The sequence below is a fragment of the Coturnix japonica genome, chromosome 3 (assembly GCF_054131305.1).
Source record: "Coturnix japonica strain WE chromosome 3, WE-NBRP24, whole genome shotgun sequence".
Taxonomy (NCBI): Eukaryota; Metazoa; Chordata; class Aves; order Galliformes; family Phasianidae; genus Coturnix; species Coturnix japonica.
Genome location: NC_140665.1, coordinates 80,171,509 through 81,293,649, shown reverse-complemented (window position 1 = coordinate 81,293,649; position 1,122,141 = coordinate 80,171,509). Strand labels below are relative to the sequence as shown.

At 35.8% G+C, this 1,122,141-nt stretch overlaps 5 protein-coding genes and 2 long non-coding RNA genes across 28 annotated transcripts; 5 read left to right on the top strand and 2 right to left on the bottom strand.

Annotated features, from left to right (window-relative positions):
• Positions 1-37,488: 37,488 nt before the first annotated feature.
• LOC146761519 (uncharacterized) lies at positions 37,489-42,975 on the top strand. Its single transcript, XR_014944886.1, has 3 exons — positions 37,489-37,715; positions 42,009-42,088; positions 42,864-42,975. It is a non-coding gene; the product is annotated as an uncharacterized LOC146761519 (long non-coding RNA).
• Positions 42,976-100,900: 57,925 nt separating this feature from the next.
• On the bottom strand, positions 100,901-148,566 carry LGSN (lengsin, lens protein with glutamine synthetase domain). Of its 8 annotated transcripts, none has more exons than XM_085543839.1 (4): positions 143,122-148,566; positions 133,805-134,786; positions 127,466-127,644; positions 100,901-101,870 (listed from the first exon to the last, which is right to left on the bottom strand). In XM_085543839.1, the coding sequence occupies exons 1-4, from the start codon at positions 143,149-143,151 to the stop codon at positions 101,832-101,834; spliced, it is 1,230 nt and encodes a 409-aa protein (XP_085399965.1). In that variant the 5' UTR covers positions 143,152-148,566; the 3' UTR covers positions 100,901-101,831. The 8 variants fall into 8 exon arrangements, with proteins under 8 accessions (XP_085399965.1, XP_032299629.1, XP_085399959.1 ...); XM_032443738.2 differs by lacking the exon at positions 100,901-101,870 and adding an exon at positions 115,007-125,968; XM_085543833.1 differs by lacking the exon at positions 100,901-101,870 and adding an exon at positions 115,007-125,968 and having other exon boundaries at positions 143,091-143,397.
• Positions 148,567-200,038: 51,472 nt separating this feature from the next.
• LOC107312081 (uncharacterized) lies at positions 200,039-200,864 on the top strand. The gene is made up of 2 exons (XR_001554384.3): positions 200,039-200,164; positions 200,545-200,864. It is a non-coding gene; the product is annotated as an uncharacterized LOC107312081 (long non-coding RNA).
• A 9,835-nt stretch (positions 200,865-210,699) lies between these two features.
• LOC146761518 (uncharacterized) lies at positions 210,700-219,115 on the top strand. The gene is made up of 2 exons (XM_085543830.1): positions 210,700-210,887; positions 218,564-219,115. The coding sequence occupies exons 1-2, from the start codon at positions 210,849-210,851 to the stop codon at positions 218,657-218,659; spliced, it is 135 nt and encodes a 44-aa protein (XP_085399956.1). The 5' UTR covers positions 210,700-210,848; the 3' UTR covers positions 218,660-219,115.
• On the top strand, positions 218,961-225,114 carry PTP4A1 (protein tyrosine phosphatase 4A1). Its single transcript, XM_015859162.2, has 5 exons — positions 218,961-219,114; positions 220,615-220,707; positions 221,018-221,148; positions 222,549-222,623; positions 223,665-225,114. Exons 1-5 carry the CDS (start codon positions 219,010-219,012, stop codon positions 223,780-223,782), a joined length of 522 nt encoding a protein of 173 aa, XP_015714648.1. The 5' UTR covers positions 218,961-219,009; the 3' UTR covers positions 223,783-225,114.
• Positions 225,115-234,126: 9,012 nt separating this feature from the next.
• PHF3 (PHD finger protein 3) lies at positions 234,127-280,102 on the top strand. Of its 13 annotated transcripts, none has more exons than XM_085543829.1 (18): positions 234,127-234,333; positions 242,320-242,588; positions 248,466-248,599; positions 250,096-250,170; positions 250,808-250,969; positions 251,671-253,438; positions 261,846-262,173; positions 263,311-263,488; positions 265,415-265,553; positions 265,677-265,833; positions 266,810-266,926; positions 268,069-268,197; positions 268,882-269,017; positions 269,329-269,527; positions 270,897-271,044; positions 272,466-272,555; positions 273,713-273,908; positions 274,925-280,102. In XM_085543829.1, the coding sequence occupies exons 5-18, from the start codon at positions 250,828-250,830 to the stop codon at positions 277,090-277,092; spliced, it is 5,895 nt and encodes a 1,964-aa protein (XP_085399955.1). In that variant the 5' UTR covers positions 234,127-234,333; positions 242,320-242,588; positions 248,466-248,599; positions 250,096-250,170; positions 250,808-250,827; the 3' UTR covers positions 277,093-280,102. The 13 variants fall into 13 exon arrangements, 12 of the variants coding, with proteins under 12 accessions (XP_085399955.1, XP_085399951.1, XP_015714640.1 ...); XM_085543825.1 differs by having other exon boundaries at positions 250,096-250,251; XM_015859154.3 differs by having other exon boundaries at positions 248,463-248,599; positions 250,096-250,251.
• On the bottom strand, positions 279,936-1,059,236 carry EYS (EGF-like photoreceptor maintenance factor). 3 transcript variants are annotated; one of them, XM_085543820.1, is made up of 49 exons: positions 1,059,102-1,059,236; positions 997,871-998,719; positions 995,750-995,863; positions 953,691-953,884; positions 952,860-952,987; positions 946,889-947,003; positions 929,179-929,338; positions 918,414-918,518; positions 917,990-918,129; positions 907,987-908,153; positions 902,106-902,359; positions 891,518-891,622; positions 816,198-816,311; positions 814,116-814,238; positions 801,079-801,183; positions 781,376-781,498; positions 779,694-779,807; positions 778,342-778,455; positions 777,087-777,200; positions 761,312-761,509; positions 758,921-759,042; positions 720,296-720,417; positions 696,685-696,944; positions 688,555-688,651; positions 687,470-687,577; positions 686,724-686,869; positions 668,408-668,579; positions 667,784-667,862; positions 662,714-662,913; positions 611,697-611,821; positions 608,265-608,389; positions 605,175-605,421; positions 539,898-540,088; positions 538,067-538,158; positions 525,198-525,348; positions 484,009-484,121; positions 457,538-457,764; positions 419,310-419,474; positions 410,487-410,640; positions 374,687-374,795; positions 370,716-370,936; positions 321,126-321,298; positions 309,990-310,172; positions 308,259-308,425; positions 307,926-308,070; positions 303,707-303,881; positions 300,781-300,953; positions 290,891-291,052; positions 279,936-282,291 (listed from the first exon to the last, which is right to left on the bottom strand). In XM_085543820.1, the coding sequence occupies exons 2-49, from the start codon at positions 998,613-998,615 to the stop codon at positions 281,093-281,095; spliced, it is 8,835 nt and encodes a 2,944-aa protein (XP_085399946.1). In that variant the 5' UTR covers positions 998,616-998,719; positions 1,059,102-1,059,236; the 3' UTR covers positions 279,936-281,092. The 3 variants fall into 3 exon arrangements, with proteins under 3 accessions (XP_085399946.1, XP_085399947.1, XP_085399948.1); XM_085543821.1 differs by lacking the exons at positions 814,116-814,238; positions 816,198-816,311; positions 891,518-891,622; ... (9 more) ...; positions 997,871-998,719; positions 1,059,102-1,059,236 and adding an exon at positions 801,539-804,993; XM_085543822.1 differs by lacking the exons at positions 279,936-282,291; positions 290,891-291,052; positions 300,781-300,953; ... (15 more) ...; positions 608,265-608,389; positions 611,697-611,821 and adding an exon at positions 619,840-620,060.
• Positions 1,059,237-1,122,141: the final 62,905 nt, after the last annotated feature.

The window sequence follows — 1,122,141 nt, the reverse complement described above, 5'->3', positions numbered from 1 at the left end:
CCAATCCCAGTCTGACTGCATTATTAAAATGTATTTGGTGTGCTTCTCTAACAAAAATCAATTTTAACACCTTTCTGCAAACAAATTCCTTCCTGTTAGAACCATTTTCATTTGTAATTATAGAATCATCAGTGTAACAAGATACAATTGGAGTTTGAAGAGTATAGTTTATTTTTTAATTACCATTAATGAATAATTGAAATTATATTAATAAAAATAAATTTGAATTTATTACTTTTTCCCTTCTTAAAAAAAATCCATTTATAAAATGCTCATCACAAGAATACCTGTACATGTACCACACTTTGAACTTGTCATAAAATAGCCCAAGCAGAAACAAAAAAAATATGACTGTATATTTCAGTTATCTCCTAGATTATGTATTTGGCCGGTTGGATGCCTACAGTGAAATTGAGTCTCTATTAAACTGAAGACAAAATTTCTAGTGATGTCAAGAGGTCAGTATTTCACCTATGGAAGTGCATAGCATAATCAACCAGGAATATCTTTGACAAGAAATCTTGTTTTCATGTCCTTCAGCTCCAACCTGAAATATAATGATTACCCTTAGCTCTTAACTTCCATATAGTCTGAGGGGTTTTCAGTACTTTCTCTGCAGCTTACTAATACTACAGCACAGCCTGAAACTAAGATTGTATTAAAGGTACATATTAGGTTCTTGCTGGCTCTGTGGACATGGAATCCCATTTGTTTTCTCAAACTTAAGGCCAAAGACTCAGCCTTTGAAGCTATTGGAAGTCATTCTTTGATGATGACCGGAAAATGCTTTAAGATATTTGTCAGACCCAGCTTTATCCATCCAAAAGTTGAACATTTAATCTGAGTTTTCATAAATTTTAACTTCAACTATTACATTTTTTTACACAATAATAAAAAACTGGAGTTGCCCGGTGTTGAGATTTCCTAAGATCTGCTTCATATATCCAAAGTTTTGTGGGCCGCTGTTAAGACTACTCTGCAGACACTGAGATGTGCCATTCAGCCAGAGTTACCAGTGAGCAGGATTGTGGTATCTGGAAATACAAGGAACATTCAGGATGTTGAACTAGATAGAAACTGTTTGTGAATTCCTTCACATTAACTGTTCTAACCACACCGTCAGGAACTGGCTAGAAGGTAGAGTTCGACAAGTTGTGTTTAGTGAGGCTACATCCAATTGGCAGATGATCTGTAGGAGTGTTCCACAGAGCTCAATTCAAGGGCCAATCCTATTCAGCATTTCTATCAATAGTCTGGGTACTGGAGGGGAATGCATCCTTAGCAAGCTTACCAAGGTGCTGTTAATTCTCAGGAGAGACAAGAGTCCTTGCAGAAAAAATCTAGCCCTGGAGCACTGGGTAATCATCAACAGAGTGTTCCATTCAACAATGGAATTTGTTGGGTTCTGAACCTGGGATGGAGAATTGTTGGACAGGCACATACTGTGAGATAGGTAGCTGAAGACCAGATCAGTAGAAAAGGGTCTGAGCATATTGAAGACAATCCACAATATAAAAAGAAGGTTAAGTGACTTGAAAGCATCCAGACGGGGGAAATAACGCTGTCAAAAAGCTGAGAAGCAACTTCATTACTGTCTGCAGCTCCCTGAGGAAGGGTAGCACAGTGGGTGGTGCCCAGCTCTGCTTCCTGCTAACCAATGACAGATCATGTAGGAATGGCACAAAGCTGTGCCAAAGGAGGTTCAAACTAGATATCAGGAAAAATTTCTTTACCATGACAATGGTCAAACACAAGAAAAAGATTCCTAGAGAGATGGTTGATTTCCTGTATCAGTGTTCAAAAGGCATTTGGATACAGCCATCAGTAATATTCTTTAGCATTTTCTTAGTGTGTCTAAGTCATTCTATGATTCTACTCTAAATCCTATTCATATTCTATTCTATAACTTACTCACAGTCTTGGTATTGATGGCTTTTCTAAATAAAAGTATAAACAAAAAGACTATCATTTGTACTTTTCCTAAGACAGTCTCCTTGGATGTAGTTAAAGTATGTCTTGTTATATGTAATATCTCAGTGAGATTTAGTTAAGGTGCATGTGTTGCTCTAACAGCATCACCTGATAGGAAAACATAAAGCAAGAAAATAACAATGAGTGACAATCTGTCTGCTTGCATTTATGTCCATATGTTAGGCTTACTCAAAAAAAAAAAAAAAAAAAAAAAATTAAAAAAAAAAATCAGTGTGCCAGTTAGAGATAGTTAGCAATCACAGTTGGGTAGAAAAATAAGCATCTTTAATTTATACTAGGTAAGGAAAGCAATTTATCAAGTTGATGGCAAGAAATAGATTTAGAAATCAGTTTGTCTTATCTTTTTACAGCATACAAGGAGACATTTCTTCCTTCAAGGTTATGATATGCCATATGTCTTTCTCCATAGGTTTGCCAAAAGTCACTTAATACCATATGTCCTAAAACATTTGTTTTTCAAGTAGTAGCTCACCTTTAGTGTGCAATATCCAATGAAAATATTCAGGAAATGATAATATTTGTGCTTTTCTACTGTGAGACATGCAGTTTTTTGCTGAAAGTTAACCCTCATCTCTAATTCTTCCCTTCTTCCTTACAGCTGTTAGATATTTGACTTTCCAAATAGTTTCTTCAAAATCCATAAATATCAATCTTTCTAGGAAAAAAAAAAAATATATATATACACATATGTCACTGAATAAGGTATATAATTCTTTGAGAAAGACCTTAACATAGTGCAGAAGTAGTGCAGCAGGTCAAGTATCATTTTATACTCTTCCCATTGAGTTAACATCTGTGTTTCTCAAGAATCTAAATTAGAGATTTCTGGGAGCATGAAGCACATTAGAGGAAAAATATTGTTAAATGCTGTTAAAAATCATAGAACTTTGTCTTGAAAGTTATGATATTTGAGTATATGTTCTTAATTTTTATATTGTGTTACGGCAGACAATACCATGTCTGAGGCACGTAACGCCAGGGGCTAGCGATCCCCTTGGTAAGACCATTGCAACACAGACACCAGTTTGGGGATGCAGCAAATGGCGTTTATTGCAGCGCAATTAGCAGCTTAAGTACTCTAATTACTTCGTCTATGCCCCTTGAGTATACGTGTGAACTGTGCACCTAATTTATATCGCAGAGAAGGGAACGGAGCAGGGAGGTCCTGCCACATTACAGACCAAATCCCCGCTAACGCCTACAACAATATTGGTAATTTTAAGGTCTATTGCATTTCATAATTATACATTTAGATAATTCTTTGCAAAAATATTTCTTGAAATAACATCTAAAATAAAAAACTCTGTTTAAAAGGCATGTAACAAAGTACAGCTATTGATAAATACAGCTATTACAGTTGCCTGTGATCTAATACTAAGAACACAAGAAAGACTTCACTAGCTCCTACGTTTAACTCCTTATCTAGTTTAGGAAGACCTGTTTTAGACTGAATTTGAAAAAAAAAATAAAAAAAATTGAGATGTTACTTATCTCTTTTGTAGGATGCTGTGTGGAATAATTAGTTAATGTTTGTTCCTGTCTTTGAAGATGGAGAGCTTTGCTTAGTACTAAGTACTACTTTCATGAAGAAAGATATGTTAAATGCTTACTAAATGGCAGTGCTGTGGCAACACAGATGTTCATTTTTTTGGGTTACAAAACCACTCCTTCCCTCCCATTTGAGATCTTACAGCATCCACAGTGCTGTCTCTGTAGGGGATGAAAGCAGCAGGCACATGTGGCCATTGCTGTTCTAGAGATAAGATTAACTTAGATAACCTTAAACTTCATAAAAATACAGAAAGCCAAATACTGATGACATGCTCTCATCAAAAAATGATCAGAGTATCTGGAGAGAATGCAACTGTGATTAAAACTGTGATGCCATTTTAACTCATTCTCATGTACTTTTGTTCTATGGTTACAGTGCAATCAGCTGTTTGGGCATGGCTGAAAATGCAACACCAGGATTTGTGCTCTCCTTTTTGTCTTGTTCTGCATACAGAGCAGCTACAGAGGGGGGGGAAAAAAAAAAAAAGAAAAAAAAAAAGTCTGGTTTCAGGCTGTACTTTTCCTTTTTTAGATGGAATAGAACACAAAATATTTACTGAATAACACCCCAGAGAAAATGCTATGATAAGTGTTAGAGTCTCTGCTAAATATTAGCTTGTACTGAATGCATGGTCAACATATATTGTTTCAGCCCCTGCCCCAGAAGTGCAGTTTTCAGTGTCACACTGGGATTTTGTTTATTGATTATGGCTGTTATTCAGTTCTTAATGAAAATGTGAATTTAGGTGCCTTTACGTGTGGACGTTATTAAAATCAGTGGCATCTTGGTCAATACAGAAACTGCAAAGGGAATTGGTTAACCAGCTCCTGGGTGATTGATCTTTGGAATTCCCTGACTACACCAACTAGATTTTCACTGATTATAACAAGAGTTAAAACTTGTATTGCACTTGTAGATATCTGGAAGTAAATGTGTAAATCTCAAACTCTTTTCCAAAGACTACGAATCAGTAAACTTAGGTGGTCAGTTACATGGGAGATCCCACTAATCTTTAGATACTGCTTAAGCATGGTAAGTTGCCAATACCAAGACCAGTCTTAAAAGTACACTAACTTAAAAATCTAACTAAACCTCCAGTTAAAAATACAAGACTGCAAAAAATGAACAATTTTGTTTTTAAAACACATATGAAGAGTAAAGAATAAAACAAATACTGAGGCCACAGTCAGAATTAGCAATTTACAGCATTTTAAGGGGGAAAATAAATACACATTCTGAATGAAAAAATATATATATATATAGTTCTATGTATGCATGTTTTATGTATGTATACATATACAATATATGTATACTTGTATACATACATTTAAAAAAAAAATCCATAAAAATTGTAAACAGACCAGACAATAAAATGTTTTTATTTTTTAAGGCTTAAGAAGAAAACTATACATGTACAGAAATTGAATGTGGACTCCTGCTGCTTTATGGCACTCATAAAGCTGCAGCGAAGGAATGAAGCTTGCCTGGAATTGTTTACCACTGACATTTAATTGGTAATCATAGACAAGTACAACTTTGCACAAACATTACAAGACTCTATACCTAACTCTGACAGGAGAAAAAAATATTTACTTCTACCTGCTGTTGAAGAAGCATATGGGCTGTTTAATGGTGCCATTTGGCAGTTTCATGCAGCCAGCTAATGTATTTAGGACCAAATCATGAAAATTCTCTTTAATATCAGGATAGGAAATTTTTGGTAATTAGCAAGTCCAAGACAGATTAAGAATTTTTGCAGAAAATGGTTTTATTATGAACCCTTTGTTTATTATTCTCACTTAAAGATTAGTTTATCTTTGGGTCCGTACAGTGGAACTATCAGGAAGAGATACGTGATATTGAATATGTATCCAGATTCCTTAGCTCACCAGTAACTCCAAGGAGATTATTTCTAGTACTACTTCTCAGGGTCTAACAGAGTTCAAATAAGATCAAAGGCTGAAAATTCACATGCTGGCAAACAATGTTTATCATCTGCAGTTAAGTGCTCCATATATTCAGTTTAGAAGGAAGACATTGTGAGGACAGAGCTGACAGAAATGAAAGGCTTCTGACATGGAGAGAATAAACAGAACATAAAAGTAAATAGAGATGTTTTAGTTATAGAGTAGCATCATGACATAGCATCAATAGATCAATTTTCATTCCATTTGACCTAACGGATATGATGGTGCTTGAGTTACCTCTTATGACACAAATGAAAAAAGATAGCTTCAGGATTACTTCATCCAAAGCCCCAGTTTGTAGAAATTTAAGAAGCAAATCCAAATTTCTCTGCAGTACTGAAATTCTCAGTGTTTTCATTTTTCTGGTCCAGGGAGGTCTTAATTTATCCTCAAGCTTCCACAGACTGAGAACTTGCAATCCTCCATTTCTCTGTTTCTCTCTCAGTTTTTTTGCGAGAATCAGCATTTTTTTATTTTAGTTTATCATCAAGAACTTTCTAGTGTCACTGTACTGACAGCAGGAATTGAACAGATGTCAAACTATAATCTGAGTTGCTCTGCTGACTACTTCCAAAATGATTTATCTGAATAAATGATTGCTTTCTGAACCCAGCATGGCTCATTAAGGTTGCAAGTCTTTGTCAACAACAAGGCCATAAATATCACATAAACATAGGCAGAGAACAAAGATAAAGCAACATCTCTTCCCCCTCCTGTTTGCTGTAGGTAATAATATGTATGAGAAATGGAATTGCACTGTCTTGTTGTTTTGCTAGATCTTTTAAAAGAGGCATTTTTGATTCTTTGGTGCTTTACACCATAGACCACATAGTCCAGTAGTGTTACTGGTAGCCTTTTGAGCTACCAAACTCTTAACGGACTTTTGAGCCAGAGGAGTGAAGTATGAAAACACCAGTGGAGTATGATTTTGGTATGCTACTCCATTTTGGAATACAATTGTGAAATTAATGGTCTGGTTGTTTTTTGACCATCACACTTTCTGAGATTTACAGTAGTTTACATAAATGAAGTTACTATTCTTCACAGGTGTCAGACTCACAGGAAACTGGGCATTTGTACAGTATGACTTTTTTCTTAAGAACTTTTTTGGAATCTGATTTCCTATAATCTGTTTTCCTAAATACTTACAATAGGGAAGATAAAGAATCTTTTCTTTTTTTTTTTCCATATTGGAGTAAAATCTCTGTGTAATTGTCCAACTCATTTGTTTAATGTTTTTGAGAGGGAGACATCTTAGACCCTGGTTAAACTCTCATATATATTACAGATGTAAACATGGACTTGTGTTCTGTGTCTCACAGGGTAGTGGTTAGTTGTACGTGTGAGACTGAAAACAAATTTCATTCCCAGTGAAGTCTCAGAAGTATTCTTTTCTTCCCCTTTGTCTGTTATCACCCATTCTGATTTTTGTCATGTTAGATAAACTGAACTTTTCAGCGTGGAATCTCACCTTCTTGCTACTGTATCAATCAAGCAATAAAATTCCCACTTAGCTATTCCAAAGTGAATAATATGATTTGGCTTTCCTCCTCCCGTAACAGCGCAAGTCATTCTCATTAGCCCATAACATGTGAAAATTCAGATTGGATGAATTCCTCTTATGCTTTCCGAAAAGTTGGCCAGGTTTGGTTACATCTTCATGATTTTCTTTGCTTCTGTACTTCATAAAGTGAAAAAAAAATTTAAAAATTTAGGATCTTCCTATATATGTATTATCTAATACATACTTTCCTATATATGTATTATCTAATACATACTTTTTTTTCAGTAAGCTGTCAGCATTGCATTATTGGTGAAAATAACTTATGCAGATCTGGGTGAGATTGTCAATATAGTACAAATGTAATAGAATCATAAAATGGCCTACACAGTAATAGTTTTCCATTTGTCTTAACTAACAGACTTCAGGTAGGGATATAGAAACTTTTATACATAAAGTCCTTATAGACTTAGAAAGAAATACCTTTCTTTTGAGGGTACTCTGAAAGTCTGTGGACAGTGTGTACTTGAGACAATATAAAATATCATTGTTGTGTGTTTTCAGCACATTTAATCTCTGTGTTACAAAAAAGACATGTATCTGTGGTCTTCCACTAATCTTGAAAACGAGAGGCTTCCCACTTAGGCTGCTAACTCTGTTCTTCCTCAGCACTCAACTGCTCTAATTTACAAGAAGAACTCCATGAAGTTACTGCAGTATAAATACAAAAGACAGCTATAATTAATGTCATGCCTAAACAAAGCTATTTGTTTCCTTTTAGCTGAGAATAAATTGTTCTGAAATGACAGTGATTTTTTTCCCACAGTGTAACTTCCCTGTTACCAGAGTTAACATAATGTTCAGCACTAATAAGAGATAGTTTTATTTCTTGTCTTTTTTTTGGACAATTCTACAAGTAAAGTCTCTTATTATGGATCATGAAGATTTTGCTAACAGATAGTATTTGAATTAAGTCAGATCTCACTCAGGCAAAATATATCAGCGGTAACAGAAAGCAACAAATATCAGTTTACTTTACTTGAAAAAAAATAAATGTGTTTCACCATTATATTTAAAGAGCAATGTCATTTATAGCAGCAAACACATTCTGTGATTCATTTTCTGTCAAGTAATTGAGTTTTGATTTGTCCTGTAGCTATAAAAACTGTACAGTATTTTTGTGGATGCTTGTCTGACACTTATAAAATGTATTGCTGTTTTTGTCTATTTTTTGGCCAGTGTATGACTGCACCATACATCTCTCACTCTGCAGCAAGTTATCCATCTTGTAATACACCAGGGATACATCTGTCCCTTGTCTGTCCATTCATTTTCAACTGGACAGGAAGCATGTTTGTTTATCCTAAAACTCAAAAGTAACAAAGGTTCTCCAAGATTCTCACAGCTTGCAGCCCTCTTACCCACTACAAATGATTGGATCTGATCCAGATCACCATCTTCACTGCGATGATTGATGCTTTGTTTTCTGGATCTCATCATATTCTCGTGACCTCTGCATCGAAAATTTATCTTAAGCCTGTTGTCTCTGCCAAGTTCTACAGCCAGGGAATGTTCTGGTTTCTGCTGACTAAGTTATTTACCAAGAGCAAGCTATAGGTCTGTTACTGTGCAAACACGGTGCCACCTACAGTTTATGGTCCAGAAAGCCATTCTTCCTCCTGCCATCCTAGAAATCTTGAGACAACCTGACAAAATTTATGTGATGTGAATTCCTTCTCACTCAGGCCATCTAATAATCTAGATAAACCAGCTAAGTTGGGCATGCTGTTGTGAAACACAGAGAGCTGGGTGGAATGAAAATCCACTAGAAATAGGCTGTGAGGAATGAGTCATCCTTAAAAAGCATCTGTATCTCTCCACTAGCTATAGAGGGAGTCTTAACTAATTGTTTAGTCTAGCTACAACTTTTAGATTGCTAAATTACATGAGATAACTTCCACCCTTATGTAAACATCACATTTTGCTCACTATTTTCTGTTGCTTTCATAGTAACTAATTGTATTACAAGTCTAACAATTAGTGGCAGCAGAATCTATTACTTTAGTAATGAGCAAATCTATCTGCAAATAATCTGGATCAAATACTAGGAAACTCCTTTTAAGAAAAATGGATAAAACTTCAAAACTTTTTTTTTTTTTTTAATTCCCATTTGATTGAAAACATTTTTCCTATCACATACACAGGATTGGTCCCATGAGTTATGAACAAATCAAATACCTACAATGACTAAAGTCATTAATAACTTTAAAAAAATGTGTAACTGAGCTAGTGTACTCTCTGCATTTCAGTTACCAGTGTCAACATTCTACCATGCAGAACGTATTCTGAAATGATCAACAACACTCTGGCTTGTGTGAGTACAGTCCTTATTGGAGAGAGAGTGGTAAAGCGTATTCAATGGAGATAGATGTCTAAGAAACATGGTCAAACAGCGCATGTACAGAGGTAAACCATCTGTTTTTTGTAAACAGGTTCAAAAGCCTAAGTCTACCACAAACGTTGTGATATTTCTACAGTTCTGTAGCAATGGAAAATATGGGGAACTAATGACTCCACGTAAATTCATGGAGTCTCTTCTTGGCACGTGTTTCTGTGCAGATGAAGGAGAACAAGAAACACTGCTTGTAGCAATTCAAGGTTTGATGGACTAGCAAGGAAGAGCTCTATGAGAAGGGTCCTGGTAGGCAGCAAGCTAACCGTGAGCCAGTAGTGTGCCTTGGAATTGCTATATTAAGGAGAATATGACCAGTAGCATGAAAGAGTCCCCCTCAGTGTTGAACAGGCTTTAACTAGACTACTACTGTCTAGCACATCTAGAGTACAGCAATCAGTATTGAGTCCTACCAGCATAGGTGGGATACTAATAAACATAGAGGTGACACCGAGAAGTCAGTGGCTGGAGCAGTTGATCAGTGAGGGGAGGCTGAAGGAAGTGGGCTACTCCAGTTTGGAGAAGACTGAGAGACCTGCCAGCAGCCTGCCAATACTATGAAGTTGTCAAAAAGACAGAACCAAACTGCTCTCAGCAGCACACAGTGAGACAATGAGACTCTGCAAGCATAAATATAAAATAGGCTGGCTGTAAGGAAAAAACTGTTGCCCGTGCATAAAACCCAGCAGTGGAGCTGTCTGTGTAGACAGGTTATGCAGTCCTGACTTGGATGTTTTCTAGGCCCAAATGGAAAAAGCCCTGTGTGAACTAGCCTGACCCAACAGCCGGCCCTGCTTTCAGCGGGAAAGAAAACCTCCCCTGTTCTTTTGCTGCATGAATAATCTATGACCTTATGAACTGGCTATATTGAGTCACCAATGAGAGCACATCTACTAAGGTATGCTATTTTCTTCCATATGGGAAAAGGTGAAACAAATATGACACTAATGGAAAAAAATAAAATAAAATAAATAAAATAAAATAAAATAAAATAAAATAAAATAAAATAAAATAAAATAAAAATCATACAATATATTTTTGGTTGTTACAAATAATCCATTTTAATAAAATAAAATAAAATAAAATAAAATAAAAATCATACAATATATTTTTTGGTTGTTACAAATAATCCATTTTAATAAAATAAAATAAAATAAAATAAAATAAAATAAAATAAAATAAAATAAAATAAAATAAAATAAAATAAAAATAAAAAGGAGTACTTGTTTGTTGAATGCCATCCAAAGGGCACTGGCAAAATTTAGAATATTCAGAACTCCCTATTTACTTTTTAGACAGGTGTTTAAAGCCTGAACAGAGGAAACATTTTGTACAGAGAAATGAAAAGAATGCAGGAAGAACTGTCTAAAGAAATATAACCACGCCACATATCTGTTGTGTTTTAGACCAGTAGTCAGCTAAATACCATGCTGCCACTTGCTCACACCCTCTTCCTCACCAGAAGGATGAGGGAGAAAACTGGAAACAGAACAGAACTTCTGGGCTGAGATAAAAGGTAAGACAGATGAGAAAAAAAAATACATAATTTATATTATGCATAAAAATATATATACATCCACAGCACTTACCACTGAATCAACAGCCTTCTAGCAAAGCAGCCTCTAACTACCTGCCAGCCGACCCTGTGGCCAACTCCCCTTGGCTTTACAACCTCCCACATGATGTTAGGTGATATAGAATAATGCTTCGCCTAATTCAGGCACCTGCTCTGGCTCTGCTCCTCTCCCCACCTCCTCCTTCAATATTACGCAACAATGGTGTCCTAGTTCCAGGTGGGCTTCTATTGCTCAGCAACAACCAAAGCACTGTGCTATTAAGATTGTCCCAGCTGAAAACACAGCAACATACTACATTTACCGTAAGGAGCTGCCATTATATGAATAATGGTTTTGAAATAACCAAACACATCATAGTGAATGCTTTGATAAAACTTAGCCAATTGCACAGGAACTGTAAATTGGAGAATCCTTGATGTTTGTTTCAGTCAAGTCTTAGTATTATATATGATTACTAGAGCAATGATACTCACCTTATATGTGTTTAGGTGCAATTTGAAAAGCCCCAGAAGACTTTACCGAGATTGAGAGAGAAGATTATGGTTCGAATTTATTAGAAAAGTGTTTGAAATTTTATTATGGTTACAGTAATTGCCATATTTTTATGGATTCATTTCTTAATTTGGCACCCACTCAGCCTTCATTACTCATGCTACAGTAGTAGTATGATAGATTACTGCGTTTTTTCCATTATTATTAAATTTAATTATTTTTGCTCATGTACCCAGATGTGAAAAACGTCAAGAGTTCTAATCTAATAATACAGACTGTTTGGAAAATATGTGCTGTCAATTAGAGGCACTTTATAATAGAAACGATAAAAAAAGTCATTAATGAAAAGTAGTTTGCCTCCCTACATACTGGTTTCAGTTAATCAAAGGTGCTCTGAAATTGAAATCATTAATTAAATTTGCCTGTTTTTGTACTGATCAATCACTTTCAGAGTTGCTGGAAATCTGGGAAATTAAGTTCAGTAAAAGAAAACAGAATCAATGAGTGCTTTCTTAATCCAAATACATTTTATTATTTCTTCCCAGTAAAATACTATACACACATTGATGACAACGTTCAAGTAATTGAAAGCAGAAACAACAGGCAAACATTGAGCTGGGAAATTACATTGCTCCATTCCATTTTTAATGGTACCTCATTTATATTTTAGAAGATCACATGACATTATTAAATACATCAGTGCAAGATACATCTCTTAGTTATTATTTCTCATTATTACTTTAAATGGTACAGTGAAACTTCAAAGAAATTTAAAATTAAGACTCTAAAAAAAAAAAACAAAAAAACTGTTGAGAAACAGGAAAGTCCTAGGACCAAATCCACAATGTGTTGACACTGCAAATGAATCTTCCTGGCAATCATGTATGCACCTACAGCTCTATAGGGTGAGTTGTACACAAAGAGAAAGTGATGTGAGTCAGTGTTGTATTTGCTCTACTTCTTTTCTTGTAGATTCCAGGCCAGAATTTCTAGAGGCTGAAAACAGAATTTTAACTCTTGCATGGATTTTACTTCATTTCAAACAAAAGTATTTTTATGGAAGGAGTTTCTCCTGAATATGTTTTTGTTTTCCCTGAAGAAATATGAGCTTACATTTAAACTTCATGATTTAATGCATTTAAAGGTTTATATATATATTTCCTTCCATATAATGTCAAGTCCTAGAGTGAAAACTCTTTTTCTATAAAGTGTTCAGCAAAAAACATTCATTTATATTCTGTAGTAACTAAAGGATACACCATTAAATTATGCTATCTAGTCTAGCTTTTGGTTTAAAAAATAGAAGAAACATGTGCAGAGCTATTACAAATATTGCCAATTGGAGTAAAACAAAGTTTAGTTATGTTCAATATTATTTATGACAAATTGAACATGGCAAAGATAAATAGTCAGAAAACTGATCTCACATCCCATAGCAGATAAAGAGTGTTTCCACTGCACAACTTCTGGTGATCACAAAGATCTTCATGTAAGGTCTACGCATACAAGATGACAAAATCCCTTGCATTTCCCTGACAATAATGGGAGCAAAAAGGACTCAGCAGTATGACAGGGAAAATGTGCACCTTTTATTTCTCAGAGAGCCAATCAAGTTCTGCAAGGTCACAGGCCTGCAATTCAAGATTTTTAAAAGCCTTTGTGAAAGGGGTTTGAATAAAATGCTTTTCAAAATTTGTGTTCAGTTGTCAGAGCTGAGACATAACAGTAATTGCAATCATATGCAGTATTTCTACCATTTCAGTAGCTGCATAACACAGAGGAACACTGACAGATACACCCTAGAAATCACCCTCATTTCGCCCTGTCTGTGCTGTCTGTGGGGAATGCCACTACTGTTCTATGTGATTAAACAAATCTAAGACTGTATGTAACCTTGACATCTTTGGGAGTGAATAGTTAATCTTAATAGATTTTAATATATTATTTCCAACGTTTTAACAGTCTTTTTTGAATTTAGTCTGGTACTGAATTCTTGCTATAAATTCTATTAAATGGCATAAAGAAGCTACAAGAAATATTTTATTGGCTCTTAAGTACTTTAAGAAATGTCTAATGCCTTTCTACGTTCCTGTATGTGTCTTTTGGCTACATCACTACTAAAATCTGTTAAAATTCTTCAAAATGAAGTTGAAATTGTATAAGCTTGATATCATGTGAATGACCATAGTCACACGCATGTATGATTAGAACAGCTTGACTGTGATCTTAATTGGAAAGAGCATATTACTGAAAGCCACAGTAATCTTATCTCTGATATTATGAACCGTGTCTTCTTTCATTTCTCAGAATCATTCTATCATTAGGGTGACATATCAGCTTTCATTATGTCAGAATGTCAGATTATACGACATAAATGATTGTGATATGTCAAACCAGGCAGCATGGGATAAGGCAGGACTTTCTATTACAGTATAAGACTTTCCTATTTTTTATTTCCTCCACAAATGTGTTTTACTTTATCAAAACCCAATATAAACAGATGCAATTATTGCTTGATAGCACATAACAGTTTCCACATTTTTTTTCCATATTTGGAGAGATTCAGCTTTGTTGGATGTTTCTCAGGCTGGGCACAAGGAAAACTAAAAACTGAATCTCACACCCTTAATTCCCTATTTTTCTGTCCCTATTCAAAGGATAACAAAGGATGCTTTTCTTATGATGTTTTCAGGATTCTGGCTTTTATGGATTATTCTCTTTTTGGTTTTTCTGGGGGTGTAATACATTCCTCCTCCTTTTTTTCTCTACATTTATTGCTTCTAGCTGCTAGTAGGTTGCTATAATCAAACTTAGGCAAGCTACTTAGCCAAAGACACACTGAACCCAATTCATGTGTCTGTCTGTTTCACATTGCTACACTGGTAGACAAAACCCATGGAGAAACACTGGGAAGTAACTAGGTCTCCCTAGTCTTTGCTAACTACCCAGTAGAATATGATTTGTGTGGACACAAGGGCAAAACCCACAACCTAACTGTATGACTTTAACATAGCCCAAAAGCCAACAGGTTGTCTTCAACCAGAGCCCTGCAAGTGACAAGCCCATGCCTGGCTTGCCTGTACTACTCATTTTCTTCACCCGTGCTAGGGACATAGCCAAGTTTTTTTATTATTATTTTTCATTCATTTGTTTTTGTGTTTATTTTAAGGTACTTTTTTGGGCAAAACAGTCAGTCTTTCCTTGGGACAGAGTTGCTTGATTTAGTGGCTATATTGAGCCTATATAATTTACATTATTCTTAATGGTACTGTTAATGGAACTTCAACTCAAAAGGGGTTATTTCCTGACTTTCTTAACTTCCCTTTTTCAGTAGAAAGCAGGAGTTAATATCAACTGTGTAGCTAAGTGCTATACTGGAATTCCTTCTAGAGTTATTCCAATTCCAATAGGACTTTTGATTGACAGTCCCAATCTACAAAAATAAATGATGGTGTTTTCCTTAAGAGATAAGTTTAGGAATCCTACTGAGGACTGATTTTTAACAAGGACTGTCGCAAATTTAAAATGCACTGTTAATTTAATATGACAATGACAAAACCTTTTATTCTTGTAAAACTGATAGTTTTCCTTGCAAGAGCCTCTTAAAGGACTGATATTAATTCACTTTGCCTGAAGCAAGCTCTTCACATTAAATCTCTCATTTGAATAAGTCCCAAAAAATAAAAACAACAAAAAAAGCTTAAATTATTTGCTGTGGCAAAATTCAAGGCTTTTAAAAACAGAAATCATACAGTTTGCTTAGTTCCATTAGAATTTATGCGAATATATATATATATATATATATATATATATATATATATAAACAGATAACATGATGTAGAAAATGTTAAAGGGATGGTTGTATCAATATTTTTATATAACCCTTTCCCTAAGGTAATGGAAGATTTTCTCATAACTTATTTTCTAAAGAATAATTTAAAAAAAAAAAAAATGTTATCAATAATAAGGGAGTAAGATTATTCCTCAACCTGAAAGGGCCATGTGAACATACTTGTTCCATCAGCTGGTACAGAAGATGAAGGCAGCATCCTCTCTCAAAGAATAAGTCTCAGTATATATGCATTCCCGTAGCACATTTTACATTCAAACTTTGCAAGGTATGTGTTTGCATTTGAATAAGAACTAATGCCCCGCACACATTTGAGACACTGGTGGCAGTTAATCTGGTCACTGAAAGCCTGCAGCTGAAGCCAACTTCACTTACATCTGGGTCTGCCTGCAAAAGATCAGCTGAAATATAGAGCTCTCTCCTTGTGCAAAAACTCCATGCTTGCCCAAGCTAGAGGTTCCTCCCCCTAATCTCCTTTCCTCAGGGATTTCTGCAGCTGAGACTGCAAGAGCAAAGCTGAATATCAGAGAGACAGAGAAGAAAGTGCTGGGTATAAAACTCAGACTGCCAAAGCCTGCTAAGGTCAGCTCAGCAGAGTTCCACAATTCTGGGGGAAAAGAGATGGGATGAGAAGTAAATAATTGAGCCTGAATTTTTGGGCTGAGCTCAGTGAAGAGGAGCTAGAACAATCTGACAGAGGCAGAATGCTCTTCAAAAGTTAAAAAAAAAAAAATAAGGCAGGAAAGTTTTAAAGGTGAACTTAATTCTCTTACCTCTCTGTCAGGACACTAACTTGTACAAGAGCTTTGGAAAGTTTAAGTTCACTGCAGAAGAAAAGGATACTTGTAAGTCAAAAGACAGATTGTGAAACAAAAATGTAAATCAAACAGAATCTTGTTTTCTATTAACATTAACATTTATATTAGCATATATGCTGTGTTTTACATCCTTTATTATTTCCAATCCCAAAAGGTACAATTTGTGAGAAACTGCATGACAGATACAGTCTGATATGAGATGCATGCAAAAAGCTCTAGACATGAATCTTCCTCCTGTGACCTTATCCATAGTCATATATATCCATAAGGATTTTAATTTTTTTTTTTTTTAAACCAAAATCTGATAAATCAAAATGATGACCTTGGAAAACGTTTCCTCTTTTAACACTTTCATATGACCGTAAGGGAAGGACTTCCCCATTATGCACTGAAAAACTCTTTTGTTGTATTTGAATCACCTGAAACAGAAGCTGTGGTTTGAATTCTATGTAGTGGTACATAATAAGTAAGAACATTTCTGAAGCTCAATAGAGACAAATACATTAACTTAGATGTAGCCACTACATCTTAGTAGCATCTTCATTCATTCATTGTGCATGCTACACAATTTATCCATGTTTATATATACATACGTGGACTTTTCTCATAGGGTAACAGAATGAGCATCTTAGAAAAATGGGGCATAACTGGGCCATTAGCAAGGGCATATGACTTTCTTACATAAGAGACCAACATTTCATGTGCCTTCAAAGATTACTTACTAGTCACATACAACTTTTCAATTCAAACACGAAAGCTCACCTTTTCATTTCACATTTTCTTTGATATATATCTCCTTTAGGGCAAATTAATGGGAGTATTTGGCTGCTGTTTTGAAATACAATACCAAGAACAGAAGGCTATAAAAAGTACGCTGAAGTAGTTCTGCATCATCTAAAATTCAAGATGACACCATCACCAAGATGATTCTCAATTAATAGCTCTGTGAATTCCAAACTGTATCAGTTTTACATACGGTAAAAGTTTGCAAGCTGCATTATAACTATTGATACATACAGGATGTTTCCCACTAGCAGAGAAGGGAGACAAGAGACTCATGATCTTTTCTTCTGTTCTGCAGAAAGGCATAAATCCTTCACAGGATTGATAACTTACAATGAAATTGTACATTACAAATTCAAAAGGCTTAGGAATATACCTATAGAATAATGTGGGGATTTACTCTTATGATTCACTGATTTAATCCGTACAGTTCCAGCAATGATGGTTTGGTAGGGTTTTTTTGTTTTTGTTTTTCATTTTTTGTTTTTGTTTTTCATTTTTTGGGGTGCTTTGTTGTGGTTTTTTGTTTGTTTCTTTGTTTTTTTGCTGTAATATAATCACATTTTATAAGAGAAGGTGGGAATAGCTGCAGTATGTTCAGCATTTAAATATAAGGGAGCTGTTATTATAGTTGACTAATATTTTATGGAAGTTCAATATGTTTCAAACATATGTGCTACTGTTTTAATGAATATTAGAATCAGCCATATATTCTTCATGGTTGAAAAATTAAGGGTTTGCAGCAAGAGTTCAGTGTAGGTAAAACTGAATTAACTCTCTTTCAAGGGGTAAGATCAAAATAGTTATTGCTGGAATACATTATCTCCAAAGCAGATAACACATGAATTTGCAATATGAGAACAGTTCATTCAAGAAGATGTGGGCGACGTGTTAGTAGAAATTAAAAAATTGATTGTGTGGATACTGTGAAGCTTTGAGTGTCACACAAGTTCCCAAGATGTATCTGATGGAGAAACTGGAGCATGCTGGTAGCGATAAAGAAGGGCTATATGACTTAGCATAATTTCCCTCAGCAGCAGCTATTAACATGCTCAATTTTGTTCATTCTTTGCTGGGTTCTTCCAGCCTGCTTCAACCTCCGAACAATGATCCAGATGTCTCTGTCTCCCACTGCACTTCGTAATGGCTGTATAATTAAGGATGCAGGCATTTTGACTTGAAATCTTGCTTTGAGAACCTAGAAGCCTGCTACCTCTTTGCAGGTTGTCACTGCCCACCCTTTCACATTCTGGGTTCTCTGCATCTGAGAGTTCTGTTGTTTTTATGGTAGTTGCTGGGAGGATAAAATGAGTTGGCAAAGTTTACAAAGATGTAGAAAGTGAAATCATTTACCAGTACTTTCACAGACAAAACTGACTTGACTTTGAGAAAAAATATTTTAATTTATTATCAATTAAAAATAGAGTTAGAAATGACAAAAACTTTAGCATCTTTCTCCTTCTCACCTTACAAAGATCAGCCTCATCCCTTCATTCTCACCTTCTCTTCCTTCTCCCTGGCCATGAGCGGCATAAGATAGATAGGGAATAGGGTTTGTGGTCGCTTCCTAACAGTTCATTTCTGCTGCTCCTTTCTCCCCACACTTTTCCTCTGCTCCTGCCAAGCCCTTTGCAGCTATCTGCAACTGAAAAGATCCATTTTCAGACCACTGAGAACTGCTTATAAATAAGGCTCAGATGCAAGGATGGGTCTTTCACTGGCTGCCAAAAAAAAAAAACAACACCCGAAAACAACAACAACAACAACAAAAAATGCCTGTAAAATGTGACCTTTTTCCAGCTGAGTTCCACACCTAGGTGGGACAAGGGAGAATACATATGTAGCCACAGGTTGTTATGATAGAGATGATAGCATTGTTCTTTACTTTGAATGCAAGACTTAGGAGTAAATTACATACTATTGTCAAAGTTTAGTGAGATTTTTGAAAGGTAAAAAAAAAAAAACCAAACCAAAACAACAACAACAACAACAAAAGCTATCTTGAGTTTAGGCTATTAGAAACATTTCCAGGCAAGAACCTATGGCACCCTGCAGCAAACTTGTTTCAAATATTTTGCATATTCAGAATTTTCCAAATTTATCACAGAATCACAGAATCGTAAGGATTGGAAGGGACCTCCAGAGATCATCAAGTCCAACCCCCCTGCCTAAGCAGGTTCCCTACACCAGGTCACAGGCAGGTGTCCAGGCGAGTCTTGAATATCTCCAGAGAAGGAGACTCCACCACCTCCCTGGGCAGCCTGTTCCAGTGCTCCGTCACCCTCACTGTAAAGATCTTGCGCACATTTATGTGGAACTTCCTATGCTCCAGTTTCTGGCCATTTCCCCTTGTCCTGTCTTAGATTCTATTTGCTACTTTCAAACCCTGCTATTAACATCCAGTGCATACAGTACTAATACAACGCTTCCCATATAGAGAAAGAGTTGCATTTAAATGTACTTATTCAATGTGTTGAAAAGAGAGGAATAGGATACGGATTACAATTTTAAATGGGAAAACCAAACAAAAACTTAGACATATAATTCACATTGAACATTTTTATTTTATTTTTTTCATATAAGCTGAGTTCTAAATGTTATTTTTATACTTTTGAATTGTTACAGGGAGATTGATAAATGAATACTTTGAAAGATGTATTTCAGGAAAATTGATTAAATTATGCTGTTCTATTTCTTTTCTATATTTTCATGCAGGTTCTTCAAAGTGTAGCTTTTATCATTGCAGGTAAAATGAAAACTAAGAAACATCAATTTTCCTATATTTTGGTGTAGTTTTTATTTTAGACTCCTTGTATTGTTTTATCTGTATTTTAGACTTCAGCTTTTTGTGTATTCATAGCAATGTTCTGCTAACATTCAGAATCACTCCAGAGAGAAAAACTGTATTTTTTCACTATAAAATGATTTGTAATTGCCAAAAACCAGGGAACTAGCTGTGATTCAAAACAGGCAGACAGCAGGGGTAAATGTCTCATTAATATAAGGTCTTGAATCCAGGAGAAATAGTTCAAGAAACTGATTCAGTTTCCAAGTAAAAAGATTTTGAAGAATGAAGATTTTTGTTTTCTAAATGCTTTGTGTTATACAATGACTGATTAAATTGATACATAGTCTTCTATATAATGCATTAGACTTGGAGGAGAGTCACTGTTTTCCTGTAACTGAAGTCTGAGAAAAGCCTTGGGCCTCTAAGCAGGAGAAATCTACTTAGGACATATGTAGACTGATTAACTTCCATTCACCTAATTTCAGCTTATTCCAGAAGATTCATAAAACATAATTTCATTAGAGACTTCTGGTTTTTATGTGAGAACCTGGCCAAATGCTCTATTGAACTATTTTTTTATGAGTTCTATTTCACAAGAAACTCAATATCTTCTTTTCACTAGCAAACAAAAATTGTCTGATATTATATTTACCAGTGCAATAGCTGTAGCTAATTTAGTTATAGTTAATGGAGTTCATTAATCCTGTACAAATCTTTCTTTTGCTCCCAAAGGTACTGTGCTGAATAGCATTCATTTAAAAATATTTCATCGATGAACTTCAGTAGAATTGTGCATTTGCACTTTAGCCTTGTTTATAATTTATGGAAACTGTAGTTTATTGCTCAGGCCTTCTGTCTTGCATACTTACTCTCAAGAATAAAAAAAAAAAAAAAAAAAAAAAAATTTAAAAAGAACAAACGAAGAAAAAAATACACAGATAGCAGTGAAATTATTGCTATGTTTTGTAAATAAAACCGTGCAATTGTTGGTGTCCATTTTTGGCAGTTTGGACTATTCACTTCAGTGGCTTTTGTTGTTCTTTTATAAATTCTTCCTAGATATGGAGATACATACTGAACTTTAAAGTAAACTTCCCAAATGAAATGTTTGCTGAGAAAATAGGCCTCTGTTGTCTTCAAACAATCAGAACAGGATTTAAATGTTTCATGTAACATACAAATTTTGGCATTTAAAGCCATCCTTGCACAAATAACTTGCATAAATACCTTCTTGTATTAGAGCCTCTCATGGAAGAAAGAGCAAAGATCACTGTATTTTTGGAAGGGATTCATCTGACATAAAATTTCCTTTTGGCCTATGCAATTCATACATCTTCATGGTCTCCACAGCAATGCCTTTTTCACTGAAGAATTATCTGTCATACTCCATAATTAGGTGCACTTTCGCAAATATATTGTATAGATTTCTGTAACAGCACTTCATTGGTTTTGTAATCCTTTTTCCTCAAGAGCAGTCACCCTTTTATAAAACGTTCAATACTTTGGGAAACAGAAAAGTTATAGGGCATTTAAAAGTTTCTTCTCTGGTCTTTTGAACTGTACACTGAGAAGTTTCTATAGCTTACTGCCTGTGGTTCATCTGTCCACAGATGTTTTCCTGACAGCTACAATAAAAAATACCTATCGGTGCCTAAAGTTGAATTAGCGATCTGATATCTTTTTGTAGTGTTTTTTGTTGTTGTTGCTGTTGTTCCAAAAGTTTATATTTATTTTTTTTTTCCCAATCTGCCACATCAGAAGATATTATCTTGGTCAGTGGTAAACAGAAGTTTATTTGGATGGGGTTTTGGGGAGCTTTTGTCATTCTTTAGAGACTGGAGAAGAGATTTATTTATACAAACAAAAAGCCATGAAGTAAGGCTAAATCCTAGTTTTGATGTAAGTATCTACAAACAGGATCTTTAAGCCCTATTTTCTTTTGCTGCCTAATTTGACAGGCTCTTAGCATGCACAAGCTCTATATTTTGCTATTGCTAAAGTTGTGCTTTCATCCATATTAAAAATTGCATGTATCTTCACAACATAGTACAAACAGATGTATATCCTACACTGATCACTCTGCCCAACCCAATCACTGGTTTTCACTGAACATGATCTACTAGGCCGTCTAGCACTGCCCTGGCCTTGGCTACCAGTGAATTACTGTAAAAGAACAGTCCCTGGGGCTGTCAACTTAAGTTTCAAAGCCCACCAGAGTTCAATACAGGTAAATTTCAACTTCAAGGGACTTAAATTCATATGAAAATAGACTTCTGCAGTATTTTAGCAAACTAGAACACAAATGCAATCAAGAAAATAAATCCTAGCAAAATATGCTTGATAAGTGTAACTGAGCTATTCATCATACAGAGGAAAGTTAAGTGAGTCTTGAATTTAAATGACTGAAATTGCTTTTCTTGGGGGTATTAATATATGTTGATCTGAGGGCCTCCTTGTTTTGTACAAATTCAGGAGCCACTAAAATATAGAGAACAAGAAGCCAAAACTTCATCTGGTAATTCTGGAAAATAAGGAAAAATTATTGAAATTGATAAAAATTTTAATTCCATCAATCCAGAGAACATTATACCAATTTTCCTTCTTGTGTACAATGTGATGCTCCCAAGAGAAGCCTTGCTTTTTGGCTGACTCCTCTTTTCTGACAGGCCTTATACCATAAACTTCTGATTTCCCACAAAAGTCATATGAGGTACTGTGAAGCTAACATATGTTCCATACTCAGTTATATCAGATACATACTTTTTTCCATTCTTAGCCACAAACTGAGGCAAACTTGCAAAATTCAATGAGACCACAACCAAATTAGTGTAGATCTCCTTATACTTTTGTCATACAACACTTTTCAGAAGATACAAGGATTGTGTGGGTGGGAAAATGTAATAGAAAATGGAGTTCAGATAATGAAAATTTGGGGAAAGAAATTCTTTTTAGGGTTACGGCCATGGAAACTCAAAGCTGAGCCTGAATTAGCAAATGGGTAAACTGACATGACAGTTGTCTGGTGTTGATCTGGTTCCCTTAAGGCCTAATAAAGAACATCATTATTTTTGTGAAATGTTTATACTTATGTTTACTGTTCTTTCTCAGCCCTAGTAATATATGTTGTCCTACCTGGGAATTCATATATACTCTTAAACCTCCACCAGCCCTTCCCAAAAATAAAACCAGAGTGATAACTGTTTCTTTACGTATATACAGGTATAATATAGTATAAGCTCATATACATGTATATGTATATACATATATTATGCACATATATATTTATATATACATTTAATTCAAAAGCTCAGTAGCTGAGCTTTTTTAATAGAATCTGTCAGATATGGTTTATGTTTCATTATACTTGGTCCAAGTCTATCTGCCAGAAGCTGTGGGATAAGCTGTTTACTGTAAACGAAGAAGTGAAAAGTTGTTTCACTTTGCTTGGTAAATTAAAGAATATCTGACACTGAAAATCAATACAGATATTGTGCTACAAACTCAATTAATTCATATCAGAAAAGAAATTAAATAAAGGTAGGCTAAATATTACGTTAATCTTTACAGCAGGAAATGCAATCTCTGTCATCTGCACTCAAACAGCTTAATGTCAAATTGCAGCACTAATAGACTCATTTGGTCTGGTTTAGTGAATTCTATTAAAATGCAACAACTCTAGATGCTATTTCATATCAAGGTGAATCCAGGTTGTCCTTAAGTGAGATTTAAGGATTAACTTCTTCTATGTACAAATGCATGATGTCTTCTCACAAGACTGGATGAGCAAAGTCTGATTCATCTGGTCAGGAGAATCATTCCTGAATGTTTAATTTCTGTTTGAAATAATTTAAGCATCTGACCTTTATAAATGTAAAAAAATAAAAATTAAAATTAAAAAAAAATAAATAAAAAATCTCTGTAATGTGAATTAACCATAGAATGATTCATTTTTTTTCCAAAACAATTTATCAGACTTTGAAAGAAATGGTTCGTTGATTCATCTTAATGGGAAGCAGATATTAAAACCTAATTAAAATGTGAACATTCTTAGCTATTTAGCTACTGATTAAAGAGAAGAAAAAGATATAGCACATTATGATAACGAGATTTTATCATGAGTGCATTTTGGCATCATATGCGTCTCGGCCTTGGGTTATGAGCAATTTGAGAGAACGCTATATTTTCAAGCTTCCTGATGCATATATTTTGCCATCAGAACTCTATGCTTTCTACTCCTACTTGGCTGGCTTTAAGTGCAAAGGAAGAAATAAAATCGTTGGAAGTAGCTCTCTTATGGAGAGCACATAAATTCACAAACAATCTGTTTAATAATTTTCACTCTCAATTACAATCCATGCAATATTTAAACTGTAAGTGGTCTGTATTTCATATCCCACAAATGTACTTACAGTGTAACTTGTTTGTTACTTTAAATGTTTTCAGGTAAATATTTTGGTATATGGAAAAAGCTTTAGAAAGACCTACCACTGTTTATAAATGTCCAAAGTGCAAGAGCCAAGACTATGGGGGCAGAATCTACTGGTGGTGTAAAGCTATACAACAAGGGTCAACAGACAAAAGTGAACACAGGAAGTTCCATAATAACATGATGAAGAATAGAGTAGAATCTCCTTTTCTAGATATATTCATGACCAGCCTGGACATCCACTTGTGTGAACTCCTGTGTGGAACCTGCTTTCGCAGATGATCTCCAGAGGTCCCTTCCAATATCTACAGTTCTGTGATTCTGTGACTTATCTATGCTATACTACTTTGATACTTTGACTGTACTTAACATGTACATATGCTTCAGCTATCGTATTTTCACTATTTCTCTTCTACTTCTGTATATTTCTGAATATTTGCAAGTCAGTCATCTACCCTCCTATCTACACTTATGTAAAATGAAGTATTTGTAGCTTATCCCTTACACATCCATCAGATATTCTTTTATCCTATCAGTTTAACCAAACTGAAACTGTATCCCATTTTTCCAAAAATAATATCATGTCAATCCATAAGACTTGTCTAAGAACCAGATTAATGTTCTGCATAAAACTGGAGTATTAGATTTGAGAGCATGTTTAGCACCTGTACTGAGAATCAAAATGAAACAAAAAATTAAAGGTTAATGAGGTAGGAAAAAAAATATATTTTCCTGTGTTTGTCATTTTAAAACTTTACCTACGCTTTAAAATTAAAATGTATTACAGTAACCACAAGTTGTGGTTACTTGTTCTAGCAGTGTGAACAGTAGGCTATTAAATTCCACTGTTAGCCCTACAGATCTTGGCTGCAGAGACATTCTTCTCTGACTCATGTTTAATTTCCAAACACAGTCTTAGTTTCATCTTCCAGCTTTTTCTTTGTTATCCCACTGGGGAAAGGAGCAGACATATGACCAATAAAAGATTTCATCCTGTTGAAATATAATTGCTGTAATAAAGTGAGATTTAGGGAGAGTTTACCTCGTAGTACTTCAGAAGCTGTTTGCAGGTACATTTCTACTTTCAATTTGGGTAAAACGATATTTTTTTTGTTTGAAAAAAAAAAAAAAGAAAGTATAGAATACCATAATATTATCTTAGTTTAATACAGCTTTGTAGAGCAAAATTATACAACAAAGAGTCCACAATTGCCACCACAAATTCTTAAACTTGTGTCCAGTGCATCTTGAATAGAAAACTTCTCTATTCAAGATTTTTCACTTATGATAACATTCTTCAAATTATATGCATATTTTTTTCTCAAAGTCTGAAGTTATTTGGAAATACAAATTTGAGGTATTCAGGATTGAAGCAGTTGCAGTTAGTTATAATGTATCTAATACTGCCTGCTGTAGGAAGCCTGCTTTGCAGAAGGGCTGGACTCAATGATCTCTAGAGGTCCCTTCCAGCCCCTACAATTCTGCAATTCTGCTGATTTATTTATTTTTTAATTATTTATTCTAATTCAGTCTTTCAACTTTAATTTTTCCTCAGTCTTCAATATACTATGAGGGTTTAAAAGGCTACAGACAATGAACAGTGCCTTGAATGTAAACTGTCCTCCCTTAAGCTGCAAATCATTTTCTTTCATAATTGTTCAATTTCTAATCAAAGCTTATTAATTTAGCGATTTATATACAGCAGAAATAGTGTGTTTGTGCAGCACTAGCCTTCCTTGATTGTCTGAAATGTTGTAATGGATGACAAGGCATTAATGTTTTGAATTGGTTCCCAAGGCAAAGTACTCCTGACCTCTCAGATTGCAGTGTAGCCAGTGTCTGGTATTTTGCTATTATGAACTGTAAATATGTTAATTTTGTCAGAGAGGAAGGTACTTAGACATAGTCCAGTGGGCAGCATAAGTCACTGTATCTGCTATGACAGAAATACACCTACATGCTGCAGCCAAGTTTCCCCTGATATATCTATTCATGAAAAAATCTTCCCGAGAAAGTAAATTATGTATTGTCAGACTTCATAGCATCTCATACCTCCATCATTATTTCCCATAACTCTCTGACAACAGATATACAGGAAAGCAGACACTGAAGGCATGCAAGGAATATAACTGCAAAATTTGCATTAGGGTAAACTGAAGCAACGATGAATCATCTACACCTATGTTATCACTGTCATTACATTTTTGCTCTTCAGTCTATTCTTGTTGATAGACTTACTTCTCTGGAAATCTTGCTGTATTTATTAACTCTCCATTGTGGTGAGAAAGTCTCATGGGATTTAAACATGCTACATGCACAGTTGAAATACACAATATTTTAGGGATTGGAGCAAGACACACGTGTTTGGTGGATGACTTTTATGTTCATCTTAACCAGACTGTCATATGGAATATTACTTAGGAGAATTAGTATAAACGAAGAAACAGCAATACCGATATTGTTGTGCACAATTATATTGTACAGAATATTTTTCAGATTTTAAGTAAGAAAAAAAAAAAATAATAATTCTTGCTTTCACATCTGCACCAGATACTGATATTTAACTAGCCACTGTAACATAGAAACATCAACAACACCACGTTTGAAGAGAAACTTAATGTTGGGCGTATTATCCTTTCATGTGTTCAAAATTCAGCCTTTCTACATATCAACTTCTCTCTGCATGAACTCATAGGAAAAAGCCTTTGAAGTTAAATAACTAATTTTCTAAATAGAAAAGCATTTTAATGCAAGCTGAATATCATTAATACAACTTCTGGCAATGCTTAATCATTAGAAAAGTATTTCAAACCAAAAAAATTTCAATATTTGATGTGATAGTCTGGAAATCTCAAGTCCTGTGGTATGAGCTAGTTTACCCAAAATTGATTGATGGAAAATATTGTTTATATTAATCTTAAATAGCTTATAAAGTATCAGCATCCAAGAAAAAAAGTTTTATAAACTTCAGCAGTGTAACTGGTGCTATGCATAGTGCCCACTATTGCAAGAAAACAGATGAGCTGCAATAACAATTCAATCAAAATGGTGTAAAGTCTAATGGTGTTCTTAAAATACAGCATGGTATCCTATGACAGCTCCATCTTTGTTGTGAATTTTGGATAGATTGCCCTTGAAACAAAATGTTAGCGTTCACATTTTTATACAGTAAACAAACTACAGTTAGGTGCAAGGCTACTGAATACCTGTCTTCACGGACTGTTAGTTCACTAGAGCTATCACTTACTGTCTCAGAAATTTAGGAGACAAAGTACTTACTTTCATGTCAGTTGAGACTCTCACAGACATTAAGGCTTCTTAATCCTTAGAAAGCTTTCTGTTTCTTTGAGATAAAGTAGTGATCCCAGAAGACTACATACTTTCTGTCTTTGTCCATCTGTATAAGAAAAGGATAGTCATTTTATACACTCCACTCACTGAAGAATTCCCCTACTAAAAGAAATCTTAGCATTATTACAAGGTCTGCATTTAACTATCTTACTTAATGAAGACCTTTACCTGGCAGAAAACATTCTTACTGACAATGAAATAAACAACAAACTTAACCCTTGTTAGATAACAGGTAGAAAAAAAAAACCAAAAACAATTGACTTTGACTTTTGATATCACCAGCAAGATCTTTCCTTTAGGATGGTGCACGTGCTTTGACTGATGAACACTTAAATGCTTTCTGTTCATTTCCTCCAGCAACAGAAGCTCATGTCATCTCAACAACATTGCTTAACACACTGTTTGTCACACTGCTCCCAGATGATTCCTAAGACACTCTCCAGGTATCTAGATTAGATTCAGAGCTTGATGGAAAGGTGTTAAATGTCATTGTGTCAAGCAATAAGGATGCCTGTTCCTGTATCTGCTGAGGACCTCCTGCTTGCTCATTCCCAGGAACCTAAGGAAATAACAATGAATTGAATTTCCTCTGCATGTCCACCCCTTGGAATGATTAATAACCTCAAAAGCATCACTTTTCCTAGTAAACCCCCAGCCATAATTTACAACTAATTTAAGTCGTGCTTCCATCTGTAAAGAAATTATCCCCCCAGAATACCTCAGTGGTGGGAACAGATGAAATTGTCAGCAAACTAAAGATGGGCAAGACAGTCTTCAGAAAAAAAACAACATAGATACCCTTTTGACAGGGTGGGCATAATTTGGCAAGCAAAATGAGAGTTTGAAAGGCGTATGTCAGGGAGCAGCAAGGGTGTGCCATTCTTACATGGGCAAGCAGAGCAGTGTTTTCAGTAAGGTCATAGTCACTGAGTGCCCGAGCAACAGGAGCAAAATGGGTCCAGTGATGGTTACCAGGGTGGTTCTGAGGAGAACCTAGGAAGTGCTTCTCAGAAAATTAATGGATTTGGGCTGGGAATGAAACATTAATCATTTTTGCAAATGTTTTTAAACAGAGACACAAATATTCATCTGAATGCTTATTGTATAATTCTGAGACAAAGCTATGTGTTCCCCTTTGACCTTCCACAAGCTTTCTGAGAATAGCAACTAAATTATTCTTCATCAGATTTACAGCTCACTGATTGTTGAGCCATGATGGGCTCCAGTTCAACTGAATTATAGAAAACAAGTCAAAAGTTGAGGTTTTTAGAGAAGATAAACTATTGATGGGCAGATTTCAAAGTGTTCAGAAGCTTAATACTGTTCTATGAAGAGAAAAACCCAGGAGTCTGAAAATATATCCAAAACATCTAAGCTTTCTCACTTTGAAAACAAAAGACCATAGATCTTATAGTCTTTCTTTGAATATTTTATCACTCTCTTTCAAAAACAGAAACCAAGTTTCTCAAGTAGAAATTCAGAAATACACCAGTTAACCACAGTGTCACAAAGCTCAAAAGTTTCACCAATATCTTGAAGTAAAACTTCATAAATTTAGGATTATATACTAGGTCAGGAGAGTTTTCTTGGAACAAATTAAGGATTTAAATGTGCCTTCTTCGAAGTAGATGGAGTTGAAAATCTTAATTTTTTAGACTTCTCAGAAATGATATGGCTTTTCTTTTAGTTAAACTGTAGGCTACTTTTTAATATCTTACAACTTTTGAATGTCCTGATGACAAATAACACTTGCATTTGATGCACAAATGACTGATTTAATTTTCCTGTGGGATATCTAGACAGGAAACTGAGTGCTGAAAATTACTGATTAAGAGCATTTTCATAGACAGAACAATCAAAATTCCCTACAAACTGCTAGTTAGGTAGACCATTAGTTGAAAACACAAAGAATTTCCAAAAAAAGCAATCAAGAAATAGTATATCAAAATGAAAATCCTTTATAGTAGTGTTGGAACGTATTTAAAGATGACTGAAAAGTGTACTTGGGGAAGTAATATGTGCATATAACTCTGTTTTCACTACACCTGGTATGACCACTTCTGAGTGCAACACTACCTAAAAGATATAGTTTGAAAACATTTTAAGTAACAATAATTATGTTAACTATGGCAAAATGGTTAAGGATTAGATTAATAGCTTTAAAAATGCAAATGTGCATTAAGATGGACTGACTTGCACATTCACTATTAGGCCTTATCATATGTTCTTTGTTGTACTGCTCTTAAGGCGACATACTATCTATTCTTAAGTGGAAGGAACAGAAAGTTTTAAAATCTCTCAGGGATATTGTTCCTATGAGGTATTTTAGATAGCCATAACATGGCATGACTAAACCAGAAAGGATGAAACTTGTAAAAGAGAAAATGGAAGTTATATTTCGGACGAATATTTTCATTCTGAGATGTACTGGCCCATGGACCCATCAATTAACACTTTTCTTACTTCAAGGAAACAGAGAGATTCTCATATGTTTTACTGTTTCCTGTGGTACATAAAATCGGACCAAAAAAAAACTTTTGGGAAAATACACTTGAGTTTTCATCTCTTTTTCCTTGTTATAAGCTCTTTCTGCACTCTTTTTCTGCTTCTCAGAATGGCTTATTGAAGGAAGAAAACAGTCTTACTGTTGTAAAAATGCCTCCTAAGAGAGGAGAAGGCAGAGAAATGCAGGTTGAAATACACTTGACAAATACATTTCTGTTTCTAATATTAGCCTGATGTTAGGATGTCAAAAATGTCACTGAACCTCTCTCATTTTCTTGAAAATGGAACTTCAGAATTTGGTAGATAATGCAGACTTGGTCTTCCAGCACAGCTTCTTATGTGAATATCTCTAAACATCTTCTGTATGTTCCTGAAAATCTGTATGGGAAAACCATCTAGTACAAAGATAACCCATTTCTGCTTATCTTATATTGAAGAACTGAAACAAAATTATTTAAATACTAACAAAAATTATTTTTGAACACAAAATAATAAGAAAAACTGAATAAATGATAATTTACATGTACAAGGGAAAAAAAATGTTGAAAACGGTTTGAATTAAGAGTAGTAAACTAGAAAATGTAAAAATTGAATATTTATGTTCTTGTTTAACCAGTAGTTGAGTTTTTCACATTTGATCTAAGACTATTTGAACTTCATTATTTCATGAGTTTCAATTATAATAATTATTTCATTTAGTTTTCAACCGATGTTGAATTTCAAATTTTTTCTTATTAAATATCACATATGATATAGTGCATTTTATTCCTGATAGCTGAATGAAATATTAAATATAAAGAAAATGTAGTATGCTAACAAAATCAGTAACAATTTAACCAATGATTTCAGCACTGCTAAAATTTTATCGAATAATATGTATGTTAATATGCAATAGGAAACTAAGAATTAATGTTACTTTTGTAATCACATCTTGACAAGTTCATATCATAACTTGTATGAAATATCCTTGAGGGATTTTGATAGCAAATTGCATGTATGAACAAAGCTTTTCATATTAAATTAAATCAATCCTATAACTTTGAAACACATCATGTAGTTATCTGCAGAGAAAAATCAATATCTACCAGAAAAAGGTCTCTCCAGAAGGGTCTAAAGAGAACAGAGCAGAGGTGTGCGTCTTAAATCATTCCAGAAGGGGACTAACATATATGCATGAGGAAAAGATATGGACAATATGAAGAGCAAGTCTGGGGGAAAAGTGGAAAAGGGATGACTAAAAGCTACACATTTTCCAAATGGAACTACAAAAGGAGTGGGCATTCAGATCAGCAGGTACTCAACTTTCCCCTACAGGCTGGAATGCCTACAGTTAGGAAGTGCAAGTAGTAATAACTGTTGTGCTCCATTTTTTGAACCATCTATACATTGTGGTGAAACGATAATTGCTTCTGAGTTTATTTCTGCTGAGTAGCAAGTATTTTTAGCTGTGACACCCATGATAGAGACATTAATTTTGATGAACGGCTTTCAGCCTTCAAGCAAATAACTGAAGTATTTTGACAGCCTGAACTAACACTGCTAAAGGGTCATTGCTTCTAGATCACAACTTTTATTGCTGTCTGATACCAATTAATACACCTCTTGCTGAAATCATACTGATTATTACATACAATCCAGATGTAGTGTAGTTGTGTTGCTTTCTGTCAGTATCAAATTCAGTCGTGCTATCTGTAATATGAAATTTTTGAGCATGTGTTCACTACAAAAGAGTTTTCAGTGTGCATTTATAAATATTCTCTTTAGTTAAGTATTCAATCAAATTTCCCTGTGTTTGATTAGCAGATATTGTTATGTATATTCATTTCATATAATAACATTTTTATAAGTGTAAACACAAAATGGAGTTTTGAAACATCCCTGCTTCCCTCTATGTTTTCCTTGTATTTTTACAATTACATTTATTTATTTATGATTTGCAAAATCACTGCTTCTCTGAAAATCAGAGGCAACAGTAGTATGGAAGACAGATGACAACTGCTACTGTGGTGATAGAATTGAAAAGAAATCATTCATTTTGTATATCACGCAAATCAATACAGAATGATTGTATTTTGAAAGCTGAATTAACATTTAAAAATAAAATAAAATAAAGCCATGAAAAAAAGAGTTATCCAAATGGAAAAGTACAAATTGCTTTTTTTTATGATTCAGTAGGAAGATTTCATTAACAAAATGTACATTTCATTAACAAAATGTACATTTTATTATGGATATTTCAAATGGTATGATGTACAAGATGCAAAACTGTTAAAACTCATTAGTAGGGTACAGATGTTTTATGTACTTTTAAACTGCAAACTAAACTGATCATGTGTCTTTGTCTATAAACCAGCTGGCTCTTCTTTATTAAGGCATCTGTCAGTTCTTCATAGAAAAATATAGTAAAAATGAATATAGAACAGCTTAAACTCAGAACCTCCAAAGACATTAGTTTAAAGGAATGTATAAAAGAATAAAAGAATATTTTAACTTGATAACTTTAAACAACAAAACTACAGGCAGCATTAAATTAAGTCTGTCATATGGCAACTAATTTCTTAAGCTTTCAGCTGAGTCACAAATCTCAGAGCATACTATTATACTAATAGAAAAAAATCTTCCACCTTTAATAACAGGAAGGATAATTATGTGAAAATATTAACCAGCTCAAACTCCACTAGGAATTCAAAATTTGCTTACCTTAATCTTCATACTAGCTGTGCAGGAAAAAGCCTTGATCCTCTCAACTTTCATTAAGAAGGGTTATGGGAAATTGATAAAACATTGGTTCCTACAGATTCACAGTGTTGCAGTTAAGAAAATGAATCTCTTTTGTTCTTCCAGTGATCTAAACTAATTGCAAATAGACAAGTGTAGTTCAATGATTTCACGCTTCTATGCCCCAACTTTCTGGTTCACAGAGCTGTAAGCAGGAGAAAGCTTTAGTTTTAATGTAAGAGCATAATTGCAATCTCATGAAAGCAGCCCTCTGCCCTTCCTTTACCTAGGAGAAATAATGGTTCTGTGCCTCATTTTATGTTTGAAAAGTAAGTGTAGGATGTGAAATGCGTGCTTTCCAAACTATAACATTTCTGATGAATTTTGTCAAGCGATGAATGCCTGCCTCAATAACTTAACACTTCAGTGAGAAATAATGTAGCAATTTTTAATGGTCCCATTTGGGCATTGTTTTTTTCCCCAGGTTGAAAATCCTTGAGGCATACTGCCCTTGAAACAGTATCCTGGCATTAAGCAAGAGCCCATCCATGCAGTCAGTGACTACACAACACTTTCATGTGATACAACTTCGAAAAATTAATGTCCTCTTTGTTCAGAAAATCAAAAATTTATTGTCTGCTTAGCAGTCCTCAGGATGAAGGAAGGCAAGGGCATGGATACATGAGAAATTTCTGATGATGATCCTTGGCTCTCTTTATTAGGCTTGATCCTGACTCCAGTTATGGACATATGGACATTGTGGCTGTTCCTCATCAGTGCTCATCTGACCCAAAGCATACTGTTCCCACTTTGCTCTTCTGAGTTAGGTGAAATGAGGACCTGTAATGAGAATATTGGCTTGCAGTCACAATTATTCCAGCAGAATTCCAAAGACATTTTCTTCCCTCAGTGCACAAACTTCAGTTCTTCCTCAGATGGTGCGTTAAAAAAAAAAAAAAAAAAAAAAAAAAGTGTGGATGTGTGAGTATGTCAATGTGTGACTCACTCCAGCCATTACAAAACTGCACTGACTAATCCAAAGTAATGCATTGTACTCTAGGGACTGACTCCAATACAAGAGTACTACACTTTGAGAATACCACTGAAAGAATAAGCAACTGCAAAATGTGTTCAGAGTCCTTTTTATTCACAATTTCTTCAATTGTATTAATTTAAAGATCTTCTAATAAATAAAAAGGGAAAAATTAAGGATTCTGAAGGTGAAATATTTCCTCCCCCCAAAAAAATTCTTTCTCATACTGTACACATAATATATATTGAGAAAATTATCAACAGTGACTGTTAATTTCTGCCTATGGATTTCTGGAAGAAAAAATGTAATATCTCTATACCCCTAGGATACAGTAAAAATAAAATACTATTTCAATTTTTTTTGTATTGAGCAAGAAATTTAATTTGCCTATATTGACCTTTACGATTAGTGAAAAGTCCTTAAGAGAGTATTTTGCTTGTTTATTTCACATCTTTGGTTTCACTGAATACCAGTATGTGTGTTATAAGCTAAAGAACAGAAAAAAATCAAGAAAATCAATACAACCACTTCTATCTTTTCTTTCTTTTTTTCTTTAGAAAAAATAAAAAATCTGCTGATTTCCCTTAAAAAACATAATGCAATTCTGTTTCCAATTTATGCTCTTAGACAACTGCACAAGAAACTAAAAGTCACTTTCATACAGTCAATTGAATATTTGTTTTCACTGTTACATGTTTATCTGTAGTAAAGAATAAAACTTCTGCAGGATGGATGCAAAAAAGGGGAATAAAAATAGGAGGCATAAAAAACTAACTGTTTTTACTTTTGCATATTGTTCACTACTTTTCATTCATATTGTCAGAAATATGATATTGTCATGCATTAATTGTTGAGTGAAATTTGAATGTGTGTGAAAATACAGCTTTACAGTAACACCTGTTAAGAAGACCAGAAAGGGGGAAAAGAAGAAAAACTATATAATTTCTTTTTCATTCAGCATTATCTTATGAGATTCATCATCTAGGGACTACGGGGTTTTCTTTTAGCAAGGAGAGAGTGTTGATTTAAACTGTTCGTGATTAAGTGGAATTCCTTTTATTTCAAGATCAAAATAAAATATTCAATATATTTATTTGCTGTGGATTTTACTTTAAAATTGTTTGTCACTGATTTCTAATGGGACTTGAAAATTCTATGAGACTTGATTTTGGCACTCTTACTTTATCTGTAAGAAATATAATTCAATACCACTGAGATGACAGCTCTATTGGAAAAGAGGCTACAGTTCAATTTCTTGAACTAAAACAATTTTCCAGGACCAACAAATACCTTTTCAAAATTCATTACATTTAATATATCAATTTCATTTAAGATTTCAATAAAACACCCTGTATTCTCTGCTTAATTGGATCAAATATTTGCTTTAGTCAATAGTTAACTTAAACCATGAAGTAAGGCAGGTCCTTGGCATTTCAGTCTATAGATCTGAAGGCAATGGAAGCAACTTAGTGTGAGCAAGGGCTAGATCAAATCCCAGACTCCCAAATCCCAGAAATAAGTAAAATAGTTTTGTTGTAAGATTTAAAACTGATCATCAAATATGAAAAATTTTCAGTGTGAATATCAACACAGGATACAGCAGCATTTTGAAGGCCTGTTTCCCGGCTGAGGTGTCTGTAATAAATTGTTTGAATTTAGAGCAACACAAAACTTTTGTAAACTGCATTAAAAAAAATAAAAATATTCTTTTAATTTTTTCTGTCAAGTGAAAGATTATGTAGCATTAAAATGCACTCAAGATGCTACTGTACATTTAGCAGCACTGCCCTGAGAACTTTTGACAAGAACTGTCATTGTGTGATAGACCTATGCACTGCAGATATTCTCCTTTTTCATATTTAATCCTGAATAGGATATTTGACCATATCCTTACTGTTCAAATCCTCCCTTCTGCTTGTGTCTTTTCCACTGGGACCAGGAAAAGACAAGAGAAGTGTAGTATCTATGTTGATATTATGTGACAGTGGTAGTCTCACTGATTTGTACTTGGTGACCTCACTCCTTTCTGACATGGAACATGCATCAGTTGAGCCCTTCTGTTCTAACACATGCTTTGTATTTGAGGTGATATGGCCAAATATTGTTATGTATGCTGCTTGCCTTTAGTGTGGGACAGAGCATAATACTGAGAAAAGGTTGAAAATTTGTAATGCTATGGTTGGAACCCCACTCTCTCCAGTATAGGAAATGTTACCACATTGCAAATGTGGTTGAAGGCCTCACATATATTGTGTCCTTACTATTCTTGGATCACTGGATCCAGTGTACTGTGATCTGCTCTTGGACATAGCAAAACTTAGTGTCCAAGGACATAGAGATTGGCAAGAATGAAACATCACACAGACCAGAGGACAAAACAGTGTTGATAAGATATAATGCTTTTACAAAGTTTATTGGAAACCTGAGGCTGAAGAGAGGAAAAGGTATTATTCTACTGTGAACCATGCCAGGAATAAAAGCAGGAAAACATTAATTGAACTAAGTTCCCAGCTCTCTTCTTGTTCAGTCCCATGGCATATAGGTTAAAAATTCTTTTTCATAAAGAGGCTAATCCTGTGTGAGTCTGATGAGTTTCTATTGAAGGGAGCAGAGAGAAGATCCAGAAGAGTCTTGTTGCAGTAGGCAATTGCAGGGACCCGGTTGTATGGGATAGTTCTCCCTATTGCCCCTATATGCATATGCTTCCTTGAATATGGAGCTATGCTTAGAACAAGGTCATTATGACCTTGAAGAAGTAGTAAACAAGTTCTGGGAAGTTGATCAAGAAATTGAACAATGGATCGTCATGGAGATTGCTGATGTGGCATGTTGCTTGACCCCCCCAATCAGTATATAGGAAATTGTATTTCAGACCAATCAGGGACTGACAAATGTACTAGGGGACTATAAGAATAGATGTGTTGCTACAATAAACGCCTTTTTCTGCTCACCACATTGGGGTATACCTGCCGTTATTGGCCCTAACCAAGCAGTTGGTCAGACACGCAAGGGTTAACACACAGGCTTGAAGAACCAGATGCAACAGAATCTAGAATACAAAGAATGAGCATAGTTTTCATATTAGCATGTTATTGTATTTTATTTATAAGAATATTGTATATCACTTTGCATGGCATTAAAATGCAGTTAAAAAAAAAAAAAAAAAAGGAAGCAAATAATCTAGATGTTTAATAGTAGCTGACCTGTTTTACAACAATATTCATCTACATGAATTGATTTGTCTAATGAAATGCACTTGGTAATGTTAACACAAAAATATTAATTTACTTTGTGTCTTTTTTCATCTCTCATCAGATTATCAGATTATTTCTCATTACTTTCTAATAGAGAGGGAATTAAATGTTTATTTCAGTAACAAGCCTGTATGCCTATGATAAAAATTTTAGAAATTCAGGGAAGGGCTGATTTTTTTTTTTAATATCTACCTTATTTCTTATGACAGATATATCATGCATTTTGCTCAGAAGGAAAAAAAAAAAAAAAAAGAGAGAGAAACTAGAAATTCACTCTTGTCTGGCATTCACTACTCTGGGTCTCATTTGACCAAATTAAACAACCATTGTGTTTTAGCACTTAAGCTCACAATAGTTTATTGGTGGTAGTATGGGACCACTTTTCAGTTTCTTCTTCTTCAGTTTCACTTCTCCTTTTCAGTTAACAAATCTGGTGTTGTTTTGATGTTGATTATTTTCCATTTATTTTTAATATACGTTTCCAACCATTACATCTTCTTTTTGTCCGACAGGTGGCAGCAGAGGGGCAGTTTGACAGAATGGCGTCTGAAATGGAAGTGTATGAAGCAAAGGAGTGTCACTGAATTCCTCCCTGAGGAAAAAAACTGTACCCACTAACATTCATAGTCATCTTTAACAATAGAATGGCAGTGTTTGTAAGTGTTTCCTTCCAGTTTCTGGAGCTTATTACATGATATTATTATTATTATGATCTTAATCTTCTTCCTTGCTCTCTATTATTTAAACTGCTAGACTGTATGTTTGTGATGTAGTTTCTCACTTTGTCACTGTTGATCTCTGAATGATTCATAGTAGCGTCCTAATTCTAGTGTCAGTCAAAGAACTAAGATGACCGAAGGTGATTTCAGTGTACACATCACATGCTTTCTCTTTGCAGATATGTTTGCACATTTTTTTCCTGGGCAAATTTGTGTTTGTGCTCTGAGCCTTTTTATCAAATGCATTTCATTGTTCTGTGATTAGGAGATTAATGCACAAAACAAACATCTCATTTTCAGACTGCTTTTGGAAATGCATTATGTAAAATAGGGATGCCCCTGACTGTCTTTGCTTTATAGTAGAAGGTACAAGTCCAGAAGACGTAACTAACCTCAGGGACATCTTTGATTCTATGACTCTCTGAAGATCAAATCTTTTGATACTGAAAAATAAGACATGTTTAAAAGAAAAAAAAAGAAATTAACATTATATTGAAGGAAATATAAGATGCAGAGTGGGACTAAAGGAACTTATTTGGACATAAAATAAAATTTTTGCACCTCTTATCAAATATTAAATGTAGAATTTGTTTGATATAATTCAACTAATGGATTTTTCTTGTCAGTTTTTGATAGCCCAAACAAAAAATAACAACATTCATATTCTGCAGATTCTGGAGAGCAGAGTAAATGAACTGATATACTTAAGTTTGTTTCTAATTTTGGGGAAGCAAAGGACAAACTATCAAAACTTTTCTAAAATCCTGAACTTTAGAATTTGTACCAACTAAAAGTATACATGCATGTTCTAATCGATACTAGAGAGAATACAGTCTCACAAATTGTGAGAATATACCCTTTCTTTAAAGCTTTATCTTTTCTTCATGTCAGAATAACAATTCATACCTCCAGTAAGTCCAGAGACTCTGTCTGGTTATAGATACTGATCAGAATGCTTATTGCTAAATGCACATCCCTGAAGTATGAACAAAGTCTCTCAGTGCTCCATTGGTGTTCTGAAATGCCTTTGCCTTACTATGGTTACTAGTTAGGAACCAGGTAAACAAGTGCATAAAGTGCACATTTCTATTCAGGAAGATAAGACACGGTTTTAGAAGGTTTCTGTCTGTGCATCACTCCCATTTTTTCCCTCCATCTCATTATATTGTACGTGTTTCAGCTTCTATTATATTTGCTGGCAATTGTTTCTAGTATAACAGATAAAAAATAAATATTTATGGTAACGAACCAACTTTTTTCTAGATTGATCCCTATGATTGCAATGACTGCCAAGTATTTTAAGAGTTTTCTCTTACTGACACAAAGAAATACAACAGAAGTACACCTCTCTCTACTGCTATGGAGGCATTTGGTTCCTCAGCTATATCCTAATAGTTACATACTGAGATAAAGTGCTGAATGGCTGAAAGGAGCTATATAAGCCATAGCAGTGGCATGGGGTAGTGCTCTGATGTGGTGAAGAAGATCTCAGTGCAAAACGTAGATGTGAGCATAGCCCAAGGTCAGTTGCTGCACATAACACGGTAGATTATAAGCAAGGCACAAGGCAGGACTGTGAGCCTGTTGTAGATTCAGCAGACTCCTTCGATCTTTCAGTGCAGCAAACAGTGAAATGCTGCTGAACTGAAAGGGTGCAAAGATACTTCCCAGGCAGTTTTGTGCTGCTCTTCGAAGAGACAGCACAGCCTATACACAGCAATAGCTAAATTCTGTCTCCACTTAAGTGACTGATGAATTTACACTGGATTTACAGCTCTTAAGACCTTACAGGCATGTCTGTAATGTCTTATAAATCTGCCCGTGGCAAGAGGACTGCAAGTCCCCAAATAGCATGTCTGTAGTGTGCTTGCGTTGCCTCCCAAAGTGATTATTCTGCAGGGATGAGAAATAACAGATTCCCTGCAATGGGAAAGAGCACGGCCTTGGCTGGCAAGATGAGCCAGCACTGAAGAAGAGGTGATTTGTATTTATTACAACTTTTGTTTATAGTCTTGTCAACCTAGAACAAGAAGGAAAGAAGGCAAAAAGAAAAAAAAAAAAGAGAAGTAACATCTTTTGCTAGCTTATCCTTAGTGGAGCACATCTATTAACTTTTCCTATGCTGAAATAAAAGTCAGCTTTCTGTTGCACTTTTAAGTTTTTAAGATATTGATTACAAAAGAAAGACCCCTAGTGAATTTGTTTTATTCTTCAAAAAGAAAGAGCAGCCTCCGTGTCTGCTGTTGACTGTTGCAGGATTCCAATTTTCAGGGAAAAACAACAACAGCAACAACAAGGGAAATCAAGCTGATATCATTATCAGGAATAATGACTGTAAACACAACAGTAAGTTTTATAATCCTAGAAGCTCTGAGTTCACATTAACTATGGCACAGTTAGAATTTTAAAGTATCTACAATTTTGAATAATTAAGTTACCTTTGAAAAAAAACCTTAAATCTTTTCAATTTTAAACAGAAATGTGTAAAAATATAAAACTTCTTACTTTCCCAAGGTAGAAAGTCCTTGCTACACTTTATAAGCTTTAGGAGAAAACTTGTGGCTTAAAACCACATCTTCCAGGCTCCAGATCAGAAGTTATATTAAAGTATGCCAAGGTCTTGCTCTTGGTTGTATTTCCTCTATGCAGTGTTCCAAGCAGTATCTCAAAAAGCATGAGGTGGAAAGACCATTAAAAAAATCATTTGTCCATGACAAGCAGGAAATGAAACAACCTCTCTCTTGACATAAGTCAAGTCATTTAGTGTAGCTCCTGACACAGCCACATCCAAAGTGGCTTTACAGTGAGTCAAGTGATAAGGGATAAAGGGAAATGCTGGCTGTCACAAGAGTTCAAGAGAAATGTTACTCTGTATGAGATTTTTTTTTTTAATTTTTAATTTGAAAAGCTATTTTACTGGTCTTATTTCCAAAGATTTTTATTCTATAAATCTTAGAATTATACCAGTGTTTCATAAAACATTGTGGTATGAGAAAGCTGAACAAATTATTTTTTTACATGTAAATTTTTTCACTGGAGGTGCAAAACTATAGCTAGCTGACAAAAGACTGCCACTGTCCTATGCTATAAAAGTCACAAAACCACTCCTTTGCTTACTGTGAGCTAGATGTTAGTCTTGATTTCATCATAGTGATACTGATAGAATTGCAGAGTTTTCGAAAGGTTACACTTAATTCATTGATCTCAACATTTATGTTACTATGCTGCATGATGATATGAAGTGCTCGGAAATTCAAAAATGCCAGCCTTATCTCACCTCTGGTCCTAGAAGTTTTCCCTCTGAGCCTAGAAAATTTTATCTACACTGAAATACAAGTTGGTGAGATTATTTCTGGCACTGTCTGCATCAACGTGTTGAAGTTAACAGAATATCAAGTGACAGAATCATGGGATCCTTAGAGTTGGAAGAGACCTTTAAAGGTCATCTAGTCCAACTTCCCTGCAATGATCGGGGACATTCACAGCTAGATCAGATTGCCCAGGGCCTGATCCAGACTCACCTTGACAGTGTCCAGGGATGTGGTATCCAGCATCTCTCTGGGCAACCTGTTCCAGTGCCTCACCATCCTCACTGTAAAAGTCTTTGTCATTATATCTAACCTAAATCTACCCTATATTGAGCATCTACAATGAGCACATTGTTGGCTCATCTGCAGCTTCCCATCCACCAGTAACCCTGGGTCTTTTTCAGCAGGGCTGTGCTCAGTCCTTTCATCCCCCAGTTTGTATTGGTATTGGCTGTTGCCTCAATCTGAATCCTAAAGCAGAATGTTTTACTGTATAACTAAGCAAAATTAGAAGTCTCTCAGCCAGGGTGAATATTTGGAATCAATGTGAGTTTTGTTGCTTGATTTCATGAACCCAGGATTTCAAATCAAACCCATCAGTTTCTCACTGAGTCCAACAACTGCTTAGTGAGAGAATTTAACCTAGTCCTTGTCAGTCAACAATATAACATTGTAGTAAGTCTAACACTGGATCAAGATAGTAAGACCAACTTAATTCTAGCTATTTCTCCTAGATCTGTTTGTGATCATTTATACAAAAATTAATTTAAAAAACCCAGGGCATTCTTCAGTAGAAATAAAAATACAAGGTAAAGATAAATGTGTATATTTATGTATAATTATACTAAAAAGCATCAGCAGATTTTCTACCTTTTCATAAGCAGAAACAAGAGATCCTACTCTCATATCCTTTTTCTTTCAGGTGGAATGGGAATGAAGAGTTCCAAGGAGGAGGAAGGGCAGGATGAAATCTCCCTTCAGGATAGCAAACAGTCTGATCAGGTCAGATCCCCAGACAGCTACAGCTTTAGAAATCACATTGTTGAAGGTCTTATCTGCTGGAAAGTTTTGAGGAAACACACGTTCATTTTTAAAACCCAAACTATTTCATTATCCTATTTATTTAAGGCTATATATACATACATAGGCTATACATATATATCTACATATATAAATAGAATCATAGAATCACTAAGGCTGGAAAAGACCTAAAAGATCATCCAGTCCAACTGTTCACCTGTTACCAATAGCTCCCACTAAACCATGTCCCTCAACACAACATCCAGTCTTTCCTTGTACACCCCAGGGTCGGTGACTCCACCACCTCCCTGGGCAGTCCATTCCGGTGCCTGACCACCCTTTCTGAGAAATAATATTTCCTAATGTCCAGCTTGAATCTCCCCTGCCGTAGTTTGAAACCATTCCCTCTGGTCCTGTATACATATATATATACAAACATATACTCCATAATTAATCACTTCATTTACATCACTCTTAAAGAAAACTTTATTATTGTCATCGTGATTTTAGAAATCTGTTATTAAAATCTTTGATATCAAAAGTGTATACCCTCTTAAATGGTTTATCAAAATATTCTTAGTGTTGATGACCATCATAGACTTTCTCAGCTACTCCACACACCTTTTTGTCCAGCAAGTTTATTTATTTCCTTAAAAAGGCATTTTTCTCTGCCAAAGACCAATAATGTCTAATTTTATATCTGTTAATCTAGTCAGACTATCAGAAGATTTGATCCTTTTTTCTTCTATCACTGCAGAAATTTGAAAGGAGACTTCATCTGAACATCAGCACACTGCAAATGAGAAATACAAAGGGATTTTGTTGAAAGGAAAGCATCCATGTTTTTATTCCCCTTTAATGTACTTCAAATTGAATAGGAAATTTCAGCAATGCACAGGGGATAAATGACAATTTCTCGAGGCAGGAGAAACAAAGTAAGTCATTGGAAACATTGAGTGAAATAGTTAGACAATCAGAGAGAATTTGAAGAGGAGCATGAAACTAAATTGAAAGGCATAAAAAGATCCCTCTGATTCTCCTTTTAAAACTCTGAAGGAGATTGGTTCTCCTAAGTTATTTCTGCTTTGGATATCCTTATGAATTTCAGCTATATTACCTTAGATATTTGTGCAGATCTGTGAACTTTTCAAACAGTGCATAATGTGAGTCATGTGATATAGACAAGTGGAAAATATATTTACAGTTTTAAAGAACTGATAAATGTCTCTCATTGGTTTAAAAAATGCTGAAATGTGGAAAAAATGTTACTAGAGTTTTTCAGCTATTGTAAATTAGAAGAAATACATTTAGGCAACCAGTTTGTGTTACCTGAGGATGAGCCTCATCAAATGAATTCAAGAGCTAGTGTAATTCTCTTAGTGTCAGATGGCCTTTCACCAGCAGAGCTGCTTATGTAAAAGATCTTGACATGACGATTTAACTATTTAACTATTCTGCAAAAAATAACCTACTACTTAATGTAATGTCTTCAAACAAAACACTAATAAAGTGCTATTTGCAAGCACCAGAGAAAGAACAAAATTGAAGGAAAATCTAGTAATTGGCTTTGAGAATTAAAAGAATGTGTTCCTTGTACTTGGAAGAGAAGCAGAAAATTGTGAATATTGATTTCAGAATAGAAGCTGTTTTTTTTTTTACTGTCTGGAGAATACCCATCAGAGAACAACAAATTCCACTCAGACTGATCATTTGATATCTATGCCATAAAATCAAAGAAAATCAACTTTTTTTTTTCTTTTTTTTTTCTTTTTTTTTTTTTTTAATATATATTTTTTTCTGTGTTTAATTTATAACAGCATGGTTATGTCCATGCAGGGCTTGGACCAGATAATAATCTGTCCCAGACCCAAAAATACTGGAAGTACATATCAGATATCTATCGGCTGCCTGTGCACACCCAGAAACTCATAGAGCCACAGAAAAATTTAGGTTACAAGAGACCTCTGGAGCAGAATCCTTTGTTCAAAACCAACTTCAGTTGTATTGGATTGTTCAGAGCCCTCTCCAGCTATGTCCTGAATTTATTCAAGAGTAAATTTTTTACAGCCTCCCTAGGGAACTTATTCCAGTGTTATCAGTGTTTGATCGAATTCACTGTGAAAAATATTTTTCTTACTACTTGTCAGAATTTCTGTTGCTGCATCTTGTGACTGTTCTTTTGTAGGTGTTTGCTATCCCATTCCAGGAAGCATTTGTCTTCTATAAGACTGTTATGTAGTAAAAGACAGAAATTAGTTTCACCCTCAGGTTCTTCTTTTTGCTGAACAAACCAAACTCTCACTTTCTTCTTTCATTAGGTGTAACAACACTATAATCATCATGGTGGGTAATTTCCAGGCTATCTGTGCCTTTATGTTCCAGGGATCTCAGAACTGGTCATGGGACTCCAGCTGTGTTATCACAGAGCTGAATATTATTTTCCATTAGCTAAATGACTGCTTTAACTAACACAGCTCAGAGTTAGTTCATAACCACAAGCACACTGCTGATTTATAGTCCTTTTCTTTAATGCTATTTTCCTGTATGGTGGCATGGTGTTATTCCATCACAGGTGCAGAACATTGTATTTGTCCCTGCTGAATTACGTGAAGTTCTCATCAACCCATTTCTACAATCTGTCAAGGTCAGCTGCCTGGAAAAGTCCTACCCTTAAGTTCATGTCTTCCTGAAGCTAATGTTACTGTCCTCATGGAAGGGTTTATATACAAAAAAATGACACACCTGGAGACTGCAGGGAAGATGTCTGCATTGTACCAGCATAAAAAAATGTTAAGCTTCCACATACTTAATTTGATTTTTTCATAGTGAGCTATTTTTTACGTCAATAGCTTTTGTTTTGTTGCTTTGTTTTGTGTTGTTTTTTTGTTTTGTTTTGGTTTGGGTTTTTTTTTGTGAGCATTTATAATGAAAACATGGTTGACTAAATTCTTACCTTTGTGTTATTAAAAGTTGTCTGCATTCAAGAATATTACCAAAATGTACAGAAGCAACAGTTCCAAGACAAAAAAATTCCACCTGTAAAATAGTGAGAAATTCAACTTCTACCCAATATACTCCCTCAAATGATTTCCTGATGTCACATGTACCCTAAAACATGATCTAATTAATTGATTTCCAGAGTTTCCTGTCTTAACTCTGCTGACCCTTGAAACTGGAACTCAACCAAACCAAAACTAGGCTTTCTAACATAGAAGTAGGTCTCAGTTTCCATGTAAATTCACAAATAAGCATGTGATCCACCCACTGTTAGACTGTGGCATGGAATCACTGAAGAATTTAGCCGCTATGCATTATGAAAATGCTTAGACTACTACCATATCCAATACTGAAGATCCATAGACAATGAAGTAAGGCAATCGTAATCTTTTTTAAGACGTATTTCAGGACAAGAGAGGAACATGTCAACAAAAAACTCAGCCAGAAATAAACATTAATGTAGTTTTTTTTAGCGTCCTCATAGTGTGGTCTCTCTTGCATTTTCTTCTGGGTTTGCACTCAGGTGCACATGAAATACAGACATGAATCATGTTAAGAAATGAATTTAGATAGGTATTTGGCAGATAGTTTTGCGTTGCCGTGATTTCATAGCAAAAATATATGTAGAAAATTTATCAACATTCTGTTTTCAACTTTTAAAAGGAATTTCATTGTCATCCTTTTTCCATTTTGCAAACACAGCTGGTAAGTGTAATGTTTCAATTTTAATCCAAGCAGACAACTTTCAGAACTGCATTTTGATTGAACTCTGTGGTGAATGAGGATTTCTTTTGAAGATCCAGCACCTTACTGAGAATATTGAACAGAAGTGAATAAGTAAAACATGAACATCGATGAAGATAAATTAATCCAAAGTTAAATAAAATAAGATGTTATAAGACAACACAGGACACTTCAATGTGTAATGCAGACTTTGTAATGAAAGAAAGAAAGGAATATAAATTAATTTGTAACCACAGGAAGTGAAGAATATTGCAGGAGGCAGAAGAAAAATTAGTTATCCGGTTTAAAAAATGTTGTGACCATGACCATAGTTGGGATAAAATGGTGCTGTGCTACAATTGTGCCTTGCTGATATACACTACAGGTGCACCTGGTACCGTTTTTTATAGACTCCACGCTATATTTCTTATAATGTTATATCTGAGTGATGAGGAACCAAATGACAAGTAATATTATCAGTTAGACCAACCAAAGTAGTAGATTAAAAATAGGCTTGCTTTCATGTCCATGACATCATCTTCAGATTTTCTTACAGGGTCATGGCCCACTACACTGGCATGTGAGAGTGAATTCCTGGCACTTGGTCTCAAAAAACTGTGTAATGCTGATTGTGTCTTTTTTAGTGTGAAATAAGAATATGCATTTTTAGCTGTTATTTGTTTTGTAGCATGTAAAATCAAGCAGTGTTTTTAATAATCTGTCAGAAAAATTGATTTGTCATTCCATTCATTCTTTTAAAGGTCATTACTGAGATGGCATGCTGCACAAACAATTGCAATGTGATTCACTTTTCCACCTGCTTCCCACAGACATGGTTCTCACTTCAGCCACTTGTACATAAAGTTTCTGAAAATTGCCTTTAGACAGTTGATCAAACTCGGGCAATCATTTTGACAGAAGACTGTTGGCAAAACAGCTCTTTGTGAGGGCATGCCAGGGACATGTAAAAAGTGGAGGCAGGTTTGACTTGCAGATCAGAATTGTTGTATAAGGATCAGCTCTGGAGTGAGCTCCTACTGGCTTGCTAACGGTGGCAACCCTTAACATGCATTTAAACCAAAGACAGGAAAACCCGTGGAACAATAATAGAGATGGAAGCAGATTTTCATGTCCCTAACTTTAGCACCAAAGTAAATATTCCAAGATGGGATTCTCTGCTTTTTCAATGCTTACCAGAGAACAGAATGAACCTCAAGAGGGAATTTAGAAATGCTAAGTATTAAACTCTATAGCTTTAATGCAAAATTTCCAGTGAAGACACCTACTTCAAATTTTAAAATGTAGAAACTTTAAGCACTAAAATGATGTCTTTAAAGTTAAATAGCTTGAATATTCCCCAAATCATCTTTTTTTTTTTTTTTTTTCCATTTATGTTGAGATCCAGAAAAGCCAATAAATCCTTAAATACTATCTGGGGAAAGGAGTAAAGTTCATAAAGCAAGACAACTTTTTTTCCTGCTTTTTCATGACTTCTATATTTTTTTGCCATAGTTCCTAAGTTTTATTTATCTGTACTCAGCTTTGGTGACAAAAATAGCAGTTTGATCATCCTTTTACCCTTCACAGTAAAAACTAAGTCTGTAGATTTTTATACAAGGGCAAAACCCTTGGGCAATCAGAAGTGAAACTGATGTTGTTAATGTCAGGTAAGTCCTAAAAATAGACTTTACAGAAGGCATTGCAGAGGCTTTTTACTTTCCAAATTTCACTGCAAATATGTCCTAACAACCCTCCTGAGAGCAAAAACTGTCTAATAGTGTTCTTTTTAGTCAATTCATCCAGTTACAGAAAATGAATATTATCTTGACATTCTGTGCATTGTTCTAGTTATTTTCAGTTGTTGCTATTGTAACCTGCTTCAAGACATCATGCTGAACACAGATTCAATTTCTAAAGCACCTGAAGGTAATGTCAGTACCAAGGAAGCATGCCAGAGTTGTCATCAACTAGTACAGAAAAAGATGATACAAACCTGAGCTGCAAGTCAAAAAATAAGTATCTTCTAAAATTACAGAAAGTAATGCAGCTGCAAGAACTTACCTGGGGCAAAACCTACTTCAGCAGTTATAGTGAACATACAGCACAGAAATGAGCATCCAGACTGTGTTCCAAAACGAGACTTTTTATATGTTACATGTATTCCCTCCTGGAAAATATTTAATTTTAATTTTATTTTCCATTTCATGAACAAGGCAGTTCTAGGGAAAACATTTGGGTCCTCTGATGTATTGTTTTGCTTTAAAAATGGTTCATTACTTAAAAAGGGGATTTCCCCCCCCCCCCCCCCCCCCCCCCTCTCCCCCAGCCCCCAGGGCTGAACTGCCATTAGTTCTCTCTGGAATATTTGCTATATGACATGAGAAAAAAAAAACTTTCTTGATGCAGCTGTAATTTTATTCTGAATTACTAAACCTCACAATGACTGAAGAATCTCCATTTAACTGAATGCAGTAGTACCTTTTTACTTTGTTAGTCTTGTCCATACATTTAGTATCAGTGATAAAAATGTCAAGGTATCACAATCTTAAAGTCTCATGCAGGATGGAAGGGACCTTAGACATCATCGAGTCCAACCCCCGGGATTCAAGCCCCTGTGTAGCAGAGTGGCACTTCTACAATTTGCGCCACAGGGGGGATTCGAACCCGTGCCTCCAGTGTTGCAACACAGCATTCCTACCACTGTGCTACCGGGGCACACAAGGTAGAAACTAAACATATAATTTTTTCATATAGGAAAGGTTTGTATGATGAGTGTTTGACAAGATAGTTGTAAAAGTATCTTTTACTCTAATTTCCAGCATTTCTTCTTTTAAGATATCTGAGAAGACTTCTTGAATAGTATACAGAATTTCTGACTGTGGAGAACTTACATTTTCACAAGCTAAAACATAACTTGGGCCAGAATTTTAATAAAGGTTATTTTATGGTGTTGATTGCCAGCTAATTATATTTTTCAAATCATTAAACATCTCAGGTCTCTAGAAAGAAGTAATTGTATCAGTCTTGGCCATTTTAATTGTTTTTTTCTTAATATAAGTCCAATAATCTAATAATTACTGCCTGATTCACGGGAAAGTACTCTCTCTTCTTCCAGGAAAAAAATTAAAGCTGGGCTCAAAGTTTCTATTAAGGAATGATTATTCATAAGTAAGAAAAAATAAAGGGAAAAGAACTGTGTATAAGCAAGCAGTAAAAGTAGTTGCTTCAGAGATAATCATTGCATGTTTTTCTCTAGAGTGCTTTTTTTACAGACATTATCATTTTCAGATTAGGCTTGTCTTACTTTGGGCATCATCCTCCAAATTACTTCAAAGTGTTTTATTCATCAGGTCAAAAGTGAGTTTTTTCATAGCTGACTGATCAGACTTTGCTACTTTGTTTATCTTTGAGCTTCTGACATCAGTTTGCAACATTGATATGAAGTGAGGAAGAGAAATGTAAGATGTATTGAGGTAGGGCAGCAATGTGATCAATGTAATCATTAGGAAAGTTCTATCTTTCCAGACAACGTGATGCAATGGACAGTCAAGTAGCTCACAGACTCCATAGTACATCCTGATCTACATCAGAAATTAAAAGAAATATGAATTTATTTTTTTTCTTACATGCTGTCCCCCGTGGTCTGACACTTTCTCATTTTGGAGTCACTTGTAGATCTCCTTGAAAGAGCTGTAACAAGTCTATACTGCTGTTGAAATACCTGGGAGACTGAAACACAATTTGCCTCCTGTTTTGGGTCTGTTTTTCTTTGATTGAAGATTCAATATCAAAAGTGGATAAACTTCAAAAGTGGCATTTTGCAGAATAAAAGTTGACCTAAGAAGAAACATATGTCTAAGTGTTAGCATAATTCATACTTTTATCGAAAATCATACGTATGAATCGCTGAAGTTTTTCTTAGTGTCAGTCTGGAGTATTTAAGCATAATATTCTCTTTTTCCTAAATGTATTTACAGCATCCATGATGTTTCAAGCCCAATCAGATTAAAAAGATTCAGTATTTCATAGTTTCATAGTTTCATAGTTTCATAGTTTCATAGTTTTGTGCGGGTTGGAAGGGACCTTAGAGATCATCGAGTCCAACCCCCCGGGATTCGAGCCTCTGTGTAGCAGAGCGGCACTTCTACCACTTGCACCACAGGGATTTATTCTAGTAGTGACAGGTATTACTTATATATAAAATACTTCTGGGGAAAAAAAATAAAAATAAAAAATAAAAAAAAATAAAAATAAAAAATAAAAAAAAATAAATAAAAATAAATTTTAAAAAATGCACATCTCTTAAATCAAAATCTTTTACTCAAAGTATGAACTCTGAGAAGAGAATGACACGGACTTCACACAGAACTCTCCTCCACAGGTTGCCCATGTGCTGTGGGGGGAAAGCCTTCTCCTCCATGGGCCTCTCCTGGGCTTCAGGGAGCTTCTGCTTCATACCTGGAGCACCTCCTGTCCTCATTATCCACTGATCTTGGTGCCTGCAGGGCTGCTTCTCTTGCGTTTCTTATTCCTCTCATCTGCTGTTGTGCAGCTGTTTTTTCCTCCCTTAAATCTGTTCTCCCAGAGCACACCGTGTTGCTCACAGCCCAGCTCTGGCAGCAGCAGGTCCCTGTGGGAGCAGCTAGAGCTGGTTCTGACATGACATGGGGCACTGCTAGATCTGCTCACAGAGGTCACTCCTGCAGCATACCCTCACTGACCTGAAAAGAAACATCTGGATCTGTTTAAAACAGATCTATTACAGGGAATGAGTAGAGCAGTACGGTGAAGAAAGTGTTAAACAGAGACAGCTTGGAGAAAATCATTGAATAGGGCAGACCTTGGAGAAAAGTACAGTAGAATGACTTAAAACAGGCTCCTGCCAGTTTCTAGTAACAAAATGAAGATCCTTGAAGCTCTTCACTCTCCTTCGACAGATTGTTGTGAAAATGTGTGAGTCTCCCACCTTCCCCCAGTCCACAGAGAGAGAAAAATCACCTATTCCATCTCTCAGTTCCAAGAGCAGATCTAGTGATAAGTCAAATATATTTCCCACAGAGACCATGCTTGTCAATAATAGGGCACAGAGTCTAAATCGAGTGGTTAATATACAGTTTTTTAAATTTGTAAAATGGCATACAGAAGTCTGTACATCCAATTTTAGTATCTCCTTTTCAAATCACACTCAATCAGGAAATACTATTGTTCTCTTCATTTTAATTCAATTCTATTGTGTGCAGAATTTGTACCTTCTCATTTAGAAATTGCCCTTCATTACTTCCTCCCCAGACATATTCTGTATTCATCATATGACTGAACCACAGGCAAAACCCCTGAGAAAGCTGAAATTTTTGCCTTTAGTAGTTAATTATCCACACTGCTAAATGTAAAGTGCAGGTTGTCACCTCGTGGCTTGCAGCCTGAAACTCTCTGAGAAACACAGGGGAAATCTGAGTCTCACAGGTAGAATCACAGCAAAACTCAGGCTGGGTAGCTAGCCTTTAAGATTTACAGGAGGTAAAAGAACAGCTTCATACACTGTTCTACAGATATAAATGATATCTTGAGTTTTTACACACCATTTCATCACCAAATCATTTCCAATAACTTATAATAATAAACATATAATGTATATGTACAGTATACCTCCCAGTGACTTCAGTAGCACAAGACAAGTCATTTAAACTTACATCTTTACCCAAGCACTGGAGCAGGAGTGTTCCTGCAGCAGATATGGCACCCAGGTACAAATTACTGAGATACAAGTGTGAAGCATACCAAAGCCCTGATGTGCAAAAGCCCTGAGGCAGGAAAGGGACAAATAAATGATATAGAATTGTTCTCTATATGAATTTGTCATAGCGGTGTACGGGAAATGATATAGTAGAATGTTGTTTTTATTTCTATCTGATTAACAAGTGATCTGTGCACCATCCCATTCAACTCTAGCTCTGGAAAAAAATTAGTATTATCTGGTATATACCTGTAGACCTGTATAAATATACACATTGCCAAGTCCAGATTTTCTAGAGCTGATTGTGTGATTGCATGTTTTGTAAGTTAGCTGGAATTTTACTTGAATATATAAAATCATGGTTTAAAACATCCCAAATGGCCCACCTGAGATTCAGCACTTGCTTGTGCTTGTGAGCTCTTTTTGCACCTACCGATGTATAAAATATCATATTTTGTTATGATATTTTATAATAATGCCAGGATAATAATGCCTCCCCAGTTAGAGAAGACATCTAACAAAATGGATTCATTGTTTTACATAACAACAAATTTCTGTAGTGACACTGCAGGAAAATAAATAAATAAAGAAAATAAAATTCAGAACACCAAACAAATCTTTTTAATTGCAACATTAAACAACATTAAATAATATACAGCAACTAATGTCTAAAGTCATCCACCAACACAGCAGAATAAAGCAAGAGTTTAAACTGTTATTAATTTTTAAAGTGCTGAACTTCCTCTGTATTCGATGAAGTAAGGATTGAGGAAAAATAAAGTACATCATATTCTTCTGAATTATATATGTATCAGAGCATATATTTGCAATGACAAATATGATTCCGTCATTTCCTATCTGCTAAAATTTTGAATTTGTGGCCTTTAGAAGTCTGCTTCATAGTTTTCCTCATCATGTATGTATGCATGTAGCAGAATTACTCCTTAGATTAGCATGAAGTAGTGTTGAATGAGGCTTTTGTTTTTCAGTTCTTTTAAAATGTAGTACTACAACATCAGAACTTTCTACTAAATATTTTCTTACAAGTTTTCAGTATAGAACTTCTTCCATCCAAAAAGAATACCCATATACTTCAAATATTGTTTTGGGGTTTTTTTGTTTTTTTGTTGTTTTTTTTTTCTTCAGAATTTATATATGCAACATCTTCTAATTTGTATATAGAAAAGATCTGCATTTTCTTCGTTGTGTCAGAAAAAGATCACAGTTTTATGTGGTCCATATGGTTTCAGATTACATTTTAAGTGCTGTAAGAAGAGGACTTTTGAAATTTTTTCTTTTTTTTTATCTTAGAAACTGTGAAGGTGTTCAAACAATAACTCAGAATTCCTTTTTGTGTCAACAGGATTCATCCACACTTCAACCAATCTGTTCTGCCTTCTGCTGATCCCTGCATTTTGCTCCAACACTCTAAATGAAAGCCTTTCCCACAGTGACCAAAACGACCACTTTGTATACCACATGAGTGATGCTTTTAATTTCTCTCTCTGCTACTTCAGACGCATATTAGAAAACAAATGGTTATAACTGTACACTTCTGGAAACATAAATAAGTATGCCACTTCCACTGAGCACATTCACAGTGAGTACTCCTTAGTAACACGTGTAGATCTTTCTGACCTTGGAAGCAGCTATTATACTGTGTAAGCTAATACTTGGGAAGTGATATTAAAACAAATCCAACTCAAGGGAAGCAAAAAGTCAATCTATTTAAAAGACACTCTTTCCCCCCTTTTTGCTTATGCTATCAAAAATATAGGTTCAATGAAGAAAGGTAGCATTTGTGGCTTTTGTTATCCTGCCTCCATGACTCCAGAATGGCATGCTATTTTGTTATTGGCCATATACTGTTGCAAATATAAAATGTTATCCTTTTTATTATCCTTATGAAGGTTTTAAAGTTTTGTAGTAACCTATAGAATGGAAAATAAAAGAATTCAGTACACATTTCCCAAACAGATTCCAGCATAAACATCTCTTTGGAAACAGCCCAAGAGGTCCAAAGTAGTCAGAGAATATACAGAAATCATGAACACTACTCTAAGCATCAACATACACTTTTTGGTTATTCTTGTAGGTCAGTTATGAAAGAAAGCATCTTTCTTACTTTGATGTAATTTCTTTAACTGTCTTGATGAGCCTAGTCTACAAAGAGAACCTATTTGACCAAACTCTATGTCAAGTCATATCCTCAGACATTTACATATTGCTGCATTGATGCGGACAAATTTTGTACCACAGTACTGAGAACTGCTCAGTTTGATATCAAACTTTCAGACTTGAGAGGTAAGTAAAAAAAAACAACTAAGGCATAGATTTCCGAAGCTATTTAGGATCTGAAATCCTAAGATATTTAGGTTTACTGAGACTAATTGAGTTTTTGTTTGCTGAGGTCTGTGAGAATCAACAAATTACATAAGTGTCAGTTACACCCTATGTTAAGGTGCGTCCAGGTACAAACATGGTTGATTGAAACTGACAGTGTGTGATACTGGGAAACTGTACTGAGTTTTTCATCCTTTTCTAGGCTTGTACTAGAGATGGAAAGACTAGTGTTACCACAGTAGAAACGGGGGAAACTTACTGAGATGTTTTTTATCACCAGAAGGCAGAAAACTGCAAACTATAGCAGCTCTGATTTTAAAATGCATATCATTTTACGCTAGGATATTTGCTATACCCAGGCTGAATACCACCTTTAAATGAATGTTTTAAGCACATGAAATGCCACTGTAATGTGTAAATGTGCAGTGAAAAATCTTCAAAGAATTTCACAGATCCTATTAGAAACAATGCTTACATATGAGTCATTACATTTATCTGTTTTATACTCTTTAGTCTATTCTGCTTTCTAATTGCACATTCTTTTATTGGTCTAACTAATTTGTACTAGACTAATCAGATCAAAACACTGTATAAGAATCTTTTTTTTGTTGTTGTTTGTTTTGCTTTGTTTTGTTGTTTTGTTTTTGATTGTTGTTTATTGTGGGCTGTTTTTTTTGTTTGTTTGTTTTTTGGCACCTTGTGATCTTTTCTTTCTTTGGTTTTTAACATATATGTTAATATATTAACATATATTTGGTTTAACATACCTAACCATAAACTGAGAACAACAGTAGAAGTGGTTCACCAGTACCTTCCAGGAAAAGATAAATTGTCTGTTTCTTCATCAGTGTAATCTTCATCAGTTTAAGCCATGTTCCCTTGAACACTTGCTTGAATACTTGATTAAATATCTTGTTACAATTTCTAATTATGATGGCAAACAGAATAAATTTTCTCACAGCTGAGGATTTTAAAAATGAAATATGCAATTATTAGTCAGAGTTTCAGGAGTAATATAGGAAAAAATGTGGAAATCTAATTACAAATGTTACTTATGAGATGCAAAACCACATTTATTTGCCATTTTATTGAAGGCATATCTAGACAAAATGATTCAATCAGTTTTAATAACATTATTCAGCGTGATTAAGAAAAAAGTAGATATTTTGATTTCTATGAGTAGTCTAACATGACATTCCAATTTTAATATTTATACTACAGCATATCATTAGCACATGCCTTCAGTGCTTAATGGAAACCTGAGTGACAGACCTGAAAAAGCTAATGTGAAATTATCAAATAATAAAATGATGGGGGGTGGGGGAAATTACAATCCTCCAAAAGGATGCATTGTTCAACATTTTATATTTGATAACCCATACTCTCTTCCCTAAAAGGCTGTCATTCAGATCTCAAGTTATAAACAGAGTGATGAGTGCTGGAACAGACTGCCCAGAGAGGTTGTGGATGCTCCGTTCCTAGAGGCATTCAAGATCAGATTGGATGGGGTCCTGGATAGGATCTGTACCATTTCTGGAGGCTGGTGCCACCCCCTGTGGCAGGGGTGTTAAAACTTAGTGATTCTTGGGGTCCCTTAAAACCCATGCCATTCTGATTCTATGATTCCATGAACATGAAAGAAACTGAAGATAAATGATATTTTCTGTAAGCCCCATGCAAAAGTCCTAGTTCCCCTCTCCTACTACTTGCTGCACCTTCATGACAGCCTTAGGTATGTGAACAAATGATCATTTTGTAGATTTTTCCTCTTTTTCCTCCATCAGTCCTCCGTCATTGGCCTTTGTTTTCTCCATTCTTTGAATCTCCATGTTAGGAAGCATTGTGTCCTAGAGATGTAACACAGAACTCATTCCAAATTTTTTACCAAATGATGTGAGAAGCTTTCAGTTGTCATGATTTTGTGTCTTTAGTATTTCAGAGAATTTGTTTGTTTTGGTTTTTTTATTTAGTTTCGGGTTTTTTTTGTGTGTGTTTGTTTTTGGTTTTGTTTTTTTTAGACTGTCCACAGAAAGAAAAGTAACTCACACAAAAATAGACTCTCACGCTTGTGTATTGGTTCAGGCTGTGACCTTAGAACTCTACTACAGGATGTAATCCAGAATCAGTGTTTACTTATAGCCCGCAATGCTTAAGATGTTCTCATTTGTTCAACAAACCCTTAAGATAAGATATATTTTTTACGACAAAATACAACTGTGAATATCTGCCAAAACTGTATTCAGTAGATACAAGGAAAGAGAATCTGTTTTTTGTATCTTGAGACCGCATGTGTGATTTTGATATATATATGAAATAATGGTTCATCTAATGTATCTACCATCAAATCTGTATAACTCTTTGCACTTACGCACATCTTCACTCATATCAGTGGATTTCTCCACAACTACAAGTGTATTTCTAATTCTGAAACCTACCTAAATAGAAAAGGGGATAGACATGCATATTATTGTCACAGTGGCAAAGCATATTCTTCACAGTCGCTTTTGCAGTCCGTGGAAATTGATGCCTTTCAATGATAAAAGGAAAAGCTCCAAAGAACAAAATAAGAAGAAATATATAACAGCTAGAAGTGTTGTTTATTCCAAATGATATAATGAGGGTAGAAAGCCTCTCCGATGCTATTCAGGGATTTCATTTTATGGCATACAACGTGTATTTAAAAATCTCTTCCTTTACTCTTTCTTTCTTAACATAGAATAAAAAATTGAAAAATACCTACTTTTCCCTGTATGTGTCCTCTAGCTCCATTACCTCATTTTGAGAAATTTTATGTATTAGTATTCAGAGATATTGGTATTATATACTTCAGTGTTCTGTGGATAAAAATAACTACTCAACTAAAATAAAATAAAATAAAATTGTGAGGATTCAGTACTCTTTCTCTTCCTTTATTAATAATTCCTTAGGATGCACTCTTGTAAGGGACGCTTTCTGAAATACAGTTAATTTGTACTCTAACTCTTTAAAACCGATAACTACAGCTGCTAAGAACAAAAACATCATGTAGCTCTGTATCAACCAGAATAGGGCTCTCCTCACAAAGAATAAAGCTTTACTGTGATTCTGATCTGGGCTTTCTTCTCTGCTGTTATTGCTGCTAGCAAAATTTTATTAATTATTCCCCAGTAGACTTTCTAGAAGGCAAGAGCAACAATATATGAAATATAAAATTTACTTTAGTCATTAGAAATATTGTTTTACAGAATGTATTTATCATCAGAAAAGAAAAGAATCAAAGAAATAATATTGTAGAAGGATCTTTCTGCTTACACAGAAATTTATTGATTCTTGTTTTTTCTTTTACTTCAATTATTTAATAAGATACAGATTATTGGATTCCATTACGGTCCATGATTATCTAGCCTGTCCTCCAACAAAATACAGAGTTCAGAATCCTTTGAATTAGTTCCTACTTGATCTCAACTATATTTCCTAACAATATGGTATAGATTTATAAATATTCCCTTGAAATGGTGTATCCAGTAACTAAATGCTTACTATAGGCAATTATGTTCCTTCTTTGCTAGTGCTCTGTTAATAGATTTATATTTCCTGGAAATTACATATTGATTTAGTTAGGGTCACCCCCATAAACTTAAAAAGTATAAGACAAAATGTTTGGTCTATGTATTTCAGGGAAAGCTCTGTTTTTCATACCTTTATTATTCTCAAGGTTCTTCTCTGGACCCTCTCCAGTTTCTCACCATTCTTTCTGAACTGTAGATACTGAGCTCTGCCTTTCAGCAGCAATCATTCTACTCCCAAACATGAAACAAACTCATTTAACACTTCCTGAGTATGTGTCTTCCTCTGTATCTGAAAGTATTTTGCTTCAAGTTGAAGGAAGTTGTCTCTTCTAATCTGCTGACAAAATAAATAAATAAATAAATAAAATAAAAATAAAAATAAAAATCGTAATTTGTGACTAGCAAAGGGCCCATTTCTTTAGGAGATGTAACAATGTAGATTTTGTGACATGCCTTCTGGAACAGTAAACCAGTTGTATTGTGTTGCTTTTTCATTTTGAATGCTGACACAGTGTTGCCTTTATTCTTCTTCTTTTGTGCAAATTTTGCAATGTTCCAGATCTTTTGAAAGCTGATATCAGTGTTCAGTAGAGTTGTTTATGTGGGTATAAAATATCTAGTAGTTGTATCCTATGGTTTTCATTCTTTCTTTCTTTTTTTTTTTTTTTTTATTTCTCCCATCAACCTAAAAAGCAGAAGTTATTGATAACTAGCAGTCAGGTTTGGAAAATACTCTTAAAATTGCATCAATTCACTTCTAAAAGGGTAAAGCTAAATTCAGCAGTTGGGTGGATTAATACAGATCATTTAAACAGGTGAAACTGATATTAGCTCTTAGACCACCAAGATAAAGGACCAAGAATGTATATTATGGTTTAAACTAAAATGAGATCCTTCATTGGAGTCTTCTGATTATTATCGTTTGCACCAAACTGCTAAGAAATAATACAAGTATTGAGTAAAAGTGTACACAGCCTTTTTAAATGTACATCTTACATTTTTCTAGTAGCAATTAATTGTCATCATTTAAAGTATCAGTTAAATAAGGTAGTTATTTGTGGTACTAAGAGGATTAAATTCCCATCTTTCCCATGTCAGTCATTTTAAAACCCTTTTTATTATCAAGATGGCTTACTTCCTCACACACATTTAATTTTAAACATCTTAAAACTATATTTGCTTTTAAGCCTAGCTAGTCCACTGCAAAAAGATTCAGAACTTTGCTTTGGTATAAATTCTTATTTTGGAGCCTGGAAGTTCTTACCTTCATTCAAAGCAATCACATGTTTCTAGGGAGCTCTAAAACTTTAAGGTTGGCATCATGATCCCAGTTTCTTTTATACTGTCATAGATTTCTCCATCCTTCTCAAATTTTGTGTGAAAAGCTCAAAGATTATTTTGGCCAGGAAGAGAGTGAAAGGGCTAAATGAAGCATTCTGAGTGCTTTCTTGTGGTTAGTTTTCCATCACAGTCTCAAACTATCTGCCTAAAAGCTTTGGATATAAATAAGTTAGGACATAATACTAGGTAGAAATGCTGACCGAGGCAAAGAGGGGAGATCAGACTTCTTTTTTTTTTTATTCCATGGGAATGTCTTGGTCAGCAGTGAAATTCCTCATGAGGAACACAATTTCTTCCTTCACACAGAGTTCTGGCTGCAAGACGTGCAGTAGCTTTGTTTTTCTTGGTAAGAAACAGAGGTTCTTTACAAAATGCGTGGCTGCTTTATCCACTGGACTGTTGTGTAGAACGGTGAATGTGATCTCTTGAACTGCTATAAAAATGATTTCCTGGGACTGAATTGTGTTACTTACAGAAATTACAGCCCGACTATATCTCTTTTTGAGTTACAATAAACTTAAGAGACCCATACTGATGTCAGTACAAGTGCCCTGTACATAGCTGTAAAAATATCCTAAAACTCATTGACATATTTTTTTTTCTAAAAACAATTTTGTGTCTTCAGACAGAGTCTGTAACAAAAGAAATTATCAGTGAAAGAGAATTTTTAATCAATTATTCTAACCTTTGTAGCTTGCAATATTATCTCTCCCTGTTCCCTGTTCTGGACATCACAAAAACATAACCTTTACTGATAAGATTACATTGACACAGCTGGTAGCTAAATCTAAGTCTTTAACACTTGTTTTGTTGTTGTTGTTATTATTTTTTCACTAATATGGGTATTAAAAAAAAACATCTTGCACTTTCCAAATATTTTTTTAGGACTGCTGAAAAGTTTTTGAGCCTTCTATGCTTCTCTATATCTGATCCTAATGTTACCTCAGCAAAATCTTAAGGGTTATTATAGCTATTCTGTTTCCTGCACAATTTCAACATGATCACTTAGATCTATCTGTCATAGAAGACTTTGTTTCTCCCAGGGAAAAAATAAAAATAAAAATCTAGCTGTACATAAAAGTGACATCCATCTATCAAGTTATTTTTTGTAACATATGATATATATGCTAAGTCAAAGCTGCATTGAAACTAATGGTTGGTAACTGTCGCCATCCACATTCTTCCCTAGAGGCCTTATGTAAGATTTCTGCTAGTTTGTTTTGTTTTGGATTAAATAAATGAGATTTTTGATGTTTCACTCAAAGGTCTCTATGTTGTACTTTATTTAAATTTATCAGTTATTAAGGAAGAATCTATAAAAGTATATTTCCTTTGGCAGAAAGTTGCATTATTCTTATAACACCACAGAGATTATTTGAGTAGTTAAGAACTCTATATTTTATGCAGTATGGGGTGCAGCTGCCCACGTGCTGGGGTATGTAAACAGCCCTGCAGACATCAAGATCAGTGAAGAAGAAGGCAGAATGGAGGTGATCCTGCCACTGGAGCAGTTTCTTCTGCAGCCAGTGGATGACACAATATGGGAGAGGTTTGTCCTGAAGGACTGCAGCTCTTGGAGAAAAATTACTTTGAATCAAGGGAGAAATGTGGGGGGAGAGGAGTGGCAAAGAGAGAAAGAACTGACCATGACCATCAGTCCCCCACGTCATGGTGAGGGAGGAGGTGGAGTCAGGAGTGCAGAAGTGAAATTAAGCCTAGAAAAGAGATATGGGTAGATGTAGCTTAACGGTGTTAACTATTAACTGTGTTTCTCAGTATAACTATTTTACATTAGTGGATCTGAAAGCAATTAATCCTACTTATTTCCATGGAAACTCCAACAGATACAAAGAGGACAATAATACTATCTGATAGTGAAAGTTCTCTACTACAAAACACTATTTTTCAACAGTAACCACAATTATCTATGCATTTTTGCCAGAGGTGAACAAGAGCCTGCATGCCATGCTCATAAAAAAAATCACCACCTGTGGAGGTGACTTGCTGTTACACAGCTGCAATGATGGTGTCATTGTTAGGAAAATGTTACCAATGCTTCTTTCATTAGTCCAAACAGATGGAAACCAGAAGGTGTCAAATTTAGACCACATGGTGGGTGCAGTAGGACAGGTCATGCAAGACTGGCGATGTGCTTCGCAGTCTTCAGTCCACCATGGAGCCTTGCATTATCATGTTTCAAGAGAAAGGTTGTCTTCTCTGGACTTACTGTGGAGGTTTGAGCCTTCACCTTAGTTAGCATCATGATGTAGCATTCAGAGTTTACACTCTGTCTGGGTTCCAGGAAATCCAGAAGGATCAATTCTCCACTATCCCAAATGGTCATATGCTTCACTTTACCCAATTGGGTCTGCATCTTGAAATCTTTCTTTGATGGGAAACTCAAATATCACTGCTCTGTGGATTGCTGTTTTAATACCAGCTCATATCAGCAATGCATCTTGTTATCTGTTATGATCCAGGAAACATTGCTACTTTCATCCTCATACTGTTCAATAGATCCTGAAAAACTTGTGTGTTCTATTCTTTCTGTTTGTTTGTGAGTACTTATGGAACCCACCTGGTACAAATCTTTTTCTATTCTAATATCTCCATCATTGTTTCCAACTCACATAAGCCCATATCCTGATCTGTACATAGTTCTCTGGTTGTAATCTGCCAATTTGTGCAAATGAGCAGATTGAGATGTTCATTTTGTCATGGAACAGCTGAAAGATATACCTCAGCTGAGAGGAGAAAAAGAAAAAACCAAACAACAAAAAAAAAACCAAAAAAAAACCAAACCAAAAACCAACTATTAATCATTCCCTATCAACTAAAAGAGTCATTGGTGGAAAAACTGAAACACAATCATGAATTTTTTTTTCATCAAATCAGAATCTTAAACAGGAAAGTATTGTTAATGAACAGTCATAATTATGTCTGTAAGATTATTTTAAAGTTTAAGATATTTTTGTACACATATGTGAAAAGAATTCTATTTCTCAATTTTCTAAGACAAATGCTTATAATGCTGCCATTCTTAAATATTTACATGTTATTCAAATCCTTAATATCCTACTACACCAGAAAAAATGTATTAAAAGATTTTTGTGGTAAATTTTCAATATCTGTAATGAAGCAGGCACTGCTTTGGCAGCTTAGTTTTTAAGGAACTTTGTACATTTCCAGGTATTTGGAAAATAAATACATATCTTACTGAGAGCTTATGAGATAGTCAAATATAATTTAACATGCCTTGGATTCCCAAAGATAGCTTCATGACTTTAGTGATACGTCTGTATACTGGGGTAGAATTAATCTGTATTTTTTTTTTGCAACCAGTCAGCTGAGTGTTACTCGGAGAAATCTAAAAATACTTGCAGGCAGAATACGTTTGTAGTTCAGGCAAAACACTTTAGAGGTTGTTCTCTAATCTCATCCTTATGGCAAAGGAAGCATTTCTGTAGTAATTAATTTTAACACTTTGGACAATCAGTTCTGAAGTGACTGTTACTTCGGGCTGTTTTTGTCTTAGCCTCACTAGCTATCTTATACCTAGATGACATTAGCTCTTTCACTGTTCTGTAATTTAGCTCCAAGTTTGTTTGTTTTTTCTCACATTCTGTCTGGGCTATTTCCTTTTGTAGTTTATGTCTTTTAAAACTGTTTAGAATAAAATTTCTATTTGTGAGCACAGATACAGTTTATCACATTTCCACCACATCAATGTTGTAGTAAGTATTTTACTTTAGTTATGGAAACATTAAATGAAAAAAGGTAGTTGTCAGTTGAAATCATTTCTCTAAATCAAAATCTAATTCACAGCTTGTTTTTACGGCAACAGCATCTTTTATAATGTCAGATTTTAAATGAATGCACTTTTGGAGTATTCAGAGTCTATTGGTTGCCAAGTATAAAAAGAACACTTTTGAAACACATAATGCTTAATTCTCTAGTAATTGGTACAACAACCTGTTCATTACAGCTTCTATAGGAGATATCTGAGATATTTAGAGGAACTCAGAGTGCATGCGCATCATAATGCAAGGCAATGGTTAGTACATTCTTTGTAGGACAGAGTGCCAGAATCAGTGTGTCAAGATGAATACGAACTCTAAAATATGCATAGGTATAAGGATTAAACATTATCTAGCTATAACCTTAAAGGTCTGTATAAACTCATGAAATAGAATAAGTTTCTTAGAGCCAAGCTAAGATCAGCTACACTACAGGTACAATTTTCAAATTTGTTATTATTTTCTAATAAAACATATTCACTCCCCCTATTTATAAAAAGAAAATTAAACTATACAGGAAATACATTTATACAAAAATGTTTTAAATATTTAAAGAACAGTAATTTAAAAAAAAAAACCAAAAAAAAACCAAACAACTATGGGATATTAAATTTTTTCAGCTTTAAACTTTTTCCAGGTTTTTCCAAGATTTCACATTACCATTTCCTCAATCTCAATTTGTGAGAAGTTAGACATCTCTGTCATAAGAAATGTCTTCACAAACAGGTACAGCACAAGAAAAACAGTAGACCCCAACCAAATAAATGGTCAGTTATTAAACTTCTTTGTTTTTTGTCAAATGAATGGTTGAAAACTATAACTTTTCTTCCTCTGATCTAAATAACATTATTATCTTGAATAATCTGTGACATATCCTAAATCTGTGGAATAATGCAGTAGATTTTTGTGTGTGTATATATATTTTTATATATATTATTATCCTTAAATTATATATTTTATTACATATATTTTGTTATATATATAAAAATTAGAGGAGGAACATGAACTACCTACTATAATTGTAAATTGAGAAGCAACAAGAATTTGTGATGCAGTACATGAACAATAGCTTCTTCCAAGCTATCATTCAATATTTGTCGTATATGATTCATTCTTGTAATAGAAATCTTAATTTTCCCAATGGGACCTGACAGTTTTCTTGAACTAGATTTAAAGGTGATGTATCTGGGGTGAGTATAGATTGATGTTCCTCTGGCAATATTATGTATGACATTTTCTGTTGATCTGAGAAGGGAAGATAGAAAGAAGATCACAACTTTATGAAAAGCCCATAGATTTTTTGCAGAAAATGAAAGAAATTTCAGCCTGACCTTTGATGGGAAGAGAGACACCACTTCAAAGCATCTAGCCGAGTAAACAAACTGACACTTCTGCAATAATATATACACTTTGCAGCTTGAACAGTTACTTGATGTTTAAATTGATCATATGACAACAAAATGTCAGGATGCTGTTCATAAGCATACAGATTATTCTGTAAAAAAAAATTAAAGAATTATTTAAGAATGCAAAGAAACTCAGGAACGGTGGTTGCTTATTGTGCTTGCATATCAGAAAGCTGTTCAGCTCTTGCTCATATGAACAACTGACTTGTATAAAGCAATAGGATGTGAGCAGTTCAAAGATAAAAGCAAGTAGAATCATGTCATTGTTAAAGTGATAATTACAAGAAAAGAATTTTTTTTCTTCTATTTGATAATTCTAATAATAATGTACTTTATTTTCCACTGAAAATAGCAAGTACAGAATAGGATTTAGATGAAGAAATAATAAGTTCAGTATCATTTTTGCAGGTACATTTCTGTGCTTAATATTTTTTGCTATCAATCTACCATTTCCATTACTGCACATCTAACTAAACCTATGTCAAAACATAGATTCCATTTGAATGAGTTGTTACAAATTCCTTTCCTTACAAATGGTAGAAATTATTGCAAATCTATAATATGTATGTTAATATAGAAATTAATGACTAGAAACAGTATTTAAGTTGGAAAAAACAGTTCTATGCATTTACATTCCTACAACTGAACCAGTCCCAGTGTACATTTTCCTATATATAGAATGTACCTCAAAAAAGCAGTGCATGGCTTCCACATTACTGTACATCAAGAAACAAAGAATAACCTGAGAACAAGACAAGATTATATAATGTTCAGTTTGCCTGTACACAGCCAGTAAGATCAAAAAGAAGCTTACATCAATGAATACATTAGCTTCTAAGTCTTTCCCTATATAGTTTTATATAGAAATTCACATTGGCATACAGCCATATTTCTCTTTTGAAGTATGACATTTAGCATGAAAGCAACATTTTAAATCAAACATTGACAATTAGGAGAAATTAATTTTAGGTGAGCAATAAAAATCATTAAAGCTCAGAAAATAAGTAAGGTTAACAGAAAAGGATTACTTGGGGAGGGTGGGGGGTGGGAGGAGGGAGATGAAATAAGACAGGACTGTCTACAAACACATAAAGTGATATTAAAAAGTGAACTAGGACAAATTATTTTCCTAGTCAAGACCAAAAGGAAAGAAATAAGAAAAGTAAAGGGGACATTCAGATTAATATAATTAATAATATTTAATTAATTTTTAATTTTATTAATTAATATTTAATTAATATATTTAATAATAAATAAATTAATAATAAAACTGCAGGTCATGTATTATGTCAATTGAAAAGCCTTGCAAGGAAAAGTTGTCGTTTCACCATCACCACAAATTTTGTGTTTTTTGGATGCTGTGTTGCTCAGTTTTGTTTAGAAATATCTAAGGTAATCTCATAATGTTTTCAGAAAGTGACAGACAGCATCTGCAGACCATGCCAGCTCTGTGATTATTGAAACATAAACTACATTGCTTCTGAAATTCTCTTATGTCAATATAAGAATGTATACAATTCCTGTATGTAAATCTTTTATATTAATATCATTCTGCATTGTTATATTTGATAACACTGACCTACAGCTTGAAGGCACTCATTAATTTTCCAATAAATAACAAAAAACAATAAATACAATACTTTAAATACAATAAATTAAAAATATATAATCCTTTCTCTATGATAGGTGCAGTCTGTATTAGCTTCAGAAATACTTATATGTAACTGTGATTTGTCTATTTTTTGTAAATTCCAGAAACATATTAAAATGCAGAACCTTAACTAGCTGTTCAAACAAAGTTGAATGGTTTAGTTTAGCAGTCATGCATTTCTAAAATGTGCTTAGAATATCTTATCTCGCCCATTGGAGATATATGTAATTCAGATATAGCCTTTAATTTCCTGTGAGAAAGCAGTAGTAAAATATACTTATAAGTATATATATAAGTATATATAAGTAAAATATACTTAATAAGAAGAAAAGGTGAACTTCTATTTTGGCCTATCATAAAACAGTAAATCCAAGTCATAAAATACTTTTCTGAGTCGGTCAAATCTTTCAGATGTAACTAGTATAATTCCAACATTAAGGTAGCAATAATAGTTTCTGACAACACAGCATTTGCAAATCGTTGTGACAATTATGCATGTATTCAAGACTTTGCCTTTATTTTATCACTTAGCTAAAAATCATTTGTAAAGAAATTTGCTAGAAAGATCTTTAAAAATTTATATTGCTGTTTTATCTTGTCATTTTGTTGAATTCATCAGTATTCTGATTTGCTATTCTTCCTCTAAAAACAATCTGAGCAGCACTTGAGAGTCAAAAACAACACTGAAAAAACCTGAGAAATATTAAACTATATCAAACTTCCCAAGTTCTAAAAAAAATTTGTATGAACCTTGTTGTATTAGGCGAAATACGGGGATGTTATCGGGCTGTGACGTGACAGGCCCTTCCCCATATTCTGGAAGAATCTTGCTACGTGTAATACAGTAGGCGTAGACGAAGTGGACAAAGGTTATATAAGGTCGTGTGTGCTTCAATAAATCGCCATTTTACCACGCTACCACCTTGGTGTCACTTGGTAATTGGTCTAACTACTGCTTCAGTTGGAGGCGAGAGATCGTAAAGCCATTAACGATCATAAAGCCTTCAAATGGTGACCGCCGACGTGATTCGTCACGATTAGGCGTGATTAGGGACTTTTGGAGCAAGGTAGTTGTCTGCTAAACGGCAGCAGGATCCCACTGCGGTAGCGAATCCTCTCGTCGCGGAGTAGTGGAAGCCCAGGGTCGAAGAGGAGTGGCCATCACTCTTCGACAGGTGGGAGAGCGAGCTCGGAATCTCGGAATCTCGGGGACCCCCAGGAACCTTCGGGGAAGCGCCAGGGAGCGGCCAGGAGAACTACGTTCGGCCGGGGCGACATGGAAGCCGTTATCAAGGTAATTCTTCACGCTTGCAAACTTCACTGTGGGAAACAGGCTCCTTCCAAAAAGGAGGTAACAGCAGTTCTTTCGCTGCTGGAAAAGGAAGGGCTTTTAACAAACCCGTCTGATTTATACAATCCTGGCAGATGGGATGGAATTACGGCCGCACTATCTCAAAGGTCGCTGGCCACTCGAAAAGTATCAGAATTCAAAGTATGGGGACTTATCTTGGAGGCGCTGAAAGCAGCATGGGAGGAGAAGCTAGCAAACCAACGTGCTAGAGACATTCTGGGCTTGGAGACGGGGGGAGGCCGGGGGGGGAGTCTTGACTCTCTTACAGATTCAGTGCAAGGCAAGATGGCGCCGGCTCCCCCGAACACACCTGTTCCTTCGCCTAAGACAGACATTCCAGAAGGCAGCCCTGAACAGGAGGACACCCCGCCTCCGCCCCCCTATCCTAACTCCTCGTATCCTTCATTGGACGCCTACAGGGATGAAGGGGGAGGGAAGCCCCTCGAGGAATGCGATGTTGCTACTGTACCTGATAAGAACAAGGACAAGGGAGAGAGAAAGGGGGGAGGCATGGTGGTGCCACCAGAGCTGAAAGGAGGAGGTGTGGTCCCACCAGAGCTGAAAGGGGGAGGTGTGGTGTCACCAAGGAAAAGTGTAAGGAGGGGTGGTACTTCTTCGTTGTCGGGTCCCGCCTGTTGCTGTGCGTATGCCGAGAAAGGGGGGGATTGTGCCAACCCATGTGATAGTGAAGGTGAATGTGGGTGTGATGATTTCATGTGGCCCGCCCAAGGGGCTGGCCAAGCCGCCCAAGGTGCCACCCAGGGGGGATGTGGTCCTGCGTGGGCCGCCCAAGGTGCCGCCCAAGGGGGATGTGGCCCCACGGCACCCGTACCGTGGAGCCCACCCACTTTCACTGATTGGGCCCAGACAAGGGAGGACCTCCAGACAGCCGACCCGGAAACAACAGCTTTTGCCCTCCCGATAATAGTGAAACAGGATGGTCCGGCTTGGACCCCTCTGGATTCCAAGGCGATTACTCGCCTTGCAGAGTTAGTTAAGAACAAGGGCTTGCGTTCTCCGGTAACTATGTCAGCAATTGAGGCTCTCATGGCCTCAAGTCTCCTGCCGTACGATGTGGTCAGTCTCATGAGGGTGATTCTTGAGCCCGTGCAGTACACGCTGTGGTATGATGAATGGAATAGATTGCTTCAGGCTGTTGTCGCTGAGGCAGCTCGTAATAACAATCATCCGGCTAATGCGCATACAGGTCAGGGCCGTGGAGCTAGGGTTGAAAGAACTACTCTCTTGCGCCTTCAGGGACTAGCAGATGGTATGGTGGGATCCCCGCAGGATCAAGCAAGAGGGCTGAGAGAGGGGGAGTTAGCTGCGCTTACAAAGGCAGCCTTTCAGGCTCTGCTGACAGTGGCTAAAGTTGCGGAGCCTGTGCTCCCGTGGTCCGACATCAAACAGGAGCCTTCTGAGTCATTTTCTGATTTTGCAAATCGCTTGATTCGTGCCATTGAAGGGTCTGACCTCCCGAAGGGAGTCCAGCCTTTGGTTGTGATAGACTGTCTCAAGCAAAAGTCGCTCCCGGACGTTCAGCAGATAATTAGGGCAGCTCCTGGAACTTTGAACACCCCAGGGGAGATTATCAAATATGTGCTAGATCATCAGAAAAATACTCCCTCCAATAATGATGGCTTGGCAACTGCCGTGCAGGGAATGGCTGCCAAAGTCAGCTCTGCGATTAAATCTGCAGTGATGATGGCAGCTCGCACCGGGGATGAGAAGGGAAAAGGTCCGTGTTTCAAGTGTGGGCAGCATGGTCATTTTAAAGCACAATGCCCCAAGAAAGCTGGGCAGAGCAAGCCGCAAGGAAAACGTTGTCAGTTGTGCAATGGGGTTGGACATGTTGCGCGTCACTGTCGAAAATTTGAGGTTTTGCCGCAGGGAAACTGGAACGGGAGGGTGCCAGCGGTCCAGGGCCCCTTCCCGCTTCATTAAAATGGGCCAAGCGTGTTGACCACACGGTGGCGCTGACCATGGATCTAGGTGATAGGCCATTGGTGAGGGTCATGATGACGTTGGACCCTGGAGTGCCTACACTAGGTCCTAGGACGGTGTACCTTACAGCTTTGTTGGACTCTGGTGCAGATGTTACTGTTATTGCAGAGCGCGATTGGCCATTCCAGTGGCCAAAGGTTGCAACATCAAAGGTCCTGATAGGGGTGGGGGGTGAAATGACCACCTCTGTGTCGGATGCGGAAGTGGGAATTTCAATCATCAATCGAGATGGCTCAATAGAAAAAACTGTTTTCATCACCCCCAATATAGCTCCGATCAGGGGATCTCTGCTAGGCAGAGATCTTCTTCTTCTCATTGGGTTACGGCTGACAAATTTATCCTAAGGGCCACTGTCCACCACTTGGCGCTGCAGCATGCGATTCCGCTGCGTTGGAAACAGGATACATCTCCTGTTTGGGTGGATCAGTGGCCCATTCCTGCTAAAAAATTGGCAGCGCTCATACAGCTTGTTTCCAGAGAACTTGCACTAGGCCATATAGAGTCATCGCTTAGCAATTGGAACACGCCCATCTTTGTCATTCAGAAGGCCTCTGGATCGTTTCGGCTGCTCCACGATCTCCGAGCAGTCAATTCACAGATCATCCCCTTTGGTCCTGTCCAGCAAGGGGGACCTTTGTTGTCAGCAGTCCCACAGGGATGGCCTCTGATGGTCATTGATCTAAAGGATTGTTTCTTCTCTATCCCATTGGCTAAACAGGATAGGGAAGCCTTTGCATTCACAGTTCCGGTTGTAAATAATCGAGAGCCAGCTCAGAGGTACCAGTGGAAGGTTCTTCCGCAAGGTATGGTCTGTTCACCTACGATCTGTCAACTTGTGGTGAGCAGAGTCATAGAACCAGTGAGAAAGGCACTGCCAGGATGCCAAATCGCCCATTACATGGATGATTTGCTGCTTGTTGCACCTGATGATGCTCAGTTGAAAACGTTGGAGGGGCAGATCATCCGCACCAGCAGGGAACCAGGTGTGCACTTTGCAGGAAGCTCGTGATCTTCATTCAGCACTTCACATAGGGGCCAAGGCACTGGCTCGAGCCTGTTCTATCCCGATTACAGTCGCTAGGGAGGTAGTGCAAACCTGCCCTCACTGTAATTCTGCGCCAGCTTTAGGAGCGGGGGTTAATCCTCGTGGTCTCGCTCCATTAGACGTCTGGCAAACAGACTTCACAATGGAACCACGGATGGCCCCACGACAGTGGCTGGCTGTGACTATTGACACGTCCTCTACCGTCATTGTAGCCACACAACATGGTCGTGTCAGTTCTACAGCAGCACAACACCATTGGGCCACGGCTATAGCAGTTTTGGGAATGCCGCGCCACATAAAAACAGACAATGGTTCTTGCTTTATTTCGCGTTCGTCCAAAGATTGGTTAGCTCGCTGGAATATCACACACACCACAGGCATTCCGGGAAATTCGCAGGGCCAAGCTATCGTCGAAAGGGCTAACCGCCTCCTCAAAGAAAAGATTCGTGTCCTTGGGGAGGGGGAAGGCTATTCGGGAAAGATCCCAGTATCACAACAAGGGGAAATCTTGGCCCGCGCACTGTATGCACTAAATCACTTTGAGCGAGGAGAAAATTCCAGGACCCCCACCCAGAAACATTGGCGGCCAAGAATCATTGAAGAAGGCCCGCCAGTAAAGATCAAGGTGGATAATGGGTCCTGGGAGTCGGGATGGTCCATACTAGTCTGGGGAAGGGGGTACGCAGCAGTAAAATGCAAAGGCACAGGAGACATACGTTGGGTGCCATCGAGAAAAATTAAGCCAGAGGTTGGTGGTGAAAAAGAAAATGTCAGGGAAATAACAAGAGCTGAGTATCCTCTCCCAGGACCTCTTGATCGGCCGCCCAAGGAATCCTGAACTGGTGGAGCGCAGAAGAAGATCTTTCATCTGGATACCGAAGAAATTCTTGAGACTCAAGAACCCAAAGGACCCAGAGAAACAACCCCTGCTGCCAACGAGAGACACCATTTTGATGCTGCTATGTCTTTTGTCTTTATGTTGGTCGCCGGTGGGGGGTGTTCACTTGATCCAACAACCTGGGAATCTGTGGGTTACTTGGGCGAAACAAACAGGCAGGACGGATTTCTGTCTTAGCCTGCAATCAACCACCTCGCCATTTCAAACATGTTTAATTGGGATTCCTATATGGGGGAACTCCTCTGAGTTTCAGGGATACGTAAGATCATATAATCCCATACAAGATCCATGCAGAGAATTCTGTGCACTAACAGCTATTAACATCACACGCAGAGATTTAGGGAATGACACTGTAATCCTTGTGAAACAAGGTCCGTGAAACAAGCTAACATGACTTCCACACTGCTGAGTGAGCTACTTGAAGACACTGACAGTATTAGACATGCTATGCTTCAAAACAGAGCAGCAATTGATTTCTTGCTTCTCGCACAGGGTCATGGTTGTAAAGACTTTGATGGGATGTGTTGTTTTAACTTGAGTGATCATAGTAAGTCGTTGCACAAGAAGCAGGAGGTGAAGAGGCTGAAGAAGAGGAGGAAGGTGCTAAGGAAGAATCAGAAGAAGGCAAAGAAGGTGAAGAGGAAGATGGAGAGATATTGTTGCGTATTGTAACGGGTTAAGCCTTTTAAGCATGGGGAGGGGGAAATGTTGTATTAGGCGAAATACGGGGATGTTATCGGGCTGTGACGTGACAGGCCCTTCCCCATATTCTGGAAGAATCTTGCTACGTGTAATACAGTAGGCGTAGACGAAGTGGACAAAGGTTATATAAGGTCGTGTGTGCTTCAATAAATCGCCATTTTACCACGCCACCACCTTGGTGTCACTTGGTAATTGGTCTAACTACTGCTTCAGTTGGAGGCGAGAGATCGTAAAGCCATTAACGATCATAAAGCCTTCAGAACCTCTTAAATGTTTACTGTTAACTATTCAACATTACTTTCAGGTTGGATATTAGGAAAAAAATGTTCTCAGAGTTATCAAGCACTGGGATGGGCTGCCTAGGGGGGTGATGGAGTTACTGTCCCAGAAAGTGCTCAAGAAACATTTAAATATTATACTGAGGGATATGATTTAGTGGGAAATATTGTTGGTAGGGGCATGGTTGGACTGGATGAGGAGGTCTTTTCCAACCTTGGTTATTCCAAAATTCTATGGTTAAGAAGTAACAAACATTAAACCTTTTAATCTTCATTTTCTAATCACAAAAGCTTCCTAGAATTTGGTGAAGATTAAATTCGCAGAAAAAAATCATTCAAATTCTTGATAATTTTTATGCTGTTGAGCCAAATTCTGGATTCCTTGGGGTGGTTGGCATCATAGATATATAGCAAGTATAATGAGAGAGATATCGGATATGTCCATTTGACTTATGATGTGAAATTCAGCCATGCTATGGGAAAGGTTCATACACAAAGTCAATATTTCACTTGCAAACTGATTTTAATGTGTATTTTTTAATTTTATATGGACCCATCTGAATTACAAACATTGTCCCATGACTGGTACTTACTGGACTGGCATGTATGTATTCAGTATTTTCCAAGCCTGTGTTTCAGATATAATCTCAGCTTGTAACATTTCCTCTTGTCACACTATTGTATATTGAACTTGAGGATTGTAGATTAACCAGTGTGATAAACACTGATGTCTTTGTGTTTTGGTGATATATGCATGACAATTTTGTGGCTCAGTAAAACTAGGGACAAGTGAACAGCAGCTTTAAAAGGGAAAGAACAAATGTAAATGTACATTAAAAAGAAACCCTTAGAAGCCCTAGGAAAAATTAGAAAAACACTAATGACACTTGAAAGAAATGTTTTAATGTATGAAATAAAAAGAATTAATAATGAATAGAAAACAGTTCTTATGAGAAGATATATACATTCTGAAATGGTGCTCACTTAGTTTTGATTAAATGGAAAACTGTTTCAAGTCAGGATTTGCTTTAATGTCGACTTCCAAAACCAAATGATAAAATGCTAAGTTAATAATTCTGAAACATCTGCAGGTGTCTGAAATAAAGAAGACAGTAATGAATACATGAAAGCAATGTGTTACTGTCTCTTGCATCACTGATAAAGTGAGAAATTGATTTATTTTTAGAATTATTTGTCATCAGGTATTCAAATTCTAGTCTTGAAAAAGGTATACTAAAAGGGTTTTGGAATATTTATCCAATTCACTCAATAGAGTTCTCTGTACAGATTCAGCTAACTCAACAGTCTCCTTCTGTGTACTTTTAGCTGTCAGTATAATAATAACGGTGTTTTCACTGAAACGTAACAGTATACCCCACACAATATTTTAAGCTTCTGCATTTAGAGTTATAATAAGCAGGTTTTCTTTAATAATAGAGCACAGTTGAGATCTCATCGCTTATAGTATTACATAAGATAAAAAAATCAATGCTAAATAGCATTTCACATCTGAAGTGCTAATATTCAGGTTTTATGAAACTCATTGAAACCTGACTCTGAGTTGTGGCAAGATATATTCCCAGATATCCCTAGCAAACTGTGTCTGTAATATTTTAAAATATTTTTGTGATAGCTTGTATATTAATGAAATATTGGAGGTTTTTCCTGGATACTCGAGCACCTGTTTAGAGGAAGATTGAAGACAAACTTACTCATGTCCAGCCATGCACATAGATTCCACTCCTTCCACCTGCCCACCTACCTATGTATCCTGTAAAGCTGTCAGTAGAAGATATAGGGATGTCAAAACCAAGGTATAAATCTGCTGAGACAGACAAATGAACACCCATTACTGCACTAATGCCAGATGATGAGCAAACTGCAGGTATTCAACTAAGTATGCATATGACATAATTGAACGTGCCTGTAGTGAATAACCAGATGAGGCATGTACTTCACTGGCAATGAATTATTCTGCAAATTTAATACATTTCCTTCTTTACTGGCTACTTGTAAAGAACTAAATTGTTGAATTTCATTGATAAACTTTCCATATAAAATTAATGTTTTGTAATTTAACTTAGTCCTGTTCATTTGCATGTTTTTGCATTTTTCCTAATGAGATTATCTATTTGTAAAGGAATAGCTACTCAATGTCATTTTATGAATGTTCATCCAACAAATGTGGAAAACTGACATTCCAGAACATGAATTTTAATCCAACCTGTATCAGCTGGCATAATATGCTGATCCATGTTCTCGCTGATAGGAAACCCAAAGAGAATGTGTTAAAGCAATTCAAACCTAAACTTTCAGATCCCTAAGAAATGAAATAGAGTTGTGGGATAGCAAGGTAACTATCATAGCTCTCTTATTTTTAGTTCATTTACTTTTATTCTGTAAACAGTAAATGCAACCTAGTTAAGAGATATGAATGACCCTGATAAATCTTTCCTCAGACTACACACTCTGTTAGTGTCTATTGCTAATTTTAATTGTATTGTACAGACTTCCCTACCTGCTGGACTTTGCATTGTATTTACTTACTACTTTTGTACATCAGCTCTTTGAAAACAGGATAAAACTGCAATTCTCTTGGAAATGCAGAAAATATAGTCAGAAGAAAAAAGAAGAAGGTCAGGCTCAACAGAATGCTGAAATTAAATTTAAAAAAAAAAAAAAAAATACAAAAATTTCCCAGAGATGTGCCGACATCTTATATGTAGAGACACCAGAACACCTTATGTGTTAGGAAGTATTATGGTGTTTGTGCCTGCTGCCAGGCTCAGCTTGCATACATTGTCATTCATCTTGTGCACCCTAGTAAAAGAATTCTGCTGGCAGTGTAGCTGTGTCTCAGTATGAGGCTTAGGAGGAAATGAAACGTCCTTTTTGACTTTCATACAGGAATTCAATCAGTCTTCATCCTAAGGGATATCTAGCTTGTTACCCATGTTCCCTTTTCTTGCTGCTAATAGAAAACAGAGTTATTCCCTTTACTAAAGCATGATTCACATGTGCAGACTGCAGACAATTTCCTTGGTATGGCAATATGCTTGATGGAAGGATAAAACCATCAAGAATTCTATACATTTCTCTTCCAACCTGCCAGTTCCCCTTTGTTTTGCAGAACAGACACTTCCCATACAAACTGAGTTTTATGTGTTCCACGGAAAAAATTAACCATTAGGTTGCCAATAAATCTAACTAATACCAGTTAGGTTTGATGCAGAGTGATACATGTTGCCTTTATATGTACTTCTCAGCAGTACTGCCAAATATCTTCCATTACTCCTGAATACCCCAAAATTAGTATGTATCTAACAGAAGATGCTCACAATATGGAAATTTTTTGTTTGTTTGTTTTTATCTCAGCAAATAAAAGTATCAGATGCCTCCAGCAAATCACTGGAGAACTTCTGCGCAATATGATGCATTTAGAGGAAGGTGGAGAACAGAGAGCACGTTTTTTGTACTCTTAAAAGGAAACAGAATGAACCTTTTGTTCACACACTTAAATGTGGAAAGCCATCTACATTTAAAACAAAATCTTTTACCCTAGGTCTCTAAAAGTTGTAAAGATCTGTCATCTGGAAATTTTTCCCTGGCTGGCAGAACTGAAATTCAGAGACAAGTAGAGGTCTTTCCTAAGGACAAAGAGGACAAATCCAGGCTAGCCTTGAAAGCACATATTCAAGTGTGTATGAATCACTCATTTCTGCAAAGGTAAAGAAAATAATTTCCAACACTGCATGTCTCACTGCAGAAAATGGGGGGAGGGTGGGGAAGAGAACAAACAAACAAACAAAAAAAGAACAAAAGGAGCACTGAATGTTCTGAATGTTCTACCTTGCTGTAATGACTTATTGTACAAAGTGCAAACTTTATTTCTATCTGTGAAGTGCAACCCATACCTAGGAAATGTTTCATGCACCATATTAACTTGGAAATTTAAAACCTCATTAGGGTTAACAACCTCAAATTGGAAACAGTAATTATACCAGTTTTGTGAACTTCCTTTGGTAGCAACAATAGAAAATTGCAATCAAAAGAAAAGAAGAAATGAAAAATCCAAGAGAGTCTCATCACTCCCTCTATGAGAGGGAGAATGGTAAAACTACAGCGAAGCAATTAATGTGACAGGGAAGCAGTCAGACTAAAAGTGTGACTTTTATTCTTATTTTAAATCCACATGCTGGTAGTTGTTACAAATGGTAGAGTACTGTGAACTTGCCAACAGGGTGTGCATAGCGCCTGTCGTTGTCAAAATTGTATATATGTGTCAGAGCATGAAAGTGTTCAAAAAATGCAGTTTGCTAAATTTTTCAGATCTATAAACTTGAAAGTCAATGAAAAGAAATCCGGTTTTAGAGGGGAACTGTAAATACTGCATAGTTTAAAGCAAACTGAGAGATGTTTGTCTCTAATATGTCTGCAGATTTTTCACACTAATCAGCATACAGCCTGGAATATTTAATTTTTGAGACCATTTTTCTTCCTCTGTCAAATTGCTGAAGGTCCAGAACCTAGTTGAAACTTCAATCTGCATCTGTGTCTCAACAGCTTTAACCAGCGGAACAAAAACTTCTGTGCAATTTTAGGTGCTTGAGCAGCACCTTAAAAAATATGTATTCCCATTACGAGAGTTAAACTGAAAAGAGCAGCCAGAGACTTTCTTATTGAGCCGTGCTCAGATCTCTTAGGCCAGCAGACCACCTGACTGCAGTAAAGTATGGAATATTAAGGTATTTTCTAGCTAAACAGAGTCCAAAGAATGATTGTGTAACCTGAAGACACAAAGCAAAGGTGAAAGCAAAAAGTAAAAAACTGAGCACTCACTGTGATCATAATGATACAGGCTTCAACTTCTTATGTGCATTTAGGTGAGTTCTTCAATTATTTGGAAATAACAATCACTTCTTTAATTTATATTATCTCATTGCTTGGAATCCTACTTGCAAAGATCAGCTATACTCAGAACCAAATAAATAGCAAAGTAATGCCATGTTATTGATGCATAAGAATGTTTTGCTTCAGGGGGCAGACATATACTGTATTCTCTCTCTCTTTCTTACAAACGCTTATATGTAAAAGAAAAATGCAAAAATTGAGTCACAACCTTCATTATTGTTGGTAGAATAAGACAACATTAAACAAAGGTTTGAGAAATACTGTAATAAATGAAGTCATTGCAAAAGCAGAATTTCTCAGGAAATCAGTTAAGGAGACAAAAATCCTTTTTATTTGGATATTCCAATGACAGACGCTTAAAAATAATTGACCTGTTGATCTGTCATTTAAAGGACAATATTGCCAAAACAGAACCAAATCCACTCCCTCTACGGCCTGCCCTCCTCGCACCCCTCCCCCCCACAAGAAAACAAAAACAAACAAAGAAAAACCATACAAAACAAACAACCCAATAGTTAGCACAAACAAGGTGGGAATTAAACTCAGAAGGATCAACCAACTGATAAGAACTGTTTGTTTTCAAGGTTGGAAAGGACCTACAAGATCATCTAGTCCAACTGTCCTCCCATTACCACTGCTACCACAGAATATAATTGCTAACACTTCTTCTAACTGAAGACCTCACAAAGCTTTGAACAATAAGCAGCCTAACCCATCCGAAACAGATTATATTTGGCTTCATTTATTACAGCACTAGAACAAAATACTCCATGTGATTGAACAGGTCTTGGTCTAAAAGTCAGTGTAACTGACATGTTGAACTAGATACACACACACACACAAAACAAAAAACAAAACAAACAAACAAACAAACAAACAAAAAACCTACATTTTTAAAAAGAAGCAATGAGCTGGCAAGGACAGCACACAGAAATGCAGAGATCCAATTGGGCAAAGAAATGGGTTAATGATTTAATGTGTGCAAAAGAGAATTTCCTCAGTGGGGATGCAGAGTAAATATATGATGCTGAACTACAAATTGCAATATGTGACTTTTGTCCAAGATAATTACACACAGAAGAGTTCAATACGAACTGTCAGAAGATCAGCAATGGATACCTAGACAAAAGAAACAGGTTACTAAGCAAAGTTGTTGAGTATTTCAGTGGGCCACTCCAGATAAGGTTCTGAGGGATATATTTCCTGTAGCTGGGCTATGTGCCTCTCAGTTCCACCAACAAAGTATAATTGATCTGAACAGAATTGACAAAGATGGTACAAATGAAAGATAATATGTGGTATAGAGGAAAAGAATCAAGCTATTCAACAAGCACACTGTTTCATTATGGACCATAATTGTAAATACTCTTGTTACAATCTCATCAGCATTTAGAAGAGCAAGAAGAGAGGTTAAGCAGAAGCACAAGCAAGTTTACTGGAGTTCATAACAATTGTAGTGTTATGGTTGCCCTGGTGCACAAATTCTTCTTTATTGTTATCCCGCCTCCACCAGGACAGTATCTACAGCTGTGTGGCTTCCTGCCTTTCAGATGCTTTCCAAAGAGGCTTTTAGCTTGAAAAATGAGAATCTGTTAAGGTGAGGTGAGAAATGTTATTACTTCTCATTCAGTGGACAAGGATTCTATTTATCCATGTAATAGAATTCTGGGAAAGAAATTCCAGAGTATGCTGGAGGTGGCATTGAAGGCAAGTATAGTGGGATAATCACCTATTTAGACCAGCAGGCTTTGCTGTGCTTAATGTACCCCAAAATGCAATGTGCCCTCTTGGCTGCCAGGGCACACTGCTGAACCATCAGCAACCCCAGATCCCTGTCAGCAGGGCTGCACTCCAACCACTCTTCTCCGAGCCTGTGCTTGTGTACGGTGTTACTCTAACCCAGATGCAGAAACCAGTATTTGCCTTTCTTGACCTTCCTACCATTACTGGCATTTCTGACATCCCAGTTCCCAATATATCTAGACCCCTTTGCAAGGCCTTTCATCTTTCCAGTCAGAAGCACCTCTCAGTTTAGTAGTGTCAGCAAAGCTGCTGAGGATAAATTCTAGTCTTGCATTCAAATCATTGATGAAAATGCTGAAGATTGAACCTACCCCCCTGAAACACTAGAGACTGTCCACTATCCAGATGAAAGCATGAGAGTATGCTAGTCATGAGAATCCCAGTTTGATACCAGGACAAATAATTTCCAGGCTTCTTACTATGAATATGGCAAGAGTTCTACCATCATGCCTTGCCTGGGTGACTTGTTGGTGATTAGAGAAGCAAGTATGTTAAAATTTTAATCTCATGAATGAATAAATAAAGTTTTGTTGAGAGACTCATCTTTAAAGAAAATGAAAAAGAAAAAACCTTCAATTATTTCTTCATTACACACTTTTGTACAACTTCTTTTGCTAGGATTTAATTCACAATAGCTAATACATCAAGTAAATTTTCTTTTAAGAATGTTTTCTTCTTGGCAGCTGCCTTGCAAATAGGGCTCCTCTGATGTCCAATCTTGTATGCACAATGTTCTCTTCAATCATAAATTATGTGAGATCTGTAATTTCAGCTTTGATGCATGACTGTAAAAGTGCTAAGATTTAAAAGCCTTGAGGTGATGTTGAGTTCATTATGGGAAGCTGGCAGTGCTTTTTCCAACAGATAAAAGAAATTTAATTACTGGCATCTACAGGAGACAGTTGAGTCTACTTTGAAAGCCATGATTTCTTTTATAACCTCGCTAGTTATATTTTCTGTTCCACATATTTTCCCTGAATAGATTTGGTACTTTAGTCAAGCTTTTCAGCAAGAAGTCATTTCAACAGGAATATGTTTTCTTTAGTTCTTTATCACAAGAATAAACATTAATCCAATGCTTGAAAGGTATCTGAAGCATGATGGAAGAATTTCAAAGTTCCTATTTATGTGAGATTTTTTCCAGCCAAATTCTTGTTGTTTGCTTTTTCCGGACTCTATTGTTAATATAAAAAAGAATTAACACCTATGTGAGCTGGAGCCTATTCTACATATAATATACAGAGAATTTTCCATCAGAATTAGTTTACAATTTTATGAATATGCTGTTAGACTTCAGCGTGACAGGTGATTGCTCCAAGATCAGAAGACTTCTTCAAATTATGTGTAAGAAGAAAATTGTATTTTCACTTATTTCTGTAAAGAAAATTTGTCTGAACCTATAAATACTTTAAACTTGTGGATCTTCTCTTTCTTTCAGGAATAAACCCAGTCATTGAATGTCCAGCCACAGAAAATTTTTACCTGCTAGTATTGAGAAACGAACTTTAAAATAATTTTCTTCTGAGCCAGAGGGTAGGAAAAAAATAGGTCTCAAGCATCTGTTTGGGAATATGTGTATATATTTGCTTTTTGTAGCATCTTTGGCTATTGAAAAGCTTTCTTTGGCTTCAGTTCAGCACAGACTCTGCAGGCTTTGAATAGGAAAGTATATAAGATATTTTAAACATTCTGCTTTTCAGAAAAGATCATTTTGTGAACATAATGTGAATACTGATTAGACTGAATTTATCTTTAATTCCTATATTACATTTCAGTCTTCATCTATAACAATATAAGTAGAATTTAAGCAAAATGAGTTGCTTTGCAGTGAGCATAGCATGCATACTGACAGCCTTCACAGACTGTTAGCTGTATCTGACAAGTGAATGTATGCAAACTGACAAGTGATTTCAGTGGGACTATTGCCTGTGTAAGAATGCAAAATGAGGCTCTTTATGTGATATTCTGAATATTCTCTAACTTAAAAAGTTAAAAAAGCTTGTAAAGGAGTTCTACAGTGGGGGTTAAGGTAGTACTTGGAGTAACTTAAATGGCTAACTTCAATTTTACTCCTTGTACATTTCAAAGAATAAAAAGACAAGACAAAGGTAATTTCTGAAGAGTATTTTATCATGCAACACATAGAAGTCATATTACAAGACAATATTCATGTTAATTCGGTGAAGCAGGTAGGATTTATATGAAAGGCTTCCGGGGAGTCTGAAGACTCACATATCAAATCAATAATACCTTAAAACATGCATTATTTGATGTTGTCATACAATAGACACAGAGAGCCAATAACAATAGAATCACTATGTGCATATAATGCACGAAAAAGAATTTAAGACTAATGTCAGAGATAAAGATAGAACAGAAATTGTAAATGTTACATACATACACATAGAAATCATAAGTGCAGCAAGACATTTTTGGAATCCAGATCCTATTTCTCCTGAATAAGTAAAACTTCTAATCACCCTAGTAAAAGTGATGAACCAAGCTATTACAATCTCTCCCTCAGCTTCCGTGTAGGGTTTCTTCTCACCCTGCAACAGTCAGAAAGTCTATTCTGAACTTTATGTTGATGGTTCATATTGCAGTCCTCTTTGGACACATGAACTGACATTCTTGTCTAACAGTTGCATGCTGATGCTGTTGTATTACAGTCAACAGTCCATGCTTGTTTGTCTTAATATTTGGGCTTAGAAGGTCTTCAAGGAGCTACGTACCTTATTAGGTCTTGACACAACCAGCTTAATCCCTTTTAAGTACAGGAGGACTACCAGGAAGGGAAAATTCCCTTGTTCAATCTTTTGGGAGAAAATTTCAGACAATATTAAGAAATTGATCAACAGAAATGAAGACTTCCTAAGAGGCACTTGATGTCAAAATAGGGACACTTATCTTTCAATAAATCTTGGATAACATGTGGAGATTTGAAGTTCTAGAAGTTAAACAAAGTATTTCAGAATTCTCATTAAACCAATGGAAGGGATTGAGAGTGTCTGGGATTTAAGCCCTTCTATTTATTATCTTTAAGTATTCCTGTAAGCTAAGGTAACAGTTCCAAAAAACTAATTTAAATCCAGTATTTCATTCCTGGTTGATAGAGTTAATTCAGAATCCTTTTTGTGCAACATTCAGGTTATTTTTCCCATCTTCATACTTTGTTTATTGATGTTAAATTGATGTTAAGCCTCTGCAACTTTTCTAAGACTCTGCTGACTTTTATTATGCTGGCTAGTTTCACACCATCAATAATGTTTTCCAGCCTATTTTCTAACAACACAAAAGGACAGGTTATTATGTATATCCTGAGGGGATTTCACCACTGTCCCTCCTCCAATGGAAACGCTGACTGTCTCTTTCAATCACATGTGCCAGCATTGGATTATGAGTTTGAAGGAGTTAAGATTAGAGTCTGGTAACAGGAATTTCTCAAAGAGGCTTACCATGCTAATTTGTTTAGAATGCAGAGAAACTGTGACCCAAGCTGCACATCTTGAATTTTATCATTGTATCACGGTGTCTTTGAGAAAATAAGTTACTTGGCCATGGGCTGCCATATTTGAATTGAAACTGAGAGTGACTGAGAGTTAGAAAGGTCAGAGGAACCTTTCAACTCATGCTCGTCTTACAGTGGTGGTATTGCTTCTTGTTCCTTTCCAGAACAGAATGGTCCTTTTTATTTATTTATTTATTTATTTATTTATTTATTTATTTATTGTTAGATTTAATTCTTGCATGCATTTTGGAAACCTTGAAATGCACATCTTTGTTATGGATATAATGAGAAGAGAGGGCTTCTGTGTCTTGTCATTTTTTGTTTTTGCAGTAAGAACTTAGAAACTAAATGCGTTGTGAATTAAAAATACCAGAGAAATATATGGGAAACAAGTACAAATATTATTCAGAGGTGACCACCTCTGAAAAAGATTAAAAAGTGATGCCTTAGAATAAAACCTTTGAAAACCTTCCTATCATTTGTAAAACTGGTCCAGCTTTCTCAAAATCCCTTGAGTTTAAGAATAATTTTTTGGTACTGAATCAGTTTGCATAAAGCTATTTGTAAAACAAGAAACCACATTATCAACCATGAAACTATATAATTGGTTTCTTTATGGAGCTACAATTTTTGCTAGATAAAATAAAAACTGTCACCAAATGCAGATGCCATTATGAATACGACAGGTCATTCATGGAAAAAAAGTTTGTGTAGAATAACATCTGATAATTTGCTAGAAATATTAGCATATAGATGGCTGTGGGGTGTGTGAAATATTATCAGAAGAATTCTAATCTAAATTGCTGCAATGTCCAAATAGAATTTAGTGTTTTGTTACTACTTTGCTTATAGCAGTTCAAACCTAAGGAATTTATAGACTTAGCATTCAGTGAACAGAATGGTGCATTCTTTCTCCTTGCTAAAATATTGAGAGCTGTTAAGAGCATAGATTACTGTTATTACACAAAGACAGGTGATCAAATACTTGAAAGTGACTAATAGTCCTGAAGATTTTGTGTCAGATATGTGTCTGTTTTATATGTTTTTGTTGTTGTTGTTTTTTGTTTGTTTGTTTTGGTTTGGTTTGTTTTTTGTTTTTGTTTGTTTGTTTGTTTGTTTGTTTTAATACCATTTCTCTTGTAAATGGAGGGGATCAAAATAGACTACATTGATTTACAGAATAAACTGAAGTGGAGCCAGAAATTTCCTGAACATGAAATCTAAGATAATCCTTACATCAAGAAAATCATCCAATGGGAGCAAATGCAGAATTCTGTTCTGGCCTCTCGGTGAATACTGTTACTGTGCACACTTCACATCTGCTTGCACAGGACATGCAGATCTCTCCTTTTAACTCAGTGCTAGGAATCATTTGTCAGATGAGAGATAGCACCTAATTTTTCACAGAAGTGTTTGACGTTCTCTCTAAGAACTTCTACAAGTGCATTTGTAGCAAAAATAATGCTCTAATAGCTCTACAGATCACTGGCTGCTAACTCAGCATCTTTGCCTCCACAACTCAACACAGAAAAGTAATTCCTTTTGCTCAAATGCTAGTGTTTGTTGTCAAATAGTAAACTGGAAAAATCCCATAGAAGCTATTGAAATTATCAACATTGTATCTACTAAATAGGCTTCTTCCTCTTCCTCTCTGGATTCCCCCAGCTCATTCAACTTGTCTTCAGAGAAGAGGTGCTTCTGCCCTTTGATTACATTCAGTTCCCTTCATTGGTCCACATTCTGTGAGCCTTATGTTCAGTACTACTACACTGTTCTTGTTTTCTAAGCAAACACACAATCTTCTAAATACACAGAGAATATAATTTTCTGCAGCTAAGAATATCCTACAAGGATCTGCAGACTGCATACCCCCCAAAAATTCTAATCTCTTTTTACTTATTTAAAAAGGTACCTCACTGTAATTTTGTATTTCAGTAATTGAAAATATGGATTATTTCCTCAATAAAAGAAGCAGTTCTACATATTTGTATGTAAATGATTTAGAAAATGTATATATAACTGGTGTTATATGTTATCTAGCGAGGGTTAGAATATGAAAATGTGTGACAAAATGTACAAGAAGCTCCTGATTATTATTTTTTTTAAATTAAAAATCTTTTGAATATTTAAAACTTTTTAATATTAGTTTCTTTATTTTAAGTAGGAAAAATAACTATTATGTGTGAAAGTGTAGTTTTAGTATTGTTTTTAAATAGATTATTTACTGACAGCATTAAGATGAAATATCATAATTAAACTTCTAGTCATGCATCTCAGAAACATCCTGTGTTAGAGTTCCTAGAAAACATTTACTTACATTTCAGTTAGTAGATCTTTCAGATCATTATGGTATAAAACTATTTAATTTTAATTTTTTATAAAATTTCCAAAAACTGCCTACACTGAAAACACTGAGCCAAGTCAGCTATCCTAAATGCAAAACATAGAATCGTAGAACGGCTACAGCTGGATGGGACATCAAAGATCATCAAGTTCCAACCCCCTGCCACAGGAAGAGTTGCCAATTACTAGATCAATTAATAGACCAGGTTATCCAGGTCTCCATCCAACTTGGCTCTGAAAACTTACAGGGTTGGGACATCCACAACCTCTCTAGGCACCTCATGACTTTTTCAGCAAACTTCCTCTGATATTTAATCTAAATCTCCCTTCCCTTAGTTTGCAACCATTCCCTCTCTCCAAATTCCAGTTTTCTAATGATGAATTTGCGTTTTGCATGGAATAGTGGAGAAAAAAAGGCTTGCACCAGTATATACAAGGAACTGGGAAGTTGAGGCCAAAAAGGGATCAGCTCCAGTGGCTGCTCGTTACTGATGAACTGAAACACCATTGCATGCCTGCCCTGGAAGCAAACTTACAAAATAGATTTCTTGATTCCTCTCTGACTAGGTAAACCAATTCTACTGCCTGATTTTGAAAATAAGCATTAAATGACTTCTCTTTCAAATTTTCTGATTTAAAGTAACACAAACAAATCTGACTTGATTACATGCCATATTTTGGTTCTTTGATCACTTGAAAGCATTGATTTATTGATGGAATTTTAATTGTGACTTTGGTTTTCACAGTCATGATCATTGCACTATACCACTTTTAATTAACTCTCTGAAACTAGTACATTGGACTGATAATGTTTTTGTTTCATTTTATTAAAAGGATGAGCAGGCAAACATTAAAAATAATACAATACTTTTATTTCCTTCATCAAATTGCCAAGTGGGTTATGCATTCAAGGGCAAAGTGATATTAAACTACTTGGAAACTACTTGGCTCACCTTCAAAATTAGTATTAAATCACTTGTATTTGACAGTCAATGGAAATGAGAGGAGAATATGCTTCTTTAATCTAAAGATTAGATCACATAGATGAAACATATTTGGTATCTAGCTATTTCACAGTCTTCTTTTGGATAATTTTAAGAAGACTCATTTGGGATTTTTTCTCTTTTACTGATCAAGTAGAAACTAAAATGAAGACATCTTTGGCTGGAAACTCAAATTTTGCTAAAACATTGAGCTTGCAACCATTGTTGTTGTTGTTTTTTATATACCAACATAACATTACAATGACAGCATTTTAAGTATTTGGGGTTCTCTCTTCATAGTACTTACTGATCTAAGTAAGGAAAATTAAGCTGGAATTTCAAGCCCATCCAAAACACCATTTATACCCATTAATATTATTTCCTTAATTCCACCTCATTATTGTAAGTCTGTATATTGCATCCCCACTACTTCATGGAGCATGGCTAAGATCCTTGGAAAAGGATCTAAATTCACATCCTTTATTACCAGCAACTACATAAGAATTATAACTAGGAAATGTCCGTCTCCACTCAAATTTTACAGCCTTGCTAATTTTGCAGTTTTCTGTTCTTTTTTTTAATATGCATGTACAACTAATTGTTTAAAATTCAACAGCATCAACAGATGAAATAAAAATTCTTAATTCAAAACATCCTATGTCCTGGTATGCTCATAGTGTGTCCATGAGCATTCTCATGGAAATGGGCATCCTGAGTCTGAGGTGACAAATTCTGAATCTAGGACTTCAGCTGATAAAAATAAGACCTTTATTGGAAAGGAAATAATATTTTATTACCTCTACCAGCATTCTTGCATCAGCATATTCATAGCACAGATATTACAGAAAGCAACACAAACAGTAAGACAGGCAGGACTGGAAGAAGAACACTTACCTTGTGGTCCTTGTGAAGCTTAACTCTGAAATAGGTGTCCAGTATTTGAACCATCAGGACCTGGCTGCTTTCACAGTGCTCAATAAACAGGTGCTGGGATCTAATGAACTGTAATGACTGAAACTCAAGGACTCAGAAAATGTCCTGGATAGATAATGAGCTCATGAAGATGGCTGCCTGCATAGCCCAGGGGAGAGTCCTGTGGCACAGTGGTGAGCCAACCAATTTGATCTTTATTGAAAGAACCCTGAAATTATGAATTTTCATTAAAAAATAAATAAATAAATGGATAAATAAATAATGCATCATTAAAGAAGCAATGTTTTGTAGTTTTGGTTTAAAACTTGAAGTTGAATTTCAGGCTGAAGATGAAAGGAAAATCTCACTTCTGAGGGCGCTTGACAGATTACCTCTTTTTTTTCTATTCATTTATATTGTTGCATTATGCAATGTTAAGGCACCAATTAACTCACAGAGAACATTCCAAGATTTCATGATTATTAATCTCTACATTTCAAAGGACTAACCAAATTACTGTTGTGTAATCCCAGAGCATTATTCATGAAGATGTGGCTGAAACAGCATTTCTTTCAGTCTTCGGTAAGATTAACCATATCATTAATGAACAAGAGGAAATGGGAAATAAATTCAACAGAGGATTTTGATATCAAATTTGAAAAGACTGCAGTCTATAAATCTTGGCAGGAGGACCAGGGGAAAAAAGAAAAAGAAAAAAAAAAAAAAAAAGGAAGTATGTCTTGATTGTATGTGTTAGGAATAGTCTGATCATTGAATTTGCTGCAAAAGCTTCACAGAAACCTTAGCTATACCTTTTCTAATACACAACATATCACAATATGTAGGTATGACTGGTTATTGGGACAATGCTAGAAATAAAAACTTTATATAATCAGAAGCCTCAGCTTTACGTCCTTAAATAAAATCTTTCTAATTTATTATTTTCCCTTGCATCTCCTAATATATTTAGGACAATTAAGACAGTCTTTGCTGGGAGATTGTTGAATTCATTATTTAACCTCAAAATCTGCTGTTTTCTCAATTCCCTATAGCAAAAGTGATGTTAACCATTTCTGTAGTATCCATGACATACCATAATGCTAGAATTAACCACTTCTGTTAGCACCCAACAGTAAACAGATAGCAGAAATTTTCACCCATGTAAAGCAAACTGGATCATGCTTCAGTTTATAAGTGTCTTCAATTACTATACTGTTATCAGTCAACAGCAGTTGGCTATTCTATGCTCCACTCAAAAGCTATTTCTATTGACCCATATTAATATGCCAACCACAATACATTTTCTTTCTGTTGGTTGTGTTTTCTGAAGGAATGCTGCAGAGCTATTGTAGCCCATCTGTGTTAAACACTGCATTTTTCAGTGTTGGCTTACTTGATAGATCTTGACAAGCAAGTACGAAATCAGAAACTGATAAAACAAAGTCTTGGGTTAATTACAAAATTATTACAATATATGGAACAAATGATTATAATATTCATGTCAAATAAGGCATAAACCTACCCAGATGCCTTGGAGAATGAAATCATAGAAAAATTGCAGACGGGTCAAACTATACTGGCAAGACTGCTTTGTTATGTTGTCTAGGAGTGAGCTGTTAAGACCATGTTCCTATGTAGAAGAACAAAATTGTGCCATCTTTTGTGTGTTTGAAGGTGGTAAAAGACAGTGAAGAAAATTATACTTTCCTTGGAAAGTAAATTGTGGAGCAAATATTTCATTTGGAGCATGCTTGACTTCCACTTTACCAGCTTAAGTACATTAATAATTCAAAGCTGCTTTGGCAAACCACCAAAGAAGTCTTATTCTAAGTTATTCTCAGACTTCTTCAGAGTTAACCTCATCAAAGATTTTAGGTAACAAATAGTACACCCTTCAAATCTGTCTTTCCAGCTTACAGATAAGGATGAGGTGCAGAACCATGTCAAAGGCCTTGCACAAATCCATGTAGAGGACATCAGTTGCCTTTCCTTTGTCCACCAGTTTCATCACTCCATTTCAGAAGGTCTCCAGATTGGTCAGGCACAATCAGTCTTTTGCAAAGCCATGATAGCTGCCTCAGATCACATCCTCATCTTACATGTGTCTTAACATTTCTTCCAAGAGGATCTTCTTATGAGGTGGTCTCAGACTTGCTCTGCTATTGCAGTGTAACAGATTTTGCTTCACCAGCCCCCTCCTAGAGGTTCAGAAACATGAGAGGCATAGAAAAACTGTCTGCCACTGAAAATCAAGGCAAAGAACTTGTTGAGTAATTTAACCTTCTTTATATCCATTGAAGACAGTTTTTCATCCTTGTCTATGCTTAGGTAAATTATATTACTAAGACACTCTGTATTAAGAAGAGAAATAGAAAGAAAAATAAAATTTTTGTATAGGATGTATTTTTTAAGATAATATACAAAATGTTGCAACATTATTTGTGCTCAATTCATTGACAAGCTTGTACATGGATTTCATAACACTGTGTGCCTGCCATCAGTTAATAGAGAAAGGTCCTTTGTTAGGCTAAACACTGGAGTGTTATCAAAATGATCTTTCTGGGCTCATTTAGAAATCTAAATACCTCTTGCAGTTGAAATATAGTGCATATATACAATTAAGTTTATAAATATTGCTAAACAAATGAAACTGCTAGCAATCTGGTAGCTGACCAATAAATTCTTTCTCAGTGAATTCACTGAGCTGAGAATAACAAAGAAGATGCTGTAATTGAACAGCATATGGTAAAGTTATATTCAGAGTTTCCAAATAGTGTTCTTTTTCTGACTCACATTTAAATGATGTGCTATGGAAATAGAAGCTATATAACTCAGCTTGTGGTAGAAGGCAATTATTCCAGGGAGCAAGAAGTTGAAAAAATATTCTTCAAATGTGTGACTATTTTTATTATTATTGCTATTGTTATATATTTATGTGCCCCCAAAATAATAGCACAGATGTTTAATATGACTGTAGTTAGTTTACTGATGTCTGTCATTTTGCATTTTTTTAAAAGAATACATTTCTTGTTTAAAATAATTCAGTGATTTCATGAATGTGTGGCCTGAATTTTTCATTAATATATTTATATGTAATAAGATATGTTGTACCAATACATCAATTTATTTATGCATCAGAAATAGTCAAATCTGAGTGAAAAAGAGACAAGCAAGGAAGTACAAGCACTTTGCACAAATATTTATGTGATTTTCATTCAGTAATGGTCCAAAATGCTTTTTAGTCCAAAGATAGGAGAATTCATGCCCACTTAAAATGCTTTAGATGCTTGAGCAGCATCTAGAGAAATGGGTAACTGTTGTTAGAAATAGAAATGCATATATATGATTTATAGCACCCCATCAAATGCCAGTCACCTACAAATGCATCTAGTAGTTCAGAAAACAGTCCCATGTTATGCTATCCCCAGCACTGGCCATAAACACAAGACTGGGGAAAAGCAAAAACAAAGCAAGCATTTATTCCAAGACCTATGATATGCTCTCAGCTTTTGCTTGTTCTATGAGCAAAGGAATTCCTGCGGCTGACACAGATTGTCATTTGTTTATCCTCATCTGGTCTCTCTTCTAACAAATTTTCCTGTTTCCCTTGAATGTCTGCAATTCATGTCTTTCTTCCGTTACTTATCTCCTTCTTTTATAGATCACACCCATGCACATATTCCCTTGTCCCCGTCCAGACTTCTACTCAAGATTATGTGGCACATCAGGATGAAATAAGCTCCTAAATTGGTGGTTCTCCAATTTACTTCCAGCAATACACCTTCCTGTTATACTATTTTCTCTCTTTTCTTGTAGTTATTTTTTTTGTTTCTGGATGAAGTCAACATATGAGAAGAAAATAAATTTAACAGGCTGCTTGAGAAAACTTGCCACCTAGGCACTGGTAATAGATGTCCTTCCAATTCTCAATTCCAATTTCTTGCAAATATATTTGGCAAATTATGGTCACACACAGAAGGCTGAGGATGTTAGAAAGAGGGTGACTGTGACCTCTGCTGTACTGGAGACAGTAATTAGTTGCTTTTCATCTTTTAGTCCTTAAATCAATTCTGGTGCCATAGAGGGATATAAAATCATGTTTGTAGAAAAACTCTAGAAGAGTATATGCTGGAAAAGCAATTATTCATTGTTTTTAACAGTTTATCCTAAATTATTCTAGTCAACATTCATATGTACATTTTTGTTTCTTGTGATTCTTCAGGCAGCTGACATAATCAGTTTTCTCATCTCATTGAAAGCAGTCAGAATGACCAGCCAATATTATTTCCCTTTGCTTTTCCTGTGCTACTTTCATAATAGAATTATTTTCTTTCTTGTCTATAGATTTTGACAAGTTTTCCTGGGAGAAGAGCAAGAACCAATTTGACTACATAAACATATTCTTAAATAGTGTTTATTATAATTATTTACACATCTGTTAATAACAGAATCCAGCATAAATGTTTCATCAAAATGTTGTAAAAATAGAAATATTGGGAAGGCAATTCTGATTTAAAAGGGCCAACAAATGTAGACTTTCAAAGGAACTATGCAGGTCAGTTGGCATTAATTCTGCTACTGTCTTTTACTGTGATCTTTTCTATATTATGATACTTTTTTAGAAGTATCATAATAAGTACATTTCCTTCATGATAATTCCAGACTTAAATAATGTTCTCCCATCCCAAGGTTTAATGTGAAGGATATAGCATGAAGTAATGCTACTTTATAGATTGGAATGTAAAATTAAGGTAAAAATGCCATTACTTTGCTTCAGGGGAAAATATAATTGCAAGGTATGAAACTAATTCAAATATTATTTGAGAAACTTGATGACTGTGTGTGGAGCTCTGCAGAACATGGCAAAAATACTTGTTACTCCTTAGTAAGATTTAAAGGTAAGGTAGGTTAGTCTTTGAGTGGTAGACAATTTTTATTTATATATACTTTTTTTTTTTTCCTTCTCCATCTGAGTACAGTAAGAGTAAATATATGTTATTGTTGTTGTTTTCTTAGGGAGAAAAAAATGACAGTAAGCAAAGCTTCATGTGAAGAAGAATCTTTGAGATATGCCAGACGTAAATTAACAAGAAATGAAGTAATTGATGTATTGAGATACTGATCTATCCATTTATAAGAATATATCATCCTTACTAGGTTGTCATCACTGTAATTTCTTTAAAAAAAAATAAAATTCTGTTACATATTTATGCTCTGTACATCTGAGTGGAAGAAAAAAATAATAAAGTAGTTTCTTCATATTAAACTAGTAAGGAACTGAATTATTGAGAGTTTAAAAAGAACTTCTTGATGTCATAGCGGTTATCTGAACGATACTTTCCAATCGTTCTTCTGTTTTTTGGGTTTGTTTTGGGCTATAATCTCTTTGAATTAGTGAGTGTTTAGTTTTTCTGAAATCATACATATCATCTAACAGAATGTGACCTTGCGCAAGTCTGCACTTAATGCAAGTCTGCTTGGTACTAAGATAATGAAATACTAAATAATGTAAACTGATATAAAATGAAAGAGAAAGAGTGGTAGAAGAAAATTAGAAATCTTCATTTAATTTTAAACATTTTTCCTTTAAATTACTCAGGAGAAAAGTCAATTTAGACAATTCCATGCTTCATTTGCTTTGAAACGTGATTTTGAATGTTTGGGTTTCTCCATTGTCTCACTTTCTGAGCTTTTTTTTCTTTTTTTTTTCTTTTTTTTTCTTTTTTTCTTTTTTTGCAAATTACAGAATGAAAACTAAAAGAATAAGACAACTACTTAACCTTCCCTACATTGCTTGAAAATTGTTTCACTTTATTCTAAGAGAAAGAAAAAATTTAAGTGAAAATTATTTTTCTCCGTGGTTTTACTTCCCAGGCTTTTCAGTGGGAAGCAAGAGAAAATTTAAAAATATTACAAGAAAAAATATCCTGTTATTTTTAGAAATTATTATTTTTATTATTATTTTTAGAAATAGATTTTTAGAATTCTTTCATCAGGTACGAGAAAGGAAACACTGTGAGAAGTAATCTTTTTCAATAACTTTTTTTTTTCAGTTAAATTCAGTGTTTCTCCTTGCATTTCTTGAAGAAAATTTCAGCATCTCCTGATAATACTGATGATAACAAAAATAGTTTCATTTTAATTGTCTGGCCTTGGGCTATGATTTCATTATATGTATTTTTCAGAGAATATATTATCTCTAAGTCTTTCAGCCTGCCTTTGTCTCCTCACACTTTTTTCTACCTCAGCCGTTTTGACCCATTCCTTTTATTGTGCTAGAAAATTCTGGTGTTATATCATTATGCTGGACATCAGATATTGGAGTGGCACCACAAGACAGCATAATCAAAAAGTGAGACCAAGGAATACCCAACATGGTATTAAACCAAGATGTAAGTCATTTTTAAATAAGTTATCCCAAAGTGAAATGATTTCCATCTAAGATTATATTCTTGCATTTAAGTATAGATAAGTATAGTATATGTTTAAATGACTAAGTAAAAAGATAGAATATCCAGTCTCTTGGATTGTACTAAAGAGATGATATAAAGATAAGAACAAAGAGGAAAATAAAACTAACTGACCAGTTGATCTGTATATCTTTCCTACTGGTGATTCATGTTTTTCCATGTTGAAATTAATCAATTTTAAAGATTAAGTGTTTGGGCTGCAGCATATGAAATGCAGACTGTTACCCTCATTAAGTAGTCTGTGACTGTATGGCAGATCTGACTGGTAGGTAATACATGCAAAGCTTATATACAGAGCTACAAATCCAGAGAACAGAACAACAGTGTTCCATCTGCACAGTATACTAGGTTTATAGAGTCACAGAATCACAGAATCAAATTAAAACTCATCTATTTCTTTTGCCATAGGCAAGAATGCCACCAACTAGGTTAGGCTGCACAGGGCCCCACCCAATCTGCCCTGAACACTTGCACGCATAGGGCATCCTCAGCTTCTCCGTGCCTTTAAACCATTCTCTGCCATTCTCTGTCTTTGTCCTGGGTGCAGAACCTTACAATTGGCTTTGTGGAACTTTATGAAGATGTCATGGACCCATATTTCAAGTCTGTCAAAGTCCTTCTGAATGGAATCCCTTCCCTCCTGTGTGTCAGCCAGATCATGCGTCTTGGTGCAGTTGAAACAAAGTACGGAAACTAATTAAAGCACATGAGATTAGTGCATCATAATATAAGCCTTGGTACAGATAACAATAAAACACATATCATACTTCCAAAACATGATGACAGTATGTGAGAAGAAATGTTCTTACACATGGGGAATATGTACAATGGCCAAAGTGCTTTCATCAGTGCAGTTGCCTTAACATTTCAACACAGGGGAAGGCGTCGGCAGGCATCAAAGCAATCATCCTTTATTCCTTCTCAAACTGATCTTTTATACTAGTAGAGGAAAAAATGTTAAGAGGTTCCTAGTGCTGCACTGCCATAGCTGTGTGGTGCCAGAGATGTTTCTCCTAAAAGTATTTCTGCAGCTGACTGCAAGGTCTGTCTGTCTCAGGCAATCATGATTTTCATGCTCTGTAAAAGATCTCTTTATAAAAATATGTTTCTTTCTCTTGCACAATCAGAACAATAGATGTTTTACATTTTCTGTGGTCAGTCAGTACAGTGAAAGTCTGGTGCATGTTCTTTTAGTCAAAGCTGAAAATATTGATATGAGCTCAGGAATTCCTGATGTTCTCACTGGTTGAAAAGAAAAAATCCTGCATTCTGATAAATATTCATAATCCTGAACAAGTCAGACCTGGCTCTGAGAAGAACAGGATGTAACTTCAGACATTTTAGTGATTATTTTGATTCCCTAGCAATATTTTCATGAAGACATTCCGTATTCCAATCTTTGTAAGGTATGAGTTTTATTCATGACAATAAATTTACTTAAATTGACAGAATACTGGCATGTTATATTAACCATGGTAAAAATAATATTCTAACATTTTCCTTCTATAGAGGCCAATAGTCAAGCTGAATATTCTTTTTCGAAGATGCATTTGTATACAAAACAATAATTACTTTCTCTGTATACAGATTATCCTGCCAACCTGATCTATGGCAAGGAGAACCACAAAAATAAAAACAAGAACTGAACACAGATTGCACACACCTCTGAATCCCAGAAAGCTTCAATAAACATAATATAAAGGTACAGGCAATCTGCAAAATTCATTTTTTCCTACAGGTTTGGTTCACTGGAAAGTGGATAGTTGTTTCCAGACTGTGGCAGATTTTGTTTTCTAAAATGTGTGTGATACTCACACAATTTTTATTAGAAAATTTAAAAAACATTTAAAGAATTTAACTGACTTAATTCCAAGAACTTACCTTTAATAATATTACTTAAATGTTGCTTAGTAAAGAAAAAAAGAAGAAATGCAGTTTCAATTGTTCATGGCCTATCAGTCTTTCAATCACTTTAGGAACAAATTCCCTTTTGAGTCTGATTCAGAGAAGTCTAAATGTAGAAAAATAACAGCTGCTCCCTTGGACTCAGCAGAAGAATCTTGAGCAAGCTCAAGAACTGAAAGACTGAAAGGAGATATATGAAACAGTCTGGAACCCCATCAGCAAAAATCTTCATAGGCTGGCTATGCTGCCCTGCTCTGCCTGAACTGGCACTTTGAGACACTGCTAAATTTTTCAGACACCAAACCATATCCATATAGATTTTCCTTTGTCTGTTTTCATTTAATAACACTACTGTCACTGCTGGTGAGGGTTCTGAACTATATAACACTATGGCAGTGTGAATCTCCTCAGCTTTCTCTCCTCTGATATGCTACTGTGAGAAAACATAGGTGTCTCTGTGAGTGTCACTTATTGCAGTGTTTCAGACATAAGTGGAATAAATAAGCACAACTCTAACTGTTGGTAGGGAGAGAAGATATGGTTATTTAGGCTAAACCACAAAAGAATCTTCTCTATTTTATTCACTGAGGATATCAGATTTTTAAGGAGATTCCCAAAAATGGCAAAATGGGCAATCTGGAAACTGAAGTAACATGGAAAATATGAGTATTGAACATAGGGATTTAAAAAGTCAATTCACTATTGTTTTGGCTTCAAGTGTAGAGGACTATGTTTATTGAATTACTCCTAAAAACCATTCTTTAATCTATTTCTATGTTCATATGTTGTTCTTTTCTTTCTTTCTACTATAGTTAACTACTTTCACTTCCTTACTGTCTCTCTTTTCATCAAACAACAAAACATATCACAAATAAACACTACTTCACTTCTGGGAATACTTCTGCTTCTTTCACTTGGGACAAAACAAACTCAAAGGAGCTTGTTTTGCTGTTCATACATCTGCATTTTCTTCTGACAAATTCTTAAAGTGAGTTTTTAAGCTTTGATTCCAGTTTATGTAAATTTACTTTTTAAATGTCCACTAGAAGTTCTATACTTTAAACCTTCAGTAATAATTAACTGTTTTCTAAATCTGAGTATTTGTGTCTGCAAGGATTGACCATGGTGATACACACAGAACTGACTAGGGATATGAAAGATAACAAGGGACTGTACAGGTACATAGGCAGGAGGAGAGTGTTCCCCCTCTGATGAAAGGTAATGGGGAGCTGGCTTCGTCAAATGCAAAAAAAGCTGAGGTACTCAATGAGTGCTTTGCATCAATCTTCATGGGTGGTCAGGCTTCCCATGTCTGCCAGGATCAGGAGCCTCCAGGTGAGGGTGTGGGGAGTGGTTTCTGGCCCACTGGAACAGTAGAACAAGTCCGAGACCTCCTAATGAAATTGAATGTGTTTAAGTGCATGGGACCAGATGACATTCATCCTGGGGTTCTGAAAGAGATGGCTAACATGGTTGCCAAGCCACGCTCCATCATATTTGAAAAGTCATGGCTGTCTTGTGAAGTCCCCAGAGACTGGAAAAAGGGAGATATTACTCCCATTTTTAAGAAAAGGAGAAAGGAAGACCCAGGGAACTACAAGCCAGTGAGCCTCACCTCTGTGCCTGGGAAGATCATGGAGCAGATCATCCTAGAAGCTATGTTAAAACACATATGAGACAAAGAGGTGATTCGAGTTAGCCAGCATGGCTTCACAAAGGGCAGATCATACCTGGACCAATCTGGTGGCCTATGATGGAGTGACAGCTTCGATGGATGGGGGAAGGGCAATGGGTGTCATCTACTTACAGGCTGGAGAAGTAGGGCCATGTAAACCTAATGAGGTTTAATAACTCCAAGTGTAGGGTGCTGCAGTTGGGTCAGGGCAACTGCAGGCATCTATACAAACTGGGGGAAGATCTTGAGAGCAGCCCTGCCAACAGGGACATGGGGTTCCTGATGGATGAGAAGCTGGATATGAGCTGGCAGTGTGTGCTTGCTTGCAGCTTGGAAAGCCAACTGTGTTTTGGGCTGAATTAAAAAAGGAGTGGCCAGAAGTGAGAGGAAGGTGATTGTTCACCTCTACTTGGCACGTGTGAGGCCCCATATGGAGGACTGTGTCCAGGCCTGAGGCCCCCAGGACAGGAAGGACATGGAGCTCTTGGAACAGGTCCAGAGGAGGGGGCTGGAGCACCTCTCCAATGGAGAAAGATTGAGCAAACTGGACTTGTTCAGCTTGAAGAAGAGAAGGCTCCAAGGAGACTTCACTGTGGCCTTCCAGTACTTGAAGGGAGCATATAAACAGGAGAGAGAACGGCTGTTTAGAGGGATGGTTAGTGATAGGACAAGGGGGAATGATCTTAAACTGAGACAGGGGAGGATTAGGTTAGATATTAGGTGGAAATTTTTCACTCAGAGGGTGGTGGCACAATGGAACAGGTTGCCTAAGGAGAGGCATCCCTGGAGACATTCAAGGCCAGGCTGAATGTGTCTCTGGGCAGCCTGGTCTGGTGGATGGCAGCCCTGCACATAGCAGGGGCTTGAAACTAGATGATCATTGTGGTCTTTTTCAACCCAGACGATTCTATTATTCTATGACTAACACTTCTAATATCTGCACTGGTCATTACACACCCTGTTAAGCCCCTATAACCATGATGCATGACCTTTTAATTATCTTTGTCCATCACTGTAAAGTCTTTTATCTTGCTAGAGACCTGCTACCTTCAGTAATATTTTCTTATATAGAACTGAACAGATTTCAATATATCATACAATTTAAAAAAGGGTTTAGGCAGGTAGTAAGGTGCAACTTTAAAAAAAAAAAAAAAAAAAAGTAAAGAAAAAGAAAAAGAAAAAGAAAAAGAAAAAGAAAAAGAAAAAGAAAAAGAAAAAGAAAAAGAAAAAGAAAAAGAAAAAGAAAAAGAAAAAGAAAAAGAAAAAGAAAAAGAAAAAGAAAAAGAAAAAGAAAAAGTAAAGAAAAAGGGAAAAAAAAGGATGAGAAAAGGAAGAGAAAAGGAAGAGAAAAGGAAGAGAAAAAGAAAAAGGAAGAGAAAAAGAAAAAGAAAAAGAAAAAGAAAAAGAAAAAGAAAAAGAAAAAGAAAAAGAAAAAGAAAAAGAAAAAGAAAAAGAAAAAGAAAAAGAAAAAGAAAAAGAAAAAGAAAAAGAAAAAGGAAGAGAAAAAGAAAAAGAAAAAGAAAAAGAAAAAGAAAAAGAAAAAGAAAAAGAAAAAGAAAAAGAAAAAGAAAAAGAAAAAGAAAAAGAAAAAGAAAAAGAAAGATGGAGGAAGGCAATCAAAGGCATCATTTATGATGATCTATCCTCCTACCACTCTTGCTAGGGGCAAAACTAGTCTCCAGCTTGGCAGCAATAGCCAACAGCAATATGAAAGGTCTAATGTTTCTCAGAAATTTTAAAGGACTTGTTCAGACCTCTCATTTTTCTTTAAGTCAGGAGTGAAGCCCCTCTGGTTTAAAAATGAGAGCATTCTCTTATGGCTGTGTGTCAGGAAAATGGAGGACACTATACTGACTGCAACTGGATAAACACAAAAAGCTGTCATGACTGAAGTTTCTATACTTCAGATGTGTTAAAATGCTGCATAGTACTTTGGAACTGATAGCAGTGCTGCCTGATAGCATTGTCTCCGTTAAGCTGAAGTTATTGTTAAACAGGGATTTTTCAATTTCATGGCACATTGAAATGTGTGTTAACGCCAGGATATGCTTCCTCTTTTGAAATCTGTGTGGCATCTCTCTCTACCTGCTGTGCTTAATTTCAAAATCCAATGTTATCATCAAGAAAATCTGTTTCCTCTTTTGTCCATGTGCTCTATTTCGCACCAATTTTCATCAAAAACCTTCCATAGTTCTTGGTATAAATTGATCCTGTCTAGCCCAGCCTGACTTTCAGACCTTGTAAAATGATGTTTATTAAAAGTTTCAAATCTTGTACCATTAAAGTTCTCAATAGTCAGGAACAAATTTGTTCCTACTGCAATTTCTTTGAAATTATTTGATTTACACCAAGCAGTGCATTTTTCCAGTAGGTAGTATATCCCTGCTAACTTTGTTACTAAGCAGACCACAATCTTCTTTTCTTCTTTGACTGGAAAGAAAGGAAAAGAGAAAGGGTAAGAATAACTCCAGATCTCATGTAATGGCTGCTACAGGGACAAAAATACCATATTTGAGTTAAGGTGGCAGTCTTGAGATCATAGTTGGATCATTGGATCTTTATGGTTGTCACAACTATATTTGGTCTGTGCTAAATTATTTTGCAGGATCCATCTGGTTCTTAATTTATAGCATTACTTAAACATTTTAATTCTATCACATGTTTACAGTACATGCTTTTACAGGAAATAAAGATGTGTTTTCCTAGTATATTCCTTCTTTAAGCTACTTTTTAAAAGTTGCCATTTGGTACTGAGTTTTTGCTAATAGAGAATACATTTGGATTCATAAATACTATGAGTAGGTCCATTTCTGGATTTCAGTTCCAAATCTGGATATTTTCAAACTTATTTAAACAAAAAGTTTGGCCTCTACTTGTCGATAAGAAAAAAAAGGTGTTTTTATGACAGCACAAATGTGATCAATTTATGAGTTTGAGCAGTGTAAGGAAGGGGCTAAAAAGATATAAGAATGTTCTTAAATGTACCAGTGTACCAGTACTGATAGAGTAGCTTCTCAACTTCTGCTACAAAGGACACAGACTGATTCAGGAATACTTTCTTTGGGTCCTCCAAATATCTCCTGTGAGCACTGGATACCTGGGAGCAAAGAGAAATAGCTTGAAGTAGCTTGAAAGGATCTCTAAGAAAACCTTACAAGCTCTGCCTAAAAAGAATCACAGAATCATCTAGGTTGCAAAAGACCTCCAAAGTCATCAAATCCAACCATCAACCAGAGTCCCATCACTAAACAATGCTCCTTAGTGCCACAGCCACATGTTTCTTAAATACCTTTAGGGATGGTGACCACCACTTCACTGAGCAGCTTGTTCCTTGTACAAAGACTGCATTGTGTCCACCTCTGTCACGACTCTGGGTGAAGGTATGTGATTAACTTTGAATTATTCTATATGCACATACACAAAAAAAAGCAAGGTTTGAAAACACATCATATGTAAAAACTGATTCTGATTCTGACATCCTTAAAATTAAACCCTGAAGTTACTTCAGATAGTTCTGGAGTAAGTTTTATGGGATACTGTCTGACAAACAGCAGTAACTTTGCTGGTATGCTGGTCTAGAAACATCAATATTGACATAATTCTGCAGTTCTGATTAGAGAACACTTCAGTGAGAGTTTTTGTGAAATAGGAAAACTGGAGTTATGCTCACTGTCTCAGCAAAATGAAAATGGCACCACAGATTACTAAGCGTGTCTCCACATATCAATTGATCCATGCAATATTTGTTCTTGTATTTGTTTTGAGAATGTCACAGTAACACAGATGGTGCAATTAGGTGGTTGGCTTTGATAAGTTGCACCTGCTTTTATGGTCTCAAAACATAATATTTCTGGCCATTTTATTTCTTACAACATCCTTTCTGAAATGCTGGAAAAGTACCTGTTCTTTGCACTCTACCACATCTCTGGCAGTAAAGTATGCCTTTGTAGGAATATACAGCCTCTTTTATATTTAATGGTGCTAGTGGGATGATACCTTGACTCTCACTGTTGAATGAAAAAAAAGATGCCACACATGATGTGTGAAACAATACTCGTTGCATTTTGTAGGCAAACAGTTTTTATCAGTGTATTCAAAGTCTGTTGTGACAAATATTCTGGCTAGTAATGACAGTCAATCCAATTAAGGACCCAGAATATGGGGACAGCATGGAAGCACTCCTGAATGGGGTGCACATAGGGGCGCATGGGGCCTATGTCCCCAAGAAGGGGACCACATGTGGTGTCTTCACCCACACATTCAGTGCCAGGAGGTGCAACCAACACTAACAGGATTCAAGGGTATAAGTAGGTATTAATTACAGAAGTGTATTTGGAAATCTGTATATAGTATTATATTTCAAGTGTCTGGAGTTGTGGTTTATGTTCTGTATTGCCAGTATTGATTCTGAATGTATAGTTCGGTGATCGCCAGTTAACTATATCATTAATAAATCAATACACCACTTTGAATCTGATTTTATTTAAACCACATGAGCTGAGCAGCTATCCATTGTGACACATATGATCAATTACTACAGAGACCTAAGTCCAACATAGGAGGATACATGACCACTCTTACATCTATAAATAAAGATTCTTAGCTTAAAGCTTTCAGCAGTAGCAAGGTTAAAAATAGTAGAAATATGGAGGATGGAAAGCTTCAGAAAACAGAACCACTTATTATAAGGCCATTACTAGAGAAAGCAATTTTGACAAAATTACACTGTATATTTTGCAAACAGCAAGACTCCATATGCTTAGTGATTACTATTTTTTTCAATTTATTGAAAAACTACATTTTCAACCTGCTATTTACTGTCAGTTTATAAAGGCACTAAAAGGTTTGCAACTATTTTGGCTTCCCTTAGAATAGAATAAGTTTCAGATACTAGTTTTCAATGTTAGTGCTTTATTATTGAATATGATTTCAAACACTCAGTGGCAAGTTTGGATATCCAATGCAACATGGACTGGTAGACACAATGCAGAATAGATATATTTAACTGAAGAGCTGCTATTACAGCAAGATACTCAGTCTACTCTTGAGACAGCCTTTTATACAGCAAGTCAGGAATGAAAACTTAATTTTAGAAAGCTAAACACCAAAGAAGAGGGGAAAAAAAACCACAGAAAACTTTTGCACTGAATCATTTCTGATAAAACAGAATAAGATTTAATATCAATGTGCAGAATTTGCCAGTGTTTCAAAAAACAAACAAACAAAACAGAAACAAGTGTTTTTTCAGTACAGTTGGAAAGGGACTCTGTCAGGGAGTGTAGTGATAGGAAGAGGGTAATGGCTAGACAAAACCTTGTGTGATGGGTGAACAAGTGACAGATGGATCAGATTCAGTGAGTTAAAATAAATGTTGATGTATCAGACTGGGATTCTTCATCACTCCATTTTAGGGTTAGTTCTCTTCATTGTTTTCATCTGCACAAAATAAATAAATAAATAAAATAAATAAATAAAAAAATTGAAAAAGAATGAAACTCATACATGCTACACACCACTATATACAGCAAAACACAGAAAATTTGTTAAGAACCAGAAAGTAGGTAAAGGTTTAAAAAAACTGATTGACTCACTCCTTGGAATCAGCAATGCAGCAAGAAAAAGAAATGAATACAAGGAAATAATTACCAAAAATACAACAGTAAAATTTTAGTGAAATAGAAATTAATTGTACAGTAAGTGCTATTTTAATATGCAACATGATTTTGTATGCTGATATGTATGCTGATTTGTATGCTAATACTCCGTGTTACTCTGTTAATTACATACTTGAAATTTCATCAAAGAACTACTCAGGAGAGAAACATATAAAATATACACATTGAATGAAATGCAGTCTAATCCAGAAGAGAAAGCTGACATTAATACTCTGAATGCTATGACTTACTGCCCTGTTTGCACCCAAGCCAGCCACTAAAGTGAGCTCTTTGATGTCTTTTGATTCATTATTCATTATGCTAGCTATTTTTGGCTCATGTAGAACACAGTACAGCCCATGTCTCACTTAGTAGCTTCTTGGAAAGAAAAATACATAGAAAATGAAAGGAAAAAATATTTAAATTTAATTTAAAAGAATAGGTTATATTTACTTTTCTGCACAGGACATAGCAGGACTTTACACAGAATTCTGCACTCATCAGCTGGCTTGTTTTTTCCTGTTCAAGACCAGAATACTGCATCTTTAGAAGACATCACTTTCAAAACATTTTCTCTTTGTATTAATCAATCTGGACAGTTAATTTACTGTCCATTTTACAACAGGGATGTCCAAACACTTGGAAAGAATAAATCTTAATGCAGATTACCCTTAGCTCACTGTCTACATCATCTATGTAGACTGCTCTGAAAGTAATGCCTCCAAATTATTTCAAGTGGGAACTACATCAGAAATAAACAGCACAATAACACTATTTGATAGAGCAAATTCTCAACTACGAAACAGCATTTTTCAAGACAGTTGCCACTATTAGCTATGCCTTTTTACCAGCAATGAACAAGAGCCTGTATACCATGATCATAAGCATCTATGCCTACAAAGGTGACCACTGTCGTCTCTGTTGAAGCATACCAACCACTGCCTTGCTGTGTTCACATCCACTGTTTGGACTCAATAAACTTTCAGCTTGTGTCAATGAATGCCAATAGGTGCCTCTTCTTCTGCATAGAGGAATTCAGTGCTACATTTTTTTTTTCATACTTCCAAGTCAGATGCCATTTTGCCATAGAATCATTGAATGGCCTGGGTTGAAAAGGACCACATTGATCATCAAGTTTCAACCACCCTGCCACAGGCAGAGTTGCCAGCCACCAGACCAGGCTGCCCAGAGACACATCCAGCCTGGCCTCGAATGCCTCCAGGGATGGGGCATTTACAACCTCCTTGGGCAACCTGTTCCAGTGTGCCACCACCCTTGTCCTATTACTATCAACCATCGTAAATAGCTGTTCCCCCTTCAGTTTATATGCTTCCTTCAGGTATTGGAAAGCTACAGTGAGGTCTCCCTGGAGCCTTCTTTTCTCCAAAATTGGCCCTCAGCTGCCATCTGTCACACAGTAATAAAATGTAATGGAATTTGTGGGTAGGTTCAACCTCTTCTGCCAAACCAACTATATCTGCCTCTGATGTCATGGGACTACATAATAAAATAGGATACATTACTTTCAGAGCAACCCTTGTACTGCACAGTCATTGTTCTCTCCCAGGCATGACAAAATGGCAAGCTCGGAAAATACACTTGCTTGAATTAACAAATTGCAATCAATCCTGACAATGAGTAAAGCAGGTCATCTGTATGTAGAGTGCATTTCAGTCACCTTAAGAAAAGGCCTTCAAAACTTGTAATATATCTTTTCCATTTGTGAAAGAAACATTGCACTCACCCTTCACGGTTGAAATATTGCATATTTTCAATGACTCATTGCACGATACTCAAGCATTCTGGAGTGGCAAAGGTAACTGGATTGTTCTTTCCCGAGTATTTAAGGAAAATAGAGCTGAATAATGCCAAGATGAATTGTGATTATATTGCTAGGGAATTCAATACCCACACTACAATGCTGTTATGAACACTGTGACTTTAATTAGGAAAGTGCTTGCAGTAACTTACTTATTGCATGGTTATTGAGATACTTTCATTAGTTTGTTGCTGTTTGTTTTTTGTTGTTGTTGCTTTGCTTTTAAAAGATTTAGTTTGACATTAGAGGTTGGTGGTTCAAGTCATGTTGTAGTCATTTAAAAGGAACATGGATAATGAAATCTGTGTTTATCAGTGTGTGAGGTACTAAAAATATGAAAGATATGCGCGAAGTTAAAGATGTCTTTTTATTTATTTTTTCTTTTTTTTTTTTCACTTTCATATAAATTATCACTTTAAATTCCTGCAACAACCCAGATTCTCAAGCGTCTTTCTCTCTTTAGAATTTGGACATTTGGAAAATAAGCTGTTTTTGCGCTCTTAGTGCCTTGTTAATGTCTTATCTGATATTGTGCTAGCAATGCACAGAAAAGTATAATTAAACAGGACATCTATAATTTAAAAAAGAAGCAGACTTTTATTTGGATTGCCATTATTGATCCAAATATCAGGTTGCCAGCCCAAGTGTATTTGGTGTTTGTAAGGTAAGTGATGATATCTTATACATGTACTGGATAAATCAGTAATGAACAAATGCTAAATAGAGTTTGCTGGAGTTAAAATAGTACTAGCAGAGTTTTTACCTTCAGCAGTTAAGTGTAAAGAAATTATTCTTACCACATGAACATAAAATATACAAGTAGATTAGATAGGCAGGATATATGTGTCCAAAAGGAGATGCCTATAATATGAATGAATTTAAGCCAAACTTTGTGGGATCTCTTTATAACAAATGGGTGTAAAAGAAGTACATCTATAGTACAATTTACCTTATCCTGAACCTGAAATTTATAACAAAATTTGAGACAGGTTGAGGAGCCAGGACTGTGAGGTTAAATGTAGACACCCACACTGTATATAACTAAGGCAAGATGAGTTGTCTGATACCCGCTTCACAGCAAGACTCACACAGTCTAGACTCGATTCTCTGAATTTGATCTCTAGTAGCATTAGTTCAACAGAGAAGAGAAATTACATTTAAAAGCTCCACCTCAGTTCATAGCATCACAGGGGTTACAAGGGAATTCTGGAGTTCTGTGAGTTACTGCTTCCCATTTTCTTTTGTTGTTGTTGTTGTTGCTGTTGTTGTTTTGTTTTTCCAAGGTAGTTCCTTCCAATGATACACAGAAATGTCTTTTGAATTACACGCCTTAATAAAAAGAGGTTTTGTACAGATTCCACAATCAGAAAATTGTAAGGGAAAAATAATTGGAGACACATCTGAGGGCATAGTTATACTTTCATGAAAGAAAATAAATGAAAAGCAGATTACCAGTTGTTCTATGTAATAGTGAGCTTGACACAATAACATCACTCCCATCATTCAAAACTAAAGATCAGAAGCTTTTATGTTTGGCTATATATGAAGAAATAAGGACAGGCAGAGACAGTTGGTGTGTAGGCTCACTGCAGCTTGCCAAGACTGGTAGCATCAGTGTCTGTATTAAGTATGTGATGAAGCTGCAGGGAAATGATACAAATAAATATGGAGCTCATTCACTCAGAGGAACATCTCTATCTCAACCACTGAGCAGGGGAATGAATGTTATGATCTTGGCAGTAGCAATTTGATCTGCAATTAGGACATTCATGAAATAATACTGGCAGCCAAAATGCAGATAAATACACATTTGCTTTTAGAAGAGCATGCTTTATCAGTAAATTGACACAGAAAATGATTACTCATCTTATATGAGAAAGATATGAATTATTAGGATAGAGACAAAGTGATGTTAAGTTCCTTAGGCGGAAACTCTGAATATATATATGCCTGCCTGGTCCATAAACCAGTAAATGAAATTCTAAGCTCTATGTTAAATTTTGTGGGCTATTTTCTCTTATAAGCTAAATGTTACTATGCATGTGCATTTGTAACCACATGTGCACTAGGTGCAGTTCTTTCAAGCAAAGGATTTTGCTGTGAGAACTGTAAAGAATTGTTGCATTGACAAACCCTCTGCAAGAATAGAGGGAAAAGGGGATTGAACGATAAAAACTAATTACGGTTTATTCCATTACTGTCTCAGGGCTCATATTTTATTTTCATGAATGAAGTCTCCAGTAAGGTGACTGGAATCCCTGGTTTGTAAGAACAGTGGTACCAGTAGGAATAGAATCATACCCAAGATTCAGCTTTTCAGTCAAATTCATTAGTTCAATTTTGCAAATATTTAAACATGGGAGAAGCTCTCCTGCGTACGTAAACTTCAATGGCTGTTTCTCACTATCTTCGTCTACAAGTCATCTCATCGCATGCAAGGGGTAGAGACTATATTTCAATATATTTTGAAAACATAGAATGTCTTTTCATAGAAAAACAGAGCAAAGCTTGCTCTCCTTTTATCAGTAAGTGATCACATTTCTACGTAGCAGCCACATATAACTTTTATGATCACCAAAATTCACATACAATTTGCAGCGCATACAAGAAGAAACATGAAATTTTTATTTCCTCTCTTCTATGCAGAGACTGTAGAGAGGTGGAAATCCATCCTACTTTATAATCTGCATTTGTCTTTCTCAATATTTTGTACTTTATGTGCTGTAACTTTTGATTTAAAGGCTGTCAAACTTGTTTGCCAATGTATGATGCCTAGGGCAGGCAGAGTAACCAGAACTAAACCATTCAGAAGTCAGGAAACAGAAAAGTCCCAAATGTAGGATGATAGGATTCCACAGAGCTAACAAATAATTTGGATTTCTTAACCACTCTGTATTATTACTCAGGGGGTAAGTTTCACATCTATTCTTTTTTTCCCCCCTCTTCTTACTCTCAACATTTTTTTTTAATTTATTTATTTATATATTTTTTTTGTGCTCTTGCCTTTGCACGCCCACTTTTTCCATCCCTCCTCACTCAGGCATCTGTGTGAAATTCCTCAGTAAAATGTGAGCAATAATCCAAATGGAGAGGAACAAGCTCCTGTTCCATTGATGGCCTCACTGCAAGCTTTGTAACAAGAGCCAAGGAGCAGGCCAGCTGGCTGGAGCGGACCTCACCTCCCATCTGCCTCCTGCAGTCCCAGCCCTCCCTCAGAGAGATGGATTGCTCAGTCCACAAGTATATCATTCCACGCTTTTATTTTGCAAGTGTAGCAACGTTAGGGGAAGCGGTGAGAAATATAGTAGATGATAATAATTTCAAAACAGAGCTGTTTAAAGTGTTCTATTTAATTCAATAAAATGTAATAGCAAATGGTATTTTTTTTTCAAAAACTTTCATAAGGCAATATAAAAAAATCAATAAAAATCCATTTCCCTAGCTCACTTGCATCATTAGAAAAGCTACTTTTTGCTGTCATATCCATGGAACTTTATTAGTTTTATCCCAGTTTGATTTTGTACTACCCTTTTTTAAAAATAATAATGACAATAACAAGAAAAAAAATACTTCCATAAGGCCCAAATTACACAATCAAAGATATGCTTGATACTAGATATGAAGTTGGAATATTCACATTAAGAAAAAAGTTGAAGTATAATAAATGCATAACAACAGGATTTGAGGCTATATCCTACAAATATAAAAATTTGATAGAAGGAAAGTACGTTTTTCCAGTGTCCCCAACAAGATATTCAACATATTGTGTAAAATAACATTCAAATATTTTGCTAAATGCAAAACCAACCCAGCTCTGAAGATATATTTGTTTAAATGTCTGTTTGCAACAGAGCAACACTGGGTCTCCTGTCAGATGAAAATAGGCCACAGCGAGAACTTCATAATGATGCATAAAGTCCCGTAGCTCTCTCTAGTGGATGGAAAGTGGTACACTGCTTTCCATGAAAGAGATGCTTAGAGTTTTTAATTGTATATTTGAAGTTAATACTAATTCCTTTCTCTTTCCACTTCATATGTAGTTCTGCCATGTATAAATATATTTCAAGTGATAGCACTATCGATGCATTATTTTAGAGGAATACTTTCATTTCTCTCCCTTTGTCCTGCAAAATGTAGCTTAAAGTAACTGTGAGGTATATTTGAAGAGAGAGGCAGTATATTTTAAAAATCAACTAATGTAATTGGAATAAAAACCATGACAAACTTAAGTCTCACCAGTCCTTCTTGAGAGCTAAACCAGAGCTGTTTATGTTTTAGAGCAAAGTAAATCTTGCAAAAAAAATTGTTTTACTTTTTTTCCCTTCTTGCATTAAAAGTACATGGTCATGGATCTTTTGTTTACAGAATATTGCTTGTCTCCTATACAAGACTATGTCATTGTAATACAAACTTAAGAAATAATAATTATTTTTTTTAATTATGCAGATTCCACCTTTCTATTTTCACTTTTAAAAAAATTTCTTAATACTTTGTAATGTGTTTTACGTAATTTCAATATACTTAACACAGACAGAGTAAAAGACATTAGGAGATAAATATACTTAGTCATGTCTCTTAACTGCTAGTAGGGTTTCCTTCTTGAAACTTGGCCTTGAAGCCAGTCCAGGCTTCCATCTATTGCTGCAAAACCTTGCATGAGTGGGAAGATCTGCAGGTGGGTTCTCACAGCTGTAGCTGTGTGTAGCTGTGTAGCTGTAGCTGTAGCACAGAGAAGCCAGGCATCACAGCATGATCTTCATTGTAGGCTCCAGGAAAAGGGAGAGAGGGGCAAAGGCTTTGAAAAAAGGAAAGGACTCTTCATTGCCCTGAGAGAAACACATTTTTCCCATTAAATCATAAGAAGCAGTTGAAACTAATCATCAGCTCCCCTCACAAAGGCAAGGGAAGTTCAGTAGATTGCATGAGAGGTACCTCTATACCCCACAAAGGAAATATACTTATTTCTTAACGAGCTCTTTGTCAGCCTAAAGGATGTGGAAGACAGAGTAATTCTGGAGCTGTTCTATCATCTCTCTGTAATTGTAATGCATGGCACAAGTTTATGCATATCTGAGGTCTTCCAAATAAACTAATGAGATGTTTGCCACATGAGCTATTTTGGAAGGCCTGCAGGAAATCTACACTTATACTGAAAGTAGCTGCCAGCTTGTTTACTGGAGTGATAAATAAGCCTTTCTCTTCTGAGGACTTCTAACTCTGCACAGTGTTTCAGTCTTTGTTTTGATCTGCAAATCCCTCTACAGTCAGAACTTTGTGCACTGCCACAGCATTGATCTGTGGAAATATTTTAACTAAGTTTCTTCAACTTTCTCACAGAAAGGCCTTCAATCTAGAAAAAGTTTGTTTGAGAATCCATCAAATCCTTGATATATTACAATTTCAGCTATGATTTGGTGCTATAAAATTCCTGCAAGTGTGACTGCAATGAGAACTGTTCAAATCGTAATAAACCAGGATGATCTCAGAAGAGAGAAGTGAAGGGAAATGAAAGATCAGAGGCTTAACTGTCATTAGAAAAAGATTTATTGTACAGCTGTATTGAAAAACATTACTAAGTTCAACACAGCTTTTGGAACTATAACGTGCTGGCTTCTCTTCAACAAACTAAAATGTACTAGCAAAAACCTTCTTCTTTTTATTTTTGTCCCCCCTTCCCCAGTATATCTGTGTTTATATTAAGATTTACAGCTAGGAATGTTATGGAAAACTACTGCAAACTATTGCAAAGGATATAATTTCTTTGATCGATGAATAGAGATTACAGAAAATAGACAAATTTTATCTTTAAAAAGGCATTTTTATTGGTAATACATATGTTTATCTAATAAATATACTACTTCCATACACCATACCCTCACAGTTATAACACCAATAATTGCAACTAATATCACTATATCACAAAAAGATTCTTATATGGATAGAAATCAGCATGATTTTAAAGATCATGTGTCTGTGTCTTTCAGTCTATAGACATTTTGGAAGGCTTTTCACTGGAGAGAGTAGTTCCTACAGAACAAAGTTTACCTTAATATGTTTAGTTATTTTTTCAGTTCTTTATTTAGACTGATGATCTTAAGAGCACCATGGAATTACAGGTTTGAATTAATCTACTTTGAAGAAGACAAACATATAATAGTGTTCACAACATATAATTTTACCCAGAATCAATTTGAGAATTTGCTTGAGATGACAAAGCAAGTAACTGGTGGAGATGAGAAGAGTCATTCTGGTTTACTGCTTGGCTGTACAGCACTCAAGTCTAATCATAAATTATTGGCTTTGTATAAAGCTGAGGAGAATTACAGAGGAAGTCTGATAAGAACACAGCACTGTCTTCAGAGGGGTATACAAGACCAAAACTGACTACAGTGTTTCCATTGTTGTATTTCAGAAGAGAATATCTCAGTTCTGTTTGGTGCCAGACCATTGTCCATAGGAATTTTATCAATATTAACAAAAGGTTATATTGCTAATAAATAATTCTTAAACTAATCTGTCCTGATAATATGGTTTTATGAATTCAGATCTTGTCTATTTTTCTTGTTTCATGAGCCAAAAATTATATAGAGTTTTACACACTTGAGGTTTGTCTCACTCCAATTTACAGGAGGGAGGCAAGGTTCTTTGATATGTGTATACCTGGCGTGAGATTAAGAAGCAATGGTTAAAATGTTGGTCCAACCAGTTTATTAAAGTCCTAGCCATTTTAGGGAGATGGGGAAGGGAAGGTAGGTGATAGGAAAAGTAGGAAATATAAGCAAGGAGTCTCTGTAGAGAGCAAATGAGAGTCACCACCGTGGGTCCAGTGAGGTACACAGTAAGGTCTGTTGATCTCAGGAACTCGTCTGATCACCACAGGGGATGGGAGACAGCCAGGGAGCTCCGCAGCAAGCCAGTCCCGGGGGTTCTTCCGAAGAGGTTTTCCCCTCAGGGAATTCTCCATCAAAGGTGTCTTTGGGAGTTTGTCTCCCAAGTCCCCAGTTTAGCGAGGGCCTTTTATCCCCCATTTCAGTGGGGTTTTTTTCTTCTTCTTTGAAGTTAGAGAATTACAGCTCAGCATTTTTGGGAATGTATCTCAAGCAAACACTGAAATTCCAAACAAGCAGGCAAATGCACTTTGTAGTATGGTTTAAAACCAGCTTTTGTGACATTCCTGGCCCACAGATAAGCCAGCAAGGAGTGCTGTGTCTCTGTTGCCAGACACAAGCATTATCTCCTTCTGCAGTGACTGAGCAGCACCCCTGAAGAAGACTGCTTGTCCTGCTTCTGCTTATCTTTGCAATCATAAGCAGAGGTACTGTGGCACAATAACACCCACCATTCACCCTCCTAGATAGTTAGCAGTTGCCAATCAGAGTATTATCATAAGAAAGGCCTCACGAAGCAAGCTTTGAGACAATAAAAGAAAAACAGTTAAATATATAACCTGTTATATAACAGGCAAAAATTTAATATTAAAAACTAGACTAAAAATAGGAATATAATCACAGCTTTGCAATTCAGTAATATCAGTCAAAATTGTAACACATGAGGATGGACTTGAAAACATTAGATCCCTATTTTGATGAAAATCTTAAAAATGTGTAAGATTTTTTTGTCCAATTGTGAGGTTTTACAGATAATTTGAAATCTCTAAGCATGTATCAGTAGTTTATGTTGCACAGACTGCCACTTAATTGAATTGTAACTAGCATAGTTGACTACACCCCAAGGACCCTTTGAAATGAAGAATGGATTCATCAGATTATTTCCTCTTAGTTAGGGATAGAAAGGAGAGCAAAATCCTTCCACAAAGCCTGAATCTTTTGTGGACAGTATGAAGTAGCTGTATGTAATGCATAGGAACTGATTAGACATTTATTTGATTTACTGAAACACAGTTCTTAACAGTTTGCACTGCATCAGCCTCCTTAACGGGGTTTTCAGGTTTTGATGGGTCTATATAGAAAAAATTTATTTTTCTTACTGTGAAAACTGCCATTATGAAACTCCCAGAGAAGTAAAATGCTTCTGGTCTTTGTCCGAAGTGTTTATGACATTTATTTCCCAGACATTTATATGACTATTCATTATATTGGTGAAGCGATACCATTTCACCCCACCTTCTTAAATTAAGTAAACAGCTACATAGATTGTAAGCTATATACTTCTGTCTCCAGCTGCTACCTCTACAGTGCCTTGCCTATTAGGATTCAGTCATTACTAGAGACCACAGGCTTCGTTCCCAAATTGTTTATGATTGCAGCTTCACTTCTTGCTCGCCTCCAGGCATGCAACCTCAAAGACAGCAAAAAAACAACTCAATTTCTTATAACACTCCCTTATATCTCTTGCTATACATCTGCTCCCAGTTGTAATTCCTAATTTGCAGACTACTGCTGTAGGCAGTCCTGCAATACAAATAATGAGCCATGCAGAGCAGTATAAAGTGCTCAGGCAAATAGGTGAAATAATTTACACACTTAGGAGTGCTGTAGCCTGTGAGACCATGTGTAGTCTGTAGACAGAGGGCATATATCTAAGGTACAGCAGAAGATTCAGGTCCTTTCTCTCCCACCACATCAGACCATAGCTGAGGAATATGCAATATGTTGTGGGGATCCAAGCAATCCTAAGTGTTCAGTAACAACATACATGCAGCACCAAGATCCTGCCAAAGGGAACTCACATTAGGCCCTGCTGACAGAGGAGGGGCTGCATATGGTAAGAAATGGATGCATAGAACTGGTGCTGAGTCCAGCCTTGTTCAATATCTTCAGCAGCGACCTTGATGAGGAGATATTGTCCACCCTCAGCAAGTTTGCTGTTGATATGAAGCCAGGAAAAATGGCTAATACACCAGGAAGCTGTGCTGCCATTCAGTGAAACCTGGACAGACAGGAGAGCTGGGCAGAGAGGAACCAGATGAGGTTTAACTAAAGCAAGTAGAGTCTTGCACCTGGGAAGGAATAATTGCATGCACCATGAAGAGGAGCTCTGCAGAGACGGACCTGTGTATCCTGGTGGACAACAGGTTGGCCGAGAGCCAGCAGTGTGCCCTGGTGGTCAAGAAGGCCAATGGCATCCTGGGGTGCTTTAAAAAGAATTTTGCCAGCAACCTCGTCACTCTGCCCAACATCAGTATACTAGTAGCATTTTGTAGGAGTAAAGCCCAAGTTTGTTAAGGGCTACTTCTGGAGACCCACAGAAATGCAGTGGCATAGCAGACAGGAGTCTGTCCCACAAAGCCATGAGTGGGCCTAATCCTGTCCTTCTTGTCAGCCATTCTTTGCAGACAAGTCATGTAGGAATATGTCTTTACATATCTTCAGTTTATTGCATAAGTGCAAACAGCTAATTAGATTGTCCTTGAAGATGTAATTAAGGGCTTAACTCTCTCTTTAAATTCTATTATCACAGAATTTTTTTAGTTGGAAGGGACCCTTATAGGTCATCTGGTCCAATCCAACTCCCCTGCAATGAACAGGGACACCACAGCTAGATCAGGTTGCCTAGAGCACTGTCCAGCCTGACCTTAAATGTCTCCAATAACAGGATATCCACCATAACTCTGGGCAACCTGTTCCAGTGCCTCACTACCCTTACTATAAAAACAACTTCATATGTTCAATATGAATTTCTCCTTTTAGTTTGAAACCCTTTCCCCTTGTCCTATAACAACAGTCTCTGCAAAGAGTTTGACCCCTTCTTACTTACAGCCTCCCCTTAGATACTAAAAGATCTCTATCTGGTCTTCCCAGAGCCTTTTATCATCAGGGTGTAAATTCAGAGCAGCACCACTTTAGAAGGTGGATTTAAACTCCCATAAACTGAAAGTTAGTAAAATTACAGTCAAGCCTCCAAACACCAAGGAGGCTTCCCACTATGAGTAAAGTTATGTAAAATGAAGGCATTGAGGAGAGGATTTTGGAATGAAAAGGTCTGAAAAAAGTAGTAGCTCTTACAGGGATCAGAGGATTCTCACAAAATCTGACAAGCAAACAGCCTGAAGTATAGCCTACTATATCCTGAAGAATGTTGAAAGCATCGGATAAACTGGAATATATCTTCTTAAAGATAATAGGTATTTTCACTGTTGTTATTTACACAGCAAAATGATGTGCTGATTTTGAAAAATCAGAAGTGGTTTTTCTTTCACTTCTATCTTTAAAAATGCTCATCTAAACAACAAACAACCCTAAAGGTTAAACAGGCTGGAAGATACCAAGGAATTGAATGCTGTGGTTATTTTGACTATCAAATAAATAAGATTTCGTACATTTCTCCAAAGATGAAATTTATTTTCTGTGAGAATATTACTTTTTTTTCCTCAAAAATCTCTAAATTAAAATTCTTAACTACAGCATCTCTTAACTTTTTTTTTTTAGAATTAAATACAAGCAAGTGGTACCTAAATTGTAACAGATGGGGAATATTCTCTTTTTAAAAATATAGAAATGAATAAATAAATAGTGCTTACATTGGACAAAGCTGTAAGATATCTCTGCCTTCCTGCCTGCTGCAGGAAGGAAGGTTTAAAAATCCTTTGCAGATTTTTACAAATGCATTCTGATATTACGCATTAGTTGGTAGAACAGCAATTAGAAGAAAAAAAAATGACAGAAGAATATGATGAAAAGAGGATTTTTTAAAAAAATCATAATTTTACATAACTTTTAACTTATTAACAATAATTGCAATAATTAACAGTTCTGATTTTGATTAGTATGAGAGAGAACATAAATATTAAAAAGTGATATTCTTGTGCAGGAAAATATGCATGCCTGAATTGGTGAGACATAAAAGGCCAAGAAAATAATTTTCTCTTCTTTCCAAGATCAAGATTGAGGGGAAAAAAAAACTGGAAATCACCAGGTAGGGAAGCAACCTTCACATTCTTTCCTTTCTTAGCAGGTGGCAATTACATTTTATGATTGTTTTCATTTGGGTACTGTGCTGCTTAATCATCCATTTCTTCATGTTTCAATCTCCACATCTCAGTACTGCTTTAGGAAAAAGTGTTTTTATGGTGCTGTTCCAAATGGGCTCACTTGAATAATTTGACCTTATTGGAAAACAAAAACAAAACCAAACAACACTGGAAAAAGACAAAAATAAGATTGTACTTTATTTTTGCAAGACAGGAGGAAAAGTTAAACCTCAGATTACAATCTTATATTACCCAAGAATCCTTACAATAGAAACTTCTACTTTCAAGACTTCCAGAGATACACCTACAGCAGCTTAAAAAACTAAGCAAGCTTAGCATGTGAGTGATATCAAATGTATCTTCTCCCTCAGTCTCTAAAAGCAGGCCACTATAAACATCAAAATAGCAAACTGTATTTTTATTCCATTAGATCTCAGATTTAAGGAACATATAGGAGATTTTAGGAATCATGTTGTTGCTACAGAGATTATATGCTGTACTCTGAAACGTACTGGACAGGCAACTTCACATGTCGGCAGTTTGCACAGAGCTGATGGGATAATTCTGTGAACATTTATTAAATTTATTAAAAACAAAGGGTGTATACAGTAGTAGAGGAAAATATATTTTGTTGTGCCTGATAGAAGTTGACACAGTTCATCCCCACATCCACTCAGTGATGAAATCCTGCAGAGACTCCTAGTAGGCACACATACATACAGAAAACACACATGCAGTGCATAAGTACTTGTGTGTAGAGGCAGATACGTGATGCACTTATGCAAATAATGATGAGTATGGCCAGATAGGCATTGAGACCCCTATTTCCATACCTCTAAACCTTTTTATACCTCCGCCTCTCTATCTTACACTTCTTCCTCCCTAAGTCACTTAATTCTACAGTTTTTCATACTTTTTTCTTCTACTACATTTTGCAATATACATCTTCAGCAACAGCCAATTTATAAGCTATACTGCTGTAGCCTGGAGCTGTCATAGAGGCAAGGGGAAGAAAGCAGTGTTACAGCCATGAGGCTACACGAGTGGGACACAACAGGATGTTTTGGGCTTTTCAGTTCCAGCAGGATTCAGCTGAAACAGCAGATGAGCAGATGAATAACTGGTATCTGCAAGGTGTCATTCTAATTCTTGCCTTTATTGGCTCTTTGCTGAGTTAGTATAGATCACTCACTGATTCTATAAGAAGCATTATCTCTTCTGGGCTTAGAGTCAGACTGTTTAAAATGACAGTTTAAGTTATCATTTGTGCTTAGTGAAACTCCAGATAAACCAGTGATTAGGTAAAGTAACTACTGATCCTTCTGTGATTTCTAGAACTGATATCCAGTACTTCAATGCAAGGGCACCATTTGATATTGCTAATGTGTTCTACTTAAAGTTCAAAATATTATCCTAGTGCAGAAAATGAATCAACAGTCTGAATTTCCCAAATCTTTGCAAGCCATCTACAAAGTAATTTCTGTTTGAAAACTTCTAGAGATGCATCCATCCATTTCTTTATTGGCAGGTCATGTGCCAGATGTTCAGGTAGATGAAGAATTAACCCTTTCTCAACTCCCCACACTCCCCCCCTCCCCCCCTACCCCCCCCAAAAAAAAAAAAAATACTAAATGAAACGTATAAAGTTATACTTAATGAACGTGTGTGATGAGCAAGGCAATCTTCAGAGCCCCAGGATGAGTTCATCCTCATTGTGAGGTGTGGTCAGCAGTGATGGGGCAATGTGCAGAATACCTAAACTAAAGAGACAGTCTCATTGTTCCTTGAAGTTCAAAGTTTGGTTAATACATCCCAGTGTGTTGTAAAACTACCATGTTTCTAAGCAGAACTGTGAGCATCTCAAAAGAAGCACAGCTTTGCCTCACCCTGCCAAGATGACGACATTCCACATACATCCTCGAAGTCAATGTGATTTGCCATTTTACTTAGACTCTTCAGTCAAAGACATACCACTACAGTAATAATAATAATCCAAATAAAGCAAGGTGCTTGCTGGACCTTACTGTCACTTAGTGATTTATGATACAGCACACAAGAGCTTAAAGGTGAACCCTATTGTGAATCTCAGTGATATAGTGTATAATACAGAGAAGCTTAGCATGTAATTCTATTGTAAATTTATATTGATTTACTGTACAATATATAGAAACTAATGGTGTAGCTTCATTGTGAGACTCTTTGCCGTTGCTTCCACTATTGTGCAGCTGATTATGTAACTTCATTGTGAAACAGTGATTTACCAGGGGGCACTGAAGTTTTCACTAAGCGACTCTGTTGTAAGCCCCTAGTGATGTGTTCACTTAGCACTGCTGGAGAATATACTAGACTTTTACTAAACTTGCTGCTGATGTATGGTGAAGAATTACCTGCAACCAATGAAATATTTATATATAAATATTTTTAAGAAGTCTACAGAGCACATAATTTAAAATATATTAGCCTCTAATCTCATGAATAAGGTGCCATACAGAAAAGACCATTTTCTTTAAGAGATCTAACAAAGGCATAGGCAGTATATTAAATTTGCCGATTGTCTCCCAGATTTGAAGAACCTTGGGCTTTTCCACTTTTTCATAAAAATTCTAGTATTGCTAACATACTCAATTATTCATAAAGTAGTGGAAATATTTGTGTTGGAAGGGACTTTTAAAGGCCTACTGGTCTGATACCTCTCCAATAAAGAGGGATAGCACAGCAAAATCAGGATGCTTAGAGCACTGTGTAGTCTGACCTTGAATGTCTCCAATGGCAGGATACCCACTAAAACTCTGGGCAACCTGTTCCAGTGCCTGACCGCCCTTATTATAGAGGAAACTTCTTATGTCCAATCTAAATCTCTCCTCTTTTAGTTCTATTTCCTCTTGCTCAATAGCAACAGACTCCACTAAAGTGTGTGTTCCATTCCTTCTTACTGCCTTCTCACCTCAGAGCCTTCTCTAAGAGAACAGCCCCAGCTCTCTCAGCCTGTCCTTGTGAGACAGGTGTTCTGTCTCTTGCATCATTTTTGCGGCCCACCTCTGGATGAATTCCAAGTGCTCGATATCTGTCTTTCTGTCTCAAAAATCTCTGGGATTTTTAGCTAATGTACTGCCTTTCACCTAGGGTAGACTTGGGCCAGGAAGAAGAGTATTCAAATGATTCTTTGTGGTAGATTGACTTTTGGCCATCAACCGACACCCAATTCTTTGCACATCCTGTCCCCCTCCATTAGGATGGAGGAGAGAAGTTGGAAGGGTAAACATGAGCGGAGACTCACCTATCACCTTTCACAGGCAGATCAGTGATCATCCAGTCACCAAGCAATGTCTAATTTGGGTAAAAAAGAAAACTGCTTCACAGTTTTGATTGCTGAGTACTAAGTTATAAGACATGGGGTATCACTTTGGCCAGTTCATGTCAGCAGTCCTAGCCAAGACCCACCCTCTTGGCTACACCCAGTGGGGAGTCAGAAGCAAAACAGGCCTAGATTCTATGCAAGCACTGTAGGCTGCAAACCTACAGGTTAATATTAAGAAAATGAACCCATCCCTACTAGATCCAGCATGTGGTTGAATGACATATATGAAAGTAGGTTTCAGTAAGGTTGTGGTTACTATCACCTCTAACGCTACTGCAAGATAAATTTTCAAATGTTGTATAAACATATGTATATATCTCAATGTATCTTTGGAGATGGTAATCTCTTGCCACCAAGTAGCCAGTGATTCTATGAGAACTAACTTCCACACTGAGATGCATGGCTGTATACCTAAAAATGTGAGTGAGGCACCAAAAACTGTGAATTCAACTTGATATCCTACAGAAAGACTACATCAGTGTACGTCAAAGAGACACATAATGATGTGTGCATTACCTGTGATCCTGTAAGTGCTAGCAGGTTCCACCTCAGGTATACCTTAGTTTTATACATCAAACAAAAAATAAAAGAAAAACTAAGGACATAACATCTACCAGGATGAAATATCATTGCCAGTACAGACTGAGATGGCAGAAAATGCTGTCCGTGGATGTTGTCATGATGAGAGCTTAATGTCAGCAAAGAAATCAAAAAGCACTTTTAAATTAAAGATTAAACTGAACAACAGTTGTTGCATACCTTCAATCAAAAGAAAATTGCTCTGCAGTTGTGAACTCATCTAAGTGGCTTCTCTGTCAGCCACGGTTTTATTCAACTTCAACCAATTATTCCTCATCCAGCAGCTGACATCCTGACTGCTGCGTTGTTGGGCTTTTCTCAGGTGGTGAATAAGAGCTTATATAAATTGAGCACCCTCACTTACTCAGACCTTTTCACTTCTTTTTCCCACTGTTGAAGTATAACGTAGATGTTTAGTGAAACTGCCCGTAGACAGTTTGTCTGCTCTTTGCTTCCTTTACTGACATATCCTGGGACCATATTTTTCTGTTTTCCAGACAGCAAAATTTCAGACCAGTTAAATTAACGTTTTGCAACGACAATGCAGATTCAGTTTTTCTTTAAAGCATTTGGACAATTTTAAGCTTATTTGAGCTTTTTACTAGGAAAGGAAACAAAAGGAAGTTGCAAAGCGAGTTGAGGAAAGGGCACTATTAAAGCCTGAATCTTGCAAATTTGCGTAAAGATTAAATATGTGATAAATATGAGGTGTGGAAGTTGACATGCAGAATGAATATTAACTAATACTGACTAAATATGTAGTCAGAATTATATGTAGAAGTGCCTACTAAATGTATAGCTAATTCTTGATAACCTTAATTCTGCATTTAGGTTCTGAAAACCTTTACACAGTTCTGCTCAGGAACAGAAAGGCAGTAGCAATTGGTGTATCTAGGATGCATTTATTATATATTTATGATTCTCCCACAGCAGACAAGAAAAAAAAAAAAAAGTTGGAAAGGAGACAAATTAGTATAGTAAAATGGCAATCCATATGAGCAAGTAGACTCTCCACAGCATTTTAATAATGTGATACTATGAAAGACTATTCAGTGGCGGCCTAAATTCAGTTACAAAGTGCTGCTGTTAGATAACAAATTCCTCGGTTGCAGCATTGTTAACATATATGAAGATTATATGCATATGTACATTCACACAAACATGGATGTATCTCTTTAGATTAACTAAAGATTTACATAATTTGATTAGGAATTGAGACAATATTTTGAAAAGTCTCAAAATGCAGCTTTACTGGAAAATTCAATGGTAAACTAAGCTTAACTAACCAAGTGGTGAAGAATCACAGAATCACAGAATCACTGGGTTTGAAAGGGACCTCCAGAGATCGATCCAAACCCAGGACCTCACACAGGTGCACTACCTTTCAGCTACTGTGCTGTGATTCTTTGAAATACTATATGTACATATACAAAATAAATAGATATATTTTTATGTAATGTTTTGCAGGGCCGTATGAGAGTTTGAGATTCCAGAGGAAAGTTGCGCAGTGCGCTGCTGCCCTCTGGCTGGAGCCTGAAAGAAGAAAGACTGAAGATTCACTTGTGTGGATGGTGTCAGCAGTTTGACTCACAGCAGATTCTTTAACTCTGAAAATAAACTTTTTTTTTGTATCTTACAATACCTGAAGCATAGTTAAATGAATGCCATTTTCAAATTCATAGTACTGTATGGAGGAATCTGTAGATTTTATATAATTTTGTGACACAATTATATAATAATTGTGACACTATGTCACAAAATAGATCAAGGTGTGTGAGATGTTTTCATAGTACATTGCACAGCACAAAATTTATTTGCGCTTCATAGCATGGTGTTTCAACACCTTTTTCACTTTGTTCCTATTGTTTAATTACATGGTATGTCTAACTGTAATAGTGAGTCAGTTTTTCTGACTGTGTATCTTCTAGTGAATCTTCTAGTGAATCTTCTTCCTTGTGTATGCATACTACTAATAGAATTCCTACCCTAAAAACAACGTGATTTAGCTATTATTTCTATCTTCAAAGAGGATATTCTGGATAACCAATAATGGAATTTTCTCTGAATTTCTCTGGTTCAAAGGCCATACTGGGTTAAATGTTGAACCAATCTCCACCTTTGATATCTACTGAGCTCAGAATAAATATGAGACATATACCTACACAGGTACTGTTTATTAACCTTCAGTTTCAAGTTGGACTGCGTGTAGAAGGATAGAGAAAACAAATCATTCTGTGTACTTGAGGAAGAGAAGATTTTGCATAACTCTCCTTGGCAGAATGTCAACTTCTTTTCAAAAACAGGTGGAGGAACACCAACGAGGAAATTTTAAAATCTGAGACTTTATTGGCAGAAGTCTACATAAGCCCAACTAACTACTGCTTTTCCCCATACCTAACCACCTAGTAAGGAGGCAGTGAGATATAGGAATGGAGCTACAGCTATCTCACGTTTTAGAGCCACATCAAGTAGATATGGTCAGCCAGACCTAAGGATACTACTTATTTTGAACCAATTCCTGACCTGAGGGATGTGTGACTCAGTAAGGCTAGGAAACAGGAAAGCCTATTAAGGAACATATGTGTGTCTGCTTGAATTCTTAGTTATAAGGTAGTTAACAACTAATACATGCACACAGTTTAAATTTTCAGATGAAACTACCTCAGGCTGGTGTTACAATCACATCCTGGTGAGTCAAATGTCTATGTGAAATGAATTGTTTTCATAGATGTATGTAAAAGATGCTGATAATGAGATAACTGAATAGAAGTATTATTATGTGGCTTTGGCCAAATATCTGCATCATTTCTGTAGGTAATGAATGAAAGTATGCAACTCAACTGTCTAATTATCTTTGATTTCTATTTTACTGATTATATTAGACCATATACATAGTTCTTCCAAGGCTAGAAGTAAGTGATATCACCTTCATCTCTAGATAAAGAGATGGACTTCTGTATCATTGTGCATATACATATACATATGTATACATATATATACATATAGTATATTTCTTTTCCTATTAACTTAGTTATGAGCTCAGAATTCGCCTGTCTCTTCGGCAATAACACAACAACAAGGAAACCAAAGTTTACACCCCTGAGGATGTATTATCTTGGTACATCATAAGTCACAAAAGTTTTGTGACTCTTATCGGAGCTCTCCCAGATTCTACAAGTATCCATTAGTTAAAAGCATGTTGGTGATTCTTCAGGTTTTCTTAATGTTAGTCCTAGTGATTCACTATCCTGAATGCTTTGAAGTTCTCCAGTGTCTATTCTATGTCTTTTTTTGATAACTAACTCTGTTAGTTCCATCTTGACCACAACAGACAGATTATATTCTTCTACTTATCAACATATTTTACGTACTTGAAAAACATTATAAACCTTTATATACATATCCTCTTTCTAAGATGAACCTTTCAGTCTTTCCTAGTAAGTAGGGTCTAGAATTATGATCGTTTTCTTTGCTCCTCTATGGATTTTCTCCAGTTAACCTGTATGTGAGAATAATTTCACTGATCTCAATTTGAAACTGAGAGCCGGTGAAATGGAACACAACCCAGAGTCCTTTCCAAAGAAACACATACTAATGCAGCTCAGATCTGTGTTTCAGTGTAGTATCTTTCATTTAACCATTACTGAAATATTTCTTTTTCCTGAACGTTTCTCCAATATTTTAACTTCTTTTTTTTTTTTTTCCCCATCTTTTCTATCTTATTATTTTCATTAACATCAGTGGAAAAGGAAAAAAAAGAAATTACAAATATAATAAGCTTGTTCTCTATTTCACTATCTAGGTCAGTAAGGAAAATTATGAATAGGATGGACTCCAAAATAAGTCACTGTCACTTCCTATTACATACATTCTTCATTTTTGAACACAAAATCCTCCTCAATTATCCATCTCCCCATTTCTCTGTAATGTGTACTTTGCTATTCCAAAGAAATTATACACTGAATTCTCTTCGTGTCTTCATAATTTCAGATTAGTTGTAACTTTTATAAAGAAACTATGACTTTAAAATATCACTGAATTTAAAATGTCAAATTTATAATCTTGCTCATAACGTAAGTTGAGATTTTTTCCACAGAAAATATATCCCACAATTTTAATGACAAATACCTCACAGCACCAATCTATAACCTCATTTAATTGAAAAGATTTAGTGAAATGACACGGTGATACAAATTGAAAACATGTTATAAGGTATGTGCAATATGGAATATCCTTCCATAAAAGCTAAATTACACTCAAGCTGGCAGTATAAAAATGTTTTCTATGTTTTCTGTTACAGAAGAAATCCTTCTACTCTTTTGAGAGAGCGTTCACTTGATGAGTATTGTAAAACTGTAAAAAGCATAGGTAGCCTAGCAAATGTTTAACTTATTTTTGACTTGCCAACTATCATAATGGCTTTATCATGCTGGTATTGTAAAAAGTCATCTTCTAATACTTTAAGTATTTTTAAAGTTTAGGAGTTTAGAGCAATCTTCCTTGTAATTCTTCATCATGGCATGAAACCATATGTAGAAAAAGTAGTGATTACGTTACACAGTGTCAAAAGCAGTACCACTTTGTCAGTGGATTTATAAGTACATAGTATGATAAAGGCTGAAAAGATTAAAAGATGCTTTATTAATACCAGAAACTTCTCATGCAAAGCCTTGCAGCACCTGACTGTAGTATCCTGGGAAATGAGCACTACCTTATGCAAAGCTAGAGGTTTTAAATGTCATCATAAATTTTTTTCAATTTAAAACAATGCACAAGTTTAAATTACCGAACTGTGGTGCTTGAGACATGGATCTTGGACCTGCAAAACTGTGAATGGCATTTGCAGACGACGTGTGATGAAATGTTAACAGCACATCAGTCAATGTTAATTTATTTCAATTGAGCAGCATGAAATGGTCATCTTTTCTCCTTGCCTTTCTGAAGCAAATTCATGAAAAATTGTTCAAGGATACAGACAACTTTAAAAATTCATAACTGCTTATTTTGAAAGAAATATTCATGATGTTTTCCCACAGAGTTGGAATTTGGAATTATCTTATTTTTGTGACATTGAAACATTATATTTTTAGGAAACTAGTTAATTTTCCATTTCAAATAGTGTTGTGACTGATTTATGTATCTATGTCACAAAATAACTGAACGAACAACTCTCAGTTTTACATGGCATTTCTCTCTCTGGGAAACACAAGATCAATTATGTTTTATTTAATCAATTTTATTTTATGGAAAAAATAATATGAAAAATATAGATCAGAAATTTGATTTTCAAAACTCTTGTGTGGGATTGTGCTTCGATATCAGGATCAACTTCTATATAAACTTTTAATTTGTTAAGATTATTACATCTACAGAAGTTTAATGCATGTCCATAGCCATTTCTGGTAAAGCTTTGTTTAGGCAATGTGCCTGCTGTTATGTAAAATTCTTATTTTAATACATAAGATACATACAATGATGGTCATTAATACATCTTGCCAAGAAGAACAAGGAATAGCTATTAAACTGTGCAACTGTTAGGTCTAAACAAGGTGAAATGTAAGAAAACATTATGAGCAAAGGAAGTACTTTTATGGGAGTTTTCTGCCAAGATCTTGTGAAGACTGAGAAACAACCAGAAATAAAAGATGGGACTTGGTAAATGAATATGTTCACAGAGCCCCTGAAGAGCTTTTTGTGCAGCAAAACAGAAGCTCTTTTCCATTTCACCTCCTCTTTTCTTCTTTCTCCCAGCAGGTCTGTTTACTTATAATGAAAAGCTAGTATTCTAAAGGCCCATAAAATATTTTTTTTCATGAATATCACTTTTCCACTTTGCAAACTGTACAGACTTCAAAATGAAATTGCTATTTACTATACAAAGAAGGAAATGCAATAGATAAATCATTAAAACATTTCAAAATATATTTACTAATTACAAGATATTAGTGTACGGTATATGCCTTTATACAGCATCAGTACAGAAGAGCGCTCCCTCTAAATAAAATACCCCAAGCATTTGTTCCTTTCGCTATCCATTTCTTCAGTTTCTAACTCATAATGTTTCATGGCAATGAAATAACTGATGAAAGTTTCACCTAATGCTTCCCTAATGCATGAATCTTTCTCAAGTGCCACAAGAGCATCTTCTAGCTTCAGAGGGATGGATGAAGGTTTCAGATCAGATATATGGTTTTCTTCCTGGGATGGATCATCATACTTAAGTCCTCTCTTTACTCCATCTAGACCTGCAGCAATAGTAGCAGCAAGTACCAAGTAGGGATTTGCTGTAGCAGAACTTAATTTATTCTCTATGCGAGCACCTTTTCCACCGTAACATTTGACATTAAAGGCACAGCTGTTATCATTATATGCCCATTTTGCACTTACAGTCTCTTTCGATTCTTTGCTGTATTTGGAATAAGGTTTGCGGCAGCTGGTGGTAGGAGCCATCAAGCAGCTAATAGCTGCCGAGTGTGCCAAGAGACCAGACAGCCAATTTTTTCCAATATCTGTGAGCTCCTCAGCTCCATAACCAACAGAAAACAAATTCTTCTGGCCATTCAGATCCCACAGACTATGTGAGAGAGCCCCTGAATTGTAGAATCCTGATTCTGAGAAAAAGCTAGCTATGTAGCTATACTTCTTAGCCACCTCTTTAATGCCTGTTCTAAACGTAAAGGCACTGTCAGCAGCATCTATGCCAAATGCCGGATGAAAAGTGATCTCCATTTGTCCAGGCCCACTAGAAGAAGAAAAGCTTTCAATGTTGGCTCCAGTACAATACATTCCTTCAATGAGCTCCTGAATGAATGTCTGGTCGTGGTTATTTAGTATTGTTGCTGCAGGAAAAGATATTGTCTTCGAATTTACAACCTCAGTAATGCCATAAATACAAAATTCATAAGTGAAGGCAGAGTGTAGAGAAAAGCCATTGTCCTGAAGCTCTCTCAGCTGCTTCTTGGCAACATGCCTAGGCGAGGTCATTAGAGGGTTGCCCAGTACAGTGAAGGAATCACATATCACTCTAGCAGTCTGCTCATTCCATGGTAGAATTCGAAATGTTGATAAATCAGGATTCAGGATTATGTCACAATTAAAATTGGTTGCATTTATATAATCTATTTCATTATCCTTAGGATTCAGGGTCAGTTCAAGATAGCTTCTGGGCATGGCAACACCATGAATTGCTTTTTCCTAAACACAGAGCAGAATGACAAACTACCAAATGAGAAACTAACTGAATGGCATTTCTATGTAAGCGGAACAGAGAAAACACTGATTTGTAGCAAGAACAGTAGGATTTTTCATAAAAGAACATCTAAAGCACAGCAGCCATTAAAGTGGAAGATACCAGCCAATTACTGTGTCATTGTGAAGAAGAACATTCTTGTACAAGATTGGTATAAAAAAATCTCGCATCAAATATACTGATGACTGTTTTTTAAATTCCCATAAAGAAATGTAGGAAATGTTCAACACTTAGAATTCCTTCTTTGTTTTGTTTTGTTTTGTTTTTGTTTGTTTGTTTGTTTTGTTTTTGTACAACTATGGGAATCAGTCATGTACAAACTTTGCAAGTCAAACATTTATTTATAAGTACTTTATGAGGCTTTAGCATTTTCTGAGCACTTGTTTTACACAGAGCCAAGTGTGTAAAAGGCCTCATGATGAAATTCAGGCAACCACTTCTCTTTAAATGCCATAAAACTTGCCTCACCATTTTTTCAAATGCAAAATTAAACCAAAAATTCTCACTTTGTTTTTGTAGGGTTTTGTTGTTGTTGTTTAGTTCTTTGAGTTGGGGAAGAAAAAGCCAATAAAGCAAAAAGAAAAACATACAGAAGCATTTTCAAGTGAGAAATTTTTCTAATGTTTCAGTGCTCCCCTCTTAGGTAGCAAACAGGATAAACTCCTAATTCTACTTTCTCTCTTTGAACAGTGAACTTCCACTTATGTAAATGAAATGTAGATAGGACAATTCCAAGCAAATGCCTTTACAACTTATAACAAAGCCACTGGATGATGAAAGCTGCAATTATGTGGCTGTCAAGAGAAACTTGGCTCACGTTTACATTTCACCTTTATCCACTCAAGGGAAAGGGAACAGAGGAGACAGAATAAACATAAAAAAGAGAAAGCTCAGACATGATAAAATATTTCCTAACCAGATGGAATATTGTTGAAATACTTAAAACTGTATATAACGGTTCCCTTAAAAATGAATGAATAAATCACCAGTATGGAAAAAATTGCTATTAAGTCATGATTTCTCACCTGATTGACTACTATAACATTTCTAAAAGCTGCAGGCATTTTAATTCACTTATTTTCTTTTTGTTAGTGGTTACTATTTTCTCACTGCAGTTTAGTGATATCCAGTAAATCTAAATCTTTATAACTGCATAGAATTTAAAAAGATAAAGAGTTTACCATAAGTGCAAGCTAGAGAAATTACTGGCCCTATTTAATTGGATTACCACTTCTGGGAAACAGACAGATAGATGATTATAGTGATAAAAGAATGTACACATTCTTTGGGAACTCTAACAAGTGAAAGGAGCAAGTAATTTGTTCTAAGTTTGAGGTTCTGCTTGCACTAGGAAAAAATAAATATATATATAAACATATATCATATAAGTTAAGGACAGAGCAATGAAAACACTAGGAGTACCTAGAAACCAAAATACTTACATGAAAAAAGCGAGATGGAACGTTCTTTGATCTTGACACACCATGGAGATCTATTGATTCAAATCTGACGAACTGTATGCTGTCCCTGGCCATCTGCTGCTTAATAAATTCTATGTGAGAGAACAGGTGAAGGAGGCTTGGAATTCCAAGGCTGTTTATATCAGGTTCTCTGCTGGATGCTATAAGTGAAGAGGAATGTTCATATTAAAAAAATAATGAATGCTGAAATACAGGCTGTTCTAAAAAGTACAACAGCAGCAAACTGTGATGCAGAACGTAAAAATAAAACTAAGAAAAAGATACGGACTACAAAATATTTTTGCAAATACACAGGCTTATTTTTTCTTTTTATTTTTTTAATTTTTGCCTGAGAATCCATACAAAATCCTGTATTTTTTTTTTTTCTTTTTGAATAGTCTATAACTTGAATGTTTTTTCAATAAGAAAACACACTGAAGCCAGGGATCTCTGAGGAATACCATGGTGAGTATGAACTTGTTGACATTAAAGCAGTAACAGTTGAATTATAAATTCTATAATGGACCAGAGAAATAAGAATAGTAACTTCCTTTCACAAACCCCTTGGTCACTCAGCCTGTTTTTCTTTTGCATATCTAATTATTTTTACCACTCAAGTTTAAATTGTATAAAATATTAATTTCTATTTACTACCATAAACGTACTAAATCAAAGGCAAAAAATATGATATCAAGTTTTTAAAATAAAATATTCCTTCATTTGTAGGAGGAAAGTCCTCCATTCTTCCATGGAAACTGAGAATATGCCCAGATGCTTTTTTTTTTTTTTAAATCATTCAGAACAACAGTATATCAAGAAGAGCCGCTGCTCATCAGCAGCCTTCAAGTGGAATTCATAAGTTTCATCACTGATGGAAGGAGCACTCCTAACCTCACTAATATCAAACCACCCTAAATTGGGTAAAATTCCTTTAGCAGAAGCCAGAAGACACAAATCTTTTTTGATCTTTCTATTGGTACAGGTAGGACTACTAGCTGCAAAGCTGCAGTGACTCCAGCAAACTAGCCCAGCACAAAGCTGTCTGATCTTTTCTTCAGAAGGCAGCAAACTTCCACAATCATAGACTTTGTTGAAGCTCTGAATGCTACTGTACCAATCTCAAGCTTTATATGACAAGGAAGTTCCTGGGATACATAAGTAATGAGACATTAGTTAATAACATTGCTCCCTGAGGAATAAATAACAAGTGGAAGCAAAAACAAAATTTTAAGCAGATATAAATTCTGAAGAAAAACAGTATAAATCAAATTAGTAAAACCAAGAAAAAAACTTGTCACAGACAACTTCTCTCTTTTCTTTTGATCTGCTTCAGCTGTGAGCTGCTTATCGAAACTTTTTTCTCTGTCCTCCAAAAGCACTGGGGCACTATGTCCTTAAAGAGATATACATTGAATACGGAAGTTCTGTTCAATTTTGTGCAACACTCACTCTGTTACAGATGCTGACAAGACACGACTAGTGAGCAGGGAATATATGTAAATTAACATTTCTTTATGTATGTCATCCAAGAAATGAGGACTTGAATCCCACTTCAGTCATCCCATTTTGCTTTACAACTTAAATATATTTATTGATAATCAGCAGATTTGATTTCCTTATGAATCTGAGCATCAAGCAGTCTATTAGCAGATAATAAACTGGCTACTGATCAGATTGATAGAGCTCAAAAAAATTCTGAGAATCTTCCTATGGATTACTAGTGGCATCTTCAGCTCCAGGTTAAGAAGCCTCAGGTTTTTGGCTGTAAAAGCAGTGCTAGAACCTTTATTCTACAAGTGTAACTTCCTGTGCAAAGATGGTACATATTTCCCCTTCCTATTCAGAGTTTAAATTACAATTCTGTCACAGGTAGGTCTTCATGTTTTCATATTACTCAAAGTAATATTTGGCTTTCAGCCTTGGGTATAAGTCTTGCAGATATTTCGTATAAAGAAGAAATGTTGCATGTATTACTTACATCTTCCAAACAAACATTTTTTCAGGAAAAAATCTCCACATGATTTATGAAAAACAACTTTAATTCTGACCCAAATAATCCTATAAATCAGCATTCCTGGAGATGTAAATAACTTTATAGTAACTTCAAAGTGAAAAATAAATGTCGTGTATGTTCATAGTAATGATAGATTAAATCGTTTTTGAATGCAATGCTACATATACACTTTATTTAAGCATCTAACAATACTAAGTAATTTTTTTTTTAATTATATGTGCATTGTCTGCTAGGTAAGGTTATTTCAATAAATGCTTAACTACATAATTAAATTATAGGAAATTTCATAAATTAATAGAAACATTCTAGAAGTGATATGTGTTAAACAACATTAAGAAAACTAAAACAATTCACTGAAAAAGTAAGAACTGCATTTTCAGATTTGACTTGTTATAATTAGAGACAGATCTTTCTAGATGATGAGGTTAAAATTAATATGTGTTTAAATTTAAATTGGGCTAGACTAAGTCCATGCAGTTAGTGATGGATAAAGTCTGGGAAAGAGTAGTTAGGAAACCAAGCACTCTGACTTTTCCCAATTTACACAAACTTTATGCAGAGCATCACATACTGCAGATAAGGTAGCAAATAAATAAATGTAGTAAAATGCAGACCTGTAGCAAATGTAGCAGACATAGATATACAATCTAACAGTCTTACATTCTCATGAGGGAGAACTTTGTTCACAAGCGTAATTGTTTCCCTGGGACTGTAGAAATAAAGACAACTTCAATTTCAATTCATAAAGTCTACTAATAGAAAAATACATCACTTAAACAAGATGCTCAAATTTGGGTTCAAAATTTCATTTTAAAATTGATTTTAAATCCAAACTGGACTTCTTTTATAAAGAAAATTGTAGTCCACATGTAGTTTCTAGAAATTTATATCAAATCAGTAATACACAGGAAAACATTTAATGTTTCTTCCTCTGTATTTTCTATATAAGTTACCACTGAGAAGCAATTGGTAACACTTTGTTTTCTAATTACTACAAACTAGCTACTAATAGGTACCAATTATTTACACATATTTAAAAATATATATGAATAATACGAAACTACAAACTCCAAAAATCCATAAACTATACAAATGATAATATAAAAATGAGTGAGAGAACCATATGAAATGGAATGCAAGAATATTTTGGGAAAACGAGCCTATGCACAGTGTACAAACTAGATTAAACTCTTCTTCAGTACACTGTAGAAGGAGAGGTAGCTGCAGAGAAATAGTAGAAAATCCATTCCAGTTATTTTAGGTCTAAACTAATTATTCCGGCAACATTGCAATGTTACTAGAAAGAAAATGGTTATCTCTACTAGTAAGGAAGAACTACTGTCTGAATATACCACTTTTGCTCACAGGTTTGCAGGATGACTGGCTTGCCACCAGATGAGTTGAATCTTACACAAAAGGGGACATAATAGAGCATAAAAATAGAATCTTATGTTGTATTGATCCAAGAAAAAGAAAAAAAAAAAAAAAGATAAAGAGTCATACAGGAAGAAGAGATTTTACTTGTTTGTATGAAAGAGAACAGATATAGGACTTCTAGCTTGCTTTAAAGAAAAATATTTGGGTTTTCAGTCTTTGAGGCAAATAAATAAATACAAAAAAAATGTAGCAAGGAGTATATAAGACAGCTCAAAAGGAAAAAAGAAAAGAAAAGAAAAGAAAAGAAAAGAAAAGAAAAGAAAAGAAAAGAAAAGAAAAGAAAAGAAAAGAAAAGAAAAGAAAAGAAAAGAAAAGAAAAGAAAAGAAAAGAAAAGAAAAGAAGAGAAAAAGGCAGAAAACAAACAAAAAAAATGCAGACAACTGAGGTTTAGAAAGCAGTTAAGCTTCATCCATGCTACGTCTGATTTAAAAATCTAGAAAATTAAATGTAAAAAAATATGTATTGAACTGCAGATGGGGCATAAAATGTATGTAATGGAATAACTTGGCTTTGTTTTTTCACTTTAAGAAAGCTGCAAGAACAGAATAGATTATACAAGGGCTGCTTGAAAATAATGCCTCCTGTTTTATTATGTTAGCCCATGCTGGCAGAGGAGGATGTTGGTGGTGTGGCAGTAGAGGTGGAGCTTTACCAGCAATATTCTACTACATTTTGTTGCTATGAAACAGGTGACAACAGAGGAGCATTCTGCCCCTAAATACCATCAAGATTAGATATCTGAAAATTTGCTATGTATGAGGAGTTGTATTTTAGATACAGTGTCAGTACATGCTTATATCCAAGACTTCTGCTCAGGCACTTCAGTAAATACAATGTTTAGGATAATATTTTATCAATGTCTTGTCAAAAGTAACTAATTAATTATTAGGGCAAAGACTCACTCAAGACAGCAGAATTTTATCCAAAGCTTTCATCACTTAAGGTACTATGTATATACAGTGAAGTTTAGTTTCAAAACACATTTATACTGGATTAGAAACTATTTCTACAGTTTGTCTGCTTGCTAGAGGAAATATTAAAATGTAGGCAATGCCATACAATTTGTTAGGTACAAGCCAAATGTAACCCAAAACTCAGAGATTCCAAAATTTTTATTGTTGAGTTTGTTTTACATGAGAAAAAAACTGTCTTACCCTATCTTCCTTCAAAGTTAGTTTTCATCTATAGATCTCTTACAGTTGTTATCACCAATGACAGAGAACAAAATTACTTCTGGCATTTCAAATCAGTGAGGCAAATAATCTAAACTAACCATGTGGACTTGCTCCCCATTGGGTAGAAAGAGAAGCCAAACTCCAAAGGCCAATCTCTCATCAACCTCTAATTACCTCTTTGAAGATAGAATTCTCGTCTTTGTCTACTGATAAGGTAATGAGCTTGTATCAGATACTTTAAATGGCTAAAATCTGGCTGAAATCTCCCTGTGGAGTCTGCAATTAATCTCTTCAATTCCTTACACTTTTTTATATTATGTCATAATGAAGAGCAGTTATTCCTGTGTTTTAAAATGTATTTCCTGTCTTTGAAGGCAGCAATTTTGATAGCCTTTTGGCAGAACAACAAAAAAGCAACTTTGTAAGGGAACAGCATTCAGAGCAGACTAAGAAATAATCCTCTGGCCTGTGTATTCTAAGAGAAAGAGAGAGGTTTGAGCACAAAGTATTTTTTCAGACCTGTTAATTTCTCATTCAATTTCCTGAATTAGTTCTGATGTACAACCATTCATGGCTATCTTGCCTGAATTTGTTCAAACTTGTTAATGCAATAAGTCAAAAATTGTTCTGTAGCTAACAAAATTAAGTATACATTCAGATTTTTTATGGATTATCTGTGCCATGCTTCTGAAAGCAAAACAAGAGAGCAAGATAACTTAATACTGTTCTATAGTAATATCATCTTGCATTCTGTTATATGGCTAATGATTGACAAAATAGCTTATTAATGAAGATAAAATATCCATATTTCTTGTATCACTGAAATAAATCAGAGAGCATCATAAATACCCTGAAAAGCTTATAATGTTACCTGAGCCTGATGCTCCCAGAAATTTATTAACTTGATATCTGTTCAATCTGGGTTTTCTTTATGTTATTTTTGTTTTGTTTTGTTTGTTGGTGGTGGTTTTTTTGTTTGTTTGTTTTTTGTTTTTGTTTTTTGTTTGTGGGCTTTAATGTCCTTTCTGAAATAGATACAAAGCAACTAATTGCTCAAATTTATTACATTATTAAATCTAATAGTATCTTTCAATTTATTGAACCACCTAGTCTAAAAGTTTAGTTTTTCAAAGAAACCACAGTCTGTTAGTAGTAGTTAATTTACTGTATAAACACTTCCAAAATGAACTTATTGAACAGCATGAAGATAAGAGGAAGTTCTCTGAGTCATTTTCTTTTTTTCCACCATAGTTCATATCAGATATTTTGCATTCCAGCCCTCTAACAGGGCTAATACCCTAAACACCACCTGCACACAGTGGCTATTTCCTCTGCTGTAAATGTTAAAAAGGAAATTTTAAGAAGGCCAAGTAACTTAAGAGTTCTACACTTCTTAGCAGACCTTTGAGAAATGTTGCCTGTGCTCAATTTAAATGAGGAAATATCTTAGTTTTAGTGAACAAGACATAGCCACTTGTGTATGGCAGGCTTTGGTAGGTAGCTTAGCTTTGTAAAAGCCTTCCTTAAAAAAAAAATGCAGCATAGATGTGAGATACAACTTCTGATCCATATCTGTCACACAGTTGTTCATTATTTTGTGCTCTAGATCTGACTAAATTATGCAACATCACAAAACTGCACAAACAATAGAAACATATTGAATAGTACAGCAGACGATGGTTAAATATCCTTACCAGCGTTGTCTGCAGAAGAGTCAAGCAGAACCTCAGGAGCAGAACTTTCAGCACTCATGGAAGTTTCTGGTTGTTTCAGGAATGGCTGATCTACCTCACCTCCCGCTGGTTGCGGCTGATCAGAGCTAAGGACCAGCAGAGGTTTGCTTTGCTGCCCTGCTCCCTCCTTGTGAAAACTGTAGTACTTTTGATTCTCTTTTCCAAAATGGAGACTAAGTGTCTCAAAAGGCCTGCCTAGTTTTTCAGCTCTTTTCTCCACAGGCTTCAAGTTGTGTTGACTGAAAGTGCCATTTGACCCGCCTCTGTAATTGGGCCCATGAGCAGGCAGAGGGCCTTCACTCAGAAGTTTTTTCAGCTCTTGCAGGCTTTGTTTAGAAATGCCAGGTGTGAAACATACTGCAGCATCACTCCCTTGTGTGGTTGCAGTGCTCTCCAGAGAATCCATGTTTGTCATATGGAACTTCCTGTTCTCTTCATCCATCCTGCCCCAGACCTCTTGTTTATGCTCTGTCTTCTCACTGTCCTTTTCTTCACATGCTGTCTCTGTGTACTCAGCTTCCTCTGTGTTGCTTGTGGATTGTACACCCATGGACAGCTTTGTTTTCCCTGATGTTTCTGTCCCTTCCTGCATTTTTTCTATTGCTATTTTCCCACTGCCAGCATTTTCTGGGATGTCATGTGTTTCCCCAGACATGTCTTTTTTCAAGTTGCTGCCAAAATGGGAACTGCCTTTGTCCTCTCTGTGGTTCTGTATCAGAGGAAAATTAGTCAGGTTTTGAAGAGAATGATGCAGTGGTGGTTCTGAGCTAACAATGGTTCCTTGAAGACGATGGGGATCTGAGATTTCTGAGGTGAGAGATGGCTCAATCTTCTCATTTTCTAATAGAGGAGCATGCTTTGTGTTACCTTTGATTCCCTTTTTCTTTCTGAAACTACACATATTGTTGCCATCAACTTCATCATTGTCAATTCCAGCTGTGTTCTGTAACCAGCAATAAAATATACAGCCAAATAATATGCATGAACAAAACAGAACAGAGAAAGGGAGTGCTACCACCAGCTGTATTAATCCTGTAGCACTTCCAGGATTTCTTGCTAATAGAGATCTCCGTGAATACTTAACTACATTCAGATTATGCTATTTGGATAAGATTATCTCAATTCTTTTTCTTAAATTTAAGAACAAAGCTGCTGAAAGTACCCTTATAATTTAATTTGGCAAATTTGGTAGATTTCAGTTAATAGATTAAAAAAAAATGCAGTGTGATGTCATTTGTCAAGAAAATTTGTTCTTATGTTAAAATAGCTTTGGGTTTTTTGGGGTTTTTTGGGGTTTTTTGGGTTTTTTTTTTTTTGTTTGTTTTTTTTTGTTTGTTTGTTTTTTGTTTTTTTTAATAGAGAAAATGTATTGCCCTAAAACATGGACCAGTACCAGTTCTTGTAAGCATGGGAAATGAAACCCCAAAATAAATATTTTTTAAATTAATTTCACAATCTAATTTGGATAAATAACCAAACTCTCAGGGTAGTAGTCGAATGAGCAAATCCATGTTTGGATGTGTAAGCAGGAAAGAAATAAGAGATTATATTTACTTTTACTTTTGCTATTTATGAGATTTAGTGCTGGGAGAAGATTTTAAAATAGATCTAAGAAAAAATATATATAGGGATAAAAAAAGAAGAAAAAAGAATACGTTTGTATTATCCCAATGAATATCAGTATATGTCTGAATTGTCTCTCCATTAATGAGATTAATCTGATGATGACAGGGAAAAGAACAAAGAATAGAAAATAAGAAATAGCAAAGATTTTAATATCATGAGTGATTATTTCACAAAATATAGGTAGGGATCAAATTCTCCATCTTCTGACATCATAATTGTGGTTTTGTAGTACTGTTTAACCAACAAAAAAATCACTCTGTATTTGGTCACTAATTGTCATGAATGCATTTTCAAGCATGTATTTAAAACTCAGCAACAATGCCAAGAGTTCTTGGCTTGCTTGGGTCTGGATAGAACTGAGAGCTGTAAAATCACTGAAAACAAAGAGGTATCCTCTGTATCAGACTATTCTTCGCCTTTTCCACAAAGGAATAATCTGCGCACTCTACAGTTTCTGAATTTCCAGAAGGAAAAATGGTCTGCACAAAAGCAGGATACCTGTCTGTGTAAGGCAATAGACCCTCCTGGTGGCAGACAAAATCACTTATATGAAAAGGCAGCAGCATCTGATATGTATGTGGAAGGAAACAGTTATGTGGCTTCCACTATAATCATCAATATCTCTCTTTTTCTGTGCTATTCTTTACCCATTATGCTATTTTCCATCATTATCCCAGTCAAAAAGCATAGAACTTGTTTCTTAAAACAGAGCTTGTAGAAACATTTCCTTCCTCTCTCCCCCTTGCTCTGAATCTTTGCAATGTGTTTTATTTACACATCTTTCAAAGCTCACCAGGGTATTCCTGCTGGTGCAGAAAGCAGATAACAGCCAGATCTCTAGTAAGGACATTATAAAACTTAAATGTAATAAAAAAACATTCCTGAATAACAAAGCAGACAAGAGCTCCTTATAACTGAGCATTTTAACAACTCTATCAGCTACACAAGACGAGGAGTGAAGCAGGGGGAAATACCAGCCGCCAAATGGATAAACACAAATAATTTTAAAATAAAAGAGGTATCTAATTCAATTTCAAGATATATAAAATGATTTTCTGAAAGGAAAGATGCTATGAAAAGTATCATGAAGAGACTGAGTTTCAAACTAATTAATAAAAAATATTTACAGAAGCATCACACAGAATCACAGAATCACAGAATGACCTGGGTTGGAAGGGACCTCAAGGATCATGTAGTTCCAACCCCCCTGCCTGGCAGGGCCACCAAACATACACCTTTACTAGATCAGGTTGCCCAGGGCCCCGTCCAACCTGGTCTTGAACACCTTCAAGGATGGGGCATCAACAGCCTCCTCGGGCAGCCTGTTCCAGGGCCTGACCACTCTCCTAGTAAAGAACTTCCCCCTAACATCCAACCTAAATCTTCCCTCTTTTAACTTAAAACCATTTCCCCATGTCCTGCTATTGTCAGCCCTTTCAAAGAGTTTACTCCCCTCCTGGGAGTAAGTTCCCTTCAGGTATTGAAAGGCTGCAATGAGGTCACCACACAACCTTCTCTTCTCTAGGTTGAACAACCCCAACTCCCTCAGCCTGTCCTAATAGGGGAGGTGCTCCAGCCCCCTGATCATTTTCATGGCCCTCCTCTGAACCCTTTCGAGAATCTCCATTGTACATTTTTGTGCTGAGGGCTCAGCACCTGGACACAGTACTCCAGATGGGGCCTCACAAGAGCCAAGTAGAGAGGGACAGTCACCTCCCTATCCCTGCTGACCACCCCTCTCCTGATGGAGCCCAGGATCCCATTTGCTTTCCGGGCTGCCAGAGTGCACTGCTGACTCATTTTCAGTCTTTTGTCCATCAAGACCCCCAGGTCGTTCTCAGCCGAGCTGCTCTCAAGGACCACTCCTCCCAGCCTGTACAGGTTGCCTGGGGTTCTTCCAGCCCAAATGCAAAACCTTGCACTTTGCTGTGCTGAACCTTATTAGGTTCACCTGATCCCAGCTTTCCAGCCTGTCAAGGTCCCTCTGAATGGCATCCCTTCTTTCTGCCATATCGACTGCACCACTCAGCTTGGTGTCGTCAGCAAACTTGCTGAGGGTGCACTCCATTCCCTCATCGATGTCATTAATAAAGATGTTAAAGAGCACCAGTCCCAAAACAGACCCTTGGGGGACACCGCTCGTTACCGGCCTCCACCTGGACATAGAGCCATTGACCACCACCCTCTGTCTGCGGCCTTTCAACCAATTGCTTATCCATCTAGTTGTACACCCATCAAACCCACTTCCCTCCAATCTGGAGATGAGGATGTGGTGGGGGACCATGTCAAAGGCCTTGCTCAGGTCCAGGTAAATGACATCGGTCACCTTCCCTTTGTCCACCAACGCTGTCACTCCATCATAGAAGACCACAAGATTAGTTAAGCATGACCTTCCCCTGGTGAAGCCATGCTGGCTGTCTTGGATCACATGCTCATTCTTTATGTAATCGAGCATGTTGTCCAGGAGGATCTGTTCCATAATCTTCCCAGGAACGGAGGTGAGACTCATCCTTTGTGGAGAGTCTGCCACCATTAATATTTTCAGATTTCTTCTTCATGAAGTCTTCAAAAGTCATTTGTTTTCTTTGGATAATTTGAAACCGATACCATAACCACATTTTCTGCATTTGTTGTTCCTCTAACAGATCTTTGAAAAACTATTCAACATAATGACAAGAGATTAATACACCCTTTTGCATATTACTTACACCTTGAGTCAAACAAAGAGTAGTTCATGTAACAAAGGCAGAACGTCAGAAATCTGCCCATACAGTTAAATGCTTTGATGACCACAAGGTAGCAGGTCCACATTATAATTCTTACCAAAACAAATTTTTTCTGAAATGAGAAGAGCAGTATTATACTAATTGTAAACACTTTAATGGAAGTGATTATTTTTAACAAAATTCTAATAACAAATGTACTTATAGTACTCTGCAAATAGTTTGTTTTCTCTACAGAAGTTGGTGCTGCTTTTTTATCATAGGATATTTGTCATAGGAAAGGGATATTGCACCTAGTGCTCTAAAAAACACTGATCATTTTTAATTTTAAAGAAAAAAGTATCTCACATTTATACAGAGAACACTGTCTACACTAACCTATACTTTACCTAAGATACTCGATACAGGACACTGTCTCTGATGACTTTCAAGGCCAGCCTGGACCAGGCTCTGGGTAACCTGTACTAGCTGTGGATGTTCATTGCAGGTGAATCAGATGAGATGGCCTCTAAAGGTCCTTCCCAGCTATGAGGATTATATGACTCTATGATTCTGGAAGCATGAGTCACAACATAGCCTTACTATCTGGCAGTTTATGTGGGTGTCAACAATCAGAAAAGTTCCTGAACAGTGTGGGAACCACATGGGAAATATGACCTAAGAATTTTCTCCATAATTTATTATTTATAGAAAGTTTATTTTACAGAAGACACAATAATTAAGTAAAGTTGCACCTTGAAAAAGCTACAGCACAAGTGAGCTGGAGAGTGATCATGACTTAACTTCACGGAATCATGCTGGGTAGAAAGGAAATAGAAATTTTCATGGCATTAACATGGTAAAAGTTCTAATTATTTTTAGTGTTACTACCAAATGCTCCTACTTTTTTTTTTTTTTTTTTTTTTTCTGTGCAGCAGCACTAACAGCACATCCTAAAGCTACATGATAGTATTTTTAGCCAACATTTGTTTCAGCATCATTCTGTTTTGTTTGCTTGTTTTCAAATACTTACTGGCATGTTCAGTCAAAAGCCTTGAAACTTTTGAAATTTGTTTCTCTTTCCTTAGTTAGTGAACACTCAAGTGGTGATTCAGTTGTTCTTACCAGAAATACAAGGTCCAAAATTTATGCAGCGTATAAAGGGTCCATTATGCTACAAATTAAAATTTATGTTTTCTAAAAGATTTATCTGTTATGAACCATCCTTGATAAGTATTGGTACTCTACAAGTCCTGACTTCTATCAGCCTTTTTTGCTCCAGTGTTGCAACTTGTGCTGACCCCCTTGATGTGGGAGATTTGCTGTTGGGAGAGTTTCCATTTTGGTAGAGGTGGACCAGTACAGGTCCTAGAACAGGCTGACAGACTTAGGGTGGAATAGACGTCAATTCCTGTTATGGAAAATTTCAGCTCATACAAATAACAGTTTTGCTTGTATTTAGTAGACACCTACTCTATGGCTTTGAGTGCATAAGAGTATGGATGTTTGTGACTATCAACTGGAAAATGTCCTTACATTACAGGCAGTACCTCAGGAATACACTCGTGGATTACAGTGGTGTATTAGGGAACAATGCCAAGTAACGAGAAGAAGACAATATCCTGCTGTTCAGCTCCTATATGATAATGGCAGGTGGGAGAAGTGGAGAGAGTACAGGATAGTACAAGCAAGCAGATATTTCAGCCCTTTGCGGATGAGACTGCTGGGTCTACTTAACCCAGTTACTTGCCACTTCTGGCATGTTTTCAGACTTCCACAGCTGATAGACATTTTATATGCAATGCAAAAATTATACATCTAAAACAATTGATCTTAATCAGTTTGCATTCCCTTCTAAGCTTTGTACAAGCTCTGAAGTGGAACATTAACTGCATTATGAAATACAGCACTGTCAAAAGGCAGTTCATCTGTAACCAGCCAATCCACAGGCCAAGAGCATTTGGAAATATAAAGTGTTGCCTTTGGGAGGAAGAATAAGTACAGAGACTTCTGGTGTGTGAAACAGGTGAAAGTCCAAGACAATTATTGTACATTTGCCTCAAAAGGATTTTATAAATGATTCAAAATATATCTGCAGTGCACTGTGGGACAAAGTCAGGTGTTGCAAAGGGAAACTTATATTTTTTCCTTTTTCTTCTTCCTGAACTTAGGCAAGGCTGCAAACACTGCTGGGGTTTATAAACTTCTCTGAGCAATGTACTGATGAAGAGAGACAGGAAGATGAAAAAAAGGAATTCACACTAAAGCATTTAAAGGAAAAACTGAGGAAAGGAATATGTTTTGAAAGATTTTTTGTGTAACTGTAGATAAACAGATGCAGAAGGAAAGTGAAAGAGGAAACAGTGCAACTCTAGCAGCAGCTCATATATATATATATATACATATACTCAACAACATAACCAATGTGCTTGCTGCTGGCTATCCAAGGAAGTGATGCATCCACTCAGTAAACTGCACTGCAGCATTAATTGCATCTTTGTTTTCACTTTTCTTTCAGTTTATTAACAAATTTTAGCCTTTATTTAAGAAGTATTAGAAGGTCAAATTGTGATTATCTTCCTCAGTTGTTTTTAAGAATAAAAGATTTATTTTACAAAGACCAGCAAGACATCAATATGTGGTATGATTAAGATTTAGAAAAATGTGGAAAAACAATATATATATATATATATATGCTAAAAGCAAAAGTGAAAAACAAAAAAACCATGAGGTCATATCAATGTGTCATTCATTTAAGCTGCTTCACTTGGATTCGAGTTTGTTATTCAAACACAAAAAACAGCTGATAAAGTGAAATGAACTGTTTCCAGACTAATTTCCAGTCTTAAAAAATCATAAGCTCTTGTTAAAATGATGTCAGCAATTGCATTATTCAAACTGTTTGAGCATTTTTCAAGATTACTTTCAAAAGCAAACCAACTTTTAAATTGCACTTGAATTGTAAATGCGGAGGAATTTTCTCTGAGCCACTTGGGCTGTTACCAAGTTACCCTTTACAGCTTCTCCTGTTTGGCATGGTCAAGTTTAACTTAAGTTTGCATGTTGTAGCAAATCTCAGAAACTGAAAGTCAAGTCTCAAAGAGAGGTGTTCTTAAGACCTTACACAATAGTGTGTGTATTGCAAGTATGCCCACGTCCAAGATTTTTCTCTGTCTCTTCTCCTGGCAGATAGAAATGGTTGCCCAGCTGCCTCCCAGCAATGAAGCAGTGAAGGAGCAGAGGCAGCTGGAACTAATTTTCTACTGCTGGGAATTAATGCAGCTTTGCTAGAGTAGCTGGAGCTATTCATATTTATACCAGTAGGGAATTTGGCCCATGGACATGGAGAGAGCTACAGAGAACAACCCAGGTGTTTTCAGAGAGTTATTGTACACTCACAGAGGGATTCTGGCTTTTTGCTTGTAGCAATAAAATAGTATGTGCTACTACATGCAGATGCTGGTGGTTTATAAGCTAGAGATGTGAAGATTGCAGCACATTGTCAAGATATTGCTGTAACTAATTTCTCTCTCAGTGACCCTGTTTGATGAAGTGGTTCTCAGAGAGTGATTTACTGCTACAGAAACCTCCCAGTGAAGGACCTGCAAGTGCATAAATATTAGGTGTGTGTGATTGTTTTGCAGTTAGAGAAGCTATGAAGCACAGTCTTGCCATAGCTCACAGGAAGATGACAATAACGTTAGGAGCAGAGGCAGAGTCTCATTCCTGCTTTGAAACTTGAAAATACACACAAGGTTATTAATGTCCTTCATGGGAAAATGAATTGAATGAGTTTGGCTTACTTATTTTTACATCTGACTTCTGCCTTTGTCTGCTACTCCTGTCCAAACACTTCATACTATATGTGCAATTAGTAGTAGTTTTACTTCTCAAGGTCACTGATTCTCTAACTGCTTCAAGGCAGCATAGTCCTTACAGTAAAGTAATTTAAAAGTACTTCCCTTTGACTATGCCACCTGCACCACATTAAAAAAATTCCCTAAAGTGAGATAGAATCTCGAAATGAAGAAGCTAATCCTGCCTTCAAAATCATTTTGGACCAGAAAAGAACATTGGTGTCATCTCCAACTTGCAGCATTTTAAATGAGATGTAGTAACAGGATCCATTTAACACAAGACTGACTCTTCATCTGGAAGATGTTTGCAAAGAAACAGACTTAATGATCTACAAGACTTTTATGTCTAATTTCTGTGACTCATTTCATATACAAAGATGGTCTAGGAAGCAGCCACTGACTCAGAGCAGGTGTATCTCTGGCATATAAAATATCCATTTCTTCATCCTGATAAAAATTTCTAGTAGCGTTAGAGGAAGCCTGTCTGTACCATTACATCTTTCTCAGTATTTTTAATTAAACATTTATACTTCATGTTTTTCAGAAAGAGATCTCTTGGACTCTACCCAGAATAACAGGTATTTTTTGTTTTTAACTTTATTGAAAGTATTTATTGTAATGTTTGGGAAGAATCAACTTTAAAATGCACTTATATGAAAACTGAGCAGCTCCAGCTTCACCACGCTCAGTAGAATGATTCAAAAGTGTCACTTTCTAATTTCAGTCAGACTCTGATCAACAAACAGCAGTGGTTCTGCTCAGATTAACAAAGCCAGACTGTTTTTCTACCGATATTAATGGGATCAGATTTTTGATTGCTATTTCTGCTACTTTTGATAATCTTTTTAAAGAAAGACATGAGAAGGTAAAATGAGCTAGACTTGCCTTCCCTAAGGCAAATGGTTGTTTCAATTTAAAAAAGTCTTTCTTTGATCAGTGTCTGCTGCAGAATTAGATGATACACAACACACACGCATGACGAAAATTGTGTATAAAGCACAACAAAGTATTTGCTTGATTAAAATCTTGAAGCAAATGCAAAAGTATTTTATATCAGCTTACCTGCTCAGAAATCATTCTGTCAGTCCCTTACCTGCTGAGTGACATCTCCCTTTTTGTTCATGTCCACTTCATTCTAGTTCAAGTCACCACTAGATATGGCTTGGTAAAAGAGTAGTGGAAAGACATCTCGTATTTATAGACACAGATGCAGAAAAGGTTAGTCAAAACAAAATTGCTGTAATGTTCTTTTCCCAGAAAGCCATGTGAATGACTGACCATTAAAAGCAGCCCTGATGTGTCATGGCCATGAGTGCTGTTTTCTGGAACACTGTTGAAGTACTGAACTGACAAATGCACATTATTAGCTGCCTGCCTGCATGGAAACAAAGACAACTGAGTATAAAACTGGTTTGCTCCACTTTTCTCCTCCCAAAAAGGTGTGTGTTTGCTTGTTTGGTTTGTCTTGTTGGTTTTGTTTTGTTTGGTTTGTTCTGTAGCAAACTGTTTTTGTTCTAGAAGAGAAGTTATTATTAGGCTCCTTTGAGGTAAAATCGATATGGCATTGTAACAACAGTATGTTATTAGGGCACATGGGTAGGAATTTGAAAGCCTCAGCTCACTGCAAGAGCTAGCTAGCACATGCAGTGCTAGACTGTCAATCAAGGTGTTTACATGTTGCTAATTAATACTGATGGATCTGGTTTTAGTAGATGTAGGAAGAAGGGGTTTTTTTTTGTTGTTGTTGTTTTATTTTTGCATTAAGTGTATAAAAATATATCAAGGATATCTTAGATAGCTAAGTTGTCTTTCTTATACCTCTTTAGTTGTCAGGTTTAACATGGATTTAAAGGACTGTGTTTAACTGGTGTTTCATTCATCTAAATTCCTTTAGCTGACAAAACATTAGAGGATGAGCGTGTCTGATTACAGCAGGCCCCAGGCAGCTGATAAAGGTGGTTTGCTAAACTTTCGTGTGTTTTAAAAATAAAATGTTCAATTCATTAAAATTATCCCCTACAAATAATGACTCTGAGTTAGGAACTATAGTTCACAAGAATCTCAGGCACCTTCAGTGAGCTTTATAAGTGCTCAAGTCCCAGAAGATGATTCTGAAAATCCTTCTTCATCTTGGAGGCACCAAAAGGCCAGACCTCTTAACTCTGCAACTCCATCTACTCAATTGCTATGGCTGTCCTCATCCTAAGATGACCCTCTTGTCAGAAATCAGAGCAGATAAACAATTCTGTAACTCTGCAAATTTATCAGTGTTCAAGAAATGAGCTTACATAGAAAACTGTTAACAGTGTCATGTACTAAAACTGCTTTTTCCAGTTTATATTGGCTATGAATTCATACCTAATATTGTTATTAGTAAATCCAGTTCATCAAGTGCATGTACTCAGTAGCTTAATATTCTCATAGAGATGTGTTATTTGAAGCATCAGTGGGAAGAGAACTCTAAGAGAATAAGCACGTTCTCTGTAGGAGAGGCAGAGATTTACACAAAATGTTCTTTTCCTTTTAGATTATAGCATTCATGTCATGAGTTTGCATAATTATTTAAATATGCTGGGCTTCAGCCACTAATTTTCAAATATTAATCTAAAAACTCAGACACCTTGGAATTACAACACAGAGACCAACAGAATATCAGTGGATATTTTTACTACAGATACTCTATAGACACTATGATGAGTATGCAGTAATGAGAAAGTGGAAACTGCTCATTATCCAATTAGCAGTTCTTTGGTAGCTAAAAAAGAGATACAGCCTCTCTTATGATGTCTATGGCAGAAGTTAACTGCCAGTTTAGGGAAACTGTCTGCTGGCTAGCTGCCAACATCTCTTTTTATCTTCACAGTGTTTTACAATTGTTTCTGATTACAACTACAGAAGTCGGGTTTTTTTTCTTTTCACATGTTTTCCAAAGAGAAGATGTAAATTGTCACTGCTTGCAGTCTCCCCCCCATTGAAACTGGTTTTCCAGTTGTTTTTAAGGATAAACCACTTCTCCAAAAGAGTGCTGTCAGATGCTGGAACAGTCTGCCCAGGGAGGTGGTGGATATACCATCCCTGGATGTGCTCAAGAAACATTTAGATGTTGTACTGTGGACATGGTTTAGTAGGAAATATTGGTGGTAGGTAAATGACTGGACTGAAAGTTCTTGGAGGTCTTTTCCAACTGTGGTGATTTTATGATTGCAGAAGGAAAAGTTCCCAAGTCCTCTAATTTTAGGTAGTAGAGTATTGGGCTTCTTTTCCCCACTGGTGTAGGTTACCTTCAGTAGTTAGTTTAATCAGTTTTCCTGGAATGCCTAAACTATACTAGATACAGATTCCACATCTTGAATAGGTCTTGAATGGTGCCTAAATGCATCCCAGGTAGGAGGATTATATCCTGTAATCTGCTTATAAGCACAGAAAAAATTATCAGATAAACTTTTTCACTTCTTTTTATCACATAAAATGTATGGGTTGCAGCTACTCTTGTTTCTAATAGTGACAAGCATGGTAAAATCTGCCTATCCCCCCTAAAAGAACTGGCTTGCACAGTGTCTTTTCCTTCACTGTTCCTTCACAGCTGTGATAAAAGATATAATTCAGCAACAAGATGTTGTAGGAAAATATAGTTAAATGTCAGTTAACATTGACACCTGTAAACTGGAAACAATTAGAGCTTGGTGCTGATCCTTTCTCAATTACTGCAGCTATCTTTCTACTAGGTTCTCTTTTAGGACTTCTTCCTATGATTTCTCTTCCAGCACTCTCACAAGAATGCTTTCACTTTGCTTCACTGCATACTTCCAGTATCCTTCCATTCATTGCCCACTGCTTTTTGATTGCTATTCCAATTAGACTACTATGAAAACTATTCACTCATATTTTTAAGTGGCAAAAATTAGGAGAGACATGGAGAGGACTGAGAAGCTAGCCTAAGCTATATTGGAAGTTAATGAGGATAACTTTTTTTAATCAGTGACATATAAGTAATCTTAACAATAGGTAATAAGCTATTATTTTATACTCGTAGAATCTAAAGTTGGCAGAAAGGCTGATCACGGGGATCAGATCTGTTCTTTGCCCTTCATATAACAAATGTGCAAGTGAAACACTGAGAGTTGTTGTTTATTTAATTCTTGACATCACATTCAATTAATTTTCTATATTGAAATTTTAAAATTACTTCTCAAATTATAAAGGACCACTGATTAGGATAACAATTCTGTCATTCCATGAGTCAAAGTGATAATTTTATGTGAATATCTAAGCTCTTGTTTGTTTTTATCATCCCTAATGCATCCCTATAATCCTGTATTCTTTCCTTTGCATCACTTCTTCCATCTTATTGAGTGACTAGAAATAATTCTTTTTCTTTTATCTATGGTTTTGTTTTTGTTTGCAGGTCTTTTTTTATTTAAAAAAAAACCAACAAAAAACCTGTCACATATTCCTTCCTCCCCATCCATTCCCACCACCTTTGCAATTTGTGCTCGGTCCCCTGGCAGTCACACGCCATTACAAGGCAGATGATGCAGTGGGTGCACTGAGCTGCACAGCTGGACATTTGTGTCCATGCTTTCCCCTGGATGGCATCACACAGGAAGCCCATCACACCAAGACACTGCCAAGGCATAGCACAGGCAGTGCTGTAGTCTGGGAAGGGAGAGCAAATAAGACAGGTATAAAACACACCTCCCAGAGAACACTGTCTGCATCTGGCCCTGCAGGCTATAATTAGCAATTAATCTGGATTAAATTAAATCTTGATGATAATACTTCAATGCCTAATCCCAGAAGGCATGTTATGAGAGCATCACTAATACTATTCCAGTTTTACAGCTGTCTTTGTAATGCTATCTAGCTGTAGCATACTCTCAAGATGAGCTAGAAGAAGCTTCATCAGAGGTACCCACATCATCTCCTATAGCAGCTGGGATTTTCTACATTAATTTTCAATCTAGATTCCTGGCAGATGTAACAGACCTTACTTGACTCACCAACACAAGCGTCACAGACAAATGTGCTGTAGCAACAGATTCTTGCATCCATGATAATTCATTTCAGAGCCTTGCAAACTGAGGAAGCCTTGATCCCACACTGAAAGAAGGCTAGATGTTTACCACTGGCTGTCAGCATAGGCTGTGGTAGCTGCAAAATGCTTTGATCTCACAGAGTTGTTTGAATTGGAATGGAACATTTAAAGGTCATGTGGACCAGCTCCCTGGCAATGAACAGAGAGAGCTAGATCAGGTTGCTCAGAGCCCTGTGCAACCTGACCTGGAGTATCTCCAAGGATGAGGCTTCTACCACCTCTCTCAGTAACCTGTGTCCACGCTTCACTACCCTTATCATAACAAATTGTGATTAAATTCATTATCCTTCAACCATCTCCAACCTTATCTCCCTTGCCTCATGTCTTCTGTGTCCTCTGGGCTATGAAAACAAGGCAGCACAGCAACTATCAGACCTCATTCGATTCAATTTTTCCATGGTTGCCCTTATGCACATGGCCTTGCCTGCTGCAGAAAGGGGAGCACAGTGACACCAGCAGCCTTGGTCCTCTGCTTGGAGGTATGAAGGGAGTTTATATTTGTCTTGACAAAGCTTCCAGATTCTTTGGGATTAAACCAAACAACAGACTGCAAGCTGCCTCTGACATGTATTAACACAGCAGTGAGAGGTGCTCCATGGCAATACAGTACTAAAAGAAAAAAACATCCTTCAAGTATTTGTTCTTTCAAGGGCAAAAAATGATCTGATGTCCTTGCATTGCGCAAATATTTCAGCCTACATGGTAGATGACCTGTCAAATACATTGCTGAGGAACTATCAGCTTTTCATAGTATAAAGTTGTATACAAGTGGTGCATATCATGGGAAAATTAGGAACTGTAGTGCATATTCTGAGATTATTAACAATATTTATGCTAGTTGGTCTCCTGTCCTTTCTTTTCTAGTTGCATGACCTAAAAGTGTATGTATCTCATTAAAAAGGAGGATTAATGGTGTCTACTAATTTTATTTAAATTTATAATTTAAAATTGGGAAATTAATTAAATAAATTTAGATTTATAAATTTAAATTGGGAAAATAAAAGAAATAAAATAAATACTTATTTGCCCACGTTATACACTTTCTTCTAAATAAATGTTTATAGCTCTTATGTTTAGAGTCTTTCTAAGGAGTTTTAAACCTAAGAGAAAGTAAGGTAATCACTGGAACAGTTTTTAGTATGTTACGAATCAACAGGAATTCTGTATTGGGTTATTATGCTTACTTTAAACTTGTTTAGTTCTATTGGCTGAAATTTGATACCAAATTTATTAACATAACTGGCTAAACATTTTTGTGTGTTTATGCTATTGCACCATAACTCCATTATTCTCTATTTTTATCTCCTCAGTAAATCAATCCACTATGAAAACAGATGCTCTTTAGCACTATTTGCATTCAAAGAACACTTGGTTTACTTGCATTCACATGTGCCTATTTCCTTTTTCCCAGTAGATTTTTTTTCTGCTGTTGAGACAGAAAAAAAAAAAAAAAAACCAAAAAAACTATGTTTCACTTGGTCAGTCAAGTACTCATCTAGGGTGCAGTAGATAAAGTTTCAATCCAACTTGTGCCTGAATAGATTTAAATATACATGTGTCTCCCAGCAGTCAGTCCAACAGCTGCTTTTGCAAGAATAAGAGACAAAGGTGCTTAATCTTCCTTGTCAGAATTGTTCCATTTTATGTAAACTGATTACAAAATCATTGCTTCAGATAAAGGACATGTACAAACAACTTTTCTAGACAGACAGAGGACCTAGTTTAATCTCTGACTCAGTAAAAACAGTGTATTTTACAGATATTTTTTAGTTTTTATACCCTGTAGATTTTGCTTGTATGGTGTAGGTTCCTTTCCCCTTGTATGATATCCTTTCAATCCTAGGGGATTACTGATGGACAGTTGGCTGAATATGAGCCAGCAGCGTGCCCAGGTGGCCAAGAAAGCCAATGGCATCCTGGCTTGTATCAAGAATGGTGTGGTGGGCAGGACTAGGGAAGTCATCCTGCCCCTGTACTTGGCACTGGTGAGGCCTCACCTTGAATACTGTGTTCAGTTTGGGGCACCTCAGTACAGAAAGGACATGGAGGTGCTGGATCAGGTCCAAAGAAGGGCAACAGGGGTTGTGAAGGGCTTGGAGAATATGCTCTATGAGGAGAGACTGAAGGAAATGGGGCTTTTCAGCCTCTGGAAGAGGAGGCTGAAGGGAGAACTTATTGCTCTCTACCAATACCTGAAAGGTGCTTACAGCAAAAGTGGGGTTGGTCTCTTCTCACTGGTGACAGGATGAGGGGAAATGGCCTCAAGTTGCAGCAGGGTAATTTTAGGTTGGCTATCAGGAAAAATTTCTTTATAGAAAGGTTTGTTAAGCACTGGAATAGGATGTCTAGGGAGGTGGTTGAGTCACCATCCCTGGATGTGTTTAATGTGTTTACTCAGGGACATGATTTAGCAGAGGGTTGTTAGTCAGGGTAGTTAGGTCATGGTTGGACTGGATGATCTTTAAGGTCTTTTCCAACCTGAGTGATTCTATGATTCTATGATTACACTGTAATCTATCACATCAGTGGGAATCCAGTAGTATTTATAGGATTTCAATGAAATGATTAAGAGAACAGTGATCATTGTACCCCAAACCAGATGGCAGAGAACTTTAAATGGTTATATGAGAAAGATGCATCTCTACTAGCCTCCATAAACTCAGGTGTGATAGAAGTAAGGGAAAGCAGAATATCATTTTACATTTCTTCTCAGTTTAGCGTATGTAGTGCAGATCTGATTATTTACTCTGCTATTACTTTATCCCCTTTGCTATTCAGAAGCCCAGATTTCCCTTCAAGAGAACCGAGGTCAAATGGAGAATGATATACACCCACTTCTTGTCCTGAGAAGAAAACATGTTTTGTGTTGTAAGTGGAATGAAGTTCTTCTCATGGATGTTATAATCAAGCAAGCCAGACATTTCTTTTCTACTATGGTCACCTGAACCTTGAATAGTAACAATATTTTAAGTAAAATATAAAGTCCAGTCCACTTGGCTGGATTTGCAATAAAAATGCAAAGATTACTTACAATGCACATTAATAGAATCAGTGTATCTATCTCAGAAAACTTTAAGTACTTGTATGTGTTGATATAGCTGCACTCCTTTTATCTGGTAGCTATGTAAAGATTTGATTTTTTATTCATATAAATCCTCTCCCTAGTGATCTGAATACCACACTTCTTATCCTCCTTTGAGTTTCTATAAAGATGTTCTCAAAAGACCTGAAGAATATCACAGCAATGTCAAACATTTACTATAATTCTACTCAGATAAAGAGGATTTTTACTGTATAAAGAAAGGTTTGTTCATGCTCTTAGATACAGGGATAAACAGTAACTTTTTTGTTTCCAAGGTTGAACTCAGGGAATTAACTGCACATTTTCAATAGATTTAATGAAGGTTGTATGACTAAAACATTATTCATCTTTCTTCAGTGATAACACATGAGGCTTGAAAAAAAAAGAAATTGGAGATCAATGAAAAGAAGATGAGATTTTGCAGTTAATTAAAATGTGCATTCACAGTCACGGTGTTTATCCTTTTTTATTCATAAATACGTTTGGGATTATTTTTTTTTTTAAGCTGGAAATCCCTTAATTTTAGAAATAAGTTAAAAAATATCACCCTAGGCAATAAAGACATTCAGTTTCACCAAAATTATTATGTTTAGATGAACTTGCTGGTTATAATGAAAATGGGAAAGAATTATATCACATATTTACACCAGCTAAAGGGCAGTGTGTCTTCTAAAACACTATCAAGCAGCTTAGCTTAAATCAGTTCCATGGTTTCCATACTAACTATCAAAATGTGGCCTAAAAAAAAATAGAAGATAAGAAGACAGAAAAATAGAAGTAGGTCTTCATAACATCTTTCCTCAAGGTATGTACCTTGTCATCCAAAATCTGGGAAGAAAGCTCTCTAACTCATCTAACGATGCTAGAAAGTGGCATTCCTTTAATCATCATGATATGAATTAGATGACTTGATCAACAAGTGCACTCTCTCAGAGTTCAGATTCTACATTTAAACAGTTAAGACCTATATATATACATATATAATATATTGGCATACATATTCATTCTTTTCCAAGAACACATTAATATACATATGCTAATATCCCTAGGCATGCATGGTTGCATTTAGGGTGGTCATACGCCCACTGACTTTATCCCCATTTTTCCACCATCAGCTTAATCACTAAGACTTTTAGCTGACCTTCAGCTGTTTTTCCCCAGTTCAGCACATTTCTTTTGCTTGTTAGGCCATAATGAGCAATTTCCAAAACAATATATGTGAAAATCTGAGGAAATCATCCCAGCACTTTATAAAATGCAAAGATAAATAATCTATTACATTTCCAGTGTTTCTTGTGAAGCAGATTTAAGAGAAAACAAGGCTGTTCACACACCAAGCAAAGTTGAAATGGAAAGTTTTACAATTAGCATTCATTGGTTCCTTTTGCTGAACTAGCATGTTGGTCCTTAAACTAATACACTGATCCCTGTTGCTAACCAAACCAGCACATATGACCTTGTCTTTACTCAACTTTAAAATTGCTTTTCCTCTTATGGAAAAAAAATAAGTCTTTAACACACGTATTGTGCTATGTTGAGCCAGAGCTGAAACTGAATATCTAAAGTTACACCATGTAACTTGTAACATGTTTCTGTATTTCATATGTTCTAAGAGGAAGTAACAGTTCAAGATGTACCTAAACAAAGTCCAGGATTGAAATGAATTCTGTAAGAATTAGACCTTTTTATTCATTCCACTGAAATTTCAGGTGGACATAATTAGGCAGAAAGGCTAAAAGGAGAGATACTAAACTTCTAACCCTTCAATCTCAACTGAAAAGCAGTGTCATCAAATACATGGGAAATGCTTGTTATGCTTTCTATTCACATTAGGTGGCATCGTTCTCATGTATTTTCGGTTTGCATCAAAAAGCTGTGAAGCAATCGTTCTGAAATCATAGTAAAGTGTGAAATACCTTCATGTGGTAAATACTCGATTTGTAATAAATAAAAAACCTTTTATATTACTAAAGCAAGCAAAATTACTTCCTTTCAGTATAGAATAAATCTCCATTACTGAAGAAATGCTGCAAGGCATAGTAAGCAGGAAAGTAGAACAACCAACTGATTTACTGGTAAACCTTGCTCTCTAATAGGCTTATATTAAACCTGCATTCTACTCCCCAGCTCTAAACGGGTTCTGTTCCCAGAAGAAAAAAAAGAAAGAAAAAAAAGAAAGAAAAAAAAAAGAAAAAAAAATCTATAACCCACTTATGATTCAATTTATTTAGCAGAGGTATAATCGTTTATCAGGACTCATATTCTTCAAGTATTAGTGGGGGAATTCCTCAAGAAAAGTTGGCTGAAGTTGAGAATTCCTTTTTGTAACATATTTCACCAAGTGGTTCATTCAATGTTAAAATGAAGGCAGAACTTCTAAAATACTTCTAGAAAAGGAATGATGGAGAGGGTAAGTGGAGACAGCAAATAACTTAAATTCTACTTGGTCTCTTCTCAAATCAGCTATCTATATCACCTAGGTAATGTACAGACCTAGGAATGGATGTTCATCATCTTTAGGTGGTACATCAAAAATGTGGGTAACAAAGTAACAGAAGCCTTCCTGCCTCAGAAGAAAAGATCAAATATACTTCAGACCATTTCTGCAAAATGTTTTCACTCTGATACACTCCAGTTCCTTGGCAACAGTTGTCTGTAGTCAAAATTTTATGCTGTTAGTCTGCCATCACAGTTGAAAATCTCATTAGAAAGAAATTCTTACAGGACTCATCATACTGGCGCTTCTTGTCTTGGGATTAATTCTTAGAAGAGCGCTACTTGAAAGGTATAGGTTTCATTTTGCCAAACTTGGAGAAGGAAATACAATCGAACAGATGGATGAGAGCTCTCTAAATGACTGGGGTTACTATTTAGGACATCTTGAGCCTCTGCAAACTTTTTTTATGAGGTAAGAAAAATTGGCATGTATTGATAATACAGTGTCTATGAAGAAGTAATTTATGACCAGTCTCCCTGTCCGCATTTTTGAGCCAGTTCACACCTGCCTTCCTTCTGCCTTCTCCAAGTTAATTCAATGTGGTATAATCATAAGCAGGCTCTTCCTTCCTATATCCAGTCTGGACATTCAAACTCTTGCTCACAAATTGCTCCCTTTAATCTGAAACTGCTTTCAATAATGGCTGCTCACCTGCTGTAGACACCTGCTTGCCTCTTCAGCAAGTACCTGACTGTCCTTCTAAGTGGGAGTCAGAGAGGATACAAAGAAAGATTCCCAATCTACTTAAACGAACAAGTAGTATCAAATCTCCACTTCTTCACTGCTATTTAGAAGTGCAATTTAGAATACTTCTTTTTTTTTTTTTTTTTTTTTTTTTTTTTTCACGTGGCAGGATGATCCAGTTGAGTGTAAGAACAGCACAAGCTGTACGAGTTCAAGGTAAAAGTCATTGCAAAAATAGCAAAACGGAACCTGACCTTGTCATAATGAGACAGTCACTGTGCTGCTGCCAGGCTACATCTGCCTAGAAACAGGATAAACACAAAGAGTGGAACAGGTGCTAAAGCGCCTCATTAGTGTGTTGAGTGTTTGCTGTGGCCATTCTCTTTCTGAAACGAGTGAGAGAGAGAAGAAATTTCTACTCAAGAGGGACACCTGCTCCCAAAGCTAAGACAGCTTTGATTTCATTAAAAGTCTCTGCTCCTGTTTGCAGAAAAATATCAGAGCCTAAAAAACTCCCCACCACACAGCAAATTCAAGTGGATATGCAGTAGAGCTGTGGAGAGTGGTCTCCTTATTGGCTCTAGAAAAGGGTAAACTAGGTGCTAATGACATAATATGTCAAGGCAGTCCTGGGCACCCTGCTCTGGGTGTATCTGCTTGAGCAGGACTTGGGCCAGAGAGATCCTGAGGTCCCTGCAACCTCAGTCGTTCTGTGGTTCTATGATTCTGAAACTGTTTTGTTGGGTTTTTTTTATGTTCCCTGGAAGTTATTGACTGAAGCAACCCCATGGGAAAAGCATTCATACATCTCATCAGTGAAGGGAAATCTAAGAAGTCCAAGATATCAGTTTTCTCACAACTCCCCCAAATCTGCATGAACTGCAGACCCATTTAACATTTAGAATTGTTGACCCATTTAACAAGATTCTGAAAACACTGGAGAGGTTTTTCACAGTCCTGGTGGAAGGTTTATTCTTGACAAGAGCATTATCCCTCTGCTAACCTAAAATCTCTTCTTCAAAGTAGGGTGATGCTGGAGCATTTCAAAGATGTCAAGGTATTAATAGGAGCAAAATGGCAGTTTGTTTCTAGGCTCTTTCATTGAAGGGGCTGAGTTATTTGGCTGAAATATTAAGGAATTCAGCCAGGGGCATGGGCAGAGTATGAAAAGTTTTGGCTTAAACATAGCTTTTCAAAAGAAGGTGGAAAAACTAAAAACAGTATTGTATAATGGGAATGGAAGCTGTTGTCAGTGGTGCCTTCAGTGGTGCATAATAAGTGCTGCTCGCACCATAGGTAACAGAGTTTTAACCTGCAGTTGACTGCAGCAATAAAATGTTCTTTTAGTACAAATATCAGAATACATTCAAAAGTCATTATTGACCCATCCTATGGAATATTCATTTATCCTCAGCCTACACAGTGCTTTAATTAGAGGTGCAGGAAACAACCAAGGAACAAACTTGGTCTGGGGGTGTCCCTGGTGTTATTCTCGTGGGCATCTTCTATGAGAGATAAGGAGACATATGGAGAGTGAGAGGTGTGTATCTGCCCTTCCTGTGTGCCAGCTGATGTTAATGTGATGTACATACCACTGTGACTCAGCAACAACAAACCTGCAATTTCCGGCAGCCTTCAGACATTTGACATCAGAATGACTCGGCATCCATACAGACAGCTGAAGAGTCCTTAGCACAATTGCACCAGGATATCTCTAAAAGAATTTAGTAGAAATACTGTTAGTTTTCAAGGTCTCCTTTTCCTTTTATTTAGCTATTGCAGTAATCTTCCTGGAACTGTTTCAAAAATAAGTTACAGTCACACAGAGCTTATTGCAGCTCCAGTACTCTTACAAAACATTTTTGCATCTTCTCTGAGAAATTCTTATCTCACTTTTTTTTATACCAATCCTTTGATATTAGGGCATGGATGCATCAAGAACATGGAGACCCTGGAGGAACTGCACCCACTTTTCTGTTGCTTTAAGGACCAGCTTCTCTCAGTTTTATTTCTTAGACACTTTTGATGGCCTACTGAAAAAAAAATAAGCACAAATACCCTAAGGTAAAATTTGTCACTGAATTCTGGTGAAAGAGAACTGAGCAACATCCTATCCATTTGAGGAACTTTTAATACCTAAGAGTGAGAATCAAATCATACTTCACCCAGAAAACAGCCCAGCTACAGCCCCTGACCAATCTCTTCTTCCAATACCAAACTATGAGCTCAGGGGCCTTCTGCTCTGAGTGAGGAATAGGAACATAAAACATAAGCTAAAATGATCCCTTCACCCATGCTATGGAAGCCACACCTGCCCATCCTCTATCAAGAAGTCTCATGTAGAGTACAAACTAGCTCCACAAACCAACCAGTGTGAGACTCATACTGTGTGAAAGTCAGCTCTGTCAAGTTTTGACATCAGTGATGTGACAAATAATTGAAGGCTCAAACCCAATAATGGTGATTCTTACAGTGCCATGTGACTGAAGTTGTTTCAGTCATCTTTTCAGACAGACTGCTAAGGAATCGACTTCAAAATTAATACACAAATAGAATATTAGGTTGGAAGTTCTTTACTGCCTTTTACTTTTTTAGGTGCTGCTGCTCCCAAGCAGGCTCTGTTTGTGCTGCTGGCAAAAGAGATTCCAAGTAGCTTTAGTCCAGGTGCCTGAGAGTCACTTTAGCCACTTTTGACCACTTTACTTTAACCTGCTCAGGTGAAAGAACATGAGTGAGTGCCTGAACATATTGACACAACACTACCCTAGCATGGTCACACAGCTGAATGCAGGTCAAGGAACTCTGGTTAGACATGGAAGTTAGAAAAAAAGCAGATAAATTACCTCCTGGCAACCTTAGTTATATTCTCAGAAGCAATTGCATTTCAATACAATTTTACTTATGTAATTACATCGTACTATTCCCCTCTTAATGCTTCTTACATTTAATTAAAAGCGTGAATTCCTGTGGTATCTAAATTAAGATTTCAGAGAAAACTGTATGTGCAGCAATGATTAGTTTTCGAATGCTTGACCCCACATCATATTTTATACTTTTGCATTGATTTTTTTTTTAATATTGAAGTTTAAATTTTATGATAACATCAAAGTGAGGTGAATTTTGAATGTTTGTTACCACAGCTTCCCAAGAGACTACTATAGGTGGTTTCTGCTTTTCATGTGTTACAATTTCAAACCCACACACACTGCCTTGTGGAAAGATTCATTGTTTGGTTTGTTCCTAAAAGAAAAATGCTTCTACTAAACACTGAAATGTCTATATATATATTTCATTGGAAATATTACATTCTGAATATCTTGAAAGACAATAGGATAAGAGCAATTGATCTGGAATTCCCCCAAAGCACCAAAGTAGATTTCCAAATTAAAGAACAATATTGTTTTAAACACAAAATTTTGGTGTTGAAAATAGGTGAGGTTGGGTTCAGACTTCTAGCATTCAGTTTTTCACCACAAAGCCAGTATTTTCTTTCAGGCAAGTGAACCCTCATACTTACTCTGCTTCCAAGTGGCAGCTGACACTGTTTGAAAATGTTACTAGGCAATGGCAGGGCTGCAGAGAACAAATTAAACAAAATTCTTACCTCAATGTACTTTAGCTGGCATTTGAATTTTAAAGGAAGAAACTGTTTTGGATTTTGTTTACTTGGCCTATTCCAGCTCCTTTGTTTGTAGAACTAATGAAGTTCTAGGGTTATTGACAGACCCCTCAAAGAACACAGTGTTTTTATACTGGCCAGTCAATGGCTCCAAGGACTAAAAACAAAACATTGTATTTTCTCCCAGATAATTTAAGAAGCTTTGATATTTGCTTTTTCTTTAATGCCTGCTTAAAAACATCTTTTTCCAACCATCATTGACCAGGCTTGAAAGCTTTTTGCATTGTTCCAAAGGAGATTACTCATTCTGGTTTAATCTATGGATAGCTAACATGATCTGAATGTCAGATTTGCTCTTTATTCAACCAGATGACTCATGGCCACTTCAGTTCTGGCCTGTCTGCATCATCAGCCTGTTTGTCCAGGTTTGCCTGGAGTTTGGGTCAGGCTGCCTTCAGGCAGATGAACTTCATTTTGGCTTTTCTTTTCAGTTCGATAACTAAGGCTAAAGTGTGAAAAAGAAGCCAAATATCCTAGGAATTAAATGAAGAATGAAACTTTCCTAGAGGTCATTAAACTGTGAACCTATGTAATCAGTCAAGGAGATTTCATGCTACTGTGGAACATGGGAAATATTTGAGATTTATGAAGTTTTAGTATGATACTTTTGGCATATGAACTTTTGTATTAAATTCTTTTATGAACCTTTAGAAAAACAGACTTTTTCTGTCCAACCCTGAGACTTTGTCATGGCTTGCACTGAAGTCCTGTGCCTGGAGCTCGTAGTAGCTCTGATATCAAAATTCAAAAGGCAAGACTAAAACCCCACTAATAGCAGGGGTTTTATCAGGATTGACTTGAGTTGCTTTGCCTATCTTAACTCCTTGTTAGGATTAAATGTATGGAAAAAGAAAACAGTCATGCAGAAGAGGCATCTGAAAATAATCTCTTCAAGAAATGACAACTACTAGCTCCTTTTGTTTATCTGAAACAAATCTTATGCTGTCTATTAAATATGGTTCTTTCACAGAACACCTTTTTCTACGTGGAATAATTCCTTCAGAAAAATATCCTCTTTGCAGCATTGCTACAAGGGATTATTATTATTATTAAGATAGTTTTCCTTTTCACTGTTATAAACTTTAACGTTTGTATGAAAATGAGATTTTTATTCTTTTGGACTTATTCATTATACCACCACCTGTTAGTGTTCATTTAGAGCTTTTCTAAGAGCACCAAAACAACTGTTAATACTAACAATATGTGATCTACTGCAGTGCTGCAGCACAGGTGAAGTCTTAACATTATTTTTCCAAAAGAATGCGCTCCTTTCTGCCCCTGAACATCAAAGAGGTATGGAGATGTATGTGATATTAAAGTACGCTGTCATTATAATATTATTTTCACCCACATGCTCATGATTATTTTACAAGGGAGATAAATGAGTACCAGGATAAAAACTTTCACACAGCTGTTTCCAATAGAAATAAGGAAAAAACAGCACAGCTTAAAAACTTACCGACCTTTTTTGCTTTCATACTACTTCTGCTTCCTGCAAACCTGCTTTGGGGTCTTAAGATGATGTAAGTAATTCTAGGATGCATAAATATGGATACTGCAGAAAATGTGAAGGAAACAAATTTTTATAGCATTTACTGGGATACTTTCTAAATCTTTATTTATTTATTTATTTATTGCATACATGTTAGTGGAGCCATTGAAAAATATCCACAAATACAGAATTCTTGTTATAAAACAATTGTTTTGTGAGGATAAAACATATTGCTAGATTTTTGTAAGCAAAATAACAACTTGAAAATACCTCTGGCCTTGACATTTCTGTACCTAACAAAGCTTCAGACACTTAGTGTTTATTTAGAAAGGCAAAAAATTGCAATCAAAGCTACCGCCACTTTAATCAGTTTCTCATAACAAAGATCTGGAACAAGGACTTACTTCTATAAAGGAATGCACAAGATATATTGTAAGTACTTTTAATGAAGCTTCTTTAGTATAAAAAAAAATCAATTACTATTAAATCATCTGGAAAAAAATATTCAAGTCATTATTGGTGCTGGAATACATAAGAAAAATAGACCATATAATACTTTACATTTCTTGGTAAATCCTCTTACATATGTCACATGTATTTCATCATTCTTGTTCTTTTATTTGTCTTCACAAAGGCAGGATTTCCATTTGAAGGATTTCCACATGACTTAGGGGGTTTTTGTTTGTCTGTTTCAAATAAATCCTCAAAATCTTACAATATTCCACATCCATGGTTTAGTTCCAGTGTTATCAGGAACAATCTTCTGGTAAGTTCTTCCTTTCCTGGAAATGTTTCTGTGTGGTTGGAAATATTCATCTTCTGGGCCCCTGTAGTTTACCTGCCTGACAGTTTTGCTTGTCAGAAGATAAAATGATTAATGTATTCAGCAGAAAATTTGCACATTTTTAATGAAAAATGTCAAGTCACCAAGTGGTACTTCCTGGCTATTTTTCAGCTGTGGTATGCTCACCAGATCCAGAATATCAAAATGCTGCATTGCTCCAAAGATAAGAAATAAAATAGAAAGCACTCAGTGCATCTTCTCTCATGCCTTCTTGCATGCTGAATAGTTTCAGAGACCCATCTGGATGTCCTAGATCCACCAACAGATAACTGACACCCCATTCTCCTGTATTCCAAGACCCGGCAGCAAGTAGAATATTTTAACCCGTGTATGATGTCTGAAGATACGGAATGGCACTTATCTTCTCGATATGTGACTCACTTCCATGGCTGAAGTACCACATATTTCAGTCTTTCTAATCATTGTTTAAGTTCCGAGTTGTTCTTCTCAAGGTGTTTTCGCAGTATCACAGAATGGTTTGTGTAGGAAGGAATCTTCTAGTTCCAGCTTGTTCCAACCTCCCTGCCATGGGCAGGTCTCCCACACATTAGATCAGGCTGCCCATCCAACCTGGCCTTGAACTCCTACATGGATGCAGAACTGACAGCTTCTCTGGGCAGCCTATGCCAGTGCCTCATCACCCTCTGAGTATAGAATTTCTTCCTAGTATCTAATCTTAATCTCCTCTCTTTTAGTTTAAAGTCATTCCCCCACGTCCAATCACTGTCAAATCATGTAAAAAGTCAGTCTCCCTCCTGTTTATAATCTCCCTTTAAATACTGGAAAGCCACAGTGAGGTCTTACCTGAGTCTTCTCCTCTCTAGACATAACAATACCAGCTCCCTCAGCCTGGCTTTGTAGGAGACACGCTCCAGACTTTTGGTCATCTTAGCGGCTCTCATCTGGATCTACTCTAACAGCTCCACATCTTTCTCATGATGGAAATCGCAGGCCTGGGTGGCAGTACTCCAGATGAGGCCTCAAAAGAGCAGAGTAGAGAGGGACAATCCCCTCCCTCTCCCTGCTGGCCATCCCTCTTCTGATGCAGCCCAGGATAATCTTCCAGGCTGTGAGTGCACACTGCTGGGTCATGTACAGCTTTTGTTCACCAAAACCCCAAATTCCTTCTTCATAAGGCTGTTCTCAGTGAGAGCTCTCTGGATGGCATCCCTTCCTTCTGTTGTATCAACTGCACTACTCAGCTTGTTGCTGTCCACAGATTTGAGGGTACACACACTTGATCCCAGTATGGCACTGATAAAAATGTTGATAACACTTTGCACCTGGCCTTATTAAACCTCTTTAGGTTCTAGCAGGCCCACATCTCAAGCTTGTACTTTGATATCATCCCTTCTTTCTTTCTATTACTTTCAGCTACTTTGCCATCTTTTGCTTACTCGCATTAGCAACTTCACTATGGCCTCATTGCCTTAATGTCACCCTTCCAGCATCTGTCTGCACAGCCTAACATTTTTGGGCTGTGGCAGGCAGAAAGATTTACTACCTTGTCCATGAGAGTGGAATCCCTGATGATCTAGAAAAGCCAGGTATAACTTCTTCACTCCTTGCTGCTGAATGTATGCTGAACTTGATCTTAAAAAGTCTTGGAAAGCCCTTGAAAACTGGAACTGCTGGCAAGGCAAGTAAGTGGCAGTCACTCCCCACCCCCTCCAAGAATTCATGTTCTGCAAGGGGGATTTTCCTCTCATTTAAGACTGAAAACATTCCTGAGAGGAACAGTTTGTCCTCAAGTTGGCATAATGTTGCACTAAACATTTGCCACTTACTGTTCTGCAAGCTGTTAAGCTTCCTGTGAAAGCCGTAAGATACCACAGAAGCACTCTTTTGTAAACAGAGACCTACATCATTTTATTAAAGTACTGTGGCAATACTTATGTAGGAACAAAACAAGGGGAAGTTGCATCAGTATGTGGGCTGCAAATGGGGCAAGGGGAACTGTTATCCTAAATTAACACAGAAAAACAAATGACATTCAACCAGGAAGGCTTTATTTTACAGGAAACAGCATTTAGAAGGAAAACAAAACTCTAATGTTAAGCAAAGAATACAGGATAAACAGTTAGAAATAAGGAGATATTTATAGTAGTCAAGACACAGAAGTATGGTGGAAAATAAAGAGGAGGAAAAAAAACAACCTACAAAAATCTTCAATAGGCTCAGGAACAGATATTTAAATAAATGATAAATGCAGTTCTTACAAGGATTTGGATGATCATGCAGAGTGAGCAAGGAGTCCCTTCTTTTCTCTCAGAACAAAGACAACTGCACCACACTGTGTGGACACCTTGCTCAACTAAGGTCATTGATATCTCCTTAATGAACCGTGGAGCTTATTTTCAGTCTTGAATTGTAATCCTATTTGCCAAACGCTTACCAACCCCCCTACTGCTAACAACTGTTTTACAACACAAGAATTAACAGATACACATAGTTGAACACAGCTCAGTGGATCTAGGTGGTCCTTTCCTGCCTGACATCCCCATGGAAATGAGAAAGCACCCTGAAGCCTCCTTGTTCACCATGACAGACTTTGGTCAAAGAACATCTTCACCCTGACTGCCAGTACAGAATTTGCAGGTTACTGATTCTCTGAAATGCAGGAGAATAAGTCCTGCCCTTGTATATATATCAGAAAAAGGGATCAGGCTGAACCTTCCCAGGAGGTGGCAAATATGCAGCATGCTGTGATAAAATAGGCAAAACACTGCACTGCTTTACAGAAAAGTAAACACACGCAGAGCTTCTCTGAACAACACTGAAATTGGCTAGACCAGAATGGCCTGTGTCTGAGCTACTGATCTCTCTTTCTCTCCAAAGCACAGCAGCTTCCAAAATGCCTGCAAGGAATTGCCTCTATTCTGCACCAAGTCCCAAGGAATAACCAATGCTTGTAGGAGTGGAGCAGGTCCAGTGTGAACCAGGGGCCAGGTTAATGATCTAGCAGTACAGATGACTGAGTTTCATTTCTCTAGGAGATTTAGCATCAGATACCACCTGTAGCACTAATCTGATGGAAGTCATGAGCAAGAATTAACTGAAGGAGAAAATGGAGCTTTCAAGTATTTACTGCAAAGGTACATTAATTGGACTGCACTTCTGTATGTATGAGAGGCAAAACATAGATTGATGCTCCAGAAAGCAACTGCAGTTCAGCAGTGCACTGCTTAGAAGGGCAGTTTCAGGACTACGAGCATGGGAACTACATTCTTTTGCCTGTTCCAACCTCAAACCAGTGGTGTGTTGAGTGCTGGGGTGAAGGGCAAGCAGGAAGTCAAGAGGAAACCTATTTACAAACAGATGAGACTGCACCACAAGTGCCTAACTTACATAAGCAATTTGTCATCCTGGAGCAAACAATCCAGCTAGACCACAAATAGCAGATGAGTGCTCAGGTGAAAAGCAGTTGCAAGTCATTGTTCTGAGAAAACACTCTGAAAGGCAGAGCCCAAGTCCGTGACATCAACAACAAGCTCTGCAAGTCAAGCCTGGGTGCTGGTGACTCACAGTGTGCATAAACCAGCAGCACTCAGGAAGCTCTTCATGACAAATTCCAATAAAATTTATTGCTGGTAATTTGCAATTAAAGCAGATTAAGTTGACTTAAATTGGAGAATCTGACTCACAGAGTTTTTATAATCCTATTTTTAAGCTGTATCTATTAAATAAATAGGTTGTCTGGTTTTAAAATGACATAAGTCAGTATTATTTGCCTTTGTGTGAAGTAATGTTGCTTTTCATCTAGAAAAGGGTCTCAGTCCATGTATTTTCAATAGTTGTTCTGTATCTGGGCTGAGAAACTAATCAATACTTTTAATTTCTGCCCCAAATGGCCTTTTATGCAAGCTCATGGAGAAGGTATGAATTAAAAAAAACAAAAATGTATGTTTGCATCTCAGTTGTGTTATAGCACTTCTGAGGATTTACATCCAGCAACACTCTGAGTCAGATCTTGCCTTAAAGCCGCAGCCGGATTTATGTTGCTATAGGAGAGACAAGAATTTAGTGCCATCCTTTGTGTTGGGCAGTCCTTTTAGTATTCCTATGGCAGCAGCAACACTAATTCTAATCTCCTGGGCTGCAGGATAAGCCCATACCACTTGTTGTGCATTGAAGGGAGCTGCTCTGGGGCCACAGTGCTGTGACAGCCAAATTTGGCTGCACAGAAGGTGGCAAGAGCAGGACCATTCTCAGCTGTATAAAGAAGTGTCGCTAGGCAACAAAAGTAACTATGGTTACCTGTATCTGAAATGAAGCACGGAATTCTGTGATTAGTCATTCATCTGGAAAACACTTTTTTCCCCCCCTTAATGAATGTATCAAAATATAACATTGCTTCTGCATAAATGTGGTACTGACAAGATAGATTTAAGTAGATCCTACCTTACTGGCTCTTGCTTACTGCACCTCAGGTTCCACAAGCTCTAGTTCATTTGCTTTCAAACACTTGGAGCTGCAGCATTAGTGACACAGTATGACTACAGGTTGGGTTCTTCTAAACTCTCCATTAAAGAAATACCCTAAAGAAGCTACAAGAGAAGCAGTAGAATTCCTTTGCTTGGTGAGACTGGCTATTCTTTCCCTGGAAATCTTAGACACAGAATCATAGTATCATTAAGGTTGGAAAATACTTCTGAGAACATTTAGTCCAATTGTTACCACCATGACCACTAGCCATGTACCTCAGTGCCACATCTACATGTTTCTTGAACACCTTCAGGGATGGTGACTTCACCACTTCCCTGGGAAGCCTGTTCCAATGCCTCGTCACTCCTTCTGAAAATAAATTTTCCTAATATACAACCTGAATATCCACTGGAGCAACTTAACTTCTTGTCCTAATCACTGTTACTTGGGAAGACAGGCCAACCTCCACATCGCTACAACCTTCTTTCAGAAAGATGGTGTTGATGTTCACCTGGTACATAAGATTGTTGACTAATATCCAAAAGTGCCAGTAATTGTGTGAGTAATGCTCTCATGCATTTCATCTCACACATGCTGGAGATTTCTGAGAAGAAAAGACGGCTCAGAAAACAACATCCCAGAAACCTGAATCCACCCTCAACATTAGGGACAAAGAGCATCTGGGGTCACCAACACCTTCCCTCCAGTGATTGCAGGAGTACAATGATATGGAATAACTCCATGTGACCTTAATAGAGCCAGAAATGCTCCCAAATCCAGTATCCCCTGACCTCTGAACTCCTAAGCTAAATTCCTCCCAGCTCCTAACCTGGTGATCCATTTAACTTTGCCTGCAGTTACATGTCTTGGTGCAAACATTGTCTCAGGGGATGCTTGTAGCAGTCTCTTTCCTGCCACTTCTCTCACCTAGTGCTTGAGTCAGTGAAACTGATCTGCAGTCAGTATAGGCATTTACAGGAGCAAAGATTTGTCCTTGCACAAGGAGTGTCTTCAAAGAGTTCTTCTCAGCCATTCCTTACAGGAGCCTGTAATTTGAGTTTACAGCAACAGCTCCACTTACATCATGAGAACTGATTATGAAAATATACCAAAGAGCTCAGCTGGTAACAAAAAAGTTGTATTTCTTTTTATCTGCAATTCGTCAGCTATTTTAAAAATGAATGCAAAACAATAAGCAAATTAAGATATATGCTATATTATAACCTACCTCGCTTTAATTAACTCATTTATTTTGTTTACCATTGGAATGAGGCAGCAACGTATTTTAATCTACTTAACTTCTTTATTAAAATCATGCTTTTCAGCTGTGATCACTAAGCCAAATAATACATGGTATGAACAGGAAGCTTATGAAAATCTGTAGAAACTATTTTGATCAGTCTTATCCAAAAAATGAACTGGGTTTCAAACAATGAGCCTTTCATCCTATGAAGCCTGTTAAGAAATAAAACTGCAAACATTCTTAAGCTTAAATGGTAGCTACTGAGGGTACCATTTCCATGCTAGAAGTGTTACATTTGATTTACCTTGCATCACAGAAGAAGAGAGAAGAAGAGAAAACGTTTGTCCAGCTCAGTAGTACATTTGCAATACCATCACAGTCAGTAACTATGCTTTCATCAGTCTTGAGGTTGAGATGCAGCGATATTGGAAAGAGCCTTGTAATTTCATAAATTTTCCATGATGAAGCCTGTGCACATCTAGACAGACTCCTAACAGGCACTCACACACAGTCACATAGTTATTAAAGTTTTGGTTATGACTATCATGGTAAAGCTTTTTTTCTCTTCCAAGAAATGAAGGGAGAAGGAACAAAATAGGCCCTAGCAATGAGTTTTTGTTGGAAATTATGTATGAAGGAAAAACAAAACAAAACAAAACAAACAAACAACAACAACAACAACAACAAAATGGACTAGATAGTTAGAATTAATATATCTTTTACTGAGGTAACAGTCATCTAGAAACACAGATAAAGGCTGGAACAAGAAGCACCATAATGGGTACATACTATAAAAACCTGTTTTATTTTGAAACTGGGCACAAATCTCATAACAAATTTATTTTCACATGACTGCCCAGACTTTCTGTTTTAAATTGGCTCAGAAGTACCTTGGCCTTTCTCACAGTGTTACTGCATTTCTCTCAGACCCAGCCAAAAGCAGAGGCACTGCAGGCTGTAAGAATGAAGGAATGAATTATTTACTAAGTAAAACAAATCTCTCCCTGAACACCGAAGCTAATAAAACTTGATTTCCTATAATTTTTTGTCCTGTACTTGATTGATTTTGGCCAGATTTGAGCACTTGAAACAGTGCTTTTCACAAACTGTACTGTCTAAATGAAGTTTTTCTTCCTGGCTTCCAGGTTTCTTTCTTCTGTCTGTTCTAAGAGAATATAAATTTCTACTACAGGCTTTAATTAATAGAATTCATCCCTTTTAACTGTTCATTTATTTGCATAAAACTTGGAGTTTAGTTATTTTTGAGACCTCTACCATTTTGCTGGATGTGGTAGAATTCAGACAGGACATTCCAGTAATTATAGTACATTCAGGAAATCATCACATATTCAGAAGTGAGCTGAGCACTTACAACTGCCTAAATCTCATTTCTGTCAGACAAAAAATAAATAAATAAAAATTTTAAAGAAAGAGAGAGAGAGAAAGAAAGGAAAAGAAGTAAAAACTGGTTTGATTGCCTTAAACTAAAGCTTGCTAAACAAGCCTAAGTCTGTACTATAAAAGATACCAATCTAGATTTAAGATCTAGATTTAAAATGTGTTTTTGGATCTTTGAACCTTGAGCTGTCCATAGGACTCTAAAAAATTATTCAGGTCTGGCTTTGACTTCTTTGTGCCATTATCACCTGGGAAATATTTGAAGGTAGTTTCTTGGTTCTAATCTACCTGTGGCTGTTAGTAATATTTTCGTATCTAAACGGCAAGAAGAACAGAACAGTTACCTTCAGAAGGACAGAAAGTTATGTTCTCCATTTCCTCTTTATAATTAATCAGTCAGCTGGAGTATTGGAACTGGTTATGAATGTTAAGAATGAGCAGTTCCTAGCTTGCTGATTCAAATACAGCCTATTTTTGCAACATCTTAAGAACTGTGACTAGCTTTAGAAGAATTTTCTGAGGTAATAAGTCCAGTTTCCACATAAAGGGCTGCAGAACCTTCCAAAGCAGCAGAAAAGTTTTGTGCTTTTTTTTACATGGCTCTTGTAGAACACTGCACCATTTATTTCTGGATGCACTGAAATGCAAAAAGCGCACATCTAAAGTATGCCTTTCATAACAACACAACCTAGTACAAGTGCTTTTACATTTCAACCTGCATTAAATGGACCATATCTCAGCGTTACTGAGCTTGTGGCTGAGATGAAAACAGATTTCTCCCCTAAGACAATACCTACGATTGTTTGTTAGCCTTGATTTTTCTTAATAATTTATTTTACCCCATAACGTTTTTCAATTTAATAGGACCATATCTGTAATAAGCTGCATATGTTTTCACAACATTTTTCCCAAGGGCTTAAAAGAAGTCCACCAATATTACACACAATTTGTGAAATAAAGTAGTTGTAGAAAGATTCAAGTGAACTGGAGTCAAAGTAACCAAAATCCATCCCACCTACTTACATTCTGGATTCAGGGTCTTGCAATTCCTGGACTAGAACTGATCTTACACACTGCTGAGATACCTCTGTCTGTACCCACTGTTATAGGTGCTGGGCTGAAACAAGACTCTCAGGCCCTTGTCTATACTCCAATTCCAGTGCTTTAAAGAGTGCACTAACACAAGAGGGCAAACAAAAGGCAATGTGTGTCTACAGCCTTTTTTAGGGTTGTCCTAATTCTAGTTCCTGATCTGAGTTCTGCCTGCATACAATGAAAGATATAAGATAAAAAAATATAAACAACATTGGCAACAGACATTTTCCCATTCCCTGTGAGATTTTCTCTTCCTGGTTCCATGAATTTTGTGGTCTTTTCTGCACAGTTTTCCAGCTTCATCCTCACTGTAGATGATCCACCAGGCCAGGGCTCCCCATGCTCTGAGACATGGAAGATACTTCAGCATTTCCCAGATCAAGCATGAAGGCCGAAGTTCTGTATTTTCTGGGCAAGTGCTCTATCTTCCAGTCTGCTGAGTAAAAGTAGGTATTCCTTCCAAGGGATCTCAGGACTGGGAATGTTCAAGGAGGTGTACTTGCCTGCTGTGAGTCCCTAGGAGCCTGAGTTTCAGCCCTTGAAAGGCTGATGACCAGTCTGTGCCCAGTGTAAATCTTGCTGAAGATGCTTATCTAAATCTTTGGAAACTGCTACCTTTCCTTCAGCAATCAAGTGAGCTTTGTCTCACTTAATACAATGGAAAAATCCCAGAGACTGGCCTACTACTGATGCAAAGTAACTACTTATCCGTGGTATTTAGAAACAGGATGATGTAATAACAAATTGATCAATTATTTTTCTCCATCAACTGGAAAATATTCTATAACTTGAAACAATCCTCAGAGTACAGGAAAAAAAAATCTCAAAGAAAAACTGCATTTTTACAAACACTCGGCACTGATTTATAGATTTATAACTTGTTTCTTTGCTTTAATTGGTGTAAGTGACTGTCTTTAGAAGTAATGCATTTGAAATTGTGTGGAACCTTGTAAGCGCGCCATCTGACACCTCAAATGCAATTTTTCCTTTCTATGTGAAATACAAAGCAAAAACATTTATTTATTCAGAGACTGACCCTTCTATTTGATACTTCTATCGATTCGCTCTGGTTAAGCTAAGTTTCAAAAATTCTTTCTCTCTTTGTTTTTCTCTTGGAGCTTTTAAAAACACTACAAGTAATACAAATACATCAACAGAAGTGCTATCTACACCAAGGCAACACATGCCATCCTTGACATCTGTAGCAGTTTACACTAAATTATTGTATATCTTCTATAAACATTTTTTTTTCAAATAGGAGTTCTTGTGGTCATATTCATGGGCTACTGCAGGACAAGAAACTAGAAGTTTTTCTTCCAGGTATTAGATGGTGAGGCAAAGTTGGTGTTATTATTTTTCAGGTCACCGGTATGCACACCCACATTCAGACGGAAACAGACTAAATGAACTCCAAAAATCCCATGCAAACAACAGGGTATATAGCAGAACAAAGCAGCCAGAATTATTGATGCAGAAACAGAGTAGCAAAAACCAAAACAGAAAGCTAAGGATACATCACTGTTCTGGAGGTCAAAGAAATCACTTTAGAGCAGATTTCCCCTTTATACAAGCCTGGATATTGATTGAGTTGTTCATAATCTTTTCTACCATTGCAACTACCACATCTTTGCTCATCGTTTACTCTGCAGTAGATTCTACTCATAGTTCATTTTAATTCCAAAAATGACTATTTTCTTTCATCTTGCTTTATTCCTCTGATATTTCAACATGAATGTATTATGTTACATAAAACAAATAATTAAAGAGTCAACAGAAGTTGTTCTTAAGCATATTGTGAGTGGATTTTTATTTTTATTTTTATTTTTATTTTTATTTTTATTTTTGTTTTTGTTTTTGTTTTTGTTTTTGTTTTTATTTTTATTTTTATTTTTATTTTTATTTTTATTTTTATTTTTATTTTTATTTTTATTTTTATTTTTATTTTTGTTAGATCCTTCTTTCTTTTTTTCTTGTTATTAACCAGCAGGAAGCTGCTCTCTGCAGAGGTGTTTTTTCTTTTTGCAATTCCAGCAAAATTTTTCCTTTCTACTTACCACTGCTATCTATAAACAGAGATGAAACACAGATATGTTCCATTTTGTGACATTATTACTTACCTAGTCTTGTAATAACTACTAACATTTATACTTTATAGATGTTTCGGTTAAGTTCTGTGTTGCAGGTCATGTATAAGTATGAAATAGAAAGCTAGTAGCTCAGTAGAAGTTAATTTCTGTCCACACTGACACTTTCAAGGAGCCACAATAAATACTATGAGTAGTAGAAGATAATGGGAAAGTCAAAAGAGGTTAGAGTGAAAATTAACAGAAGCCAGCAAAATACGTCTGCATCATTTCGTTTTAGTTCTCCAGCTGGAAATAAGAACTAATTATCAGAAATCCCCTTTGGCTTTTCATCTCACCTAGTTCAACTCAATGTAAAATTTAATCGACATAATTTTTGTTTTGTTTCTTTATCATAAAATATTTTCTACTAATACTACTGCTGGCACTGAATTCACAGCAGAAATGTTTTCCTTACTTGCCCTAGGATCTCACATATCATCACCCAAAGTCATTTCTGCTTACTGACTAAATCACTGCCTTTTAATAATGGGAAATATATACAGGTCTGTGATTTCTGAAGACAAGTAGCCAAGAAATGTGAGATGTACAGCAGATAATCTGCTTTTCTGAGATGAGCTGTTAACTGTGTAGTTTCTAGCTGACATATTCCCTTAAATTTACATGTCTGTAATTTTTGGTGGCAAAATATTTATTAGTTATAAATAGCTTTAACATGTGTGGAAATAATTAAATATAAATGTTGTGAAGTCTATCATAATTATCTGGTCAGCACAGAAACTTCTGGTAGATAACCTGCTTTTGCAAATAGCCTATGGAAAAATGTAGAAATATCACTAAAGCAATTCCCCCCAAAAATATAAGTGCTTTAAGAAATGTCTCTGATGTCAGCCTAGAGGAATCTCATAAAAAAAAGGGGGGGGAGGGGGGTGTCGGAGGTGCTGTCTCTATTTTGGGGACTTGGCGCCTTTCTCAGATCTACAGTTAAATTCTCCTAACCTCTTAAATTAAAGACTCAGACTCATCTGTAAGGGCTTTGCTTTTAAAGCTGCATTTTGAAAACATTGGCAGTGAGTCCTATGCTTATTTACACTAACAAAGGTTGAGGACACAAAGTTGTCCTTTAAATTTTATGCATGAACATCAGATTGATATCACACCTCCTTTCACAAGGTGGATATGCAACCTCAGCATTCTCTTCTGAGTAAATTTAAGTACATAAGTACAAATTACTTTTTAGCTTACCTTGAACAACAGACAAAAGATTAATTGGATAAAAATGACATTCTTTATTATTTTTTTCTGGAACTGTCCTGCTACATAAAAAGACCGCAAGAGAGCAAGATGACAAAGAAGGCAAAAATACTCTCTTGGGTATACAGGGGAGCAGAATTCTAAATACCGGTAACTATGACTATAACTAAGCTATTTTAAATATTACACCTATGATGCTCTAATATCAACAGCCTGCTCTGAAACTTTTCAAAATCCAGCTCCCCGTCCTTCCAGTGTGTGCCCTAATTACAATAGTATAGGGTAAGATTCTCTTTTGTGCTTTAATTTCATATCCCATTGAAATGGACTGTTTTTCTTCACGAAGGACATGGTAGGAATGACCTGGTACTCATACAATGGCTTAAACTTGACTAAGAGCAGGCTGCAAAAAAATAGATAGAAATTGTCTTTTTCTATGTTTGCACAGATTTTCAATGTCTGAAGAACACCAACACCGTAAAACCTTGAATATTAATAATACGAATAAATAAATGTTCTGAAATGAGAAATAATGACTATTTTTGTTGGCATCTCTACTTAGATTTCCTAAGATGACATTTAGATTAGAAAAGCTAGATTGTGTCCCCCAAAAATGCCAGTAACAGAAACAAAGGAAGAAATTATTCAGTTTTAGATTCAAGTTACTGCAGATAGAGAACTGCTAAGCTTGTTGAAAAGCTATCCTCTGTGTAAACTTCTGGAATTTGGTATGCATTGTTGTGGGAAAAAATACTTGCAGATCTCCAAAATTGTTCATTTTTGGCTTTTTTTCTTTTATTTCCTCCCCACTCCACCCAAAATGTTTTCATTTTTCTAATGAAAACAGTGTACATACCTGTCTCCTGCCTCTACAAAGGCTGTGCAAAACAGTCTGGCAGGCTATGCTAAATGCCAGTGCAAACATGGCTCTGTGGTGCATGGCTGGGGAGTTAAGCCTTTCTCATTTAAGAACTCAGGCATGGAATGTTCTTCCCTTGTGACAATCCATACTCATTTAAGAATACTCATTTAAGAATGGATTGTCACAAGGGTAGAACATTCCATGACTGAGCTCTTTTATATCAGCTGGTTGTATCAGAAATTACACTGAATGCCAAGAAGTGAAACTGAGTTACTATCCCTTGGTCTAGGTTTTGCAAAGAAATAACACTACTTTACAATCCCAGAGCAAATAATGATATGAGGAGTAGCTGCAAGACACAATAATTGCTTCTAATAGGAGGATGAGATGGCATTCTAAAAGTAAGATTTTACACAAGAGCTCAGCAATCTGCCTTTGTTATATCATGTAGTTTTGAAAAATTGCATCCTTTCCTAGTGCTTCTCTATCTTCTTACTCTTTTTCTCTTGTAATTTCTTTACTCTTGTTTCTGGAAGATTCATATGTACTTGGAGAGTTTAATAAGGATTCTTTAGTTTTAGGCTACACTGTTCTTCAAACAGACAGGAAGGACTAATGGTTGGTGAATCAAAAAGCTGTGAGTCCTGGAAGTTTAATTACTTTTACTGTGAATTCTGATTAAAGTAAAGCACAATATATAGTTCTCTCTTCTTAATATACTCTTTATGAGTAAGTCTGGGTTCCATCTAGGCAGCTGAAATAAAATCTAGTAACTTTAAGTTCTACAGTCTCTCATATATAATGATATGAAGAAGAAGATTCTGTGCATGTTGGCCAGGAATACTTAGGAATGGGCAGAATGGTGTTGAGTAGTACTCTTGGTTGATTAGTAAAGAGGAAATCCTAATGTTAATTTTCTGGTGACTGTGGCAGAACTTACCTGTGAAAAAAAATGCTAATGAATGTACCAAATGAACTTTTATTATTCTGTCACAAAATTCAGTGTTAAGTCAACAATTCTATTCTATTCCTATAATGAATAGGAATAGTTCTTGCATCAGAAGTGCATAGCAAATTCGTCCAAGTTTACCTGCATAGCTGATGTCTGAGAGGCAAAACACAACTGTAATGAGGCACCAGAGGTTCAGTACAGTTAATGAAAGATAAAATACCTAGACTTGTTTATGTTTCCTTTATGTTAGAATGGTAGTTTAAGAAATAGTGCAGATGTATTATATATTTCCATCCTGATGGATTTTTTTCTGCAGGTCATATAGAATTTCAGCCTTCTGAAACACTCATTTTTTATTTATATATATTTTGATGGACTACATTACATGACAGTTACTGATATTTTTATTTGTCATCCCTTATGAAGCCACCTCTATTGCTCATTCCCCATCTAAAACTTCTCAGAGTTTGTTATTTTTCACTCAAACATAAAGTTTTCTACAAGCTGATATTTGACAGACACTATGGCTTTATTCAGATATCTTTTCGCAGGCACAGAATTTTCTGTTTCCATTATAACTTGAAAGGTGGATCATAGTGAATTTTCTATATTGCTTGGAGATTAAATTCTGTCTAGTTTCCAATCAAGAATGACTACAAGACAGGAAAATCACAAAGATATATACTAGAAAGCCTGCCAGGAAATGTACCTGCCTCTTTGATTAAATTTAGATATTCTTTGACTTGTCAATTTTCACACAATGAAGCTGAGATAGACTTGGCTTCTATTTCCTGCAATTTAGAATGCATATATTTACATTCTGTGACATCTTTGCTTCTTTTTTATTCCACTATACCAAATGGATCATCATTATCAAAGTATAATATATATCTAGTCTATATGATAAAGGAGAAAAAAATAATAGCCTGAAGAGGGCTACAGAAGAAGGGAAGAAAGTACATTCCTTTTGCAGAAACACAGAATCTTGGAGATCCGTGACTATAAAATGTATAAAATACATTCCATGTTTCAAAAAAATACGTGAAGAGCTCTCAATTTTTTTTTCCCATTGAGGAATACCATTCCAGCCTTGCTTCCCACCCATTCTGTGCCCTTCTATAGGATATCTTTCTACAAAATTATTCAATCCTAAGTATCTATTTCTGTCTACACAATCAAAACATACTAGCAAAGATCCACAGTGAATACAAATTGACTTATATCTCTGACGACAGTAGCATTCCGTATCTGGATTAGTATTTACTGTGGATCTCTGTGCACTTTTCTCTATGGTGGATAAGACACTGATAGGTGTCAGTTCTAGACATTTTGACACCACAAGCATGTCTGAATCCTAACCCCCAATAGAAAACTGTAAATTAGTTCTGTCCTACCATCAAACTCTTGAACAATAGGGAACCTGTATTTGAAACTTTCTCCTCAATGAGCCAAATTTAGATATCCAAGAAACTATTGAAGATATTCTTTGACAAAGGCTCTTTTTAAAGAAATCATTATTAAGGAAGAAAGAATGAAAGTACACTTATGGATTAATAACTGATTAAAGAACAATCAATAAGGGTTAGGAATGAATAGTAGATTTTTCACAAGAAAGGAATTAACCAGCAGAGTCCCTCAGGTATCTGTGTTTAGGCATGTGATATTATAATATTTTATATAAAAATGTACATACAGCACGTATATATATATGTGTGTGTGACACTTCATATACAGAATAACCTCTCTGGTTAAGAGGTTAGTAGTGAAGAAAAATAACCAAATGCTACAAAATTGATTACAAGAACTGACAAAATAGTTGCACAATTGTTTTATAATAACAGAATATGTGAACGACAGAATTGTAAATAGAATGCATCTTATATGAATGTAAATTCATGTAGGTCATGAATGGAAACAAAACATAAATGGTTAAATACAACATCAGATTTCAAAAAAATATTAGAAATGCAATAGTGAAAGTAGAGATTGTGGAAAGTTCTCCATAAAATGTTCTTTTCACTAAAACAGAAAACTGAAAAACAGGATTATGACAAAAGAAAATAATCAAATAAAAATAAGGAACTCTGATTCAACCCAAAAAGATCACTAAAAGGCAAAACAAATTTCATTGGGGATTTTGGATATTTTCACTTGTTGAGAGATTAAATACACTAAAATTCCTCAGTATGGAAAAGAGGCAAATACGGGGTAATTCAGAGAAGCATGTGGAATGCATGAAAGACAAAGAAAGAAGAGAGAAAAATTATTCACTGTTTCCCACAACACAAATACAATGTGGAACAAAATGAAATTACCAGGCAACAGGTTTAAAACAAATAAAAGAAAGCATTTTTCTTCTGACACGTAATTAAATTTTAGTACTCGTTGACATAGGATGTTGTGGATGCCAAGAGTATAAATGGGCTCAAAAAGCAATTAGACAAAATTTATGTAAGAATTCATGGAGGACCTCTGTTCTGAAAGTCACCTAGTCTCAGATTACTGAATGTTATAAGGGTATAACTAAGGGAAAAGTAATTCTGTGTTTGTGTTGTTTCATCATCTTTCCCAAAGCATCCACCAGTACACATTATCTGAAATGGGTTGGGGAGGCAGATACCAAAGAACAGCACAGAAACACTGAATGGTTGACATGGAAGAGACCCCTGGAGGCCACCTGGTTCTACCCTCTGCTCAAGCAAATATATCCAAAGGAGATTGCCCAGGACCGTGTACATGTGTGTTTTGAAGATGTCCAAGGAAGAAGACTCCAGTACCTCTCTGGGCAACCTGAGCCAGTGCTCCATGATGGTACGTTAAACTGCTTCCCGATGTTCAGACAGAATCTCCTGCATTCAGGTTTGTGTTCATTGTCACTTGTCCTCTCTCTGGATACCTCTGAAAAGAGTCTGGCTCTGTTATCTTTGCACTATCTGTTTTTCACCAGTGCTATTAAACAGTGCTGCTTGGAAGACAGGCAGATTATCGGACATGTGGACTGTGAAGTATCATTCTCTACGCTACCAATCACTAGGTTCAGGTAGTAGAGATTATAAACCAGACATAGAGGAGCAATTGACTTTAGATGCCTGCCAAGGAAGGTGATAGATCAAGCTTGCATGGTTGCATGGTTGCAGCACTGAAAAATTCATAACCATAAGGTTCAATGAGAACAGAACAAGCAAGCTTTTCTTCTAGTAGTTTAGTATGTTTTGGGGTGCTTAAATAGTGGGAATAGGCAATCTACTGATAGCTGCAAAAGTGTAGATTGTCTGAGACATGACTATACTGGATTATGCCTGTTTGCTTTAATCAGATTACCTCAAAGGATCACTGTAAGTCAGGCACCAGGCAATTATACATTTGCTAACAATGCCAAATCTATACTTCTGAAATGAGCCTATCAGATCAGAGATCCAAACAAATAGACTACAGTGGGAGGATGGTAGAGTTTGCTTGCACACACATGTCAGAGGGGATGCATTTCACAGTGATCAGTGTCTGGAAGATGTGAGCAAGTAACTAATTGTAAATTACTGTACTTACAAGTGCAGCAAGGCAAATTCTAATCTAATTTTACTTAAATTCAAGGCACCTGCTACAAAATCAGACACAAAATAAATTAATTCTTTATAAACTGTCCCTGCCTATAACTCGGGGGGGTTGTGACTAGATGATCTTAAAGATCCCTACCAACACAAACCATTCCATAATTCTATGATCATTCTATGATTATAAATTAAAGCTTTCTTACTATAAAAACAAACAAAATAATTAAATAATGAATTGAATAATGTTTTAATTCAATCTTTCAAATTGAAGCTGATAATCTGTAGTGTTTATACCTTTGTAGATTAGATTACTCAAACACCACCTGACTGTACTTCACCCAAATTGAAGAGGACTATAATTGTCTTAGAACATTGTAAGAGTTTTTCTCACTCTTGTTTTTTTTCACTCCAGCTGTCTACCTCTTCCTTTTCTTGTGATAACTGTTAACTTATCCAAATATGACAAATATGACAAAAGCAACTTGTCTCCAAACCTTTTCATCAAATTTGCTTAATTCTTCAAAGTGCCAGAAACTGGAGATCAGTTCTGTTCTGCAGATTTCTGGGAGGCTGATACAGCTAAGAGATGGAAATGATTTGTTTGTATCCTATTGCTTGTTCTCTGTCTGAGGTTATAAGAACACTTTTTATCATGTTCCTGTCTGGAATCTTCCTGTTCCATCTGAAACTGACTGCTTTGTAAGTGTATTATTTTAAATACATACATATATATATATATATATTTGAAATAATGAAAGATCTTCCACACCTTCAGAGACACACAAATAAGATGTAATTTTATTTTGTTTGTTTGTTTGTTTTGTTTTTGGTCATGCCTCATTTCCTTCACCATGTGATATTTCTTTTTCCAAAGTTCTTGCAACCACATTTCTTTCACAGTCTGTAGGCAAAAGAGTAATTAATGTTCACTTTTACATGCTAGGTTATTGGAGCTGGGGCATTTGCATTCACAACCTATTGGCATTATCTCTTGTTTGAGGGTTGATGTCCATTACTGCCAAGGCAGATCTGCATTTTACATTATGATAAATTGGTAATAAATTAATTTTGATAAATTTAACCATGTGTTCTGTTTAGCTAGAGAATACAATAACATATAGTTTCATGTTGATGTCTTGGTATGCTGGTGCCTCCACCCAGAACTGTTTCTTTCAGAATGAGCTCTTTGCTGAGGCACAATTGGATCAGCCAAAACACAGGAGATTTTTGACAAATATCACTCATGGAATAGCAAAAGCTCTTAGACATAGGACTGCTTCAGTGAAAGTATATACTTCTGCTGATATCTTTAGCACATGTGTACTGTGATGTATTACAACTCTATTTAGAAGAGTCATGTGGTACACTCGTATTTGATGCCCTGAGTCCAGATCTATATCTCTGGGGTATTAATTTATTTATTTTACAAACTCAGAAGTCAAGTGGAATGAGACCAGCACAGGTGGTGATGAAGTTAGCAGGTTCCAGCCAGCCAGTCAGTGTAGCCTGTACTACTCATTGTAAAGAGTCCCACTGAGGTCAATGATTCAGTGGTTGGGCACGTATCAGAAGTCATGTGCTTGAGAAGAAATATCTTCATCTGCCAAAGTCCTTTTAGAGCATTGTTTGTGCTCTCACCTCTACCCAGGGGAGATATGAGTGGTGGCTGCAACTGACAATCAGCTTCCAGTACAGCTGCATGCAGGGGTAGTAACAAAACTCTGAAGCAAAACACAGATAGAAAGACACTCTATATGGCAGTTTTGAGCAAAGTAGAGGGAACCTTAAACACAAGACAACCCTCCAAATACTCACATAAAGCACAAGAGAAAAACAGGCATAGAGGCATAATGTCTGATCTTTCTAATGGAGTCAGTGACCATGACTTGACCTTACAAGTATGTGTTGAATCTGTTCTACCAGATAACCTGGTTCTGTACAGCATGGCTGCTTATCACTATACTTAGCTAGCTCTAAAATCAAATAAACCTGGTGTTCTGAAGCGTACAAGTTTTTAAAATTTATTTTAGTATTCCACCAGTGAAAAATGAGCACTTTGTTCATTTTCTTGTGTTAAAAAAGTATAAAAAGAAAAAGCACTTGTGCTTTGTATATCTTTTACTACACCACTTTAAGAATTTTTCCACTGGCCAATGAACTGTCTATATTTACACACAGATGACCGCACATATTTCTAGATGTTTTCCATTAATTGTTAATGCTATCCCCAAATCCCTTCTAGTCTAATGAGACTTAGCTGCTGGTAATAAATAAGCAAGTACTGCAGGTGAAAAAAGTAGCTGTTAGTAAGTTCAGTGTGTCAAAATATCTTGAATATACATATAAAGAGAATTTAATTTTCTTTATCCTCTTGGTTTTGAAAAGTTTATTCACAAAAGCACCACATGAAACAATAGAGAAGGAGCTAAAATAATGGTCTGTATTGATAACAAAGGAAAAAATTGACAGCAATACAACTGGTAAGCACTGAGGAATGTGGTTTTGCAAAGATCAGAGGTTCTGTCATCCGATCACAAAAGGATGACAGCAAAGATGCACTATATTGTATGCATTCCTTTTGTTCCTTTTATACTCACAGGAAAGCAGATCGGAATGATGAAGATACCTCAAATGAGGAGAAAAAAATGAGGACATAAAATTCATTGTAAGTGAAATAAAATTCTGAATCAGAGCAACATTAAAATAATTTTTGGTTTCAAAGAGCATTGACAACCAATCCAAAAATCCATTGGTCATAACCAAAAAAGATGAAGCCAAGAGGCTCAGGAAGGTCTCAACAACAAATATGCTTTGCATCCACATAACACACAGGTGTTCCATTCCATACCATGCAGCCTGTACTCCTCTGTGCTTGTGAGTGTATGGGTATGAGTAAGAGAAAACCTAGGGTGATAGGAATAAAATTTGTTTACAAAAAGCTTCTGTAAGCTCTCAGGTTGAATTTTTTACATAAATTTCCCACAGAGTTGAGGAGAAAGGGATATTCATGTTTAATTTGCTGTAAATGATCCCCAAAGAGACACTACTTAAAGTAAAAAATAATCACCTGAGCAAAGGAGATCTTCAAGAACTCTGTTCCTCCTGTGTGAAAGGCCATGGAAATAGGTACTTGCAGCAACCACATGAAGTTTTTGGATGTATAGATGCATTAAGTAGGAGATTAAGACATCCAAATTTAAGAGTTTCAGGCATCTAAACTGAGGAACTGTTTTATTTGCTAGTAGGGTCATATCTATAATAAATATCAGCTTTAACCTGAGCTGAACTTCTTGTTAGACCGCTCTAACTGTGCTGATTAGACTTTCATCAGCCAGGATGATAGCTGGGGCCTTAGGCATGCCCTTTCTGCATCTATGTATAAAATTCTAAAAATAAGCATCTTAATGTCTAACCAAAAATCACCTTAATGTGTTCAGACTTTATTGATCTATTTTTGGATATGTCTCTGAATCACATTTATGCAGCAGTATCTTTAGGAATGTCATGATCAACAACATTTTAACAGTGATCAATCTGTGTGGGGGTTTTTTGCTCTGTTCAAATAACATCTTTATATACTATAAATTTGGGTTAATTTTTCTAACTCTTGAAGTTTTATTTTATGTAGTAGAACTTAACATAGTTCTCTTGTAGTTTGAGGATATCTATGCTGAGTGTAACAGGACACCAGATTCTGGGTTAATGATTTCTGAAAGGTTAACAATGGACATGAAATTCAGTATATCTGGAATAATTATTCTGTTTTGCTCCCACAGGTTTTACACTACTTACAGATAGCACAGAATGGAAAAATTGTTCAGATTCTTCTCTTGTAACAGATCAGATTGCATTTTTGTTTTCAAGGTGAAGGTGAACTCTTGTTCTTGGAAATCCTGACAACAATGATATCTGAAATCTCTTGTTGAGTCACATAGCAACAGTGATATCTAAAGATAAAATAAATTTCCCCCATATTTGGCTGCTGATGGATTTATTGCTGAGTAAAATACTCTCAGTTTCAAAAGAATTAGATAAAATCTGCCCTTTTCTTTTTAACATTCTTCTTGCTTGTAAGCTCACTTTAATTGTACTGTTATTAGAGCACAAGTAAGAATGAAGATTTGGAGTTTTATTCAGTTCTTTGCTGACTGTTCAGGCCTACACTGTCTTTTAATTTTTGTTTAATTTCGATTGTATAGAATTCATTATATAGTCCATAGTATCATATACTTCACTATGAAAACAAATTCTAACAAGTATTATTGATTAAAAAGCATTTGGTTTTTAAATCTACTCTATCCATCTTAAGAATCAGTGCCATGCTAATTTTTTAATGAAGTCCTCATTTTTTTCCCCGCTCACTTACACACTCTCCAAAATTTCATTTGGACTCTGTTCATACTTACTTTGATTTGGTTTAAAATCCAAAGCTTATTGAGTAAACATCTGCTTTGTTCCATCCCACTGATTACAATGTGGAGCAGAGGAGAGAACATTTCACGGACAGTGCAAGAAGAAGACTTTCGTGGGAATACTTTCTCCCAGGCAGGTACCTCTTGTTCTCCATCCCCATAGTGCTGAAACATACAGTTTTACAAAGAACTTTATGGTCAGTAAGTAGAATAGACTTGGCATGAACAAGCTTCCACCCACATAACTTTGACAGAGCTGAACATGACTTCACTGTTAATTATAGCAGTATAGTTGTGGTGTTGGTACTATTTTATTTCTTTTGGTTTACATCCAAAAGAAAGGGAAATGAGCAGAGGAAATGAGCTCTGGCCTTCATCTAGCCCACGTACATCCTGTCAGTGATGTAGTACACAGACAAATTTTCAAGTGCCATCATTTATTTTTAATGATATTCAGAAGAGGTAGGACACAAAAACTGTCAATGAAAATTGTAAGATGGGTGACAGAAGTTTCACATTCTTTTCTCTCCTGTTTCTGGTAACAGATTGAGGATATCCTGTTGCCAGTTGATTCCACCAAAAATGCCAAAAGTCATTATATAAATTATATTCACAGTAGATTGTAGTCATTCTTCTTCTGTTTTGATACATCATTATCCATTATTGTCTAATAGTTGCTTACTATAATTTTTGAAATATGTTATTAGAAAATATGCTGAACTTGTTTCCTCCTTTATAGTATTTTGTTCAATATTTGAAACAGTTTAAAGAATTACTTTTCAAAGTGGTTGCAAAAGATAAAAGATGCTGAAACAGAAATCTAAGTCTGACTTTCCTGTATTCCAGTCTGTTGTTTTTCCTTTCTGAAGCAGCAAATAATTACTTTACAAAAATGAAACTATTTTTGCACTTTTTTCTTCCCCATCTTCTGTTGATTAAAGTGTCTTCACATAAAATAAGAAGTGTCTTCTAAATTCGGATAAATTAAAATGAAAATGTGAATATCTGCTTCTTGCTTTACACCTCAGATATAACAGATAGTTATATCTGTATGTATGAGAACACGTGTATCCACTAGAACATAGATTGCAAAAGTTTCCATTGCTCATCAGAAATGGCATGAGAGCATCCTCCACACCAGCTGCCCAAGATGATATCTAGGAAGATGTCTGCCTTAGCAACCCTGTCATGAGATAATCTCAGTGTAGGTCCCCAAACAATGTAGTGCTGTCCAGTTTATGGTGGCATAACAACCTCAGTGGCAGAAATTTGCAGTATATATGAAATTAGCACTGAGTAAATGAAGCACATCCACATTAAGCATCTTGCTATTTGACCTCTGACAAATAATGAAAAAAAATCTTCCAGAGATTGCAAGGCCTAATACCAACAGATGGCCATGTAACTTTGCAGTACATCACACTTTGCTCAGTACCTACAATGCTTAGTCTAAACAGATGGATAACACAAAATTATGGGGTGGAATAAGTATAGGTGACACATGAATGTACTGAGGAACAAAGGGAGAATTTTCAGGCATGCATTCTCAGAACCCTTGCACATACTGAAAGAGGTATCTTGTCTGAGGGAAGCTGCTCAAAAGTGTCAGCTCCACCACCATGAACTGCTCCTGGTTATCCATTTCAGGTTCATTTATAGTTTGGGGATTTAAGTGAGCATTCAAGATTGAAAATGTTCATTTATTTCTCACTACAATGTTTAAAACAAGCTGGAAGGTATTTCATGCAAGTCCAGCATGAAATAATCACAGATAGCAGCTGCTCACAGAGCCAGACTTCTAGGTTAAACAAACGTTTTTCAGTACTTCATTTGAGCATCAAGCACTTGTCACATATGGGCAATAACTGATCTCTTTGCACAAAAATTTATCACACAGCAGGTCTATGCTAAAACAATTCTACCTCACTTCTTTTTATTTTCTTTCTTTTCCCCTTCAGAAATTGTATAACCAACTGAGCCTCCCATTTCTCCAGTCTTTGTTCAGTACCTCCCACAGTGCTGTGAATCAAGCTTTAGAATCAGTGTAGTGAAACCCTCACATGATTGACAAGTCAATGCATCAACTGTATTCAGATTTCTAAATACAGTATTTCCTATCTTAGATGCAATGAGCTCAGGACAAATTGTTTCAACCTCTCATTTTTCCCTCTTGAAATCCAACTTAAATATTTTTCCTTCTTGACCCCTTTATTTTATAGTTTTAGAATTTTTTTTTTTTCTCTTCCTCCAGTTGTATCCCTTTCTCCCTTGTCATCATCCCAACCTGATGCTATCTTTGATTTTTCCTTCTAAAAGAGAAATATCAAATCAACTTTCACCTAGGAGTTCTCTAGATGAATACAGATAAGTATTATTAGTAATTGATGGCAAAGGCTGATATGATTCCATATATTTATTAATGTAGTTCACGAAGCAGTGTTATGCTTTGTGAAACATGCAGTTATCTAAACACACCATATATATATATGTGTGTGAGAGAACAGACATATATATGCATGTGTGTGGATGTACATTATGATCTCAATCGCAAGAAGTAAAATTACAGAATCACAGATTCACATATAAACTAAAAATTTGAGAGAAATACATAAAACCCCCAAATGACTGAACTATTACTTTCAAAAAAACAAAACAAAACAAAACAAAACAAAACAAAAAACAAACTGTTTAAAGTTGAACTTTTACATTTACTAAAATAAAATAAGGTTTCACTTTTGGTTTCTGTGTATGCATGAAACACAGGCTTTTCTGCAACACAGATCAGATGTCAGAACATCTTTTCTTTTAGGGAAAAAAAGAAAAAAGATAAAAATGTGGATAACAAAAAGGTATCAACATGTTACCAAACTTTGGACAATTATTGAGGGTAAAATCCCCACGTTTTCAATAGAATTTTTCCTGGACGGTTGTGGGTACCAGTGTCTTAACATGATAGACAGAGCATATTTCATTCATAAATAAAAGTTATGCAACTAAGTCTATGACATTTCTTAAAACACAGCAGACTTTAAGGGTGCTTATTTTATTATGCTAGAGCATCTATTATGAATCAGGCCTTAAAATGAATTTCCAAAATGTATTTGAGGATAGATGAATATGTGGACATATGGAAATAGTCATATTTTTTCATTTTTTATTAAAACCCTTGTCATTGTGTTTGGAATAGGTTCATGCCAGAAAGTTAAAAGTTACTACAAAAGTAGTACTTGTAATTATGAAGAAATTCAACCACTCTTACAGCGGTGCAACCAAATTATTGGCAATATACGTCCTATTTTTCCACTTCTAACATAACAGGAAACAAAAGCAATGGAAAATAGAGGTTTTTTTCACCCTCATTGTTCTTCACAGCTGGATTTAGATCTCTTCTATCCAAAATGTCTATTTACTTCAATGAAAACACAATTTCTGCATCTGTGCCCTTAAAACTTCACTGAAGCAGAAACCTTGATATTTGAGCCTGACAATGGAGTGAATAAATTAATATTTTATATACTATTCAGATTAATATTTTATATATCATTCAGGCAGAATGTATGAACATTATGACTTATGCTGTTGGAATGAGTTGCCTGAAAGGGAGAGGAAGAACTTGACCACTATATCGCTAAACATATACTTCACACTGAGAAGTACATAAATCTAATACTTCTGGAATGTCTGGTGGGAAGGAGTTATGTTTTACTTTCACTCTTCCCACTATTCTTCTTTCTTAAAAAGAACAATTTTATTAAACACCATATGAAGAGGAAAAGAAAAGATCCTGAAATTAGAGTTTCAAACCATTGGAGAGGTCACTCTTCTTTGTCTGGACTAACACAGAATTAATCACAGTGCCTAGGAGGTTTTCTGCTTTTGTATAATCCTGACTTGACACTGTCATGTCGGTTAGACTGTTAAAGATGAGAGAGTATTTTACACAAAGGGACTGAGCCTAATCAGGCTGACCACCCAAAATCAAGATTTCGTTCCATATCTGATAGAAAAAGATTAGAACCTTCTGGACAACATCACACTTTTAAAGTTGGTATCACAACCATTTATTCTAATTAGAGTTTGGATTTAAAACAACCCTTTTCTCTCTACTCCAGCTACTCATTTCTGTTTGGATGCTGCCCATGTTGTTTTGTTGGTCCATTCGTTTGTGAATGGACTGTGAAGATGATCCAAGGGGAAAAGAAGATAATTATTTTAACTCAGTTCACCAGCTTCAGTAAGGACATCTACCAATTTTTCAATTTTTTAAATATTTTTCAAGATGTTCTTGCATGATGAAACACTTGAGAGCAACTCGGGATATATGGACACTTCATATTAAGGTATACCAAAATTAAACATTAAAGAATACAAGGTCTGACATTTGAGATTTTGCTAATAGTCAGTGGGGTTGAACCACTCAGAGTAGTGTAATTCATGGCAAGCAGGGAAAATATACAGCAATTACATAATACCTAGAGTACATCACAAAATCATTACAATATTTGCTATTATTTGTCTACAGTAGATATAAAATATAAACTATTTGAAATGAATAATAAACGTCACTTAAATATTCATGTATCTTTCCTGATGAAAAACATGAGCAGTTCTGAAGCACTTTGTTCCTTCCATTTAGATGTGTGATTAAAATGATTATTAAAAATATTTTTATTGTCATTTTAGGATTCTTTACTTAAGATAATCATTGATTTAAAAGGTAAAGTAATTAAAATTACTGGCATCTGTTAAGATCCATTTGAAATCTGTGACAAAGTAGACATTTTTTTCACTTTAAGTATTTCTAGATTTCTATTCAGTTAGACCTTCCTTGACAGCAATAGATTATTTTCTTGAAAATATATCTTAGTAATACACATATGTGTAATGCAAGAAACACATTCTATGGTCATCCTGTGAAAGTTACTTTTGGCAAAATTAATGAAATGTAAAATCACTCACTTTTACCTATTTATTTCTACACACTTTACACATTTTATGTCCAGTGACATATATGATTTCACAGAATGTAGAGATTTGACGTATCAACAAATATCATTTCATAAAGTGACTGTTCTTTACTAAAAACAGCAACAACAAAAATCCTGTTTGGAATGAGTATATATGAGTTAAATGGGGAGCTGGAGCTTCTTGTTCCTGCAGAAAAAGAAGTCAGCTCCACACAAGTCTCTTTAGAGTTCAAAGAAACCTCAACAGAAACCAGTAATGAATATAATGACAGCAATACCTATAGTGCCAAGCATTTCATAATTAGCCTAATATTTTTTGTCAATTCCTTAAATAAATTCACAAAAATGTAATATATTTTCTGCATATTTTTCCTATTATCAAATCAATATTATTTTAAAACAAAGTAATGTTTGCATGGAACTTAAAGTGGACTAACAAGGTTATTAGCAGTGAAACAGACTGGGTTTCTCTTTCAGGAACTAGTACACAAGTCACAATTCAAAGACAGGATACACAGAAATCATATCAGCTGCTTCTACGATGAAAAGCCTCTGCAATGTATGATGCACATAGGGTTTGGCTTAGCTCCAGATATGTGCAAAGTCCAAGACACCATCTGATACTTTTAATTTCCAGTTAGGAAAAAAATAACGGCAACAAAAACAGGATAAGAGTCATCATGGTCTTGCTAAGATACTGGTGCTCTTGCTACAGAAGTAGTAAGGCAAAAGTCAGTCCAGACTACAATCCTTATTATAATTCATAGACATTCCACCTAAAAGTGTGCTGAAAAGGAAAAAGGAAAGGAAAGGAAAGGAAAGGAAAGGAAAGGAAAGGAAAGGAAAGGAAAGGAAAGGAAAGGAAAGGAAAGGAAAGGAAAGGAAAGGAAAGGAAAGGAAAGGAAAGGAAAGGAAAGGAAAGGAAAGGAAAGGAAAGGAAAGGAAAGGAAAGGAAAGGAAAGGAAAGGAAAGGAAAGGAAAGGAAAGGAAAGGAAAGGAAAGGAAAGGAAAGGAAAGGAAAGGAAAGGAAAGGAAAGGAAAGGAAAGGAAAGGAAAGGAAAGGAAAGGAAAGGAAAGGAAAGGAAAGGAAAGGAAAGGAAAGGAAAGGAAAGGAAAGGAAAGGAAAGGAAGGAAAGAAAAGAAAAGAAAAGAAAAGAAAAGAAAAGAAAAGAAAAGAAAAGAAAAGAAAAGAAAAGAAAAAAGATGAAAAAAAGGATGCCTTTGTTTGTTGTTTTTTTTTTTTTCCAGGTCCTAACTCTTTTCTTCTCTTTAATGACATACACTAAGTACTATATTCTCATCTGACTTACTTTTGAAAATACAGGAAAATCTGCCCTAATACTGTTAATTCCTGGTAACTGCAGTAAAATTAGTTTACTCGTCCCATTTGTCAGTTTAAAAGCTGTGTCTTTTCTGATGAAATAACTCCTGATTTAGACAATAAAATTGCAAGAGATATCTGATCCTTTGGAATGTGATTGTTCTTTTATGAACAACAGTGGATTTCATTTTACAACATATACAGAAATTATACACTTCTCTGTGTGCTTTAGCTGAGAGGTTGGTCAATTTTAGAAAATAAAAAGGTTTTGATGTAAATTAAATTGCTTATCTGGGATTTCTGATGCAGGTACCTGAAGGCATGTTGGGAAAAAAGAAATTAATCGGATATATTTCTGACACTAAGTATGCACAAATGAGAGGTTTTCTCATAGAAAAATAACCAGAATGTGTCTGAAGATGAAACTGGACCTAGAAATACTTGTTAAATGCTTAATGAGATAAAGAAGCCCTATTATTTCATTAACTCATTCTCAGCTGTTAAGTACTGACTACATTTATAATAAACACATTTCTTAACCAAATAAATTATTTCAAATCATTTCTTATTTGAAATTATTTTCATTATTTGATAGCTTTTTTTCACTGATATTTCTTTCACAAAATTAGAGTTATTTTGGACTTATATTGGTATAAAGTAGAGAAAAATTATGCCCTATAACAATTCTAAGGGCAGGTTGATTATAGAACTATAGACAGTAGTTTTCCTGTAGAAGAAGTTGGATCTGGATCTGGAACTCACCCAGCAATAATTTGTGTTGAATCTGACATTTTCCATGCTGGAAACCCATCTGAGCCTGGAAACATTCAGAAAATGTCAGCTGTAAGAATTCAGTTGTTTGGTGGAGAGAATAAGGAAAATCAGATTGTTTTCTACACAGTAAAATAATAATAATAATAAAGAAAGGGGAAGATATATTTTATTTACAATATTTTAGTCCCATCTCACTCTCCCATGCTCTTCCTCTCTGAGGTTTGTATGATGGCTTTAAACTTGAGCAAGATGTGGACATGTCAAGGACGGACCTTTCACTGTGAAATTCCTTATCAAATATTTACATAATAAAGCTTTAAAAACTCAAATGTACCCCTGGAGACCTATGGGAGAACAGTAAAAATCCCTAAAATTCCACACCCATTGAACACATTAAAGCTTTACAAGGCATGTAGTGATGAGTAGACTGTTCCTGCACCATCTCATAAAGCGAATGACTAAGCTGATACACAGACAGTTTAATTTTTTTATGGCTGTTCACAGCTGCTTTGCCTGAGAGAAGTTCTGGTACAAGAAGTAAAACTGCAAGCACATAGCACTGTGCACTCAGATTGTAACAGTTGTCAGTGGGACCTCTGCTCTAGACATATGTTTTGCTAAAACTACTGCTCTACTTGAAAAATGTGGCCTCAGCCTTCTTGGACACATGAAATTAATGTGTTCTTTTGACCTTAACCTCACTATATTTCTGCTTCCTTCAAGGTAAATAAAGATCAAATTGTCCATTATTTCACATGGGTGTTGGGAAAATAAATTAATGATTTTTCATTATTTCAGATACAAGCAATACATTCCACAGTAAAATCTGTGAGAAAGGTAATGATATGCTACCCAGAAAAGAATGTTAATAATGTGCTCAGTCATCTGTAATGAATTAGGCAATGTTGTAAATACATATTTCTGTATCATTATACATGGGGATTTGGATGCCAATTTAAGATTACAAAAGTACCTTTCATTCTGGTATTTACAAATTTTATGATGTTTGTTTCTCAACCTTACTTACATTTTAATGTTTGTGTCTATGTCTACAGTCTTTAAAACAGTGAATTTTGCTACCGCGGCGCTTTAAGTCTGTAGTTAATGGCAAATTCTACAGCTCCTGAATAGAAATTAACTCACTTATGACTCCGATGACTATTTCTCCTTATAATTGTTGTTAGTGACTGTTGACTGTAGAGTCATGAAATCACAAGGTTGTAAAGAACCTACAAGATCATCTAGTCCAACCGTCCTCCCATTACCACTGCTACCACAAGCTACTAAACCCTATCTCATAGCTCCTCATCCAGACATCTCTTGAACACTGCCAGGGATGGCAACTCCACCACCTGCCTGGGCAGACCATTCCAGTGCCTGACCACTCTCTGCAAGGAATAGCTTTTCCTTATGTCTAATCTAAACCTCTCTGATACAACTTGCAACCATTTCCTCAGGTCTTGTTTGTTGCCTGGGAAAAGTGGCCAAGCCCCTCCTCATCACAACCTCCCTTCAGGAAGTTGTAGAGTGCAATGAAGTCTCCCCTGAGCCTCCTCTTCCCCAGACTGAAAAATCCCAGCTCCCTGAGCAGCGCCTCATAAGACTTGTGCTACAGACCCCTCACCAGTTTTGTTGCCCTTCTCTGGACGTATTCCAGGGCCTCAACATCTTTCTTGCAGTGAGGGGCCCAAAACTGAATACTCGAGGTGAGGCCTTACCAGTGCTGAGTACAAGGGGATGATTACCTCTCTGTTCCTGCTGGCCACACTATTTCTAATACAGGCCAAGATGCTGTTGGCTCATGTTCAGCTGAGCATTAACGAACACCCCCAGGTCCCTTTCACATTCACGCAGCCACTCAACTCCAAGCCTATAGCACTGCATTTTGTGACCAAAGTGCAGGACTCAGCACTTGGCCTTGCTGAACCTCATCCAATTCACTTCAGCCCAGTGAACCAACTTGTCTAGATCCCTTTGAAGGACCTCCCTACCCTCAGGCAGATCAATACCACCTCTCCACGTGGAGTCATCTGCAAACTTACTGAGGGTACACCCAATCTCCCCATCTAGATCACCAATAAAGATATTAAACAAGATGAGCCCCAGTACTGACCCCTGGGGGACACCACTTGTAATGGGTCGCCAGCTGGACCAACTCCAACTAATCAGTACCCACTGGGTGTGGCCCTCTAGCCAGCTCCTTACCCAAAGGAGGGTATACCTGTCCAGGCCACAGGCAGCCAGTTTCCCCAGAATACTGTGAGAGACCTTGTCAAAGGTTTTGCTGAAGTCTAGGTAGACTACATCAACAGCCTTTCCCTTGTCTACCGGTCTGGTCACCCAGTCACAGAAGGAGATGAGGTTAGTCAAGCACAACCTGCCCTTCATGAACCCATGCTGGCTGGGCCTGATCCCCTAGATGCCACACACATGACGTGTGATCTCACTCAAGATTATTTGCTCCATAACTTTCCCTGGTACTGAGGTCAGACTGACAGGCTTGTAGTTCTCTGGATCCTCCTTGCTTCTTGTAGATGGGAGTCACATCGGCAAGCCTCCAATCCTCTGGAACCTCTCCAGATAACCAGAAACACTGGTAGATGGCTGAGAGCATCATGGTAATCATCCCCACCAGCACCCTCAGCACCCTCAGATATACCACTGGAGAAAGCATTCACCTACTGAGATTTGCCTAGAGGCTATAAAATCAGATAAATGAGCAACAGAATAGATAACAGTTTGCCATTTCTTGTCCTATTTCAGCTGTAAAGAGGCATGTCTACTGACCACTTGTTTTAGCATAACTCAGCCTTGAGGAAGGTTTTGAATTTTAGCCTGAGCTCCATGTCAGTACACTTCATTACAGTTTTAACCATTGCCAGCTAAAATCAGGCACATAAGTATGTCCTCTGTGCTAAATCTGGATATGTGAAATTATTTTGTTTTGCCTCTGGGTTGCCATTTGCAGGTGTGGCTCTAATTTAATTGAGAAATACATTTATTTGATAATAAAGTGTTACATTTACATAAATACTGTCCAAAGAAAGAGACAGCCTAAAATTTTAATTAGAATTTGAATGAAGTGAGATTTGTGATATCAAGTAACTTTGAGTTGATAAGGCGACATGACTATATACTCCCACTTATACCATGGTACAAGGCAATATGAAAAACCACACAGAGTAACAGATACTGTGGCAAATTTTGCACACTGTCAAAACGAAAACTTGAGCTGATCTTTTCTTTGCATGCTGTACAAGCAAGCTGATTTCTAGAAACTGCCTTTAAAAAAAGAGCATAGACAGAGTCTGGACATTATGGCAGCCAAGTAGGTCACCAAGAAAACAGCATCTCAATGATTGTAAAACAGAAATAAACACAAAGATGAAAACTAGTCTGAAAAAAAAACCTCAGAGATCCATCTGATGCAATCATTTAAATCCTAAGGGAAAAAAAAAAGAAAAGAAAAAAAGGGTTATACAAAAGTTTCTCTGAGAGGTCACTATAAATCCAGATCAACAAAGATTAAAATAGCAGCAGGGCAAATTCATAGCAAATCAATTTCACAAAATAAAAGGCTTTTATCTCACTGATAAGCCAGAAACAAACTAAAAGTACGCAGGAAAAGGTTATGCAAAGGAATATCTTCAATGTCTGATGTAATCAATCACAGTTAAACTGGGAATATTGTCCATATTTTGATAAGTTTTAAGATCACAGCATAAAACTTTAGAAGAATCCCGAGGCCAGGATAATTGGGTGTTGCAAAGATAACATGTACATTAGAGGCACTCCAAAACCTAATCAGAAACAGAATCCCATGTACAAAAAACATAATAAATCACAATCACTATTCTAAACTATGCAGTATAGGTGAAATACGGACTTAACCTGCTCTATTCACTGAATTTCCTATGAGATAAAAATCATGGGTTTGGTTTCAATTTGTTTTGCTGCTGCAAGTTAATCCCTCTTGGATGTTTTACAAATTATGAGTGTTTAGATGGCATTCAAATACACATGTAGGTTCTAATTAGATATAGAAAGCACTACAGACCATGTCACTCTTCCATATATTTCACATAAAAGAGCAGATTCAAAACACCACAGCCTAAACCTGACAAACAGTTAAACTTCAGTTATCTGTGCACTGCATTGTGGTTCCCATGCTAATGGCAGTGTATTTTCAGCTTTCCTATGAAATACATGGAGCAGTTTACATTATAGTTAGTAGAGAGTTAATGTTTAACAATTTGAGAAACATAACAAGCATGTTCTATTGTATCCTTCAAAATGTTTCATCAGAATTCCCAAAAGACAAAAATTACAGTGTTTTTTTTTTGTTTGTTTGTTTTTAGTACAGCAAAGGATAATAGTTCTTACAGATCAGCATCATTACTGTCAGCACTTGGATCACTCTTTTAAGGGTCTGATTTCCCATTTCTATCAGGCTGTACCTTTCCAAACCCTCCTCCAGAGATTTCAATTGTTTCACTTTGTCACAATTTTCTCCAAAACTTGTTTCTCCTATATATTGTTCTATTCAGTATCTGAATTAGATGAGGATTATGGTTCTCTCAAGTAACTATAATTGTAATTGTATCTCCAAACAAATGCCATCAGCTATACCAAAATAAATGTTAGGTAGGTAGGAGAGACAAAAGTCATTCTGAAAGTCCAGTTCTAAACCCAAGTTAGAGAACTTTCAAGTCATCTTGAGAATCAGGTTTGAGTAAATTTGCAACATGCTTTCTTAATTTCTCATTTACACAGTGAAGATATAAAACTATTATAAACTGGTGAGTTTTTTCTTCTTTGATCACTCAAAATGAATTCAGGAATCCAGCATATGTAGCCTACTCTTTTCATTACTGAAAACTTGTTAAGATTCTATTGGTCTTGAGTATGCATTTCCTTTCCTTTCAGCATACAAATTGTTCTTCTTTAGCCTTATCAAAATATGTGAAGACCTTATACAGTATGTAAAAAGGAGGAAGAATACTACACATTTACAAGCAATGGTGAAAACTAAGTTAACTTGAGCAACAAACTCTCAACATGTCACTTCAGGGTTCCCACAGACTGGTAGGCAGACATCCATTTGATTATGAGTCCAAAATTCAGATCCAAATGCATTCAAGACCATTCTAATTGCTAACAAAGGTTAGAATCAGTAGGAGCCCATTAGCTTTCTGTACCTTGGCATAAATTAGAGGAGCTGAATAGTAGCAGTAATTTGTGTCACTGGCATAAGCTTATGGTCAACATATACTACTGACAGACTGAATGCACTGGATAAATGTAGTAGATTTTGACACTGATAAGTATAGTGCACCTGTTTCCAATCTGGGCAATAGAGTTTACCTAACTCTCCTGTACATCAAGAAGGAAGTTTACCCTCCTTTTATTTAACTTCTCATCATTAATCTTGTTTTACATTCCATTATTTTTTTAGACTAGCCAGACAGCTGAATTTAATATCTTGCTTTGCCTTTCTTGCCATGGACCTCCAAATCAACACATAGTAACAAAAGGCTATGGGCAATTGTTAACTCGGAGTTGCCTGTATTTGCTTTAAATTTTAAGTTGCTTTATTACTTTCACTATTCCTAAATGTCCTTCTGCAGAAATTGAAAAGCTGTAATTTCCTTAACTGCATTTTCCTAGTCATATCCATAGAACTGTTAAAAACAGTAGCTCTAATGCTGACTCGTTTTCCATTGCGTCCTATGACATTTGTGTTCAGTGACTATGAATAGTAGGATTCAGAGGTGTTTTACCCACGAACTGAGCAGCAATGCATTACTTTTAATTCCAGCTCCAAAAGATTGTAAATCAAAACTGCAAACTCATTTTACAAATTTTTAAGAAGGAAATTGAACGTATGCTGATGTGACTTAATTGGTATGTTCAGATAAAAGGCAAGAATCTTAACAAATATGAGGAAGGGTTGCTCTGATAGGAAGGAAGGAAGGAAGGAAGGAAGGAAGGAAGGAAGGAAGGAAGGAAGGAAGGAAGGAAGGAAGGAAGGAAGGAAGGAAGGAAGGAAGGAAGGAAGGAAGGAAGGAAGGAAGGAAGGAAGGAAGGAAGGAAGGAAGGAAGGAAGGAAGGAAGGAAGGAAGGAAGGAAGGAAGGAAGGAAGGAAGGAAGGAAGGAAGGAAGGAAGGAAGGAAGGAAGGAAGGAAGGAAGGAAGGAAGGAAGGAAGGAAGGAAGGAAGGAAGGAAGGAAGGAAGGAAGGAAGGAAGGAAGGAAGGAAGGAAGGAAGGAAGGAAGGAAGGAAGGAAGGAAGGAAGGAAGGAAGGAAGGAATCCTTAGAAAAATTAAAACTGCATATCTTTTGATGTTTGATAACATCTATTTGGCAAAAACACATGGTACACAAACTTGTGTTCCAGTGATAGATTCTAAAAATTCTGTATGATCTCAAATTGACACTGAGACAATTTGCTTCTATCTAGTGTTTCTACAGTATTTTTTCCCCAGTTTATACAACATACGTGTAAAAAAAAAAACCTTCTAACTTACTTTGATTTCTTTCTTACAAGCCAGCATATGTCAGGTAATTATCCCAGGTATGTAACTTTGAGTCAAATGAGCTAGAGAAAATATTTTTTTCTGGAAAATTTTAGAATATCTTCCTTGCAAAGAGTGGAAAAGATTGTTGCAGGTTCTTCACTCCCTGGCACAGTGTCATCTTTTTTCTTTTTTTTTTTTTTTTTTCCTAGAATAAACAAAAGGCAAAATGAAAAAGAAAAAAAAAAAAGTGTATATTTGAGATGTTCATTTGCAGGCATATGCAAACTAGCTATAACCATAATGCATTTTCTGCTATTGCAAGTTCTTTGGAAGACATTTTTTCCTTATTGTATCTATCTGTCTCACCTACATCCCTATTCGCTCCTCATAATAACTCAGTATTATAACATTTGGCCTCCTCTGGTAAATTGCTTGTATTTTCTGGTGAACAGCCTGTCCTACTGACTAATTTCATACAGCTAAAATTAAAAACAGCACTGAGCTTTACTTTACTGAAAATATGTGTTTTTAACATAAATTGATAAAATTTTACATGTAAGATATAAATCACATAAAGCTGGGCCTATATCTGGGAGACTTCTGTCTCCAAAATACCATTAGTATTACAATAATAAAAGTAGGACTTTAGAGAGGCCATCCTAGTTTAGCTAGGGAATTGCTTTCCTGACATTATCATTATATGAACACAAAGCTCTTTCTATTTCCAGCTCCCACTCACAGTTTATAAATAGCTGTGGAGATCTGTACAAAAACAGGTTGCAAACAAAATGGAAGGAACCTGTAGTGAGAACAAACCTATCTTTTTGCTAGAGTTTAATTATTGTTTGTACTGCTGCAATGACCACAGTCAAAGTACTAAAGTGCCCTGCATGCTTTAGAAATAAAATCTGTCCTTTTTCTTTGGGATCTTGAGAAAATTACTCATAAAACAAGGTTAAAGAGGAGTCCTGTAGCGGTATGTATGTTGTCACAATAGCTGAGTTTAGAAATAGTGTTCCTTATAACGTTCGACACTACCACTCATTCTGTGTAGCATTGGAATGGCCACAAATCCTTGGTGGGATGATGGCAAAAGAGAGTAAAGGTCAAAGGAAGAACCTGGCAGTGCTGTAGTCTCTGTAGTTCAGAGGAAAAAGCATAGGGGTTGCTTTATCTCAGACCCCCTCAGAATGTAATGTTCTGACAGCAATTAGGAAGTACCAATTGCAGCAATAGCACACTGGGGGCCTTCAATCCACAGCAGCTGGCCCATATACCATGTGATCTGGCCTTCCTGAGGAAAGGCACTATCAAAATTAGACTTTGGCTGGCAAAGATCTCTGGGACAAAGAACAATTTGTATAGGAAGAAATGATCGTAAAGGTTCCGATAAAAAAAAAATAAAATAAGAATTGGACTTCTGCCAAGCAGCAGATTGAATAGCTTTAGGAGCATTTCAAGAGATCAGTTTCCTGTTGCAAGGGAATTACCCTACACATTTATTCTTTTTTTTCCTTCACTGCTTTTTTAGAGATGCTAATAAACATGCAAAAAGACAGTAATATTCAGTGAGTCTATAGTCAGAATGCTCATCTTTCAGAAAACTCTTCACTGTGTCTACCAGGTCTGCCCCTGAGACTGAAGAGCATCTATCTTTCCAAGGAGTTTGTTCTTGTGACCTTCTTGCCCCAGGTATTTTCAACTGGAAATCTTTAAGTCTGAAAGCAGATTGCACATTCTGTTCAAAGAAGATCTGAAAAGAGACTCAATAAAATGTTTAAGCTCTTGGCCCCAGGAGTAAATTTCATAACTGAGGATTTGACATCCATACAGAATGACACAGAATCGTAGGGGTTGGAAGTTACCTCCAGAGATCATCGAGTTCAACCCCCCTGCCAAAGCAGGTTCTCTACACCAGGTCACACAGGTAGGCATCTGTGCGGGTCTTGAATATCTCCAGAGAAGGAGACTCCACAACTCCACTGGGCAGCCTGTTCCAGTGCACTGTCACCCTCACTGTAAAGAAGTTCTTGTTCACATTCTTGTGGAACTTCCTATGCTCCAGTTCCTGGCCGTTTCTCTTTGTCCTGTCTCCACTCTGCTGAATATATATATACGATATATAAAGCACAGACAAATATGTAAGTGACTCAGAATAATAACAGGAAAAGTTGAAACCCTGCTGTCCAGACAATAAAAAATTATGAGGATACTGATATGTTTGAAATCTAATTTCTCCAGAAATGTTCCATGCAATGCCAGATTGCAGAATAGCAATCCTTTCCAATCACAACCCACAGTCATGAATTCTTCTTCAAGAATAGTCTAGATCCAAATATATTCTTTTCACAGTATCACAGTATCACAGTCTCGTGCGTATTGGAAGGGGCCTTAGAGATCATCAAGTACAACCTCCGGGATTCGAGCCTCCTGTGTAGCAGAGCAGCACTTCTACCACTTGCACCACAGGGGGGATTCGAACCCAGGCCTCCGGTGTTGCAATTCCTACCACTGCGCCACCGGGGCACACCTCATATATGCTGATGGAATGGTTTCTGCATAACTGTCTTTAGGTTAATATACTGCAGACAAAAAAGCTGTCTTTAGCATAAAATTTATTTTCAATTTCATACTCATGTTTCCTATTTTCTTATCGACGTACTATCAGTTGGAAGTAGATTGTAATCTAGAAATGAAAATAACCCTTTCCAAATGGAAGCAGAGAGGAGAATAAGAACATAAACTATCTAGCCAACTGTGGTTCTCAGGAGAATACCTCAGTAAACAACTGAGGAATGTTAAGATCTCAACAAGTCAATCAAAAATATCTGTAAGGGATTCCCTACCATATTATACCAATTTAATCTCATTCTAAAGCAAGCAGTAGACCCACTGGATAGAAGATAAGAAGAAAAGATTACAAACATCAACATGCAGAACTTATTTGACCCTTTCCTTCTTAATTCAAGCAATCAAAAATATATTGATTAAACTAAAGTGGAATCAATGCAAAATCTTGGAAACTATTTAAAGGAATGTCTGCATCCTGTTTGGGGCAGCTAAATTCAAGAAAGTATTTAGAGAATTATAGGAGGCAAATTATATCCTCTGGAGCAAAAGACTGAAGGATACAGTTTGGTTTAATTTTGGAAGAAATCTAAACCCAAATAATCCCAGAAATGATTTAGGCAGAAAATTCATTAGTTGCCTTAGAAAATGACCAAAGCCACTTCTGAAATTCTGGGAAGTATGAAATTCCTTTCATTGCCATCCTTCCTAATGAGAAAACTCAAAAATATTTGCTCTTTATGGGGTCAGGACATCCATGTCTACAGTGGTAATGAAATTATTGATATTTCCTCTTTTGTTTACTATTTACAGTGTCTGGCTTAGTTCCAGTAATAATCTCATCATTAGCAACGCAAAGTCAGCAGAAAATGTATAAAAGGACAGAAGGTTGAAACAGTTTTAGCCCTTATAAGTTAGAGGACTGTTTACCAGACCGAGGACTAAGGCTCCCATCCTATGCAGCGCTTCTCTCTTTAACCAAACAGATGACTAACTGTTAGCAACAGGAAGGAGAACGATAATAACGTCTTTCTTATGCTGTTTAGTGCGGCAGAATGAATTTGACAAAGAGCCATGAAAAGTATTAAACTTGTTTCTCATGATTATATTTCTAATTTCAGAAAACTCAGAAGACACCATGCGTATTGTCATGAATAGAAAAACTATTTTAAATAATCTAAATTGGAGGGAGATATCAGGTGTTAATTATCCATATAAACATTAGTAAATCCAGAAAATAGTGATTCCAAAGGTCTCTTTTTTCATGTTAGAAGGCATTAGCCCTTTGTTCTTAATCATAACTGAAATTTTCTACTTCAACATTGAGTATGGTCAAAACCAGTTTGGAGGGTCTTTTGTTTTGTTGTTGTTACAGTTGTTGTTGTTGCTGTTGTTTTATTGAATGTTTAGAGATTAAGACATGCACCTTTTAAATAAGCAGCAGAAGACAAGGATTCAACTTGGCTGGATATCCACCAAGGAAGTAATCAGAATCTAAATTCCTGTTTTTAAGTCACACTAAATTTATGCCCATATTTCAGATCAAGTATATTCACAGTACACCACAGAGCTTCATCAACCCTGCAGTCTAGAATTTGTCCTTTCTAAATTGACATTAATCTAATTTCCAACCTTTTAGTGTTCAGTCTTACATTATGCTGACATTTGAAATATGTTTGAAATATACATTAACTCTTTACTCTTTTAAATGTGGCAAAAAGAAATAAATTACTAGTAGCTCATGTATTACACTGAAATGCTAGAGACTTCTGTTTAACTCATTATCCTAAATCAAACAGACCTGATTTGAAATCGAGTTTTCTGTTTCTCTAATCTCTAGTCAACTCTGGACCATCCTGGACCAAAGATAATATTGTTCCACTATGGATAAAATGGATAGACATTCAAGAAGTTAGAGACCAAAAGCATAAGAAGGCAGACACTTAACTAATACGCATGGCACACATTCCAGCAAATGTTTTTACATATTGCTATGGTGGAATTAACTCTAGTCAGTCACTATATACTAGAGACGCAGCACAGTTTGAGGATTAAGCCAGTCTCCTGAGAGATTCAGATTCAAATCTCAGAAAAAGGAACAGAGGATTAAATTTAAAGTCTTGATTTCTTAATGAGTGGCTTGATCCTACAGTGGAAAATCTACACCACATAATTGTGCTTGGAAGCCATGTGAAGCCCTTCATTTATTTTGCTTTTCTTAAAAGTACACAATTTTAGGTCAAATGTATCTTTTTCTGTTACAGAGGTGAAATGATGATTGTTTTTGTACCTCATGGTTTCTGTACCTTAAATGCTTTCCCAAGAAGTCTAATAAAGAGCTAATATAGATGTCTGAAAGACTGTAGTACTCCAAACATTGGAGTATATTCATGACAGATTAGAAAAGCATCTGCCAGCAATGACATTCACTGATCCATAACCCCTTGGGACAGGAAAATGGATTGGGTAACTTCCTGAAGTTCTTTACTAGCCTTTATTTTTTTCCTCTAATTTTCTGTCCTTCAGGAAGGAACTGTCTGGTTTTAGCACTAGCAAAAGCAGAAAATCCTCCCACAAGCTCAAAGATCACTGGTCCCATTTGAATACAAGAAATTAGATTCAACTGCATAGGTCTGAGATACAGACATATGTTCTTAGGGCTTGCAAGTACACTACTTGTCCATTTAATCTGATACTCTGAACTATAGTATTGACATTCAACATCAGGATGATGAGGTAAGAGAATGTATTGATATCCTGCTGAATAAAGGTAGAAAATCACATCCTGTGGTATATTGAAAGTATTGTATCAACAGGTTGAATATGTTCATCGATAGTCACATTTGATTGTACTGCATTCCTACTTGTTTTCACAAGTGGATACATTACTAACAAAGCTCTGGAGCACTGTAGTGATTTCACACTGATGGGCAGCTAAGCTTCACCATGCTGCTTTCTCCTCCCATTCTTCAAGGGACTGGGGGAAGAAAATGAGGGCTCAAGGGCTGATGTAAAGACAGGGCAATTGCTCACCAATTACTGCAGCAGGCATGACAGACTCAGCACGGGGAGATAAATGTAATTTATCATCTATTACCAAGACAACCAGCGAGAAGCTAAAAGCAAACAACAAACACCTCCCCTCTACCCCCTCTCCTCTCCCACCTCTTGCCCTAAGCAGTGCAGAATGGGAAATAGGGGCTGTGGTCAGGTCATAATGCTTCGTATCTGCCACTCCTACAAGGTCACTCTGACCTTGACTTAGGGAGCTGTCTAGGCCATGAACAGCCATCTTCTCAAGAGAATGGGAAACAGTTTCAAATGCTTTTCTAAAATCCAGGTAAACAAAATCCACAATATGTTAACATTATATCTTGTACAATGCAACACTATCCTATGGCAAGGGCAGTAACTTTGAAGAAAGAAACATTTATACCAATTTGGCCACATAGTAAAACAAAAGATGACATACTGTAAAGAACCACAAAATAATGGCATTCCAAGAGTTGGAAGAGGCCTCTGTAGACATCTAGTCCAATACTCCTGCTAAAGTACATTCCCTACAGGTTTCATCACATGTTGCACAGGGAAGTGTACAGGTAGAACTCTTGAATATCTCCAGAGAAGGCTTCACAACCTCTCTGGACAGCCTGTTCCAGTGCTCTGTCACCCTGTAAGTAAGTTATTTCTCAAGTTTGTATGGAATTTCCTGTGTTTCAGTTTGTGCCTGTTATCTTTGTCCTGTCACTGGAAAAAAGGAGAAGCCACACAGAGGCAGAAATGGACAGCTCTGACCAAGGGACAGTAGTAGAGACTGCGTAGGAGAAATACTGAGCCTGAAGAAGAGGAAAGTCAACTAAGATTAAATATAAAATGGAATTCCTGACCACATGGAAGGGGAAAATGAAGTAATAACATTTCACCTCTGACTCTGAGGTTGGAAACAGCTGCCCTTGAAGAATATTTTGAAGAAGGTTGGTGTGGCCTGGTGCACAGTGTGAAGGATTCAGATCACTGGAATAAAAAAAAATTAATATATAGTCATGTGGCAAATGAGACCAAGAAAACAATGTTGTTAGTATTGATTGGTTCCTGTAATGTCTGCAGAGAAGGGAAAAAAAAAAAAAAGTGGAAGGAAAAAAAGATACATGAAGATCCTTGAAAACAAGGAAAATGTAGTGCAAGTAGACAAAACATCATGCAAAAACAGCTAAGATATTAGCATAGCCATAACAGTAAATAAGACATGAGACCTTAGGTTCTAGGTAGACAATTATTTGCGTGTGGTAGTGTAGGAATTAGAAAACTGTAGGTGGGAAGTTTCCCCCTGTTCTCTGCTCATGGCTATAATGGGTAAAGACAGAAAAGAGAGCAGTAGTTTGTTTCAAGCAGTATTATCCTTGTGGTACTTACTGCACAGGCCAAAGAGTTTTTGTGAGCTGACAGAAGGAGTTGTTTGCTTTCATCCACCTGCAGGTTGTATATATACTTCTATTTTTCTTAGCAAATCAGTGACTTTTAGTAATATTTCTCAGTGGTATCAGTTTCATGGTTATGTTCAAGAACTTTTAAACCAGCATCTGCCTTATTTCTTTAAAAATCTTTATTTGTTTCAATTGCAGTATGAATAAAAAATACTTGCATCCTCCAAGAGTTGAATGGGAGTTAAAGTTTTATTTCTCAGCTCTGCATTTTTTGTCTGGTATCTCCTTGCTAGCTGGACTGGCTCATACTGATTTTATTGTTAGTTTCTTAATTCTCCTCACCTTTTCAACAGGATTCCATAAAATCCAGTTAAGGGTGTGAATTCCCTTACACTGGAATCATCCAGAGCTGGGCATCTCAAAGTTACAGTTGCCCTGGAAAACATAACTCATACTGAGATCATTTAGATGCTTCTGGAAAGTAATCTTTTAAGATAAAGAACAACTTCTAAAGTTAGAATATTTACCTTGTCCTCAGTTCTTAAACAGAAATGAAGTCCCATTTATTTTTCCAAAATTAACGCTGTATGTGAGAATGTGCCCAAATAAAGCAGAGTAGAATCTGAATTAAGGCTTCAGACTATTTTTATGAAATAAGACTGGAAAAAAAGGGGAGTCTGATGTTGTCTCCTACACATGGCTAGAGAAAGTACATCAAAATAGGAAACAGCGTAGCTAAATAAACAAACAAATAAATAAAAATCACAAGATGAGTAATGGAATAGTCTTTATGGTTAGCTGTATATACAATGGCTCCTTCAACCAACTTGTGACTCCTGCATTACCTTTCACTGTACTTTAGTTAGTTTAGAACAAGTTTTACACCTTTAATCCTGTACAAATAATCTGTGGTTCTGAAAGCTTCTGTTCAAGTCTGGACTTACTGAGTCACTAGCAGTTTGAAAGGCTTCAGGAAATGTATGATTCACAGAGCTCAGTCATGAGCCCAGCAATACAGACAGTAGAGGTTTCCAGCCACTGAGCATCATAACACACCCAATTTCAGAGGTTTTTTGTGAGAGTTTGTAGCATTAATTCTTAGCAATAGTGTATGTGGAGTTCTGGTATGGCACTGCAGACTTTTGAAAATGTCTCTTTGTGACTTTTGTCCTACTGCTTGCAAATAGCTAAATAAAATTAAATCTTGAAAAATATCTTGATGCTTAGATATTACAAGTTTGGGAACATTCTGATGTCTTCTGCAATGGAGTTTAATAAAAAACTAAGCACTCTGGTGGCAAGTAAGATGTAACATTTAGAGTGTGATTTCACCAAAAAAGTGTACACTGTATAGTGAAAATTTAAGGGTCAGTTTCTATGCTGTATTGGTTATTGTTTTTGCATTTATCAGTTTTATATCTGTCTTGCCTGTATCCTAAGAATTTTTTTCTACTGCTAACTAGGAGGACTTTGCACGGAGCTTCTTTTAGGGGTACTGAAAACTTTCAAGACTGTCTGAGAGGGACTCTTCAGGAAGTATTGGCTTTACTGATCTCTCAAAGAGCAACTTCATTTTTTTCTATTCTTGTAAGTATACATGCATTTTTTTCTGAATTACTTGTCATAAACTATTTAGTAAGGCTTAGCATTAACTCTCTACCTTACTGCTCCTTCTCCCATTGTTTCTGAAGTCTAGCTTCAAGGACATGAGTTTCACTGCGAATGATTATCAACAGAGGGTACATCTACAAGCTAGAATATTCTCACTTCTATTCAGGCTATCTTAAGCCACATAAAGGACCTCTGATCTGCAATTCCATAAGCAACATATATCATAGCCCTACAATGACTATGAAGATATATCTGTTTGCTTAGTCTCTTTTGGAATGGTGTATCTCCAGGAACAAAGCCAAGGGATTAATTCTTCTTTATATTTCTTAGCGATCTTCCTTTGTACTACTGGAATTAAAAGATATACCTCACTTCTAAGTGTTTATGTTTTAGTGGATGCATTTATGTGATACTTGATGCCTTTTGCACAATACTGGATGGAGAGAAGAAAAATGAAAGCAACAAAAATACTATTGTAGTGTTTTCATAACCAACTGGATGGCCATGAAATCCGCTGCAACCATGGCTCTGTCTCAAAGTATATGTTAGTGTTTCAGGCAGGAATTGTACAATTCTACAGTGAGATTACTTAAATACAGATGGAATGTTTGATGTGGCTGCAGAATTTTGCGCATGGGGACATAGGAGCAAATATGTCCCACTGACATGGTTTTGTAATGTTGCTCCACTGCTCTTGGTGTGGAGATATTAATTTATTAAAAATAGTTGCCTGCGTGACATCAGAAACTTGTTGAAGTAATAGCTCATTTTGGAGAATAGGGTTAGGGCTGAGATGCATATGCCTACAGCCTGCTTTGCTGAAAACACATATGAACATGTCAGCTACAACAGATACACTCTCCAGTTTTGACCTTGAAGACAAGTTCAAAAATACAAGTTTGAAATTTCTTTTAAAGGCACGTCTCATTAGGGGTATAAAGGAGGTCTTTCAGCATAAATAAACTACTTGCATAGACAAACCATGATGTATTGTTCCTTATATTCTCAACAGGATAGGGGTCCCCACTACTAGTTTGGCATGTTATTTTGGCCAACAATGTTAACATAACTCCTGGCCAAAGCAATGTTCTATTCAAGTCCTGGGAAAAGACAATTTAATTACACACAGAGCATCTGTGAAGGCTTGTTCAGAGTTCATCTGGCAGACTGAAAGCAAAATAGCATAAGGCCTACAAAACCACTTGAACATCAGTGTTATAAAAACTTGATGCTTAATGATAGTCTGATACAATACCCTCTAGCTGCAAGACCAAAGAACATAAGAAGGACTTAGCATATTTCTGTTTTTGTGAATCAGTTTACTCATGCAAAAGGCAAAAGAAAAAAGGGATAATAAATCTCTGCATCTGATCATGTAATATGATAGTTCTCAAGTGCTTTCTTGTTACAGGGTAAGATAGAAAATCTGCTGTTTTTATCCTAGGAAGTACAGAAAACTGCTGAACTTATCCTTGTACTAAGTGATGGCTTCCAACATGATTTTGAAATGAACTTTGTTTTCTCCTATTATTAGTTAGTCTTAATGTGTTTGTGAATTTTGACGAATAGGATTCCATGTATTTTGTTTTTCAGGTGATTTGTATTTTCTTGTTAAGTTCAAAACTTCAGAGGTCTGAGTACAAGTATATCCTTCTAATACGCCGACGACTATAGTACTATACAAAGGAGAAATAATCATCAAATGAAGAAGAGACAGAAGGAATATGCATGCCAAACAAGAAAAAGTAATATTTATTTTCTATGATTTTCTAAATAATTTTAATTGCCATTTAATGGCATAGGCTTGTGTTTGAGCATAGAATTGAACTGCAACAGATCTTTTATCAGCTGTTGCTTCTGTCTATCAATTTTTAATTTAATCATCAGAATTAAAATTACAGGCAAGAATTCATAATAATATTGAAATTCCAGCAGTAAATGAAAAGGCAGACTTTGAGTATAGTGATGATACAGCTCATCAGTTGCTGGAAGCATATAATGAGTAGTATGAGTGGACCTGTAATGTTCTCCTGTCTCAGTCACTGCTGAACAGGCAATGAGTGACTGATAGCTGCAGTAAAGAATATGGAGTCTGGGAACTTTTCTGTGTATGTTTTCATGACATCTTTTAATCCACACAGACTTTAAGTACTAGAAGCTAATGGTAAGTTTAAAAAAAGCTCCACTGTTCTTCAGCTTGAACAGGCTGAGGAGAGATTACTGTTTAATGGTGGCTGCAGCACTAACATAACAAGGCAATAGAACCTGTGGTTAATATTTTAGACCAGAAGTATAAATGACTTTTCACATTCTTCCAGAATAATGTTTCAAAAAGGAAGTTATGAGGCTGTGTAATTGCTGTGTACTCTTGTAATTGCCATGAAAATGTCAAAGATACTATTATTAAAGTACTAGCATAGCAGCCTTCATGGGTGGCATTGGTGCAAGCCAGTAACAGAAAGATCAGACTTAGATTTCTAACTGTAGCTGTATAGGATATTTACTCCACAGTTTCCTATGCTGTCACAGGAAATACGGAGAGCACCAAAGGTTCTGTTTGTCATCCCTATGGCTAGGCTCTGATTCAGTCCTAATGTCCTCAGAATATATTCCCAGGCTGTCAGCTTGAACAGCTTGCAGTGATAAACACTGTTATGTACCCAAAATGTCAGACCATTGGATTGTTCCTAAGAGTGTAGAGAAAAATCTAACATAAATGAAATCAAGGAGCATAGGCTTAGACAGCTTAAATAGGAAGAAATAAGCGGGCACACTATAAAAATGGATAAGAACACAACACTTATTTTGAGCAGTATCTTTCAAAAGAAAATTGAGACTGCTTTTCCTTCAAATCACTCCTGTAACACTGCTTAAATCACTATCTACCTGGATTATCTGTTGCCTAAGTGCCAATTATAAATTTTAAACCTGTAAAGTGACAGCTTCACTACAGCACGCACATGGCTTTTAATGATCAGGCTGTGGTTTAGATTACTTCTTCAGTCACGAATTATCTTTCATTTGCTGAACTCCAATGTTTTAACACATATTGGTCATGAAGTCCGCAACAGAGACAATATCTTAGTGAATAAACAGAAGCAACGTGAGAAATATACTGAATTTTCTGGATAAACAACTGAAAAATGCCTGCACAATGTGTCCTTGTACTTAAGAGGTATCAGTTTACTTCAGTTCCTCTAATCTTTTCATGGCTGATATTGCTGAGTTCCAGAAAGAAACAGATATGACTTTCTCTGCCAAAACCAGAACCAGTTTTAGAAGTTGAAAGTGGAAAACTCTTACTGCCATTAAAGCACATAGACAAGTTACAGCCAAAGATTGTGATGCCCTATTGAAATCTTCAGCATACCACACCTCGTATATGAAAGGCTTATTAATAGGTGAAGAAGTCTCTTGCAAATCCCAATAATGAATTCACAATTTATTAAATACATAAGGAAAAATAAACTAAACAGTTATGGAGTCTAGAAAGTATAAAGTCTTTCATACTTGAACATGCTAGAGCTGTGGAAATGAAGATGACAGTTTAAAACGACAAAGGAAAGAAACTGAAATTCAGAAGAATTTCATGTACACAAAGAAAAAATCATCAGCCAAAAGTATAAAGCAGCAGTTAGAGGCTAAATGTTAATTAACTTCAGAAACATTAAAAGCAGAATTTTCATGTAAGACAATATTTAAGAAATCATTTATCCCTATTGTGATATAAATATAATGAGGGGTTGGAACTAGCTAAATAAATACTAAAAAATGGTTCACTACTAAAACCCTTTTCCTATTAGACTTTCTCAAGATGTGTAAGACTCTTATTTTGTAGTTTATGACCTCCTTTGTACCTCATTCTGCAAAATTTCACCAATTATTCCTGTATGGAACTCAGTAACCTCTATTTTTTTCAGAGCATGTGAATTTGTCTGACCTCTTATCATTCATTTCACCTTTCTTTTCAAATTAAGAAACTTTCAGGAGCCTGTATTTTCTCCCTGTGAGGTGAATGTGTTTTGTTTTTGTTGTTGTTGGTGGTGGTGTGGGTTTTTTTTTGTTTTGTTTTTTTTTTTGTTTTTTGGTTTTTTTTTAGTTAAACAGGAAGAGTTCTTCATGTCTCAGTAACTTTTTCCAGTCTTCAAATATCTTCTCAACCTGCAGTCTCATCAATACATCAATGTCTCTTCTAAAACAAGTCTCTGGATCAATCACAATTCAAGCACAAGGTTTACACAAACTATTGACTTGTGCCTCATGCTGTCCTGCAGCCTCTCCTGCTCCATTGCCCTTTTCACCAGAAAGCCAGAAGATCATGGAATCTGACAGAGACCAAAGCACAGAACCTAACCTGAGGAGGGAGGAGAAAAGGGTCTAAGAAAGGGATAAGTGTAAAAGAAAGTACAAGTCATAGGGCAAGTAGCCAAACGTCATACAAAGGCTTCAGGTTTGTTGTTGTTGTTGTTGTTTGTTTTTTGTTTTTTAATTAGAAGACAAGGTAATTTGAGAAATTGAGGGCCAACTGAACTTTATACATTACTTCAATAGTCAGTTTTAGTGCTATATGAAAATATCTCTAACTCTGCTTGTAATTTCCTGTTACGTATAAACAGATCACGTAAGGATCACTTTTACTGCTACCACACCACCTGACTCATGTTGACTTACGTGTCCATTCTGAGTCCCAGACTCTCCTCAAAGTGACAGCAGCATTCTTAAAAACTCAGAAAATTTGCTTATACTCCACGTTCTTGATGTATAAGCTTGCTTGCAGCTATACGTAAACACATTTTGAGTGGACCCAGTTACTAGACAACATAATTACTTCAACATCATTTCTACTTGCTATTTATCAGTCTTTGCATCAGTCTTTTTTTATTATTATTATTTTTTTCCAGTGATAATTGACTATAGTCCTTTGATAAAATTGTTTGAAAGCATGAATATTTAGTGTTCCAGACATGCTGTTACTTTCATGCCAATCATGTAATCTTATCAAAGCATTAAGCCAGCTTTCTTTGACAATAGCTATTTTCCCTAGAACTATATTAATTTTCACTAATTATATTCTTATGCTTTAATTCTTCTTCTTTTGTTTTAATCACTTTAGTCATGGAAAAGTTCTCTGTGACAGTCTAACCAGTTCATAGTCAACCTACTCTACCTTTCTAAACATTGGCATAACATGGGCATGAACACAGCCTTCTGATATTTCACCATAAAAACCTATAGCTACACCAGCAAGTTAAACATCTAACTAGAAAACTCTTCAACGCGTACGTCAGCTCCGTACAGACAGTTCAGTATCAGGCATGGCTTTAGTATTAATATGAAATGCCCCTAATTTCATTCAAAGTTAAATAAGAGTTAGTACACTGAGAAACCAATTTCAGCAAGACTACAACAAAGCTACATGCAATTAATACTGAAACAAATTCAGATTTTGATTTTTCTTTGTAGCATATAACTTTTATATATTCCACAGAAGCAGGTACTAGGAAAACAAAACAAAAAAACCAGACCAAACCAAAAAAATATTTCATACAATCATAGGTGGGTCTCATCTGGAAGGGATCTTAAAGATCATTTAGTTTCAATCCCCTTTCTGTGGGCAGTGACAACTTCCACTAGAAAAAAGTTGCTGAAAGCCTCATCCAACCTGCCCTTGAACACTTTCAGGAACAGGGAATCCACAGCTTCTCTGGGAGACCTCTCCCAATGCCTCACCATTCTTATAGGAAAGTATTTTCTTCCAAATGCATAATTTAAATCTACCTTATTTCAGTTTAAAACTCCTTGCCTTATCAGTACACTCCCTGGTAAATAGCCCCCGCTTTCCAGTAGGCCACTCTTAGATACTTAAAGGCCACAGTGAGGTATCCCCACAGCCATCTCTTCTTCAGGCTGAAGAAACCCAGATCTCATTGCCTGTTTTCATAGGAGAGGTGCTCCAGCCCTCCAGTCATCCCCATGGTCCCACTCTGGACCTACTCCAACAGCTCCATGTCTTTCTTGTGCTGGGGACCCCAGAGCTGAATGTAGTACTGCTGGTGGGTTCCCATAAGGGTGGAGGGGCAAGTTCATCTCCCTCACTTTCCTGGCCACTCAGGTCTTTTGATGCAGCCCAAGATACGATTTGCTTTCTGTGCTGTGCAGCAGTGTGTACTGCTGTCTCATGACCAATTTTTCATCCACCAATATCCCCAAGTCCTTCTCTGCCTGGCTCCTCTCCATTCATTCATCCCCAGTGCACACTGATACAGGATTGCCCTGACCCAGTTGCAGCACCCTGTACTTGGCACTGCTGAACAACAAGAAGGTTGACCAGAGTGTTCAATTTTTTCCTATTGTAGCCTTTTAACGTAAAAGATGTATCCATTTTCATAATGATAACTGCCTCTTTTCTGAATTCTCCCACACGTTTATCGTTACAAGTATTTCTATTTAAAATCCTTCAGGAGTCTTGTCACTTTCCTTGTTACTTCTTACCTCTTCAAACCACTTCATCAGTACATTGGTTTGGATCTGTAACTATTCTTGCCCATCTCTCCAGTAAATACTCACATACGAAATACTAGGCTACTCTATTGGCTCTCTTATGATATTCCAAGTACCTCTTGTTATCTTGCATCAAAAAGCACAGGGACTGTGTCTTACAGGGTGATTAGTATGACGTACATGACCACATCTGAGGGGTCTGGATAGGGACTATTCGGAATGCAAAGTGATATATTTAAATGACACAGACACTGTTTCCAGAAATAATAATAACAAAAGGTTTTAGACCAAAAGCTTTCTGAGCTAAATCTCAGGGAATAGAATTTCAAAAACAGTGCCAGTGATCTTCAGTGACCCTTATTTCCAGTGTAAATTACTGCCATAGTGTAGCAAAAGGCTGTTGCAGCAAGAAAGAAATGTGATCCTAAAATGCGACCAGTTAATCGCGCAATGAAACAGTAAACAAAAGCTTACATTGTCGGAGGAAAAAGCAGCAGGAATTAAAGGAGGCAGAGAGCTGCTCGACCTGTCTCACAGCTCTGCCCAAAGCAGATTCCTCAAGCTTCACTGACAAGAGTCTGAGTTTCCTCTTTTTCCCCGAGGACCTTCCTAGCTCTGTATAGCCACCCACAAACAGCATCCCAAGCAGCCATTAACCTCGGGATGGTCATTTTTAGTGTTCCGAGCACATTCTCAAGTTTTATGCTGAGAAGTGTAAGCGGCTACGAGTTCACCAGACACACCTCGACTCAGTCAGTAAACGCAAAACACAAGTGCAAATAAACACAGGCTCGGAGGTATTTATAGCGCAGAAAGGCTGGTTTTATTTCCACGGCTCCCAGGCAGAAATTAGCTTTGTGTCCGTGTCGTCTCAACATGGGTGGTGCGAAAGGTAACACGGCTCTGAGTAACACCGCTCTCACATGACAGTCATCACAAAAACTGCCTCTGTTTGAAGCCCAGTATAGCTCTATGAGCCCGACTCTTAGCATTTCCCAGCCAAGCAGCCAGTACCGCCCGGCCCCTGCAGGCGAATCTCAACCTCCCCACACCACCCGCATCCGCCCCGACGCCAGCGCCGCCCGCTTCGTTTCAGCAACCGGTTCGCGCCGGCCGCCTCCGCCTCTCGGCGCCCGCCCGCCCTCGCACGGCCCCGCGGGGCCACGCCCCCAGGCGATCCAGCTCCCGCCCACCCCTCGCGGAACGCGCCTCTGATTGGCCGAGCCCGCTGCTCGTCAAGGCCCTGCGCCAGCGAGAGGCGGGTCCCGCGGCTCTAGTGCAGGAGGCGGCGCCGAGGCTCCCCCCCCTTGTGTCGCCGCGTCCGCGCCGCTCCATCCGCAGAGCTGCCCGCTGCCGCCGTCGCAGCTGTATGCTCCAGCCTCGCTCCGCCGCTGAACCCCCTCCGGCAGCTCCGCGGCCTCCAGCGCCTCCACCTCCTCCTGGTTCCGCTCCTCCTGCCCCCGGCGGTGGCGCCCGCACCCCGGCTGTATGATCAGGCTACAGTCTTCAATGAGTAACCATATTCCTGTGAGTGTCGCCGCCCGCGCCCTGGCCCCGACCCCTCGTCCCGCTGCCCTTGTGCGCCGGCCGCGCGCCTCTCCCCCGCCCGGCTCCCTCCTCCATGTTGGCTCTTTGTTCTGCTCCCCGGGCGGGCAGCAGGGAGCGGCCCAACCTTCCCTCGTTGCGCCTCGTTCTCCCTTCCGCCCCGCTGCCGTGTCTGTCCGCCGCCGAGCGGCCTGCGCCGGCCGCGAAGCCGCTTCGTGAGCGTTCCCGGCGGTTCCGCCCGCGGCCCGGCCTGCCCAGAGCTCGTGGCGAAACGCAGCGCCCGGTGGTGTCGGCCCCGCGGGACCGGGAGTTCCCCTTTCGGGGGCAGGCCGGGTCGGGCGGCGGCCGCAGGGTACAAGATGGCTCCGCGTCGGGAGCCTGGCGGGAGCGTGATTCGAACCCGTGACCAACGCGGCGGAGGCGCCGGTCGGGCTGCCCGCGGCGTGGCCAGGCGGTCCGGGAGCACCGCAGCGAACGCTGCCTGCCCGCGGCCCTCGGGGCTTGTGAGGCCGGGACAAGCCTCGGCTTGTCCGCGGGTGCCTGGCGGTCAGGTGGCGCGGCGGGACGGCCGGGAGCCAAGCTTGGGCGGGGGGAGGGAGGGAGGGAGCGGGCGGGGAGGCGGGCGGTAGCCATGACGGCTCGTCCCGTCCTGCGCTGCCCCCGGAGCGGCGGCCACGTGCTTGGCGGCCATCTGCGGGCTCTTTGTCCCATCTGCGCCCAGGTACGTGAGGCCATTCCGCTGTGAGTCCAGGCGTGGCCGAAGATGTGTGGCTGGACTCACTGCTTCCTGCCTCTTAGGAGGAGATATTTATGTGCACGTCGAAGTGGATTTTTCTGTACGGTTGCCAATTTATAGTTAAAGACTCACAGATGTAATAAAATATTCTGACGGAACCTGTTTCTGAGACCTTTCTTTCCCAGTTGTAGTAATCTGTGGTGTCTCACCTCTGACCGCAGCACACACGCAGTGTGCATTACAGAACAAGCACAGTGACGCTCACTCACAGCAGGATGCCGTCCAAAAGGCAGAACGTGATCAGACCAGAGTTTTTATCAGCTACGGACAGCATGGTCAGGGACCATTTTATGCGGGTCTGGTGGCTGTCAGCTGCAGGCACAGTGAATTCTTAGAACTGATGAACACGCAGCCCTTACAGTGTTCTGTAATTCTGGTGTTTCTTACTGTTGCTGGAAACAGCTTCCAACATGTCTACCTGTGTCTGCGGAGCTGCTGAAGCAGTGACTCAGAAGTATGAACCCCGTCTGCTTGTAACTTCATTAAACTGTCAGATCAGAAAGCCGGGAGATGACACGTAAATGTCAGCTCTTATTATTCCACTGTTGGAACAGCAAAGGGCTTTGAAAATTTCTTGCAACATCTGAACTGTTTTAGGGGAGAAATGTGGAAGAGCACAGAGATGGGAGGAAATGTGAGAATGAGGAAAAGAACCGAGTGACAGCTGCAGCAGAGGCCAAGCCATATCGCTGTCTTAGGCTGAATGTCAGGCAGTAAATAAATAGAACTTATCCGGATCCAGTAATTCTTCTGTGAAAACGTTTTTGTGGTGACTAAGATATGCTGCATAATAATGCTGAATCTGCCCTAGTGTGTAGGCAGGCTGTAAGAGAGCATTTTTCATTGAAGGTAACTGGAATTCCCAAATAAGGATAATAGTGAGTTCTTAAGTAGATCATCACAATTTTTTAGGAATAAAAGAAGTCAGTCTGTAAGATCAACGAGGAGATAAAAGTAGATCCATAACTCTACAGTTTCTCCCACAGATTAAAAACTTACTGTTTGACACTGATAGTAAACGGTGAAATACAGCAACTCTTCAAATGCATATGTTTAAAGCATAATGGAGTAGGTTTTGAGTAGAGTGACAAGAGTTTGCAGTGTAATTGATGGAATTGTTAAGTCACTTTGAGACTGTTCTTGGCTTCAGAAACTCTGGAGATGCCTCAGACAAGGGAGTGGAATGTTTTTGGAATGTCTTATTTTTCCCAATGTCTGTTGCTTTTTCATGCATTCATTCGTGGTGCAAGTTAGGACGACTATGAAAACAGTTGTGTCCTCTGCTTCATCTGTGGAAGTTGCGTTGGCTTGTTATACAGGAAGTTTTGAGACAATCTTTTCTTCCCCTTAACTGCATGCTTTAACCACAAGAAACATCCTTCTTTTGCAGAGTGTGTTATAGCACATTTGTGATAAACCTCCAGCATCTTCTGTTTGTGATGTGGGAGTATATTTTCTTAGGTTAAGTGCTTCTTTCTCTGGTCTGAAGTGGATAGTTCTGTTGGTATGGGTATCATAACAGAGGTGTTGTGTTCCCTGTAGATAGGAGGTGAACCTTACCAACCATCTCTAATGGAGGTATGCCTCTATGTTAAGGAGTGGCTTTGCTGTTTGTACCCCTCACCCTCCCACTCCTTGGTGTCTACTTTGGTTATCACCTAAGCTTTGAGTGGTACATGAGGATCAGGGTACTTGCCCTCCTGTTTTTTAAACTTAGGCATTTTCAACTTGTAACAATGTGTCTTTTAGTTCCCTTTTCTAGCTGTGATTGTGTAGGTTCAATAGCGAAGTATCTGACTTGAGGAATATGATACTACATAGTTGATTCTAGAGATAAGTGTCCAGGGAGCAGGTGGATTGAGCAACTGAACAATCTTAGACCTTTTGAAAGTGAAGTACCATGCAACTGTGTACACAAGTACTTCTGTTTTCATGCTTCTAAAGATGCTACCAGCCTGTGAACGAGAATATCAGCAGCATGGGATAGTCTTGCATCTCTTTTCTATATACGTGTTGGTACCAGTCTGATAGAGTTTTTGTAAACAGTCTTTTTGAGACACAAGCGACTGTTTCAAGTGAAGAGTGGATGTGTGAATCTATTTGTCAACAGATATGTATATTTCAGCTTCCTGTCCCAAAGAAGGGCATGAAATAAAGCTTTTTCTTTTTTCCTTCAAGATGTCGTCTTCTTGCTTGAATAAGTTATTCTCCTGATTTCTTCCAGCATACGTGATAGATAAAGCAATCATTGTTAACATGACTGTCCCTTATTGAACAGGACAACTTCTCTTAGTAGGTGTATTGACCTTTATGTTTCCAAGTTTTTGCTGTGGCTGAGAGTCTAAAGGTAGCTTGGCTTTTTGTTACTTAATAGAAACTGCCCTCATTGTAATGCCTCCTGTTTATTTCTTTGGAAACTGCAGCAGCGACAAGGAGCACAATAACACTGTTTGGTAGAACATATTCTTGGCTGCAAAACACAATTTTTTCAGCAGTCATCGCCATTAGCTGTGCATTTTCAGCAGCAATGAACAAGAGCCTGCATGCAGTGCTTGTAAAAATCTGCACCAGCAGAGGTGACCCATTGTTTCACAGCTGCTAGGGTGGTGCCATTGCTAGAAGCAAGTTGCCCTCATAGTCCGGTGTTCATTAGCCCAAACATCAGGTGGTTGGAAGGCACCAAATCTGGACTGTATTGTAGGATGATCCAGCTGAGTCGTGCAATATGGAGTTTGACATTATTGGGCGCCTCCGGTGGTGCAGTGGTAGGAATGCCGCCATGTAGTTCATGGGACCTACCTGGTGTAAACTATGCACTCTTCCAATGTGTCCACCATTATTTCCAAGGCTTCGGAACCTGTATTTGGCTTGGTTCACAGTTCTCTGGTTGTAATCTACTGTTTAGTGGAAATGAGCTGATTGAGATATTCTTGATTTGATGATATGACAACAGTGCATGATCCTCTGGAATGTGGCTTGCCTTTCACATTTCTGTTCCCACTGCTGAAAAACACTATACACCACCTCAGTGTGCTCGCATCTACTGTTTGGTCTTTATCAGCATTCAACAAGTGTCAATATCAGTGAGTGCCATTTTTCCCCATTGAGTAATTCAGTTGCACGCCTTTGCTTCATACGCATTCCATGTCTGATGCCATTCTGTCAAATTGCCCCTTTACTGCCATCTGTCATACAGCAACAAAATCTGAACAGAGTATTGGTGTGAAGGTTCAACCTGTCCTCCTGTGTCACCAACATCTGCCTCTGACGTCAAGAACCAAGATAATGAAATAAGAGGTGTTACCTTTGGAGCAGCCTTCATATCTCCAGAATCTTTCAGTGTTCATTTTCCTCAAAGAATACCCACTTGGAGATGGAAAACAGCAATGGTGTACCCAGATTAATTGTATAAACTGCTGTTTAGTATTACTCCATGTTAAACTTTTGTGTGCAATAGCATGGGTTTTGTTTTCATTTGTATGACTTTATGCTTTCATACACTAACTTGATTTTTTTTATTATTTATTTATTGTAGCTTACCTACAAAGTAATTGTCTGAAAATTGTACTTCCGAGCCTTTTGCAAGTTGCTTCAGTCATTTGAATTCCACCTAAGTATGAGGTGGTCTTAATTACTACAGCAGTACTTCTTATAGCTCAATTTTTTGTCTTTGATATCTCATTGCTGATGGTGGCTTTAGCCTTGTACCTGAGCTTAATGATCTAATGCAAGAAACATGCCCATATACTTATCTTTAATTTTCGTTTGGCTAGGAGAGCAGACCTAAACTAGGCTGCAAAATCTCTTAGTGTAGTACAGCCTTTTACTACATAAAGGATTTGGTCTATGTATGGAGTTTTGTAGCTACCGATGAGGAGAGAGAGCATACTCATCAAAGGAAAATGTGAGCTTTGTCTCTTTGTAATGCAGCAGCAGCTGTTGCCAAGGTAAACAGTGAGAATGAAATGCATGCTTAGTTAGGTCCTTAGTTCTTTGAGTTGGTAAGGTGCTGGTGTGACTAATTGCTGCTTGCTAAGCCAGTATTAAAGAAATTAATTAATTTGTGGGGGTTAATTGCATGTAGAACTCTAACATTGTGTAATGTACTTCAACTTTGGATTGTGGCTGCACTTTCAGGATGTGATTAACAATCTGCTTGAAAATGTAGGTGTTACAACTTCTGCTCTACTGCCTGCCTTCGGCTTAACCCCTGTGATGTGTTTGCCTGGTGTTATATTGAGTATTCCTAATTGTATACTAAGGGCAGCCAACATACAGGATTGAGTAAAACCAATTACTTCTTAGCTACCCCAGTATAGGGTTGTGATGGCTTTTGTATTATTCAATGTTTAACTCTTCAAAATTCTTCATCTTGCATATTGCATCTTGAAAAAACCTTTTCTGTACCCTAGTGACCCAGTTCTAGTTCATCATTTCCTCAAGCTCACTTTTGTATTCTTTTTGTTTGTCAGCCTTCTGTCCCTCATCTTATGTAGGAGAAAATGGCCAGCTTGCCTTAGAAGTCTTAAAAAAAGAGATAATCGTAAGATCTGCCAGCGCATGAGAAAAGCAGCATAAGACCTTGTGCAGCTGTGTCTACTTAAAGCTGCCCTGTGCCTTTCTGCTGTTCAGCTTCTTAAACTAATTGAAAGTGATTTTAAATAAACCCTCTTCAGTTCTTTCTCTTGGTTGCTATTTTAGGTGTTGCCAGTATCTGAACCTAGGTCTCCTTTGTGCATTACTTTGCCTTCTCCTGGTATGGGATGGTTGGTATGTCAATGATGATTCCTGAAATTCTTCGCATTCTGCTGGTTACTGTTCTCTGCTGACAGATGGATCTTTCTTGCTTTTTTTTTTTTTTCCCATACTTATTTCTGTTTGAGATTTTGCTGCCTCTCAAGTTGCATCACAAATAATCCTGAAAAGTAAATGGCAGGCTTAACCCTTTAGACCTCACAAGTATGGCGGTGGTAGTACCTCTAGAGCAGCAGGGAAGTGTACAACTGCTCTATTAATTCTGTAATGGTTTGTATCTTCCCTGTTACTCTTACTAGAACTCACTCTTCTGCAAAGGAAGGAAAAGAGAAAGCTGCAACATTGTCACCATTCTTTAAAATAGAGATGACTAATAATTCTTGTACTACTGTGGTGTCCATGGGGAAAAAAACTGTGATTAGGTTATTCAATCTGCTGTGGCTTCTGCTCAATGCTAAGTGTTGTTATTAACATAGGGCCACTGTTGTCTTTGTGGCTTAGTGTGTGCAGCAGGGCCTTGATCTGTCTTCAAATCCTAGATGGCGATTAGCAGCTGTGACTTTACTGCATGTAGCTTTTCTACCTGACATTTTTGATAGCATATTAAGACATTAGGTGCTGTCAGGCTACACTGCACAACTTTCTTTAGGATTTCATATTCTGGATTAACATTTTTATGTTTGGGCAGCTCTTCAGTTCAGAGTGTTTGAACATATTGCTGCAGTATAGTTACTGTTTGATTGCTAGAAACTTGAGTTATCAAGGGGAAGAACTGATACTGCTATCTCCCAGGTTGGAAAAAAAAAAACCATAACACACTTCATCAGAAATAGTAAGTCTGACAGTAGTTTTGTAATATTGCATGCTCAGCTAACCCATTCCTAAAGTATCTTGGGTGATGTTTCAATGGGACTTAATGCAGGAATTCTTCTGATGTTTAGAGTTGACTGACCAACATAAGTCAGTTTTTCTGCTAAGAAGCTGTAGGATTAGTGATGCTTCTCTCTAGTACCTACATATATTTCCTGGTCATCTGTTCCAGCTTTTATGTATTTTCTGGGAAACAGAACTTACCTGCTGTTCTAATTCTTAGGGAGGAAGAACTTTCTGTGTGTATGAACAGCAGTACTAATACTGTTAGTTGGGCACAGATCTAGCTCCTGTGGCATAAGGTTCCAGAGTGCATAAAAAAAACCCAGTGTGTATTTTTGGGTCATATACACAAAAACATCTGCAAATGAATACATGACTCAAGGCAGTTTAACAGCTGTGATGAAGAACTTCCTGGTTTTGCATCTTTCAGTTATGTTAGATGCAAATTCAACCACAGAACAGTAGATGGGAATTACTGGGAAGGAATAATCTATTTTCGATAAACTTGCCTTTTCATTTTTTTAATTTTTTAGCTGGAGTCTAATCTTGATGTATTAATAAAGCAATGATACAGAAAGGCAGTTAAGACTAGATTAAAACTTTTGTGTCTTCAGCCTTAAGTATGTGAAATGTTCTAGAAATCTATGTGTCTTGGCACTCTCAAAACATGTTTAAAAGCTTTGGTAGGCCACAAAGACTTTTACATTTGATTTCCAGACCTCTCACACGTGAATATTTTTTCCTGGTTCCTTTATACATAAATTGATGATTTTTGCTTTCTATAGGCTGGTAGTTTTACATGAATATTTAAGTTCTCTGATGGTCAGCTTGAATAGTCAAGGAATCTCATCCTTTATGTAACCACTTAAAGTTGTGTAACTGTAGGTGTTGTAATGTGTCTTAATTTACAGTGAGGAACATACGTTGTGATTTGTAAACCTTAATACGTTGTATTTGTGCTAGCCCTTCCAAGTATTGAAGTATTTGAAAATATTTAATTCATTAGCATTAAGTCTTCCTTATCTGGCACCTTTGTGTTAAACAATGTAAATATGTTTTTCTTGGTAGAAAGGTGACAGGGTTTTCATGCAAATCTGATTCCTCAATTTAAAAAAATAAACCTTCTGAAAACACTGATCATCTCTGCTTTCGTTTTGTTCATTTTGTAATGTTGTCTACAAAATAACCTTATTTCACTTATGCTCATTGTGCTTTCTTTTCTGTCTTTTTACAGCAGTTCTGTGGTGTTCTTGGTCACACATTTATGGAGTTTCTGAAGGGCAGTGGAGACTACTGCCAGGCACAGCACGACCTGTATGCAGACAAGTGAACTGTAGAAATTCATTACTACTCCACCAAGAAGCCCCCTTAAGAGTGGTTGACCAGGATAAAGAAGTATTGAATTGAATTTGGCAGAGCATTTAACAAAAGAATTCAGACCTGGATGGGGTAAACCTCAGTGCACTGCCTTTCTTTTGCCTCAGTATTACTGGATTGAAGAATTGCTGCTTCTTGTTAGGAGGTTCATTTCATTTCCCATTGCTCCCGACTTCATACTTCCAAGCACTGAGAATTTCACGTGGAGTATAGTGAAGTAGACTTCGGTTTCTCTACATCACTTCTATATTAGATTTTTTTTTTATCCTTTCATAATCTTGTTGCATGTTTAACTAAATTAAAATGGCCCGAATGAACCGCCCAGCTCCTGTGGAAATCACCTACAAGAACATGAGATTTCTAATCACACACAATCCAACCAATGCAACCTTAAACAAATTTATAGAGGTAAGATCAGACTAGAATTCTTGGTGATGTATTCTTATACCTCAATGGTATGCTGTATTTAACTTAGTTTTTTTTAACAAATGAAAGGTATACGAAGAAATAACTGAGTGAGACAATGAACTCATTTTAGATAGTGATGCAGTGCTTCACAGATCCACTGATAAATGTACTTAGACTTTGGCCTTCACTGAGGATGTGGAGCACATAAATAATTGTGTTATCTGGTATATTGTATGTTCAGTACACTGTTTAGGTGTAAAGCAGGAAAGGTCTGGTACAACTGAGATGTGGTAGTAACAGGAGATCTTACATAGATTCATCTAAAGCTGTATAACATTTCCTTGCTCCTATTGTAGTAGTAATTGAAAATGATTCAGTGTACATTGTGCACCAAAAAGTTAAGGACAAATAATAGATTTGCAGTACGCTTTCGCTGCCTGTTTCCCTTCAATATTAGCAAATGCTGGATTTACTGTAGCTGAAGAGAATTCTATGGGAGTAGTTGTTTACTTGGATTAAATTTGTGGTGGTATACTTACAGTGCAGTGTGACTTGAGCTGCTGAAATTGTTTCCATTTCTGCTGCAACACTTGCCCAGCTAAATCCATGTGTCTTGAGTATACTGCTGTTACATATTGAAACCTTGTAACTTGAATGTTGGAAGCATAAAAGGTACAGTTGAGTGCATGCGTATGATAAAAACACCATTTTCCTGGGTTACTTCTGGGTGAGGTTTGAGCATGTAATGCAGTCCCTCCTTAGTAAGATTTGAGTTATTTCCATAGTGTCTCTATATTATATGCCCATTCAGTATGGGCTAATAATGTATGAGAAATATGGTGAATTAATCTTTGTTTGCATTTATACCTTCAAAGCTAGATAGCATGGATAAGCTACATATCGGTCACGTCCTTGGCAGTTGTAGTCTAAATGACAGGAGAATATGGGGAGAATGAAAAATTAGTATATATTTTTTCCATTTATGAGGCTTAATGGCAGAGTGGAAAGATAGCTTTTCTTTTATCTTCTAGGTATAAAAACTCATTAACTGGAATGATTTACTGTCCTATGCTCACCATTCTTATTAGTAAGACGTTTTAAAAGCTTCTAGTTTTAATAGAGTATGAGAAGAGGAAGATGTAAACTTCATTCAGGATGTTTTGAGTGAAGCATCTAGCTTTGCAACCTAGGAATCTGGCTATTATTTTTATAGGAATAATCTTTCAGAAATGGGTTATTTCATTAGTGTTTATCTGGATCTGACTTACAAAAAACCCCTGCCATCTTAACCTTCAGATACATTTGCAGAAGAGCATATAAAGGTATCTGCTATTTGCAAGGTATTTTTGTTATTTCATCTTTATGTTCTTTACAGGCTGGCAAGCATTTATGTTAATCTATTTACTGAAACTTTTGGAATAATCTAGTTTATATTAACGTATTGAGAAGGTAAACAAATGAAGCCAGTTTACCACTAAAGCAGTTCTTTTCACCCCCTAGGAACTTAAAAAATATGGCGTTACTACAGTGGTTAGAGTGTGTGAAGCTACTTATGATACTGCTCCGGTGGAAAAAGAAGGCATTCAGGTTTTGGTAAGTAATGAAGAAGCAGTGGTTTGGGGATTGTTTTTTTAGTTGTTCTTTTTTGAACACAACTTTTTATGTTATATAGTCACCACCTTGATTCAATTCTGTAAGCGTATTCCAGCAGCTCATGTAAGCAAAAGTTATACAGATCTCTTAGGGATAAAAATCTTGGGGTAAACTTTGACTGAATGAAAACTGGCTGAAAGGAATATATTTCTCGTAGTGTTATTTTTTTTAAAGAAAATTATAAATTCTAATGCACACAGTAGTAAAAGTTCTATCTCTTTATATATAAAATTTATATGTTGTCTTATAGGATTGGCCCTTTGATGACGGTGCACCACCATCCAACCAGATTGTTGATGATTGGCTAAACCTCCTCAAAGTTAAATTCCGTGAAGAACCTGGTTGTTGTATTGCTGTACACTGTGTTGCTGGTCTTGGACGGTGGGTGAAGTTTTAAAGATCTGTTGAATTGCCATTCATGGTCAGGCTTCTTAAGATTTATTACAGAAGTGTAGTTGGGGCAAATTTAAGAATAGTCACAGATCTAGAATTGGAAAGAGTTCACACTTAAAAGTAGATTAGATGACTGCAAATTGTTGCATGTAAAACATTAGATAACTGTGCTTTTTAGTCAAAAAGTTCCCACAGCTATCAGACTACTAAGTGAAGTAAACAAATACTGTACAAAGTGTATTGATAATTGTCACATCGGTGCTTTCTGTCATGCTGAAGTCTTCCTTATGGCTTTATTGACTCATCTGTAAATTTCTTGTTCTATCCTTACTTCGAACGTTTGCCAGTCACTTAATAATAAGGATTTTGTAGCCATTAATCGAACCCAAGCAATCTGTTTTAGTATGTGAAGGAACAGCTTTCACCCATCAAGCGAAACAAGTGGTAGATCTGCTTCTCTCTCCCCCAGATTTGTTGAGAAAAAGTACCTAATTTTTATCATGTAAGGCTTCTTAAATCCTTAAACATGCTTAAAAATATTCAGTGAGCTTGTTACCAGGCACACATATCTTCTGCTGCAGTGCAGCATGTTCTCCTCTGTGGTTGTTGTGGGTTTTTTTAATGAAAAAGAAAAAGCAGTGTAAATTGTTATTTGAGCTACTGTCCAGCCTTCATAACTAAAAATAGTGTTCTGTCAGATGAGAGGTGCTGTGGCAAGTAAGGAGGTCTCCCCCTCACAGTGGGATGGCCTGAAGATTGCATTTGTGATTTTCATTGGATCTAATAGTAATAGTAATAGTCTCGTGCGAGTTGGAAGGGACCTTAGAGATCATCGAGTCCAACTCCCGGGATTTGAGCCTCTGTGTAGCAGAGCGGCACTTCTACCACTTGCACCACAGGGGGGATTCAAATCCCGGGCCCTGGTGTTGCAAGGCGGCATTCCTACCACTTGTGCCACCGGGGCACAAGAAGAAACATCTGGTTTGACTTCTTTTGTTTTGGGTTTCCCATTGCTTTTAAGGAGGAATTGTTTGTGGGAGTAGAAACCCATGTTCAACTCTTGCCCAGAATTAATTGCCTTTGAAAGTACTTGCGGATTGTTCCTGCTGTTTTTCCATATACTTAAAGTCAGGTGAACAAAACGATGGTTGACTAGAGCTGATTCCTCCCTGTTCTTTAACAGTGGCAAATGGCTTGTAAGCATCTGATATGTTTATCCAGATAATTTAGGAAAGCCTTCTGTTCTTATTTGATATTTCATCCCTGGGGAAGCAAAAAGCAGAAGGATAAAGAAGTAGGGGAATTACACATTTGTTTTTTATTTTTTTCATTGTGTGTGTACTGACAAATCCTAAACTGAATACATTATTATTACTATTTTTCACTAGAGCTCCAGTCTTAGTTGCTCTTGCACTGATAGAATGTGGAATGAAGTATGAAGATGCAGTGCAGTTCATAAGACAGTAAGTATGAAGCTACTATCTGTTTCCGGGATTTAACTTGTCAGTGTATCTTTGGTCTCTACAAGGAATTCTGAATGCTGTTCTTGTTTATTACTCTTAATAAGACAAAATCTGAACGTCCTAACAAACTTTCTGAACACAGTCAGTGCTGTGAGATTTGTCCTGTGAAATGGGTATTTCTTCATGAGACAAATCACCTTAGCAACTAGGTTCTGTCTAGTAGCTAGCACTCATTTACATTTATGAATCATCTCTTCTTTTAGTAGATTGAAGTGTCCTAAACAATTCCCCTGCTTGTCTTTTCTGGTAGTCTACCAAAGAAAAATATTTTCTTTTATTTTTTGTAAATCTGTGCAAGTTAGATGAGAAGACAAGTAGTGCCAATGCCCTAACTTTGTAGGTATCAGCTATATCTTAAGAACACTACATTGCAAACAAAAAATAGTAAAACACTGTTTGTGTAATTGCCAGGCCTGTAAGGCTTCAGTTTGAGTTCAGCTTGTGGACCTTAACAGGATGGCATTTACAGAAGGAGAAATAAGAGACCTCATATAAGATATAGCTCTTTCATAGACTCTTGGTTTGAACAGATCCAAGAAAGCTCTACTTCTGTATAAATGTTTTATAAATATAATTTATTCTCTGTATTGTAGTATTAATTATTTTAAAAGATTAGACAGCTTTAACTTGTATAAGGAGGAGGCTGTCTGAAATCTCTCTGAAGCTTCCTTTTGAAGTTTTTGCTAAAGATCTTATGCAAGATCTGTATTTGTGTATATTAGGAACTAAAACGCCATCTAAAATACTATGTACTCCTTTGATCATGTGGTCCAAAGAGGTGTTTTTGAAAGGAAGCTACCACCCTCTTTCCTGGCACTTAGCTTTAAATTAGCCTTATTTTGGTTACAGTCCTGGTTTAATCTTGTGGGGTTTTTTTTGTTTTTTTTTTTTCAAGTGACCTAAAAATATTTTTCTCGAATGGATGATGTTATTTCACTGGGCAGAAGATTAATATTTTAAGATATTTCTTCTTCCATTTAGGAAACGTCGTGGAGCTTTTAATAGCAAACAACTTCTGTACTTGGAGAAATACCGCCCCAAGATGCGCCTCCGTTTTAAAGACTCGAATGGTCACCGAAATAACTGTTGCATTCAGTAAAACCCAGCAGCCTATGTTACTACTTTGGGATTAAAGGATGGAAACTAGAATTAAGCAGACTGCATGCCAAAGGCATGGATCTGATATTTTTAAGTAGTAAAGGAAGCTTCCATAGGAGTATTTAATAGGCTAAAAAGTTAGTAGTAATGCAACTGTGTGTTTAGATAAATGTCCATCTGTTTGGAGACCCGATAAATGTTTTTGCTGTACCCTATTTCTGAGCTGTCTCCTTGTTTATTGATTACCAGTTGAAATATCCTTTAATCATGCCATTGAGTCTTACCCACCTAGTTTCAACTACTAAAAATTGGGATACTAAAGTAAATCAGTCTGTAGAGAAATTAGGTGCCAAAATACTTAGCATATCAGCTATGTGTTTTTCCTTACAGATGGGTGTAGTTTTGATGACATAAGAACTGTCAGCTTATCTGGACCTTACTATTTTTTTCTAGTCATTTCAATATTGAAGAATATGGCCTCTAAGATAGTCTTGCCTGCTCACTGTATGTTTTGTCTCCCACAATCGCACTAGAATTATCAGGATTTGCACAGTGTTTTCTTTTTTTTTTTCTTCTTTTTTTTAACAATGACTTACAGCAACTTCTTCTTCCAGTGTCTGTACTTTTCTGTTATCTGACCTCTCCATTTTACAACTCATTACTCTCTGGTTACTCATGTAGAAAATCTTTTAAATTGTACAGAAGCACACAAGTCTTTAATGTCTCCAGACAAAAAGCCTTACAGTAAAATTAATGTTGGCACTTGATGTGCAACTTAACAGAGGGCCTAAAATGGTTGGGAGGGGCTATTTAATATTTCTAGTAAAATGTTGCCTTTGTCTTGTGCAGGAAGTATAGAATATGCCCTTTACTTTAGTAAATATTTTTTTAAAACTTAGAAATGCTTTGTTATCGTAGCTAAAAATTCTTAATCAGAAAATTTCTGAAAAATCTTGTAGTTTCTTTTACTGTACCTATTGAAAGTTGTTTACCAACTATTGCTTTGTTGAAAGTGTGATTTTTTTTCTTTTTTCTTTTGTTTGTTTTGTTTTTCCTCCTTGAGTTTCTGCTATGACTTGGGCAGACTTCTGTAATATTTTGTATGCCTTTCAAGCTGCGTAACTTAATATTTGGATACTTGATAATTTGTTTTATTATGTAATTGATAAAATGGTGATGTGTATTAATGTTAGTTCAACCATATATTTATACTGTCTTGGGAATGTGTGGTTATAGTTCTGTGGGAGAAATAATTTTGCCAGTGTTCACCAGCTTGTAAAATCTAGTGCGAGAGCTTAAACATCTAAATAAATACTGAAAAGCACTTACAAAATTTGCTGAAACACTCTTGATTTTCACTTCTTGTGTACTTTATCAGCAGTCTTATGATGCCTAAATTCTAAATCCAGGCTTTTTTTTTTTTTTTTTTTTCTTCAAATCTGGGCCGGAGTGTCCCCTTTGCTGTAATGTTTGCTGTTTGTTTTACTCATAAATAAATGTGGACAAAAATTAATAGAAGAAGGTACGGTATTTCTTAATGGAGCTTACTTTTGATTTGATAATTTTCGAAATTCCTTGTAATGAATCATAGAATCTCAAGGTTGGAGAGGACCTACAAAGATATCTAGTCCAACCGTCCTCCCATTACCATTGTTACCACAAGCTACTAAACCATATCTTGTAGCTCCTCATCCAGACACCTCTTGAACACTGCCAGGGATGGCGACTCCATCACCTCCCTGTGTAGCCATTCCAGTGCCTGACCACTCTGAGAGAAAATCTTTATGTTTTGTCTAATCTAAACCTCCTCTGGTACAACTTGTAGCCATTTCCTTGGGTCCTGTTTGTTGCCTGGGAAAAGAGGCCAAGCCCCTCATCATAACCTTCTTTCAGGAAGCTCTAGAGTAGTAATAAAGAGGAGTATAATGCTGCTGATATATTTGTTCTTCTGGCTTTATCGATTTATTTATATATTATCATACAATTATAGGATGGTTTGTGTTGGAAGAGAACCCAAGGGTCGTCAAGTTTCAACCTCCCTGGCATGGGTTGGAGGGTTGGGGGCCAGGTCCATTGTGCTTCATTATTTAGGTAGAAGCTTTAATGAGGCTTCTGAAAAATCATTTCTGGAAAGGTATGGTCTCATTATAAAGGGCACTTTAAAATGTCAGTGTGTCTTGAAAGGGCCTGAAACTCAAAATATTTTACCTTAGTTGTGATTCAGTGCAGTAATAAAACAACTTGTAAGAGGAAATCAAACTGTTTAAAGACTAGTTTGTGTTTTGAATATACTGCTTAAAAATTAGCAGTCTTGAAATGTCATATCTGCAATCTTCCGGCTTCCACTTACCTACTTCCCTTCATCTGTTCAATTGCTGTAATCAAGCCTTATAATTTAAGGGCACTTTTATACTGCCATCATAATTCAGACTTTAATGACATCAAATCTGAAGTGTTCAGGTAATTTAATTTAAAGCTGGGGGAAGTGAGGAAGAATGGAGAAGAGTGGGTACTCTGAAATGGGGTCAGAATCTTGAAGGGGATCAAAGTCTTTAGGGTGACAGGGCACCAGAGCACATCTTTTGATTCTATAGCAATGCTCGTTCTGTTCTTTGTTATTGTGACTTGTCGACTCCTGGCAAACAAACCAACCAACCAACAAAAAAATAAATAAAAACAGAACTGGGAAAAAAAGTAGCATCGAACTCATTGAATGAGTGAAAGAATGATTTAGTATTTTAGCATCATGGTAGCATCCACCACCTGAAGTGATTTCCCTAATTTATTGGGGAAATAATTAATTGGGGTAAATATAAATCTTCTGCATGCAATGCCATACTTCTGTTAAATAACTGGTCCTTAAATTGTTTTAGTATGATTAGTTGCACACAGGCTAGCTTGCACCTTGTGGAATTGAAAACTGGTAGAGTTCAGTTCTCTGTCTGGGTCAGTTGGCTCATTACTCCTATACATGAGAGTATATATATGGTCATTGAGAGGATTAAGGCCTTCTTGGAAGAGCAGTCTTTGATGTCTCAGTTGTCAGATGTCAATTGCAAACATCCTTCAAAATTTCTGAAACTCAGCAGTTAGCAGGCTGATATAAATGTGTTTGTTCAGTGTAGATTAATATCCAAACCAAGGTAAAAACGGTCTGTTCATATATTTCAGATTCTGAACATTTCCCTAAATCCCAGTAAAACATTTGATATTTTTTTGTCTGTAGTTCCTGTTTCTTATGTGTAGGAGGGCTGAATTTTGGTTTAGAGCTGTAACGTATTTGCAATAGTACTTTGGTCCTATGAACTTCTTAACAGTGTACTTGACCTCATGCACTTGCATGAACAGACGCTGATAAAGAGGAAAAGCTTTGCATAATATTTTTATCAGTTTAAAGCAAAATTAGATCAACATCTGAACTGTGTATTTAAATATGAATCTGTAGGGAATGAAAAAGAAAAATTTCTTTTGTCTAACAAGACCTTATAATGAAAAAAAATGATGGCTTTTATCTGAACTGTGAGTATAAGAGATGAAAATAAAGCGAGTTAAGGTTCTGTATAATTTATGAGTCTATAAATAAAAGGGAAGAAACTCAAATGGAATTACTATATCTCCTCTTAATGCTAAAGCCTCACATTAAAGAGGCTCTGCTGATGCATCTAATTTTAGATAATTTAGAATTACTCAGCTATTGTTCTTTCAAGTGCCTGTACGTTGTTGGCAGTTCTTACAGCACATTACTCTTCTTTTACTAGGCTTTCATCTTGTGGAGTGAATGGGTTGGGTAAGCATGGTTTGTAAATGGAAATATTCCTTAGCATGTTATGACAGAAGTTAAAAATCTCTGGTGTTTGGAGTTGATGAGTAGGGTCTTGCAGTTGTTGCAGCAAAAGAAAAGGAGGGATAGATTGTAATGTTTTGCCAGTACTTGAGAAAGGCAGTTAAACAAGATACTCTGTAACCAGGCATCAAAATTGAATATAAAGTAAGAAAGCTTTTCTCTGGAATCTGACTACCTGAAGTCTTAGAGTATTCAATTTCAAATGAAGTCTAGAAATAATTTGATACTATGTAATGTTACGTATTTCTGATGGGTCCTAAACCATTTCTGATGTAGCACCACTCAAAACCAGGTAATGCTTCTTAACCAACCAGGCCCTCAGTTCTCCATTAATTCCAGTCTTAGCATTAGGAGTGCAGTTATCAGACCCATCCAGAATGTTGTAGAAGAACCACACAGGAAAATGTGTAATGCACAGATTTTAAGTTAAAGCTGAGATCTTAGAAACATAAGAAAAACAGCAAACCATTGCCAATTCGTATGAACAATGCTCATTCTTGTAAATGCAGTGGTGGAGAGAAAAAAGATGCAGAATTAGGTGTTTGTATTTGAAAGGCAAAATAAGGTTTCATAGATGCCCATACCTGCACCATATTTAGGCTTTTGCATGTTTGACTGCAGCATAAATAAGACTTAAAATGCAGCTTAAATCAGGCTGCATTACATAAAGGTGAGAGCACATTCTGTGAAGGGAGCATGAGACAGCAAATTCAGTTTGTAGCATTGATATCTACAGGTAGATAACAAAAAGTCTCACCCAACTTGTCTATGTGTAATATACATTTAAAAATAATGTTAAAAGTCATTTCAATTTGTAATAAACACCAATGATTACAACCTAATTTCATTTTTTCCTGATATGAATTTATGCTGTGGCACAAAGAAAGCCCAGCATTATTTTCCTTTTGGTGATTGCTTTGTATGAATTCTGTTAATTCTGATCTTATTAAAATGAGTTCTGTTCTAGGTGCATTGATAATTAATTATCCCAATAACAACACAGGTTGTTTATCATGGGAAAACCTCTCTGTGAAGGAATAGTGGTTAAATGATGGTCTGACAAGGAGAGATAGGGATGGTGCCAGAAGATCAAGTTGTCTGCTTCCATTTCTCATTCAAATGAGAACTCTTTCAAAGTGCAGCTGAAGAAAACTAAGATACCGCAGTGTTCAGAAATGTGGGAATGCCAAACATAGAAACGTTTATACAGTAAAGTACTTCAGTGGTCAGCACTGCATGTAGCCTGCATCAATGTAACAAAATCTGAGTATGGGGAAAGTTACTTTGTGGTGGGTTGGAATCTTAGTCTCACCTTAAGAGTAATAGCTGTAGCTGGAGTACATTCTTATCCCTCGTAAACTTGCACATGAATATACTTAGCAAGTTTCACAGATACCTTTTTCTGAAGTTGAATTGCATTCAGGCTTTGTGAGATAAACAGCTGAAGATGATATAATCTTCCCAATACACAGGACCACAGTTACGATACTGATCTGAATGCAACCGTATCTCCTCAGCATTGTCACATAATGAATTTTTCATTGGCTGGTACTAATGGAGGCTGTTTGTTGCTTAGTCTCCCTTCTTCAATTTCTGAGTAAATCTGTATTCCAAGGTAGGAAATAGAAACCCTGAGCTTACCTTTAATGTCTCAGTTCAACTCTGCAACTCAGTTCACTCCAATAGAAACAGGTAATGGCACAGAAGCACAGCAGAAATGCAAACTGTGAAATTATTCCCTTATATTGTGAGTGTAACCATCCCTTTGAGCTTGACGTGCATGATGTTTTATATTAACTCCCAGGGATGGGCTGCCTTACTCTCCCATCTGCTCTTTAGGATGTAATGTCAGGCTTTTCACCACTCTCTTGATCCTAGTAGAGAGTTCCTTAAAAAGGACAAAACTTCGTGGGCTCTAGTTTGGGAGGTTGGAGAATATCAACCCATAAATTCTGAAAGAGCTGACTCATCGCATTTCAAGTTCAGTGGCAAGATATAGAATCATAGAATCATAGAATTAGCCAGGTTGGAAAAGTCCTTGAAGATCATCAAGTCCAACCGCAGCCTAACTCTAACATATAACTCATATATATCATAACTCATAGTATCCTAACTCTAACAACCCTCTGCTAAATCATATCCCTGAGCACCAAATCCAAATGGCTCATAAACACATCCAGGGACGGCGATTCAACCACCTCCCTTGGAAGCCTATTCCAGTACCTAACTACCCTTTCTGTAAAGAAGTGTTTCCTAATATCTACTTGCCTACCACAGGAAATTCAGAGGCAACCACCCAGGAGAACATCTTTCTGCTTCTGTAAGAGCAAGGGTTGGGGCTGAACCATGCAGTTGTACCTGTCTCCCTACACAGCTAATGTCTCCCAGAGGAGCATGAGGAGGAGAGGCCCCATCTCAGCAGGAAACCAGAGTTAGGAGTAGACTTATTGCAAAGCTGAATGTTGCACAGCCAGTATTCCCAGGAGCATCATAAAATGTTCATGGTAATGTTGCTGTATAGATTCCCACTCACTCAGACAGACGATACACTATTAACTAATTACATTTGGATAAAACCTAGAATATGAGCAAGAATTCTATTGATGGAAAAAGGCCTGGATCCTGTGCACAGTCATTGTCAAATTTGTCCAAGAAATATTAATTCAGACTAAATCACGTGTTCAATAAGATTTCTTCTACAGCACATGAGAGAACATCTAGCAATATCAAACTACAGTTTTGAATCTTTGAAGTTTTTTCATTTGATTTTTACTTTCAGAGTGATAAATTATATGTTCTTCATTCCTAAACTAGTTTATTTATACTGTATTTTTATTTAATCTCTCTTTTTTTAAATTAAGAATCATGTACTTAAGAAACAATTGGCTTTTTTTGTTTTTGTTTGTTTCCCAGCAAGTTATTTACTTTGCAGTCTCTTGGTTCCATGCTTTAGCACTCAGCAGAACAACCCTACAGCCCAACAACCCTAGCAAAAAGGCGTGCTGACAACCTCTATTTCTAGCACCATGCTCATGCTCCAACTACTTGATGTGGTATCATGTTTGCTGGCAGGAAACACTTAGATCAGCCCTGCTATAGAAAAAGGATAGAGTGTAGAGATGACTGCTGAACATTCATGTGAAGGAAATACAATGCCAAGTCTTAGTGGAAAAGTAGAGAGGAAATACCACACATCAGAAAACAGCCTCAAAGAAAACTTGTATGAATTTCTAATGAAGATATATCATGTAAACAGTACAACTTACCTGAATAAAGTACAGTAGGTATATATGTTTATATATATGTATATGAAGTTACTTACTGGAATAAAGATTTATGCTCTTTCTAATACTTCCTTATGAATAACTGTGGGATAAATCATAAAATGAATACTTATTGCTTTTTACCATTATTTAGTACAAAATGATTGTCTCCAAAGTACATAAACATAACGTTCAACAGGCACTGGAGTGAAATATTAGGTATTTAGAATATTAGTAGCTCTAGCAGCAGGTTCATAGGCAACTGCCCAAGCTAGTGTACAAAGTATGTCAGAAAAGCCAGTTTTATGTGAGCTATTGTAATTTGTTTTCCTCCAGCAATCTAAAACTTCATTCAAGGATGGTTTTTTTTTGTTTTTTTTTTTCCTGTTTTACACAAATCTCTGCATGTAATCATAACTCTATCTTGTCTTCCAGTATAAAATATCTTAGTCTTTATTGTGTGTATTTCATTTGATAAGTAGCTTGTATTATCTGTGTGTTTCGTACCTCTAATAAAAAATATCTTGTCATATAATCAATGGCTTGTCTTCAGAACCACACCTCTGTTCACTAAGTTGTTCTATTTTTTAAACCAGCAGCTTATTTTACTTCTATTTCCACAGAACCACGATTTCCTGTTGCTGACATGAAACTGCTGCTTTTTCTAATGATCAGCACCTGTTGATGAGTCTTAAAGTGGGGAAAGAGAATGATGTTGTATTAAACATGGAAAGATGTTGTCTTAAAAATGGAAAGAAGTGGGTGTAGTGCAACATTTGGGTTATGGTATATACTTTGGTATTTGCTCTCCACATCTACATGAAAGGAGGTTATGGCATAGTGGGGGCTGGCCTCTTCTCCTGTGTATTAGCAGGAAGAGGGTTACATAGTTTACAGAATTATTGCAGCACTTGGGTTTTAATATCACTTAAATTGAATTTAGAAAATTCAATAAACCTACTCAACCAAAAAAGAGATGTTTTTGTGAGAGTTTCCCTGAATAGTTATTGGATTACTGCTATAGCATATGACAGTGAAAAATACTATCCTGGGGCATGGGAGAAACTTGATAGTTTGCAACATATCCCGTAGCTTCATCCTTGCTATAATTTGGGTGTGCAGCAATCCAACTTCTTTCTATATTTTGACAACTGAAGAAACAGTATTTAATACTCAAAAGCAAACCATGTTCAGTAAGAAATTTGACTGTGTAACATATTTTCAAAAGTAGTATTTGGAGTTAAAACAACATGGAAAGCAGAAGAAGGGTATAAAGAAAACAATTCAGTAACCTTTTGGAATGAACTGTGAAGAGAATTGGAACTACTGGCAAAAAGACTGCCTTCTGCTGCTGATTTATCTTGTATTTTAGGGCAGTAGCGCAGTCTTTTCAGAAAATAAATAGGTTGCTTTCCAATGGAAACAACTTGCAAGATCTGGAATATTACCAAGTATCTAATGTAATGGGATGACATTATAAAAGCATTGCTGGGAAAGATAGCAGATGGTGTAGTTGTAGTTGTGTGTAGCTGATATGCCATTGTATACAAAGTTGTCTGTAATGCCTATTCAATTGTCCTTTGTGGTAGTGTTTGTTTGTTTGTTTATTTGTTTAATTAATGTATTTATGTTACATAAAACCACAAAGTAAGTACTGCAGATGGAAAGTTCACTATACTCGACAGGCAGTCATAGCTAAAGGAGCATATGAGCTCTATTACAGTGACAGGAGTCACGGGAGTTGGGCAAGTTTGCAAAGTGTAAGAAAAGAACGGAGTATAGCAATGAACAGTGGTCAGATTGCTAGTAATGTTTTGAAGGTGTTTGCATCTAAAGTAATATGATCAAAAGGAAAATCTGTGTGATGCAGGTGTGCTAAAGGGAGTTTCACTTCAGGCAGCAATTTCATATCTTAGAATACTCTTAATAATACATCCAAATATTAGCACCTTGTTGAAAACCTGTGGAGAAGTGAGTGCCATGAACTCAGTAGCTCAGCGCTATGCCATGGTAAGGTAGCAGTATTTTCTGGAGAGAGTATTTCTGAAACTGGAAAAGCACAGATGGATAATTTGAAAAATCAACATGTGGTGATTTACATAATCTAAGAAGGGCAGAGAGAGACATCTGGGTTAAATACCACACTTTGCAACTAAGGTGTTTGTCTCATTGCAGCTAATCTGTGTGGTGACTGAAAACGTGCATCATGTGACATTGCCTTCGGCAATGGTGGCTAGAGAAAAATGCAGTGTATTTTATTATTTATGGAGCCAGAGCAGGCTGTGGACAACATGAATGTCAGAGGTTCAAAGCAGAACTGAGAAGAAGGGCAAACCAATCTATGTTAACTTCCTCACTGATCTGTTATTCCTTCTGTTCTGATACCGTATCATTTTCACATCATTAGAAGACGAGGAATATGCAGACAATGTAAATACGTTGTTGTCATCTAAATCTAGGTAACCCATGTAAAATCTAATCTAATCTCTAGGTAACCCATGACAGTTGTCATTCAGAAGATAGCTCTGAATATGTTTTTAAAATATGATGTTCATTTTATTCTTTTTTTTGAGTGAGCTATTTTATTTAGGCATTGGAATGCACTGCCCAGGGAGGTGGTGGAGTCACCGACCATGGGAGTGTTCAAGAAACGCTTGGATGTGGTGCTGAGGAATATGATTTAGCCTGGAAGTATTGGTAATGGTTGGACTAGATGATCTTCTAGGTCTTTTCCAACCTTGATAATTCTGTGATTCTGTGATTTGGAACGTGGTACATGCAGTAAAACCCTAGTATCGTATATAGCATTTACTAGTCATCAGGCCGAAAGAAAAACGAAGTATGTTGCTTTTAAGATTTATTTAGGCAAGATACATGGCACCTAAATCTCCCCAGGCTCATCTGATCCGCATTACCATACAAACCCCTTCGGTGGCGGTGTGTGCGGAGGCTTCCCCTGGCAGGATGTACACGCATAAATCTAACAGAAAGCAGGACAGCGCGCCCCTATCAGGCCCTCCGCCAACCCAGGCCCGGCCCTTCTCTCCCACCGGCCGCCCCAGCACCGCAGCCCGTCTCCTGGGGGCTCTAAGTGCGGTGCCCTGAGGGGCGCCATTATCCCGCTGCAGAGCACACACACACCATTCCAACCCGCTCGGCCCGGACCCTGCCCGGCGCCTGCGCAGCGCGGCACCGCCTCCCCGTAAACAGCAGCATCACGTGAGCGGCCGGGCCCGGCGCGGAGCCGCTCGGCTGACGGCGCGGGGGCGCGCTTACGGGTAAGCGGGCACGCGGCCGGCACCGCCAGCCCAGCCCAGCCAGCAGCACCGGGCCGAGACGGGACCACCCGCGGCAGGGGGAGCCACGCTCCCGCAGGCCACCGCCTCTCCCTTCACCGCGGCAGCCGCGTCCTTCCTGCCGGGGTAGCGCCGAGCGGCGGAGCAGGGTAAGTGGCCTCCGCTGGGCCGCGGCAGGGCGAGGGGAGCAGCGCGCGGCCTCGCTCCGCTGTCCCGGGGCACGGCGGGCGGACGAGGCCTGGTGTGGCAAGACCGCGGCCTGGCCCGTCGGCGGGGCCCGTCGTCACGGCTGGGGCCGGGCGGGCCGAGGCCTGCTTCCGTCGTACGGACGGACCGCGGGCCGGGCGCGGAGGCGGCGCCGGCCGTGGCCTTTCTCTGCCCCGCGGAGGCGGCCTGCGGGCCTGGTGGGAGGTCCCGGCCCCACTCCGCCGGGGATGACCTTGTGGAGGCCGCAGGCCCTTGGCCGGCCGGGGCCGGGCTCCGCGGTACGATACGGCCCGGCCCTGGCTGCTCGCGCATGCGACGGTCTGCGTGTCTGCCCCGGGGCCTGGCCCGTGCCCCATGTCGCGCCGCTGGCGCTCCTGTCCGCCATGCGCTGCCCCACGTGGGCGAAGCCTTCACCCTTCACTGCTCTTGTCTGTCTTCACCTCTGCTGCCTTCTTGCCCCACGCAAACCCGAGAAACAAATGCCAGTTTAGAACCAGCTGTGCCTCTGCTATTGGTCTGACCTGCTGCGGGCTCCTCCTCCCATTCCTCATACTTAGCATCATCAACAATTTCCGTGTTTAACTCTTATGTAAAGTACTTGCTGTAGGAAGTGTGGCACAAAGTGTGGTCATCCAGGGTGCCCAGGGGAGGCTGTGGCCTGGTGGCATTTCCAGATCCTGCTTTTGAATGGTATGGCCTCCCACGGGCAATGTGTTCATGCTTCCTTTGCATTGCTGGAGTGTAGTTACCTAATATGCATTATATATTAGGAGAGCTGTCACTCATGTGTTGACACACATTCCTTCAATATAGTCTGTGTGGTGGAGACATAGCCATGCAGTGAACAACTGTATTCAGACCCTCTTGGACCCTTTTCTGTGTGACCTGTTGTGGGGACCCTGCTTTAGTGGGACTAGGTCCATTCCAACCCCTATGGTTCTGTGACTGGGTGAGGAGCGCTGCTTATCGTAGGGTGAATTATTAGAAATCATGTGCAGAATGGAGCATGAAAATGGTTAAGGGAATGCAGGAGCATGGAATGACAACAGTGTGTAAATTCTCTTGGCAGCATTGTCTTTCAGGTGGCTGTTAATCCATTAAGTGGTCTGTACATTTACATTTGGAACTAACATCAAGAAGCTGAGGAAATAACATGATAATAATGAATATGGCTTTTTTTTTTTTTTTTTTTTTTTTTTTAGCAGTACTAATTCATATTAATTGTTCTTAATAAATTAATCTATTAAAGTTTGGGAAACTTTCGGAAAGTGAAGGAGATCTCAGAATAATGTCTTTAGTATTTCATGAGATAGTTTTGCTTTTTGCTTGAATGGCTAGTTTGTAGCTTGCAGCAGAACTGTGGTCAGCTCTCTTCTTGCTTCCCTACAAAGATTTTTCCTCTAATCTCAGTTCTGCTTTAAAGATTGTACTTATAAATATAGAGTTCAAAACACATTTTTTATGTATCGTCTGTTATTCAACCATTTGAGTTTTGCAAGTATGTTACATTTGTTAACCCTTGTGAATTTTAAGGATTCTACAGTGTAGAATTCATTCTTAAGTTGTCTAAGAAAACTAAAGCTCAAAGAGATCTGCTGTACACATTCTGCTGTACTTCTGTAACCTCTCTGGAGTGCTTGAGTTTACTCTTTCATGGAGTAAATGCTACTCATGTGAAGGGCTGAGTGTATGTATGGAGTTACATTAGCTGTTAACTTTACTGAAAGTGTTCGATTCTTTAAATGTAATTTTCCCTGAACGATGTAAGTATTATTGAATCCAAGTTATAAAAATGTTAAGAAAAATTATTTCTAGGAAACAACCTTTTATTGTCTTGTCTGCCACGTCAGATACCTTTTATGACTAAGGGAATACTTTTAAAAGGTGGTATTTAGAAGTAGAACTGACAAAGTGTGGTGAAGAGGATATGAGTGTTCATTACATAACAGCAAAATGAGAAATATGGGCAGCTTGTGACATGCATCTGAATGGTATTAGTGTGACCTCATTGGGGGCTGCTATATTGCCATGGAAAATCTCACAAGGTTTTACCACTGGGCAGGTGGTCGAGGTAATCCCATATATGTGTACAAACTGGGAGAAGCACTCCTTGAGAGTAGCCATGCTGAGAAGGACTTCAGAGTGTTGTGGTTGTTGAAAAACTGAATGTGAGCCAGCAGTGTGTACTTGTAGCTCGGAAGGCCAATGGGATCTCAGGCTCCATCAGGAGAGGGCTGGCCGGGAGGGCAAAGACTGTCAGCCTCTACTGACAGATGAAGTATTGGGTCCATGTCTGGGTCCCCCAACACATGTGGAATTTTTGGGGGTGGGTCTGGAGAAGGGTCAGGAAGATCAAAAAGCTGTAGCACCTCTCCTATGAAGACAGATTAAAGGAACTGGGCTTGTTTGCCTTAGAAAAGAGGCCTCATTGCAATCATTCAATATTTAAAGGGAGTTCATAAGCAAGAGGGAAGTCAACTTCTTACACAAGTAAATAGTGATAGGATAAGGGGAATAGTCTTAAACTAAAAGAGGGGAGGTTTAGATCAGGTGCCGGGGAAAGCTTTTCACTGAGAGTGGTGAGGTGCTGGAACAAGTTGCCCAGAGAGGCTGTGGATGCCCTGTCCCTGGAGGTGTTTAAGGACAGGTTGGATGGGGCCTTGGGCAACTCAATCTAGTACTTGATCTAGTAGCTGACAACTTTGCCTGTGGTAGGAGAGTTTGAACTTGATGATTCTTGAGGTCACTACCAACCCAAACCATTCTTTGATTCTATGATAAAGCAATTATCGAGGAAACTAAGGTTGGAAAAACAAAACAAAAAAAAATGTGGAAGAATATAGCAGCAATTATGGAAAAGGAGACCTCTGGAGGTCCCTTCCAACCCCTACAATTCTGTGATTCTTTGAAAAGTAATCTGTCTTCGGCATTTTTTTTTTTAAAATTTATTTTCAGAGGAATATTTCTTCTTAGTGAGCTTATGAATTCTACTGGTGTATGGAAACATGTATAATGTGTTTGTGAGTGATATAAAGAACTATAATCTTTGTTAACTTTGTGAGATTCAACAGTATTCACAGGGGGAGAGTCCAGCAAAGGGAAGAGGTTAGCTTTATGACATGCATTTGAAGGATATCCCAACATTAGGTTGTTTTTGTGACAGAACACAACTTCTAGTGATGTACTTAGTTCCTCTGCTAGCAGCTGGAATGAAAAGTTATTTGAAGGGTGGTTATCCTGTTGACCAGAAATCTATTAATTTTATTTTGTGTGATATAATTTAATCTTGTACAATTAGGAAAATATTTTTTCTGCATTTTTGTCTTCTAACTTGAAATCATTGTTTGAAAATTATTTTACTTCCTGGTCACTGAAAGGGATCAGGAGACATATAGATACTTATGGGATGATGTTTTTGGTATACAACTTTATCACTGTACAGCTATACAGCAATCCTGTTGTTTCAAATACACCTTTTGACTGCATGTTGCTGTTAGACATATCTTTGATGGTGTCCTGCCTGATGAGAGGTTGGTAAATTAGAAAGAGATAAAATCTGATTATTCTCAAAGGCCAAAGCTCAGCAAGCCATACTCTGAAGTTTGTTTGATTTATCCATTTTCTTGTTTGTTTTGTTTTTGATAAAGAGCACTGACATTTTCTGTAGTAAGTCATGAACTCCGGTGTTCATAAATCAAAACTTTGTGTTCTGTGAAAAATGTTTTGTCATTTCTTTTATTCTTTGAAGACTGCCCTCCGTGATGGGATTTGAGACAGTATGAACCAGAGGAAAAGCAGATTGCTGTGGGAACTGTAAAGATTCAATTTAGTTGCTGGCTGTGCCACTGATGTATTGTCTAATATTGATTTCCTTCTTTATCCCATGATATGTTTAGGTTGTGAGCTGTTGGCTAGAACCTGTTTCACTATGGAGGCTTTTGGTGCTGTGTTATCCATCAACACTGTAAGACTAAGTACAGCTTCTAATGCTGAAAACATGGGTGTATGGTAGCTTAGCATTAATTTTCATCTGGGCAATGGTAAACTTTAACATTAAAGTTTTGTATTCATGGTAGTAGGAGAGCAAAACTTGCCTGTGCTCAGCAGGCAGTGCTGGTTGATGGGTGAGTTACAAGTATTAGGATATGAGGGGTGCTTGAGGTGGTTTGTCACCTATGTGGAGTAAACAGGCATCTGGTGCGCTGTATGCTCTTTTTAGGTACAGTGTTTCCAAAAGCACTCAGAAAAGGATTCCCTAAACCACGTACTCAGTTAGCTAATTCTATGTCAGTTCAGGTGCAGTTTCTTTCTAATTTGTTGGAAGGCTGCACTTATCATTCACTGCTATCTGTGAAGATGCAGCATCAGCTTTTTGCTTATGTTTCACTTTCTAGGAAGCAGTTTGTCCAACTAGCTCTGTTCCATTTATACACTTTTCTGACCAGCACTTATAATACTACTGCTTGAAGACATGAATGTCATGTGAGATTTCTGTGGAGTCTGTTAGCTGCTGTTTAGACCAGACTTGCCTTGGGTTATTTGGTGTGTATAAGCTGAAGGAAAGTGTTTACAGGACAGCAGGCCAAGTTGCCTGTTTTCAGCATTGCCGTGTTTCTAACATCAGTCAGTCAATAACTAGATTTAAAAAACCTTTTAAAAGCATCAGGCAAGTTCAGTCAATCAAAAAGAAAGTCCACTCAGAAATTAGATAAATGAAATGGAAAGAATTACAATGTTACTATGCTGTTCTCGCAGCTTTAGACTTATGAGTCTAGTAGATCAGTTAAGTAAATGGGATCTCCAGCGTCTAGAATGCAGAGTATCCTGACTAGGCAGAGAGCGCTTTTCTCCTTTCTTTTGTTAGTTTTTCAGATATATGTATTTTTTTCCAGTCCGTTCCAAATCTCAGGCAATTATCACTATATTTAATGCAGTATTCTCATATCTTAATTCTGAGGACTTCATAAGCCAGACTTCATTTTAAAGAGACAATTATTAAAGATGCAGGAACTTTGTATGCTTCAATGTAAAATACAATACGTGTAGAAGAGGGAAGAAATCTTGCTCTTCTTGTGTAGCAAGAAGTTTATACATCTTTTAGTGCTGGTCCCTGCAGGTTCTACACCTCATGTGATGATTGATCTAGTAATCATAGAAATATTCAAAACTTGGTATGGTGCGAATTATGCAAAGAATTGAACGTTAGCTTCTTGAACAAAGTAAAACAAAAATTTGATTCCATGTGCATTGCTGGGATGCTTCTCTAACTGTCTTAGCAATTGTAGAACATGAGTTTTTAAATCTTATTAGATTTGCTCATGATGGGACTTCTTCTGACTTCAGGGTTTCCACTTTGCTAGTAAACTTATGGTGATGATTTAATGCAACACTTGGGTAGAACTTTTACTTGACCATAGAGCCATACTCTAAAAACAGACTTTTTGTTAAAATTTCTTTTGAATTCTCTCTGTAATTAGTTAGGTGTCACTGAAGATTACTGTGGCCATTATATTGTTGATGTTTGGACAATTATTTTGCAGCACATTTAGCATTCTGAGTGGTTGCAAGGTGGTCTTGCAGTACTGTAGGTATTATCCCCCCTGCCTATTACCACATAATTGAAGAGAGAGATTTGTTTGTCAGCAGCCATTTTTGGTAGCAGGAGCTACAATTCTACCAGAGCTTTTGTTACATAGAGCTGCTATTAATGAAGTGGACAGCACTGCCTTGGTAACAGAAGTTTTTGGATGAGTATTATATAGATGTTCTACTCCTGTAGAAGGGAAAACAGGCAAGCATAATTGTGTGTGTATTCAAAGCCACTGTCTCTACTTCATATTTAATCTTGGGTAGAAAAGATTTCTTAGAGTAATTTGTGAGTGTTGTTGGTGCTTGTTGGTGGCTGTTTGCCATCGTTTTATCCTGTGTTTCTTACTCACATGCTTGTGTGATGTAAGTGTTAAAAAAAACCACCAACAACAAAACATCCACCTGTCATTATAAGAGGGTGTTTCAAAGTTCCTATTGTGGCAGTTACAATTATTTTCCTACTTGGAGCAGCTTCAGCTCTTAAGCTCGCTCTATGTATTATCAAATTGTTGTAGCTACATTGCATAATAGAATAGATTATACAGTACAGCACAGCACCTCCTCAATTGCAGTTAGCTTTGCTTGTTGCCAAACTTGGAAATCATTTTATGAACTCTGTATGAGCATATGGATTGGTGTAGACACTTGCTGACATGCTGTATGCATAGATGCACTGCTTAATAAAAGATGTATTTTATTGGTGTAGGGGATTTTCTAATTACAACATTCCTGTTGTAAAACTGCTACTTTATTATATAAATACGCCTGATTTGTCATGATTTTTTCTTTTGGCTGCCTAGCTGGCCTGTATGATATTGTGCATTAGACTGTTTGTGTCATGCTCAATGTATGAATACTGAAAAGGCACCATGCTCTGCAAAAGCATCATGCTATACTTGACAGTTGTTTTCTACCTTATGGGAGAATGAAGAAAGTCTGACATTTTTTAATAATAATAATAATTAAAAAAAGCAGGTATTTTTCATGCTCATGTGCAGTTTTTGTAAACTTGTGAAAATAAATACATTTTAAAAATAGTTTTTTTAATGTTAGCAAGACAACTTCAAGTACATCTATGTCTTGGATTACCCCCTTGATCACTGAAATGGAAATAAGTCAGTTAATATGTATGTAAAAGAAAGCATACTTAATGCTGTAGAAAGCATAAGTAGATTGTTGTATTCTGTGGCAAGTTCCTGGAATAGGAATCTAGAAACTAATTCAAGCACCATGAACTGTAAATCTCACTTCTCTCCTTTTACCTTAATTAATGCATTCATTAAAAAAATCGTATCCTGTCTGCTGTGTGGGAGGAGGCAGCTGATAAAGGAAAGTGTGGGAGAGAATGTCCCCTTTTCCTGTTTCCAGAAGCCTGGACAGCTTTGTGTGTGCTGAAATTGGTCTTCCAGGCTTTCCAGATATTGCCAGACACTCCTCCATCTTCCTTACATCCTAAAATTTCCGTATTTACAATAATGATCTCAAAGTACATGGTTATGCTAAATTTCCAAAGAAGGATTTTATTGACTTCTTTCTGTCAAGTAGTTGTCCATTTTTTAATCAGTTGAATCTCTGCTGAAACAGCAACATTTTTGCTACTTTGCCGAGAACCGATAAAGGAAATTGAGAATTGCTTCTTGTAAATTATAGGTGCAGCCTCTGATTGAAGTTACTTAGGTCTTACCTAAACTTCTTCAAAAATGAAGTTTGTTAAACAGTCCTGGCCTTTCCAAGGCCCTCAGACAGAATGCTCATCTACTTGATTTGGGCTAAATTTTCACTTAAAACCTCTGTAACATTATTGAATATAATGATAAGTGAAAAAATAGTAGGGTAAAGACTGCTGCTTAAAAATAGTTACTTGCTTTGAAGTACTTGCTAGTTCCTGTGTGAGTGGGAATGTAATCTATCTTTCTCAGTGTTTGGCCCAGGTCTGTGCTGCTTTCTCAGCAGAGGAACAAAGATGTGCACTCAGAGGCTACTAACCAGGTTCCACACCACTCCCTATACCTTAGTTCTTTAAGGTTTAGACAACTTCTAGACAGGTGTTTTGCTTACACTTTAAGCACTCTATGGAAGTGGCAGCATTCTGGTGTTGATAGAGAAGTGATTAGCAACTTAGCATGCAGTTTCTTTTTGAGATAGCTAGAAAGAGAAATGATTTTATGTATGCTGTGAGCCATAATAAGCAATAAGCAGTTTTATTTTTTTTATTTATTTTTTAATAATTCTAGAATACCTTAAGAGTTCTGAAAGCAGCAGAAAGAATTTATTAGTTTCTTAGGTGTTTTACAATTTGTAGCTTATTTTCTTATGATATTTTTCTTGTCTTTCTATAGGGCTGAAAGACACACAGGACTCTTCATGGATATAGTTGATACATTTAACCATTTAATTCCTACTGAACACTTAGATGATGCCCTATTTCTAGGATCCAACCTGGAGAATGAAGTCTGTGAGGACTTTAGTACAAGTCAGAATGTCTTAGAGGATTCGCTGAAGATCATGCTCAGCGATAAGGATCCTATGCTAGGATCTGCAAGTGCCCAGTTCTGTTTGCCTGTTTTGGATAGCAATGATCCCAATTTCCAGATGCCTTGTTCAACAGGTAAATCTTAAAATTTTTTAAGATTACAGTTTAAAATACAGTAATTCTTCAGTGCCAATCCTTTTTCCATAATATAGAAATAATAACTTGGGATTTCTGTCTCTTCTCTGCCCCTTTAGTTGTGCTGTTTACGTGCTTGGCATGTACAACATGGGGTTCTTTTAATCTGGTCTGGGTCAAAAGTAATGAAGGCTTTGACTTGAGTATGTGTAAATAATTCCCAACTAAAATTGTGATTTGTTTAGCATAACAACTGTACCCGATTAGTGGAGTTACTTGGTGTTTTCAAGAATTTGACAGTTTGGGAGGAGCAATAGGAGCACTTGAGGTGAACTAGATTGCGTCTCTGATGTCAGGTTACTGTGTCAGTACTGGAAGTTCTATTTCTGAGTTGGTACGGAGTAAGCATTATGCTTTGGTTGTCTCGAAGGAAAATGTAGGAACAATAATACTATACTCTGTTTCTGCTAGGAGACTAAATTCTCATCTTCATTAGCTTGAGTGCTGTTATGGCTATGTTACTTTCTCTAAATTAAAGCAATAACCCAGTGGTCTACAGAACCAAAAGAAGACTGTTGGCCTTTTGCTGCCTTAGTTCAATGTGATTTGAGGCCATCTTTAATATTTTTGTTTACTCTTGTAATAGTCCCTATCCTTACACTCTTTTGTCTTTCAACTACCAGAATATGTTGTATCAGTTTTAATGTGCAGCTGAACCAATTCTATTCTCATGTTTTTTCCTGATTTCATGTTGGCATCTCTCTGCCATCATTTTGTAAACTTGTCTGGCTTTTAAGTGTTTTCCATTCAGTCAGAAAACAGCTGGATGTTTTGGAAGTTATGGGGAGATATTTGGGGGGCTTGTGGTACACTAGTGAAATATTTCTCCTAAAAGTGATCAGCAGTGGAATAATTAATATTGATGTTTAAATAATAACATCTGACTTTTTAAAGGTAACTTTTAAGCTTGCAATCCATTTTAATAAGTGAGCTAACTCACTTAATTATGGCTACTATTTCAGTCTGTAGGGAATCAAAAGTGAAAACACCACTGGAAGTAGTGAAGTCCTTGTCTCTGGAGGTTATTTAAGAGACATGTGGACATGGCATTAAGGGACATTGTTTATTATTATGTTATGACTATTATTTGTTTATTTTATTGTTTATTGATAGACTTGGTAGGTCATGTTGATGGTTGGACATGGTAATCTTAAAGGTGCTTTCCAATCTAGATGATTCTATGATTTTGTATCTTTAAAGCTGAAGCTGAGTACATTTCTGTGAAAGTTGCTTTGAGAAAGACTGGTGTCAGGCCTGTGTAACAACTTAAGAAATTTGTAGCAACCTTTTTTTCTGCTAGTATCAGTTATGGGTCTTTGTTCTGCTCTTTTCCTTGCTGCTGGGTTGACGTCAGTTCTTGATCAGCATTATTTACAGGCCTAATACAAAGTGATTACTTTCCAACATTGCACCAGTCTTGCTCAGCTTTTGCATACCATTCACACTTAACCAATCTTGTGGCCTTCTATGATGGAGTGATGACATTGGTTGACGAAGGGAAGGTGGCCGATGTCATTTACTTTGACTTGAGTAAGGCCTTTGACATGGTCCCCCCCACATCCTCATCTCCAAATTAGAGGGATGTGGATTTGATGGGATAAGAAATTGCTTGAAAAGCCGCAGAGGGTGGTGATCAATGACTCTATGTCCAGGTGGAGGCCAGTAACAGGTGGTGTCCCCCAGGGATCTGTCTTGGGACCGGTGCTCTTTAACGTCTTTATCAATTACATTGATGATGGAATCGAGTGCACCTTCAGCAAGTTTGCTGATGACACCAAGCTGAGTGATGCAGTTGACATGGAGGAAAGAAGGGATGCCATTCATAGGGACCTTGACAGACTTGAAAGGTGGGCCTGGGTGAACCTAATGGGTTTCAATACAGCAAAGTGCAAGGTTTTGCACTTGGGCTGGAAGAACCCCAGGCACCTGTACAGGCTGGGAGGAGTGATCCTTGAGAGCAGCTCAGCAGGAAAGGATCTGGGGGTCCTGATGGATGAGAAACTTAACATGAGCCAGCAGTGCGCTCTGGCAGCCCGGAAAGCAAATGGGATCCTGGGCTCCATCAGGAGAGGGGTGGTCAGCAGGGGTAGGGAGGTGATTGTCCCTCACTACTCTGCTTTTGTGAGGCCCCATCTGGAGTACTGTGTCCAGGTGTGGAACCCTCAGTACAAGAAGTATAAGACATAGAGCTCTTGGAGAGAGTCCAGTGAGCCACAAGGATGGTCAGGGGGCTGGAGCACCTCCCTTGTGAAGACAGGCTGAGAGAGCTGGGCTTGTTCAGCCTGGAGAAAAGAAGCCTGCAGGGTGACCTCATTGCAGCCTTTCAGTACCTGAAGGAAACCTATAATCAGGAGGGGAGTAAACTCTTTGAAAGGGCTGATAATAGCAGGACAAGGGGAAATGGCTTTAAGATGAAAGAGATTTAGGTTGGATGTCAGGGGGAAGTTCTTTACTAGGAGAGTGGTGAGGACCTTGAACAGGCTACGTAGGGACATTGTGGATGCCCTGTCATGACCTGGAACATGACCTGGTGGTGTTCAAGGCCAGGTTGGATGGGGCCCTGAACAACCTGATCTAGTAAATGTGGAAGTTTGGTGGCCCTGCCAGGCCAGGGGGGTTGGAGCTTCATGATCCTTGAGGTCTTTCCCAACCTGGGTCATTCTGTGATTCTGTGAATGAGCTGTTACTGCTCAGCTCTTTTCAACGTGATAATCTTACAGTATGTAATAGATGCAAATAGCATTTTGGCTGTCCATCCCCTAAACAGTTTAAGTACTTGTCTATAAAATAGAGCTAGTTTGATTTTTTTTAAGTTTAATTTCCAGTTGCTGCTTGTTAGAGGCATTTCCACAGAAAATGCTCAAACTGTTTGTAGATTGGATTATATGTAGTTCTTATGGGAAGAGTATTTGCATTATATTAAGCAGTACTGGTGTCTGACAGATACCAGGGGGGATGTGAATAGATACGTGTTGACTGTGTACTGATAGGAGGACCTTTGTTAGTGGCTTGTCCTGAATCCAGTTTGCGCTGTATCTAATGTTCTTACTGTTGTTCATTTAGATGACATTATTGATCTTTATCTACTCTGAGCTTGATCTGTAGTTGCCGCAAAGTAATGGGATGGCGTTGTTTTCTTCAGCATTGATTGAACGGTTGGTATTTGGAGAAGAAAAGATCATTTCCAGGTCTTCTAATGACACTGAGTAGAGATGGAAGTAATTTTTCATTACTTTTTATAAGATGGAAAGGGCATGGGTCAAATTAGCTTTTGTTATGCTGAAGTCCTTATAGGATGTGTCTGAAAAGTGAGTGCTAAACAGTGAAGATGTAGTTGGGTTGCTGGTTTGTGAGATTAAATGAAGCAGATTTCTGCTTCTGTAGCACCCTTGAGAAATTTTTTATTTCAGGAATCAAGGTATGGACTATTGGCAAATCTTAGGCCTCACTGAAGTTCTTGGGAACTTAGTAGCAATGGAATTTGCTTAGTCTGACCAACTGAAATAGGTTTTGGCAGTAAGACCGCGTGTCACTAGTAGAAGTTGACAGGCTGCTGTCTTTGCAAGTTAAAAGACAGAAATTGATGAAGTGAGGCATTCAAGAGTGAAACTCAAAATATGCTATAGTGTACTTGTGGCTGTGTTTCTGGTTCTGAGCTTCTTGTATGGTAAGAATGTGTTAGCTCTCCCAAAAATGAAATAATCAGTATAGGTAGATAATATGGAATATTTCCCAACAATATTTCATGGTTGAGTAATATGTGTTCATGTGTGATGGCTTTTTTATTTTTGTATTTGTTCTTTCTTATCATTTTTCTTTAATCAGAAGTGGAAAATATGAAGCTTAGGGTATGACATCTCTCTTTAGAGAAACACACATTTTTTTCAGTCTTGATGATTGCGTAGTGATAGGTTTTGTTCTGTTATTTCTTGCTATAAGATGTATGAAAATTTATCCACTAATTTTATGAGCTTGTGAGATTAGCAAATCAGACTGTGAAACCCCTTATAGCAGAGATTGTATGGTTTCATTCATTGCAAATAATGCAGTTATTTGCCACTGAGCTACAAAGATGTTGACTTGCAGTCAGCAGCCACAGAATGCATTCATCTTGCATTGTTGAATTGAGTATGATTGTGCATGCATACGTATAGATGCATAATGAAACTAAATAAGCATTGTTCATACCAAATGGATGCTTTCAGGATGGTCCCTCACAGGAGTGGTTTGATGTATTATGCATTACACGTGTAGTAGAGTGAATGGGATTTGAATTGCCTAACATACAGAAATGTTTGATTTTATGATGAAATCCAAAAGCTTTTAACTGGTTTGTTTTATAAGTATGTTTACCACAGAAGTATTTATTTCTAATAAATTATTTGGAAGACCGGCCCCCATACAGTAGTATGTAGAGGCTGTGGGCAACTATTGCACTTTTTTCCTGTCCCTCTGGATTGCTACTTGGAAAAGGTTTGCTCCAGGTGCAGTCTGTTCTTTGTAGCTTTAGCCTGTGTATTAATGAGTTCTGTTGAAAGCAGCATTACCTCTGCTAAAATCATGAACGTGTACTAAATGTTTGGAGCCAAAATGATTGTTCTGACTACAAATACTTCTTAGTAATAGGCTGAATGTTTTAGGTTCTTCAGGCTGTTTCCCTAAAATGGAATACCTATTTTTTTTTCCTCCTTGTATATTAAGTAATTTTTGGTGTAACTCCTAGATTGCAACCCAAAATGAGCTACAGTTTCAGTATTTTTACCTTTTTAGCTTCCTTCCTCCAAGCTGCACAGTGTCTTGTGACCAAGATAGTAACAAACTAGTTAAAGTTAGTTGAAGTTAGTTAGTTACTACCAAGGTAGTAACAAACTAACTTTGCTTAGTTAGCTAAGCAAAAGAAAGACAGTTTATTGTCAAAATAAGAATTCCAGTTCTACGCTTCAAACTTAACCTTGTCAAAAATGTGTCAAATTTGAATGTTTCTGTCTAATTTTGACTGAGGATAATAATTTCAAATATCTTGCTGATATTTTAAGTATTTTCTTCTCCTTCCCTTGTCTTCCTCCATCAAATAAGTCGTGTTTTCCTCAATTGTATGTTAGTGAAGAATTTATCACAGTTTTGTTTTAACGCATGGAAAAATTACTTAAATTTGGAAATCTTTTTAATATTATTGTTTAACACACATAAAAAGTAAGATGACATGGAAGAATAGTTTGGAAATTTAAACACTTTGCAAGTAACAGAGAGACTCAAACAATTGTGTGCCCCGGTGGCGCAGTGGTAGGAATGCCGCGTTGCAGCACTGGAGGGCCCGGGTTCGAATCCCCCCTGTGGCGCAAGTGGTAGAAGTGCCGCTCTGCTACACAGAGGCTCAAATCCCAGGGGTTGGACTAGATGATCTCTAAGGTCCCTTCCAACCCGCACGAAACTATTACCTATTAAGGTGATAGTGGTGTTTCTTCCATTGTATATATATGTATATTGACTATGACCCTTCTTTTTTTTTCCTTCTTTGCAGCTTCTTGTTGTATGCTAGTGTACACTTTTTCTATTCTGTATGGTTTTATTTTTCCTTATTTTTCTTTCTTCCTACTTGATTTTCTATCACACCTCTTTCTTAGTTTCTATAGATACTTATTACTGAGATCATTTCTAGGTATTTATTATTAAGATAATCTCTTTCTGTCTCTATATGCTTTGATTGGTTTCCTCTTTCCAAATCTGTATCTCTACCTTCTCTTCCCTTTCATAATTCAATTTTCTCATCTCCCTGTATCTATTACTATTCTTTGTCACTTTTTCCTTTCCCAGCAGGGTTCTGTGTTGAGTACTCCTCATCTTGCTGCACGTGGCTGTAGTAACTGAGTTGTAGCTCAGGTGTTTGAAATAGACAAGATTCTGTGCTTCAAATTCACTACATAAAAATTAAAGCTACAGCACAGAGTCTTGTAAGTATGAAAATATTTCCATTCTAATATTTCAAATTGTCAGTAATAATATGAATTTATCCATTGTGTTAATGAAGAAGGGTGTTTAATTAGATTAAGTTGTATAAGAACATGTAAAATCTGATGCTTTAACAAGCTGTGAAATCTGTTCTAGAACTGTTAAAGAAATTATCTGAATAGTCCTTATTTGTCCTATTATTTGTCTCATTATCTTCAATAATTATTGTAGTTCTGTATTTAAGGGTCCGAAGGAGGTGTTGGTGGTCTCTTCCCTGTGCTCATGCCCTGTCCCTGGAGACTTCTGAAGCAAGGCTGGATCAGTCTCTGGGCAACCTGATCTAGCTGTGGGTGTCCCTGTTCATTGCAGGGAAGCTGAACTAGATGACCTTTAAAGGACCTTTCTAAGGCTAATGATTGTATAGTTTTGTAGGAATATTTTCTTAATAAGACAACAGACACTAAAGTGTGGTACTGCTGAAAGAATGTCATCTTTCAGAAAAAAAGAATGGCTGGCCTGAGTTAGGATTCATCTTGTTCAGTTTTCCTAATGCTGGCTGTTGTCCAACATGGATATTAAGGGGAAAATAAAGTCTGACAGGGCAGGCAGTGTCATATTTTCCCCAGTGTGTAGCTTGTAGTAAGTAAGTAATTAAGGAGCATTTGGATGAGTAGAGCAACATTAGCTTTATCAGTCCTGTGCAGCTTGTGTATGATATCTATGTGTATGTATTAAGATAGCTGTGTGGCTTGAAAAGAGCTGCTGGTAATTTTCAGAAATACGCCTTTCCTCTAATCAGAGGAAATACAATGCAGTAATTAAATAAGGTGGTTAAAATTAAATGACTGACAGTAATTTCTCACCTGAAGGTACTCCTAGCTTTCAGCTCCTGACAGCTTTCTAATTACAGAGGTTCAGAATGCAGTTCAGCAGGTGTCAAGCTCAGCCTTACTTTAAAAGGCTATTTAAAAACTTTCTCATTTCTGAACTTGGAAAAAAAAATAAAAAAATCTCTTTGTTAGTTGTTCCTGTCATGTAAATGTGGGTTGAATGACAGTCTCAACTGGCATGATTATTCATCACTACTTGGCTTTAGTAATGTTTTACAACCTCTATTTTTTTTTTAATTATTATTATTTTTTTTTTTTTGTAATTTTATGCTCATTATTGCAGCGGCTTCACAAGAGAGCTTTTAAAGCAGGTATTCACAGAGCTTCAGAAACAACCTGAAAATTTAACTGTTAGCTTCTTGCTTTTTTTAATTTATAGAATAAATACACTAAATCTAGGTAAGCAACAGATTAAAAAAAAGTGAAATAGATTATTTCTGTTGTTTAAGCTTTGCCTTTAAAATTATTTTGCCTAAGCGCCTGGATAGTGAGGAATAGGGTAACTTGCTTATTTGGAGTCTTGTGTTGTATTTGTAAGACTCTTCTATGTGTTTTTATAAAAATTGCTTGGGTGTTTGGCTTGATCTCACAAATTTCGCATCCTACAGGGACCAGGATTCATTAATCACACATAGGATCTTGGGATAGGAGAGGCTACCATTGCAGAACCAGACTTAGAGAAGGTGAGGAGAATGGCTGGTACAGTGGCCTGACTGCCTCTTAGGAAACCTATTTTCAAGAGCAACCTCTGGGATCCTTCTCAGGTTAGTGGAGGATAGGAATTGGACAGTGTTGTCTAACTCTGGCTGGGAGATTTGTGCATGCTGCACTCAACACCCTTGCAAAAATAAACAAATAAATAAATGGGTTGTAGATGGAGCTGTGTGATGTGGGTGGGACTTTCAGTTTTGAAATTGTATCTTATGAGAAAACTGTTTTTGAAGTCCATCATTCTTCTGGATCAGCTCTTTCCACTGCTCATCTTTCTTCACTTTTTCTTGAATGAGAAGGGGCAGTGAGAGACAGCTGATCCTGCTAAGACTGGGGAGTCCATCAGAAAGCTATGAGGACTATCCACAGAAATATTAAGCATTGGGTGGTAGCTTCTTCTACACTAAAACTGGGATTTTTTTCTTACCTATCTTCATTTCCCCCCCACCCCCTCCTTTTGTTTGTTATAAATGGCTAATTTACTTATTTTTTTCCTGTCTCTTTCCCTGCCTTACTCAGCTCTACAGCTGGCAGTGCATTTTGTTCAGTTTAAGTTTTAGGCTCTATCTTGTTTTTTTTGTTGTTTTTATTTATTTTTTTTTTCCCCAGTTATCGGTCTTGATGTTATTATGGATGAAGAAGGAGTTAAAGAGAGTGGTAATGATGCCATTGATGAAGATGAGTTAACTGTACCCAACCGGAGTTTGAGGAGCCGTTTGGAAGAAACGTCAGTCGCATCACCCAGGAAATCACCACGCTTAATGGCACAAGGTGGTCATTCAATAGGTTATATATGTTTTTGCATAAAAATGATGAGTAAATTTTAATATTTGATCATGTGTGTTTGACTACAGGCTTGTTTTTGTTTTGTTTTTTAGTAAGCTGGAGCTAGAGTTCAGTAGAGTATCAGTAAGGTGTCATTTGGAATGAATTCCTCTATAACAAATATTCTTCTTTGTGGCCTGTAGCTTTCAAGCTTATTTTGGAGTTTTGGTCCTTATACATAAATCAGACTATGTGTGTTTCTTTAACAAAACTCATATTTTCAAACAATATTTAGATTTTATATGTTGTGCTCTCTTAAAAACTTTCTAAACATTACAGCTATACTTCTAATCACAATATAACCTATTATATATGTATATCTATATATGCATGTTTTTACTTAGAGTAGAATAAAGTTGAGTGCTAGAAAAGTGGTGGGTTTTGATTCTTTTTTCATCGTGCTTATCAGAGGTTTTTTTTCTTTCATATGCTATTTGCAATTTTAACAGCTGTTAGAGTAATGAAACTTTTAGATTGAAACTGTTGTGTTTTTCTATTTATTAAAACTTAACTGTTTCACTAAACTTGAGTTCTCTTCGTGCCTGGTATTGTAAAGAAGGCTAAATCATTTCTACTCTAGGTTATTCTTCATTTGCAAATTGCAGTATATGGTAAAGCTAAGACCTTTTCTTTTTTTACCTTCATAGAGCCGGTCCGGAGTTTGCGACAGAGTACGCTGGCTAAGCGTTCAAATATTGCACCTGTAGCTAGTACCAAGAAATCATCTGTAAAAAGTGGATCTGCCTTCAAGACAGGACAGAAACAGCAAGAGAAAAATCCAGCTAAAGAGGCAGACGTTGCCACACCTCTGAAAGTGGAACAGCCTAAAGAAGTTAGGCGTAGTACAAGGCGATCAGGACAGACAGAAGGAACAGTAGCAGATTCCCAGAGTACAAAAAGTATTACTGGTCCTGGAGAGGTAAATGAAGTGAAGTCTGAACCCCTTGAGCAGGCAAAAGTTGAGGAAACATCCCAGGAGTTAAGCTCTAATTTTGGAGGAGCTTGTACACTTCCTAAAGAAACAAAAGAGATATCAGAGATTGCTACAAAGGCTGAGTCTGGGAATGTTGAATCAGTTTGTTCTGCAGATACTGAAATTACTGCACTTAATGATGAAGCAAATGATGTGAATGATTCAATGGGCTCGGAAGCTTCTTCAGAAGAAAAGACTGAAAATAAAACAGTGGAACTGGAGAAGATAACGGAAGAGCAAAGTGGACTAACTGGAAAAACTAACGATCCATCTAGTGTTGGTGTGAATCAGTGTGAAATTTATGAGACCTTTTCAAATTTGTCTGGTTCTGTAGAAGATGGGGTTGAATGTAGATTAGGTTCCTGTAGTGTTGAAGTCCCTGATGAAAATACATTGTTAGTAAAAGAATGTGTAACAGAGCCTGTGGATGATGGCAAGGGACTGGAGGAAACTGTAACTTCATCAGAGAAACTAATGGATAGTACAGAATTTGATAATAAAGACTTGAAAAGTGAAGAGTTTACTTCTGTTGACCCAGGAAATAGCATTTTAGAAAGCACTGTTCTTGACCATACAAGCCAAAATGTACAGCAGCAGATTGATAGTACTAAGGTAGAAGACTCTGACACATTAAAATTTCAGGTTGATGATGATAAACAATTTAACATTCCATCAAAATGTGAAAAGAACATGAAACCTCGGCATAGTAAATCTGTCGTAGAAAATAAGCAAAATGTGACTGTGAGTGCTGAACAGAAATCAAGTGCAACACAACAAGATGTAAAGCATTCAAGAACAAGTCTTCACAGTTCATCTTCAGCAAGTCTCAAGCGTAATGCAGATGAACATGAAAGTCATCAGCATCCAAATAACCCTGTTAAAATTAGGAAGAAACAAACTGATCTGGCTTTAAAAACAAAGAGCCGTCTTACAGCAGCCACTGTAAAAAAGCAGACTAATGCAGTGCTGAAGAAAGTACCCCGTGTCCAGGCTTCTGGTCTAGTGCATAAGTCATCAATTCAGAAAGCAATTGAGAAATCTTCTCAAAGTAGTTCTAAAGATACCCACCACCCTGGGCACCCAGTACCAGGACATATTTTAAATCTCGGTCAAAAGCAAGCTCAGAAACACCAGCTTGCTTCTGTGCTGAAAACAAATAGCTCTACAAAGGAAGAGCTAGAGGCAAAAGATGCCCTTGCGGTAGAACATCTGAAGGAGGATGATAAAGAAAAATACAAATCAAAAAGAACTGATAAGAATCTTCAACCTCGCCAGAGAAGAAGTAGCAAAAGTCTTTCACTTGATGAACCCCCCTTGTTCATTCCAGACAACATTTCAACTATTAAAAGGGAAGGCTTGGAGCATACCCCTGCTACTGAATGTAAACATGTTTGGGTGCCCAACAAGCAGTGTGGCTTTTGCAAAAAGCCACATGGCAACAGGTGTGTGTGTGGCTTTGTGCCTGCAGAGTTATTTATCGTTGGTCTCAGAAGACGTTTTTGTTGGTTTTTTTTTTCTCCTCTTAACAAATGTTTCTTACTGCTGGTACCAAAACAAATGTGTAGCCTAGTAACGGAAGCCTGTCTGTTGTACTGTGAATTGGTTTCATTTGCCCTCATACACTTTTGTCTTTTGGAATCTTAGAAACTAGTTTGGCTATACATTTTTACTTGCAAAGTTTTGTCTGCAATTCAGCTGGAATGTTGTGTATTCTGAACTAACTTTCTTTCCTCAGAATTCAGACAAAGATTTCCATGGTCCAGATTCATTTCTTTCTTTCCACATGCTCCTTAAGTTAAAGTTTCATGATCTATCATTGATTTGAATGGTTGTACATGTACAATTTTTAGCTGTTAGAACTGGGATTCTATTACATAAAGATGAAGAGAGGAATAGCAAGTTGGGTAGGGAGCAGAAAAGGCTGGGGAAAAAAATTATGAAACTTTCATACAGATATAGCCAAAATTGCTTTCATGTGCAACCTCATTTACCATTTGAAGTTGATGTCCCTCTGACACTAAGCGAACTGAAAAGGGCCATTATGTTCTAATAATGAGCTGTGAATCCAGGAATAAGAGTTCCTGTACTATCACTTTTTCTTTTAATGTTTTCATCATCTAGTACCAGTTTGTTTTTTGCTCATTTAATTTGTAGCTGTGCAACTAACTGTGTCCGTATTATGAAAAGAAGTAATACCAGGTTTGCTCTGCCTGGTTGGTGAGAATTGCTTGATAGGAGAGGTGATTAGTTTCATATGCTTTCTTTTGGAAAAAATGTAATTAGAACTTGTTACCACTTATACCTTCGTAATATTGTTTTATTCTATTCAGTTGTGTGTTCATGGTTTAGGAAAAAGGAGAAAGAAGAGTGTGACATGAGAGTATTGTAAAATAGCCATAGTTCGACAAATGGCAAAGACAAGGCTAAGATCTGGAACATTGGTCGCTTTAGAGATTTTTATTAGTGCTGTGGTACAGATTACTTGTAGAGAACGTTGAACTGAATTTGCAATCTTGAGTTTGTAAATAATGTTGCAAAGAGGTTTGCAATATGCCATACTAATGAAACACACACTTAGAATTCAGGCTATAAAATTGTAGTCTCTCGAACCCTTTTATCTTCCTTGCAATAAATGCCAACTCACCGCCTTATTAACGTAATACTAAGTTTGAAGAATTGATTCACGTTGGAGAGAATGTAGAGATTGTTTCATCAGCCTTGTTTGTGTAGAGGAAATCCCCAAGCAGGATGCTTATTTAGGTCTTTCACAGCCCCAGGGTAATCTTCCTGTGATCTTCCTATGCTGTGCTAGAACAGCGCAGGATGGATGGTACTGTTGAGTGCTTTGTTTCAGAAGCAACTCTTAAAAAAATTGTATCCAGTTTTCTATGATTGACCACATTCAAAGTTGAAGTACACTTACCCTGTACAGCTGACAGGAGGGATTTGGTTGGGAAAGAAGTCCATCCTTGTCACTTTCATGATAAAAAAAAAAAACCTTTCAAGTTAAAACGTGCCTTTACTTGTAAGAGCTGTGTCTGTTTCTTAGTGTTGCTAATTATTGTTCTTATTTTGAACAATAACAATTCATATTCTGCTTTCTACTTGTCTTGATGCTTATAAGCTGGAATCAACATAGCTGAATTGTATTTTGTATCACTCTTCCCCATGAACTGAGTGATCACCATTTTACTTAACAATCGGTTGTCACAATCTGTTTGCTTGATGGAAATCTGTTCATTCCCATTCAGAGATTTACTTTTGCAAGATAACTAAAAAAGTAATTGTTCTTTCAAGTGGAAACTAAACTCTGTGTTTCTTGGTCAGGTCAGATAATTAATGTCTTTTTGTATTCGGCAATTTTTATAACATATGGCACAGTTTTATCTGATTGGAGCAAAGTTTGAATTGTTTTTATTACTGACTGTAGTATTTCTTTCAACTTGTCTGACTTCACCATTGTGTCCCAGTACTGTCAGATGTCTTCTTGTCATCTAGCAACATACATCACACCCATAAATTTTGATTCATCCATATATGGACGAAAGGCATTTATCTATATGTGTGTGTGCATGTGTATTGCATGAAGGTTTTACAGACCAAAGTTGTTACCTGAAATTCTCAGTGAGTTGAAACTATGTTGGAAACAGTAAAATTTATCATAAATGTAAATGCTACTTTTCCTGAAGACAGAACAATGATATTTAAAAATAGAAGGAAAAAAAAACCCAAAAACATTTACAGTCCTGTCGTAGAGCTAGATGAGAGTGCTTTGCAGATTGAGAAATCTGTTAATGCAAGATTTCTTCTTGTGTCCATATTAATAAATTTCTCCATTTTTTCCATGTAAATGTTTGATACACTCAGGTTCATAAGCTGAATTAATTTCTTTCTTAGGCAAGTAGACAAAATTTAACTGAGGTTTTTAAGACCCTCTCCTTTGTCCACCAACTTAGATTCAATAGTTCATAGTACATAACTTGAGATTTTCTGTTACTAAACAAATTTTCTAGACAGCATTATAGAAAGCAAAAGGAAGTTTATAATTTTAATTGCTTTCTGATAATTTCCTTTTGATTTCTACAGTTTAGTATATTTATATTTTTTAATAACTTGCTTGGAATTTGATGATGCAGTTTGTGTGGTCAGAGTACTAGGACTTTTCAGAGCTCACAGATAAGCTTTGTAGTGTAGGACCCTTACTTAGGGTCATACTTTTTTTTCCTACATTTCAGTTGTAGGAAGTGGAGGATAAGGTATTGATAGTGTAGAAGGCAATTGTAGAAGTGTAGAATTTGATTAAAAAAGATAGTGTTCTAATCTCTTGGAAACAGAGAGTCACCAGAAAGTCTCTGTACATCTAATATACAGAATTACTTCAAGTGTAAAGTTTAAAAACAAACAAATCCACATGCTGTTGTCACTGTAGCAAAATTAAACTACAGTGTAAGCAAAACAACGTTGTAATATGTCATTAAAAAAATTCAAGGACTCCAGTGTGTTTCATAGAGCCATGCCATTTTATTGCTAGGCTTTTTTTTTTCCTTTAATACAGATTCTATTAATTTGCTACAATACTAGTAGAATTATTAATACCAGTACCAGGAGAGAGCCAGGAAACCATAGAGTGGTTTGGATTCGAAGGGATCTTTAAGATCATCTGGTTCCAACCCCCTGCTATACGCATGGACACCTCCCTCTAGACCAGGTTGCTCATAGCCCCATCCAACCTGGCCTTAAACACCTTCAGGATGAGAGGATCCACAGTCTATCTGGACAGCATGTTCCAGTGTCTCACCATCCTCACAGTAAAAGAATCTCTAATGTCCAGTCTAAATCTACTCTTTCAGTTTAAAATCATGTTAGTTGTCTAAAATAAATGGTTTTATAAAATACCTGTATATGTGCAGTTTATACAACTGATTCTGAAAGATGCAAAATGTAGATAGATTCATTTGCTAATGGAGCTTCCATTAATATTGCTTTTAATAGGTTTGTGGTTATTATTAGGAGATGTAGGAGATCTTTTTGTGGTTTGTGGAAGATCAAGGATTTTGTTTTTTCAGTTGCTTGGGTCTGTTTTTCTTCATTTACCTTCTGTTTGGGCAGAATAGAATTTTTTGTGTCATACTTTGCTTCTGTTTTAGAGAGGATTTTGTAACATGGAAAATGGAAAAGAATCTATCTTTATAGGAAATCACATGCTTGTATTATACTGGGAAATTAGTGTTTTCAGTATCTTTATCCTATGCCATGCACTTTATGTAAAGACATCTGATGATAGTGTTTCTTTTGAAGCCACTGTTGCTTGTTTCTAGAAGACTAAAAACCTGAAAAAAAATTGTTAATCATGTGTATTGAACTTAGATGGAAAACAAACAAAAACTTGTGCTCTGGTAACAAGGTTGTGCACTTCTTTTTTTTTTCTTTTCTTTTTTTTTTTTTTGGTAACCTTTTGTTTCTCTGAGTTTTGAATTGAGTCCATGCTACACTGATGTGAAAAACAGGCTGTGCTAAAGCTGCTGTGAATATCTTCCTCAGTCTCTATGGGAATAAAGTGGATTGGTAAAGGTTAAGCTCATCACTCTTTCCTTCTAATAATGTCTTTATTAGCTGAAGGCAAAACAATTGTTTCCATGGAATGTCTCAACTTCAGTGTTGGCTGACTTGTAGCACCAAGTTTTAAAATCTTATTTCACAGTGATTGGTTTCTCTAGCAACTTGTTTTTGTTATATGTATTGAGTTTATGTAAATTAATTTTAAAACCTGACCCTGTGTATTTTGAAAATGTGGTCCAAACTTGTGGTGTTTTTTTTTAATATCACAGATAAATTTAATTTGCCACAAAGAACACTAAGGAAAGTGTCCCAAACTTAAAAAAGTTTATGGAATGATTGCTTCAATTATTGTCTCTTTTTGTCTATGTTCCGTTCCATTCTGATTTTTGAAGGTGCATCTTTTTGCACAGTATGGAGACTGCCAAGAATTATTTGACAGGAATGAAACAATAAAATACTCCATGTGAAGGTCCCAGTGAACTGTAATACTTTCCACTGTCACCTGTCTGTTCTTAGAGTTTTCCATGAATAAAACAGTTTTATATTGAAGACATGTAAAAGCAGTTCTGATCTTATATTGGAGGTTAATACAATATTTTAAAACACTTTTTTTTTCTTTTTCAGCTTTACATCTTCCACTCCAGCCTTACAACATGGGTAAAACTCCTGCTCTGCAACTTGAAGCAATCTGCGTTCAGAAACTTTGGTGTTTTAAATAGTCCAAGATATCAGAACCTCTTCAGTCACAACTGACAGTTTTGCAAGAGGACATCTATGATCCTTCAAGCGAGGCTTCAGTGTCCCTTGAATTCCCCTTTTAATTTTTGAGCATTGCACTGTCACTTTTGTTACCCAAATACAATTACTTTTATCAATCATAATTGCATTTTGTGTACAGATGAGTGAAACAGATGAAGATGTATATATGGCCTTATGGTACAAAGGATTTCTTGCATTACTTGTATCATATGTTCTTCTATCAGCCTTGAAACTGAGACTTTTAGTTGACTAGTGTGAAAACAGTGACATTTTCAGGCGGGCAGTACCACTATTTTTATTACCATTTTGTATAACAGAGTTTAAGCCAGATGATTGTAAACACTTAAATTTTGTTCATAGCACAGGTTTCTTGGACATTTCCAGATTCTCTTTGTAGTCTTGCTTTTTGAATCTGAAGTTTTATTCTGCATGTTTAAATACAGTGCAGTTGAAACCTTATTGTGAAGGCTGGGATGAACCCAAATGGATACTCCATCTTCAGTAGTTTCATTAAGATGGCTAAAATGACATCTTTCCATCTTGGTGTATATTCTTTGTAAAGAATTACTTGTTTCTGAGCTGAATTCATTCACAGTTATTTATTTATTTATTTATTTATTTAAAATATTTGCAAAGAAATGAAGAAAACATCAACAAAGTATGCTTGTAAATATCTTTTAAATTGGGCTTTTAGGAATCAGCTTGTTCTTGGAAGCCTGTGCCTCTGCTCTTCTGCTTAATTGCCTTAAAATACTCCTATTCAGTATGATTATACTACTAAAAAAAATCTGAAATCATCTATTTCAGAGTATGGGATAGGCTTGTGTAATACACTGTCCAACAAGGTAAAGCCTGTGTGATAGGAAGGGGGAGGAAAAAAAAAGTCTCACTTCTGTTATTGCTGGGCCTCCAAATAAAGAGATAAGACTGAATGCTTATTTGGTGCTTTACTGATGTCCCAAACCATTCCTTTTGCCACTTGCTATTAGTGAGCAAAGGTGTGAATTACACACGCTGTCAGTTTAAAGCTGAAGTTCTGCAGCATTTTGTCTCTTTTATTCTCTGGAGTCATCTGTACTTTCCTGGGAATTTAAATCATTTTCTAAATATTAATCAAAATTTTAGTTCTGGTTGCTAAAGGTTGCAGTGTGCCCTGCTCATTTAACAGATTAGTTTCCAGTGCCTGAGTTTACAAACAAACAAACAAAAAAAACACAAACGTGTTTTAAATAAAAATTCCAGTAGTATTTGCAGCTTCAAGATTGTGCTTCCTCAGTTTCCTTCACTTTTTAACCAGAAGGTACTCATTCATCAGTACAACAAAATACTTGTCTGTTTTGATCTTACTTCAACACTGTAGAAAATGATTTTGGACTTTTATAACTGGTCTTTGGTATCCCCAGAGTTTTAGTAACTTTTGCAATGGCACAGGATGTGTCATGCCAAGTGTCTTGTAGATCCTTGGAATTGTGAAATAGGCACTCATGTATTTCATACCATCACATGTTTGGTTCTAGTTTTTCATAAAGATGCAGTCATCTTTGTGTCAAACTTCCATCACTTTTGTTTTGTTTTTCTGTTAATTTCTGTGGTAAAGAGGATCAGAAGCATGTAACAGTAGTGTTATATACCATTCTTATATCTTGCTTTGCTAGAACGTAGATGTGAAGACATGGAGGTACTGGCAAAACTTGAAGGAACATGTGCCTTCTTTAACTGAAACAACTGAATAGACAGACAGATCTTTTTGGTAGTTGTCAGTAACACCAGTGAATGTACTTGTAGCTGAAGGAATGAAAAAATGAGAGAGAAAATAGCTTTCTTCACAAACTGGATTATAAAAACATTTTTTTTTTTTTTTTTCAAATATATTGAACAGCAGTATAGGCTGCTAAAGCTGGAAGCGACCTGTTCCTTGAGTAGCTGGAGCTTTAAAGCTTATCAGAAAAAGCATCAAAAACTTACTGATTTACTTCAACTGAATTTAATCCTGATTTATTTTGGGTAAGTAAGGACAGAAGATAAAGCTATGACTCTTTTCTGTTCTTGCACTTCAAACTTATGCTGCTAGACTAGGAAGATTCTCCATCTCGTAGTTTTTTGAATACAGTACTGCCTCAAACCGCCTAGAGTGTTCATCTACAGTTCTGGTGAATGAGAATTCCTCTAAGCACATTTTGTAATATATGCTCAGTCTTTCAAAGTAGGTAAGTCAACAAGTAGTAGCTCATCTTTGCAGGGGCTTGTACACATTAGGTGGAGTATTCCTTAGAAGAGTCTACAGGCTTCAGTCATCCATGGAATTTACAAAGAAATTGTATGTAATTTTTCAGTACTTAATGAAGTTACACTTTTCATAATGCAATCATGTGCAGTCTTTCTGTATTTTCTTCTGCCGGATTTTAAGATACATGACACGTTAATGTAAGAAAAGATAAAAAAGAAGAAAAAAAAACAGGTGGATGACACACGAGATTTGGAGGCAGATCAGAACACTTAAATTAGGTGCATTTTAATAAATTATTTTAAAAGCCATTGCTTCTGAGTGAAACAAATATATATTGATGTTTGATCTGTTTAACTCTGAAATTCCACTTCACTCCAAAATAGTCTGAGAAATTATACCTATCAGCGTAATCAGGGACTAGTGATACCTACTGAAATTCCAAAGTAGCTTTAGCAAAGTTGTTGGAAACTAGGATTTTGTCTTAGACCAGGTGATCTTCACTACACTTTGAAATGTAATGTCTGCATAGAGTCACATTAGCTGAAGAACGATGAGTCTGTTTAAGTGACTCTGAAATGAAAAGCATTTCTTTAAGCAATTCTCATTTTGGTGTTATGATTTAAGAAGCTATTAGCTTAGAGTAAGATGGCGTCACAGAAATGACATGTACCTAATTTCAAACTAACTAATAACTGCAAACAGGCCAGATTTAGCTTGAAGCCAAATTCTTGGCCCCAAGTTCACTAGAAAGAGTGGGGGGAAAAACCAGCTTTCTGGAGATAGTTGTGTGCTATTTATATTTCTCAGAATACTCAAACATGTCTTATTGCAGTGGAAGGCTAAGTCATATCAGTTGATACATTTCTACTGTGAGTTTGGAGGAAAACATGATGTATGCTCCTACAAGAAAATGTTTCACTTTTCTCAAACATAAATTCAGTGGTTCTGAGGTTTTTGAGAGTTTTATTTTTCTTAACTTCTTTGCTCAACTTGTTGAATCTGAAAAGGTTCTTTTGGTAGGTTTTGGGATCAGGTTACAAGTACATAGTGAGGTTGTGATATTCTCTTGGACTATTGCAAAATGGCAAATAAAACCACTCAAACCTATAAATGCAGCCATTTCTCAGATCGTACCATGTTGTAAGGCTGGAGATGGATGTAAAGCTACAAAGAGAATCGTTTATCAGGTAAGAACAAGTTGCTGAGATGTACAAATCAAAGCAAGCGTGATGCATTCTGCTTGAATTGTTGCTTGCTTTTTAAATGTTTTTTTATGTGCTAATCTATTTTTGCTTTGTTTTCAGGTTTATGGTAGGCTGTGGTAGGTGTGATGACTGGTTTCATGGTGATTGTGTTGGACTGAGTCTTTCTCAAGCGCAGCAGATGGGCGAAGAAGATAAAGAATATGTGTGTGTGAAATGCTGTGCTGAAGAAGACAAAAAGGCAGAATGTTTAGATCAAAGTGTTCTGGATACTCAACTGAAAACTGACAGCCACAAGGAAGAAAAAACAATTGAACATGAAAAACCAGGGGTGTCAAAGCAAGGACCTACTTGTAATCTGAATGTAACAACTGAAAAAGGAAAACAGACAGAGGACACAGGGAAACATAAAGTCAAAATTTTCAAACGGGTGAGTCTTATTTAATGCTTAAATTCTTTTTTGTTACTGAGGGTAGAGGGTTTTCTCCTACCTCACTTTTTTGGAAATACATTATAAACATTCTTGAATCTCATATAAACCTCTGTTATTATTTTCAGAGTTACTTCATTTTCAGACAGGTTTGGCTGTTTTGAATTTTTGATACTCTCCTCTCTTAGATGGAAGGTTGAGCATAAGTGTGTTCAGCTATGTATATTTCTATCTGTTTAAGCAACATACACTATTCAGAAGCAGCTCTTAACCCTTCTCACCAGAGAAAGAATGCATGACAAATGTAATAGAAAAGAGGTTATTATGCTGTAGATTTTCCCATGTTACATAACTAGTGTAAACTAATGCTGTAGCCTCAGATCAAAGGATAGCCAGATGGTTTTGAACATCTTTTTTTGAAGAAGTTAGTGAACTTTTCCTTCACAACTCCAGTCACTGTTCTAAGGCATCTGCCAATTTGCTATATTATATAAAGCATGCATCTTCTAAGAATCTATGGGACTAGGTGAAAACAGCATTTTAGTTTTGACTGTTTTACTTTAGATTTGATTTAGAAGAAAATGCCTGATGTTTTAATTAGTGTTTGTCTACTTTCTTTTACTTATTAAGTTCAGTGAGGTGATTTTTTGTTAAACTTGTTTCAGTCTTTTGGCATGTTGTATCATGTTTAGCATAACTTAATCATAATTGATCATCTTTTGTTTTATAGCGTTGCTGTGATTCTGATATGTAAACTCTTTTGTTTAACTTTGATCAGGTTTTCTTTCAATTTGTTTTGTTTTACATGTATTCTGTAATCATATGTGGCTTCCTTTGGATGTATGACTAAAGCAGGTTGTGGGAAGTTCATTGGTATCCCTGACAGCTAAACTCAGTGTTTTTCAACATAGAGCTTAACTGTGATTTACCTTGGGCCAGTTTTTCAATAAAATTGTCAATCATTAATTGGTAGCAGTTTGAGATATTGTTCAGTAACTCCCAAGACAGCATTACATAGTGGTGAGTGTATATCTGGGGAGTTTACTATACTGTATACTTAAGAATTGAGAATAATGCATGGTAATTGTGCTGTGATTTGCATTCAGTAGAATCTTATTGTGTAAATGTTTGTTTCAGGAATCTGGTGATGGGAAGAACTTGTCAGAATCCAGAGACTCAGATACTAAAAAAGGCCAACATGTTCCTGCTCGTAAAGCATTGCAAACTGCTGTAATTCCTCGGCGGTCTTCTGAAGAAAAAGGTGAAAAAATGAGTAAAGAGTCACTTAATGTGGTTGAAAAGTCCTCAAAGTCAGGTAATGACTTGGAAAAGTTCTCCATGCTGTAATTAACATTTACAGTGAAGGACAATGGCTTTCTATGTAGTATCAATTTTTAAATGTTTTGTTCCTGCAAGTGATTTTCATTTGAAATTTGAAAGGTAAAAGATATTCCCTCAGAATAAACATACCTGCATCTTCCACCTCCTTTCCAGGAAACAGTACTCTTTTAAGTTCATGGTGCAATGCAGTTCCTGTGATCTGGCATTGAAAGCTTAGCAGCAATGCTAGTGAGATTTTGTATGAGAACTGACTTTAAATCTTAAACTCAAACTTTGAATTCATGTCTAAAAAAAACCTGCTTTTCTGGTCTTTTGTCAATTCTGACATTGAAGAAACTTTTTTTTTTTCTTTTCCTTTCTGGAAGAAAAGAATTGAAAATGTCAAAATTAAATGTAAATCTGAACATAAGTATTTGATACTGAATGGCTTCCTTTATACTTCAGATACTGAACTGTTCAAGTTCTGAGTCACAAAATAGCTGACAGCCTTTCCAACTACATATTGCATGGGTGAAATGAGTCTTCAGCATCTGTGAAATCATTGAATTGTTCTAAAATATATGAACTGAATTAGGAGGTGACAAAAGGATATCTCACTGATGTGTTCAGAATTAACCTGAAGATTGCTTTTAAACTGTATGGCTAGGGCAATCAGCATAAAAATGGATAAGCTGTGAGTTTGTCTTTATCTTAACTGCTTTTTAGGATGCTTATAGTGGCATTGTTTATTGCTAATCTTGCTTACCATTTCCCTATTATGGGACTGTATTTTCAGATGGTTGAAATTTGTCCGAAATATTGCTTGCATGTGGAAACTTTCCTCTGACACTCTCAGACTTCATTTTATTTTTAAAAAGGTTTAGCTCATCATCCAATTCTGAGGAGAAGATGAGCAAATAAATGCATTATTAGAGCTGCTTTACCTAATAAGCCTAGCATATCAGATCACAGTGTAAAAGTATGACAACAGTTTCCAATCTTTACTGCCTTTCTAGTGAGGAAGGAGAATTTATAATCTTGGTAGGGCTGATTGTCACATTAATTACACAACTGATGTTCCAAATGCATATTCTGCCCCATGGAAAATAAAATCTGTTTTTTTTTTTCTAATTATTTGAAAAGGTAGTTTGCTTCTGATATTGAAGTGTTTTAAATTGCACTCAGTAGTTGAAAGAAATAATGAAGAAATGTTATTAGGGATATATGCATATGCTGAGACACAAGTAGTCAGTTGAAACTTTGCAAATTAAAATTTGAAGTGATTGTTGAAATGATTGTAATTTGGGTATGAGTGCATATTGTCTATATATATGTATATTTAATGATACAAGATGTATAATTATTATTATTTATAATACAGATGTTATATTGGCCATGTTTGAGACTGTCTGTTACCTGAACGGGCAGCTGAGATTCTCATGATTGGAGTAGTTTTGATGGCTGTCAGATTCAGGAATGCTAAGTTTAATGATAAAGTCCATTTTAAATTAATGTTGAATATGCTTGTGGTAAGTGCTTCCCAGTATGCTTTTTTCCTCAATGTAGCAAAGGAAAAATTAGGCTTAGTAGAATATCCCAAGTTGGCAAGGAACAACAAAGGTCATCAGATTCAGCTCCTGGCTCCATGTAGGACTATACAAAATCCAAACCCAGTGTGTGTGATCATTGTCCAAATACTCCTTGAGCTCCAGCAATTTGAGTCTGTGCCTGCTGCCCACCTCTCTCTGGTGCAGAACCACACCCCAGTGTGAGGTTGGCCTTTGGGCTGCCAGGGCTCACTACTGTCTCAGATGCAACTTGCTGTTGACCAAAATCCTCAGATCCTGAAAGTAAACAGGCAAAGAAAATGTTTGTTGTAGTGGCCATGCAGCTTATGGTTTTTAACTCTGTGTTTTCGTAGGTGTTCATGAGAAACAAGAAATAAAGAAAAAGAAAAATGAGAAAGGACCAATCAGTGCAAATGTGCCAGCTTCCAAACCTTCTGCTGATCAGATAAGACATAGTGTTAAGCAGTCTCTTAAGGAAATTCTGATGAAAAGGTATGAATATGTAATTGAATGAATATATTAATTTTTGTTTGCAATTATTTTCTTTCAGAAAGGGGGAAATAATATTTGGAAATGATTGGTAATGTTTGTATTTGCTTTTATGTTCTTTCACAGGCTGACAGACTCCAGTTTAAAGATTCCTGAGGAGAGAGCAGCAAAAGTTGCCACAAAGATTGAAAGAGAGCTGTTTTCTTATTTTCGGGACACTGACTCAAAATATAAGAACAAATACAGAAGTTTAATGTTCAATCTAAAAGATCCTAAAAATAACGTATGTATTACTTGTCTGTAATGGTTTGCCAAAATCCTTTATTTACTGCGTGTTAAAGGAACAGCCTTCTATGAGAATACATTATTAAACCTCTCACAGTTAATCTTGTTCATTATTATCGCTCTGCGTTTCTTTATCTCTTTGATGTTTTGTCCTCTTGTGCATACCCAGTCTTCTCTGTTTCTACAGTTTTGTGGTTTTATTTTCCCCTACCATTAATACTTCAAATCTTTGCTTTCAGTGTACATAATAGTCAGTTTTCAAAGTGTAGTGAATGTAGCTTGCCTTGTCAAAGTAGCCTTTACTACTGATGTGTATTTTTTTCTCATAATTTTCTTTTTTATTTGTTTCTGTCATGTAGCTTGTCTCATTGTAGTTTAGGCTTCCTATTAGCCCATTATTTGATATGACCTGTTTAGCTTCTTTCTTTTTTGTTTTTATCAGTTATTCTGATAATTTGTACTCTGTTCTGATCAGGTTTCTTTGTTCAGTCTCTCACTCTATAGTAATGATAACAGACTGTAAATTGTATGAACAGGCAAAGTTCTTTAACTGGCTTGCTTTCTTTGCTCATGCTGCCAAGTAATGTGAGTCCTTCTCCCTCCCACCTTTATACCCCTTGGAATTCTCTTAAGTCAATCAAGAAGCATAGATATCCTCTTTATTATTAGCTTCTTTTTATTGTGTCATACAGAGAATTTACAACTTTACAGAAAATTCTGTTAATGCTGCAGTGGGTGTAAACTTAGTTTCTATTTTTGCAACAACATTTAACCATACTGCTGGACATTAAGGCTGTGTACGTAGATGCAGACTAAACAGGGAACTCTAGAGTCTAGTACTGTTTCTGATACAGGGAATATTTTAAAACAATACATTATGTGTATGGGGACTATACTGAATGTTGTTCTTTGACTTTGTTTGCTGTTATGAGCTGTTTTTGTCTCCACAGCAATAGCTTTCTTTTTTCTTCTAGATACTGTTCAAAAAAGTACTGAAAGGAGAGGTTACTCCAGACCATCTAATAAAAATGAGCCCAGAAGAACTGGCCTCCAAAGAACTGGCTGCTTGGAGACAAAGAGAAAACAGACACGTGAGATTTGTCAACTTAATGTTGTTTAGTTGGCTGCCTAAGTGTGTGTTAATTTCTGTTTTCAGGTTAAGTGCATTTAGAAAGAACAGAATGCATGTCACTTAAATCAACAGCAACTGGTCAGGAGGACCTCCATAATTTATTGAGTATTCAAAGCCAAAGGGAGATGTTAGTACAGAAGTGAAAGAACTCTCATAAATTCCTGAAAGGGAGAAACGATGCAGCTTTCTTTATGTTCTTTTTTTGTGTCTCAAAAGGAAAGGCTTTTGTGTCTGTTCTTATTTCCAGCAAGATTTTAAAGCTCTAGTTGGAGCTTTGTAGAACAATTCTAACTAGGGTGAGAGATCTCTTAGAACAGGCCAGACAATAACCAGTGTTGTTTATAACTCACGTGTAAATGGCACATCTCATCTCACCCACCAAGAAGTCTGGAGCTGAAAATGTTATCTGTCAATCTGAAAACCATTTAAAAAAATAAATAATAATGCAAAGTATAGGAAGTTTATTAGGTTATTTTAAGCATTACTTTCTTGGAAATAGAAAGTCATGATATATTTATAGCTGTGTTGGTAGTTGAAAAAGAGAAGCAGGAATAGTAAGAGCTGTGTTACTACTTTTATACAAGATACCTTTTTATTGAATAGTACCCAATAACTGACAAATGTTTTCCTTTTTTCAGTGCAGCAAAGCAGCAGTCCTGATGAGAATTAGCCTATGTGTTACTGGAAGAATACATATATATACATACATACATATTTTTGAGGAAGAGCATTAGGTTTATGTACTCAAGCTCTTGAAAAATTACATAAATCTAGGTGTTTTTATGTCCAGCATTATCCCCTACTTACTGCTATCATTATGGAAGAGTTAATAATTCTTTCTTTACGAAAATGTGCATTAGTTGTATTTAAATTTAGTGTTGAAGGTTACTTTACAGTTTCCTCATTCTTGTATTTTAAGTGAAGTTAGATGAGCTGCTTGTGTTTTGCTTTGAAGAAACTGCTTCACATTTTCAAAATAAGAATATACTCTTTTATTCCCAGAGAGTTCCTTGATTACAATCCTTATTTTCTGTTTTACATGTGCTGATTTCCAAGTTTTATTATGTGGAAGCAAATAAATATAATCACTTGTTTTTACAGACTATTGAAATGATTGAGAAAGAACAGAGGGAAGTTGAAAGAAGACCTATCACAAAAATTACTCACAAAGGCGAAATTGAAATTGAAAGTGAAACACCAATGAAAGAACAAGAAGTTATGGAAATTCAGGTAGGAAAGAGACGAGCATATTTGGTTCATAGATAACATGATCTGTGATTGTGTGTTAGTTCTGTTTGAAGTTTAATTCTTTTTTCATCCTGATTGACTCAGACTTACAGACTTGGTGGCTTTTTTTTTTTTTTTTTTGATGAATTGATGAATACAGCAGAAAATACTATAGAATACATATGTATAATAAATCTTATGTAGAATATATTTGGGAATACCTATTCGCTATTTTAATGAATTTATATAGTTTTTGTCATAGCCTTTTCAGTTACATAGACTTTAGAGCCTCGAGGCTATAGGCTTGAAGGGAAAATTTTATCATAGAATCATAGAATGGCCTGGGTTGAAAAGGACCGCAACGATCATCTAGTTTCAGCCCCCCTGCTATGTGCAGGGTCGCCAACCACCAGACCGGGCTATCCAGAGCCACATCCAGCCTGGTCTTGAATGTCTCCAGGGCAACCTGTTCCAGTGCATCACCACCCTCTGAGTGAAAAACTTCCTCCTAATATCTAACCTAAACTTCCCCTGTCTCAGGTTAAAGCCATTCCCCCTTATCCCTTCTTGTAAACAGCTGTTATGTCTGAAGGGAAGAAAATACTATAAATAAATAGAAGCAGTACAAATAGTAATATTAGGAATATTAACAGAAGAAAAAATCTGCTATCTTTTGACTTTCCTTAGGAACCTAACATGATGAAGTTGCATGAGAAGTCAGAGGAAGCTGAGAAAGATAAGGAAGGAAATGAATCTGCATCTCCAGACACCACAAGTCAACACAAAAATCATCTCTTTGATCTTAACTGCAAAATCTGCATAGGTGACAAGAACATAAATATTTTTATTCTCAGTCTGCAGACAAGGATGTGGTAGCAGAGTTTTACTTAGTTTATAAGAGGGACAATTTTAAAATGATAGACTGTTGGCATAATGCTGCCTTCTATTTGTAAAATGGAGACAGATAAATGAACCCTTTTAATGAATGCATGTGCTGTATTTATCCTATTGCACTACAATTGCAATAATGTATTTTTGGTTCATCTTCCATGTCTTTCGAGGAAGTTCTCTTAGTTGTTTTTTTTTTTAAACTAAAAATCGAAACATTCAAAACATCGTAATTCATGTCTACAGGTCGAATGGCACCACCTACTGATGATGATCCTTCTGCAAAAAAAGTGAAAGTGTCTGTTGGTGTTGCACGGAAGCAATCAGACAATGAAGCAGAAAGCATTGCAGATGCGCTTTCTTCAACATCCTCTATTTTAGCTTCAGAATTACTGGAAGATGATAAGCAAGACTCATCAAAATCCTCCCTCCCAACTCTTCCAAAGTAATATATACTTAAGAAAAGTATTTTTAAGTGAAACACGTTACTCCTCTTGTTTAGCTATTATGACTAATATTAGGGTTTTTTTTTATAGCATTTCATATAGTGGAGGCGGTACACCTCTTCTCTTAGGAATGGGGCTAATCCGTTGATGCTATGCATTTGTATAAATAATGCTACATGTGTAGTGATTACAAACCTCTAATTCTCATATTTCCTTTCAGGGAAAATAAATTGCTTTACATGCCTCAAAAGAAGTAGGTTTATATTAAAAAGGTCAGAATGTAGATTTCATATTGTGTTGTGCTATTAAGAAACATAACAGTGCTGCAACTGAAGGTGTGTATATGCTTGTATGGAGATATATATACATAATGTTAGGGAATTTGAGTTTGCTGTGAGCAAACCATGATGGATCAGGCTAGCTTCAAATGTCAGAAATTAATTTCCTAATTAGATGACTTTTCTGATGTTTGTCTCTTACACTACTTTCTTAGTTATTATCCTTATGTATTGCAACAGCTAGCCCTTTAAAGTTTTGCCACCAGTTAACTTGAGCATGTAGTACTATAGGTCTGATGCCTTGCAGTTAGCGCTGGTGTTCATATTCTTTTCAGGCTCAAGGGACTAGAGGTCTTCTCAGGGGTGAGAAAGAAGGTGGAGCTGAAGTGATGCAGTCCTTCTTACTGATTTTTCCATTGCTCATTCCTGGTGCTTAATGCTTTCTGTATTATCTCCAAAACGAAAGAGAGGAGGATGTAGAAATCTCATTTGTTATCAACATAGTGTATTAGAAGTTGCTTTGTATGGGTGATAATGTTGGAATTTGGAAGAGGTATTGACAGAGCTTGTGGAAGTGATGCCTGTGTGAGAGCAGCTAGCTGGCCAAGCAATGGGTCTATAGGTGGTGGACAGCATTGCAAGTAGAAGTAGGAATACGGAAAGCAGGGTGAAGACAGGCCAGCAGTTTGCATGCCGTCTTTTCCCTCTTTCCACATTGCAGGGCGAAGATAGATCTTAATGGGTCTTCAGCACTGTACATGTTTCTCTGTCCTCTTTGGTACCATTTTTTAGTTCTTGGAAAAAATAATTTCTGCAGGCTCCAAAAATACAATACTGAGCTAATATGCTGTTTATTCAATGGCTCTTCATGTGAGAAAAGCCATTGAATAAATGTCATCTTCTGCTACCCTGGAAGTTACGGAATTATATGCTTATCTGCCTGTCTGTTTTCTTGCACTCTCAGGTATTCTTAACTGAAAATTAAATTTCTTAATGATCAGTAGCTTCTTTTGTGAAGAAAGGTGATTATTTACATGTCATACTCTAAACAAAGTGTTTTTTGTCTTATTTATTTATTTATTTTTTAAAGATCGGAAACACCCGGTACTGTAGAATGTGAAAGTCTGTTTCTGGCGCGCCTGAATTTCATCTGGAAGGGTTTCATCAACATGCCTTCCGTGGCAAAGTTTGTTATCAAGGCTTATCCAGTTTCTGGCTCTTTTGAGTATTTAACAGAGGTACTTACATTTATTGCAAAGAATGGACAGTTCTTTTTTGAACTTTAGTGACTTGTTTACCATTTATGCTAATGATAGTGTAATGATGAAAGACAGTGAAGTGTGATCATTATACTGAACACTGTGCTTGCAGGAGGGAAGAATGTGGGCAGAGTTTATAAGTAAAATATTTTTCAGTTTGCCCTACGTGGTCCCATGGTTAAGCAGGATTCAAGTACTTCTATTTCTTTTAAGGCTTTTCTCTCATCTTTCTTGAGGATGAATAGTAGTTTCTATAGAGATAATTTTGCAAATATTGAACTGTTTATAGTTTGCTTTGGAACATCATCGGTGTTACAAACTAACATGAAAGTTAGGACAAAATTTATTACTGAAGTAATCACCTCAGTGGAATCCATTTTTTGAGTTACAGGTGAGAAAATGAAAACTTCCCTTTGAACTGAAGGTATTAAACAAGTCAGCATCAGTTTTTGTAAGAAAGTGTCTGTTGGAGATTTCTGTTGACATTATGAGAAGTCTTTTTTTCTACAGTAAAAATGTTTATAACAGGATTCATATTTTTTTCTAATCTGATGGCAATTACAGTCCTTGTAAGGCTAAATTAACCTTAAAAATGTTTATTTAGTATTCTGTTCAGGCACTGAGAGGCAGGAAAAGGATACGACTACTTGTAACAGTTGTCACTGCAGCATAAAATAAAGATCAAAGAGCATGTAAGGCTCAGTATTACTTCTCGCCAGAGACACAGGATGTGTCAGCCTTCTAATTAAATAGTGTTAGGTCTTCTATTAATGTGCTTATTTTTATTTTGCTGTAAATCTTCAGTCAGTTGCAGATCACATAGTACCTCTTGGTGTTAAAGGACTGTTTTAAAAATAGAGTGTAATTAGTATAATTCTTCTGCTTTATTTCAAAACAACTGATTTTCCTAAGTTGTTCTGAAGTTATTCTTGACATCTTTTTATATCACTAGCAAAGAGTGAGCTCAATTAGTGCATGAGAACAATTTTTCTTTTGTGTACGTAAGTGTGTAGGTTATATATTTTCTCATTATTCAAATTCTAAAACCTTATTATATTCCTCTATACATGTGTGACTCTCAGAACAGCTAAATCTTTAAAGAAACTTGAGTTTTTCTGGAGTGGAGTTTGATTTTGTTAATGCAATGAATTGTTATGGAGGAAAGTGTAGAAGAACAGCTTTGAGTGATAACTAGATTATTATTAATCATTGATTTTGAACTGAAAATCCGAATAGAAATACCCAACATCTAAATTTAGTTAATCTTCTAAATTATTTTTTCTACTGTTGTAACTTCTACTGACTTTTAAAATTAGTATTTAAGAACTATAATAATTAAGTATATTTTGAATATATGAAATAGATGCATTTGATTCAGATTTCTGTTTTCCTTTTTATAGGATTTACCTGATAGTATTCAGGTAGGTGGCAGGATATCTCCTCACACTGTCTGGGAGTATGTAGAAAAAATCAAAGCCTCAGGGACCAAGGTAAGAAATTTTACATACTGTGGGCTTGCTGTTTAGCATACATTCTGTTTACCCTAATTATCTTATTTTCCTGGAACACTTGCAAAATATGTGACAATTCAAGGATAACTACTACTTATGTTAAATATGATGGCTGGCAGCTTGTGGCATTTATTTTCTATCTAACCTTAACCTTCTGTTCACTGTTTGAGAGCACGTGTGTTTGTTGGAGAGATATGCATATTTGAAAACAGCTTGACATGTCTCAAGTACTGCTTTCTAGTTCCTGTAGAGTATGTAAATCCATCTTGGTGGCCCAAGGTGGACTTGTACTGCAGTGTGCAAATTATCTTTATGTTGAGGAGTCCCAAACACTGCTTTCTCACAAGTACTGAATAGAAGGGGATACTTTTTTCCATTGATCTGCTGGCTGCTGTTGTTCTGACACCAAGGATGCAGTTGGCCTTATTTAAAGCACAGGTGCATTACTGGTTTATATTCAGTGAGCCCACCAGGACCTGCACATCCTTGTATGACAAAGCGCTTTCTAGCCAGTTAACATTGTAGACTGCCCTGGTTTCTGGAAATATTCCATATGGAGGTGCAGGATTTCTTCATTTACTTTGGATGAGGTTCTGGTCAGCCCCTTGGAAGAGCAGCTTGCTCTTCTGCATATCAACCCATGTCCTAACTGGTGTCATCTCAGTTTTGCAGAGAGTCTCCTGTTCTTTCATAAATTGATTAAACCTTTTAACAGGATCAGCCCCAGCATCAACTGCTGAACTGGGCTTTGGATGTTATTCTGGGATCTGGATACTCATTTTCCTTTAGTATTAGATATTATCTCAGATACAGTAGACTCTACAATGTAAATTTTCCTAATAGTGTTATGGGTAGGAAGGGGAATAATCTAGGGAAGCATGCCAGCTTCCAAGTAAACTTCTTATTTACTAGGCTGATTAAAGGTTGACTTTTTGTCATGAGTTCTAAAGCATTTTTTTAAACTACTGAATTTTTTTTATTTATCTTTTCCATTTTCCTTACTTCTGACACGGTTTCTGCTCATTCTGTTTTCTCTGCATTTTTGGGAGGCACTTTCTTGTCTTTGAACCTATGCTTTTAAATAAAGAACAGTAACTAAAACATGTCTGATCTTTTATTTCTCTTTTTGTAAACAGGAAATCTGCGTAGTTCGCTTTACCCCTGTAACTGAAGAGGATCAGATATCCTATGCTTTGTTATTTGCCTATTTCAGCAGTAGAAAACGTTATGGTGTAGCTGCCAATAACATGAAGCAAGTCAAAGATTTGTATCTCATCCCGTTAGGTTCCTCAGATAAAGTCCCACATCATCTCGTGCCTTTTGATGGGCCTGGTAAGTACAGCATGGGATTTGGAGCTTTATTACCGTAGCACTTCATATATATGCTTACAACAGTAGTGGGATTTAAATTTTAAAAGGCAATTAATGATGTTATAGAAAATAAGTAATTCTGTTCAAACAAGTCGTGATTTTTCCATAGTGTTTTATTTGCTTCCTTGGGAAGACATTAATTTTCAATTCTAAGATTATTCTGATTTTTTAGACTATCATTGAAAGCATTACTTTGAGTCATTTTATTTCACGTTTTAGTACTTAATTACTTTAACCTAGGTTTCTTTGTGTTTACAATCTCAGAAAATTCACTGGTGCAAGTGACCTATAATAGTAATCTCACTGAGTTCCAAATTGATACTCCTAACTTTAAAACAGTATTTTTCATTACTTGAAATCTATTAACTTTTCCATAAGTGACTCCCAGCTGCTGTATAAGTCTTATTTATTGTGTCAATTTATTTTGGTTATTTTTTAAAAAAAAAAAAAAAAAAAAAAAAAAAAAAAGAATTATTTCATTTTATATGGGATGGAAACTAAGACAGGATTAGCTATAACTCCTAATTCTCTTTGCGAGAGCCTAGTTTAGACAGAACAAAATGCATAGTGAAGAGAGAGATAGTAGTATATCTTGAAACACAGTGCCTACCTGCAATGATGAAAGCACTTTAGAAAGTCACTCATGGATAAACCTTCGAAGAAATCTGTCTAACTCAGTTTGATTATGGGACTTGTTGGTGCCAGTGTTTTATTAACATTATTTTTCCTCTTGTGTTTCGCCATCACTGTAAAGAGCAACTCTTAGATTAACATGATGTTTAACTTTTAAAACTAAGTACCCTATATAACAGTCTTGTATTTCGTATTTGGATGTTCTAGGAGGTATGATGGAAAACTCAAATGTCTTAAGATGAAGAATTTCTATAGCACATTATAAGCGCATGTGGTTTATTTCTGTTAAAACTGATTAACCAAAGCACAAGTAGTTAATATATTGCTTTTACAATTCTGTGCAGGGATTGAAATTCATCGACCAAATTTATTACTGGGATTAATAATTCGCCAGAAAATGAAGAGACAGATTTCTGCTGTTACAAGTGTTACTAGTAGTTTTGTGGATGAAGTTTCTGAAAGTACCTTGAGTAGTGCGCCACCAGAAAAGAAAAGCAAGCCAAGCAAACCTGAAGTCTCTCATAATGAATTGGCACTAGAAGAAGAAGAGGAAAATGATTTTTTTAATTCTTTCACAACTGTGCTGCACAAGCAGAGAAATAAACCTCAGCAATCCAATATAGAAGATGTTCCCACAGCTATTGAACCGTTGGTGGAAAGTACCAAGCATGAACCACCAAAGCCTCTCCGATTTCTTCCTGGTGTTCTAGTTGGGTGGGAGAATCAGCCTTCTACTTTGGAGCTAGCAAATAAACCATTGCCAGTGGATGACATTCTTCAAAGCCTTTTGGGTACGACAGGGCAGGTATGTGAACAAAGTAAACCAGAAGCAAGTTCTGGTGAAGACATACCCTTATTAAATGAACAAGCAACCTTAAAAGAAGAAAACATGGAAGTTGATGAAGTAACTGCTGAAGTTAGTGAAACAAAGGCTAGCTCAGATGATACACAAGAGTTCACTAGTTCTACTCTTGTACCTGCAGATGCAGCACTTGTAGGGTCTTCAAGTTCTACAAGAAATTCTGGAACTTTAGGACTTAGTCTTAAGGGAAAACCTCCCGATGTCACCACTGAAGCATTTATAGCAAATTTATCTGCTCAGTCACAGAATAAAGAAACTGAAGAAAGTAAAGAAAATGATTCAAACCTGCAGACACCTGACAAGGATAATGTCACACAGGAAATTAGAAGGACCACAAATTCCAGCTTTTCTTCATCAAATGCAGGGAAAAGCAATGAGAACAACACTAATGTAAGCTCTGCTGAAGGTACTTCTGGTAATACCTCTAAATCACCACCATTTATTAATCTTAAAAGAGACCCCCGACAGGCAGCTGGACGAAACCAGCAGACCAGCGCTTCAGAAAACAAAGATGGGGATGTTAGTAAAAATGAAGACCAACAAGTTGTTTCAGGAAATGATCAAGTGGAACCAGAGAATAAACAATCTGCTGGTGAAATAGGCTTAAACCTGTATCCAAGTGATGCACAAACGGATGAGATGCAGTGTAGTTCTGCAGCAACAAAAGCAGATAACGTGTGTGCATCTCAAGCAGAAGATACCAAACAGTCACAAGAAGATGCAATGCAAAACATCGAGGCTCTGAACTCGTTTAGAAGAGGACCAGCAGCAACTTCATCTCATTTTGAAACAGAAAATTCTTGTTCTGAATTTATTTCCAAAGTTCCAAGCCCTGTAACAAGTGGCAGCTTCTCATCTGTTAGACTTCCACAACAGAATTTTCAGCATCCTAAATCTAATCCACCTGGATTTCAGTTTCAAGCTCCCACACCTCCTAACTTCCCTCCACAAAATAGTCCTATGTTTGGATTCCCTCCTCATTTACCACCTCAACATCTTCCTCCTCCAGGCTTTGGCTTTCCTCAAAATCCAATGGTGCCATGGCCACCTGTAGATCATTTATCTGGTCAGCCACCACCCTATGCTGGACCCGTTGCACAAGGGCTACCAGTGGCTCAAAAGCAGTCAAGATTTCTGGGGCCAGAAAATTTTTTTCAGAGTAAAGACTGTAGGAGACCAGAAAGGCGCCATAGTGATCCTTGGGGCAGACAAGAGCAGCATTTGGAGAGAGGGTTCAGTAGAGGAAAAAATGACCAACAAAGACAAAGATTTTACAGTGACTCTCACCACCAAAAGAAAGAAAGACATGAAAAAGAGTGGAACAATGAAAAATACTGGGAACAAGATTCTGAAAGAAATAGACGCAGAGACAGAAACCAGGAAAAGGAGAGAGAGAGGAAGAGTAGAGAGGAAGGACATAGAGACAAAGAAAGGTTGCGACTTCCTCACAGTGACAGGGGTGCTGATGGAAAAAGCCCCAGAGAGACTAGAAATCCAGAAAAAAAGACAGAGAAGCCCAAAGCTGAAGAGCAGGCTCAAGAAAAAGATAAGGAGAGGGAGAAAAGTAAAGAGAAGCATAGAGAACGAGAAAGTGAAAAGAGCAGAGACAGACATAGGGACCACAGTGACAGATCTAAAAGCAAAAGGTAAAAAGATGCAGGCAGTCTTTTTAAAGTCCTATTTAAGTAAACTGTTTGAGTTATGTCATAAAACTTTATATTAAAAAAAAAACAACAACCAACCAACAGCCTGCTAGGATTGTGCCATCTTTTTTATTCAGTCTTGGTGTTTTGCAGAAACAAGTCTGTGTTTTGGTACCACTCAGTGTACCAATACTCATCCTTTCCTTCATTATACCAACTATCGCTAGAAGTAGGAGTTTAATATTTTTTAAAATTTTACATTGCTGTATATTCAAAATTTTAAAGATTTCTTTTATTAATATGCAATAAAGGCTTAGAAATTTTCTTAGCTGATGAAGCTGGCTTTAGTCATGTCTGCAGTATAGTTGCTGCCTTTGGTAATTTGTGCTCTCTCCTGTTTTAAGATGCTCAGATAATTCTAAAGATTACTTTAATACAATAACCTTCTTTGTAAATTGCACTGTTTTTAAGGACTCCAGCAAAACCTCAGAATCCACACATGCTACAACAAAACATGACATGTTTGATGGTGTGAAGAGTTTTTTAAATTATTCAGTAGTACAATAAAGTAATTCAAGTGTATTTCATTGTTTTTTCAAGTATTTCCTAAGCATCTAAAGCAGTCTGTGACCAGAAATTGGAAGGCTGAGCTGCTCAAATGTTATTGCTTTAAACTGCACTTGTTTTAATGAGAAAGCATTTTTAACCTAAGTTCTTGGAAATATGTTTTGTAGTAGTTGATTCATTTTTCCCACCATTTTCCATGCTTCAAAAACTTGAATACCTGAGCTTGTACATTACTTTGTGTTTTGCTATCCTTTTTACTGTAAAATGTAAATATTTTAAGGGATATTTTGATTCTAAAATGATAAAACTTTCTCACATAATGTGTGTGTTTGATTTCATAGGTTTGAAACTGTAGGCTGAAAGAATCTAGCAGGCTAAGTTGTAGAATGCTGCATCTGTTTTACATTTCATGGCTACGCTGTTCTGAGTTGTGGGGGAGCAAAGAGAGGGAACGAAGGTAGGAGGATGTTTGTCGCATTGGGACTTTGCAGTGAATTGATTCCTAATAATGACAGCCATCTAGTGCAAAACAAAAAGCCAACAAAGAAAACCAGAAGCTAAGCTGAATCCTCCTGCCCTTACCCTTCCCCAAATACACCAATCATTTTGCTGAGTCTGTTAGAAACAAACATTCCAGTATGTAAACCAAAAATGAGGTTTATTGTTATATTTTTCAGTATTCTGTTTTGCTGTTGTTTTTTTTGTTTGTTTTGTTTGTTTTTGTTTTTTTGTTTTTTTTTTTACTTTGAGGACATTACCTTCTCTATGGACATAGCATTTTGCACTTTGCTGTAGAAAAACCTCTTCTTTCTGAGAAGATCTTTCAAATTTAACACCACACTAATAATTGCTAAGTTTAATGTATTTTAAAGTAAAATTTCCTTTCAATATCTCACAATTAAGTACCTTCACAGTCAAATTGACTAAAATAAAAACCTTGCACCAAATAAATGAAGGGGTGGCAGACTTTTATTCAGTAAATGTTTCTCAGCCTCATAGTTGAGAAGATTCTTAAGCAAGAAATCCTCTTGTAAACAAAGTGGTAGTTGTCAAATTGTGTAGTGGGATAAAAGGATGATACTAGTTTTTCCGAATTAATTAATTCCATGATTTTTATAGTAGTTTGGCATTAATATGCATGTTGGTTGCATAAACATTTACATCAGGGTTCTTAATATATAAAAAAGTATTGAAACCCATGTTTGGTTTTGGAATCACTTTTAAATCAATAGCTCTGCTTGTGAAGATTTCCTTTTGACCTGTCCAAAAGAGCTCTGAAAATAAACTTAACTTACTTATCACTGAAAATTGCCCCTATTAACTGAGATGGGAATGCTTTCTGTCACAGTTACCAGAAACATTTTGTTTGGAAGCAATACATAAACATTTTCCAGATTTGGCTTGTGCTTTACTACCTGCCCCTTGGAGAGCCGAAGGAGAACATCTTGACTGGGAGAGTTTTATTAAGATTTTAAATTAACAGGCAGAAACATCTGACAGAATTGGGTCCTAGAATCTGAGCTCTGTAATGGGAATAAATCCCACTGCTGCAGGAATAAGGGGTTGCTGCCTTCCCTGTGTCTTCCAGTCAGTCTGCTCTAATGTTGGTACTGTCAGGAGTGCTCTGGTTGTTGCTCGCTGTGTGCTGAATCGCTGCTCGGACCACAGAAAAGCAGCGTGTGCTGATGGGGAACTGGCAGTACATCAGGAACCCCAGAGTGAACGGAATAAATCTGAAGACGCTCCCTTCCCCAGCATCACATGGCCTTAAAAGGGCCTTCTCAGAGAAATGAAGAGAAGAATCTGGAGCCAGCTCCAATGCCATATAGGCTGAGAGTTGCCGTTAACTTGTTGGATAGAGAAAGCTCTGCTGTATCAGGCTGATTGCGCGGAGGTTCAGAGCAGCTTAAAAGGATAGGAAGAACCTCACTGAGATGTTTGTAAATCCCAATTAAAACATGTTGTGGTACCTCCATCACCTTGCCCCTCAGCTCATCTCTGAGCCATCTTTAACTGGTAGCAACACATTCCTTGCCATGTGTTTATGTGGAAAGTGACATGTTTCACCTGGTTTTGCTGTGCCTGTCATCTCTATTCCTGACCTGCTTTATGTAGGAGGGAGAAAAACAAATCAGAAATAGTTTCTTGCTCTTGATCAGTTCCAACTGCAGACTTCTGGGAAGATTTCCGTGTAAGAAAGCCATGGTTGATCATGTGCTTTTGAGCAATAGTAAAATTTAAAAAAGTAGAAAGAAAAGAAAAAGATAGCAAACCACAACACTATTGTTTCTACGTGTTTTATTTATACAGCAAGTCAGCAGTCAAAGAGAAATATAAATGCCATCACAAATCTTGTGTCTAAGCAGATTAAGATATAACTTTGTTTTTATTGGTGACTGAAGTGTAGAATATAACATCTCTTTCGGAAGGAATAAAGCTTTTGCATTTTATTTATTGAAGGACTCTATTTACTTTTTAGATTATAAATTCATGAAAAACGTAGTCATGAAAATTCAATTTGTGGTGGTTAAGAATTTGTGTAGTAAAATTTTAAAATCTCATTTAGAGGGATAAAGGCCAGAAGCTTATAGTTAAAGCATAGCAGTTGATTGACTTTATTAAAGCTGTTAGTAAGAGACGCTATTTGTAGGCAGACTGCCACTGCCCCGCATTCCAGCTGAGACATTATTCTGTAGTCAGATTTGGGAGACCCCTGGTGGAAAAAAACTAGGCTGTTTTTATGCCAATAGTGTACATGAGCTTGTTTTTATACTCAGTAATTAAAATACTTTTTTGTCTCTAAAAGAGAATGATTTTAAACATAATATTTTAGCATGAAATCAGTATTAAGTTCTGCTTTTGTATATAAATGTATATGTAAAGGATAGAAACTCAGAAGGTAGGGAGAGCAAATTCATCACCTGGAAAAGAGTCTTTGTGGACTTAGCAAGTAACTACAAATGTTATTTTTATAAACTTGCACTTTTAAACCCAGATATATGTTTTTTGTTTTTTTTTTTTCCAACTAAAAATATCAGATGTTAATCTTAAAACTGCAACATTAGAAAAGAGAAGCTGTGCTACTAATAGAACATAGTTTTGGAAAAACAGCTAAGTTGTCCTCACCCACAAACAATACTGGATTCACATCTGTCTGTCCACAAAACTATCTATCTTCCACATAACAAAAACAATAAAATTAAAAAAATTGGACCTCATTATTTTAAAATAAATACTTAAAATTATATATAAGCACCTAGGAGTGAAGTAAAAATTCTGGCCACATTTTAACTATGTTACTAATACCTATTGTTAACAGAAAAACGATTAGGAACAAATTTACTTATTTTGGTTTACGAATCCTACATTGTCAGCCTAATACAAGAGGCAGTACAAAAATGAAATGCATCAATTTTAAGGAATCTTAATTAGTTCTTCAGTTAATTTCTGTGATCTCCTTTATGAACATTATAACCTTGTCCTTTCATGAGCTGAATCTTTTTAGAATCTTGGAAGAGTGCAACATCTTTAATTTTACCAATGAATTCCTTCTGGAAGAGCCCTGCGGTGACTGTATGGACTTTTCTGCCAAATTCAAACCCACCAAAATAACAAATCCCTCCATAGTTTAAAGCAGTGTATTTTCTGCCTGGATCGATATCTTCAAAAATAATTAGCTCCTCATCAAGATATACCTTAATACAAGTTTGATTCTGAATTACAGTAACAAAATGCCATCTTTCATCAGTACAGGTGGAATCTTTGCTATGAATCATCGGAACAGAGATTCTTTCTCCAAGATTAATCACAACTTTTAACGTTCCCTTGGTAAGACCAATGGCAAGGAAATCATTGTCTTCATCTTCAGCTTTTCCCAGCCACACCATTAAGCCTTCAGTTTGATTGGTAGTAAAGTTTAATGAAATACGGCTGTACTGGAGGTCTCTCTTTCCATAAAGGGGATCTATATATTTGATGTAGGAGTTACCAACAAACTTTGCTATAAAAAAGCTGATTTTGCTGTCACAGTGCTTACCTGACCAGCCTAGTGCACATAGACAGGTGTATGAAAGCAAAGCAGGCTGGGGAATGCAGAGAGCTTGAGACCTACATCTGTTCTCCAAGCAGTGAACAGACTCTTCGCATGTCTTCCCTATCCACCCTTGTGGGCAGGAACAAGAAAACCCCAAGCTTCCAACCTGACATGTTCCATTATTTTTGCACACTGAATACCCACAGTCTGTTCCATCACAGTCACCAATATTAGCTCCACCTTTGGGATCTTTCACAGTCAATTTCAATTCTTTGTCATTTATAATAATTTCTCTTATGCAGCCACTGAAACCCATGGGTTCATTTTCCGTTGCCATTGAGTTCACAAGATTTAGAGAGGAAACCCCTCCAACATAAAAATCTGTGTGTGTGTCCAGCATGTTCATCCCAGCACTGGCTGTATGGGTAACGTTGATGCCATCCAGATCCAGGTAGCCTTCATTACCAACTCTTCCTACTCTGAGTACATGCCAGGTCTGCCCATCTGCACGGACCTTCTGAATAGCCTGTAGGACAATTGTTTTGTCTCCAAGATTGTAGCGCAGCTGTATAAATCCATTCACTAATGATATACATAGAAAGTCACCTGTAGAAAAAAGTAGGAAATAAATTTTATAGGCAGCATGCTGAAGAATAATCCTAGAATCATAGAATCACAAGGTTGGAAAAGACCTACAAGAACATCAAGACCAACCATCCTCCTGTTACCATTGCTACCACAAGCTACTAAACCAGATCTCTTAGCTCCTCATCCAGAAGCCTCAATCCTGATGCTTTTGTGCCTGCATTTCCCAATTCTATAACTTATTTCCAGTAGCCTCGTAGCATCATTCTTCTGGAGGCCTCCATATCAGGAAGTGTTAGACTGCAGTGTCTTTTCATATACTACAAGTGTTTTTGGCCTTGCAGGCAATATAAAAGGCTTTGAACTATTACAAGCATAAAGAAAAATAACTGAGAATTTTAGGAAGCAGGAGCTGAAAAGAAGGAATGGAGGGCAGGCGGAGTCTCCAACAGGGAAAGATGATAGAGAGGCCGAAGAGAGCAGCAGTTGAAAGAGTCACTTTTTTTAACTTATAAATGTTTGCTCTCACAATTTAGTTTTCGGGGATTTTTTTGTTTTTGTTTTTTGTTTTGTTTTGCCTTTTGATAAATAAGCTTATTAAAATAGAATATACTTGCTCTCCTTGTAGTTATCAGTAAAAGTTAATTTTTTATCTAATGTTTCCCAACGAAGAATTGCTTTTCAGATTTGGGAAGTACAATTTGCTTAAAGATTCGACATTCTTAAGGGTGGATCCATTCATAAAATTAATGAAGTTTACGTTCATTGCTGTTTGCTCATCTGTCTTGTAATCAAGAGCTGGAGAAGCTGGAACTTCTCCAAGACCTCCTGGCCTACAAGGAAATTTTGGATAGGTTTGCACCTGTGACAGTGGTCTGTCTGAGATGACATTAGAGGACAGTGGTTTACATAGTTTCAACAGGCTTAAGTTAGCCACACTACTTCTGGCACAAAGTTAATACTGCCTGTCTGAGGCTCTCAGGGCACTTTGCTACTCCTCAGGCTGCATTCTGTCTTTTTCAGATGATGATTTGTCACCTTAGCCTTTGGATAACAGCACTTTTAGTACAAACTTTATGATGTGCATGCTGGTCCCGAAGTTCAGCTCAGTATTTTTCCATGAAGTTTAGGTACTGCTCAGGGACGAATTGCTGAAAATATTTTTGGGCTGGAATATAAGGTTTTCCTGGAGATAAACTATGGGTCTGAGTTTGTTACTTTTCACTTCAAACATTTGGCATTTTCAGCAAGGGAACTGTTGATCTGCCCTATCTCAGAGGGATAAGTCACACAGCTGAAGTTTGTGTGCACTTGTGCCATTTTAAATGAATAGAAAGCATCCTGGCCACTGAATTTCCCCTTTTAGCCATCTTAGTATGGAAGAGCACAAATCAAAGTAGTTGCCACTGTTTTAGGTTAAGCATTATTCCAACCCATCCCATAGAACACTAGCTGGGGCTAAAGACCTGAGGAAGCTTCTTTTGTTAAGTAAGAAGGTGAAGACATCCCTAGTTTTTCCAAGACGACTTCAGGGCTGGTTCCTACTTTCTAGTAAACACAAGACAAGACACAATTTTGCTTCCAGCTTATCTATTCTAGTCTGACCATTTATCTCTATTAGTATTGTCACCAAAATAAATAAATAAATAAATAAATGCAGAATCTCCCAAGGTAGGCACTTACATTCATCATTTTGCTGTGCATTCAAGCCTTTTCACAACCTGTTGGAGGGTGTGCAAGGAACTGTAAGGTAATCTGTCTCAATAAGTTTACATCTGCCTCTTTGGAAATAGGCTCTTTTGAGCTCAACTTTAGCTTAAAATAACATGCAGGATGCTGGACAGAATTTTTGGTAATTATAGCTTGCAGTTCTGTTCTGATATACCTTGTCACATAATCTTCCCAGTTTAGGAAAACAAAATGAAAAAGTTAAACAAAAAAGGGAAGGGGTTTTTGTTGCAGGCCTTGCCTCAAGCAAGAAAGTGGGTTTAAAACACTTTTTTCTTGCAATGCCAAATTCAGAATTGTCACCAAACGAATGAAGGCCAAAGCTGCTCCATTTTAAAGTGGATATTTTCTCTTTTCCATAGAGGAAGTAAGCACACCCAAAACAGGTATCAGTTTTTCTTCATTACTTTGATTTTCAGCCTTTCATCATGAAGATGTTCAAGTCTTGCCTGCTCCATTGCCAATATCCAAGCACTCAGAAGCATGGTGAACTCTGTCCTGAGCATCCACTTGCTAAGACTAGGAGTTAATGAGAAGTCTCACATAAATTAGTCCAGCTACAGCTGCTAGATCTGGATTATCCACAGTAGTATCTACTTACATGACTTCTCATGACAGACTCTGAATGCATCACAAAAATGTTCAGCTTCTAATATAAGTAAGTAAATCTGTAAATAAGTAGGTTAAAGTCACGCAGGAAGGTTTTAAACTCTCCCAGATGGTGGCAGTGCTTTTTCTTGTCTAGTCTCTATCTAGACAAGCAAGGTCTATCTCTATATCATTATCTTAAGTGGGGAGTATGTCTAAGCAGTATCTAGTCACAACAGGAAACTTATCTACATAGTAAAGTGTCAAGGCTGTATATTAGGAATGCATGCTAACAGTGCCTCACCCTGAGACACCATATGCATGCAAATGGATTTCAGTGTGCAAAGTGTGATGATAGGATTAAATCTGCACAGCTGTGTTGACCAAAGATCTCTTCAGTAGCTGCATTCACTACCAAATAATGATGATGCATTTCCAAGAAGGACTGAATGCACCATCAGAGGTCACTGGGATGACTGACTACGGGCAGTGGATCACAGGTGGTATTTTCAGCTCTCCTCTTTTGGGGCATCCTCCCCACAGTGACTCAAAACCTACCATTCTGCTCCATAAGTAAGTGAATGAGGCAAAGCCTTTCTTATCAGTTAGGGAATATGAATTTATTTCTATACTTCACTGTAAAATAATGTGTGCTGACAGAGTTAAGTCTGAGCTTTTACATGAGGGGTTGTTACTCCATTAAGAGTAAAGACGATTTCCCAATGGTTTTTAAGGCTGAAGGAGTTTCCAGAGCATCCTTTCAATTCATTCCAGTGACATCTACCTTTTTCATGCAGCTGTCTTGGGTCTCAGCAATAGAGAGATGCAAATCTCTCTGCAGACTCCTTGTTTGTCAGAAACTCACTGATGAGTTTTTGTTGTACTGTAGATCTAGGCTTCTTTACAAAGACTCCTAAAACATCTGACACTTCATTTCTTCCTTTGTTACTGAGCATAAGCCCCCACAGCATCATTTTTGCTGGGAACAGAGGTTTCGGTGAGCTCAGTACTTCATCAGTATCTGGAGGGTACTGTTCTCAAAAGCACCAGTAAATGCTTGCAGAACACCTGTGGTCTTTATTTCTTCAGATCTCTGATACAGCATTTCTGTTTGCTGTCCTCAGTCTGTGACTTGTATTGCTTTTACCTCACCTTTGCTTCCTCTAATTGAAGGCAAGAATGTCACTATGTGTGGTTGTGATTTGAGGTAACAGTGTTTCTTACCCCACTTCTCCCGCCTCCTATTTCAGGAACCTTTACTGATCACTAGCTCTGTGAGTCCAAGAGCAATGGAGGGAAGGAAAAGCAGAAGAGGGAGGGTAGAAAGAAGTTTAATAGAAGTACAAAGAACAGAGAAGAGATGAGCATGATTCCCATCCTTCTGCAATCTCTGCTACTAGTTGCCCCTCAGCAAGGTTGAAGTTCTTATGGTTTTCAGCTTACTCTGCATCTTCTTACTCTTGTTGGCTTTAGGAGCTTGTTAAGTTGGACACCCTGTCTTTCGCCCCACCTATGCATTTACCCAGTTAGGCATCAGATGACAGGTTACAGCAGCTTCCTGCAGCTCTTGTAACTTGAACCTGGTGATGATCATAGCACAGTGCCTTTAACATCTAGACATTCCTTTATAGGAATTACTCCACATACACATAAACTTTTACAGAATATTAGAAAAAACATTATACTCCCTGTACAGAGCCACATTTCATGGATAATGCAAGTCTGAGAACAAGTATCAAGCCAAGACTGCTAATCTCTTGATTCAGTTAAAAATGTCTGTGACAATTAGTACATTCTACCTTCTGATTGGAGCACCATCCCAGAGTAGATGGGTACAAATAAGATCCACAACAACATTCAGATGCAGTGATGTTCATTCATCCACAAGGAGTGGGTTATTTTCTCTTTGTAAGTTAAACTTCTTAGCCTCACAATTAAAAAATGCTGTTCTTAATGAAGAGATTTTTCTGTTTCATTTGCACACCCCTATCACACTAGCATATTTCAGCAGCTAGCATGAGTCATCTTTGTTGAGCAATCTCAATTTGCTTGCTTTTTTTTGTTTTGCTTGTGTAACTCTACAATGTGATGGAAAGCACAGCAATTATAGCAGGTGAGCAAAGTCCTAGGAAACAGCAAGTGAGGATAAGCCCAAACATAGCAACCACAGACATAGAATAAAAGGAAGAAAATCTGCTTACCCTTAGAAGACCTCAGGTAGGTAGGGACATAAAACAAGGTGCACTTAGTTCCACTGCCAACACTTACATGAAGTCTGCAAAGGGGTGGAGCCAGAATCTATCCCTTCTGGTCACTCAGTAGCATTGTATGTATGCCCCTGAGCTCCTTTGGGTAGGCCCTGCCTTCCCACCAGTGCTCATACACTGGTTCAAGCTATGACTTTGCATTTCCACTACAGCTTGCTAGTAACAATGTATCCTGTTCTACCATATTAACAAGTTAATAATTCTGCTTCATAGACTGCTAATTTAGTCCATATAAACCATCTTAAAACTGGATAAAAAGCAGCAATTATGTTGGCTACAGAAATATGGGCACCAACAACCAATTTAGCCACTGTAAGATACTTTTCTAAACTATTCTCTGTATTCCAGCAATTCTAATTATTTTCAAAGGATTTTAGTCCAATAGCATGATTGAGTTTTGCACTGTAAAAATGTCTTAGAAAATGATGTAGACATCAAACACCTGCACTTGCTTTCTCTTAGTTGAGGTTCTTAAATTGAAATGCCTTAAATATCAGGAATTGAGTTTTTTCAGATTAGGTAGGTGGCATATTCCTCAGAAAAGGAGACAGAGCACTAGTGTTGCAAACGTTGAGTATTAAATTTAGTGTGAGTCACTCTATTCTGTTTATTAACCTGACTTCCTTCTTAGTCACCCATCATAACTGTTCTTTCTCATCTCGTCACAGAACAAACCTTCCCAGCTCCCTGGCTTCGATCCTTGAGTTGTGCAGGCAGCCTGCAGCATATTTCACTTTTATGAACAAATATAAAGCTTTAGTAGTGCTATGACTTACTGAAAAATGAATGCTTTTTACCTGGAGTGCCAAGGCCTTTGAGTATGCAGAGTGGTTTCCATGTAAATGGACTAAATTATACATTCTTCAAGTATCTGCTGGGCATCCAGATGAATTAAAAGCTATTAAATGGGGGTCTTGCACCTTCATTAGAAGAAATGGGACACATTGCACTTCCAAAATGTAAAGTGGGTTGGCCTTCACTGACACTTTACTGAACTTCAAATGCTGTATTATTTGTGGAGATATCACTCAGAAGCAGCACATTACAGCTATCTACATCTCCCACGTGTCTACCTTGCTGGCACACAACAAGTAATCAAAGCAGGGGAAAATGCTCTTTGTCTTCCTATCTGCAAGTTTCCAAACTAAAATATGCACATACAGTTCATTTATTGTGGACCTTTACTTTTTCCTTTTTTTCCTTTTCCTTGCCCTGCCTGCTCTGCTCTCCCCACTTCCCATCTTATAATTAACAACTAGGTATTTAAAATCTTGCTATACTTTGGAACAACTTTCTTAAGAACTGCACAAATTAAGTTAAAGGAACATATCATATACGCTGAGTAAAGACACTGTCCACCCTTTTCTAGAAACGTGTGTAATTTTCTTTGAAAAGAGCAAAAAAAGAAGGGAATATTTCAAGGAGAAACTGGTGGTTAGTTCTTTAACTATTAATGCATTTTTCTGATGAAAATATGCCCTTGCAGTTTCTTGCAATGTACTTATTCACACTGAGTAATAAGCCAGTGCACTTCTGTGTCACTGTGACATGCTACAACTCACTGTCATTCCTAAATTAGGTGCGTAGTCAGAGCTCCTTTCTTTTACAAAACAGACTTTGTTGAGTGAGAAAAGAGAGAAGAAAGAGGAAAAGAGGAAAAAAACAACAACAAAAAAAAACCCAAAACAAAACAGAAAAGAGAAAACAACAAGGAAAAGGAAAGGAAAAGGGAAAAAAAAAGAAAAAGAAAAAAATAAAAAAAAAGAGAAGAAAATAAAAGGAAAGAAAGAGAAGAAAAAGAAAAAAGGAAGAAAAATGTTCTAATTATTCCCTATTAAGAAACTGTGAAAAAGATCTTGCTGTTTGGACAATCGATTTATTAAATCTTACATAACTGCGCAGAAGAAAAGGATTTATATAAAGTGCTCTGTAAACTAATCCCCACCAGAAAGCTCCTTCACATCTGTTGGCTGCTAAGAATACTTCTGAGTCTTTCATCAGCCTAATTCTTTCTGGATTTGACAGGATTAGATTAAGGCAAATATCAAGGGCCACACGATTAGCTTTTCCTAAATCTTTTAAAACTTTGGGGCAGTGAAAAAGTGAGTGGGAAATGTGTAAAGAAAGTGTATTACACAACAGAAGACATTTTTGTTTTAAAATGATGCTTGTATGGTTCTAGAGAGTGATTTTAAGAAAATATGCCCTTCTGCACAAACTAAACATTCCTGAAGGGCAATAAAATGAGGGCATGCAGATGCTAAACCACTCTTGGCCCAAGTTAAACAGGCTGAGCTCTCTCTTTGATGCTGCCAAAGAGACATTTAATTTCTTTATACGCTAGCTGCTTCTATGACCTCTGACAATTCCAGGGTTCTTTTGAGAGAGATCCTTTTTTTCTCATCTATTTTTCATGGCCCATGTAATGATTTAGTTTACACAGGAAAGAACTATGCACTGAGATTCTCAGAATTTGGCCTGTAAGTGATAGAATTATAAAAGATTCATTGTAGAAGACAGAGTTCTTTGAAAATGAATGTATTTGTATTACAGATGTGCTGTCTATTTTTCTTTAAGGCTGCTTCTCCGTATATGGTTGTAATAGAAACAAGACAAGCCAGCACTCTATGATATATTATCAACCTTACCTAATAGCAGTCTGCTAAAACAGCTGCGCATAGAATAAGAAGGTGGTAAATTGGGTATATGTCTGTTTCATATATATGCACATCTGAGGATGTTTATTGAATTGCCTCAAGGCTCTGGGCCTTGAAAAAAGAAATAAAAAAAATATATGATCAATAGCTGCGTGCTTTTTTACCACACAAAGCCCTGTTGTGGCATAACAATCTGCTTTACACAATGGAGCATTTGCTCTCACATCACATTATGAATGATTTGTGATGCTTCTATTTAAAAAAGTCCAAGACATCACATAAATGCAGTATGAAGATGAGATACATTAATAAAGTATATGCAGAAAATTTACATCTTAAAGACCAGATTTTAAAATAGATTTTCACTGGTTGGCAAATTACATTTTTTTAGCATGAAGTTGTAGGAATGTTTGCTCAGTAAAATTTAAGAGATGTTTATAAACAGTGGAAATCATTTATTTAATTTTTTTTTTCACTCTGTATATCTGGAAAATGCAGAACTTCAATTTTTTCCTTTTTTTTTTTTCTTTTTTTTTTTTTTTTTTTTTTGTGTGTGTGTGTGTGTAATGCACCAGCAAACTTTTTTCTTATAGAAGAAATAGTTGAACTTCTGATGAACTTTCGTGCTCTTTCACAGTTCACTTTTGTATATTTTCAGATTGATCGCTTTAGTTTTGCTTGTTATAAAATACTGGGCCAAACTCTCCAATTATGAGTTCGCTACAACTATGGAAGCAGTACCAGTAAACACCTGTTGAAGATCTGGCTACAATTGCTTTTCATGGGAAAACAGTTTGTTGAATCACTTCATTCGATCCTTGCTGGCTTTGGACTCATCTAAAATATTCTTACATGTGTTTGTTCTCATGAACATGATTATTCACAATGAGTTACAGAGACTGAACAACCGCATCACTTCACAGATTTATAGAACCACTAAGGTTGGAAAAGACCTCGAAGATCATCCAGTCTGACCATCCACTTACCACCAATACTGCTCCACTAAACCACGTCCCTCAGTAGCACATCTAAGCATTCCTTGAACACCCCCAAGGACGGTGACTCCACCATCTCCCTGAGCAGCCCATTCCAGTGCCTGGCCACTCTTTCAGAGAAGAAACTTTTCCTAAAATCCAACCTGAACCTTCCCTGGCACAACTTCAAGACATTCTCTTTAGACCTATCGCTAACAGGAGAAGAGGCCGACTTCCACCTCACCACAGCCTCCTTTCAGGTAGTTGTAGAGAGCAATGAGGTCTCCCCCAACCCTCCTCCAGACTGAACAATCCCGGTTCCCTCAGCCATTCCTCATAAGACTTGAGCTGCTTTTTCAGGAAGGCAACTGGGTGTATAATACTAGCAAATTGTGAGTTTCCTTACCTGACTGAGAACTCAAGTGCTGTGCAGTGTAAAACAGAATACCATCTGGAGAAAGAGGCTGAAACTGCATTTTGATATGGGTCTTATGTCGAATATAAAAGGGTGCAAATGACATCCATGATGATTCGTTACTTCGGAAAGATGGATCACTAATGGAAATATCTGAAAAATATAAGAGAAAATGTCCTATGAAAGCAACTTGAGAATACAGTATCACTGGGGCATCAGCTGCCTGCAGATATTTTGTGTAGTTCACATATGCTGAACATATACTTCCAGTTCTTTCCTTTCTGAATACTATAAAGAAGATGCAAAATAAAGGTCACGTAACAGCAGATGAATGTCATTTTGTTTTCTGGGTGCCCTATTTTCATTGACAATCTAACCTGCAGTTTTCATGCAAACTAAATGTGATCTTATTAGTGTTCACTTACATAGAAACACAAGTGCTATTTTTACATTTTTTAAAAGTTTAAGCAGAAGTACCTTTGTGGGAGTCAAAATAAGGTCTTTACTATACAGACAAAAAGAACCGAGTCTGTTCAGCCTGGAGAAGAGGAGGCTCCTTTAAACTAACTTATTATTGTGTGGTTGTTAGCTTTCTGTATTTGTGGCTTTGTGGTGCACCACAATGGTAATGGTGACCGCAGTAGTCAAACTATTTAGATGTGCAGAGTACTTTTAGATCTTTATGTGATAAGCTCTTTTCACTATTTAGTTAACAGCAGTACTAAGTGTCTGAACACTACATGCTGCCCCACACTTCTCTCACAGTTTCTCCACTGAACCTGTGTTCTTTCTTGTCTGAAAGACCAACATCTTTTCTCATTTGGATGCTGCAGATTTCCTAGAACTTTTACAGAAACTTGTTTGTGTTATCTTTCCATACTTAAATTTTCTCCATAGCATCTGCTCCTGAATTCAATTCTCATCTAGCTGCACCTTGAACTGCCTATCACAGATGGGCCTTAATTGTTAGACTGGTATACTGGTAGCATGCTGCAAGACATGTAATTTGTCTGTTTGTCATACAGCCTCCCTCAGAACAGGATTCAAGGTGTTCCTGGTGGATTGTTTCCAGCAGACAGATGCAGCATTATGCAGGATCCAGATCTCTCACCTGTTGTTGCCAGTACTCGATGGTGCCTCAGAAAGTAACAACACAGCTGGCCTTTTTGTTATTTTCCTCCTTAGGTTATAGCTAATACTTCCAAGGTACGTGCATAGATTTAACATTATGCAATCTCAGTTAAGTGTAAAAGTAAGTTTCAACTTTCACAAAAGTGATTATAGTGGATTTATGAAATGGCCTAATGATTCAAATGAAACTTCTGAAGACCTGCGACTCAACCTACATGTACATTCTAACACGAACACATTGCATTAACAAACCACTCCCATTTTATGCATCAAATAGCAGTTATGATATCAAGGCTACACAATGTCCTTAATAGTACATTTTATCAGATGTGTGAATTTCCTGGCACCTATACTTAAAAGGTGACAGTACTAAAAATACTGTCCTAAGAGCAGCAACTATTGAGTAAGATAAATATTAACACTTGCTAATCAGATTAGGTGATGCAGTGTATACCATTAAAATTTAAAAGCACTATCAGGTACAAAAGACAAAACAAAATAAAACTGAGCATTAGTAATTTTCATGTATTTTCATCTGCTTGTATTATTATTTTTTTTTTAATTTGATAAGAGAATATATTCTACGGTAGAAGTTAAAGATTCAGTCCATACATCGATGGCTTCATGTTTAAAAATCACTCCAAACCAATAATTCATTTTCTTTGTAGACATTATTGCTTTCTGCAGCAGTCAGTCTTCTACAATTCTTTTTTTCTTGTAAAGCATATGGAATAACTGTGCCACAGCAGTCAATCTTATACTAAATAATGCTGCTGCTCATAATGTCAAACTAGGTGAAGTATACAATGAGGCATCTTCAGGTCTTCATGACAGATTTACTTGGTCAGTGTACTTAATTCTTTACAGCTTATGAAGTAAGCGTGGACAATGACTAGTGTCAAAGCAAAATGCAGCAGGTGAAATGCTATATTGTTTATCATTAGCAGGTATATGGAATGACAACTGACATGATAAAAAGCCTTGGAGCAGAGAGAGAACAAAGATGAAAAAAAGAGTGATTTTATAGTATCATTCAGAGTGAATTAAACGCGCATCTTTATTGCAAGCTATATTAAAAAATCTCAGCAACAAATGCCAAAATGCCTTAGAAAAGCAGTATCACTATCCTGATGGATACCAAGTAAAATACTGAATTTAATATACTTTATTACTAAAGCTTATTTTATGAACTTGAAAGATGTAGATATTTTATTTCCATTTTGGTAAAACTATCTTAACAAATGTCAGAGAACAACATATTTTGCAACAGGTCTAAAAACAGAAAGTGTCAGAATAACTTAGTTTGCATGTGAATTAGTTGGCGCTCAGTCAGAATAGAGGGCTCTCAATTTCGTGTAGCATCAGGATAGTCTGTCTTTATTGTGTTCAGCATACATCTTATATAGCATTCATTTACAAGCAAGACATTCCAGTTCCTCAAACAGTTCCTTTAATCAGTTAATTTGTCCCAGCTTCTCCCAAACAACAATGATAAAGGATGAAAGGTTCCTTAAGAATAACAGGATTAACAATGCATATCAATAGAACCTCCTGTCCATCCTTAGAATCAAACAGACACTGCTTGCTCTTATCTCACAGTCTCGTCTTCCAGGGTTTCACAGTGATAAGGCCTACCAAAGAATCTGATAAGCTCTTTGGTGACTTTCTCACAGTTAAATCCACCCCCACATGAATTATCCTGTAGATCCTGTAAATATTGATTAAATGCATGAAAAAGATCTGACTTGACAGGCACAGGAGAAGTCCACCCATGTCTCAGAACCAAAGGCAGGATCTCTACTGCAGCATACAGTGATGATCAGAATAAAATATATATAGAATAGAAGAGTTAGAAAAATGAATTCACGAAACTTGTAATTTTGCCAGACCTGCAGCCATTATTAAGCCTTGTCCCTGAAGAGGCGACTGAGACAATTATTCTCAACAACACTGGAACAAGAGGCTATAATTTTGTAAGTGAGGTCTCCAGTTGTATTTGTTGCAGTGGAGTTGGAATCTCTACAGTTCCCTAATTAGGTATCTAGATAGAAAGCAACATCTGGGAGCGTGTGGTTGAATCCCCAAAGAAACCCCTGGTTTTCTGAACTGCAGACCTCAGGCTTTCTGTATGATACATAGCAAGAGAGGAGTGCCTTAGAATAAGCTATGGGGGCCAGCAAGTTATACCGTACTGCATTTCAATGGTTATATAAAATTTTCCTAGAAGAGATACCTAATAGCTTAGTGGTATTATATTTTGAGAGATGTGGTTTCAAGCATTTGGTTGACAATTTGAAAGTGAATGCCTGATCACTAGATATGTGATAAAAGCAAGAGCTACAAATGTTTAATCAATGCCTAGCTTTGGTATCAAGCTTCCCCTGGACACTGTAAAGCTCTGAAGATGCTTTCAAGATGAAACTTGAAAGAAGAAACACCCAGTTTGAGAGTCCTTCACTGGAAAAATTTCTGTAATGGAGCCTTCAGTTGTCTAAGGACTAAAGATGAGGGTATCGAGCAGCACTGTGTCTCAGTGCAGCCTGATAAAGCAATAAAGAACAAATTATTTAAGGCTTTATGAATCTATTTCTGAACTGAAATCTTCACTTACTCATATCTTGAAATGAATTTAGCCTGATAACACATCAGTATCAACCAAACCTACATGCCATTCTGCTCAATCTGGAGCATCCTCCTCCAAGGCTCCATTTGGTTTCCTAAATGTAGACACCTATTGCTATTTCACAGCCACTTTTGCCTTACCTCCATGTGCCATTCCAGAAAAGCAAGATGTCCAATAGGTCCTGTACCAAATCTGTGAACCCTAATTGGATGCTTTTGGGTAAACATTCAAATGCCAGAGCATCTCAAGCAGCACTAAGCACTTAACTTACCTATTGAACTCACACAGAATCATAGAATGGACATGTAGATACTCAAATCTAGGTGACACATCTATAGGAAATATTCTACCCTTGTCACAGTTTCTATCTCTGAACACTTCCACAAAGTAAGGTGCTTAGCATATTTTCAGCTCATTCACTCATGTAGAGGAAATCTGAAAATAATTGCAGAGCCATCCTGCTATGTAGTTAGCTGGCTACGCTTTGTTGGTACTGCACTGGGTACCTTGCAGGAATCATAGCTGCATGACTGAATTTTCATTTACCACCATATTACTATTGGTTGACTTAGTAGCATTACTTTTTTACTGCAGATTCCTTCCTTCTCAAGAATAGTTTCCACTAGAGTTTGTGTATGATTAGTCCATGACATATTTAAATATGCAACTCACTGTATTCTATTTCACTAGCCAGAAACTGGAGCATAGGAAGTTCTGCACGAATGTGCGCAAGAACTTCTTTACGGTGAGGGTGATGGAGCACTGGAACAGGCTGCCCAGGGGAGTTGTGGAGTCTCCTTATCTGGAGATATTCAAGACTATTCAAGACTGGCCTGGACGCCGAGCTGTGCAACCTGGTGTAGGGAACCTGCTTTGGCAGGGGGGTTGGACTCAATGATCTCTGGAGGTCCCTTCCAACCTCTATGATTCTGTGATTCTGTGATAAAAACCTTGAGCTAAGTCATAGTGTGAATTAATATGTCTTATAATAATGCTGAATATACATTAAGGAATATTCTGGATTATGTAGAAAGATCTTTATAGTAAGAGTCATTGTAAAAGCCAATTTCTTCCATTTTTCATTCATTCGTTGTGGTTATGAACATGAAGTAGAGACTTAAAGAATTCCCTTTAGTTGCTTTATGGTTTGCCTCTCAGGTAATTGCAAAATAGTGCTGCATTTTTGTATCAGAATATTAGAATTTCTTATCAGAATGTAATGAAAATTTACTTCAGCTGATAAACACTGACAAGGGAAATTGTAATTTGTTCATCAAGGAAATTGTTTTACTACTTGATAAGTATTCCATTAAATTGTGGATAAGAACATTAAATATCTCTTTTGCATTTGTTTTCCTTTCAAGAGCTTTGCAGAAAAGCAGCTCTGGAATTCAGAAGACGAATTATAGTAGAATAAACCTATTTTACCTTTATTTCTTTGTTTAAATGGTAGTAGCATTCCGTTGTGATGCTTTGAAGCCAAGAGAAGTTACTTTAATTGATATTGTAGAAGTATATGATACAAACTAATCCCTTTAAATTTGAATGTGGCAGTTTCTGTAAGTCCACTTAAAATCAGTGTTGTCAATATACATGTGAATCGATCAGCACCTGTTTAACAGTACCCAAAGCTTCCATGAGAAGAAGAGAATTGCTGAGAAATTTAAATTCATAGGTGAAAACTGCTCATTTTAGCCACTGCAATTCTTCTCCAACATTGCCATCTACAGAATCTTTTAAATATTACATTGCTATTCCCTTAAAAGAGAATATCAGTTCTGTGAAATCTTTCAATTAAGTCCTCTGAAATTATAGATCTTTATTCCTCTATAAAACCAAGTAAATTATATAGGATATAAATTTCATAGGCTTAGTATCTAATGGAATTCTAGCTTACAAAGAAAGATATCTCAAAACTTAACATGTTGTCAGAGGAACTTTACTGATTCCAAATTAATTTTCATTCAGGTTTTCTCCTACCACACGTGATACTGTTTATGTCGAGATGAGAGATTTGTTTTATTAAAAACATGAAAAGAAAATAAAAATAAAGAAATATGAGCTCAAATTTCTTTCAATACAAGAAGACTACTTTGGGGAGATCTCATACACAGTTGCTTTATTAATCTTTTCTCTGACAAAACCTTCAGTACTGTCCACTATTCAAGATAGGATTAGTAAGAGGGTCACTGCTCATACATGAAGAATAATGTTGATGTGGTCTACCTGGACTCAGTAATGTCCCCCACAGCATCTTCATGGAGAAGTTGGCTGCTCATGGTTTGGATGAGCGTATGCTCCAGTGGGTGAAACACTGGCTGGATGGCCAGTCTCAAAGAGTTGTGGTCAATGGAGTTAAATCCAGTTGGTGGTCAGTCATGAATGGTGTCCCCCAGGGCTCATTACTGGGGCTGCTTCTATTTAACATCTTTATTAATGATCTTGATGAAGGGATTGAGTGCACCCTCAGTAAGTTTGTTGATCTGCCAGAGGGAAGAAGGGCACTACAGAGGGACCTGGATAGACTGGATCAATGGGGCAAGGCAAACTGTATGAGTTTCAACAGGGCCAAGTGTTGGGTCCTGCAGTTTGGTCACAACAACCCCAGGCAATCCTACAGGCTTGGGGAGGCATGATTGTAAAGCTGCCTCATGGAAAAGGACCTTGGTGTACGGATGGACAGTCAGCTGAATATGAGACAGCAGTGTGCACTGGTGGCCAAGAAGGCCAATGGCATCCTGGCTTGTATCAGGAATGGTGTGGTGAGCAGGACTAGGGAAGTCATGCTGCCCCTGTAGTCTGCAATGGTGAGGCCTCACATCAAGTACTGTGTTCAGTTTTGGTCACCTCAGTACAGAAAGAACACTGAGGTGCTAGAGCAGGTCCAAAGGAGGGCAACAAGGCTTGAGAAGGGCTTGGAGAACATGCCCTACCAGGAGAGACTGAAATAACCAGAGTTGTTTAGTCTGAGGAAAAGTGAGGCAGAGGGAAGACCTTATTGCTCTCTTCCAATACCTGAAAGGTGCTTACAGTGAGAACAGGGTTGGTCTATTCTCACTGGTGACAGGTGACAGGATGAGGGGAAATAGCCTCAAGTTGTGCCAGGGTGAGTTTTGGTTGGCTATCAGGAAAAACTTCTTTACTGAAAGGGTTGTTTAGCACTGGAATAGGTTGAGTCACCACTCCAGGATGTGTTTAAAAACCATTTGGATGTGGTGCTCAGGGACATGATTTAGCAGAGGGTTATTAGAGTTAGGGTAGTATGATTAGGTTGTGGTTGGACGTGATGATCTTTAAGGTCTTTTCCAACCTGAGTGATTCTATGATTCTATAAACAGCTGAGGTGCAAATTAGTAAAGACTGACTGAAACATAAATGTGGACAGCCATTATTGATAATGTGTATGTTAGGATGGAATACTTCTTGGCTTGTGGAGGCTCCTCTTCCATTGAGGACTTTATCTTATGATAAGGAAATCTGTCAAAACCTGCTCTCCTGAAGTCCTGAGTTGGAAGCTTCTTATGCACTTCCTCACTGTCCCAAAGATCTTGAACTCCACCGTGTCACTGTCAAGGTAGCAGAGGCCAAGGACCTTCAAATTACCCAAATGTCCCAACTTGTTAACGAGACCAAGGTTCTGCATATCACCTCCCCTTTTTGGCTCCTCTATAACTTGGAGAAAGAAGTTATCATCAGTGAATTCCAGGAACCCCCTGGATCACTTATGTCCTGGGTTGTTCCTCCAGCAGGTATAAGTGTGGTTGAAATTCCCCAAAGACCTGGGTTTATGAATGTGAAGCTGTTCACATCCATTTTTACAGTGCTTTATCTGCTCTCTCCCTGGTCAGGTAGCCTGGTGCTAACCTCCACTATAGTAACTTCTAGCCTACTATAATACTAACCCATAAACTCTCAGTCAACTGCACTTCCATCCCCAGGCAGAGCTTCGTGCTCTCCAGTTGGTTGTCAAGACAGAGGGCAACACCCTTCCTCATCTCCCCTGCCTGTCTTCCTTAAAGAACTTCCATTATCCTTCCATTACAATGCTGCAGTCATTGCAGCCATCCCATTGCTTGTTAGGCAGGTCATTCTTCTCTTTCTATCAGTTAAATATTTACTGAACATTACTAAATACTAAATATTATTTACCTCTAACTTCTGCGGTCAGAGTACTATCTCTGATTATGTTGTTCCAGCTGTACTGCCCTGTTTACTCATTTCACCTGACCTATTGCTGAGCAATCCACATAATTGCCCTATTTTCCATTTCCTATTATTTGTAAAACCTGTATTTGTTCTAACTTTTTGTTATTCTACTCTGATCTTTTTTGCTCTCATAAATCTTTTCTGTCCTTTTCTCATACTTCTTTTCTTCTTTTGTGCACATTCATTAGTCTCCATCATTTAATTTCCCTCTGTTCTCTTCTTGTCCCTTGGGCTGTTCATTCCTCTCTGTCTCCTTTTCTTTTGGCTCCAATAACCACCATAAATCCAAAGATAAGATATTCAATCTTGATAAACAGCTGTTTTTTAGCAATTTGCCATCCACTAAAAGTGCAAACTGTGCTTTGAAAATCTCATGATAATTAATTACTTTGCCAGAGTAAGGTTAAATGCAGGACAAAGAGTTTGGTGAGGACCAACAGATCCTATTTACAAAAAGAAAGCTTTTAAATAAAACAGAGAGGAACCCTCTAATTGCATACGTGCCAAACCCACTTGTTTTACATGTTTGTGGCACTCTTTTATGTTTTAATACATCTATAAAGAAGTTTTGTTGCTTAAATACATTAACTATATTATATATTTTATGTATGGTCCAAGACAATGCCTCTTCACTCCCTGTGGCCCAAGCAAGCCAAAAGATTGGACACCCATGCAATGTGTTTACCAGGTGAAGGAATTACTAAGAGAATTACAATCTTCTTTTAGGCTACTGTGGCCATAGATTAAAAGTTTTAGAAAAAGCTTTCCAGAAGCCATTTTCTCTTTGATTTGAGCCTACAGACAGCAAGTGATGTATTTAATGGGATTTTTAACTGTATCAATGGGTGAGGACTGAACATCAAGTCAAAAACAGTTCAACTCATCAATTTTGTGTTTGAAGCTTGCTCTATAGACACAACAAGAGAGGCTGGACCTTGGCAGGCAGATTGAAATAGGAGCTATTTAACAGTAATCAAAGTTCTTCAAAAGGTGTAAAGAGAGCACTGTGAAAGAGAATCACATTTCTGCAATACTAGCTTGAACCTAAAAGCTTGACCTGCAGAATAGAAGGTGCAGTCCATACTACATCTCTTTGCACACAGAAGCACTTCAGGCTCTTAGAGGATAAGTCCTTGAACATGTAGCACTTGTGTATCCACAGTGTTGGATACTCACTTGTACAATTTTCACAGAAGAAAACACCTTGATAAAGAATTCCTATAAGTAAGTGTAATAGGCAAAAGAAATGGAGATTGAGGACATGTTTCAGTGGTGATACATTGGAAGAAAACCTGGCAGAGCAGACAACTGAAGATTACCACAGGGATGTGACAGTAAACATTCTCAGAGCATCTCTATCAAATAGTTAGTGAAGTCAACAGCTGCCTCTCTGCTAATATCAGAGGAGGTTGGATAAGGTTCCATATGCTTGCAGTTTCTGGTGTACTTCTGATCTCTGAAGTATCTGTATCTATATCTCAATTTACTTCACTAAGGTGAGCTTGGGAATTGAACTAAGCAAAGAATCACAACTCTGGAATGCATCTGTCCCCTCCAACAATGTACCCAACAATACCTAGATGCCTTTGAGGTCAGTTGATTAATTTGAAAAACAAAAACAAAACAACAACAACAACAACAACAAAAAACAACAACAACAACAACAACAAAAAACCAAACAGGGAATAAAAAAATATATGCGAAGTCAGAGAACAATATCTAACATTTCATAGCTTTAAATGACATGTTTTTTTTTTCTAATAGAATGGAGCACCACTTAATTTATTAAATAAAATCCATTTTGTACTTTGTGACTTTATTTCACATTACATTCATATGCAACAAAATACTGTGGTTTTTTATCTGCCTGGACATTATTATCAAGCAATTCTATGTACAATGTGCTATTCACTTGACATACCTTGTTCGCAATAGGTACCACTTGTTCCTAAAGGACAGTGACACATGTAGCCATTAGGCAATGGTACACAGGTACCTCCTTGCTTGCATAGATGTGGAGGATCATGCTCTGGATCACATACTGTCACCATTTCTGTGCAAAATGCACCTTTCCATCCAGCCAAGCAGTCACAACTATGGTGATAAGTTAAAGGAAAGAATGCAGTGTTATTACCAAAAGAAATCAATATTTCACTAACAAAGTAATGAAGATTTTCAAGCCTTGTATGCCTATATTTAATCTACTGCTCCAAAACTGCTAACAGAAGAACATAGTAACATACTGTCTACATTTAAGATGAGTATCTACTCAATGGAGATGAGAGGCTCAATTAATTTACCTGATGAGTTAGGCCAACAGAGATGAGGCATATGCTTAGTGCCTACTAAAGCTCCCTGGGGTATCCCGTCTGGCCTCTGACTGCTGTTCCAGAAGGACAGTAGTCAGGTTTATAAAGGCTTGTATTGGCCATATCAGGCCAGCCCAAGCTACTGGAGATTTCTGGAAATATTTCTTATACAAATCCTGAGCTCTTCAAAGATGTAGCTGAAGGACAAGTGGTCTATCCAAGAATACCTAAACAGCCAGGTTAGGCTTACATTCAGCAAACTCAACCCCACCCATGATGTATGATGTTTTGTTCAAAGTACAGAGAAAACACACTTTTTCTCTCACTTCAGTAACAAGCCACAACACTTCATAGACAATCTTGTTAGATGTATGAGAGCTGCTCTGAAAGGAATGCCTCCTGTTTTATTATGTTGGCCCATGACATCAGAGGTGAACATTTGTAGCTTGGCAGTAGAAGCTGAACCTTCCCACCAATATTCCATTACATTTTGCTGTTGTGTGATAGATGGCAGCAGAGGGACAGTCTGAGCAAATGGAGTTTGGAAGCAAAGATGTGTATGTAACAGAATTCCTCCATGTGAAAAAATTGTACCCACTGACACTCATTGATGCTTGCTGAACATTTATGGAGACCAAACAGTGGATGTCAGCACAATGAGGCAGTGGGTGGTGCATTTCAGCACTGGTGACAGTGACATGAAAGATAAGCTATGTTTTAGACAGCCATGCAGATTTTTATGAGCACAGCATGCAGGCTCTTGATCATTGCCAGTGAAAAATGCATAGATAATGGTGGTGGCTATGTTGAAAAATAGTGTTTTGTAGCAGAAAATTTTCTCTTTCAAATAGTACTATTATGCTCTTTGTATATGTTGTAGTTTTCATTTAAATTAATGAGACATTACTTTTGAAGAAACTTACATAATATTTTGTTGTGTATAATTTTGTGCTATAAATGAAATAGTGGAGGATATTACTCTTTCTTGAAGATTAAACTCTTTATTTAATTATTCAAATATTTCCTCTTAATTTTTAAACAATGTAGCTTTGCTCAGATGCTGGCCAGAACGTGAAGTTTAAATTTAAATCAAATTTAAATCAAAATGCTGTTTAATTCAAAGCATTGTCCCTGTAGAAGTGGAATCCACAGCTTAATGGCACTGCAAACTTTCTGGCAGAGTGGTGGAAGCAATGCATAAAGATTGCTCAAAGCAGCAAGAAAATCTTGTGAGGCAATCTCATTTCAGGACAAAAATATCTGATCACAAATCGAGGACAGTACTTTCCAGAGGAACAGAAATGATTTAAGAACAGAGGGAAATTCCGCTGAGAAAACCTTTACTGACAACCACTATACATCAATAGAAGTCATATGCCTGCTACACTCACAGCTTTTTGACAATTTTTTTTTTTGTTTGTTTTTTAATTGAAATTTTAATTATTTATTTATCTTGTGAGAAGTGAAACTGGCCATTACTGGTACATTTATGCCTGCATAAATATTGTCTGTGACAACAGAGCTGCTCTGAAATATGAGAGCAGGAGTATAATGCAGCAGGATGTCACTGCACATCTAAAACAAGCAAAGAGCTCACCCCACTATATGCAAATAACTTCCCAATTTTACAACAATCCCTAAAGAGATCTGCAATAAAAAATATTAATCTAGATGAAAACAACTTATCTGCAATTTTAAAGGTTCCAGCACTGCTCAGTCACCAGCTGCTACTCTAGCTTGTCACCTGTTTTCCAGATGTTCTCTAGATCTTGCTAGTGGTAGCTTTGTGTACCTTACAGACATGAAGATGGTGCTGGGTAAACTCCTGAAGCCAGGACTTACATTGGTATAGGAAGACACATGGGAGATGTATACTTCACATTTCTGCTCTTTCCAGCTGCAATTTTGATTTTATGACTTCTCTAATATCCCCATAAATGTCATCTCCTTTCTTTTTCCTCAGAAAGATCTAACAGCCTGAATGCTAAAGATTTAATACAAACATACAACAATTGGAAAGTAATTCCAAATTGTATTTTGCTGTTCAGGACTTTCAAAGCATTTCTTCACTACTGCATTTAAAAGCATGTAAATATGCTCTTAAGATAAATGTGGAGAGGAACTGGAAGCTGTGTCTCAGGGTAGTAAAGCCTGGAACTTGAACAATCCACTGAATTTCTAAAACTGATCCCCAGCAAATGCTGTATCAATTCTAAAAAGTTGGTTTTGATTTTCATAGAATCATACCTTAGAATTAGGTTCGATGAGACCTTAAAGCCTACCCAGTTCCAAAGCACTGCCACAGAAAGGGCTGTTACCCACCACATCAGTCTGCCCAGGGCCCCATCCCACCTGGTCTTGAATACCTCCAGGGATGGGGCTGTTGAAATGAAATGAAACCCTTCAATGATTTTTTTTCCCTTTCTGATAAGATGATAGATTTCTGGAGATTTCTGTCATCAAGGAACTAAATTATCATAGTTATTAAGTCCAGTGATCAGTCTATGGTGTAGCCTAGAAAGAAAGTTTTTTACTTACTAAACAGTAGAGCCACTTTCCATGCACTTCCCACCATTTCTGCATTTTATTAAACTGCATGGAGAAGCTTTACATTGCCCAACACTGCGACCAGAGTTGGGGTGACCTTCTGGATTCCCTGGTGATTTGAGCTCCTGATTCACATTGGTGCGAACTTGCACATCAAAAATGCAACCTTAGAGGAAGAAAGGAGAAAGAAATGGAGTTTTAAACAGGTACAGGAAGACAAAACAAGTCAAACAACAATACTCTGTAATCTGTCACTGAATGGGTTCCACTAGAATGTCTTCAGTTGATGGATGGGCAATTATAACATCTCCAAAAACAGAAGTTATGCTGGCTATTTTCTGTTCAGTACATGGATGAATGATTATAAGACCCTTCATTAATGGCACATAAAACAACAGAAGTCATTTCTCAAGGAGCAGACAATGATAAATCAGAGACTAATGAATGATGTGGGTCTAAATTTGTATTTACACACACACACATGCTTTTACAAGAATGCAACTACATCAGATAAAATTGATCTTAAAAAAAGTAAGGCAGAGGACAGTAAATCTGTTCACTGCCAAATATATAGGAATTCAGAGAGCACCAACTAACAGACCGCAGGCAGAGAATGCGAACTTGAATTGCTGAGAAGGACCCCTTAAGGGGGGCAAATGCTTCAATCCCTGTAACACAGAAAACTTATGGCACATGACTAAAATATTTTACAGAATGCATACACTGCTCCTCTTGACACTTTTTACTCTTGGAAAACGATTCAGAAGTTTAATCCATTGTAATAAGTTAAGCAGTGCCAGGGCCTGTTCTTCAGTCCCGTGGGACCTTGTGTAGCCATAACTATAACATCAAACTCTAACTAGCTTCCAGAACACAACACCTACAATCAGGCTAATAGAGGGTGCCTAGATTATGCTGTCCCTAAATACACCTTATAACTGTTTTTGTCACAGACCTCCACATCAGTGGCCTTTGTAAGAATTTATTGGTTGAAATGATTATGTGTTATTGACTACATTCTTAAGCTGACATTCTTTTAATCTGCTAATACACTGGTATCCTAAGCTAAAAAAGTCAGAGCTTTAGAGTGAAATCCCTTTAGAGAGTCTTTGTTCTTTTTAGTTAATGCACGAGATAGTGAGCATGAAAGGTCTAACACTCCATTGGCATTTCTGAACCAATATTCTAGGTCTGTGTGCTTATTTATATACTGCAAAGCTGAATACTATGCTACATATTATATCTTTTTGGATCACATTCCAAGTAATTTCTCAAAATACACCTGGACAATTGATTTAGAGCCTTATGTAAGACAGGTTGAAGCTCTTCTGAAATGTCATCCAGATCTATACATTAATATATACCATTTAAAACTAAAAATCGGATTTTAATCCACTTTGAAATCACTTATGAAACAAACTTGCGTGTGAAAGACATATCAAACAAGTAATTACGGGTTTTTCTTCAGTTTCTAATAGATAAGAACAAATAGACTTTTCTGCTGTCTGTTTCAAAGTCAAGGACTTCAAATTAATTCTTACCTACAAAAATGTGAGAATTCTGGAAAAAGATCACTGCTTTGAGCCTCACTGCTTATTGATATAGTACTGATCTTGTTAAGAATGCTGGAACATTTCATTGATTTGCAAATGCTTTGTCTTGCTATAATTTTGGGGCTTCTCCCTTTGATCATATTATCTTCATGCAAAGAAGTATTTAGAATAGAAGTCTTTTCACCTTTCACTGACACCTTTCACTGACATGAATACTTGCTGTATTTGCTAATATATCAGTAGCATAAGACAAGTGTGATTTTCACCATCTGAAAAAGTAATGTTTGCAGAGTGGCTTGACAAATCCTAATACAATTAATGCTCACTGGACCTAGCTTTACATAACAGGCCATCTTCTATGGCAATGTTGTTTGATTTATTTACTCACGATGAGAATTTTCAAACTTGGATTTATAAACATTTGACATGATGACAAATTATGTGATACGTAAGGTACAAACTGTATGAACTGTGGCTTTTTAGTCCACCCAGTAAATTACTAAGGAAGGCAGGTCCATAGCACCTATGAACAGCAAACACATCTTCTTTAGATATCTATATACTGAAATATGTATCTTTATCTTACAGCTCTACTTTTCTGGGTTTTTTTTCCCCTTCACTTTTGGAAAACTTGCCATTAGATTACCAGAGTAAGCTATGGAAGATATATTTTTTTAATATAATCATAACTTAGTTTGAACAAAATGTAGCAAGATAACTATTTTAACAACAGTTAAAACAACTTTAGAATAGGAAGCTTTCTTAGATAGGATTTTTTTCTTATTACACACATTTTGTAGCTTTGTTTATACTGCCACATAACTGGCAATTTAAAAACTCACATTAAGCAATGAAAAAAAGAATCTAGTCTGATGTTTATTTACTTGTAATCTTCATGTTATATTCCTTTTCCTTTTAATGGTCTTGGTTTTAGGTCACCACATAACACAGTAAACCCTAACATTTCATCTGTTTGTCAGTAGCAGATAAAGCATGTTCTGTTCTCTTGAGTCTTGCTAAAGTGATAAGAAAAAGCAGCCCAGAGTTCTACGTAAACAATGGAAGGCACAGTGAGTACCCAAGAACTGGTGAGGCCATAATGGAAAGTTATGACATTCATGATTACAACTTATTTGATTGTCCCACAGAACACTTAGGTCCAAAACAGTTCTTCAGCGTTTATAAATAAAGCATATAGTGCATACTAGAGAGGTTTTTGGCAGACCTTCATGAATTTAACTGATTTTTTTTTTTTTTTAATTAATTTTCTTATTTCTTCTAACTGTTAGTCAGTGAGATATGGATGAAGGACTTTAAGAGCAACAATTTGTGCAAGCCTTCTGTGGGGAGGATCAGCTGATGAATGTGCCTTCTTTCTGACCTGGATTCCCTTTGCTCTGGGCCAGTTCTGTGCCTCTTCTAATGAGACACTGCCAAATATTCTGAATAGTGGAGAGGTTTTCTGTCACAGCCAAGTTTGCAAGAGGAACCCAAAAGAAGTTTCTAACTTTGTGAGTTGAACTCAATTTGATCCCAAAGATTAGCATTTGATGCGAAGTTAGCTGAAATCAGATGCATTAACACAGCGAACTTACAGAAGATATACTTACTACATTTGTGATTAGAATCTTTAGCCTCAGGTCTTCTTAGACAATACTTGGAGCTTTCTATCAATATATTTTTACTCTAAATTTAATAGATAGCTTTCACCCCAGTCAAACAGTTTACAAATCACAGCCCTTCTTTTTCTTTTGACTCCCTCACCTACATTGCTATCTGCCACCATTGTTCATCACATCCTAATTGGTGTCTGCTACTTCTGTGGCTGCCCTGAATAAAAGGACAAAAAAGGTTTCTACCTTCGTATAGTCATAGAAGTACAGGTATAATTTCTATTTTTTACCTGTGTTTCCTGTAGCTGATCGTGACTATCACAAACATTTAATTTTAACCTGTACCTAAATACTTGATGTCATGATGCTCTCCTTACCTGCTCATGTCTTGCTTTGGTATCTCACAGATTTTAGGTTCCTAATCTTCAGATCTTGGATCATAGAATCATAGAATGGTTTGGGTTGGAAGGGATCTTTAAGATCACCTAGTTCCAACCCCCCTGCTATAGGCAGGGACACCTCCCTCTAGACCAGGTTGCTCACAGCCCCATCAATCCTGGCACTGAATGCTTCCAGGGAGGGGTATTTACAACTTCACTGGGCAATCTGTCTCACCATCCAGTAAAGAATTTCTTCCTAAAATCTAGTCTAAATCTACCCTCTTCCAGTTTAACGCCATTTTTCCCCACCCAGTTGCTACATACTTTTATAAATATCCTTCCCCATCTTTCCTATAGGCCCCCTTCAGGCACTGTAAGGGACATTTATCAAGCAGATGCACTACCTTTTAAGTCTTCCTTGCATTTAGACTGTGCTCAGGCATGATGAGAAGCTCCTCACTACTTGTCATATATTATCATAGCATAATAACTGGCAAACAGTAACAGACCTAAAATTTGTCCTGCCTTTCTAGCCTACTGTCTAGGCTGCACTTTTAGCTTTTGTCTCTATTGTCTTCTCATTTTCCTGGTTTCTTTCTTGGTAGAAGGACAAGAGGAATCTGATGCATAGTTTAGCAGGGATGGAAAAGAGTACAATCTTTACCTTGAAAGCCGTTCTTAAATCTGGATCCTTTGGGTAGGAGTTCTGGAGTATACTCATGATAGCCCCCTAAATAAAACTGACTGAAGACATTGAGTCCAACCAGTCTCCCAGGAGAAGTGACAGTTTTATTCTTCTGATCATCCACCTTTCAATGAAACATGTATATTTGTTACAACAAATGATTTTACTTTATTTGGGAAATACTAATGAAGAAAGCCCTCCAAACTTAACAGGGAAACATAAAAGCTGTCATTTTTACACTTTAATATGAAGGAAAAACACCCTACACTTACCATCTAAATGTGTACCCTTTTAAAATAAATAATTTCTTACCTTCAGCCAGCCTTTCTGGAGATATCTGCCAAGGTGGATGACATGAATATTGAGGGTCAGGTCAAGTGGTTTACTAATGATTGTCGCTGTGCCAGAACCCAGGTTGTAGCTATATACTACTCTGCCATCACAGAGGCCTAATACCAAAAAATCATCTCCATTCAGACCTGAAAAGATAAAAATAGAGTAGCTACTTATTTTAGGTTTCGGTGAACACCAATGCATAAAGCATCCTCCAAATTCGCTGAAAATACATCAGGTTATGGTGCACTTACTCCCACTTTTACCAGGCCCAGCTTCACTGCCTTACTCCAGATTCTTTCCCTCCCAGCACCAAGGGATGAACTGGGGTGGGAGGCAGCCCTTACTCCTTCTCGCAAGGAATGCAAGCCTGTATTAAGCCACAGATCTGAAAACTTTAGAAAGGGATGTATACACCAGGAGAGAGAAATCCAGAAGACTGTCAGTCTGCTGCTGTGAGAAGTTCAGTATTAAGTGAGATAGTAGAGCAAGGGTAACTTTTGGCTGTGTGGGGGTAAGAGGAAGAAGACATTAGACATCTCTGTGTTGGACAACATTTGGCAATGCTTCACAAGAGGTCAGCTGCAATATTAATTCAAATCAAATAAAGGGATTAACATGAGATGAAAGTGATGCGAGGATTGTGATCTAGAAATAGTACTGTTCAAATGATCCTGGATCATTCGATCCCATCCTTGTTTTGGGTCTGTGTCAGTGATCCAGGCAGGAGACAAGAGAGGAGAATTAAAGAGGTTAGATCATATTTCCTATGATTTATAAATGATAAAAGTTTCTACCCTGAGTGCTGTATGTTTACAGTAACATTTCATTATTATTATTATTTTTTTTCTCAACATTCATCAGTACCATGGATCCCATGTTGTCAGTAGTGCTAAAATGGATGAGACACGAGTATCTTATTTTACTTCGTTCAATGCTGAGGGCATGGCAGCCTACTGCAGAGGGATGCTGTTCAGAGATACATAAAGCACTGTTAAAATCTCAGTGCAGATATTGTTAGCAGATTTATATAACATGCTTCATGAATAACTGTGTTATTCAAACAAAGGGGCATACTTTGCTTTATATAGATAGTTGTAGCAAGACACTTATATTGGATTAACTTGCATTGAGTGACATCAGGGTTAAGGGTTAGTATTTTACATAAAGAACACAGAAATGAATCCTGGCTTCTCCAGGGATGTATGTCAGGCTTGTGGGCTATGGAAGTGCAGCCCCTGTGACAGCAGCAGCAATTCATGAATGCCTCTGCGTCAAGGTGCTTGAGGACACAGGAAGAAGAAATGGCAGTGTGGCTGTGATATGCTGGATAGTTGAATTGACTTTCCATTAAAGTAAGTGCCAATGTGCAAAAATTTGAGGCAGCATCTTCCAAAACCAGCCTCCAGATACATGTAATCAATCACAAAATTTATGCTGATGACTGAAAAAGAATCTTGTTTTCATGTATTTTCTTCAGAAATCTGCTACCTCAAGCATCAGATTACTTGTTTCTAATATTTAATGTTAATGGTTTGACTTCTTTATTAAAAAAAAAAACAACAAACATTTCTACAGTCTGATTCCTTACTGTGCACATACACAAAAATAAATATTGAAGAGATTAATTCCTTCCTAAAGATGTTATAATACCCTACTTGTATAGGGAATATATTAAAGTCTGTAATACGTCATAATAAAAAAGCTTACCTTGGCCCTTCTGTCCAGTGAAAAATATCAAGTTGTCTTGTAAAGCTGAGTGGTGGTTTAACAACTGAAATTTTAAGTGGAATTCATAGTAGAAGGTGATATTTGGGATTGTAGAATAAGCTAGGAATGAAGTATATCCAAAGACATCTGTGCCACTGAAACTAGGCTGGATAATATTAATAACTGCATTAAAAATAAAATAAAAATCAGTGTTAGAGAAAATTCTTCAATGTGCATTTGAAATGTGCATTTAATAGCTTGCTTTAGAATTAAAAAACAAGTAAATAACACACACACACAAATGTTACTCCACAGTTTTTTATGTATACACATAATTTGGCTTTTCTTGTAATTTTATAAACGAGCTTCCTTTACAATGTAATTATTGGCAACTACTGCCATCTCCTGGTCTCTACATAGCATTGTTATAAATAAAAGTACACTGCAATATTTACTCAGAGCACATACAGACAAAAGAAAACTCACAAATAAATTCGCCTGCTAAAAGTAAAGCCATTATTATGCACCTCCAAGTGAAAGTAAGCGGGGATGTGCTGGAAAGGTTAAAGAACAGTAATTCTTCACGGGTAGGTAGAAACATATCATGAAATGATGAATTTGTAGCACAATGCACAGGACCTACATAAATTACATCGTTCCACATTACTTGCTGTATCATTCAAATTGGTGTTTGGACTAGATGGTCTCAGTGGTCTTTTCCAATTTTAATTCATCCAATGATTCCATAACTTGTTTGAATAGCCAGGAATCAAGTTTATAAAAATGTCAAATTTACAGTACTGGCAGGTTATTTATCTTTTTTAAAAACACTATTTAGGTTCAATTTCATTAAAAAAAAAATAAATACTTTCTGTTGGGCATTAACCAAGTGAAGAATGTAGCATTTAGCATAAATACCTTTCAACACCTGGCCTGAAATAATTGGAAGAAACAATCAATTGCAATTATGCAAATTGTAACATCATCTTTAGTCTGAGGAATATCTTTTCAAATTTCAACCTGGGAAATTTGCCATATTGACCCTGAACACATTATTATCTAACCTGACAAAAGGTGCAGACGTAAGCCTGTCAGAAACCATTCATGGCACAAATTTCAGGTCCTCAGCAATACAGTGTGTACTGTCCCATTTATTAAGCAGTACTTCAGATGTAGCATATTATGCCTTGTCCTGTGATTTTAAACAGGAGCCAGGAAATTTCCACATGAAGTGGTTGTTTTCTCCTAATTACAAGAAAATTGGCAGAGTTTGTTCCTCTCCGCCTAGTCTGGTTGAATGTAATCTCAGGTCTTAGACCTTTATGAGTTATGTGTATTGGATGAGAAATACAACTCCCACATTTAAATTTGATGTTGGCTGCAGTTCACTAGCATTCCCTCAGACTACCTCAGCATGCCTGCGGAAGGCTCAAATTCTGCATGTGCTTTAGCTTCTCAGCTAACTACGACAGGTAGTCAACTCCTTTAATGAGAAGCCTTTTCTTTCTCTTTCTCCCTTTCTCCCTTTCTCTCTCTCTTTCTCTCTTTCTCTCTCTTTTTCTTTTTTTCCCCTCCTGCCCCCCTCCACTCCCCTCTCCTCCTCTCCCCTTCTCTCTCATTCCATTCTGATTTACTATAAGAAAGACACATCTAGATCATCAGCCTTACAGTTGGAAGCAATCTGTACAAGTTGAACATTGGTGGCAGTCACCTAACCACTGGAGGGCATCTGATGCAGATGTTTATATAACAGCTGACTATTCCAGGTTGTATCTTACACCAGTGAAAATATAAAGAACATTTAGGATAGAGTTTTCTTCATCTAAAACACATTACTTATGTACATCAGGTGAACAGTATTTTAAAATGATTATTTGACCTCATCAAATACAAAATAAGAGGGGAAAATTATAGATTTCTAAAATTATGTGGGATTAACCCTACCATGTGTGTATCCTCCAACAGCCTACGGATGTGAATGTCCTTTGTTTCTTTTCTCTATTGCCATAAAAATGAATGATTCAGAAATTCTGAAATAATCCTCTGTGAAATAAAGAAAATACTTTTTTTTCCTTTAGGAATTGTAGGACACCTGGAAACTAAATTAATTGTTCAGAGTCACAAAGTCTGAAGTGGGCTGAAGAACTGAGTACAGAAATCTCATCCTCAGGCTAGAGCAGTCACTAAGCATACCTGGCAAACTGAGTTTTTTGTTTTCCTGCTCCTGAGTGTTCAGACACAGCTCCTTTCAAAACTCCTGACAAGTTTTTTTTTGATCCAGTTCTGAGTCTAATTGTGCATTTTGCTGGGGCTGTGAAGTACTTTATATAAAATATCCAGCACTGTAGGTGCTTGAAGCATTCTTGTCCTATAGGCTCGGGATATCATAAAGACATGACTGACCAATGGCTTTTGGGATAAATGATTAATCTCAGAATAACAGCATAGCAACAAATAAAAATCAGTAGAACAACGGCCCAGGTTAAGTGACAGTAAATCCAGTCATTCACTAATATGGGGCTAAATGTAATATCTGGGCCTGCAGATGTATGTAATCCATGTTTGCAGGAAAGCCAGCAGGAAGTGAGGCATGGCTTCTCTGGTGAGGAACTCAGATCCACTGAGATATTTGAAGAGGTTCAAACTCCCTGTTTGGATCATTTTACTGTCGATATATGGAAGTGCCACCTGCACTTGTCTACCAGCTGTCAAACCCCACTCTTCCTCCCCCTGAGCTGTCTCTCTCTTGTGTGTATGCAGTGCTCAGATGCTACCTGAAGTGGTGCTCAACACTGAGTAGGGCAATACTTAAGTAAGGTATAGTCACCAACTGTGAGAATATCACACAAAGCAACTAGCCTCACAGACATATTTAGCTTCTCACAGTTTTCTCCACAGCTTTGAAGGAGCTTCTGACACCTACTAAAAGTGAGCTGCAGCATCTAATTAACCCGACTATCTTTATCAGGGATGTACATGCAGGAAGTGTTCCTAAACAGTCCTCTCTACAGCAACTTCTGGGGAGCACAATGTGTTCAGATATGATAATTAATACCAAGACAAAAGCTTACATTTTTCACTAATCTAACCCATCTAAATCGTCAGGTGACATTCCTTCCATATTTTGTCTCTTTCTGAACTTTTAAAATTGGTTTTATACCTCATTTTAAAACATGATTCTCCTCTATGCTAAGTATTATTTGTCATCAGGCCTTCAACCAATCATGTGAAAAAATGAAAGGTTACAGTAAATGAAAAATGTTTGGTCTTAGAGATATCTTTCATATGATAACCCTCATTAGTCCCAAATTAAAACAGACTATTAAAGTGCAAAAAGGGGGAAAAAAAAAAATCCACAAAAAATCAATTTCGAATAATACAGTGATTGGTAAATTTCTATCTAGCAAGATTACTCCATCTTTTCCGTTTACTCTCTGTCTTTTCATTACAAACGTAAGGAGCTGAGAAGACAGAAAATTGTATAATCTTCCCTCTTTTCTCTGAAAAACAGCCCTGAGAAATAGTTATTCATAAAATACTTATAGCTGAAGGAAGATCAGAGGGCACACAGTAATTGGGTTCCACTCTTATTTTCCTTTTTCTGCCCAGGCACCATTCAAGTAAGAATCCCACCCCTTTGCTATTGGAGTCACAGAGCTGTGTCCCAATGACTATACTTAGGAGTCATGCAAAACCACACTCCATGTTAACTGTGCCTGACAGAGTACTTGAAGCCTTTTATCAGCTTTCTGTCCTTGATCTTATCCCGTGTGTCTGTCAGTTCTTACATCATTTACCACTGTCCTCTTCTGCATTTCTACCACTTAACAGGTAATAAAGTACCTGTAATAAGGCATGGTATATCCCATTGCCTCACAAACAAATAATGACAAATGATCCCATTATGTAAATGTATTAATGTAGTTGGCTACCTATTTCCCTAGGACTGTACATCCTAGCAGATCTAGATATAAAAATGGAAGATTAAAAAACCCATAACACTTATAGTTTAGGAAAAAAAAAAAAAATCTTAACAAAGAGGAGAGAATAAAGTGACAAAATTGAGAATAATGGTTTCATTATCTTTGAATTTTCTGTTGTAAGTTAAAATAAATGCTCCTTTCAATGTTCACAGCCAATACATCTTGGACTACAGTTTTACAATTCATAGTAAAAAACAAGACAAATCAATAGGCTAAAAAGAGGTGAAGACTTCAGGCTATATAATTACAATCAGATAACCCAATTCTTTATGTTAAAATTGACTAACTGTGAGCAGTTATCAGGCCAGTGCCTGGCTTCAGGATGAGCAGCTATATACATTTGGGATGAGGACTAATCAATTCTCCTAAACACCAGCTCACATGTTTGAGAAGGGAGTACTGAAAAGGAATGGAAATTGCTGGCAAGCATATTTTCCAGTCTTCCAATCTATAAAAAGGTCCCCATAAAAGTGTCTTTTGTCATAATGAAATTCTGCAGTCACTGTTCCTCTTACTGGTTTGCAGTATGGATTTCAATAAACCAGAGATTACTCTTGTGGATGAACAGAGCGAAAAATATTTCCTTTGCTGAGTTTACAAAAAATATTTTAAAATCAGATCCTCTTCTTACTCAAGAGTAAGCAGCAAAGGTAGATGTTCAAGTGACAGCACATGCTCCTGATGGAAGTGACTGGCTTAAGAAAGCAAATGCATATCTACAATTTGTTATATATTCACAGATTTCAATATTATTTTGCTTTCACAGGGCTCTGGCAGAAACCTCTCTCTGCGCACTGCAAGACATTATGGGGTATTAGATAAGGCTGAAGAAGGAAGGAAGAACTTCCAGCTACAATTCCCCTGTCCTTTGTGCAGAGGAATGGGGAAGATGGGAGCTATCCAGACACCAACAGTGGCAATGAGAGAGAAGGCCTGCTGTACAGGCAAGAAATAGATACCAGCATAATTTGGGAAGCAGAGTGAGATGAAGGAGATAAGCTGGTGTTTAGTTGACATGCTTTGCTAGTTCTACATAAAAAGCTGTTTTCTTAAATAGTCAGCACACTTTCCTCACCAGAAACTGCGGGAAACCTAAGAAGGAAAAGTTAAAAGGGGAGGGTGGGGATTGAACCTCAAGGAGGTGCTGCGTCAAGTGGAGCTCAAGGGCATAGTGGAAGACCTGTGATGTCTGGAAGGCAACTACAGGATCTTTATAATGGCTAATTCAAGTGTATGCTTCCCCCTGAAGAAAATGTTCTCAGATATTTTATTTGTCTTGTAGAATCAGTGGCATAGTTATGTGGTATCCTTATGGAGCCCATGGGCCCTGTTAGCTTAGCTTATTTCAGTAATCATATGGACTAGTAACTTTTACTTCTAAGTGGAAGATAAGATTTGATATAATAAAACTGATTTTACTGCTCAGGGATGAAAGTACAAATCTGCAAAACTGGTAATGCGGCAGTGACACTGTGTGTGCAAATGTGTGTGAGTCTGCTTGTTTTTATTTTTTTTTTACAATTTTTTATGACATACCTCAGTTTGGAGGGAAAGGAAGGAAGAAATTAAAGCTCAGATAAATGCAAATGACTCAGAAAATATATACTCTTGGGTAGGAAGAAATGCAGGTCTGATCAGCATCTCCCAAAGTCTCCTATCACTAACCAGAAAACTCATGATGTGGTTTGGTTTTATTTTTTTTATCTGAGGAAATTCCCCTTGGGCACCTACTGCCACTGAACCGCACAATTTAGTCTGTAGACCTGAACACTCTGAAGGTGACATTGTGTGACAAACACAGCTGCAGAGAACACTTCACTTGTAGGCTGTTTTTCACACCACAGAGTTTGGAGCAAGTGACTACTCCCACTTCAGCACTTTGAAATGAATTTTACACATGGGGAAATATATTCTGTACTCTTACAGACCCTTTGGACTGGCAAAGATTAACAAAAATGTTGCTCAGAAATGTGTTTCAATGAACTTTTTTTACAGATTGCTGTGAACTCATGCTGGGGACAGTTCTCTTTGGTATGTGATCTATGAAATGCAATGCCACAGTTAGGAATCTATTTTATCTTGCCACATCTGTACCTTTAGACAGCAAAACTAAAATAAACACATAGTTTGGTCTAAAAGACTGCAGTTTATACAATTATTCATTTTTGCAATGCACATTCTTTTAAAATGTTTTTCTTTTAAATTTACCTTTGTTTACAAGGTAAACTCTTGAAGCATAACAAAATATTCTCCATATTACAACTAAGAGCTTCCCAGAAACTTCTAATTTATTGTGTAAAAAATAATTATCACAGTCAAGGGTTGAGAACTCCAGGTGTTCATATCCATTCCTGGTGAATAAACCATTTGTTCACATTTTTAATAAGTTTTTTTATTTTTTTTAATTTATTTTATTTTTATTTTATTTTTAGCTACGATTCTTAATCTTAAAAGTTAAAGTATGGTGATATGGATGTATTTGAGCTCAAGTATCACCTCTGGGTGAAGGAAGCACTGCAATTGTTGCGTTTGGACTTGATCTTTAAAGTATTTTCCAACCTGACCTATGATTCTATTATTCTAATTTTTCACTTAAAACTGAGATCTTATGAAATGATAAATCTCTGCAGGTGGCAAGCAATTCCTCTTCTAACCTAATCCTCATGTGTCTCCATAGAGAATTGTCAATGTATCTTCCTGACCAACTTTTAAAAGTATACAAAACAAATATCTAGGGGGTAATTTAAAAATCATTGTGCAGGAAAAACCAACCTCATAGCACTGTTGAAGAATGTGTGTTCATTTGGCCTGAAATGGTGCCATTTGTAAGCACTTTCATTCACTACTGTGATCCTAACTACTGGAGGAGGTAATACAGGACTTTCATTTATAATCCACAAGAAACACAGTACAAGCCAATTTTTACTAAATTAAATGTGAAAGAAAATTTATCAGACTAGGCCTTGAATCTTCAGTCCTTTTACATAAAACAGCTGAAAAGGCAGAGCTCAATAACTGGATTCAGTTTAAATGCTCTGGATTCCTTTAACTACAGCTTAAAAAACATCAGTCACTTCAGAGACTGAGTCAAGTCACTCAAGCAGACTTGGTCCCTGATCCAAATTCTTTTACACTGATGGCGTACAGGGCTAAACATATTCTAGTTTTCATTTTTGTAAGTGGCTGTGTTCTTCTTCCAGATGCAAACTTGTTTAATGTGGACTTTTAACACTGCAAACCAAGAATCCTGTGTTAGCTGCTAAAAGTTCATCTGTAAGTGCCAGAGGAAAGAAACTGTCCTACTCCACCTTGCTCCGTGACCTCAACTTGAGCACTGTATGCAGATTTGTGGGCACCATAAGATAAGAAGGCCATAAAACTTTAAGAGGGCAACTGGAGGAGGGCTACAATGATGGTGAAGGGTCTTGGGGGAAAGACCCTGGGGGAAAGACCTGAGGAGCAGCTGAGGTCCCTTGGCTTGTTCAGCCCACATTAGAATGACTTAAAGTAATCGTGATTTAGAATTTGTGTCTTCCCTTATTTTTATCCCCTCACACTGATTGATTACACTTTAGCTACACAGCTTCCTGGGAGAGAGATCCACATATATTGGTTAACTTGCAATCACAGTAACATGGTCATATAGTTAAAAATCAAGGAAAGATGTGTAGTGATAGATAATTCACTTTACTACTTATATATACAGAAAAAATGGAAATGTTTTAATGAATCACAGAACCACGGAATTGTAGGGGTTGGAAGGGACCTCCACAGATTGAGTCCAGCCCCGCTGCAAAGCAGGCCTCCTACAGCAGTCTACACAGGTACATGTCCAGATGGGTCTTGAATATCTTCAGAGGAGAATCCCCAATGACCCTGGGCAGCCTGTTCCAGTGCTCTGTCACCCTCACTGTGAAGAAAGTCCTTTGTATATTGCTATGGAACTTCCTATCCTCTTGTTTATGGCCACTTCCCCTTGTCCTGACCCCACAGACGGATTAAAAGAGGTTGGCCATGTCCCTTTGACACCCATACACAAGGTATTTATAAATATTAATAAGATCACCACTGAGTCTTCTTTTCTCAAGGCTGAACAGACCCAGTTCACTCACCCTTTCTTCATAAGAGAGGTGCTCCTTTTATCATCTTTGTGGCCCTAAGGAACCTTTATTTGAAGTCTGAACAAGAATAATGTAACCAAAATAAACAGAAAGCAATTACTCCCAGCCCGACTAGATTGCAACATGCTTCATCTGCTTCAGAAACTGAAGTCCTTGTTTGTCCCAGGAACTTGTTTTCTTTTTGCATATTACACAGAAGTTACTATCAGCCTGTAAGTTTCTGCCATGTTTGCCATTTGTAGTTTTCTCACTTTTAGAATGCTGTGCATATCCCACAAATTGCTATATTTTTATCCCCTGTCAAGTTTTGTGTTTTTTTTCCCTCCTTTATAATAGCGACAACAGCTTTATCATCACTCACTTCTATATATCTGTAAAGTTTTATGTTGTTCTTGGTATGTCTTTAAATTCATAACTGATGGCATTTTGATCTCTGCCATGGTCAAGAACTGTAGCAGAAGGCTCATCTGTGTTTCTGTCTACATCTTGAGCTACTTTTACTTTGTCTTTTGTAAATAACCTGTACTGGAAGGAGCAGCTGTGCTGGCAAAGGATCTCAATTCTATTTGGTACATTTGTTATATTCATTTTAACAAACAGTCACTCTAAGGTTTACACATTTTTTGCTGATGAAGACAATCAATTACTTGATAAATAGTCAGGAGAAAAAGTCTTCTTTGTTTCAAACAAAAAGCAGCACGTAGCATGCACTGGGTTACTAATCTTCACAAGACAAACAATATTATTTCTGTGTCTTGAACAGGAGAAGATTCATTAAAAATACATGCTCCTAGCCTTTTAAGTTTTATGGGCCATTTCTTTCTAATAAATTTGTTACCTGGGCCACTCATTTTCTTAAACAATTAAAATTGGCTTCTAACACAATTTACATTGTTCTACCACTGTAATTAGGCAATCTATCATTATCTTCAGATGCAAAAACAAATGTACCGGTTTGGTGCTGCTAGGGCTATGCATAAGGCTGCACCCAGCACACATCGCACTATGGTACTGTTTCTCACCTCTTTGTTCAGTTTTAGTTTATGTGATAAAAAGATCTTTCGCAGCTCATTTTAACTTTCACAGTAATGTTTACCTTAACAAGATTTCTACCTGTACTCACTTCTAAACTCTTAAGACACAAGTTCAATAGAAGAACTTTTCATATTTCAATAACTTTCCATGCAATGGTCTTTCTAACCCTAGTAGATGCACACTCTGTTCTATCTGCTTGTTTTTTCTCTCCCATTTTTCTTTCTTACAGTAATGATTCAGAGAGAGTTTTCCCTTCCCACTTAATAGAAATTCATCCATTCTATGCTTTCACATCCTTCAGGTTTGTAGTCCAGTGAAACTCATGAATATGTGTATTTTCTCTCACTTTAGACTAGTGATGTCTGACTACAAAGAGCTTTGGAAGAGCCTTATTGAAGGACTACTGGGAAAAAGCCCTAGATGATACTCAGTGTAGACAGATGTAAATTGAGGGAGATGACAGAAACATTCCTAGCCTGACATACAGGATGGTGGGCTCTGAACTTGCTGCCAGCAAAGAAAGAGGGTTATAAAGTTTTAATAGGCAGTTTCATGACAATGTAAGCACACTTAGTAAGTTATTACTGGAAATTCCTTCTAATATAAATTTTAAATGAGGTAAATGTTTATGGAAAAAAGAAAAGGACAGTGTTGTCCTTTGATCTGACCTGAACAATATTTTACATAAAAGTATTAATTTTGAAAGGAAATTCAAAAGTACTGCTGAATCAGCTCAGAATCAGTTATTACTTTCTATATGCAGAGTTTTCTACCATTACTTGTTGCTTCATTCATTGTTACGGAAAAGAATACACTGAATGTTAACACACAGGAATTTCTGACCTGTAACAATCATTATAATAAATGCTAAAGAAATAAAACACCTTCATTTGATAATAGTTGTAATGACCTATTTGCTTATCTTTAATAATTTCCCTTCATCCTGTCTCCTAATTCACAGCAAGCACTTGGTTATGTTTAATTTGTTTTTATTTTTGATCCAAGGAATTAATCAAATTTCAGCATCTGGCAGTATTTTTACAATCCATAAAGTACTTTTTATACACTTCTTTTATGTACAAAATGTCATGATTCCCTAAGTACTGCAAAAATCAAACTGCAGGAGAAAATGCTTTGTCCAAAGGAGTACTTCACTCAGATATCTTTGTCAGCTTCTCTTAAAGTAAATTACTGAAACATCAGCCATTACTTGGTGTTTTCTGGCTTGTCTACTCTCAGCTTCTCTGATCTTTCTGTCTCTCTGGATAACGCTTTTGTGAAACAACATGAAGAGAGGGTGCTCAGTTCAGGTGATCTTTGCTTAGGACTGTACTTTGGGTCATGCTGTGTTTACAGGCAATGGCAAAGGTGGGGAGGAGGTCACTTACAGTGTTCTGCCTTCCAAGCATTTGACTTCATGGAGGTACTGGAGCAGGTCCAGAGAAGAGCAACAAGGATAGTGAAGGGCTTGGAAAATCAACCCTATGTGGCTGAGGGAGCTGGGGCTGTTTAGTCTGGGGAAAAGGAGGTTGAAGGGAGACCTTATAGCTCTCTTCCAGTATCTGAAGGGTGCTTACAGTGAGAGCAGGGAAGTCTCTTCTCACTGGTGACAAGTGACAGGACAAGGGAAAATGGCTTCAAATTATGCCAGGGTAAGTTTAGGTTGGACGTTAGGAAACACTTCTTTACAGAAAGGGTAGTTAAACACTGGAATGGGATCCCCAGGGAGGTGGTTGAATCACCATCCCTGGATGTGTTTAAGAGCCTTTTGGATGTGGTTGTGGAGTCTCCTTCTATAGAGATATTCAAGACCTGTCTGGATGCCTGCCTGTGCAACCTATTGCAGGGTACCTGCTTTAGAAAGGAATTGGACTCAATGATCTCCTGAGGTCTCCTCTATCCCCTGCAATTCTGTGATTCCATGACTTGTTTCTTGCCACAGCTTCCACAAATGTCAGAAACTGCAACTAATGCACACTAAAACCTATGTTTCTTACCATCATTGCAGAGGATGCCAGATCTTCCATATGGACAAAGGCAAACAACCTCTTGTCTGGACTTTGGAAAACATGTAGCACCATTTCCACATGGACTTTCATCACAAGTCATAAACTGGCAGAGTCTTCCAGAGTACAGTTTAGGGCATTCACAAAACCAATTTTCTGCATCACTGGTAAAGTTAAAAACAAAACAAAACAAAATGTGTAAGTATCAAAACACACTTAAAAAAGGATGGGTTTTATTCTCACAGGAAACCAGTGATGTTTGACTTGTGCTTGTAATATACTTATTTGGTTTTACTCTCCTAACTTTTTTTTTGCTTGTTTGTTTGTGTGGCACTAGAGATGCCAGAATGTTTTCTGGGTCATGTTAGTTGACAAGTTACTTTTTATTTAATTTTGTATTTCAATCCATCTTTCTTGGTAAAATATGCGACTTTTCTGATGTGCTGCATTAGTGATTTGTAGTGCTCCTTTTATAACAGAGTTGGAATAAAAGTTACAGAAAAACAGCTCTTCTATCATGTCACAAAAAAAGGAAAAGAAGAAAGAACAAAAATGTAAAGATACCAGTTTACTTTTCAAAAGAAAGCATCATTTGTACATTCAAGTATTACCTATAGCTCTTGACAATACGGCAGGATGCAAAGAAAAGCTGAAATGTGAATAGCTACAGTAGTGATTATATTGAAATTGAAACAGAGTGAACAGGTAATATGTTTGCCTTTGTATATCCTGTGTTCTCAACTATGGAAAAAGTATTAGAATAGACAAGGAAGAAAATAAATGGTACTCAGTCCCAGAGGGTAAGAATGTGCATATTCTTTTTTCAGTAAGTAACTTTCTAGTGTAAAAAAGACAGGAGAAGGGCAAATATGGTCCAAAACAAAAAAACAGATAGGAAAAGCAGGAGTGTAAGGCATTCCTATCTACCATTTACTATAATTTCATGAAAGGCTTTATTTTATTCCCCCCTTGTTTTATGTCTGAAATCAGAGGACAGCCAGATAGGTCAGTTTATGTGATTACTACACATCCTCAGTATTGAACATGTCTGCCTTATACTTGATAAGGTCACACGTGCCTGTGGGTATGAATGCAAAAGAAATGATGTGAGCTATGTTAAACCACAGCCATTATGTTTTTCCTGATAATAGCATAATCATTAGGAATTTCAGTGATGAAATGTCAAATAAATGTGATTTTAAAAAAATGTGTCCATGGCTTACAATATCCGTGCAATCGGGTTGAAGAAAATAATCTGGAGCAGACAGAACTGCTGCATTTTTTAAAAAGGAAATAAGTACACCTTCTGGCAACCTGTGCATAGCAGTTGATTGGTATATTTCTAAACTGACCACCTGCAGTTCAGGGAAGAGAGAATCTCAGCTGGAAAGTCTACTAGAATGAATCTCATGAATAATGCCTCCAGACACCTTTGGAAAAGAAAATTGCTATCAGCTGCAATAATAAATTTCTGTGTGTAGCCTATTCTATTTATAGATCTGCTGCAGATGCCAGGACAGGAATGTAAATGAGATACTGGGTTGCCTCAGTTTGTGCAGCACTGAAAAGCCTGCTGTCTGCTGCTTCAATGTCAACATTACATAGTTTAGCCAAGAAAAAAGCAAAAATACACTGAATTCTTCCTGGAAATCTAAAATTTACAGTGATAATCTTCTCTAAAGTTAGTTTTTAAATGCAACTGTTTTTTGTTGGTTTGTTTGTTTTTGTAGAGGAGAAGAAAGATCATTGCTGCTGACTACCAAACTACAGACTTTAAATAAACCATTTTCATCAACTGCTAAATTGAGCTACATATAAAAATATTGGCCATTTCTTTTGTTGTCTTAATTTCAGTGTTGTGCAACAAACCAAAAATAACATGACTCATAAAATATTGTGACAAATTTGTTATTACAAAAGGGAAAGATGTCCTAATGTTTTACTGTTGTTATCATATTGATATCAATATAAATAACAAAGAAGGGTGAATTCCAATGACACAAAGAAAACAGTTTTTAAAAAGTTCTCTAAACTAACACAAGAACTTGAAAATATAATAGTTAATCACATGCAAAAAAATATTACAACCAATTCACATGAATTAGTATACTGAAATATGAAGTCCCAAATGACTTATTACTCTCCCTCAAAGCAGTATATTGCTGCACTTGGTATTGAAAAGGATAAGGTCTCCTATATTCTACCGACTTAATTTCAGCTGGAAGGAGCACAAAAAGTGCTTGAATGACAAGGGAGCTTCTCTCCTCCCAAGTGAGTTTAACAATTTCACGGTATCCTGCTAATTTTCATAAATGCATGAAGCGAATGAAAAGGGACAGCAAATCAGAATAGTAGTATCTTTTGCCTACATTGTGTACTGCAAATGACTCAGAGAAAACATATTTTGATAATTACAGATACAGGCTAAAGAAAGTGCATATTGGTTGTCAGAAAAAGAACATGGAAAATACCAGAATTTTGAGCCAACAAAACTGGAAACACTATTAGAATATTTTGCTGAAATGTATTGCATGCCTATTTTAATGTTTTAGTTCTGAATCAGAGCATGATTTTGAAGCAAATTTCCTGGTCCTGCCAATTTGAAATGCCCTAGTTCACATTACAGAGTGGTCTCAAGAGTGCATGAACTCAATTTCAGATGAACCTAAACCAGAAGACTGTCTCACACCTCAGGTACTGCAGCTGCTAACAGGCATTCATTTCATGGGGCGAGACCAGATCCAGTGCGAGTTAAAGATGCTTGAAAGAATGAGCCGTAGGGATGCTGGTCCTCAGCACTGCCCTATTTGTCCTGTAAATCTGCTCCTATTGAGCTACATTATCTGTTAATACATATACATATTTACAAGAACAGAAAAGGAAAAACCAAGCTGCCATGGTGTGTAGTATATAACCAAAACATCACAGAATTTAAACAGGGCAAAATCCTGAAGTAGATAAAATTACAAAAAGTCAACCATCCACAATCATTTGAAGCAGGAATGTCAGAAACTGTAAAAGAAAAAGGGAGCAGAGACAGAAATACTGTAGAAATGGAGTGGAAGACACAAGTACAATACTCCTAGGGCACCATCACCTCACGTCACCAGCCTTATGGGATACGAACAAACAAGTGTAGAGAGGATGAACTGTTCTTCCATCTTTTTACAGTCCTCTTCGGAAATGGTAAGGCATACACCTTACCATTTCCCATGTGAAAATTTTCTTATAATTTTTGGACTAGACCTTAGCATAGAAAGAAAATCAAGAAAGACTTGCATTGTGTGACATTGTACCAGTAATTCAATAACATAACTTCTTCCCCTTTGGTTATTTCTTGATATCAAGTGCTCTGAATTAATAAAATTTAAGTTTTATATCAATGACACTTTTGGGATGACAGCACAGGTTTTGATAGCTTTCTAATGTTGCACAGTTCATATGAAATAACAATACACAACCTGTGATAATGCAGTCACAGCTGTATTTAACCACAGTTTTGACTTTAAAAGTAAATCTCTTCTTGAAAATAATATTAGAGTACCTTAGCACAAGGTATTACTTGTCTTATGGTGAAACAGTGGTGTGGCTACCCACAGAACAATCTTCTACAGACCTGTGAATTTTGTTTGTAGAAGGAGAATACTACTACTCACAGAGCCCTCAGCTGTCCTGTGACCCCCTCTGAAAGCATCGTACTTGCAATCTGTGTAGCTGTATGTGAGAGGTCTTCCTGGAAGGAAATGCATTCAACACTCCTGAATTGTGACACCACTAAGGTGAGACTTTTAAAAACTATTTGTTCCAGTGCCTTTAGTACTTAACAACACAAGTTTGTTTTACTGCTATCTGAGACAAAGGTAAAGAAATTGGAGGGAAGTGATTCCCAGGCTACCTCAGTGAATTAATAGTAGATGTGGTTCAATTTATTTTCAAGTTATTACCATTATGTATTGTCAATGCCATTTAAAAAAAAAAAATGGAAACTTAAAGGAGCATCATATTTTACCAGTTTAATTTGAATTATATTTCATGTAAAGAGTCATTAAATCTCTCTCTAGAAAGTGCTAGAATAATGTAAAAGTGATTAGACCTTCATCTAAGAGCTTTGTGTAATAGCCAAATCCACAGAAACACATTGTAGCCAGAAGCATATCCCTATCTCATCAATAATATTAAAAATATCAAAGGACAATAGATAGATAGAAAAGGCATTGCTTCCTGGTGCACAGCAGGTGATTTTCTTGTATATAATATAACTGCCAATCTTCCTTGGTATTACAAAGCTCCAAAAAATCAATTCAGCTTTCCTGCTGCTTTAGGACTCTCACTCAGGTTGCCTCAATTATGGTATCTTCTCCAGATCTGAATGCTTTTGTTAGCTTTACTATTTTGAATCTTTTTTCCCCTATCAGGAATTATTATTCTGCAAGCTCTGGTGATTCACTTTAAATTTCCTTTCCTTTCACTGAAAGCACTTTCTAAACTGCTTCTCTTTATATAAACAACTACTGACAAGCTCTCTTTAAACCAAGCTTAAATCACTTGTGAACTAAATTGCTTTTGAAAACTCGTAGGGAAAATACTTCCAGATTGCTTGGGAGCACTCATGAAAAAAGCTTTTGCTTTGAATTTTGTTTGAGGGAGGCTTACACTCACTGCTATGCTGGCTCAAGCATGGAATAAACAGCGCCTGATTCTACTGCAGAGCCTACATTTAGCCTATACCTCCAAGTTCTTTGATTCAGGTGAAAAGCATCAAAGTGGGAAGGTTCCAGTTCCACTTGAAGAAGGAAAAAAGGAGAAACAAAACAGGTACATCACCTTCTTTGCTTGCTGCCAATATACAAGAGCCCTCTGCATACAAAATAGTTGAGCTCAAACAAAAACCAAGTGTATAGGGCCCAGTTAAGGAATGTAATTAAACAGATGCTTAATCCATCCTAGTCAAACAACAATGAGTATCTGTTCAATCTTATCATTTTTAAGCATATGTGAGCTTACCTGAACAAGAATTTACTTCTGAAATGTTACGGAAGCCTTAGAAAGTTCACTGAAGTAGTATTTGGGTTGGTTATCACTTGGGTAAGACAGCATTTGAGTCATGGAAATGGTGAAAGAGTAGGAACTTTTACTTCTTGGCAGAATATCTACTTGGGAGCTCCAAGGATGTCACTATTTTCAGAAATACAGGCCTGTTAAAAGTTATATACTCATTCAAATAGCTAACAGTGCACTGTTCAACCTTTCAGGACCATGATGCCTCTTGTGGATTCTTCTATAAAACTTGTTCAACCCCATCATGTGAAGGATAGGCATCCATTAATCTATTGGATGCACAGGAAGCCCCATAATGTGACAACTGCCATCACTACTGTCACTTAAGAGGATACACAGTTGTGCTACCAAGCACTGTGGGACACCTTTCACATTGTGGTGGATGGTAATAGATCTCTCGGCAAAATGCAGAGCAGTCAATAGTTGATGGTTAAGAGTGTATGTGGGAAGAAATTAATTCCCTGGCCACAACTCAGAAGAGGAATAAGGATCTATCAGGCTGAGTTCACCATAAGGGCTCTGAGGCTCTAAATACCCTTCTGCAGTTTCCTGGGACTTCTCAGTTCCTTTCTGTCTTTAGGTTGCATGAGAAGAATAGTAAATAGATGATTATAAGAAAACAGCACTTTATGCAATATGGTCAGGTAAACGTATAAACATTTTCATCAACATAAAGTGGAAGCCAGATCTCTAACTGATGAAAGCACGTGCTGCCTTTTATTAGTCCTTTATAGATCTCTTATAATTCTTCTATGACAGCAAATTTGCAATCGCTCTCAGGAGTCCCTAGAGCCCCCGAAAATTTTGCTTCAATGTATTTACTCCTTGCAAGCAGATTCACCAGTGTTGTATCCAGAACAGTAATGCTGATCATTTGCATGTAGCATATTGCTTCTTGCTCTGTATTCTTTAAAGAAGCTTTGTATACTATCACTCATTTCTGTCAGAATTTTAAAACAATCTTTTAGCACAGAAGCATTCATTGTTAGATAAATTTCTAGGTTGTAGAACTCTGTAATTTAGTCATTTCAGAGATTTCAGTTTCTTCACACAGCAACAGTAGTTTGCCACACTGATCACGAGGAGAAGGATAAAAAAATTGAAGAAAAAAAAAACCTGTGAATTGTTTTTTAAAATAATAACATTTACTTTAAATTCACAATGTAATAGTTTTGAAGTGATTATAATCTAAAACAAGAAAAAGTACACTGTGAAAGAGTTTATGTAAATCCAATTTTCATTACACTTCCTCAGTATTTTCTGTTTCTAAAATAGATTTTTGCTTACACAAACACTACCCAATCCATTCTGAGTTCAACTCATGGAAAGGTTTCATAACCACCTCTTCATTGTGGTGTTCCTAGTTCTACCAGTTCAAAGCTTTAATAATCAGCATAACAGTATTTTCTTATATTTTTAGCACTCATTCCCATTTGTAACTGTATTTAAAAACGTTTTCAATTGTAAGTAGTTCATCATTGGTATTTTCTTTCAGGCCTGGTTTATGTATAAGGCTGAAAGCCAGGAACTGGTAGAAAAGAGTAGTTCAGGCTTTGAATCACACCTCAAAGCAGTAAGCACATGCAGACAAATACTCTGCATTTGCACAGTGGCTAGTGAAAAGTAGCCTCTTGCTCCTCTGCCTACACATCATGCTTAAAGAATAATAAACATATATTAAACAAAGTATTTTACATACATCACGTATAATAAACAATGTATTTTTCCTGTACTATTCAATGGTGTGATTAATGTATATGAAATACTTATCTGACCTCATCAATAGCAACAGAAGTACAAGCCTTTAACATGTATCTTAACCTATTCTTTAAAATAACTGACTGAATTTGAACTTGAGATACATCCAAAATTCATTTGCCTATGGAAAAGATTCCTTCATGCTCCTGGACAAATGGAGTGAATAGCACAGGAAACAGCAGATTCCCAAACATCAGCTCTGAGGAATGTTGTGGGCTGTGCTCATGTCTATTAACACCTGAACTTGGATCTATTACAAAGTTTGTGGTGAAATGTGAATGATACCAGGAAGTGCACTTGCCATAATTTTGAAAATTTCAGTGTTTATGAAAAATGTTCCATTAACCAGAATTTTGGTATTGGCACAAATATCATAAGTAACTATATTGTAAATGACCAAATGAATTTCTCTGCCTCAGAAGGTAACTCAGTTGTCTGTGCCTTTTGGCTTCTTTGACTGATAAGCTTTATTTTGATATAGACAATACATAGAAAACTGAAATAAGGCCACTGCTAAGAACCCAAAAAGATTTGTGAAGCCTTCAGATGGCAGTAACAACTTAAGGGTACTGATAATTCATCATCAATCATGAGATATTTATAACTGAAATGAGAAGTTTTGTTTGAAGATCACAGATTTTCAGAAATCTCCTCACATATAGTGGGAAATAAAGTATAGAATTAATTCTTATCTCAGCTTGACAATATTTTTTGTAACTGGAGATAAATTCAATATCAGAAGGGGAGCTACAGGAAAGAAGGGGACACTCTTTTGCAGGGTCTGTGATGACAGAACAACGAAAAAAGGCTTCAAGCCTAAAAAGGTTAGATGTAAGCAAATATAAGTTAGGCAGATACAAGTTTAGGTTGGATATAAGCAAAAAGTCTTTTACAATGAGGGGGGTGGTGAGACATTGGAACAGGCTGCCCAAAGAGGCGATGGATGCCCTGTCCCTGAAGACTTTCAAGGTGAGTCTGGATCTGGCCCTGGGCAACCTGATCTAGCTGTACACGACCCTGTTCATTGCAGGAGAGTTGGACTAGATAACATATAAAGGTCCTTTCCAACTCTAAGGATTCAGTGATTCTAGGATCCTGTGATACATCTAATTACACTCTGAGCATGGAATGTAGGCTGCTGTAAAAGCAACCCACAGACCTTCCCCAAAGTCCAGGAAAAGAAAAAAAACAAAAACAACACAAAGCACCCCAGACCTCTAAGAATAGTGAAGATAGCCTCAGTCAGGCACTGTACACTTACACTGAGTTGAGTATGAGGACTTTTCAAAGCAACAAAATAATATTTTTCTGACTTCCAAAAGAAAATATCTCACAAACTTTTGGATGTCCTCTGGTTGTCTCTTTCTTCCTCCCTGCTTGAGACTTATTTAATACCCACACTACTCCAAGTGTCTTTCTGTACTATCAGTAGTAAGAGAGAAGAAAGGCACTGCACTGTCACCTTGTGTGTTCTGTCCTTGGGGTGCAACTAGCTTTCAGAAGTGTCAGGAAGTCCCTGCAGCACAGGATTTATTTTTATACAATAACTAAACTGTATAAAGTTAAGGAAAACTTCCCAGTTTCCCTATGTCCATGCTCTATCAGAATATTCAATAATTCAGATTAAGCTATCTCTTTAAATGATATCAAATGTAGGTCACAAGAACTGAAAACAAAATCCAGTTAGAAACATAAGCACATTTGAAGGTCCAGACCTTCACCTACCACATTTTTATCCTACTGAAAATTTGAGAGAATTTATAGTAGACTGCACAAGCCTCTTACAGGGATTAATTGCTTAAGCTTCTACAAGTATTTGAACATAAGAAGTGCAGGAGAAGGGCTGAGTACCAGTACTATTCACAGCACTGATTGAAGTCAGAAGCTAGCAGTCACAGCACAGTGAGCTTTCATTTTTTTTCACAATACAGTTTTTATCAATAGCTTGAGTTGTTCTGTCATGTAGGTTGACCTTTCACTTTGATTGCCACCTCAGCTCTGAATTTCACACATTCCTGGATGATGGCTATGAATTATGAAGGGTATAAGGTGCCCTAAAACCTGTGAAATCAAATGCTTTTAAACATTGTGTTGGTATTTTTCAAACATGCAAGATCTCCTACCATTAGGGTTGTTCCATTCTTGAAAATTAGCATGGTTGGATGACATGCCAGGCTACAGTAATGCAGACATACTTTAATCTAATTAGCAGAGATACCAGATCTAGTGAAAACACTGCTGAATGCTTTCATCCGGAATGCTGATATCTCACAGAAAGCAGGGGATGTTCTCAGTTTACAATCAGGTATGGATATTACATCTTATTGTATCTTCACATAAACTATCTTTGCTGTGCCTTTTCTACAATCATTCTCCGTTTTGCTTTACAGGCATGCCCTGCCTGCATCCATAGAAATGAGCACAGAAAGAACTGTTATGCCTTGTGGTTATTTCAAAGTTACCACATAATGGCAGTGAGACTGCCTAAGGAAAGAAAGAAAAAATGCGTGAAAAAGTTAAGACAGAGAGGTAATACAATGAGCAGAAATAATACTTTTTAACCCTTTCTATTCAGTTTCTGCGATCAATTTATAACAAGCTAGGTACCAAATCCATATCAGCTGCAATGTTAAGATATTTCTTCCTTTGATATCAGTGCTTCAATCAGTGAAACATAGCTAGTGAGCTTTCCCAACAGTTCAGCTAACAGCCTGGGGAGAGAAGTTAAACAACATGCTTCTGGGCACACAACTTGCTAATGTCAGTAGATGCTTGGAGTTTTCCCAGACTTACTGGCTCAGTTGACTAAATCAGGACAGTTCCACTGAAATCTGTGGAGCTCTTAAAAAGTCACAGTTTTGGATGTAGATTGTAATAAAAACAGGCGTCATTTTGAACAGAAATATAATTCTGGGATGCTTAAAAGAAGACCATTTCCTACTTTGTATTTCTTATGCTTCAATATTAATAATTTTTTGACAAAAAGCAAAGGATATCCAGGGGTATCAACTAGAACCTCAGCTCTCTATTTTTGTTATTTATCTAATCAGAGGCAGGGGCCAATCCCTATTGATTATTCTTGGTACATGGGAAAATATTCTTTCACTCTGCTAGTTACAATGTTCTACACTTCTGAAGATAAGGTGAAAAATGCTCCCAGAAAGCTTCTGAGGCACTCCTGTACCAAAAGAATAATTAGAACATGATCTATATAAATAAAGTTATAAAGTTATTTTAGACCAGTAACATAACTTACAGAAGAATCACGAGATAGATTGCAGATAAAAATACACAACAATGTGCTAGCCAAATAAATCATACAGTTACTTGTCAAACAAGAAAAAATTATTTATCAACTGATTCCTTTTTTTTCTGATATGCTTTTAAAGCCTTTGGAAGAGGTTCAGAACTGGAAGGCAGTTCTCTGCAGTTGAAGTCCTCCCACAACTGAATAGCTCACATCAAAGAATACGATTTTCTTGAAGACACAATAGTTTTAAACTTGCTGAAGCATCAGATCACTGTGTGAATGTTCTGTTTGTGTCTGAAGCAGATGACTGGTTTCATGAGGATCACAATCCTCAGCAAAGTAGCAGAAGCCTTAATGCAGACAAAGACCTCCACATAACCACTTATCAATTACAGAAGCTTGTAAAACAGAATAATTTTTTGATACACATCCTGTTCCTCCAAAATAATGAAGAGTTTTGTTTTTACTCAAGGACTTGAGAAGTTGATACATACAAATACATTATTACATGTCAGTATCTGCTACAAATCAAATGCCTTCAAAACCAAAATTTAAAAAAAAAAAAAAAGCAAAAAAACATTGTATTTGTAAGCACAGCCAGTAAACAATTTGTGTGTGCTGGATATAAAGAAAAGGCTTCAAGAAGGTTTCCAAGAAGGGAATTCATTCTGAGGCACCGCTATGACTGAATTTTAATCTCTGTGGTAATAAACTGAGGTACATTCCTGGGTAGAGAAGTAGCAAGCAATATATTGCCAACAAATAAAGTCTTCCATTTGTCTTCATTGTGATTTTTAAAATTTGGTTTGTGAAACCGTGACATTATTAATATCACTTATAATGTTTAACACTGATTCATAATCATCCCTGGATGTGTTTAAAAACCATTTGGATGTGGTGCTCAGGGACATGATTTACCAGAGGGTGGTTAGTTAGGGTAGTATGGTTAGGCTGTGGTTGGACTTGATGTACTTTAAGGTCTTTTCCAACTGGAGCAATTCTATGATTCTAAAATCATATGGTATAATGTAATCATAGTACTGTAATTTCTTTGGACAACTTGATTTTGAGTCAAACATGAAATAAGGACTGTTCTTTACCTGCAACTGATACAAAACACGAGTTGCTATAAGCATTTATTAATTATTCATCTACTGGATTATATAAAATATGTAATCAGCAATTATAGTTAGTCTGCATATTCTGTGAGCAAATTTCTTTAAAATCTCACTTTCCTTCTGTACTTGTGTTGCCATTTCTTTTTTAAGCTGCCAAAGAGATCTGTGACTAAGCTGCTTTAAAATATGTTAATGCTCCTGATCTTTTAATTTGTCACACAGCAATAATATTCAGGTCACAATGGTATTTCTGGGAAGAGGATTTTTGGCTGTGGTTTCTGCTAAGGCAGTTGAACACAAAATAACTTATCTGTATTGTGACTGTAAAGAAAGCAGAAAAAGAGCAGTCTGTGTTGCTGTTGTAAGAAGGTTTCAGTCCTTTAAGGTTCTGCAGTGCCTAAAATCTTTTCTGGCAGAAATTCCTGTAACTTGGATGACTACCTTTAAATATATTTTCTGTGTGTAATATAATTCTATGCCTGCTAGTATAAACAAAAACATTGTTTATGCCAAGGTATCTTTTATGTGTGTCCCATGCTCCAGCAGTTGGATTTATGCTAGACCAGAAATTGCAGTACTGGAAGAATGGAGTTATTCATCAGTGTTTCTATGGTGAGCTTTTCTTTTGCTATAATTGTTCAGCTCCACAGGTGGTAGCTATGGCAGCATCCCTCGTGCAGAGAGAATATGATGTAGCTTCTGATGCTTTTAAGGAAGGTAGAAATTTTTTACTGCTGCTTATATATGGCATTAATTACACTGTTTCTATTAAAGACTAACTTGGGTACAAAGAGAATATCTGAAATAAAAGAAGTAAGAAGGAGATACTATAGAGACATTTAGTAAACAACAATATTTGAATCTTTCCAAGTAAAATTCATAAGACGCATTATACAAAGTGGCTGGTGCAGCTTAAAGCCCTCCCCCACAATAACATATATAATAGACAATAATATATACAATATACCCCTGTAACAGACACAATTGTAACTAGGATTTTGGTAATTTGTCTATTTTGTTTAAGAGTCACATTTTTCTCTTAATTAGTGTAGTTATGTTCCAAACACACAAGCTTATCTATTTTACATAAGATTACACAAATATAAAATTTCAGAGAAGAGAAGCAAAACAGAGGCTTCTTTAATACTCTGTTATTTATCACAATTCTTTTTGCATACATGACCACACTGTGCTGTTTTTTGCAATGCAGAGAGAATCAAGGAGCACTAGCACTATGAATTCATCTAAAAATCACCCAGCACAAACCACACAGGATCACGAGTCATTCATCAGTCACACATCACTCCTTTGCACCACCTGCCAGAGCAGGGCCAGCAGTGTGCCTCCCTCCTTCTTAAGCAGCTGCCTGAAATAGCCCTGTGTCCTGTTTTATGAAGGTTAAGTATCCTGGAGAAAAGGCATTGTCCTCTTACTACCCAAGCTATTAAAAAGCCACCTCCTCTATTCATCATCATTTCAGCGCACACTTTGCACTGCCAGTTACTGAGTGCTCCTGCCTGCCAGGCAGCACAGCTCTGCAGAACACAACATGAAGTACATTGCTACCACCTGTCACATTTCAGCAGCAGAGATTTCCCAGATCCACTCAAGAGACTGCAAAAAAGTCCCACATCATACTAGGGAAGCCATCCTGATGACAAGGAAAAAAAAAATCTATCCCATGGCCCCAGAAGAAATTAGCACAGTGTTCACAGAGGCTCAGAAGACCCACAGCTGTGCTCTCAACTATGAATAGGAATGAGTGATCTCTCAGCAAGAGCTGGGGCCCATCAGGCTACATCATATACCTTTCCTTTTATGAGATACATAAGGGAACTGGTGACTTGCACTTGAGGGCATCTTCCTAACTCATGTAAGAACCTCAAACCTCTTTTTTCCTCCAGACAGACTGACAAAGCCATATTGCCTCTTACCTTACAAGGCATGTGCTCTTGAAAAGGAAGCTTTTTGCTTCCAAGCCTTGCCTTATAGGATCCACCAACACTGGGTTGCATCTCCTTACACCAAGCAGTACAGGATAGCAGAGACACACGTTACTTTATCTTGCTTCTCTGGCAATGCCTCCACAATTAAGAATTTTAAAAGTACTGATACTAAGAGACATGAGGTGATAAGTGCAAAGCCTAAATATTGTGCACCATTACATCTGGCAGCAAGACAGTAAGAGTGAGATTTTTTTCCCCCAGAAACTGCTTTGCATTAGGTATTCTGATATTTTTAAAGCTAATTTTTAGACTTATTTTCCTTTAATTATCACAAGACTTCTAATACTGCAAATATTTCACACCAATGAGAAGTTCTGCTTCGTGACAGATATGAGAAAATATACTAGTTTTCAGAATCACAGATTCATAAGTGCTTTCATCTAAAGCAGGTTTCCCACAGTACTTTAATTTTCTTCTGAGTTGAATTTTATACAAAATTTGAAAAGTATGAGGTTCTTTTCTTTTTCTTTGGAACTAGCACTTGCTGGTGACTAGCTAGGTCCTATATGTGTTAGACTAAATTAGTTTGTTCTTTGTTCTCAGTCCCTCATTCCCCTGTAAGAAGCCAACTGCTGTTAAACCACAAACAGTAAGGGTACACTCTCTCTAAATCCTAAAGAAGCCACAAGATAGGATGAAGTTGACATTATTTATGATTTGTACATTATTCCATTACCCAGGTATAATCTACAGGACAGTTCACAGCTCACAACAACACAGACAATCAGATTCTCCACACTTTTTCCAGTTAGATGCACTGGCACTAGCTGGGACGGATTTAGCTTTATCCAAAGCAGCCTCCATGATGTTGGCTTTTAGGCTGGTAACAAAGCAGTCCAAAACAGCCACCACACCCAGCTGCATGATTTTCTCTGCCTCTCTCTACACCTCAGCACCTACAGAGGGGGCAGACAAGAGGCTACGGAGGGACAAAGCAGGACTACTGGCCTGAACTGACTAAGGGGATGCTCCACACCATAAAACATCATGACATCATCAGAACTGGGCAAGGGGAATTTTACCAAAGCTGCTACTGCTCAGGAACTGCCTTGGCCATTGGTCTGTTTATGGTGAGTGGATAAATTTGCATCTTTTTCTTTTTTCTTTTTTTTTTTTCTTTTTTTTTTTTTTTGTTTCTTGTCTCCCTTTGCTTATAAAGCAGTCTTTATTTCAACCCAGGAGATTTTTTTGCTTTAGTCCTCCTAATCCTCTCTTATCCTGCTGGAGGCAAGTGAATGAGCAACAGAGTGGGAGCTCACGAACTGGCCAGCATCAACCGCCCTCGCTGGGTTACGTAACAAATCTCAAATGAGCCTGTGAGTTATTGTAGCAAGAACAACAGCACATTTACTCTGGAGGAGTTTGTTTTTGGTGTGCCAGTGAAGGAGGAATAATGTGGCCCAAAGACTGGAAAATCTAGACATTGCAAGGGACATTAACTTCCTGTGGTTCTTCCCCATTTTGATAACAACAAACATTTGTCAGAGTGAGTTCACCAGCAGGTCGGGGTTTATGTGACAAGCAGGCTACAGTGCATTTAATCAAGAAATAGATAGTAGAAATCCTGCATATCCTTAAGGGCTTTCATCCTTTTTGATTTTTGATTCTTTCTCTACCAGCATACAAAGCACAGTAGGTTTTTTTTTCAGGGTCTGTGATGGCAAATACAGATAACCCACCCCCTGGAGGAAGCATAAACCCTGTGAATATGTCCTTGATGCTGACACAAAGTAGGGGCTGAGCAGCACAGCTAAATATGCAGTGGCATTTCAGGCAGACTAGCGGAGTCCTTGAAATCAAGGGACAGAAAGGACTGCAGGGCAGGCAAGCTGAACACTGTCAGGGGATGAATCTGACATAGGGAACATGTATCATCATCAAGTAACTCTTACGCTCACTTAACATTGGTGATCTTCACAGAATAAGTGTTCGAAAAACATCAAAGTGTAAGACCCAAGAGGAAGGTCTGGAACACACCAGGTGTTTGATTCTGGTGGGGCTTCTTGTGATAATTAGAGATACTGGCTTTAAGAAGAAGGCAGTATCTGCCAGAGTATTTCAGAGCATTCAGAGTTAGAAAGTTGGTTCTGCTTTTGACAAAGTAGGTTGAGTTCTGGACTGGCTGATCCGCAGTGGGTGAAGGGTGTGTCCAGTGCCTATGACCAAGAGCATCTAAAAGTAATTTGTTATCGTCTCAAGTTTTAAGTAGGTGAAGCAGCAAATTGCAGTGAAGAACACTGAGCAGTGATTAACTGGCTGTGTAAATACACGAGGTTAGAACCATGCACAGGTATGCTAGTATCCAATCTCAGAGAATGGACAGCTCTGGCATCTCAAGGAAGCATTAAGTGATATTCATCTTCTTGTGATATGGGCTAAAGGACTTCTTGAATCAGAGTTGATATTCTCATGTTTTACAGTTCTTAATAGATTTCTTCTCTGTGAAAATGTCTATTAACTTTCTGTACAAATATACCTTCTTTGAACAGCTTAATGGCATAGCAATTCCACAGCTTAATGCACAAAATCTAAGTATCTAACTCTGCTTGGTTTGAATTTGTCTCCTTGCTTAATGAGATGCACACAATTTTCCACTAGATGAACAGTTATTGTCTATTTGCTTTCATGATGTCTCTCCTGATGATGTTGGCTTCCTTCATTATGGTCTTTGAACATCTCTTAAGCACTGGAAAATCTGAGGCTACTCATTTCTTGAATGAAGACATTCCAGTTCTTCATTCATTTCTGTTGTCCCTTTTTTCCCCTGAATTTCTCTAATTCATCATTCTCCTTTCTGAGATGAAAGACTAAAATGAGAAAACGATGTGGTGTAATTGTGCTTTCTTATTTATTTTTTCCTAACTATTGCTCTTTGCTTTCTTAATTGCTATTGAGCAGTGAGTTGTGTATTTCATCATTTCATCATTCATCATTATTATTGAAATATTTCATTATTTCAATAATAATAAAAGAATATTAAAATCTATGCAGTTCCAAAGCATCTTTGAGAGGGAGCAGCTCATTCAGAGCCAATCATCCTATCTGTAAAGTTAAAATCTTCCTCTCTTTTAAAGTATGTTTTACTTCTCACTATTTATAAACTTCCATTACACTGAATTTCCATCCATTATTTATTACTTGGTCACTTAGCATTACAAGAATTCTTGTACAGTTCTTTCCAGTTGTCTTGGGTGACTAAGGACCAATCTTAAGAAGGAAATTAAAATGACGGGCAAAAGACTATAGTCTATAGACCTTGAGCAGGGTTAGGATTCTATATCTACAAGGATATTGCAAGTAAGGCATACTTACCATGGGCTTTGGAAAGAACAGCAAACCCAAGGTATTTAGTAAACCATATGTCCTCATTCCTACCCCTAAGCAGAATTAAGCTTTTTAAAAATTATTTTATTTATTTATTTATTTATTTTGAATTGAATTCTAGAATATAGAAGAGAAAAGGTCAGTAATAGCAACGTATGAGACACGTGCTTATGCAGGTGCAACTTCCGCTTTTAATTTCAGGTCATGTATTATGTCTGAATTTGTGTTCATGTTTAAAAGTGAATAATTAAAATGATTATTAAAAATACAGTTGTCTTGGTTTCAGTACTGTTAATCTTTCTAGAAACTGGCGTGGTGTTGTGTTATGGATTTAGGATGGAAACGGTGTTGATGAGGCAGTGATGTTTTAATTGCTGCTGTCTAGTGCTGTACAGAGCTAAAGATTTTTCAGCTTCTTATGGTAATCTGCCAGCAAGGGACTGGTTGTGCACAAGGAGATGGATGGGGACAGCACCACGACAGCTCACTTAAATTGTCCTAAGGGATATTCCATATCATATAAAATCATGCAAAAACTGTAAAACCAAGGGAAGTTAGATGGGGAAGGGACACTACTGCTCAGGGACAGGCTGAGCATCAGTCAACAGGTGGTGAAAAATTGCACCATGCATCACTTGTTTTGTATCTTCTTTCATTATTATCATTATTATTCCTTCCTCTTATGATCTTTTAAATTGTCTTTTTCTCAACTCACGAGCTTAATTTTCTTTCCTATTCTCTCTCTCCATCCCACTGCTGGGGAGTGAACGAATGACTGTGTGGTGCTGAGCTGCCTGCCAGGTTAATCCAGAACAGTTAGAAGTAATGAATTAAAGAACAGAAAAAGAAGTGAAAATTATGTCTTGTTTATTATGTCACATCCTGCTGGCTCTAAACCACTTTTAAAAAGCCTAGTTTAGAAAGCTGTTAATTATGTTCTAAGATGCTCTGAAGTAAAATAATGTTAAGTCTGTTTCAAAATGTGTTTCCATTCAAGTCAGATTAAGGGAATTTATCTCAAAGAGCTGTTGTGCAGAAATGATAAGGATACAAACATATTCTGGTTATACAGGGCTATCAGCCGTTTCCGGAATATAAAGCAAGACAGTATTATGAGTAGAAATAAGGTTGAAGATGGTGATAAGAAAACATGACATCCGTCTGAATTTCTTAAAATTTACACTCTCATCTATCATGTCATTTTTTTTCTAGAAATCAGCCAAGGGGACTGCTAAGGCAGACTAGGTTGATAAAATCTAAAGTAGACTTTCTGTTGCCTAGTCTCTAAGTGTCAGTAGCAATACATCCAGTGTTACGAATGTCCTGAAGGTACAAATGTCTCCTGCTCTGACGCTTGTTATATCTCTCATTTCTCAGGAATAGCAGTTGCCATTGAAAATTATGTTTTAAATCTGGTAAATCTCCAGAAAGCAAAGAAACAAAACAACAAATATGGGATGGAAGCCAAACAGAAAGCAAAACTTAATCTTCGTTTTCTCTAAATGCTTCTGATGGTACATGGCTCTTTACTGTTTGGTTTGTCAAGAATCCTGCTGTATTTATCCAGAAGACTAGAACATGCTGTGAACAGTCGTAAAGGAAAAATCCGAGCTCTTCCACAGTTTCTCAGACATGGGGCAAATCTCTTAGGTGTTTTCCCTAAAGAATATTCTTTAGTCAGCAACAGTTGACATCCTGCCTAGAAAGCATCCTGTTGAGATTCCTCAGCTAGCCCAACCGACAAGATTTAAAAAGCTCGATACTTCTGAATTTTAGGTATGAAAGGGACTTAAGTTAGAGGCAAGGCTCAACTTTGAATCTGAATAATTGTTCCCTTAAGGGAAGCCAAAGTATCCATGAGCTTCTTGGCACTTCATTTGTAAAATGGGTACAATTTTGTCTTTTTAAGTGGCTTAAAGAATCGTGAAGCACTGTGGAAATACATTCCTCATATGCTGTTAATATACGTTTGAAACAATCTGTTATAACAACTTATGTTCATGTTGGAACTAAGTGATTTTAAGGTCCTTTCCAACCCAAGCCATTATATGATTCTGTGTTTAGTTTGCTCACAGACTAATCCTACACTGACTAATATCTCTACTTCCATACAGCAGTATTGGTCTTAATTTCAGAGTGTTCACATGTTGGTTGGAAAGAAACCAAGTCTCTTAAGATAGAAAGATTTTCATTTTAAAAGGAAAATGGGAAAATGCTAAATGCCAAAAAACCTATTTTACTCTGAATTAAGTAAATTGCTATGAATATTTTTAATTTTGTATTTGAAGCCAAGATCATAAGTGCAAAATTTCAGAAGCAAAACCAACTATATTACAGAATTCCTAATGTTTCTTAAAGTAAATTTACTAAAGATGTTTATATGAAAATGGGTGTATGACTTCCACTGCATTAATATGTTGAATATGGCTTTAGTGCTAGTCAAGCTCACCAAACATTCTCTAGAAGCCTGCCCAAGACCCTAACACATTCCCTGAGAACAATTCTGCAAAACTGTACTGGTGTACGGCCTGCACCGAAGTTCATGCACAAACTGTCTTGCTTTGCTGTGTGTATTTATTTTCCTCCTTCAACAGTCATTTTAGAATAAGCATATTTTTTCCTGAAGAAATAGAAACATAAGTTATTAAGAGGTTTTTTTTCTTTTTTTTTTTCTTTCTTTCCCCCCCCCTCCTCCCCCCCCAAGCTTATACTGAACATCAGAATTCTACTTAATTTTACTTAGAAAAAAACAATAGAAACCTATACTAGTGGAGACTTTTAACTCAAAGCCACTGCTGAGTTCTAACACAGATCAGAAAGAACAAAAGCGAGAATAATTTGCAGACAAGTATCTTGTAGTCAAGTACCACTGTCAGAGCAGATAGGAAAACTTACCAAACACCAAGCAGAAAAAGCTAAGACTAAACAAGATGATATTCTGGATGAAAGACTAAAGGAAGTTTCCATTTTACTGTTTGTTTTAATACTTGTCAGTCATTAAAAAACCCCTTAGACAAGTACCTATTTGAAAGCACTGTAAATGCTGAATGCAGAATATGGTGAAAGCTCTACAAAAATAAGTGCAAATAAAGATTGGCACTCAGTAAGTGGAAGAAAAAAGCTCATCCCTTGAAAGACTATTGGAATTCAACTCTCAAAAGTCATAGCTGTGGAAATCCAAAGTAAAAATGCTGCTGGAAGCAACTGGCTTAACCAGTCTGTTTTCAGACTGCCAAAACTGAAATTAAAATAGATCTGAAAGACTGTAAGGTAAACTAAAGTCACTGCAGTGGCTTATGGAAACAATGCACTCCTATTTACTTTGCTCCAAGTTCTCTATGGAGTTGCTTGGAGACTACCAGTAACATTTGAATTTTATTTCTTTTGAGAGAACTGGGAAATGGTATGCACCACAACAGCTAATCCTTTTTGTAATAGTCTCTTGGCACTGTTAAAAATTGTTTTTTATGCCTTGGTTTTCTTTCCCTTTACCCACATTTAAAATAAATAAACAGAAACAAAAAAAACCCCACAATCTGAAGTGAAGCATTAAAGAAAGGTAATTAACTTCCTATGCTGATGATCACTCAGTCAGAGCCTTGTGATTCTGCTGAGGACTGGGTCCTGTTAAAACAGGTGTTTAATGCACGGAGAGTCAGTTCTGGTAATATAATATTTGAACACCATGGCAACTGATCTCTGCACGCAGTTGCTCAAATACTATGGAGATGACAACGATATAAGGAGAAAGCCTCAAGTTTTCAAGAGCTTGGCAGCTTTTTTAGCTCCTGCATGCATTTCTCTGTGGACTGGAAAAATGAGGGGGCTTATCTCTCACTGCTCCTCCACTCCTAAAAACTGTCGCTAAGCGAGATTGACAAATGTCCCCCACATGCTCCTTAATGCAGCTCATGCTGATGAGCAATTTCTGTCTATGCTGTGGGTTTGCCACATCCCAAAAGCCTGGGAACAAGATTTGTATGATTAGACCATGATTTGTAAGATTATTTCATTATGCTTAAATGCTTGAAAAGTTAAACAACATTCTGGTAATTTCATTTGAAGATACATTTGGGGAATGAGCCATTTTAGCAAATGAAAGTCTGCCCAGCATGTTACAAATGTGTTGTGTACGTGCAGTTTGTTATCGGAGTGTAACTGGCTGTTTCTAGCTCCCATCCATAGCACGCTTACCATAACATGCTTCAGCACGAGGCAGCACAGCCAAGTGCCTCCATCAGTCAGGCTTTGGAATGGCGTTATGACAGTTTGTAATGTTTATGATTCTGTCAACTGTCTGTAATGTAAACTCCGTGGTCATCAGGATAAAATAATGCTGTTATACTAATATGATAAATCAAAACTATGGTATGGAATTTATTATATATATTATGATGCACTAGGTTTAGGATTATCTTAATGCACTCCACAGCAATATGGCTCTGTACATTTGCAGTAATATACTGCAGTTTTATACAGTTACATAAAAGCTCTATTGAAAAAGTACTGCACAGCATTTTCATGCATTCCTTAAAATAGCAAAGACATAATGTAACCCAAAAACCACAGGTTATTTAATAATGCATGAGATGTTAAAATTATGCCAATTTTGTATTGTAAGTTTTCCTTTATTAGGTCTCAGTGTCTCAGATGTTCTCTTAACACTGTACGACACCCTCCTTTACTCACTGCAATGCAAAGAAGTAGCATTGTACAGCACACTACTGTATTTTTTTCTACTGATCTATAAAACATTATACGAAGAATCTGAAGAGTAAAGGAGTTCCTTCTTCCCTACCTCCTCATTTTCTTTGCTTCATTTGCACACATTCTGAAAAAGCAGGAGGAACCACTGTGTTTATCTTGCTGACTGCTATCACAGGCTTTACTAAAATCAAGGGAGAGATTTAGTGGTCTAGCTAATATTATACATAATTTTGCTTTCATTTAGACACCTTAAGAGTAAGTAGCTATGTTCACAGGAGCTATAGTCTTAACCTACCAGTCCAGGAGACTGTTTTTCAGCGCTCAGACAGCTTACCAGAGAGATAATCTTGCCCCTTCAGCTCCCATAGTAGGCAGTCGTTGTAAGCATGTAACACATTTCTGCCATGAGAAGACCCTAAAGGAGTACAATCTTATTCCTTAGCAATATCAAGAAAAAAAAAAAAAAAAAAAAGATTAAAAACAATGCTCTTCATCCTATTTTCCTCTGTCCCACGCTTGTTCCTTTTCTGAAATATCCATGGGCATTTTTGATTAAGTCCTACTAAGTTCACATCCAGAATCATAGCCTATGTCTTTAAAAACATAGTCCCTTCAATGAAATCCTTTAACGGAGATGATATATTTCAAATTATTTGGCTGCTAATTAAACCAGAGCAATTTGTGGCAGAAAGAAAACAGCTGTGAGATTCAATTTCCATAAAAAGCAGAGAAAATACTACTGTGCCAGAAAAAGAATTTCTTGTTCAAAGATCACTGAATCAAACCTCCACAGCATGGCTGAGGCTAGCAGAGTCCTCTGGGTCCATCTGGCCCAACCCTGTTCAAGCAGGGACAGCCAGAGTAGGGTGCCCAGCACCATGTCCAGGCAGCTTCTGGAGATCTGCAGGGAGAAGATTCCACAGCCTCTCTGTGCAGCTTGCAGCAGCATGCATTTAGCTAACAAAGCAAATGATTGCAACCTCAGAATATAGCTTTTTGCTCATTTCACTCCTTATCAAGGCACTCATAAGGAAAAAACAAGGAATACAGATGCCAAAACAAAAACAAGCAAACAACAAATCCACAAAAAAAAAATATATATAAACCATATATATATATATATGGTATATACATGTATATGGTTTATACATGTATATATATATACATACATATGTGTGTGTGTGTGTGTGTGTGTATATATATATATATATATACACTCCACATATATATATATATATACTCCATAATACACATATAAATATATATATAAACCACCTCTAATTTCAAGATTAGCTATTAGTAATTAATAATTATGGAAGTCAGTCAAATGAAAGCTGCTTAGGTTAAAGAACATTATAGCAGACCAATAAACACTAAAAGATATTCTTTGGATTTTGAGTACTTTGTGTACTGAAAATGCTTACTCCTCAGATGGCCAGCCTACGTTTATAATTAAATTTTCAGACTCACTGTGCTTTGCAAACAAATGTCATGTAGGACAAATTGATCATAAATTGTGACATCCAGCTACTGAAAAGAATGCTTCTCACTTCAGAATGCTTCATTTCTTTTGCTACCACTTTTAGCAAACAGCTCAAATTATACTATTTCACATTGTACAAGAAATTTATTCACAAAATGAATAGAAGAAATACAAAAAATGTATACGTAAGAGTGAAGAGAGTGCACAAATAATAGATTAAAGAATGGATGGGGTTAGAATGCAGATAAGACTAATGATATGTAGTGAAGATACAGGGACAAAAGTCATGAACAATGCTCTAGAGAAAATTCTGCAGCTTTAGAGGCTGTAATGCACAGGGAGAATGTATTTACTGTTATAAAAAGATTTTTTTTTTCTGTTTTTTCTCTTATATGCTAAATACAAATGTAACCACCCTTAAGAGCACAGCCCTTTTAACAAAAATTTCAACGTTAGCCTTGCGATACAACCCATAATACACTAGGTGGCAGCAAACAGTAAGCTAACAAAGCCTTTACATTAAGGTATATAACGAGATTTAAGCACAGACGATCTATATGATTCAACAGGGAATGATGGTGAAAGGAAAGAAACTCTACTCTTTTATTTTGTATTATTTATTTTGCTTAGATATTTTCCATTGAATAGTACAGGGCCTAAGAAAGTTGCCCCTTGCATTATACATTATTCTGTCTAAAATCTGAGAGTACATCATGGTCTTAAATTGCCAACTAAATACAGGGTCTCTACATGGCTCAGTGCAAAGAAACTTGGTAACTATTACAACGGTGCTAACTGGTACACCAATAATGATATCATTCTTGCAAAGCTTTAGATCAAACATTTTAGGTAAAATGATAAATCATACTTAAATAGAGGAAAATGCTGAAAATATATGCCAAAATTATTTGTACGCTGTATTTTCTATATTTTAGTTCCTACAATTAAGTGTTCAAACAGCTGTCATGCAGCAGATGCCCAAAGAATACTGTTGGACTGACCAACATAGTCTGAATAAAAGCAGACCTCTTCACTTAAAAAAGAGCTACATAAGGCTCTGCTTTGTAACCGTTATCTAAAATGGCTACCAGAAGTCCAGCTCTAATGATATAAACAATGGCATTATACTTCAAACAACATTTGGAAGCTGTCATATAGTACTTATATCTCCCATTAAAAACTGTGTACAGCTAGCTGTTCGCTTGCCTATACAGGAGACAGAAAATTTATAACTAACAGAGAAGAGATTAATGCAATTCCTCTTATCTCCCAGGAAGGAATGCCTTCGCTATTAGAATTTATCATTCAAAGCAAACTTGCAAAACTGGACCAGGACTAGAATATGTTCAAAGAATATACTGAAATTAGTCTCTGCCCTTGTGTCACCCTACTAAAAGAAGCAGTGAACAATATAATTACTTCTAATATATTTATATATTTCTAGTTTCTTTGCTATCAGTGTAGTGTAGTATAGATAATGAGCTGTTTTCAGTAGTTCTTACATTCCATCTTACTGGGCTCTCCTGCATACCTGTCTCCCATAGGGTTTCCTTTTTCTAAGACTGCAGAAATGGGGAAAAGGAAAACAGAGTGGGAGGCATTGCTTAAATGGGACCTCTTGAAATTCATCTGCTTTAATATATATCGTAACAGACATTAAATAATCTGTTAAACAATATGGGATTCAAGATGATAGATCTTTGTTACAAACTTTTATTATTCAGCAAATACATGACAACGTGCATAAGAACACAACAATTACATCATAAAATGTATTTTTGGCCACCAGCTGAAATTCCAAATAACCTATAGACTACAGCCTTATGAGCATTTTGGCAGAACGTAGCAGCACTGTAAGAAAGAAGTTTCAGTTCAAATACCTAAGTAAATTGATCTTATATATATCATATTTAATACTAAGAAACCACAAATGTGAAATTTTAACTGTATGAATGAGGGTAACATTTCATATCCAAACAGGATTTTTCCAGTAAGGTTTATTGTTTTATTGTAGTCAAAAGCAAGTTGCATCAAAATACTCTCACTCTCGATACTGTGGTTAGTTAAGCATTTCTGTTTTTGAAAACAGAAATAAAACTTCCCAGAAATATGGTAACTATTATAACCTGAATAGAATCGGTTTCTCACATCCCTATTTCTGTGCATGTGGATATAGATCTATATTCTCTTTTCCTTCCTTGAACTTTCAATATCTTTTCCTGTGTACGGACATAAAAGCTTCCTTTTCTCTATTTCCAAAAATTCCCTGAAAGTTTCTTGCTGGTTCAGTTTTCACTGAATTAAACTGGTTGAAAGGATATTTCTGTTTAAATAAGTACACACACATTCATTCGCTTGCATACACATAACCATATTATTCTAAATTGCTTTCTAATTAACATCAATTTTCATTTTGTGAATACATAACAGCTTTATGCTTTCCTGTTTTGAAATAGTTGCTTTGTTTATTTGGGTGAAGGTATTCTGTCCTCTGGAGTGATGAGATTCTGCCAATGACTGTTGTGAATTCAGTCACTAAAGACATCAGATGATGGTAGGGAAATTCTTTGTGGATTTTTGCAGTAGCTTTTTTTTTTTTTTTTTTTCCATCTAAGAGAAATAGAATCCTAATTATAAAGGTTTTTTTTTTTTTAAATTATTATTTTTAATTTTAATTTTAATCAAAGGGTTTGCTACAACCTCTAATAAGAAATAACCATTCAAATTCAACCAAGATGGAAGATTTCTGCAAGTTTTGCTGTACTTGGATAAAATGTTCTCATGCAACAAACGGCATTTCCAAAAGGAAGCACTTAATATTGTTTAACTCACAAAATAAATAAATAAATAAATAAATAAATAAATAAATAAATAAATTCTCACTTTTTAATAAGAACTTTGTCAATAAACCATATTCTGACTATATAATGAAGAGACTGAACTCTTTACTAATGTGTGAGGTTCATCTTGGCTTAAGAACAACAAACTACCATTTCTTAAGTTAATAAATCAAATAAAAAAATATACTTAATGGATTCCTTTCAGCACCACTGAAGTATGTTCTTCAGGAAGGAGAGCAATAGAAGCTTAATAAGAACCATATATCTGGTAGGAAATGTTCACTTTGGGTGTGCAAGCAGAACTGCAAGAGACCACACTGGTTTCTCACCAGTAGGTTACCCTATGTAAATCTGCCATAGGAATGCTTGAAGTTTCAAAAAACCTTTCACAACTGAAAACAATTAAGACTCATGCATATGGTCTCATCTCAAAGAGAACTGCTGTGCCCCATAGCATTAGGCTAAGCAATTTAATCAGAGTTGATTTGAAGGGGTGAGTGTCCCTTGCTGAAATAACAGCAATGGCTCTTAACCACCTGGGTTTTCAGCAGTGGCTTCACATCTGAGCAGTGAACTTGCAGCACACAGCTTAACTCCTACACTCTGACAGTTTCACTGGAAAATACAAAAGGCCTACAGGGTATCTGCCCCTCTCATACTATTACATGACCTTTCTTTCTGAAAGGCAATTATTTATTTGTTCCACTGCTTCCTATTTTGGGTCAGGTAGACCTTGCGGAGATCCTTCTTTACTGATGTAGTAATTGCAGAACACAAGGTCTACCCGAGTAAACACATTTATATGTGCAGCTTTAAAATGCCGTGTCAAATTTTTAGCCATATTTCAGAAGCTTCCTTGGATGGTAAGCATATAAATCTGCATTGAGGAACATTTGTTTTTCTAATATATTGAAAGGAAGCTGTTAGGAATGATTTTATAATAATCCCCGAGGCAGAAACCATTTAGAGCAACACTTGCAGCATACAGGCTTCTTACCAACTCAGGAAAGCACTAAGAACATTTATGATTGTTGGAACCATAGTCCAATTTACATTGAAGTAAAGTGAATGCATGATTTGGAATTACCAAGTGTGTAGATAAGTTGAGCAGGTCGGGACAGTATCATTGTCATACCTTTGGGTATGTCAGAAGTAATGTGTACTAATGTATTACTTCAAGGATTTTAATGAAAACTGAATCAGATGAAGTGAACTGTTTCTAATCTGATTTTCTCTGCATCAGGCTTAGCCATACTCCATGATAATAAAGCCCAAGAAATTTAAAGAAAAATAAATAAGCAGTGATCAGCTGAGTGTAAAAAACTGTAACCTGCTGGCTGGGAGTCAAGCACTAACTTTCTGTTATTAGTTGATTTCTATCTTGCCAAAATACTTCTTTGCACTCTCAAGGGAAATTAGCCACTGATAACAAATTCCAGTTTACTTCACCAAAGAATGCCAGAAATTAAAACCTCCAGCCACAATTTCTCAAACACAATATACATTACATTATTATTTTTTCTCACCACCAAATTGTCCCACGAAACCAGCACTTCTCATCAGTGATCTACAAACAGAATGCAAGGTAATGTGCTACAAGTGTCAGTTGTGTAAACAATGATAAGAAATTGTTTCTACATCTTTTGTGGAAGCATTTAGATGCTTCAACATCTGGATCATTTGAGATTAAAAAGGCTGCACTGTGTAACTGTCAAAAAACCTCAGACTCTGTTCCTGTTTCTCTCCCACAGCATCACCCCTCTGGGGCCTGGGAAGATTGTGAACTAATAATACGGAGGCTTTTCGAAGAAGCCAATTGAATCAGAAAACTGCATCAACAGTTCTACTAAAAATTCTTTTTCATGGTCTGTTAGCGTTGTCACGTCCATTTTAAGCAAGTTGCTATGAAGAAAAATTATTCTCTCAAGAATGCAATTACAGTTTTCAGAGATTGATAAAATGATACTTCTATAATAAAAGTTAAGCTTGCAATCTCAGGCTAATTTTGGTGAAGATAAAGGAATAATTTTACTTGATTTGGCCTAGTGACTTCATAGACTGACCAACTTCTAAATTTTTTTCTTGATCAGACTACTGAACTGGAGGGGTGAGAAATATATGATGGTGGCTTATCCCACTGCAATTTTTCCATCTAAATTTTGAATTCTTTTTTCAAATAAAGATGGCAAAGTCAAGTTAAGAGTGGTAAGTATGCGTATTCTTCCCTCATACTGGTTTGTCTAGGCCTGGGACTAAATTAAGACTGTTCCTAAATTACAAAGGAAGATGATTCTTCTCTGTTTCCCAAGGGTTTCAGTCTATATTTTGATCTAATTAATAATAATTTATCTCTAACCTTTACTTCTATCTATTATGCTGGCCTGTCATATTTCACCATTTTCTCCCATCTGCCTTGAAGAGGCTGATTCAAACTTTCATATGTTAGCACTGCACTCTGGTAACTGTTGCATCTCATAACTCTCAGTTCTAATTATTTTTATGCAAATGGTTGTGACAACAATGCATATCTATCCTGTATCTCACTAACAAGATTATAAGGTTTTTAAGGACTTTTTCAGGACTTTCAATTCTGCACCACAGTTGAGAAAACACTATTTCTGTAACATTGCCCTTCTTCCAGTGTTGCAGCCCAGACATTCTAATAGCTTCCAGATAATTCCTCCTTGACATGTTTCTGCTATACGATATGTCTTTCCCTCTGGGCTTCTTTAAGGAAAAATATTCTCCACAAGAAACTCAGGAAGACATTTACTGCATAGCTGCAACTGCCAAGAAATTACTATTCTTACCATATTGCTGATTCCACAGACAGGGTATGGCACTTCTTTCTATAAATTCAGACGTGAGTTAAAACTTGAATGCCCAACTTCATTTCTGTGTTATTAACTTTGTCTTTGGGTGACAAGCCCAACTTTTATCTTGTTCTTTATAGGTGCATACCGGATGTATTGTCATGAATCTTTGATGAGTGCATAAAATAAATAAATAGATCAATCAATCTTATGTTTCACAAAAGTGATAGCAATTATTCAGCTTTATACCTGCTGTATCTGTAATTTCCAAGAATACTAAGTGAAATTTAAGAACAGTTTCCAGGTTCTATACTTCTATTTGCATGCAGACTTACAACAGTGAAGTGTCCAGACACAGACAACGATTTTCTGAAATGTGCCAATATATTTGTGTGCCTGTGGAGAGGTACTATAGATGATATTCAGTTGAAACAAAAACACCTGAAAACAAATTCAAAAACCTGAGTGATCATTAGCTTGATTTTGGACAACTGAGGTGAACAGAGTGACAGTGCAAAACCATCATGTGCTAACAAACATAATGAAAGAATTACCCAAACTTCTATCTATTTCTTAAATTAAATCAATTCAACTGAGGTATAAATAGTCAGTGATGCTCGGAAGTGTAACAATAAATTCTTCCAGTTTTGTAAGGAGTTCCAGAGATGTGTCCCATTATAAAGTGACACCATTATCAAGTTTAAAAACTTCAGTAAGTACAAACCACAACATTTGGTAATTTTGGTGAAATTTGTAAACTACAAAAATTGTAAATCCAGGTCTTACACAAAGAAGAAGGAAGAATGATTCTGCAATATGCTTTGAAGGTGCAATTCTAAGCACTTCATCAGGCAACCAAATTGTCTGACTTTCAGCTCATGGCAATTTTTATCATGATAATTTAGCGCTTTGAAGGAAAATAAGAACAGGAACCCTTCAGAAATGCTTTATAATATATAAAAGACTGTGAAAGAGGGACTTCATCGTAATCAGGCAAAAAATTTCCTCTCAAGTTACACACTGACCTCTTAAATCCAGTGTTCTCCTATACTGATTTGATGGAGTGCATTAATTTCAATTTATGAGACAGAAAAGCAAGAGTCAGTAACTATTGAATATAACACTCCCCAGTATAACTCTGACACTTGGTCTTCAGCGTTAAGTGAGAAAATTCTGTTCACAGTGACAACAAAAAAGCACATTTTCTTTTGTTTATGCAGTCATCCTACATAATTTTTGTTTAATCTTTAAAGAAGGTATGTAATCTGCCCATAATACTTAATCTGTAATATATTAACTTCTTGTTACTGTACTGAGTAATCTCTATAAAATATCACTGATGAATAATAAAAAAGTATTAATAGAGATGAGTTCTGTATTTTTAAATGGCCAAATCTTAACTGAACTAATTTAGGCTTTACTGGTACTTTAATCTAAAACATTTAAAAAAATAGCCAGTCTTCTCAGACTCCAACCTAAACAAACAAACAAAAAACCACCACCAACAACAACAAAAAACCCAAACAAACAACAAAACCCACCTCATAATAAACTCACTGACTTCACTAAGTAAAGATCCTGTCTTATTTCACATCCCTTTACCAGGTTTTTTATGCTTTTAGTAACAGGATACACACATGTGAAGTTTTTAAATTAGAATTATACTAAATACAAGTGTATGCTTTGAAAATTTACAGAGAAACAAAAGTATTTGTATTTAATTTCTATACACACACAAATAAAATGAATCTGAAATTGCATACGTTTGATGTTCAGACAAGAAGTTTTGGCTGCAGTGGTAGTCTGAATGTGATATCAAGGTTATGAGATAAAGACTAAAAACACTTAATTTTGAATCTGCTCAATACCATAATCTGACTCATACCATACCCTTCTTCAAGTTCTGTCCTGAAAATGCTTTAAAATGGTTTTTGGATAGAAGGAAATGCAACAAGGCAGACACTGTATCTCTAAGTACAACAATATCAAAACCTCAGCTTTCAAATACAACGCTGAATTGTAAGTCTCTACTGAAGAAAGTTTCAAAGAATAATTAAATGGGATACATCATCATAAGGCTATGCCCTTGACTATACCATCTGCCTTGGATGAGCAGCACTACTGTATCTCAGGAAAGATAAAGGAACTTTAATGAGCCCCGTTGACCACAGATATTACCAGTAAATATTGTTTTGTTGCTGAAGGAGCAAAAAGAACAAATTATATTGGAAGACTGAAAAGGATGGAGTGTATTTTAAGGGATATGCTACAGCTAAAGAAGAAATAATGGGCTATCAACAGAGTGCAATGAAATTCTGTCTTATCTTTCAGGGAATATCTCAGGCTAGACAATCACAATGATCCACGTGCCCCTACATTTATAGTTTCAGCGGACTTACAAATATGCTGAAGTATTTCAGTTATTCAGGACATACGGGCTTCGAAGTCTGGGATAAACTCATTTATAATTTGTAAAAAAAAAAATCTAGTGAAAATACCTCCAACAAACTAGTCGATAGGAAGATAATTTAGTACTATATGTATAGCACTGCCTAAATTCTGACTGGTATGTGCTTCATTATCAGTCAAATGACCTAAGATTCTCAGTCCCTTGGCTGTCAGTATCATATGCTGTTTAGAGACAACATACAAGAGGACATTCAATAAAACAGAATTGGAGGCTGTGGTTCATTTGAAACTCTTTGGAGCTCAGTACCTGGTTTATACTAAAATGCCAACTGTGTGATGAGATGCAGTCAAACATTTCTTCATCTGACTCAGAAGCGGAGCAGACAGCTTAAACAGGCACTGTCAGTATCATCTGTCAGAGCATGCAACAAGTTCATCTGGAACTGGAATTTTACAAGGGAAAGTGCCATCTTTTTGGATTCTCAGGTGTATCTAACTTGGAAAAGAGAGATGACAGTCCATTCTAAATAGCAAAATAATATTTAAGTATGTTTGCATAAAGTTTGGATTACAAACATTAAATCAACATCTGCATTTTTTTAATGCGGTTATTCATACATTTGACATGCTCCTCTTGTGCTTCTTGTTATGTCACTCTAACATTATGCTATATGCAACAGAAGAGAATGCTCTTTTGAAAGTCTTCAAAGATACTTTTGAACAATGGAGCCTGATTGTCAGAAGGCTCATATATCAATCCCGTAACTATAGATGCTCATTTTTATGCACTATAAACAGTCTCAGTAATTCTGCTAAAGATCTCACAGAATGTGATGGCTTGAGGCAATCTTGATCCAACTGGAATGCAAGGGAATGCCTACATGGAGTTTTCTGTCTTTGGCCTCTCAAGAAACCAAAGTATACAGTCTTACAATCTTCATTCATACTGCTTGTTTCCATGGTCATTTAGAAAGTCTAAGCCAGTTTACTGCTGATGAGAGCAGTATCATTCCATAGAAGCGAATACCATTTTATCAACAATGAATTTAGCTCCAGGTATCATAATGATTAAAATAGTCCAATTAGATTTAATTGCAAAAAGTAGCAATTAAATGGTCTGGTTTTTGTGCTCCCATATTTTATATAAATTGTACTGTTTGTCATCTTGAACATTCAAAGAAAGAGCTCCACATTCTATGTTGATGGTTGTTATACATGTTGAACTGCCAGGCCACTACCAAGAAACCTCTACTCATAAGCTGACCATATACTATATACACATATATCTTCTGGTATACACAAAAGCAAGTCATCACCCTTCAGTCAAGAAACTACATTGCCAGACCTCTGCTAAAACCAACCAAAAGGACAACCTCCAATCAGGAAAGACATTCACAGATGTGATAACATAGATGATTCATAATGAAAATAGTTCAGCCTCAAGAGAATTAAATAAAAGTGCGCACAGTTCTCGCAGGGGTTTCAGGACAAGAGATTAGTGGAAAACACCAGCTGAAAGCATGTTCTCAGACTCAGCTATCTGGAACAACACATTCTTGGACTGCATCTAGCACACTCAAAACTAATAAACAATGGGACAAAAGATCCAGTATTTATATTACATTTGCATATAAAGAAAGAGTAAAAGTGGGTAAGCAAATTGTATTCCAATCATAAAGCAATACCAGCAATACAAGGTTAGACAGCAAGAAGAAAATGTAGTTATTAACAAGAACAATAATCAAGCAATTTAGTTAGTAAAATGATTGAATTTGAACTAGGGGAGTGGATACTGGCAGTGAGGAAAATAATGTCTGCTAGATATTACAATATTAAAACATAAGGAACTCGAGCATTACAGAGAAAGAAAACAAAGAGAATAAGCAGACCATAAAATTTGATACAATAGAAAAAATGGAAACATGCTACAATAGCAAATACAGCTGAAACAGGTTTTCAAACAAAAATATTCTTCAGGAAGAAAACAATGATTGGGGGTAGCATTGCACAGAGATGTTATGATAGAACATAAATCTTTCTCAAGAGAAAAGGAAAAGGCCTGAGGCTCCCATAATGTAAAATGAACATAATACATCTGGATCTTGGTAGATAATTTAGCTGAAGTTATGTTCTCAGTTATTAAACCATACAGGAATGCTGGGGGGTGCCTACCTGGTACACCTTTAGGAAGACGCCCTCAAAACCAACACCGGAGAATATAGCAATTGCATATAGGAATCTGTGAATATGAGACAAATGCTATGTATGTGTGTCGTGACTACATCCACCTGTATGTTTGTCCCAAATGCTAAGAACTTCATGACAGTCAGCAGTCAAACTGAATAGTCATCAGAGAATTACAAAAATACATTAGAACCACAGAGTGAAATGCAGTGTGGAATAACAGAGATTTACAAATGTTGTTGGGAGAGGCCTTGGGGGTGGGCTGAGGAGCAGTGACTCAAGCTGGCACAGCTCCGCAGCCTCTCAGCCTTACATGCCCTGGCAGGGTGCAGGAGACACAGGCTCACAATATGGGATGGGACAGGGAGGTCCGTCAGTGCACATGGGAGCCAAACTGCAGCCTTATGGGGTAAAGGCAGCAGCAGGGGGGCATGCAGCACAGAGCTCCCCATCCGTGCAGGAGCTGTACCAGGAGGACATGAACTTCTCAAAGGGTTTGCAACCACACTGCCTGCAAGGGTCGTGGGCCATGATCCTGCCCTGTGGCTGTATGCAGATTAATTACGAAAAATCGCTTACAAATTTGTTGACATTTATTAATGTTCTGTGGTATCTAGTATTGTGGTTTTCCTGTTGCACTGCTGGTATCAATCCTGAACATATAGCTCACTTATTGCCAGTTAATTACATCTTACTAATAAATCCATAAGCCACTTTGAATCTGATCTAAGCAGCTTTCTCCTGTAACAAATATTATTTACAAGATGTTAAATAGGTAAAGAAATGACACTGTAAGATGCACTGAGTTTCCAATACTATATTATTTATTCTGAACATGTACAAACTGTTGCGCTCATGTATTTGGGAAGTGTAGGTCAAAGTGAAAGTACCAGCTAATTTTACACACCGCTTGGAGCCAGGCTCTGCTTGAAAGCAAACAATCTGAATTACTGCCTGAGACAACCTAAAGTTTGTCTAAATTGAGAAAATGGATGTAGACAAAAAAAAAAATTGCAAATGTGGACATCCAAGTAATTATGCACATTGCACTGTGGCAGATTTGTTTTCAGGTATATCAAATATGGAATTAAAGAATTTAATGGGACAAAATATTTGAAGTACAGAATTGGCTAAAACCAGATGCAAAGGCTCACGGTTATGTTCTCTTCAGAATAAAGGAGAGCCTTGAATTAAACTCACTTTTCAGAGAGAATTAATTGCTTATTACTTAAAAACTGTGCTCTCTTTTCTGATTACTGAAAAAATTACCCCTTCCTCCCCCCCACCTTCTTTCTTCTGTTTCTCAAAACAGAAAGAATAAGGCAAATGTAATGCTATTTACCAGTAGCTATGGTGACTGCTTGTAGGAAGGGGTAATATGCTCACAAAGGAGCATAAAAGATCCTCACCATATCCTTCTTAGACTAAAACAGAACTAAACCAGTTCATTTGATAACATATGTTTCTTTACTCAAACAAGCAATGAGGGACAGCAAATAACTTCTTGCATTTCAATGCATTAATTGGAAAATTGTTCTAGGAAGAGTGCTCTAACGCTTTAGGAATTTTATGCAAAATCCTTATATCATCTTTCTCTGTTCAAGATCTCTGCAATAGCTGACAGCTTTGCAATAATTAACTCCCTCCAGAAAGCAGGATGGTATTGAGGTCAGGAGAGAAAATGTTAATAGTTCATGCAATAGGCAGGATTATTGGCACGCTATCATTATAAATAATTTAATCAAGTCAGTCTGTTGGCTGTAACATATCCTTGAGATGTTGAGTTCTTGTTCATATTGATGTGGCTCTGGGACACAATATTGATTTAATCTTCCTTTCCTATTAAATCGATGTTGAGAAAACAGGCTGGTTTTATACTTCTCTACACGTTCGTTCCAAAACAGGGAGATCTCAAAGTGTTTATTTGCAATTGCCCTCTGTGTTTGCATTGCACTTGTTCAGAAGCCAGTTTTAAGCAGGACTACCAAAGCTCTATACTGCTTAATCATGAGCTGCATTCAACTAACAGTGGGCTCTAAGGGACACTTCAAATATTTTATTTCAGCAACATTAAATATATATTAATGCTTAAAATACTGAAAAACAAACATGGCCAAATTGACTTTAAATTAATTTAGAGCTTATGGTAGATCCCTGCTGTCATTAATCAGACCTGCGTGAATCACTTAAATCGTTCTATTGCGAGGGTTGCAAAGTCATCTCAAGATGAAAAGACTTTTTTTTTCCTCCCTAAGGATGAGTTCTCAGCAACACATATGGTTATCTGTGACTGCAATCACTTAGAGGCAGAACAGGTTTTGCCCTTTTCTTTGTCTCAGAAGTGAGAGGCAAGTAGATATCTTTTTTTCCCCAGTTTTACTTTGCACTGACATCTACAGTGACACACGCTGGTAGCAGCAAGCCAGTGACACTACAGCAATTTCTCTCCTACAGAGTCATTCATCCAGCAGTTTGAAATGACTCAAACAGCGCTTTAGTGCTCTGTTTTCCACCTCTCTTTATACCACCCTGCCTCTTCCTTTCTGCCTGGCTACACTTTGCTTTAAAGAATAATAAAAGCAAAGTCAGACAAATTTCAAATCACCAACACTGCAGCATTTTTCATACTGCTGCACTCCCACCCCCAGTCTTTACCTTCTGACTAAAGAAACCACTTAATAAGTTCAAGACATTTTTATGCATGCATCTGACTGCAGGTCCTTCATTGATTTCTAAAGATGATCCAGCTGAGTACGGCAATGAAACAAGCACCTTAAGAGCTTTTATTAGGGTCTAAATGAGACAGCGTTTCTCAGATTTCCCTCCTGTTGTTTTCTGTTCAGTTCTATAATGCAGATCGATAACATCCAGAGTTATCTTGGGTGAACAAAAAGTTGTTGAATGCATCCAGCTGTGGGCTTGATTAGATTTTCACTTCACTGGTATAAATCAGAGTAGCTCCACGTAAGGCAGAGGAATCTCAGCACTCTAAAATGGTGTAAGCTCAGACGTAAAATGAGAACCAAGCTCCGTTTTCTTTCATGCACTCTGCTGGCAGTGTGAGCTCAAAACTGTATGTCAGAGGATGAAGCTCCTTTACATGTAAACACTGAAATGTACAATCACTAAATATTAATGATTCCAACAATTGGTCAGAGAGGAACATACCCATAACATCTGCTGCCTAAAAGAATACATACATCAGCCTCTCTGACTCAGGTCTGTCACAGATCCTGTCTGAGGAAGGGTAAGTGATTTGAAGAAATATTGGTTTAAATGCATAGTTAGCTCAAACAAAAGGCAGTGCTGATGGGCTGGAATATGTTGACACTATCTCTTTAAAAGAGAAACATAGTCCTGTGTTGTTTTTTTTTTAAGGTTCATTCCGTATTCTAAAATGAAAAACAAAGTCTCAGGCTTAATTCCTTTTTCATAAATAAGTTATATTTAAGTGCAGTGTAAAAAAGCATGTTTCCTGTACTATAAATGAAAATAAGGTAGCAGCACTATGCAGGCTTTTGCCTGTGTGGTTGCATACTTCACTGCACAGGATACCTTCATGAACATAGCAGTTCTACTAAAATACATCATTCACTAAATCTCACTGTAACTACTTACATAAGGAATACTTTTGAGCCTGAAGTAGCTTGATTGGCCCACACAGAGAACTCTTCTTCATTGCAGCATAGAAAGAGAAATTAAATCAGGAAGAGCATAGAAAAAAAGCCCTCAGATATCACAGCAATAACGAAAAAGCAGGATACACTCTAATGGAAATAAACAACCATTTTTCCTCCTTTGCGTGCACACAGCATTTTTTTTTTTTTTAATGCCAATACTCACTGAGTTAAGCATCACTGGACAATTATTAGAAGTTAGCTACCCTGAATGTTACTTACTGAAAAAGATATTGCAAATAACTGCAATGAAGCACAGAACGAAGAAAGAAACGGGGGGGGGGGGGGTGGGGGGGGGGGGAGGCAGTCACAGAAAATGGCACACCACTGCTGCACATTATTATTCCCATTCTCCAGAGGTCTTAATTTAAAATGTGTTCTGTTTTCTCTCTCTCTCTTTTTTTTTTTTTTTAGGAAGTGCAGAAAAAACACAAACAACAGAAAAGGGAAAGAGGTTACAGGAGACAAAGAACATTGTAAGCCTTTTAAAAAAGGTGCAGTACACAAAACCACAATGACCAAATACTTGCCAGCACAGAGTCTCTCTTTTTAATTATTTATTTGTAAATCTCAGAGTGTTTCAAATGTTGGTTAATGTAAGAATGATCAGAAGTAAAACTTATTTTTTTCCTCTCTATGAAATTGAAACATTTCCGCAAAGCTACTGCCAGTAGGAAGGTGCTTTTATGAGAAGTAAACTGCTTGAGTGTGCTGCTGTGGGATTTATTTTCTCTGTATCCCCATTTTTATTTAAATCTCATAAAATGCCAGCAAAACCCAATTACTAGCAGCTTTGAAAGTCCTCCTTCTTTTGCTCACCTATAAGATCTACTGCATTTTGTCTGGACAGATTTCAGCACAGTATCCAATTCTTTAGCAGTGAGTGGGTGACATTCCAGCTGTAGGTGACAGTAACCTATAGCTCTTTCATTTCAGCCTAGCAGAGGTTTAAAACCAACCCAGGCAAACTGAACAGTGTTTCACTTCAAAACAATATGCAACTAATAAGGACTTCTCCGAGCCAAGGATTCTATGGTTTTCCTGGCAAAGAAAATGAGTTTTTCAGGCATTTTCTTAAATCAATGTTTATTTTTAAACTAAATTGTACAAATAGAGTATGTTTCTTAAAACTGGGTTTTATTTGAGAAAGGGGCTATTTTACATCCACAGACTCTTCAACAAGCGTATAATAAAGCAGCTGCAGAGAGAAAAGCTGAAATTTGGTATATAAATAACCTTTCCCATTTTGTCTCTAGTTATGTTTCTGCAAATTGGGGTAATCTGTGTTGGGTGAACTCAGGATGCTTTGAGTATTTTGAGTTTGTGGCTAAGGTTGCAGTGTTCCTGTCTAAGGAAAGTCCTTTAGGCATATTAGCCTCCTCATGTAAAACATCAGAAATTGTATGAAATCTGTGTCAAGGACTTGAGAAATATATGTATATTGGCAATATCACTAAAACTGCCTATTGTCAAAACTAGCCTACAGAAAACGGCTGCAAACTTAAACATCAAGGAATTAGGAACTGCCCAATTCACATTAAAATAAAAACAACCCCAAACATATAAAATAATGGACAAAAACTGATAAAATCATATATTTACATGTACCAACCTGTCTATGAATATATGTATAACAGTGTACAACCATTTTCTACTGCACAGAATAATTTTTCCTGCAATGTGGATCAAAAGATGATATTTTAACTACATTACTACAATGCAGAAAAAAAGATACAATCATTTCAACTACAATTTTTTCATGTTCTGCACCTAGCAAGATCATGCCCACGAATACCGTCTTTTTCATATTAAATCACAGCATTTTACCATCAAGGTACAGGACAAACACCATCTCATTTTAAAACTGAAGTATTATAATCTTACATCCGCTACTAAATCATCCACTCTGCTTTAAAGTCTTGCTTGAAAACAAGCCAGCAACTGCCTATAAATAAAAACAATGTCCTTATGTTGAATTCTACTCCATCCTAGTATTATCTTGCAGTAGTTCATATGCAAAACATGCTCTCCTACTGATGGAATCCACTTGTCCTTGCTATTAAGTGAAACACAGCAGGACCCAGAGTGCATTTGCTGAAGCTGAAAACTGACTTTATAATTTAGCCTTGAATCTTGAGATGGCATAACGATCACATTATAAATCTGGATGCTCAGACTGAACAGTTGTAAAGCAAATAAAATAAAATTCTGATTGCTTTGTATTTTCCATTTAAGCTTAAGAATGCATGCTAAAATTAGATTTCAACGTTAAGAACATTTTATGTTTGTCCACCCAAAGAATTTCAAACCTAGCAATTAAATTGGTCTCTGCCAACAGTGGAATAAATACAGTCTACATACCCTACTGTTATCCAAAGTAGGGACAATACAAGGATGCTCAAATACTGCATCAACTTTCAGAATCTAAGTATTTGCATCGGACCTACTGGACAAGAAATGAATGTTTGTACAGAGCATGCTCACGCAGTGGTGCCTGTAATGGTGACAAATCAAGGAGCCATTTTGTGAGTGCAAGTCCATGTCTCGTGTAAATTTGGCCATCAAAGTTTAAGTGAGACTAAAGTAAACAAATTTCACCCTGAAGAAGGCTAGAGTGTGAGGATACTATACTGACAATAAGAAAGTGTGAGAAATCACCAAGAAAAAGGAACTTGATCATATACTTGCTTCCACAAATTGTCCACGACAGTTTAGCATTTAGTCCTTCTGCCTTATTGTCATGTTTAGCACTAGTCACTGGGGAGATTTGTTAGGATACCGTCTTACAGAAAAAGGGAAAATAGGGTTGAAGCAAATTATTTTGTTAACTGAGGGAAAACTGAAAGTGTATCTCGTAATTTAGAGGAAAAGCGCCATATGGACTGAATGTCCAGGGGAAATTCCAACCCTCCATCAATCTTTCACCTTACCTTCTTCACAAAATCTTCTTGGGCAAAGAGAAGCAAACAAACAGACAAACAAACAAACAAACAAAAAGTAAAACAAAACAAAACCACAGCCACCCTTACAATACCTGATTTTTTTTAATGTTAATGTTAATTTGTTGTTAACTACAAATAGTTTTCAGTATAATTTACTCTAGATTTTTCTATATAATTTACTCTCTCCATTACATGGGTCTACTTATGCAGGTAGTAATTCTGTCCCACATAGCAGTACCAGGAATATTACCAAGAAAAGTGTCTGGACTGCATGAAAAGACACCATGCTGAAAACATGTTTAATGTGATTTAAGGATTTAAAACAATCTGTGCATTTTTTAAGGTGTAAACTTCATAATTAATCCCTGAAGGTATCTAGGCAACAACTTAAATTTGGGTTAATGAACTACTATGCATGATTTCCACCCTGAAATATACTGCTCTCTTTCTCCAAATGACTTACACAATAGAAAAGTATACGAATAATTGGACGGGTATGACAACTGAAATATAATGATGATATATTAGATTATTATATGCTACTTTATAAAAAGAAAAAAGGAATAATTACTGCAAAGTCTTCAGCCTACAGATAGTAGCAATCCATTTTAAGCTAGATTTGTGTGCAAAATGCTAACAGATTGTAACTCAAAACCTCTTGTTAAGAAGGATGCATTTTAGGTTGAACATCTCTGTTACCAATCATATCACCTTCCAGCACATTTCTGTGTAATTTACAGTGACTATAGCTTTTCCAGACCCATGCTCTAAATAATGATGAAGAAAATAAACTAAAGCTGTGAATAGCTGCTGGGATAAAACTGTCATCAAGAAAAATAGAAAAAAGATCATTTGTTGGACAGCAATTGTGCATCTTGAACAAATGCTGCTCACCTATATTTCACTAACAGCATCACACTACTCAAGATTCTGTTCTTATTATCACTGTTGTCTATTGGGGGCTTTACCTATTTCCCTGCTGTTGTCTTACAACCTAATATAGGTACGGAGTAAAAGCAATTGCCCTTAGCACTCTCCCCAACTTATAGAAATCCACAGTATAATGAGAGAAGACAATTACATATGAATTAACGATACATCTAGGAGAACAATATTCACCATATGGTAAACTGAGGGTTTAGAAATGCATGCATTCATATATGTGTTCCCATACAAAAAACCTTATCTCTCACCTCCATAACTCCTGATGACACTGAAACTAGGTTATGAAACTTCATATCCTATTAGCAGCCTTAAAGGAAACAGGAAAAAGACATCATGACCAGCGCTTCTCCACTGAAGGGTCCTATATGCCTCAGCGATCTTGAGAAAATTCTGGAGAGAGATTATTAAATAACAGTCCTTCACAGAAAAATCCTTATAACTTCCACTTTGAGTAACTGTTCAAATAATACTCTTCATCTGAGTAACTGTTTTCTGCCTAGGACATTTCAGCATGGGGGATTCCTGAAATACTCCCTCCAATTGGACTTTTTCAAAACTTGATTGCATTTCTGTCACAACACATTCTGCCGTGAGAGACAAAAACCGCCAGCAGTTCTTTTATGCACAGACACACAAGATACGTTATAGTAGTTTATGTGCTAATACATATAGAAGTGGTCTAGGTGAAGAAATGAGTAGGATACCCAAAACCAAATACAACTATTTCATACAGTCCAATTCAAATATGACAACCACATTAGAAAACAATAGTAAGAGCAAGTACAGTCAGTCTTCTATGTAACTTCTCTACAGAGCAATGACATAGTTTCTTATTTGATTAACAAATGCCTTACTAGGGTAACATGAGAAGAAATCTATTAGAAATGCTGACCTCCAAGCCACATGAACTTTCCAAAGCATTCAACATAGCTAAACTGATGGACATATGGAGAAGGTGACCTGAATACAAGGAAACACAGTACCCCTTACTGAATACTCATGCCTTGCGGAATAATACAAATCAGGCCTTGATGCCTCTTATCCTTTACCTCATAACTTCTAAGCACTATCAGCTGAAGAAGGTAAGAAGTAATACCAATTGTAACCCCTACGAGCACTCCAAGACTGTAGTTTAGTTGGATATGACTATTATGTTGTAATAATACAGACATAACTATTATGAAGAAGAGTCTGTCAAGTAAAGGAAACACTTCTAAAGTCTTTTTTGTTGTTGTTGTTTTGTTTTGTAAAGACTTGTTATTTAGTAATAGAGTATTGTAGTCAGGTATACGAACAGTATTGATACTGGCTAATAAATAAATGAAATAAAGGATAACTACTACTAGAAATAATGGCATCAGCTTTCAAGGTGTTGTCATGAAATAGTTTTTATTGTTCCAAAACTGGCATAGAGAAACGCTAGAAGACTCCATGGATTATGAATGATACTAATGTACCCACTTCAAGCCTTGAGCAGCATTCTGTTATTATAATTCAGGATAACCTGAGGAGGACCCTAGTTGAAGGAAAAACAGCTTCTTGTGTGTGTGTGTGTGTGGTTTTAAGGTCACTTTATCTTTGTATCTTGTAAGGTTATTATGTTATAGAAATTCAATTCAAATTTTGTATCTTTGTCCAAGACAGTCTTTTTTTGAACAATGATGTACTAATTCTCCAGCAGAACAGCAGGTAATTCTTAAGTCTGATGATTCTTTACAAGTAACACATAGATATTTCACATAATACACATCCTCAATAGGTCTTCCCTAACTAAAAACAGACAAACAAAAAACCCACACAAAAACAAACAACCACAGAATCACCAACATTGAAAAAGACCTTCAAGGTCATTCAGTCCAACCATCTACATATTACCAATATTTCCCAACAAACCACATTCTTCAGTACAACACCTAAATGTTTCTTGAATGCCTACAGGATGAGGAGATGACTCCACCATCTCCCTTGGTAGCCCATTCTAGTACCTGACCACTTTTTCTAAGAAGTTATTCCTAAAGTTAAACCTGAATCTCCCCTGGTTAAACTTCTTTGTATTCTCCCCAAGTTGTCTACCCCTTCTTCTACAAGAAATAGATTCTCTTTTTCTCCTGGAGCCTCAGGACAAACTCCATGTTTATCTATGTTGGAGTTTGTAAAGTAAGAAAGTAGGAGATAATACAAGAATGGTGGTATAACGGATAGCCAAAGGCTATCTATAGGAGGAACTCACCAATTCTGAGGCCTTCAAACTAGATGGAAAATGCTGAGGCTGATCACCCAAACTCCACAAAAGAGCAATCTCCAAAAAGAGATGCTGTCATTAGGTTACTCTATTTAAATTGGTTAATTAATGGAAACTCGATGACCCACGGTTGGACTCAGTGATCTTTGAGGTCTTTTCCAACATGAGTGATTCTGTGATTCTATGATTTATGGACATGAACATACAGGATGGTGACTTAATGTACACTAATCTAGCTGTACACACAATCATGAATTTGGCTGACTTTATAAGATCCAAAAAGCCAGGCTTAACAGTTAAAAAAAAGAATCAGTTTTCTATCTTTCTAAAAAATGAACCTGAATGAATGTTGTTACTGGAAAGAAATAAATTAACACAATTTCTTAGCACCTCATATCCAGACATTCCAAACTCAGATTAAAATATTAACCATGTGATTTTTTGTTCTGTATTCAAAAAAAATGACAGAGTGAAGGTTTCTTTAAACTATCATCAAAATCTGTTCTGTGAGGTGACCTCAGATAATCTCTCAGTGATGAGCTCCCCAAAACAGGCATTCAGAACAGCTGATACTCTTTCCTGTTTATTCCTCACTCAACCACTCCAGTCACAACTAAATATCATCATTTTTTCCCCTCACTTACGTGATTTTCACTGCTTGAGGTCTAGAAATCTATCAGTAGTAGGTAGGTCAGTATGTTTGGCTAGGAGCATAGGAATAATGTTCTAACACATATTACAGATAGCTCATTATTCATCTTTTGCAGTACCAATCTTGTGATTTTACTGTAATATCCATAAAGTACACAGTTACAGCCCTTAATGGTTCCTGTCAGAGAACATATAAAATCCAATGAAAGCATTATCTCTGTGAATGATAATTAGTAAAAAGAATATGGCACATTTATCATTTCTTACACACCCATTACCTATGATACAACACACAACAAACAGTACCAGCTACAGTATTTGTCAGGATTTCTAAGGAGGTGAAATTCTTACAAGAATGTATGCACTACTTCTATAGTTGGACAAATATGTATCAACATTTTTTGAGTACTTCTGTATACATTTAAACATCACAATGGACTTGAAAAAGGATAGCATTCAATTTATTTTCCTGATATCTTTTGTTTTAAGGCCATATCAAATACAATCCCTTTTCTGGATGCAATGCCATCACAAAATCTGATTAGGCTGTGCTGTAATTCTTGAAAATGATATTGCATAGTATTTCTGGGAATTGAGTCAAATCATTCTAGAATGACTGGTATTAAAATGGCACTTACTAGTATTTCAACACCCACACTAAAATTTTAGCTGTGGCAGCTTCTCAGATTTAAGCACAATTGAGCTAAGATCATGTATAAAGATCACATTTAACAAATTTTGTGCACAGCTTGCACATTTAAATGTGCAATTTAATTTAAAGTACTATTTACACTTGGATCCTTGCTTTTCCTGCATGCTCTGTTTTCAGCAAGTTACTTTTCACACTAATTGAATACTAAATCTGCAAACCTGAGAACAGAAAAAAATTGAATTTTTAAAAAACATTTTTAATAGAATCACCACTTCAATGACAATATTAAAAACACAGAAAAGTTTGCTCTTTGATAATCTCTTTTTCTAAAGTTTGCTTTGATTTGGATTTAAGTGCTATGACATAACCATCAGAATTTGTTATTTCAACAGGTCTATTAAAAAAAAAGAAAAAAATATTATGCCAACAAGTTCTGAAACTGAACCACATTTTAACCACTGGTTAAAGAGCTGCACATTTTTAATGAATTTAAATATATCTTTTTCTTGATTATAAAGAACAGTAGTCAGGTCCTAGTACATCCAGCAATATCTATTAATACATAGTTATTAAAATTGAAGATAAATTTTTCTGTTTTGATTGCTACTTTGACTTTCCTATAAAAATATGATGTAACAAGTTTACGTCCAATGCTATTTTGATCATTTTGAGAAGCACAATGGCATTTTCTCTCATACTTATCGAAAGTAACATGAAAGATTTTCTAAGTGTGTCATTACTCATTCCTAATATCATGTGCAATCTGAAAAATTTCTCTGCTAGAAAAATAAAACAATTTGAATATAAGCTTTTTATTTTTTTTTCTTCACCATTGCATATTTTCATATAAGTGTTAGAAAAACAAACCACATTACTGAATGTGAATCTTTTTCATATGCACTGAACTCCAGCTAATTTAGCGATACAGTCTTACGAAGAGTACAGGATCCAACATGTTCAGTCTCCCAAACTAGTCTTTCTAAACAATGGCATGTAGAAGCATGAATGAAAATAGTAATACCATCTGTTTCTGGAGTTTTTAATGTGTGAGCATCTTTAGTATTGACAGAATTAACATAAACAGTCTTCTGGGAGGAAGCAGGAAGCAGGATATCTCTGTACAAATCATTTTACTTAAGTAATATGGTGCAAATCCTAAAAATGTTTGAGGCAAGGACGAAGGTATCTGAGTCCAGGAGCAGAATTTTCAACTCTCATCTGGAAACCTATTTCTTTTTACATCTACTAAAATAAAAATTAATCTCTTTCATTAGTTTATCTTTGAGGAAGATCTGAACACAGAAGAGCTGAAAACATTAGTTTTGGACTGAATATGGATCGTAATAAGAAGTAACTAGGAATCAGATTCATAAAAAAAAAATACAACAACAAAACTGGAAGTTCTGGATAATGCTCCTCTGATTCTCTTAGTTTATTAAACAGACCAATAAAAGATCAGCGTAAGTGTAATCAGTCCAGCCATTTCAACATATCTGGTTCCTTTCTCACTCTACATATAAAGCTGAGATAGAAAACCCTACAGGAATTCTCAGAAGTTAACATGCACTGCTACTAGCATTACTTGAAGGCGTTTCAATGTTTTGAAATGGGAACTTATGTACAAATTTTACCTTTAATTCAAACAGCCCAAATCAGATTGTGTGAATCAGAAGCAAATTGTAGCTCTGAGCGAAAAACGTATAAACGTGCTTATAAGGAGACAGAAGACTACCTTAGATTAATTCCTTCAGTTGAAATCTGTTTCGATGTGTATTTCTGATACATGGGCACAAGGAGGCACAAGAATCATTTCTAGTACATGACAGTGGAAAGAATCACCATGACTACCCTTTGAAATAGGAATAAGAAAAAAGGCACAACTACATTTTAAGAGTCTCCATGGTCTTCAGTTGAGTTGTTTTTATAAAAAACAGTCAGTCATAATGACTGATGATATATACAAAAAAGGAACCATGGCATATGTTAAATAATTTACCTGCTCTTTTAAACAGCTGCAACATATGAAATTCTATCACATATCAAGTTCCACTATCAAATTTTCTTTTACTTTCCACAAAGCTAAGCTAGAACTCATTTTATACTTTTTAAAAAGACATTTACAACCTTTTCAGATGAACTGTGGGAGACATTTTAGATTTAATTTTTAATTTGATGTATCAGTTCTTGAAATCTTACAAAGAAATGCTCAGTTCTCCAGTGAGCAGAAAACAAACAGATTCTAAAATATGGTTTAAAATATTACTTTTCTAGTTCATGGTAATAAAGCTATTTTCCAAACAAAATCCCCAATTCCAGAAATATATTTATTATGCTGCCAGGTACCAAAACTGAAAATTTAACTTCCTCACATATTTGATGCACATGGAATTCACTGTGGTCGGAATCTGAAGACAAGTGTCTCTCTATTGAAATTTATTGCTAATTGAGTTTGATTTTTCAGTCTGAGTTAATTGATTAACATTAATGGACCCATCTGCTGCACCAATACAAGGAGAACAAAAACAGTAAGAGTAATCACTGTGAGAATAGTTTGAGACACTGGAAACATGATTGTTTGTGGGAGCAATTAACTTTGAGATTGAAGTCTTCACGACAAAAAAACAAACTTGTCTATGTCTACATTTTCTTTATACAATTTAAAACAAATGCATTAATCAACTGCCACTAGAGTTGCGGCTCACAATTGTCAAATCACCGGTAAAGTGATCTTATGAATTTATTTCCCACACACAGATGTGTCTTTTTAATTAACGTTAGGCTTGGTTTGCAACATCTGGCTCACACGAAGAGGGGGCAACACAGAATATTTAGCGCTTCCAAGGTTAATCTCTCTCCAAATTTTTAATTCTCTCTCCCAGCTGCTGTTGTATAGCAGCTTTTCCTTCTTTTAAGCTTTCTCTCTTGCTCATGGCTTACCTCTAGAAGCAGTAGGTCTTTTTTGGAGCCAGCTGGAGCCTACCCTTATCTACATAGGGGCTGTTTCAGGACACTTCTTACAGGAGGCATCTCTTGTAGCCCTACCCACTATCTAAACCTTGCCCTGTACAACCAGCAATATATATTATTTTTGGTTCTTGTTGGCAGCAGTCATACATCTGAAGGTAACAGTGCTTAATTATAGTCCACACATACCACTCAAACACAAGAAATTACACACAGAATGCCTACTTCTGGTTTTTCAGTTCTACTCCACACATGACATGCTGTGACTTACAACAAGATTCCTATACATCTGAATAATACTTTATCAAATAGCCGATAGAAGAAAGCAACTAATAAACTGTTGTGGAACTAAGGGAGAGACTTTTACTTTTAGTTGCAAGAGTTTGTAACCAAAGCACTGAAGAAAGAAGGTGGTAAGTTCTACAGCTTTAAAATTGGATCTGTCTACTACGTAGAATTTGTGGATTGTGTATGATTACTAAATAGATTACTAAAATAGTATTATCAGTAATTGCCTGGAAGGAAGAGTGTACAGCACATCATGCCTTTTAGGAGAACCTTCATCTACTGAAACACTCAGTTTATTTCTTAAGACAACAGATTCAGATGAACAAGATTTGTGGATTGTTCAGGTTCAGATTAAAGGTGTTCTGGAGCCAGACCTGCCAAGGCTGATCAGAAGGTATGCAAGTTATTGCTTTTCCACACTTTTTCAACCTGATGAAAACTGCAGAAAACAGGATAAGCAAAGAATAAAGTGAAGCATACCCCAAAGGGGTTTCTGGCCTTGGCGTTGTCAGAGAATGTGTATAATGCCTGCCAGCAAAAGCAAATTTACCTTCCAACTTGTCACTCTGTTTACATCCTCTACAAAGAAATTGGAGAAGATAGGTACATGAATCGTCAGGAGTGAAACTTGTAGATGTGACACTTGCATAAATTTCATCACTTCTCAGAGAAGGAGAAGTAATTTATTTTTCTCTTTGTTCATTACACAGTATACAATGATGGAGTCTGCATCAGGATGAAGCATCAGGACTTTAGAATGCAGGAATTGCTTCCCTGAAGATCCCTAGCTAGTGATCTATCCAAATGGGACTTCCATATCCCAAGAGATAATTGGTTTTGAGACAGCTAGAGGAACAATCAGTACCTGAAAAAGCAATCCCTGTTCTGGTAAGTGAATGGCTGAAGTCAGAGCTGCAGAACATGAATACTTTTTGAACACACTTGGCACGCTTAAAAAAAATCCATCAAATGCCAAGTTCTCAAATGCCAAGTCCCTTAAGCAGTGACCAAATTACTATGGTTTAAAAAGCTACTATGCTTCAACTAAACCATCACTCAATTGAACCACCATTCTTTTTGTGTTTAGCCTACAACACTTCTGGATCCTATTTCTGCTTTCACTGAATCACACGATCTTAAAATGGCTTAGACTGGACATTAAAGATCATATAGTTCCAATGCCCCTACAGTGGACAGAGTTATCACCCATAAGATCAGGTTGCTCAAGGCTCCATTACAGGACCTTGAATACCTTTGGGGATGGGGCATCCCCAGCTTCTCTGGGCAGCCTGTGCCACCCTATGAATGAAAAATTTCTTCCTAACATCTAACTTAAATATCTCCTCCCAGAGAGTGACAAGCCATTCCCCCTTGTCCTATCTCTATCATACCATACAAAAGGTCAGTCTCCCTCCTGTTTATAGTAGTAGAAAGTTGCAATGAAGTCTCTTCAGAGCCTCCTCTTCTCGAAGTTAAACAAACACACTTCATCAACCTTTCTTCTTAAGAGGTGCCTCAACTCTCATCTAGACACCTTCCACATCTTTATTGAGCTGGGGACTTCGGTTCTGGGTACAGTACTCCAGATAGCAATGGCAGAGTAGAGGGGGACAATCACTCCCTACTCCCTACTACTCCCTATCTTTCTCATGACATAGCCAAACACACTGTTGGCCTTCTGGGCTGCAATTGCATACTGCTGACTCATGTCCAGCTTTCCACCCATCAGGACTTCCAAGTCCTTCTTTGAAGGGCTGCTCACAGTCAATTCTTCTCACAGTCTCTGCACATATCTGGGATTGCTCTTACTCAAGTCTGACTCACTGCTAGTACAGTGGAGGAATTTTGCTTCTCTGACCCTCATCTAGAGGTTCAACGACAACCTAGAGGTTCATCGTGATTCACTCTAACTTTCAAAGATACTTTGATAATACTGTTCGGTAAGGGTACAGGCCTGGCAAGATACAGAGTTGTCAGACAGAAGGAGGAGTTGCTATGTGATTTTGTTTTACCTATGAAAATAGTCTGAACTGGTCACCAGGCCAGGGACCTAGCTGATCCTGAAGGAGTTTTAGCAGCAACTCAATACACATGCAGCATGTACATTGTAGTTACATTTTATATTTGCTGTAACATAAGCAACAAAGTTGTAAAATTTCTTTGCTTAGGCGTGAAATTTAGGTTATTGCTTATTACACAGAAAATAATAATAATTTATATTAAGGACGAACCTGCCAGCTACAAAGAGATTATAAAACGATAAGTCTTACCTAGTGCAGGTTCCACCATTGCGACAGGGATGGTAATCACATATTGGAACATTGCAGTTCTCAACGTTCCTTCCTCCAAGTGCATCATCTATGATGAACAATTCTTTGTTGTTTACTTGAAAATCTCTAATGCATCCTTTATAGCCATGTATTTGCCCAGCACATTCAGGAACCTGTTTGTGAGCAGGAACATTCCCAAGAAACGTTGATCCAAAGGTGATCTGCAGAAATAAGAGAAACATCAGAATAGAATATAGTTTGTGATGTTACTATGAAATAATGGAAAACTAATAACAAGAAATAAAGGACATAGCCATTACTTGAAGATGGCCAAAAACTATGATGTTGGGTTGAAGGATTTTTTAAAATATGTTAATATTTTATTTTTTATTTTACATCATATACATGGACTTTTATGAAAAACTGTGTAGTAGCATATGTTCCACGAAAAACAAATTACAATTTCTAGCCTTATCCACAAAGAACATGGTAAGTTTTTCCTTGTGTTTCCATCATTGTACAACCATGAGTTTTATGATCTTGATTAAGAGCTGGCACAGGAACACCAAGATAAAGGAGTGATATAATCAAGATTTTACATTTCTTGAATGAGTGACAAAAAATGGACCAGGCCACTATACTGAGGACCAGGGAAAATGGAAAGTTTTAGTAAATTCTGGAGTCACAAATGACTAGAACGACTTTGATGCCAAAGAAACACCCACAACTACTTCATACTGGGACTGACCCAGTAATATCAGTGCTTCTGGGCTACTTGATCTAGGAGATAAATCCTTATACATCACTTATAAAAGTTCTTTTAAGTGACTAATTAAGTATGGCTAATTCCACTTATAAACCTGGTGCTTGACTTTCTGGAGTTCTGACACTGGGTTTCAACATGACTAACTTATTTTGCCAAATGTCTGTTAAGAACTGAAAAGACCATATATAAATATAAATATTTATATATTTAAATTTAAAAATCTAAATAAATTTAAATAAATTTAATTTAAAATATTTAAATAAATATATTTATATTTATATATTAAATATAACAACTGTATCATTCTGAGATGCACTTACATGTACAATACAACCAATCCAGAAACTGAGTGAAAGCTAGCCAACTATGAATAAGTCAACAGAATAGCAGATATATCATAGGATGTGTAAAGTGAGGAGATCATTTACACAAGGAGATAACTTGTAGTTAAGGAACCCTCCACTATAATGTCCATACACCAACTGTAAGATTTAGGAGCAAAAGGAGGAAAATACCATATCGATTTGTCTAGATTTCACATATCGATATGACTCTTTGCTCTTCTCATATAGCTTTTATCATTGCTTGAGCAATGCTGCTGACAATCTAAAGTGAAATTTGGAGATACAATGAACACGAATGTCGCCCTTTACAATGCCTTTCATTTAGAAAGAAAATAAGAAAAAAAAAACAAAACCCAAAACTCTACATCTCTTAGAGCACGTATAAAATTAAATCAAATTTTTCATGTGGAAGTAATTCAAAGACATCAGCTCAGTGCTTGTCAAATTCATTTCATGTCACTTGACTCTCTCCCCTATCAAACATAACTATAAACTAGCATAGATTCAGACAAAATTTGTAGGTAGCATTTTCAGACAGACATTTTCTCTCAGTTTGTGAACCTGTTATAAGAATTAAGCAAAGCACTGGACTGGAATGTAAAACGTCTATGAAAAAAAAAAAAAAAGTGTATGTAACACTTCTCTTGCAACATAATCTTTTATTACTGGACTTATTTTACAAAAGCATTGACCTGGGGGCAGATCCAGTGAACCACAGAATAAGTTCACTTGGCTCTGCTCAGTTTCTCGCATCAATGGTTTTTATCATAATATGTTAGATGTTCAAACTCACACTAGTACACCATAATACACATTTCTTTCTGTAAAGGTCCTGCTCTGAGTTAAACAGACAAAACCAGAATCTATTTTAAGGAAGCACACAGGAAGAATTTCTGTAAATCTTGTTAATAACCTAATAGACCTAGCATAACATTATAGTAACTTTATGGTAACATTCTTAATGTTTCCATGTTAATTATAAGAGACTGGGAAATGTTTTTACACTAAAAGAGGTGAGAATTCGGTTAGATTTAAGGAGCAAGTTTTTTACTCAGAGGGCGGTAAGGCACAGGCACAGGCTGCCCAGAGAAGCTGTGGATGTCCCATCCCTGGAAGCATTCCAGGCCAGGTTAGATGGGGCTTGGACAGTCTGAGCAGAGAGGTTAGAACTAGGTGACCTTTTATGTCCCTTCTAACCTGAGACATTCTATGATTTTGTGGTTATGCTTAACTTTTCTAACACTAATATGTAAATGGCCCTTCCTCCTTTGGAGCCTGACTGGTAATGAGAATCAACTAACATTAAGGGGAAGAAATTCCTTAGTCGTCTTAAAGATAATATTTTTCTTTCATTGCTTGTATGCCACTGAAGAAAACAGGGGTTTAGGGAGTTTGGAAGCATTCATGTAAAGCATAACAGTTTTTCATAAGAATCCAACATTCATCCTTGTAAGAATGTATCTTAATTACGTGTATTTTGGTCCCATGAAATATCTTAGTGGTTATAGTACATTAATTGCACCCAGAAAGAACATCTTCTGTACTGCTTTTTTTCTGAGGGAATTAAGTTATTTTGGTCCAAGACTGCTCTGGACCAAAATATTGGACAAATATGAACTGTGCTAAGACCAGAACATCCACTTCCAAAATCCATATGAACTGAAACACAACTTTGGATTCACACAGAAAGAATCAGAAAAGAGTTGTGGACAAGATACATTTCTTGATTAGGGGCAGAAAGATTCTTCTGTATCATCTTGATGCATGGTATCAAAGATAACAGCGGCCTGTAAGTTTTTCTTTTAGTGAGGTATCGTTTACTTCTTTACATGTGGTGCTTTACGTGTGATTTAGCAGAGGGATGTTAGAGTTAGGGTACTATGGTTAGGCTGTGGTTGGACTTGATGATCTTCAAGGTCTTTTCCAACCTGGCTAATTCTATGATTCTATGACCATGCACTGACAGGTCCTTTCCACAGATTCTCTACATAGAAGCTGTAAACAATGTTAGATTCATATTCTGTGAGTTATGGGCCCTAGACATAAAGGGGGAGACAAGCATCATTCCCCTTCTTCAGAACATCAGGTTGGTCACCTAGAAAATACGAACAGAGAAATAATTTGGGCAATAATGATATCTAACTCAATTCTATCAGACTGAGCAAACACCCAGATAACGACTAAGAAGAATCAGAGAAGAAATTCTATTTCTGACAGCACATGCCAGGCAATGTACATAATAATTAGTCTATCTACGGTTAATTGTCCTGTATTCTGGTGAACAAACTTAGTGAATGTTCAATCTCAGTTCAAATTCTCAAGTACAAAACAACGTAAAACATACTATGCAGGAATCTTCTGATACTTGAACACAGAACAAAGAAAGGTGACAAAGTGGAGACAAAGCAAAACAGAAAAACCCATGATATAGGAAAGCTGGCATATGGCAGATTTAGGGTGGCCAGTTTCAAAATAGAGAGAATCATGTTTACAGTACTGTTCAGAAGGTTCTGACTTCAAGTTAAGTCAGTGACGATACATAACTGTCTATCCCTAGACAGAGCAGATCGCAAATAAAAAATAACAAGAATTACTGTTGAACTGTGTCTTAATTGTCCCTAACAACACTGTGGCTTAATACACTGACACTGCAGCTACTTTATTTTTCCTCTTGAAGTATCAGCATCCTTTTCATGGACATTAAGCAGCTGAAATAGATGTTTCAGAGTCAGGTAAGCTGAAGAAATCATTGGAAATATTGTGGATGTTTTCTGTGAAATGACATGTTAAAGAAAATATAATGATATCTGCGTGTTCAAAGCAAGCAGCTGCTTTTTTTTTTTTATGCTTTTCAGACTCACCTGAGATGCCTGATATGAGAAATGGAGTCTGTGTTGTACAGGAGGATTTCTGTCTGCAGCCATTTCAATCATGCAGTAACCTTCAGGACTGCTAACAGGCAACATATAGCTAGAAGGAAACAGAGAATCTCATTACTGTTTATGCTACTGACAGAGGAGTATTCAAACCTCACACAGCACAGGCAAGGTGAAAAAGATGCTTCTACCTCATGATAGATGACAGTTTTTTGGACAATAATAACTCTAGTTTCATGCTTACATTAATTATTGAAGAAAAAAAAGATGTAAGTTTCTTCTTTTAATGTCTTTCTTCTATTTGCTTTCCTACTACTCCTGACGCTAGTGTTTGAAATGTACACAGAGACAAAGAAGAAAGAGATCTTTACATGTGTAAGTGGGTACTGATAAATGTTAAGTGCTAACTGTAGCTGACATGTGCTCTCCTAAGTGTATAGGACTATTGGACAAATATCTTTGATGCTGAATGATGCTGAACTCCCTTGGTGGAAATTTCCTTTTCCTGCTCTACAGGGGAAACAGACATGGAGTAAGAAATGAAAGGCTGCAAAACTCTTAGTAGCAAGATTATATAGTGATATCGTTATCGCTACTTGAGAAGCGTGCTCTTCATGTAAACTCTGGTACTGCGCTTCACAAATAAAGAATATAATGCTAAGGGAAATTTTTAAACTAACCACTAGAGAACATTCAGTCAGACTCCAAGGACTCTAGGTTTTTTCTATGATGACGTATAATAAAATGTTGTAATGAAATTAAATCCAACAAGATGGTTTTCAAATATGTCTTTTTTAAATATATTTTTTGAATATTTCAAAAGGAAATTTTGGTGAATATTAGCGAAGCAGTAGCAGAATAGGAGAATATTGGTTGATAGGTTCTTTAAAACGAAGCTTTGATAATCCTGGAGAGGTGCTTCCCACTTATACACCCAGTTTGAATTTTCAAATACTTTGAAAAGAAAATGTGATAGGCCTCCTTTTGGGAAGCATGATAGGGTTTACTGAGTATGTGCACAACAGGACATCAAACTCTGCTCAGTCCTATCTACACAATTAGGTTTCATGAGTAATGCCCTTAGCAAGAAAAATGCTGTTTTCTTAACAAATTTTGTAAAAGATCTGGAAAAAATAAATAAATATATATTATATATATTTAGTTGGACTGCCAAATTATCCATGATTTTAGCTGGGCAAGGACAATGGCAGGAATCCAATAAACTCTTTTGTGTTTGTGCAAATGAACTGTCATGTCAGGTCACAAATATATGAAGCAGTTAATATATTTTAACACCCATTCTGTCTTGAACATTGCAAGTATATATTACTACTCCTAGAATGGCATACTTCAGCACTGCCAAAGATAAATTTACCCAAATAAATGAGTAAATTTACATGTGGATGAACCACATCAAAACCTACAATGCTCTTGTATGCTGATGTTTTCACAAATCACCACCCATTTTTCTGCTGATTATCTCATGTTTTGCCTTTAGTTTTGCTTTTCTACTTGTGTCTACAGTTTTATTATTCTATCATCCTATGTGCAAATTCAGCATCTAGAGTCTCAGCTCTGAAGTTACTGGGAACACTGTGTTAACATAAGTGGATTTAGCATTAGGCCTCTAATGAATGTGAGTACATTACTAACATTTAACTGTAGTGACATCTGAATGAGCAGATAAAAACAGTGCATGTTCTAACACAAGCCACATAGGCAGTATGTCTATATCAGCAGGTGATGCATCTATATTAATAAATTCTGATTTTCCAATGGCTATATTGCTCTAGTTCCAGAGTTACTTCAGACAGTGCTAACTCACTGACTCTTCTCTGCACTATGTTGCATAGACTTGAAACATACCACATTATTTCACCTTTCTAAGTAGGCAGAACTTTTTATACATCATTGCTCTTAGAACTGTTTAGAAGACTGTGATATTTGAGTGGCATAATCACATATTCAGATGTGACCCTGACTCCTAGACTATTCAAATGAGTTCAAAAAATACTTAACATTTTTCTTTAATTTTAGATTAAAAATTACCAAGTGTATTTTAATAAGTATGTCTTATAAGTGTCTTTGAAGATAAATTACTTCTTATGTAATACAAAGTCATCATAACATTTCATTTTGAACATATGGACCCAGAAGCAATGTCTGATGTTCTGAACATCAGCTAATTCTCACAATTTCAAAAAACTCACATTTTGTAATGTGAGTTTAGTAAACAGAAGATTCTCCTCAATAAGTAATTGGGCATATTGAGAAGTTCTTTAGCAATTTTTTTTCTTTTAAATACTCAGAATAAGGACAAGTTTGAAGAAATTACTGCTATGTACTCTAATTTCCAGCCAATTATTGATATATAAAAAATACCTTGAATTTAATTTCTTGCTCCCATTAATATTTCTATTTCTGGGGATTCTCCCACAGTGTATAGAGGTAATTTCTCTAGTAAAAAGTAATTTAGCTCATTTACCATTCTTGTGGGGAAAACAAACTCATAAACTTTCCTTGATACTTATCAGTCAAAGCAGATTTTTGAGCACAGACCGAATATGCTCATGGCAATGCATTCCCTTTGCTTATGCCTCATGCCTGCTTTTCAAGAAGTTGTCTAAAGTCTGCATATAAATCAATTCAAAGTCTAACCCTACAAATCACATTTTATAATAGTCCAGCATACAGAGCACAAAGGCTTACATGGTGTAGTCATGTTCATAAACTGGAATGTTTTTCTGATGGGAAAGAAAACAACACTATGGTCTATGTCACTTTGATCCTCTTCAAGCAATTAGCCTACTAAGCTGAACTGAGCACTGTAAATTATCACTGTGAATGTCTTATTCACATATTCCCACTGATTTGAGTACATAATTTCTTTTGTTTTGATTCTTTGCTAAGGAAAATAAAAAAGTACAAAAATAACAATTGGTATAATAATCTTTGTAGATTATTCAGTGCTAAAATGTTCTTCATGTAGATAATCACAGGAATCTTAAATTCACATAAACGTTAACGCACTAAGACAGTCATCCTTATTCAGGCATACTTGAGCCTTTCAAGAAACGTCAGAAAAAAAAAAAAAGAAATAATAAATTACAAAGGCAAAAACAATACCTACAAGCATCATCTATTACACAGTGATTTTGAAGATCAGGCCTCCATTTCACAAAGGACATAAAGCTTTTTCCTTTTTTTTTTTTTCTTTTTCTTTTTTTGTTTAAGATGTGGCAATGAAAGCTTGAAGAAAAGAACCGATTAGTCTGATGTCAGCCAGCAGATTAGTGACTGAGCTGTGAAAATAAACCACAGGCTACAAGCAGCAATCCATTGTCCTGTATTTTGGAGTACACGTTAGGAATGCTGCCACTACTACCTTCAGCCTTTGCTCCTTTCTCTGCTAGAATTTCCAGGCAAATAATACATTAAATTTCTATCTGTTTTATGTCACAGAAATGGAAAATTGTCATTTCAAATGTGAGAAAAATGAATATTTTTCATGCTTACATTACCACAAAATTAGAACTGTTTGAGTTTGCTAGATTACTCAAATATGCTTAGAATAGCTTTTGAAAAGAGATGGAGCATGGAAAATTTAAGCCCAAAAGACAGCCTTCTGAGAAAGTTATGAAAATAGTGAAAAATGGCAATTAAACCAGAAACACTGTCTCCATCTTTACCACAGCATTTGAAATCATAAAACGCTAAAATACAGACATATGTAAGACATAATTATTCTAGTTAAAAAAAAAAAGAAAAAAGAGAAAAAAAAAAGTACTTGAAATGTTCTGCAGAAAAATGACCAGACATAAAATGTCACTTGAGCTAGTCTTACAACTTGATAAAATTTCTCTTATAATCCTAGATTAAATCCATTCTAATCTTGCAACTGGATAAACACAGCTGTATTATTACACACATCTCCTACAAAAATAAAATCCATTATTCACATTAGGAAAGATAAAACTGAAATGATGATTTATTCCCTTGACATTTTTTCCTCATTTTTCTAATTAACCTCCTATTATGAAACGCTGACTTCACATTAACAACACCTGAGATGAAAATGGCTAATCACTGACATCTTTACATTTTGAAGAATTTGTAGTTCACTTGTGCTTTTTCACTTGTTTAGATGCTGAAGGCATTTCAGTCCATCTGCCTCACATCTCAGTGGCATATTTCAGTTGCATTCAAAGCCAGCATATTTTTACCTCTAGAGATAGTGACAGAATAGAATGCAATATGATTCCTACTGCAGGATTATTTTATCAGGCACCAAAATTAGTCTGATTCATGCACATCACACTTGTAATGATATAAAAAGGTTTCATGAAGCAGAAGAGAACTGTGTGTGTGGGGAACAGGTATGGGAAATGGCTTTTCAAGGAGGGTGTATGGGAACGATAAATAGAGTATTTCTCATAGCAAGCTAAGTCTGGAGCCATGTGGAGCTGAACCTTTTCTTGTTAATGCTAATGTTCTTGTTAATGCCAAGGTATCTTTTTTTCAACAGACTTGAAATAAGGATAGGTTCAGCCTTCTTTTCTTCACTTGTCTTAAAATAACATGATTTTTTCTTTGCTGCTATGGATTTTAAGTAATCTCTCGTTAAGAACAAGAATTAACAAAGGATTTACTTCAGGGGCTATTTCTTTACAAAAGTCTCATTGACTTCAACAGATGCAAAGCAGAAGTTATATACAGTGATTAATGCCACTACTAGCTACATCTTTATTAAAAATATGAATGGACACTGAATTTCTAACAAAGTGCAATGTTTATGTAACGTCTGTACCTATGACTGAATTGTGCATAGTAAGTGTGAAATTAATTCACATTGGAAATGGCATTAAAACAAATCTTTTTGAACTAGCAAAGATTGAGGTACTTTTAAACCTAGCGTCACTTGCAAAATCTTGATCAAGCAATGGTTTTGGCTCATCAGCTACCTCTCCACACAAGGAACATACTCTTTTTCCTTCAAGCTGATCACCAGGTGGCACTAAAGGAGCACAGCAGAAAGTACGATCACAAAATTCATACTGACGTCTGGTCTAATCATCGGAAAGACTGGCTTAAGCCCTAATTGATAGCATGATTGCTTCAGCTTCCAGCTTATATCAAGGGAAACACTGTAAAGAGTCTTAAACTGATTACATATTTGACAATATCGATGAGAATAGGTCCAGAGAGTGGAACTTCTGGAATACTTTAAATTGCATCCATGCATTACAGTTATCTAATGTAATCATCTAAAAATGGTGCATCCATGGTCATGTAAACAAACTTAGGAAAATTTAGTTTAGAGCAGTTATGTTCTCTGTATAGTGTTGCAGGTGCAGCCACATTTCCAACAGTCTAAGGACAGACATAGCAAAATTAAAAGGTCAGATCAGTAGGTACAGAAAAATGGGGCATTATAAAGAGAATTGACCTTTGACTTTATGCAAGCTAAAGTTTATAGGAAGAATTTTTCCAAATGAATATCTCACATTGCTAAAAGACCGCGGTTTTGGGTCTCTTGAAAAATTATTACAAAACAATACTACTACTACCCTTTTTATAATGTCATTATTGGAAGATTACATTTAGAATCATTTGCTATTTTTTTCCTCCAAGCTGACATACACTAACTGAAATTAATAACAGATCATAGGGGAAAGAAAAAAATCCCTACAAAAAAACCAACCAAACAAAAAACAAACAAAAAAAAACAAACAAAAACACAAAATACCCCAAACTCTTCACTGCAAAAGTGTTGATATTAAAGAGACAATATAAAATTACTCCTGCAAAACACTGAAACAGCAGCTTCATTTACACCCTTGATTAACCAGAGCAGTTGTCAAGGGAACATCTAACCAGCTGTCAAGCAATACAGGAGATTTTTCAAGAACAGTGATTTTACTTTTGACTGAGCACATTCAGTTCACAAGTGTGAAAATGTGTACTGTCTTACAGTTTTAATAACCTCCTGGCACTTCTTTCCAAAACTGGAAAAAATTTATTTATCCTTAAAAATCTTTTTGTTATTAATAACAAAAATTAACTTCAGCATGCTGCTTCCATGGAAATGTTCACGTTTCTTTACCCTCTTCAATTTCAACAAGGTCGAATTTTTGTATTTTCTGCCACTTCCAATTAGAACACTAACAAGTAATAATTATAGAAATGAACACTTTATTTATTTTCTGTCTGACATTTTATCTGAAATCTATGAAATGTCTACTGTAACGTCCAGACATTCAACACCAAATTTCAGGTTCTCTAGTTGTTATGAAGTGACCTGGCTGTAAAAGCATACCAGTAGCAGAGAAAGAGAGATGAGGCAAAGGAGCAGACAAAAGCACAGAAGAGGGGAAAAAAAAACAAATGACTTTGACCCCTAATAGTGTCTTGCAGTACTAGTAATCTCCTGATGCCCTTTTTTAAAAGAAAAAGGCATTGGTGGGGGCGGAGGGGACACACTCAACTACTGGAATGTGTGATTTGTCAGAGGTCTGGGTTTAGGAGAGAAAAGAAATCCAAGCTCTGAAAAGGCTTTTCTGATGGGGCGAAAAATGCAAGTTTTGCTGATTGTCTGAGTGTTTTCTTAATTGGTATTTGCATAGGATTCAAGAGTTATTCTTCATTAGGTGTAGTAAAATTAACAGTCTTTGGCAGCGTTACAACAAACATTACATTTTCTATTAGGCTGACACATTCCTCATATTCTTACATTGAAGGCAACAGCCCTTCTCTTAGAAATGCTTAAAAATAAGTTCTACAATTTGTACATAAGTTATTCCCTTATTCTTTTATTGGTTTACTTAGAAAAATACATGAAGGTAGAGAAACGTCAGAAAAGGAGAAAGGTTTTAAGGACAGCATACATTAAAATGGACATCGTAATACATGTAAATACTTCTGGGGCCCTCGCCTGTCTTATGATTATAAGCAGTTGAACTGATTTACTGCCAGTAACAGGAGTACTGTAGCTAGGATACAAATGATACCACTTTTCTATCAGTATGTGTCTTACATTGCTTGGTGTGTTTGTATTGCAGAGAGGGTCCTGCAAAGTGTCCTCTAGATCCCTACAGGGTCCATTTTGATGCAAAAGGAAAGAGGTCTCTGCAATTGGTCATATTTCAAAATGAGCTCAAGTTTTTTTTCTTCCCCCCCCCACAGTTTCTTATAAATCTAGGCTGAAGGCAAAATACTAAGTGCTCCATACTGTATTTTTGCAAAACACTATAAATTGTTTTCTATGAAGAAAAGATCATCAAAGCAAGACTGAAAACTGACCTTTTAAAGCATCAATCTAACAGCATAATAAATGACTCTGAAATTCTTCCTAACACTCCATTTTCTCTTTCTTCATTGTGGTTGCAAGTGATAAAATAAAACAAACAAACAAACAAAAACCGGAACTCCCTAGTTGTTGTTTGATTACAGAAACACAGAAATATCAGGCTTAGATACCACTTTCAATACTAATTTCCTTTTAAATAACATGTTTCTTATTAGCATTTGGCTTTAGATTTATTGACAGGGTTGTTTTATCCAAAGAACACATGATTTTCTGCCAGACTTTCAGATTTATCTTTGTGAAATAACAAGCATTTTAGATGTCAGTTCAAAATATATGAAGAAGTTTGAACCAGAATTCATACGTGGTACTTAGTCTTCATTTATATCCGAACAGAATAATTTTCACAGTAATATTATATTTTTGTACCAAATACACTTATTTTTCCCAACCATTTTTTCATATAGATCTTTAAAAAACATCTTTAAAACTACATTTTGGAAGGAGAAAAGCAGCAAGAAAAAGTCTTACAGATCTTCCCCGTATGTCTTTACATATCCAATTTCACAGAATTATCAAGGTTGGAAAAGACCTAGAAGATCATCTAGTCCAACCATTACCAATACTTCCTGGCTAAATCATATTCCTCAGTGCCACCTCCAAGCGTTTCTTGAGCACTCCCATGGTCGGTGACTCCACCACCTCCCTGGGCAGTGCATTCCAATGCCTGACTACTCTTTCCGAAAAGTAATACTTCCTTTCTTAACAAAAGGCTTTTGGTATTAATAAAACTGGTGATATGTTATTGCATTAAAACTTTCTTACCAACATTTTATACACTGTCCTATAAAGATAATATTAAGTCCAGAGTTTAACCTTAAAAAGTTACTATTTGCCTTTTATTTCTTAGTGGACCTTCAGCTAACATAATTTGCTGTATATTGGAATATAGCATTTGTCAAAATTCCAACTTTTAAACAGCCATCACAGTACTTGCTGGGGCTCCTGAGAACATGCCAAATTCTAATAAAGTGTAATGAATATCAACGGACTTACATTAACATGTGGGAGAAAAAATTGCCAGCTTTTCCTCAGTTCTGATTAATCCAGGAAGAGTAAGAGCATCCTTACATGGCTCTCATTAAAATTGCTGAGCTTTCTCCTATCACACATATATTAATCTATAAGGAAAGCTGTATTCAGAAGAGAACATTATTTAGGACTTGGCTTTGCTCTACCAGCAGGCTATGAGAATATATTTGAGATGCTATCAAAGTGAACTTGCTAGATTTCAAATCCATTTACTACACACATGCTCAATACTGTGGTATCCAGTTTTCGTGTAGGATCATCAGCCTGTCTGACACCAAAGTTCTGCTATTACTTTTTGGACAGTATATAATATAATTATATGGATAATAATTATAATAAAAATGTACTCTACAGAGTATTTTGAAAGTTCCTATGACTACTGAAATTAGCTGAAAACAGTTCCATAATAAAGATCTTTAAGAGTAGACAAGCTGAAAATAGAACAACGTCAGAAAAAAAAGTAAGCATAATAATGGAATGTATAAATAGGTATATAGACAGCAGACATATAAACATTGCTCTGCTTTCTTCCAGCACAAGAATAATGAACGATGTCATAATTCTTAATAGCCCACTTTATCAATCAGCAGGAGTTTTGCTCAATCTATCAGTTTTCACTAGTCTCTGATTCTTTGCTTCCTTGCTATCATCAATATATTTGGTATCTACATTCTCTCATTTTTACTGTTGCTGATACATAAGGCATGCTAATAGCCTTGAAATTAAATTGAAATATACATGAGCTAGGAGAGCAAGATTAGAAGAAAGCATCTAGAGCCAATGAGCACTTGAAAAAGTGACCTGAAAGAAAAGTTTAAATTAAGGTTTCATCAGATCCTAGATACATTCTTTTGTTATTCTTTCAGTGGATAATTAACACTGCTAATACTAACCATAGATCACTTAGGCAAAATTGAAAGTGCTGAAGAAGAGAAGATAAATCATATTCACAATATAATCTCCAAGCACATACAGGGTTGTTACAAACAAGAAATAAATAATATGTAGTCTTCATGACAGGCACTAGAAAAAAAAATCTTTCAGAATGGATATTGAAGTAGATTGCACAGACTCCTTCACTGGAGTTTTTTAAGTAAAGGTTGGACAAACATCTGTGAGTAATGACATAAGTATATCATTTGCAGGTATGGGAGAATATGGAGTAAGCATGTTCTGCTAAGGTAGTGGTATTCAGTAGATGATGATCTAATATATGGAGTATAAATACACTTTATCATGCATAATTTTGTTTATCTTGCATAGGAGATGTAATTTCTTTATTAAATGCCTGAATTTCATAAAGTTTTCAAGTTTTTCACATATTACACAGAAAATAAAGCAATTTCTGTTTGTGTACAGGCAAATCACTAGCCAAAAATGGTCACATCTACTTTAGGTGAAACTGGTACTGTTTGTGTTAGATTCTACTTAGCTTACTTTATTCCTCAATTGTGCCAGCTCTGTCAACCTAAGAGTCAAATATATAATTCTTCAGAAGATTGACAGATGGGATTCTTTCTATTGGATGTAGATGCATGCAACAGAGAAATGGGAAACTAAGAATAGGGAAGTGTACATTCTGCTTTTAGTCACATCTTTGCACTCCACTGATTTCATAGGTACTGCACTGAAATAAGCTTAATACATCACTAGACCATGACAACACTGATATGCTGTGACATCTCCATTTCACACATGCAAAAATAGGATTAGCAAAACAATACTGGAAAAATAAGCATTGATATTTACAAAGGGTTTTAAAGCTGCAACAAAATTTAATTGTGATTCTCATCATTATTACATCAGTTATTGTTATCATTATTCATGTTCATGGCAGTACTACAAGAGTAGACTGTTGATTCTATCAGTAGGCAACAACTCTTAGGAATACCAGATGTTTGATTCTGAGGTTCAGAGCAACCTAATTTTACTTACAAAGATGGAGAGTTTTTACTACACTTGTGCTTATGCATGACTGTTCTCTGTTGGATCAGAATAGGCTTCTTTGTGTATTTTTTTTCTGTTAGATATATTCATTGGCCTGCTAGATTTTACTGCTAATAAAAATTGTGCATTTTAACCCAGAAATCCACCATTGAGACTGAAGACTGTTTACTTTCTCCTCTTTATGATAACACTGCTTCATATTCATGTACCAGCTGAGAATTTACTTCACCTGAACATGGCTGTTTTGATTTACATTAAGGCTACTTTATATACTAAAAGAAAAGGTCTTTTATTTACTCCTTGGAACTCCAGAGATTAATATTCCTTGAGGAAAGTGCCTTCAGTTCTTTGTATAGCTTATTCTTACCCTCTATTATAGTTTCTCTCATTCATCAAATTGCATTCAAGCTTATTTTATTGTTGTTGTTGTTGTTTTTGTTTTTGTTTTTAATACTATGTAACTGCAGAAAGAAAAGCTTTTTTCTTCCTCCACTCCCTTTATGTAATCTCGGCATAAGTAACACCTAAGAAAAAGTGAGGAAAATGAGGGAAATTAAAACTACAGTCTTCACTGAAAGAAAAGAGGGAAACCCTTTAAATGAAGAGTCGTTACCAAATAGTTTTAACCAGCACTTCCCTTAAATGCAGATGAAAACATTTAAGTAAACTAAATGGCAAAGAAGGTCTATAACACCAATCTATTATCTCAAGCTATATGCTTCCCCTGAGGAAATCAAATTAGGTGTATCTGTTAATTTAGAAAAGGCTAGAATAGTAATCAAAGAAAGAACACCTTACACTGAGAAAGGGTGAATTAGGGACTTCCACTGAATGAACAAACTGAAACCTATAAACAATTGCACTGAGTAGCTGAACTCTAACTTTACAAGAATACTCTTCACAAAAGTACAAGACTTTACCAAGCCACAGAACTTTTATTCTAGACAGAAACATAATTCCATTAGCAGCCACACTGTTCTCTTTATCTACAGTATCAAATGTAGTAGCAGTGATTTTGATCAGACTGAAAAAAGGGGGTTGGATGATGTTCCTATTTTAAAAACTGGCAAGATTCATATTAACATCATTAAAAGCAGACTATAACTCTATGCAAGAATCAGCCTCTACTATTTCCCAGTGAGCAAATTAACATTTTCTAAGTCTAGTAAAATATAAAAGAGAACACTTTGTAAAACCGGAAATTTCAAAATATACTTTCCTTCTACATTCTTGCATAGCAATGTGATATCATGTCTAAACATTCTTTGTTAAATCAGTTGAATCTTATGCATACGAAAGCCCTGGTGAAAATAAAAATAAATAAGAAATCAGTGCATAGATTTATAAAAGTAATGGTCTAAGTGAAACAGCTATAGACATAAAGTGAAAGGAAAAGACATGTCTACATATATTTTGGACAACCAGTGTTTTACTTACAATGATTGTAATAACAATTTGCCTACAGTGGTAAGAATTTCTGTATATACATAAATTGCACTTGTAAGAGAATAAATGAATAAGGAACACATGAAAAATATATTTTGAGTTGTTCCATTCAAAACAACAATGAAAAAGGTAAACTCAAATAAATGTTGAGTATTGAATTATCTTAACACTTGGCCAACAAAATGCCTTAATGAAGCATGGAGAAGCACTCACAAAGAGACAAGCTAGGTAATCTCTTACCAGCTATGTCTTTCTCCCCTCCTCTCAAGAGGGCTTTCACTTCCAGCAGCACAGTGATACTGTTTGGGTTAGAAGATTAGCACCAGAATGTAGGAATGATTGTGTGAGACATCTCAAGATATAGACTTTAACTTAGGAAGTGGATCTTAGATCTGATCCTATGAATGAAAATTAGCAAGATGACATGAATTAAGGTGCTCAATACAATGGTGTACAGATAACAATATAATACTACAATGACCTCCAATTGAGAAACTCCTATTTCTTACCTATTACAGACAGAAGAAATACAATAATGAATGACATTTATCACTTCCATCAGGCAGCACTAATTATTTTTCCTCTATTTAGCCTGATGGCTTAGAATGAACTGCTACACCCCAATCTAAATTGGGAAAAAATATAGAAAAATAGGTTAAGCAATGTGGTTAATGAAAAATCTACTATTTAACTTGAATACCAAGGGAAGGAACAATTTATATAGTACACTGATAACACAGGGGAGACTGCTAAGAATAAAATCCTTCTTATGCCAACTACTGCAAACCTTGAATTCAAGGCTGCTATCTTTACCAGTACTCACAGTCAAGAGGTTTCCTGCTGGTATTTCAGTTCTGTGCATTTAAGTATTTATTTATTTATTAAAAAAAAAAAAAAAGAAAGAAAAAAAAAAAAAAAAAAAGAAGATTCTTTCAATATTGATTTGGTTTCAGAGTCTTTAAGGCTTATCTTTTCTAGTCCTTTGTAACCCTGAGTCTTCAGTTCTCAGAGATGCCCTCACAATGCCTAAATTCAAACTTAGGTAATCTTTATGCAACTGCTTCTCATAGTGAGATTCAGATAGCCTATTCTCAGGCTTTTTTTCACCTGTTATTAGGTGAATTGCATTAAAATCATCTGGAAAAAATGATAAGAGAATGTGAGTCTGGACAGCTTCTTAGAATAGGATATGGACATCTCCACTGCACTGCTTAACATGGAATATGTCTATTTTAGTCAAACTTAAACTAAGTTATTGATAAAACGTGTTCTCCCTACAATGAGAATTATCACTAACATTTTATTTATGATGAACATTACTTTGTACACTGTCATAAACAAAGGGCCAAAAGTATAGCAGTGTGTACTGCAGAGAGAGAATGCACTATTTCTGGCCCACATGAAACTGGGAATGAATAATTTATCTCTCTTAATAAGTTGTAGCAACAGTTAAAGGAGTAATCTCTGTGTCTCCAGTCTTTACCTACAATTCTTCTCCTGTTTTGACATCATTAGTAAGAGAGACGATGAGTCCTTGTCATCATAATCCCTTCAGGCTCTTTTCAACACAACTAAAGAGTAACTCTGATTTTAGATAACAAATGAGAGGTAACAGTGCTACTAAAAGTGCCAGGCACATTACAAATCTAATTTCACAAAGCATGAGCAACCCACCTCAGGTCAATAATACAAGACAGAAATGTTAAATGGCACACATGCTTACCAGACTGAAGATTTATTGATTTGTGAAGTCTAACTACCAGGCACTGTAATCAGCTGCTTGCATTTTTTAAAAACTGTTTCTTGACTTATTTGAACAAAGGAACAGAATGGAGCAGATCTTTGCTTTCAGAATATGTACGTAAGCACAGAATAACACAGAACATTTAAGCTTATTGTCATCTAAATTGGACAAAAGGGTTCACATACCTTTGACTGCATCGGAGTAGCTATTCTGTTGCTGCCTGCTTATGACAGTATGCATGCTGTGTGAAAAAGTATGGGCTTTAGAAGTACTATGCTAAAGAAAATAATATTCTCACAATATTTTAATGTATGCCTTGCCCTTGAAGTTGTTTAAATTACACAATCCAATATAAGCAGATGAGAATATTTCTCTAAGACACAGACTGCTTTATGGTGACATGTTTATATACATTCTAGCTGCAATTTTCTTTAAAACTACACTTAAATGCATGTGAAACACTGCATTACAACATTTTCTCCTTATTTGAATATAAAAAAGATAAAATATAGATTATAGTATAATTTGGATATATTTCAAGAGAGACAATGCTTAAATAACTAGATACACATTTTATGATGTATTACAAATATCTCATCTCTATTTTTGTTCACTCACTTTGATAGCAATGTACATTTGAGCTAAAGTGTGTTACTCAGAAAATAAATACTTCACAAGTTCATGAATATTAACAGCAGAGAAGAAAAACAAAGTAAATATTTAGCTGGTATGGGTAAATGTGTATTCACAAGGCATCCTTTATTAAGTTTTCCATTTTTTAAACAAGACAGATTACTTTCATCAGATTACAAAAATAGAAACAATGAGGTGTTTATGGAAAAGGTCAATCTTGTATGACGTGAGATGTGCTGCATTTCTTCATGGTTAGATGAGATCTTGTGTTGTACAGTAGCCTTTTAACAAGATTATATTTTATGAATGTATGTCATTAAGAAAATCAAAGAAGTGTAAACACAACAGTAACCACTGCTGGGTATGTACAATCTGGCTTTCCTTGCAGATGAGGTACTTAATTTCTTTATTTTGATGTTCAATTTTCAAACAAACATTGTGAATGCAAATCCGTACATGCTGAAATTGGAAATACTAAAAAAACATTTCTATAAAGGAAAAATGCTGAGATCAAATATTTCATTTCACACCAATGCTCAATGCTGTCAATCATGTAATCTTCAGGTAACAACTCAGGCACTGCATAAAGTTTCTATTTATCACAGTATACATCTATAGCTGACAAAAAATTGTTTCAGATGAAGCTGTCTCTGTTTTTCAACTTAAACTAGATACACAGCTTAAATCAGAGTCAAAGTAACTATTTTGTTAATAATGTGAAATCACAGAATTCCCACCAGAAAATTTCATTTGGCTCAGATATTTTTCCAAAAGATGAATAAAGCCCATTTGATTTTATCTTTTTATCTTATTTCCACTTCTTTTTTAGCAATAAACCCCATTTTTGGTGTAAAATTAAGATGACCTGTTTGTTTGTTTTTTTGTTTGTTGTTGTTTTTTTGTTTGTTTTTGCAAGAAACCACTCAACCATGAAGTTTTGGGGAACTCTAAACGCATGCATGATTTCAAAAACATATAAAATACTGTATTTGTTGTAATAAGTTACACAATGAACCTTATATACTAAAATATATTAAGCATTTTGGAAGCTTGAGTCCTTCATACGGAGAAAAATATACACATAGAATACAGGTTTTTGTACATTGGTCACCATTCTCACTGTAGTTATGGTAAACTGCTGGCACCATCGGTTTGATGTAGCTTAACAGATAATTACTAAATAATCAGATAAATTATTTGGGTGATGCTCAGAGAGCATTCAGTTCATAAAATTAAAGATGAGCTGAATTTTCTACATTAAATTCTTACTGCATGATAAAGAACTCAGATGGCCTTACCTAGGCACCACAAACCTGTCAGAAACAAATGCTATGCAGAAGTGTTCACAGCCACTAGTTATATGAAATAAGCTTACTAAGCATGACAGGTGAGGAGGAGTCAACCATATTTCCTTGGAGATTAGCTTTAGTAGTGACCCAAAAGTAACATGCAAAATTAAATGAATCTGCCTGGAAACTTGCAATAAGAGCAATACAGGAAAGGAACTATCAATGGCAGAGGAAAAAGATGACTAGAGAAGATCACTGACAGTAGTATCTGAGTGCCCATGTAATGCTCAGATTAGGAGACTGCTTCTATGAAACCCTCTGTAGCACAACATAAATTTTGGCAGGAGAAAAATGCTTTACAGACCCAAGAGAAGCCACTCCAAGAAGCTCCAAATTGTGCATGGAAATAATGCCTGATGGGAGGGAAATACTGAAGCCTTCATCTCAATGCTGAATATTAGACAAGGGAGACAGTGTTAGATCTTGAACTGGACATGTCAGCTGCTCCTGCAGGAATGAAGTAGGGCCTGGCACCAAGGCCAGTCCCACCATTGCAGCTGGGAGGCACTGGGGCTGTAATCTGGGACAGGTTTGGTGGTGCAGCCTGAGCTCAAAGCAGACCCCAGCAGACTGGAATTAGCCCTGGCTGCATCTATCCCACAGTGCCGTCTGGAGCACTTCCCACAGTCCCCAGCAGGAAGGGGGGCCCTTCATGGTGTGGGCTCTGAGTTAGTCCCAAGCTCCAGCAGACAAACCTCGGGAAGGAGGGTGCAGTCAGGTCCCTGACAGGGTTGTGCTTAGCATGTTACCTGAGGTTATGGCCTTCATACTGCACTTTTCAAAGCAGGTACCTACAACAGGTAACAAATGAATGGAATACATATGCATGCAGTGACTTTACTTGTTACTGTTTTCTCTCATTCTATTTAGTAGCTGTGATTTTCTAATTTTTATTGTGGCTGGTTTCCTAATCTTAGGTAATAAAGGAAGAATTGAAATAAGAGAGGAACCATCTATTTTTCTGGCATAGTTAAACCCACAGTAATCAATCAAGCACATCAAGACAAAATCTGGTGTGCAGTGCACAGGTAGAAAGCACTGAAGGAAGCCACAAATTGATGCTTGCATTTCAGCACCATGGCTGTCTTTTGACAAATTGGTGGGGAATGCAGGCAGCAGGAGGCTATCCCTGTGACACTGTGTATACAAATGTGTAAGCATAATGACAAATATAGCCATTAGATAGTAAATGTAAAATAAAAGTTTGTTTTGTAAATGCATGCTAAAACTTGCAGAGTGGAATAAGGGCCTGCTAGCTAAGCAATATTCAAAACAGCCCTATGAATAAGTTCATTATTAATCCTTGCATATTTCAAAGAAGTTAAATGACTTGGCAGGTATCAGACTTTAAGCCAACAGCAAATTAAATTAGGCTGCGTGATGTCAGAGATCTAGCTGCGCATAACCCACAATTCCATGGGGTCAGACTTTAAAATAAAAACTGAATTTATCAGAGCCCAAGCTTGACAGAAAAGAAAAACATCCATTTAAATAAAACTCATCAGGTGGGCTGTAAAAATTAAGTCTTCTTTCAGAAAGGAAGAAAAAAATTCTTTGAAGTTTTTCTCTCAAGCTGTAATTGTCAAATTAGCAAGAAAAAAACAATTTAAAAAAAAAAAAAAAAACCTAAATAAAACACATCAACATATCCCAGTCTACATATCATAAACTTGCAAGATTTGGAGAAGAAATAGTTCTTGAAGAGTAAATAACAAAAAAAAAAAAAAAAGGAAAAGGATAATTTCAAAAAATGTTGTATAGTAAAACTTTTGTTGTTCAGAAGGGCATTCACAACAGTACCTTTCTGACATGCATATTAACCAGTGCCTGGGAAGGAAGATTGAGATGCCAGATTTAACCAACTTCTGGCTACATTTTGCACTGCTAGTCATCAAATTTTGGGCCCTGTGGTCCAAATTTCCCCTCACTTATCCCGTTCAGCTATAACGTACTATGGAGGAAAACACTGAAAGCCTTGCTTTAAATAAGGACAGTACTAGCTTCAAGCAAAGTTGATCCATTTTCAAATGTGTTTGAACTGAACGTCTGTGTATCTTAGGAAACATCTATCACACACAAACTATTTATTAACATTATTTTAGTCTTTTGCTGTGCAGCTTAGTGTTTTGTATTCATAAACAATTTTATCATAATAAAATCTCCGTGAATTTTGGATCACAGACAAAGAGCTAAAGCAAAGCTAGATGAAAAGACTTGCAAAAGATCATGGCTCAAGAAAGCCAAGTACAACCAGATAATGAGATCAAGCTCTGTGATGGTCATAGTAATATTCACTAAGATATCTCTTTCTTATATGAAGTTACCTGAAATTAAGAAAAATCAGTCTAAATCTAAAGTGCCTTTAAAGAACATACCCACTGTTCTAATTAAATTGTAACAGCTAAATATTTGTCTGTCTTCAGTCAAGTGCTTTGGTTATAATGAACCTGGAAAGCTTTCTCTATCATGCATCTGCCTCTTGCTTGTAAGCCAGAGGAACAGAATGGGAAGGAAGATACCATGAGCAGGATTAGATCAGCTAATCCTCCTGCTGTTTTCAGTAAACAGCTATTGGAAATGGTCTGTTTTTTCAAATTAAATGGCAACAAAACAAACAAACAAACAAAAAAATAACCAACCAACAAACAATGATGATAAAAAAATAAGCTACTGTCTGGTCAGGAAAGAGAAACATAAACCCTACTACCTGTGCCTCACATAAGAGCAGCTGGGTGCATGCTGCTGATGATTCAACTGTAATACGTGCTATTTATTATTACATAAGCAGAACAAGTTGTGTGGGGAATCTATTACAGTAAATCTACTGTGTGGCTAATTATTGTTATTTTCTTTTCACTTTCATGTTTTTATTACTCTTTTCTCATGCATGAAAAGCTCTGAGAGTAAAGGAAACTCTATTTCTGCCTTGTTACTGCTGAATGTACCAATAGTGAGCTTGAGTAGGTATGAAAGAAATAGTCCATTTGTCTTGAATCTTAAAACAAATCTATACCTCATAAGCAGACAACATGCTTATTTTCAGAGAGAAAACTGTAAAGTAATAATAGATAAAATTTTTATATACTCATCCTCCATCAAATCACTCTGTTTTAGAATCTACTTGTCCTCCATCCACGTAACTGATTCAAAGGATACCAGTTTTATAGCAGAAATTATTTTTAGTTCATAAAATATCACCCCCAATTGTCTGGGATTAAAATGAATAGGGATACTGTCAGCTGCTAACATCAAAAGATCTCAGATGTTTGGACATGCACTTCTGGTGAGCTTGTTCTGCTAGGCATCACCACTGACAGGGTCTTTGGTCAGAGAAGTTGATGCAGTTGGGATCATCTCTGAAGAAACAACAAGCCAAAAATCGTGGAACAAAATATTCAGATATGATTTAATAAGATCTGTTGAGGTCTGTTAGGAATTTTTTTTTTTTTTTTAATTTTTTTTTCCTTATGGGGATGCAAAGAGATCAGAAAAGTACAGAATATATACCTGTAATTTTCCAATTTTCCCAGTTATTAAGCAGTTTATTTTTATCACCTCAAAATGGAACAGCAGTATGCCATGAAATATGCAAGTGGCAAGATCATGCATCGTTCAAGACTTGAGTATTGTGAGATGAGATGTATCAGCTTCCTTTATCTCAGCTTGAATTCAAACAGAACAATTCAGTGCAGCTTCATTTCCTACTTAATGTAGCTGCAAATGTTTTGGCCCTTTGGTCTTTTGTATTTAGTGTGCAGCGTTTGGCATATTTAATAGTTTTCCTGCTTATCACTAAGAAAAATGACATCTTACCCATTCTCTGTCTTCCTAAAGTACATTTTCACTAGTCTACTGAAAAAAAAAAATAGGAAAAAAATAAAATAAAATAAAACATCACAGAAAAAAATCCAGTAGCAAAAATCTGTTCTGTGTTTAATCAGCGATTTAGTACTACATGAAAAAAAAGATAAAAGCTGCCAAAAAAAAAAAAAAAAAAGCACAACCTCACTGCCAGCCAGTCAGAAAACACAATCAGCTGCAATTAAAACTATCTGGACAAATAATTTCAAATCATAAAGAAATGGCATGAAGAGAACTAATTCTGACAGTGCTGCACCCATGGTGTTTGTATAAGGTTTGCATTCTACACATTAACTCAGGCGTGTCCAACCTGTGGTCTGCAGGCTGCATGTGACTTTGGACAGTTATTAATGTGGCCTTACAAGATCACAAAACTATTAACATTATTATATTTTAATTTATTATTATTTTTAGCAGTATTTTTCATGAGTTGATTGCACATAGCTCAAGTGTAGACTGTGACAAAGAAGCACTAGGGAAGGAAGGGCATAGTAAAGCGCTAACTCTCATGCCCACCACACACACTCAGCTGCATCAAAATCCAAATGTATTATATGTTACACTGGCTTGTTGCCACCCCACCTGGTGAGCAAAACACAGTGATTGCTGATAACAGTATTTCAGCCTACTTAGATGCGTGACTGTGTCTCTTGTAAGGGTTGGTAAAAAGGACAACCCTAGAAAATTAATAAAAGATGAAGAAACTGCCACCAGCAACTCACATTTGATGGAATATCACTGCACGTTGTATAAAGAAAATCTATGTGTGAACACTTTAAAAATGAATAATGCAGAAATCATCTCCAAGGCTTCAAATTTCACAAAGTCCAAGGGACTGAATCATCACTGATTCCAGGATTTCCTTCAAAGCATAAAAGCTGATTAAGAGGATATAATTTACTTTTTTGAAGTAAGGTGGCTAAGTTAGAATAAAATGCTAAAAAGATTTAATGACTGAAAAAAATAATCACAACACTTACGGAATCAAAAAGAAAATGCATGACATATTATGAAGATGAAAAATGGCTTGCATATCTAGCATTTTTGGTGAATTTCAGCACAGATTTAAATGAAAGTCTTCAAGGTGAAAATCATAACTTCTGTGTTATGATTCAAACCACAACAGTATTTGAAATTTTGATACTTAGTCCTGGGGACAACAAAAAATATGTAGCCTTCCTTTCCATTTTGATAAAGGAATTTGAGAATAGGTTTAAAGACTTCTGAAAAACACCTCCTTTTCTTTTCTTTTCTTTTCTTTTCTTTTCTTTTCTTTTCTTTTCTTTTCTTTTCTTTTCTTTTCTTTTCTTTTCTTTTCTTTTCTTTTCCTTTCCTTTCTTTTCTTTTCCTTTCCTTTCTTTTCTTTTCTTTTCTTTTCTTTTCTTTTCTTTTCTTTTCTTTTCTTTTCTTTTCTTTTCTTTTCTTTTCTTTTCTTTTCTTTTCTTTTCTTTTCTTTTCTTTTCTTTTTTCTTTCCTTTCCCTTCCCTTCCCTTCCCTTCCCTTCCCTTCCCTTCCCTTCCCTTCCCTTCCCTTCCCTTCCCTTCCCTTCCCTTCCCTTCCCTTCCCTTCCCTTTCCTTCCCTTCCCTTCCCTTCCCTTCCTTTCCCTTCCCTTCCCTTCCCTTCCCTTCCCTTCCCTTCCCTTCCCTTCCCTTCCCTTCCCTTCCCTTCCCTTCCCTTCCCTTCCCTTCCCTTCCCTTCCCTTCCCTTCCCTTCCCTTCCCTTCCCTTCCCTTCCCTTCCCTTCCCTTCCCTTCCCTTCCCTTCCCTTCCCTTCCCTTCCCTTCCCTTCCCTTCCCTTCCCTTTTTTCCTTCCCTTCCCTTTCCATGTTTGTGACTTCATTTTCACTTAACGTAAATACATTTCCTATCAATTTTCAAATGGAATATATAGAGTTGCAACCAGATATTAAATTCAATGAAAAATTTGATCATGTCTCTTTTACTAGACTTTTATAAGACCTGTATTACCAGAAAAAAATATTCCTTGCTTCACGATGATGTCATCACTTTTTGGAATTACATACATTTGCAAACAACTCTTTTCAAAAATGAACCACAGGAAGAGTAAAATTCCATAAAAAATCTCTAATGGAACACCCTGAGAACTCACTAAGAGTCACAACTACTTCTACTGAGTCAGACCTGAATGCACTTTTTTCACAAAATAAGGTCGAATATCCCACTAGTTTTACAATTTTGCCACTTTTGTTTGTTTGGTTTTAAGTAAATATTTTAAAAAGTTTTGTTACTTATATATCATCCCATATATTTTATATGCAGTCCAAGACAATTCCTTTTCACTCAGTGTGGCCCAGGGAAACCAAAAGGTTGGATACTCATGCACTAGCTCAACAAAATAGGATTCAATAGAAATTGTTAGAAAAAAAATGAGAAGAGACTTTTCAAGATCTTGGCCTCTTTTTGGATCTGACTAACATTTACATCTGAGTGGTAAGGTGTTGTATATTTGACTCAGTGTTGATAAGGGGCAGTTTCAGTCAGTCTGGGACTGTGCTACTGCCAAAACCAACAGTGCCCACAAGTACCCTGGCATAACTGTTCAGGGAGCTTCAGTCTGAAGTCTGACTGAAAGCCAAATTACCAAATCCTCGAAAAGACAATCTTTTAATCAGATGGGCAGAACTTCAGCAGCAGTTCACAGCTAATCAGCATAAATTATTCAGCCTTCTCTGGAAATGTTTGTCCAGTTAGGCCGACAATACCTTCCAGAGCAAAAAGGACTTTAAAAAGATACATTTTAATTCCAAAAGCTTTAAGATGCTGAGCAGCCTAAAACACATAATAGTTTGTCACAGATGCTACAGTGTGCAAAAGTGGCTTAAAATATGTAATTCTGAAATGTATTATATGAAATAATATGTAGCCATTTGCAACTGTTGTTAGAAGAAAAGTTAATTGTCATACCTATCATACATACATTTATATATATATATACCTATTATATATATGTGTGTGTGTGTGTGTGTGTATGCATATATACATATATGTATACATGCATACATAATGACCACAATCTTTGGGTCTTAAGTTTGATATCAAGAAGAAACATGAAATAATACAGGCTTTGAAAAGCACTAGCATTTTCTTTCCCTAGAGCAGGAATTGGCAATTTAGTCAGACCAATGATACCACACCATTAGGAGAACCTCAGTGCATTACTACACTGAGTTCTTAAACTGGAAAACATCATGCATACTTTAGGCATAGGCTGCTACTGAGATTACTTTCAGCATCAAGCAACCTCCACTCAGGTGTTGCTGTGTGCCTGTTTATCTTACATATCTGCACCTTACGTTTTCAGAAAAACAATTCATGTGCATGCTGCTCTGTCAAGGGACTGAAGAAACATTATTTACAAAATGTTATAATATAAATGTCAGATTCACTCCCTACATGAAATACAGTTAGAAATGTGGGGTAAAGGAGATGACAGAATGATTACAGTGGTATGTATTTAATCCAAATAAATTTACACAAATAAAGCAAAACATGCTTCTCTGATTAAAGTGAAGGAAGAACCTATATTCTTAATAACAAACATCTGCTTCTTGAAAAGTTCAGGAAGAATTCCCCTTCATCTATTTCAGCCAAGGATAGAAATGGTCAGATCATGCCGTGTCTTATGTCAGGCACAGTGTTTAAATTTTTCAGAACACTTGCTGTTGAGCGAAACCTACACCCACCCACAGAAAGAAGACAAGTATAATCCTGTTATTTTCCAGATGGGTGAACAGAAGTGGTTGCAGAAGATTGTTTCTGACAGTGCTGGCAACAAAACCCAGGGGCCAAACCACCTATCAGATTTACATAAAATGTATTCAAATGCAGGAGAAAATGTATTTTCTGAAGGTGTTTTGAACAGCTGCTGAGTTATTTAGTAGCAACACAGCAGGCAACACTATAGCTCTCACATTCTCATCTTTCATTACTACTAGTCCCGTAGGTGCTGGCAGCTCTGACAAGACAATGCGAACAGTAGGGGGGATAAAACAATTTCTGTGGCAATATATAGACCCCAAGCTCCTGGTGTTCTCTCTAAAACTCATCGGTTCAGTAGGAAGCATATCCACCATTAGAACAGACGCTGTGACCAGCATTGTGAACAGCACAGAAGAGCCAAGGAGACACAAACCTCAAGTCACAGATGTGACTTGGTGCTAAGCAAGCAGAACAGAGAAATGTACAGCAAACATATAACACTGCAGTTGAGCAGAGCCTCCAGAAAAGGTGCTCCACAGCCTGAAGAAGAATTTTAATATTCTCCAAAGCTCCACCTCACACATCTGTTCAATAGGGATCACATGGAGTGTGAACTTGAGTAATTTGGCCTTCTACAGTATTACCTCATTTCACAACAAAACACAGTGTTTGCAAACACGCACAACTTTTTGCAAACTATACTGAAATAGATACCATATCCTGAAATACCTTGTAACACAGCAGATTTTTTTTTTAATGCTTCTTGAGAGACAATAGTGCTGGTAGTGCTAGACATTAATGACTTCTCTATCATCACAATACGTTAACGCTTATGGTATGATCACAGGAATTCTACAATATATTCACCTTTACTTTCTGCTGAATGACAAAATAATAAAATATTGTCTAACACATGGTAGCATTAGCTATAGTTAAAATAAACTACAGAGGATGCATCTTTATTACCAAGTTGTGCTACATACCTACATCTGCAAGGAATATAGGAAAAAACAAAACAAAAAAAAAAAAAAACCAAAAAAAAAACTTCTTTCTGTGTCACTCTGAGTTTCCTCTGTGGTGGATCGACCTCTGCCACCTGCCAACCCAATCACTATTTCACTCTTTCTTGTCAGAGTGACCATTTGGGTTTGGGAACCAAATAAGCAGAAAAAAAACTCAGGATAAGGGGTGAGATAAAGACGGGGAAATCAATTGCCATTTGCCATCACAGGCAAAACTGGCTTAACACAGGGAAAATGAATTTAATTTTTTGCCAGTTAAAACAGATTTTGGTTTTGAGAAGATAGTGATAACACCTTCCCTGTACCTCCTTCTCTTCTTGGGTTGAGCTCTGTCCCTCATTCCAAACTCCTGTATCTCCCTACTCCAAGCACCACAGAAAGAGTGGGAAATACAGAGTTACAGACATAGTATCATTCTTGTGGCCCTACACTGATCTCTTTCCAGCATGTACATGTCTCTCTCGTACCTTCCAGTGAACCAGGTTTGGGGGAGCCCAGAACTTGACACAACAATCAAGGTGTGGCCTCACCAGCACAGAATGGAAATAAAGGACAACCTCTCTTGACTTACTGACAATATTATGCCTACCACAGCTAAGAATATCATACTATAGTCTCCACTACAGTTACCCCCAATTTAATTTTCCATCTATAACCAGTCACCACTGAAGTGCAGTTTTATTTTCTTCTGTACTTCCAGTCATGTCAAATACAAGATTCAAGTAGTGGTCACAAAATGACTAAGCATCTGTGGATGAAGGTGAACAGAGATATGGCAACAGCATCATTAACTACACAAAAAATAGACCAATAAACATAAACAGAGTGGGAGAAAAGAACTAGCAGTCAAAGGTGAGCAAGCAGAGAAGAAAGTTTCATAGTTGATGGTCTAATATAAAGCCAGGTCAGTGTGTACTCCCAAGAACAAAGCATAAAAAGGACAGTCAAGGTGGTGGACAGATGGAATGAAAAACTTTTTCTCACCTGAATTAACTACATCCCAGAAGACAAATTCATCACTGAATTGATGTCCTTTAATCAAAGGAGGAGAAATACCTTACTTCCTTGACTGTGTTTCTTAAACAAATTTCTTTCAGAAAGATGCAGCTCACTTGTCTTTCTCTCTAACCTGACTACTACAGAGGACTACTTTACAAATGTACCTGTAAATTTTACTCAGTGCTCCCTTCAATCAGGTGACTCCATTTGCAACAACAAGTTTTCTCACATCCAGTGTATAAAAGTTGACGTAAGCTGACTAGTTTTAAAAGAATCAGCTGTCTGATTTTGTTTTCTTCCTTCTGTTCCAGACACATGCAAGTAATATACTAATATTGGTCTGAAATCTATTTAGAAAGCAAGAACTTACCAAAAGCAAGGTTAGAGTAAATAAGATAAAATAATAGAAGATAACTTTCACTATTTCTTCTTTCCCTCAGCCATCATCAAAAGAAGAATTTCTAATAAACTGTGAAACAGAGATCCCAGTAATATCTCTGAGGTTTTATGATTATTTTGGGCCACAAATCTGGACTTGGCATAATACAAATGACAGATTCCAATCCAACATTCTTTGAAATCTAAGATTCTTACACTGCCCTCAGAATGTGAGTGTCTCAGAATCACTAAATACATTATGCCACACTGGGATGCTTAATGTTGAGATAGGAGCTGATCACCTAGACTAAGAACTACTCCCTTCTCCTCAGCACAGAGGAGAAAATCCAACCAACCCCACATGAATCTTAACCATGTGACTTCGTGTCCCACCTTATTTCCTCATGGAGACCAGCATTTAAATTCCTTTAGAATACTAGTGTTAATGAGCCATCTCTAAAGAGAGCCAGACTGGCTTGCTGGGAGCTACATTTCTTCCACTTCTCTCAATCTTCCCTCAATCCACTCCTTCCTTTGGATACACATGCAAAGGCCAGAAGCTTACTACTTTTTAAATCGCAATATGACACAGATTTTCAAGATCTGCAGAGTAGAAAGCACTTCCTCTTACTTTCAGCTAAAGCAAACCTGTAGAAAATGTTATAAGCACACACAACCTATTTTATTTCTGTATTGATCTTCCACTTCAGCCACAACAGGCAAGAAAGAGAACTTTAAAAAATTGCTTTGACTTCACAGATTTTTTTGTTCTTTTAGCTCTTCAAACCTTAGAAGCACTCAACAGTGTAAGCATTTTATTATTGTGATCTCATGTCTTAGGAGAAAGACAACATGGCATCTTCATAAGTTTATTTAGCAACATACTGTGTTGTTCTATTTCCAGGCACACTGTCAAACTAACAGAAACCAAACTGTTGTCTGAAAAGACCTCTGTGTAAAGCAGTGTGTGACCAGACAATGAACTAATGAACTTTCCAGAACACTGTATAGTTTAGAAATAATTTTTAAGAGCAACAAACACTAACAACAGAAACCACCAAAATACTGAGAAAAACTGAAATATTCAGTATAACATAATCTTAATAGTTTATTACTTCCTCTGCTATCCAGTGATTCTTTTTTCCTTCAAGTCACAGAGATGAAGATCTGCTTTGTTTCATGTAGTGTACCTAGTGTATCTTCAGTAACACACATATCCCTTTGTACTATCAAGTATGTAAAAGAACTCCTTTCTTCAAAAAAGGCTCTTCCCTGAAATGAAGGGAACAGACAGGTATTATGAAATCTTTACTATCTGTATCACAGTCTCAGCCATCAACAGGAAGAAAAAAAAAAGTGAGATAATGGGGCAGAAACTATCTAAAGAAACTGCATATCTAGAAGAAGCAATCACACAGCAGTACTTGGAATACAATCATTAATTCAGTATAAAGGAGGTCTACAGCACACTTGAAAAGATCAGTATGCCCAGTCTCATTTGGAGAACAATATTTCCTGGCTTCTCTTGATTCTGAAAATTAAATCAGCCATTATTTATGTCACATTTCATAAGAGGGGGTGCTAAACATGCGTTAGGATGTTCGGAATTATATAATGTTGCAGTCATGCTTTGTGAAGTTTATGAGATGAAAAACTAACAATCTATTCACGTATCTAATTACCAACATATTTATGATATGTGCAGTGATTAATTACTGATCATAAAATAGAAATTAGCATCTGATCTTGCTTAAATGTGAACATTCATGTGACAGTGTTTTTGTGTGTCCCTTATTAGTCTTACTCCTTTTAGCATTTCAGTTCCAGTAAGACAAATAGAATAAAAATATACTGTCTTGAACAATTGGGTACTCCCTTACAATCAGTAACTGATAGCAACGAAATTCAGATGATGAGGGCTAGGAAAAAGGGACAATAAAACTGTGGGCAAAAATGAAGTAACAGGTTTTTTTTTCAACTACTGTCTTCTACTTCAGAGGTGGAGAACAGTAGAAATGCAACAAAATTATTGCCCAGGAATGCAGCATAACCACTGGAAAGATTAAGTAAATGCTCACTGCACAACTAGTCTATGCAGACAGTCTTAGTGGGACAGTCAGTATATTATATATAAAACTACATTCATGTAAAGATTATTACCAACAAGACGGAAATAATTTGAGAAATATTTTTCTTTTTGTTCACAATCCTAAATCACTTCTTTCTATGCACTGTGCATCAGCAAAAAGTTGCATCTTTATTTAAATAGCTATAAAACACTCACAGGCAAATAAAAGAGCATTGTGAAATGAATAAAAAATGCATACCTCGATTTCCATTATAAATGTTTCTAGGAAGTGGGACTAATTCTATTAAAAACAATGGTTACCAGTTGTCCCAACACAGAAGACAGGAATTCACAACAGTCTTCTTCACATAATATATGTGCATATATACACTGTAAATAAATATATGCCTGGAATATTTTATTTGTGCTGACAAAATCATTGATTGGTAGAATTTATTTATTGTGCTGACATTCAAATGATGTGTCATTACACTAAAATTCCTCCATGAGACAGGATTTACTAGTCCTTCATGATGGATTAGTTCATCCTGAAAAGGTAAGCGTAACGCAAAATTAACTTCTCCAAAAGCTATTGTGATTTTTCAGTGTTACCTAATTTTGATGTACAGTGCTAAGTTGAATATGGTTATAAACATAAATTCCCTGTAACAGCATTGGTCATACAAGTAAAATACGTTTCATTCTTAAAAGGGATAATAATAAAGATAAAAACAAAAGCTATCCTTGTTTCCTATAGAGATTTAAGTCATCTACAGTGTTTCTTATCCCATCAAGAAAGATGTTTAAATTCTAGTGGAGTATAGCTTAAGGAACAAAGGTTAAATTCTCTTGTCCTTTTTTCTTCAGGATACTGCAGAGTACACAAGAAGCTAAGTCCATCAATTTCAAGCACAAATTCAGAGCATCTTTTTGAGTTAAAAGTCAGTGTTTGCCCCCAGACAGAATTTAATTTATCAGAATACCAGGCCCAACATAAATCTTGATTACATGAAATTACCAACAAAATCTAATTTTTCAAAGTCCATATTCAACAGTGGATGGGAAATGGCATCATACCAACTGAACTTGAGAAATAAATTTGTCTAAAATTCAAATATCTTTGTCACTGTTTGCAGTATTATTTCACAGTACTACACACAGTTTAATTCCTTTTTATCATTAAATTTCACAGCATTAGAACCCTGAACTTTCAATTAGATTTGCATTTGCAGTAATTACAACAGAAGAAATGGGTTATCAGTGGAGAAAAAGGTTGTTAGAAGAAAGTACATTTTGCTTTGCAAGCTTGTTATTTATCTTTTCAGAATATTTGTTAACTAAACACTGAACTTTATATTTCCATTGAGATAAGTAACCTAAAGGCAAGCTGTCAACTTTTAGCTTAACAGCAAAAAGATATAACAAGAAATTACAGTCAAGAGTATTGTATTAGTTTTTATTTTTTGTTGTAAATCCACATGCAGATAAACCAACTTAGGCTAGATACCAAACTTGAAAACAGACAAGATTAGATGGGATGAATCCCAATCAAGAGAATTTTTCTTAAATAACTAATCAACAGTCTCATATTTCTTCAATATATTTATACTTGCTGTTGGACTTGAATATCTTGAAGGTCTTTCCAAGCTGAGCAATTCTATGATTCTATGTGAAATCTGGTAATAATACTTCTCCTGTCTTACCTGTGGTATTCCAGGTAGGTCATGGTATTCTATCTATGCCTGAGAGTCCATAATGCAGACTGCTGTCCACCACAACTGTAAGAAGAGTTCTGGATGTCTGCCATTTTAGGAAGGCAACAAAAATGTTGTACTAGGCTACTCAGTACTACCAGACTGCTGCAACAACTCGTACTTAAAGCTTTATATTGATATAAATGTATTTAAAAGAGACTGAGTGAAATACACCTAGCAATGGAAGTGATTAAATCAGTTGGTTTTGTTTCTAGACTACACATCATTGCAGGTACTAAAATGGCGAATTTTATACATAGCAGAAAGAGTACCACCAGTAAGTCAAAGGTCATTTATTTCACCTTTCTTGTGTACTAGTGACACCATTCCCAGAGCAATGTATAAAGTTATGGGCTTTGCAGTACAAGTGAGACTTACAAGAGTTAGTATAGCAGTAGGCTACAAAGATGGTTGAGTGACTGGAACCTCTTTCAGATACTCAGAATCTGACTGCACATAATCCTAGATTATTACGTGATGCAGCTAAAGGACAACATGATCTCTTCCGTCCCGTGATTCAGTATTTCTGTGTTCTTGAGATAATTCTGTCAGGTCAGATAATTTAAGACCTAGTCAAATCCAGACCATGAAGGGTAAAGGAATTCAAACATCTGCTCATCAAGTCAGTACCTAATGAGCCTCAATAGCCATAACAGTTGGTTTGTCAGCTTTGACAGATCATTGATGAAATGCTAAATGTTGTTGCTGCATCAAAGCAGAAAAAAAAAAAGAAAAAAAAAAGTTTCTGAAAAAGTGACACACATTTCTAAACTCACTGTTCTTTTTAAGCACAAAACTTGAAACCTAAGTGAAAACTACAAGAAAGCTTTTTCTTCTTAATGAGAGCCCATAACTGTTTCTACAAGGCCTGATAAGCTGTCATCAATTGCAGATAATTTTAGTGGAAAACCATATCTATAAAAGCCATTCCTAGGTACTGTCACACTATGATTTATGTTGACTTATGATTTATAATTTCTATTAAAAATGCAGTAAATGTACGTAGTTAAATAGGCATTCCTTCTGAAAGCAATTCTAAATTTAATTCAGACTTCATTATAATTGGTTAGATATTTTACAGCATATAGTTTTATGTATCTAATTCAACATTCACATGGATGTGATTAATGCTTGTGCTGATTCAAAATCAAAATTAGAATATGCAGTATGTAAGATACTCAATTTCACCACTGCATCTAAGTGTGTTTTATTCATCAGTTATAAACTCAGTAATTCTTATATCTCTTCCAGTTAAGCAAAAGTATGATGATGGAAGGATTGAGTTGGCTTAAGGTGCTTAACAAAACACATTTCAATATCTCATTCCTACTTAACTAACAATGCTGGAATTCAGTATTATAAGGGCTACCCTGAGAGTAATATCTCCTATTTTATTATGTTAGCCTGTAATACAAGAGGTGAATTTTGGTGGGATGGTAGTAGATGTTGAACATTCCCACCACTTTCAGTTAAATTTTGTTGCTGTGTGACAGATGGCTGAAGGGTCATGAGACAAAATGGCATCTGACCTGGAAGTACATATGAAGAAAAGATGTGTAATTGAATTCCTCCATGCAGGAATGTCTTTAAATGCTAACAAAATGATGACTTATAAGTATGCACCAATATGAGAACATAAATCTCTCTGAAATGAAGGAAAACAGGTATTACTCAATGACTCAAAACAAGCCAAGTCATACAGATCGTGATTTACATTTTAAGAAAGAATGTGTAATAAAGGCTTTATAAGGTCAGTTCAAACAACACTTTCCTATGGAAAGTGAGGAAGTGGGAGTGTCAGTAGAAACATGGACACTGATAATCATGTGGTTTGCACTCAGTGTCCCATATCTTGTCATGTACCATGCAGGGGTACAGAAATAGTTTCAGTACTTTCACAAATTAGAAGGTTCCATCTGCTCTTGAAGAGTGAAGATCAAATAAACATCATCAACTTCTATACTGCATGGTACAGACTAAAGTTGGTTAAACAATATTGACTGAATAATTTATTCTAGAAATTTTGCTTTTATGGATTGCTATATGCGACCTTCTCAACCATGAATAAATGCTTATATCCCCACCAAAAATACTAATTTAAACGTGACAGAAAATTAGAAGCAACTACACTCAATATGTTCACTTGGAAAATTTATGAAAAAGTACTAAATGCAGTACAGCAATAAAGTTCTGTGAAAATTAGCTCTATGTAAAGAGTAGGACAGTTGGACTGGATGATGTTGTAGGTCCTTTCCAACCTTGTGATTCTATGTTCATTAAATCCCACAACAAAATTCTGGCAATTCTGTAAAACACAGTGAAGTATTATGCTATACATGCAAGATTTTTACCGATGCCTGCCAAGAGTGTTCCAAATAGAAAAGAATCTGGTGTCCTCCTTCAAGTATGCACTCACGATCAAGGAGAGAGACACATTCTAAACTTTTGGAAGGAAACATAATCTAAATAAAATATAACTCAGAGAAGATAAGATGTCAAAACAAACCAACCAACCAACAAACAAACAATGTAATGTGGTAATCTCAATCACTTCTTTGTTAAAGTTACTTTCTGTCAATCAATGAACTGAAGAAAGACAATCTGGCCACAGCAATAGCTGTATCATTTAACTACAAATTTTGTACACTAAATTTTGTCAGGCAAATGTATTTCAGAACCCATACATGGAATGAAATGTGCTTCAACTTATGTTATTTGAATAATCCAATTCATAAAAGTAAGCTAAACTTACACTTTAGCTATGTGGTCACAGATCTAACTGAAAAGATGAATATGATTTTACGATTTAATTATAATTTAGTTTTCATTTATTATGAAATCACACAAAAATAATTCAAGCAAACACATATTTACAAAATCAGGCATTACAAACTTACTCAATAATAAGCAGAAATGAAAACAGTAAAAAAAAAAAAAAAAAAAAAATGCAGGATTGAAACAAATCCCCAATTTCTTAAGGCAAGGCAGAAAAAGTGAGCAGAGTTTTATTGGTTGTTTCAGTAAAGCTGCCGTTTCACTAAGACCATAAAGAAAATGACTGAACATTTTAAACTCACATTTAAATCTTCATCAGATTTGAAAGGGAAGAACATATTTGAGGGAAATAATCGTGTAGTTAAAAAAAAAACTTGTTAACTATGGGGATATCTTAGCTTCCTATAGATATTGGATTTAGAAAGAAAAAGAGAAAGACAAAATAGAGACTATTGGGAATTATTACATAGGAGCCATAGGCATATCTAGAACTGGAATATCTGTCAAATATGATCTTATAGACTAATTCAAAGTCATATTTAATAGAAATATCACTTTCCTACTGGAATATTTTCAAATAGTAACAAATATATTTATGCTAGTCTTTGTCTCTCCTTTTCCCAAATTACTGGTGGAAAAAAAACAAAAAACAACAACAAAAAAAAACTTATTAATTTTGCAGGTAAAACTTTCAGATAGAGTTATCTATCTCCAACAGCCACTAAGAGAACACAAATCAACAGTTTTGTCATGCATTCATATTTTACAGCCTATGATAAAAGATCCTGGGGGGGGGGCACAAATGCCTTGTCAAGTTTGCTTTTTCCTTTGGCAGAGGTTAAGGATGATTGCTAAAGGATTACAATTTTACTGCTGCTTGGTGAAGGATATACTGCTCTCTCTACATTTTAGAAGGACTCACAAGAGTAATCACTAGTCATTTTGAAGGCCATGCCCATAAACTCAGATGCATATAAATCCCTGCCAGTCACAGTCTACAATCATGCATTTCAAATTATTTAGCCTGTCACTGTTTAAAGACAGTGTAAATTCCAGTAAACAAAGGCAAAGCATAAATTGAACTGACACTACTATTTAGTGTTGCAACATGGACAGCAAAGCCATAAATATACATGTTAATTTTAGAGTAAAAAAAATAGGAAATTTATTTTTCAGCGTCAACTTGAATTCTATAACTAGAACTAATGTTTTTTTTTTTTTGTTTTTTTTTTTTTTCAGTGATATATAGATGCATTTGTTGCTAAAGTACTATTAGACTTTGAAAACTATCCAGCATTTAACATTCTAATTTTATGAATCAGAGAAATTGCTATTTCAGGTAATACAGCACAGGCAATCAGTGGATCAATACTTCACACATGGGTAGTCTCTGCAACTAAAGAACAAAAAAACTAACTTATAATAAATTTGTTAGAAATGAGCTGTATCAAGTACTTTCTATGAGAAAAGTGTCTACCTGCTAGCTCATAGGGTAAAGAAGGGATAGTTTTCTTTATAAGCTTAGTATACAATTACATCAAAATCCTAAACCAAATTAATTTTCTGTCAGCTAACAATTAGGTTTGAATATACAATATGGTTTTGTTTCATTAATACTATGCTTTAAAAAGAAAGAACAACAAAAAAACTTTAAAATGGAATGTAAGAGTAATGCATAAACCTGCGGCTTAGAAGCGTAAGAAGGAAATGTAATGTTTTCTTAAATGGTAGATCCTTTCTTTCCTCTGTATACTGAAATGAAGTTTTCTACTTAAAGTCTAACATTTACTATTTTTCATAAGAGAACATGGTAAGGATCAAGGGATGAACACAAAAAATAACAAGACACACACAAAAAAAACCCATGCCAAATATACCATTATCCATGTACTACTACCAATCTCTTCCATGAAAAGAAAGTCCTCAATTCTTCTAGAAAAAGTAGCATTCTAGAATTTTTCAACATTTATGTAGTAAATAACTATTGCTGAAGACAAACACAAAAAGCTTCAAGATGCTATTACTTTCATGTTTTGATGTTAACAGGCTAATTTTGAGAAGACTGCTATACAAGTTTCAAGGGGACTTTTGTAGTGTCCTTCACGTATCACCCTCTACTATCAAAAATGTTCCTAGCTAGAAATACCTGTAATGTAAATAATTTGCACTGAGTTACCCATATCATAAATGCTAACAGTTCAGGTTCAGCAATTTATAATAAAATAAAATAATTTCAGAATCATAATAATCATAATAATTTAATGGACATCATAATTCCTGTGCCCAGCACCTCTTACCCCCTACTGTGACTCTGCCAAGTGGTCCATCTTGGCCCTGAGAGCATTTCCATTGCTGAGCAACAGCCAAATGTCAGTGCACTACCAGTGCTGTCAGAGCTGGAACCAAGGCATGGGGAGGGTGCAGTGCAGTGCAGTGCCAGCTAAGGCTTTAGTAAATAATTTCACATGTTTTAATTCACTTGCTAACCTCAGTCCTGTGGACAGTGAAAAATATGCAATCTTGCCTTCAATTTTGATAAAAGAATTTGAAAACAGGTTTCAAGATTGAAAAAACAAAACAACAACAACAACAACAAAAAACCTACAATCATTTTTTTAGTATATCTCCATTGTATTTTTATTTTTTTAAATAAAAAATACTAAAGACTTAAATAATTTTTGTTATTATACCCATAAATTATGGTACATATTTCATGATAGCTGCTTTGAAATTAATTCCTCCTGTTTAGTTATATTCTCCCATGGTGTCAGAGGCAGATGTTGGTGGTAAGGCAGTAGAGGTTTAATATTCCTACCAATATGCCACTACATTTTGTTGCTGTATGACTGATGGCAGCAGAGGGCAGCCTGACAGAATGGTGACTGATATGGAATTGCACATAAAGATGTACCACTGAATTCCTCCGTGCAGAAAAAAATGGCACCCACTGACATTCACTGGTGATTGCTGAACATACATGAAGACCAGCAGATTTTAGTAACAGTGAGTAGGTGAGTGGTGTATTTCAGCAGAGGTGACAAGAGAGATTATGCCTACTCATGCAGATTTTTATGAGTGTGGCATGCATCTCTTGTTCATCACTGGCAAAAATGCATTGCTAACGGCGCTGACCATGTTGAAAAGTAGTGCTTTGTAGCCGAGAACTTTTCTAACAAAAACATTATTGTGTTCTTTGCATCAGCTGTATTTTCCATGGAAATAAACAGGAGGCATGGCTTTCAGGGAGACCTTTGTTTATGCAGCCCAAGACAATTCCTGTTAAATTAATGTGACCCAGACAAGCCAAAAGGTTCACTACAACTGTTCAAACCCTACCCACTGACCTAGCACAGAGTGAACCTATTCATTTAATAGCTGGGCAACTTATCCAGAAGGATGTTGTGAGGGACAGTATAAAAATACTATGTTAAAATTGTCCCAGTTTTGATACTGATTTCTTTTTGTGTTTGGAGTTTGAAAAACTGAAGTAACCTGTATGAACTAGAAGGCATTTTAACTCAAGGACACTATGTTATGAGAAATATTTCTAAACATTCATTCAGAAAGTTTTGCTTTCCATCTCTTTTTCATTTTCTTTCTTTCTTTCTTTTTTTTTTTTTTTTTAATGTATTTTTTTTCCATTCAATATATAAGAAGACTAAATCTCTTCAGTGTAACAGTATTAAGTTCTTACCTTATTGTGATGGGGATGAATATTCCCTCACTAATGGATTGATTGACAGATACAGTCAGAATGTTCTGAGAGTTTCCACAACTGAATCGAACGGTTGGTCTTCCTTCCACAAGATACAAGTGAAGAAACTGCTGTCCAAAATTCTTTTCACTAGCTTTGAAAACAAAAATGGAAATAATCAGACTTTTGAAAGCACAGAACCTTTTGGTACCCCTGACACTTACAGATGCAATTTTTGTTTTTATTTTTCATGTATACTTTTATACATTATTTATTTCTTCTATGAATTTGCCATTTGAATTTAACTGTAGATCCTTGCCATAGAAAGTAAGACATAGCTCCTGCTTAGGATTTTTATTCCCTTCTAAGACAAATGGTTAAAATGTTACTATGTTTTTTTGCACTATATTTTGCCATATTTAACTGAAGAAGAAATGACTCAACAGCTGGGTCATGAAATTGAATTAATTGCATATATTTGAGCATGAGATTACTATTTTCTTCTTCCAGAATCCTCATGTCTTAAGTTGTCCTTCCATAACTCAAATACATCTTTTGCAGATTAGAGAAAATGTGTTATGACTAAGCCATATCTTGAATACAATGATTAATCTCCACATAGGTATGGTAGTTATAGTAGTTATATATATATGGTTATAGTTAGTAATGATCAAGTTCATATTTTGCTCTTAGTCTAGCAAAAGCAACTGAATAAAAAGTGAATACAGTATGCATTATCTCTGACTATACATCCCTGTTATGTTCTGCAAACCTAAACAAAAAATACATACTTTCTCTTACAAATTCTCAAAATCAAGGAGTACAACAAAATTAAAAAATGAACTCTTCATAATACTAGCATTTATTTATTTTTTTTTCATATATAAGGAAACCTTTTTGACAATGCGAAGTGTCAGAATAGGAAGTCACAGAGGCTCACTACATTTAAAGTGATATTACAGATTTTTTGTATTTCTGCTATTTTAAAATGGCAGTTTATTTAAAAAATAAATTTAAAATCCTTCTAAAGTAAAATTCTATCACAGAAGAGATTACTGAAAAAAAACCACAGTTGTTCAGATTTCAGCTGCTTTAAAATTCTGAATAATCGAATTTATCCTATTTAAATTTAAAAATGCCTTAACTTCTTAGATTTGCTAGGAATTGCTATGAAAAATACCCCACATCACTAGAAAGGTTGTGATACCTTTGTTGTTCTATTATTTCTCTTATTCCATTAAGAAAACAAAAGGGAAGACCTATTAAAATGTACTCAGAAAGTATTCTTTTCTCAACATTTACCATAAGAATAAATGAGGAAAAAACAAACAAAAAAACCCAACATTATTCCCATGGGTATGGATATAGACTAGAATCTCTTTCAGTATCACAGCTATTTTATCAAATCAATGTCTAGATGTTCCCATTCTCCTTCCAGTCTAGAGCACATCACTCATTCACTATCTGTAGCTGAGTTGAAAAAACACCACCACATATGTGGTATGAATAAACTTTTCATAAGGGTAGGTGGAAGGGAAGAACATATGCCTTTTTAAGGTTATCTGTTCAGCAACCTTGTCAAATGGGATGATAAGGAAAAAGTGAAAAGCAAACACACAAACAAATGGAAAAAACAAGACTCAAACCTGTTCAGTAACTCCGATTGACAGAGATAAGAGGAATGTGGGAATGCTTATTTCAGCAAGATTATCTGACTGAGGACCCTGCCAAAATGTGATTAGTAATAAGCATAGAAGACACCTGATAAACATATAGTAAAATAAACAATAATAAGAAATCCTTATTGTCAGCCATGTTAATTACTATACTATCAAGAAACCTCAATTATCACTTCAAAGAACATCATTTGCAGTCCCTCAGGATGCAGATCTGGGGTCCCAAATATTGGGGAAAGGGTATGTTAGTGGAACTATGCAAAGCAGTGGGGTAACATGCCAGTAGGAAACTGGAAAGGAAAAGGTCATGCGTAAAGTTAAGTCCATAAGCTTGTCTGACTGGGCTCAGTACCTGGTTGACACAGTTTGCTCTCCTACCTTCATACAAAATCCTTTCTCAGCCTATCCCTCTGTGCAAACTCTCTAATTGCATGTGAGTGCTACAGGAACTAAGCCAGCTGCTGGGGGACCCAGCATTAGAAGTCAGAAAAGGGGCAGGTGTATGGGGCCTCAGCTGGAGTGAGCTGAGATCTCTGTGTCAGCTGCTGGATCAGGTGAGGTCTCTAGTGGCACAGTAAGAGGTTCTTGGGGTGGGTGTAACAATGTGTACTCCTCCCTCATTAGTCTGGCTTCCGCCTTACTCAGCCACTGTCTGTAGGGCTGGAGGCTCAGACAGACAGATACCACAGCACTGGTCCAGGCTGGGTGCTGGAGAAACTGGCAGCTAGACATCCTGCTGGACAGTTGAGGGCTAAAATATGCACCAGGAAACATGACTATGAGTCAATAATTTTATCTCATAAATAGGAAACAGCCCAGAGCCTGCTAAGCTCTCCTTAACAGCAGTGAACTGTACAACCTTCTTATGTGCAGATGCCTCTCAGGGTTACAGTTGCTGCAGAGATCCCTCACTCTTTAACACTGAGAGATTCTTTGCAGTAACAGATCCTTGCTAAGTGACCAACAACTTGCTAAACAACAGTTATTTACAGAGTCATGCAGTTTCCCAGCTTTTCAAAAGAGTGGGCTTGTGACAGTTGGCATAACAGAGAAGCCAGTGAGGGGCATCTAGAGGTAATTAAGGGCTGTACAAAAGATGAGAAATGGAAAAGAGTTATCTGCAGGAATGTAGGTGCCTGTTTAGTAGCTGCACATTAAGATGAGAGGAGAAATAAAAAGGAGCAAGACCTAGAGCAAGAAACAGAAGGTAGAAAGACACCTGATAACCTACTAGAATTAGAAACTGCGTTTAGATATGCTTTTGCATTCTGAATATACAATTCAGAAATCTAGCAAAATTCAACTGGGTTATACATCTTTAACTTTTATCATTTCCCTTTACAGTCCTTTTATAATTATTTTTTAAAATGTTCTGTACTGTCACTGTTAAAAAGGTCACTGGCTTTTAACGGTAGCATAACTGATATATGCATATCCTGCATCATTTGTTTCCTTATCCTCTTCTCCCTTTTCACACATGCTATTCCAGGCATTTCCCACTCTCAATAATATGTTCATCTGAAAGTTATATTGAATTCAGGCAGAAAGAATATGAATATATTCTGAATGTATATATTGACAACGTGTCTTGAAAGAAAGTTACAGATAGGCTATTTCCTTAGTGAATTCCTTTACTCGTTTGCAATACGTGCTAGTGAAAACCTGGGAAAAGGTCCTTGTTACTATTACTAGTAAAGCAAAAATCTGGGAGAGGCTTCCAGGAGTGCAGTGCTACTTGAAACCCTGGTATTACTTCTCGAGCGTTAGTCCAGGGAGCTCTGTGGTCATGCTTACAAGTATATTAGTTTGATAGCATTCTTCATGTATCTGCCAGGTAGCGCCTCTGGAGGACTGTCCTTTAAATTTTTCTACAGTGAATGTGAGGAGGCAGAGTGTTCCTTTCAAGAATGTTGATCTGTCACTGTAAAAGAACATGCTACCCAATACACTGGGTATAGGAACACAAAGTATGAACATATACACACCTTTGGTAAATATATATATATATATTTCTTGTAAGGTGAGAAGTTGTCTGAGGCTTAAAGAAGAAAGAAAACAAAATAAAATAAGAAAGGGTTCCAGGAACAAAAAGACACAAATCAGGATCCATTTGAGTAAAAAATGTTTTTGCCTAGTAGGGTTTAATTGTCTTGACCTTAGTAAAAGCTATGTGAGGAAATCAGGTTGAAGAAACCAGATCTCAGCAAATATTCCTTCACAGGAAATGGCAAAGCTGTAAGGCTGGATTCATGCTTTGCTACAGAGGCAAGCAACTGGCCACTGATCTCAAATAGTTGCTTATCTATAGATAGACTTGAAGACATACTTCAAGTTCCTTTGAGCTATAGGGTAGGATTTATGAGACAAAAACCTTTTGTCACTGAAGAAGGATACTGTGAAATGCTCTGCTTGAGGATGCCAGTCTAAAATAACAGATAAATAGACTTTAACTGAATTCCCTGAAAGGCCCATCTCTACTTTTAAGGGAATAAGCAGAGTGTGAGTAGATCTGGAGAATCTTGCTTTCAAGAGCGCAGTAACATAATTTACGAGCACAACTTAAGAAAAAGGAGCCATGTCCTAAAGGAATTCTATGTGACAAATCCAAGTGCCAGAACTTACAGAATAACATACAGAATAGAAGTTGAACAATCTGTCTTCAAAGGGATTGCAAAAAGCATTATTAGAAGTGAAAATGAAAAATGATAGTTGATAAGAAAATAAATCCTGATATATTTAATGATTTGCATTTTATTTCCTTTTGTGGTTATATAACAGTTTGTTTAGACACAGTGATGAAATTAAATCATGAAAACAACATGAAATCAGTATAGGTAGAATAAAAAATAAGAATGCATACTATGTCCAAAAAAGATATATTTCTCTAATTATGGTTCATTTTTATCAGATCAAATTTAATAATTTTTAATATTTTCAATCCTGTTCACTTGACACACCTAAATCTCCCCTCATCCTGCCAATTATGAAAAAATAAGGTAAACTGCAAAGAGTCTGCAGAATTTTTAGTCCATTTATATGACAAATACATTCTCAAAATAGTTCAGGAAATCATTACAAAAAAAGTTAGTACAGTATGTAAATATTTACTAATTATTTGACAGAGAAATTGATCTAACCTTGTAAAATTGGGTGTGTCTGTACAAAGAATTATACAAATGTGGATTAACTAAAAAGTCAGAGTGTGTAATTAGTTTCTGGTAAAACTCACCCAAAACAAGCAGATCAATGTGATTTTCTTCATATTTTAAAAATGGTTTTGTCAAAGAGGTTTTTGCCTAGTAAATATTTGAAATTAATTGTAAAATTAACCATGAAGCTGCTGCTAAGGTTGCCATATTAACAGTATGAAAATATCAGAAACATTTAACATTTCTTATAAGTTTGTAGCTCTTGTATCTAGCGGGTGCACTAGCCTCATGAGGACTCTCTGCTGGCAGTTCATTTCTCAGCTGTTTGATGGTAGCACAACTTCAAAAAAGCAGTAGCAGAAGCAGGAGTTGTACTGCTTCTGAAAGAGCACAGCTGACAACTGCAGCTTTTCTTTTGAAGTTGTTAGAAGGGAAGAAGAAAGACAGAACAAGAAGCAAAGAACAGGGATGAAGGAAAAACAGAGGGAGCATATGAACTCATGAATGGTATTATGTTTATCTGACAGAACTACAGAAGAGCTTGGTGCCTGTATAGAGAAATAATAAATTACAAATATCTGGATAGCCTGTATAGGATCCATTGTTCTTTCTAAATGCACATAATGTTAATACAGAAAATACTAGAGAGTTTTCTTTTACACAATAATATTGTATGTCATGTCCAAGCAAAATTAAATAAGAACATTGATATGAGCATACAAATAACTAGAGAGAACAAAAAAGAAAAAGCAAAAACAATGGTGCTATAGAAGAGGGAAAAGAACCTGAGGACAGTAGAAATGCAAAACAAAGATGTACTTAGTGTTAAACTGAGATCTAGAAAATATATAGTCCTCTTCTACTTTGTATGTTTGTGTTCAACAGGCAGAAGAAGATCCAGATTTTTTTTAAAATTATTATTATTATTTTTTTAAATCTTAATGAAACTTAACCTTAGAATAAAGACTAATGGCCAATGAAGAAGGGAATGTTTAGGGTCAGGTAAAGTCCTGTTTGGGGAATAGCAAGGTGAGCAGGAATGCAAGTTACCAGAAATTTATGGAGAAAAAGCTAAGTATTTTAAGACATTCACATACTGAGTCAAAGCACATAAGAGTAAATAGAACCTTTGAAAACTTAAGGAAAAAAAATAATCTCAGTAGATGCTGAAAAATGATAACCCCTATCTAGGAATATAAAGAAATACCATGGAGGAAAAGTTTGAGAATTCAGATTCAAGACTTCTATAAACTAAAAATGAACTATACAAGTCCTGTGCAATGGGTTTGAAATAAGTTAAGGTAAAAATTATCCTACAATAATGAGCATTAATAAGACATAATTTAAATAAGCATGGATCTTGAATGGCTTAATTCTTTTACAAGGTGGTAATTAATTCTTTCTGTTTTCCCCAATTTAACTTTATGCTATATATATAGCTGGGAGTCTATCACATTACAGATTAAAGCAGGTGGAGTTCAAAACTCTCAGACAGGACTAAACAGCTTTAAAAATCTTTGATCAGATTTCTTTCTTAGATAGTTGGTCTAAGGAGTTTCAATTACCAGTAACTCAAGGAAATTTTTCGAGGGTATTAATGCAAATACAAATAGGGTAATACAAATCTGCATATTTTAATAAGTAATATTATACAAAAACAACAGCAACTAGGCAACATCAAGGGCTTCAATGCACAAGTGAAAATACACATTATGTATAAATACTTGGGAGGCCAGTAAAAATGTAGTGAAGATGCCCTTAAAGGTGCTTCTTCATGCAATTTTTTTACTTTAGCTTCATGTGTTAGTGTTCTACCTACATAGAGAAAAATGTATACACTTGTGTATATGAATCACCAAGTGAATATTTTTGTACTGACATGTGAGAAAATAAGTGAAAGTGGCATTGTTAATATACAATTTTATATATGTAAATTCTGTACATTATCAAAACGTGCCTTCTATTTCTTAATTTAACTGCTGGTGCTGGAATGTTTTTAGGAATAGCCACAGATTCTAACAAAATGGAACACTATGTTTGGAAACATAATTTTAAGGTAGTCTTTACTTTTGTTAATTTGATATATTTCTATGGATAGAAACAGTGGTAGAATGAGATTTATTGGCATACAAGGGCTGAACTTACGCAGTGTAATACAAATATCAATTATATTCACTGGGGTATGTTCCCCTTCAGAAGAGCATAAAGGCCTCCAAACCTTTTGTTACTTCCTCAGCATCCAGATATATCTAAATAGTCCTATTTATAATCCTAGTACATAATCCTGAGATAGTTTGCATGCTTTGACCCTCCTTACCAGGATACTTAAATGTTCAAGTAGCATGTAGCCAAAATACTCAACTACACTTGATGCACATGAAGTACTTGCAGACTTTATTACCTATCTTATCATAATAGTTGTTGTGAATTAAACATGCAAAATGTGACAATTTTTACATTTCTCAAAAATGATTTGAAATGTTACAAAGAACAAAAGAAATTCCACAGCCCACATCGCACAGAAGCTGAAAATAACACCCTGGCTCTCAGCCCTCCTCTAACGGAGCCCATTAATTCCAAGGATGTGCTATCTCTTACCTGACAATTGGAGAAATATAAAAAGAAAAGGCAGTTATCTCCAAACAAATTATCCAGTTTAATATACTCAGATGTTTCACAGCACTTTTGTTTTAAATGATGGCTGTGAGTGTGGAACACCTGCTAACCATCAAAGCTTATTTTGAAGCTCTTCTTTTTGTAGCTGAATGAATACAAAAAGTACTGTTAATCTTTGTGTAATTTTCATATGAAATGCAACAGAGAAGCAAGTATCTCATGTCAGTTTTCAATAATGGGAAAACACAGATACTGAAACAGTTGAAATTTCATTTTCAATATCAAACTTTGTGGAACTTTTGATGTTTGCAAAGGTAAGTAGACTTAGCATGTTTAAAATATTTGTGTAGTAAGCCAGGCAAACAGCATTCAGTGTTGGAAGTCTTGCTTAAAAGCTACACCAACCACAAACACTCCCAAACTTCATACATTTCCTACTTTCAGATCAATGTTTTCTATCAAGTAGTGAAAGAAGCATACTGTGATCTCCTTATAGGAGCACAGTACTTTTATCAAGGCTTTCAGGCAATCAACATGATTTATTCTTTAGACAAACTGGCTGTAGTGAAGAGAGAATACTTCTGCTGATTTATCTCTTTATATCTGTTATTTATTAAAAAGTCTTCACAATTTTTTTTCCTAGCTTTTCCTGCACTCAGGGAGAAACCACTTCAGTGTCCACACTTTGCATCTGAATAGAAATTACAAGCTAAGATATATAATGAAAGACTTAATATGGGAACCAACTAGTGAAATCATGCTATGCCAGAAATTAGCATCATATTCTGAGGAATTAAATACATAAAAAATCATAGAAGGAGTATGTCATACGCAAGTAACAACACTTATGTAATATCAACCTACGTACTTTCAAGTCTGCAAGTATTCTCTCAGAACACCACAAAAAAAATAATCTGAAGTATGACATCACAGTAAATACTCTGAAATATGGGAAACTTGCAAAACTTATGATAGCTCTGCAATGCAAAAAAAGCTCTGGAATTAAAATCATCACTATAACAAGTGGATCTCAACACAAGTATTACAAGTTGTTCCTCTGTAATGAATCGGTAGAAATGTCTTCCTTTATATTTTAGATTTGTGACATTTATTACTGAAATCAAATGCTTCCTTGTGAGAAAGCAGCATTTTCAGTTATCAGTAATGCTTTGCTTAATGAGTCATATATGCAAGAACTTTCCAGAAAAACAAAAAACTATGGTTCCGATTTTGTAGTGTCATGTATTAGAATACCAATAGGCTTCTACTGCATTTTAATGACTAATTTTGCTGCTGAATAGAACATGCCAGCTGATCTACACTGAAGTTTATAAGGACCTAAAGTAGCTATAGCTAATACTTCAAGTATTATTGGTACTCACTGTAAAGAATAGTGCCACTTGGAGCAGTTGTTTTCACTGTCAAGTACAGAGTTGTCAGATTGCTGGTTTCCTGCCCAGATGCAGTCCTCATCTGAGATACAGATGTTAGCGAAGGAAGTTCCAAATAAGAATTTCCATTGAAGGATGGAAAAAACAGGGCTATGTCTGCAATGAATAACAGAAAGCTATTTTCATTAGGTTATTACAAAATAAAGTAATAAAATGCAATGTAATCAACAAAGCACATTTGAAAACAACAATTCTTTTTTCTTTTGAATACCTTTGAACAGTGTTTGCATGCATAAAATTTCATTTAAATTCAAATATTCAAGTTAAACAACTAGAAGAGAAAGAGGTTTCAACATATGCTTATTGACAGAAGTGAAAATACTATTACAGACCAGGAGACTTACAGGATGCAATAACGTTCAAAAGCTTTTATCACACATTTTCATCTCTGATTCTATATTTGAGCTGTTTTGTTTTTATTATTATTATCATTTTTATTTGGGACAAGTATGGCCAAGTAGAATTCCAAGAATTCTATTAAGATTAAAAAAATAATTTTTGTTGATGCAAACAGTAAGAACCATCCATAATTAAGTAAATTAAAATGAGAAATAAGTAATGTTTTTTATAGTAAGAATGAATGTCAGTTACGAAAAACGACAACAATAACAGAACAATGAACAGCACCCTAGAAGGGGAAGTAATGCAGGAGCAATCTGACCAAACTTTTGGCCAACTCACCTACAACCTATGGGACAGATAACAGCACTGAAGGTCCTTTGTCCTTATTGATAGAGTAGAAAAAAGACACAAATTCACTCAACCTTAAAATAAACGCCTAGGAAGCCCAAGATGAATCATAACCTAAAACTATCAATTTCTCTCCACTCACATCATATAAGAATTTGAGTGTCAATAACCTAGGTGTAGATATTTACCTAGTCAATATCCAATATCTGAACTCAGAACAATAAATTTTACACATAATATGTCTGTCCAGCAGAATCAGATGGTATGCCAGAGGATATTCTTTATGCAAAAGAAAATTACTTAATACAATAGTTCAGAGTTGAAATGTTAGATATGTGCACTGAACAAGATGTCAGAATGGTCTCAGTTTTAAATTTTCAAATTCTGCTTTCTATTTTTCAGTTACAGTGGAAAACATCATACAGCAGACTAGAAGCTTCTGGACAGATTCTCTGCTTGTTCTTTTACATCACACAAAGAATATATTTTAAGAACAAATGATAAAAGCGTTGTCAGCCAGTGCAGCAAGCCTTTTCCATGTTACAAAAAAGGGAGGCAATCCCAATAAGAAAATAGTCAGTCTAGCAGCTATATCAAGGGATCGATGAATTACATACACAGTCAAGGTGCAAAGAGTATCAAGTGAAATAAATGTGATATAGATAATTCCTAAGGTTAAGTCTGGTATATACAAAAAACTGACTTGAGTATATCATAAAGCATTACACAACTACCATAGAAAAGAAATACAATTACAATTCGTTCAATGACTGTAATTTCAGAAATCTACGAAATAATGGATTAGGTGAATTCTCTTGTTCCCAGACAATAAAATATGAAACAAAATAAATGCAACCCTCACTACTTTTGTTCGTTTCAATGCACAAAATCTTTCTGCTTGCTGAAACTCTAATACATTCCAAGGCAAAAGCTCCTTACAGGATAAAACACACAAGTTTTTCATTACTAGGCCAGCCTTGTGCCTTGTTGATAATGCTCCCCTCTGTCATCTGGGAGATCTAAATTTAGATCACTGACTTAACCTCTTGTTTTGCAGATTGCTAGAGACTTCAAACAGCAAAAAGAGTATACTTAATTGTGAAGATTCAGAGGAAGCAATGGATCAAAATAGCAATCCCTAAGAGCAGGATACCATTCCATTTTCTCAGAAAGTGGCTGCCATACAAATGGAGTAGCATTAGATAAAATGAGCTCTAAAACATCTGAGAAAATAAAGCAGATGGCACTAAAAGTCCTCTAAAAGTTCCAAACATGACTCTGAAAACGTACAGTGAAAAACAGAACAAAAGTACAGATGATCAGATGGATCACAAGAGTGAGAAATAGACTGGGACTATGGAACATGAGTAAATTTTGAAGAGGCAAATGTGAATAAGAAATGACCATGGCTCATGACATAACAGCTAAGGGCAATATGACACTATCAACCGATTTGATGATCACAGGCTGCAGAGCCTCACCTGTAATGAAAGGTTGACGGAACTAGGTATTCCAGTACTTGAGAGCAGCTTATACATGAGGGAGACTAACCTTTTGCACAGGCAGATACAGACAGGACAAGAAGAAACACTTTTAAACTAAAAGAAGGGAAATTTGGGTTAGGTGTTAAACACAAATTCTTTACTCAGAGTGGTGAGGCACTGACACTGCCAACCCAGAGAAGCTGTGGATGCTCCATCTCTGGCAATGCTCAAGGCCAGGTTGGATGGACCCTTGGCTGATCTAATGGGTGGCAACCTTGCCAATGGCAGCAGGGTTGGAACTAGGTGATCTTCAATGCCCCTTCCAACACAAGCCATTCTAAGAGTCTATGATCATGGGCTTGACAAACAAACAAACAAACAAACAAAAAGTTATTCACTTTGATAAAATACAAAGCTATTTCAGGTAATCTGTTGCCACAGACATCATACGGGTCAAAATCATGAAAACTAAATAAAGTTCAGGGAAAGAAAACAGATATAACAAATCTGTAAACATTAAGGAACTGAAGCTCAGGAAATCTCTGATTGTTGGAAGCTGTAGCACTCCAGAAAAAAATCATAGTTGTCCTGCCTTTACTATATGTTTCATTGCATATCTTTAGTGCTCCTTACATACTGAGCAGTTCAGGATTTATCTGCATCCCTCAAAAAAAGAAATGACAATAAAGCAAGTTTATGCTCCTGTGCTTTTGGAAACAGGGAGCCAGATGAATTAACTTTTGCATCCATATTTGTGAAGGGCAGATTGTGTTTTTGCAGTGAAGCAAGTATTTTCTGTATGTAGTGTAGGACTTTGTTGTGAAGCCAACATTTTCTGTATGTAATATAAGTTTGCTGAACTTACTCATTGGAGCAGTTAGGCAAGTTATGTGAACCGTTTTTCTTCCACTAATTTGGGGAGTTCTGACATGGGTAGAATTGAGACAGGAACGAGAACAAGATAAGGCAAGTATGTAGGGAGGAGTGAGAGCCTAGCACAAGACAAAGTGAACATGCTCACTCTTGGAAATATTGTCCTCACATCACTACAGGAGGGTACAAAATATCCCAAACAAAACAAACAACAGGTTGGTAACCGGTCTTATATATAAACATATCATAGCAAGAGTGCTGGGGAGATTGTGAGCCTGAAATGCTCAACCAATGCTTGAGCACCAGGAGAGCATTACCTGTGTCAGATTTAGAGTATATAATGGAATGAATTTCGTTGACCAGTGCACAATTTCCCCCTTGCCAATAGGGGGCGTGCACCCGCTATTTCAATAAAGCCAGATTCAGACGACTGTGCATAGTTCTGGTTTCCCCAGTTTAAAAAAGACAGGAATCTCCTAGGAGTCCACTAGAGGACCACAAAGATGATAAAGGGCCAGAAGCACCATTTGTATGAGAAAAGGTTGAGTAACCCAGGACTGTTCAGCCTGAGGAAGAGAAGACTGGGGGGGGGGGGGGGGGGGGGGGAGGATCTGATCAGTGTTTATAAATATCTAAAAGGAAGTGGGAAGCAAATGGATGAGACCAGGCTCTTCTTAGTAGCGTGTAGTGATAGGACAAGGAGCAACGGCCTAAAACTTGAACATAGAAAGTTCTGTACTAAAATGTGGAAGAACTTTATAGTAAAGGTGATGGAGCACATGATTAGGTTGCTCAGAGATGTGGAATCTCCTTCTACAGAGTTCTTCAAGACCTATATGGATGCCTACCTGTATGATCTGTTACCATTTGAAATGGTAACCTAGAGGAAACTGGGAAGCTATTACCTAATTTTTACTTCAAGTTAAAGAAATTTTACCCTAAGTATGATCTTACTGCAGTTTGGTTTTTTTTTTTTTTTTCCTTTTCTTTAAAGGATTTTTATCTGAGAGGAAAATGATGCTTCTCTATCACTTCATTTATGTTTTGCAAACTTTCCCAATTACATGAAGAAAATTGAAGGCAGATTTTAAATATCACACCATAATTTACACTGGACTTCTAATCATGTTTTACTAGATTTAATGATGGAAAGCTGGATGCATTTAAGGTCATCGTGACACATATTACAACAAACCCTAATGAAGCAAGGACTTGCACAAATCTTTTGAAGCTTACTCATTAATACATTAGCTCAGTAAAGTATCACAGAAGGTCTACATGAACACGGATTTCACATTTTTGATTGAAATTGAATTAACTGGTAAAAGGAGTGAACAAAATAATGGTCTCCACAGAGGGGATGGGTAGAGAGGAATGTAGCAATGCAAGTAACACTGGAAACCTCTAAGCTTTCTGATGTAATGGGAAATGTTTGGTTGCCTAAATGCATGCAGCTGAAAAACCTCATTTCCTATTGTATCATACTGAGTGTCAATTAGATGTGTAAATACTGTATTTGCATGTTTAGAATTACCATGTTTATTAAAATTCTAAGGCTTTTGTTTTGTTTGCTTCATGAGATAACAATGTATTTTTTTCAGTTACTTTAATTTTATTTCTGTCAGCTAAGCTTAATCTCATTCTCTGCAATGGTACTTAAACACATGAACTATAATTCCTGTCCCAAAGGATCAGAGAAATATGTGACAAGTAACTGGCTATAAAACTTTAATTTGGATAAATACTCAGGCTTTTAGTGACACATTCAGTCACTTGAAGAGGAATCTCCTGTCTGTATAACACAGAAGATACTTTTTTTCACATAGCTGTCACCAGATAACTGATGATCAATACTGTATTTAAAGTGAAAGCAGTAGCTCCCAGCACATTTAATTTAATGTGCTCAAATACATAATGTGGTTTAGATATTGCGACATTATGTGTACATCACATTTTTATTAGATTTGTACATTCTACTCTTATTTATACCTACAGACGCAGAGTTAAAGAACCGTGTAAATCCAACTGAACTCTGAGCTTTTTTCAGGTTCTGGGTGCAGAGGTAGCTCCTGAAATTACTTCTAAGCAAGTCTAGTGGAAAGAAAACACTAAAATAATGAAACATCCTACAAGTGATATGAATCTAAAAAAGGGAATAAATATTCGGCAATATTTGATTTTATTATTTGTTGAGCTACGGAATTAATCACATGACATTTTCTTTTCAATTAAACATGTATTTTTAAACACAATATTGCATTGATGTCAGTGGTTTTCTCATGTAATGAGAAGAGTTTCACCATGTTATTAGGGCAAACCAAAGTGATAGTTTTGGCAGTTTTCCATTATAGGATTAGAAAAAAATCAACACTAGAAGACAGATACTGAGAATTTTGTGGTACATAGTGAATCTAAACTGTGCTGTTTAAAACTTTACTGTCATGTTAAAGCAAGACATTCTTCCCCTGAAATCACTGAGGAGGGAAGCAACTCTTCCTTTGTACAATTTAGGAAACAGTATACATTTTGGAAGTAAGTCATAAGTACATTGGGAGGATATGTGAGGAATGGATACATATGAACTACAAATCTCCTATGAACATATATACAATTCTACATATGAACTAAAAGTTCGGATGAATTCCTAATGGCAGTAATCTCAAAATAGTACATAGTTTCCAGAAACCATTACATTTTCTTTCTAATTTTTCAAATTAACATAAAAATAAACATAACTCCTGATTTTTATTTTTATTTTTATTTTTTATTTTTTACATAGCTGCAGAACTCATTTGCAAGCATCAAAACTTAAAAAACTACTGCTGAAAAGCAAACACTGGCTTCTTTGCTTGTAGTTGGTTATGTTATTCTGCATTATTTATTACTTTGTGACACTGCATACTTCTTATGTGCTTCCAACAAGGAAGAGATAGTTAAAACTATCTGATTTCTTTTCCTATTTGTTGTAAAAGGGAATTTTTCAGGACACAAGTTTAAATAGATTATTACTGTATTTCCTATCTGGTAAATTCCAACATTAAGACAGAATGGAACCATTTGTATATTCATGAACATTACTGAACATATTCAAATACTTTCCATATTTAGAAATACATGTCTTAGCAGACCCAAATTATTCATTCTTTCACTAGAAAACCCCTTCTGAATAGTAGCTTCAAAAGGATATCCAGGGAGATGTTATCAACCTAATTCATTTGTATCCTTCAGGAATTTTTCAGAGACAGTATTAAAATTTAGTAGAAAAAAAGAAAAAAGAAAAAAAAAATAAAAGAACAGTACACAGTGAGTCTGGAATCCTTTTGGATATGTGAGCCAGGGAAAGAAGTAGTAGGAAGATACAGGGAGAAATCCCCAACCAGAAAAGAAATACTTTTCACTTATTGGTGTAAAAGCCTCTGAAGTCTGAATAGGAAAAGAAAATGAACTGTTTCACTTTAGTGAACTGCTTAGATCACTGCCTATGTCAGAAGTACAAGTCACGTTGTACAAACTTACTCTTTACTTCTTATAACCTTATTGAACTGCAGTTCAGAAGAACAGATCCTTGTATTGAACCAGGAAACAACATACTTTCAAGGATTCAGATAATTCATTTTTTGTTACGGGTGAATGAAGCAATTGAAGCTGTTGAGAACTACAGAGTTAGTAGAAGTGTTCTTTTTTCTCCTTTTCTGATTTGGACCAATGCTCTGTACGAACAAAACACACCGTGGTGCACAGCACACTGTCTCAGGAGAAGTAACTAAGTATTGTGTTTGAAATCAGCATTTGTCTGCCAATATGCTCATCTTCCTTGGCAAGCCACAAAGAATAATTCTGTGTGATTTATTACATCTTTATTATTAGAAGTTCAATGCTTGTATATCAACTGTTCTTTCCTTCCAGCAAACTCTGAAAGGTCATTTCAAAATGAAGCTGCTGCTGCGACAGTTAGGCTGTTCTGTCCTTCATAAAAGCAGAAAGTGCTCAGTAAGGAAACTCCAGCATTCTGTTAGATATTTATTTATTTATAGTTTAAATAAATCAATCTATATATTCCTTGGAAAAATTACTTAACTGTTACACATAAAGCTAAGAAATCTTTTACAGTGAGCTTAGATACAGGGAATTTTTCAGATTGGAGATGTGCACACACACGACAGACAAATACTAACTTTTCATTATGTTCTGTTAAACTACTACAGCTTGAACTTGATTCAGTATCAAAATTAGAAAAAATGAAGCAACTCCTTCCTTTTAAAAGTATTTCTGATTACCTTCTCTTTCCTTCATCCATCATGAATTCAGGACATACATTCTCATCAGCTCCAAGATGCAGAGATTAATACTTTACCTCATGCCTGATATTGATTTTAGATTTAGCTTTAACAGTTTTTTTCAGCTAGAAGGTGCTAAAATCAAAACTGTACCAAGGCAGAGAGGGATGCATGGGGAAAGATGATTATCAGGGTTATGTGATTTCAAAGATCTCAAGCTATCAGAGCTAGAAAGTCTGCTGCCAGTAATAATCGAAAAAAAAACATGGCACTTCCAGCTGTTGTATGCATTTTTGACCCTCGAGCAGCTCACAAAACACTCACTCTATCCAACAGCACTAGACAGTGTTTACTTTACTCAGAACAACTGTTGTCTATGCTGCAGTAGCATCTAAGCTTGCAGAACAGGCTCAAAACTCAAATTCTTCCTTTGTAATATATCACTATTGGCAGATAGCAAAACATACGTACACAGTCTGATCTACAGACAGCAAAATAAATCAACTTGCAGGGACTATTTTACTCTTGGTGACATTTATCACTGACTTACAGCTAACACATGGTTAATAATAAATTATCTACTATTTCCTCCTACCTAACATACTGAAGTATATTATCAAAATCTGAAGAGCTTTATTTTGCTTCTATTTAGATAAAATTTATGTATAATCTACAGTATCATTATCTTTCCAACTGGCAAATCTTTAGCTACATTAGCTGGACTTTTCTAAAGCTGTTTCATGAAGTTCAGCACTACTTCTGTTGTTTCTACCATTTGTTCTTTCCACCATTGCTACTGTGATTGTTTCAATTTCAAACCTCTATTGTTTCACAGTGAATTTCAATTACATGACTGTTCCAGGCTATCTAGAAAACATCATAATGTGTTTTGTTGCCACCTTTAGCAGCCACCCTTCATTGGTCTGAAACAATAAAATTAAACAACAAATAATGAATTTGTCTGAAAGACCTTCTGAAAAGGGTTTTCAGCCTTGGATACTGAAAGCAGTAGCTGGAAAGTACATGTTCAACTAGAGTCCTGAACACAGAAATTCAAAAATAAGCATATTAAATTACCTGTTGACTAACAATTGTCAGAATTCCTAAAAGAGATCTGAACTGTCTGAAGTAGCAGAATTCAGAATAATAATTGCTAGAATAATTAGATAAGAAGGAGGTTTCACAACTTTGGCAGACTTGTTTGTGTACCAGCAGCTCTATTCTCCCAGCAAATAGAAAGGTCATTTCAAAGTAAGGCTTGACTAAATGCAGTGGACAAAAAAAACAGGAAGAGAGAAACAAAAATACTTAGAATCAGTAAAACACAATATATTGTGCCACCATAACTGCATCCTTGACACGACCCAAGAAGAACAGACAGATGTTGTACCACTGTTTACTACACTCAATTTTCAGTTCACAAACATGGCTCAAGTAACACTTAGTTCTCCATCTCTAGAGACCACAGCCTGAACAGCAAAAGAGTCAAAGTCTCTTAAGATCTGCTCCTATACTACAAAAAACAACTACTAACAACCGCTTGTTAATATGGAATGCTGCTTTAGGACAAGGAATTTCTATTCACTAGCCAGGCTTGAACTAAGTACAGTAGTATTAACTTTCAATACATTTTCCCTAGTCCAGTGATCACCTGCAATTGTAAAATAACCTTCCAGCACAGCTCTGGCACTAGCACCACATGATATTATTTTGGCTCTCCAGTACAAGATAAAGGAAACTAAAAAGGAGTGGATGAAATACTGAAATCACATTTCTTGCTGCTCTTAAACACATGCTCCTCTTCTGCCTTACTCTAAAATCCACTTGGCTAGAAATAAGCAACAACAAAAATACTTATTTTTCAAATTATATAGAAAACAACATGAACGAAAGTGGAAAAACACAAGGTTGAAATGAACCAGCATTCAGCACAATCCAGATGCAGCTGAAAGCAGAAGCAGTGCTGATTATTCTTTAGAAAGAAATACAATCTCAGAACACACTGAAAGAGAAATAAAATATCTTCACATGAACACATCCCAGGATAAAGAACGTCTGCTTTTTCGCTTGTAGTATCTAATTATTAGCAAAGGTTCATTTTGCCTTTTATTGGTTTTGGTCTTTTCTTATTTGAACTACATTTTATTCAGAGTTACACCTCAAATATTTCTTCCTAACAGTCTCAGAGCTGATGGATTTTTGATTGGAAAATGTAATTGCTTTTCTGGGATTTTACTACATTCATCTGGTAACAAAACTGCTGAAAAGTATCAGAGTGGATGAACTGCAGGTAAATGATCCAAGACAGATTTAATCTAATTTATCTACTAAATCACTTTAATTAGTTTTGGACTGTCAGCTCCTAGCTCTATGTTTTTTAAACAAAGAACAACAACACAACCTCTTATTTGAAAGGAACTCACTGCCTTCCTCAAACCACATAAATTCAGAAACCCAGAAATTCAAAGACATGTAAACAAACCCATGGTTTTGTTCAGTACTTTCTTTAACAGAACATCTTGCAGAAAAGAAGAATCATCAGTATACTATTTCCAGTTTCATAACACAAAAAACAACTGACATCTGTCACCTTGGAAAGCGTTCTTCTCTTTTATTATCTAGTAGCCTCTGACCTCGCTGCATATTAAGCATTCTTGTTTAAGCTGATTTAAGTGCACATTTTAATATATGCTCATAAAAACAGAAATCTGACATTTGGTTTGTTTTTCTGCATTGCTTATATATATATATATATATATATACACACACACACATACATAATATATATATAATAATATAATACTATATAATATTAATATAATAATATAATATAATAAATAATATTATAATATATAATAATATATATATACATAGCTTATATATATATATGCAATGCACATATATATGTGTGTGTGTATACATATATATACACACATACTGAACCAACAAAAACCAAACTTGTCACTTTTTAAAAAAAAAAATGTACAGCATGTGAATAAATTATAGAAGTCACACCCTTCTTTTAAACAGTGCTTCCTTACTCCCCAGCACCAACTGTTTTGAAAGAAGCCTCATATTTATATTAAAGAACAAACTGTGTGAAATAAAGCCATTATTTTAACGTCATAGCATTTCCAAAATTATATCCAAAGGTGAAATGAAGATTCAAATCATACTAGCAGTTCTAACAGTGCACACACAGTTCTCGCTCAGGTGCCATGAGAGACTTGCCCAAACATTATTCAATGAAAAGAAATGAGAGAGAAAATAATAAAATGAACTCAGATTGAAACAGATAAACAGATACCTTTCCCAATCACCACAGTCTTAAAAGCTGATTTTTTTATTTTTTTTTTTTAATTTTTATTTTTTTAAAGTTTGTGGAAATTCCCATTCATATTAAGAACTGTCTGCCTAATTAATCCTTTTTACCCCTTTCTTTGGCAATATGAATGTATGTGCTACTATGGCACAGAACTCTCTGCCATGGAACGAACAGAATGGCAACTGAACTCACACAACTGCTGTAAAAATGTGCTGCTTGGCCTTTAGCTAGATTCAGGCATTTGCATAAGGAGCTATTTGGTGACAAAATATGTTTATTTTTCCTTGCTTCTATTTACGTATCAAGAAGCCAAAACATGTCCTGATGGATCAACAAAATTAATGATTTATTCTCAATTACAGAAGAAATCTTTCTGTTTGCTAGGAAAACTGGGAAGAGACCAGAACAGCAGCTGGTGCAGGTCATAGAATTAAAGCCCTAGTAAGACAAACATCCAAAAGGAGATTTAGTAATATGAGGGAGAGATGTGAGATACGTATCTCAGACATGAGAGGTATAGGATCAGAAACTCTGAGGTGATTAGTAGAGCTGACTCTCCCAAAGGACTTGTGCCTGGGCAAATACACACACACACACACACACACACACACACACACACACACACACAGTGGGCTCTTCAATCCACCCCATTCATTTTTTCTGCTACAAACAGACCAGTTCTAACAGATGAAAATTGAATATGAGCAAAGCTGCTAAATACAAACCTTGTGTGATAAGAACAAGTAACTAGTTCAACCACTACCTAGTCCAGCATTCTTTTTAAGACAGGGAATAGGAGAGGGTACCACACAAGTGAGTAAGAACATGGCAAACATGGAGGGATGCTTTAGAAATATGCTCCCCCAGGAGCATATTATTATCCACAGCATCCTACAAAAAGAGTTCCACAGCTATATATATTACACTACGTGGCGAATACCAGCGGAATTCCCAGTGATTTCAACCAGGCTGAGAGTAGTTTTTCCCCTCAGAACATAGAGTTAAAAGAGAAAACAAATTATAAGTCATCCTCTTCCCTGATCTGCTTAAAGAAGTCAGCTGAAAGGAACTATTCCTGCATCATCTAAAAGCTATGGGAAAATATAATTCCATGAAACATGGTTATTTGGACATGCTATTAGCAGTTCTACAATTCTAAGAAACTAGCTCCAAAATTGGGAACTTTTTTTTTCCTGAAGAACTTCCTATTTAACCTGAGATTATTTTTACAAAGAAAGCTTATTGTAGCTGTTAGCATGTACTGAGGATGAAAGAAAGAAAATCAATCTACACTTTCAGTGTGCAGAGAAAAGTATTTTCTTGATATGTAAAGAGTAGTTAGGCACAATAGAATATAACTACTATTTGATGTCAAAAGAGCTTTCTATTAAGAAAAAATTTCTGCAACCACAAATAAATAGGTAGATCTCATGAAGCCCTGAATCTTTCAAATTGTTTCTCCATACAAGTGTGCACTTGTTGTGTCATGTGAGAAGTTCCTGTTCACAATCCTTGTGCTCATATAGAGGTAAGTCCAACTTCAGTATTTCTATATACACAAGTGGATTTAATTCATGCCTCAGTTCCTTCATGCCTCACAAATAACAATGAAATACCATATAATGAAAGAGATTAACTTATCTGAAAAAAGAAAATCAGGAGGTGTGTAACAGAGAGCAAGAACTTGCTGATTTGAAAATGAAAGCAGGAAAATCCTTGTCTGAATGAGCTATAGTTACAGAATTAGTGGAAACGTGGAGACTATATTCATGTTCATTAATGAATTAGATGTAGAAGCTTAAAATGTTACTGTTCCTGTTATTATGCCCTCAGATAAGATCTTCCAATCATGTGAATCATGAATACTTCCAGTACATTTCAGCTCACAGTAGAACGTGCTAGCTTAAATAATGTACAAATGAGAACATTGCAGAATTTATTATTATTGCCATGGATTACAATAGTATCCTAAATTAGCTGAAAAATGATATGGCAGACTCATGCTTTACCAAGTCTCAGTAAAAATCTCTAAAAATAAGCCTTTCACTTCATGCATTAAACTTCATTCTTCCAGAAGGCAAATAACCAGTCAGCTTTCAGAAAACAGAGCACTTGATGCAGCTTTAAAACTTTGTTAGCTCTTACACAAATCATGAAACAAATACTGCCTTCAGGCAGACAAGTGGAAAACAGCTTTCTAAAGAAGCAGCACACCCTTGATAGCTTCATTAGCCACAAACACTAATAAAGCAAAACACAGATACATCCAGGAAAATCTTTTATGGTCTTTGGTTTTGGTTCTTATTTAACTCCTGCATTACAATGTATATTATTACAATGCAGTGACCATATCATTGCTATAGTCTTTATTTCAACTTTTCACTTTTGTTGTTTGAGCATGATCCTGTTCAAAATTTTTCATAGAAAAATAACTAACTCTCATATATGTTGGGGGAATTTCGAGATAGTTTTACTTTGGATAATCAAAATGGTACTACTGTTGTGTAAAATAAAAGGAGCAAACTTCAACAGTTTCTGCTCAGTCTTTTTTGTTTCAGATTTAGGAACACTGACTTCTGTGAGAAAGTTTTCATAGTTATGGCACATTAGACATGGAGCTCCACTTTCTATAGGTATGACATGGAATGAGTGATGTACAATGACCTCTGTAGTTTTGTGAAGTCTGTAATAGAATATTCCTTTAAGAAAAAATAAAAACACATGGAGAATTTTCATGCTGGATCTGAAGTAGCTGGAAACTTGACTGGAAAACTTCACACATTTACGCAGCGGAGGGGAATGTAAAACTTGGTAGTGCCATTCCATTTCCTATGCAGTGTCAATACTACATTATAACAGTTAGAACTACAAAAAGATTAAACCTATCAGTTAGTTTGGAGGCAGATCTTTATGAGGTAAGCATTCTAAATATCACTGTTAGTAAGTCCAAGTAAGTAAGTTCACAAATTACTGTGAAATAACCATAGGATTATAGAATGGCCTGGGTTGAAAAGGACCACAATGATCATCTAGTTTCAACTCCCCTGCTATGTGCAACTGCCAGACCAGACTGCCCAGAGCTACATCCAGCCTGGCCTTGAATGCCTCCAGGGATGGGGCATCCACAATCTCCTTGGGCAACCTGTACCAGTGCGTCACCACCCTCCATGTGAAAAACTTCCTCCTAATGTCTAACCTAAACCTCCTCTGTGTCTCAGACTAAGACCATTCACTCTTGTCCTATCACTATCCACCCTTGTAATTCACCCTCCTGTTTACACACTCCTTTCAAATACTGGAAGGCCACAATGAGGCCTTCCAGATCCTTCTCTTCTCCAGGCAAAACAAATCCAGCTCCCTCAACCCTTCCTCATAGAAGAGGTGATCCAGCCCTCGGATCACCTTAGTGGCCCCTCCTTTGGACCTGTTCCAAGAGCTCCACATTCTTCTTGTGGTGGCAGTCTCCTCCCAGAGTGGTTATTGTATACATTTTATGGACAATCTACTGCAGCAACTTTTTAAAATAGAAATGCTAAAGAAAATCTTAGCCACTCAGAGACAAAAGCAAGTGAAGTACCAAGTTAGTTATCTTCAGAAGAAAAGAACAAAATTGCATTTGATACAAGAATTTGATATCAGATATTCCTGTATTTCTGAAAGCACTCAAACTAAATAATTACCTTTGTTTGATGGGTCTGAGTCCTAAAACAAACTGCATTTTTTTTTCAGAAGAAAACAGATTTTCATCAACACAACAATATAATCTGATACACCCCAAGAGATTCCACCAGAGATCCTTTGATTGGTGACAAAACTCTTTTACTCTTCAGCCATGTATTCCCAACTGGCTAGAACATACTCTGAAACATACTTGTGTAGACAGAGTGAATGTTCTCTGCAATAGCCCAATACTATATAGTCTGCGCTCTCCTTCTCTGAAAGTAATTTGGAAATACTGGTGTGGGAATAGATTCATTTATGAAACAACACACAGTTAACTAGTATATGCTTATGATACAGTTTTATGAAATATGTCAGGAGGTTCAATGAACTACGTCTGTTATCCACTTCTTTCTGGGAGGCACTGTCATTAGTAATGAGATATAAAATACCCACAAGATTGAAAATGAGTCTGTGAGGTTTGATAAAACCAAATGCTAACATAAAGCCAGTACACATTCACTTAGCTGGATGATTTTATTTAAATCCTTTGAAAAGGATGCCATTTGCTGACAAAATACTGAGAAAGCCCTGTAACAAACTATACATGGCTGAGGTGGCGGCTAAATATACTGTTATCAAATCCAGCGACAGACAAAGCTGCTTAAGCAAATAGTTTAGCGTAACTTGGGCCTGAGATATTGTTAGCAATGGATATCATGGTAGACAAAATGACAGAATGATTTTTCCCACTTTTTCAGTATCTATCAGTATCTGGGTCTGCTAGAATTGTTTCTGTTATGCTCAGACCTCTAGGGTATGTCTGAAACATACACCCTGTCTTGAAGAAATAGTGCACTGTGCATTCTTTATGTCTAGCTGCAAGATGACTTGGAAAGAGGTGCAAGACCAGCAAGCTACCTTTACCATACAAGGAATATATACTGAAGTAAATGAAATAAAAGTGTGGGTGGTCTTTATAAGCAGTTGCTCACAAGCTATTTAATACTTATTATTACATTTCAAAGCATGAGATGATTACTGCAGCTATTGCTGATTATATTTAATGTCAGTATTACATGAGCCTGAAAACAAACAAAAAAGCAAAAGTCTCCATTGTTTACTCAAAAGCAAAATAAAGCATGTGAGGCTCCTATATCCACGGAAGGAAACAATATCACATGCTGGAAGAGAACACAGTCCACGGGGGTTGGAAGATTTCTGTTTTGTTTGGTCTTTACTACCATGTGAAGATTGGCATGAAGAATTAGTAAGAATTTCACAGAAGTGCAACAGCAGCTGCATCACCACGGGACACACTAAGCCTGCTGTATTCAGCAGCCTGGTTAGTGCCAGCACTAAGAAGGCAGAGAAGCTGGGAAAAATGGTTTTATAAATTAGGTGGCACTTAAGTAAAAAGAATCTGGTTGAATTATGTAAAACAGTTATAAGGAACTTTCAGATCATCCTAATTTTTTGTTCTAGGTAGCAAATCTCCATATTTAAGCAAACGATCAGCAATCAGCTGTCCTTTAAAGACCCCCAGGCATGTTCACAGAATTTATTCCCTTTTAATGCTTCTATATAGTTCACATCCTTAAAGCACAAAAACAAAACAAAACAAACAAACAAAAAGAAAACTGAATAAAAGCAGAGATACAGAAAAAAAGAATTCAGAGTGTCAGATTGAAGTAATAATAAGGAAAAAAACTGTTTTTGCCTTTAGGGTGATGTAGCAGCCTCAGCTAAATGAGAGCTCGTTATAATATTTCCCATTTTATTATTTTAGTATTAAAAGAATCCACATAAAGTCAACATGAATTATACATAGATCCCAGCTAAACAAAATCCAAATGAAATACAAGCTAACACTTCTGTACAAGCTTTCCATTATAGTGCAGTAAAACGAGTCATTTATCTAATAATCTTAAGCAAGAGCTATCTTCATTTTATAGGAGAAAATCAGAGCAAATTGTATATGTTTATGCACTAAAAGAAGAAAACCCTACATTTAAGACACTTAGGAAAGCTGTACCTTCAACAAGAGTCCAAAGGGCTGTAGCACAACACAGGGTCATCACAATAAAAACCAAAATCCAGTTCTCAGTTGCAGACTTTGTATTTAAGTTTCTGTTTGGCCTGGCACATGACCATCACAAATACAATCCTAAGTATTAGATGATCAGAGGACGTTCAAGCCTGGAAAACTGGGGCTTCACCTCTTTTTTTGAAGCTATGATGAGAAATCTGACAACACTGGTTAAAGCTAAAGGTTTAAGGTAAGAAGACAGTTACCCAACCTCTAGTGCTTTCAGAGAGATACACCTTATAAGAGATAGCTTCATTCCAGTAATTGTACAAGGTCAATATTTACAAATAGTTATTGAAGGCTTGGTTATCACAGCTTGAGTTCAGGGCTACCTTGCTAAAAGCAGCTGCTAATAGCATTTTATAACTGTGACTGCAAAATAGACACATTTTGAGGAATAACACATTTTAGAGATAATGCATTATAACTAAAAACATTTAAAATAGTATTGCTGCTATGTTCTAGGTGCCTCTGTCCAGAATGGTCAGTAAAATATTTTACAAATCCATTTTGCACAAAGAACTTACAGAGGAAAACAAAAGTGCATGCTCAACAGTGACAAAATCATTTGTCATACCCAAAGTTTCAGAGAGCTAAACAAAATAACAAAGCATTGTATTCAGCTTAGCTCTAGTGTTTCACTAAATATAGTGTATCCAGCAGTTCAGACTAGGAACTTTCAAGGTAATTAACAAAAGTGACCCAAAAGAAGCAATTTCTTTTTTTTCCCCCACAGTTAGAAGTCAGGAGTACACATAGTTACCCATAATCGATGAAAGTATGTTTGTGGGGCGAATATACAGGAAGACCCAGATAACTTGTCACATTCTTTAGAATTTCATTCTAATTCTTCTATAACTACCTATGACATCCATTACATCTATTTACATCTTGTATCTCTTGAGACACAACTAAAATGTTGTTCTCTTTAACATCTTTATGTGCTCTTTAACATCTTTATCAATGACATCAACAATGGAATCAAGTGCACCCTCAGCAAGTTTGCTGACAACACTGATTGGTGCAGTTGGGAGCTGGGCTTGTTCAGCCTGGAGAAAAGTAGGCTGTGGCGTGACCTCATTGCAGCCTTTCAGTACCTGAAGGGTACCTATAATCAAGAGGGATGTAAACTCTTTGAAAGGGCCAATAATGGCAGGACAAGGGGAAATGGTTTTTAAGTTGAAAGAGGGAAGATTTAAGCTGGATATTAGGGGTAAGTTCTTCACTAGAAGAGTGGTGAGGTCCTGCTACAGGCTGCCCAGGGACGTTGTGGATGCCCCATCCCTGGAGGTGTTCAAGGCCAGTTTGGATGGGGCCCTGGGCAACCTGATCTAGTAAATGTGTATGTTTGGTGGCCCTGCCAGGCAGGGGGGTTGGAGCCTCATGATCCTTGAGGTCCCTTCCAACCTGGGTCATTCTGTGATTCTGTGTAAAATCAGTGTTAATTAATATGCATTGATTTTTCATTTCAAAGTTATCCAATCAGTTTTTGAACAAGCTTGTTCAACTCTTATTAAATATTAATTTCCTGAGTCATTAACACCCTGAAATACAAAGTCTTGAAATATTCTTTTCCCTAAATGATTCTCATTAGCAACATGATTAATACAGGAAAAAAGTTGTAGTATATTGCAAGTACAGTATGATCAATTGGTACAGCAAGCACAGTCTCCTAGTCAATTTTATAGGTTGAAATAAAAAGAGAGACATTTTTCTTTTAAAATTACACAATATAGCTTCACTGGCTATCAGCCACAAGAGATAAGTCAGGTGGGCACACAAAAGTACCTCATCTTAATTAGCAGTGAGGACATCATCATGTACCTTCACTCTGCACTTGGTTCGAACTTAAAAGCAATATTAGTCCAAGTCTGTAAAATAAGAGGTATTTACAAGTAAACAATTTAAAAGGCTTTTTTAGTTTTTCCTCTTCTGTTTGCTTTAAGATGACAAAAGTTCTCTCCTTGTTGACACAAAGCTAGATACATAACACTGTATATCCAATAAAAGTGTAATGAAAAGACAATGCAGAGCGTGGCAGTTCAGCTACTTAATATGCCGTCAAGTTGTATTTTACTATCTCCAAACTGCTCTAATTACAAAATTCCTGGAAAAAACTGTATTACACTGCTCCTGAAGTGAATAATGTTTGCACTGCTTTACTTCTCTTATAGTCATGCATCTTCTTTTGCCTTAGAACTCCACTTAAAATAAAGCTCTCCTACATAGTTTTCCAATGCAACTTTCCATTTTTGCTAGTTTTTTATAGAGGCATACTCTCTCAGGCAATGGATTTAAGTGATTTACACAGTGTAAGACCAAGGGGGAAGAAATGCCTGTGTCCCCCAGAGCAGCCACACTTTTAATCAAATATAGCTCATAAATCACATTTACAACTTTCCAAGCTCAATCAATAGGATTCTTTATAGTCTTTTACAAAATTACCTGGAAAGAAGGTAGAAGAACAAGAAGGATGCTACTGAGAAATCACACGTATCTAAGCTCTGCACCCTGCCTGCCTTTAGGGATTAAACAGTCACTTTAACAATGAGTGATCTGCCCCAGAACTCTAATACATTTATAAGCAAGGCAAACCTGAGTGATAATGAAGAATTTTAGGAGTCCATAATCAATAGCACTAAAGTACAGCAAGTTTCCTATTCCCCTTCACCCTAGTTTGGGGACAATTATTAATACTTTTCTCATTAAACTTTAGTTAAGGGCTTTTTTTTTTTTTTTTCCCCCACGGGCAGAAGTTTTCATGACTTTGCTAACTCCACACTATTAAATTTCCCTGAACATCTCATCAAATAAATCACAGAATACCAGGGACTTTTCAGTGTTAATTCATTTACGTATCTTTCCTAACTTCAGTTTACATATTTAATAAAACAAACACATCAGCAAGTACTTAAGTATAGATAATATTGCACAGCCTTCTATAAACTGTACTAAAATTTCCTGCATCAAAGTTGCTGCCTGCACAGTACTTAATCTAGGACTGATGTTCAGAAGTCAATATTTAGTTCTACAAATTATAGCTAAAATACCTGCATAACTCAATTAATACATTATGTAATTTTCTCAATATCTAGACTACACAATAGAAAACGAGTAATCAACACATGAGGTAATTGTTTGAAATGTATTGCTTACTTGCATTTTCCACTGACACAAGTGCACTGCATATTTTGTGCTGAATACTTGAATTTCCTTTTCTTTGCAAAAGGAAACATTATTATATTCTATATCAAGAGCGCAAATAAAAAAGCATTGTCTTGATTTCCTGAAGTTATAGCAGCAGTCCTCATGAAATTACAAATGGATGTCCACAGCTATTATATCAGTATTGAAATTAAACACATACTTCAATGATACCAAAGAGTTCACGCTAAATGGATTCTACATGATAGACTACTCAATAGCAAGACTTTATTCATATGAAAATCATCTTAACAGGCTGAGTTCAGACAGCTTTGTCATTCATTTCTTTTTTGAGACAGCTGCAGAAAGTACCAGCAAATAGCTGGTTTACATCAGTTTTCAAAAGACAGAAGACTGAAACACACCAAACACTAAAGATCTGAGAGCTGTTACCAGCTCTTAAAGAGCACAAAGAATAAAAATTATGAAAAGGTACCAATACATTAAGATTTCACATGAAAATATATTTCTGTGTTAATATCCTGAAATTCAGAACTTCAGATGGAACTTACTTGTAATGACAGAATACAAAGAAAGTGCCATCAGATCTCAAAAGCCTATTATTTTGACAAACTACAGATGACTTTTCTGAATATATCTATTACAAATTGTATTGCCACTTATTTAATAGAGTTCCATAGGCTAAAAATTGTGAATTCAGGTGCAAGATGTGACTGGCTCTTTAATGGGTTGAAACAGTTACCTTTCTAAATCAAAATTCTCAGGAATTTACTTTAAAGGACAATAGGAGACAGTTTTTTTTTTTTGTTTTTCCCACACAGAAAAGATAGCTGATAGCAGCTAAATAATTTCCAACCAAATTTAATATCAAAAAGTTCTATTTCTGTTTTAAAAAGCTCTGTAAAATGAAAAATATCAAATTCTCACTGCTATCAGAATCCTGATAGATTGTCAGTACTGCCATTAAAAGTACTCTTTTTTATATATAAAAAAGTACTCCTGTATCTCTCTTATGGAATTTATAAAAATCTTCTACACAAAGTCTAAAACACTGATCATTTACTTACAAAACGTCATTCAGTGACAAGAGCTTCAGATGGAACTTAACACTGTTGAGTGAAGCTAAAAGGAACTGAACTCCAGAAAACAATTCTTTGAATCCTTCTTGACATGCATGCTTTAAAAACTAATGAAAGCCCAAGTATTACACATGTCTTTAAAGATACTTTGTCACACACAGCCTTTGATTTTTCACTTGTAGTATGAAGAGAGTACACCTCCTAAATAAATTCATATGGCTACTAATGATAGAGAGCATCAGATGCCAAGAATGAAATGCTGATGCCTAATGTACACTCACATCCTGCAGAACATTTGTGGATACTAGAGGCAGTTGCTGAAGCAGTCTAAGTTACTCTAACGTACAAGGCTTTGCTCTAAAATTGCTGTTACTTGGAGAGGGTTCTTTTCTACTTCCTTATCTGATTGTTCTTTCTTTCCTCAAATACACTCTGTGAGAGAAACATTCACATTCTTTGATCGATAATGGTCTATTATACTTTTTTTTTAGTATTTTTGACTTTTCTTTTCTTGAATTGAACAATGTCTTGTAAGTATCTCTTCTACTGTTACTGTGAAACAAGCTGGCTCTAGGAAACTAATCCTACAAAACTACCTGATGTAAACTTTTTGCTAAACTTACCACTTTCAAGTGTACTTGCAAACTCTGGAATGTAATCTCTCTTCATGCTTCGCCTTGATGAGGGTTTTTTCTTTGCTACCTTCAGCTCAACTGTATAGTCCAGAACCCACAGCCAAACAAAATGATTCCTGTGGTCTCATTATAGTGATTCAGGCCATTTTAGAATATATTTATTAGTATTTCTTCCTTTTTTTTTTTTTTTTTTTTTTTTTTGTTTGTTTGTTTGTTCCCTCCCCCCACCCCCTAGCTCTAGGAACTAGCAGAAAAATGCAAAATATAGACCACAGGTTTTGAGAACAAAGAAAAAACGTAAAGTACAGTAGTCATTAACTTCAAATTGTAACACAACTGCTTGAGTACATCCTTCTGAAATAATATTTGTTTGAAAGCACATTTATCTAGCTTTTTGGTGAAATTCTCTGATCATTTTCTTTTCCTACACTGCATCTTTACCTGACCATTATCTTAATAAAATTCTCACCTCAAATTTCCGTGTGATTTTTCCATTTGATCTTCACTACATTCTCTTAATGTTGAAGATCAGAAGGGATTCTAAATGAATTTTGTAAGCAGCTGGTCTGAATTATCAGGTATGCCACAATTACAAAAGGAAGTAAATAATGAGTTAACAAGACTGTAGTGAAATATAGCATAGAAAACTTTTGGATTTTATTATGCACACACTGTTATCCAGAAATATCAAGGGCAGAAGGAATAATACTTAATCTTCAGCATATTCATAAAAGTTAACCTTTTCAAAGTTTTTGCATTCATCATTTCTTCAGTAGTTACTCAGCAGTTATGTTGCTATAACTTGTTTTCTACAAAGTTCTAAGTTCTCTCTCAGAATAAAAACTTACAGTCTCTGAATTACAGCAAAAACACACAGAAACAACATTTTCCCCCTCAGTCACCCCTCCCACATAAAGGAAGAAAATTTATAGCTCAGTCTTTACTTGGTGATAGAATCAGGGAAACCTTTATACACTTATAACAACTCTTATACTACAATTAGAATGACTGTTTGTATAACTGCATCTGGATTCCTACCAATAAGTAAACAGATTCAAATTTTGTTTATTACATATCGCCGAATCCCAGAATGGCTGAGGTTGACACAGACCTCCATGTCCATATGGTCCAACCCCATCCAAGCAGGGTCACCCAGGAAAACATCCAGGTGGCTTTTGAAGATATCCAAGTAGGAGACTCCACAGCCTCTGTGGGAAACCTGCCCCAGTGCCCTGCCATCCTCACAGTGTAGAAATGTTTCCTGTTGTACTATCATTTTCACAGTAATTGTCATGATCACTTGTAAGTAGTCACTGAGCACAGTGGTTATGGGCAGATAACACATAAAAGCAATAGGAAATCTTGGGTATTTTATGTAGAAATATTTTTTTCCCCCCACCAAAACTACCTTTTAACATAACCACCATGTATGCCCTTACCACAGAATGTATCTGTTCTTGATTCTTGTGTGAAATTGCTTGATTAACTATAACAAATGCTGTTTTAAGTGAGTGAGCTGGAAAACTGTTGGTTGGCTGAGTCGGCTTCACGGAGCAATACTGTTGCTGATGCACAACACATACTTTACATCTGTTAGATTTAAACTTGTTTGGACTGGAAAGCAGTGGTGTTTTTTCTGGACTATAAAAAAACAAATTCAACTTTACAACAGTTAGCAGGCATCGGGCAGAAGACATCACCTTCCATCTGAGCAAAGAGGGAAAATCCACATATAAGGTTGCCATTACTTTTGACAGACTGCTCTATATAAGAAATAATCGAATACAAGGAGATTTTAAAAGATGTCTCTATCTTTCTTCTGCACCTCATTAAAAAAACAGATGCAGTTGTCTTTTTCTATTCTATCGACTCTGCTCTGGATGACTTGGCAAGTTACAAAGAAAACAGCAGCTACAGGAAAAAAGAGGAAGAACAAAGACGACAACGAGTTCAACCTCCTATGAAGTTGAAATACAGTATTTCTATATTGCTTTCCACATTATATACATATACACAACTGCATTAAATCAGCTACTATTTAGGGGATCAAAGCCATAAAATAAAGACATGATACCAACCTTGAACAGTCTAACAATGTCTAAAAAAAAAATAAGAGAAAGAAGAAATAGTCCTAGTCTAATTCACCAAGAAGCATACCATACAGTGTCCTATGTACTTCTGCTAGGTTATGTGAAAAATAAGGCACAGAAGTATTATAGTACAGTATTAATCTACTGCTTCTGAAACTGTAACCACTCAGCAGGAATTCAGTGTGCCATTAATACAACCTTAACAAAGGATGAAGAATGTGTCTGTTCAGAAAATGCAGAAAATATATTAAGCATTTTCATAAGAAACACAATAAAGATTAATCCCAAGGTTAGTAAGGTCTTGGCTGAGAGTGCATCTTAACAATGACAAAAACCCTGACCTGTAGGCTCCATCTGTACTGGAATAAGATAATGACACTACAAGTGAGTTTGTGGCAAATTTCAAATATAAAAAATAAGTTAAATTCCTCAGTTAGCAATGAGTTTTATTTGCATACTTCTTGCCCTATCAAACAGCTTCAGAAAACTCCTGCCTACTATTACATAACACAGAAGTATCATAGAATCATAAGGTTGGAAAGGAACTACAAGATTGTCTAATCCAACCACCCTCCCTTTATCATACCTACAGAAAACCACTAAACCATATCTCCTAGCTCCTTATCCAGATGCCTTTTGAACAGTGCCAAGGATGTCGACTCCACCACCTCCTTGGGCAGGCCATTCCAGTGCCTGACCACTCTCTGAGAGTAAAAGTTCCTCCTTATATCCAGTCTAAACCTCATCTGATACAACTTGCAGCCTTTTCCTTGGGTCCTGTTTGTTGCCTGGGAGAAGAGGCCAAACCCCTCCTCATCACAATCTCCCTTCAGTTGTAGAGTGCAATGAGGTCTCCCCTGAGCCTCCTCTTCTCCAGGCTAAACAATCCCAGCTCCCTGAGTCCCCGTTCCTCATAAAACTTGTGCTCCAGACCCCTCACAAGTTTTGTTGCCCTTCTCTGGGCATGTTCCAGGGATTCAGTGTCTTTCTTGTAGTGAGGAGCCCAAAACTGAACACAGTACTTGAGATGCAGCCTCACCGGAGCTGAGTACAGGGGGATGACTCTGCTCCTGCTGGCCACACTATTTCTTATACAGGCCAAGATGCTGTTGACCTTCTTGGCCACCTGGCACACTGCTGGCTCATGCTCAGATGAGCATCAACCAACACCCCCAGGCCCCTTTCCTCTTCACAGTCATCCAGCCACTCAGCCCCAAGCCTATCACAGAATCACAGAATTATCAAGGTTGGAAAAGACCTAGAAGATCATCCAGTCCAACCATTACCAATGCTTCCCAGCTAAATCATATTCCTCAAGCTGCATGGGGTTATTGTGGCCAAAGTGCAGGACCCGGCACTTGACCTTGTTGAATCTCACCCCATTCACCTCAGCCCAGCACTGCAGCCTATCCAGATCCCTCTGAAGGGCCTCCCTACCCTCAGGCAGATCAAGACCACCTTCCAACTTGGTGTCATCTGCAAACTCATTGAGGGTACACTCAATCCCCTCATCCAGGTCATCAATGAAGATGTTAAACAAGATGGGCCCTAGAACCGACCCCTGGGGGACACCACTTGTAACGGGTCGCCAGCCAGACTTAAACCCATTAACCACTAACCGCTGGGCATGACCCTCTAGCCAGTTCCTTACCCAAAGAAGGGTATACCTGTCTAGGCCATGGGAAGCCAGTTTCCTCAGGAAAATACTGTGAGAGACCATGTCAAAGGCTTTGCTGAAGTCTAGGTAGAGTACATCAACTGCCTTTCCCTTATCTACAAGCCTGGTCACCCAGTTGTAGAAGGAGATGAGGCTGATATATGATATATGGAAATACAGAATAATAAAATGGTTTGGGTTGGACCTTAATGATCAGACAGTTCCCAGACCCTGCCTGGAAAAAGACAACTTCCACTAGACTAGGCTTCCCGAAGTCCCCACCCAGTCTATCCTTGGATGCTTCCAGGAATCCACAACTTTTCCAGACAACCTGTGCCAGTGCCTCACCATCCCCAGTGTACAAAATTTATTCAGAATGTCTTATCTAAAAGAATTCTCTTACAAGTTAGAACTGTTTCTCCTTGGGTCCTCATTAGGTACTGAAAGGCCACAATGAGAATTTCTCCAGCCTAAAGAAAGCTCCTTCAGCCTGTTTTTATAGGAGAGGTGCTCCATCTTATTTGTGGGCCTCTTCTAACTTGCTCCAGCATGGTCTCTCTGCAAGAGGGTGATGATTGTTTCCTCAACCCCATTTGCCATTCTCCCTTTCATGCAACCAAGGATATGGTTAGATTTCTGAGCTACAAGTACAAGTTACCATATCATGTGAATTTTCACTTACAAAAACCCTCAAGCCCTTTTCATCAGGGCTCAAACTGCAATAATAGAACTGGAATAATCAGTTTTCGGGAAACCCAAGAAAGGAAAGAATAGCTTACCCCATTCTGAAGATAAGGGCTCACTGGAAAAATCTCCCAAATAAAACAATTTCTAAGCAGATATTCTTTTATTGTGGCTGCCAGCCTTTAAAATAGGTTAGCAAGGGGTGGACCCTGAGTCATGCAGATGAACTGCTTCCACCTGTGCTCTCAGGGCAGGCCACACATCTTCACCAGGTGCTCAATCACTGGTTCAGGCTATGCCCTAACAGTTCCCATACAGGGGTGTTCTCAATCTGCTCAGCCTGCATCTGTGCTTGGGATTGCCCTGACCAAGGTGTAACACCTTGCAACTGGCCTTGCTGAACTTCATGAGCTTCATAGGCTCACTTCTGAGGTCTGTCAGTGTCCCTCAGGATGGCACCTTTTCCTTTCTGAATGTTGACTACACAACACAGCTTGGTATCATCAGCAAACTTACTGGGGGTGCACTCATTTACACCACCAACAAAGATCTTAACTAATACTGGACTCAATACAGACCCGAACGTCACCACTGGTCTACTCCATAGACATCAAGCACACATTAACCACAACTCTGAGTGAGACTATCCAGCCATGGACCATCTGTGAAATTCTTGTCTCTATTTTAGAGAAAAGGATGTTATCCAGACAGTGTAAAAGGCCAGGTAGATTACATCAGTTTACATCAGTAGAGGTAGATAACACTTCTTCTTTTCTTTTTTTTTTTTTTACTTACCGTGCTGTACTTCGCCATATCATACATTCTTCCTAATATAAATGCTTTGCTGAAACAGATTGTTGATGTGAATAAAAAGACAAAGTAACTACAGAGCTATGATTATTTCCATAGGATGGTATTAAAAATAATGCCATGTGTTGGAAAATATTTTTGCAAGTCAGCTGTCTACTGGAAATTGAATTCAGCAGCTGGTATTTTCAGAAGGCAAACACTATAATTCACATAACTGTTTCAGGACTGTGATTATCTGGCCAAGACTTAATGGATATCAGGAGCTTCACCAGGAATTCTTTGTGATCATCTCACAAATTTTAAAATTCTTTGGCTCTTGGAGCTATCCTAAAAAGTCCACTGACAATTACCCAATTACTATGTATTATGATTGACAGAAGCTAATAGGAAAGTTATCTTTATTTTCTTAAAGAAGAAAATTCTTGCTATGGACAACTGTAAGCCACTTAGGAAAATTATTTTTGTTTGTGCAATTTCATGCCTAAAACACTGAGCAAGAATCTAACAGAAAGTTGCTTTTCTGTTCAGTTAATACCTCAATCCTTTACTCTGCTGATGGTGCATTCACTTTTTTTTTTCCCCCTTAATTCCATTGAAACATGCATACTCACAGGCTTTAAAATCTCCCACATGTTCTGCACAGAACTGATCTACATATGGACAGCAGCCCTGTGGAAGGGAATCTAGGGTTTTGGTCAACAGAAAATTAGATGGGAAGTCAGCAGTATGCCCTGGCAGCCAAAAGGACCAGCTGTACCCTGAGGTGCGTCAAGTCCAGTCAGTCCACATAGACTGGAGTAGTGGTGCTGAGCTCTGCTCTCTAGTGACACTGGTAGGGGCCCAAGGGAATGGCATGGAGCTGTGTCAGGGGAGGGTCAGGCTAGGTATAATGAAAGGTTCTTCACCAGAAGGTGGTTGGGCATGGAACAGGCTGCCCAGGGCAGTGGGCACAGACCCTAGTCATAGTCACTTACTGTATAGAACTTGCTTTAGCATAGTGGTAAACTATTACAGTGGTAAATCTGTAACTTGAGATTTTATGACCTGAGCTGCTAGAGTTTAGGATAATGCTCTCAGACACTGAGTTTGAATTTTCTGTAGTCTGGTGTGGAGCCAGGAAATTGACTCAATTACACTAGTGGATCCCCTAGAACTCAAGGTATTCCATGAATGAACACTCATTTTGGAAGGTGGCATAAAGGGATCTGCCAGCTGACATGCTCCTGAAAAGTGTGCTGAGGTGAGGTTCCTAGTGATGGTAGCATCACTCTCAGCTGATTGAAACTCATAAGAATGGTCTGGGACCAGCAGTTGCACATCTCTGTATCCACAAATGAAACAGCCCTTCTGTTGTTAACAGCAGCATTCTTGAAATCAAACTGTCAAGGCAGTAAAATCTACAGTTATCCTAACTCAATAATACAGGTGATTTCAATGGCAAAAAACCTAACTAACTACTATTTATTCTATGCTATTAAATTGAGCACAGACTTCTATGTCTCACTGTTACAGGCTATGTAATAAAACTCAAAGAGATTATTTAAAGCACCTCACCTGCTTTAGTGCACAGTGCTTCCAGTGGAAGAATGCAAAAGAGACAGGCTCAGAAAATAATTCTGCTGTTGTATTGCCATACTGCCTGGGGAGGCACATAGCATTTCTGCAGATGACTTGATTATCAGCAATTAGCACAAACAGAACAAATGGCAAGAACTCAGGGATTAACAAAAGGTGTTTCCAGCAAATTCCATAAATGGAGAAGGAAGCAAAAAAGCACGCATTTGTCACCTGCGCAACAGTGGTTATCTTTGAATGAAAAATGACATGAAGAAGTTGGGTGATTAGTAGCTGAGTAGGCTACAAGCTTTGGAAACAATCAATTTTTATACCAACAGTTTCAAGTGGAAAATGAAGGAAATAAAGCTTTTCCCCAACAAACTCTAAACTCTTCATTACTTCATTTTCTGCTATCTGTTATTGTCTGAAATGGTGTTTGTTATCAAATTCTTTCAGTTCTTCTAAAGATTACTATTACAAGAAAGCTTTCATCCATATTAAACAGCAATTTTAATGCTGAATGCTAGAAATACCAAAATTTCAATGGTCTGATTTACATGAGGATAGAGATTTATCCACTGCTTTCATTCACTTTTTGCTGTTGTTGTTGTTTTTCCCCCCAAAAATAAAAGGATAACTTCTTTAAAAAGTATTTATCCACAAAAGCCTTTATAGCTAAATGTGACAGCTATCTCATTTTACTTGATAAAATGAGAAATTTGTATCCATTACCTAAAAGCAATTATTTTAAATAGCTCATGACAGGATGTAGAGTTGCGAATGAAGAGCGGATAACATACTAGTAAACTGATGTCTCTTCAGAATATTTCTATCATTATTTTTTACCGTTTTTACATTTTTCAAAGCAATTAACACCCTGCAGTATACCCCATAGCAATAGACCCTATAAGTGTTCTGAAGATCTTGAACTGGGGGCAAGTGGCAGTTGCATGGTTAATCATTTTACAGCATCTTGGACAACAACTGTTTTAAGTGGATGACATTTTGCTCAATGTTTACCTTGTTTCAAAAAGCTGCTTCCTTACCTTATCTTCCCTCTAAATATAACTCAGGTATATCTGAAGGTACTGTTAAATCATGCTTTTAATCTGGTCTTAATCCGTAACCACAGAAAAATGCCATAATCCTTTACAGTTTCACAAAGTGCTCTGGAAGTGTTCGAGATGTAAGTTGTTTTGAACTGAAAAGCTGCATCCCTTATCTAACTAAGAATAGGATGGATTCCAGTTTGGGATATTAAGTAGCAGAATGCCAGAGTTTTCAACATAAAGTACACAAATCACTCCTACTTGTCATGTTCTTGAAGATAAATAGATGTAAAGCCGACACACTCCAAAGGATCTGGGACATATTTTCTAAGTTACATGAAAATGTAATATTAAATTACCTTGAAGCTCAGTTACACCAACATTTGTTTTTGAGGTGGTAAAATTCTACCAGCAATTCAGAAGGGTAGTCAAAGGATTATCTCAGAATTGCTTTACCACTTATGAACCTAGCTGCTTTTCCCCCAAAGTCTCGTTCTTCTCCACTTTCAAAAACACTTAAGCAAATTAACTCATAGCAAATACAAAACTGACATGTAGTAACTGATAAAATGACACTGGACTGTGGATATTCTCCAAAATTTTATGAACTAAGAAGGAAGTTCCATAAAAAGGGGGGTGGCCAGCAGGAACAGGGAGGTGATTGTCCCTTTCTACTCTGCCCTCATGAGGCCCCATCTGAAGTACTGTGTCCAAGTCTGGAGTCCCCAATACAAGAAAGACTGGGAGCTGGTGGAGAGTGACCAGAGCGTAGCCACAAAGATGATCAGAGGGCTGGAGCACCTCTCCTACAAGGACAGGCTGATAGAGCTGGGTTTGTTTAGCCTGGAGAAGAGAAGGCTGTGGGGTGAACGCATTGCAGCCTTCCAGTACATAAATAGAGCCTGTAAACAGGAGGGGAATAAACTCTTTGAAAGGGTAGATAACAGTAGGACAGGGGGAAATTGCTTTAAGTTGAAGGAGGGAAGATTTAGCTCTTGGATGCCAGCTCTTTACTATGAGAGTGGTGAGGTGCTGGAACAGGCTGCCCAGAGAGGTTGTGGATACCCTGTCCTTGGAGGTGTTCAAGGCCAGCCTGGATGAGGCCCTGGGCAACCTGGTCTAGTACTGAATGCAGAGGTTGGTGTCCCTGCCTGTGGCAGGGGGCTTGGAGCTTGATGATTCTTGAGGTCCCTTCCAACCCAAACCATTCCATGGTTCTATGAAGTTCACCTACCATGTCCAGGCAATTTTGCTGCTAATATGAGACTGGATGTCTTCCCTTCTTTACATATTTTCAATTCCATAAAGTCTGTGCATGACCATATTAGTGGATCTGTCAAAACTTCAAAGGTTATAGGAAGAACACAAAAGGTAACAATAGAGGAAAAGCTTTGTCAGAACTTCAGGAAACATCAGGAAAAATATATCCAACCTAGTTACTCTTTTTCTGTTGGTTAAGTTATTTCCAAAGACAGAAAGAACAAAAATAAGATGTGGTGAGGATACAGAACCTAAATAATGACAGTAATATTTAGCGGAGAATAAAGAATGAATCTTTTGAAAACACACAAGTAAAAATACTGACAGACACCCTATCTGAAAACATTGATTGAGATCATATTTATCTGACTGTCCTCAAATGGATCCCTCAGGGGATGAAATATGAGTCATTCTCCAGCTACACAGCAACAGTTGGCCTAAGTGAATCTATACTTTATATTAGACCAAAGAGACTAGTATGAATAGGGAAACAGAAATATTACTCATGGTATGTTTACAAGATTGTTTGTTTTTACATTTGCTTGATAATAAAGAAGTTACAAATTTAGTTACTAAGCTAAAAAGTTACAAAGAAATTAAATAAATGGAAAGATGCCTATTTTTTTCTAAAAGTATAGCTGGAAATTTCATTCTACTTCAGGCATATTAACAGCTCACCAAACATAAATGATAATTACAGCTTAACCTTTAGAATTTTGCTTTTTATCAGAAATATTTTTTACTATGACTTGCATATCATGCCTATACTAACACAACAATCTGACTCTTCATTTAAAAGACACTTTTAGATCAATGTCAAAAAGAGTTTCTCAAATCCATATAAACATTTGGAGACTTCCCAGTTTAATAAGCAGTTAAGAGACCAAGCACAAGTATGTAATACTTCAGTATGTAATAACAAAGTGCTACGGTATTATTATTATTTTCTGCTTCTTTGAGAAAGTAATGAAAGAGCTCACAAAACTTGCAGTCTTATATCAGCAAGCCAAATATTTATTCTTTTTTACTATAATGTAAAATAGTTCCTTTAATTGAAGTTGTGTGCACATATATGCATATAAATACATACATGGCTATGCCTTACGTCACTGCTAACTCCCCTGGTCAAATTATATGAAATCAAATGAAGGTTATGTTATACCTTGCTAATTTTTACAGAGATAAACAGAGTCCAAAATACAATGTTGGGTAATGTACCTTGCACTGGACAGCATTTTAGATAGCTAATATCTGATTTGCTTCTTCAGTTCTGTTTTTGTGGCTGTAATACTTAACAAAACTACCTAAAACATGCACATTTTAAAATTCAGGGCAAAGAGAATGCAGTCCACTGCAACTATAGTCTGGCAAAATAACTGTTTTCTTTCTCTGTCTTGCTGAAGTCCCAGGAGAAGAGCCCTTTGCCTATCTCCAGCACTGAAACTGGGGCAGGCTCATACCTTCTACCCATACTAATAAGGAAAGATAGCTTCACATCAGTGATTTTGCATTGTGCTTCCACAAACAACTACAAAATGAAATAGATCAGTTTCTAGAAACACTAAAAAAGAGTCTCTTTCTTATATCTACATTATACATGAAAACTTCTTTTATAATGGGCAAACACTAAGACTGACAGCCAAGTCAGTCACATATGATTCTCAGAAAAGAGCTATTTCCTCGAAGAAGGAGGTATAAATAATTGAAAAACAAGACCAGACTGCAAGTACTAACCACATTCAGTGAGAATCTGCAAGCTAATATGTAGGACTACAAACACAGTGCATAATCTGCCGGTCCACTAGTTTGGAAAATCAATGCTATACTAAAATGACCATTTGCCCTCAAGAACCAAGGGCCCTCTCTTTTCAACAATCAGAGTTATTTGCTTTGGAAATTGCTTCTACAAAACATAAATACTTGACTGAACTTGCCAAGAAGTTGCAGTCTGAGTGATTAGTTTACATACCAGTGGTTACATAGCAAAAACACTGATCTTGGACTTCTGTGGTTGTCTCCATATTCATCCATGAATAGACTGTTTTCCAAAAGCTGTTGCATAATATCGTATTGTAAGTTATATGACAATTTTGTTTTTTAAAGATAAAAAGTATTTATTTAAAGGTTAAGCTGATGATCAGAAAATAAAATATTGTTTCAAACAATAAAAAAAATCTGCGGCTACAAAAATATATATATTTGTACAAATTCTCCCAAATCATACAACTTCTGAAACCAAATCTAGAAACTTTCCTAAAAATAAAAATGGAGAACTGAAGAACAAAATAATTAAATATTGGAAGTACAGGTGCTTTTTTTTCTTGGACTGCAATATTGTTAAATATTTTTTGTCATTTTAAATGCAGTATTTTCTTCATATCTACTAATGCATAAAAAGGAAAATGAAGTACATAACTTGTTTTCCTTAGAAATACCTATGAAAATATCAAAATATCTGTATTAAAAGAATCCCAGAATTTGGTGAGTTGTACATATATTGTTTGTGATAAACATGTATCAGCTCTCCCGCAATTTAGAAATAAAACATGTGTAGTCATAATCCCCAGAGGTGACATATAGAATCAGAGAATCATAGAACAGCTCAGCATGGAAAAGACCCTCAAGATCAAGTCCAGCTACAACCTAAAATGGTTTTTAAACACATCCAGGGATGGTGACTCCACCACTTCCCTGGGGCGCCTATTCCAGTGCTTAACAAACAATCCTTTCAGTAAAGAAGTGTTTCCTACCATTCAGCCCAAGCTTACCCTGGTGCAGCTTGAGGCCATTTCCTCTCATCCTGTCACCAGTGAGAAGAGACTAACCCCACTCTAACTGTAAGCACCTTTCAGGTATTGGAAGAGAGCAATAATGTCTCCCCCCAGCCTCTTAAGTAAGCTTACTGGGAGAGGCTGGCCCTCCTCACACACTTCCGCATACGATTTCCACTTTTTCTTCCTTCTTTTTGATGCTGCAAGCTGTTATAGATTTGTTATACACAGTATAAAGCATTACAGAGGACATAAACAGACCATTGACATAGCAGAGTCATGACATTCACTCTGTCAAAATATGATTGAAATCTTTACCTCATGGACCAGCTACATTTATTTTCAAAAACAAATAAAGACAAGAAAAAGTACTCTGAAGTGAATTATATTAGTCAGTGATGCAAGTCAGAACTGCTAAGTTATGAGAAAATTATGGAAAAGCTGCTACTAAAATAAATCTTTAATGTTTAAGGTGATATAACCAATTTTATTAAATAAATCAAGTATTCAAAAGCATGTATCTGAGAACAAATATAGCAAGATTTCTAGGTGGGACAGGTAAAAGATAAATGCCTGTAACAGCCTCCCACTTTAAAAGAACTGACCTTTAAGTATAGCATATACACAAGCAAAATATCAAATTTAACAGATGATTTCCTGTTTTTAACACATGACATTTAAAAATTCATTGATTGAACAATTTATAAAACTTTTATAGAATACTAAAATATTTAGAGACGTTAAAGATGTTAATCTTATAATTAACAATCAGACACATACTTTCTTTGCACATGCAAGACAATGATATTCTAAACCTATCACTGTGAACTCTACCATAATAAACAATCATCTGCCTTCATGCTAGGAAAGAAACATTCTGCATTTTCCGCTTGTGTGTAGGGAAATCACAATGAAACAGATAAAACAACTTAGCTAATAAAGAACTGTTTAACGGGGGAAGGAATAAAGACATTTCATGTTAAAATCAAAGCATATTTACCCAGAAAGGAAAAGTACACTATTTAGCCATGATATTTTAGGTTAACCTTCACTATATTTCCTTATTGTACAGTCCTTCCTTTCTGCTATATGACCTAGTACACACTGTTTACTAGTAAAAATTAATTTTAACTGGCAGCAAAAATAACACTGGAAATTTGCATTAAACAACAAATTAAACAATTTTAAAGCAGTATTACAAGAATTGAGGCCTCAGAATTAACATAGAATCATATCACAGAATCACAGAATGGCCCAGGCTGGAAGGGACCTCAAGGATCACCAGTATCCAATCCCCCTGCCACTGGGGGCAGGGGCATCAACCTCCACATTCAATACTAGACCACAGCACCCAGGCCCTCATCCAAACTGGTCTTGAACACCTCCAGGGATGGGACATCCACAACCTCTCTGGGAAGCCTGTTCCAGCACCTCACCACTCTCATAGTAAAGAACTTCCCCTTGATATCTAACCTAAATCTTCCCTCCTTCAACTTAAAACCATTTCCTCTTGTCCTGCTGTTATCTGCCCTTTCAAAGAGCTGACTCCCCTCCTGTTTATAGGCTGTTTATGGGTTTTATAGACTTATACATCATTCATATCTTCAGTTTCACTTTAGGAAATAGACTGATTCATATAAATTGTTCTCTAGTAGAGATAGATTTCTACTTTTAAATATCATTATTTAAACATATCACAGATTTCTGAGGTATCAGATTCTTGAACATAAAAACCCTGCAAGAAATCCGGTTGTCCTTACTATATCCATGATGCTTTTGACCTCAACATATTTCTTATGAGAGGAGAACAATCTGCTGTAGTTTATTGGTTAAGGAGTAACCTAATAGGAGAAGGAACTATTTCATAACTCCTATCAAACTGAACTACATAACTGAGATAATGACATTCAGTTGCTTTCACCATAGAAGATGGTCTTGTGTGCTATCAGAAATACATGTTTACTACCAAGAAGTGAAGTGATACATCTTAGACCAAATATAAAATAAATGTACAAAGACAAAATAATTGTGCAAGGTTTTGTGAACAAGACCCTGCAGTGGGTCTTGTTGACTGTTTCTATGCCAGGTAGGTAAGTATTTTCCTCCTGAATTTAATCAGTGGTAGATATAAGGTAGATTTCTAGGTAGAACAGTGTGTGAAATATGCACGTATAGATCATAGTATGATTAAAACAGTTAGGTACATTTATTCTTACAGAGTCAAAACACAATTTCCTTGATTGGATTGTATACAAGACTTTTTATTTTCTCCCTGTAATCTCAGTACACTCTTACTCCGTGATTACTGTTTCTCCCTGATCTATAATATATGATTACAAAATGATCACTGGATACATTCATGCTCTGTAATTATGAGTTCTTCCCATACTTTCTGAAGAACTGGTCCCTGAATGTCAGAACATTACAATGATAGTTCAGCTGGGCAGTTAAGTAAAAACTTTATGCTACAGTTACTTTTCAGCTGCTAAATATAGAATACATAAAATCTGATCCTGATCTATATAATCATACAGCGTGGAAACACATGGGTTGCAGCTTCCCAGGGAGCTGCCACTATGCTTGTCACAAACTGCAGCCCTGGTGACACAGCAGTGCTAAGCATGAAGCAGAGAGCTATTGAAGGTGAGGTTGTGCATTGTAAAAGCAGAGATCTGTGAAGAGAACTCCTTAATTTGTCTCCCCCATACAATGGGAAAAAAAGACATTTTTTCCATGTTTAATCTATTACAGCACATCCTATGCAGAAAAATGGATCACTGTTAAAAATCTCTTCATCACACATGCCTGCAAGCTTCTGCAATGCAGACAGCTTCTTTTCCAAGTTTAGAAAAAAGAGAAATCTCATGGAAATGAGACACACAGCCATTAAAAGGATGATATGGTTATACATCTGATGTTACATTCTATAACAGAGCTACCTGTTTCATTATTATTATTATTATTATTTTAAATTCCTATTCAGATTTTACCAAACTGCACAGTTACCATTGTGTCTAAAGTAGGATGTTTTGGTCATCATCATCCTAGCTCTAGTTACAACACTGTCTTATTGTATAGTCCCCTGCTTTAAATTTGCTCATGAAGTGGTTATAATTCAGTCATATTTCCACACCTGGTTTTTGAAACAAAGTTACAGAAAAGGGACCCAGAGAAGATAACTACTTCCTTTACATGTGCAAGATAAATAGGTAAATTCTCCAAAAACGCAGTTGAAAGACAGCCAGCTCACCCCATTGTAGGAACTCAGCAGGCCTGTCCTGGTTAAGTTTCAAAGGTGGAAATGGCTTAGAATGACATATTTTTGTATGAGGAACATAAAAATAGTTGTTTCAGTCAGTGGTCTGGAAGACAGCTTGACAAAAGTCTGTGGCTCTGTGAGGTAAGTGCTCTTTGAATAATGACATTATTCAGAGCTAGATTACATCTTTTTTCACTGAAAACACCAAAGAGCAGAAGATCCCTTGGGACTGACAGATCATTCGTAAAGTAGAACTAGATTAGAACATGTACCAGTCAGACATGAGCGGAATCCAGAAAAGGAATCACCCAGTGCTGTGGTTGTGCATATAACCTGGTATGGGATGGTAGACAAGAGGTCTACCAAACTCCTATTTAAATTTAACATTGCCTTCTCCTAGCATAACTCTCTGGAAAATCAAAATTCTCCCATCACGCATATTATAACTTATAGCTGATACAAAGGAGGTCTACTGCATTCTTTGGAACAGAGAAGTAATTTTAGCACAATAAATGTATGTATACAGACAAAATGCTTTATGAAAATAATGAAAATGCTTTGATGAAGCACACTGAATGGAAAATAAACCTGTTATCCTTGAAGGAAACCCACTTTTTCTGTTCCACTGTTCTGCAATGCAATTTGTACAGCCACTGAAAGTAAATGCAAACTATGTAGAACATATTAACAGAATTCAATTTTTACACTGATAAAGCTGAATGTATATGATTTAAAGCATTATAGACTTGAGGAAGGCTGAAAAGTATAATAATCTTTGATATCTACAGCAACACACTGCAATTATTTTTTTGAGCTGACTGCCATTGATTATTTTCTCATACTGAGAGTAATGACCTACTTTCACACTGTAATACAAGGTGATATTAGCTCAGATACACTACCAGTCTGGAAAGTGCATTTTTAACCCTCGCTGTTGGCATTTTATACCTCGGGATGTTCATTTGGAGGATGTTACCGTTGCATAATCAGAATTGAGGTGTTTTTTTCTTTTTCTGTACAGCAGTGATGATGTGCAATACTATGAGAATTATCTACCAACATTAAAAACTGACTGCAACTTAAATGCTAAAATAGCTTCAGTAGCCAGTTACAAAATCTATCAAAAAACCCCTACACCTTTCTGAAAAGTGGTAATGCAAAATAATTAGGATTTCAAAACAGAAAGCCTAGTAGTTAGGTTTTTTTTGTTTTGTTTTGTTTTTTTGTTTTTTTTTCCCCACGGAAACAAAAATTGTTCAAAGAATTCTTTATATTGAAATTCTAATTATGTTCATTTGAGTAAACTGTGCATTATAAACAGAATAAATACAATAGAAGTGTAAATGACCTACAGTACTTTTCATTGAAGGATCATCTACAGAATCACACACACAAAAAATATTGTTCCTATATTCATAAAATAACTTTCTTATTTTCAAGAAATATTAGATTGTATGCTATGCATTAAAGCTGTCCATAAAGTTTTGTACAAATAAGACTTTTTCTTTTTTCCATTAACCAAAGTCTTACCCTTATTAACATGCCCAGATATGCTTTCACTTGCCTTACACTGCAAGAAAGTATTATCCTAAATACCTGAATGAATCCATTTCTGAGTTATCAGCAACAATTGAGATGGTAAACAGAGCAACATGATTACTATTACTCCTTCCCCATTTCTTGTCTCAAAGGAACAGAAGAAGTGCATTTCACAAATGATGTAGAAGAAATTGAGCCACAACTACCTTTTTCGCAGAACCGTCCAGTGAAGTGTAATGGGCAGTCACACTCAAATGAGGTGGCCCCAGTAGGAAGGGAGATTGGATGACAAGTGCCTCCATTGTGACACAATCCCTCCTGGCATACAGACGGTAACTCAGGGGCACTCAGAGATAAGACTGGCTCAGGCAGGGCCAGCACATCAGAAGAAATTGTAGGGAATGGTGTTGGCAGATATGTAGGTACAGGAGTTCTGAAAGAGTAAGGACAAAATATCAAAACAAAACATAACAGACCTGATTTTCTCACAACATTTTAGCTTGATTTTAAAATAGTTCTTTCCTTTTCTTTAGAAATTCAGACTTTACTTAAGAAAATGTGAGTACATTAGTAATTCTGAAATCAAGTCTTCAATTTGAAATGTAGCAAAAAAGATAACAGTATTTTTCCAGGTGAATGATCAAGAAATAAGCTCCATGTATGTAGCATGGTTTCTACAAGCTGTAATAATTCCTTTTGGTGCATGTCAGCAATGGAGTAGTAAGTAAATATAGGCTTACATTACTAAATATTTTACAGCTTCAAGTTACCAAATCTTGTGAAGCCATTCTAGAAAACACAACTTCCATGCAAGTTGATTAAGCATAAATATATAAAGAAAAAAAGGGGCTTCAATGCAACAATGCAGCATCTTTTATATTTAGTTATAAATGACTATACAAAAATCACAGAATCACCAAGGTTGGAAAAGACCTAAGAGATCATCCAGTCCAACCATCCACTGACCACCAATAGTTCTCAATAAACCATGTCCCAACACAACGTCCCAACATTCCTTGAACACCTCCAGGGCCAACGGCTCCATCACTTCCCTGGGCAGCCCATTCCACTGCCTGACCACTCTTTCAGAGAAGCAGTATTTCCTAACATCCATCCTAAATCTCCCCTGGCACAGCTTGAAGCCCTTCCCTCTAGATCTATCACCAGTTACATGAGAGAAGAGGCCAACCCCCAGCTCAGTACAACCTCCCTTCAGGAAGTTATAGAGAGCAATAAGGTCTCCCCTGAGCCCCCTCTTCTCTAGACTGAACAAATCCAGCTCCTTCAGCAGCTTCACATAAGGCCTGTGCTCCACACCCCTTACCAGCTTTATTGCCCTTCTTTGAACACACTCCAAAGCCTCAATGTCTTTCTTTCAGTGAGGGGCCTAAAACTGGACACAGTACTCCAGGTGCAGCCTCACCAGAGCTGAGTTCCTGCTGGAAACACTGTTTCTGTTGCAAGCCAGGATGCTGTTGGCCTTCTTGGCTGCCTGGGCACACTGCTAACTCATGTTCAGCTGGGCATCAATCAGTACCCCCAAGTCCATTTGGGGGTCAATTACACAGTCAAGTCAAGTCAAGTACACAGTCTTCCAGCCACTCTGCCCCAAGCCTGTAGCATTGCCTGGGGTTGTGGACAAAGTGCACATTTGGTCTTGTTGAGCCTTATCCCATTGGCTTCAGCCCAGACAAGAGAGAGAGAAAAAAACCAAAAATAACAACATTCTTAATTTTCCCTCACCAATTTGCTTGTGTAGGACAACATTATCTTTCTCCTCTCAGCTTTTGAGCTCTCAGTTTAACTACCAGACAGCTAATCAGTTCCTTCCTATTTAATTACTTTCTATCTCAGGTTTGCTAGAAATGAGTTAGCAATGCCACTTGTTTGTGCTAATTATCAGCTTTGCTTAATATTGCTTTCTGTTCCTGTCCAGAGAGCCAAACCTGTAGCTCACAATAACCATTTAAATTTAAGGTTACTGACTAACTAACCAGAATAGTTTATATATGACATAGAAAAATATTATTATGAGGGCAAAGCAAAAAGAATCAAAGGTCACAAGGATGTTCATTGCTATTTAACATACGCTATTTTGTATGCTGGCAAAATTAAAAAATAAATTACGAAATTTTACATAAAAGATTGACAATTACTGTTTTACTTTATAAAGTTCAGGAGGGTCTGCTGTGTCCAGAAAGGAAACGATTTTCAAGTTTTGCAAAAGTAAGCTAATAAGATAGCTAACTCTTCTTACTTCATTGGCAATTTTTACCTTTCTGAACATTTCTCTTGTGTCTTAATGTCACTCAAATACTTGTATTAGAGAAAGGCAGACTAAGCTAAGCTGAAATGGTAGTCACATTTTGATGAAAAAAGAATAAAGTAATTATCTAGAGAAAATCAGCATTTTGGGGAGTGTACAATACTTCAACAGTCATTGCTCTTTTGTTTTGATTTGGTTTGGTATGTGTGTGTGAAAATAGTGGCATAACTCTACATAGAAAAAATAATGATAAAAATTGTCTTGCTGCACACTTCACTCTCCCCTTTTCATCTACTCTTGCACAAAACAAAACTTCTGCTTCATCATACTGTATAAGTTGGGACATGTCTTGAAGTATTTGAAAGGGATGGTGGCTCCTAAACATATTTAAGACAACAGCTTGTTATGCTATTCCCTCTCCCTTGTGCTAAAATGTGGCTTACAGAGAAGTAAGTGCCAGGTACAAATCTCTGTTTATCAAGTCTGACTGCTTCAAGAACTTCCTGCCTGCAAAAAGTAAACATTCTATATAATACCACACAATAATGACAAGAGTTCATTTAAATGATAAATAAATTCACGTATAAATCATGAGTAATATACACTGGTGAAATGAAAAATGACTCCATGACAAAAGTCATCTAAAATGAGTTTGATTGTTCTTTATAAAACAAACCAGACAAACAAAAAAACCCACTGAAACCTGAGTACTTTCTAAGATTATTTTCCCTTTAAACTTAGCACATATTCTTGATGACTGCTTCTGTCTTATTTTTTTACCAGCCTTATTTCAGAAGGATGTAAAACTGCATCTATGTTTATTCAGTTCCATTTACTTGACACAACGATTCATCAGAACTAGAACTGCTTTTTATTGGAACTCTTTTTCTTTTCTCCCACCCGTCACTCAGCAAAGAGCTGTGGGAAAGGTTCTAGAAGCTTATAAAGTTAGTGGGATTTAAAGATGGCGGAGTTAGTACCTCATAACACTCAGAAGCACACAGGGACTTCAATAATACAAACAGGTAGAAGAACACTGAAAAAAAAAAGGGACTGAAAATGAAAAGAAAATTTTCAAATCACAAAATGACATGTTTAAAGCATATCCAGAGAACAGTTTCAGTCACACAAACTCACACTACTTTAAAACACTTTAAGGAGTTTAAAAAACTACGTTGGGTTATGCTACCTACAGTCAGCTCTGATACATCTTCACACCCAACATAGATGCTGTGAATATTAACTCATATCCAAAGACATTTAGTCATGAATTATTGTTCAGGCTCCTAAATATGCTTTTATATCACAGTGCATTTTTAAAGGAATGTCATCTCTATTTTATATGCTTGGAAAATGCATAGCACTTCGAAGTCTGCACATTTTCATTGTTTATATCATTTTTTCTTTAACATGTTTATATGTCAAAATAAAATCAGAGAAATAGGTATGCAGGAGGCTCGGTCATAATTCCTCACTGAAAATAGTTGGGAAAAAATTGTGTTCAGAAATAGCTTGAATGAAGAGTGACATAATCAAAAACATGATATCAAAAACATACATAATATGGTTATTAGAAATGAAGTTCCTGAGGTTTCAAGGAAGTCAAAGTCACCCACTTTATGTGTAAGAAAAGCATCCAACAAGATAACAGATAACAACACTAATGAGCCTGTTACCTGTTATGAGGCTAGCACAGCAAAATAAAAATGCTACACACTTGCTGTGATTACAACAACAAATTAAAAATTGACTATATCACTTTCTCCCCCAAAATTTATTTTACGTTTGAGAAATTCCAGTCTAACAGTAGATCACATAAAGAATCAGACCTCTATAGGAAAAGAAAATTGGAAGCCATTACTAGGATCTGGGGTTGACTTTTCTATTTCTGTTTGGAAAAAAACATAACACAATAAAAACTTACTAAAATTTGTGTAAGAACATACACATAAACTAAATGCTTCCTGCCAGATAATAGAAAGACTACCTCTCTAATGACATACAAACCCATAGGTGATCACTGCAAAATTTACTTCTCTGAATCAGGTCATAGCTACTGTCAGGAGTAAAGCACTGAATGAGAGGGATATTAGCAAGCCACACTTTCTTGCATTGAAAGCAATGATTTCCAAGTATGGAAGCTATTTCTCTCTAAACTAGAGCCAAAGGAGCATTTCGAATGAAATTTTATAAGCACAAATAATGCAGCCAACCTTCATTTTTCGGTTGTCCATCTAATCCACAGAGAAGAAATTAAGAAAAGCTTCTTGGCAGGTTGATTACTCCCTGGTTCATACACCAGTTTTTCTCAGAGCATCAGCCCTTGCAGTGATGTTCTGGATGTTTTACTTCTAGATGGTGTCTGACTGCCTCTATGCCAGCCCTGCTGCCAGGCACCCTGCAGCTTGTTTGTTTACTGCAAAAGCAGAGCAGAGTTTGCCCGTGCTCATCAATGGGACAAACATCTGCAGCTGCGCTTCACAACTCATTCCAACTGCTATGAATACGCAACGACCTTGACTCAACTGTTTGACTAAAATGTTCAGTTGAATAAAGAAGCAGGAAGTGTTTAAAGTAATTTAGTAATTGAGATGTTAAAGGTTTTGTCAATGTGTAACAAAAATAAATCAGGCAAAACTTGATTCACAGATACTACACAAGGCTACAATTTTCTGTTTTTCTTTCTGATTTCCCAGCATGTTGCTGCCTCTCAGGTCAATGCTACACAAAAAGAACCTGTAACTCTCTGCAAGCATCAACACGTTGCTTATAAACTTCAGATGAGCTGAAACAGATGAGTTTTAGTCTGTAACCTTGTGTTTTATAGCTGAGTACATGTAAGTTCAAAATGTTCATCTGAATATCTAAATATAGATGTTAGTGCATTTCAAAGTTGTTTGTGTTTATTTTTATTTTTTTTTCCTTCCCACATTCCTCACCACCTAGTGAGATGTATGATCAACTGAATGGCACTTCAGGATCATGCTTATTGTTCTGTTGTTAAATCACAAACACACATAGTCTGTTCTTCCTATATCCTTATGCGTTCATTTCCTTTTCAGAAACTAAGAGTTAGGGGTTCTGTGACTGAAAAAGGTAACCAAAATTACCTCAAATTCTTAGCTTTTCTTCCCACCATGTGGAAATGTTCACATGTACACTGACCATTTTAGGCAAATATGATTCATACATGCAGACTGAAAAAATAGGTGAATGTGCAAAACAGATGAAGAATAGCACAAGTAATATTGTTATTTCTTGAAATTAATATCCCTGTAGTCCTGAATAATCAATCAAAGCAAAACAATAAAGCCCTAATGTATTTTGTTACATTGGCACTTGTTATATGAACCCTATAGCAGTAGGCTACTTCAGAAAAAAAATAAATTGTAGTTTCTTGTAAATTGTGAAATGTGATGATTATGCATATATCTCTGAAGGAACAGTCTAAAAATTACAAAATCAGGAGCACTTGTAATTTTTAAAGGCCTGAATAAATCCAAAAATGCTTTATTTTTTATGCTGGGATAATACAGAATGCAAATTACTCAGTTTTGTCAGACACTTGACTGAAGGTTCTCAATCTCTTGTGCAATTTTAACTTGAAAAAAAAAAACAACAAACAAAATATCTATCACACTTTCATTAAGCAGTGTGTTACTTATTTTCATTTGCTGCCTGTTACATAACCAATTGTGACACACTTCCAAAAAGCACTCTCCTAGAGTATTCTCCTGGGGAAGCTGGCAGCCTGTGGCCTGGACAGATTCACTCTGTGCTGGTTAAAGAACTGGATGGATGGCCAAGACAAAGACTGGTGGTGAATGGAGTTAGATTTAGCTGGTGGTTGGTCACAAGCAGTATTCCTCAGGGGTCCTTATTGGCACTTGTCCTGTTCAGTATCTTTATTGATAATCTAGAAGAGGGGATTATGTGCAGTCCCAATGAGTTTGCAGATGACACCAAGTTGGGAGAAAGTGTTGATCTGCCTGAGTGTAGGTCGGCTCTACTACAGAGGGATCTGTACAGGTTGAATAGCTGGGCTGAGGCCAATGGGATGAAGTTCAACAAGACCAAGTGCCAGGTCCTGCACTTTGGTCACAACAACCCCTTGCACCACTACAGGCTTGGGGCAGAGTGTCTGGAAGACCATGTGGAAGAAATGAGCTTGGGAGTGTTGGTTGCCACTCAGCTAAACATGAGTCAGCAATGTGCTCAAGCACCTCAAATAATGTATTCAGTTTTGGGCTCCTTACCACAAGAAAGACATCATGGCCCTGGAGCACATCCAGAGAAGGGCAATGAAGCTGTTGAGGGATCGGGAGCACAAGCCTTAAGAGAATAGGCTGAGGGAATTAGAGATGTTTAGTCTGGAGAGAGGAGGCTTGGGGGAGATCTTACAGCTTTCTAGAACTACCTGAAAGGAGGTAAGTAGTAAATAATAACATTTTAAATTTAAACACCTATTATTACTGGAAAACTGTGTAAATGTTCATTATTTCACATGAAACATGCTATACTAGCTGGTATCATATAGGTTGATTACTAATTACGAATTCAATAGGAAATAATATGAGAAAGGTATCTGACATCAGATCATGGATTCTATGTCTTTAAGAATGGACAGATTTACATCTGTTCAGCAAATTCAGCATTAAAGAAGAAAACTGCTGCAAAAACCATGTATGGGTACATGGGAACCTTTTGTGGAAAGGTCAGGGAGATGACAGAGCCAAAGTCTTCTTAGTGGTGACCAGGAAAAGGAGATGCAGCAATGGACACAAATTGAAATACAAGAAATGATTTTAGTAGCCATAAAATGAGCTTCAAACTGAGATCTGCAGAGTGAGTAGACTTGTCCCCAAAGTAATTCATTATCGAGCTTATGGAAGCTGTGTCAGCAGAAGCACTTTGACATTTTTCCATGAAACACATTGATGAGACATGCAATGGCATGGGAGTCCCAGTGATATGATAACATCAGCACTGCCTATATCTTCTGGTATTTATGCACTTAACATTTTATTACTGAAGTAATGGATTTAGCCTTATCTGATATGAGTAAGATAAGGAAGTTTGTATTTTTAACTTGTCAATAAAGTAATTTGTGCAGGGAAGCAACTGCTCTTATTTGTAATTTTCTTTTAGGAGATATGTGTACATGCCAGTTTTGCTGGGCTGTGACAGAATATTATTGTAAGCAAATGTTTTAGATTTTGAAGCCAAAAAAAAAAAAGAAAAAGATTTTTAGAGGCATTAGCATGCATGGTAGAATATAATTTCAAAACCCTGTGAAAATGAAAGGGTGCACTTCAGAGAAATGACAGCTTAAACAGGAATAAAAAATTAATACCTCACATGTAATTTGGCAGAAATGAACAAAGCTTTTTACAGACTGTTTACTTCACTGTTCACAACCATATCAAAAATAGTATTTTAAATAGCAGTTTCCTGATTTCCATGAATCTGTAGAACACCAGATCTGCATGCTTACCTTACTGAAGAAATCACTTAAAAAGCTCTACACATCAAGGGTGAGAAAACAATTCAAGAGATTATCAGAGAGGGACTGGTTTTGTTAGTAGTTTCTATCTGCATCTTATTTCCTTACTAATTCAAGCTTTTCTTTGATTTGGAAGAATTGTCTGTTTTCCTAATAAAGTATGAAGAGATAAGTTATAATCAGTTATAGTTATAGCTCTTTGAAAAATTCAATTCTCGAGGTTTGTTTCAGGCTATGAGCCCAGCTTCTTCCTCCTACCAGGCATTACATTTGGCAGCAGAACCAAGCAATGTTGTGCTTACAGCTTTTCATTTAAAAATTCTCAGCTGGTATAGCATCATTTGCAACTGTTTTTGCACACACAGCATCTCATTTAATGGTGCAAACTCTTATCAATGCAAATCACATTCTTGATACACAATTCAGTGAAGAATGTGAAAATTAACAGACATAGTTAAGTTTATGAAGGCTTTGTTTACAAATAATAAAAAAAAGAATTGAACTCTTGGGATGCACCGTTTGCTTTAAGGCATGTAGATTCCCTAGGTTTGCAGCAGACAAATATGTAAGTTAATGTGACAGTTTGTAGCAAGACAATTTTTGTTGTTGAAACTGTAATGCTAAAAATCTTTGTAAACACGCTATTGAAGTGAATCTTCCCTAGATGAGGCTTCCATAGATATTTGGAAAAAATAGAAAAATAAAAAAAATAAAGTTTTACATTTAGTATATGACAAATAATTTTTTTGCTAGAACTGAATTTCTGTACCAAATGCAGTACTTTTTTTCACCTGGAATAGTGTCAAGGTCTGCTCATAGAACTGAGCATTGAGCCCGTCAATTGTTCACACTACTCTTTACTTTGTTTTTTTTCCTCATTTTTGTAGCCTTCCTCATTCTCCTTTTTTAACCCTCTTTATTTTATGTCATCCAAACATTACCATTAATAAAAAAACTACTGAGAAGTGAGTAGATCAATGTGCAAATCTCAAACTTTCTGATGTTTATGCAGATCTTAAATGTCTGAACTTCAACTCTGCATTCTACATTTAGTAAACTGTCTGAGAAAACTTTCTCCCAGTTTCACCTCCTATCCACTGTTTTAAAAAGCTGCACTTTAAATGCCCAAGTAATATAACTTTCTGTTCATTTTTTGGCTATTTAGTTTGTTTCTTGAAATTCTTGTTTTTGAATTAGAAAAATATTTCCATTCTCTTTCTCTCTCTCTTTTTTTTTTTTTTAATATAACCATTCTGTTCCAGTTCTCAATGAAAGTGTCTCTGAAACAAAGCTCCAATGAGAATCCGAAGTTCCAGAACAGAATCACTGTTTACCAAAGCTTCTATCTACCTGCGAGGGCTATAGACATTCTGCCATCTCAGTGATGGCATTCATAATTTAGACTCCAAAATAAAGGAGAATCACGTTTAGATCATGGATAAGCAAGAGATTTCCTATGTAATAATTCATCTCAGGGAAGATTTCTGCATTGTATGGCTGTAGTAGCCAAATCTTTGCTTTTTACCTACAGTGAAGATTTTTTCATACATCCAGAATTCTGCCTTATCATGAAGAAAATGAGGTATTTCAAACGTATATTAAAAACAATTGACACAGTGAAAAAAACACCAAAAACAAGCTGAATATTCCTTACCTAATGGATGTGGAACCATATTCAAACACTTCTACTTTCTCAGTTCAACTTAATGCTTGTTCCATGCAAGTCAGAATAGACAAAGGGACTGGTTTCAGGAGCTCTTATTGCTCTTCTGTCCTGTTAAGTTTGTAATTCCATCAGGCCAAGGACAAAACTGATGAACTGGAACAGCACACTTATAACTGATCATAAGAAGGGAAAGCAAGGATGTACCAAAGGTAAGTTATGTCTTGGACAGTTTCATCTCAATTTCTTTGGGGGATGCCCTTTGTGAGATGAATTTCCAAGGACAAGAAGTAGCACTCTACTACTCTACTACTAGTATCTACTAGTAGATACTAGAAAGAAAGAGGGGAGCCCTAAAGAGAATTGAGGTGTTTTTAGAAATGCACAGAAACACACATGCTGTTAGGACAGAACTTCAGTGTACCCCAAGTACATTACATATTTTTGAGAGTATGTATTTCGTTTTTAGCTGTCTCACATGAGAACAATTTAGACATCTAAGTCAATTTCACAGACACAGTGACTAATCTCTTTGTGTTTTAGATTCCCAGTGTGTTGACAATTGTTATTGCCCTCGTAACAGAAATAGGGACGGCCTACGCTGCTTTATAAATATCAATTAAGATTGCTGGATAGAAATTATTACACTATTGAAAGTCTGTGTGACTAGAGAAAGATGAGAACACAAAAATGTTTTTCAGATCAAACACTATTGAAATTATCCTCACACCTAACCTAGAAGAAAGATGAGACAGGCATGTAGAAATTGTTAGTACAGAATGAGTTAAAAATGCAGAGTACTAGTATGTATTAACTAGTCTTTCTTCCAGGCTTAATTTCTAATTATATCTTAATGCTCCTGGATGGATGGCATGCATAAACACAAGCATCATTTATTCATCAGTAATCTGGCATTTAATTAAAACATTACTGAATTCCCATTCAGTGCAAAACAAAGAGTACTGTAAAAATAACAGGTCAAAAATGTTCATATTACTAGATAAAGAAATACACTATTGAAAAAAAAATACTAAATTCTGAAATCTATTGAATAAGAAACTAGAATTGTAGTTCTTTATCTAACATTTTCCTATCAGGACAAAGTGATACTATATTCAGCAATACACCTGTCACAGATGAGATAGTGAACAACAGCCCATAGTGGATCTAGCAACTGGAGCTTACTGAAGAACTGACAAGATTAGAGTTTTACTTTATTTCATTATTTCACACATTCACTTACTCCTCTCATCATCATTATGTTCGTTAGGTCTCCACCATCCTTCCCAGTAATGAAGTTGCTGATGATCTAGGAAGCTTGGTGGAAAGTCATGTGAATTCACATTTAGCAGCTGCTTGTAGTGTGTAGTGGTGTTGTTTTCAGCCATGATCCCTATGCACCCATGCCTCTCTCTGAACTTCAGGATCTTTCCCACCTTCCAGAATCCTTCACTTTTTTTCTTCTTGGTCCTCTTTTTCTCTCCAAGATTTCCCCTTCTTTTCAGGAACTTTGTTTTTTAGCACTCACTATTTTCTCTAGAAACCTCAAATATCCATTTTTCTTAATATAAAATCTCAGTGTATTTTTCATCAGCCTACTAGCCAGAGCTTTTATCTTATGTTTCTTTACTAGTTGTAGGTTTCAGATTATGCCATGGTTGTTCAGTCGAGAGATTATTAAAATTAGCAAATGATTGCCGAGATTATGTAGGAGACTTCTGTTTGAGAGTTCAAAAGTTTAGTTTGGGATATTTATATCCTATTTTTGGATATTTGTGGTGTCCTGCCCCGACCCAGCTATCTGCTACCAACTGATATTAACAAAGTAATCCTTTTATTGTCTACAGTATTATCATATTTTAGAGTGACACAGTTAAAAAGGAAGTGTAGCCAGATGTCTTTTCCTTCTTCCTCACATTAATATGTAATGAATGTAAGCGTACATTACATGAAATTATGTTTTAATTAGGGGGATTTTCCTAGAGGCAAACTGTTAAATCCTGGTGTATGGAATATTTTTCCTTTCCTTTAACAGGACAATCATTTGAATTTTGGCCACAATCCATTTTTTGCAGTGACCATTCCTACTTGAGAATGAACAAATACTCTAACAATGACAATGACAGCACCAACAAGAAGTATCAATAAAAAAGAAATTAACACTTTCAATACTTTTGACTTCATGCCCAAACTCCTTTCCCTTCCAAACAGTCCAAAGCATCAAAATGCCATCCAAAATACTCTTTTCCCTCCTAAAGATTTTAATACATTTTGTTTGCCAATAAGACTCTTAGGACAGAATTCACTTCATCAAACATTATCTAACATTTTGGAAACTTGCCAAAGTTGATCACCTTGGTTCTCTCTGCAGCTGACCTACACAAAGAGAAAGGTATCTCCAACTCATGCTGTTTTAAGATAGGTGACCACCTGGAAATTGAACTGAAAAAATTAACTTTGATAATCAAAGACAAATTCCTGCTTCTAGTCACTACATCACACTTAAAATAATGGATGTTTTGATTATATAACACAACAACAGTAAAAAAAAATAAAATAAATTGTAAGTATTTGAGGCATATGCTAAAATATTCCATATGAATTACCTTAACAACAAAGAACAGAGCTTACTTTTATGTTGTTTAAGCCTAAACTGTTCTTTTCTAAACCTCTGAACAACTTAAGATGACAGTGAAAAGACTGAACAATTTTAATGTCAGCAAGAGAAAGTAAATCTTTGCTGTTTGGTTCAGCTAAATTTGATAAAGAAATTAACAGACAGCTTTATCACAATTGCAAATAAGAAGCTATGTTATTAGTATGAACCATCAGAAAAAAGAGCATAACAGTTCAAAAACTATAAACAAGGAAAAGAAATGCCAGATGTCTCCAGATTTCAGTCTTTCCTTTCAACTTGTAGAACAGTACTCAAAACAGACAGTGCAGGAATCAAGAACAAATGCAGCAGAAAAACAACACAATACTACAGTGCATTATTCAATTTTGGTTATGACTAGGAATAATTAAGGAGCTGTCTTTTCTCAAACTGAATTACTCAACAAAAAACAAAACAAAACAAAAAACAAACAAAAAAAAACCCCTAAAACCAAATTATTCATACTTTCACATCTTCTCATCAGCTTAAATGCTCTGACATAACGAAGCAGAGAAAAAATTAAACTAGAAATATTCTATATTTAAGTTATCACGGGTCAACCTGGACTAGGAAAAACCTTTAATAAGCTGATATTATGCATCTGTTGCACCCAATAGCATCTTAAACACTACCTGTGTCTAAACACTATGCCACTGGAGGTTTAAGTAACTGGTTATAATTTGTGATAAGGCAATGCCTACAACTGAAAGTCACTGATCTTTCCAACTAAGAAACAAGTTTCAAAGGAAGACCCAAAGAGAAATCAGGCAAAAGTAAAAGAATTTTTTCAGTGGCAGAGTGACAGAATACTTCTTACTGTTACATTCAAATTGCACTACATTTGTTAATCATCTGTTAGTAATGGTAACCCATGAACAGCTCCTATAACTAGAGCATCAATGTTAGAGATTAAACAGGGTAGTTACCTCAGAGGAGCTCAAATTTAAGGACAATATCAACCAAGTGCTCATCATCATGCTAGCAATGCAAGCTTTTAATGAAAATTAACATCTGAACACAATTGGGAAGCTAAATGATTTGAAAACGTGCAACAAAGTTTGCTTTCTTTCCTTCTTTTATCTTTCTTAATTACTTTCTTGATCCCCCAGTAAGAAATTTAGACAGCTTTTTTGAAATTCAAGATTCAAAACATCTAACATTCTGTTTTCAACAGTGAAAATAAAAATCACCCCGTCAAACCAATTGTGCACTGCCACTAGCAACAAGTTTAGCAGAGTTTAGGAGATAATAATGTGTTTTCATTGTTGAAAATATTATTTCCTTCAAAAATCCTTCATTTTAGTCTAATTTTCTGTACTTAAAACCTGACACAGGCTTACTTGATGGCCAGATGAAAGAACTTATCTTAATGTTCATATTAGAAATCCATTTTTAATTGAATAAATTTGAGAGAAAATTTACTATAATTAACTTTGCTTACAACTAGAACTGAAGATTTATTTCATATACTCTTTTTTTTTCAATCAAAAAAAAAATTCAATCAAGAATGTTTTATAACTTTGTTTTATGAAATAGATTTAATAATTGGTAAATTCTGGAAGCCAATTAATGATGTCATAGCTTTGTTTATAGAGCCATGAAATTTAAGAACCTAATCACTTCCCTCCATTTTCATACAATACTTTTTCAATTTTATAACATCAGTGAAATATGTTAGGCAGTTAATTCTACAAAATGACTGCCTTTTCAATAGACCAATACTACCTGGCCTTCAGCCTTGCTCCTTACATCCATAAAGATTACATATTTCATCTAGGTATTTAAATAATGAACATTTCTGAGGGTTAAAGAAGAGCTAGCTCACACACGTCAACTAGGGCCTTGGCTGGGTACTAGTAGTGGAGCATCTCCTCCTAATTTTAGAGTGGGTGGGGAGATTACAAATGGATAAGTCTGGCTTCAGAGACCTGGCCTGTAGCACATATATCTCAGTAAGTACTTGCATATCATAGAGAAAGTTTTTTGTTTTGTTTCTCTCTTTCTTTCTCTCTCTCTTTCTTTTGACCAAAAGCCAGGCTCTCTCTCTCTGGCCAAGGCCAGGCTGGATGGGGCTTTGAACAACCTAGTCTAGGGGCAGGTGTCCCTGCGTATAGCAGAGAGCTTGGAACTAGACGGTCTTAATGGTCCCTTCCAACCCAAACCTATCTATATATCATCTGATCTATGACTCTTTTTTTTTTTTTTTTTAAGTACAGTTCCTTTCTTTGCATGTACTTTTCTGGAAAGTACTTGCAATTTTATCAGCTGTGGGGTTTATGAGCTGAATCTTTTCCTTTTCCCATACATAAATAAATTACTTAAGATTTCCACTATTACTATGATAAAATAGTTTCCTATAAACCTCATAGCTTCCAAAGAAATACTCAAAGCCAGACTTAAGATTGCTTCTAGAAATTTATCAATGATTTTAGAAGGATATATGAAAGAATTAAAAGAGAGGACACAACATCAAAACTTCTCTATTATACATGTGATTTTGTGTGAATTGTCCAATATGTATGTGAATACCTGCTGCAGGTTTACACAGACTAAACAGTGATCGCTGTATACTCTGAACATTCTGTGTAGAGTGGAATATAATCCAAGAGAGTGCTTCTTTTTGGAAACTATTCATTGAAAAGTTTACACACACATTACAAATTACTTCTTGTTTCTGCTTTCAATATACTAGCTCTTCAGGAAAAAAAAAAAAAATCTATTATGAATATGCCTATAAAAATGTGTCTAGATTCCAAGGCTAAACTACTGTAACATTCTCCCTGTACTTGGAGCTATGATTTCACTTCTAAAGAAAGAAGGAGAAAAAAGGAAGAATACAACAGGATTCAAAGCTGTTAAGATATTTTTCTGAATAGTTACTTGAACAAAGATCAACATTTTAAATACTATACTAATGTTTCAATGCTGCAGGGGGCACTGATGCACCGTGTATCTACACTACTGCAGAGCAAGAGTCAGACAGGACATGATTAAACAGTCCTGCAGGTTACAGATATTAAAAAAAAAACAACAAACAAACAAAAAAAACCACAACATGAACTATTTATAATCAGTTTAGTTTTGGAGAAATTAGGTAATTGTAAAACATTTATATGAATTTTTGAGAGGAGTTAATGTTTCCTTTACTGAAAAATATATTTGTTTTTCTGCTACAAACAAGTAGTTACAGGGATAAGACTGTTTTCTTAACTTCATCACCAATGCCCCTTGAAGGATGATATATCTTTCTAGAATTGCATTACTTAATACTACAGCTTTAAACAAACAATCCCAATTCCCTCTAGAAAACAAAAAATAGTTGCTTAGCAGGTATCTGGAGAAGAACATTTGTTAACTGTTAATAATAATCTGCTTATATCTTTATCAGCCAATACAGATATTATCTGTCTCCCAGACTCATTTTAAATACAGTGCATTACAGTAAGAAATTAATATACATGTTTTATAAAATGCAAATACATCTTTCAATAACTAGTTATATTTTATCAGGTTATTCATCAAGTCCAAGCCCCTGCCAAAGCAGGTTCCCTACACCAGGTAGGTTTGTTTAGAGGAGGGCTGCAGAGCTGATCAGAGGGCTGAAGTAACACTATGGAGTACCTATGAAGACAGGCTGAGTGAGTTGGTCTTGTTCAGCCTTAGAAGAGAAGGATCTGGGGAGACCTTTGTGGCCTTCTAGTACCTAGAGGGAGCTTACAACCAGGAGGGTAATCAAATTTTTTCAAGGGCAGACTTCAATAGGACAAGGGGGAATGTCTTTAAACAAATAGAAGAGAGATTTAAGCTGGACGTTGGGATGTTACTCAGAGGGCACTGAGGTGCTGGCAGGTACAGGCTGCCCAGAGATGTTCTGAATGCCACATCTCTGGAGATACTTCAAGACCAAGTTGGATGAGGTCCTGGGCAGCCTGATCTGGTGGGTAGAAACCCTGACCACAGGGGGGGTTGGAATTAGATGATCTTTAAGGTCCCTTGAAACCTAAGCCATCCTATGACATCATGCTTATCAATTCAGAGTTTCTTGTTACATCTATCAGCCATGAATTCTAACATTCTGGTCCCTTCTGAGCTACAGAAACCTCCTCTGTGTCCAGTGTTTCTCCTTATTAAATGTACATTCTCTCTTCACATACACTATGATGATTACAGACATTTTGTAGGAAATCCTGAAGTAACTTTCCACAATTTTTTTCTTTTTCTTTTTTTTTTTTTTTTTTTTTTTCCTTCTCCAATTTCTTTGAGGATTTTTTAAACAAATCTATTATCTTTTCTAATTCTAATGCACTTCTCTGGAAGAAACCAGTACAGTAAAACCAATATCACACTCAATAATGTAAACAGAAATGAAGTTATCTACTATCTGTCTGAACAGGAAAGTAGATAATAACATTTGTCATTTTGCTCCAGAAATTTACTTCACACTGCTTGTCTGTGTTAACCAAAAAGAGCTTCTCAGGACACTGTACTTACTTTTGGTATTTAAACAGTTGTATAAAAAAAGTAACTTCAAAAGTATTATCATGCATATTATTTTCTTATAATAATTGAACCTGCAATGTCTGAGCAGTTTTAGGGGAATTTTATTTCAAATACCTTGTAATTAAAAAATACTATAAACACTGAATTACAGCTTCTCAATACATATCGCTAAAATTGACATATTTTGGTTATCAATAATATAAGGGACATTAAAAAAAATGGTTTTAAAATTTAGATTCTTGAATCATTTATAGATCTGAACAGGCATACTGAAAGTTCTAAAGAGAAGCTAAAACCATTTAAATTGTAAAAATATGTTCAAAACCTCTTTAAAAAAGTGAAATACTGTCTATGACTGGCTTTATTTTCTGTAAAAACACAAAAGGCTTTTTAAGGCTGATTGTTTCACTTCTAGCTTTTTTAGATTGGATTTTTACAAACCCACAAATACTTTATAAGTCATGATGTTCTGTACTCCATTCACTGACATAATAAAGCACAAAGAATGGATTCCTGCAGATAGCTGCCAGACAGAATAAAACTTAGCTTCTAAACTTTTCTCTTGATATTCTGGCTTTTGTAAGTTGAAGGCAACTTATGATTTCTTATTACTTCTGTATCAATTTTGATACTTTTATATCAAAGCGATTCTCAAAGATGATAAAAAGCAAAGAGAAAATCTTATTCTGATTCAAGTTTCCAGTAGGCAAATTCTTCCTTTTGGTACGGCACTTATTCCTCCTTATTCTGTCTTATATGCCTCTCTTTTCACAGTACAGGCTGCTACAATAACAAGAGTAACTACACCTCCATTAAAAGGCATTCTATGCATATAACTTGGAAATCATGGAAACCTGCTGTGAACTGTAATTATTTGTGAGTATATAACATAACATTTTATCCCCATTTCTAGATTTCTGAGATTGGAATGCCATCAATGCTAGCTCTAAAACTTGTTGTGATTGTAATCCATTAAGGAAGGTATACACGATAATTTATTTTATTGCCCAATTATTTTTAAGGCAATTCCGCTGGTTATACATACTTGGCTCTTTTTGAATCACTGCTCATAATAAATTTAAGGCGAGGTATACAGGGAAACCTCTTTAAAACAGAATTCTGTCAAACCATCCATACACCCATGTGCAAGTTTTAGACAAGCAGAAAAAAAATGAGATTATTTTTTCTACTCTAGTAGAGTAGAAGGTATTACTGTTCACAGATCTGTCTGGCTAGAAGCCCAGGTGATTATTTCAGGAAACTACTGAACCGTACAACTCGATGTCTTGTGTCACTAAAATAATTTTTCTTAAACATTAAGGTAAGGTTCCCAAGGAGTATTGCAACTGCTGTCACACATCATATAATTAATGCTGTGAAAAATACATGTGATGAAGTTTTAAAATCTCTGAGAAACATCTTTAGTTTTTGCTTTGTGAAGCTGCTCCAATCTTGTTAGAAAGTTGGGAAGTTCTTATCCCTTTGTTTGTGTTAGATAAAATTTTATATTTTCATGTTTACAAAATCATTTTATTTTTATGAGGAAACCATGTTGAAACATAGCAGCAAAAAGATAGATTAATTCATCAGAAATCATAAATCTTAAAAGTGCATTTAGCTAAAACACTTCTTTTCATGGTTTGATGTTTCAAAAGCTAAATATGTTCCTCCTTGAATTACAGATTTTCTGAGAAGGTATAAATACTCAAAGCACTGTGGTAGAAGGTAAGTAACACTGTTTATAGCCTACAGCAACCACAAATGTTGTAGCAATCTGTAGCATTCCTGAAACTATAATCTCTTATGTAAAGCAAAAAAAAGGAATCTTCCTCATTTGCTGTAGCTAAAAATATACAGCTCAAATCCTACATCTTTACACCTGTCAGATTACTGTACATTCCAAAGGTGAGAGAGGTTGGAACACTACAAAAACACCTTAAAACTACCTTTGCAGTCTTGCAATTCTGATTACTTTTGACTTTGATAATGCTCCAATTAGAAGCAATTCACTGTGTAGTCCTTTAGATTGTAATGCCTCACAGAATTTTGTATCCACTCTGGGCTGGCCCACTGACCTCTGTCATATTTCTAACTCTTATCTCCTATGTAAGAACTTGTGATGGTCTGCTGAAAAGACATCTGATAGGCAATCTCTCTCATTTCCATGTTTGAAGAATGGGTTGTGGTTGTGACTTTATACACTGTTCAGAGTTTGTGTGGCTTTGAATCTACCATTCAACAGAAAAAGGTCAAGGCTGATAGATTTTTTTTTGTTGTGCTAAATCTTTAGCACACACATTTCTCCTTCCTAAGCACACGTTCCTCTTTCCTAAAGTATTAATGTAACAAACTGGATAATTTCTTCCGTTCTGCACTGTGAGTGTTCTGAATAAAGCCTGGCACTTTATTTTGCTGATGTACAAAAGGATCAATTTATATGCAACAGTTAAATATTTGGGGTGAAAGAAGCTCTACAAATAGATTTAATAAATTCAATAATCATACAAAGTAAGAATCACCAGTAACTGGATATATTAGATACTATTTAACTACACTAAAATAAATGCAAAGATGTGAACTGACTGTAAAATAGCATTTCTTGAGCACTGAAACTTTCCCTTTAGCACACAAAAGAAATGCATTATAAAATAATGAAGTACATACATATGAACAGCAGAGCTGAAAGGCAGTTTCTTTTAAAAATCTGTGAATATTATTCCCAAAAATTTCTTTACTGTGCAACTGAGTCAGACTGTTTTACAAAATATCTGAGGTGTCATTTATTTGCAGCAACAGTCTCATATATATACTTTGGCACAACTAAACTGACACATATCCTTGCAAATGTCTTCGTGATAAAAACAGGATGAAAAGAAAAGCATGCTACCATTTATGACTTATTAGCTGTCATGCAAGTACCTGGCAGTTCCAACAGAAATCAAGATCTCATCACACTTGTTCGTTACAGAGACATCAACAGTGACTACTACAGAAATTTGTTGACAGAATTAAGAACCAGTCTCCTGCTGATGTAACACGTCTGAAGTGGCAGAGAAGTAAGAAAGGTAAATAAACATAACAAAAAATATTATTAATGTTTTAGAAATGACGGTTTCACTAACAGTGATTGGTGTTAGTTCTGTGCTCTGCTGATTAGATGATGCATTTTTGCAGAAATAGGGAGAGGCTTAATATTTATGAAGACGTTATCTCACCTGTATATATGCCTATACATGAATGTGTCTAATATCGATCACAATTTACACAAAATTCTTCAAAGGACTTAGGTAAAGGCTTACACAAACATTTACAGTGATTTTGAGGATTTATAGGCCATCATTTGAACAGGAAAAAAAAAAAAAAAGGTAACAGAAAAATACCCAGAATTCACTCACACACTACAGCAGAAAAGAAACTGCATATAACAGCAGAACTCACATAGGAAAAGAAAACATTAAAAATAAATATAATAAAAGATGAGAGTAATCAGAAAGGACAAATCAAGCAATGAGGATGAAAGCATAGAAAAGAAAATCAGGAACGGGAAAAGGAGGAAGAGACAATCAGAAACACAAAAAAAGGTTATCAACCAGCAAAAGCAACAAATAACAGAGGAAAAAAAAAAAGGAAAAAAAAAAGGCATAAAGTACAAACAATTCTTATCATTATGTTTAAATTGCACAAACTAGCTATTAATATCAAGCACCATATATGAAATGAATATAAATGAAGCTTTTTGTTCAATTCTGTACTCTGGAAACATTTTAGTCAAATCTGTACATTCGCCACAGAAAATACAGAGAATATAATACAAAAAACTGAGTAGTATCAGTATTATTCATTGAATCCTTTTCTTCTACACTACTACACTTCTGCTTTCTTGTTTCAGTTAATCCCACAACTCCAAACTGTTTATGAAAAAATAAAAACATAGCTACCAATACTCAGATGTAAGAACATAATTTAAAAGTCTGAATAATCTATAGGGCATAATCTCAAAGCTTCACAGTGTCTTGTGTTTATTTATAAACTAAGATATAAGTAGACAAAAGAGTTTAGTGATTTCCACCTGCTTGTACACTGGACTGAAAGTGAGTTCATCAGATTGGATGAATTCAGATGAAGAAAACCTTACCTTACTATAACCTTAACAAAGTATTTTATAGACTCTTATCATGAACTCTAATATACAGTATGCAGCAGTACAGCCCTTTTCCATTCCCAGGTGTGGAATGGTAACTTTTTGACTTTCACAGTCAGTTGAGAAGTAGTTTTCAGCAGTCCCAACTTTCACCCTTTCTGCTGATAGAAATCAAACCCCTCATGTTGACAGATGCTCTGAATTGTGGAAGTTAAATAATGTTCTTAAAAATCTGGAAGTTTCATAGAAATTGCATGGGAGAATGAATCTTAAAGAGTTGTTAGGGGTCTCTTGCACTGCTTTTAAAAATATCACAGAAAACCTTAAAACAGAAAGTGGAGTGAGTGCCCACAGAAGAAAGGGGATTTAGAACCATGGAAGTGGAAAACTGAGGATAAAGCTGAAGCAAGGGCTTACTGAAAACATGTAGAGAACTCCCTAATATATTGTGTAGCTCCTAAGAAAATTGTCATACATTACAAAAACCATCAATCCTCTTGATGGAATGAAATGTAGGTAATATATATTCAAGAGTTTCCTTCCTAAATGGAAATAGCAATTATGGTCTCTTCTGAAATGAAGCTTAGTTTCAGCCTAGAAAAAACATCTTAAGATAAATTAGCAGTAAAATAAACTCTTCAGGAAATAAAATCCAAAAAGCTGTCCTATAGGCATTGATGAAGCCTGTTTCTTAGCTCCTGTCTGAGAATGTAAATTGTACATTTACATCCATCAGTAAGAATCCTCTTAGGAAAGCAGCAAACAGTATTTTTTATTTTATTTATTTAGGAGTTAAAATAAAATAAAATAAATAAAATAAAATAAAATAAAATAAAATAAAATAAAATAATAAAAGACTAAATGGAATGGATAGGTATCTGTGTATATATATGTGTATGTGCATGTATGTGACTGTGTAGTCCTTGCCCCCTTCCCCCCAATCAGCCTAGTCATTATACCCAAGGCCTAGTGCATAGAATAAAGTGCAAAAGGCCTCTTCTTTGGGACTGATAACAATCAAGACAATCATGGAGATAGCTAACGACCACCATATTGTCTCAAATAGGGAGCACAGAGAACTGATAATAGACACCAAAATCAATAGAATCATAAAATCACAAGACCATCTTAGAATCATAGAATCACAAGACCATCTAGTCTAACCATTGTCCCATCACCATTACTTCCACAGCTATTAAACATATCTTGTAGCTCCTCATCCAGACACCTCTTGAACACTGCTAGAGATGGCAACTCCACCACCTCGCTGGGCAGCCATTCCACTGCCTGACCACTCACTGAGAGAAAAAGTTTATCCTTACATCTAATCTAAACCTCCTCTGGTACAACTTGCAGCCATTTCTTCAGGTCCGGTTTGTTGCCTGAGAGAAGAGGCCAAAGCCTTCCTCATCACAACCTCCCTTCAGGAAGTTGTAGAGTACAATGATGTCTCCCCTGAGCCTCCTCTTTTCTCCAGACTAAACAATCCCAGCCCCCTCAGCCACTACCCATAAAATTTGTGCTCCAGACCCTCACCAGTTTTGTTGCCCTTCTCTGCATATGTTCCAGGGTCTCAGTGTCTTTCCTGTAATGAGGGGCCCAGACCCAATTCTAAGTTGTATGACTATGAGTCAACCATCTTACTCCTAAGAACCCCTTTGAGAGTTTTTCTTGAAAGCAACTGTCTGAACACCAGAATCTCCCCTCAAGCAGGAACATCTATTGAGGTTACGAATGCTTGCACAGAGATTTACCCAGGATATGATGACACCTTGCCAGCAGATTCCCAGTAAGTGATATATTGCTTTTAAGCTATACCACCTTCACTAGGATTTGATCTTAGATTCATTATGTACCTCCCACCTCCTGTGTAGCAAATGCTCAAGGATATCTAGCCATTTTGAATCTTGTTATGTCACTGTCATCACTGTTCAAATTAGCACGTTACATCTATTTTATATCAGTATCTTTCTGCCTTCCTCTTAGAAGTGTGCAGTGCTTATTATTTGTTTATGTGGTTGTATGCTTGAAATATCTGAAATTTCCACATATAGTAAGCACAGGAATATAAAACAAACCCCAAGTCCCACATGTTAAGCCAGAACTGAGCTACAGTAAACACCAGCTTTTAATAATAGGAATCAAACCTTAATTTGTATCTGTTATCTCAATTCCGTCTGACAGTGATAAACATTTTTTGCAGCAAATCTATTCTAGCAACACTTTCTGAAACACGGAGGGTTTTTATTGCATTAACACATCCTAATATCCTTCTTCAACAGAAGGAAAAGAAAAAAAGATTTAATTTCATAGCAGATCTCATCAGAGATCTCCAACTGTCTCCTCTACAACTGTTGGCCATTAAATAATATCTTCTAAAATGGCCTATATATACATAGCTCTGGGACAGGAATAGTTTAAATACTGTATTAAAATACACTTTGATAAGATTTAGATAAGTATAGAGTCTAGTGTAATTCCAGAAAACTGCCTATTGGAAGCTGACCTTTACTAATTCATATGGGTCTATGATAACCTTTCCTGAATGCAAAACCCACATACCTCAGAGGACTTTTAGGGCTGCAAATCTGCTCTCAGAGAGCCAAGCTCACATTCATTTTCCTACACGTAGCCTTATTCTGCCATTTCCAAACCTGCCTTAGTTGCACCTTGCAGCAGGAAGCTCTGACAGGCCCTCCATGTAGCTCATCCAGTGCAACCCATCCATTCCAGCTCTTCTGCTCCCCTGGTACCATGTGCTGCAGCATCTCACTTAACTTTAGGCTTAAACAGGCTGTGTCTGCAGATTTTTACTTTTTTTTTTTTTTTTTTTTTTTTTTTTCCCATCCTGTGCCACAGAAAGATGGAAGAGGTGTCTCCCCCTTGGGAAGCCAAGAGGCACTAGTAGCTGGCACACTACTTGAGTTAAGAGGAGACCAACCACAGCATCCTGACTGCTTCAGCTGAGAAACGTAGTTTATGCTTGTACTGAAAGCTCATTTCAGAATAATGCACAAAATTAGATTTGACCCATCTCAGCCCATAAACTTGCTGAAAACAAGGGATTGGAGACCAAACTGTGTCATGCTTGCTCTTCTCTGCAGTGCAGTGAGTGCCCCCAAATTCAGCTGCCTGCGAGAACAAGAGTGTCCCTCGATCTGTGCTATGATACCAGGGCATCCAGTTTAATACAGAACCTTATCTACCTGAAAAGTAACCTGTCACCTGTGCCCCATTAGAACACAATTCTCCTTCATTGCAGTGTATGCATTTTGCACTACAAAAACGAACAAACAAAAGCAACAAACCAAAACTAAAGATGCTAGAGAACCAATAATTCTTGCCCTATATTTTGGATATTTTATGCAGTGGGTAGTCAGTTACATATGTCAGTGAAATTAATGTTGTGGTTTCATTTTCTGTTTTTCAAAAGTTTTTAAACTGTAACCTAAATGCTATTACTGTCCTGAGATAAGCTCTCATGAAAAGCACTGATGCATCCTGAAGTAGTGATGCCAATAGTTTTGAAAAGGTTAATGAACTGTATCGAAAATTTGTTTTTGAAAACTCTCTGTATTATGTGCACATATTAGCACAACCTTTTGGCATTTTAAAATTCAAATAGATCTAGTTAGAAAAATGGCAGAGCACATTTGAGTAAATTTCAAACCTATTAAAAATTCATGAGCTTAAAATTTACTCACAAGTCCATACACTTTAAGAAGTTTCTGCATGTGTCCATTTGGCTGACCTACTATATCGCAATAATGAAGTAATCCATGTTGAGGACCAAGAAATAAAAAAAAACCATCAGGTTACATGGATGACAACAGAGTATGGCTAAGTTTGCACAAGCTAGGATATTCAAAATGAGTAAAAAAACTAAAGGTGATGACAGATAGAAGGACAATTAAAAAAAAAAAAATGGCAACAGCAAGAACAGAAACAGTGTCACAGGAAGACAAATTGCAGGAAGGAACTGGAGAGCATTTTCTACCACGCTGTAAAGTAAGTACTCTGTGTCTGCCAGGCAGCTCCATGTGTAGCAATATTGCATCAACAGAACCATATGAATTCTGTGTACACCAGGCTTTCTAGCATTCACCATCTTTCCATATTTGCAACTTGCATTGCCAAATATTAGCAACCTTCCTCAAATACTTTTTCCCTCCTCCTCAAGACAAACATCTCTTCCCAAGAGGCTCACATTGTAAGAGAATAGTAGCAGAGCTTTCTGGACACCTTCTGACAAGCAGAATTTATAGGTAAAGATCAGTGATGGTCAGGATGCATGCAGGTTAAAACTAAAATAAAGAGCAAGGAACAACGCAAGCTGCCAAGTTAGGGTAGATACAAAATCCAAGGGCAGAGAATACTTGCCAAGGTTCCCTGCAGTTCTCTCTCAACCATGCCACCCAGAGAAATTCAGAATACTTTGAATTCTGTTTCCTACTCCTGTTCACAGAGGAACTGGTCTCTGTGAGCTACAAGGAGCTGGACACTGTTAAGATTCATCGTCAAGATTCTAGAAAAAGCAGAGAGAAAAGGAACGTGCTGTTCACAATAGGGGATTTGTAAGGTCCAGCATTCCTTCCACCATCTTTTGACAAATAAGACTGTTTTCAACGTTAATCTATATAATCTATCATGTAATTTTACTCACCTAATTAGTTACATATATACAGTAAATATTTGCAAGTAACAGGCCATAGAGTCTCAAAATGGCTGAGGCAAGAAGGGACCTCTGGATTCATTTGGTCCAGCCCAGAGCAGGGTACCCAGAACCACATCCAGGCAGCTTCTGAAGATCTTTAAGGAGATTTCACAACCTCTCTGGGTAACCTGTGCCAGTGCTCCATCACTCTCACATCATCCACACACAGAATCCTGCCATTCAGAAGGAATCTCCTCTGTTCCAATTTATGCTCATTGCTTCTTGTCCTGGCACTGGGCACCAATGAAAAGATACTGGCTCCATCTTTGCATTCTCCCTGCAGGTATTCGTAAACTCATCCACATCCATTGGTGAGATTCCCCCTTCTTCTTCTTTGGCTGAATGGCCCCAGATCTTTCAGCCTCTCCTCACAGGGGACATGGTTCTGTTCTTCAATCACTTTTTCCAGTACATACAGATCTCTTCCATACTGAGCATAGCACTCTGTATGTAACCTCACTAATGATGAGCAGAAAGGAATGCTGACCCCCTTCTACCTGCCTGTGATCCTTTGCCTAACACAGCTAAGAATACCATTAGCCTTCTTAGCAGCAAGGACACACTGCTGACTCATATTCAACCTGTTCATCAGGAGTCCTAGGTCACTGCTTGCAGAGCTGTTTTCCAGCTGGGTGGAACACAGCATGTTCTATTTCAGATCACTAATTTCTGTTTCAAATAAATCACTGAGTTCTGATTCAAATAAAATAATATTTAATATTGATGCTACACAGGATCAGCCACAGTCTACTCTAATTGACTAAATAAAAGTATCAATACAAATTTGAATAAATCTTGGCATACAATTCTATAAATCATAGTGTCACAAATAATATGCTATTCTAAATTACAGAAGTTTAAAATGGAACAAAGCCTAATTTGCTTAGAAGCTTTCTCCTTTTTGTTCAGATTTCTGCACATGCTACAAACACAGACTGGACTAAGCATATCTGATTGGTCTTATGTCTTAGCAGACCATGGCTGAAATCTCACTCTAAATAAGCTGTCACGCTTAATTGATTTTCACTGAAAAGTGTCTCTCATAAAGAAAAGGCTTGATAAGCAAACAAAAAAGCATGATATTCATCTATATTCATCTATATAATCATCTTTTTCTCTCTGACCATTATAGAAATTATCTAGAATAGACACCCTATTTAAGGAAGAAAAAAAACAAAACAAAACAACAAAATGCAGTTTCTTATGATTTGAAAAGGTACAGAGGGTACTTTACCTGCAACTGTCAATATTCTGTCTTCCCACAGCATTAGAGAAGTTGAAAGGCCCCACATTATTTATTTCTATGACTTGTATACAGCCAGTGAAATTGTAGACAGGTCCACGTATCTACAAAGGAGAAAAATACACACAGTTCTTATGCTTGTTTTCTCTGTAATCAGTGTTGAAAAGCATTATGCTTCTGTGAAAGATTTCTAATGTACTTCAACCCCACACCTGAAGAAGCCTCCTGGTCTCCATTTATTTTACCATTATGAGATCCTATCAGGTACCTTTGAAATGACAGCAAAAATAAGCAGGAAGTGCTTATTAAAGTGTCTAACTTTAATCAGGTGCTATCAGGTGCTTTTTTTTTTTTTTTTTTTAAAACAGATGAACACAGGACATAGGGAATAGCAAACAAGGAAGCTCTGAGAATCTGCTTTAAAAAATCCACACTTACTTAAGTATATTACTTCCCTGCTCAAAAGATATCTAGCACCATCAATCATGATTCAAAGCTGCCTAAGGACCTAGTGACAACGAGAATGACACCAGGGGCACTGGAAAAGAAAAAAAAAAACCAACCCACAAACAAATCAATCAACAATAAATTGCCACTTAAACAAACAACACTTGTTATAATATGGTGGCAAATATTAAAATGTATAAACAAGCCACCCAAAATACTGCAGCTGAGACTTTATGGACTAGGCCACTGAACTGGGGGAGGGTTCTGGTCACACTAGGTCATATGTACATATTCACAGCATCAATGAACAGGTGAGAGTCCATAGTTTTCCAATAAATATAATGCCTGTGGATTTACATTTCTTGACACTGTAACAGTGGAAGAGGGCATGAGTTGAGTCATCTAAATGATATATGGCCGTGAACACAGAGAATGAGAAGTAAGACACAGATTAGTCCTTAGCACAACCATTCCTAACAGCGATAATCATTCAGGCAGGTTTAGATACCTGCAGAAGGAGAGGACTCACTGAGGTAACTGGTTAATACAGGAACACTATATAAAAATAAAGGGATATTTTTAAAGGAATTCAAGTAAGCATTCTAAAGATTAAAGCCCGTGCAGCTGCATACTTGAAACAAGCTATTAGAGATTCCCTCCTCCATAAAAGAATAAAAAGCAAATAAACTAATAGAAGAAAAAAGACTCAACAGCCTCCCAAACCTGTGATGTTTAAATATTAAGGTCAAACAAACAAACAAACAAAAAAACAACCCCACACTTATAAGGGATAAGAAGATATCTATTAAAGGTTGAAGTCCTGTCCAAATGAAGAACAGAAAATAATATAACTGTGAAAACCTAAAGTAGACAAGGCAAAGAAAAATAAAAACAACTTTGTGAAGGAATAATGAGCATTAAATGCTTTTTAAAATGCAACAGGAACAGGAAGCCTGCCAGAAAGGTAGGACTAACACACCATCAAAGTACAGAGTTTTCAAAGAGATATGGTTCTAGCAGGAAACATAAATGAACTCACCAAATAAAAATTTAATGCAAAGGATCTCTGGGAGGTTCCCATGCCAGAAACCCTTTTTCGTAAGAATACATCAGAGAGCTGTCTCACATTGAAACACCACTAGAAAATGTTTTAAAATAAATTAACAAAGTTGAAGAGTAAAAAACAAACAAACAAACAAACAAACAAAAAAAAACCAAACCAAAACCCACAAAAAACAATCCAGCAAATAATGTATAACTAAGAGGAATTAATGAGCTATTTTTCCATGGCCATCACTTCAAACCGGCTTCCAGATCACACGAATGAAAGTAGTGGACTTTTGTTTTTGTTTTTATTTGGTTGTTTAACCATGTTTTTTCTGTTTGGCTGATTGGTTGGTTGCTTTTCTTCGCTTTTTATGATTTGGGAGAGGAAAATAAGACAGGGAAATGCAAGAGCATAACTCAAACTACAGGTCAGTGAGTCCCATTTCCATTGTAGACATACCAATAAAACTACCTTAAAGAACAACATCAGCAGACACATGCATGAATATAACACACCGGTGAACAGTTGAGATAGTTTCTGAAAAAGGAAAATGTAACTCATGGGAGGAAGGAAACATATGAAATGAATGCCTTGGTATGTAGTCTTTGATTTCCAAAAGGCTTTTAACAAGTTCATATGCTAATGGGCTTCAAAGTAACTCAGTCACCTTGGGATAGCAAGAGGCCTTCAATAAATGAGAAGAATGGTTAAAATAGAAATAACAAAAATGGGAATAGCTAGTTTTCTCAATTATGGAGCTCCCCTAGAAAGCATCTGAGAAATCTGTATTAGGATCTGTGCTCCTCAGCTTATGCACAAGTTACTTAAGGTAGCAAAATCAAAATCCTGAGCAGAGATGTAAGAGAATTTCAAAATATGTAATAAATATAAGGTATATAGTGATCATGATGCATGTGAGTTTCTGAACAGACTGACAATACAGATCAGGAATCTTTATTCAGGAAAATCCACTGTTATGGAGAGTTAAGAGTAGTTTGCAGATGAATGAAGAGTTTCCACAGTTTCTTGCAGTACAGGATCAAAAGGACACTAAATTACATAAATCAGTACCAGGATGAAAGCAACCTGAAAGGTACACATTTCAAACAACTCAAAGTTAAACCAGGAAACTCTGTCATAGTATTCTGTACATACTGAAAATTCAAGGGAGGTTAAAAAAAAATTAAATCATTAGAAGTCGTTAAAAGAACTATGGTATTTAGCCTATATATTTACTTTTTACTTTTCCAATCAGCAAAACATGTTTCATATTGCGATGGCTTCTTGTTCTCTCCAACTCACTGAAGCCTACCTTTTACTTTAAATGAAAAACTGATTTTTAAAAGAGGGAATGGTTTTAAAGCTAGGTTTTACTAGAATGTAAAACACTAAATCAGAACATGGGAAACAAGTAGATCTTGGGCATGCTGCTTGTTAAACAGATAGATTAAATGGGTATATATTTCACATCCCTCTTTCTTGGCAGGGAGTGTCCTTTTCTCTAATCTTTTTTCTTTTTCTTTTTTTTTTTCTTCTTCTTTTTTCTTTTTTAAGGAGCTCAATTACTCCAGCAGTGCCCTGCATTCAAGATGTACACAGCTGCTCCTGGATCCCAAGGAAAATTACCCTTTCACTGTCACTTCTACAGGCTGACAATTTCAGGTAATCTTTGACTGTACACTGTACTACCAAATATCACTTTTTACCTTTTGTAAGTGGTACTCGTAAGTCTGTTTTTCCTGCCTTTTATAAACAAATTAACTTTCAAACTAATAGAATGCTGGATCTGTTGCAAATTTAATATGAACAAAGACATGAAGGTACACACTTCTAAGAAGTGACACAGGACCCAAAACATAGCCTGAAACTAAAACGAAAAAATATACAATGTTTTAATATTAGTTGCATAAACCAATTTTTTAGGACCCTTCTTCTCTCTCTTAAACATTCATGAAGCTTCACCAAAGCTTAATCATGACACTTTCCAGTCACATCATGTAAGTCATTTAAGTTTCCCTCATTCTTTGAAGTGTAAAAAGCAAACAAAGAGAAAGAAAGAAAACAAAAGGAACCAATAAAAGCAAAGGTCAGACACAATATAGCTTTAACATTTATGACATCCACTGTTCCTTGTTAAGTTCTTTCTAGACTGAATATCAAGTTAGTGTAGGGAAAATTCACTATGGCAACCTATGATCCATTTTGCACACTGAACAGAAAACTAATGCTTGGCTTGGGAATCAACCTTTATCTGCACATTCCCCCAAGCACCATTTTCAGTGAATATTTTAATAACATGATTTCCTTCCCCCAGAAACAAACACACAGGCTGAGTGCCTAACCATTTCTCTTACACTGATATTTGTATATCTTGAATGTAATGGATTTCTCTAATGTACTATTAAGATTCCTAGGATCCTCTTCTTGGTTCTGTAATTGTAACTACATCACAAACACCCTGGTCAAACAAACTTTTGCCTTTGGAGTACAATCTTGACAAATAGGCTTTCTATACAAAAAAACTAATGTATTCTTACATGTATTTAAGAATAAGGGCTATTGATACAAAATAAAATAAAATAAAATAAAATAAAATAAAATAAAATAAAATAAAATAAAATAAAATAAAATAAAATAAAATAAAATAAAATAAAATAAAATAAAATGTAACCATGTTTCATTCCACTATTTTTGAGAACAGATACTAGTTGTTATCAGTAGATTAGAGTATTAAAACATGAAATTCACGTTTCTCAGTTTCTTCCCACTTACACAAATACATTCATATACTGACAGACTGTAATACTTAAAATGCCTGAAAATGTCAGGGTCATAGCAACACCAAACATTAAATTCAGTACAATTCTCTATTCTGAAACTATGCAGATATGATTGACATATAGTAACCATGCTCTTTAAATGCCCTTTATACTTGACAAAAATGAGTACAGATACTTACCTGGTAGGAAAAGTTCACACATATATGCCAAACCATTTATTAACATCCCTTACTGCCTAGCCTAAATTAGAGCTGCTGTTCGGTAGAATTAGCCTAGAATTGAGTTCCCAGTAAAATGAGCTTGCATGCTGTCATTTCTCTACAGATTTGTAAATAATATAATTAGGTTTTGGCCTACGATCAGAGCTTTTTATTACAAAAACATAATTAATGCAAAACAGAGCATAGCACAATCTTTCCTCATTTGACTCACTCCAGGATAGATTTTATACATCTTAGAATTTCTCACTATAGATATTACAGTGTACCACAATGCAGTGTTTAGTAATCTTTCATATTTTTTTTTCCCCTGACACATCTATGCTGTTTGTCATTGCACTTCCTAATATTTACTTTTTTTTTTTTATTTTTATTTTTTAATACTCAGCTTCAATGTGAATGCACATGCATTTTAATTTTTAGATAATGTAGCATAAAATAAATTGTATCAGATTTCAGTGACATTTCAAAATGTGTACAAAGATAAAAAGTGGTATTTGTTCTGAAAACAAACATAGTAAAAAGAAAACATCTAAAATAGAGGAGAGGGAATATTACTTTAGTTTCTGTACTAATAATGGCTAAGTAATATGTAGGAAAGAAAAATAGGATGGTAGAAAGGTATAATTGTCTACATACCTCCATAAATAAAATAAAGCATATAAAACACAAAGGAAGTAACGTTGCTTTTACATCTTGACCAGAACTGGTCAGGAAATTAAACCCTAAGCACAAATTGAAACACAACATTTTGCTTAATTGATATGTTAATATAATAGACTGAAATTGTGATACTGAGCTAAATATCTCAAAATCATTTTAATTCTGTTATAAAAAAGAAAAAACAACAACAACAAAAAAAAAACAAAAAACAAACAAACAAAAAAACCCAAACAAACAAAAAAAACCCCACAGACTTTTAAAAAGGAATTTAAGGAGTAAGCCAAATCAAGATTATTTTTCTTGTAACAGCTTGTACTGAATTTTTTGAAGAATGCATTGCTCATATCCTGAGTCTGTGTTTATCAGATCCGTCATGGATATTGAAACACTTTTGCAAAACTTTTATGAAACAAGAATGGTGAAGCATAACAAAATAGACATAAGAGAGGGAAAAGAATCCTTGATTTTCCTAGGGCAATGCATGTTCGTGGCTTGCCTCCTCATTTCTCATTTTTGCTAGCAACTCAAATCAGGGATTTCAAAACTTCTCTTTCTGGGGGAAATAAAAAAGGTAAGAAATCATCTAGTCCCCTCCACTTAAATGCCTGGAATGGATCCTGTGAGCAGACCTCCTGCCTTGCTATGATTTGCAGTGGGAGCTTAAATGTTTACCTGCCTGAGCCCAGATTTTGGCACAGCCAGCTCACTGTGTAACAGGTATCCATATTATTCCTGCATCATCTAAACTGAGCTTCAGTAGAAAACTCTTCACTGTTTCACTGTCAATTTCCCATTATTCTGCCATTTTGTTCTGGCTGAGAATAGCTCATTAAGCCAAGAAGAATTAATTAAGACCTTTAAAATCAGTAAGCCTAAAAGATTCAAGGGTAGTAAGCTGTTTTACCATTTTAATGAAAGTTTGTCCTTGGTCAAGATCCTTATTTTTTTAAACAACTTCTTGCCTAGCATTTAAGCAAGTGCAGTGGTGCTTCTCAGAAGTTATATGAATATTTCAAAGTATGGAAAGTTTTCCCTAAGTTATATGGCTAGCAATATCTGGCCTTTCTTTAAACAACTGCAGTGTTTCTGCTTACAATCATAATTCATGTTTTAAGTTCAACCAATGAATTCTACTATTTAGTTAATAGGATAAAGTGCCTTTCATGTGGACAAACTGAAAAATACGCTGCTCTGCGAAAGAGTGAAGGGAAATTTGAAGACCAGTTTTTATCCAGTACAAACACTATCAACTAACTGCAGAAATCAACTCGTCTGTCTGTAAAATCAAGTACTTCAGTATTATAGAGCAGTGATGATGAAGTTAAATACTGAACAATGTGCTAAGCTTGTATAATTTATTATTATAATTATACTGTGCTAAGTATTACACCACATTAGAGAAAGACTACCCTGAACTAATTTTCCGTCCAAGCCAGTAAAATTCTGTTTCTTGTCCAATAATCAATAGTTTAGACCTACTAACATTTGACCGAAAAGATTTGTGTATCTATTTTTATGTACTGCTGAATACATAAAATAAAATTCACTATGAAACACGTCATGCTCAATCACAAATAGTAAGTAACAAAACAAGAAAGCAGTTGAAACAGATTTGTACATCTGTGTGAATGAGAGGAGATAACAGTTTATGTAAAACAAAGAAGAACATGCATCAAATAAATTAATATTCCTATGACTATTTCCTGCATAAGAATGAAATACACATTTCATAAGTTACAGTATTTATCTGGAACACTTGGAGGTCTTCAGAAATAAAAATGACTGTAACAGCTAAAATCTTCTAACAAAACAGGCTTTCCTACATTGGTTGTAACCTGATTTATACAGTATCCAGAAGGGGTCCATTTTTGTCAGAATTACAAGAATGTAAAAGAATATCACTTGGAGAAGGGAGAGATAAGAAGAGAATTTCTTTACAAATTTCTAGGACTTTGTGTCTTATGTCAGTGCATTGTGTAAACATTTGCAACTAGATTGTGTTTTTCTTTTTTATTTCTATTAAAATTTGATAGGCTGCTACTGATTATTGTCTGCACTATCTTTTGGATAGATGTTGCTGCAAACATAATGCCACAGGAAATATATCTGCAATTTGTCACATTAACATAGATTGTGATTAATGGCAATTTAACTTGGCACAAGTGAGAAGAAGACCCTTGACCTATTTTGTCATCCCTCCCGAGGGAAGAAAAACCTTTAGTAAAGGAGTGAGATAAGCTATTGGATTCAGTCGCCTAATTATTAAAACTCTTATTTTGAGATTCACAGTCCTCAGAGATTTATAGCAATAAATGATTCTCCAGAGCTATGAATTTCTTGTTCTGCCTCCTCATTGCTAGACAAAGTTGTTGGCTTATGTGGGACACCTTTATTTTCTTAGTTCTATCTTCTCCTATGCTGGTTTTTATACCACTGATGCACATGTGAGAAGACACATCTAGATAAGATATTCATATTCTTACCTTGGGATCATTGTACTCAGCATTTTTTTTCTACTTCTTTTACAAATTTTATATCAAATTTGCAATATCCAAGAAAGCCAGCAAAGCTAAAACCATCAGATTCTCATGATCTCATTCTATGCACTAGAGGATCTACAGAAATCAAACATCATTCTATAAGCTGGAAATGCAGAGTAAGTTGTTCACTTAAAAAATAGTCTCTTGATGCTGAAAGAACCTTATGTGTTTCACTTTGTGCTCATTGGCTGTTGTCCTGGCACTGGGCACCAATGAAAAGAGGCTGGCTCTGCCTTCAATGTACCCAATTTATAGACATTGGTTATATCTCCCCTGAACATTCTCCTCTCCAGCCCGAGCTCTCTCAGCCACTCCCCAAGAAAGAGGTGCTCCAGACTCCATCATCTTTGTGGCCCTTTCCTGGACTCTCATCAGTATGGCCACAGCACCAGGGAGCCCAGAGCTGGACCCAGTGCTCCAGCTGCCACCTCATCAGTGGAAGGATGACTCCCCTCCAGCTACTGGCAAAGCTCCTCTGAATGAAGACCAGAATGCTATTAGCCTCCTTTGCCAACTGAGCACACTGCTGGCTCATTTCATCAGCTTGGTGAATCAGAGCTGTCAAGTCCTTTTCTGCAAGAAATCGACAAACTCCTTCCTGTAAAAACTCTACAAAAATCACAATACCTGATGACATCAGAAATTTCTTCAGAAAGATACTTTCACCACGTTAGTGGAGGACTTTTCACATACTGAGTATGGAATGATATAACATCATATGACAATTCAGCTACTATTATTTAGAAGGTAAAAGTCATTAACTTTCATATACAAATACATCTATGCACACACTCATACAGCTTAAGATTAATACAGTCTTTCAGGCTGTTACACCTGATTCATTCAAATCCACCTCCTCCAAGCTAGTATCTTTTCCCAGTACAAGATTCAACATTATTCTGCTATTCATATTCAACAATGGAAATCTACCAGAAGATAGAAAGCAGTTTTGCAGCATGGATGAACAGTTTTCACTATTTTCACAATCTGATTACAAGGTAAAATCAATAGCTTTGTTTACCAGGTATTGAGTACATGTGAGCTTATAAATGGCAAACAATTTAGGACCATACATAAAGCCAGGATAGTCCTGCTGTTTCAGGTTTATGTTAATATAGCATCATACAATTTGCTTGCATTAATTTTGAAATGTATTCTATAAATTGATTTGTTTTTCATGTTTTCCACTCTTTTTCCATACTATTCTGCTTTAAATCTGAACAATAGCTTGCATTACTGCATTTTTACATGGGAATAAAAATCTGTAATGAGACAGTGACACAGTTAAGAAATATTTTTTCTCTTTTTACTGTTACATACAGAGGAAGCACCTTTTAGTAGATGTATAAATAATTTGCAGAACTTAATAAACACTAGCAGAAAAAAGTAGGTAGAATGTAAGGAAATACAGAGATTTAAACCACAGAAGTGTGACAGACACTAATATACTTAGTCATCTTCATTTCTTTTTGCTTTTAAAATGCAGAACACTAACAAAAATATAACGTTAATGACTTTTTTTTTCTTTGCCACTGTTCAACAGATTTCCATGTTACTAAGGGTCTCCTTTATTCTTTCATTTCCAAATTTCCCTTCATTGAGATGAAAAACCAAAAAAAAAGAAAAAAAAGCTGCATTTCCATTGCTCCATGAAGAACAGTTGCCATTTCCTTTGTTCCTTTCTTGTTTTTATGATGCACACTAAAAATGACAGATTTATAAACAATGTGATCACTGTGCTGCTTTCTTAATACTGACTCTTGCTTTTCATTACAAAAGCTTAGTTGGCTTCCACCTTTAGTGCAGAGTGCACTTCCCACTGGCTTGGCAAATGTGTTATTTGGCTATTTTTCAGGCTCATCTATGTGTTGCATGCCCAGTAGGTACATGCAGATACTTAGTTTAGAGTGAAGCTATTAAGCAAACAGCATTGAGAGGCTTATTTGCCAGGGTTCAGAAATGGCCTCCATTTACTTTTTTTTTTTTTTTTCCCTACAAAAACTGCCCCTGCTACTGTCTTTTTAGTTAGAAAATAGAAATGAAAGAACACAGTAAAATGCCAAAGCTGTCAAATTACACAAAGTCAATTTACTTTTATGGAAAGAATGGGGACTTTTTCATAGAGTGGAAGATTCAAGGACTGAGATTGAATGTAGAAAGAGACTGCCAATGCTATTAGAGAAGTGCTTCTTCTGGAAATCACACAAACATGAGACTGACCACACATAACTGAAGACCCCATGCTTTTGATGCTAACAGAATGTCTTTATTCCTCTTTGTAACATTTCATCTTTTTTTTTTTTTTCTTTTTTTTTTTTTTTTCCCCCCATCAAATAAACTATGTGCGTAAAAATAATGAGAATGTGTCATACCTGGGTTGCTCTGAAAGTAATGCCTACTATTTATTTCCATGGAAACTATAAAATGTACGAAGGGCAAAATAACATGATTTGATAGAACAAATTCTCAGTATTTTTCAAGTCACCATTGTTACCTGCATTTTTTTTTTTTCTTTTTTTTCTTTTTGCAAGCAATGAACAAGAACCTCCAAGCTGAGCTCATAAAAATCTGTATCAGTGCAGGTGACCCACTGTCACTGCTGCTCAAAGGCACCACTCACTGCTTCTCTGTGCTCACATCCACTAATCTGCATAAATGTTCATCAAACATTGAAGAATACCAATGGTTGCAATTTTCTTTCAACTGGAAGAATTCAAGTGCATGCCTTTGTTTCACACATACTTCCATAACAACCATTTTATCAGACAGCAACAAAATGTAATGGGATATTGGCAGGAAAGTTCAAGGTCTACTGCTGTACTAACATCTATTTCTGACATCGTGGTGCAAAATAATAATATAGGAGGCATTACTTTCAGAGCAGCCTTTTTATTGTAGTTTGTTGAAAGTGAAGGACATTTTAGAAACACTTCACTGCGGAAGGAACAAGTGCCATAATTTAAACAGAATCTAGACAATTGTTAATAAAGATTTTCTCTTTTGGAAGGGAAATTAAAGGAATCAGCTAAAGGACTGGAAACATCAGAGATGGGAGGTTTGAAATTTCCTTAATTAATGTGGCAGAAAAAGTCTGGCAATCAATAGCTGAAAGAGGGCACTGGGAGTAATAAATATAAAGCAAAAAAGAAGAAAGAAACTTGCCAAAACTCAAACTGAGTTGGATCTCATACAATATTTAGAAATGCTGAGGAAAGAAAGGGGGTGAACTAAAACTGAGGAAATAGATCAAGTCACAAATACCTTTGTCTTAATAACTGTGAAAAAAATTCTAGAGTTCTTCTCGATTGCATTTTACTGGGATGTACATTATACTAGCTTGTATTTTAAGTTAATATTTCCTTTTTCTGGTAGTAGCCAGGAAACAAAAGATGTAATTTACTTCCATTAAGTGCCAGAGAATGATCTCAGGCTTTTTTAAAAAAAAAAAAAAAAAAAAGAAAAGAAATATCCAGAGAGATCAAGAGAATAATTTGGATGGCATGCAGGCAACAGGGCTAGCAAGGGACTAGCAGACTGCAACTTAAGCAGGGCTTGAACTACTGTTTGGGAAACATACAGCAGAGAGAGTAGGCTCAGAGGTAGCAGATGTGTTCTAATTATCATTCTACCAAAATGTGGCATTGTTGGTATTATTATTTAATTTAAAAGCATTTGGTTTTCTTTGTTTAAAGGAAGACACACAAAATATCACTCTTGGGTAGCTTCATGTAATTTTGAGTCAGATCAGTCAGCTATCAACTCCAAGGTTACTTAAGCAGCCCAGCATTCACTCAGCTGAAAGACTAGGGGATGCACAGAACCTAATAAGTCTATACCAGGTCTGACCCCTCTCAGCTTCTTGCCTACTACCCCTGGCTTGGGCATAGATCCAGAACTCTTTACGCACATAACAAGAGCAGTTTATGCAATGCTCAGTGTAAACCAGTGTATGTAAATACAAGCAACTACCACTAAAACTGTTAGCAAAGTGCATTACACATTTGCATTATATCACTTTAGTGACAAAGATAATGGAGGTAAGAATTAAATCTGAAAATGTCTGCATGCCTGTCCTGGAATACTGGGAGGGGGAAAAAAAAAAAAAAAAAAAAAAAAAAAAGTGTGAGAGAATATTTCATTATCTATTGAGGTGACACTAGACACTTGGTTTTGGTTACTAAGTTTATAGTTGTCAGAAAAATCTACTATTTGTTCCTCTTACCATCCAAAGCATACAAGTTTAATCAGCAAAAATAGTTTCCAATGGGATTTTGTAGGATTTAGTAGTAAATTGTCTTTTTTTTTTTCTTGAAATGAAACTCATTGATTTGAATTTTAATAGAATGGAGGCGCAAGCCCAAAAATTCATTTTAGTGGCATAAAGCTCTCAAATTTTAAAAAGCCTGGAGAAATATCATTCATACATAAATTAGAAACAGATGAATACAGTCTATTAAAATATGATATTAAGTTTGCATAACACACTCTCTCTCGTGTTTCTTGAATTTTGTGGTTACATTGTTACATGCTATGCTCAGTCATTTAACATGATCAGAAACAAGTTTACCAATGAGTAAATTGATAGCTCTCTTTTGACAGTAAATTGATAGCTCTCTTTTGATCAGTAAATTGATCAACCCTTAAATTTAACTGTGCATTACATGGAATGCATAAAGAAGCAATAGGTGAGATTTGCACATTTCCATCAGTTGCAGAAGGAACCATTATGCAAGAAAAGAACCCACAGTTCCCAAACACACAAGGTAAGAATGGGCAACTAACCTACAGAACTGCTGATTGTTAGGTTTCCTTGGGTAAGTACTGCATTAGCTGCCTGACTGTTATAAATATTCAAAGTATCTTTCTGCCTTGTCTGGCTGTAGACTGGTTATTGCTGAAGTTCAAAGGATCCTAGCTAAACTACTTCTAAGTAATAATTACCTTCACACAGCTCTTTTAGACTCATATCATCAAGGAAAACACAAAGGAAATATACAGACCAGTAAATAGTATCCACTGGACTGCATAGTCAGTTTATACCTTATCTTGATAGGTTACCCAAGTTTTTCTGTTTTACTTCATGGTTTATAGAGAGTATAACAACCACCATTCAAGTCTCTTAGATATAATTCTGCCTTTAGAAAGGGACTGAAAGGGCAAAGTAAGCCAGGGTGCGGAGCTATACAAACAAGTGTGGACTGTGCATGAATTTTTGTTGCGAAAATTTTTCATTTTCAGGAAAGTATCCACACATCAATTTTTCATTCAAGTAGATACTCTGCTATCAAGCTTCTTAGGGAAGATCCAAGAGTACCTTTATGCAATGAATGATTACAGACTGTCTTCCCAAGCTCTGGGAGTCTGCTTGGGAACAAAATAATGTTCAGTGAGTGTCTGGAAAGAACTCAAAATGATCAAACGACAGATGTCGGAGATACAAACACTGAAGAGCACTGCTACATGAAATCTCTTCAGAGCAGCTTCTTTAAGCTTGAAGCTTTACTGGAAGGGACTGATACCAAGCACATCCTCTAAGGGCTTATCGAAGTTACCTCCTAATTGCTCAAGCCTTACTTCTCACTTATCATCAACCAGACCTACTGAAATTTTCCAAAAGGGTTCATAAAGAATCACATGGATGATTTACTGTAGTCATTTCAACAGATTATGTCATTTATGGAGCTCCATTGCTTCCAGACAAAGGAAGATATTTCTTTTCACTGTTTGCATAACATGTTGTGGAAGAATTATGCCTATAATTCTGAAAGGTATGAGCATACCTTATACATTGCACACATTTCCAAGATGTCAATGACAAGACAAAATTCTATCTCACACTACAGACCCCGAGTTGCAGATTCCTTTCATATGCCCTCCACCCACAAACATTCTGTGCTGTCGCTTTCAAAACAACAGTCTCTTTTTAAAAAGCAGCTACCAGACTATCATGATCAACAGGGAAATGAGGTGAAATATCTGACAAGGCATCTGAAAGTGGGTTATAAGCTATTGGATACAAAGTCCTGAATATTCTCAGCAGAAGATTAGTCATCCCATATGTCTGCAACTACCCTCACTTTTGTTCAGTGAATAGAGAGAAGTGATAAATGGTTAATGTTACTAAGGAAAGCAGGGCTGTCAAAGGATGAAAGCATTGCATAGACACTGAAAATTTTCTCTCAGGACAATTCTTCCATCACCCACACATGAATATGAGGTATCAAGGAGCTCTTGTCCTGGACTGCTTTTTTGCAAACAAAAATGGGCAGTAGCTATAGCCAGGATCCTGTTGAATACACAGGAGTTATAGGCTAATTAAGAGGTAACATCAACCACAAACCAAAGGTGTTAACAGCAGGTCAGCCTGCCAGCTATAGGAAAATAAGTGCCCTCAGTTGAAAGGCAGAATGTTATCTTCTTGCAGCCTTGGCAGTAAGTTCAAAGAGAAATGATCATCTAGATTTGAACACAGAAATTCATGAAAACAACTTGCATGCAAGTTCAAAAGAGTCCCATCCCTTCAAAATGTTCTTAAAAATAAAGGAACAGTCACAGCAGAATCAGAATCAAAGACATGCACTCTTGGCCAAAACAACAACTTACTTCTGATAAAATTAATGTTTCCCCATGCCAGGTGCAGGCACTCAGCTGCTGACAGTGGAGCTACAAGCTCCTCTGTAAGGTGAGGCCAGGGCTGTCCTGTGCTGCACATAGCTAGTTCCAGACCACTTGTGGCCCCACTGCAGGGCATGGCTGCACAGCCAAGATGGCAGTGCTTCTGTAAAAACATCACACAGATGGAGCATCAGAGCACTGGGGGGAGGGTGGTTGGAGGGGAAACAAAAAAAAAAAACAAAAAAACCACCCCAAAATAATCAACAACAACAGAAGTACAAAGACTGTTCAGAGAAGAATGAGGGAAGGAAGTGCTGGAACAGCTATTCTCCTGCAGCCAGTGGAGGAGAGGACCATGACAGAGCAGCAGAATATTTTCTTTAAGAGTAATGGCCTGTAGGGAGTCCTTACCAGGACAAGCTTATCCCAGAGGACTGCAGCCTGTGGAAAGGACCCAAAAAGGAGCAGGGGAAAAGTGTGAAGAAAAAGGAGGAACAGAGAAGAGCTGCTATGAACTGACTATAACACCCACCTCCCTGAGCCACTCAGGGTTCAGAGGACAAGATGGGAATTTATCTAAGCTTGTGAAAAAGGTGGAGGGAGATATTGTTTCACTGTTGATACTCACTCTCAAATCTATTTCAACTGTCCACAAATCAAATCAGCTTTCCCCAAGTAGAGTCTGGTTTGTCCATGGTGGTAACTGATTGGTGATCTCCATATGTTTTATCTTGACCCACGAGTTTTTTCACCTTACCTTCTCACCCTGTCCTCCTGAAGAGGGGTGGTAAGCAAATGGCTGAAAGTTGGGCCCTTAGTCAAAGATTACCCAGCTCACTCCCAAAAACTGACCAGGGTTTGAGAGGAAGGTGGGTGCTAAGTTAACCAAATCAGTGTATACATCTAGGATCAAATGCTGAATGTACAAAGACCTTAAGATGACAGATGATACTATTGTTTGTAGAAAAAGGCAGAAAGTTGAAAAATAATATCAAACCCTCAAGCTCAAGGCTGCTGATACAGGAAACTGAGCTTATAGAGACCACATCTGATGGATGAAAAAGTGCTATCTGTGAGTCTGATTAAAAGGCTGTTGAAGCTGACCATGAAGAACACCTATGGGAGGAAGTAGGAAGAAACAATCTCATTCTTCCTATGAACTGTGAGAAAGATTCTGGTAATGTGAGATGACAGAACTTAAAAGGAGCAGAGGACTTGAACTAATTCTCTAGAGTAGACTCCTCCTTTGAGAACCCTGTGCAAAAACAGAATTATAGAGTACCAACAGGAGGAGGATCAGATGACAGACCATCATCAGCTTTTAACGTATGAAAAAAAATGGTGCCAGTGGCTTAAATGTCTTCTAAGGTCTCATTCAAGATAGATTCTGTAGTTTCAGGTATTTCATACAAGAGTTCTTACTGCTGAATGAAACTAAAATAGTTCACTAGCGAAATCTGAAAGACATCTGTTTCTTTTAGAAGTCAATTTCTTAACATCTCTCTTTTCTGTGAGACCCATCTCTGATGCAGCCATGGAAATAATAAAAGGAGAGCAGAATATATACATAGATACTCAGTATTCCTGGGGGTTAAACAGTAGTAGTTCATTCTTTTTACAGATGACGTTACATAGGAAACAGTCACCACATTGGCTGGTCACACATGGCCTTGCTGATAGTAAAAAAATAATATAAAACTTGCATGGTTTAACATAGAAGAAAATCTCCATTACACTATGGATGTCCTAGCTCTTTGAATGCTGGATAGAAAATTCCAAGTGGACACACGCACAGTGGATAAGAGGAGGAGACAGGCTGAGTATGGAAACCTCCAGAAACCAAGGGTAAAATATTGCAAGGCATGCTGGCCCTACTGACACACTACGATAAAATACAGAAAAAAAGTAAAGAAGAATACTGACTTCCAGGTGAGAATGAAAAACAATAAAGTGAATTACCACAGACAGCTGCAAAAAGGTATGGTTTAGATATATGCTTTGATATTGATTCCTAGTATCTGTATCAACACTCTGTAGTGCTCAAGAGCTTTTTGCCACCAGTAAACTTGCTAAAGGTGCTCTTTCTCCCATGATCCAGCTCTTAATAGAATGGGACCCACTGTTGACACTTAGGTACACCTCTTGTTACTTATGCCACTGACAACAAACCCTGAAGACCTGTACAATCAACCAGGTTGTAATCCAGCTGTGCTTTGTCAGTTTATGATTATATCATGGGAAACACTGTCTAAGGTTAAACAACAGGCTCTGCTCTTCTTTTGTCCACCATGCCGGTCATCTAATTGCAGAAGGCTGTAAGGTTGGTCTTCTTCTCTGAATATTCTCATTCACCTTGCTTTTATATAAGTGTATAGAAATGCTTTCCAGGAGGATTTTTCTCCACCATCATACAGGAGACTAACATGAGACTCGTCCAGTAGCAATATCTGTTTTCTTCCAGTCTTCAAGAATCACTGCACGTTAAGACCTTTCTAAGATAATTAACAGAGATCATGCAAGAACAGACAACTTCATCAGAACCTGCAGGCACAGCCTATCAGACACCATGGATGTTCAATTTGTTTGAATGCTCCCTTAATTTATCCTCTTCTATCAACTGTTAGTCCTCTGTGCTCCAGCTTTTTTCCCTCTGATCTCAGGAGCCTAGGATTCCTGAAGGCCAGTTTTATAGTTTTATTGATGCAAAGGCAATACTGAGGATCTCAGTCATCTCCATGCCATTCATCACCAAGTCATCTACCTCACTGATCACTGGGCCCATGTTTGTCTAATAGACAAATGAGTGAACACTTTCAGTGACCTGTCTTGCCAGCTAGGAGTAGAATCACTGGAATCCATACAAGAAAATCTAACGTCGCATAGGAAATGGAGTAGCTGGCATGAAACTGAGAGTCAAACACAGCTTCCTAAAATCCTAAAGGCAAAGACCTCTAAACATCAGAGTTATAAAACATTAATTACAGTGTGAAATTATTGCAGATATGTTTTACATGTTGACTCAAAAGAAGTTTGAATAGGTACTCCATAAGCACTGCAACAGAAAAAGCTTATGGCATCATACAGAAATACAAACCATGCACTTTATTTCCGATATATATATATATATATATATACACACACATGTGTGTGTGTTAAAGTGTTATATCAATTTATCTGTGTGCCTATCAGCTGCCTTTACAAATCAAATGGTACCATACTATTTTCCTCTTATCTTTTATTTAAATTGATTCCCTGAACCATTATTTCCACCTCTAGTAAATATTACTGTGAAAACAAACAAACAAACAAAAAAAAACCCACAAAAAAACCCCACAGATATTTCTTCCCAGCTAAATAGAAATTTGAATTCAAATATCTTATTAAATTTCTCAAATACAGAGTTTGTTTACAGTCCCTTCCCTGTATGGCTTTTTCAAATTGATCCCAAGAGAACAAGACAGGAAATTTTACTGCTGCCTTTGTATCAGTCTTTTAATTTACTGAGAACAATATCTGGTTAGCTTTGAGCAGTTAGAAAACACAAATCAGTGTTCAGGCACTATGAGTATGAAACAATTAAAATCCTTTGAGAAAAATACTTTCATAAAGCCAAATTACAAGGGGATTGCAGAGAGACAGTGGCAATCACCATCATTCAGGTTCAGCAAGGAACTCTAAGTTTCTTTTGCTTTTCTTGCCACTCTCCTTTAATTTCAGACACAGAGGTTTCAGCAGTTTGATTTCCCCACGCACAAACAGAGAGGTATGTTTTTTTCTTTTTTCCTCTGCATAACAGTGCTTCCAGAGGTCTTAGTTAAATCTATTCATATTAAGACTCTCATGCAAGTACAGAACAGGAATGATCTATTTGGCTCAGTGTCCTGAATGTGCCCACATTTCTGAAGCGCAAACATGCTGTTTTTAATATTCTGATTCAAGATGAATGAAATCAGTCAAGGTCTTCACAGAGGGCCTGGGGCTGTGTAGTTCGTAAAGTTCCTTGACTTCTTTTCTGCAAGAATACAGAGCAACCACAGTATCACTAGTATGTGTGGTTTCTAGATTTGAATGAGTACAATTACTTTAGCATCTACTATTACCTAATCAGATTAAATTCCTTTTTTAAGTTTGCTTATAGTAATCAGTTTTACACTTTTACTGTATATATTACATATGTGGAATGTTATTTATTTGTGTTTTTTGTTTGTTTCTTTTTTTCCTCCCCCAGTACTATTGTTGGTATTAATAAAACTTTTGCACTTATGTCTGAAAATCACAGCCATGTAAAAATTTATCAATTTGATAAAACCTTTTTCATCTCCATTAATATGATGAAAAGATCAGTGAGAAAAGATCCCAATTCCTCACCAGCAATGATTTCTGGAACTTAATTAAGGGTTTGTGTTATTTTTGGTTTCTGGTTTGAATGTTGCTATGTCTATTTTTATTGGACTATGGAAATTGTTAGTAACAGCATGATATTAATATCAATTTACTCATATTACATTAATATTAGTATCAATAGATCATATTGTCACTATGTAGGTCACTCTGAAACAAATGCCTCCTACTTTATTTCCATGGAAACAAAGACAGCTACAAAGAGCACAATTACACTATTTGATAGAACAGATTCTAAGCTAGAAAACACCATTTTTCAACAGATTCAGCACCATAGGAAACCATCCAGACAGACCTAATCAGGTCTGATCAGTGGGCCCAGGAGAACCTCATCAGATTCAACAAATCTAAATGCAAGGTCTTACACATGGGTCATGGCAACCCCCACAGTCATTACAAGATGGCGATGTAAGGATTGAGCTCAGCCTTGCCAAAAATCACCTGGGGGTTCTGGTAGATGACTCATTGGACATGAGCTAGCAACATTCCTTTACAGCCCAGAATGCCAACTGTATCCTGGGTTGCATTAGATGCATGATCAGCAAGTCAAAGGAGGTTATCCTGCACCTCTGCTCTGCACTGGTGTGGCCTCACATGGAATACTGCATCCAGATGTGGAGTCCTCAGTACAGGAGAGTCAAATCTGTCAGAGCACATCCAGAGGAGAGTCACAAAGAGTTGGAACACCTGTCCCATGAGGACAGACTGAGACAGCTGGGGCTGTTCAGCCTGGATAAGAAAAGACTCCAGGGAGACCTGATAATGGCATTTCAGTTTCTAAAGTGGGGCTAGAAGAAAGAAGGGGGCAGACACTTTAGCAGGGTCTGTGCTGACAGGACAATGGAAAATGTTTTCAAATTAAAAGAAAGAAGATTTAGATTGGATATAAAAAAGGGGGGGTTTCAAAGTAGTGTTAGTAAAGCACTGGAACAAGTTGCTCAGAGAGTTGACAGATGCCCCATGCCTGGAGACATTCAGGGTCAGGCTGGATGGGGTTCAGCCTGACCAACTGTAGATATCCCTGTTCATTGCAGGGGAGTTGGATGAGATTTCCTTTAAAGGTCCCATCCAACTCAAATGAATCTACGATTCTATGATTATGTATGTATTTTTGCCAAGAATGAATAAGTGCTTGCATACCTCACTCATAAAAATATGCATGGCCGTCTGGAATATGGCTTGTCTTTCACACTACTGTTGCCACTATTGATACACAACACTCACTGTCCTTACATCCACTGTTGTCCATAAAAATTCAGTAAGCATCAATGAGTGTCAACGGATGCAATTTTTTGGTGCATAAAGGAATTCAGTTCCACACTTTGGCTTCATACACACTTCTATGTCAGACGCCATTTTCTCAAACTGCTCCTCTGCTGCCATCTGCCACACAACAACAAAATGTAATGGAATACTTGTGGGAAGGTTCGTTCCGCACTTCCATACCAACAGCATCCACCTCTGATGTTGTGAGACAGCATATTAAAACAGAAGGCCACACATGGAGCAGGCCTCCTAATATTACTGTTTACATGATCCAATGTCCAATACACACATATATACAAATAGATACATGCCCTATCTTCTTTAAAACAACTTCAGCAAATGAAAGAATCTGTAGAAGAATTACAGAATACAAATGAAAAAAAAAAAAAAAAAAAAAGACTGTTTCTAATATACATGTTCACAATCAATAAAAAGTCTGGTATTATAAATGTCAAAAATACTTACCTCTTCTATTTTCCTAATAAAATTCAAAATGCAATCTGCAACCTAATATGAATTCTTGAATTCATTGTTATTGAGAAGCATTCAGAAAGCATACTAAAAATAGGACAGAAAGAATTGAGGAGTCTTTTTATGTCTTTCAGTCTGCAGTCTCAATATCATAAATATTCAATTTATTAAATGGAACAGAAAGATTTATTGCATATTTTGATCAATGCAGTTTATGTTCAGATTTTAGTATAACTGACAGAATCCAGAATTTCTGCTGTCCCTCTGAGTTGGAATTATTTTTTGGCTTTTCAGAATGCCAGAACACTAATACTGACTTTCTGCAAGAATCTGCACTTCTTTCAAGTAGATAAAAAAATAATAATTTATTCAAAGAACTTACATAAGAATGCTCATATATAAGGATAAGAATTAAAAACCAACCAAACAAAAAAAACCCCAATAATATTACTATATGCATACTGGTTAAATTAATTTATTTTTTATAAAAGGAACAACAAAACCCAACAACAATTGAATGTGGCTCTATTTACTACAATGCTCTCTGCACACAGAATCACCAAGGCTGGAAAAGACCTACAAGATGATCTAGGTTAAAACTGTTTTTCTTCATTTGATATCTCAGATGCTGCAACATCCAAGATCATCATCATCAGAAACCTGGAACACAGACCAACTTGAAAGGAAGAGCACAAAGAGCTAATACAGTCTTACAGGAACAGTTTATATTTTCCCAAATGATATCATATCTTTGTATTGCATAGTCTTGAAGATCTAAAAATGTCATATCTTTAGATGCCAAGTGCTCCTGACATACTACTCACAAAGAATCCCAGCAGGGAAGCACTGTGTTCATCCAAAACTGGCAAAAAAATGTCATACATTCATTTTTGAATCAATGGAATCAAGTAGGACAGTATATTACCACTATATAATAACCATAATTAAAGTATTCAATGGGAATGGAAAGTCAGTTTTAATATAAGTCTACACAGTTTTTCTTAACTGGAAAATTCTTTTTATTAAAAAATAAATAAATCACAAATTCACATTCAAAATAAACAAATAGTACTGAGTTAGATAAATATGCTACCAGAAAAAAAAAAAAAAAGCAGCATGAACAATTTATTTGCTCTTCAATACAACTCCTTGTCACGGTTTGAACTAAAAATCCACCTGCGTCCGTGACAGGGGGCCGTAGGCCCCGGAGGGGCCCTAGGCCGAAAGGAAAAAAAATTAATTAGGAAAAGAAAACAGCGGCAACGATCTAAGGAGGCACACTTATTTACTAAATACTATATCGAAATACAGGATAACACAATATAATACAATATAATTGAAATTGAGCTAACGAATCAAGCAAAATAGGAGAGAGAATGAGTCCCGTAACCGAGAGGCCTACTGTGAATCTAGGCGAACGGCTGAAGGCTCCCACACACTCCCCTGAACGCCAGAACTCGAAAAGACCGTCAGTCTGTTCTGCGACAGAGTTAATATAGAGTCCAGGTCCCGTGACCTATCGTGTTGTTCCCTGGGAGATGTAGTCTTCTTCTGTAAGTTGCAGATTCAGTAAAATTATTCATGCTTAATATGATGTTATGATGTGGAATACTGATAGCAAAAATTACAAAATTATTAAACCATGACATTCCACCCCTTATTCTACATCATTACATTATATTTATACATACATACACACTCATATGTATAATTGTGAATAATCAGCAACCTTATTTTTTCTCAACAATCTATATTTATTCCATACAAATCCCTAAGTTGAGAACAAAACTCTATAACCTAATTTACTATTTATTAATTTTGAGAAAATGGCAAAACTGCCAGAAAAAGGAAAACATGTCAGCGGTAGAGGGGAAAGGCAGCGCTGGTAGGGCGTCCCCCACATCAAGGTGCACTCATCCTTTCCCAGCCACCACAGCAGATTTCCTTTTGACTTATACTTCTTTCCATGTGTGCTCTACACATGCATGGCCAGTGCAGGATATAGAGTCCAGATGGAAAACTTGCTTACAGAATGCCTAATTAAGGTATATAGAGAAAAGTGTTTCCTTAACATTGATCCACTCTATCTTAAGTCCTATACCTAATTGAACTATTCTGTAACCAATTGAAATATTTTCTGAGACTCTACCTATATATCTACAGGAAAATCATTGGCTGCACTCCCCCAACATCAAATTCCCTTGTGGTACACATTGAACATTCCCATTTTTGTCCATCACCCACCATGTGCACCCAGGTCCCTGGGCAAAGACAGTACCCCGGAGAGGTTTGCCCTTTCCAGACGCTGGAAGGACCCAAACTGTTTTTCCCAACACACTCTTTATGTGTACTACAGGAACCTTATCTCCCTCCACGGTACGTAGGGAGCTGGATTGGTTAGGACCATTACGATTACTAGATCCTCGAGTGTTGACCAACCAGGTGGCTTCTGCTAAATGGTTCTCCCAATTTTTATACGTTCCGCCACCCATTGCTTTCAACATAGTTTTCAATAACCCATTGAATCGTTCAATCTTACCAGAAGCTGGTGCATGATAGGGAATATGGTAAATCCACTCAATGCCATGATTTTTGGCCCAAGTGGTTACAAGGGAATTTTTAAAATGGGTCCCATTATCTGATTCAATTCTTTCCGGAGTGCCATGCCGCCACAGGATTTGCTTTTCCAACCCTAATATGGTGTTTCGGGCGGTAGCATGGGGTACTGCGTATGTTTCGAGCCACCCAGTGGTTGCCTCCACCATGGTGAGTACATAACGCTTACCATTGCGAGATCGTGGCAAGGTGATATAATCAACCTGCCATGCCTCTCCATATTTATACTTTTGCCATCGCCCTTCCCCCCAAATAGGTTTCATCCTCTTGGCTTGTTTAATTATGGCGCATGTTTCACAATCATGAATAACTTGAGCAATAGCGTCCATAGTTAAGTCCACCCCTCGGTCTCTGGCCCACTTATATGTTGCATCCCTTCCTTGATGACCTGAAGTCTCATGGGCCCACCGAGCTAGGAATAATTCACCCTTGTTCTGCCAGTCCAAGTCTATTTGAGCCACCTCAATTTTGGCAGCTCGATCAACCTGATGGTTATTTTTATGTTCTTCAGTAGCCTTACTTTTAGGCACATGAGCATCTACATGGCGCACCTTTACAACAATGTTCCTTATTCGGGCAGCAATGTCTTTCCACAGTTCAGCAGCCCAAACAGGTTTACCCTTTCGTTGCCAATTATCATCCTCCCACTGTTGCAACCACCCCCATAAGGCATTTGCCACCATCCATGAATCAGTATAAAGATGAAGCATTGGCCACCTCTCCCGTTCAGCCACATCTAAAGCCAGCTGAACAGCCTTTACCTCTGCGAATTGACTTGATTCTCCTTTACCTTCAGTGGCCTCTGCAACTTGTCGTGTGGGGCTCCATACAGCAGCTTTCCATCTGCGATGCTTCCCTACAATACGACATGATCCATCTGTGAATAGGGCAAATTTCTTTTCGTTTTCTGGTAGCTCATTGTATGGTGGTGCCTCTTTAGCACGTGATACCTCTTCTGTAGGTGGTTTTTCAATTTTTTTACTCTCAGGCCAGTCCATGATCACTTCTAGAATTCCAGGACGGCTGAGTTTTCCCATTCGAGCTCGTTGAGTAATTAATGAAATCCACTTACTCCAAGTGGCATCAGTAGCATGATGGGTGGAGGGAACCTGTCCTTTAAACATCCAGTTTATTACTGGCAAGCGAGGTGCTAGAAGAAGCTGAACCTCTGTCCCAACTACTTCAGAAGCAGCCCGAACCCCCTCATACACGGCTAAGATCTCCTTCTCAGTTGGAGTGTAGCGCTCCTCAGACCCTTTATATGCTCGACTCCAAAATCCTAGGGGTCGGCCTCGGGTCTCTCCTGAGGCTCTTTGCCACAAACTCCAGGTGGGACCTTTCTCTCCAGCAGCAGTGTAGAGGATGTTCTTCACATCCTGTCCCGTCCGTACTGGCCCCAAGGCCACGGCACGGGCTATTTCTTGTTTTATCTGCTCAAAAGCCTGCTGCTGCTCAGGACCCCATGAGAAATTATTCTTCTTCCGTGTTACCTGATAGAGAGGGCTCACTATGTGGCTGTAGTTTGGGACATGCATTCTCCAAAAGCCCACTACTCCCAGAAAAGATTGGGTCTCTGTTTTATTTGTGGGCGGAGACATAGCAGTGATTTTGTCAATCACATCTGCTGGGATGTGACGACGTCCATCTTGCCATTTTATGCCTAAGAACTGGATTTCCTGGGCAGGCCCCTTCACCTTGCTGCGCTTAATGGCAAAACCAGCTTTCAAAAGAATTTGGATTATCTGTTTCCCTTTCTTGGAAACCTCTGCTGCTGTATGGCCCCACACTACAATGTCATCAATATACTGCAAGTGTTCAGGAGCATTACCCTGTTCCAAAACAGCTTGGATCAATCCATGGCAAATTGTTGGGCTGTGCTTCCACCCCTGGGGTAAACGGTTCCAGGTATACTGAATACCTCTCCAGGTAAAAGCAAACTGTGGCCTACATTTTGCAGCCAATGGGATGGAAAAGAAGGCATTAGCAATATCAATGGTGGCATACCACCTAGTTTCTTTTGACTCCAATTCATACTGGAGTTCTAGCATGTCTGGTACAGCAGCACTTAATGGAGGTGTAACTTCATTCAGGCCACGGTAATCTACCGTCAGCCTCCATTCCCCACTGGTTTTACGCACTGGCCATATGGGGCTGTTAAAAGGCGAGTGCGTTTTGCTAATCACTCCCTGATTTTCTAATTGGCGAATTAGCTTTTGAATGGGGAGCAATGAGTCCCTATTGGTGCGGTACTGCCGTCTGTGAACCACTTTGGTGGCAATTGGTACCTCTTGGTCTTTTACCTGGAGCAACCCCACAGCAGAAGGATCATCTGACAGACCAGGTAAAGTTGACAGCTGCTTTACACCATTTGTGTTTACAGCAGCTATCCCAAAGGCCCATCGATACCCCTTGGGATCCTTGAAATATCCCATCCTAAGGTAATCGATTCCCAGTATACATGGAGCCTCTGGACCAGTCACAATAGGGTGCATTCGCCAGTTTTTACCAGTGAGGCTTATTTCGGCCTCCAACATAGTCAATTCTTGGGAACCCCCAGTCACTCCATGGATATAAATTGGTTGTGTCCCTTGGTGACTTGAGGGCATTAGGGTGCATTGTGCACCAGTGTCCACCAAGGCTTTATATTTCTGTGGTCGAGATGTGCCAGGCCACTTAATCCACACAGTCCAGTATACTCTGTTGTCCCTTTCCCCCCCCTGGCTGGGGGCAGGGCCCCTCTATTGTTTACCTCGTTGACTTGCAGCAACTGGAACTCTCCCCCGTTTGGAAGAGTTCACCTTGGTGGTTGTTTTGGATTGTAATTCTTTCACTCGTGCCTGAAGTGCAGAAGTGGATGAGTTATACCACTTCTTTATATCCTCCCCATGATTACTCAAGAAATACAACAAAGCAAAACGTATGGTCTTATCATTGTCATTTGCTTGAATACGAGGACGTCTCTTTTTTATGGTTGAGATTTTCGATGATACAGGTCGAGAGGAACTCATGTTGTTTAGCTCTCTCAATAGGCGATCGTGGAAATCCTGGTTTCCATCATCTGGTACCACCGTGGATTCATCTACATCAGGCACATTAGCCAATTTGTCAATAATATCACTTTGTGTTTCCTCCACTTTGTCTAACCTTTCCACTATTTTTTTTCCCATTTGGACAATGGCTGAAGTATAAAGCTTAACTTCTGTAGCGCTTATAAATAATTCAAGCTCCTGAAGTCTGCTAATTAGCTCATTTACAAGGGGCTTTCTTTCCCCTTTGCCATATACCAATGCAAGTGCACTGGCATGCTTTTCTGGAGCTGCCTTTGTAAAGTCACGCCACATTTGTCGTGGAACGTGGACTGCTTCAGGATCATGTAATTGGTTTGGATTGTTACGATTGAACTGGGGGCTGTAGAGCATTTCCACCAGAGCCCTTTCTCTCAAAAATTGGATACCTTTCTCCATATCAGTCCATTTCTTTTTCTCAGGCTCCAAGTCCCGTTTAAAGGGGAATCTATCTCTTACCGCTATCAACATCCGCTTCCAGAGGGTGTAGGACCGATTTTGGCATGTGCCTATACCTCTGTCCACACGTGAGTCCCTGGAAATGCTACCCAGTTGGCGAGCTTCACTGCCATCGAGCCACGCACTGTTGGCACCATTGTCCCAGCAGCGAAGTAACCAAGTGACCATATTTTCTTTTGGCTGACGTGTGAAATCCTTTCTCAGATCTCGAATTTCACTCAGTTTAAAAGATCGATCAATAATGGTCGTAATACTTTGCTCACCTTTTGCTCTATCAGGAGTCCCAGGTGTTAATGTTGGCAGCTGTGTTGATGAGGCTGCCCCATCTATAAGTTTGGACTCGAGAAATTCTCGTAAAGAAAATCTAGCTTTTGGCTCCTCGTCTGACTCTGACCCTGACTCTGACGCTTGTGTTATTTCCTCCAGGCGACCTTCCTCCTTTTTCCTCTCTCCTAACTTTCTCTCTCCTAACTTTCTCTGCTCCTCCGACTTCTTCTCCTCCTCTAACATCTTCTTATACTGCTCTAACAACCTCTGCTCCGCCGACTTCCTCTGGTCTTCTGACTCCTCCTGCTCTCCTGAGTCCCCCTGACCTCCCGAGTCCCCCTGCTCTCCTGAGTCCCCCTGCTCTCCTGAGTCCTGCTCTCCTAACTCCCTCCGCTCTTCTAACTCCTTCTGCATTTTCTCTATCTGAGTTGAAACTCGTTTTGTTTTTCGCCCTCTTACAGGGGCAACCAACATTGTATCTGGTGCCCCCGGTGGTTGGTTAAGTTGGAGTACATACGGTTCAGACTTGAGGGTGTCGCATTCTGCCCTGAGGACGTTATAACTAGACTGGAGGGCGTCGTGCTCAGACTGGAGAGCGTTGTGCTTACACAGGAGGGCGCTGCGCGCTGCCCGGAGATTGTCGTACCCGGACTGGAGGTCTTTGTGTTTGGACTGGAGAGTGTCATACTTGGACCGGAGGGCGCTGTGCTCGGACTGGAGAGTGTCGTGCTCGGACCGGAGGGCATCGCGCTCAGTCTGGAGAGTGTCATGCTCGGACCGGAGGGCGCTGTGCTCGGACTGGAGAGTGTCGTGCTCGGACCGGAGGGCATCGCGCTCAGTCTGGAGAGTGTCATGCTCGGACCGGAGGGCGCTGTACTCGGACTGGAGAGTGTCGTGCTCGGACCGGAGGGCATCGCGCTCAGTCTGGAGAGTGTCATGCTCGGACCGGAGGGTGTCGCAGTTGGATTGGAAGGCATCATACTTGGCCTGGAGGGTGCCGCACTCAGACTGGACGGCGTCATACTTGGACTGAAGAGTGTTGTGCTCGGTCTGGAGGGCATTGTGCTCGGTCCGGAGGGCATCGCGCTCAGTCTGGAGAGTGTTGTACTCGGACCGGAGGGCGCTGTGCTCGGACTGGAGAGTGTTGTGCTCGGACCGGAGGGCGCCGTGCTCGGACTGGAGAGTGTTGAGTTGGGATTGCAGGGAGCTTTTCTCATCCCAAAGTTTTGCTGCGTCAGCTCTAAGATTCTCTTTCTCGTACCAGATTGAGTCTCGTTGGTACAGGAGATCTTTTCTCTCAGCTTCAAAAACTTTTTCTCTCTCTACCTTCTCATCCCAAAGTTTTGCTGCGTCAGCTCTAAGACTCTCTCTCTCGTACCAGATTGAGTCTCGTTGGTACAGGAGATCTTTTCTCTCAGCTTCAAAAGCTTTTTCTCTCTCTACCTTCTCAGTCCAAAGTTTTTCTGCCTCAGCTCTAAGACTCTCCTTCTCGGCCCTGAGACTCTCTCTCTCAGCTTCTAAAACTTCCCTCTCAGGAATGGTATTGACTAAGGCCCGATAAGCATTAGCTAGGCCCAAAATCATTTGTGCCTCCTGAGATCTGCCTGAGCCACAACATTCCTGCCTCAAATATGCAATCAAACTCTCAGGATTCTTCAAGTGTTCAGGAGTGAAGCTCCATAACACTGAAGATGTCTGTCCTTTGAGAATCTCTTCAAAACCTCTCCACACTCCCTGCCACTCAGTATTCTCTGGTTCTAGGGAAGACTTCCTCCGGATGTTATAAATCCAGATACTGAGTGAGATTATTACAATAATCAACAGTAAGATCAGGGAGATTAAGAGTGTGACCCACTGATCATTCAAAAACTGCATAAAGGATTCATAGAAAGAAAGAGGAGCACGCTTAAAAATCACCATTTCTGTATAATTAGTTGCATTAGTTGCTCCCTCTGGAGCTGTATACAGATACGAAGTGAGCATTGCTAACCATGCTTTCAATCCATTATACAATTGTATAGCTCCATAAGGAAAAGTGGCTAGCTTAAACATGGCCCAATATGTTCGGAGCGTCTCAAAAAAGGAACCAATGGCACACAGTCCCTGGTAAAACAAATTTAGTAGAGAAAACATTTTTTTTTCCTCCAATAGAGAGAAAAAAGTAAAAGAAAACAAAGCTCAGCAGTGTTTATAAAATATACTGGAGTATTGGCAGTCCGCCTGGACTTTCAAGGTCAAGCTCGCAGGTGCAGAATCGCAAACACGAGATAGCTCCTTAACAGGGAAAAAAACTCGTAGCTCTGTTAAAAGCTAAAAGAGCAACAGAAGAAAACACAGAAAAAACAGCAACTCAATTTGCCCGCATTCTCCACCAAAATCTGTCACGGTTTGAACTAAAAATCCACCTGCGTCCGTGACAGGGGGCCGTAGGCCCCGGAGGGGCCCTAGGCCAAAAGGAAAAAAAATTAATTAGGAAAAGAAAACAGCGGCAACGATCTAAGGAGGCACACTTATTTACTAAATACTATATCGAAATACAGGATAACACAATATAATACAATATAATTGAAATTGAGCTAACGAATCAAGCAAAATAGGAGAGAGAATGAGTCCCGTAACCGAGAGGCCTACTGTGAATCTAGGCGAACGGCTGAAGGCTCCCACACACTCCCCTGAACGCCAGAACTCGAAAAGACCGTCAGTCTGTTCTGCGACAGAGTTAATATAGAGTCCAGGTCCCGTGACCTATCGTGTTGTTCCCTGGGAGATGTAGTCTTCTTCTGTAAGTTGCAGATTCAGTAAAATTATTCATGCTTAATATGATGTTATGATGTGGAATACTGATAGCAAAAATTACAAAATTATTAAACCATGACACTCCTCCATGATCCAACTACTAAGCTATTATTTCTTTTGAAATGACAAGTAATTGCCTTTGGAAAAATACCTAAATTCTAAAGAGAGGTACTCAAACAACAAGAATATGATAACCATCTTAATGGTAGAAAAATAAACACTGGGATATCATGATGCCAGATTAAAAATCATTTAAAGTGTGGGCTGCATCAGAACAAAAGCAGTATAAATAAGGCAGTTAAGTAAATATATCTGCAAGTCAGTAACACAGATCCTTTTGCACAGAAATTTCATGCAGAAATAAAAACACAGAATTAGAGCTATATTACATAGCAACTAACCTAGATGATGATAGAGCTTCCTAAATACTGGAAGAGTCTAGAAAGCTAAGGCAGAAAACAACAACAACAACAAAAACAAAACAAAAAAAACCACCACCACCAACAACAACAAAAACAGAAATAACAGCAGACTTTAATTACTCCCAGGCACTCTGATTACAAATCATGACAAGATATGATACAGGGAGTGCATTTTTAGATGCTTTAAACAATGGTTTCTTGCAAGCATTAGGGGAACCACAAGAATAGAACTAATTCTTGGATTTGCATTGAGCCTAGATTGCATAGGATCTGCTACAGTATATAACCATCAAAATACTCTGGAAAAACAACTAACATTTCAATACTGGCTATAATATAACCAGTGTTCTCGTGGGAGCAAAACACACTTAGAAAATCCACAGAAAATACTTTAACCACAACAGAGAGATGTTAGCTAGGATAAAAGTAACAGGAACAGCTAACAAGTAAAATGCTTGCAGGTCAGAGCAAAACCATGTGCATATTGTTTACATAACTCGATATACTCTTGTCAGTAAATAAATAAAGGATTAGTTTTAAAACAAGGAGATTGAGTGATACAAAAGAATAATTAAAAGGACTATGAGAAGTTATATTCTATGTCAAAAGAACAGTGGATGATATAAAGCCTTGCAAGTTAATGCAATAATAATGAATAATATTTATTATAATAAATAATAAAATAAATTAAAAATGCAAAGACTACATCTTTTCAGAAAGATGCTAGAACCCAACTCATGCTCGGCAGAAAAGAAAACAAAACACATGAAAGCTTTCAACAGTGTTAAAAATAGGAAGCCTGGAATTGTTCAAAGGTGGTATGCCCCGGTGGCGCAGTGGTAGGAATGCCACCTTGCAACACTGGGGCCTGGGTTTCGAATCCCCCCTGTGGCGCAAGTGGTAGAAGTGCCGCTCTGCTACACAGAGGCTCGAATCCCGGGGGTTGGACTCGATGATCTCTAAGGTCCCTTCCAACCCGCACGAGACTATGATACTACGAGACTATGATGATGTAACTACTCACTTAAATGATGGGATTTAGCACCAAAATGCAGGAAGACTGCAAATACAGTAACAGTAAGTTAAAAAGAACAGCAAAAGGATGAAAAGATTGAAAGTAAGAGGCACCAAGTCTATATTTCAATGGGGGTAATTTCCTAAGAGTAATAATAAAGAATGTAAGCAGCAAAATCTTGGAATAAAATGGCATAAAGAATCAGTATAATTCTGTAAAAAGAAGTTATGCTTTCCAGTCACTAGAATGCTTTGAACAAACTAACAGTCACCTATCAGAAGATCATCTGATCAATGCAGCTAATTTGATTTCCAAAAATATGACATGGCTCCCTAACAAAAGGATTTAAAGAAAATAGTCATGAGAAATACAAGGTCATTTTGACTAATAAGCAGGCTAAAGGAAAGGAAATAAACATTACTTTTCACACTGTACAGCTGTCACAAATACTACCACATGGATCCAGTGCTGCTGAACAAATTATCTGTGAATGTAGGAAGTACTGAGGTGAACAAATTTGATGACCACAACAAACCAGAACAGTCAAAACAGCAGTTTCCTGTATAGGATTACAGAATCATCTTTCTTTGTTGGAGAGACAGACTAATGATTTCCTACTGACTGATTTTCTATTTTATTTTCTGACTAATGATAAGTAATTGTTTGAAAACACAGCATGCAAATTATGTCTTCTCAACCTAAAGACAAGATGAGCAGGGGTGAATGTGAGAGCAGTCGGTAAAACAACAAATGACACATAAAAGCTGAATAATTTATAATGTGACAAATATTCACTTAGTCTCTCCCTATGTATTAATATAAATATATAAAACAGCTTGCAGAAGCTTTTAATTAGCAAAAGGATTTTGGAGGTGCAAAGACAGATCCACAACATACCTTAAACAGGCCTTTGGAATTAAAAATAATCATAAGACTGTCATGTCAGTATACAAGGAGAAATCAGACAATCTTTAGGTTGTAGCACACATTTCCAACCAGCAAATACACTGGAAAAGCCTTTTAGAACACTGTAATAGCAAACATGACAACAGAGCTGTATTTAGAAGAAATCTAACATGAGTACAGGAATCCAAAAGGGTGTGGTATTATTACAGGAACAAGTGTTTAGTATCTACTTTTGGAAAAACACAGGGACTGAAATTGATGAGGAGCAGCTCATGGTTTCAGTGGTACACCACTGATAAACCAAGAAGATATTGTAGGGGGGCTGATGCAGTTTGCTCACTTTCTGTATCACAGCTGAACTTCAGACTCAAGGTGCAGTGAAATACTGGTGCAGAATCACGACAAGCTGCACACTTACATTCCACTATACCTTGAGTGAAGATTAATGCCAGGCAACTGGCTCCCACACAGAATACTCTGAGCTACAGCTTAAACTCATGGGACAGATGATGCTTTAAATTATAAATAAAGTATGAAATAACATTTGAACAATTGTTAAACAGATTTCTGATCTAAGAAAAAAGAAAGAAAAATCAAAGAGGAAAGAAAAACCAAAATCAACAAACAAACCCAAACCACTATAACCAGTGCACAGGTCTCATATTCACTGATTAAAAAAACAAACAAACAAAAACACACCACACACATATTTAAGCTCATTAAGGTCATTTTTAAATAGAAGAAGCTGTATGAACAAATCTGACAATCTGACTGGCCATCAGTATGTCAAAATTTTGCCAAAATAATATAATTTTTTTAATAAATCATATGATCCTTAGTTATTACAAATGAAAATTTCAGATGTTCTGTATACCAATAGGAAATTTCTGGAGATTCAGAAAGTCATCCCTGTAATATTTCAAACTAGTCACTCTTGTTTGTACAACTATACCACACAGCTGCATAATGTAATAGTCCAGTATGTGCTGGTAATCCCATATAAGATGGATGCCTTTTTTTGTTGGTTTCTCCAGGAATCTACTCAAGCTGAACACTGCAGCCCAGCAGGCATTAAGAGGGTCAGAACCACTAACAGCATTTTTATTTCATTCACAACCAAGGACTACTGTAGCAGGTTAGTAAAGCACCATATAAATATAACACTATTATAAACTGTTCTGTAATAGTTAATGTCAGAGCCCCATTCTGTAGCTTTATCAGATAAGGTGAATGCCAGATAATCAAACCTGAATACCATGCACAGATTGTACTAAATTCTCCCACTGCTTTGCAATGCTCTGGCAAGGGAAATGGGTCATAAACTATGTCTAACTAGGCAGTTACAGAGGGTTCACTGTTGTTTCAGTCTGTGGAAGCACAGCAGCTGTAATATACAACAAACTGTCTTCAGATCATTCCAAATTATAGCCCTGATTCTGTTTTTTTGTAACACCTGCTTTACAATGTCTCTATCTTCATTGAATGACATCATACTCAGTGGATGAAGAGAACAGTTGCAACAGAAAAGAGATGATGTTATATAATCCAGCAAACATTTAGTGAAATAGTTTAATATTTCTTTATATCAATCTATATACTATTTATATCTACCTGAGAATATTCTGAGACTAAGTGGATGGTTTTATACCAAAAATATAATTGTGACACCACATTATCTCACGTAAATGCAAAACTGCAGGTTTTCTACCTATTCCTTTAAAACACAGAATTATAGAATGGCTTGGGTTGGAAAGGACCTCAAAGATCATTAAGGTCCAACCCCCCTGACATAGGCAGAGCCACCCACCTCCATATCTAATACTAGACCAGGTTGCCCAGGGCCCCATCCAACCTGACCTTGAATACCTCCAGGGATGGAGCATCCACAGCCTCTCTGGGCAGCCTGTTCCAGCACTTCTCACAACTCTCTTGGTAAAGAACTTCCCCCATCCCTCAAGGACACCCAGGTATGTACCAGTAGTCTAATCAAGAGAATCTGAATGTGGAATCATCTCTATTTAGTCTTAGTTACAACACCAAAACACTACGATCCTGAGTGTATCATTCAACTATCTGCTGCATTTCCCAGAGGGTAATATGGAGATACCAGTGCTTGTATATATCTGTATACTATAATTTCTTCTTAATCTTGTATCCTAATTTTATATACAAAGTTATTCTCCTGATACAGAAGCTTCCCTTTCTTCTGAAACTTCTCTGTTCAAATATTTGCAAAGTTCAATTATGGAGATTTGTTTATGTTGAAAAGGAATATGAACACATAATGACATTTCTCATTCCCAATACAAAAATACTAATAAGTCTGGAAATATAAATTACTGCAGCAATTATAGCAGCAGAAATAACACTGTTACTGCAATCAACTACTGCTGGAGGTATTTGAAAACAATCCATAATTTCCCGTCAAGTGTACCAATCTTATCTTCTCTGCAGAACAACAAGCTATTGTAAACAATTAATGATATTAAAGCTAGCATGAAATTAATTATTCTGAAACATGTCTTGGGAGTTCAAAATATATATATATTTTAATTTAAATTTCTGATTTCTCTTGTGTGTTTAAGTTGGTTTATATTCTCCCATTATCAATTTTTATGCATTAGAAAACAAATACTATAAACAGCTTTCAAAAACAGGGATGAAGCTATTTACTCTTCAGCTGATTTAACTGTTTGCCTATTTGCTGTATGTGACAAGTCTGAAATATACCCTTCTGTACAGCTGACAGGTAAACAGAGGTTAAACAAGATGTTTCGTATGAAAGATTACTGTGATAGAAAATGTTCACCACTGTTGGAGACTCACAGTAAACTCCACAAAAGAGCAATCTCCAGAGAAAGAAATTCTTCCTTAGAGGTAATCAGCCCTAAAATGTGATCTAGGAGGGGTGGAGCCAAGCTACTTTCTGGTAGCCCAGCTGAATTACCTTCACCCATGCTCCCACAGCTGACTCAGTGCTTGTCTCAGGTGGTCAATCAGAGATTCAGGCTGTGATTAACAGTTTCCCATACACCCTTCATATTTCCTTAACTGCAAAACGGGACATAATTTTAAAATAAATAATAAAGAAAACTGTCAGAGAACTGGAAGATTATTCTTGCTGCATAGAGACTGCAGGCCAAGATCTATGCCACCCAACAATTTCTAACATAAATGTTTAGCTTTTCTTCTGATCTTGATCATTGTACTAACCTCTCTCAAATGAACCTACTAGACTTTACAAAGAATAATAAAAATGATTTATTTCTTTGTGTGAAACAGTTTACAGTGTATGAACTTGAATAAATTAATCCAAGATGTTTCAATGCATATACCCATTACCTAGTTTTTCACCCATATCTTCAGATCCCCAACCTTTGATTCTCACTGAGACAAGCTGTTTTTGTTTTATTTTTTAATATCCTTGATTTTTGGGAACATGGAATTGTTTTCTTTAGAACAGCTGGTATGATGTTATCTTACTGGTTCTAGGAGAAAATGGTAACACAGCAAGGTTTACAGCTACTGCTAAGTAGTGCTGTACAGAGCCAGGGCCATTTGCAGTGAAGGGCCAATGGATCTAGGAGGGAACAGGACTAGGAAAGTTGACTTAAACTGCATATAGGGATATTCCACACCATATGACATTATGTGGAAGGAGTTTTGAAGGGGGTGGGAGTTCATCAGGGATAGCTCAGCATCAGCTAGGGGGTAGCAAGCAATTATTTGTAGATTACTTGTTATATACATCTATATATGATAATGTATATAAACAAGTAATCTCTATATATGACATAATTATTATCCTTTTCTCTACCTTAGTAAACAGTTTTATCTCAGCCCATGAGTTCTTCACTTTTTTTCCCCCTCAATTCTCTCCCACATCCCACTGGGAAGACAGGGAGTGAGCAAACAACTGCATGGTGCTCAGCTTCCTTCTGGGTTAAACCACATGAGGAATACACAGTCGGAGAACTATACCTGTGTTTCCGTTGCAGGTACCCAGATGCTCCTGTGAGGCAAGGCCAGGCCAGCCCTGTGCTGCACACAGCACCTTCCATTGGGCTCCAGCAGCCCCACTGCAGGGCACAGCTGGGCCCTGCAGTAAAGATGGAGGCATGTCTGGAGACCATGTCTGAGAAAGGGCCAAAATACTGTACAGCACTTGTGAGAGAGAAGAGTGGAAAAAGTCTGAGAAACAGCCCTGCAGAAATCAATAACAGAAGTTTCAAGAGAAGGGGTGCTCCAGACAGCAGAGCAGAAACTCCCTGGAAGGACATGAAGCACCATATGCTGCAGCAGGCTTGTGTTTCCTGACAGGAAGCACAGCCTGTGGTGCACTTCACTAGGGCTGGTAAAAGGGGCAAACAGGAAGAAGCAGAAGGAAGGAGCTGTTATAGACTGACCACAGTCACCATTCCCCATCCCTTTTGATGCTAAGCTCAGGGAAAAAAGGAATAGCCACCACCTTCCCTTTGACCACTGAGCCTTCCGACATAAAAGATAATCATAATGGTTAGGCACAGTTTCCTCAGACCTTTCAGTCCTTCATTTATTTCGATAACTGTCTCAGGAACTGAGGTATCTTGTTGGCTTGACCAGCTCATTGTTACCCAAGTCTTCCTGGTGCTTTTAAAGACAAACATGACATCGCATTTGCCTTTTTTCCATTGATCAGGGACCTCCTCTGATTGCTCTAGTTTTTACAGAGATGATAAAGAATGGTCTTGCACAAGCCAGTGGTGCAGGCTTGTATGTGTGACATCTGGATCAATGGTGCTTTCTACATCCAGCTTACCTAAGTGCTTAATAACTCTGTCTTGCTGTACTACTGGCAGCGTTCCTCCCACCAACCATGACTACAAGGCTGTTGGTATGGGAGGTCTGAGAGCTCCTGATTAGCAAAAAAATAATAAAATTCTATTGAGTGTTATAACATTGCTTTCCTTGATGCCACAAATGTTCTTCTAAAACATCCTGCTGTCTTGAGAGTAATACATCTGTTCTCTGCACTGCTATAATCTCCACATTCCCAAACCATGGCAGCAGCCAGGGAAGTCAGTTGTATGTGGTTAGAAAGGAAATTCAATCTTCTGTTCATAGTACACAATGACTTCTATTACCCTGAGTAGGGGAAACATGCATAGTTGATGCTAATCCAGCCTTCTAGCCTAAAGTATTATCTTTTTGTTTACTGATATTTCCATTCAAAATAGTGTATCCTAGGCAGAATACCAATCAGGTTCAGAACAGTCTCAAAACCTCTGTGAGAACACACAAAACCAGTGATTTCTCAGTAATTCTTGAAGGACCCTATTATTCCCTATCCAAACTTTCCAACAAACACCCTTAAAAAAAGAATCAAAGTGTATCCCCTCATTGGTATGTAAGAACAAAAGGGAAAGTAGTCAAGGTAAGGAAAGGAATCTCCATTTTTGGAAATGAAATCTTCAACTCTGAGAATAAAAGTCATGGAGTAATTTTCACACCTTACCTTAAATGTTGAGGCACTCTAAGCAACATAAAATAACAAATGTGCCAACCAAAAAAGTGCATGGACATCCAAGAGGGAAATAACATTACTGGAAATTCTCAGAGGACGCAATATTTTACCCTGAGGGCTGCAGTGATCATATCAAACTTCACTCATAAAGAAAGTAAGAGAAGTCTCACACTGAAGTCAATAACAGTGTGGGCCTGTTACAGTAATATGAACAAACAAATACTGTGTCAACAGTTCTGGAAAGTGCAGATAGAAATTCCTGTTAGATGGGAACTGGCATCTGTTAAAATGATCAGCTGAAGTGTAAGGTCTGAAGTTACTGTTCTATAAAACTTAGACAGTTTTGGACAGTAGAGAGCCAACAGCAGAGTGAACTACTCCAGTGAGAGACTGAGCTCATCTAAAACAAGACAATGTATAATTAGGCAGATACCACAGATATCACAAGGGTCATTATGAGACTTGACTCAAAGAGCAGTTAGAGCATTTGCCAGGAAGAGCTGAGTCACAGCTGGAGCAGAAACCTCCCCTGAAGCAAACTGCTGGATCAAGGTCAAAACCAGACCTTTTCTGATTTGGGGATGATGAAGGTTTTACAGTAGAAACTGCCTCTGTCAAATCTGATGAGAAAGAAACTTCCTGGAGTGGCTTTTCTATTGCTGGGAACGAGTAGTCAAAATAAAGAGAATTTGGGCAGACTGTTTTCCATTGTCTGACAGAAACAACAAGTATAGTCCTTAAAGACTGAGTGTGACTTATAGACAACACACCTTGATGAGAAAGCCAAGAAAGCACAAACTTAACCAGTAAGAAAAAAAATAAAATGAACACAAGGAATCACAAAGGAAAAAGGAAAATGAAGGAAAATAAATTGCATAGGTAATAAGAAGCAACAAGCAGTGAGCTGCAAAATAGCTTCATGCAGAACCAGCGAGGCAACTGAGAGTTTAAGATACATTTTTACCTTTGGGAAATTTATATGAATAAATATTTTCTAAATACTGGGGTAAAGTATCAATGGATTCATCATTTACATGTTGCACAATGCTGTTATTACCTCTTCTGAATAAAAAACATAGATCAAAACATTTCATCTATTAATCCTGCATTAAAAGTAGAAGAATCTATCAAACTGTCATATACTTAAAGAAAGGAAGCTCATCTTGATATGAGTCTGAGACACGTCCAAGCAATAAGTTTTAGCAGTAAAGTACCTGTAGCCACTGTATTTTACTGCTATTTTAGCTTGCATAAAGCTTTTGTTCTGGACTTTTTATTGAAATTGGCTGACGAGGAGCTATTTACTGTCTCAGACTTCCTCCTCACACACACACAGAATTAAATATAACCCTCAAATAAATTGCTCCTTTATTTTCTTCTAAATATACTCCAGTGACTGAAATTCTAAGTTTCCTTTGTTGTTTCTTAGGGAGATCCCTCCAAGTATTAACTTTAGCCAAAATCATATAATTTCACAAATAATGTTTTTTTTTTTTGTTTTTTTTTCTTTTTTGTTAGTTTAGAATATTTATTGAGGTTGAATACCTCTAGTAAGTCAATTTTATATACAACTAACACAGTAAAATATTCCATACAAATGATTAGTTGATTATGAATGTTTGAACTAAGGAAAAAGCTTATCCAATAGCAAATGCTGTTTGATGTGTTCTCTTAAAATCAGTATAAGTTACTTAGAAGTACACTTCTGGATGAATATTTTACAACCCTAAAAGCATCTACTCACAAGATCATTTAAGTTAGATTTCAACACTGTCACTTCATTGGTTACTGTGTAATTTACTAAAAGGAAAAACAAACATGAAATGATGCATTACAAAACAGCATGAAAACCATACCTGTGCTTAAAATTATTGTTTTCAACTAATTACAAGATAACCTACTTGAACAAAAATAAAAAGGTTAAAATAATTGTCATAAGGTGAAGCTTACCCAAAGTACAGTTCAGAAAAGTGAAACCCTGACTACATATTTCCAGCTCTATGTGATCCTGCTACTCAGTGGGCAAACAAAAATACAGATTAACTTTGTTACAGCCATCAGAGGAAGACTATCCAGGATCCCTGCTCAGATAAATGAGACCCTGGCTACACTGATTCAGTACTGTTCACTGTATTTGTATAGTTGTAATTATACGAATGTATAGTTGTAATTACAAAATGAATGGATGCCCAGAGAATATATAAGAAAAGACTCACCATTGCTGAGGCTCAGAATCAAGATGGATGCTCAATAATCTCCAGAAAGAGATGCTACCATAGTTGCAGTCAGCTCTTAAGTGGGATCTAGGAGAGGTGGAGGTGACACTCCACCTCCTTCCGGTAGCACAAGGTTGGAAAAGCCCTTCAAGATCATCGAGTCCAACCATGAAACAACCATACTACCCTAACAACTGTCTGCAAAATCATGTCCCTGAGCACCATATCCAAATGTTTTTTAAACACATCGTGGGATGTTGACTCAACCACCTCCCTGGGAAGACTATTCCAGTGTCTAACAACCCTTTCTGTAAAGAAGTTTTTCCTGATATCCAACCTAAACTTCCCCTGGCACAAACTGAGGCCATTTCCTCTCATCCTGTCACCCGTCACCAGTGAAAAGAGACCAATCCCCTTCTCACTGTAAGCACCTTTCAGGTATTGGAAGAGAGCAATAAAGTCTCGCCCTTAGCCTCCTTTTCCCCAGACTAAACAGCCCCAGGAACCAAGGTGAGACTGATAGGTCTGTAGCTGACAGGATCATCTTTCCAGCCCCTTTTGAAGATTGCTTCATATTTGCCAGACTCCAGTCCGCTGAGACGTCCAGTGGGATGTTACATACAGGCTCTGCTCTAGTGACCCCAGATAAACCCCCACCCTTGTTAGTATCCAGTTTAAAGCTCTATGAATGAACCTTCCCAATTCCTGTCTTGAAACCCCTTTCCACCAGTGGGTGAAGCTACTCCTACCAGTTGCCAGCTGGCCTGGTCTTGTGCAAACAGAGCAGACGTCAAAAAACCCATGCCACGTCTACATCCATCCTGCCCAGATTAGTAGTCACTCACTGATACCCATTATCATGACTACTCTACTTCGAATTCCTCTGCATAAATAATTCAGTAGTAATCCACTTCTCTCCAGCCCTCAATATATTCCTGTACTCTCATCACTATTTTCATAGCTACTTCTCCCCCACTTCTGTTCTAGTCTCACTGCTTATTACATCTCACACCCACATACACCCAACTTGTACTACAAACATAGCCCCACAATCTCAAGTTCCTGTACTGCTCTTGTCAGTCTTCAATGCTGTTCCACAGGTTAGCATCTCTGTTCATTTTCAGAAACATTTTTCTGTGAGCAGGACCAAAGCAGAGGTCCTCTTTGGATAGAAAATTCAATGCTGTTAGACTTTCCACATTTTTATGCAGCTACCAGGTACCTCTAAATTTGCTCATATTTCTTCCGTAACTCTGTCTACTTAAGGCAAATAGGATTGAGCTTGAGTCAACTGCCATTTCTGTTCAGTTCACTTGCTGAGGATCCAGACACCAGCAAAACTCTAGGCATAATCCCCAAAAGTGTGTAAACAATTCTTATTTTTTGTATATCTCTCCATTTATATTGTATTCATATGCCACTGTTGAAACCTCAAACATCTTAGAATTAATAACAATAAAAAATACCTGTTTTATTGCAGAAGAATAAGGCAAGCCACCAACAAATATGGATCCTGTTTCAAGCCCATACGAACTGGAGTGGAAATTGCTAGGCGTTCTTGTCTTGGCAGATATATCCAGGACCAACATTTGTGCTTCACACGGTACCATGCTTTGCCTGCACAAATTTAGAAGTAGGGACATTTTACCAATATACATAGTTTGACTGTTAATCTAACAAACAGGCTGTCTCACAGTTTTGGCTGAGATAGTTTATTATCATCATAGAGGCTGATATGATGCTGTATTTGGCATTTTTGATGAAAATATCTGTGATAATACACAGCTTTTAGCTTTAACAAAGTAGTGCTGACAAAGATCAAAGGACTTTTCAGGTTTTTGTGCTGCCATGACAGTGAGGAGCTAGAGTTACCTAAGGAGCTGGGATAGGACAGCACCAGGACAGCTGATCCAGATTGGCCAAAGGGATTTTCCATACAAACAACATCATGCTCAGAAAAATAAAAACCAAAATACAACAACAACAAAAACTGGGAGAAGAAAGAGGAAGAAGAGGAAGGGATGAACATTAATAATAATGGTATTTTTTTTCCCAATAAAGCATTACACATGCTGAGCACTGCTTTCCTGGGAGTGGCTGAGAACCTGTCTGCTAATAGACAAGCAGCATATGAATTTCTTGTTTTGCTTTGCCTTGCAAGTTGTCTTCATATCAACCCATAAGTTCATGCACTTTTACCTTCCCAATTTTCTGCCCCATCTCACTTGGGGAGAGTGAATAGGTGGCAATGTGGTGTTGAGCTACCTGCTAGGGTAAAGTGCCAACAAGATTTTACTAAAATGAATGAGGAAAGAAAATCAAACAAATAGTTGTTCTGGTAATAAAGACCATAAACATAAAACAAGCTGTTTAACAAGCTGTAAGCTGGCGTGTCTTTGGATTTTGAACTTCCATTAAAATGAAAGCATATAGTAAATCTAAGCAGTATAATTGCTAAAAAAGTCAAAACACATAGTGGCTGAATAAAAAAAAGTTAAACAACATTTCACAATACTAATAAGATTTTTTTCATTTCACAGAAAGACATCTAATTAACTAAATTATTGTAAATATCCTTTCTTTTACCATACCAAAAAAAGATAATCCAGAACAGCATTTTAAAATAAACTGCATTTTACAGAGAACAGACCTATTATAATCTGTAAAGCTTATTTTCAAAAGCATCATTCCTAAGACTGAGGACGAAACAAAAGCCTACAAGTTAGCAATTTCTACCAGCCTCTACTCTCATTAAACAGGAGAGTTCTGGTGAAGCTCTATGTCAAAAAATCAGAGCTCAATCAGATGTGTGTGTAAAAATAATTCAAGTACTTTTGTAGCACAGGTGCCTAAAAAAAATAACCTCAGTAAAAGTAGCTTCTAACAGCCAAAGCTCTGAAAGTAAGTGTGTTCCATTTAGTTAGGATGGTATAGATAAAGTGTAAATTCAGCTTACTTTCAGTAATGCCAGATCAGTTTCTGAAACTGAGACAAGAAGCATCGAGATAAGTTTCTTCATTATCTTCTCTCAGATGATGCACAAATGCTCTCCCATATATATATCATCTGGCACCGTTTTCTATCTTCTTCTATTGAGAGGGTGTAGACCTCACACTAGCAAAATTTGTAAACAACTGTCTGTTTATTGTCTGCACAATTCTATTTTTTGTGACACTTAAAGAGAAAAATATGAATGTGGTTTTAGCCTTTTAACAGAAAGGACTGTAAAAGTTTTTGCAGGCAAACTAAATATTTCTTCTATCTTATGGCAAATAACTTCAGATGAAAAGCATGAATTTCGCTTTGTTAATTAAATAAACAGAAGAAAAATAAAAAGGGGCTTTTAAATCTGTGGTCAAAAAATCAACTGAAAGACTCAGTTGCTGAAATAATAATAATAATAATAATAATAAAATTCTCATCAGTTTTTAGAAAGTTTTATGAAATTTATTAATTAATAGCTAACCTGCATGATAAAAATGAAGAAATTGTACCCAGAACTGCAATCAAGGAGAGGTATGTTTTCCTGACATGTTTTGTAGATAAGCAAATGCAGAATGTTCTACTGCACAGAGTTTTTATTACTTGCTTACAAAGGAAATTTTGCTGATAAATGCTCGTAATTTCATACATGCACTTTCAGTGGCTCTGTTTGCAACGATCAAGCTGTTTTACCCATGGCTGAAACCCAGTGTGACATTCTGAATAAATTCATTCTACAGCAGAAAGCTTTGTTGTGAGTTCGAAGGAAAAAAAAAATAAATCAGTGAGTTTTAAATAACCACAGCTTCTTCTGAGGTGTAATATTTATCAATAAAGGGATAATAACAGTATAATAATCTTTCTGAAATATTTTATATCAGATATTTTAATGCACCCTAATTTAGGACTGGAATGAAAGAGGGTTAGGAGCAGAATTGACAGGAAGAGGTTATTTCATTTTATTTTCTAAACTCATTTACAGGTATGTTGAACAAAGAAAGCTGATCACATAGCTTTTTTTAAAAATTATTATTCTTTTTTTTAATTACAGTTTTTCCTCTACATATTTTGGGATGCTAACACTGTAATTGGTTATATGACCTTGCGGTATTTCTGTTACACAGCATTCAATTTAAAAATATAGTTCTTTTCACAGTAGCTTTGGAGATATTTGTTAGCTTATATGATGAATTTGCACAGGGATTTTTGTATGCAGATATAAGCATACTTTGAAACTAATTTTCAGTACTCTATGTCAGAAAACAAGTTAATGCAATTCATTAGTGTGTGAGCTGCCTAGCCCTAAGCTTGTTAGAATGTCAGCCATGCACCTTTGATTGTGCTTGATTGAATCTAGCAAGGTCTGGCCAAATTAGAATAACAACCTAAGACCATTATTGTTGAGCATTCACTGATGATACAATCACCGGGTTGCATATGCACTCTACGAAATTTCCATCAAGCTTTAAAATACTTTTTCTACAATCAGCACGTTGGGTGCTTTAAAGGTCAGGTAAGAAGATAGAGCTTTTTGCATAATTATAAATATGGAAATGCACACAGCAACAATCAAGCACTTTTGCTAGGTAAGCTACCAGTAATTGTACCTCGGTCCAACCCAAAGGTAACAGTTCACAGATTTCTCAATTGCACTTACGTAAATGCAATGATTAAACACAGGCCTATTACTTATCACCCAAAGTTAAGTTCTGTCTAAACAGTATTAAATCCATTGTGTGATGCCTCCCAGGTTGGAAGGATGGAAATGTCAGATAATCATTTGATGACTGTTGGGAAAAAGGTGCCTAAACATTGCAATAGCTGCATGAAATGCAAATTCTTTTACATGATGTCTTTACTTGCTAATATTTGTCAGTGAAGATTAAATTACCTGCTTGGGATTATCACAAAATGGTAAAAAGGTAATAAACAAATGGAGGAAGATGAGGAGGGAATAGGGGATGCCCACAAAAAATACTGTAAATCTTTTTTGATCTGTTTTTCCCCAGGATGAAAGCTAAAGCTTTTGTTCTAGAAACAAGACTGAAACTTTTACCTGTCTAGCAATTTCACTTTGAATGTGACAAACAGTAAACAATTCACTAATTATCTCTGAAATATTTAGGATGTAATCATTCAGCCCATTAAACAAAAATAACAGTGGATCTGCAAACAGTTCTGTTAAACATGAGATGGGAACTGCAAGAATAGAAGTTTTATTATAAAAAAAAAAACAAAACCAAACAAACAAAACAACAAAAAAACAAAAGACAAAGGCAATTGATAAAATAAAGCTCAAAAAACATATTTCATTATCTTCTTGTTTAAACATTACTTTATTGATTTGCTATCCTGAAAAAATAAAAATTAAAAAAACAAAGCAAACTCCTGTTTCCCCCCAGCATTCCATTGGTCCCCCTCCAGCAGCCTAAATCAGGGAGTACCACAGCTCTTCCTCCTCACCCAATGGCTGGGGGTTAAAGACCCCCATCCTGTTCAGTAGCTGACACTTTTCCCAGTCTCCATGTTCAGAATCTCATGAGCTGTAAATCCCAGAGAGATCTTCCTGAAAGTGGCACCTGCAGTTTCCTGATGTGCCCATCAATTAGCATGTTTTGGAGGTTTGTTTCTCATTATTGTCTCCAAGACTGCTGTATTAGGTCTATGTCTTGGCATATTTAGTTTCTGGCTTCTTCCTTTTGCTGCACTTGCCCAGCTGACAAAGTCCATGACCAGCTAACCTTGCTGGAATGAACATTCCGAAGCTCTCAAATGCCCTCATCAATTAGAGTGAGTAGTCAGGTATGGCTCCTGTCACTGCCTTCTTTATTACCTGTAGGTCAGCTTTGGGTCATTGTCCCTCTCTTTCTATCTCTTGTGGTTTAGAAAGAGGTCCTTGACCAGATAACCTTATAGGAGCTGTCACTCTCCTTCCACATACCATTACACTCACATTACCCCCAGTAAATTTATTTAGATAGGAAGCATCTGTTACTCTCAGAATTATTACATTTTCCCTTTGCAGTAAGATGCATCATTTCAGACTGCTCACATATGTTGGTCCTGATTGTTTCCTGTTGAGGCATCAGGGTAACATGCTCTAATGTTGCAGATTAAACAGTGAGTCAATGACATGCATTTTTCTTGCTCCTTCTGACAGGAGACTTATTTCCTGGACCAGGGGCTGATTTCTTAATCTGGACTTGTAGAGTGAACTAAGTAAAGAAGAAAGGACAAAGAAACTAAAGCATCAAGTAAATTTCCCTAACAATATGGAAGAGGGATGGGGGCTGGGGTGGGTTTAGTGCCTTGCTCACATCTCATATTCTAAGCAATGAACAAATACAGTTATATATAAACATGGTTTGCTTGTTCTTCTCACTTTTATTAATTTATTTTTAAACACTTATTTACTTATTACTAACTAAATGTTTCCAATGTGAACTCAGGTCCTGAAACACAATTAGCCACATTTTCACCAACTTATCACACTTCTCCTGTAAATGATGCAACTCCTCTAGCTGTCACCTTCCATTCCGAGACTAAAAAAGTGCACTGGTTAGCATAGCTCAGGAAATATTTTTTTTTATTTCAAATGTTGCCTATGTGTTCTACAAGTGTTTTGAAGACTTGGTCTCAGACCTGTCAATTGGTCTCAAAGTCCTGAAAATTGCTTTCAGATGATTTTACTTACACAATACACTTAGAGAAAAAATAAATTTTTCAGTCTTTGGCAATTTCTGTATTGTATGATTTGACCTCTTTGATGGTCCTAAATTTTAACTTCTGAATATTTTTTTTTTTGACGGCAGAGTTCTGAAAAGCTGTATTATGTGGTTTGTATCTAAGATGACGTGTGATTAAATGAGCTTTTATCCTGCAGGTTACAAAACAACAGTTTGTACCAAACTAATTGGCTGTATTAACATGTTATTAGCTGTTATTAGGAACAATTTGTTATAATTAAATCCATTGCATTGAATTAAATTGTTAGAAATGCATTTGCTTATTCTGTGTTGACTTGTATGATATAATCGTTCTTTGTGGAATATAAAACTTGTGTAAAATATTGAGCTTATTTTCAGATGTTTTTTCATTCCGGATAAGCCTTTTCTTTACATTACATTGCATTATATTGATGCAAACCAAAATACACATACATAACTGTAAACAAATGTACAAACAAATGCCAAAACTTAAAACTCAGTTGTTGTTATAGTTAGCATGCACATAGTATTTCGTCTCCTGTACTCAGCTCTGGTGAAGCTGCAGCCTTAGTACTAAGTTCAGTTATGGGTCTCTCACTAGCACAAAGGCTCTGAGGCCTTGGAGCAGGTTCAGAGAAGGTCAGTGAAGCTGGTGAGTAGACTGGAGCACAAGTCTTATAAGGAGCAGCTGAGGGGACTGGGATTATAAAGTTTGGAGTAGGGAAGGCCCAGGGGAGACCTTATTGCTCTCTACAACTATCTGAAAGAAGGCTCTAGTGAGGTGGGGGTCAGTCTCTTATGTGTAACTTATGATAAGAGGGAATGGCCTCAAGATGCACCAGAAGAGGTTCAGGTTGGATATTAAGAAAAGTTTCCTCTCCAAAAGAGTAGTCAGGTACTGGAATGAACTGCCTAGTGAGGTGGTAGACTCACTGTCCCTGGAGGTGTTCAAGAAATGTGCAGATGTTGCACTAAGTGTTTAATGCACAGTACTGGTGGTGGGTTGATAGTTTGACTAGATGACCATAGTGGACTTTTCCAAACGTAATGATTCCATGATTCTACTATAAAAGACTGAGTAAGAAACTGACAATGACATTAATAACAAACAAACTAAAGGAAAAGCACTTCAGGTGAAATATTCTGAATAAAAACACTTCCCATTATCCTTTACTTTATGATCGTTAGGTTTGTCATAATTGTACCAGATTTATTCAATATTTTTTTCTTTGAAAAATCAATCAGTGCAAATTTTCTACTACACACACACAAGGAGAAAGTCTACTTCCAGTATTCTCATTTTCGAGAAACTGACTGCAAGATTTGAAAATACTTATTCCAGTTTCCTCTGTAATAATTTCTCTGTTCATTTCCACTATTCCTTCTTTGTCTGTGAAATCTTAGCTTTTGTTGAACAAATAAAGCACTTGATGTAGAGACTTCAGAAAGGGAAAGGGCATTCTGAGAGGTTCAGTAATGCAGAACTAAATTGTATCCTAAATGAGAATATCTATGTAACATTAGAAGCATAACAGCATGATATATATATTTTTTTTCCTCAAAGAAAGCTTGGCTCTGAAAGTTAAGCTGCTCATTATAACAAGATGAGATTTAACCTAGCATTTCGGGAAAATGCTGAAAGGACTGGGAACATGCACTGTAGATACGGTGGAACCTGGGTCATCTCACAGGCACTTCCAATCCATCTGTAGGTATATTCTGACTGGCAGTTCAGGCAAAAGCTAAGTTCCACTTTTTATTCCATAGGCATTCATATATTCCTTCTCTCTTCTTTGCACAGCAATTTGTATTAAGGAAATCACTCAGCTGAAAACAAAGGTAGTATGTATTTTTAACTGGATCAGTTCTCTATATGAGCTCTGGTTACATAGCTAGAAAAGAAAGAAAAGAACAAAGCAGCTTAAACATAGAAAAAAAACAACTCTCCCTGAGGCCAAAAGTCTGTCTATTGGGACTTGGCACTGTAGGTCTTTCACTGTAGTCACATCCAAAAAGACATAAAAGGAGCTCACTCTTTAAAGGTGTGCTTTGTTTAGAGCACAAAATAACCAGATTTTGAAAAGGTAACATTTTCAATAATGAAAATGTAGAACTAAGTGTGATAGATTAAATAGAGGGTTTGAAAGTAAATTTATTATCTGACTTGAACAAATTATTTATTACATGCTGTTGGTCCTGAACAAACTTTCACCATCTCACAAGGGTCATCTTAGTACTTGCTTCCTACAGCAAGTTGCAAGTTTTGTTTTTGTTTTTGTTTTTGTTTTTTTCAGTATTCTGTTGCTGCAGACTCTGCAAGCTCCATCCTGTCCTTCAGGGAAGCAAAGCTTATTTGCTTTCAGAAAAGGAGCAACCTCCCTTCCTCCCTCCAGATGACTCCAACTGAAAGTACATTGTTCAGGATAAAGTAGAAAGACAGCTCCCTTCTCACTAAGTAGAAGCATTCCAGTGTATAGTATTCTCACAGCATCGTCTGAGTAAACAAGACAGCTATACTGCTTGTCCCACTCTCTGTATTTCTCTCTCTTTTTTTTTTTTTTTTTTTTTTTTTTTTTTTTTTTTTTTTTTTTTTTTTTTTTTCAGGGAGAAAAGGATGGCTTGTATCATGTCTCAAATACTCATGCTGCCTCAGTACAATGATTTTTATAAGACTTATATGGTATACTTCTGGATGCAATGTGCACTTTTCTCCCAGGACAGAACTGGCTAATTAATTTTGTTTTTCCATTCTCCGTGATATCACTCAAGTAGCAAAGCTTGAGTTTTGTAGAGAAAGCATACCTAGCAAGTTAGGAAAAAAAGAAAACAAAATCCAAAGCACTGAAGCAAGAGTGAATTAGAGATGTCCACCACTGTGCACCCAGTTGCAGTTGATGCAACATGTCTAGGAGACACAGGGTTAGCAGGACCCAAATGGAATATTTATCCATCTTTTTTCATTCTTTCAGTGAATCACAGGATGGGGCTTGCCAGCTGGAATCCTTTGGATATATAAATTCCTCAGCAGAACCATGGTTTTAGGTAGAGATCACCATAGTGGGATGTACCTTAGGAAAATATTTAAGAACAGGAGGAGTTTGATTTAAATGAAGTTTAATGGATTAATGGAAGATAAATGATTTGACACAATGTCCAAAAAGATCTGACTTCTGGTATTTATACACAGCAATAATCTTCAGCAATAAATAACTAAATAAAAGTCAATGCTTACAAAGCAAACTGGACAGGTAAAATTTCACTGTACACCTATTCCTTAATGTTTCTTCAGCAACAGAAATCATCAGCATATTCTCAGCATTCAACCTATGCATAGACCACTTTGCTTATCTAAGCTCCTTATTCTTTAATTGTTCTGATGATTTTTAATGAGGTGTTGTATCTGTATATAAATTGTAACCATTCTCCAGCATCTAAAAAAAATCATTATTTCTGTAGTGCTCTAAGTTATAAATTAGGAAGGATTAGGTTCTTGGTTAAAAAAGGAGTATAACTTGAAAAATGTTTTTGATTGAACATTTATTCTTAAGAAGCATTATTTATTCTGAACACTTGACCTCTAAGTAGGAAGGTGCTTTAAGCTAAATTTAAATTAACAAGTATTTTTGAGATAAAGTAATGAATAAAATTAGTCACAAGAGGGAATGTTATTTGTCCAACTTCCCTTCTACTTATCTGTGAAAGGATTAAAATTAAATTAATTCACTAAATATACAGCTCAGATTTGTAGAATGAACTGGAAAAATACATAAGCAGATATTCTGACTACTAAAACTTCAAAACTTTCCTTGTTTAGACATATCTGATTCGTAGTTGTTTTTATTCCAACAGTTCATAAACCAGGATCTTCTTTGATTCTCTTGGTTCAAACAAATTTTGCCTGATAGTGATGGGACTAGGGGAACAGCCTTAAATAAAGAGGGGGGATTTAGATTACATGCTAGGAATTAATTGTTTACACAGAGGGCGTTGAGATGCTGGCACAGAATGCCCAGAGAAGCTGTGAATGCCTCATCCCTGGAGGTATTCAAGGCCAGTTTGGATGGGGCCTTGGGCAGTCTGATCTAGTGCGTGGCAACTCTAGCCATGGCAGGGGGGTTGGTAGTGTATAATCTTTATGATCCATTCCAACTTAATCCATTCTGTGATCAGAAAATGAAGAACATGAAATTATACTAAGAATCGTGGAATTACCAAGGTTGGAAAAGACCTACAAGATCATCCAATCCAACCATCTGCCTATCACAATTAGCTCTCACTAAACCATTGTCCTCAACACAACTTACAAACATTTCTTGAACACCTCCAGGGTCAGTGACTCCACCACCTCCTTGGGCAACCTGTTCCAGTGTCTGACCACTCTTTTCAAGAAGTATTGCCTGAATCTCCCCTGGCACAACTTGAGGCCATTCCCTCTAGTCCTATAACTGGATACATGGGAGAAGAGGCTGACCCTCAACTCACTAAAACCTCCCTTCAGGAGCGTCTTCTCCAGACTAAGCAGTCCCAGTTCCCTCAGCTGCACCTAATAAGGCCTGAGCTCCAGACCTCACCAGCTTTGTTGCATTGGACATGCTCCAGGGCCTCAGCATCTCTCTCGTAGGGAGGGGCTCAAAATTGAACACTGAATATAGGAATGTATGTTTTACAGCATTAGCACACTTCTATTATTAACAGCCACCGCTTATTATAGCTTACACTTGTCAGTCAGTTGAAGAGAAGGCCAATTAAGCATGTTTCCACTAAGTAAACTACATTTACATTAGTACATGAAACGGCAGTCGGATGATCTTTTCACCTATATGCTGTTATATTAGAATCAAGGTCAAAGATTGGCACCTTTGAGATAAAAGGAAGTAGAAATTTACTCCAGAACTAAAAATATCCAGAGAGGCATTCAAAGGTCAACACACTATGAAAGAGATCTCTAGCACCTTCTGTAGTTTTCTTCTATGAATTTCATTTATTATCTGCGTATTTCACCATCTCAGAAGCCCTAAGGGAAAATCTGGGCTTTGTTGCATATTCTGAAGGATAACAAATACGGCATATTTTGCACCATATGGGTTATTTCAGGCCTTCACAAAAGCCATCAACAAACAAGTAAAGCACAAGCTCCAGTGAGCATATGTTGCATTACAGCATGATTAGAAGAATCAGAAAACATCTTCATCTCAAAACCAAGACAATCAATCCCTCAAAGCCCTACAGATAATTAGTGAAAATTTCAAATTACAAACTTCATGAGAAAAATGAACCCTTTTCATACGATGTCAAGGCTGCTGCAGCACCTAGACCATTTTTCTAATCTTAATGGCCAGAGTCAATTAAAAGAAGAAATAGAAATTTGACAGACCCATTTTAAAGAAAGAAATTTTATTGGTAACATGTACTGCATAATCAATTTATAATCTGCTAGCTTTGTTAAAGTGATTGCCAACTGTGATTTGAGATAAAAAGTAAAGGCTATTATGCTATTATTATCAGTATGGAAATGACTATTCCACTGGAGCATCATAGACCAAGAAAAGGACAAATTTCTCATATTGAGCTGCAGCGTCTCCTGCTTCTGCAATTCGTGATACTTTATCAGTTTATATTGCTGACAAATATTAAAAAAAGGTAAATACTAAGGAGTTCATAAAGGCAGTTTTATGATGTCTGAAATAAGAAGATTGTGGTAGAACATCCTGTATTGCTACTAAGGTAAATTCATATTCAAAAAGAGAACAAACTTGTAAACTTCCCAATGCTTGAGTCTTTTTAATTTATTTATTTATTTATTTATTTATTTATTTTTCCCATTTACAAGGCCCACAAAAGTCTAATCCTTATGGGATATTGTCCATGTCCAGGGTTTCACTACTGCGTTTTCAATTCACTTGTAACAAAACCCAGAAAATCAAACATGTACAAAATAGGCACAATGATTTTCATTAAAAATAAGACATAGTAAATATCCATGATATCTTACAAGGCTCTTGGGCACTGCTCTGAGGCACATGCTCCATTTTGCAGCCAACTTGTCAGTCAGTAGTAGACACAAACTAATTTAGGGCGATATCCTATCTGAAATTATCAATCTTTCCAAGATCTGTGATGAAAATCCAGTCCTCTTATTGCATCCTTTTTTTTTTTTCTTTTTTTTTTTTTTCCCCCAATTGTTACAGCTGAGCAGCCACAATACTCCATCATCATGAAAAATTTATTTCAGCAATGCTGCTATTTTACTTCCAGCATGAATGTTCTGGTGAACTATGTGTACTGGATAGAGAGCAGTGCCTGACAGTAATGTGCACATATATTTGCAAACATTAAAAGGTGTAACATTGCTGGTGTGAACAAAAATAATGATCTCTCTGGGATAAAGGAGGCAGTAAAATACTTTCCTGTAAGCAGAGAAGGAAGATATCATCACTAATTTTCACCACGCTTCAACTTGTATTACGTAATACTGCTTCTTCTAATTCTATTTGTTTTGTTAATTTTGACACTATAGAGGCAGAGTATCAGTTTGCAGATGGCTTATCTTCACTAACTAAAATGGGTTACATTTAGTAAATTTGTAAAAAATCTTTCTATCACAGCTACACATCACAGGTGCTCCAAACAGTTTGCAATACTTAATAATAAGCATGAAAAGTTTACTTCAACAAAATAGTACAGGACCAGCATTATGCTTTTTTTTATTATTATTATTATTTATTTTTTATTTTTTTTAAATAAATTACTTCTGATGTTTGTTCATAATCATAATTGTTCATAATTCTTAACATCTGTGAATCAAAGAATATCCTAACCTGTGCATATACAGTGTGGTATAGCATTCGGTAGCTCCTGCATTCCCATCCTGGCTTTCCAGATCCTGTTATTCCAAACTTGCTTATCTCATTGAAAGTCAGTTTTGTCATTACTAAATCCTGTTTGCAGAGCTCTAGACAGATATTGAATAAGCTACTGCAGTGTTTCACCACAGTTGTTTTAATTTTTATTCTGCCTTATTATGCCACAGTTGATTAAACTAAATGTTAATTTCATAAATCAAAATAGTGAACATTTCAAGAATGATTATATCAGATCTAATCATCTACAAATTATTTTTGATAACAGAAAGGATACAAAGCAATGGGTACTTTTCAGTACAGAATATACTTTTACCTAACTCATGTACACATGAAGATACACTTTATGAAATCAAGATGATGCAGCTTCTAACCAAATCCTTCTGACATTTGTATAATTAAGATTTTAAATCATAAGAAAATTTCAAAATCTATTTCTAGTTCATTAGAGAGGCCAGACTGTCTCAGCTGACGGAACTACTGCTCACTACATCTCATGAATCCTATTAATGTTATGCATTTTTACCCTTTCAACAGCAAAAGTCAGTTTGCCTCATCTTACCTGAACAATCCTTAACATTCATCCTTCTCTGCAAATGAAACACCTTCTTAGACACACTGGAAATAGAAATGGGGATGTTTTTACCCCCAGCCATTGATATGCAGTTTAGTTTGAATATTCAAGTTCTTTCTCTCTCAGGGAAGTTGGGGAAAATAAAAACCATAAAATAGGTGCAATCTTTAAGGCAATTATAAACACAGACAACAGTGAAATATAACACTTACCTAATCTGCACTTGATGCCACTGTTCATCATCCACTCTAGCAGTAGTTGAGATGATTTTTACTTGTGTTGGTTTACCACATACAAACTGGTACTACAGAGTGGGAAACACGCTTTTATTACATTATTTGTAACAATTAAACAGCAGGAAGCTTAGAAATTAATTTAAAAATAATAAATGGTTTCATGAAAACCTGAGGGACATCATGCAAATCAAGAAAAAATGATACTTTATTACAGATCTGGATCAGGAAGTCTATCATACCAGAAATATATAAGCACACAAAAATGGTTGCTAGCCTGAATGAAAATGCTTTCACCTTTGTGTACTGTACTATCAGATTATATTATTATTATTATGGACCTGATTTGCAAAGAAGTTGACCATCTGCAACACAGTTGAAATTAACATTGACCATGGGTAAATTTTACTTACCATTTTATGGCCTCCTTATACTTCCAAATATGTAATGTAGCATGCAAGCTTGAGCATTTAGGAACACCATTTAATGTCCTATACTAATGTGAACAAGCACTTGATTTCATGGTTTGTCTACTTGTAATTGTAGCTTGATTGTGAGCTTAGAACCATTTGTTCATTGGGCTTTAAATCTATTTTTAATTGAACAGTTTTGTGAATGATTAAGTGAATTCAATTAGTTTTAACATGGCACACTGGGAACTCTGAATAGATTTTTGTCAATTAAAGCACTTTCATATTTTATGGTGCTTACGATATGTTAGGAAAATATTTTTCTGCATCATTACTTTACTATGAACAAGTAAGATGGACTTAAATCCATCTACATTTTCTAAAGCTTGGATAATATCCTGTCCAAACTAACCTTGTTTATTCCAGATTAAGATAGTCACTATATTATAAAACACAGTAAATAACATAATAAAATGAGGTAAAAGGGTTTTTTTTTTTTTTAAATTATTTTCTCTTTTATTTACTTTTTATAGCATAATCATGTTCTTTAAAACATGAAAATCAATAGAATGCAAATACTCCTTTCACTATTCTTGCAGAACACTCATTTCTCTATCTGTGCAGAACAATATAACAGCTTTTGGACATTTTTAACAGTAAAAAGGAAGATCTGTTACGAGAAAATAAATCATTCTTTTAGTATCTTAAATCCTTTTACATCTCTTCACGAATACAAAATTGTATCTTCATAAGAAAAGAAAGAATGACTTGCCAAAGGTAAAGATATACCACAACATACTCTTCATTCCTTACTGTGCCTGCACAAATGTATTTTGATCTAGTTTTTCCACACAAATCGAGCAAATAGTTTTTTTGGATCCCTCGTAACTATCAGTTAACATGTAAAATTGAGTAAAAGTCAAACTTTTTAAACCCACATAGTTTGGGGGAAAGATTTGCTCTTTTCCCTTACACAGCAAATTTTTTAAATGACAAAATTCATTCAGTTCCTCAGCCTTTTTCTTCACAACAATTTTAATGAACACATGAGAAGATTAAATAGCTTTAGTATGAAGGAATATAAGAAGGAATATCTAGAAAAATCTAATTATGTTCTTTTTTTTCATATGTAAATGTTACATTTTTAAGAGACTTTCCTCTTTTAATTAATATTCAGTTCTAATCAAGAACCACCTCTTATGAGACATCATTTTATCAAGTTTGACAAATATTTTCCTTAAAATACTACAGAATCTCAAGAACCTCAACAGCACACATGATTTTCTACAGTCAAAAAAAAACAAAAAAAAAAAAACAACCCAGAAAATATATATATTGAAATTATTACAGATCCCAAATTTTAATTCCTTCCCCTTTAGCAGAACATTTTGATGCCTTACCTGTAAGATGCCATGTCTGATAAAAAGCTGAATTAAAAACTGTCCTATTGTTTCTGAGCTCTCTTCAATATATAGGAGTAGTCCATCAGGTTTATAGGTCTTAAATTCCAAGTGGATGAAATTTTGCATGTTTAAATGCAAGCCTTGAAATTCCAGGTAAGAATCACCATCATAGTGAGCATAACTAAAATCTGTAAATGGAATTTTGAGAGACAAGTAAAAGGGTACATTTTTCCTCTATAAACACTGCATTCTTATTTTGCTAATGGTAGCAAAGATAGAGGATACTCTTTTATGTCTATCAAATTGATACACAGGAATCAAAAAAATGATATTAGTTTTATTCCTTCAAAAATTAATGCTGACAACATGTAAAACCAGACATAAAGGTTTATGATAACCAGACAACTAGGATCAATGTCTGAAAGAAAAGGCTCGGAAATTGCTGGCACTTGGAAAATACCAAGTAACAAAGAAATATCTGGAGAAAATCTTTGGGTGCTGCCTAAGACAAAAGTAGTTTTCTCAGCTAGGAACTCACACAGTTTTTAGTAAAAGAGTCAAAGAGTATAAGAATCTACAGAAACCACATGTTTTCTGACTTTCTCTTTCTTTCCCTTCCTCCCTCCCTCTTTGTCATCCTTCTGTAACATTTATTTTTTTCTTTAGTTCCTGTTTTCCTTTTTCATTTTCCTCCCCATTCACTTTCACAATTTGTGTTTCTACAAGAACAGCATTCAACATGCATATATATATTCATGCACAAATGCACATGTTTATGAGATTAGTTTTGTACTTCCCAGTATTTACACTGACTCCTGAATCAGTACATCTATCTGCTCTTAAGTAACTAAAAAACATGTTCTCTTTGACACACATGACCCAAAAGAAGTTGTTTTGTTGTAATAAAACTATAATACACATATATATGTATTTACAAGTAAGACTAAGTCTCACTTCTAGAATCACAAGGAATACAATTACTTGCTTAATCAACTTTATGAGACTTATATAAATTTAAAGGAATAATAACAACATACCCATGCTATTAAATAAAGTCAGTAAAACAATATGAACCTAGATACAATGCACAGCACAGAGCAAGTGATTATTTTGCTTGGCTAATATTTCACTGAACTGTGAGCAGTGAATATGATTGTCTCTGAAGATCACAAATCCCATTTATGTTTTTTTTAAAATACACTAAATTGTAATTTTTTGGACACTGATTCCAACAGCAAATAATACATATTTAAATTGTGAACGCGAATGATACTGGAATAAATTACACACTACCAATATACCCCTCCTTTAAAGTTATACTGAATTTTATCTTTTCACATCTTTTCAGAAACCCATTTACAAATTTGTGTTCAGAGTTGCTGTAGTCAAATGCTTGATAAAACTCTTAAAAAATTCCAAGAAGTGGTGAAAAATAAATAGCAATAAACCACTGATACACGTACACTATATATACAACATTGTAAAAGAAACCCAAAACTTCAAACAATACCAGCTGTTAATCAGTAATTTAAAAATGTGCACTTATAATTTTATATGTATATAGTCTTAACATTTCTGTTGTGAAACGTCAGCCTTTATCTGTAATGTTCGGGAAACTCAAAATTGATCAGACAATTTCGTCCATTTTCCAGACAGTACTACCTCTCTATAAAAAGAGAATTAGATGATTACCTCCAACACCTACCCCTGTTTTGTTTGCCCTTTCAATTTCTAAATCATTCCCTCATTCAATTTGCCCTAAGCTGCCCATGTGCATGAATTTGCTCCACCTACAGCATCACACAGCTACCTACACATTCCTGAGACACTCCTATCTAACTTGCTTGACTCCACTTAGGAGACTAGCTGGATATTGCACAGAGCATGTCCTTTTGCATACTCCATTCCTTTAGCTTCTCTTCAGTTATTTTTTTGTGCATTGTTCAGCATGCAATCAAGAAAATTTGTGCAAGTAGGTAGAAGTGTTGTATTTTCTCTGATGCTGTGCTGATATAAGGCATCTGATCATCTAAAAGGAAATTAAAGTCTGTATGCTGTGCACAGAAAAAACGCAGGGGAGATCAAAGGCTTTTACTCATGGTTCCTAAATTTACATTATAGGTAGTAATTGAGCAGAGAACTGGATCATCTCTAAGTTTCAAGAAAGATCAAATAAACCAAAGATAGTGGTTTCTACCTTTAGCTTTTTGTGATAATTATAGCAAGACTACAGAGTACTGCAGAAAAAAAATTATACTTCATTCTCCCTGATGTTCATGATTATTTATCTTCCTAATATCCTGAACGATGCTGCCTTGCAAAGTAACATATTCCATTATTCAACGGGCTTAGTGACAGTTTGCCTTCTCATTGGAAATACATTTATGCTGCAGCAAAGGAAGCTTTTTAAAAGAAACAGCTCAGTAGTTAAATTGTTGAAACAGTGCTTTGTGTCCATAAAAATGGAAAGAGTTAATGAGAGAAAGCATGAAATGTGTTTTTCAGACTTCAGTTTTTGTGAAACCAATCAAACATGCTACTTGAATCACAAACGGCTCCATATCTTCACATAATAGCTATTAACTAAATCTACCCCTGGGGTTTTACCTATAAGGACTCTTACATTATATTTAACAATGTGTAATTTCTTTTCATAAAACAGAAGCTTTGCTTATAATCCTTCTACCACACTTATAAACGCAGCATATCCATTTGACCTCCAGAGCTGTCTTCTTAGATTGCTATTTGCCCTAAAGAAGAGGAGGGCTCATCACCCAACCCTTTCAAAGAAAAAAATAAATAAATAAAAGAGAAAAGAAAGAAATTGAAACCGTATTTTATCTTTCACTCTGAATGCCTAACACTTGCTTTCCTAAGAAACAGGAAAGCCCTTTGGCCTACAAAATCCTTTCAGCTGTAGCTTGTTCCCTTGCGTACATACAGTTCTCCACTTGAATTCATATTAATTTCAGAATGTTAAAAGGTTTGAGACCTAACCATGCAGTAAGCATCTACACAGACAGTTCTGCAGCCCAGTCGACTGGCAACCTTCATTAATTCTTGCCAGTATCTACTGGATTTCCTCAGTTCCACTGAGCTTTGGCTGCCTAAGCTTCAGAACCAAAGGCTTCAAATTTAAAAGCCAAGCTAGACAAGTGTAAATCTGTTTTTCTTTTTTAAAAGGGTAGTAAAAGATGATCAAAAATTTTAATATGCTCATTAGCCTATCCTTGTGGATTATGGAGCTGCTGTCTCTGGATATTTCTCTTCCTAATGTATTGTCTGCTGTTTGCAAGGTTTCAGTTATACAGAGGATTTCAATAAATGTTTTTCTTCTTTCTACTGCTGTTTTGTAATGTTTCACATTAAACTCCTTGTCAAATTATTGCTTTTCCCCTTTATTATGGACTCATCTTCTACATCATTCACTGTTCTCTGAATTAGGAATACCTTACAACAAGCAAAGAGAAGGCATTACCACCTGTTGGAAGGACTTTCATGAAAAATATGAACAACACTCTATTTGTAAATATCTGGTTTTGATAAATAGTACTAGTCTTGTGCGGGTTGGAAGGGACCTTAGAGATCATCGAGTCCAACCCCCGGGATTCGAGCCTCTGTGCTGCAGAGTGGCACTTCTACCACTTGCGCCACAGGGGATTCGAACACCTGGGCCCTGGTGTTGCAACACGGCATTCCTACCAACTGCGCCACCGGGGCACACAATAAAGAATGAAAAAAATCTCTTAGAACAGCATATAACCACTGCCAGAAGAAAGTTATGTTCATTGAAAGCCAGGGAATGAGAAACGACAATTTTTTTTTTAGAAAAGTGAAAACACTGGCAAGGTTTGCTTCACTGGACTAGATATAGAATCACTTCACCCCAAAGCCAAATTCCAACAGCTGCCCCAAAGCCAATGCTTGTGCAAACAGAATGCAAAGAGCGACACCTCTGGGATAGCCTGTTAGCTTTCCGCAGAATAAGCCTTTAGAGAGCTGACTCGCAGTTCCTGACATTCATAAGTGATTTTAACCAACTCAGTATCTGCTGGAAAGGAAACTGTCAGGATGAAATCCAGGAGATTTTGAGACAATCCCTTGATGCAGGTGACTAGTTAATCAGCTAGGAGAGATGCTGTGTGAGATGCTGTGCAACACACCACCAATGGAAGACTGTTGTATAACGTAGAGGACAAGGGCAGCCTTAGCTGCAGTGAGTAGGAGACTGTGGAGTTCAAGACCCTAAATGAAGCAAGATAAACAGCAACTCTGGACTTGGAGAAACAGATTTAACCCCACTGGTGATCTGCTTGTCAGAACCCCATTAGAAAATGCTCTTGATGGAAAAAGGGTGTGGGAGAACTGACTAATCTTAAAGGACAACATTCTCAGTGCTCAAGAAAGGAAATGTGAGGACACAGAAGAAGAGGCAGGCTGCTTGGAAGGAATATGAGAGCAGAAATATGGAGAGTCTGGAAGTTGAAACTAACAAAATACGTGAAGGACAACAAGAAAGGTTTCTGTTTGCTATGCTGGCAGCAAAATGAATACTGTGTGAACCCACTGGTCAGCGTGACCTAGAGAAAACCAATATAAATAAGTTGAGATACTCTGTTTGCTTTATTATTTGCTGGTGGTAAACTTCATACTCCCACCTTCCAGATCCCTCCTAGCACAGCCTGCAGAGTCAAACCATTTGGGCACATGCAAGTCTGTGGAATGAGATGACAGCTAACCATAGGTGTGGAATGATGTGGATGATGTCATTGCAAGATGTCTCTCTTCTATTTCTGAGAGGTTATGGCAGTCAGCAGAGTTCCCTGGGGTCTGGAAAAACAGGCTTCAGAAAAACTGGCAAGGCTTCAGAGCAAACACTCTTAGATGCAATTTCCTAACTGACAAAAGACAAGAAGACAACTGGGAAAACTTAGCATGGGCTTTCCAAGGCCAAATCATGTCTGGACCTCGTTGCTTGCTATAATGAGAAGGATAAGTCCCCTGAAGTCATTTTTCCTTCCAAAGCACTGCAGGTATATCTGTACAGCACCAGTAAGAAACTGCCATTGTACATGGGGTAGAATTTTTTGGGTCTAGTGAGAATCAATATCCTGTATACTGTGGCAAAATAAATTTATTTGTGGGATACTATGAACTGGTTTGCAGATCATGAAACTACTGATAACCAAAAGATTGACAACACACTGTAAAGTGAATTTAATTCAATAAAACATATTGGTATAGGATAGACAAGCATCTCACCTGCTGACACTTCACATGAAGAAAAGTGCAGTAGAAAGGATTGCAGATATTAAGTCAGTTAAGGCATTACTATCTTTAGTTAGCACTCCCATCCATTTCATTCTCTATAATTAGTCAACCACATCATTCTTCTACTTACAAAAACACCTGCAGAATGTTTAAGCTCAATAAATTTTAGCGAATATATTCCTAGAGAGATTAGTGATGGTAATCATTTTGCAGCGACCTTGTAAGTAATTTTTTCATTTTCAATTTATAAAGGCATCTTCAGTCCTCTAACTAGAACAGCACAAGGAAAACTCAGCCATAACACTCTGCAATGACACTGTGCCTAGGTTTATTCCTTCACTTTCTGAGGATCATGGAAAACACAAACAAAGAGTAAGTTTCATTAGTATTAACTTATTTTGAACATTAAAAAAAGGAAGGGAGAGATATTTATAACAAAGTTCTCTTAGTAGTAAGGCTGCTTAGTGGGACTTCCTTTTCTAATTGAAATGTATGTCTTCAGTAAAATAATATTCATATTATACACTATTATAAAACATGGTGCCTATGTCTGTGGAAGGGGGGCTGGAACTAGATGATCTTTAAATGTACCTTAGAATTAAAAGCATTCTATGATTTTATGATTAGTCATTCTATGATTTTACACCCTGGAGAAGATTTGCAAACAACTCTGACTATTCTCAATTATAATTGAATATTTTATCAAAACTACAGTGTATGCAAGCTTTTCACTTAATACTTCTAAATAATTTAAAACTTTAAACAGATATTTGCACTTGCTTCATTCAATCTACAGTTCTGTTTGTGCCTAGACTGCATTTGATATTGAGAATTCATTCTTTCTAAATACTATCTTCTCCATACTGCAGTTGGTATGCAGCTTTAATGACGTGATTTTATGGTATTTCAATCACTATGTCTTCATAAACACGAATGGCAGGAGGATAAAAGACAACTGTTTTAAACTGAAACAGGTAACACAGCAGAAATATGCTTACTGTCAGAGCAGTAAAGAATTTATGCTTCACTACTTCTGTGAATTCTAACAGAATGTAAAAACAATTTTAAGAGACAATTCTGGCAGGTTCAGGGCCCTGAATACAGGAAAGATGTGGAGCTGCTAGACAGGGTCCAGAGGAGGGCCACAAAGATGACCAGAGGGCTGATCACCTCCCCTACAATGACAAGCTGAAGACCTGGGCTTGTGACATTTGCCTGCTGCCTGATTTGCCTGGGCCTGCAATTTGAATCTTGACTGCCCCTCCCAGACCTGCTGTCATTTGTGTACTGCTTAGCTGCTTTCTGCCTAAGGCCAGCCATTCTGCCACCACTTACCCCTGCACCCTTACTCCTGCATCAGCCTTGGACCATTGGAGCAGTGCACAACAGGACACTACTCGATCCTTGGTGGTGACTATCCCCACTTAACATAATTCTTGCTCTTTTCTTATCTTTCTTATCACTTCCCTTCTCTTCCCTTATTTTATATTTGCAAAACAGTATTTTAAAAGGTTTAGTTCATTTTCAAATAAATCTCATATTCTTCCATATGTTGTGTTTAGTCTTTTCAGGTAAAATACCCTAAAGTCAGAGCAGAGCAATGATTTTCAACCAGCATTTATATTTCTAGATGCAACACTACTTCACTGTGATATGCCTCACCTTTGGTTCCACATAACATACTCTCAGTTACAGCAAGCCTGTGTTTTACCTTGTCAGAGAAGCCTGTGCTGCATGACTAGCAGAGAATTATAGTTATGTTTTTCTCTCAAAGTTGAAATGTTCTCTAATGTGGCGTGCTAGAGAACAATAAAATGTGGTTAACATCCAGAACTGTTGCCAGTGCAGCCTATAAGCAGCTTTCAAGCAAAGAAAAACAACAGTTATGAATAAACCCTCCTTACTGTTCTTTTGTCATGCTTACACAGAACTACAGATATGAGTAGACTGCAAAATTTTTCTGAAAGGGAAACATGGCTGTTTTAGAGCTCCTGTCACTTAGAGTGTCTATCATTGAAGCCAAAATGTGCACAAACACATACGTAAGTCAGCTGCCTTCAATATATGGAAATTCAGACCCTAAAAGCCATAAAACTTATTCCCTTTTCCTGCAATTACTGTATAATTTCTCTTTTCATAGGCATGCATCAGTCAGACACACTGATCCATTTGTTGAATAACTTCTTCAGGCTTCCAGCCAGACTGTGATTCACATGAAAACCGATGTCTTTACTGGTTGTTTCTAGTGAGACCTGCATTTACCCTTCCTGCTAACTTCATAAAGGAATAATTGGCCATCTTTGCTTTTATTTCCAGTCCTCACTCCCATTCTGTTCAAGGGTTATAAAATACAGTTAGAAAAAGAAATTTCCTACATAATACGTCCCTCAAATACACTAACACTTTCAAAAGTGTTACTTAGATGAGTCTACTTCAAAATAAATGGAAATCAGATGTACTTATTTTTCTCCTCACAACCATAACAATTTGGAGAGCTTTTGCTCCTGTGCCTTTATTGATGAATTCAGGGAATTTGTGAATTTGGAATACTTTTAAGATGACTTTCACAAAAATTACTTGATTTTAATGCCTAACATTAAGCTCACAATTTCTGTTGACTTCTATTTCAGTTTTCATGGATACCTGCATTCTGAAAGGCAAACTGAAAGCCTTTTATTGATGCCCAGTCTCAGCACTTTGGACTGCAATTTTTCCAGAATCACTTAGCACAGGTAAATTATGGATATTAACTGCAATGCTGGAACAATTATAACTACACCATATTTCTGGAAATAGTTATTTTCAATTTATACAAATAATACATATGCTTCTTTCAAAACCTTAAAATTCACTATTTATTAGCAATTAAAACATCAACAAACAAAATAATTACAGTAACCCCAGTTGGAAGGATCCCAGTAGGTTCACTGAATCCAAAGGTAATTTAAAATTTCTGGTCTTCCCTCAATCTTTCCCTTATACTGACTGTACTTTAAGAACTCTACACTCATGCAAGGTGACTGCTTTTCTCCTGCTCTTACTTGCCTGTGAGCAATGCTTAAATTGCCAGTTTACCTACTTAGTTTCAGATGTCATAAATCCTCTTCCCCTTTTGCACTCAAACGTCTATCAAGGCCAAGTATAATATCATTTCCAAGGTTCTGAAAATTTTTGCTAGGGTCTTTTGCCAAAGCATCTTTTGCTATATTCCACTGATGTTGAAATTAGACTGACAGAAATGTCATCTCTAAATCCAAAACTACCAAAGATTGCTATACAAGACAAATCAACTGGCAACTTGGAAATCCCCATGGTTTTCTTGTCTTTGCATTTAATGCTAAGAGTGTCATATTAAATGCTTCTGCTACCATTATTGATAAATGAATTCCTTCAATAATTCACTCTGAAAATGCAAGTGTATAATATAATGAAAAAATTAAATAAATTGCTTATCTAAATTCAAGGTTTAGAAGAATGAGGGCATAATATCAACAGTCTTTGACTCTACTGGGTTCTAATAATAAAACACTTAAAATGTCTACAGGTGGAGATATGCATGAAAATCCTGGAAGTTTCAAGCATTTCTGCTTTAGTTGTGTAATTTGATCACTACTTATTTATTGAAGAAGTGTTTCTCTGTCTAAAAATAAATAGTTACTTTTCTAGAAAAGAATAGTTCTAACACAGAAAAAAACCATAAATTATAAATACTTTATATGTACTGGAGTACAATGTCAAATATTGTCTTATGTTTTATAATTTTAAGCATAAAACAGTGAGTAAATTAGCTGATTGCTGTACATTTAAAAGACATTTCTTTATATATATTGATACATGCATATATCACCAACCAAGAACTGAGAATGTGCTGAATCCTCACCACTCCCTGAGTTGAGTGAAAGGAGGAGCAAGTTCTTCTAATAGCAGCCCATTTAAATTATATGAGGCACCTGGAATTTAATTAGTGGGGGAATTTAACTTTAGTATTATTATTCAATCATAAATAGTTCCTAAAATGGGATTTTGTATAATGTCCAAATGTGGATTTTGATGCAAAATACACTGCATTTCCAGATCTATTAATTATTAGCTCAGTGAGAGGAACTGATATCTCTGTGACTGCTGTCTGCCAGTGTTTTATCATAGGAGATTTTCCAACACATTGTCTAGCTCTACTACATACAAATAATAGATAGAGTTATTAAGTTTTACTGCAGTCCACAGGTGTGTATGAGAGATTTTCTCACTGAAGGTGTAAAATCAGGAATAACTCAGCTGCATACGCTTTTATTTCAACTAAAGCCTGTCTTGTTGCTTTCCTTTTAGATGTACCATGAGGGACAGAGAGAGGATCAAGTATTATAGTAGGAATCAGCAGCAGCTCCTACCTTGAGGATAACAGGGCTTGCTTTCAGAAGAACTTCACAAGCAGAGGTAAAATATTTCCCTCCTGCTTCCCCCTTCTACAAAGTGCTGGCAGCTGGTGCACAGCCACCACCAAGCCCTGTGCTGCTGCTCGTGTGCTGACAGCCCACAGCCAGAAGGCACCACAGTCGCCACTGGGAGAGCAGTAGAGCAATCCCCACGCTATCCAGGCTTCTTTGTTTTTCCTACTCATAAACCTACTTGTATTTTTCAGTCTTTAACAATTAGACTTTGAACAAATGGAACTGAACTAGTTTTAACATTTTAGCTACTATTTTATAAATTTCAAAATAAAATTCCTTGCTGGTCACAGCAAGTAGCATACATAAAATGGCTTTGAAAATGTACCTTAAAGTATTGTGTATTAATCCAGAAGGTAAATCTCTCATTATTCAGCATAAATAATATAGATCAGAATAGAACAATAATCAAAATCTGGCATAGTGTCCTAAGAACTGCACACCAAAAGCACAATATTTTCATTCTACAATGAAAGAATAATGAGGTAAGCAATAACTCCCTCTCTCACAGTAGCCAATCAGTTGCTTAAGCAACATGATTTCCCAGCTATAAAACCAACCGAACAAAAAACCATTGCGAAATCCAGAATAAAACCATATTTATATCTGGTCAAATCCACTGGGGAAAGAGATGGATTTTTAATACTAATTATTATTATTATTATTATTTCTAAGGAAGTAAAAAAATACAACTGTGAAGGAGTTTAGACATGGACAGTATCCACAGGAGTTCCCTACCAAGCTGTTTTTCACAAGCAAGGCTGAAGCTATTGATCCTAATAACAGGGTGCTCTAAAATAATTTGCCCCACCTGCTGGAGATGTGACTAGCTCTGTATCTTATATATACAATTGTTTAATTTAGTCTGTTATATAGCCTGCTTTTATTTTCCCCAAACTACACTGCAGTGTTAAGGAGAAGCTGTCTTTCAAAAGAAATATTAAAGCACTTAACTAAAAATTTGGGGAGCCTTATTCCTCCTTCCCTCATTAACCTACGTTAAGTAGCAGTAGCCTGCAGGCAGCCTAGTATGCAATGCATTTTATCCCCACTTATGAGTTCTAAAGAAGACCTGCATGCATGTAGAACACTGATGAAAATCATTTGGTGAATTTTAAAGTCCTTAATCATTCACAGTATTAATTTACTCAGTGATGTACAATAATGGAGGTATAAGATGGATGAAAACAACATCACATTCTCTATTTCATTTTCTAAGTTACAGTAGTCTAGATCCTGCTAATGTAACAAGTACTAACAAAACAAATGCTGCCATGAATATTTAAGTATTTAATTAGGGAAGAAATTGTTAATAACACTACAAACCAATGCCATACCACTCAGTGAATGTTTTGAAGGTCACCTAAATGAACTAGGATTAAAAACGGGATCAGTAAATTTGGTAGATATCATTTGTGACATATAATCTATTAAAGAAAACCAAAACTCAAAACATAAAATATGTGATTCTTAAAATAGATAGCCAAAGGGGTGCGAGATCTTTCCTCTTGTTTTGTATGCAAACTAGTCACTTGTAACATATAAGTACAAAATTCTTATTTGATAGCTTTTTAATATGGGAACTGGCAGCTTAAGGGTAGCAGAGATGTAAAATTATAGTGCTGTTTGAGTAACTTATTTCAAGATATTCATTTCATGTAATTTCTTTGCTGAAGAATTTAAGTTCACAGTTGGAGTTAGAGATTAAGCACTGTGAATAATTTCCCCTGTGTAGAAGAACTCATAGTGTCAAAAAAGCCCTCCCAGAAACGTTGTGTAGCAAAGACTTTGCATGAATCATGAAGATTAAAGTGTACAGATACCGGATGTCTTCCAGAATAACTACACGTATCAAATTTGTCTTCAGTAATGAAGCAAACTTATTTTGCTTCAGAGTCAATGTATGTTTTCATTATGCTTGACTGTAGTGTTCTTCATTTAAGTGCATGTTGGAATACATATATATATATATATATATATATATATATGGTGGTTGGGATAGAGGGTTTCTAAACAAATATTCAGGGGAAAGCTTCCCAGTTTTAATCATAATATAAACATAAATCTACTGTAAACCTAACTGCAGGGACTTGCCTGAATGAGATAAGTGGCTTAAAAAATACTGGCTAGCAAGCAGTCAGAGCTGTAAACCAAAGAAAAGTCACCCATACACCCTTTTTTCTGAAGAAAAAAAGTGAAGTAAAATAGGTGAAGGTGTTCGCTATCAAGACGGCACAGGCAATTAAAATGACAAGATCAAGAGATTTTGCTTCTGAAGAAACTATGTGAAACATAGTGTTTGATCATGTTACAGAGAAATGCATTTATATGGGAACATTTTCCAATAGAAAAGAAGACCTGTGGACAATAAAAAAAGCTGGAAACATTGGTTACATTTAGAATAGATCCAAAGACATCAGTGAAGCAAAAAAGATGCTACTAGAGATATTACAAGCACATACATTTACATTTGCCACATTAGAAACTCAGAAGATATTGTAATTCAGATAACTGAGCAAAAGTGAGAAAAAGACAGAAAAGAATCCTAGCTAGTAAAGGAGAGAGAAGAGAGGAGAAACCAGGAGTGGGAGGCAGAAACAGCAAAGTCACTAATGCAAGCTGAGAGGAAGGTAAGTGTTAAGAGCTTCACACTAAAGAAGATTATGGATGGCATTTCTGAAATTGTGAAAAAGACAAGACAGGATTATCTGTGATCAGAACTCAGGTGGAAGCTTATGCAAAGTGGTAATACCATCTGGCAACCTGCAACAGCAGGAGAATTAATTTAGCATGTAGAGGTCCTTGCCAGCTTTCTGCTCGTGTTTGCAGTAGCTCTTCTCACATTCATGGAATGGCACTGACTCTTCCACAACTATGAGGAAACCATAATTAGTTTTCATTTACAAAGTATATCTACTCAAATCCTCTACTTGTTTATCAGCAGGTTCCTTGTGGGTATATAAGGTTATTTTACAGAAAATAAAAAAGGAAAACAAACATTTAAGTCAAGTCATTCTTAAGGAAAGCATGGGCTCAGAACGTTAGTATCAATTAAAGAGATCACTTGTCCTTTGGATGGGTTACCTAATTTATTTATAAAAAAAAAAAACAAGCCAAGCCAAACCAAAAAAACAAACAAACAAACAAAAAAACTGGAACAAAGACGTATATCACATTGTCTTGTTGTTTAAGCAAGGGAGAGAAGTGCCCAGTGGGAACTTCAGACATGCCCCAAGACAACTTCTTTCAAAGAAAAGCAAGAAAACACTGCCAGTTCTTCTGCAGATCCCAGACAACCACTTTGTGTCAGTACTTAAACACAAGAACTCAAAATTGTTTGTCATTATTAAAGGTGTGTTGTCTAAGCCAACAGTTCTTGTTGGTTTTTTTTTCTTTTTTTTTTTGTTTGTTTGTTTTTGTTTTTTTCATTTATTTATTTTATTTTACCAATCTCTCTGCATTCAAGTAGCTACAAATGTAGCACTACATTTGCAAGCCTGCTTTAGTAAGAGACCCTTAGTGTTGTGAGTTTGAATGGACCAGATGCCTATAATGGCAAGTCACATATTTCCTAATATGTCTGGCCACATTTAAGAAAAATATAGAGTATCAGGATAAGCTGATTACAGAGGGTCCCCCATTTCAACTTATATTTACTCCTTAGAAGTCTTTATATCACTTTCCATCTATGATTGATTATATAACTGTTTATAAGATATTAAGTAGATAAATAAGATAAAATCAGTACATTTACTATATCTAGTGCATATTTACAAAGGCCATATGTTTATTTTCTAATAAAAAGAAATAATGTTTGTGAAGAAGGTGAACGTAAATGCCAACTTACCTGCATCAGACAACTGCATATTTAATGAGATGTAAATGTGAAGATGGAAATATTTGAACAACTTAAGAGAAAACTGAGGTACAAATTTAGAGTTTACATAGGAAGTGAAAATAGTCACAGTTCACAGCCAGGCCCATCCATAAATCTTTTTTCATAGCTGTGCAATTTTCTGCCCAAACTGGCAACATGTCAAGCACTTTCATCTGAGTGTTTACCTGTCTTATATACAACAGTATTAAAAAAAAAAAAAAAAAAAAAGTAAACAGATGAATCCTGACATGCTTAAGTACCATAAGTACCACACAGGATTTTTGAGAAACACCAGATCTTGTTTTGGCCAAAACAAATAGAAAAACATCTGCAGAAGTAGGCCACTGTTTGAGAGCAAGATTGTATTATATTTTATCTCTTCAGAGAGTGAGATAGGAATTGTCAGCAGGTATACATAAGGATGAGGGGAAAAACAAAAAACTTTTATGCCAAAATAAAGTTGAAAAAAAACCAGCATTTAATTATAATCTTGGATATGATGACATTTCCTTTACACAACTCTGTTTCAAACTCTCTCCAAGATCCAAATGTGGCTCATTAAAAATGCTTTCTAAGGCATAGAAATGCGAGTAATTTGAAAGAGACATTTGCAAATAAGATACAAAACCAAAAAATGGCTGCACCTTAATTGAGAAAATTTTCACCAAAACCCTTCTTCTGAAAATCGTGTGATTGAAGAGAAATACTGTAGGGCTTAAGGTTTATTGTTTTCAATTGTTGTGACATCAAAAGTAACAACAAAGTTGCAGTGCTTTTCATTACAGCAGGAGCTCATGCTGTGCATGCTTTTAGGGGAACAGTCATGAATGAAAGCCAGAAAGAGCCTGGAATAGAGAAGCTTTCTTCTGAGAACTTGCATTAGCTCAGCACATGACATTTCAGAGTGTAATCTATAGTATGGTACTATACTAGGCTTGTATTACTTACAGTGGTCTTTCTAGCCTTGTAGAAATATTGAAATGGCTAATTATCACCACTGTTAACATCATTCATGGTCTTCACTTTTCTTGCACATGTAGCAAACTACTATCCTTCCACAAGATGAGAAAATTACACATAGGTCAGCTGAGTTACATTACATGCCAGGTCAACAAGTAACATCTACATGAAACTTTCCCTATCTATCTACTTAAATTTCTATCTACTTAATAGGAAAAAGAAATCTTGGGAGAATAATCACAAAACAGAAGAACGAAAGACCACCCTATTTTTCAGGACATATAAAAGATATAGACAGTATCTTTTACAGCCCACCTCCAAATTACTATACTCAATTGAATATATTCAAATGATTTGGCACCTATAAGGTCCAGAATATCACAAATTCATCTTCTTCTATCTTTGAAATGTTCAAATTTAAGGATTTATCTGAAATTAAAATCCTGGCATTTTCAATGGTTAGTACTTATAACTACAGTCTCAAGAATAAGAAATCCCTATGACTTATGTGACCTTCCTCAGCCTCATTGTGAAGCTTTCTCTCCCCTCCATCAGTACAAGTTTTATCAACTGACAGCTCTGATATTTAGAATGGGTGTTGAAAATGTCTGATGAGAGAGAATCAGCTTTGTACTATACAGAGGATGAGTTAGAACAGCATTCAAACTGGTCAGCATGCTGAACTTTGTGTGCAGCTTTAAGCTCCTATGACTTAAATCCTTCGCCCTTATTGAACCCTTAAATCAAACTCTGTCCATAAGACCATAGTGCAAAACCTTTTCCTGAAGGAAGGAGCAGCAGTTTCTTTTCCTACATAGACAGTAAGCATATTTAATACGTGACAACAATTCACACATACGCACATTACTGCCAAGGAAGTGACATGTATATCACAAAACCCTTCTGCCTGAATTGGTTAAACCCACAGCTCTCATCTTCCTTAAGAATACTATTGATCACATTCATTTCTGAATAATGCTTTTCTGCAGAAGTAAACGGAAAACCCGCTGAGACAGAAACCAGCAGGAAAAAAGTCCAGCGCTTCTGGCTGTTGCTTAGCACGCAGGGCTGTAACCTCAGAGAATTACATATTGTAACAGGATTTTGACTGCATTACTTCAACCATACCACAGATATGAAGAGCAGAATTTAGATAATCTTTCACATTAAGAAAGTATATGTTGTTAAAGGAATAGAAATTTTATTTACTTTTTTTGTTGTTTGTTTTTTAAATGGGGGCTGAGAAAACAACTATAAGAACAAAGAAGACTTATATTTGGAAGTGAAGACTGGGAAAATTATGCTAGTATGGCATTACATATCACTTCCAATATGTCTAGAAAATCATTAAGAAAGAAGTTAACGTGGCCCTAATGAGTTAAGCCTCTTATTTAGCCTGAATAAGGTACAATTAAATATATTGTGTGAGAAATAATCGAAAGCCATATAAAAGATATCTATCTAAAAATTCAGTCTGCAAAATAGTGTTTGGCATTTTTCTTTTTTCATTTTCTTTTCTTTCTTTAAAAGAAAAACACAAACAAACAAACAAAACAAAAACAACAAAAACACCAAAACAACAACAACAACAACAACAAAAAAACCAAAAAACAAAAAACCCCATAATTTAGTGAATTACTGACTGAGGACCATCTCTACTGGAGAGATCACAACCAAATCCCTATACTATGACTTTCTGCTGGCCCAAAATGAGATCAAGAACTACGCAGTACTTGGGAATTTAAGTATTTTTGAACAATATTCCCAAATATGCACAGAAAATAGGGAGCTATCTAACACCAGATAATAGAAACTGTGGAAGGTAGCAGCTGGGATTCTGACCCCTCCTCAGCTGCAGGCATTTGATGAAGGACTGCACACAGGGCCGTCCTTTTAGATACTGAAGGCCAGAACTGTCTGCTGTGTGTTGACACATACAATTGTACTTTCAAAAAACTAAACAGGAATCATTATTTTCCTTTACAGTGCTGCCAGAGAGGTGATAGCAGTGCCACTGTTCATCTTTTATGCTACAATGCAATTATTACACTGTTCAGCCACAGGAGACCCAGGTTCAATTTTTTTCTTTGTCTAGGACTTAATAACTGTATCTTCTGTGTATCGGTAAATGTTCCATATACTAGATAGAAAGTTAGCCTAGAGGGCCTTTCATCCCCAAAAGTGGCAAAATCCATGAAAAATATAAATGAGGAGGAAAGAATAGATTCTCTAGCCTGAGATGAGTGCACTTCTTGGAGAACAAGGAGACACAGGATGATGTGGATTTGCTTTATAGTAACTATAGAGAGGGAAACATCTACAGCATGATTTATCTGAATAATTTTAGATGCATTCCTTGAGACAAGTCACACCACAAAAACATCAATTTCTCTATATAAAGGAAGTCTACAGTCTCATCCAAAATCTTCCTACAGGCAAAAGAGAAAATAAAATTTGAAACTCAGAAATTATTGTTCTAAGAAACAGAAATGTGTAGTTAATTAGGGGAGGAAAAATTGCTACACACTGAAGCCTTCCTAGTATCTATCCTTTTTCTTAGCAATTAGACTTAGCCTTACACTCTTCTGATAGGTCGCAAGGTTGACTCTTCTGTCTTTCCCAGAAGGGATGGGGACAGGTGCAGGAGGTTGCAGCTGTCAGCATCCTCAGGTTTTCATCAGAAAAAGCATTACATTTTGTTCTCCTTGTTCTTAAGTTTAGTTTGGATTTCTTTTTCTTTTTTTTTTTTTTTTTTTTTTTTCCCACCACAGTCCACTTTGATTTCCTTCTGTATCCTAGCAGGCCCCAAAACCCCATGCACACCAAGGGCTGATGTCAGGAAGTGACTGGTGACAGTGCAGCCATGCCCCGAGCTGGAGCTACAAAAGTGTGGCAGCAGCTACTGGGCCCTGACTCTGGGTTTAAACCTTGGCTCAGGACAAGGCCCACCTGAGTCCCTGCACTTTTGGGTAAACATAGAGCTGGGGTCCCCTAATAAATGTAATGAAAAGAGGCCACCAAATAACAATGGAAAAATCATATTTACATTGGCTACATAAACCCATACAGATGTTTTAATAAACCTTCAAGATGAGGCACGATTAAGCCTACCTTATGTGCCTGAAATCTTGCTAAGGACAAACTACAATGCTTAAGTGTACGACAAATAGCATCTATTGCAAATTAAGTCACGCAACCCATTTCTCAGCAACAAAAAGTTATGAAGAGTGAGATGAGGCAATGTTGCCACTGGAATTGTTAGTTGGCCAATGTTATTATGATGTGCATTAATAACAACTGTTTACCTTCATGGTTCTGTGAAGTATTTTCTCACCCTTGTGCAAAGTTAAGAGAAGTTCAATTAATCTGATAAAATCTTTACTTTCATCTTCTCTCACAGCTCCCCTAGATCCCGTAATCTCTTGGAGGATGAAGCTTTACATTCACAGAATGTGAGATGACTCTTAATTCAGTGAACTTAAAAATTAAACACAATTGTTTTCCAGACAAAATAACTTGTGCTACTTCTTTTGTGGACACTGAATTAAAGAATCAATCCCTCAGTTTTCTCTAATATTCACTCCATACTATTCTAATGACATTACTGCACAGATTCTCTACCCTTCTTTTTTCTCTTTGTTTAGAAGTCATCCTTAACCACTATACTAGTTAATTACACTTTAGTTAGGGAAAGTTTTCTGCTTTTCTGGAAAGGGGTTTAACTGATCAGTTCTCATCTGGTGATATGCTGACACAATGTAACAACACTAATTAAAACTTCATTCATATTCGTGTTCAGTGATTCCAAACAAACTGAACCAGAAAAAAACATCAGAAGATATTTCATATTATATGAAAAATAATCTCTAAGAGGCAATAGTTTTTAGCTCCCTATCAATTGTGAAGCAAGTTCTTAAAAATTTTAGGAAGTGAATACAACCCATTTTTCAATGCTCACAGAGATGAAATGCTTGCTTTTCAGTCATCACGAGCAAATTAAGCATGTCTAGAAATGGCAGTCTACTGCATACATAAACTTACAAATTGATAGTAAAGCGCAGATAATTACACACTATAGCTTTTTATTTCTTGTCACACAGAAAAATAACAGCAGCAGATTTATCTTTAGTTAGCACTGTATTTGGCTGCCGTGATGTTTGGTGTGTGTCTAAGCCTTCTGTTTCCACATTTGCTTATTAATCATGAACTTTTAACACATATTAATGTCAAGAAAGATTCAGAATGACTTGGTATTTTTAACTACTAGGAATACTATTATAAGAGCTGATTTCAAATTGGAACCTTAAACTAGGCTATACAGAATTTCTACTATACAGCTATTAGAGTTCACAACTACTTTAAAAGATATTCTGGTCTCTAATGAAAGGGGTACTTGTTTATATTCTATAATTACTATTCTATAGATTAAAAAGATTAAAATTCTATAGACTAGAAAGCAAAAAAAATAAAAATAAAAAAAATAAAATAAAATAAAAAGGTTAATTCCATAACGAAAACTCCAGAGGTAGCGTATTATATATCCCAACAAAAATCTCTCTTAGCTGGGCCAAAACTCTCACAAAAGCAGGCAGGAGACTGCAGCAGAGCTACTTATGATTTCACTTCAGATATGGTTCCATGGAGAAACCTAATCTAAATAAAACTCAACCTGTTCAATCAGCCTCTCATTAGTTTGTGTAAGTTAGCAGATATCCTTCTATACTGTAACAGTAACCTTCAATAATCATGCAGTCTTGACTCTAAATAGTTCACATCCTTATTGTAGGGAAGGGTACACAGGAAAATGAGATTTGTGTGTAATTTCTCTATCCTTATCTATTGCTTAGTTCCTGACAGAAAGATAGTGTCATAAACATGTTATGTGTAAGAATGTAATAAAACTAAACTTAGTCATACAAGCCTGTTGCCTTTTACTGAATGTTTTTTTCCATTGCTCTTAGGTCTTTATTCAGCAAAGATTACTTCCAAAACATTTTGGTAACAATTCATACAGCTTCTTCAGTACAGACCATCTACAGTGCTGAGTAGAACTCTAAAGAATGACTACTCACAGGACGGTGAATTTTCTCACAATTAACTCTAGGGCAAGAAAAAAAAATGCAGTGGTAGTTCATCTCTAGTAGACCTAACAGCGTTGCAGCAGTTGCTTAGCAACCTGCATCAGACGTTTTGGATAATAAGAAATACCTACAGCAACATCTAGATATGTGAGTGTAGCAGTGAGAGGAAGTTGATTCTCACTGCCTTTTACTTTGCCCACAACATGAGTTCTTCCTTTGCATCTATGCGTGACTAAGAGAGTGAGCTTCTCTCTTTAGATTACTGATGGCATTTATAGGCTCTTTATTTCTTAGATGCAGTATGGATTCATCAGACCAACCTGCAGACTCTGTTCAGCTTCCTGTTTGGCTGTGGGGAGCACCTGTCAGGTGACTGACTTTGAGCCTGATGCTGGGGAGGTTTTTCTGAACAGCATCATTAAGTAGCAGCCTAACAGCTTCTTCATGCCTGAAGGAAACAGCTAGCACACACTTCAGGCATCTGTAGGCAGGATGTTTAAGCAGAGGTCAGAACTCAGTATGGAGGAGCCCCCAGGGCTGCTTGCTGCAGCCTTTAATGGGACTTGCAGATCATGCCAGCCTGGGCTGCTCAGCTTTTCTTTAAAACCAGCAGCATGCACTTCAACAGCTGTGTCAGGGAGACCTGAGCCTTTAGCACAGATATAGACTTTCTTGTAAAGTGAACCACTTCAGAGTTTTGGAGTAATTAAAAAACCTGCAGATCCATTACCCATAATGTATTAACTTGGAATAACTGCCTGTCACACAGATGCTCCACTGCCTCCCATATTCCAAATGAAACAGTTAACACACTGGTAAAATACTGTCTGCCCTGCAGTAGCAGTCGATCATTTCATTATGAATTAACCCCAGATACCTGCTTTGTCACGCATGATGCAACAGTGCTCACATTATGGATATGGATTTCACCAAGCATATGCAGGGATTCCCTCTAAAGTGAATTTAACTCTGTGGAATGAGTTCTGATCAGCAGTGTAATGGAAGCTGAAGCATCCAGCAGAGAAAAAGAGGAGTGGTGGTACAAATGTTTTGCTGGTCAAGGTTCCAGCCTGTAATGAAGTGCAGCCAGCTCAGAGCCAGTGCCTGTTATAAAGAGTTGTGCCTCCCGGTTTAGCACAGAAAAGAGCTAATTATTCAGAACCAATATGAATTATAAAGGCACTGTGGTACTCTGTGCATTTATTTATTTCCTTTGGTTATAGAAGCCTTCTGTTTATATAAATGTATCTGTCCTCTCACAGCCTCACCTTTTATTTTCACCTTTAAGCTAAACCAGAGCAAGGCTTCAGATTACTGCTAGTGTCAAGAAAGGTCATTAAAAAGGAGGGAGAATAAGGCACAGTCATGAAATAGAGAATAATTCATTTACAACCTACAGCCATACAGAATTTTTTTAAAAAGAATGTCTTCAGCAGGTTAATGTTCCTATCCTGTGGGCAGGCTACCTAATGAGAAAGGACAAGAGTTGAAATAACTTTTTTTTCTTTTCTCTTAGGCTCTAGAAGAAAACTAAGTAACTTACAAGACTAAATATGCTTCAGAGGGATTAAAACCAGACACAAGCACTTCAGAATAAACAAGAAAATGTTTTATTATCTTTTTCTTCCATTTGACTGCAGTGGATGAGTAAATCTAAGGTAACTCCATTTGATATAACGGACAGTGGAGAAAAGCATGAGACTAGAGCAAGCTATAAAAAACAAAGCACAGATCCTAAGTGTTTCTTGTTATTCTAACACATACTCAGATGCCCTACATGTTATTTTACCACACAAGAAAGACAACTGTACATGCAGTATTTTTCCTGCATAGTTAATCTAGGTAACATTCTGGTCACAAATATAGCTGCAAACTAAGATCCTTCCATTCTTCTCAATACCCTGACTTCCAAAGATCAGAATAAAATATTTTCTATTTGTGTCTTTGAAGAAATTCCTTTAGACTATTTACGAGGACACAACTGATAACAAGACTGCAAAGGGAGGTTCACGATTAGTTTGTACGTACCTATTCCAAATAATGCATTTATATTTTATTATCTCTCTGTAATTCACTCTACCGTTAGTTCCTCATTTCACTTAATATCACTAAGCTGTGATACTGCTTCACATGAGAGATTCAGATGTTTTTAGTAGTCCTAAAGTGATAATACCTGTAATGCAATACTAGAAAAAGCCTTCTGATGCCTAACACCTATAAACCTGTCACTGTAGATCACAGAAAATCTATTATAGCAATGAACACTTTCTGCTTCAAAAAGAGATGAGCAGGCGTACTCTTTATGGCAATTTGTGAGGCATTTAATAGCATGAGTCATTGTTCAGAAGTTTTTTATACATGTATTAAGTCCAAGATAATACTAGAGCTTAAAAAGGAGACAAGCATTAGCTAATAATTCTGTCACTTCATAGACTGCTCCAGGTGTTAATGAAAACAGTACTGGAGGCCTTAGTGAAAAATAAAACACATAAAAAAAAATATACAACAGCCAACACGATGTCATTTGCAAACATCACATTAAGCTAAATAAAATATTGCAGTTCATGGAATAAATAGAAAACAAGACAAGTGTCACGGGTTACTTAGATTTACCTATGCCCGTGACAGGGGAAGCCACCCCGTGGGCCCCCCTCCCGGGGCCCGGAAAGGAGGGGGAAAAAGGGAGTGGGATAAAACAGCGACAATCTAAGGAGGAAAAACTTATTTTACTAAATATGATACCGAAATACAAGATAACACAATATAATATAATTGAGGCTAACAAATTGAACGAAACAGAGAGAGAGAGAGTCCCCGAAAACCGAGAGGCCTACTGTGAACTCTAGGCGACACGGCTGGAACGCTTCCCACTCTCCGAGAAGTTCGAGAGAAGAAGGAGGGCACTCCAGCCTGGGAACGAGATTATACAGCGTCCTGGTCCCGTGACTTATCATTAACCCTGTTGTTCTCTGGGATATGTAGTCTTCTTCTGTGGACTGCACATTCAATAGAAGTATCCATACTTTACATGATGTTATGATGTGGAATACTGATACTGATAGCAAAATTACAAAACCATGACATTCCACCCCTTATTCTACATTATTACATCATGGTAAATATATACATATATATACACGTATGTAAAATTATGATAGCTAAACAGTAGAATTACATGTAACATAACTAAATGTACAACTATAATAACTAAAATACACTACACATGCAAACATATATACATATAAATACATAAAATTATTGACTGCACTCCCCCAGCATCAAATTCCCTTGTGGCACACATTGAACATCCCCATCCTTCTGCATTACCCACCAAGTGCACCCAGGTCCCTGGGCAAAGACAGTTCCACGGATAGGTTTGCCCTTTCCAGAAGCTGGAAGGACCCAAACAGCTTTTCCCAACATGTTCTTTACATGTACAACAGGGACCTTATCTCCTTCTACAGTGTGTAGGGGGCTAGATTGACTAGGACCATCACGATTGACAGATCCTCTAGTATTCACCAACCAAGTGGCTTCTGCCAGATTCTTCTCCCAGTGCTTAAATGTTCCACCACCCATTGCTTTCAACATAGTTTTCAACAACCCATTATATCGTTCAATTTTACCAGAAGCTGGTGCATGGTAGGGAATATGATAAATCCACTCAATGCCATGATCTTTGGCCCAAGTATTTATAAGGGAATTTTTAAAATGTGTCCCATTATCAGATTCAATTCTTTCTGGGGTGCCATGTCGCCACAGGACTTGTTTCTCAAGACCTAATATGGTGTTTCGAGCAGTAGCATGGGGTACTGCGTATGTTTCAAGCCACCCAGTGGTTGCCTCTACCATGGTGAGTACATAACACTTACCACTGCGAGATCGTGGCAAGGTGATATAATCAACCTGCCACGCCTCCCCATATTTATACTTTTGCCACCGCCCTTCTTCCCAGAGAGGTTTCATCCTTTTGGCTTGTTTAATTATGGCACATGTTTCACAATCATGAATAATCTGCGCAATAGCGTCCATGGTTAAGTCCACCCCTCGGTCTCTGGCCCACTTATATGTCGCGTCTCTTCCTTGATGACCTGAGGTCTCATGAGCCCATCGAGCTAGAAATAATTCACCCTTATTCTGCCAGTCCAAGTCAATTTCAGCCACCTCAATTTTGGCAGCTTTATCTACCTGATGGTTGTTTTGTTGTTCTTCAGTAGCCCGACTTTTGGCCACATGTGCATCCACATGACGCACCTTTACAACCATATTCTTTGTTCGGGCAGCAATGTCCTTCCATAATTCAGCGGCCCAAACAGATTTACCCCTCCGTTGCCAGTTGTTTTGTTCCCACCTCTGTAACCACCCCCATAAGGCATTTGCCACCATCCATGAGTCAGTATAAAGATACAGCATTGGCCACCTCTCCCGTTCAGCAACATCTAAGGCCAGCTGGACAGCTTTTACCTCTGCAAACTGACTTGATTCTCCCTTACCTTCGGTGGCCTCTGCAACCTGTCGTGTGGGGCTCCACACAGCAGCTTTCCATTTGCGATGCTTCCCTACAATGCGACATGATCCGTCTGTGAATAGGGCATATTTCTTTTCATTTTCTGGTAATTCGTTGTATGGTGGGGCCTCTTTAGCACGTGATACCTCTTCTGCTGGTGATGTTCCAAACCTTTTATCTTCAGGCCAGTCCATGATTACCTCTAGGATTCCTGGACGATTGAGGTTTCCCATTCGCGCTCGCTGTGTAATCAGCGTAATCCACTTGCTCCAGGTGACATCGGTAGCATGATGAGTGGAGGGAACCTGTCCTTTGAACATCCAGTTCAGCACTGGCAGTCGAGGTGCCAAAAGGAGCTGTGTTTCAGTCCCGACTACTTCGGAAGCAGCCCGAACCCCCTCATATGCGGCTAAGATCTCCTTCTCAGTTGGAGTGTAGCACTCTTCAGACCCCTTATATGATCGACTCCAGAATCCCAGGGGTCGGCCTCGGGTCTCTCCTGAGGCTCTTTGCCACAAACTCCAAGTGGGGCCTTTCTCTCCAGCAGCAGTATAGAGGATGTTCTTTACATCCTGTCCAGTCCGTACTGGCCCCAGAGCTACAGCTCGGGCTATCTCTTGTTTAATCTGTTCAAAAGCCTGCTGCTGCTCAGGGCCCCATGCAAAATCGTTCTTCTTCCGCGTCACCTGATAAAGGGGGCTTACAATGAGGCTGTAGTTTGGAATGTGCATCCTCCAAAAGCCTACTGCACCCAGGAAAGATTGTGTCTCTTTCTTGCTAGTTGGTGGAGACATGGCAGTGATTTTGTCGATCACATCTGTTGGGATGTGACGACGTCCATCCTGCCACTTTATACCTAAGAACTGAATTTCCTGGGCAGGTCCTTTTACTTTGCTTCGCTTAATAGCAAAGCCGGCTTGTAGAAGAATTTGGATGATCTGCTCTCCTTTTGTGAAAACCTCTTCTGCTGTATCACCCCACACAACAATGTCATCAATGTACTGCAGGTGTTCAGGAGCACCACCTTGTTCCAGTACAGTTTGGACCAACCCATGGCAAATGGTTGGGCTGTGTTTCCACCCCTGGGGCAAACGGTTCCAAGTATACTGAATGCCCCTCCAGGTGAAGGCAAACTGTGGCTTACATTCTGCAGCCAAAGGAATAGAGAAGAAGGCATTGGCAATGTCAATGGTGGCATACCATTTGGCTGCTTTTGACTCCAGCTCGTACTGGAGTTCCAACATGTCCGGCACAGCAGCGCTCAATGGGGGTGTGACCTCATTCAGGCCATGGTAGTCTACTGTCAGCCTCCATTCTCCACTGGCTTTACGCACTGGCCATATGGGACTGTTAAAAGGTGAGTGAGTTTTACTGATCACTCCCTGATTCTCCAACTGGCGAATCAAATCATGAATGGGGAGCAAGGAATCCCTGTTGGTGCGATACTGCCGTCTGTGCACTGTCTTTGTAGCAATCGGTACCTGCTGCTCTTTTACTCGTAGCAGCCCCACAACAGACGGGTCCTCTGACAGGCCAGGCAAAACAGACAGCTGCTTAATGTTGTCCATATCTACAGCAGCTATCCCAAAGGCCCATCGATACCCCTTAGGATCCTTGAAATGCCCCCTTCTGAGGTAATCAATACCCAGTATACATGGAGCCCCTGGGCCAGTCACAATAGGATGTTTTTGCCAGTCTTTGCCAGTGAGGCTTATTTCAGCCTCCAGCACAGTCAATTCTTGAGAGCCCCCAGTCACTCCAGAAATATGGATTGATTCTGTCCCTTCATGACTGGAGGGCATTAGGGTGCACTGTGCACCGGTATCCACCAGCGCCTTATATTCCTGTGGTTCTGATGTGCCAGGCCATCGAATCCACACAGTCCAATAAACTCTATTATCCCTTTCCCTCCCCTGACTGAGGGCAGGGCCCCTCTATTGGTTACCTGTGATGACTGGAGCAACTCCACTGGTGGTTGGTATGTCTAGTAGTTCTTTCACCCGTGCTCGTAGTGCAGAAGTGGGCTGATCATGCCACTTCCTCATGTCTTCTCCACGGTCACGTAGGTAGCGCCACATGGAAACACGCGGTGCAATCGTACTGTTGTTCTTTGCTCGAGCTGGGAAGCGTGTGCGTTTAACAGCTGAGACTTTTGATGATGCAGGTGAGGAGTAGGACTGGAATACTTTGATCAGATCCTTCATTAGACCTGGTGGCCCGTACGAGGATTGACCTTCATCAGTTGTTTCTGATACTATTACGGGATCATCATTACGATTAGTTGATGGAAACAATTTCTTGCACATTTCATCTACTCGGTTTTCTAGCCGTGAGATGGCAGAAACTGCGGCATGCAGTTGAGGGAGCTGCTGATCGGTGGTTTGAAGCATTATAATCAGCTCAACAACTCGGGGCCATCTGTCCACGAACCCTTTAGAACCTGTTACCAATGACTGTGCCATTCTCTCTGGTGCTGTACTTGTGATTTTCTGCCACATGTCAGGATCGGCCCTCACTCTCTCAGGGTCAAGTTCGCTTGGATCAGGGCTGTACAACATTTTCGCCATGGCCAATTCCCTCAGGCGCTGAATACCTTTTTGGACGGTATTCCAACTATCAAATTTAGGCTTCAAAGCATCCTTATAGGGGTACCTTTCTCTCACGGCTTCTAACAGCCGCAACCAGAGAGTGGCAGCTCCATCCGAACATCTGCTAATCCCTCTGTCGATACCTGCATCTTGGGCAATGCTTCCTAGTTGGCGAGCTTCATTACCATCTAGAGACAAGCTGTTGGCCCCGTTGTCCCAGCAGCGAAGCAACCAAGCAAGGATACCTTCATCTTGACGCCGTGTGAACTCCTTTCTTGAGCCTTGGATTTCAGTCAGCTTCAGAGGTCGACAATAGGTGATTTCCTCCTCATCATCAGTCTCTTCTTCATGCCTCTTGGTTTTTGCCTTTGCTTTTTTCGGTACTGCTCCATGCCCGGCACCTGGGTCTTCTGCAGCCCCCCCCTGTGCTTCTCCTTCTTTTCGTTCTAGACGCGTGGACACCCGTTTCCATTTCTTGCCTTCCACAGGGGCAACTGATATTGCTACTGATGCCTCCTGTGACTGATCAGAATTAACTTGGGCTTGAATCTCAGATCGGAAACTCTCTCTCTCCAGAATAGTATGATACAAAGCACGGTATGCATAAGCCAAACCCCACATAAGGTTTACCTCCTTAGATCTCTGACCCAAATACTCACTTAATTTCTTAGGGTCCCTTAGGTGTTCAAGAGTGAAATCCCATGACACTGCGGGTCCCCATGCTTCTAAGACTTTTCCTAAACCTTTCCATATTCCCTGCCAGTCATCATTCTCTGGTTCTGGAGGAGACTTCCGCATAGAACGAATGCATAGGAACATATATGCATTCATTAATAGTGATAACATGGATGCAAGTATGAACCCTATCTCAGTTATTGAAAGGCGTGTGGAAATCTGAGAGTACAACCTAAATAAAAAGGGTTTTTTTAGCCTGTACAATGAATTAAACATGGTGGTGTTTGTAAAATTGCCTGTTCCATCTGGGATGCAAGTACTTGTAAGATTCGCAATTCCATCTGGGATACAAGTGTTTGTAAGATTCACAATTCCGTCTGGGATGTAGGTGCCAAAATTCTGACCATACCACATCTCATAAAAGTACCAGGCAGGTGTCTCCATCAGTATCCACCTTATTAGGCTATATACCTGCACAATTCCACAACACCAAATTATGGTGTTAATAGTTGACCAATACTTTAAGAAGATCATAATTGCTTTCAATCCCTTAAACAGAGCAACTGGGATGAAGAGTGGATTCATAGCTGGCAGGCTCTGTAAAAGTCAGAGCTAGCTAGCTTTGCTCTAAGGGAGAAAGAAATCCCTTTGTTTTCTACACAAAAGTTAGATAGCAGTGCTGAGAATGTACAGCAGCCCTTAATGTTGACAATTTGTCTGGTATTTCAAGGTCACGTTCTCAGTGAGCAGCTACGAAAAGATAACACTCCCCTAACGAAGCTCTTTAAGAGTAAAGAGAGAGTTGTTCTAAAAGCTAAAAAGCTCTATGCCCGCATTCTCCACCAAAAATCTGTCACGGGTTACTTAGATTTACCTATGCCCGTGACAGGGGAAGCCACCCCGTGGGCCCCCCTCCCGGGGCCCGGAAAGGAGGGGGAAAAAGGGAGTGGGATAAAACAGCGACAATCTAAGGAGGAAAAACTTATTTTACTAAATATGATACCGAAATACAAGATAACACAATATAATATAATTGAGGCTAACAAATTGAACGAAACAGAGAGAGAGAGAGTCCCCGAAAACCGAGAGGCCTACTGTGAACTCTAGGCGACACGGCTGGAACGCTTCCCACTCTCCGAGAAGTTCGAGAGAAGAAGGAGGGCACTCCAGCCTGGGAACGAGATTATACAGCGTCCTGGTCCCGTGACTTATCATTAACCCTGTTGTTCTCTGGGATATGTAGTCTTCTTCTGTGGACTGCACATTCAATAGAAGTATCCATACTTTACATGATGTTATGATGTGGAATACTGATACTGATAGCAAAATTACAAAACCATGACAACAAGAAAAATTGAAAGAAAGATGGGAAGAAAAATCTGGATATGAAACCTCACCTATTATTTTTTAATGGCAATAAACCTTATATCAAAATAACTCATGTTTCATCAAAAGAAGTTTGGCTAAATTGTTGCCCAGTATTATTATATTTCATTCCTGTGATAGTTTTTCACCCAGAGTCTTCAGAATCCTTTATAAAGTTGCTAATAAGCTGAACAACATGATATACCTAATGTCATAGTGCTTCATGCTCTTTATAGCAACAAAGCTTTTCACAAAACTTTTCCTTATTGCTACTGTTTTAAGCTAAAATGTATCTAAAATACACAAAGTATCAGCAAGACTTGACCTCCCTAGCTTAGAAACGCTGTAGTCACTGTCGAAAATTTCATACAAACATAGAGGTTTACACTGGCATCCATTTTTTATAAGCAAAATATTAGTGTTCTCTTCACACGAACTGAGAAAGTAAGAAAATTGTTAACAAATGCAAATAACTGAACTTAAATGCTCAGAAATTGGCCAAATAAACTAGATGTACAGAAAAAGTAAGGAATTGTTCAGAGGGATGTTGTCTAATTCTGGATTCAAGGAAGCTGCAGATGCTCAGAACAAGAGTACACTGACTGCAGAGAGGCAGACATGATCCCTTTTTACTTATTGCCCATATTCTAAATAAAGCAAGCACTACCTCACATAATAAATGAGACTGAGAAGTATGCTTCTTCATACATAGCAAAGTTTAGTATGATCATTGATGTAATTTTCCTAATTCAATAGCTAAAAGCAAACTTGTCAATTTACTGCCAACCACTGCCTTCAAATACACTAACAATTACCAAATACAAATGTATTTTTGTGAGATAGTATTTGCCTTTATAAACTTTTAAAAATTATAATAGCACAAAATTAGGATTCTTTGTCAACTTAGTAAGTCAAAATATCAGATCTGTTCACAGTTCTATAAGAACTTGTCATGATACTCTGACTTCTGCAGTCAGCAGAAGTTCCACATGTAGCTCTTAAACTCTTTCAGCAACTGTCATGGTCCAACAGAAAAAAAGAACTAGAATCTTTTCTACAGACTTTGACTTACAATTATCAGTTGATCTGAGTAGGGTATGCTTGGGATCCACTCTAACTACAGCATCTTAACAGAAACCAGTCATAACTGATTGTGTTTTATGACAGTCAAGAGTGAGATTACTTCACATTCCCCAAGCTGTGCAACTACTCATCAGCAAAATTCAACGTAAGTTGCTTAAAACAGTGCATGAAGTGATCCGTATCCCTGATTTTAGAACAACTACAGCTGCATCATGCAGAGGGTGCAGCTTGCACCTACTGCAGCAGAGCTCCGTGCTTAGCAGAAGAGTTGTGACAGAAGCAGAAATGCCAGAAGAATGGAACCCATTTGAGCTATACGCTCATGTTTGTTGGCAGGTTTTACAGTGTACAAATCTGTGCTAGTTATGTTATGCTAATATCAGTATCAGAGAGCAAGCTTATTTGAAGATGGGTCACCTATATCCCAACAAGATGAACTCACACCTTTAACTTTCCAAATAAATAAATAAATAATCCTGTTGACAGAGGCTTCAAAAGCTCTTAGTGGTTTGAGGAATGTATGAGGAGTAGATTCAATTCAAGATTAAAATGTCAAAACTGAGGTGTTGTGATAAATATATATAAAGGCATACTAAATTCCTGTTGTAATGCATGGAGTTTAACAGTGCAAAGATTCATTGAAATGTCTGAACACAGATTCTTGGTACCATATTATATGCAATTGGATATTATGCTCAACCTTTTAACGTACAAAGGATAAAGCAGTATTTCACTTGACATCTGGGTTTAGTTGACTAAATTGGCAAGCTAAATAATAGTGTACCAACCACTAAATGTACTAACTACATCTCAGCCACATGAAGCAGTTAGCAACACCTGGATTTACTTTTTAAAATCATACTGAATATTTCAGTCTACGAATTTCAGCCTTTGAGTCCTTTTACTTCTATACATCCTCAGTAAAACTGCAGTGATTTAGTTTAGAACCAAAAAATAACCACATAAAAACCTGGAAATCCTTTGAATAGAAACCTCTGCTCTATTCAGAATGTCTCTTAATTAAATGTTGACATTGCAAAATGTGTTCTCTGATGATATTCACGAAGCCACATCATAAATGGGCTCTTTGGAATTAAGAAATGAAAGCCAGAAGCAACTCTGTTAGTGGGGCAAAATCTGGAAAATTGGATTCCACAGCTGTTGTCCTTCCCATGTATTTTCTAAGTAAAACAGAATTAAAGTATCTTTTCATACTGAAATGGAAAACAGACTAAATCACACTAGAGGAGATCTACAATTATGAAAATGGATTATCTCTGCAAATAGTATGATGATGACTATAGCAGCCCATTCAGTCATTCAGAAGAACGTCACTGATACCTTACAGTTTCACAGAACACTGAATCATTGTCTCTGCTTATGACAAGTCAGCTAAAATAGTAAAATGCTGCAGCACTTTTGTTCAAACACTCATGTCTAATTAGGTAACATGAAAAATAAGGAAAAAATAGTTCCAGAGCATTCAAATTCTACCTGTCATTTGTCACAGCAGTATCTAGTTTCCATTTCTTACCCTTTCATTCTGATCAGAGAGGTCCTCGAGATACATAGTCCAGCAAAGCTGAATAATTTTGAAGTCATTGTTTAGTTTAACTACTCAATAAATCTCAGAGATGATGTTACACTGAAATTTGTTATTTATAATATATGACATCTAAAGCTATCAAAGTTCTCCTCTAAGAGTTTGTCAGTGATAGCATTCATTCCCAGATCTATCATATCCATGTGCAGTTTAACCTGAGATGTATACAGAATTTTGCCAAAAATTTAGCAGCGTCCTAAGATGCCACAGTTTCACTATTGGGTGTTACAGTATCTCTGATTGCATTCACTAATTAATGTAATCAATCTACTTGAACTGTTAGACTACTGTAGCTGTTTAGTATCCATTGACTATCATTTGCATAGAAAGTATAAAACTAAATAAAATTTAGGTACAACTGAAAAATTAAACTCCACTATGTTTAAGAAAAACCCTTGCCTTTTTTGATAAAATACCATGGAGCTTCATGAAACTAAGTTAACTATTGACAGTTACATGGGACTGGTAACTAAAGTGCATATTCAGCCAGCTCTCACAGGTTTCCGCTATAAACATGTGGAACAGTAGAAAGAGTTCAGAGAATTTTCTCCTTTTCTCATTTAATGGAATAAACAAACTTGTTCTGTGTTCCTGAACAACTGCCAGCTTCAATAATGATATGATCAATACTCTGGGGTAAATAAATGCAATTTCATGGAAGACTGTGTGCAACAGAAAATCAGAGAGATGAAACTATAACTCAAATTGAATGTAGGTAGAGAAGAAAAAAAATGAGTCTCCCAAAGCTGATGACACTTTGGGAATTCTGTATTCTGTCTGTAACATTATGTAAGCTTCCTTAGAGAGAAAGAGACACCACAGCTTGACCATCTATAAAAAAAAAGGATACTTTAAGAATGGATGGCAGAAAAAAAAAGTCATTCATTTTTTGAATTACAAGGCAGTATTTTTTTTCAATTACAAGGCAGTCACAAACTGCACAGACAACTATAAACAAATGTGCTTAAAATCTTGACAAATAACATTAACAAAACTTAAAATATTCATCCATGCAAAGCTACTCAAAAATGAAAAATAAGCAACATGCTCATAAACATACAAAGTAAGCAATCTTTCTTTGCACAAACCTAAGCACAAGCTACAGCTAAACATATAAAGCCCTCTCCTTAAAATCAATGGAAAAAAGTGGATGCCTTGAGAGAGTAATTAAATTTGCTGATTTTTGTTGTTGTTGCTGTTTGTTTTAGTTCACATTAATAAAAGAGAATGTAAACTGATGCCTCTAGAAGCAAAATTTAGACAAATAAAGTCACCCACCTCAAGACAAACAGTTGTGCCCCCAGCAGCGCCAGGCTGCATCAAATCCAGCAGCATGAGAGGTGAGACTGACCCAGTCCCATGCTCCAGCCTCAGTAGGACTTGCCACCGGGCACACACAGACACAAATATACAGCATGTTTACACAAACAGCTCTAGCAGCCAGGCCGTCTTCTCTCTGACTGATCATGATAGTGGCAAATACATATGTACAGTGTGGATCTCTCCAGCAGCTGAGCTCACACCCTTGGTCTGCTCAGGACCCTGAACAAACCTCCCCAGTTGCTGTTTCCCACTACTTGCACAGATGCACAGAATCACACTTTGTTGGCCTTTGATAAGCTAATAGTTCCTGTGAGAATCCCTGGGAGGTGCTGTGGCATGGTGGTATTCATGTTCCCCCATAGGATAATGCCTCTCAGCACTCTTTCACATGTATGGAGATAAGGATTTTATCACATAACTTAAACACAGATTTCTCAATGCAGTATTTTCCCACATAGTGCACCTAAGGAACACTACTGTGGTGTCACAGATAGATGCAGTTCCTCATCCTGCCATTTGTTTCTGCAACCCATAGGCTTTTACTTTCTTTTTAAGTTCTGGACAAGCAATGCTCATTGAGCTTCTAGAGCTTTGGTGAATCTCAAAGATTTCTGTGTAGAATGAAACCTACTGAAGAAAACCAAAGCACTTAGCATGATGGAACAGCTGAGCATCTTGAAATAGCATGACTAAGTGTTAGGTTATTAAGTCACAGCCACCATGGTACAGAGTGAGGAACCAGCAAAAGGATACACATCTTTCTTTGAACTCCCACTTTTCTTCTCCCATCCTAATTTTTTCAATGCCTTTAAATTCAAACATATTTTCCGCCAGCTCTTGAAGGAACCTTGTTTCCATGTGTTTACAAAATGCTGAACTCACTGGAGAAACTGCACAGCTAATAGGAAATAAAATGAGTTGGAATTCAGAAGTTTCACACATGGAGAGTGACAGCTATTACCTACAGCAAACAGAAGAGGAGCAGGTATCTGCCTCCACTTTCCTGCCATATATATTTATAGAGGGTGATAACAGATTCAAAATACATGGAAATGGATTTGGAAAAGGGAGAAAAATGGTTCTCTCATACAGTACCCTATTTCAACGTTTGTTTTATAGATCATAGCTGAGAAACCAACAACAAACAAAAAGAAAACAAAAAAAAAAGTATAATAGTACAATTTTCTAAAAATATCAAGATCGTATTCCATTTTACCTACCAATAATTCCATTTTACCTACCAATAATTCCTTCCTTCTGATTCCTAATCATCTTTTTTTTTTTTTTTTTTTTTTTTTTTTTTGCCTTCTTCTTAAGCATTCATCATCTTCTCTTCACCAACAAAAAGATGTTTCCTCAAGCTACATGCTGGAATTCATGCAGATACATCTCTCCATAGTTTACCGAAACTTCTAAATCACAGCTCTGTTCAGCTTAGCCCCATTCCCACTCACATTTCCTATGCAACAGTATCACAGCCATAACATACTTAAAAAATCCTAAGGATCAGCGGGGAATCCACAGCAACTCCTTGATCCAGCCCCTCTACTTCTCTGTTGCTCTTTGGTGAGATCATCTCTGAGCTCACTGCCATACAGCACACCTGTGAGTCTTGCAAAATGCCTCTATCTCTTCTGAGTTTGAATTGATAAGGTTTTCCCACAGAAGCTAGTCTTCTTACTTTTCCTTACTAAATATTTACTCTTACCTAAACCACACAGGTTCAAGATTTTTTTGTGTAGCCAGAAGCACACATTGCAGTTAAACGAGATAATAAGGCAAAAGAAACTCCAACCATCTAAAATTCCCATGATTGTACCCTTGAGTGAAGGAATGATGGCAACAATCCCTGATAATCTCCAAATTTCACTTCATAAATTCTACATATTTTGAAGAGTTAAACAGTGTCGGTCTAGTTTTTTATGTAACTTTCAACCGAAATAACCCTGAATGAAGTCATGTCATTCAAAGGGAATGGTCTGTGGTTATACAAGTATTTTGGGTTACTATAATGTCAAGGAAGCTCTGAATCCCCAAAATATAACCTTTAAAAGCAGACACACACAGAAACTTTAAGCATGGTTATAACTGGAAAGTCTAAGGTCATTTTTGATAAGCAGAACAAAATGAACCGATGCCCACCTCATCATTCAGTGTATTGCAACTCTTTGGTGTCACAGGATCATATCACAGATCTCCCCACTCTGATGTTAAAGAGACATCTGTGACCGACACTGAATTGTTCTAACCCAAAATGGTTTTAAAAAGCACTGGAAACAAATAAGTACAAGAGAAATAAGAGCAGGATTTATGTTCAGGGTATGAAAAATCTGAAGAGACCATTTTCTTTTCCACTACAGTCAGAAAATCTAACAAATCGCCATGGGTACATATTTCATGCTTTTGCAAAGGGAAACCCACAGACTGCTTTTAAAAGTTCTTGGGAAAAGTTTTTCACAGACATTTTTCTCCTTAGAGTCTCTGGGTTTTAAGGGAAGATCTTACAGGAAACAGCTCTCTCTGGGTAAAACAAAACATAGCTAAACACGTCTTACAGCCTAAACTTACTTAAGGTCATCAATGATACTGAAATCTATTTACACTCATAAAGGTTGGGTTTATCTGAATAAATAGTCAAATATTTTTTAGCAGGAAAGCAACATAAATCTTTGCACAGTGGTTCAAAATTAATGTAACAAGCTGACTGTGAAAGAACTGACGTAATAAAATGTAATAAATGAATACAAATAAAAGGACTGAATCATGCAGACCCATTGAAGCATATTCTGAAAAGGGCCACCAAGATGATCAAAGCATTGGAGCCCATCTGTTATGAAGGAAGTCTGAGTGGGTTGGGCTTGTTTAGCTTGGAGAACAGGAGGTTCCACTAAGACCTCACTGTGACCTTCCAGTACTTGAAGGGAGAATATAAACAGGAGAGGGAATGACTTTTTACATTGTCAGACAGGGACAAGACAAGGAAGAATGGCTTTAAATTAAAATATGGGAGATTCAGATTACCTGTTAGAGGAAATGCTTTACTCAGAGGGTAGCACTGGCACAGGCTGCCCAGAGAATCTGTGGATGTCCCATCCCTGTAGGCACTCAAGACCAGGCTGGACAGTGCCATGGGCAGCCTGACCTAGTGAATGGTAACTCCACCCATGTCAGGAAGTTTGGAACCGAAAGGTCCCTTCCAATTCAAGCCATTACATAGTTCTATGATTCTACAAGGAAAGGTGAGTAAACAGAGTTAGGCATGAAGGAGAAACAGAACACTGTGAAGATATTATAGTATATCAGACTATAGGCCAAACATGGCATTCTGAAGGCAATCTTTTCTCAAACCAAATGGTCAGTTGCAGAGTGCATGCAGATAGAGATACCTGCAAAATCATGTGTAAAGAGAGCTTACCCTTTAGTATGTTAGGTATCTGAACTAAAATGGTAAAATAATATGGTAAAATAAGCTTTCCACTGTAAAACCATACTCTGAACACTAAGTAAATGTGTGTGTTATCTATACAGATGACTGGAACAATACTTATATTCATATGAAATTTCACCAATCAGAAAACAGGAAAATTTACTAACTCCATAGCTCATTGTACATTAAGTGTCCTTGAAACAATGCCATATCCTCTACTTCTGTCTATACTGTTTCTTTATATGGATGAAATCTGTATCCCTGCCCAAGGCAGGGGGGTTGGAAACAGGATCTCTGAAGAAGAACAGCAGCTGGAAGATGCATCAAGATAGCACCACACTGTCCTTTGTTCACCTAGTAAACTGAACATATCAGTGACACACTGAGTAGCATCTTGTTCTCTCCAGTGAGAAAGGGATTGCATGGGTTTTGTTTGTTTGTTTGTTTTTTTCTTCCAAACTTAGGAGAAAGCAATAGTTTGCCTCAAGAGAATCTAAACACAATCTGACTGCCTCCAGTCCTGTTCTGTCACAAAACCAAGTTCCCACAAAGCCTTCTGGTCGTAGTTGCTAATACTAATGAGGGAAGAAAAAGCCATTAAATACATAATAATCTGAGCCCTTATGGATATCTTTTAAGGTGAAGAAAGAAATTGTAATAGGTACAATTCAACCATCGGCGACCTTCTATTAACTCACATTTGTTATTATAGTTTCATAGATTTTAAAATTATTCATGAAGCTGTAACATAAAAAGTGATCATTTGAAAAGCACAGATGTATCTTAACAAGGACCACAGTTAATGCCTTACAAAGTTGTCAGATTTGAGGCTTGATAAGAACATTTTAGTTTCCCCATAATTCTTCAGATGTCCTTATAATAACTAGACTTAGGAAGACCAGATTAAAAAGAATAAGTTGCTTGCTGCTGATAATTTATTTCTTACTGGTACATCAAAAGTCTTGAATAATCATAGAATGTTGAAAAGAATCATAATGATCATCCAGTTTCAAATCCCCCGTCATATGCAGGGCCTGCCCAGAGCCACATCCAGCCTGGTCTTGAATGACTCCAGGGATGGGGTATCCACGACCTCTCCGGGCAACCCATTGCAGTGTGACACCACCCTCTGGGTGAAAAACTTCCTCCTAATCTCTAACCTAAACCTCCACTGTCTTAGTTTAAAACCATTCCTACTTGTCCTATCACTGTCCACCCTTGTAAACAGGCATTCCCCCTCCTGTTTAAACACTCCCTTCAAGTACTAGAAGACCGCAGTGAGGTTTCCTCAAAGCCTTCTCTTCTCTAAGCTAAACAAGCCCAGCTTCCTCAACCTTTCCTCATAGGGGAGTTGCTCCAGCTCTCTGATCATCTTAATGGCCCCTCCTTTGGTCCCACTCGAAGAGCTCCATGCCTTTTCTGTACTGGGGACCCCAGGCCTGGACTCAGTACTCCAGACATGACCTCACAAGTGCTGAGCAGAAGGGAAGAATCACCTCCCTTTCCCTGCTGGCCACCCTTTTATTATGCAGCCCAAAACACAGTTGGCCTTCCAGGCTGCAAGCACACACTGCTGACTTATATCCAGCTTCTCGTTCACCAGGACTCCCATGTCCCTCTCCACAGGTCTGCTTTCAAGGAGATCTTTCCACAGTTTGTATAAATACCCAGGGTTGCCCTAACCCCAGTAATGGGAAGATGCATTACAGTTCCTTGACTTAGTTTCAGATTACATTCCTGTAGCTATCTAAGTAAGCATCACCTTGATTAAAATATTGTGAAAGGTGATTGTAAACCTAGTGGAGGAAACTATATATTTTCAGTCATGAAATGAAGGCTGCACAATGTCACTGTCCCTGTCATTTTGTCCAGAATACTTTACTATGACTTCAGTGAAGACACAGGACATGAATAGCAACCTATACAAGAAATACTGTCTCCTTACAAACTTCCACTGTAATTGCATTTATAATAAAAAATCCAGAGACCAATCAATTGTAATGAAAAAAAATCAAGAAGCATTTACATTGATTGTGCTTTCTCAAAAGCCACTTTACTTTCCTTTGAGAATATTTCAGTATTCAGTTTATTTTAGTGGATCTTAAAGCTCTTTGCAAGCAAGACCTAACGTATTAATCACCTTTTTAGATACTAAGAAATTGAATCATGCTGAAATGACTTACAAGGTCAGCATATCAGAAGCAAGGAACAAAAACAATTGAGATGGAAAGAATTGACATTTCTGCTGAAAATTGATTGATACTGTCTTTTTCTGACATCCTTAATAGGACAGCTGAGTTATTACCTCACACATTTTCTGATTTCACTTGACAGTCATTTTTTTCTTTTTCTTTTTTTTTTTTTTTTTTTTTCTTTTGCGAATCCATTTACCAACACCTTTTACCTAAGAAATATGGCAAACCTAAGAGTGCATTTAGTTATGGCCCTACCCCAGCCATCAACATAACCACTGAGACTCTCAACAGGATGTTCTCAAACAAGGCAGATAAAAAATAACATGCACTGTCAGCAAGAATGAGTGTAAACATTATCAGTTCAACACTTGTGGAAAAGGCCAAATTTTCTAGTTTTACCCCCTCTTGCACTCTTTCTTTCTTTCTTTCTTTCTTTCTTTCTTTCTTTCTTTCTTTCTTTCTTTCTTTCTTTCTTTCTTTCTTTCTTTCTTTCTTTCTTTCTTTCTTTCTTTCTTTCTTTCTTTCTTTCTTTCTTTCTTTCTTTCTTTCTTTCTTTCTTTCTTAAAACAAACAAAAACAACAAAAAAACAAAAACAAACAAACATTTATATCAAAGTCCAATTTCTCCATGGGTTGTCAAAATGTTGCATGAGAAAAAGTTTAATTGGTCAAAAATTCTTTGGAAAAGAAATAAGCAACAACAACAGAAGGAAAGGCTGTATGATTATATATATAGTATCACATAAGCAAAAATAAAAGGAACGTTCTCGTAGTATATATTTTTTTTCCCCATACCACTTATAATGTAAAGACTGCACTCCTAAGAGGTAAAGAAAAAAAAAACTGTGTATCATTGAGCAGAAAACCTTTGGTCAATAGTGTTTAAGTTTAATTCAGCAACAAAGCAACTTCTATGAGGTATGAGCAAATGCTGGTATCTAAAAAGAAATAAGGTTAGAGAGAACAGAAGCAACACTGTTTTTCCTAAAAAATAGTTGTGTCTGTCATTAACGTTTAAAATTATTTTAATTTTTAGCTGCCCAGATTGTGTAGTTGCAGAGGGCTCTATAGCTGCAGATTTCTTATTTGCATGTCTCACCACATAGAGTACCACTTCCAGTGAGAAAAAAATTAGGAAAATCCTATGGGTATGCAGTGATAACTGTCTCATAAACAACTATTTTGAAACTGAGACACTTATTATTATAAGTCAACACTGCTGTGCATTCTTCTTATCAGATATTTTCCCCATACCTTTTAATAATACGTATGCTGGATTGTAAACGTCATGAAAATTCTAGGTACATAAAGCCTCAAGAGGAGGGTAAGGGATAAAGCTTTGAATATCAGATGTCTTAAGATCCATGCTTCACTACACTTCTTGAAACCTAGGAGAATAAGTATTGTAGCATGGTCTAACTCCCATGTTCAGCTTCACAACATATAAGGCAGTTAAAGATAAACACAAGAGATTAAGCTCTACAATGTATTTTTCAAAGACCATGGGCACACTGACTTATTAGGAATTTGACAGTTGACATGAAATTTATCAGCTGGCTACTGTAACATCTATGGGCCAGACGCAAAGTAGCCCATCAATACTTGCTGCTAACAAGCAGCATTCCTTGCTGTGCACAACTGAACAAAAAAAAAATATTTTTGAGTGCAAAACTTTCATCAAATTATCTACAAGTGAAAACTGACAAACATATTGAAAGTGTCAGAGCAGAGGAGGTGATGTATAACAGCACAGTTTTCATTGCACAAAAAAATAATTTTAGCCCTTACCATAAGCACCAAAACTCATTATTCTTCTCCATTATGGGCAAAGGGGAGACCCTCTCTGTGACTTCTCTAATTATAAATCTACTGAAATGACTACTTTCCATAGGGAGATGTCTAAATGATACACAGCCACTCACTAGATATTTGTCTCTTGTTCAGATTCAGGGAAAAATATACCAAGAATTAAACTGTGCAGTCATTATACTGATAGGAATACTATAGACAGGAATGTGCTACATTGGGCACCATGAAATGAAAGATGTTACATTTCAGTAACATATGACAAAAGGACAAAAGGACAGAGATTTCCGTCACAAACAGTGACAGCTACAGCAAAATTCTGTGTGATCTAAAGATTGAATGCTTTTTGATACAACATAATCACATCGCCATTTATATGGACTCCTCACAAGATTACAAACAGAATCAGATAACTACGTCACAGTAGGCACTTACTGAAAATCCTGGACATACCTGTGTATAAGACAGTAGCAATTCCCATTATATGCACATGAACAAGGAAACTGAGGAAATGAAGCTAACAGATCATGCGAATGTAAAATAAATAAATAAATAAATAAATATCTTTGAGAAAACCTTTTTTGGGGGGAGGCCTGAGGACTTTTTCTTTATTCATTATCAGGATTTATGTTTTATCTGTTTGTTAGAATAAAATCAGATGAAGAATTTCCAGACCAGTTATTTTCCTGATCTGTTATTTCGTATGGTATCAGGCATTGAGGCACTCTTATTAACTATTAGTTTAACAAGAAATGTCTAGTTGTAACAGATGCCTCCAGTATAACAAATTTCTTTATTTTAAGTCTGATATTAGCAGTATTTGCATTAAGCCCTCATAACAGTAAGATTTTACTGAGACAAAGAAAGCATAAGTTTTTGATTAGTAGCATTTTGCATTGGGTAATCCACTGAAACCACATGGTCACTGAAGGCAGAGAAGTACTCCAGGTATCATGGGAATCACATCCTCTACCTGACTTTCAGATGAATGCACTGCCTGCTGGACTGTGCATGAAAAATGTTCTGGCATCACTGGAATTAAGAAACAGAAATCATAGTTTACACCAACTTACTTACAAGTGACAGACATATTCCTCCATGTGTTATTTTAGTAGAGTGTGTACATTTTTCTTTTAATGTTCCTCACTTTTAATGAAAAGTGAATTGAGATTTGTTTGTTATTCAAATGCAGAAATAAAAATGTTCTTGTGTGAATTGTTCCAAGCAAAACGTCAAACATGACTTCCACTCCCTCAGCACTTCCACTCACTGGGGTGAAGGAAATTCAGAAAAACAGAACAGAACCTTTTGTCCTGAAACCATCTGCAGATGAAAATTAGCAGCGCATACAGAACAAGCTCAATAGTTATTAAAAAGGAACATAAAACTATAAAGGTCTAAACCCTACTAAAATTAAACTGCAGAAAATTCCCTAGAAACCAGACAATTTCCATTAGAAGAAATTTATTTTATTGAGAAACAAAACAACCTGACTCTTTTCTCCAGGGTAGGAGATCATTCAGATTCAAAGTCTCATTGAAAATTCACACTCGGGACTCTCTCAGTACATTCAGTTCAGTAGTGTGAACTCAAAATGACGATCAGACAGTCTAGACAGTAGCTTTACAGGTCTGTATTTTCACTGTCAAGCATTTATTGCCAACATAACTATTTGATCATGTCATAGATATACTGGGAATCAAACTTCTATTTATGTACAGAGCCAGTAGACAGAAACAGAACACTAAATAACAATAATTAATTACGTACAACCTCTCAATTCAAAAAGCCAGAAGTGAAGAATCTGAAATTTAACTTAATACCCTATTAAAAAAATAAGTAAAAAAAAAAAATCACTCAAAATACAGCTCCTGCAGGCCAAGAGTTTCCTTGGCCTACTTCTTTGGAAGATGACTAATTCCAAAACAGAATCTAAATTCAATTTTTATCATTCTACTATTTTTTACTGTTTACTATGGTAACATCTGAGAGTGTAACTTGAAGAGAAATCAGTTTGATTTGCAAACAAAACTGAATTTTGATAAACATATACAAGATAAAATATGAGTTCATTAAAATTTAGAACCCATATTGATTAGATAACAGGAAAACTTTTTAAAATAATCTGTTCAATTACAAACTCAAAGATCATAAATATATGAATGTACAAAACTGAACTATATTTGAAAGAATAAAGGTTTTCATTACCCTACTTTGACTCACGTACTGGGAAAGATTGCTCAAAAAAAAAAAAAAAAATAAATGTTATTCAGTGGCAGACTAGACACTATAGTTAAATGCCTCTTCAGCACAAGGCCATAAAAATGATTCTTTAAAGTTCAACCACACTCTTAGCTTCCTAAAGTGACTTAGAATCCAGATTTGATCCCTCATTACATCTGTGGAAATTATAAGTTTTCCTGTCTGGTTTTGAGATAAACTATTATTAGTTTTCAATTAAGGCAAATAAAAAGTCAGCCACTTTTGTAATCAAGCTCAAACTGTTTTGATACACATATTATAATCATTTAATATCTCCTTGATATATCTCAACTCCAAAGCATGAATCATTGCAGTGTATTGAAAACAGACAAAAAACAACTTGCTGCTGAGATTTTTTTATTTTTATTTTTATAAAATATTCCAGATTTATCTTTAAGGAGAAAGGCATTCTCAAGGGCATTTTTAAATGCCTCTCTTTAATGAAATGTTCTACGAAATAGTAGAACAACTATTATACTGCCATTGGCCATCAAGCTTGAAACCATATTAATATCTATGTTTGTACAATAATCTTCCTCAGTGACTAAAGGGAAGTATTCCTCATGCAAAGTGGAGAGAGAAAAAGGTGTTCTAACAGAGCATCGCATTGTTAATAGTCCATCTTGACCTCTCCAGATTTAAAATGGAAAAGACAGAATTATAGTGACAGTTCAAGCGCACAAATAGAAACAAACCATTTATCTACTTACCAGGCAGCTAACATTTCAATGTGAGTTGGAGGAGAAAAGTTTTAAATTATGAGAATTTTATCAAAAATACTAAGATCCTGCAGAGGCATGAATAGCACAGTGATACAGTAACAACAATAGCCTGGATTTCAAAAGGAAATATAAATGTACCCAGAGCACAGAAAACTAACTAGCATACTATAAAACAGCTATTTGATAAATTACTTATGATAAGGAACTTCAAAGTTATAATTTTTACAGATCTTCTTGATTTTTCTTATGCAGAATATACATAATTTATTCTCTGATTTCTTTGGTAATTATTCGATGTCTTTCTTATGAAGCAACACCATAAAGAATTCACAAATCCTTTTGTGAAAAAGTACAACACTGGTACTTTTCAACTTTCAACTTTTCTAAAGAAACCAAAGTTCAGTATTTCTTTTTCCATTTTCCCTTTTAAAGTGGAAAAGCTTTTACAATATGTAGAGTATGTATAATATTGAAAAACTGCCCCTCAAAGAATAAAGGATTTCTCTTCTATGGAAAATTTTCTTTGCCATTAGACACAAACATTACGATATGACACTTTGATGGAGATTCAGGAACTGAGATTACACAGAAACAATACATAGCACACATAAAATCAATTTTGTTATTAAGGGATAGGATACTGCCTGTAGATAGATGAGCAGGCCTCCTGACCTGAGTTAAAGCACAGTACTGCTTGTGCTGTGAGCCAGTCTGGCTTCTAAGCTACCTTGGAAGTCAGATTAATTTTGAAGATCCTCTTTGAATGTTTCTTTTTTAGATCTCTAAATAAATTAGATTTTCTCTAAAAATTCAGGTGACATGAGGGCTAAGTAAAGGCTTTCAACAGATGCAAAGATCTTTTTTCCCCATCCTGTCCCAGTTCAGTCTTCCAGTGTGATTTATTATTGTTTATGAAAGCTTTATTTTTTCAAGTACTTACACAGTGACATTATGATGAGTTTCAGTAAAGGATAAGACTGTACCTTTCTGTTTCTTTTGAGAAGGAGTTTTGATTAGGAGTTTGCTGCATACTTAACTCAATGCATGCTTTATTTCAGCCCATTTTCATCCTTCTGAAAACACACTATTTATTCATTTTATAAATAAGGTTTTCAATCATCATGCATGCATGAATCTCAGCTAACACATGAAACAAATACACTGATAGACAGAAACACATGCTTATGTCAAAAGAAAGCCATCTATATCAGCTCAGTTTAAGATGATCCCGACAGATTTTGGACAGTGCTTTGGTTTCATTTACAATCTGTACAAAAACTTTAAAGCACTCCAAGACAAGCTAGGGTTAAAATACTGAGCACATAGTACTATATCCATAGCTGCAGACTATTAAGTCCTTCCAGATTTAATGCTGGTGGCTCAGTTGACAGCACATCAAAGCAAGAGCAAAAGTAACAGATACAAGGTAATACAACCTCAGTACCATGAAATATCAAACCTAAAACTGTTGTAAATTTTAATGTCTTTTTGATGAGATCAGGAGTTAACTCTTCAGTAAGAAGCAGCCATTCCACTTCAAATAGAATTGAATATTTATCTCACTTGTCAGAACAGAATAGAAGGATCTGAATCAGTGTAATTTTCTATTTTATCGGGCTGTAGCAATTTCAGCAGTGTTTTTAGTCAGAAATATATATATATATATATATATATATATAAACACACACATATACATACACACACACACACACATATATGCATATACACACACACCTCTGGGAGCTCACATGGCCAGTCTTAGACTAGAGAAGACTATTTTCTCCTGTCCTGTTCCCAACCCAGACACCGCCTGATCGAGGAAGAGAATCTGGTGACATTAGTCAATTCTTCTCCAGACTTAACATCTGATGTTATGAATATCTTAAAGCCTTCTGTTATGTTAGACACATTTCATAGTACTTGAGAAGCTTTCCAGGGTTGTATTAGAGTATTTGTTAAAATGTATTTTGTTGCTTAGGTTCTCTTTATTATCATTCTGAATTTTCTTAACAGATCAGATTCACAAAAGGGATCAACAAAGCATTTAATGTGGTACTGCTTAATGTTTACCTTTTCAGTTTCTAGAACAGAGCACCAAGAGTTCTTTTGTGGGTAAATCAAATAACAGAAGAATTTCTGTAGAGGAGCACCAGCATGAAGTTGATTTCATCTCATGTTATCCTTTAAACATGAAGCAACAGACTGAGACCAAACACTGGTGAGATGTGAATTCATAATTTTGCCATCAACTCAGACTTTTTCATTAATTAAAGCATCCGAATTTCAATATGTATAGAAAAATAATTATTAGTAATACAAAATAAAAATATGTGTAGTAGGAAGAGTGTAGGTTTTAAAATACAAGTCTTAAAACTCTCCAATAAAAACCAATGAGATCAGTTAATAAAGAACTACTTGCTTACCTCTTACTTAACACTGTTTGAAAATATGTAGCAAAAAAGAGCATTAGAAGACATTCCAGACTACAGGAGCTAGCTGCATAAGGCTCTACTAGTGAGGCTTTATAAAGATACCTATGAATAAATCTCAGATTTATGTCTATTTTACTCATGTCAGCAACTACCTTATAGCACACTTTTTTTTGCCCTTACTTTGGATCAGTAGATAAGACTCAAATCAGAAATGCTATTTTCTGTGGCAGCTTTAGAAGTAGTTTATCTAAATCCAGATTTATTCCATTAAATACCTACCCACCCCACACATAAGGCAGATGCACCAGTTACTCAGAAATTAGCAATGAAAAGGCTGATGATTGTTGTAAGCATCTGCAGGAGCTAGTTTGCCTTCTGGGGCTACCTGGTATTATTTTTCAGCTGTGGAAGGCTGGAAAAGCTATAGTGATGCAAAGACTGACAGGCAGCTGGAACTAGCAGTGATAAAGTCTACGTTCTAAACATGATGTTACTTCCCATGTAAGCAGCTATTGGGATCACATTATTAAAACAGAAAGCTTTCGCTAGTTACGAGCTAACAGTCACTGTGTTTTTAGAATTTCCAAATCATAGAAGCCATTATAGAGACTTTCAGAAGGTTTTGTTTTCTGGTTTTGTTTTAAAGCTACAGAGTACATTAGAAAGCCTATAAGGTAATGACTGACACATTTATTAATAACCACCATATTTTGAGAGTGCTTTCCTCTCCAAAAGCAAAGAACGAAACACACTTTATTGTCTATATGCCAAGCATCAAAAAAACATAAAAGTTACGTACCCTGCTTACAGCTGCCTTTCCTTTTTACTGTGATTGACTGCCCATCCCTTTTACTCACACATCTTTTGAAAACATTTCAATTGATCAAATTTTGACTTCTCCTTTTCTCTTCTAATGATACATCACACATTTGCTCATTACTTACTATTTCTCTCCAATCATCATCTTCCAGCACTCCATGACACTTAAAGAGCTTTCCCCAATGCATTTCATTCATACTAAACAGATTAGTATTCTAACATGCTAATAAAGTAGATGGGGTTGCTTACTGGACCTAGTTGTTGACTGGTCAAAGATCCATATTTGCACTTGGGTTTATTGCATGAAGTTCATGCAAGGTCAACCACCAAAACAGATACATAAAACCATTAAAGAATAATTGGTAGGATGCCCAGATGACTTCAATAATTTTGATTCACTGCTGATAAGGTGAATCTATTTGTCAGATGCCTTCTGAAAGAGGTTAGGTTCTTTCTCTATGTACTTGGCATGACAAATTATTTTCTTTTCAAAAAGGTGAGAGCAAGAGGCACCGAAGCTGTTATCCTCCTTTCTTACATTAGCAAATCTTATAAAAACAGATTTCTAGTATTGCAAACTGGAAATAGCTTCAGAAGCTTGGAGTTCACACCCTGAATCAGAAAGACAGGAACTACCATTTTGTGAGGATCCAAATCATGCTGGTATATGCTAACTAAGGTACAGTCAGGCTTGCATTCCAAGACAGTAAATGAGGAGGAATTGTGATTTTTTTTATTTTATTTTTTTTTTTTTTTGGCAGTGTGACACAGACTAGCCACACACTGAAGCTGTGTGAATCCCACTCTTCCTGAGACACTGTTACATTTAATCTACTGAACTTGTGTCTCTTACACCTCTACTGAAATCTAGGAAATAATGAATAGAGTGACTGAAAATAAAAAAAAAGCCTCACCTTGAGAGGAAAGGATCAGAAGTCTGAGTAAAGGAGACTGATTCAGGCAAACAACAGATGATAAACTGCAGAATGAAGATCTACATCAATTATATCCTAACCTTCTGAAGTTTAAGAAAAAAGACAAAACTTGTACACTTGTGCACACATACTATTCACCTAAATAGATAAGTAATAGTTAACAGGTTGCCCAGGGGGGCTGTGGAGTCTCCTTCTCTGGAGATATTCAAGACCTGTCTGGACATCTATGTGTGTGACCTGGTGTAGGGAATTGGCAGGGGGGCTGGACTCAATCTCTGGAGGTCCCTCCAAACCCCTACAATTCCGTGATTCTGTGAATAGTTAGGAGAGACTTGGTCATAAACAGCAAGATAGCCAGCATAATTAAGTTTAACTTATTCCTACAGTGAATAACACTTCATACAGTGCAGTACAAGTCATCCTGACAAAAGATTAAAAATGCACTTCTCTATTCTGTTTTCAAGATCGGATGTCTACTGTGGTTCTTCAGTCTCAAATCTAAAACTAAAATAACTCCCCCAAAACACAGAGCTGCATTTCCTCTCTCACTTCTGGCATCTCATGATGGGTCATGAAGTGTCTTCTCATTTATAGAAGGAAGCAGAAGAAAATAAGATTTTACAACGGGTCAGCTCTAGACCTCACTCCACTCAGAGAGAGGAAAAAAAAAAACAAAACAAAAAAAACACAACTAATTCCTCTAACTGTTGAAAATAAAAACACTTATCTTCATATTTCAGCAATTACTACAGAAAGGCTTAATTTTAAGAAATCTGAATCTAAAAGCATTCTGATATATGCGTACTGACAATTTTATTGACATTTAATTTTTTTTTCTTCGCTACGTGCTTAAAGTATCACATTTGTTGAGGTTTACATTATAAGGATAGTAGTGCAGTGATGATTGCTCATACAGATGAAGAGATTATTAGGAACAGGATTTGCTTGAGCTGTACTTTCCTAATTCATTCTGATAGTGTGAAAACGGAACACTAACCATTGCAACTGTAATTCTGCTTTAAGCAAACAATAAACGACAGAAGATTTGGTACTGCAACCATAACAAGTCTCTCCCTTGCAAAAAAATGATGTAAAAGTGAAGTCAGCATAAATTAAAGATAGTGACAAGCAGCCAGCCAATTACTTCCAAACAATCATAGCATGTGTTCAAACTGAACATGACACAAATAGTACACTCAAAATATTATTTTAAAAGTAATTGTTAACAGCTACATTCAGAAGTTGCTACTCTTATTTTTTTTCCCCCCATCAACATATATATGAACAGACTTTCTAATTGCTCTTCTTGATATAACTGTATAACAGTACAAACAGAATCTGTTCATAGAAATATTCTCTGATCAAGTTCTACTATTATAACCATTGACTTTCAATAAGGGCAGAGAATATTAACAAAATAAATACATGCTTTCTGTTGAATCTCAGGGTTAGAGGCTGGATATCAATATTTCATAACTCTGCAATAGGCACAGCAGTTAATTTCAACAATCTTAATATGTGGCAGGGTCTTTGTTTTTGAAAAAGTTGTTGACAATAACATTTCGATCTATGGGGGAGAATAGTTTTGTTTGTCATTTTACAAGCACAGAGAAGAATATGGCACTCACTCATGCCCTGGTAGTAAAATGTATTTCAAAGCAAAAATGAGATTAGCTGACTGCTGAAGATGTATCAGTTATTGTACTTATACCACTGTATTTACCCCTCAAAACCATGTATGCACTAGATCAAATTAATAAGACCTGAGCTAAGAAAGCACTTAATATTTTTCACTGACTTTAGGAACATAGGAATATATACCTCTGCAGTCATCCTCTAGAGAAAACATACTGGTTAAGCTCATATCTTACTGAAAGTCAAAACACTACTCATCTTCATATACTTTTCCTTCTGTAAGATCTCCAGGGTACTTGAAGTTCTAGGCCCTATATTTGACATATTTTTCTGTTTTCCTTTGAACAGCTCTTTCCATTTAAAAAGGGAACATTTATCCTCTTGCCCGACATTTACCTTCCCTCCCCCACCCTTTTACATCTCCAAGAGTGTTTAAGCACAGTTTACTGTACTCTTCGGACAGACTCTGTAAGGTAGACTTTAACTTAGTGATAAAAGAGGCCTTATTCTTTATGTTTCTTCACTTATAGGAAAAGAGGAAATATCCATTTCCTTTTGTCCAGCTACTGCACATCTGACAAGCATAAACACTGCAGCCTGAGGAGGGAGAGTGAGTGCTCCTTCCTTTAAAGTAAACATATTCTGCAAGGAGTTTATAATGTGAATGCAGAACTGAGAAAAGCAGGGAATGAACACATGCTTTAAGGTTACAGCAAGATGTTTTCCAAGGGACTCAGTACAGACTACAAAGAGATTTTCTGTGCCAAACATAGCTTCTTAGTTTTAATCTACATAAGCCTTAAAGGATGTAAAAATTCTTAGTCCTTACACAACTGTAAAACTTAGTTCCAGAGAGACTCTGGTGTAATAAGACCTAGCAGCACACAACCACACTTTCAAATAGTTTGTCCTTCGCTCACTAGACATAATTCTACTTTACAAAGAAAGACAATAAAGACTGAAATCAGAATCAAGTTAGTGCAGCAGTCTCTTGATTTACCATGCTCTAATTTTGCCTTATGGCATGATATAAGTCGTTTTTACGAGTCCAGAAAAAAAAAAAAAACCAACAAAAAAAAACAACAAACAGGTTACCTTCTGTCTTAAAGAAGACTGCGTCCCTATCCTCAGCCACTCGAGTTCGCTAATTCACTGAAGCAGAATGCTACATCCTCCTGATAAAATGATAGGCATGTTGTTTTTGTTTGTTTTTTTTTTTTTAAAACTACAAAAACATCTCTTGGTTTCTCACTTTGTTCCACGAGCCAGCTTTCTCATTCTCTTCTCCACTTAGAATCTTGTTTAATCTCATCTCCCCTCTTAGTTTTACACTTTCCCTCTATTGCTCCATGGCAAAGCCTTTAAAGGCTGCATGTATACAAAGCCAAGGAGACAAGTTTTCAGTAGATATTAGAAAGAAAATTTTCTTTTCCTGAAGTGCGTTTTCATATGTTGCAATGTTCATCTTAAAACAGTGCTTTCAGGAGCACTTGTTTTCTCAGAGGTATGGAGGCATTTCCACATTTTATGTTAAGCTGCTGCTAACTTTCCCACAATCTACCTGTAAATATTTTTTTCCACGAATAAAGGCAAAAAAAAAAAAAAAAGAAAAAAGAAAAAAAAAGAAATAAACAAACCACTTTTGTTAAAAAAAATAAAATAAATCACAAAACTTAAGGGATATGAAAAATACGGAATGAAACTGCATTGCATACCAACAGAAAGGTACTTAAGATAAACTCAATGATTTTTAGTAAAAGAAGAATGAATTTATTCTTCAAAGAAAGAAATGTACATAGCACACTATTCAATACTTCTAAAACTCCCACATTTTCAAAGGCTAAAACAGGATTTCTACTGAGTAAAATGAGTCATTTTACTTAAAGTGTTATTTCAAAGTCACACTGAATTTAAGCCAAATTTAGGTTAACACTGAATAAGCTTGAGTGGTACCTTCAGAAATATGACAGTGATGAACAAGCTGATTAGAATTTACTACATTTCTGTTAAGCATATATAAAAGCAATAGAACAAACTGTAGGTATTTTTTCCACCCTAACCTTTGAAATTTGCCTGAATACTAAAATTTAAAAAAAAAAAAAACCCAAAAAAAAACCAAACAAAAAAAACTTTCATTAAAAAGCACCTTCTACAAGATATACCTACTACTTACTTCCCAAAATGATTTGGTAGAAAACCCTACACCCTTTATAACAGATTCATGAAAAAGCTCTTTCCACCTCTAGCCCTCTAGCCAGCCTACAGGAGTTCAAAAAGGTCACAGTAACATATGTAACAATATTTACTCACCTTATACATCAAACATAATTTTGGAGCAAATATTTAAATACTAGCCCTAATTGGCATGCCTAATCCATGACTGATCAGGTTAATGCTTTTCCAAGTAGTTGTGCTCCCTTAATTCCCTGTATCTCTCTCTTCCCCTAGACAAATCCATTTTACTGTCTCTTCTGATGACAGAGACTATGAGCTTTTTTTTTTTTTTTTAAATATATTAACTGTACTTCAAAAAATGTCAATATTTCTGTTCTCATGAGGAAATAAAACAAAAAACAAACAAAGACCTCTTTCTCAACAAGGCTAAATTTATAGAGGAGGAAGTTAAAATCAGATCCAGGTTCACAGAGAACTTTTCAGTTTATCATCTCGTTAAAGAACAAGCCTACTGGAACATATGTTTCAAGCTCTTACAACTCATTATACCTTTAGCCTAGAAACTTCAACTCCAGAAGCTACAAACTGCAGAATTCAACACATGAGACAAAGAATCTGTATGACCTCGTCCATGAAAATCCTCACATCAGAAGTTCTCCCTAAGAATATAATTCAACTGACTGAATAGCTTCCTTGCACTACAAATGAAACAAGAAATAAAGTGAGGGGAAGAGACAGATGTCAAAGTAGCCAGTTGTTAAGAGCAGATCTTAAAGGAAATGAAGAAGCGTTCAAAATAAATAGCTACAACTTGTCTTCTTTAAAGCAGAAGCAAAACAAGAAAAAAAAAGTTACTGTAAAGGAACCAGAATATGTTGGTACTTCAAGGTAAAAGTAAATCCACCCTTAAATTACAATAAGACAGATAAATAAAAAGAATTCCGTCAGACTCAGGATGGAATTCCAAATTCTGCCACAGGAAACAAAACCAGTCATATTGATTGAGATCAGTAAAAAGGCAAGACCAGATCAAACAAACACATCTCTACTAGTCTCCTATTACTCATCAGCTCAGACAAAGCTTTGATGGCTTTCACACTAAAAACTTGGATATTCTTCTCTGATCATTTCTATGATTTCTTCTTAAAATAGGAAGACTCAAACTGCACACAGTATTCAAAATTTGGCATCTACTCTGCATCCATGAAGCTAGATAACTCCTCCTTAGTTAACTTTATATTTCCTAATATCTGTTCTGAAAATTTTTTATGATTACTCAGTACTGAGCTGATATATTCATTCATGCAAAAATCTGGGCCAAATTGGGTCAAAACAGTGATAACTGAGTACAAATTCCAAACACTGCTCATTTAGTCTCTCCTCAAACCATGTCAGGATTGTTTTGAGCAAGTGCACAGTTTCCAGCACATCACAAACTGCCTTATGCCACTTTATTATATAGTCCCAAAGTATCATAAAGCTCTTCTAAAGTTCTTCAGCTGAATAATTTGATATTCTAAGAAAACCCTTTTTTATTTTACCAGTTATTCTCTCCTCAGAGAATTAAGGAACAACTAGTTTGTACAGTTTTGCTAGTTCCAACTTCCATCTGCAGCAGAAGTTTCCTATGTTACTGTCTTCTGCACCTTAACTTCTTTTCGTTGAGATCTTTTTAAAGGACTCAGAAATAGGCCTTAAAAAGTCCAGGAAGCCACCATCAATTGTATTACCTTTATCCACACAGTAGATAACAATTCCAAACTTTGCAATATGTTTTAGGGTATCATTTCTCATTAAAAAGCATTTTAAATGTTGTGGTGGATTTTTTTTTTTTTTTTTTTGCTAACTAGGTTGCAAATGCAGCAATGATAGAAGAGTACCAAAGTCCTAGTCTGCAGCAAATAAGGACATGTTCAAACAGCCATGGACACAATCAAAGGAAAAAAGCTGCTTACCCTTAGAATGTCTTAGGTAGGCAAGGATCTCCAGATAAGATATGCTTATGTCCACTGCCAACTCTCAAATGAGGTCTGGGAAGAGGTGGATTCTAGCTCCACCACTTCCAATTACTCAGCTGCACTACTTGCATCTGAGCTCTCCTGGGTTGGCCCTGCCTTCCCACCAGGTGCTCAATCATTGCTTCAGGCCAGGACACAGCATTTCTGCTACACCTCTGTATTCACCGTTTCACTAATTTCACTCTTAATGACCAATTCTACTACCTCACCTGATAGAACAAGTCAACAGTCTTGTGGCTTATAGTTCCTTCAGTTTCTCTTCAAAACATTTCTAGCACCATAATAATGTCTTAAAACTGACTTAGTACTGAAGATACAAAATATTACTGATGTTCATTTTCTCAGGCTTTTCCAATACAGTTGATGAAGTTTAATTTAAAATTGATATTTTAAGGACTCCTGCTGAAGAAGGGACCCAGGCTAAATGTTTCTTGTAAGTGGCGAAGGAACAAAAAGTATACAGATTAAAAGACTAATTTCAGTTGAGTCCAATTTCAGTTCAGCAATGGCTCTAGTTCTTACATTACTCCTTTTTTTTTACCTTTATCCATCAACCTTATGAACTTGCTTACTGACATCCTGGCCTTGAAATACAGAAAGGAAAGTTGCCAGATTAGACATATTTTGTCAGTTGTTCTTCAAAACCTTTTACCTTCCTTATATTTTTTAATGGTTAGCCTGCCAGAATTTCAGAGTTTATTGCCTTTTATCTTCTTCATTAAGAACAATGTTTATCCATGCCAGCATCCTACAGCTTTTTTTGCAGACAGTTTCTAAGTATTCTGTGTGAGTACAATCTCTAACATTGCTGCATTAGACATATAATTCTCAGGTAGAAAAGTGGCCAACTTTCTAATGCTGCAATTAGAACACTCAGAAGAACAGACATTTTTATGGCTCCAATCCAGGTCTGGTTCCACAGTTTATGGAAGAAATTTAGAATGCTGATGTAAATTAATTAGAAACAGGGCCAAGTGAACCAGAGCTCACGAGATTCTATTCTCCTCCCTTTCTCAAGTTATTCCAAGAAGTTGTATTAGAATGGGTAATGTTAAATGCCTGAATTCCTTTTAGGTGCAAATTTTTATCTTTACAGCCTGTGATACTTGATACCCATTACATCCGAAGTGACAGAAGATTAAATCAACATCAAGATGCACCACTGCCAGTATGCTTTATAAATAATAAAACACCAGGCACTTGTAAGCAAATACGCAGACTGAGCTTTGATCACATTGAGAAGAAAGTTATATGTAACTTGACAACTAAGATGGCAATGTGAAGCAGTCTCTCATTAACTACTTTGCTTTCAAAATGCACGACAGGTGTGTGTGTTTGGTTTTTTTTAATTTCATACTCAACTGCCATGCACAGATTATTCAAGAAATAGCCCATATATTATGCTTATAAATTACTAAACTATATAAATTTTAATATTAGAAAAATAAATTACATACAATAGAAAGCTAACTTTCTGAAAACTTCAGCTCTGAAGAAACTATTGTTACCTTTTCAGGAGTCCTAGCTGATTTTGCACTTTCAGATATCATACCCACGTATTTCTAAGCATTCTGGGTTTCAGTAAGGATCAAGAAATAAGTTTAAAGGGTTTATTTATTTGTTTTGTTTTTTTTTTTAAATTTATTACTATTAAAAGGCACTTTCTAACATATTTCTAAGAAATTTGAACATATTCCCAAGATAGACAGGAAGGATAAAAATGTGATAATCACCAGTGTTTTCAAATTCTCATATTTAACAGTAAGTATGAAGGAAAATGTAGAACTCCATTTTCCCAAAAGAAAATTTTCAGTGAGACTAAATCTAGGAATGTTGCAAAATGGTTACACATACAGTGGCTACCAAAATATAAATAAAGCAAAACAAAACTCAGATCATATGGAACACATTACTTCATTCATGGTTCACTTAAGAAAATATAGGTCTCGCAAGTGTGAGAAACTGGAAACTGAAAACCTGCAGTAAAGAAAAAAAAATGGTTGAGGGAAATAATGCAAATTGAGATACTGAAGCTATGCAGATGAATATAAGAAATTCAAACACAAGCATGTTCCATCAAAGGATAGAGCTCCAAACACTTTTCCAAGTAAACAGGCTGCCTCAGATGAACTCAGTGTAACCATGTTTTTTCTTGCCTGAGGAAAGCCTGTGGCCAAAGTTCTAATTTGCCTATTTATTGATGATGTCTTCTCTCAAGTAAATTCAGTATCACCAGAAGGTGACACAATGACAGTTGTTTATACTGAAGTGTTCGGTTTATTCACAATACAGGCACAAGTCTAACTATATTCTGTGGTTCACAGTATCACAGTATCACAGTCTCATGCGGGTTGGAAGGGACCTTAGAGATCATCAAGTCCAACCCCCGGGATTTGAGTCTCCTGTGTAGCAGAGTGGCACTTCTACCACTTGTGGTTGCTCTACTCAGGCTGTTTTGCTCCTGAACAAAAAGTTGGCAATTTTTAGTATGATGTTACTGTGAATAACTTCTTGAACTGAATCATAATGAATTTACTACAGTAGATTTTAAAAGAAACAAATAAAAACTTAAAGGATTAATGCCTAACTAAGTCATTTCCATATCCTTATTTATGTAAACTAGTGAGGTTCATCATGTGGACTACTGATCACAAGCAAGTATAAATTCTGAGATTTTGCCAAGACTTTGTCATGGTAATTAAAAATTTCCTGATGCTCCTATATTTAAGTGCAGTTAAATAACAGCATAATAGTTCTCCACTTGATGTTAAGATACTCTGCTCAACATTAAAAGAAAATCCACTGATGTTCAATTGAAAAAAATCCTATAACTGAGAATTTCTGATTAGTCAGTATTACACAACTTTGCTCTTTTTACAGTCTTCAAATGGAAACCATCTTTCAACACAATGGCTCTCCAGGAGTCTTAAATAAAAACTATGAGAGAGAGAGAAGCAACACCTGAATCAATAATTCAGCATTTCAGAGGTGCTCAGCATTATAGTACAGCATTATTGCTGTCAGGTTATCTATTTCCTTTGTACATTAGATGTTACAAAAAAAAGGAATAATAATAAAAAAAGATGATTGCTACAAGAAAGAAAAAAGGCAAACACCTTAAAAGTAACTTAAGAATTAGGTACCATAATAGACATACCAACTTCAAAGTATTTTGGAAAAATAAAAGAAATACTACCACATTTTTATCCCTGAAATCTTGTTAACATAAATTAAAATAATGTAAATGTAGTAAATGAGCCCACTCCCTAATGAAGTTCTTAATTGCTTTCGCTTTCCATATCACTCTTTCTCTTTTTTAAATTAAATTCAAAACTCAGTTTGAATTGGATTTTGGCTAGAATTACAAAATATTAGAAATCCGCTTAGTAAAAATAGTTTTCTTGAAGCCTAGAATAACCTCTGCTATAAGCAAATCCACTTATTTTTCTTTTTAAGGAACACTGAGTAGTCTCCAATAATTAAGGGAAAATGCTAATAGATAATTATGTCTTCAACTTAAGAGCAAAACATCAACATTTGAATATTCAGATAACAAACTAAGAGATCATAAGAAACTGAAAACACTTTGTCCAAAATGTCCTCTGATCAAATATTTAAAATATTCAGAGACACACTGCTATCCCCATGAGCAGCACTGTATTGGAAGAGGACTACAGTTTACTTCAGAAAAATTATTCTGATTTTCTTACTCCTATTCTGAAGTGAAATCTAGACTCTTAACTCCTATTTATAAGTAGAAATCTTCAGGTTTTTTCCCTCTGAACTTTTTTGTCTCATTTACTATGATAACAACTACATGGTGAATGCTACAGAAGCTGCTTGTAATAGATACAATAACTGAAATTGATACTTTACTCTAGAGGGTTTCTTTGCTATTTGGAATATATGACATTGAAAATATGCAAATAAATAATTATAAAATAATTAACTAAGGATTTTTAAATAATTAACTAAGGATTAACAGCCTTGCATCTGCCCACCTTGGAAGAACAAAAGAACCTCTAGAATAAACTGTGTTAAGAGAGGTCAGCATTTCTCTTTTCCTCCAATATAGAAAATGGTACCCAAAAGTTGAAGGTTAAAATCATTAGTTGAAGAGCAATTAATTCCAACCAACAAAATGTTGAAATATTTTTATTTTGGTATATTCTTGACGTATTCAGGTATGCAGAAAAGGCAACAGTCCAATATCTTGTCAGCTATTCCATTTGTCCTCTCACATCAATGGAGGTCCCCTGTCAATTGTTTAGTAACGCATGCCCTGGCAATGCTAGGTAAAAGCTATAGAGAGGTATTTAAAGCACTTCTGAGACGGTGCTGAGTCAACACACCCTATAGAGAACTTTGTCTAGTTCCATATTGCGTAGTTACTAATAGCAAAAAAAAAAAAAAAAAAAAAAAAAAAAAAAAAAAAAAAGAATTTTATTTTATTTTAAGAAGAAAATAAAGAATAACTATGTACAACAAATTGCTGTCCAGGCCAAGTTAAGCCACAGGGCAACATACTGTTAATCAGGCATAATCATCTCAAGAGTATTGAGTAATCAGTAGTCTTTATGACCAAGTGACCCGTGTGACATCAGAGAAAAAAACAGGATTGGCTTATGAGGTCATTTTATGTTTCCCATAATTGCACATAAGTATTTACTGGCTACTTGAAATAAGACAACCCCCTGGTCAAAGGTGTGAGGTGCATAACTCACCCTTGCTCACAATTTTACAAGCCTGTTAAAATTATATGCACAGAAAGGGTATCAATGTGAATCTACATGACCCATTCTCCTTAAGAAGACTACAGCTTTACTCATGAGGATCCTTTTTTCCACCAGGGTAAATAAAGAATTATTAAAAATCAATATTTTCACAGAAGCTAGTTTTCCTGAGGACCAATAACATGTTGTATTATTTCAGAGCTCTTCCCTAAACTTGTAATCCCAAATACTTTCACATTCTCAATCAGTTTTACTGCTTGCTTCTTTTGATTACCCTTTTGATTACCCTGCCCTGACTCTCCAGGCTCTCATGATTTGAGAATGATACATACAAATAATGTATATGTTATGTTTGGTCAACACTGTCTCTGTCCAACTGCGATGTTCATGCCAGTAGAGATCACAACCAACAGGAAACAGTCTCCAAGATGCACCATTCAAGGAAACCATTCTTTCCATGTAACTGTTGATTATCTTTTCTTAGGAGAAACTTAAATAGAGGTCAAGTTTACTCAAAGTTATCCAGAAATGTCACGATTATAACTTGCAAGAAAAATCCTTGATTTTTATCCTCCAGTCTTAGAGGAAGGAGAACTGCAATACTTTATCATTATGTAACAGAACTCAAATGCAAATACCGATATTTGAGTAATATTTATCAAATTAAGCATTAGAGACTTTGCACCTGAACACAACAGTGCATCCCTCATATTATAGTCCCCTCTTTGGTTCTGATCCCAGCAGCTGTTATCAGGACTCCTCATTTCTTTAATCTTCATTTTCTCAACTAAGCTGTAGGAACAGTTTAACAGGTAATGTTTGTACTTCCTGAATGCTACTAAATCATCCCTAAGGATTACTTAACTCCAGATCATGTTACAGTATTTTTGAAGACTAATCTGAGCATTTGGGATATATTTCCTACCATATCAAATAATAGATTGTACAAATAAGTAATTTTTACAAGGGGTTTGTCTAGACTCTAAAACAATTTGTTATAGTTTTAAACTATATAAATTATTATTATTTTGAATATATTCAGCATTTGGATTTAAGAGCAAAGCAGGAAGAAATTCAATATTTATGCTAACTGCTCTAAGATTTAAATGCAAAATGCCAGTTGCATGGATCTCCCAATACCATTCTGCAAAGAAATCTGAACTTTTAGGCTAAACAGAACTTACAGAAAAAGTGAAATTTCAGACTTTCAGAGCACTCCTGTGTATGTTCCTTGCTGTCCTCGTGAATGCTACTATTATTATACTAATGCTGTAAATGTTTGATCCAAAAATTTGCAGCCCAAACCAACATAAATACAACAGGAAACTTAACACAGAATTATTTAACAAAAGTAGCTAATTTTTATGAGTTACTGTAAACACAAATTAGAGTTTCAGTCAGTCCCAGACCAGAGATGCCATTCTCTCAGTTTCCACTGGCTTTGAAACTCTGAATGACAGAATCTGCTAAGTCTCATATATACTATTGCTAAAGTGGCCTCAATATTCCCAGCACTTAAAATCTTCAGTCATTTGCATGTGTGCCAAGAGATTTTTTTTTCACGAAGATTACGATACTCTCTGCTGTAAACTATCATTATCTTAGCAATATAAGGCAAAATGAACCTCTGTGCAGAAGGACAAAAGAAACTCAAGATACAATTTAAATATTAGTGGAATGCTTTTAGATGGTTAAAAGGCAGAATATAGTTGTCAAGCTGGGTCAATTCACAGGGGAAATTTCACCCAACATAGGTAGGAATCTGGCATTTATAACCATTGTCTTTTTTAAGACAACAATATGCCATCTAAATTACCACCAGCATTTTTTAAAAACCTAGATCTAATTACATGTTGCTGAGATACACACAATTCTGATTGAAGAGTTTTTTTTTTGTTGTTGTTTTTTTTTTTTGTAATCATACTTTGTATTTCTCTGAGTCACTGTCTTCAATAAGTCTTTCACTACAAATGTATCCTTGTCTGCAATGTCCTTGAAAAATCTGCTTGTTATTTTTTCACGGAAATCAGTCAGTACTGGATAACACAGAGTTATATTAATTATTTTCACATGGTAGTTTTTAAAAGCATTAGTAAAATTGCTACCTGATGTGTTAATGATACTGAAACATTTATGCGAGTTTTATATTCTTATGTCTGCCATTGACACTGAGTACACAAAGTGAAAAAAAAATCAAAAAAAATCAAGGTAAAGTATTTCTGAAATGAAAATGAGATGACCTAACTTAACAAGCTGGCTTAACTGATCTCAGTTTTCCTCTGCATAAATGGTACATAATGAAATCAATGAAAATGAGAAGGATTTCTATTTAGTCAGAAACTTTAAACTATTTTAATAGTAGATTTCATTAATCTTACTTTCTATAAATGTTCAAAAGTCCCATTACATGATCAATGACAGTTCTATGCACTTCAGATAGAGTCACTTATTGCACACTTCTATAATTTCACTTTTTGTGGACTTTACACATATTTGATTGAGATATTATCATGAATTAGTTAAATGTATCCCTTCTGTACTTTCTTAATTTTTTCTTCCAAATTTCACTATATAAGAGTGCATCTCCCCACTATCACCATTTTAATTATGTCATATAGGATTCATACCAAAAAACGATCCTACACTGTAAATTAGCCACATATTCATTTCTAATTTCCTGATCATTCTGCATCAAGCTATAACAAATTAGATTATATATTCGAAAGTATGGCATTAACAAATTTTGAGTGACTTGTTTTTACTATCTATACAATTTTTATAGATAATTGAAGCATTATTTACTATATAGGTATAGCATAGTAGTGAGATGAATATTAACAATTATTGAACTAAGCACTTGTTGAAGTAAGGTAAAAGACAGTCATTTTCAAAAGGAACAAAGTCATGTTCAATGTGACTAAACTATTAAGAACATTTCACATTGGTAGTAGAGAATGTACCTGGTTGTATTGGGGGTACAGAATGCCTACGCACGTGGACATGTCTCAGTGTCTAAAAATATAATTTATAAACTTTGTATAAAGTAGGGTATGTGTTCATCCAATTTTTACAACTCACATATGTAGATATATTAGCAGGTTGCACTGAAAGTAATGGCTCTTATTTGTTTTCATGGAAACTACAACAGATACAATGAGCAAAATATTTGAAAGAATGTGAATTCTCTGTTACACATTATTTGTTAATACAGTTGCTACCATAAACTTTGCATTTTTTTCCAGCGATGTACAAAAGTCTGCATGCCACACTCATAAAAACGTGGACAAGTGGAAGCAAGCCACTGTCATTGTCACCACTGCTGAAATGCATCACCCACTGCCTCACTGTGCTCACATCCACTATTTGGTCTTCATAAACATTCAGAAAGTGTCAATGAATGTCAACACATACATTTTTTTTTTCATATGGAGAAATTCAGTAACACCCCTTTGCTTTATATGCACTTCCATGTCAAATGCCATTACGTCAGACAGTTGCTCTGCTGTCATCTGTCACATGGCAACAATGTGTAATGAAATAATGGTGGGAAGGTTTAACCTCTACTGCCATTCAACCAACATCTATCTCTGACACGACAGGCAAACACAATACAAAACACAGGCATCTGGAATACTGTGTCCAGTTCTGGACTCCTGTCATGGTTTTGTAATTTTTCTATTGGTATTACACATCATAACATCCCTTTCCCTTTTTCCTTTCCCATTTGTCAGGGGTTGGGGGGCCCACGGGCCTACTGCCCCCCTGTCACGGACACAGACTGATCTAGATAACACCGTGACAGCTCCTCAGTTAAAAAAAGACAGAAATCTCTTAGAAAGAGTCCAGCAGAGGGTTACAGAGACGATTAACACTGTCCAGAGGAGGGCCATGAAGAAGATCAGAGTGCTAGAGCACCTTCACTATGAGGACAGGCTCGGAGAGCTTGGACTTTTCAGCCTGGAGACGAGAAGTCTCTGAGGAGATCATATATAAGCTTTCCAATACTTGAAGGGGGCCTACAGGAAAGCTGGGGAGAAACTGGTTTGAAACTGAAAAAGGGTAGATAGATTTAGAGTGGCTGTTAGGAAGAAATTCTTTACTGTTAGGGAGGTGAGACTCTGGAACAGGTTGCCTAGTGAGGTTGCAGATGCCTACTCCCTCCCCATCTTAAGGCAGTATTTATTCACTAGGTTTCAAGCTTCATTTTTGATTCATATCTTGACCAGTTGGTAATACACAGGAAAATAAGATCTGCTTGGACAAGGTGCATTCCTGACAGAAAGAATTTTATCTGTTTACTTATGTATGCACATCTGCAAGAAAATCTACATGGACAAACACTCACAGGGGAAAAAAAAAATTCTTCTTCTGAAACTTCTTTACACAATTCTAGCCAAGAATACATTTTAATTCTGAATACATTGGCAAAAAAAAAAAAAACACATTTTTTTATGTTCTTTTAAATATGACCTTATTTCTGAAAGAGTTGCAAGGTGTCATATCTATTGAACAAGTTGCTCTGTTCAAGTGTCTTGTAACTCTGACAGACACGTTTACCTCGGTTTAACCTCAAAAAGTTGTCTGAAAAGATACAAGAAACTCTAGAGTGGACATTAGTTGATAAAGGTCTGAAACTGAGTCCACTGCAGATATGTGTTCAAGTCTTGGTAAAAGCGTTTATACTCATAGGAAGTTCCTTAACATGCACAACAATAGAGTCTGCTCAGCTAATGCATTCCAGAGCAGTGTTGCTAATATCTTGCAAGGGAGAACTTAAAGCAGGATAGCTGGTAGAAGATAAACACTTTGCTACTAATATGTTATGAATTTATATTTGTAGACAGTTTGTACAGATAAAACTGAGTAACATTAGATGTCACTACAAAATACTGGGAATGAAAAATGTTTAGGGTATTCAACCACTGGGTCTATAACTGAGGTTTCTATAGGCACAAGATAGAAAATGAGTATGTGATTCTTGCAAAGATAAAGGCAGCAGGTACAGTTCTATCAGTGTGTGTATTTTCTGCAGTGTGATATGAGGATGAATTTCTGTGAGCTCCACTGATGATGTTATTCTGTGAGATGAAGAAAATAAATACCCAGAAGTAATAGCAGTAGCTCCCATTAGTGCATACCAGCTGTTTAATATTGCTGAGTTCATTCAAAATGCCTCATAAAATGGAGTCTGTTTGCTGTGCAGAACTTGGTCTGGGAATACATCAAAGAGTTTTATTCCAGTCAAAGAATATGTTGCTCATATCCGGCTTAATTCACTTCAAGAATCAGTAGACTGTGATTTAATGTTTGCAAGTCTCTAGCTGATTTATGAAAAAGTAATAGCTAGATATTAACAAGGAAGAGATGTTTGCATTTGAGTTTCATGAATAACTAACAAAGTAAGGAAAGATATCTGTTTTAAAATAAATATCTTATTAGGCAAATCAGTAATTATTGAAGGACTCTGCAATCTCTGTTGCTCTTCTGATCCTGAAAAAAAACAGATGATCGTTCTTCAGGATTCATTTTGCAACAACCAAGAGAGAACTGACTGCACGCTTGTAGATGCAGTAGTAAACCATAATCCAAGGCAGAGCAATGACTCGCTATTTAATTCTCTTGAAGTCTCTGGAATGTTACTTGTGTCTCTGGCAGACAAAGGAACTGGTCTGGTGCTGCTCTAGTGATTAAAGTTGTTTAAGAAAAACAGAAAGTGTAATAAATGAGATACTATCATAAATGTACTGGGAACAAAGTACTATCTTGTATCTACTTGTATTAGTAGCCACATATGGTACAAGTGTGATATTAGTCTTTGTTCTTACTGAGCTGAGCAGCAAAACAAATAACATGCAAAGAGATAACATCTGCTGACTTTTCTGTCCTAAACAATGTTTAACTCTGAAGTGATATTTTTCCTAGTTTACAGATTAGCTTAGCCAGATTGCTGATCAGAAGTATCCCTCAGCTGGAAATATATGTTTTTTCAGATGTATATGGATAAAGATGTTAAGAAAGAAGAGGAGAAAGAAAAGGGAAGGAAAAGAGAAGGAAAAGGGAAGGGAGAAAAAAAAAGAGAACTCCCAAGCAAATTGATTCTGCAGCAAATTACATGACCACTGAAACCTCATTCAGTCTTATGAAGGTATATAGCAAATACAACTCTGTAAATCATATTTTAATAAAAGCATAGAAGTGGTTTTAGTGACCTCAAGAGCTGAGTAAATGCAAACCCTCCCATTATTCATATTTTGTATGAGGGCCAGCACCAGAACAAATGGTGCACCTCAGAGAAGAAGTATTAAATTTTCTAAATCCATTGCTGCTGTGAATCAATATGAAATGAAGGAATTACACATCATATCCATTGAGAACACCAGTAAACTAGATGACATGATATTCTGGAAGACGTACAGATGTAACTGCATTTAGTAACTGGATTTTTGTCAGCCTCATTACCTACATCAAGAAGGAATATTACCTATTAATTAGACAACAACAAAACAAACAACTCCTAAGGCACCCCTTCAAAAAGACTAGCCTGTACAGAAATCAAATACTCCATAAAACTTATAAAAACAGAAATCCTAGCAAGAGTCCTTACACAAGTAAGTACCTTGAAACAGTTTATAATTAAAAAATTTTGAAAAAAAAAAAATGTATAAAGACAAAGATGTGCATGCTATGCATATAACACCATGTGACAATGAAGATGCAGTCTTCAAAATAAACTGTTACACCTGGTGTTGACTTAAAATATTAGAAAAAATAATAAAAGAATAGGGACAATTTTGAGATTCCCCAAAAGACCACACTAAAAACAATCAAAATAGCAGATACATTAAGAGGCTTGTTTATGATGTTTTTAGTGCAAAAGTATCTAGATGTACAGAAAAATAAGCACCCAGAAAAGATACAAACTTGAAAAGGTAAAACAAAGTCCCCAGAAAGTAAATTACTCTGGAAGAAAAAAGGGAAGGTTGGCATTAGGGTTACAGAGACCTGAACATTATATGAGGCATGTGAAATTTTACTCGCTAGCAAAGCCAACTGAAAACCAAGCTAAGAGCAAGTGAAGTTTTCCTTGTTGGGTATGTGAGATTTTGGAGAAATACGTTCATGAGATAAAAAGTAATTTTCCAATTATAAACACGTAATTAAGAAAGGACAGTGGATTAAATTACAAGAACAAAGAATAGCATAGGAAGGGAAAAACAATATGCTGAAGAAGAAAATAAATATACTTTGAATACTCTTACCATGTAAAAAAAAAAAAAAAGCACTAGCAAGGAAAAAAGGCTTGATATAACCATGACTCAAAAGCATATTTCTCTTACCTTGGGCCACTTCTTCTGTATGAAAATCAGGGATAGCATGTTTAGACCAAAGTTCCATAGATACTGCTAGCGATGATGGGAGGTCATTATCTAAAATTTCAGTAGGAAACAATTCATCCATTTCCATTTTCTTACTTTGGGGGATAGTAGGTAAACAGGTGACATTGTTTATTCCATCAACGCAGAGAAACCCACTGGAGCAGGATTGTATAAGGCAATCATTGTAATTAAGCTCACAGCTTCGTCCCTGAAAGAGAATTTTTAAAAAGCCATTTTTGAAGGCAATTTGCATTTCATAGTCATGCTAGTTCAAATTATTGCTTTCTTTTGATTCTAAAGTGTTTGCTTATATTAAAATCTTCACATTTTCAAAAGCAAATCTAATCATCTGGAAAATATTGCTCAAGTACTTTAATAGCACAGTTGTATATTTAAATTTTTTAGCTAAATGTTATTTTTTATTCCCACTCAGTACTACAAATTATCAATAAAAGTTATTTCCCCACAAGTTTGTATTTGTACAGTATCACAGATACTGGCTTTGCCAATTAAAATAATCATCTTTATATAAAGGTACTACCTCTACTTAAGAAGTTACGTAGTTATAGAGAGAACTGTACTGACATAGTTGTTTGAAAACCTACAGATTGCTCCAATTGCTCTGATTGTCAAGTTAAAGATATGTTTTCCTTTTGTATTTCATTACTTATTGCCAGTTAACAAAACTTCATACAGCACCATTTTATATATTTGGTCTGTAGTTTACTCTTTGGAAAAAAAAAAAAGTGTAGCAGCAGTTTTAAATTGGAGTTTTATTTTTATCAAGACTAACAATTTTTTGGAAGCCAGAAATATTATATCTAATAATACATTAAAAATTTCATAATCAGTATTCTGTAATAAAGGGAAGAAATGATACATTTCTGTCACACCAATAATTATGTGAATTAAATGCGCTCCTGAGGTGTGAAATAAGTATACACTGAATCTAGCCTAGGTTGTTCACTGATGGTTTTATCTGGCATTCAGATTATGTTTTTGCAGAGAAAAAATAACTAAACAGCACAATGATCTTCCCATTACAGCTGTTTGGGTAGAAGTATAAATACTTCATGAATGAAATGAGTTCTTTTTAGCATGAAGATCTGAGTATTTTCAAAATAAAAAGACAGTGTTGCTTAAATGATCCTCCATCTTGACCTTGTTTTCAGTACCAGCCTGCTTTTGAAGACAATGACAACAGCAGTTGCTATGAACTGCAAGGAAGTGTCAACTATCTCCATTGTACTATGCAAAGAAGCTCCCTATGAAATCTGTATTCCTTCTTTCACTGGATCATCAGTAACTTTAGTCAGATTATATGCACTGGTACATGATTTATGGTAAAATACAAGTTTTACAAAACTACAGATAGTCACTGCAAATGGGAGAAACTCCTGTTAACTGGAAGAATGTATATGACTTCCCTATCTTCAAGAATGACAAGAAGGAACATCCAGGGATTTACAGGCCAGTCAGCCTCACCTCAGTTTCTGGGCAGCTGATGTGTTCTAACTACTCCTAGAAACCATTTCTAAAGGGAAGTGTCTGTGCCTAAAGCAGAGGGGTTGGAATTGGATAATCTTAAAGATCCCTACCAACCCAAATCAAGTTGGTAAAAAAGGGATTAAAAGAGTGGATGGCTAAAAGCTGACTAAACTATCAGGCTGAAAGGCCTCTTGCTAAAAATCAGCAGTGTAAAGTTGAGCTGGAGGCCAGTTCCTAGCTACGTACCTAGAGCTCTTCATTAAAAGATATTGCGACAAAGTGAACCCATAGCATGTTTCCACATGACACACAATCAAGGATGGTTGGTTGATAAGTCAGATGAGTCTATTTTATGTAACTATAATATATGGACCTCAAAGGGCTTAAGAAATGTGATGCCAAGATGTTGTGAAACTCAAGAATGAGGAATGCAAAGCACTGCACTTGGGATGGAAAATCTGCATTCACCAGTACATACTGGAGGTTGACACACTAGAAAGCAACTTTTGTCTTGGTGGATGACAAATTGAACATGGTCCAACAATAAGCACCTGTACCAAAGACAGACGTTTTCCCACCTTTTAGACTTTTTGTTTTTTCTGCTTTATTGCAGTTTGTTTTTTCTCACTGATGGCAAAGAAATTTCTGTTTTGGGAAAAAACCCTACAATTGTCTTAAGTCTGAAAAATTACTTCTTTCTTTCTTGACTTGTCTGCACAACGTTTATGAAGGTAAATAGGAGTCCTATTCACAACAATTTGTTCCTTCTATTTTGCAGTCTTTAATATAGAAATCAAATGGTGAATTTATATTAAAATGAGCACAATTGTCATAATTTATAAAGAAAAGTAAATCAATTAACAATTTCAAGGTTAAAGTTCTAGAGGTACAGAAAAATAAGAATTTTTGTAGGTAAAAGATTATACACTTACTCTCCTTGTAACTAACTGCAAAACATTAAATGATACTAGTAAGTTAAACTTGAGTGTAATAAGGTGAAATACAAGCTCAAATTGTAGATATCTACCACACATCTCCCACTGCATTAAGAAGCAGCATAAAGTGGTAGTGGCAGAGTGAAAATTTCAATCTTAGATAAATAACATGACTGGCATTAAACCATCATTAATGGATTCTTTTAATATGTTAAGTAGAGGGAAAAAAAAAAAAAAAAAAAAAAAAAAAAGCCCTCAGAGATGAGCATTCAAATGATTTGTTTGATTTACTGTCAAAGAACTCATTTTCAAAACATAAATCTGTATGACATAGTCTGAAATACGAGTAATCTTAATATGTATGTAAAATAGTAATTTACTTTGATGTCTGATAAAGCCACTACATAACATCAGTCTTTTTTACTTTTTGTTAATATTAGGTGTATAGTTCTCTGGAATATTGGAGTAAAATGAGCTAAAAAAAAATCAACAAAGAAATTACAAAAATACATAATTTTCTGGAAGACCAGGTTTTATCTAAGTGAGGATAATGTGGCAAAGGTTTACATACAGCACACGACAAATAGTCAGGTTAAGGAAAGGAGAATAAAGGATATCAGCAGCTTACCACAAATCCTGGCTTGCAAAAACAGGAATAACCCAAACTGGGGTCACTCTGAACACAGATGCCATGTATGCAGGGGTTGGATATGCATTCATCAACATCTAACTCACAATGCAAGCCTTCCCATCCTGTCAAGAAAAAGAAACAAATAGAAGAACTGTAAAATCTAGAGATGTCAATCAAAAAATAAAGCTAGGAGTAACTATAAGTAATCCTCACATCTGTTTATAAAGTGTATGGAAGACGGTACAATGAACTGTCTGTGGTTTCCTGAACTAGAAAATAAAAATAGCAGTAAAAAGTAAGAACCCAAACAATACAGACATTATAATCATACTCTACTGAAAATCTCTTTGTGAAATTAATATTTGCTGACTCTTATTACTGTAGAGACATAGCTAAGCAAACAAGTAAAATTTGGATATACACTTGCTTATTGGAATTAACTGACTTGACAGGTTTCCCTTCACCTACAGAATTAACTGTATTGTTAGCTCTCTTGTGTCTAAGAATAGTCAAGGGTAAAATGTTCCCTGAAACTTATAATCTCATTTCAGATGTGCAGAGTGTAACCCCAACCACTTTTTTTTTTTTTTTTTTTTTTTCCTACTGAAATTTAAACTGAAAGTGTATGGAAATATCTATCTTAATTTTTGACCTTTCTAACCTGCTAAATTTGTGCATTATCATCATACTGTGGAAGGAAAGGTGGAGGTTTAGACAGATTACAACAGTCAAAGCTACAGAAAAGAAAGGAAATGGTTTAAGAGAGAAACTGCATTGTGTAGAAACAGAAGCTACAGCCCTTAGCTGGAAAGCAATTTTAAAAAGTCTGTATTCAAATATACTTACATTATCAGTAGCTTTAAAAAACAAAACAAAACAAAGCAAAAAAACAGAAGACATTTGGAATTCATTAAATTTTATGTCTGAAGCATGGTAATGATAAATGATAAAGCTTTTAAGTCATCTGTATTATTCAACGGGATTAAAAAAAAATATCAGAATATATCATCACCTACCAAAGATAGGTGATCACAGAATCACAGAATCACAAAATGACCCGGGTTGGAAGGGACCTCAAGGATCATGTAGTTCCAACCCCCCTGCCTAGCAGGGCCACCAGACATACACATTTACTAGATCAGGTTGCCCAGGGCCCCGTCCAACCTGGCCTTGAACACCTCCAAGGACGGGGCATCCACAACCTCCTTGGGAGCCTGTTCCAGGGCCTAACCACTCTCCTAGTAAAGAACTTCTCCCTAACATCCAACCTAAATCTTCCCTCTTTTAACTTAAAACCATTTCCCCGTGTCCTGCTATTGTCAGCCCTTTCAAAGAGTTTACTCCCCTGCTGGGTGTAGGTTCCCTTCAGGTATTGAAAGGCTGCAATGAGGTCACCCCGCAGCTTTCTCGTCTCCAGGCTGAACAAGCCCAACTCCCTCAGCCTGTCCTCATAGGGGAGGGGCTCCAGCCCCCTGATCATCTTCGTGGGCCTCCTCTGGACTTTTTCCAAAATCTCTATGTCTTTCTTGTACTGAGGGCTCCACACCTGGACACAGTACTCCAGATGGGGCCTCACAAGAGCCAAGTAGAGAGGGACAGTCACCTCCCTATCCCTGCTGACCACCCCTCTCCTGATGGAGCCCAGGATCCCATTTGCTTTCCGGGCTGCCAGAGTGCACTGCTCTCGTCCATCAAGACCCCCAGGTCGTTCTCAGCCGAGCTGCTCTCAAGGACCACTCCTCCCAGCCTGTACAGGTGCCTGGGGTTCTTCCAGCCCAAGTGCAAAACCTTGCACTTTGCTGTGTTGAACCTCATTAGGTTCACCTGAGCCCAGCTTTCCAGCCTGTTGAGGTCCCTCTGAATGACATCCCTTCCTTCCACTATATCGACCACACCACTCAGCTTGGTGTTGTCAGCAAACTTGCTTGAGGGTGCGCTCAATTCCCTCATTGATGTCATTAATAAAGATGTTAAAGAGCACCGGTCCCAAGACAGACCCTTGGGGGACACCGCTCATTACCGGCCTCCACCTGGACATAGAGCCATTGACCACCACCTTCTGTTTGCAGCCTTTCAACCAATTGCTTATCCATTGAGTTGTCCACCCATCAAATCCACTTCCCTCCAAATTGGAGATGAGGATGTGATGGGGGACCATGTCAAAGGCCTTGCTCAGGTCCAGGTAAATTACATTGGTTGCCTTCCCTTCGTCCATCAGCGCCGTCACTCCATCATAGAAGGCCACAAGATTAGTTAAGCATGACCTTCCCCTGGTGAAGCTGTGCTGGCTGTCTCGGATCACATGCTCATTCTTTATGTGATTGAGCATGTTGTCCAGGAGGATCTGTTCCATGATCTTCCCAGGCACGGAGGTGAGACTCACCAGCTTGTAGTTCCCTAGGTCCTCCCTGCTCCCCTTCTTATATACGGGAGTGACGTGACCCTTCCTCCAGTCATCCGGGACCTCACCTGACAGCCACAACTTCTCAAATATGATGGAGAGCGGCTCAGCAACCACCTCAGACAGCTCCTTCAGGACCCTGGGATGCACGCCATCTGGCCCCATAGACTTGTGCTCATTCAGTCTAAGGAGGCATCTGGAGCAAGGAAGCCTCGTCAACAGCCTCCCCTTGATCAGGTGGCCTGTAGTATACCCCTAATACCAGCTCACCTTTATTAGTCCCATCTCTAATCCTAACCCACAGGCTCTCAACCTGTTCCTGACTGTTTCTCATAGGGAGCTCCTCACAGTTTATCCAATCTCTGACATAGAGAGCAACTCCCCCACCCTTCCTACCTCGCCTGTCTCTCCTAAATAGTCTATAGCCGTCGATGGCAGTATCCCAATTGTGGGAGTCATCCCTCCATGTTTCTGTGATAGCAACAATTTCATAACTTTCAGAGATGGTGATGTCTCAGACTTTGAAAGTCAGCAGGGACTGTTATGATCATGAATTCTGGCCCTTTATATGGAAAAGCCCAGAAATTTTTCAGTCAGCTGTTCATACAAGAGCACATTATCTTTAAGGATTACTGAGTGTCTCTTAGACATTTATATACATATGTATATATATATTTATGTATGTATGTATAAAGTTTCATCTGGGTGTAAGTTTATTCCTAAAATTAATGTAGTTCTAGTAAGCTAAAGACATACTGCCTTATAAGTGAAAGAGTAGTCCTGAAAAGATTAAATCTGAGACTGCAGGAAAATACAGGCTTATTGTGACATTTTCTAAAACTCCTACACTTTCCTAAGTTGCAATAGCTGTTTAATTTGATCTATAGAAGCACGACAGCTGCATTCCACCCAGCAGATCTAAGCATGAGAATGTGTGGAATCAGAATAAGAATACTGTAGTTAAAATTTTCAGAAATTTTCATCAGTTAGATGAAATTTTAATCACTGTCCTGTCAAATGTCTGTTACCTTTTTGACACTGACAAGTGTACCCATTGACATGATCTTCACAGGTTGAGCCATGTAGACAAGGTGATGAATTACACTCATTAACTTCTATTTCACAAAACTGTCCAGAAAAGCCAGCTAGACACCTGAAGAAAACAGCATTACAATGTGTTATACTATGCATAATCAATTGTATAAAATATATTTGTGTGAAAATATTTCATATAATCTAAGCACATTAACAAGGCACAATGTCATGTATTTCTTTCTATTCTAAGGAGCATTTGACTGTAAACCATGGAGATGAATTTATGATGGCAAAAATCATTTGCAGTTTTCATATTTGAACTGTAGTATCTGGATGAGGATCCAATCTAACAGTCTCAACTGCAGTTTACTGCTTCTAACACAGTGAACAAAAACAAACCATTCTTAATGTGGTCTAGGGAGTCTGCCTAATAAAACAATTTATTTAGTAAACCAGCTGCAATCTTTGGAAAAGCGCTTGTTGAGAAATGTTACACTATTAAATATAGCTACATCACAGATATCATAGGGACCACTTTTTTTATTATCATTCTAATTATCAAATATCAGTCAAATTAAAGCAAATTTTCTGGACTTTTCTTGTTGTAAATCTCATGATCATTAACACCAAAGGTCCATAACATAACATCATTCAAAATTAATATAAATAATTCATAATATAGTTCAACATATAACTTTACAACTGACCCAAACACACTTGCAATTCCTCTAATGAAACTCAGAAATCTTGCTAATCTCTTCATTGAAAACGACTGTGTAAATATACCCTTGCATACATTCACAGCTGTACAGACTCAAATGCACTCTTCAGAGCAAAGCCCAAAAATGGTGTTTATGACATCTCTGTTGAGATGTGTTGTAATACAGATACATTTCACACGAGGTAATGTACTCAAAATCTAATGTTACCAGCTGGGTGGTGTACATCGTGCCTGTCTCCTTGTCTATAATGAAGAACATAAAACTTTATGTCCCACTTACAGGAAGATGAGTACATCAACAAATTGCCTTTGAGTAAATGTCACTTACACCTCAAGATACCACACTGTGTGAATACAAAATACATCATTAGAATGAAATATCTGCAGTGTTTACCTTAGCTTTCCAGAACCTAATGCAAAAGAGAAGGGAACAGGATCATGTAACAGTTAGATGTGACAATTCAAGAAGAATCATAATATTATTTATTGGTAGTTATATTTTGATTTCTGCCTTGACTATTAGAACATATTTTTTCATCTTATATGGAATACATTCTAGGTGATGGTAATTTGGAATCTATCAAGATGATGAAAGTAGAACAGATTTTTCAATACCCATATCACCTGCAGAATACAGTGATGTCACACTGTTTGGAAAATGTACAAATTGAAGCATATGCTACTATTTTGCAAGTAGCAAATCACAGAATCACCAAGGTTGGTAAAGACGTCCAAGATCATCCAGTCCAATTGTCCAGCTATCATCAACATTTACCTCTACAACATCTAAACATTTCTTGAAAACCTCCAGGGATGACAAGTTAATCATCTCCCTGAGCAGCCCATTCCAGTGCTGAACCACACTTTTGGAGAATGAGTTTTTCCTAACATCCAAAATAAATCTCCCCTGGTGCAACTTGAGGTCATTCCCTCTAGTCATATTGTTGGTGACACGGTAGAAGAGGCTGATCCCCATCCTACTGCAACCTCCTTTCAGGTAGTTTTGGAGGGTGATAAAGGTCTCCCCTGAGCCTCTTCTTCTCAAGACTAAACAATCCCAGTTGCCTCAGTCACTCCTCATAAGACTTGTGCTTCACACCCCCCACCAGCTTCATTGCCCTTCTCTCAAGTTCCAGGGATTCAATGACTTTCTTGTAGTAAGGGGCACAAAACTGAACACAGTACTTCAGGTGTGGCCTCACCTGTGCTTAGTACAGATGGGTGATCACTTCCTTGCTCCTGCTGGCAACACTATTTCTGATACAAAATTACAATAATCACAATATACAAGAGAAAAGTGATGGGTAAGTTTTAATGAGTGAGACACAAGGGGACTTGTATTTCATTTGTGCTACAAAACTTAAAGCAAAATCTAATAAAATATAGTTTGGACTTCTATATAATTGCCAAACATCAAAATCTAACTTAGAACTGGATTCAATCTACCTAGCTTCCTTTATCTAACTTTATCTGTTTTCCTAATCATAGAATTCTTCTGTGCTCAATGGAGCAGAGGACACAGAGGATGATTCTTCTCACTGAAAGACTATTTTCTGCATATACCTTTGTCTTTCCTTTGACTATACAACATTATCAAGCAACTTCTCCTAGGTTTGGGAAGGAGAACCAGAACAATGAATGCCAACAAGATAATGTAAATTACATCCTGTTGGCAAATAATAGAAAAAAATGACAACTAAACAAAGGGATAACTGGGACAGTTTAAACACATTGAATGTTAGCCTTGTACTTTGATATGCTTGAAGGCACTTTTGCTTTAGAAAAAAATTAAAAAGGGGTTAAAGCAAGCTGGAAGATCTACAAACTTAAATAAAAAATCCAGACAGAATGCCTATGCATATCTAAGGTGAGAAGGCTTGATTTCAAGCACAGAAGAAAGGTTTAAGGGTCTTTTTAAGAAATACTCAGTTGGAAGCTTGAAATGGCACCTCTTTAATATGCCATGTGTACTCTTGCTCTGAATTGCTATCACTTTGCATGTACTTGCGAGAATGTACTCCTTTTCCTATGTTAGGCAATTGTTAAACATAAAAGAATATTTAAGTACATTTAAAGTATTTCAGATACTGAAATAGCTTTCTGTTTTTGTTGTTGTTGTTTTTCTTCCTTCCTTCCTTCCTTCCTTCCTTCCTTCCTTCCTTCCTTCCTTCCTTCCTTCCTTCCTTCCTTCCTTCCTTCCTTCCTTCCTTCCTTCCTTCCTTCCTTCCTTCCTTCCTTCCTTCCTTCCTTCCTTCCTTCCTTCCTTCCTTCCTTCCTTCCTTCCTTCCTTCCTTCCTTCCTTCCTTCCTTCCTTCCTTCCTTCCTTCCTTCCTTCCTTCCTTCCTTCCTTCCTTCCTTCCTTCCTTCCTTCCTTCCTTCCTTCCTTCCTTCCTTCCTTCCTTCCTTCCTTCCTTCCTTCCTTCCTTCCTTCCTTCTTCCTTTCTGTTTGTTTTGTTATTGGTACAGTACCACACACAGAATCACACACAGAATCACAGAATTACCCGGGTTGGAAGGGACCTCAAGGATCATGTAGTTCCAACCCCCCTGCCTAGCAGGGCCACCAAACATACACCTTTACTAGATCAGGCTGCCCAGGGCCCCGTCCAACCTGGCCTTGAACACCTCCAAGGACAGGGCATCCACAACCTCACTGGGCAGCCTGTTCCAGGACCTAACCACTCTTCTAGTAAAGAACTTTCCCCTAACATCCAACCTAAATCTTCCCTCCTTCAGCTTAAAACCATTTCCACTAGTCCTGCTATTATCAGCCCTTTCGAAGAGTTTACTCCCTTCCTGGGAGTAAGTTCCCTTCAGGTATTGAAAGGCTGCAATGAGGTCACCCCACAACCTTCTCTTCTCCAGGCTGAACAAACCCAACTCCCTCAGCCTGTCCTCATAGGGGAGGTGCTCCAGCCCCCTGATCATCTTTGTGGCCCTCCTCTGGACCCTTTCCAAAATCTCAGTATCTTTTTTGTACTGAGGGCTCCACACCTGGACACAGTACTCCAGATGGGGCATAATTACATATAACTGATGCTCCTGACTGCAGAGGCAGGCACTCTATTAAGTGAATAATTCTGAGCAATTACAAAATAACTAACAGTAAGCATGCTACTGATAACCATTAGCAATTCATCAAACATCACTTTAATGTCGCTAGATTTCCTAAACTACTTTGTTAAAATTGCAACAAATCTTCTGTCATATTGAGGATATTAATGAAGTTAATGATTCTTAAGAGATGTCAAGAACTTCAGTCATTTCTAAAATTTTTGTTTGCCTGAAATTTCCCTTAATCTTACTCCTTGTATTTATATTTTATATTTTTGTTCTTCCCCTCCACAGAGGCCCTTCCCTTTAGTAATTTCTTTTTGAGGATCAGGGGAGACATAAACAAAAGAAAGTGAATTTAAAAGACTTGAAAAGTTTAAGTAGATACAGAAAAGAGTTCTTGTGCTATAAGTGGCATTAAACCCAATCAAACACTTTGGAACAAATTTGTACAAAGGGCTTAGGATATGTCCATTCTGCAAATGAAAAACATGGGTATTTAGATAGATTTCATATCATGGTATGACCACTTCAGATCTTTTATACTGATTAAAATTTAATAAAAAATAATGTATACCTTTAGAAATAAATGCATATCCAGATTTAGTAGCAAATAACTCCTAGAGCTTATCTGATAAAGAATAACACACTGTGAAGGCTGAGCTTTTAAACTTAGAAAGGTATCAGCATAAGATCAATAGTTCTGTAGTGAAAGGCTGCAGAAAAATACTGATCATTTTCTGGGAAAACAAAAAAAGAACAACAACAAAAAACAAACATGAAGCTTATCCTCACTAGGAAACCTGTGACACAAACTGATCTTGAAGTGCAACCAAAACATGTGGGGCACTTCCAAATTCAAATTCCTAAATTTGGAGCAAAATACACAGGGAAGTTTAAATGTGCTTTTCTGTATACTTGACCCTTGGAATTACTGGCTGATTCTTCTGATGAGAAGTTAGACAAATCTAAGTAAGTTGAGTTTGTCAATAATTATTTTACCAGATAAAGGAATTGTGAGAGATAAGATGAGATACAGCAAGAGTAGTAAAAGAATAATAGACTTAGGACAGGGTATTACAGGTGAACAAGGATCCAAAGATTTGCACTCTTACCCCAACAAATGGTGGTGACAACTGAGATCCTCATACTATGCCTTGATGACACTGAGTATCGTTTTGCCCATAGAGATAGTTAGGCAAGAAAATTAAAAGTTTTGTACCTTTCACACACGTTTGATGTCAAAAGTGGTTGCAGACACCTGGGAAGATACAGTCAGTGCAAAGCAGTAAGAAAACTTTGCTCTCTGGATCCTGAATAACAGTTGGGAAGATCTGTCATATTCAACATCTTGGCTTTATTAAATAATTTTCATTATCTTCTTTCCATTATGATTCACTATAGTTTGATAGAATCTGCTATTTGTTCTTGCCTTACAGTCACTGTGGTACTTGGATTCACTAACAGTGGAGGGAACAGTATGAAGGCCTTTCTGCAGAACAGGGCTAGGATACTTAAATTGACTGAGGCATTGCATAGAATCAAGGGACAGATGGGAAAGGCACTGGAGAACAGACCTGTAATGGACATGGTATAAAAGCAATCTGGAAGCTTGCAGCTGTCCTGGCTACACAGATAGGGCTAAAAGAAAGATGACTCACTTAGGATAAGGACTTAGCTGTCTAAGGGGCTGCCCATTAATAGAATGATGAATTAACCTTTCAACATGAGGGAGCTGTATGGGTAGAAAGACATCTGAGTTATTATGGGTCTGCCTACATACGCTTGGCTGACCTATTTACAGGACATGAATCAAGTTCTATTAAATATTCCTATTAAATATTTCCTTAGTAATAATAAAACACACTGTAAGTATTAATAACTTTACTACAGGTAGATTTGCAGAACTATATGAAGTCATAACATTAACATTTATCTCTATTTTATCAGTATTTTATATTTAATATTTTATCAATCAGAGGTCAGGTAAAGTGCTACCTACCTAATTTGCTGTCTCAAAGTGCAGCAGATGTCTTATTTCTACTCCTGCTAAACAGTGGGTCAGACCAAGCAATTTATTATAATCATCCTTATCTTCATGTCATTTTTTACAATGTGATGCAGCATAATTTGCAGTTTATAAGACCATCACCACCCCTTTGCTGATGCTCTTTATATCAATTAATATATTTAACCTAGCAAATGCAGCAAAGAAATAGACATTTTGATTTATCAATCAGGTAGAAGCATTCATTTACAACAAATCTACAGAACATACATGGGAGAGTAAAGTGGTTATTTTTCCATTAGTGCAGAGCTGATCAAATCGATCCTAAGAACATCAATGCTTTTGCATCAAAGTAACAATCTATTTTTTTTTTCTTTAGATGAAAGCTAGAAGAGCAGAAGAGGTATACATTAATTGATTGATTCTTCACACTCCAGCATAAACTCAGCTGGCCTTAGTCTCTCACATTCATGGTTACTAAACAAAACACTAATTGAAAACTGCTCTAATCCTGGAAATCATGCTGCATAAGAAGCTCTTTTAGTATGCTATTGTTATATAATAAGTAGGTATGTGTCTTTAAAAAAATCTTGCAGTTATTTAAACAACAAAAATATACAAGTACTTCTATACAAATAGCAGAATTTTTACTTATAGCAGTATCAAAAATATTTAACTAAGAGTTAAGTGAACTTCACAGTCTAGTTTAACCGTTTTATGCAGAAGTGGAGTAATTCAAGCCTCATCAGAAACGTTCCACAATTTAAGGTTGACAAAATATTTGAATTTTGTTAAAGTTTTACTTCATGTTACTTCTGCATTCCAAGGGCAATTGGCACACAGGAATTTATACCACATGAAATACTACATTTAAAAAATTTAAAAATTCCAAAGTCATCACCTTGTGACTAATAAAAAGACTTTAATGAAGAATTTTGATCTGCAATGATGCAGATTTTGATGCACAGTGATTTTGTTTCTGTGTGAGTAAACTTCTACCCTCAGAGAAAATCTGAAAAAACCCCAAATGTCAACAAAACTTTTCCCAACAACTCTAATTCATATGCTATTGTAACTCATAGGTCTTCAAGTCTCTTTTGTAACTAATTGCTCTGTGAGTCTATTTTTTATCTATACCCTTATCCTCCCCTCTCCCTCTCTTTCTTCATCTGCCTTGTGACCTTTTACAGCTTATGAATAATTTGTATATCTGTGACATATAAGGTTAAAAAAACACACACACACACAAAAAAACCTCCATAGTTTCTGCAATGCAGTACAGAAGTTTATTAGTTTTTTTCTGGGAGCAAGGATTAACAGTAACTGTAGTTATAAGAGAGCATTTATGCTGTAACCTTTACCTGTCTATTTGAATAATTGAACCTAGTAAAATCAATGAACTTTATGGACCAGCCCACACTGTGAAATCTGTTTGGGACATCAGTTTTTCTTCATGAGTGTTAACCCTGATGAGTAGGGTAATGTTTTGTTAATACTTCTTGGTTTGGTAATTAGGATTTCATGAAGAATAATAGATCAATGTGAAAAGTACCTCTCCTGATCAACTGTCTTTGGTAAAATAATCTTGTAAATGTGAAATCTCTTTTGACATTAGTCAAAATCTGCATTTTCAAATCTTTATTTTCTGTCCAAAATAAATCTAGTTAACAGCTCTACTGTAACAGGCCAGCACAGTCACTGCAAATTTATATTGAGATTGCAATACATTATTAACAAGCTACGAAAAGTCACTGGCTAAATGTCATGGAAGCTGAGATATAGCAGCACCTTGGGATTCATATAACAAACAGTTTAGTTTTAATCATCTTGGACCACAAGGTGCCTTGACATTTCCGAGGCAACTTTTTCCTTTTTAACTTCCACTGGAATCAGACCTCTATTATCTCAGCCATAATTCTGAGCTTCCAGTGTGAAAGAGTTTTACCACCTAAATTTAAAAAGTGAAAAATTGATCAGATGTGAACCTTATCATTCATTTAATCAATGCTTATACACAAGCTTAGAAATTAAAAAATGGGAAAGCAAGAAAAACTAAATAATTTGAGCATCCCCAAAATACTAAAGATGTTTCCTGCTAAATGCATGAGGATTCCCTCAGTATTAGGTAAAAAAATATTGTTAGTCATATTCCTTACATACTACTTTTTTTGAAAGCAAGGCCAAGAGCTATGGGGATGTTAGTACAATTCTGACAGAAGATGCAGAGTCTAAGCATTTATAATTAAAAGTTGCTGAATCCCACTGACACCTCATGGCTATTGAATCAGATCCTAATACCAAGTTCCTTCAGCTGGGAAGCCTTTCTTCCAGATCTTTCACTATTCTGAGCAGGATTACAAGCGCAACGACACATCATCAGTAGGGTAAAACTAACCTGTCTCACGATGGTCATCATGCATTTCAAAGAACTTTCACAGCAAATTTTACCATGGACTTCAGGTAGCACTAAAAATCTGGGAGCTGGATGGCAAGTATAATGAATTCATATTTGAGGAAATTGGTCCACATATAGGTCTAAATATCAGTCTATCAGACACAGCTTTTGACCTTTTACTACATGAAACAAAAAACAAACAAACAAACAAACAAAAAAAAAAAAGACATCACATTAAAAACAAGTTATCTGTTAATTGGTCATCTGCCTGAACATTGTAGATGTGATCTAACAAACATTAATAACCACCTTCTGCTTTGAAATTTTGAAAAAATATTGGAGGAAATAAAATCCCAAACACCTGTTTTAAAGGATTCCCAGACTTGTGTGTGCATGTGTGTATAAACCTTTAATAATTTTCATGATCCCACAGCGAAGAACTTTGCTGTTATGGTGGTTTCAGGGATGGTTTAAACTGACAGTCTCTATAAAGCAACTGGCTCAAAGTAATATGAGTCCACAGCCTTAATATCAGTAATACTACTGAAAATTACTTCCCTTGCTGTACTTTGGAACATCCTTTTAAGGAAAGGATTTGAGAAAACAGCCAGTACACAACTTACAGAAATCTTCCAAGAGAGCTTTTCTCAGATTATTTTCCACAAAATCCTTTTATTCCCTAGAGTGACACTGTGATTGTTAATTTTTCAACACTGACAATGAAGCTTTCACCAAACTACAAGTTTAGGATATCGTAAGTCCTTTTTTAGTATATATTACCTTTTTTTTTTTTTTTTTTTTTTTTTTTCCCTTTCCTCCTTGGAACTCTCCTTGGAGACACTGTTGAGAATGGAGAACATTTATTTATCTCTAAAGTAAAATTTTGCTTAGAATGAAGTAAAAGAAAATAATAGCTCTCCAAGGCTGTCAGGAAACGTTAGTTCTATTTTAAAGAATAGTCAGTGAGAACCAAAAAGAAAAAATTTGGTAATAACACACTTGAGTGTATATTTGATTTTAGAGAGCTTTCTTCAATTTATTCTTCTACAGTTATGTTTCCATTACTTTAACATCAGACTGTCTCCTAGATATTTACAGCCTGAGGTGGCAAGAGTAATCTTTTGCCTTTCTACTTTCTTTCTTAGATTATGAGAGAAAACATTCAATGATTATTTGACAAAAATAAAGCTGAAAAGAGGAGATGCATATATAGTATAAGAGACTGAAGTTCAGACCTCACTTCCTCAAATTTATGCCCAGATTTTTAGTTTCAGAATTCTCCACTTTAATCATCCTTTTCTCTAGAATGTAACTTTGCAAAGGAAAAATGAATTTTAAAAGAGTAATTAATAGCTTTCTCAAATAACTGATTTTAGAACAGGAGTTATAAACCATAAGGTTGTGATCTTATCTGTATCTTCACTCTTAACAGCTATACACTTCCACTACCAATCATGCTTTATCATATGCATACAAAACTGATCTAAAGATGTATGATATTTATTGCTGTCTTTTTACCCCTGTCTCTTTTGCATATTATTGTCTGATAATATCATAGAATACCAAGGTTGGAAAAGACTTTCAAGATCAATCAGTCCAACCGTCTACCTTCCACCCCCACCTCTCCACTAAAAAACATCCAAAAGTTTCTTGAACACCTCCCACCATCACCCTAGTGGGTAAATGTAAGCAACAGCTTGTTCTTAGGAAAACTGCCCCTGTGAGCATATCGTGCTAGCTACATCAGCACAAGGTGTTATCACACCTTGGGGAAAATAAAAAATAAACAAAAAGCCATCAATGCAATGGTTAAGGCAGTAGAGACAATAGCTAGAGCATTATTCCTAACTATAATAACAAAAATCCAACGTGTGTTAAGCAAAACTACTTTTTTACTAATCAAAACATGCAAAACTACTTGCAACACTATACTTTTATTTATAAAATTCTCTACCCAATAAGACTTTTTATTCTCACACAACGTCTCAAGACAACCACAACACTACTAACACAATAGCTAATAGAAGTTCTTTTCTAAGGTCATTCTCTTATTATCAGTAGTGTTCCTGCAGTAATTCTCATTATAAGAGATCTTAAACCTCCTCAGTCCACTTGGAGGCATGCTTTATTTTCCCTAAGAGAAAAAGCAGATTTTACTGCCAGTACAGTCTCCCCACTGTGGTTATCACAGACATTCGTACTAAGTGATAAATCACGTACTTGCTAAATCACAGTTTGTGGGGTGTGACAGTATTATAAGAAAGGTTAATCTGTGGAAGCTCAGGCTAGAGTGAATACAGTAAAATAGCCAGAATGACTGTGCCTCGATGAAAGCATATTGAAGTTAACACACTTCTGTTATTTTTATTAATCCACCCAATTGGAAACTGCAAGCATTTCTTCACATACAGTAGTGTGGGGAAAACTAAAGCAGCAACTGGTATGTATGTGTCCCTGAAGGACTAACAGAAGTGCAGCATTCAGCTGTTTGCTAAAATAATTCACATCTACACTCATATTTCATAAACAAGGAAAGATGTCTGGTCCATCCTTCAAACATAAGTCTTTCTGGGCTTACAGTATTTTTCTTCTACATGCATGGATATGTTAAATCAGTTTTTTAGTCAACAAGTATGCTTGTAACATCAGTTTTGTCATCTCTGTGTGCTATTCAGGCAATGAGTCTCAATTATCGATTCAAAAAAACAGCTTCATAACAGACATTTTATTATTTTATTATTATTATTTCTCCTTTGTTGTAGTAGGTGTGCATGAACACTCGGGCTGTGACGTGACAGGACCTCCCCTGCTTTGTGATGGGATAATATTATGCATAGCTTAAGGGGATGTAGACGAAGTAGAGCCTGTATATAAACAAACACCATGTTGCAAAGGAGGAGCCATTTTTCACTGTTTATGAAATTAGTGCCTGTGTGTAGTTATTTGCCTTGACCTGGTAATTGGTCAGTCACGTAAAGCAGAGCATAAAGAACATTTAGTCTTAGATTCTACACTCCTTAGAATCTAGAATCTTAAAAGTTGAAAAGACCACTAAGATCATCTAGTCCAACCATCAATCCATGGCTGTGACCACTCTAGATCATGAATCACAGTGCCAAATCTACTTATTTCTTCGAAACCCTAGGGAGTGGTGAGGTACTGGCACAGGCTACCCAGAGAGGTTGTGGGTGCCCTAGTACTGAAGTCATGAAAGGCCAGGTTGGATGTGGCCTTTGTAAACATTAATAAGTTCTTCACCATAGATCTGGAGGGGTGGCAACCCTGCCCGTGGCAGGGAGGATGGAACTAGATGATCTTGACTGGTCAGAGGGTGGTGAAGAGCAGCACAGAGTCTGGTTGGAGACCCGTGACTAGCGGCGTTCCCCAGGAGTGAGTGCTGGGTCTGGTCTTGCTCAATGTCTTCATCAATGATCTTGAGGGAATTGTGTCCACCTGCAGCAAGTATACTGATGAGAAAAGCTGGGAGGAGCGGGTGACATGCTAGACGGCTTTGTTGCCATTCAACAAGACCTGAACAGGCTGGAGAGCTGGGCAGTAAGAAACCAGATGAGGTTTAACAAAAGCAAATGTAGAGTCTTGCGTCTAGGGAGGAATAACCGCAAGTATCAGTACAGGCTGGGACATGATCTGCTGGACAGGAGCCCTGCAGAGAATGAGCTGGAGGTCCTGCTGGACAACAGCTTGGCCATGAGCCAGCAGTGTACCCTGGTGGCCAAGAAGGCCAGTGGGACCTTGGAGTGCATGAAAAGAACCCTGGCCAGCAGGTCAAGAAAGGTGATCCTCTCCCTCTACTCTGCCCTGGTCAGGCCTTAACTGGAATAGTGCATCCAGTTCTGAGCTCAGAACATAAAAGACAGGAATATCCTGGAAAGAGTCAAGCAGAGGGCCACAAAGATGATAAAGGGCCTGGAGCATCTCCTATATAAGGAAAGGCTAGGTGACCTGGGTATGTTCAGCCTTGAGAAAAGAAGACTGGGTGAAGAACTTATTAATGTTTACAAATACCTTAAGTGTCGGAGACAAAGGGACATGGCCAATCTCTTTTCAGTGGTCTGTGGGGACAGTACAAGGGGAAACGGCCATAAACTGGTACAAAGGAAAGTCTGTGCCAGTATGCAAAAGAACTTCATGGTGAAGGTGATGGAGCACTAAAACAGGCTGCCTAGAGAGGCTGCGGATTCTCCTTCTATGGAGATATTCAAGACCTATTTGGCTCCCTACCTGTGCAATCTGCTGTAGGGAGCCTACTTTGGCAGAGGGGCTGGACTCGATCTCTAGAGATCCTTCCCAACCCATTCAATTTTGTGATCTTCTAGGTTCCTTCCAACCTAAGCCATTCTATGATTCTGTGATACTATCAATATGAGAAGACAGTAGAACAGTATAAGAATGGATGTACACATTTTATTTACAGACTCAGCAATAACTTAGCAAAAAGTGTTTATAAACAATTCATAGAATTCAGATGGAAAACATCAAGTGATTTCAAAGACCTGCTTCTGATAAAGTGAGTGGAATAACAGTACAGCTCTGTTTTCCTCTGCAAGTTCACATTACTGAATATTTTATATACAGCTAAGAATAATTTTATCCAATAGCACCAATAACATTTATCTTTCTTCTTACCAAGTTACTGCATCATAATTTCTACCACATTGCAAACTTCATTCTTTTCCATTACTGTTTATGGAAAGGTCTATTTCTCACAGTCTCTATTAGCATTCTCTGTTTATCTTTTATGTTACCCGCTCTTTCCCATGCTGTCATAAAATCTTTACTATATAAAAGAGTTTGCATTAATCTTTAAAGCATCTTGTCTATTGCAGAAACATACTCTTAACTCTTACTGAATAATTGCTTCCCAATTTCAGATGTTGGAAATAGAGCTCTTATCTCCCTATGGAAGTGCTTTTTCCAAGCTTGCTTGTGAGGGCCTTCTGTAACAAAGAGATTCTTGAAGTATCGAGTTACCAATCTTAAATATGTTTTGGAAAGGCTTTTTCTTTTTGGAAAACAGAAGCTTTTCTTTTTTTTTATTCAGTTTCATTCTATTTTACTGATACAAGCAGGATCCTTTGCCAGAATCAACAAGTAAGAAAAAAGAAGTTTCAAGCTTTGTCCTTGATACTGAGACTGGATTTTCAGTAGTTTAAGTCACGAATGGCTTTCACTGGTTTTGACTGAAATCATAGATGCTTTGTATTTCTGAAACTAAGACCATAAAACAGCAGAACAAAATTTAACTAATTAATGATTTATATAAAGCACCCTAAATAAATAAATTAAATAAAAAATCTATGTCTTTCTTCTTAAGATGATAATAACAGTCAGAGAGCTTAGTAACACAGAAAACCCTCATAGATATGCATGCATATGATGCATAACTCCTACAGCAGAAAGTCTATCATTATTCTATACGTTTAAAATATCTTCTCAAAAGTAAAAAGTATTCTCAACCACTCTTCACTCTTTAATTCTTTAATCTGCTTGTTCCTTAAAAATGAGAAATTTGTTATTCCTGAATACAAAACAATATTGTAATAAGAGAAATATTAGCTCCACATACAGCAATTTTCCCTTTTTCCCTCTAAACTTTTTTTTTTTTTTCCCCTCTTTTTTGCCAGTTTCAGAATTTCTAAGGACCACTTAAAATGCTTCGTTAAATAGTACCACGAACTCTCCTTAGAATTCTCTTTAGAATCTGACACTGTCCTGGATTTTCAAAATACGTACCAGTAGAGTATATTACACAACAAAATTAAAAAGTAAACTTCCAAAGCATACATGGATGGGCATCAGAAGTGCTTAAGAAAGAAAGAGTAGTGGTATTCTTATACATATGTATTCTACACAGAGATACAAAATGAAACCAATGAATTGACTGTTCCACCTATTTTTATTATTTCCTATGCATTCACCCACTTGTACTACCTTTCACTGATGCAAAGTACCCATTGTGAAGGCAGGGAGGAAGTACACAAAACAAGGATAGAAAGGGACTGTGCCATTTCATTACAGTGCAGCAGAATCACAAGATTTGGCTCATGTTCACAAGCTCAGATTTCTTTCAAGTTTCATACGAGAATTCATCAAACTACATTCTAGTAATCTAAAACAATGGTATCTAGATTAAAGCAGTAATCTAAGACTGGGGAGTGGCCGTTGCTTCCTGAGGGTAATTCACTCCACTTCATACATCTCTTCTATCTTGCAACCTCCGGAACATAAACTAACTGCCCATTTAGAGATGGGATGGTTGAAAGTTTGAGTGTGCCTGTTGCTCTGTTTTGTGTTAGCAAAATCTATACAATTTGTTTACACCGGTGCCTAAATTTTGCCTAGCAGATTTCAGTAAGATGGACCTCATTAGTAGCTTTCTATTCCTAGGAACTTTGTATCAGTAGTTAAATTTTGTATTTATAAAGCTAGTTAGCTAAAAAATGTACTGCTTGCTCTCTATGGCATCTCATTACTTTGAACATCTTTACATTTAAATTTTTTCTCTGCTTACAAGTAACCAGGATCTACAAATTTTGCTCATGAGAAATATTTTATTTTTAAAAGTTGTAAGTTATAGACAAGTACTGTTTTTGTTTCCTGAAGAACATGAAAAGAACCCAGTGTTCCAAGCTGAAAGCTATCCTGAGGGAAAAGTCTACAGGAGTACACTAGAATATAAAAGCTTCATTGAAAAGTAGTTTACCCTTGGAAACTGCCTATTTGGTTATTGCTAAATTACCAAAGATGCTGCTTTAGACATAGGAGGCATTTGTAAAGGGGAAAATCTCAAAATGAAACCCAATTTGATGCCTTTCCTAGGATTAGTCACATATTTCCTTAAGGACATCTGAATTTTAAGGATACCTCGTCTGCATAAGGTCATCTGGATAAGAAATCTTCATAAGAAATAATGAGAAAAGTAAAGTACTAATTCAAACCAAATTACATCAGCCCTCAGATCACTACTGATCACAACTGAGCTCCTAAAAAACATGAGGCCTCTTAGGTCATGCAGTGATTGCACCTTGAAGGATCCAGTCAAGTACTACTTGTGTGCCCCGGTGGCACAAGTGGTAGGAATGCCGCGTTGCAACACCGGAGGCCCTGGGTTCGAATCCCCCCTGTGGCGCAAGTGGTAGAAGTGCTGCTCTGCTACACAGGAGGCTCGAATCCCGGGGGGTTGGAATCGATGATCTCTAAGGTCCCTTCCAACCTGCACGAGACTATGATACTATGATACTACAGATTAGGGCTTCAAGTAGATCCTTCCAGCTGTCAAGAAAGGGAATGTTATCACACATGTGATAAGAAATAAATTTCTTACAGAATATGCAAGGAAAAGTTTGGATCTCTGTAAAACTTTTTACAAGTATTTCTTCCTTAAGGGAATTAAGGGTGTGTGAACTATAAATGAAGGGCCATTAGCAGGAGGGACATCAACATAAACTGGGGAAAACAATAATGGGAAAATACAGGAACGGGGCAGAAAAGTGAAGCCCTGTGTAAACAAGTTACTCATCAGTATGCTTCTCTAATCAATCCTTTCACACAGTCTGTGCCATCCCATTACTAAATTCCATTATTGTTTTCTGTAGGCCTTTGCTTTGCTATGTGTGAGGATATAAATAGCCAGTGAACTCAATTTGGGACCAGCCACTGAAAATACCAGCATCAGAAAGGACCTGAGGTCAAGGACTGCAAATGGGCAAGGACCAGAGCATGGACACAGGACTTAAGGTCTATGCTAGTATTTGAAGTACCCATGAATCCAAATTTATTCGTGAGCAAAGATGGAGGTGTTCTACACAAGTTCCTTTACTGAAAGCTAAGACCAACAGCCTGAAAAATGTATGTTCACTTTTTTTGGGTGCGCTTTTATTCTGTGAACAATTATAGGATCTAAGGTGAGAAATCATAGCAAATATTTCATTCTCCTTAACTGTAAGTGCTTGACTCAAGTCAAGTGCTTGCTCCTTTGTGTGTATCAGCTTATATTATAAGTGAACAGCTCATAAAATTCATAAAAGGCTCTAGGAGAACAGGAGAGATGTTAATCACAGGGATATCCTTTCTGATATAAAACTCTCTTTACTACTTCCACTAGCATAGGTTTGCAAATACTGAATCCTCCATACTTTCCAAAGCAGCCAATGGATTTATACTACAGAATTGTGAAAATATGATTGTCTATTTACTGTTAAGACCAGCCACTACACCCCTACTAAATTAATTTAGAATCCCCAGAGATAATTTCATAGCAGTTGTCTCAGGTGATTCCATATATGCCATTTAGATTTTGGATTGCTCAAAATCAAGTGAACTGTAGCAAGTTCAGTTGGAGCACGCATTCTCACTTTTACAAATAGTTTTAACACAGCTTGTTCCCTGAATCTCACTTTCTGAGTCTTTCAGCTCAGTAGATACCATCTTGCTGAGGGAGATACCCACAGGGTTTGTACAAACACTGCAAGGCTGCTGAACTGGGGCTTATCAGGCACAGTTTGTCTGGACTTGTCTTAAGCTTGCCTGGAGCTCTGCTTTAGCTTTTTAGCTCTAACAGACTTTTATCTAACTTGTTTGAGTTTCTCTTATCTTTGTACAATTGTATGGCATTATGGCTCTTGACAGAGTATTTCTGATATAGTTCTGTGAGTAACAAATAGTGGTAACAAATAGCATTCCAGCATTCAGAGCTTATTGTACACAGAATAAATTTTGTGGCATTGTGGAATATGTGCACTGGACAACAAAATAGTCTTTGAGAAGCAAACACAGACTATGGGGCTATAGATTAATCAGCATTAGTAATCATCTTTAAAAGAATGGTATGTTCACAGATGAGTTAAACTGGCTTTAGGAATAATAAGAAAAACAAGTATCTAACACACACTAAGTAACAAAGTAGACAAAACAAGCAAATATAAAACAAAGCAATACATAGAAAGTTAGAAAACGCTTAGAAATAGCCCCTCATGAACCCAAGTATGAGAAGGAAGAAAGTCCCAATAACATTCCCCTGGCCAAAGGCTCAGGAGTGTGACTAACTGTAACCTCTTCATCGTCACCATTGGAAGTGGAAAGTTCATGTGTAAGTTTTAACTATTATTACTGTGATTGAACTGCAGTAACTGGATAACTTACCATGCAAGTATTAGTACTTTCCTAAGTAGACTAATACTACGTTGGTTTTTTTTTGGGGTTTTTTTTTTTTGCCCAAACTGTCAAGAACGCAATCAGACCAATTGCTGTGTTTCTGGATTTGTATATTAAGCAAAATTATTGAGCAGACTGTGCACTAAAGTGTTACACAATATAATGAGTGAGACAGTCAGAAAAAAATGTTGTACCTTTTATTTCCCCCCAGCTTTTTAAGCACTACAGAGTTGGAAAAACTCTGATAAAGCTTCAGCAAAGTCCTTTCCCAACCCATTTTTATTTAGGAAGGAAAAGGAAAGTATCACTGGGAAAAGATGCTACTTTTTCATGACTAGTTGCTGTGCTAAGAGTTTTCCCATGGTGGTGAGGGTGGAATGCTGGCAAACTACCTTAGCAAGGAGAAATTGTGATATATAAAAAATGTCTCTAATGGCTAAGAGCAACTCATTTAAAGACAGAACTTTTATTTTAGATTCCCTAGAAGCATGATCAGACAATATTGCAATCTGTCCAGGTTACTACCATCCACAGCAATTTCTGCACAGCAGACATTTTAGGAGAGCATATAGCTCCATTTAATAGCAGTAGAGAACAACACTGTCAAGTCAGTTTATTTATCAAGGGACATATTTGATTGCCATCAATGTAGTTAAAACACTTAAAAACAGCATTCCAGCAGAAATAGATGAAGTACCTCTTTTAAAGGCTGGACAAGGCCATAATAATTCTTCGAGACATGAAAACAATTTTGACACAATAAAAGAAAATAGAGGAAAAACAGATGAGAGAATTTAAGTGCAAACATAGTACTTACTGCACAATTTTTACCATGTATTTATTACCTTATTCAAGGTAACTATCAAAGAATAATATTAAACAGTTCTGCATGCCAGCTTCCTGGATGAAGCGTAAAGAGGCCAATGGGTATGAAATAGGAACATATTTTTAAATAAGAGCTCTACATACTAACTACAATAGTGGTCTTCTTACAATTTAACTGCTGAACAATTCACCATTTTAACATTGTGCAATCCTGTATAGAAATTCTCCAGGCTTTGTTCTTAACATATATCCTCCTTAAAATATGCACAGATACCACAGCAAGTTACAAAAGCAGAAAACTAACATGGTAAGTACAAAAAAAGAACATTTAAAGGAAATCAGTATTTTCACCTTCTCAGTGAGACCAAATGAACAATGTGACTTTTCCCCCCACCCCCATTACATCTTTCTTTCTTCTTGGTATAGTGTATTCCTCAGAAAAGCGGGCCTATTGCAAATAAAAAGGAAAAACACTTTTCTTATACTGAGAGGTATCTTACAAATACTTATGACAGTTTGTGCTAAGCTACCAATGCTGCTGTCAACAGATCATATCCAATTCTGGACTTAGGGTAAGAAGTGGATTCCCACCCAACTCATATCTCACTTCTCTATAAAACACAGAATATTAGCATAGAGATGGTGTTAGGGAGTGCTCAGTCATAAACTGTAGTTGTAAAATTTGTTACTAGTGTATTATCTGTCTTAAAAACACAAGAGGACCCTTGTACATTTTGCACAAACAGGACTTTCAGCTTCTAGGACACTGAGGGTTGGAAGCGTGAGTACAACACCAATAAAAGGGCAAATACTAAGACAGCTTTATGTAATAACCCTAACTGCATTCGCTAATGAGTTTTTTCTTTTAATTCAGTAGTACAGACCACTACATTGATAATACAAGTTCATGGTTCCACTGTCCATTTTGTCCATCATCTTAGCATTCACTGCAGTACACTCTAAACAACTGAACTGCAGCCCAAACAATAGGACAGTTCTCATTCCTCCAGATGTCTCCATTGTATGTCATAGCTTAAATCACAATGCTAAATGTAACTTCACCCAACAAAGTAAAAAACTTGCCTTCTAAGCTGTGCAAGACTCTGCAGAAAGTGATACTGAAAGTTCAAATATCATGATTAAGTACTCAGGAAATACAACCAGCATTATACTCGAAGGCCTGATTTAACTGAGTCCTTCTACCTTTATTCATTCTTTCCAGGCATTAAGAGAGCTAATATGAATATTCATTAGGAAAGTTACCTGAGCCTTTTTAAGACACTGTTTTAATTTATTCCTAACTTGCTCGGATCTTAATCATGGGAGGTGATAACCTCCTTCACTTGCAATGTATCTGAATAGGTCAGCTAAAAAAAGCAATTCATTCCTGAGACATCCTATGAGTTCACAGGGGGGGGGGGAAATAAACGTAGCCAATATATCATGGCCTTGTAAGCAAAATCTTACTCTACCATACAATAAAATCTGGTTTTAAGAGGTAGAGGAAAGGAAGAAAGATGAAGACAAGAAGTAATAGAAATTAAAACAAAACAAACAAAACAACAACAACAACAACAAAAAACCACCATAAATATAATATGCTTAATATACAAATCCAGAAATACAGCAATTGGTCTGATTGGGTTCTTGACAGTTTGGGCAAAAAAAAAAAAACCAAAAAAACAAAAAACCACCATAAAACCGTACAATAAGCATCCACACTTGCTAAAATCTCCAAATAATTGAACTTGGCAGACTGAGTAAACAAAACCACGCATGACATCAAAGTGGTTGTGGAAGTCTGCTGCCCTGTTTAAGCATTCAGATTAGTGCAGTCAGGGACAGGAAAGCTCAGTTTGAATCATGCAACAGCTGACAGGAGCCACTGGCTGACAAGCCCCCCAAAAGCTATTGGAAAGTTCTGGAAGCAGCAGGCTGTAGAGACTATTGCCATCCAGAGAGAAATTGGTCATGTCAAACAAAAGGGGAAACAGGGGCTGTACTCAATATGGCCTTTCCTGTATGATACTGTTGTCAAATCCAAATAGGAGCAAACAAATAATAAGATGCCAGCTAATTAGATATCATAAAAACAACCAGCATGCTCTGGAAAATCTCCCTTTCCACCCTCAAGTCTTTTTTTCCCATGTAAACCTTGCAGAAAACTTCACTCTCCCCAGTCCATCCAAGCTTTTTAAGCACATTTTACAGCTGTGTAGAAGAAGCCAAAGACGCTGAGACATTTTGTAGCTCTTACTGACTCTGACAGTGTGCGGAGTACAAATGGAGTGGACTGAATTGCTCTAACACCTACAATTTTTATGCTTCTCTTTTGCCATTGTTCTCTCACTTCAGCCAATTTAGGATGCTGGGACTCAACTAAGTAGCTTTCTAAGCCTGATCTGCTCATTCTTTTGAAGTCAATAACTGCACACCAGATAGAAGTTATAAGTAATAAATTTCTCTTTGTGTCTCTTACTAGCAACAAGAAAAACATTAATTTAACTTCTTTGGCTTTATGTGAACTAAAGCCTTAACAAGAATGAGTGACTGAAACTACTTCACTCCTGTTTCTCTGCATCTCTCAAAGGAAATGAAATATTGTAGAGATCCTAGAACTCAGTTACAGTGAGAGCTGCATTCTCATAGGAGAGAATAATTTCACTTAAAATCTGCCAACCCATATAAAAAGCTCTCTGCATATTTTTTCCTTGTCTCTGCTCCGTTTGGAAAAGGATACATTTATTTAAGGGACTTCAACAGTTTGCCTCCAGCTGAAGTCTTTCTAGCAAAGAAGCAATTACTAACACATTATTTTTCTCCTGTAGACTCAGAATCAATGTACAGATTAATTTCTTCTGATAATTGATGCAGTCATTCTTATTAACGAAATATCAAAATAGCTGCATCAAGAATTTCAGGTCTGCATAAGTGATAAGAAAAAGCTCTACCAACATAAATATTTGAAACTGTTGCACAATACGGCAACACAAAGATAAGTGAAATAATCAGTGTTATCCAAAACATCAGTGAGAAAGAACAGAGGTTTTCTCCTGGTAAAAATTCCTGAAGCATTCCATATGGTAGTCATTCCAGAAGTAATATAAACAACTTGCCAAATTAGAGCCATCTAAATTTAGAATGTTTTTCTGCATAATGTAATACCCTCTAGCTTGATCTCCTTTAATGAATCTATAGTGACTTGCTAATCTTGTCTGACATAAATACAGAATAATCAGAAGTAATAATCTGTAACTCATTAATCTTGATGACGGTTATAATGTCTAATATTATATTTCATATTAGAGCCTTATAGCACATTCAGCAACAATACAAATGATTAATCAAAATTAGAACAGGAGATGCATCTGTATAAATAGACTTTCTTTTTTTCAAACTTTCATTTTGTTTTTATATGTATGTACATAATAATGCAATTAGCACTAAGCTAATTCAGAACTGTAGTATGTTTATTAAGCTGTGTACATTTGAGATGTTTACAACTACATTTATCATACTAATTAACAGAAAAAATATAAACCATCTCTCCTTTATTTTGTTTTCAGGCTTCTGTTGTTAAAAAATATTGCACAGATGGCATTTTTGAGCAGTGCTATGCAGTACTGTTTTATAAAAGTTGCATAGAGGCCTATGAACCCCACTGAATATTTAAAGCCTACTTTCAGTGACAGCAGGAAATGATCCACCTATGTCAACAGCAGAAAAAAGAGCAACAGAAATTTCCTTGGGAGGTATGCCCTTTTGAACACAGGGCATTTCACATGTCTTGTAGAGAAATGTGTAATGGGTATCCTGTGTGCATGCAGTGTCTCCCCTTTTGTTTGTGCTCTATTCATCATGCTTCAGACTTTCCATGTATCTTCAATTCTTGGCCCTGTGAAAGTTTACACTCTACTACTCCTCAGGGAGAAATACCGGTAACTGCTCTACGTCCTGCTACTATTTGTATACATGCTCATTAATAATGATGTTGAAAGTACCTTAAGTCTTACAAAGTTTAAATACAGAATGGGAGGATACAAATGGCATTTTTAGGTCAAAGAATAAGCAGAAATCGAGGGTTTGATTCATCTAATATCTCAGCAATCACTGGTTTACATCCTTAGATCTTGCTTGCTTTGCAATGCCTCAGTTGAGCATGACATAAAATCCATTTTTCTAAATACAGGTATAATTCTGTATTATGAGATTCAGAACAAGAAGTCTGTGGAAATTTAAGTAGATATAAGGGCAAAATCCTTTTCTCTCTATGAGAATTCTACAGTCAGTAATCAATGTTGTTAATTTAAAGGAGAGAAACTGACAAAAAAAAAAATTGTAGGAGTTTGGTAGCTGTCAGTGTTATCTCTGAGCATATAAAAAGACACAGAAATTTTTTGTGCTAAAGTAAGCTCCTGCAGGCACATAAGCGTCTTCATGTAAGCACTCTAAAAAGGTAATGTGCTGCAATCTTTCAAGATACTTGTATACATTATGACCTCTTTTTCATTTTGAGATATGTACACTTAAATCCACATAAACACCTGTGTGCATACTTAAAATGAATATTTACAACAAAACTGATTTGCTGTTACAAAAACTAACACTTGCAGATGTGCGTTACAAGTTCAGCTTTATATATCAAAAACAGTGCTTTGGAAAGGGTTTATTTTCTGCTTCTACTGTTGGTTTACTGAATGAAATACAAATTCACATTCTGTGCATATATTCCAGAAAATTTTTTTTTTTTTAAATTTAAAAAAAAATAATCAGAAACTTCAATGCTTGAATACATCCAGACATTAAATCTTGAAAATTCATGAAACCCATTTTTAGGGTAGCAATTTGATAGATGCATGCAGATAGTTTGCAACTTCAAAAGAGCACATGTTGATTTAAGTACATGTATTGCTGCTATAACTAGATGCTGTGATGTGAAGTGGAAGCTCCTAGATGTTCATTTCCTTCCGAATGTAGATGCAGCAGAAAACAGGGCAGCAGTTATCCATGTAGAATGCAACTTAGATGTAAATCAGTGAAGATAACAATCTCAAGGATTTTTCCATACACAAAGAAGAGACACTGCTGTGTGCTTATGAAAAAAAAAAGAACCAACACATTTTCCATACGCAGTTGTGTTCAATCCAGCAGCTGTCAATTATAAAGCTGCAGATGTTTCAAAATCTGATTAGGGCTGGTTGAGTTCTTTTGATTTTGGCCGATTGATTTCAAGTGTGCTTAGAGATTTGCTACAAGGCATAGTGTGCAAATCTAAATAAATAAATAAAAGGGCTGGCAATCTGACAGAGTATTACATATAATCTCATAATCCAACAGGTGCTTGCTTTGGGAAAACAAAGTGCTTGATGTGGCTCTCAAGTTTTCTACTAGGCAGTGCCTAGAATAAAGCATAAATACCCTGTGGTCTTTTTTCTTTAGATGGAAGATTAAAATGTATATACCTTGTATGTAGCAAAAATATATTATCCCAGTGCTATACTATCCCACAGTTCTGAATTTATGACCTGCCAGAGAACTGAAGTGACTCTGACTTTATAACCTGAGCATAATTTACCTCTTTTTTTTATTATTATTTTTTATTTTTATTTTTTTTCCATTATTTGTATTTATTTTATTAATAGGTGAAACTGGCAAAATAATAGGAACTTCCTAGCTACAAGTAGTTATTTGGCAAGGAAGCTGTTTACAAGTAGTGTTTATTAAAAGGGGATGCTGGGCAAAAAGAAAAGCATTTGGATACCAAAGGAAAAAAAAAAAAAAAAAAAAAAGGAAGGGGTGAACATATACATAAGGAAGCAAAACCAAACAAAAAACTGAAACCATGACCATGGAAATCATATTAAAAATCAGATATATCCGGTACTTTATTTTAGTAGATATTAAAACTGAATATCTTGTTTCAACGTGGAGTATAATCTCTATTAAAGTTTCCATTGGACTGTTTCCTACTCCATCCAGCCCTTGTCATAGTCCCCTACATATTAATATATTCTAAATTCAGATGGATCACTACTCTTAACTACTTAGATTTCTGAAAAAACACAGATAATAAAGTCATATACAGAAATGTATCAGTTCATCGCATCAATATCTGTTTAAACTGATTGTGTTTACATAGTCTGATTTTTTTTCACATATCGTTTATTGCGTCCATGGTTCTGCATTGAGAATCATTCCTTCCATTGCTTCCCTGTATAAATCTCACTCTGACAGGCAGCTATACATACTAAAACTTTCCTTCTCCTAATTGGTGTTGATAATTTTCAGTGTAACATACACTTACAAATTTCCCTTCCACCTCAGAAACTAAAAATACTTTCAAATTTAGATATAAAATAATGCATTTTGGGTTATCTCACACAATGTTCTGACTAATAATGGATTCTGACTTTTTAGAATACTGGAGAACTCCAAAAGAAGACCATAACCATCCATCCTTTAGGCATTTCTAGACATTACTGAGGTCTCTTTGGGCCTCCTCCAGGCTGAATAGTCTCAGTCCTTGGCCTCTCCTCATAGAAGAGATGCTTCAGTCTTCTCCTCATTTTGGTGGCTCTTTATTGGACTGTCTGCAGAATGTCCAGGTTTCTCTTGTCCTGGGAAGCCCAGAACTGGACACAGTAATCTAGGCGCAGCACCACCAGGGCTGGCTGTAAAAAGACTCATCTAGTTGCTTATTCCTAATATTAGTTTTGCAACTAACATAAGAAAGAACTGTAAAAATAACACAATCTGAAGGTTACTGGAGAACAACTTGCATTAGGAGAATACCCAGGTGTTGGTCTGCTTGTGGGAGATGATGATTCCTTTCATATCATTTTCTTTTCCTTAAATTGTCTTTACCTCTACCTGTGATTATTTTATTTCTCCCCCCACCACCCCCAAACACACACACTTTTGCTCTTGCAATTAGCAGTCTAACACCAGGCATGACTAGCTGGATAAACAAATCTCCATCAGCCTGGACTATGCTATCTCAATGGAGTGGTAACAGAGCAATTAACTACAACAGTGTGTGCTTGAGAGTAAAATGCTCCTTGACACCACTTCTCTCTTGGGCTCACAATGGTAGCTCACCTTCACCTCAGCCCTATTCTTTTAGCAGCATTGCCTGTCTTTGTAACAATATTTTAACCTAGTCCTTATTACTGTGGTGCTTTATGGTCAGACAGTGACACAGGCCCCCAGTCAAATTAGCAGACAGTATTATCATGTTATCCCTTTCCAACAGTTGCAAGTGTTCTCACTTGTTAATCCCCTGATTGCACAAAGGCTCATCACCTTCAGTTCTTATTTACTTGGTCATCACTCATTATAGTCAGTTACTCAACTTCTAATCAAGGTGAAGTCATTATGCTCTCCTGGTGATAGCACTGGTTTTGTATCACTTCTTGCCACTTTAAAATACATCCTAATTATTTTATTTTTATTTTTATTTTTTTTTTAATGGAGCTCTCCCTCTCATTCTTTTTTGTTTGTTTGTTTGTTTACATCCACCTGGAATATTTTTCTATGATTTCTTATCTTTTCACTATTGCTTTCTTTTTGTTGCAACTCTTCCATGGAACAATGAACTGCCTCTACCTATCTGGCAGACAACTTTCTAAGAGAAAGCCAGGTCTGACTGTTAAATTATTAATCCTGTGTTTCACCATGCAGATGTTTCCATCAATGCTGCAGCCCTCTTTTTTAGTTTCCTTTAAAATTTAAAGACTAAAATGTGACAAATAAAGTGGCCTTGGGACTGACTGAACTGAACATTCAGGAAACTTTCTATTCTACTATGAAAACAATTTGATTGTTTTTATTGGTGAAGATCTCAGCTGGCAAGCAGCAATTTCTACATATTAGTACAACAGATGAATTTCATGTAATGGACCTTATTTCTAGGCTTTGAAATTTGACATTTCATATTAAGGGCTGCTGTGCTAAATGCACGATGTTTAGCAAAAGACAATAAATAACTTTCCCAACATAGTTGCCTTGTATCTTCTACCAGCCATTATTCCAAAGCTGAAGACGCTGCTTGTAGATGAACGTGTTACTGAATAAATGTGCCTACACATTCAATTAATTCAATTAATTAAATATATATGTATATTTCCAGAAATATTTTAAAAACAGTATAACTGATTTGTATAATTGTCATTAAAAATAAAAATAAAAAAATAGAACAATAGCAAGAGTGAGAATAGCAATCAATGAGTTAAAATTAGTGAATCAAAACTGAAGCTTGATTTTTGTTAAAATAACAGAGGCAGCAAGAAAAGATAACTTTGTCATTGTGGTTCTCACATTCAACAGCTTCTCTCTTCTCAGGCTACACTGTAGTACTATTTGTCTTTGCTTGGAAACTGTATGACCATAGACTGAACTATCGGTCTTCACAGATGAATTTGCTTTTCAACTATTAACTAACATATTAAAAGTTCAGTCCACAGGCTGTCTATATATATATATATATTTATTTTTTTTTTTCCCACACTACTTTTGCAAAGCAAGTCTGTATCCAAAGAATCATCCTATGCAGTTTTTCACAAATAAGCAGAACTTTAACTGCAATAACAGCAGTACTTGTAGGCCTCTCTTTTGCTTTTGACATCAAATGTTCTTATAACCTGATAAATTCCAGATCCAAGTCCGTATTGATGTCTAGCTACTCACAAAGTAACATCAAGTAACATCAAAAAATATCTACAACAGGCTCACAAAAAGTCTGAGTCACAGCTGAAGATGATTTTTTTCTCTTTTGCATTTTTTTTTTTTATACACTTCAAAGCCACTATTTAAGCTCGCGTATTTTTGTCAACAGCCTCTGTATTTTCTGTTTTCCTGTCCTCTGTCTTTTAAAGGATTCTTGGCTTAAAACAGACTTAATATTGAAAGTATGCATACCAAACTGATTTGGAATTCCTTCTTTCTCAAACACACAGGGAGTAATGCAATGCTACCATATAAGGTAATCTGAATCACTTTCTAGTAGCATATAGTTTGCACTGTAAAGAACTGTGCACTGTGAGTGGATCACCTCTTTTTGCTTTGCTTAAAGAGCCTTAACCATTGCATGCCTAAAACAATTCTACAGTATATCCAGATTTTGTTTTATTGTATTATCACAGAACAAAGTACAAAGATAAGCTACAAGGACCTCCTTCATCAGACTTGCAACTGTACTTTGAAAGTCAGAGGAAATATTTTAAAGGTTCTTTCACATAGCAGTTACATTTTGACAAAGGTACTATTTTAAAATGAAATGTACTGATTTTTCTCTTATTTGACTATAATTGGGACTAGCCTATATGCCATCCTAAACAAACACAATTACTGCAAATTACTGGTGGAGCTTGGAAAGGACCACTGGAAGTCATCTTGTTGAATTCATAGAATCATAGAATTACTGAGCTTGGAAAAGACCTTGAATACCATCAAGTCCAACTACAGCCTAACCATAGTACCCTAACTCTAACAACCCTCTGCTATATCATATCTCTGAGCACCACATCCAAACAGCTCTGAAACACACCCAGGGACAATGACACAACCACCTCCCTGGGAAGCCTATTCCAGTGCCTAACCACCCTTTCTGTAACGAAGCATTTCCTAACGTCCAATCTAAACTTACCTTAGTGCAACTTGAGGACATTTCCCCTCGTCCTGTCACCAATGAGAAGAGACTTGCCCCATTCTCACTGTAAGCACCTTTCAGATACTGGAAGAGAGCTATAAGGTCTCCGCTCAGCCTCTCATTCTCCAGACTAAACAGCCCCAGCTCCCTCAGCCTCTCCTCATAGGCTGATTTTCCAAGCCCTTCACAAGCCTCATTACCCTTCTCTGGACCTGCTCCAGTACTTCCATGTCTTTTTGTACTCAGGTGCCCAAAACTGAACACAGTACTTGAGGTGAGGCCTCACCAGTGCCAAGTACAGGGGCAGGATGACTTTCATAGTCCTGCTCACCACATCATTCCTGATACAAGCCAGGATGCCTTTGGCCTTCTTGGCCACCTCAGCATTCCTTGCTGAAGAAGGGCCAATTAGAACTATTGGCCAGAAACCACTCCCAGATGGTTTTTGAAGGTTTCCAGGGAAGAAAATTCAAGAAATTCTGGGGTACTTGTACCAGTGCCCCAGAAAAGATTAACGTCTTCTCAGCACAGATCTCTTTGGTCCCAGCTTGTCACTAGTCACATAATGCCAGCCCTCTAGCAAAGAACCTCTAGGCTTTTTCTTTTGCTCAGTCTGAATCCTAACCCTAATTTTTATCTCAGATTAAGATTAATCACCTCTGTCCTAGCCCAGCACAGGCCTCTTACAGCTGCAACTTGTCTTTGGTAGCCTATTTCCAAACCCACTATCTCAGCTGTCACACCTAACCCTACATATACAGAGCAATCTCATCACAGTGAAATATTTATGAGGAATGTATGCATTGATTATTAACTAACACATTTAGCAGATTTATGTTTGAATATGATCGTTTTCATGCTTTCTTTTATCTAACAAAGAAATAACCCACAGTTCCTGTAGTATGACTTTCTACATTGGCAGAGATTAAATACTGCATAGAAGCTGATACTTAGAGCATCTAATAACTCTTAGTAATACTCTATTATTTCATATTTGTGTCAACTTTTCTGCATTTTTTTTTCATTACAGCACATACAAATTATCAGCCTTTGAGATAAAGATATTTCTCTTGACATTTTTTATATTCTTATCTTCAAGCAACTTACAAGGAAACCATCTGTGTACAACTGAACTCAAAATAGATAGTACATTATCTCCATATTGGTTTTTTTTTTGGTTTTTTTTTTTTTCCCCACGACAGACTAAAATATAAGTCTCTCTGGTTCTACTCAGGTGTATATATAGCACAGGAAAGGCAGTATCAGTTAATCTGAATTCATACCCATAAAGCAAAAATATGTAGAAAGACAGATGGATTTTCACATATGGATTTGGGGGGGAAAAAAAAAAAGAAAAAGAAAGGAAAGAAACATTCACACTATTAGCCTGCGTTTTGGTATAGCACATTTTTGGTTGTTATTAATGTATTTTAAAGGCTGACCTATATATAAGTAGAATTTAAACAGAGATTAGGTAGTCTGGAACAGCTGAATTATAAGTTATTTAACTGTAGCAATTTTATAAATTTTAAAAATTTACTTAAAAATCTTCCAGATATAAGTGTTCTCCACCTTCTTTTAGCTACAATTTCATTATAGAATGATTAGCCTTAAGTGAGATTAATACCAAGGATTTCATGAGTGAGACGATCATTTTAGAATAGAAATTGCATATAAAGGGAAATTACTATACATACATACATGCATATATATATATATATATGTATATTTTATATTTATATGTATAAAATATTATATATATATATATATATATATATATATATATATATATATATATATATATATATATCATGAAGTCAAAACTCCATGTTTTATTGTTGCTTATAGTCCGAATTGTTCCGTGGGAAGATACCTAGGTAAATTATGGCTCTGCTACTCTTATCATGAAAACAATCTTATTTGACTGAAGATTTCAGGACATGTATTACCTATTTCTCCAAAATTATTCTTCCTTTCTAAACAAAATATTCCAGAATGCCTCAGTTGCCAGAGGTACTGAACCCAAGAGTTGCACAAAAACCTAGTGGAGATAAGCATGACTGAACATTCACATGGCTCAATATTTTAGAGTCTGAAAGATGTATAGATTCAGCTGAACTAGATAGGATAAGTTTGTTTGTTTGTTTGTTTGTTTTTTTGGCAGGGGGTGGGGGTGGGGTGTGGGGGTGGGGGCACTTCTGTACAATGCTTGCTAGAGAAAGAACATTCTGCAGAAACAGAGGCAGGTAATGAAACTGCAGGTGAGGTTGTATGTATCAATCCACACATTTCTGGTGACTGGCCTGGTTTCACCACAGCTTGTGAAAGGATATTCCCTTGGATGTTCCTTAGAATGCACCAGCATGCAGTGCCTGTTGATTGACATGTTTTACAGATGATTGTTTCTGGAGGTCTTTAAGCATACTCTATGTGACAGAGTTACTTCAAAGTCTACAGATGTGGCTAGAATAAAACAGGAGAGAAGGAAGATCTTTTCAGAAAGAAAAAGAAAACCTAGGAAGTCAGTACCAGTATATGCTTCAGCATCACAGAAAAAGACTTTTATATAGAGGAACTAAATAATGCTGCTTTGATACCATTATACTGCACAAAGGCACATATTCCATTTCAGTACCAAAGGAAAAAAAAGTGACATACTAGAACAAGAAAAGAGACAGGGAATGCTAAGGTGAAGAAACTTCTGGTAAAGAAGGATGCCTGGGGTACCAATAATCAAAGAAATTATTAATAAGAATGCATTAAATGCTACAGTGAATGGCCATCAACTAAAAGTCAGGGTCACAAGCTGAAGTGCAACTGCTAATATGACATCCTAAATGTATTGAAAAATTATGTTCCCAATTAATTTCATGGAGCCTGAAGTCATGCCTTCATGATGAAAAATGCACCAGGAATTTTTGAAAAGAGCAAGAAGGAATTATTACCATATAACTACAAAGCGTGTGTGATGAACTGAAGCACAGTGGACTGATGTTTTGTCAGAGCTAATTGGACCTGCTCTAGTTAGCCCTTATTTTCAGAATCTTCAGATGACAAAACCTCCAGAGCTCCCTTTCCTTCTGTGTTTCTGTGACCACTACAGAGAAGAAGCTGGTGTACTGTATGATGAAGAACAGAATTCCAGACGACAACAGTATAACTTTTTTTAGTTATTTCAACTCAACAAAGAAATGCTAGAAATAAAGAGAGCTAAAGAAAGCCAAGTAACAGATAAGTACAAGTAGTACATCTACAAATTGAAGCCCAAGTTCTGGATGTTTTTGTACTATATGAAGATAAATTTTACACCTCAAATGTTCCAAGTTATAAAATACAATCGGGATCTTAATCAACATAAAAACCTACAAAATCCCGGTCATACTTTATTTTGAGTTTTTCTCAGGTAATCTAACAAGAGAGAAATTGAAGCCTTCAGAGCACTGAGGTGATTTGTGTTTTTCATGTAGTTATGAAAGACTGAATATCATTTTCATTTTGAAGTTTGAAGTAAAACTGATTCAACAGAGATTAACACTATGGAATATAACGCTTCACTTGAAATCAACAATAATGTCCATCAGTTGTTGTGATTGGTTTTGTCAATGGAAACAGCTACCCATACAACTATGGATTAGAAGCTGGCAAATAAGGATTAAATCTCAGAACTGTTGGCTTAGTGAACTTCTCTATAAACTTATTGCAAGAGGAGGATAGTATAGAAACCATCATTTAAATGCTTAATCTTTTATCTACCAGCAGACATTCAGGAGTTCTACAGCTAGTAATTAATTTATTTTAGTAATTTAAGACATGAAAAAAAAATCTATATTAGCATACTTTTTGTACTTGAATCATAGAAATGCTAGAATAAAAATATTTTGAATATAAGAATATAGAAATAGTCACCTAGTAAGAGTAACATTTTGGAAAAGACAGCATGTACATGCTGTTTTTTCCCCACAGCTACCACTATGATAGAATACTACAGTCAAGATGAGAAACAAAAAAGATCTTGGGATAGACTATAAGAAGTATACAGAATCCCACTTCTGCTGTTTTACATGAAGCTAAAAGATTTACTCCAAAAACAGATTTCTTAAGGAAAGATCAGTCCACAAGTAGTAAACAGAGAATAACTCTTACATTGGCCTCTAGACCTAAAACTTGGCTTTGAATTCACCAGAGAATAAATGTTAGGAATAAATACAAAAATATGAATAAATAACAAGTTGATAAGAGCTATTACATAACTACAGAAAAAACAAAACAACTAGTCACTGATGTGCTATGAAAAGGCAGAAAAATATACTTTAAAATAATTAAGCTTCAAAAGATACAAAAGATATACCAAGTATGAACAATATACTTCATAAGGCCAAAATAAGGGGTTTTAACATCATGTTCTTCCAGAAAAAAAAAAAACAACCACAAAAAACAACAACAAAAAAAAACAACCTGAGCAGTGCATAGAAGACAAAAAAATAATATCAGGTAAGAGCCAGAGTAAGTGAAAGAACAGGTTATGAAAGAACAGGTTAGAGCTGAAGAACTGATTTATTTTGTTTGTATCCAGACTATAAGGACTATTTTATTATTAACTTCTAAAACTATACATAAATAAATTTATAACTGAAGATCACACTGTCAAATAAGAAACTTTGTATTCACATCTGCAACATCAGGTTCGACTATGCAGATCTGAAATGACTGGAAAAGTAGGTACTGATTTATATGAAAGCAGGATTATCTTGTAGTACTTGAGGCAATATGAATCATTTCTGTGGGGAAAACTAAAGTTAGGAAATATTACGGCAAAGGGAAAGTAAATTCTTCACTGAGCATTGCTGTAGGTCAGTCTGGCTCAATTAAATGTAGTACAACTCCAGCTTTTGTAATGTATGCTCTCAAGTGAAGTAGGCCATTGGTTGAGAGTGAAGCTAGAATGTCTGTCATGTGAGTAATAAACAATGGGCACCAACTAGAAAAATACAATCAGACAAAAAGCACAAATCCCCACACAGCAGAGCTCTGGTCCTGCTACAAAAATTCAGTTTAAGCAGAAGTATCACTCACTTTAAGCAATGGAGACTATCTAATAAAAACAGCACATATTAATACTGTCAGTGTGACGGATGGTTGTACAGTACATAATAAAGTCAAAGACATTCTGATGAGAAAGGAGATGTATCTGATAATTTGCAAATCAGAATTCTGACAGGAGAGCAAGGGAAAGATAACCGAGTGCACATCTTGCTGGCACATCTTTAATATTTTACATTTCAAGGCAGTAAATGGATGGAGGTGAATAGAAACACTTGGAGAAATTAAAGGGAAAAATAAGCATGTATGTTTATCTGCTTCTAACAGTCATACACCGTAGCAGCTGAAAAAACACTACACTTAAATACATATGTATTAGTGGTATACAGGGTATGTGCACTCCATAAGTATTTTGTTTTTTAAAAATCTTAGATTCAACTCATATTTCTAATGTCTATAGAGCCAACTTTGCTACAAGTAAATGAAAAAAATACCTCAGTGCAAGAATCACTGTGGCTACTACTGCTTTATTTTATAACACAATCGAGTTGGTCAAGATTTTAAACACAGTATTTCCTCTGAAGTTTCCTCTTTCCCCAAGATGTTAAATAGACTTAAAAGATAAATAATGACTACACACATAGAAAGTGTTAAAATTGTACACAATGTAGACACATTGTACATGAAGGATTTCAGTGACACCTTCACCTCACACTCACTGCTATGTCAGATGCCATTTTGTCAGACTGCCCCTCAGCTGCCATGTGTTACTTGGCAAGAAGGTTTAATGGAATATTGGAGGGAGGTTCAACATTTACTGCCACACCACCAACATTTGCCTCTGATACTGTGGGCAATAAAATAAAATAGGAGGCATTACTTTCAGAGCATCTCTAGTGTATGTATATTTATCTTTCACATTTAAAGACTTGGTAGATAGAATTAGGATGATGGCTGAAATTTTCAAGATGATTTTCAATTCTTAGAAGTAATATTCACAAGTAAATAAGCTAAAAATATTCACCATGATCTCAGACAATGGTGAAACCTTCACTTGAATTTTCTTTAACATTGCAACTCCACTCTCTGTACAGCTCAGGGAAACACAGGCTCAAAATTAGCACTTCCTTTCATCATCTAGCTTACCTTGTGTTAATTTATGAAATTATGTTCTTCTGTTCTCATGTTAGCTATAAGATGTGTAAAGTTTCCCGTGCTTCTTAAATAATGATGTATTCATGTGCTTTTCTGTGGCCTCTACCTACTTACTATTGCCTATTTTTGAGACAAAGTATTCTTACATATTAGAACTTTAAGAAAGACTTTTTTATAACCATTTGGTCCACCATCATCTGCAGCATCAGCAGTTACAAGGCTCACTTTGGACTCCAAAAATCAATAAAAAAATAAAAATAAAATGAACAATGCATACTAATTCACAAAGTATGTGAACTTAGAAAAAATCACAAGGAGACATTTTCAGTTTCCTGCACCAAGTTTCAGAGTTTGTTGCTTCAAAACGTACTTTCTCTTGACTTAATTGTAGTATTTATTTCAGCTAAATTTAATTTCAAGTAGGTAACACCATGAAAATATTAGTTCCAAAACTTTGGATCTTCAGCTTAAACTGTCATTTGATGGGCAGTCTTGGTAATTGAGTGTCTCACCTACAAAATGCTTTTCTTAAATACTTCTATTATTACTTCTTACCAGAAAATTCTTAGCATTTTCTTCCTATGTTTTGACCTCTATCAGTTCACATGTATTCCTGAATTCATTACATATGTTTGCTAAATATACCCTTATCTGCATTCCATTTTTCGTCCCTCTTAATCTTGTGGAAAAAAAACAAAATAAAAACTTGGCATATTCCCTAAAGATAAACACTTTCACACTGCTTGCATTTAATAAAATTTTCTTAACAGAATTATTTTTAGATTATTCAATAGGACTGAAGAGAAGCTGGCAATAATGATGATCATTCTCTTTGCATTTCTGCTAACCTCCATTAGTCTAAAGTATAGGTATCTTATTGTAATCATGCACTGCGGATGCACATGATGAAAAACAATCAGTGGATTTGGCTTTTCACCTGACAGAGTGCACAAGCTGAATCAGAGGAATTCAGTGAGGTTTTTAGTTTTGTTTGTTTGTTTGTTTTAAATATTGTGTGTATATTAAAATATTTTTTTAAAATACTGTGTGTATATTAAAATATATGCACATATATTAAAAATAAATGCTGGCAACAGAAATACAACAACACATAGAAAACAAAACACGCAACCTTCTCAGAAAATTACAGAAACAGCTAGTACTGAGATTCTGAATGCTGTATATGACTCTCAAAGATTCACGCTGACATTTGAGATGGCAGTTTTCCATTAAGGTCAGACATAGGGACAACTCTCATTTGCTCTCCATAAAAGTGGATGAGCAGTGAAAAAACACGCAAGGTTATGTGATAACAGCATCCTGAGAATTACTATTCACTTGACCATTTTATGACTACAGACCAATGAGAATCACTAGACACTAAAGTAGTTGCAGGTAAGCTACTTATAAACTGAGCACTATGAATTTTTTCTATCAAGAGTGACAGAAATGTAGAGATAGTGCACCTTCTCCCTTCACCAAAAATTCAAAACAAGTTTTCAATAAAAGTTTTCTTGGAGTTCAGCGTTGTAGTTTACAGTAGGTCACCAAATAACATAGTTCTTATCTCTCTAGCATTCAGGTCTTTCAAAGCTTAACACACTTATCCAGGTTCCATGTAAATATTAACTATTATTGATTCATGCATATATAGTCAACTTCCCACCTATTAAAAATAATAATCAAGAAAATGGTAAGAAATATGTAATACAATTTTTAATATGTTGTCTTTAGCTCATGGCAGGAGCAATCCTGATCTCTGACCCATGTTTATAATGGGTAATATAATTTATATGATTATATAAATTATTTATATAATAAATTTTTATAATCAGATTTTTGAAATAACTGAAATGGTTTCTCCTCCTAAATTAATTTTAGGCACCAATTTCCAACTTTAAATTTTGTTCATGGAGAAAGTTGTGTGGTGCTTTGTCCCAAAGAACATATGACTCTACAGAGCTCGGAATCAATAAATCAGAACTGCAGTATCAAAAACTAGATGCAGGTTTAAAACTTCAGAGGTTTTAAAGAGTTGCATAAAAATATATTCTCCATTAAGCATTTATGAAGTCAAAGTTCACTGCTTTATCATTTAAAATTTACTAAGACACAGAGATATGTAAAATAAATTGCAAAAAAATGCTACTATTAAAAAGGAGTTCATTTGTCATTACTATTTTCCAACCAGTACATCATGTTCATTAATTTCTTGGCTAACACATAAGCTGAAGCCAGTCAGAACTGGTAAGAAACGAAATGTAAATCTAACTATTCAGCTCACTGAAGTCTTTGGTCATCAGACTTAGAAGCACTGTAGTATTAGCAAGCTCTATAATTACACATTTGCTGATTACATTTTCTACAGTCTTTATCATTAATACAATTTCCCATTTTTTAGAATAGATCTGTCTTTTGATTACATTTTTAATGATATTTGAAATATGAATTGACCAGGCTACATTGTTTCATCCAGGATTTAGTACAGTGAATTTCAACATCTTTATTATCATGAATACAATGATCTGGAAACAATCTTACAATATATTAAATAATCTTGGAGGACAGTGAGGCATGTCAGTGGGAAACAGCATTAGCACACAAGAATTCACACAGTAAAATAGGTGAAACCTTTAGCTGAAGAAACAAATCAAACATGAAAAAGAAATTAAACTGACAAAAAAAAAAGAAAAGAAAAGAAAAGAAAAGAAAAGAAAAGAAAAGAAAAGAAAAGAAAAGAAAAGAAAAGAAAAGAAAAGAAAAGAAAAGAAAAGAAAAGAAAAGAAAAGAAAAGAAAAGAAAAAGAAACATTGGAACCATAAAGGTGGCATATTTCTATAGCATTGGTTGTTGTGTGTACTGGAGCCTTTTCTCTCCTAAATGGAAAAGTTTCATCCAGTCCAATATGACAACTTTTAAATCTAAGTGTTAAACAGTAATAATTAGGGAATATTCTCCAAGTTGAATTCTGTGTATCCTGGACTTCAGTAAATAAATTGGACTGTATTCATTGTTAGGTCTATAAAAGTTAGTTTCAATAGGCATCAGATCCTATTACATACCAATGCTAATGGAGAAAATAAAAAACAAAAACAAAAAACCAAAAAAAAACAGAAACACGCTACTGTAAAAAAAAACAACATGGATGAGAGATTTTATTCAGTACAGCAACTCACAAAACCTAATATCAGAATGCCATAAGGAAAGATGCTGCAACATTAAACTTACATTTCTGTATTCCTAGATAACTTAGCTTTTTCAGCAACTTAATTAAAATTGTTCTAAGTATCCTGTCGTTCTAAATGTTCATTTGAGATGAATTTTATGCAGACACTTGGAGCTGTTATTCTCACTCAGAAATTCACAAGCCAACACTTGCAGCTCAGCCCCCACTCCTCACCACACATGCACACAGTGCTCTGGGAGAGATTTAATGATGATGGAGGAATGCATAGTTCTGTGAAGGTTAGGAAATGTATTCAGATGGGCAGATAGCACATTGAAGAATTATACAGATAATGAACAATTCTGAGAGAAGGATGTTCCAAAGAAATCTAACAGGCCAGCCTTAACACTGTTAGTGATTACACTATATTTCAATTAATGACTTGATCATTAGAAATTGTTGAGAGAAATTAGTAAGATAAAATAGGAAGGAGGCTTAAACTAACATGGTGAAATTCACAAGGAGTGCTGAAACATGGAGAATACTGTAATGCTTACAGATATTTACATCAAGGATGTTTTTCAAAAAGGAAAAGCCTGGAATACACATCTGTGCTGAATATCCAGAGGACAAATAACAAATGAATTATTTGCCTGACTTTGACTGGAGAAGAGAAGGCTGTGAAAATCCCTCCCATCCATACAGTCCCACTGCAGACTTACCACTCACAAGTTCTATAGCAATTGAGAAGATCTTTCAAGTCAACATCAGGAGATATCTTACAGATAGTGTCAAACTTTCAAATGCAACAAAATTCACTGCAAGGGGTAAGTTATCTATATTCATATGCTTGAGTCAATTGAAAAAAGAATTGTCACTCAACTCCAAATCACTTATGAAAAGGCAACAAATTGTCCTGACCCAACAACTTGGTCTGAATACAGGAAAATCACTGTAGCTTAACAGCAAGTAGATAGTTAACATTAATTTTAAATGAGAAAGTATGATATTGTCAAGTAAACATGAATGGAAATATTACTTCTCCCATGAAGGAATTTCACAAATATACAACTGGAAGCAAATTACTGATTAAACAGGGTTGTTTTAGCTTAAATCTATGAAGCTAATAAACACTACAAACTTACGGAAAAGATAAAATATTGCCTGTTTTCAGCTAGGACAGAACTGATTTTCTTTATAGCATCTGGTGCAATTAAATGTTTTGGCTTTAGGAGAAAAAAATGTTAATAACACACTGATGTTTTAGTTATTACTACAGTACTATACAGAGCCAAGGATGTTTCAGTTTTTCAGCAGCTTGGACTGGCATAATAACAAAGAGGATGGTAGAGCACAAGGGGCTGGGAAGGAACAGAACCAAGACAGCCGATCCAAACTGGTCAAAAGGATTCCATGCTTTATTGCATCATGTGAGAAAATGATAAAACAGTAGAGAGTTGACTGGGGAAGGGAGTGGGAGCACTTTCCAAGGACTGGGTGGCATTGATGTCAGATGGCAAACAGTTGTTTTGTGAATCATTTATTTTGTGTTTTATAATTATACATATACATATTTGTTAATAGAATTACTGCTATTTCTCCATTCTTTTTCTATCTTAATAACATACTACTACCTTTTCTCCCCACCCCCAGTTCTCTTCCCTGTTCTATTGCAGGAGATGGGAGTAAGTAAAAGGCTGTGCAGTGTTTAGCTGCTTGCAGAGTTCAACTAGAACAAATACATATAACACAAAATAAATGAATGATATCTAATCTGTATGCTCTAAATAACTTTTAATATAAAATTACCAGTTTGAACTCAATCCGTACTGAAAAAATACCTTCATCCACATATTAGAGACAAGACATATATCCTCCTACTATTTGATGTTGAACTGCTTTTTCTAAATGCTTTTAAATGATATAGGAGTATATTCAGCAAGAAAACAAGGAAGGGAGAACTTCACTCAATAAGAAAGGAGGAATTACTTAAACTGAAATTAGATTCAGCTGCTTGCCTCCTCACAGTTCCTATTTTTCGGAACATGAAGCTCTTTCTTTTAAGTTGTTAATGAATAAAATGGTTTTGAGAGAAGAGAGACTAAATTAGAGAGGAACTGAGACAGAACTGGGTGTTCTTGTTCAGTCAGCAGAGAAGGAGAACTAGAGCTCCCCTATTTAATAAATAAATAAATAAATAAGCCCTCATTGTGGTTTATCTCTGGGCAATGAATGAGTAATGTATGAGTAAGAGATTTGATTATGAATAGACATAATAACATGCTTTTGGAAACCAAACATTTGCTCTTACTTAACTGTTCTATGTATATATTATGTTAAACAGTTTCCCATTGTTTTGTCTAATACTCCAAGAATTTGGGAATGAGCTAGAATAAAAAAAAGTTTCATTTGGACGGCCATAAACAGAACTGCTGACACCAAGCAATGGAAAGTAACCATGTCAATTTTCTCATAGTATTTCCACATTTGCATATTATTTCTTTATTCCTTCAGTTTCCTTGGGGAGTATGGGGGGAAGAGTTTCATGCTGTTGCTAGTAATGATGCTTGTCACATAAAATATTAAAGTGACAGTAACAAGTGTATATGCTACCAGTAACTTTCTCACTGCACTGCTGGCTACTTCACACAGAAGGAAACTGTTTAAATGCGAATGAATAAACATAAAGGACTAATCACACAGCAAGACTTGTGCTTTGCACCACCTTGTGCAGTTAAAATCAGCTATTTCCTTATGCTAATCATTTAATGCCATCTGTTGAAATCCTGCCAGCCACGTCTTAATGAAATTATTGACTTTTTTTTTTTTTTTTAACTTTGGAGTGTCATTTTTATGATCACCATACCTACAAATTTCTTCCCATGTCTGCATACCAGCTACAGTTTCTTATAGCTAAACAAGAAAAATCATCTGAGAAGCACAGCTGAATCATTACAAGAGATAAGTTAGTATATCCCTAAAGGAAATGGGACTTCTTCTAAAGTAAAAAGATGTGATTACTTCATTTCTTACCCTGAAAACACTATTTACAAGAGAGATTTTCAATGAAGTAGTTATATTTAATATGCTGTGGACCATAAAAATAAATCTATTTGTATAGCTACAGAAGCCAGAGTCCCATAGTAATCTCAAGTCCGCCCTTATGTATATCTGAAATATTCACACACTGCAGATGAAGCACCAATAAGAATATTACATGACAACAGAGAGATTGTCTTACTATACGCTTTGCAGGATGATTGATTATACATTTTCTATGCTTCAGTTTCTCAGCTCTTTAAGCCATACAACTGCTGCTTAGCATATTTTTTGTAAGTTTTCTGAGAATGTAGTTCAAGTTAAAAGATGCACATAATTAAATATAAACATACATGCATATGCATACATACGCAGAACATGCAAATGCACGTCTTGAATTACCAGCCTTCTCCACGCTTTTAGCTACATACTAGCCACATACTAGATTACTTGTTACATGCTACCACCTACATAAATTTTTCTAGAGCATCCTACTACTGAAAGTACATCCAAGTGACTGTAAAAGGAGTCTGGCTAGACTCCTCCATCTTGTAGTCATATCTTTCTGAATTTTGAAGATACTCTTGCCTATGACACATCTGCAGGCTGTTACACAGATGTGTCTCTTTCCTCCTTCCTGGAGGAATTGTGCTGCTAGTGTATGCTGCTGCTGAAGGTGCTATTTGGCAGCAGTATGAGCCTAGCTCCACAGTCAGGACTGCCAACTTGTTTTCCTGAAGAGAAAAGCAAGATGACTGGTTCTGATCTTATAATGTTTTGCTAGCACAGGTGCAGTGAATCTGGGAAAACAAACAAACAACACAACACTTTTCCATCTAACACAACTACACAGACAAAAACCTCAGGGCAGACATGATTCGCACAAGAGGATGATTACTCAAAGTGCTATGGGTTTTACTATCTAAGAAGGCAGTTTAATTATGGTAGTGAAATATTTTCTTTTACAGGTAGACATCACTCTGTAGAGGGGTTTATTGCCATTACTGTACAAGCAAGCCTGCTGCAGTCTTGCTAGTTCTGAAAATCACTTATAACACTGAAATTCTACAAAAGAAGCAAAGACATTTTAGATCTTGCTAAAATTCAAAGGCAATAGTAAATAAATGTTTTAAGATCAGCTTCAGAAATAAAGACCTGAATAATCTTCAGCTTAAAAAAACAAACAAACAAAAAAAAAACACAACCAAAAACAGCTTCAATGGAAATACTGTGATTACTATATCACACATACCTAAGGATAATCCCTCTTATTTTATCTGTACAGAACACAAATATATATTATATGTATATATATAGGTGATATTATGCTAAACATCACAAGTCCTGCTCTTCTTTTATGTTTTTCTCTCTCAAGGGAAACCTTATTGCTCTTTACAACTACCTAAAAGGAGGTTGTGGAGAGGTGGGGCTGGTCTCTTCTTCTAGCTAAGAAGTGATTGGACAAGATGCAACAGGCTTAAGTTGCACCAGGTGAGGTTCAGATCAGAATTTTAGGATGATATTAGGATGAATTGAAACAGGTTACCTAGAGAAATGGGGGAGCCACCATCCCTGAAAACGTTTAAGGAAAGAGTAGACATAGTACTTAGGAACATGGTCCAAAAATTGGACCTTTACTGTTCCCTTAGAACACTGTAGTTCCTTTTAACACTGCTTAGGTTTCCCCTGGAAGTGTAATTTTTGTGTGGAGTAACAACATGTGGAACAACAAAAAGCGATAGTTGCCAGAAGATAAGATGAGCTTTGGCAGTCCCTCTAAAATATCTCAGCTCCAGGCCCCCGGCAGGCGTCAAACCTGCAGCTGTTTCTATAATGGCATATGATGGTATTCTAGCACCATTCCTAATATACTTCTATATGTGCCAACTTGCAAACTCGAACCTTGGTTGTGAGATATATTTCCTTAAGAATTTTCTTACTATTTTTACAAGTTTGGATTAGTTGCAAGATTTGATTTGTCTGTATTTATCACCTAAGTCTCAAAAGAGTGATTTTACCATATTTTACACTGAACACCATACTGTATCTCCTTTAGTTTTATTGATTTCAGTGCTCTCACTTTCAGATTAGGTTGCAACTCATCAGTTAAAAGGTTCAGAATGTGGTATGTGTTTAATAACTTCTAAGAGCTGCCTCTAGAAAATTCAGTGAATAAAAAATCTAAGTTAATGAAATATATAAGTAGTAAATGGTAAGGTAACACATGAGAGAACTGTGAACATGATAAGTGGAGAATGGATCTAATCACAGAAATGCTAAGTGCTTTCTGAGAGGTATCCAGTATTCAGTAATGCTTATCCTGGCTGAAATTTACTCTTTGATATCTTTTACAATAATACGATTGATCCATGCTTGTAAGCCTTCAAAACGTGTATTGAAGAGAGTCTGTCTTCTTGATTGGTGCTATTTTGAGGAAAGTACAAGATCAAACTAATGAGAAGAATCACTTAGATCAATTTTTGCTTGAGGGAAAAATATCTGAACTGGAAAAAAAGTTCATAATTAAGACAGAAATTTACAGACTTTAAAATTGGATATTATAGTGGATATTATTTAAAAAGAAATATTGATTGCATGTCACATATAATAAAAGAGTGCACAGGATTCTTCCTCTCACTGCCAGATATTGTTGCTCTTGCATTTGAAGGATGGATGTGGCTTGGAGAGAATTTTCTTTATTGTTTTGAAGCAGTTGGCTCCAAGTATAAAGAAAATATCATGCTGAGCTACTGGGAGCTGCATTCATTCTCATTTGAAAGCAGGCCATGCATTCAACTTTGCTCTCAATTTCCAAATAATCCCAGAAATATGCACCACACATGCTGTTTTAGGCCTCTGAAAAGACTCATACTGGTAAGCATTCTCTAGTACATTCATCTTATTAATGATCTGGGCTTCTCTTTCTTTTACTTTAGTTTCTAATTTTGTACACTTTCCAGTAGAAAAGAAGAAGAAGTTTGCCAGTACCATTAACAATTAACATTGATTCTTTTCCTTTTTAATTTTTATTTATTTATTTATTCGGGTAGAAACATGGCTTTCCCCTTGAAACAAAGTGAAAAATAGTATAATCACTGCAAATTCCATCACTGCATTTTCGGAAAGGATCCCCAGATAAGAAACAAAAACAAATGAACTGTCAGCATGATAATACTTGAAATAAATGATATAACTGGATATTGTGAGCTTCAGCACAAATTCTATCATTGAGAACAAGACCTGAATATCCCATATTAGATCCCATATTAGCTTATCATCAAAGCTGGCTATTATTCTATTTCAGTCATTCGCACATACAACTTAATACTCCAAAGGCCCTTGGAAATAGGAAGCACTGAATTTACTTTTAGGGCTCTTCTTTCAGTACAGCAACCAAAGAGGAAAAAGAGAAGACTTAACAACAGCGAATGTTAATTTATTTAATATATTCTACTACATTTATTTGGCTCTAATTAAAGCACAAGTTCAGAAACAGAATATAAACTGGAGACCACTAAAAATGGTACAGACTATTCAGTTCAAGTCAATTTAACTATAAAACAACTACAGCACTGATAATAAATAAATATTACCATGAAGCAGCAGTGTGCTCTTGCAGCTCAGAAAGCAAATGGTATCCTGGGCTCCATCAGGAGAGGGGTGGTCAGCAGGGATAGGAAGGCGATTGTCCCTCTCTACTCTGCTCTTGTGAGGCCCCATCTGGAGTACCATGTCCAGGTATGGAGCCCTCAGTACAAGAAAGACAGAGAGCTGCTAGAAAGGGTCCAGAGGAGGGCTATGAAGATGATCAGGGGGCTCCTATGAGGACAGGCTAAGGGAGCTGGACTTGTTCAGCCTGGAGAAAAGGCTGTGGGGTGACCTCATTGCAGCTTTTCAGTACCTGAAGGGAACCTATATTTAGGAGGGGAGTAAACTCTTTGAAAGGACTGATAATAGCAGGACAAGGGGAGATGGTTTTAAGTTGAAAGAGGGAAGATTTTGGTTGGATGTTAGGGGGAAGTTCTTTACTGGGAGAGTGCCCGATCATGGTGCCCAGGGAGGTTGTGGATGCCCCCTCCCTGGAGGTGTTCAAGGCCAGGTTGGATGGGGCCCTAGGCAACCTGATCTAGTAAACGTGGAAGTTTGGTGGCCCTGCCAGGCAGGGGGGTTGGAGCTTCATGATCCTTGAGGTCCCTTCCAACCCAGATCATTCCATGATTCTGTGTGATTCTGTGTGATTTTGTGATTAGAAAACTATTTTCAAAGACACAGTGGAGTTCTCTTATTCAAAAACTTCAAAGACTTGGCTGGTCAAAGCCATGGCCTAATCCAGCACTGACAATAGACCAATATAAAGCAAAATTTATATGATTCTATGATCATTTTCCCTGTTTCATGAGACCTTTAGGTGTAGACCTTTCACCACAACTCTAATGAGGTCTTTGGAGATAAGGTGGACAGCAGAGGAAACGATTCCAACTCTATAACTTTTATTTTAATCCATAAAAGACTGTTATTTTCTGTTTTCAAAGAAATTCAAGAGTGGATGAATATATAGCAAGCATACCTGACATACACAACACTATATAGATCAGATTTATCACAGATGAGCTATTTTTAATGTTAGGCACAAATAAAAGCTTTGAAAGCTTACAAATTTTATGAGAAAAAGACATATCAATATTTAATGCTTTTTTATTTATTTTAAAATAACCTTTGGGAAGGGTCTTCACCTTATGCCTCAGGTAACCACTTTATCTGACCATTGAACTGTGACCTATCTAGTAGTAGACAAAGAGTTGGGGGGAAAAAATAAATAAATCTTGTTTTTCTTCTGAGTTCTGGCACTCCTTGGAAGTCTGGTTACAGCAGAAGAAAAAAGAACAAGATGAAACTTGAAATGCCACTTTCTCTCTACAAATTCTCTAACATAATATCTAATCAAAAGAACTACACATTGAATTAGACAGAGCTACCAAAAGTGATAGTGACAACACAAAACAAAGCTTTTACAGCACTCAAAATCTGAGGAATAATATTTTATAAATGTTTGACTGTTTCCTAGCATTAGTGTTTCCTATATAAAATTACTTCCTTAGCAGCAGAAAAAGAATCAGTTTGGAGGACCATAGTGGCCATTACCTGCTGCTACACCGCAGTAAGTTTAGAGGGAGAAAAAATAACCCACTGAGGGTAGATCCTATTAGTACTATTTTTCCAGAGCAGACACATCGAAACTTTGTGAAATGAACACTGGACTCTAACGGTGTCCTGCAAAACTGAAAATTAGTATTTCAGCATGAAACCCTCAGAGAAAAATGAAGCATCTAGTGTAATACCAAGTACAGAAAGAACATTTTTTCATTGATATCTGAATTCAGTTTTGTATAATACACTGCATCATAGTTCTATTTCCTTATCCTTGGGAAAGTCAGAAGTTAGGCTAAATTATACAGATTCCATGTTATTTTCAGCATAATTTGTACTACTTCAAGATATCTGAGTGATATAAAGATTTTGACAGGATGTGCCAAGGCTGACTTATATCACATACTGTGAGTGCTTTTGACAAAATTATTTGTTCCTTTCAGTTTATATTTAAGTAATCTTGGGTTATAATAATTTCGAAATGCCAGTGAATGTTTGATTAAATACAGGCTGAAAATCCCTGCACCTCTTTTCACATTTACATGAATTATAAAGAGAAGTATCCAGTCCTGCACTACTTATTGTATCCATTACAATCACTTCCTAGTGTCAAATAAAAAGTGGTAAATATAAAAATAAACATTTAAAAATAAATGCACTTCATTTAGAGGAAATGTAGAACAATCTGCTCCTATTTTACAATTTTTCCTTTCTAAAATCTCATGAGCTGAAAATAAATAAATAAATAAATAAATAAATAAATAAATAAATAAATAAATAAATCCTGACACTCAGGTGTTGCACTGATCAAATATTTATTCTTAGGTGCTCCTAGAATACAAAATTCAAGCTAAAGAATTTTTTTTTTTCATAAGCGTAAACTAATTTGTGAAAGATGACACCAAAATAGCTCCAGTTTTAAACCAAATAATGAATATGAATACATTGAAGAAAGAAGATTTAAAATACACTGTTTTGCATTTATGGACCAAAATATAGGGTCAGATTTATTTGTTACCATATATTTTTTTTAAGGCCAACAAAGTTTGTCTAAATATTCAGCCCTCCCCCCAAAAAATATTTGGAGTGGATGGATGATGAAAGATAATGATGTAAAAAATTATTTTGCCTTACCTAACAAAACAAAACAAAAAAACAAACAAAAAAACCACGATATGCTACAATCTGCTGGAAAAGTAAAACGAAGCAACAACATTCAATGATTTCATCTAAGGTCACATCTGTCATAAGGTTGTTTACATTATTTTCATTTGGTCAGGCTGGAAGCACTGCACGGATAACCCTTCTTAAGATAGCATGATCTCTGAAGTCACTAGGAAGGGCCTAAAAGGCACATTTGAAAAAAAGCTCTATGCATTCATGACTGGAAGAGGAGGTTATTTATTTATTTATTTATTTATTATTATTATTATTATTATTTATTTTTTATTTTTTCCACTTTCTAAATCCAAAACCAAACATATCAAATAGTCTTGGTACCTAAAGTTGTAGAAGTGAGGAAAAACCGGCTATGGTTCAAATGGTTCAAATACAATGAAAAATGAAATCTGATTATTTTATATGTAACAGATTATTTTCCTTAAACTACTTGCAAAATACTATGAAAAGTTCTCAGAATTCCTATTATTCATTATACCTACCATGTGTAGGTTGGGTTGGATTGTCTTCTGAAAGTCTCTCTAGGCCTCATAACTTTGTTATTAATTAGCTAAATTATATGGTATTCATTCCTATGGCAGACAGTTGCTTTAATTAAAGCATTTCAGTTAGTAGTTTCCTGAAGCTTTGATTCAGTGGCATGTCTGCCCAGGATAAAACTGAATTACAGCTCCCAACTTCTCTCTCATTTCCAATGAGTTTTTTAATTTTAAACAATGTGTTTAAAGACAGAAAGATATTTCACATAATACACAATTCAAGCACTATCCCAGAGGGTATGTTTCATATTCATTTCAGGAAGAAGCCTGTAGGGTGGTTCATGTAATTGATTCCTACATAAGTCAAGAAAACTTGGACCATTAACAATACCACTGGGTAAAGTATCCCATTCATCATTGCTGAAAGTAGCAGCACTATCATAGCTGAAAGTAGCAGCACTGCCCACAGTTAAGGCAGTCTGACACTTATCCATTACTGAACACTTTTCATTACTTGCTATATCATTTTGCCAAACAAAACAGTACAAGCATTCCAAAGCAGATCCTCAAAATAAGGAGACTCTAAAAGATACAAGATTTTTGTCTTTTCTCCTGTTCATAGAAGCTGCTTTTCCCTCCCTTATTTTTTCAATTACTCTTTTGTTATATCCTCTGTACCGTTTCTATTCTCCAATTTGCACATAAGTTGTGTTCAGAAAACTTACACTAGTTTTGAGGTCAGTTATGTATTATCCTGATAAATTCTTTAACAAGCCATACTCCTATTATTATTTTTTTTTTCCTCTTGTATGATTATGAATCTTTTCCACCTCAGATTCTGGACAACAATGCAAATATTTAGTTAAACTACAAGAACCAGTAAGTCCTGGAAGTTCACGGGCCATTTGTTGCACTAATTATGTTGAATATTAATGAAATTTCACAAATTCTAATGCAAGGATGCAAAGGAATACAAGTGGAAATTGAGCCACAGTTTAGGAGGGATAAATTTGTTTTTTGTAATATGAAAATATTAATGGCCATACACCATTGCTGTTATCGTGTTAAGAAGGAACTCCAAATATGTGAATCAAGACAATTTACTTTTTCTTGTGCCATTTTAGAATGAGAGACTTCCTTGTCTGGATACAGTGGAATTTAAATTTTGTTTCAAAAGAATATGGCAAATAACCAGGGAATTGTCAATGTAGCTAAAAGAAGAGACACAGAAACCAGCATCTGATTAGTATTAGAACAAAACGCCACTCAGTTATAAGAAAATAAATTAATATATTAACTAGGATATCAAGTAAAACAAACAAACAAACAAAAAACCCCAAACATCTAGAATATTAAAAGTTAGCAACAGTTCTCTTAAATTTTGCATTCAATATCATCACTTCAACCATTTATATTGGAAATTTTTACCCTTATTTTCCTCTTGACTTCTCCCTTAAAAGATGTGATCCTTACAGTAACTGTCAAAAGGAGTAGACAGCTACAGGATTAGTAATAGGATTAGTAACACAGGATTTCTAACCTCACTCAACAAGGACTAAAGAGTTTAGAACAGTTTTTGAATCAAGCTTCAAGACACTTTGACATTTACCAAATATTAACTTGTGTCCATGTATCTGCGAGGATGATGATGATGATGATGATGATGATGATGATGATGATGATGATGATGATGATGATGATGATGATAATAATAATAATAATAAACAGCATTGTAACAAAATAACTGGGAAACTTGTTCTTTTGCATTAAATGTTTGTTTTCAAATGAAAAGATATTCAGATCCATATGTTATGCTAAAGCATTTCCATTAGCTTCTTCTGTTTTCTAGGAGACTTAAAAAATACAAAATTATTTGGAAATGACATTGCAGCCTTAGCTTCAGTTCAGTACCCTGATAAGTCCGATGAGGATGAAAAGCATTACTTCAATATTTCTTACAAGCCTTTTATGTTGGAGCTATGGCCTCAGTGGATGAAGAAAGATAACTGTCATCATCTACCTGGACTTGTGCAAAGCATTTGACGCTGCCCCACGTGATGACTTTGTTACCAAACTGGATAAAAATGGATTTGATGAATGGACCAATTGCTACATAGGGAATTGGCTGTATGGTCGCACTCAGAGTTGCAGTCAATGGCTCAGTGTCCAAGTGGAGAACAGTGATGACTGTCATTCCTCAGGGATCAATACTGGGACCAGCATTATTTAACATCTTTGTAGGCAACAGTGGCAGTGGGATCAAGTGCAACCTCAGCAAGTTTGCAGACAAGTAGAAAGGGTGTCAGCTGATGAAAGTCTCAACATGAGACGGCAATGTGCACTTGCAGCCCAGAACACTAACTGTATCATGGGTTGTATCAAGAGAATTGTGACCAGCAGGTCCATAGAGGTGATTAATGTGAGACTCCACCTGGGGTACTGCAGCCAGTTCACTGGCACCCAACACAAGAAGGAAATAAAGCTGTTGAAGAGGGTCCAGAGAAGGGCCACAGAGATGATCAGAGGTCTGGAGCACCTTCCGTATGAGGACAGACTAAGAGAGCTGGGGCTCCAGCCTAGAGAAGAGAATGCTCGGAGTGCCTCTGTAGGGTTCCAGTACCTGAAGGAGGACTACAAGAAAGCTGAGGATGGTCTTCTTATAAGAGCATGTAGTGACAGAACAAGGGAAAATGGTTTTAAACTGGAAGAGGGTAGATTTAGACTAGATATTAGGAAGAAATTCTTGACTGTGAAGGTGCTGAGGCACTGGAACAGGTTGCTCAGCAAGGTTGTGGATGCCCCCACCCTGGAGGCATTCAAGACCAGGCTGGATGGGGGCTTTGAGCAACCTGCTCTAGAAGGAGGTGTCCCTGCCTAAAGCAGGGGGTTGAACTAGATGAACTTAAGGGTCCCTTCCAACCCAAACCATTCTATGATTCTATGATTCATCTCTGAAAGTATATTATAAAGTTATAAAATCAATACATTCAGTAACGATTATTCTTGTCTCAGCAGCAACAGCTATTTTTTAAAAATAAAACTACTACCTTAAGCTTCACTATTGCACATAAATCAAAACACATAATTACATAGTGAAAATATTTTGCTTCTTTATTATATAACCTAATAAAACACTTTCTTAGTATTTGATATTTCTGCAGATTGATTTGAGACCTAGATAACAGTTCTGAGCTGATGTATTTATTAGATGCAGAGCATAATATGTAAAATCTATTGAGTGTATTAAGGGAGTTTTGCTATGCTATAGTTACATAAGCTATAGATTATACATATGTAGTCAGAAGCCTTCAGTATCCAGAGTATGATAATCTTGGACCACAGGAGATTTCTTTGGTTACAAGCTTTTGCAAACATAATGCATAAACTACCTATTGTCTAAATTTTACAGCACATTAATATCTGAATACAAGATACAAGAGTATATACACATCTACAATAATAAGTTTTAAATTATTAGGTTCTCTTTATGCTATATGCTTTAACAGTAATTCTGGAAAGGACTGGAACACCAATGTGAAGGATTTTCACTAATGTTCACTAACGCGAACAACCCTGGGGGTGTTCAAGGAACGACTGGATGTTGTGTTGAGGGACATGGTTTAGTGGGAGCTATTGGTAATAGGTGAATGGTTGGACTGGCTGATCTTTTAGGTCTTTTCCAACCCTGGTGATTCTGTGATTCTGTGATTTTTATTTTTATTTTTCTAAATACTTGCAGTGTCAATATTGAAAAATGATTGTTATTGCTGTGAGTTTTAAAATGTCCAAAGTGATATGTGGCTACATCATAAAATTGCAATAATTAACTCTGGATTTTTTTTTTAGTAGCATTTTCAATATGTCCTTAAGTGTTATCAAATACAATTAAGTTCACATAATGCATATAACACCACTGCTCTGAAATCTTAGCAAATGCAAGTCTCTTAATTATAGCAGTTAAATGACAGTATTCTTACTAACCTGCAGTGAAAAGTTCTTCCAGGCCCATCAACACATACACCGCCATTGTGACACAAAACTGTGCTGAGTGTAGGTTCACTGCAAACATCAATATCAAGTTCACAGAACTTGCCAGTGTATCCAGTCAGGCAGATACAAGCAAATTCATTAACCAAATCTTGACAAGATCCTCCATTAATGCAGGGAACGGATTCACATTCCTGAGGAGAGAAATAACAGTGCATTGACTACACTACTATAGCACTTTATTTATTCATCCATGTTTATAACAAGTACAAGAAAGTGTCCGGAAATTAGGAAAAGAGTGATAGACGTTTTTAATGTCTGTTACACAACAGCCTCAAATTTCAATCAATTTTTTGTTTCTATAGAGATGCTTTTATTACTGTTCATACTCACTTCTGAAACAAGTTTTTACTCATTAATCTTGTAGAAATTCAAATATATTTTATATTAGAAATGAAAGAGATTTGAGTGCTTCCTATTCATTCCTTTATTAAAATTTTTAAGCATGTTTTCAGCCATATTTTATAGACTTTTTTTTCTCAGCTTTTACAATAGTACCATTATTAGAATAATACTGGACAGAATAAATACATTAACTAAAGCTTATGGACCTTATTTTCATTTATAAAATATTTTTGATAAATCATAACTCTCTGATTATTACTTAATGCATATCATTGCAAATAAAAGCATACAAGAAAGTTTATGTTTTTCACATAATAGCAATTTCCTTTGAGAAAGCCACTACAGAAATAATCAAATTAAATCCATGAAAACTACCAGCAAATTAGTGCTTAGTTATTGCAAAAATGTGGTTTTGCCCTTGAGCGCATAAACCTAGTTTTTGCCTATATCCCAAAGGAGTTTTATTTTGCTGCTGGACTGAAATAGTCTAGCTAAAGCCAGTGTTTTAAAAGGAAATTTATTCTCATACTTACTTTAACTTTAGACAGTTTGATTTTTTTAAGGATATCCAAGGGCACTTAGATTTCCTGCAGTTACTGCAGTTGCCTTGACAGAATGTAAATTCAGAAATCCACAGGGAATTGTGAGAAAACAACTTATTTCCCTGTATATTTTCCAGCTGGATGTATATAGGATGATTTATTAGTGAGCTTTACATAAACTAATTGAATTATACATCCCATGGGAATGTTGGGGATAATTTTATAGACTGCCAGAACCTCTGAGTATAGAAGTAGTTTTTGCCATATTAATTAAATTTGTTGTTGGCAAACATAAGTTGTCCTGTTTGTAAAATAATACAGCACAAGTCACACTTCATTTTTTTTGGCTTTTCTCTGTTCTAGCAACTTCTTTTTTTTTTTTTTTTTCCTAGTTTCATTTGCATTCACTAGTATCCCCCTTTACTACTTTTATTTTGTTTATCTTTGTTCATTAACAGAATAAAGATCTGTTGAATATGGACCAATGTTTGAACTAACTATAATTCAAAAAGTATTAAAAAAAAATAAATGTTCTGATGTTGATAAATGTAAAGAGCTTTTTACAAAAGCGTTTTTTTTGTTTTTTTTTTTTTGTTTTTTTTAAGCCAAATTTCAATTTGTTTACTAAAATGCCGGTTTAAATCTATGTAATAGCTTTCTTAAGCTTCCCATAAATTCATTCAGGGGTATGAACACAAGTATATCTTGTGTTCTTGAATTGTGAAATATTTTAGCTGGGCTTTTAATACATCTCTTCATAGTTCCTAGGATGCCTGTAGGATTCTTGTGGATTTGGCTTGCTTCTCTTAAGTTACTTAACAATGATGTGCGTCATTTGAACGTAGTTTGAGCTTGTGAAATTAAATGTCCCTATGCTAGATTTCTTTGGCATGGTCTCTTACACTCCATTCATACACTTAACTGGGCTAATAGTCACGAACTGACAGCAGCTCTATCATTAACACCTCTGGAGTCAAACGCTGGTCTTTTTAGAAGTACAATGACTATTAGTCATAGCTATATTTTCAGTTTTGTCACTCTTAAACAGTGCTCTTTTAAATTGCTTACATTTCCATCTAGTTTAAATACTTTAGTTTCAATATTCAACATCAATTTTCAATATTCCCCAAGGACAATTTTAATTTTTATTCAGTATATTGATATAACAATATAAGCACAATACATTTTCTGACACATTCCTTAAATTTCAGAAAGTTTTCCATTTTCAAATGTCCTTGAATATGTTTTGTTTATGCCATCATGTTACTCATATTCTCCATCTGCCCCTGAGGTCTCATGTGGAACTGGCAATCTTTCAAAGAAATCTAGATTCATGTCCCCGATGTCAGTTTCCTGTTCAACCTTAATTTAAAATTTCAGGAACATCCCTTCTACATTTTCCTCTGTTACTATCTGTCAATACATGTCAAAATTCTGTGTTCCCTTCTAGTACACTGAAGTAATTTTTCTAGAGATTACTTCGTTTCCAGAGCTTCCAGCTACCTACATATCTACTAATTGAATAGTCCTATCTTTAAGACACTCTCTGTTGCTAGAACATTCTTGATGCAAGGGTATACAGAAGAGATCAGATATCTGTTATTATACTCAATACAGTTGCATATACCAAGCAACCAGGAGTGCAATGAACAGGATAGGTAAACAGGGCATAGCACAGTAGTAAGGATGTGGTTTGTTGGTCTGTTCAGGCAGGGCATGCAGGGAGGTCACAAGGCAGACCGATTTCTTCTCATTTGGGAGTAGCACTCTGTCACAGCAGTTTGTACAGGTAGGGTGCTTTTCCTTGCTTGCAGGTTCACAACGAGAGGAAGCATTCTTGATCTCTGGTAACATGGTGATAGGCATTTGCATGATGGCTATACCAGTGCCTCTTAAGGGAAATCCCCAGAGATGCCTCATGCACTCAGACAGAAAAGTTAAGAAAGGAGACTGGTTCAAGTGGACAGTTGTACTGAATGCCGTGAACCTTCTGCTAGTGATGAGGTAAGTACCTGTACAAGATGCACACAGGTATATGGCCCTCTATAACAAAAAACTGCATTTCAAGAAGCAGTTAAAAGGCTTCATAGTACTATAGGCATTAAGAGAGAGACAGATTGGCTGTTTAATAATTATATTCCAGCAACAGACAACACTGAAAAGGGGGCAGCTTAGTCCCTGTTGACCCATAAAAGCAGGGCTACACTGCAGACCCACGCTCCAGCTTCACTACCAAAAACATATGTGAAGCTCTTACAGCTATAAACATGATGATGATCTGCAAGAAGAAATCATATTGGCAGCCAGCACTGGAAATTGTAAAATAATAATAAAAATAATCACAGGATGTTCCATGTGAAACTGGGGAGAACTTTATTACTTTGTGGGTGACAGAGCACTGGAACAGGTTGCCCAGAAAGACCGAGTGTGCTTCTCTGGAGATACTGAAAACCCTTCTGGACGCTTTCCCGTGCAACTTATTGTAGGGAATTTGCTTTAGCTGACAAGTTGGACTAGATGATCTCCAGAGGTCCCTTCCAATACCTACAACTCTGTGATTCTGTGAAACATCAAGTATTTCATATTTCATATTTCAGCATATTGAAGTATATTTACATGGATGCATATCTGATTTTTTCTTTTTTTTCTTTTTTTAAAACAAAAACAAAACAAACAAAAAACAAACAACAGAAGAGCTTCCTGATTTCAGTCTAGAGGAAAACAATTTTAGAGTACCACTCTAACATGACTATATGACTATCCAGATTTGCACACATCTATTCAGTCAGAAAGCCTTGTTGATCTCTACAAGACTTGTAAATTCATGATATATATCTGAGCAGGATGAATGTAGCATTATAACCTTTAAAAATATGACATATGCAGCATAGACTAATCTGGGAGGCACTGTGCATGCAAATAGAATGAAAATTTTAAAAATGAAGCCATCACTCTGACAGACTATCACATGTATATGTATATTGTTTCTTTCTGAGAATGTCTAATCTATATATTTTCAAACATATCAGTATGAAATATGGTTATCTTTTCAGTACGATTTTATGCACTTGTCCACAGGTCATTTAATCTCTTACTCTTTCAAAATGGAGGAAAGTGTAAATTATGGATGTTGCCAGAGAAAATATTACCCAAGAGTATTCTGTATTAGCACTGGCAAGAGCTGATAATCATATAGATCTGCAATATCATATCATGATGCACACTCTGCTGAGCTAAATTACTTTCTTCTTCTTTTTCTCTCTTTTTTTTTTTTTTTTTCCCTATGAAGGAAGTTTAAAGATAACATTTCAGCTAGATTTACTCCTGTGCAAATGCTATGTATTTTCAACAGGAAAACTACAGGCTATACATATTTTATGTAATATAGGGTATTTTACTTATCTAGTACTTCTAGCTGTAATTAACATGCATAAGTTTAAAAGAAGCTTGGATAACATTTTTGAATGTGTTTTTGGCAATTCAGAAGCACAATATTAAAAGCCAAATAACCCAAAAGGGAGGCAAATCTCAGGCCAGACTTTCTCTGAGACAAAATATGTTTAAAATACCAAGATCTGATTAAATCCCATTTGGCACAAAACCTGAAAAAGTCTAAATCAATGTAATACTTTCCTGAAAGTGTAGCCAATTTTCTAAGAGCTGTTTATTGTTCTGCCAGATGTAGTCATGTTCTACAAAGCTGTTTGCTGATCATGGAAATCTTCATGGTGTGTCATGCCTACTTTTAGTATAGAAAACTGTGTCTTGGGCTTCGCTACACAAAGCTACAAGAAATGGGCCTAGGAAATAGTTATGTCTTTACAAAAAACTGAAATAATAAATTATTTTCAAAGAATTTTGGCTTAGTTTGATGCGACTTTTCAGATTTATCCCTCACAATTCACCTTTAAATTTCTTTAGGCATACGTTTAATGTTCTTTCTAATGCCATTTCATACTAATAACAAATAATGAGCATTTAGGAATGAACTTGAAAACAGTGAATTTCTGTCACGTATTTTCAATAACCTGATACATTTGGAAATTACTTTTAAAAAGTCAGTTTCAAGTGGCGTATTACCCTTTCCTGCGTAATGAAATAGAATTTGAAGACATACATTAATATTTATCTCACATCTTGAGCTGGTCCATCCTGCTTCACAAGAGCACTGATATCCATCAATGAGATCTATACATCTGAAATACAAAATAGTATTGTTCAGATGAAGCTTTGGAATTATAGATTCAGTTCTTACAATATCTCTCCATACATTTTAAAGTAGTAGTTTGATGCAAATAATGAAATCAAAGGAATTTTTAATTAGGTTTTCTAATGGATCTGAAATATACCTTTCATTGTTGCTAAGGGGTTTTATAAGGGTACTGTTTGTCATAACAAAATACACCTTCCTATTTCAATCTATTGGTTTGTAATGGATAAGGATTTGCTTTTAAGCATATTCAAGTCCAATTCACATTTCCTAAAAACAGTTTGTGCTAATGAAACACAAATGAAAAAGGAACTGAGACATTATTACATTATGTTACATTACCTTAAACAGGCAACATCTGTAATCTTTAAGTGTGATTGTACTCTTACTTAATGGAAAAAATAACAAAAAATATATTTGTCAATCTTCCCATGATAGTAAATTGTAATTACAAATTATAATATCATTTATAAATATTGCTACAGAAGTACATTATCTCGGAGGTAATAATAATTAAATAAAAATAGCAACCTTCCATGAAGACAAGGATCTGGCCAGCATTCGTTAACATTTGTCTCACAGTTTGTTCCAGTGAAACCTCTCCTGCAGTGACACTTGTAGGAATTGATGTCATCAATGCAACTTCCTTTGTTTAGGCAAGGAGTAGATATACATTCATCTATATTTGTTTCACATCTATCACCTGTGCAAAAACAGTAGTTGTGACTAAGTTTTGAATACTAAACTCAAAGCATCTAAAGGTTTATCTACTCATCTTATAAGCTCCAGCTAAGCTATTTATATTTACATTCTTTTTTTTACATTGCTCATTGTATTCACCAGCAAAGAATATCCCACCAGAATGGTAGCGTGTTTTTCTGCTCGTAGTTTTCCTGCAAATCAGTATAGAACATCTTCCATCTCAACATCTCAAAGTACTTTATGAAATACTGACTGACAATCAACATGTACCTAGGGATAATGCAAGATCATTATTCTGATTTTTCAGGTTAAGGGCAGTGTGGAAGACAGGAAAAGAATGGTTAGTACAAAAGTTCCTCCACTGAAGCACAAAAAGGTCCCAGAAGCCAGAAGTTACACCAATTCCTCAGACTCTCCATTTCACAAAATAGCTGGAATGAGGCACTGAAGTAATTCAGTTTCAACTCAAAATAATATCTGCTATTTTATACACAAATGTGAACAGTGCATGCGAATTCCTATAGTCTTTTCTCATTGCTATGCAACCAGCTACTGGCAACTTATTTTTAAGCTAGGAAGAAGCATAAAGACTGCTTAACTTTTGCTAGTCCATGTATGAGCATTTAACCAAAGATCATAAAACAGGAGTTTGGAATAAATCTATTTACACAGCAACAAATAGAATTTCTTTAATACCATGAGAAATGATTTTTACCTATTGAAGACTAACAGAGTAACATTCATTAATATGAATAACAGCTATTTACAGCTAACATACATATTTAAAGAAATTGCTATTTTTTTTTATTTTTTTTTTTTACAATATAGACTCAGATTCTGTTGCAGATTCTGTTGTTCAGATGGTAGCAACCACACATTTGAAGAAGTTGTCACAGTGATATATTGATTCTGAATGAGGGCTAAAATCACTGATATTACTTCCGTATTCAGATATGATTCCATTATTGCATAATCTGTTCAAAACGAAAAACTTATAGCTATTTAGATGACTGATTAACATATGGCAATTAAATAGATTGTTATATTATTCTGCTATTCTGCTTCTGATCTACCTTTATTTATGCTACCATAATGTCACTGACTTCACTTTTGCTTGAATTTATTAATGAATGTAATAACAATGTGGTGAAAAACCATAACTTGATTGTGGAAAGGCAGCGCATAATTTAATATATTAATGAATGATCACAAAAATTAACTTTTGAAAGATAAGGCATTATATGAAAAGACTTTCCTTTCGTGTAACTCCTTTGAAGACTTAACCTTGATATAATCTAATATATTTAATAATCATAATAAAAAGAACATGTCAGTAAAAGGACCTAGAATTGCAATCAAATCTGCTACTGCTCATGAAAGTATTTCGTAGGTTAATTCTACTGTACTGCACCAACAGCTGCTTGATTAGGAAAAAACAAAAACTTCTGATCAAAGTGCCAAATGAGTCATATTATTAAAGCAAAGAAATGTGTTTTTTCCGTACATACATATAATTTTGTTGAAATTAAAGTTGTCAGACGATATCTGCCCATTCCTAAACTACTATATTGCAGTGAAGGAAAGAGGGCAGAATTTAGATAATATTTATGCCAGGGAAATCGTAGTCTAATACAGTTCCACAACTATTCACTATTTAAAAATTAAGTAGATTATTTAAGGTGTCTATACTCTCTTTATAATAGATGAAGAGATAAACAGACTCAAAGGGTGACCTGTATCATTTGTCTTGGTGGAGGAAGGGAAGGTGTTGTAGTAGGCGTTAATGAGGCATCGGGTTGTAACGCAATAGGACATCCCCTGCTCTGTGATTGACGTGTGATGCATGCTTAAGGGGTGTAGATGTAGTGGGATGTGTATTTAGGGAGTTGTAGTGCCTTAATAAATTGCCATTTGCTTCTCTATCATACTGATGTGATGCTATGGCCCTAGCGAATGCAGATTGCTAGTCCCTAGTGGTGCAGCCTTGGACATGGTGGCTGCCAGAGGTAACAGAAAAGGGGAAGAGAGGAAAGGAGAGGAGAGGAGAGGAGAGGAGAGGAGAGGAGAGGAGAGGAGAGGAGAGGAGAGGAGAGGAGAGGAGAGGAGAGGAGAGGAGAGGAGAGGAGAGGAGAGGAGAGGAGAGGAGAGGAGAGGAGAGGAGAGGAGAGGAGAGGAGAGGAGAGGAGAGGAGAGGAGAGGAGAGGAGAGGAGAGGAGGGGAAATTTTGAAAAAATTATCAGGAACAAATCAGTGATGAATGAATGCCAGTAATGAAAAACTGGTTACTATCCAAAAATGATAAAAAGAGCACACTACTCTCCACTGAATTTCTGCACTCAGGGGTTGGGAGGCAGTGAAGGAAGATAGACATGTGTCATTTTATGCTTAAGTTTCCTTGAAGAACAGGTATCATGAGATGTAATTAAGATTAGATTCTGCCAAGAAAGCCTGATGGAAGGAACAAGAATGCTTCCTAGTGCTATCTCCATATTATGCCTTTAGAAGGAAAGCTTCAACAATATTTATAGGCAAAATGAACTTCTTATTCATGCTAGAATTAATAATTCAGAAATCTGTAGAGAGCACAAGTCCATTTTGTTTTTCCTGCTTTTAAAGGCACTTGTGCGGCTTACTGTGAATACAGGCTATAATATGACAGCCAAAACAGTGAAAACGAATAATTTTAACATGGGAAAAAAATAATTCAATTAAAAAATTAAATAAATAAATAAAGTGAGCTATTTTGAAGTATTAGTTCTAACTAATAAAATAGATTTCTAAGTACTAGATCTAGTCCAAATGTCCAACAGAGGCCTTGGGGATCCTGGTGGATGGAAAGTTGGACATGAGCCAGAAATGGTCCAACTCAGAAAGCCAACTGTATCCTGGGCTGTATCAAAAGAACTGGATCAAGGGAGGTGATCCTGCCCTTCTACTCTGCTCTGGTGAGACTTCACCTGGAATACTGTATCCAGATGTTAAATCCTCAGTAAAGGAGACGTGGACTTGTTGAAACATGTTCAGAGAGGAGTCACAAAAATATTCCAAGAGATGGAGCACCTTTCCAACTCAAGCAATTCTATGTCTCTATGATTCTAATATTGGGCCAAATATGCTCCTGGAATTAATCCCTAAGCTTCATTGGATGAATTCCTTCCTTTATGAATAAAGATTATAATGTAAATTATTTCCAAGTGTGAATTGTACTAAGTTTGTAATTTGCTACTTTGTAGACACAAAAGGGTTCATTCATGACTGTCAGCTCTACAGTCAGTCATCCTCTTCCAGTGTGACTGTAGTTTAATTTGAAGTCTGTTTTTTTCAACTCCTGTTGAAAGTAAGAAAAATTTAACAGAAATCCATGCAAGTATTCTGCAAAGTTGGTGTGAGAAATAGACTATAATGCCACAGAATTAGCACTTAAATCATTGTCCACATGTTCTGCTCCATAGCTATGACTGTGCCGTGTGTGTTCTAGTACAGCAGGTTGCAGTGGAGTTCAAGGAGCTCTGTTTAACAGACTGTACTTACCATGCTATAAACACCTACAGTTACGCAAGAAAAAATGTCAATACATGCCACATTTAAATGATTGATCACATTAATGTTAACCTAGGGACTTGCCAATGTGTCAGTGCTGCAGAAGGCGAGGAAATATCATAGGCTGCAGAAAACAAGACTATGATTAACACTAACAACACTAAGATGACAGCTATTTTCCTCCTACTCTTTCATCAAGGAGCACTTGTTCTCATATCTTAACACACAAATTCAGCAGCCTTTTTCAAGTGTTTTTTTTTAAATTATTATTATTATTTTTAATTTTCAGTGCATTTTGTTATTTAGAAATGCCCCATGCTTTTGTGTTTCTTACAAATCACATGCAGTATTCCTTATCTACATACTCATACAGAATAAAGACTCACTTTTTCAATTAGAAACCCAAATAAGAAATTACTCTTTTCTGTCCTTTTTCCCCACCAACTTTTCATGCAACCTAAAATCTCTTCCTCTTCTGATCACTGGGCATTTAGTCTCAACCCTCTCCTCTGTTTTAATAAACAAACAAACAAATAAATAAATAACTTTTGCATTCCTTCCCCCAGAAACACATTCCTCCAATTTCCAACTTTTACACACTGTATTCTACTCAACTGAAAAATCAAGCTGTTCACTTGATCCTCTAATTATTTACGTACAGTAAAGTAAGAAGACTGAATCATAGAAGTGTTGCTTTGGTACTCTCCTGGTTGCAGAAATATAGTTCTTCAACAGCTGTTACTTCTCAAAAGTACAGGGATGAAAACAGACACTGGGAACATCATAATGAACCATACAACAAACAACAGTGATGTACATTCGGGTTTTTTAAATTATTCTCATTATTTTAATTTTGGGTTTTTTTTCATTTTGACTGTGATTTAGGATGGATGCACTCATTAATTCTCTGTAAATTTACCAAGAGAGGCTCTGTATTTCCCATCTCTGGAGGCACTGAAGGCTAAGTTGAATGGGATCATAGCAGCCTAATCTTGTGGCTGGCAACCCTGCCCATGGCAGGGGGAAGGGAACTACATGATCTTTAAGGTCCCCTCCAATGTAAGCCGTTCTTTGACTCTACAATTCTCTAAAAATGCAAGTTCTGTAGTTCATGTATTTTTTTATTTCACTTTTTTTTTTTTTTTAAATTTCAGCTTTATTACTTTAAGATATTTCTTTCATCCCTTTATACAGCATGAACATAAATTTGCAAAGTTGTAAATTATTAGACAGTAAAGAACATTTTTTAAGAAGAAGTTCTTGTGAAAATCTCCAGGTTCTCCCTCCAGATATATAACCTTGGCATTTTAATAACCTTTTGTGCTCAGATATTGTGGCTGTATGTCACATTTCTGAGAGTAAAAATATTTTCTTTTTTGAAACTAGAGTATATATTCTGGTTTCTTTTCTTTAGACTTATGAGAAAAATAAGACTTATTATAAGACATAAGAATAAATAATATTATATATATACGTAATCAAATTAAATAAATAATAAATTAAAGTATATAAATAAATATATAACTATTCAATTTTTAGGGTTAGAAGTTGAGGAGGATGCTAATGTAAAGGCATCTTCAGGAATTTTTTACTGAGTTAATAAGTTTTCTGCTTTGTTTCAAGAAATTAAATACTTGGGTTAATTATATATAGTAAGTGGATATGTTTTAGTACAAAAAAGAAAGGAAAATGAAGAAACACAAAATTTTGTGTGAATAAACCCCAAAACACATTGCTTGGAAAAGGCAAACAAATGCATAGTAAAGAACAACTAGATGCTGAGGACATAACTGAAAATTAAAAGGTTCTTCACCAAATTTCTAATTGTACAATAGAAAGGACTCCCCAGGGCGGTGGTTATGGCCATAAGATGCTGGTGTTTAAGAAGCATTTGGACAATGTTCTCAGACATAAGTTTTGACATTTGGGTAGTCCTGTGTGGTTATAAGTTGAACTAGATGACTCCTGTAGGCCCCTTCCAAACTGGGAAATTATGGAACTCTATGATGGTAAACAACTGTGTTTTGCATAACTTGTTTGTTTGTTTTTTTTCCCTTTTCCCTTTTATTGTGGATTTTTTTTTTCTTTTCCTTTCTTATTCAACACCTTTTATCTAAATCCACAAGTTTTCTATAAAGCATAATGGTTCTTAAACATCATTTAACTACTGCTTCATCCAGCCTGTTGTGAATAAATAAAGTGTGACAAATATTTTCTAGCTATATTGCAAGGACAAACTAGCACTGATAAGATTGCAGAGCTTGATTTTGTTGATGTCATCTTAAGGAAGATTTAGTATAGCTTAGTGACTAATACCAGAGATTTAGATTTTCTCATTCTGTTGTATTTTGTGTTAGTAATAGATTTATTTCAGGGAATTATTTCACCTTCCTTGTATTAAGTTGAGTTAAATTGCTGTTGACTGCAGAAAGTTAGTTTGGTTGCTGTCTTAAATTAAATATTTTACTTTGTTTAGACAAGCTTGATATCCACTGTGGTTGGGAAAGTAGAAAGAATTTTAAAAGTTAAGATTACACAACAGGAAACATCATAATTAATACAAAGAGGGATTAATTTGCTTGTTCTAAAACTTTTAAGACATTCTTTTTCATTAAATGTCAGCTTTAGATGTTAAATAAATAGGTATGGCTTTTCAGGACTCTAGATGTCCTTTTAATTTAAGATGAACAGACAAAACTTATAGATTAAATTCAGAAACATATCCAATAGATAGATATCAGCATGTAATGTCTGATATCTAAAAATCTGAACTCTAGACTGGATGTTCAGGATAAGCAATCTGCATCAGGGAATTACTTTCTGGTCTTTTGTACTGTGTACTTGTAGAGAGCATCAGATCTTTGTGAAATGAACACGTTCTCCTAAAAAAGAGTACGAATTTAAACATTCATAAACTTGTGAAAGATGACAAGGAATACAACATTTAGAGAGAGTTGATGGTCAGGCTAAATCCCTGCACCACTGGGTCAGCACACAGCTGGGGCATCACCCTGATAAGGGCAGAAATAATATTTTCTGGGCTAAAAATGATAAAGCCAAGCCTAAAGTTATCACAGTTTAGAATTATGATTCAGTTCATAGATATAAAACTTACAGAAAGGGATGGAGAAATAGACACATCTGTATGAGCAAAATCTATTCTTGTCTGAACTGGAAACATCATATTACGTTGGAAACATCATAGGCCAAATGTCATAGTTGTCAATAATGCTAGACTAGGTCACACTGTAGCTGAGCAAGATGCAAATATCAGTTCAATATTTACGACATTTTAACTTTAATGGGTTTTAGCATGAACAATTCCCTTATTAAAATTTAGGAGAAATTTCTAAAACTAAAAGATAACTAAAAAAATCACACCCAAATGTCTGAAATTTCTAAGAAGCAAAGCATCTGCTATTAAAACTAATACAGTCTAAAATAGGAAAAAGATTCCATATTGAATATTTTATATTGTATTGTTTGTGTGCATTTTAACTGCATTGTACTTACTGTGCATATATATATATATATATTGTGTGTGTATAAAAACAGACATACATAAATTTACAGAGAAATGCCTATGTTTTATCCAGCATATATGCTGTTTTCTAACCATTCTGACACAAATAAAAAATGCAGCACAAAAATAAAAGTAATATAAAATTGGAAAGCTTTACTATTTTACTAAAGGTATCAAAAAAAAAATTAATAAATAAAAAAGTTCACTCTAAAAGAATATGAGCACAGTTTGGAGAAAAAATAATACTCACATTTATTTCCATATCACTCTATAAACAGAATGCCTCCACAATATATTAATTTTATGATTATTATTACAGCCTTTGATTTTCTTTTCTGTTAAGTACATTTTATGTAGTCTTTAATATTCCTATTTAAAACTGAAGTACTTGCACTTTATTTTCTACTCAAATGAAAATAAAGGTCAGTACAAATATCTATTTAAAACTGAAGTACTTATGCTTTATTTTTTACTTGAACAAAATAAAAGTCAGTACAAATATGGCTAAAATCTCAATGTATCATTCTCGGGACACAAGGAATCATGATTACTATTCCTAATGTAATGTAATATTCCCATTAGACTTTAAATGCACTATTTAAATGAACTATGCTGTTCACAGAGGTTTTCCAGACCTAACTGCACAAAGTTAGTGAGCTGCTTGGTCTGACTTCATGGCTAACATTGCTGTCAGAAAGAGTTTGGGCTAAAGACCTTACAAGAACAATTCCAACATGAATTATTCTTATTCAAGATTGAGATTTCCCTTGTTGCTTGACCCTAAGCTTAATTAATAGCAAAATGCACAGGATCAAAGGTATGCAATGGGTCAAAGAAGCAGATGACAGTGCAACAAGAATTTGGGCACAGTTACATGGAAAATTACCTGTGTACAAGCATGAACTTAATGGCTTCATTTTCAATATTATTATGATATTTAAAACACTACCTGGTCAAATTCAACTCACTCCAAAAAAACTGCAAGAGAAGGTCAGTAAAGAAGTTAGACTGCTTTTATTCCTTTTTGATTGATGTTGAAAGCATATTGAGATTCCATGCAGGAAAGAAGGTGGTACAGAAACTAAAAAATACACGATGCTATCACTGCCACGCTTTTCAGAGATACAAAGAATCACAGATTTAAGGTAACTGTTCTAACATAGAGATGCTGTGTTCTGCTACATGAAACATTCCTTCAGCAGTCATTTGTTTTGCCATTTAACACTACGACTGATTGAAACATCCAATAATGAATTGTTTTTATCTAAATGGCTCCTGGTCATTTCCTAGCAAAAGAAAGAAACAATATTATAAATCATTATTAAAACATTCTCATTTCACTTATTATCATTTAGAAATACAGCAGTGACTTAATGTAGAAGATTTAGACACTACATACATTTACAACTTACAGAAAGCTCAAAGAACTACAGCAAAATCACAGAAGAATAGACTGGCATTATAATGCATAATATTCCTGTGTTGCTAACACTAAAGCTGCTTAAAAGTTTCTTTTTCATTGTATCTGTAGCAGAGCAATTTGTGTGGAAATTGAGACTTCAATCCCCTGGGTCTTTGTAACTCTTACACAGCAGAAACTCCTTTAGGACATGCAAAGTAGTATTCTTGAATATATTCAAAGACCATTCCAAAGATAGACCTGCTGAAAAGTACAGTGACTTCCCTAGCTAGCAGTAACTACTGCATTACCACACACCAAGTCTCTAACAGTTGTATCAGTGTTTTTTCCAATTTGTTTCAGGTATAATGTAGGTATAATTTAGGCACAATTTTAGGTACCAAAGCCCTTAGATAATTTAAATTCTCTCCTAATCGTGGAATCATAGATTCATAGAATGGCTTGAATTGGAAGGGACCATGAAGACTGTCCAGTTCCACCCTCCCCTGTCATGAGCAGGTTTACTACCCAGTATATCAGGCTGCCCAATGCTAGAATGTGACCTGGGATGGGGCATCCACAGCTTCCATGGGCAGCCTATGCCAGCTCCTCACCACACTCTGATTAACTAATTTCTTCCTAACATATAGTATAAATCTCCCTCTTTTACTCTAAAGATATTCCCCCTTGTCATGCCATTACTGGACTATGTAAAAAGTCAGTTCCTCTCCTGAAAATAAGCTCCCTTCAAGCAGTGGAATGCTGCAGTGAGGTCTCACCAGTGCCTTCTCTGCCCTAAGCTAATCAAGCCCAGCTTTTTCAGACTTTCTTTATAGGAGAGGTTCTCCAACCCTTTGATCACCTTTGATTGTTCTATTAGCTAAGTCAGAGTAAGAACATAGTAAAATTGGTTTCAAACTTCCATTTCTCCAATATCTCCTAAGTATTACCAAAGTATAAATACTAAATACATATTCTGCCTAGGAATTAAGTGCCTTATTGGAAAGCCTGGACACAGACCATAGGGTTTTTCAACGCTAGATTTGAGCCCAGGCTCACAGCCTGATGGTACTAAAAACACCTTAGATATAGACAAGCAAAATTTGAGCTATGACAAAAAAGTAAGCTATGGAAGATGAGTTCAGGTCTCAGAGAAAGGTTTCATCATTATAGTTAAGCTAATTCAAATAACCTTGCACTTGAGAACTATGGTTCACACATAGACATTTACTTGCAAAAGCTGCCATGTAGTAAGTTATTTCTGTATTAAACTGGAAGCATATCAGCTACTAAATTTAAAGTATTCTACTTGGCAGCCACAGCAAAATCCATAACTCTGAGGCAACCAACCTTTCCACAAAATCCACATGGGAGTCAAGTACCTAAGGACTTTAGAAACCTGTAAAAAGAGGAAAGAACTATCAGTGCATGCCTAAGCACTGTAATGCAGCAGAACGTTAGAGTTCCAAAGAAATATGTTCAAAGCAGTAGCTCTGGAAGGTCAAAAGCACTTTCGTCTTGTTAGTATGGCATTATATCTGGCTTTACTGCCATGTCTCTCAAGAGAATGAATTAGGCTGGGGCTGACACGTAATGCTGATACAGTTAAAATCTTTTTACTGAATGTAGCTGCAAAATCTTGGCTTGTGATATACACTGTGTTCACTGGTGCTCATTATATGAGCTTAAGCAATCACCTTCCTTCATTTTCAGTAAAAAATTAAATATTTTTTTTCCAAATCTTTCTGTATTTGCTAGCTTTGGAACAAGAATGTTTCAGATAGACTGCATATATGGCATCATGGCATCTATTGGATTAGATATGTACTGTTCTTTTTTTTTTTTTTTTTTTTTTTTTTTTTTTTAAGTCACTATGGAATTGGAAGGGACTTCAAGTATCATCAAGTTCCAACCCTACTGCCACAGGCAAGGCCACCAACATCCACACTGAATACTAGTCCAGGATGTCCAGGACCCCATCCAACCCGGCCTTGAACACCTCCAGGGGCGGGAAATCCACAACCTCTCCAGGCAGCCTGTTCCAGCACCTCACCACTCTCCTAGTAAAAAGCTTCCCCTGATATCCAACCTAAGTCTTCCCTCCCTTAACTTAAAAATATTTCCCATTTTCCTGTCATTATTGAACCTTGCAAAGAGTATACTCTTCTCCTGTTTGTACTTTTAGGTACTGGATGGCAGCAATTAAGTCACCCTGCAGGCTTCTTTTCTTCAGGCTGAACAAGCCCAGCTCCCTCAGTCTATTAGTAAAAGTAATTAATATTTAATAGACAAGCTACAGACACAGAGAAAATGTAGGAGAGAATGAATCAGAATAATCCTACGTTAAATGCATGAATCAGATTTTGTTCTGGTCAGTATGGAGTGATATGTGAAGTTAGTGACCTCTGTGAAGGTGCAAGAAACTTGGATAAAAGTCTGAGTGAATTTTTTTTTCCAGATCCCAGATTTTTTCCCAGTCATTTGTTGCTTTACATGGTTAGTACAGTGAAAAATAGGCGTGGGTCCTCACATGGCCGTGACTGAGTAAACAGTGTTCTCTTTATGATTATAACATGGTGCCTTCTACAAAGATGTTATTCATAAATAACACATTGCTTCTCTTCAGCACTCAACAATAAGAGGCATAGTTTGTTTTGTTCCTCTTTTACTGACTTGTATTAATCCAAGAAAAGAAGCTGTTTCTATTTAAAGATGAATAGTAACTAACTACATAGCACATAGGTAAAATCATCTTTGAAATACCATAATAAATACACAGTCAGTTTTTGGGAATGCAAGAAGGACTGTATAGAGCAGCAGCTGGGAAGCAAGATAAACAGCATGAGAACCAAGGACACCTCTAGGAGAAGAAAGAACGGCTTGTGGCTCTGACTGGATAAGTGCCCGCATGAACGGTTGAAGCATGCTTGTGGAATGTTCTGTTGACATGTAGGGGTAAATGGGAAAGCTAGGAAAAGAAAACTTGTGAAGGTATATAAGTTATGTGAGAACTTGTAATAAATGATTTGGATCATTCACATCTCAGTCTGTGCATCAAATGCAGCATCAAATTGCACAGTAATGAGCACAAAGAACAAACACTTTACTTTTAGATACTCCTTGACGAATGACAAGGATTTTTTTTCCCCCACAGGCATAGATCTGCAAGCAAAAAACAACTATATTTTACTAAATAAGGAAAATGTACTATCATCCAGGTTCCTAATCACCAGTTTCAATTTGTATACACAGTGAGTGACTGTTGCTGAACTGTCATTACAAATAGGTTGTAGAATCACATATTATAAGCTTAATCTGTAAATGTGTTTGCAGTTTCAAAGCAGTAATGATATTGAACAGTTAAGAATCCTGTCTATAAGAAAGGTCTCTGTTGTGTGTGCTCTATGATCATTAAGTAAGTAATTGCAATAACTACCTATTACTTTCCTAAGTAGAACTGTGAAAAGGTTACCTCCAAAAAGTACTTTTAGTTGGCTAAAAATTAGACATGGTAATGTAAACACGGGTGCCTAGTTTGTGTTCTGGCAAACAGACCACTGGGCCACATCTACAAATTCTTCTGTTTGATTCCTGTAATTCAATACACAATGCATTGCATCTTGGGGTGCTGAGAAAACTGACTTTATCCACAGAAAGCTGCTTCTAATCAAAGTTTATGCAAACTTAAAAGTTCTCGTTCTGAAAGGGTGGGCCCCAGCCATTGGGGAAGGACAAACATTGTATTCACCTTCCTCCATAAACCAGAAAGATTACCCGGGGAACTACAGGCCAGTCAGCCTCACATCAGTACCTGAGATGTCAGAGTGATGATGTTTCTGGGGATCTGAAAATGGTGACAGAACAGCTAGCCCAGGGAAAATCATTCCTGATCAACTTGTATGCCTTTTATGATGAAATGACTAGGTTTGCGGAAGAAGGGAGAGAAGTAGATGTTACTAATCTTAATTTTTGCATAGTCTTAACACTGAATTCCTGTACCCAAGTTAGGTTGTGACAGTCTGGAAGGGTGGATAATTGCATAGCTATAACGCAGTCTGGATGGTTGGACTCAGAAATTATTTTCTAATTGGAGGCTGATTATCAAGTTCATTGCTACCAGACTCATAAACATGAGGGAGGCTTGAGAATGGACTTTTAAAGAAGTAAATACTGAAAAGAAAAAAAAAAAAAAGACATTGAATAACTCAATAACTCAGTGTTTCATGTCTTTTGTCTTTAGTTAGTTCCACTCACAACTCTGAAGAACCTACACTTTTCCTTGGCCTTACTTTTGCTGTATGTGTACATCCAGAAGAATTCTTTCCACAATCTTCTCTAGACTAAGCTCTACCTGAGTTCAACTCTGAGCATTCAGACAATGAGTCTCTAGACCCCTTAGGGATCTAGACCTTGCTCCCTTCTGTCGTTTGTGCTTCTTTTCTGCATCCAGGCTCAGTCAGATGTTCCCAGGCCATGTATTCTTGCAGCTCTTCTGCTTGACCAGGAATAAATGGTAACTGGAACAAAACTGCTACCAGACTAAAGTTTAAATGATCAAGGAATGGCTTAAGGTTTTAGTTACTAGAGTTTAAGCCACTTTAAAAGTTAAAAGGAAAGTTTATGTCCCAATCTTGGCTTTCAGGGTTTGTGTATTCAGTGACAGTTTAAGAGGGATGGAACTAGAACCCTAGATATCAAGCACTTCAATCCAAATGCTGGATACACAGTACTCTTGTATGTTTCTTTTAGCCCAGGAAATCTTCTGAAGGATGCTGAAACTCAGCAAGTCCAGCAAAGTGCCTCCTCTTATCCTTAGAAATCAAGCTAACTTCAGCACTTCTCAGGAAAATTGATAAGGTGAGTTTTCCTGTTCAAAATGGAAGTTTTCACTGGACCAGCACTGATGTGAATACTCTAATTATTAAACTAAAAGGGATATATCACTACCTCCACTCACTTCTGTCAGCATACATGTTAGATTTGCTCGCAGCACATCAATCACTTTTGGCTTCTTTAGATACCCAACCTGTTTCTTCCTTTGATATCTCAGGGAGCACTCCATGAGATTCCTCCATTCCGACTCTTAAGTCAGATAAGTCATTTTTCTAGCTGTGTAGTTGCTCTTATTCCTCTGTATATCAATAGCAGGTAGTAAAGACAGAGCTCTGAAGGCTCAGATGCAATCACTGCCAGTTAGTTGGCAGCAGAAAGCTGTAGAAGCAGCTGTGAAGGTCAGAAATATAAACCAAACTTTTCCTTTTTTGTTAGGTCTGTATAAAAAACAGAGCAGTTTTCTTTGCCAGGCAGATAAAATAAATAGCAGGTTTTGAGGCTCAGGATAAAGAAAACTGGGCTTCAAACCTGAAATTATAGATGAAACAGAAGATGAAGTAAAGTTTAAGCCAAGGTTTTGACTTAGTTTAACATAAATATGTTCTTAGTCACTTTCAAATGCCAACTTGTGCTGATGTCATAGTGAAAAAAAAGACTGCAGGGGGTATGTCTGAGATTAAGAGACTAGCTATTTGAATTTAAGAAATAACTACTGTGCTCTGCAGAAAGGATGACTGAACATTCACAGCAGTAAATATTTTCATGGTACTTGTGTCATTTTTAGGCAATTTTTTAAACACATGTATACTATTTGACTTTTTGAAACAGTATTTTGAATTTGTATACTCGTTTTATACACATCATGTTTTAACAATTAAATCTCTGTTTTTTATTTTGGATTTGTGTATGAGGGTGTTGTATGGGGGAGCTGCAGGTGGAATGGGGAAGAGGCTGAGACTGCTTTGTGCTGGATGCAGCTGTTTGCAGCCTGCTCAGCAATGGACACAGCAAAGGACATAGTAGAGCCCATTAGCCATGCCAGTGATGCCTCTGTGAAAGTGCAATTTAGAAAGGGAAAAAGGCTGCACAGGCAGAATGAAGAATGAGGGAAAAAGTAGTGTAGGAAACAATCCTATGAAGAGCAAGTTCAGAGAAAAAGGAGAGAGAAACGGTTATCCAGGTAGCAGAGCAGACATTCCTCAGTAGCCCATGCAGGAACCCACACTACAGCAGAGAGGTTTCCCTGCAACCTTCAGAGAGAAACACAGATATTCACACTGCAGCCCATGGAGGAGTTCCACATGTACTGGAACAAGAGAAAACTGTGAGGAGTAGGGAACAGCAGAGAGGAGCTGATAAGAAATTATTGCAACCTACCATTACTGCGCACTGATTGTAGAGGGGGAAATAAGAGCAAATGGGGAATGATGTTGAGCCAGTGAAGAACTGCGGGATGAGGGAAAGGTGATAGCTTAATTTCTTTACTTCTAAGCACCCAAAAATCTTAATTGGCAATTATATTAGTTTTTCCTAAATTAAGTCTGTTTTGCCTGTGACTATAACTAATAAGTGACTTCCCTGACTTTAATTTTGACCCCTGAGCTTTTTCACCTTAAAAGTAGCCATTGGCATCAACAACAAAAAGCCACTACAGTATCTGCAAAGTATCATATAATTATTTAGTTAATGTCAAGAAGAAAAAAAAAAAATAAACAGGAAGAAAAGACTTACAAATTAACAAATCTGTCAGTGAGTGCAGTGAGAATGTGTGTTAAACTGAGAATCCTTCCAAATGAAGCAAGAAGACACTGTCCCAAACAATTCCCTAGTTTAAAAAAAAACCCACCACCTTATGTTCTAATTACATTCATTCTGCAGCAAACTTGGTGGCCCAGTCACTTACAGTTTATACTTCAATATAAGGTCATTTTTTGTGAATGTGAAAGAACATTTAATTTGAGGTATGTCTGTGTTTTCTGGATTGTACTTTGACATAACGTTGTTCAGATGATAAAATTTAAAGAAAAAAGGATCAATACTTCAGTCATGAAAAAGTCCCTAAGTGTAAGTGATCATCATACATTATACTTAGTTAGTTATTTATTTGTTATATTGCATAGCTGAGAAAAGAGCTACATTAATGTTTTAATTAGCCTTTTTTAATATCAAACTCAGTGGAAAATATATGTATTTTTTTCTTGAAAATATATTTTTTAAAAAGTTGATGCTATTTTTGCTTGTACTGCTGCCTCTGTTTTGGTGAGAATCAGACCAATTGTACTTATCACTTTTTTCAAATACATTCATACCAGAATTTTCAGAAACTGTACTGAACATATTTTTAAAATATGTACTCCCTGTAGAAAAGAAAAACTTAACGTACGACATAGCTTTTCAGTATTTGCAATCTGATTTCATGCTTAGGTGTTGTAAACTAGAATCACAGAGTAAGGGAATCATTCAATCATAGAAAATCCTAAGTTGGAACAGACTCATAATGATCATCAAGATGTATTTCTGAGTAGGATCAAATGTGATTTATAATTGTTTTTGAGATAGAATCTTTTCCTTCTGGGTCTTAACTGATATCCTCTACTGCTTCCCTTCCCTGTACTAACTTCCTACCTATCCTATTTATTCATTTTTTATAAGTGTCATGTGTCCTGAATCATAAGGAACTAGATGGTCTGGTTAATAAAATGACACAAACTTTATAACAACAAAAAAAAACCACAATTCCATTAAGACAACATTATCTCCAATTAGAGGTGATATGGTTACATTGTCTTAGGAGAAAAATGGAAAAGGGGCAGGTTAACATATTTGACTAAGTATCAGTGTTAGGCAGAAATTCAATTTTCAATACAATTCTCCAGGAATTAATTATTTTTATAATTAGTAAACAATGTAGACGGCAATATTAGAAGCAAAAACTTCCAACTTTAGCATGTTCTTAGAGCCTTAAGCTACCCACTGATACTCATTCTACAGCACAGCATATTCAAGTGGAATATTCCCAACCCAACGACTCATAGAATTTTACTGAAATTTGCTTAACAGTTCTGTGAAGCAGTGTCTTGCTCTGAAAAGATCTTGCTTTGAAATCAAACTACTTTTTACTTGCTTCTGGGCCTTTAAACTTTCTTCTAGGTTGTTTGCTTTCAAACAGAAATTGAAGATGTTGCAAATACAGCTTTGCATCTTTATTTTAAACCCTTACTACCCTTCAGATTTCTGAAAGCAACTGATTCTCTAGACACTTTGCACTAGATGAATTATTCTTAGAGACATGTCTAAAGGGTATGTTCTGTAGTGGATGTCCAATATGTTGCTTTTTAAGGATGAAAAAATCACTCACTGAAGTGATGAACAATCTATCACTAATTTTTAAGTAATGATCCAATATTTATAGTCACCCAGATTATCACAGCACACTAAATAATAATAACAGTTGTCCTTATAAATAAAGGAAGAGTAAAGAATTTTTAGCATTAGATAATTTCTGGTTCAAAAAAAAAAAACAAACCCAACTACTACAACTGATAAAAATACCTACAAAATAGTAAAAATAAAGGAAAAAAAACACATGCTATCCCTGTAGGTTATGTGAGCAAGGGAAATGAACTCAAATCAAACTTCTAAATAAAATAAAAGTAATAACATACTTGCAGATGCCCTGTTTCTTTTTAAGTCAGAAGTCTGTCAATACAGATATCTTCACTTTTGTGAATAATTAAAGGTGAAGACTTGTTTTAAAGTCTAGTAGTTACAGTTTTTAATGTGTATCACCACTACATTACTGCATCACTAATGAGTCATATTTCTATGATACTCAAGAAAGACTATTTAGAACACAGCCCTTTTTGAAAATAATATTCTGAGGAAAAAAAAATAAATAAGCTTTTAAACTTTTAGACAAGGAAGTAATATGGATTTTCCTAAATTCTGCTGACATGTCAAGAAAAAACTGAAGAATGTAGCACGAGTGAGATATAAATCAAAGTTTATGACAAAGGGAAGGTTATACAACCATATATATTTTCCCTGAACTATTTGATTTGTTCTTTAGAGAAGATGCCCTTACCCTTTCAGCCCTTGAGATGCCTAGAGAATCATTTTTAATCTTATAAACTTATGTTATATTCATCACAGTCTGAAATTAGAATGAAAAATCTTTTTATGCAGAACATATGCAGAAATGATGCAACTGGAGGCAGGCACTATAAATATTTCTACAAGAACATTTATATGACCCCACATATATTCAGATTGCTTAAGTTGGATATATCAAAACAGTATGAACTGTTCTGCTACATGCAGAAAGACGAATTACATGCAGAGCATTAATTTACAATATCTAATATTATACTAATTTAGTATATCTGTACCCATTAAATTTTTTGGATTAGTTCTGTAAAAATGTAATGATTAATGGCAACACAGTCAGTCACTGGCAAAATCAAAGTATTCCTACGATTATGCGCAGACAGATGACAAGGCAGAATTTACTCTGTTTGTGAAAATTACTTTGTGACAATTCTCTGTTTCTGAGCTAACTTCAGAAAACAGCAATTTTCTTTTCACTATTCAATCTGTCTTTAAATGTGTTTCAACTTAATGTACAGGTGACTAAGGAAGCCGCAAAAATCAAACCCTAAAGGTAAGTAACACCTTGAGCTCCTTAGCAAGAATTGGATCAAAGCTCCATCTGAATTAATATTGATTTATCCTCAAAAAGCAAGTGATCCAGTGTCCTTTTCCTTCATTTAGTTGAGGCCATCACTATAAAAATAAAAACTTTTAAAACTCATGAAAAAGCCCTCTCCATTGTGGTAGGGAATGGACTATACCTGTGAACCCAGGAGAACAGGAACACTGATAGCCTCCAAGTCTATTGATGCAGCTTCCTCCATTCAAGCAAGGCTGAGTTTCACACTCATTCACATCTATCTCACAAACAGACCCATAGTATCCAGGTGCACAATTACAGAGGAATCTGCAGAAAAGAGAAAATCCAGTAACTCAACAGAAGCAAATAACACAATCTATGCTAATATTCTGAAGCTGTATGTTCTTGATGTTAAGCTCTCATCCCTAATCACCATTCATACCAAAATAATTATCAGACTGTTCTCAATTCCATGTTTCTAAAGCAAGAACAGATATTCGGTGCCTTTTTTAGGTTAGTAGGAAAATTTTGCACAAAATAACAAAAAAGGCTGACATCTTGACACAAGTCTGAGAAACTTTAGCATTGTGGGTATACACACAAGACATAGTGCTACTTTCCTAATTGCACTTAACTTTATTAGTAAGCAGTTACCTTAGAAAATGCAATTGCTAGAAGAAAATTCAATTGCTTTTCAGAGAGATACAGCTATCTAGCTGAAGACCATTATACCATTTAATTTATTTCAAATAATAATAATAAAAAAAATGAATCAGGTCACCTAAGAAACAAAAAGCTGAATCAGAAGAACTTGCCTACTTTACATGCTAAAGGTGTCATCTCAAACTCAGTGCAGTGAAGTACACCTTATATATAAAGAAATCTCTAAATTTTATTTTTCTTTTTCTTTTATCTGCAGTAACTAACCTGTTTATGAGGTCCAGACAAGTCCCATTGTTTTTGCAGGGTCTTGATAAGCATTCATTAATTTCCACTTCACACAATGTACCAGTGAAGCCATGCTGACAGGAACACCTAGCAAAAAATGTCACTGTTTTACTTTTCAGTTTACTATTAAAAGATTCCTGAAAAACACATGGCATATTTTGAGAGCTATGAGTCAGTTCCAAAATTATGTGGTTTTTTTTTTTCTTTTTTCTTTGTATTAGAATACTTTATCTAATCAAACTTCTTAAGTACAGTAAGTTCAGCATAGGAAATAATATTGCTATTGTTATTAGTTGAGGACAACAGATTCTGTGCTGATCTAGCTGTGAAGGGACTCAGGCCTTGACCTGGGGTGGTTTTTGCTTATTTTAAGACCTACCCTGGGACCAATTGACTACTGCCTCTCCTATTTTAGCTTCAGCTCTGAAGTTGGCACCTATGGTGAGAGTATAACCCATCAGGACAGTCATGACGTTACAAACGGTAATCCCCTATGTGCTGGGAGAGCTGATAAACAGTACAAAAGAAATAAATCATGATAAGGAAACATACAAAAATAGCTTAAATCGGGTACAAAACTGAAGAACACAAAATTATCCTACAGCAAAGACTTTCAAATACCACTGATTTGCAAAAATGCTGCCAGTTCTCGAGTAAGTCTGATACCCCTGATCCCAGAATCCAGGCAGATTTTGTAAGAAAGACCATAACAAGAACAAGGGCCATATAACTATGTTGTTATGAAGCTGTCTTATATTAATTTGGACTATGAATATTAGTTTTATTGTAACTCAATTAGTAATAGCTGTTTTTATACATGATTAGATTGTTAAGATTTTAATTAGCCTAACAATAAATTCTTGAGTTCACATGTATGGTGTATTCCTTCCACAAGAATATTTTAAACTCAACACAACTTATAATGTGTCAAACGCATGAAAGAAAGATGCATTACATAATTGAAGGTCAGCAAGCATAGTACAAGCAGAGGAACGAAATAACAGCTAAATAATAAATACTCATGTACCATACTAGATATCTGTTGCTCAAGTAATTTTCCATACCTGTAACTGTTAATCCCATCCACACAGAGACCGTCATTCTGGCATGGATGGGAGATGCACTCATTGCTGTTAACTTCACAGTAAGTTCCTTCATATCCTGAAACACAGATCATATGAACTATGAATGACGGATTTCCACTACATGATTTGAGTAAAGCATAGGAAATTCTGCACAAATGTAAGCAGAACTTCTTTACAGTGAGCACTGGAACAGGCTGCCCATGAGGGTTGTGGAATCTCCTTCTCTGGAGATATTCAAGACCTGCCTGGATGCCTACCTGTGCTACCTGGTGTAGGGAACGTGCTATGGCAGGAGGACGGGACTTGATGACCTCTGGAGGTCCCTTCCAACCCCTACGATTCTGTGATTCTGTAATACAACAGTCACAAATCCCCTTGTGAGTTGGGTTATCTGAGACCAGAACCAATCTTGAAAATGCAAGTGCTTGAGAAACCTCAGACTGCACAGAAGCTGTAAGAAAAATTGCTGAGAAGAACATCAAGTCCCCTTCTTGCAGTTGCAATGCTGACTTTAGCCTTCATACCCTTAGACTAGCTTCTTGGCTTCACCTCAGACCTGCTCCACTGCTGTAGGTTTCACTGGTGATCTGGCATGCCAGGCTAACCATATATACTGTTATCAGTCTTGCCCTGCTCACCTCATTCACATCATCAAGATGAGATCCTTGGTGGTGAGGTTCCTGCTCTGACATGCTTGGTAAGAATCCCAGTTCACCTTTTCTTTCAGAGGAGCCCACTCTCACTATTCCCTCATTCTAAAATCAGCTGAGATAAGCGGTCTTCATCCAAAACAATTTTTTCTCCAAATACTTTCATTCAGAACCTCCAACAAGTTCATTTCCAGAGACTAAAGAAGCTTTAACATACTTCTATGAGCCAGACAGATTCAGATGGAGCATCTGGATACTGTGAAATGCAACTGAAAATGTTTTCTTGGTGATGTGTAGAACAGTATCAAAAATGAAAACCTAATAAAAATCCAGAGCATAACGAAAGCACAGCGAGATCAAATTCATCTAAGGCAGTCAGAAAAAGACAAAAATTAACTAATTTTAGGATTTAGATGAAGAAAATGTGTGACTATTATTATGATTTTATATGGAATAACTTCTTAAGCTTTTGAGATGCTAGGTAATGTATGAGTATGCATCTCCTTTTTAAAATACCTTGGTTGTCACTGAAATACAGAAAAAGGAAAATGGAGGGCATTCATTTTCCTCAGGACATATCCACTTCATTATGGATATTTTATAGGCTTTTTTTGGGGGTAAATAATGCTGCAATGAAAATATAAAATACTATTTAGACACATACTTGAGCATGGTAATATACACTATTCCAGTCCATAGCAAAACATTATTGTGTTAGTACAAGTGGAGAAAAAAATCAGTTTCACTATGTAACTTAACCATTTATTTATTACATTATGTCATAACATCTGTGTGATTAAGCTAATATTGAATATTGTCTTTTTTAACTCATATAATAAAAAAATTTCAATCTAATTTTTCTTAATCACATATGCTGATGCTAAAAAGACATTTAATTATTTAGATGAAAATTTTATTTTCAACTTAAAAAAGCAACTTTTGAACTTATGCAAAAACTCAAAGTTAACCTTGATGGCAAGCTTTACAAAACTTTTCAGCAAAAACCATTTGGTTTCAACTTGAAGTATTTAGCAGAAACATTTAAATCTACTTAAAAGGACATACAAATATTATCAATGCTATTTAATTTTATTTTACATGATTTTTTGCATGTCTAGTATTATAATTTATTAAGTCTTCTAAAAAGAAAGGTCAATCAAAGCACAGGTTAATTAGCCAGTTTCACAGAGAAACTTACAGAAATAAATAGCATTGTACATTGCTTGTAGAAACAAGGCAGATCAAACTGCAAAATATACACCATTGTATTAAGATCAAAATATATGTAAATAATTTATTTTATGAAAATATTTGGACAATAACCAATCATAACATTTTCAAATCCAAAAGAATATTCAAAATGATCATTAGGCTTAAGGAAAGAATTATGTTAGTAATTTTTTTACATTAAGATTGCAAGAGAACTCCTGGGTCTAACCTGCATGGACAGGCAGTTCTTATATTTTACATGGGAGTCAAATTTCATTTAAAGGGCACTGCAATATTTTAGTATATTTTGAGTAAGTTACAAATACTGTCACTTATAGCCATAATCTTCTGAGGTATTTAAACTAAAAATAATGTATAGATGCCATTTTGTCTGCAATACAGAGGTTTTCAGTTTATTTCACCTGGGGGAAAAACAGATGTTTGAGATATAAATTGACTTAAAATATTTAAAATGTCAAATACAGTGCTGAACATAACATTTTTACTTGTAAAGCAACCTGAAATATCTAAATAAACATTCACTTTGTGTAGCCAACAAAATAATACTTAACTGGTAGTTTATATGGCAGATGTAGTTCATTAATTTGAATTAAAAAAAAAGTCATTCTTATTTTAAGCAAACTATTTTGTAAAGCAGTGTATTACTTAAAAGCCTGAAAATATGCATGCTTCTGTAATGTATTGATACAGGAACAACATTTAGTACTATGTATAAGAAAGTAATATGCGCATTTAAATGCAGCTACTTTCTGCCTTTGCTATTGCAAATCAGTCAAACTAAGATGTAAATCAATACCACATGCAAATGATTTGTTGCAGCCCTCCAGCCATATACTTTGAAAGGTAGCTATTGCAGATTACAAACCTGAGACATATATTAAAAAATGATTTTATTTTATTTTATATTTTTTTTAATGCACAAAAGCTAAAAAATTAAAAGCTTTCTGAACTCAGTTCAAATTACTCTGAACTTCTAAATGAGAAGGAATATCTAATCAATCAAGAAGAGCAAATGGACAATTTGGAAAACAGAATTCCATTTATCCATTAGCTAATCCATAGATAGTTGCTCAATATCTCCAATATTAAGTTTAATAATTTACCCTATAATAAGGATGGATAATCAAGTCATTGTTTTTTTTTTTTAAACTGACAAGTCAAAAAGACTAGTCAAATACTACTGTAAAACTGAAAATTTGAGAAACAAGCTAAGGGCAGACAGAATCTCATTGGTATTACAGAAGTTTCAAGTAGAATCTTTCATACAGCATAGTTATTCACTTTAAGGAAAACACAGAAATACAATATTTAATTTTAGATTCATGTATTATCACTGAAGGGAAAACCACATAATTCTTTTTGAGGAATTGAAATATGCTGGCTGCTCCAAAAATAATACTTCCTATTGAACACAGTGTCAGAGGTGGATGTTGGTGGTATGGCAGTAGAAGCTGAAGCTTCCTGCCAATATTCAGTTACATTTTGTTGCTGTAGGACAGATGCAGCAGTGAGGAACTTTGAGAAAAAGGAAATCTGACATAGAAGTGCCTATGAAGCAAAGGTCTGTCAATACATTTCCTTCATGCAGAAAAAAAATGCACCCATTCACATTCATCGGTGCTTTGTTGAATGTTTATATAGACTTAAAAGGGGATGTGAGCACAGTGAGGTGGTGAGTGGTGCATTTCAGCAATTACACTATCATAACAGCTGTAAAAGAGCAGGTCTCCTTTGCTTATGCAGATTTTTACTAGCATGGAATGAAAGCACTTCTTCATTGCTGGAAAAAATGAGTAATTATCATGGTGACTCTGTTTAAAAGCAATGTTTTGTAGCTGAGAATTTGCTCTACCAAATGGTGTTATTGAGCTCTTCATATGTTCATATGCTTCTCTAGTTTCCATGGAAATTAATAAAATGCATTACTATTCAAGTAGTGTAGATGTATCTCAGAAGTAACTATTCAAGTAACAGCAGTTTCAGGAATTTAGTAACATGAAGATGAAATACAAAGACTTTTCAAGTACTTAAGTATAAACATTTAATAGTCCAGATAGCATGACAGTGACTTCAGTAATGGAAACATATCCATGTTCTGTTGTTTTTGTTGTTGTTGTTGTTGCCGTTTGTTTGTTTGTTTGTTTTTGTTTGTTTGTTTGTTTGTTTTGTTTTGTTTTAATTCTCAATAATCAAAATACCAAGAGGTAATGGCTGTTGCGACATTCTCAAAATTTATTTGCAAAACTGTGCAGTCAGAATGATATATTAAAATCATTTTAAAGAAATTCCAGCATTCTCTGGTAATTTTGATATGTGTCAATGGATGAAGTAGAAAAAGCTGCTATTTAAGCTGGAATGGATCCTTTTGTTACTTCTGCTTCTCTGAAACACTGGAAATAGCTGCTGCATGTTTCAATTCTGAGTGATCTGCAATGCAGAGTGTAGATACACATCTTTTGTTATTGTTATGGCTACTTTCAATTCTTTATTCCACAAAATTTACCTCTCCAGGCAACAAAGAGGACTTACGGGATTCTTTATAAGCTCTATACATCAGCAGAACATTGTGGACTTTATTATTATTTTATTTATTAACCAAGATTTGCAAGCAGCGGAGATATCACAATAAACTAATGCATAGCTATGAAGTCTTCACATTTTGAGACGCAGTACTTACACAAACTACATCAAAATATGTATTGTTGAACTCCTGAGTATTACATCTGGCAATTCTCTTAAGAAGCCCGTTTTGCTGTTGCATGAATCACTGTTTGTTGCTTGTGTTTGTTGTGGTTCAACATCAATATGTAACTAAGCTCCATCACACTACTCTCATTCCTTCTCCCCATCATAACATGAGAAAATACTATGAAAAAACTTCACAGGTTAAGATAAGGACTAGAAGATTACTCACCATTTACTATCATGAGAAAAAAAGATTTGACATAAGGGAGGTTCGTGTAATGTTTTGCCTATTGCTATTATCAGACTAGAGGAGTGAGAAACAAAAGTAAAATGACACCTTCCTCCCTCCCTTCCCCTTCTTCTACCTTCCCCCTCCAGCAGTGCAAGAGAATGGGTCAAAAGTCAGTCACAGAATCACAGAATTGCAGAGGTTGGAAGGAACCTCAAGAGATTATCGAGTTCATTGCCCCTGCTAAAGCAGGTACATACAATAGATCGCACAGGTAGGCATCCAGTTGCATCTTGAATATTTTCATAGAAGGACACTCCACAAGCTCTCTGGGCAACCTGTTCTAGTGCTCTGTCACCCTTACCCTAAAGAAGTTGTTCTGCAAGTTGGAACTTCCCGTGTTCAAGTTTTAGGTCATTGCTCCTTGTCTTATCTCTGCATACCACTGAGAAGAGCCAGGCTTCATCCATTTGCCTCACATATTCCTTTAGATATTTATGTGTATCAGATTCCCCCTCAGTCTTCTTTTCCCCAGCCTGAACAGACCCAGGTTACTCATCCTACACGCATAAGGGAGATGTTCCAGGCCCTTTATCATACTTGACCATAATGCTTCATCTCTGCTGCTCCTTCACGGTCACTCTCTGTCCCTGTTACAAATGGGGTCCCTTTTATGGGCTGCTGTCTTTCTCCAGCTGATCCTACACAGACTTTCCATGGGCCACAGCTCTTCAAGCACCACTCCAACATATCTCTGTATTATAGGGCCCATCCTTCAGGAGCTGCTCCAGCATTGATCCCAATGGGCAGCAGCTCTCCCAGATTTCCTGTTCCATCATGGACTCCTCTCCATGGGCTGCACCTCTGGCCCAGGATTGCTCCTGCAGGGGCTCTCCATGAGCTGCAGCCTTCTCCATGCCACATCCACTGCCGTGCTGCAGGCTCCTCCATGTCTACACTGGGGAGATCAGCTCCATGTGGTGCCCTTGCACTGCAGTATGCTCCACCAAGGGCCTCTTCAGGGTGGAAGGATGTTGCTCTGCTTCTGGAGCACTTCCTGCCTTTCTCCTGCACTGGCCCTTGTAGCTGCAGGACTTTTCCACTCCTATTTCCTGTCTCCCTTCTGCAGTTGTGCAGCATTGTGTCCCTGTCTTAAACCTGTTCTCCCAGAAGCTCCTTCAGCATAACTCAGGGCTCTGCTCTGGCAGTGGTGGGTCTCCTTTGGAGCAGCCGGAGTGGACTCTGACCTCATATGTGGCTGCTGAGCTACAAAATTTATAAAATTGTACAGGTGATTGACACAAGTATTACATATCTATTTTTATTCTAGGTTGAAACAACAACAACAAACAAAAAAACCCACATACTTGTTCATTTACATCATGTCATATGCTGCTATATTTTGCAAATCTTTATAAAACAGAGCCAAATTATCTAATTGACTGGATAAATAACTACATATCATGCAAGTCTTTTAATCAGAATGTCACTGGTACTAAGTCAGGTATCTTGGAATATTCCAACAATGTCAGTTGTGATTACCCTTTGTAATCAGATCTGTAATTCTGGAAGGCTTATCAGAAGAGAAAGGGATACACATAGTAAAAAAAAAATAAAAAGAGAGGAAGACACCTGAGAAAAATGTATGAACATAAAATATCTTCTATTTAATTTTTATATTTTACTTTCTCTCCTCTTTTATAGTCGTTAATAAGTGACCACACTTCTTTGAGAACTATTAACTCATCATAAATTTTGCCTTTTAGCCCTTTTCAATGCTGACATATTTTTAGTTTTCCAAGATTTGTTAATTATACATTTTACTGGTTCAGTTCTCTCTAGCTAGCTCCCCGAAGATTTCTGAAGATTCCTAGCTAAAAGTTTCAAACATCCTTGAAGATTCCTTTAAAGTTCCATAAGAATATTGGCTGGGAGGTTTTTTGTATTGTTGAGAAACTGTTTGCAAGTATGTTTGGAGGATAACATTTGAACTACATGACTCTTTACAGATCCTTTCAGAAAAAGACTTCAGGATCAATATATCGTATTGAAAGCTGTTTTTTCTTGTTGTCCTGGTGTTCAATGTTATACTTTCATTCAATAACCAACTCACACTCCTTCTCAGTGACTTTCTTCAACTCTGTAACTAATGGTAACTTTAACAGCAAAAAAACCCACATTATAAATATAACATATCATCCCAGCATTTTTGCAATTCAGTAAACAATAAGATGAGTGATAACACTGTGGTGTAACACATCAAATACTGTATTTGCTATTTTTTACTTTTAGGACTTGCCAATGTCCTGACTATTTTTATGTATTTTTTATGCATTGACTTCAATATCCTACTGAAATTCCAAACTCATTAATTGTATTCTCCCTACTGCAGTTTTAATTAGTTAAAGTATTCTTTAATTCCCATACTAAATTTTATAGAGATGTTGAGCACAGCTAAACTGTTTCTCTGTTCCACCTTAGTCTTTCTTGTACACTGCAGGAGAGACTGCGGCTTTTAAGCCATGGGCCAGTAAAGCTTTAAATACCTGTTGCGATTTTGGTTGTTGTGTATGAAGACAGACAGCAATCTACATTTTCACTCAGTCAAGGGAAGATTATTCCTTTGATGAGCTAGGTCTTCCAGACATCACAGCAGGAAGAGGAACCAATTCCAACTCAGTCCAATTTTTGCACATCTTTTAGAGATGTTGTGCGCAGTTAACTGTTCCTCTGTTCTGCATTAGAATTTCCTGTACACTGCAGGAGAGATTGTGGTTTTTAAGCCATGGGCCAGGAAAGCTTTAAGAACCCGTTGTGATTTTGTTTGTTGTGTATGAAGACAGAGAGCAATCTACATTTTCACTCAGTCATGGGAAGATTATTCCTTTGATGGGCCAGGTCTTCCAGACTTCTCAGCAGGAAGAAGAAACAATTCCAACTTAGTCCAACTTTTGTACTGTTTCTGCCTGCCTGATTTGTCAATTTGGTCTGTCAGCTCTGCTGGTCAGGTTCATCTCTATCTCTCAACTTTTTGTAACAATTGATTAAAAAAAAGGTAATTCTGAATGCTGAAGCATGAGCAACCATAAATTTAATAACTATTGTAATAGAAGAAATTAGTATTAGGCAAATTGATCACTATCTTACCAGTGTTTTACCACAACTGATATACTTGCTGTAATTCATGAAGGTTTTATGTTCTTTGAAATGTATATATTCTTAATGCTATCTTCAGTGAAAATAATAAGTTCAGTATGTATTTGCAAATATTCTGCAGTGCAGACAATAAAGAATGTTAACTATACCAGCTCTTACCTGTTTTGCAAATGCACATGGGATTTCCATCAGCCTGTGCCAGGCAAGTTGAGTTGTTTATGCATGGATTGTAAGGCAGTTCACAGGGGCTGAAGCGCTCATGGCAAAAGTCACCAGTATAAAATGGAGGACAAATGCATACAAACTGTCCCTGCTTAACAGATTCATAACAAGTAGCTCCGTTCAAGCATGGTTCAGAATCACATTCATTTATGTCTTCACTGCAGTCTGGACCTGTCCATCCTGCTGTACACAAGCACCTGGAAAAAATAATAATAAATAAATAAAAAAGAGGCAACATATTGGACAAAAGAAAACCCACAGTTTATCCCAATCAGTTCCAGGTACTTATATATATATATTAAAATAATAATAATAATAATAATAAAAATCAAGAATCCAATGTGAATAACTTTTTTTACTATCAATTGTATCAGCTTGCACTACAAGAAAAAGTTATATCGAGGTTCTTCTCCCACAGTTTACTTGTGAACATAAAATGTATTATTATGAATCACTAGATTTATCCACTTGAAATTATATCCAGTTTATTTATGCTGACAAAATTGCCTGTGAATCTTTTCCAAGCTGTTAAACAATAACAGAAATTGTCAAACAAGGAATACAAGGTTCTTCTGTTTTTAGGAATGGAAAAACATCTTTTCATGTGTGAAATCTCTAAATAGGTATTCCACTGTTTAGGCTGTTTAGGATGAAATGTGGCAGATAACATTCAATAAACTTTTAAGAAAGAAGGCAGTAGATCAAAAGCACAATAAGAATGAAGAATCCTTTTTTCATGATGTTCCCTTTTTCTGAATGTTCATGCAAAGGGCTGATAATGACAAAAAAGAAGAGAAAATAAAAGGACCAAAATCTACACTTTATCTTATCATTAAGAATTTACTTACACAAACTTGATAAGTATCTGTTTTTATTTATGACAAGAATATAAGGTTCGGAAAACTCAAAGAGTACAATTTGCTAATGATTTCAAAGTCTGCAAAGAAAATTTCCTCATTAACTGCAATAAAGGAACAGTCTATTCTGCATTCTACATATGTAACTAATGAATTAATCTACTCACTGCCTGCACATTTAAATATGATTTGAGCATATTCAATTGTTGAATTGAAATTTGTACAAGGGCATAAAATTTGAATGCAGTGCTCCTCTCTCTCTCTCTCTCTCTCTCTCTCTCTCTCTATATATATATATATATATATAAAGTTCTTTAAGGCCTTCTTGTTTTACAAAGTTTCCTTGATAATTTAATTTTTTTCATATATTTTTGAGCCATTAATTGCTGTAATTCATGAAAAGTATACACCCTCTTTCACAGAAGACAGCAGGAAATTGCACATTTACTTGCAAATGTTTTACTGTACAACAGACAATGTGAAAGATTAACTAGAGCAGGTCTTGTTTTGTCTAAGTTTGCTTCCAGGCATTAAGCCACTCAAATATAGCTTGATAGTTCTACTTTGATAAGAGAACATTTTCTTAAATCATAAAAAGAACTCTCAATGGAGGGAGCAGGTATTGCTTGCCACACAAAATGAGAACTTGCCCCCTTTAAAACAGAGTGTTTTCTTCAGAATATTTAATTTCCTGTGTGGTTGGTTTGTGGGGTACAATATCCATGCTACATCAAAGGAAATGGTTACTACTAAGGAGCCTAATCATTTCAAAGTCCTGACTCCTGCAGCAATAAAGACTCAAAATTAGGTTACTGCATCTTATTAATGGGAAGAAAAATAGTCTTTTCTAAAAAGACGATTTCATTCATTACATTAGAAAGCCAAGATGATTTTTAGACTCCTCAAACTAGCAAACAAACAAACAAAGATAATTCATTATTTATGAGATCATACACAGATAAAATAGTTACTGCTCTATTCCTGCCCTTTTTTACTAACTTCTAAACTCAGATAAAAAGTTCTAAGACTGCTAGCAAAATATCATTAATGTATTAATGTTCTTTTAGGGAGTAAAACGTAAATATGAAATATGTTCTTTGTGTTTATTATTCCTTAATTGTTTAGAAAATAAGCAAACTTTAGATTTCTTTTTTTTTCACTAATACTTGGTATTTAAGTAATGCCATGCTTTATAAAAGCAAATACTTATAGGGCCTTTCCCATAAGAATTTTGGTATTAGTGAAAAAAATGACAAATGCAAATTGCTAAATAGAGCATATCATACATCTCCAGAACAACTTTAGAAACATACGACTTATGTTACAGTTATGCAAATGCCATCTTACGCTTTCTCTCTTTTAAAACACCTGTAAGAACAGTAGTAAGAAACTCGTCAGAAATATAAAGAATAGTGCTATGCTCTTTTTGCTCTGCACTATCAGTTGCAAGAAGAACTTGAAAGTTCTTGAAGTGGTATTCCAGTTTTAAACAGCAGAACATCCTTTTAAACAGAATAATTTATAGCATTTTCATAAACAGGAAGCATGTACCAGCAGATATAATATGACAAAAAAGATTTAAACTGATTTAAAATTCTTAATTTTATATTTTCCCTTCCTTCAGAATCTGTATTAAATATTTGCTTTTGAATAACCAGATTCAAACACATTGATATTCCGAAATCAAATAACACACAATTATTTTCTTTATTTATTTAGGCTCCAATATATACCCATATACTGCTTCAATTGTGACTTCTATGTAGATATCAGCTTCTGTAAATATAATATGTTAACTTTTCATATAGATTTCTCAAAGTTAAAAATGGCAAGGTGTAGTAATGAATGGTATCCACTATTGTCTATTCTGGAGAAAAGAAAGCTGAGGTGCAACTTCATTACTGTCTGTAATTTCATGAGGAGGTGAAGCACATAGTGCTTGGTTTCTTCTCCTGGGAGACAATGATACAAAAGTGGGAACACCTCAAACCTCCAGGGGAGGCTTATGCTGAACCATGGGAAAATTTCTTTACTGTAAGTGTGGTCAGATACTGGAAAAGTATTCTTAGCAAGGTGCTTGATACTCTATACTTGTTGATGTTCAAGAATTGTTTGGATAATGCTCTCATTAATATGCTTTAACTTTTGGCTAGCCCTGTAGAAGCCAGGCAATTGGATTCAGTAACATTTGATGGTCCCTTCCAATGTAATGCCTCTACTCTGCACTGTTCTAGGTATCAAATCACTTGTAAGAGTTTTAAGAGTCACAGAATCACTGCTGGAAGATGTCATTAGCTGACTGTGAAACTATTACTTTGCATAGTAGAAGAGAACACTGTGCAGCTTTGGGTGCTTCACTATAAGCACATAAAACTATTATAGAGTGCCTAAAGGAAGGCTACAAAGATGGTGAAGAGTCTTGAGTGCAAGATATATGAGGAGCAGCTGAAGCCCAGAGACATGAGAGAAAAGAGGCCTCATGGCAGCCTACAGCTCCTCATGAGGGGAGTGGAGGAACAGAGTTGATCTCCAGTGTCCGGTTACAGTGGCAGGTAGAGAGGGAATGGCATGGAGATCTGTCATGGGAGGGTCAGGTTGGGAAAAAGTTCTTCACTGAGAGGGATGTCAGGTACTGAAACCCAGAGTGATGACATCAAGCTGATGGAGTTCAAGAAGCATTTGGATAGTGGTCTCAGATATAAGGCTTGATTTTTAGGTGGACCTCTGTGAAGCCAGGAGTTAGACTTGATGATCCTGTTGGGTTTCTTCTGATTAAGGATACTCTATGATTTCATGATCCTAGGTTGCTGGGAATCAGTGTCAACAAGAGTAGGTTGTTCAGGTTTGTGCCCAGTTGGACTTTGAGTATCTCCAAAGACTGGAACGCTCATAACCACAGTGGGCAATGTGCTGCAGTGTCTGGTCACCCTCACAGTCAAAAACCATTTTTTTTTTTTTTTTTTTTTTGGGGGGGATTAAATGGAATTTCATCTTATTCACCTTATGTCCATCGCCTTTTGTCCTTTCACTGGACTGCACTAAGACCCAGACTCCACCTTTTTCATTTCCTTCCATCCGTTATTTATACACTTTGCTAAGAGTCATTCTGAGGCAAAGGCATCTTTTCAAAAACCTGTTTTGAATCTTAGAATTCTAAAGTGGCTTTCCATCAATTAGAAAAGCCCACTGGTGTGCTCATTCCTACCTAGCTCAGCTAGAAAATCTGGAAAAGTACCAAATCTTAACAAAAGCAGTAATGCAGACGATTGCACTTCAGGAAAACACATTTCAGAAAGAACCATTCTTGCTTTCAGATATGTTACAGAAGAAAAACAGAAGAAACTGGCATTTTGAGCCCTCTGCATCTTGTTCCATACTTATATATCAAGTACCTGCTTTTCACAGATAACATCTGCAAAAAAAAGATGACACACAAATGATGGGAAAAACAACAACAACAAGAAAAATCTACAAAACAACCTACAATAGAACTGTTTTTTCTTCAGGGGTTCAATCAAAGCTACTAGAATCCAGAACTGAACCCATGATAAACTGCACCCATCATTCACCTGCCTTTTTATTTGATAGGATCTCGATTAGAATGGGCAGTATGTTCAGTGAAGTCTAGTTCATTCTGTTAGCAATACAGTACATGCAGTAATGGTTCATTTTACAGCTAGTTTGTATTCTCTAGCACATTGAATCACATCAGCTAGCAGCATGAAAAAACTGCAGTGCTCAGTAACGAATTTAATCCTTGTAAACTGGAGGCTATTGATTGTCTGAAGTAGTAAAATGAGAGCTTGCTTTCATACATGTTAGGTTTTGAATTTAGAATACTGTTCATGCAGCATGCAGCAGAAAATTCTGGACATATATTTCCAGTCACCGTAGAGGCCTCAAAAATCCATTTTTCTTGCTTCTATTTCCTACACAAGCATTTTTCTTCTATGATAGTTTAAACTTTCGTTGTTCCTCAGACAGCTGTGACCCATCTTACATACTCCATCTTGCACCTGTAAAAGCTCCATTACAAGTTTATCTCTGATATTCATTTGATGCTACTACTCCATTTTTCTATGCCACTCCTAAGTGCCTGCCTCAAATTCCCATGTTGCTCCTACTTTCTTCCAAATTCCATCTTGAGTCTCTCTTTATCATCATTCATATTCCTTCTTAATCTACTTTGTTCCCAAAGCTCTCTTTTTGTAAGCTATTAAAGCCATTGGCTTGGCCTGAGCTGGGTATCCCTGTTTTAACTTCTGTGCTTCTGTCCACTGACTGCTCTCTCCCCTTCTTTAACTTCAGCTCAGCCCCTCTGGGGTGAGTCAATGCCTTACAAACAACAGCTCTTGGTGTACAAGGAGCTGAGGGATTAAGGGAGCACTACAAAGCTGCAGCTGGTAACCCAAGAGAAGGAAGCTGGCTTTTTACATAATGACCGGAACAGTGAGAATGACAAAATCCCTTCTGCATACCTGGGGCTCTCCCTCATAGTGAAGACTTTGAGATGCTGATACTTGTTTTTACCTCTGTTCCTATTCCCATCCCAGTTCTTTTTGAGAAGGATGAAAAATATTGATCTCAGCACTCAGACACTGGCACTGATCGTAACACAGAGAGGATGTTTCAACAGTAACTAGCTTTCTTGCTTAAGAGTTTTAGTACTAACACTGATGTTTTTCTGTATGAGAACATTTTCACCATTAGACTGTTAAAACTCTCACTGGACTAATGATCAGTTCTTATCCATATATTCCCTCCACTTCTGTTTTGATATACTGTGGGTAGTGGGGTTCTTCTTTCCTTTCAGATTACGTAGTATGCTTGGGTACATTTCAAGCAAAGACTAGAAACACTGTTGGATTAGTTACCCATGGTGTTAAAGCACAGTAAGAAAACTCCCATCCATTTTGTACCAAATACAAATACAACTACAGCCATGGTTTGAAATTCTATCTCCTGCCCCTGCTCATCAAAATTGCATGTGCGTGTATGGATGGGTGTGTGGGGAGTGGCTTTATTTATATATATTTAAAGCCTTGATCTATTAAGATACTACAGTGAGAGTATATATGAAGAAGCAAAAAATACCTTTTCATGCTACACAGATGCCACCTTTTCATATCTCCAACAAAAATAGCATTGTTAGTTATTTTCTTTCTTGCACCTTCCAGGGAAAGTAATAATTTCTTCCTTGTTAAAATTATACAGAAAGTTTACTGTCATTTCTCTCATAAGAGAGGAAGAGCAACTACAGTCATCGACCTGGACTTGTGAATGGCATTTCACACTGCCACACACAAAATTCTTGCCGGTGAGGGTCCAGAGGAGGGCTATGATCAGATGGCTGGAGCAATTCTCCTGTAAAGAGAGGCTGAAATAGTTGAGGTTGTTCAGCCTGGAGAAGGTTCTGGGGAAACCTTATTGCAGCATTCCAGTACCTTAAGGGGGACTACAAGAAAAACTGCAAGGGGCTCTTTATAGGAGAATATAGTGACATGACAATGAGGTAATGGATTTAAACAAGAAAAATGTAGTTTTAGATTAGGCATTAGGAAGAAATTCTTCACTTTTGAGAGTGGTGAAGCACTGGAACACATTACCTACAGAAGTTATGGATTTCTGCTCACTGGAAGTATTCAAAAGCAATTTAGATGGGGTTTTGGATAACACAGTGGTTGCTAGTGGAAAGTGTCCTTACCTATGGCAGACAGTTGGAAATAGTAGAAAATAGACGATCTTTAATTCAAAGGATTCTATGATTCTGTGACATACAGTCTGAAAGGGAAAACCTGATAGATTTTGGTGGAAAACATAAATAAGTAATGTGGGAATAACTATTCTAGTGCACACAAAGGAGGCAGGAAGTTTTACCAGAGTGTCTTTTGAGAGACTGGCTCAGCAGGAACTCAACTGCATGTAATATGAGGGAAACAGATTAAATGTCAGAACAAGCTTTAATGGCAGCATTAGCACCAAGATGAAAAACAGCTAACAAAAATGGCAGCAGTATACAAATGACCCTACTCCAGTACAGCATGAAACACGTAGACAACTAGTAGCAATTATGAGTTTTTATGAAACTAGTTGCTTATTCTCTTCCATATTGCTCTAGTAATAACAGTTTTTATTTAGTTTTTTTTTTGTTTTTTTTTTTTTAAACATACTTTATCATTGCAATATCTTTCTGTGTAGTAGCAGTGGCATAAGGAATTCTTAGATGATTAACACAAAGTTATAAGTGAAAACAATGACAAAGATTAAAATTCCTCTTTCTTTTATTGCTACGGTTAGTAGACAGGGCCAATTAACTATTGTCAACGGTTTACAGGCTGGTCCTGCCCAGTTCCGTGACTAGTGGGGTGGAGAGATTTCTCAAAATCCACACCTCCAGAAAAGGGAAACAGGGGACCCCAAAATAATTAAAAACAGCAGCAACGATCTGAGGAGAAACAAAGTAATTTACTAAATATGGTATCAGAATGCAAGATAACACGCTATAATACAATATAATTAGAATTGAAGCTAATAAATCAAATATAATGAGAGAAAGACTGTCCAAACAGCTAAAGGCCTTACACTGATACTGAAGCAATGCACGCAGTTGGGACAGGCAGAGGCAAGGAGAGGTGAAGGAGAGGAGTGCTGAGACGAAAAGCCCAATCAGGCGAACTTGCCAGGAGTTATATCTCCTCTCTGACAGCAAAGCCCCACTGGGGAATGTAGTTCTTTTTCTCCTCCAGGCAGGTACCCAGAACTGGAGTATTAACACTTTAACTCCCAGTGCACTACATGATGCTATGATGTGGAATACCAGTAACCAAAAATCATCAAAGCATGACAACTGCTGAAATAAAGCTACTGCTCAAATAAAGTTACTGCTCACTTGTTGCTGTTTCCTGATATGTATCAGAAAGCCAGTTACTGTGAATAACAACCAGATGTTTTTCCACACCAACACTTTCTACTTCAGGCACTTTAATTGAATGACATAGTTTGGTGAAGGAGTACAACCTGCCCTAAAATTCCACTTGTCTATTGTAAGGTGTGTTGAGCACTGTGAAAGAGTAGTACAGTATCTCAACTTATGGAACCACCACTTTTTTTAAGACTGTTTTGGTTAGTCAATAAAGTAGTTCAGTGCCTCAGGCTGTCAATCTGACAAAGAGAAGTTTCATTAGGAGTGAAATAAACAATAATTTATGTTTCCAGTGATGAAGATAAAACAAAAAAATAAATAGCCAAGAAGTTCATCCATATGAGCTCATCTATTACACAATGGTTCTGATGCTCCAATATGTTCACGTCTGCCATTATCAAGATATAAATATCTTTCCAAACTGTGTAAAAACGTGCAGTAAGAAAGTGACCACACTGGAAGACATATTATCTCTGCCCCCTCACCTCTCTCTGCAGAATTAATCAACAATTGAGTAAAGGGCAATTTGTCTTCCACTGAATTGATAGGTGAGGACCAATTCAGCAGTTATAAAATATTTCATCATCCTTTTTTCAACTGTTAGAATAATGAAGAGAAGCTGAACGCAAAGAAAACAAAATTTTTACCTTTCAAATACATACATTACAATTTCTTAATGTAGCATATGTAGATGATGATAGCTTATGAGAAGTATATGAACCACCTGCACTCTGCGAGTTGAACTTGAACTGCTGGTTAAGAAAGCATACATAGAATACATGGGGACTAGTACTAGAAATTAACTCTATTGTGTGTCTGATTGTTTTAAAGCTTCTAAGAAGTTTCTATCATGGAACATTAAACTGTAAGATAATCAATTAATACAGTGCATGAAATGTAAATACAATGGTCCTTGCTGCCATGTTACCTTGGAAATAAAATTCATCTATAAAAGACCTCTACAATAAAATCTACACTGAGTACCTTTTAAGATACTTTGCCAGGTTGAAACTTGCCTGATAGAACCTTTACTCTTTTTCACTGGTTGTATACTGTATGAAGGCTACTGAATACAATGCGAGAAAATGTGTTTCCTAAGTTAATGCTACTATTTACAAAACAATCTCTTATTTATTCTGAATATATTACTTTTCCAACTACTGACATAACTTGGCTGCTGTTTTGTATGTTATTTATTCACCAGCAGGAAATACAATGCACTGAGTGAATATATGCTATGGTTTGATGCCAACAGTTATTGCTATTATTTGTATGAGGCATACATTAAAAATATACTTGCATTTTTTCATTCAGTATACAATTTTAAACATATTTTTACTGCTTTGGAACTTTCTGAAACAGGAATCAAACCTGAAATACAATACAAATAAAGAAAAAAAACCCCTGTAAATAACACCTTCAGCTTCTTCTCAAAGCTGAAAGTAAAAGTGAATATTAACCTGGGAGGAGAAGGATTTGGGGGTTCTACTGCTGGAAAGAGATAAAATATATATATTTTTACTATAAGTGTATAAGTATACCTTTTGAATGTTTAATATCTATGGAAAAACTTAAGAGAGCTTAAGCAGTTCTCTTATTTTTAGGATGTAATTTCTCTCATATTCTTTGGTTCCGATAATCATCTGTTCAAATTCTTTACTTTTAACAACAACTAAAATTTATTATTACATTTTTATCCAGTGATAAGACAAAAATAAATAAAAATAAACAAACAAGCAAACAAATAAATAAATAAATCGAGGAACAAATTCCAGAAGCTGTATTTGTTTTCCAGATATTTCTTGCTTAATACTCTGTCTAGAGCAATGAGTTCAGACAAACACAAAGTAACATTCAGCTCAAGGAGACAGAAAGCTATATTTCAGCTATTACTACAAGCACTAGTTCTGCTGCAATTAACTCATTTATGTTTTAGGAGGTAGTGTTTTATGTCCTAACAATAGTATTTCAGATTTCAAACACCATTCTTTTAATACAGCTGAATTTGAAAACTAAATAAACGTTCATATCTATGTTAGTTGTTTTTCTATGTCAAGTTGAGGGAAAAATCATAGATCATTGAATTGAATGCATCTTCCAGTCTACTGGACCAGAGAGTACACATAGTTCCTCTGCATATCAATCCAGCTATTTCCTATGTATCTCGAGAAGGATTTTGAAGCAAACAACACTATCTACAAAGCTAGATGAAATTATTTTCTGTTTCCGCTGGAAAATACTGCAATAATTAAAAGTTGCCAGCAAAACTGTCACTAGAGGGCGATCTCATTAGAAAGAATGTGTTATAAAGATTACAAACACTCAAGAGTTCTAATTAAGAAAGATGCTACAATACAAGTAAAACTAAACATTATTACCATCACTTGAGATATATGGCTTGGCACCAGAAATACAGTAAGGTTTGGCATCAGTAGTCTAGTTTATAGACCATGACCAAATAGAAAACACTAAACTGCCTTCAGACTAACTTCTTGAAATTCCTATTTTAGACATAATAGGAATCCACCAAAATTGAAAATATACAAAGAAAAGAAAGAAATCATGTTTTTAGGGTACTTACTTTTCCATTTGCTTTGCAGTTCTACTTACTGCATTCAAGATTATAAATAATTAAATAAATAAATTTAGAAGTATCAAATCATCCCTTAAAATATTAAATCTCTTAAAGTCACGGAGTTGAATCAGAAGGGCATCATAGTCAGTTCAGCTTAGGAAGTCAGCACACAACACAGAATAAAGAAAAAGAAAGTTCTGGCTAAACTTGTGTTAAGTATGCAAAAGTGCCAATAACTTGAAGTACCTGATCTCATATAGATCATCTATATACTCTGGTACATAAAGTTGCCCTTTTGAGTAACACCATCTATTACATAAACTTGCTTTAGACTCACCTCTGTTCCTGACAAAAAGATGAGAGAAAAGAATATATTCCTTTTTATCTTGCCATTTGTTTTCACTAACATCAAAAGCTACATTCTTTGTCTGTATGTCCTGTCATCCCACACTGCAACAACAACAATCAGCACAACAACAAAGTACCTCAAGACTGCTTCCAGCAGTCTAGGAGAAAACACATACTTTCCATCATTTTAACAGGCAATTCTTCTCCAAATACTGAGTGAAAACCTCTCTGTGAATACACGGTATCAGTTAATAAATTACACATGAACATTACACAAAGCTTCTGTCTCCAGTATCTTGGATGTTAGCAATTCACTTCAGTAAAGAAGAAAGAAAACTTCCTTCATTCCTTTAAGAACTAGAGGGAAGCAATTGCCATGGTGTGCCCAGGAAACTCACATCATTACATAAATTTAACATTATTGCTCAGATGTTTAATAAATCACCTGAAAAACTCTTAATCCTTGAAAGATTACTCAACAAAACCTTCCATGTCCCCACGTCCCTAGCTGCCTGTTTTCTTGTGCTCTTCCATCTTAACTTAATGACAATCTTTGATGAAAAATCTGGCAGTACTGGGTTTACCTGTCGAAATTGGACTCTTCAGTTCCACCTCCCCCTGGAAATCTCTTCCTTTCTGCTACAGTTCAACATAAAGCATGTAGTTAATTCAGGAGATTGTCTCAATGCCCCCTCCCCCCCCCTCCCCTCCTTTTTTTTTAAGTACTGCTCAAGTACTTTTTAAGTTACCGTGCTTTAGCACACAGGTTTTGAGATCAGACTTCCTTGACCTTGGAAATGTGAAATGAAGTAGCATGCCACACTGAAAAAATAAAAGCTGCCACCACCAAGCAGGTAGGAGCCTCAGTAGGCATTTGTTAAACTTAGAAAATCCAGCAATTGACCTCAAAGCTCTTCACCTAATGTACAGAGATGGCACTGATAAGAAAAATGAAATCTTCAGATATACTGCTGACAACAAAAGGTATTTTTTGCTTTAAGGAAGTAAAGAAGATCATCCCCAGTCTGTTCTTAACTCCACAGGCAAGAGAAGAAGAACAAGTAAAGGTAATTACAACTGCTGATCTTTATTAGCAATAATTAGCATAACAACATTATGCGGTAGAAAGCATGCTGCAACTTTGGAATTTTATAAAGAATGATACATTAATATTATCTTAAAGACAGATTACGGAGATATTTCGAAAATTTTACATTAAAAATAACTGTACGTAATGCACAATAATTCAAAAGTCTATGCAAATGACCTCTGCAGAATGATCTGAACTGATCACAGAATCATAGAATCACAAGGTTGGAAAGGACGTACAAGATCTTCTAGTCCAACCACCTTCCCATTACCTTTGCTACTACAAGATGGTACAAATGATGAGACAAAGATGTATCAACTATCCCCCTCACATTTCTGATTGTTTCTAAACTCTGAATACAGTTTTGCAGTTTAAGCAAGTTGTCTTTATGAACCTTCTCCAAAGCTATATACCTTATTTATTATTATTCTTATTATTTTTTTTTTTTTAATCTACTTTAAGGGTTGTCTCTTGATGTCTACTTTAGATCTACTCAATCTCCAAAACAGTAAATTAGAGAAGAAACTGTCTTTTCCCAGCCTGACAGAAAGGGACTACCAAATCTAGTAACAGCATGGGAAACAACAAGCATTAAATGAACAAATGTTTTCAGCTTAAATAAATAAATAAATAAATAAATCTTATTTTCAATTCCAAATACAGAACACACTGGATATATTATGCTCAGAAACAATTAGGTGCCTGTAAAGAACGGATAACCAAGGACTGCCGTAGTATTTAGTATAAAAAATGTCAGGTCATTAGGACATCAGTTAAAAATATAAAACCCCTGCTTCTATACTTTAAGAGCACTAATCAGGCATTTTCAAAACTCAGCAGTAGTTAACATATATCAAAGTTTATCTGGTGAATCATTTAGCATATGAACAACACTCACAATGATAATTTCAACATTATAAACTCAGCATTTCAAAGTGGCCTATATGAAATTCTACAGAGTTTGTCATTAATACTGGTGTCTAGTAAATACTTTAGAAACAAATTAAGATATCTCTGGTCTCACATTTGTTAACAGAATAAGGAAGTTACACACAAACTGATTTGAGTATATTTCACCTTTGTTAATGATTTAACCTACTACATCAAATTATAATCTTTCTGTTTACCTGATCTTGTATAACTGTAAATTCCTAAGAGTATATGAGGCATAAACATAAAACATTAAAACTAAATTTACTAAAGATCACTTAAACTTAATTAAGTTCACCTACTTACCTACATATGTACACCTGTTCAAAGGCTGCATTCACCACTAGCTGTGCAGAGATTTCCCTACTACAGACTTTGTTAGAAAAATTTGTCTTTCTATGTCTTGGTACAAAGCCTTTTAAAAATTGCCTCAAAAGACTATTGTTCTGATAGAAAACTATGAAACCAAACAACTAAAAATAATTCACAATTGGTTTCTAAGAGTCAGTTATGCCTTAACATGTCTTTGAGATAAATCAATCCAACTTTCTACTCAGGCTGTCTCATCGAGTTACTTTAATAGAGCAAATTGATGAAAATTTTATGACTGTCCCTTCCTGATACAGAATGAACAAATCAGGAGACGTGCATAACAATACTTGTGGGTGCTCATGGTGTGGTGTGACTTTTAAATTTGTGCTTCCTTTACTCTGCTTGTGACCTTCAAAGACAAAGTGTTCCCATTTTCACTGCAATAGATTTTTATCACGCATTCAAAGTGGCATTTGGTGGAACTAAGTATGGTAATTCCTGATTCTGACCTAGTCTTCTTGCTTTTGCCAAAGAGGCAGTGTTACTTTATAGAGGACGTATAATAGCATACTATCTGTAAATGCAGTTTAAATAAACTGTTTTTATAATACTTGACTTGATCTATCAGAACAAAGCAGTTTAAACCCCAGGTAAAACCAAGATGACAGTTAATGAACAGTGAATTACCTGTAGAAACTAGTTGTAGGGGAGACAACATTGATTTTCTAATTATGAGTTGTGTAACTTTCCCTATACTAGAACCATTTCTTGTAGTTTATACATGTGTAAATATTTTTCATATCGTTCTATCATATCTATATAACAATTCATCTCAAAGATACAATTGCTTTATTTGAATATTTTATTCTTTTTCAATTATGCAATTTCTAAGCATATAATTATACTCATAATTGCTAGAATACTTTTAAAATAAAAGTAGAATCAGTTACAGAAATGATTATTTTATTATTTTATATAAATATATAAAATATTTCATTATAATATGTATATTAATATATATTAATACATTAATATATATTATTATATGTTATATAATATTATAATATTATAAATATATAAATATTTTATTATTTCTTTAATCACTTTTAATCTAAGAAAACATCCCTTTTTTTTTTTTTCTTTTTCCATTTACTTTCACCAGCCATAAGCCACATTCTGCTAGTTTCACGTATGTTAGATTGCATGAACTCTATTGTACTAATAGTCTTGTGAAACTATTTTTCATGTTATCTTCATCATCCCAGTGACCTGAAGACAGAAATATGGAAGTCAATGCTGTATTACAGTACTGAATTGCTTCACATAACTAAAACACACACAGCTTCATTTTCTCCTCCTCATCTCCCACAACAGAACAAATTATAAGAATAATTGACATTCTTAGAAAGACAAAAATGGTGGCTTTCATTCAAAACAGAATGCTTTGTAATTTAACATTAAACCTTGCATTTATTTAGGCTGTGAAGTTACTTCAGAACAAAATAGTTCAGGTTACATTACATTACATTGGTATTAAAACTGATAAATTTATCTATGAAAATTTTGATTCTTAACTACTTTTAAATTGCTTTAAGATGATAAACTATAAAGGTGAATATGAGCAACATATTCATTTTATTAATGACTTTTTTCAAAGAAAATAAATACAGATATAATAGTAAAGAGGATGAAGAGCTACATGCTATTCTTTGTGGAAAAAACTTTTTATCCATTCTGCTTGGCTCACCAGGATATAATATCAGCAGCAATGCTCATAATCTTTCTAAGTTTTATTCCTTTGTGCAAGCATTAAACGCTGCTGATGCATGGAACATCTAATCTGCAGCTAACAATGACTGAAGGTTTTCTCATTCATTTCTAATTTGCTGTTTTAAAACTGCCGGCTCTTTTTTTTTTTTTTTTTTTTTTTTAATTATTATTGATTAAACTTCATATTTTAATAAGGTTTCCAGAAAACTGAAAGTCAACATGCTTTTAGGTAACTGTTAAAAGAAGAGCAAAAGAATAAGCAAAACTGAGCCTACACTGAATCATTTGTAACAGATGAGAATTAGAAAAGATCTGGATTATAATTAATGAGATACTGAAGTCTGTCTTGAAAATTCTTTCAGCTATGTTCTTCTTTTCATGTCATTATTCCTATCCATTCTAGTTTTAATTCTTTTCTCACTACAATAATATTGAGTGGTGATCACATTTTTGTTGTTGCCCAGAGCAGCAGACACAGAGAGGAAAAAAAAAAAGAATCACTGAATTTTCATAAAAATTTCATTGGTATATAACAAGATGGGGAGAATGACTACCTCTGAAGATCAGTCAGATTAAAAAAACCAACCAACCAAAAACAAACAAACAAACAAAACAACAAAAAAAACCCACATCAAAGTGCTAAAAACTACATGCTCTCTCCAAGGATTAAACTATAAGTAGGCTATAGCTAAACAAATAAATCAATGAAACAATGCTATCCATTTTCATTTGTACAGAAAGCAATTGGGAAATTTTGTTCAACTGTTTTCATTATACCATATCTCATAATGAACACACAGCTTTTCTCTCTCTCTTACATCCCCATTAAGACATATCTACTCTTTCATTCAGTACTTTAGCTTGTATACCTGTCGTCTACTGCTTTAACCACTTTATGGTCAAACTTGAAAAACACGAACACTCTATGATGGTCCAAACTGTTTTTCTAAACCTTCGCCTCTTCCATCCTATTGTTTTTTTTAATAGCAAATTTTAAATTAATTTGTTTCATAGTGACATTTTAAAAAATGAACTCCCTGAGGCTTTCTAATCCAGCTTTTGTCAGACTACTTCAGAGTCAACTCTTCCACCTCTGGAAACCTGTTTCACTCCTACTATTCCTAATCTTTCTTTGTCCTTGGATGTCAAGTATTTCTATGTCTTTTAGAAGCACCAGAGTACTTAATTCACCTGTTAGACACTTTGGACTGCACGGTGTGTGCTTACATGGCTTTAAAGCTGGTCCTTACAGATGACTGATAGATTTCTCCTTTGGTCCTTACTCTTAATATCTTTCCAGTTGCACATGTTCAACTTTCTATACATTTTCTCTTCAGTAGTTCAATCCAACCTTGAAATTAAGGAAGCTTAGGATTCAGAACAGAAAGACAAAAGGTACCACGTTCTGGTCTAAGAATTTAAGAATTTTTTTTTCCAATCAGTCACTCTTTCTCCACACTCTGTCAGTACAGGAAAAGACATGAGCTAGGGTTAAGAACCAGTGTGAGTGTTCTAGCTGGGCATCAGTTGGTAGGAAGTAAGCTCATGTATGACTTGTTTTGTATTTAAATACATGATTACTAATATCCTTGTTTTTCCACCTTAGAAATAGATTTTATCTCAGTTCTCAGTTCACCAGTTCTACTTTTTATTTTATTTATTTATTTATTTATTTATTTATTTATTTATTCTTTCATTCCTCTCCCTCATCCCGCTGGGAGGGAAAGGGGGTAAGCAAATGATTGTGTGGTGCTTAGCTAACTCTTGGGTTAGAACACAACAAAGGGCCAATGCTTGTTCTGCAAATCAGTTATGAATTATGCCAATCAATGCTTAAAGACACTATGCTTTCCATCTCACCTCATCATCTGCAAGAGAAGAAATAAAAGGGAAGCTTACATCCATGACTACTTCCCCATTCTCACTTCAAACACCAAAGAAATGAATCAACAGCAATACAGTTCAGTCTCTTCCTTTCTTTGCTGAATGCACATGAGAACTGAAAAATTGCAAATACAAAATCTCACATTTCACATGCAAGAAGAATTGTACTAGAAAGGAGTTATAAAATGCAGAATGACTCATATTAATTTATGTTTTATGATTAAAACTCTCTACTGAACCCAAATTTTTGAGTTATCTACATATTAAAACTGATGAAAACACAAAATTAATGACCAAAAAACCCAAAAACCAACCAACCAACCAACCAACCAAACACAAAAACACTGAGGCAGGAAGAAATCTTTGGAGATTGTCTAGTTCTGGATCTTGTCCAGATTTGGACAATTGTTGGGTTTTGAGTATCTCCAAAGCCTTTCTGGGCAACACATTATAGTATTTAATCACTGTTACAACAAATGTCTATTACATTTAAATAGACTATCTCACATATCAGTTTGTACCCACTGATTCTTTTCCTTTCACTGGGCAGTTCTGAGAAGAGACTGACTCTGTGTTCTTCACCAGTCCCCTCCCCTCTGGTATTTACACGTTGACAAAACCATCCATTAACAAGTCACATCACCAGATGATATCAAGTTAGTCAGACATGCTTTTCTCTTTGTAAATTCATGCTCCTGACCACATTCTTTCATACTGTGTGTGAAAATAGTTTCCAGGATTATTTATTCTATGATCTTCCCACAGATTGAGGCTGACATCACAATAGTTGCCCAGATCCACCCACATTGCTTTTCTTGAACAGAACAGTGACGTGTTCCATTTCTGGCCTTTCCTTTTCTGATTTTGTTTGTTTTCGTTTTCTTCTATACATCCATTTCCTGTCTTCCAATTCTCAAGAACCGTTCCCAGTCACCTAAACTTTGCAAAGATAATCAGGAGTGGACTGACAGTGATTCCCTCAGCATTCATGGGCACATTCTATCAGGTTCTTGCAGCTGGGAGTCTCTCAGTACCATCATCTATCCCTTCCAGTACTGCTTTGTGGCTCAGCTCCAGCTGATTCAGATGCTTCTCTGGACAGAATTCCCAGTCCCTCTTCTGTTCCCAGGTCTCTGAACCAATTCTGTAGCTGCAGAATGGCAGATAAGGGAGGAGCCCTCATCCTAATGTTGATGACAAGCTTCCAGACTTCACCACGGTTTCCATTTCCCAATCTCATAAACACAGACTATGCCTGTTTTTTACTTCACTGTGCTTACACTATGCTTAGCAGTTCAAATTCTTGTAACTGCAGTTTCGGAAGATGCTGTTACTCTTTTAATGATCACTAGAATTGTGCAGTCTGCTGACAGCCTATTATAGTTCATTTACTTGGATACACAGATCCTCCTCCAGAGCTCATGTAACTCCTGCAGGCAAGGACACTGCATCCCCCAACCATAGCTTCAGCAAGAGGCCCCAGGACTGAATAATTGCACCCTTCTTTGGGAAATTGGTGTGTTCTGTGGTCTATGATGTGCAGGGATAGTTATTCCAGTGGGTAGCCGGGGACTGCACCCTGCAGCACCCTGCCACCACTGCTAAGCATATGGTGTCTCTGACAGAATTTCTGGCCCCCTGCTACACTGCTGTCTCTGCTGGCTGTGCTCCAGGCCAGCTAGTAACATATGCCCTCTCTTGCACTTGCTGAATGAATGCTTGATTCTCCCTTATGAGAAGTCAGACAGAAACAAAAAGCTGAAAGCCCCCTTTTTATCAAAGAACACTGACAACGAGGCTTGTGAGAAGCTGCTACAGCTTGCTAGCCATAACAGCATTTTGTAGCTGTCCCCTTCTAGGAGCAGGAGGCATCCTGAAGCTCCTCAAAGAGTTCCAGACATTCTCTGATGATGTTCCCAGAAAGCCTAGCATCTATCAATCTGCAGTCCAGAAACCACTGTGCAAACTGCTGCATGTTAGGTGCACTCCTATTTGTATATTACATATATTGTAAGCTTAGAATTTAACAGTGTTCTGTATTTTATTATTCTTTAACAGGTATGTTAAAAAAAAAAAAAAAAAAAAAAAGATGGTATGATGAATTTGGGTAAGTTTTTAGCACATTTCATGCACTCACAATTACCTCATAATTTTAGAAACCATTTTGTACTCCCTCCACTTAACAAATGTTCAACAAGTTGATCACGTCTCTTTGAGAGTCTGCAATCAAAATATATTATAAAGTTTTAAAGAAAACTACAACAGAAAGTGATTTAATATTCCAGCAGGAACAATGCTACTGTTTGAGAAGTAAAAGTTGATGAGTTGGATTAGTGTATTTTCATGCCTTGATATTAATTTCACAAGTGATTTTGTATTTCATTAGGATTTTAAGTAAAAATGGAACTATACTTTCAGAAAGCTGTTAAATAATGGTCAAAATTTCCCCTGAGGGCTTCAATATGTCAGTGACTTTTTAGTACATATTACTGAGCAATATTTTGTTGTTCGCCTCAGGCAACAGAAACCCTAAAGCTGATTTTGCACTTTGCATTGTAATAGGCAGCACACTACACATTTTCAGTTGTTAGTATCATTACCAGTGATAAAACCATAGAACACTTGCTGTCTTTGGAGGAAACACTTGTTTGCTCTTTCAAAAATTTCTTTAGATAATTCATTACTACATCTCCCAATTGACCAAATAAATCTTCTGAAGATGACTTTGAGTAAGAGGCTCATACATAATTGGATAGTAGAGTAAAAATAAAATAATGAGTCACAACAGAAGATGTCAAAAGCACAACAGTGAAATGTTTTGGGAAACATCTCTGCAGCAAGAGAGAAAGAGCTCGCCAAAGAACCCTGAAAAAATGCCAGATAAGAAGCCAGATGCTGCCTGCAAAAAAATATTCCAGAGTTTGGCATCTGGGACTATTAAATGCCAAGCTGATTCCCATCTGTGGGAAAAGCTGTTTACTGCTTCTGGGGGAAAAAAAAGTAAGAAGGAATATGGCAGTAGTCTAAAGGACTTCCAGTGAAAACAGAAGGCAGACTGAACTCAGCATTCAAATTATAATCATATCACAATTTACCTTTTATTTCCATGGTAGTGTAAAATATATTAATTCAGAAATAAGCATAATCTTAAAAATGCAATAAGCTCACTTAATCAGAATAGACACTAAGATCATCAAGACTTGCCATTAGCCTACCACTGCCAAATCTACAACTAAACCATGCCCCTGAGCACCACACATACACGTAATGCATAAACATGCATGCTTTTACTTAAAGTTCTGTAACGCATTCTTGAGATAACTTAGGAAATCACCTATTTCTACAACTTAGCACAGAAGAATTATTGCACAGTTTTAAGAAAGTGCAGAGGCTACTTTTAACTTTACTTTTTTAAAATAAATTCTCTCCAGAAGGGAAAAAAAACAAAAACAAAACAAAACAAAACAAAAAATCAAAGCTCATGGTATGTGCAACACTTCCTAGTGACACAACTAGTCATTTTTTAAGAACTCAGACCAGGTAACTGACAGTTACACTAACAAAAAAATAGTTTTTGATTTTCAAAAGATGACTTGGCTTCAAATACTATCAGGCAAAAATGGGCAATTACAGGGTGAGACATATTGACTGACAAAACAGGAAGCAGACAGGTTAAGACTAACTCTTGTTGACAGTATGTTTACCAAAATAAATTATTATTTAAGCAAAGATGAAGAAAGATATGTCTTCATCTTTACTTAGCATGTATATATATAAGGTACTATACTAAGGTACTATAGGGTACTATACTAAGTAAAGGTAATAGTAAAGGTACTACTTGAAGAAGTACTACTAACAAAAACTTGAACAACAAGATGATTTAAGAACTCAAAAGTCTGTCACTGCAAATACAGCTTTGTACTTCAAACGGAGTTTAAATGGTGGTAGGAAAAGCAAAACCTCTTACAGGATAGGAGAAGAAACATAAGTTTTAAATGAAAGTTTAAAAACAGACATTTTTGCACACTATTAGTAATTAGGCCCCATATTTAAAGATAATTTCTGGTACTGAGCAACTTTCATCTTTGCAGGAGTTATTGGGAGCATTATTTTAGCATCATTTGCGTGTTTCATCCTCACTTTAGCATCTTTGAAAAGGAAAGGCTAGCTTCTAGAATTAAAGACATACAAATAATATTGAAAAACATCTATAATGCTGTTGAAGGGTAACATTTCTCAGGTCTAGCAAAGATAACACAGTAGCTATTATAAAGGATGCAAGATCAATAGAATCATAGAATCACCTGCGTTGGAAAAGACCTTCAGGGACATCAAGTCCAACTATCAACATGGCCTACCAAGTCCCATTACTAAACCTGGTTCCACTCCTTCCAGTCACTCAGGTGTGCATTGCATGCACTTGATCTACACTGGGTTGGCCCTGCCTTCCTACCAAGTGCTCAGTTACTGTTTCACACTATGACTCAGCATTTATGCTACACCTGTCCAATCCAGTTCCTACAGGAGAGTGCTGTGGGAACGTCAAGTACTTTACTAAGATCCAGGTGAACAACATTCAAAGCCTAATCCATACTGCCAGCATTCAATCACTCCATTGTCCTACATATTGTTATGTGATGCTCACAATGTTCCTTATAACAGTTTCAACAACTAATACTGCCAAGTAACATGAATCTATGGGATTTAACCTAGGTATACAGTATACGAGGTTAATTCTCTAAGTTGTCAGTCACATTGATTGAAGCCATATTTCAAGTTATTTTACATCATTAGAAACGTCTCATATATAAAACTATGTTGCCTATTATTTTACTAGAAGAGTTTAAGAGATTTTCACTTAAAGTTTCTCTTAGTTAAGGTAGTAACAGCAAAGGAGATCCAAAAGCTTTAACTAGATTTTGTTGTTAGTAAAGCAGAACCTTAGATAGACCAGTAAAGATGGCGCAATTGTCATCAGAGACACAGAGAGTTTACACTATTTGAGAATTACAACAAGGTTCAAAGTGTACTAGAAACACAGGACAAATAGCTGTGAGGAAAAATATGTGCAGCGCTTACACTTCAACTGAATTTTCCCATAAACATTTTCTGTAGCAGTTCAGTATTTGACGGATCCAGAAAAAGTACTTTTTGAGCATTTTTTTTCTTCATTTTACAAGTCCTTGCCTTCATGCAGCTTGTCCAGCTATGAATAAAAACTAAAGAAGCCAAATTACCTTCTCCAATATATATCACACTTCCAGAAGCTGAAGGAATAGTTAAAATGTAAGGATAGGTAATAGACATTGCAAAATATTCAACAACATCCACGAGGACACTGAAATATTGCCTATACAATCCATCATAACATCCAAGAATTCAAATTGCCATAAGGTAACAGCTAATCAGGGATAAGCAGCCTGCAGTTATACAATTACTTTTCATTAGAAGTAAAAAAAAAAAAAAAAAAAAAAAAACTGAAATTTTCACAATAAAAGGAACTCCATAAAAACAAACAAACAACAAACAAACAAACAAACAAAACCAAACACCTTTTAACAATTGTTTTTTTTCCACATCCCCCCAAACACAAATATGAGAAGAATGGCAATTTAAAATATTTTAACATATTTGCTCATCTACACTATTGCCTTCTTCTTTGATTACTGAATTGCAACAAACCATCTAGCAAAAGTATACATCTAACAATATATACAAATGCTATTAACTGTGTATACTGTGTACACATAAATTAATATTTCAATATAAATTAATTCACAGAGAAGGTTAAAAGAAAAAGGTCACTAAATTCTAGATGCTTCATCTTACATTTTTTAAGATAAATTTTATTTTAAATGTAAGAGACTAGGTAAAAACACCTGCAAATTTTCCCCTTTCAAGTCACAATTGAAAATTGCATTTAGCCCAAAATAAATCTTGCTTTTCTCCTTACGACTCTCAAAATCCAAATTATGTAATTATATCAGGGTCAATAAGAAAATGATTCAAATAAAAAAGGTATAAAAAAAACCAGGCAAGTTACAATTGTCCTTGGTGCTGCAGAAATTGTCTGTTTCTAACCATGCTGCATTTCCTTCTTGTTTACAGGCTGTATTATCAGGAATAGTATCACTGTTCAACAACTATACAGTGTATACTCGTTACATTGTTCTTCAAGTCACTGTATCTGTATCTACTATTAAGAGTTTAAATTCAGATACAAAATAATTTAGATAAACATGGTATAGACAATCTCTTGTTATAAATAATGGAAATTGACTTTTTATGGGGTCTATCCCCATAAGACAGAAACAAAATATTTTTTAAAATCTAAACAGTGTGGATAAAATAAAGGATAGTGTTTGTGTTAGAAATATATGGATAGAATCAAATCTTCACATTTTCTCCCAACATGGCTGTAAATTTTAGTTAAATTACTATTTTTGTGTAATTTTAAGTCACAAGGTGGCAGCAATGATATAATCTCTTTATCTAAAACTGCAAAAACACATTCACTCCCACTACTTTAACTCTTAAAACTTCTCCATTGCTTACAGGGCATAAATGACAGAAAGAGATCATGTATTTTCTTTGACAATGTGCAGTTCCAGATTACTTGCTAAGTGTTTTGAATTGATGCTTTGTTTTTTGTATTTTTTTTTAATTTTCCATCAACAACTCATTATGTTTGCTGACTTCAAATGAATGTGCAGTGAAACACTGTATCCATGACAGCAGTTGTTTGCTCATCTTTCTGTAATAACACACCATTCACAGAGCTGAGAAATAAAAGAATAACTGGATACATAAGCTTGTCAGTTCTGAAACATAATCATATAGTGAGAAGGTGCAATGCTTACCGATAGCTGTTGAAAAGATCTGTGCAGGTGCCATTATTTCTACAAGGCTCTGAGTCACATTCATTTGACTCGTATTCACAAAATGTTCCTTCCCATCCAGGCAGACAAACACACTGGTATCTCTGCAATGCAAGAAGGAAAATAATTTATCTGTTACTTTAGAAAAATAATAATAATAATAATAATACATTTACAAGAGGTATTATTATGATTTATCACTGCTGTTTCTTGTTTTCCAATGAGTGATTCACCATTCTAAAACTTGAAAAAAAAAAAGAAAAAAATATAAATCTATTATCAGTTTGGCCTGGTAATGTAATGAAGAAAGAGGGCAGGGTATGAAGTACGAGACATTACTTATTATCTGTATTTTTGCATCATCGACTTGTATATAAAAATACTTTACTATCTCTCCCTCTCTTGACCAAGAATTTTAGCAAAATGTAATACCTCTCCCATAAAGCTACATTGCCTCTTCTGCTTAAAACACAGGTACTTGCAACCATCTTGAGTTGTATTGCTCAGTATGCAGACAAAACAGAACTGAATATAAAATAGTTTATCACAAATATGTTTAATATTTTCAATTTGACATTGTGCATCAGTATATCAATTGTACAACAGTATGCAATTTACAACATGAGAACTACTGTCATCTATACAAGTGTATTAGATAGTAATAAAAATATAATAATTTCAAGTATTCTACCTTTGCGGTGGCAGTTCTTGATATATTGATGATAAGATGTGAATGCAAAATTTCTGATTAAATTGAATATAGCTTTTCAGCAGCACATACATCCACCTTTAAATGGCATATATTATAGAATGTTTTTGATCACACTGCAAAGCTATATCAAATTGTAATCACTCTTTACTATTATCTCAAGTCTCAAAATTATTATCTGGTAACTGCATGCAAGGAAGTGTTTGACAGAAGTTAAAAGCATAAAGCATCTTCTTCCTGCCTGTGTTCTAAAACAAAAGAGAAAGGTGAGCATCTGTTGAATTGAATATTCATTAGAGATGGGCAGCACAGCAAACACTTCCATTCAGCAGAAGTTTTAATTGCTTCTTTTGTAACATGCTTACTTCTAACAAGGTTTCTCTCTATCAAGAGTTCAGAAATGCTTTAATGGTAAGCATGACTAATGCATATTATTTCATTACTTGCTAAGCACTGCAATAGGCTTCAGGGTAGATTTTAAAGCCTATTAAATTCCATGTAAATTGGAGAACATTAAGAAACAAACAGCAAAAAAGTTTAAGGGTTTTTTAAAGCCAAGTGCATAAACAAGCTGCCATAGCACAACGATCAAATGTATAATGTATCAGAGTGCTGAGAGTGCAGACTCTGTTTTAGCCATCTTTACTTTGGAAACAGACATATATGATTGTGTTTAAAAGAGATATGGCCTAAGAACCTATATCATGGTAAACAGGAATTAACTTCTCAATACAGTTTAAAGATAAATAATGAGTCAGAACTTTGGAACAAATGTATGTTTTTTTGCAATTTTCCTATGTTTTTCTATAAGTTCCAGTAATATTCTTACTCACTCCTGATGAATAAAAACTTATTTTATTGGAACAAAGACATCAAAATTAAAAAGAAAGTAATTGTTTAAAAACAAACTTGGCATGGTTGCCCTGAAGCGTCAGAAGGTGTGAAACAGCTGAACTGTTTCCAACATTCAGAATTAAACTACATACATGTGTATGCTTCTACAGCTGATCAAGTCAGCTCTCATGCAATCAGATCTATAGATAATGTATTTGTGATCTCTATTTTTCCCAACTCACTGCATCTTTTTTGCGCTTGTGGTGACTAGCAAAGATGCAAACTTACTTAGGACATATCAATGATTTCTATGATTTTCTGAATGCAACAAGATGTATTTTAAAAGCCAGAATATAAAAGTGCAGGCCTTTGTCCTCAGTTAAAGTAGGGCATTCAGACAATTAGAACTTGTCTATGACTTCTAAGCAAGTAAAAATAAGAAAACAGAAAAATATTGCGCCAAAGAAAGGAAAAAGGCAAAAACGTTGATATAGATTATATTAGCCCATGTCTGCATCTGCTATTACATCACAAATTCATCCAAATTCACTGTTAACTATTTTAACTAACTGGCCAATTTTTCTGAGTTTTCCTCTATTTCCTGCACAAATACCAGCGCAACAAAATAAATAATAGTAATAAATAATCATGCAACAAACACATAATGCAGAAATAGGGACAACTAATTCATATTCACAAATAACTATTAAATTATTATTATTATTCCTTACTACTTCCTAAAACTCTTCCAGAAATTGATTAAAAAAATGGATGTAAAAGGAGGCTGAAAATCATTCCATTTAGAAAGCAGTAATAATTAGTGTCTGGTTTTATTTATTTATTTATTTTTATTTTATTACAATGAATTATAAGTAGAGACAGATAAAATAGATATAAATAAGATAAAGAAAATACACTGCAGAAAAGGACCTGCAAGTTCTTGGGGACAGGAAGATAAATGAGGCAGCCCTGGAAATAAAGGCAGCTAATGATCCACTGGGCTGCCACAGGGGAAGTGCTGCCAGTGAGTGGAGTGAGGTGAATATTTCCCACGCGCAGCCTAGATTGCTGTGTCTAATTCTGGGTTCCCAGCACAACAAACACATGGACAGACTGCAGAGATCAGCAAAGGGCCACCAAGATCCCTGACAAACTTGGGCATCACTCCTATGAGAAAAGACTGAAAGAAGGAGGACTGTCAGTTAGGGCATAGCATGCATCAAACAATGCAGAATTACAAGATGCTGCATTTGGAAAGTATGAGGTGGATTGTGCAGAACAGAGGAAGAATAGAATCTGATTCTTATTCACATATTTCTTCATTTTTATTTATTTTAACTATGTACTGCTACACATATTAGACATGAAAATAAATGGTACTTTTGAGTTCCTCCATGCCATCTTTTGCTTGCTCTCTAAACAGTGTAGTAAATGTATCAACTCTTGAACAAATATCCAAAATAAAAGTGTCAAAGTAAAAGAGGGTAGATTTAGACTGGATATAAGGAAAATGATTTTTTACAGTAAGTGTAGTGAAGCACAGGAACGGGTTGCCCATAGACACAGTGAATGTTCCATCCATGGAGACATTCAAGACCAAGTTGGATGGGGCTGTGAGCAACCCAACCTGGCCATAGATATCCTTGTTCATTGCTGAGGAAATGGACTAGATGACCTTTAAATGTCCCTTCCAACTCAAACAATTCTATGACTATGATAACTATAAGCACACTACTGTGTCATTACCCTATTAATGGTGTGGATGGTTAAGAAAGCAATATTTGAGACTATCTGCATATTTACCCTTATTTGACATTGTAATTGAAGAATTAATAATTTTCTTAAGCCTTTCTGTTATTTTACTGGAAAATGGCAAACAAACACCTGACAAATAGAAACTACAATGAGAAAGTTTCATCATGCACAACCAGGATCTGAATTACAAGCAGGCTTATCTTCAAGCCTGAACTTGCAGATATAGGCTGAGAATAATTTTTACCCTACAGAGCTACATACCAAGGATTCTTTCCACTTGGAACACAGAATTAACAAAAAAAAAAAAAAAAAAAAAGTAATTTCACTTTTAAAGATACTATTGAGCAGGTCCATTTTTAGATGGTGTAATAGCCTTTTAATTCTTTGCAAATAGAAAGGACAAAAAGATGGAAAATTAATGGAAAGAGAAATACTCAAGCAGAAATGTAGAAATCTCTTCTTCATCTCTGAACCCAGTGCCTCAGCCAGGCCATGCTTCCTACAGTGTAACTCTGTTAAGGATGAGCACACAGTAAGATTGCTCATCACTGCCACATATTGTGAGATGTATTCCAACAAGAAACTCCAAAGCTTGCCTTTGTAGTTTTCTTTTCTTTGCCCTGGAAAATAACAGTATTTTTGCCTCTGCATAATACTTTTCATCACAGAATTATTTTCCTTGGAAGTCTTCTTCCTACAGAAAATATGCATGCAACTTTGTTACTGCTAATAGCCGTCATTTTACCCTGTGAAATAAATGTGAATACAGAAATGTAAGCATCTCTGAAATGATATTCATTATTGTCCTTAATCATATTGAACTCCTTATATTACTTAAATTTTTTTTTGTTGTTGTTGTTGATTTAAAGGTCTTTTCTGAATTGCCACTTTAATACTTCACTTTTAATTTACTATTTATTTAACAATTTACACAATAAATTGTATCTAACCCTTATCTAAAGGCTGGCTGCAAGAAAGACAGGGAGGGACTCTTTAGTAGTGCCTGTTGTGATAAAGGATAGCTTTAGGTTATATTTTGAAAAGTGAGGGTGGTGAGGCACTGGAACAAGGTGCCAAGATTAGTGGTGGATGACTTGTCCCTGGAGACTTTCAAGGTGAGTCTGGATCAGGCTTGGGCAACCCGATCTAGCCGTGAACATCCCTTTCATTGCAGAGAAGCTGGACTAGATAACTGCTAAATGTCCCTTCAAGCTCTAGGGATTCCATGATTCTAGGATTCTATGATATTCAACAACATGCATTTTTCTCATTTTTCCATATGACATTGTTTTCATTACATGAGTCTTTGCATTTTTATCCTAAATAAAACAGACTATTTCATTCAAAAATGAAGGAAACAAAACTCCCACCTTTTCATCTTCAGATGGTTTGAACATAACTTTAATCTTTGCTAAAGAAAACCACATAAAAGAAGATCCACCCAGAGTGAAATCCTAGCAATTACATTACCTTTCTTTCTTACTATAATAAATTTACCTGTGCCTAAAAACACATAGGAACAGTGAATTTATTAATGGTGTTGCTTCACAAGCAAAAGAAAATAGACTTCTGAGATAAGCATGTACAATAAACTAACACTAAATAGTAGCAATGTAAGTTGATAAAGCAGTATGGAGTTTTAGAAGCTAAACCTCAAAATGCTAACAGTATACTCACTCATTCTTTTAAAATCCATTTACATTTTTTTGCCTTGAACTTATAAATTCTGTACAAACTGATATTAATAATAAAATAGTTTTTTAATTTAAATTTTAACCAAGAAGAAAAAAAGAAACATTATAAATTTGTCTATCTGTCCAGTCTATTAAATAATTAATGCATTAAATGAGTAGGGAGGAGTATATATAAAACATGTGCAAAAGATATGGTATCTTTCTCAAGTCAGTTACACACTAGTGCTAAATACAAGCCTACACTTTCATTTAGTGCGGGCTTCAACTTAAAATACATCTTGTATCTAGACATGCAGCATATTCAGAACTCTGTAATTTGTAATCATAAGGAAAATTACCATAAATAGGAATACAACTTATTTACATAGTATGCCTTTATACACTACCATTTCAAAAATGACAGCTTTGCTAGTAAATTTGTAATCATTGTTGCCTTCAATATTGATCATTTTAAAGCAGCACATCTGTAAAAACAAAACCTTTCAGAAAATTTAGTATATTTAAAATTAAATAATGAGTAATGACAAACTCCAAGCTACTTTAGATTTCATCTTCCCATTGGAAACAAACAGATTACAGCCCTGTAAGAGGCCATGCTTTTGCACTATTGCCTCAAAGTTTGCTGAGGATGGACAAGTCCAAACAAGTCCTGGGCAAGGGTTGAAAGGACCTTGCCTCCCTCCTATAAATTGGAGCAAGACCAGCCCATGCATTGAGAATCTAATAAATTACCTCCACTATCGCTCAGTTCTCACACTACACCTGAAATTTCAATGGGATTAAGTCTGCCATGATTTTGGTGAGAAGATTCATCTATAAAATGGTATGACATGCAAACATGCAATGTGATTTTTAATATATTAGTAAAGATTTTCTATTTAAGAATTTCCCAAATCAAACATAATTTAAGTTTTCCTATGTAATAAATGATAAACTTTTGTCTTTACAGTAAATAGCATCGATCACTGAATATTTATACCTTTCTTCCATTCCCACACTAGAGACAGAGCTTGCTAGAAAATACGCCAAAGAAACTACTGTCAAAGTGACAGGTACTGAACAGCACAGGGAAACTAATGAAAAACAACAGCTGTAAGTTGTTCAAGCAAAATAAACTGAACTAGTTCAGATAGTGACAAACATTGGAATATCAGCCTTTGATCAGTACATTTGGTTTGACATTTACCTCAGTTATTCAATAAGTTGTTGAAGGTCATAAACACATTTTTGTTATGCAGAAATACAACAACCAAATCCACTTACAACTTGTTAAGAGCTTTCAGTGTGCCCCTAGATCTCAAGTATGAGAAGAGCTATGGGAGTTAACTGGTATTGCGCAGGAATAGTCTAGGCACTGATAGACAGAAATAATATTTTGCTTCTTTATTTCAAATCCAGTGTTGCTGCTGGCAGCTTTTTAAATCAAGTAAGAAAACCCAGCAAAACTAATACTGTTTTCCACAAAAAAAAAAAAAAAAAGCTGTCTTCTAATACCTGATTCCAACCAAACCTTAAACATACATCCATTATCACAGCACACCTCAAACACTACAAAGTGCTATTTTTGCCAACTTCAGACTCAGAAGTAGGGGAAAGTCAAAGAAACAGGCTCATCCAAAAATACTTCAGCCTAAATATTCTTAGAAGCACGCAGACCTTCACAGGATTATTTGATGTCAGCTGCTCCCTTTTGAACTTTCACTCATCCCTACTTTAAATTTATAGAGCTTTTCAATATAATAAATCACATTATAAATTAATGTGCAGCTCCTATCACATCTAATACAAAGAGGGATTTAAGAGGTGCCAAGCACAGGCACTTGTGACCAGCTCTACATACTGCTGGCATAAAGACTAACAGCTGGATACCTAAAAGACAACAATCAAAGAAAAAAAGATGATTCTATAATAATTTCTATCCAGTCTATTCCAATACTATCAGAGCAAGAATCAGGTTCAAAATCATACACAGAGCTTAAGTGATGCTGTTCTCCAAACTAAGACACAAAACACGAGGTTCAGCTCCGCTGATGGCCGTAAGAGAGCTGACAGATATTGTGCAGTGGATAAAGGAAACGTGCTTTGTATAGCAACTAGGAAAAAATCATTATGAGGCAAGGATGGGACTGTGTAGGAAAATTAAAATAAATAAATAAATAAAATTAAAGGCATCGAGAAACATAAACATAAAGAAGAAAACACCAGAAAAACTCATACCTTGACAAAATGCAACTTCATGTAATGTCATTAATGTACATTTGGTTGTAATTAATTTTGTTCTTTGCCACAGTCTAACAACTCACTATCTGGCCACGTGGTGACTGCCTTTTGGTATCGCACAGCCATTCCAAACAGCTGTTTGCAGTTCCTGGAAATTCACACTTTCTCAACTCCTTGTAGCAACCTCCTTGTGCAACTCAACTTGCTTATGTATGGCAGCCTGGTAAAAGGTGAACACTACCTAAACCCCACTAACCACAGATAATGGTGACAAAGCTTAAACCCTACCACCAACCACTAAGGGTGGCCTCTCCTGTCTTGCAAGAACCTTCTGGAAGCTGAGGCAGGGAGCAGCTGGGCAGCAACAGCCAATCATCAGGTGCTGCAGAAACGTAATTTGATCAGAACCAGGTATTCCCCATCCCCTCCTGTGGCTTTGTGTAAACAATAAGCTACCATTATTTGTTACTCTTCAAACTTGATGGTTTTTTGAGGAATCCCCACAGTTTTTCTATTTCAGTATTTCCAAAACATATTAATTAACATCAAGGTTGTGATTCTACAGAAATCTGGTGTGTTTTGCTTACTGAAATTTATTCCAGTTGCTTTTAACTACAGATTTTGAAAATAATGTTTTAGAACACAGAAAGAACTTGAGGACAGAGGGTTCATTCTTGCATGGGTGATACAGTTTTACTCAAATATTTTAAAAAAAGGATACTGAAGTAGAACAGACTACACACGTGTCATCTAGAACAGCAGACTTAAAAAGCTTCTTTATTTCACATAGCTTGCTAAATTTTATTTGTGGATTTTTCAGTCTTCTGACTTTGATTATAGACACAAACAAAAGTAAAACCGTATGTTGAGGCAACATGATATGGTTTAAACTTGCAGATTAAATTAAAATCAATGGCTGTAGTGGATTTCTTTACTTAATAGAAATTTCTAGAATCTACTTAAAAAGTTTAGTGTCTGTGTGCAAATATCTTTTAAATGGCATGAATCTTTTCATCATCTGATTATAAGCTGAAAGAAAATTAATTGAGTCCCATATTGGATTCTTCCATTACTGCAACAGAAGCTTAATATATTAAAGATCAATTATATTAGAGATCAATTATACTGCTGACACAGACTTGAGACTCAGCTCCCTAGAAAGGAAGGCATACAGCTGTTACAGTGTAGAAAGCAAGGAAAAGAATTCTTACTCAGCTTTCACTTGCCATGAACCTGGTGGCAGCTTACTTCAGGATGGAAAGGGTATAGCTTACTTCCCCAGTTCTAACAACTCATACACCAAGTAGACCTGAAGAAGGCATGACAGCATGGGGCTGCCAACAGACGAATTATTATAGATCTGTATGGTAAGGGCTAAAGGTAGGAACGAAATTCAGTACTGAAAGAAACTGAACCAGTTCCTTTTTCAGATGTTTTAAAATAGAGGTGGATAGTCACAGAATTGCTTAAAATGCAAATGTAAATAAAATTGTCTCAGGCTAAATGATTGCTTCTGGAAAGTACGTAAAGGAAGCAGAAAATACCACTGCTTAAGCATTCTGAAAGTTGAAAGGTATTTTAAAAGATAAAAATGTTTCAAGAATTGTTCTTGTTCTTATTTTCATTTGCATAATGTGCTTATAATCTTCTCAAAGATAACAAAGATAATGCAGCTCAAGGAAACAAAGCAGAGCTCTCTAACATTCTGCACATTGACAAATCAGGAGATAATGAAGTGCACCAGAGCATCTTTGCTGTTTTGGTATTTCATTGAGTACGCATACTGTTAACAAGAATAAAGAATATTTGTTTACTGATAAGTATGGAAAAAGCCAGCATAAGCATTATTCTTGATTAGTTGCAGCCACTGTACTAAATAATAAATGAGGAAGGAGGTCCCAGTTTTGTAAGGCAAGCAGGATGGTGTTTATTTAGAATACAAACACTGCATGCATCATGAATAAACTCTTCATTTGAAAATTAAAATAAGAAACTTTCTTTTTTTTTTTTTTTTTTACATTTTTTCCCTGAAGGATCATGCTTTTAGTACACAATTTTAGAAAAATAATTACATACATGCATGGAAACACCAATAGTCATTGTAGGAGACAATGACTTTATATTCACATTTAATTAATTCAGAGATATATCAGGGTTCCTTCTGTGTACTCTCTTCGCCATGGAAAACATATATTTTTATGAGAAAGATGAAAGAAGCTCATTTGACATCCAAATGACTAAAAAGGCAAACGGGTGAATTTGTAGTACTTAACATTCACTTGAATAAATTGTGACATTGAACAGAACAGTACAGAACTGAATTAAAAAAAAATCCTACAGGTAAGGATAAAGCAACACCACATTAGAAATATGTGACCAAAACTAGAAGTAGAACCAAAATGCAGGAGAATTGCCAGGGACAGGAGTAAAGAGGAAATACTGTCATTAGGCCAAAGAATAGTTGTGTAAAATGACAACAAAAAGGAGCAAACTGGACTATTTCTCCCCGTAAGCACATGATTCAGCTAGAAAACTTTTGTTTCTAGAAGTAAAACTGCATGACAGTCACTCAAAAAGTAATGTCTTCAGTTTATTTCCATGGAAACTACAACAGGTACAAAGAGAGCAATAACACTATTTGAATATTTGATCACTAACACTGCCTTGAATAGACAGAATCAAATCTGGACTATATATTGGATGTGGTAGATAGCCCAGCCAAGACTAGCAAAGCACTCCATATTCTTCAGACTGGTATGGGGACCTGATATTATTCTGTTGTAAGAGAAAGGCTGTCTCCTTCTCTGGCCTGACAACAAAAGTTCAAGCTCTTAGCATATTTCACGTTGCAATATAGCAGTCAGAGTTGATGGTTTGAACTAAAAATCCACCTGCGTCCGTGACAGGGGGCCGTAGGCCCCGGAGGGGCCCTAGGCCGAAAGGAAAAAGTTAATTAGGAAAAGAAAACAGCGGCAACGATCTAAGGAGGCACACTTATTTACTAAATACTATATCGAAATACAGGATAACACAATATAATACAATATAATTGAAATTGAGCTAACGAATCAAGCAAAATAGGAGAGAGAATGAGTCCCGTAACCGAGAGGCCTACTGTAAATCTAGGCGAACGGCTGAAGGCTCCCACACACTCCCCTGAACGCCAGAACTCGAAAGACGTCAGTCTGTTCTGCGACAGAGTTAATATAGAGTCCAGGTCCCGTGACCTATCGTGTTGTTCCCTGGGAGATGTAGTCTTCTTCTGATAAGTTGCAGATTCAGTAAAATTATTCATGCTTTATATGATGTTATGATGTGGAATACTGATAGCAAAAATTACAAAATTATTAAACCATGACATTCCACCCCTTATTCTACATCATTACATTATATTTATACATACATACACACTCATATGTATAATTGTGAATAATCAGCAACCTTATTTTTTCTCAACAATCTATATTTATTCCATACAAATCCCTAAGTTGAGAACAAAACTCTATAACCTAACCTACTATTTATTAATTTTGAGAAAATGGCAAAACTGCCAGAAAAAGGAAAATATGTCAGCGGTAGAGGGGAAAGGCAGTGCTAGTAGGGCGTCCCCCACATCAAGGTGCACTCATCCTTTCCCAGCCACCACAGCAGATTTCCTTTTGACTTATACTTCTTTCCATGTGTGCTCTACACATGCATGGCCAGTGCAGGATATAGAGTCCAGATGGAAAACTTGCTTACAGAATGCCTAATTAAGGTATATAGAGAAAAAGTGTTTCCTTAACATTAATCCACTCTATCTTAAGTCCTATACCTAATTGAACTATTCTGTACCTAATTGAAATATTTTCTGAGACTCTACCTATATATCTACAGGAAAATCATTGGCTGCACTCCCCCAACATCAAATTCCCTTGTGGTACACATTGAACATTCCCATTTTTGTCCATCACCCACCATGTGCACCCAGGTCCCTGGGCAAAGACAGTACCCCGGAGAGGTTTGCCCTTTCCAGACGCTGGAAGAACCCAAACTGTTTTTCCCAACACACTCTTTATGTGTACTACAGGAACCTTATCTCCCTCCACAGTACGTAGGGAGCTGGATTGGTTAGGACCATTACGATTACTAGATCCTCGAGTGTTGACCAACCAGGTGGCTTCTGCTAAATGGTTCTCCCAATTTTTATACGTTCCGCCACCCATTGCTTTCAACATAGTTTTCAATAACCCATTGAATCGTTCAATCTTACCAGAAGCTGGTGCATGATAGGGAATATGGTAAATCCACTCAATGCCATGATTTTTGGCCCAAGTGGTTACAAGGGAATTTTTAAAATGGGTCCCATTATCTGATTCAATTCTTTCTGGAGTGCCATGCCGCCACAGGATTTGCTTTTCCAACCCTAATATGGTGTTTCGGGCGGTAGCATGGGGTACTGCGTATGTTTCGAGCCACCCAGTGGTTGCCTCCACCATGGTGAGTACATAACGCTTACCATTGCGAGATCGTGGCAAGGTGATATAATCAACCTGCCATGCCTCCCCATATTTATACTTTTGCCATCGCCCTTCCCCCCAAAGAGGTTTCATCCTCTTGGCTTGTTTAATTATGGCGCATGTTTCACAATCATGAATAACTTGAGCAATAGCGTCCATAGTTAAGTCCACCCCTCGGTCTCTGGCCCACTTATATGTTGCATCCCTTCCTTGATGACCTGAAGTCTCGTGGGCCCACCGAGCTAGGAATAATTCACCCTTGTTCTGCCAGTCCAAGTCTATTTGAGCCACCTCAATTTTGGCAGCTCGATCAACCTGATGGTTATTTTTATGTTCTTCAGTAGCCTTACTTTTAGGCACATGAGCATCTACATGGCGCACCTTTACAACAATGTTCCTTATTCGGGCAGCAATGTCTTTCCACAGTTCAGCAGCCCAAACAGGTTTACCCTTTCGTTGCCAATTATCATCCTCCCACTGTTGCAACCACCCCCATAAGGCATTTGCCACCATCCATGAATCAGTATAAAGATGAAGCATTGGCCACCTCTCCCGTTCAGCCACATCTAAAGCCAGCTGAACAGCCTTTACCTCTGCGAATTGACTTGATTCTCCTTTACCTTCAGTGGCCTCTGCAACTTGTCGTGTGGGGCTCCATACAGCAGCTTTCCATCTGCGATGCTTCCCTACAATACGACATGATCCATCTGTGAATAGGGCAAATTTCTTTTCGTTTTCTGGTAGCTCATTGTATGGTGGTGCCTCTTTAGCACGTGATACCTCTTCTGTAGGTGGTTTTTCAATTTTTTTACTCTCAGGCCAGTCCATGATCACTTCTAGAATTCCAGGACGGCTGAGTTTTCCCATTCGAGCTCGTTGAGTAATTAATGAAATCCACTTACTCCAAGTGGCATCAGTAGCATGATGGGTGGAGGGAACCTGTCCTTTAAACATCCAGTTTATTACTGGCAAGCGAGGTGCTAGAAGAAGCTGAACCTCTGTCCCAACTACTTCAGAAGCAGCCCGAACTCCCTCATACACGGCTAAGATCTCCTTCTCAGTTGGAGTGTAGCGCTCCTCAGACCCTTTATATGCTCGACTCCAAAATCCTAGGGGTCGGCCTCGGGTCTCTCCTGAGGCTCTTTGCCACAAACTCCAGGTGGGACCTTTCTCTCCAGCAGCAGTGTAGAGGATGTTCTTCACATCCTGTCCCGTCCGTACTGGCCCCAAGGCCACGGCACGGGCTATTTCTTGTTTTATCTGCTCAAAAGCCTGCTGCTGCTCAGGACCCCATGAGAAATTATTCTTCTTCCGTGTTACCTGATAGAGAGGGCTCACTATGTGGCTGTAGTTTGGGACATGCATTCTCCAAAAGCCCACTACTCCCAGAAAAGATTGGGTCTCTGTTTTATTTGTGGGCGGAGACATAGCAGTGATTTTGTCAATCACATCTGCTGGGATGTGACGACGTCCATCTTGCCATTTTATGCCTAAGAACTGGATTTCCTGGGCAGGCCCCTTCACCTTGCTGCGCTTAATGGCAAAACCAGCTTTCAAAAGAATTTGGATTATCTGTTTCCCTTTCTTGGAAACCTCTGCTGCTGTATGGCCCCACACTACAATGTCATCAATATACTGCAAGTGTTCAGGAGCATTACCCTGTTCCAAAACAGCTTGGATCAATCCATGGCAAATTGTTGGGCTGTGCTTCCACCCCTGGGGTAAACGGTTCCAGGTATACTGAATACCTCTCCAGGTAAAAGCAAACTGTGGCCTACATTTTGCAGCCAATGGGATGGAAAAGAAGGCATTAGCAATATCAATAGTGGCATACCACCTAGCTTCTTTTGACTCCAATTCATACTGGAGTTCTAGCATGTCTGGTACAGCAGCACTTAATGGAGGTGTAACTTCATTCAGGCCACGGTAATCTACCGTCAGCCTCCATTCCCCACTGGTTTTACGCACTGGCCATATGGGGCTGTTAAAAGGCGAGTGAGTTTTGCTAATCACTCCCTGATTTTCTAATTGGCGAATTAGCTTTTGAATGGGGAGCAATGAGTCCCTATTGGTGCGGTACTGCCGTCTGTGAACCACTCTGGTGGCAATTGGTACCTCTTGGTCTTTTACCTGGAGCAACCCCACAGCAGAAGGATCATCTGACAGACCAGGTAAAGTTGACAGCTGCTTAACACCATTTGTGTTTACAGCAGCTATCCCAAAGGCCCATCGATACCCCTTGGGATCCTTGAAATATCCCATCCTAAGGTAATCGATTCCCAGTATACATGGAGCCTCTGGACCAGTCACAATAGGGTGTCTCTGCCAGTTTTTACCAGTGAGGCTTATCTCGGCCTCCAACATAGTCAATTCTTGGGAACCCCCAGTCACTCCATGGATATATATTGGTTGTGTCCCTTGGTGACTTGAGGGCATTAGGGTGCATTGTGCACCGGTGTCCACCAAGGCTTTATATTTCTGTGGTTGAGATGTGCCAGGCCACTTAATCCACACAGTCCAGTATACTCTGTTGTCCCTTTCCCCCCCCTGGCTGGGGGCAGGGCCCCTCTATTGTTTACCTCGTTGACTCGCAGCGACTGGAACTTTCCCCCGTTTGGAAGAGTTCACCTTGGTGGTTGTTTTGGATTGTAATTCTTTCACTCGTGCCTGAAGTGCAGAAGTGGATGAGTTATACCACTTCTTTATATCCTCCCCATGATTACTCAAGAAATACAACAAAGCAAAACGTATGGTCTTATCATTGTCGTTTGCTTGAATACGAGGTGTCTTATCGTTGTCATTTGCTTGAATACGAGGACGTCTCTTTTTTATGGTTGAGATTTTCGATGATACAGGTCGAGAGGAACTCATGTTGTTTAGCTCTCTCAATAGGCGATCGTGGAAATCCTGGTTTCCATCATCTGGTACCACCGTGGATTCATCTACATCAGGCACATTAGCCAATTTGTCAATAATATCACTTTGTGTTTCCTCCACTTTGTCTAACCTTTCTACTATTTTTTTTCCCATTTGGACAATGGCTGAAGTATAAAGCTTAACTTCTGTAGCGCTTATAAATAACTCAAGCTCCTGAAGTCTGCTAATTAGCTCATTTACAAGGGGCTTTCTTTCCCCTTTGCCATATACCAATGCAAGTGCACTGGCATGCTTTTCTGGAGCTGCCTTTGTAAAGTCACGCCACATTTGTCGTGGAACGTGGACTGCTTCAGGATCATGTAATTGGTTTGGATTGTTACGATTGAACTGGGGGCTGTAGAGCATTTCCACCAGAGCCCTTTCTCTCAAAAATTGGATACCTTTCTCCATATCAGTCCATTTCTTTTTCTCAGGCTCCAAGTCCCGTTTAAAGGGGAATCTATCTCTTACCGCTATCAACATCCGCTTCCAGAGGGTGTAGGACTGATTTTGGCATGTGCCTATACCTCTGTCCACACGTGAGTCCCTGGAAATGCTACCCAGTTGGCGAGCTTCACTGCCATCGAGCCACGCACTGTTGGCACCATTGTCCCAGCAGCGAAGTAACCAAGTGACCATATTTTCTTTTGGCTGACGTGTGAAATCCTTTCTCAGATCTCGAATTTCACTCAGTTTAAAAGATCGATCAATAATGGTCGTAATACTTTGCTCACCTTTTGCTCTATCAGGAGTCCCAGGTGTTAATGTTGGCAGCTGTGTTGATGAGGCTGCCCCATCTATAAGTTTGGACTCGAGAAATTCTCGTAAAGAAAATTTAGCTTTTGGCTCCTCGTCTGACTCTGACCCTGACTCTGACGCTTGTGTTATTTCCTCCAGGCGACCTTCCTCCTTCTTCCTCTCTCTTAACTTTCTCTCTCCTAACTTCCTCTGCTCCTCTGACTTCTTCTCCTCCTCTAACATCTTCTTATACTGCTCTAACAACCTCTGCTCCGCCGACTTCCTCTGGTCTTCTGACTCCTCCTGCTCTCCTGAGTCCCCCTGACCTCCTGAGTCCCCCTGCTCTCCTGAGTCCCCCTGCTCTCCTGAGTCCCCCTGCTCTCCTGAGTCCTGCTCTCCTAACTCCCTCCGCTCTTCTAACTCCTTCTGCATTTTCTCTATCTGAGTTGAAACTCGTTTTGTTTTTCGCCCTCTTACAGGGGCAACCAACATTGTATCTGGTGCCCCCGGTGGTTGGTTAAGTTGGAGTACATACGGTTCAGACTTGAGGGTGTCGCATTCCGCCCTGAGGACGTTATAACTAGACTGGAGGGCGTCGTGCTCAGACTGGAGAGCGTCGTAGTCAGACAGGAGCTCGTCGTACACAGACCGGAGGGTGCTGCGACTGGCTTTGAGGGCGTTGTAGTCGGCCTTGAGGTCAGTGTACAACGAGTCAATAGAGTCATGTTTGACCTGGAGATCGACGCACTTACACAGGAGGGCGCTGTGCTCGGACTGGAGAGTGTCGTGCTCGGACCGGAGGGCATCGCGCTCAGTCTGGAGAGTGTCATGCTCGGACCGGAGGGCATCGCGCTCAGTCTGGAGAGTGTTGAGCTTGGTCTGGAGGGCATTGTGCTCGGTCTGAAGAGTGTTATGCTCGGACTGAAGAGTGTTGTGCTCGGTCCGAAGGGCATTGTGCTCAGTCTGAAGAGCGTTATGCTCGGACCGGAGGGCATTATGCTCGGACTGAAGAGTGTTGTGCTCGGTCTGGAGGGCATTGTGCTCAGTCTGAAGAGCGTTATGCTCGGACTGGAGGGCATTATGCACAGACTGAAGAGTGTTGTGCTCGGACTGGAGGGTGTCGCAGTTGGATTGGAAGGCATCATGCTCAGTCTGGAGAGTGTCATGCTCGGACCGGAGGGCATCGCGCTCAGTCTGGAGAGTGTCATGCTCGGACCGGAGGGCGCCGTGCTCGGACTGGAGAGTGTCGTGCTCGGACCGGAGGGCATCGCGCTCAGTCTGGAGAGTGTCATGCTCGGACCGGAGGGCATCGCGCTCAGTCTGGAGAGTGTCATGCTCGGACCGGAGGGCGCCGTGCTCGGACTGGAGAGCGTCGTGCTCGGACCGGAGGGCATTATGCTCGGACTGAAGAGTGTTGTGCTCGGTCTGGAGGGCATTGTGCTCAGTCTGAAGAGCGTTATGCTCGGACTGGAGGGCATTATGCACAGACTGAAGAGTGTTGTGCTCGGACCGGAGGGCGCCGTGCTCGGACTGGAGAATGTCGTGCTCGGACCGGAGGGCACTGTGCTCAGACTGGAGAGTGTTGAGTTGGGATTGCAGGGAGCTTTTCTCATCCCAAAGTTTTTCTGCGTCAGCTCTAAGACTCTCTTTCTCGTACCAGATTGAGTCTCGTTGGTACAGGAGATCTTTTCTCTCAGCTTCAAAAGCTTTTTCTCTCTCTACCTTCTCATCCCAAAGTTTTGCTGCGTCAGCTCTAAGACTCTCTTTCTCGTACCAGATTGAGTCTCGTTGGTACAGGAGATCTTTTCTCTCAGCTTCAAAAGCTTTTTCTCTCTCTACCTTCTCATCCCAAAGTTTTGCTGCGTCAGCTCTAAGACTCTCTTTCTCGTACCAGATTGAGTCTCGTTGGTACAGGAGATCTTTTCTCTCAGCTTCAAAAGCTTTTTTCTCTCTCTACCTTCTCAGTCCAAAGTTTTTCTGCCTCAGCTCTAAGACTCTCTCTCTCAGGAATGGTATTGACTAAGGCCCAATAAGCATTAGCTAGGCCCAAAATCATTTGTGCCTCCTGAGATCTGCCTGAGCCACAACATTCCTGCCTCAAATATGCAATCAAACTCTCAGGATTCTTCAAGTGTTCAGGAGTGAAACTCCATAACACTGAAGATGTCTGTCCTTTGAGAATCTCTTCAATTCCCTGCCACTCAGTATTCTCTGGTTCTAGGGAAGACTTCCTCCGGATGTTATAAATCCAGATACTGAGTGAGATTATTACAATAATCAACAATAAGATCAGGGAGATTAAGAGTGTGACCCACTGATCATTCAAAAACTGCATAAAGGATTCATAGAAAGAAAGAGGAGCACGCTTAAAAATCACCATTTCTGTATAATTAGTTGCATTAGTTGCTCCCTCTGGAGCTGTATACAGATACGAAGTGAGCATTGCTAACCATGCTTTCAATCCATTATACAATTGTATAGCTCCATAAGAAAAAGTGGCTAGCTTAAACATGGCCCAATATGTTCGGAGCGTCTCAAAAAAGGAACCAATGGCACACAGTCCCTGGTAAAACAAATTTAGTAGAGAAAACATCTTTTTCCTCCAATAGAGAGAAAAAAGTAAGAGAAAACAAAGCTCAGCAGTGTTTATAAAATATACCGGAGTATTGGCAGTCCGCCTGGACTTTCAAGGTCAAGCTCGCAGGTGCAGAATCCCAAACACGAGATAGCTCCTTAACAGGGAAAAAAACTCGTAGCTCTGTTAAAAGCTAAAAGAGCAACAGAAGAAAACACAGAAAAAACAGCAACTCAATTTTGCCCGCATTCTCCACCAAAATCTGTCACGGTTTGAACTAAAAATCCACCTGCGTCCGTGACAGGGGGCCGTAGGCCCCGGAGGGGCCCTAGGCCGAAAGGAAAAAGTTAATTAGGAAAAGAAAACAGCGGCAACGATCTAAGGAGGCACACTTATTTACTAAATACTATATCGAAATACAGGATAACACAATATAATACAATATAATTGAAATTGAGCTAACGAATCAAGCAAAATAGGAGAGAGAATGAGTCCCGTAACCGAGAGGCCTACTGTAAATCTAGGCGAACGGCTGAAGGCTCCCACACACTCCCCTGAACGCCAGAACTCGAAAGACGTCAGTCTGTTCTGCGACAGAGTTAATATAGAGTCCAGGTCCCGTGACCTATCGTGTTGTTCCCTGGGAGATGTAGTCTTCTTCTGATAAGTTGCAGATTCAGTAAAATTATTCATGCTTTATATGATGTTATGATGTGGAATACTGATAGCAAAAATTACAAAATTATTAAACCATGACAGTCTCATTTCAAGAAATCCAGAAGGACCACCCATTTCACATCCCAAAAGACAGTGCAAATCAGTTTAGCTGATGAGTGCTGCATCTTGAACTTTTTCTTCAGTAGGGAATTCACATGTCATCATGGACTGCCATTACAACTCCAGCTCACAACGGTGACAGTGTCTCATCACCAGTTATTATGCAATCCAGGAAGCTGTCACCTTCACCCTCATATTGGTTCAATATGTCCTGATAAAGTTGTATACGGTATTCTTCCGGTTCCTTCCTATGTGAACATTAAAGGACCCACCTGGCACACACTGAAATATTCCAATGTTGCCACCATCATTTTCAATGTACTGGAGCCAATATTCAGCTCAGTTTACAGTTTTCTAGTCATAATCCAGTGATTCACATAGATGAACTGATTGAGACACTCCTCATTTCATGGTGCGACAGCTGTGGATAGCTGTTCAGAACATGGTTTGTCTTTCAATCACTGCTGTCAGCAGTGATGAAACACATCACTCCCCACTTCACTGTGCTCAAACCCACTGTTTGGTCTCCATAGATGTTCAGCAAGCGTAAATGAATGCTAAATGGTGCAATGTTTTACTCATGGAGAAATTCAGTGACACAACTTTGCTTCATGTGCACTTTCATTTCAGATGGTGTTGTCAGACTGTCCCTTGTTGCCATCTGTCATACAGCAACAAAATGTAACACTAAACACTGGAAGAAAGGTTCAGGATGTACTGCCATACCACCAACATCCATCTCTGATATTGTGAGCCTTTAATAAAATGAGGAAGTATTACTTGTGGAGCAGCCCTGGTAAATAAAATTTGGTAACCAAAGGGCAGTGCACATCAGGGTGCACCTGCTTGAGTTACCTCACAAGAAGAGGTATGAAATTTTATCTCAAGGGGAGAAGGTTGTGATCCAACTGCTGATTTCACTTCTGTATATCTGTAGCATTAAAACTATACAGTTAAGACAACTGCAGTGCCTTAGAGTAATAATTTCCTTGTTGTTGTAGTATAGCAATCCTAGAGGAATAATTAGTTTATAATTAATAATAGAGGAATAATTAATTACCTTTAAGCATTTGAATATAAATAATGATAGCAATTTGAAAAAAAAAAAAAAAAAGACAACCACAAGAAAACAAACAACAAAAAACAAACAAAAAAAAGACCTTTTAACTTCAGTCTCACCAATAATTATAGTTATAACTCCTCCTTTCCCTGCATAATTCCATTTGATTTCAGAGTTTAAAGAAGAGTAATACAGTGGGGTAAGGATTTAATTCCTTAATAGCTTTGTCTGAACAGCGACTTTGAACTACTCTAAAATAACAGTTAGGTCTAACATAGCCACTTAAACTACACCAGGGCATGGACAGCATCCCAGCACTGAAACTAATTTCTACTAATACGCATTTAGAGTAATTTGGTCCCTGAAATGTTTCCCCCTTGGGTCAACTACTGCACTTTGAAACACTTCTGAGGTACAGCTCAGGAGTAACCATAGCTAGGGAACATTCACAAGGGTAATTTCTCAGTTATAACCACATAAGCATCGTTGTGACTTTTACATTTCTGGAGAATAACATTTTCCCAGAAATTAAATCTACAGCACACTCTTCTCTCACCTACATGTTAGATAGAGAAATATATGAGAAGAATACTCTGATGTACCCTTGGTAAATAAAACTTGATTTTATTTAATGTGTGCTTTGCTCATGTGTCAATTTTGAAACAGAAGGAAATATTTATGTTTGGAAATGTAGTATATCACAATGAAGGAGGGAAAAAAAAAAATCAAACATCTGACAGTAACAGTGAAATAATCTGATGTGGAAAACAAAATAAGAAGATTTAGATAACTCGTAAAGGGGAGATAAATTCACTAAAGGTGGAGCAGGGAAGCCTAAAACATTATGGAAGTCTGGGTTTTCTTAGTCTAGTTTACACAAGAGACATTGCACTTTACTTGGATTAAAACCATTGTTATTCCCAACTTGAAACTTCTCATACATTTGTTATGTAGTTTTATATTATATCTGATTCTTTTTTTAGCTGATATTAACTCATTATCAGTCAAGAGGGTAGCCAAACCTGGTAGCCAAAAGTGCCAGGCATATCCTGGAGTTCATCAAGCACAATATAACAAATCGGTCAAATCCAATGACTGTCCCACTGTACTATGATGGCCTCACCTTGAATACTGTTCTAGCAGTAGAACAAGCTCTGCAGGAAGCATTTACAGCCCACAGACTGTCATTGGAAGCAACTGGACTCAAGAAGCACTTGGACAATGCTCTTAGAAATATGATTTTACTGCTGGCTAGTCCTGCGTGGAACCAGGACTGGAAGTCAATGATCTCTGTGGATCCCTTCCAGATTCTACAATTCCACAGAGTCATATATACTGTGAGAATGCATATTCAGTGTACTGTTTATGATTAATCTTAATAACGAAATTGACATTTTAAGCATGGAAGAAACAGCATCTCAATTATTATTCCTACCTCAAGCTTAAAAAAAAAAAAAGAAAACTAAAAAAACACAACTCCTAAAACATAACTAAAAAAAAAAGCCCATAGCCAGCAGTGACTGAAAATATTGCTTGAGTAATAGAATCAGGTTAGTTTTGGGAAAATTAAAACACTCTACTCCTTGCTGTGCATTTTCATCCTCCCATGCGTACGCATGCAGATTGCACTTTATTGTTCTGTATAGCACTGGGACTTCTCCATGAAAAGACATTTCAGAATTGGACTTTTCTGACTTTTTTTCTGAGCATGTTTAGTGACAGTCATCCCAGAAGGCTAGCTAACCAGCAAGTGTGTTTTTCTATTCTGTATGAAATGCACAGTTTTTTCATATGAAGGGGAAAAAAAAAAAAAAAAAAAAAGAGGGTAACATTTGAAACTGTGAAGTTCTTACAGTATATATGTACTTCAGGACTAACAAAGTTTGAAGATACAGTTTTCTCAGCTGATTGTTTGGAGTACTACATATACTATTAGCAGACTTGAACATAAAAAAATAAAAATCAGACATCATATATAATGTGAATCTTATGAGAAGCTGCTAACACTTGTGAAGGTTGTAAACTGATTTACAAAGAGCATAAACTGCAAATACTTGTTTCAAATAACATTTTACACGTACAGTGACAAAAGTGCAGGAAACAAGGGATGTACAATGTATTGATAAGTATCAATTTTAGTTTTTTTGTTTTAGAAATGTCTCGTATACTTGAGCTGTAGTTAAGGTAGAATAATACTCATGCACAAACCATAGAAAACCAGAGCAGTTGAAAATATTTACAGTCCTCCATCAAGAGCGTCCCCCCTCCTCCCATTATAACTCAGTGGTTGCTTTTTCAGTGAAACTGGGAAAGCAAGGTTTTTTAATGCTGTTCAGTAGCTGTCATATCAAGAAGCACACGTATCAAGGGAAGAAAAAAAAAGTGTCTCTGTCCTTCATACTTAGGAAGAAAAGAAACTGGAAATACCTACTTCCTAGGTTCCTATTTCATAACACTAATTAAACTGAATTGACACAGATGTTACACTGATATATAACCCAAGCTTCTTACATGCTGAAGCTACCTAAAGCATATGGTCCTTCACTTCTCAAAGAAAATGCACATTCTTTGATATCTGCTAGTGCAGTGCTAACAACCAGCTGCTTGCTTCAATTCAGTTCCATAGAAAGCCTCCATCAATTGGCAGACTTTTAGTAACAACTGTCTAAATTTAGTGTCCTTGCTCTGATGCCTCTTACGGCTTAGTAGACTATGTGGTATGTATTTGAAGTATGAATGCTGAATTTCATTTATGTTTGTTTTATGTGAAAAGGTGTAAGATATATTGTAATTGTCTAGTAAGAGTTAAACAATTTAAATCACTTGGCACATTTTTTTCTGACACTGCTAAATGGACCACTGATTTTCTAGTGGGCGCAAAACCAGATAAACATATGGAGAACATTTATAGGCAATCAGCACACTTACACATAATTTGAGTGTCCTAGCTGACTAATGAGATTTCCAAGCTGCTGTCCATACTGAGATCATAAATTGTTGTTTCAGAAGGCCTGTCCTTTATGAATCTGTTGCCCCAAGTAACTCTAAAACAAAGTATTTGTATGTTCCTCAGAATCCATAAAATTTATCCTTATTAGCATTTTACTTTACACGATGACTACGCTTTTCAGATTAATTTCTCAATTGTTCTCCTTTACTCTGCTTTGCTTTATATCATGTAGCGGTCCCAGATTAATTCAGGAAGAAAATGAACTATAAGTTGTGCTTCAAGAGCACACTTGGCACTCTCCAACCAGTATTAAGTATTTGGTCCACAGAACTGCACTCAGTACACTGCAACTAGTCCAAAATTGTAAGTTTTTGCTCTAATACATGTATATCATTGACAGTGAGTTTTGATACACCTCCAGCTCTTTCACTCTTGGTCTGTTTCCCTTCACTACTTACTAACATAGCAACACCCTTACCTCAGGGTAAGTGAAAAAAAGTGAGAATGAAATATATATATATATATATATATATATATGTGTGTGTGTGTGTGGATATATATATATGTATACATATATACATGTGTATATATATACACACACACACACTTCTTCCTTACTTTGATCTCCTTTCTGAGGTCTTCACACTGCTTAAGACCTACTGTGCTGTGGTGATTTCACACTGATCGCCAGCTAAGTTCCAACATGCTGCTCTCACTGCCCTACCTCAAAATAACAGGAAAGAAAACACAATGGAAAAAAGGGCTCATGGGTTGAGATAAGGGCAGGGAGATCACTCATCAATTGCTGTTGCAGGAAAAACAGACTCAGTATGAAGGATATGAATGTAATGTACCACTTATTATCCACCTGTTGCACTACAGGCTCATTTGTAGCTGCATGTGGAGATCTGCTTCACGTGGTGTCCACTGGCTGCACAGGACCTCCTGCCCTCCTTGCATTCACCTTAGTGGCTGCAGAGCTGCTTCCTTCCTGTTTTCTCATTCCTCACCGCCAGCTGCTATTTCGTACTATTTTCCCCTTTCTAAAATCTGCTCTCCCAGAACACAATCAGAGCCACTCATGGCTAGGCTCTGGCAGGGGCAGTTCCCTTTTCGAGCAGCTGGCTCTGACCTGACATGGGGCATCTGCTGGGCTCTGCTCAAAGCCCACTCCTCCAGCCCTTCTGCTTCCAAAACCTTGCCACATAAACACAATATGTGCATTTAAGTGAAAAAATTCCCTCTTCACGCAAGTCAACCCCACAGTGACTGCTACTTCCTGCACTCTACCTGTACAACTAAGTTTAGGAAAACCCATTTACAGAAATATATTTTAAGAAAATTATAGAAAGGTTACCTGGAGTCACCCATAATGATATATTGGCATCATACCATTAAAAATTAAATCCAGGCCAGAAGAGTTATCCACTAATATCTGAATACAGTCATTGACATTCATATGAAGTGGTTGTTAAATCAATTACCCCTGCATTTTCATATTGGAATATTTTAGTGTTACATTGTCATTATAGTTTTCTTTACTTAAGTGATTTGTACAGGTGTAAATTCCATTTGATCAAGTCTTAATGTATAACACCTCTGCAAATCTAGGACTTCCGTTTTACCTTTTCATTATTCACATATAAGTTGATATCAATAGTAATGATAACAAGAAAAGTTAGGAGCTGAAGTATGCAGTATTCTACGTGAAGCCCTAGTGAAAGAAATAATAATTTAAATCTGTTTTTTTTTTTGTTTTTTTTTTTTGTGCATCAAAAAGGACTACAGACATTCAAGTGGCATTGCACTTATCTCAAAAGCAGCAGGTTCATTATATGCAGATATTTTGAGTAATACATGAGTGCAACCCTCTAGCATAACAGAAGCACAGCAATAAGAGCAACTAGGCCTTAGGCTGCAGCAAGCAAGGAAAAACCCAAATATAGTAGCTAGGGATACAAAAGCAAAGGAGGGAGGAGGGAAGGGGGGAAAAAAAAAAAAAAAAAAAAAAAAAAAAAAGCTACTTACCCTTGAAAGGTCCCAGATAGGCAAGAACCTTCAGCGAGATACCTTCACCTCTACTGTCAACTCTTAAATGAGGTTTGAGAAGGGGAGGATCCTGGTTCCACCCCTCATGACGGCATTGCATGCACCTGAGTACTCCTGGGTTGACCCTGCCTTCCTGTACTCAACTGCTGGTTCAAGCTGTGACTAAGCAGTTTTGCTACAAACTGGTAAAATTTCAAATCAAGTCATGGACTGAAAATGAAAGAATCTAAATGTAAAGCATTTTCAAAGATTTCTTAAGTAAGAGGGTTGCTCTGAAAGTAATATATCCTATATAATTGGCTCACAATATCAGAGGCAGACGGTGGTGGTATGGCAGTAGAGGCTGAACCCTTCTGCCAATATTCTGCTGTGTTTTGTTGCTGTGTGACAGATGGCAGCAGAGGGGCAGTCTGACAAAATGGCATCTGACATGGAAGTGTGCATGAAGCAAATATGTGTAGTAGAATTCCTCCATGAGGAAAATATGGCACCCATTAACATTCATCATTTGCTGAGCGTATGAGCACAGTGAGGTGGTGGTAATGTGATTCAGCAGTGGCAACAGTGTGTCATCTCTGATGATGCAGATTTTTACAATCATTTCCTGCAGGCTCTTGTTCACTGCTATTGAAAATTAATAGGCAATGGTGTTGACTGTGTTGAAAAATAGCGTTTGTAGCTGAAAATTTTCTCTATTAAATAGTGTTGTTCTGCTTTATGTATCTGTTGTGGTTTCTGTGGAAATCAATAGGAGACATTAGAGTGATGTAAAAAGTTTTGAAGCACAAGGACACAATTTGAACTCTGTAAAAAAGAAAATCAAGCAAGATGACTTATTAAAAAGAAGAAATATTTTTTATGTGTGTGTGTGTTTGTGAGGAAATTAAGTAAAGCTATTCGACTCCTGAGAGCAGATTGAGGCATCAGGTCTTTAACCAGCTACTGACCACACTGGATTTGTGAATCATACTGTCATAAGATTGAAAAGAGATTTGAAAAAAAAACAAACAGCATTTTACAACAAAATCTTTTAACTCTGGCTGCTTGGTGCTAATTCTCACTTTTAGTATCCTCCTTCTGTACTATGAAAACAGTATTTGTGCACAACATATTACTTTTCACGTAAGATACCATTTATGGATGTGAGGACAACAGCAAGTGTAGAAAGTTAAATGCATTTTTTACAACTTTATGTCTCTCAAAATGCAATAGGTGCAGTTCATTCTGACTTTCAGGGAAATCGTACCTAGCATTGAAGCTGTACTGAATCGACATAAGATATTTATATAATATTCAAACTCACTGCATTGATATAAACAAGATGGAAGAATTACTCTGTATGTTAATAGAGAACTCTACAATAGTTTGTTGTTTGTTTGTTTGTTTTTTAACAGACTTTTAACAGCTCAAGAAGGCAATGAAGATGCCTATTGATATGGGAGATGAAACCTCTTTCAGTGTAATTTACTGAAATTAATTTCAGCCTCTTGCTCCCTCCACCCTTCTTGTAACCACCGTTTAAGTATGTTCTGAGAGTATCTCAGCATATTTCAGATTTGCACATTACTTGACAAAACAAATAGAGAATATACAAACAAACTATATATTTAATATAATTTAGTTTAAAAAGTTGTCTCTGAAAAGATATCAGATACAGAAGTTAAAAGAGTTGACTCCTATACAAATAATTCAGTACCAAATACATGCATAGGGCATGCCACATTTTTAAGGGTCTTCCTCAGCAGCCTCCTTACCAATGTCATGAGAAGTAAGTAAAAAAGCATTTGATATGTGCTAATTAAAAATATTTGAAAAGACACTGTGTTTATTTGCCAAAATACAAAGTTTGTTACATAGAACTTACAGATTCCTATTGGTTAGTTTTAACTTAGTTTCCAATATATATTTTTTTAAATTATTATTATACGTGGCAAAAATAATATTTCAAGTCTTCCATCTACCTTTTCTTTTATCTGCTCTTATTTACTGTCATGTAGAACTCTGTGTACATGTATTACCTTTATCCATTAACTTCTCAGATTGCTATAGAGTATAGCATCATCATTAAATCATGGAAACCAGAAAAAATATTAGTTCAGTTATCAGAGAAAATGTGTTCAACTGTTAGTCTTGAAAGGCTATGGAAGCTTTTTGCTCCATCTAGTTGAGTGAAATAAATTCAGAGATTTAAGACAGAAGTAACCTTGTGGATTATGCAAGAAATCACTGCTGTTTTAAGAAAAAGCTTTTAGTGGAAATTAACCTTATGAGGTGAACATCAGACTTGTGACATCATTTAACTCTAAGCATAATTTTGAACACTTGAGGGTACATGCTGTGAATGTATGGAGAAAATTAATATTCCTAGAGTGGCTGACAATTTACTTTGCTATAACATCCATGGCAAAATAAATGTATTGACATATGTGTTACCTTATTAATCTCTTAAAAATTCAATGGTATACAATTTAGGAAAATTGTATTCATTTAAAATCAAATGCTATGTAATCTGATGTAAGCAGGCTGAATGAATTGTGCTATATTTTCATGAGAATTTAAATGACTATATCTACATCAACGCTATCATTCTTGAAAAACAGCAACAAATGTCTCAAAATAATTGGCACTGAAGACCCAACATCCATGCATGCAACCTTGGCTCTGAGAGTTTTACATAGGAGTTGTTTTTCCCTAAACCATGGACTGAAACTGGGTGATTGTAGCCCATTATATGTCTATGTGGAGAAGTGCTGCTTTAGCTTCACACAAAATAAATTCTGTTTGCATAATACAGATCTTTTCATAATGCAAATTATATGTGGGAAGTCAGTACAGTTATGAGATTTGCTTCAGGAGTGTTCTTGTATAGCAAACTAAAATGCTAACCTAAACATGCTTTACAGTAAGAAGACATTTTAAAGATTTATTTTCTAATTCATTTTTAATTTATATTATAATATAGAAACAATTCTAGGATTTAAATTACAGATGACTATAAGATAGAAAGAAGCAGAAATCTTTTGTTTTAAAGAAAAAAATAATCTATAATCTGTGGCACTGAAGAAAAAGACTGATAGAGGAAACATTTGTTCATAGAGCAATTTTCTGTAAGAGAACTGAGTTGGTCTCTAATTTGTTAAGGCTGAGTCTACCACTGATAACTGAAATTCAGATCTGCAAGCAAGAACTTTTCCCAGTGAGACAAAAAAGTTGGATTTGCATTTGTTCTAAATTAGTGAGCTACAGCAGAGAGCTATTAGAAAGTTTGCCCTGTGTTAAACAAGCCATTTTAGAAGTCTATTAAGCCAATTTAAGCACTTTTATTTCCAGAATCTCTCTTGTGATCAGACCTTTGCAGGAAGCAACATTATCTCTAGCCTGAGATCTTTGAAATTTTATGTCTAATTAAATCAATTTCTACGCTAACAATTGAGATTGTGTGATTTAGTGATTAGCATGCACGTGGAAAGCATTACTTATGAGAAATATTCTGGAATCATTTATTTTCATATGATAAAAAGCCCACTACTTCATGTAAAAAAATCAACATGCTACGCCCACAGACAGTGCAAAATTTTTAACACTAAAACTAAACTCTCATTAAACTCTTAAGTTATCCTATGCCCTTAGATCTCCATGCAAAACACTTATTATGGCCTGTATGGGATGCATGACCAATTTCAGATTTTTTTTGATCAGTGCACAGATTCTTTTGAACCCATGAGAATAAATTTCCAGCTGGTGGCATAGCTTTTTATAACAAAAGAGAGACAGCAACAAGTGAATAGTCTGAGTAAAAATATAACAGTATACACCAATGAGAAAATCTAACTTACTTGGCAGTCAACACTGAATGCCACAAGGTCTTTCTCCTTTGTATATATCAATCTGCAAGTCTGCAAAGGCAGGCAGAGAAATTCTGGATATATGGATAATTCAGAGTCTCTTTGTTAGTATTTATGTTATTTCATTCTTCACAGTAGAAGCAGTTGAAATGTATAGGCATTTTATTTATTTATTTAATATTTAAGAAAATACATTAGAAGAAGATTAGAATCTGATGTCAGTTTATCACATGATCTGCTCATGCTCTTTTTATATAGGTGTTCCTTTTTATATAGGATGCTGTGCAGTAAAACAGTATCTTTATTAAGGAGAAAGACAGAAGCAGCCAACAAAGTAAAAGTTTTTATATATTCCATGTGAGCATATGGCATATACTGTATGATAATTGTGTATGCAAACAGAACATTTTCAGCATGGAGAAATATAATCATACAGAATAATGATTTAAAAGCTGCAGTGAACAGCAATACAGCAAATTCTGCATATGACAACAGCTTTAGTAAAGACTGGATAAATTAGATGAATCAGTAAGAAAATAATAGCTAGAATTCAATGATTAAAATTATTTAAACTCAACAAAAATATTAAGAAGATATGCTTTTGCCTTCTGTGAAACTGCTTTCACTAGTGAGATTAGAACCACATAACAAAATTGAGAAAGGTCTTTCTTAGTACTTCTACTGTTTGTCTGGATGGATGGCATCTCTTCCCTCTAGCATGTCAACTGCACCACTTAGCTTGGTGTCATTTGCAGCTTTCTGAGGATGCAATCAATCACACTGTCACAGAATCACAGAATCACAGAATGACCCGGGTTGGAAGGGACCTCAAGGATCATGTAGTTCCAACCCCCCTGCCTAGCAGGGCCACCAAACATACACTTTTACTAGATCAGGTTGCCCAGAGCCCTGTCCAACCTGGTCTTGAACACCTCCAAGGACGGGGCATCCACAACCTCCCTGGGCAGCCTGTTCCAGGACCTAACCACTCTCCCAGTAAAGAACTTCCCCCTAACATCCAACCTAAATCTTCCTTCTTTTAACTTAAAACCATTTCCCCTAGTCCTGCTATTATCAGCCTTTTCGAAGAGTTTACTCCCCTCCTGGGAGTAAGTTCCCTTCAGGTATTGAAAGGCTGCAATGAGGTCACCCCACAACCTTCTCCAGGCTGAACAAACCGAACTCCCTCAGCCTCATAGGGGAGGTGCTCCAGCCCCCTGATCATCTTTGTGGCCCTCCTCTGGACCCTTTCCAAAATCTCCATGTTTTTTTTGTACTGTCCATGTTGCCTACAAAGATGTCAAAATGGTCCAAGCACTGATCCCTGAGGAATGCCACCACTGATCTCCATCTGGACACTGAGCTGTTGACTGCAACTCTCTGAGTGTGACCATCCAGCTAATTCCTTATCTAAGGCTTGGTATCTGAGAAATAATATAAGTTCTCATTTTACTGTTTCATATGGAGTCAATAGGAGCATTTCCAGAATTGTCTGCTTATAAGTAGGAATATGACATATTCATACAGTCATACTCTCGTATTTTCCCTCAAATATATACTTCAAAGTAAATATATTTATACAAAATAAAATATATGTATTAAAAAAATTGCATTGCTTTTTTACATTTTATTTTGAAACAATAGCATTAAACTGTCTTAATTTGGTCTGCAAACAGCTCAATTTACCTTGATGATCTAAACCAGTCTGTTGGAACTTGAAAAATATCTTGCTGTATGGCCATTTTGATAACTTTCATCTCATTATCATTTCAATTCTTTGCTTTATAAATCAATTTTTAGTATAAAAGTTTAAATCTTTGGCTAACCCTGTAGTAAAAATGGACAACACTATATCTAAAGCCTTGATATGAGTTCTGGAAGTCATTCCAAAGAACTAATCAAAGGGCCATCTGCGAAGTAGCCTAAGGGCACCAGGTACAGATAAATCTAACAGGCTTCTTAAGTTTCAGAAACAGAAAATTCACTTGCTTTCAGGTGTCAAAATAGCCAACTCCCTGCTGACCATGGCTCAGTAATTGGCAGAGTTGGCAGTGTAGGATCTATGAGTTATATTGCCAGGGAAGAGTTATCAGAAGACTTGATTTTGTTTGATGTTTGATTATCAGTTTATTAAAACAGCACCCGGTAGTGCCTCTAAAATTAAGGGTGAGATGCTATTTCCATTATGAAGTTCTTGGATAAGAATTGACAATGTAAGCAAATTTGCTTAGATTAGAAACTAAGTATCCTTGTATAAGACTTTTTCTTTCATAGAAAGAGAAAACAGACTGAATTAAATTTTATTAATAGATTTTTTATTTTTTTTTCTGGGAAAAAGATAAAGGGATGAGCATACCTGGAGTTAGAGTTGATTTCGATCTTTTTCCTTCAATAACATACCTGTGAAGATCTGGCTTTAAAATCAATGAATAGTATTCTGGAAAGCTTTTTTTTTTTTTTTTCCCCTTTGAAAAGGATTAAAAATTGGCTTGACAGCAGATTATGCATGTCATGTGTCTGCCACAGTATCCAAAAAGCTGATCCTCTAATTAGCATATACATGTTTGGTGGCACTCTGAAATCAACAACGTTTTTTTCTGTCAGCTACAGTGGTAGAAGAGGAATGCCAGGGCATTTCAAATACTGACGTGGATATATGCATTATCTGTTCTCACTGAAGAATAAAAAAGATCTACTATATGATGACAAAAAATGACTTGCATCAAAGAACTTCTATGTACCGACTTATATCAGTTACATTTAGCTCACATAAAAGTGTAAGCTAAAATGAAAATGCAAGAGTTTAAAAATCATATATACTCAAAATGTAAGTTATGCCAGAATTAGGGTGTTTTTTTAATCTACTTGAATGAAATGATTTTCCATTGCTTCATACAGTGCATAAAAGAGCATGAGGAGACCAGTCTATTCAGGGATGCAGTAAAGGAAAATATGTGTTTTTCTGTCCACTTACATTTAGACTTATGGAAACAAGAAAGGAAGAGTTAGTTTAAGGTTTCAGCTGAATAGTGCCCTAAATAAATTAGATAATACTCAAACTGAGGTTGGTTTAACCTAGCAGGTAACTTTTCATAGATTGAATTAATGCTTTCTTTTTTTTTTTTTTCTTTTCTGAATTTTTTAGCTTAAGAGATGATTTCTGGAACTGCTGAGCATTCAACACCTGTTACTAAAGCAAAAGGTTCTGTGTTTTCAAATAAAAGCACGTATTTGCAAGATGCCTAGCTTCACTGATGACGAATGTCAGAAAAATACATCATCAGAGAATTTGCAGTGCTGCTCTCTAAACAGAGTTTAGACGAGACTTAAAATTCTCTGCCCAGAATCATATGGCTTGATTTCAGACAATTGCAATAGAAAGCGTTATGTGAAATTACCGTCCAAGAGCTCCTTTTTAGTAATTGTCCTGATGCTCAGACTTATTCCACAGCAGTTTGATTAGTTCATCATCATTTTACTGAAAAATAAATTCAATCTTAATTCTTGTGTTCTGCATGTTAAAACCACTTACAGGCAGGTACCAAAGACTGATTGAAGATCTTTAAATTTCCTGATTTAACTTATTTCAGAGTGATTTCCTTATGGATGTATATCCTTTTGTGACCTTCTGTTCTGTAAATGTAATAAATACAGAAAATTTGCTCTGTCCACTTCTCTGCAGCTAAATCCTAATGAGTCACTGAAGTGTCTATAGTCCTATGTCTCTGTAATAAAATTGCCAGCCCATCATATAATGCTTTTGAAGGTACAAAAACTTTAGCTCTGCCTCAAACATAATGTCAGTCTCTGTACCATGTAAAAATCAGAGGTTTAGGGTTATGCTTTCTACACACAGGCCATGGTTCTCCAGATGGTTCTGTGAAGTTCTTCAGTTTTGCCCTTCTATCATTGATTCTCTCCATCCACCCTTCTTGCTCCCAGCATAACCTACAGCTTACACACCATCTGGGATCCCCTTCCTGTAACTTTATCAAACTGGTTTGCCATCTGTTCAAAAATCTCACTGGAAATTCCATCGTTAGCTGCCTCTTAGTCTTCCTTTCCTCCACTTTGTAACAATCTTATTCAATTCTGCATAGTGCTTAAAATTCAGTTTTTGAGAGATAGTAGAAGGCTTACATGCCTACGGCATTTACCAACATTGTTGGTTAAAGCTGGTTTCATGTATGTCTACAATTTACTTCCAGAAAATTTAATTTAAGCACTTTAAATACTATAATAAATAGAGCAAATATGCTAAATGAGAAGTTAATGTACAATTGTTTGCTTTTATCTTTAATAGATCCTGTTATTCTCTTGCTTATTTGCTGACTTCTATTTGATGACTAAGACATAAGGCATCATAATCACCTCCTCCAAGCAACAAAAAATTCTGTGGATCAATGTGAAGGATATTATCCTAAGTTAGCAAGTCAGTAGTTAATTTTGTACATTCCAGTAGCTTTGACTCAAGTGGACATATTCTAGCATCGAGGAATAAAACCCTTATTTAAGTTTTCAGCCTGTGTACTGCTAGTATTACAGTGCTGTTTATTCACTAGCTCTGCAGCAGAAAGCAGAGGAGGGAGTTCTTTCACTGGATCTTTTACAAAGACAACTTTTATTCAAGGACTATGAGGACACCATTTTTTAAAATACATGTACGTAGAAGACGTAACATATTGAGGCAAGTCAAATCCTTGGGGCAGGACAGGGACTTGTATTAACAGTAGAAGTTTACAGAACCACTACTGCAGCTGTGAGTTTCTTAAGTGAACTCCAGCTGCTGTGTTGCTCTTCTCTGGGGTGTGTAATTGGTAATCTAAAACTGATTTGTCAAACAGCACATTCACAATTTCAGCACATGGCTTCTCTCAGTGAAGTCAATTAAAGTCACACATAACAACTCTACTTGAATTCTTGTGACCTGGGAACTGTTAACAGCTTCTTGTTTGCTGTACCCTATATGATATTCATGCTATATGGTCTGACCTTTAGTTAAAGTTAGGTTCTTTTTCAAACCAGTTCCAGAGGCAGAGTTTGCTTGCTTTATTGACACCTTAGAGAATTTCCAGTCCCAAAGAAATCTGGAAGTGTTTCATTGAAGAAGGTGTATCTAGTCTCTGTTCTCATTCTGAATGTCAGACCACCTGTTCTTATCAACAAGAAGACAGAACCTCCTGAGGCTGAGTTATTTCATCATACCTTGAGCATCTCTGAATGTTCTAAAATAAATTAAAAGTTTTGGAGATAATATCTTCTCCCTAGTAAGAAGAATATACAGGTGATTCTGTTTTTAACAGAAAATAAAGTTGGATGACAAATTTAGGAAATTATGGCAGTGCAAATACTTGACTAATTTCTTTTAGTTCTCAGTGCCATAGTTACTTACAATCAATTCTTCCTTCACAATTTATATAATCTGCTACCTGTGGGTTATACTCTTGGAATATGATCAGTTGGATAGACCTCCTGTCTATTAACTCTCAACATTTTTATTTATTTATTTATTTATTTATTTATTTTCCAGGAAATGTATCCATATATAATTGATTCTCTCTCCTTCTCTCTCCTTCTCTCTCTTACATAGAAGCCTTCCCTACAACTCCAAATGTACATTCCTAAAAACACATCATTGAAATTCACTTTGAGTCCTTCTGCCACCTTAAAAACAAAAACCATACAAATAATTACAGTTTATAATATAATTACTGTTGATTTTTCTGTACTTATCTACCGTATGCTGAAAGCTTCAACCTCTCTTTCATTTCCTCAACTACTGAGGACTTACTTTTGCAGGAACAGCACTACTGCTTCCCAATACATTCTGCTACTTCCATTATTTTGATCCATTAGTTTGACTGAATAATTAATATATTCTACATACTTGTAAATCTAGCATTTCCCAGTCTTTTGTGTAGGCAAGTCTCTTAGAACAATGAAAATCACTTTGATTCTATTCAGGAATGTTTTGTCATATCTACATAAACAAAATAAAACCAAAACACAGTGATTGGCAATAGTCTTTATAGTTAGGCCACAAAATAAAATGACAATTTTGTATACTGTTAATCAGTATAAGGGATAGGAATCCATGCTAGAAGTATTAGCCACTTTTAATGCTTGCTGACCTAGGAGATCCAAAGAAGGAAGCAATGGGTTCCTCTTACTTGTAGTGGTTGCAATAGGTAAAATAATTCCTCTTCCATGAAACTTCAATAGAAAAAAACTTTATAATTTATCACCCACTGCTTAACATTGCTTCACTCTCTATTCTCTCTCTCATCCTACAGTGGGAATAGAGTCAGTGAGCAGCTGTGTGGTGCTTAGACACCAGCTGCGATCAACACAGCATATAGGACTGTAATTTTTTGTGCTAGCACATGGTTAATATACAAGGTTGCCTTGTTTTAAAGCTCTGTACTATGCTATATTATCAACACAAAAAGGAAAAGGATATAGTGCAAGTATCTTTCTGGCAGTGCTAATTGTCTCTGTCAGCTTCTTTAAACTAGAAAACTGCATCAAAGCTATCTGAGTTGCTGGACTGCAGAGTAGAACTTACATTAGCATCGTTAGCCAATTAATTATTCCTGAGCAACCAAAAGTTCTAATCATATGACTAGTATGACTTGTACTGGTATATAGTAGGTCTCAGATGACTGGAATTCATGGATGCAGTGGAAAATCAGAGCCTCCTTAAGCTGACCTAATCGTGTCATTCAGTTGTGTACTTCACTTGTCCTGATCACATCCCACGGTCCAATTGCTTATTGCCATCCACTTCCTGGAGTCTCAACCAAAGTCTGCGAAGCGTATGTTGCCATTACAGTTTCTGTTGGAACTCCTCACATTAAGTTCTTTGGTCCTCGACATGTATAATAAGGGAACTGTAATTTTCTTTGGAATAAAAGCATATCTCATATAGAAACTATGACGCTATTGTACTATTCATCTGTTCTTAAGTTTTCCCTGATTATGCCTCAGTTGTTCCCAATTCTCCAGTTTATTACCATCTTAAAGGAGAAGATGTCCCTTTAAAAATAAATTCATTCTCTACAGGATTTTTATGTCAACATTTATTATTTTCCCACTATTTTGGCTGAAGATGAAGAGGGAACGGGTCTTCCATTTTTATCAGTTCTCATTAATTCATTAATTTTTATCCATTAATGAGGAATTTCAGGGCATAAAACTGCATCATTTAGAATGGAAGAAATTCAATGTCCTTTGAAAACGAATACACCAAGAACAACACTGTATGCCAAATAATGTCAGAGCATACAAACTAAATAATGCAATTGACTCCTACATGTCCCATTCTAAGGTTAATTTAAAAAGATGAACCACATGAGATTTCTTTCAGAAACTAGTATCAGAACTATTAGTTTAAGTAAATACACTACAGAGAATATAATGAGAATGTATACAAATTGAATAGCAATGCATTATTTTTGCCATGGCTTAACAAAACTATTAGTAATTCCCTATTTCTTGTATTACTAATTACATGCTGATACTAGTTTTTCCAACTAATCAGAGCCAGTTCTTCATTTGTTTTCCTTTTTTTAAGAGAATAAATTAACATTAATATCACAAATTGTAGTCTCATAATGCAGAACAAATTCTGCATTTCTTTTATGTACCCATTAAGTAACATCAGAGTGCGCATTTCACTTTGGATGTTTGCTGTAATGTTGACAACAGAGGTGAACTATGCTGAGATAGCCATTGAGATCTGAAAAATATCGAATTCAAGGTCTAAAACTACACCCTAAGTTTCCATTTATTTCCTCCAAACAGTCATTGAATCCACACTGAATAAATTTTTACTTTTTCTTTCCAATGTCAGACTTTCTCTGAAAGTCTGCATGCATCTCACTGATTTGCTATGTCACAGTCCATTTACAACAAAATGGCATCTGTCTGTGACAAAGATGAGAAATGATTTGATACTGTAGGACAAAAATAAACACAAACCAATTGAGAAAACAAAGATGAAAAAAAAAATCAAAATTATATTAAAAATTGCAGTGAGCTACCATTCTTTGGCAGGTTTCAATTTGCCTAAATTAAAAACTCCCCCTGGATCCATATTACAACTCATTTAGTTAAGCTTAGTGAACACTCATGGTGGAATTATATGTTCATTATCTAAAGTATCTGTAATTTTGTTCATTTCTGATTTTTTTGGGTCTTGTTTTAACTTCTGCATGTATATATTTCCACTTTAATTCCATCTCAGGTCTCAGCTAATGCATCAGCTGCAGATAGATAATACATTGAATGTCCACATACACAATGCAGTCTCATAAAAGAAGGACAGAATATTTCTTACTAGCATGAAACTTATTTCTGAAATGTCTGATTTTAAGATGGCAAGATGTGTCCAGTATGAGAGCTAGAAATATTGAGTTCTAGTGCTAACGAAAATATATGCCTTTCCAATAACATCCAAAGACAAGAATGAAAGCAATATAAGCTCTGTAATCTCCATATCAAGCACTGAATATTGTCCAAGGTGCTTACTAGTTCTCAGAGTATAGTCATAGAAAGCATTATGTGCTCTAACCATGAAAAATAAGAAACAGTTCTGGAAATGAGTGTAGGTTATTGGAGACATAACACCACTGTAATGTACTTAGGTACAAGCGTTTTATCTGAATTCTATTCCTTTCTTTAACATTTTGTTAATTTAAATTTGTTAACAAACATGCTGGGAGAAATTAGAAGTCTAAAAAGCTAATCTTTCTTCAATTTCTTTCTTTTTTTTTCCTTTTCTTACCACAACCGAGTTCTTTGAAAGTTTGAATGTTCCTGAAGGACAATATTTGTACTATGCAGTCCTAGTGTCCCTACTGAGTACACTGAAAACAAATTGATTCCTGACTTAGTATTCCTGAGGACTGTGACACAGAACATGGGCCAGGCCTGATGCCAAGTTAATCGTTCCTCTCTTTTCCTTCCATGAAGAAATCATTTTTTATTTCTGAGAAGAAACTTTAACATTTCCCAAGTTTTGGGAACTAATATAGAAGAATAATTTTGAAATTAATTGCTGAAGTACTTAAAATAAAGCAACTTTTCACAGTAAGAGACTTTTTAAGCCCTTTGAGGGCAATGTCATGGGTGTAAATGAGTATTACTGTCACTTATAAGGCCATAAACACAGAAAGAATTTATAGTTGAAAATATTCTCCTCATTGAATTCTCTAAGTAACCACATTAAATCAATAACTAATTTTACATGATAGAAACATTTGTTACCTGTATGATTATAAATAAACAATAATAATTCTATTAGGTCTGCTCTGAAAGTAATGCCTCCTACTTTATTATGTTGGCTCACACAGTCAGAGGTGGATATTGGTGGCATTGCAGTGAACGTCCTGCCAATTATTCCATTAGATGCTACCATGCAACAGATGGCAGCAGAGGGGCAGTCTGGCAAAACAGCATCTGACAGAGAAGTGCATATGAAGCAAATGTGTGGAACTGAATTTCTCCATGCATGAAAAATTGTACCCACTGATAACTATTAACACGTGCTGAACATTTATGGAGACTAAACAGTGTATGTGAGTGCAATCAGGTGGTTGGTGATGTGTTTGAGAAGAGGTGACAGTGACAGTCGGTCACCCTGCACTGGTGCAGATTTTTATGAGCACTGCACAAAGGCTCTTGTTCAACATGGGTAGAAGTGCATTGCCAATGGTGGTGACTATGTTGAAAAATAGTGTTCGTAGTTGATAGTTTGCTCTTTTGAGTGGTATTATTGTGCTCTTTATATCCGTTGAAGTTTCCATGCAAATAAATAGGAAGCATTAGTTTCAGGGAAGTCTACATTTAAAAAATAAAAATAGAAAATTCTTTACAGGTGTAAGGATTAAGTGCATGTTCTGGACTTGGAACAGTCTGGAACACATAACTCTAGCTTTCAGGCAGCACTGAACAAACATCTTAATTAAAAAATATTTTGTACTAACCAAATGCAGGTCAACACAAGTAGAATTGTGCTCACAAGCATTGTTTATGCAGTCATCAATGTCTTGCTCACACGTTAGTCCTGCATATCCTGGGTTGCACAAGCAGTAGAAGCCATTGACAACTGCAACAGAGAAAGAATTTCAGTACTATGGTTGCTTCAGAATAATGCTGCAAACTTAAGTAAGCTTTAGTTAAGACTACTCATCATGATGGTGTACATGAAAAGTGTAGATATGTTAGAATGGAAATAAATCAAATGCATTACTTTTAAACATCTCTTTAATGTTAAGCACTGCATTTAATTTAAAAAATATATATATCAAATGTTTTAACATAGGAATTATAAATCAATTTTCATTTACTAGCTTCTGAAAAAGTAATGACATCTCATGAGCTAATAAAAAAAATACAAAACTGTGAATATAAGATTTAATCTTTGATATTGTGCCTGAGATTGGGATGGTTAAATGTTGTGAATTTTTTGTTCACTTCTTTTTTAATTTTGTGATGGGTAGGAGGTTGTTTTATTTTGTAAGAAATATCTTCTATTAAAGCAATACATTAAAGAAAAACTTGCCTAGAATTTGGCAGCTCAACCTACAATGGATTTTTATGCTTCATTTCAATATTAGCAAGATAATAATAAGAATTATATCTGTTTTTTATCATTAGTAATCTAAAGGGAGAGGAATCTTTAGAGTGTTACATCTGTATAAGGAGTTTGTGAGAGCAATAATTGCAGATCTTGCAGGCCTGGATTTCCTATAAACTCAAAGAGGTCCCTAGGTTCTTCATTATCTCTAAGATTTACCACGGAATCTAGTCTGTCACTGTGTCTATACACAGAGCTGCTATTATATTCATCAAATATGTTAAGTCCTCCTCCTCCAGAGCAGCAGCCTTTTTTATCTGCTCAGAGCTTTACAACATCCTCAGTATTTGAGCTTTCTACAGTCAGTGAAAAAAGTGCAGTGCAGTGCAGAGGAACTGACAAGTCTACATGGTGCAAGTCAGATTGAGAGGTAACACAAAGCCAAACCATCCAGAAAAAAACATATGTCGTGTAGAACTTTACTGCATCTCAACTAAGTTCCAGTCCAAAAATGTTTCTGAGTGAATATACAGTAAATAGAAAATATCTGTGAACTTCTCAGGAAATAGTCTTTACTAGATAAATTACAAAGCCTTGTATGTATGAAAACATGTATGAAAACATGGAATTCTTAAAGCTTATTCATAATTATTTATTTATTTAACTAGGAGAGTATTAGGCAATTATACACTTAGCAATTTGGAGTTAGAATTTTAGGACAGCAAGTCAATTAGATTTTCTGTACATTTGTGTAAGAATTCTGAATTTCAGGGAAATTCTCAGGTTAGCTCAGTGCTTCAAGTATGGGGAAAGGTGAAGTCAGATTGGCACACTCTGTATTAGTACCTTCAGGGACAGGTTAGTAGTTACATAATTAGATAATAATATCTTTAAAAGCAATTACAGAAATGACAATTGAATTCCTTTTTCTAGTGAAATGGGCTGATGGACAATTACAGCTTAGGAGATCCAAATGGGATATTGAGGGGATAGAAATCACTACGAGAGTAGTGCAGAAGTGAAATAGGCCTTCCAGAATTTCTGGAATTTCTGTCCTTCCTTAAGGGCTTTCAAAACTCAGTGAGAAAAAGACAATGTTAGTCCAGTAGGAGGTTTAAATATGTGACCTCCAAATATCTTCCCCTTTTCAACCAGAGTTAGTAAGTCTTTATGAAAATTACCACTTTCCCTTTTGTTTACCAAGAACAGAATGGGTTCTGATAGGTTTTAACCCGTAACATTTTCCATAAAATACTCCATTAAGTACTGGCTGCTATTCAGTGTAGCCTGCCGATCCAGAAAAAATATGTTAGAATAATTCATCATCAGATTGCTTCTAAAGCATGCAAGTACAACTACCAGGAAGAGTCAGTTACACGGTCGCATGATACTGAGCACACTATAGTAAATAGACACTCTATGTTTTATCATTAATGCAGTTTTTAGACTCATTAGAATTATCACATATAGAGCCTAATTGCTCTACGAGCTCCTTTTCCGCAACTGACTATTCTCTCATCAGATGTACAATGTAAGATATGTTTGGCTAATTTAGGTATCAAAGGAGACAGCACAAATCTCATTAAAATTTCTCATTAGCTGCCCTTAAACACACAAACCTCAGGACTAAGAGTCAAGGCAGTTGGCAAAAATAATCCTCCAGGCACTAGCTATGGAACTCCAGACAAGCTAAATTTCAGTAAATTATCCACTGTTTTCCCCAGAGTAGCTCAGTAGCTACAGATGCTTCAGCAGAAAGACTACTCTACATTAAAGGAAGTAACCAGACTGAACTCACTGTCATAACAGTATCCGTGGAGGCAAGGGTTAGAACTGCACTCATTGACATTGATCTCACAGCGTGGACCTGCAAAACCCTTCACACACTGGCACTGGAATCCAAGGGGAAAAGCATCCAAATTCATTTCTTCTGTGCACACAGCTCCATTCTCACAGGGATTACTGGCCTCACAAGGCCTAAACTCACAGTTTGAACCTGAAAAGAAAAGTAGCAAAGCTGTCAGAATTTAACTAATGAACATATCCCTGCAGCTGCTGCCTATTATGAGTTGTATTTTTTTTAGACTCCTGCTTAAAATTAAGTTGGAGGCTCTCAGAGATATGCATATGTACAGTACCATGCAGAAATACTTATTTGCTTTGCTGTTTTACAAACAGAAAAGGACAGTTTGTTCCTGTTTTGTTTATATAATGTCATCATATTTCAAAATCAAAATAGCACTTGAATACCTTTTGTATTTTTCCATTTAGCCTTGTCCACTAAAACAGTTCAAAAACTGAACTTAAATAAAATGAATTTTAATTTGTAGTAATTTGTGGTAATTTTAATATTACCACAGCTATGATACAATCTGTTAATAGGTTAACTCCTAATCCCAAATATAAGTGAAGTGCAAGGAATCTTGTATCATAAAATATATTATTAAATCTGTATTAAATTATGTGTTGTTGCTTTTATTTTAATGATGAGTGGCTGCCTCCACAGTACATAAAATACAAAATAGAAAATCACACAGTTTTTTTCTAATGCTCTAATATGTAATAGATTAAGTACATTTCTCTGGGGTAATCAGGGAATTGTGTAATTGTGATCTTGGGTCACAGATGCCCTCATCTAAATCCTCGGTTTGTAATAGATTTTAAAAGATTTAAAGGTCCTTTAAAGTGAATCTTACTTTGTAAGCACATAAACAAAGCTGATTCATGTTTTCCAGCAGCAAAACCTCAAAACACTGAGGGCAGACACAAGAGAGATCAAATGGGATTGTAAAGCTCTTTCTCCTTTCCCTCACCATCGCTGAAGGCAAGTCTGTTCTTTCAGGCTGTTTCAGGCAGACTTTGCTGGCTTTCAGGGCTGCAACCAGCTGTACATCAGCCTTCTGAGGACTGTGGAGCCTGCCTGCCTTTCTGACAGTGCTCTGTGGGTTGTGTCCGTGCTGTGCCTACCAGAAGTGATGCACAGGGTTTGCAGTCCTCCAGGCCCTTTGCCCAGTTCCCTTAGGCCCCCACCCCAGTTCTGGATGCCTAGACAGTCGTTCCTGAAGCACCTCCTCCCCCCCCTTCTTCAGTAACATTGATGTATGTTGGATTGTTTCTCCCATTATTTTTGATCACCTCTCACACAGCTGCTGTGATGCATTTTTGTATTCAGGACCCAGCTGTATCCTGCGGCAGGCCTGGCCTCACCTCACAGAAGGCCCTGCAGCCTTGCTGCCAGCCTCTGAGTGTCTGCAGACAGCAGGCAAGAGAAGCCCTATTTATAAGATGTACAATAGTAAGTAGAAATTTCAATTTCTTTTCAGACAAGAATTCTTGAGAAGTAATTGACTGGTGTTAAAAGTCACCCGGAATATTTAGTAGTTTTGTATATTGTATATGATTGCTAACAGAACTGACCATTCATATAGATTATTGTATGTAATTTTGGGGAAACGGAATCAGTTGTGGTTAACTTATTTTGGAGCAACAAGTTGAATATTTTGTTATAGTTTCAGAAGAACAAATCTACAACATAGTCATTGAGATCAAGTGACACTGCCTTTCAGTGGCTTGTTTGAAAGCTTAACATTCCTTAAAAATAGAGGATATAGTGAAGGGATGAAACAGTCATAAAACTTAAGTATTAAGATGACCATCAGACTGAATATTACTGATGTTTAACATAAAAATGTAGTTATATGTACTGTGTTATTGGTAAAATGATTTGGGCTCTTCCATAAAAGAGGATGGTCAGACTCACTTCCATGATGTGCTTAGTATAGATCAGAGTCAACCGAACCTATGTATTTTCTCCTTTGCTTGTATTGCCCAAATAGGCAAAATACTGTTGGTCTGTTCCACATTTCTTTCATTCTATGGGGACTGTTACTTATAAAGTAGCCCACTGGCTATGACCAGGTACTCTTAATAATGAAACACATGCTCTCCAAAACACCCCAAGGATTTTACATGAGCTGGATCTTTGCTGTAAAGCAGAGTAATTTGAGGGCTGAACTCTCAAGGCTTCTGTATGGGAACTGTTAGGTCATGGCCTGAACCAGTGACTGAGCACCTGGCAAAGAGGTATAGCCATCTCCGAGAGCACAGATGGAAGGAGTTCACCGATGCGATTGGAAGGGTGAACCCAGGGTCTAGCCTTCACTGACCTCATTTAAGGGCTGGCAGCGGCAAAGAGAAGGATATTTGTAGTGCTTGGTGACCCCTGATCTTCAGAAAGGGATAAACAATTCCTTCTTCATTACTAGACTGTGACCTTTACCTTTTTTGGGTGATCCAAAACTGGTTTAAAGCAGATATATCTGCCAGCGTTTATCTCAGCAGCTTCCAAAAGCAAAAGAAACAAGCAGGAATAGAATTGGAATAAAATTAACAAATAATAACAAAATACAATCAGCTATCTGACCAATGCAGTGATGCTAATGGAGGAGAAAAAAATGGCACAGGTTGTCCCCCATCTTCCTGACACCAGTGGCCTCTCTGATGTACAGGGATCTTGCAGGCCATGATATGAGCTTTGGAATTCCCTGAAATTGCATAACAAAAGCTACCATGTGGCTCACTGAGATTTGACCAAAAGTTTTCAACAGCTTGACGTGAGTGACAACCTTGCTGTTTCCTAAAATGGAGTGCTTACCCCATAAATAAGCCAAACACATAGTTCACAAGTGGAACTGACAGATGGTCACGTAATGCAGAATTTGTTTTTCCTCTCAGTTGATGGTAAAAAAGATTTGCCTTTCCTATTACATGCCAAGTGTTTTTTGGCAGCAGGCGCTTTGTCGTGACACAGTGCATCAGTTTTTGCCTACCATAGTATCCTTCAGCAATGCTGGATACTAACTGCTTTTCAGATGAAAGCATAAGAGAGTCTTGATACACAACCATGAATAATCAGTGAAGAAACAGTGAGGATGTATGCCCTGAAGGACACAGGTTTACATTATTTAAAAATATTTGTTCTGTATAAATAAGTTTGTGTACAGATGACTTCCTGGAGCGGGCCTCACAGAAGGAGGACTTGGGTGTTCCTGAGAACAACAGATTAGGCATGAAATAGCAGTGTGCCCTTGTTGTCAAGAAGGTCAATGGTATCCTGGGGTACATTAAAAAGAGTGTGGTTAGCAGGTGGAGGGACATGATCCTTCTCCTCTGCTCTGCCCTGGTCGGGACACATTTAGAAAATTGTGTCCAATTCTGGGCTCCTCAGTTCAAAAAGAAGCAAGAATCTCCTGGATGGAGTCCAGGAGAGGGCCACAAAGATGATAAGGGGCCTGGAACACTTCCTCTATGAGGAAAAGCTGAGTAAGTTGGGTCTGTTCAGCTGGGGCAAAAGAAAACTGAAGGAGGATCTGATTAATGTTTATAAATATCTCAAGGTAAATAGGGGATGAGGCCATGTTCCTCTTGGTGTTGTGTGGCAACAGGACAAGGAGTAATGGCTTAAAACTTGAACACAGGATGTTCCATATGAACATTCAGAAGAACTTATTTACAGTAAGGGTGACAAACCACTGGAACAGGTTGCCCAAGTAGTGGAGTCTTTTTTCTATGGAGATATTCAAGATCCATTTGGACACCTACCTGTGCAACCTATTGTAGGCTACTTGCTTTTGCAGGGGGGTTGGACACGCTGATCTCTTGAGATCCCTTCCATCTCCTGCAATTTTGTGATTCTGTTGTACGAATGCTAATGAATTTGTAAGTTTTTTATCTCAGTATCCTGTGGCCACAAGTTTCATGAGTCAACGGTGTATTTAATAAAATTATTACTCTTTATCTTTCCTAAAAATTATTTTTAGTCTCAGTATACTTGCAGACCTCTGGCTTCTATAAATGCTCTTTATTTAAAATGTTGTTCTCTTCTGATTCAGTAATGTACCAGCTTTTTATTCTGTTTCTACTCTTTATGTGAACTATAACAGTATCCTGTAGCGGAACAACAAAAGAGTAGCTGAACAACTTTTAGCTGGTCTCAGCAGCTCTAAGAAATAGTGATCTTCAAAGAATTATGTATTAAATATAAATAAAGGAATGATTCTTATTCAGAAATTCATAATTTATTTTAAGCTTCAGGTGAGATGCTATCTCAGTTTCTGAAACAGTTTTTGGAAATACTTGAAATGTAACAGGTTCACTGTAAACAGACTCTGAAAATAAGGAACTGAGGTAACCTAAACTTTCATTCTTTAAAGTTTTAACACATACTGGCATATTTATGTTCATAAATCCAGAAATTGATGACAGGGTTTTATTGTACTTTTTTTTTTCTTTTTCTTTTTCTTTTTCTTTTTCTTTTTCTTTTTCTTTTTCTTTTTCTTTTTCTTTTTCTTTTTCTTTTTCTTTTTCTTTTTCTTTTTCTTTTTCTTTTTCTTTTTCTTTTTCTTTTTCTTTTTCTTCTTCTTCTTTTTCTTTTTCTTTTTCTTCTTCTTTTTCTTTTTCTTCTTTTTCTTTTTCTTTTTTTTTTCTTTTTTTTTTTTCTTTTTTTTTTTTTCTTTTTTTTTAATTAAAGCCTGGGTAGATGTCTTCACTCGGACAAAAGGAGCTTGAATCAATCATGAAATCATAAGAGTCATAGAATCATAGTCTCTCAGAATGGCTTGGTTTGGAAGGGACCTGGAAGATCATCTTGTTCCAACCCTCCTGCTCTGGGCAGGGTTGCCAACTACTAAATCAGGAACTAGAATAAGTTGCCCGTGACCCCACTGGACCTGGCCTTGAATGCCTCCAAGAATGGGGCATCCACAGCTTCTCTGTGCAGCAAGTTCCTGTGCTTTACCTTTTTTCAGACTCCCGTTCATAGTAAAACAGTGGAACTCTGTTATTGTACTTCATGTGCCTTGCTAGTTATAGCTTCAGTTGCACTACAGCTGTACTAATTCCATCCCCATATGATTGGGTGCCTTCTAGGTAGGCAACTCACCATTGCATTTACCTTTTTTGTGCATGGTTTTCTGTTCCCAATTTGTCAGTTTTTCTTCCATGTATGCTTGATTTCCTGTACATTAGAAAGTTTTGTATTTTGACTTATCCTTCAAGATAAATCAATGGTATCTAGATAAATCTGTTTTCCCTTCAGTGAAGTCACAAATGGGAGCTGCAAAAGAGATCCCTTAACAGACCAAAGTCAGCTCAGTGATATCAAGGATCTGCTACGAGCATTTCTTAATTCTTTTAGGTTTATAAACTCCATCATCTCACTGCTACTATTGCCCAAGCTGCTTTTGATCTTTACATCTCAAACCACCTCTTGGTAGTCTAGTCATGCTATTCTGCAAGCTGGAGCACACATTTATACTTCTTCTTCAGATTCTTGTTCCTAGTAAATTCCCAGAAGGGCAGGAATTTCAGTGATGTATGCACCGATTTGACATTACACCAAAATATATCCTTCCCTGACAAAACAGACCTTTTCCCACTCCATACGAAATGAGGAGAAATGTAAATTACTGCCTTTGCTCTAGCAATAGTGAAGTTAAACCACACAGAGCAAAAATATTTATGTTGTCCTTACAAGTATGAAGAACTGAAAATTAAAATCTAGTCATAAAGTTAATGATCTAGTGTAATATTCCTATTTACCAAATGAAGCCCAAACAGATGATACAATATTAACTGTATGTAGTATTCTAAATTATTTTTTCAGTGCTTTCTTTCAAGCTACTTTTCCTTCACTGTAAGTGGAAATGCAACCTCTTTTTCTCCCACATATCTTTTCTTCCTGCATATCATAGCTTGAGAAATCTTTCTCTGCAAATGAAATGGAAGAGATTTTATTCCTATACCAACTAGAAGGCTGGAAATAAAATAAAAGAAGACTTTACCTTACCTACTCAGTTCCTTTCCTTGAGTAATTATTTATTTATTTATTTATTACTGTAAGTGTTGAAGATCAATAATGTAAAATAAACTTTCCTAATTCAGAGGATCACAAGCATTTATATTATTTTTAACGCAAGCATGAAATCATTAATCGTTAAATAACTACTCAATACAAGTAGCAAGGATACAAGAAAATTATGTTTGCTAATTTAAAGTAGAATGTTTTGGAAAAGAACATATTCACAGGATGGTAACAGGCAGTTGAGGTTATATGTTAGTAAAATGAATGGCCTCCTGCTGTAGCTGCCAAATCAGCATTTTGTACAAAACAGTAAATGTACATATAGGATAGCTTGGTTAAATCAAGCAACAGACAAACTAGGGATGCAACATTTGTTTACTAGAGTAAATTTATCAGAATAGAGACTCACATCTACAACATTTTCTCTTTCTTTTCTTTTCTTTTCTTTTCTTTTCTTTTCTTTTCTTTTCTTTTCTTTTCTTTTCTTTTCTTTTCTTTTCTTTTCTTTTCTTTTCTTTTCTTTTCTTTTCTTTTCTTTTCTTTTCTTTTCTTTTCTTTTCTTTTCCTTTCTTTTCCTTTCTTTTCCTTTCTTTTCCTTTCTTTTCCTTTCTTTTCCTTTCCTTTCTTTTCTTTTCTTTTCTTTTCTTTTCTTTTCTTTTCTTTTCTTTTCTTTTCTTTTCTTTTTTTAAATTGAAATATTTGTTAAACTACTTTTGAGGAAATACGTAATTGCGAATGTGTAGCTTATTAATTACATCTATTTTTACCTACATACAATTGTCTTCTCCCACTCACGTATCAGGATTTTTAAATTGGCCATCACAGAATGAAAAAGGTGATGTTCACTAAACATAGTTAGGTGATGGAAAAGAGGAAGTAAGTATGTTCAACATATCAAATGGGAAAGAATCAAACATAGAAGTTAATTAATAAATTAATAAGTTCAGCCTTGCTTATTTCAATTAGACACGTTTAACATTTTTGCTGGTTTAAGCCTTGGCCATATTTATTCATTACAAGCAAAGATTTTCTTTACTAGAGAATTAAAAGCCTCTCCGTCAGCAAGAAAAAGAATATGGACTAGCCATTAATTTACACAGTTGAAGGACATTTCTGTTTTCAGTGGCACAATATATCAAATGAATATAACTCTATGAACATAATATGTAACAAATAATGAATAATTTATTTGGAAAGCACTTTTATTTTGTTTAATAATGAGAAGAATATTGCATGATCAGAAATGCAATTCTACTAGTTCTTATCAATTCTCTTTTCTACGGCATTTGCTTGTAATATTTTCACAGTAGACACTATATATCATAAATGAAAACAGAAAATAGATAATTTCTTCCTGAATAATACGTTGATTTGTTAAATCTAGTATTATAAGTCAAAAGAAAAATTTATAGAAATGATGTAGTAAATAAATGACCTGTCATAAGTTTTCATTTTCTGATGTAAAACAATTGATGTTTGTTTATTATTATTTTCTCAGCATAAATTTGTACATGAAATGTTTTGATGTGTACTACAGATTTCTCTTTTAATCAGAAATGGCATCTCTTCAGTGCTACTATTCTTTTGGGAAAATAATTTAATAAAAAAGCCATTTGCTACAAACACTTTAAGGAATTAAATCTGACAACAGCTTTCAAAGTCAGCATTTTGCAGTGAAAGTAGAAGAGGAATCAATGACAAAATATATCTGATTGCAAACTGCTGGCATGATTATGAGAATATGGTGAAAATAAACTAACTGAGGCTAGTTCCGGATCAAGAAGAGTGTCACTTGAGAGCCAGTTTCCTAAATAATATTAAGTGATCTAGTATTGCCATGCTATATGGACTCACGAAGATAGGATGCTTTGAGGACAGATGAAATGGCATCATTGCCAAGTGGTCCATGTGGAGGCATGGACAAGAGGTGATGAACTAGTCAGGTAGCAGTACCTACCCTTGGGCATGAGATGAAGGTCAGAGGAAATAGATGCACTGTGAAACTATGAAGTGTCAATATCCCACTTCTACCAGCAATCCCCATTCCAAATTCATAGGCAACTTGATGGTACTCTCAAGATTGTTCTTTTGAAAGCATTTTTTTAATCTACAGAATAATTCGATAACACCAGAGAAATCTGTCTTAGTGATTTCATCAACTTTCTACAGTCCCCATCACAAGAGGCCTTCAGAAACGCATCCTAGTACAATGGAAGACCTAAGAACTCTAATGAGCTATCAGTTAAATGCTTAAATGTTGAGGTCTTGGAAAATCTAAAGAATAAATATTTCAAGGATAAAGACTAAACCATCTCTGTAAATGTTCAAAATTGTCATTTTCTGTAACTTTGAAAAGTGTACAGATATCTCTGAGAAGCCTGCAATTGTTTTATCAACCAGCTGCTTAGATTCATCTGCCTTGTGGCATAAGAAAACAATGTAGTATATTTACATAAACAAAACCTAATGAATATGATAAGAAGGAAAAAAATAACTGCAGAAGCATGCATGTATTGATATTACTCAAAACTAAGCCAAGTATTACTCTAACACTTTAAAAATACAGGATTTTTCTTTCAGCTCAAATTTACAGGAATTCCTTGTTTTCCACAGAATTTAAATTATAATTTATGTAAAGAACTTTGTGATTCTGTGTATGTGAAGAATCATTTTCAGTGAAATCCATGCAAATTGAAAATCAACACTTTTGTTATTAACACTATTATTATCTTTTAAAGAAAGAATGTTTGGAAAGCAATACTTGACATTTTCAAATAAAAGATATTTTCTTAATTTTATATAATAATGCAGGCCATGCAACAATGATGGAGCAAATAAAGGGATAGACCCACATCACAAACGTAAAATGAAAATCACATGTTTATATTACTGTTCCTACCTGTATAAATTTCTGCAAAACCAGACAAGAAGAAAAGTTGAATGCATTTTTAGGTGTATTTTTTTCATGTTGAAATATATAACTATTGCACAATGAAGATTAGTCTATATGCATATTTGTGCAATTCAGATTACATTATAAAAATCATGCTTCACTCTTTCTCAAGAAATGAAAAATGCTACTAAGGAGAACAGCAGTAGTAGGTCCTATTAAAATATATTCAACTCTTTCATTGCTGTTTTCTTCTATCTTTCTTTAATATATCAGAGTTCAACTAAAATTACTGACATATGAGGAGAATGTACAGATAGCTGGTATTAAACTCATTTTTTCCTCATGGCCTTGGACCTGTGGATATCCTTTCTGCCTGCTCTGATTCTCATCTTTAGTTCAAACAGCTAGACCCTTCTGTGTTTTAAGATCCTGTTTTCATTTGCTTAAAATTTACCAGATTGGCCAGTTATTATTTTCAACATATACCTGGATTATTGTTTTCTTACTCTGATTTGCATGTTGGCAGACATCCCTACATCACAAATAGATCTGCCATGTAGAAAAACAGTGCTGCAGTTTTATTTCACCAACCAAAAAAAAAAAAACAAAACACAAAAAAACAAAAAAACCCACAAAATTTGGTAATCAACTTTTTCTGATAAAGAGAAATACTCTCATTATTTATAGGAATGCCAGGGAAAAGGTGATTCATATTTTAAACCTTTGAAAAACTGTAATTTGAACATACTTTTTGGAAAGTAAGGAAAAGATGCATAGAGATTTTCATATGCAATGAATATACCTTGTATCATCTACATAACATAAATCTCCTCCCTGTCACAGAGGTACTCATACAACATTCTCACAGCATGACTAATGAGATTCAAACCCCTGATCTGCTGTAGATGACTGGATTTAGAGAGGCAGTATTCCCAGAGTACTCATGGCTGTAAAAGCTTAGAAAATATTTCTTGTGGATCAAGGTATGTCCCAAGGTGCAAACTGAAAGTGGAGCTGAAATTACAGCACATACCTCACTGAATTTTTATGGACAGATTTATCATCTAGGGTTTTTAGTGATGATTTTAGGTTCTTGGTGCTGCACCAGAAGGTCATAGGTCTCATACAGGTCTTCTCATATCCGTCAGTCCTTTGTAGGTGCCTAACATATCTTGGGACTGTCTAAATGATACTACAGTTGGCTAGGTTAAAAGTCTGCTCACTGAACTGCTTAGTTTTTGCGATAGAAATACCTGAATTTAGGCATCCAGATGTCAATTTTTAAAAAGAAGAGCAAGCTTGATATAAATGACAGAAAAATTTCCAAAGGAGTTCTGCAATTATTTCACGTGGAAGCCAACAGCTATTCCAAGCCAACCTTTTTTTTATTGCTTAGGGGCAATACCATAAGCATGGATACACTGCTTCTCTATCTACAAAAAGCTCCTCCATGACACAAAGTGTCCTTCATAGCTCTCTGCACCTGTTTTAATTTGCCCCTAAATAAAATTTTATTTGGCTGCACAGCATCAAGAAAGTGGCTAAAACAGATATCAACTGATGTTGAACAGGGAATATTCTTCTGTGGTCTAATACATATATATGCTACCAGGAGCCACAAGTCTTGGAAAACTGCCTTTTTGTGTGGGTCTTGGCACAGCAAAGACTAAGATTTGGCCTGTGAATGCTGAAAAACTAATTGCTCCATTATATCTACTTTAGTCCTTTGCCTTCATGAGCACTTACATTTCTTACTTATTATCTCTTTTGTAATTAGCTGCTCCCATAATAGAGTGTCCTGTGCTGAAAACTCCATTATTAGTCGTGCTTTTCAACAGACTTAAGCATTTTTTTTTTCTGCTGAGTTGCCTTTCTCACTAGTTTACTTTCTTCTGCAACATGTTTAATGGCTAATTACCATTTTTGCTTTAATCTTAATTGCAACACATTTGAAGACATGTGTCATTAAGACTGCAACAAATAAGTACACATTTCCTCAGAACTGAATTTCAATTTTCCTCCACAATTACATATGTTTGATTTAAAAGGTCATACCTATTAGCAGCATTTAGACCAACTAAATACAGTGCATTTTTTAAATGAGTCATGCAATCATTTGGATCAGAGGATACTTTTCTTTTCTCTCATTATTAAAACGATGTTAATAAAGAGCTTCTTTCTTTGTTTTTAAGGAAAAGAAAATACTCATGTCTACTACTGAAGAGCTGTCACATATCAAATATACAATCTTGACCCAAAAGAGTCATTTTTATTTTTAATTCCTTGCTGAGATTTTGTTGCAAATAGCAGTAAACAGGATTAACACGTGGGTAACAGAAATGATGGTAAAGTAGTAAATCCCAGTGTAGAAAATGGAAATTTGCAATTTTGATGTGCAACTGTAAAATCTGTTCTTAGCTTTAAGTCCTGAGTATGAATAATGCAGCCTCATTTAACAGGTCCATGTACAGGTCTCTCCTGTACTGAGGACTCCACATCTGGAAGCAGTACTCTAGGTAAGGACTCACCAACGCAGAGTAGAAGGGCAGGATCACCTCCCTTAACCTGCCGACCACCATTTCTTCAATGCAGCCCACAATACAGTTGGTTTTCTGGGCTGTGAAGGCACACTGTCTCATGTCCAGCTTGCCATCCACCAGAACTCCCTAGACCTTTTTGGTAGGGCTGAGCTCAATAAGTCTGTGACCCTAGTTGTTCAAAGGATGTCTGAATACACTGCATGGCTCCTATAGAACAAGAAAAGCACCCAGGGCACCAATACATCTATATATGAAAGAAACAGCTAATGACTAGTATGAAGCACATAGAAGTACCTTAAAAGTAAATATGTAATACCAGATCAACTCCTCAACGTAAGAATGAGAGATTTACTGCTTCACTGGCCTATTTTATCAAAAAGCAGCAAGTAAAACACGGTTTAGCAGCACAGCACTTAAGGGTCACTTCTGCTTGGATATCTATGAGCCCCTTTCCTTCACATAGTTGAGCAAGACTAATCTAAAATCTATAAACAAATGTGATCTTCAGGCTTTAAGATACTTGAAGACTTGAAAATCACAAAAGCAAATAAAACTGCAGAAATCCAAAAAGATGATTCTGATTTTGCTGGCACAGGCAGAAATGTATAATGGATATGTTTCATTCTTGAAACAAAATAAATAGCTTAAGACAAGAAAGGTACTTTGCTAAATGATAATAGAGACCAGCAAGGGACCATAAGATATGGTGGTTTAGAAAAAAAAATTACCTTCCTAGCATAAAATAGTTAAGTGTCTTTTTCTGTGTTGTGGAGAAAGAAGGAGCTTGTTGATTTCCTAATAAAATTCTCAACTTGTTCAACTATGTATCTTATATATAGATAAAGCATAGCCTTGAGTGCTACATAATTTACTAATTGCACTATTCTTGAATTATATGTGAATTTTTAACGGAGCAGGACAGTATTTCCTTTCAGAGACAATGGAGTTTTTATTCTACCTTCCATGAAACTGTTAGTACCCCTAAACGAGATATAGCCTCACAATATGTTTCTCACACACTCTCTTCTGCAGCACTTAATATCAATTCCACAATAACTGTGATTCTATTAAAGAAATGCTTCGATTCTATAATGGAATTATGTTCATAAGAGGACTGAGAGGCCTTTTTAACATAAATTACTGTGAAAGACTATCACTGATAATTTATTGGGCAAAACTGTAGCTAAATATAGTTCCAAGCTGTCTGTCTCCTATTGCTGACGTTAGGTTCTTTGACTTGTCCTGTACCCAGATCCCAGTTCCAAGAATAGGGAAAACTACAGAAAGTCAGCTGATCCAGTTCCTTTGTTTCTGAATAGCTAAAATTCAGACGATGCTTTGAAAAATATGTCCCATCTAGAAGACTATAATTGCCGTATCTTGGATACAATATAAAATATGTGGGAGAAGGAACATGTCCAAAATATTCTCAAGTACTAATACATTAGAACCCAGAAGAAGCAACTATAATATATACATACTTCTGTTAAATCTCTGTATGAAAAGGACATTATAAAACAGTACAAGTGGCAAGGTGGTAAATAGCCATCCAGTGTTTAAGTGAAGTATAATAGTAATTTGTACCATGCAAGTCAGTGAAAGAAACAAAGAACTGGACATAAAAAGTTGGAGTATCAGACTAATTATCTAAGTAGAACATATTTGCAAGCACACATGATATTTGTGGCAGAGATAGCAAACAAATATGTAAATATGTATTTGTTTTGTCAGTGTCAGAATTACAGCAACCATGGCAGAAGAAATACTTCTCCAGTGTTGATTTTGCTATGGAAATCGGGTTTTCCAAAAAAGTTTGTGCCCACAGGAAAACATCACACACACATCTGGCTTGTAGAGTTAATTTACACAGCCAAGACCATCAGACATTTGACATTTGAAGGAAAATCCAGATATGTACTACTGCTCAAGTATCATTGTGACTTAAATGTATTCCAGTATTCAGATAAAAGAGTGGATGAGCTAAAATATTTTGTCACAGTAGAACTACCCATGCTTTATAAAAGTACACAAGAAAAATGCAAGGAAAAAAATAGATAATAAAATTTTTATTATTTTTTTTAATGAATTATCATAGTCACTTGGGATGAATATAAGATTTATCAGAATATAAAATGTAAAAGCACATATTGAAGGTATCAAAAAGTCTGTGAAACAAAAAAAAAAAAAAAAGAGAAGCAGCTGAGCTTGCACTTCAAAGAAGAGAAAATGAAAAGAAAGAAGAAGAAGGAAAAAAAAGATTTTAATAAGAGGGAAAAAAAGGAAACTATCTTGTTGAAGCCTTCTTGTCACAATAAACAAATCAGATTTACCTGGCTAACCAAAGAGACAGTCAATCTGAAAAACGTATGCAAACTAGTATCTCTAACTTAAATCCACTAATCCACTTCTAGGTTACTCTAAAAGACTACCTTCTTTATGAGTACACCTGAATGTCCAAATCATGCTCTGAATTCTGTAATTAAAATAATCTGTAAAAAATAAAATAAACATGTTCTACTTTTTTTTTTTTTTTTTTTTTTTTTTCCTTTCTGTAGTGATGCATACCCTGTGTGACTGAAGAATCAAACCATTACAACATATTAGGGATATACAACTTCAAGCTTTTTTTTCCAAGAAATGGTGGCATTCATAACATTGTATGCGTGCTTTTCACTAAGCAAGAACTTCTATGAAAATATTCAAAACCAAAACAGAAAACAGATATTCCTATATTACTTCTGTTATGTCTTAACTTACTCAGTGAAATAATTCTGTAATCTGTAATTAAGTGTACATAAAGCTATTTTCTACAATAACCAGAGTACTTCCACATAATTTGAAAATATAGTTTAACTTCCATTATTTATCTTGGCTTCCTGTGAATCTGTTAAAGATTGTATTCACATCCATCTAATACTAAGTAAAAAGATGTTGAAAGACTGAGATAGTGTGCTCATCTGAACCTTGCTTTTGAGTTTTATTTATACCATCATGAACCTTGGTAGTATCAGTTTCAGAATTAGATTTGAAACAATACTGAGTTAGCCTGTAAAGAACTCAGAAGTCCCCAAAATCCTTTATTTAATTCTTAGAACAAGATTTTAAGCATTCTATACCAAAAGCGTTATGATTTCAGAGGATCTCAAGTACCATTTTTGAATCTTTCCAGAGGGGCTTAACCTTACCTCTGAGAGCAATAGAAATTGCTAGCTTCTTGAAGGATGACTAAGGAAATGCTGACTTTCTGAAATTTTAGTAATTTATTTAAATATCTAAATGAGTACTAAAGTCTCCTGAAAATCTGACTGCTTGTGAAACAAGTTCTTAGGAGACCAATATTTATAATCATGTGCTGGAAATTATTTCTCTTTTTCCAGTGCAGAGGAAATTCTGAAACTGTGCTACTCATTTACTTGTTATCTTACTAGATTCTATTCAGCAGAACATAAATTAAAACCGATAAAAATGATAAACTAGATTTTGACCATTAACTAAAATAATAAGAACATTAGAGCTCCTTTTTTCTCATGAATGATGAGTTCAGTGCAGCCATCTTCCCCAAAGGGGAAAAACCCTGCTGTCTCAACATAGAAAGAAAATTGTCTTTTAATGATTATTCTGGAATCCTAAGTATGTATAATCATATTGAGCGGCAGGAGGAAAATGTGTTTATATTTAATATATAAATCAACAAGCATCTTTAAGGGAAATTATCACTTAAACTAGATTTGCACAAGAACACTGAACAATTTGTTGTCTCAAATTGTAGAACCAAATGTTTAAAATTAACCCCACAACATTTCAATGGTAAAGATCACAATAAAACTTAGATTTTAAATGTATTTTCCTTAAAAGCATCAACAGAAATAACCACACATAATTTCTAGATTCCAAGAGAACTATAAATTGTTTTCTGGGAATGGAAACATAATTTAGAAAATGCTATAAACCAAATTAGAGTGAACAGTATTTAGAACAAAATGGTTACAGCTGGTCATTGAGCATATCCACTCATTCTGTAAATAATCTTGTTTTGTTAGCAAACTGATTTCATAGTATCCATTTTGATAAATAAATAGATCAAGTAGATATATATAAAAAATTTACTTCATATTGCTTGCAGCTTAGGGCACAACTGACTGGTCACTTTAAGATTCTTGCTTGAGAAAATGAAAGACTAATAATGCTGTAGGAAGAGTGAAATGAGTTTAGACAATCGACAGAAATGTTTTCTAAAGTTAATTACGTTTGCTTTCCCTTCTCCCTTGGTGTTCATTACCTTTAAATGGAGCCATACATTGGCAGAAGTAATTACCCGGTTGGTCAATGCAGGTGGCTCCATTCTTACAGGGAGATGAAGCACACTCGTCTATATCTGTTTCACATCTTGCACCTTTGAAAAGACAAAATAGGTGAATGTTTAGTAAGACAATCAGGTTCCAGTTTAGAATGCATTTGCACCACAAGAATTTCAAGCAGCTTTTGAGAAGAATGTGATAAAAATCAGCCAAACAAAGATCCTTCAATACTAATTTTAGCATCCATTTAATTCTTATTGCCATAAATTCATAAGAACTTATTTCTGTGCTGTTGAGTGGTAAGAAATCTTCCTGGAATGCAGACTAAATTATCTAGCAAAGGTAAGAACTTGGACATAGAAGATCTGCCTGCTGTAAGTGAAGACTGGGTTCAAGACCATCTAAAGAACGTGGAGGTGCACAAGTCCGTGGGATTTAATAAGATCTATCCATGGGTTCTGAGGGAACTGGCGGGTGAAGTTACCAAACCACTATTCATCATATTTGAAAGGTCATGGCAGTGAGCCCCTCTACATTGCTCTTGTGAGGTCTGTGGCCAGTTCCCCCAGCACAAGAAGGACATGGAGCTGTTGGAATGGGACCAGAGGAGGGCTGGATAGATCAACAGGTGGCTGGAGCACCTCCTTAATAGAAACAGGCTGAGACAACTGGTGCACTTCAGACTGCAGAAGAGAAGGCTCCAGGGGGACCTTATAATGGCCTTCTAGTACCTGAAGGGGGCCTACATAAATGCTGGGGAGAGATTTTTTATATAGACACAGGACAAGGGGAAATGGTTTTAAATGGTAGATTTAGAGTAGGTATTAAGAAAAAATTCTTTACTGTGAGGGTGGTGAGGCACTGGAACAGATTGCCCAGTAAGGCTGTGGATGCCCCCTCCCTGGAAGCTTTCAAGAACAGGTTGTATGGGCCTTTGAGCAACCTGCTCTAGTGCGAGGTGTCCTTGCCAATAGCAGGGGTTGATGATCGTTCAGTTATCTTAAAGGTCCCTTCCAAACCAAACCATCCTATGATTCAATATGATTGTAATTGTGCAGTTTTGTTTACAAATGAAATTAAGTGTTTCAGTCTGCTAGGATAAAAATGAAACATTAGATCAAGACAGATAAGGAGAAATGAGAAGGAAACAAAAGTAAATCAGTAAATGATATCTTAATTCATGCTTTGTAGACTACCTCTTCATAAAAAACATGGATTACTACTAATAGGACTCACCGGTAAAGCCAGGTAGACAGACACATTCATAGCCACCAACAAGGTCTGCACATGTTGCATTATGAAGACATGGAGAAGAGTGACATTCGTTTATATTTGTTTCACAAGTTGTGCCTATAGATATGGTCAAATGGAGAAGTTACTGTGTAGTGCATATTTGTGTACAAACATTTATTTTAATAGAATATAACTCATTAAAATAAAATGGACAACTTTATTTTATTTTTTTTTAATATTTAGAGTATTTATGACAATATGTTGTGAATGTTAATATTAAAGCAATTTATTAATTTTCCAAGAAGATAAAAATCAATCTTTGCAGTCATTGAATAGATTCTTAGAGTTGAAATCATAGAATTTTCCTATTATACCTTATAAGCTATTATGAGTTCAGTATAAATAAAAATAAATTACATTGCATTAAGAAAAGACTGCATTGCAACACATGAGAAGAAATCTTCCATATATAAGTACAGCAGATGCACTTATGCCAAATGAAAAATGAAATCCTACAAAGAGCACTATTTATACCAGTCTAGACTATAGCTAACACAACCATGTAGCTTCTCACAGTACAGAAATATTAGTGACAGACTTTGTAAGTTAACTGTTGGGTTTTGTTTGTTTGTTTGTTTGTTTGTTTTCATCATTTGATGAACAAGTAAAAAATAATAGCAAATTACAAGGTTTGGTAAGTTTGAAAAGTTTTTATTAAAAAAAAAATAAAATTAAAATCAGGCTTTAGTTATTTTGCATATCATGAATAGTACCGATATAGTAGATTACCATGTGATATTTGGATTGCACAGTACTTTGTATTTCAGTGATTAAAAATCTCTGTTTATTTATTTATTTATTTATTTATTTATTTTAATAAAGCACTAGAAAGAAAATGGATGCGCTTTAAATTCCTAATCTGAACTCAAAGTAAAGCTTAACTGCACATAGCACTGCATTCATTTATCAGAGTTGATTAGATTTCTCATGTGAATTATAAAAATATGCCAAGAACAAAACCTCTTCCAGTTGTTTTTTTGTTTGTTTGTTTATTTGTTTTTGTCTGATTCTATTCTATAACCTGTCAGCAGTTTACAAAGTTTACAGAAAACAGCATAAAAAATTTCATTGAAGCTACCTGATTTTCATCAGCATAGTAGCCAGCCAGCAGAAAACACCCATTTTCATACAGTCATAAAAAGAAAGTAGATGACTTTAGATAAGATGGACTCATACTGAATTTACTTGCTTGGACTATTATAAGTATATAGCTGTCCCAGCTGACTTACTAAAAAAAAATTCGGTGTAAAACTCAAATAGATTTATGAAGTTATACTTCTACGGCTTTTTAATACCTTGAAATCCATCCTGACAGATGCAACTGAAGCCATTCAGATGATCAGTGCAAGTAGCTCCACTGTGACAAGGGTCACTAAGACACTCATCCACCTCAATCTCACAGTTATTACCTGGAAAAAAGTGAAGGAATCACTTCATTCAGAATATGCCAAGTGTGAGTTGCCGGTTGCAATAGGAACAACAAAATGAAATAACTGAGTCAAGGTACATGGTGCTTTTACCAATGATCCAAAAAATGCCCTCAGTGAATTTATTTATTGATTAAAATCAAAGGTGAAGTGTATATTTAATATACAGTACTGACACAGTGGCAATTTATAGATTCATTTAGAGATGTCCTCATATTTGCATCTTATCATACTTTGGAGGAAATACTTGTTTGAGTCTTACTGAAACATCGTGAAAGTATGGTTTGTTAAACAAAATATCAAATTGGGAATATTGGGAAGTGTCTCCATTATAGCCAAAGATCTTCATTAACTTTTGTTTAATTAGTATTCAAAAAAGTAGATCCTTCTATGAATTTTTAAGCATGTAGGGGGAAAGCTTTTAGATGCTGATTTGTTGTTTAGAATTGATAAACCTAACATTGTTTCTGGCTTGTAAGATAGAAAAAGCTCAGAAAGTATTTATTTGCATTTTGCATATGGTATCCAAATGGATGATAATAGCCAAATGTTATTTCTGAGTTGTTTTTAATATTTTGAACATAGAAAAATATAATCTTAAAATAGTAATCTTATATTATGTAGATGTGAGTATAAGACTCCAAACAGACATTTGAATAAAATAAGACCTCATGAAGAATAAGTAACATCAAACAATTTTATGTTTTTATAATAATAATAGACAAACAATAGCTGCAAGATTTCATTATGCTATAAACGTTAATACTGCTGTTATTAAATTACAGGTTGTTTAATCTAAATGGATACCTACATTAGGCTGTAGAGCAACAATTTGAGAGGCAAGGTGGTCATAAACAAATCTCTTTGAGATCTCAATCCCTCTGTCTGCCTGCCTCCTCCTTGACTATAGAGACTCAAGCATCAGACTTGTTTTGATTTACAAGCCAAATCAAAGCCCCGACACTTAGATAGGATAGACCTAGACTGCAGAGTTGACCTGCTGCCCAGCAAACCCCTAGTGCACTCAATTACATCATCATCCAAGCCATCAAAATGATCAGAGTCTTTGTTTATTTTTTTTTACACTGCAATCTTGATTTATAATGACAGCACAATGACATATCTAAACTAATTTTAATCTAATCATAGCCAGTCCTAATGACAATGGCCTGTGGGATAGATTTCAGTATGAGTAGCTAAGCCTGTCTAGGAACTTGAAGGTATAGTTGGCAGTTCAAGTTCTTATTACTGCAGCTTTACTGCCACAAGGAAGTACAAACAGATAAATTAAGGCCAACTTCCATATGGCTACAGGATCTGCAATCACATCTGTGTGAGACAGACACCCTGTTAAAAATAGTATAAAATAAGAATTGCTGAAGTGGAAGTAGTCCCCTGTAGTCAGTGATTTTACAACTGAATACTCATATGCTGGAAAAGAGAAACTGCTTCTGCCTGAATCAGAAACACCATTAAATTGTATCTGTCATGATTTTCTTTGGTTCAGGACTGTCTTAATTAGATGTTACATAATTTTTAATTGAACCCACCTATAAAACCAGGTGCACAGAAACAAACATAAGCATCAGACACGTCTTTGCAGATGCTGGAAGCCCCACATGGCTGTGAGTGGCAGGCAGCAACATCCACTTCACAAACCTGACCAGTAAAACCTGATGAAGAACAAACAAATTTAAGAAATATGAATTTCATTATGACGTTTAGTCTGAGAAAACAAGCACGACTTGTTGCTATGTACTTTTGTATTCTTACTTGGAATAAAGTATTCTAGTTACTTTGAAACCTTGTATCATACACAAATCAGCTTTAAATTAAACAAAAGAACTGTAAGATGAAGACGAAACAAGAGAAACTGATAAAATATCTGTCTTTTAAAAAAGTTTCAAATTCATATTTCTAATTTTATTGAAGTAGCGGTAGGCACAGTCTTTATAAGTGCATACTCATTTTTAGTAGGGTACTCTGTACACTCTAAGTAAAAAGCCTACAATGTTTACCAAGTGGAAAACAAAACAACAACAACAACAACAACAACAACAACAACAACAAAAAGTCCTAACACATTCTGTTATAAGACAGATACTGCAAGTTCTGCAAGTTTGGGCAGCTTATTGGTATTGGGTTTTTTTAGAATTAATTAACTCATAGTTCATAATAAATCTACTTTGGTGAAATACTGAGCACCCTTGTTTCACATTGAGGGTCATATATACACAATTTGCCAATATATTCAAAGATAAAACATGAATCTAAACTTTATACTCAGGGTATTGGCACACTGACGATGACATTGGTGTCTCTAGCTATCTTGAAGGAGGAAAATCACATGGTTCGCAGATAACACCATCTTTGCTTTAGAGCACAATAGTTGCAAGTTAATATTGTTTCACTGTAAAATATTTTCAAATTAACTAAATAATTTCAATTTAATTGATACAAAGCAATAAAAAAAAAAGAAAAAAGAAATCAATTACTATTTGTGGAGGTAGGATCCAATCAATGTATTACAATGCCAAGTTTTAAACTTCAGACACTTTTGTTGTAACAATTGTTAAGAAAAATCTGTGAAAGTAAAAGAAGTGTAAAGTCCTCTGCCCTCTTATTAATAGAACACTGGAACAGTTTCTAAAGACTTTAACATTCTTGCAAAAATAATATTTATTATAATGTAATGATTACACCATGAAAATCCACTGAAGACTTAAACCAGAAATTTGGTTCAGCAAAGTAAATATTAATTCCAACATTTTACAAGCTCAAATACTAAATCTAACTGAAAACCTAAACTTCACATTCATTTTCAAAAAGATTTATGATTGAATGCCTGCTTCAGTAGCACAGGTACTGCCAGAAGAGTCTAGTGTGCCAGCAAGTTGCTCAGTATTTATCCTTGAGTTCCTTAACAGTCTGTACATCAATGAGAAAAAGAAAAAAACTTTGGTCCAAGAAATTTAAAAAAAAAAAAAAAAAAAAAAGATCTGTATTCCTACCATGTACAGCAATAGCTCTAAAATCTAAAAAGTAGCCTAATATATTAAATTTTAATAAGTGCAGATGCAGCATAGTAAACTACTACAAAAATGCAAAAGTTCAGTTCTGCTTAAGCCTAGTTTAGCATAGTCTTTAAATCAAAGGAAATGTAAACCATGTCCTTAGGGCACCACTGAAAAGCTCCTGATCTGGAAATGTTTTTAGTTTTGAACATCTGGTTAGATGAGGTAAGACAGCAACTTCTGACCATCAGGGTAAAATGCTGAAACATACTGAGCTGTAGAAATTCTGGCTTGTAAAACAAGCCTTTGAGGCATAAATACAAGACAATGCATATTAAAACTGCCCTGTGCATGCAGTCACTTTGGTTTTAAAATCAGTAGATGCAGAAAGGTGTCTTCAAGCTGTGTTTCTACTCCATCTGAAATACCCGCTGTGCAATGTTCTCACACAGCCGAAATCTTCCTCCCTGTTGATTGTTATTAAAAATTTAAGTATGTATCTCATTTTTGCCTTTGTAAATAGATGTCAACATCTGCTTATTGAAGTACTATGTGAAGCATAAAAATTAAGATAAAGAAATAAATTTGAAACACTTATCAATAACCGTAATTGCTATGCACAGTCAAATGTATAACTGTGTATGTGATTGAGTTCATCATCAAAGTGGAGCCACCATGTAGAAAAGCCAATGAGTTTTTACTTCAGAAACTAAAAATAAATATGCATAACAATTCTAAAGATTTGAAATAAGAACCACAATTTATGTACGCTTTTACTTCTGTGTTTTCAATCTACTGGTACTGTTGCAGCATTGAGAAATATATCTAAAATCACTATTCTGACTAAATTCTTCATGACAAAAGAGATTTTTACCAGTCAGACTATGACACTTAAACTCTCCAGGGAGATCGCTGCCTTGTGATCCATTCTGACATAGCCCAGCCACACAGTGATTTATGAGAATTTCACTACATGGCTCCTTATATTCTAGATGGCAGGTACATCTGAAGCTATTAGATGGAACCTCACATTAAGGGTTATTGTCAGGGCCAGCAGGATCTGATGTGCATTCATTCACTCCTATTGAACAAGTATTACTTCTGGGGATATAGTTATACAGTTACTGCTAAAATTACAGTGGATAAAAACTTAAACAGACTGTCAAGGACAAATGTTAAACTTTTTTAAAGTAATATAAAACCCAAACAAGATTTTCTCCATCATAAAAATACTTGCACGCTAATGGATGATTAATTTCTCCTTATTTGCTCTGGATATTAATAACATGCAAGCAATCTTTATTTATTTATTTTTTGCATTGGAAATGATTGTTACTATTTTTGTCATCTAATATCTGTAATACTTTTTTCTTAGACTTTCATATATAAAAAATGGTACATGTTGCAAAACATACATTGCAAAATGTACCCAGTGCATAAGAGCCTAAGCAAACAGAAAAGTAATGATAACAAGGAAAAATCATCATCCCTAAATGGAGAACGGAAGGGAAAAAAAAAAAAAAGAAAAAAATAAAAGCTGCCATTACCTCAGAAAATATAACAGGAAAGTATTGTGTTGTAATCATCTGCTCTAATAAATACATGTTATTGTGTTGAAGTCACCACTCACTGCTATAAAAGACACAGTGTAACATGCAATTTTCTCTGCTGTATCTCTCTTGCCTATGTGGTTTCTGGAACTCAGACATCAAAATCCACAAAATAATTCTAAGCAAAGACAATGAGAAATTCAGTTTGGTTTCAGTAACATAACAGAACTACTATCCAGAAGTTTTAAAAACATCATACTCGAAAATTAAAGAGATTGAGAAATGATGCTTCTGTGACCACGAAGACTTTTGTGAAAACCACCCATTTTCTACCACCAGGTTTCCTGATCTTACAATGACTGCCGTCTGGGAAATGGTACTCTGTTCCTGTGAAAATTTCAGGTGTCATTTAATCATAGAAAGGTTGTGGTTGAAAGGAACCTAGAAGATTATCTAATTCCAACACCCCTGCTGTGGGCTGGTCTAGCCTGATTTCCCAGGCTAGCTCAGGGGATGCGTCAAAACTTGTACTTATGTATACATAATCTGAAAAAGTTAAAACATACTGTAAGAGTGTCTTATTATTAGTATTTAGGGAGTTTGTACATCAGTTTCTTGACTAAGTATTCAATTTACAGAATAAATAGATAAATATTCCAATAAATAATTATTTCAAAAGATTTACAATTTTATAGAACTCAAGTTTGAAGGGGAAGTGTTTCAACTGTTTCAGAGTTTCTCATCTAAGTGGTAAGTTAAAGAATAAATGTCTTAGACCAGAAGTCAGCTTTTACCCCATCACATTGGTATTTTTGGATTAAATAAGATTGAATTGGATACTCCTCAAAAAATCGTATGGTGTTTCTTTTTGCCAGTCACACATCTTAACACTGTACTTTAAATGACTGTGCTATGCTAAGCTTCATTTAATGTTTTTTAAATCAACTTTCATCAGGCATGTAGGCAAGATTCAATCTAATGTGAATTTCAGAGATAAATTTTTAGATTGGCTACAACAAGATAGAGTGTACTTACAATTAAACAAGTGGGGCACTTAAGCAGGGCAGACACTGCCACACTGGCTGGGGTGGCCACAGCATGGGCTGGGTCAGGTCACAAGCAACCCTGGATAATGCCTGATGTAGAAAATTCTTTTATAAAAGATGGGACTTCATAAACTGCTGATAACTATCTTCAAATTTCTCTATAGATCTGTGACCTTTCTGTCACTCTTCCTCTTTATTCTCTCCCCTGTCCACAATTTCTTTCTGTCAATGAGGGTAATGGCTGCATTCTGTACCTCTCTGAGCAGCCTGACTTAAATGACGGTTTCTATTGCATTGGACAAGCTGGACCTTAAGCCATAAAACTTAATAAGAAAATGTAAGAGAACTATTGTTCTACAAATTTTTCATTTATTTATTTATTTATTTATTTTCTTTCAGAAACTCCTCAAGCCCAGTTAAAGGGACACAAAGGCCAAATACAGTATCTAGTACTCTAGGAACATTTTTGTTTGTTCCAGTAAAAGATGGATTAGACCTAGAGGAAAAAGGATTAAGAAAAGAGATGAACTCTATACATCTTATAGAAATGACGAGAAGACTTACAGGTATTACAACAGAAATTTGATTAGTGTACCACAGTGGGCAATTCCAGTTTCTCTTTTATTTACAATAAGAAGTCACAGAATAAGTTTTTCTTGTGACTGTGCTTGCTGCCTTGGATTGTGTCAAACTGTATCTTATCATTTTATGACATGGTGCATTGGAACATGACCTAATGCTATTTTACAATTGCAGAATGACACAGAGACAGAAGGAAAGGAAAAAAAAAAACTTATAAAATAATAGTACTTATTCATTTTATCACAAGGACTGCAAAGAAGTCAATGCTTGTGTCTTCAGATGGAAGAATGTCAAGATGCACAGAGAAAAAGATGTGTGTCACAGTATCATATCATAACCACAGAATCATAGAAAGGCTGGGATTGGAAGGGACCTCAAGGATTAACAAGCTTCAACCTCCCTGCCACAGGCAGGGATGACCACTTCTAGTACTAGACCAGGCTTCCCAACACCCTATTCAACTTGGTCTTGAACACCTCTAAGGATGGGGCATCCACAACCTCTCTGGGCAGCCTGTACCAGTACCTCACCACTCTCATAGTAAAGAACTTAATACATATCTTGTTTCTTACTAACAACAGGTTAGTAACAACATCACCCTTCCCTAGGTTACCACTTCAAATAATTTCTATGCAAAGCCTCAAGCATTTATACATTCCTTTGTGTGAAAGACAAAAATAAAGACTAAGAATTTCACTAATAGTAATAGCTCTGATTATCTGTGTCATTATACAATTCATCATGTCATATCACCTAATTAAACATAACTACGCAATCTGAAAAATGACAGAACTGCAGCAGATAAATAAAGCTGAGTTACACAGACACACCCCTTTTCTCTCCCCTCCCCATAACAAAACAACTGTAGATGCTACTTTGGTGTTTTTTAGAACAAGTTCTCAGTATTCTTACAGAGATAAATAGTTCAGGATTATTATTATTTTTTTCTTCCTTGCCAAAGCACTGGGAAAAAATATAAGTTTATGTACCTAGAAAGTCTTTCAAGGCCTTTGAGGATAGCAGCTGATTTTCACTAATTATTTCCCACTGTGAACATTATCTACCCAAATATAACAGATCTGCAAGTTGGATGGAATGAAAAATTGGTTAGAATAAGGAGTCATCAGAAGATGAGTATTTAACAGCTTCTGCACTAGAGGCATTTTTTAGAAGTAAAAAACATCAATACTTCACTGGATCAGACTAATAATTTGTCTTACAGCACAAATTTTTTAGTTGCATCAAAAAATGAAGAGGTTAAGCATCTTGATTCTCACCTGGTTTACAGCACCTGTAATGATATTCACCCAAATTAAACTGATGGTGCCTTAGCAATAGGAAAGCAGAGGCAGAGCCACATCTCTTAGAGAGAAAAATAAGGAAAAAAAAAAGTCCTTGAAAAGCTTTTTCAGAAAATTATTTTGTAGAAGCATATTTCTTGGAGAACTTAGTGTCTTTTTTTATTCCTCTTTATAGGCACTGGAATATTTCTATCTTGTATTTAATATTTTTTATTTAATTATAGAAATAATCACCCCTTTCACCTTGCTTCAGTAGTCAGTGTTTCAACAACATTTATAAGGAACAGCATATTTTGAAGTGGTTGTTGGGTTTTTCTTTATTTGCTTTTAACATTTTAACAATGTTTGTTTGTACTTCCTTTTGTAGCTATTACTTCCAGCGATGCATCTGCTGTATCTAACATCCTATTGGGAATCTTTCTCCTTGATGTAATATACCATCAAAAACTCTCAATTGTATATTGAGCTATTTATTTATTTATTTTTAAAGAATAGGAAATGTTTCTAATGAAAAGAATTAAAATGTAATGAATGATCATACCATAAAAGCGTACACTAATAATTCAAAACAGTGCTTCCTTAAAACCTGAAAAACATGACGGATTTTTCTTATTTGTCTGCGTGTGCATTCTCACAGCTTATATTTGACAATTTATTATGTATTTCTTAGAAATAAACACTTGTGCATTTCAATTAAGACTCTCTATATAAGCTGTTTTAATACAAAAGCAATGATTGTGATATAAACATCAATAGTAATAATTTAAATATATTTTTTAACTTCCTAGTAATAGCACAAAACTCATCTCAATGTTTCTGAATATATTCATACACACACACACATATATATATATGTACAACTAACATGAACCTCTCAGTAAAATCAGCATAAGCAGTGGTCAGTGTTCCTGTCTTCCATCAGCCATAACTTGGAGGCACTGCTCACCTCTCAGTATTCATGTGTCAAGAATAAGGATATAGGAAGATGAGCCGCCCCCGACAGTGTGGTTTGACACTCAGTTAAATGGAGAACTCTGCAGTGCAATAAATTAAATTTGTTACAGAAGGTAAGTTGAGTGCCTTAATTTAAATTAGAATTGCTTCTGAAGTGCAATATAAAGTTTGATACACAACTCATGTGTAAGATTTTATTTAAAAGTAAAATTCAGGAAGACAAGAAGACAAAAATAAAAACGCGTAAGCCTGCTATCCATAACACCCATGATATTAATGTTGGCAGACAAAGTTTTGTGGTTGAACCACTTCTTAGAATTTTTTGATAGAGCAACATCTTGGGCAGAGAAGAAGCAAAGAATACCTTTAGTTCATCATATATTTTCCAGTTTATCTGCTGTAACAATGAGACACTGTAATTATAAGATCCAAATATGAACCATCATTTCTCATCAGATAACAATACCATGATACCAGAAAAAACTAAAAAAACCTAAAAAAATAAAAAACAAACCAAACAACAAGTTTGCTTCTAGCGACAGATGAGCTGAATAAAAAACAGTAAGTGATTCAAGAACGTAAAGCAATAGCTATAGACTTTGATGAGGATCTGGCCAGGTGATTATACTAGATGAAAAGCTCAATGAATTTATACAAAAGTTTCACAGCTTATTAATAATGCAAATATAACCACAGAAAGTTACAACTGAAACAGTGCTACTTTGGTTTGACAGTGAGTTGTTAAATAAGGAGACTGTTTTAAAGAAGAGTAGGAAAGGACAAAGACAGAACAAAATCACAGATTGAGAATTAAATGAGTCTATAAAAATATCAAAGGAAAGGAAGAAATGCCATCCAAACTGTTAATATTGCTAATAAGTGGCAGCAGACCAAAAACCTTTTTTCCCCCATATAAATACACTCCATAATTTATTTATTGTTTAGATAGAAGACTGCCAAACAACACAGCAGATCTTAACTCCAAAACCTTTAAATCTCTGATTTGAAATTTGAATATATTCAGCCAAGTGTTGGACTTTAGCAAAATACCTACGTTTCAGAAACAGAAGTTTTGGAGTAGACAATTATACATATTAACAAGATGCAACATGTAGATGTAATTGCAACTTACTAACTCAGGAGAAAGGCTGTAGTTTGATTATCACTTCAAATGTTTTGCAAATAGTATGATTTTAAGCATACTGATTAAAACATTAGGTTCTTTAGCTGCTTTCTAGGAAAGGATGTGTATATATATAAACAAAAACAAACAAAAAACTTTATATAATTTGTTTGTTTGCTTGTTTTGTTTGTTTGTTTGTTTGTTTTACACTTCTAATTCCAGAAGGAGAAAATATAAAGGAGCCAGGGACTGGGCAGAGCAACAGGCAGACTGAAACTCAAGCATCGGAAGACCTGAAGATGAAGAAGTCGGACACAAAAAAAAACAACAAACAAACAAACTCCAAATACTGGATTGTGGATTTACTCATGCCCTTACCTCACCCCACACATGCAGATACTAATTTTCTTTCATGATAAGCAGAAAGGTTGAGTGCTCCAGCTTACTGATGAATGCTTCACTCCTTATCATCATAGAATCTCTAAGTGGGATGAACACATTACTGGTATCGTTCTCTTTTAAGGAAATGTGTTTTATTGCTCTTCTGTAGACCAGTTCCTCAGGTAGTTCTGGGAGGTATTTTCAATCAGAGTGTTCCAATTCTAAAACACTCATGTTTACCTTCTTCTGTCTAGCTATGCCTGACAACGCATAAGAGGAATGAGGAATTCATTATTATTCTAGTCACCATTTATTTAGAACTGACTTCTGTGGCAGAAATACTTGCCTCTGTACAGTGACTGCAAATAGGCAGACTTACACTTCATAGTGTGTTCAATTTAACTTGAGCATTTTTTTCCACAATATAGTTGCTTTGTGATCTCTTCTCTTCCCTGCTACAGTGAACAAAGTTTAATATCTACAATGTATGCCTTTGAAGATAAGCTGAAAACTTGAAAATACAAAGTTTGAACGAATGTGCCATCTTTAAAAATAATTTTAAAATATCTATTCCCATAACAAATATGCATTGATTATACAGTGTTAGAAGGGCACTGGTATCAACATGAGACTAGTAATTAATTGTATTGGTTTTTTTTTTAATAGCAATGTATACTTATCTATACCACTATATGTTTTCTATAGCATGTAATACTCTCCAGATATTTCTTCACAGGAAATATACTAATAAATACCTTGAGTGTTCTTCCTTTTCTCAAATCCATGAGTATCTTACCTGAATCCCTTTTTTCCTCTCACCAAGGACAGTACTCTAAATAAGCCCAGATACCCTTATACATGCATTCAGTTGTTCATGCAGCTAATTTTGATTGATTACATTGCCCCCTATCATTATGAAGGTTTTGCCCATTCTGACCTTGTTTCACACAAGCATATAGACCTACTTATTTTTCTACAAAAGGTATAGTTATGTTGTCTGTGCATACTATTGATAAAAAGATCACACAGTGGAAAACTAGAATACCCCATTGATAGGGTATGTTAGTCAGTAGCTCACTGTCACACTTTTTTTTTTCTTACCTCTTCCAGAAGAGGAATCAAACAAACCTTCAGTGGAGTAAACAATGGAGTTTTCTTATATTGGGGTTATCAACACAAACAACACACAAATCTAATTCCTCTGGTAAATGCTGTAATCAGATTCTCATTGTCCACAAAGATTACATGAAAACAGAAAAAAATCAGAGTTTATCCATATGTTAGAAGGAAATAAATGACTTTCTAGAGTTGATTCACTGGTTTACCTGTTTGAATAATAAACCTTAGTTTCCTGATATTTTTCATTATTTTCTTTTTTAATGTCAGAGGTAATCTTGCTTCCTGTTCCCTATAAATGCATCAAATCACCAAGAGACACTTAAAAGACAACATATCGATTAATGTATCATATGATGAAAAATAAAAATGCAGAGATGCCAAAACAGTCATATATTAAAAAAAAATAATAAATAGGTATTTTTGAGTACTAAATCCTTTAAAGAATAGTATAAACTTGTGAATTTTGCAATACAACTGTAAAGATTTGAATAGTATCTTTAAAGCAACGGCATAATAGTTAGAGAACAGATATTTCCAGTCCATTCTGCTACTGCTTGTACAGTAGTTCTGGAAATGAATAGACTCAAGCTGAGGGCTGTCATGGTAATACTTCTTCACCTGGAAAATTGGTAATAAGTCATTAAAATATTTCTTAACAGATTACTGTTTTGTCTGCTTTTCTTAACAGTAACTCAATGTTTTGTTATCCACTTCGAAATAAATAATGCTGTTTCTATTAGAAAAAAAACATCTACAAATTAGGTTACCTCTGTTAGGGTTGTAGGATAAAACTGACACTACAAATGAGCTGCTAATCAATAGGAAAAAAGAGTTTTTATTTTTAGCCACATAACTGACAGCACATTTTTGGAAAAAATGGAGGAAGCCAAGCAATTTTTTTTAATTTTTTTGTGTTCTATTGCAAGAAGTTTTCACTTATCTCTGTCATAAAGCACTATACAGATAAAGATAAGAACACAGAAAAAAAAATTGTTAAAGAAAGTAACTTAGTAAGGCTGTTAGACCTAATAAGTTCAGCTTCTTTTACAACAGTGCAAAATTTGCCATCTCCATCATATTTTCTCTTACTTCATCACAGCCTCCCTTACAACCAAAGCCTAGTAAAAAGGTTTCTCTATGAACTTTGCAAAGTATGTTGCACTTCCCATTTACTCTTAGCTTTTCACTTCCTGTTTTCATTACAGTGCCTTCAGCTTCCATATTTTTCCTTCCCCCCCACTTTATACTTCATCACACTGCCTAGAATGCTGGCATGTAATGATTTGCATTCCTCAGTTTCCTTATCCTTTTCTTTATTTCTCATCTATTGAGAAAACTATCTGTAGTTAAAAGCTCTATCTATTGCAAGGAACGTAAATAATAGTCTTGTTTTATCTGTTTTTGATTTACAAAAAGAAATATATTTTAGTCTGAGTAAAAGAAGGTGACTGATTTATGTAACGAAATTTCAACTATGTAGAAACTGCAGAGTTTTGTCTGTTGTCGTATATCTACATCAACTTCTTAAAGAAATCATAAAAGTTACATTCAAAAAATTAAAATTTTACTCTGCTTCTGTGAACAGTATAAACCAGCAGAAGGCAAAGGTACCACTGCATTATGGAATACAGTGAACTCTTTGAACACAGTGCATCTGTGCAATTACATGACCGCTGCAGTAATCACTTGCTGTATTTCTTTAGAAGCATTTTGTTCGAATAAAACTTTTCAAATTTCTCTTTCAATTAGAATTATATGTCAGGGTTTCTATAAAACAGTACAGTGTGTATGACAACTGAAAACAAGAGTATAACCATTTCAAATCTGAAAATTTAAAACTGAATATAGTGCCATTTTATCCTTCTAGTGAAAATAATGTAAATAGTGAGGAGTATGTACATTTTTAATATGATTGACAGGTCTTGTATATACCATATTATTTTAAATGCCCGCACATTACATGGCTAAAAAGCAAAATAATGTTGCATTACAAAATTATTGAAATACCTGTTATTTTTGAAAATGTAAAACAAACTCATGTTGCATTTCCACTGACTTGACATTTACAGCTTTTCATCTTGTTAGCAGCAAGCAACAATTTCAATGCAATTCCCTACAGCAGAACGGGCTTGAACTAAAGTCAAGAGCTGCTCCAATAGTAATGCCTCTTATTTTAATGATGGTCCACAGCATCAGAGGTGGGTGTTGGTGTTACAGCAGTAAGGGGTGAACATTCCCACAACTCCTTTATGTTTTGTTGCTGTGTGACAGACAGCAGTAGAGGGGAAATCTGACACAGAAGTGCACATGAAGCAACAGTGTATAATTCTTCACATAGAAAAAACTGTACCCAGTGATGCTCACTGATGCTTGCTGAATGTTTATGGAAACCAAACAGTGGATGCAAGCACAGTGAAGTGCCAGGCAATTCATTTCAGCAGAGACAACAGCAACAGCAGGTCACATTCGCTTGCATAGATTTTTACAAGCATGAAATCATAGAAATGCAGGCTCTTATTCATCAGTAGCAAAAGCACATAGCTAATGGTGACAACTGCATTGAAAAAGTGTTTTGTAGCTGAGCATGCGCACTATCAAGTAGTTTTATCGTGCTCTTTCTCTCTCTTGCAGTTTCCTCTTATTTATTTCGATGGCATTACTTTTTGAAGGTATTAATATATATAAGAAAAAAATCCATTGAGATGGGTTGAGAAATGGATGGACTAAAAGAGTATACTAGGTGATGAAGGATAAAGACAGTTAATGAGTGAAGAAAAAGTGGAAAATCAAGTGGTGCAAAGACATTCCAGTCACCACCCAGCTCCAGCAGACCCTTACCTAGACAGTCAAGAACTACTTGTACAAACTATATCCACCCAGACTTATTGCTGAACAAAACATCACACAGGATGGAATACCTTTTTAGCCAGTTGGAGTCAGCTCTCCAGGCTGTGTCCCCTTCTTACACACTCTACACCTGCTCAATGGCAGGGCAGCACAAGAAGCCAAAAATGTTCTTAGCTTTAGTGCTCAGCAACAGGAAAAACAAGTCTGTGTTATTTACCCTGTTTTAGTCACAGGTCTAAAGCACACGTCCACTGAGGCTGCTGTGAAGAAAATTAACTTCCTCAAACCAGGTTGTACACAAAGCCAATCAATTCTTTGCTTGAGAGGAATAGCCATTAATGACTCGTGTTTTTGTAGTCTTTCTCCAGGAGTGGTTGTTATTTTTTATAAGGAGGAGGATACAAATTTTTTAAATTAGTTGTTTCTTAATTCTAAAATAGTCTTTTACTTAAAGAAATAGTATCAGAGAAAGAGGAATAAGATTTAGAAGGTAAAGATAAGTACTTTTTTTTTTTTTTCATTTTCAGGATTCCGGCCTGTTGTAGAACAGGTTTGGTGGTTCTGATGGGGTAAACATCCGCAGTTCTAGGTTTTGTCCTTGATCCTCAGATGAGACAATTTTACTTAGCCTGATTATCACCTTTGATCTGTCAGTCTCTTAGTTTGAGGCTAGCACCTATCAGCATCCTGTCTTATTAACATAATTGGTTTTGTCTGACATTTCTGCTGAGACATGCACAAAATTATAGCAACCACCCTCACACAGCAACATCTGAGTTTCACAAGGACATGATTTATTCAGCATGTTTAATATATCTTTTTAGAAAGCTGAAATAAAACACACTTACTTGTACCATGCTTAAACAGTATGGTAGTTAGGGTAGGTGTTACAAAGGAAAGAGGACAGGTTAACCATTACACCACAGAATGAAAAAGCAAAGAATGGAACTGCATGATTATGTTTTTGTAGTTCTTCTTTAACAAACACTTCTGAATATTTACAAGTTTTATTTTTGTATTGGGTACAGCTGGCAAGGTTTTGGTAGTGAAGGGGTGTGCAGGGTCAACCTCTGTGAGCACAGTCCAGCGCTGTTCAGTGTCATAACAGAGCCAGCTCTAGCTGCTCCAAAAGGGACGCACCACTGCCAGAGCCATCATGAGCAATGCCTGGAGAGTGCATTTAAGGCAGGGAAAAAAATGCTGTGCAACTGCAGATGGGAGAGAGGAATGAAATATGTGAGAAAAGCAGCCCTACAGGAATAGAGATCAGTGCAGAAGGAGAGCAGGAGTTACTGCAGATACAGAGCAGAAGCTCCACACAGCCTAGAGAGGCCCACGGGCACTACACAGGGCAGAGCTCCATATGCAGTAATAGAGGAGCCTATGGTGCAGCAGTGGATGAAGCCTGAAGGGCAAAGCCCACAGATACTCCCACAAGAGCAGCCTGGACAAGAGCTGCAGCCTGAGGAGAGCAGTCTGCAGTGAAGGAGCTGCTGCCTGTGGGGACAGTGTTGGATCCCAGCAGCATGGAGCCACATTGGAGCTGTGCTGGGGGAGCTGCAGCCTGGGGACTGCATCCTGCTGGAGGGACCACAGAGGAACAGCAGAGATAGTCTGCAGCCCCCATTCCCTACTTCTCTGCACCACTCTGGGGGAAGAGATAGAGGACAGTGGATGAAATGTTTTAGCATGCTTTTTCTCAGTGCTCTTGTCTGCTAAATAATAAATTACATTAATGTCCTTTATTCTGAGTCTGTTTTCCGTTTGACAATAACTGATGATTGATCTCCCTGTTCTTATCTCAACCCACGAGCCCTTTTCTTGTTATATTTTCTTCCCCTGTTCTGTTGAAGAAGGGGGAGTAAGAGGGTGGCATGGTGTTGGTTAGCTGCCCATCAATGCCAAACCTCCACAATTCTTCATAAAAGATGACTCACTGTCATAGTTAGTGCTAGCTTTAAAATAATCCTTCTTTTCTCCTAGGCTTTCTGTGACTAAAATATGATATGCATGGTAACAAATAAGTGACCTTTAATTTGGTAAAAGCTTCCATATAGAAGTGGAATGAACAGTCAGACCTTCTACAGTATCATGTTATCAGTGAGGGATATAACTATTACAAAACAAACTGCAAACCATAACAAGATTCTCAAAAACACAAAGGAATTTTCCTGTGTAGCCTACTGCAGGGAACCTGCTTTAACAGGGGGTTGGACTAAATGATCTCCAGAGCTGCCTTCCAACCCCCACAACTCTGAATTTCCAGAAAGTAAGAATAAACATAAACATTCACAAATATCAGAGAAAAGAACAAAGTCTAGCTGCATCTCTTCCCCAGGTGCTCAATCACCAATTGAAGCCATGACCTAACAGGTCCTGTACAGACTTTCTTATCAGGCCACTTTTGAAATTAAAGCAAAAAATAATCACTACAACTTTTAGGTTAAAGATGATTGTGTAATAGCAGTGTGAAGAAATGAATAATTTCTTAATTATTTCCTAGCTGTTATCCCAATGATTCACATCATTTTTTCTCCAGGCATAGGATGTAACAGTTTTCCTGAAGTCTTTCCAGAAGTAAAAACTTTCAAATATAAATTAAAAGAACTTTCAAATATTAATAAACTTTTACTTCATAATAACAGTTGCCAGAAAGGTTTGAAAGGAAGTACAGTCTTATTTCATGGTACAGTAAACTTTAGAACAGGGAAACTCCCAGTAAAGAATTTAATTAATGGTTTTTCTCTGTGTGAGTTCTCTTAAGCAGAATTATACTTCCTTGATTCAACATGCTAAACTGAACAAAAAATTTATTTTACATTGAATCTAACAGCCCAAGCACCACAACTGACAGGAATTTCTGTTTCAAAATCAGTCTTCTTTAATGATTATGCTAATCGTGCACTAATACCACTGGGGAAAAAAAAATATATCTATATATATTTATGCATACAGTTATCTTTAGCAGGGATGATCATGTAATGGTTTGGGTTGAAAAGGACCTTTTAAGATCATCTAATTCCACCCCCCTGCTATAGGCAGGAACTTCTTCCTCTACACCAGGTTGCTCACAGCTCCATCCAGCCTGGCCTTGAATGCTTCCAGGGAGGGGGCATCCACAGCCTCTCTGGGCAACTTGTTCCAATGTCTCACCACCCTCACAGTAATGAATTTCTTCCTAATATCTAGTATAAATGTACCCTCTTTTAGTTTAAAGCCATTAAACATGATACATTTTTGTGGCATCAGTGGAGACAGAAGATGTGTACTAGGTGTTTTTATCTTTTACAAAACCTTACAAGAAAATAACTTGTAAGAACATAAGAAGCATCCTGTGCCATCAGTGTAATTTTGCATCTAGATCAAAACCTTCTAAGAGAATTTATATGAAAGGCTATTTAGTGAGAGCATATTAGCCTAGTCATTTCCAGTAGTCTGCTCCCTTTGAAATCTTCAGTATTCAGATGTATTAAAGATGTCAGAGCATACATTAGTGTGCACTTAAAGCCTCTTTATTTTAGCGTTTGGCTAATCCATTACCAAACCTTAAAATTAAAATTGTCTAATTACATCACATTTAAGGTAACAAATTTAGAAAAAAAATGGCACTTTTTGAAAGCTCTTCACCTGCTTTCAGTTTTGCCACTGCCTTCACAAATTTCTTCCAAAGCTTCTCAATTTTCACAGTATCACAGTATCACAGTCTCGTGTGGGTTGGAAGGGACCTTAGAGATCATCGAGTCCAACCCCTGGGATTCGAGCCCCTGTGTAGCGGAGCGGCACTTCTACCACTTGTGCCACAGGGGGGATTTGAACCCGGGCCTCCCGGTGTTGCAATGCGGCATTCCTACCACTGCGCCACCAGGGCACACTTTCTCTCATCTTCTTCTTCTACAAACTTGCTTTACCATAAGGCAACTGCTCTGTTTCAGTGATCATCTTTCTCACCTTTCTGAATACCTTCTGCACATACCAACATCTTTTAAATTGATGTTTCCTTAAATTCCAGTTAACTGTTCTCCAAGTAATAAACAGCAACTCCTCACTTCTTCTACAAACAGTACTCCTCTAGTTTCTTATTTCAACTTAAGATTTCTGCATGACAGATTAATATTTTAATCACTTTTGCTACACTACTTTTTTTTTTTTCCCCTCCCCAAAATTCAGCACAGCTGGGAAACCATTTCCTAACAGAATATTAAATGAACATATGGAGGGAAAGTGACATTTGAGAAGTTTTAAAATATACATGTAAATTCTGGCTTTTCAGAAGTATTGCATACAAACAAACATTTCATTTCTTCCATCTACAAAGTTGATTGATGGAAGATGACATCCTAATGAATATTAAACAAAACTTTTTTTTTTTTCTTTTTTTTTTTTTTCTATATGGCTAAATGCTTGCAGTCAAATACTACCCATGCAAGAACAGGTAATTACATTTAAAGTTGTGTGCCCCAGTGGCACAGTGGTAGGAATGCTGCTTTGCAACACCGGAGCCTGGGTTCAAATCCTCCTGTGGAGCAAGTGGTAGAAGTGCCGCTCTGCTACACAGGAGGCTTGAATCCTGGGGGTTGGACTCGATGATCTCTAAGGTCCCTTCCAACCCGCACGAGACTATGATACTATGAAAGTTCAACTACCAGTACTATATTTATAAAGTATTCTTAAAATGGAGGAAAGATCCCTTATTCAGTAATACGCTGATAAAATATTTTATTCTGGAAGTTAAATCCTCACCATCAGTAAGTCCAAGTGTGTGGGTTTTTGTTTGTTTTTTACAGTATCTGATCAGATTTTTCCTGTGTTCCAATTCATATCCGTTACCTCATCTTACTTTGATATTGAGCTCTTGGAAGTCCTTGTATTATCACATGAGGGAGTGGTAATCTTCCTCCCTCCCGTGCCCACCCCGTAGATGTTCCCTCAAAACTTTCTTCAGGGTGAGAAGGTCTAATTCAGATACACAGAACTGTAGACGGAATGAAAGTGACTTCTGAAGATCACCTAGCCTATGTCTCCTGCTAAAGCAGGCTTCCTACAGTATGTTGTATAGGAAAGTTTCCAGGCAGGTTTTGAGTATGTCCAGGGAAGGAGAAGAATCCACATGATGCTTTGGTAACACCATTTGTATGAAGATTGACTTGTCCTGCTTCAGCTGATGCTGGAGTCTACCATTTCTGCAATCACTACAAAGGCCTCAAATCCTTAACACAGTTTCAGAACTCCTCCTATACATTTACAAAACTTTCATTTCCTACACTCTAGCAGCTATGCTCCTTCCTACCAAGTTATAATTGCTCATCAATAACCAGCTGAGCAGGTGCTTGCCAGTCCCCAGTTAGCAGTAAGGTAATGACTGTGCTCACTTCTTAAAAGGGAAACAGCTACCACATGCAGAACTTTCTAGAACGTTTTTCTCCATCTAAGTAACCACCTGCCAGAAGATACTCTCTGGAAGTGTGGAAAAATTACTATAACAGCTACTTATGTCTCTGTTAGCTATTCCGTTTCTCTAGTAATAAACCTCACAATAGGTAGCTGTTATACATTATTTATCTTCTTTTATTTATAAACTGCCTTGCTTTCTTCTTTCAAATCCAGAACACATATGCATAACTGCCTTTTTAGCATCTAAATCATTAATTTTCATCCTGAATATTGTAGCTGTAATAACTCTTCATAAAAACTATATCTAACAAGTGATCAAAACATAACTGGAGAATATATGTAGTCTGAGAACTCATATTAGTGCCTTTTACATCATTTTAATATTCTTTTCATGCACATGATCTCAGTATTTCAGTCCTGTAGAGCAGCCAGATGCTTTCATACTTCTTGTTGTGTTAATGATTGCAGAAAGCAAACTAATCTTTGACAAAATGAGGTGCGACATTAGGTTTTGGTGCTAAAGAAAGAGAAATGAAATGTAGTCACAGACTTTGCCATCTGAAAAGTAAAAGTAACCTAATACAAACAATCAATCTTAACCAATTAACTATTTTAATACATTAAAACAAAAATGACATAACAGATTTTCTGCATCCTGAAATTCTCCCTGGAGACTCCAAGATTTTAAAAGAGGTTGTTTGTGTGTGCATGTATAATGCACACATTCACTTACCTCTATATTTACTAACACTTATTTTTTATGCATCTATTGATGTTATTTTTATGGATGTATGCTGTGATTTAGTAACAGTGCTAGCAGTGATTGTTATTCCTACATTTTACACTTCAATACATTTCAAGCAATTTAAACATTAGATGAAATGGCTTGTATGTGATTCTTAAATCTCTAACATAAAAAAGCCACATAATTTTTAAAAGAACGTAATAATTTCAACCACTTCCTTTTTCTATTCATTACAAAGAAATATTTCTGTTTAAAAATAAGCTTGATCCTCTTACTACTACATTGCTGACTTGACATGATGGAACAAAGTTTAATTCAAGTGCCCTAGCACTATGAAAGAACAGCAAATGAAAAAGCCCTGCATTTTCTTAGTTTAGTTACTTCTTTCCAATCACATGATAATTAGCCGACCCTCAAATAAGAAAGCAGAAGGAAAAATAAATAATTGGATATCATACAATTATCACATTTAAATGAGATTGTTATATTAAAATGTATTACAGTCCTATGTATAGAAGCTGGTCTATAACATCAGTCGAGCTTTACAGAAATCAAAACAAAACAACCAAACAAAAACAAACAAACAACAACAACAACAACAAACACAATGAAGTATGTTAGTTCATATATTTATAGGGTACTGTGCATATGATAATAATTATCCAAGCCTACTAAAACAGAAAAAGATGGATCTGTTATTGTTGATGGCTTCATTTCAGTTATTAATAGCTTCTCTCTTCAGTGCAAGCAATACTGATTACATCTGCTATTTAAATTGACATTTTTTTCTTCAGTAAGAAATTTCTAAAATCAGTTTTCCAAGTAGAAAAGAAGGAAACCAGAAGGAGAAATGGAAAATTAATTTTAGGAAAGGTTCAGAAATGTAGAGTTCTTTAAAGATTCTTCAGTGAAGAACACTGATATTCTGAGACTCTTCATTCAGCATTTCACAAGGCATAGTTTCTGGGATCCAGGCCGTGTTTTCTAGGCAAATTCTGGTGGCATTAGCGTCATAACAATTGTCAAGTACACTCAAAAGAGTGCCTGCTGAGTCCTTCTCTCTTTTCAAGCAAAAGAAATGACTTTAAAAAGTTTAGATCTTTGATCTTATTTTAAAACAAAAAAACTAACAAACAAACCTATATTTATTTCAGAAATACCACAGAACATTTCTCACCAAAATAACACCTGACTTCTTACCTGGCAAACAGCTGCAGTAGAATTCACCAATCAAATTGTGGCAATGGCCTCCATTGTGGCAGGGCTTGAAGGCGCATTCATCAATATCTGTGGAGCAATTTTTGTCTGACAGAAAAGAAAATGAAACATTAACACTATAAATCATTCTGGGTTTGGGAAAGCGGAAAAGCTACTGCACAGTACAAGTGACAACTGCATAATTTAACTTTTCCAGGTTTGAAACACTATTTTATTTCTGCTTGACAACTTTAAAACTAGAGCTGTTCATACATCATAGCTGATAGTTAACAAATTAAACATTATAAAGGAATAAGTATGAGCTACACTTGCAAATGTATTCTTTGTGTATTCTAGCATTACATCTCAACACTGTAATTACTGGAACTATCAGCCACATTTAAAAAACTTTTTAATAGCCTCAGTAACAATAATAATAATAAAATCTAATTTGCTTCCTTACTTAGATAAATAAACCCACTTCTTAGAACGGAAAATCTGAAACAAGAGAAAAATAAAAATGTGGGAGAGAATTGAGAAGACATATAAAAGAGAATATTTAGAATACAATGTAATATGTAAAAACAATTAACTCATCAATATACCAAAGGAAATCCACAGCCTATCACACATCCACATCTATCTGTTGGGCACTGAATAAATTTAGAGCAAGCTCTGGAATGCTATCAAGTAATTATACTGGGATCTTTCTGATCCAAAAACAAGAGTCAACTGCAGACAGTGGAACAGCTCCAGTGACGAAGAAGGAAAGCTGATTTAGGTGTTTAGATAGGTAGGCTAGATGGACTTCATCCTCTTCATCCTTGGGTATGTTGCTGGTAAAAACTTAGTTTTCTTTGTGAACTTGGAAAATATATTTATAGTATCTAAAAGTACCATGATGTCACCCTTTAAAAAGGGAGAAAGATGAGTGAAATGAAAGATCCATTTGGGTAATTTCAGTTCCTGTAGAAAACATGGGAAAAAACAAGCAAACAAACAAAAACTGCTTTATTGTAAGATACTAGAAATAAAACATGATTTATCCATAATGAGTTCCATACACACAAATCAATTCTATTCTACACCAGAATTATTGTTCTAATTGATTAAAATTAAAAAGTGTACATTTTAGTCCAAATCTCAGCAGTGTTTCTCCTATCTCACATGACACTCTGATAACCAAACTAGATAGGTGTAGTGGAATTCCAGGGTCACAGCCTGAACCAATGGGAGAGCTGGGAGAGTGAGAGCCTGGAGCAGTGGGGTGGGGGGTCTGGAGCCACTCCACTTCTGTGCAGTCTGAGTCTGCGCGGGTTTCCCCCTTCTGCCCTCCCTTTTCTTCTGCAGCAGGACTGTACAAACAGGGGAGGGTCACATTCCTCAGCTCGTCTCTTTCTCCAATTTGTGATCTGGAGGGGTGTGTTCTTTCTGATATCTTTTCCTATAGTGCCTATTTCACAAATAAAGGCTCTATCATTGCCCTCATTTGTCCTACAATAGGAATGACAAGACATTATTACTAAATTAGTAAAAGTTGTTAGAAAGTCACATTTGTATATTAGTTATCAGCATACTTCCAAAATGGATGAAAAAAAATTGCAGAGATTCTAGAAGTGGCCTACCATGGAACAAGTTCCACTCAAGAATTTCAACAACAATCTGAATGGTGGACATTAGAATAATCTACAAAAATCAAGTTGGAGAACAGGATTAGAAGTCTTCATAAATACTGATTGGAGACAAAGTTTCTTTTTTTCAATAAGAGCAAGTAAAAGGTATCATGTGTCAGATCATAAGTTAAGTAGGAGAAAAAAAAAACAAAACAGAATTTTGTTCCAAATCAGATGTGATATAGAGAAAGAACATAGCCAGTTAGACACAGAAATTAATCCTTCCATTCTTGTTTGCCTGGAATAAAGCTTCATTTGGAGTACTTTGCACTGTGCAGTGAGCTGAATTAAAGAATAGAAGTAGAATTACAGAACATCCTGGGTTGGAAAGGACACACAAGGATCATCAAGTCCAACTCATGCCTTCATACAGAATATCATGAAAATTAAACTCTGTCTCTGAGTGTGTTGTCTAAACACTTCTTGAACTTCACGCAGCTTGGTGCTGTGACCTCTGTTGAGGAAATTAGGTCGAGAAGAGTATTCAAAAAATAACAAAGAACTACAAAGCATGACCTCTAAGGAAAAAAGAAAAGCAAAAAATGAAAAGCTGTAAAACCTAAATAAGGAAAGTTTGAATAGAAATGCAATGGCAGTTATTGAATAAGAAAAGGCCTTTGGAAATGTCTTTAGTTCTCCATTTTCATAGCCAACAAAATAAGAAGAAATGTGTTTAAATTGCTGTGAGAGAATGTCAGATTAAATGTTAAATAACTTGTAGTGCTTAGAATAATAACATACTTAATATGTTGCCCAAGGAAGAAAAAGAATGGCTTTGGACATTTTAAAAAGAGATGTGAGACAAACATATCAGGAATGACAGTATAGAATTGTTTGATTTCTGTGGGATGAAGCTGGAACAGATGACATTTCGTGTTTTATTCTAGTATTAAGATTATGTAACAGGACACTACAACACTGAAAAAGATCAAAGGGCTCTTATGTTCATATGGTGAATTGAGTTGTCTTGAGATTTGGTATGCCTCATGATAGTGTAAAGCAGTATAAGCATTTTAAATCAGTGGTTATGTAAGTAAGACCAAGAGTAATCTACATCAAAAAGTCTGGGAAATTTAGAACCAAATAGGAAAAGTCTTAAGTTGTTTGTTATATGATAGCAGAGCTCCCACTTAAAAGTCCTGTGCTTCTGTCCAGATCTGTATCTCCAATCTGTCACCCTATCTAAACACATTTCTGTAGTCTCACCAAAGGCAAGACCAGGCATGTGGTAGCCAAGAGAAGCACTGGACACACTGCATGTAATAAAAATATCAATGCTAACAGGGAGAAAAAGATTATTAATAAACAGGACATATGTACACAGTTGCAAATACAGACGGATAGGGGGCACTACAGCTTTTGACACTCAGCCTGTAGTTGTCCAGAAAGTCTTTGCCTTTCATCTGAAAAGATCATAACAAGATCGATGAGCCACTTCATACTTCTCTGATGTTCATTTTCTGCATGTAAAACTTCTGCTCTATCAGTTCAATAGTGATTTTGAAAAACACTGCACTTTCCCTCTCACTTCCTTTCCTGTACATGACAACAAGCAAACCTCTGCTACAGGAGAGCAAACAAGCATATGCACTAATGGAAATTTTGTGATGAACTTTGTTTAAAAAATACATATATATTATATATTTTTGTTTACTACCAGTCAGTATCTGCTGCCAGGTACAAGAAACTAAAAAGATACACAGCTGCTAAAGATGCAACGACTAAACTGGAGCTGAACTGTATAGTGATAGGATACTGATCTAGAAAGGACTGCTGAGGATGACTTCAGCCTATAAATTACAATTGCAAACTACAACAAAAAATGAAGTATTAAATAAAAAAATAATTAAAAAATAATAATGAGGAGGACTATTTATGCTTAAGGGTAATTTTATCTACGCACACTACAGAATTCCATACAGTTCAAAGCATATTTTAAAATTTTAAAAATATGTGGAAGAGATGCAGGAAAAGCTCCACAATTTATTCAGCCACACCAGAATGTATGCTGTTGGTGAAAGCTTTTAGATTTCCATCTGTTTCATTGAGAACAAACAAAACCGAGAACTGACGATTACAGTGTGTATCTACAAAGAGAAAATACTTGGGTAGTAACAATTTTTGTCCTTTTGTGTCAAAAGGCAGTGAGACACAACAGCTCAAAGTTGATAACAAAGTAAACAAAGTATTTAATATAAATTTCTAATTCTGATGGCGATTGCCATCAGAAAAAAAAAAAAAAAAAGAAAAAAAAAAGCCATATTCTGGCTTCTCTTCATGCATTCAAATCAGAACTGAATGCTTTTGGATTCAATATGTGCTTTAATCAAAACTAAGTAATTAGATTCAGTACAAGGTGGTTAATGGGCAACATTAACTGCCTTCTGGTCAACAAACCTAATGTAAAGCATACAACCAGCAATGTAGGAGTTGTTAGAATGCTCTCAGAAGAAATCACTTACACTAGCCTTCTGCTACTTTTCTGGGAATAATTTAATAAAAGAGAATTCTGCAGATCAGATATTTTGTGTCAGAGATAACCCACCTCAAGAGAGCTGAGCCCTGTAGCATCCTTGTCATAATCTGGAATATATATGTTCTATCCTTGGGCAGTATACGTGCTCTAGTGATGCCTAGGAAAACTAGCTGTCAGGTGCTGCTCTAATGTTACCAGAGAAATAATCTATGCATTTCTGTTTCTAGCCTGAATGTGAAAGTGCTAAGGAAGAAGACTTCTGATCTAAGTTGTATAAACAGCTTTAAAAACATTATTCCAGATTTAACACTTTTCCCTTGACACCGCAGACACTCCTCAGATTTGGGCAAGAAGCAGTCCCTGCCAAACCTACCATTCAAATGTAGTGAGTCTGGCTATGAGGTGATATCCCCATCACCACCACTGCCTCTCAGTAGCCCAGTACCTTTGGACTTGCCATTGCTAGCATCGAGTCACAGGTTTTGTGTCGAGTTAACAAGAGACCTTAAGACTTGTGTAATGGTCAGATGGATCTCGCCATGTTTGTTTTAGTTTTCCTTTGTTTTGAACAGTTTCCTGTTGTTATTATTAGTAAACTGTAGATAGGGTGCCTCAAATATAGCAAAATCAGAAATTATAGAAGGTAACAGATCTGAGAAAGAGGTGTAAAAAAATCCCAACAAAAGCTGAAGAGTGAAGAAGAGTAAAGGCAGGTGTGCTAGTGAAGATGGCACAATGTATAGTAACTACTTACTATGCTCATTTTAAACTGATAATGCTGGACTTGTTCTAGCATGACGTTGCCAAAGATCAGGGGACAGAAACATGAATTGTTGCACTTGTTATAAACAGTCCAGAGCATACTGGAAAATATCAAAACCTCTGGTACAATGCAGGATTGTACTGCTAGATGTAAAAATGCTACAAATTGTTAAAACAGTGTTGAAGAATGCACTTTGTCCAAGACCAATATTTTTAATTTTTGTTGTTATCAGAAGAGGAGTTGTCTGCTAGAAAACAGAACATAAAATCCCCTAACCAAGAAGAAGCAGGTAAGATGTCTCTTCCATTTTCCAAATTCAGTAACAGAATATTTGGGAGGAATGGAAAATGTACGCTGTGGAAATTGGCAGGTGACAGATTTCTCATATCAGAGTTCACTCACTGATTGCACATGTCATAACATAAAATTTAGTCCCAACAGTTTAGCTGAGGTAGTTATAATGAAAAATTTGATGCAGTAGGATATTCTGTTTTGATATGTATGTAATTTTGACACGTAGTCAGACAAAAAAGAAAAAGAAAATGGTGATCACTGTACTGAAATATTACATCATACATGACATCATAGTATATATATATATTACTTTTTAATACAAGAAAATATATATTAAAAAAAGGAAAAAAAAAGATTATTTATAGAAAATGTAGGTATTTCAGGAGAATTTAGATACATTCCTTCAGAAACTCAGGAAGATAAAGAATTTAAATAATCTTCTCCAGTCTAGCAATATGAGGTTTTCTAGACATTATTGCTTTCCATTTTCTGAATTGATAAGGGCTTCTCAGCAACCTACAACTTTTTTTTTAATCTAATGCAAAGTAAATTCCTTCATTTTAAATCACATTCCAATCTATCTAAATTAATTAAATACACAGTCATGCCCCAAAAGATACTGATTTATGTTCTAAATGTATTATTTTATACATGACAATTGGCATCACTATTGAAAAAATATATATCTAAAATAAAGGGGATAAAATGAAATTAAAAAAAAATAAAATCTGATAACACATCTTCTAGAGCAGTGATAAAGTAAATCCTACATAAACTAATTAAATTTTTGATTGAAGAATTAACTTATCTTTTTTTTTCAGATGGTTCTGACTGTTGCTGTTCATCTTCTAATTTAAACAAATCATGCTTAGCATTTGCAGATGAGAACCTATTGGAGAGATGTGCCATGTGATTCTTCATACAAAAGAAACTGTAGATTTTTAGGAAACCATAAAAAGCGTTGCTACTGAACTATAATTGATTTGTTTTTCTTTCTTGCAATTCAATAGTTTTTTTTAATATATTAGCCTATCAAAATTCTATGTAATGTAATTTTCAGCATGATGAAACTTAAACAGACTTTTCTGCACTTGACTAATTTTTTTTTTAACCAAGTATTCTAAGCTGAATTCCTTCCAGGGGAAGCAGGTATGCTTATGCATTAGACAGAACGATAAATGCTCTCTAATAACCAAAGAAATACATATTGAATACTCTTTCACATTTGCATTGTGTTTGTTTTCCAGAAAGTTAGTTTTCCACACCTGACTGTGGGAAGCCTGCCCTAGGTGGAGCAGTGCTGCAAGCCAGCAGGCCAGCAGCACAGCCCCATTCTAGTAGCCCACTGTGGGTCAGCAAAAAAAAAACCACCCTGTCTGCCCAGGGTTTAGGTTGATTTGAAAAACACCTGCACTGAGTCTAAAAATAAGACAGAAGTACTTTGTTTTTGTAAGGAGGTATCAGTTAAAGGCTGCCTGGCTTTCGATCATCGGGTGCATATGAGGCAGAATATCTGCAACTTTAAATGTAGGCAAGTGTTGAAATATTTATTGTGACAATTTCTTCCTTTGAAACACTGAGTACAGAACTGGAGATGATCATTGTGGAACAAATGATTAAGAGACTCAATGATTTTAAACTGTGCAGCTGTCCTGACATTAACTAAAATCTCTAGGTCCAAAAATTGTCCAAAAGAGGACAGATTTTGCAGACTCACTGAAAACAAGTCTGAAAGAGACTTAAAATCAAATGAACAAGAAAAGATTTAAAGCACAATAAATTATTAACTTTTACTTCGTGATGGATGTGTTGAGCTAGAAGACACCACACTGCATTTTGTAATCTTTATTTGTGTATGTTCATTGTTAGAATGACAATTTGTTCAGCCACAATAGCCATTATGGGATTCCTCAGGCTCCTAGAATGAGACATACCACAAGAAAATACATAGATTTGATCTTCGGAAAACATATGGAAGGTTTTAAATGCAATTATTATGCTATGTAAAGCTTAAAGACTTATTAAGTCAACATTCAACTGATCTTAGATTTTGACTGTTCTTCTTATCTTGTAACAACAAACAAGAATGAGATGGAATATCCATAGAGCATTTGCATGGACCATGATATAAGTGAAGAAATCAGATCAACAATCTCTTGAATAGAAACTGTAACAAAATTCAGTGCCAAGTGCTATTAGGACCTGGCAGAATCATGATAATTGCATTTAACTGTGCTATGACAGGCGGATACATGTGATAACTAAAGTGACTTATGTGAAAAGTAAATATTAATGATAATCCAGAGCCAGCTAATTTGTGTCACCTATTTCTATGATTACCTCCAAAAGAGATTAGCAGCTTGCAGCTCACATAAACCTTTTGCTTTCCTGGGTTTCTCTTCCCAACAATTTAAAACAATTCCAGCCTTATTCCAAATCATTCCTACATCCAGAAAGCATGCATGAAAAAATAAGTATTAAATTCAGAACCACGACAGGACTCCTTCACTACTGGTTAATTGTCTTTTAGTTTTAATATCAATAACTCATGGCTTTCAGCTGAACAAACCTGCTGTATTTCTGTGTTTCCATTTATCTGGTTAAATTAATTGGGTGATAAGATACTGAAGTCACTCTAGCAAGGGAAGTAAAAACCACTTTGGAGTTATATTATTTCTCCCTATTATTCATTGGTGTTACTTTACTAACATAGGGACCATTTCTACACACAGGGACATATGCACAGTTTAAAATCATTCTGAATATAATCTCTAAAATTTAAAATAGGCGAAAGGGAAAGAATAGCCCTGTCAATTATTTGAGATGAAATCATGCTTTTTGTGTGTGTGTGTGTGTGTGTGTGTGTGCAGGACACTCATTTCCATTTATTTATTTATTTATATTTATTTTTATTTTAATTTCCTGGGATTTATGATGCCAGAAGAAACTCATCAAAATTCTGAAAAGAGTCAGTAATCAAAACCCCATAAAATTGCCACCTCCTTCTATATTGCTTGGGAATTCCATACCAGCCCACCTGACTGATGTTTGATTCAAGGTATCTTGGTACTTAACACCATGAGTGTGCTGGTGTACAGTATTGAAATTTCCTACTTCAAATACATTCAGGTCCTGATTATTCCTGGAATTATCCAGTCTGGATAAATGGAACAGATCTTTTTCTAATTTGGTCTAGTATTAAATGTGGATGTTGGTGGTCCTGCCTGTGGCAGCAGTGGCTGGAGATTCATGATCCTTGAGGTCCCTTCCAACATGGGTCATTCTGTGATTCTAATTTAACAAGTCTTTCCTAACAGAAATGGACTGTCTCTATCTATCTCAGCCACCAGGGGTACCTGAAAGCCTTCTAAAAGATAAAACCTAACAAAGCATTATGTGGGAAGGAGACAGCGCTGCCTCTGTCTGTCAGTTTTTGTTTAGTACATCTTTCCTATGGGATAATTACATTGATCTTGGATGCTGACTCCCACAAGAGGGCATTTTAGAGCAAGGTGTGATTTAATAGGGAGGGAAAGGCTTTTCCCTGTCTTCCTGAGAAGCTGCTTCACTTTATCTGCCTATCTGTTCTAAGTCAAGCAAACCCTTTGCAGTGGGCTGCAAAACTGCCAGCACTCAAGTGCTTGCCATTTTAACAATAAAAATTACTTTTGGGAGCAGACACTGAAAGAAGACTCCCCGCTTCTCTCAGGAACCTCAGTTTGCTCAGGTGTTATTTCTGTCTAACTGTCTTTCCTCAGCAGGAGAGAACTGTTCTCTCCATCCAGGCCCGCTCCATCAAAACAGACAACTGTCTGCCTCCCACTCAACAATGTCCTTACAGCCCAGTGTGTATAGCACATTGGCACAACCAAACCTAGACCTGTGCTGGAATTTGCTGATTTAACCCCTGTGGCAGAGTACACTGGCTGCTGCCACCCAGCTGTAGCTTCAGCTCCAAATGACCCTCTGGGGAGGGGGTGACACCACCAGCAGTCACTGCCAGATGAACAGCAACACAGCAGGAAAAACAAAACAAAACAAAAACAAACAAACAAACAAAAAAGTATTTATATTAAAAAAACCCAACTGGGTTTAAGACTAAAGAGGAAGAAATCCCTAGCATGAATATCCTCTTGGGGAAAGACTCAAAATGCTAATAAGTAAATCCTAAACTCCCCAATTTCTTGAGAAGGTTGAAACTGTTGCCTGTAGGATACAGAGGAACACTGGAGGAGTGAACATAATGAGAAAGAAAATAGGTAGATAATACCTATTCTTTGATATAACATTTTGGATTTTTTTTTAGTCTGTTATAAAATATATAATACCTTGCTAGATTTTAACTGGATGAACCATTAATTCTTGTATGTGCACTGTGTTTCCTTTTGCTTTTAAAAATATTTTGAATGTATCACTGTTTCTATGGCAAAATCTTTTAGGGACACATACATCAGTACCAGAACTCAGAAGTACACAAGATGTAAATGATACCATAAGGAAACAGTGAAAATTGAGCTAGTTGCAAGATATCAAAATCTGTACATCTCGTATCAAATCTCATACTGGTCGATTACATTCTTCTACTACTTTTTGCTTTTCTTAGAGCATACAAGATCAAATATTCAGTATTTGTCATCAAAGACTATTTCTAGGAAGGATGAAGCAATTGTCAGAAGGCTTGGAGAGATCTGATTTAATGCCATCTGCAACAGCTGATGGTGCATTTATTGCACAACCAGCATAAGCACAGAGGAAAATATTCATTGTAACCAGGAGAGCCCTTATCCCCACTTCCATTTTCAATCAGTAGCTCACAATCAGTGCACTGGCTCATTTGTTTTCTCATGGAAGTTCATGTCGTACCTCTCTCTCTCTCTCTCTCTCTCAAAAAAAAAAATAAAATAAAATAAAAAATAAAAAAAATCCAAAAAATATCCAATATCCAAAAAACATGCAGAAAACAGAGCTTTTCATAATGTACTATTATGTAACGGTGAACTCCTATGGGTTCACTATAGCCTCAAGCTACCCATTAAAATCTGCCTATAATCCACTGGTAACTGCTTTATCACTCATGCATCAACATGAATACAGGATTATGAGTTCTTCCTAAAGAAAACATACGTTGTTTTGGGCAGTTTTTGTGACAACTACATTTTTTTTTTTAATATATATTTCTAGTTCTTTAGTGTAAACTCAATTATATCCGAAGGTACTTCTACAGGAAGAGTTTTTCTTGCATTTTGTAGTTAAAACTGTCTGGTTGAAACCTGCCCAAGAAAAGCTATGTTTTCCATTTTGATCCTTGCATCATACTAACAAAAGTTTGTTAGTAAAAAAAGTTCACCTTTTAAAAGTATCATATTAAAAATACTCCTGTCGATAAGAACATGATGTAGACATACTGTCAGCAGTTAGCAAAACAAACAAATAAATAAATAAATAAATAAGGAAACTACAATTGAGAAGGGAATAAAGCACATTTCAGTTTTGTAATGCAGAATAATTGTAGAATCTGTTTTCAAGAATCAAGAAAAATCACAGACATCTTTAGGAACTGCAACTAATATCACTTTCACAGATTCTAAATTTCTGTGAATCATCTTACATTCCTTGTCTCCCATCTGCCGCTTCTTAACTATTGCTAAAATAAGTATGAAATGTTCCTAAACTGAATGCAGGTGGTGTTACTATCAATGTCAAATGCTTTATTTACTTCTAACTTAATCTTGCCTCCTCATCCTTCACTACTCATCCCTTTAGCCTTCCATTTCTCCATAACTGCTCTCTTATTTTAGATTTTGAGCTCCCTAAAAACACACATTTGGTTTCCTATATGACTCCTGCTGACTCTGTTGGATTTCTGATGCTGCTAATCAAATGGCTATTTTTTGTTGCCATGGGTCATCTTAGAATCACAGAATCACAGAATTGCTCACGTTGGAAAAGACCTTAAAGATCATCAAGTCCAACTGCAGCCTAACCATACTACCCTAACTCTAACAACTCTCTGCTGCTAAATCATGTCCATGAGTACCACATCCAAATGGTTTTTAAACACATTCAGGGATGGTGACTCAACAATCTCCCTGGGGAGCCTATTCCAGTGCTTAACAACCCTTTCTGTTTTTCCTGAAATGTTTTTCCTGATATCCAGCCTAAACATACCCTGGCGCAACTTGAGGCCATTTCCCCTCATCCTGTCACCTGTCACCAGTGAGAAGAGACCAACTCACTCTCACTGCAATCACTTTTCAGGTATTGGAAGAGAGCAATAAGGTCTCCCCTCAGAACTCCTTTACCCCAGACTAAACAGCCCCAGTTCCTTCAGTCTCTCCTCATAGGGCATATTCTCCAAGCCCTTCACAAGCTTTGTTGCCCTTCTTTGGACCCACTCAGCACCTCCATATCCTTTCTGCACTGAGGTGCCCAAAACTGAACACAGAACTCAAGGTGAGGCCTCACCAGTGCTGAGTACAGGGGCAGAATTACCTCCCTAGTCCTGCTCACTACACTATTCCAAGCCAGAATGCCATTGGCCTTCTTGATTACCTGGGCATACTACTGCCTCATATTCAGTTGACTGTCCATCAGTTCACCAAGATCCCTTTCCATCCCTTTCCAGCCACTCCTCCCCCAAGCCTGTAAGGTTACCTGGGGTTGTTATGACCAAAATGCAGGACCTGAAACTTGGCCCTATTGAAACTCATGCAGTTTACCTCCACCTACCAATCCAGTCTATTCAGGTCATTCTGTAATGTTTTTCTACCCTTCTGCAGATCAACGCTCCCACCCAACTTGGTGTCATCTGCAGTGTCACTGGGGGTGAACTCAATCCCCTCATCAAGACCATTGATAAAGAAGTTGAATAGGAGTTACCCCAGTACTGAGCCCTGGGGGACACCACTCCTGACTGGCCACTAACTGGATTTAACTCCACTGACTCTTTGAGTCTGGCCACCCAGTCAGTGTTTTACCCAGAAAAGCATATGCATATCTGAAGCATGGACAGCCAGCTTCTCCATGAAGATGTTGCAGGGGACAATGTCAAATGTTTTACTGAAGTCCAGGCAGACCACATCAACAGCCTTACCTTAATCCACTAAGGGGATCTTCCCGCTACCTCTTGTGACATATTAATAGTATTCATTTACGTCATTGAAACCAGTACCTGCAAGTCAGTGTGTTCCAGTCCCTGATATCACAGCCAATTAGTTGTTAAGATAGCATATTTTCTGAGACAGTTTTATTGATTTCCCTATGATCCTGTTAGCTGCTTGTCACAGTAAGTAGGTTCACGAAGACTGTTCCCAATGCAAAAGTTATTTTCTTAAGCCTGGTAGACACATAAATAATCATGCAATTCCCAGGCTATTTATCATAAAGAACTAATGGCATCTTTCTTGAAGAGCAAATTGTTCTCTTGCTAAAATTGTATTCTCATTTCTATCTGAAATACAAGAGAAGTATGGCTGTGATACAATCTTCTGAAGACAAATGCTACCAGCTTTATCTATTCTTGCTTACATAGTAAAAGATTAAATAATGTTTTTCACAGACTGCGTGTTTTCTGAACACTTTTTATCTCAATAAAATATGTTTTTTCTTTCCATCAATTAATCAAGCATCTCACATATTGCTTTCAGTCTTTATCACATTAGCAAGGAAGCAAAAGCAGATTATTAATACTGCAGAACACTGATTTGAATTTTTATTTATTATTACTAAAATACTAAACAAAATACAATCATGAATTTGTTGTTGTTGCTTTGGTTTGTTTCTTTCTTTCTTTTTGAGCTACTTAATGTGCTAAGCAGAGTACAATAAATCTTACCAGTGAATCCTGGTGGACAAACACAACTGTAGTCTGCAATCAAGTCCAAACAAGTTGAATTGTTTTCACAGAAGCCGTAAGTGCACTCATCAAAGTTGATTTCACAGTTAAGTCCTTCAAACCCTTTGTTGGAAAAACAAAACAAAACAAGAGCTAGATGTTATTCAGCTGTGTGTCTTCTTTTCCAAATCATTTTCTGAAGGTACTATTTCTTTTTCCTAAAGAATAGATTATTTACAATTTACTCATATAATACGACTATCTGTCTTTTGGAAAAATCTTCCTAAAATCTTTTCCTGTGTTATCATTAACAAAAAAAAAAACAAAAAAAACAAACAAACATGATTTCAAAATAGTTAATAATTGAAAGAACAGGCTTAGTATTCAGTATTTTCAATAATCTAGTTGAACTTTCTATTCAGCAGAGACTAAAAAACTGGTATACTCCTGCCATTTTGAGGACAGTACAGATGAAGTTAAGTTGTGCTGGGATTTGGACATCTGGTCTGTTTTAATAATCAAATCTGAAATAATTACTTATCTATTTTTTTTTTAATTATTTTTTTAATTTTCTTATTTTATTTTCTTATTTTATTTTATTTTATTTTATTTTATTTTATTTTATTTTATTTTATTTTATTTTATTTTCTCATTTAATTGTGTCTTTTAGCAAACTAGTAAGTCCAGAAGGTTTTTTTAACACTGGAAATTGGAAGAGAACATCCACTCCAATATCTGACATTTTATGGTCTTGTAAATGTATTCTAATTCATGGTCATGCTTCAAAATGACTATCATTAGTGCTGTCACAGGCCATGACTGTGGGAAGACCATGACTAATGCTAAGCTATCAACATCTTCAGTGCAAGGCATATTCTCATAATTTCTCAGACTGACCATGGAACCAATTTCCACTGATCCTTAAGTCATAAAACTTTAGAATTATCCTGAGTTCATTAATAATGTATTCAGAAGCACTTATCATTTGCAATCAGAGTTTAATCAGACACATGTCTCACAGGTAACAAGAAAGACACAAAATTATTAATTTAGATGCCAAGATATATTTTTCTGTAAGCTGATCAGGCAATCTAAACAGAGAAATGATCTTTTCCAAGTTAAATTTTCAACAACCTTCCAATATCTTTTCTTTGTTTCTCATTTAAACTAATGATGAAGGCTGTAGTTAAAAGAATTATTTACATCAATTTTGTCTTTCATGAAGAATTTCTATAGTTATCACCACCACCACAATGCTTGTAGTAATTTATATATATATATATAAACTTTCTAAACTATAAAATCAATTCGTAATCAATCTCTAACTACAAAATATTATTGTTTGATATTAAACTCATATATAAGGCATTTTAAAATGCAGAAATAAAATGTCAGATTGTAAGCCACAGATTTTTTACTTTTAAGCTACAACTACAATTATAATATACATTAAAATATTCAGCAAGAACTCATTTGTGAAAGTATTTCAGAAACACACTGTAATTTTAAATGTTTTATAGTTTTTCAGTTTTCCTTGAACTACTTTTTTTTCTTGAAGCTTCTCATTTGTTCAGATAATTTATATAACTGGACAATATGCATTCTTACAGAACCAGACCAAAACTACTGTCTGCGTAAGTTTTAATATTTTTGCACTGAAGAACTGTTATAAAAACATTATCATAGCCACTATGATTTTCTTCCCATTCTCAGTCAGAAAATTTCAAATTAGTATATCAGGATAATATGTTTTCTTTATACGCTTCTTCATTGAATTTTCCATGATTTCCACATGCAATGTATTTATGTTCTCTTCACTTGTTCACTCATTATTATTATTATGAGGTTTTATGTGATAAAAGCAACATGTATATCTGCCTCCATTTACTGTGAGTGTACTTGTTTTATTGGGCACCTTAATGGAGAAAGATGCAAATGAAACCAGAAAAAAATAACTAACTTTCATAGACAGGAAATTTTAACAATGATTTTCAAGACTGTCAAGAAAATATTCTGCAGACTGCAGGTAATTTTGAAAATTGTCAAAGAAAAAAAAAAGTAAATTATTTTTGAACAATTTACCTTCAGGGCAAAAACAACTGTATCCATTGACATCACTGTGACAGACAGCATCATTCAAGCAGGGACTTGAATCGCATTCATTCTTTTCTATTTCACAGTACTGTCCTGAAAAACCTGCCAAGGAAGCAAGGTGATCTTTGATTTTCCTCATCTTTATGTGTGATTTTAACATGAAACTATTATTCAAAATGATTTACTGTAGTTAAAACCAAGACATGTTTCATTGAAAGATGAACCTGGAAATCAGAACTTCTGTATTTTATTAACAAATAATTAAATTTCACACATTTTTTATCCAGCATCACAAATACGTGTCTTTATTCCTGAAACAAAGCAATAAATAAAACAGGCAGTACTTCCAGAAAGTAACAAGAAATTCATAGCTTTATGCTATAATCACACATTTTGCTCATAATAGAGTCATTTCAATATTTTATATACCTTCTGCGAATTCTGACATGTTAATGTAAGAGGTGGTACATCAATTATCTTTCTTTTGTTGTCTTATTCTTTCCACTGTTGAGATGTAAAATATACACAAGTACATTGAGGCATAACAAACACATGCCATGCAAGTCAGATTTTCAGCATGCATGAATTGTATAGCTTAATTACAGTGGGTGAGGATGCTGTCTATATACCTTAATAAAAGAAGGAAAATTAAGCATAATTAAAAGCAAAATGCAACTCAGTTAACACAAATTCAATAGAATACAGGAGAAACTGGGCATTAGACATGCTTTCAAAAAAAACCAACTTATTTTTATTCTTGTTTTAAACAATTTTGTCATAACATCCCCTACACAACCATCCCTATTTAGATTATTCTGGATTATTTGCTATCATATCTTTCTAATGATTGTACCTTAATATCAAACAAAATGTAGATGATCTGTAATAGTAATATGTTGATAGTAGGTGGTCCAAAGTGGGTATTACTATGAGGTAATCTGTAATTCCGTGTCTCTCTAAACAGGTGGTATGATTTACAAGCACTGCTAGCCATATTGTTATATTTTGAAATATCATTAGCCATCATTTTTGGGAGGACCCATTACTAATTACTAACAATTGAATATTATACAAGGAATGGTTATCTGATTAAGAATATATTATTTTCTCACAAGCCCTATTTTTAAGAAGCTAAAACTGAACCATTGTTTTTATTTGCACGTGTAATGAAAGAAAACCAGGATATTATAAATGTGGTTTTATGCAATAATTGCTCTGAAAATAATGCCTACTATTTTACTACACTGGCCAGTGATGTCAGAGGTGGATGGATGTTGTTGGTATGGCAGCAGAGGTTGAACCTTCTCTCCAATATTCCATTACATTTTGTTGCCATGTAATAGGCATCTGACAAAATGATGTCTGACATGGAAGTGCCTATGAAGCAAAAGCGTGGAATTTAATTCATCCATGTGAAAAAAAATGGCACACATTGATGTTCATTGATGCTTTCTAAACATTTTGAGAGACCAAACAGTGGATGTGAACACAGTGAAGCATGCACAGGTGGTACATTTCAACAGTGGCAACAATGAGAGCAGGTCACCTCCACTGGTGCAGATTAGGTGTTGTAGGGATGGGATCAGGAAGGCCAAGGCCCAACCGGAACCAGACTTAGAGAGGGGTACAAAGAACATGAAAGTCTCCTATAGGTACATCAACTGGAAAAGGTAAGTCCAGGAGGGCATACCCTCTCCAGTGGGCAACACGGGTAGGATAGTAATGACAGACAAGGAGAAGCTGAGGTATTTAACAACATTTTTTACCTCAGTCTTCACTGACAACTGCTGTACACACAGACCATGAGCAGATGATTCAGGAAGTGGGAACTGGGGAAACATTGTCTCTCTTCTGTATGCAAAGATCAGGTTCACAACCACATGAGGAACCTGATTGTCCATAAATCTATAGGTCCCAGTGTATCCCTGAGTCCTGAAAGGATTTGCTGATGTAGTCACTAAGTCACTTTCAGTCTACACAGTATTCAAGGAGAGTCCATAACAATGCTAAAAATAGAGGAAGAATCACCTCTTTTGATTGACTAGCTGTACTGTATTTAAAGTACTCCAAAACATGGTTTACCCTCTTGACTACCTGTGCACACTGCTGGCTCTTGCTGAGCCTCCTGTCTCCATGTACATATCTCTTTTTTTTTTTTTTTTAATCCATTTTTTATCCATTTACATACCTTGATTTTATATATGTATATGTCTATGATGACTTATGTTCTCACTTAGTCATCAGTCTGTTGATAAAAACAAACTAATAAACATTCCACATTTCTTCATAGGTCTTATTTATTAGTCAAGCTCCTGACTTTCCTGTTCCTATACTCCTGTATAATACAGTTTCTAGCTCATGCTATAATGTGCAATATATCCCTTAACTATATCCCTTAATTATTACATTTTTTTCTAAAAAAAAAATAAATAAAAAAAATAAAAAATCTATATATCTATAGAAATATACATATTTGTTACTTTTGGGGCAACTGTATGATGTTTGAGAATCATATCTAACTTACATTATCTACATCACCCAAATTGTCCCGCCTAATTTCTTAATGAATGAAGTAATTTAAAATATTTTTTTATTTGAAAAACAATAATTTACCCATGCATTATGAGATTAGATATTGTGTACAAAAAGAGAAACGTCAAAATTAATTACTATAAATCCTTTATTAGTAAATTTTAGTGCACTATATACACATGAATTGTCACATATTTAATTGTTCTCTAATTCATAAATTATTTCTGTTCTAATTATTTCTATGTCTATTTCTAACACACTGTAAACTGGGAGCTTTGAAGAACATCTCTGATTCGTTTGCAAGGTATTAGCTTTTTCAGAGAATTCAGCAAAGTTTGTGAATTTAAACATGTGGAAGAGTTTGTTTGGTGGCACACGTAGTTCCAGTGGTACCATGTTAAAATTTATACAAATTTATCTACAATATCAATCTGTCACGTCAAAAACTGCAAAACTCTGAGATTAGGGCCTTCATTAAAGTAGCAATTATTATTGTCACAACTTCTTGTTGCCTTGCCATCCTTTCAGAGGGAAAATAATAGTAATTTTTTTCATGTCATAGAGCAAAAGATGGGAGCTGGGGAAAAAATGTTGTGATGAAAGGAGATATTCTTTAGCTTATTGGGAATTAAAGAGAATTCTTCAGTATGTTAGCATTTGTTGTTAATTACTAAAAAAACCAAAGTTATTGCTGCTTTTATTTATTATAATGAAGAATCTTCATATTTTGGCCTCTCTGAACTATTCTAGTTGGAAAAAAAAATAATGAGAGAACACTACTGTTTTGATAATTTCTCATCTTTCACAGTGACAGCAATCATCTTTTAGCCTGTGTTCATCAAAGAGATTTCCTCCATTAAAAGAAAAAGAAATAGATATACCTACTTATTAGAAGTACTCAATAACAGAAGAAAGATAGATTGAAGATCTTAGAATATTTTTCTATTTTATGACATTACTTCTCAGGGAAAAAATAAAATAAAATAAAAGTACAATAAAAAAAGGTGAGTATTTTTCAGACTAACAAGAGATCCACACAAATCACAGGGGATAACATACCTCACTTTCTGAAAGCCCTGGTTTTGAAATCAGTCTTGTTAAACTGTGATTGACAATTTTCCTCCCTGCAAAGGCATTCTATAACATCACTTCCCTATAGCTCATGAGAAGCTGCAGAGCTCATTTTACCTCCAAAGGTAAGGCCGCTGAGATCTCCTGTTAGATTCCTTTAAATAAAGATTAGAAAGAAGATAGACTTCTCACCATGGAAGAGAGAAAATATCAAAGATAAAGAAATAATTTAAACTACCTCCAGAAAGAAATATTTTTAGAAATGTAGAATGAAGATTACTTTTTGGATCACCATCCCACTATAAACAGACAATGGCTTAGAATAAAGTTGGATACTGGATAAGTAAGGGCAAATTTTATAGCAAAAGAAAGTACTACGTTTTTTGCTTTACTTTCAGTGTGATATCTTCAAATTTATAAGATTCAGAGAAGTACAAGAAGAGTATTGAATGCAATTAAAAGAAGAATATGTTCATGCATTACATTTCTATTGTTTTAAGTTACTGCCAGAATGGCCTGATTGTGTTTATAGTGCTACACTCACAGAATGTAAGAAAGTTCTTATGGACAGAAAGCCAAAGCCTATCCAAGGTTGAATCAAACTAAGTGTGAGGAGCAAGATGGGGGAGGGTGGTGAGACTCCACCTGCAGCACTGCATTCAGCTCTGGGGTCTCCATCATAATACACAGACCTGTTATAGTAAGTACATACAAGGGCCACAAAGATGGTCAGAAGGCTGGAGCACCTGTCCTAAAAGGAGAGGCTGAGAAAGTTAGGGTTATTCAGCCTAGAAAATAGGAGACCTTGTACAAATAATAACTTATAAAAATAATAAAAGCACGTAATAGAAATGTTAATAGCTTATTTTATCATATCAGCAAACATCTAACACTAAAACAATATTTTAAATGCAAGAAAAACAGTATTAAGTCAGAAAATTTCTCAGTAGTAGAATAGCATATTGAGTACTCATTAAAAAGATCCCTCCAAATCTTGTATTACTTTTATTTTTCTGCTTCCTGTAGGTCTGGGCCAGCTGCTGGGGAGATCTATTTCCTTGTGCCTGTACAGCTGGGAGACCAGGGGACCCAGCTACTCGGTAAGCTGAGTGTGTAAATTCTGGTACTGGGGGCATCTATGGTGTGTATGAATGTGCACATCTGAGCATATGTGTGCATATTCATGACTAGCTGTCATGTGGAATAGCTTTGGACTCCTATGCACAGATACCAGGAACAGTTCAGCTACTGGATAGACTGAACTTCTGAGCCCAGCTGCTGGGAAAATCAGGGCACAGCCAATTTACTAGTTGCTAGCATAAATACACCAAATGCACAAGATGAATTGGCAACCTCTTAATTAGCAAAGAAAAGTGCAAGTGATTGTACTAAAGAGTACAAAGTGCAAACAGATCTATATATTTTATTCTCTTCTGATGGTAACAATCACTGAAGAAACTTGAAAAAAAATGCTAAGAACACTGAAATAAGCTTTTAAAATCTAAAATACAACTTCTTTGAAACTAAAATGTTTGCACTGTATTATGACAATTAGAGCAGAAGAAAACACGGATGAAATGCCCTTTTACATGGGAACGTATTAATAAACATAGGACACTTATGTTTTGCCTGTACATTTTAGCTTTTTGGCCTTTAGGGAATAATCCATAATTAGCTGCCAAACCACCTATTAAAGGTCATTTTTTAAAGTTTTAATTAATTAGAATTGTTTTCTTTTCAGTTCCATTGGCTTTGCTAAAGCTAGCTGAGGAATAGATACCTAGTTGGAAACTAATTCAAATTGAAAACCTGACTTGCTGTAATTTGCATCAAACAACTTTCATTTCTGTGACTAAACAAGCAGAGACAGAATTATCTTCTTCTTGAAATTCCTTGAAATATAATTCCCCTTATATTCTGCTCTATCTTAGCGATCCATGTAATAAAAATTTTGCTCCAGAAAAACCCAGCATTTTATGGAGAGCTTTTTAACAAGCATATTACAAAGGTCATTTTTTAAATAACAAATACTGAACATTCATAGCATAGTTTTTGCTAGTAGCATGAAAATGCTTTAGGAACTGCTACGGCCCTTTCAGGATCAGAAAAAATTAAAACCAACCACTCTTTTTCACCGTAGCATTAGCAATTGACTTAATCTGAAATCTGAGGAAGTCATAGTGACTTGAGAAGTCTCAGCCCTCAATTTTCCTGGATAAGAAGTTGCAAGGGTTCCCTTTGACAAGCCATGGCAGAGGCAGCCTCTCTCAGGAAGGACTTTACTGTCCAGCATCAGTTCCTGACATATTGAGGATATTTGTTATAGCAGGACCAGCAGGCAAAAGGAAACTTCACAGGGGCAAATAGGGAGCTGCAGATACAGAAACATGTTTTTAAAGATGCTGATGAGTAATTCATTATGTAGCTTCTATTGCAGCTGTTCAGAGCTGCCAGTGGCATACTGTAAACCAAAAGAGAGGAAGAGAAGAAAATGAATATGTAAGTTTAATATGCTTTATATAGGACTGGTTTTGCATATACAGTGTGAATTACCCACTCTGCAAGACGAGTAAAGAAAACAGTGCAATAGATTTCTTCTTTTTCCTTTCACGTCCTTATGATATTGATATTGATATTAAGATAAAATTGAATAAGACAACAATATAAATAAATAGAAAACTAAGATTTATCTGAGTGCATGAAACTGTACGAATTTGATAAGATTTTACTTTGGATATGCTACAAGGTTCACTAGTTTCATTCAGATGAAAACACGAGAACAGAGTTATGTGAATGTTAACACAGGACATTAAATTCTCATTAACAGGTAGAACATGAAATGCTGTTTGATGGGAAATAATTTATTTGGCTTTAATTAGCTTGCAGTAATGAAACCGTGAAACTAAATATCCAGTTAAAGCTTGTTTGAATAAGAATATGAACAACCTCAAGGATGATCATACATATAATATATGAATAACAGATCCATACAACTATATATCCCTATTTTACATTTTATTCATATCAATAATTCAAAATTTGGAAAACTAAGGAAAGTTGGTTTCCATAATATTAATGCAAGACTATAATATGAAAAAATATGAAAATAGAAAGTTAGTCTGTACAAAACAAACAAATATTAATAATCCCAATTAAGACTCAAGGACAGCCTTTCATTTCTTTCATATCTTCCATCACTGGATGGAAGCCTGAGCATCTTTATGATATGAAAGCTTTCCTGTACAATTCTGTCAGTAAAGTACTTCAAGTGTAAACTGAACCTATAATTTCACAGCCACAAAATCACATTATCACAGAATTATCAAGATTGGAGGGGAACACTGGGTTCACCTGGCTCAACCCCTGCCCAAGAAGGGACTTTCAGTGCAGGATGCCCAGGACCTAGGTCCACATCCAGGTGGCTTCTCAATATCTCTAGAGAGGGAGACTCCACATCCTCTCTAGACAACTTATTCCAGTGCTCTGTCTCCAGCACAGAAAAGCAGATGAAAACCTGAACATGAACCAGCAGTGTGAAGCCCAGAAGGCCACCTGTATCCTGGGTTACATTAGGAGAAGGGGACCAGCAGGGAGAAGGAAATGATTGTCCCCCTCTGCTCTGCCCTTGTGAGGCCTTATCTGGAGTACTGCATCCAGGACTGGGGCCCCCAGTACAAGAAGGATGCAGAGATGTTGCAGAGGGTTCAGATGTGGGCCATGAAGATTACCAGAGTGCTGGAGCACCTCTCCTATGAAGAAACGTTGAGGGAGACAAACTTGTTCAGCTTGGAGAAGAGATGGCTCTCTCATTGCAGCCTTCCAATACTTGAAGGAAGCTTACAAGCAGGAGAGAGACCAACTTTGGGTACAGTCTGATAGTGACAGAAAAAGTGAGAACGACATTAAACTAAAAGAGTATGTTAGGAGGAAGATTTTTTTTGTTTTTTTGTTTGTTTGTTTTTTAAAAGAGGGTGCAGGAACAGTTTCCCAGAGAGGCTGTGGATGCTCTGTCTCTGGAAGCATTCAAGAACTGGTTGGATGGAATTTTGCACAGCCTGATCTAGTGATTGGCAGCCCTGCCCATGGGATAGGGTTTGGAACAAGATGATATTTAAAGCCCCCTCCAACCTAAGCCATTCCAAGATTAAATGATTCATAGCCTTTTTTCTCTTCAGTATGTCCCTTAACACTGAGGAGCCCAGAACTAGACAAGACAGTACAGGTGTGCTGTCACTAATGCCAGGTAGTTTACATGATGGCTTTTTGCTTTTAGCAAAACTATGGAGCTCCCCCCAACAAACAGCAACAACAACAACAACAAAACAAACAAACAAACAAACAAACAAACAAAAACACCCTCCACTTCTACATAAGTCATAAATAGGAAGAGCACAGATTCATAAGCAAAAGAAAAAAAAGTTCATTTCTGTTCAGATTACCTGACTAGATAAGCAAACAACTTTAATTCTTGCAGTGATCATAAGTTTATTGCCATTTATAAACAGAAGCCTTTTAATGTTATCAAGCATCAACATACCAGTAGGAACAGCTGCACTGCATTAATGAAGTAAATAATGTTAATAAAAATAGAACTTCATTTATGTAAGTATTATAGTAACAGCTTTTTGTTGGTTCACACATAGAAGAGGAGGAGGACAGGCTTCCTTTTCCTCCTCATTATCTGCTAGTTTAACAATGATTTTTCCTCTATGTAAGTACTCGATATTTGTCTTCACCCTCTTAAACAATATAATGACTTTGGCAGCCGAAACATCATGCTCTGTGAACCTGGAAACAATTTGTTCCTTTATCCATTCAAGTTCTCTCTTCATCAGCCAATAATAAGCACTATCATAGCATCATACCATATCATGTTTCTATGACAATATCTCAAAGAAAATATAGTGACAATGAACATTAATCTAGAGCTTGATCAGAAAATGGTGATTTTTTACTGGCATAAGAAGTAGGCAAATTATGCTTGGTATAAAGATTTTGACATAACCTTTACTTAATGCTGCTAAGTAACAACTGCTATACAACTCTTCAACTCTTCTCTACACTTAGGACTTGAGGGCAAAACACATCTGAAAATGAATATTAAAGGAGCTTCAACTATTGCAAGGCAGGTATTGGTAACTCAGTTTCTGAGACTGCACATTTAGAAAAAAAAACACAGCATAATAATTATTAACTAAAGATATAATTTGTGGGGTTTTTTTTGTTTTTTTTGTTGTTTTTTTTTGTTTTTTTTTGTTGTTTTTTTTTGCCAGAGTACTCTTACACCAAATTAATTTATTTTGGCTATCAGGCATGAGCTCACTGTGTATGCCAACAGTTGAGCATTATTTTGCTTTTAAAAGACAAATTTTAAAGACAAAATAATAAAATTTTTTTTAGTGCGCCATAAAAACCAAGAATCTATTGGAAAAAAAATGTAAAAAATGCAGTTATCCCAGTAAAAAGCATGGAATGAAAACACATTTTAATACATTATACATGAGTTATATTCCTGCTTAAGAAGTAAATCTAAATAATTCTAATTCTCAGCAGGAAGGACACTTCTGTAGACAAAATAACCTGCAGTATGTCAGGAAACTGACATCCTCACAACCTTCTTCTTGACCCCACTCCAAGGTCCAAGTCCTTCCTATACTACAGACCCCAGAAAATAAAGCAGTACTTTCAGTACGGTCTCATGAGTGCAGAGAAGGGGGAGAGAATAGCCCCCTCTATCTGCTTGTCACACTGCTTTTCATTCAGACCAGGATATGATTGTCTTTCTGGGCTTCAAGAACACACTTCCGTGTCACGTGAAGCATTGATTAATGAGAAGCTCAAAGTGTTGATTGCTGAAAAGCCTCCTCAGTGTTCCTTTTCATCCATCCACCCCTCAGTCTGTACTGATAGCAGGGATAGCCCCACCATGAATTGTGTACCTGGCTTTGTTGAACTTCATAAGGTTTCCATGTGACTGCATCTCAGGCTTATCAAGGCCTCACCGGATGGCATGTCAAGCACACCACACAGTTTGGTGTCATTTGACTTCCAGCTCAAATGTATTGTGCATAACATATGCAAACAGAAGTTACTCAACTTACATATAATCCCAGATTTGCATGGGGGGAGAAAAAGAATATTCAGGGATCATACTAGCAACCAAATCTTACTATCCAAAATTTTGAAACCTATTCTTTTAAAATCCAATTTCTGGGTGTATACACAGTTTGTATACTCAAGTAAGTATTTACAAGGAAGGAGAAGGGTAACAAAGCTGGATAAGGGACTAAAACACAAGTCTTATGAGAAGCAGTTGAGGGAATTGTTAAGTCTCAGGAGAGACTTTATCACTCTACAACTACCTTAAATGAAGATGTAGCAAGGTGGGGGTCTGGCCTCTTCTCCCAGGTAAGAAGTGATAGGATGAAAACGACTGGCTTTAAATGATATCAGGGGAAATTCAGGCTTGATATTAGGAAAAATTTCTGCTGAGAAAGGGTGATCAGGCATTGGAACAGGCTGCTGAGAGAGAGGTGGTTGAGTCAGCATCCCTGGAGGTGTTAAGGAAAGGGTAGATGTAATACTTAGGGACATGGTTCAGTGGTCAGTATCAGTGGTAGGTGGATGATTGGACTAGATGATTATGAGGCCTCTTCCAACCTTAATACTCAACTTCCTTTTAAAGTTATGACACTGTATTAAACATTTCAGTTTTCTAAATCTGCGCCTCAAAGATTTATTTTACATCTCTGCCTGTTCAGTGTTAAGCCACTGCTGAATTCTTGGGCTCTGAAGGGGAAGGAGAACATCAATAATCCAGCTACCTTTTCTCCTGCAAACTACCAAGCTTTCATATGGGATTTCTCATCATATTTTTATTTTTTTTAAAGCACTGCATAGTCTGAGCTGAGGATAACAAAATATCAGAAAGTTTCAGAACAAGGAGAGAACAGACACATTAGAATTGTCTGCTACAAGGGTTAGACTTATTTGTACAGGAGGTAAAGCTTTCTTGACAGCTAGTTCAAGGCTGCTGAACAAATTTCAGTAGGAATTAAGAACAAACATATAGCAGAGGGTACATCTATTCAATTATTTAAAGAAAACCTGCATGATTTGTCCTTGAAGAGAAAGATAAAGAAGGGCTTGCATGTGAGAGATGCTTAGTACACAAACCATAATGTGGGCCTAAATGGAAAACCACTGCCCCAAACAGGTTGATGGGATAACTGTGCAGACTGGAGCTTCCTGAATATCCCTGTGCTACAGCAGGAGCCTTAGGATTTTCTTTAAACCTGTTCTAATTTTCAAAGGCCCTGTGAACTTTTTTTTTTAAAGATGAAAAGCAGTGTGGTTTCTTTCTCCTTTATTAAAAGAAAAGAATTTTTTTTCTCTGCTCCTTTATTTATTTCATTAACATCTTGAAAACATACAGTTGCTGCAGACAAAATTACAAAGCCAAATCAAAACTAAAGATAGGTGAACAGTGCCTGGCTATCTTGCACTGACAAAAGGCTACAGAGACCACCAAATAGAGCTCTGTTCCAAGAGAACTGTGAAACATACCAACACAGAGCACAGTGACAACTGTTTCATTTATATAATCTAGGCCCAAGGAACCACTTTCTGAATATGCTGAATTACAGCTTCAATAAAAGGAGTAACAAGATCTACAGCTGAATGAAAAGAATATCTTAAAAAGTGTACACAACTGTAAGAAAATAACACATCTACATGATCACAATCTTCCGTGTGTAAATATATTAAAGGCAACATATTTACAGGGATTTAATGAATGAAGTTGTTTTAATTTGAATTATTTCCTTTGGACTTGATTTCTCATTGCAGCTGTTCTGTTTTTGCTCTTGTTGGATTCTTTCTGTGGCTTTTTCCCCCAAGAAATTTCTTTACATTTATTTTTCTAACACATTTTGAAATAAAATCCAATTAATAGTCTTGATTAATTGAGTGTAAATTAAATAAAATGGACAACTCGTATTGGAAATAATCACACATCTGGACTCCAGTAATGAGATAGGAACTTTCCTATCCAAGAGACTAAAACTATCATGTATATAACCATAACATGTTTGCTGTCCAGCAGATACACAGCAAGGTTACATTTTTACCCCTCAAGACACATGGAACACTGCAAACTTGTTTTAAATAATTCAGCACAATATTAATAATTCCACAACTCCTAAGATTCATAAGTCTGCTTACATTAGCTATCTTTATAAGCAAAGTATTCAGTACACAGTTTTACTCTGGGAAAAAGTCAAATGTAATTTCAGAAATAGTTTGGACACTGAATTTAAATTGAAATAACAAATTCAGTGTATGTAGCATTTGAGCTAGGATTTAAATATTATTTTTTTACCACTTAGAATTTGTGGTAAAGAAAAAAGAAGTAATTGAGTTTCTCTAATTTTGTGCAATTTATAGAGGCAAAGATGCTGCATATGACTCCCAGTGAAAATGGTCAAATTAATATCCTTGAAATACAAAAAGTGAAATCCTTAATGCACGTCAGAGTTAAGAAGAAATAAATGAAAAATAAGCCTAAACTATAAACACTAATAGCAGATAATAGGATGTGGGTATAAATGAACATCTGAAACTGACCGTTAACCCTCTCAAGTGAAAGCTTACACCTTGTTAACCTGCAGTCATCATAAAATCACAAGGTTGGGAAGGACCTACAAGGTCATGGTACCTTAGTGCTAATTTTTACTATACTTGGACCAGCTAGAATTGTCATGCCCTGAATCTGCCAGTTACCAGAGAGATATCAAACACCTACTAGGAAGCTAATCAACCATGGCATTTTAGCTCAGACTGTTTAGAATGAGAACATTGTGGTGTTGGGATTGCATAGGGGGGAAAAAAAAGTTAAAAAAACAAACAAACAAACAAAAAAAACTCGTGCTGAAAAGGAGAAGAATCTGAGAAGTGGTGTTGAAGAGAAGGAGGCTGTTAAAGAAAGTGGCAAAGATCCTGGATGGAGAAGAGGCATAAGAGCTAGAGATCAGAGATATGCATGGAATCAAATACCACAGTATTCCCAAGACTAAAAGCTTTGAATTACAGCTTACAAGGAACTAGTAGGACTATCTGCATAGATTTCAAATCAAGTCAAGACATAGTAAATGAGACTATGAAGAAGAGGAAGTGAGTGTGGCAAAACCATGTGTAATAAAAGCTCTAATCTGATTAGTTCTTAAATAAACTTCAGTATCCAGATCACATATGGGTGGTCATTTACACTGTTACCCTCAACAGTGGCTTGATTGGCAATAAAGATGTCATTTGGAAGAGATTGAAAATATGTGATTTCTCCTAATGGAGAATGTCACTTTAAAAAGGAATTAATGTCACTAAACAAGGAATACCTTAGGCGATGAAATTATAAGTCCTATTTACTATACTTTACAAGACTGTGGGGATTATCCCAGGCAACAAGTTTATTTCCATACTGATTCAAGTAGCCACCAGAAATACAGTTTCCGACCATTTTACAATTATAATAAATAGTCCTGTTTCTTCTGCTGTGATCATTGCTTTTTAAGAATACTATACGTATTAGAATCTGCTTGTCTTATTGTCCTTCTGAACATGTGACAGGAATATTCTGCAAATTTTTCTCACATGATTTTCTTGTTAGTTATGATAGATTTACAGAGGCAGGGCCTGGTAATAGACTGCTCAATAGTAATCAAGGTAAGTTCCACTTTATCATAGTGTGGATGTAGTTCTGGATTATGAATCAATTGCCTATGTTCTGTGTTTTGTGTTTCTACCGCTAAGAAAGATACTGACTTTAACATTTTAATATTTGTTTGCAAACCACATTAAATTCTCAAATAATAGTGTAACAAAAAGATAAAATAAAATAAAATAAAATAAAATAAAATAAAATAAAATAAAATAAAATAAAATAAAATAAAATAAAATAAAAATAAAAAAATCAAAATTATACAAATCCAAAACTAATAACAAAAACATTCCTTATTTATCTTTTGATTGTTATTACTCTTACTCTGAACACAATCTGTCAGGTGCAATGGTTAGAAGTCTTCCAGGTAGGCAATGAACTACATTATATTTCCAGTTGTACAATTAGATCTAAGTAAACTGGAGCACTGCTAAATTAATTCTGAGGAATACAATATATACAAGTTATTTAGTCTAAAGGTTATTCTAAAGCTGAATTCATAGTTTTTCCTCTTTAGGGTACTTAACAAACAGACTAAACTTAGTCTATCATTATGGTTTTCTAAAATAATTAAGGAGGTAGTTGAAGATTATTGTAGAGTGGTTTTAAAGTGTTTGGAATTCCCTTATTAGAGGGAAAAATAAGTTTATTGCATTATGTTTTTAATTCTTCTGTTCAATGAGATCACCCCACAGTCTTCTTTTCTCCAGGCTGAACAAGTCCAGCTCCCTTAGCCTGTCCTCACAGGACAGGTGCTCCAGCCCCCTGACTATCCTTGTGGCCCTCCCCTGGACCCTCTCCAACAGCTCTATTTCTTGTACTGAAGGCTCCATACCTGGACACAGTATTCCAGATGGGGCCTCACAAGAGCAGAGTGAGGGATAATCACCTCCCTGTCCCTACTGGCCACCCCTCTCCTGATGGAGCCCAGGATACCATTTGCCTTCTGAGCTGCAAGAGCACATTGCTGGCTCATGTTAAGTTTCTCATCCACCATGACCCCCACGTCCTTCCCTGCTGAGCAACTCTCAAGGACTACTCCTCCTCCCTTACATCTAGGCAGAACCTGTCTTGCTGCTATATGTTCCTCCTCAAGCATTCCACCTTCTCAAGCAGGATCAAAAAGATTATCACTAGGGCCCTCATATGTTCTCTTTAACATTACAAGAGTGTTCTCTTTAACATTACTTTTGCTAACCATGTAGAAAAACAGCAGATGAGATGTCTTGAGAGTCAGTCAGGCCTAAAAACTCTCTTCACAACATTCTCTATCCAAGAGCCTGGAAAACAGAACATCACCCTTGATGTCAAACAAGGTAAGGAAATAGGTGACCTGCAGACCACTACCTGATACTTCCCAGCCTCAGGGAGCCCCTCTTCACTGCCTGCTGAGATCTGGATAGCAGGATCCTGCCCTAGAACTCAGTCTGGTTGCTGGGAACTGTACTCTGTCCTAGGCTGAAGATTATGCCACATTGTGCCTTTTATTTTTCTTTACCTATGCTTCAGTAGAAGTTTCTCCTGGCCTGCTCTTCATGTCTGCTCTGACAAATGCTCAGACACACTAGATGTACCAGATATACTTTGTCTGTTAACTATTCAAAGATAATCTTGTCTCTAATATGCTTTTCTGGTTTGAGGAAACTGATTCTAATTTCTGTTTTTATCACTAAAATGAAAGATTTTATTAAATTAAAGGAATTTAAGCTAGAGCCAAACATGGTGAGTTTAGTTTCTTTCCTTGGAAGAACATTATAATACATCTCTCTTCCATCAAGGATCTTAGTGAATATGTGCACATATGTGCACAGGCAGAAAAAGACATTTGTGAGAAATTAATACTCAGAAATATCAAATATCAAGTTAATATCCCCTGAGGGGAGTGGCTGATCTGTACTTAGAAAAAAAAGTAATGAGGAAAAAAGACATGTTTAGACTCAAAAATTAGTAGAAGAAAGTACAAATGCATAGAAATATAAATATCGTCATGAGAGTTAGTCATAGGGTTAAAATGCTTGTGGCATCATTTTGAGACAGCTAAACAAACAAAGAAAAGGTTTAATGGCTATCATCACTTGCTACTGAAAAATGGTTTTCCTTCCCATTCATGAGTAACAGAGCAATCAGGTTATAAAGAACCACTGAGTGTGAGCAGTGAAGTAGTTAGTTTATGCAGCATTCAAGATGTACCATCACCATTTCCTGAAACAGAGAATTTTAACAATGATGTGACAGTTTAATGGAAGACCATGGAGACCAACTACTTTCTATGCTGTTACGAGGTGAGATAACCATGACAAAATGATTTCTGCATGTGTCTATAGGGAGCCCATTATGAGTCTATCATGCTGGCATTACAGTGTGAAATTATGATGGGGAAAAAATCATTCAAATTTGTACTGTATGACAATGTTGTTCCATCATGAGTTAATGATATATAACAACTGAAATGCAAGCCTTTTTTTTACCTGTATCCTGATTAGAAATCTGTCTAAGCAGAAAGTTTTGATTCACATGTTGTGCAAAAAAAACTGATGTAGATGTAAATTATCAGAATTGCTTTCAGTTAATCATATATTCTTCTCGAAGCAGAAAAATTCCGCCTTCCAGCTAAATAATGTTGCTTCTTTGCACTTTCACAATCATCAGAAATTTACATTGTACAGATAAGCTAAGCAAATACAAACATATAACTAGATGTCAATTATCTGCGTTCCTACAATCCTAAAAAATACAATTAAAATTATTTCTCAGTTGAATTTCCATTTGATGTCTCCAAGCCAATAATTCTCACGTATGCATCAACTTGCAATTTTTTAAGGGAGGGAAGAAAAGTTTGAGTACCTACTTATAGGTGTACAAGTATAACTATTTATGTCATGGTTTTATGATTTTTGGTTACTGGTATTCTACAGCATAACATCATGTAGGGTTCTGGGAATTAAAGTGTTAATTTCATTACTTGTCCTCCATAATCAGTGATTTTCTGTTTGAAATTAGTATTGCTGCATTTACTGATTAAAGACAGTTTTCTTTTTTCTCTTGTAAAAGCTTCATTTACCTGAAGTCTGTCTGAATAAACATTGTTTTATTCAGTTTATTAGTAGGTCCACCTCTTCCAAGCCTTTCTATTCAAATATCTTTAATATTATTTCTAACAGGAAGTATTTTTTTCTTGTTCTTTTCCCCTATGCAGAATTCATATGTAGCCAAATTTATTTCTCCTTTCTCTTTAGAGGAACTGCATTCCTCTATTTACTAAACAGCTAAGAATGGTAAGAAGACTGGTTGTTCAAAGAAAAACTATGTATCTCTAAAAACTTATTCAGAATTGCTTCATACCTCTTATTACAGGTAAAAATGGAAATTTATCACAAAATGACATAACCATAGTGGTTGGAAGGAACCTCTGGAGATCTCCTAGTTCAATCCCTTACTAAAGCAGGTTCCTTAGAGTAGTTTGCACATTTCTCTGATATCTGTGATGTTTGTTTCATCAGTAGATATTGGAATAGTTAAGAGTGTCTCAAGTGTTTGTTCCATGGAATAAAGTAATGGAATTTAAAAATTCAAAGTCTTCTGTATTGTTTCAGCTTTTCTATTTGTTAGAAATGTTTCATTGAAAAAGAAAAAAAGTGAGCACAGTGCCAATACAATGGAGAGGCAGTGTCCCTAAATACAGGCACTTAGAAGTACAATAACATCCCACATGTCTCCTAAACAGTGTGACTCATTCAGGCTTTTGAATGCACCTGCTTTGAGGACAGAAATTAATTTCATTTTCCATCTACTGTATTGTATTACTGAAATTACCTAGTTGCAAACCATGACATTGTGACTTCAGAAGAGAAAAAATTAAAAATATATCTACAGTCATGTGACTATCATGAAGAAAAGCTCATGAACACTTGACTTTTAGGTATGGAATATGACACATGAAAACTAGCATGGTACTCTATAGAGTCATCCTACAACTAACTGTTCATTTATGTTAAGCATTTGAGGTAAAATATTTATAAAATATATAATGGAAATAAAATAGCCTCCTGATTGTAGCCAATTTTATTTTATTTTAACAGACTGAATAATGTTTTTTGTCAGAACATATGCCTTAGGTGTTATTAACTTCATTAATTGTTTTAGGAAAGTTAACAGTTTCTTCCTGTCCACTTCCAGATATCTTTTCACTGAACTGTAATAAAATAAACAACTTGCAAAAACAAACAAACAAACAAACCACAATAACATGGGAAAAATAATTTGAAAGATCAGACTAACAAGAGTCTTATATACAGTAACAACTGAACATATGCTTAATAAAACTCTAATATGATAGGGTATGAAAATGGCCTCTGCTACTGAGGAAGGTTGAAATATTTAATATTTATAGAAGAAACCAACAGGGAAGACATCTTAAGTGTAATCGATAAACTAAGCTACTTTGTTATGTTACCTGTAAACTAAGCCACTGTGACCTGTAGTGTTCTTTTCAGTGAGGCTAAATGAAAGGTACCCATGGGAGCTACTCTCCACTGACTTTGTCAGGGGAAGTCAGGTGTTTAACTACAATTAGCAGTCAGTGGAAATCAAGCACTTATATCCTTGAGGTGCTTTGGAACCTGTCTCCTTGAAGACCGAAAGTGAAAAAAAAGAGCAATTCTTCAGTTTCTCATTCTGGAAATTTTTGTAAAGCTTATTTTCCGGTAAGGTAAATTCATACAGTTAAGAAACAAATTCATACAGTAAGAAACAAGTATTAGCTGCCCGGTACAAAGCTAATGTATCCTATCTAATATGCTTGTAAGATCAACAGAGTTAACTTTAAGATTTTGAGAGTGTTTACTAGAATATATGCAAGAATAAAAGAAACATTTAAAAAGCAAATAGATTCTAAGTCATGTCAGCAACTGCAACCCATACAAATGAAAATAAAAGAGGTGTCCGGGTGGGCAATTTATATACTGCTTGTTTGAAACAAAGTTTGATCCATTTTCAGTTTAACTTCCTGTCACTTTTCTCAAAACCTGGTGTTAGCCTGATAGGCACACAGACTGAAACATCCTCTGACATACTCTTCCAGATACTGAGATCTTCTGGTTCCTTCATATTTCCATAGAAACATGGAATCGCCAAGGTTGAAAAAGACCTCATCCAGTCTAACAGTCTATCACCAATATTTCTCACTGAACCATTTCCCTCAGTACATTTGTTTCTTGAACAACTTACATGAGGACTTACGGAGGGAGCTGATTTTCAGGCTGCAGTGGGATTTCATTGTCACAGCCTGAACCAATATGTAGGCTGCATAAGCATGTGAATGCCAGGAGAAAAGGAGGGGCTGGAGCCACCCTTTTTGTCCCAGTGATGCTTCTGGGACAGCATGTGAGATCTGAGTCTGTGAGGGTTCCCCTACCCCCCGCCCTTCTCTTGCAGCGGGAGGGTATGAATGGAAGGTGGCTGCATTCCTCAACTCGCTCCTTTCTCCAAACTGTTACTGGGAGGGGTGAGTTAATTCCTCTTTGATATCTTTTTCTATAGTGCCTATTTCTCAAATAAGGGTTCTGTCATTGCCTTTGTTTGCTCTACATATGCTTCAATTTCTGATTCTTAATTATTTATTCAAAAAGTACTTCAAATTAGTTTTAGCACATACATTTCAATAAGCTTTTCTCGTGATATCAGGTTATTATAAAATCTTTTTGCACCTACTGAAGGAAAACCTATTTTTCCTTCAAAGGAACAATTCATGTCTAGGCAATGAAATAAAAATATTCATCTCTGAGTATTTGTAAAATAAAACAGAAGACAGTTGTGAATGGAGGGTTGCTGTTTTGTTCACTGCAATAATCCATGCCATCTATAATTGTTTAAAAAAGCAACTAACTGAGAATGTAATACTAGCTTAAATTGCTCTGGAGCAGGTGTTAGAAATAGTGTTTGAATGAGTGCAATTTATTTATTTAGAAATTAGCCACACAGACGCTTTCAGTCACCATGCACATCCTTTCTTTTAAAAAAATGATTTAAAGGTTTCCTGTACAGAGCTAGTTCAAGGCAATTAATAAGCTAATAAATAGTCACAGTGAAGGGTAAATTGCCTTTCCTACCTTCAAGAACCATGCATGCAACAATAAAATAAGATTTTGTCAACCTGAATCTCAGCATAATTCATTCTCATCAGATGTAGCATAGCACATCTGAATATCTGACTATAACTACTGAAGATCATGCCTGCATTCAGCACCGAGGTTCAGGTTAGATTTCAGAAGGTTCTTCAGTGAGGGTAGTAAGGCACTGGAACAGTCTCCCCAGGGCAGTGATCATGGCACCAAGCATACTGGAGTTCAAGAAGCACCTGGAAAATGCTTTCAGACAGTGTTTGAATTTTGGGTGGTCCTGTGTGAAGCCAGGAGCTGGACTCAGTGATCGTTATGTATCTCCTCCAATTCTGGATATTCAATAATTCTGTGATACAGTGTCATCCCCCAAGAGTATAAATGAAACAGTATTACTTGCAACACTGAAAATATAAGGATGTCATATTGAGAATCACTTCCTTTTGAACTTACAGATTTGTCTATCCTCTAAATTTAATATTATTAGAGGAAAAAAAAATAAAAGCACAACTATGGTTAAGATTAAAAATAAGTAAAAAATTAAATTAGTATGATATTGAAAACAAAACCGTTTTATGTATGGGCATACTGCAAAATTTTCATGAATGCATCCATGCATGTTTCATTACTGTTGTTAAAGCATTCACTGAAAATACTGCAAGTTATAATTAAGAGATAAGACTAGTTTTTCATTTTAACTTGGGAATTACCCCTACTTTTTTACAGAGATCATGACATATTCTCTATGTCATCATTATTACAGATAACATTACATAGCAGGTATTCAGTTTACTACATTGTCAGTTTATGGAGGCTGTGAATTTTCCTTCTCATTAAAAAAAGGGCTGAGTCATCCCTGGTTAATATTCATTAAGACAAAACTTAGAACAAGTGTTCAAATTCACTGTTTGGTTCTCGTACTGTAAGTGTTCAGCAAGTGTCAGTGATTGTCAGTGGGTGCAGTTTTTCCCACACGGAGGTACTCAGTTCCTCACTGTTGCACTTCCATGTCAGAGACTGCTCTGTCAGACTGCTTCTTTTCTGCCATCTGTCATTCGGCAACAAAAGGTAATGGTAATTGGTGAGAAGGTGTCATGGTTTTGTAATTTTTGCTATTGGTATTCCACATCATAACGTCATGAGAAAGAAGAAGAAGAGAAGAAGAACTACAGGTCCCAGAGGACCTCATGGTTGGAGAAGGAAATGGCAGTGGGTGTGGGTGTGCTTCCAAGCCATGGCACCTTCAATTACAAAGTAGGCTTCTCGGTCTTCGGAAACCTCTCTCTCTCTTATTTTCCTTGATTTATTATCCTCAGTTTTAATTAGATTGTATTGTATTGTGTTATCTTGCATTCCAGTATCATAGTTAGTAAAATAAGTTTTCTTCCTTAGATCATTGCCGCTGCTCTGTTTGTTTCCTTGAGCCCAGCTGCCATCTCCCTACCCCTTTCCCTTTTCCCTTCTCATTTCTGGGGTCAGAGGGCCCACGGGCCTACTGCACTCTTCCCCCCAACACACACACACCTTGTCACAGACATGGATCAATCTAGATAACTCTGTGACAAAAGGTTCAAGCTTTACTGACATAACAGCAAGATCAGCGTCTGATGTCATATATATAATATGAGGCGTTGCTTTCAGAACAGCACTTATATTTCTTGTCTGTATCACAAAATGTTCGTAATAGCACTTCAGTGGTAAGCAAAATAAGGGCACCTCAGATTTACTGAAGATAAAATGAGCTGAGACAGAAGTAATTTTGACTACAGACATGGAGGAGATATTTTCTTGGCCCAAATGTGCTCAGTATTTTCAGAAAACTACATGACACTGTAAGAGAAAAGACTTACTTATCCAAAATCAAATGGCTAAACTAAGGAATTGGGTCACACTTTTAGGTAAGAATTGAACTGATGTTACACGTATCAAATGAGAGAAGTTAAATATGAGTGGGAAGAATAGTACCAGTGAGACCATTATGATAATCCTGCGTGTAGTCCTTGAGTTGGCATTTTAAAAACAATTTAGGAAAGTTTCAGGTCTTCAAAACTTTGTCTTGAAACAATGTTAAGAGCCTCAGTCAATCAAGTGCTCATGAAAAATACAAAAGACTCTATAAAATAGGAAGATGTACAAGAAAGCCTCCACCATCAGTCTGTACTATACATATCTTTTCTTCATTCCACTGTTAAGAAGAATTAGTGGCTATGACTGATTTTGATTACTTTGACATTTTTTCTTGTCAGACAAAAATTTGTAATGCTACCTTTCAGCCAAGTAAGAGTTCTTCCTTGAGCTCTCAAAAATAACAATAAGCAAATTGTATCATTCTGTTCTGGGCCTGTATTTATTTACAACTCTACTTCAATTAATCTTAATTTTTATAGTAGTATGTAGAAAAAATAATAAATACGTCCACAACTGTAATGAAAACAGCATTTCCAAATTATTTAAAGGGAACTGATCAGTGTATTAAATTACTTTTTTGTTGTTGTTGTTTATAATTTTTATTAATGTGATCGATTGAATCAATCTGACCTACTGAAATGAGCATGCATCAGAAAAATGAGAGTTTTCCATAAATATCCATTTATTATTATATTACTCTGAAATAAAAGGAAACACATTTTCTAAGGACAGTATTTTAGGCTTGAATCCAAGAAAGCACTTAAGTAGGGGTGCACTTTAAGAGTGTGAGGAATGGTATTGATTTCAGTGGAGGCACTTATATAATTGGAGATATTCAGGTGATTAAATACTCTACTGGATTTGGACCCCATTGGTACAGCATGAAATTCACCCTTATGTAAAATTGTAGAGTCAGCAGGGTAGAAAGAAATATCACAGAACTTTCAAAATAGGAACTCTGCTGTGGGCTGACACTAAAACTTTTCATTGTCTGAAAAGAGAACAGCAAGCAGCCTGTAAAACAAACCACATGGTCAAAGAATGCTACAGCTGATTACCATTTCTCATTTTGCCTTAAAAGTAATAATTTCCTAAGTCATTTTTCAACTGGAGCAGGCTATTCCAGACACAGCAAGTGTAACCCAGGAAATATTTTATGCTACTAAGCTTGCAGAATGCACAGGATGAGAGCTACAAACTGATTTGTTATATTTTAAAGTGGGAGACTGTGGGTCGTGTGCTGAGAAGAGTTGTCTATAGATGAATGAGTGGGTTACAGACTAGAAACCCATCCACAGGGTTTCTGTGGGTACACTCAGAAACCTCTTCGAGGGTGCTAATGGGGCTTCTCTGTGTTTGAGGTTGAGTTTGGCAGCATTGAAGACTGTTGTCAAACAAAGATGAGACCTGTTCAGAGTTCCAGACAGAAATCTGTGTGTGGAACTGCAGACTGGAAGGAAGTCCATAGCAATGTAAATAAGAAAAAGGCCTAGAGGAGGGGCCACCGAAGTCAAGTTAGCTGGTTATGTGAATTTCACTTTTACTGTGTAGGAATTCCTCCGACCTAGCTTTCATCACTGTAATCAGTTCACCATTTCTCCTCATCCAATATCTTAAAGTATTTATTTATTTATTTATTTATTTATTTATTTATTTATTTATTTATTTATAGTGGCTCGAAGTGGGAGATGGAGCAACAACATAGAAAAAATAGCATTTCAGACTGTAGAGAACAGGCGACAGACCTTCAGGGTCCTAGGTCACTAAACCTCTTTGTTAAATGTGCATGCTAAAAACAAATTGAAGGATTTATACGAACATTATTAGTGGTATTAATTTATAATGCCATAACATTTTAGTGTACACACACACTTGTAAGACTTATGAATAAATGACTTCAGAATATGTGTGTGAAATTTATCCAACAAGCTTCTCTCTGAGATTGCCAGAAAATCTAAAGTAGTGGGTCTTTATCCAACCTGATTCAACCTCAAATGCTTCCACCTTTTTTCTTTTCATTCAACACTCACTGAATGTTTTAAGAAGCCAAACAATTACTGAAAGCAGTTTGATGAGGCAAACTCATCTGAAGCTAAGATATGCCACACAATGTATTAATTAAATTGTTCTGATATTTTGATTCCTGTTATTACGGCTAATTTAAATAGCCACATAATAAATTTTATGAGAAAATTACACAGCACTACTCCTTTAAACCTGTGTTTAAACTATCTTTAGATTTAGAATGCAGGCATATCAACTACACTGGCACTAGGCTGCAATTATGCTGATCTTGTCAATGTTTATTTCCTTTTGTGAGCCTACTACCAGTTGGTCTCAATAAAATTTAACTCTCTATTGCTACTTTTGGATAGAGTCATTTAATGCATAACAATTTAGATCTTTATGCTGAACATTTTCATGTAGAACAGTTATTTAAAATACTCATTATGAACTTCTGTTCAAATTAAAGTTTTTACTCAAGGACTGATTAATGTCTACTCAATTTTTGTTTTTGTCCTAAACTACATTATTTCAACTCATTTTATTTTATAATGACTAACACTAAAATATATATATTTAAATTCTTTTGGGCAGTTTTCATACCAACTTTAAAAATGCAATAAATTAATCCTGTTAAAAGAGGCCTTCAGCTAAAAAAAAGAAAAAGAATTCTGATAAGAGGCTTCTAATTTGTCACCCATATTTAACTTTTCTCCCCCTTCCACATACTGCTTTTTCATTGTCAATTAATTATTTTGCAAATCCCAGCTTGTTCAGATGGTTAAATTTGAAAGACTAAATGCTGGTATACATACGGTATCTATTGATCTAGTATCTTAGAACATACAAAGATTAGCCAGACAAAGCAATGAAATGAAAACAGGCAATGAAATTCATTTCTCACATCTGAGCAGATTTGAAAAAAGCATTCCAAATTTTGCCTACACCACCCAGAGCTCTGACTGTGAGCTCTTATTTTTACAACTGAGAAATGCAATACAATGCCTTCAGAGAGAAAAGATGAATCTAAGAGCCAGTAGGCTATACTGCAGCTCATTAACCACTGATGAAAATCATGCAGCTGAATCTCTCTGCACAATGTATAAACAAAGATGAAACCGAAATGGTTTGCAATTGCTCTGTCCTGAAGAAGAATGAGAAAGAGTTCAAATATTGTTTCTTATGTCAGTTGATCAGACAGGCAGCATTTAATACCTAGCTATCTGCAGCTGGAATAGCTGGTTTGTGGCTCACAGCCACATACATGTACTGACACAGAGTCCAGCAGAAAACAGTTATTAATAACAGATAACACACCCAGATATATAATGTGCCACACATACATATATTTTTAAATTTAAAAAAAAAATAAAAGAAAATCGACTACATATATTTTATATGATCTTTAGCTAAATGCTGAGTATGAAACAATGAATGCATTGAATACAGGGCCAGAATTTTCAGTGTTTACAGTATCTAACGCAGCTGTAGCATAGCTAAAGCAAATTTTTAAAATCACTGCATAAAAACAAAGAGCTTAAAAATATAAACATTGTGGAAGTGAGCACTAAAGATGGCTTTGTTCAGCTCACTGACCTCTATGTAATTCTTTCCACAGTTTACACAGCCTTATTTTGCAGTGCTTTCTGTTCTACCTGCACCCTTGCTTAATGCTGTTTAACTACAATATAATAATCTTTCTTCATTTTACATGTTTTTGTCGTAAATTAGTGGTATATTTGGGTTCCCTGAGCATTTATAGTCTTTTATGGCTTTTCTTTATATTACTTTACAATGGAACCTTCATGCTTCTACTGAAATACTTACTCTGAACCTATTTTACATTGCAAATTGTGAGTATGCCTATTTCTCTTACCAGATCTGTCACAATGTTTACTCCCTTTCTATTAGCAAATTTGCTTTTATCATTCTTTGTAACTATTACTTTTATGTCAAGAATCAGCGTGTAGACAGGAAAAGATGCTGGGTGCAGCAAAATAAGGAACTTCCAATTTTAAATGTATAAAAAAATTCTGACAGAAATAAGTTGCTATAATACTGTACAGTTTGAGATTAATAATTTATACAAGATAATCTACAGTTTCTACAAAGAAACTCACCCTATGAATGCACCTTTGTTTCCGTCACAAACCAGCAGCTAATATGAACTACTCATACAGTAGTGCTGAATTTTTCTCACACTATTCAGAACAACTATACATTATCTCTACTTGATAACCTGTTTTACAAAGTCTGAAATCTTAATCCAGAAATATTTCCCAGAAAGAAATTGATGCCACCATATATTTTAGCTTTATAGTACATATTTTCCCAGTTTTCTGCTAAGTCATTTTAATCTCTATATTATTTACAAGTATTAAAGACTTTGAGATCCTCAGGACAAATTTCTTAAACAAAGATAAAAAGTGATAAGGTGCAACTTTCCAAAATTTTCAGATAACTGGAAAATCGTTAGGACTCATGGCATAAAAAGTCAGGAAAAAAAAAAATCAATTTTTTTTGGTTTGTTGCTTTATGTAGTTTATGCAAACATACTTAAAAACAAACAAACAACAAAACAAAATGGATAAACAACAGCACCGTCAGGTAATTCTAGTGCCATCTGGCTCACTAGTTCTGCAGGAAAACAGCACCACCAGCTAGGAGAGAAGCGGATAGCTGAGTGTAGGCTGATTGGCTTTGATTCCTCCAGGCCTTTCTCCAAAGGCCTGATCCTCCTGAAGCCAATAGGATTCTCTCTATTGACTTAAATTGTCTTTGGCTTAGATCTTAATTTCCCCGAGCCAAGACCTCCATGGAGAGGATTACACTTGCTAGTCCAAAGCTCAAGAAGATGGCTCAGTACCACATTGGAAGGTATTTTTTTAAACTTTAGTTAATAAGGACTATTTTCAGTTTGAATTGCTTGATATTATAATTAGAATAGCTATAATTGTGCATAAAATCATCTGGGAGACAGTCAGATCTTTATTTAAATTCTATATACTGACTTACCCAACCACATACACTAGATTCTTACTGTTTTTCAGAATTCCTTATATTTATTGCACTTTCTGTGATAAATTCTTAGGGCTCATTAGTAAGAAGTTAGTGAAGACTATGTATAGAAGATACAGGGAAAAAAGAAATAAATTAATAATGAGATAAAAATGAAATGATTTGTAACAGAAATAACTGGTCTATTCTCAATCCTTAAAACTTCTCATAAGGGTCAATATTTTCTACTGAATATAGTTCTGTTTCAATTTCAACAAGATATTCACAGAATTATAGAATGGTCTGAGTTGAAAAGGACCACAATGATCATCTAGTTTCGAGCATCTGCTACATGCAGGGTCATCAACCACCAGACCAGGCTGCCCAGAGCCACATCCAGCCTGGCCGTGAATCCTCCAGGGATGGGGCATCCACATCCTCCTTGGGCAACCTGTTCCAGTGCTTCACCACACTCTGACACTCTGCGTGAAAAATTCCTCCTAATATCTAACCTAAACCTCCCTGTCTCAGTTTAAGACCATCCTCCCTTGTCCAGTCACTATCTACCCTTGTAAACAGCTGTTGTCCCTCCTCTTTCAGGTGTTGGGAGGCCACAATGAGGTCTCCCCAGATCCTTCTCTTCTCAAAGCTAAACAAGCCAAGTTCCCTTAAAATATCTTCATAGGAGAAGTGCTCCAGCCTTCTGATCATCTCAGTGGTCTTCCTCTAGCGTCTTTCTTGTGCTAGGGGGCCCCAGGCCTGGAAGCAGTCCGTCAGAGGGGGCCTCACAAGAGCTGAGTAGAAGGGGACAATCACCGCCCTCTCCCTGCTGGCCACCCCTTTTTTAATGCAGTCCAGAACACAATTGGCCTTCCGGGATGCAAGCACACACTACTGGCTAATATACAGCTTTTCAACTACCATTAGTTCCCAAGCACTCCCAAGAATGCTTAAAAAGGTGCAAAACCACAAGTGTTTTTATAGTAGTAGTTATGTGAGGAAAATAACACCAATTATCTATTTATGACAGTACCTTTATAAGTCAATAGACTTAAAATTACAATAGGAATGATATAAGGCTTTGTATCACGTATTTTACATTTAAGCCAATAATTTTTTAAAGTACAGAAATTCAATTATTTTAGTCTCTCCTGGTATCAACATGCTAATACTATAGGAATAATCTTAATATCTTCTGATAGTAGCAGATATTTATCAAAAATAATCACAGCTTGTTGTGTTCTAGGGCATTGTTCTATATCTCCCACTAATATTCAAGTCAGTTCACGACCCAGTTTTATAATGACTGTAAAAACAGATTATTAAATACTTTGCCAGAAATTATTTTTTTCTTCATTTCATTTTGTCTCTACACTGAAAGTGCTGAATCAAGGGCGAAATAAATAAATAAATAAATAAATAAATAATAATAAAATCTTTTTGCAGAGGAATATTATATTAGAAAATCAAAACTATCTGCATTCAGTGAAAGAATATAAAACTGGCAGTACATGCATGTTAAGACCAAAAGGAAATGGAGCAAAGAAAAGAAAAACCTATGACTATTCTTCCCTGGGTGCTAAGAGCATGCATTTTCATTTCATTTAATAGTTTATTGAGGAGAGAGAATAGATGACTGCAGTATAGATATGCTGGCTGTCAGATTTGCCTCAAGCAAGATACATATAATCATAATTTCATTGAAGCAGTATTTATGAATTCTGGTTATATAACAGTAAATTAGGAATTAGAATACACTAAATGACTCTAATATCCCGCTCTTTAAAATTTGTATTGTTAATTATGTGAACCATATGACTAATGACTTGTCTGCTGCAATTACTTAACACAGCAATTACAAAACTTTCAAACTTTTTTATGTTTAGAGTTGGAGATCTTTACCTAATATAGAATGAAGGCAAATAATATTGCCTGTTAATGAAAGACATAAGTATCCTAAAAAATCCTCTTTTTCTTGAGGTCAATGGTTATATTCATATTTTCAGATACTCTTACGCCTGTTTCATGCAGATACTTTCATTTTTAAATTCTCATTGCCTTTCAATTATAATCTGATACGAAAAAAATGTTTGGCATTCTACCAATTAAGATAATATGTTTTTAAACTGACACTAATATTAGAACTGGGAAGTATAAAAATAAGTATAAATGCTTTGCACCAGTTTAAAAAACAAAATCTACTCTTGATTAACAGACCTGATCGGAAATTAAAATTTAGTGGAAGCTGAATGTCAAATATCTTTGTACATCTGAGTATGCTGTGTATCAGACAAGAGTTTAACTACAGAGATCAATCATAAACACATCCCAAGAGTATGTGAGTAGAACATCAGTGATTTTAAAGGACTGCTGTTGGGGCAAAACACTGTCAAAGGTCATCCCAGTGTAAGTGAGAACTAATCTGCTGGAAACAAGAAGAGAGGCGATTATAACTTTGCCAGATCATAATAAGTAGGTACTCTGGCATAAATTAATTTGATAAATTACAAATTATGTAAGTTAGATTTATGAAGTAGATAAAACAATTTACAGTGGTACAGAGACCCTCTATCCCTAATGATATCAGTTCATGCCTTGGTCACAGAATGGGAATGAGCCTATGCTGTTGCCAAATGCACTTTCCCTATGCAAACAGCATTCTGACTCATCAGCTCCTGGAAAGGCTCATCAAAAGCTCCTGAAACATCTAATAGGGAGAGATAGCTCCAGACACTAGCTCAAAAATAAAAAAGGCCAGTGCTTAGTTGTGGTGGGATAAATTATATGGAATTTCAGTGATGTCAATGACATTCCATTGTACAGCTGTGAAAAGAAACATCAGTCTTACTGATTACACTTTATCTTTCCACAGATAGTCTGGATTTGTTTATTCCTACATAAAGAAAATGTACAAATCAATTCTACCCCCCAGATCAGAGCAAAGGGCTAATAAATAGAAAGTATATGATATCATCACTAACCACTTATTTGGGGAGGGGTTATGTAAAACTTTTGCATTTCCCCCCTCCCTCCCCCCCCCCCCCATTTTGCTGCAATGGTGAAAAGTAAAAAAAAAAAAAAAAAAAAAAGGAAAAATAAGGCAAAAATTCATTCAGTCTTCTCTTCCTTCTATCTCTCTAAGTCTTCTTCTAGTGACTAAGGTAAGACCACAGCAAAAGTAATACTTGGGCTTAAGGCAACTTACATTTTCAATTGTTTGGACTGATAAACAGGGCTATTAAGCTTCTACCCCACCCCTTTTCTTCTTCAGACAAGAAAGAAAACTGACCAGGACGGAGAAAAATTTGCTGCAAAGACAACATAATTGGCAGGTTTTAGATCATATAACGCAATACTGATTAAGCAGCTAGTGTCCTTCCTTGTGGATATGGGAAGAAGAAATTTTTAAGGACTGATGAAATTCAAAGCAAGATCAAACATCAGGAGGGGTGACACTAGAAAGATTAATTCAAACAAGAGTACTCCATAGACACTAAGGGAGTGCACTGAATCCCTGCTGTCTGAAAGGAAGAAGAGAAATCTGAGCTGAACATTCTTACTGTCAGTCCACCATAAATTTGAGAAGTTGGAACATTTAAGAGATATTAATATATATTTTTCACCTGCAGAGTGAATTTGCGCAAATTATCCCAGCAAAGAAAGGAAATGATATGACATCATCAAGGACAGTAGGATATTCATCAAAGCTCTTCTATAGATTTATTTTATTCAGACACAGTATTCAGTTTCATCTAAATTGCTGTAAAGTGTTTCATAGAGCACCAACTCTAATTTTCTGATTACTTGCAAAGTATTTCTGTACTCTAAGGATGATCAAAGTAGCTACAGAAGAAATTTATGATAAATGAAACTGGATACAGTACTGGATAGAACACAGAGGACATTAAAGAACTTCTGTGTCTACACATGACAAGTATATCCTATTTAATTTACCACATCCTATTCAATTTATCATTAAAGTAATATCTATACTGTTTCTTTTTGAGAACTATTTTCCAGGATTTATTCATGTTCTATAAGTGTACAGAAAAACAGAATCTGCAGAACTAGGCAAAGTTCTCCACATCACCAAAAACAACTACAACAGCATTGAATGAAGTGAACATCAGGAATCTTGCACATAAACCCAAGGGAGAACAGCTGATACCTTGGAGCCACCACCTGGCTGTTTCTGAGGAATACTTCAAAGAGACTGACTGCACATAATCAGAAGCAAGGACAGAAAGGAACTCAGATTTTTTCCTTATGGGGAAACAGATCTTTATAGAGAAATGATCCTTCTTTTTGATTTATAATAAATAAAGGAAAAATTATATTGAGATTCTAAGTCAAATCAGTTAGAACTGTCGTAGTTAAGGACAGTATCCATGAAACAGTTTTCTCTTGAGGCATATTCTGACACATAAATCTCTTTTATATAAAGATTTCAGTATTTTTAAAAGAGAGAAAATGTTTACAACTCTCAACCTTACTGAATTTCCTTTAAATTCAAGTGTATTAAAGGCATAGTACACTGTGTTTGTTTACCTTATTTAGACTTGCAAGAGGAATCCAATTCCTCATATTTAAAAAATATTATAAGTAATTATTTCAAATATTCTGAAAATAAGTTTGCTAAGGGCCAGATATTCTGAACTCATGGAAAACATGGAGTCTATGTAATTTGCTCTCATACACAGCCAGTGACAGAAATAACCACCAATACACAAAATTTCAATCACAATTAGAGGTAGTTGGATATCTTGCCTGCCGGGAAGATGCTTGTTCTTGTGAGGGAAAAAAATGTACCTTTAATAATCATAGATCTCCAACAAAACACATTCTTCATCTGAATTCGCTTAGTTTTATTGTGAAGTGGGGGAGGTAATGACAAAAATAATAAATAGTTGATGAAAATGAATAACCTGAGAAAAGCATTGATAAAATCCAGATTTTCTTCATAATCTCAAGATATTTTTTTTGAAGGAAAGCCTTGTATAGAGAGAGCGTCTGGTGGAAGTTTCTGGATCAAGTTCTTAGCATCCATCCTGAAATAATACAGTCTCCATTTTACCGATGGGGAAGTCAAGAGTAGGAATGACCCAAGCCTTTAAAAAGAGACAGTGGTAGAACTGAGGCTAAAACTTATTGCCACATAATCTTCACTTTATGGAATCATTCAGGTGGGATTCTCATAGTAACAATCCGCCAAGCTCCTCTAATGCCTTTCAACTATGCCTGGCTCTGGCCATCCACACACGTACAGGTTCTAGTGCAAGTTGGTGGAGGGAGGAGTGGGCATCAAAATACTCATCTTAGAAGTATATCTTATTTGCATACTTGCAGTCACGTTGATCACTGGATTTATCCTGAAAAAACATTTTTTTTCTCTGCATCTGATTGCCAGTGTTCTCAAATTTCATCATTTTCTTCAACATTAGTATATTCAGATTTTTATTTATTTATTTATTTCTGATATCAAATTACTATATTCTATTTAACCTAATTTTACCATTGCAGAAAACTTGATGCACATTTGGTATCTTTTTCCTTTACATAAGATATGTTCTTTAACTGTGGCAAAGGACTGTTACGTTAAATCTTAGTGATTAATACAGAGAGGTGGGAGGAAGTTAGGAATCTGTAACACAAAAATGAGAACAGATGTTTGATGATCCTTCTGGCATAAAACTCTTTATAGCATTTCTTCTTGACAACTTCTTCACATAATTAAAAACAGAATACAAAGTAGAGTTCATATTCATATACAATGAATAATTTCTAGGGAATAATAACAGCCATACAGAAAATTTGGCAAAAATTAATCTGTTCTCATACTATCATTCCAGCTTGATTTCTGCTTATCTACTGTTCTGGGTAAGCTTAGTCTACTCAGCTAAATAGTTCCAGTACCAAAAGAGAGCCTACAAGAAAGCTGGAGAGGGACACTTTATTAGGAAGTTTAGTGACAAGACAGGTAATGATACTAAACTAAAAGGGAATAGATATAGATGATACGCAGTGAAGAAATACATTATTATGAGAATCATGAGGCACTGGTACAGGCTTCCCAGACAAGCTGTTGTTGCCCCATCCTTGGAAGTGTTTTAGGCCTGGCTAACTGGGGCTTTAAGCAACCTAAAGTAGTGGTAAGTGTTCTTCTCCCAAACCAGAGAAGTTGGATGTGGATGAACTGCAAGGTTTTTCAAAATCAAAACCTATCTATGATTCTATGAAATATGATTTAGAGATATCTTATAGTCTTGCCATTTAATTACATTGATCAGCACAGTTTTAATACTATGCTTGTGAAGGTGCAGGTAGAAGCCACATTAGCACAATTTTCAGAAAAAAGTTTGAGTTGCCAAATTACACTGCCATCTACATGGAAAGCTAGCAGCGAACACACGGCCTGAATTAATATGGGAGTGGCATAAAGGTTGGATTACTGCACAAACTAATCAAGCTTTAGTTCCTCTGAAAGAAAGAGAATAATATCTCCACTCAAAATTATTTTTATATATGCTATGATAAATAAATAAATAAATAAATAAACATATGAGGGAAAAAAAGAAAAAAAGAAAAAAAAATGCTGAGATAACAATTGTTAGTGTTTAATGTAACACTTACTATTTCAATTAGTCACAGTGTGTTTTGTGGTAACCCCTTAATTGTGAAGTCCATAAATCAAGAGTGACTGAAAAGAGGCTCTGTTATAAAACCAAATGGAATCCAGTGTACATTCCCAGTGTCCATACTGAATCAGTTCTTCTAGTGGTATTGCTTACATTTGTAGTACCATCACTGAAAACAATTCTACCTGTTCATTTCTGGATCATTAAAAAACTAGAAAACCTCTGTAAAATATAACCAGTATTTGGAATAGCCAGTTAATAACCTACAGACAAGCTCAATTCTTCCTTATAATGTTTGTGAGGTCCCTTTCAACTGAATTACTCTATTCTATTCTACCCTACCCTACAAAGTCGACATTTGAATTAAGGGAAAAACTACTCAGCATTATCTATATCTGATGTTGAAAAAACATGAGTGCGGGTTCTGTTCTGTGCTAGTGAACAAGTTAAACTCTGAGACCTGCAATTTAATCCATACTTCAGCAAGGAGTTATAGCACTGATACAGACAAATCCTACAGTACTGCAAAAATAATAATAATAAAATTAAAAATAAATAATAATAATAATAATAATAATAATAATAATAATAATAATAATAATAATAAATCGCTCCTGTAAAGCATTAATTACTTGTGACTCAAAAAACTGTATTACAAAGTTGCATGGCAGAAAAGCAGATGTGAGGCAAATACTCCATTCTTTTGTATGTGTTAAATAACTTCTATTGTACAAGTAGGAAATTTATCAGGAGAGTTAATCTTTAAAAACCTACAATAAGTAGTTATTTCCAGGCTAGCAAGACCATATTCATAGTAATAATCTGTATACACTTGATGGAAATGTAAATTATGCTTCAGTAAGAGTTAAAGTCATATTTACTTCCTAAGAAATGTAACGCCTGCTCTGAAAGTAAAGCCTCCTATTTTACCTAGTTAGCACATGCTTTCAGAGGTAGTTGTTGAAAGTATGGCAGTAAAGACTGAACCTTCCCAACAATATGCCATTACATTTTGTTGTAGCGTGACAGATGGCAGCAGAAAGCAGTCTGACAAAATTCTGTTTTACATGGAAGTGCATACAAAACAAAGTCTGAATTCACTGAATTCCTGCATGAGGAAAAAATTGCACCCCTTGACATTTGTTGACATGTCTGTTTATAGAGACCAAACAGTAAACGTTAGCATAGTGAGACAATGGGCAGTGCATTTCAGCAATGGCGACAGTGATGTGAAAGACAAGCCAAGTTCCAGATGGACAGAGTCAAAATGGCAGTCCATAAAGTGACACATGAATTTTTCATTGAAGAAAATCATCAAGAAAATCATAGATATCCCAAGTTGGAAGGGATCCACAAGAATCATTGTGTCTAACTCCTAAACTGCCCAAACATAAAGTTCTATGTCTGAGGGCGTAGTCCAAATACTCCTTGAGATCCAGCACCTCATCAGAGCTATGATCACTGCCTTGGGCAGGCTGTTGCATGTCCGTCACCTTCTGGTTCAGAACCTGTCCTTAACCCCAACCTGCCCCTCCCCTGACACAGCTCCATATTGTTCCCTCAGGCCCTGTCACTGTCCCTCTACTCCTTGTGAGAAGCTACAGCCACGAGGGCTACCCTCAGCCTGCACTGAGCTTAACAAACCAAGGGATCTCAATTTCTCCTTACATAACTTCCCTTCTAAACACAGTCTTTGTAGCTTTTCTTTGGACACTCTGTTAACAGTTTTACCTCCTACTTATATTGTGTCACCTCAAACTGCACTCAGAGGTGAGGTTGCACCAGCACAGAACAGTGTTGCAATCACTACCATCCCTCCATTGGCAGTGCTGGATCTGGTGCAGCCCAGGGTACAGTTGGTTCTTTTGTCTGCTAGGTCACATTACTGGCACATACTCAACACATTTTCAGTGAAAACATCCAGATCCCTTTATGCAGTGATGTTCTCCAGGCTGGACGTGGCTCTGGGCAGCCTGGTTTGGTGGTTGGAAACCCATCATTCATTCTATGATTCTTCTCCTATTCCCTGGTCTGCAAGGATTTGGATTCTCAGGATCCATTGCCCTAAGTATTGTCCAAAATGATATTCTGAGAAAGAGTATCAAAAGCTTTGCTGAAATCCAAAAATATCACATCTACTATTTAAAAATAATAATAATAATCATAAATATTCTATGCTACTAGAAATATCTACTGTATCCCTCTACTGCATCTGTCTACAAAGTATGTACTACAAATATCTATGTCAAATGTAAGTAAACATCGTTTCTAATATATACTAATATTCAGAAATTGGGAAATATAAATTTTCGGTGAATACTTTTTACAAGAATGTAAGCTCTAATTTTCTGTAGCTGTAAAGGACTCAAGTTATTAAAAGTAGCTATGCCAAAATTTAAGGTTGGTAATTGGTCTCTGGTTTATGTGGAAAAAAAATACTTGAGTTAATTTCTTTCAGTTCGGCTATAATTGCGGATATCATAACCTGCATAAACACACTGTAAAAATATTTAAATTTTGCCTTTATCCAAAATGAGCTAATTTCAGAAAGGATTTGTCTTTTGCTCTTACCTCTTTGTCTTGAATTCAGAATAATTCAAACATGTTTACTGCCACAGATAGGAGGATATGCAGCAATTACTGTTACGAACAACCTTGCCTTTTCCTCTAACAAAGCCTGAGTGCTTCTTAGCAAGATCTCTGCATGCAAAATGTTAGTCAGCACAAAGGGAACCTGATTACCAATTTCTTAAATGCTTTTATAGTTATTACTACCTCCGTGTATGTGATGTCCTGAATTGTTTTACACTGTTTTAAAGCAACTACACAAGCAGAAGAGATTGTATTGTGGATACAGCATGTTTAGTACATGCAGTAGAATATTTCCGTAAATCATAATAATAATAATAATAATAATAATAATAACGCAAATATAATTGGAAGATAAAGGAAAGGAAGGCAAACTTTGATGTAAGAGAGCAATATTCTAATAATTGATGAAAACAGAATACTAGCAGTCTGCCTAACTGCTGATTTAGTAAAACGATCTATGTCTCTAAAATAATGTATTTCAAAAATATTTTTGCTGGTAGATACTTAACTTTGAACAAGATATAATTCAGTATTCACTAGTTTGTTTCCCTGACCTACCACCTCAAGTGAAACTAATGCAATCTTCTTTAGAATCAGAAGCATTTTAATCTTGTTTTGTGTCATGTAAAAATCAGAAATTAATGCCTTTTGCCCTCTGGATAGGTCTAAAATTGAAACCTTATAGTGCAGACAGGAAGCATGTAAAACCTGTCTCAAATCACTTATCGATTTTATCAGTTGATTTTATCTCTCTCTCTCACTTATTCTTTTTTTTTTTTTTTTTTTTTTTTTTTTAAAGGAAACTACTTTAGAAAATATTTTCTCCACTGCAGTGACCCTAACACTGATAAAGCCAGTATCCTATGAACCAATTTTAAAATCTTATTTGGAGTAGAAGGTGCGAAGACGAATCATTTGGGAAATAACTGTGTTGAGAATTTTATATACAGTCCAGTTGTGCGCATGTTTTCACATTAAGTTTATATTCTTTTCAGTTCCAGAATGTTTGACTTCAATGAAAAACCAAAGATGCCTAGACACTAAGTGGCAGCTGGGATTTTCCAATGGCATCTGGGGCTACCAGATTTGAGATTTTTGTTAGGGCTCCAAAAATCCCTGGCTCAATGCATGAATGACAGAAGTGTACTCACCAAACCAGGTAAATTTCAAGGTGATTATCCAAAAGTTACTTGAATGCAGGATGTTTCTATGAAATATTAGCATTCTATAAACTAGAACAGATTTCATAAAGGGAGTTTTTCCAAATAATTTTCAAATAGCTTTGATTGCAATTAGACCAACAACCTGAGAGCACTCTATTATGATGACTATATTCCAACATGTCTTTGAATTAACTTGAAAGAAAAAAAAGGTTAAAATAACATTTCCAGACACTGTTCTACAAATATATTCTATCTAGGAGAAATAGTCACCAATTTTTACATTATGATCAAATCACTTCTTTTTTATTATTGTTTTATTACTTTTTTTCATCTTATGAACTGTGCTTGAGCTTACTGTGAAGGAGTTATAGAAAAAATTAATCCAATTTGCAAGGTGCATCATTCTAAAAGCTCACACAGTAAGAAGTACTCCTTGCCATCATATACTACAAATTGCGTTTGAAATTAACCTTTTCATTTTAAGCAGTACTATTGAATGTCCTGGGGAGGGCCTTAATAACTGACAGATGGTACATTTCACTTCAGAACTCAGGATAAAATTCTGAAAAAAGACAAAGAAAAATCTTGACCATTTAAAACTAAGATAAAAAAAAATAAATAAATAAATAAAAAAAACCAACCCAAACTTTGATTCTGTTAAAAATCTTTAAGAAACTTGAAAACTTTGTAATTTTATTTAGGGGAACTAAGGTAAATCAAGCTATCACAAATATTCATTCTATGAGAGCCATCAGAGAATATTGAACATCATAGATATGATTTAGTATGATAGTCTTCAACCATTAAAACTACAGTAAAGTAAAAACTGCATTACAGGTAACAAAATTAAACAAAGTTACCATGAAAATTGTAAAAATTATAATAAAGACATGAAGCATTATTAAAATTAATAAAAATAATAATTCTTGTACAATAGTCTGAACAGATAAATAGATATCAGCTTAGCACAGGATACTATTAAATCAGTGAATGCAGATTTCTCTAATGTTTTTTGTTTTTTTTTCCAGTGTTAATCTGAAAGCTGCATAAGCAAAAGATCGGTACATATTCTGAAGCTCTGACAGCTTACAAAAGGATGATGAATCACAGTTACCTTACAGATTCAGAAGACAATGTTCAGCTATCTTAGAGAAATAACTAACAATAGGTCATATCTTCAGAGATCTATATTTTTGTCTTGAATGGCTTTGATATTCAGTCTTCTGCAGATGCATCAGAATCTTGAGTAGGTGAAATGTGTAATTTTTAAGTAGTTCCTGTTTTTCTTTCCATTTTAAGAAAACAAAAGCAATTATTCAATTTAAACTTATACCTTATGTACTTACCAACACCTTTGGTAACTAACTTTTGCTTTTAAAACCCACATAAAGCCAAGAGCATACTGCAGATAATAAACATGTTAATGTGTAGCAGAATTTAACCCATTATTTCTATATTTGAAGGTGAAAGTGAAGTTTTCTCTGATTCATAGTAGGAAGATACAGTTATTCCTACATATTCTTGCAATACATTACAACAAAATTTCCTTCACTACATGTTTGAGAAGAAATTTAAGCCCATATCTGAAATACTTATATTCTCTCACAAGACATGGAAGGCCAAAATAACTGCAAACATTTCAGAAAACACAGAGATCTTCCTGCTATAGAAAAGGCTGAGGCTCATAACCTGCAGAGGTTTCCCTGATATATATCCAGCACAGAGGATGAGAAAAAAAATGCTACTTGAAACTATCAGCAATTTTCTTTTACTTTTAGGTCTACACACTGTTCTGTAAACATGATTAGAAGTTTAAAATAGCAGAAGCTAGCTTTATTTGAAGTTAGTTTCCCTTTGCATCTTTCAGCTGCTATTTGGATTACATATCGATTTCAGGAAATCTCCAGATCAATAGGTGTTTCAATACCTGAATGAACATATGCTCTATATATGGAGAGCAGCACAGCTATAAAATCAATTCAGTTCAGATTCATCAAACTGGACGATAAAAACAAAATAGGAAACCTTAAAGGTAGATAAAAACAGCTACACAAAAATAAGGTAAAACCAAACAATCAATTTGCTGATCCTGACTTGCAGCCATATATTTCCTCAAAATTCAGGAATATTATTTTAATTTTTAAAGCTCTATGTGCTTTAAAGTATCATAGGAATACAGAACAGTCCTCCTTCTCCTCATGTACAAAATCAGTTTAAGTTTTATAGTGCTAACCTGACAGGTTTCTAGTTCAGTCTGTTAGTAGGGCTGAGATGTACAACAAAGACCTTCTATGAAAGTGATGCTCTTTTCAGCTTAGTTTGACTGACTCAATCCATATAGTACTGCTGAGATACTCATCTCTGCACAATACCTAAAATAAAGGCAGCACCTAGCTGAAAGAGTGGGTAAGTCCACAATGCACTGTATATGTCTAATTAATCAGACTGTTCATAAGTGCTTGGAGCAACAGAGACTTGAAATTTGTATAGTTATGAATGGCTAGTAAATTTCAAAACTTTGATTTAAAAATGTATTTAGGAAATGGACTGTGAGAAAAAGTGAAGCTGTGGTTAACTGCCTTTGCTATCAAGATTTGTTCATGCTGTGAACATAAGAATGAGTCTCCAAATGTGATATTGCTTATAATGCATAATTTGTTCTTTGGTCCATATAAAAGTCTTATAATTTATTTTGCTTCAGATGAACCACTTACTAAATCACATCTGTTGTTGCTTTGCTTTGAAGATGTGAAAGATAATGGAAATAATGGAAATACTTTTTATTGCTTAATTAAAACAAAACAAAACAAAACAAAACAAACAAAAAAAAAACCAAAAAACAAAAAACCAAACACCACCAAACAAAGAAACAAACTAACTAACTAATGAACTAAAAAAACCTTTAACAACTAAAGAGAGAGAGCACATGCAATCAAGCAAGAGAACATAGTTCTTAATTATGGTAATGTATAGGGAAGGTAAGAACAATTTGACAATGAAGTGTTCCCTGTTTAATGGTTTAATAATTACTTTCAGATAATTATTTTAGTTTTTAATATGCAGTATTGAATTTTGAATAGTTTTGACAAAATTTGTCACCATATTCATATCTCAGTTAAGGTGGCCATGCTAAAAATAAAATAAAGAAACCTAAAGAAAAAGGAAAACAAGATGAAAATTAATTAGAAAAAAAATATCTATCAATTTTAACTATATACTTTTTGATGTTTTTTTCCATAGATTTCCTACAGTCCCAGATTCAGCTATGTGAATAAGTGTGCTGTTTCTTCTGTCCAGAGTCTAGCTAAGCATGTCCTGAGATCAGGGTGCGCTGCCCTCAAAGACAAGGATGTTGAGGAGAGCTGGCTGCTCTTCAAGAATGCCCTCCTGGAAGCACAAGAGGTCTCCAATCACCTGAATAAGAAAGTGGGCAGGCGTAGGAAACCTCGCCTTTTTTTTTTTTTTTTTTTTTTTCTTTCCTTTCATTTTCACTTAAAATGTGTTCAATGAAAAACACGGGCAAAATGCCAAAAACGTCATAATACTAAGTCATGTTTGCATCAACCTTGTTTTTTTCCCTTGAAATCTTTCTACTGACATGCTAGACCAAGGAATTTCCAATTCCAGCTCTTCCAGTGTCTAGGACACACATCCTTTGGAAAGCAATAGTCAGGAGTAGAATATTCCTTGTTTGCTTTCCTATGGAGCACTCCAGCAGGATCTCTCCAAAACAAGGCTCAGTCTCAATTCAGTGTATCAGTATAATTTGAAATCTACTTAACAGTCAGCATTTTTTGTGTGTGTCACAGTTGCTTAAATATAAAGTTAAGAACCTAGATCTGGACTCTTGGTAACATGACATAATATCAAAATAATAAGGAAAGGCGTGTATTCATAGAACTTTCTCTGAATCAGGTGCAAAAAAATTCACTACTTATTGAAAGGAAATAATCCTAATTCCACAATAGCATACTAGACCTAAATGTGCTATATTTATAATGACATTGTTAGAAGCATTTTTTTTTTTTCCTAATGTCTTATTAAACTCAGATTTGGGCAGTATCAGTTCTAGAAAACTAAGTAAACCTAGGTGAGGGTGAACATGAGACTTGTAGTATGTTGCTGAACATAAATCACAGTAAACCAAATTTGGCAGGAAATGATAGGCTAAACATTCTTTTGCTGATTTTGGATTTAAAGCATGCTCTGAGGGAAAGGAATAATAATAATTAATGCTTTGCACTTATATGTTACCTATTATCTGAAGATACTGAGTACTGCACATTATTATCCCATTAAATCTTACAACACTCTTGTGAGTAAGGAAAAGTACTTTATTAGAGATTTTACAGATGAGCAAACTGAGATATTCAATTAAGAAAAAGCACGTAAGCTCAGTAGCAGTATTAGTTCATTGTATCATGGCAGTTAAAAAGGAAACAGTGTTTTTCCTCATTAAAGAGGAGCAGAAACAAACAAACAAAAATTAAAGCTATTTTTGAAACAGCACAAGTCTTCATTTAAAGCATTGTTTTCAGTTTAATTGCTTAAAAAGCACTTTGTAAGGACCTTTTAAAATGTGAAAAGACAGAAATGGTTGCCCAGAGAAGCTAGCAATATTCTATTCTTGGAGATTTTAAAAACCTTGCTCAATAATACCCCCAAATAACTTGAACATTACTCTGCTTTGAGCAGAAGTTATAATAGATTGTCCCTAAGACTTCACAGACCAAATCTGTGATTGAATTATAGTTAGTACTGTGATACACATCTTGATCTCCTGACTAACAAACATTTCAAAATAAAAATTCTCAGTCAGGGACATTTAATACCTATGCAACAGAAACAACCTACTGTGATTTTCACTTAAAAAAAGATCAAATTCTAAACATTTTTGATGACTGGTAAGAATTACTCTATTATTTTCTGAAAAGTTAATAGATTCCATTGTAAAAAAACATTACCCATTGTAAATAGGAGGGCTGCTCCAAATGTAATGCCCCCTATTTTATTATGTTACCCAACAATGTCAGAGACAGATTGGTGGTACAGCAGTAGAGGCTGAACCTTCTTAACAATATTTCATTACATTTTGTAGCATTTCAGCAGCAGAAACATGAAAGACAAGCCACATTCCAGAAGACCGTGGACAGCTGTTGCCCTATGAAATGAAAAGTATCTCAATCAGCTCATTTGCACCATCAGCAGATTATGGCCAGGGAACTGGGTATGAAGCTGAACATGGGATGGAAAAACAATGGTAGTAACAATGCAATATCAACAATTCTGTGCCAGGTGGGTTACATGAATACTCACACAGGAACAGAAAGAGCGTTACAGGCAAGTTCATTACGACCTGCTGAACCAGTACAGGACTGAATGGGACAGTTTTCTGGATAACATCATTAGAGGAGACATGATGTCATCACAACAAGCTAAAGTCAAAAAAGCAGTGGCTTCATGTGAACTCTATACTGAAGAAAATCTTCAAGACACATCCCTCAGTGGGTAAAGTGACGTGCGATACCTTTTGAGATAGATAAAGGGTGATCCATCTGGATTTTCTGGGACCCGTACAAACCATTAATTCCCACTGCTACATCATGACACTGGCTGAGCTGAAGTCTCAAGCTTCCAGAGTCAAGCTGGAGAAAAAAACTATGTTTCTCTTACAACCTGATAACATCAGGCTACATACCAGTTTGAAGACCATGGAGAACATTGACAATCTCAGCTTTACCACACTCACTTTATAGTCTAGATTTGGTGCCTTTTCACCTGTTTGGGCTCATGAAGGATGAACATCAAAAATTTTTCAAACAGTGATGCTGACATAGCATCTGTGAAACAGTAGATCAGCCTGTGCTGATGCAGATTTTTACATGCACTGTGTGTAGGCTCTTTTCCACAGTAAAAATGCAGAACTAATAGCAGTGTCTATGTTGCAAAAATGGTTTTTTGTAGATAAGAATTTGCTCTAGTAAATAGTATTATTTAGCTCTTTGTATCTGTTGCATTTTGCATGGAAATAAAAAAAGAAATTATTTTCAGAGTGACCCAAGTACACAAAAGCACAAAAAACTACGAAATATTAACTCATAACTACATACATATGCAGAACCATGCTTCTTTAACTGGGTTTTGATAACTCATGGGAGGCCACCACACTTCAGCCAAATAATGTCATGACTTTTCTAGCTAACTCCGTTATAAAGCAGATTTTTTAATTGAAAACATTAAGTTTAGGCTTAGAAAAGTAATTAAAATAATTATTATTATTTTTCTTTTAACATATCCAGTGTGAAAGCACACAGTACTCTACACTGATTTACTTGCTTTTCAAACACGCATTATCTTTAGCATTTATCCTTAGTATTGTTAGATTGTAGTCATTTTCCCATTATATAAATGTGAATTGGTTTCTCTAATTTTCATAACATTTAATGACAGTTCTCAGATGTTACATCTGTCAAGGAAAATCATTAAGTACCTTTCAAAACTTAATTTTCCTTTTTGATACTTTTCAGCATTCAGAAGAGCAGACCTGAAGAATGAGTCTCTATTAGGTCATAGAATCATAGAATTACTCAGGTTGGAAAAGACCTTAAAGATCATCAAGTCCAACCACAGCCTAACCATAGTACCCTAACTAACAAGTCTCTGCTAAATTGTATCTACAAGCACCAGGTCCAAACAGCTCTTAAACACATCCAGGGATGGCGACTCAACCGCCTCCCTGGGGAGCCTATTCCAGTGTTCAACTACCCGTTCTGTAAAGAAGTGTCGAGTGTCCTAACATCTGACCTAAAATTACCTTGGCACAACTTGAGTCCATTTCCCTTCATCCTGTCACCAGTGAGAAGAGACCTGCCCCGCTCTTACTGTAAGCACCTTTCAGATACTGGAAGAGAGCAATAAGGTCTCCCCTCAGCCTCCTTTTCCCGGGACTAAACAGCCCCAGCTCTCTCAGCCTCTCCTCATAGGGCTGATTTTCCAAGCCCTTCACAAGCCTTGTTGCCATTCTCTGGACCTGCTCCAGTACTTCCATGTCCCTTCTGTACTTCAGTGCCCCAAACTGAACACAGTACTTAAGGTGAGGCCTCACTAATGCCAAGTACAGGGGCAGGATGACTTCCCTAGTCATCCTACACCACACCATTCTTGATACAAGCCAGGATGCCATTGGCCTTCTTGGCCACCTGGGCACACTGCTGGCTCATATTCATATTGGAGCTGACTCTCCATCAGTACACAAAGGTCCCTTTCTTTCAGGCAGCTTTCCAGCTACAACTCCCCAAGACTATAGAGTTGCCTGGGGTTGTTGTGACCAAAATGCAGGACCCAACACTTGGCCCTATTGAAACTCATGCCATTAATCTTGGCCCATTGATCCAAGTTTTGTCATTTTCCACTTGTCCACTTATCAACATTAAGAACTTCATTCTGTTCTTTTACTATTAATATACTACTATTAGTATACTACTAACTACATTCTGTTCTATTTTACTATTAATAGAAAAGAAAAAAAAAATGCAGTGCAGAGATGTACAGTTTGATTATTCAAACATTTATATAAATATTTAAAATGCTAGCTAACAGTAGACTATGCCCTATGTAGAGTTTGTAAGCAGAAGGGACTTCTACCAGGCCTGACTTTCCAAAGATGAAAGGTCATTACATTTCACTTAATTCTTCTAGAAGGACATGTAACTGGATTTATGAAGCAAAGTTGGACAATAAAAAGATTAATGATAAAGACAGAAGAAAGTCCTCAACAAAGGAAACCATTGCTGCTTCTTTTCTATATCATGAATTATGATTATTATTATTTTTTTAATTATTATTTGTTTTTTTAACTATGACATAAACCTCCATTATTTGCTACTGATAAACTGAAATCACATCTTTCACTATATACAGTTAAATCAATTTCATACATTTAACATTGTCTGCTCCAGCTCTTCACCCAGCAGAGTATGAGTATGCTACACTGTCAGTGTCTTAAGGATGAGTGAAACTGAATTTCCATACTAAAAGTCATTAGCTTATCTACCTTGTCTAGGGTAATAGACATATTTCCAGCAGACTGTAAAACTTTACTGTATGACTATATAATATAGACACAATGTACATAACCCCCTTTAACCATGCTAAATCCATCTTCAGCATTGGTTATTGGCATTATGTGAATTTTGATATGACATGGTTTTAACCAGTCTCCTTTCATTAAGGAAGAAGAAAGGAGTTAACAATGATGCTTTGAAGCAGCTGGACATTTTTATCTACAACATGAATTATAGTTTCTTTATCTCATCTCACTTTTTTTAAGAATTAGATCAAAATATATTAAAAAAAAAAAAAAGAAAAAAAAAAGAAAAAAAGATATATTCTAAAGTCAAATTTCTAAAGTATATTTCCCTGGATGTAGGCAGGGGATTTGGGCTTCTAAATTACTTAAGCACTTTTGACAATTGCCGTTCTAAACACCTAGGGATGAACCTTTATAAATTATTCATGCAAACAATAACTTTGCCCATGGGAGCACAGACTACACTGTAAGAATTGTTGTTACCTTGAGGTTGCTTAGGCCCTAATTCCACGAATGTCACTCTCCCTTTGTCCCAAATAGGAGGAATAAAAGAGAACAGACCTGGTTTCCAAAAAAATTCCTTATTCTCCTTGAAGAAAGGAAATAAGAAATCTTATTAATTTGGAAGAACTTTGAAGCATCTCCAAGAGAAAATGAATATCCTGAATGTAGATTTTTTTGCCAATGCTGCTTTTAACATATGCCAAGGTTTAATGCTAATTTTTGTTTCTGAAGTACTTAGAATAAATGAATACAAGTAACAAACGGAAAGGAAGCGTAGTGAGATGAATACAAAATTACAATTCAGAGTATTCATAAAGAAGCTATAAGCTTTCCTGAAAATGTAAAGCAAAATATTTCTAAGTGCCAAACTTTAAAATGATCCCTTAAACACTATTATTTCATTGTCAGTACTCCCTTTGATGTGGGCTTTTGTTTCTTTCAACTTTCCTCAGGTTTAGGTCAAAACAGATTTACACTGGAAAAGACTAGGAATATATAACAGACAGCAAAACTACAGTTGTTTTTCTTTCCAAACATCTAATAAACTAAAGGCTGCATTTTTCATTATTTTATTTTTTTGAAGTTGTCACTGATCATTGGAATGTGATCCATTATCTGGAATAGCATTTCTACAAAATCACCTCAGGCTTTGGCGTATGTCTTTTCATCACGCTGGGCCCAGCAGTTGGAAGCTCTGTCCCTTCTTTGTGCTGATGAGGGAAGGTTTGTAGAGCCAGCTGTCTAGCTCCTCCTATGCCTCCCTGATGTCATGCAGCTTCACCCACTCCTGCAGCTGAGCCCCTAACTGAGGGGGTCCTCCACTTATGCACTCTTTCTGGAGGCAGCTGTGATGCCTGTCCCTGTTACAGCAGAAAGGTCTAGGCACTTCCTGCAGTCTATGCTCTGCATAGCAGCATTTCCCCTCAGCAGCTCTGCTGGGGAGGAGTCATCAGCCTGGGAATACGCAGCAGATGGTGAGCCTATGATCTCAGATGATCGTCCACAGTCTTGCCCTGAGAGCTATACGGAATGAGTGTCCTTGAGCAGTGCAGATGTTCATGAAATAATCCTGGTTCCTGTTTTATATATATTTCAAGCTTCTCACTCAAGCAGTCAAATGACACTTCCTAGGGCTGCCATCTGAGTATGCAGAGAATGCCTACAATTACTCTTTGCTCTGCTCATATCTAATCAGAGGCATTCCTAAGAGCTGCTGGCTCCTGGTGCATCTCTGTGCAATCTTTGGATCTCCCCTGATCATCTCAGAGAGTGACTGTTGTTTTAATTTTCTATTTTCTTTTTCATTATTTCAGGGAAAATTGAATTTTCTTTCCTTGAAACGTTTCAAAAATGAGTTATGTCTTGATCCAAACCCTATGAAAACAAGGTCCTTACACTATGAAAAAATGATATAATGATAGCAAAGTGAAATTCCATTTCATTTAGGAATAATCAAAATCACAGAAGACATTGTATTCAATTTCATCTGTCTAGCATGATTGAACAGAGACTTAGAGGCTTAAAGTACTTCCCAGGAAATTATAAAGCAAGTTCAAATCTAGCACAAGTCTAACAAACAGTTTAGTACTACATAATAAGACAATTTTTAGAGAGGGGCAATGCAGTCTTCTACAGATCTTGAAAGAGCTTCCTTTGTTTCTGTAAAAGGTTGATAAAAACCCATAGATATTTAATACATTTTCTGGAAGATAATAAACCAAATCAAAAGACTAATATGTTTTCCCTCAGAACAAATTGAAATAATTCATTCTTAAATATTTAGCTTCTGAAAGTCATGTTCTGTACTATAATCAAAGATAACCATAAACAGAGGTACTACAGAATATCATTGACTACCTTGGTTCTGTCCTGAAATTATGTACACCAACATCTATTAACACAGTCCTACCCTTGTAATCATCAGGTATCTTTGCAAAAGATGTAATTTTCATTAGTTTATTTTCCTCAGAGAAGAAATAATACATAAAATTAGTAAATGAGAAGCATAGACAGACAAAAGTGGGTAAGTTTGTAGACTAACGTTTTTTTAATCATTAAAGAGCTTTAAGAATAACTGCATCCTTGCTTGGAATCTGTAAAATAAGAACTATAACATGATCAGTCTCACTGCAAGGCTACAAAAGCAGCTTTCTCTGTCTTTCTCTTCCACAATCTCTAGGCAGGAGGATTTGGACTCATGTTTTGGGGCTAAGATGCTATATTGTAGCCGAATCTTGCATTAACCTTGTTGAAGAACTTAAGCCTTGAGTTGATTCCTTACAAAGGCAATTATAATTGCCAAGACCAAACTTGGAGACTTTCTTTTGTGTAAAGATTATTCACATTAACAACACTATTTACCACAGCATACTTCAATAAAAATGAGTGTGTAATTAACCTCTTATAAATTAAATTACTAACTAACGGGTTAGTAATTCCTAATTCTGCTAACAGGTCAGCCATTAAAGGTATTTAGTGTAACAAGTTCAGAATAGCTGAATCTTGTTAATTTTTGCATAAAAAAAAATATGAAGTGTATCATAATACAGTTTTATTCTGTCTTCTATGTACTTACATGTGAATTATAATGATTTTTGTGCTCTGTACTGATAAACTTAGAGAAAGTTAAGATGTACATTAAAAAGCAAAAGGGAGAGAACATGAATGTTAATGCTACTACTTGATGCATATTTGATTCAGAACAGCAGATGTGCTTGCTAATGGTAGCTGATATGCTGATAAACGTGAGGCACTCACAAGCCAAAGGAAAGAGCAAAATACATCTGTTTCTGCAATTCATGCAGACACAGCCTTATAGTTACAAACTTTTTTCTTTAATGCATAGGAAAAGTTACAGATTTATGGAGAAAGGTGCTCAATTTCTTAAAAAAAAAAAAAAAAAAAAAAAGTTCTGAGAAATTATCAAGCATGCAATATGAGTATCTATAGATAGAGAAGTGTGGAATAAAAATTACCAAACACAGACACTAGTTCTAAGCAACATCAGCTAGCAAATCACCTAAGATGCAGTGGTAAGGACATCATTTCAAGCTACATTTAATACTGCATGGTATAATACAAGCCATTTTAAAAGATAATTAGATGCATAATTTGCTATACAGCCTGCATGAGAAGCCCAATCAAACTAAATTTGTCATTCTGCTGACACATTTTTGCTGTCCTTAATGTCAATTTTCTGCAATTTTTCGTCCCACTGTGTTGTTATTTTTGGTGAGGTAGTGTGCCAGAGAGCCTTGAGGTACATTTTGCACAAATCAATATATCAGAATGACAGCTATGAAATTCATTTACAAGGAAAAAACCAAACATATAAGGTTTGAAGAAGCAACTGCAGTGGGCAGTCTCAAAATCACATTTTTAATACTGATTTTCACTTTCCACATTGGCCTTACATCTATATTCATTTATAACAAAGACAATAATCTTATAAGTTAAAAATGAGACATTGATAATCCCCTATTAGTGATGTCAGAACTGAAAAGGTCAAATACACAGTAGAATTTCATAATGCCCTTACGAAACTAATTAACAAAATTGATTCTTCCATCTATCTCCAACTCATATGCACTTCAGTATTATTTCCTGATAGACTCCATCTTTTGTGTAAAGATGGAGTAGAAACACCATTAAGTCACAACTAGTTTAAACTAAAAAGGTATCACTTCTTCCTTCCCTCTCTCTCACATGCACATACACACTTAAGCAAGTATCCTCAAATTATGTACCTCTTTGTGAAAATTAATATGTATAGTTAATTAATTACAGTATTCCTTATATTCATTAGTCTGTGACTGAATTTCACACAACTATGTGCTTTTTCTTGATAAACTGATTTTTCTCTCATCTTTCTTTTTTTTTACAGGCAAAAACACAAAATTACATTGTTTCTGAATTTATACAGGGCTGGTTGCTGGATATCCATCCTATCTTACTGATGCAATAATGCACACAGCTCAAAGCTGAGTATCTGAATATATCCACATGAGAATCAGAGAGGGAGCTCAGAGCACTAGGCAGTAAGCTATGAAAACAAATCAGTAGAAATCAGGGAAGTGATTTCTGTTTGGACTTAATGGTGTCTTTGTTGAACTGGGTTTGCACACAAGAATGTGTTTCTGAAGCTAAGTACTGAAGTCACACTCTTTTTAAAAGTGTATTTTTCATTTTACTACAAATTTTATTTGTATGCTTTGCACAGTTCTGTAATAAAGTAGTCATAGAGCAAGGTGGATATACAGGATCATTTCTCCTAAAGACACTCAAGCTGTACTGTTGCTATTGCAAAGCTTGTACTACAGACTGTACTCTGAGGTCCCTGTAGCCAGCTCCATTCTGGAAATGATCAACAACAAATGCAGTACTTGGGAAAGAAAAATTGGAAGTGCCAGGCTGGTGGCTGGCAATTCACACAGTGCTTGGAGTACAGAAATATTTACAGGAGCAAGGGCAGAAGCCAAGATCACACTCTGACTAAAAATATGCCAGCTCTGGGCTGTTGAGAAGCACAGGCTCTCTGGCATTCCCCTTTTTAATGTGAACCCCGAAATCTTGACTGTACAATAGTCTGATTACTACAGAAAGGGTTTACGCATTTTCTTCAAGTCAGACACTAGTCCAAAAAGCAACTGAAATGGTAAGCAGGGAACTGGCTTAGAAAGCTTAGGCTTTCTGATAGTAAAAAGAATGTTCAATACAAGAATATAAATCTCCTCAACAGAACTATAGCAAAGTTATTTGCACAAGAGTGACTTCAGCAGTGGAAAGACAACATAGATGAAACTTATTCATTTCTGTATTGCTGTTAATTTCTTCATCAGCTTTGAACCAATACCAAATACACAAACATATCCCAAAAAAGTACATATTTAATGATTTTTCATCACCCTAGCTATGGTTTTATACAGTAAATACTGAGAAACATAGTGCAGCGATTCCCTAAATAAAATCACTAGACATATCCTATTCCAAAACTGGCAGCAGTTGTTTCTATATTCTTTTTGTCTTTGCTTATAGGCTTTTTTTCTATGTGTTACATTCCAGTCAGAAACATTTTGTGCCAGAGGAAGACTGCTTCTAGTTCATCTGTTGTACTGTGCTAGTTTTCTACCACAACTTATTGAATTGCAGACCCACATCCAGTGCTGTATTTTTGATTTCTGTTACTTAACTATGTCTCAGTTATACTTAGCAGATATCCAGCTATAAAGTATGGCTCCTTATCACCAAACTCACAGAAGCACAATATCTTCATACTTAACACTGTTCTCCTCCAATACCTTTCATAGGTCTGATCTGCAATGGTACTCTACAGAGAGTCTAGAGAGAAATTAATATAATTGTTTGCAGTTTTAATGTAAAGAAAATTATGAACAGATTCATGGAGGCTGCTCACAAGATGACTGCACTTATTACAGGATTTAGTATTTATGAATGCATCCTGACCTAGTTTCCTATACTGAATTTTCAAAGCAATCACTGTTACATAATAATGGCTTTGTTTCAGACATGCTGCTCTAGATTCTCAGGACTGTAGAAAGTAATGTAAAAAAGTTATTACTAGGAAAATAGCTGGTATACTATGTTCATGTAGGCTTCAATATACAAGATGTATAGTGTAGGACTGAATAAAGCATAGGCTGTGTGGTGGTAAATGAATTTTGAAGAGAAGACACAGGGAAGGCATATCCTCTCAATATCTATGGATTTAGCCCTCATAAATGTGTTCGTTTGTTTGTTTTTTGAGGCTTTTTTGTTTGTTTGTTTTGTTTTGTTTTTTGTTTTCCTTTTCCTGGATGCAGAGTAAACATAACAAGAATAAACATTTCTTTCATACAGCTCTTCTGCATGGTAGTAAATGCAACAATTACCTTATAGAGTATTTTCTACTGGAAAGAGTAGGCTATGAGGTAGCATCTTCTTTAATCTTTTGAATCACAGAATCACAGAATTATCAAGGTTGGAAAAGACCTAGAAGATCATCTAGTCCAACCATCACCAATACTTCCAGGCTAAATCATATTCCTCAGCACCACATCCAAGCGTTTCTTGAACACTCCCATGGTCGGTGACTCCACCACCTCCCTGGGCAGTGCATTCCAATGCCTGACTACTCTTTCCGAAAAGTAATACTTCCATAATGTCCAGCCCGAATCCCCCCTGATGCAGCTTAAAACCATTCCCTCTAGTTCTATCAGACTACATGAGAGAAGAGGCCAACCCCCAGACTGCTACAACCCCCCTTCAGGAAGTTATAGAGCTATAAGGTCTCTCCTGAGCCTCCTCTTCTCCAGGCTGAACAATCCTAGCTCCCTCAGCCGCTCCTTGCAAGGCCTGTGCTCCAGACCCCTCGCCAGCTTTGTAGCCCTCCTCTGAACACATTCCAGGGCCGCAATGTCTTTCTTGCAGTGAGGGGCCCAAAACTGAACACAGTACTCAAGGTGCGGCCGCACCAATGCCGAGTACAGGGGGGACAGTTACCTCCCTGTTCCTGCTAGTAACACTGTTTTTGATGAAAGCCAGTATGCCGTTGGCTTTCTTGGCCACCTGGGCACACTCTTGGCTCATGTTCAGCCAAGCGTCAGTCAGTACCCCCAGGTCCGTTTCCTCAACACAGTCCTCTAGCCTATAGCGCTGCCTGGGGTTGTTGTGGCCAAAGTGCAGAACCCAGCATTTCGTCTTGATGAACCTCATCCCATTGGCTTTGGCCCAGTTCTCCAGCCTATCCAGAACCCTCTGCAGGGCCTCTCTACCCTCAGGCAGATCGACACTCCCTGCCAATTTGGCGTCATCCGCGAACTTATTGAGGGTGCACTCAATGTCCTCATCCAAGTCATCAATAAAGATGTTGAAGAGGACAGGTCCCAGCACCAACCCCTGGGGACTAAAAGGCCAAACTTTCATTTCAGAATATGCTGATAGACCTGGCAACAGTAAATTTCATGCTGAAATGCAGTCAATAGAAATGGTAAAAGAAATGTAGAACGCATTATGCAGTTATTCTGACACACAGCAAATTAAATAAGTTTTGAGTGTCATGAAGTACAACTCAATGTTTATCAGAGGCAAAATAACACATTTATAAAATATAGAGGTTGCAGTGATATAGGGAGAAATAGCTGTAAGTTACATGTATAAGATATTTAGAAGTTTGTTTGTCTCAAAGACTCATGACTGGTCTCCAACTGGATTTAACTCCATTTACCACCACTCTCTGGGCCCGGCCCTCCAGCCAGCTCCTTACCAAGCCAAGAGTGTACTCATCCAAGCCATGGGCTGCCAGCTTTTGTAGGAGAACAGCATGGGAGACAGTGTCAAAGGCTTTGCTGAGGTCTAAGTAGACCACATCAACAACCTTTCCTTCATCTATTAGACGGGTCACAGGATTGTAGAAGGAGATCAGATTGGTCAAGCAGGACCTGCCCTTCACAAACCCATGCTGGCTAGGTCTGATCTCCTGGTCATCCCACACCTGCCTCGTGATCTCCCTCAAGGCAATCCATTCCATTACCTTCCCTGGCACCGAGGTCAGGCTAACAGGCCTGTAGTTCCCCGGATCCTCCTTACAACCTTTCTTGTAAATGGGAGTCACGTTGGCAAGCCTCCAGTCTTCCAGGACCTCACCCGTTAACAGAGAGCACTGAAAGATAATGGAAAGCGGCTCAGCGATCACCTCCGCCAGTTCCTTCAGCACTCTTGGGTGAATGTCATCTGGACCCATGGACTTGTGGCAGTCCAGTTGGAGTAGTAATTCCCTGACCACTTCTTCAAGAATCACAGGGGGTTCAGTCCCCAGTTAATCCCCAGTTAAGTCTCATTCCCCAGATGAGACTACCAGGTCAGAGTGTGGGGAGCCCTGGGAATAACCGAGATGACTTATAAAGACAGACGTAAAGAAGGCATTCAGAACCTCTGCCTTTTCCTTATCCTCTGTGATCACATTCCCAGCCTCATCCAGTAAGTAGCTTGTTTATGTAAATTCACATGGATACTAATGCAGATACTTCAGTGTGTTATAGCATAGACAAGCCCTTCTCGATGAAATATAAATCCAAACACCAATACTCAGTTTCTGAAAAATTACTGTATTCAGAAAGATTAAAGCATACACAGTGTTCTCTTGCCACAGCTTACTGAAATAAAGAACAGCAATTCCAACAAATGAATATATGTGTAAAATAAGAAAAAATGTAAGTACAAATCTATAGTGCCTGTTGGAGTACAGTGAAGAAATTAAGAAACTTTGGGGCCAAAGTGGTGAGGCTGGTCTCTTTTCAGTAGTGCGAGGGGACAGGACTAGGGGTAATGGGATGAAACTTCAGCATAGGAAGTTCTGCACGAATGTGCGGAAGAACTTCTTTACAGTGAGGGTGATGGAGCACTGGAACAGGCTGCCCAGGGAGGTGGTGGAGTCTCCTTCTCTGGAGATATTCAAGACCTGACTGGACGCCTACCTGTGCGACGTGGTGTAGGGAACCTGTTTTAGCAGGGGGGTTGGACTCGATGATCTCTAGTGGTCCCATTCAACTCCTACAATTCCGTGATTCTGTGATTCTGTGAAGCAGAGTATGGTTTGAGGTATTATGAAACAACAAATCCTTGAGACAATACAATGTAATGTATTTCCATGGGAGTGCTATTACAATTCTGCTGCAACACTCCAGGTGAGCAGGCAGGCTGTACCAAATCAACCCATACCCAGCCACCTGAGACAGTGACAAGCATTTCTGAACTGGATCTAGAAAGACTACTCATGAGACAAACTAAAAATGGGAATTAAAGAGGGATATATTTGTGATTTCCTCCTGGATGGATTGCTTTCTTTCATACAGATATAAAATTATCACAACTGATTGTAATAATTTATTATCATTCTAAGTTTTATTAATGAAAGAAGCATGTATTTCCTGGACCTCATTTACCACTGTCAAGTTGAAAAAGCATGTGGTATTATAGATGTATCAGAGACTCCCTATTATGGTGAATGAAACAGCAGTAAATTAATACTGGTGAGATGAATTCATGAATATTTACATTCTCCTTGAAATTGATTATTTGAGAAAAAAATAGTCATTTGTGTGATATCTATCAAAGCAGGCAGGTAGGAAAAAACGACAAAGTATATTTTTATCAAGATGGGAATTCATTTTGATGTAACTTTACATTACAAGACACCACTTCCTTATCCTGACTAAAAGGCCAAACTTTCATTTCAGAATATGCTGATAGACCTGGCAACAGTAAATTTCATGCTGAAATGCAGTCAATAGAAATGGTAAAAGAAATGTAGAACGCATTATGCAGTTATTCTGACACACAGCAAATTAAATAAGTTTTGAGTGTCATGAAGTACAACTCAATGTTTATCAGAGGCACAATAACACATTTATAAAATATAGAGGTTGCAGTGATATAGGGAGAAATAGCTGTAAGTTACATGTATAAGATATTTAGAAGTCTGTTTGTCTCAAAAATGAATTTTGAAGGTCAGTATTTCACAGTAAATAAAACAGAACTTAAAAAAGAATGATGCTGGTAAAAATCAGTAACAATCAAATAGAAATAATAAGAATGCTGAAAACAATGAAAAAGTTTGCATTTCCAGAACAATTTTTTTCTGCAAATAAGGGTAAAAAAATTTACTACTTCTAAATGAAACTTCAACAGTTTATGAAAAGAATTGTAAATTGTGCTCATCTGCAATACCAAGGAGAAACTCAGACTACATATAGAACAATGACACTCTTACTTTCAAATTAGTTTTGTTAACCTGACATCTATAAACAAGTATATTCACTGACTTTTTCTGTTAATTTTCCAGTAAAATTACTATTAAAAGGATTCCCTACATGGCAGCTTCTCACTTACTGATTGATAATGAGGATCTTTAATAATATCTTGAAGTCAAATGTACTAATCAGGAACAGAAAGACCACTTAATTTTACTGTAAACTTTTATGTGCAGGTATGAATCCTGCTACGAGGTGGATGAAGAGAGGAAGAGTATATACAGTTAATAGAAATGCTAAAAATGACTGCTTTTCTAGTTAAAAATATATATGTGTGTGTGTGTGTGTGTGCGTTACAGGGTGAAAGGACTGTGAGGAGGCCAGTACTTCAACCTCCAGCTCAAGGCTGTTCTACTTTCTAAAGCAGATAGAATTATCAGGATGTCACACTGAATTAGCACAACTAACAATAAGAATAATCAACTCTTCCCATTCTGACAATGGTTTAGTTAGACCTCATGTGGGTATTTCACATATACAAATGACAGAGAGAGGACTTTGCAAATACAATTTTCTTGCAGAAAAAGAATAGGTGTTTTCAAATAAAAAGATAGAAATAAGACAATCTGAGAAAAAACTGATATTATAGCTGTTTCTGGAATTCCGTTGGTAATGATGAACAGTAAACAAAGTTCTGTTATTTTACACATTGCTATCAGCAATCTTTCATTCGTATAATTTCTTCCTGAGTTGATAAAAAAAAGAATATATACCGGATGTAATTCTGTAATTCTCACTCAGATTTATTGAGCCCTCTATGTTCTCACTGTGAAACAACAAAATTTCTTCACAAGATAGTTGCATAAGGGCATATGTATAAATTCTTATTCCTCCCCCAGTGCTCTGGGAAATTGAAGTTGCATTTGTATTCGTGATGGAAGGATATTTGTAAATCAATGGATGTCCTCTGAAAAGCCTTGGAATACTTATGCTCAGTCCTTCCTCTATTTCTCCAAATTATGTTTCTAATTTGCACACACCCTTATCTCTGCAGAACTGTTCCAGTGCAGTAGTGACTAAGAGCAGTCCAAATGAAGCACATAGTTCCATTTCACCGACCATGGGAGTGTTCACCAACCATGGGTGTGTTCAAGAAACATCTGGATGTTGTGTTGATTAATATGATTTAGCCGGGAAGTATTGTTAATAGTTGGACTAGATGATCTTCTAGGTCTTTCCAACCTTGATAATTCTGTGATTCTGTGATTTTGTACATACAGCTACACACACACAGCCATAGGAGAGAGTTCAAACAGATACAGGGAGATATGCTCAAGGACATTTCATACTCAGAGAAATCTACTGAAAGGTGAGTGACTTAATACAAAATATACATCTAAATATGGTAAATGAATCATTCACTAAAAGTAACATTTTCCATATTTGCTATGCAGCAAATGACAGTTTCAGAGAAAGATATCTCAAGCTGAATATAATTAATGCCATCTCTTGTAAAGTACTTCCCATTGTGAACATACCAAGTTGCTGTAAGGGACTTTCTGTTTCTGAAATCAAACAAACCCTATACATGATTCTAAAATGTTTGGTTGTTCTTTGGGACATTAATACAATGAAGAATTCAGTGCAGAGACTACCTCATGCAGGTATAAAATACAATTACTAAACCAGTAAAGGAACATCAGCAGCTAAATTATCTGTTGATTCTTCAGTGACCCTGGAATACTAAGTTCTCCTTTTCCAGCATACTACAATATAGGAAAGGTGCAAAGCTTGATAATTCTAGTTATTACTGCTGCTTAAATATATTCTTCCCCAGACCTGGTTAAAATGTTATCATACTATCTCTTCAAGTAGAAAAAAAAATATTTTCATATTTTAGATCAAGTCAAAAACAAACAAACAAACAAACAAACAACAACAACAAAAATGGAAAGTTCACAGTTCATGCATAGATTCAAGTTTCTACACTGACTTGATCATTTTCTTTCTTCCCCAGAGCAGTACTTGAAAGATTAAAGTATCTCTCTCTAGCTCAAAACAAAACAATATAACAATATTTTATGGTCAAGTTGTTTAAGAATTCAGTTCGTAGCAAGTAGATTTAGTAACATGCCCTACCTCTCGATTGCCCTGTGATAATTAAATATCAATAAAATTATGACCATTAGTAAAAACATTCATAGAATCACAAAATTGCTCAGGTTGGAAAAGACCTTAATGATCATCAAGTCCAACTGCAACCTGACCATACTACCCTAACATTGGAACATTTATGAAACATTCTTTTATTTTATTTTATTTTTTTATTTTTTTATTTTTTTTTTTTTTGTCTCGGCAAGATTAAGAAAATTGTTTGAACTAACATTACCAGGACAGCATATGTACATATGTACATGCTGATAGTGCTACAGATTCAGTGCACTGGTTTCCCTCCCCCCCTTCCAAAAAAACCCTCTTTGCGCTATACATTTAATACATTATCTATCAGGTGAGAACCATGCCCATGGCAAGGATGTTGGAACTAGCTGATATTTAAGGTCTCTTCCAACCCAAGCCATTCTATGATTCTATGATATTATCACTGTACATAGGAGAGTGGATTGGCTTCAGTGGTTTAGCTGATTTTCTATATCCTTGTAAGGACAAAAAAACTCCTCCTGGTCAGAGTGGGAAATGGCCTGAGCTGAGACACTGGAATGAGAGGCTGTGCTGAGAGCATTGGGAAGAAAGACTGGCCCAGCCAACTCTGAGTAATTACTTTCACAAGAATTCCTGGTGAGTGTCTGATTGTTTTCTGAGAAAGAGCCCTGAAAGAGTGCCCTTGGGGCAGAAGACATGGTATAAATAGAGGTAATAGATGTAACTTGTCTGATAACTACTAAGAAAACTAACCTTGTGCATGGAACAAATACTCACCTTACCTACTTTTTCTTTCTTAATATTACAGTGTTTTCCTTTTATTTGTTTACAAATTTTAAGTCATCTGCAGCATAACTATTACACCTCTTCTGTATTATCAGATGAGGTCTTATTTCAGCACTTCCCTTCTCAGTTTTTTAGAAGAGGAGGGATAGAGCACAGGGAAGTGGGAAGAAATGTCTCCCATATTACATTAATAGTGAGAAGACCTTCCCCAACACAGATGTTTCTTTTAATTGGGAACATACTTCCCAAATCAGGTAATGGCAAACATTAGTTCTATTTATTGGATTCTAGCCTATTTATTGGATTCCTCAGAAACATGCAGTCAGAGAAGTACAGTTAGATTACAAAGCAATCATGGCTTGGAATTAGAATGGACTGAATTAATTATTGACATTTATTGTACTTATTCTTTATGATTTCTGCTCTCTCTTCGTCCTACGTCTGCAGCATAGAATTTGTATTGTACTTTACATAATTGCTACTGAAATACAACATGACCATAAATAAGGTTGATTTTTAAATATAGCCTATATTGGTGTAATGCCATATTGGGGCAGAAAGTGCAGCAATAATAGCAGAGTAGAACAATCCTAGCCTGCAGCAAGTGAAAACAAGCCCAAATATGAGAAAGAAAGAAAAAGAAAAAGAAAAAGAAAAAGAAAAAGAAAAAGAAAAAGAAAAAGAAAAAGAAAAAGAAAAAGAAAAAGAAAAAGAAAAAGAAAAAGAAAAAGAAAAAGAAAAAGAAAAAGAAAAAAAAGAAAAAGAAAAAGAAAAAGAAAAAGAAAAAGAAAAAGAAAAAGAAAAGAAAAAAAGAAAGAAAGAAAAACTGCTTGCCCTTGGAGGGCCTCAGGCATGGAAGGGACCTCCAGAAAAATACCTTTGCCTCCACTGCCAACCCTTAAATGAGGTCTGTGAATGGGTGGATCCTGGCTTCATGCCTTCCAGTCACTCAGCTGCATTACTTGTACCTAAGCTTTCCTGGGTTGGCCCTACCTTCCCACCAGGTGCTCAATCATTGGTTCACACTGTAACTTTGCAATTCTGCCAGTTGGCTACAACAACATAACAAGAAAAAACACCTTACCTTCAGGTTATTCTCAGTGCTTTGCTAAAATAAATGTTAGGTATTTTGCTTTAAATAAATGAATGTTTTAGTTAGTAGCTTGAATTTCAATAGCTGACTTCTAAAAATACCTTTTATAACTTTTATCTTGTGAAAACAAAGAGATATCTCTTTCAGAGAATGAAGCTGAACAGCTGTGTTGAGCATTTCATTATCCCTATTATGAGATGAAATCTTTTCAACTTAGTTTTGTTCTGATCAATTTTAAATATGGTACATTATGATAAAACCATGAAGACATGCATGATGATCAACCAAAATATAAAATCTAAAGGTGCATATATGCAAGATAATAGTGCTATTAGGCTACCAAAATACTGTAATTACTAATTAAACAAACAAACAAACAAACAAAACCACATACATTCAATATCTTACTTCCAAGATTTATAAAATACCTTCTTACTGCCTATATGCAAGTAACTCTGCAACAGGAGGACATTTTAATGGGGAGATTTGCTAGAGACTAGAATAAGTGATTTTGTATGTTAAACTGAGGTAAAATTAAAAATATATATTTTATATTTAGATATCAGTGAGACAGAAGCCAAGTTCATGCATTCTGAAATATGTAATAGCGGTAACTGTTTGATAAGAAAAACAATAAATTGACATTGAATGTAGTATCCAGCTCTGTTGAAAATTCACAGCTCGACATTTCCTGTATTTATTCATTCTTCAAATGTACAGTAACTTTATAACATTTTTTACAGTTATTACAGTAAGCAGGCATCAGGAGTTTTATGTATGGTATAAATAGAAAGCATGCAAATTATTCTCTAAAATAGCATCATTATTTTATTAATGCTTTCATGAAAATGGTGTCCTAGTTATTTAACAAATGAATTAATGTTTAACAAGTTGTACAGGAACTGTTAGGTCACAGGCAGTGATTGAGCACCTGGTGAAGGGCATAGGCAGCCCTGAGGGCAGAAGAGGAAGCAGACCATCTGTGTAAACCGAAGGGATGGACCCTGGTTTCACTTCTTGCAAACCTCATCTAAGGGCTGGCTGCCACAGGGGAAGCACCTCCACTGGGAGATTGCTTTTTTTTTGAAGTGTAATGAGTCCTGATCCTCAGAAAGGGAGTAAGCAGTTCCTTCTTTGTTCATAGAATCATAGAATCATAGAATTATTTAGGTTGGAAAAGACCTTGGAAATCATCAAGTCCAACCACAGCCTAACCATAGTATCCTAACTCTAAAAACCCTCTGCTAAATCATATCCCTGAGCACCACAGTTATTAGCAGATTGCACACAGTTATTAGCAGATTGTTATTAGCACACAGTTGTTAGCAGATTGTGATCTCTCCCTTTCTTGGCTGATCTGCAACTGGTCTGAAAGAATTGTACCTGCTATTGTCTAACTCTACATAAATTAATAAAAGTGTAGCACAGTAGGAAATTCTATGAATTTGCTACTGTAGATATTCCGAGTCCTGCTGACCTTTGCAGGAAGTATTTATTTTTCAATATTTTTATATAGTAATTTGTTCTGTAGTATGTCTTCAATAATAAACTGTACCCAGGAATGCATTTTAGAACAAAACTGTATGTAGTGGTATCTGTATATGTTGATACAGATAAAATATCTTTTAGGGGGTAACATAAAAGAAACTGCATACCAGTTTCAGTGCACTGCTACAGGAAATGCGAGTTCCCTGAGGACATTCAGAAAATACTTAGACTGCAGGGCTGACTGTGAATAATGAATGGTAGTGCAGTTGGAAACAAATGGTCATTTAAATAATAATAATAATAATAATAATAAAAATTTAAAAAATAGTACTCAATCTTTTCTGTAAAACCATATTTGGAAGGAAACAATCTCCAACAATCTTCAGTCTTCTAAGTGAAATATTGCTAAACAACCACAAATATTTCTGAAACAACTGTCATGAAAGTATTTTTTGTAAACACTCCTGTCATTTTGATTAATACTAAACAAGTTGCCAGTTTTGTAAAACTACAGCATTCCCTCGTGTCTACTCTGCTTCTACTCTGATATGACAAACTTCTTATAAATTTAACAAACAATACATTTAGTATTGTCATACCAGACATATCATGTCAAATGTAAGATACACAGTCATTGTGACTTAACAAATTTGAGAAGATGCATCTTACAGTGTATTGCAGATGTCAGAATTGATGTGCTGTATGACATTCCTTGCAGATCAGATAACACTACCGAAACCAGTGAGTGCTGTTGTGTTCATTTGAGGGTTTTCTCACTGAATTACTCTTGATAGGTCTTCCTTATATATGTGGAAATGCTACTGAAATAATCTGTTATGTCTCTTCTTTCTAAAATCAAGTATAAGAGAGCAGAAGTACTGTGTGCTTACAGATCAGCTCACTTTTGTGAGGCTGTAATGTATATGCAAAAGTAGTCCTCATCCTACATATAGGCAGTCTACGATTTTGTCTAGATGGAGCTGGTGGTATAGAATAGTCAAAAAGTTTAGGTCAGGAGGGACTGCTGAACATCATCTTGTTTCAGCCTTCTTTTGAGAGTATGGCCATAAATTATCAGAAGGTGGTCACATCAATTTCTCTAGTTTTTGAGGATAAATGTTGTTTTGGTTCTCCTGTTCTAGTACCTTTCACAAATGAAATACGTGTATTTCCAGAAGTAGCACTCTGATGACTGCCTGCTGCTCCACTCATTCTGTTTAAGTTGTCTCTGCTATCCATCGAGCTAACTGTACATCTCTTTATTCAAGTCTACACCCTTGGCTTTCTTTATTCTTCCTAGACTCTGCTCTCAATTGTTCTACACTGTTTATCTAGAGAAGTGCTTTACCTCTAGGGTAAATAGTGCATTTACTTCTGTCATTTTGTCAGGACTAGTACTTAAACTTTAACTTTCAGTCATTTTATTAAAACAGCTTGAGAGAGAATTATTGAGACAGTTTCACTTTGGCTTCCAAGATGTATCTATGAGACTCTGAAGATGAAGTACAATATGTCAGGAAACATGAAGACTATGACTGATCATAGAAATAAAAGCAGAAAAGGTATTTATGAAATAAGGAAAATTAAGCCATGGAAGCATTGCTTTTTTATTTGTTTTATATTTGGCTAAAAGGCATTTTTCTTCTCAACAGTTTTGTTTTTTTCCACTATTAAAATGATTTTTTTTTCCTTAGAAAAAGATATACCAAACTGAATGCAGTCTGACACCTAAGGCAACAATTTAGCATTCCATTATATTTTCAGTGCTTCCAAAGCTTGTAGTTCATAAAGTATGTTCCTTTCAAAGCTTTGCTCACCTTGGAAAATACATGGTTCATTGTAGAAAAGTAGCAAATTCCATATTGTTTTGACAGTGTCAAGATTTAAACTGCATTTCTGAAGTCTTTTTAATTTAATAGTGCTTTTGTAGTAGCACCCAGTTGTTGAATACAGTATTTTTTCCCCTGTGAAAATACATGCAGATTTTAAATCTGTAACTTATGAAGCAAGAAAATAAATAAATAAATAAATAAATAAATAAATAAATAAATAAATAAAATCTTAGGAATAGTACTGCATTACTTGGTCTTTAATGACCAATTAACCTTCTTTGTACATTACTGGAGTTGGTGGCATTTTTAATGGGCAGAAATGGAGGAGGGAAGTGCACATTTCAGAACAGTGATCTTCTGGGTTAATACCTATTGGCTAATTTCTTGAAGAAATACTTCAAGTAAAGCAACATTTTAAATAGATTCCAAGTAGACAGAATGAAAAGCTGGTGAGACCTTTCTAACTACTGTCATATTAATTTGAAAATCAGCTAAGCTGCATGACATTTTAGTTAGAAAGAATAAAAAGCTAAATACCAGTTTCAGCATGTCAGTAGGCAATTCTTCAAGAAACATAATTAATTTACTAGTAATATTTCTCACACTGCTTTTAAGATTCTTCTGCTGGAGACATTTTGTGCATTGTACTCTGTAATCAAGTCTCACTGATAATGATTGGTCTTCTGATGATTTGAAATATGTTAAAATTTTATAGAAAATGAGCAATTTGAAGACATATAATTAATCATTTCCAGGGATTTCATTATGTATGTAAATAATTATTTGATTCATCATAAACACAGTTTGCAACTATGTTTATCTGATCAATACTGATCTGATCTGATCAATACTATTGCATAAACAACAGCAAAATTGTAGACATTAGCAATTTTTGGTAATATTCTTTTGGATGTCCAGAAAACAAGCAGCCTTCATAAAGGACACCAAAATATCAAGTGTAATCAACTTTATACATTTCCTGATAGCCTATCTTTTATATTAGGTATACATTTTCCTGAAATGCAAGATTGTTCTATATTTTCTCTAAATTATAATAAAGCTCTTTATGAAATGTTATGTTTCATTATTTAAGTCTTGGCTGTTTAATTTCTAATTTCAAATCAGCACGTTAGTTCATATGCTAGAATGCTTTCAGAAGTCTTTTCTTTCTTACTTGTTAAAAAGTTTGTTTTTGATATTTGTTAGCAATTAATTAGATAATTTAGTTAGCAATTAAAATTAGAAAATGGTAACTAGGATATGCTTAAGATCTTAAAGAATATTGTATGTTTAGCCTGATTTTCTTCTAAGTTAAACTGCATATGAAGAAGGTTTTTATTGAGAAAACCTCATGCAATGATTTTATGCATGTGTATGCAAGAAAAAAAAAAAGACGACACTAAATAAACTGGTCAATTTAAAGTTAAAACAAAACAAAACAAAACAAAACAAAACCAACACATAAATATAAAAATGTATATAGGAAACATATATATATAAATTTAGTTTAAATAGTTTCCTATTTATTTATTATATATTATATATATTCCTATTATTTAGTATATATACTTTCCTATATACATTTATATGTATATATAGGAAACTTTATATATATATATATAAGGAAACTGAAAGTTGAGTTTTTGTGCTCCAATGACTAAAAATCTATACTATTAGCTCTCTTCTTCCAGTACAGAGTAGAATTCAAAAGGGATTCCAGCCCTGAGAGATAAACATACAAAAATTAAGAATTCATTAGGCAGTAGACATAGCCTTTCTTGACTTCAGTCCCTCATGTCATCCTTTTGGATAAATCATTATCCTGTGAAGTATACAGGTTCATGATACTCTGGGTGATGAAATCATCAGTGTTAGAACTCCAAGGGCTGCAGTCAATAAGTCTACATCTGTCTGGTAGGCAGTCACTAGCAGTTTTGCCCAGGTCTCAATTCTAGGGCTAGACTTTTTCAACATTTTTATCAATTATCTGGATGCAGGATTGGAAGACATCCATAGTAAGTTCACTGACAATACTAAACATGGAGGAGATATTGTGTCTTTGGAGGAATTAGAAGTTTGCATAAGGATATCAGATGCATTTGGCAATCAATGGCATAAACTTTAACCAAGGAAAAAACTAGGTTCTACAGCTGGAGTGATATGCCTCACTTTACTCCATTCCAGATAGATGGGTGGCAGGGGAGAAGCTCAGAAGAAAGAGATCTGGGAATACTAGGTACAGAAGGCTCAGCATGAGACAGCAGTGAGCTCCATTGTCTAAGAAGGCAAACCACAGTCTGGGATACTTTAAATACACAATAGCCAATGGGTTGAAAGAATAAATTCTCTCACTATATTTTGCATTGGTGTGGCCTCCCCTTGAATATTGTGTACAGTTACGGAATTCACAATAAAAAAAAAGAATGTTAAGGTACTTAAGGATCCAGAGGAGGTCAACAAATATGGAAAAAGGACCAAGAGTCTGATGACGCCTGGGTTGTTTAGTCTGAATAAATATAAGTTCAACCAGTTGCAGGCTCATGTCACTTTTCTCATGCTTAATGTTGAACTAGAATTTGAAGGACAGGCTCAAAAGAGCTGGATGACAAAAAGTTCGAGTATGTTATGGAATACAGGATTAAATTTCAGCCCAGTCATGATCATGTCATTTTTTTTTATTTTTTTTTTTTGTACAGTAATTAAACCCGTATATATTGCATCATAAAAGCTTTGAACCAGAGTGGAAAAGAGATAGGAAGGAACAAGCAAGATGTTTGTTTGAGATTTAATTTTTGAATTTACTACATATGAGCAAAATTAATTTTCTTATGAAATCTAATAATACATTTTTTAATATATATATATATTTTTTTTTCCACACAGAAGAACTTTTGAAATACAAGAACTGCGTTTGCCAACAATTGACTAATACATGTGGCAGAATAAGATAACTGAGTATACAATGGCAAATGATTAGGATATTTCTGAAAAAGAAATTTAAAATCTCTTGGAAAGAAATAAAGTACAACTTAATTATAAGAATTAAAAAACTTAAGTATTTTGAAGACTTAAGCCTCCATTAGCAGAGAATACTTTAAGTACAAACATTAAAGATTATATAAATAATATGTTTCCCAAATCATTTGACAAATTTTAGCAAGTGTAGTTTTGACTTCCATACTTTGCCAAGATAAAAAAATCCCAGCACTTCATACGAATGCACTAACCTATTAAAGATTACTAGAACAAAATTTAACTTTCAGACAGACCCCCTCAGTTCCTGTGTGAACTCAGTAATGTTTGCTGGAAAGGAGCTCTGCAGAGAAGGACCTGGGTGTTCTGGTGGACAACAGGTTGGCCACGAGCCAATGTGCTACTGTGGCCAAGAAGGGCACAGGTATACTAAGTTGCATTAAAAAGAACGTGGCCAACAGACTAAGGGAGGAGAACCTCCCCCTCTACTCTGCCCTTCTGAGGCCACATTTGGAGTACCGTCTTCAGTTCTTTACTCTCCATATGAAGAAAGACAGGGAACTACTGGAGAGAGTCCAGTGAAGAGTCACAAAAATGGTTACGGCCCTGAAGCATCTCCCATACGAGGAAAGGCTGAAATACTTCAGACTGTTCAGCCTGTAGAAGAGATGATTAAGAGGGGATCTTATGAATGCTTGTTAATACCTAGCTGTCAGGAGATAGAGACTAGCTCTTTTGAATGGTGACCAAAGACTGAATGTCACAAACTAGAACACAGAAAATTCTTTCCGTACAAACAGAAAAATCTTCATACACTGAGGGTGACAGAACACTGGAGCAGGCTACCCAGAGAGGTTGTGGAGTCTCCTTTAGAGATATTCAAAACCAACCTGGATTATTTCCTGTGCAACCTACTACAGAGAACCTGCTTAGGAAGGGAGGTTGGACTAGATGATATCCAGAGATTCCTTCTAATTCCTACAATTCAGTGATTTAACTGTGTGTTTCTGGTCTAAGGCATTTTTGGTTGTGTTGGTTGTGACTACCTTGATAGTTAAGAATTTATTTGCAAGAAAATAATGCTATCAATTAGTTTTCCTTTCTTTTTTTTCTTTCTTTTTTTTTTTTTTTTTAATGATACTGTATGTATGGTACAGTGTGTACAGATAGTGTGCAACTTGCCTGAAATGTTATGAATGAACCTCACCAGACAGTAGCTTTACTGTTTTAGACCTGAGTTTCTCTTTAGAAATGACTGCCAATTATGTTGAACTTGTTGTACCTGTGTGATAGATTTTGCGAGGTTTCATTTTACTGAACTTTTTAAAGGTGCCTTATTAAAACTTATTTTCATTGTTACGCATAAATTGAAATTCTGCTCCCATGTTCTGTTGCACATAACTTCTTAATTTTATTTCTGTGAGGATTTACATTTAGTTCTAGTACATACACATATTCCCAATTCTCCTTTTAAGAAGTAGTCATGATCTAAAAATAATTGTTCTTTATCAAAGTAGATGAATCCTTTGTAGAAACTTTAAAGTATAATGAGAAAAACATAGTTGAAAAGTGTGTAAATAAAAAATACCATCCCCAGAATTGAGTAGTAAAAATGGTAAAAAGGTGTCAGACCACAACTGAGGACCATTCACTTTTACTGAAGTATCTCTGATGACAGAAACAAAATAATAATTAAAAAAATATATATAAAAAAAATAAAAAAATCAATCAATTCAGCTGGGATTCAACTCATCTCATCCCAAACTTCTCAGCTGGGATTCATCTCATTTCATCTACTTCCAAATTTCACTGTCTACAACATAGTTTTCTAAACCTAAGCTCTCTCATCCTAAGCTTTGGTACAAGAGATTGGTGCCTCTAATAAAATGTTCATCCTACCTCTGTTCCTCTTGCCCTAGTAAATAAAAAATAAGAAAGGCAATACTTAATATATTCAACCATTTTCAGATTAGTTTCTTCACAACAATGACAACTACACTTAAAACCAATCAAAGTAAAGCAAAACATAACAAAAAAAAAACTACTGAACTTTCTGGATCAGGTTAATGCCTACAGCAAAAATAAAAACATACATGAAGTACATAGCATGGAAGTCCCTAATGTAAACCAGGTCTCATTTGCACTATTATAATACAAATAAACAAATATCTTCTATCATGTTTTTAATCTATTGTTATTTTTTTTTAATAAGGATAAAATAGAAATACCTAGCCACTGAAATAACATACAATGAAAGTGATAAGTAGCACAGGAATAATGCAGAAATATTTTTTGAAACTCCAGGAAAGGAGGTTGTCATGGGAACAGGTGGCTTTTCATCATTTTATTACTACAATTTTACTTAACTGCTGCTTAATATTTATGTTCTTTTAATAAATTGATCTTCCTCAAGTTATTAATGATTTTAAATTTCTCAAAACAAAATGCTATGTTAAGAACTTTTCAGATTGTGTCAATAACTAATTGATATTCGTGTATACTGAAATATTTAAAATTGAAAACTCCCATTTTATTCCTGCACTCAACCAGCTGAAAGATTTTATAAGACAAAGATGTGTTAGTCACTCTCTCCATAAAAGGCATTCTAGACAATCTTTCGCCTGGCATGAAATGAAGGAAAAAGAAAACTAAATATTAATTATATAAAACCAATGAAGTACTAAATACCATTAAGAGAAGAATAGAAAGGCCAACTTTTACACATCTTCAGAAAAGAACAAGCACAAAGGCAAAGAAAGTAACAGTGATTCAATGAGCAATAGAATTGTCAAAATGACAATAAAAAAGAAGAAAGATAGATAATTTCAAAATGAACTGAAGTCTGGGACACACTAATGTAGTACAATACAGAATAAATTAACAAGGCAGTAAAACACACAGGCAATAAATGCCTAACTTCTGCAAATGTGCATGTTATTCAGAACTAGAACAAATCTAGTGCTCTCCACTGATAATATCTTCTTCCTAAAATTCCTGATTTGATTGATATTGATAAGTAAAATATTTTGCGGACAACACAGTAATCTCAACAAATCTTGGAGCACATCATGGTTTCAAATACTATGCTGATTTAGTTCAGTTATATGCTCTTTGGGTTCCTTGACAGATATGGTGAAGAACAGAAATCTCTCTGTGCTGAGCCAACACAATATTAGATTTATTATCACATGCTAAATTGCATACATACCAACACTGAAATCATTGTCATTACTTTCTTTGATGAGTTTTTAGTACACTAAGTTTGGAATACTGATCAATTTTTCTTTTACTGGTGAAAAAAATCACACAGGGACATAGCTGTATTGTGTATCATGTTTTCCTTAGTACTAGTAGTTTTGGCTGGGCGTTTTCTCATAATCAATGAAACATGCAGAAATTTCTTCCTAACAGAAAGCAGGCCACTGGGCTCGGCTGTGCCTTGCAGTTGAGGCTTTGGAGCCAGCACAGGGAAGCCCTGGTCTCTCCCATGCAGATCCTCCACTGCCAACATCTGTCAGTTTACACCCAATATGTTTTGCACAACTCAGTGTTAGTCCCTCTGGCCTAGATACATAAAATATGAGTAATGGATATAATGCACCTCAGTTTCTTGTCACTGAACTTCCAGCCTTTTCAAGTATGTCTTGTTTTTGTATTCCGGATTCAAGAACTGAAAACTTGACTTTGCACAGGAAATGCATATGCCTTTCACACAGTGCAGTGCACATAATAGTCCATGTACTGACTAAGAGATAGAGATAATTAGGCTTACATGTTTTTTCAGAAGCTACTCTTTTAGACAAGAATTAATTCAGAGAGTTGAAACTCAATCGGTATATTCTATCCTCCAGAAAAGAGTGTCCTTATCAGAGGATGTATTCTTTTTATTATATTAAAAAACAAAACCTCTAAAGAAATTCACAATAGGTGATCATACACCATAATTAATCGATACTGTTAATCAGCTAAATAGAAATACTATTATCTAAAATGAAAAATTTCAACTGTAAAAAGATCCTGTAACATCTCCTGTATAAGGTCCAAGACCTTATGTGTGCCCCGGTGGCGCAGTGGTTAAAGACGCCGCCTTGCAACACTGGGGCCCGGAGTTCGAATCCCCCCTGTGGCGCAAGTGGTAGAAGTGCCGCTCTGCTACACAGAGGCTCGAATTCCGGGGGCTGGACTCGATGATCTCTAAGGTCCCTTCCAACCCGCACGAAACTATGAAACTATGAAACTCATCAGAATATACCAAAAGCCATACTAGCAGTAACAAGTAATTTTTAGGAAATATCTTAGCTGCGCCATAGGAAATTTCAATTAATTATTTTTGAAGTTGATAAAAGGATATCTGTCATAAGAAAGTAATACCTTTAGAGTTAAATTGACATCTTATTAAGACAATGAAACACCTGATAGAGACTAATAAAGGATAAGGTGCATTTCCATAAAATTAGCACAAATGAATTATATGTGTATACTTTGCAATTGATAAATATCTATAGTTCTCCAGAATTCTGATCAAGGAAGAGAAATCTTCCTTTTCAAGGACAGAGAAACTACGTAAGTTTGAAAACTAAAACAACTAACACTAGTCATTTCAGATATTTTACCCGACTGTGTTAGAACCAGAAGTATTTGGGATCTGGGTAGCTGTCTGGAGGCAAAAGGCATATCTGGGCAGCCTGGTTTGGTGGTTGGTGATCCTGCACATAGCAGGGGGGCTGAAACTGGATGATCATTACACTCCTTTTCAACCCAGGCCATTCTATGATCCTATGATTCTCTAATTACTGAAGTGTGAAATGTCAGTTTACCTTAGTTTCACTGGAAACATTATTATTATTTGTCATGGTACTTTTGTTGTTAAAAAAGATGTTGAATTTTGAATTTTAGGTGGAGAAATTTCTTCACACTTCCATGTATGAAAATTTCCAAAATTACAGGTTATCCCGAAAACCTTCTCTGAACATTAATATGACAGAATGGAACACATGGTAAAGCAGAGCTCTCCTTTCTTATTGCTTGCACATTTCCTGCCACAAACTCTTATCTAATTAAAATAAAAATGTTATAATCAAAAGTAGTTTGATCAGTCTATAATTCTACTCTGAGATTGGAATTATGTTAACTCCAGCCCACTGTAAAGTGTTCTGTAACTCCATTGTAGCTTGCTTCAATATCAGAAGCAACATAGCTATTAGCATGGCTCTATTGCTGGGTTAATGAAATTGCTTTTTAGTCATACTAATTATCTTGTTTTATCTTGAAATTCAGCCAAACATCTAGATCACACAGAACAGTAATGAATCTAGCCTTTCAAGCCTTTCATCCATCATGTTTACCTTCTCATTTATTCTCATCAGAGCAGTTATGCATTTCCAGACACACCACTATATATCGTGTGTAACCACATTAGAAGGTGCATATATATATTTATACATGCCTTAATAATAAAAAATCCTACCATTATGTCAACTTTGCTTTAAAAAGACATATCAGACAAAAATAAGTATTTTTATTATTTTTTTCCAAAATATTTAGTTTTGTGGCTGATTCACCACAGAGCCAAGTAGCCATCCAGAAGGACCCTGACAGGTTGGAGAGTTGAGCTGACCAAAATCTCATGAAATTCATCAAGAAGTCCTGAACTTGTGGAGGAACAATCACAGGCACTAGGACATGCTGGGAATTGCCTACCTGATAAGCAGTTCTGCAGAAGAGCACCTGGGAGGTCCTGGCAGATATCAAGTTGACCACTGTCACAGTTATCTAGATCTATCTACGTCCATGATGGGGGGTGGGGGTGGGGACAGTAGGTCCGTGGGTCCCCTGACCCCAGAAATGGGAAGGGAAAAAAGAGAAAGGGGTAGGGAGGTGGGAGCTGGGCTCAAGGAAACAGACATAGCAGTGGCAATGATCTAAGGAGGAAAAATTATTTTACTATGATATCGGAATACAAGATAACACACTATAATATAATCTAATTGAAACTGAGGCTAATAAATCCAATAAAATAAGAGAGAGGGAGAGAGAGAGAGTTTTCCAAAGACTGAGAAGCCTACATTGAAATTAAAGGTGCACAGCTTGGAAGCACACCCACACCCACTGCCAGGCTGTAAGGAGAGTGAGTGTCACTTCCATCATGTATTTCCCTCTCTGACCATGAGATGCTCTGGGATGTGTAGTTCCTCTTCTCTGTGCTCTACATGATGTTATGATGTAGAATACCAATAGCAGAATTTACAAAACCACGGTAAACTTGGGTCACAAATTTGCCCTCTCTATTAAGAAGGCTAATGTTATTCTTTGCTGCATTAGGCAAAATATTACCAGCTGGTCAAGATAGGTGATCCTTCACCTATATGCAACACTGGTGAGATCATCCCTGGAGTGCTGTGCTCAGTTCTGCCCCTAGCCCAGTACAAGAGAGACATGGTCATACTGGAAAGAGCACAACACAAGACAACTAAGAAGATCAAGGGTCTGGAGCACCACTCCTGTGAGGAGAGCTTGAGAGATCTGAGCCTATTCTGTTTGGTGAAGAGGCAGCTCAGGGAGGATATTATCAATATGTACAAATACCTGAAGGGTAGATGCAAATTACATGAAGCCAGGCTCTTTTTAGCGATAGCTAGAGACAAATGGAACACAGGAAGCTCTGTCTAAACATCAGGAAGCAGTTACGTATTTTTTAGGTAGCAGACCACTGGCACAGACTGCCCAGAGGCTGTGTAGTCTCCTCCTTGGAGATCTTCAGGAACTGCTTTAATACGGCTCAGGCACTCTGCTCTGAGTGTCTTGCTTGAGCAAGGCTTGGACCAAATGGTCTCCAGATGTCCCTTCCAATCTCTGTGATTCAGGAAATGCTGTTTATGCAGCATTCCTCCACTATTAAGCCTAAACTAAAAGGAAATTCTTTGTTTTACTTCTAAACTGTACATCAAATTTACTTATGCTCTAACAGCCCCAAATAAATGGCATTACTGTTATGGCATAATTTGAAGGAAAAAATATTTTTAAGCTCATTATGTGATATTAAATTGATTACAAGTATGTAACTCATAATGATGACCACCTCTGAAGTTTTTAGTCAAAGTAATGATGGTGCTTTTTTACATGACACACTACTGACACATTTATTGTCCAACACATTTATTCTAAGCTTTGTCCAGGAAAACAGAGTTATGTTTCTTGGTAAAACAATAATTTCAGTACAAACAGAAATCGAACCTCCACTATGTACAGTGTAAAGCTCTGTCTGTTCATTATTTGTAGCATATTTGATAATGTTGAAAGGTCTCTTGTGGAAAGACATCAGGAACCTAAAAGTAAGATACAGTATGAGACTGTTTCAAACAACAGGGTACAAAGCAGAAAAGTGAAAAGATAAAAGCTGTCTAATGGATACCAAAGTATTCCAAACACAAACAGGCAGTAAAAAAGAGGTTAATGGTGGTCTGGTCAGAAAGGCAGTTGTGAATCCAAACATGCTCATTCACCAGAATCTGATAATTAGGGCATATCCAAACTCTCTGTGCTCGCTTGTATCTTTACACTGAATACATGCATTATTAATCTGAAGACTTTTTAAAATTAATTGTTTAGCTACTTGCTAAAAGCCTGCTATTAATGTGTGTAGATCTGTTGTCTCAGAATAAATAAATAAATAAATAAATAAATAAATAATCACTTTTCCCTTGAAAATATAAAGGAGTAAACTGTTACTTTTCACTTACCTTAGAGTAAGGTGCCCAATCTTACAAAGTGATGCTCTTATTGCAACAAAGATAACAGTAAAAATATCCAGTAATAGAGTGATTTTTATTTTTTGTTTAATCACTGCAGTATCTTTGAGAGATACATTGGCTTATCTACAGCTTCCTCACAAGAATATGAACTGTGGATATTAATTTATTTACCCACAGGCAAAAAAAAAAAAAAATTAAAAAAAATTCACTTAATATTTAGCTTAAAACTCATCTTTTCAGTTCATTTTTAGGTATGCAAATCACTACACAATTTTTGCCATCTCTAACTCAGCTTCCTATAATATTATTAATGTCGTTGCAAATGCTAGTACAGAAAATCTTAACTATCTTCAAAAATAACTTATCACCTCTGGTTCACTGACAGTTACTCAATCTGTAACTCATAATGACAAAGAATCATCGCTACTTATAGAATTTTTGGACTCAGTAGAATGAAACTCTACTTTTTTTTTCTTCTGTTTATGTCTACTACATCAATGTCATTATTCCTAACAAATCAATGTATTACCAAACTACATATGCACACACCAAAAATAATAAAAAGCCTCACTGGATGAGCCCTGTTTACAATGTCCCATATCTCTAAAGAAGGAAGTGCAAATAACTTACTGAGACAATGTGATAATTTGCTCTCCTATAAGTGACACATTCTACTGCATGAAAAGCATTTTCCTTTCATGTCTGTGCAACAAAGTACAAGATGGATACTTCTGTCTAAAGTTCCACCACATGTAAGAATGTTAGCAAATGGGAACTAAACAGAGGATAGCAGAGCAGTATATTGAATACGAAATTCTCATCTCAAAGGAGCACAGAAAATATTTTTTATGATAAGGTTTAGCTAAGGCACTAATTCAGTAATAGTTGAATACATATGTATATGAAGCAACAAAAATAAAAGTAGTGCCTTGCATTTGAAGACGTAGCTCAATATTGTCTTCAGTTCCAAATTCAACTGAATACTACTCTTGAAACATAAAGATCTTTTGATATTAAGTTTAAAGTGCTTTCAAAACAACTACTTTGCTTAAGAGGGATGACTGAAGACGTTTCATCATTCTGACATTTTCATGTTTTACAGATTTCTATCAGTTTCTTTTCTAAACACCTCAGTACTTCTGTAAGCCCTCTTAGAATACACTTATATAAAAACAGATTTCCTAACCTTGTTTTCCACAGTAAGAATGTCTGAATATACACATCAAAATCAAAAACCTTTCTATAAACTTTATCAGTAATTTATTATCTGTATTTAGAGATGAGCTTACCAGTCTTTATTTCAGCTTTCTTTGGCATTATGGTTATAAAAATTTGAGAAAGCCTACTGATCTTAGCTAAAGGGTTTCTAATCTCAGGAATTTCTGCCCCATCATCTTCTATGTTTTCTTAACATGCATACAGTAACTTGCAAAATCACAAATTATTTAATGGATGTACTAGCACAATATTATTATAATATATATCATTATCATAATATTATCATCATATATCATTAAGAAAATATTCAGCATCATATTCCTTTCTCCTTTTATTTTGCTGCATTTTGTTTATATATTTTATCTTATTTATTTATACTGTATGGTTAATGCAGTTGCTGCCTGATTTATCTAGCACGTCTTTTTTATCCAGCACCATATCCTCCAGTCTCATGCAATACTGTAGATACTTAAGGGCACCTCAGATGGCACAAAATGCATATATTTGGGCAACCTGATTGATCTCATGCATGCTTTATATCAGCACACAATGTTTTTAGGTGTGAGTAGTGCAGCAAGCATAATTGGATTCCAAAGACTTTGGATATTTGTAAATTTCAAAATATTTTACTGTCTAAAATGTATAATTTAATCAATAAATATGTTGCTATAAGGTCAAATATATAAATAGACACTAAATTATTAGAAATCTCCAGTTGTGTTGTCTTTATATATTTAAGTTGGTCATAGTCGAATCATGGATGCTCTCTGACATGATTTTAATTTTCATTAGTTTAACTAACTTGATCTGTACCTTTCAAAATGCAAGTAAGGTTCTTTAACCATATGAGATTTCATAGCACGCAAGTTATACGTGTGGAACTTACACACAGTGTCAAATTAACAGCTGTATTAGAAATATATGTGAACGCCTACCAAGAGGGCAATTGCATTTGAAGCCATTTATGTCCTCTTCACAGGTTCCTCCATTCCAACAGGGTCTGTCTAGACACTCGTTCACGTGAGCAGTACATGTTTCTCCTGAAATTTTATATTAAAATAAATGAATGAATAAACAAATAAACATGATGGCCTGTTCAAATTATAGGGACATATTTATAATGGAAAAGGACTACCTGACTGTCAATGTCTGAACACTGACCTCTCTGGCCAAAGTGTACTTACTTGAGTTCACACAGACAACTTTTACGCCATTAATTTTTCCACATTAATAGTTTCAAGAAAACCCACTGAAAACTTGACAATTTTGAAAATAGTAAGGATATGCACAATCCTGGAGGCCTTTCCCATTATACAAAACTACTGTATTCAGGCAATTTTTGTTCAGTTCTGTGAATTGTTTTCTTTCATTTCACTGAGAGTCTCTTTGAAAAAGAATGGTAAAAACATGTCACCACATATGAATAGAGGACCAATGTAAACAGTTTACAGTGAACAGTAGACTTCAAACAGCAGAAAATTATTAGTACCATGATACTATGTACTCCTTTCTCCATATATTACAAAGAGGGTAATAAGTCACAGAAGAATATTTAATGAAACAAAATAGAGATGTTAGTTAATGAAGTAATTAAGAGTTGTGGCAAACAGGATAATTAAATGTAGATTGGTAATTCACAGCAGGTGTTGCCTTGATTTCTAACAAGAAAAGGTATTTCCAGCCACTGTAATGTGGGAAGAAAAAAAAAATAATCAAAAAAAAAAACAAACAAAAACAAAGCAAAACAACAACAACAAAAAAAACAACACTACAACAAAATAAGTAACAATATATGCTCAGGACCTTGATCTCTTTTCCTCAGGACACACATATCAAAGAGAATCAGCTCTCAAAACCTGCATTTTGCCACTCCAGCTACCTACCATATCAACTAGAAATAAAGGACTTTCACTGGAGAAGCCCATAGCAGCAATGAGATTCCCTTCCCCACTTAAACTGATTGTCAGAGAGACTTGTCTCAGTTTTTTCCCCTGCATCTAACAATGCTCTGCTTTGGCCTTAACATTTTGAGAAATCTCAAGAAATAAAAGGGACACATATATAGAGACCAAGGAGAGTAAGTAACTTATTAAACCGAGGAACTATCTGCTTGATAGCAGCAGCTACTGAATGTTGCTCAGCATGCTGTGACATTAGGAATACAGACATTTGGAACTGGTCAAAATAAGACATTTTTAAAGTTATTTTTATATTTGTGGAGTTTACCTGAGGTGCTGCAAAAGAAACAGTACTATGTTCAATCGTTTAGATCTATTTCCAATATTTATTTTTTTCTAGTTCAGACCTGCTCCCATTACTGTGTCACAGAATAAGATAGTTCTCTTTTAAGGGATGCACTGGAGACACATTGACTCCTTCTCCACAGACAAGTGGAGGGTAGAACAGTTTCCTCTAGGAGTAAATAATCTGGCCACAAGCCATTGGTAAATGTGCAAGAAAAGAACACCTGAAACCAATTTATTCACCATTTATTTATTTATTTATTTATTTTTAAGTTGTGGCATACTTCTAATGGATAAATGTTTAATTATTTATCTTTTAGAGTAAGTCTAAGTGAAATTCCTCTTGACTCTTCAGCACTGAAGTTTTGTGAACTATAAAGTACCATAATTTGAGGATGTATGTACCAACCCATTCACAAATGTGAACAATTCTTAACCATCTCTTTTTATATGTTTTGTATTGTACTGTATTTTATACAGGTAGAAGGAAGGAGCAAGAGAGATGGAGAATTTGTTTGGGGTGCCAGTCAACTGCATCTCAGCTTCTGATAATGAGCTCCATACCTTTCAGCTGAGCATTTGCACTGAAATTCAGTAAATGTTGACATCTGATGCCATATAGAATATCCTGTATTCAGGCTCAAGAAAATAGTCCTTAGGGGATAAAATGAACACTAAGCAGAGACAGTTTTATAACAGTATCATAAATTGGTATCATTAGGCTGGTAGTCCTGATGGGATAGTAGGAAATAAGAGAAAGGAATAAAGACAGAGAGAGCAGCTGTGAACTGTGCAGTATTTCCAAAAATAACAAAAAATAGTGTGCACTTGTCAAGTTAATCCTTTGAGGAGTTTAAAAGCAGAATGACAAACTGATGAACAAACCAAAAGGTTAATTCTGTGGTCATGTTTTGACTGAAATACAATGGTTGGGGAGTCCTGAGAGGATGATGAAATAATGAAGGCTAGAGAAATTTGAAGCTTCAGATGAACACTGGAGTTTTAACTGCACTGAGGAACAGTGATAAAATCTAATTGCGTGTAGAAAAGCTAGGAAAGGAGTCAAAGCCATTCTCCCTCTGAAATCTAACAGAAAGGAGTGATTTGGTCAATGTGGGATAGGATATAAAAACAGAGAATTTATTTTTTGTGACTTTATTTGTAAAAAAAAAAAAGAAAAGAATCTGTCAATCTATAGTTTAAGAATTCCTACAAGTATCAGAAACTTAATTTCATTTCTAATATCACATCATTTACCTCCATTCTTTTAAGATTTTATTAATACATTTTTTCTTAATGTATTAATTTGTAATGCAACACTCCATATATTAAAATATTCAGTTCAAATTAAGATAATTAATCCTATAAATATCTAGACCAATGCTACAGAATAAAGGTACTACATTATGCATGCTATACGTGTTCAACACTGTGGTGCAAACCAATCTGGTATTTTGCTTTTATTTGTGGCCATACCCAATGTGTATGAATTCCTCACTTAAAAGGGAGTTTGGGGGAAAAAAAAAAAAAAAAAAAAAAAAAAAAAAAGTCCCTGCTCTGATAACAGTGGTGTTGATTTTTAGGACTGGAAACTGTAATTACAGCTAAATTACTATGGTTGACAAAGAAACAATTACATGCCACTCAGCCTCATCTGAGTTATCAAGCATGGAGAATACTTTTTGTATAAGTGACAAAAACATTTGAAAAATCACTGACTGATGTACAACTTTCTGCCAGCTATTCATACTTGCAGAATACTCCAGAAAATTTTGAAATATTCCAGCTGAACATGATATTAACACATTAAATAGTTCACTGGTTTCCGTACTTTTGTTTTTGTTTGTTTGTTTCAAACGAGCAGTACTTTTTACATTCACAGCTAAGACATTAGCTTCTAGAGATCTCTATTACCATCCCCTCCACATGAGTTTTGTTTTTCTATCTAGACACTGAAAAGTACACTGTTAACAGATGTGATTTACCATCTAAATGTTAAAAGTGCAGTTTTGAAAATTTTGTACACCTCAGGAAAGGCTAGAAGGCTAGAGAAAAAGCTTTTTTTTTTTTTTTTTTTTTTTCCTCATCTTGAAGAAGAACCCTACTGTTTTAGTACATATTCTTCCAATCAAAAACACATGTAGTGAATGGAAAGGTGCACTTTGTACAAGGACAGCTCCAAAAGTAATTCCTCCTATTTTATTATGTTGGCCCATTAGGTCAGAGACAGTTGTTGGTGATATGGCAGCAGTAGTTGAACCTTCCCACCAATATTCTGTCACATTCTGTTGCTGTGTTACAGCTGGCAGTAAAGAGACAGTCAGATAAAATGACACCTGATGTGGAAATGCAAATGAAGCAAAGGTGTGTAATTGAATTCCTTCATGCAGAAGAAACTGCACTCACTGACTTTCATTGATGCTTGCTGAACATTGGCTGAAACCCAACAGCGGATGAGAGCACAGTGAGGTGCTGGGTGCAGCATTTCAGTAATGAAAGAAACCTGAAAGACAAATAATGTTCCAGACAATCATGCACAGCTGTCACACCACAAAATGAAGAGTGTCTCAATCGGCCCATCTGCATGAATCAACAGATTATGGCAAGGGAATTTTGTACCAAGCTGAATATCCAGTTCAGTACATTGGAAATGATGCTGGCAGTGTTGGAATACTGTAAAGTCTGGGCTCAGATGTTTCTCACATAAGCTCACACATGAAAAAAAAAGAACACCACATTGAAGTTTGTCAAGCCCTGTTGAGCTAATATAGGGCTGAAGGTGAGAATTTCCTGCATCTCACCATTACTGTTGGCAAGATGTGACATCACCAATACGAGCCAGAGTAAAAATGGTAGTAGATGGAGTGGTGACATGAATTGCTCTGCCTTTAGGATAGCAAAGATGTGATCCTTCTGGATTTCCTGGGACCTGGAGAAAGCAGCAACTCTGATAAATTGCAATGATGACTATGTAGAAGGCCCAAATTTCCAGTCAGACCAGTAAAGAAGATAAAATTTCCCTTCTGAAACAGTGGGTCACTTCCACTGGTGCAGTTCTTTACAAGTACAGCATGCAAGCTCTTATTCATCACTGGCAAAAATGTATAGCTAGTTGTCATGGTTTTGTGCTGTTGCTGTCAATATTCTACATCATAACATTATGTGCAGTATGAATCATTAACTGAGGGTATAAAATAGTGGAATCGTATACAAAGGAAAAAGGGTTAAAGAGGAAGTAAGTTTATGTTTATAACTGAAAGATACGGATTGCTAAGGGAAAGTTATATGGTATTAAAGGTGTTTGAATGGGACAAACTGTTTTGATGTTATAAGAATGTGTAATTGAGGGTATGTGGATGTGTAATTGAGAGTATGTGGAAGTGTGGAAGGTTCACGCTCCAGTTCTGTGGAATAGCTGTGTCCCAAGTACTCAGCTCTCAGAGGAGAACTACGTATCCCAGAGGACGTTGCAGCCAGAGATGAATCACCAGAGGAGGACATACATAATCTTGCTCCCAGGCTGGAACAGTCTCTTCTCTCGCTCGTTCTCTGCGTTTCAGCTCTGTTGTCTCTGCGCTCCAGCCCTATCGCCTAGAGTTAACAGTAGGCCTCCCGGTTTTCGGGGACTTTATCTCTCTCTTTCTCTCTCTCTCTCTTGTTTGATTTATTAGCCTCAATTATATTGTATTATATTGTGTTGTACTCCAATATCGTATTTAGTAAAATAAGTTTCCTCCTTAGATTGCTGCCACTGTTTTTGTCCATTCCCCTTTTTCCCTTCATTTCTGGGGTGGCAGCCCCTGTCACGGGCACAGGTAAACCTAGGTAACCCGTGATACTAATGCTGATGACTATACAGAAAAATAGCATTTTTTAGCTGATAATTGTTTCTATCAAATAGTGCTATTTTACTCATTGTATCTGTGGAATTTTCCATGGAAATAAATAAGAAACATTAGTTTCAGAGTAACCTACATACATTTTGTGATCTATTGACAGTAACTAGTTCTTGTTCCCTTACAGTGGCACTAAACTGACCCTTGCACCTGGCAGAAGGCCTGTCTTCAAACTTCTTGCTGACAGTTGCTTGTGAAATTTAAGAATTCAAGACTTCCAAGTAGGAAGGCAATATCCAAACAGTATTTTTAAAAAGGATTCATAGAGAAGAAAAGAATATACATGTCTAATGTGAGAATATGTTTTATGAGCCTGCTAGGCAGGAAAATATCTAGAAAAGATGGACACATATTGTGCAGCCATTATCTTTTTCAGTATGCAGCTAATTTAGCTACACATTTGAAATTGATGATGAAAAACTTCTTTGAATATCCGATGGAAGAACTAATTAGCTACAAATTACTTTCATCATCAAAGTATGCTCATATAAATATTTTCTGGGTTTATGCTTTTAAGTTTAACATTAATAGAACATTTCTAAATATAATTAGCAGAAGAACATAATATTCAATTGGTTATTTAATAAATCATAGCTTCTGGTCTGAATTACTATTTACAGTTTACAGTGTTTGGGTCATCAAATTCTGAAGTACAGGCAGAATGTTAAATCTCATAATGACCTAAGTCTACTTCCTTTGACTCCACAGAGTGTTCTTTGCCATATATAAAATTGTAGTGTTCCTAAAATACATAACAAAGAATTATTGGTGCTTAGAAAAGTCTGTGCTCTTGTAAATAGCCTGATGCTATGTTTTCTGCAGGAACACTGATGACTCAGAGGAAACATCATTCTGCAGGAACACCAAAGCTTTGCAGAGAGATATAACTTAGGACCTTGTTCAGATGCCGACTTAGAAACCTGGCAGATACATGTGGTACTGCATCAGCAATAACACCATAACATGCTCTGTTTAAAGTAATCATGCTATTTTAGCAAATGAATATACTCTGAAATTTTCAGGCAAATATAACTAGAGTTCTAAGATTAAAATAAATAAGTAAATAAATCTGCAAAACTAATATTTTGTGTTTAACTTCATATTGTTCTCAAGATACATACTCAGACATTAGAGTAAAACTAGGAATAAGTAGAAAGTATATTTTCTCAGTAAAATACATGTTACATGTAAATATCTGTATTTTAATAATATCCATTTTATAAAACTGTAATCACTACTTTTAACATATTTTCTGAAAAACTGAATTCATGCAAAAATATCAAAACACAACATTTCATTTGCATACTTGGGAAATATTATTTCAAAATACAAGCTGAATCCTGAAAAGAATCACTATTAAACAGAATAAAACCACATTTCTTCTGAATTTTTGACAGTTGATCCAAATCTGAGAACTTAAGCATCGATATCACCCTATATACATACATCACCTCTGAATTCTGGAAACTGAGTTATTTTTTCTTTTTCTACAGATAGAATTTTAAGGATACTGAGGATGCATTGATTTAGAAATTTAGGAAATCTCTCTATGGGCAGTATGAAGGGAACAGACTGGTTTAAACTTGAAAAGAGAGAATTGAGGGAATGCAACCTTTCGATTTCTGAAGATCTTCATCAAGACATTCTCTGTGTCCATTATTCATGTTAAAAAAAGCTGTTGAATAATCATAATATTACAGAGAGTTTGATTTACAGCTACCACAACAGCATATATACTAACAGAAATGAAAACATGCCATGTTGATGCCTGCTCTTGTAACTCCATATTAACATAGTCAATCTTTGTTATATTCAGACTGTTCGTCAGCCTTTCTGTACATTATTTATATTAGTAGTTAAGTTAAATTGTATAATAAGGATACACTTTTGTAGCGCTTCATGTTTTCCCTTCAAGATTTGTCTTTAATAATGACATAAAAGACATACCTTTCCTGTATGCCACAGAAAGTTGAAAATATTTGAACAAAATCCAGAGAATTTAAGAATTACGAATAACTTCTTGAAAGTGCAAACAATTAAAAGCTTCCTCACATAGACTCTAAATGTCATGTGTATTTTTGGCATAAAAAAAAAGGAAAAAACAACCCACACGAAAGCACAGAAGTTTAAAGTTACACAATGATATTTTAAAAGCCCATATGTTATTTTTCCCTTTTGGACAAAAAAAAGAGAGAAAACTGGAAAGCAGCATATATGATAAAAGTTTCTTATCGGTTTGAAATTGAAAAGCTACTACATACATTCATGATGAGCCTTAATACTGTTATTATCCTTGCACATATGTAAAGCAATAAAGGATCAGTAACAAAGCAATAAAGGATCAGTGTGACACAGTATGAATACAGGAAAAAAAAAATCCAAATCTTAATTAGGGAGCAATCAATGTCATACAGTTAAAAACCCTCAAGAGAAAACAACGAGGTGATATTACTTATCTACTTGGAGTTCTCAGCAGCTGTCTTCCTGTACAAACAAACTTTTAATGAAGGATGTATTTGAATAAAGGTAGTGTTTTATTCCAACAAGAGCTTCTTTTAAGCCAGAAATGAAGCACAGCATTATTTGCTTAGAAATAAATTAATTGTGAAAGCTGGAACCATGTAATGCTAAGCACTGATTTTGAGAGATGGAATAAAATGAAGATACAGAGAGAGAGAAAATGACAGTGACTTCTCAAGTGAAGAGAGCTACGTTATGTTAGAAGAACTGAATCACTCTGAGGCAATATAGAGGGTTGTCATATCATCATAATGACGAGACAGATTTTTTTTTTTTTTTTCAAAAATCTTCTCCAATTCTGGAGGACTTACTGCAAGCTTCTATGAAATTCCTACAGGCAGTGTAATACTCCAGACATCTACACACTTTGTCCATACTAAAGACTCTGTCACAAGTACAATTCACAGTTTGAGGGAAGATTCTGATACATAATGCCACAAAATACATAATTTTAATAAGCAGACACTCAAGCCTTAATTTTTTATGAGACTGTTTTTATCAAATGAGATCATCCAAGCTATTCATATTGGCAAATCCCTCTGCAATGCCAAAAGGGACCCTAGCTATAAGAATGTAAAACATTTGACAAATGCTGATTTCAGACTAAACTGAGCATCTAAACAGAGAAGACAGCTATGAGCTATGTCAAATTTTGTCCCTGAAATAAAACTCTCGTGGGGATTATTAATTTATTTTTTACCAAGGGAATAAAAAAGTTGGTGGTTAGGAACTCATGGTTTGCTTGCAAACCTATGAATCCTAACATATATCATTTATAATTCCCAAGTTCTTACAGACTCCTGAGCAAGAACAACTTTGGCTTTACACTTTCATTTATTTGCTACTGCATTTGATATTTCCTCTTAAATTGAATTTAGTACACTTGAGGAAAACTGAAGCAAATAGATATGTAAAGAGCTTGAATTGCATGGCATAACAAAACTAAAGTATATCTTTCTAGCATTTACTGGGATACTCTTCACTGATTCATAATGTGCTGTTGATAGAACTGAAAAATATCCTATGATCACAAAACATAAGAGATGATATGGATACAAAAATGGAAATGTTGGAGTTGTGATAACACTTCTGTAAATTTAAAGTTTAAATTAATATTTTGTTTGTTTTACACTCAAAGGAAAAAAAGAATTCAATATATTCAGTACATGTGATAATGAGCTCCACAGTATGAATCATACTGTGAAAAGTTTTTCTACTTCAAAATTCTTTCTTTTGGAATGCGAACACACAATCCCTAATTGAGTTATAAAATAAGACAAAAATACTTTCTAGTGGGATGTCCTCTATATTAACTCAGGCTCACAGAATCACAGAATCATTAAATTTAGAAAACACCTTCTTTTCAAGGCCATCTAGACCAATCTTTCTGCTCAAGCAGTCACCTAGAGCAGAATGCCCTGAACTGTGTCCAGATATTTTTTGGAGGTTTTCAAGGAGGGAGACTACACAACTGCACTGGAGAATCTGCTGCAGTGCTCTGTCACCCACACAGCATTTCCTGATGGTCAAAGGAAATCTTGTGTTCCAGTTTGTGCAAACTGTCTTGTTCTGTCATGAAGCACAACTGGAAAAAAAAACAAACAAACAAAAAAAACCACCTGATTTTGTCCTCAGCATCCTCCTTTCAGATTTTTATACATAATGAAGAGATTCCCTCCTCAGCCTTATCTTCTCTAGGCTGAAGAATTCCAGCTCTCTCACCCTTTCCTTGCAGAACATGTATATCAGATGCTGAAGAATCCTCACTCTGAGAGTACCTTAGTTAACCAATATGACTATGCATTTCTTGCACTGTGAAGTATCCAGCATTTCAGCACTCACCAGTGCTGAGTAGAGGGGGAGAATTAATTTCTTCAACCTAGTGGCAGCATTCTTTCTAGCACCACACAGTGTAGCATTAGCCTTCTTTGCCACAAGGTTGGCTCATCATCATTTTTGTGTCCACCACTATCTCAGATCCTTTCCTATAAAGCTACTTTCTAGCTGGGTAGCTCCCAGAATGTGCTAGTACCTGAATTAGTCCCATTCAGGGGAATGACTTTGCACCTAACCTTGTTGAACTTTATGAGGATCATGTTATCCCATTTCTCCAGCCTGTTGAGATTCCTCTGGATGGCAACACAAGCCTCTGCTGTATTAGCCACTCCTTCCAATTTTGTGTCATCAACAAAGTTGCTGCCCCATCACCCATATCATTACAGAAAAAAAACAAAACAGGACTGGAGACAGTGCTGTCTACGCTTGCTGCCAAATCTAAATTATATCTCAGTAACTTAAAGTTGAGAAAGATACCTTGCGTAAACTCAACAGGTTAGCCTAGCTAATAAAATTTATGGTAATATTTTATATATTTCTGTTCAGAGCTATAATTATATCTAATTCTGGACTGTGATCTTCACAAATAGTCTTTCAATTGATAAATGTTTTTGAATTTTATTATTTAGAACACTTCTGTCTACATTTCCTATTGTCATAAATCCAACTTTCCTGGATTTCCTGTAATACAAGCTTTTTAATGAATAAATATGGAGAGAAAATATCACTTATTATTCAATGTGAATTCAAACAATCAAGAAATCACATAATGAAATGTTAAAAATTGGTAAGTTTAAGTTACTTATGTCTGTATATATGAATGTATAGAAATGACTATGAAAATATTTGAAATTTTAAACTTAGCATTTCCATGCTAATTGAGTTAAAATTCTTACAAGTCATGAAAACATGTAAATATATACTTTTATGCATATATATACATATTTCTTATAAAAGGTCTTATAAACATTGTTGAAATTGAGTTAGAAAATCACATTTGCAGTACAAGGCCTTCCAGTAAAGCTTACCTTTGAATCCTTCAGCACAATGGCAAGAAAAGTTGCCAATTAGATTCACACAGATAGCCCCATTTTTGCAAGGAGAACTTGAACATTCATTAATTTCAACTTCACAGAAGGGTCCTCCATATCCAAGCATGCAGATACAGCTGTAATTATGCAAGTGATCCTGGCAGAAACCATACTCAGAGCACTGGTTTCCAATGCAGTTGTCTATATCAGTTTCACAGAAAGTGCCAGTATAACCGAGGGGACATCTGCACCTGTTGAAAAGTTTAAAAAAGATGAACTCTGATATAAATGGAACTAAAATAGTAATAGTAATAGTAATGGCAAAATAGTAGCAATTGGAGTCAAACTTCCAACAAGAATATTGAAATAAAATCTAGTATATGCTACCAGCATTATGGATTTTAAGATTTTTTCCAGTAACAAGAGTTAGTTGCTTGCTACAAGATCATGAGAAGAAAAAAACTGTATCACCGAAGTTTATCAATTTTATCTGCATTTATAGAAATAAATACAATGTGAAACATCCTACCTTCTCTAGACATAAAACCAATATAAATATGCTGTACCATTATATGCAAGGATTGTAATTTCTGTCTGTAACTAGAGAAATAGTCAATATAACTTCAAAGAAATGGAACTGACTATTATTTCCACAATTTAGGATGACACATAAAATTAGAGATGACTTTCTATGCTTCTCTTTTTTCTTTTTCTTTTCTTTTTTTTTTCTTTTTTTTTTTTAATGGGAAAAAAAAATAAGGATTATTGGATTATTTTATTATTTCTTAGTTGCTTAATGTCTTGCAGAAATCCAAAGCTCTTATGCTCAGCAATATTTTCCCTGCTTGATCATACTTTATTCTCTGACAAAGATTATTTAACGGAAGAAGCAGCTGACAACCTCAAATATTCACAATCCACAGGGATGTTATTTAGAAGCAGGAAACACTTTAAGGAAGCCAGAAACACTTTAAGGAAGCCTTGATTATAGCAATTTTCTGTCCCAATCCATCTGGCAGGAAGTCTACCTTTTTTCATAACACAAGTGAATGTTAATGTGTTTTTTTTCTTTCATTTCCTTCATTTGCTTGCTGTTCCTCTGTTTTTATATTAGAATTCTGGAAATTTCCATTTCAGTATTTGTATTCTCCCATCACATTTCCAAGAGGATAATTTTAATTTACTAGGAAAAAGGACCCTGTGTAAGACTATGAATATGGAAAAGACAGAATGATGGGAATTTTAATGTCATTTTTTCAGAAATTTTTGGCAGTATAACTTTTGGACTAAAGAAGTTACAAACATAAAGTGGTACACTTTGTGCACTTTTTTCTCTGTTCAGTTAAACTCTAATTTCACTTGCAACTCTTCTTGGCAAGATAGAATTTGAAAGAGCAAAAAAACTTCATCTGTTTACAAACTAGATACCATGGGATCTCTATCTGTTATAACAAAGTAATTTTGAAGAAAAAAAGAGGAGGAAAAAACCCTTATGTATAAAATAAATAGCTCCCAAAAGACTTTAGCTCACGGGCCAAACTAGAGATTGCTTGTTGTAAATCCAGTGAGATTAAGAATTCTTCAGCAAACCACTTTTGCTTTATAGATCCCTTGTTTCTGCACTGCAGTACCTACTCAAGTAGGTGCACCTACTGTATTTTCCATTCCAGCCCTAGCCAATCCTTAGCAAAGGATAGATCTATCTTTTTTTCTTTCTTCTTGAGGGCTCCAGATAATTCTGTTCCTTTCAGAAGGAATATAGCTCCCATAGTTGTTAAAATGTTGATTTTCATAGACTGTTATTCTCATTGTGCACGAACATGCAAGGCAAGAGAAGTTTAGTTACCTTTAGCTCTCTAGCTGCACTGTTTCTATCTTAAACCAATAGTAAAACTTTGGCATGGAAAGTATGTAGTTCACCACTATTTTCTTAGTTAGCTATAGACACAATAGCCATTTTTTAGTAACTATTTCTGTGCATGCGATCAGTCTTTGAAAATGTAGCTCACCATAATAATGAAAAGAGTACTAAACCTACGGATCTTCTGGAAAAGATAAAGAGAAGGAATTTTCTTTAATTTCCCTGTTCTTACTACTAGTGTAGCTCATCTTCAAGATGACAAAAGAGTTACACAGAAACAGAACTAGTGAAGGATCTTCTAATTTCAGTTTCATGTTTCCTACTCTGTGCTATCAACAATGATATCAGATTCTTTTTAATTCTCCAGTGCCTGAACACATATAAAATAACTGAGTCTAAAATTTCCTGGTTTTCTAGGTGAAATTATAACCAGATACTTTTGGATTTAATCTGTGTCATCTCTTGATAAATCTCTTGATAAATCAAGCTCTCGGGTGTTTAGACATTTTATTTTACATTTTTTGCTAAAGAAAAGCAAAACCTTAAAATCCTCATGTGCCCTCAGTGTGAGAAGTTTGCAAAGTTTAGCTATCACTGATATCCTGCACATACAGTAGCTGGCTTCCCCCCCACCCCTCCACAGTTTAATGCTAGGTTAGAAAATCATTTTAAATCAGGATCATCCTGTCATACGAAACTCAGCAACTGATTTATATGGTTAATTACGAGCAGAACTGTGGCAGTGGCTCAAAATAGTGGACTGTATAATAGACTACTGTTGCAGAAAGACGTTTTGTTCTGTTATGAGTGGATTGCTTTACTCCTACACATTCTGTGTTGTTTGCTGGATACTGATACCTTACTGCCTAAACCTTATTAGCATTGCACATCAATTTTACACATCCATGAAATAAATGTAAAGGACAGACTCAGATAATTCAGGAATGGATTTTAGTCTAAGGTGTAACATGCCGTTGGAATGTGGACAGTTACAGTGTAGCTGTAATGTTTTCCTACCAATACCAATAAGATAAAAGTCTAGAACAGCAGCTATGTAGGTAGGTTCATTCTTGTGAGTCCAGGCACAGCAGCTGTCACAGCACACTTTCAGTCTGCTTGCATAGAAAGATGCAGAACCTTGGCCACTGAGTAAACTGTGGCCAGCTAATGAATCTTTAAAATACGTGAGAAAAGCCAAAGACCAGACTGGAGATAAATAGCATTTATACTGATCTTTGCTAACTGATCAGAGTATTTTCTATGTTGCTTTTGAAAGCACATTTAAGACGAGCACAGCAGATTAACTAAATTTATTTAGTGTTAATCCTTTTGTTTTACAGTTGAAAAAGGAACTGCACATACATTCATAAGTGGACTGTGAAGTTATTTACTGCCACTCTGGCTTTTTGTAAACATCCTCATATACATACCTACAGTAAAGTTGGAAGTACATACAAGTATGTAGGTAGTTCTGAAAGTAATAACTCCTGTTTATTCCCAAGGAACCTTCAACAAGTACAAGAAGGATAATAACACTATTTGATAGAGCAAATTTTCAGCTATATCTACTGCCAAACCAACAATATTTGCCACTAAAGTTCTGAGCAAATGCAACAAAATAGGAGGCATTATTTATGGAACAGCCTTTGTATATATTATTTAAGATAACCACAAGATCTAGTTACTGTCTATAAAACACAAAATGTATGAGGTCTCTCAAAAAGTAATGCCTTCTATTTATTTCCATGGAAACAGATACAAAAAGCACTATTTGGTAGAGCAAATTCTCAGCTACAAAACACTAACTTTTAGTATAGTCACCAATACTAACTATGAACCTTCATCTGTGATGAACAAGAGCCTCATAAAAATCTGCACTAATGGAGGGGACCCACTGTTTCACAGCTGCTGTGAGGGCATCTCTGCTAGGAGAATGTTCTCCATGTACTTCATCTTTCATTGGCCTTAACAGATGGAAGTCAGGTGACAAATCCAGTCTATATGGTGGGTGTTGTAGGACAGTCCAGCCAAGACTGGCAGTGTGCTCCACAGCCTTCACACTGGTATGGGACATGGCATTATCATATTACAAGAGAAAGGTTGTTTTCTTATCGGGTCTGACTCTGGAAGTTTGAGACTTCAACATAGGGGGGGATATATTACTTGAAATACACTTTGATTTAGTTATGATATCCCAAACAGTACAGTCTCAGCTGGTAGTGCAGTAATTAATTTGGATTAATAAAAGGCTCTGAGGAAATCTGATTGCAGCCAGTTTAGTTCTAAGAGAAAGCTACCTAAAACGAAGGAGACTTTATTCCAAGATGTTATTCTTATAATGTTGCTCCTATCTATTTTTGCTTTCTATCTGTATCACAGTTGTAAGGCTTGAAACCTAGTACCTCTCCTTCATCCAGAGCAGTTCCCTGCAGTGAACTCGCATTCAATATAAGAAGAGAATCTATGTCATTACTGTTTTAAAATTTCTAAAGTTTTAAAACTGAGAGGAGAAAGAGTCAACAGAAAGTTAGAAAAATTATAGACAATTAAATGCACTTTTTCAACTGGTAAAAATGTAATAGCTTGCTTTGCAGACATCAACAGTTCAAAAGGGAGAGAAGAGCATTGTAGAAACATAGCTGAATACTCTTCATGATTTTCTTGTCTTAGCAATGCTATAAAAAAACATCACTGAAAGAATAGAATGACCATTTAAAAATTAACTTAGAAATTCTGATTCCTAAAACTAGTAGAAAAGTCTCAAATTTTATGCTAATTCTCTAAATTAAAAAATTAATATATACCATTTTGACAACAAACAATTAAAAATGCTTATAATGAGTGAAGGAGATTAGAGTGATGTTTTGAATGGCTGTAATAGTTTGAAAAATGGATCTCAGTAGAGCTGTTAATAATACTTATACTTCTAATTCACCATATGTTCTGATGACAGCTTCTTGCATCTTCCTACGACTACTTTGTATCCAGTACAGCTCTTGATATCTGTTTTATCAAAACTGAAATAAATTTTAAAATAGAAATGCAAATTGCAAGAACCTTTCAAAAAGTTGAGTGATTGCAGAAGTTGCATTCATTTTTCCTCTTGTAATTACAACCAGTTAATTCCTGAAAATAAGCAACACTTGGAAAATACCATCATTTTCAAGGAAGCTCACTTCTCTTAATAAATAAATAAATGAATTAATTAAATTCTTCACTGTCATTCAGAAGTGACAGTCTTCTGTCCACAGAGAACATATTACACTGTAAACATTTAACTCACTCTCTTTTCAAAATACCTCACTGTTTTTCTGTGGAGTCATGTTCTATGATAATAAAACTATCAGCTAACACATTTGGGATTGGAATCTTTGTGATGTCATTTGCTCCTTAAATAAACAGATTAATCAGTTAGCACCATTTACCTTTCAAAGTTTGAAAATGTAAAAATCAAAAGCTTTCTGTCAGTACCTTGAATATGGATTTAGGAGTCAAATTCACAACTTCGTTTTCTACCACATGTATTCAGTCCTACTCATTTCATGATAAATACCAGCAGATTTTTAAGATTGTTCTTCTAATAAGATTTTTGTCACTTTTTTGAAATAGACTGGAAAATTGCAGATTTATCAATCACACACTTTATGTTGCAGTCTTACATTCAAATATCTACATATCACAGAGGAAAGTGCAAATTTCAGTTTTACCAATAAACACGCACAAAAAAACCAAAATAACATGCACAAAACCCACAAATAACATTTCAACCATTTACTTGAAAAGTATCGTTCAGATTTCATAAGGAAAATTATTCCATGTCACACTCAGGCTCCTAAAAGTGTTGACCATTTGCTAAAGTGCATGGTTTATTTATTTATTTGTTGAGATTTTGCACAGCTGGTTTATTTTCTTTGTCCAGAGATATAAATATTTGCAAGGCTTTCTTTTATAATAGTTCAGACAAAACTGTCTTATTCAATAAGCATGCTTAATAAACGTCTGACATCACATTAGTACCTGTATTTATTCACTTCATCTTCACATGTGGCTCCATGTTGGCACTGATTTATCTCACAGTCATTAATGTTCTCCAGGCATGTTTGTCCTGTCCACCCAAGAGCACAAACACAGTGATATTTTTGGTTGTCTTCATCATAGAAACAGCTACCTCCATTTGCACACACCTGAACATAAGAATTACAAGAACATATGAAGAGGCTTTTGTCTAGGTGCTGTCTGTTGTTGATTTGTTTCTGTTTTTGACTCTTGTTTCTCAAAAGAGCTTAACTGAATAACCAATTGTTACAAAAATGTTATTTAATATCTTATCATTTGTTAAAAATTATGCTATCACAGCACATTCAAGTTTTTAAGAACATGACATACTGAATGTTACTAAATCAATGTATCAATTATTTAATTGGAAACACCCACTTATGGCTCAATTTAACAATGACATTTACCCTAATTCACTCTAGAACGTAAACATTTTATGAGAGGTGATAGTGAAATAACCTGCAGCTGTTCCTGCATTTAAAACACAGATGTAATTTAGTTTAATTTGTTGTTATCAAGAAAAAACAGATCAAATCATTGTCATAATGATTCTGATTCACAACCTTGAACCTGTTTATTTAAACATATTTATAGGTATTGATATATCACAGAATGTCCTGTGTTGAAAAGGAGACTCCATCAAGGATTGCTGATTCCAGGTCTTGGCTTCGCATAAGAGGAACCAAAAAAAGCCACCACTAACCTGATATCTGAGAGTGTTGTCCAAATGCTCCTTGAACTCTGGCAGATAGGGGCCATGCCCATGGCTCTGGGCTCCCTGTTCCATGCCCAGTATGTGCAGACCCTGTCCCCAGCCCCCAGCTGCCCCTCCCCTGACACAGGTCCATGCTCTCCGCTCAGGCCATGTATCTGTCGCAGAGAGCAGAGCTTAGTGGTGCAGCTGAGATGAGGTTCCTCTCTATGGGCTCTAGGACACTCAGGGTCCTCAGCTGCTCCTCGTATGCCTTGTCCACCCTCACCCATTTTTGTAACCCTCCTTTGAACACATCCATATAATACATCATAGTATTGATATCCCTTGATGTTCTCCTTCAGTATGTTTATAATGAAAAAGTAATAAACCTAGGTTGGGAAAAAACTCAGTTGTTTTTTTGGGGTTTTTTTTTTTGTTTTTTTTTTTTTTTTTTACTCCTAACATTACTAACAAAAACAGTGCTCACTGGACTCTCCAAATATTACAGAAACTTCAAAGCAGGAATGAACAGTCCTTTCTTTATTTTACATTTGAGGTGTAGCTTCATTTCCATGGAAAATTTGCAGGAGTAAAAATGGATAACTACATTTTCCTTTCAAAGCAATTAAGACCTCTCTTTCTAATCAATTGGTTTCTAAAGAAAATGGTGTCTAGAAGATGAGTTAATGCGCTAGTACTTCAGTTTGATTGAGTCTGAATCTCTTTAAAATGCCATTAAGATTTGAAATAATAACATTTCTTGCCAGAAATCCTGTAAAATTCATTTGTCTTTGATTAAGTTTTAAATTGACCTGAAAATTGAGAGATTTTTACTGTGCTCTCAGTACTGAATTTTAGACATAAATTGGAATTCTTTTTCAATTGGACAACTACTTGAAGAGGAGCACTCCATATAAATGCAAAGAAATGTTTGTACAGTCATAGAAGTATTCTCTTTTTTGATTGGTCTCCTTAATTTTTTAAATAAGCACTTCTGCTTCAATAAAAATGCTGAGCCTTACTATTTTATCAAAATTAAAAATAAATAAATAAATAAACCCAAATAAAATTCAATGCAAGAAAAAGTAACAATTTTAAACACCAAATAGTCTTCTAACTTCCTGTTCCACTCATTGATGTTTGAATGTTACTTGGTCAAGGATAACAATCTTTACTTTAGGATAACAATATTTAATTTCACCACCTGTGAAAAAGTAACTCTGGGGTAAGTACATTCAGCTCCCACTGATTTAATGTTTAGATCTTTCTACCAGTTTCTTTTTCTTTTTCTTTTTCTTTTTCTTCTACATGATCTTGTAAATTAACTGAAAGTAATTGGGAACTCAGATAAAAGGATTGCAGGGATTGCAGTATGGACTTATAAGAAGGTAAAGAGTCGAAAAATTGTTAGTACAAATGTTGTTAACACTGACAGTGTTTTTAAATCTTTAATATTTTCTTCATTAAGTACTTCATTAAATTCTTCATTAAGTAGGCCGTATATTAACATATATTTTAACACAAACATGTAGTAGTGTGTACAGGCCTGGGGCCTCCAGAACAAGAAAGATGCTGAGCTCTTGGAATAGGTCCAGAGGAGAGCCACTAAGATGATCAGAGGGCTGGAGCACCTCCCCTATGTAAAAAACATTGAGGGAACTGGGCTAGTTTAGGCTGAAAAAGAGAAGGCTCTGGTGAGGCCTCATCATGGCCTTCCAGTACCTGAAAGAGGAGCAAATTAACAGGAGGGGGGACATCTGTTTACAAGGACGGCTGGTGATAGAAAAAAGGGTTTTAAACTAATACAGGGAGGGTTTGCTTACATATTAGGAGTAAGTTTTTCATTCAGACAGTGGTGATGTACTGGAACAGGTTGCCCAAGGAGGCTGTGGATGCTCCATCCTTGGAGGCACTCAAGGCCAGGCTGGATGTGGCTCTGGGCAGCCTGGTCTGGTGGTTGGCAACCTTTCACATAGCAAGGAGATTGAAACTCAATGATCATTATGGCCCTTTTCAACCCAGGTCATTCTATGATTACATGACATAATTTAGAAAAGCCTTAGAAAATTAAGACAAAAGTTATATTTCAATATTGCCACAACATTCACTTAATTTAATGTTGTTTAATAGTTTATATTGTGAAGATGCTGCTCTTTAAGATTTTAGTGCAACTGAAAGTAGCTTTAAATTTGAATTAAACCTATAAAATATATTTTAGCATCAAATCTAATTGTAAGTTTTCTCTATCTGAAAGCTTTTTATCTTATCGGAAAAAAGTTAATTTCCTATCTGTTTAAATACTGAATACTTTCTGTTAAGATAATAAAGGATTTTAAGAGAAATTAATGCTAAATTAATCTAATAGTGAAATCAAAGTCTGCAAATTATATTTTTCCTGATTTTTATCAGCAAATTTGTCACATCTTGTAGAGTAAATACTTCAAATTAAAAACAAAACAACAAAAAAAAAACAATAAAACTTTCAGAAATAATGGTATACTCTAATCAATAATTTTTACCTCCAAAATCAACTTTCTTCATAGCTATAATTAAGTACAGATCTATAATTAAGCACTGTTTAAGAGATGATAAAAAAAAAAAAAAAAAAGCTGTGGTGGTCTGCCTCATCATTGCATTTCTGATGATAATGCTTGTGCTGTAAACAATCGTATTTTTGTACATTTTATTCTTTCTTATTATTTTACCTTTACAGTAAGGCAAGTAGCCCTACTTGTATGGCTGCGTATTCTCCATGTAATACTTACTGTCCACTGTTAGAGACAATACAGTGAATTTGAAGAAACTCATCCCAGTGCAATAATTATTTCCTAACAGTTCTCCCAGCATACTCCCTGCAGTTTATTTAAATGAAATTGATTTTTATTATTGTTTTTTAACTACATTTCAGGCATATCGCTATTGCAGTCTTTAGATACTTGTACTGCAAATGCAAGTGCACACAGATATTCATATTTTTCTCAAAGAGTAATTGTGATTCATCAGCCCTGTGTTCTTTCCTAGACTAATGATACATTAGGTGGATAAAATGATTTCCTTAAAACCAAACAATAAACAAAAAACTTACCAAAATGTACATGTTTAATTTTCAAGATATATTTGCTAAAAAAGATCCTCCACAAAATATGAAAAACAGAAAAGGAAAAATATAACTAGAAGGAAGGAAGCACTCTGCTTAATTCAACTTCTTATAGATTTAACACAAATTATCTCAAATTCACTTCTTACATTTCTGTCCTTCTTAAACTTCATTTTAGTTTTTGAAAATTAAATATTTTGTTCATAATTAGCATCCAGTAAATAAGTAAAAAATATTTCTGAATATATTTATGTATATGAATGTATAAGAATGAGCACTGTCTGCTCTTTCCAACTTCTCCTGTTTTAACTCTCAAGTTCTCAAAGATAAACAGCTAGTGATTCACAAACAGCCTCTTCCAAATTTTTCTGATAAAAACTCCTAAAAAGAAACAAAAAACCAAAAAAATTCCATTAAGCAATTCCGTATGTTCTCTTTTTAGAACGTTCAAAAACTTACCTTAAACCAACAAAGCATGATTTGAATAAGCCACCAAGGTCTGAGACCCTAAATCCTTTCTGTAGACATAAACTAAAAGTTTGGGGAAAACAAACAAACAAACAAAACAAAAAAAGAAAAAAAAAACAAACAAAAAACCTGCACAAATAGAACAGTATATGCAATGTGTCAGAAACACGAAGTTAACATCTTATCCAAAACTAAAGCTATGATTTTCTTGTCACATGCATCTTTAGCAACTGTTTTTTTCTGAGGAGAAAATTATTTGTAGGCACAATTTCAAGGTTAATAACAAAAATCCTAGTGACAATTTAGAACATTTGAATATTTTTTGCATGTTTCTTTCCTCCTTCACTTTGTAATTCAAAAATAAACACTTCATACTTATGTTACACTGTAATGACTACTAAAAGCAAGCACATTTGTTTGTCCAACTACTGAATACTGGAAAAAAAATAACTTAAAGGACAAAGTATGAAGTCTTTAACTCAGTGTTTTTTGTTTGTTTGTTTTTGTTTTGCTTTTAATTAAATTTAAAAGCTACTCAAATTGCAGTGGCCTTATTTCCAATATCACATGAATCCTAAATCTTTGTATTTAGACTTCCATAAAATATTACCCACTTCAGTGATTTCACAAATCAGCTTGAAGTTTTATTCAGTGAAACTGTCTAAGATAACTCATCTTTTAGGAACGTAAATTGCTGTGGTAGAAGAACAAAAAATATTTATAGAAACAACTGTTAAATGTATCAAGGGAAAAAGAAAGAAACACAAGTATCCATATTTTATTTATATCATCACTGCATAATAAACAATTGCTTTACTTTTACAGATGAGGAAATTGTGCCTCAGATTTTGCACAAACTTGAAGAGCATGCCAATATCAGGACCATGACAAATACAAAAGTTGGAGTTCCTCTAAGCCACAAAGCTTGTATTGAGCACATAGATATTATTCAGAAGTTGGGAAATATAACTCTAACTGCAAATAAAAAGGGTAGTTTGTGATCATTTAGCTCACAAAAAGAGAAAAATACTTTGAAAAAGATGCATTTTGGGAACATGCCTAACATTTTCCAGACAATAATTCAGGCCATGGGACCAGTATGGATCTGGTCTAAAACAAACAAACAAAAAACAAAAAAACAAAAAAACAAAAAAACAAAAAAACAAAAAAACAAAAAAACAAAAAACAAAAAAAAACCAAAAAAACAAAAAAACAAAAAAACAAAAAAACAAAAAACCAAAAAAACAAAAAACCAAAAAAACAAAAAACCAAAAAAACAAAAAACCAAAAAACCAAAAAACCAAAAAACCAAAAAACCAAAAAACCAAAAAACCAAAAAACCAAAAAACCAAAAAACCAAAAAAACAAAAAAACAAAAAAACAAAAAAACAAAAAAACAAAAAAACAAAAAAACAAAAAAACAAAAAAAACCAAAAAACCAAAAAACCAAAAAACCAAAAACCAAAAAACAAAAAACAAAAAAACAAAAAACAAAAAAACCCACAAAAAACAAAAAAACAAAAAACAACAAAAAACAAAAAACAAAAACAAAAAACCAAAAACCAAAAAACAAATAAATAAACAAAAAAACAAATAAACAAAAAACCAAAAAACAAAAACAAACAAAAAAAACCAAAAAAAACAAAAAAAAAACAAAAAAAAACCAAAAAAACCCCAAAAAACAAAAAAAAACCAAAAAAACAAAAAAAAACACAAAAAAACAAAAAAAACAAAATAAAAACAAAAATAAACAAAAAAAAACAAAAAAAACCCAAAAAAAACAAAAAAACAAAAACAAAAAACAGAGAGAGAGAGAGAGAAAAACACCTGAAATGTGCTCAGTGAGGAGTCATGCCCTTCAGTAAAAACTGTTTATCTCTCTGTTAGAAGAAACCTTTGTTAGGAACATGAGGTTTTCTTTTCAGTATCTACTGCACCTGTGTGTGCAAAGTACAATAGCAGAACAGAGCAGGCCTACAATATTGCATCAGCATCCTACCTCAGTTAAAACTTATTTCAGAGAAGGGGTGAAAAATGCTGAAATAGTAACATTTTTCCCTTTTCATAGAATTTTAGAATCACAGAATCACCAAGATTGGAAAAGATATGTGGAGCATTCAGAAAGATCAATATGATGTAAAGGTGATATAAGAGTTGTAATGGCAGAGGAACAAATGTAATAGAAAGGTGCTAGAAGGGAAGAAAAAAGGACTGCCCACAAGTATCCGAGATCTAGGCTCACAGGGGAAAATTTCACTAAGGACAGACTTCCAACCAGAGATCCTACCATGGTGGCAGTCAGGCCTTAAATAGCATCTAAGAGAGGCGGAGCCAGGCTTCTAGTCGCACAGCTGAATTGCCTTCACCTGTGCTCCCAGGTGTGAACTGGTCCTTTCCCCAGGTACTCAATCAGTAGTTCAGGTCATTAAATGTGAATGAAAAAATTTCACATTCAGTAGCTAATGAAGTGCTCATGCTGAAATCACTTTAAAATTATGGCATTGATTATTCCTCTTGCAAGATAGGATGGTTTTCTTACCAAGGTAGATTTTTCAGTATTTTTCAAAATTTCTGTATCTTTTATCTACTGACACTTGTGTGTCTGACTGAAGCTTTTCAACATTTGCCACTGCCTGTTTTTGACATAGAAGACTTTGTGAGGGTGGAACCCCAAACAATAAATGCCAGGAATGTCCTGACCTCTGCTGAAGGAATGAATATCATTTGGATATGACAGCTATTAGCCTGTGGTGAGCAACAAACTAAATTCATGTGGAAAATCAAAAATGCACACAGTTCACTAACTGGCTGTCATACTAAAACCTGAGATAGGGCTACCAGCTTTGACAATGATTTCGATAGTAAATGTCTTTTTAGCTTATCCCTATTGTATGCTTTCCAAGGATGAATTTAATCGGACAACTCACTGAGCCTGTTTCTCTACTGAGTTGTCATAAGTTTTGATAACAAAAGAAAGAATTAAACTGGTGTAATATCAAAGGGAACTATCTCTTTCTTTTAGAGATTTTAATTAAGGCATTAACCTATTCCTGTAGCTATGCCATAAGGCTCAGTAACGCTTGTTCTACTGCCTACTCTATCTTGGACTAGCATGTTATAATAGAATTATTTGTTATTTCCGTTGTTCTTAGCAAATCTCTACAAATTCCTATCAATAAAAATGGTAGGGGATGTGACATATTCTAATGAGACCGGGGTATTTTCTTTTTTCTTTCTGATGTCATACTGAGCATATTTATTTCAAAGAAAAATAACCTAAACACTTTAAATGTTGTGCCAGTGGAAAAAAAAGTTCATGTTAGTATCATTGTATGTTTATAAAAAGATAAAAGAACCCTAGTGACTTATATTTACCTTCTGTACTTTAAGATAACATGAGAAATATTAACATTCTTTTTGATCTCCTGTACTAACTGCACAAACTGAGTCAAAACAGTTCAGCATATCTAAGGTACAAATGGAAATGGAAAAGAACTGATAAAAGACTTATTTTTTCAAGCAAGAGAATAATACTACCTCTATGATATTATATATTATATAGGTGAAGAAAGCAAGTAAAAACCAGATATAACATTCCTTCATTTTAGTTCCCTTTCCCATTAGAAGATTCCTTAATTATTGACATTATGACTAAAACAAGTGACCTGTAGAATGGGAACATAAAGAGAAAGATACTTTCATATATTTAGTCCACACAGACTGTGTAAAATTTGTATGAATATCTGAGGGCTTTAAAGCAAGTATTACAGTAAAATGTTTCAGTAGTTCTCATCAACATCCTTGGTGCACCATCTCTTCCCATCCTAACTAGCCATAATAATTATTATATCATTATAATGTTATGCCATGTATAATAAATTTGCACTCAGTATGACAACCTAAATCAAGAAACTGTTAAAATTTACCAGATGCTGAACAATTTAAATACAAACATTTGAGCCAGTAGTATTTCAATAATACATTCTGTAGTCACTTGTGAGTGTGCACCCATAGACTTCAAGGTCACATAAATGTTGATTGCTTCTTCATAAACGTATTGCTTGCTCCATGTGTATATTGTTATGTTGAATATATTTCAATAAAATGATTGATTAAGCTTTTGAAACACTGGCTATCATGTTTAAGCAGCTGTTTGGAAGGGATATATAGCATTCTGTACATAGCTGGTAAAGCAAGCATCATAATGAAAAGGAGCAACAATGTTTCACTTTATCACATACCAAAATCTCTCAGGGGCCTGGGCCTTTAGTCCACCTTGATATGTTGGAATTAGGAATATTATCCAAACCAGTAACTTAACTGAAGGGGTCACTAAAGGGAAGTGAGGATGACATACTAAATAAAGTTCTGAAATACAACTGCATCCATACTGGACAAAATTTTGACCTAAATAATATCAACATCTAACTCAATTATTTATAAAATTCTTAGAATGCACACACACACACAAAAATAAATAAAAGAAATGAAAAATTGATAAATTCTGTATTTTTGCTTTCTAATTGCATTTCCATATCATATAATCATAGAATGGTTTGTGTTGGAAGGGAACATAACATCATCTATTTCCAACCCCCTGCTATAGGTAGGAACACCTCCTTCTGACCAGATTGCTCAAAGCCCCATCCAGCCTGGCCTTGAATAATTTCAGGGAGGGGGCATCCACAACCTCACTGGGCAACCTGTTTCATTATCTCATCACCCACACAGTAAAGAATTTCCTCCTAATATCTAGTCTAAATCTACCCTCTTACAGTTTAAAAGCATTTTCCCTCATTCTGTTACTACATATCTTTATAAAAAGTCCCTCCCCATCTTTACTGTAGGCTCCCTTCAGGTTCTGGAAAGCCACTATAAGGTTTCCCCATAAGCCTTCTCTTCTCTAGGCTGAGGATCCCAAGCCCTCTTAGCCTGTCCCCATCACAGGCTCCAGCCCTCTGATCATCTTTGTGGACCTCCTCTGGACCCTCTCCAACAGCTCCATGTTCCTCTTTCATTGGGGGCCACAGAACTTTACACAGTACTCCAAGTAGGGTCTCTTGAGAACAGAGTAGAGGGGTAGAATCAACTCCCTTGACCTGCTGGTCATGCTAATCCTAATGCAACCCAGGGTACTGCTGGTTTTTCTGGGCTACAAGTGTACATGGCTAACTCATGTTGAGTTTTTCATCAACTGACTGTCATCTCTCAACCTTTCATCATCTCTCCTCGCAGAACAGTTAGTCTTCTTTTAAAATTTTTGTTGTTTGTCTGATCAACGTATTTAATCTTGTCTGTGGAAATACAGCTTTTGTCCTTCTTTCTGTGCACCAATTCATCATCAGCCTTCTCTCTAATAAGTTTTAAGCATATCAGGACATATCAAGAAATTTTTGCCTCAAGTTCTTAGAAGTTTCAGTTCTACAGAAAGTAAGGAAAAGGAGACATCAATAAATAAACCAATAATGAATAAGACAGGCAGAGCTCAGAGAACATGAAGTTTGTCTGGAGGTGGTTAAACTAGTCAAGTCATGCACTTTTGTTTTCACATGTTTCATGGAAAAGAAGGTTAAAATAAGAATATAATGAGAATGAGTATTTGCATTGTGTTTAGATAAGCTGTGGGTAATGTCAGCTCACTGCAATTAGAATAACCTGTTTGATTTCCCAAAAAACACTGGAGGGAATATATCACTTTATCCTACCTCTGTGTTTCCAATACATGGTGATAAACATGTGTAATTAAATCCACGAGATTTATTCATGCACACTGCTCCTGGGGCACAGCTTATATTGTAGAATAGGCAGACGTCAATATCCAGTTCACATCTTTCACCTTCAAAACCTGCACCACAAAGAGAATGTTTAATCACAGTTCATTCACAATATTGACATTGTGTCTGTTCACACTGTTAGCTGTTAATACCACTCTACTAAAGCAATTTGGCAGTTTCATTTCCTAAACAAAGCAAAAAAATGAGATTTTTTTGTAAAAAGATTATTTGTGTGCATTCATATATATATATGTGTGTGTGTGTGTATGTATGTATATATATATATATAAATACTTAGATATTTGGATAATATTTTCTTGTGTTCAGAAAACTCTATAAATTTAAATTGACTCACCCATGGGGCAAATGCACTTAAAGTGGTCTTCATAGTTAACACACGTTCCTCCATTCTCACATGGAAAGGAATTGCAGTTATCAATTTGCAACGCACAGAATTTTCCTGGGTTTGAAAAAGAAGAAGATCTTACCAAGGTTAAGAATGAATTTAATGTGCTTTATTAAAAAAAAAAAAAAAAAAAAAAAAAAAAAAAAAAAAAAAGGGAAGAGAAGAGAAAGAGAAGAGAAAGAGAAGAGAAAGAGAGAAGAGAAAAGAAGAGAAGAGAAGAGAAGAGAAGAGAAGAGAAGAGAAGAGAAGAGAAGAGAAGAGAAGAGAAGAGAAGAGAAGAGAAGAGAAGAGAAGAGAAAAGAGAAAGTGTCCTTTGCTTTAAATAATCTTCCTGCAATATTGCTTCACAATTTAAATCCTTGCATGAGGTTCCAGACAACTTAAACATTTATTATATATATATATATATGCATTATTTGAAATTTTAAAAATACAGACAACAGGAAATTAGATGCTTCAAATATTTGTTACTAGAATGCATTGAGAAACTTTATACAGAAGTCCAGTTTACTCACCTTGTACTGATACTAAAGGTAACAAAACAGATCTGATACTATTGTGATTAATAGTGTTATTGTTTTTTGTGGTTTTTTTTTTTTTTTTTAAAGGAGTCAGGATAAGAGTTACAATATACAATTTTATGTGACAGAATAGGCAAAAAGAAAGGCTAAAAATTTAATAGAAGTTTTAATTGGGAAGTGAACTGAATGCATCCAGGAAGGTATGTTATCTCCTAGAAAATATGTTGTTATTTCCCATTAATTTTCTTAAGGTAAGGAAGGTAACGCTGGAAAAGAAAGTTGGAAGTAAACTTTGCCTCTGTTCAATAAAGATTTTGATCCAATTTTCATATTTATTCATGAAGGTGGAATTGAATTGTTCAAAAAGCAGTTGTGAATAAACATTAGTGCAGATCAAACTAGGTTAAAGAATTATTTTGGTATAAAACTGAAATCCTTGTAAAGACTGAATCTTTTAAGCAAACTTTGCAACTTTTCACTGCCACAGTGAGGCTATGAAAACCTAGTAACTCCAAACCACTATAAAATTTATTAGAATCTGAATACTGCTGAGAAATGCATAATTTATAGTATTAAGATCTGATTAAGTGTTAAATGGATGTCAGGAGAGATCTCCACAGTAATCCACTTAGCTGTTAATGCCTAATTATCACTGCACAGTGAGTGAGAGCTGAATTATTGAGAACTGCAATACTCATATAACTCAAACAAGAATTTTGTGTGCAATTAGGAATGTTATTCTTCTTTTAGGAATAAGTTCAGCAGGTGCAAGGAACAACGAGGGAGGTAAACAACATTGTTCAGGATTTTACTGCTGTATTTTTATTTTTAAAATATCCTTCAGTGACACAAGCAACTCATACAGTTATACCTACTTTACTAATTTGGTAATACCAGAATCATAAGAAAGCAAATGTTTTGGTGACAGTTGAAGTTAGAAGCCAGAGTTTGATTTATTCAAATTCCGTATCATCTACCCCTCTCCCATCAACAACTTTAAACAAAACATGTCCTTTAAAAATACACGAACACTTAAGATTTGCCTGCTGAAATGTTAGCCTTTATATTCATGTATTTACAGGTCACAAAAAAACTAACTGTTAGCAACTGATATCTCATCCTAAACATTACATCCAGATCAGGTCAGAAGGTTGAAGCCTTTAAAAATGTTCATTTTTTTTCTTACAGGATCTGCAGATAACAGTGACAAGCTTGATACAGATATCTACAATGTAGGCACTTAAAATTAGGCATGATTTATTCCAATTCCAGCAACTTTATACTTAATTTTTATTTTGACAGACATTAAATACACTTACAGTAAACCTTATTGGACCCACTAGAATTTCAGTGGTTCTAAATATTTCATCTTTCTCATTAGGAATTGTTTTGAACTGTATAGTAAATGTATTTTTAGATCAGTCTAGACGTAGTAATTATTTTTCGTGCTTTTCCAAATAAAATGGATTAAGTGAATGAAGGAAAAAAACAAACAAACAAAAAAAAACCAAACCAAGCCAAAACAACAACAACAAAAGAAACAGAAATAAAGAACAGACCTAAAAATTCACATGTGCAGATGGTAAAAGCATCTGCCTGTCTGTAAGTTACAGAGTCAAACTACCAAATTTAAACTAGTTAACTTTATTAGAATTCAAGATTTGTATATAGCCTCCATGAAGAATCTCTTTAGTAGTTACCATGAATATGAAAATAAAGAATTATTTAGGACCAAAGCACATAATTTTATTTTTTAAAAAAACTATTGTCTAGACTCCCTGTATAGCTAAGTATCAAAAAGGGGAGCAAATAAATCAACTCATTGAAGGAGAAATTTCAAATATAAGTGAAACTGTTTTCTATGTTGAGAATATTACAGTTAAATAATCTCCACTGACTGTACATAGAATCTAAACAATCTGTTGAGACTAAATTATTAACTTTAAAATTGCTAAAGATATCATTTTTAATTAGTTACAGCATTGATCATCTCTACTTCTATCCTAATATTTAATTACAAATCATTTGAGTAGTTGTCGTGGGTAAGTCATAGGCATTTAACATAGGATGTGTACTATTCAGTGTCAACCACTACATGTCTCAGAACATAGGAATTGTTTCAGAAAAAATTACAAAAAGTAATGAATAATACTGCCTTCTTAAACAGCGAGAGATTTCAGAATGCACATATATATTTTCTACAATAGTATTATAGAAGTAAGCTGTGAATACTGGTTTTATTAAACTATGTGGTCTTAAACGTAAGTCCTGGTTACTTTATTTCCAAAATACCTTCCATCTCTATTTTTGGATTTCACAAAGACTTGGACAGGATAGTACCACCTACTGAATCATCAATATTTATTTCTTAGTTGCCTTTTTAAGAGTTTACTGAATGCTACTTAGATGGAACAAATATTAAACACTGTATGCAAAAAAAACCCTCTGTCTTCATTTTTGAAATTGTTTTTAATAATTCGGAAACAAAACAAATGTATGGAAATAAAGGGCAGTAGGTCTGTGCAGAAAGTAATAAAAACAGATTTGTTAAGAGTGGAAAGTGATAATATTTTGAAAAGAAAGAAATAACAAGGACGAAACCAGACATCCATTCTCTATAGAGATTAAATCCCAGAGTGGAAGTATTTGAGGGGGAGGAGAAGTCACCTCTTGATTTTTATTTGTTATCTCACTAAGCATCTGGTATCAGTATCATGTATACTTCAGGGTTTTTAGAAGCTCAGTAGATGTCTCCTTAGCTGAGTCATAGTTGATGAAGTGGTTCTTTTTTACAGAGAGAATGAAACAAAGCTTTTCAGTCTCAGACTGCAAAACATTTTATAAGGGAAGAGCTCTGTCTCTGAAATTAATTCTTAACAAAGAGTAGGAGTTAGATTATGAAATCTGTAGGGACAGTGAGAAATAATTTAAAATATTTGAAGTCTGTGTTTGGAAGCTAATGTTTTTAAAACCTATTTTCTGAAAATGAGCTGTAAGTACATAATGAAATCTTAGCATTGAAATTTGCTTTTAAAATTTGAATTTAATATGGGCACACTTTAAAAAACTGTCATTCTTCTGGGAGAAAGGAATTACGGACAGCAAGCCCAACAAAAATACAACATAAATAGATTTTAATGATGAAGTTTTCCTTGTTAATATCTATTGGGAATGGTTTCTGCTAGCTGCTCAGGAACACTAACTGATTTGAGTTAAATATAATGATTCTAGGACCAGATCTATCAAGAAATTCATAACAACCACACAGAGAGCCGTTCACAAAGAATGAGACTACCTGAGTGAGCATCCCACCTAACTGGTATAGACAACTCCATCCTTTCAGTTTCTCTTCTCTCTAGATCCTGAAGCTCCCCCAGCTGTCTCATAGAGTCTGAAAGACATTAAGATGCCCTACCTACCTGAGCAACATGGAGAAAATGCATTTAGTAGTGCATCAGTATTCTGGCTGGATACTAACTGGATTAATTTCAGTGAAGTGCATATGAAGCAAAGTTGTGAATTTGAATTCCTACATGGAGAAAAAATTGCACTCATCGACATTTGTCAATGCTGCATGTTTATGGAGAATGAACAGTGGATGTGATAACAACAGAGAAATGGATGATCAGTTTCAGCAGCAGCAACAGTGACATGAAAGACAAGCCATGTTGTGGAAAGTCATGCACATTTTTATGAGCACAACATACATACTCTTGCTGATTGCTGCTGAAAATACAAAGCTAATGATGGTGACACTGTTGAAAAGTACTGTTTTGTAGCTGATAATTTTTTCTTAGGGAAAAAATTACATGTTCAACAATAGTGTTTCCAGTTGTCCACATCAAAAAATATCAATTACACTTATTATGTAATGTGATGTTTTTCCTTTTTTCTCTATTTTCTCTTTCAGGATAGTGTACAACTAAGAGTAGTTCCTCATTTTATCAGATGTTTTCAGCTGAGGCCACCTAAAATTAGATAAATATATCAAACCCCATATGAAAAAATGACAATGGTGTTCTTTTTCAGAGAAATATCAAGATTACAGATTGACTGTGCTACAGAATGATGGTTGCCCTTGATTTCATAATATATGCCAGGTATAGTAACACCTATTTTCTGTTCTACTTGTGTGGAGCTGTAGAGTTAGCTCTTAAGTAACCAGAGATCATATTGATCAGTAAGAAATGATTTCTAAAAACAGATTACTTGAAGTTTCCCTAAGTAAGCATACAATCCAGTTATCACCTAGTGTCCTTGTTACAGCTGTGGTATGGTATGTTATTGTGGGTACCAAATTTGCCAACTTCAATTACATAGTTTCTGACTCTAATGCCTATTCCCTAATTACTCAGGAGGAATCACACACTGGGAGTTCCTAAGTGTTATAAAAATCGCCAGGGAGGTTGTGGATGCCCCGTCCTTGGAGGTGTTCAAGACCAGGTTGGACAGGGCTCTGGGCAACCTGATCTAGTAAAGGTGTATGATTGGTGGCCCTGCTAGGCAGGGGGGTTGGAACTACATGATTCTTGAGGTCCCTTCCAACCCGGGTCATTCTGTGATTCTGTGACTAATTATTTAGACACAATAATTATGTTTTATTTTTTATTTTTAATGAGATAGGCTATAAAACTATAGTAATGATGAATTCCAGTGTAGTAGGATGGAAGTCTATATCTGTGGGTTTCCACAGTAAATGGTGTTAGTTTTAATGTTATTTAATATTGTTATAAATTACTTAGACTTAAACAACACAATCATGTACAAAGCGTACACAGAATTGGTAGCAAATACTTAGAAAGGTATATGAATGCAAAAAGATCCAAGGAAGTTAAATATTTTAAACATATTTTAAAAGTGAGTTATGTCTTGGGAAGAAAAAGCAGAAACAAATATCTTATAAAAAATATTGGTAGAGTGAAGACAGAAGAATTAAAACTATTAAAACTGTTGCTACTGAATACAAGTCTACACTGTGAATATAGGTTAAAATGTGGATTAGTTGTAGATAAATTAAAAAAGCAGATAGGTTTGCAATGCCTACAAAGAACATTTAGATCAAATGAAAAAACATCAAGAACAGGTGAAACCATGCCTTTAGCCTGCCACGTAAAATTTTATATAAGATACTTCAATGGAACTGAGATTCCGTGGGTTTTTGTTTGTTTGCTTATTTTCATTTAAAGAAAAAACTGAACACAAAGCCTGAGAAATAACAAAAAAGCCTAGAATAATTCATTCTTATATCAGCATAAATCTAGCTTCTGAGGACATACAACGGACTATGTCAAATGGTGGTGTAGTATATCGAGTCTTAGAAAGAGCTAATCATATGTGTTTAAACATGGTTATTTACATTTTGCATGTTTATGTTTACATACAGTGTGTGTGTTATGCATATCTTTATGTAAGAATAGCAAAGGGGATTAAGTTCTACTTAATCATTCTTTCTACATACCACTAGGCACATGATAAATTCTGCAAAGAACTGCAAACCTCATCTAATATACTTCCACTATATAGAAATAATTCAGAAGGAGAAAATGAATAAGACCAGTACATTTTAAATTAAAAAAAAATAGAGCTACAAAGATCAGCTGTGAAAGTAACCCTGTCACTAGGGCCATGTGATAGTGTTGTTCAGTTCTCCAGTACATTTTCTGTTTCTAAAGATTTTATGTTTACATATATGCTACACATCTTTTCATGTTTTAAGGCCAACAGGTGAATTTATAGCACTGTCAATAGTTGGTGTGGTTTTTTTTTGTTGTTGTTTGTTTTTTGTTTGTTTTTTTTTTTTACCTGAGTAAGATTTGAGCTACTCTACTGGAGAAGCTTAAACACAGGCACAGCCGAAAAGCCAACAAAAAACAAACAAACAAAAAACACTGTGGCTATTATACAGCAACAGCATTTAAAAACACTTCAAACAATTTGTTCTGAAAAGTTTTAGATGGAATTCACAGAAACGGGAGACTCCCCACCTGTTTTTGATTTGACGATATTTGGGTGATGTATAGCTATTTAAAAGCATACTGTCTTTCCAGCTGTCTTCCTGGGTGTTGAAAGTAAGCTGTCTCCTAGTTTCCTTTGTCACTTACAGCAGACTTATATGCTGTGTAATGAGAATGAATAGCACACTGCTGTTCTTTTTGAAAGACTTATGAAACTATCCCTGGAGAAGAGATCCAGATTCTTTGTTTAAGCCTTACTTGGAAGGAGTAAATAAGGAAAGAATATATGTTGCTGAGTCTCTATCTTGCCCGTCTCTTCTGGCTTTTTATCTGTCAGAGCACTGCACATTCCAGGAAATAAATTTAGGAGTTTTGTGCCTTAAGAAAATAAGAAAGGGTAGGCTAACGGCTTGTTGACAGAACAAGAATTAAATGGTTGAAGTAGTTTGTTTTGCAACCACCCAAGAAAGATTACATAATACTCTGAGTTCATGAGCAGATGTACCAGTTAGAGCTACCTGTATGTCAAATTTAAGGGCATGATTTTCCATTAGCACATTTTATTCTGATGTGTAATTAGAAATTCATAGACATTAATATGCTTTTCAACAAACTACAGCGTCTTTAATTTAAAAATAAACACACAATATATAACTCTAACAATGGACAAGAATATTGTCAAAATTATTTCTTGTTCATAAAGACCAAATGCATTCACTGTCTTCTGAAATGAAAACAAACTGTAGCACTACATAAATATCGATGTGCACTGGGAGAGTTTTATTCGATTTAAAAAGCAGACAGAACTTAAATACTGATACTGTGTTTCATGTTTAAATGTCAGACCATTTTTTTTAAAATGCAATTGACAAAGCAAGGGGGTGAGGGGTGGGGAATAAATGTTTACACCACAAAAACAAAACAAAAGAACAGGAAGCTCAATATTTCAATATTCATACTGAAAAAGTATGGTGAAACAGACCACTCCAGATTTTCTAGTGTTCATCTGCCTCAAAGTATGGCAGACCTGTTTAACATCATCCTTTTATTTTTGTTTTATCTTTTTGATGGAGTGGTAACACTGGTGCTTCATCATTTTCATATAATTCAACTTATTATCTTCTTAGGTACAAGATGTCTGTAAAAATCCATACTGTAGCTTAAAACAATTTGGCTTTTACCTTACTAATATTATTTATGCATATCCTATTGTAAAATGAATTTTAAACAGCAGGAAACATTTCTAGACATCTGTTGAAGAGACTGCATTACCCAAGTTATTTTTGTTCCCTGACACTTACAATCAAACTTTTTTAAGCAGAAAACTGAATTGTCTTCAAAGCAGTGATCTGTTCTGCTTTTCCTCTATTTCAGAAAATAAGAATTCACTCAGAATACCTCTAATACTTGCAAGTGTTTTATTTTATTCCATTAGGTCAATTCGCTATTTTAATTCCAAAGATTGGTCTTTGGAATCTGCATACACTAACAATTTCTCTTTTAAAGGCAATAGCAGTGAGAATAGCTAAAAGCATAGCGGACAAAACTTGAAATGACAGCATTTGTTTCCGAAAAGTATACCTTAGTGCAATTCCAGTTACACATTTGTGAAATTGGATCCTCCCATTATGCTATCATTTTATTTTACTTAAAAAAAAAAAAAAAAAACAACCAAGAAACAGCTCATCTTTAGTATAAGAAATAGAACTATGGAAGAAATGTGTGCCTTGTCACATCATATCATTGATTTATTCACTGTTGTAAGCACTGTCTTGTGGAATCTTTTACATCCAGTATCTTCTGTTGGACATTAGCTATTATGGTGTCAATAATTATTTAGAAGACTGTCTCAAACCACCTGCTTAGCACAGTATTGCAAGAACCATTCTTATCTGTTGATATTTATTTCCAACACATTTGTGAAAATTAGTAAAAAATAGAAAAGGAAATACAATGAATCTCCAGACAATCTTAAATGAGACTTCCAGAAAGAAAAATGGAAGGCAATCATAGTATGGGAGTACTTTAAATTCTTGTCTGCAAGTTCGCTTGGGGTGCAGTACATTTTAGCACTAGTAACACTATTTTAATTAAAGGATTTTTTCTACTAACTAAATGATGTATCCAACATGCCCAATCAATTCCTGCCAATATGATTGCTCTACACAGAAGGAAAGTTAATAATTAGAGAAAGCTTCTTCAAGGACTATTGGTCTACTGTGTAAAACTTGATAAACTGCTGACAAGGATTGTTTCAATGTCATAAGCTGTGTTGCTTGCATGTACTGCCTTAGATAACAAATGTTTTTATCTAATTCAGAGAAAAATAATTGTAGTTAACTCTTCATATTTCTTTACAATGAGATCAAATAAGTCTGCTATCTATTCACTAAAATAACTATATTTTATAACCTTCTATTCTCCTGTTTTCCTTTAAGCCAAATAGGATTTTCCCCTTAATTAACCAAAGTAGTTTTACATTTGAACACATATTAAAAAAAAAAAAAAAAAAAAAGAAAAGTAGTTAAAAATAACATTTTTCTATGTGATTTTCTGCAAAGACTTCCTTAAAGAGCATGAAACAAAAAATGAATTGCTTTTATTGCTTTTTAAATAAACGTGCTGCATTTCACAGCTAAAAATGCTGTACCATGTCATACTTTGCTTTCGCTAAGATAAGCCTATTCCAAATATGATTTAAATGTTAACGGAAAGGCTGCAGCTGTACTGTTGATAATTTATAAACACAATTAAGAACAATTAGATGTGAAACTGCAATGGCCCTAGTGGCTGCAGATGCTATGTAATTCAGGATTGCATAAACATGCCAAAATTATCACCAAATTGTCCTTCTTTCAGTCTCAGACACAAAGGATATAACTATGGATAAATAAGAAATACTAAGGAAAAAAATTGAGTATTTACTTATTTATAAAAAGATAAAATAATAATAAAAAAAATGTAAGGAAAAAAAAAATGTCAAACTCGTTAAAATACAAAGAGCTTCTTAGAGCGTAGTCCCATGAAGTAAAGAATATTGTCCTGAAGGTAAGATCTGACTCCAGGAACAACTGCACGCTGAAATCACCTCAGCTTGAGCCCAGACATATCTCTGTTTAACAAGATTGAACTGTAGTACTTGCCTTCATTTATTATGCTTAATATAGAGTGTAATACTCCTGTCTAGGAAACTATGCTATACAGGAGAAGCTTTACTATCACCTCAAAAACCTCATGGTGTGCTAGTGTAATAGCATTGTTATTAACAAAACCATATTTTTGGTTATCATGACAATGAAAACCCAATACTGTACTGATAAAAGTAATTCACACTAGCAACAAGGTCAAAGGAAAAAGGCACGTTATTAGGAATAACTGTCTATGGCTCTTTTTCAGTGGCACTTAGTATATTTGTAGTCTGTTTCCTCTGTGTATTCTTACCATTGAGACAAAGGCTCTTTCATTATCCTTCCTCACTCAAAAGGAGATAAATATTATTGGATCTCATTCTAAGCTGGATTCTATTTATAGGGTAAGATGGGGGGGGGGGAAGCTTTATTTGCCATTTGAAAACAAAGATGGTTAATCTAAGATTTTTCTAGGCTTTCTTTCAGCCAATTGATAGAGAAACATTTCTGAAGGAAAGTGTTTTAGTCATTAATAGATACAAGTGGTCTCAATTCCCCTATAAAAGTGCTTACCCTCTGAATATACATGGAGCCTAGAAGACTTTTTGGACTTCTGAAGTCATGCAAATCCCACCACAAGTTAGCTTGTGTGTCCTTCATTTTGAAATGAAACAGAAGGTGGGAATCAGCTTGAAATTTATCTGGGCAAATATAGGTTGATACAAAAAAAAAAAAAATAAAATAATAATAATAAAAAAAATCCTATTGCTTTCATTAGTTAGACCTCCAGAAACTACAGGAACTATAAAGAGATAAATTATTTACTTTTATAACTTATGTGTGTAGACACGTACATTTACAGTCTTCAACAAGAACTAAAACCTTCTCTTGGGTTTATTCTTACTTGCCTTCATTTTAAAAAAAAAAAAGTTCAAAAGGTAACCTAATTTTGACTTGGTAAACATCAGAGCAGTAATGGAAAATACAAAGAGAAGAGATTACTGCTTGAAATACTTCTCTATTCCTTATTTTTGACATTAAGCAAACCTATAGTTCAACATTTAAAAGTCAACGAAACCACTAACTTCTTTGTGATACGTATATGCCTTACCTGTGAAACCATGAGGACACAAACACTGAAACAAAGGTTTCTCTCCCAGTTGGCTAACATCAATGCAAGTTGATCCATTAGAACAACTCTTTGGGTAAATTAAACATGCGTTTTCAGCAACTTGGCAAAATTCTCCAGTCCAGCCAGGTGCACAGAGACACTAGATATTAAGAAATTAGTATGGAGTTAAAAACATCACCATCAACAATTGAAACACAAAAGGGGAATGCAGTGTGAAAAGCAAAAGTAGAAATTTTCTTTGTTGGTACATATTAGGAGTACAATAAAATACAGTGTAAAAATGCAGCTTAAAATATTCTCTAGAGATGACAAGAGTTTCAACATCTGCCATGCTGAAGAAGTATAGAAATAGGGGACACATGAGTAGGAGGAAATAGAAAAGCTGAATTACTGACAATAAGTGACAGTAAGTGATAGAGCCACAGGAAGAGAAGAACTTAACCTGAAAGATATTTTAAGGTACACAGAGGTGAGAGTCAAAGCGGGCTGTGAGACAAACATGGAGGCCAACCAATAACAAGACAACACAACACAGGAGACTCCATTATTTATCAGATATGGTCAGAGTATATAAAACAAATAATTCCTTCAGAGTTATGGCGAAGATTTGAAGCTACTTGAAGTATCTGAGTACAAGACTGGAGCTGTTCCTTTAAGAAACGATTCTAGAGTGAGGGAGATATTTTTGTTAGTCTGCACACACTGCATACCATGCCCATGGGGGCTGCAGGGGTGGGGGGGAGACAGGGACATGACAATGACAACACAATTGAGGATAAAGAACTTAAATTACAAAAATAAGGAGCTAGAACATGAGAACAAACATAATGAACATTCCAAGAATTCCCCGTGAGCATTTTAGACAATTTCCTTTAGTTGTAGTTTTATTTTCAATTACTCCTAATAACTTGGAAAAGAAATGTCACAATATTATAATCATACTAGAAGATCACTGAGAGTAACTAACAGCAAGTAGTAAAGAGAAGAGATGACCAATGTTCTTTGAAAAGAGAAAACAACGTTAAATGTTGGAAAAGTCTTTTTACTTGAATAACTTACAAAGACCAAGACAAAATATTTAAAAAACAGCCAAAAACACTGGCTTGTACTATAAAATAAAAGAAACAACAACAACAACAACAAAGCACTGAAAATATTTTATTGGATTACAAGCTTATATTAGCTTCTGAAAACTGCCCTGTGCAACTTTAAATTTCAAGAGCCTTGATCAGTATATAAGTAATGTTAGCTTCTTTAAATCCAAATATAAGGAGAATAAAACAGTATGAACAGAATAGAATAACAATACTTTAGTACTGTGAGAGTATAAGGCACAATGTCTATATTTTACATTAGTATGTGCACAGTGTGACCAGCAAAGGGGCAGAGGTGCATGCAGTTGCTCATCATGCAAGTAACAAAATGTTCCCAAAGGACAAAGGCATTGAAAATACAAAAGATATGTTGCTGAATACAGATGTATAAATGGCAACATATAAAAAAGCCCTAATGCAAGTAATGTTAAAAGAGGAGAACCTCCCTTCCTTCCCTTCCCCTCCCTCCCCACCCCCAACCTCCCCACAAAAGAGCAAAATAGCATAAATCATTAAGTGTGAAGAGCAGAAAAGGATTAAAAAGAAGCGAATAACCAGATTCTGTAATGATTTCCCTTAAATTGCTCATGAAACTGATTACCTTACCCTCAGGAACCAGAAACTGCCAAGGAACTTAACCACCCACAGATTCTAGGAATCTTCACAGTACTGTACACTCTAAATTAACTGCAAGTGTTAAGGAATAACAATTTATTTAGCTACTAGAACGGCTGGAAGGCTTATCCCTGTGAGGAGAGGATGAAGACACTGTCTGCTCTGGAAAAGTGGAGGCCAAAATGTTACTCTATTGCTCTTCACAATTTCCCGAGGAAGGAGCCAATCTTTTCCTGAGCAAGAAAGGCACAAGGCTGCACCAGTAGAAGTTCAGACTGAGTACTAGCAATAATTCATTTAAAGATCAAAAAGCTGAAACCCCCAGGCTTGTTAGCGTCCCATGTTTTAACCTTTTATTAGCCCTGGATTGGCTTCATGCCAATTGTAGTTCCATTCCAACTAAACTATTCTTTTCTCATATTAAAGATATAAGAAAGCAAAATGGAATGTGTTAGTTAACTATATTTATTGCCACATCTGCCTCTGTCATTAAGTATACAAACATTTCCCAAAGAAAGTAAATAATGCTTTCATATTTTAACATGTTAATGTTAAATGCCTTAATATGTCAACACTCCTAGAATTCCAGAAAAATGTAGGTTGCGATAGAATTTTGGAGATCATGTAGTCCAACCCCTTGCTCTAAGCAGGATCAACTTTAAAATTCACTCTCTTTACTTAGGATCATGTCTTGCTGAGGTTTGAAAAACTCCGAGGATGGCATTTCCAAAGTGTTTCTGGGCATCTTGCTACAGTGCTTAACTACTTTCACTGTGAACAACTTCCTCTTAAAACCTACTCAGAATTTCCCTCTTTGCAATATGCAGACTCCATTGCTATGCACTTCTGACAAAAGTTTTCTGCAGTCTTGTTTATCATCACTCAAAAGGCAACTGAAGAATTACACCCTCATTCAGCTGTTTGTTTTCAAGGCTAAACAAATCCTTCAGCCTTTCCTCATACATCATGTGCTGCAACCCTTTGACAATGTTGATGGCTCTCTGCAAGCCTTGTTCTAATTTAACAAGGTGTTTTTTGTTTTTTGGTTTGGTTTTTTTTTTTTTTTTTACATTAAAGCCCTAAACAACACACAGTCCTATAAGTGTGGTATCACAACTGCTGAGCAAAAGGAAATAATGACTTTCCCCAATCTTCTACCTATACTTAAGAGTAATGTAAGCTAACACCATTCAATCACACAATTGGTCCACTCCCTCATTTTCCTCAGATGCATCCTTTCCAGCTCTTTAGATACATCTATACCTCCTTCGCCTAAGGATAACTTAGATTGACATTCTACTATCATTGATAATACTTTTTCCCTCCAAATGTTGCCACTAGATACAGGGACTTGGGAAACATTAAAGCAAATACTGCCTATTAAATGATACCTCATTCAACAGTGGACATACATTACCCTTGATGGTTTTTTTGTTTGTTTGTTTGTTTGTTTGTTTTTATTCCCCCCCCCTCCCCCCCCCGATGGGGGTACTCTATAGAGAAATTCACATTCAGAAATTAAATCACTATTCCCAGATTGTAACTGAAACATGTTGAGGATAATTAAAGGACTTGGCTCACAGATGCTTAAGCCAGCACTTTCCAGGAATGTTAAGTCATATTTTTAAGCTGAAATTACCCTAATAACATACAGGAACTTCCATGGAAAGACAGTACAATAACCTTCTTTTTTCTTGTCAGTTTTCAATTGCTTTGTAGGGCCACAAAGATGATTAAAGGGCTAGAAAATCTCCCCTGTCAAGACAGGCTGAAGGAGCTGAAGAGAAGGCTGTGGGGTGACCTCATTGCAGCCTTTCAATACCTGAAGGGAGCCTACATACAGGAGGGGAAATCAACTCTTTGTAAGGGAAATGATTTTAAACTGAAGGAGAGAAGATTTATGTTGGATGTCAGGGGGAAGTTCTTCACTATGAAAGTGGTGAGGTGCTAGAACATTCTGCCCAGTGAGAATGTGGATGCCCCATCCCTGGAGGTGTTCAGAGCCAGGTTGAATGGGGCACTGAGCAGCGTGGTGAAGTATTAAATGGGGAGGTCAGTGGTCCTGCCTGTGGCAGGGAGGTTGGAGATTCATGATCCTTGAATCCAACCAGGGCCATTCTGTGTAAAGTAAGTCAATTAAAAAACAAAACAAAATACCACTTGATGTCAACAAGGCTTCTTTTTTCCCCCTTATTTCTTCAGTAACTTAAGTCAAAACAGAGATCAAACCACCAAGTTAGGTATGAATATATTCAATTTTTGTTTTGCCTTACACTTAAGTAATTTTCCAATATCTTTACCTTTTTTCCCTTCCCCCACCCTCCTTCCAACTTTATGCCACAGATGCAGCATGAACGATGTACATTTTCTTACCACTTTTCATTTTCTTTTTCTTTCTTTCTTTTTTTTTTTTTTTTTTTTTTAAACAGGTGTGCTTAACACAAGGAAATTGAGTGACTTGTTTATGACGAGATTTAAACAGCTTAGCACATACAGCTTTGCCAAGTGACAGGAAAGAAACATTCTTTATGTAAAGGCATCTAGGACAATTGTTATTCTAAAAGACAAATCTTTATCAGAAAAATATCTACATGCAATTTTTTCAGTACTTGCAATTTTTTTCATGCAAATTTAATTCCTCAGTTACTCAAAATGGGAAGATAACCACAAAGAACATGGAAAAATAGTGCATAGTTAGCAAACCTCACTAATTAGTGAACCGGATGGAGGGAGCTATTCATGAACATGAAACACTCAGTATTTCTTCTTAAGTGAAAGAGAAGGTTATGATTTATTTGCTTTCAAACTGTATACAAAAGTTATAAAGAGGATGTTTCTATAGCTGTCAGTAAGTTCAGCCACGCCAGGTTAAAGACTCAAAACTTTGTAACATTAATCATCCTACAATAAACATGAATAATGTTTTACTTAAAAAGAGAAAAGAAACTCACTGTGACTTACGGTACCTGTCATTTTAGGCAGTGGAATTATTTTTCAAAATATTTTGAGGAAAGGGAAAAAAGGAAAAAAAACCCAGGAAGTTTTTAATTTTACTTCCATATTTTCATAAATTCTACTCTAACACGCTGTTTAAAACGCGAGTTGCAACTTGGGCATGCCACTCAACAAATCCTTCACTATTAGAGTCCTGGAAGCTCTCTCCCAGAATTCCAAGGGTACAAATCCTATTCCAAATGGTTCCAGGATGAGAACATTATTTCTCTTCCCTTTTCACAAGCAGCAAGGATTCAGTGAAGATTATTCAGAGGAGAAACCAAACCAACAATGTTATATAAGTAAAAGGATATTACAGTTGGCAGCATACATAAATAGAAGCATTTGGTTTCCTTCATCCTTTTTACTGTATAAGATGCCCCAACCCTGGAGGCGTTCAAGGCCAGGCTGGATGAGGCTCTGGGCAGTCTGGTTTAGTGGTTGGCAACCATGCACACTGCAGCAGGGTTGAAACTAGGTGATCCCTGTGGTCACTTTCAACACAGACCATTCTGTGATTCTATGACAAGAAGACTTACTGCGGTGATAATTCTTGATGACTGCTAAGTGTCTGACCTCTGTTATTTGTTTGATCCCAAGTCTGTGTAAGAGGCCCACACAGAAGCAGCTTTCTGCTAGCACAGCACCCTGTCTGCTGCATTCATTGTAACTCCTGCTCATAGCTCCTCAGACGTTTTGGCATATGAAGTCCAAAATGATTTTATTCCACATTTAGTCAATGAAGCTTGTGCAGAAGTCAGTTTACCAGCAAGTCTCATTTGTCTTTTCAGAGTATTTATTCTTAAAAAAAAAAAAAAAGAGAGAGAGAGAGAGAGAGTCAGAGCCCCTTCAGGAGAATAAGCACAAGAATATTTTCCTCTTCCTCTCTCATCCTGGGTATCTCTCATTCACACCTTGGAAGATCTAGATTTTTTGTTATAACCCTCCACTTATGACATGGATTGAGTACGCACATACAGATATGAAGCCAGTGATTAAAAGATAAGCAAAGCTAACTACTCCAATGAAGTTTAATGTCACAATAATAGATATGGGGGATGACCTGCTGGAGAGGAGCTCTGCTGAGAGGGACCTGGGCGTCCTGGTGGACGACAGATTGACCATGAGCCAGCAGTGTACCCTTGTAGCCAAAAAAGCCAATGGCATACTGGGGTGTATTAAAAAGAGCGTGAACAGCAGGTTGAAGGAGGTGACCCTCCCCCTCTACTCTGCCCTGGTGAGGCCTCATCTGGAATACTGTGTCCAGTTCTGGGCTCCCCAATACAAAAAAGACAGGGATCTCTTGGAAAGAGTCCAGCGGAGGGCCACTAAGATGGTGAAGGGCCTGGAGCATCTCCGCTGTGAGGAGAGACTTAGGGAACTTGGTCTGTTTAGCCTTGAAAAAAGAAGGCTGAGAGGGGACTTGATCCAGGTTTGTAAATACCTGAGGTGTGGGAGCCATAGTGGTGAGTCTGGTCTCTTTTCAGTAGTGCGTGGGGATAGGATTAGGGGTAATGGGATGACAGTACAGCATAGAAAGTTCCGCACGAATGCGCAGAAGAACTTCTTTACAGTGAGGGTGACGGAGCACTGGAATAGGCTGCCCAGGTAGGTGGTGGAGTCTCCTTCTCTGGAGATATTCAAGACCTGCCCAGACGCCTACCTGTGTGACATGGTGTAGGGATCCTGCTTTGGCAGGGGGGTTGAACTCGATGATCTCTAGAGGTCCCTTTTAACCCCTACAATTCTGTGATTCTGTGCTATTACAAGAAAGGTTTATCCCCTTTGCACTGAGTCAAGGTTTTAGCTACTCATATTTCAGTGTTATTAAGGGTTTAAATGCTTAATTCCTAATATGCTACACTCCTTCATGGTAATGTCTGAATTCGAATGAAGTTGTTCCGGGTCTGAGCAGACAAAAGGGCATAACATCAGTTAATTAATTGAATTAGAGATTTCTCCAATTTTTCACGTGGACAAGGAGTAAAGCAGAAAACACTAACCTTATGACAGCAAATATTCCTCTGGCTTCAGATAAAGTAAAATTCTCTCCATGCATGGAAAAAGAGAGATTCTTGCATTGTTCAAGCAGTTGCCACAAAATCATCAGATTTTATAAAATAAGAACATTATATTATTTTAACTATACCTATGAAAGGGGAAATAGTAATGTGCAATTTTTAAATGTTTGGCAGCAAAGGAAGAAAAACAGATACTGAGGGATGAAAAATGATCATCATATAGTTACAGCACACACTAGAAACTTGCTGTGCAGCTTTGGAAACAGCTGTTGATAGTACCATAAAATACGTGAGGAATATGTGTTTGATCTTACTGGCATTAACAAGCAGGTTAAAGAATTTTGTTGTAAGTTAAGCACCTCAGAAATTCACAGTGCTGAGACGGCTGGGTGAATTTTTAAGGAATCTTTCTATAGTCATCCTCCTTATCTCAAGAGACCAGCTTCTCATTAGATAGGGAATAGGGAAGACAGAACAGAAAATGTTTGGGGAATTTCTGAATCCCTGAAAAGTAGTTTCAAGTTGAGCACATGCTTGCTTTTAACTGATTAGAAAAAAAGTAAAAGTCCAAACTCAGCTAATTTGCTCTTTCTGAGGTACTTCATGAGATATGGGAAAATAATTTATTTCAGTAGTTACACAAAGCTGTCAGTTCCATATTATTCAGTGCATGCTTTTCCATGCAGTGTGTGATGCTGAGTAAACTACTTTCAGTTACAGCAAAAACATGTGACAGTGCAAAAACTGCTTTGATACAAAACAGTAACTTACAGAGCAGTGGGGGAAACTCATCCATTCTGCTGCTACTAACCACTATCATTTATAGAATGATGGAGTGACTTAAGTTTAGGGGGACAATAAAGATCACCTAGTTCATATGCCCTGCCACGATTAGGGTCACTGCAGCCCAGGGTCCCATTCACCTTGGCCTTGAATGCACCCAGGAATGGGGCATCAACAGCTTCTCTGGGAAACTTGTTCCAGCATATCTCTAGCCTCTGATGAAAGAGCTTCTTCCAAGTGACTAATATAAATAAACCTTATTTTAGTTAAATCTATTCCCCATTGTCCTAACATTATCAGACCACGTAAAGAATCAGTCCCCTTCCTGCTTATAAGTTCCCCTGAAGGTTACAGCGAGGTCTCCTCAAAGTCTTCTCTTAGAGATCAAAATCCAGCTCCCTCAGCCTTTCTTCACAGAAGTACTACAACTCCTCTTTATGGCCTTCTCTGGACCTGCTCCAACAGCTCTGCATCCTTCCTATGTTGGGGGTTACAAGCACAGTACTTCACATGGGGACTCATGAACACATAGTAGAGGCATCCAGCTGATAAGGATCTTAATTACTTTACTTATAAAGAAAATTTTGCCTATGTTATTAACAGAAGCTGAAACTTTACTTGTAAACATTGAAAATTTAAGTATAATACAGTAGTAAAATTCACTCTAAACTGATTTCCTAGGTTACTGGTTATTCAAAGGACTATTAAACCCCCAGCCCTGTCTTTCTCTTATCCCAAAAGTACTAATATTCCAGATCACTTGAGACACAAAAGATCAAAAGAAACACAGATTATGAAAGACTCATCCAGGCTCTGCCACAACTAGAAAGCAGACTGATTTCTTTCCATATTTTTTATGAATTCATAGTCCGCATTCTTTGTTTGCTCTTAACTATGAATAATTACGGCTGGAACAATTACTACATCAGCCTAGTTTACACACATCATGAACCCAGTATGCTTGCCCTACAACACAGTGAAACTACTTCTGACAAGTTCAGTGCAGTACCAGGCAAAAAATTATAATAAACACCAGTAGTTGTACACAGGGAAAAAAAAAAAAAAAATTACTCACCAAACTAATGATGAAGGTCTCTAGCTGCACACCACCCCTTCTCAAAGATTAACCATTAACCACAAGCCTGTCTTGCCAGAGGCTAGCCCTTAAATGAGCCAAGGATGGATGGACCTACGGTTCCACCCCTTCCATCTCATGGGAAACACAGGTAAATTGCTTGGACCTGTTCTTCCTGGGCTAGCCATCTCCCATTCACCAGGTGCTCAATCATCAGTTCATCATCAGCTGTGATGTAACAGTTCCCCTACAACTATTATTATGACCCTTTGCTTCTCTTTGTTACCAGTTTAATTCCTGTTGGCTGAAGATGTTTATTTTATTCATCATATTTCTTTTTTTACTTAAAAAAATAAAAAAAATAAATAAAGTTTTACTTTTCTTATCACTGGGAAAATATTCTATTGGTTTGGTTTATTTATGAAGCCAAGATAAAAAGAAACAGTGGATCTGCTTTCACTCTATCTCTTATTTCTGTTTTGGAGATAGTTGACCCACTGCTTCCTTAAAAGAAAAGTTTTGTGGAGGCTTTTAATGATTCTGTTAAATTATGAAAAATCTGATGAATTTAACTCACCAGTTTCAGTGGAACAGGAAATTCATAAATCACAAATTTCCAGATTAAAAACTTAAGTTTTTAATTTTGCACAGCTGCCTAGTAATGTATATTATGTTCAGCCAAAGTATCCAAATAAACAAGGTAATTCTAGTCACAACTTATCTCTGTGTTAAGAGTTTAATATTATGACCATAATTTATTCATGCTGGCAAGTAAAAACGATTCTGATATCTCATAAAGCATAGCATATTTATGATTGTCTACTAAAAAATCAAAGTATAGCTATAGAAAATAATCCTCAAATTTTTAAAGATTTAACTATTAGCTTAATCTAGTTGACACTGAAAAATATTCAGTATGCTTTACAATTTACATTGTTACATATACTATCGTGTGTTCCTTACTATCACTAGTCAACTGTTGAGAATTGTTGAATAATCTGTGCGGTTATTATAAGCTGTACATTCCAGTCCTGGTGCAGCTCTTAGAGCTGACAATTGCCTGGCTTAGGCTTTGAGGGCTTAAGAAATAAATATGCAGACAGACAAGGGAAATGGAAAAATAATACTTAGGAATCAGAAATATTTTTAAAATGAGCATTATGTTATGCAAATAGCAAATTAATTTCTTTAATAATATCATCATTTCAATGGAAACAATTACAATTGCACATCATCTGTAACTTTTTCTTCTTTTTTTTGTTTTTGTTTTTGTTTTTTTGGTTTAATAAACCACTTTTAATGTTGCTAGTATTCTCAACACAATCCTTTAATCTTTCAGATGGGAAGGGACTTTTTTTTTTTGGCCACAACAACCCCAGGCAGTGCTATAGGCTTGGGGTGGAGTGGTTGGAGGATTGTGTGGAGGAAACAGATCTGGGGTTACTGATTGATGCTCGGCTGAACATGAGCCGACAGTGTACCCAGGTGGCCAAGAAGGCCAATGGCATACTGGCTTGCATCAGAAACAGTGTTACTAGCAGGAACAGGAAGGTAATTGTCCACCTGTACTTGGCACTGGTGAGTCCGCACCTCGAGTACTGTGTTCAGTTTTGGGCCCCTCACTGCAAGAAAGACACTGGGGCCCTGGAACGCGTTCAGAGGAGGGCTACAAAGCTGGTGAGGGTTCCGGAGCACAGTCGTTATGAGGAGCAGCTGAAGGAGCTAGGATTGTTCAGCCTGGAGAAGAGGAGGCTCAGGGGAGACCTTATAGCTCTCAATAACTTCCTGAAGGGAGGTTGTAGTGAGCTTGGGGTCGTCCTTTTCTCTCATGTAGACAGTGATAGAACTAGAGGGAATGGTTTTAAGCTGCGGCAAGGGAGATTCAGGCTGGACATTAGGAAGTATTACTTCTCGGAAAGGGTAGTCAGGCACTGGAATGCACTGCCCAGGGAGGTGGTGGAGTCACCGACCATGGGAATGTTCAAGAAATGTTTGGATGTTGTGCTGGGGGATATGATTTAACTGGGAAGTATTGGTGATAGTTGGACTAGATGATCTTCTAGGTCTTTTCCAACCTTGATAATTCTGTGATTCTGTGACTTCAGGAAGTCTCTGTTCAAAGAGTGGTTAACTACAGGATCAGACCAGGTTGCTCAGGTGCTCAGAACATTATTCAGCCAAGTCTTGCAGACTTACAGTTTGGAGTTAGCATAACAACTCTGGCCAAGTAGCTCCAGTTCTTAACTAACTGTAGTGTGTAAGCATTTTTCTTTATATCCAGTTGAAACACCACTTATATCAGCTTGTATACTGATATACACTGATGCAGACTGGCTAAAAATCATATCTATTGGAAATAAAATTTACCTTTATCTGGAGAACTTTTTTATACCTGTTAAAATTATTCTTTTCTCTTTAATGCTTGAACTGCTCAACTGCTACATTAGGCACTGACATATTGTTTTATGTAATTTTTTATATGTGCATTTTTAATATGTAATTTTATGTATTTTTTAATATGTAGGACTTAAATTATTGAAAGATTATGTAACAAACTTTTCTTGAAAGGGCACTGGCTATTAACATTGTGGTTACTTAGTATCCAACATATTCAACTTTTATGTGCATCAATTGTGGCTTCACTATAGAAAATAAAAAAAATTCATTAATTAAAAACAAACAAACAAAATAACAAAAAAAACATAGTTACACAGTAGCACTCTAATTTCCCTTATTCTATAATCTTGAATTGCACTGCAGTCACATAAATTTACACATGGTCAATGTCTAAAGAACACAGCCTACCACCCTGGTACAGGTTTTAGTCACTTTCTTTAAGTTTAATCTTATTAATGGTATTAACAATTTCATAATTATCATATACCATCTTTTCTGCTGTAATTTTTACTGATTTTGAGTAATTTCATCCTTTTTTTTTTTTTTTTTTTTTTTTTTTTCCTTATGCTTTTGTTTGCTTTGTTGACACTGGATTAAAATAAAATATCTCTGCTATCTTCTTGTAGAAGGTTTGTTTAAAAATGAAAAGCAACATTCTTATGGTTATCTGCAGTCTGTTTTATTACATGTTTATATGTAACTATATGCCATTATATTATATCAATTAATATGCACTGTATTATAATTAAGAAATATTGTATCTTTACTTCTGTACAAATTGCATTATCAGAGCTTTAATATTTTTCTTTGAAATTAATACTTGTAAAGCAGAATATTTAGTTCATTACATGAATAATTCCACTGTTCATTAGCTTCTGTAATGTTCAGGGATAGTTAATAGAGTGTGTGAAACACACTTAGGGTTCTTTGATCCTATTTATTTCAATAGAAAAGTAGGAAAATGTTACGATAAAGTTCCAATTAAATAATGAAGAAGCACAAAACTGTAAAGGGTACGTTAAAATTTATGTGAACTCCTCTGTAGAATTACTACTACTGTGTGGAAGGAAATTGGCTAATTAACTTGTGCAAAACTAGCCCCAAATGGAAATCTCTGACTTTGAACTGCTGCTGTTTGAACAGTCAGCTGGAAGGACAAATACAAGAGCGACATCAATAGAATTAATGACAGTGGTAGAGTGGCTTCACAAAGACAGAACTATATTGCTCAGATAGTCCATGGGGACAAAACAGTAGGAGAGACCCTAGAATTTTTAAAAAGGAAAATGACAGTAATCTATTTTATATGTTGTATATAAGTATAAAAATTACATCTGAGTGCAGTAGGTTTTGCAGTGCCAATTTTTGTTGCTTCTAGCATTGCTAGCATAAGTGTTATAAATATTCATAACAATTTTATCACTCCAACCAACTGTTTTAATATATAGTATGCCAAACATATTAAATGTTTGTTTCCTTAAGGCTTTCATTATTATTCTCAGAAAATAAATGGTGATTGATATAGTGAAGAGGTCTTTAAAAGGCCCTAGTGGCCTTTTCTTTCCTTTCCTTTTCCTTCCCTTCCCTTCCCTTCCCTTCCCTTCCCTTCCCTTCCCTTCCCTTCCCTTCCCTTCCCTTCCCTTCCCTTCCCTTCCCTTCCCTTCCCTTCCCTTCCCTTCCCTCCTTCCCTTCCCTTCCCTTCCCTTCCCTTCCCTTCCCTTCCCTTCCCTTCCCTTCCCTTCCCTTCCCTTCCCTTCCCTTTTTTTTTTTTTTTTCTCTCAGAACTACATATGTTGAACAATGCTTCTATAAGCTATAGCTTCTATAATGCTTCCTTTTCATTCTGAGTACGCTCTCTAGAACTTGTTTCTCCTCTCATGCAATAAATTAAAATGGGTTTTCTATGAGTATGTCTTTGGCCTTCTTAGGGCTATGAGATCTAAGCAAAGTGACTGATATAGCTCAAGTTGGAAGATTCTGAGCAATAAATTCAATTGGACTTCTGGAGATAAGCAAGCATCAAAGAGCATTAGGACTTATAGTGACTCCTTAGAGAACAGTTTACAAAGTGGAAAAGAAGAAACTATAGCAGCAGAGTTTGAAAAATTTGTTCAGGCTGGTTTGGGGTTTAACATATGCCTGCAGGCTTGACACTTGATGCTGCTTACCGCTCTTCTGTAAAGAAGCAGACTGACTTCCAGCCTAGCAGCTGGCTGATGGCTCAAATTCTACACCCACAAGAGCAAAACACATCTGGTTATGAATGAGACTTACAGCTTTGTCTGTTTGATTGTAATTTCTGCTCATGATCTGGTGAAAGCATAGAGCTTATCAGTATTCAGAAAGGCTCTAGGTGGGAACAAGAGAGAGGTTCCATACTCCCTTCTTCCCCTATCCCTACAAAAGAACTTACATAACTGCATTCAATAAAGACTGTTCTTTATGTCAGTATGTAAGCCTCTTCTGCTTTAATAGTGAACATGGTGATTCTTGGACAGCACACGTTTGATTTTTTAATCTAAACTACAGTATGTGACCTCTGGTGTTACTGATTATTCATTTGTACTCACAACTCATTTGTGCTTTTTCAACCACATAGACACTTGGTACACATTCTCAAGTCCACCATAAAATCCCAAGTGTAACAGCTATAGCTTTGATAGACAGTTGTGAGGAAAGGGATCAAAGTGTATTACATGAGTACCCATAGAGCTATCTTCAGGACATGATTTTAGATACTGACCTTTTCTACTCTATCAATTTTTCTATCCTCTCACAGTGGATTGTACAGAATTGTATTTGATGTACTCCTTCTATTAAATATATGTCCATATAAGTGATTCTCTGAATGGTATTTGTGTTGGTACATAATTAGGTGGTTTCTGATCTGGTTAAAACATACAAGATTTTAAGTTAGTATTTCCCAAGTATATGCTGGATTTTTACAGAAAATATTTGCTGCAAGATGTACATAGAAGTTAAAAACATTACTCTTTCTTTTATTTTGCTCTGCTTTTACAGCACAGTCTGCCTCCACTGCTCTATATAAACACAAGGCAGGAATGAGCAACAGTTTCTGATGATATTTTGAAAAGCACCAAGACATCCATCAGCAATGATCTTCACATTAAATTTCACATTTCAGTATTAGTACAGATTCTCAAAGAGAATGTAAATATTTGCTTTAAATCACCAACAGCAGGTGTAATTGAAAACCCCACAATGATGGCAAAGATCTTTGTCTCTTTCTTTACTATTTTTTCTCTACTGTTTATTTGCTTGCCAACACAGCGTTTCTATTGTGGCAGTATTTATGATTTGTTCATTCCTTGTCTCAGGTGTGGTACATGCAAATGGAATGAGCAGCAGTACGCCCAGGTGGCCAAGTAGGCCCATGACATCCTGGCTCAGATCAGAAATGGTGTTGCAAGCAGGAGAAGGAATGTAATTGTCCCTCTGTACTCAGCACTGTGAAGTTCTTATAAGGAATGGTTAAGGGAGTTGGGATTACTCAGTCTGGAGAAGAGGAGGCTCAGGTGAGAACTTATCACTCTCTATAACTATCTGAAAGGAAGCTATAGTGAGCTGGGTGTCAACCTGTTCTCTCATGTAACTAGGGATAGGAGGGAATGGCCTCAAGTTGCTCAAGTTGCAGGGGAGATTCAAGCTGGATGTTAGGAAATAATACTTTTCTGGTCAGGTACTAGAAAGGGCTGCCCAGGGAGGTGGTGGTGTCATTGACCCTGGACGTATTCTAGGAAGGTTCAGACACTATGTTGAGGGACATGGTTTCGTAAGAACTACTGGTGATGAATGGACAGTCAGACTGGATGATCTCGTAGGTTTTTTCCAACCTCTTCTATGGTAATTCTATGGTAAATAAAATTTTAAAATATCAACAACTGCTTAAAAGATTTTCAAGACTTTAAGATGATAATATGAGATTTTACCGATCATTTAAAAATTTAAAAGCTCAGTTTACATGTTTTTTAAAGATTTATTTTTTCTTTATTTTAATATATCAAAAATTGAGCTATGAAATAAATCTACTTCTGTTACAGTTCTCTTGTAAGCTGGCCATAACATAACAGCAATATACCCTGTAGAATCTTTTGCTTCTTCTGAGGAGGGAGGAATGCTACAAAATGCATTCGACTACCTGGAAGTAAGACATCTTCTCTGTATCAATATTTTTATTGGCCTAGATCCATGAAAGCATGATAAGGATGTAGGTTTTTTTCCTTAAAAATGAGTTCCATTAAATGAATTATTTTGCTTAATAAGAGAACTGTAGCAAAAGATATTTCTCCATCTCTGTCCATCTGGTTTTCTCAACAAGTGAGCTATTTCTGATGTGATCTGTTTTCATTAAGCTATGCTAACCACAATTAATTATGCAACTACACACTTTTTTTGTATTGATAAATCATATATAAATGTATACTTCATTACTTTGATCCCCAGGGTGATGGAAGACAAGAGAAAGAACAAAACATTTTCCTTTATCTACTACTACACCTGTACTCTGAAATATGAGATATAAGAATTCAATGTATAAGAATTTGAGAACATGGAATATATGAGGTCAGTTTCCTAGGAAGTAACAATTCTATTATCTGACACCATGGCATCATCAACAAATCTTCTTGTAACTAAGTGTTACTCTCTAGAAGAAAATTAACATACATAGTCAGACATATTTCTTAATAGATGCAGAAGTAATTTTAAAAACTTATGTATATAAATGAATGTAATAAATGCAAGTAAAATAGTTTTTTGTTGTTTTTTTTTATTATAATCACTCATAATTAATGATAATTTGTAACAAAGGATTTGTGCCAATAAAACCATAATTTTGAAAAATACAACTTTACTGTTTCATTTCTGTTTACTGCCATTAAAACTAAGCTGGAGAAGAATTTCAAATCCAAAAACCACGTATAAATTAGAAGTTTAATTCAACAGCGTGATTTTTTTATTTATTTATTTATTTATTTTTAATTCTTTTGTCTGTCCACTGTTAAATCCTCTTATAGAAGTTCTTAGGGAAGTGATGGAGTTGCCATCCCTGGAGGTATTTAAGATACATGTGGATGCGGCATTTAGGGACATGATTTAGTGATGCACTTGGTAATTTTAGATGATAGCTGGATTGCTGTTCTTATGGATCTTTTCCCTGATTCTATAACATATCACTCAGTACTGTAAGTAGTAGAGTCTAAACAAAATAATCCAGCATTTGCTATGTCAGCTAATTTGCTTGCATTGTATACCCTAATCAAGTACCTGCTAAGGCAGTATCACATCCTTATACAGATGAGATGTATTTTATTTTTATAATATGAAACCATTTACTTCCAAGCACTTATTTTTCTTCTTTCTTATGTTTTATTAAGGGTTGGCAGATGGGGGGGTAGGGGAGGAGGAAGATGTTTTTAATATTTGTTTTGGTTGTTTGCTTTCCTAAAACTTTTTATTTTCCTTTTGTTCTTGATCAAAATGAATTATGATTACCACCTATGTTGCGCATGTTGTACTCAATGACTAATTATATTACCTTCATATTTTAATTGCTATACTGTATTCTGTTACTACTGCTTGACAAAACTGGACAGAAGATGCAAATATCTGAAAAGAACTAAAGAGAGTATTTTTGTCTCGAATCACACTTTTGTATCAAATGGGTAAGTTAACTGAGATACAAACACCTATAGTCAATATACTCTTTTCTTGAATCCCCTTATTTTAGGGCAGTGGAACTGCTTTTGATGTTTCTGCTTTTTGCATCCACTATCCACAGTATAGAGGGGCAAATCCTTGGGTACTTCCTGGCCACCTGTTTTATTCTTCTGTGGGTAGATTATATATAGCATATTCAACAAAGAGATAATTATGTTATTCTAGAAGTGTATTCCTTAATACACTATTAGTAAAACTCTCTGCTATTCAACATTTTGCAAATTGCCTCATGTTACAGTTAAAACATGTTTAAGTACTATTATCATAGTTAACGTATACTTACGGACAGTACATAAATTCTTCCCAAAGCACAAATGTTAAAATAACTTTAATTAAACTGTATTCAGAATTTAGTAGATACTGCATGCCTATTTGTTTCAGTAAAAAAAATAAATAAATAAAAAATCATTAATTTCTCAAGTTATCATTTACATGTATTCACTTAACTTTGTCATGTTCATAAAGTTTTGTTAAAGATTTGCAAAAGATCAGATTATGTATCTGTAGAAGTGCATGCAGATGAATGAGTTACAAGCCAAAATAAATAGGTAGTCCTTTCAATTAAGGTCAGAGATCAAGGGAAAGGACAAGCCACAGAAATTGGGAGACTGTGATGAAGTCAAGAGCGATAGAGTCTGATTCTTAGTGACACTATGAAAGTTCACAGCAGTATCTGACTTAGAGCATAATAGCATTGGAACAAAAATAGCTGTATATTCTTTTGACTATAAAAATAGTCTTCAATCCTCTTGACAAAATACAAAACATGGTCTCAGTAGAAAAGTAATAAAAAAAATCCATATAATCTCAGTGAATAATCCTTGTGTTATTGATCTAAATGAATAAAATAAATAACAAACACATAAATGTATGTGCCTCTTTATCTTAGAGTAATGAATGTATTTCCAGGTCTGGTTGTCTGAAGCAGTTTTGGAGCACTGAATTAGTTTAACATGTATTAAATTACTTACAGTGAATCCTCCAATTATATTAAGACACAATCCTTCATTCAGACAGTTGATGCTGAGCAGCCTGCAGTAGTCAATTACTTCCTCACAGTTCTTTCCCGTGAATCCTGGCATGCAGCTGCAAATACACCAGAGTATTTTAGAAGGCTTGGATTTTAAAAGTTAATTGTATTTAATTATGTTTCGTAATTCCATTAAACAATGTTCTTGCAGTAGCAGAATAGAATTCATAACTTATTAAAAATAAGCAGAACAGGTTTTCAAGCAATTAAAATGAGATTCATGATTTTGGATATTTTTGCTTCTCTGTAAATAATTCTTTCCACTGAACAAATATTTTCATTCCAATCCTTAATATGATCTTTCAGAAACAAAAACAATCCAGAATGAGACAAGATCTAATAAGAAGCTAAAAATTACATTTTCTAAACCTATTGAAAGGAGAGGATAATTAAACTATCAGATATAAAAATGAGAAATGTGATTGTAAGTGAGGCTTAAAATAGCACTGATCATTGCTGATGATTAACTAGTATGTCAATAATGACAAGCTTACGTAAGAGTAATTGATTTCAGGGATGTATGCGTAGAATAATTTCTGGTTGTATTTGTTTTTTTACTTAACTGTATTCAGTAATTTCTTTACAAGTAAAATGTAATCTATTTTCTGACTTTTGTTTCTATGCGCTGTGAGTGGAGATATGCTTCTACCATAACAGCAGTCACAGATATTTCTTCTGCCTCATGTCAACGTTTATCATTATAGGAGAATACTCTTTTATAATCTAACCCTCCAATATTAAAAAGAAAAAAAAAAAAGTTCAATACTCAGTAACAAAATTAATTCAATGCAATTCAAATGAGTAACAGGCAAGTTTAAATGAAAATAAATATCAGGATACAATAGAAAAATAAATATTTCAATATTTATATCTTGCTCAAAAGAAAAAAGTAGAAGACAGATTGCAAAAGTTCTTGTTCTTTGGTAGATATATAATGCCCACCAAATTCACTCAGAATGTACTTAGAGACATGTCTAGCATGTTTCTTTTTTAAAAGGCGCTATCTGGTAGTCTGAAATTAAAATACTTAGAAAAGGAATTGTCCAGTGAGATGAAAAACTGTTTCTTGAGCAACTTCAATGTAATAACCAGGAGCTTTTTGATTTGTTTGTTTTGTAAAGGGCACATTATCTAATGCACCTGTCCAGATGATGATACAGAATTGCTTTTGTTTTTTCTATACTCTTGTTCCTAATGGGTGCAATATTTAGTCACATCACTTCTGTTTACTGAATTTAGAAAATAATACCACACTTGGTTATAGAATGCATGAAGCCTCACATAGTTAGTTACATAGTATCCAACAGTAAGGCATACATATAAAATATCAAATATAGAATAGACAATAACTTTAAATGAAAATAAATTAATTACTTGTATTTTGTAAATAAAAGAAATCTAAGGACGTCTGATCAGGATGCACAGAGGCATTTAATGTGTCCAGAAGCACACATTGTTAACTTGATATTGAAAACTATTAAACAGGCTGGTTTTCACTAATAGCCCATGAACAGCCTCCACATAGGGCCATGTGGAAGGAGGCCAGTGGTTATTGGAAAATCTTCTTCCTGTAAACCTTTACAAGTTTTTTTTTTGAGACTAGTATAGAAATAACTACAGGAAGACACTATATGTTACTCATAGGTAGTAGTGGACAACATAGAATCACAGAATTTTTTTGGTCAGAAGGGACCTTTAAGTTCATCTATTTCTAATCCCCTGCTATAGGCAGGGACATGTTCCTCTAGTCCCTGGTTCTCAAAGCCCCATCCAGCCCAGCCTTGGATGCTTCTAGGGAGGGGGCATCCACAACCTCACTGGGCAACCTGTTCCAATGTTTCACTACCCACACAATAAAGAATTTCTTCCTAATATCTAGTCTAAATCTACCCTCTACCAGTTTACAGCCATTTCCCCTAACCCTATTGCTACATGTCCTTGAAAAAAAGTCCCTCCCCAGCTTTCCTGTAGGAAACTTCAGGTACTGGAAGGACCTCCTGAAGCCTCCTCTTTTCCAGGCTGAAAAGCCCAAGCTCTCTCAGCCTGTCCCCATAGCAAGATGCTCTGTTTCTCTGCTCATCTTTGTTGCCCTCCTCTGGACCCCCTACAACAGCTCCATGTCCATGTCTTGCACTAGGGGCCCCAGAACTGGATGTGCATAATCTTTAACATAATACTCAATCCTCTCTTAAGAATTTCTGCATACAAATCCTATACCAAATCCTACTGCTATCATTTAATATATAAAAAAATATATAGAGATATATAGAGATAATATAAAGGAATATATAGGCAAAACAAACAACAAAAGTGATATGATATCTTATGCAAACAGAGTAACTTAATTATGTTTGTTTTACTGATTTGTTTACAGCTATGATTTGGAATCAGATGGGAGAGCTCTTGGTACTCCTGGTTGAATTTATTTGTCTTATCAATGAGTGTTTCAAAAAGTAGATAGTTCACTATTTTTTAAAGCTGCTTCTTCTAATTTGTACATTTGAATATCCTTCATAGTTTTGCTTTGGTTGTTTAGTAATGGACATGACCATGTCAGAGGAAAATGAAGGCAAATCAACAGAAAAAAAAACTTGACAGTAAAATAGCAAAGATCACACAAACAGAACAAACGCTCACAAAACATTCTTTCATATTTTTTGTGACTTTTTATTGTTCTGTGGAACACAAATAATAAAAGAAGACACAAACCAAACAATCACAGTTAATTGTGATAGATATCCTTGCTCATTACCTATTTGAATTCAGCTTAAATTTTGACACTTAAGAAAAAAATGTTGCTATTAGACTCTTAGCACAAGGTTATACTTGATACGAAGACTGAATGGATGAACTTAGGATACAATATAGTCATATATCATAACTGAAGTGAAGAAAATTAAGTTGAATCTCTTTATTCATATGTTTAGACTGGAAAAAAAATTACTTTCTCAAAGAAGAAAAGTAGATAGAAGTACAGATGCTAGTGGATATAAACAGAATGCAGCCTGAACATATGGAGCAGCAGATAAAAATGGGACTACCAAAATAAAACGTAATGGGCAAAAAGGACAGGTATATCATATATGTTTATCCGTGTAAGTTAAGTGTTGTTGCATTTATTTAAAAAACTAAAATACCATTTATATGGATTATGTCATAGTATTACATTATATATGAGTACACATGCAGTTTTTTCCAGCTGTAGTCAGAATTTACGGGAATTAAAAATAATTAGCAAAACTGAAACAGTATTTCCATTTAAAACCCAGAATGACCAGCTCCCATCATCCTGAAAGAAGCAAAAGTATTATTGGTAGGTCTTCTTCAGGTGAAATGCATTATAAAAACATGACTCGTGCTCCCAGGAAGCATCATAGTCTGCAATGTAACAAAACTGAAATAGTTAAACCACTCTTCTTATAGGTCTTCTGACATCCTTATTTATCTTAAGTAACTAATGAAAGATGTAGGTTTAAAAAGAGAATTTTGAATCCTGAAAATAGCAAAATCTGCTGACAGTTGGATGTCCCTGAGAACACTGCACCTCCTCTGCATTTCAGTGCTGTGACTTTAGTAAGACTGCAGCTCTCACAACTAAGTTACTGAATCTGGTCTCCTTTTGAAAAAGTACCTGATATACTCCTTCAAAATACTTTCTCTCAGCTAAATAATTCCTTCCAAGTGTACTGTTATATATATACATAAAATTTGTATTTATTTTGTGTTTGGGGTTAAGTGGTCAAAAAACTGATTTTATTTTCACAGGAAAAAAAAAAAATGAAGTCACTTTAATTTATTAGAAATACACTGTTAAAAAACTTGTGATACTCAGGGAAAAAATACTTGGAGCCTTCAGGGACTGAATGTTACAACTAAAGCTGAGTACTGAAACTTATTTCCAGTGTAAACACTTTTCTCTCATTTTAAAATCTGCAGTTTTAGTATCTACTTAAGGACAGGAGTCTAGGCTTTCTCTGTACTTCTTCGCAGTGCATTTTGAGATCCTTCAGAAAATGCTTTTTCTCACCTGTCTTGGATAACTCACTTTGGAAAGGATGAGTCACCTTTTGGAGTTGATCTCTTCCTTTACCAAGGAAGCCCAGTGTCTAGCATGGATGTTAGGGAACATCATGTGGAAAGAGCACTAGCCAAAAATTCTACTTTGTGTATGTTCAGTGCCAAGCCTGTGATATTTTACAAAGCTGATGTATGTTTACTGTTCCTCACCACATTCACAATGTTTTCTCTAAGCTGTTATTCACCTTTCAAAATCATTGTTGGTGTTAAAAAAAAAGGAACTTAAAAACTATCATATTTCTCAAACTTGCTTTCCACAAATGTGATATTCCTGTCACACTGTCAAACATGTTTTACAAAGAGCACAACAGGATGCACGAATGATGCACAACTATTAAAGGTAAAAATTTCAGCAACACTAGTACTAATGGGATCTTAGTGCTTTATAACATTGGTAAACAGGCCTGCACCATTTTAGGGCCCCAGACTTAAAGATCTGATACCTACCATTAACAACATAATTTAAGTGGTTCTCTTGATAATCAATATAAATGGCTTGTTAATTGTCCATTTTCACTTTCCATTATATCGATCTGTATAATGTCTGCCACTCTTAGTCTCCTAAATCATCATGTCTTTCCATAGTTACTTTTATTAACTGCACTCAGTGGTACAAGGTTCATTGTAAATTATCATCTCCAGCTGTGCTTTTTTGAAACTATAAACTATTAAAACTACATTACAAACAGGGCCATGATTTTTTTTCTTTGTTATTATTATTATTTTTAGAAAAAACATACTTTAAATGTGAGCTTTAGGCAACAGTTCATACTAGTTCAGGCAGTAGTTCTTACTAATTCATGAACAATCATATTGTGTAAAAGTCTGATTATATAATAGTGAACTATTATATATAGTTTATACAGTTAATATAACTAGATCTAATATTCTGAAAAAATAAATGAATACACTGTCATTGTATGCTATACATATTTATAAGTGAATGCCTATATCTGCATATGTGTGAGTATGTATGTTTGAATATATGTAGGTGTATGAATAAAAATATTTATCTTTTTGTGTGTGTGTGTGAAAAGTTGTAAACATAGCTCTATACTTATTTAAATTCACAGACTTAGCCAAATTTCTTATGGACTGGGACTTCAATGTTCTATATTTCTGTTACGTTTTTTCAGTTTCTAAAGTTCATTCATACTGTGTTCCCAGACTTCTGTGTTGCATAGCTTTCAATTTCCTACTTTTATGTATGTCTTAAAATTTGCAAGTTGTTTGCTGCATGTCAGTGATGCTTAGCAGAACTTATTTTAAGGCAAGCAGATAAAAGCCAAGCAAAAGTGAAGAGAAAAAATTGTATTTCTCAGTTGTGTAAGAAAATGTCTATAAAGCTATTTGAAATGGAATAAAATTATATACCTATTGGAATACTTCTGTAGTTTGCATGAAGAAAATTTTCCTTGTGGTCTTTCTGAATATGGCCATTTTTACATGGTTCTTGAAAGATCAGTCTAAGAACTACTAATTCATGCCTGTGAATTAGGAGTGACTACAGTTATCCTTTCAGAAACAAACATAAGCATCAAACCACAAGAATGGGAGTAGTATCTGTAATTTAATTGTGTCATTTGTTCTGAGAGTGTCACAATTTATATATTTCTTCATACTGAATTAAGGACTAAGCAATTTATACATCATTAAGTGCTTCTTTTGATACTGCATGAGTTTTCAACAAAGGAGACAACCAAAATTAAGAAAAAAAATTGTTAAAATGAATTTACAGTTTTTTGCATTCTCTGTAACTGATGTCATTTCCTTCTGCAATCAATGACATCAAGTGATCCAATGAAGTACCAAAACATATTGATTTATAATCTTACCGGCATTTATAGTTTTGCTGTTGAGATACACACGTTGCATTGTTTAAGCAAGGCAATAATTCACATGGATTCAGTATTCTCTCACAGAACTTGCCAGTGAATAATGGCAGACAGCTACATGCTACATCCTATAGAAGAAAAGGAAATTGGTAATAACCATATGTTGTTCTCAAGGAATAAAAAATTAGTATTTTCTTCCATTATTCCAGAGATCCTAAAAAGAGCATAGTAAACAGTCTACATATACATAACAAAAAACAGTTCTAGCCCCAGATAGGTTTAAAACATAATTTAGAACAAGTGGAATAGGCCTTCCAGCACACATAATACCAGAGTTGTGTTTGGAATTGTAAATACTCCAAAGAGAAAACTGGCATAAATATATAATATATATATATATATATATATATATATATAAAAATATATATATATATATATATATTATATATATATATATATATATATTTTATATATATATATATATATATATATATATATAATATATATAAAATATATATATATATATAAAATAATATGCTGGAAAAGCAACAGTAAACAATAAAGATGATTGTATTGTGTTTTAAATCCTATTTCATTGAAAAAAGATTATAAAAGAAAAAGAAAGAAAAAAAACACTACTAGCTTCTTAAATGATATCCAAACATCTCAAATGAAAATAGGATTTCAGGCTTTTAAATCAAAGAAATATTATAAACATGAGAAATGAATTTAATGCAACATTTCTTCATGATACATGTAAAGCTAACCTTAAATTAGAATTAATTTTTTTGGCACTGTGTTCAAATACAGATCTCTGAAGTTTATACTTACATTTGGCAAATCGATACATGTACCTCTGTTTTGGCATGGCCTTGAATAACACTCGTTGATATCAATTTCACAGTTGTGACCAAGAAAACCTGCTGGACAATCACAAATATATCCAGACTGATTATACTGGCATACACCACTGTTCAGGCATGGCTGAGATGCACAAGGGTCACCAGGTTTCTCACAAAAAGGACCTAAAAAAACAAACATAGGAAATTAGAGTGTGTTTGAGAGAAGGATACTTTATAGTATGCCCATAAGCATTATGTTGTTACCATATTGTGTTTGACTCATTATTCCACATTAATTCTATTTTTTAACTGGAGAAGGAATTACTTATTTTGTTTGTGGATCAGATGCAAGGCTCAGCCAAACAAGCATGAGTGACCACCTATTCATACTCCATCACTCCTTTTGTCACCTGTCTGTGTTTTTCAATATTTTTACTTACATCCAACTTTCCTAAGTGTTTATCACCACTGATCCCAGTTTTCTCACACTCATTCACAAACACATTGTTTCTGCTTTATGTGGGATTACTGATATTGTTGCACAGACCATATTGACCTTGAAAGTATATAATCTCCAAATTCTCAATCCTCCCCCCTACCTTATATGTGAAATTTGTCTCATTAAATTTTCCCCTGACCTTCTGTGAAATCCATTCACCATTCATGGTACTATCATCTGTAACTTCTGCCAATTACTCGCTCAGCAATGTTGTTTTCAGTAATTTCTCATGTTCTTTCCAGTAGTTTCTTATGTTCTGTTCAGTTATTGCAAGCCCAGTTAGGCGCCTACATATCTGTCTGCATACTCCAACAGTTATAAGCTGCTTTGTTGTTTTGGGCAACTATCTTTATTTATTTGTTTATTTATTTATTTATTTATTTATTTATTTATTTATTTATTGATGGTGCAACAGCAAAGACATAGAACAACTATAGCAGATTGAATCTACAGAGCTCCAGAGCAGGACACTTGGGCCCAGGATGGAGCAATCAAGAATACTTCCACTTACTTATGCAAAATCATAAAACAAATTTGATTTTTTGCATATCCAGTACTTTGATATTTTGTTATTAAAGAACTCTTATTTAAAATCTTTTCCATGTAACTTGTAACATGCTTACAAGTTACATCAGAAGTACTTTTCAATTATTTGCTGTAGCAACAACATTAAGTTCATAATCAATTTATTTTGATGCTGTAGTCAAGAGAAATAAAAACAGACAATAATATGGTAAGCTGCATTTTTTTAAAAAAAAAGATTTGTTTTCTTGAAATGGTAAACAAAATGCTTTTAAACTCTGAATTGTAAACTGCTCAGAAAATTGCTAATTTGTTATAAACTTATTTGTAGATAAACAAGTGGGTCACTAAATAATTTTCTTGCCAATATATACTAGTCATATGTAAGAATTGTAAGTGTGTGGAGCAACATTTATTTCCAAATACCATAATGAATCTCTGTTATACACAAAAACAGCTGATAGAACAAACACCTTCCTAGAAAATACCATTAGCAGAAAAAGGGTCAAACAACATTTTCCTTTTTATCACTCACTTCATTCAGTGGAACCAGTTGATTCAGTAAGGCAAAATAAATCACACTTATCTTTAAGGATATATCAGAGGATATTCAAAAAATCCTTTCTGAATTTGATTATATCTCTCATCACCATAGTAACAGAATTACAGTAAAGTGATATAGCAGCTTGTAGATGTTAGGGCTTTCTAACATGAAAAACCACGAATGCCAGTGTTCAGAATGAGGCCATTGTCTGGTATTAATGTATGTATGAGAACATTTGGAACAGAAAGGGAGGGTAATTATTTCTTATTATTTGTTTTAATATTTAGCTGTCCTGTTATTCTTCAGTACAATATTGTAACCCAGCAGCACTCACAGATGATCTTTGTATGGAAACTGATATTATACATCAATGCTTACGCTATTTATTTTTTACTTTGACTTGAGTATATCTGACAAGTATGAGTACTCCTGACTCATCCACATTACATAACCGCGGAAAGCAAATCATCAGTGACTCAACTGCACTACTGAAAGACAGATAACATAGCTCCTCAAACCAGATGAATTACTGAGTTGTTCTTTACATTGTTTCTACCCCTAAAATCTAATCCTCACTGTTATTTTTCCACCTGAATCATACAAATTTTCTTAACCTTTTGATAAAAATGCAACTGGGTATGATTATTAGAACAGTGAAAGGCTAAATGAACAAAGTAGCACAGTACAATGAAGACCAATTGAGGAGAGGGGAAAAAAAAAAAAAAAAAAGAAAAAAAGAGAGAAAGAAAGAAAGAAAGAAAGAAAGAAAGAAAGAAAGAAAGAAAGAAAGAAAGAAAGAAAGAAAGAAAGAAAGAAAGAAAGAAAGAAAGAAAGAAAGAAAGAAAGAAAGAAAGAAAGAAAGAAAGAAAGAAAGAAAGAAAGAAAGAAAGAAAGAAAGAAAGAAAGAAAGAAAGAAAGAAAGAAAGAAAGAAAGAAAGAAAGCTCCTTTTTGGTAACACTGTGTTCATTTGTTGCAAAGCGAGGGAAAAGCTATTCTGCTAAAAAGGACATAGTGAAATATATATATATATATTTAAGGGAAGACTAAAAGTAGCTGGAAGAGGAAGAGAAAAGCTTGACAGGAAAAAGGAAAAATAAAAAAAGAAAAAAAAAAAGAAAAAAACTTTTAAACTTCTTTTTTCCTCGTCGTCATCATGCAAAAAGGAATATATATATATATATATATATATAGATATATATAGATATATAGATATATATCTTTTTGCTACTTTGGAAAAAGAGTGCATTTAAATTTGAATTGGGAGCCAGTTACCTAACCAAGTCAAAAAGTATCAGTTTTAAAGAGAAGGAAGCAGCAACTGTAATCGTGATCTAAAATACAAAGCACAACTTCAGTAGGTCTATCTAGAGTAAATTCAATAAATACCAGTGGTTTAACACCTTTTAGGAAGAGTTCAGAGCTGAAGAGGAATGTTTCTTTAATCATTAAAGCTATGTTTTTGGCATTCCTATGCTTTATAATATATACTATGTTGAGAATCTGTGAAAAGTAAGAACAATGTTTTTTTACCTGAACATTTATGCCCGGATGAGTTTGACAAATCAAGCCAACAAAAAGAATTCTGGGGAACCGATGTTTGAGCTTCTTATTCTTTAATTCCCAAACCTGATGTCACATTCAATATATTTTCAAAAGAAGACTGAAAGGTGACTTGATTACAGCTCTCAGTGGTAGAAAATGTCAAGCACTTAAGGGCTTTCTAATTCAATGGAGAAAACTGTAACAAAAACACTTGTCTGAAGAGAAAGCTGAATCAAATAAAGTTAGAAATGCCTCACAAATTTTTACAAGCGAGTTATCTTCAATAGACTATCATGAAGGGACTGTATTCTACAATTGTTGATGTTTTCATGTCAAGGATAGATGAAAGACTATACTTTAACCATATATAAGATAGCAGCGTTAGTATGTAGGTAAGCAAAGACATATAAAATCTGGCCAGAACAGGTGAACTTGTTCTCTAAATGTAGGAATCTTTTAATCTATTTTGAATCAAACGATCTACCAGATGCATTAAATATTGTGTAAAATTCCTACAAAATTCCTATTTAAAAGTTCACTTTTTCTTTTTTTTCTTTTTTGCCCTTACATGTGAATGAATAAAATTATTCACAATCTTCATTTGAAAAAGTCATGTAACAGCAGTTTTTTTGTTTGTTTAGTTTGTGTGTTTTTTGTTGTTGTTGTTGCTGTTTTTTATTTAACTGTATCCCTAGTATGCTAGTGTTTCATAATTTCACTGCTATGGTTGAAAGATCATCCATTAAAGTCAAAAGAATCACAGAATCACAGAATCACAGAATTATCAAGGTTGGAAAAGACCTAGAAGATCATCCAGTCCAACCATCACCAATACTTCCCAGCTAAATCATATCCCTCAACACAACATCCAAACGTTTCTTGAACACTCCCATGGTTGGTGACTCCACCACCTCCATGGGTAGTGCATTCCAGTGCCTGACTACCCTTTCCAAGAAGTAATATTTCCTAATGAACATTGTTGGTATGTTTGATAAAGTTCAATTAGTTGATTTGGATGCTACATAGTGCCATTTGCATAAATATACTGATTAACATAAATTTATCTCTATATATTAATATGAGTCTCTCTGGGCTTTGTATTTATATAAGCATTGCTCTTCTTAGGGAGAGAAAGTAGCAAAATATGTAAAAGATCATCTTAGGTTGCTATGCTCTGATATGATTTCAGTACTTTTGTTTTGTCATTCCCCTCAGGAAAAAAAATAAAAAATAAAAAAATAAAAAAATCAAAGGCAGTGTAAAGCACAGTAGAAGATTTCAGGAAACAGCATGTATTACACCAATATTCATTCACTTACCAGTACACTAGTTGGAATGAAGAGATAATATTTCAGGTTTAGCATAAAAAAGAGGAACTATTCAGTTGTAGAGTGAATGAGCCAAATGGCTGCTAGGAGTTACAATTAAAGACCAAGTTACAGTGTAGGCAGCAAACAGCAGAAAATCTGTGAATGCTGAGAAACAAGATAACTCATATATTAAAAATTGTTAATATTTTAATATGCTTAGTATAATAAGTGAAATTACATAAAATCCACTTAATATATCATACCCTTCTTATGTCATGTCATTACTAATGCTCAGTACTCTTTTTCACTTTAAAACTAACTCCAGAATAAGGATCTTTTAATCTGAGGACAACTGGATTTTAGTTGATTAAATGAAAGCATTTCTGTAATTAACTTAATCCTTATTTGCACAGCTCAGTTAGCAGTTCATTGTAATTAGTCTAATTCATTTCCCTCCTTGCTTTTACTTCCATGAGTTTCATTAGCTGCTCTTTCTTTTAAACACAAAGCTGAAATGGATTTTACTAATTTTTTGCATAAAAGAATATACTTTGTTTCTATTTAGAAAAACAAAAACAAAAAACAAAACAAACACACACACACACACAAAAAAGCAACAAGAACAACAACAAAAAAACAACACTGCAACACAGGCTCTTGTCTCACATATCCAGATTCTGAAACATAACCATATGCTTCTCAGGAATCCAGCTTGGGACTGCTGCTCTTCAACATCTTTATCAGTGACCTAGGCAGTGGAATCAACAGCATTCTGCAAGTCTGATGACACTAAGCTGAGTGGAGCACAATACAACAGAAAAAAGGGATGTCATCCATTGGGACCTGAACAAGCTTGAGAATTGTGCTCATGGGAACCTAATAAGGTTCAACAAGGTCAAGTGCAAGGTGTTGCGGTTTGGTTGGCACAATACCAGATATATATGCAGGCTAGGAGAAGATCTCATTGAGAGCAGCCTTGAGTAGTAGGACTTGGGGGTTTTGATGGATGAAACGCCGGACATGAGCCAACAGTGTGTACTTGCAACCAAGAGTATACTAAGCTGCATCATAAAAGGGGTGGCCAGCAGGGAGAGGGAGGTGATTTTCCCCTTCTACTCTGCTCTCTTGAGGACCCATCAGGAGTACTGTTTCCAAGCCTGGGGCTCCCAAAACAAGAAGGATGTGAAGCTGTTGGAGAAAGTCCAGAGAAGAGCTCTGAAGATGATGAGACTGCTGGAGCACCTCTCTAATGAAGAAAGGTTGAGGAAGTTGTGGGTGTTTTTTTTTTTTTTGTTTTGTTTTTTTTTTTTTTTCCTGCAGAAATAGATGTTCATTTTGCTCCTAGGAGAAGTAGGAAGAATAGCCATAATGTTCAGGATACCAGCTCTGCCCACACAAATAAAGTTTAAAGTTGCCTTTCTTGCAGCAAGCTCCTAGGGTTTAATGATGGATATTTGAGAAGAAGTTTCCTTAGGAATCAGATAGAAACAATTTATATTATAAAAAAAGTGTGGGCAAAGCAGCAAGAGTAAATTGAATAGAAAGAAAGCAATCACAGAAGAAAGAAAAATGTTAAACGACTAAAATGGCATATATCCTTAGCCACTTATGTCACAGGGATGTATATTTACTGATCTTCAAGAGCTGCTGTAAAAAATTAAAACATCATTTTTTAGTTAATGATAGGTTAAAAAATCTTAAAGAAAATAAACTTATTTAGAACAAATATGATCCAGCTTTTTCTACTTTATTGTCTGTGTATTTATGGCCAGCTAGAAATGAAGAGCAACATCCCTCCTGAAGAGCTTAATTATATGGGAAAGGAATATCCCTCAAGGTGTGTAAGTCTATTAAATTCGTAATGAACAAGATGTTACTTAAAACTTCTCTGGATGTCTATTAAACAACAACAACAACAACAACAATAACAAAACCCCACAACCCTGAAAAGTCCTGAACCTTTCTGTCGTTTGTGAAGCAAGAAAACCATGTAACCATCTTTTCAGTTTAATAGAGTCATTACTGGTAGTTTCAATACTTCATAATGGCAATGATTAGCTGCCTACTGAAATCCTATCCTGTAAAATATTCTTAACCTTTTCTTCTAAATATATATATATATATCCATGATATTTCACTCAGCTAAGGAAGGAAGGCTATGAGGGAGGGAGAGTTTCCTAGAAAAGCATCAGTATTTTCTAACATGCTCTACAGTAATCATGATAGACATCACAAGCACATGCACAGACTAAAGAAAATACTAAATAACAAAAAATAGTGCCTTAACAATCCAATCTGTAATTGAAGACATCAAACGCACTGCTAAAATATGTCTAAATTATTAACTGTCAAAATAAGTACACTCACCAATTATTCCAGAACTGACCCAATTAAAACGTATGAGAAAGGTCCTGACCTTGATTTTTCTTAATATGGCATATCTACTAAATAAAGTTACACAGGTATACTTAGATGACACTACCAGAAATAAATAAATAAATAAATAAATAAATAAATAAATCTATTATTTACAGTTGATTTTCTCAGATTTGCTGGCTTGGAAGACAATGCAGGATAAGAAGATAGTTAATCATTATATTAATTGAAAGGACTTACTGAAGGTCAACAAAATAAACAGAATGGCAGTTCAAAAATTAGTAAACCTTATAATTTGGAACTACTGTGACAACAATAAGTTTCCAAATATTTTTATTACTAAAAAGACTACAATATTAAGATGGTCTATCTCTAATCATTACACAGAGTAAGAAATATGATATACTGATAAAGACATAAATGTACATGGTAGATAATAAATATTTATTCTTAAAATAATGGTTGCTGGAAATTTTAAGTTTTCAAAATTAAACTGCTTGAGATTTATGGCAACATATTGGTGAAGTTAGCTCTTTATTAAAATTCTAAAGAGCTTTAAAAAAGCTTGACACAATTAATGAAATTTGTAGGAAGAAAAAGAGTTTTTGTAGACCAAACCTGACTTTGTATTTACTTATTCCTCTGCTGTTTTTTATCAAATCAAAAAATGTATTTTAACTTCCACCAGTCTTTGATTACTTGCAGATGTTGATCCTCACTATTACAAAACCCTGAAAATTAACATTTTTTTAAACTGAATTTACTGGATCAACTGATTTTCTTCCAGACTCTTTTTGCTTAAAATGAAAAGGAGAAAATGGAAAGAGGAATAAACTCTTCTGCAGACACTGAATGCCTTTTTGATGAGATTTATAAAATATTGGCCAAAACTACTCCAAAGCACTCGCACTTTGGGACATTCTATTTTATAATGCATAAACCGTTCACAACATGAATAACAATCTTAGCCATATTATGTGTAATCTTGTTATTTATGATTGTTAGTACTTACCTTTCTAATACTGTACAATTAGAAGAGACTTTAGAGAATACAGAAAAACCTGAATGACACTTTTGAAAGCACCTAAATGGCTTGACACACAAAATAAATGTGCTATGTGAGATATCCCACTTACAGATCGCCTCGAGTAAAGTCAGACAATTTCACATCTTAAGATAGCTTGTTATAAAGTAGTGTTGGCAGCTCAATATTGAATTTTAAATTTCATTTTTGAGATGAGTTAGCTACTTTGATATTCTGTGAAGCCCCATTTTCAAAAACAATTGAGGTCCCCATAGAATGGAAATTCTATTGCTGGCACACAGAACATGGTGATAAATGACAGCCTTAAATAGTGGAAAGCACATTTCAACCATATGTTTTTCAAAAGTGATTGTGAGCTATGTGCTAGCAGGTTTACTGAGTTCTACATAATAATTTATTCTGCCCACCTTGGTTTTTGTTTTGTTTTGTTTTTCCCCAGTGCATCTTTGAAATCTATGAGATTTACTATGTGCATTTCATAGCACAGTTCTATTTAGTTTATTCATAGGGCCTCAGGTAGCATATAGTTTTGTCATCAATGATTGTATCTGCAGTTCAGGGAAGAACACACTGAAATTAATAACAGAGAGAGTATCCTATGTCTACAAAATTAAAGATGGTTATAAAACAAATAATGACAAAAATAAACAAACAAAAGAAAACAGCAGAAACAACAAAAGGATTTTAACAGAAAGAATGATACATTCTAGGAAAACAAGTCTTCCTCTCTCCCTGGAATAGAAGCCACAAAATAATTTTAAATGCAATTCACAGATTTATGTTATTCTATTATTCTGTGATTGCTGAGACATAAGGTCTCATATGAACTTACATTTTTTTACCTGCCTATGCTGTATGAAAAAATTCAAGAACACTGAAACTTTGATTAAAGCTTTTGAGCCAAAGAATAGCTACTGCAGTTGTAAGAAACACATAAAAGAGAAGTTCCCATTTGTACAGGCTTAGGTGTGAAAGTGACAGAGTAGAAAGAAACAACTGAAAACATATACACCTTTCTTTGGTAAGTTAAATCTGGGTTACATTTGTTGGGTCATTTTTAATTCACTTATATAAACATGCAAATGTCACACTAGCCAGTCCTTAGGCAGACATAGTCATGTTTATTGGCTATCTTGTCTCAGTGCACATATTATCATGCAATCTAATAGAGACAGAAGGCATCCTCTAAGAAAGCTATTAAATGTATACCAATGAAATGCATTAGTAAATGCAGTAAGCATATTTAGCAAATTCTTCAGCATTCTTTCCTACAGGGTAGAAGTCCCTGGATCAATAATACTTTTTAGGTCTCTGGACAAAAAGAGATAAAAGTTTAATTAAGAAAAATAAAGAAAGAAATGGACTTTCCCTAAAAGGTTTTAAAATTTGTCTCTAGTACAGTGTGCCTCAGTATTCAGCAGTCATCACTAAAACTTAATAAATGCAAGCATTTAAGAATTATATGCATTTTAAAACTCTTCAAGAGCTATTTGTTATTAATATTTCTTGCTATTTTTATCTGTACATTTCTTTCACCACTAGTATTTTATAGAATTCCTGAAACCAGGAAAAATCAGAGTCATAATATTTTAAATATGGATAGTTGTTCAAATAGTCATATGAATCCAGGAAAATCTTTAAATAAAGCAGCAGATGGAAAGCCAGCATTTTGCAACTTCTTGTTCCCATATTTTTCAAAAATAACAAGCCTAATAGCAGATTCCTTTCATTACAGTGAAACAGAGGGTTTCAGTTGAGATACATCCCTACTAAATTACTTAGCACTGTGCAGAAACATGTCTGTAGATTTGAGGCAACTACTAAGATTTCAAAAACAGATCTTGGAGAGATATCCACTTGAAATTCAATAAGCAAGGTCATGGTTGAGGAAGAAACATAAATTAGGGGAATATATTCCTTGAGGATGTATGCCCAAGCAACTTCAGAGAACAGGAAGATATGCTAGATAAGGGAAGCCCTGAGGTAGAAGAGGAAACTGAGTACACTGTTGCTGCTGCTGTTGATGATGATGATGCTTATGAGGAGGACATGGAGGGATTGGATGGTAGGTAAAATAAAAAAAAGAAATTAAAAAGAGCCCTTGAGTATCAGGAAAGGAGTCCATCTCAGTAAGGAAGGAACTGTACAAACATCCTTTTCAAGAAAATCAGCTTTTGAGCAGCCAAGTCTTCTTAGAAATGTAAGTTTTAATCTCCAATAGCCTTTGAGTATATTTCAATTTCCTGAGTCCAAATTTGATATAAATCATTATTTAATGTGACAAACTGATCTCTGGACATTGGAAAGCCTTCTGAGGCACCCAGTAATTCAGGAAGCACTGCAGATATAGAATGTACTTGGCACTGAAAACATGCCAGGGTAATAATATTAAGAGGGAAATAGGATCTGGGGTCTTTCATAAAAGGGACTGGTATAATCAAAAACAGGTGTCACTGTCACAGTCTTACTTCTAAAGCAATGAAGTAATATAGATCAATACAGGTCTGGTATAATAAAAGACCTTTGGAAAATGGAGAAAGCACAAAGGATAAGGGAATACAAGTATTGGATTATCTGGGGCACAGGCTTTATACTAGATCTGGTGGCAATAAACAACTTATCAGTGGTTAGTTAAAGAAAAGCAGACTTGGAGCTGAAAAAAAAACTGGTCATAACATTAAAAATAAATGAAGAGAGAAAGAATATCTAAATTATACAAAGTTCACTGTACACGGTAAATTCAGATGTAACAAAGACTTGCAGTCCAACAAAGAAAAGGTATAAAAGCACATAAGCAAACATAAATATGAACTAAAGTGGATGCTAAAACAAAGACGATAAAACCAGAAGAGAACTATTCCAGGTTCTGACAACTTACCATAAGACCCCTGCTGTCAAAACAGTGTGAAATCTCCTAGATGTAAAGAAGATGGAAAAAGGCAAGCATAGCTTCTGGAAAAGGGTTAGAAGTTGAGAAGAGTGTATATGATAACTGTAATTATTACTGAAAATTTTTGTGTGTAGTATATTGTTAATAATTCAATTATACTATACATTTCTGCCGTTAAACACACAATATTACCTCAAAAGTTCTGTATTCAAACATTAAATATTGAAACATCCAATTTTAGCAAGACAAGCGGTACCTGCTCTGAGAACAATAAAAAAGATCTATGTGACCTTACACGCTTCATATAAAAACTAAAACCCTATTAAGACTACTGAAGTAAATTAAGCAACACCAGAAGATTATTTGTTTCATCCTAAAAAAATGTCTGACAGATGCAAAGAATTGTTCCTGGGCAACCTTTCTGTCTTCTAACAAAACAGGGCAAACCAAATAAATAGTTTGGGTTAGATACAGAACTCTATGTGATGGATCTGAAGTAACACTAAACTAGTCAAAGAACATCTGAATACTTTTCAAAGAAACGGATAAATCAGAGAACGGTCTTACCACATATTTCTCCTCAGAAACATTCAGAAATAATGCTTTGCAGAAAAAATACAAAAGTTAATTGATAAAACTAATGGTTTTTTTTGTCTGTTTACTTTGCTGTCAGGGTGGTAAACCATGTTTGTTTGTTTTAAATTATATGTTACTGTTTGGAAAAGAAAAGAATGAAAGCAAATGTATTTCCAATGTGATGCATCCCTACCTTTGTTTTAACACTTTTTAGACAGTGTTTAACATGTATCTTTCATATACCTTTCTCCTAAAATGTATTTTATTTTCATCTTTTATCTCCATTCATTTTGAAAAATGCTTTTAATTCAAAAGATGAATTTTATTATGTTTGAACAATTCAGCAAATATGATTCAAATCTGTTTTATGAGGATTTAGGTCTATAAGTGACATGAACAGAAGAATATTCTAAGCTTTCTAAAAGTGTTGGAAAGTTTTTGAAATAATGACTTTTGACTGTAATTCACAAGTTGACGTTATTTTTTTGTAAGACTAATTTTGCTTTGTCTAATAATCTGTAAATAACAGACACACATAGAGGAATTCCTTTTAAAAGAAGACAGATGTCATTTTATTTAAAATCCTCTTAATCAGTCTGCAAGCTGTCTGGACTGACCATCAGAACTTTATATTTGATGGGGGAAGGGAATGTACTTCTGAGTGACAGAGAAGGTTCAAGGAATGCTGGCTGTCACTTCAGGATACATCAAATCTCAGATTTGCCCCAGAGGAATTTTGGAGGGCTCCTCCAAGAATGTAACATAACAATAGCTCAGATGAAGTGCCTCTAGAATAATGCACACAACATGGGAAATAAGCAGGAGGATAGAAACTATGGTGCAATTAGAAAACTGTAACTTGAATGCTACCACTGGACAAATCACACAACTGGAATGCTACCTACAATTTGCCCTCTAAATTAAGTAGATGGATACCAGAGAGCTGCCTCTAGGAAACAGCCATGATCAGGTGAGAGCTCATGTGCTAAAATTAGAGAGCAAACCAATAAAAGAACATCTAGTGACCAGGTGCTACAACAGGACGTCTGATCAAGGGGAGCCTACTGATGAGGTCTTCTATCTTCAGTAACAAAAGGCATAACATTTGCAGGCTCTCAATCTGATGGGATATTTCAACCACCCAGATGTCTGTTGGGAAAGCAACACCGTGGCATGCAAAAAATTGGGGAGACTCATGGAGTTCACTGAAGATAACTTCCTCGCTCAGGTACTTGACAAACTAACCAGAGTATGTTACTGAACCTGGTGTTCACCGATATAGAGGAGATTATTAAAGAGGTTAAGACTACAGGCAGTTTAGGCTGTGACAACCATGTTTGAAGTTCATGATCTTGAAGAAAATGAACCTGGCAAAATGCAACTCACCTTCAAAAGAACATACTTACAGCTCTTTTTCTGTAAGTATGAATTTCTGCATGGGATCCCCTGGGAAACTGTCCTTAGGGACATAGGAATGGAAGATAACTGGCAGCTCTTTAAGAATGCCTGTCTGAAAGCACAAGAGCTTTCCATCTCCCAGGGTAAGAAATCAAGAAGAGGAGGCATGGATACGCAAGGATCTGCTGATCAAACTCAGGCATAAGAAGGAAATGTACAATAAGTGAACAAAGAGATGTGGCCTGGCAAGAATACAGGGATTCTGGACATGCAGAGATGGGAACAGGAAAACCAAAGTGCAAATGGAAATGAAATCTGTGAAGGATGTGAAAAATAACACAGTTTTTCTGTAAGTAAGTTGGTCAAAAAAGACAGGCAAAGGAGAGTGTACCTCCTCCAATAAATGTGAAAGGGAGACCAGGCTTCAGTGGACATGAAGAAGGCTGAGTTCTTTGCTTCAAATTTCTCTGGCAGTCAGGCTTTCCATTACTCTTGCTGTCATGCAAAGTCGCCTAACTTGGCCTGTTGATCATGCTTTTCTTGATGTAAGTCAGGATACAGTTGACATTCTGGACTGTAAGCACACATTGCCAGCTCATATTGAGTCTTTCATCAACTGACATCCCCAAATCCTTTTCCTCAGGGCTGCTCTCAAGCAGCTCTTCTCTACCCAGCCTATATCTGTGCTTGGGATTGCCCTGACCCAGATGCAGGACCTTGCACTTGGCCTTGTTGAACTTCAGGAGGTTGCCATGGCCCCATTTCTCAACCCTATCAAGGTCCTTCCATATGTCATACCTTCCCTCTTGTGTGTCAACAGCACCAATCAGCTTGGTGTCATTAAAAGGTAGTATAATACACTATAGCACAGTTCAGTACAATATGGCATAGTACAGTATAGTATAGTCTACTATAGCATAGTACAGTGTAATACAGCATTATTATAGTAAACATATCTCATTGCAAGTAAGCTAGAACAAAAGGCATTTGTGTGGTCTAGTAAAAAAATGTACTAATTACCTTATTAATTGCTCCAAGGTAAGAAAAACTCTTAAAGAAAACAGGACTAGTATAGGAGAGTATGGAAGATGAAACAGAGATGATGACAGCACTACAAAATGGGCAAACATATGCAAATATTTATATATAATATTTAAAACTTCCTATCTGATTTTAAAGCTGCTTGAGTTTTAGAGTCAAGAAAAACAACTGCAATCTTAATTTGTTCATTGAAGAGTGAGAACTCTTCTGCCTTATTTGATATACAGCGGTATCAATCAAGACAGACCCATTCAATCTGCATGAATTTTTAAGAACTAAATCTGAACTGTAAACATTATCTAAATTAATTATTGAGTCATTCAAGTGCTACATGCTAACGTACTATTTATGATGCTGGATGAGCAGAGTTACATTTCCAAGGACATATTGTTCCTGAAGATGGAGTCAAACAGCATGATAGCTTCTATCTATATTGTTGCAAGTTGATTTTTTTTTTTCCCCTTCATTTTCTTGTCACATGACAGGGCCTAGCCTTTTTCTTCTACTCCTCTACAAATACTTGAAACAGAGAAGCCTACTTTGAAATCAAAGGTGCACAGCTTGGAAGCACACCCACACCCGTTGCCAGGCAGTGAGAAAGAGAGCCAGTGTCGCTTCTGTGCTTCCATAATGTGTTTCCGACCGCGAGGTCCTCTGGGATGTGTGGTTATTTGTGATCTACATGATGTTATGATGCGGAATACCAATAGCAAAAGTTACAAAACCATGACAAATATAAAAGGAATCAAGAGTAATAAATCAAACAGATGGGAAAGGGAGCATCTCCTAACCATGTGCTGTAAGGTTGGCAGTGCAGAGCAGAAGAGGACATTCTCACAACACTACATCCCAGAAACCATTTGGCAAGGATTGGAGCACTCTGGAAAATCCAGTCCTCCCTTAGCAGTTGTTCCAGTTCCACCAGTTCATTGCATGATGTCATGATTTGGAATACATATGGAAAACCATGACAACAACTTTTTGCCTAACGTTATTTAGCAAACAATGTTACTCCTCTGCTGGTGTTAAAGCTGAGGATAAACTGTGATGTTCTCGAATGGGAAAGGTATGATGGATTTAACTAGACCAAGAAAAGAGAAAATGACAAATAATGCAGAAGAAATACTATGCAGATTATAATGGCGTAAAAAACAATTCTACTAACCTGTGTTATGCATTTGGTAGAAAATGAGAGCTACATGTTATGCTCAGATTACTGTGAGCAAAAGGAAACACCAGATGAGCCACTGATTTTAGCTAGTCCAATTAATTTTTAGCAGTCCAACAATTTATATTCATTACTTGACATAGAAAAGCTTAAAAGCCTTAAAATACTTATAAAATAAAATGTACCAATATATCTCCTTTCTCTGGTATCATATTCACCCTTCCCATGGCTTTCTGTATCACAGAGGTGATATTTACTTTACTTCTCAATAAGGAGATGAATGTTCAAGCATTAACTATGAGAGTTACAAGCATCTTAATGCCTTCTTGATGAAAGACATAATGCTCATTGAAGTGGTTTCTTCCTCCTCTGTTTCAGGCCTAGGTTGTGTTCTTTAAACATATTTTCCTACCACAGCCTACTTTTGTTAGGTTTTGTTAGGCCCCAGCCCCCCACACAGCAAGGGCACAGTTAAGCAGTTACTGGTGGCAGTGGTGGTGTCATCCAGAGTTACTATTCCCAAGCTAAAGCTAAAGTAGTGCAGCAGCAGCCACTGGGTCACAGTGCAGGGTTTAAACCAGTTAAATCCTATCCAAATATATTTCTTATTAATTTTACTGATCCTGCTACTATAAAACAGTCAATTATTTCATTCAGAACACCTATTTTAAATACAAAGTATAAAGTATAAAATTTGATCCATTCTCAAAGTCAGTGCGATCCAAATAATCCAAAAGGGACTGTTTTATCCTCTCTCTTCATTCTTTTATATTTTGTTACCTCGATCTGGTAACCTGGAAAGTCAAGTCCCTTTGTGAATGTGTATCGACGGCCCCGACCAAGTCACAGCTGTTTGTTACACCATTATGGTGAGCTGTAAAATGGCCTTTATTGGAATGTGAGGGTCCCTTATATAGGTATCCAGTTTCATCCTTACCTTTTTTACATATGCATGACCCAGCAGGGGAGGGCCTATCACGTTACATCCCGAGGGTCCGATTTCGCCTAATACAACAATATTTTCAGATTATTTATTCTATTCTTTCTTTACATCCTTGATTTCTATTCACTCCTAATATCGAGCTTATTTTTCCATCTATTCAATTTAATAATTTAAACCTTTACAATTGTATTTACTTCTCAATAAGGAGATGAATGTTCAAGCAATTGTAATGATCACTAAACTTACTGAGGTTCCAGCTACATTCTCATTTCCTAACCCATTCCTGTCCTTAGACAGAAAGACTATAATTCATAAACATAATTCTGTAGTGTTAGCTTCTAGATCTCAGTGCATATGCGACCTGGATATTGGAGGAGATTAAAGGCCGATTTTGACTTGAAAACATATACTTAGATTATTAGGAACCATTAAGTATAATCAGTTTTGAAATTTAATCATTAATAGATAAGTTAAAACCTAATTAATAACAAAATTGTATTAAATGCTGGTTGCCTTTAGCAAGTCACTGCATAGCCTTCAGTATCTTACTGACAAATAACACAGTTGCTATATGAATTAATTTTCAGATTCTGCCATAGTTAACAATAATCAGGAGAACACATTTCATAGTCCAATCCAATCTTTATAGCTGATTTCATCTTCCAGTTTCAATTCAGAAAAATTCAGGAACTCTCCTGGACCTCATTGTTGCTTTGGCTGTGCTGCATGAACTGCATTTCCTGATGCTTTTTATTCTTATTGACTGGTTACATTTGTATCACAGTCTCACAGCCTCGTGCGGGTTGGAAGGGACCTTAGAGATCAACGAGTCCAACCCCCAGGATTCGAGCCTCTTTTAGCAGAGCAGCACTTCTACCACTTGCGCCACAGGGGGGATTCCTACCACTGCACCACCGGAGGCGCCAGAAGTAAATTTTGTCTGTTGTATCTTTTAGACAACTACCTACTATTATACACTCATGTGACTGAAATCTTATTCTCTATGTTCATTTTTTCAAGCGCTCAGCTAAGTATTATTTCCAGTAGAAGTTGCATTATTTTAGTTTCTTCCATATGAGTGAGACTACATATTTCCAAAATTTTTGGTTGTGAACTGATATTAGAATTGGCAATTTGGCCTCAATAACCAGTTACACAGTTGCCTCTTGAAGTAAATAAACTGAGCTTTTAAGATATATAATATCATACATATACATAACATATAGTCTTTGCTGACCTTTATTTGAAATTAGATCTAGTTTTGTTGTAACTTTTTTTTTGGCTTGGTCTAAGTCAAGAGTTCCTCAGAGAAGTGAAAAGCCATTTGGAAGGATAAGGTCATGAGATACATTGAAGGAGAGATTCATGAGTTGAGATTTGTTTGAATTGTCTTTGTAATTGATTTTAAGAGATAATAAATTTATGCAAAATACATAGGCATGTATTTAAAGTCTGTTTTATTATTTTATTTATTGTTGGTTTAAAGGGGTATAATATATCAACTGAGATCATCAAACAAAAGTGATTCTGTTTGTTATCAAAACCTTTTAAGTGCTCTCCTGAATGAATGCCATTATTCCATACTGCTTGCTTCAGATGCTACTGATATCAGTAACTCTGACATACAATCCTCTCTCTCCTACCTGCCATTTGACTGAACTGCCTTCTGTTCTTGATTTACTGTCCTATTACTCTTATAGAATACTTTGAATATTCCTACAAAAACGAGGAAAGTACTGTTAATATTTCAAAATGATATATGTTTACAGTTAATACTACCAATTAGAGGAGACAGGAAGACATTTTTTAAAAAAGATATTTTTTCCATATCTGTAAATCTTTTGTGTGTAAGAGATGCGTGTGAATGCCTGTATATAGCAGAAGCTTCTAAGACCTACATTTGCAAAGCCCTAAAGGAGCTGTAATTATTGATATAGAGTAGCAATGAAGTTTAATAGTACATAACAATTTGTGCATTTGGAGGCATATAATTCTGGTAGGATGCATACATAACTATATAACAAGTTGTAGGTTTTTGAATAGTTTTTTTCCGGGGAGATCAACTTTTTTTTTTTTTTTTTTTTTTTTTCCTAATGTACTACCACATTCTATGTTTTAGTCAGTGGGCTCAAGGTTCAATGCATATTCACTAGAGTTGCTTCTACATGATCATGGTCAGTGTACTGGAAAGTTTTCAATGGATTTGCATTCTCAGAACACTGGTGTATGACATTTATAAATCACTGTGAGTCAGAACAAGAACGAAACGGATTGACATATGGCAAAACTCCCAGTGTCCAGCTATCTCTTCTTGAAGAGTGATAAAAAATATTTATTTATTTATTTATTTATTTGCAAATAGCTCATTTGGAAAGTTTAGAATTAGAATTATTATTCCAGAATGTAAGCTAAATAATCAGCCAATAATCATTCTCTATACTGCACTGAAATTTTGGTCTACTTTGCAGGAAAGAACACCAGCACTGAAGATGAATTTCAAAATGAATCATGGGTAAAAATGAATTTGCAGACTATTTAAATCTCTTCTATTTGCAAGTGCTGACAAAAACTGCTACAGAAATCAATTAACAACATACAGACCAATAATTTTCACACACTTATCAATGAGATAATCAATAATTTGTCCATACAGTAGTGAAGAAAAAACAAAATTATAAATAAAAATGTCACGGCAAAAGGCCTCAAAGACTAATATTCTTTAATTATGTAATAGTTCACAAACACTAGCATTATTACAGTAATAAGTACGTTCAAATTTAGTTACAATAAATGTTTATATTTCTAATTGCATGTGAAATTAACATTTTTAACTAATTTCAATCAGGCTGGAATTCTTTTGAAACAATATAAGAAGACTTTCTAAAAATGAAAGACTGCCTAATATAAAAAGAAAAGAGGCTTTGCTTTCAAAAAGCGCTACCCTATATTTTAATGACTTTGATTCATCACTGTGCCAACAAAGATAGTGCTGAAAGGTATACTATCTGTTAACTTCAGAGTGATTAATGACAAGGCAAGATACCAGGTATCTCAGAGTTGAGAACCGATTAGCTTGAGAAAAAGCTGGAAAGCCAGAGGGAAGAAATATGTCATAGTAACAATAGGAGATGAAGAAGCAATGCAGTTCTCGTGACTGTAGATTGATATGCTCCTGTAGTCATCCCTAGCGTCAAAAGAAATTTCAAATTACTGCTTGTGCACACTATAGCTTTACATTTGAACAAACTACAAGTTGACCAGTACAGCACTGAGGGCTTAAGAGAGATGTAAGGGTTGCCAGTAGCAAACTAAAAAATATTATTCCCTAGATTCCATAAAAACAACAGGCTCAAATATAGAAAAACAAACAGCAGCAATTTTGTTCCATTAACATATACATATTTTTAGGTACTGAGCTGTAATGGAGCAAATAGAATTGTATGTGCACACAACAGAAGTAAATCTGTAAAACATGTATGGAATTCTCTTTATTTTTTTTTTCTTTTTTTATTTTTTCTTTTTCTTTCTTTTTTTTTTTTTTTTTTTTAACTCTACAGCTCTCAGTGCACTGTAAGAATAAATGAGAATTATAAGTTTACATTCCACAAGGATATCCATCAAACAAAAGGAAAAGCATTCAGAATTACATAGTCTCAACAGTATGTTTTAAAATATGTTCCTCTACCCTTCTAACTTTTCTGTGTTTGCACTCATTCTCATTATTAAAAAAACAAAACAAAACAAAACAAAAAACTTAGTTCTTTATATACCACAGCATCCACACAAGCACAATTTAAGGCAGTATAGTAAAGCTTTCTGTACATTGAATGAATTTGGTTTCACTAACTGTTCCGTTTCTTTGTATAGAACAATAACTACAAAATTAAGGAAACCCTACTGTGATAAGCAAATCATTCTTTAGTTGTTGAGTGCTGATAAAATGGTGCCTGTTAAGTGATCTTTTAGAAAATTAATAGAGTAGAGAATACCTGCTGGTTTTAAAGGCCAATAATAACAGTAAGAAATTGTGAGCATCTAATTTTACTAATGAACACTTACTGAGCTCTTTATTCCTTCAGTAAGAGAGATATCTCTTTTGGACAAGTCAAATTATGTGTGTACTTCCACATTCTGTATCAGTGTATAGTAGCGGATCACATCAAGGTACAGTGATCAGTTTTCTTACAGGCATCTCACTTGGATAAACCACCTATGCCTGGAAGAATCAGTTTGTGTCTATGAAAGCCTGGTTAAGAAGATCATGTGATCTGAAGCCTAGGTCTCAAGAAAACTTAGACATTAAATACAAAACTTTGGTAACTTATCTTTCTATACACAACTGTGGTAAAATACCCTCTGAACAGCTACTGCCTACCTCTCAAGGCAATCTCATTCTACAGGCACTGAGTTTTCTGTCTTCTACATTTGCCTAACACGCAGGTACCATATTTAGGGTAGAGCTGCCCTGATCTAATGGGTTTACTGTCCATCCTCAGTGATGTAACTGGGATAATGGAGCTAAATGAGATTTATTCACTTCTAATTAAAGTAACAAAGACAACAACTTATCTGTATTTTTCTTACTCTGATGCTTTTATACCAATTTTCAGTGAGAATATAAACATTAGAAGTGTCTTTACATTACCATAAAAGCTCAATATATTATACATTATTAGAGAAAGACTTGCATATTGATAACAAAAAAGTCACACTGCATCATAAGAGGCTACAGGTACAGGCATTCACAGATAATTTTAATAAAACTGAGCTTTAGTAACTTTCTGTGTAGACCATATCACTTTCATAAAAACTTACTGCAGAATGTTTGTATGTTTGGTTCTCAAAACTTTCTCTCACATTTAAAATTCAAAGATTCAAAAAATATATTGGCATACCATTACCGAACATATCACTATACTGACAAGCTCTCTAGAGTGTCACTGTTTAAAAAACAAACAAACAAACAAAAAAACCCACCACATTTAATGATTATTTAATGATTATAATTAAGTTTAATTTGTTTTAAATAATGCAATCACAAAATACAAAAATACACTTTAAACTGAAGTAAAGTAATATATGCAGATTAGTTAGTTCTTTTACATAAAACTAAATGCAAGTTTAAGTGACTTGTTCCTCTTAGCCATTAAAGCTATTAGTAATCTTGCAGCTGCAATGCAATTCAGTCTATTCAAAAAAAATTTCTTTCAGTTTTTAATGTGAATTCATTTATGGAATGATGTTTGACTTGGGGGTTTAAATCTTTTGTAAATGATCACTGAAATAAATCCATAAAATCATGTTGATCACACTGAAAAATAAGTTAGATACAACTGAGAGTCTATAGTCACAAGCTGTTAAGATGTAAGAAGAACTGCTTTTTGCTATGGAATATAGATTACAAAATACTTCTGAAATGTAATATGCAGTCCTGTGGAGCATGTGCAAAATTCTATAATTAAGAAAATTAACCTATGCAATATCTACTTATATAACAGTATTCAGAAAAAAGTTTCATAGTTTTAGACCGTCATATTCAAAATGTGAATTACTGATTTCTTTCTGCTGAAAAAAATAACTTGTACAAAAGGAAAAACTTACTGTATATTATCATATACATTTTTATAAGCAAGTACTTTTTGAAATATTTTATCCTCTATTTTCTTAATTTTGCGCACTGGCATGTTTTTGAACAGGAATTAACACAGCAGTGATAATTTCTAAAGGTCTAAGGGCTTGAAAATGGCCCTTTTTCTTATGTGGCACCACTGCAGTTATGAGCAGTGGATACACATAACAGGTTTAAAATAACCTGAATATGTGGAAGTTTACACCTTTTCTACTATCAAGCATTATATAAAATGTTATTCATTGTCCATATTCTAACAGTTTACACAGTTTTGTCATAACTTTTTCAGCTAGTTATGTCAATATATAATTAACTTACAGGAAAATGCACAGTATTTCTTGCTATGATCACATAATTTGTATATGTATTCAAAATCAATACCACACCTGTCCTTTAAAAAAGAAAAAAAGAAAAAGTGATAGGCAGATGTCATAGTTGGAATTCAGAAATGCTTCGCCAGCAGGTCTCAGCTGGAAGGCTTTGAAGCTGCCTGGGTTGGCAAAATGAATGAAAGAAAACAACAATATGCAATTACTCACAAATGATTCCACTAAGTAAAGACCCAGTGAGCCAACAGTTTGTGTTCCAAAGAGCAAGCTTGTTACTGTGTTACTCTTTTGGCAATACATTCAGTATGATGGAAGAACACAGAAGGTTATAAAATGTTATATTTACAATTTTATCAGGGCAATGAATGACATGAAATAACAAACTCTTACCTCCCTATGTAGGAAAGGTTAATGTGAACATAGGGTCAAAATTTGTGAACCTTACTGAAAGGACCTAGATCAGTAGATAGCTCTAGGGAGGAAAAGTAGTATACTGCAATTTCAGGAGGTAATTGATACAGACTCACAGAATGGTTTGTGTTGGAAGGGACCCTGAATATCATCTTGTTCCCAGTGTCCTGCTATGGGCAGGGACAGCTCTCAGTAAGCCAGGTTGCCAAACCCTGATCCAACCTGGTCTTGAAAATCCCTAGAGATGGGGCATCCACAGCTTCTTCGGAAAACTTGTTCCAGTGCCTCAGTATCTGAAAAATAACTGAACAAACTATGTCCATCTTAAGGAATAAAATCTCAGGAATAATATGATATCAATTTTCAAGTAAAAACAGGATTGCTGGTGAACTGAAGGAAGGGAATATTCTGTGCCTGTGAAGGGTATAGATCCTTTGGACCCTGATCAAAGACCATAGTACACAAAGGAGTTAGTTATCCACCTTTCAGATGCCCTGAGTAGCCACTGTGCTGTGCTTCACTGTGTTGCACATGCAATGTGGCCTTCAGATCTGTCTTGTGCTGTGAGTATCCTTGGCCTCAGGAAAAGCTTAGATGGTGAATTCTAACAAATGAAGCTTCCACTTGGTGCCACTGTTTACACCATCTGTGCATCCATATTTCCAGTGAAGCAGCACAATCTCATCTGAGCATCTTTTTTTTTTTTTTTTTTTTTTTTTTCTTGGCAGTAGAAATGATGAACAGAGTTATTTTCACATAAGAATCTTCTAATAGCTCAAAAAAGCAAATATTTAATTTTACTAAGTCCATGAACCAGGTCAGAGTGGTGTAGCGCATGCTGTTTGATGGCTCATTCCATGCCACATTACTTCGGGTAGTAGTATTTAGTATAATCCTAGTATTTAAAGTCATACGGGATTATCTATAGTACTCTCTTTTTCTTTATAGTGTTAGCCCCAGTAAGAGGAATTTTAAATTATCATTTAACACACTACTTTACAGAGTCTGAGTCCCTTTCTTACTGAGGTCAAAACAGACCAGCACTTTCTGGTGCAAAATACCTTCATGATAAGAAACACAAAAGAAAAGGCAGACAATGACTAGGAATTGCATGGCAGCAACCTTCTAAAAATACAGTAGTTTAAAAAAGTAAAATATACCTTTCCACAAGGAAAGATGCATGAACACATGATCCCATACTGAAGAAGAGAGATGGAGAAGACAATACTGAGAAGTCTTTAATAGTATGTTCCCTTGACTTTTATCAGTCAGCATACAAGTATCTCAGGCAGCATGCAGAGGCTCAGAACAAGTCCTTTGCTTTGTCAATGAAAAATGTGAGAAGGGGTTTGTTTGCTGTTTCTTTTTTTTTTTTTTCCCCCATAAAAAGTGATTTCCTTAGTACACTGTGAAATATAAACATGGCAAAAAACTTGAGGAAAAGGTAAAAACAGGCAAAAAAGAAAGCTGCATAAATTACAATTTTAAAATTCTAATGAGGCAAAGCATAAGTGACAACAAAATTCAAAACAGTATCATGTCAAATGCTTTTACTGAGGTATATTTCCTTTGATGGTGCAAATGCACATTTCAGTGGAGATGACAAAATTCAGTCAGCTGATGAAAGACAAGCTCTGAATCACCAGTGCAAAGTAAACAATTCAACATCATTAAATCATTCATCTGTCATTTCTGACAAAACGTTAAATGAAATTTAAGCTTCCCATCACAAAGCAGCATTACTCTCTTTGTGATTATTTAAGACTACCAAACAGATGAAATAAAGCAATTCAACAGAAACTCACAGTAACCCCTCTAAAATAAAGAGATATGAGGGGTACTAGTGAGACAGAAAGACAGTATTTATGACTGACATCATGTAAAGAAGGAGAGTTAGAAAGTATATAAGAGAAAGTAAAGTTCTCACTCTAGAAGAAGGGATCGAGAAACATTACCTCTCATGCATAATAACTGCCTTATCAATTCTCTCAGTGGAAGAAAAATTATAAGAATAACATCAGTTGACAGTGATGATGTAATAAACTCCTTCTAGCATATCAGTTCTGTTTCTGAACAAGCTGATGTGTTTCCTTGCAACACCGAATGTTTAAGATGAATGCTATATATTACTATAGTGCCATCAGATTCTGCAGTAGCTTAAAAAGAAATAAGTCATTATTCAGACAAGTTTTTGAGTATATTTCTTGTAATTTATGGTGGCAAATGACACAGGTCCTTGAATAAGGCAAGCTGTTTAGGTATTTCAGTGTCAAAAACAGTTTCAGTACAATAGTTTTTGCTTTTTAAATATACAGGTTGTACTTAGGTAGCATAAAGAAATCCATATTTGTCAGCACATATATGACATGGATATTGTTCTAAATCAAAATGTATATAATTGCTGCACCATATTTTCTGTACCATAATTACTCTTTGTCAATAATTACGCACATATTAGGATGCATGTCATGTATAATTATTTATTTTGATCACAGGATCAAGTGATTAAACATGTACATCACCATAAAGGAAATTAAGGTCCTGCTCCCTTTTCACAATGCAGGAAGTTAGAAGATGCTGAAATGTCAGTACACTGTGCACTGACAATGAGGCACTGAGAACTCTGTGAGAGAATACCACTAGCCTGGTAGTATGTACATAGATGACAATGAAATCCAGTTCTGTTTTGGAATATTAAAAACTCACACTTGGATTTAAAAAAAAAAAAAAAAAGTATTAAAGTGTTCTGCTAATTTTTCAAAACCATTTTTATGTATGGTATAAAAGTTAGAATAAACACCTCAATGCTTTCCACATGAGCCTGTATGAATGGTTTTACTGTTATAAAATGTCAGAATATAGTTTTAAATATTGAGATCAGCAGCACAGCTATATGCTCCTTCAGGCATGAATTCACTGGTTCAAGCATCTGTATATCAGACAACAAATTACTCAAATCTCTTTTCACCAGTGACATAATAAACAGTAAATGGCTGAAAAGGAGTTTGATGAAATATTAAATGGACGCTCTCAAGATATTTAGTGAAGTGGCGGCACTATCACTGCAACATGGAAAGCTAAAGGCTAAGTAGAATTTGCTGAGTCACAGAATCTGCATTGATAGAGACTTCAAGAAAAATCTTTAAAAACTTATGGAAAAAGGACAGCATTCAAATTAACTGCAGTGTTAATAATAATATAATATTAAATAAATAAATAATAAATAATAAAAATAATATTTTTAGGGCATTTATGGTACTAATTAAATACAAATCAGAACTATAAACCTCTATGACTACAAAAGTGTGACTCATTTTAAATGAAGAAGCCACAAAACCAAATCTGAGCTAGTAGTAACTCTGTGAAGACATTCCTGGAAAATCCACCTGTTTAAAGAAACACAGAGGACAGTTTGGTATTTTGGATATTTTAATGGAAGCCTGGCATTGCAGAGCTTTGGAGAAAAACAAACAAACAAAAGAACTAAAAAACAAGCTTGTTGTATTCAGGATGAATAGAATTTATAGGAGTTGTTGAGATGAAATGTAGATCAAACTATCTATTTATTTATTTATTTATTAACAAAGTTTTTGTAGACTGATTGCATTTTTATTTTAGAGACTTTTTAAAAATTGTTGAGGAAAAAAAAAAAAAGTGACAGATAAGCTGCAATCATAGTTCAGCAAATGTAACTACCACCATATCTCTGTGGATGTTGATGATATATCTTCAAGCTGTTTTTGTAAATCTGACCTACTATGTGATAGCAAGAAAAAAATTAATTTGTGGGGACGAAGCCAAGAGTAATAACATTTTTCATACAAATAAAATATTTATCTCGTTATCATCTGTATGTTGGTATGTTGTTTTCTGTGGCATATAGTAGATAGGTAGTAACTAATCTCATTACATCTCAGATATAATACAGGCTCTTGCTTACGAGGAAATACTAGCTTACTCATTTTACTATTGAGTGCAAATCAGCAGTGATAGTGCAGCTTTTACTTCTTATGGTTGCCATAACAACTGTATTATCAAGTTAGCCTTCAACTATTCATTTGTTCCTCTTATACTTTTTTGAAGAACCCTTATTTATTTTGTAGCCCTTTAATAAATATGGATAAAGACTTACATAATCTTCAGTTTACTGTATGATGCTAACTATTTTCTTGATTTCTTCAGATCTGGAGGCCATTACAATATTGTTGAGTCAAATCATTCTGTCCTTTTTTTTTCCAGCATTTCTTCCCCCTTCAATCATTTTAATTGCCACTTCATATTTTCCATTAAGGACTTGTTAGAAATGATATTAAATGAACTGAACTGAGAATACTACATGATATTATCACAGAACATATTATGCCCAAAACATAATACTAGTTAGTGGAAAATGTTTACTTTGGAAGTTTCAAACTGAATAACATAGTCTATATCAATCCAGGATTATTAGTTCTGTTACAGTTGTTTAGTTGCCCTGAAGGCAGGCAACTAATAACCTGCTGATAAAAACAGGCTATAGATACTTTAAGGGAATATAAAAATTAAAACTACTTTGGGCTGTAGAGTCCCATGCCCTTTTAAAAGCACTACATCTTATAATTGCCTTTGTAAAAATGAGCAAGCATTGTATTTGGAGAGATGGGATCCTCGGCTTAGCAGGGCAAAGGCAGCAGGATAGCTGACCTAACAAGGAGAGTTTTATACTAGAAGCAATAGAGGAGGAACAAAGTTACCAGATACTCTGTGAGGGTGTAATGGACAGGGTTGACAAGCACAGGGCCTGGAGTGATGTGAACGAAAGGGAACACAAAATCATCAAACAGAGCTTAAGTGGGATCACCTCTGGTGTTTTGTCCTGTAAGCGAGGAAGTGCAAACAAAGCAACACTATGAAAAATAAAACAAACCCTAGTCTCGTTATGGGAAATTAATATGCAGCAGTGCCTCTCTGAAGTGCCTGTACACTAATGCAGACTGCATGATATGTAACATGAAGAACTTGAGAATCAAAATCATAGCTGCAGAGATATGACTTTGTTGTTCTGTTGGAAACTTGTCGGGATGGCTCCCATGACTGGAGTACTTCTAAATGGTTACAAAGAAGTACAAGGAAGATGAGGATGGGGGGATGCTTTCTATATATAAAGCACAAAGATCTGCCAGGGTAGCTGATACAGAGACCTAAGCTCTTTTAGTTCAGGACTGAAGAGCAGAACAGTATGGGTGGCACTGTAATTGACTTGCTGACCATGCTTCTTTAGATGCCAGCCAGGATATCATTGGACTTCTGTGCTGTGAGGGCACATTGCTTGCTCATATCCAACTTTCCATTCACCAATACCCAAGTCCTAGTTGGCAGGGCTGTGCTAAATCCTTTCATACCCCTGTCTGTACTGATCACAGGGGTTGTCACAACCCAGATACAAGAACTTGCACTTGGCTTTGTTGAACCTCATGAGGTTCACCTAGGCTCACTTCATACCACCCCTCAAACTCAATAAGAACTTCTAAAAGTGAATCTGTAACAAAATGAAGATCAGGCAAAGTACAGACCCACTGATTAATAAGGCAGAGGCTTGGTGACACAGGATGCTTATTTACTGAAGGCCTTTTCATCTCAGTCTTTAGAAACAGTCCTAGGCTCTGGAGGCCAGGTTGTAAGAGGAATAGCCCAGGGAATGCTTAAACAAACTGGACATAGACTGATGGGATGCATCTATGAATTCTAGGAGCTGGCAGATATCACTGTGAGGCCATTCTTGATAATCTTTTTTTGATCACATTGGAGACAGTCAAAAGCTGTCTGGATGTGGTCCTAAGCAACTAGCTCTAGATGTCTCTGCTTAAGCAAGACCCATATGAACCAGATAACCTTGAGAGGTACTTTCCATCATTCTGAGATTAGTGATTTATTTTCATATTTGTCAGGTTGCATGTTTCACGAGTTAATTTGTCAGTTTTACTGAACATTGACAGTACAAAATTACAGAAGTCTTTCAAACACAGGGAAAAAAAAATAAAAAAAATCATTGCATTCTCAGACTGTAAAAGAGTACAAAAATAAAATTGATATAATCTCCTTTTCACTCCTTTGTGCATTACTTTCACAAATTCATTTCCCTCACAAAAAGATAAGCATAAGTTCACAAAATATATTCCAATTAAGTTTCTTATTTAATTACTGTACTTTGTGAAGGTGCAAATAGGTAAAAAAAAGCAAAGGCTTTTGATACTGTCCCCCATGACATCCTTATAACAAAGCTGAGGAAGTATGGGATAGATGAGTGGACGGTGAAGTGGGTTGAGAATTGGCTGAATGGCAGAGTGCAGAGGGTTGTTGTTGGTGGTGCGGTGTCTGGCTGGAAGCCTGTAACTAGCGGCGTCCCCCAGGGGTCTGTACTGGGTCCGGTCTTGTTCAACATCTTCATCAACGACCTTGATGAGGGGATAGTGACCACCCTCAGCAAGTTTGCTGATGACACGAAGTTGGGAGGATTGGCTGATACGCCTGAAGGCTGTGCTGCCATTCAGCGAGACCTCAACAGGCTGGAGAGCTGGGCAGTAAGAAACCGGATGAGGTTTAACAAAAGCAAGTGTAGAATCTTGCACCTGGGTAGAAATAATTGCATGCACCAGTACAGACTGGGGGAAGACCTGCTGGAGAGGAGCTCTCCTGAGAGGGACCTGGGCGTCCTGGTGGACGACAGATTGACCATGAGCCAGCAGTTTGCCCTTGTAGCCAAAAAGGCCAGTGACAAACTGGGGTGTATTAAAAAGAGTGTGTCCAGCAGGTCGAAGGAGGTGATCCTCCCCCTCTACTCTGCCCTGGTGAGGCCTCATCTGGAATATTGTGTCCAGTTCTGGGCTCCCCAGTACAAAAAAGACAGGGATGTCTTGGAAAGAGTCCAGCGGAGGGTCACTAAGATGGTGAAAGGCCTGGAGCATCTCCCCTATGAGGAGAGACTTAGGGAACTTGGTCTGTTTAGCCTTGAAAAAAGAAGGCTGAGAGGGGACTTGATCCAGGTTTATAAATACCTGCGATGTGGGAGCCATAGTGGTGAGTCTGGTCTCTTTTCAGTAGTGCGTGGGGATAGGACTAGGGGTAATGGGATGAAAGTACAGCATAGGAAATTCTGCACGAGTGTGCGGAAGAACTTCTTTACAGTGCGGGTGACGGAGCTCTGGAACAGGCTGCCCAGGGAGGTGGTGGAGTCTCCTTCTCTGGAGATATTTAAGAACTGCCTGGACGCCTACCTGTGTGACATGGTGTAGGGAGCCTGCTTTGGCAGGGGGGTTGGACTCGATGATCTCTAGAGGTCCCTTCCAACCCCTACAATTCTGTGATTCTGTGATTCTGTGAAATACCTGTGTATATCAGTTGAAAATACCGTGAATAAATCATCATAGGACTGCAGCTGTTTTGCTTGGGCAATTATTATTTTTATTTTTTTTATTTTTTTTTAGTTTTACTTCTTAAGAGTATAATATTTAATGTTTCTCTTACTCCAGTTTTGAAGGTCACTAAAATTCTGTAAAACTTTTCTAATTCTCCTTTTCATTGACAGAACATTCTAACTGGAGTCTTTAGCAGATTTCATTATCACATCTTTACTTCTGTACTCAAATCATTAATGGGTTGATTGCTGCTCCTGTCTCATGCATATTTGCACAGCCCACTCTCTCAAGAATCATTTCCAAATGTAATCACCCTTTTAGATGGTTGTATGCTATGTAGCTTTGAAAACCACAGTTCTTTTGAACATCTATGGAATATGTTCTTTGATTGATAGACATTCCTATCAGATATTTATAGTATTTAGCAAGATGTTAATTGATCAGTTTCCTAAGAGGAGCTGCAGTAATTACTGTGGATATAAAATGGTTCATCACAGAAACACTCATTTTTTGTGAATAGGTAACTGGACAGATACTATGATTTCTATCATTATGTATATTTTTTATTGCTATTAAGAATTTCTTTTTTCATTAAATCTTCTTTTGGTTGATAAATTTTGGTTGGTATGTGCTCCATACAATACTATAATTTATTAGTAATATGCATACTATACAAGTCACATAATTTCAATGCTAATTTATCCAGTAAATAAGCACAGGTGTTTTTTTGTGTGGCACCTGAACTGTACTCTTGGCTCCTGCAGTATCATGTTGAGCAACCTTTCAGCTTCAGCAGTGATATTTTATTTCATTGTTATTATATCCTGAAGCATTTGTCCTCTTCCTATGATTACTATTATTTTAGCAGCCCGTTCCAGTGCCTGACCACTCTTTTGGAGAAGAAACCTTTAAAACAGGCTAGACAAAGGAAGATACAACTGAAGAGAGGTATAACCATCTTCAGGTACACCAAAGACAGTTGCAGACAGGAAAGATAGCTCTGTTTGCTAGGCTTAGATTGGAGCATCAGACATAACTTTGCAAAAAAAGATTTAAATTATCTGTTCAGAAAACTGACAATGAGAATAGTGATATAAAATAAAGGCTTGGGAGATTATGAAGCTTCTGTCTTTGGAAATTTTTAACAATACATGAGAAAAAAATACTGCAGTGGTATAACCTTGCCTACTGGCCAAATGTTCATCTAGCTGCTTGCTCAATACTCCCTCCTCAACAGGACAGAAGCAGAAATGGGAATAAGAAAGCTCATGAATTGAGGTAATGACACCAGGTTGCTTGCTACTAGTGTTATGGACAAACTAGATTCAACATAGGGAAAAATTATATAGTTTATTTGCAACTAAAACAGCGTTTGGTAATGTGAAACCAAGATAAACAATAAAACAAACTTTTCCTGTTCGTTTTCTCAGTCCCATTTTTACTTTACCCCTTCACACTTCTCTATTGCTTGCCCAAGCAATGAAGCAATGCATCATCTGCTAGTTTTAAAACCTTTATAAAATTTTGATTTCATGCTTTCACAATACTCCGATACTGATCAGATTAGGAACAATATGGAAGTAGTAATACAAGATAGTGATTTATGCCTGTCATTGTCAATGAATTAGGTTTGTATTATTTACAGAATATTACTTATTTTAGCACTTTGCAGATGCCATAATTTTGAAAAGTCTAAATTTAATACATAAACACTATGTGTGGTTTCTTCATGTAGATCTATTTTTCAGAAAACTATTTTGATAAGTGTTAATTATATGGTCATCAGTAGCATTAGGGTATTAAATATTCCTTGCTTTTAAGAACTTCTGGTAACCTATTATGTTGCATGATCATTACCTGCTGGTGCCTCTTTTAAATCACATAAACAAAACTACTTGCAACTAGTTGTTGAAAAATAGCATTTAAATATGTAGTTCAGCAAAAAGTATGTCATCAACATCAAAAGAAAACCTCTTTCAGCACAGGTAATTTATCTTCTAAGTTGAAAAGAAAACAAAAAACAACAGCAAAAATAAAAACTAAAGAACTACCTACACTACCTGGATGCGAAAGAAGACACAGAAAAATGACATGAGATTTTTAGGTGATTCAAAGCACAGAGCAGTAAATGTATCTGTCTATATTAGGTATATTAAATCTATTTTATCCCTTTTGAGAAATAGTTGCTTTTTGTGCACTCAAATGTACTTGATACAGAGTAATTTGCCAGTGAAATATAGAGATAGGAAATTAACTAATCAGATGAATAATGCTCTGAAATGATAAGGAAACTAAGATACTGAGATCATCATCAGTTGTTATAAGTCACACGTCTGACTGGGACAGTGGATTTTTTGGGAACACAGGAGTAAAGTGGATTGCAAAGGTACCTCATTATAAAAAACTTGAGATATTACAGCATGACAAAGTGAACAATGAAGTGCTCTAATGAGCTGATGGGTACTGTCAGCTTGTAGTCAGCTTTAATGTCAGTGAGACCTCTGAGAAATTGTCTAATCTTTTCCTGCCTGCTTCCCTTTTTTCTATTTTTCTTTCTTCATTCACGATATTCTCTCACTTCCTAAGGTGATTCCTTTCAATTTTCTTCATTTTCTTTCACATCTTCCTTTCTTTGCCTCCTTTCCTTCATTTGATAACATCCAAGAAATATGCACTAAATTTTATCTCGTAGATGTTTCCCTGTAAAACAAAATAACATGTATATGCCAGCACCTTTTATAACTTCTGTATTACATATCATTAACTGTCCATTCTTGAGGCATGAGTTTTGATTGCTTTTAAACTATGCCCTTTTTCTGTTGTTGCTTGCTTGTTTAGAGCTGGAGCTATTTATTAACCATAAAATTAGGGTTCCCTCATAGTGTCTCCCGATGATCACAGATGCTTGCCTAGTCATGATTATGGCTTCTTGATATATGAAAAGGTTGTTGCACTGCAAGAGTTGATTTCATTATGATTCATTAGTGCAGTTTAAATACTAGGATCAGTAGGACAGTGACTGTATCATTAATGGACTAAACCATTCTTTAAGACATATTTCAATCTTTGTAAGTTAACGGTCAAATGTTTTTTGTATCAATATTGCCTCATATTACTTCTTAAGTCATAAGTATTTTCCACCCATTATTCGATAAAATACAGATGGGAGTAGTTTGGCAGCAGCTCTCAAATATCCCATTTGGTTCATCCACCAATGTAAATTTTCCACGTGTAGACTGAAATATCCAGGTTCTTAGATACTACTTGCATCTTTATTCTCTTGTGTATTTTGTAGACAGGAGACGCACTCCAACAGTGCCTCAGAGCATCTTCTATTATCCCTACTTTCACAATATTATGTGTTTATTGCTCAAATAAAAACTACTGTAGACTCTAGTTCCTACAATATTGAGTTCATTTTCCTCCCTATTCAGAACAATTATATCAAGTACTTGAGGAGAATACAAACAAGAATTCTACTTTCAGCCCACACACCCCTGTTCTTCCCTGGTCTCTAAGCTTCTCTGACTAGAAATGTGTGTTCTAAGATTGATATTTAGATGAGACTTATGATTATATGCTAGGAATTGCAATTAGATAAACATTTTTACATTTCCTACCATAATTATTTTAAATAGAAAGTGAACTACAATTGCATTCAGATTCAAATGAGCAGAGATCTGTAAAAAGAAAATTATTATGAACAGCCCTGTTTGGTATCTGAAGAGAACAATGGGACTAAGAATGTAAAAGAAAAAACTGCATTGCTATGCATTAGTAAGCATACTACCTTTGGATGGAAATACAGAAATGCTGGAACACTGAAGCTATATTTTACCACTTCAAAAATTCTAAATTACAGTGAGATATAAGTTTATCATGTTCTTTAAATGATTTCTAACTAAAAAATAAGCTTCAATTTTTCTCCAAGATTTTCAGTTTTTCTGCTGAATTTGCCTTTACTTCATTCAAAGTAAGACAGATGTCTCTATGGGGACTTTGAATAAACAAATACAGTTAAGAGGAAAACATGTTGCCCACATAGATTGTGGATGTCTTGTCCCTGAATGCATTCAAGGCAAGGCTGGATGTGGCTCTGGGCTGCCTGGTCTTGTGGTTGGTGACTCTGCCTGTGGTAGGGAGGCTGAAACTAAATAACCTTTGAAGTCCTTTTTAATCAATGCAATTCTATGAGTTTATAAAAATTCACATGTTTTATACAAATTCTCTAAAGACTTAAGATCTGGCCCAATCAAACAACAGTTAATCAAAAATAGTTTATCTGATATTCTATGTCCTGTTCAGTGATTATGTAACCGGTGCCGGGTTTTGTGATTATTTTTTGTTTGTTTGTTTGTTTGTAATGCATTTATAAAATATTATATTTGAGATGCTACAGACTTTACTTTTTATAGCATATGGAAAGCATAGTTTTGAAAGAGACTTTCTCTTATGTATTTGTGTTTCTATATGTTTCTTTTTGTCAAAAATAAAATTAATATCAACCTAATATACTTCAACCTAAATTACACTGGTGATGAAATTAAGCTTGTTGTAAAATACATTTAACTGAATAGCAATGAGAAAATATATTTTTCCTCTAGTTTCCTTTGTTTCACTATCCATGTATAAAAATGTAACTTCTAATTTATTTTAGATCTTTTAATTTTTGTAAACAGGCAGCTAGAAAAGCCACCTGCACATAGAGAAAATACATCAGTTTCTTCCTCGTAACTTATGGCTGTTTAGATCTCAGTGGTTAGTTATTTAGCTCATAATGTTCGAGTGTTACAAGACTTTCTTAAAATATACAGCATAGCATAGGGGAATAAAAAAGAAAAAGAGTAATTCTACAGTAATACTTGATGTCTCAGTAAAATGCAACATTTGGACCATTGTTATTTTTGTTGTTGTTTGGTTAGTATTAATAAGGGTTATTTCTTAAGAAATCTCATTTTTCAACTATTTTCAACTATTTTCAAATATATCAGTTTAGAACAAGCTAGTAATTTAATCTACTGACTGAAGCTGATACTGATGGCAAAAATCACTTTAGGCCACACAGTAATGCATTCGATTATTCTCTCTTTGCTTTTTTTTTTTTTTTTTTCTTTTTTTTTAAATCTCAGCTATATATATATAACAATCTTACTCTCCCAACTGTAACATCAGCTATAACATTTCAAGGAAGTGTGAAATTGCTTGTGGCCCTAATCCAGCAAATCACTTAGGAGAGAATGCAACTGTGTATAGCCATACAATTGCATAAACATATGCATCTACATCACTTGTATAAAGCTTTGTTCTTTTCTTAAAGTATTCGTGTGGAACTTCCTTTTTTCCAGTTTATGCCTGTTGCCACTTGTTCTGTAGCTAGGTACTGCTGGGAACAGCCTGACTCATCCACTTGATTTCTATCCTTCACATGTTTATAAGTGTTGATGAGATCCCATCTCAGTCTTCTCCTGACTGAACAGAAGCAGGTCTATGAGCCTTTTCTCACAGGGGAGATGCTTCTTGCATCTTTGTAGCCCTTTGCTAGACCACCTTCAGAAATTCCCTGTTTTTCCTTAAATGAGGAGCCCAGAACTGGACACAGTACATCAGACATGACCTCACCAAGACAAAGAGGAGGACGATCCATCTTCCTCAACCTATCATGCTATTCTTAGTCATGCTATTCTTAGTGAACCCCAAGATACCACTGGCTTTCTTGGCCTTGAAGGCACACTACTGGCTCACAGACAATCTGGTGTTCATGAGAAACCTGGCTCTTTCTCTGCAGAGCTCCTTTCCAGCAGGTCATCCCCTACCCTGTACTGAAGTACGAGGTTCTTTTACTCCAGCTGCAGGACTCTACAGTTGCCCTTGTTGAACTTTATGATGTACCTCTCCATTCAATTCTTAAGCCACTTCAGGACTTGCTGAATTGCAGCACAGCCTTCTGTTGCATCAGACACTCTCTTTTCAAATCACATAATAAATGGTTTCGAGTCACATCATAAATAAATAAAAATAAATAATAACTTTTTTTTTTTTTTTTTAATGTGATACTGCCAGTACTATTACCAAACAGAGTGATTTCACAAATCTGAATAGAATTGATAAGGAAAAATTCATTTTCTGACTTCAGTCATTCCAAATATTGTACCCTACATTTCTTCAGACAAACTGTTCATCACAGCTAATGTACAATACCCTAGTGAATTTTATATTCAGTAGACTTAAAATCTGTGCACAATCCAAAAGTGTTAGCACACTGTCATCTATTTTAGACTTATTTTGGTGTTGATAGTGTCACTTTTCTTATAATAGGTCAATTTCTCAAACTGTAGAAATGCATATTTTTTATTCATCTCATTTTCAGTAATCATTCCTTTAGACAGAAATATATATATATTGCTATAATTCACTTCATTAAATGCTTGCTAGTAGGCAGGTTGGATTAGAGTGTCAGTGAAATGTACAATTTACTCTCCAGGGTCTTGACTTACATTTAAGCTTTAGAAAGATCAATAGAATTTGCCCTGACATAAATTTTATTAATAAGGAAACTTGAGTGCAAGTTGACAAATACCTATAAAGTGAGCAAAGGATCACTGACCTCCCCAGTGTTTGAAGCTATTTTAGTAGTAAAAAGTAAACTGAATGAAGAATATGTGTCCAATGTTATCCTTGTGTAAATATATTTGACCATCATACAGAACTATCAGATATTGAGTATACACTCAAAAACTTGAAAATTGTTAAGTATCTTTATTATTAGGTAAGGCTGATTATCTGCATCATGTTTAGGCACAAGTTCAGGCAATTTATTCCCATGTCTGAGTCATACACGACTGATATATAACATCTCTGGTATGCAATAGAAACATTACCTGGAAAATAGTTGAGTCATAGAATCATAGAATCACCAAGGTTGGAAAAGACCTAAAAGATCATCCAGTCCAACCATTCACCTATTACCAACAGCTCCCACTAAACCATGTCCCTCAAAACAACATCCAATCATTCCTTGAACACCCCCAAGGTCGTTGACTCCACCAACTCCCTGAGCAGTCCATTCCAGTGCCTTTCTGAGAAGTTTAATTAACTAATTAATCAATTAATCATCAGATCAGAGAGGACAGGAAGTGCTTTAGGAACACGTTAAATGTTCAGCGGTGAAACATGTCTACTTTGTAGATATATTTAAAGCATGCACTATACTTTATGACAGTTTGTGCTTTAAATATAGCAACAATACTGAGCAAGTGTTAATCCCTAAACTTTGAAATTTCTACTTTAAATTATCTAAAAAATTGATTAAAAATCATTTGTAAATGTAACTGTAAAAAGGGCAAGGAAAACAAACCACCTTGTATTACTATATAGAGATCATTCTATAATAAGAAATAAATGTTTCTGAGACTTGAGACAGGTGAGAATTGCAAACTCTTATTGTGAACATGCCGTTACAGATCTCAAGGTACTGCATATACTTCATATACATGAAATAACATGATTAAAAAATCCTAACACCATTTAAAAAAAAAACCAACAAACCATAGCATTCATTTTCTTCCACAACACTACAAAATCTACACTCATTTTGGTGTCAACCATAACAATGGCCAGAAGGCTTGGCCATGCTTCCATTCCAGTGACACCGAGCAGTTATAATGTTTTTATTTAGGTTATACATTTATAAAATATTCATGTAAATAATAATATGTAAATAATACTATTTTTTGAGATTATTTCAGTACCAAGGATCATCACTCTCATAATCTTAAGCTTTCTCAGAGTAAACTGTCATCCTTGACAACAGGCACTATCAGTGAGTTTAAAAGAAAGAAGAAAAAAAAAAAAAAGAGTGGAAATGATTAAAAAAGTCTGAATAGACTTGATCTCTAATTGCCCACTACTCTTCACTTTCCTGCATCCCTGTTGTTGCCATCTCTGTTCTGTGAAAACACTGAAAATCAAACTTGGCACAGTAAGTATCTGTTCAGGCTGGCTCCACCCCATTCTAGCACCTTGTGTGTGAGGTGCTCAAGTGCTGGAAGGCAGCATCTAAAAATATGTAAGATATGTAAAAGAAGCCTGAGATGGTCTCTTGACTAATGGGAGAGAATCTTCCACCATGGATCTTATACTTCCCTCTTCAAAGATCTCAGAAGGCTGATTAATTCTTATGAGTCTGACTCCCATGCAAGAGATGTGTGTGTTGATCTTGTTCCCAAGAGGAACACTAGAAAGCTGTATGTAACACCCAAGTGAAAAAATAGGTACTTGGAAGACTAGCTTTATGTTTCTTCTTTTGTATAATATATTTGGAATACTATTAATAAGGCTATGGGTATTAATTTGGACTATAACTGTTAGCTCTGGATAAATTGAACCATGCTGTTAAAATACTAATTGTATAAATAATAGATTTTTCACTCCATATTAAAATACATTGGTGTGTATATTTATAATTATGACCTTTCTCAAAGTACTTGGGATTTAATTAATGGATTAAGCAAACAGACCATCTTAAACTAGAGCACCTAGATGATGGAAGCTCTAAAAAAGTAGCACAACATCTCCTGTTCAACAGGTGATGAGGGAACTAGCCATAGACTGTAAAGAGGTTAACCGAGTCTCTGGGAAAGGCAGGAAACAAGGATTTTTATTATAGAAATATGTGGGGGAAAAAAGGCAGCAGTCTCATGTTCAATAGAGTACTGTATTTAATCTCTTATCTCCCTTTTTCCCACCGGAAGAGTAAAAAGCCTCCTACATATAACAAAATACATTCAAGTGGCAAAATACTGCTCTCAGTCCATTGCTATCCACGGTAAATACCTTAAGCATTGCCATTACAGATAGCTAAGATACTGCTATTTTCTGCAGATTGTGAATTAGTTACATTAATTTTCAGTGCATCTTCAAATGAGGATCACAAAATCTGTCAGAATGCTAGTTTCTGAAACATTCTCTTTGTTAGAGGATGTATAAGAGGCACATCCTCTATGGAGACCAGAATCTAACTATCCTCTTTTCATCTGTGGAAACCCAGTTCCATGCACCCAGAGACCTAGACGTCCTTTCTCATGAAAGCTGCTACTTTCCCATTTGCATGTTCAACCACTGGCAAAGATGAACAGGTATGCATGTGATGGATGCACACATACACAAAAGACACCAATTTGGCCAGCTACAAAGATGGTCCAAACAGAAGGCACTGGTTTTAACAACCTTCATGTGAAACACCACCAAAAGTGACATAAAACGTAAGTACAGAATACCAAAACTCTGTCCTCCCCTCTGATCTATCAAGATCGAATGTCACTCACTAGAACACATACATTTATATACCTCAATTTTCACTGACAAGAAATTTTGCATTTTCTTTCAGATTATGCTGTTACTGCTAATAGCATTTTGTTTATTAAGGTTTATAAGATCTTAAGCATCATTTGCACATTCTTGGTTTGTGTTCATGTTTTCTGTGCATGAGTTCAATCACTAAAATAGATGAAAGGTTTTAATCTACTACCAACTCACATACTTAGAATAGCATCCTCAATAAACAATTTGCAATTAAACAACACATCTTGTCTGATAACAATATAGTTACAGTGGAATAACAGAAAAATGTATTTTTATATCTTTATAATTCTTTAGATAACTCTTCTTGAAATTGCCCTAATACACACTAGCACAGACAGAAATGTAAATTTACAACAAGCATATTTTGTCAGACAATAATTGCAATAATATATTGTATACTTTTGAATCGGTTCTGATGTAAGTTATACCTATGTACTGCATACTTCCACATAATAGTTAAAACTGAAGTAATTCATATAACAACAGAAAGAAAAAAATAAAATGAGGTAATTTCACAGAATAGAGTCACCTAAGTTGGAAAACATCTCCATGATCACCAAATCCAACCACCAACCTCATCTTCACCTACTGGAGTCCCATCCCTAAAACATCCCACTTTGTGCTACTTCCATGCATCTTTTACATACTTCTTTGACTAAGGATCGCACCACTTCTCTGAGCAGCCTGTTCAAATGTTTGACTGTCCTGTCATGAAGAAATTCTTCCCTATATCCAGGGATATAGTACCTTCTCAGGCACAACTCATTTTCTTCTCGTTCTACCACTTGCTAGAGTGATAAAGAGAACCTCCTCCATTCCTGAAGGCCTCCAGTGATACTTATTTTGCTTAGAAGGAAGAAGGAATGCTCAATTTCATTTTAACTTGATAGAGAAGAAGGTGAGAGATAATTCAAAATCTCAATTTCTGTCCTTCCTTTCCTTCTCAATTCTTACTAGAAACCTAGAAGACTGTAGTGCAATGACTGCTTCCAGTCATTGGAAACCTTCTCTAGAGTTGAGTGCATTGAACTATTTTCATCTGATTGTGTGTTCAGGTAAATATAGAAGAATTTTCCTTGCCACCTCAGCTCAACCTCCGTAGGTGAAAACTGTAAAGATTCAAATATTTCAAAGAAATGTTTCAGGAGAGAAAGGGACAAAAGTAGGTATTTTATAAAGATATAGATCAGGCACGGGAAAAAACTTTACTGAAAGACTTTTCTTCTTTTGAAAAAAAGGCGTTTCAGCTTCCACAGAATGAAGCTGATTGTGATACCCAATACAGTGAAGGAAGGATAACAGTAAGTTGGCAGAAAGCACTGATCTGCCTGGGAGAAGGAAGGACCTACAGAGGAAATGCAAGCAGGCTGGATAGATGGTGTGAGGACAGTGGCATGAAGTCCAACAAAATCAAGTGCCAGGTCCTGCACTTTGGCCACAGCAACCACAGGCAATGCTATAGGCTTGTGGCAGAGTGACTGGAGGACTGTGTAGAGGAAACAGACCTTGGATGCACTGCTGAACATGAGCCAGCAGTGTGCCCAGGTAGCCAAGATGGCCAACAGTATTCTGGCTTGTATCAGAAACAATGGTGCCAGCAGGAGCAGGGAAGTGACCATCCTCCTGTACTCAGCTCTGGTGAGGCTGCATCTCAGATACTGTGTAGAGTTTTGGGCCCCTCACTCTGTCAGGAAAGACATTGAAGCCCTGGAGTGTGTCCAGAGAAGAGAAATGAAGCTGTGGAGGGGTCTAAATCACAAGTCTTATGAGGAGCATCTGAGGGAGCTGGGATTGTCTAGTCTGGAAAAGAGGAGGCCCAAAGGAGACGTTATTGCTCTCTATAACAACCTGAAGGGAGATTGTGATGAGGTGGGAGCCAGCCTCTTCTCCCATGTGAATAGCAATAGGACTAGAGGGAACGGCCCTCAAGTTGTGCCAGAGAAGATTGAGGTTGGATGTTAGAAAGAAATTCTTCTCTGAGCAAGTGGTCAAATGCTGTAGTAGGTTGCCCGAGGAGGTGGTGGAGTCACTGAACATGGAGGTGTTCGAGAAATGTTTAGATATTGAACTGAGGGACATGATTTAGTGGGAAATATTGATGGTAGGTGGACAGGTGGACCGGGTGATCCTAGAGGTCTTTTCCAACCTTGGAGATGCTGTGATTCTAAAACAGGGGAAGAATATAAGGTGGAGTAATATATAATCAGGAATAAATATTTTTTTAAATACAATTATACACAGACTCAACTAAAATATCAACAAGAACATTCAATCTCTCATTAAGAAAACAAAGACTGACACTTGAATCCCTGTTACTTTCATCTAATTCCCTTCCTGCTATCCACTGTATTTTGCTTTACTTTTAATTTCATGTCTCAATGTAATTATTTTTATTATTATAATTTCTTTATTTTCAGGGATAACTAATGATTTCATGAAATATACATTTTTAGAAGTTTTACTTCTACTTGTAATTACTTGCCCTTGAGTATTCTAACTAGCTTTATGCTTATCTTATTCTTAAATAATGTTCTACTGAACACTGCTACTTCTCTTATATCAACACAAAAAATCTCTGCTGTGAAGTACAAGAATTATCAGCTTTATATTTGAAGGCTGACTTCCAAAAAAATAAAAGTGATCGTGATAGGTTTTGTGTGGACACATTTTCTAATTTAAGCTGCTCTCATAAAAACATTGTATTTATGAAATGAATCACAAGAAAACTGATCGGCTTCTTTTTATTTAAGCTGATCCTCAATTCTTGCAAAACTGTACCTGACAACCAGTGAATTGATTTGCAAAGATTTTGAGAATTATGAACCTTTTCTTGCCATATTGCCAACAAGAGGAAGGTCCTCATGGATGTGAACTAAGTATCAAAAGCTTGTGTCATTTATACAGTTCTACTTTAGTACAAGGGTCCTTTAAAATAGTCACAGAAAAGTCTGATTTCCTTATGTTACACGACCTTAAAAAAAAAAACTTAAAACTTAAAAGAAAAGATTCACTCCATTATTAAAGATCAAGAAAAAAAAATAAAAAAAATTAAAAAAATGATTTGTCTTACCTGTAAAGCCCTTGTCACATTCACAAAGAAAGGTGTTTGGAGTAACATTGCTGCAGTTACCATTGAAACATGTATGTGGCTGGCATTGTCCAACTATTTCTGTACAATTTTTACCTATTTAAAAGTAATAATAAGAGCACTGAACATAATTAAATATTTTATTTTTTCTCAATATTCCAAATATATACATTAAATAAAATAATACATTAGATGGATGGATAAATATTAGTGCTAATTTTGGTTAGTATCATTCAAGATAATTACTGATGTTTTAAAGAATAGTACAAAAGCATTTAGTTGCTTTAATGTGAACTAATGTTTAACTACCTCATCTACCATATGGTTACAAATTCATGCGTAACAAAATCCAGAAATGCAATTAATATAGTAGATTTTTTTTTTTGTCAGCTTTGACATGAATATAGCGTACAGTTTGTTCCAGCATAAAAAGTAAAAATGGAAAACAAAGCTGTTTTCAGGTGGAGTCCAATTTTTGACTAAATTTTTCTTAATATGCATCTTTCTGAGAATTACAATTTCAATTATGTATGCTATTACAACATACGGACATAAAAAAACATGAATTTGCTTGTTACTTGTATTGTTACTATAACATTATTCAGCAATTTTCCCATTTTCTAATACACTTCTTATTATGGAAAATGTTTTTACTTCCAGTGCTTTTGTGCAGCCATGATTCGATGGTTTAATCTCCTAGTACTTCTTGTTCTCACACAGTTTATTTATTGGACCAGTACTATCAGTACAAAGTGATGGCATTAGCCAATACTGTCCCATGTAGGCTAGCAGAATATTTTGAGTATTGCTTAATGACTGCATTAAACATGATTAGTTTTAATTACTTATGAACATCCCTATCAGTCTGAATAATAGGAGTAGCAGGCTTTATTATTTTCAAAGCATTTTACGCAGTCCCTGGAAGATACAAAAGAAATGGGAAACACACTAAATCAGTGATTTCTGGCATCAGTATACTGCTACTTTTTAAAATTCTAAATTATTAAAAGATTTTTTTTCTCATAACACTGACATATTCATACTTGCATAATCTGTTTGCAAATGCACTGGTAACTGAACTATTATGCCATTTGAAAAACAAGGAAAAATAAATTACGTCAAACTTTATGTAACAGAATTTAAAAATTATGTCTGTGAACCTTACTCATTTCTGACTCACCAAATGTGTTTCCTAACATAGCATCACAATTGAAAGAGCATAGAATTGTAGCAACTGAAGGAACTTTTGCTAGAATTCTGCTCCACTATATTATATTATAGACAGAAGTACAACAACCTTTCTTAATTCTGGTACTTTCTGGTTTCCTGAGCTGAATTATTCTGAATACCTTTTTGTTTTGTTTTTTTTTTTAAAGTCATCTCCTTTTATTTTTCCATTAAATCAAGACAATGATTAGGTAAGAATGTATATAATCATACTGTACTCTGATAGCAAACAAAAATGTTATTGCCTACATGGGTTTTATATAAATACTGCAGCTTTACATACATAAGAGTTCAGTATTATTGGTTTCTTACTGCATGAAATATTAAGTCTGCTGATAGCAACAATTTCCTAAAGAAGTATGTTTAGCAAACTTATTTGGAAAGGAATATAAAATGTAAAAATTATGGAATAAAAACATTTTTGTTTGTTTTATTTTTTTCCTTTTCCTAATTAAATGATTGTTCTTTTTATTGAAAACATATTGATTTTTAAATTTTTGGAATTTTGTTTAAGTAACTGTTTCTGCATGGGCAGATTCACAGGAACTTCTTTTACTTTGTGTAAGAAATTTTTTTTGCTCATCAAACAAGAAAAAAATCTGTTACTTCTGTCATGTGCTTATAGCAAAAAGAAGCATAGAGAAGATCTTCTAATTCTTTCTCCACAGTGAACACAAGAACCTAAGCAATTACAAACTGTCTTTGAATGACTGCCTAGTTTCCTATGGGAGATTAACATTAAAAGTCAGTGCATGTGTACTGCAGGGGCAATGGACAACCAAACTGTATGGAAACATTGCTAGTGACATGCTTGCTTTATATATATTTATACTCCTTAATGCACAATAATGCTTATTCATAGATAGAAAATAATACCTGAAAACTCTGGAGGACAAGCACATTCATACGAATTTCTGGTACCTTCTGATTTCTCAATACAAGAGGCATTGTTGTGGCAAGGTTTAGTGGAGCACACATTAAACTTCTGGCAGAATTTTCCAGAATATTGTGAGAAACAATGGCAGCTATACTGTTTTTCCCAAACGTGGCTTAAACATCTTCCATGCTTGGAGCACAATGGTGCATCTGGAGTCTCTTGACAAAGCTGCTGCTTCACAGTTACATTCAGACGAAGGCCCATGTTGCACAGATGTGGGCCTCTCTTATGTAGCTCTGCAAAGTAATGAGTTCCAACACTGAGCCAGGTAGGGTCAACTTTGTGCAGTCCTCTTACCTGGCAAACAAAAATCTGCTGCTCTTCGAGAAAGATAGTTTTAGGGCAATTAATAAATTCTTCTTTGGAGACATTTATCAAATTCATTCCATAGGACTCAAATGATGGCTCAGAAGAGATGAAGAGACTATCACCTAATTGAAGTTGTACAGGACATATCTGAGGGACACTGAGATTTTTGTCTTCCTTGGTAATATTTTTATTCACATTCCAGCATTCTGAGTGAAAGTCTGTGCATATATTTCTTCTTAGTGTCCACTCCATTACAACATGCTTTGGTTCCACTCTCCATTCAGCAATTATTTGTCTCTCACATATAGTCTGCCCCTTCACAATGCAGAGCTGAAGAAAGCACACAACCATGTAAAGTGTTGTTTTTGGAGTCATTGTTTCAACTGGCACATGAGAGTCTTTATTCACATCTGCTTTATTATTGAAGATGGATGCAGATCACCTGTTTCCTAAGCTGCTTCTGTGTTCTCTTTGGCAGCCTAGGAGTTAAAACAGAGAAAAACATTTCTGCTTTCATGGTAAACGCAGTATACTAATGAAGCCCCATTAAAAGAAGAAAAAAAAAAAAAAAAAAAAAAGAATCAAAGACACAGCAAAGCAGGGTCAAAATGTAATAATAATGTCAGAATTCTTTTTCTGACATTCATCAGCTTTTTTCTGTCTTTTGGGGAGAACTCACTGAAGGATCTGATTTTATTTATGTACAGAGCTTAACAGTATGTAGCACCTGCCTCTGATGAAAGAAAGCAACATCCAGTCAGTTCTATACGCAGAACTGTACTGTATGCAGAAACATTCTATAGACAGTCTGATGAAACTGTGTATTAACTATGGTAAAAACACAGGGCAAGCATTTACTACACTGGAGTAAATGACTTCTCTTCCCAACTGGTCAGAGACTTGCTTTTGCCTTTGCCTTCTTGTTCTCCCTCTCCCTTCATCTTCTCTAGCGTCAAAGTAATCTTCACTGTTTGAGCCAATGTTCAACAGACTTGGACCTCCTTTGTAAATCATGCATGAGAGCTTGGCCCAATGACCTTTGTGAAGCAATGACCAGAGCTGATAAAGTCTTAGAGGAAAGCATAAGGTTGTGAATCATGAACTAGTAACAGTGCAAGACCTGAGGCTTACAATGTTCAACTCGAAAGGAGTAGAAGCTACATTTTGCTCATCTCCTCAAAACTGTTTTATTTTCATTTAATTAATTCCAATTCTGACTTCAGATAAGTTAGACATACCCTAAGCACCTACTCGACAGCCAGACGGGTAGGATAATTTCTAATTCCTCACTATTTCCACAACTGGGAGCTAACTCCCTGTAGAGGAAAAAATCAAATAAATAAATAAAAAAGTACTCAGTCTTGCAGAACTGCTATCCTTGAATACCATCATCTTGACTGTCACATGATGTTCAGCAATATCACTAGATAATATTCTAGCAAATGTATAGTTTGGATCATTTAGCATTTTTTTCTTTCCATCCAGCAGAGCTGAACTATTATATCCATTATAGCTGTTATTACATTTGCCACTATTATCAGATATAAATGTCTATGCTTTATATTATTGCGTATTAAGAAATTCTACATTCTGGAAGCTGTCTTTACATACTTTTTTTTTTTTTGTAATGAGATTTTGTCAAGTGTTACTAAAATTAATGTTTATAAAAGGTTACCTTTCTTTTTAGACACTTTGAAAAGAGAGCAATTGAATGACTAACACAGAAGTATTCTTGTCCACATAGTTTTCCTTACATCTCTATAATTCTGCACATATCTGACATCAAATACAGGCTTCTTTTTTAACTGATAAAGGGTGTTTTTTCAGAGTGCTTGCATGGGAAAAAACTTCTGAACTCTGAGCAAGCAATCAGTTACATTAAAATAGTTGATATTTGATCTTTACAAAATTCATTATTAGCCTTCACACAACTGAAAGATATTACTGTAAGAGTACTAGAATAGCCAACTTTAAATAAGCAAATACATCCTGTAAAGCATTGGCAAGAACAGGGCAAGATGCAAAATACAGAAATAAAAACCAACAGAGAATAAAGATTGTTTGTGTTAGCAATAAAATCATGAGGAAAAATTATATAGTAAAGAGTATTAAAAGTTAATTAAAAGACCTCTGCCTGAAATAGTTTCAATAATAATATAGATGGCACAGAAATTAAAATAATAATAATAAAAAAACCACAATAATCACAAAATGCGCCCCAGTGGTGCAGTGGTAGGAATGCCACTTTGCAACACTGGAGCCCGGGTTCGAATCTCCCCTGTGGCACAAATGGTAGAAGAGCCACTCTGCTACACAAGAGGCTCAAATCCCGGGGGTTGGACTCGATCTCTAAGGTCCCTTCCAACCTGCACGAGACTGTGATACTGTGAAAATGCTGATATCATAAGTCATCAGACAAAGTTGTTCCATGAGATAAAATCTGAAAGCAATTGTAACTGTCAGATTTTATGTTTAGACGAGGCAAGAAGAAAAACTTCTTATAATTCCACATACTTTCATGTAGTTTATAAAGACAACTTAAAAACCAAGACTTGCATATGTGGACACACAGTAAGATACTTCAAAACTACCTTGCAAAGGAAAAGTTACATAAGACAGGGTAAAAGAAAGCATAATCTTTTTATAGTAATGGAGAAATAAAGCAACAACATTTATACAGGACCCCTGGGAAGTCATTTAAAAGCAAAAAAATAAAAAGTCTATGTTGCTTGCATTCCAGTTCAGTATCTTAAATATTATGATTTTATTTTATTAATGAGTTATTAAATATTAAATAGTAATTAAATATTGATGACAAAACCAAAATAAAAACAAAATGTATTTTAAGTGAGATTGCAGAAATACCCATACAAGTTATCTGACTAAAGAATCTAACAGAAAAAAAAGAACTTGCTGAAGAAGGAAATACATCAGAAAATATCATGTCCCTTTGCTTGGGCTAGGAGTGCACTTCTTGTTCCCTCCTCATATCTTGCACATGTTCTTCCTGGTCTGCCTGTCCTCACTTATAATTGGCTCTGGCAGCAAAGGGCTGTGACATTGGATTAAGATATTATGAAGACAGCTGTTGGGAACCGTCCCAGAGACCCCCTGCTTCACTCAAAATCTACATTTAAGTTCAGGTGCTCATCTTCGATCTGCATCTGGGCTATGCTGGAGCTAGGATAGTACTTGGTATTGTATCCCATTTATCCACACCCTGATTCAAATATTCAATTCCTTGAATTGATGTGAGGAATAGTCTCTCAGAGTGCCATGTCTGAGAACCACTGGACTGTTGACTCGGGGTACCAGAGCTGTCAGCTGTGTGATAGTAGTAGAGTGTTACAGTGAGCTCAGAGTACTATCTCCTTCACCCTAGCAAGACAGCCCACTTGCTGTTCCATGGGACAGTGATATTATTGATATTATGCTTGCTTTATTTCCAATGCACATTGGAAAACATCTTCCTTAAGCATGAATTAAACCACAAGTAATACAAAAAGTGCACCAAGTTATAGCTCTTCCAAAATATGGCTTCTTGTGCATTTTACAACTATGTGTTAATTGTGTCAATAACATAGCAAGTTGTTCTTTATGCCTTTATACTTCTCAAAAAATTAAAAATCCTCAGAAAATGATGGTGTCAACCTTCATTGTTTGCAAATGATCCTTTCCCTATCTGCACCATTTAAAACAAAGTGGTGAATGAGTTATGAATGTCTTAACATAATTTTCTAGAACACTGAACATGCTAGACTGCACCTCAAAATACAGACTCATTATTTCTAATTTCAGATAAACTATAGCTATAGATAGAAGTAGTGAAGATGCAACCAGCACTCGTATTCTAAGGCTTTCTAGTGGCTAGACCTTTCCTTATGAATCCATGAAGCATAACTGCAGGCAAAACAGCGTTCAGTCAGGAAATTCAACTTGACTTCTGTTCACTGACTCATACTTTTAAAACAAGAACCACACAAACAATCAAGGAGGAAATTGGACAGACAAGGTAAGTAGGAAACTGGGGTGTTTTGCATAACATTATTATTATTATTTTTTTTTTTTCCTGCTGCCTTACATTTAAAGGATTCCTGATGCTCAGTTCCTAAATGTCTCTGTCCTTGTGTGGTTCCTATGCCTGAAGTTCCTTGGAGGTCTACGTACCACAGTGGTATGGTAAGCCTCCACTGATTTATCTCCAGCTCCTACTGTCTATATAGCCAGATATACATACACCTGAGCTGGGCTGTAAGCTCCTCTGTCTTGGTGCAAGTTTTTCCCTCTGTTGCATACATCAGTTGCTGAGCATCAGAAACCAGCCATGAAGGGCACAGGCTCATTCATGACATGATTCCACCACAGCCCTGCAATTTTCCCCATGCCTCTTACTCCTGTTTACTTCTCATGCAGTTTTATGTGCCTAACACACCTGCAATATAAAGATCAAGCACCTACCAAGAATAAAGTCCAGAGAGCAAAAATACACACTAGACAAAATAGGTCATTTCCAAATAGCCTAAGTAGAAAGCACCATTCTTTTTTTTCACTACATCCTTTGGTTATACTTCTCTACCTGGGACTGTGACACTTCACCTGACTGTGATCCTGTCTGTCACTTGCTGAGGTCACAGAGGCTGAAAGAGACATCAACAATAACAGGAGATTACAGCTACCTTGTAAATTAGGCAAACAGCTCAACACAGTACCTTTAAAGATTAACAGTTAAATATTTGTGTAGAATCAGTGCCTGTTTCTTGGAACAGCATGTTAGAGAACCTACAAAATGCAAAGCAAGCCTTGCCATAATTTTTTTGTGGTTTTGTTTGTTTGTTTTACTTCATTCAAAATTTAAAAATGACTCTCTAGCAGAGGCTTTTCTTAGATTCAAAACAATCATTGAAGCAATAAAATAAAATACCTCCATAGCAGTTCTCGTTTTCCAAAAAAAGAAACTACTTACACAGTTAAATTGGTAGAAAGAGTCTTAAAAGAAGTCAGCGGGGTTAAATCCTTATCGAGAAAGCCAAAACTATCTAAGGACAGTGCATTAGAGGGGGAAAAACTGTGTGCCATTAACAAGGACTTGAAAACAGACAAGTAGATAAAAGGAGCTGACAGTGTTGAACAGGGGTATGTAGGAAGGAAATCAAGATGCACACCTCAGAATCAGCAATTCCCTAAAAATAAATGAAATAAAAACATCACGGGCTCTAGTACATTTCATGTGAAAGCACAGATTCATATAAAAAACACTAGAGGAATGAAAAAATCCAATAAGCAAATAACACAGTTTTGAAACAAACAATAAATCTCTATAAACTTCATAGTAACAGAAAGCATAGCTACCTCCATGTATATCCAACAGGCATTCTGTGTACAAAAGCAGCATTTGAAGAAGTAAGTAAGGAAAACTACATCACATTTTAGTTTTCTGTTCACTGTGAAAGAGTTTGGTTATTCAGTACACAGAATTTGTCAGCATTTGGATCGTCCACAGAAAAATTACATAGACGGCAACAGTGAGTCTGACCTCACAAAATGTTACAGGAGTTCAGGAATTAAATAGAATAACTCTTTTGTACATATCCTCTTGCTGTGAGATATACTTCCATGTGAAATATTAGAAAAGAATCAATATGAATCACGTAAGACAAAGTCAGGCCTCAAGAGAATTATCAGAGTCCCCTGAGGATTCCTCTTAAAAGGAACATTATAAAGCCACTCTAAAAATTCAGAATTAGGACTTTGCCTTTTAAAGATATTCTTGCTTCAGGCTAAGAAGAAATTGATGTATTTAATAGCACCATTTGTAGGAAGAGTCAAAGCATTACTCCTTCTTCTCGGTTGAGCGTCCTACTATGCTCATTCTTAATGAACAGGGAAACTTAAGTTATTTTTTTATTCAGTAGTATTGCAGTTTTCTGGAGTAGAGTTGAAAAGTGGACTCCTGTGAATTCAGCTTATCTTATCATAGATGACAGAAGGAGGTGATAGAAGGATGAAGGAAAGTTTTCATGTTCAGAGGAGAAAATTCAGGACTGATTGGTAAGGCAGGCACTGTAGGTAGCTGGGTGCTTGCAATGCCGAAAGAGAAGTTACAGGCCTCCAGGGTGATGACAGTACTTACTTCAGTAAGTGAAGTACTGTCTTCAGGGTGAAGACAGTACTTTACTTCAGTAAAGACTGAAGCACACAATTTGAGGGAAGCCAGAAATTCACTGAGATGACTGGATTCAGGGACCTACATAGTGTAATAGGAAAGAATTGTTAAGAAGCCCTACGTATATACATTCTATCTTTCTCAATTACCCTGAATTTTCTCTATTATAAAACTTACAATTTAATAGTTGCTCCTTTTTATTTACTAAATAATATATCATTATATATATATATATATATATGTGTGTGTATTTGTGTATATATATATATATATAATTTTATTTTATCTTTGCTTAAACTGTTGTAAAACCCTACTGGAATAGGAAGAAGTGTTCTTGTTCTCGGTCTGTAGGATTGACATCACCTTTTCTTATATTCTCTGAAGACATTGCTGTGTCCCAGGATCTACGTGGCCTTGTGTTATCACTGTGGTGACATAATGAGTCACAATCACATTTAGTGAAAACTGTGATCATAGTACAAACCAGAGAAGGAAAAGACATATTCAAAAGAATGTATCTCAGCCAAACCTGAACTTCACAAGTCACTGAGATTGACATTCCCTCTAGAACCACCGGCTGAATTGCACAGGTTTGCTACAGCTAACAATGATTTCTTGCAGTGAGAGGCCCAAAACTGGACACAGTACACAAGCTGCAGCTTTGCAAGAGCTGAGTACAGGAGGATGATTGCCCTCCCTGCCTCCTGCTGGCAGCACTGTTTCTGCTACAAGCCAGGATGACACTGACCTTCTCAGCCACCAGGACACACTGCTGATTCACGTTCTGCTGAGCCCTGACCAGCTCCCCCAGGTCTTTTTCCTCAGCAAAGCCTTCCATCCACTCTGTCACAAGCAGTTAGCATTGCCTGGGGCTGTTGTGGTCAAAGTACAGGACCCAGCACTTGGCCTTGTTGAACTTTATCCCATTCTCTATTTAAAACTTAATGTATGTTTCTATTGAAGCCTGCTTTTACACTGAAACTGCTCCAAAAACTGATCCACTGATCCTGATGTGTTTTAAGTTTTTCTTTGTATTGCTTTTTTTTTTTTTTCCTGCTAATATATATTGTAGTCATTAAGACAATTCATTCTAAATTAGGATAAATTTCACTTTAGCTCAAGTTAAATTCTATACAATGTTATTCTCCTCTATCTTTTTCAATTTCAATATGTAGCTGTTTTAAGAACATAAAGAATATGTACATATCAAATTAATCTTTACTGATCTAGATACCCAGATCCACAAAACTATTTTAAACTGATTATCACCTTGTTTTCATGTTTTCAATAGTCTGAGGATATATATATATATATATATATCTCCTCATATATATATATATTAGTTCCTAAAGTATTTTTACTACTGAATTCCACTTCAAACTACACCTTTTTAGTGTGCTCTGATTTACATAATGCAGCAGCTTCAGAACAAGTGACGTTCAAATGAAACAAACCTGAAAGAATCATTTCATGAACTAACCAGTGCTCTGCAGCCAATAGCCGTCATCTGTCTGTACATATAGGGCAAGCTGGTAATAGCACCTCTGAAAAGAGACTGTTATGGACATCAAGAAACTGTATCAAGTAGCTTCACTTTCAATTTCTCTATTATATCCACGTTCCTTAAAAATGTAGACTTAATGGTGAACTAAACGTGAACTAAAATAGAACTAATTTCTTAAACTATTCAAAGACTTGCACCCTGCTGCATTCAACAGAATTGTTCCCCAATTAGAGCAAAATGAATTAAATCCATCATGTAGATTAATCTACCTGAAAACTAGCTTAAGATTTAAAAAGAAAATTCAAGGCTGCTAAGCCCAGCTAATTTAGGTACTGTGAATTGATCTCTACAACTCAGTCAAAGGAAGTATTAGCCTAATTTCTTCATTCTTAAGGAACTATATTAGTCAAGGATTGCTTGAGTATTTCAAGCTATTGTAACAGTAGTTGAGGATAAAAAGGAGCAAGATTATTGAAGACTCCTGCATGTCCCACTTAGCTGAAAAATGAGTAGCAAAGGAGCTAGAAAGATGGAGTAAGCTGGATGATAAAGGAAGATTCGATTCTCTTTTGAATTTGTATCAAAATGTTCAGAAAGAATCACAAGACTATGGTTTTACTTTTGTTGAGGCTTTTTTGTTTGTTTTTTCATTTATTTTTGATATATACTGGAAATTATATTTTCCCTTATTGTAATAAAACAAAAAAAACAAAAACAATAACAAAAAACAACAACAACAACAACAAAAGACTGGAATTGTTACTAGTAACTAAGAACAAAACAGTATTATTTTGTAGCTATACATGATTTCAACTTTAGTAGTATCTGAATTTTAAATAATATTGTACAACACCTCTATCCATACTACTATGTAGAAAATTTGAAGACACATTAAGAATAGTATTTAGACCACAAATATCTACTTCTCTGCCTAATGATATTATCAACAAAGAATCTAAAACATATATTATTTATATATATTAACAAGGAACAATACATTGGTCTGCCATAGTGTTCAGCTATCAGGCTGTTTCTTGGAACTATTGTGACTATTATCAACTCATCATTACCAAACTGACTTCACTAGTGAGTTTAAAGACACAGTTTATGAGGCCTCTTGCCATGGATCATTCCCAATAGACAGTTAAAGAGAAGACAGACATACTGGAGGCAAAGAGTGATAGTTTTGATAGGCTGACCATCCCACCAAACATCAGGACTAGAAAACCGCCTCTGTCAATGTTCAGTTATTAGAACTTTAGGCCTTCAGTGTTGAATTTGATTATTACATTTCAGGGAGCTTGGAAACACAAAAGAAAGTGCAGTATCTATATCCACTTCATGAAATTAAATAATTTGCCAAAATAGATGAACTAGAATAAATATCCAGAATATATTACCATTTTATAAGGATTTTAAAATACAAATTCCATATAAAAGAAAAAATGATAATAATAAAAAAAACACAACTGAATAATGAAATAATGACAATAATTTCATTTCTATGACTCACAGTATTACAGGGTTTGAATGATAATTATCTGCTTAGTAATTGTGTGTTTCAGTTAATCGTAGACATTATTAATTCAGATTTGGGAACCACATTTTTTTTGTAAATACCCCACATCTGCCAAACATATAATAACAGCATGTGCAACACCTGTTTACAGATAAATATTTAAGTTCACATAGCAATGAAGCCTTAGTCTTACCATAACGCATAAGTGCATAAGGGAAAGAGATTCTTACCCTCGAAAGGCCACACATAGAGGACGCAGGTGTAGGCAGGGATCCCCAACAAGAGATGCCCTCACCTAAACCCCTAAATGAGATCTGGGAAGGGGTGGATCCCAGCTCCACCCCTTCCATTTAGTCAAATGCACTGCTTGCACCTGATTTCTCCTGAGTTGGCCTTGCCTTCCCACCAGGTGCTCAATCACTAGTAAAGGCCATGACTTCACATTTCCAAAGAGCTGAAAAGTATAGCATTAGAAATAAATGTGCAGTTCCCCTAAATACTCAGCTGAAATGAACACTTAGAAAGTAATCAAGAATCTAACACCAATACTCAAAAGCAAATTTTAACTTATTCAAGTAAAAAAACTTTATATACAAAAAGAAATATATATATATATATATATATTCTCCAGATTCTCCTTGGAGGAAAAAAAAAAAAAAAAATGATCACAACATTACTTTTTGCTAACAAATGCCTTAGGATTAGTTCCTGAATTCAAATGCTCTTATTACAAGAAGGCAGATATCTTGTCACTTGTTTCAATTGCAGAATCACATTTCAGGACAGAAAATGTCTTGTGAGGTTCTAAAGAGGCTATGACAAATTTAACAGCCCACAGATATCTGTTTTGGACCTCAGGCTGCTTTTATTTAGTCACTGATTTTATTCAACCACATACCTGTGTTAGATATCAAGACAAAAACACTTCTTGACTCAGAGTAAAAAGGTCACTGATGCATCAAAATTAATTTGCATTGGCATCTGAGCTTTGATTTTCTTTTATTAGAATAACACTGTTCTAATGTTAGATTTTCAATGGATAGAAGGTTTATATATTACTCAGATCCACATCATGATCTCAGAAAAGTAATCTTTCACATAACTGTGCTGTTCTCCCAGTTGTTCATGGAAGACTTTCATCTGCCAGAGTAGATTTCAACTCTGAAGGAAGCATGCAGACTGTAATTGGCAGAGCAAAACAGAAACTGGTTCAATGCTTCCTGCTGAGAGCACTTCATTTCTCCCAGTAGGCTTTGGCAAAACTCAGCAGAGCTCAGAAACAAAACAAAACAAAACCTTTAGAACATCTGAAAAAGAAAAAAATTTAGTGAAGTCGCTCTCCGACTTACTTCTATACTTAGAAACTGATTGATGGCTACTGACCCAATATCAGCCCCAGCTTTAAAGTACAATCACCTTTCTAAAAAGAGAGAGAATAGTTTTGGTTATCTGGTATTTTTAGTGCAAGATATTTATAAACCAGACATGCTCAAATAAGTAGAAAAGGATTTTGTAAACAGCAATACCAACACCTGTTTTGTGTAGGTACAAGCTTTCCTGTGGTTAAGCAATTTTTGAAGATCTTTAGGGTTAAAAAAAGATACGCTCTGTTCTTCTCAGGAACCTGAGAAGAAAATGTCTGTTTCTCCTAGAGTTACTTAAACATGCTCTTTGCTTTTTTCCTTTTCTAATTGTTATTATTATTATTATTTTCTCTCGAAATCTCCTGGCTCTATTCATGCTTGACTGAACTTGCTTACTGGGGTTTTTACTTAAGCCTGCATTGCAACAGCTTCCTCAAAAGCTTCTACTCAGCTACAGGCAGGCAAAGTTCAACATTCTGTGTAGATATCTTTTTCCATAAGGGTAGGACAAGAAACATATATTGTTCTTTGTTGCTCAGCCACACTTATTTTAACATATTATGTAAAACACAGCAAAATGTAAGCAAACGAATGAAATTAATACAATCTGTCACAAGTATGAAGGAGACAGACTTTGTAGAGTGAAAGTTATAAAATGAATTGTTTAAGCTGAGAACTATGGCAGAAGTACTAAAATGATACCAGAGGATATATCATCCACCTCCTCATAAGAATGATAGAAAGAAATTTGTTTAATCAGAGATGGAACCAGAAATTAATAATTTTTAGAAATTTAATCAGAAATGGAAAAAGTTCATCACTTCAGCATGAAGGAAAGAGATTTTGGTTTTCCAAATTTTTCAGGTTGTTATGAAGACTAAGGGCAATCCATTAGTTACAATAAACACAGAATACTGTATCAACTATTATATAAATAAAATTAAAAAATTATTTCAACTCACTGGGCATAAAACAGTTTCTGAATATTTTCAGAAATTTGCATTAACATTCCAAAAGCTATAAAATATTTCTAATTCATAGCAATTCCTTTCCTGAAGGAATATGCCTAAATTAAGAAAAAAACTATTTCACTTTAGAAAAATGCTTAGATGTTATATTGTTTTCCTTTAAATTATTAAATGAAAAAGGAATTCGTTTCAGATATATTGACTAACACATCAGAGAATTCAACTCCTATAAATGAGATTTAAAATCCATTTGTTTTTTCTCACTTTTGGCTACTGTAAGATTTTTATTACTCTCAGTTTTCCTTGTGTGAAAACATTCTTTTTTAAAAACAGTATTTGTTTGAATTATTTCATCTCTTGAGTTCTGTAACAGATTGTAATAAATGAGATATGCTCAGAGGTTACAACATCCATTTTTGACATTTGAAATTACTTCTATTTGATGTGTGATTAAATTCACGATTTTACATCTTCTAATAGTATTCTAATAGTATTACTATTAATTTTCTGTCTGTGAAATTCAATTGTCATGTATTGCCATGACTTCTTAGGGGCTTTAATCAGAATTAATCATCACTGGCTTTTAAATGCATACATCTGAATGATTTTTTTCATCTGTTCTCTAGAATAAGCACTAATTAATACAAGTTATGTTTTATAAACTAAATCGGTATTTCAGTATTTTACAAATAATGAAAATACTTTTTGAAAATCTATAGAAGAACAAAAATATACCATTTTAATCTATAAATTGCTTTTCATTTTATTAATCATTCCTTCAGTCAATTTCATGATTATGAAATTTATAATATCTCACCCAAATTCTAAAAAGCAGACAATGCTGGTTGTAATAAATGTTTCCATATGAGCATGGCTCATCTGAATGGCTTATCTTAAGCATATCATTCAATATGATTTTTTCATTTAGTTTTGTCTTATTGAAACCATACTACAGATTTCACTAAAATCTTTAAAATAACTCTCTAATATATTAACTTCAGACAGCACAATACATGTGATAATTTTAATACAGCATATAGGTCTACAGTGATTTCTCATTCTTTGTTAGTTTATTTTATCCTAGCTTACTGTGTCAATTTCTGGTGTCGTATTTATCATTATACACTAGTTGTAGGAAATATTGTTCCTAAAGCTAATCACATAACAAGATTTTAACACGAGAAAAACAACAGCAACAACAACAAAAAACCAAACAAAAACAAAACAAAACAAAAACAAAAAAAACAACAAGAAAACCTCCATATACCTTCAAAAACACATTCTGAAGATTAGAAAATTTTGTTAAAGTTTCTTAGCTACGTCAGCAAGAATTCTCATACCCGCCCTCCCCTCCCCCCTCCCCCCCCTTGTTTGTTTTTTTGTTTTGTTTTATTTTTCCCCTGAGCTGTATATTTGCTAGATATATGCCGTAGATATCCCTAGGCATATATCCCTTTCGAAACACGGCACTTGTAGAATGGCTTGGGTAGGAAAAGATCATAAATATTATCCAGTTCCAACCCTCTGCCATGAAACAGTGTCACCATCCACTAGACCAGGCTGTGCAGGGCTCTACCTAACCTGGCCTTGAGCCCCTCCAGGGACTGGGTACCCACAGCCTCTCTGGACAGCCTGTACCAGTGCCACAGCACTTGCAGAGTAAAATAAATAAATAAATAGAATTCTTAATATCTAACCTAGCTCTTCTCTCCTTTAAATAAAGCCATTCCTAATTTTAAATAAAGCCTTGTCCTATCACAGTCTGTGTAAATAGTTGTTCCTCCTCCTTCTTATAAACTCCTCTCAAGAACTGGAAGGCTGGAACAAGGATTCCCCAGAGCCTCCTCCAAACTAAACAAGCTCATCTCCCTCAACCTTTTTTTCCAACCCTCTGATCATCCTTGTGGCCCTCCACTGGATCCTCTCCAAAGCTCCACCTCCCTCTAGAGCTGGCAGTGCCAGCTCAAGTGACACAACACTCCAGATGAGACCTCACAATTGCAGAGTGGGAGAATCACCTCCCTCTCCTTGCTGGCCATTCCTCTTGTGATGCAGAGCTTTCAACCTGTGGAGCATATGAGCTACACAACTACACCTCTGATAAGTATTTGTATTTATATTAGCATATGCTGCTAATTTGTATTTATATTAGCATATGCTGCATCTGAGAAGTCCTAACCTGTGGATAATAATTTTAGATTGAATGCTTAATACATAAATAAACATGTAACTTTTTCACTTGAGCTGTAGGTTAGATGTAGTAATAAAAATTGTCTGGTTTAGCATTGTAACTTGGTTTGTAAGAATACAGGACTGTTACTGTTTAATATTTCTGGCAATTCATATTTTGAGAATTAAAAAAGTGAACATTTCTTACTTTTCCTTTTACTAGAATGATATATTCTTTCCCTAAATATAAACAAGTTTATAAATAATATAATTTAATAAAACTATAACACTAATATACATTATATATGTAATAGTAATATAGCAGACATACTCCTTAGTCCTATTGGTAAAAACAGTATAAATTTACTTCTTTCTTACAAATGCAATGATCAGTTTGAGATTTGTAACTGGCATTCAATGGAACATTTACAAGTGGAATAGAAAAAAGGAAGATAACTGCATAAAAATGTTATGTTCGCAAACCATCATATTTAAAACTATTAAAATGGTAATAACTTCTCATGAAGTAGTTAGGCTTAACATCTGTTCAGTTAATTGACAGTAATCATTCTCACAGAACAGTCTATGATATGACCCTATAACTCATAGATCATCTTTACCAGTGAAATGGACAAATAGTAATGTATGACCTATTTTAGGAGTCTTGTTTCTTTGTAAGATGGAACAGAAATTGCATAAGTGCAATAACAGTAGCTACTTAGAAGCATTCGCTACTCTTTAGAATTTACTGCATTTCAGCAGATATACCAAGACTTGGCAAACATTTCTTCAGGAAAAGAAGTTATACACCATGTGCTAGGTTTTCCTACCTTTGCTTCATTTTGTACATTTGCTGCATTTGCTCAGTGGCATTGTCAAAGTAAGCATAGAGATATGTAGCATAGCTGTTTGTTTGTTTTTCCTCTGGAGAGCAGAAAGCTGGGAAAATAAATATTAGACATGTAGAATGTGAATAGGAAGAAAAATGTCTTTGAACTAGAAACTAATCTTGGTCAGCCTTAAAGCCATTGCTTCAGTATCTAAAACTTAATCATTGTTAGCTAGGCCAACAAAGAAAAAAATACTACATTTACTAAAAACATATGTATGCATACACAGAGAAAAATAAAACTGTGTAGAAAAAATAAAGCTATTCATTCTGCTGGCATTTTCTAGTGTGTGGTATTTCAGACTTTTTTTTTTTTTTAAGACTGCGTTTATTGGCAGGGTGTCCCATTAATAGATCTGTTGTCAGCAGTGTACAATGACAGTGTCCAGATCACATAACTGAAATAAAGTGGAATAAGATTTATGTTCTGTTTCAAAAGTGGCCACTATGGCTTTTAACAGAATGAACTACTCCTGTGGTAAAAAGTGTTATCTTGAAGGTAGAAGTCACTTTCCCATCAGCATTTGCAGGAGTGCTAATGATGCAGAAGATCACTTTAAAAGATGAGTATACAGATGTAAGTTATAGGCTTTAGGAAAATGAGATTTGATCAGTCAAGCATTTCAGGTGAAGATCATGAGAACAGTTAATGAACTTGAAAAAAAGGTGTTAGCTCTCCTGAGACAGTCTATTAGTGACTGGGAGGTAATGGTACATATTTGCAGAAGCAATTTAGGTAAGATATACTAAGAGAAGAATCGAAGAAAGTAATTATCAGAAATGTCAGTACATATTGTTTTGTTATAAATGCAATAATCTATTACATACATAATAATAAAAAAGGTTGTTTTCTCATCTAAAAATACTCCATAAATCACCTTTTTCCATCCAAGAAAACAATCATTGTAGGAAGTTAATTATTTCTGCTAATATAGCACTGATTTCAAAGCAGAGATTTCAGGAGCAACACTGAGTTCTCAGCAATACAATCTCATTATGAAGACTTCTGTAACAGTCACAAAAGTTAAAAAGATTAAGATTTAAACCTGTTTAATCAGGATACTGCTACTCATATTTTAAAAATTAAAAAATAAAATAAAAAAATAAAACAGAACCGTAATTTATATTATGCCAGTAGTTCAACTAGACTATACCATGTTATAAACTATAGCCTATCACCAACGTTTTAGTCAATTTAAAGCATTATTTGTGTTGAGCAGGAAATTGTACAACTGTGAGATCACTAGTCAAAAAAACCAAAATTTAATGAACAAGAAATCCTAGGGATTTCAGTCAACAAAAAAATAAATAAATAAAAATTAAAATTAAAATTAAAATTAAAAAAACCATAAAGTTTTCAAAAGGTAGTAGCCAGCACTCTTATTCACCATCATTTCAGATTTACATTAGGTTATACGGCCTTTCATATCAATTATCCTTTATCTACAAATTTTGTATTACATACTCAGAAAGAATAAAGCTATTGCTTTTGCTTAACATGAGTTTATAATTGTCTTGTTTCTTATAAAATGTTAGTCAGCCACAAATATTGTCAACTGACAAAATTAGAGACAATGTCCAAAACTTAAATCAAACTTGATTTACGTATTATAACATTGCACTACTTTTAGAGCACTTTTACAAAGAGGAATTTTTATCCAGAATCATTTTTGCTTTTTAATAATACATTTCAGTGTCACTGAAATGCAGACAAGAACCATGCTTCACAAGTAGGGAAGTTCTTCATTAGGAAATCACCTGAGAGTACTCCAACATATTTTCACATTCGCTCAATAAATTTAGGTTATTTCAGATCTAAAATAATTGTGCTCTCATTGGCTCTGTTTATGGAGTTATATTGAATAAAGTTCTTAAAAAGTAACATTTTATTGTTCTTCAGCCACAAAGTTCTTTACGTCAATGACAGTGCAGCTAATGAAAGAGTAATGGTGAAAACAAGTGCAAGATCTAACAGTAGTAAAGACAAACTGCTCTTTAGCTTTTCTTTATACCAGAGGGGAAAAAAAAAAAAAAAAAAAAAAAAAAAAGTAAGTCACATAGCATACACATAATTTGTTGCATTTGATCCAGTCACCAGTCCTAACTTCAGCAAACTATATTTAGCATGTGAAATCTTATATTCAGTTCTGATGCAGATAACATAACCATAATCTAAGAGCTACGCAATCTGAATGTTTTAAAATAATTTCTGTTGAAGACACAAAGAAAAGAGGTTTGCAAGGAGAACCAAGCCAGGCCAATACCAATTCATGGTAATTAATAATGCAATATGAAAAGTAAAACAAAAAAATCTTCATTTCAGCAGTGACAGTTCAAATTGAAAGGGGAATAGATTTTCAGCAATTTCAATTACTTTGTCACCAATTACTTATAATAATCAAAGAATATGGAAAGGTTGACATGTTACTAAACATAACTAATAGATGGAAGCACTGCAATCTTTTCAATTTATTGCTAAAATGTCAAGCTTCGAATCAGCATAACTGCTGTAAAACAAAATACAGCACTTCACAGAAAAAGCCTCATGTCTTTGAAATAGTGGTTTAGCTCTGAAACAAAATGACTACATTAGACAAACGAGAGCAAATCAGCTATCTACCATCACTGCCCACATAGCTACCTCAGGGAATATAATTTGCAGATTGTTTCAAAAGCAAAACTAAAACCTGAAGATGAGTTCGAGACTTTACTTGTCAAAGCAATGATGAGGTAAGAAGCAGGGCAGCTGAGTGCAGATGCTGACGACATTCTTTAAGTTTTACATGGAAAGGAAAATGGCTAAGGCCAAGCAACACAAGTCTTGCTCAAAGGGAATCTGAGAAATTTGGTAATTTTTACTATGTTATCAATAACTTGGGATTCTTGATTTCCTGCTCATTTAGTCAGATCCACATTTCTTTTCCTGTTACGCTTATCTGGGAGGCTCCAATAACACTGGATGTTTTGGCACAGTTATATCTTGTCCTGAAAAATACTGTTCTTCTGTTACTAAATTTCTCACTTCTGTAGGATGCTAGAATACCTGACATAAGCAAAGTTTTCTCTAAAATGAGAAGCTACAGCATCTTCAAACATTATACGTTCCATTAATGTGTATCTTCATGAATACATATAATTAGGATTTCTTTTATTTGCACTCTCAACATGCAAAGCATCTTCTTTTGCATCTCTAAGATGACCTCTGGCATCTACATTCCAATGACAAAAAGGAAGGAATGAAGGAGAAAATTAAAAAATATTAATAATAAAATATAAAATGAATTAAGAAGAAACACAAGCCTACTAGATTGAATGCCTACAAGCCTACAGCATCAGACAAATGGGTCTTTAAAGAGCCTGAAACACAATCAGGGTAGGGGCCTTACATACAAGCTGTGTTTTGAAGTGTGGTACATAAACAGCCCTGCAAAGAAAGGAATTGGGTAAATGTGAAAGGAGCTTACCAACAAGTCAGGGGTGGAAATCCTAGAACTCAAGATGGGAACTCTTTCACAGATGGATAAACAATAACTATGCTTTGAAGAAAAAGTAAATAAACTAGCAGTATCTGAAAAATTGTAGATGTGCTTTACAAAAATATCGTTAAAAAAAAAAATTATCTAGTCAAATAAATATTGGGAAGATGTAAGGGAAATGGAGGCATCTTTTTTCCTGCATCATTTACCTACTTTGTCTACAGTGAAAGAGGAAACAATATAGATTTTAACAGGAACAGTAACACTGATTTTCCAATACTTTTTTATATTACATCTAATTTCCTTGCCAGCTTGAAAACCACACCATTTAAAATAAAATTTACTTTTTGATATGCTATTGATACATTTTGATAATATTTGTTATGAATAATGAGGAACTTCTAGATATTCCTGAGCACTTCAGATTTAACACAGTTCTCGGAAACTGACAAATCCTTATACTGTTAAAGTCATAGAATGGCCTGGGTTGAAAAGGACCACAATGATTATCTAGTTTCAACCCCCCTGCTATGTGCAGGGTTGCCAACCACCAGACCAAGCTGCCCACAACCATATCCCACCTGACCCTGAATGCCTCCAGGGACAGGGCACCCACAACCTCCAGCTTTCTTCATTGAAGGAAAATGTACGCAATTCTCTGAATAGCATGTTCCAAGATCTTCACTAATTCATGTATTTCCAAGTATATCATGACAGAAAAAGCCTTTGCTGCTCCTGTTACACTCCAGTAGGCTTCCTTTTTTGTTTTGCTTTTGTCTTTATTCATTTCCAATGAATTTGTTTAAGGCATACCTTTAGTTTCCACCTCAGCTATGCAGGATACAAATCCAGACTCTTCGGTTTCAAAGGAGAATACTCTGGTAATTATGCTGCAGAGTTGTCAAGTAAGTCGTTAAATCAGTTTGGTTCAAAATAAAATAGGTGATACCTTCTGCATTTTAGACTTAACTGACTTCACTTCAAGATTATGGGAACAGATGATAATGGCTTACTTATTTGATCAATATCACATGCAATTACTGGGAATAATTTTATGCTGAAGTAATTGTGAAAGAAAGTCTGTATATTTTTCTGCCCCTGGTCTTCATACCCTATATGAAAACATTCCATAGAGTACCTATGAGAGTGTCTTTGTCTTGATCACTGGAGTGTGCTTAGTTTCGCAAAGCCTTTCATACTTGATCACCCATAGATCGTAGTATTTCACTACATAAAGAATCATTTTCTTCCATTTATTACACTTAGAAACTCATACTTGTATACTTAGAGAATGAAAAAGACTCTGACATGCAGCATCCAATTCTAGTTGGTAATTATTCCAGCAGGATATTACCAGCACCTAAGATCCAAAGGATAGCCCAGCCTTTGAGGTAGGTCTGCGCTAAAATGAAGATGAGACTTATGATTATACAGGATTAGTTATGGAGTGTAATTACTTTCCAAAACCTTGTATTTACTCAGAGAACTGTTGTGGGACAGCTCCTGTTCATGATGGGTCTTAATCTATTCATTGAAGAGGTTGAAAGGAATTATACCAGTTTGCACTCAACAAAGACAGAACAAGATATTCAACAAACTAAATCACAATTCAAGCCAAGAATGAAATATAAACATACTATTCAGAAAGAGTGGTTTTGGTTTCTGGAAGTAGACTTTGATTTACATGGAGCAGAAAAAAAAAAAGTTGTACCAGGCATGGGAAAAAAAACAGTACCCAATGCTACTAACCCAAAAAGCATCTGCAAGGAGATTTTTAATGTTTCTATTCTAAACATCTATATCAGAATAAGTTTTTACTTTTAACCTCAAAAACACAGTGAAAGTAGTCTGCTCAGCACTGCAGATGTACCAAGAAGCAAGATCAAAATAACTTGTATAATTGCTCTGTAGCTAACATCCAGGATATTCTGACATCAGAAAATCTGAGATTTACTGTGGCTAAAACTTGAACAAACTTTCTCAGATCTTTAAAAAATAGAGCTTCAATTATTTACAACACTTTCTGTTTCTTCTCCAATGCATAGTCATGGAATCATGTTTCTCTTAACATTCATGTGGAAGCTACATTCTACTTTCAGAGTAGATGATCTGATTTCTCTCTCCAAGAAAAAAATAAATCCTGTATCTACTGAATAACAAAAAGAGGTCTTTATTGATAAGTATGTGTAAAATCTGTTCTCAGATGTAGCTTTCTTACCTCCCTCTGAATTATATTACATTGGTAGACGTAATACAAAATTTATGCCTTCTCTATTCTGATGAATAACATGTACCTTACACTTTCTGATAGTAAGACAACAGAACATGCACTTGGTATGGAAGTTTTGAGAAAAAAATAAAACCAATATTTACAATAGTAATCAATATATCTTAATGGTTATATATCCTTGAGTATTAAAAAGAAATAAAATACAAAAAATATTCATAAAAATATATATATTCACCTAAAACTGTGACATAACAGAGTTAATTATTAAGGGACTTAGAAATAAGAGGAAGAGACAAAAAAGTCTAGATTTTCACTCAATTTTCTCTTTTTTATCTTCCGAATATATGACTTGACAGGCACTTCCAGAAGAACTGTCAATCACGTATTGTCCCAGTTAATGAACTGTCATACTGAACATTATACACAGCTCAGTAAAACTGGCACAGCTCCATAATTGAGAGGCTGGTTTTTTTTTAAACATTTCAATTATACAGTGTCCTGAGAGTCAATAACACAAAAGCAGCAGCTTTTTCTTATACATGAAAACTTTCATCATGTTCTAAATGAAATAATAAGCAATGAGCTTTTGCATTTTAAAATCCTCAGAAGGCAAGAAAGTGGATTAACTGTTCTCATTGTTAGATAAGTGTTGTTTGGGTCACAAAAGAATGGCCTTTAGTAAAATATTCACATTTTCATGGGTATTCTCAAATTCCTTATGAGTACCTAGCATACTTACTACATATTTGGAAGAAAATCTATACTGAAACCTGAGGAGTTGTGTCTGCAATAATTTTTCAACACTATTTACTTAATCCAGAATTGTTAATCTGTGCAAAACTGAGTTCAAGGAATAAGTTGCTATTTAGGACATGATATTTCAAATAATGTTTCAGCAGTAAAAGTGTATTTTAATTAATGAACATTCATATATATAACAAAAGTTATCTGTGTGAATTGGCTCCATGTAATTACTATCACATTTTTGAAAACAATATGTACACCCATATTCCTGAATATAGTACTTGTTTCACTTACATTGCTCTTCTGAAAATTGTTATGATGTGCTGGTTAGTTTTTCCTCAAACTACAGAGACATGTTGCAAGATAAAGATGTTTGCTGTTTAATTCTGTTCTGGTGAGATGAAAGCTCTATGAGGTTATAATTGCTCATAAATATATCACATTCCAAAAGCCTGGGAAGAAAAAGCATAAACCTGACACCAAAAAAAAAAAAAAAAAAAAAAAAAAAAAAAAAAAAAAAAAAAAAAAAATTTAAATGCACCAAAAATACATCTAGGAGGAAAAATGGGGTTCTAAACTTCATACTTCTGAGCTTGTGGAGAAGCATTTTGGGAAGTAAAAGCAGTTCAAAAGGTATCTTTCTAATTTTATTAGAAAATTGAATCAGTTTATTATGTTGTTGCTTACGTTACTGGGTGACAGAGTGCAGTGATTCTGACAGTCAAGTCCTTCCAGAATAAGGCAGTTACCTGCAAGACTCAGAAGGGTTTTAACTCTGTGACATGCAAGTTTGTGCTATTATTTTTTTAGTATTATACTTCTGATTTTGCAAAATGCAAAAATAGTATTTCTGATTTTGCAAAATGCAAAATAGTATTATCACTGGGTTTCTCCATATTATCAAGCTTCATCAAAACACATTATGTCTGTTAACTATGTGTTAATAGAAATACTAGCATTCTAGTAAAATAGACTCAGAAGAGTCAAAAAAGAAACAAAAATCACCACAAATAAAAAATAGCCACAAATTTCTCTTGCTTTTATACAACATGATAAAATTTCTTAGCAATCTGAATGGAACACATATTTTAATATTGAAGATATTTTTGAGATTTTTGTTTATATAAAGAAATAAGCACTGTTTCTTCACAATCTGGTTTGGTTTCAAAGGATCTTAATCTATCCCTATGTTCATGCTGTCAAGTCATTTTGGTTTCACTTGAACTTTGCCTGTTGACTTCAGTAAGATTTTATGAATTTGTGAAACTGCATGTGGACAAGAAGTTTGCTGTTTCTTTCCTTATGATAAATATACCAAGAATCATGTATCTATTCTTTTGCAAAACAACCTGCTTTTAACAAGGGCTATGTTACCAAATCTGTTATAGATTGTGAAGTCCCATGTTGCATGCCATGTTAGAGGTCGGTCAAAGAACTGTGATAGAACACACTCTCTACTTCATAAATAAATGAAATAACTGCAGGCCACTTCTCATTTAATGCTTCGTATTTATGTTTCTTTTTTTTTTTTTCATAACTGATTTTCAGCTCCCTTACATGTAATAGCAAAATACAATGATTTCTTACTAATTAATGTCAAGAGAATTTAGAAAGATAAACAAATAAGAATAATGCAATCACATTCAAAAGCATTTGAACTGTTAATCAGCCAGCAGATGGCAAGTTGTGTTCAGTGCAGGAAGATAAGGCTGAAGATCTCAGTGGTACTATGAAAATATGCTATGAAATGAAGTTCCAGTCAGACCTTTTTCAGTGAGTCATCCAATTATATACTATGCTGTTCTTTTCTTAAAGGAAAAAGAAATTATGTTATGCTCTCTAGCAACCTGAAGACTGGTATGTTGTAAGACACAAAGCAATTCCTTTGTAATGAACCTGAAGGAGCATCACTTGACTTCTTTATTGGATGTTCTAATCTGGAATATATTAATTTGCTTTCATTTTGGAGTATTAATCTCTGTTATTTGTCAGAGTGTACAAAGGGATATGTAGTGGGAATGGGGAACAGTATCAACACTAACTGAAAATAAACACTGAAGACTGCCAATAAAACATTACTGTTTCTATACAGAATTATTGAAAACAGAAAGTATGGCTGTATTCTGAAATAAATGCTAAAAATAAAAATGACAATTTTCTAGAACATTAGCCAAAAATAATGTGGAAAAAATAGGGAAAAAAAAAAACATTTTCCTTTTTGCATACAGTGAATTACATCAGATTTAGTGTTAGCATTGATAAGAATATTAGAGAACAGCTTTTAACTCTAACAGTGTAAGTTACTCTAAAGACGTAAAATGTTTTGTTACAACACAGTTCTGAATCTCAGCACATTTGTTATATTATCTCAAATCACTTTTCCTGAAAAAAAATGTCTTAGAAGGCAAAAGCCAAAGTTTTCTCACAAGGTATGATCAGCTTCTTTTATGTACATGGCCAATGTACATAATTGCCATTATGTACATGCACATACACAATGCACATGCTGATTTATGTATGCATAATCTGAAGAATCTAAGAGACAGACTTTTATATAAAAGCTTTCCAAACTGTGATAGTTAAACATCTAAAGAGGATATTAAATAAAAGCATGAATTATTTTCTCTAGCTTTTGTCAACACTAAAGTTTTCACCTGGCTTTCACTTATATTTGTTAACAATTCTAATTAGTATCTAGGGGAAAATGATTTTTTCTTGGCTTTCTCTGTTTCACACTGGATAGCATCACTCTTAAAATGCACATTTAATGTTGGCTTTCTAAACATGCTCAGTAGTGTTAAAAGAGCAAAAATAATTCACAGTAAAATTATTATTAATTAGCTAAATGGAACCAAGGGAGGAAGAATATCACAAAAGAAAAAAATATGTAGATTGGATCCTTCATCCTTAAAACAGTTTGTTGTTTTTTTGTGTGTGTGTTTGTTGTTTTTTTTTGTTTTGTTTTTGTTTTGTTTTTTTTGTTTTTTTTTCCTTTGGTAATAGTAAAACATACATCATGAAACGGATATAACAGCACGCTACACAGAGTATGGAGTAAAGTTAGAAGACTTCAATTTTTTAGAGCCTTGATGTTAATTGGCTTAACGATCCTGCCAAAGCAATTAAAGCAGCAGTGGGTGGTTTGAGGATGATGCAGATCATTGATGCCCCCATCAAACATAATACAGTTACAGACATATTTTGTTTGAGTGGATTCTAAATGAACCACCCACACAAGTCATAGATTTAAGAAGGCCTCTGTTTGAAATATTTTAGTGATAAGTATAACACAAAAGTTTGAAGTTGCACAGTTCTTGGATTCTAGTGTCAGATAAGGTGAAAACAGAAAGTGCTGCTTTTTTAATGACCAAGAGAAGAAAGTACATAATAATTTTTAGATTTTGCACAGGATTGAGAACAACCCTGCAAAAAATGACTCGGGGGTTCTGTTGGATGGGAAGCTGGACTTGAGCTAGCAGTGTGCCCTCGCAGCCCAGAAAACCAACCATATCATGGATTGCATCAGAAGAATCATGGCCAGCAAGCTGAGAGAGGTGATCCTGCTTCTCTACACTGCACTGGTGAGGCCTCCCCTGGAGTAATGCTTCCATATATGGAGTCCTCGGTACAGGAGAGTACTGTTGGAGTGCATCCAGGGGATTGCAACAGCTGGAGCTGTTAAGCCTGAACAAGAGAAGGCTCTGAGTTGACCTAATAGCAACTTTTCTCTTTTCTGTTTTTCTCTTTTCTCTTTTATCTTTAGGGAAGCAAAGGAAAAGAAGGGTATAGACATTTTGGTGATGTCTGTTGTGATAGGACAAGGGGGAATGGTTTCAAAATTAAAGAGGAGAGATTTAGGTTAGATATAAGGAAAAAGTCCTTTACAGTGAGGATGGTGAGGCACTGGAACAGGTTTCCCAGAAATGTGATCAATGCCCCGTCCTTGGAGACTTTCAGTGATAGACTGGATCAGGCCCCAGGAATCCTGATCTAACTGAATTTCCCTATTTATTGCAGGGGAGTTGATCTTGATGATCTTACAATGCCCCTTCTAACTCTAAGCATTCTGATTCAATAATTCTAAGATTTTAAATATCACTGCTTCTAGGTAATTAATAAAACGAGGACAAAATTTTATCCTTTCATTCTAAGTACAGTTTAACTTTCAGTCATATAACTACTGTTGTCTTTGAAGATGAAAAGCTTGAGTTCAAAATTCAAAAGTTCTAAATGCATTCAAAATGTGTAAAAATATAAAAGCAGATTTATTAATGCGTCCAAGTAATCCACTCTATTAGCAGCTATGGCAGATGTCAGAATCTTTCTCACATAATTAGAAAACTTGCCAACCACTGCACTTGCTTTAATAACTTTATTTTCAAATTGCTCGTTCAAAAAATTTATGTGAAAATATCTCTGCAATGACTTCTAAAACATCAATGTAAATATTCTGTTAGAAATTCAGAAAATTAAAGACCAGCTTCTAGCTTCCTCCACTGTATTTTTGTTCGTTGTTATTCAGTTGTATAATCTGAATTCATAGGCCTTAACTTCATAAGGAGAAAAACAACTGTATCTCGCTAGACTTCTGGAGTTATTTTTCTCTTTTTCCTTTCCATTAGTCTCTTCATCAGAAGAGCAGATTCTTATCTACAATAAATTAGAAGATACTATTCTGCTTTTTATTTTTATTTTTTTTTAATGCTTCTGCAACACGGTGTATTATAGTGCTGCAAAAACGGATTATGAACTGAGACTTGACTTACCTTTTAAAATACAATACTTCTTACTGGATTCATGAATATATATTCAGTATTTTGTTTCAGGAAAACTATTTGAAGAGTATGTACTCCTGATCAGTTTCTGTCTGAGAAAGTCCTATCAATTGCATGTTTTCTTTTATGATTAGACTTGGTGTAATTTTTTCTAAAATTCTTTTATGCCTGTCTGAAAATTCTAATTTTACCAAAATATGAAACTTTTAAAGGTATTGCTGACCCAGGATTTTTTAAGAAGAGCTGCAAAGTTCATTTATTTCTACTATTAGCAAAGCTTTTAATGTATCCATATCCACTAATTTTGCCCTTTTGAAGCAAAGCAATTTAGCCACAACACTCTTTCATAAGGTCTAGAATCCTGTAGCTATATCTAACCTGCAATAATAAATAAAATTCTCAAAAAATTGGCACAATTTTCTGTTGTAGCAAGGATGTCCTAAACACTTCAAAGATGTGACTTTGAGGTACTAACGTGTATTTTATACACTATCATGTGTATCTTATTGCTAACTTATATATTTTTTCTTGAATATTTTCTGCCTTGACTTTGATAGAACAGGGTTTGTATTGAAAACATTTGACTTTAAAACATGAACAAAAACTGACCAAATGTTCTTGTAAACGCAAAAGTCTGTACATGTTTTCTCAAATCCCTCTGTGCCTTACAGATTGCTCATAGGAAAAATACATATGTGTAAATTACAGAAATCCTAACTATGCACCATTCAGAAGTAAATTGGACAAAATTCATCAGGGACCTTGAATGACTAGCTGCCACCAACTGAAAAAAATGTTGTAAAGGAACAAAAAAAAAATGAGGCATTTGTTCTGTTGGCACTATGCAAGTAGTCATAGAATCATAGAAAGAATCATAGAATGGCCTGGGTTTAAAAGGACCACAATGATCATCTAGTTTCAACCCTGCTGCAGTGTGCATGGTTGCCAACCACTAAACCAGACTGTCCAGAGCCACATACAGCCTGGCCTTGAATGCCTCCAGGGATGGGGGATTCAAACCTCCTTGGGCAACCTCTTCCAGTGCGTCACCACCCTCTATGTGAAAAACTTCCTCCTAATGTCTAATCTAATCTAATACCTCCTTTGTCTCAGTTTAAAACCATTCCTCCTTGTCCTATCACTAACTACACTGGTAAACAGCATTCCCCCTCTTGTTTATACACTCCCTTCAAGTATTGGAAGGCCACAACGAGGTCTCCCCAGAGCCCTCTCTTCTCCAAGCTAAACAAGCCCAGTTCCCTCAATCTTTCTTCATAGGAGAGGTGCTCCAGCACTCTGATCTGCCTCCTCTGCCCTGCTCTGGACCTGCTCCAAGAGCTCTGTATCCTTCCTGTACTGGGAGCCCCAGTTCTGGACACAGTCCTTCAGATGTGGCCTCACAAGAACTGAGTAGAGGGGGTCAGTCACTTCCACCTCTTGGCTGCCACAGTTGTCTTTCTGAGCTGCAAATGCAGATAATTAGTGTGACGTTGCTAAGAATAGCAAGTACTGTTTTATACTATTGAAAATTATTTTTGTTTTTTTTACTAAAACCAGTTTCTGTAGAGTGCCTTCAGTAAATAAGTTTCTTCAGAATTTAAAATAGTATAAATATTTCTTGCTGGCCTGCTTAAAATATGCTATTTTAGCAGTGGGTACTTTTGTGCTGTGAACTGATAACAACTTTGGACACTTCATCAGCATATAAAAAAAGCTCATGTTTCTTATATGATCAGTGTAACTACTTCTACATATTTAGCATAACACAATCAAATTATTATTTTAGAAAGCATGGTCCTGTCAAGTAACTATTAGCTAGTCAGAAACATTACCATCTTATAGCATCCTGTAACATAGAAGTATAAATAATGAAATTAAGTCATCTGTTTTTGTTGCCATAGTGAATAAATTATCTTTTGTCTTTTCATTATCTATTCAGTATATAGAAAAGCTTGAATTTTCTTCTTTCACCATTCTTACTGCAGACATATGATGTCTGTATCTCCAAACTTTACATCAAATTTTGAACTCCTTATATATTTTATTGTGAAACTGACTTTTTGGCATGAGCAACAGAAGTATATATTTTCATGTTGTCTAAGTTTTTTTGAGAAAATCAACTATGCTGCAAATAAATAAAAAGTTACATAAAATTTACCGTAAAAATTAATCAGTTAAAATACTGTTTCTTTTAGTATAGTTAAAAAGTATGCATATTGCTTAAATCTTGTTGTTTTTTAAAATCGTAGAATCATAGGATCATTGAATCATATAATGGCCTTGGTTGAAGAGGACCAAAATGATCATCTAGTTTCAAACCTTCTGCTATGTTCAGGGTTGCCTGTCACTAGACTAGGCTGCCCAGAGCCACATATAGCCTGACCTTGAATGCCTCCAGGAATGGGGCATCCACAATCTCCAGCTATCTTCATTGAAGGAAACTGTATGCAATTGTCTGAATACCTTCATCCAAGATCTTCATTAATTCTTTCATTTCCAAGTATTTCATGACAGAAAAAATATTTGATGCTTCTGTTACATTGCAGTAGGCTTCCTTTTTTTGTTGTTGTCTTTACTCATTGTTTAACATTCTAAGGAATTTGGAACTAGCTATTAAAGCCTTCTTTCAGTTCAGGTGATGTTAATCACCTGCCTTAGGTGTCTAAATTAGATCTTCCTTCAAACCATCTCAGAAAGTTTTAGCAGCATTTGCCAAATTTTGGAATCCAAGAAAGACATAAGCCATTCACTTTGGAATTGTGTAGCAACAAAATTTTAAAGCTCTGTGGCAGTTCAACGACTTTCCAAGCGGAGTCTAATTCTTCACAGATTGTCTACACAACAGAGAGCTCACCATTAGAAAGGTGACAGGAAAGAAATGACAGGGTCTAATTTTCACACACATTACTTGTTCATAAAATTCACCTTATTGTATTTTCATAAAAGGTATACACACTGGAATCTCTTGATTTATGTCCATAGTAGAACTGTATTCAATGAATAATTTCACCCCCTATTGTGCAGAAAATCACTGTTATATTTCCTCTAAAAATTTTTCACATTGTCCTCTTTAGATGAGTGCCGTGAATTACTGTTTTCACAAAAATTTTTCCTAGATCAAAGAGAAACATTTGTACAGCCATCTTATTAGCCTTGCTTTTACTTTTATTATCTTAGGCTGTCTTTTATTCATCTCTCTCTTTTTTTTTTTCTTTCCTTTTTTTTTTTTTTAATGTAAATCATATATAACTGTCTGCATTGCATTTTTATTTTTTTTTAATATATACTTTAAATCTTCTTAGTATGACAGAAGGCAAAACAATGTATTAGTTATCATTATTTTATTATTATGTCTTAAAAATTGTTACTTTATTTCAGTGTAAGCATTTCGTGCAGGTAATTATAAGGGAGGTTAAATTTCAGAATAGAGCCTCAGGAGTCTTAACATTTATTTCTAATTGGTTCATTCCATTGGAGACATGCAAATTAGAACAAATCTAAGTTGTATCAATGGAGATGTTCTAGGATATGTTTTGCTGTGATTGAATGTTTCAAATCATTAGATCACTGTCAGCACTCCCAATTTTTATAGTTCCTATTTTGACTCTCAATACCAATTAGTTTCTACATTCTAGATTTTATATTGTTTTATGGGGAAGGCAGAAAATAACAGAGTTGGCTATTGTTGAACGCAGTTTGGGAAGAGATTAGCAGTCTCCTGTAAATCTTTTATTTTGAGGCTAACATCAACACCTACTTTGGCAAGACAGTTGATGGCACCTATTTACACAATGCTTCATACTTCTGGAAGGAGAATCATTCTGGTGGTCAGCTTTACCTATGAGGAATTTTTACATGATTATAACATAACCTCCATCTCTTTCAGTATTTAAACATTAAAAAAAAAATAAAAAAATTCTTGGATAATATTGGACTTTGGCAAGCTTATCTGGTTTTTTTTTTTTTGTTTGTTTGTTCATCTTGGGTATAAAATGACTTCTTTTATTCACATTTTTTATAGCATTATAATATGACTGTAACCTTAAAAAGACTCATTTCCACTGCCTTCAACTTTATAGCTTTTATCTTGTCTTGTCTTATCTTAGGCTATTTTAAAACCTCTTGAGTTTTTCTAGTACTTGGAGTGAAAGTCAGATGCTACATTACTGCAAAGAGAATTATTTATGAACTATCTAAAACTATTTCCTAGGAAATGTGCATTCTGCATTTGAATATACAATGAAAAAAAAAAAAAAAAAAGAAAAAGAAAAAAAGTAAGTAGTAATGGGATTGCTGTTCTACAGTGAAACAAAATGAAAATAGATTAGATAAGTAAAATCTTGGAAAAATTAGGGCTATCAAAATTTTATTTCTATATTTAGCTTGAGCACTGACCTGTCTAGCTGCTGTCCACAAAATCTTATTAGTCATTCCTTTGTGACTTCTGGTCATTGTGTGACTATTTTCCCATCTTTTTCATTAACTCAGATTATCAGATTGATAAGTAATGACAAACCAGGTTTTTGGGTGATTGTGGGAAGCCATAGCTTCAAAACAAGAGATTTGTTGTGGCACAGACATCATTATATCCTCACAGGCTTCCAGCTACTGGCATACTTCCAGCTTTTATTAAACATTTCTATTAAATGTCATCTGTCTGGGGAAAAAAAAAAAAAAAAAAAAAAAAAAAAAAAGTGAGCTAGAAACATAAAAGCCATCAAGAATAGTTGGGCAGATTTTTTTTGAAAATATGAAGATTTTATCTTTTTTTGTACATAATAAACATTGAACAAAGGTTGCCACTTTTATTTATAGCATATTAAATCTTTACAGTTAAACTATAGGAGGACTAAGTAAAAAGACAGGCCAAATCTTCATAAAATAGAAGGAACTCCTATACTTTCCCTTATTCTTTTACTGCTTCTGTTGGAAAGTATATCCATCATCCACTCAGTAGAACATTACCTGCACAGATAAATTATGTAGATGCAAATTTAAAATATATACATTTGGAACACTATATTGCACACTGTCAGTTGGCCATAAATAACCACTGCCAGCTTGAGAGAGCTGATACTTTTTTAATGTTGAACACTATTATTAACAGTCACTCACCAATTGCTTCCCTACTGCCTTTGCTATCTGAGGTAGCTGAACATGTGGCCGAAGCTTCCTTGCATTTAAGCATAACAGCTAACTCAGTTTTGAAAATATACCACTATAACATAATATTTCCTTGATTAAAAAAATGACGAAACAACCAGAACCAAATCAAACCAAACCAAATAATCCAGACCTCACCCCAAACAAACAAAGAAACAAAGAAAAAATACCAAAGTGAATGAGACAGTAGAAGAAAAGGTACAAAAAACAGCAGAAGACAATGGGAGCCTTTTATTAAGCACATATGGTTGGATGAAGAGATTATTTTAAAGCCTTTTAGTCCTCCTATTTTTTTTCAAATCCTGCTCTAGTCCTTTAAGGTGATTTCAGAGAAGACTTATTACTTCACTTCAGGTAACACTGAATTTCACAGGTAATATAACAACCCTAGCATTTGATGTCAGCAAAATCTCAAGTTACTTCTCTAAAAATAGTGTACTAAATATGAAATCTGTAGACAACAGTGACAGTTCTTGAAACTATAATCCAAAACTTGGAATCATAGAACCATAGAATGGCTTAGGTTGAAAGGGACGTTAAAGATCATCTTCATGCTTTCAAATTTGGTTTCTATAGTAAACAGATTAACTTTGATTTCTGGAAGTGGCTATTCCAGTTCTGAAATTTTTACAAAAAGCTAGGATGAGTTGGAATAAAACCATTCCTGGAGTTCCTCTTCCCATTGCCCTTTTCCTTCAAACATTATCTGTAGTCCATCTAATGGTACAATCATAATTTTTCTGGCAAGCTTTGCAAACACAATTCAATCTTGCCACTAGAAGACCACAGTATCTATACTGGAGAGGCAATCAATTAACATACAAGTGTTTGGAAAGCTTGGAATGATGAAAGGAGGATACATAAAAATTCAGCTAACTTATACTGGTGTTAAATGAGATCTTTTTTCTGCCTAATATAATCTGTAATACTGTCTTCCATGGACGTATCTCTCCCTTTTCCTCAGGTACACACCCATCCGTCAGCAACAATAAAACCAGCAGAGTACTATTAACACAGACTCAACTAAAACCAGGGCAGTATGTTTAAAGCTAACTGGCTTTAAACTCAGAAGAGATTTGTGTTTACAATAGAACATTTGGGAACAAAATTACTAAGACTAAGTTTGAAGGATTGTCTCATGTTTTTGAGTTCCTTTTGTAAAGGCTCAGTGTTTTAACATCCGTAACTGCCAAACCAGAAACACTAGATGGACATTGTAACAACTTTTTTATCATTGAATGGCATCAATTCTATCAAGTAATTACAATACAAACAGTAAGTAATGAACACCTTGTGCATATATATGCATATTTATGCATACATTGATATAGTTTTATAAAGAAAATTAGGGTAATTACCACATTCAAAACTGATGAAATTACAACTTGTTTTTAGAATCAAAAATTCTAAATATTCAGTGTTGCTTGAGGTAGTCAGAAATATTTCCCCTTATCTGCAATGAATGCTTAGTAAACACTGTAGGGTCTTTCATTTACCAGAAACGTGCATCCAGAATGTCAGATACAAAAGACTAAATAACAGTCTTTCAAAAGTTTTAAACAAAAGATGCTGTATCATTTGTGATTCTGAATGTAATGCTTTTATTCTTAAAAAGGACACAAGGTGATTTCCTTACATATTTAATCTGTTATGTATTCCATTCATCAGTCATATTCATTTTTTTGCCTTTTTTTTATTATGTTAAACAAGCTAACTTGTATTTTATACCCTTTGTTGAATTTTCTGTTTCCCTGACAATACCTATGAATTCTGTTTCAAAATATCCAGTCTTATCTATCCATTACTGAAGACATATGCCAGCCTTATCACTTTTTCTTTAAGGAATGCTACTCTCTATACATAAAGTTATTATTATTATTGTTTTTGTTGTTGTTGTTGTTGTTGTTATTATTATTATTATTATTATTATTATTATTATTATTATTATTATTATAGTAACATTGAATAGTTCGGTTATAAACATCCCATGGAACACATTCACCAATGTCTTCTTCCACAATTGTTACTTCATTTTGGGAAAGAAACACACAAACAAACAAACAAAAAACCAAAAAACTGCTCTTAGTGACAAATTCTTAGTTAAGGTCTAATTCATTGAATTTCCTATCCAAATCAGGAGATCAGAGGCAGAAAGAAATGACAGAAAGCATGATTCAAGAATGGAGTAATCTATAAGAAATTCTTTTAACTCCTGTTAACTCTAGAAAGAGTCTACATTAACCATCTGTCTTCTTATAAACAACTGAAGTGCTGGAAGTACTTATAGTCTTTTTCTACAGTGTACCTGATGATTAGTCTGTGTACAATTAAGAATGTAGCATTTGCTATATTTATAGGATCAACATATTTCTTGCATAAATAGTTGAAATATGATAAAATAAAACATTATATCCCTAGCCGTGCATAATTATATCAGCTGAAGATCTGAAACAAATTAAATACAGGTGTGTTACATAACAGATTGATTTTAATCAATCATATAGGCTCAGAGTATTCTTTAGATATTTGGCTTAATTTTATTTTCATTTATTTCCCATTATAAAATTGTTGTTTCAATGCTTAAAACATATGTGGGAGTATAGCTTCAGAATTTTAAATGAGAAAACAATAGTTAAAGAAAATACCAGTAAACTCACTTAAACATAAGCCTCAGCCAGATTTTTACCCAGTTTTACACAAGAATAGCAATATCAGCCTCTGCTCATATCAGTGACCTATACGTGTCTCCTTAAACATTTGAGAAAATAGATAGGATTTGTACAAAGCAAAATCAATACACTATTAGTTCCTTATCCTGACCTACTGTCACACCATCAGGACTGATATACTATAACCATGAAGAGAAGATCTCAGGCTCTGGACTCTATTTCCAAAACAAAATAGCTTTTTTTCCCCAACTTTTCTGAAATCATTAGAGTTGGGTACAACAATCATTTGAGCTAGCACACCTATCAGTGCTACAGTGTGCATTATTTTCCTCCCAAGCTAAAAATATATTTCCACCATGACAATGTGTTATTTACTTATCAAAAGGGAAAATTTGTTATCTGCTTCTCTTTACCTGCTCACCTTTCTTGATGAGTGATTGCCATGACACCCAGTTCTTCTGCCTTCCAGATGAGATCATTTGTAGGTTTACACAGCATTGTGTTGAAGGTTCTATTTCTGTTGATATGTGCATGTTACAGGATAAAGCAAGATTTTAGAGACCTATGGAATTAATATAGTATGCTCTCCATTCAATCCATAAACTAAAAAATTGTATTCATAAAATTACTTTCAAGGGTAATATTCCATAACCTGACTTTAAATGGAATTATGCTACTATAAATTAAATGATAACATGAATGGTGTGGAAGATGAAGCTTCTGCTAAACTAGGTAACAGCATGTAACAATTAAGAAATCAGTTTTTATGATCTTACTAGTAGTAGCATGTTAACACACTTTATGAAAGTTGATTCCATTTTCTGTTGCTCAAAAGAAGCTGAATAAATGTACACAAAAATAAAATTCTGGTGACGGAGACTGTTTTTGTTGTTGTTGTTGTTTGTTTGTTTGTTATTATTTTTCCCTTAGCTTTTTTCTTTTCCTGTTTTTGTTTTTGTTCTAATCTCAACTGGATTTAAGTTACATGTGGAGTGAGTGTTATGTATTCTTATAAAATGAAGAATGTATCTACACCTAATGCATTCATAAACTGAAACTGGGAAGGACTTAAGAAAGTATGAAGAAAGAGTGTATACAAAGTTGTGCACCAAAGAAAATGTATCAAGACACTTAAATGGCAATATATTTCAAGAGGATACATTTTGGATTTAATCATAGTTTTGGGGTGCTTTCTAACGTAGAGAAAAACACATTATGAATCAATATCTAGAGTCTAATTTCAGACAACTTCATAGGAGGAAGTAGGTGCCTAATGGGTATCTAATACCTTTGGTAGAAGTGAGTGAAATCCATGCATTTTTTGTCTCGATAAAAGTTAGAAATATTTGAGGGAATACATTTCCCTCAGGGAAAAATAAAAATCAGATTTTATGTTAACTGTCCAATATAAAAACCTACGTAATTAGACCTACATTTCTGTGATAATGAACTGTGTGAAAACTAAAGCAGTAAACTCTTTTAAAGTTATCTTTCCTTTTTAGAAGGTACTGAAAATATTCCCTAATTCAACTCAGTGTCAATCAATGAGTTCAGTTTTCTTCATAACTACAAAGTTTCATCATAAAGATAGCAACATTCTTTGCCAAGTTAAATCTATCGGTTAAGAGTACAATGTTGATGTAAGATCTTTTGAACTATTCTACGTTTTGCAAGGAGTGAAAAGAAAATCAATTATTACACTCATTTTCTAATGTGTAGCAGATGCAAAGACCATTAAAATCTTGTCAAAATCACAAGTATTATGCTGCAATTTAATTGCCTGACATTCCATATGCTTATAACATTTTGACTTTTACAGTAAAATATGGATGACAAGAGAAAGCAAATGATATATTTTTTTTCTAGAATTGAAAGTATAACATCAAAATGTCTTTAACCTTGAAATAAATGAAAGCATTTTATTATTTTAACACTGTTATCTCAAATTATCAGAAGCTGTTTCACTGAAAATATATAAGCATGATGCATAAAACAGATAAAAATGAAAGGAACTGAACCAATCCTACACTTTCAATGTCTTCATAAAAAAAAAAAAAAAAAAAAAAAAAAAAAAAAAGCTGTAACAGTGGAGCTGATTTTGCTTTGAATTTGAGCAGATAGACTGAGTCACTCATGAAATGAGTTTTTGTAGAGCTTTGGTAACATTAGACAATGTTCAAAGGCAAGAAACAGAACTTTTTATTTTAATGAAATTGTGGGTATCAAAATTCTTTCCAACCCAAGCCAATCTATGATTATATAAAAATGGTATACTATTATAAGGAAGTTTTATGCTAACTTCATTTAATTCTACATATTTGAGTGAGGCTTAAATTGATCCTGATCAATAATCTGTGTAACTAAACTGTAGTAATTTTAATATGTCAGTTAGTTGTTTTGACACTTTTATTAACACTAATTCTTGAGATCACAAATCTAAGTAAAATTCAATTTTTTTCCTTTCAGTTAGCATTTTTTCCTTTCAGAATGTAAGTTTCAAAGAATGACTGGGTGTCTAAGGAAAGGAATGGTAGATTTTCACAGCTACCCAGCACAAAATTATCAGACTCATAAATGTAAAACAGTTAGACACTATTGTCACTGGTCTATAACAAAATATTGAACTGTAGTTAAATTAGGTAAAAGTTAAATATAAAATCCTATACTGTGTTGTTCCAAATAGGCTATCTGAAAATCTGGTCTCCAAATGTATCCTGGATTTCCATCAGTAATGCAAATTAAATATAAAAGCCCCAAGAAGGTGCATGCTTTCTTTCTTGGACATTTAGCTTGCTCTCTGAAGATTCGTCCTGGCTAGACAACTTTTCCCCAAGCTTATTGACAGAAAGCAAATGAGAAAAAAGTCTTAATATTCAAAGTGGTCACAGAATGATAATGAGCTACCAGTGTGAATTAGCAGAGGAAAGATAAGGTACTAAATACTTCAGCTAAGACCTTCCCCAGAAAAAAAATATTCTTAACATAATCTCAATATATTCTTTTTCTGCGTGTACATGACCAATAGCATCAAACTACAAAAGATGGTGTAAAGAGCAACAACAACAAAGTGAGCAGGGAACTGATCACTGAAGAAGAAACAGAAAACAGTTTATTATTCTTTCTAGCATAGTACTTCTAATGTTGGAATTGCTGTATTAGAAGTATCTTACAACAGGTTTAAAATGTATTGTTTTCTAAAAAAACACATTAGGTAGGGAACTATTTTTTTTACTAAAACCTAGGAAAGTAAAGTCTCTGTGTGAAATACAGTATAGCAAAAGAGAGAGAACCAGTAGAGTGCCTCTTTACAAGACAGAACCAGAATACTAACAGAGAAAAATGTTTTGTTTTATCCACAAGTCAATACTGGCACAACAGTAGACGGGTATATACCATCTGTATTGGGCCAGAAATTTGAAAAATGGTTCTAAACAGTATTCGAGTATGTCGATAAATATGGTTATCAGCTACAAGAAAGAAAGACAAACATTAATCAGTATAAAGGAAAACCCACGTGTTTTAAAATGAATTTTAATAGGTTTTTAGATTGGTAATAGAGCTATGATCACTGCAGTAATGTAAAATTTGCTTTTCAAACACCCAGGAGCTATGTTTCCATGTACTTACTGCAAGCCATATCTTACTGTATAAGGGCTAGAATGATTTGGGAGGGGAAAAAAATAAAAATAAGAATTAAAAAAAAAAAAAATTAAAAAAAAGATAGATACAAATCCATGGGACTGGATGGGCTCCACCCTGGGGTGCTGTGGGAGCTGGAAGAGTTGATTGCCAAGCCACTCTGCAATCTAGCAGCATTCCTGGTTATTTGGAGATGTCCCAGCGGCTTGGAGGCTTGCCAGTGTGACTCCCATCCACAAGACTGTCTGTAAGGAGAATCGAGGGAACTACAGACCTGTCAGCCTTTCCTCAGTACCAGGGAAAGTTATGGAACAAATCATCCTGGGTGAGGTCACACAGCATGTGTGTGACATCCAGGGGATAAGGCTAAGCTAGCACAGGATCATGAAAGGCAGATCATTTTTGACCAACCTCATCTCCTTCTATGATTGGGTGACCAGACCGGTAGATGAGAGAAAGGTTGTTGATGCAGTCTACCTAGACTTCATCAACAGCCTTTGTTGCTGTCTCTCATGGTATTCTCCTGGGGAAACTGGCTTCCTGTGACCTAGACCGGTATACCTTCTACAGGAGCAGAGGTAATCATCCCCCTGTACTCAGCACTGGTGAGGCCGCATCTTGAGTATTGTGTTCAGTTTTGGGCACCTCACTACAAGAAAGACATTGAGGTCATGGAACACGCCCAGAGAAGGGTAAAGAAACTGGTGAGGGTTCTGGTGCACATGAGGAGTGGCTGAGGGAGCTGAAATTGTTTAGTCTGGAGAAAAGGAGAATCAGAGGAGACCTCGTTGCATTGTACAACTTCCTGAAGGGAGGTTGTGACGAGGAAGGGCTTGGCCTCTCCTCCCAGGCAACAAAGAGGACTTGAGGAAATGGCTGCAAGTTGTACCTGAAGAGATTTAGACTAGACATAAGAAGGAACTTTTTCTCTCAGAGAGTGGTCAGGCACTGGAATGGCTTGCTCAAAGAAGTGGTGGAGTCACAGTCCCTGTGGCAGTGTTAAAGAGGCATCTGGACGAGGAGCTAGGAGATATGGTTTAGTGGCTTGTGGCAGCAATGGTAATGGGAGGATGATTGGACTGGATGGTCTTGTAGATCCTTACCAACCTCGTGATTCTATGATTCTATGATTCTACTAATGACAGAGGAACAACACTAACTGTAGAGCAGGACTGGATACCTTTTTTTTCCCATCAACATGAAAGTCTTTTGATGCAATTAGACAGAAGAAGTTCAGAAAAATTTCACCTTAAAGATTTCATTACTGAATCTACCTGCTCCCATATAAATACACTGATGTGAATATAGTTACCATGCAGTCTGTGAAACAAAGAAATTTCTGTAGCGTTCTTTTATCATAGATTATTTGTAGAATCGAATGCAGTATATCATAAAAGAATGATATAATAAAGAATTATTTTGATTGCAAATGTATTTCTCTACTTCTCTTTCAGGCTGCTGCTGCTTAAACATTATTTTGATTACTAAGTCACAAATGCCATATGACTATAAATTGTTTGTATTCTGCATTAGTTTATATGGACACAAGTAGCACTGCACCAAAAATAAGATTTGTAACTAAAAGTTTTGGTAACTAGATTCAGGAAGGAGTCTAATGCCTCAGTCAACTGATTTTTTGTCTGTTAGACTCAGTATTGTACTCCTAGATTACAGAGCTTCCTGAAGAAGAAGAACTACCATGGAAATGGTTAAAAGTTTCTTGAAGTGAAGTAGCCTTTTTTAATTACAAAAGCTAACCAAGCTAAATCCCTTGCTACAGCTTACAAATGATCTTTAAAACATTATTGACAAAAACAGTCATTGCACAGAAAGAATTTGTTCTAAGTTAAAAACTTAATTTTTATGAATGAAACCCCTGAGATTCACATATAAAGTGTGTATTTATCTGTCTTTTCACCACCACCAACAGTGCAGTTAACACAGGAACACTTAAGATAGGAAATGCTTTCTTTGAGCTTTTATTTCATCATCTGGATGATGATGACAGTTAAAGGAAAATAAAAAAAAATTAAAAAATAAAGAGAGAAAACAATAGCTATTCAGTGATCTTGAATTCACTTATTAACATAAAAATAAGAACAGTGTTTCAAAAATAGGCATTTTTCAATCAAATATCTCTTGGTGGTGATTGTTCAGATACTACAGTATTAAAAAAAAAAAAAAAAAAACATTTAATAAATTCAATTGCACAGTACCTTCATGTTTTTAATCACAGAACCACAGAACTATAAGGTTTGGAAGGGACCTCAACAGATCATCAAGTCCAACCCTCCTGCTAAAGCAGATACGTGGCAGCAGGTCACGCAGATAGGTTTCCAGACAGGTACTGAGTGTCTCCATAGAAGGAGACTCCACAAACTCTCTGGGCGACCTGTTCCAGTTCTCCATCACCTTACTGTAAAGAAGTTCTTCTGCATGTTTTCACAGAACTTCCTATGTTCAAGTTTTAATCACAGCAGTACCAAATATAAGTTGATACATACAAATAAGTATGTAAGATAAGTATTACCTGATATCACCTTTGTCTCCCTTGTGATTACAGGCAGGTCTCTACTAAAGCTTCAAATTACATTAGAAACTTTATGTTTGTGAGTTAAATAATAAGAATCGAAATACTGAAGAAATTTCACTACTTTAAAATACTGAAATTTGTTATGACAAAATGAAAAAGATTTTCAGTATTTTCAATATATTTTTTGTTTGCATTAATGTAAACTGGTTCCTATATTTAGGACACTTGGAAATCTTATACCTTCAATATGTGCAAAGAAAACATATAACTAGGGTATGATTTCAGAGCGTGCTTCACTTCTGTCAAAAGTTCTCTGCTTATAATTAACAAGATATAAGTATACCATGCTAGTATGCAGTGTTTGTTACATGAATTTTAGCAAATACTTTATTGAATTGAATATTTTATGAGTAATAAATTTGTTATAAAAATGAATATAACAAAACATTATCTGATTATATCAAATGACTTGAAGTAAATTCTATAATTCTGTTTAATACTGATTATAACTATTATACTGTTTTTATTTATTTAACACTGTTAGAACTATTATAAAATAGTTACTGGCATGAATTCATTATATGGGAGAGTTTAAATAAGTTGATATGATCTTCCAAATCTCATTTTTTTATAATGCAGTATTTTGTTTTGTTTTGTTTTCCTGATCTAAGCTTTTTATTGTAAGAATAGAAATTAAATTGTTAAAATAAAATAAAATAAAATTAAAAAATCTAGCAGTAACAGTAAAAAGACTTCAGAACAAAAAATAGAAAAAAAAAACCAAACAACAACAACAACAAAACCCTACGCCACTCAACACGTCACTATATCTTTACCTGTTCCTGTAAAGATGTTAATGTTTTATCTCACTTCCTTGAGGTCATCAACTTTACAATGCTAATTTATTAATGCACTGATCTTTGTTTATTTAGCACTGCCAAGTGCGAAAATAAACATGGATATTAAAAATTGTTGAGAACTTCAAAAGCAATATTCTACATGTTGGCAGTAAAATTTTTCAGACACATTTGAAACTTTGTATGTTTTTCTTCTGAGTGCTTTAGATAAATGCAAGTATAACTGACAATAAATGACAGGTCTATTTATCAATGAAGTAGTAGCAGAAAATGCATTCCATGTACTAAACCTTTCTAACAGGTCCCTAGATTATTCACAAGAAGTGGTTGTTTATTTCTCTGTCACTTCTAATAAACTGAAAGCATTGCATTTATTTTGTCTATTGTCTCCTTTAATCTCATTTCTTCTAATTTTAAGACCTTGAATTATGTTATTTCAGTTCCAAAAATGAACAGACTTCAATTGCCACCATTATTTTCAGAAGGGAAATAATGGTAGTTACCTTCTTTATAACAGCTTTTTGAATTCTTAAGGTCAGTGTATTGTATCAATAATATATGTGAGAATATTGCATTTATAAGGTAAAACAATGTTAACTAATAACCCCAAATAATCTTTGTCTACTATTACCACCTCAATTCTGTTATATATACTGATCTGTTGAAAACACACTGAATAACTGTAATTGTATTTATTCTGTAATTATTAAAATTCTTTTGCAGATTATCAGAAACTATTATAACTTCAGTTCTTCTTTTACAGCAGTACAGTTTTCTGGAAACAATGGCAAAATGATTTGAAAAAGCACATTGAATTTGGTGTTTCTTTGGTGAGTTTGGTGGGGTAGCCTGATCAGTATTACAAATACACAAAGTACGAAATGCTTTCTTCAAGAACTGCTTCAACAGTAAAGCTATTTCTTAAACTTTTTCTTTGTATGGACATATACGTGAAACAATTACATGATTTTGTGTTATAGTCTGTCTGTAGATGAGAGGCAGGTCCTGCTTTACCAACTTGATCTCCTTCTGTGATGGAGTGGTTTTAACTTAAACTGAGACAGAGGAGGTGTAGGTTAAATATTAGGAGGAAGTTTTTCACGGCAGGTGGTGACAAAAAGGAACAGGTTTTCCAAGGAAGTTGTGGATGCCCCATCTCTGGAGACATTCAAAGCCAGGCTGGATGTGGCTCTGGGCAGCCTAGTCTATTGGTTGGAGGCCCTGTCCTTGGCAGGGGGGTTGAAACTAAATAATCATTGTGGTCCTTTTCAACCCAGGCCATTCTATGGAGTGACCCATCTGGATGAGGGAAAAGCTGTTGATGTAGTCTACCTAGACTTCAGCAAAGCCTTCAACACTGGCGAAATTGGCAGCCTGTGGCTTGGACTCTTTGCTGGGTAAAAAATTGGCTGGAGGGCCAGGCCCATAGAATGGTGGTGAATGTAGTTAAATCCTGCCAACAATAAACTAAGAGTGGTGTTCCCCAGGGGTTGTTACTGGGGCCTGTTCTGTTAAATATCTTTGTTGATGACGAGGGCGTTGAATACACCCTCAGTAAGACAGCAGATATCAAGTTGGGAGGACATGTCAACCTGCCTGGTAGTGTGAAGAACCCTACAGAGATCTGAACAGGCTGGATAGTTGTGCTGAGACCAATGGGATAAAGTTCAACAAGACCAAGTGCTAGGTCCTGCACTTTAGCCACAGCAACCATAGGCAATACTACAAGCTTGCGGAAGAGTGACTCAAATACTCTGTAGGAGAAACAGATGTTGGGGTGTTGATCAGCACTTGATTGAACATGAGCCAGCAGTGAGGCCAGATGGACAAGAAGGGCAGTGACATCCTGGCTTATGTCAGACATAGTGCTGCCAGCAGGAGTGGGGAGGTGACTATCCTTCTGTACTCAGTCCTGGTGAGGATGCACCTCAAGTACTGTGTTCGGTTTTGGGTCCGTCACTACAAGAAAGACACTGAGGCCCTGGAGTGTGTCCAGAAAAGGGCACTGAAGTGGGGGGGGGTCTGAAGCCCAAGTCTTATGAGGAGTGACTGAGGGAGCTGGGCTTGTTCAGTCTGGAGAAGAAGAGGCCTGGGGGGAGTTTATTACTCTCTACAACTACCTGAAGGGAGGTTGTGGTGAGGTGGGAGCTAGCTTCTTCTCCCATGTAACTAGCAACAGGACTAGAGGGAATGGCCTCAAGTTGTGCAAGGAGAGATTCAGGTTGGATGTTTAGAAATACTTCTCAGAAAGAGTGGTCAGGCACTGGAACAGACTGCCTGTGAAGGCAGTAGAGTTGATGTCCCTGCAGGTGTTCAAGAAATGCTTAGATGTACTGAGGACCATGATTTAATAGGAAATATTGGTGGTAAGTGAATGGTTATATATTGATTATCATTATCAATAGATAGTGATTCTTCACAGTGAAATCACACAGTGCTGCATGTAACATACTGATGTTACATGTCATTTCTACCCATTCGGAAGTTTGATCTATGTGAAAATGAACCCCAACATCATGAAAGAAAAACAATTAGTCAATTGTTTTTGACAATCAAAATCTCTGGAAATGTAAATAACAGAAGCGATCCTCTCTGTGTTTGTTAACATTTAGCAACATGCCTGAAAGACTAAGTATTTGTGCTACGAAGATGCTAAGTACTTTATACTAAGAACTCATAAGTTTGAAAAATAAAATCTATAGACGACTACAGACCATGGTAGTCCAGTGTGAACCAGAAGTAAAAAAAAAAAAAATGTAGTACAAAGCTATTTTTTCCCCTAAATGAGTAGTCATTAGAGTTCTTTTCCATTTCTATTTTTACGCAAATTGAATGCTTTTTAATTAACAGACATTATGAATACAGTATATTTAGCAGACATAGCTTCTAGAGAATCAATTTGTCTCATATTTAAAGTAAATTCTACTTTCTGAGATAAAAATAGACTTATTCTGTTATATACAGCAATTTTTCTTGAGAGCTTCTGGATCTTTAGTCCTTGAAACAAGAATATCCTCAATGTAATAGAAGACACCATTAAAATTCCTGCTCAAATCAAGCTCATTCCAGGTAGTTTAAAACAGAGTGTGGAGGCCACTTCTTGGATAAAAGATCATTAAACATTTCTTCTCTTATTAGAGTCTATGGACATTGCGCTAACAGTAAGTGTTGTTTTTCTTCCCGTTGTCCTGAATTCTTAAGAGACTGTGCTCAAACTGTAAACTTTCCATTTTACAATGTCCAAAGTACTTTAATGATCCTTTCTTATGTAGGCAGGTCACCACTTCCAGGAAAATTAATGCTGGTTATTTTCATCTCAATAGTGACTTGAAACTTTGATACTATACAAAATGCAAACAAAAGATAGGTCTTGATACAAAGATCTCGTGAGTGGGTGGTCATTTGAACAAAGACCTAATTTGACCAGCCCTAATTTCAACTTAATGATTACTCATTTAAAAGGAGGGCAAGAACAATTTGACAGAAGTTTTTTGACTCTGTGTCAGTTAATGACAGTAAGGAAAGAGGCAGTGTATAGATTAAGACACTCTGTAGCTGGTGAAAATAATGATGACTTGGTAAGTTACCTCTCCTGCCTTCCTACGAGGCAGATGCTTTTTGAAGAACTACCTATAATTCCAACTTCATAATATCAAGAATCATAATTTAAATTTCACTGCAAACTCTGATACAAATAAATCAGAACCATATGATCTTTAATCTAAGATTGTACCTGGAGTGGTGAGTGGATCACTCTCTGGACTGAGGTAAATGATGATCAGTATGACCCTCAGGGTACTGGAACCAATGCTCCTTACTATCTTCATCAGTGTCATAGATAGAGGATTGCAGTGCACCCTCAGGAAGTTTGCAGATGACACCAAGCTGCATGGTGAGGCTAATACTACTGAGGGACAGAATGTCATCTAGAGAGATGAGGCACACTTGAGCAGTGAGTCCAGGAGAGCCATATGATATTCAACAAATCCTAGTGCAAGGTCTTGCACCTGGGTCTTGGCAACCCTCCTCTACCAATACAAGATGAGGGACAAAAGGATTGAGCACAGACCCGCAGAAAAGAACTTGAGGGTCCTGGTGGATGGCAATCTGGACATGAGCCAGAAATGTGCCACAGCAGCCCTGCAACCCAGGTGGGTTGCATCTAAACAACCATGGTCAGCAGGTTGAGGGAAGTGATTCTGCCCCTTTGTTCCATGTTGGTGAGACTTCCTATAGAACTGCAACCAGATGTGGTGTCCTCCTGCATAGACCACTTGAAGCATGTACAGAGGAGGGAAACAAAAATTATGTAAGGGGTGGAAAGTTCCCCCTACAAGGACAGGCTGGGAGAGATGGGGCTGTTCAGCCTGTAGAAAACAAGGCTCCAGGAAGACCTGATATTAACTTCTTAGTATTGAAAGGGGGCCTATAAGAAAGGGCAAACTCTTTAGCAGGATCTATTGTGACATGACAAGGGGAAATGGCTTCATACTAAAGGAGGGCAGGTTTAGATTGGATATAAGAAAATGACATGGGTAGTGAAGCACTGGAACAGTTTGCCCAGACAAGATAAGAGGATGAACCGTCCCTGAAGACATTAAAGGTCAGGCTGGATGGGGCTGTGAGCAACATAATCTATCAATAGATTTTCCTGTTCCTTGCAGGGGAAATGGACTGGATGACCTTTAAGAGTACCTTCCAACTAAAAAAAAAAAGTCTGTGATTTATTTATTTATTTTAATTCTTAAAATTGATTCTAAAAAAATCGATGTGATTTATGCAAAAACTTTTACAAAAAAATGATTCATATTGATCAATCTATAATTTGTGCACTAACTATACTTAGTATTTTTAAATGTTACTACTTACGCAAATAATAATTGAATTCTCATACTTTCACAATTTTTTCTAATTTCCAGAATGATGCCAATAACCATACTGTCTAATTACTGTAATCAATCACTGTCATAAAAACTATTGTAATTCAAAGTATCTCATATGCATACCTCATTCTGTATTTAAGGAAATTACCTTTCCTTTGTAGCTGTGGTACCTTTGAGCTCAGACTCTGAGATCCAAGACAAAATTTTCACTTCATGTGAGACAGAATCTTTTTCTACATGGCAGAAAGAACATCTGAACATGTTGCAGAGAGGAAATTTCTACACCACATCTCTCCAGCTGAGCTTGCCTCATAAATTTCACAGATTCTTAAAAATTCCATAATAGGAAAGTTCGTCAAGCTTTTGCAAATATTCAATATATGTTCCATATCAGTCCATAGTATTTTTGAGTTTGAATTCAAGGCACAAGAAGTAGACAAGAAGGTAAGAATGTTAAGAGTGCAATGGTGTATGAGCCTGAATGAAGCAAATATTGAAATGATGGCATCTACAGCAATTGTATATCAAAATCTATGCCACCTACTTTGATATTATTTACTAGGGGTGCTCCAAAAGTAATGCCTCTTACTTTATTATGTTGGCTCATGACATCAGAGTCTGACAGTGGTGGTATGACAGTAGAGCCTGAACTTAATATTTTCCTACTGTGTGACAGATGACAGCAGAGGGGCAGCCTGACAAAATGTCGTCTGACATGAAAGTGCATAGGAAGCACAGGTGTGGAAATGAATTCCTCCATGTGAAAAAAAAAATAAATATATATATATATATATATAAATATAAAAATATCACCCTTTAATACATTTGCACAGTGAGGAGGTAGGTGGTATCTCTTAGCGAGAAAGCTACCTTAGGAGCTGTGAAGTGGTGGGTTATTTACACTTGTGTAGATTTCTGTGAGGATGGTACGCTCATCGCAGCTGATGGTGGTGTCTAATTAGAAAAATAGAGCAAATTTTCTCTATGAAGCACTGTTATCGTGTATATGTTGTAGTTTCTATGGAAATACGTGGAAGGCATTATCATTCAGAGCAGCATATGTAATGAACCCGTCTATGACAAAGGAGTTGTGCAAATCATTGTCACCCTCTAGGGTTACTGACTGTTTTACTTATTTATTTATTTTCGTACTTTTAAATGTAGTGAGATAACAACATCTTTACTGGTTAGCTAATTAAAAGTCATTAACATCCAGGTGAAATGCCCGTTCTTGTAGAATATCTAATACACAAATGCATATTCTGTACATAAACTGATTCATGCAAAACTTTTCTAAAGCAAGTTTTATACTGCAATTTCTATACAATCAAAAAGCAAATTTATATATAAAACAAAAATATAAAAAACTTCACTGAATTTTACAAAAAAAAAAAATCTTGTGGCATTGCAGAAAATAGACTTAGAATGTGTCTTAAAGCGCAAGAAGCCTTCTGCCTCTTGGATAGTTTAATAGTGAAAGCTATCATGAGATAAATTTTATTTCTAATAAATATTTGAGATCACCCTCTCAAATATATACATAGTGACTGTAGCATATGTGGCTTCTTTAATTTCTTGTGTGATGACATTCCTGTCCAACAGTGGCTTTGGAAAATTTTTGCCCTTTTTCCAGCATTGTAATGTGACATATCAGGTGTCATAATGTTTTTCACTGGAGTAACGAGTCAAAACCAAATGAAAGTTATACATGGACCTATATCACAGTCTAAATGAAGTAAATGAGATGTAGCATGATAATAAATCAGGTTGTTTATTAACATATATGCATATATATTTTTGCTTCTATTTTGAGCAGAAAATTCCCATGCAATGTTTTCTATGGCTGAAGCACACCAATTTAAACTCAGAAGGTGCACTGTGCATTTAAGAAGAAAAATTCCCTCTTGATATTACTGATAATGATATTGCTGCAAAGACTTAATATTACATTTAAATGAAGAAAGAATATGAACTAGTTTTACTTGCGAAATTGTTCAGTTAATGACATACGGATGTTCTAGTAACTTCAGTTGATTTCATTAGCTACCTTGCAAAATGTCTTCCATATAACATTTTAAAATATTCAGTAAAGTAATCTTAGCCAAGAAGAAATTAAGAAAATATAGAAAGTATTTATAAATGAATCTTTGGAAGAATATTTTCTTATTTAAATACCATTTAAAATATTTTAGTGAAAAGAATAAAAAATGTTAAAACTTACAATAGTTCAACCAGAATCATGTGGAGAACTGTGTGTAAAAGTGAATGCCAATTAAAGCTGTGATAGTAACTTTGAAATGTTTCATGCAGCCAAAACAATCCTAATACGATGTATGAAGTGATGGGACATAAATTATCTGTTCTCAGTTAGAGAAAAAAAATAAAAAGTTGAATCATCTTATATAGTTCTTTAACAGTAGTATGTTGTTGTTCATTGAGGTCTACAGGGTCAAAATAATAGTTAGAAAATATTAGAAAAGCACATAAGAAAAAAAGTAGAAATCTTCATTTTGTTACAGTTTAAATACCTAATGTGGTTCAGTTGCAATGGATGTACCAATTCTCTTCTACACTTTCTCAAGTGTAAGGTGAAGGAGAAATGGTTTCAAGCTCAAAGAGGGTAGATTTAGGTTGGACAGGAAAAATCTTTTATAGTTGAGGGTGGTGAGGCACTGGAACATGTTGCCTAGAAATGTGGTGGATGCCCCATACCTGGGCTTTTAAGGTGAGGCTGGATCAGGTCCTTGGCAACCTGATCTAGCTGTGGTGTCCCTGCTCATTGTAGAGGAGTTAAGGAGTTAGACTAGGTGGCCTTCAGAGGTCCCTTCCAACACTAAGGATTCTTTGATTCTCTGATTCTAAGTTGAACCATAAGGGCTAGCTTAGAAATGTTCAAAAATGTAAAAAGGCTCCCATAATGCAGGTTGACAAAACTGAGCAGGACTGTTAGAGACAGGGAAAAGTAACTGGCAATATACTATTATCAATAATTACTGATATTTCACTAAAATTTAAAAAATAAAAACAAAAATACAATGGCTGTAAATAAAGAATTTATAATATTTTACTTTCATAAAAAATAAAGGAAATTCACAAGTTGGATTTAAAGAAGTACAGTATTAAAGGTCACAATCTACCTGGAGAAAGCTAATGCATACTGACAGTCATAAAAATCTGATGTGGCACAGGTAGTTCCACTTAAAAGCTGGAAAACAGAACCAGAAATCCAAGCCATCTTATTAAAACCTGTCTAGAAGTGAAGATGTTTGACATTACGTCAGTCTTGCTGTTTGGGAGCTAAAACATTGACAGCATCCCCATCATTACAAAGATCAAAAATGTTAAGAGGAAGACATGTGAGATAATAGTTTAGACTCTCTCAACAACACACATACTCCCAGGTGCAAGAGCCTACTAAGCTACAAGGAATGCAATAGAGTCTTTCCTAAGTTCAGGAAACATTGCAAGCCACAAAAGATCAGATAATTGTAATCTTAGGACCCCTTAGATGCAAAAACAGTGAGGTTTACAAAGTAAGCTGTATACTACACCCTCTACTGCTATTATATTTTCTATTTTATCAGTTGATAAGACTTGTTTGGAATAATCTAAATACGGGAAAACTTTTCCTTCGTTGATTACTGTTTGTGTTACCATTGGCTTTTAAACTCAGCTCAAACAAAATATATTAACATAAGAACCAAGGTAGAGGCAATAATAAGTTCAGTAAATTTAGATTTTTAAGTGTATTTATGCTTCTGAAGATAGCTAGTACGTCACTCCAAACAGTATGGTTACAGAACTTTGACCAAACTCACTAAGTACTTTCCAGTTCCAGATTTTCCTCCAGAAGTGCCAGCTGCAGTGGTTTGACATTGGCTGGCATCCAGACACCTGCTCATTTTTTCTCCCTCCTCAAAAGAATCTGAGGATAAAATACGATGAAAAAACTCTTGGGTGAAGATTACAGGAAGATCACATACCAGTTAATGTTTCCATTTTGGGAAAAATATAATTTAATTTATTACCTATTAAAAATGGAGTAGGAAGGTGAGAAAAAGACAAAAATGTAAATCTCATTCCTACCCAGGCTCAGGTTCACTGCTTATTTCTCAGCTCATCTACCTACGTCCAGAACAGCAAAGGAATGTAAGTATTAGGGTCTGCATATGTACAAACATAAATATTTAACTGGGTCACTTCTAACCTACTTACTCTCCTACAGGGTTACTATATTTTTGTACTTTCTATTGTTTCTGATTAAAATTCTTAATATTTTATAATTTTTGTGTGCTTTCTTTTCTTTAGTGATATTTTCTTTCAACACAAGGTTAGACTGTCCTAAACATCAAGATAAAGATGTCCTAAGTCTGCGGGCCTGTGAAAATTTTAGAAATTCCTATGAACTCAGTGGCTGATGAAAAATTTGGTGCCCGACTTTCTTGACAATGATTAACAAGAACAGAAGATGGCTTGGCATAAATCCATTTTCTGACAAAAACTGCCATGAGAATACAAAATAGCACAATATTAATTCATTCTCATGAAAATGATGGTAATGAAAATGAGAAATGGCATCAGTTAAATCCATTTTCATTACTCTGTTATGAGTGCAATCTTGTAGCTCTCAGATAGTGTGCTGAGTGAAAAGATATATGTTTTAACCACATTTTTAATGTCTTTGATGCACATCTCCTGGTCACTCTATACTATTTCATTCTATACTTTACACTATTATTTTAAAAAGATTTCAGATCATTTCCAGGTAGCTAAATCCATCAGCATATATATTAATTGGCATTGCTAAACACATAGAAACAAAGCTGCGGGACTGTGGAGAAATTGAAATGCTTGACCTGATTAGTGAAAATGAGGACACCCTTCCCCCATGTTTGGCCATGAAACTTACATAAAAAAAAAAAAAATAGAATAGTATGAAACTGTAAGTATTGATATTAAAATAACTTTCCCTGAAATATATATATATATATATATTATATATATATATATATTCCGCTGAAACGAAATGAAATGTCTGTGGGTTTTTTTTGGATTCCAAGTGGCTTAAGATATTCAAATTTTTAACATGGGAATTTATCTCGCATTTAAAAGAAACTTTATACATATTACAGGATGATTTTCTCAAATCCAAAAACAAACAAACAAAAAAAAAAACAAAAAAAAACCCGAAAAAAAAAGCCTTCCAACTTTATTTAAAAATAATTTTTTTTGTGTTTTTTCTAAGTAATGAAAATATCTTTGAATTGCAAAATGTATGATTAATTAAAAAAAATAAATAAATAGAAAGCTTAGCACTTATAGTCTCGCCTTGCTTCATACACCTTATGCCACAGCCTTAAATCTGCCCCTGGTCCTCATAGCCTAATTAAATTCAAAACTGACCCAAGATCTTCAAAACAGAGTCACCATTACTGTTCCTTTACTGCCCATTAGCTTTGAAGCTTTAAAATAATAAATAAATAAATAAATAAATAAATAAGAAGATTCATAGTTATATTAAGCAATACCTTAGCTCAGTGATTTGTATCATCCAAGCAATTAGCTATTTTTAAAAGAAGGTTCCTTCATCTACACTTTATCTACATCTACACTTGCAATCCAGTTTACAGTCAGTTACAATCACTATAGCACACAAGACTAAAGTTCTATGTAAATTATATAAAGCTCATTTCAAACTGTTATTCTAAAAGGTTATCGAAACATTAGCTAAGTTGGCTTTTGTCTCTCTTTTCATTCCTGAGCAGTATTTGTTCCATGTCAATCTATCTAATAATTTAATGATATCATGGTGCTGCCTCATAGGATCAAGCTGATACCGTCCTGCTAATGAACAAAATGGTCTCTCTAGACAGTGACATCAGACGCTGTCTTTAAGGTGATCCACGGTCTTATAAAGTATTGGTGTTATAAAATTACATATACAGTTCCTCAGAAATCATATCTAGGGCAGTTTTGAAGAGAGCTGTTCCAGTGTAGACAGCAGGGAACCCAGCACTCAATATCATATTAGTTTAAATAGAATAACTTGAACTGAGCAGAAGCTGAATAGTCTATACTACCTAAAAATCGGTCTTGAACACTCAGATTCTCTGACTGAACTTCTCTGTGTAGGTTCAATGATTTTTCTAAGGACAGATGTTACGTGTGGTTGTAGTGCCCTTCACAAGGATGCTGTGTCAACTACCATTTTTCTGTTCTCCCTCTGCTTTTTAACACTCAGCTGGTAGCCAGGAGACACAGAGCTCCTAGCTAAAGAATTCACCAAGAAACACACAAACTTGATTATATGATTAGAAGTGCAAATTAAAAATATCTAGACATGCTACTAATGGACTGAGGTTTGATACCTTGAAAGGTAAATAAGGTAAGTCATTCATACAGAATTTAAAACATGAAGAAACCCTAGAAATGGGAACAACTCTAATTTGGGAGCACAAAATCTTAATGAGGGAAATATTATTCTGTATAAAATATGAAAGACAAGATTCTGTATGTCACTGTAATAGAATTACAAAGTACGCTGTTTAGCTCACAGTGATGTTTCTTAGTAGATAATCCCTAATAATGCATATATCAGACATTTCTTTTGTTTCATTTGGGGAATAAGTCTCTGTGTATGTGTCTGTTTGTGATTAATGCTTTCCGATGTAATGTGTTATCTGCATTGGTTTTTTGTACTTTGATTGTCAAAATATTCTTACATCATTTTTTTTCTATAAGGATGATAAAAACTGCTAGTTTTGTGTCTGACTATGAAGCAGAAAGAATAAGCTTTTTTCTCAGTAGAACAGGGGAGTAGATACAACATGCATAACACTAGTGATATGCAGAAAAGTGAAGGAAGTGTGTTTACATTTGGCCATTTTGGTAGATCTGCAGATTTCCTGAAGGTGTTAAATACATCTATTGTATTCCATTCTACTCTGTTCTGTTCAACTGAGATTTGTGTCTGTTTAAAAACTTTGAAAAAGTTTGTTTCAATTGAATTGGTAGGCTACTGTTGTCCAGTTCCACTTGTGATGAGTTTCAGAGACTGCTAGTTCTGTTCTGTCCTTTTCTTTTTTTTTTCTTTACTGAATCACACAATTGCTTTATCCATATCTGCAGTAGTACTGGAAACAAAACAGACCTTCTGATGACAAAAAGCAGCATTGTTTTGTGACTTATAATGCAATACAGTGTCTAAAATACTACAGAAATGTTTTTTATGTGTATATGTAATGATTATCATCCCTCTGATGGCCTGGATCTAAAAAGCTAGCTTACATATTCAGCTAACTACTACAGTGCTTAAGGGTGAGAATCTGATATATCCTCTTTGAAGAGGTCTTGTAAAAAGATGTGCACAACAACAAAAAGCAGATTTCAGAAAAGTAATTAGCCATAAAATGAAGACTACACCAAGTGGCATGATGCAGGAGTGGCATTAACAGCTCTTTGGTACATGGGAATGGATAGCAATTGACATATTTTATCGGCTTTTATATCAGCATGAGATGCCATTAATATCATACCATATAAATATGCAATAAAAACATTAGAGTAAAAATGGCTTTCTTTTAAGAATAAAATCGAATAAAATACAAGTATGCAGTTTGGTGTCCTGCCTTGATTACAGGATCTGTTTGTGTCTTTGCTTTTAATAACATGCATTTTGTGTGCAATAGTTGTATCACACTGTGTCTGACTTAATGTGTGAGGCACTTCAATATGGCATGATTGTTTTCTTTCTTCAGGCACCCCTACAGCTGTGGACCAGCACTTGGTCAAACTCATTTGTTCTTGGCAGGAAGCTAAGAACATTAACCCTTCCAAGTGAGCATTATGACTTTAGGGGGTAGTGGTGGGAAACAGCCAAAAGTGTTATCTCAGCCCCTTCAAAAGTGTACACTTTGGTCTGCTAATCAGTCACAACTTCTGCTCCTCAAAAGCATTAGATTAATGCCAACGTTAAAATCTTCAAAAAATGCTGTTGAGCTTACAGCAGTTTGGTGGTCTGTTAGACTGCACTTCTCCAGTCAATTACCTACTGATTCTCACAGCTATGACTGTAACAAGAAAGAAATTGCAGAACATGAGCTTTTTCTTGTGACAAAAGTTATTGCAAGGATTTGACAGGATACAGAATTAAACTCATTTTCTTACTAATCTTGAAATTATCATCCACTGTCCTCTTCAAATGCCATGATGGAGGCGGTAGCTTGGACATTGTCAGTCACAAAAACAGAAAGCTCTGTGTGCTCATTCTGACACAATGAATCATCATGCAGACTGTATTGTAAGTGATAAAGGCTGCTACTTATGCAAATTAATTATCAGGCAAGAAATCAAGTCTTTTAATTTAGCTGAACAAGACAGGGAGTAGGGATGAAAAGCAGAGCTTGGCCAAATTGACATGTTTGGCAGAATTCCTCGTTTTCTCATGTTGAGATGAAAATGATTTGTGTAATAGCATCAAAAGAGTACACACTCAGGCCATCCTGCCAGCCCCATTTAAAAAAAATGTTTTGCTTTTCCAAGTATGTTCCTGTTTTTCACCCTCTTATCTGATATGTTGTTGAGGCTACTACCTTTAGCATTCAAAACAGTAAGGCTGAAAATCATTTTTGTTTCTTTTACTTAGATGTCCTTGCAATAAGAATAATAAAAATTTTTCCTCAAAATCAAAAGAATAAGGATGTACTAAACAATTCAACTGGCTAATATAATCTGAATAACATACCACAGTCTTTTGTCATCCTGGAAGATAAAAGTTCTGCAATTTAGAAATTAACTGGCATATCAGATGCCCTTTATGTTGTAGTCACAGGCTTTTAGGCTCTGTAATATTCATCAGAAAGCATTAATGTTAACTAGTTCAGTCATTACTGTACTGACTATTTCAGATTCATTAACACTATGGGCTAAATTTGCAAAACTTGCTGGCTGTGTTTCACACCTGAGTTAGCTTCACACTGACTTGAAATAAAGTAATTCAAATGCAGAGCTGAACAAGAGCATGACAAAGTATTACAGTATTTACACGATAATTCAAATTTTGTTTCAAAAACTGAACTTGAAAATCCTTCCTTGTCTTGTTCAGACAAAATACATATGCTAGACTAAGAAAAGAGATTCATTCTCCATTGCATTGTAACTTTTGTGTAAGCAACATGCAGGTTCATTTTTACAATAGCAGCTGTTTTTTAAGTACAATTCATAATACTTTACATAAAATAACATGAAAATATATTAAAGATAGTGAAATGTTATGCTACATGCAGTTTTATAAGAGAAGATAACATTTTGTCATGGTTCTGTAATTTTTGCTATTGGTATTCCACATCATAACATCATGTGGAGCACAGAGAAGAACTACATGTCCCAGATGACCTCATGGTTGGAGAGGGAAGCACGCCACGGAAATGATGCTGGCTCTTTCTCTCTCGCTGCCTGGCAGTAGGTGTGGGTGTGCTTCCAAGCTGTGGCACTTTCCGTTTCAAAGTAGGCTTCTCAGTCTTCAGAAACCTCTCTCTGTCTCTTATTTTACTTGATTTATTAGCCTCAATTTCAATTAGATTGTAATTAGTAAAATAAGTTTTCCTCCTTAGATCGTTGTCGCTTCTCTGTTTGCTTCCTTGCGCCCAGCTCCCATCTCCCTACTCCTTTCCCTTTTCCCTTTTCCCATCTGTCTGGGGTCAGGGGGCCCACGGGCCTACTGCTCATTTGTCACGACATAGATTGATCTAGATAACTCTGTGACATTTTTTTTTAGAACACACTCAGGTGTTTTTTTTTTTGTTTTTTTCTATACAACTATTAATATAAATCAAAAGAAGCATGATAAACAGATACATTTGATGGTTTCATTCCATAAGCACTGTTCATATTTTAGGCAAAAAAATACTAATCTTGTCTGTTTTAAAACAAGAGAACAGTTTGAGGCTCTGCTCATGGTCACAGAGTCCTAGTACTGTTCTCCTTTCTGTTTTAAATCACCATTTAATATTTGCTAAACAGATCCAACCTGTACAGATGCAAAATGTGACAGTGAATGAAAAGAAATTATTTCCTAGGTGACAAGTTGGGAAAATATGTATGCATTGTAACAGAAAGTGATTCATCCATTTAGTTATACAATGATAAGGGCATACACTTTTTAATGATGAGATGGCCTAAAGGTGTCTTTCTTATGTTTGCTTGAGTTTAAATAACTACTCTGCTTTCAGCAATGCATCATTTATCTTCAAAAGAACAAGCAGGTACTGTAAGACAGCAGGGACAGAAAAGAAATTCTGATTAATAACACTGCATGTGAACTCCTGTTGTATGATTAGCAAATATCATGAAAATGTCCAATTAGCTTTTTACCTAAAGTGAACATAAGGCAGCTCTGCTCACTACAAAGTTTAAGGTAATGAGGCAAGTGGTTCCTTCAATGAAGAGTTGCTTTTGCAGTTTAATATGATGCTCAAAGAAAGTGAATAATAATCTGAGAGTTTAATAAATACAGAAGGCATTACAGCAGGTAAAGCTGACATTATACAGTGGTGAGAGATGTGGCTTTTAGAAGATATATATATATATATATATTTTCCTGAGAATTTGCAGACATGCAAGAACCTACATTTCTTATAACCTTTCCCAAAGAATTCTGCATTTCACAGAATACAAGAGAATAATGACCTATGAGACACCAAATGAGGGTGTTTGCAAAAATACAAGCACTATATCTAGTCTTCCTAGTTTAAGTTCCTCTTTTTCTTATAATTGTATTAAATCTTTGTCTTGATGGACAAAGCTGCAATGAATACAAGGTGACTGATTTACTATACAAGGGAAAATATGTCCAAATTCTACTGCTTGGAGCTGTCGTCTAGTCACAACCTCACAGGAGTGGGATGAACAGGTGCAGGAACAGGGGAAAAATAGGAACAACTAGCAGTGTCCAGAAAATCTCCATGCAGCTCTGAAAATGTTAGACATTAAATAAAAAAAAAATAAAAAAAAAGGAAAATTGCTTCTATTTTATTAGTCATTCTCTCTCACTGTTAAAATTGCTTTGGTTTGAGTTTCCATCTTCTTCCTTTAATTTCTGTATATTAGCTCATGTTATGTTGTGCTTATACTATTTGAAAAAAATATCAATAATATAAGTGTATTAAGATGATTTAAGATAAACTTTCATTCTCACATTGAAAATATTCACATTCTTGAATTCTATCACAGGCACCCCAATGATATTTGTGATTTTCATTATGTCCTTCTCCAGTTTTCAGCATAAATTACCACCAGTCTCACCATAAAGATGTGTAGGAGCACAATCAGTCCTCTAGTCTGTTTTCGTTATTTAACTGTTAAGTTGTATAGTTGCTTTTAAGTTCAGCATTGGAAAGGATTTTTGGAATAATTTTTGCTTTCAAAACAGCATTTTGAAATATCCCATTTTTTGATATTTTGATGTTTTACAAAAACTACAGAACCTTCCAAGTAAAGTTGCAAAAAATTATCAGTAAATATATAATATTTTCATAGTGGCGGCAATGGTTTCATATTTATATAACTGTTCAGTGTTAATATGACAAGATGATTTTGTACTTCACAGACACAAGAATCAACACCAATTTCACTGACAGTTTGCAAAAATAAAATTGCTAAGAGTTTTATGCACCTCATAAACATTGCATTAATGAATATTTATGATTCCTTGTCAAGATAGAACATATAGATGGAACTAGAGGAACATTATAGTTTTATTTCAGTAGCTCTACATAAGTGTAGAAGAATATAGTTTACTAACCATTTATTTAGTTTTCTTCATTGTAAAGATACAAAAAATATTTTTCCCCAGGACAAAACTGAAATTGTGCTTGTCTTGACACTGAATATATCTTTCTGATGTCAATGTTGCAGCATTCAAGAAGTAAAATGACCTTTTAGCTTAAGTAGTTTGGGTATTTTTTGTATGTTCTGAAGCCCTGTAAAAGTCCTCAGATACCAGGGCTTCAGTTATTCCCACTATCTCATTGAAGCTATCATGAAATGTATAAAATATATAAAAGTAGCTTTAAAACTTTGAAGAAGGAGACTCCCATGGAAATCCATGACTATCTTTTGACTATTAAAGTATGAAAACAGCTCCACAAACTCACTAACTATCCTGGAAGAAATTAAAATCTTTCTTTTACTTTGCCACTTAAAAATATTTCAGGCACCTTGAATTCCCTTTTCCCATGAAGGGTTAGCTGTGTAACTAATTTCTCACCTCTTTCTCTTCCCTCCCCCCCCCATTTAGCAGTACTTTGCACTCCCAATCAAGAAGAGACAAATGCAAGAAGTATCCACTCAGGCTGTGAAGAAATCAACATTCAATACTACAGATATTTTAAGATAAACAATGTTTCTGAGCATCTAACAAAATAAAATAAAATAAAATAAAATAAAATAAAATAAAATAAAATAAAATAAAATAAAATAAAATAAAATAAAATAAAATAATAATTAAAAAGAAGGGGGACTTACACTGCAACATCTTGTCGGTATGCTAAGATATTTTACAGTCTATATCAATGAATACTATTTAAAGAAAAAATAAAAAAGAATCTTTGTGCCTTTTGATTTAATAAATAATTATTATGATTTATAATTGCTGTAATAATAGGGCTCATCCAGAATGTCAATGCTCAAGATGTATTTATAGCTAATAACAGCTTCTTCATTATGTACCTTGGAAATCTTTATTAACTTTAAATACCTTTCACACATTAGTATGAAATTCACATTAAATGCATTTTGAGATCAAGGTGACTTTTAATATAACTCTTGTCTGAGACATGCTTTGTAATATACACTTGATGATCAGCACACTGACAGATCATGATCCAATTTTACATTCCATTTACACAGACAGTTCTTCAGCAGATTTTACATTGCTCATCAGTGCATTTGACTTGTTAACTTCATAAAAAGTGCAAAATTTTGCAAATCAGTATGGAAAATGATGTTATTTTTTTTGTTTCATTTCATCATACATCTTTTCCAGATAAATGATTTTGATCGGTGGAATAAGTGACATTATTTTTCTTTTTCTTTTAACTCTCTATATCTTAAGAAGCCTCAGGAATATGGGAATTGGAGGTGGCTAATTTGACTGACAGAAGAGAATGGATATTAGACTGATAGAATGTGGAGATGATAGCAGTGGTAACAAATGCATCATTTTAAAGATTAAATCATCATGCTGCTGCATCTGTCACAGTCAGTTCCTGTCACCATCTTCATTGTACAATAAATCTCACTTTCCTATAAATCTTCTGTTTTCCTTAAATGCTTTAAACATGCATGAATATATATATGTGTATGTGTATATATATATACATATATATATATGTATATTCACAATCTTCAAATAAGGGTGTATGGCACCAAAACAAAAATTGGCTCTCCCAAGTGGTTTTGTGAAGACATATTTTCTAGCTTTACATCTATTTATTTATTTATTTATTGCAAAGGATAGCATGTCTAGATAGCATGTTTATGCCAAAGTTACAGTAATTGCAGATATTTTCCATTTTAAATTCATCCTCAAATAAATTCAATGTAACCCCTAGCATCATACTATTTCTTATCCCCTTGTTGTAAAGTGTACTGGGTGTGCACCTCAAATGAACAAATCTTTTAGGAAAGTTTATTTAATTCCTCTTCATGTATAAATGCTGACATTTTTGTTTTACATGGCCATGAACCAAAAATACACCTATGTATAAACAAGTACTTGGCTTCAAATATGTCATATTAAAATATACTATATTTACAACATTTTTCCAGTGCTTATTTACATTCCTCTATCTAATAACACAGCCTTTTCTAGCAAAGGCCATCTAGCACTAATGTTTCTTGAAAAAGGCCCCTAGATAATTACAATATACTATGACTACTTCTGAAAAGAGATTTAGTTCGTAATTGTATGAACATCACATTTTAATTAAATTGCTTAAAGATTTTTTACTAATCACCAGAATTAATGATCAAATTACTTAACAATGAAATAAGAAATTCTAGTTAAGAGTTAAATAATGTGCACAGTTACTTAAAATTTAATATTGCGCATAATGATATAGGATTCCATTGCAAAATAATCTAGAAGTCAGCACTGGGGATGCTTGACAAAAGGGCAAAAATACCGATTATGTGAAAGTTCTTGATGCTTATTACATTGTGTCTTAGTGATATGCATTCTCATTAATAAAATGTCAAAGCACTGTCTCATAAATGTATTATAAAAATGCATATTATATCAAAACACTTCTTACTTTCTTCAGAAAAGAAATGTTCAGAAGTTTAAAGGCACAATCTACTTTTAATTTATGTAACATAGTCACAATCAAAAACTGTTTTATTCAACTTTTTTTCATATTTTTGCTCACTAACATAACCAAATTTTGTACAGTAGGTCTTTTAAAAGCATGTCAACATTACACTGCGTAACTATCCAAATAAATGGATGCTTTATCTAAGTGATCCTCTTTAAAAACATAATCAATGTTACTAATAGCAACAATTCATTAGGATCATAAATAAATAATGAGAAAGAATAGATAATTACTGAAATGAAACTCGTATCTCCCCTCATATGACAGCTGTTCATGTCATTTGAGTGAACTTTCCACAGCCCTTAGGAAAAAAAAAATATTTTTAGGAAAATAAAAACCACCCTGATTTCAGAAGACAATTTCTTTGTTTTTAGTTATCAGTGAAAAGCTTTTGGACAGGATACATTCAGAAATACAAAAAATAAAAATAAAAAAATAAATCAATCTACATATCCCATTCATACACATTTTGCAATTCTCCTGTATGAAATTCATCTGAATTCTGCTTAATGTTCATAATTATCATATATTTTGAGTTCAGTATAGTTGTCCATTTTGTGAGCAAGAACTCCTAAACCACGTATGCCCTACATTACTTGTATGCAGCTTGCTGTCGTTAGCATGGAGAGAGACAGCAGTGTGAAAACAGTAGCACCAAAGCTAACTTTAAACACCTTGGGAATATGTTTTTCCTTTCAAATATGTAACTAAATGAAAATAAAGATTTTCAAGGTGTGCTGCCTTAAATAAGGACTAAAAAACCTGTAACCTCTTACACTTTACGGAGTATACTCATAAGCACATGTGTGGGCCTACATATAGCTCAGCCTTTATCTTTCTAATCTGGTGAAGAATTCAGCAGGCCACCATCTGGTGTGTGTGTACATCAACAACTAAAATACGGCTCTATAATTCAATAATCACAAACTTTAACTGCTACTTACCACTTCCTTCCAGATACGAAGAACTCAGCCTGTCAAAAAGCATAGAAGAAGAGCACAAGATTAACTGTTTTTGTTCCGATTTCAGAAGCAGTCAGTGGAGCAGGGAAGGCTGTTCTGTTGCTACAGAAACCTGACGCTGAGGATTTAATGACAGCATCAGATGGTATTGCACTGGAGATTGTCTGCTTGAGGGACTAGGCAGAAATCCTGTTGATAAGAAGAATGAGAAGCAAATGTTTTCAATTTGCTTTACTGGTACAATTCTTTCATTGCTTCAAATTTATTAATTTGATAATAGATACAAAGAGCTTACATTAATTTTAGAAACAAATACACAAGTGAAAGATAATCTGTGTGGAAGCCACCTAGGCAGATAACTAATCTTCCTTAAACCTCTACTTGATGAGTAATGTTGATAAAATTAATATTGCATTTCATGTTTTTAGTTTGAGGAATATTTATTTTGCTGCTCAAAACCTTTGTTGTTTAGCTGAAAACATACAACAACAACAAAACTTTAATTCCATCTGCACAAGCTTATTATGTATTGCTAGAAAAGGTTTCAAAACTGAAAATTTTTCAATATACTCCAGTTACATAAAATCCTGGAACTAATTAAACTCAGGGATTTGTTTTATAACAGGCCATTCATTTTGAGTTGTATTTATGATGTGAAATTTAAAGTTTTATTACAGTTAAAAGCAGTCTGCATAAAGTGTAAGACATCACCTGTCAGATCATAGGTACATACACATCTGTGGCAGCTTAAAATTTTCTCAGATAAAGCCTCTTTTACACTTCAACAATCATTCAGAATTGTATTTCATTACTTAGTTGATCATTATCAGATGAATCAATACCATAACAGTGCTTTCAGAATGAAATCAAAAATATCAAATATGTCTTATGTTTGTTAGCATATCTGAGCTTAGGGATATTATTTAAATAGGGAGATCATATAGATATACTGAAACAATATTTTGTATTTATCAAGGGTCTTTACTTCCAAGGTATTTTACAAGTATTTCACATATAGCAATCCACTGCATAATTTTGGAAAGACTGCTTACTATATTCACAAATGTAACTCCTTTACTTCATGAACAAAGCCACTGTAACTTTATTCTCCAAAGAGATGTGAAAGAACAGCCATTTCAAAGGTCTAAACCAAACATCAAACAGGTAATTGATTTATCTGCCTTTGAAGGTTAAAGATTGATTCAGACCTACTGGCAATTAAGTCTATGCCTCCAGGACTCTTAGGTGCTTTAAACCTGACTATAACACCATCAATGAACCTCACAATTATCACAGAAAGGTATTTCTGATTATATGAATGGTAGTTCTGAGGAATAACTCTACCTCCAAAATAAACATTAAAAAAAATAGTGTCAAGCTGACATAGAGAAATCGCTTGATCTGAGAACATTTGTGTTAAAAAACACTATACATTAAAATACATATGCATTAAAAAATACTAGAAGAAAGAATGACAAAAAAAAATGTTGACTGTTGATCCTTGATCAAGTTAAAACAATGAAAAAATGATGATGAACTTTTTTTATGTATGTGTTCATTTCTGATTAAGAGTTGGGAGGTTTGAATAGGGCTAGGAAGAGATAAGGAGTGGAGTTTTCTTCAATAATTGAAAAATGTGTATAGATTAATGTAAATTTGGGGTCAATATCAGTCTTCCTGGGTTAAAAACTTGGATCTCTTAAAAGAAAAAAAAAAAAAAAAAAGAAAAGAAAAAGAAAAAAAAGAAAAAAAAAACTCTAGAAAAATTTTAGATTCTAAATGCTTTCAATGGATAAGTTTAAAAAAGCTTTTTAAACTATTACAGTAATGTGCATTTCACAAGTGAAATTTTAACTTTTTGAAAAATTCCCTTGTATTTTGGATCAAACTGCTCACTAATTTATATCTTATTTTTTAGTTTAGACAAAGTTTCTGTCTTTCTTTTCCTCCTCCCCAATTCCTTGTTGCACAAAATAAATACCAATAAAGTATTAAAGATCAAAACCAATAAAATTTTTCCCAGTATATCTTGCACAGTACCTTCAGAAACCATCCAGAAGGAGTGTTTCCTAGATGTATCACTACAAAATGCAGTGAATATGGTATTTGAACAAAAGGTATGCACCTACAACTTTCTAATGAAAGATGATACCAGAAAGCAAGTAAGTCTTCAAGAGGCCCCAACAATGGATTTTAGGGAAGCAGATTGGAAAATTACTCTGAGTTCTTTAAATTAGGGGAAAAAAAATAATCTACAATGAAATTTGTATGAAAGCAATATGATTTTGCTAAAAACTAATAAGACTGAATATAACATATAAATTTTATCTATATATAATAACAATAAATTGACCTTATGAAGTCTTTTAAAATATATCTTAAAAAAATAAAAAATAATCCAAATGTTGAAGATGCCTTGGATAAATATGTTCTTTGAATTATTGTGACACACAGCATCTCTTTTTTTGGTTGATTTTTTTCCTGGTTATACAAAATGTTTAAATGACATGTTCATCCAAGAGTAAGAGGGGGACATCTCACTCTTGGAAAGCAAGTAAGCATGCTGAAGAGAAGGCTCCAGCAACTACACAATTCTGCATAAGAATTACAATGAAAAGAGAAGGTCTAAATTTTATACAGAGGCTGACAAACTACTACGAAGACCAAGCAGTTTGCTGCTCAGGCTTCATAGCTGACAAAATAAGATCTTGCTGATGTTATAACTGAATTATAATAAGTCCCTGAACAGTTGAAACCAAGCTTATGAGAAGGGGCTTCCTAGTCGTGATGCACCTAGGGAAAGGTATAAATCCTTCTCATTTCTATTCTTTTTTTTTCTTTTTCTCTAAGGTTTTTCTTAATCAAAACGTTCATTATATCAGTCACATTGAAATAATGCCTTGCTCAAAATGAAACTTTTTGTTCTTCGCTTGGATAAAATTGTCTTTTTTCAAAAGATTGGCGGCAAGCAAATTATAGGATTGCTTGATTACTGTACATGGAGTATGACAATAAACCAGAATCGTTATTCTGACCATGCAAGAAGTTGCGCTTTCTTCTGCCACCAGGAGGATCGGAGTAGGAATGAGACAGAGAGATTTCCATGTCTGTTTCCATCAAACCAGCTTGATTTAGACAAGTGGATTGAGTATCTTGATATTGTCATGCCAATGATCTTTCCAGGCAAGATGCATTGACAACTACTCATTCTTTCCTAACTGTATGGAGAGGGAAGTTTTCCAAGAAAAAAAACATTTTATTCTATATGCTAGAAATATTCTCCCTTAGTAGCATTATGGCAAGATAAGGTAAATACTCAGGTACAGAAAGAAGAAAAAATATATGAAAAAAATTCAAAATTATATCTTCAAAAAACAGGGTTGTAGCAAATCATCCTTACCAGTAGTTTAATTTATCTAGATAGTTATAATTCCATCTGTCTGGGGTTCCTATCAACAGTGTTTTCTGTGGAAATTATTAATTTTCAAGTGTTTCATCTCATAAATTATTGTCATTAAGAATTTTCTGATCAATCCAGAAATATGAATATGATTAGTGAATAAGACAAATGTTCTGCTTAAAAAAATTGACTTGATTTGGGTTTATATGGTTTAGTTCTACAAGCACAGAAAAATGTACAAAGAGCAGTAAAGCAGACAGTTATAATTAATAGCTTTCTGGTAGTTGGAACTCACAGCTAGCGTTCAGGTAATTTATTCTATTACGGACACTATGAAAATGAATATAAATACTAAAATATACTTGTGTATATGCATACACACTATTTATATCTTCTGAAAATTGACAAAAGCGTCCTTATTTATATACAGAATTTCAATTGTGCTTATCTACAGGCATATTCCTATGTCTAACAAATGGATGTATTAAAGGAACACCGGATATTCTTTGGCTGAATTTTGGATCTTGTTTATAGGGTTGAAAGGCAACATAAGATTTACATGTTCTCACATGCTTATCTATTTTTTTGAAGGTCCATCATCCTGCCTCCTTATTGTTACGAAGGTGATAATTAGATGTATTTCATATTTTCCAGGTTTCAGCATTTGAGGTCCTGATTTCGACATTGGAATAAAGCTTAAGAATGATATGTACAGTGTGGCTTTTCCTTCCAGTACATGTTCATATAATCCATCTACCTTTGAGGCACATTAGCACATAAGAGGTCTATGGTTTGGTCATGCATCAAAAGAACCTACAGCTGTCAAAAGGTTCAGTGAGTGATATGTTTGAGGTTTAATAACAATGACCAAACAGATCTCCGAGTAAAGAATAGCTGTCATTCCACCTTTCCACTGGTGCACTACATGGTTTAGCAAGATGGAAACATCTAGTTCAAAAAAATTTTCTAATTATTGGTTGGTGTACTATAATATTCCTCTTCCTGGATAATCCACTCTTCTGAATAAGTTACATCCTACTAGTTAATTAATTCAAATAAAAAAGCTCGTTCTCTTAATTCTGGGTCCCACTTCAACAGCACATGTATGTAGAGAGTCATATCAAGAATGTCTCAAAAATTCTCCATGACCATGAAGTTCATGTTGTCACTTTTGTGATTTGCAATGGATTAATTCCTTCTCCTCCTTCTCATACTGTTTTGGTTTTGTTGTGTTATTTTTTTTTTTTTAATTTTTTATAGTTTAATTCCTTATTTCATGGTACCATATAGGAAATTAAATAGAAGAAATTCTATTCTCTCGTTAACTGTGTGTATCATACCTTTCAATTTCACTGCAAAAAGTGGTCCTTTTTGCAAGGGCTATATATTTTCTCTCTCAACTGTTAGATGTATACCTGTGAAACTACATTAAAATGCTAAATGATGAGAAATAGGAAGTAAAGTAGAAGTGTATATTGCCAGACCTTAAATCTGGCAAGGTTTCAAGGAAAAATTATAGGAAACAAACTGGGAACAACCATAACTAATCTACCTATAGATTTATGTCTTGTAAAAACCTAAAGGAAACAGCTCTGTATCTGTATAGATATTCAATATGTCTCTGCCCTTTAGTATATAAGAAGCCTAAAAAATAAAGTAAGCACTTAAAGGTATTTTGTTTCCTTTCTCATCCTATATTGTTATAATCAGAACCCAGACACAATATATAATACATATAGCATTGTGATTAACATCTTATTTTCTACGTATCTGAAGATTTAATGACTAGATATTAGCATAGCTCTCTAAACAAACCAACTATATTTATTTTCAATTTTCTCATGCATTTTCATCTCATAGCCTACATCAAAGTATCTTAACTCCATCAGGTATTACTTTAAGGAAACTACCTAAATACATATCTTGATTAATATCATGCTGTCTAAATACTTAATTTTGATGTGTGAATCAGTGGCAAATATTGGTTTAAGTAGAATTGAGTCCATATTCTGATCTACATTCCCTGAATGCACTCAGGAAATAGATCTGCTTTTTACTCTGCACCCTGGCACTGAATCCATGGGACCAATGTGACAATGTAAAGGCCAAATAAGGTATGTAGTAGATGAGTTCTTGGTTAAAGGGGAGCCAGGAGAATGGCAAAGAGGGAAGTACACCTTGTGACAAGGATATAGAATGAAGAGGAGAATGTATTCAGATACAGAGTAGAAAACTATATCACAGGGATTTTTATTGGAATGTCAGTTTGCAGGATTCAGATAAGCATAAGAATGGAAGAAAAGAGGATTATCCTTAACCAGAAATGCATGCCAGAAAACTGAGCTTATTGTTGCTACTTGCTTACACCTCTACTTGCATACATCAGCAAAAGCTGGATACATTTTCTGCAATCTCATTACCAAGTGATTATAGTCTTCTCATTAAAGCATGTATTCCATCTGTATTTTCTTCCTCACATCATAGTCCAAAAGCTCTAGGCAACGTCTGCTGATGTGTTGCAAGTGTCAATATTTTGTAAATTTCTCAAGAGAAATGTAATGCACTGAGGAATACCTCTAAGATAAAGAGGCCTTGAAGCCTAATGGACTTTGAAGGAACTACTAGCAAAATAACCCCACTGTTTTATTTGTAATATTACTAAATTAAGGTATATTTAAAGGCTTAGGGGCAAGTTGCTGAAACTAAGGAATATGTATGCAATGTAAAACTATATGAAGAATTAGCTTGAATTTTTGCTGTGCTAAGGCAAGAACATGCTTCCTTTAAGTTTAATAGGAACAGAATAGTGTAGCACCAAGAAGAGGTAAATAAAAATAGTTTTGAAAAGGATTAAGTACTTTAAACACACTAATATAAATTAGAAATACAAATATGACAAGAGATTTGCTAGGTGTTATATTAGACAAAGAAGAAAAATATTTCTGTTTCCTATAGCTTTTTTAAAAAGCCATTAAATATTGATAAAACATTTTTTTTTCTCTTTATACCAAATTAAACACTAAAAAACCCTTGGTTTCACCAACTAGTCCTAGTGATTACAGTCCTCGATAAACTATTTTTACACTGTTAAACTTTCACAAGGAGAATGCACAAGAACTGAAATGTCATCATTTAAAGTGTAAACTCTCCAGCTTACTGTGATTAAATTCCTGAAATCATCTCTGGCATGACTTTGTACATAGGACACTTAATTCTTTGCCAGAATTTGTAAGCACAGTTCAAATGCATGAGATATTGGCCTATTCCAGTATGGAGTCTGGTTGTAATCATATATGTGTTTTTATAGAGCAAGATATTTTAATAGTATAAAATTGACCATGTCTTGTCTGGATGTATGAATTCTTGACCAGAGGACAATATCTGCCATTGCTCAGTTCAATAATATAAAAGAAACCTTAATGGTTAGTTTCTCAAACGAAAGTAGATGATCTCTTCGGAACCACCTTGTGGTATTGTAGTGAGTAGAACAAAATAGTAGAATCATAGAATCGTTAAGACTGGAAAATGTTTCTAAGTTCTAGATGATGAGAGGGCTGGAGCACCTTTCCTACGCAGACAGGCTGTGGACATTAGTCTAGTTCAGCCTGGAAAAGGGAAGGCTCTTGGAAAAACTTATTGTGGCCTAACAATACTTAAAGGGAGCCAATAAGCAGAGTAAATAACAAGAGCAAATGTTATTTTCTAAGTGGCTTATTTATTGTTTTGTTCTTTTTCTGGTTCTATAATGTAAAATATAGCCATGGGATATGACTCCAGATGGGGCCTCACAAGAGCAGAGTAGAGAGGGACGATCACCTCCCTATCACTGCTGACCACCCCTCTCCTGATGGAGCCCAGCATCCCATTTGCTTTCTGGGCTGCCAGAGTACACTGCTGGCTCATGTTAAGTTTCTCATCTATCAGGACCCCTAGGTCTTTTTCTGCCGAGCTGCTCTCCAGGACAACTCCTCCCAGGCTGTACAGGTGCCTGGGGTTCTTCCGGCCCAAGTGCAAAACCTTGCACTTTGCCATGTTGAACCTCATTAGGTTCACCCGAGCCCAGCTTTCCAGCCTGTCAAGGTCCCTCTGAATGGCATCCGTTCCCTCCACCGTATCAACTGCACCACTCAGCTTGGTGTCATCAGCAAACTTGCTGAGGGTGCACTCCATTCCCTCATCGATGTCATTAATAAAGATGTTAAAGAGCACCGGTCCCAAGACAGACCCTTGAGGGACACCACTTGTTACCGGCCTCCACCTGGACATAGAGCCATTGACCCCCACCCTCTGTCTGCGGCCTTTCAACCAATTGCTTATCCATCTAATTGTCCACCAATCAAATCCACTTCCCTCCAATTTGGAGATGAGGATGTGATGGGGGACCATGTCAAAGGCCTTGCTCAGGTCCAGGTAAATGACATCGGTCGCCTTCCCTTCATCCACCAACGCCGTCACTCCATCATAGAAGGCCACAAGATTAGTTAAGCATGAGTCTATTAAGCAATTGTCTATTGTTTTTGTTTGTTTGTTTGGACTGAAATGTGAGCTTTTGATAAACTATTTCAGAAAAAAATAAAGAACTTTAATTTCAGAAATGAAAATTGAGAAAAATATATTTGCCTGAGATCTCTAAATATTTCAGTTTGGTATTGTTGCTCTCACATTTCAGAAATTTCTAAAGTGAACTCATAATATTGCCATTTTCCCATATAGATCATTATCTATCGCTCCACTAATATCTGATTCCCAATTGGATTTCACAGAGAGAAGTTTCATTCTTATACAAAAAGTTGCTTTGTATTGCTAGAGAAATTTAAAGCTGCTTTTCCCCTCTTTATTCTGTTTGAATCCTATGTACGGGATTCTATCTGCATGCATTTTATTGATAGAAGTCTTTTGAGAGCTGCTACTTAATATGATCTGATGCATTTCCCGCATAAGTAAAAACAAAATCTCTCTTTTATGGGAATGAGAAAGAAGCAATATTCTTAGCTGGGAAACAATATGGTGTTAAGCATGAATTGATCATTACCTGTCATTCTCTTAATATTTGATTATTCCAGGAAGCGTGATCATCTCAAAGGGATTAATCTATTCTCTTAATATGTCCAGCAGCAAATGTAGATCAAAATGAATTTAGTAAACTGTATTTGCTTAACAAGGAGAACAATTTTCTCCACTTATAATTCCTACAATTACTGTAAGAGGAAATATTCCCAATTCATTTAGCTAACAGTTTAGGATTTGTTTTCCTTACAAAGCCCTCCAGAACTCTACTCACATTTGATCCTCTTGTACTTTTTTTATGCGAGAAAGGAATACACCAAGACAGTCTTTGAAGGCATTAGTCAAAATAAAAACATCTCTATGCCAGAAGACCCTTCATAGCTCCATGAATATGCTTATTTTTGCCATAAGGGATAAAATGATGGTAGGCACTAGGAATTTTTAGCTCAAGTACAAGGCAGATTGAACATAAGCCCTTACCTCTCATCTCAGAACCTAGCCATCTCTCTTTCAGATTGACAATCTCTTTCATGTTCAGGCTGAAAAATGAAATTGGCTGAAATCAATCAGCTTGCAAATGAAAAAATGCAAAAGCAAAAATTTACTTTAATAGTAAAAAAGTATACTCCATAGGAACCTCACCTGTCATAATTTAATTTTTAAAATCACTCTGGCCTTCAATAGTTTTAATTCCCAGGCATATTTTAAAATCATAACCCCCAAATAGAGCATATATTGTAGATGTGATTAATTCATGCCTTAAGAGGGCTGCAGGCATATCTGATCCTGCATCCCCAGTCTGTTATCAGTTAATGTATCTTCACTGTTGTCAAATTTTAATGTTTGTTTATTCAGCAATTTTCCTCATATCTCCTATTCTATAGATACAGATACATATATTTAACATCTGAGAAAGAATGATGTCATTGGTTAAATTTTGGTATAGATCCTCTTTTACAATAGGCTTCTCCCTACTTAGCAGTTTCTACTTATACTGCTCAGTAGAAAATTACTCTTAGTCCTGATGTAAATATAGAATTGTTACCCAACTAGCCTTTTTTTTCAGCAATACTTGCTTAGTCAAAAAAGCAAGTCACTTAGCTTAGTATTCCCAGCTATGATAAGAAGCCACCTACAGGATATTTTGCCTCTTTTTATGCACTGAAGCACAGTTAGGAAAGAGAGAGTAATAGAAAGAGACAAAGATCAGACCTATCATTTACTGTTTAAAATATAGACTCAACTAAGTATCGTTTTACTGAATACATAAATTAGATGTCTGTATATGGGCAAAAAATAAAGTTTATAAAAATGTGATATTTATGTATCAGATTATTCCTATGGATTTGAACAGACTGTATTCATATTGAAAAATGTGGTCCTGGCAAAATTCAAACACAAAAAGGAAGCATATAGAAAGAGGGTAGAAACAGGGATGGGTAGTCTGGGAGGAATACGGAGATTCTGTATGATCATCCAGAGTTGAAGTCAGGGAAGACAAAGCCAAAGAAGAACAGAATGTGCCCAGAGATATCAAAGACTATAAAAGTGGCTTCTCTGAGTTTTCAGGTGTTAAAACTTTGACTAGGTAAAAGTGGGCCAACTGCTGAGCAAGGCAGGGGATATAGTGACACAGGACAGGCAGAAGACTGAGGTACTGATTATTTTCTTTGCCTCAGTCTTTACCAGAAAGACTGTATCAATAATCTCAGGACCAAAATCTAAAGGGACAAGGGGACAACGTAAGGAAGATGTGACTTCAGTGGAAAAAGATCACGTTGGAGAATACTGAACATGCAGAAGTCCATTGGCCTTGTTGGGGTGCTGATAATTTTTGAGGTTGCTGGAAGATGGGACTGCAAGTCTGCTCTATGATTTCTTAGTTGTAGCATTTGGCAGAAGACCCTGAAGTCTGGAGGAAAGTAAACTAATTGGGGATGTCATGTCTGAACAATCTGATCAGCTTCTATGATGTGGTAACTAGCCTGGCAGATAAGGGGAAAACAGTGGATATTTTCTGCCTGAACTTCATTGAGGCATTTGACGCTGTTTTGCATAAGATTCTCAGAGATAAACTATTGATATATGAGCTTACAAACTATAGATTGAAAACTAGCTGAATTGCCAAGCCTAATGATGCAAATTCTAGTTGGAGATCCATAACTAGTGGAGTACCCTAAGAGCCAGTACTGGCTCCAGTCTTGTTCAATGTTTTCATTAATGACATAAGTGATGGAGCAGTATGTGTACCACAGCAAATCTGCAGATGACACAAAATTGTGAAGAGTGGATGAAGTCCCTTCCAGCCTCAACTATTCTGTGATCCCTCCCTTGATTCTTTACCACTGTCATTCTGACTTTGATTTTAACTTTAGGGGAAATATGTTTGTGTGTATACACGTACATTTGGTTGGTGGTTTTTTGTTTTAGGATTTGGGTAAGATAAAGATTGTTTATGTAACATATTAAGAACTTGAAGGAACATTGTTTTATTCATATCTGTGCATTCAAAACACAAAGGATGCAACCTGATCTAGTAACATGGGTAGTCACAGAACCATGAATTATAAAGCCAAAATGTGACTTTATTTGGTGATGGTGGAAACTGAGTCTGCTGAATTTGATGAACTCGTATAGAAATACAGTAGTCTGGACTATTTTATAATGGCCTATAATTCATCTTACCATATTAATTGAGACTGAGATAAATCTATACCTTATTTTTCAAACAAGAAGCAATTGAGTACTCTGTATTTTCTCATAGGCTGCCTCTGAATGTGATTCAGCCTGTGCAGATGGCCTGCACATGGATGACACATCAGTTAAGTCTCAATTAGCTCCTCACTGCAGAGTTTAAATGGGATTATGTGATACATAAAACCTTTCTGGCACTGTCTGAAAAGAGATTATTTACAGCCCCTAATATTAAAGGCTAGCATCTAATGATCCCACAGTTTTTTATCATCTTTAGAAAATATAATGATACTGGAAGATAGTTGTTTCTTTTTTTGTTTTTTTTTTTTTGTTGTTTTTTTAATACTTTTACTGAAAAATATTTTGGCATATTCAGACATTCAAGGTTACAAAATCTGGCAAATGATCAAAACTAACACTCTCTTGCTTACTCTTTTCTCACATCTGTTTTCTGAGAAGTATGCATTTGCCTCTTAAGTTGTTTACTGCAACCTGTTACCTTTCTGCTGTCTGCTACAGTGTTATCTGCTACAATATTTTTAATTCACAAATATCAAAATCTAAGCCATTAGGTTCTGCTCTACCCATATTTAAGATTAAGTATGATAGCTGAAATGTTCAGCAAATGTTCTAGTAGAGACATACATCTCCAGACAAGTCAGCTGATAGCCCTATGGTCCTTCAAAGCTGATTGTAGCATCTAGATGTATAATGGTTGCAACAGAGGGTCAAGATGGATTTGCAGACAGTGGTTTTTTTTCATGTTGCATTATAACATGACAGAAGATTCTATAATGGCACCTATGGAAAAAAAGAACACTATAATTCTGTTCATTGAAAGCTGAACAATTAATTGATTTATAAATTACTTTCCATTCATACAAGAGGCTTTACAACTGTACCTTATTGACTATCTCTTTCCTTATATAAATAACTTGCTCTTCTGTTGAAGTCTACTTCAACTTCTACTGAACAGACAGTGAGGTTTACACATAATCTCAAAGGAGCAAACTGTAACACTACGTTCTTTTGTGGTAGTACTGCTTGCTGAAGGAATTAAACTACTACTGAAATTAATGTAATTCTCAAATTGAACCAACGAAGCCTATATTTATGCTTTCTTTTGAGCCACTGATGTTCTTGTTTTATTGCTGGCTGATTTTTACTGCAAAAATCTTTGTTGCGTTTTGAAGCATTCTGGTATCAGCCAGGTTAGGGTTAATTTTCTTCATAGAAGAAAATATGATGTTGCGTTTTGGATTTTTTATGAACACTGTGATGATAACATGCCAATGCCTTTAGTTCTTACAGAGCAGCTCTTACATAGAGCTAAGGACTTTTCTGATTCTCATGATGCAAAACCAGCAAAGAAGCTAGGGTTGCAAAAGGAGCACAACTGGGACGGATGACCCAAACTAGCTAAAGGGATGTTCCATACCACATGGTCTTATATTCATCACTTAATCTGGAATGAGGAAGCATTTGGAGTGGAGGTGTTTTTCTATGAAACCATTACATGCAATGAGATCTGCTTTACTGGAAATATTAAATAACTCCCTGAGGATTGGAAGTTGTGACTGAATTCCTTGTTTTTATTTCCTTTGCTAGCTTGCATAGCTTTTTCTTGACCTAGCAGTCTTTACCTAGAAGTTCTTTCGCTTTTGCTTTTCTGATTCTCCCCTATATACCACAGAGGGAGAGTGAGAAAGTGGCTGTGGCGTTTAGCTGCCTTTCAGACTTAAACCCCAATATGAAGAAAGAATCTAAAAGTATTAGGAATTCATAAAATGATATGTGATAGAGTAATCCCTAGTGCAGATTATTTCCATGTGGTAAAGATTTTGGAAACAGAATGTTCATTAGTCCTGGAACACTAGACCAGTTTTAGTACTTATCTTAGAGGAGATTCTCCATCTTGATATGTAAAGAGGAACATCAGAAAATAATGGTGTATATATACGTATATTTATCAGGCTTATCTTTTGTAAGTGCTTTTCATGTTAATGTATTAATAAATATATATGAAAAATTCCATTCTGAAAAAAAGATTTAGAGGATTATCAAGAAAAAAAGCTACTAAAAATATTTCTATCAACAGGAAAGGGTTAAATCTATCCATAGAATTGTGAACAGAAGTTTATTAAACAGGAACAAAAGGGCAGGATTACATGCATACTCAACATTAACAGGATCCCTGTCAGGATACTGTAGGCACCTTTTCACTTTAAAACTTGCATGAGTTTGAGAATGATTTGCAAGAATGAAGCAGGAACTGAAATACAATTTCACAAAATTCTGGAGGAAGCCCATTGAAATTGGGCTGCACTGGATTCAAAATTGTACACTGAGGTTCCTGTAAGGTAGCTATCTACAAGTGACTGGAATGACTAGGCTTTTGAGCTCTTGTCCATGACTGCCCCTTTCTTTTAACAGTTAATGTGGTGCCTGGAATGGATTTACTACAGGCCCGTTAAAACTCTCACAGAGAGTACTGAAACCCAGCTGGAGAAACTGCTGGAGAACTGCTTTCCCCGTTGGAGAAACTGCACAAGGACTCTTTCCAGTAGGTAATAAGTGCTGTAAAGCAAACAAAGGTGATGACAGAACCTTACCTTGAGACACAGATGCTATAGAACAAGACATCAAAGAAAGAGGAATTAATGTGCCCCTCCCAGCAACAGTTCAGAAAAGGCATAAACTCAGGAATGCAGCCTTCTTCACTTCAAACTTGGTGCAAGAAAAGGTGGGGGCAGGAGGTTAGGGCCAGGGGCAAACCATGCTGGCTCTGAGTATATATGCACTCATGGAAGCAGCACTGAGAGGGAAAGGGAGGAAAGGTGGATGTAGACCCCCCCAGCTGCAGGTACTCAAGTGCTCATTGATTCAGGCTGTGACCTGGCAATTCCATTGCATGTGTGCATCACTCACTTGGTTTGCTTGTTTAGTAGGAAATTTTTAATTGTTGAATCTACAATGTACAGCTCTGTTCTTAATGAAATAGCAATAATATGGTAATCCTTATTTCTCCCTCTCCTTATGTTGCATATAATGAATATGGGAATGCTTAGCTTCTTCTCACAGTAGATGAAAAGTGCTACGACTCTTACTTTAATTAGAAAAGAATATGGATTTCATACTGTCAGGTTCAGTATTCCACCTCATGGAACCATTATAAGGAAATCCTTTCCAAATTTTTATTTTCAAAAAAAAAAAAAAAAAAAAAAAAAAAAAAAGCTACTACCTCATTCCAAAACATAAGCTATTTTCTAGCACAATCTGGTGTGCATCTTGTAGCTGTGATGCATTGGAAGAATTAATAGTGTGCTACTGCTAGCAATTCACAGTTAAACACCAATCTGCACTAGTAGCAATAACAAAGTATGCACTGCTGAGATTATGATATGTATTTGTGTACACTGAAAAAGCTGATTTCAAGTATTACTATTATTGTTGTTGTTGTTGTTGTATTTTTTAATAAACAAAATGGTATATTTCAGTTTGTTTTGTTTATTTTTAATAAAATATCTTTTGAGCCTATCTGCATATTTTAAATGAGGATTGCCTATGTGGTGGATATGCTATGCTACAAAGAAATATATTTTAGTGTGCATTTTTAAATACATATGTTGCACTTTCTCTGTAATGTATCTTGTGCTTTAACAAATGGGTTTCATTACACTGTATATAATTTCTTAATGTGTATCTGCTTTGTAATGTGATTTATGAACTTAATGGCATCTATTTTCATACTCTTCCTTTCATAAAAATTGAATCAAACACTATCTGTTTATCTGTATCTGTTTTTTCTCAAGAGCAATAGTAAGCTGAATATGTGATGTAGCTCTGGTAAAGCTCAACCTCCTCTGCTCTCATTTGGATATTCATATATTACAGCTCCCTGTTTCTACACTTCCCAGAGTTTGAATGGACAGGAGTAGTGCTAATTTCTGTAATCTTTTTCCTCGTCACCAGTTCTTGGCTAAGTGTGTGAGTTTCTTCTGTTCTTCCCACTCTGGATAAGACCAGTGCAAGAGGTAGATTATATCCGCCTTTTCAGAACTTCAAGCTTGTGGACATGGTGAGATTACAGTTGAACTTTTAATGGACATAGAATAGTAAAAAAGGTGACAGTTCTTCAACAATCTATCCTCTGATACCTTACAAAGCACGATTAAAAAAAAAAAAAAAAAAAAAAAAAAGAAAGAAAAAGGCAGAAATGAACAAAATTTTAACTATGTAAAGATACTCCTACACAAGCTCTCTTTAAGGCATTTAGAATAAGGTGTTGATTTTTTGTTTGCTGTTGTTGTTTTGTTGCTTTATGTAAAGATACATCCCTATAATATAGATTAATTTATCTTCTGCAGTTTCTAGTCAGCATATCTGGTAGGCATGTGTAGACAGGGTTGCAGGCCACCCTGTTGGGTCCTATCTATCTATGAGCTTCGCAGTGGCTGGAAAAACTCCACTGTGTTCCAGGGGTGCAGCCTGCAGCTGGGGGAATACGTGGCACTGCTCCTCAGACATACTTAAGAAAGGATGAAAGCTGTTAGAAGCAAAATATATTGACCCAGCAGAGGAAATATGTGGGAAAACATAGAAAGAGACAAAAAAAGACATGAGGAGAAGAAACCGTAAAGATACATGTTAGAGGAGATATAGGAGTAGACTGGATAACTGTGAAGAGGTAAGACTTAAGAAAAAAATGGAGGAGCAAGCAGAAAAAACACATGGAAGGGGACACTGCTCATGTTATGTATTTTGAAGAAGGACCTCTGTGGTCTGAGAGTAATGTAGTTGTGAGTGACCTGCACTGAGGCAGGGACAAATCCAAGAGATTTCAGTTTGTACAGCAATGCAGTCTAGAACATGCTTAACTAATCTTGTGACCTTCTATGATGGAGTGATGGCATTGGTGGACGAAGGGAAGGCAACCGATGCCATTTACCTGGACCTGAGAAAGCCCTTTGACATGGTCCCCCATCACATCCTCATCTCTAAATTGGAGGGAAGTGGATTTGATGGGTGGACAACTCGATGGATAAGCAATTGGTTGAAAGGCTGCAGACAGAGGGTTGTGGTCAATGGCTCTATTTCCAGGTGGAGGTTGGTAACAAGCGGTGTCCCTCAAGGGTCTGTCTTGGGACCGGTGATCTTAACATCTTTATTAATGACATTGATGAGGGAATTGAGCGCACCCTCAGCAAGTTTGCTGACATCACCAAGCTGAGTGGTGCGGTCGATACGGTGGAGGGAACGGATGCCATTCAGAGGGACCTTGACAGGCTGGAAAGCTGGGCTCGGGGGAACCTAATGAGGTTCAACATGGCAAAGTGCAAGGTTTTGCACTTGGGCCGGAAGAACCCCAGGCACCTGTACAGGCTGGGAGGAGTAGTCCTTGAGAGCAGCTCAGCAGAGAAAGACCTGGGGGTCCTGATGGATAAAAGACTCAACATAAGCCAGCAGTGCACTCTGGCAGCCCGGAAAGCAAATGGGATCCTGGGCTCCATCAGGAGAGGGGTGGTCAGCAGGGGTAGGGAGGTGATTGTCCCTCTCTACTCAGCTCTTGTGAGGCCCCATCTGGAGTACTGTGTCCAGGTGTGGAGCCCTCAGTACAAAAAAGACATAGAGATTTTGGAAAGGGTCTAGAGGAGGGCCACGAAGATGATCAGGGGGCTGGAGCACCTCCCCTATGAGGACATGGTGAGGGAGTTGGGTTTGTTCAGCCTAGAGAAGAGAAGGTTGCGGGATGACCTCATTACAGCCTTTCAATACCTGAAGGGAACTTACTCCCAGAAGGGGAGTAAACTCTTCTAAAGGGCTGACAATAGCAGGACACAGGGAAATGGATCCAAGTTGAAAGAAGGAAGATTTAGGTTGGATGTTAGGGGGCAGTTCTTTACTAGGAGAGTGGTTAGGCCCTGGAACAGGCTGCCCAGGGAGGTTGTGGATGCCCCGTCCTTGGAGGTGTTCAAGACCAGGTTGGACAGGGCCCTGAGCAACCTGATCTAGTAAAGGCGTATGTTTGGTGGCCCTGCTAGGCAGGGGGGTTGGAACTACATGATCCTCGAGGTCCCTTCCAACCCGGGTCATTCTGTGATTCTGTGATTTTGTAACATAACACCAGGCTGCCAAGAATGGATCTGGACTCAAGTACAAGTGAGTTCTCTCAGAGGTAATAGAAAAGTTCTCAAATTGAAAGTTCTGCACATTAATGTATTTTTCACATGTTGCTTACGAGTTCTTCTTTCCCATATATAATGTCTCTATTCTCTAATGACATTTGAGATTGTATTTTAAGTTGAGATCCTACTTACAGAGCTACCTCTTCAGCTAATAATGCAGAAACTGACTCCATGCGAAACACAGTCCTGAATAATGTGCTTTCTTCCTGTACTCCCTAATGAATTTACACAAGATACTGATAATAATACTTTGAGTCATGACACTTAACAGCCTATACTCTGTCAATACTATGTATGCCTAATATCGAGAAAATACCTTACAGCCTTCAGTGAATCACAATGTTTTTTGAAACCATGACATTTCTTTTTTCTTACTAGTATAGCTCATTTGTAACTACACAGAACACTCAATGCTATCCTATCCTCAAGCAGGAGTAAGAGCAGACTCAAACACAGAGTACTTTCAAAGATTCTCATCACCTACTTTGTACCAGACATCAGAGCGTTCTCCCAGCTCTAGCATTTGGAGTTATTAAATAGTAGCGGGATTTTCCGTAACAGGAGGAGCATTAACCCCACTGTCCTGGACAAATTCCAACACAAGTAATTACACTGTGCCAGTAAATCCATCTGCATTTTATTTGGACACTGTATTTCTTCTTCTTCTAGTAAAACATAATGTGCATTGTTAAACAGATGCTGAGTATTACCTAAAGTGGCTACATTTCAGTGATTTTTTAACTGATCTCTGTAAGATGCAGAAGGGATTAGTGTATAAATTTGCATGCTCTGAGAAAAAATACATGATCTGTTTTAATTTTTTTATGCTTTATTATTAAATTAATGCACATAAATGTTGGGGGGAAAGAAGAACAAAAACCAAACAATTGTGAAGAGAATAAACAGCACATTCAAAAAGTATTTGCAGTAGTTTTGAATAGTATTATAGTATTGGGGTGACCTTTTTTTTTTTTTTTTTTTTTTTTCCTCTGCATAATATTAGGATCTGAATAATAACCTTGTTTCATAGTATTATAAAGTTACTACTATTATAGTTTTACTTATAGTGTTCATGTCCTATTACTTTATCATAGAATAATACAATGTTCCAACTTGGAAACAACTTGTGAGGATCACCAAATCTAATTGCTGGCTTCACTCATAGCCAACCAAAATTCAAGTCCTGCCTATGAGAGCATTATCCAAATGCTTCTTGAACTCTGGTAGTTTAGAGTCATGATCACTGCCCTGGGGAGACTGGTTCAGTGTCCAACCACCCTCTCGATGAAGAACCTTTACCCAATACTCTACCTGACCCTCCCCTAACTGTCTCGCTCCAATTTACAGGAGGGAGGCAAGGTTCTTTTGTGTATATACCCGGCGTGAGATTAAGAAGCAACGGTTCAAATGTTGGTCCAACCAGTTTATTAAAGTCCTAGCCGTTTTTAGGGAGATGGGGAAGGGAAGGTAGGCGATAGGGAAAGTAGGAAGTATAAGCAAGGAGTCTTTGCAGATAGCAAAAGAGATATAGTCACCACCGTGGGTCCAGCGAGGTACACAATAGGTCCGTTGATCTCAGGAACTCGTCTGATCACCGCGGGGGATGGGAGACAGCCAGGGAGCTCCGCAGCAAGCCGGTCCCGGGGGTTCTTCCGACAAAGTTTTCCCCTCAGGGAATTCTCCGTCCAAGGTGTCTTTGGGAGTTTGTCTCCAAAGTCCCCAGTTTAGCGAGGGCCTTTTATCCCCCGTTTCGGTGGGAATTTTCCTCTTCGAAGTCTGAGAATTGCAGCTCAGCATTTTTTGGGGGGAAATACCAAACTTCTGAACAAACAGGCAAACACTCTTCGAAAGATGATTTAAAACCAACTTTTGTGGCATTCCTGGCCCACAGATAAGCCAGCAAGGACGGGGGAGGAGGGTGTCTCTATTGCCGGACACAAGCATTATCGCCTTCCGCAGTGGTCCGCTCCCTCGAGCAGCACCCCTGAGAAAAGACTGCTCTTCCTGTTTCTGTTTACCCTTGCAATTGTAATCAGAAACACTATGGCACATTAGCACCCACCATTCGCCCTCCAGGATCAGTCAGAGTCTTATCATCAGGAAGGCCTCATGAAGCAAGCTTTGAGACAACAAAAGAAAACCAGTTCTGTCTTTCACACTAACACAGCTCCATACTCTTCCCTCAGGTCCTGTCTAGATGCATGAGAAATTCCACTACTGTTTATGATAAAGTATGATAAACTGTCAAGCAGATTGAAGCTCCTGTTGTTTTCCAGGGAGTCTGGGGAAAAAAATATTGATTACGGAAGAGTTCAAGGAATATTTTTGGATCTTCCAAATGAGATAAAATTTTTCAAATTTTTGACAAAGTACTGGAAGAATATTGGCAAATCAGAACCTCTTACTTGCTCCATATTTTAGTAAATTTTGTGAGTTAGTTTTGGATTATCTAAGACAGCTCTAGTATTAAGCTTGAAGTCACCTCTAAGTTTATTTGAATTTTGTTGTAATTAAGACTAATCTTTAAGTGTGAGTCTTTAGGAATCATATTTCTACACAGATGTGCTCTAGATTTAAGTATTGGTGCACTGCCTACCTTTTGCTCTCTGAAGCCTGTGTTAAGCAAGATAATGTTTCTCTTTAAAAGAATAGAGCAGTAGTTGTTGCCCATATTTGTCTAATATTCCTAGAGACATCATCTGTGCATCTATATCCTGCAGGCAGAATGTCTGCAGCAAACATCACATGGCTATTCAGTCAGCTGTATACGATAACACACTTTATTGCACTTTTTTCACCATATGCTCATGGACTGCAATTTTGGAAAATGGACTGTCTGTGTGCTTGACTCACAAGGCATGTTTTTAGAAGTCCAGCCTAATTCTGACCCACGTGTTACTAATTTTTTTAGTATAACCAATACTACTCAGAACACTGTATTTACTCTTAATATTAGTGCAGTTATTATTAACCAATAGAGCAGACTTAGTAAAATTGAAAGCATTAATAAATAATTCAGTGTCACAGTATATTGCATTACTGTAAAATGATAAATAATTTGAGAAGCTTTTCATTTCTTATTTATTTTCATATGCAGTCTGTTACTTTGCCTTTCCTCTGCAAGAGGATCATATCCAACAACAGAACACAAAGTAAATAATTTGAGGAAATAATCATAAAGAAATAAGACACTAAACATAAACAAGAGGTGCACGTATTGGGTGTTTCTTTCCATATAACCATAATTAAACACATTGTTTCATATAATTTAATTTTCAAAAGCATATTTCATGATCAAAGTGGAACAAATTACTTTCCAACAAGTGAAATGCAATGAAAGTGTCCATCCAACTTCTGACAAACACTTTTACAAACAGTTAACCTTCCTCCTATTTCAAATGTTGTATATATATATTTATATATTTCAAGTAGAGGATCTCCTTATAAACCATAAAATAGCTTCAGAAGGCTTGATCACATAGTCTATACCATAAATCCAAACTGGGACAGGAGAGGAATTCAGTGTTGATTTAGGTCAAAAAGAAAGCTTATGATTAAGGGGAAGTGTAGGTCACAAATTTCAACAAGTTATTCCAAGATATAAGATGCAATTCTGAAAAAATTGACATTTTTGGAATGACATTTGAAAGAGTTTCAACAAAGTGAAAATAGCATATTAAAGTATAAATAGTTATTTAAACAGAAACGTAGAATTAAATAACAATTCTCTGAAAGAATGAAACAGTCAAATATAACTGAAGCAGTTTACGTACTTTCAGTGCTATGTTTATTACTATTGATGTGCTTGAATTGACTCAATATTCTGAATGTCTTATACATTGATCTTAATGTCTGTTTTTATTGTATGTTCCAATTAGATCACTTTCTTAAAGTTTTTGTTTGCTTTGTTTTGTTTTTCTTTACTTTCCTTTATTGTTTAAATTCTGGTTGTTTTAAAGTGTGTTTTATGTGCATGTTAAAATATAAGCTTGTAAGTGTGGGTAGATATATTTCTCATAATGAGAAACAAATTTTGCAGCAATTTAAAACTCTTTTTAATAATGATAGTGCTTATTTTAGCAGTGCAAAACATTTATTCACAGCATTTTCTTCTAATCTGTATTTCAGATAATCAGACTTTCATTTAATTTCATTTAGTTCAGACATTTAAGGAAAGTGACGTCTTAGTTCATGAAGAAAGTTGTTAATAGTTGAATAATCATATTTTCATAACACATAATTTATCTTACTATTTTAGATTTTGTCTTTCTATCCTGTTATTCACACCATGGTTGACAATATAGGTAAATGTATTAGTCTATTTTAAGAGTTATAGTAAAACATATATGTAAGTAACTAGCTGAGAACACCTTAAAGTGAATTATGAATTGAACTCTTCCCCAGAAACTAGGAAATCAATTAATGTATTTCTAAGCAAAAAAAATCTGGAATCCCTGGGCACCTTGAGAATGCTGCCAATTAAAAAACTAGAACTAAATAGTGAACTGTCTTTTCAAGTTGTTAAGCTCTGATCACTGTCCTCATAAAAAAGAAAATGATGCAATGACAGCTGGTCACAAACCCCCTCCAGGGAACTGCTGCATCAAAAACACTACTACATTAATGAATAATTATGACAACATTTTTAATAATGACAGGCTGAATTTTTGGGTGACTCGGTGAAGCATTTGTTACAAATTTGAAAATACATTAAACATAACATTCAGAGGTATTAAATATATGCATAGACTGCTTTACAAAGAAAAAGTACTTCTGCTGGCAAGCCTTTTTATTTCTATCTATCTATCTTTCTATCTATCATCTATCTATCTATCTATCTATCTATCTATCTATCTATCTATCTATCTATCTATCTATCTATCTATCTATCTATTTATCTATCTATCATCTATCTATCTATCTATCTATCTATCTATCTATCTATCTATCTATCTATCTATCTATCTATTTATTTCTCTCATTGTAGAGTAAATCAAAGGGGAAAAATATGTCTGTGGGAACTAAAATGTTAATGTTTTCTCAGAGACCCATGGTTATTCTCCTAGTTTTGTGTGAAGCAAATGGAAATTCATGTGCTGAGTGAAAGGTGTTTTTTTGTTGTTTTTTTTTTTATCCTGGAAACATTACAGATAACATTGTCAAAAGTATTCTCTTATTTTGGTTACATGCTTTTTGGATATCCCCTGAAGTTGGATCACTTAGGTGTTTTTACTAAAAAGAATTCAGGATGCATGTAGACTGGAAGTTTTTCCATTTGAAGCAATGGATTCTTATAAATTCCCGTTTCATAGTTAAAACAATATGGAGGCACATCTGACAGTATTGAGTTAAATAGGTCACTCCAAAAGTAATACTTTCTGTTTATTTCCAGTAAAGCTACAACAGATACAAAGAGCATGATGTCAGTTTGACAGAGCAAATTCTCAGCTAAAAGCACTATTTTTCATGAGTATCACTGCCATTAGTTATGCATTTTCACCAGTTGTGGAAAAGAGATTGAATGCTGTGCTCATAAAAATCTGCACCAGCAGAGGCTATGCAATGTTTCATAGCTTCTAGGAAAACTGTTAGCTGATTTGTTCAGATGAGCTGATCGAGATGCACTTCGTTTTGTGATGTGACAGAAAACATTGATGAATGTCAATGGGTGCAATCTTTTCTGCATGGATGAATTCAGTTACACACTATTACTTCATGCACACTTTCATGTCAGACATCATTTTGTCAGACTGCCCTTTTGCTGCTCCGTGTCACACAGCCACAACATGTAATGGAATATTATCGGTAACATTCAACCTTTACTATCACACTATCAGCATCTGCCTCTGACATCATGATAAATATCATAATAAAACAGCAAGCATTGTGTTCTCTACATTTCTTGTATATTATTATACTGAAAGTCTAAGACAAGGAATAACAATCATTTAATTGACCATACTTAAACATACAATAAATATTTGGCAGATTCCTTTAATGTTTTGGTGAAGATCTGGATGACTATAAACAAAAATTTTCATTTTTAAAGTTATTATTTGCAACCATCTATAAAAATCACTTCAGGAAAAACTGACAGTAATATTTACAGTTCTCTGGATTAATCTCATGAATGTAGGCTACTCTAATATCAGAAAAATCATAGAATCGTAGTCTGTTTTGAATATATACACTGTCTATTTGTGGCATCCTTGCATCTGAAATGCCCTCTTTAGTTCATTTAGGAGCACCACATTTACAGCTTCAGCTTCAAATTGGAATCTGAAAAAATCTAGATTATGGTACAGCATGAAAATTTATAGTACTCAGTGAAAACTGTCTTATGCCAACATCATTTTTTGACAAAGTAGCTGCAATTCCAGTTCAGATAGTGGGGAACTCTCAAACTTCCCAGGATTTATAGCATTTGGTCTGTAATATTAGAAGCTTTCTCTGATTAACAAGTGTATCTGCATGGGCTGAAAAAATCCAACCCAAATCCATTTCTCAGGAAGACTGAATAGTGGCATAATTGTAACAGTTAACAAAGACAGTAAAAATACAAACAAGAACATTCTGATTCTGGTTTTGTTTATTTATTTATTTATTTTTCTTTGTTTTCAATGAAACTTCCTCAAACTTCAGCAAATAACTACAAGAGTAGTTTTTTGTTATGTTTTGCTCTGGTTGTCACTACTCATTTCATCACAGTCCATCAGCCACTCCCCTTTTTCTCATGATATGGTAGCAAGACGCTAATGAGTAAGGTAAAGCTCTTCAGAAATCCATGCCAACTGAAGGCCAGATACTGTAATTGATACAGCTAAAAGTCCTGCTGTGCACTGATCCCTTCTAATTGTTTTCCAGAATTGTCTTAGGAATCTTGATATAATTACCTCAGTGTTTGTAGTGTTACTAAATACAGACCTGAGAAGGAGAGTAAGGTATCTGAGGTATCACAGAAACAAACTACCTGCACTAAGACAGAATCATCTGTAGCTAAGATATTCCTTGCACATTGGATTTGCCTTTTATATATGTATGGATATGTGTATAATGTATTAAAATGCCTCCTCACAAATAGAACACTTAAACTCTCCTAATTATGATTTGTGGGGGTATATTAATGTTTCCATTAATATTACAATGGTCAAGCAACATATTCAACCCTAATATTTGGAAACATGTAGCAGAAGAATTATGCACAGTGTGCACTGAATTAAAATATGTAGTCACTAATGGCTCTTGGTCAAGATTACACATGTTCTTTGAGAGGATTACAAGCTAATTCATCCCAAAATTTATCTTGTGGTTATTTTAAAATTTTTGAACTTAAAAAAAGTTCTTACAGAAATATGTAGAAATGTACAGAAAAACAGTTGACATAGTAATAAATAAATAAATACATAAATAAAGGATCTTGTAACTTTCTGAAGCAAAATATTTGTAGCTTTATAAAGATGATGAAAAAAAAGTTTTCCATTCTTTGTTCAAAAAATATCTAGTGTCAAAACTTAGATCTCAGTAGCACATTGAAGCAGTTACGCACTTTCTACTAGCATTGTATATTGGCCTACTCTTCACTTTGCAATGAAATTAAAAAGCAGAAAATATTCTTTTTTCTCTTTCCTTTTCCTTTTCTTTTTCTTTTTCTTTTTCTTTCTTTTTCTTTTTCTTTTTCTTTTTCTTTTTCTTTTTCTTTTTCTTTTTCTTTTTCTTTTTCTTTTTCTTTTTCTTTTTCTTTTTCTTTTTCTTTTTCTTTTTCTTTTTCTTTTTCTTTTTCTTTTTCTTTTTCTTTTTCTTTTTCTTTTTCTTTTTCTTTTTCTTTTTCTTTTTCTTTTTTTTCTTTTTTTTTTTTTTTTTTTTTTCCAGGAACTGTTCTGAGCTTAAATTTATTCCTGACTTAATAGGTATAATGAATGTCTTCTAAAAAATATAACAGCATGTTATCCTGTCAGAGCAAATGCAACCATGCTAAGAACTATTCCTAGAAATATGTAGCTTAAACCATCCTTGAATTTAGAATGCTGAATGATCCAAAAACTATTACATGCACACCAAAATGGCGTGGTTAACAAAATGGAGAAAAAAATACTCTCACAGGAGAAACTGTATTCAGAACAATTAAATCCAAATAGAAACCTATATACATATCTAAAAATATCTAGATATGTAAATACTTGGATTTTTATTATAAATTGTACATTTTTAAAGATAATATGAGAACATGAAAATTTTGAACACATGCAGAAAATACAGAAGTGTAGTTATCAATACTGTACATATGGGTAAATGCTTGGAGTATAAGTAAAGGGACAGAAGAGCTGGAAAGGAGTTTTACTAAGGTGAGAAGATAGTTTGAGCATTGATTCAAGTCTGTAGCCATCACATAAAATATTCATTAAAAATATAATTTTTACTCAATGCAAAATAATAACTTTAATGTTTAATTAATTAAACTCTTGTGGCATTGTAATTTGTAATGAGAGTTGAGGTAGATAATTTCCTAAGGGACTGAGATGATCTGAATCTAAAGCAAACATGCAAGTTTCAAGAAAATATTCTTTTAACAGCTACTTTTAGTAAAGTACCAAGATAGAGACTCACAGCCTCACATCAGACAGTACTTTTTCAGTGGTATGCACTTCTTCAGAGAGTAAGCCTCTCCTGACCTGAAAGCTCTTTGAAAAGTTGTCTGTAATAAGCTAGCTTGTTTTTAAGGGAGTTCTGAGAGAAGAACATGGCTAAGAGAGGTCACCTTCATATTAAAAATCTGCAAAATTTATAATCAATGCTAGAAGCAAAAAAAAAAAACAAAAACACCAAAAACCTTCAAAACCTCTCTTAACTTACTGAATCGCTGAAGAGAACTTCCTATTCCTTTCACAACAACCCACTCACTCCATCAGGAAAAAGAAATATTTGCATGGTAATGAGGTAGAAAAGTTTCCCCAAGGCATAAGAATCTTTTCTCAATGACAATATTCTGTATATGGTGTGAATTTTCAGAAAAGCCCATGGTCAGATAACCACTGTGCCATATACATGCATCTGTCAATTTTAAGAAAGTGTTATCTGAGAGCGAGTAAAGAAAATCTGCATAGATGGCTGAAGACTATGCATAATTATATGCTCAAAAGTGTAATTGTAAACACACCTTCTGCTATCTAGTTAAAATTCTTGGATTTCAAAATTAAAATTTAAAAATAATGTGCTGAAAAAGTAAAATGAAGTAACATCATTCTTCCATTACCAAAGTGATCTAAGTAAATTGCTTGCAAAATTCCTGTAATAGAACAGAATTTCTTCATTACCTATACTGATTATTTTCATATATTCTTATCATTATTTTGTGAGAAATTCACTTAGAGCAAAAAAAGAAGCACAAAAATCAGGTTCATAGCCAAAGTATTTAATGTTTGTCACCTACGAAAGCTCAAGGTGGATAAGCAGCATAGATTAGGAGAGTGTATACTAAAAGTGGAGGAGTATGAAGACTGCACAGAGATACAGAGAAAGTTAATGGAGCAACCAGATGAAAGAGGATAATTTATTTTTTTCTCCTTTTGATTTCCTTTTTTTATGAAGTAGCACTTCATATAAAAGAAGAATTAATATTTCCGTCTACAGCATTATTTCTTATTCAATGGAGAATACTTTCCTCAATCTTAGCTACTGTGAACAAGAGCTTGAAGTCATTATTCTTTCCTCCCTGGAAAAAGCTTTTCTGGAATCCCAGACATTAAGCTGAGCTCTCCTGGCTTGACTGTATCAGTGGGATTTGGAAAACAAATAGTTTTAAAAAAATAGTAGTCTTCTCTACCTTTGATAATGTCAACATATCCTCCCAATTTAGTGTCATCTACAGGCTTAGTACGCATTTAAATCCTGCATCCAGATCATTTACAAAGTAGAGCTCTGTGGAGTCCCACCAGTCACTGGGCATCAGCCAGATATAACTGCATTTACTATTAATCTTCAAGCCCAACTTATTAGCCAGTTTTTTACCCATCGTATGTATTATGTACTTATCTAGCTATGTGCTAGACATTTTACCCAGGATACTGTGAGAAAGACTATTGAAAGCTTTACTGAAATCCAATAAGATTACATCACCTCACTTCCTTGCTAAATTAGATGGTAATCATGTCATAAAAGGAAATTAAATTCATTAACAGTACTTTCTTCTTCTGAACCCATGTTGGCTATGACTAATGACAGTGTTGTCTTTCAAGGCTACATGGTTGCTATCTGTGGTGTCATCACAGGCTGGGCAGATGAGGGGAGAGCAGTAGATGCTGTGTGTCTTTGCTTTTAGCAAGGTTTTTGACACTGCTTCCCACAGCATTCTTATTATAAAACTTATTGTGTGTGGGACTGATGAGTGGACAGTGAGGTGGTAGGATTCAGAGGCTCATGATCAGTGGTGCAAAGTTGGAGGCATTAAGAGGCCTGTAACTGGTGATGCTCCCCACGGGTCAGTTCTGGATCTGATCTTGTACAATATCTTCATCATTGACCTGGATGAAGGGATACAGTTCACCCTCAGCAAGTTTGTTGATTATACAAAGCTGAGAGGAATAGCTGGTATACCAGATGGTTGTGCTACCATCCAACAAGACCTGGACAGGATGGTGTGTCAAGTGTAGAAGAGCCTGAGGAGGTTCAACAAGAGAAAGTGTATGGTCCTTCAACACATGCATCAGTACAAGTTAGGGGATGACCTTTTGTGAACAAGCTCTGAAGGACCTTGTGACCAGGAAAGCCAATGGTATCCTGGGGTACATTAAGAACAACATGGCCAGCAGGTAGTAGACCCTCTAGCCTACCCTGGTGAAGCCATATCTCAAATACAGTGTCCAGTTCAGTGTATTTTACATGGAAATAAATAGAAGATACTGTTTATGAAGCAACTTAGTAAAATGTCATCTTCACAAATATAGGAATACCGGTCTACGTAGGCACAAGTATGAGAGAGAATACACTTATTTCCCCTCAAAAAATGGAGAGAAGTAATTTTGAATTAAAGTGAACTTTTTGTTACCTCTTTTTTTCATACTTATAGAATGACTTCAGATTTTTGAATAAATATTCTTCTCATCAAAAACCACAAATAAAAGATCCTTGGAGAGTGCTTTTATAACTGAAAAAGCTGTACCTGTATGAAAACTTGTTTTGTTTTGTTTTCTTTTGTTTTTTGGTTTGTAGGTTCTTTTGCTTGTTTATAATGAAATGAAAGCTTATAGATATGGAATTCATCTAAGTCATCTACTTAATCTAATTAATTTATGAGGACTCTCCGGTATTTGTAAATCCATCAAATGCAATACCACAAACCATATTACTCTTTTGCCTTTTAATTGGATGAACTTATTATTTAAGTTTGTGATAAAAATATTTTGTTTCACCAAGAATATCTCAAGCTAAATCACCGATGTTAATGAGAAGAAAATGAGATAACATTTGTATGCCACATCATAACATCATGTAAAGCACGGGTAACTAAAGAGCTAATGCTCCAGTTCCACGGACTGGCAACTTTCTGGATACCTGGCTCTCAGAAGAGAAGAACAACTACATATCCTGGGGTCCTCCCAGTCAAAGAAGAAAAGTCATGGAAGGAAGAAAGTCATGGGAAGAAGGAATTCATGGGATCTTGCTGTCTCTCTTGCTCACTGCCTGGCAGGAGGTGTGGGTGTGCGTCTAAGCTGTGTGCCTTCAGTTCAAAGTAGGCTTTTCAGTTTTGGAAAACTCTATCTCTCTTATTTGATTTGTTAGTCTTAATTTCAATTATATTTTATTATATTGTGTTATCTTGTATTCCGATATCATAGTAAATTTTTTCCTCCTTAGATCATTGCCACTGTTTGTTGTTTTTTTTTGTTTGTTTGTTTGTTTGTTTTCCTGAGCCCAGCCCTATCCTTCCCTTTTATCCCTTTCCATTTTTGGGGGCCAGGGAGCTGATGGTCCTACCTCCCTTATGTCACAGGCATAAATTGATCTAAATAACTCCATGACACCTTGTATGGACTATAAAATAAAATAAAATAAAATAAAATAAAATAAAATAAAATAAAATAAAATAAAATAAAATAAAATAAAATAAAATAAAATAAAATAAAATAAAATAAAATGATTTCCCAGGCATACTAAAATATAGATCTATGTGACAAGGTCTCTACGGAATTATACCAGTTTCTTTGCTAATCAATAGAGGGTGTTCATATCTGATTGATTTACTAATCTCTTTCTTGTGAATCAGTTTTAATCTTCTGAGATTTAATTTAATTGCATTTATTGTGTGATTAATTGCATCAGGTTGCTTGGAGCCTTGGACAGGATTTTATAATAATTTACATTTAATTAAAACCTAAAGGTATTAAATGTATTTTAGGAAATTATAACAAAAGGAAGTAATTCTTGAAATCTAGGGGAAAAGTGGTATCTGTGGTCTTGGATATGCCATATTAAATACAGATTTTAATTGCATATTCATTTTCTTTTAGTGTAAGAATAGTAGGAAAGATTGTTGAAAAGTTTGCTTTAGAAAGGCTATTGCTTTTTAAGTCTGTAAACTTAATTTGGTGTGAGGCTTTCATGAGCCTTATGTCTGATTAGTCCAGTTTCCACATGTTCATAATCTCTCCAGGTACTTTGTATTGCGCTTTAGTAGGATGTGTCTGCCAAAACAAAAAATAAATATAAAAAAATCATTTATAATTACAAGTTATGTTTCTACTTATACTTCCAAAATGAAATTCACAGGTGTAGAACTTCTTATGATACCAAAGAACAAAGCTCTTTGAGAATCTTATGGGACTAGGAACCACAAACTGGTAATATTTTCTATTCTACTGACTAAATTGGGTAACACTTAAACCAACACAAATGTAATTTATGAACGGATAACTCCACACAAAACTGCTCAATATGTGAAAATTAAATGTGAGACTTTAAGATTGCTGCCTTTTTCATTCTGCTCTCATACCACAGCTGTGATCTCTTCAGGGACACCAAATACGTTTGTCAGTCTGTTTTTCACCTTCATTCTTTCTCTGTGAACTTTCTGACAGCCTGATGGGAATGCCTGTGTAATCTTTTCCCACATGAATCAAATGAACAAACCAGATTTTTCACTTATTTTATAATTTCCAGCCCAGTAAGACTTCATTTTGAATAAACATCAAGTCTGCATCAATCCATATAATATTTTGTAATAATATTGTAATATATATATTATATATACTACATATATAATAATAATGATTATAATAATACATTTAATATCTTAAACATATATTTATAGAATTATTCTTTTACATATGTGGTACAAAAGCCACAAAAATGCCTATATATATGGATAGAAATTCTGACAAAGACACAATATTTCACATTCTCACTTGAAGCAAAAACTCTTTACTGCTTGTTTTGAGGATCCTGCTGTTTCCTCTTTTGCATATTATGTATACAATTCATCCTGTGAAAAGATAACTTTTGTTGTCTTCTAAGATGATTTTATCATTTTTAAACTACATTTTCCCCTAAGATCTGCCTTCCTTTTTAATTAATTATTTAGCACGCTATTATTATAATTTAACTTTAATTTAACCTTTAACTGCATATCCACAGAAGCTTGGCCCCCCTCTAGATTATTATATTCAAGGTACTCATATTCAACCAGACTGTTTTGATATTGGCTCAAAGACATCTTTCCAAGGTTCTCACAGCCTAGTAAACTTATACACCACCTCTAATCTTGATTTTCTAACTTTCTGCTTACGTCTACTTAACCCTCATGAAATGCCAGCCAAAACCTAAAGCAAAATACCTAGTCTGTTACTTAGGCGTTATAATTCTTCTTCATTGTTCTATATGCAATGTTTCTGACATCCAAATAAAATCAAATCTCTTACTTTCAAGACCATTCCAGACTCCAGCAGCTCTCAAATATGATTTAATATTTTTATCTTAATATTCCTGTCTATTGTCAGAAGTTGAGACTGGCTTCATATTTTTTTTAACAATGATTATTACTACAAAGCAGAAACTACATGTGTTCAAAAAGGAGAAATCATTCTAATCTAGTTTGCTGATGTTACAAGAAATAATTCTTATGAGCCAGCACATCACATAGGCTAGCACTTTAATGAGTTTGACTCACCATTCTAACTAATAGACTTTTCATGAAATGGAAATTGAGCCATAAGAATTATGCGGACTCTTTGATAAGTAAGTTTAATTTTCACCAACTTTTGAATCAACTGTGGCAGTACAGGACCTATGAAACAGTATTTGCTGAAAAATTCTTCTGTTTTCTGTCTTCAAAGTTCTAAGTGAACTCTGTGAAACAGAAGCTCTTCCTCCCTACTGCCATCTCAGAGAAAATGAGCTCTTTGAGGGATTGCTCTATTCTGTTCTACTATACATTAGATCTTTTATATTAATGTAATACCTTTAATCCACTACATAAAGAAATAATTCTGCTTTCCTTTTCCCTTTACAGAGTTAATAACCTAGCACAAAGAATTAAAGTCCTTTGTCCACAAAGATAAAGTGCTAGTTGTTCACAGTGATTAAGTTCTGGTCAATAGTCACTAGGTGAAAATATTTTTCACCTTGAAATTTGAGCCATTAACTAACTGTATTATATTTCACGTATACCAAACTGAATGAAAACTCACAAAACTCTGGAATGGCATCTACCACAAAAAGAAAATACAGAATTTAGAGCATCTGATATTACTGTGACATTGAAGCTATTTTAATAATGTGAAAACATAACATAAGAAACAGAATATAGACCTACTGTTGTTTTAGAGGAAAAAGAAACAAAATTCAAACACTGAAATAAAAAACATACTTTTTCTCTGAAATAAAAAGCTCTATGAATATTTTATGTATTTTTTTCTTGTAATATAAGTAGAATAATCTGCCAATCTGCTTCTGTTAAGCTCTACAAAATATTTCCTCTACAAAATATTGTCAGATATTCTGAATATTTCTTTTGTCATAACTAGATAGTAACTGCTGAAGGTAAGCTATACCCTGCACAGAGTGCTTTTCAGAATACTGTTTAATTTTGTAAGTTATGACTCAAGTAGGTAGTGCCACACAGTACCACATGTAGTTCTACGGTTCAACTAAAGGCAGATAATTCCTGACCAATGTGGTGGTCTTCTATGATGGGGTGATAATATCAGTGGAAGGGCAAATGATGTCATCTACTTGGACTTCTGAAAGGCTTTTGACATGGTCCCACACCAAATCCAGATCTCTAAATTGGAGAAATATGTTTGAAGACTGGACTATTCAGGAGATAATTAATTGTTTAGATGGTCACAGAGAGATCTGGACAAGCTTGGAAAGTGGGTCTACATGTACTTAATGTGATTCAGTAAGTTTCACCTTGGTCAAGGCAATCCTAGATATCGTTACAGTCTGAGAGAACTCACAGAGGGCATCTCTGCCAAGAGGGACTTGGGAACTTATGCCAGCAGCGTGCATTTGCAGTCATTCTATGATTTTATGATACTTTGTCATGATTAAGAAGTAGGTATCTGACAAAGCTGCCAGTAACTGCTGAAAAAATATGTGAACTTTATAAAATAATATTAAAGAAAGAAAAAAAGCAGTCTGATTTGGGAATTTCTTGTGAATTTTGATGCTTTACTGTAATAAGAACACATTTCTTCTTAAAATTGAAAAATCTTGGAAAAAGAATAAGTAAGAACTGGGCCTAAAACATTTTCTGAAGGAGTTTTTGCTACCTCAGTAATTAATATTTAAAATCTCTGCTGTAAAACAGTTAAATTTACCCTAATTATTAAAGATAGATAAATAAAAATAATAATAATGAAAAAAGCATGTAGCATAATTTTCTTTCAGATGATTGTAGAAGTCTTCAACAACCTCGAATTTCAAATAATTTTGGTATCAACAGGCAAGAGTACATACTTTGTTACATTAATTTTTAATAATGAAATGCAGACTACTGTAACGGGAAGATAATCATATATGTTTTGTTTTGTGTGTTGTTATATATATATACACATATATATACAGCAAAAAGACAATTAGTATAATCCTGAATTGCAAAGTGCTGCTACATACTTAAAAAGACACTCTAAAAATAGTTGTCAATCATTACATGAGTTCCATGTATGTAATAAATAAAATACAAAAATATTTGAAACGTATCAGAGTGCGCCCCACTTCTTCTGTTCCATTCTTATTCATTTTCATGCTCTTAGTTACTAATACAAGGCAATCAATTAATTTTATAATAAGCAATCACTAGTATTAGGTCTTCTGCTTTAAATAAAGATGCATTATATGAGCTCTTGTGTAAAGTGTAACAATGAAGTTACACTATATATAAATTTAAGTACTGTAAATGTTAGCACAAGCATTAGGTTCACTGGCAACGTGAACATAGCACACAACTCTGATGGCCAGGTACATAAATGGAATTCTAATGTTTTGCATTTCATTTGCTAAGTCATCAAAGTTTTTTTGAAACAATCATCAGAATTCTGCATCCTAATGAATAATTCACTTTTTTTTTCTTTTGTTTTTCTTTTTTTTTTTTTTCCTGAGCGATGAATTTCCTTAAATTATCAATACAGCAGAGGTACACCATCCTGAAATGCAGGCCTAATACTTCAACATAAACAAAGTACTCTTAGAGTACCTATTTCCTTGAAGTGGTAATTTTCCAGGCTCATTTGATGGGATGCATGATGTTCAGATTCCTTAAAAGCTATTATCTTACTACATTTCTCAAATGCTCCAAATGTATGTCCAAAGAAGACATACTTCTCCAGAAGATGTATAAAGCACATTCAGTATGACAGTGCTTACTGGGAAGACAAACAGAAGAAGAATGAGGACCAATGGTCATAAGTAGAGGTGACTTCACAACAATATGACTGCCACAGTAGCTAGCATATATAACAGAAAAATTAGATCATAATTCTAGGTAATTTTAAAAATTTATTTAATTTATAATTCTTCTTATTATTATTTTGTACTTCCTAGTCATTCTCACTAATGTCATGGCAAAAGGAGAAAACACATGAAAACCTATAACTAGAATGACAAAAATGGCAAAAATAGCCACAATTTCAAGACAATCTCAAAAGAGATGCAAGTTCTGAAAGGCAAGACTAAAATGAATAACTCTATTTGAAATTTAGAAGCATTCAATAGAGACTGAAATTTGTGGTGTGCAATAATTATTCACAATTATTCACAAATCTGATGGATTTTCAGTGTTTCACACAACAGCTTCATAAAGAAACATGTTATATCACAAACTTTGTTATTGATCTTATTGTCACATCCTTTCTTTCACAGGTGTGAATCCCCCTTTTTTGCATATTTTTTGATCAACTGATATTAATGAAGTTAATCATTTTGAACTGTAATAACAATAATAACAATAATAATAATAACAATAAAACAAAATACAATCTTTTAGTTATACTGACTTTGAATTCTGAATACTGAACACTTCTTTAATATGCTAAATCTTGATTTCACAATCTATACGTATGTTTAAATTACATTCGAGATATACAAGATTCCTTATGTGCAGAGATCTAAATGATGCTGTGTGATTATAATCTTTGCTTCATGTAATTCCTATAACATTATAGGAAGTAAAAACTGAATGATTTGAAAAGATCTATATGAAGAGAAAAATAAAAAATACTTTATTATCAACATGTAAGAGAGTGAATCAAAAGGATTTTGTTTATTAATTAATTAATTTTTAGATAGAAATGTACAGAATGTAAAAAGAGAAATTAAAAAGAATACAAGCAAAAAAGACAAAACAAGAAATATGGGAGAAGCCTGTCTTAGTATGGCTTGTGTTGGTGAATAAAAACTAGAAGATTTAACATGAACTAAAAATATAAAGTAAGAAAGATACTTCTTTGATTATACCAGATGACATGGGAGATATCTAGCAAAACTCTGAGCAACGTGGAATGGACAAGATCATTATCAGAACCTGAGAGACAGAAAACAACTGAATCAACACTGAGCATTATCACTATTTTTAACCAATAAACTCCCTGATGTGCTGCATAAATCTTAAAACTTGAATATTCAGTTCTATAAAAAAGCCCTATTACACACGTCACAACAGAATCTGTCTACATCCACTACTTTACTTTTATTTCATTATTGATATTTTCTTTCACTTTCTTTGGCTTCATTGATTTTGTATTAAATTAAATGAAATTCAAGATAGTCAAGAATCGGAACATTTTATATCTAGCAAAAGACCGGCACAGTGGAATACCAGAAATATCTTCTGTCTTCATTGAATGAAAAAACTGAAACTGATTTTAATAGAGCCAGAACTTTGCTCACAGTTCTTAATGTTTGCTTTATCAGCAACACTCCTGTAACTGAAATCATTGGAGTGTGCCTTCACAATACCACTCACTGATACTTTATGATGGCTAACTTTTAGTACTCTGGAATGTTTGTTTTCCCTCTTTCTCTACAATAAGTAGCCAATAAAAAATATGTATATTTGAATCTCATAGACATTTTGCTGTGAAAACTGCAAACTTTTTTTTTTTTTTTAATAACTTTTTACTACCTATTCTGGAAGTTTCCATTAGAAGTCAGAAGTCAGAAAATAAATGCTATATTGTTTTAAAAACTTGTATTTTGCAGGTGCTTTTTTTTTTTTTTTTTTTTTTTTTTTTTTTTTTTTTAGTTTAAAATTCCTAACAGAGTTAAAATTTATGTTTCTGTTTACTTTTTAGTATAAAGAAAAGTGTAATCACTGATGTCAACCTGTCTCAATAATGTTTGTCTGCTAATGTCTGATATGGGAAACAAAGGAAGCATGAGGCATGCTATTTAGCAGGCCCATCACTGGAGGAGTTTTATCTTGTCAGCTGTGAGATGTCTGAGATATAATAAGTAGTACAATTAGTAGAAATTAGATATAACACAGACAAGACTGAAATGGTGTTGAATGTTACTCTGAAAATGCATGATTTTTTACCCCAAATAATTATAAGCTAAGAAGAGAGAAGCAGAAGCTTACCAAAATCTGAAGAAAGTCTTAATATCTCTTAATATGGGTAGCCTTTGTTATGAAAAAGTGTCTGTGCTTCTGAATAAGTTTCACCAATTCCAAATCACAATACATAAAAATATCCACCTAGCTCCCTTAGTACTGTGGCAACTGGGGAACAGCAGGAAACAATAAAGCACTGTGTATCAGATTTGTCATTGTTATTCACAGAAAGCAAATATATTTTGTTACAGCTACAGAGCAGCTTCTAACAAGCAAGTTTCTTCTACCTGCAGAAGCTAGACGCAGCTTACTTGTGTTCCCAGGCTAACTCAAGCCATTTCTCACAGACCTCTCTCCTGTTCAGGCTGTGATCTGTATTTCTCCGTACACCCTTCTACTCATATATTTCTGTATTCATGCTTTTGATACATTCTAATATTCACAATTTTTAAGACAACTGCCAGCTGTCTCTTCTCCTGGGGTTGCCATTCCATCATGTAGCCTTACTGGTCTTAGTAAGGATCTTTTTGTCTCTTTTGTTGCCATTTCTTATAAAGCAGCTGTTTCATACTAATCTCTCTCTTTTTTTAATTTTTTTATTTTTATTTTTTCCCTCTAAGAAACAGCTCTTTTGCCCTCAAACTCTATTCTCTGCTGTCACAAACAGTACTATAGCCATCTTCAGAAATGTCAAGTCAGTGAGCTATTTATATAAAATTAGAATCCGTTTCTAAATTTTTGTAATTGACCCAGGATAAATATTGTAAATGTAGTTGAGTATAAGCCTTTCTTTTAAAATACAATTCAAAAACATAATTTATTGATGAATTTCATTTGGGAAAAAAAGCGAAGTATGAATCCTTAGGGAATTAGAATATATTGCAAACAATGTAAACATTTACAAATATTGCAAACATTTGCTTCATTGTTTTATAAGTTAAGCATATAATTCCCTCTATCTATAAAACTCTAGAGACTATAACTATTTCAAATTGATTACTCGGTTATTTTTAGTAGATCTGTACTTTTCATGGATCTTAGTTTTAAAAATCATTTTATTTGCATAGGAGAGTCTTTGAAACATTGCAGAAATTTGCAAAGTATGTAAGATTCAATTTATAGTATAATCTAAGTGGTTGTATTAAAATTGTGCTGTCAAGATGGTTAAGAAGAGCAGTTCCCACTGAAGTAACTCCTTAAATTTGATAAAGACCAAACAATAAAATTAATGTGTCATGCACTTGATCTATATCTGCTGTATATTATGCCTCTAGTACTGGACCATGTCACAGGTTAAGCGAAAATCTACCTGCGCCCTTAACAGGGGAACAGCGGGCCCGCAGGGCCACTACCCAAGAAGATAGGGGAAAAAGGAAAGGAAAAAGAAAACAGCGGCAACAATCTAAGGAGGCACACTTATTTACTAAATACTATATAAAAATACAGGATAACACAATATAATACAGTATAATTGAAATTAAGGTTAACGAATCAAGCAAAATAGGAGAGAGAATGAGTCCCAAAACTGAGAGGCCTACTGTGACTCTAGGCAAAATGGTTGGAAGGCTCCCACATGCTCCCCCCAGGATGCCAGGATTCAAGAAAAGGAGTTCATTCTGGGAGTGAGATTATGTAGTGTCCTGGTCCCGTGACTTATCCCTGACCGTGATGTTCTCTGGGATATGCATTCTTCTTCTGTGAGCTGCACATTCGGTAAAATTGTCCATGCTTTACATGGTGTTATGATGTGGAATACTGATAGCAAAATTACAAAATTACAAAACCATGACAGACCAGTGTATTCACTTTCTTTCTGTTCTTACTAAATTGTTGTAGGCGTACTATCATTACTTCAAAATGGAGAAAGAACTTATCAATACTTTCTTCCAATATTTCATCTGAGCACTATAGCCAGAGTCTCAGCCCATTCATTTGTGCAATAAAATGTGCAACTTGTGTTGTGCATTCTTATTTATTTCATGTAGATCAAATTGAGTCAATCTTATGACAATAAAATAAAATAAAATAAAATAGATGGTGGATGGATAGATAGATAGATAGATAGATAGATAGATAGATAGATAGATAGATAGATAGATAGATAGATAGATAGGAAATAGAAGGATGTTGCAATGATTGAATCCTGGCTAACTTAATGGGCTGGTAATTGACAGGAATTAAGGTGGATAATGTTGGAAGGTCAGATCCACCTGGGCACACATATTTAGTGTGTTTACAACTCTGGCTGTCAAAGCAGTGAGTCAAAGAAGTAACCTTGAAAAGACCCTCTGAACTTTTACATAGAATGCTGTTGATTTATAATTGATGACAAATGCTGGTCTTAAGAAATAACAAATTTGTACCATTCACTCCAAATTTTCAGAACAAATAATAAACACTTGCTCTTTTATGAGAGTAATGTATGATTTTCAATCTCAATAGATATTAAAATATAAAATATCAAGTTATTTTTAAAAATCTTTATTGATAACAGACTGATAATGTCACTTCCCTACTATGTATGCATGGCAGAGATGTAGGGCTGAGAAAGTAGATGTCTGTTTAGTGCTAAAATCTCATGAAAGAGTTAAAATTGTCAATAAGCATTTTACTTCTTCACCAGTTTCCAGTAGGAGGTCTTGTTTAAATATCTGGAAGAAAAGTTGGTCTTCTCATTAGGAAACAAACAAACAAACAATCCTGATTCTCTACATAAGGAAACACATTAATGATGTTAATTGCAAATTGTTCTACATATTGATAAATAGCATTTATATGACAAAGATAATTATGCAATGCTAATTCTACTCTGCATACATTTCTGTGGTCAGTATTTCAGAAACATGAATGCTTAAAGTTCTCCACAATATCTCACTGTTTCTAAATTCTTGAGTGCTTCATCTCTGAAGATTAACTTTGATTGCATATACCTTACTTTGATCAGCTTATTTTCCCATAATGGGCCATTTAGAGATGAAGATACAATAAAACTAGCTAAGTTTACATTCTTCACATACAAATCTGGCAACTTGTACTTGCTTGTGATCATTTTTTAATGTTATGATTTGTATCAGTAGAGCTAGAAATAGCATTTTCATGGGATTAATGCAAGATATGTACAAGTGCTACAAGATAATCATTGATTAAGATCTTAACTATTAATGTTAGCTATTAACTATTAAAACTCCTTTATCTAAATTTAGTATCTTGCAAGGTTCTTTGGAGGCTCTTACTGAGTTTTGTGTTAGGATTTTCAGTAAGCATGTAGATAATGGAATAAAGAGTTAACATTAAATTAGCAAGCAACCCAGAGGAACAGAACATTTGTGGCAAATCAGGATTAAAATTTTAAATTATTTTGAAAAATTTGAGAAATAATGTGATAAATGTGAACTATAATTCAACGGGAACCAAAATGACTCGTGCACTGAGGAATGGTCTTCTGCATAGATGCAGTTTGAGGACAAGTACTAGCTTAATAGAAAGAAATACAGGGTGGATAACGAAGTTGCACATGCACTTTACTTCTACTGCTGAAAAAGGCAGATGATGTATTGACCAATAAGTCTGATAATCCTGTCTATGTGGAATGCAGAGAGAATTTTCTGTATTACCTAACATCGCTGAGGTCTGTGTTGTGGATCTGCATTCAGATTCAGCCACAGTACTTCCTGAAATATCTCAAGTCAGAGTACTAAAATGAGAACAATGTAAATTAACAACTTAGAAATCAGAAAACAATAAGGATGGATCTAGAAAGAGATTCATTTAGCTTCTAAAACTTTAAGTATTGAAATGCTCTGCAAATTCATCAAAGGCTGCTGCTACAGGGAAAGGAAATATCTCTGCTTTGTATCCATATTCAGGAAAAGTGCACATAAATCAGTACAATTCTGTTAACATCAGTTAACAGAATTAAAAAAAAAAAAAAAAAAAAAGGAGTTTGCTGATGCCCTTAGAAGTGAACATCTATTATGATTCATAGCCAGAGCTGATTCTGTTTTGAAATGAAAAAGCTGACTAGATTCCTCTGTTATTTTGTATGAGCATACATATACTTAAATGAAAGTACAAAAGATTCATTAGAAGTATGTAGAATGCTCAAGAAAACAAACAAAAAGCACACACACACAAAAGAACTTACCAACTGTATTGAAATACATATCACTGCTCATGTTTCACTATGAGATTCTTGCAGTTTTATTAGTGTTAACTTTCAGTCTTGGTGACCTGATTGAATCTGGTTTAAAACCTAAGTATGCTTCTATTTATGTGGTATATAATGTGATTATGAAAGAATTTTAAATTGTTGAAGCTACAAAACCAATTTGAAGACACAAGTGTGCCAAGACTTGTGGCAAGAGGAGAAGTGGTCACTTGATTTTTTGGTAGGCATTTTGTATTCTTATGCTCCCATACATTTTAAAATACTGTATTCTGTCTAGATTTCACTGAATCTTTATTTTTCTGTAGGAAAGTGCTGAACAACCATGTCTCCCTTTTGCCTTTGAGTATTTGGCCCACTGTGAAAACCCGTATAAATCTTTCTAATATGAAAGTTATAGCAGCAAAAGCAGAAAATAGGGCCTATGCAGCAGTAGCATTGAGATGTTTTTCAAGTGCTTCAGCACCAAGATAGACTTTATTTCTGATATAAAATAGATAGAGCAGGTGCTATCAAATAGTCTTATTTCCTTTGTGACATAAAACCTCCTATCCATGAGTGAAAACCTAGTTATTTTCAAACAGTAAACTTGCTGAAATATGAATTGAAGAGGTTTAGAATGGTATCCTTATGTTTTAAAGGAGACAGTGCTATAGAGAGAAATACAGAACAAACTAGTCAAATAATTACTTTTTGAGGGAAATGAAAATGAGAGAATTCTGTGCTTTGAATGAGATGAAAAGAAGGGTTAATCTCCCATATTGCATTTTTTCTTGTAATGAGTACATTAAGGAATACTAAAAAATACCTCCCTATGAAATCACATTGTCCTAAAAGCAAAATTGTGTGATCCCAAATGCTGTCATTTAAAGTGGTTACAGTAGGAATTGTTTAGTAATTTATGCTGCTACACCTTAAGAGATATGTATAACTATACATATCTCTTATATATCTCATATATAATAAAGGAAATTAATTTGTTCATACATACTCTTATTCTGGAAAAACATGTTATATTTTTCTAAATCTAACACAGCATGGTTCTTTACTAGATGCAAATTATCTGCCAGTTCACTTGGAATTAACCACCTAAAACCTGTGTCTCTTTGTAGAAAACATCTAGAAATAAAGAAATGCTGACCTGTTCAGTTGGAAGGGATCTACAAAGATCATCAGTTACAACTGCCTAAATATAAACATCTGCATTTCAAACCGTTGAAAACCTACTGCAAAGCAACTTTTTAGTTTTGGTCAGTGTTCTAGTTAAAAATTTGCTTGACTTAAATAATAACAGTAAAAGAAAACATCAATATTCTTTCATATAACTCCTTCCAAAATATATAATTGAATGTAATATTTTTTAAATTAAGTACATTTTTATGAAATCCAACATAAATACGTATATATATATATATATTTATATATGTATGTATGTATGTATATATATCAATTGATCAACTGTAATAACTTATTTCAAGAAAACAAAGCAAATATTAAGTTCAAATATTAGTTGCTTTCAGGAGCACAAGATCAGACTTTCACAACAGAGAAAATTTATAATGGTGTGTTTGATTAACAGCTATAGAATATAAATCAACTCTTAAAAAAGATATCACAGAAGATATATTATTTGTCTTGGTGTCTCTAGTCAAAAAACCAAAATAGACAAGCAGTGCAAGACAGGCAAGATAAAGAAACTGAATACAGGGACCCATATTCATCCTATCTAATTTTGAGTTCATGAATAATATACAAGGTTGAGAATTTATATGCCTAGGGATCTGTACAAAGTTGATGGAGAGAAACAGACTCCTCTGGATGGTGTTTCTGTTCATTCTGAATCTTAAAATGCTTTATGAAAGTGCTCTTTCATGCAAGTTATTGTGAATAAATTTTGAAAAGACAAAACTAGGCCAACAAATATTATCTTAGTATAATGAAAATAAACAGGTCTGATGGAGGAATGCATGCAAATTGTTGTGGCCAATAAAAAAAAGACTTAAAAAATAGTATTCAGGTCATCTTTCTCAACACATATGAGCAAATAACAGAGGGATGAGCTTCTATGGTTGCCTAAACATGGCTTTCAGTTGTGCAGATATATTATATTTAATCATAAAGAGGCTGAGGAACATGGCCCTATTTATCTAAGACAATTTGTGTGTAATTACTCTGAGTATTCAAAGATTTTTGAAGTTTTTCTGGAGTTTCTTCAAAGTGCTTATTGTGTCTCACACCTTAATTTTTAGAGTCTGAAAATGTGTAAAAATACACTTCATAATAGATGGGAAAACTTATATCACTATTTTATACTTTAAAGCTTATTCATTAATTTATATTCTTTGCAAAGAATAAAAAAAAAAAAAAAAAAAAAACAAGAAATCTCTTTCCTTCTTTATTTCTTTAACAATATTCACTGTAGAAACATGTTAAAAAAGATGCAAAATGGAAGTATCCTTATCCCCAGTTCTGTTGCTGGAGCAACATAAATACAGTACAGCAGGACTTGTGAATATATATTACTACAGAAGCATATTCTAGATTATTTAATAAATTTGCACATTGTTTTATCAGGTTAACAACTGTGAAAATCAGAAATCTGATCCCAGTTAAATCAAATGGTAGAGGGATACAATCAACTCCCTGACTTTGTTAGTTACCCGTTTTTTTGGTTGCAGCCCAAGATGCAGTTGGCCTAATAGGCTGCAAGACCACAGTGATGGTTTGAGCCCAGCTTTTCATCCATCAGGACCCCCAAGTCCTTCTCCACAGGGCTGCTCTCAATGAGTCCTCCCAGTTTGTATTCATATCTGAAATTGTCTTCACCCAGGGGCAAGAACACCACTAAATTAAGATTCAGATGTGAACTTTATAAAATGAGCAGTATTTTTTTAAACTGTAGATGTGTGAAGTCTTTCTCAAAAGTCAGCTGTCTTGAAAGTATAAGAAAGATAAAAAAAACACCTCAGGCAGTATTGGAATTGAGATTCTATGGAGGGGAGGACAGACATTTATTAATACATAGTAAAGATTCTTATTTATAGAGAAAGTCCTTAAAGTACTTACTAATCATAGAATCATAGAATGGCTTGGGCTGGAAGGGACTATAAGGATCAGTGAGTTTCAACATCCCAGTTACAGGCAGGGCCACCAACCTCCAGACCTGTTACTAGACCAGGTTGCCCAGGGCTCCATCCAACCTGGCCCTGAACACCTTCAGGGACAGGGCATCCACATCCTCTCTGGTCAGCCTGTTCCAGCACCTCACCACTGTCTCTTGTGAATTCTGAAAATTTCAACTTTTCGTCCATTCAGGACTATTGCAGATACTCATACAAAGTACCAGAGTTTGGACATGGTTAACATTCATTACCAGTACATTAGAAATGAAGTAACAAAAAGTCCAAATAAAAGCCAATAAACTAACCAAATGAACAATAATAAAATGCTCAAAACAAAGAAAGTGTTTTCAGGAAATGATTTCAGTAGCAAAATAATTTCCTATATTAATTATGAATTTGAGTCTTTTGGCTTTCTTTTTTAATAAAAATTGAAGACTTCTGGAAACTGTTATTGCTTTAGCTCTTTCTTAAAATTCTGTAATGTGTGTTCCTTAATAAAAGAGATCTGGAATAATATTATACTAGGCAAATTTAATAAAGCTTTATGGTGCATTTGAAAACCCTTCCTGACAATAAATGTAAGCAGTTTCCATGAAATACTAAAAGCACAAACCTGGATTCACTCAAGATTTTTTTTTTTCTTTTCATTTTCCTTTGCGATTTGACAGCTCAAAATGTATATCCTAGTTTCATTGGCACAGGCCCCATATGTTCATAAATACATAAATGTTTTAAAGCAAGTAATTATAGAAAAATATGTTTAATTTCCATGACCTTTTGCAGCTTATTTACACAAGAGGGACAATAATATCTGCCATCAGACAAAAATATTTTTTTAATGAATGTCTTTTAAGATCAGGAAGTAAGGATTGTAATTTAAAAAAAAAAAAAAAAGTCTTCATTTAAATTAAAAGGGATTTCATGATGAACAGTGAAGAAAAAATTAAGAATTGAGATATTTTCTATCCTGTTCTTGAGCATAGATATCAAGATTTTTTAAGTCAGTGGAGCTACTAACTGTGAAGAATCCAAACAATGTTGATGAGCAAAGACTTGGATGAGAAAAGGGTAAGAAACCAAACTGTTACTAGACTAACTCCTGAATGACAAAGAATAAGCATAAATAAGAGTGAAATTAGTAAGGTACAGACAACTAGAAAAAGTTCTGATGCATAAATAACTTTTAAATGTTTGAATAACAGTCTCCTTGTCCTTGTCTCAATTTGTCTTGCTAAGGAGAGAGTGGCTTAGTGGGTCCCTAGCAGCCAGTCAAGGCTAACACACTATTCTTCATATACATACTATGACAATATGAGTAGTTGATATTTAAATGTCTGGATACTGCAGATTTTTGCATATATGATTACCAAGTAAATAAATCATCAAGAAATTCCTATTTGTCCCTATGAAAGATTTAAACATTAGAATATGTCAGAACCGCAGAGACTTTAAATAGATTTCTACAACTGTTCTACTAGCAAAAGATTTTCCTTATTTCATATATAGAGAAAGTTTATATATTTTAATTTTGAAAGATAAATTGAGCTATGGAAACATTAAAATAAGATTAGTGGTTTCATGAAGATTTACCCTGTAGCAAAGATTAGTTCTCTAATCTTTGTCTTAAAAAAAGATGTCTTTCATCTGCTGAATCCACAGCATACATCCATTTTTTGGAAGATCTGTAAAGGACCTATTTAATACTATTGCCCTATGATTCTCTAACAGAAAACAGAACACCTGCAGCATAATAACTAGGAAATGTCTATTCTATGATAATAGACATTTCCTAGTTAAATAAAGTAAGATATGTGGTGAAATGGGACAAGCCAAACATCCCTAAGATTAAACTGAAAAAGACTTTAGCCAGTTAGAATTGGGCTTGTCAATTTTAGGTCTTAGTTTCAGGCATAGCATTGGTTATCTCTGACACTCTGGGCACAAAAAGGGGAAAAGGAAGAAGCATTAAAACCATAAGAACAAATAGGAGACAGGTGTTTTGTGCTGTTATGTGAGATAGGTTCAGAGTCTTAGCAGATAGTAGATGTGTGAGTCTGACTTACCTTTAAGCAAACTGCTTCTTTGGACACACAGTCACAATTGGAGTACTACGGAATCAAAGAATCACAGAATGGCTTGTGCTGGAAGGGACCTTAAGCATCAGCAAGTTTCCAAACCCTTGTTCCACAATCTGACTATCAAGGATTCACAATCTGTTATCAAATTTACCTGAAAGTACTACAGACAGCCCAAGTGTGTTAATCTTCTACCTGTCCACTGCACAGATAAGCAACAATCATCACAGACAAAACTGGTCATGTAGCTGTATCTGCAACGTAGGAGACCAGGAGAGGGCTGCAAAAATGACCGGCAGCATCTTGCATATGAGAAAAGCCCGAGTAACCTGGGTCTATTCAGCCTGGGGGAAAGAAGACTGAGGGGGTGATCTGATTAATATTTATAAACATCTAGAGGGAGGAAGGAGAAAAATGTCCAGGAGAAGTCCAGGTTCTTCTTGGTGTGCTGAACCTTGAACATAAGTTCTGTGCAAACATGTGGAGGATCTTCTTTATGGTAAGGGTGATAGAGCACTGGAAGAGGTTGCCCAGAGAGGTTGTGGAGTCTCCCTGTGTGCAGATATTCAAGACCTGTCTGGTTGCCTACCTGTGTGACCTATTGTAGGGTACCTGCTTTTGCAGGGGGCTTGGACTTGGTGATTTCTTGATGTCTCTTCCAACCCTTCTGATTCTGTGACTCTGTATAGGAATAATTGCAGCTTTCTCATAATCTTTCTGTCCCTGTGGAGATAATTTCAGTATTACAAATGACTAAAATAAACAATGAGAAGCTCATCTAGACTGATTTGTTTGCACATTAATTTAATAATTTAGTAAAGTTGCTGTTTTTACTTGATTGAAAGACTAATGGCTTAGAAAATATTGTTATACTGTAATGCTTGACAATGTGTTTTTTTTTTCTTTTGCTTTTTGTTGCTTTTCTTTTTTGTCATTGTCATCTATTAAAAAAAAAAAAAAAAAAGAAGAAGAAGAAGAATATGAATGACAACATATTTGGTGCCATTTCGTAGTTTCTTTCTCAAAGTGGAAAAAAATAAAGATCTTTATAAGAAACATTCCTTTCTTTACGAGTTTAATTTCCATTAGAGAATAAGTGGAGAATCCTGTATTAAAGGTTGTGCTGACTTGTTTTGAAGGCAGTTATGTTTTGTATGCCAATATGTTAATTCTAGATTTGGAAGTCTCAATTTCTGAGACCTGAAATCTCAATAAAGCTCTGAGATTTGAAGAAATAGATTTCATATCTGTAAGCGTAACAGTGCAAGATATGTAATAGAATTTATAAAAGACTATTACCAGGCCAAATATGTCTCTAAGTAACTCAAGATTAACAGCAAAACTTGATAAAAAGCAATTTTGTGTAACAGTCAGATTTTAAAATATAAAATATTTTATAAATATATTTGAACTATTATTAATTTGTCAAATGAGGTTAAAAGCTCTTTATTATATATAAATGGACAATCCTATTTCTACAAAATATGTCTAAGATTCTTCAGTACTTCAGAAAAGTTTAATTTAGATACATTTTTCTCTTGCTTATTTTAAGTCCAGCTACACTTTCTCTTGTTTGCTGTTGTCAGTTTGATCAAATATTTAGTGTTGGTATACGGGACTTATCATACAGAACAATTATTTCTAAGACTGTTAAGTAGAACGTGTTATTTACTTTAATCATAGAAACACCTGAAGGGCCTGTCCAACACTAAGACTCTGTGATGCAAAGAATCAATAAGGAAGAAAAATACAGGACTAAGTAAATATTCAATTTGGACTCAAAAAGAATAAGTGATAATAGATGTGTTTTTGTTTGTCTTTTTAAATTAGAAACTTAGTAGCAGGACCTCTCTAAAATACTTTCATTTTTTTCTAAAATTCTTTCCATTCATTGGAATGAATATTTTTATTCTTAAATTCATATGATTTAAACATTGTGGGATGAAATTTTAGAAGGGCATTAAAAAAATAACTGGAGAATACTCACATGCTACAGGGCTGTATGAACCATACCCAGCGTTTCATACAAACTGTATTCAAAATCATCAGAAGTAGCAATAACTTACATAAGGCAAGAAAGCACACACATTCTGAAGACAAGCTGTAAAGATCTTAGGAAAGGAAAACAAAATGCGTACAAAGTTTACTCTTAGTGGGAAATTTCTACTGTGATAATGACAGTTGGAGAAAATGTTCTGTATAAATGTTAACCTTTGGAATAGAAAAAGAATTTTGCATCATTAGCCCTGGAGGGATTTGGTCCTTCTGAGACTGTGTTGCTTAGAAATTCATAGAAATAGTGAGGAAAAAAAACATATTATTTGATTAATTATTTATTTATTTCAAAGAGTGTGTTTATGGATAAAATATTTTGGTCAGGGTGTTCCATCCCTTTTGGAGTGACTGGAGTAGCCACTGCAATGAACACGGTGGTATCATCTCCAGGTTGTCCAGGAAATACTCTCTGAACTTCTGCTGAATTCTCATACAAACTGAGCTGTGATCCCCTACAACTTTACAGAACATATCTGGAACATCATTTGTTTTCTTAAAACTGTATGGAAACCATATCTTGGCTATCTTATATCTGTATATAAATGATTGACCTATGTGACCACTTCTGCATCTGCAGTAGCATTTTTATTTCATTTTTTTTAATCTGCTCTTTACATCTGCATTACCTATATCCAGCTAGATCTGTTCTGCAGGAACAACCTGCGTTGGAACATCTGGAACAACTTCTCTATCAACAAACACTTCAACTTATGTATTGTGCCTATTGTAATAAATCTGGCATGCCTAGGTGTGTGGTCATTGTGGCTAAGTCTTTAGAATGGCAGAAACTCATGTTTATTAAGTCCTTCCATGATGTCTTAGATCTAAGAATGTGTACAAAGAATGTAGAAGAATAGACACAAATCTTTGGCAAGAGTTCCAGATGATGCATCTTTGAGATCAGTGAGTCTGGAACAGTAAGTAAAGTCTCAATTAGTTTTGAAAGAAATGAGACCAAAATTGTCCTGGAACAACTAGGAATAACAACTTTTCTGTACTTAGGTGTTGCCCATAATTTGCATCTTAGTAGAACTTAAAAATGCCAGTACTAAGTATTGTACCCTCACAGAAAGCAACAATTAGCATATTTAAAGATTGTCTAAGGAGATCTACAAATATCTTTGTATTAATGTACAGGAAGTATGTATAGTGATAGGGGAAATCCACAGCACTAATGTGAGATCTAGTAGAAAAATAAAAGAAACAAAAAAGGTTTCTTTTTGTTTTAATACATTTTACATTAAACTGTGATTCACACTTCCCATTATTTATTTATTTATTTATTTTCTTTTTTTGAGATGACAGGGCCTACATCTGCAATATGTACTCACATGCGGTAGTAATATTATTTACCAGCATAGTTTTTCCATGTTACACAGGAAAGTTCTCATTTCATTTTATTGAATGCTATATAATGCTGCTTACAAAATGTATTTTTCACTTTATCAGAAAGTAGATTTACTATGATTTTCTAACTCTTAAAACTCTTAGTACTCTTCTTTGCCAGATAAAACATTAATTTAATTAAAGAATGGCCAGAGAAGAGGCATGTAAAATCCAGGGTCATTTTTGAAGTAAATACCCTGGTATTCTGCTAATAATTTCCAAAATCCATTATTTTAATGACCTCCCTTTTCAGTCCTCTTATATTTTTATACCTTCTCCACTTGCAAGTGTAAATGGTACATTTCTCTCTTCAAAACATTCAATTTATTATTTTTATTAAAGCTACTGAGAACTGCCTTAGATGTTTATGAAGATCTTATTAGAGCACATTTTACAGTATCACTCTGGTGTTCTAATTGGGTTCAATTTGTTAAAAAAACACTTTCATTTTGATACTTCTCTAATAAAGAATGAATCAGGCTATTCACTATTGAGCGCAGTGACAGCTGTGCATCATGCCTGATTTTTCACACAGTAGAAAGCCTTTCTATCACTCATGTGGTCAAGTTTGCAGGATAAGCATTACTGACAGAAACAATAATAATAATAATAACTCTAAACAGTAGCAACAACCATAAAGTAACCTTAAGCTTTTCATCCTTTAAAATACAAATTTGCTTTTTACATAAATGTTTGCAAGTATTCAGTCTTCCCTCGTCTCACATTACTACTTCCACTGACTCTGATGAGATTTATCTCATCTCCAAGAATTTTAACGGGCTACTGAGTAATTTTGGAGCTCCATTTCTTCCTAGCAAGTGGAACTAGACTTCCACCCTCTAGCATGGCTCTTGACATCATTCCCCAAATGAACAAATCACTCTTCTGTTGACATATAGGATTTTGCTCTGGCAGATCATGCAAACTCATGCAAGCCTCACCTTATCCACAGGCAGCTGAGGGACAGGCATGAACTGTTCATTTTATCCATGTTCTCTTATTCAAGTAGTTCTGCTATCATAAGCCAATGTGCTATTTGACTTGTTGCTTTTTGCTAGCTGATGAACCAGAAGTTTATGTCCTGTACTGACAGGATGGGTTATAAAGTGATGTTGAATTCAAACTTATGTGTAACTTGTTCTGAGAGAGAATGAGAGTGATGAGAAAGTATGGTAAAACTCACTTCTGATGCATATGAAAATCACAGAAATAGTATGTATATATATTTTCCAAAATAATCTTTTAATTCCTTATTTTCTCATTTACTCACTATTTTCATTTTCAATAAGAAAATAGATCTCTAATAACAACAACAAACATGATCTCAATGCTTGCCTCTTTCCTTAGCATTCTCTCCCTTTCCTAATCATACCATGCTTCATCACCCCAATCTATCCTCTGCCTCCTCCTAGCATATTCCTACCCACAACTCTTCCTGTTGCCTGCTTAGCTTTTCAATGCTGCTATTGATAAGTACAGAATGAGAAGAAAAATATTTGATATTTTGTCTTTGGTGAAAAGTAAGAAAGAAATATGTTTGTGTATTTGTGCTTCTTTTTCTTTAAGGTCACAGAGTCTCAGCTCTTAGAGGTCTTGTGTACAAACCATGCTTGCCACCATCAAAGCATGGAGCTCTGGGAGAGATTTTCATCTGAGTTTTTGTGCCATTTGATTGAAACTAATTTCTTCTTCAGCAGAAATGCCAAGAAAACTAAAAAGAGTTGCTTCTAGAAGAAATATTTCATAAAAAAGAAATAAGGGAGAAAAAAAAAAAAAAAAGACGGTTTTGGAAGTGTGTATTCAGCAATCCTTCTCAGTGGTGAACTTTGATGAACAGACAAAAAAGGGAATGAGGTATACATCGAGTATGATGAATTCTGCAGATAGCCTCAAAGGATAAAAAAGTTATGCCTGCCCTTGTGTTTCTAGACATGTGTATGCATATGTCTGAATTGAAAAATATTGCAGCTCTGTGTTCTAGTTTTGTTACTTTTTTTTTTTTTTAAATTCCTCCTCTCATTTTCCTCTTTTTCACTTAGATTTAGATTTAATTGTAAATAGAATCTTTCTTAGATGCTAGATACTGCTCTCTAGGAATATACAAGGGAAAAAGATGTCAAATATGTATTTTTGATGGAGAAGTGGAAATTCTATACCCAGCACTACATACAAAAAGAAATCAGGTTTCCTGAAAAACATTCCTCTCTTCTCCTTTTCTTAGGTTAAAAGAATGGCAGGGTCAAATATTTTGTGTCAGAGATTGGAAATTAATGGGCAGTTATGTTAGTATATGTATCATATTCCTTACAACAAGGAAAATATATTTGAGGAGATTAATAGTGAGTAAAATTATTATCTATACAACATAAGCAAATTTTCCACTTTGTCTATCACAAAATTCTTTATAGGACATATTCCTATATTTGAAACTTTAAAATTTGAACTTAACTGGGTGTATCTTCTAAACATATATGTGATTCCATAATACACTATTATCTTTCCCAGAAGCATTCCATGGGCTTTGTATTGAATTTGCCTAAGGACTGAAATCTATCAGACATGCTCTGTCTGATTTTGTTTTCTTTGATTCTTAATTTAGCTCTGACAGCAAATTCTCCAAATGGCCTGTTTGTTTTTTGGCAAATTTATTTTTAAATTGTTATCTTTGTATGATACAAGGACGTGTACAGCAAACATACAAGAGTCTGTCAAGTTGATCTTAGATAGAGTAGATCTTAGGTCACGTAGATCTTAGATAAAGAAGACACTACCAATTTGAACATATTCCAGATGATGCTGCCAACTCACAGTAATGCACATGATGAAAGCACCAACTCTGGAATCTAGATGAAAAGGAAAAGGGTGAAACTAACATCATAAATGAGATAGAAACTAAAAACTGTGTGTCTAGCAGATTAAAATATATTAGTATCCTTGGATGCATCAAAGTAAGTGTAACCAGCATGCTGAAGGATATGATTGCCCCCTCTCCTCCTTCATGAGTTCGCACTTGCGACCTGCCCACCTTCAACTTTCTGAAGACTGGAGTGACACAAGATTTTTTCCAGGCCTTGTGTATCTGCTTCCTTCTCTTTGACTTTTTGAGAGCTATTGGTGATAGGTGGATGGTTGGACTGGGTGATCTTGTAGGTCTTTCCCAATCGTGGTGATTCTGTGATTCTGTGATTCTGTGATAATAAAGGGTATCTTGACAATCGCTTCTGATTGCTCCCTCAGAACTTGTGGATACATCCCATCAGGACCCATGGATTTGTGTGTGTTGAGTTTGCCTACACTATCTCTGATCAGGTCCTCTTTGACCAAAGAGAAGCCTTCCTTTCCCATACTCCCTCTTATCTCCAGGGTCTGGGGTTCCTGAAGGGCAGTCTTCTTAGCAGTAAAACTGAAGAAAAGAGGGTCTCAGTAAATCTGTTTTCTCAGTGTCCTCCATTATAAGGGCACCTACCCATTCAGTAGCAGACAAACATTTTCCCCTGGTTTTCCTTTTGTTAGTGATACATTTTAAAAAGCCCCTCTTGTTGTCCTTGACATATCTTGCCAGATTTAATTCTAAATGGTTCTAGGCCTTTCTTGTTGTATCCCTTTGTGAGGCCAGGCCTCTTTTTCCTCTATCTGAGTCATTGTCATAACAAATCTGGTGTTTACTGCAGAACAACCAAATATTGTTACTCTAAACTGTCGAGATAATTTTTTATTTTTTTTTTTCGGGATTGTTGAATATATCTAATCATTCGATGGATAAAAGGATATGAGGAGAAACAAAATGGAAAGCTAGAAAGAGAGAAAGATAATTGGACAAGAATAATGAATAAGATTTGTTCAATAAACTAACCTACAGAAAGATATATGAAATCTTGGAGCCTCGGATGAGTCTGAGATCCAAATTTTCAGATCCCACACTAGATACTTGACACTTAGATATCTGATAGAAACATGTCTGCAATGATATCTTAATGATTAATGGTAAATCATTGAAAGAAAATGAAGATTTTTGTTTTCCATTGGTCTAACATGAAAAAAAACCTGCTTCTTATTGCTTATAAACATTGCCAAATGTTATCTACTTACACAGTCCCTACATACAGCAAATGCACTAAATGCAGATCAACAAACAAATGAAAGCAGACATTTACAAACACACAAAATTGTATGTTCAAATTTCATCTAAGTGCCTGCTGTCAACAGCAATAGAGCTCATTATTGTTAAGACATTTGTTTTTGAACAGGGACATTTGTACCAAGCTTCCACTACAGAGTCAATGCATGTTGTAAGAAAAATATCAGCAGTGGTTCTTAGATGCGTTTGATTTTTTCTTGAAAGGTCAAATCCATAAATGTTTTCTTTCATGAAATAAATACCCCCTTTACATTGCTACATACAAACAAACAATGCCAGTTTTTCAATCCTTTGCATAAATTGTGTAATAGCAATGATAAAAGGTGCTTATTTTAATGGACAAAAACTCTGACATATTAACTGTATTTTATGATTATTATTTGAAGCCACTACAAGTCTTTCTAATAGGAGCTGTTGACGTATAATTGGCTTTTGAAGAGTAAAATACTAAAGCATTTAGCACTGCAAGTTGGAATACAAATTTTAAATAATATTTTCCATTAATTTAATCTGGTCAGATCTTAATGTTTATATACATGATTCCAAATATTGATTATGTACTGTTACCTTAAACCATGTCTGATGAATATCCTATTTCAGAACATATACACAAGGTCACTTATAACTAAGTTTCATAAATACATCAATTTTTGAATTTTCCCCTAATTGCATACATTATTAGCTTTTTAGAACAAATGGGTTCTACATGTGATAAAAGAAGCCAGACTAATTCTGAAATAAGACAACTGAATTCTTTCACAGTAATTGGGATAGTAAATTTTTAAATACTATCTAATTCTGAAACATCTGTGAAAAAGATTTTTCAAAAAGATTTCTTCCTTCAGGCTTTAGAACCAAGCATAGTGCAAAATATTTTTTCCCATATATCAATAGTTCTAATAATTTATTTATGAAGGAATCAAAGTTGCAGTAGGAATACAGGGAATTTTTAGCCATGTTAGATCTTGTTTCTGTATAACAGAGCATGTAATACATCAGTGTATCATATTACTTTGAATGAATTTGAAGTTTTTTTTTCAAACAATGAAAAATTACTTGGACATATGTGGTATGGATGTGGAAAGTTTCTTCCTCCAGCCCTTCCTGTTCTGCTGGTTTTAGTCAAAACTGTAACACTCACAATGCTCATGCTGTATTTAAGCTGTTTTGTAATGGCTTCTGAAGCCATTACAAGCAGGCAGCCAGTCCAGATTTTGGGAGAAATCTGTTTGTGCCTCAAAGTCATGAAATAGCTCTAGCTGCAGAGGCGCTATCTCAGTCATATACGCATCTCAAGCCTCTCCCCTGTGTTGAAATCATCCTACAGTCACAACGGTGCCACATCAAATCATTCAGAATGCTACATGGCTTACAGAGAATAGGAAAAACTTGAGCATTTTATGTAATCACAAAGCAGTGCTGAGTTTCGCTAACATTAATTGTTCATTTTTTGTCGTGATATTTTATCACGCTTTCTTCTCCACTGTGCTTATTATCTGTGGTTATTGCACAACAAAACAAAATCACTGAAGTGTCTGAATATTCATTATGCTGTGCCATTAAAAGCAACTGCTGCACATGAAAACTCAGATAAAGGAAACCATTGATTAAGCAATCCGTTTAAGTGATAAGTTAGTAACGATCAGTTGCTTAATGGTCAGTTGGGTATCCATTATTTAAGACTAACTTCAGCAAGTCAAAGTGGCTACAGACAAACATCAAATCCACAAAATTGCTATGCTACCCTTTGATAAACATTGGAAAACACCAGTCTTATGATGCAACTTTGCTTTGTGAAAGCACAGTTTAATTGCTACCTTTAGATGCTGCAGTTACCTTAGCCAGTTAGCACTGAATGCAGTGGGCACAGGCAACTGCTTCCAGTGATTCTCAGCTGAAGTTGTAACCTTTGCTGGAGCTGCTATACTTTGAGTATGTTGTTTTTTCCTTTTCATTTATGTGTGAAAATTACTCTTTTGTGATACGAACATGCAAATTACTAGTACCTAATAAAGATAATGTTAGCTTTTTTTTTTTTTGGGGGGGGGGGGGAGGGGGTGGGGGAGGCATTAAAGGCTCTGCCACATCCACATATTTTTACAAGGATTTTTCATACAGTTGTTTAATTCTTCCTTAAAAAGGTTTGATTCTTCTATAAAAGCAAAGATTGTCTCACAGGTGTATTCAGCTCAATACCTTTACACACTTGTCTTCATTATGTTGCTCTAGTGGTGCAGTATCCTCAGACAGAAACAAGTAACAGATGGATTGCTTTTAATAAACTGTACTGGAGACAGGCATGTGACTTGAAAATAGTCTAGCAACTGTAGTGCAAAAGCTTTTCTATGGTCATTACTAACAGCAAGTTTTCCTCTATCAACCAGATTTTAATCTCTTGAGGGTGTTTGGAACATGAAAAAAATAAAAAATAAAAAAAAATAAATTTAAAAAAAAAGTTGCAATTTAGTAGGCAATACATCAAATAATGTGGAGTAAATACATCCCTAGAACTACCCGCTTTATGGATGAATTTAATGCATAATTAATTGAAGCACAATGTTTTAACGGACACCCATGGCAGTATATTTAAAGCAAAGATCTGTCAACTTCAATAGCATGTTTATTTTAGGGCCAATAGAAAGGAGTCTATTTTAATGTTCGTAGACATAGCTGATCAAAAGGGAGAGAAAAACTACCCAGGTACTGAGGACTCTTTCGGAACACCATGTGGAGGCAGAGGCACATGTCTAGGTCAGGCAGAGCAAAATGCAAGTCTGTCAGTCTGCTTCATCTTTCTTTGGAGAAACAGCATTGTTGCCTTAAACTCCAGGTACCGTAAAAGGAAACCTGTATCTAACCTTGTGTCCTCTCACAAAACATGGATGACAGGTTCAGCTTCTACATGATGGAAGCTGGCAGATGAAAATAATTGTTCTTCTAAGCTGAACAGGAGACCAAGCTACTAATTAGATTAAGCTGGAGAAGGAACTAAATATGGCCTTTCAAGTCAAGAGGTCAAAAAATCCTGATTGTTACCTCAAGAAAGCCACTTAACCTTTTCAAGCCTTAGATTTTCCAATTACTTCTACTGTCATCAGTTGTTCACATTTAATATAACAACAAAGGATGATAATATTTCACTGCATTCAGATTTTTAAATAATTAATATCAGCAAAGTTTTGAACTTACCAAGGAGGAAAAAAAAAAGTTGATTAATCACAATGGCATAGGATGATATTCCCAGCACATTGTGTAGCCTGGTTTTCCTTTTGATAGAGATTACTGAATAGCAACAGTGTATTGGAAAAACACATAATTGTAAAAGAACTCTGCTGGAAATGCTTTTTTTTTTTTTTTTTTTTTTGTTTTTTTCCTATCTTTTAAATGTTCAGTTGAATGCTTTATACTCAAATAATTGCATTCATTTAAATACTAATAACAATGGTATTTCCTTTCAAAACTATTAGAGTGTCCAAAAAAGGGCTACAAAGATGTTGAAGGGCCTAGAAGGTAAGTTTTATGTATGGTGGCTGAAGTCCTTCAATTTGTTCAGCTCAGAGAAAAGGAGACAGAGAACAGACCTCATTGTGGCCCATGGCGTTCTCATGAGGGCGTGGAGTGGCAGCGCTGAACTCTATGATCTGATGACAGCAACAGGGTCCAAAGGAAAGGCAATGGAGCTGTGGGCCCAATGGAGCTGTGTAAGGGGAGAGTCAGGTTGAGGCTCAGGACAAGATTCTTCACCAGAGGGAGGTAGGCATGGAACAGGCAGTAGGCACAGCCCAAAGCTGCTGGTGCTGGAGTTCAGTGAGTGCCTGGACAATTCTCTCAGACATACGGTCTGATTTTTGGGTAGTCCTGAGCGGAGCCAGGTGTTGGATACAATGATCCTTGTGGGCACTTTCAAATTCAGGATATGCTACGATTCTATGATTCTATGAGTTCAATAACAACAAAATTTGCTCTATGTATATAATGATCTGTATTTTTATAGCTGCTCTGTGTTTTGGTTCGTTATAATACTGTGTTATACACAAACAAATTGCTTGTAGATAGCAAGGAGAAAAATATCTAAAAACAAGACAAGCAATACATGCACGTTTGTTCATTATGTTTGTTTGCTATCTTTGAAAATATTACCCCACTATATTTTGTATAGACAGTTTGCTATTCTGGGCACTATACTTCTTAAGTTTTGTCATTCTGATGGTAGCTAATGCAACAACCTTTATGATTTCATATGAATGTCAATTTCATTTAATGACAATTATTCTGTTCTTTCTATTATGCTTGTAAACATGAGGCTAAGTGACTAATTCTAACTGCTTTCCATAAGATCTGTTTTAAATACTGTTTCAGATTAAAGGGTTAAATAACACAAAAAAAAAATCAGAAAGTTAGCAAATGTAAATTAAAAGAAACCAGGATTTTTAGGAACTAAATACTGGAATATATATAGATATTCTTAGCTATCTACAAAATCCTTTCCTGTTTCTTCCATGAAAGAAACCATCAAGTAAATGAGAAGAATAAGAATATAGGAAATGAAAGAGGGAAAGTTAGAAAAGAGAAAAAATAATAATAATAAAAAAAACCAACAACATTATTTTAATGTTTTATTTCTTTTTTTTTTTTTAATAAATATGTTTATTAAAAATCAGTTTTTAAAGATTCTACATAACAGTGTATTATTTTATAAAGCCTTTGTCAGCTTAATAACCTAAGAGGCTTTCCCAAAACCTTGATAATGCATATACTGTACAGGAAAACAGCAAAGCTTTTCCAGACACCTGGAGAATTTCTATGACTATGGAATGTTATGGAGGATGCCTACAATACGTTGTTATTGAACTATGAAGCCAAATCTGGGGATGCATAGCAGACAGTTTATCTAAACAGGTAGACCAGATTTTAGGGAAAAAAAACTTTACTGTGAGAGTGATGAGACACCAAAACAGGATGCCCATTGAGATTGTGAATGCCACTACCCTGGAAGCATTCAAGGCCTGCCTGTATCGACCTAGAACAACCTGTTTGTAAAACAGTGTTTTGTACCTGAGAATTTACTCTGTCATATAGTGATACTGCGCTCTTTGTGTCTGTTAAAATTTCCATGGAAATACATAAGAGTCATTACTTTCAGAGCAAGCTGCATACACAGCCAGAAATAACTACAAGTTATAATCAGGCTGCAGACATCTTTCTGGAAAGTTCAATTTCATCAGTCTTCATTACAGGGGCTTACAGTGTGAACTGGGGAAGCTGAGGAACATCAGCTGTTTATAAACAAGTAAAGTCAAATTATATAACCCATGAAGAAAGTTTCCATCTGCCTGAGAACTAAACCAATAATTACTTTTTTTTTTTTTTAATTTGTATTTAACTAATTTTTGTCTGCTTAATTGCAAACAATAACTACATTCTATCAAAGTACATTCATTCCAAGAATGTGAATAATTTTCAAATAAAAAGGTACATTCTCAAATAAAATGAGTGATGTGGGAGGTGATCTAAATGAAAACATATAAGACATTTTTCATATTCTTTTTTAATACATTCTTCATAGCTGCGCTATATAGTTCCAGAAGTCCTTTAAAAGTTCATTATCTTCAGAACAAGCACAACTGTATAGCAGCTGATAAATAAAATCATTATCCAAGTTTTTCCATCTAGTTTACGGATTCAGAAACAGGTGCTTCAAAACAACCTTCAAGAAACATCTACTTATTTTGTTTCCATTAGCAGTACTCACACAGCTCCTCCATCTCAGAACTGACTATGATACTGTTGCATAATTTGGTATAATGTACTCAATAAGTGACCATTTCCTTGGCAATCTGGGCTGGAACACATGTGATGATAGCACAATGGTAACATAAAGACTAAGAGCCTCATTCACTTCTGATCTATGTGAGCAGAATTTGGTTCATGATTTTCAAATATTATAGAAAAATATTGGTGTTGCTTCTTAAACTTTTTTACTGAGATTTAGTAATAATAAGTGCATTTCATACTTTTTTGATTATTATAATTTTTCATCTCCTATGAAATATCCAACAGCAAATAAAAGACAATCTTGCAAGAGATGCAGGCTATAGGCTGTTATCGAAAATAAACAAATCCATACATTTATTTTAAGGCAAGACTAAATATATTTATAATTTATAATTATAATAATTATAATAATTATAATATATATAATATATAATATATATATATTATTATATTATATATATTATTATATATATAATATAATTATATTATAATATAATTATAATAATATTATAAATTATAATTTATGGTTCTGCACTTCTACGAAAAAGGATGTAGGGGAAAACAAACAAACAAACAAACAAAAAAAAAACCCCACTTATTTAATTACCTCAGCCAGTTATTCATAAGAACAATTTCAAAATACTTTTAGACTGGTCTATTAATGATGTCAACTATCACTTTGCTTACATTTAAAGATTTTAACCAATAAAACTGGTTATGTTTAAAGACAATAATTCAAGACCATAAACAAAACTCCATTTTTTGAGATTACAAAGTTTGAATACTGTCATCACACAATTGATGACATTTCAATCGTAAATTTTGTTTCAAAATAATATTAATTAAAATAACTATTGTGAAAATTTTGCATGATATACAAAAGAGTGGGAAAATAAAATATCCTTCAAATCTCTGTAGGTAGCAAGCTTTGTAAGACCACCCTGTGAATATGCAAAGAAGATTAAAATGACTACCTGGAAAAAGGCCAGTTATGGTTGGTTCAGTGCAAAAGTGGTGGTTGTACATGGAGAACTGAGACTTTTTTTTATTTTTTATTTTTGCCTGTCAAGATACAGTAGTCTTAAGTGAAGTAGTATCTTCCATATCCTTAGTTTTCATGTTGAAATTCATAAGCTGCATCTTCATGTTATTCTTACCATTTCTTGGTCCTTGTGAAGTTGTTTCATTGCCTACTAAATTTAGAAATAAGAAAGAACTTGCTTACACTAACTCTGTGTTAGTGATAATGCAGCAATCACTGCTATATTTGCAGCTGTTGTCACTGGAAGCTAAATATAGTTGTTATGATCCATTGAGAACTGCTGATGTAGGAAGTTACATAATAGCTTTCAGCAGAGTATAAAACGAGTAAGAATCTGTAGTTTGTGTCAACTCTTATTAATATAGGATATGCCCCACTGCTTAAGGAACTACAGCTATGGCAAAATATACCACGACATATTTGCAGATGCTAGCTGAATACAATTGATTTTTGTTCAACTAAACATTGAAAGTGAAAAAGGTAAGAAAATACTCAGGCAGAAAGAAGAAAACAACTGATTTATTTAAAAAGGAAAAATAAATAAATAAAGCTCGTATTGGTTTAAGCATTTGATCTGACCACAGGTAAACAGAATATTAGATTTAAGATAATTTATACTACAAAACCAACCCCATATGAACATAATAAATTGAGTGACCATTTCTACTGTGAAAAATTTTAAGTCTTTCTACTGTGAACATTTTCTTATTTCCTCTAAACATATATTGACGATAGTTAGAAGGATAACTAGTGAAACATTATAATGGCCAAGAATCAATTTATTATTAATTGTGTCATTTTCTTTCATACCTCCCAGGGTAAAAAGGAATAAATCAGTTATATGGAGCTCAAAACTTACTTTAGGTAACTTAATATTTTAATAATTTCATCAAAATACAACAAAAAGTAATAACTGGTTCATTGACAGTAATGCTATCACTCGGTCCAAATAAAAACAAGCCTCAGGAATACAAGGGCTAAAAGGGTTACACCACAACTAAACCAACCAACCAACCAAACAAACAAACAACAAACAAACAAACAAATAAATAAATAAATAAATAAATGACCCTGCTTAGTATCTACATATACTTCTGATCATTTACATGCTAACTTCATTACTTGTTTCTGTAATTATAGTTCCCTTCTGATTTTTATATGTAGATAAAATCATATTTATTGCATCCGTGTAGCGAGGTTTTCTACCATCCGCATTTAGGGTTGTTCCATAGCATGTTTCTCATGTGTGATGAACAGGCTGAGTAGATACTCACTATAATTCATTAATATATACATCTAAAGTGATATAGATTTTCATACACTGCAAACTTCTTAGCAACTATTCTAATGATATCCCAAAAGCTAATGGAGTTAACTGCCTTTAGTAGCTGAAACCCAAAGCAGTTACTCTTCCCAGTGCTTTTTTTCCTATTCTGTTATAAAATAAATGCTGATAAGAAACTTCTTTCTTCATTTACCATGAAGAGGCTAACAGTCTTCTTCACTACAGCATAAAAGTATTAGCAGTAACATACTCTTTTTGCCTAATAACAAGAGTGTCTCTAATGCATTCCCACATGGTTGTCAGTGTGTCAGTGGTGGTTGCCATAAGTGGGAATTGCTTCTAATTTAAATATCAGATGAAGGGGGGCTTTGGAGAGCATAGCTATCCATTATTCTGCATACACACTTACACACACACACACACACACACACACACACACAAAAAAAAAAAAAAAAAAAAAAAAGATGTATGATACTGAAAAATGCTCATTTTTGACTAGTGCCTCATGGAAGCAATTAGAATGTCTGCTGGGGAAAAAAAAATAAAAAGAAAAAAGAAAGAAAACAACAAACAAGCAAACAAACAAAAAATATACATGCAACAGCTACTTTTTGTTATTTTTTTTCATCCAGTTATTCTTTGTGGTATGATTAAGCAAAACATCTGTTTCATTGTGAGACACACCAGAAAAGAAAGGAGAAAAGGAGATAAGAAACTTCTACACTTATGTATTTCTAGACACCAATTTGCTAAAAAATCCTTTCCAAAAATAATCACCAACAAACAGAAAAATGATACAAAAATGAATGACTGAACCCTCTCTGCCTACAAATCAAGGTAGGAGAAAAAAAAAAAAAAGAAAAAAGAAAAACATGTCAATCCCTTTCCCCAGGCACATATATTATATCTCCTAAATATCTGTGAACTAGGTTTTACAGCATGGCAACTATCACTACGGGATAGATCTCTAAGATACAGATCACCAGAAGCTAAGAATCTTTTCAGTAGGGTTTATTTGGCTGGGGGAGAGGACTACAAAATTGGCCTAATAACATTATCTCCATGTGGTGCACTCAAAATTTCTTTTTTAAAAGAAAGCAATTAATCAAATTTAAGTGTAGAAGCATATGCAATAACACTTAGAAATAATCCCATGAGAGGAAAAATTAATTAAAAAACAAACAAACAAACAAAAACCCTCTTTGCATTTATATTTTATTCTTCGAGAAACCAAAGCATGAAACTATAAGATTTTGCTTTGATTCTCTAATTTTCCACAAATATGAACATAATGGAAAAGTTAAAGGAAATACTTCTATATTTATTTTGAATTTCCTTTGAACCTATGAGAATGAATTTTCAAAATGGAGGAAACAAAATCAAGTCCTTTGTACATCTATGATTTATTCTTCTTTATAAAATGACTATTTAGAAAAGATTATTTAGAAAGGAGATGAGATAAATGTACACAATGTGGTTGCTAAAGAGAGAATTACAAAGTATACAAAAAAGTAAAAAATAGAAGGAAATACAGATTACATCAGGAATGTTATACAACAGCTTTCACATTGGAGAGCATATTTTTGCACTAGCATCTAGAATGTGTGGTACAATTTGAACTACTCTTTGAAAAAGGGCTCTTCAGATTTCA

Coding starts and splice junctions, on each gene's coding strand:
- LOC146761518 (XM_085543830.1), top strand. CDS start 210,849: ATGATCAGGCTACAGTCTTCAATGAGTAACCATATTCCT. Junction 210,888..218,563: donor CAATGAGTAACCATATTCCT/GTGAGTGTCGCC, acceptor GTCTTTTTACAG/CAGTTCTGTGGTGTTCTTGG.
- EYS (XM_085543820.1), bottom strand. CDS start 998,615: ATGACTCCAAAAACAACACTTTACATGGTTGTGTGCTTTCTTCAGCTC. Junction 929,339..946,888: donor ATATAATTGGAGGATTCACT/GTAAGTAATTTA, acceptor CTTAATATCTAG/TGTCTCTGTGCACCTGGCTG. Junction 777,201..778,341: donor CTGTCTACCTGGCTTTACCG/GTGAGTCCTATT, acceptor GTCTTTTCAAAG/GTGCAAGATGTGAAACAGAT.
- PTP4A1 (XM_015859162.2), top strand. CDS start 219,010: ATGGCCCGAATGAACCGCCCAGCTCCTGTGGAAATCACCTACAAGAAC. Junction 219,115..220,614: donor CCTTAAACAAATTTATAGAG/GTAAGATCAGAC, acceptor TTCACCCCCTAG/GAACTTAAAAAATATGGCGT. Junction 220,708..221,017: donor AAGAAGGCATTCAGGTTTTG/GTAAGTAATGAA, acceptor GTTGTCTTATAG/GATTGGCCCTTTGATGACGG.
- LGSN (XM_032443738.2), bottom strand. CDS start 143,151: ATGAACAAAAAGGGAGATGTCACTCAGCAG. Junction 134,787..143,121: donor AGGGAGATGTCACTCAGCAG/GTAAGGGACTGA, acceptor TGCTGGTTACAG/AACACAGCTGGAATTGACAA. Junction 125,969..127,465: donor TTCCATCTCGCTTTTTTCAT/GTAAGTATTTTG, acceptor CTCTGTGTTTAG/GAAAAAGCAATTCATGGTGT.
- PHF3 (XM_015859151.2), top strand. CDS start 242,345: ATGGATATAGTTGATACATTTAACCATTTAATTCCTACTGAACACTTA. Junction 266,927..268,068: donor GACAAAGAGAAAACAGACAC/GTGAGATTTGTC, acceptor TTGTTTTTACAG/ACTATTGAAATGATTGAGAA. Junction 271,045..272,465: donor CTTTTGAGTATTTAACAGAG/GTACTTACATTT, acceptor TCCTTTTTATAG/GATTTACCTGATAGTATTCA.